The sequence below is a fragment of the Equus caballus genome, chromosome 6 (assembly GCF_041296265.1).
Source record: "Equus caballus isolate H_3958 breed thoroughbred chromosome 6, TB-T2T, whole genome shotgun sequence".
NCBI classification, from domain to species: domain Eukaryota; kingdom Metazoa; phylum Chordata; class Mammalia; order Perissodactyla; family Equidae; genus Equus; species Equus caballus.
This window is the reverse complement of record NC_091689.1, coordinates 64,485,414-65,561,386: the sequence shown is the minus strand read 5'-3', so window position 1 is coordinate 65,561,386 and position 1,075,973 is coordinate 64,485,414. Positions and strand designations below refer to the sequence as shown.

The following is a 1,075,973-nucleotide window of genomic DNA, read 5'->3' as shown; positions in this document are numbered from 1 at the left end:
CCATGGAATCTAGAAGCGACCCAGCTTTCTTGACCCTTTTCCATTTCACTGTGACTCGACTCTAGAGACTTGAAAGGGAAAAGCCACAAACACTTGGAGGCATACATGAAAAACTTGCTTGGATTATCTTGGAAAATTTGAAATAACTGACCATACTGGGCTGCCCTATTTAGGATCAAAGAACTGTGAGGAAAATCACCTCCCTACAGTTTAACTCAGAAGGGATGGCTTTGGGAAGATGATGTCTTTGAGTTTTGAGTGAAAACTTATTGGGAAAGCCAAATAATAGAATCATTTCCAATTGTTGACAAATTTATGTTCAATTTGAATACTGGAGGTTTCATGAAATACCCGTGACTTTTAGACTACTAAGATAATATACGAAGCTGGTACTGTGCTTTTTGCAGAAAATATAATTATTTTTAGTTTCGCCAAGAGCCGGTGACACATGCAAAACACTTAGGGAAGCATCATGACATCACTTCCCTCTCTTTTTTTACACTCTGTGCTTTCTCATGCGTAGCTTGGTAGCAGAAAAAGCACTAGTCCAGTAATTTGTGTATTTGGGGGGAAATCAGTTCCACCTATGTCATACGGTCATTTTGAGGTGCAAATGTCTATTGCCATATACAGCCTAAGTAGGTTTAATTGTGATGAAACATACTCGACAGAAGCCTCTACAGCTCCCTCCCCGACCACACACATATATATACCAGTTCAAGTGGGTAGGATTGAGAACAATTTATGGAGTGTTCTACAGCAAATTTATGTTTCCAAATAACACACCATGCTTTTTTTCATGGCACTAGAGTAATATGGACTAGTCTAGGGTATCGGACTGGGATAATATGGGTTGACTAAAGCTTTGACCTCCAATTTCTAAATTGAAGCCATTCAAAACAAAAATTCCCCCAGGAGGCTGTTGAAAGTGCTTGAACTGAAACAAATTGGAGCCATGTGCCCTTTTGGAAGTTTGATGAAATCTATGAACTCTTTTTTAGAATAGTGTTCTAAAATGCATAAAATAAACTAGCTAGGGCTACAAAGGAAACTGATTATATTAATATACAGTTATCAAAATAGTAAAAAGCAAATTTGTGATATCGTTGTGTGGTAGGCAGCTTCTATAATGACTCCCAATAATCCTCACCTTCTCATATTCCTGTCTTGCACAACTCCTCCCCTTGAGTATTGGCTGGACCTAGTGACTTCTTTCTGAAAAAGAAAATACAGCAAAAGTGATGGGATGTCACTTCCATAATTAAGTTACAAAAGACTTTTGGCTTCCATCTTGCTCCTTTCTTCTTTCTCTCTCCCTTGCTTACTCTGACGGAGGCCAGCTGCCATGCCATGACTTGTCTTATGGAGAGGCTCGTGGGGCAAGCAACTGAGAGAGGTCTCCAGTCAACAGTCGCCAACAAATTGAGGCACTCAGTCCAACAACCCATGAGAAACTGAATCCTGTCAACAGCCACATGAGTGAGCTTGGAATTAGATTGTCTCCCAATTGAGCCTTGAGATGACTAGAGTCCCAGCTCACACCTTGATTTCGGCCTGAGAAAGGACTCTGAGCCAACAGACCCAGTTAAACCTTGCCAGATTCCTGGCTTGTGGAGACTGTGAGATTACAGATATTTGTTGTTTTAAGCCACTGATTTTCAGAGTAATTTATTATACAGCCATGGATAAATAATAGTTGTATATTTGCTTCTTTATTAATACATTAAATAACAAGATCAGGACCTACAGTAATTTTGCACTAGTGATGCACATAAACAATATTTTGAGATATCAGCAACAAATTTAACGTAGTAGAAAATATGAGTGATTTCTATTGGGGGCAAAGTCACAGGTTGCTAATATTATTGTGGTTTGCTGACTACATTCATAATGGAAGAAATGCTAATTTTCAATTAGGGTTTGGTGAAAAAATATAAATATACGTATAATATATGTTAAGATATAGATAGATAGATAGATTATGTACATATTTATTTTATCATCAAAGTTTACAGACAGATTAGGAACCCTGGGCCTAAATAATAGATTGTTTGTAAGACCTTCCAAAACTGTTACTGTCAACTCTCTCAAACATTAGAATTAAAGTTCAGGTCATAAACTCGGGTAACAGATATACATCATGGCTATTGCTAACTGTTAACCTATAGTGGAATAAGAATTTTTATCCCCTATCTTTTACTTATTCCCTCTTCTCCAAATGTGTGCTAAATGTAGATGGACAAACTAAAATTCTCGGCCAGAGAGAGTGAGAAAAATCATGGTGAAAACCTTGTCAGCACTCAGAATTCATCTGATTTTCCTTTCCGTATGTGAAACTGTAAGCTCCTTGACTAAAGGGACTCTTTAGTATTACTTTTACTCTCCTAGGCCTACCAGATAGTAAATAACCATTGAATTCCAAATGATGGTAGTAAAGGATAACAGAAGGAAACATTAAAACCCTTCCACCAAGTGAGTAAAGTTGGTTTTCTATATATGAAACTCTGCAACTGTGGTCTAGGCCAAAGCGGTATTTAGAGATTAATTTATTGCTTTGAACACATTTAACAGAAAACACAAAAATGTAAGAATAAAGGAACGAATCTCTCAACTCAGGAAACCTGGAAAAGAAAACAAATTAAATCCAAAGAAAGTAGAAGGATGTAGCGCAAAATCTCTTCCAGGGGTCCACAACCCTTATGTGCACTATGTATCAGAGATCAAATATATAACCACTCCTATATATAACTCTGTTTTTCAAGTGGATGTAGATTATGTTATGATTAACAAATTCACATACAATTCTAAAATATAAAAGCAGAAATTAATGGAAGAGAGATTTTTAAAAACTGGAATGACCAGTAACAACCAAAAGGTGATTCTTTGAAAAGTCAAAGAAATAGTAAAAACTTTGGCAAGACTAATCCAGGAGAAAAGAAAAGACAAAAATAGTAAGAATGATAATGGAGATGTAACTACAAATATGGAGATTTTTTAAAACATAAAAAATTATGATAAAAAAAGAGAGACTATCAAGAGAAGCTGGTTGAGTACTCCCCTCCGTATAAATACAAGAGTAATGTTAATTCCTGCTTCTATCCGTAGATAGTCCAATAAGAGTAACTAATATTTATTGAGTTCTTTCTGTGTGCCAAGCATTGTGCTCCTTGCTTGTACTATCTTATTCAATCTTTACAATAAGCTTGTGAGTTAGGTATTATCCCCAGTTTATAGATGATGAAGCTGAGTGAGGCTCAGAGAGCTGTAGTGACTTATCTAAAATTGGCCCAATAGAGAGTGACAAAGCAATCCAGATTCCAAGTAGTAGATAAAAGAAGTACTACTGAGCAAAAGCAAAAACATGGAATCTGGAGACAGAGAAACTAGTTTGAAATCACTTGCCTATTGACAACATGCTCAATGAATGTTAGCTGTTACTATTATTATGGTAATCCCCATACTTTAAATGGGCTTAAGAAGACTACTGCCTCAAACACACAGTAATGGGCAGAAATTCACTTTCAAGGACGTTTATCCCAGCACTGTTTATTCATAACTGTGCAAAGTTGGAACTAATCTAGATGTGTAAATATAGGATTGGTGTAATAAATTATGGTGAATCCATACAGTGTAATAGCATGTGTCAAAAATCATATGTAGGTAAATGGTTAATGACATAAGAAGATGTTCAAAATACATTGTTTGGTTTGGGAGTTCTTCTAAAGCGGGTTACCAAAAGTGTGCTGTCTTTTGTACAAAAATTATTTGAAAAATAATATATGTGTGTATATGTAGGTATTTATAATATACACATTCGTACATATATTTGAGGACTGAAAAGAAAGATACTAAAATAAAAATTTTCTCTCAATGACATGATTATTAAAAAAAAAGATTATGACGCACGATATTATGCCAATAGATTTTTTTAAGTGAGAAAGAATAGGTGCCTTTCATTTCTCCTGGGAGACTGTCCTGATGGAAATCCATTAATATTTTTACCATGGAAAAAATGGAAAGTTGATGAGATAGAACAATTGAAAGGAAGCTTACAGTTTGACACTAAAAGTGCTTGACTCCTGCCTCCTCTTCTCATAGCCAGGACTATGAAAGGGGCTCTAGCCCAGACAGGCTAAATGCAATTGATTTTGTTTGTTTGAAAATGAAGGCTCTGTTCTACAAGCTTCAGGGGGCTTTCACTGGACCGTTTAATCAAACACATGACCATCCATTCAGAATTCTGAGCAGACTGCCTTCTGCAGAGCACTTTATAAACTGGGACACAATGACTTATGATTGATCCCTGCCTTAATTTTCAAGCAGCTTGACTAAACTGCAAACTATTTATCACCTAGGCTTTAAAGCATTCCAAGGTTTAGACTATTTCTCCCCAAAAGTGGAAAGCACCTATGTCAATCAGAAGCCTGAAGAAAAGCATTAAAGAAAGGTGAAAAATATATTATTTCTAACTACCTTTTTGCATTATGTTTATTGTTCTGCAAAGTGTAACAAAGAACAACATGGGATTTGTATTTCAAGGACCTGGTTCTGTTACTACAGCATGACCTCATACAACTCACAAAGGTTCTCTGAAGTCCTGTTTCCTCATCTGTAAAATGGGAGAATATCAATACAATAGTTGCTGCAAAGATGAAATATGATTATGTATGATGAAAGTACTTCGTGAACCATAAAACGTCATTACCATAATGGAAAGAATACTAGTTTGAAGATAGAAAAATCTCAGTTTGAATAATAACTACCTCTTAGGGTGAAATGAAATTAAATGAGATAATGTAAATTAAGCACCTAGTATAGGACCTAGAATGTATTCACACTCAGTTCAAGATAGTTATTATTATTACCACTAATACTAATTAGTGATATAACAAAAGCATGTTTCAGAATAGAACACTTTTTTTTTGTCAACTACAAATCAAGTGGATTCTCTGCGTTTAAGGAATGTTTTTGGTGATGCTTATATCCAAGAAGAGAGAAAAAATCTCTGTCAGACATTTCTTGCTTTGATTCTTGTCTACTCTTTATTAATTTTTACAAATTCCTGATACTAGCAGAGATACATAAACAGTGGATTTTCCATCGGTGAAATGGGAAATATAGAGCATAGTGCATTAGTAAGATGAGGTCAAGTCCAAGAACAGTTTAGTGGATACCAGGGGAAAGGTGGGGTGGGGGGTGGGCACAAAGGGTGAAGTGGTGCACCTACAACATAATTGACAAACATTAATGTACAATTGAAATTTCACAAGATTGTAACCTATCAATAACTCAATAAAAAAAAAAAGCTGCAGGAAAAAAAAAAAGATGAGGTCAAGTGATGCTGCAGTAACGGACAATCACAGAATTTTAGTGGCTTAAAATGGTGAGGAATTATTTATTGTTTACGCTTTATGTCCTTTTCAGGTCAGCAATAAGCCTTTGCTCATCAGAGTCACTCAAGGTTCCAGGCCAACAGGACAGCCATCATCTTGAACAATGCCAATCTTCATGGCAGAAGGAAAGGACAAAATTGGAGGGTCTCACGTAGAGACTTCTGCTCACAACCCATTGACCAGAAGGAATTGCATGGCGCCATACAAATAAAAGGGAGCCAAGAGGTACAATCTTTTTCTTAATTAATTATTTACTTATTATTTTGTTTATTTTTTTTTAAAATTTTTTTGGTGAGGAAGACTGGCCCTGAGCTAACATCTGTTGCCAATCATCCTCTTTCTGCTAGAGGAAGATTGTTGCTGAGCTAACATCTATGCCAGTCTTCCACTATTTTGTATGTGGGATGCCACCACAGCATGGCTTGGTGAATGATATGTAGGTCTGCACCCAGGATCCAAACCTGCAAACCCCAGGCCACTGAAGTGGAGCACACAGACTTAACCTCTATGCCACCAGGCCAGCCCCTATTTTTTCATTTTATTGAGGTCATATTGGCTTTTAACATTGTGTAAATTTCAGGTGTACATTATTGTATTTCAGTTTCTGTATAGAGTGCATTGTGTTCACCACCAATAGTCTGGTTTTTATCCGTCACCATACACATGTGCCCTGTTACCCCTTCAGGAGGTACAATCTCTTGACGTTCCAAGAAGGAGAGAAAACTAGAAATATTTGGCAAATAGTACTCATGACAACCACATATTGTATATGTGAAAAACACTGTCCAAATGCTAGATATAACATGATTCCTTTTTTCCACCTTTTAAAGAAAAACTGATAGTTAAGCTCTTTACAAAAAGAAAAATGCAAGACAGTATATAATATTTTGTGATAATATATGCTATATTTGATATGGTTTAAAATTTTTAAATATCAAGTTAAAAGAGAAAAAAGTAAATTTCTTTTGGTGTCCTCAGTGTCCTAAAAATGATATTCACTGATATTAAAAATTCACTAACATTATAATTAAAATTTAAAAAGACTTTTCCTTTTTAAAACTAAAACAAATTTTTTTCTTAAATCTCACCGTCTTTCTTATTCTTAATTTTAAGATTGAGTCCAAAAATTTCATTTTCTCAAGTAAGAGAAAGAAAACCACCCCAAAGACTGTTTTTTTCATCACAATTGTGGAATTTAACTTACTAAAAAACCCATTCATGTTTAATGTAGGCAGCCCAAGAAAAACTGAAATAATTTGAATACATTCTAGGAAATTGTAGTCACTTTGTTGTGGACTATTTACATTCTGTGAATCTAGCACTGAAAATTATTATATATTGAAAAAGTGACCACTTTCCAGTTTTAAAAGGAATTTTAATGATACCACCCCTATTTTTAACTATAAGTCATGTGTGTGTATAGTTTGATTTTGGATCTGCACTAGAGTTTCTATGCTTAATTTGGTTCTTTCTCTACAATTTATTAGCCCATTTAATATAGAATATGTGAGAGGAAAAGTTGATTTATGAGTGATTATTATTCTGCGTCAAAGTCTATTTGAATTGTTAGAATTAGCTCTTTATAGATGGTGTCAGGTCTTAGAAAATCTACAAACTAAGAGGATTTTGAGGGGGTTTCTATTTTATACCTCCCGTCTTTTGGGGTGGGGATTTCTTTCCTTTTCTTATAGCCACCCTATTCAGGTCCTACTCCTTCAACTATCTACTTTCTTTATTTTTTTATTTTTATTTTTTAGATGTTGAAATTCCTGGGACTGGAAGAACAGGCCAGAGGGTGAATGTCTCCAACTCATACCCCGCGTAGTGGCCCGGGTGCTGGTAGATGTTCGTTCTGTGGTCTGAGCCTGGAGAGAAAGCCAGATGTGAGGGCAACTAGCAGATCTTTTCCCCATGGTTTAGGGTAAACTGCCCGTGCTCAGAGAAAGAAGACAGACTGATCACATGGCCAAGCAGGGCAGAGGGGCCCTACTATGTCACACTGTATAATGGAAGGAGGACCACATTTGGGGCCCACATTTGGAATAAGGGCTGAATCCTTAGTCTTGTGGCGTTGGGCACATTTCTTTAACTGTCTAAACCTCAATCTACTCATCTGTAATTGGGAAAATTTAGGAAGACCTATATAGCGGAAAATAACTGTTACCAGAAAAAAATAATTAAATATCAGAAGGAGGGTCAGTATTTTATAGTAAATATGGGGGAAAAAATGTTATATTTTACCACAATAAAAAAAACTTGAAAAAAAATTTAGGTTATAATTGCAGCCGTGAAGTACTTAGACTGAGCCAAAGCTGAATCATATTAGAAAAATTTTAGCATAATTTTCCTGACATAATTGTGTGATATTATGGACTGACATCCCTCAGTTTACATTCGACATTACGTCACAATCATATAAAGGGATTGCTCTTGAAAAAATATCTGTTTTCTGAGCTCTTTTGATGTTCACATTTTTCTATTTTAAACCATCGTTTGCAACAGTTTCCTCTATGTTAAAACAGTTAAAACAATTGAACTTCCCTCTCAGTTATCTCTTCCCACTAGAGGATGTCAACTTTAGGGCAAATTCCTCGAAGTGGGTCAAAGGGAATGCACATTTTACATTTCCAAACCTATTGCCAAACTACCATCCAGAGATTGCACTAATTTCCACTGTTACCAGCAAGCAGTACAAGAAAAGTCCCATTTCCCCACATGCCATTCACACCAGATTTGTCCATATTTTAGTCTTGCCAAAAATTAAAACAGCCTAAAACCTTGGCATGATATTAGAGATAAACCCTTGTGTTAAGCAGAAGAGAAGTTTGTGTAGAGACTCATCTTGTAAAAGGTCGATTGGTTAGTAATTATTTTTATGTTTTGATGACTTTTGCTTCCTCAAACAATCTTATAACAATGGAGACTCAGAGAATGAATGCCTGGATATGGAGGACCCTCTCTGTCCATCCAATAGAGTTGTGAAAATTAAATTAGATAAGGTACGTAAGAATGCTAGCTACTTCCTAGGCACACAGTCTAAGTTTCTCTTCTTCCTTTCAGCTCTGGGGCTAAGGTTGAGGACGAGACTGTGTAGGGAAGTAAGTTACAAAACCTGTGGCTTGTATGAACATAGAGAATTTAAGTAGGGTCTGGGGCAGACAAGATCATGACTACTGTTGATTGCTGCTATGTTGACAATTTTCTTTTTGCTGGATGTCTTTATAGATCTAGAGATAGGGATTGTCGAGAAGTTACTGGATCTGCCTCTCATTCTGCCATGCCCTCCAACCTCCCCTTCAGTCAAGTTGTTTTCAGAGGGTTAGCCTCATGCATTTATGCTGACTTGGTTTCCTAGAGGAAGTAACCCAAAGAGGGCTTTCAAAGAATTGGTTTTTTTCTGATTAGGCCACACAGGGCCTTGTGGACAAGGTTAAGGAGATTTGTCTTCACTTAATAGCAATAGGAAGCTCTTAAAGGGTTTTAGGCAGAAGGGCGACATATCAAATTTTCATTTGAAAAAATATTCTGGCACTAACATCGAGAACTGGTCTGAGGGGAAACAGAGTGGATATTAGTGGATGATTAGGAGGCTGTTTTATATTTATAAGTATTAAATTGTATATTGTAAACTGAGGCAAGAGTACCTTGGTAAGCAGAAATGAATATCTGGTCTACTTCTAGGTATGTCCTACCAGGGCTGAATGGTACAAAGATGACCATATCATGATAAATCAGATAAGTTAAAATTGTATAAATCAGCTTACTCATCAAGTAAATTCCTTATTTGTCTTCCCATGTAGGTTTTCTTAGGGATAAGGGGGTGCCAATTAGCCAACAAGAATTTTTGGTTTGCTTGGCAATTATGTTTCTCATTATAAATTGCTACATGTTCTTTTCTGAGTTAAGTTACCCTTGCTCTGGATTAGTTCTCTGAGTTTAATCACGTATGAGAAAATTGAGTTTCTGGACATACAAAGCTAAGAACCAAGCTCTGACTATCCTAAGCAACATAGGCAAAATCTCTTATCATCATCTTTGTGTTATTGTTCTCTAACTACAACAGTTCCTACGGTAGAATCATGCTGGAGTAAAATTCTTATAAGATGATTAATATGCACACTGCTTTAATAATTTTAATATGTTTAAAATAGACCTATTTTAATGCTTGAAATGCTTATTAAAAGACTCATTCACATATGTAAAATGGCCCAGTTGTAGATCAGATTTCCTGGGAAAAAGACCCTGAAGCTCTCAGATTAACGTGCAGATTTATTGAGGAATGCTGTCTGGAACAGCTCAGGTGAAAGAGAGAAGGCAGGAGGATTAGGCAGAGGGATAAGTTGAACTGAGATGCAGGCGCAACAGAGGCCTCAGCCTATCCCACAGGGAGCCCTGGGGTTGGGATTGTCCTTCAGTCTTGTCACAGTTGAGGCAAGGGGCTAGGCCTTTGCACTCCAAACTCAACCAGCTGTTGAATATGGTAGAGGCAGCTCATTTGGCTGAGGGAATAACTGGAGAGAGACTCAGCCATGGGCTGTCAGAAGCCAATGCTCCCCACAGCTGTAGATGGGGTGGTGCCCCACAGCATCCTCTACTAGCCCACTGAAGGCTTCATCCTCCATCGTAGGCTTGCTATATTGCATGTACCAATAACACACTGCTCTTTAGAAACGTTCCATTTTGCCTCCTGAGATGATATTCTGAGGTCACCTCACTTCTGTATCACCCTGCTTACCCTCAATCTAATCATGAAGAAACATCAGACAAACAAAAAGTGAGGGATATTATACAAAATAACTAGCCTATTCCCATCAAAATGTAAACATCATGAAAAACAAAGACTGAGAAATTGTTCTAGATTTTAAAAGACTAAAGAGATAAGGCAGGTAAATGCAACATTTAATCCCCAATTAGCTCCATGACCAGAATTTTATTATTATTATTTGCCATAAAGGACAATTGTCAAAAATATGATTAAGATCTGTAAATTAGATAATGTTAATGTAAATTTTCTGATTTTGATAATTGTTCTGTGGTTATGTAAGAGACTATCCTTGACCCTAAAAAATACACATGGGAATATTTAAGCTTAAAAGGGTAAAACGTTTCATTTGAACAGTACCATTTATTTTTATCTCAAATACTCCCAATTTCGTCCCGGAAAAATCTACAGTATCCGTCAATGGAGAACATGGCATTTTCAGTAACTAGGACTAACTACGTCTCACAGAAGTATGTTTACCTAGAATGCATACAAGGAGAATAGAGCCTATTTTCTGAATGGGCCCTTTCTTATAGTTTTTTACAAAAGCCAGGTGACTTCATTTATTTCAGACCTGTGCGACTACCTCCTTTCTGCCTGTGTATTTTGTTCTTTAGGTCCAAAGGCCCTGTAGCATTTACCTTCCGTCTTTGATATTTTTTAAAAAGAACAGTTTGTCATGAACTAATTCTGTATTATGTCAATATTGTTAGTGAACCTCCATGGGAACTTCAGTATCTAAATAATGGCAGAGTAATCCCTCTATCACTGAGGTGCTTTGAATCCTGCTGAGTCCCTCTGAAGGAAATAAGAATAATAATGTTACAAACCTTTACAGTTACTTAGTGCTTTCATCAAAGGATCTCAAAGCAATGTACAGGCATTAATTAAGCAAGTGAACATTCCTGTGAGCACACTGCATATTATTCTCTTTGTTTTAAAGATGATTCAACTAAAGAAAAATGAAACGGAGATAGATTGGTGCATATATACGCACAAATACATATAAATGTATATATTTAAGTTATTCCATGGGACATAAAATTAATTAGAAACCAACATCTACCACATAGACCTAGTCCCCTTTAGTTAGTTATTTTTAATGCCTCTTATATATATATAGGGTGAACAACTCATCCCAGTTTGCCCAGGACTTTCTTGGTTTTAGCACTGAAAATCATGTGTCCGGGGACCTCCCTCAGTATTGGGCAAGCCAGAACAACTGGTCACTCTAAGTATAACTTTCCCTTTTCTTTCGAGGTAAATGAATGAAAATTGACTACGAAAGTCAGAGACCCCACCAATTAAGCGGTAAATTATAGACTGGCCTGTGGACCTGTGAGCTTAAATTCTCAGTTTGTTCTATGATACGAGCGAGACTTGTCAACTCACATGGACTTCTGCATTCTCCATCAAATATTTTAACTTGACTTTTTTTTTTTTGAAGAAGCAAATTTGTAAATAGTGGTACAAAACAGAATTACATGTTGTTCCTAGCCTCTTGTGAGCCCAATCTTAAAGGTCATAACACTGAGAAATAGAAATTAAAGTTCTAAGGAGCTCAAAGTTTCAGAATAGGAAGATTCACTAGGGAAAATCATAAAATGTCAAAAAACATATCAGTAGAACTCTCAGAGATATTGTGGGGAATAACAGACTTTGGCAAAATAGAAGCAAGAAATATGTTAATGAATGGCTTCTTATGGTAACACTGGATCTTGGCTCTAGCAGCATAAAAAAATAATAATACTATAAAGTTAGTATTGTGTAGGCTTTCAAACTATTCATATTTTATATATAAAGAAAGATGAGGTTAAGAGGCTGGCCCGGTGGTGTAGTGGTTAAGTTTGCATTCTCAGCTTCAGCAGTCTGGGGTTCACAGGTTCTGATCCACAGCATGGACCTACACACTACTCATCAAGCCACACTGTGGCAATGTCCCACATACAAAAAAATAGAGGAAGATTAGCACAGATGCTAGCTCAGTGACAATCTTTCTCAAGCAAAAAAGAGGAAGATTGGCCACAGATGTTAGCTCAGGTCCAATCTTCCTCACCAAAAGAAAAAAAGAAAGATGAGTTTAAAAGGCAACTAAAATGAATGGTACAGCCATTATGTATAGCCATGATTAAATTACCTTTAATTAATCTATATTTTATAACTCTTCCTTAAAAATGAAAACTAAATGGAATAAAAAGCAAGCATACTAAGAAGAAATCGTTCCTTCCTTTATGCTCTATTTGTATTCTGTACACATTTTATAATAGCATTTGCAACATTCCATTCACCTAGAGTATTTGTTAATATATAGTAAGCATTCAATAAGTATTTTTTGAAGGAAAGATTGGGAGAAAGAAAAGGATTCAGGCAAGCGTAAAATAGTCTACTGAAAACTAGCCCTTCCAGGCATACGGGTGCTAACTCAATGATGTACAAAACATTGTTCTATGTGGGGGGGAGGGGTATAAGGACAAAGAAATGTAAGATGATACCCTCTGCCACTAGGAAGATTAAAATTATGTTAGGGAGCTCTGACTGAAAGTTTAAAAATGCCTTGGGTACAATACACTGGCACAAAGCTCCACATAAGTAAAAGTCAAGTGAATAAGGATAGTGAACTCAGATGAGACTGCAAGATCGCTGTGACCTTGAGTAGAATAGATGAGGTCCTAGCTTAGATTTACCTTCTACAGGAAGCCTTTCCTGATGATCTAAGATTGGGATCGATGTTCATCTGATGGCCTCCCTCACATAGGACACAGATATTGAAATTGCCTGTTTTCTTCTCTGTTTCTGCCACTAAGCAAAAATTTCCTTGAAGGTAGGAACTCTGTTTCATTTATCGCTGCATCTCCAACAGCTGCCGTTATGCCTGGCAAGTGGAAAGCCAAAAAGAAATGGTTTTTGAAAGACTGACTGAGTAAATGAGTTAAAAAAAAAAAACATTTTGAGTGAATCTTAAAGGATTTGGAGAAATTAAAGGGCTCCACATCAGGGACAGGGAAAACGTTATGGGCAAGTGTGCAAAACCAGGAACACTGTGCTCAGAGAACAGTGATTAGACCAGAAGTTCCAGGACGGTGAATTTAGAATATAAATCTAGAAAGAAAGCTTAAGTTTGGATGCTGGAGTTAGGATTCTTTTTTGTTTTTAATTGAGGTTATAATAGTTTATAACATTGTGAAATTTTAGTTGTACATTATTATTTGTCACTCATCATATATATGCACCCCTTGTGCCCATCCCCTAACCCCCTCCCCCTCTGGTAACCATTAAACTTCTCTTTGCTGTGTATTAGTTTGTCTTCTGCATATGAGTGAAATCATATGGTGTTCTTCTTTCTCTGTCTGGCATATTTCGCTTAACATAATACCCTCAAGATCCACCCACGTTGTTGTGAATGGGACAATTTTGTCTTTTTTTATGGCTGAATAGTATTCTATTGTGTATATATATATATACCACTTCTTCTTTATCCATTCATCAGTTGATGGGCACTTGGGTTGCTTCCGCTTCTTAGCTATAGTGAATAATGCTGCAGTGAACACAGGGGTGCATAAGTCTTTTTGAATTGTTGATTTCAAGTTTTTTGGGTAAATACCCAGTAGTGGGATAGCTGGGTCATATGATACTTCTATTTTTAATTTTTTGTGTGTGTGAGGAAGATTTGCCCTGAGCTAACATCCATTGCCAATCCTCTTCTTTATTATTATTAATTTTTTTTTTGCCTGAGGAAGATTAGCCCTGAGCTAAAAACTGTGTCATCTTCTTCTCCTTTGTATGTGGGACACCTCCACAGCATGGCTGATGAGTGGAGTAGGTCCACATCCAGGATCTGAACACACAGACCCAGGCTACCAAAATGGACTGCACAGAACTTTAACCACTTGGCCATTGGGCCAGCCCCCTCTATTTTTAATTTTTTGAGAAATCTCCATACTGTTTTCCATAGTGGCTGCACCAGATTACATTCCCACCAGCAGTGTTTGAGGGTTCCCTTTTCTCCACATCCTCTCCAACATTCGCTATGTCTTGTCTTGGTGATTATAGCCATTCTAGTGTGTGTCAGGTGATATCTTAGTGTAGTTTTGATTTGCCTTTCCCTGATGATCAGTGATGTTGAGCATCTTTTCATGTGCCTATTGGCCATATGTATATCTTCTCTGGAAAAATGTTTGCTCATGCCCTCTGCTCATTTTTTGATTAGGTTGTTTGGGAGTGTTTTTGTTGAATTGTATGAGTTCTTTATATATTTTGGAGATTAATCCCTTATCAGCTATATGATTTGCAAATATTTTCTCCCAGTTGGTGGGTTGTCTTTTTGTTTTGTTCCTGGTTTCCTTTGCCTTGCAGAAGCTCTTCAGTCTGATGAAGTTCCCACTTGTTTATTTTTTCTTTTGTTTCCCTTGTCTGAGGAGACATGGTATTTGAAAACAGCCTTGTAAGACTGATGTCAAAGAGTGTACTGCCTATATTTTCTTCTAGGAGTTTTATGGTTTCAGGTCTTACCTTCAAGTCTTTGATCCAATTTGAGTTAATTTTTGTGTATGGTGAAAGATAATGATCTACTTTCATTCTTTTGCATGTGCCTGTCCAGTTTTCCTAACACCGTTTATTGAAGAGGCTTTTCTTTCTCCATTGTGTGTTCTTGGCTCCTTTGTCAAACATTAGATGTCCATAGATGTGTGGTTTTATTTCTGGGCTTTTGATTCTGTTCCATTGATGTGTGTCTGTTTTTGTACCAGTACCTCACTGTTTTGATTACTGTAGCTTTGTAGTATGTTTTGAAGTCAAGGGTTGTGATGCTTGCAGCTCTGTTCATTTTTCTCAGGATTGCTTTAGCTATTTGGGGTCTTTTGTTGCCTCATATGAATTGTTGGATTCTTTGTTCTATTTCCATGAGGGAAGTCATTGGGATTCTGATTAGGATTACATTGAATCTGTAGATTGCTTTAGGTAGTATGGACATTTTAACTATATTTATTCTTCCAATCCACATGCATGGAATATCTTTCCCTTTCTTTATGTTTTCATCAATTTCTTTCAATAATGTCTCAGAGTTTTCGTTGTGTAGGTCTTTCACCTCCTTGGTTAAATTTATTCCTAGATATTTGATTCTTTTTGTTGCTATTGTACATGGGATTGTATTCTTGAATTCTCTTTCTGTTAGTTTGTTATTAGAGTATAGAAATGCGACTGACTTTTATAAGTTGATTTTGTACCCTGTAATTTTGCTGTAGTTGTTGATTATTTTTAATAGTTTTCCAATGGATTCTGTAGGGTTCCTATGTATAAAATCACATTGTCTGCAAACAGTGAGAGTTTCACTTCTTCGTTGCCTATTTAGATTCCTTTTATTTCTTTTTCTTGCCTAATTGATCTGGCCAAGAGCTCCAGTACTATGTTGTGGAGTTAGGATTTTTTGACTTGATATTCTAGGCAAAAGAAGGCAATAAAGATTTTAATTAGGAGAGGATAAAATCAAAGAAATCCTTTAGGGAGATTAGTCTAGGGGCAAGGAAAGGCATGGATTTGTTGAATGAGGAAAGGAAGACACAGAGAGATCAGTTAAAAAGCCAGGGCAGTGACCTCAGTCAAAAAGACAAGAACCTGGGGAGTGGCCTTCAAAAGAGAAAAGCAAGGACAGAAGAGAGAGATGCTTCATTTGTTTGTGATCCTATCATAAAATAGATGTATTCAGAAGCGATTTTAAAGAAATGATCATTATAATAGTATGATCATTATAGTAGATTGATTAGTTAGGAGATCATTGATTGATTGTTAGTAGATCATTATAGTAAATTGGCTATGGGCAAGGGCAGGGAAACAAAGAATTACATTCTTGGGCCTAGATGAATTAGTGAGTAACAGTTTCAGCTACTTATTTTAAAAAAATTCAGAGTAGGGGGACGAATTTGGTTTTGCAATGTTGATGTGGTAGCTAGTCTTGAAGATGGTTCCAAACAATTTCACCACTCCCTATACATGCAAGCTGCTTCTCCCAACAAGAGGTGGAGCTTATGACCTCTCCCTTTGAATCTGGCTGGGCCTAGACTGCTTTCCCCAATAGAATACAGAGGAAGTACTCTTCTGGGACTTCTTGACTCAGGCATTGGAAAGGCATGGCAGCTTCCTATTCTTCCCTCTTGGAGCTCTGAGCCATCAGGTAAGAAGTCTAGGACACCCTGCTGAAGAGAGAGGCCACAGGGATAAGAAGACACATCGAAAATCATCAAGGCACCAGATGTCCAGCCCTAGCTGCAGCCCTGGCTGCTATCTGACTACAATTGCATGAGAGACACCAATTGAGACTCGTAGAACTACCCAGCGGAGCCATCCAAGTCAACCCATGGATTCATGAGATATAATCAAAATCGTGGGTATATTAAGCCACTGTTTAGGGATGCTGTGTTATGAAGCAGTGGGTAATTAAAATGGTTGCTTCTGATGTAATTATGGTGTATTCAAGTGAAAAAGTGCAGTAGAAGAAAATAAAGCTAAGTTGCAAGTCTGGGACCCCTGTAGAAGGGCTGTGGCCTGAGAGAAGGATAGACCAGCTGGCAGGAATTCTTTATCATTCTCTTGCCATGGGCCTAGGAAGAAAGACAGAAATCTATGATTATTTTGAAGGTCTATAAATTGAACCATCACTCTCTACTTACTCTCTTCTTCCATCCACTAGGCATAATGTCAGGTGCCAGGTATTTACTGCTCATCCACATCACCCGTGTAGCTGGGCTGCCAGGTAAAACACAGGATGCCCAGTTAAATTTGAACAATGAAGTATTGCAAGGGACATACTTATACTAGAAAACAATTTGTTGTCTGAAATTCAAATTTAACTGGGTGTCCTGTTTTTTGTTTTTGCCAAATCTGGCACTATTACCGTAGCCACAAAATGGAGGGTTCTTTCCTGAAAGGAGAACGAGGGCAGCCAGTGTGTGTTAGGCTTCCACGGTGTTTCCCTTTGCAGTCAGGAATTTGAAAGCCCACCAGTGTAATGGCTGGCTCCTGAAGTGGTCAGCCAGTCAGCAAATCCCACCCAGATACACAGTTAAGCTTTCTGTTGTCTCATTGTGAAATATGAATAGATACCAGGCATTTGATGAAGCCTACAAAATCATTAAAGAGAAACATCACAGTAAATAAATAGAAATAGTGACCCTGGAGAAAACAGCTAATGCAGGGAATAGGATAGAACTTTTAAAAAATGCAAATAAAAGCCTCAGAAATTGAGGTGATGCTGTATTTCTAAAACATGAATGAGAGGCTATGGGGAAAAAAAGTCAGAGAGCAAACGTCATTCCTAGAATTTGAAAATACAACTGCTGAAAAATATTTAAAAGCTTGGAAGATAAAAGAAATAAATTTGGCAAAATATAGAATAAAAAGACATGAAGGTAAAAAATAGCAGGGAAAGTTAAGAAATAAGCAATCATTCTAGAAAGTCCAAAATGGCTAAAAAGCATTTCAGAAAGAAAGAACAGCAACATAATAAAAAAGCTAAATGGAGAAAGCAGCTGTCTTTATATTGCAAAAGCCCATTGATTACTGTGGGGGAAAAACCCAGAAAGAAAAAACCTAGATACATGGCTAACATCCTAAAAAAACTTCTAGAAAGAAAGCGCTCACACACTCATGCACGCATACACACACAGGTCATCATCAAAGGAATGAATGAAAGGCAGGCATCCCTCAGATTTCTCATTGGTGGCAAAGCTGTCAAAATTCTAAGAAAAAGTGAGTTTCAACCTAGAATTATATGTCCTACCTAACTATCAATTAGGTTGAAGGCAGAATATAGACGTTTTCAAATACATAAGAATTTGGAAACTTTACTCTCAACGCATCCTTTCTTAGGAAGGTACTTGAATACAGTCTCCAACAAAATGGAAATAGAAACTCATAGGACCAATCAAGGAACAGAAGTACCAGGATGGCATCTATTTAGCAGGTTTAAGGAAGAAACTCCTTCATTTATTCAGCAAATATTTATTGCACACCTACTACATGCTAGACACTCAACTAGCTGCTGGGGATTCAACAGTGACCAAGAAAGTCATCATAATGCTTACATTCTAATGAGCTGCATAGGAAAGAAGTAAACAGATATGTACATAATCTAACTGTAGGAAATGATAAATGCTATGAAGGAAAACAAAGCAGGGAAAGGAGAGGTGTGCTGGTTCAGGCTGAGTGCTCAAGAACAGCCTCTCTGAACGGTGACACCTGAGGTGAGGCTTGAATGAAATGAGGAACTGGGACATTAAAAACTCTGGGAGAGGAGTATTTCAGGAAGAAGAAACAGCTAGTACAGGGCCCAGGGGTAGACATGAGCTTTGTGTTTTTGAAGCATGGGAAGAAGACAACCGTGGCTGGAATGATGGGAGTGAAACAAAGAGTGTAGGAGATGACGTCAAATAAGAAGGTTCCAGATCACAAGGGCCTTCTCTGCTGCAACAGTGACAATAAATCATTTGAGCAAGAGAATGAAGTGAGCAGGACAATGGAGGAATACAGGAAAAGGAGGATTTCATGGGCTAGATGGTGTGATTGAAATAATGGAAAATATTAAGGATCCAGGCAAAGAATGAAAGGGAAAAAAATGGAAGGCAATTTGAAACTATGGGGAAAAAGGTGGTACAAGAAAATAAATATAATCATTTCTCATTATGTGCGTCTCCATCAAGAAATATTTAACTCAACACAAAAATATAAATGATTTTTACTGACTTTCAACTTTTAGGATGGGATTGGAAGAAGTGTTGAAAGAGGAAGCAGAATAGCACAGTAGTTATGAGCATGGTTTCTAGGAGCAGACTGCCTGATTATGAATCCCAGCTATGCCACTTATTGACCTTGAGAAAGTTATTTAACCTCTCTGTCCTTCAATTTCCTTGCTTGCAAATGGGAATAACAAAAGTACCTATCTCATGTGGCTGTAAGGGGTAAATGAGTGGATATTTGTAACATAGAACAATATTTGCACATGGTTGGCATCAAATTAGTGTTTCTTTAATTTATAAAGCATGGTATGATTAGAGGGCAACAGAAAAGTGTTCCATCCAAATTTCTCTCTCCTACAGAGAGAAATTATTAGAGATTTTGTTGAAGGCTTTACAATCTTTTAGAGTCCCCCGCGAAGTAGAAGTTCTCTTGAGAGGAATGACATCTTAAATTCTCATTTGCTCCAAACCTCTTTGAATGAATCAAATCCTTTCCAACCTTGATCCTTGTCTGAGAGTAAAGGCAGCAGGATGGGCATCTGAAATAGGGACAGGGGCTGGTTTGGCAGGAGAGCAAAAAGCTTTGAAAAGGAAGGTTAGAGGATAATTCGAAAGACAACTAACGGGGAGGACTCCAAGACAAACAACCTCCCAGTTTGGCCAAGAACCAGAATTCAACCAACAGAGTCTTACCTCCTGTTTCCCCATGGCCAGTCCTGTCTGTGCCACATTGACATGTTTAAACTAGGATAGACCAAGGAATGAGTTCCAGGTTTGGCATAGTCTCGGGTTATTTATAACCAGACTAAAAAGCCATGTTGTTTCTGGGGCTGCCATGGAGTCAAACCCCAGGGAACACTTTCACATTCTTTTTGTCCAAGGCTCCCTGGCCACTGTAGTAGACTTGATCTCAAAGGGTGGTCCCTGAACCAGTTCAGCCTCAAGGGATTGGGAGGGGCTGTTTGTTCAGGCAGGAAACAGCTCCCAGAAACTCAACCCGCCTTTGGGAGTGGTGCCTTGGGAGACTTTGCAATCCCCTCAGACTGGGGCCTCTGGCTGGCTAAGTTCTACTATTTCCACAAGAACAGTGTCTGCCCTTGAGTGGAAAGAACATGTGTACAAGTTAGGACTTGCCCCTTTGCAAGACGAGAATTTCTGACCCAGAGACAATCTGCTTTGGGAGTTGATGAAATCTGAAATGTGGCCATTTATAGTAAGCTTTTTCAGGCTTTTAGGTTTCAAGTTGAGTGTAACATGATACAGGAGGAAACCGTGCTGGCTTAAACAGTCACCATCTGTATTCACACTTGAAGTATAGAAATCATAAAATTTTAAAGCTGGAAGAGACTTGACTTAGCATCTCGTCTCCCTCCCTTCTTTTCATATATGAAGAAGCTAAGATATGAAGAAGTTAAGTAACTGAAAATGACTGAGATTAAACTCAGGTGTACTGACTGCCAGGCTAGTAATTCAATTCATCAGATGCCATTCGTAACCTGGAGGGGATTGGAAATAGACTATATGATGCTTGGTGAAAACACTATACTTTCTTTGTATGATACAATTATCTATAAAAATGCAAAATAATTTCAAATACTGTAAAAATTTTAATAGTTCTTCAATTGTTTAAAAGTTTTAAAAGACTGAAAATTTAAAAGCATCTATATCTCACAGACACCTGTAACCTGTGACGTGTGCACTGAGAAACTCTGCAAATCAACTCACCTTAGGAGTCGGTAAAGCCCTCGGCAGGGAAATGTAATTAGTGGAAAAACCAAAGTATTAGATATCTCCCTTACAGCTCCAATCCCACCCAAATGGCCAGGCCTAGATGTCTGGGTGTTTGTGAGGGCAAAAGAAACTCAGAAGCGTGGGGCTGGCAATGGCCGGGTCAGGCCATTCTAGCCCAGCATGTCCACTGTACTGCGGGCCCAGGGATTCTTGATCCAAAGCACCTGGGAGGTGGAAACAGGAAGGATGGGAGGCAACAGGAAAGTTTGGGAACAAACAGTTGTGAATCAGACACACAGAACTGTGCTCAGCTAAAGATGAGCCCATCGCTCTAAGACTATCTCAGTGATAGTCTGTCCTCGGTCTGGGCTGTGAAGTGTATCCACCCTGAAATATGGAAATACTAATATGAGATCAGACTGATAAAATAAGCACATGGAAAAAACCAAAGTGACTGAAAGCTCAGAAGGGTGGAGGCAGAGATGGAATGGCCAGTGCTGGATGTCATGGGAGAAAGCAAACTTTCCTTAGTAGGGCAGTATCAGTGAAGATTAGCCTCTGCTGCTCGATATTTTTATCCCTCTCTCACTGACTCATCACTTATGCTCTCTTTTTTTAATGAACTTTACTTTTTAGAGCAGTTTTAGGTTCACAGCAAAATTGAGTGGAAAGTACAGAGAGCTCCCATGTACTCTCTATCCCCACACAAGCACAGCCTCCCCCACCATCAACATCCAGAACCAGAGTGGTACATTTTTTACAAGCGATGAACTTATGTTGACACATCATTATCACCCAAAGTCTATAGTTTACATTAGAGTTCATTCTTGGTGTTGTATATTCTATGGGTTTCGAAAAATGTATGACAGGTGTAACCCACCATTATATTATCATACAGAATAGTTTCACTGCCTTAAACATCCTTTATGCTCTGCCTATTCATCCAACTCTCTCCTTTAGCTCCTGGCAACCAGTGATCTTTTTACATTTCCAGAATGTCATATGGTAGGAATCATGCAGTATGTAGCGTTCTCAGATTGTCTTCTTTACTTAGTAATATGCATTTAAGGCTTCTCCATATCTTTTTTGGCTTGCTATATCATTTCTTTCTAGCAATGAATAATATTCCATTATCTGGATGTACCACAGTTTCTTTATCCATTCACCTACTAAAGGACCTCTTGATTGCTTCCAAATTTGGGTAATTATGAATAAAGCTGCCATAAACGTCCATGTGCAGGTTTTTGTGGAGACGTAACTTTTCAACTCATTTTGGTAAATACCAAGGAATGTGATTGCTAGACTGTATGGTAAGAACATGGTTGGTTAGTTTTGTAACAAACTACCAAACTGTCTTCGAAAGTGGCTGTATCATTTCGTATTCCCTCTAGCAATGAATGAGAGTTCTTATTGATCCACATTCTCACCCACATTTGGTGTTGTCAGTGTTTTGGATTTTAGACATTCTAATAGGTGTGTAGTAGTATCTCATTATTGTTTTAATTTACATTTCCCTGATGATATATGATGTTGAACATCTTTTCATATGCTTATTTGCCATCTGTGTATCTTCTTTGGTGAAGTGTCTGTTCAAGTCTTTCACCCATTTTTTAATCAGATTGTTTTTGTATTGTTGAGTTTCTCTTACTGAGTTCTTTGTATATTTTGGATAACATTTATCAGACATGTCTTTTGCAATATTTTCTTCCATCTTGCATCTTCTCATTCTTCTTGTCTTCTCAGTCTCTTGACAGTCCTTCATAGAGCACAAGTTTTTAATTTTAATCAAGTCTAGTTTAACAATTATTTCCTTTATGGATTGTGCCTTTGGTGTTATATTTTAAAAGTCGTTGCTATACCCAAGGTCATCTAGATTTTCTCCTGTGTTATCTGCTAAGCGTATTATAGTTTTGCATTTTACAATTAGGTCTACGGTCCATTTTGAGTTAATTTTTATGAAGGGTTTGAGATCTGTGTCTAGATTCATTTTTTTATATGTGGATGTCCAGTTATTCCATCACCATTTGTTGAAAAAAACCTATCTTTCTTCCATTGTATTGCTTTTGCTTCTTTATCAAAATAACTTGGTGGGATTTTGATTGAGATAGCATTGAATCTGTAGATCAAATTGGGAAGAACTGACATTTGAGCATATTGAGTTCTATCCGTGAACATGGAAAGTCTCTTCATTTATTTAGTTCTCCTTTGACTTATTTTATCAGAGTTTTATAGTTTTCCTCATATAGATTTTGTATATATTTTATTAAATTTGTACCTAATTATTTCTTTTTGGGGGTGCTAATGGAAATGGTATTGTGTTTTTTATTTCAAATTTTACTTGTTCATTGCTGGTATGTAGGAAAGTGACTGACTTTTGTATATTAACCTTGTATCCTGCAACCTTGCTATAATCACTTATTGCTTCCAGAGGAGTTTTTGTCTATCCTTTCAGATTTTCTACAGAGACAACTTATGCTCTTTTTATGTTTTGTTGCACCTGTTTTTTGTTTCAGTTACTTCCATTGGAGCAGCAGAGTTGGGTATGGGCTTTGTGGACAGAGACAATTTTCTATCCAAATCCTTAGACTGGACTAAGTAGAGCTGGAATTCAGATCGAGTTTGTGTTTAGGTCAAGGTACTTGGAAAGATGGTGAAAGGATGAGACGGTGGGTGAATAAGGTAATTATTTCACCAATTTTTCAGATCTTTTGCCTGATTTTTGGCTATTGTTTCCTGTAAGTGGTTTCTTTGCCCAAACAGCCATGGATGGCTGCAGATGCCATCTTATTCTCAGCACTTGAGACAAAGCTTCCAAAATTTCTAACGTAGAGCTAGCTGGTCCTCAAGTTTTCTCTTTCACAACCCTTACTACCCAGCTGGTCTCAAGAGAGTTTTCTCGTCAGTGGAGCAATCTAGGAACTTAAAAAAAAAAAAAGATACCTTTGCTGCTTTATCTACTTTCTCACTCCCAACCTCCCAGAAGGCCTGGGCTAAGTCAAGCAGCCCCTGCAAGCAAATTTCTACAAATGAGTGTTCCACATTGATTTGGTCAGAATATGGAGAAATTTATTTTTTTAATTGATAAAAAGTATATTTAGAAACAGATTTACTTACTGGTTTACTTCCACTAGCTAAAGAACAGGAAATGTTCTAAAAAAATTTAACAATCGGTTCCCATTTTTTCTGAAGCTCTCTTCAGTTTTGTTTGTTTGTAATTTTATGAACCAGAGAACATTTTGAGAGGTATAGGAAAGGGTGAGTAAAACAAACCACTCACTCTCAAGAAATAGCACTAGGCCACATATTAATTGTTTTAGGAATTTCAGCTGACCACTACTGCACATATGCATCTCAAAAATATCCAAATTAGGTGGGCGGCTGCTAATAAAGAGTGTTGTTTTCATTTCCTTTTGAGGGCAGTGTCTACCTCACTGAGACAGGAAACAATTTTCATGTCTTTAGCTACATAAGGAGTTAATAGAAAAGGCAGAGTTAAAGGACAACTACCTTCCAGTTCATTCCAGTGGAATGTTGGAGTTGATTTGCTTTTGCCTATTAAAATCATTCCTCTCCCATCTACCTCCTCCCACAGCTGCCCACTGGCCTGCCTCTTTAATCTGGCTCCAAAACTTTGGTCCCACCTAGTCCTATCATGTAATTTCTTTCTAAAATACTCTTTCTTGGATCGATGACTTGAAGTTGACCACTTACTCCTAAATGATTTAACTCCTTTGTTGGAACTGCCTCCTCTTAAGACTTCTCAATTTTCACTTCCAAGGGTGGGAAGAAAGTAAAGGTGTCAGAGACTTACTGCATAATTGGCTAAGGAGTACATTGACCATTTTTCCCCTCCCTGACAGGAAGGGTTTTTACTCAGCCTGAAGTATGGGCATAACATAACCCTACCTTGATCTATATTCATCACAATCTCCCCCTTTACTGACACTTGAATGTGATGACTTGACTGGATGCTCTCCTTTAATCAGGAGGGAATGGGGGTATGGAAAGAAGAGATAAGATTGATTCATGATGTAATTCTTCAGCAATTGCAGCAATATCAATTATAATTCAACTTAAAATCCCGCCTTCCACGAACATATTTGGAAATACTGTTCTGCGAGGTAATTTGTAAATTTGCATCAAAACCTTAAGAATATCTATATTAGTCAAGAGTTTTGGTTACCTAAAGACAGAAAGTCAGCTCAAATTATTTTAACCAAAAGGGGAAATTTATTAGGTCAAGTAATTGGAAAAGTCTAGGGGAACATCTTGCTTCCGGCTTCTCTGGATCCAGGAACGCAAATGGTGTCATCAGAAATCCCCCTTCCTCTCCATCTCTTAGCTCTGCTTTCTTCTGTGTTGGCATCATTGTGCCAAGGATGGCCCTTGTCAGTTCCAATCTTAAATAGTCCTTTGTGCCCATAAATTCAGAAGAAAAGAGATGTTTTTATCCAAGCATCATCATCAGACTTAAAAAAATTCCCTCTTCTTGACCCCGCTTGTATCATATGCCCACTCCTGGACCAGTCACTGACTGAGGTGGTAGGAAACACAACACTTTGATTAATCCCAGCCATGTGACAAAATGTTCCTCCAGGTTGGGGAGAAGCAATTTCTGAAAGGCAATGGATAAGTGGAACAGGAGGTCGGTTCTGTCATCCAAAAAAGGGAAGGAGTTCTGGGCAGGTAGAAAAGAGGGATATCTATAGAAAATGTTCATCTTCTTCTATGTATTCACCCTTAGGAAATAATCAGGCATGTGAAAGATTTACAAAGTTATTCGTCACAGAATTATTTATAATAATGCAAAACCAGAAAGAATTAAAACGTTCAATAATAAAGGATTGGTTGAATAAATTATGGTACATGTATTCAGTGGAACACCATGCAGCCTTTGAAAAGTGTGTTGTAGAAGAAATCTTAATGACATGAAAAAGTGTTCATGGTATGTTGTTAAGTATAACAGTGTGCAGAACCTGCTCCCAATTTATATTCATTTTTACACTTACACACATTTTATCTATATAAAACATAATGTGTAAATATGAAAGATTAAAAGAATATGTAATGTTGATTACTTCTAGTTGGTGAAAATAGGAGTAATTTTAATCATTCTGGTACTTTTCTCTATTTTCTACAGTAAACATGTATTTTTTTAAATTAAAAACATTATTGAAAAACTTTTAATTCCTCACTACCAATTTAAACTGATTGTGCTATTTCTCTCTGTGAAAGAAGGAGATGAAATGGAGATCTTAATTACTGGTAAATAGGAATCCTTAGTTAGACTTTAAGAAAAGTAATTAGGAGAATGAATTATTCACCAATTTTCTAAGACTCGGATGTATTCTCCATTATGTCACATTTCCATACTTCGAGGCTTTATTTGTATGCACACCACCAAGTCTTTCAGAACTGATCAACCAGCTAGATCCATGCTCAAAGCACGGCCCCACATATCTGCACGGGAAGAGACTCAGGGTTTGGTCTCTAAATGTCGTAGTTACTCTCGAATGTATCTGGAGAAAGTGAAATGTATTTCCTGCTGCAAGAGACAGGGAATTTTTCTCAATAGCATTAGAAATATTCAGATTAGAAGAAACTACTTCAGCAAAACAGAGAGCAATAAACATTCTAAATGACCAAACCTATGGCTCCTAAATCGCCCACTCTACTTGTTTCAGTTTTCCCTGGAGAACTCCCCTTTTGAGTGAGATTTTGCATCAGCCAAAGAGCGTCTGCATCGTCCAACCTCAGGAGAGAGGACCAAATAATTGGCCTCTCCCTAGCCGACCAACCAAATACCAATGAGCCAAATCTTTATAAGCCCAAAGGGAAAACCTTAATTATGCCAATGACTTTTGGAGAAATACAAAATCAGGAGGAAGGACAAAAAGCAAGACTCATTTTCACTTATTTCTACCATTACCCATGTCCATCATTTCACCAGTACACTAGCCCCATTTCTTTTTAAATTACCCAACAAGAGGCAACTTGATGCCATGGGAAGATGGATGACAGGGTGCTGTCTAATGAAGATGGTATTTCTGTTTCTTGACACCCTTCCATCATGAGACACTACTCGTAGAAGTTTGTTCAACATACAGATGCCCTTCATCTGGTGAGACTAGTTGTCTCTTGACAAGAGAAACTTAACAAAGTATATCAGATTTGACAATGGCCTACAGAATATCCTTTTTTCTTGCTCATTAACAGAACTCCAAATTTCTTTGAGACAACAGTGTGCTCAACTTAAAACCCACATTCCCCAAGGTGGCATACCTAGAGGTGTACTGCTCAAACCCCTTGCTTCAGGAAAGGATTTGCTACTCACTTTGAGGCATGTGGTTAGCTGACAGTCTCCCCTTATTAGCTCCTGGAAACTTTCAAGCTGACATCATGCTTTCCTCCCGGCAGCCCCCAGCCAATGACTAAACAAGATGGTAGTACAAAGGCCTAGCCATTTCAACCCTACACAGCATTCCCCTAACGGGCAGTCTGCTTTGGAGCTGCACTTTGGGCTGGCAGAGACATTGTCAGGGCTTCATCAGGGAACAATGCCTCCCCCTGCTCAATTCAGCTTCCTGCTTCTTTCACAGGTGTTACTCCCCATTCAACCTTTTGCACTCCTAACTCCATCTCAGCATCTGCTTCCTGAAGAACACAACCGGCGACACTCAGCTTCCTTTGTGGCTTTGGGGAGCCATATGACACAGTTCTGGCCAGTGAGATATAAGTGGAAGTTGTTCAGTGGGAGTCTAGAAAAGCACTCTAGTTAGAAGCAGTGTCAGCTGATGTGCACCTTTTGCTCTTTGCGTTTTCCCTTCTTTTTGCCTGGGATATAGATGCATTTTGAAGGGTGGAGCAGCCGTCTTGTGACAATGAGGTAACCAAAACAAGTTCTAAAATCATATGCTAAGGATGGCAAAGCAGAAACCTGGAAAAAGCCTGGGTCCTGGAAGGCATTATGAAGAATCACACCAGCCTTGGACTGTCTACCTCTAGGTTTCTTATTTTGTGCAACAAATAACTCCTGACTTGTTTAAGACTTGATATGTCAGATTTTACAGTAGAATGCAAATCTAGCTGATTCATAGGACACAGGAAAATGTTCTTGGTATTAAGCATGTTGTTAAGCAAAACCAGCAGGTTACAGAGCAATGTGCAGAGCATGGTCCCAATTATTTATTTATGACTGTCTGTGTACATACATGCAAATATCTTTTATATATATATTTTTATACATATTAGACACATTTATGTATATAAAGCTAAAAGATGTGGAAAGAAGAGGAGGAAGGTGGTGATACGTACCTATCCAGCCAAATGGGCCTCCTTCAGTGAGGGGTCTGGAGTGACATCCAGTTCACCCCTTCTCCTTCTCCCACCATGATTTGACTCATGAGGAGTAAAACAATCAGTGTGTAAAGTAATTTTTGTGCAAGACAGAAAGCAAATATTTATCAGTTGCATAATACGCATATTGATTTGCCCAGGAAACTGCAAAGTCAAATACTGCATGTAATTCAAGCCAAGCAACTCTTTTGCTAGCAGAGTAGGAGAATTCCAAATTTCTACTTTATCGTCATCTGGGAATTCCCAATGACAAGGTGAGATCGCCAACCTTTAAATTTCTAAATAAAGAAAACCAGGCTGCCTTTCATGCATGAAGTAGTAGAAAGGGTTTTGCACTAGAAATCAGAAAATCTGAATCGTAGACTTAGCGTGCTGGATAGCTTCATCTGTAAAGGTGCTAATATGACCTGTCTTATTTCCTTCACAGAGTGAATATCACAAATGAGATAGTTACTGTAATATGATACACAGATATAAATTAATAATAGTAATAACAATAGCAACCAAGGCTCTCTGCATGCCAGGCACTGTTCTACCTACTTTATACATTTTAACTCACTCAATCCTCCCAACCACCCAATGATACCATGTGATGTGATGATGGGACCCAGAACATTGGGCCCCCAAATATCCTGAGGTCAATTCTCCCTGCTGTCTGTATTTTATGGGTGGCCATATTTATGCGTAACAATTATGCTTCATTCATATTTTCAGGTGTCAACGAATAACAGGAAATGTGTCTAATTATGATCTAGTTGAACACTGAGGCACTTTAATATCTTTGTGCTTCTAATTATTTTTAAGAAAATAAAGAAGGCACGCGAGTAAGGAAAATTGTTGAAGAGGGAGGAAGCTTCTTTCAACTTTTCCTCACATGTTCACCTCAGCTCAAGGAAGAGGGAAACTCTACTACGCTTCTGTCCTCTCGCTTCACCCCTTCCTTGGTTCTTCCTCATAGGACTGACTGAGATGACTGTCAGAATTGGGGACAACCACTGGACCAGTTTCACTGGGGGGGCTAGACCTGTGTTGAAGGCTAAAGGTCAGTGCTCATGACTGTCTTGCCCTCTCGTTCACTTCCGAGTGCAGGTCCTACAGACTCTGCTTCACTTCCTGTTAGACTGGCAAGCACACATGGGCAGGACCTGGAGCCCACGTTTTAAACAGTTTTAAACAGAGGCTTGTGGTCTTTGCCTTCTGACTGCTGTTTAGGTAAGTAGATTCAGGGTCTGCTCTGAAGGTCCTGCCTTTGTCTTCACAGCACCATGCCTGAATATGCAGGTACCAAGGTCTAGTAACCCATGTGCAAAGTAGGAAACCCCAGTGCAGCCAGACTCACAGTTCAGTCTCTAACACTGCAGTTTACCACAGCCTTGCATTTGGGAGGGTGTGCGGCTACTGCCTGGATTAAGACAGTGGGACGTATTCTTTGCATTTGCCTAGTGATCTTTCCATGCATGTTCCTGGAAGACAAGAGGGCTAGTGGCACTCTAATCCTCCAAAAGAAATCCAAACTGTAACTTAAGAAACTTTTATCTTCTCTACCAGATGGAACCATATATTCATCTGTCTCCAGGTTATGGCATAGGATTTGACCCAGAGAAGTGGCTTAAAAAAATGCTTGTTGGATGAATTAATAAAGTATGTTAACAAAAATAAACAGTAGAGTTCGAAAGAAAATTTGGAAAGGAGAACAGGTTTCCAGAAAGATGAGAAGGTAAACTTAGCTTAGACAGAGAAGGAAAGATATCGACTTTCATAGAACCAAGCCAAGTACCCAGAACTGAAAAAATACTGGACTTTGAAGTGAACAGAAGTATCCACACTGAAGGGCCAGAGTCAGAACACAAGAACCGAAGTTTTCAGGCAGTAGCAGAGATGAAAGTTAGCTGTCGACAGGTGGGCTACTCTACTGCACGTCTTCCCACACGGAGGTCTTGAAGTATCCACTCTCTGACTCTCAGCAGTTAAAATATCTCCAGCAGCTCAGTCTCGATATCTGTCAATATCATGTATTTTACATGTCAAAGGGGAGCAACTGGCATATGGTAGTTTAAACTTCTTAAAACATAGATGAAACGTGTAAAAGGGATGGTATGGGCAGTCCCCTACTTTAAAAAAAAATATTGTTTAATGAATTAATTAAATCTTTATCAAAATAACACATGTGCAATTAAAACAATGAAATAGTGAAGAAAAAAGGCTTATAATGAAAAACAGCAGTTCCTGCTTCACCTTTCACCAATCCCCAATACCTGTCATAACAGGCAACTCTTGACTTTTTATCTATTTCTTTTAGCATGTTTCTAAATAATATGCTTATGTGGCTATTGCTTGACTTACTAATTTTAGAAATTTATCGACTTCTTCTTATGGAAGCTCTAATTCTACTTTCCCTATTCTCATTCACTCAACACAGTTAGGTCACAATTTGGGAGTAAATCAATAGTATTATTATAACTATGAATTGTTTGCTATTGAGATAAGTAATATATATATATATAAAATTATTTGGTTTTATATCTTTTTATTTTTCCTAGAATTAGCCACTGCCTCGTTTTTTCATTTGCTTAATTTCCAATGTTCATAATCCTTAATTTTTTCTATCAATCTGCTGTACGTGTAACAATAGTTATTTTCCAAATGCCAGGTACGTCAGTTATTCAGTCAAATCCATTTTTCCCTGAAGCCCTCTGCTCTGGACCCCCATCCCACTGCTACAAACTTAACTGCTCTCTAGGTACAGGCTGACATCCAAGGAGTCTATTTTGTCATTTTCTTATGCAGTCCTAGATCTCATTTTTCAATTATATTAAGTTGCTGGCTTTATACTTTACAAGTATCACACATTTAGTTTTCTGTTTTCTACTCAATTTTGTCAAATAATGAGGACAAGATACAATTAAAATAGTCCAAAAGTTACATAAAGTACTATTTAACAGAAATCACAGTGCCATCAAACTAATCAGCAGGCAATACTACTATGAAAGTCCTTCATTCCTCTGACATATTTAGTATACGAAAGGTAAAGTGTTACAGAGTAATGTACAAACAATACTGTCAGGGTTGTATTAAGGTATCTGTGAGCTCTAGGTAAGCTACTCATTTGGTGCCTCTTCAAACCAATATCTTAAAGATATCTTCTTAACTTTTTTTTATGATTGAAAGGATAGACAGATTTTCTGCAAAGTGAAATTGTATCCTTTTTTCTTCACGCCTCTAACTCTTATGTCTTATCCCCCAAGACAAAACTCCATTTAACAACAAGGTTAGTGATTCAAATAGATCTTTTTCTGAAAATGCCACTGCGGAATAGTGCACAGCTTTTCACGAAAAGAAAGGAAGAAAAGGAAGGGAGGGAGGGAGAGAAGGAAGAAGAAAGGAGAGGAGTCCATCAACTATATCTCTTCTTTCAAATCTCTGTATTTGGCCCTAAATCCACTCTTTCTCCCTCCAGCATTAAGCGTTCCTGACCACTATCCCTGCCTTCTTGGATCTCTCCCCTCCTCCCTCCCAAACTCTCACGCCAAAACTTTAGATCTGCCCCAATCTCTTGTTCCAAGCTTACACAACAACTATTTGTTACTACTTATTCCTGTCTTCCAGGATGCCAAAGGCTCTTAGGTTGATCCTCTAGTTAACTGAGATCCATTTCCCTTAGATGTCAGTGAAGGATTATCAATAATAAATTTTCCTCTGACATGTTCAAATTCAAACTAATGGATTTATTATAGGCACTAAAATAAGACTTGGGCGAATTTCAATTTCTCCACTTTTATAAAGAGATGCGTGTAAAAATCTAGGTTTACCAGCACCAGATTTACAATTTTGAGGGGAGCATGTTTTGTGCCACATACAGATTCACGCCTAATAGCTGACTAATCCAGCATAGAAAGTGGGTTAGTTGAAAGCAGAACAAGTGAAATCAAGGACCACCATGGATTCTTCCAGAGAAAGCCTAGTTAAAAAGAGTGCTGGGGAGGTAAGGCAGCATCGTATCCAGTGTTTGGTTCTCCGGACTGTGCAGGAGAGCTTTTAGACTTTCAGGCTGGAGAAGCAGGCAGAGACTAGATTATGGAGGGTCTCAAGGTCAAACCAAGCTTTTGGATCAATAAAGCAATGGCAATGGATTCCAATGGGAAGTCTAAGATTTAACTTGGTATGTAGAAAATGGAAGAAAATGTGAAGAAGGACAAAAGAAAAGAAGAAGAGGAGAGAATAAAAGAAAAAAGAATCCTAAGAGTTGAAAGAAGCCTTGGCATTTATTTATTTAGCCCCACCTTCTGCTCAGCGTTGGAATCCTTTCTTCAAATCCAATACTCAAGGTTCTGTATCCCAGAGTTACCTTGTGTCTTATTTTGAAGTAATTGTAGATTCACTTGTAGATGTAAGATACAATACGGAAAGATTCTATACATTTTTCATCCAACTTCCCCCAACGGTAACATCTTGCGTAACTATAGTACAATGTCACAACCAGAAAACTGATGCAATCCATTGTCCTTGTTCAGATTTTACCAGTTGTATCTGTACTCATTTGTGTGTATGTGCAGTTAGTTCTTTGCATAGATTTGTATGACCACCACCACAATCAAGACACAGAACAGTTCCATCACAAGGGTCCCTCATGCCTCCCTATTACAGCCACAGGCACCTCCCTCCCTAAACCTGCCTCAACCTCCAGCAACCACTAATGTGTCCTCTCTATAATTTTTCGTTTTAATAATGTTATATAAATGGCATCGTATAGTATGTACCTTCTGAGATTGGCTTTTTTCATTCCACATAATTCTTTGATGATCCATTCAAGTTGTTGTATGCATCAATATTTCATTCCTTTTTATAGTTTAGTAGTATTCAGTGGTAGGGATGTACCACGATTTATTACAAATAAAGCTACCATGAATGTTTGTGTACAGGTTTTGTGTGAATATAAGTTTTCATTTCTCTGAGGTAAACATTCAGAAGTGCAATTGCTGGGTCATATGGTAGTTGCATGTTTCGTTTTTCAAGGAACTGGCAGTTTTCTGGAATGATTGTACCATTTTATATTCCCACCAGCAATGTATGAGTGACTCAGTTTCAATACATAGAGTTTTAAATTGAAAAAATATAATTTAAAAATAAAAGAAAGAAGCTTAGTGACTGACCTAGGATTGCCTGATGGCAACATTACTGCCTTGCTCCTCTATAATGGAGAGAAGTCAAGATTTACATTTCCCAGAATCCACTTCCCCATATAGTTCCAGGGTAGCATCAGCCAATGAGAAGCATTGGAGTAGGATGTGGATAGTGGAAGAGAAGGTAAAGCGATCACTCTCTGGAGGCTGTTCTAGGCAGATTTGTGAGCTGACATAGACCCGAAGTTCTCAGCACTCTCTGGATTAACCCCTGGGAATCAACTGCTTCAGAATCGTTGGCTGCCAAGATAGCTACTATGGTGCTGCAGGCTGTGATGGTTTGTGGGAGTTTCCCACAAGTCCTTGACTTTAAAAGCAGCTTCTAGGTGAGTCTCTGAGAACTACCCACTTTATGCTGCAGGCTGCAGTCGTTGGCAATAGCTTCCTTTATCTCTGTGCCAGCCCTTCCAAAGTCTCTAATTCCTTGTATTAAAATTCTCCACACTTGGGATACATCAATGGTAGATGGAAGATGCTGTAGTGAAGGAATCTCAGGAGGCACAACTGTGGGAGACCAGCGCTGGTGCCACCGGATTCTGGGCCCCAGGAGCATGACTTTATTCCAGACCACGTTGGTGAGGCTACAGCTGCTGATACAGGTCCTGAGGGTGAAACTAATCGAAGTGTGGGCACCCAGCTGTGAGGCTCTGGGAAAGGCAAAGACAGAAGACCAAGTGTGGGTGCATAACTATGTTCGTATCCGACTTTCCTTCTAACTGTCCCTTGTCCCCTCCTAGTGCTCTCCTGTCCCTGTTCACTTTCTAACACTTCTCCTCCTGCCTACAATCCCTTCTATAGCTTCTGGCTTTTCTAAGCCAGAAATATTTGGCCTTCGCTTAAGACACCCCATTTCACATCACATTCTGCTTACTCACTTATAGATTTCCTCCACTGTGCTGAATTTTGGACTGTGGCTTTTACATCTTTATAGCTCTCCTCGATGTACAAAATAATACTAACAGGTTCTTTTTATTAAATGCTTATAACCTTTCTCCTTTCTTTTAGTTCAAGTCAGCAAACGATAGCCTGTGAGCTAAACCCAGTCCTCTACCTGTTTTTGTAAATAAAGTTTTATTGGAACGCAGCCAGGTTCATCATTTATGTATTGTCTGTGGCTGCTTTTGCTCTGAAACACCAGTGTTGAGTAGTTGCATCACAGATCTTACAGCCTGCAAAGCTGAAAATATTTATTATCTGGCCCTTTACAAAAAAGGCTTGCCAACCCTTGTTCACTTTTGGTAAGAAAAGAGATTTGTCCTTTGGATTTAATCCATTAAACCATTCACTGTGTTCCCTCTCGCCTTATAAAATGTGCAAGTATTATAATTGGGAAGTATTTTGAGAAATATGCATCATAAAATAAAATCTCAGTTTGGGAAGTGTCAGGGTCACTTAAGGGCCCTGTACTAAGCTTGTGTACAGCCAACGAAGTGTTCAGAACCTTGTCATAAACAATTATCGTTGAAAAATAATAAGCTGACATTTTAGATTTGTAGATAATTTCCTCTGAGCCTGGATAATATGAATCTGCCATGTGGAGAAGCATTTGTGTTCCACTCCAGCTGAATTAGTCTCTCCTCCCTCAATGCTTCCAGAATACTTCATTCTCTCTGTTACAGTATCTATTTCAATTGGCCTCACATTAATTTCTTTTCACAAGTATACTTCCAGACTAGGGTTATGAACACCCTGTGGGAAGGAAGTCTTTTGTCCATTCATGTAACCTCCAGAGAATTTTCCCAAAGTAGATGTTGATAAATGATGATTGAATAAATGTCATTAATGCAAAGATGAAAAAGAGCTTTACAATAACACTGATCTCATGAAATCATGGGCAAAACCTCAGTAGAGATTCTTCGCACTGTGCTTCATGCATCTACATTTTCGGTCATGTTTAGTCAGCTCACATCCATGTTTAGTTTGCTCATATGTGTGTATAGAAAGGAAGTCATTTCAAGAATACCTACTATACAATAGCGCTCTGTTGTTTAAACAAAACAAAACAAAACAAAACAATTCCCTTGAAAAAGTACATGCCTTGTCTGAGGTCAAGCAGTTTTCTCAGGAAATTAGCATTATTGTGAACCAGAAAACCCTTCTGGAATTTATTTCCTTAATTATTCATTTCACTGTTAAACTTCAGTGAGTAATGAATCCTGTTTAGCAGTCCAAGTGACATAGGATCCAATAGGCCTCTGGTTTCTCTTCTCTGTGAAGAAATATTTATAGTCCGGGTCCAGTGGAGTCTAAATAGAAAAGCAAGGCATCCCTAGGGTATTTTATTTGCCTTTGTGTAAAGTGGAGCTCTTGGTTGCAAGATGATGGAAACACAGCTTGAAGTAGCCAAAGAAAAGGGGATGGGGGCCGAAGTTGCTGGCTCACAAAATCCAAGAAGGAGTGAATAACCAAATGATGGGGGAAACTGGGGTGCAGCTGAGTCTCTGGAACCAAGGGAACAAGGGACTCCATTTGGAGTCTCTGCTTCTCTCTACATGCTGCCCTCATTGTTGTTCAGTGTAGATCAACCTTCTCTACCAGGAGGAAGTCTAACCATACACAACTCCTTTTTCTTTTTTCCTTTTAAAATCTTATAGCTTTATTCTTATAGAGGGACAGCCCCTCTCAACTTTAATCATAAAAATCCCAGGCAAAACTTTGGGGCCCAAGATGGATCAAACCTAAAAGGAGATGTGTAATATAAGAAAATGACACTTCTGACATAGCCATGGGGGTAAAAAGGGAGGGGGGCAGGAGGATGGAAGAGAGACAGTTCCTAAGTAAAGGGAGCTGGAAGGGTATTGGGTTGCCAATTCCAGAGAGACTCTTTGCTCTTTTTGAGGGCCTTGGGTTGTCCTATTTACAAACAAATTCCTACACTTCTGGAAAGACAAAAAAGAGGGCTAGCGAAGAGCCATACACTGGATACTTCCCCTCGGAGAACAGATTTTCGTCATAGGAGCACAGGTATCCTTAGCTAAAGGCAAGGAGAGGAGAAATGTTCGTATTCATTTGAAGTGTAGTCAGTGACAATAGGCTTTCCATCAGAGGGCGGGGAGAGAAACTAACAAGAAGCACCTAAAATGTGTGGCACCTGAAATGGACCCTCCCAGTAAATACTATGATGAGTCTGGTCTGTTTTCCTATTGCAAAAGGCTATGACTCTGATTACCTTATGGTTTCTCCTAGTTCTTGCCCAAGACTGCTGCCAGCCCACACCATGCCTTAATGCAAATTAGAAAGGCACGCCGCCCTTGAGGCAGACCCAGCACTCACCTACCTCTCTAGCACCGTGCCAGGACTCCTGTGTTGAGCGATGTATTTCAGCCTCCACCTGCCCCTCAGCTAGGTACCTTGCACACAGTCCAAATTGCACAAGCATCTGTGGCAGCCCCAGCCTACTCAGAGGGAGGTAGTGTGGGCAGGCTATGCTTTGTCTAAAAGCAAGGACTTACAACATCAGTAAAAGTGAGGCTGGGGTGGTAGTTTGGGCTTGACGATAGAAGACAGTAGCAAGAATGGCAACAATGGCTGAATTCAAATGACTCTAGGGATGGACAACCCACCTCTGGGTACCAGAGCCATAGGGACATTCCTGGGGGTGGGGAAAAAAGCAGCCAACTCCACTGGCTGTGCAACAGTAGAAGCAGCACTAGCTTCTGAGGCTCCTGGAATGATTCAAGGAGCAGGAGTAATGAGGGTCCAGGCGTGCTTATCTCTCCCGATTAAAAATAGGGAATTTATGTAGCAGAATGCCTTGAGAAAGATGAAAGTTTTTTGTCTCATTTCTTTTTACTTTTGAAACACTAAAAATAACTACCTTTTGAAGGAAATGATTATGTAAGAATTTAAGGAAGTTATCCTTAGAAAAAGTAAGATGAGGATTTAGGAATGCCAGTTTTATAATATTCTGTTCAAATCTGCACGTTAGACATTCTTCGAAGAGAAGCCACACCCACATTGTCCCCAAAGAGGGAGGAATTAGTCCCTTTGGGGCAAGAGCTCAAAAGAGAGGCAATGGCACCCTGAAGTGGGAAGAGCAGGAGAGAAAATGATAGGCGTCAGGGTCTGGAGAGGCATCAGAATCTGGGCGTGCCTTCGAGCTCCGGTGGAGATCAGCATTTGCCCTGGAGATCCTGATCACCCTGAACCCTAGGTGATCAGGGTACAGTTTTGCCACAAGTGAGCATCATGCCAGCACCAGAAGCAACTGCCAGAATAGAGGAGCCATCATCCCAGCGCTGCCGTGCAGGGAATAAATGCCCAGGCAGCCTGCCCTGTGCTGTTAGATCCCATTTATTTTTGTGCTTTGAAGGAACCGCCCATGAATGTTCCAGCCACTGCATGAGTCAGAGTCTTGTTCCCCAAGAGCTGCTGCAAGGCTGTGTCCATTCCACCCTCTGCGCCTGCTTCCTGGACCCTGTCTGAGACACCGTAATTCCCCTGGCTGTGTGCGAATTAGAGCTGGGCTGGGTTTCCTACTCTGACACCAGGATAGAGTCCCAGAGTTGCAGGGGTAGGAAAATGGGAAAGAACTGGGCACTAGCTGTGTGAGTATATGACAAACAGGTAACATTCAAATCATTGAAGGAAAGAACGGATCATTGAAAAATGTTGGGTAAACTAACTAGTAATTAGGGGAAAAACTGTTACATCATTACTTCACTCCATCTAAATAAATTATCTACAGACCAAAGATTTAAGTGTTAACATTTTTCAACATAAAAGTAATAAAAAATTGGAAAAAATGATAACAAATAATGTTGAGTACAAACAACTGAAAACTTCTGTGTGGCAAAAAAAAGAGAAAATCACATATAAAGTTGAAAGACAATTGACAAACCAGGGAAAATAATAACAAAAATGGGAGGCAAGGGTTAACATTCATACTATTAAAAGAGCTTGTACAAATTGAGAAAATTAAAACTCTCATAGAAAAAAATAGGCATAAGTCACAATAGGTAATTATAATCCAAATAGTCAATAAGTCTATGAAAAAATGTTCAACTTCGCTAGTATTCAAAGAGGTGAATTTAAACAATAACAAGATGATTTTCACCTATAAGATTGGCTAAGATTTTTTTAAATTGCTGAAACTTATGAATTGACAAAGTTGGGAGAAACATGTACTTTGTGCTTTTTCTGTATGCGTGTAAAATAGTACAACTTTTCCAGAGGACAATCTCAGAAGTATCAAAACATAAGCTATACATATTCCTTGGTGCAACAATTTTACTTGTAGGACTTTACTCCAGGGAGATTGTTACACGAATTTGAAAATATGTATTCACACTTTGTTTGTGATTTTGAAAAATAGGAAACAACCTTATTGTCCCCTAGGGGCTGGTTAAGTAATTGTGGTAAAAGCATCCGTGGAATACTATATAGCCCTTTAAAAGAATGATGTAAATCTATACCGTCACAGAAATATGACTTCAATGATTGATTCTTTGAGGCCCATGCATTCAATTATACTAACCACTATCCTTCTTCATCAGCAGTTTTGGTAAATTTCCCCTTTATTAATCACAGACTTTGGCACCTGTGTGCCATAGTCTTTAACCATAGACTTTGGTTCATAGTCTTCCAAACCATTATCATCCAAGGTGACTTACATGTCTGTTGGACAAACCATACCATTTCCAGTCTTAGGAATTCTTGAATTCCTCATTTACAGTAAAATACGGTAGACTGATTCTCTACAGTCACCTACCACGGCCATGGTATGCACAGATTGCGTCATCTCTAAAATTACTAAATCAGGTGTCCCTCTCTCTGACCACATTCTCTTATCCTCTCATCTAGGTTGCTTAACTCTTATATTTATTCTTCTGTTTCTTCAGGTCCTCTAATCCACCCCTCTATTCATCTCAGACTTAAGGATTGACCATTTCAAAAATTCTCTTGTCAATATTTTAAACTCCTTTTCCTCATTATTCTTATTGCACCTGCTGTAAAATCTCTTACCCTTTGTGGTTTGGATTGTATGTTGGGGTTTTTTTCATACCCTGGCTACCAAGCAATGCTAGAGTATCACACCCTGGCAGACAGGTAGGGCTATAAATTGATATTCACTAATTTTGATGGGGCCCCTGTCTTGGGTTCAGTTCTCACAAACAGAGCCTGAGACAAAGATTTGAATGCAAATGGTTTATTTGGAGATAATCCCAAGTAGAGGAATGAAGAGGGAGGAGAGAAAAGGAGGGAAAGAGGGAGAGAGGGATAGAAAGAGGGAGAGAGAAATGCCACAGGGGAAGAGGAACCAACACAGGGTGTGTTAATGAGCAGACGACCACTGTGGGCAACTGGAGCTCAGTCCCCCTGGGACCTCTGAGAGACTGCATTGAGCCCATCTATGAGTCATCCCACCCCACTCCTCTCTGTCGTTGGTTGAGGACTGCTCTTGGGGACATTAACTCCCTCTCATTCCAGGCTGCCTCATGCACAGGTCACACGAGCTCCTAGCCAGAGAACATCCTCAGGCAGAATAGGATAGGAATCTCTGCCTGCTCTTGACCTTGTTTCACAAATGACCTCTTTGTGGCAAACGTCAGAGGACATCAGTCCTTATCTCTCTTGCCCGCTCAGCAGCATTTGACTCTGCAGGTTAGTTTCTGCCCTGGGCTTCCATGATATCTAATTCTTTCGGTTTTCCTCCTTTTTCTCTGGCCACATCGCCTCAGTGTCTTTATTCATCTCTTAAATACTGCTGCCCTCAGCTCTCCAACATTCTCCAAGAGTGGTCTCAGCACTTGCACACCTCTAATTACCATGGCAAGGTGGATGACTCCTAGATCTACCGAAACAGTCCAGATTTCTCTGCTGAACTCCAGACTTAAATATGCATTTGCTTAATGCACGCATTCAGTTCTGTCACTTTGGCCAAGTCATTAAACTTCCCTTAATCTATGTTCTTGGGTGTAAAATGGAAATGAGATACCTACTTCTTATATCCTTTTAAAAATTTTGAAATAATTATGAACTCAGATCCAAATAACAGCAAGTTTCAAAGCTAGTACAGAGAGGTCCCCTGTGTCTTTCACCCAGTTTCTCCCAGTGGTTACATTTTTCCTAAGTATAGTACAATATTAAAACCATGAAACTGACATTATAACAATGTGTGTAGTTCTATGCTATTTTATCACCTGTGTAGTTTTGTGGAGCCACCACTGCAATCAAGACACAGAACTATTCCATCACCACACCACAAAGAGCTCCCTCATTTGCATCTGTTTTTACATATTTCTCTTTTTTTTTAACTTTATTCTCATCAAATCCTTGAGAGAAGGGACATACATGTTATTTGCTGTTGTGTTCCCAGAGTCTCACACGGAACTTTGCTCTTAGAAGCCATTGCTAAATGTTTGTGAAAGCAAGGATGGAAGGAAGGAAGATTCCATCCATGGAGGGCAGGGATATCAACCCGGGATCCAGGATCGACCATGACATTGCTTAGCTCCACACCGGTGACCAGGAACCTGAGGACAGAGGCCTCCTCCCTGCTTTTAGCTCCTGTGAATGAGATGTGGCAGATGCAGAAAGAGTCAGAGTGGTGAGGCTTACCTCACAGTAATTCCAGTAATCACAGCCCCAGTCTGTGGCAGAGAGGGAGGACTTTCTCAATCCAGTACCTTTTTTGGGAATCTCTCACATCACACCACATGGCCAGTTACCCACTCCACCTATCTGATGCCTGCCCTGCTCTGCCTCACATCATCGGCACAGCCCTGTGTTTGCTGGAAGCACCCGGGAGACCATCCTGACCTCAGCTTGTGTGCTACTTGGCTAGTGTGTAGGGCAACATTTGTCTCAAGGCCCAGGAAAGGTGGCCAGTCCTAGGGCGTGATTTAAAAATTCTGCTTAATTGTAATTGCTCTTGATATATAAGTAATATTTGTTTGCTCAGTAATTATGATAGTCAATAGGAGAAATCTAAAACTGGGAAAAGAGGCAAAGCATAGAAGAAAACAGCTAAAGAAACTGCATACACAATTATAAGTATGTTCAGGTCTGTACATGCCCCACATAGAATGTGGGGGGGTGTGTGTGTGTGTTTACCATCAAACTACTGTTCCTATCAGAAGGAGAAATAAGGTAGAGCTTATCCAACAGGGTATTACAATCTAATAGGTTTTAATCAGAGCAAAAGTCAAATTTGTGTTCCCTTAAATAGCATGGTTAAAGTCTCTGAAATGACAAAGCTCAGCTCGGAATCTTTGTGTCAGCCGTGAGAAATTTGTGTTGTCTAGTCTGTGAGTCTCAAGGGGCAATTGTTTTATTTCCAAGCCTTAAACTCATTTATCAAAGTTGTAGTTTATAAACTTGGTGCGGCAATTTGTGAGCTGATGTCATGCTGCCAGCAGGGTGGTTTGGAAATGGTCCACATGGGGATTCATTTTCAGTGGAGAATTGAGAGGCGTGGAATTAAAGCAATACCTGGGTCCCTTCATCTGGGGAAATTAGGGGTTTGGAAGTGCGGTATGTACATTGCACTCTGTACATTGTAAATGTACACTTACTTTGTGTGTACGATGTACAGTACATTGTACATAAGTGCAGAAGGACACGTCTTGGACATTGAATGGAGGAGCCAACTGATCTACGTCAGAGTGTGTTTGATTTTAGAGATCTGCGTTCACAGAGAGCACACACAGAATGGACGTAGTTAGAAGGACACAGATCTTTTGTTCACTGGTAGTTCCTCAGTGCTCAGAATAGTGCCTGGTGCATGGTTGGTGCTCAGAAAATTTTCATTGAATGAATAGTCAACATTTACAATGCATGCAAGGGAGAAAGAACAAACCAACAGGTATTCAATTGTCAACAAACCCAGGGCCCTGTGGACAGCAATGTCACAATTCAGACTTAGCCACAAAGCCTGTTGGGTCACATCAAAATGAAATAGAGGAGAGGGAGAAATCAGGTCAGTGGGGATGACAAAACCAGCTCTGGAAACTATCCTTGGTCCAGAGCCAGCTTGGTCCAATCTGGAGGGTGGGGTGTGACAGTGGGAGGCCCAGCGGCAGGCTAGAATTAAAATCAGGTGGATGGGGAACAGTCCAGTCTTAGCAGAACCCAGTCAGTGGCTGAAGATACGAGAAAGGATTTGATCTTATAGGGGAGGGACCTGGAGAGAACTACGTAGGGTGAAAGGGTCTAAATGCCAGCAAAGAACTAGAGTGCAGAACAATGGGACTGAGATCAAAGCCCAGACTTACGGGGCTAACATGGTAGATGACTGGGGAAGGCTGTAATCTGGCGGGTCTACATGGATGCCCAAAGCACCCTGCTTTCTAGGTCATCCTTGGCAAGCTTGATTTTAGGAGTTCACCAACTGATGGGCAAGGGCTTATATCGTAAGCAGGGCTGAGTCTACAGGTAAAGGGAGTCCGATCAGCTCCCTCATTGTGTGCTCTCATGGGATTCTAAATGTGCTTTCAGGTCATGCTCATCACACTTGCAGTTATTTCAACAACTTTTGCTTCTTGCTGGGGCAAGGGACTGGTTTTTTTTTTGTTTTTTTTTTTAAAGATTTTATTTTTTCCTTTTTCTCCCCAACGCCCCCCGGTACATAGTTGTGTATTCTTCGTTGTGGATTCTTCTAGTTGTGGCATGTGGGACGCTGCCTCAGCGTGGTCTGATGAGCAGTGCCATGTCCGCGCCCAGGATTCGAACCAACGAAACACTGGGCCGCCTGCAGCGGAGCGCGCGAACTTAACCACTCGGCCACGGGGCCAGCCCCGCAAGGGACTGTTTTTATATTGATTACCACCAAATCCCCAGCAGCACTACTTGGCACATAGTAAGCACATACCATGAAGAATAAAAGAAGGAACCCCTCGCTATGGAAGAGGCTTGGGAAAGCAGAGACGGACTCTGCAACTGACCAGACTTACAGCTCTGCAGCATTTCTCATCCCCTCTTCCTCTTATTTCCTTGCAATGGTCGGGACTGGCATTGAGGAGAAGGAAGGCAAACCAGAGTCATGACCCACCCTACAGAGCAAAGCTCAACAAGGCAGCTCTGCCACTCTGCCACTTCCTTCCTGAGAAGCACCAGATTTCCTGTTGCAGTTATACATTTTACTCTCTGAATAGTGGATTTCCATGCCAACATTTTCTTCTACATTAAAGAAGAGATCTAGTAAGACATTCTGAGGTCCAAGGGGAGGAAAGGTGAGGAGTAGAGAGAGGAAAGAGACAGGAAAGGAAGAAAAATAAAAGATCCCGTTACTACTTGCACCAGGACTGGATTTGGGCTGTCAATTGCCCCCTCTCCCAGTTACTGCCCGGTCCTGCCCACTCCTGACTTCCAGTCTCCCACAACACTGCAGTTGTAGCAAACCTCAACCTTGGGAGGCCCTGTCCAAGGAGCCCCGCCCACCACATGCCAGCACAGCAGCCACCTTTGTTCTGACCTCCTGACTTCTGTACCACGTACATCAAAATTTGGCTCTGTTATGGCTGGGGACCTCTTAGGGCTTTTTTTCTTGTACCAGGAGCATCCCCACCAATGAGACAGAACTGGAAGTTCTTATACTCTAGAATGCCTCTGAAGTCAAAGCTAATAGCTGAAGGAAGGGCAGGCGGTGGGAGAGAAAGAAAGACTCTCTGTGTATATATGTGTATTTTTAAACTAATAGGAAAAATATTGTAAATAGAATTCCAACAGGACAAAATCCTATCCAACAGGAAATTGTAAATGGTTCTAAGAAATACCAAAGAACATACACCGACTGCAGAAAAACCACGAGATGACATCATCGCCTCTAAAAGGACGTGGTATCTGAAAAAAATAAACTGGCTCATGAAGCAAACAGAGGATGGGAACATATCTGGAATGTGGGATTCTTTGTCCCATATTTTTATAGCAAATAAAAATGAGAGATTTCAAGCACAATTCTAAGAGGGTGGGGGGAATAAAAGAAAATAAACCAAATGGCTTGGAACTAGTAGAAGAAATTTCCAGAGAGACTCTAGTGTACACGGCAAGGGCAAAGAATATCAGTATCGCATTCAGACGTGTCAGTCTCTTAGAAAGGAGGCGATTTGACTTTTCCTCGTAACGCCCTTTTCCCGTTAGGTTAGCATTCACTGGGGCCCAGACGGGAAGCAAAGCAGTTAGAGCTTCCAGCAAAGTCCTCTCCGAGATACAGGTGGTCTTGGAGTCAAGCCCAGCGATCTGTCATAGGCTACTCTTCCAGGAAGTACAACACTAGCTAGAGGCTCAGGCACAGAGCAGGAGAGACGAGGTATCCATGGGTTGAAATCCATTTTAAGAACTTCCATAAATACAGTAATTGTCCTCATGGTATGCTTTGTTGGTTTGGGGTCATGCTTTCTTTTTGAACAACAAAGGTAATCCCATACAGAAATATCTAACTGTTGTGCAAAGGGGGTTATGAACACACACCCCACGGTGGAACGCAGTATAAAATGCAAAACACAGTTTACTGAGGGGAACCTTACAAGCACAGAAGGAGCAGAGCTCACACAAACCCCCAAGTTATCTTCCCCCAGAAAGCATGCTTAGGCTGAGACTAGACAGATCTCTTCACAGAAGGACTGGTCATACAACGCTCTGAGTTCTTACACAGAAAGGTGATTGTATAGTGACAGAAGCTTCCAGATCAAGCTGTTAGGAAGGGGAGCTGTCCCTCATCCCTAAAGGAAAGATAATAATAGCACATATCTCACAAAGCTATTAGGAAGATCAAGATAGTTAATACATATAAAGCATATAGAACACCACATAGCACAGAGGAAGCATTTTCTTGATTAAAAATTGTGTTGATTAAAAAACATGCATCAAGTGCCAACTATAAATCAAATGCTGTTTTAGGTTCTGAAAACACAATGGTGAACATGGAGCTTTCATTCTAATGGGAGTGACAGATAATAAACCAATAAACAACACAGTAAGTAACACAATGGCGTGTAATCATAAGCATGGGAAAGCTGTCTATGAGGAGATATTTGACAAAGATCTAAATGGAGTGAGGGCACAAATCATGTGGCTGTCTGGGGGGAAAGAGTATTCAAGGCAAAAAAAAAACAGCACATACAAAGGCCCTGAAGCATGAATGTAATTATTTCACTAGCTAAATTCTTAGACTTACTGGGTTAGAGATAGTAATTGTAAACGTTCTGATACAGAAATATTACAACAGTTTACCTTCCCACAAAACTTAGACCCGTTCTGAGTATTACCTTATTTAAATTAAGAACTAAGACTCAGGAACAAACAGAAAGACTCAAATTGTTATAAACATGCACACATAAGACCATAAGGAATCACCTTTCCTGAAGAGACAGCTGAAATGTCTGCCATGGAATTTCTCACAGAGTTTCACATTCACAGGCAGATTTTTAATGTTTTCCTTCTTAGTTTTTTCTGGGGTGTGTGTGTGTGTGTGTGTGTGTGCACGTGTGTTTGCAATTAGCATCTATAACCTTTAGAGTAAGGAAAACAATTCCTCAGTTAAAAACCATAACTCAACAGTTCTAAAATAAAGTCTTGCTGAATTACTGTACCTATTTATACACACCACTCAGAATAAAACATAGTAGAACACAATCAGAATATTCATTTCTCTTACTCCAATGAGATCCAAGGAAACAGACTTTTTACTCTTGTGGGTTTGGGGTTTTTTGTTTGTTTAGTTTACCAAAAAGATTTTTAACAGAAAGGAAACAATGCATGCACAAAATTATAAGAGGCACTGTCTTAGTGCTGCTTGAGTTGCTTTGCTCAAAATGCAAGAGTAAATCTTTTTCTGTTAAAAACCCTCAAATGCTCCTTAGACCTTGCACCCTCCTCTGTCTCTTCTACCATCTCCTTCCCCCTCTCCCCATCCAGACATTTTAAAGTAGTCTACACCTGCTGGAAGCCTTCGCTTCTTCGCCTGTCACTCAGTTCACAGTTGCGAATGGCTCTCTCCCAACCATTCCACCAAAAGTTGGTTTGCAAGGGTTATCAGTGACTTTTTACTGAGAAATCCAGTGACTACTTTTTGTCCTTATTTCAGTGGATCTTTCTGCTGAATGTAATGCAGTGGACTATTTCTTCTTTCTTGAAATTCTCAACCCTTGGCTTGGGTGACACCATACTTTCCTGAGGCTCCTTAACCCTTTCTAACCATTTCTTCTTGGCCGCCTTCAGGAGCTCTTCTTTCACTGCCGACTCCGTAAGTCTCGATGTTTTCCCATTTTCTCACTAGCTCTCTTTGCTCTTATGTGTCCTCCCTGGCAGATCTCACACACTTTCACAGTTGTAACAGCTACCTGAATGCTAAGCCTCCCAAACCTATACCTCCATCTAAGGCCCCAGACTCGCCAATCTAGCTGCCTGTTCAGCATAGCCATTGGAATCTCTCACCACACTCCAGGTTAATGTGTCCCAAGTTTCCCTCCTTTACATGCGTCTTCTCCACCATTCTCTCTTGGTGGCATGACTTAAGCACCCATAGAAACCTGAGATACTTCCTTGATCTCTCTTGCACATCCCTCATTGAATTATAGGCTGCAAGATGTCAAGCCACCCATGGCACAATCCAAACATACAATCGTATTCCAAGAAAAACAACTCAAATCCTTTCAGGGTTCTCTCTAAGAAGACCAATTCAGGAGAACCCAAACTTCTTGAAATGTGCTTTCCCGATCTGTCTTTATGGACTCACGTGCCTGATGTCTGACAGCTGCTATCCATCTAACCTCTCTTTTTACTCTCTTCAAAGCCCCCCAAATTTCCCTGACACCATTTCCGCTTGGAGACTCATTTTGCCCTTCTCTCTCTTCCTGTCTCTGTATGGCACAGGTTAACCTCACCGCTCTGGCTGTCTTGGCCTTGTTTCTACTTCGCCCTTTACCTGTATTCTGTACACACAAAAAAGTCCCAGGTCTGATCCAGGAAGCAAGGTTAGAGGGGGAAGATAATTTGATATAATTTATAATTTAATATCTTTCCTTTTATTTCTTCCACAGAATCAAACACTCCACATTTCCTAACAGTACAATGTCCTAAACATCTCTTAAATCTGTCCTTCCCTCTCCAAACAATGTTCATTTGTCCAGGTTCAGTCTCATTCTCTCTCATCTGGACCACCAGCCCCCAGGTTATATGCCTGCCTCCAGTATTGTTCTCTTCAGATCCATCCTCTGCTTGCTTCCCAGTGCTCTAACTTTGTGCCCCACCACCCCAACACACATGCCCCAGTGGTTTCCCATTTTCTCTTTTTTTCTTTGTGAGGAAGATTGGCCCTGAGCTAACAGCTGTTACCAGTCTTTGTCTTTTTGCTTGAGGAAGAGTGTTGCTGAGCTAACACCTGTGCCCATCTTCCTCTATTTCATGTGGGATGCCACTACAGCATGGCTTGACAAGTGGTGCTATGTCCACGCCTGGGATCCGAACCTGCAAACCCTGGGCTGCAGAAGCAGAGCACGCAAACTCAACCACTACGCAACCAGGCCAGCCCTGGTTTCCCGTTTTCTACAGCTGTTATAGCAAAGATCTTTCACCACACAGGCCAACTCCAATCATTTGGTGTAACGTCTAGAGTCTTGTGTTGAGAAGGATTATGAAGCCATGCCAGGTGTTGACAAACGAACAACATCTGTCATTGGTGAGGGAAGAAAGAGTGGCAGCCCTTGCTCTGTATTTGCTTTTTCTGATCCACAGAATAAAAACCAAACGCCTGCCCGCTCCTCCATCTTTACCTTCTGGTGTCCCTCCTCTCTGCTTACAGTGAACAGCTTTGAGTCCCCTCCAGCAGCATGCTGCTTCTGGAATCTGCGCTTTTGCTACGCAGCTATCCCTCCGTGGAATGCCCCCATCTGCCTCTCACACTCCCTTCTCCTGGCCAACCTTATCTCATCACTTGAGACACAGGCCAGAATGCACATCCCCTAGGAAATCTTTACTGACCTCCACCTCCCCAGCCAAAGTTAGGGAAGTGTTCTTTCTTTGTGTTGCCTCTGAACTCCAAGCTTCCCTCTGTCATTGCACATCGTCTTTTTATGCATCTGCCTCCCCCATTAGGTTGTCAACTACCTGAAAATAGAAACTCTGTCTTATTCAACTTTGAATGAACTCCCGTGGCTATCCTAGTGCAATGCCTAGCGCAGAATAGATCCTGGAAAAGGATTCAGTAATAAACAAATGGATGTAAGAATTAAAAATGGCTGTAAATACTTTGCCACCTCTCCTCCAAAGGTGGGGTCTATTTCTCCACCTCCTTGAATCTGGACAGGCCTGCAAGTAATTTGACCAATAGAATAAGGTAGAAATGACTCTGTGCTAATTCTGGGCCGAATCTTTAAAAGGACTGGTAACTTCTAATTCTTCCCTCTTGGAATCCAGCTACCAAGCCGTGAGGAAGCCCAAGCAGCCATGGAAGGACCCTGTGGAATATGACAATCCTTTGGCCGGCGCCCTAGCCAGCTCCAGCCAACATTCAGTAACAATGTGCTAGCCACGTGAATGAACTATCTTGAAAGTGGGTCCTCCATCCTTCAGTAGCAGTCAAGCCACCCAGATGACATCAAATGGAACAGAGATGAGCTATGCCGACCAAGTCCCAACCAAATTGCAAAATCATAAACAAATAAATGATTGTTATTGCTTTAAGCTACAAAGTTTTAGGATGGTTTGTTCTACCACTGTAAATAAAATAAATAGTGTGGTTTGGTTGACTAAAATCAAAGTCTTTTTGTTGTTGTTGTTGTTTTAAAGATTGGCACCTGGGCTAACAACTGCTGCCAATCTTTTCTTTTTTTTTTTCCTGCTTTATCTCCCCTAAACCCCCCGTACACAGTTGTATATCTTAGTTGCACGTCCTTCTAGTTGTGGGATGTGGGACGCCGCCTCAACGTGGCCTGACGAGTGGTGCCATGTCCGCGCCCAGGATCCGAACCCTGGGCCGCAGCAGCGGAGCGCATGACCTTAACCACTCAACCACACAGCCGGCCCCCAAAGTCTTTGATTGTGACTTTTCCTCCTTTGTTAATCATATTGCTTTCTTTCACTTAGTTTCTTCATACTTCAATATTCTCTTTTTCAATTTTTGATAACATGCCTGACCGATTAGTTAGGATAATTTCTTATCATTAGAAAATGCTGTGGAAAAAGACACATATTTAACGTATGCGGTTTCCCAGTGTTCAGCAATACAATAATCATTTTTCATGAGGGAGATATACTTTTCCAAAGACTTGTTCAAAAACATGCTAGGTTGCTTTGGGTGCAATAAGCAGGAGTTTATTAGAGAGAAATATAAAGACATATGAGAGCTCATGTGTCTCTGACCAACATAGCTTATTCAGATCAGGTGGAGATTGGCTATGGTTTCTCAGTCTGTGAATGGACTTCTTTGTGAAAGGTAATCTGCCTAATGTATTCAGCCATGTCAACTAGGAGGGCCAACCATCTTATCTCTGTCTTTTTGAAGCCCTCCAGCATACAGAGCTCTAAGAGCTGATAAAATATTCCATGGTGTAAGACACAAGTAGGATAAAAAACTTCCCTCTATTCAGAATTGCTTTTAAAATTCTGACCTGCAAAAAAAAAAAATGAGAAAAAGTCCTGGACAATAGTTAGCACATTCAACATTACATCAGGTCTGAATGTTAATAATTCATTTTAATTATTTGCATATATTTAGCACACCATTTGACAACTTTCAGATGCCTGATATTTCAGAGAACAATAAGCTTTCAACTAAGCATTCTTTTGCCTTAAATCCAAGATACTTTTGGATCTACGTATGTCTGTAGGTCTACTCTTCACTCTTAGGAGGAAGGAGAGTCTTTAGAATCAGCTCTATTCACGTGTTTGTAGTACGCCATCTTTCTGAGTCTTCCTTTTATAGCCTGTTAATATAAATGAATACTCGCCACCTCATTGCTATTTCCCAATTCCAGGAGAAACATAAACTTTCTCTCTTGAGTGAAGATCTCTACTCTAAATTGGAAATTGACATTACTATGAGTTTGGCAATGTTATTCATTCATTCAATCAATACATTTTTTTTTTTGAACACTTTCCTATGTTTCAGGCATTGTTCTGGGAAATTTAGACTTAGCCATGAACCAAAGAGACAAGGTCTATTCTCATGGACCTTAAATTTTAGGGAGGGGGGTGATTCAGTCAATAAAAAAATTGAGAAACGAGATAATTTCACATCTTGCTGTGAAGAATCTACAACCCAGTCATGTGCTAGAGAGTGCCTGGGGGCTACTTTAGATTTGATGCCAAGGAAAGGCTCTCTGAGCAGGGGGCCTACTAAGGTCAGCCATTCCTCCCCTGGTCTGACAAGAAAGGATTGAGAAAAACAAGCAGGACTTCCCTATGAAATAAGCTAACATCCTTCTTCAATGGCGTAGGGATGGGAAATGACCTTAGGGAGACCCTTTTGACATGAACTTATTTTTTTCTTATTTTCCCATTTCTTCTGGTTGAAGCCAGGAGGGGAGATGTCAGAGTCCTGGATTTCAGAGAGCAGGCACAATATACTTATTTCCTAGGGCTGTCATAACAAATTACCACAAACTGGGTGGCTTGAAACAACCAAAATTTATTCTCTCACAGGCTAAAAGTCCAAAATCAAGTTGTTAGCAGGGCCACGTTCCCTCCAAAGACACTAGGGAAGGACCCTTCTTTGCCTCTTCATAGCTTCCGGTGGTTGCCAGCAATCCTTGGTGTTCTTGCTGTATCTTGGCATAACTGCAGTCTCCGCCTCAGTCTTCACATGGCCTTCTTCCCTGTATTTCCTCTGCGTCTCTGTGTCTAAATTTCCCACTTTTTCTAAGGACACTAGTCATTGCATTTAGGACCTACCCTAATCCAAGATGACCTCATCTTAACTTAATTACATCCGCAAAACCCCTATTCCAAATAATGTCATATTAACAGCTTCCATGTAGACATGAATTTTGGGGGGGACACTATTCAACCCACAACAGACAGAGTCAACTGGAACTCTCATCAGTGGGAGGAAATACCCCCCATCAACTTGATGCCATCCGGAAACCAAAGAGGAAGGCAAAGTATGGGGACCTCCTAAGAGGCATGGCCTGTGGAGTCTAGGAGCAATGTTATTTGCTACACAATTTTAAGTTTGCTTTCAGTGTCATCAATCTCTCATGTTATCCTCGAGGTTGAGTTAAATTCATTAAACCACTAAAGCCTCCTAAGCAGTGCTGCAGGACATGGCTCACAGTAGGTGGGTCCGTGATTAAGCCACGGGTGTGAGGGGATCACAGCAGTCCAGAGAAGCAACTGCTACACAGCAGGGTGGATCAGCAGTCTCCATGTGAGACAACAAGGAAAACCAGGACCACCCAGGTGTCCTCAGAAATGCTCAGAGACAGAATCCTTAATGATGCAGGGTTCTTTCACTCACCCAACAACGTTCATCGAACCCCTGCCAGATGCCAAGTACCATGTTAGTGTTGGGGTCAAATGCTGAGCAAGAGGAGGCTGGGCTCCGCTCTAGAGAATTTCATTGTCATCAACAAGGATGAGAATTTGAAAGGTGGTGTTTGGATATAAAGGAAAATGTGACCCCAGAAAGCTGAGTTAAGGATACCTGACCCACACTGCTTGTAAAGTGATTGATAGTACAACAAATGTTTGTTGATTGCCTCCTAGTACATGCCACTGTGCTAGGTACTGGCATTCAGAAGCAGCATTCTCCTTGCTTCCCCTCCTTCAGTTTCTCCTTCGCTGTTCCCTGGAATCTTTAGACACAATAAATCAACTAGAAATAGATGTCCCTATGACCTCCCCAAAATAATATCTTTGATTGGTGTGCTTCCTATGGAAATAGCCCCATAATAGTATCAAATATCATACACTTGTTATTCAGCATTCCAGGCTAAAAAAAACGCAAATCAATGCCTCAATGTCCCTCTCTTTAACTTCTATTTAAAACCCTATACCGCTACACAAAAACTCACAGGACAGGGTCTTGGACAACATAGATATTCATGCATTCATTCACATTTACTGAATAACTACTATCTACCAGGCACTGGGCTAGACACTGTCTCATTATTACCTTCCCTTTTTTCCTGAATAAGTATTGTCCATTTACTTGCTGGTCATAGCAATGAGTTTAATATAAAAGAAATAAAATTCTGAAAAGTAATCTCATTATAATTTAGCCAAAGAAAGAATCACTAAGTTCAAAATTTCAGAAAAGTTATGCCTCCTCAAGATCTTATAAGAACCCATCTCCAGCTCTTCTTTAATTCTGAATTTCCCTTCACACACAGTTCCTGTTGTGTAATGCTCCTGTCTTCTTTGCTTTCTTGCCTTCTCTCCCATCAAAGACAGAGCCACTCACTGTTAAGTCTGGTCAACCACATGTAATTAGTAATATTTACCTTTAAATAAAAAGTTAGTTGAGTAATTTACAGCTATCTTATAAGAGCTTCTAGAAATGAATGTCTAGGCCATAAATTGTAAAAATACCTAATATGACTTGGTTCACTTTTCCTTTGCAATTATGACACAATGGTCTTTTGGAGAAGACAGCTTACATAGTGTGGTAAAAGACCATGGGTCTTGGGGTCAGGTCTGGCTTTGAGTTCCTACCCTTCCATTTTCTGCCTAAGTAGACACAGGCAAGTTACTTAATTTTTTTCAGCCGGAAACCATAGCTACATTTTGGGGCTGTGGCAAGAACTAGAGACAATCTATGAAAACTGCCTGGCAACACTGAGCACTTAATTCGTGGAAGCTATTACCATTATTCTAGTCATGCCCAGTAATCTACATAATCTCTTGGATCTATTTATGGTTGTTTCTGACATTTCCAACTTGCCTTTTTTATATCGGCTATGAATGTACTTGCAAATATAAGCCTGGTGTCTTCCAAACGCAAAGGGGAAAAATACCCAATTAAGATTACATTGCATAAAAGTGAGTGTGCTGGAATTCAAGCTATGAGATATGAAACAGATTAGCTACCATCGGCTGTTGGTGAGGTCATAAGCCTAAAATAATTTGGCAGAGCTAAACCAGACTAGCACAAACAGACTTCTGAACTGGCACACAGCACAAAAGGTAGTTCTCCTTATGCCCAAATATAGATGTTGACTCACACAGTCTGGGTGAGACATCTGAGGGACAAAGTGAGATCATCCAAGGAGGCAGGATGACATCATTCTGCAAATGTTTCTCGTCTGTCTGGGTTTTGGCATTAGACCTTTTTGGCTCCTATTTCTCATGATTTCCATCAGTTGCTCTTAAATACTACCCTCCTTAAGGGAGGCATCATCGGCTCCTGCCTATCTTTAAATTTCCTGTACGTTATAAATATTTTTCCACGTCTCACACAGTATCTGGTTTCCACTTTTGCTCATTCTATTGAAACTGGTCTCGAGAGAGCCATTAAAAATAGTCTGGTTGCTCAATCCAATGGATTCTCTTTAGTTCCCTTCCCAGTGGAACCGTGTACAGTGGCTGACTCTGCTGGTCAACTCCTCCTCTTTGCCCTGTTCTTTCTTTGCTTCCTTATACTTGTCTCCTGATTCTCTTAATTCGGAAGATCACTTCTGAAGAGGCTCCTTCACTTGTTTCTCTTCCACAATTCACCCTTAGATGTTCTCCAGAGCTATCATTCTGGCCTCTTCTCTGGCCACAAGCCCCCCTTGGCAAGCTTCTCTCCCAGCTTCCCCACTCTCAATCACAGCTTCCGCAGTGACCTTCTCCAAACCAAACCCGCTCATGTCACTGCCCTGACTAAGAACCTTCCATTGACGCTGTTGCTTTCAGGATGAAGTCCACACACTCTGGGAAGACAGTTAAACCCTTCATAACCCGGTCTTAGCAAATCTTCTGAGCTTCATCTCCCACCACTGAACTTCTCTGCCTCTACTCAGGATGTTTGTTTCTCTACTCTCTGTCTCCAAAAATCTTGCAGATCCTCTGAGATCCAGTTCAAATGTCACTTCTGCGAAGTCTTCCCTGGTACATTCCTCTCTGCCAGCCTGGTGGAATGAGTGGCTTCCTCAGAGTTCCTACGTTTTTTGCATATTGCTAGTGTAGCACTTACCACACTATATTACTGTCTGTTCTGTACTTATTCGTCTGTTCCCCTAGATGGTGTCTTCTTGAGGGCGGTGACATTACCTTCCCTCTCTTATTATTATTCACACCACCCAGCACAGCACCTTAAAGATAATTACATTCTGAATAAATAGTTCTAATTTGAACTGAATCTATTTTTCAAAGATCAGCCTTATAATCATGCTTACTTGCTCTGCTACTCAAAACACAAGGGAGAGAGAGAAACACAATCTCTGCCGTGAACTCAATGTATTTTAGGTTATGTTAGGCTTCCATGGCAAAACTCTTTCCCACTCTGTCTATATAATTAACCTGTGGGCAAAAGAAAGGTGTTCCATGCTTTTTCATATACAACCAACTCCCAGGTCAGCTAGATTCCAACGCAGAATCATCAGAAAGAACCACAATGTCTAATCTACTCTATGCAGAAGAAAGGCCTCCTCACTTAAATTGAGTAAGCTCTTCTGGGACACCAGGGTATCATTTAGTGAATTCCTTCTCCTAGGAGATTAAATAGGGTCTGGATATATGTTATAATTGATGCACATAAGCTCTAATTTTGTTCAGCAAAATAAACGGTTACTTAAAACTAAGCCTGGATCACCTTAGATGTATCAGGTGGCCAACCCAGACAGAAATAAAGCTCATTATAGTGGTTGTGAAGAACATCCTTTCTTTTTCTTTCACCTGCTCTGTTCAGTCAAGATCTACTTCACCAATGATCTCTACATAGGAATAGCTAGTGGAGTTGTATAACTCAGGATTTTGTCAAGGCAACAGAAAAAATTATTATGAGTGACTGCTTAAGAAGGGTGCATACGATTTACAGGATATTCTCTAAAAGTAGTGGATAACATAGATTGAGCAATAGCATGTACGTGTCAAGCATTGGCTGTGTATCTTACATGGATTATCTCATTTCCTCGCAACTACCCTATGAGTTTGAAACTATTATTATCTCCACTTTATAGATCAGGAAACTGAAAGTTAAAAGGTCAAATAACTTCCTTATGCCACAGAGCTGCTGAGCAGCGAGCTAGGAATCAAAGACTGAGTCTGATTCCAGTGAATTTAGAGGATAAACAGATATTTTTTATGTCAGTTACTAGCACCTCTTTATGAAGGGAATGATGACGACCCATAAGCAATGTGGATAAGGAAGTGTGGCCATTCAGGTTTGAATCTTTACGCGCTTTCTCCTGGTCTCGGCTTAAGGCCTGAGTCTCTATCAGTTATATGTCAAGAAGACGTTTCTTTTTGAAGTGGAAAAGGAAGTGGGAAACTGAGAGATGCCAAAGAAGTTAAATTATCTGAATGCACAATTTCTTGCTCAAACCTCAGCTTATAACCGTGTGTGGATAAGTGGAGGCTGCGCTCAAAGTCCCTTAGGCCCTTCCCAGTGGGGCCGCACTTCAGCAGAAACAAGTCAGCCTTTGCCTGGATCTCTCTCCTCCGCCTTCCCTGGGGAGCTCGGTAGCATGGAGCCCAGGGGACTGTACAGAATCATCAAGCCCTGCGACACAATTACTTCACTTATACAGACATTTCCTTCATAAACTGGACATTTCTATTTCACTTTTTCCAGCAACTACCAGAAAAATACTCCCATATTACTTTTGAACGGAAAGAGCCAAATTATTACTTATCTAACTTACTCCATTCTCAGCGGAAATCCTGAAAACAGTGCTGTGCCTTTCCACTTCCAAGATAGCCTATCTGTAAATGTTGCCCCTTCTTATGCTCCTGGCATGATCAGTCTGCTCCTGAGAAAGGTGGCTTCCTACACTGTATCTCCAAGAATGAATGTCACCATCTCTCAAACAAATCACTTCGGGGCTATTATTTAAAATAGAATGGTAATAGTTATTAAATGCAGTAATTAATGCATTCCTTTAGCTAAAATTGCATTTAAAAAATCTTAGATGGGTTGTGAACAATTATTAACAATGATGGTCTGACAAAGCACAAAGCATTTGGCAACACATTCTATCACTGTAGGCGTGGGAAAACAGACATTCTCATCTATTGATGATAAGAGTATCAATTGATGAGACTTTTCATAGACAGCAATTTGGCAATATCTATTGAGATTACAAATGCATTTACAGATGATTCATAGGTGATTCATTGTAGCATTATTTTGTAACAGCAAACGATTCCAGTCTATCCATGAATAAGGACACATGCAAACCTAAAAGAGATTGAGAAAGCTCTATTGGTGATATGAAATGATATCTAAACTATCTGTGTGTGTGTTTGTGTACTGTGGTGTGCTGGTAAGAGTTCAAACACCTGCCCTCCAAGTGCAGTTCCATGAATGCTGGTTGACAGGTAAGATGAAAGTGAAACAATGAGGATGTATTCTGGAGCTTCACTGGTTCATCAGTAATGAACTTCTTTGCAGAACTGGATAAGCATTTCAAATCGTGGAGGAATATTTCTTTAATTTTTTGTTAGATTCACAATGACCAACTTTTAGGCTTAATTGTATTATTAACATTTTACCATCATTTTCTTAAGTCTAGAAAATCAAGGAAACAAAAAATTAAGTCCTGATTTGTATCATATGCTGATTTCTGGAGTGGAAATGCTCCCACAATGGACAATTTCAAACTACCTAGGTGATATCATTGAGTACAGAGTTGGCAAGAGATGCACATCCTTATATGAACATCATCCCACAGTGTTTCCAACATCCAGATACAGTAGATGCAAATAATCTCATGAGATACATATAACAGTAAAGTGTAGCAAAATAATTAGGAAGTGATGAATTTTTAGTATTTATTACCTTCTTTGTAACTTGTTTAATTTTAAGTTTATTTAATATATTTTTAATAGTGGTTGGGTTTAGTAACCAGCTCACAAAAGTCCTAAAAATTCAACACTTGGCTCTTATTTATTGGTATGTGCTGGCACCAGACCATTTATATGTATACATGGATACAATTAGGCAGTGTCCCACTGTGAATCAGAAAACACACTTAGATGACAATATGAAGAAAATTCAATGAAAGGACTGTTGAAAAGGTATGAACAAGGTTAAGGAAACACAAGAAGCTGACAAATCTGTGAAAACACTAAAAGCTATTGAATTTTACCCTTTAAGTGGGTGAATTATATGGCATGTGAATTATATCTCAGTAAAGCTGTTTTTAAAAAAGAGAGAGATGCTGAGGCTCCCAGGGACTAGCAGTGACAGGAAGCCATTACCATCCCTATGTCTTATGGGGCAAGAGGAGGGAACAGTTTTGCCAGAGCCCTGTGAGAGATGAGGACCCAGAGGAGAGGCCTTCAGCAAGAGCTGTATTTATAGAGGGACTCAGCATCATTCCAGCTGTAGCTCTAAAACACAGGAAGTTGTAAGGGTAGGAAAATGGCGCCACCTTTCTCCTTGCCTGCCCTCTGTCTCCTGTTGATGACTCACATTGGCCAAACTCAACCCTAAGTCAGAGGATAAGGGAATTTGGGTGATATTTGCATAGGGGTCAACTCCTTAGGGCACAGAGCAGATCCAAAAAAGGTGGATAATGGATCTGAGGTCAAACAGAGAATAGCCACACACACACACACATACGTATCTGCTAATAAAGTATATGTATAAAATGTTTATGGAAGAAACGCAAGAAAATTGCTGACCCTGATTGGCTCCAGGGAAAGAGAAAGAGTAAAGGACAGAGACTTTTCACTCTATAAAATTTTGTAGTTTTTGAATTTTGAAACATGTGAATGTATTACCTGTTTCAAAAAATAAATAATTAAAAAATGAAAACAAGTCGGAAAAAAAAGTAAGTTTGTAAAACATGGACAAAGAGAACAGTTTAGTGGTTACCAGAGAGGAAGGGTGTGCACAAGGGGTGAAAGGACACAGATGTATGGTGACTGACAAAAAACAATGTATAACTGAAATTTCACAATGTTATCGACTATTATGACCTCGATAAAATTTTCTTTAAAAAGTAAGTTTGTGGTGGTCATTAAGGCTGTTCACAAACAGCCTGATTCTTTTCTCCTGAGCACACAGTAGGGTTGTAGCTCCCTATCCCTGTTGACATTAGGTGTGGCTACACGTCTTATTCAAAGAATAAAATATGAGTAGAACTAATGTGTGTCCTATTCAGGCAGAAGCTTTACAGGCTGGTGCATTATTTCCACTTTCTCTTTTTCCTGCCTTGTGGGTCATGGAAGCATCACGGAACCCCTGTGAGCTGGAGTCCATGACTTACAAGGAGTAGACACCCTCCCTTCCACCCCCACTCACTAACACTGGACATGCAGCATGAGTGAGAAATAACCTCTGTTGTTCTAAATTACCAAGACGATGGGATTCTTTGTTACCGCAGCATAAACTAGCCTATCCTCACTGACATAAGATTGAACCAGATGACTCTTGGCACTATTTCCAAATCAAAAATACGTGATTTTTGACTGTTTACATTTAGCCTCTTATATTAAAAACAATGCATATGTTTAAACCCATGGACATATCATTGATTTTAATGACTGTATGAATATTGATTTACGAATATTAATACTAAGCTCAAATTTGGCAATTTACATCAAAACCTCAAAAATGTACACCTTTTTTTTTCTTTTGCTAAAAAAGATTGGGCCTGAGCCAACATCTGTTGCCAATTTTCCTCTTTTTGCTTGAGGAAGATTCTCCCTGAGCTAACATCAATGCCAGTCTTCCTCTACTTTGTATGTGGGTCACCACCACAGCGTGGCTGCCAACAAGCAGTGTAGGTCCATGCCCAGGAACTGAACATAACCACTAGGCCATAGGCCAGCCCCCAAAAATGCATACCTTTTGATGAAAGAATTCCAATCCTGGGACTGGCCCTGTGGCCAAGTGGTTAAGTTCACATGCTCCACTTCGGCGGCCCAGGGTTTTGCTGGTTTGGATCCTGGGCATGGACATGGCACTGCTCGTCAAGCCATGCCGATGTGGCATCCCACATGCCACAACTAGGAGGACCCACAGCTAAAAATATACAACTACGTACTGGGGGAATTTGGGGAGAAAAAGCAGAAAAAAAAATTGGTGACAGTTGTTAGCTCAGGCGGCAATCTTTAAAAAAAAAAAAAGAATTCTACTCCTAAGAATTAATCCTAACGAAATAATCTATAATAATGGCTAAATTTTATTGAACAGTTATGCGCTAGGCACTATTCTAGGTACTTTGCCAAGTTAACTTAAAATTCTTATAGCAATCCTGTGATGTATGACCTCTAATTATAATTAGCTATTATTATTACTCTTTTACACAAGGAAACTGAGGCTTAGAGAAGCTGAGCAACTTGTTGAAAATTATATAACTAATAGGTAAAGTAGCCAGGGTTCCTATCCATCAGCTTGACTCCAGAGCTTGAGTGAAATTTCAACCACTATGATATACTGCTATTTCTTTTTCTTTTTCCTCTTTATTTCTTCTTTGACCTATACACTTCTCTTTGTTTTTTTTAGATTGGCACCTGAGCTAACATCTCTTGCCAATCTTCTTTTCTTCTTTTTCTTCTCCTTCCTCTGCTTCTTCTTCTTCTTCTCCCCAAAGTCCCCCAGTACATAATTGTATATTTTAGTTGTGGGTCCTTCTAGTTGCACCATGTGGGACACCGCCTCAGCGTGGCCTGATGAGTGGTGCCACGTCCCTGCCCAGGATCTGAACCAGCGAAACCCTGGGCCACCGAAGCAAAGCACACGAACTTAACCACCCAGCCCGACCTATGCACTTCTTAATTTCCAAATGTATGGTCTTTGTTTAGTAATCATTTTTTTCCTAACTTTATTGAGAAATAATTGACAGATATAGTTGTATATATTTAAGGTGCACAGCATGATGATTTGATATATATATGCATTATGGAAGGATTACGAAAATCAAGATAATTAACATACCCATCACTTCACATAGTTGACCCTTCTGTGTACATATGGTGAGAACACTTAAGATCTACTCTCAGCAACTTTCAAGTACACAATACTGTATTATTAACTATGGTCACCAAGCCGTACATTAGATACTCAGAACTTGTTTTTCTATAACCGAAAGTTTGCGCCCTTTGACCTACATTTCCCCATTTTCCCCTCCTTTCAGCCTGTGGCAACAACCATTCTATTCTGTTTCTATGAAAGTGGCTTTTTTTTTTTTAGATTCCCCATATGAGTGATACCATACCTGCTGCTACTTCTTAAATAGCTTTAAGGATGTAAATCATAGCACTGCTTTAGAACAACAAAACTGGGGAACAAATTTAATGCCCAAACGTGAGAGAGTGTTGACTCAATTGTGGCAGCATTTTGTGATAAATACCGTGCACGTGCAGTCACTTTTTAAAAACCACCAAGAGGCATATAAAACGATGTTTGCAATATATAGAATAAGTAAGTTTAAAAAAATCTTGTCCCATTTTTTTACAAAGTATACGCACAGATAACAGTCTAGAAAGCTTATGTCCAGGTGGTGAATCTTGCATGAGTCTTTCTTCTAAGTGTCTACTTGTATTTTCTGATTTTCTGTAATAACGTGTTTAAACCCTGTTTTTCATAGTACCACACTGAGCTCTGGTAGCAGATCCTGAAACAAGAGCTGCGTGTGGTTCCTTTATTTTGGTCAGCAATCCCAGGCAATACCAGTGGGGACTGGAAGAGTGAAATTGAGATGGAAGGAAAGCCCAATCGAGGGGGTGTTGTAAAGCTGATCCCCACTGGGGGAAACTGAGGGGTCCTCTCTAGAAATCTCTCTAATGAGCCACGTAGAAGGGACCTCGCAGTTGTCTGCCTGAGGGACACAAAATGGGAGGATTTACCCGCAGCTCCCTTTCCCACTGGTCAAGGGTGTTAAGTGCCTTCTTTTCCGAGGTTTGCATATTTGTCAGCCGGGTTAAGAAGGTTGCTGCAGGCACCTCATGGGCTGCAGCCGAGAAGCCTCAGGGCAGAAAGCCAGAGCTGAGCAGAGCCACTGAAGGGAGGAGCTGGAATGCAACCGAAGTGAAAAAGAGAGACGAGCATCGGGACATAAGAAGGGTGCCTTATATAGTTCTGTATAAAGATTAGAGATTGAAATACCTTTTTGTTCAAGTCGTGACTCTCTCACTAATTAGAACCTGGTGAGACCCAAGTTTCATTTTATTTTTATTTTAGAGTAAGAGCTATTGTAGTAGAGAAGGCCAACTAGAAGGCCCTGAAACGACCCACCTCCCCACCCAGCCAAGAGAGTAAATAAAAACCACGTCACATCTCAGAGGGGCAGGGCAGAGATTAGAGCCACCCTCAGAGACGGAAAGTATGCAGGGCTGGTGGCTCGCACTTAATTATTGTTTCGGCATCTACGAAAAACAGAGGGTGGATGATAGTGTACCACTACTTGATTTCAACAAAGGAGCAGCCTCAGTTGCAGCTGCTGGGCTGGATGTGGCCTCTTGACCAGAGCAGATTAACACAGCCTCAAGAATGTAGTGTGGGGTTATTGATCTGGTGAGTATATTCTTTTCCACATTCGGCAGAAAGAAGGGTCAAAAGCAGTTTTCATTTGCATGAAATGACAACAGGATATCCTCATGCTATTGCCCCAGGACTATGTTAATTCTCCCATTTTCTGTCAGAGGGACCTGTACTATCTGTACATTCTACAAAATTACATTGGTCCACTATTTTGAGGATATATGTTAATAGGCAAGATGTGGCATGTGCTCTAGATGCCTTGACAAGACACACATAATCCAGAGGGGGAGAGATTAACCCTACAAAGACCCAGAGGCCTGCCAGATTAGTGCTGTCCCCTCCAAGGTAAAGGGTAGGTGACAGCTTCCTTCACTTCCTACCTGTGAGAAGGAAGCACACTATTTGTTAGGCCTCTTTAGGTTCTGCAGAATATTCCACATGGAGGTACACTGCTCCAATCCATTTATAAGGTGACTTGGAAGGTTGCTAGTGTAGGGGAGGAAGACATTTCCTCTATCCAAAGTGGGTTCGTCTGGCCAGAGAACGAATTAAATTCACATGAGACAGAATAGCAAGAGAAAATTAAACAAAGATTTATGAGGAACCATGGCCCGGGGCCTTTCTTCCCAAAGGAAGAAAGGGCACTGAAGAAGTGGGGTGCACAGAATGGTTATATACCCCCAAACAGGATATTTCACGTATGATTGAAATGTCCCTCCCACAATAGTCACAAGATTGCCCTGTTGGCACAGCGCTTGATGGACACAGCAGGTAGTGGTCTGCTTTCTCAGAGGGCGTAGCCGGAGGCAAGTCTATTTTCTTGAGCTGGGTGGTCACAGGTGAGTGCAGCAATCAGTTCCTAGCCTAAGGAGAGACGCTTAATTCTGAAGGAAATGCCAACTTTGGGAGGGGGAGGGAAGTCAGTTACAGGAGGTTACCAGGCAAGCAAAATAAACAAATGCAAATTTAAGTCCTTGCCTTTGGCATTGATTAAGAGTTTCTAGAGGGAAGGTCATCTCCTTTCTTCTTCCTGGTACAGAGAGGGAGGCATCTTTTACAGATAGAGATTTACCTTACAAATGTAAATGTGTCCTAACAAAGGGCAAGTTCCATTTCTCAGAGCCTCCTTCCCTGTCCCAGTTTATCGAAAGCAATCAGCCTCAAATAATCCTGATGCCAGAGACATATCTTGGGGTGGCCAATTTCAGGTCCCCACACTAGCTTTAGAGTAGAACCCAGAGCAAGAAAGGGCTCTGCAGCAGGTCCAGTTTTCTGTAAAAGCAGCCTCGCTGCTTGGGTCATATGACCCAGCAGATCCCACGGGAGCAGAGGTCCCTGTGGAAGAAAAGATACCATGTGTGTTCTTTAGCAAGTTCCAACAGGAGGACTGCAATGAAGACCTCTAGGGTTCTTAAAGCGATACTGTGCCATCTGCAGCAGACAACTATACATCACTGAAAATGCAGCTGGGCCCTGATACAGTCTGAGTACCTCACCGTGGGACAGCAAGTGACCATGTGCCTAGAATGGCTCATCGGTGCTAGATGGTCTCAAATCCCCAAGGATTATAATGTTAGGTGGGCCCGGCAGCAATCTATTGTTAGAGAGAAGCCATACACCAGAGACTGTGCTTGAGCAGGTGCAAGAGGTACAAATAAGCTGCATGAAAGATGCCCCAGGACCCCAAGATCCCTCTGCCATTGCACTGCCTGACATCTCTTCCTTGGTGCACACCTATGGCCTCATGGTGGTTTGGCTATGACCAGCTAGCAGAGGAGGAAAAACCCAAGCTTAGTTCACAGATGGGTCAGCTTGGTGACGTTGGTCTGAGTTGATAAGGGACTGCTGCCCAAGACATTCCCATTCAGGTGTGACCTTGAAAGACAGTAGTGAAGGTGATCCTCCCAATGGGCAGACCACTTTTGAAAAAAATCTATCATTATATTGTCTTTGTATACATTCACATATTAACTTCTAGATGTGTATTACCCCTACTCTCAAGATTTATGTAGGGCTTAAAAATATTATTTGTATTAAGTGTTTGTTTAAATTACCTGGATTTAAATTGCATCATCAATACTAAAAATTAACTGTTTAGCTATTACTATTAACATTGTTAGTAAGAGAGAATAGAAGGCGAAGACTTCCAAGACCATCTGGAGAACACGCATAGGAAGTAGCAGGCTCTGTGAGAGGTCTCTATTACTGCCTCAGCAACAGGAGACTTGGTAAGCCTTGGCAACAGAACAAGAAGGCAAATTGCAATGGCAGAAAGACAACGGGGTTTCAGAAGCAGACAAATGTGACTTTGTGAGTCAAGGGTCTGCCACTTCCTAATTGTATGACTTTGGAAAAGTTATTTAATCTCTCTGAACCTCAGTTGCCTTCTTTGTAAAACAAGGTTGATGATACGCTTACTAGGTTCTTCACAGGCCTGCCAAGTACAGTTGTGCAGCCTGTGAACAGCACAAAGGTACCTAGTGGAGGAGGTAAGAAGGGGCTGACAGCCACCTGGGCTCCAATCATTGGGCAGCATCTACCACGCAGAAGCACCTATTTCTAATTTGCAAAGGGACCCCCTTTAGGCTACCTCAGGCCTGGCTGTTGGCAGGATTTTAATGAATTCACAAACGTAAAGCACCTAGTGAGTAGTAATAAATGGTAATTGCTATTGTTTTCTGTTGTTTGCAAGGCCATCAGTTATTGAAAGCCTAAGCTAAAAATAGAAGTCAGAACCCAAGCCCTGCATGATAAAGCTGGTCACAAAAGGAAGGGCAGGTCTCTGACAGAGTCTGCTTCCTCCAACAGACTTTAAAGGCCACAAGGGCTGAGACCTGTCTGACCTCTGGATGCTCCTGGCACTTAGTGTCACTTAATAAATATTTGAATGAATGAATGAATGGAAGGATAATTTTTTTTCTTTTTACAAAGTAGCTGCAATAAATCATCTGTGAAAAGATTTGCTTGGAGCCCTCCTTGAGTATCTTTCGCTATGTTCATTTCAATTTTCTGGTTCTCAGACTGTGTTTTGTCAGTTTTGAGGCCACTTACAGAATAAATCTAGGTTGATGCTCAGAATATGTTGCTTTAATTGTCTTAAATTTAGAAAGAGAATACTCAAATAGTGAAACCAAGCGAATGACGACCCCACAGATTCTCCAAGCTCTTCGTCATGTTTACCATGTGACCAAACTATGTCTTCTGGCCCAGTGGAAGTGACATTAAACTGCCCATTTATGTTACATTGATCAAGCTTAAATCTGATTAGTTAGAGTTTTTCAGCTGACTCGTGTTGTCACTTCACTTTCTTTTTTTTTTTAAATATTTTATTCTTTTTTCCTTTTTCTCCCCAAAGCCCCCCCCCCCGTACATAGTTGTATATTCTTTGTTGTGGGTCCCTCTAGTTGTGGCATGTGGGACGCTGCCTCAGCGTGGCTTGATGAGCAGTGCTATGTCCGCGCCGAGGATTCGAACCAATGAAACACTGGGCCGCCTGCAGCAGAGCACGCGAACTTAACCACTTGGCCACGGGGCCAGCCCCGTCACTTCACTTTCTTTTGGACTGTGCAGAATGAGTCTGGTTCTTTACATCACGCTTGCTGAACAATCCGGTGGGTGAGGGCAGCTGCTAGAACGAAGAGAAATTGCCTATAGAGACAAGTTTCTGTGGTAGAAGAACCCTCTCTTGGTCCTGTCCATACGCCTCCCCCTTCTCAGTTATGCAATGGAGAGTCAAACCTCGCTGTGGCACTATTAGCAGCACTGTGAAGTTCCAGAACATTCCTCTTGGGTGATAAAAAGGGAATGCGGTGAGGTATCGTGGAAACCAAATCTTCCCCTAAATAAAACTTTCAATGGGACCCAGCAAAATAATGTTTCTGTTTCCGCAAATTTAATTTTCCTGTAGTTGTCTCTGATTTAGTAAGAGTTGAATCAGCCCTAAATGGGATAGGATGTGATAAAAATACGACATGCCTTACACCTGTTGCTCATTTCTTGTGTTTGCACTTCCTCCCCTGTTTTCACTGCCCCGCTGAATTCCTCTCTTCCTCTTGGTTAACCACTGACTGGGCTTATTAACTCGTCAGACTTAAACTTTACAAGTTGTGTTGACAGTTTTAAACATCGTTGAGAACGCCAGGCCCTGTGCCAAGAACAGCAGAAAGGAGCTGGGGCAAACTTCCCCATAGAAGGGCAGCCTCAGGGAGGCTCAGAGGGGCCTTTGCTCTTCCCAGAACAGCTGGTCTCTCTTGCTAAATTTGCCTCCCAGGCAATCCCAGAGACCTCTGCGAGTTTTGCTCTTTGAGCATTTCCTTAGTTGCTCCCAACATCTTTCATTGTCACAGCAGGCAGGTCTTTTGCCGGTTTTGGCTGCCGGTTTTGAGGTTGCTTGTAGGCTAGACTGCTTTTAAGTTAATCTTTACATTCACCAACTTTGACAGAAAACAAGCAGTATTAGGTTGTCATTTCTCTATGAGAACAGGATTTCTTAGAATTAATTCTATTAAAGCCCAGATGGCAAACTTTTGGGGCATTTGAGAGAACACATTTCTATAAATGGAGTTTAAAAATCTTTTCTGATTAAATAAGTTATATTAACTGGACTTACTTCACAGCAAAATGATGAAAGGAAGAAGAAAACAATTATGTTCTGCATAATAATTATGTTTTGGAAAGCCGCATTATAAAATCAGGAAAGATTTGGAGAGAGGGTGATACAGATTTCTTCAGATAAGGTTTCCCATTTTTGTGTTTGTTTTTGAGGAAGATTAGCTCTGAGCTAACTGCTGCCAATCCTCCTCTTTTTGCTGAGGAAGACTGGCCCTGAGCTAACATCCATGCCCATCTTCCTCCACTTTATATGTGGTAACAGTAAGTATTTCATACAGTTATTAGGAGGATTAAATGAATTCATCTTTGTCAAGTGCTTAGAATAGTGCCTGGTAGGTAGTAAGTACCATATGAGTCTTGTTAAATAAAATTTTATCTAATCCTGACCTTTTTTCTCTCCAAAATAAAAAACATTCTTATCCCGTAAATCCAGTAAAAGAAATTGTTAATAATTTTTAATGCCTTTTATATAAATAACTTATCTAATAAGTATCTTCATCATATATCATAAACTAGATGTCCAAGAATAAAAAATTGTTAAAATGTAATCATATTTAATTTTTTAAATGAAATATAAATTTATTTTCAATTGTGTTTAAATGAAAAAAGCAAGTTACATAAAAATAATATGTACTATGATTCCATTTTTTATTGAAACAATATGTATTATATAAGAAGGCAGAAAAAAAAAGTCTGAATAGATAGACACCAAAATGTTCATAGTGTTTATTTTTGGGTGATAAAATGATGGATGGTTTTTATTTTCTTCTTTTTCAAAATCTGTATCTTCTAAATTATCCCAAGAATATTCATTACTTAAGAATAAAGGGAAACTAAAGATTAATAATAAAAATATAGTTCTATGGTCGTGTAAAGTTTCTTTTCTCTCCGTGGGAATCCCTAAGGAAAATGGAGAAACATACTGAATTTTTCTGATTAAATATAATCACAACTTCCATAAACCTCAAATTTAGCAAGGTGATTTTTTTATTCTGTTGCCTTAGATATCCTAAGGCACTGAAAGGTGTTTTAAACAATCTTGCTTATTTAGTTTGAATATTTTAATCATTTGTTCTCACTTTTATCTTACGTTAGTTATGGATAACTACTTTAATGTTGGTTTATTTTGTATAACCAAACATTTAAAACAACTCATTACACTAAATTTGAGAACTCAAGTAGATATTCTGTGAATAAAATAATTTTAATTGTTTCTTCAATGTAGCAAATAACAAATAGGAAACATTTTAAGACATTATTTATGAGGCAAGACAGATGACTACTTAATGGCATACATTTTCCAAGAGCCAGAAAGAAAAGTTACATACACTATCTCACGAGTGCTGTCATTAGGGAGACGGTACTAGATCACTTCTGATTTTGTCCTTCTTCAAATGTGACTTTGTTTCTCCTCAAGCTCAGAGGTTTTTTCCAAATTCATCTGTGACCTTTGTGGTTCTTCCCTCAATCTCCTTTTGAAGTGTTCAATAGATTCGTAAGTAACATCCTTGTGAAAATGCCAACTGCTACTGTTTTCCTCTTTTTTTAACCACGGTCGGTATTATCTTTCTCTCTCATACTAAGAACCACACGCCTCAAAGCCGCAGTGAATCAGTAGACGGGAACAGATCAATCGATAGATTTAAATTTGAGGGAACTCAGATTTGAGAGAAGTCAGTTGAATTTTGTTTTCCTACAAAACTGAGAAACCAATTTCTGTCTCTCACTGAATCGACTGGTAACCCGCTAATTCACACACTCGTTTAACAACTCAACATATTTATTTCAAACTTGCTAACTCTGTGCAACCATCCTCTCTCATTATCTTACTGCTTTTGCTCTAAAAGGTACTCTCCACTGGATTGTTGAAAACTTTCTACCTTGCGTCCCTTGAATATGTTCTCAGATTCAGAAAGAAAAAATAAGTTCTGAAAAGAAGATGACCCAGTTTTCCAGAGTGAATAAAAATTTTCTTCACCCACAGTGGAAATCTTACAGTATTTTTTTTTTTCCAAATTATAAGATGGTAGGAAAAGGAATATTTTTTCCTTATTTAGAAGTATTGAATAAGAGGTATAAAAGATGTCAAAAATCTTACTTAGAAAATCTACCAACCAAGAATAAGCAGAGAAAGCCCAGAAAACTACAAAGAGGTGGGAAGAAAAATTAAAGTAAAGCCGCTTTCTCTTATAATCTGACTTCTCCATTTACTGAAAGTCTCAGCGAGGCTTTCTATTCCAAATCTTACAGTATAAAGACAGTTTATTAACCCGTGATACTAGGCAAGGAAAATATTTTACTCAAGAAAACAAATAGCCCTTTTTATGCCATATAAAAAGAGAATGATATTTTAGAAACACTCAAATAGAACTCAGAATAGAAAGTATTAAACTCCTTCAACCTATAGAAGGAATTCATCAGATTTTTCTGGCAAGCTGAGAGTTTTTCATATTCTTTCTGACATGGTGTTTCCCTTAAACTTATTGGCTCTTTGTCTCCTGCTGCTCAATCTACTAGAAATATTTTAAAGCTATTCTCTTACAGTGCCTAAAAACTAAACTCCAAATTTTTCTACTGTCCCCTCCTTCCTGCCACTCCCAGGAATCTATTCTAATTACTTACATTTAAGATTTTTCATTCATCCATTTATTTATTTGTTCATCAAATACCTATTGAGTGCTTACTATGTTTCAGTCACTGGGTTAAGCCCTGGGGATATTGTGGTGAAGACAGACAGATGCAGCCTCTGCTTCTGTGGAGCTGATTGTCAAATCATCACACTAATGGAGGTATAATTATGAACTGAGGTTCATGTTCTGAAAAAAAGAATACAGCCCTAGAGCGCTCAAACAAGGACCTCACCAGACTACAGAGACAGGCAGGGCTTCTCTGAGGAAACAACCAATCAACACACCAAGAACCAAAACTGGCTGAGTCTGTAACCCAAGGTTTAATTTCTTTTCATGGTAACATTGTGGCAAGCCAAACAAACAGCCTATTCATTAATCCTAAAGGTGAGCCCGACAAAATGTCATCTTGACCTTTTCCCTACCAAAAGTGTTCCTTCTCGTCTGATAGGAAATACTTATCATCACTCATCTAAGCATTGTACATTTTAGAGAGGGTTTTTCCTGGTTATTTCCATAAATGATCTAAGTGAGAAAAAAATGGGGAAAAAAAAAATCCTAGCATTTTTTCACCATTTTTGCTTCTCTGTCAAATGAATTACACTTTTGAAATATTTTCTACATAAAAAAAGGTGTTCCATGGATTCTTGTTTGCAAATCTATTCCATAAATATTGCTATTATGGATTTACAGTTTATTCTTTTTTGCCCCCTTTGGAAATCTGTAACTCTAGAACAAACTCAAAACTCTAGGCCAAATACTCCTCACTTATGTGTCATTGAATGGAGCACATTAGATAATTTTTATTTCCAATTGTTTCTTTATTATTCATTTTGAATCATTGTGAAGAGATATTTCTTATATCAAAATTTTCGTAAAACTCCAAATACATTTGGTCACTTTTCATTTGGTTGTTTTTATCTGTTCTTGTTTTTTTTTGTTTACTCTTATTACAAAGTAAATACATGTATAAGATTCTCAATAGTAAAATAAAATGAAAATTTACCAGCCCTTAGCCAGAGATATTCATCATTAACATTTTGTTGTATACCTACATGTATTTATATTTATACCTAATTCACTATATCTCCTTAGAATTTTCATGATGTGCTTGAAGAAGCAAAAATGACAGCACTTTTGCCCTCAACTATAGTTAACGGTCCATTTCCATGATCTTTTGTCAAATACGAAATTGTGGAAACATTTATTGAGTAGCTACCATGTGCCTATTACAAAAATGGCATGATTCCTTTCTAAAGCTGCCCCATAAGTAATATTGCCAACAGGTTTTTAAAAATAGAGATTTGTTTTCATTTCAGTTGTTTTATTCTAATTCTCTCTTATTCTTATTTTAAATTCTATGAGGTTTTTCCTTTCTCTCATAAATTTCATCTTTTTGCTATCAACACAACATATTTGTCTACAGAAATCATTAGGGATCTTGACTGTATAATCTGTCATTTTAGGTAACCCTCCTACTTTTGTTATCAACAAATTTGAAAATAATTTCTTCTAAGCCCTCATTTAAATCATTAACATGATCATTAATCATTAATGATAATTAATCATTGACATTAAAATGTCAAACCACTTGTAGGATATGGTAAGTCTGGCTAAAAGAGAAAGGATAAGAGCAACATGGCTCACTACCACAACTCCAGTGAAAAGACAATAGGAGAAAAAATAAGAGAGACCTATGGATGCAGTAAAGACTTGTCATGCATGCACAGCTGGAAGTCCAGCAGAAAAGGAAGGGGGAAACTGAACCTACACTGCAGTTCAAAAGCAGTACCCATAGTAAGAAAAGTTGGAAGAACGGGGAACCAAATTCCAACAAATCTGCATGAAACTCTGATAATATACAATGGAAGCCTACATATGATGGGAAAAAGTTGCACATTGATGCCATGTAAGTTTGTCTGAACATTACAATAAAAACACATGCTTTTCACAGTCAATTACAAGACGAAAGGAAGATTTGATTGCTGATGTTTGAATCACTGTGTGTACCAGCCTAATGGCACCTGTGTGCAAATTAGAAAAAGACGATTCTTCCCCAGGCTGACACAGCTCCACACAAGAGCTTAGCGCTGGAGGGGGACTGAAGGGCTGGAGGAGGAAGAAGGGACTCGCTCTTTCCTATGAGCTTCCTGTTCGCTGTGGTTCTTGCCAGTGGCATCGCATTAACACTTCCTCACCATAGCGGTGGTTAGATCCAGTGTGCTGTTTTCCCAATGTTTGCAGAACTAGTTGCATGGCGTCCCCTGGCGTCACCAGGTACCAGACCCTTCCTCAGAGGTGCGTCCCATTCAACGAGGCGTCTCCTCCAAACTCAGAGACACCAGCGCCAGCTGAGCAGCAACCCCTCCTCAGAGGTCTGAGTTTCACTCCACAGGGCCCCTCCTCTAAGTCTCTACGTATTAATTCCAACCTCTTGACTTTATTCCCTCCACCCTGGAGGTAAACAGTTTCCTACAGTTGCTACCTCTATGATACATTAGATCCCTCTTTTTACCTTATATCTAGTTGACAGGTCTTAATGTTAAATTCTCTTTGTCAGATAACTGTGTAGTTTCTGTCTCTTGACTGGACCCTGACTGGTATGAAGAGGAAGATGAATTAGGGCAAAAAAGCATCCCAATCTGCACACATGGTATTTTTCAGGCATTACTTGACTACCTTAACAGCCAAACTGCTCAAAAAGGGGGAAAAACTTTCCATCAGCCTCTTGAATTGGGGATTATTGCCAGAATTAAAGCTGTGACATGCCAAAGAACTAGCTGGCTTACTCGGCAGGTTCTCTTTAGGGACTCCTAGTTGGAGAGTGATAAAACCCATCCTGTGCCTTTCCAAAGGGGGTGTATTAATCAGAAATAGGTTATTCTGCAATAACAAACAACTCTCCAATTGACAGTGGCTTACAACAATAAATCTTGACCTATCTGGGAGGTTTTCGGGCAGCAGAGGATCCACTGCAGCTCTATTCCATAGCTTGGCTCCAAATATCTTCTTCATTTGGGAACCTAGGCCAAAGGTTTTGCCCCTATCCATGTCTCTTGGCAGAGGGCAGAGGGTATGAGTAGAACCATGCAACGGCTCCTAAGAATTCTGCTTGGAGGAGACATAAGTCACCTCTACTTACATTCTGTTGGTCAAGGCAAGTCATATGGTCAAGCCCACTATCAGTGGGACAGTTTGGTAAAGGGTTAACAGAATCTTTTCCCTGCTGTGGAAGAATTTGACCGTTATTTAACTCACTAGCTCTGTTCCCCTGGAACCATATTACAGTACTATGTTAGCAATATTCCTCGGCAACATTGCCTATAATAAAAATGATCTATGATTAGAAACCGCATCTGGACTGGGAGGAACTATAAATGCACTGTAGATACCTGATGGAGGCTGTGTAGCTTTTAGCTTCCCTGTGTGGTGGCTATTTTAACTGAGTGTGTCTTTGTGGGGCTTCTAGAAGCTACGTCTCTGGAGTAGTTACAAGAGATATTGGCTCTTCTGGGGAGCGAGACTGTAAGTCAGAGTGATTCCTGCACATGTCCCTGATGGATCTCATCTTCTTGCATTTGAGCTGTCCCTAGGCAGCTGTGTGATTTGATGAACCACAGAAGAGGGACACCCGATGCATGCCTATGGCAAACTGTGGTTTCTGTCCTATGTTCTTCTGCATGACTCTGCTGCCAACGTGGTCGATGGTAGTTTACAGTGTCTGAATGCTGAGTTGAACCTAAGAATACCCCATGGTGGCATTGTACACAGAAATGTATATTCTCCCACAGAGAAGTGCTACAGGGATGTATGTTCACCTTATTGGGAGAGGAACAAATAACTAAAAGCAACGATAAAATCTACATAGGGGCATTCTCCTGCAGGACCCTGGTACCTTTCAGCAGACAATAGATTGATCGAGAACCACTGATCAATAGAGGTAAAATGGAAAGAGAAATAGGTTTGTGGCTTAGAGAGATCTCCGTTAGAAGACTGGATCTGCTGCTTACTGCTTGTAACTTGGGTGAGTGAGCACCAAAATCCTCATCTATGAATTTATTAATTTTCAGGGCTTTTTATTTAAAAAAAAGTGCAACTCAAGCAAAAAAAGTGGACTTATTTATTCGAAAAAGGGTGGGGTGGAGCTGTAATCTAATGGGCTTGAGTTTCCAAGACTCTCTCTTTGTCCCTATTTCCAATTTTTTCAGCTAATCCAGGACGGATTTTTCCACATGACAGAGTTGATGGCAGCTCTGGCTCACATTCTTAAAATTAGCATATATAAGTTTTTTTTTAATTAAAGATTTCGTCAAAAAATGTGACTGAGTGCCCTCATTATCTTACAGGTCTTAATCTGACTGAACTTCCTTATGTAGGCTGATTCTTCCCCCATTTACAGATTGAAGACAATCCTTCTTGCTAGGGAAGCTGAGGGGAAAGTAGAAATTGAGTCAACTGATAATCATAAAGGTCTACATACTGCAGGGACCATGGCCATCATCTGGTCCACGCGTTCTGCCTTCATCTTATATTAACCTTTCCAGGATGCTGGCCTATCCTTCACTCCCTCTTGTTCAGATCATGGCTTAAAAGTCTTTCCATTTTGTTAAGCATATTCACAAACTTATGCTCATTCTGAACTTTAATCTTTGTCTTAGGTTGGGTTCCCTGGAAACAGTCTTTGAGAGGAGGAGTGTCATACAGGAAGTTATTGGAGAGTGATCTCCGGAGATACACCTGGAAGGAAGCCAGGAAGGCGGGATTGGGCAGAGGGAGACGTGGTCGTAACTGAGGCCTCAGCTGATTCTACACGTTTCTCTGGAGCTAAAGTGGTTCTTCGGAGTTATCTCAAATTGGGGCAAGGGCCAGGGGTTTTTTATTCCTGACTCAGCCACACCCGGGGGCGCTGTAAACTCGGATACTATCCTCCTTTCTGTGTCTCAGGGGCTGGAAGCCTGAAAATTACAATTCCCAGACTCTCTCATCAGCTGGTTTCTGATTAGGTTCTGGCACAGGAGGCCCTGGCAAGAGGTTAGAAAGCAAGAGCAGGGAAGAAGCCCTGGTTTTCCTCCTGCTCTGGCTTGGGCAGCAGCAGTGGCAGGCCATTACAGGCAACTGCAGATTGCTGTAATAGTGGCACAGTGGTAGCAACAGCAGCAGACTACAATTACCAGGAACAGCTGCCAGACTATCAGCAAAAATGGGACGGGGGCTCCCAGAATCCTGAACCATCACTGGGACTCCCGGCTTCCTGCGAAGCAGCAGCTGTGGTGGTTCCAACAGCAGCAGTGACAGCAGTGGTGCTCTAGAAGCCTCTGCAGCACACTACTCATGGGATCTGGGCAACACCCCCTTTCCCTTTTGCTCCTCCAGCGTTTGGGTTGGCAGCTTTCTGTAATTATTGATATCTCAGTGGGAGCCTTTTGTCTCTGTCCCTTCAGCCCTTCTAACACTTTTGCAAACAATTCTCTGTGTTAAAGGTTAGAAATAACTAGAGTTGTTTCTGTTGTTCAGACTGGACACGGAAAGATACAAACACGATATTTGCCCCCCAGAAAACGTAACATCTTATTATGACTCTAGTATTCTGCATGACGTAGTTTAGGAGATGCAAACAGCTCAAATTCTTTCTACCTTTCTTCTGTTTTCTAGTTATTGTTTTTTCTGTAAATAAGCACCTTGACTATTTACGATACTATTATTCCTTACATTTTATTGCTTATTTTGGACAAAGGTATTATTTAAATTCCATATTCCTTTCATGTTTCACCTAAGAATTCTTACTGACACCTATAAGATCAAATATCATTTCTTTTGTTCACCATCCTTCTGGGTACTGATACAGAGATATAACTCTCAACCAACATATTTATTTATTTTTGAGATAACTTATATGAAGTGCACAAATCTTAACTGCACAGCTTAATGAATTTTTACATATATATGCAATATACATGTAATATATTTACATATCTATGTATATACCTATTGTATAGGCATCAACTAAAGATATACAACATTTCACTATTTTGTCTGTGAGATTCATCCCTGTTGTGGAATGTAGTAGCAGGTTGTGCGTTTTTATTGCTGTATTATTTTTACGTCACTCTATCATTCATTCACAACTTACATATCCATTCAACTCCTGATGGACATTTGAGTTTTTACCAAGTTATGGTATTATAAATAACGCTGCTGTGAACATTCTTATGCACGTATTTTGATGGATATAAGCATTCATGTCTGTTGGGTACACACTCAAACGTAGAATTGCTGGGTCACAGGGTACACATACATTTGGCTTTAGTAGATACTGCCAAAGAGTCCTTCAAAGTGGCTGTACAAATATGCATTCTCATGAGCAATGTATGAGAGTTCCATTTGCTCCACATCCTCACCAAAACTTGACATTCTGGTGGAGGTGTAGTGGCATTTCATCATGGTTTATATTTGCCTTCTTGATACCTAAGCATGATGAGCACCTTTTACACTTCTTGGTCATGTGAATATCTTCTTTCTCTGAAGTAGAAATTTCTGCTCATTTTAAAATATTGAGTTGTCTTTTTGTCATTAACTCTGGGAGATTTTATATATTCTAGATATGAGTCCCGTTGATGCAAATAATCCATAGTCAATCTATAAATCAAAATTGAGGTGAGTTTATTATGATCCAAGTTTGAAGACTATAGCCCAGGGCCTTCGTTCCCCAAGGAAGCAAAGGCACCAAAGACGTGGGATGTACAGAGTGGTTACATACCATCTTGGAACAAAGAGTATACATCACACATGAGAAGAATATCTCTTTCACTACTGTAATGAGATGTTTAGTTGGCACAGCATGTCTGTGGTCACAAGGAGAGCACAGCAGATTAGTAATTAATCAGTTTCCAGGAAGAGATGCTTATCCTTAAAGAAATGCTGATGGGGGGAAGTCACATCCCTACCTTTAAGGGCATCATTCTGTCTTTGGGACATAGTAAATGTTTAAAGCAGATGTACAATGGATGCTCAACAAGCCTTGTCAGGTCCTTTTGGAAAAACGAGGTCAGGCCAAATTAGTTTTACACCAAATGGCTTCCTCATATAACCCAATATATCCTATTGCTTTTCATTTATTTATCAGTCCTTTGTCAGATATAGGTATAGAAAATACCCTCTCCCAGTCTATTGCTCATATCTCCACTCAATTGATTCTGTCTTTTGATAAACAGAAGTTCTTGATTTTAATGAAGTACAATTTATCAACCTTCTGTGTTGGGGACAGTATCTTTTCTGTTCTGTTTAAGATATTTTTGTCTGTACCAAGGTCATGAGGATATTTTCCTATGTTTTTTTGAGAAGATTTATTCGAGATACATTCAGGTCTTTGATGATATCTAATTAATGTTTTAGGTAGGGATGAGGGTTAATTTTTTCCATATTCAAAGGACCTGACACCATTTATTGAAGCAACCATCCTTTTCCCTGATGAATTGCAGAGGCCTCTTGATCGTAAATCATGTGACTATAGATACATAGATCTGTTCCGGACTCAGCATTCTATTTGTCTATTCTTGCACTAATGTTATACTGTCTTAGTTATTGTAGCTTTAAAGTTAGTCTTGATATACGATAGTTTAAAGCCTCCAGTTTTTTCCCCCTCCATGAATACCTTCTTTATTCTTGGCCTTTGGCATTTACATATCTATTTTTTCAAAGACAGTCTTCAGTCCAATTTAATAAAATTATTGAAAAGCTTGGGTTTATGTGTACCATCTTTCTACTTATTTTTTATTTGCCCATCTATTTTTATACCTTTATTTCTCCTTTCTTGCCTTGTTTTGTATCATACAATTATTATTCTATTTTTCTCGTCTATTAGCTTTTTAAACAGCTCCATCGAGATACAATTCACATACTATGCAATTCACCTAAAGTATACAATTCAATGGCTGTTAATATATTCAAAGAGATGTGCATCTATCAGCACAATCAATTTTACATTTTCATTACCTCAAAGAGAAATCCCAAACCCTTAGCCATCACCCTCCAATCCCCCATAACTCCCAGCCCTAGGCAACTACTAATCTTTCTGTCTCTATAGATTTGCCTGTTTTGGACACTTCACATAAATGTTTGGGAAGATGCACTCAGTGGGTATGAGTGTGGTGTCATCTGAGTGAGTGTATGTGTTTATATGAGTGTATAAGAGAGTAAGAACAAAAAGGGGGAAATTGTGAATAACACATTGAGTGAGGATAAAATGAGGAGAAATTAAAAGTGGAGATAAAGTAAGATTTTATAGTCTCTTGGGCATGGAAAATCACAGGTTTATAAATAAGGATAGTGAATTCCATGTTCTTGGTGAAATTTACTAAGAAAAACTAATATTTCATAGATGAACCAATGCTCCTAAGGATAAAAGTTTTGGTTCTCAAACATTTGCTGATGAAAGACTCTACGTATTTTAGCCCTGTAATAAGAGGCAACAAGCTGAAACCAGTTTTTCACCTCAAGGCACTTCAAAGGAAAGGTGTATCTCAGCCTCTCCTATCCTTTTTTCCAGAAGGGAAATAAAGGTGATGAACACAATTGGTGATCCACTGCCTGTATTTTTCTGAAATGGACAAGAGACCTCACAAGGATTTTGAGTTTCGTTATTCGTAGTGAGTCGTTCTTTTTATTCCTAAAACATGCCAAGCTTCTTCCCACCTCAGAACCTCTGCACTTGTTCTCCCACTCCCTGAGCCCTGACTCTTTGCTCAGCTGGTTCTAATGATCGAAGTCTCAGCTCAAATGCCACCCCACAGATAGATCTTCGCAGACAACTATATCTAAGACTTCCCCCCTCACCTCACCATCTCTCTTCGGCAGCCTGTATCCCATCACTCTGTTTTAATTGTCTTCGTAGCTTTTACTTCCACCATCTGAAATTACCTTTTCATTGTATTTGTTTATTCATCAATTGTTCATCTCCTCCCTCCATACTGTAATCTCTATAAGAGCAAAGACCTTGTCTGGCTTATTCATTGCTGTATCCCAGGGCCTGTATGCAGTGGTGGTGCAATACATCTCTGCTAGAGGAATGACTAAATAAATGAACCCCTCCAGTACACTCAACTGTTCAGGCCGCTGTGCTGGACTCTCCACAATGTTAGGCTGGTCTCTGCCCTCTTGAATTTTGAGAAACTACCATGTCAAATGTGAGTCAATGTTCCTAAGTGTACAAAGTTTGGTCTATAAATAGCTGCTGAGGAAAGATAGATCTTAACATCATGTGAAGGTAATAAACAATACATAGTCAACAGAAAATGAAATAAACTCAGTAATTAAATAATGCATACTTTGTTCACAAAGGTTCAAAGTTCAAGTTTATATACTTTATATTCTATAAATTCTGTGAATGCACTGAGGTCTAAGAATACATAAGAGATCAAGCTGTAGTGATTCTTATTCCTATGCTTATAAGAAATATATGAAATTTGAAGATTTAGGATGGAGTAGTAGGAATTGCCCTGAGTTTGGAATCAGAAGGCCTGCCACACGCAGGCTCTGGGTCAAAGGACAATTAACTTCTGAGCCTCAGCTTACCCCTAAGGATAGTGATATCTACCCCACAATAACCACAGGGATATTGTGAGGCTCAAGACATAAAAGCACACCAATTATAAATAATATTTATTGGTCACTTAGTATCAGACTAAATACTTTACATTTATTATTTATATCAACCACGTCGTCCTATGAGGTAGGTCATTAATATTCTGATTTTCTAGATCTAGTGTCTGAGACACAGAGTGGTCATGTTTCTCAACCAGGGTCACATGTCTTATAAGTGGTACCGCCAGGGTTCAAAATCAGAGCCTATGCTCTAAACCATTATGCCTTCTGTCTTCTAAACAGTAAAGAGTTCTTCAAAGGTGAAGGTTCAATAATCTTCCCACCAAAGTCTTGCAACAATAATCAGAAGGCTGAGTAGTAAGATCCTAGTTTTCCTAAACTCAACTTATGCCTACTGAACCCAAAGCCAATGCTTCTGGTATGCTCAGTTGCTGCATCTAATTTCCAGCCAAATCACGGGAGTAAAATTCAACGCTGAGTCACCATATAAGTCCTGGATTCTGCATAGCGTGCTTTAGTTGGCAACTCTTCCTTTGTTTTGATTTAGCTAAACTGAAAAAAAGGCTGACATTGAACTTGCATCTCAAATCTGAAAAAGCCTTTCTGAATTCCTATGTATCAACCATTGTTAGAAAGAATAAGTACAAATCAAGGGAATTAAGTTTAATCCTTCTAATAAATAAAGAGCGCCTCAGCCAGGGTTAGGGAGAAATCTCTTCCAGCGGTGCTCTGAGGAAGTATAAGGATTTACTGTACTGTTTTGTGTTATTTGCTGAAGCATTTAGAGTAAGCTGCTGTCAAAAGAGCAAACTATGTCAGGACAGAGCTTAACTCTTCTAAAATTAAAATGCATATTCAATCTCTTATTGGATTTTTTCTTTGCAAAGGACTTGCTTCCGATAAGTAATTTCTTCACTGTGGGTTGAGAACAATAATTTCAAGATCATAGATATGACCATGGTGTCTAGAGATTTTCTTAAGCTTTTAGCTCTGACAGAAGAAAATTGTAATTTAAGAAGAATCTTCCAATTTTAGCCAATTCTGGGTCTTAAAAATAGATATGATCAAGGTAGACAGTCTGAAAAACTGACAAGGACCTTCTTCCCTTCACTCTCAGCAGGGTTACGTGACTTATGAGAGTCATCTATATTGTTAGAATTCTTCTTGCCATGATAAAACAAGAAAAATTCTGAGCCATAACAGACAACCACAAGAGGAAAGAGTAAAATGGAAAAGTGTAACCACTAATCGTTATACCTGCTCCATCTCTGTTCGAGGTGAGCATCTTCTCCTTTACCTAAACCCTTAAGCAATCTTAGCAAAGTAGAGGTGTTAGGCTGTCTTATCCTCCTTTTGAGGCAGCAGTTCTCAAACTTTTTGGTCTCAAGACCCCCTCATACTCTTAAAAATTATCGAAGACTCCAAAGAACTTTTGGTCATCTGGATAATATCTATCAAAACTGAGGAATTGTTAAAGTATTAATTTATTTTAAAATAAAAATAATGAACCCATTATATGTAAATATGAGTAATATAGGTTTCATGGAAATTAATGATATTTTCCAAAACAAAAACAATTAGTGAGAACAGAAAGATTTTGCAAATGCTGGATTGTCATATCCGCTTCTGCACTCAATCTATTATGACATGTTGTTTTGTCTGAAGTATGTGAAGAAAATCTGGATATGCAATTTGAACAGGGAGGAGTATTTTAATTGTAGCTTTTCATAGAATTGTGGATATTCTTCTTTGATACTGCACTAAGAACCAACAAGTGGCAGTTTATTAAAAGTCAGTTGCAAACTAGATTTCTGGTGGTGGACATGATGCAGTCTATACAGAAGTAGAAAGATAATGACATACATTTGAAATTTATATAATGTTATAAACTAATGAGACTTCAATAAAATAAATTCAAAAAAAGAGAAGACATATTGTCCAAAAGATGTAACAGTTTAATGAGCTGAACCAATAAACATTTCTGAAAAGTTAAAAAAAAGAAGTCAGTTGCTATGTGGAATCCAAAATCACTATCAATGAACTTTCTTACTGTATTACATTAAAATCCATTGCATTTGAATGGATATTTTGCCTGTAAATTATTTCGTAATCACTGGCAACAAATACCATCAATTGTGTTCCTTGAAGAGACAGGATTAGTTGGTTCACTTTGGGGACAATATCTTCCAAGTTACCTATGTCTAAAAAACCACAGTTTGTCAGTCATCCATAAATGATGTTCCCTGAAAAAAAGCAGCTAGTATAGCTCACAAGTCAAAAAACTGAATAAGTTCTTTTTCCTTCACACAACCATCATACTTGGATATGCAGCAGAAGTGCCGTATGTATGCTTCATACTTTGTCAGACAGAATAATAAAAAGATGTGTACTCAAGGGTCAAGATTTAATAAAATTAATTTTTACTCCTTCATCAATGGCATTCTGAAGTGAGATAGGCTTTTTTTTCTTTCCTGTGAGTGTATGATGGTGAAGAATATGATGACTAGTTGGGTTCCAGTGCCTTGATTCCTGCAAGGTTCCAGTGGTTTTACTCACCATTGCTTTTGCCCCAAAAGTGCAAATGCCAACACAGTGAAAAAGGCAAATAATGTCTTAGCGCTATTATGAAAATAGTTTTGACTTTGTAGACCCAGGGGTCCATGGGCCACACTTTAAGAACTGTTCTTGGGGCCAGCCCCATGGCCGAGTGGTTAAGTCTGTGCACTCCACTTCAGCGGCCCAGGGTTTTGCCAGTTTGGATCCTGGGCGCAGACATGGCACCGTTCATCAGGTCATGCTGAGGTGGTGTCCCACATGGTACAACCAGAAGGACCACAACTAAAAATATACAACTATGTACCGGGGGGCTTTGGGGAGAAAAAGGAAAAATAAAAAAATTAAAAAAAAAAAAGAACTGTTCTCTATAATATATACATTAATACCTGGATTAAAATATACCACTTTTGGGGGCTGGCCCCGGGGCTGAGTGGTTAAGATCACGTGCTCTGCTGCAGGCGGCCCAGTGTTTCGTTGGTTCGAATCCTGAGCACGGACATGGCACTGCTCATCAAACCACACTGAGGCAGCGTCCCACATGCCACAACTAGAAGGACCCACAACGAAGAATATACAACTATGTACTGGGGGGCTTTGGGAAAAAAAGGAAAAAAATAAAATCTTTAAAAAATATATATATATATGCCACTTTTGAGCCATGCCTGATGGCCTAGTGGTTAACGTTTGGCTCTCTCACTGCTTTGGCGGCCCAGGTTTTTTCCTGGCTGTGGCACCACTACACCTGTCTGTCAGTTGCCATGCTGTGGCAGCAGCTCACATAGAAGAACTAGAATGACTTACAACTAGAATATACAACCATGCCCTGGGGCTTTGGGGAGGGGAAGAAAAAAAAAAGAGGAAGATTGGCAACAGATGTTAGCTCAGGGTGAATTGTTCCCTGCAAAAGAAAAAAGTGCCACTTTCTAGGTTTTTTTCATGAGAAGGAGACTGCCCTAGAAAAATATTTTGATTAAATGTTGCCATTAAGATGATATGATATTTAGGTCATCAAAACAAATGTTGAGCTGATAACCCTGATACGTGCATATTGCATATTTATCTCTTTATAAACTATAGATGTAGAGCTGTACTAACATTTTATTCATTATAAGTCATACCTCCAATGATAGAAATTTTGAAAGGATGAGATAGAAATGAAACATTATTCTTAAATATAATGTTTTATTTTATTATAAGTATAATATAAATATAATGTTTTATTATATTATTATTTGTAAAAATAATTTATAATATTTATAAATAACAATACAATAAAATATGTTATAAAATTAATTATATTTATAAATAATAATATAATAAGACATTTCTCTGTCTTCACCAAAGAAATTTTAGTGAGAGAAATGTAACTGAATAGTTCTGTTTTTATAAAGTTTGGTTTGGTATCATGAGATGAAGTGATATGAAGTCCTGGTTACAAGTTTAGTTTATTTCAGAATTTGGTGTTAACGGCTCTCACAGCTAAAAAAGATCTTGCAAAGAATTATGGATGATTCAAATTCAGTGTTAGCTGCCCTTACTAAACCAGTCCATCCACTCATTATAAAAAGACTTTTTTTGACATTTAGGTAGTAAATTTCCACCCTCCCAGATGTCAATAAATTGTTCTTGTAAACACTAAAAGTTTTTGTATTTCCATATTTTAAACAAATGGCTTCAAAAATAACTTTTTGGAAGATTTTAAAATAGATCAGATACTTTTGTTTTAGAGATATTTTAAGTGTTTATGTGGGAGACTTTTATAGATGATATATGATTTTTGGCAAAAAAAAAATCCCATAATAATGAAAATATTTCCAAATATCTGTTATCAAAATGTTTTTTACATTAGAGGAGTTCCTTTCAAAATGCAGATACATATTCTCACTCTTTGTTAAATGCTCCCTTTCCCTTGAAATGACAGATTAACTCTGGTTTTTGTGTGTGGTTGTTTGCTTTATTTTGTTTCTCAATCTTATTTTCATATAACCACTTTGAAAACAGCTTTGCAGACTCTTAAAAAAAGTTAAATATACACCTATCATATGATCCAGCCATTGTATTCCTAGGTATTTACCAGAGAAATATGGAAGGATATATCCACACAAACACTTGTACATAAATGGTCACAGCAGCTTTATTTGTGTCGGACAAAAATTGGAAACAATCTAAATGTCCATCAACAGGTGAATTGATTAACTGCAGTATATCCATACAATGGAATAAAACTCAGCAATAAAAAGAAATGAACTGCTGATATTTGATTTTCAACCCAGGCAAATTGGCTTCACCAAAGTTGGGGCATTGACTGAGAAGGACTGTGAAGCTAAGACTTAGAATGGCGTCCTCTTGGTTAATGCATTAAAAAATCGTAAATCCTCAGATTCCTCTGGGCCTGCACAAGTGGCCCACTCCTCCCCGTTAAAGCCTAGCTCTACTCACTTCCTGGAAAATGACGCAGAGGCCTCTGCTTTGCAAGACAAATGCCATCCTTCACCCACTTCTGCCCAGGATATACCCCCATCTCATCTCCTGGCTACCAGATAATAAACTAGAGTCAATCACAATGTAACAGCTGAGGAAGTGCTAAGCCCACTAAGGAGGAAAATGTACTAAGGTGTGCTGGTAGGAGCTGAGAAAACATGCCTGAGACCAGGAGATAATGTGAGGGTACAGAATCAAGGAGACAAAACATATAAAGTTGGATAAGGGAGAGTGTGCCAATATAGGATCATTCTCCTGCCATATAACACTTAACATCTTGTGTTTGACAACTGGCTCATAAAATTCCTAACAACGTAACAATCGGCTCTTGTAGGAGCTGATAAGAGCCAGCTCTAGCACACCACTGGCTAAGGCAGATGGTAGGAGACGCTGGCACCAACTGGGCTACCGGATGGCAATGGGAGTGATGGGAGCCCCCCAAAACAGGGGCCAGGTGGCAATACTTAACTACCAGAAGCAAGATGGGTTCAATTATCGTAATGACCAGCAAAGTCAGAGTGGCTGACACTGGGGACCCTTGGCCCTCAGAGAGCTGTGGAGATTAAGAGAACACAAGTCGCTCAGAGCAAGAGAGATGGGCAGCATTACTCCATCAATACAATCAAAAGAAACCAAGGATGAATGAATAAAATCTGGAGAGCAGCTGCCCCAACAAAAAGTCATGATCTCTTTCCCATTTCCGAACCTGAGCCCCTTTTCAGATTCAGAACCCACTGATCTCATGCAGATCCCCCATGCGAAAAACTCTACACCACCAAACCAAGTGTTTATGGTAATAATTCTCCCAGACCTACCCCAAAGGGACCCAGAGCCATTTGCTCAGGTAAGTGTATACAAGGGAAAGAGAAATATCGAGGCATTTTGACGAGTGTTGGCTGTAGGGTCTGATTCGACATTAATACCTGAGAATCTGAACCACTATTATGGCCCCTTGTTGGGGAAAGCAATAAATAAAAAATGCGGTCCTTGCCAAGATCCCACTCATAGTCACACCACTGGGTCCATGACTTATCCAGTGATCGTTTCCCCAGTCACTGAACTTGGTAGTTAAGAGAAGTCCCACATTAGTTTCTTAATCTGTGGTGTAAGAGCTATGGAAGTGGAAAAAGCCAAGTGGAAGCTCTGAAACTGTCCCTCCCACTCTGCCTTGACTGCGACAGTAAATAAAAAAACAATATCACATTGGCAATATTATCAATGAAAACAAATATTATAAATATCGTAAAAATTTGAAAAAAACATTATAGTTATTATAAACAAAAAACAATATTGCTTGGAACTATGGTAGAGATTAAAGCCACCCAAAAGACCCAAAAGATACAAGCACTGTGATCCCCATCACATCCCTATTTAATTCACTAGTCTGGCCCCTACAAAAACCAGAGACGTCCTGGAGAATGACGCTGGACTACCCTACATGTATAAACTCACTTACCCTTCATAACAACCCCATGAGGTAATTAGTAATATCGTCCCTATTTTACAGTTGTGCCGAGACAAAGGTAACTTGGCCAAAGTCATACAGATAATAAGTGGCAGTCCTTAGGCAGGGTAGCACGTGAGCCTATACTATTAATCACTTCTCACATTGCCTTTCCATAGAGGGCTGCCCTTCAGCTAGAAAATAGATTTCTGATGGGTAGCCTACGCAACACACACACACACATGCAAGAATGTGCACATAAAAGGTAATTTACCATCCCAGAGAAAGTCCTCACATAACTTCCATCACAGTTGATGCTAGTAGTTAACAACCTCTCTTGAGGAGCCTAAAAGTCTTATACCATGAAGTTGTGTCCCTGTGCTTTTGCTTTCAGATGAAAATAAACAACATTTGGTCATCACATTCAAGTTACTGCCTCCAGGAGGACACTAGTTCAACCAGAATCATGCTACTAGCTTTGAGTGGATTCCAAGGGAATCATAACTTGTGGCTACTGCTACCAAGCTCGTTAATCCCCAGGTACCTCTCTGGGTCACAAAACATCCAATCCAACCATTTCTTGAATAGAGCCAAAGTTCAGGGTCAAACTGCCCTCTTGTGGTGGAAGATTGCTAGCTCGTTAGTCTCAGAAGCTCCACCCTGCAGCACTAGTGCCTTCACGGAGCTTTCCCGCAATCTGAGGCCGTCCTTGGGCAACCAGAAGGAAAAAAATGGCCACCCTAAATAGGCAGGGGCGAGGAAAAGGAGCAGGGTCACGGTAGCAGGCAGTTCATCTTTCTAAATCCTCCGGACTGTGGAACTTTTGAGGAGTACAGGGGACAGAGTGTGGTCAGTCATGTGGAGGAAGATTGAACGGCCTCTTCCAGCAATAGCTAGAAGGGCCAGTTCTGCCAGATTCAAACACAGATGAAACAATATCTTATGCTGCTTAAAAATGTGCTGCCTTATACCTTACCATTGAAAACAGGACTTGAAATATAGTTTGCATTAAATATTGAGTTTTATTAAATACATACCTCCCATTTCAAGGAAAGGAAATTATTACACTACCTTAAAAGGCCCTCTGTGCTCTTCCATGATGGCATCTTTCTTCTCTCCACCAAAGGTAATCACGGCTCTGAATTTTGTCTCTGGAATCTCCCTGCTTTTCTTTCAGTTATATAAACATACATTTATAGGCCTGCCCTGAACATATGCAGCCCTGATCAAGAACACACGGAAGTGGGGGCCAGCCCAGTGGCATAGCAGTTAAGTTCGTGCACTCCGCTTCAGCAGCCCAGGTTCACTGGTTCAGATCCCAGGTGTGGACCTACGTACTGCTTATGAAGCCATGCTGTGGCTGGTATCCCACATATAAAGTAGAGGAAGACGGGCACGGATGTTAGCTCATGGCCGGTCTTCCTCAGCAAAAAGAGGAGGATTGGTGGCAGATGATAGCTCAGGGCTAATCTTCCTCAAAAAAGAAAAAAGAATACACGGAAGCCTATGGACCACATATCCAAATGTATAAAATTTATAAACCAAGCTAGCAAAGTGTTAATTTAAAAAATAAGTATGTTTTGTGCTCCTGCCTTGAAAAGTGAACCTTCCTAAAGACGTAGAGAGCCGGATTTCTCTGATTACCAGTGAGGTACAGCATTTTTGCATCTTTATTGGCCATTCCTCTACTGTGAAATGATTAAGTATTTTGCAATTTTTCTAATGGGTTGTCTTTTTCTTATCAGTTCTTATTGATTCATCTGAGGGTTTTACATATTCTGGAAACTAACCTTTTGTCCAGTTACAAGTGTCGTAAATACTGTTCCCAGGCTTGTGTTTTCAGCCTCTTTATGGAGTCCTTTGACAAACAGGTCTAAATTTTAATGCAGTTGAGTTTATTAACCTTTTCTAAATTGGTTAAAATATGTAAAAGTTTGAAAGTGTCTGACACATATTGTTCATTGTAATTTTTATATCATTTTCCTTTATGATGTAAACTTTTGGCATCTCTTTTAAAAAATCCTTTCCTACCTTGAAGTCATAAAGATATTTTCTTAATAATGCCTTCTAAAATATTTTAGGTATTTGTCCTTCACATATAAGTTTTTAATCCACCTGGAATGGATTTTTTTTACAATGGCTTTAATGAGATATAATTCACATGCCATAAAATTCACCTTTTTAAAGTACACAATTTAGTGTTTTCCAGTATATTCAGAGTTGTTCACACTATCAAATTTCAGAACATTTTCATCACCCCAAAAAGGAACCCCATAGGTACTGACTTTAATATATGGCATATATATATAACCTATGTTCCAGCACCATTTCTATTCTTTCCTCAATGATTTGCACCATCTCTGTCATAAATCCAGTCTTCATATCTGTGTGGGTTTCTGTTAGATCTCTCTAGTCTCTTCCATTGGTCTAATGGTCTTCCAGGTTTGTCTAATCCTGCACTAATCTGTGCTGTCTTAATTACTATTAAAGGAAGCGCTGTCATTCTGGTATCTTTCCTTATGGGTATCTTGATTTCTATTAACACTTTGTACTTCTATATAAATTTCAGAAATGACTTGTTAATTTTCACAAAAACTCCCATTGGAAACTTGGTTAAAATTCTATTAAATCTATGTGCTTGCTGAGAAAAATTGGCATATTCAACAATATTGACACTTCTGTTCTATAAAGATTGTATTACTCTTCATTTATTTAGGTTTTTAAAAATGTTTTAAAGTTTTATAATTTTTTCCTTAATTTTTTGTTCTATTTCTCCCAAATGTCTTACATTTGTTCTATTTCTCCCAAATGTCTTACATTTTTATTGTATTTACTTCTTGAAACCTCGCTTTTTATGTTATTGAAAATATTCTCTTTTTAAATACTTTTTAAAAAGTATTTTCTACCATTTGTTGCTGGTGTGTTGCACAATATTCTTATGTCCAACGATCCTTCCAAAATTTATCTGTGGAATCTTCTTGATTTTCTCTCTAGATAATTATTTTATCTTTAAACAACAGGAATTTTTTCCCATTTTCTCCCCATCTTATAATTTTTCTTTCTTTTTCATGCTTCAATGTACTGGTTAGGACTATCAGCACAAAGATGAGTAGCTGGAGTCACAGCAGGCATCTTTGTCTTGTTCTCAAACTTAAAGAGATTACATTTGACTTTTCAATATGATGTTTGCTATATTTTGTAAGATACACTTCATACTTTAAAAATTCTTTTGTTTCTCCTTTGCTACGAGTTATTTCATAAACAGATGTTGAACTTTATCAAATGCTTTTCCTGCATCAAGTTAGAAGATAATATGATTCTGATTTTAATACAGTAATGTGACAAATTACATTACTGTTTTTAATCAAAGATTCTATCAATTGTAAAATATACCATTATTTTAGGTTCCAATAAGGAGGGAAAAAACAGCTGCCAATTGAATGTTCCAATTTATGATATGGTTAAGAAAAAAATGGGCATCTTAGAATTGATAAAAATACAAAGTAATTTATAAAGATGAGACTGCCATGCATCTCTGGGATTAAATACAGATTTATTGTGATGTATTCAATTTTTTAATACACGCTGGATTTAATTTGCTAATATTTTTGTATGTTCATGAGTGAGATTGGCTGTAATTTTACTTCTGTAATGTCCCTGTCAGATTTGGGTAATTAGCTTTATCTATTTTGCATAAAATTAGAATGTTTTTCTCTGAATGTTTAGTAAAACCTACTAATAAAACTCTCTAGGTTTGGTGCTTTATTTGTGGAGAAGAGTTTGACTAACTGAATTTCTTTAAAGGTTAAAGGAGCATGATTTATATATCTTATTGAGCCTATGTGCTAAGTTTTTTTTCTAAAGTTTTCATGAAAAGGAATTATATCCTTTTCATCAAAATTTCCAAATTTATTGGCATAAAGTTACTCAAATTTTCTCTTAGTATTTTAAAATCAATGCATGACTTTTTCTTCAATTCTTTGCATTATTTATGCCATCTGTCTTTTTACCATGGTCAAACTTAGCTAAGTTGTCAATTGTATTACTCTTTTTGAATTACAACTTTGGGCTTTCCTTATTTTCTCATGGTATAGTTGTTTTCTTAATTTCTTCTGTTACTTTTACTATTTCCTTCCTTCTTTCAGTTGGGAGCTTAGCTCATTTATTTCAGGGTTTTAAAAAATAATATAAGTAGGGAAGGTAATACTTGCATTTTCTCCTAAATGCTGCCTTAGCAGAATGCCACAAGTTTCTATATGTAGTATGTTTTCATTAAGTTCTGAATTATGTCCCAATCTCCATTATGGTTTCCTCTTTGATCCCTGAGTTATTTATGTCTCTTAGTGTTAGGTTTTTTGTTTTTTTTTGAAGATTGGCACCTGAGCTAACATCGGTACATAGTTGTATATTCTAGTTGTAGGTCCTTCTAGTTGTGCTATGTGGGACGCCACCTTACGGTGGCCTGACGGGGGTGCCATGTCTGCGCCCAGGAGCCAAACCAGGAGAAACCCTGGGCCGCCAAAGCCAAGCCTGTGAACTTAACCACCCAGGCACGGGGCGGGCCCCCAGTGTTAGGTTTTTAATATTCATCTTTATTCATTTTATCCTGAATGTGCACAAAGATGTTCTGAATCAAGGATAGATTAATAATTGCTTATTACTTCATGGTAAACAAGTGCCTCCACCCGCTTTGCCCCAGCCTTAGCCCCGGGGCTGCGCTATAAGAGTCATATGACTTTTTCCTACACATGTGAGGTGTCAAGTTAAAACAACTCCTGTCTTAAGTACAGAAAGACATTATTTGAAAAGACTATTGCAATAGGGAGAGAGGAACTATTGCAACAGGGCTAGGGAGACTGCAGCAATAGGGAGAATGCTCTGACCATAAGATCTGCAAGCATCTTAAAGATTAGATGAGAAAAGGTAGGTTTTTTTGTTTTTTTATAGGAAGGAGTAAACAAGGGTAGAAAAATCTGAGTGGGAGGGAGTGAGATGAGCAGGTGACATACTGGGACAGTTCCTCACGGAATGTCTTTCTTTGTAGTTAGCCTATTTCCAGGCAGTGGTGTTGAGGAGGAACTATTCCATGTTCCAGTGCTGGCTCAGGCTGAGGGGGGATTAGAGTTCAGAGGCCTGTTGGGGAGAAGCCTGTAGTTTGACCAAGTTAAGTTAGAGAGCACCTTGTCCAGATTGGTCTGGGGGGACAAACAGTTCAACTAATTATTTATGAGACAAAGAATGGGAATTTGGAGGACCTGGGTCTGGCTTTGTCATAGGTAAACAAAGAGGTCATCCCAAGATCTGACCTTAGCTATATGGGGAAAGGTGGTTCCTTGCAGTAAGCCATTTCCTAGAATACAATAGGATGGAGTGATTTCTTAACTATTACTGTTTTCCAGGAGCACAGGGTTTAAGTAAATTGTCAGTGGTCAGTAGACATTTAAAACCTAACATTTTAAATATCTACTAGCATGGATAACATTTAACATAATTTCAAAAGTTAATAATTCTCTAAATCGTATTATCGGAATTAAAATGTGCCTGTAAGCAGTATTTTTCAAGAACTGTGGAAGGGCTTGATTATGACGGGAATAACAGGCAGAATCTGACTTCCGTATTGTTCTTGCACTTTCTTAAACCCTGGACAGTAACAGACTGCAGGAAGAGTAGCTCAGGATATTCTGAATTATATAGCCTCAGGAGATAGAACCAGTTACAACGTGGATCATATTTCAACTCCAGCTTTCTAGTGGACATAATCAGTGGATTCAAGGAGATCTAAGAGCTGGGTGTGTAATCATGCTTGATAATGCTGACACAAATGTTAGCAAGAACAAACTAAGGTGGAATGGAGAAAATGATACTGAAGTAACTGACGTTCTGGTCAGATTAGAATGCAGCAAAAAAGGCTGAGAGGTTACAGTGAAAAACTGAATGCTATCCCTCTAAGAACAAGAACAAGACAAGGATAGCCACTCTAACCACTCTTATTCAACATAGCATTAGAAGTCCTAGCCAGAGCAATTAAGCAGGAAACGGAAATAAAAGGAATCTAACTTGGAAAGTTAGAAGTAAAACCGTCACTACATGCGGATGATATGATTTTATATATAGAAAACTCTAAAAAATTCACCAAAAAACTATTAGAAATAATTAACAAATACAGTAAAGTTGTGGGGTACAAAATCAACATACAAAAATCAGTTGTGTTTCCAAACACTAACAACGAACTAGCAGAAAGAGAAAGCAAGAATACAATCCCATTTACAATCACAACTGGAAGAATAAAATACCGAGGAATAAACTTAACTGAGCAGGTGAAAGACCTGTACACTGAAAACTATAAAACACTGTTAAAAGAAACTGAAGAAGGCACAAAGAAATGGAAAGATATTCTGTGTTCATGGATGGGAAGAATTAACATAGTTAAAAATGTCCATATTACCTAAAGCAATCCACAGATCCAATGCCATCCCTATCAGAATCTCAACATTTTTCACAGAAAAAGAACAAAGAACCCTAAAGTTTATATGGAACAACAAAGACCCTGAATAGGTAAAGCAATCCTGAGAAAAAGGAACAAAGCTGGAGGTATCACACTCCCTGACTTCAAAATATATTACAAAGCTATGGTAATCAAAACAGCAGGATACTGGCATAAAAACAGACACACAGATCAATGGAACAGAATTAAGAGCCAGGAAATTAACCCACATACTTATGGACAGCTAATTTTTGAAAAAGGAGGCAAGAACACAATGGAGAAAGGACAATCTCTTCAATAAACGGTGTTGGGAAAACTAGACAGCCAAATACAAAAGAACGAAAGCAGACTGTTATTTACACCATACACAAAAATTAACTCAAAATGGATTAAAGACTTGAATGTAAGACCTGAAACCATAAAACTCCTGGAAGATAACATAGGTAGTTGACATCAGTCTTAGCAGTATGTTTTTGAATACATCTCCTGGGTCAAGGGAAACAAAAGAAAAAATAAACAAATGGGACTACATCAAACTAAAAGTTTCTGCATGGCAAAGGAAACCATCAACAAAACGAAAAGACAACCTAACAGTTGGGAGAAGATATTTGCAAACTATATATCTGATAAGGGGTTAATACCCAAAATATATGAAGAATTCATACAACTCAACAACAAAACAACCTGATCAAAAAATGGGCAGAGGATACGAAGAGACATTTTTCCGAAGAACATACACAGATGGCCAACACATGAAAAGATGTTCAACATCACTAATTACTAGGGAAATGCAAATCAAAACTATGAGATATCCCCTCACACCCATCAGAATGTCTATTATTAAAAGGACAAGAAATAACAAGTGTTGGAGATTGTGTGGAGAAAAGGGAACCCTCATACACTGCTGGTGGGAAGGTAAATTGGCGTAGCCACTATGGAAAACAGTAAGGAGATTCCTCAAAAATTAAAGAAAATAACATACGATCCAGCTATTCCACTTCTGGATATTTACACAAACACGAAAACACTAATTTGAAAAAATATATGCACCTCTATGTTCATCACACATTATTCACAATTTCCAAGACTTAGAAACAACTTAAGTGCCCAGTGACGGATGAATGGATAAAGAAGATGTCGTATATGTATACAAAGGAATACTCAGCCATAAAAAAAAAAAAAAGATGAAATTTTGCCCTTTGTGAGAATATGGACGAAACTTGGGGGTATTACACTAAGTGAAATAAGTCAGACAGAGACAGACAAATACTGTATGATTTCGCTCATATGTCGAAGATAAACATGTAGATATGGAAAACAGATTGGTGGTTCCAGGAGGTAAGCTGGGAGGGCAAAAGGGGTAAAGAGGCATGTGTTTGCAGTGACAGACGGCAACTAGACTTTTGGTGGTGAACATGATGCAGTTTATATAGAAGGAGAAATATCATGACATATACCTGAAATTTATAAAATGTTATAAATCAATGTTACTTCAATTAAAAAAGTAAATACTAATTTAAAAAAAAGGTTGAGAGGTTAACAAGATCACAAGACAGAATCTTCAGATAAATAAGAATGAGAAGGACTCAATGACTTAGGAAACATACTTCATCATGAAAAGTAAGAAGACAAATGAAAAAAAGCAGGTGAAAAGATGTGGGTAAAAACAGTTTAGGATGGAGCCAGCCCTGATGGCCTAGCAGTTAAAGGTCGGCACGCTCTGCTTCAGCAGCCTGGGTTTGGTTCCCAGGTGCAGAACCACACCACTCCTCTGTCAGCAGCCATGCTGTGGGGGTAGCTCACATGGAAGAACCAGAAGGACTTACAACTGAAAAACACAACTATGTACTAGGACTTGGGGAGGAAAAAAAGAGAGAGAGGAAGATTGGCAACAGATGTTAGCTCAGAGCAAATCTTTCCCAGGAAAATAAATAAATAAATAAATAATAAAAATAGTTCAGGATGAAGGAAAATTCTCTCACAATAGCATGGGAACTCCAAAGAAGATTTCTTGTAGAAACAAATGTGAAGATGAACTAGAATGTGTATGAGGTTCTGCAAAGAGGAAAGTTTCCATAAAAGTGACTTAGGGGCCAGCCCAGTGGTGTAGTGGTTGACTTCACGCGCTCCACTTCAGCTGCCCAGGGTTCACAGGTTTGGATCCTGGGTGCGGACCTACACACACTCATCAAGCCATGCTGAGATGGTATCCCACATACAAAATGAAAGAAGACTGGCACAGATGTTAGCTCAGTGACAGTCTTCCTCAAGCAAAAAGAGGAAGACTGGCAACAGATGTTAGCTCAGGGCCAATCTTCCTCATACACACACAAAGAAAAGAATGTTTCTTAAAAAAAAAAAAGGTGACCTAATCTCTTGTATGGCCACATTAACCCTCCTTCTGTTTCTTAAAAGCAACACAGTTTCAGAGGCCGGCCCGGTGGGCCAGTAGTAAGTTCACATGTTCTGCTTTGGCGACCCGGGGTTTGCCAGTTCAGATCCCAGGTGGGAACATGGAACTGCTTGGCAAGCCATGCTGTGAGAGGCGTCCCACATATAAAGTAGAGGAAGATGGGCATGGATGTTAGCTCAGGGCGAGTCTTCCTCAGCAAAAAGAGGATGATTCGCCATGGACGTTAGCTCAGGGGTAATCTTCCTCAAAAAATAAAATAAAAAAATAAAAGCAACACAGTTTCAGAAACTTTGCTGCTCAAGCTCCAAATCTATACAATGTCACCTCTAAACGGGCAGAAGGACACCAACCTAAATTGAAATGTCCCATATCTCTGCACTCACCACCTCTCCTCTGGCTTGAGGAATGTTTTGATTTGTAAAAAGACTGCAGAAATATGACAAAAATAAAGATAGAAATTATGTCACAACAGAATTTTATAGTACATCTGTTTAATTATATGACCATTAATGCAACATTTGCCTCAATAATTTCATTCAGATAATAAAAAATGATGGTATAATGACCAGTTTAAAGCTGGTTCAATCACAATTTTACAAGCTTATTTATCAAGAGTGAAAATAGAAGACTATTAAAAATAGTTAAAAAGATAACGTGTGTCATAGTGCTGAATGTTTCTGTAACTGTTGGTAAGGCTTACATCTAACTCTGATGCAGAATTCTTATTGGCATCAAAATAGTTCTTTTCTCAGCCACATGGTAAACACTGGCACTATGAGTCTGGAAGAGACTGGCTATGGGTACCACTTCTCGTCTTCAGCTGGGACTGCGCGATATCAGCAAGTGCACTTTGTATCTTTTCCAGAAGCATGTCCCCTCGATAAACAACATCCTCCAGGCATGTAGCAGCTTCATGGTTTTCTTCTTCTAGCTTATACAAGCTGGCAGCCTTTATTATAAGACAGAAATTTAAAAATCTTTTGAGAAATCAAAAACTTGAAGATTAATTAAGAGTTAAGAAGGAAAGAAACTGCAGTATAAGTTTTTATTTTCAAGTCTGGATGACTATGCAACCATTGTGATAAGACTTTCCAGTGGCAGAAATTCTAAAATCAGATAACTTTTAAGAGTTTTCCCTGTATGAACTATTTAAAAGAATGAATTTTGAATTAGAGATCTCAGGATGTCTATATGTGACTTCCTTCCACACTGCTTTGGGATACGACTAATTTACTCCACATCCAGAATGTCACCCTCCTCTCCTTCTTTGCTAGGAAAAGAGCCAAACTGAGGAAAGCAGGAAGTTCTCTTATAACTCAAAATTGGACAACTATGTATATTCAATTCAGTCTTTAACAGACAACACTAGTTCACAAGAAAACTCCTATTTTAAAATTTAATTTTGGGGGCCAGCCCCGTGGCTGAGTTCGGGCACTCCGCTTCGGTGGCCCAGGGTTTCGCCAGTTCGAATCCTGGGTGCAGACATGACATTGCTCATCAAGCCATGCTGAGGCGGCATCCCACATGCCACAACTAGAAAGATCCACAACTAAAAATACACAACTATGTACTCGGGGGCTTTGGGAGAAAAAGGAAAAATAAAATCTTTAAAAAAAATTTAAAAAAATAAAATAAAATTTAATTTTAAGGTAACTTTAAATATTATAACAAAAGGTATTTAAGCAATCTTTTTTAATTCAAAATTCTCTACCAGCAAAATTCGAAAAGGAAAAGAGATTTTTACCTGTAAAGCAGCTGTAGATTCTTCACTCGGTAAGGAATCTATCAAAACATCAATGTCTTTTGCTGTTCGTGCAATCAGCGCTGCAAAAAGCTGGGCATATTCTAGAGAAAGATATTACTAATTTAGGATTTTAGAGAATCTCAAGTTTTCAGAAGTAGAAATTAAATTCTAAGTTAATGAAACCCGAAAACTTTCTAGAACTTTTTCTGTACTAGGCTTCTAATGACTGAAGTGTAATTTTAGCACACCAATCATTTTAACAGACAAACAATTTTAAAACACACATTTGAGAATTAGCCTTAATATTAATTCAAATTGGGAATTAAGCATAATGTATAACATTTCATTTATTAGGACAATGTGGCAGTTACTTGCATAGTTGAATTTGTAAATGGGATACCTTCTTTATAAAGGTCCCTCAAGTAAAATTCAGCTACATTTCTACAAATTCTCCTCTAAGGGAATAACAATCTGTTACATGACATGAACAGAATTATGAGATGTTATGTAAATTGACTGTAACAAACTCATTTCTTTTATGATAAACAAAACTTGTAGTAATATTCTCAAACAATAACATTTTTAGAAAGCCATAAATAAGCTAAATTTCTCAATAAATCTAATTTTAAAGGATTGTAAGCAATATTGTGGTCAAACTAAGAGAAGCCAAGAAAATCTATTTACCTTCTGTAGGATTAGCTGGTTGATCTTTGTTAATTGCTGTCTGAATATTACTAAAAGAGGCAGGAGGACCACACTGCTGTAATACTCCAATGGCATTACAGAACTGATCTGCAAGCTGGAGGCCAAAGAAAACGAGAGAAAGGATTTATCAATTTTAAGGATTTTATTGGTAATGGCAGCAACAATAAGTTTCTATAATGATCCCTGAGCAAGGGAATAAAACAGAAAGAAGCAATTTTGGAAAAAATAAGCCAGTTACTAATAACAAGGATTAAATGTTTTCATCACACAAAGAAACTAGGTTTGGTATCAATCTAGTTGAAACAGTTAAAATGAAATGCAAAATAATCTTTCTTTTCTTCCTAAGGTAACAGAACGAGAGAAATATAGCCAATACTTGTTGCAAGCACAATAAGGCCTCTTTTGGAGTAGTGGTGGAAAAGGGCAAATTTGACCATCAGATATCTAAGTATGGCCCCAGGGTAAATAAAAAAATGTATGACTCTTTGTACAACGTATATGATCCCTTTTCTGAGACCAGAGTAGTTACACATACAAAGAAACAGTGGGAAAAAGACTGCACCTTAAATATCCCAAAAGGTTTTTCGCCATGACTCAAGTTGTAAACTCCTGCTCTAAAAGTATTCCTTAAGCAGTTCTGAAGATTGAGAACACCAATTCCTTACCATCTCCGAATTTAACACTCTTATCCTCTCCACCAACTTCTCTCAACAGTCCTGACCTTCCAAACCTCAATTTCTTATTTCCAATCAGTAAATAAGCATTTCCACTAAGTTTCTCTGCCATTATTTGAATGAGAGAACTCAAAGTCAACTGTTTCCTTTTTTAAGTATCTAATTTGTATTGAGAATCTCCTAGTCAACCAGTTTAACTTCAGACTCTTCGTTTCCTTCCACCTTCAAATCCTGCTAACACAAATCTTTCCCTTTTCCTTCCATCATCACCGCTGCTGTGTTAGTTCAACAAACTACCTCATACAGGAATTATTACGATAGCCTCCTTATTGTTTACTGGTTCACTGTTATTTCACCCTGCTCAAAAATTTTGAGCTCACCCGAGCATGGTCTTTAAGACAAATCTACAACTCTTCAGGCTGTTTCAAAGCTTTCAATAATCTAAGTCAACTCTACTCATTCATTTTCTACCTCTCCTTCATATACACCTGACTAGTAATAAATTCATTTCTGACTCCACCGCTTTGCTCACATTTTGCCACCCATAATGGAGCCGCAGTAAGTGCTCAGAAGCTGTACAAATATGGATTCTAATTCTGGTTCTAGTAACCCGAGTAGATTTTTTTTCATTTTTAAATTGGGAACATTCTCACTTGACAGCATCGTTGTGAGGAATAGAGAAAACACACACAAAAAAACTCATCATAGTGTCTATCTGCTCTGTCCTTCAAAAGCTCTCAAGATCCATTTATTCAACAATATTTATCGAAAATCAACTCCATGACAAGTATTGTATATCAACATTATAGCAATATTGTGAACAAGAACTCCTCATGGAGTTCTCAGAGGGTAAAACAAATGTTATTTTAATCGTTTTACAAATAATTTCAATTCAGGTAAATGCTAAGAATTCTTCTATTTTAGTTCATATCACTCTATATTCTAATTTACCTCAGCACTTACAGCTGAAAACACTGAATTCATTTTAACACCCTAACCACAGACTACTTTTGTATTATTTAAATGTCTCTTGAGTATAAGACATCTTTCTAATCAGACTGTAAACTCCTTAAGGAGTATCCCTCTGTAAACACGGCAGTGCGTACATACACAGTAGGCAATGATGCTAGTTAACCTAGAAGCTTCTCTCCAAAATCCAATTATCAGCACGCCTACCCTGGAGTTACAGCCATGTTCACTTTGTCCTTACTATCCTTTTGGCTACAAGACATGCATGAATATGCAACATTTCCCCTAAAATAACATTTCTGTCCAGCAGCATCATTACAATTTGATTTTGTATAACTTCAAAGGAGTATCTCCCTGAGGGAGGTCGGCTGGCAGCCCAGGCAAAGTGACCAAAAGGGAGAATGTATCTCGGTGAATTCACCAACATTTAGAAGGGATGGTCCTCTCAGTCTTAAAAGAGCTTACTTTATACACACAGAGTAGATCAGTTTCTCAGAAGCAGATTCACACTCTTCAAGTGTACAAAGACTCATGTAATAAAAGAATGCCAACTTATCAACTTCAAAAAAACTGGCAAGGAATCAAGTACTTAGATTTTCCAGTCAACATATTCTCTCTCTATAGGCATCTTACCTGGGATATCAAATAACAAAATGACCGAGAGAAATATAACGACCAATAGAAAACTATTTAACTCTTAATGGTAATAAGTATATGAATCCTTGGTTTGCATATACATTCCACTTAGGGATAATAGGAAAAATAATCAGAAGGACAAAAGCAAGGGGAGCTACTTACAAGACCTGACCTTTAATACGGAGTAGACTTTTGGGGAGACATTAAAGAAGACTTAAATAACAGAAAGATATACGATGATTAAAAGATTCACTATCATAAAAATGTCGGTTTTCCCCAAAATGACTTATGCTGGGGAGTGGCCAAGAGATGCAACAAGACCGTTGGTCTACACGTACCAACTAAAATGAAACAGAACTTCTCATCTCACCATCACTCCCGCCCCATCCTGAAACTTTGGGCGAAGGAATATTCTCGGCTAACATCTAATAACAAAGAACCAACCATCAAGAGCACAGGTTTTCCTCCATGGGTTAAAACTGATACGGGGGGGGAAAGGCTTCTACTGCTTCTCCCCTTCCCCCAAAGAAAAGAGATGCCATAAGCACCACTGACAAGAAAATAAAACTGTCCCAGAGAACAAGACAGGACCGTGAAGCTTCAGAGTCCTGGTAGAGAGATGTTCCACTTCTCAGGCGAAAGCAGCAGCTCCCTCCCGCGGCTCCGCACGCCGCCGGGCAGCCGGCCTCAAACCTCCCGGATCGCCGCGGCGCCCCCGCCGCCCCGAACTCCTTTTGCTGAAGCCCTGCCTCAGTCCGCTCCCCACTTCTGGCTTCTGTCTCTCGGGCCCCTTTTCCTCCCTAGCTTTCCCTCGCGAAAGAAGAAGACAAAGACTAACCGAGCGAAATCGCTCACCGAGTTCACGGCGTCCTGCAGCTGTGTGAGCCGATCCGCCATCTTCCTCCCGCAAACAGGAGGACGCTAAGACAGCTGTCACACGCGATTGGGCAGCTCGAAGGCGCGTCCTGGCCAATCACAGGGCTACGTTCTGAGGGGGTGGGGTGAAGCAGAACTCCACACCGGGCCGAGAGGGGGCGGGACATTGCCGGGGCTTACCTGAGGGAAAGGAGGTGCTGGGTGCACATCGTTGACTTGGGGACTGTCCCGGGTCCGCTCGCTTTGGCTAACATACTGTTCTCGAGGTTTTTAGGGGTTAAACACTTTACGGAAATTGTTGGATTGTGCGTTTTTAAAAAGTTCATGTTCCCTACCCTCCCGTATGTTCATTTTTAAACATCTCCTTGAATACTTATTTTGTTTTGCTTTTGCTGTCCAAGTGGACCACAAAACATGTACCTTACAAAGCAAGCAACTCAAGAATACTTGGGAGTCACGATACAGACTTTAACTTCAACAAATCCAAATTAAAATTCACCAGGCCAACAGGAAGGGCTGGGTTAGGGGGCCTCCTCTTTTGCTTTTGGGCGCCAAGGGCCTTACCCAAGTGGAGACTGGGTGTGTGCTTTAATTCTGAGAGTGGGTATGTTGGGGAAGCGGACGTCCGGGAGATGGAAAGCGTCCGAAACAATTAAATACTAAACTGAGCTGTATTAAGCGTGTTGGAAGAGTACGGAGAAAGAAGGTCTCCGCGGGCAAAAGTAAGAGGAGCATTTGGAGTTAAGGGGTCAGGTGTGGGCGTAGGTAACTAACAAGCATCTCTTGTTTTTATGACACCGAGAAACTCAGTGCGAGGAACGGAGGAGGTATTAAAGGAAAGTTAGCCTGGGGACAGCCTGGAAAGAAATGAGCCAGGAATCAGCAAATAACTGATGTGGACCTCACATACCCTCTGTTTCTGCCTGTTTATCGCTAATTACCCTCCTGGGTTTGGGGGAGGGTGGAGGAAACTATCCGTGGGGAGCTCAGCTTGCTGGATTTACCCCAACCATTGCTGGGAAGCTCCACTTCTGTTTCACCTCCCCTCCTGCCGCATCCCCAAACAATCTACATGCCAGCTGGGACCTAATGAGGAACCTCTCTGGGTGAGGCACCTCCTCCCATAAAAGGATTAATGAGAGCGAACTCCAATGTGTTTTAACTGTAATATGGGGTAATCTACGACTTTCTCTTTCCACTCTCAGTTAAGTGTACCCTATTGAATACCTGCCATGTCCTGGGGAAGTATGTTGGATGCTAGGTTTGCAGAGGTGAATTAGTCAGGGACTCACAAGATTTTTGCAGTTATCAAAAAATGAGATGAGTTGGGCTTACATTAGGGTATTGATCCTGATAAGTGAGGAAGGAAAGGCTATTTACGAAGGAGAAATTAACATGGATTGGTGACTGGTTTGATAGAGGGGGATGAATGAGAGAGCCCACTAAAGAAGAATACTAAATTTTGTAGCCTGATTGGAGAGAGAACTTGGCTGCCTGGAGTCAAAGAGCCACTTCAAGACAGCTCGTATTATGACATAGCATTTGTCCCGTCAGTATCTTCCTTACAGGTTTTCACTAGCTCCACAGAGACTTCAGGTTGATGTCCAGCCCTCTCTGCCTGGTTTTCAAGGTTCACTATAATCTGGCTCCAGAAAACAGATCGAGCCTCATCTTCCAGTAATTTTCTGAGTGAAATAGTCACTTCAGATTGTTCAGCCATGACCCTGAACCCTTGATTTTCCTGGGTTTCTTAACCATCTTTTGGCCATGGACCCCTTTAAGAATCAGATGAAAGCTGTGGACCTAGGCCAGGCTCTCAAAATTTTGCATACATTCTTAAGGGGTTTGTGAGTCTCTTGAAGCTGTGGACTTCAGGAAATACTGTGCCTGCCAAAGACAGTCTTATGTGTCTAGCTGAGGCTTTCTCAACAGCAGTACTACTGACATTTTAGACCAGATGATTCTTTGTTCTGGGATGCTGCCCAGTGTACCGTAGGCTGTTTCCCAGCATCCCTATCCTCTACCCGTGAGATGCCAGTAGCTACCCACCCTCCAGTTTTGACAACACAAAATATCTCCAGATATTCCCAAATGTCTCCTAGGGGGCAAAATTGCCCCCAATTGATAACCACTGGTCCAGCTCTCTCCATATTCTTTCCCTTTCTCAAAACAATTTCTTTCCTAGTATTTAATTCAGACTCTATCTTTTTGAGTTATACCTTTTTCATGTTAATTTTATGAATTACTAAGGGCAACGTGGCCTTCTTTCTCCCTTTCATGATTTTGACACTTTTTCATATACTTTTTCATTTACTTCTCTTGCATCCCCAACTGGATTATATGGTTTTAAAGAAGGAACCCAGTATTATATATTTCTTATCTTTTAAACATGTCATTTTGGTAAGTACTTTCTGTTAAACTTTATATTATTAAAAGTTTCAAACACATGCAAAAATAGAATATTGTATTGAACCGTCACGTACTCATCACCCAGCTTCCATTATCAACTAATAGCCAGTCTTGTAGTAAGTACTTTGGTTGGAATTTTTAATCTGCAGTGACTCCCTATTTTTCCAGAAAAAACTTTAACTTGACATCCTAGACCTTAACACCTTTATTACCTACTCAGTTATAATTTATTAAACATCTGAAATGTTCCAAGCGCTAGGCTGAAAAACTATAAATAAGCATTTGCTGTGCTAGACTCCTTGCAATTTGCTAAACATGCTCTGCTCTTTCACACTTCTATGCACACCATTTAAGACACATCTAACTTCTCTTCCTCTCATGAAATACCCACACTTCCTTCCATACTTCCAGTTTGTTTCCTTGTTGATCATCGACTCAGCCCTCAAACCTTATTTTAAGCATTTCTTTCTTTATAAAAGCTTCCCTGACCCTGAGAGTAAATTAATTACTCCCAGTCATTACCACAATTGTTTCTTCTACTTCTGTTGCATTTAGCATACTGAGGTGTAATTATTCATACTTGACTCTTAATTCACTCACCACCATGAGCTGCTTGTGGGCAGGAAACATACTTTAATTGTTTCCATATCTCCAAACCTAGTAGCTAGCATTTAGCTTGGCACATAGAAGCCACTGAAAGCATACTTATGGATTGAATGAATGAATTTCCCAGCATAATGATTTCCATATAGTAGTTACTAAATAAACATTCATTGAACTTCATTTAATACACTCAGTCAAAACAATGTGAATGACTCCCCATATGAAGAGCGTAAGAGTTGAAAAATACAGAGCAAAGGTGAGCTGAGAGTGGGATAGGATAACCAGGCAAGTTATCTCTATGTTAGTTTGGGGAATCATTTCAGTTTGAGGGTTTCCTTTCAGTTCATAGGAATAACAAACTCATCTGCAAAGCTGCTGAGTCCGTTTGCTTCTCATGTCTCCAGTGGATCTCTGTCATGAGCAAGGAACCCCAGCCAGTCATCCTCCCTAGCTGTCACAGTATTTCACAGCCGATGAGGCCCTCTTCTGATTGCTGACACATCTGTCATCAGCTATTCCCTGCAGGCACAAGGAACTGCAATGAAAAGATATGGGGCAGGGGGTGGGGGATGGTGGAGGATGCGGTTAGTTCAGGGAAGTGAAATTAACTCCGTGTGGCTGGCATAGAGGAATATGAGTTTAGCTGCAGCAAGAACCTGGAGAGGTAGGCAGGAGCTACATCCTGAAAAGTATTATTTGTCATACTCAGGAAGATGATTATCCTGAATGCTTTTATAAGAGAACCTTTAAAACCAAATGCATCTTTTTAAAAATTATACTTCCTTAGTTAAAGGCAATACACCTTCAATGTAGAATTTTTACAAAGTGCAGAAATGTGCGAAGAAAGTCATTCTTAATTCAATCACCTGGAGATAATTATTTTAAACATCTTGATACGTTTTTTCAGCCTTTCTGTGCATATTAACATGAATGCATATTGAAAAGAAAACATAATAAGGCTCATACTACATATATTTATTGCTTTGTAACTTGCCTTTTCATAAACACTTCATGATCAATCACTTGCCTTATAAAAAATGATTTTCGAAGAGCTACACAGTATTCTATTATATAGAGGTATCACAGGTTATTTAATTAATTCCTTATTGTTGAGCGTTTAAATTGTTTTAGGTCTTTTTGCTATTGTAAATAACACCTTGATGAACAGTTTTGTACACTAATTATACATATACATATCTAATTTTTACATATATACATATATCTAATTTTTATACCTATTTACATACTTAAATGTAAAAATGGAATGATCATATCAAAGCTATGAATACTTTTAAGATTTTTGATGCAGGTTAATCTATGAAAAGTTATATGAAGTTACACTCCCATTAGTCCTATCTTAGAACGTCTACTTCTCAACTCTTTCATCCACACTGGATGTTCTTATCCTTTTAAAAATATTTACATCTTACTTTCTTGATTTGATTTTCTTTAACTACTAATGAGTTTGAACTTTTTTCATGTGTTTATTGGCCATTTGTGTTTCCTTTTCTGTGTGTGTGAAATTCCCTATTCACCTTTGCTCATTTTAATCTTCAGTCATCAGCTTGACTTTTCACACTGTTTATGGTGTTTTTTGACTTTCACAAAATTTAAATTTTTAAGTAGCCAAATCTACCAATCTTTTCTTTTATGGTTTTATCCTTTGCTTTTTTGCTTTAGAATGTTCCTCCCTTGAACGCTACCAGCCACTTCCGATTTGACGCTTCCAGATTCAGATAGATTTTTACTCAAACTATTAAAATTAAAAAAAAAAAAAACGAGGAAAGTCCCTCCCATTCTGAGACCAAGTTTTTTTAAAAAGCATTTCTTCTAGCTCCTTTATAGTTATTACTTTGGGATTTCATTTTGACAGTGCAAGATAGCGTTCTAATCCTCCCTCCCCAATAAAGTGCAGCTAATCATTTATCAGAACACAATTTATTGAATAATCCATCCACTGATTCGGATGCTACCCTTAGCATAATCGCTCCTATCCTCGTCTTGGGATTTCAGCTACTGAGAGTTACACGAAAGAAGGCATGTGGGAGAGAGAATAAGCACCGAAGAAACGGACAGCGTTAGCAAAGGTGTGAACATTTGCAACGGCAGAGAGAGAAAAGGAGAAGAGTTGTGCCTGTCAACATTACAGTGATTGCTATAGCTTTTTAGTTTGGTAGTGGATTAAAGGAATATATAATATTCAAGAGACTTGCTCATTAAAATATCTAAATAAAAAATTTAAAGAGCAGGAAAAAGAAAGCAGGGCGATCTAATGCCACAACCACCTCACGAGCCAACGGTCACACGGACTACTGTCCCTTAAACGGCACTCAGGTATGAGGTTTGAGAGAGGAAGTTCAGATTCAGGTCTTGAGTCTTCGAGGATATTTCGCTTAGAAAAAACGAAACTTTCTTTTAAAATGTGGTGCACGTCACTAGCGCAGTAACCACTAAACAAACAGCATTCCCCTCACATTTTCACACTAACATCAGCCTGAGCAGCTAAGGCAATTGCTCTTGGGAGAAATAACCGATTGTTCCTGAATTCTGAGCCCCCCATTCCTCTTTTTTCCTTTTTGCAATGGACCGTTAAGCATGGGAACAGGAGCCTGCAGACGTTAGGCCGCAACAGAATTATTTTTACCCTAACGGTGGTTTTCGCAAGTGGGAAAGATACAAAAGGGAGAAGTGCAGGTTACATCACACAACTGCCCGGGGTCTCCCCGGGGCCCGGCGCGAGGGTCCCACGGACGCCGCGAACCAGCGGGTTGCCGGGAGGAGGCGCGCGCCGCCTGGAAACGCCCCTCCGCCGCCCTTGCAGGCACCCGCCGCCGTGACGTAAAGGGGCGGGGCGGAGGCGCGGTCAAGGGCGGCGAGGGTTAATTGCCGGAAAAAGAACCTCTGGCCGGGGTACGGGATTGCCCGCCGGCGCTGCGGGGCTGGAGGGAGTGCGGCGTGTGCGCCCGGCGGGCCATGGCTCCGGGCGCGGGCGCTCCGGGGTAGCACGGGCGAGGCTGCGCGGCCCCACGCGCGTCCCTCACCGACCCTGGTGGTGGCCCGGCCCGGCCCCGGCAGCTATGGGGCTTCTTCGGCTGCTGGTCCTGGCTCTGCTGGCGTCGCAGCCGGAGGTGGTTGGGGGAGCCGAGACCGTCGGGAACTCCAGCGAGGGTAAGGTCGGGAGTGCCTCACTTCTGCAACCCACAGTTGCTTTTGCATTTCTTGCAAGGTCTAAATCCATCCTGGAGTCTGTCCACTTAGCAGAGGAGGTGGTGAGTTCAGAACCGGCAGGAATGGATCAGTGTCCTTTCCTGCAGAAGGAAACTCCCATTGCTAAGGAGGCCTTATTGTCAACTCCTAATTTAGGCTGGGCAAATGGGAAGAGATAAGTAACTCTCTTCTTCAGACACATTATTATCTCCCTTAGGGAGCAGCCATGTTTGTAGGTTTAATTTAACACACTAAAGCACGTCTTTGCTCCCGAGTGGCATAGCTGAGTCTCTGGAGAGCGAGGCTTGGTAGGATCTGAGGGCTTTATAATTGATGGCCCTCCAGGCTACACAGGGTTCTTAGATTCCAAAATCTAGATGGCTTTCAAATTATTTATGCTCTGCAGAGTTTGAGAGGAAAAGTGAACCCAGAATGGGACTTTAGATCGTAGATCATGTGCTTGGTGAATGGGTTTTAGCAGTAGTTCCTGGTTTGTTAATATGAACTGTAAAAAGCACTAATTGTGCCAAGCTGATAGTCATGTGCTTTTCTGTGAGGTTAAGTGCATTCTCAGTTTTGTTTTGAACTTAACAGACTAGTTGCAGTTCTGGAGCAATATTTTCTGAATAATATAATTGTGTTCCTAAATGCTTATCTTTGAAAAGCTCTCCTGCAAACTGAATCCTAGAATCTTTGCACAGGACTTAAGGCCAAAGCTGAAAAGGACAGTTATATTTTTGCAGAAAAAATAGCCTTGTTTATCATAGGGCACTAACATTCACTGCGTGCAGTATGTGCCAGGTGCTTTTCATGGCAATGTAATTTAATCCTCAAACCCTGTGAGATAATTATTGTCCTCATTTGGTGGAGGATGAAGCTGAGGCCCTAGACGACGCTCATTACACAAGTGAACAGCTAACAGGGGCACAGGGGGCATTTGAACCCGCATACGTCTGGCTGTAAATTTCGTGATCCTTCCACTCAACCAAGCTACCCTCCAATAAGAGGTGCTGTACACCTCATTCTTCTGTGAATTCTCATTCCTCAAAATAGCCTTATGAGGGAGGTAGAAGAGAGGACTATCTCCATTTTAACACGTGAAGTATTTTTTTTAATTGAGGTCATACTGGCTTATAACATTGTATAAATTTCAGGTGTACATTATCATATTTCAGTTTCTGCATCGTGTTCATCACCAATAGTCTGGTTTTTTATCCGTCACCATACACACGTGTCCCTTTACCCCTTTTGCCCTCCTCCTGCCCTCTTACCCTGTGGTAACCACTAATCTGTTCTCCTTATCCATGTGTTTATCTTCCACATGTAAGTGAAATCATACAGTGTTTGTCTTTCTCTGTCTGGCTTATTTCACTTACCATAATACCCTCAAGGTCCATCCTTGTTGCAGGTTGTGTGATTTTGTCCTTTTTTATGGCTGAGTAGTATTCCATTACTTAAATATATATATATATATATATATATATACACACACACACATATATATTCACACCACATCTTTATCCAGTCATCAGTTGATGGGCACTTGGGTTGCTTCCATGTCTTAGCTATTGTGAATAGTGCTGCAGTGAACATAGGGATGCAAAAATCTCTTTGAATTGTTGATTTCATGTTCTTTGGACAAATACCCAGAAGTAGGATAGCTGGATCATATGATATTTCTATTTTTAATCTTTTGAGAAATCTCCATACTGTTTTCCATAGTGGCTGCGGTATTTGAGAGATTGCATTTGCAGATCCAGACGAGCCCCTGAGTCAGAAGGGATGTGATCCAGATCTTTTCATTTTTAGTTCTGTGCTTTAATATTTAATAATATCTAGAATCTTTTATGCAAAAGTTGAGAAATCTGAGTAATAATTTGAGAAATTAGTATTTTTCAGGCTCTATTTCTTGCCTCTTTTCTGTGATTGCAGCTCTGATATTTCCTCAACCATGTTATCCTTTTTGCCTTGCATTAGTATTGTCGTTCTGCGAAGGAGAGGGACAATATGTGGGGACTTAACTGCTGAGTGATAATAAAAGCCAATAGTTTCCACATCTATCAGTTAAGAAAGACTTAGTTCAAGACTTGCGTGATCCTCCTGGAAAATGGCTGGGTTTCTGTTTGAGGATTCTGATAACTATACAAATTGGAGAAATTGAGCAACTCCTGTAATTTAGGAGGATGTACCCATCTTTAGCAGGACACACTAACTTGCACAACTTGAATAATGGCTTGAAAGCTGAATGAACCTTTGAAGGCATCAGGTTGAGTTCCTAGCAAGTCTGAGGAAGGTGCTCTCTGTGACCAACAGTGATAGGAGATAAATCCTACATTTAAACAGTTTTCCCTTCTCTTGGAGTCCCAGTTCTCTGCTACCCTAACATCTTTCATTATTGTTTCAGATTCATATCCAGTAACTCACATAGAATTACACAGTAATTGGAGTTGGGCAGAATGTCATTTGAGCCTTCTGGTGTCTGTGTTGTGCTTTGTGTAGTTAGTCGCAAGTGATCTCTTTCAAAATTGTGTGAAAGGTAGTATGTACATTTTTGTGTTTCCTTTCAGCTTTTAGGGCTAATGAAAATTCATAAGAAGATATAATGAGAAATTGGGGGGGGGGGCAGTTGAATGCCAACCAGCTCAAGTAGCTGAACTGTGTTTGCTTTTAATATTCTATCTGAAGAGGATTATGAAGACACTAAGCTTTCACAGATCTCGCCTGGAATTTGGTTGTTGCATCAAGGCAAAGCACAAACAGTGGAGGTCCATTTTAGTAAAATAGTAAAAAGGAAGAGTTGGAAAATTTTAGAGTTGCAAGTTTAGGATCTGATTGGGAAAGAATAGGAAAATATTGGGATTGAGCAGTTCTTTTCAGAATGGAATTCTTGGAAAGAAACAGTGACTCTGGGTAGGAATGGAGGAAGGGTATGAAAAATAGAAAAGAATCCCCTGCAAAGGGTTAGATGGCAAAAAATACTTTTGGCAGATGATTGCTTTTTAGAGGAGAGCTCCATCATTAAGTGCTCTGTCTCCATGTTAGCTGTTTGATCTTAATATCATTTGATGTGCTGTTTCCCTCCCACTCCCAGAGTCATAAGATCTAATTATGCCTCATAAAATGTTTCTAATGAATCCTTTCCATAGAGCTTAAAGGTGAACTTGAGCTGTTCTTCAGGATATATTTTGGATACATGTCTTCCTTTGCCATGTCTGTTTTTATGAGCAGAAGTTAAGTGCAGTTTCTGCTAGGCTGTGCTGTTAAAGTTGTCTTGACTTTCAGTGTTTCTCCTTGTCACTCTATGGAAGTCTCTTTCTCAACCTGATGCTTATGGTGGATGTGCTGGGCATTTACACATGTTGGTCCTCTTCGTCCCACTAGTTTATCTGTAGGACCATATTGAATGCCTGACTTTTTTTTTTTTTTAATAAGGAGATGAGCCTCTGAAACACTGGAAAGCTAATGGGTGTTAATAATGATACTTTATTGTGTGGCACTGGACAGCTTAAAATCTTTTTTCCTATTATTTGATACTTTTAGCAAGTGATGTATGTGGCTCAGTTATCTGTGTTTCACCATGAGGAAACTAAGGCACAAAGGAAAGAAAATACTTTCCTGAGGTCATAAAATTCAACCATCACTCACCAAACATTTACTGTGTGCCAACTAGGTGACTTGTGCTATACTTAGCAGCAGAACGTCAAGTATGACAGAGCCGTGCACAGGCAGAAATCAGACCACAACTGGTTTGGTTAATATGCAATCTTCTATAAAGATTGTGAAATGGCTGTTGGACTGCCAAGGTAACACTGTGAGAGGATTTTCACACAGAAGTCAGGTTAAAGATAAGTAGGAAAAAATATATTTATCCTTTCCTAATTCATCAAACATTGTGTTAGCAGTTCTCAGACGTGCCTGAACATTAAAATCACCTGGAGAACTTGAGAAAAGACATATTGGTGACAAGACAGCTAGAAATTGAAATTTAAGAGAAAAAATAAATTTACAGTAGCATCAAGAAACAAAATGTTTAGGGATAATTATAATGGGATATATAAAGACCTCTACAGAGAAAACTATACAATGTTCTTGAGATAAATTGAGAAACTAGAGGTTCATAAATTACAAAAGTCATAATTCATAAATTCATAATTCATAATATTAGAAAATTTTACATTATAAAGATATTTGTCCCTAAATTAATGTATTCTTTGCCATCCCAGTCAAAATCCGAGCAGGGTTTTTTGTGGAAATTGACAAGCTGCTTTCTAAAATTTATATGGAAATGAAAAAGGGCCAAAAATAATCAAGATAGTCTTGAAGAGGAAGAACAAATTTGGGGCAGAAATTAAGACAGTGTAATATTGGTGTTAGGGTAGACCTGTAGACTGGTGGAACACAGTTGAGAGTCCAGAAACAAACCCACACATATGGTCATTTGATTTATGTGAAAGGTGGAATTGCAAAATAGTAGGGAAATGGTAATTTCAGTAAAAGTTGCAATGTCAACTGGATATACATATGGAAAAATGCACCTTAACCCCCTGCCTCATACCATACATAAAAATCAATTTCAGGTTAATTTTAGACTTAAATGTGAAAGCTAAAACAAAACTCTAGAAGTTAACATGGGGAACGTATCTTCATGATCTTAGAATATGTAGGCAAAGATTTCTATAAAATGACACAAAAAAGACTAATCATAAAGGGAAAACTTGATAAGTTGGACTACATTAAAATTAAAACTCAAGGTAATCTAAAGGTAACGAGAAACTGAAAAGGCGAGCTACAGGAATGGGAGATCTTTGCAATAGTTATCTGACAGAACACTCCTATCAAGGATGTATAAAGAACTCCTAAAATTCAGTGGGCAAAAGACTTGAACAGATCCTTTCACAAAGAGGATATCCAAATAGCCAATAAGCAAAAGAAAATGTTCTGAACATCATTAATCATTAGGGAAATACAAATTAAAATCACAGTGAGCTACCACTGTGTACCCAGCAGAGAAACTGAGGGTACCAGGTGTTGGTGAGACTGTTGAGCAACTGGAATACTTTCCAGGAAGTTGATAGGGGGTAAATTGGCAAAACCATGAGGGATAACTGTTTGGCAGTATCTACTAAAGCTGAACATAAGTATACCCTATTACCTGGTAATTCTACTCTTAGGTTCTACCCAATAGAAATATGTACATATGTGTACCAAACGACATGTAGAAAAAAAGTTTGGAGTTGTTCAGAATAACTAGAAATAATCCAAATATTCATTAACAGAAGACTAGATAAATTGTGGTATATTCCTTTCATGAAATGTACAACAATGAAAAATGAATAAATTATGGTTACTATGGCAGCTGGGATGAATCTCACAAATACAGTGTTGATTTTTAAAAAGCTAGACACAAAATAATTCATGGTGTCTGATTCCATTTAATAAAATTTCGAAACCAGGCAGAGCCCATCTATGGGGTTAGAATTTGGGATCATAGTTCCCTCTAGGGAGGTGAAAAGAGATGCTGATTCGAAGGAGCCACAGGAAGACCTCTAAGATGCTAGAATGCTGTTTCTTGACCGGGCGGTGTAAACTTGGTGCACTTCTCTGTATGCATGTTGTTTTTTTTTAAATTAATATATCAATTTATTTAAAGATTTTACTATTGCTGACTTAGATTGGATTTTCCAGTCTTTGTCATTATACATGACACTGCAGTGAACATCTTTTTGTGTGTGTGTGTGTGAGGAAGATTGGCCCTGAGCTAACATCTGTCAGTCTTCCTCCATTTTATATATGGGATGCCGCCTCAGCATGGCTTGATGAGGAGTGTGTAGGTCTGTGCCTGGGATCTGAACCCACAAACCCTGGGCTGCTGAAACAGAGTGCATGAACTTAATCACTGTGCCACTGGGCCAGCCCTGTGCAGTGGACATCTTTTATATAAAAATCTTTTGTATGCATGTTATTTTAATAAATATTTGTTCTTTAACTGATACTTGAACCCTAATCCCAGGGACTTTGATTTAAATGGTCTGGAGAGGGGCCCAGAGAGCAATATTTTTTAAAAAGCACCTCCGGATGATTGTAATGCATAGCCACGTGGATAACCATTGTATTAGAATTTCTTTCTAATAATGACACCTCAGGAGCACTATAGAAAATGTGAAAAGTAAGGAAATGTATAAAGAAAAGAAAAAATCATTTTAAAATATACCCCCAGAAGTACCTGTTTTTGATACCTTTATTTATTTTGTCAAGTGACCAGTTTTTAAAATAATGTCTACAGTGTCTCTCTCTCTTATTGTCTGTCTTCTTCCTGGTTCTTGCTGCAGGCATTTGCTTTGGGAAGGAAGGTTAGCGAGGCATCATCTTCCTGTAGCTTTCGGGAAATCCAGGAGGTAACAGATGAAAGTTGTAACTGTTTTCTGAAACACCAGGTGTTCTTGAGGAAGAAGTTAGAAGCAAAGACTATCATTTAATGTTTTGGTCCTAAAATCATTACATACTCTCACAGGGGCTGTTTGTTTTCATTCCTGATTTTCTTAATGAGAACAGACTGTGTAAGATCAAAGGCGATCTGTTACACTGTTAACACTTTTCAAGTAGGTTTATTGCTTGATATAGATGTGTCTTCTAGAATAATCTTTCACAAAAACAGAACCATTTTATTTCCTATTTCTTATTCGTGCTGGAATGGTAAGGGCCTATATGTTCATCAACAGGGGACTGATTGAATAATTATGGTTACATACACAGAATGGAATATTATATAGTTTTTAAAATGGTAAAGCTAGAATATCTACGTTGATGTGGAAAGATATCTAAGATCTATTAAATAGGCTATACCAAACATACTTGTATCCTTCTTTTTCCATCTACATAGAAATACTCATGCTGATATCTGCCTAAATCCTGAAAGATATATACCAAACTGTTAGTAATGATTATTTCTGCACAGTATACTTGCTGGAGGAATTAACTTTCTCTATTTTTCTAACCTTTCTTTAATAAGGAATATAATCTGAAAAAAATATTGCCATTTTAAGCAAAAAACAAAACAAATGACAGAAGTGTTGGGAGAGTGTCATCTTTTTGTCTGGGAAGCATGTGTCCCTTTTTTATAAGTTTCATGTGAAGAGTTGAAATAGAGCCAGTGTTTTGAGCGCGATCAAAGATGGAGATTTTTTCCAAATTGTGCAATTTCTTTCTGATAAGAGCACCTCGCTATCACTAAAGAAATTTGATAAACAGTGAAATGTGTAAAGAAAAGAAAAATCACTTAAAATATATTCCCAGGAATACCTACTTTTAATACCCCTACTGATTTTAAGTTACCAGTTGTTTAATAATGTATTTTAGTTTCTATGGTCCTGTCTTTCCCTACTGTCTTAAAGCCCTGAAAGTTTTGGTTCTCCAAGTATTTCTGAGTTGTGATTTATCTTCACCCCATGTGATAGGTTAAGGGAAGACTAAGAAAAGATTACCAGCAAGACTTCATTAGTTGATAGCTTCAGTCACTTCCAGGGCTTTTAAAGTTTCTGGGTAGTGTTTTGATTCAAAGTTCGTGTCATGGGAAATAGACATAAAGATTAGTAAAACAGTTTCTAAGATATATTTAAGGGCAAATTTAAGTGATAATTACAGAAGTCTTGGATAACTTTTATGAATCTCCTTGTACCAGTGTTGGTCACAATCCAGTAGGCAGAGCGACTAGTCCTTAAGTACTTAATAAATGTTTGTCAAATAGAGAAAATGGGTGTGAGGGCTGAAGAAAACAGAAAAATTGAAAATGTAACTAGACAAGACAGGATGGTAAATAAGCTGAGTGCTCTGAACAGTTACGGGATGGAAATCCTTAATTTCTAGGAAAAGAAAATGATAGTGTTCTTAGTTTCACAGACTAGAATTTGTGGATATTTTTAAGACTTGGAAGATGGAGGGCAAGTGAGACCAAAATTAAGGCAATAAATGAAATGTTTTTAGTGCCCTTTACTGAGATCCACTTAATTTTATATATAATTTGGTTTTCTAATAAAATAATCATGATGATGGGAAGGTCTGAGAAATAGAAAAACTGTTTTTCTTATTTCTCTTTTAAAAAAACCCCAAAAAACTCCCCACATTTTCTGACTTCCCTACCCAGATTCTATTAGCCACTCCCTCATATTTTAGCTCTCTTCTGGCTTGAGTATTATTTCACATAAAAGGTAAGCTGTTTTTCTGGTTATATAAATAGAAGGAAATATACCATCTTCATTTATCATTGTTACAGTTATTAAAATGTTCTCTGGACTTTTAGAAATTAAGTCATAACCACGAATAACCTTTTTTCTATGAATTAAAATACATTAAGTTATGAACGTAATATAATAGCATTGTGGAGTTTGGGGAAAATTAATAGAGAGTAACCTTTATTCTAGTCCTAACATTATTTGTATGTTCTGTTTGGCTTTCTTTCTTAGTTAGCCATTCTTGATAGTTTTTTGGGTTTTTTTAAATCGTCCAGATGGAATACTTGTGTTAAAAAAAAGAAAGTGTTGAAAATTAGCCTTCTTGGGAAAATTAGCCTTGTGTAGCTTACGTAAGCATGAGTTATGAAGTTATTTAGTGTCTGGAGTGTTTTATTTTACCACCCACTGACTCTAATTTCCTTCTAAAATAAAACATGATAATTCCACAAAAGTTCTCTGGTGAATTATAATCTTTACCTCATCAACTCCTTTTCATTTATATTAAATTTAAATCTCTTTTTTCCTATTTTTAGGTTTGAACCTCCAAGACTGCTTACATAATGCTTGGGAGCTCTTAAGCTATTTATGCAGAGACGTACTGACTATAGGGTAGGGGGTGAGATGGGGAATCCAGGACCACACAGAAGTAAAAGCAGCCTTTTTAGTGGATTATTGGAGAATTAGGTTGGAAGAAGAAAACTGGTATGCAGCTGGGAGAAAGGCACACAGAGAACCATGGGCAGAGTGAGTGAGTCAAACACAGCCAAGCTAATGGAGGCAAGAAGACAGATGGGAAAGGCCTAGATGAAGTGCTGGAAAAATCCTCTTATGACTGATCTTTTTTGTGGACCCTGAACTTGATCCTTAAACATCTCTTTTTTCCAAAATGCCTGTGGTTCACTACTGTGTGTGAAGTACCTGGTGTGGGCACTCAGCAGACATTTTTGCCAATGTTGATGGCAGCTTCCTTTGCAAGCTAGCTAATACAGTCCCATTTAACAGATGAAGAAGTGGAGGTTTAAGAGAATTAAGTAACTTGGCTGAGATCAAACAGCTAGTAAATGGCGCGATAAAATTGAAGCCACCTGTGTCTCTCCAGGCTGGACTGACTACAGAATTCACTAGATCGTACTGTTCTTTAATATCAATGCATTCACCATTGCTGGTAGCTCCCCAGAGTTGTTAATCCTTAAATTCAAGGACTCTGTTCCTTTTGGAATTGTTATTGCTGCTCCCAGATGGGGAAATCTGGCCTCTGGGAGCCGAGCACCTTGAGAGTCGGCAGCACTTCAAGTATTGTTCACATCTTTTGAAATACCTTTTCTCCATTTTAGGTCTGGGTTCCACCACTTGCTAGCTGAGTCACCCTGAGTGGGGCGCTTCACCTCTTTAAGCTTAATTGTCCTCATCAGTGAAACGGGGACAGTAATAATAATATTTATCTCAGCGAGTTTTTCTGAGGATTAAGTTAATAGTATGTGTTCATTTATGTATGCGATTTCTACAAACTGCTATTAGAAGTACAAATGTTACAATGAAATGTGTCTGCCATTGTAGGTCTTCTTGAATTTTCTATGGGGACATTTAGATACTTCGAGCTCAACAGGCCCTTTCCAGAGGAAGCTATTTTACGTCATATTTCCAGCAATGTGACTTTTCTTATTTTCCAAATACACTCCCAGTATCAGAATACAACAATTTCTTTTTCTAAGGTAAGTACAAAGAATTATTTCCATAAAAACTGTTCTCATATTTGGGGGTCTTGTATTTAGTATAAATATTAGAATTTGATGTCTCTTGATGTTTGACTTCATGTCTTAAATTAAAAATCAAGATTGGGGCCTGTCAGGTTAGTGATGGAGAGTGGCTAGGCGGTGAGTATCTCAGGCCTTTCTGGAGTCTGGTGACACCTGACTGAAAGAGGTGACATGTGACTGGTGATAGAGGGCTGAGCATTCAGGGAGGGTGACCCGTACCGAGTGTCTCTGCAGTTAAATTTTCCTCATGATTTCCCACCTTTTTTTCCTACTCTACTGGGTCCTTAATGGGTTTTACCTAAGAATACATTTTAATAGTTTTCCATTGTTGTTCCAGCCATTTAAGTGTTGAAGTTTACTAAAATCCCCACACAGTCAACTTTATTCTTCAGAGTCTCGTGGAAACAAAAGAATCCTAACATTCTGTTCATCCAGCCCAGGGCTATGCCTCCAGCAGCAGTTAGGACCCTACAGAGATCTTCACTAAAACCCTTAACCTCAGCCTCAGCTTTGGGAAGTTTTTCAGATACTCTGGGTTAGTTTAAGCTATTAAGGACCTGCTGTTTATGTTAAACTTTTACAAGTCTGTTTATATTTAGCCAGTATGACCCTTTGGACTAATAAATGAATTTAACTCTATGAAGTTGTACTTTTATTTGTCCTAATCCTAGCTTAGAATATTCTGGAATTTGCTAAACAAAGCTGTCTAAATCCAGTTCTTATATATATATATATGTATAAATATATATATGTAAGTCTATATATATATTTTTTTGGGGGGGTGTTGTTTTTTTTTTTTTTGGTGAGGAAGATTGGCCCTGAACTAACATCCATTGCCAATCTTCTTCTTTTTGCTTGAGGAAGATTGTCCCTGCACAAACATCTGTGTCAGTCTTCCTCTATTTTGTATATGGGATGCTGCCACAGCATGGTTTGATGAATGCTGTGTAGGTCCGCGTCCAGGATCCGAACCTGCAAACCTTGGGCTCCCAAATTGGAGCATGCAAACCTAACCACTACACCACCAGGCTGGCCCCCCAATTCTTATATATTTTATAGGCATTGGTCATAATATCTTTCAAACTAAGTATTTTGTATTTTTTTATTCCTGCCTTCCTGCCCCTAGCATGAAGGTTTTGAAATTATGTGTGGGTGTGAGTGTGGATGTGTGGTAGTTTAATAGACTAGAAATAGAAGAGTTCAACCAAAGAAAAGAGAAAGGAATCAATTCTGTTAGTTGAAGAGACAACAGTGCCTTTGACCCGTATATTGATTTTTGCCCGAGTTCTTTGCAGACAGTGCAGAAATCAAAGCATGTTAAATTTTATAACTTGGTTAGAGGGAAGAAACATGCCAGTTCCTCAAAGGAAGCCAAGTTTTTTCTGGCACTAAATTCAAAAGGAATCTTCCTATTCAGGCCCTTACCTAGGAGACATAGGAAAATGGCACATAGACGATTTCCTTCTTAATAACATCGCAGCAAAGACAACATTTGAAGGAAGAGAAAGGATGGGGAAAAAAGGCATTTATATTTATTGCAGGCGTATGATGTGCTAGACCAGTGGTGCTTAAGCTCCTGGGGACATCTGCTGAAATCTCTGGACTCTCTGTCTGGCAAAATGGATGTATATATTTGTATAATTTCGTAGGAACCTCTGGACACTCAATGGGCCTCTTCGGCCCCTTGTTAGAAACCCCTGTGTTTGGTTTTCCAGGGAGTTAATTTACTTCTTATGACAGCTCAACACAGTACTTCCAATGCCCATTTTACATCTGAGGAAGCGGAGCTTGGATAAAGGGATGTCAGCATAGCTAATGTGACAGAAGTGGTCTGGATGAACAGCATCTTGGGCCTCAGTTTTCACGTGGAAAGGATCTTAGTTATCCTTAATTATAGTAATGTTTCTTTCTTGGACTGCCTTTGGTTCTCACTGTATTTATGGGAAGATGGCAACCAGAACTGCACACAGCTCTAGAAATGAGTGGCCTGTGTGAAGAGAACTGCTTCTGTCCCCTGTGCCCAACCTGAGGCACTGTGGCACTTTGGATTTTTGGGGTCATCATGGCACTTGGTTCTTTGAAGCTGTCGACTCTCTATTTGTTCATTAGTATTTGGGTCGTTCTCCCTTATGCTTGTCAAAGTGAAACCCAACTGGCACTTTTTTCTTCTCATTTCCTTAGTTTGAAGAAAACACTCTGGATCTGTTACTTTTTAACTTTGCATTTTATTATCCAAAAAGCATTCCAAGCAGGTAGGGGTGGGGGATGGTAGAGTGGAGAAAGGTCAGGAAGGGTCAGAGAGAAACGCAGAGTGGGTGATATGTGTGTTCACCATCTGGTTGTGCTGATGGTTTCACAGGGGTCTACATATGTCAAAACTTCTCCAACAGTGCGCTTTACGCGTGGTTTATAATGTGTCAACTCCAGCGGTTAAGTGTGCACGTTGCACTTCGGCGGCCCTGGGTTCGCCGGGTCAAATCCCGGGTGCAGACATGGCACTGCTTGGCAAACCATGCTGTGGCAGGCGTCCCACATATAAAGTAGAGGAAGATGGGCTTGGATGTTAGCTCAGGACCAGTCTTACTCAGCAAAAAGAGGAGGATTGGCAGATGTTAGCTCAGGGCTAGTCTTCCTCAAAAAAAACACAAACTTTGCAAAAACTGAACTGCTTGGGAGCAGGGCTCATGTTTTTCTCTTGGTAGTCTTAGTATTTGAAGTAATAAACCTTAATTTGGGGAGAATTGAAAAGCTTAGGAATTTCCCTGTGCATCTGACGTTCCTGATCAAAGATCATATATTTTAAATAGTTCTGTGTGTGTGTGGGCACCTGCACATGGAGGTGAAAAGAATTCTTTAATTATCTAAGGAATGTCTGGGTTTTTTGCTATTTGTTTTGAGAAGATTTGGAATAGGGTGTGCATACTAGAGCAACTCTGCAGTAAATATTTTGCTCAACTCCCTATTCATGATGACTCTTTTCCTACTGCAGACTCCCTTGCCCAATACTTCGGGAACAGGCACTGACAAAGGGCTGGTTTTCATTCTTAGACCAGAGCAGAGTATGTGCACTTGGTACTTGGAGACCTTAGATGCTGAACCTGTGCAAAATGTGGCCATCCCACTCTCCTACTCAGGAAGAGGTAACCCTTCTGTCTTGGGCACCCTGTTACTCTCCAGAATGTGGGACTTGTTTATGAAAATTTAGGGAAAACTATAATCCTATTGAAAGTGTATTACAAGTACAATTTATTGCATCAGAAAAGTTTTACTAGCAAGGGAGCCAGAGATTTAGCACGATGATTAAATAGCCCAGTTAGGGAGTAGGAAAATAGTTTATTCATTTGAAAAACACTTAAGGAGTCCTTGGAGAAGCAGTAACAGAGAGGCAAGACTTAGTCCTTAACATTTTAGTTGGTTATTCTAGGCAGAGGAGGCAGTAAGTTTCCCATCATGGAGGCATGGGAAAAGAATGGAGTGTTTGGAGTAGTGGATGTGGGTGGAACCAGAGTGTGAAATACCTCGTATACAATTTGAGGTTTGCGTTCTATCCTGAGGTTGGTTCTGAGGAAGCGTAGAGTTTTTGAGCAGAGGAATGATGTGATGCATTTCATCTCTTACAAAGGTAACTCTAGAAGCAGTGTGGAGAGTGGATGGGAGAGGGCATGGCAGAGTCAGGACTCAGCACGCAATGGAGGGCTCAAAGTACGAAGTGAGGATCTGAACAGAGGCCACGAGAGGAGAGATAGAGAAGAGGGGCTGGAGTCGAGATATTTGGAGGGTAGAATTGGTAAGACGTAATGACTACTAGTTCTGGATTATAAGAGAGGGGAGAATAGGCTTCCCATTTGGACAGCTGGAAGATAGTGATACAAAATAGGCATGGAGATGGGGTGTTGTAACGCTGGCTGGTTGGGGGTTTGGGGTGGAGTAGATGGTGACTTCAGTTTGGGTCACAGTGAATCTGAGACCCTGGATGGAAATGCACAGTAGGCAGTTTAAAATAAGGGCCTGGAGTAGAGAGGTAAGGTTAGCTATCCGACTAAATAGCTGTTACTAAAAGCAACGAAGTGAGTGAGATTGTTCAGACGTGTTTATAGATTTAGGGGGGAAAATAACAGCAGATACTGTCCTAGTGCTCCCCACATTCCAGGCACTGTTTCTGGGGGATGCTAACTGCTGAGGGATGAGCATAAGAGTAAGGAGTGGTCAGGGAGGTCAGAGAAGAGCCTGGAGGTTCTGCCTAAGAAGGAGTGGTGAAAGACACTGCAGAGAGGTCAGGAGAAGGGACTGAAAGTGTCCATGTGATGGCGCAATTAGGAGTCAGTGGTGGCCTTTAATGAGAGTCATTTTAGAGACGCAATAGGGATGAAAACTAGATTACGGTGATTGAGGTGTGAAGGTGAAGTGAGAAGGTTTAGACTACTCTTCAAGTTTGGTGGTGAGGGGAAGGAGAGGGAGCGATAGCTAGTAAAGGAGGTAGAATCCAAGAAGGGACTGGAGTTGAGGAAAGAAAACATTATCTGTGGCAAAAGGGTAATTACTTGATTAAAAAAACCATAGACTTCAAGCTTCCATCAAGGACAGCGTACAAAGAAAAATTACGAACAGTGGAGCTTCAGTTACAATACGTATCATTTTCTCAGGTGTGGTAAATATTTGTAAAGGCAGCAAAAGAGTATGGAAGAAGAGCACAGAATTTTGAGGAAGATTCTACATGATTTTGAAATATACATGTGCACCGGGTATCTCCATTCCAAATCTGGCAAGGGGAGACCAAACCGCTAGAATTCCAACAATTTATGGAAACTAAGACCAACTGTGGGAATGATTTGATGAGTGTATGAAATTGAGATCTTATAAATCTTTAAATTGGTTTACCTTGTTCTGTCTTATCTCAGCCTGTCCACTTGAGTCCACCATATGTAGCTCTTCATATGGAGTTGAACTAATGTTAAGTGACTTCTTTAAGTTTTGCCATGCTTAAAAGTCACTAATAGGATTCCTAATAAAAGAGGAGCTGTTTTAGCCACATTATTAATGTAAATTAAATACCCCCAATTTATTTTGTGTTTAGTTAAAACACCCAAATGCTATTCCCGTACATGGTCTTGGGTTTCTTGAGGTCTTTTATTTTTACTCTTTTATATATACACAAAGACTCTTCCAGCAGTGAAGATGACACCATCTTTCTCCCTGTTGAAAGAAGCATGTGAAAAGTGGACACCCCTTCCTCTATCACCCAGAGAGTTCCTTTTCTCTTTGGCAGCGTTTTTTTCCTCTGTCCCTGGGTTCTTAAGCTCTTTTGTGGGGTCATGGACCCCAAATATCTAATAAAAACTTCTCTCCCTAGGGGCATACACAAGTTCAGCATTTGGCATACAATTTTAGGGTGTTCATGGAGGCCCTGAAACCCATTCTTGGACCCCAGCTTAAGAATCTCCCTCTCTCTTGTGATCTTGTCACTCTGTAGCAGAGGCTGGCAAACTACAGCCTATGAGCGGAATCCAGCTTGCTGCCTGTTTTGTGTGTGGTCTCATTGGAACACAGCCATGCCCATCTGCTTACCTATTGTCTAAGGCTGCTTTCCTGCCATGCGGGCGGGGTGGAGTAGTTGCCACAGACACCTTCAGTCCTGCAAGGCCTAAAATATTCACCATCTGGCCCTTTGCAGAAAGGGTTTGCTGACCCCTGTTCAGGAGCCTTTAACCTCAGTGAACTTTAGTCTCTTTAACCTCAGTTCATGAGGTAGAATAATAAACCAGAAGCTCTGTATTTATTTAACTTCTGTATGGGAAGTTCTTGTAAGAATAGAGTTCTGTTTTTCTGGGTATGATTTAAATCTATAAGAATTGTCTGTCGAGTAACTTCTTTATGTTTCATCCAGATCCTATCCCTGGAGGCTGTAATTTGGAGTTTGATTTAGACATTGATCCTAATATTTACTTGGAGTATAATTTCTTTGAAACAACTATCAAATTTGCCCCAGCAAACCTAGGCTACGCGAGGTATGTCGACCTCTTATCTCCTAAAACTGCTTTTTTTTAGGACGCGCATGACTGCTATTGTGTGAACTCTCTCAAAATCCATAGTTCTTCTTAGTAAAATTGAGTGGCTTATTTTTTTTTGGAATGGAAGTAATTTAAACATTGTTACTAATAGTCGAGCTGTCATTTACAGTTAATATTGTTTTCCTGCATTCTTATAAAGAGCCAGATGTTGAGTCTTTGTTATGAACTTAGAAATACCTCTTAGCTTCTGGAGTTTTAAATATAGAAAACATTCTGGAGCCGTGAAGCACCCTTTTATTTTTGTAAAGATTTTATTATTTGAATTAAGACTCTGCCTTAGTTTCTACTTTAATAGTAATGATAACTAACATTTAAGCAACATTTGAATGCCCACATATGCATTATCCACCGTGCGGACTGCTGTATGCTGTTTTGTCATTTAATCCTAATAATTTTATGAAGAAGGGGCAATTGTTCTTATTTACAGAGAGATTCCCTACCGGTTATTGAGATTAAGTGACTTGCCCACAGATGCACAGCTAACAAATGGTGAAGCTGGCATTTGAGTCTAGGCCTGACTGACATCAACATCCGGTTATTTAACCATACTGCCCCTCAGTGTGTGGCTTTTACGATAGTGCCAAAATTGAATTCGTTGTTGCAGAAGTTGCAATTTGAGTTTTTTGTTCCGTTTTGTAGATGGAACTTGTATCACAAGAGATTGATACTCATTTTTGTTGTTGATTCTAGAGGTACAGATCCTCCACCATGTGACGTTGGGACGGGCCGGGACTCTAGGTGGAGGTTGCAGTATGATGTCTATCAGTATTTCCTGCCCGAGAATGACCTCACTGAGGAGGGGTTGCTACAGCATCTGCAGAGGATGGCCGAAGTGCCTCAGGTGATGGCCAATGCTATCAAGGTAAATTGGATTCTCGTGGTTTGTGTGGCCAGCTTCTGACACCTTTATAACAGTTGAGAAGGGGAGAAGCTACCAGGAGCTTCTTCCTTTATTGTTTTCTTGATCTTTCTGGGATTATCTCTTTATTCTCTTTTATTTTGTTGTCATCTTGAGAGTCTTTGCTAGTGATAACCCAAAGTGATGTTGGCCTTTGAAGAGAGGTGTGTAAATTGTTATGTTTTAGTCACAGCCACATCTAACACCTGGTAATCTTGGATGGAAGTGGGTGGTAATTTCCATGTACTCCCATAGCTATTAAACACTTTTGGCAAGTATAAAGGTTATAGTGTTTTGAGAAATAATCAGAAACTGTTTAAGGATTTACTCATTGGCATTAATATTTAAACCCAAACTCAAAGTCTCTAACTTGGAGCAAAAGTTTTCTCTGAGCTTTTGCATCCCTGTAAACTCTTGCTACTCCACGTGTGGGCTATGGGCCAGCAGCTTTGGCATCACCTGGAAGTTTGTTAGAGTTGCAGACTTAGGCTCCACCAAGACCTACTGAATCAGAATTTGCGTTTGATAAATTCCCCAGGTGATTCCTATGCATCTTAAAATTTGAGACTCACTGCTGTAGATTACTTTTGTGGAGGGGAAGATTTTATCTTTGTGTCTTGAAATGTGCCTGATGGCAGTCTAATATACCAGGTCCTCCTTCAGTCTGATGGTTAATGAGTAGAGTTTTTCTGGACTGTTCTGATTCTTCCCAGAAGGTCGAGAGATCACCAGATTATGTAGAAGGAAGGGATTAAAACGGGGCATAGGTGATTAGCCTATATGTATCTCAGAGCAGGATCTCATTTTGTTGCTGTGTCACCCAAGATGTCATTGCCCCATGCTGAGAGGAAGCCCTGTACAAGAAAACTCATTGTGCTTATTCACAAATTAGGAGGCTCTGTTGGAAAAGTTGTCAGTTGCCTTTTCAGATAGGAAATTTTCAAGACCATTTTTATTCTCATGGAGAATATAAGATCTCATATAACAGGGTCTTTTTAGGTTACTTTTTAAACTTTTAGTTAAGAGTTAGAATGTTGGTGTGCCAGAAGGCAAGGAAACCCGCACTGACTGATGATAGGGTGTCGGAAAGACTCTGGAGCCTGTTCGAAGAGGCTCGCACTGGCCCACTTTGGGACAATTCAGTCGTTAAAAAGAATAATGATTGATTGTAAGTGTTGAATAAATAAAAACAAGTCTATACTAATACCAAAAAAAAAGTAAAAGAAAACTCCTCAGCTGCTACCAATGGAAAAGATTCATACCAAATTACTCTGAAAATTGATAAAGGCAAGGAATTTGCCCTGCCTTTTTTAAAGAACTGTAATTCAGCTCCAGTTGATGAGAGAAGGCTTTTTTTAACCAAAGAATGCCAGCTAATAAATGTAGGAGAAATTATAGAATTAGAAAATCACCCTTTTGTGACCCTCAGTGAAATAATTCAGGCAAGGATCATCAGGTGAAAGATTTTCGGGGGACAGGATATTCCCAGGATGCCCAAAGAGCATCGTCAGGTTAATTCTAACTGTAAAGGGAAAACTACTTTTCGAGTGGAGTAATCTGATGGTCTCTACCGTATCCGTGTGGTCAAAGCTATCTTCATTGATAGCGGGTCAGCCTGCACTATGTGCTCATGGGAATGCGGTCTGATATTATCACCGTCACCTATGGGGTATTCTAACAAGACACGTTTAACCTGAATTCAGTCTGAGTTCCTGTTTACGGGAAATACAAGGGATAAAAGTACAATTTAGGCATCTTGAGCACAAAATCCAGATTGTGGAATATTCTGTAAGACAACTGCTTTTAATCTCTAAAGAAGTCATTGGGTCGGTGGGAGAGGGTGTTGAGGACTGTTCTAGGTTAAAGAGATTAGAGATAAACCCTATGCGTGTAACTTGGTAGGATCTCAGTTAAGGGGGAGAAAAGCTATAAAAGCCACTTGGGAAAATCTTAATGTGGGCTGTGTATTGTATGGTAAAAATTATTAATTTTGTCAGGTGAGCTAAGGTATTGTGGGTATATAGGAGAATATGCTTATACTTAGTGCCTTGCTCCTCAAAGTGTGGTAGATGAGCACGTAGCGTTGGCATCACCTGAGAGATTGTTAGAAAAGCAGAATCTTGGGTGCCTCCTCTGACCGACAGAATCAGGGTCTGAATTTTAACAAGCTCACCCAGTGGTTCATGGGCACATTAAGTTTGAGAAACACTGTTTTACGACATATATGCTGAAGTATTTAGAAATGAAATGTCATGATTATCTGTAACTTAAAAATGGTTCAGCAGGAAAAATAGGGCAGTGAGGAGAAGGCGGGAGGGGTAGAAAAGCAAATATGGTAACATATTCACAATCGTCACATCTAAGTGGTGGTATGTAGCTTATTCATTGTATTATTCTTTCAACATCTCTTTAAGGTTGAACATTTTGTAATAGAAACTTGGCAGAGTAGGAGATAATGTTAATGTTTTGTTGAACTTGTGCAATCCTTTGTCCAGAAAACATACTGTGGAAAGCTAAGCAATATTTTTAAACAGCAGAAGTCTTCTAAAAGTCTCATAATTATTTACTCCTGAAACTCTAATAATTAATTTTCTCCCTTCTATTAGTAGGAACGTATCTGTGTATTATGGCTGTATAGGGCTTTTGTTTCTCCTATTAAATGTATCACCTATCTGAAAAACAACCTTTAAAAGGGAATTTTTGGAGTTAAGGATTACTGCATAATGATGTTTTCTTATTTCAGAGCCTGTTAGACAAAATAAGTGGGTCCTCTCTATGAGATGTTAACAGATTTTGTCTACGTCAGCTCTGTAGCTAGCAATAGTAGCTGACATTTTTTGAACACTTCCTTTGTGCTGCGTAAAACTAGTGTGCAAGATAAATAAGATTCCTGCCCTTAGGTTGTTTACAGTATAGCAGATGATAAAATATTTTTTTTTTGCTTTGTTCTAACTAGCATTGACATGTTACTTACATCATATTTTACTTAAATTACTTAAAAAACTTTGGAAGCATTTTGTGTAAGAACTTGTTTATATTAGTCCATACAAACTGTAGAACAATCTTTTGCCAAAGCTAAATGGGTTGGTCTATATTTTAAACAAGAATTATAATGTAGTAGTACAATTTAATATCCCATGTAGGTGGGATTATAATAGGATAGCTTTTTTTTGTAATCTAAACATGAATCATGCTTTGTTTTTGGCTTCAGGTGGTTACCCTAACAGCTAATGATAAGACAAGTGTTTCCTTCTCCTCCCTCCGGGGACAAGGTGTCATTTATAATGTCATTGTCTGGGACCCATTTCTAAATACATCTGCTGCTTATGTTCCGGCTCACACTTACGCTTGCAGCTTTGAGGAAACGGAGGGAAATTGTTCTTCCCTTGGTGAGTATGTGGATTTAGACTTTGCAAGTTTTTTCTTTGGCTTTGTAGATCTCTATCAGCTAATACAGAACTTGAGAATATGAAGAAATGCTTTTGTCTACTCTTCATTCATTCAACAAATGCCTTTTGAGCCCTGACATTATCCCACTGTCTGTTCTAGGCATTAGGATACAGCAGGGAACAAAACAGACAAAGTATCTGCCCTCCTGGAGCTTCTGTTTTAGTGGGAGAGATGCATTAGACAAGATAAATTTATAAAACCTACAATATGTGAGAGAGTGATGGGTGCTAAGAAGCAAAAATTAAGTAGGAAATGAAGATGACAAATGGTAGTGAGAGAAGAACTTGAGATAGCCTGGCCAGGGAAGTCCTTGCTGGGAGGGTCACATTTGAGTAAAGACTCGAGGCAAGGCAGGGAGCCATGCACATGTCTGGGGGACCCGGGCAGCCAGTGCAAAGGCCCTCCGCTGGGAGCCTGCCTGCTGAATTTGAGGAAGTGCAGGGAGGACAGTGGCTGGAGGAGACTGAGGAAGGCGCGAGATGCTGGGGCCAGCAGCTCAGAGGCAGCCTTGTAGGTCATGGTATGGGTGTTAGCTTTTGTTTGGAGTGAAATGAATAGGCATTGGAGGGTTTCAGCAAATGGTGCTGTGATCTGACTTACATTTTAATGGGATCACTCTGGCTGCTTTTTTGAGAAAGGATGAGGGCAAATTGAGATTGTTGATGAGGAGGCCATTGTGGTAATCCAGGTGAGAGATGACTGTGGTTTGGATAGAATGGTGGCAGTGGAGGTGTTGAAAGATCATTCTGTGTGTGTGTGTGTTGAATATTTTATTTTGAAATAGTTTCATAGAAAAGATGGAAAAATAGTACAAAGAATTTCTGCATAATCTTCACCCAGGTTCCTCAAATGTTAGTTAATGTATTGTGCTGTTTCTTTTTTTGATGAGGAAGATTGGCACTGAGCTAACATCTGCTGCTAATCCTCCCCTTTTTGGCTTGAGGAAGATTGTCCCTGAGCTAATATCCGTGCAAATCTTCCTCTGTTTTGTATGTGGGATACTCCTACAGCATGGCTTGGTGAGTGGCAGGTAGGTCCGTGCAGCCTGTGCCACCGAAGTGGAGCATGCAACTTAACCACTATGCCTCTGGGCCAGCCCCTGCTGTTTGCTTTTTGTTCTCTCTCTCTTTCTATAGCTATAGCTATATATTTATATATGTGTGTGTGTATATATATATATATATATATATATATATATACACACATAACTCTTTTATTCTCTGAACCATTTAAGAGTCAGTTGCAGACATAAACACCTTTTTGTCCTCAAATAATTCTATTTCCCTACATAAAGTAGTAAAATTATCAAAATCAACAATGATACAGTCCTATTGTTTAATCTACAGATCAAATTTCACTAATTATTCCATTAATGTCTTTTATAAGCAAAAAAAGATGTTTTTTTCCTTGTTCAGGGTCCACTTGAGGATCACACATTGCATTTAACTGGCATGTCTCTTTAGCCTTCTATAATCTGAAAAAAACGCCTCAATCTGTTTCTGTCTTGTAAGACCTTGACCTTTTTTTTTTTTTAGGAATATGAGCTATTTATTTTTTGAGAATGTCCTCAATTTGAGTTTGTCTGATATTTCTTCATGGTTAAATTCAGATTATCCATTTTCAGCAGAAATATAAAAGAAATGGTGTTGTGTCTCTCTTAGGAGGTACCTGATAGTATCTATTTCTCCCATTACTGGTGGTAGTAACCTTGATTACTTGGTTAGTGGTGTCTGCCACTAACCATTGTAAAGTAACTATTTTTCCTTTTAAGTGTCTTTTGGGGAGATATTTTGAGTCCCCTTCTCAAACTCTCACTTGCTGGTTTTAGCATCCCGTGATCTTTCTTTCCCTGAAACATTTATGATTAGGTGGTTGCCAAATGACATTTTTCTAATTTCGTCATTCCTTTTATGTTTATTAGTCGGTATTCTGTGGTAAGGAAGAGTTTTCCTTTCTCCCCTATTTATTTAGTCGTGTATTTATTTATATACATGAACCCATGGATTCTTATTTAATTCTCTGGATTATAATCCGTCACTATCATTATATTTTCATGTTCAGATTGTCCCAGACTTAGCCAATGAGTGGTTGCTTGTATTTTGAAATAGAGCCAGTAGTATTTGCTGGTGGATTGATATGGGGTTTGAGAGAAGGGGATGTAAATGATAATGCTGTTTTTGCGCAACGACAGAGAGAGAGAGAGAGAGAGAGAACACACGAGAGCGAGAGAGTGAGCTGCCATTCACTGAGGTAGGAGAAACTGTCAGAGGAGCAGATTCGGGAGGACATTTCACGAGTTCAGTTTTGGACACGTTCAATTTAAGAGTCCTGTTTAACGTTCCAGCGGAGATGTTGAACTGACAGCTGGTCATGCGTAGACTGGAATTCAGGGGTGAGGTCTAGGCTGGAGATTACCTTGGAAATCATCAGATTAACTAGATGGCATTTAAGACCATGGACTGGATGCTATCACCTGTGGAGTGAGTATGTAGAAATGGGAGGAGGTCCAAGTACGGAGCCCTGGGTGCTCCAGTGTTTAGAGGTCAAGAAAGTGAAGATTCCACCAAGGAGACTGAGAAGGAGCAGCCAGAGTGGTAAAGGAAAGTGAGTGTTTTTGAAGCTCGAGGAAGAAAGTGATCAACTGTGTCCAATGCTGCTGGTAGGTCAGCTAAGAAAGAGTCTGAAAAATGACCATTGGGTTTAGCAAACACGGAGGTCATTGGTGCCCATGAGAGCTGTTTCAGAGGAGCAGTGGGGTAAGAGCCTGACTGGAGCATGTTCAAGGACAAATAGGAGGAAAGAAATTGAAGAGCTCAAATAGCTCTTTCAAGGAGTTTTGCTCTGCAGAATGAAGTCTATCAGTTGAGTTGGAGCCAGGGATTAGGGTTCCTTCTCCTCTGCTGAGGCTGTATCCCACCCAGTCTTCCACTGCCACACTCCAGATCCTTGAGAGGGACAATGCAAGAGACCCGGGCGGATATATGAGTTCTGTGCTTTTCACTGATAGACTGAATCTTGTCTAGGTTCCTGCATTCTCTTTCCCTTGAAGCCTCTGCACCAGAGCCCCCCTAATCAGAAAGCCCCAGGGCCCTGTCTTTCCATGTTGCCTGAGGAGAAGGAAAGCTCTGATCCTATTGTTCCTCCAACTCGAAGTTGAACCCCGCTTGTGATGGTGGTCCTATTGTTGCTTTCATTTTCAAGCTTGGCGCACACGAGGATGCCTTTCCTGAGCTGGCGGAAGGGAGGGTGTATCCACATTGCCTTTTAAGTAAAACCCTTGACCTATGCACCGTAACCCATAATGATGCTATGATGATTAAAGGCACCCTGAACTTTGGCTCTCTTCTGTCCTCCCATTCCATTTGCCCCTTTGTCTTCATTGCCCCTGAAAGTGACTGCTTATTTCATCTCTTGTTGTCTCTAGATTCTACTTCTTATGAAACCTTCTCTACTCTCTGATTTTATTTGTGTAATTTTTTCTCTCCTTTCCTGGTACTGTGATAAGAGATTCTATTTAGTTCCTCTCTGCTATCTAATATCGTGGCAGAATATCTGTGTGTGTCAGTTTTTATTGGGTGGGAAGACCTTGCTATCTTGGTGATTGTACCTGCTGGAAACTTCCCCTAAATTTTCATTTGAAAAAAATGATCTCAGCGAACTTCATGTTTTTGGTATAAAGATTGAATTATAGAACAGCAATCAACCACAGGTCTGAAATAAGCAGAATGTGACTTTTTATCTTTTGTTTCATCTTCCTTTTGGGCTTTTCGTTCTCAGAAAAGCTGATGTGTAGGTATCTATTATGCCCTGCAAATTCTTATCTTCTGTCTTGTGTTTCTTATTTAAATGTAGGTCTTCATAGTGTCTCCATTTGAGCTCTCTTCATTATTTTATGTGTTTTGATTTGTGGTAGATTTGTAATATTTTTCACATGAGATTGTATAGCTGTTTTGGTTTTGTTTTTAGCTTAGGGATTATGTTCTTGTGCTTATCTCAAAGGAGTCATGATGGTGGTGAATTTCGTGAGCAGGTTTTTCTTTTCAATAAGCTGTATCTTTCAAATCATTTATTCAGTTTATGCCTATTAAGGATGGTGGGTATTGGGACTCTGCCATCATGAAGCATATTGTGCTTTACTGTTCGTTATAATGCTACATTTTTCCCCAAAGCAAGGTGTGTGATGAAGATTGGTAGTAATTTGTTCATGTTTGACTTATGGCATGATAACATGTCCTTTTATTTTAATGTGAGTTTTGGTTAAAGCTTTGTATTTTGGTTAAATTTGTTAATTTATGTTAAATTTGTTAATATGTTAAATATTAATATATATGTTAATATAATAAATATGTTAAATATGTTAAATTTGTATTTGGTTAAAACTATGTATTATTCATTGAACTCATGTACCAGTTATCTGGCCTTAACCATTTTGATTCAAGGCCATTATGTTGTTTCAGCTGTACACCCACCTGCGTTTCTGCCTCCCTTCCCTCTTTTCTCACTGTATTTTTTTAAAGCAAATTCGTGGCCATCATTTTGCTCACAAAATTTCAGTATATATATATGTGTGTATATAAATCTTAAAGATAAGCACTATTTTTTAGAAAATATAGCCACAGTGTCATCAACACAAATTTCAGTTAAAAATATTGAAGGTAATTCCTTAATGGCATCAAATTAACGGCCTGTGTTTAGATTTCTCCAGTCACCCCAATTGTTTTTCAGGTTTTTTTGTTTGAATCAGGTTTGAGATGAGGTCTATACATTGTATTTAGTTGACGTGTCTTTTAAATCTCTTTTAATCCATAGTTCTCACTCCCTCTGCAGTTTATTGCAGTTTTTTCTTTTTTCTTGCAGTTTATTGGTGAATAAACAGAATTATTCATTTTAGGCACACTCTCCCTCTCCCCCATCCATCCCCCGGCCCCTGAATATGTCATAGAGTGCTGTGTACCCCTATCAGGGAGCAGGAATTGCCTGGTTCCTCTTTCTGTTACAGCAGCAGCCATTGATATTCATTGTTCACAGAGAAGAATTCATTAGGGGTGGAAAGGGTACTTTAAAAATAAATTTATAATATGTATGTATGGAATCAATTATCAGTTCAGTTTGCTTTTTTCATGAAATTTTGTTCTATTAATTAAATTCAAAGTATCACATTGGATGCATTGTCCCCTAAATTTTCCTTCTTTCTAGGAAGAGTATCCTCCAAAGTGTTCTTCACTCTTTTTGCACTGCTTGGTCTCTTCATTTGTTTCTTTGGACACAGATTCTGGAAAACAGGTATTATGTCTGGTGTAGTTGTTATTTACATACCTCGTGGTGTTTTTTCTTAAATGCCTCTGGGGAATTTATGACCTGTCAGGAGAGTAAGCAACTGCTTATCTCCACCAGCTCCATAGATTTGTGGCTGGGTTCTTTTAGTAAAGATTCCACTTCGTTGCTCTGCATTTTTGTTTTTTCTCTTTTCTCAACCATGGAGTGCGACCTCCTCTGATTAAGAGGGGAATAAAATTTGGTTTGCACAGCAAACTTCTTCAGTTGCTAGATCAGCTAGTTGCCTAAAGATAACTGAGGTTAGAAAGCAGGATGTCGATGCAAAAATAGATTTTGGTGATGGTGATGGACGTGTTTTCATATAAATCAGGCTGCAGGGCTGTGATGTACAGTGAGATTGAATTGTCTGCTCAGTCCTGGGAGGTTCGGACGGCAAACAGTTTGCTCAGTGAAACCCCGTGGGGGGAGTAGAGCATAAATTATGCTCACTGAATTGATTTGAATTCTTTGGACTGCCTTTGATATAACTAATGTTTGCAATTACTAAAGAAATCCTTACTTAAGTCATTAACAAGGAGTGTAATGCAGCATCAAGGGAAGAGTGAATGTAATCCGGATCTCATAAAACTCTTGATTTAATAAATTGTGTGAAATAGTAACTCCTTTTCCTCCATTAATACTCTTTTTTTCTTGATTGAGAAGACAATATTGTGAGGAATATTTAATTCCTCCAAGTGTAGAATGATTCTATAACAAAGAGTTGAATTGTAGGCAACATCCCAAAGATATTACACGGTATTTTAATGGATGAAGACAATAGTTGATCCTAAAGAGGAAAGGATGAATTAAAAGAAGATATAAAAGTTACAATTTGCTTTGGAGTATTTTGTTATATTTTTTTACCTTTTAAATTTTATTTTTGCTCAAGTAACAAATTAAAATTTAGTGTGTAATTTCAGATCAGACACAATGACAGCAGTACTATTCTTGTTTTAAGAGGGAAGTATAAATATGTTAAAATGCGCTATGAAATTAACAATTAACAACAATTAAAATTGACCTATATACAAGAAAGTGTATCCTACAGTTAAGACTTTAATATTATCTCCATTTAATAATATTTACTCCCAATGACTTCTAAATTTTTCCTTTCTTGTAGGTCACTGTTTCTGAATGCCCTAATTTATAAATTCTGAGAGCTTAAGCATGTATTTATAGATTAGATATTTACATTGCATTGTAGAAAAAATACCTAACCGTAGCCTGTGTTGTTTTTTTTCTTTTCCTGGTGGTTTGCTACTAGAATTATTCTTCATAGGGTTTATCTTCATGGGATTCTTCTTTTATGTACTGATTACAAGACTGACACCTATTAAGTATGATGGTAAGTGAAAATAATATGGTTTGATTGGGTGTTCAAAAAGGAAGATGTTGTGTTTACATTCCACCTTTCCTTCTACAGTTTGACCAATATTGTGTGTGATATCCTATTATGTCTGTAAAATAATGGGCCACCTGAACTCTAAACATCTTTTCTAAACCACTCATTCAGGCCTTCTCTTCTGGATTTTTAATCTGCATGGTGAATTCCTTGGTACTTAGGGAAATGAAGGGCCATGTTGATTGTAAACATGTCCTTCCTTGTCACATTTAACAGAATGCTTGTCATGCCTTCTTCCTCAGCTCCACTTTATAGGTTGTGCCAAGCCACACCTGTCACTAGTCCTGGGAGGTTTAGCTCCCTGGCTAGTTTCCACATCTCAGACCGGGCCCTCCCTAGAGAGGGCCTCCCTGTGCTGGTTTCATGGCACCACTGAAGAGCCCTTGTGCCTAACCAACAGAAAGGCTAAGGCAGGCTCTGGTCATAGTACTCTGTGTCTAAAGCGTGTGGTCAGAAAAGCTGCCTCTGATCAAACAGCTCATCTTCTCCCTTTGTGCAGTTCGTCTGATTCTGACAGCCATCGCTGGAAGCGTTGGTGGGATTTTCTTGGTAGCTGCCTGGTGGCGATTTGGAATCCTGCTGCTCTGCATGCTGTGTGTTGGACTAGTGCTGGGCTTCCTCGTCTCGTCAGTGACTTTTTTCACTCCACTGGGTAGGAGATGCGTAACTAATGTTTTGTGTGTTCAGTTCATTGTTTGAAAGACCTTAATTGGGGTCTCTTGGTACAAACACTGCCTCATCAGGGATTTGGGGCCTTCTTGTAGAGTGCTGGAAATTTGCAATGATGATGTGGCACTTTAGGTAGAGCCATTACAAATAGGAACCCTTCTTTCCTCAAAGGCACCCGGTACCAGATAAATTTTAGAATGTTTTTAGTGGTAGCTTTGTACCTGTTTGTGGTGATAAGGGGTGTATGTATGTTTCTGTTAGTTAGAATTAATGGAGGTAAAGAAGATTCTTGACATATGGCAGAACAGTGGTTTTTTATTTTTTTGAACCCTTGAACTCGTTCTTCAAGTGACTCTTCAGCAGAAGCCCGGTATATCCCACAGGTAGACGTGGGGCTGCTCTGATGGCAGCTGAGTTGGGGAACCTGGTGCTTTGTTCCTGGTCTTCTCTTGTATGCTACCCTCCACCCCTACGCTTTGCCAAAGCCCAGGTGTTCCTGAGGTACCTACTTGTAGTCATCTGGGGCAGTAGCACACGGATGGTTCTGGGGATTTTTTTTTTTTAAGTAATTCAATTTCCATTTATTTTTAAAATCTGGTTAACTTGTAAGTGAACTTTCTTTTGTAGGGGAGGAAAGATTTTCCTGCTACCCTTCCAGGTTCTTTAGCTGATCTGATAATTAAGTTGACATAAAACAGATTAATAGGAGAAAGACAAATTTAATTTGGTACATACAGGAGCCCCATAAAAACATGAAACCCAAAGGCAGTCAGGCAATTGAGGCTTATATGGCATCCTGTGCTACAAGGAATGCGATAGGGGCCTGGGGCTTCAAAGGGGGGGAGGACAGTTCACAGAAAGATGGGAAAAGCAGATGTTTGCCCTGCTGTGCAGGTTAAGTCTTTCAGATAAGAAAATTATCTCTGATAATTGCTCTCTTTCTGGGCCAGGCTTCCTGTTTGAATTCTTTTAGGCAGTTAAAAGAGAGAAAAGTTTTTCCTGAATCTTCTGGGTCTTGATTGCCTTCAGCTCAAAATAATCCACATGTCAAAGTGGCACGTTTTGGGGTGGCATATTTTGCTCCCCTTCACTTTGCAGTTGTATATTAACTTACATTTCCTGATTATTGTCAAAAACGCAAAACAAAGTACCTGCATTCCAAGGTACTCCATTAGGTTATTTCTTTCTTGTGATAATGTTTAGTTCTTATATTACAACATCAGATTATAGTTGATGGAAATGTTCGATATAAGAATGGCTGTCTCTTGAGGCTGTCAACTCTTGAGAACATAGGATATAACAAGAGTACAGTTGGCTCTCTCAAGATTATTTTATAGACTGGAAAGAAAGGACAGCCTGTGTGATTACTGACCATTCTAAGGCCCTTTGTTCTGATTGTAGCAAACCTATAGCCAAGTTCATTCCCACAGGCCCTCCTGCAGGTGGCTTTTTCTCTAGATAGGCTGATGCAAAGTATCTTTGTTTAGACTTGGCTAACTGACAGATTCACAGGGATGTTTGTTGAAAATGCAGATCCAGGGCCCTACTCTAGATGTGCTAAATCAAATACTGCTTAATTGGCTCCCTCCGTTTTTGTTAATGATTGGAGGGTTGGAGGAATGATAGGTTAGAACTTTTAGTAGTTAATCTGCTTACTTAGGAACTATCTGCTTGCTCAAGGACAGTTAGAGTGAATATCTCCTTAATGATAATGGCTGCAGACTCATCTTTTTTTTTTTTTTTTTTAAAGATTTTATTTTTTCCTTTTTCTCCCCAAAGCCCCCGGTACATAGTTGTGTATTCTTCGTTGTGGGGTCTTCTAGTTGTGGCGTGTGGGACGCTGCCTCAGCGTGGTCTGATGAGCAGTGCCATGTCCGCGCCCAGGATTCAAACTAACGAAACACTGGGCCGCCTGCAGCGGAGTGCGCGAACTTAACCACTCGGCCACGGGGCCAGCCCCTGCAGACTCATCTTTTTAAGGATTAAAATTGGAAAAATATTTGGCTGACCTCTCAGATCTACTGTTTTCACCTTGTTATGTAGCTAGCAAAGAGGTTATACTCCAAAAGGGTCAGTCTTCACATACCTGCATCATAACTACTATTTTTAGTCCCTGGATTCCTTGAAACACTTTTTCTTTTAAAGCCACATGTGTATTTTGTGAAGGTTAGTGTAGTTAAACTGGAGAATATGATCCATAAATTCACCTCGCTGCAGCATGTTGCAGTTCACTTTCTGAGAATGTGGGATCCCAAGGTCAGATCCACTTACCACGGAACTCCCACTCTTCCAGGATGTAAGAGTCTCAGGATATAGGCCCCCTCTAGCTGGACTGGATGATGGTGCCAATGTCAGTATTAAATAATTGTCAGGCTTATGTTCTTGCTTTTTAAACTTAACTTATAAATAGGAATTCTACTACATTCGTCCTGGGTCACCCCAAGGTGTGCTGCATTTTGGAGAAGGGTTTGGTAGGAGCAGACAGGCGGTTAGCTCCTGTCTTTCCTGATGCATGAGGAAATGCCATCTTCCAGTTGGCTAGGCAGGAAATGCTGTGATGGTAAAAATCTATTGGGTGGGACTTCATATGGTTAACTCTGAATGCCATTTACTTGTATTTGTTACTTTGCAGTACAAAATCATGAAATCACAGAAATTTAGAACTAGAAAGGATGACTTGGAGCTTGGAGATGAAGTGATTCAGTCTTCTCATTTTATGAGTTAGGAAACGGAGGCCCAGCATCCCGGCTAGGGAACGGAAGTGCTTGGACTAGTCCAGCTTCTTCTAAATTATCCTGGGAATAAATGCAGAGGATTTACCTGCTTGATTCACCGCCCCCCACCCCACCCCCCAGTCTTCTATGACACACCCTTCAAATGGGATTGTATTGCCAATTAAACGAAAAAAATCAGAATTCATTTCTAATTGCCAACACATTCCCTGGTTGTCACACTGAACCTCTGATGTATGTCTGTGTTCAGTTGTTGAGAAATGAACCTTAACGTGGTGAACCTGTTGTTTACTCTTGATTTCTTTTTGCTTTTTCAGGAAACCTGAAGATTTTTCGTGATGATGGCGTGTTTTGGGTGACCTTCTCTTGTATAGCTGTTCTCATTCCAGTAGTTTTCATGGGCTGCCTAAGAATAGTAAGTGTTTCATCAAGTTAGCTTTATTCATTATATTGTCCTAGGCCTCCAGTTGTTCTCTTATGGCATCATTTTGCATGTTTTGTTCACTAGGGAGAGCTGTGTGATAATCTGTATCTGATCACTGAGTCTCAATAGCCTTGTTATGAAAGCAAGAGAAGTTCTAATTACAATGATCACACAGTGTTTTTTCGTCAAGTGGAGCAGGTCATCACTGTCAGTATGCTTTTAACCGCGGGAGCAGAGAAGATAGGGCTTCCTCTAAGGCAACAACCTGATGGATCATTCATTTCAGCTGTCTCTCCAGAAGAACGGTTCTTCATCTGATTAGACTTCATTCTTGAAGCTCCTTCACAGGGAAAATATTTTCTATGATAAGGTAAACTCTGTTTTGAGAACTCACAATGAGTGTTGAAGGTGGTTGTCAGTTTACCTTTTCAGGTAACCTTTGTTACAGCTCTAAGACTTGGTTCCTTTTCATGTGTCCTGAGGAAATGGAAGTGATTCCATGTGACTGAGGCCGGTGATGCGAGTTAGAAACTATTCTTATTCTACCAGAGGTGACTCCTAAACGCTTTCATTCTTCCACAGCTGAACATACTGACTTGTGGGTTCATTGGCTCCTATTCGGTAGTCTTGGCTGTTGACAGTTACTTGTACACAAGCCTTTCTTACATCACTTTGAATGTACTCAAGAGAGCACTCAACACGGATTTCCGCGGAGCTTTCACAAATGTGCCTTTTCAAACTAATGGTAAGACTCTAAATCCAGGAACCAGAGTGATAGTCAAATAGGAATATTGGGCCACCTGTGCTAACAAGAGCACATGGTAACTAGTTTGAAAGGAGGTTAACTGGATTGAAAAAAGGTTAACTAGACAAAAGAAGGAAACTCACACCATGCAAATGCTGTTAGAGCCCTCTCAGTGATAACTTATGGTCATAGGAGCAAAGAGTAGAACACAATGTAGTCTATGCAGAAATTGAAATATAACGATGTACACCTGAAATTTATATAATGTTATAAACCAGTGTTACCTCAATAAAAAAAGAATTTAAATGTATAAGAAGTTGAAGTTCATACTTCTAAAAATCTGCTAAATGAACTTTGTTAAGAAATTTCTAAACCAGGATTACTTAGGTCTACCTAGTCAATTCCCAGTTGTGAGAAAAATGTTGAGAGTAAAGCTGTTTGGCACTTTATGGGTTGGGGTGAGATGAGAGAGGAGAATGACCACCAGATTTTTTAAGTTATTCTCTTGTTTCTCTCCTTTAAAGAAATACATAATTTGCTAATTGAAAGTGAAAGTCATTTTCAATCATGAAGTGTATTGTTTCCTCAATTGTAAGATTCTACCGTTAAAGATTTTGTGTTGACTTTTTGAAGGAAAAAAATGACTATTAAATGTTCACAAAGGTTGTAAGATATGTTGGTTTCAGAAATGTTAAAATACAGAGGATGGAAAAGCATGTCTTAGAATTGAAGATATATAAGCACAGCCATGATTGTTATGAATATTTCAGGACAAATCTTTTCCTCTGCTATCATGAGCCTGCCCTCATTGAGTAAGAGGTTGATGGTTGAGACCTTGAAATCCATGTGTCTTGAAAGTTTTACATACAAGACAATATTTTGCCAAGCCTTTTACTAGAGGCTCAGTCCAGATTGTTGAATCTCTTTATGCATTTCTATATCCCCTCTATATGAGTGGAGTGGGGCCCCATATAGAGTGGAATGGGAAAAAAGAGCATGACGGTGCCTACTGTTCCATGATGTACGTTTGTGAGGTTATCTAGATCCCTGCCCTCCCCCACCCCGAAAAACGCAACAGACAACTATGCCTATGGCACTGGTCATAAAGTACCCGAATGCCAAGGATCCAAACAGCTGATTCCTTTACAACCTTTATGCCTGTAATAGAAAAGTCCTTGGTTTGTTAGTGAGGAAATGTACATATAGCCAAATTCACCAGAAAGTCTAACATTACTGAGAAAGGCTGACACAGATTGAGGCTATGAAAGGTTAAGTGTTGGATCTGTGTTAGGTTTTAAAATATAAGAGTTCAAACTGTGCTTTTCTACTGTTTTTTAGACTTTATTATCCTGGCAGTCTGGGGGATGCTGGCTGTAAGTGGAATTACGTTGCAGATTCGAAGAGAAAGAGGGCAACCGATCTTTCCTCCCCACCCATACAAGTTGTGGAAGCGAGAGAGGGAGCGCAGAGTAACGAACATTCTGGACCCCAGCTACCACATCCCTCCACTGCGAGAGAGGCTCTATGGCCGATTAACCCAGATCAAAGAGTTCTTCCAGAAGGAACAGCCAGCCGGAGAGAGAACACCCCTGCTTCTATAGATGCCAAGGGGCTTGGTCAGTGTGATCTTGAAATACAGCTCAGGCACCGCGTCTGCTTTGGTGTTTATGGCTAGCCTGCTTCAGCAGTCTCCGGTGCAAGTCTAATAAGAAAACAGGTTTCTATGCTTTGCACAACACTGTGCTGTCCTTATTGGTATATGGTAAGGGTATGCCAGGGAGATGACGATAATTCTGAGTGAGAGTGAGAAAGATGACCAAAAAGTCGGTGGTAAGGAGGCTTTTCCTTGTTCCCAAATACTTAAGAAATTACCTTTTGGTTTACAAATATATGATCAACTTATTCCTTGAAATTCCTTGAAATAGACTAAAAAAAGAAAGAAATTAAAAAACAATGATTCTCCTGTAAAGGCCTGCTATTTCTTTTTATCTCCTTCGACAATTCTCTCACCCGAGTCTTGTCTAAATTTGGGGGGCGGGGGCACAGAAGGTGCTTTATTTAAGTGTTAGACTGAATCTTTGTTTGCCACTGTGTTTGGAAGTCTAGGGGTTTGATACTGGGCCTTTGAACTTCAGAGGACAAAAGAAGGAGAACTAACTGATTTTCTTACTAAAAGCAGTCTGATGACTACTTGCATCTTTCTGAGTATCATATATTATCAAAAGGTACCCCATTTTGTTTCTTTTTAATTGTGGTAAAATGCACATTTACCATATCAATCATTTTTAAGTATATAGTTCAGTAGGTGCCCGTTGTCTTTTCCTTTTATTGCTTAAAATGGTAATTTAAATAACTAAATTTTTCAATTATTTGAAACTAGGTCAATTTATATACATAATAGAAGTTTTATATGGATGATTTATTTATATTCCAAACAACAGCCTTTGCTTTTTTTCTTTCAAGGCCTTTTAAAATAATGTTGACAGCTGATCTCTAATTTAACTGCAGTCGATGACATGAGTTGTTTTGTTTTTAGGAAATAAATTGGCTACTACCTTAATCTGTAGTCCCCTTAACAAGGAAACCTTTAAAAAGATTGCATTTTGTAGTTCTTTCTGCTAAATTAGTTGTTATTAACATTGATGTAAAATGCAATTTCAAAAGATTTATTTTCTATATGAAGCCTTTGTACCATCTGTGTTTTAAAGTGATGGGGAGGGAGTCAAAAAGGATTCAAGTGTTTAATGGAGCAGCTTTTAATTAGGGCCTTGGATTCTGTAAGGAGAGTCCCTTCAGCTTTTTTTTGTTTTGTGTGTGTGTGTGTGTGTGTGTGTGAGGAAGATTGGCCCTGAGCTAACATCTGTTGCCAGTCTTCCTCTTTTTGCTTGAGGAAGATTGTTGCTGAATTAACATCGGTGCCAGTCTTCCTCTATTTTTTGTGGGATGCCACCACAGTGTGGCTTGACAAGCGGTGCTAGGTCTGTGCCTGGGGTCTGAACCTGGGAACCCCGGGCCGCCGAAGCAGAGTGTGTGAACTTAATCACTACGCTACTGGGCTGGCCCACGTCAGTTTCTACCCTTTTTTTCCACCACGAGAAAGCACCTGGAGGCCCTGGCTGCCCACCTATCCTCTTGGCCTTTTCTCTCACCCGTCAGAGCCTCTGCCACCAGTTCTGTCTTGGATTTTAAGCTGGTGACTCTGACATGCCTGAGGTCGCTTGTGGTTGTTGCATACACATTTGTGAATTAACCACTATTTAAATGATGCTGCTTTTAAGAGTTTTTCAAGGTACAGTCGATTTTTGAAATTTCAACTAACTGGAAAAATGTTCAGCTTTTGCTTTTAAAAGTATTTCGGAAAGGCTGAAACAAAATGAAAAAATAGAAAATTAATCATTTTTGCTTTGAAAAATTACACACAGGTGTTCATTTACTGTTTATTCTGTAATCCTCACTGTTTATATAACTTCAGTGACACTTAAAGTTGAAGAAAAAATGTTCGTTTTTTAAAACTAATTCACTGCGAGGCTTCTGGCTTCTTCCATATCTTTGTACGTTCTAACGAAGTTATATGGAATGTTTGTGAGTTATTTTCGATACCATCAAAGTGCACTGGCAGTGAAGATTGTAAAGACAGAACAGTTTTCTTGGAGGGTGGACACAAATTGTTTAAAACTTTTCATGATAATTTGTGAGTAATAAACCAATTTGTATAATTTTTTAAATAATAAATACCTATTTTGAAAAAAATGTTAAGAAGACTCATTATTATAAAACAGTTTGACAGGTATAAAAACAAAATTATTTAATCTGGACAAACAATTCTTTATTTTAAAAAATCAGTTTAAGTAGGAATGAAATAATAGGAAATGAAGGAAATCTGGGGCAATGTATTAAAATTTGTATCCTTTGTTAGCAGGAAGGCTGATGTCATCAGTGGATTAATTTGTGTTGGTGTCATTAGCACTTCGGATGTGTCAAACTGAAGAAAAGTAGTAATATTACCAGAAAACGAGTTATACTAGTCTTTAAATGTTTTGGTTCTGATTAGCCTGTTACAGGTTAGCTACGAGGGTGCCAAACCAGAGCAGCTAACCAGTGCTATAGACCAGTTGAGTTCTCTAGAAGGTGGGATAGAAAACTGATTCTAACAAAGAAATTGCTAGAATATTAGACCAGGAACGGACTTCAGAGATCACATTATCTGACCCTTTTTATTTTATACCTGAGGGAATTCCTGACCAAAGAGTCAATTATATGAAATCACAGTTATCAAATAACAGTGGCCAGATGAAAATGTGGGAGGCCTGACTCTCTATCCAAATGTGCTTTATCATCATGAAAATGTAAATCGTTGATTATTTTCCATTTTCTTCTGGTGAATTGGTAGGAAGCTCCTAATGTTAACATTGCCATGATCTCTTCTTTTCGGGAGTTAATTTTACACAGTGAAAACATGTTTTTCCAAGTTAATTTTCTGACGGACCGTTTCTTATTCATTTCAAAGTATATAATACTCAAAATTTCCATTATCCATAAATATTTTGTCTCCACAGCAGCATATGTGTAGATCTTTTTGATACAAATTTCACTCCTTGATGGTATACTTGATGCCTGTTATTAACCTTCATTAAAATCCCAGAATTCTTGGTTCTAATTTCCTGAAAACTGAGCCTCCTCTTGGGGCTTTCCCATTGTGCCACAGCCCTTGCTGGGAAAGAGGCTGTCGGTATTTTCCTTTTTGTTATGGACTGAATTGTGTCCCCCCAGAATTCATATGCTGAAGCCCTAACCCCCAGTACCTCAGAATGTGACTGTATTTGATGAGAGGACTTTCAGAGGTGATAAGTTAAAATGAGGCCATCAGGGTGGGCCCTAATCCAATGTGACTAGTGTCTTTATAAAAAGAGGTTAGAACATAGGAGACACCAGAGTGAAATCCATGTAAGGACACAGTGAGAAGGTGGCCATCTGCAAGCAGAGGAGAGAGGCCTCAGAGGAAACCAGCCTTGATCTTGGACTTCTAGCCTCCAGAACTGTGAGAAAATAGATTTCTGTTGTTTAAGCCCCCAGGCTGTGGTATTTTGTTATGACAGCCCGAGCAGACTAATACGCTTTACAAATCCTTTTACCCTGATGCTTGATGAGACCACTGGGTGGTTTGGCCAGTGTGTTTGCAAGGACCTCTCTTTTTATGAGATTGTGGTAAAGAGGAGCTCAAGTTAATGGAAACTTGGGCTGACCCAGGCACTACCCATACAGTGATTACACTGGGGAGGTTGGCAAGTCTGGATCAAGTTACATGAGCACAAGAGGCAAAATTTTAAAAAGAGTTATAATCCAATGATAGTGGTCTTTGACTTGCATCTCACCTTCACTCATTCAGTAAGTAAGTATTTGTTGAGTTCCTAAATGCCAGGCATTGCCATGGGCACCAGGAAGAATATGGCAAACAATGCAGGCCTGGTCCCTGCTTCAGGGCTTAGAGAGTGATAAGTGAGACAGATACTAACATAGTTACACAAAAAAGGGACAATATACAATGAAAATTTATAATGAAGTGGGGGGTGGAATCTGGGATGCGGAGGAAGTATTCCTTGACGAAGTGACAATTTAAGCCAAGACTTGGAGGATGAGTAGGAGTAACCAAACCGCAAGGAGGCTAAGTGCATTGCATGTACCCCAGAGGAGTCTTAGTTGTGTGTCCAGCCAGTCATGACAACCCTTCGCTCTGGTGCTGGCTGGGGTCAGCTCTCCCATTCTCAGCTTTTGGCATTTTGAGCAGCTGATCCAGACAGGATGTTGTCAGTCTTTTTTTTTTTTTTTTTTAATTGAGATAAATTTGACATATAATGTTGTGTAAGTTTAAGTTGTACATGAGATTGATTTGATACATTTATATATTACCATATGATTACCACCATCACGTGAGCTAACACCTCTATCATGTCACATAAATATCATTTCTTTTTGGTGGTGGGAACCATTAAGATCTTGTTTCTTGGCAACTCTTAGAGTATTGCTGAATAAAATCACTATTTTGTGCATTAGATCTCCAGAACTTATCTACTGCTTGTAAGTTTGTACCCTTAAACATCTCCCCAGTTGCCCCACCCCCTAGTCACTGGTAACCACTATTCTACACTGTTACTAGGAGTTTGGCTTTTTTTAGATTCCATATATAAGTGAGATTATATGCTATTTGTCTTTCTCTTTCTGACTTATCTCACTTAGCATAAGGCCCTCAAGGTCCACCCGTGTTGTCACAAATGGCAGGATTTCCTTCTTTCTCATGGCTGAACAGTATTTGATTGTATATATATGCGCCACCTTTTCTGTATCCATTCATCCATTGACAGACACTTAGGTTGTTTCCATGTCTTGGCTATTGTGAAAAATGCCTCACTGAACATGGGAGTACAGGTATCTTTTTGAGATCCTGTTTTCATTCCTTTGGCTATATACCCAGAAGTGGGATTGCCGAATCACATGGTAGTTCTATTTTTATTGCCAGTCTTCTCTTCCTGGTTAAATTTTAACTGTACTATGGAACTGCACAGAGCACATCTTGCTTTTTTATTTACTTTTCTTTTTCAATTCCTCCCAAGACCCTAGAATTTAGCAACTGTTCCCTGGCAGGCGCGTCAGAACACCTGAGTGACCCACAAGCTGTGGTCCTCAAAATCACTCCTATTCCAGAGTCCTATACGTAATAAGTACATATAATATACATGACTGTTGCCCGCAGGGTGAACTCCTTCCCTTGAAAGGAGGTTAAAGAACAGCCACAATTACCTTTTTACTTTGAAATCTTTAAGGGCTGAAAGGCTTATTCTGTCTCACATGAGGTCCATGGCTCTTCCTGCCAATGGATTCTCTATTGCTCAGACTAGTTTGAATGTGCTCCGACCAGCCTGAACTCACAGTGGGCACACCGGGAAGAGCATGGATGCCTATATCTGGGAGTTCTGAGGAAGGGGGTAGAGGATTAGAAAATGAATGCAACTGGAAGAAGCTAGTGAGACATACTAAGTGTGCCTTTGCTCCCCAGTTCTCCATGGGCTGTTTTCAGCAATTGAACTAGACCTCAACTCCTTTTTTAAATAAACCAACTGTCTCATTTGGAGGAGACCATCCATGTATCAAAATTTCTTAAAACGACTAAAATATATGTTTTATTAGGGCTGAGCCTAGGGTTCTGGAAGACTAACTTCAGGGACAGGATTGAAGCCTGCTTCTCTCTGAAAAAAACCTCTCATCTTGTTCATGCCTGAAAGGTTTTCAGCAGAGAACGATCTTCCATTCCAAAAGTAGAACTATCAACTTTTCTTCCAGACCAGCTCTTCCTTCCTAATTCCTTCAATGATATATACCAGTCATTTTCTTTCTACTGAATAAAGACAGTGATATTTTTAACCTTTTGTATTCTGTGTATGTCTAGAGTCTACACGAACTTAGGTACAAAAACCTTATCGTCATTGAGATAGGTCTTAAAACAAATGTATTCTAGGAGAAGTTAACATTTGAGAAATTCATTCACTTGATCTCACATTAGACTTTTTTGTTTTTTTTTGAGGAATATTAGCCCTGAGGTAACATCTGCTGCCCATCCTCCTCTTTTTGCTGAGGAAGCCTGGCCCTGAGCTAACATCCGTGTCCATCTTCCTCCACTTTATATGTGGGACGCCCGCCACAGCATGGCTTGCCAAGCGGTGCCATGTCCGCACTTGGGATCCGAACCAGTGAACCCCAGGCCGCTGAAGTGGAACATTCACACTTAACCACTGTGCCACCCGGCGGACCCCTCACATTAGGCTTCTATTTAATAGGACTGAGCTCTTGACCACTGAGTGGTGCTGAAATCTGAGACAAAGGTGACAAATCCTCATTTTAAAGTAGCCAAAGGCTAACTCTATTCATCTTCAACTGTATGTGCAAACAAAAGCAGTGTGCTGAGGCTTGGGGTTAAGTACAACCATGATAGGCACAAGCTCATAGGGAACAGATTCTTTTGTATTTATTTATGTATTTATTTTCAGATGTACTTCATAATATACTTCAAATTTTGTGTAGATTACATCATAGGGAACAGATTCTAAACAGCTTTGTTAGTTTTATAGAAAGCCCAATATAGCCTTCCTATCAGTGTGTGATACTCAAGAAGTATATCCTGTGTTTTGAGATCAGTATATTTTTATTCTGGGTCCAATTCTACCTACTGATATTGACTTCAACATAGTGAATTTTCCGCAGGCTTTGGTTACTCCAAAACAGTGGGTTTTCTCTTATATTAAGCTTTTTATTAGGCAAATTTAGGTACATATTTTTCTTCCCATTGCTAGAATCTTCAAGCCATAGTATATAATAAACTATACTGAGTAAACATCCATAATTTAGATTAAATTACCTAAATTTAATTTACGGTTTCCCTATTTTAAGATTTAGTTCGAACTCAATCTGTTCACTCTAGAACTATTATAATGTGGCTTTAACCAGGGGAAGTAGTGGAGATGGTGAGAAATCGTACGATTCTGATTTATTTAGAAGGGAGAGTTGACAGGATTTGCCAATAAACTGGATGCAAGATATATGAGGAAGTGGAGTCAAAGATGCCACCAAGGTTTTTGGCCTGAGCAGCTGGAAGGATAGAGTTGTCACCTGAGATGGGGAAGAATATGGAGAGATCTGAGAGTAAGATGGGGAGTTCAGCTTGGACATCCTAACTTTGACATATCTCTTGGATAGTCTCTGTTGGATGAGTCTGGAGTTAATGAGACGTCGAGTGAAAGCTGTAAATTTGAAAGTCATCTGCGTACAGGTGGTATTTAAACTCACGAGATTGGTGAGATCATCAAGGAAGTGAGTACAGATACAGAACAGGAATAAGGACTGAGTCCTGTGGCTCTCAAGAAGCAGAAAGAAAGGAACAAAGGAGACTGAGAGGCAGCTAATGAGGTAACAAAAAAGTGTCCCCTCAAATTCCAATTCGAAATTATTCTTCATCCATATTTCACTAAAAAATGTACCCTTGTTTTATCCTGACAGTCAAAAAAGGTAGTAGGTACCAAAAATTAAGTTTAGATCTATGATCTTCCATTCATCATTGAGGCAATTTAGCAATATAAAATTTTGTAAGTCACCTTGATATTAAAGAATATCAATTTGAACAGAAAACATTTTATCTGTGATGTATATAATTTTTTTTTTAGAATTGTATTCCCTATATAAAATAAAAAATTGAGTGGGTAGATGATAAGTAATAGATGGCATATTCGTTTGTCAGGGCTGCTATAACACACTACCACAGGCTGGGGGCTTAACAGAAATGTATTCTCTCACAGTTCTGAAAATCAAGGCCAGAGGACTGAAATCAAGCTGGGTTGATTTCTGGAGGCCCTGAAGAAGAATTCATTCCACACCTCTCTCCTGGCTTCTGGCGGCCCCTCACCATCCACAGGATTCCTTGGCTTGTGTAATTCTCTGCCTCTGTCTTCACATGGCTTTCTCCTTGTGCCTCTCTGTGTTTCAAATCTCCTTCTCTCTTATAAGGACAACAGTTACTGGATTTAGGGCCCATCCTAAGTCCAAGATGATCTTATCCTGAGATCCTTAAATCTGCAAAGACTCTATTCGAAAATATGGTCACATTCACAGGTACACCAGATTAGCATGTGGGCATAACTTTGCAGAGACACCATTAAACCCACTACAGGTGATAAAAAGGTTTGCAGAGTCAGCAATGAGTTGCTAGCCAATTCCTAAGAAATATAGATAGAAGTTGTTGCTAAGTACTAGTATTGTGATAAGCAGAGAGAAAAAGCCCTAAAAATAAACTGTATGTAACAATAAATGTAAGTATTGTTTTCAAATTAAATTGGAGACCATATCAATTTTAATCACTCGTCTTTATTGATAAAATAGGCCCCTATGCAGTACATACTCTCAGACATAAATTTAAGGTTCTGCTTGAAAAAAAAAAAGTCTGGGATGGAATACTGTTGCTATATAACAAAGTAAACGTCTTTAAACACCAAGATCTTAAAATTATATCCAAGTAAGAAGACCAAGAATAAATTAACTCAACTTATTTGTTTACAAAAATAATTATTTATCAAGTAATGTCTTATAATAGAGCTGCCTCAATGAACTGCCTCCGACTAAATCTCAACTGTGTAGCTTATTTTCTTTAATTCTAACTTGGGATGGAAACTATATAAATCAATGTGCCATCAAATTAAGGGCTACTTTCCCAAAAATCAATAGAAAAGTTTAAAAATAAAAACTGTCATTTATTTATAAAATATCAATTAAGGCCTCTGAATGAGAAAAGAAATCTAATGTTAGGGCCATTAGCCCTTTTTCTATTCAATTAGCCCCATCAACCCCATTTACCCAAAACTTAAGGTAGAAAAATTCTGAAGTGAAAAGTAGTTTAGAATTTTACCAATATAAGAAATTATACATAAAAATTACCATGTGAATATTTCTTTAACAAATTATATACTCAAAAGTAGAATTTTCTATTGTGCTAATTTTAATATGTATTTAATATAAATGAGTATAACATATTTAATCATATTTGATGCTCTTCTTTTATCCTTTTATTCTATAATCACCACAAAATAAGAAAAATTTAGATTTCAATTGATGTTAAAGCACATTTCTATTTCTGGTGGCTTTTAAAAATTTACATACTGGATATATATTTTGTAAAAAAATCAAACAAATACTTGTAAATCCATAGATTTTTCCCCTCTTTTGACTGAAAGGTTATAAGAAGAATCATAGGTTTGAGGACCAGATGGAGCTTAAGAATAGATTCAGAAAAATTATTTTTTTGAAATTTTAATTTAATTTGAAATTTTAATTTTTCTGTATCTCTTTAGAGTAATTACTTTAAAAAAAGAGTTCTATGAGGCAGAGGAATTCCCAATTTACTTTGAAATTACCATACCTAGCTTGCTATATCAAACATTTCAACTCTGTTAGCTAAATAAATGAGCTATCTAATATCCTTAAAGATCAACCAGAGAAGAAAAAAATCTCATCTTCATTATTGATTTAGAACCAAAACTTATTCTTTCAAGAGTAGTTTAACCTACTAAATATGTCTCTTATAAGATCTTCTTTCTTAGAAAGTAGTATTCCTTCTCTTTCATTCCTGAAATGATATTTCATATACTTAAGTTATGGACAATTGTTAGCTGAGTATTAATTATGGTAAATTAGCCAAATTAAATTACCTCTTTTGTTTATGGTATACATAAAACATTCCTAGAGCCTTCAAACTGAATTTTCTTTGACAACAGTTTAAATTAATAAAGGCAGACAGGCAACCATTAAGGCCGAAGTCTCGCGGTACATAAGCTATTTGTTAGCTCTGACACAGGAGAGGGAGGATAAAATTCAGTATGACAATCTTCCGTTCACAAAACCATGGCAAAATGTGTATCTGAAAATTGGGATAGTTTTATGAATTCCCAGCTTTTACTGGGAATGTGTTTATCAAAGTATCATCCAGATACAAAGAGCACTGCTGAAAGCTCCCGCTATGTTCAGCCGTCACTGTGATCATCTGTCATTTGCTCACCAATTAACAAAGGCTTAATTTCTACTTTTCAATTAGATTTCGGAATAGAGTCTATGACCATTAACTATGCATTTTTTTCGCTGCTGTCTCTTAAAAATGTCATTGCCAGTGCACTGTACATATTATAGAAAAAACATAAAACAAAGGGTAGCTTGAGATTGATTTTTCTGTTAATCCATTCCCTTTAGTAGGCCAGTCCCAGGGCCCGTCTGGAGCCTTGTAAGCAGCTCACAGACTCAGAAGCTCTTCAGCTCTTCCGTAGGCTCAGGTCACTATTGGTCACTAAAGCTGACAAAGATGTGCTTTCTGACACATCATCTTTCCTAAGGTTCAAAAATGACTCTCGAGTTATTTGAAGGATCTCTCTCAAGCCTTTGTTTTCTTGCTGCAAGAAGGCAAACAAAAACAAAGATGCAGTCACCACGGTAGCTATAAGAGTACAAACATAAGTTAAGAAAAGCCAAACATATAAAGGTTTGACTAATAAAAAGCAAGTTCTATCATTGGCAGAAATGTACTAAATGACATGTAGTTGAAGCTGACAACTTGAACCCAGGGAACACTTTTTTAAAGAGCTAGGAATCGTGTTATTCAGCGTCTTCCACCACAGCAAAGCCTTCTCATTCATGCAGCTATAATTGTAGACGGAACCTCAGAAATTGCCTTATTTTAGAATCACAGTATGATGAAGAAAATAACATCCAGCCTTATATTTATATAAACTCAGAAAGCCTGTGAATAATACCCTGGGACTAGAACCTCTTAGTACTTGAGTACTTTTATTACTTTCCACAATGGCATGGAATGCAGGACAAGCCATCTGGTTTGCTTCCCTCACTAGAATTTGACAGCAGCAGGGCTGGCTGAGTAGACTGTGATATTTTTCAAGACAGAAAGTAAATGGTCAAATCTAGCAATGGTAAACAACTTTCCCTTTTCTTTCTAGATCAAGAAATTTGCAGACGTTTAAAAATAACTTTCATAATTTATTCTTTACCACTCTGTCTTGGGTCTTACTTTCTAACTTTCAGTGGTATAAAGCAGGGTCAGCAAACTATGGCCTGGCTTGAGGCCTGTTATTGTAAATTAAATTTTACTGGAACATAGTTAAGCCCAATCTTTCTTGTGTGTATGGCTCCTTTTGTGTTACAATGGCACAGTCGAGTATTTGCAACAGAGACTATCTGGTTTGCCAGCCTAAAAGATTTACTATCTGGCCCTATACTGACAAAGTTTGCTCTTAGAGAGAGAAATCATTTTTGGCCCTCTATATCCAATTTCTTCACCATGATTTCAAAATGAAGCTTTTAAAGTATAAAAGTTTATTCTACTGATTCGAATTATTCAAATGACTTATGCTTTACACTACCACAAAATCAAGGACAGATGACACAAAAGATTTTATATTCCCCAGAAAAATATAAGTGCCCAAAGAATATTATTTGTGGACTAAAAATTTTTCCCTTCATCGTGATCTCTAATAAAATGAAGACATTTTTTAAATTACTAAAATGAAGAAGTATATTCACCTAATAACAGAAGCAACAAAGAATCAAAAAATGGATTTTCTCAAATACTGGTATAAGTTACTACTGATCCTAGGCCCCTGCATTACTGTATAAATGGTCTTGCATTATACACCCATATAACCAGTAACCAGGTGAAAAAAAGAACATTACCAGTATCCCAGAAAAGTACATATATATTTAAAAATGGGATATATTTTCTGGTAGAAATCTTTGTATGGACAGTTTTCACCTACATTTGCAATTTAAAACTTACTTCAAGTTGAAATATTCGTTCCTGCTCCTTGCAACCGTGTTGCTCATCAATTTCAATGGCTTTCCTCATTACTGCTGCCATTTCAGTTATCTGGTCAACATGTGCTTGTAATTCCTGAAAAAAAGAAACGGGAGTTGCAAATCAGTGAAATACTTTATTATTTTTATTTTTGGATCCTCTCCTTTTTATAAAATCTGCATTGCCACTTAACATGAATGTAATATTCTTACATTGCCATTTAACATGAATGTAATACATCAAACAGACAATTACAAGAAAGTTGACTGACCATGAATGTGCTTTTGAAATCAGATTTCTGTTAGGACTAGAATTAAGGATAAGCAGCACCATACAACTAAACCCATTAGCAAAAAGAGTACTCATATTTCACATTGCTCTCACCACAAATGATCAGCAACTTTTTCTTTTTTGCACCTACATACACTATTGATCAAAGTAATGGCAAAGATAAAAATTGTTGACACATTCAATCTGTTTTCCCCTGAAGCCTTCATGATTTACAAATCTTTTCTGCTATTATCCATGCCTAAAAATTGATCTCAATCCAATTTAGAAACTTTTCTAGATTATAATCCTCCTTGAGAGCAGGAACTGTATCTCACTTATATTTGCTTATTATTTAGTGTTCAGCACTATTCAGTAAAATGAACAGAATTCTACTTTTGAGTATTAAAATATTAAATTGCTTTCTTTGCAAACTGTTCACAATATAACTTCAGTATAAAACAGACATCCACATTTGTTTCGTGCAGCAAGTAGCATAAATTTCTTCCAATCTCATTCTCTTATTCTTTTTTGCACACCTATGATATGCCAGGCACTGTGCTAGGCAATAGGACTATGAAGCCTGTTAAGACGTGTTCCCTGATTTCAAGGAGCTTACAGTCAAGTAAAAGAGACAGACAAAAGTTTAAAATCAACAGAAACTTGAGAATAATCATTTTTTCAATGAACAGCTTCTATAAACCATTGTTCACTGGCAATTGAAGGTTATTTTATTATAAGGCCAACACTTAAACATAAAAGTTAATAGCTCCCCAAATAAACATTGTCTCTTAAATAGTTGTATATACTGTATTTGCAAAAAGGATTTGAAAAGGACCCCCCCAAAACCAGTAAACTATAGAAGAAATATGGAGAACAAATAGGAATATCTTTAGCAAACCACACATTTACTATCTTCTTAACCAACAAAAATAATTACATTACTTTAACGGGGAAACCTATACAATGCTAATACGCAGAAAGAAGGCAAAATGAAGCACTAATCTACTCTGTTCAATATGGTGCTATTTAAATTTAAATTAATTAAAATCAAACACATCTAAAAAAATTAACAATTTAGTCCTCTAGTTACACTAGCGAGACTTCAAAGTGCTCAGTAGCCCCATGTGGCTGGTGACTTCCATATTGAACAGCAACAGATAAAGAACATTTCCCCCATTTCAGAAAGTTCTATTGGACAGCTCAGGATTAGATTACAGTATCAAGAATGGTAACAAGACAAACATCTGTCATATTCTGCCATAGTTAAAAAAAAAAAAAAAGCTTAAAATCCCTCCCACTGTAAAGGAAGCATGATGTTTAAAAGCAAGTTAAGTACAGATAACTGCAGCAGCAAACTGAATATGGGTAATGAATCAAGAATCTGAATACTAACAGCTTTCGCAGTTTATGATTTGGTGTCCTATGGCACTGACCTAGGTTAAAAGACTACACAGGAAGCTAACAATTCTTTACTCTTAAAATGGAAGAAAACAAAATACCACTCATCCTTTCAGGGTAGAGTCTGTTCTCATAAAATCATCACGAGAAAAAAACCCCAATACTTCAAACAGAACAGTATCTTTATAAGCCCAGTTCATGGATGGTTCACTTATTACAATAAAATCTTTAGGGAACTAGCACAGATCTTTTAATGGGCATGAGAGGCCAAGACCTGTGCTTTCAAAACTGTCTTAAAGGCAAGAAGAGTCAGCACCGTAATCCTTGAACTGTCTTGAAATGCCTTTCATGTCTAACTTTTGTTTAGGTTTATTTCAACTTTGCTCAATAAAGACCTGTCACAATTAAGTTAAAGAAAAAAAGAAAAAAGAAAGTTAAGACACAATGGAGAGTGTACTACTATACTTAATCACAACACCCAAAGGAAGGCATTTTTATTTTATTGTGGACTCAAACTAAAGGACTACAAACTATTAAAAATCTGAATTACAACAGTTCACTTAAAGTCTGATTCAACAAAATTTTTATGAAATCAGATGAAAATTACTGCCAAGAAAACACTTTTGATGTCCAGAAAGAGAATAACTGTTTAAAGCTTACTAAAATTTTGCAGCAACAGCTAACAAGAGCAACAAAATGAAAAGCTAGCCTGAACAACCTGGAAAGCCTGCATTTGTCTAACAGGCTGTGTATGACACAGTACACAGAAAATTAATGAGAGATTTAAAGTTTCCACGCTGAACATTTTTGCACAGCTATCAAAAGCACAGCATTTCTTAAAGAAATTTCATTTATTTGCTGATTTAATCCGGCAGGAAAATTCAATGTAAAAGAACTTTTTAAATGGAGCCCCCCACCACTTCCATCCACGCCCCAAAAGTTGACTGTATTATTTAGTGTACATTCTGATTTCCTTCCAAGTGCCTCCTCTCCAGTCCATGTTGAGGTGCTTCAAGGATGTGTCGAGATGCATCAAGGAAGAATCCTTCGGAGCTGTTACGATGTACCATGTCAATCTGTAGTACAGAGTCATTATAATGTTAATACGGATATTATCCGTAATTTAAAAACTGAATGAGTGTTAGTTCATGCGTGTTAGCCAACTGTTTGAAATGTTTGTTTTTTTAAGATTTCCAAAAAGGCAGCTGTTCAAAAATAATGTAAAAATGAATATTTGGGTGAAAATGAGTTCTTCTCAAACATTTTATTGATTTTTAAATGTGTGCTCAAAAACTTCAAGGTGAGGGCAAAATTCCATATTAGTCTCAAAAAGGTCTCTTACTCCAAAATGCTGTCACGTGTAACTCCATCTGTTACCCCAAAATGTGTTATAATGAAATTATTTTTGTGTTTAGGCATATCAGAGCACTGGTACCTAAACACGTCCTGGAATCTCATATTTCTGTGCCTTTATTATACAAGTTTCTCTGCTCACTTACTTCTGCTTAGTGCCCCCATCTCAGTAATTAATTCAAGGCTAGATTTAGATGGATTTCTTCCTTTCCTTGACACCTTCTCAAATTCTCCTCATGAGAACTAATCTTGCGTCCTCTAGTGTTCCAGTAATAATTCATATCTCTATTTTAGGATTCATCACATCCTTCCTTATGTTAGATAGTTATGTTTGTATCTGTATCTCCCATTACACTGTAAGCTCCTATGGTAGAACAACGGAACTTACTCATTCATTCATCTTTTTAATAATAACTAAGCTAGTGCAGGTGTTAATAAATGTTCATTTAATTGAGTCGAAGTGTCTCCTTTTTGGGAAAAATCAAAATCACAAACATTAATATGTATTAGTTAGAATTAATAACAAGTAACTGAACAGTCATTTTATGAAAGGCAAGGATCAGCACTTAGATGAATAATTCAATCTACATAATGAAAAAGGATGGTTTACAGCTATCATAAGAAATGCTTAACTTTGCTAATTAATAAAATAGCTCTGGTGAATTGTAAAATTTAATGCGTTTTAGAAAACATTTGCTTCTGTGGTAGATGCTACCAGATGGGACTAGCAACCTGCAGTATCTTATTCTCAACACTTTTTTGTCACACTATTCTTCTCTTTAGATCTTAAAAAATTTATTTCTTAGGTTATTAAACATAGGGCCATTTGGAACTTCTCAAGATTACATTTATTTGACCAATAATTTTAAGTCAATTCATCTTTGTACCTTAAAAAAAAATTTTAAGCTATACATTTAAATTTAAATGTTTTTATAATGATCAATCTCATTAACAATAGATACATTTTATATTCAAAAGATTACCACTTAAATATCCAAGACTTTCCTTTTGGTTAGGAAATGAATAGCATAATTAGATAACATTAAACTCATTTTAATTATTTTACTATTTGACACAGACATATCTATTACTAACTTCCTTAATATGTAAAGTTGTCACACAAAGATCTATTTACTAGGTATTTAATTTTAATAGAATTAATAATAATTTAAAAATACATACAGGTACCAACATGGAAGCAATATTTTAAAGAATCTAAAATGTGTTTCAATAATTGAGAAAGATAAAAATGTCTTACAACAATCAATAGTTCTTAAATAATACTAGTTATAACTAATAATAGTTAGCTCACCATTATCCAATACAGATAATGACCTAGTAATCACAATCTACTCTAATATTTTTATTTCACACCAGCAGTTAAAATTCAGTTTAAAATAAAATGTAAATGGGAAAAGATTATTTTACTTGTCTTTATAGCAAACACAGAGACATAAACAAAGGGGAGAGACACAGGGATGACAACAAGTAAGATGAACAGAAGGAAAAACACTGATTTCTAACCACTCAGCCCTGTCTCTAAAAATGATGTTAACTGATACACGACTTGGGGGGAGGGAGACAAAATTTCAATATATTGGTTCTTTTCCTCTCCTTCAGGCCATGGTTTTTCATTGTAATCAGGATTACTTATAGTCTGGATGAAAATAGTCTTAAGAAAAATAAACAGTCTTCAGAAAAGAAAGTCTTAAGAAAGACAAATCTACCATTAGTTGCTTTCAGATTTTTAAAAAAGTTTTCAGCATTTCAATTTTTGTTTTTGTTACAGATGTCAATACACAAATCTATTAGAGGAAGTATTTCTTAAAAGCAGATAACCTTATAAAAATAATTTTGAATTGAATAGACTTACCTTTATTTTCCAAATAAAGTTTATTTTTGAATATGTATTAAAGCTACTAGGGAACAATGGGAGTTAGAAGAATAAATCAAACAAAACGATATGTAACAAGAAATGAAAAAAATAAGAAAAAGCAGAAAATGTCAAAAAGATGAAGTATTCAGTGTCATGTTAGATACCTGTGATTTTAAAAAATAACCTGAACACAAGTTAACCAACTGTCCTTTTCCATTTCAAATTATATTTATGGAATGGATTACCTTGGAGTGCTGCTCTTTTAACTTCAGGATTATACCCGGATCATCTTTTTTGCTAGCCATTAGCAATCTAAACATTTGCTCGCGATACTTGCTCATTATAAGTTCCAAGGCAGACTGATGTTCTTCCAGGGATGTACGTAATTCTATCAGGAATAACAGTGTATTTTATTCAAATTTGAGTTAAAGATATATAAAATATTCTCTTCTACATTACATTTATCAAAAAAAGCAACTTACAAAGAGGGTATTTTAAAAAGAAAACATGATGTATAAAAACCTAACCATATAGAAGCAAAAGATACCAAATGGAGTCCTTCGTTAGTTTTTTAAATGACCATTTTAAACTCATTTTTTGAGAATAATTTCAACATTTACTGAACAACAATAAGCATCAGATGATGCTTTATATTAGGAAAACCAAAAGACAATGAAACTCAGAGTCTAGTGAAGAAAACAAATACATGAATAACTTAATACAACATGGTAAGTGCAGAGTGGAACTCGACTCAAATATATATGAGAAGTGTGTGGGGAGAAATTAATGAAGGCTTCACAGAAGCACAGTATTGAGATGAACTTGTGTTCCTCGAGTTGAGGCATTCTAAGCAGGGAGGCATGAAAGTGGATGGTGGTTGGATAAGAAAATAAGCATACAGTGAAGGTTCTCAAGCCAAAGAATAACATGATCAGATACACTGTTGAAAACTCAGTCTAATGCCTGTGTTGAAGATGGATTGGAGGGGGAAAAGAGACTGGAACTAGGGAGACCAATTAGGACATTTCAGGCAAGAAACTATGAACACCTAAGCTGGGGGCCAAAACAGTGGGACTGCAGAGAAACTGAGTTATTTAATAGGTAACAACAATGGCGCAAACTACATATTGAAGGTGACAATCTAAGATGACTCCAAGTAAGGTAGACATTCATATATAGGACAGGACAAAGAGCAATAAATATGATATAGGCTTATGGACTAGAAATAAGACTAATGTCAAAATGCAAATTTAGTTGGCCATTTTCCCATTTTTGAAAATATTAATTGGTCCCAAGTTGATAGTACAACTGCAGATTAAGGTTCTCTTCTGATTTGCTATACATAGTGATAATATATCTTGCCTTTATTTTCTTGTTGCAATTCTCTGATTTGTCTGTTTTCTTGCTGGATTCCCATGACTAATGTGGACCGTGGCCGATGTCTTGCAACTTCATTAAGTTCTTGAATTTCTTCCTGATACTAATAGAAAGATTAAAAAAGAACATGTGGGGAGAAAATATTTGAAAATATATATCTGAGATATATATATCTGATAAGGGTCTAGTATCCAGAATATATAAAGAACTCTTGGAACTCAACAATAATAGGAAAAAAAAAATTAAAAAATGGGCAAACAAGATAACTAAGTTCTGGGGCTCCAATGTATAGTGTGGTGACCAGAGTTAATGATACTGTATAATATGCTTGAAAGTTGCCAAGACAGTAAATCTTATATATTTTCCTTACACACACACACACAAAGGTAAATTATGTGAGTTAATGGAGGTGTTAACTGATTTTATTGTGGTAATTATTTCACAATATATGTGTATCAAATTATCACATTGTACACCTTAAACTTATACAATGTTATATGTCAATTATATCTCAGTAAAGCTGTAGAAAAAAATGGGCAAAGGATTTGAAGAGATATTTCTCTAAAGAAGATATACAAATGGCCAATAAGCACATGAAAAGATGCTTAACGTCATGAGTCATCAGGGAAATACAATTCAATACGACAATGAGACACCAGTTCACAACCACTAGGATGACCTTAATCAAAAGGACAATAACAAGTGTTGGAGAGGATGTGGAGAAATTGTAACCATCATGTACTGTTGATGGGTGTAGCTGCCTCAGAAAACAGTCTGGCAGATCATCAAAAAGTTAAACACAGTTATTATATGACCCATCCATTCCACTCTCAGGTACATACCCAAGATAAGTGAAAACACATGTCCACACAGAAATCTGTACACAAGTATTCACAGCCGTATTATCTATAATAGCCAAAAAATAGAAACATTCCAAATGTCCAACACCTGATGATTGGAGAGGCACAATGTGCTGCATCATTACACTGGAATATCATTCAGCAATAAAAAGGAATTAAGTACTGATACATGCTACAACATGAACAAACCTGGAAACATTACATTAAGAAGTCAGTCACAAAAAGCCATGTATTGCATGATTCTATTCATACGAAGTGTCCAAAACAGGAAAATCCATAGAGATAGAAAGATTAGTGGTTGGCAGGAAGTGGGGGAAGGGAGAGCTAGGGAGAGGCTGCTAATGGATACAGGCTTTGGGGTAATGAGTATGTTCTGGAATTAGATAGTGATTATGGTTGCACAACCTGTGAATAAACTAAAATCCAATGAACTGTACCCTTCAAAAGGGTAAACTTTACAGTATGTGAATCATATCTCTAATAATAACAACAATAATAATAAAAGAACATGTGCAAAAGAAATGTAAAATTGATTTTTTTCAGTAAATGAGAACCTACCTTTAAAATTGCTCTCCTTTATTTTCACGGCATTTTGATGAGCCACTTAGTAACGTATTCATTATAACATTCTGGTTAACTCTGGTTGTCAAACCTCTTTTTTTGGTGTGTGAGGAACATTGGCCCTGAGCTAACATCTGTTGCCAATCTTCCTCTTTTTGCTTGAGGAAGACTGTTGCTGAGCTAACATCTGTGCCAATCTTCCTCTAGTTTATGTGGGACGCCCCTACATCACGGCTTGACGAGCAGTGCTGGGTCTGCACCTGGGATCCGAACCTGCGGACCCCAGGCCGCAGAAGCAGAGCACATGAATGTAACCACTACGCCACCAGCCAGCCCCTCAAACTCCTTTTTTCACAACTTCCGAGCAGATATATGTTTACTGGAATGCATGAGTCAAGCTAGACAGGTAGGGAGGTGTGTCATCTATTTAGGGCAACAGAGTTGCAAAACAAAATAAGTAAACTTGCTCCGTTATTTCCAGCAGCTTTGTTAAAAGTAGTATCCCAGGGTTGCTGCCTTTAACAAAATGGATGAGTTTCACAACAGTAGGCTATGAAAATACATTCTTGTCCACTGATTTCCATCATATTAGAGATTTTATAATTCTCTCAGAGTTGAAAATTTTTATCAGAAGAGGGCTTAAAATGGTAGCTAAACTCAATGGCCCAGTGGATTGTTCTTATACAATAATAAGGATAACAAGAAGTGAAGCCCTTTTCATTTCTTCTTTAATTGGCATTGTTAAATGAAAAATAACGTATCAAGTACAAATGCAGTAACTGCACAAGGTATAAACCAGATATTACCTTGCATCATTTCCAAAAACTATTTTGTTGTTAAATGACATCACTTAAGTACTTGTATAGAGAAAAATATAAACATTTCCACATTATAAAAATAAGAGACACAGCACAATATATGTCAATACTAGTAAAAGATATTATCTGGTCGTTGTCAAATGTATCTACACCTAATAAATTAATATACTTTCTAAACTCAAATGTGCTTTGCTGTCAGAAAAACAAGTGATCAAGTCTACAGGTTTTAGAAAATATATACATATAGATGTCACATGAACATGACAAAACTATATTCTAATTTAAAGAAAAACTGAACTTTCTAACTTCAAGTAAAGCTACTTTTAAATTTTAGAGAACCTTAAAAAAACTAATTAAGCAGAAGTTTATGATTCAAGCAATACACAAATGTCAATGACTGCTTTTTTAAAAAATGGAATCAGCAAGAAAGAAAAAAACCAGACCTGCTTCATGGCTTCTACTCGCTTGTTGAGAGCCGTGGTTTGCTCAATCAGAGATTCCGCAGCATCGTCGTGATCTCGCAATCTTTCCACGAGAGCTTTAGCATCAGCAAGCGCCTTCTCAATTGTGCAACTCATTTCTAAAGGAATACCCAGAATTAAAATAAAAGTCAAGACCGGAAACAAAGCCAGCATATCACCCTATTTTAGTTTCATGTTAACACAGATACACTTCTTAGGCTGCATTTGTTACAGGATTGTTCACTGTCTGGGGAGAAAAACCATCTAAGAACACCTGTGATTTTGCTTCTGTTAGGATGGCACAAGCTTGACAGTGAAATTATAATATTCAAGAAAACCGGAACACATATAAACGATTTGTGGACATAATCAGAATGTAAACACCTTGAATGTATGGTGGCAAAAAAAAGTACACATCCAATGAGTAATTTTATATTGTATAGAAATTGCGCCCTTCATGAGGGCATTCTCTATCCGTCATTTGTGAAAAAGGCCACTTTACTAGTCTGTATCCTATGGTCAATGATTGTCGGTCTCTGACTATAAGATCCTTTCTAGCCTCTGCTTGGTCAGGTGACCTCAGACACTGTTCACAAACACATCCTATTGATCCTTAGTAAATGGCACAAGTTCTGACTTAGAACAACACTGACCATTATGGGAAACTTTTGATATGTTAAAATCAATAAATAATATTTTTAAGAGGAGCTCAAAAAATTAGAAGACAATACATGAAACAGTCAATGGTTAACTTCTTCAACTGGTATGCTGAGATCTCAAAACAAAATTTTAATTTTAAAATAATCTCTCTCAAAACCTTTAACCTTCTGAAACTTACCGTCCTTGATTTTTTCTTTCTACTAAGTTTTACCTTACCTTTTATATGAGCCACCCTTTCTTCAGGGTTTTCTCAAAAAAATAAAATCACACTGTAAAATTACAAGGCCAGAAGCCAGGTCTATAGAAGTTAAATTAAAGCTCTGGAATAGATCCAAGTTAAGGGCTGTAATTAAGGGCTATAATTTTCATCAGCTTTAGGAAGGCAGAAATCTGCTACAGAATGCAGGACTTTGTTAGATACTACGACACTGGACTACAGATCTGCTCCAGCCAGTTCAATTAATTATCGGCCTCTCAGATACAGAAAAATGCAGCAAAGTAGAAAAGAGAAGATTTAAATAACCCAACTGTGTAAAAGTAATAATAAAAAAAAGAAAATATAACACATCAGGCAGTTTCAGTAGGCTTTCATTTAAGGTTATATTGAACAAAGATTCAAAATTGTAAACTAATTAAGATGAAAAAATAGACGTCAGAAAACATTCAAACAGTATTCTTAGTTATACCCAACAGACGAAGCAAAGGGTATATTGCCCTGTTATTAAAAATAGATTCAAATGTGAATACAAGGATTTAATTAAAATAAATTAAAATGTAAAACTGTCAATTTAGAAAATATGCAACATGCGACTAGATATTTCCAGAGAGATTTAAGAATTAAACAGTTTGGAAATTAAGACAATTTCTGGCTCTGTAGATAAAACCATCAAAGGATTTGTCTTCTAAGATTTAAGAGGTTTAGATAATGGTACCTGAAAATATGATAAGCAAAAGGGCCATTAAAGGAACCAACGTCCCATATTGGCTAAAACACAAAAGGACAACTATCCAAAACCTGTCCAAGATGCTGCACCAAGGGAGACTATAATTATTAAACTTGTGTAACTATTCTATAATAGTCCTAATTTTTTCTTTTTATTTCTTTTTTTTTGGTGAGGAAGATTGGCCCTGAGCTAACATCTATTCCCCTCAGCCCCCTCAGTACAAAGCTGTATATCCTAGTTATAGGTTCTTCTAGTTCCTTTATGTGGGATGTGGCCTCAGCAGGGCTTGATGAGCGGTGACAGGTCTGCACCCAGGATCCAAACTAATGAATCCCGGGCTGCCAAAGTGGAGTGTGAACTTAACCACTTGGCCATGGGGCCAGCTCCAGTCCTAACTATTGAAGAAATAGTTATAACTATTGAATTTGTAGTTAAAAATCTTTTGCAAAAAATCTCAACTCAACAGTAAATTCTACCAAACATAAGAAATACCATCAATCTTACGCAGCCCCTTTGAGAAAATACTTCCAAACTCATAAAATGATGTCAGCAACACTCTGATACCAACGCCACACAAACACACTCCAAAAAAAAGAGGGGCCGGCCCAGTGGCGCAGTGGTCAAGTTCGCACGTTCTGCTTCTTGGCAGCCAGGGGTTTGCAGGTTCGGATCTCGGGTGTGGACATGGCACCACTTGGCAAAAACCATGCTGTGGTAGGCATCCCACGCATAAAGTAGAGGAAGATGGGCATGGATGTTAGCTCAGGGCCAGTCTTCCTCAGCAAAAAGAGGAGGATTGGCAGTAGTTAGCTCAGGGCTAATCTTCCTCAAAAAAAAAAAAAGGGAAAACCACAGACCAATATCCCTCATGAATATAAATGCAAAAATCTTCAAGAAGATACTAGCAACTCAAATTCAGCAATGTATAAAAAGAATAATATACCATGACCAAGTAGAGTTTATCCCAGAATTCAAGTCTGTCTCAATACTCAGATCAATGTAATCCACCATAAAAAAAAACACACACACTTGATCATTCCAATCAGTGCATCTGAAAAAACACAACATCCTTTAATATTAAAAATTCTCTGCAGGGGCTGGCCCCGTGGCCGAGTGGTTAAGTTCGTGCTCTCCACTGCAGGCAGCCTAGTGTTTCATTGGTTCGAATCCTGGACGTGGACATGGCACTGCTCATCAAACAACACTGAGGCAGCGTCCCACATGCCACAACTAGAAGGACCCACAACAAAGAATACACAACTACGTACCAGGGGACTTTGGGGAGAAAAAGGAAAAAAATAAAATCTTTAAAAAAAATTCTCTGCAAACTAGAAATAGAAGAGGATTTCCTCAAATTGAGAAAGGACAGTTCCAAAAAAATATAGCAAATACCATACTTAAGAGTGAAAGACTAAATGTTTTCCCTCTAAAATCAAGAACAAGACAAGAATGTCCCCAATCGCCCCTCCCATTCAACATCATACTGCTGCAATAAGGCAAGGAAAGGAAATAAAAGACATATAGATTGGAAAAGCAGAAATAAAACTGCCCTTATTCACAGCTAACATGTTGTCTATGTAGAAAATCCCAAAGAATTCAAAAAAAGAACTCCTATTACTAATAACTTTAGCAATGTCACAGGATACAAGATTAATACACAAAAAAATCAATAGTTTTTCTATATATTAACAATGAGCAATTAGAAACCAAAATGTTAAAAAAAAACATTTACAATAGTTCAAAAAAATGAAGTTTTTAGGCATAAACCTAACAAAATATATGTGGGATATGTACACTGATAACTGCAAAATGCTAAGGAAAGAAATCAAAGAGGGCCTAAATAAACAGAGAGACATACTGTGCTCACAGACCGGAAGACTCAACATAGTAGGGATGTCAGTTGTCTACAACTGATCTACAGATTCAGTGCAATTTCCAATCAAAATCACGGCAAGATTTTTTTGGTAGAAACTGATAAGCTAATTCTAAAACTTCTACAAAAATGCAAAGAAACTAGAATAGCCAAAAGAAATTTGAAAACAAAGTTGGAGAAATCACACTACCAAATTTTAAGACTTACTATAGAGTTACAGCAATCAAGAAAGCATGGTTCTGGCGGAGAACATACAGAAGAGAATAGAGTGCAGAAATAAGCCCACAGAAACATGGCCAATTGATTTATGAAAAAGGTGCAAAGGAATGTCAAAGGAGAAAGGATAGTCTTTTCAACTGTTGCAAGACTGGACATCTATATACCAAAAATTTAACCCCGAAATAATTCTTAGACTTTATATAAAAATTAACTCAAAATGGACCATAGATCTAAATGTAAAATGAAAAGCAGGGAAAATCTTTCTGACCTGAGATTAGGCAAAGATTTTTTAGACATGATACCAAAAGCTTGCTTCATAAAAGAAAAATTTAATAAAGTAGATTTCACCAACCTTTGCTCTGGAAACACACCATTAACATAGTCTGAAAAGACAAACTACAGACTGGGAGAAAATATTTGCAAATCACATATCTGACAAAAGACTTGTATCTAGAATACATAAAAAACTCTCAAAACTAACAGTAAATGATCCACTTTTTAAAATGAGCAAAAGACTTTAATACTTAAGCAAAAAGATATATGGATGACAAATAAGCAAATGAAAATATGCTCAACATCATTAGCCATTAAAGAAATGCAATTAAAAACCATAAGATCCACTACACCCCTACTAAAACGGCTAGAATAAAAAGTACTGACATACCAAGTGCTGACAAGGATGCAGAGCAACTGGAACTCTCATACAGTTCTAGTGAGAATGCCAAATGATATGGCTCTTTTGGAAAACGGTTTGGCAGTTTCTTACAAAGGTAAACAAACAGCTACCATATGACCCAGCAATACCACTCCTGGGTATTTACTGTACAGAAATGAGTAGATAAACAAACTGTAGTACATACAGTCCATACCAGGGAACACTACTCAGCAATGATATACTGATACAGGCAACAACATAGATGAATCTCACCAGTATTATGCTGAGTAAAAGAAGATATCTCAAAAGGTTACATACTGTTTCCATTTACCTGGCACTGCCCAAAGGACAAATCTATAGTGATGGGTAAGAGATCAGTAATTGTCAGGAGTCAGGGGTGAGAAGAGGGCGTGGCAGAAGGGAGTATTCTGGATGACAGACAGTTGTGCATCCTGATTGCGATGGTGGTTACATGACTCCGCATACCTACTAAAATGAACAGAACTGTACTCCAAAAAAGGAAAATTTTATGTTAATTTTAAAACTTAAAAAAAAAAAATCACTCCCTGTTCCCAAGGTTTTGCCTTTGTCTTTAACTCCTCTGGTGTTTATTTGCAGGTATGGTATAAGGAAGGTAACTACTTGCATTTTCTTTTTCATATGGGAACAACTAGTTGCCCCCGTCCCATTTATCGGATAGTACACTCTTCCCCCACTGAATTTTTTTTATTGAAATATATTTGACATATAACATTATGTAAGTTGTGTAGGACATGTTGATTTGATACATTTATATATGTAATATGATTACCATTGCAGTGATAATTAGCACCTCTATCATGTCACATAACTATTTCTTTTTTGTGACTGGAATACCTCCACTGAATTTTAATGCCACATCTGTTGTATTTTGTTTCAATAAATCTGTGGATATGTTTCTGAGCTCTCTATTCTCTGGGTCTGTTTATCTATCTCTCTCTACATCAACAACACACTGCCTCAACCGTTAGAGTTGTAAGATATGGCAAGATACCTTTTTCTTCTTCAAAATTGTTTCACCTACTCTTCGCCTTCTCTCCAACCTAATCCAAACCAAATGGACCTCCAGAGCTCTCTAGAGTGAAATCAAACTGCTAGGTAACCATTTTAATTAATTCAAACTGTTGGTATCTTTTTGAACCTGAGGAATACTATCTTATATTGTCTTTTGGTCAACAGGACAAGTGTTATTCCCATTTTATCAATGAGGAAATAGACTTAGGAATTCCAAATATAAGAAGCTGAATGACAGCACCAAACAGCAAGGAAGGAGCCAAGCTAATACCAGAAATGGAATTTCTGATCCCCAGTCTAGCACTCTCTCAGGAGCCACGGTGAATCCCCACGGCCCTGTTTGCTTTCACCTATGTAAAAACCATCTCAGCTTCCCTGGGTGGAAAAACAAAGCAAATTCCCTGACCCTACTTCACCAATGGGACTGCCAGGATACTGTAAAAATTGCCTTTCAAGCCAGCAATAGAAAATAAACGGGAGTGTAAATGAAGAATAGATGAAAAAAATAACAAAACTCCAAGTATTTTTCCTTATAACTAATAAAAGCCTGGCATCCACTTTAATTAGGTATCAGAGTTAATTACAAGACCAATAAATGTTTACTCATACGTTTTTCTGAAATTACAATTAACATCCACTTTAAAAAACATTCTTTAGATTGCATAATGAAATACTACTATCAAAGTGAACTATATTTAAAATTTGTTTTGTAACTATAACAATATACCTAATTCAGAGAAAGGAATTATAAACATCAGGTAATTCAAAGCATAATTTTAGCGGCACTTCAGAAAAAATGACACAAAGTTTCTAAGAATTTGCATGTTCATTTCCTGTATATGAAACCACAGAAAAGTTTAAAGTATTTTATAATATGCATTTACTATGCCACCTTTTTTGAAAACCATTGTGCTTTGCTCCCTTTTTTGGCTGGTAAGTGGAGTGGGAGGAAGATTGTTTTCCAAACTCTCTAACAAGTTTTAAAATTTAAAAACAGACTGGTTAAAAAAAAAGGAGTATTCCCAATTTATTTGCCTATTTTTATAGTGCTTGTCTTAACTAGTCAGAGTGCACTTATGTTATTTTCTCTAGGTAGGCCCAATTTCCAGGTGAAATTTTTCTAAAGCAGTTTCTCCTGCATTAGCCACATTCTCGCCTACTTTCCCACCCAAAGACATTTGCAACCAGACTCCTGGCAGAGGGTTCAGAACATTCTGCTACTGAAAAAGAGAAACTACCACCCACCCAAGACAGCAACTGCCAGCTGTTTAGTTTTAGATTTTGGTTAAGAAAAATTTAAAGAAATTCAAGTCACTCTTCCTTCTCCTTTATCTATAAATCGACTATCCTATAGCTGGACCTACACAGAAATATTGTGACTACTGATTTACCATAGAAGTATCTATAAATAACAATCTAGTTTAGTTAAAAAATTTTATTGGATTGTTCAGGCAGGTGCCTCTCACGTAAATTAGTAGGTAATATTGAGAGACACATATGGAAATAGCAAAATAAGGCACAGCTATGGCTTTCTTAGAAACTTATACTCTAAAGAGATCGAGAAAGAATGCATGTAATTTACATACAAAAATAAGGACCTTATACAGACATATCACTATGTTTGAAAGCACAGAAAATTCTCACTATCCTTGAAAACGATGGAATGAATACATATTTGGAGTTTTATGAAGTAGCTTTAGGAAGAAGATGAATTTTTAAAGTTGGAAGGAACAGAATTTGAAAATAAGGACACAGAAGAATTTTTTTTTAATACACATTACCTTGGAATTGTGGCTAAATATAAGCTGCTTATACATATATGTTCAAATAGGTATGATGATTCAAGAAGAACTTAACCTAATCTAAACCAGTTATTTCTAACCTGTGGGACAAGGAATCATCACAAGAGCTGCATGGATGTACACACAGCAAACATGGTCTGTCATCTAAAATATTTCTCCCACATATATATCCCATTATTTTTTGAATATAAACAGATACGGGTATAATAAAACACAAAATCATTTAAAAGCATAGTTTTTTGCCATTATTCATCATCTCAATCAGCAAATACTAAAAGCACAATTACTTGTGTGGTAGGGGTACAGGGTTCCTCATATTCAAAACAGGTCAGGGGCCTTTTAGCTCATATACAAGGTTCCTTCGGGCTCTAAAATTCTAAAATTTCAAGGTAACTAAGGACTCCTACGGTGGATCTTTAGAATGATTACATTATAAATATGTGTACATATGTATACATAAACAATGCCTGCTATATGCCAAGCATTGGACCAGCTTTTGTTACAAAGATGAGGAAGACATGATTCCAGACTCAAGCTCAAATAGGCACAAGGGACAGACACGTGAACAAATAATATAACCTAATAAATACTGCGGAAAAACTGTTTCAAGTGCTTTGGGAGCACAGTGGTATTATCAATGTCACCTGAGGGAGTCTGAGAAGACGATGATCTATGAATTGGGTCTTGATAGGTAGGAAAAAAAAAAAGAGTACGCATTCTAGGCAGATGGTACAGCACATACAAAGGCACAGAGTTGTGAAAATGCATGACACGTTTGGGCAAACAGCCAATATTCTGGTACGGTTGGATATTAAGGTATTTGGAGGAAAAGCAAGATGAAACTAAAAAGGTAGAATGGACTGGGGCAGACGATAAAAGGCCTGTATGACATGCTTAACAATTAGGACTGGATTCTGTCAGCAATACGGTTATCGAAAAAGTTTACGGCAAGGAGTGATATAAAGGGATTTGTATTTCAAAATGTTAACTCTATGGAAGGATGATGGTGGGAAAACTAGTTGGGGAGAACAAGTGCAGAAATTCCGGTGAAAGAAGAAATAACAGTGCAGCGCGAGTGGAAAAGCAGAATCAAGGGCGGAGGTTTCCAGTTTAGACAGCTGGAGGGATACTGGTACCATCATCAGAGATGGGGTACAGCAGGCAGGAAGAAAACCAGGAAAAGAGTAGTATTCCTTGGAGGGCAGTTGCAAGAAAGAGGGAATGGTTATCCCTGTCATATGCTGCAAAGAAGTAAACTGAAAACCGAAAGGGGTCCCTCTTCCCTCCCCTCAAGGGTGAGCTCCCAGGTGGGTGAGGCAGAAAGAAAACAGACATAGAGGGTGTGTCCACAGGGTGAGGGCCAAGGCTTCTCATTAAACTTTGCGCATCTCGGTCCCGGAAAGAGGAGCTCAGCGCCGGGGCAGGGGAGAGGAAGTACCGCTCCCAGGAGCGGGGAAGCGGCCAGGGCCGGCGGCCGGGAGTTCAAGAGGTGCAGGGCACCCGAGCGGCCCAGAGCAAGGAAGCTGCCCACCCGCCACGCCCGCTCCTGTCCCTGGATGTATTCCACTTACTCTGGTCTCAATCCCTCGCAGCCGTCAGCTGTGGCGATGAGGACTCAAAGCCTCTGCCAACGAGGACCTATGCACCCAAGGGAAGAGCCTCCTCTCGCCTCTTCAGCTTCTTTCAGCGAGCAGGCGCACAAACCGGCAGAGGTAGCGGAGAGGCAGCTCTGGGGTCGGCGGAGCGCAGCCCCATCACTGGCCCGCCGTAAACCTCCGCTGACAGCCTCCGACCAGCCCTCTCAGGGCGCTCCAACCTCGCGAGATTTCCTTCCTGCGTTACCGTGGGGGGCAGAGCCGAGAGATCTACTTGCGCCTTCCCGCAGACATGCGCGAGAGGTGGGGGCGGGGTCCCTTCCTCGCCCCTCCCCGTTAATCTACGCTCCGGCTTTTGCTTGGCCTCTCGCAAAGTCTCGCGAGTTTCTCTAAGGGAAACTGGCCCAGGGTGGAGAAACCGAGAAGGGGAGACCGGGTGGGGGGGTCTGGCGTGTCCCTGGCCGTGGCTGGTTTAGCTGGTGCTATGGTTGGTACTTCGCTGTTGGGAAGGCTCTTAGGTTGCCCGGATCAATCTTCCCAATGAGTGATTGGGAAAATCAACGGGGAGAATAATCTTGATGGTCGGAGGCATTTTTTCCCTTGGTTCCGCCCTCTTCCTGTTTAGCGACCTGGGCGTCTAGCCCACGGAGGGGGAAGGGCAGCTTGGCGGGGCTGTCGAAGAGTCTTTGCGCACGCGCAAGTCTGAGTGTGTGGGTGTTTCTGTTCATGCGCACGCGCGCGCGCTCCTGCATTTAGGAAGCCTGGGAAGGACCGGTGTGCTAGGAGATGAGCGGGGAAAGCATAGCCCCCTGTCTTTGGTACCAGACATTCCTGATTGTGCGCTGACCCTTCCCACCCAGCCAGCAGCCTTTTCCAGAGTGGCTGTGGTCCATAGCCTCTGTTCGTTTTCACTGCAGGACCAGGCACGAAAGTAAGCGAACCTCGATCCTGAGGTCTTCCGTATCCACTCACCTTGTACTTTCCACCCCTCACCCTCCAGCAGTGTGTCTAGTTTTCTCAAGAGTTTTGCATGAAGGGGAAATGCATTTGAAAACAGGAGAAGAACATAGCTGGATCGTAAAAATTCAGTTCGTTTTGATGAACACTTTTGCTCTGCTTACCATGTGCTTTTTGAATGTGGATTGTCTATTCTGGATAAGATTTTATTAGCGAAGCAAGGGAGTTTCTATAAGAAAAAGTTTTAAAAGTTGTTCCTCCCCAACAGTGTGCCGGTAGCAACTAAGTTTTTCTATTGTACGTGATAAATTACTATGGTGTTTCAGAAGCTAAGGAAGGGGGAGAGTGTGAATTTCAAGTCCTTATCCTGATGGGAAGACCTGATATGTAGCTGTCTTAGGAGATATTTCTTTTGTTCTGGGCCTTACTTTTGCTGTCACTCCTCTTTCCTGTTAATTCTCCCTTCCTCCCCACTCCCCTTTTTTTCAGAAGTCTTGAGACTTTTTGGAGGGAAGCCCAAATCTGACTTGGGTTAGTTTGGGGGTTTATATGTGTTTGATGTCAATTAGAAAGGATCATCAAAAGTTTATTTGAAGAGTATTTGTCGTTTATTATATTTGTTATTATGTAAGCCAGTCAAGTACAGTTATTTGGAAAAATATTTTCTTCTGACAATTTTCAGTTCATTCAAAAAACAAAAAAATATGTGTGGACTGTAATTTTGCCTGTGGTTGGTGGAGTGACAGTTTAATATGGTGTAGCTCATCCCTTGAATTGATAGTTACTTTCTGGTAATGACCTCATTAAATCTTGCTCTTTGTTGGATAAATTTCTTTGAATACTCGTTATTCATGTTCCCTACCAAATCTTCTTGTGAAAAAAGATACATTAATTAGAAATAATTTAAGATATTAAATATTATGTATAAGACATTTGGCTAATATATTTTATCCCTTACAGGGTAAAACAAAATGAAGATTTTTTCGGAATCTCATAAAACAGTATTCGTTGTGGATCACTGCCCTTACATGGCAGAATCATGCAGACAGCATGTTGAGTTTGATATGCTGGTGAAGAATAGAACCCAAGGAATCATCCCTTTGGCCCCTATATCTAAATCATTGTGGACTTGCTCAGTAGAATCTTCCATGGAATATTGTAGAATAATGTATGATATATTTCCTTTCAGAAAACTGGTGAGTACGAAGTATAAGCAAAATCATGATTTGGGGGATGTACTTAACTGCCTGTTATATTTTTTATATGTGAATTTACTATAGATTTGACTTGCAACTCTTTGCTATTTTAAAAATATGGTATATAGACTTCTCTTTTGGGATTAATATGTTATATGTATTTAATTAGGGCCAGCAACAATAACAACAACTAACAATTATGGAGCATTTATATGTGCCAGGCCTGTTCCAAAGTGCTTCATATTTATTAACTCTTTTAATTCTCACAAAAATCCTATGAGGTAGCGACTATGATTTACTGGGATAAAATTCAAAGTATATAATAACCAGATGCAACAGGCACTGACCGTTGAAAACTGCTGCCAGCCTAAGCAGAAGGGTTGTCGGCTCTAAGCAGTTTGTCAGAATGTACTGGTTTGTAGCATCTGACTATCAGCCTTATTTATTATTGCCCTGTTGGAGATGCAGAGACTGAGGTAAAGAGAAGAAACTTGTCCTGAGTCACATAGTTAGTTAGGGGCAGAACCAGAATTTGAACCTAAGCAGGCTGAGTGCTTATGGTTTTACTGAATGTGTGCTGTACTGCTGCAGGATTTGGCCATATCAGAAAGAACTGCTCTTAAGAATGCTAAGCAGAAATTGTTTTTATCAATAAGAAGAGAAATTGAAGATTGATAGAAATTTCAAGAATGCAAATTATCTTCAGGTTTCAGAATCTCAACTGGTTTATTTTGAGAAAGTCATTTGGTTAGCCACAAGTGGATAATTTGCTTTGTCTCTCATTTGGAGCAGCCTAGACTGGAACCTAACCAATTCTTAGACTGGCACAGGCAGGGCAGTAACAGTAAGGCTGAACATAGTCTAATGTTATACGTAAAGATGTGTTCCAGATTAAAATGTAGTTCCTTTGTAAATTGTGCATTATGTTGGGTTAAAAGAAAGTATATGAGAGGAAGGATAATGTAGTGATATAGGGCACAGGCTTTGGTTCAAATCTTGGCATCATAAGCTACCAGCAGTGTGACCTTGATCATACTGCTTTATCTCTCAAAGCCTCAGTTTCCTCCCGTGTAAGCGTAACACCTACTTCCTATGGTGATTGTAAGATTTCAGTGAGAGAATGTAAATGAGGTGGCTAGTAAAATATGTCCCTGTCAGATAGGCCTTAGGAAGGAAGGCTACTTAATTAAGCTTGCTGGGGAAGCAAAACTAGTATTTCGTAGATATTATGAAAAAAGATCATGGATTAGATCATGTAGTCCAGGGGAAAGAAATAATCTCACCCTCCTCCCAAAAGGGAACATAGTCATCATTTGATATATTTTCTGACATATCCTTGCTGTGCATGTCATCTTACTTGGTAGTATTTTTTTGTTTGCATTTTACTTTAAAATTTAGAATGAAGTCCAAATCAGTCATTTTGGCTCTCAATGATTATGTGGTATGGCTGCTGCCTGTTTCTCTGAGTTTGTCTCCTGCCCCTCTGCCTGCCCTGCCCTTCACTCTTTTGAGGGTTCACACTTAGAGGCCTTTGCATTTGCTGTTTGCTGTACCTGGAATTCTCTACGTACAGCTCTGTCCATGGCTGGTTTCTTTGAGCCATTTTGGGTTCCCCTTAGGTGCCACTTCTGTAGAGAGCCCTTCTTTGACCTCTCAACCTAAAGTAGCTAACCAACTTCTTGTTCAAAGCATTTATCACTCTCTAAAGTTATCTTGTTCACTTATTTATTTGTATTTTCCCTGCACTGCCCTCTGTTTTCCCCCTATCCCCCACTCCTGGCTTTCCCCACATTGTGAGTAACAGAACTGTTTTATTCATCGCTATGTTCCCATATCCCCAGTGCCAGGAATAGTGGCTGGCATGTAATAGGCATTCTCTAACTATGAAATGAGTGAATGAATGAGTCAATCTTCAAATCAGTGCTGGAGACTGCATATTATTTTAAATATGATGTGATTGAGTGGAATTAGAGTTGAATACTAATTATTTCTTTAAAATCTATTAGGTGAATTTCATTGTGAGTGACTCCGGAGCACATGTTTTAAATTCTTGGACTCAAGAAGACCAAAATTTGCAGGAGGTATGGTTAGGTTTTGAGCTGTGGCCATTTTAAAAAATTATCTGAATGTGGTAATACTTTCTTAAAAAATAGTTAAATTTTTTTTATCAATATAGTATTTGTAGGTAGTTTTAAAACACCAACTGATACTAAAAGAAAAAGAGCTATCTCCATTCCAGTCTTTCCCCACTTCCTAGAAGCAGACTTTCAACTTTTTGGGTCACCTAGTATTTACTTCTGTGTTTCTAAATAACATGTTTTTACTGCTATTTATAGAGTTCTCAATTTAAACTTTACTTATCATCATTGTCAATGAGGATTTACCTTTTATATTCCTTCTTCCCTTCCCTCATTTTCTCAATGTTGTTATATGGGAATTTTTGGTTTATTCAAAATTCCGTGTTTGCATTATAAGGTCTGTATAAAGTGTTACTCACTGCTAAGCCAAGTAGTATATGTGATTATTTCCTTTCTTTTTTTTTAAGGTTTTATTGAAATATAATTGACATACAGCACTGTATAAGTTTTAAGGTGTACAGCGTAACAATTTGACTTATATTTTATTTCCTTCCTCGTACAACTTTTTGTTTATTCCTAGAGTTTATCGTTTCCTTTTTTTCTTAATTTGTATAGTTTTCTGTGTTATCTGTTGCTGCTTTTCCTCATGTGTCTACAAAACTTCTCAATATTTTAATCATGAATGTAGTAGAAATTTAGTAGTTTGATTTTTTTTTTCCTTACAAAACTTCTCGGAGCACAGTCTTCTGTTCCCTTTGAACTGGCTGCTTCTGGGCCCAGCGCACTGCTGTCATCCTCACCTCTCCCTATTTTTCAGATCCCAGTTTTTTTCCTCTTTTTCTCTGTGGAATCTCTTGTTTTGGTAGAGTATTACCTCCAGAATTCTTGTAACTTACGTTACACTTTATTAATGCCTGGGATATAGAAATTTCGAGTTGGAAACGACTTTTTCCTTAAAATTCTGAGGACGCTCTTCCACTGTTTTATAGCTTCTAGTGTTGTTGAGAAGTCTAATATCATTTTTCCTCATAATTTCTCTCTGAAACCTTTTTGAATCTTTTCTTTCCCCCTTTATGGTCTGAAATTTCTCCATGATGTCCCTTGGTGTTGGTTGAGCTAGGCCTTGTATTTTTCAGGAAGATTTCCCTGTATTGTTTCTTTGGTAATGTTCTTATCTCTGTGTTCTGCTTCTTACTGGAATCCCGTTTAGTGGGATGTTGGACCTACTGAATTAAATTCCTTATTCTTTTTCTCATTGGTCCTCTTTTTTTTTTTGAGGAAGATTAGCCCTGAGCTAACATCTGCTGCCAATCCTCCTCTTTTTGCTGAGGAGGACCAGCCCTGAGCTCACATCCGTGCCCATCTTCCTCTACTTTATATGTGGGACGCCTACCACAGCATGGCTTTCCAAGCAGTGCCATGTCCGCACCCGGGATCCGAACCGGCGAACCCTGGGCCAACAAAGCAGAACATGCGAACTTAACCACCGTGCCACCAGGCCGGCCCCTCACTGGTCCTCTTCTTGTTCTACTTTCTAAGCCTTTTACCTATTTTCTTTTAATCCTTATACACAATTTATTATTTGATCATATTTTTAATTTCCAAGAACTCTTACTTATGCTCTAATTATGTCCATTTTGTCATATCATTTTCTTGTTTTATGGGTGTAATTTTTAATCTGAAGGTATTAATAATAGTTTATTTGAAGTTTTTTTTCTTTCTTTTTTTTTTGAGGAGGATTAGTCCTGAGCTAACATCTGCCACCAATCCTCCTCTTTTTGCTGAGGAAGATTGGCCCTGAGCTAACATCTGTGCCCATCTTCCTCTATTTTATATGTGGGACGCCTGCCACAGCATGGCTTGATAAGCGGTACCTAGGTCCGCACCCAAGATTCGAACCATCAAACTCCGGGCCACCAGAAGCAGGGTGTGTGAACTTAACCAGTACACCAGAGGGCGGTGCTCTCAGAATTCTTTTCATGTTGAGGCTTTTCTTAAATGCCATTGATATTTAGCCATGCAACTTTATTAAAAGCAAGGCGCTAAGCAGCAGATTAGAGGATCTCCTTGTTGTGGAATAGCTAGTGCTGACTGGGCTTCACTGTGGTTTAATCTAATTGCTTTCACTGGGGGGCCTTCAGATGTCAGAATGGACAGATCATCTCTCTGGTGCTGTTCATGGTCTCCAGAGAAGATCTTCCGCTCTTCTAAGGATGCTGTAAACTTGGTTGTCAGCCTTCTGGGAGCCAGGGGAGAGGGTAGGTTCCCCCATCCAGTAGGCAGACTTTGACTCAGTCTTTCTGGTTTTAGTCTAGTACTGTGCTGTCCGATGTAGTAGCTACTAGCCATATGTAGCTCCTGTTAGCTATTAAATAGCTACTATTTAAATTTAAATTAATTAAAATTAAATACAATTAAAAAAATTCACTTTCTCTGTAGCATTAGCCATGTTTCAGACGATCAGTAGGCCACATGTGCATAATGGCTACTGTATTGGATAGCGCACATGTAGAACATTTCCATCATCACAGAAAGTTCTGTTGGGCAGCACTGGTCCATTATCGTACCCTTACACTGTACTATGCTCTGTGGTATCCATGCTTGGTACCTTTCTAGCTCACTTCCTCCGATGAATGTGATTCTGTATCTGGGGGCATTGAGGAGGGGTAGTCACTTACATGGGTAGGGTATGAGTAAGGTCTGGGAATCCAGTTGCTCTTTATACTGACTTCAAGTCATTCATAGTTTTCAGGGTCTTGCCTCATCCCTGCTTTGTGTGGTACGTGATCCCTCCAGTTCCTGAACTTCCGGATGCTGAAGCACATATCATCTTGCCTTTTTCCTCCCTGTAGGCACTTAGATTTCAGCTTTCTTCATCCAACCAAGCCCATTACCATTCCACCATCCATTTTAATACATTCTTTTGACATCTTTTTTTTGCTGTTGTCACCTCCTCTATTCTCTTCATCTTTATGCATTTATGGGTTTTTCCCCCTTTGGTTTATGCTTTTTAAAATTAAATTTCTTTACTACAGTTTTAGTGGAATTTTAGGAGGGAGCAGAAATAAACCCATGCTCAATCCAAGTTTATGCTTTTTGAACATTATTTATCTACGGATACTGACTGTGGCAGGTTATGTTCTTTGCCTTGGTTTAGTTAGATAGAAGATCTCAGTCTACTAGGTTCTTCACTGATGAATATGAACATGAAAGACAGGCATTAGTGAAATACTACATTATTTGAATTATTTCATGTTAAAATTTTTCTGTTAATGGATGCCCTTCAGTGGAAATAATCCCATTCAAGCGTATTTTAAATAGAACACTTCTAAAGAAAATGTGTTTATCACAGCGTTTAGTCTTAAAATGTCGTGATTAATATTATAATATGTAAACATATCTAACCTTTCATTCTTTTGGATAACTCAAGGAGTAGGCTTTTATTGGCTTGGCTTTGCATTTATATCACTCCAGAATGTTCTTTCTTCTTTCATTATTTGAAAAAATCATATTAAGCATTCCATATATTCCCTCTGTAATGTCTTTTTGAAATGGCATGTATTCTGCTTTATTTCTTTCAAGAGGTGCTGTGAAAGAAGCCTGAAGTCTCTCTAGTTGTGTATGAAAAAAACTAAGTGCAAATTTGTATAGATTTTCTTTACTGCACCTCTGCAGTGCAGTAAAAAGTATGCATTTGATAATAGAAAGTATACTGATGATAAGAGAATTACCACTTCCCTCTGCTCTCTGAAGGTGAAGGCACATTATGTCGCACTCATTACTTTTAGATCGTGAACAGAAGAGCAAACTCCAGTGGTGAAGGCAACTATCTAGCAAATCACTGGTGTTTGAAATGATGTAAAATGATTGACATTTTGTATAAATTAGGTATAATTTTGTCTATGTTAACCCATTTAATGTTTAACTTTAGTTATCCATGTCACTCCTTTCCCAAATTATTGTGAATAACCATGAGTAACAGTTAAGTAGATTGGTTGAAGAATGTTTGGGCTGGAAGGATAGTAGACATCTTCTGCTTCAACTCCTTCATTGTGCAAGTGAAGAAACTGAGGCCCGTAGGGGTCAGAGGTTGTCCGACTTATGTACCTGGGTCCAGGGTTCTTTCCATTGTAGCACATAACTCTGTCCTATACATCTTAAATTTCCTTACAGAAAAATTGTCGGACTTCAGGAGTTTGGGTCTTGTTTTTGTTGGCTAAGTTAACTGAAGTTTGAAAGTATCAGACTGGTGTGGGCCGGGTTCTATTATTGTTTTCACTTTTAGATTAGAGGAAAAGGGCCAGGAGAGATTGATCAGGTCACACGGTGTTATAGGCAGAGCCCAATTTCAGTCTATATTTGTCTGACTCCAAAAGTTACATGTTCTTTCTTCTGCTTTCTCCAGGACCACAACACTCCTCCCCTAAAAAGCTACTTTTTATTAAGCTTCTCCTGTTTACCAGGGACTTTATCATAGTCATTTATACACAGTAATCTTTCTTTTTTGATTACTTTTTGTGAATAAGTAATACCCATGTAACTTAAAAATAAAACTTACATATATACATCATGTATACATATGTACACACATGCATGTGTGTGTGTGTAAGTAAAAGGTAAACTTTGAAGCTTCCCACGCATCCCCTGTACCAGTTAGTGGGGTGCTGGAGCCTGCTCATAGCAACTTGCAAGAGCTGACTGTGTGCATCTCCTGCCAACTTCACTGTCAGTGCTTGAAATCGGCCATAGTGGGAGTGTTTAAGCATTGATATTGGCAAACTACAAATTAGAGCTTTTTTCCCTCTTTGGAGAGCTGGTTTACCAGCACATCACTGTTTATCCCTACCACTGTTAGTTTTTGACAGGTTCTTCGAGAGTATCCTTATGCAGACACAAAGTAAAGCCCTCTTACCTTGTTCTTTTCAAGATTGTTTTGGCTATTCTGGGTTCCTTGCAATTCCATATGAATCTTAGAATCAGCTTGTCAATTTCTTCAAAGAAGTCAGCTGGGGTTCTGAGGTATCATGCTTAATCTGTAGTTCAACTTGAGGAATATTGCCATTTTAACGATAGTAAGTCTTCCGAACCATGACATGGGATGTTTTCCATTCATTTATATCTTTAATTTCTTTCAACAATATTTTGTAGTTCTCAGAGTGTAAGACTGGTATTTCTTTTGTTAAATTTATTCCTAAGTATATTATTCTTTTTGGTGCTGTTGTAAATGAAATTGTTTTCTTAATTTCATTTTTGGTTTGTTCATTCCAAGTGTATAGCAGTATGATTGGTTTTTGTGTATTGATTGTGTATCCTGCAACCTTGCGAACTTGTTTATTATTTCTAATTTTTTTTTTCCTGAGGAAGATTCACCCTGCATTAACATCTGTTGCCAATATCCTTCTTTTTTTTTTTTTTTGCTTGAGAAAGATTACCCCTGAGTTAACATCTGTGCCAGTCATCTTCTGTTTGTATATGGGTTGGAGCCACAGCGTGGCTGATGAGTGGTGTAGGTCCACACCCAGGATCCCAACCCATGAAGCCAGGCCACCAAAGTGGAGCATGCTGACCTTAACCACTATGCCATGGGGCCAGCCCCTCTCAGTTTTTTAATGAATTTCTTAGGATTTTCTACATGCAAGATCATGTCGTCTGCAATGTAGAGATGGCTTTACTTCTTCCTTTCCAACCTAGATTCCTTTTACTTCTTTTTCTGTCCTAATTGCTCTGGCTAGAACTTCCAGTACAGTGTCGAATAGAAGTGGTGAGCGTGGGCATCCTTCTTCTATTTCTGATCTTAGAGGGAACACATCCAGTCTTCACCATTAAGTATGATGTTATCTGTTGGTTTTTCATAGATGCCTTTTATCTGCTTGGGGAAGTTCCCTTCTATTTCTAGGTTGTTGGGTGTTTTATTATGAAAGGATCTCAGATTTTGTCAAATGCTTTATATGTGTTTATGGTGATGATCATGTGGTTTTTTTTTTTATTCTCTTCATACAATATTTACATTAATTGATTTTTTAATCAACTTTGCATTCCTGGGATAAGTCCCACTTGGTCATGGTGTATAATTCTTTTATACGTTGCTGGATTTGGTTTGCTAGTATTTTGTTGAGGATATTTGTGTCCATAAAAGATACATTAGTCTTTAGTTTTCTTTCTTGTGATGCTTTCGTCTGACTTGTGCACGCTCTTGTCAACGTAATTGTTTTCCCTTTTACTTAGCTAATGGCAGCATTGGCTGCTGTTGGGCCTCCTAATCCACGGGCAGATCCAGAATGCTGCAGTATTCTGCATGGCCTCGTTGCAGCAGTGGAAACCCTGTGTAAAATTACAGAATACCAACATGAGGCTCGTACTCTGCTAATGGAGAATGCAGAACGCGTTGGAAATAGAGGACGAATAATTTGCATTACTAATGCAAAAAGGTGAGACCTTAATCAAAGTAATTCTTTCACTGAGGGAATTTTAATGTCCTATTGTGGTTTTTATTTAAAAAAGCAGAAACAGCATGTTAGCATTTAAGCATATTGCAAGTGGCCCCTCTAATATTGAAGCTGTGTTTATCCAATTCTAAAATAAAGACTCATCTCAGTGAAAACTCTTTAGATTGTCACCATATAGGTGAATTTGACTTTTTTTCTCACTAGTTTTTCATCTGGTTGTTTGGTATTATGAACGAGCACACTAAAGACAGTCCTTGCTGAAGTAACTTTAAGTGCCTGTAACAAGATACTACAGCTGAATGGTGGGTTTATTTTTTTCTCTTACTGTTTATTCTAAGTTTGTTACATCTTCCTTATGCCGTAGTGATAGCCATGTGCGAATGCTTGAGGACTGTGTCCAGGAAACAATTCACGAGCATAACAAGCTTGCTGCTAATTCAGATCAGTGAGTATAATCCGTAAATGAAATAAATATTCCATTTTATAGTCCTATGTATTTCATTATAATTATTCCAGTAATTTGAGTAGTAATCGCTAGCATTTCCTTGAATTCTCTACTGGCCCTACAAATTAGTCAAAAAAATGTATGTTTGATCAGAAACTTTTTCCTTTCACTTTAAAATTTTCCTTTTTTTCACAGGAAAGATGATCAGAAGGGTAAAATAATATATAAATTTATAATGTGTATTTGTTTTGTTGGCTTACTGTCCTACTCTGTTGCAAATTTGTAAAATGAGTAAATTTTTGGTGGCATTATTCAGCATGTACTAAATCAAAACATAGCAACTAATTGCATTGTAGGAATTTTTTAAAAAGAAAAAAAGCTATTAAAGACGTGTATGGGGCAGTTGCAATGTGGAGTCTATAGTAGGTTGAGCTGTTATTAATGTTCTTAGGTGGAGTACTGGTATTGTTAATGAGTAGGATATCGTCACTAGGAGAAGCATGCTGAAGTATTTAGGAATGAGGTATCATTTCCTCTGCAACTTATTCTCAAATGACTTAGTGAAAAAAAGTATACATCTATTTAGGTATGTATGGAGAAATCAGATATAGCTAACAGTGAATCTAGGTTAAGGATTTTTGGGTGTTCATTGAATCGTACTTTTCTTTCAACTTTTCTGTCAGTTTGGAAATTTCAAAATAAAGAGTTAGGGAAACGTTTTAGCATTATAAATCCTGTATTCTTTGAAATAACTAATTATAGGTAATGGTTTGTATTGCCTGATTTTGTCCTTAAAAAACATTAGTAAAAGGGAAGCTGAGACACAATATATTCGTTTTCTCTGTGGCAATTACCTACTGAAAATTATACCTAATTATAAGAATTTTCCCTGGGGCCAGCTCAGTGGCATAGTCGTTGAGTTCGTGCGCTCTGCTTCAGTGGCCCAGGGTTTGCAGGTTCAGATCTCAGGTGCAGACCTAGCACCGCTCAGCAAGCCATGCTGTGGCAGCATCCCACACAAAATAGAGGAAGATTGGTATGAATGTTAGCTCAGGGCCAGTCTTCCTCACACACACACACAAAAGGCTAGGATATACGTGTTCAGCCATCTCATTCAGATTATTAAAGGCCTTGTTTAAAAAAAAAATTTCCTTTGGCCTTCAAACACACAGAAGATTATCATTTTTGCATTTGAATTAAATTCATATAAATTATTTATTAAATGTTCATGCAAGTACAGCAATTATACGGTCTTTCTAAATATCTAGCTTTTGTGTTAACAGTAGTATCTGAGTATAATAGCAATACAGTGCTTTAGTATACTAAATTTCTAGTAGTTCACCTGCCTAGATTCTTTACATAGTATATATTCTTATACTCTAAGTGAAAAGTTTCTCTTTAAGTCTCATGCAGATTCAGAAGTGTGAGCTGGTCTTGATCCACACCTACCCAGTTGGTGAAGACAGCCTTGTATCTGATCGTCCTAAAAAAGAGGTAAGTACAGAAGTAATGGAAGAAAAGATCATTGTTAGTTATTAATAGTAAATGCTTATGAATGGTTAGCATTAAAATGATCGTATTACCAACATTTTCTGCCAAGACAATCTTAGAACTTTCAAAACAACCTGTATGGCGAAACACCAGATTGGTTCTTTATGTTATAATTGTAGATTTATTTAGTGTTTTCTGTTTACTTTCCTGCTGACATTTATTTTAATTAAATGTGTTGCAAAACCATGCATAATTTGTATTGTTCCGAAAATTTCAATTACTGTAATAGATTTCAGCTGCTGTAATGACTTTTTATTCTGTAAAAATCTTTTTTTCTCATTAGAAGAGCAATACACTCTTTAACAAAAATATATTCCAATAACAAAGAAATTAATTTCACCCTTCCAGAGCGGGAAAAAACCTAATTTCCAGCCTTGGTTTTACTTTTTAAATAAATGTGAACAATTTTAAAGGAAAAGACGAGTCTGTTGATTGTTGAAAGGATTTATATCACATAATGTTCTCCATCATTGGTCTGTGATTAGAAATGTAGATATATGTATTTATATAATTATGTTAAACGTATATGTTCTTATGCTCTCATTTTTCATTTAGCTTTATTTAATATAAACGTGAAGTTATTACCTTAGTTTATGAATATTTTATAGTTATGTGGTATTTTTAAGTCATTATCTCATTGTCTTGCGTGGTTTCCAGCATAAGCCCATTTTTTGTTAACTCTTTTCTACCTCTTTTGATAATGTGGCAATATGTTGGCTTTACTTTGTGATAACTAAAAAATTTATTTACAATAAATATTTTTACCCTGGAATGAGTAAAATTGTGTGTTACCCTGTTATAAATTACTTTTGGCTGCCTTATCGCATTTATTGGTGACAAAATATAATGTTTGTGGTGATTTCCACTTTCTTTATAAGAAGTAGTTTTTTGTTTGTTGTGTTTTTTTCGTGAGAGATTGGCCCTGAGCTGACATGTTTTGCCAATCTTTCTCTTTTTGCTTGAGGAAGATTGTTGCTGAGCTAACATCTGTGCCAATCTTCGTCTCTTTTACATGTAGGATGCTGCCACAGCACTGGTTGATGAGCAGTATATAGGTCCACACCCGTGATCTGAACCCACAAACCCTGGGCCATCAAAGTGGAGCATGCGAACTTAACCACTTTGCTACCAGGCTGGCCCCTATAATGAATGAGTAGTTTTATCTGCAAGGGTTTGTCCTCTCCATAAGATGAGTTATTTTTTCTACAGTATTTCTCTGGGCCACTTCAAATCCGTTTTGCATATAGATAAATAAAAGTAAAAGATTATAAAGTAAAATATATATTTAAATCAAAGACTACTCCACTCCAGGTTTCAAGAGGACAGGGCCTTTGTTCACTGCTGTATCCTCCAGTAGTTCACACAGTTTCTGGCATATAATATAGTAAGTTCTGCTTACTACCTGTCTGTTGAATGAATGAATGCATGAAAATTTATTGCTAAAATAGTGATCATGGTTAACTTATGGACCTTTTTATTTTTCCAAATTCTAAAAAGTAAAAACACTTAATTTTTATTTGTTGAAGTAAAATATTTAACCCCAGGTTACAAAGTATTAATGTTTTGTGGGTTATTTTTTTTAATACTTTTCTGTAGTTGTCTCCTGTTTTAACCAGCGAAGTTCATAGTGTTCGTGCAGGACGGCATCTTGCTACCAAATTAAATATTTTAGTACAGCAGCATTTCGACTTGGCTTCAACTACTATTACAAATATTCCAATGAAGGTAGGCGTTTTTCCCTGTTATTTTCAAAGTTCTGCTTTTCTTTTTAAATATTTGACATGTATTGTTTATTTTAATTGAACCTTAACTTTTTTTCCCCATATCATATTTTCTGTTTTGCTAGCCCACATTCAGTGTCTTTGACCAGGTCAGTAAATACTGAAAAGCAACAAGAAAGGATCACAGAACAAAATGCTGTATTTTTCTTTCTAATAAGAACACTCTATATCAGCTTTTTTGGTTTTAACTATGTTCTCGTTATTTTCATCAAAATATAATCTCTATCTTAAATGATTACTTCTTCTGTGATTCTTTTCCTGACAATTGTGTTATTAGATTTTACTTACTTTGTGTATTCTGGTGGATCTTTTATTTTCTATTATTTTTATTCTTTCCCACCCAGTATAAAGGTGCTTGTAGCTAATAGGTCTAACTAGGGAAAAATGGCTCATAGTTATAAATAAATTTAATACTCTAGCTAAAAACCATCCATGTGAGTCTTCTGATTTTACTAATGGATTTTCTTAGGAGTTGATTGTTACCTGTTCATTGTCATTATATTAACATTAAGTTGTTTAGGATTCGCATGATATTTGGCTCATAGTAAGTTTTAAATGAATTTTCATTGAGTGGAATTGAATTTAATTTTATTTATTATGTTTACAAATATAAAGTAGCTACTATATCTAAAAATTCAAATTGACTTTCTTATAGGTCCAATTTCATTTTTTTGCCACCATATGATGAACACTAAGTTGCATGAGAAATAGAATCTTTTCATTATTGATTTCTTCCTTATACCATTAGCTGGCTCTTTCAGAAAAATTGTAGCCTTACCTAATAGAATGGTTTGGATGCTGAAGCAATTAACAAATAAAATAGCATTATAGATGTACTTTAATATGTGTCATTTCATGAGTTATATGAAAAATACTCTGAGGATGACTGATACGTTGCTTTTTAAATTTGACCATATTTGTGTGCTACTGGTGTGACTCTCTTTTTCAATCTTTGTCTTTTTTTGGTAAATACATCATATTGAAGCTCCTGTTTACTATTGGTGAAAACAAGTTACTAAACTTGTTTATGAGTCTGTATTTGTTATTTTATGTAATTGGTGTTTGCTAATGTACTGTGGGTATTTAAAGATGCTATTTCCTCCTTTAAACAACTATTTCACTTTCAGTTTATATAAACTATTTCAATTATATTTGTGTATATAAAATATTGGAAAGATAATGCATTCAGAGTAAAAATAATTTGTAAAATTTCTAGGTTAATCATCTATGTTAATTCTGACATAATATAAGAAAAATCATTAACTACTTTATTACCTGTATATAGCCAGTAGTTTTTTAATAGAGGTCATATTGTTGTGGAAAACTATTGCATCTTTAAATAGATCAATTACTGAGCAAACTGTCCCATTATAGCTACTTATTGTTGAGTGTATGTGATCTATTATTTTGAAAATAAATCCAAGTTATTTTAAATTTTGCTTTAAGGAAGAACAACATGCTAACACATCTGCCAATTATGATGTGGAGTTACTTCATCACAAAGATGCACACGTAGATTTTCTGAAAAGTGGTAAGTAAAAGACATTGGAAAGTATTCTTTTGTAAGATCCAACATATGAAAGCATACTAACAACTTTGAGACGGTTGTCAGTAAATAAATCTGATTGAATTTAGTTCAGCCCTTTCCAAACTTATCTGACAGTATCACCAGTTAATGGCCATGGAACTAGAGTGTTCTGTAGAATTTACTTTGGGAAAGATTAGGCTAATGGAATAAGTATTGAGAGTGATAATCATTGCGGTCATGTCATACACGGTCATGTCATAGTTTCCCTTTTGCAGGCAAACCACCTTGGGGAAAGGGAGAAGAAGAGGAACTGACTTGAAAGGGTGATAGACTTATACCTTGCCTGAATAAAAATCAGTTGTTTTAAAGGTTAGGTTTTTTCCTCTAAAACTTACTTGAATTAGTAGATTTCATCTCCAAAACCATGATTTCTGGAACTGTATCAGCGTGGTTCAGGGGAAGAGACTCTGGAGTCAGGAATTAAAGAGTTTGAGCTAAAGCGTTGCCACCAGCTAGTGCACCGTGTTTCTAGACTTGGCACACTTATAAATTAAGGATGCTGGATTAGATGAACCATAATATTTCCTCCATTCCTAAAATTCAATGAAATTGCCTTTGAGTTTTGACATGTGGTTAAGTTCTTTAGAATGTTTTCTATGTAAATTGATGCTAACAGAGAATTACATGGTTGACTTTGATCATGTTATATGCTCTTTTCTAAAGTGTTAATACCATGAGCCAAGCATAACATTTGTTACATGTGTAAGGAATCTTGGAATTAAGCTAATATGAATTTCTAAGAGAAAAACTATTAAGATAATGGATATATTAATGTTTTACAAAAGAATAGAGTTTATTTTTGAAAATACAATATGTGGAAATTACTAAAAACCTGTGAGGTAATATCAACTTTTAAAATATTTATTTTTTAGACTTTGAGAAAATGTTGAAAAATATCTTTGTAACACAAAATATTTTTCTAGAATAGTTGTTAGTTTGATCTCTGGTTTATGTATGACACATGGACACTGTGAAAATGCTGTGGTAGCAACAGGAACAGTGCGGTGGGAACCCAGTGGGTTGCATAGGGAAGCTTTGCAGAGGAGGTGACATTAGAGCTGGATTTTGTGAGTAGCCTTCCTCTTCAGCCCAGATATCTTCTCTAAGTTCCAGATCTCTATATTCTACTGCCTAATTAAATCTATTAGATGTCTCCCAAGCACCTAAAACTCAGCATACCCAAAACAACTTAGAGACTTTGCCCCTGAACTTGTCTTCTCATGTTCCCTCTCTTGGTGCATGACCCTGTTATCTACCCAGTTATGTAAGACAGGAACTTCAGAGTCATCTTTGAGACCTCTCTCTCATTCCTCATATCTAAACCATTGTCGCATTTTTTTTTCTTTTTTAAAGATTGGCACCTGAACTAATGACTGTTGCCAATCTTCTTTTTTTTTTTTTCTGCTTTTACTCCCCAAATCCCCCCAATATATAGTTGTATATTCTAGTTGTGGATCCTTCTAGCTGTGGCATGTGGGACGCCACCTCAGCATGGCCTGACGAGCGGTGCTGTGTCCGCGCCCAGGATCCAAATCAGCGAAACCCCGGGCTGCCAAAGCAAGGCGCACGAACTTAACCACTTGGCCATGGGGCCGGCCCCTATCGTCACATTTTCTTGATTTTTATCTACTAAGTATCTCTCACTTACATCCACATCTGTACCACCATTACCTTCTCCCTAATTTAGCCTATTATTTTCTTACCTGTTATCCCATGGTAGCCTCCTAAATGATCTGTCTGTATTCACTCCTGACCTGCCAGCTAGAATAGCTTTGAGAATGCTAGTCCTGACCCTGTTCCCCTTATCTTAAAACCCTCTAATGCTTTTCTGCTGCCCTTAGGATAAAGACAAAACTGTTTAAATGTCTTACCAGGCTCTGCCTTGTTTTGCCCCTCCTCCTTTCCATTCTCATCTCACAACGTATTCCTCTCCTCTCTGTGTTTCAGCCACACAGACCTGAAACTCTTCATGCCCTCCTGCCACAGGATCTTGGCATCTGCTCTTTCCTTTGCCTGAATACTCTTCCTTCACTTCTTTGGTTAATTTCTGCTTATCCTCTTCAAACTCAGACTAGTTTTCATTTCTCAAAGAATCCTTCCCTGTTGTCTTGGAATAGGTCATCTCTTCATATAGCTGTTTATAGCACTGTATTCATTTCCTTCAAAGCTTTGTCAACTTTATAGTTTTGCATTTGATTGTTGTTATTTTATTATCATCTGATGACTGTAGACTCCATTAAGGCAAAAAATGTTCACTCTTAGATCTTATATATTTAGTTTGTCCCTTGTTTTATGTTTCTTCTAATAAATTTATTAGGATTCAGTATAATTAGTTGTGCCTTTTAGATTCCTGAAGCTTTCTTTGAGTAATTAACCATTTTTTTTTTTTATTTAATGGTGTCAGAGGGGAGCAGTTGTAGATTCTTGAAATTTAAAAAATTTTTGCTGTTGACTTTCAGTGCAGTGACTGAAAGGATTAACCTAGTTAATGAGAAATTGGGAGGAAAATTAAGTATTTCTTTTAATCATAGCTAATATCCAAACTCTCTTTGAAAGTTTTTTAGGAGACTTGATAAAAAAGATGTTCTCCTGGAGGTGTTTTCTGTTATAGAGCTTAAATTCTTTTGGAAATCTTGAGTAGACAGTTGGAAGTTTGTGATGTATTTAGTAATGTCACTGTTTCTCTGACTTGTTTTTAAAGGTGACACCCACTTAGGCGGCAGCAGTAGGGAAGGCTCATTTAAGGAGACAATAACATTAAAGTGGTGCACACCGAGGACGAATAATATTGGTAGGTATTTAAAAATAATTGAAAGAGAAAAGAACACATCAAAAGTTCTTAAAGTATTATGTAGAGATCTTTCATTTGTTTCTCTTTGAATTTTTGTTTTTCATTATTGTAAAGGCTCAAGGAACAAGTTCTTTTTTTCTCTTTTGATTGTGGGAATATTCCTTTATATTCTTTCAAATCAGTGTTTTCTTCTATTTCAGAGTTACACTATTGCACTGGCGCTTACCGAATTTCACCTGTAGATGTAAACAGCAGGCCTTCCTCCTGCCTTACTAATTTTCTTCTCAATGGTAACTTTCATCATTTAATTGTTTTAACGGAGATTATTACAAGTGAAATCATTAGTGAGAATATGTGAAAATCTGAATGCCAGAATGCTGTTTTCTTCAGTACAATCTAACCATTTATTTCCCAAAACTGTTTTAAAGTTACATAATTGTAAATACCCTTTAACAGTTTTACTAATGCTTAAAAGTAAGATGACTTTATGCCTTTCAGACTAGTGTATCTAATAAGTTTTATTTAATGTATTTTTAAGTCTTTCTGTTTTAAAAATGTGACCTTTATAGTCTAAATTGACTTTTTGGGAAGATGGAATAATATATACCACTTATCTTGACCTATTGAATTTTACATTACAAAGTATATGTGAACTTATTTCTCTTTGAACACTATGCCTTTATCATAATAAATGTTATATTTTCAATATTATATGATTTGTACACATATGGAATTTTTTATTGAGATATAATTGACATTACATTAATTTCAGATTTACAGCATAATGATTTGGTATTTGTATATATTGTGAATTGGTCACCACAATAAGTCTAGTTAACATCTAACACCATACAGTTACAGAATTTTTTTTTTTTGTGATGAGAACTTTTAAGATCTACTCTCTTGCAACTTTCAAACATGCAATACAGTATTATTAACTATAGTTGCTGTGCTGTACATTACATCCGATGACTTATTTATTTTATAACTGGAAGTTTGTACCTTTTAACTTCCTTCACCCATTTTGCCCGCCCCCATCCCATACCTCTGGCAACCACCAGTCTGTTCTCTGTATCTATGAGGTTGGTGTTTTTTGTTTTTTGGGTTTTTTTAGATTTCACATATAAGTAAGATCATATGGTATTATCTTTCTCTGTCTGACTTATTTCACTTAGCATAATGCCCTCACGGTCCATCCATGTTGTCACAAATGGCAAGATTTCATTTCTTTTTTATGGCTGAATAATGTTCCGTTGTCTATATATACCACGTTTTCTTTATCCATTTATTCATCGATGCACACTTAGGTTGTTTCCATATCTTGGGTATGGTAAATAATGCTGAAATGAACATGGGGGTGCATATATCTTTTCAAGTTAGTTACACTTATGACTTTAACTCTGTGGTTTCTTTATGTGAAAATCTTTTTAAAAAAACAAATTATTAGATTCAATGTATGAAATCTAAATTCTAAAAGCTCCTCTGGTAATTCTTATGATCAAGTAGGTTTTGGAACCACTGATGTAAAGAGTCAGCCTGCTTTTATCATGAGGTTAGTTTCATTGTTATGTTAAGCATAATTTCATTATCAGACTATGTAAAGTCCAGGTGAAACAACATTGAGTCATATGACAGTGAAAGTAGTTAACGATAGTGCTGATAAGGAGGTATTGTGGAAGTGAATTGAGACTGTGCTTTCTGCCCCAAATGTTTTGAGCTTTGATAACCTGAGAGTTATCCAACAGTTGTCTCACTTTACTTCTTGATGTTTCGGAGAAAAATTTCATATGAACTTGTAATTGAATGAACAATATATAGCTCAACATTCTACCAGCAATCACTATTCTTGTTTTGGAAAACTGTCTGTGTAACTATGTAAGCTTGGAGTAACCAAGAGAAACTAAGGCTACAATTCAGCCTTTTAGACTTGAAATACAGATATCCTAAATTAGCAATGCTGGTTAAAGTATGATGATCAACTATAAAATGCAAAATCTATCATACGTCTTAAAGGGGAAAAATAAGAGCCCATTTGAATTTCATTACTGATAGCATGATCTTGCCTTTGACAGGTCGTTCTGTTTTATTGGAACAACCACGAAAGTCAGGTTCCAAAGTCATCAGTCATATGCTTAGTAGCCATGGAGGAGAGATTTTTTTGCACGTCCTTAGCAGTTCTCGATCCATTCTAGAAGATCCCCCTTCAATTAGTGAAGGATGTGGCGGAAGAGTTACGGACTACCGGATTACAGTAAGACCCTGATATCTATATGTTTTATGTTTTGAGTCTGATATCATGCAGCAAGTAGTTTTTGAGTGCCTGTTATATGCTAAGATCTGTGACAAAAAGAGACTTGGAGAAGTTAATTATTTATTATTTTAGTTAGGTGAATTTCTTGCAATACTTGCTCAAAAGAGCTGTTTATCATTTAGTAGTCTTCTTTATGTATTCATTGTATACTGAGAAGTATCTGGATAGCATTGACACCCTGGAATTATAAGAAAGAATGGAAATCAATTTGAATTAATATTTTCGGTGGAACTTTATTTCTACTAACTTCATGGCAAACATAAACATTTGAGTGTTTGCATTGACGCTACCTTGAAATAACACTATGAATTGTTGTATTATTGAGAGGTGCATACAAGGAAACTGTGTCTATTTTTGATAGAAATTCTCTTGTTCTGATTTTAACTTTTCATTTCCCCTCCTCTCTTTTATATTTGATATTTCATGACATATTTCATGTCTGTCTACTTTTTTGAGGTGGTTGCAAAAATTTAATGTAATAGATGTACATGAATATACTTTGTAAACCACAGAGTGTTATTATTGTAGGTAATTATTTTTGGTTAGCCTTTTTTTTGTTTTTAGATCTTTTTTTAATAAGGAGAAAGCTAATAAGTATTCATTGTAGAAAATTTAGAGAATATAGATATCTTTAAAAAAAACAGAGACTATAACTTAACTATGATTCCATTATTCAAAGATAACCACTGTTAAAGTTTTGATGTTATATCAAGGTAGTTTTAATAAGCAAATTGGTATTGTAATGTGATTAACTCATTCTTTTATCTGTATATGATAAAAAAGTTGTTATAGAAATGACGAAAAATGAGCTTCCTTGGTTTTTAGAAAAGTGGAAAGAACCATGAATGCCTTTATATTTGAAGCTTTCTTCATCTCCGTTGTATAAAAGCTGATAGGTTTCATGTTAAAAAAAAATTAGGAGGAGTTTTTTAGAGAACATGCTTTGTTACATGTCACAGGACAGAAGACATCAGGGAAATAGACTATTACATGTAATCCGTACTGAAACATTAGAAAATAGTTTCTAATTTTATCTTATTTGGTTATCATTAGGATTTTGGTGAATTTATGAGGGAAAACAGATTAACTCCTTTTCTAGACCCCAGATATAAAATCGATGGAAGTCTTGAGATCCCTCTGGAACGAGCGAAAGATCAGTTAGAAAAACACACCCGCTACTGGCCTATGATTATTTCACAAACCACTATTTTTAACATGCAAGCGGTAAGTGTTAAATAGTTTGTCTTTCTGCTAGATTAGTTATATATTCTTTATAGATACCATTTCTCAAGCAAAGAATGAAATATATGAATTTGCTACAGTTAAAGAATTAGTAATAGAAAATTGAAGTAATGGTTATCTTATTAATATTAATAATGGTTAGATTATCTTGCCAAGGTCATGTTTCAAATCAGTTGAAGTTCTGCCAAGATGCTTTGATATTTTTTTCAAGACAGATTTTATTTTTCTTTTTCAAAAAAAAATCTAATAGGTAGTCCCATTAGCCAGTGTTATTGTGAAAGAATCTTTGACAGAAGAAGATGTGCTAAACTGTCAAAAAACGATATACAACTTAGTTGATATGGAAAGAAAAAATGATCCCCTACCTATTTCCACAGTTGGTACAAGAGGAAAAGGCCCTAAAAGGTAGTTTTTTCCTTACTTTCTCTATATATCATGTTTATTTGATACATATTGTTTTTTATGCTAATTTATTCCATATGTAAATTATGTGTTTGGGGGTATGTATATATACATACATATGATTGAGATGAAATGATGAAGAATATAGAATAGCAGAATTGGATACATTATAACTTACAGTTGTAACATGAACTATGGAGGAAGAAAAAAGTCCATGTTTAATTATTTCCTTTTATTTACTGATAGCAAGTGGCACTTTGATTTAATTTAAAGAGTATTTCTAAGAACATTATTTTAAATCTTTACTTCAGAGATGAACAATATCGTATCATGTGGAATGAATTAGAAACCCTTGTCAGAGCCCATATCAACAATTCGGAGAAACATCAAAGAGTCTTGGAATGCCTGATGGCATGTAGGAGCAAACCTCCAGAAGAAGAAGAACGAAAGAAACGAGGCAGAAAGAGGGAGGACAAAGAGGACAAGTCAGAGAAAACAGTGAAAGATTATGAACAGGAGAAATCCTGGCAAGATTCAGAGAGGTGACTTGTTGATAATATTATAGTACCTTGGTGCCTTTTGGCATGTCACATTCTGCATGTAGTGCTTTCAAACATTCAGACCACATTTAATATTAGTTCATTTAATGTCTGTTTATTTCATTTTCTAACTGTGATTTTATCACTCTTAAAATCTTAAAGAGCTTGGGTTTAATGAGGTTATGACTTTTTTACTGTTAGTGTTTCATTTTTTTCTAACTAACTTTCGAAAATCATGACACATGATGTTTGATGTCAGTGTTTGCTTTATGTGTTATAAATATCAGAAAGATAGTTTTTATATCTGTGTTTAGTAAATATTTGTTGAATGCCTGTGAAGGCATTTGGCATGAGATCCCTGCTCTGGAAGAACATAGTGTTGTGGTGGTGATAGTCCAGGAAGTCTATGATTACAGCAAAGTGTGGAGGATGCTATTGTAAAAGCAGGCACAGGGTGTCCTTGGGAACACAGAGGAAAAGCATAGTCCTAATTCTGAAAAACTTCCTCAATAGTGCCCTCTTTTTCCTTGGTTTGTGGTTTACATAGTGATGTCAAGATTAAATTTGAGAAAACAAAAAGTAGTAAAGGCCTATAAATAAATGTATCATGACATATCAACTGGCTTTGTCTTCTACCTCCTTGCCAGAAATCAGGCAAAGAGCCAGGTAAATATTACAATGGCAATGTAGTAAGTCCCTTAAAAACAAAACAGATTACTATGGAAAATTTCAAACATATACAACAGTAGAACAAATACTTACCAATCATCTGCTTTCAACAGTTATCAATTCATGGCAGTTGAATCTCATTTCATATATCTGCATCTAATCCCTTCACCACCGCCCCCGTCTACCTCCCCTATGGGAAAATTTTGAAGCTAATTCTAGAAATCATATCATTTCATTCGTAAATAAGTAGAACACTTTTATTCTCTTTGACCTTAGAAGTTCACTTCTTTAGGGCTACTGAGCTTCTGAAACAGAATTGGCTTACTTTAAGAAGAGAGAGAAAAAAGTATTCTCATTCAGAGCCCACTAATCTTTAAGTATGTCCCTGTATATTTTGAAAGTGTGTCTGTTCCCTGATGAAACTCAAAATAAGCTCAGAGTTAACTTGTGAAATATAACTACATTTCCGTAGTACATTTATAAACTAGGGAACAAATGGTAGTAGATTGCTTAATCTTATTTGTGATTTGAAATGGTATTTTGTCCATGTCTTTAAAATTATGAAGTTTCTTCCAAAGATCACATTTCTGACCTTTTTAATTTTAGCTTAAATTTTCCTTTATTTTTTCCATGTTTTACAGCTAACTACAGTACTGAATTATTACATTATGATGACGGAAAAGGGAAATGGGTTTGGTTCATTCTGCTCTCTCACCTGGTTTTAGGTTGAGGTTTAGCTTCGGATTAGTTCCGAGGTTTACTTGGTGAGAGCAGCTATCTTTTATTAAGACTGATACGCAAAGTCCAGTTTAATTGGTGAACCATTTATATTTCTAAAAATGTAAACTTCAAATTTTATTTGTCTCTCTAAAAGATTAAAAGGAATCTTAGAACGTGGAAAAGAAGAGTTAGCTGAAGCTGAGATTATAAAAGATTCGCCTGATTCCCCAGAACCCCCGAACAAAAAGCCTCTGGTTGAAATGGATGACCCTCCACCAGTAGAGAAGTCAAAAGGTGAGGTGGAACTGTGGTAGCCCTGTTTGTGAAGTTTTCTGGTTTAGTTCTGTTTCGTTCAGTCATTTGATGCTGTGTGTATGAGGAAGAGGTACTAACATTTCGGGATGTCGTTAAGGAGATTCTCTGTTTACAGCCTTGGAAAATAGAAGGAGTAAATATATTTGTCAGCATTAAAGAAAAAGTAGTGTCATACCTTCATTAATGAAGCCTCTTGGAAAATAAGCACTTTGACTGTAAATTCTGTATTTTAGGAAATTTTAATTATGTAAACTTGCATCTGTTTATGTTCCTGACAGTGTGCTGCATCCTAGGTTATTGAGGATGCACTCTTTTCCCTAAACACTTTCTGAGCTCAGGGAAGGATCAAATGTCACCCATTTACTCATAAATTAAGATGTGGTATGAATGAGTTTCAGGAGAGGGATTATAAACAATACTTTCATTGTAAAGCCTTTTGTCTCTTATTTATAGGCTGAAAAGCTTAATTTCCTCTTGAAGCAATTCTAGGCATTGGAGATATGATTGAGTTAAGTAGCTCCTGAAATCATGTAGGCTTTAGTTATCTTGAAGGTAAACTAGAGTTAGTCCTTTTAGGATAAATGGGAAATGATATAACAAAGAACTGTCTGATTTCTTGCCGCTCTGCCTCTCCTAAGGCAATAAGACCAGAGCTGGCCAGATTATGATTATTGGCAGCTCATCCTAGGGAGAAGGTAGGCTTGTTTGTTTTTTATGTACTTCTGCTGTTGTCTATATATTGTGATGCATGTTAATATTCTTCCGTTCACTGATTCCTTTGAAATCAGAGATCAGGACCATCTTATCATATTTGCTTTTCAGGCATTTGCCAGGGTACCTGGAAAATAAATAAATGTTGATAAATTATCCTGTTTTTCACCTGCCAAAATATGCCACTGTTGATTAGGATGAGAAACTTAGGTGTAATCTAAACAGTGCTTCAGCGTTGCTTGGAAAAAAGAACTCTAAAAATTATTTACGGTGGCAAAAAGTTCAATGCTACCAAACCACTTATTAGTAAGAAAATGACTAAATGATGGTATGTCCCTAGGGTGGAATTTGTACAGCCCAAGAGTAATTATTGTCACAAATGCCCACTCTTCCCTCTTGCTAGTGTGTGTCATTCAGACTTCGGCTTCAGCAACTCTGTTTTCAGGGAAGACTTCCCTTCACAGTTAAGTTAGGTGCTGCTGCTTCTGCTTCCACTGCATCCCAGTATCACCACCGTGGGAGCACTGAGAGTACTGCATTGACATCACTTATTGACATCTTGCCTCTGCTGTTAGTCTGAATCACTTTAAAGGCAGGAGCTTTTTAAAATATACTGTTATATCGCTACCACCCAGCACTGCCCCTGGCCCACAGTAGAAGTTCATTTATTATTTGTTGAATGAATGAATATATAATAGGTGAAAAAAAAAGCAGTCTATAAAACCATATATATAATGATCTCCATTTTGTTTTAAAAAAAGGTTTTATACATACATTGTGGCTTGTCATTGGATGAAATACTGTAATTAAATTAAATAGATCCCTGATGCTTTTCACACTGGAAACACGTCACAGAGTGGCCCGTATGAGAAGCAACTTGATTGCAAATAAGTTTGCCCTTGTAACTTTCCATTCAAGGCTGGTACTTGAAATTTTTTTTTCTTCCATTCTATTTTACAACCTGAGTCGCATGTCTCTTCTGATCAGAAACTTATATGGGCCTTTTATTATTACCTCAGTTTCATCTGCTTTGGAAAATGACTTCCCAGAACTCTCCAAACTGAATTTTGTGCCGGCTGCCTGTAAAGTTGGGCTACTACAAACATGCCATCTAGATTTCGTGAAAATCTATTCAGCTCTCTTTGTGTGATGCAGTAACAGAAAAACCAAACTGTCATTTTATTGATATAGATTGGTATTGATGAAAGACCAAAATATTTATAGTTGTTAGAGCAGTATATTATGACTTTATTTCCTCTATATGTTTTGTTGTTTTCTAAATTTTATCTAATGAACGTGTATTAGTTTTATAGTAATGAAAAGACTTTTATTAATTTATTTAAAAAAATTTATATGCAGTAATTTTGGTGTGTAGTTCTGTGAGTTTAAACAATATACAGTTATGTAACAACCACCACCACAATCAAGGTATAGAACAGTTCCATCATCCCAAAAGATTCTCTTGTACTGCCCCTTTGTCATCATCCTACACTGCTCCCATCCCCAATCCATTATAACCATTGGTGTGTTTTCTTTCTCTATAACTGCGTTTTTCAGAATGCCATGTAAGTGAAATGAGAAAGTGTGCTGCCTTTTGAGGTTGGCTTATTTCACTAGCATAAGGCATTTGAGAGTCATCTGTGTTGTGTGTTTATCAGTAGTTTGTCTATTCCATTGCACATGACTAACTTTATTAGAAGCTACCAGCTCATTTTTCCAAAGAGGCTGTACCATTGTGCATCCCACCAGCAATTAATGAGAGTTCTGGTTGGTCTGAATCCTCAACAGCACTTGCTATCATCAGGATTTTTTTTTTCCCCTCTTCTAATAGGTATGTAGTAGTATTTCACTGTGATTTTAGTTTCTATTTCTCTCATGACTAATGATGGTGAGCCATTTTTCATTTGCTCACTTGCCATCTGTATGTCTTCTTTGATGGAAGGGTTTATTCAGATATTTTGGTCATTTTTCAATTGGGCCGTTTGTTTTTTTATTGTTGAATTTTGAGAATTTTTTGTTCTGGATACAAGTCCTTTGTTGACCATGTGATTTGCAGCTATTTTCTCCCAGTCTGTGGCTTGTCCTCCTAATAGTGACTTTCATAGAGCAGAAGTTTCTGATTTTGGTAAAGTCCAGTGTAGCAATTTTTTTCTTTTATGATTATGCTTTTGGTGTTATATATAAGAAATCTTTGCATTACCTAAAGTCACAAAGATTTATTCCTGTGTATTCTTTTCAGAGTTCTATAATTTTAGATTTTATGTTTAGGCCATGATCCATTTTGGTTTTTTTTTTAAATAAGTTACAAGGTATGGGTCAACGTTTATATTTTTGCACATAATGTCTTAATTGTTGCAGCAGCATTTGTTGAAAAGACTATCTTTTCTTTATTGAATTGCCTTGTACCTTTATCAGAAATCAATTGATTTTATATATGGGAATCTATTTCTGTGTTTTCTTTTATGTTCCATTGGTCTATGTGTCTGTCCTTTTGCCAATACAATACTGTCATGATCACTAAAAGTAGAGTCTTAAAATCAGATAGTGAGGGTTTTCTAACTTTTTCTACTTTTCAAAATGGTTTTGGCTATTCTAGTTCTTTTGCCTTTTCATGTTATGCAGAAAGGAGTTAACGTCACAGGCCCTAGGCTGTTATCATTAGGAGAGCCTGCTTGCAAGTTTGGCCCTTGGCTGGCGTCTGGAAATTTGGCTTTTAAAGCATTCCCTAAGTGATGAAGTTATTTTGCCTTACATCTGAACTGTACACCTGCTTTCCTTCTGGGAGTCTGGAATTTTGGTAGTTGTAGTTTGGCAGAGAATGCCAATGTAAGCTGCCTCCAATAAAAACCCTGGACTCTGAGTTTCAAATGGGCTTTCTTGGCAGAAATGTTGTACACACATAGCTGCATTTTTGCTGCTAGAGGGAGTCTGCAGTCTGTGTGAACCATCACTGCAGGGAGAGAACGTGGAAAGCCTGCACATGGATTCCTCCAGTCTTTGCCTAATGTGTCTTTTCCCGCTTACTGATCTAGCTGTGTATCCTTACAGTGTTGTAGTGATTCTTAGCCGTGAATGTAACTTTATGTTTAGTCATTTGAGTCCTTCCAGAAAATCACCAAACTAGTAGGTGGTCATGGGGATCCCTGAACACATAAATTTTAGAATAAGAGGAAGATGCTACTGCTTTATTTGTATAAAATGAACAAATAGAATTAAAGGTAAATTTCTTAAATTTTTAGACGTTGAAGTAATGAATTATTCTTTCTTTTTTCCCTTCTTTCTAACATAACACCAGGGCCAGTGTCCTTATTATCTTTTTGGAGTAATAGAATCAATACTGCCAATTCCAGAAAACATCAGGAGTTTGCTGGACGTTTGAACTCTGTTAATAACAGAGCTGAGTTATATCAACATCTTAAAGAGGAAAATGGGTTTGTATTATTTATTGTAGACATTGATGGTGTTAATTGCCGCATTATAATAAATCTTTAAAATAATAAACACTGCTTATTAGTTGTGTTCAGCAGTTTTTTATTACTAATGTTGTGAACTGATACGTGTTACCTATAAAGAGAAAAAAAGATAACTTCTTTGTTTCTTGGCAATTTTAAATGACCTGATTATATTGATTGTAACCTTGAAAGTATTTACTCTGTAGAATATTTTTTTCCAATGCTCAGTAAACATCATAGAGGGAAAAACCATAAAGAAAATTTAGTCTGCCACACTGAATCTATATAAAATAACAGGAGGGAAATATTTTCCTATTAAGTAATACGTTATTAGGAATCTTGATTTTAATTGAATAAATCTCAAGTCTGATTATTTTAATCTCCCTTTTAGAAGAAATCTTAAAAATATATTGGTAAAGGAATTTCTTTAGTGGAAAAGGAAATAAATCTTTGACTAAATGGTAGAATTTTTTTCCTGAGTTTTGCTTGGAGAGGTATAGTAAAAAACAGTGGCCTTTGAAATGAAACCTTGGGATATTCACTTAATCTCTCTGGGCCTCAATTTTTACTCATCTGCAAAACAAGGAAGTCTGACTAACCAGAGGAACTCTAACTCTAGTCTCTTTCTAAAATGCTGTCATTCTTCTGTTCTATGACTGTATTAGATTTTAATTTCGTGTGGAAGTTAGATAAGGAGAAAAAATATGGATCGTTAATAATGTTTTATTTTACCAATTAATTTTTTCCTCCTGTTTTTCAGAATGGAGACAACAGAAAATGGAAAAGCCAGCCGGCAGTGAAGAGTGACTTGAGCAACTAAATTTAGTATATTGCATAAATATTTTGGGTGGAATTTGATATAAGTACTTTTACAGCAAGATTGTATAGTTATGTTGCATGGACTGGTTTTTACATTTTTAAAATATTTCAACTAACTTTATCTTTTTTGTATTAATTGTAAAATTGGCACATATGTCAAAAATATGCATTTGAGATTTGCCATCCCAAATCACACAAATTTATTTTATGGTAAAGGGTGTTCCCTCTGGAAATGTTTTTTAAAAAATTCTTAGGCTTCTCTTTGCCAAATAAAACTTAAAATATCTGAAATGTAAAATATTGGTGTATTCCTTTAGGAAAAAGATATTATTCATTTAATGACTGACAACTTTTAGAAAGTTTTTTCAAATTTTATCAGAATTTAAGTGAGATTGACAATATTCAGTATAAAATCTTGTCTGTTAATCTGTAGCATATATGGGCTTTTCCAGAAAAGAATGTTTTTATTTGTTTATTTCGTATTGTATTTTAAATTATTTTGTGTGTGTTGCCCATTGAAAAGCACAGTTTTCCGGTAATTGGTGTAAATTTATATTTATCCATATTGGATAATTGGATAATGTTACTTTTTTTTCCTGCTAAGAGTTTACTGTTTCTGTTGAAAGAGACGCATAAAGGAGATGACTTCACAGACTTGGAAGGAAAGTTACTAGATTATTTGTTTTTATCCCTGAATAGAGTCTTGTCCCCTCATCTGTCAGAAATGTCATGGTTATATGGTGTATGTTTGATGAGTCTTCTTGCGCTTCGTCATCTGGAAGCTTATAACATGTTGCAAGGAACATGTTATTTCAATGTTAAGTGCTAGTTCCAGGCTTGTCATTTTTCCTCAAGTATTTATTAGAGGAGAGAAAAAACTCTGTTTAATGTAGAGATTTGATATTTTCTATTAAAAAAAATAAGAACTGGTATTTAAATAAGGGTTCATCAGCCTCCCTTGACAAGCCAGTGAGATTTACATTGCTCTCTTTTATCAGTTCTTGCCTCATTCTCAGCCCTTGCATCTATCCTTTCCCGTAAGCTAGAGCCACTTTTATTCCTTACCACTGTGTTTAGATATACACATACAAAAATCACACACAAGCATGACTAGGCCTAGTTAGCACTTGAGACTTGAAAGATTTAAGGAGCTGTAACCCAGTACTAAATGATTGGAACATACTTGCTTCTGGCTGGATTCTGACCTTTTGTATCTTGATACCCATTTTTCAACTTGGGCCCACTTGGGGTCCTTGGTTTATTTCTTGATCCAAAAATCTTTCCTTCACAGCCCATCTTCAATGACTGGGATCCTTCTTTATTCTCAGTTTATGCTTCTCCCTTCCCCATGTGCTAAGGCCATGCTGCTTGTTGACAGTCTTGCCTACATTTCAGTCTCCATTTTTAGATACTATTTATGAACTGCTCTACCAACTGGGAGAATATTTCTATGGCTGCCTTTTGAACAACTGTGCCAGTAGCTGTCTCTATCATCCCATGTTGTTGGTTGTTAGGATTCTTCAGCTGAGTCATTCTGTCTGCTTAACTAGCTATCTTTTGAGCCCCTCCTCCCCCACTCCTACAGAGGGTCAGGCTGTGCTTGGCCTTATCTTGAGATACATATTACAGCCTTATAGTGGAAGTGACCATTTTTGGAAAAAATATAAGAATGTTAATTGTTGATTCTTTTAAAACAGGATCCACATTGAGGATTTACTAGTCAAGACAAATTTAAATTAAGAAAAAAATTTTACCACTCATCCAATACTGAAATCTAAGTTTAAGTCCAGACTTAATGATTGTGGGAATCAAAGTTATCCTAGAGAAAACAGGTGTACTTTCAGTTATATTAAAAGATTCTGACATCAGCATGATGGTAGCAAAAGACATCCTTTGTTCGTGCCCCCCCCCGCCCCAAAACACAGAACAATTTGTCATCCATCCACAGACAAAAGTGCCTTTGAGGGAGTGGTGGGATCCAGCACCATATGCCAAAGGACCTGGGAGGCATCTTACCCACCTGTGCATCGAGTAAGAGGCAGACAGATCTCGGTCCCAGCTGTGGATCCTGCAGTGGCCAATGAATCGAATCCAGCCCCTCTTGGCCATGGTCCAGGAATCCTTGGAAAACACTATCTTAGACAATCACCCACAGACAAAGAGCCTTTGTGAAAGTCCAGGTTTCTAGAGGAAAAGTTTCAGCACACGTAGGAGCAAAAAAATATGAGTCTGGATGCATTGGAGTGGGTGAAAGAAATAGCTTGACTACCCATATCACCCTTCCTCAAAGGCAGCACAACTTAGAGCCAAGAGAGATTTTCTCAGCCTGCGATTTCTCCCACAGGGGAAAGGGAGAGCATATGAGTGAGCACTCAGCTCCCCCAGCTGTGCAGGATGCTGCCAAGGGGTCTCATTTCTCTCTCGCCCCATCCAGAATACTGAATTGTGAGCTACATGACTAGTGAGGGGGGAGCGGGAAGAGGCTAGGAGAGTGGCAGATGGGACCCTAAGAGGGTCACAGGGTGTTAAAGGGATGCGGATGCTACTAACTGCATTGTGGACTCTATCAAGTAGCCCACTCACAAGCCACTGGAAACACCTCACCCTTGGATCTTCCCAACTGGCCCATAGGCAAACCCTAGCACTCCACATGCCTCACCCACACACTCCTACTACCTTGTGGCTGGCTCACAGTGTGTGCTCTCTATGGCAGCAGTGAGAGTGAACTTTTGACAGCTAGTGGGCATGTGCAGAAAGCTGGCTCGACTATGCAGGCCAGGGAGAGACCATAAACTTGAGTCTTAGTGCCGCCTTTGGGAAAACAAAAGATAGGCTGTCAGCACTCGGCCTGGTGTGTTGCAGATCCAGAGAAGGCATACAAGCTTAAGAATTCTGCCACAAGAGGGAGCAAGAAGCGTGGAGGTGGTGTACCCATTAGAAGTTCTGAGATAGCCACAGAATCTCTAGCAGGGCTGATGAGGATCTCTCTCTCCCGCAGGCAATTAGTAAAGACTTGGGGAGGTGACTGCCACTTCAAATACAAAGACAGCAATGTAAAACATCAAGGAACATGAAAAATCAAGATAACACGACATCACCAAATGATCAGTAACTTCCAGTAACTGAACCCAGACATGATGATCTACAATTTACCCAATAAAGAATTCAAAATGGTTTTAAGGAAAATCAATGAGCTGCAAGAAAACACAGAAAGACAATTCAACAAAATTAGGACAACAATACATGAACAAAATTAGAAGTTTAAAAGAGAGATAGAAATCATAAAAAAGAACCAAACAAATTCTGGAGATGAGAATACAATGAATGAGGACCAGCCCGGTGGCACAGTGGTTAAGTGCACACGTTCTGCTTTGGCAGCACAGGGTTCACCGGTTGGGATCCTGGGTGCAGACATGGCACCGCTTGGCAAGCCATGCTGTGGTAGGCGTCCCACATATAAAGTAGAGGAAGATGGGCACAGATGTTAGCTCAAGGCAGTCTTCCTCAGCAAAAAAAAAAGAGGAAGATTGGCAGCAGATGTTAGCTCAGGACTAATCTCCCCCCCTCAAAAAAAATACAATGAAATGAAATGGAAAATGCGATAGCATCAATAGCAGAATAGATCAATCAGAAGAAACAATCTGTAAGAGGAACTTTGAAATTATCCAGAGGAGGACAAAGAAAAAAGAATGAAAAAGAGTGAGCAAAGCCTACATGTTTTATGGAATACCATCAAAAGAACAAATTTGTGAATTATTGGAATTCCTGAAGAAGAGAGCGAGAAGGGGACAGAAAGCTTATTTAAAGAAATAAGCTGAGAACTTCCCAAATCTGGGGAGAGATTTGGATATCCAAGTTCATAAGGTTCATAGATCACCAAACAAAATTAACTAAAAAAGATCCTCTCCAAGACACATTATAATAAAACTGTCAAAAATCAAAGACAAACAGAGAAACTAAAAAGTGGCAAGAGAAAAACACCTTGTAACTTACAGGGGAACGACTATAAAGCTGTCAATGGATTTCTCAGCAGAAACCTTACAGGCAAGGAGAGAGTGGGATGATATATCATCCAAAGGAAAAAGCCTGCCAAACAAGAATACTTTACATGGCAAATCTGTCCTTCAGAAATGAAGGAGACATAATGAACTTTCCCAAACAAAACCTGAGGGAATTCATCGCCATGAGACCTCCCTTATGAGAAATGCTGAAAGGAGTTCTTCAAGTTGAAATGAAAGGAGTTAATTAGTAACATGAAAATATACAACACGCTGGTAAAGGTAAGTATATAGTCAAATTCAAATACTCCAATACTGTAATGAGGTGAAGTATTAACTCTTTAACTCTAGTATAAAGGTTAAAGGACAAGAGTATTAAAAATAAATATAGCTACAATATTTTGTTAATGAATACACAAAAAGGTAAATTGTGACATCAAAAACAAAGGCGGGGAGTATAACAAGTTATTGCATGAGATGTTATCAGTGTAGAATAGACTGATATAGCTCTAAGATGTTTTATGTAAGCTTCATGGTAACCACAAAGCAAAAACCTACAGTAGAGTCACAAAAGGTAAAGAGCAGGGCATCAAAGCATACCACTGTGGAAAATTGTCAGTTCACAAACAGAGGCAGCAAGAGATGAAGAAAGTAACAAGGGAACTACAAAATAGCCAGAAAACAATGAATAAGATGACATTAGTAAGTCCTTAACTATCAATAATTACTCTAAATGTAAAGGGATTGAATTCTCCAGTTAAAAGGTGTAGAATGGCTGCATGGTTCTAAAAAAATAAGACCCAACAATATACTGTCTACAAGAGACTCACTTCAGCTTTAAGGACACACACAGACTCAAAGTGAGGGAATGGAAAAAGATATTCCATGAAAGTGGAAACCAAAAGAGAGCAGGGTAGCTACATTTATGTCAGGTAAAATAGACTTTAAGCCAAAATGGTAATAAGAGACAAGGCCATTATATAACAATAGGTAATATAACAATTTAAACTATATATACACCCAAAATCAGAGTATCTAAATATATTAAGCAAATAGTAACCAATCTGAAGGGAGAAGTAGACAACAATACAATAATAGTAGGGGACTTCAATACCCTAATTTTAACAATGGATAAGTCATCCAGACAGAAAATCAACAAGGAAACGTTAGGCTTTAGACTAGATGGACCTAACAGACATATACAGAACATTCCATCCAACAGCAGCAGAATACACATTCTTCTTAAGCACACATGGAACATTCTTCAGGGTAGATCATATGATAGGTCACAAAACAAGTCTTAGCAAATTTAATTGATTGAAGTTATACCAGTTCTCTTTTCTGACCACAATGGTATGAAGCTATAAATCAATAACTAGAGGAAAACTGGAAAATTCACAAATATGTGGAAATTAACACAATCCTGAACAACCAATGGGACAAAGAAGTCAAAAGAGAAATGAAAAAATATATTGAAACAAATGAAAACAGAAACACCACATACTAAAACCTATGTTATGCTTCGAAAGAGTGAAGTTTGTAGTGATCAACACCTACGTTAAGAAAAAAGAAAGATCTCAAATAAATGACTTAACTTTACATCTCAAAGAGCTAGAAAAAGAACAAACTTAGACCAAAGTTAGCAGAAGGAAGGAAATAACAAAGAGCAGAGCAGAAATAAATGAAATAGAGGCCAGAAAAACAATAAAAAAGATCAACAAAACTAAGAGCTAGTTTATTAAAAAGATAAAATTGACATCTAGACTAAGAAAAAAAGAAGAGTCAAATAAATTATAAATGAAAGAGGAGACATTACAACTAATACTTCAGAAATACAGTGGATAACAACACTGGTGAATTCTGCTATTTAAAGAACACCAATCCTCAAACTGTTCCAAGAAATTGAAGAAGAGGGAACATTCCCAAACTCATCCTATAAGGTCAACATTACCCTGATACCAAAGCCAGATAAGAACATTACAAAAAAGGAAAACTACATCTGATGAATATAGATGCAAAAATTCTCAACAAAATATTAGCAAACCAAATTCAACAGCCTACCGAAAAGGATCATACACCCTGATCAAGTGGGATTTATGCCTGGGATGCAAGGATGGTTCAACATACCCAAATCAGCCATTTCCATGGAATAGTGGGAATAGAAACTAAGTTGCAGCACTTAAAATGTTACTTGAAGGAAGTTAGATGTAGAGGATGTGAGTGAGGTTGGCTGTTTCTGAAGTATAGTAATAAAAATGTCCTTGCCTGTTATGCTAGCTTCATAAGAGAGCAGAATTGAGGGAAAATTTGTTCTTTTTTCATAGACTTTTAAAAAACCAGTGTGATGAGCTTGTTTTTAAGCTAAAGGTAAAAATACAATGGAGAGTCAAAGATTTGATAATTCTTTGCTCATACATAGTAGAACTTTAACCTATTTGCCAATTTATTATTTATTGTAAATTATTCATGCCTTTATGCTGAAGATTGTAATGAGTAACTTGGATTGGCAGTTTGCAGCATTTTTCATGTTTTGAGATATTGTTGCCAATTGTGCAATTACTTTCCATAAAGGATGAGTCACTACATAATTTTGTTTATGGTAGTGGTGGCCTGAGTGACATAAACTTATAATTGACCCTCTGGGTTTCCAAGGGGAAATAAGTGATTAGGATTAATTGATAGTGTGTTAATACAATTAACACAGAGGATGAATTATTTATTGTTTATCTTTTGACAATTTGATTCAGCAGTTGTTTATTTTCCTAATTTCTAGATCAATTAGCCTTGTTTCTCAATCAGTTATTTTTGTATTTGGGCTTGTGATAGCGTTTCTTACTTTTCCTCTGGCTAATGAGATCCATTTGACAATAGAATGGGAGTTGATGTCTTGGATGTTGGGAGCATGGCTGCTCTTGTTTCTGTGGCAGGGATCACATTTTCTTTGTAAGGTTGATGTTGAGAAGACAGCGGTACCCTTCTCCATAATTGAGGTGAAGGTAGAACTTCACACTCCAAGATAGATGACCTTTGGGGCCTTAGCATATCCATTCTCGGCTAGTATTACTTACTAAGGTTCTCCTTTGAAACACCAGGGACTAAAGAACAAGAAAAGTCTTATAGTCCTTACAGAAATGATAAGCTACACTTGCTGCTGATGCCACAATCAGTATATACACATCAACAAAGCCAGAAGATTTCTAAGCCAGGGGCTATTTTCTATGCTAGATGAGGCTAGAATGCTGTTTTCAATTTACGACCCATTGTCTGGCTCAAGAGTAATGCAGATTCCACTATATATGATGTCCTCAATTGTGCCAATTTTGTATTCTGGTAACAGCATATACAGAGTTTGGATGGACATTTCCATCAGGCATCCTTAATTTAAACATCACTTGCTATATTACTCTGTTAGGACACCATTTCAGAGAACTGCCATTGACTAAACATAAGGCTCTGTTATACAGGATATAATATTAGACCCTGATCTCAGGGTAGTTAATAAGATTTGTTCAGGGCTGCTGGAGTTTAGATAGTCAGTGAGTTTAGTAATAAACAAACCAATCCTCTATATTTTCCTTTTTTTTTTCTGAGGAAAATCCACTTGAGCTAACATCTGTTGCCAATCTTCCTCTTTTCACTTGAGCAAGATTCGCCGTGAGCTAACATCTGTGCCAATCTTCCTCTATTTTGTATGTGGTCGCCTCCACAGCATGGTCACCAATGAGCGGTATAGGTCCATGCCCAGGAACTGAACCTGGGCTGCCAAAGCAGAGTGTGCCAAACTTAAACCACTAGGCCACAGGGCCGGCCCCCATTTCTCTCCCTTCTTTATCAATGTGATGAAACTGTTTTTGTGCACAGAGTGTAAGTGTGGCAGGGTGTACTTCTGGGCAGCTTCAGTTCAATGGTCAAAAGCATCTGAACAGCTGGGCCTCCAGAATCAGCACAAAGAATAATTTCCTGAGGGGAATATTGAAAATCCAGTTCTATGGGATATCCACACAGTATTTGATGAGTTGCTTTAAATTACAGCCAGCTCTCTGGGCCTGAATGATATTCATTTACTGATTTTATTGCAAGCATCAAATGAGTTGAGTTGTTATCTTCCTGATCATAAAATGTATCAAGGAGGATTGGGAAATTAAGTCTGTGCCCAATAGTTGCTGTTATCAATTGAATTAGATTAACAAATGTTGGAAATGTGTTGGATTGACTTAGAAAGAACAAACAAGAAACAAGTTTCAATAAACACCACTCTTTTTTTAAGTGTTTAAAGTAGTCTTGATGGTCTACTTCTTTCTCCTATGTTCACTTTTTGCCCTGATTTGCATAGGAAAGTGGGAAAGCATCTATTGATACTCAATAGATATATGTATGCCTTAGTAGGCCATCTTGTATTTGGGTACCACATAAGTAGCTCTAGAGAGAAGTGAAAAAGACTGACTTCTTTCATCTGTGTTTTTAGCCTTTGGTTTGGGGACCCTTCTTCCATCTACTCAAGGGTCAGGCTCATCCGTCTTAAGCCCTGTCTGCCCTTCCTCTTCTGTTTCCTTCCTCTCTCTTCCCTTTCTCTCTCCTCCTCCCTTCTTCATCTTCCCTCTTACCATCAGCTGGTAGATTTTGCACTATAGCCCTGATGCTGTATCTACATATTCATGGAAGTTGTTAGTTTCCAAATTTCCTAGTCCTTTCAGCCTTAAATTATAATATGGAAGAAGATCTTGAAATTAGTTCATTGATAGTATCAAGTGACCAAGTCTGGGTTAGGAGGCTTCAGAAAAACAAAATTTTGGCAGTGGGCCCAAATTCCTAAACTAATTGTGTGTGTGTGTGTGTATGTGTGGTTAAAAGCTCAATGGGGAAATTTTAAAGTTCAGGACATAAAAGTTGTATAATTGAAAAGAGATATAGTGATAAACCAGGGCTTTAATTTCAAATAAGACATTTAAATCTCAAAGAAGCTAGAAATCAATGCAAGATGAAGCATTTTTCTAACTGTGGCGGACCATAAGGTTACAACATATGATTAGCGTCTTTCTGAGATAACTGAGGAATAATAATAACTAGACAGAGCATGGTGTAAGTGATGGTTTGAAGTTCCTTCAGGTCTGTGAATCTTTGATAAATCTTAATATTGTATTTAAGGTGTGTAGGGCATGAGATGAATACTGTATTTTGTTGTTGACTTTTCTTACATAATATATTCTTAAAATTTTTTTCTCCTGAAAATCTCTATGTTCCTTGTAGAAATATTGGAAAATACGGAAAATATATAGAGAAGAATATCAAGCACTCATAATTTCACCACAGTTAACATTAGGCACTCTATTTTAATCTTAACACTCTATTTTAATCTTAATATTTTAACCAACATTAGTTGGTTACTGCTTGCTAGTTAAAGACTCACTGAAAAATATAGCAAACAGGAAACTAAGCAACTACCATAATCTTACCTTGTATCTTATTAATGTCAGAAAGAGTCGCATATCTTGTTATCAATAAGGTTTTGGAGGTATGTGGGTGACATCACTATTTCAGTTAGCATCCAGGTTAAACATGTATTGCCTGGCAAAGTTTTGCTAGTGCTTGAGGATTTGCTGAAAGCTAAATGTTCTATGCCTGAGTACCAGTAGCTACGAAAACACATTATAGTCTTTGAGCCCATACTTTCAGGTAACCCAAACACGGCTACAATTTTAGGCAGCTCAGAAAGAGACGAGTCAGATAAATCATGTAGCTGAGTCCTTGATGAAGTCTCCTTAGCATAAGACTGAGTTTTCATAATCACATCACATGACGAGCCTTCCTCTAAGAGGTTACTGGTGAAACAAGGAGTTTCCCAGGCAAAAGAATTGAGTTGGATGTTCTATGCCACACAAGTTTTGTATTTATGTTCCTGCCAAGAGTTGAAATTGTTTCTGTGGGAATGAGGAATGAATGAATCTGTGGAGAAACTGTAAGAGTCTCAGACATGGGATTATGCTCATGAAGATGCTTTTGCTTTAGCTGGCTCGACAAGGGAATTGGCTGAAGTCAAGGAGAAAATGGGAGGCTGCCAATGTCTCCCTTGCTGACGCTGAAGGTATCAAGAGACTGTTGGATCACTGTACAAATCCTTCCAGGTAGATGGGAACAGAGCCACTCCACTTGCTGAGAATTGTTGCCATTGAAGATCATCCTTCTGAAGGTGTGGCTATTTCCTGTATTACTTCTTCAGAGACTGAAGACCCAAGAAAATGAGAGTACCTGGAGAAGACAAGGAGGGCTTGTGAATACCAGGCTTGACTAATTGATTCTGAGACAAGGTCAGACAAAACAGGATGCTTTTGTATTTTTGTTCTGTGGGTTCGGGTGTGCCTCTTTATTTCCCACTCTGTAGAGTCTAGTTTTTCTAATAACGTTAATATTGTTGAAGTTCTGCTCTGAAGGAAGCAAAAATCTGTGAATGAAGTAGCTGTTAATACCATAGAAGGAAGGACTGAAGGGAAAGCAAAAGAATATTCAAGTTGGTTGTCAAGGACAATCAAAAAGCAAGAGAATATTCAAGGTTGGTTGTCAATGAATTCTGTGATACTACTGTGTGCAGTGGCTTGTAATTTTTGTGCACCTTAGAGTATTTGGAATAAAGTCAGGATCAAGGATAGGAGTGATCTGTCTTAAGGCAGCTTATTAGCTGGGAATTGATGATGCTTCATCTTGGGGAATCCAGTGAGTCACTAAGGTGGGTAACGAGACAGAGAAAGCCTTGCTTAGTTTTGTGGTCATTTTAGTTGACTCCATTGTTGTGAATGGGATAGCCCCTAACTGTCTGGGTCTTCTTTGAGATTTTTGAAGTAATCTCTAACCTTCAATTTTATATCCCAAAATTTGGTTAAGATACTTAGAGGAAGCATGCTGTTGAAAAACTTGCATTAGCTCGGGCAGTAACATAGAAATCTCGTAGGCCAACCACAGGCCAGTGGAATTGTACAGGGTGACCTTATAAATGAATCATGTGCCTAGGATCTTCAGCCAACACTGGAAGACTCCAGAGGTGTTTGTTTATCTTGCTTCTGAATGGGCTTATAGTCACTAAAGAAGGATCCAAGTGGAAATAGTCTGCCAGTGTGTATACTACAAAGAGACCCTCTTGAACACCAAGAGCTTCAGCAGCTGCCTTGAGAGTAATTTCAGCTCTAATAGAGGAAAGCTCCTTTGAGCCTCTTTGGGCCTTAACACTGAAGATTTAAAAGAACAGCACAGCGTGGATTATTGCTTTATTAGCCATTCCTTATTTTGATGTACTCCTTCAGAGTGTATATAGTATTCTCACATATATCATCTCACTGCTACCTCCAATAACTAGGAGGGAAGGGAGGACAATTATTATAATCTCTAGTTTATAGTCAAAGAAACTGAGATTCAGAGTGGCTAAGTAAAATGCCCACAGGCACAGAGAGAAGTGCCTGGTCCAAATCTAGGTGTTCTGACGTCAAATTGGAAGGTAGGGGTTTCAGTGGAAAAGTTGTGGGTTTTGGAATTAGAAAAATTTTGAGTTATTTAATTTATCTGAGCCTCAGTTTCTTCAAACAGAAAACTGGAATAGCATTTACCTTGTGAAACTATTTTGAATAATAATTGATATGAGGCATTTTGTGAGTTACCTGGCACCCAACAAGTCCTTCATTCTACTGTGCCTTTCTTGTTCCTTTCTTCCCTTCTCTTCCCTTCCCTGTGACCTATCCTCTCCCTCTCTTACCTGTGTCCTTCCCTGTGTCCTTCTCTTCATCCTACCTTGTGTCTTTTCCTTCCTTCCATCCTCCTTTCCTTTCATCCTTCTGTGTCCTTCTCTTCCTTCCACCCTTCCCTTCGCTTTGCTTTGTTATACTTTATCTCACATCTTTTGCATCTAGACTGACAGTGGATCTCCTCTTGAACGGAAGTACTAGTTAGTGGTCCCTACAGTTACTAAATGTGCTCTTTTAAGTAATAGCCTGTGATTGGGCTTCCAGTTCAGAATTGGATTTGTGAGGCCAGTATCTTGAAGAGCATAGCTTCGCTGAGTGGAAACTCAAGTAATAACTCAACAGATTCAGACAGTATCCAATGGTGGGATAGCTCTAGTTTACTGTTGAAATGAGTAGGCACGCTACACCAAAAATTAAGTATAAAGGAAATTCTAGGTCTTTCAAGAAAAGGAAAATAGGATTATTTTTAGGGTGAAATGATTAGATTCTGTTTTATATGTTTCCATTTCTTCCCTCTATCTCCAAGACTTTCAAATGTGCCATGGAGTCCACACAGCTTTTCAAGTTGCAGGCTCTCCTAACCTCCCCAGCCTCATTTCCTGCCCGCCCCAAGTGACACTGTGTTCCAGCCATACCAAACTTCATGTGGCTTCCCAAACATACCACACTGTTTTAATGTTTTCGCAACCGTTAAACAGGTCCTCCTTTGAGCCTAGAGCGCCTTTCCTCATTTTCTGGCTAGCTAACTTCTTCAGCTTTAAAAATCTATCATGGACATTACCTCATGCAAAAAGCTTTTGTCTACAATCCTCCCCCAATTTGAGTTAGCTACTAATTTAGCCTTTATATCTTATATATGGTTCTGTTAATGCATTTATTACACTATATTATAATTTAATTTTTTTAACATTCCTGCATACCCTACTGTACTATTTATTAAGCTGAGTTCCTTGGCAGCAGTTTATTCATATTATCTCTGACTCCCAGCTCGAGGATCTGGCAAAGAGTAGGCACACACCAAATTCTTATTAAATGAATGAGTGACTAAATGAACAAAAGAATGAAAAAAGATGCAGTGATATATATGAAAGCACTTTATAAATTGTGAATTTCTGTGTAGGAGTTAGTTATTATTGGCCTGAACTATAATTTTCATAATTTTTCACACAAATTCTTTTAGAAGTTAAAAGCAACTTTCTAGAGAAAACTTTAAAATTTTAGATTGCAGAATAGTAAACAAGAAGGTTATCTCCATATTGGAAAATTATTTGAGGAAAATAAAGGCTCAAAATTTGAATTGTTAAACTAGGTAGAACTGCCTTTTAATTTGATTTTTAATAGATAATATATGAACACAATATAAAATTCACAAAGTACAAAAAGGAACACAATATAAAATACACAAGGTACCTTTTTTACCCCCTCACCCTGACTGCCCAACTTCCCAGTTTCTCTCCCTTACTGTTGCCACCATATTCACATGCATTCCATGCTTATAAGGCATACACATATTCAGGATGCTGCCCTTTGAATGAGAAAAAGAGAAAAGAGTGTTTCCAACTATTGAACAGTCCAAGAGTATAAAATAAAATGGTATGAGAGGGGCGGGCCCGGTGGCGCAGCAGTTAAGCGCACACGTTCCGCTTCTCAGCAGCCTGAGGTTCCTGGGTTTGGATCCCAGGTGCGGACATGGCACCTCTTGGCAAAAGCTATGCTGTGGTAGGCGTCCCACGTATAAAGTAGAGGAAGATGGGCATGGATGTTAGCTCAGGGCCAGTCTTTCTCAGCTAAAAGAGGAGGATTGGCAGTAGTTAGTTCAGAGCTAATCTTCCTCAAAAAAAAAAAAAAAAAATGTGTGAGAAATAAAAACTTAGTTCCCAAGATTTCATTTATTTTGTAGAGGTTGTTTTCTAATTCTAGGAATCACTATCACAAGCTTTGTTTTAAGATCCTGTAGGTTAGCAACATTGTAAAATGTCTCTACTTCCCTTTGTGATGGTCTTCTCTTCTTCACTCTTTCTCTATCTAATACAAGGTTTTACTCCTTCAAAGCCTGCCCTTGCTCTTTTGACTAAACTCATAAGCTGAGCGCCACACACAGCTGCCCTAGTACTTATTAATGAGGATACTTCCCCACTTGGAGATGGTATCAAGATCGCTGCCCTCACTTCATTCCTAGCCAGCACATGAAGGGTAAAGATGATGGACGCTGTGATTGCTGGAAACAGAAATCCCCAGACACTAGCACTGTGATTTGCTACTCCCTTCCCTCGTCTTCTAAGGGCGGTCCTTGCAAGGTCTTGCTGGGAGAATTACATCCCTGCCGTCTTGGCAGTTTGATGTTATGAACCAGTGTAACCTGTTCAATTACACATGAAACAAAGTCTGAACTTGCCTTTAGGAAGAGATTTTAAATTTGTGTGCTCTGTTCCTGCGGCAGAGCAGTGATACCAAGAGTTAAAGATCTTTGTTGAGGTATAAATGTCAAGTTTCATCATAAACTAATTTTTTTTTAAGCGCTGAAAACGGACATTCTTTCATCTTTCATCTCAGGCTTATAAAGTCCTTACGAAAAACACAAACTTTGAATAGAAATCACAAAGTAATCATCAAACTCATTAAAATACCTGGCTAAGTATTTCACTAAAAAACAGTTCACCAAATACTAGCAAATACTTAATATGACTGACAGTTAAGGCTTATGTCTAAAAGCGCTGTTTCTATTGAATTCAAATACTGGATTGTTTTTCTTTTCAGACTGGGTCCCTCATAGTAGATTGTTATTGATGAGCCTTATAAAAATACTTTTATTTTCTCAATTAGTGCTCTGAGACACCTATCTATAAATTATTGTAGGGAGCAACTTAGAAAATTTGAGCCCTATTTATTTTTAATATCTATAAGAACACAATGCTGAACAGGTGAGTCAGAGACACTTAGATGCTTAACTGAAATGGACTTATTTTCCCTTGGAAGGCATATAGAGACATCAGAGAATAGAGCAATTTTCCAGTAAGAGCAACTATGTCTGGCACGCTGCAAAGAATGTGAATCTCTTCACATGGATAGTGAGTAGTGACAGCCAGCATATTCACGGAGACAGATGTCAGCCTCAGCACAAGATTGGGTATTGCTGGAACTCTTCTGATCCAATTCATGGACAAATGGTGCCAGCGACGTCTGCTCCAGCGCATTTCCGACTGGTATCCATTGCCTCCGTATACTTAGCTCCACTTAGGTAACTGGACATCAATTTACTGAACCTCATACTGCTTAAAAACAAAAGCAACAACAGTTGAGCTCAACTAAAAGTGCTTGTTGGGAAGAGGGAAATAGATTTATCTATCTTCAGAGCAATATTCAAGGTTTAGAATCCTTTTGTTTTCATATATCATTTGCATCAACTAATGGCAAATTAAAATAAAAATCCTACTCTCTCAAAACATCAATGCTCGGTGACAGTAAAGAGAATAAGAAAGGGAGACCACTGATACATTTTGACATGGTGTCAGCCTTGCTTTGCTTCATTTTGTGATCTCTATCCAGCTTTACCTAGTGATTAATATGGAACTCTTAAAAGGACGAATTGATGCAATAACACAACAACAACAACAACAAAGTACAAAACAAACACAAAAAGCCTTCCTCAGAGAAAGCCTTATTCCCATTTTCCTCTGTGTCCCTGTAAATAGACATCAGAGGTTTCTGACTTCTCAGCATCCCTGTTCCTCTTTTGCTCATAACACCCTCTCTTTGGGAAAACTTCCCTCTCCTTCCTCATGACGATCTGATGTAGCTGCCAATCACAGTCACCCATCTTTCTAGCCAAAGGGGCGAACAAATGACTCAGGCCTGGTCAATCATAATACTCAGTACCTCTTCCTATAGGGAAAAATGAGGTTTGGGTAGAGGACCCAGGCTCAGCCTACCAGAGTCTTTTTCTGTTTTCTGGGATTTTTATATGGAAACGCTGGAACGTAAAATCTCTTGCTGTCCTCTAGGCTTGCTATGTTAACCTACAGCTACCTATCCCTATTCCTTCCTCTCCTACTCCACTTCTGTCCTCTTCCAGCAACCCCAGTGCACCTTCATCTGGTTTCTGTGACTTGTTAGGGAACAGCCCAGTCATATATAGGCACTCTTGAAAGTGTCAAATAACCTCTTGCGCCAATTATCAATTTGTTGCCTCTCAGCTCCTGCATCTTCTCCGATAATGGACTGGTCTCTATAGCGTTTCTTCTTTACAGTGAGCACAGTGTTAAGTTTGCCAGTAGAGGGTGCAGGAGAGGCATTGCAGGAAGAAGGCGGCTTCTCCAGATTTCAGTGCGCCATGTCTTGCTTTTGCTAACTGCTGCTGTAAGGTCATCAATGTTGTGTGTGGAGGGAGACATCCTGTGGCACTCTGCACCAGCCAAACACTGTCCCTTGGTGACCTTGCAACCCATGAGCCCTGTTCATGACTTCACCATGACCTTCCTGACATGGGCACTGGCATGTGTTCCAGACCTTGTGTCAGCAGGGGCACCCAGACTCTGTGCACCTGCCCACCAGCCTTGGCTCATCTGGGCCCTGGAGCATCATTTCGTGCTGCCTGGTGACTGTGGACCCGCTCTGGCCCAAGCAACCCAGCAAACTTCCTTACCATCCTGTGGGTGGCAACCATATTTTCTCTAATGAGGTCTAAATCCCACCCTTGGGGAGTGGGCTCTCCTCCAGGTTTCCCTGCCTTGGGCACTCACCAACAGAACTCAGATACCCTTTAGAGTTCTTTTACACCTTTTTTAGTTCCTCTCTTATTTTTAATAATTCTTTGTATAAAATTTCCCCTATTCAAATTTCTGTGAGTTTTCTGTTTCCTGATTGGACCCAGACTAACTGACCCCTTATTCTGAACATTACTTTTAGTTTCTGTGACTGTCTTGGTTCTTTTCTTACCTATATATTGTTAATGTTTTTATTATTGTTCCACCTCTGAAGTCTATGTAATATAGGAGAAGCAATGTTGTCATGCATAGGAAAGAATTTGTAAACTATAAAGTGACAGTTTATGTTTGTTGTATTTGTCATCTAACGGCACTTCCTTATCTTTGCTGGACTTTCTTTAGCCTCAGCCTCTCTCTGAATATTTCCAGGAGACTGGTTCTTGACTTTCGCCTTCTCTCTCTACCTTTGTTTTTCATATCTATAGACATTCTGGTCTCTTGCTGGAACTCTAGGCTCACGTCTCCGTTACTGTTTTCATTTATTCTCCACTGTCTAGATGCTGGAAGATAATATCCTCAATTTTTAATTTGACAGTGAAGCCCTTCATTAACTCAACGTACTTGAGGACTTATAACGTGCAAGGCACTGTTGTAAGTGCTGGGCATACAAAAGTGAACAAGATAGGCAAAGCCCCTATTTTTATGGAGATTATAGTCTACAATTTAACCTTTCTGTCTATCCAAACCCTACACTTTCTTCAAGACCCAGTTTAAACCCATCCATGAATCCTCAGTAGACAACTCCCAAAGCACTTCTTATAGTAACGATTCCAGCTTTTTCCCAGATCAGCTTACCTGAGAGAGAAAATATGCCCTTTTATAACAGTGGCTCAATATGCATCTATTCTCAATGGGTAAAGGAGCATTGGTATTAGAACCTCAGCATGTAGGTGTTGGGGCATATATAATTTGAAAGAAGATTCTGATATGTCTCCGTAGAAGGGTATGGCTCCTTTCCTGTTGGGGATCACTGGTCTATACCTTATGAAATGGGAATGCATTAGAAAGAAGTCAGTGGATCTACCATTTCTTGAGTCTTCCCTGCCCACAATCCCTGGTTCTATATATTACACACAAATTGTCAATAAATCTGAAATGATTATTCGTTTTATTTGTAAATTACTATGTATATATATTACTATTATTACTCACCTTAACAACTGTTGCCAATGCTTTTTTTTTTTTTTTGCCAAAGGATTCCTAAACTCGTTCCTCGGTCTTGTGCCTCACACTTAATTTCAGATTAAAAAAACCAAGGTTATACTTAAATATAAGAGTTGAAGCTATAAATCTTCTAGAAGAAAACTTGGGGAAAATCTTTATGACCTTGGATTAGGCAAAGAATTCTCAGATAGGTTATAAAAAGCACATAATTACTAGAATGGTTAAAATGGCACAGCCACTTTGGAAAACACATTGACCGTTTCTTACAAAGCTAATCACATACTTATCGTAGCACTTACCAAGTACGTAGTTTATTATTATTTTTATTGGCAGTATAACATTACCACAACTCCAAATTTGAAGTTACCTTAAAGATTAGCATTTTACTTTTCAGTGAGGTAATCTCTCCTTACAATATCTCTTGATGTTTTTAGTTGATTTTTTTTGCCCTGAAATCACCACTTAGCTCCTCTTCGTCAGGTAAACATCTCCACCTCATTAGGGTCCTGTAGAGAAACCACTTCTCATCCTTTAGCCTTTTTAGTTGCTTGTCTCAGACCCTCTTTAATTTCTCCAACATTCTTTCACATGAGGAGAGTAAAAGTAGACACTACGAAAGGGATTCATCTTGTCTAAATATAAAAAGACCATTTCACCAAAGGGATTCCTGAGGATGCAATGGAACAAAGCCCCTGCAACACGCTTGAGGCTGCCTTGGGGAAGTGAGCAGATTCTATCAGAACGCCTGCCACCCCTGCAGGTTTCCCACATCTGCCGAGCTTCCAGCTTTGAACTCCCATGAATAGAGTGATGGGGCCAGGAGGGAATGCATGTGGGAATGTGGATCTGGACCATCTGCCATTTGTTTCACTATAGCATCTTGGAGTTAATGACCCAAGAAAGTTAAAATCCATCATTCTGATGAGTCCTGAAAATAGAAAGCCCCCTCCAGTCAACAGCTTGTCCTCTTATTAGACATTTAAGACTTTAACAACAGAATGATAAATGGAAAGTAGAAGAATGAATGGGAAGCACTCTGAATTGGAGGGAGCTAAGAGACCTGGGTTCTTGTCCCTTTCGCAATTAGCTAGTTGGGACACCTTGGGAAAACCACTTCCCTTCTCTGGGTCTCAGATTTCACAGTTGTTACATTAGAGAGGGTCAGACTAGAAGTTCCCTACGGTCCCTTTGGGTTCTTGCATTTTACGATTTTGTAGTTACAGATGTCAAGAACATCACTAAAGTGAATCATTTTCCTTTGTGGCCGTTGTAAGAGAATTAACAAACTACCCTTCTTACTTGGCTCTAGAGAGAGAAGCACTTCAGTGACTCCAGAGGGTTGAAGAGACTGAACACTTCAAATTCCATTTCATAATACACACCGTGAAAGAAATCCTCAAATAGATTAACTGGATAGCTTGAGAATGTGTGATTGAGTTAGTTAGAAAGCTACCGTCCATTTAAATATGTAGTAACTTTTGCTTTTTCTTCTATTCCCTGCAACAACTGGTAGCAATTAGAATTTTGTTCAGGCAGATGTTGCCAGAGTTTTAGATTCTGTGTTCCCTTTGGTGAAGAGGATGATTGAAGAAGTAAACAACTGAGGATGAGCCCATAGTGTCAAAATCTTGATTTTAAGGTACTTTTCCAAAAGAGAAGGACATTTCGAATGCAAGATCTAAAAAGCATGCCAATAAAAAAATCTATGGCTAGAAAATTTGTGAAGTTTTGAACTTGTAAGGATTAGAGGTTGCTTCTTTTTCTTCCCTGAGAACTCCAGTGGCTCATAGTTAGATAAGTTGCATGGAACCGTTGCCTAATTACTGCTTGTTTACAGTGACTGGGGGCTGCTTCCCTGTAGCCTAATTACAAAACTAGAAAATTCAGGGGAAAGACAAATACTGAATGACTTCTTTCATCGTTTATCAAATTGGTTTTCATTGATTTCTAATCTTTCTGCATTCTTGTGTTTTAGGAGCACCAGCTTCAGACGGCTGGATTTTGAAAAATTCAGTCTTACATTGTCTTCTTTTAATGAGAAATTTAATACATTTTCCTTTATTGTGGTTATCGAAATATTAGGATCGTAGAAATAAATCTTATGTTCTTTCTCTTTGTGCTGCCTTTTTGGCCATCCCTCCTCACGGTTGCTGTCTTTCAAACTCCTTAAGTTTTCCCTTCCTCTTATTTGATTTTTCCACAGGTACTAACTTGGAATTAATATGCTCTGTGTCTTTTATTTTGGTGGTTATTCAGACTATTTTAATATGAATACTTGTCAGAATTTACAATTATTCAATATTTTGACCTTCCGAAAAATGCAAAGACCTTAGAATGTTTTGCCTGATCACTCCTTCACAACTTGCAAGCTACTCTAATGATGTTCTAAGCCAATTATTACCATTGACTTTTATTACATTATAATCAATGTTATCAATTATTGCAAACAATCAATGTTGATTTATTTTGCCCAGATATTACCAATGTCTTTGTGCACCATTTCTTTTGCAACTGAGTCCTTCCTTTAAAATTACTTTAGTGAGCTCTTTTGGTAGTAAAGTCTCTCAGTTTTTATTTGTCTGAAAATTATTTTATTTCCCCATAGTTTTTAAAGGATATAGACTAATTGGCAGTTTTATCTCAATTGTTTATCCTGTTGAAGATATTATTCCACTGTCTCTGGCTTCCATCACTGCTGTTGAAAAGTCAGATGTTGGCCTAATTACTATCCCTTGTGGGTAACATATCTTCTCTCTGTGTGCTTTTGAAGTCTTTTTGTCTTTTGGTGTTTTGCAGTTTTGACTAGGTATGGATTATTTTTTCCATTCTGCTTTTTTTGTTTGGTTTGGTTCAGTTTTCCTGGATTTGTGTCTTTTAACAATTCTGAGATCTTCTCAGCCATTATCCTGACAAATATTACTTCTTACCTATTCTATTAACTTGTTCTGGAATGATAATTAGATCATACTCTACATTCCATATCTTTTAACTTCTATTTCAGATTTTTCATCTCTGTCTGAGATATATTCTGAACTTCTTTGTATCTTTCTTCCAGTTCTCAAATTCTCTCTTCAGATGAAGCTAACCTGCTATTAGTCCTGTCCATTGATATTTTTATTGATTTAAATTTTGACTCCTAGAAATTCTATTTGCTTCTCTTAAAAATCTTTTTGGACCCGGCCCTCAAGGCCTAGTGGTTAAACTTGGGTGTGCTCCACTTCGGTGGCTTGGGTTTGGTTCCTGGGTGCAGAACCACACCACTCTTCTGTCAGTAGCCATGCTGTGGGGGCAGCTCACACAGAAGAACCAGAAGGATTTACAATCAGAATATACCACTAGGTCCTGGGGCTTTGGGGAAGAAGGAAAAAAAGAGAGAGAAACAGGAAGATTGACAACAAATGTTAGCTCCGGGCGAATATTTCCCAGTGGGGCAAAAAAAATCTTTTTTTGTTCATCTTTAGAGTCTCATGTTCTTTACTCATATTTTGAGTTTTCACTTTTATCTATTTAAACATGGTAAATATAGTTATTTTATATTCTGCATCTGATAATTCCAACATCAGAAACTTTCAATCTTTTTTCCTGTCATCTCTTACTCACGGTGCCTTGCTTCCTTGTATTTTGTGATAGACAACTGTGACCTTTTCCTTGGATCTTTATCTATGGGAATTTTTGAGGCCTCGTTTTTATTTTCTTCTGCCAAACATCTAGGGGACAATATCATCACTTTGAATAAAATTTTCAGCTTAAGGGGTTTTTTGGGGGGTTACAGTAGCAGCATAAATTCAGGCTGTAAATCCGTTGAGAGTCAGGCTGTTAATTCCTGTCAGACAGTGCTTTTACTTGGTTTGAACATCTGAATATTTCTTACTTTCCTGCTATCTCAGGAGTTTAAAAAGATATTTTTATCCAATATTTTGTTTGTTTCTACTGGGAGAGCCATTTAGGGCATCTAATCTGTCATATGACTAGAAATGGAATAGTCTTATAAAATTCCAAGTTGCATGCAATTTATTTTTGTCAATAGCATTTCTTTTCTAATACAAAGAGTCCAGTGACTAAAACGCCACAAAATTTGGATGGAGCTTAGCAGAAAGAGTAAATGAGAATTTATTACAAGGTGAAAGAGATTGTAGTTCTAACTATTTCCTTTGTGACATCCATGGCATATAGACCTGACACTTGTTGGTTTCAGGATTTGCTGTACTTAAGATCTGTATCATCGACTTTGAAATGTGAGTTCTAAAAGACACTTGGGTGAAATGCCTCCAAGTAACTTAATAAACAAATTATACTGACTTAAGTGTGAGAGCCACTCTGGGAGTAGTTTGTACTTGATCCTGAGTAGGAGGTCCACTGATGGACATAGTCAGGTGTGCTGTGCTGGCACCCAGAGAAAACATTCCTCCTTGCCTTTCGTTTTTTCTTTTCACTTGCTCAGTTGCCCTGTGGTCAGAAATGAGAATTGTTTTCTGAGAACATTTCTGAAAAATAGCTCACTTTGGAAATTCATGTGAACTATTCTCTTTTTTTTTTTTTGCAGGGGAAGATTTGCCCTGAACTAACATCTGTTGCCAATCTTCCTCCTTTTTCTTCCTTTCCCCCTGCCAAAGCCCCAGTACGTAGTTGTGGATAGTTGTAAATTCATCTAGTTCTTCTATGTGAGCTGCCACCACAGCATGGCTCCTGACAGACAAGTGGTGTGGTTCCATGCCCGAGAACTGAACCCAGGCCACCGAAGCGGAGAGTGTCAAACTTTAACCACTAGGCCATCAGGGCTGGCTCTGAGCAAACCATTCTCAATGCAAAGAGTGAGATGGTAAATGCTGTGTTCCTAGAAAAAGGCAAATGACAGTCTCCCTATTTCTCCCTCTATGGGACACAGTGAAGTCTGTTACAGCAAGAGATCCTCAACCAAACCAACACAAAGAGGGAAACTCCACACTCAGCTGCTGCTTTCTGTAGCCCACCTAGACCCAAAATTTCTTCCAGCTTAAAAATGCTCTCATTTCTTTAATTTACTGCCGACTGCTAAGAGGAACTTTCATTGTCTCTGGGAAAGCAGTAGCTGAATGTGGCTCCTCACTATAGGGAGAGCAACTCATGGCCAGTGATGACTCCACCCTCTTTCCTCCAAGTCCTGTTCAAGTAGGCATTCTAGAACACCGGTCAAAAAGAGACAGTGAAGCAGTTTAGAATGCCTGAATAAAAATCTCACAAATGGCTGCTTATTCAATAACTTAAAAAATATTGATTGAGTGGTCACTGTGGTGTGGCATTGTTCTAAGAGCCAGAGAGACAATAGTGAGCAAAACAAGCCCATCCCCACAGCTCCCAGACCTCCAGTGGAGGACACAGCTGACAAAGAGACATTCCATTATCAGAGTTTAAGGAGGGCCAGGATAGGGGTGGGAGATGCTGCCCCTAAACCATCTCTAGGTCCACCCTATTGGGTCCACACTGAGCTTTTAGTCAAAACTGTAATACACATCACAATGGAGCATATAAAACGGTGTGCTAGAAATTCTCTCCCTAGCATAAAAGAGATACGGAGGGTGGGGGAAGGTGGGTAAGAAAGGCAGCAAGGAACGATGATGAAAATATTAGAATTATTTGACCCTTTTGACCTTTCAGAAAGGTTTCAAGTACATCTCACCAAGAAAGGCTGTTTAATAAATGAAATAAATTGGTACATTTGCCGGGCGTATGTAACTCTTAGACAAGAGTGGGAAAAGGAAGTGAAGAAAATTTTTGGTTTGGAACTAGGAAGTCAGATTTTAGTATTTTTCCATGTTCACAAAAACAGTCTTATTTTAAAAATTAAATCCTTAGGTAAATAATTGTTGTAGGGCAGTGAAAATACTCTGTATGATATAGTGGAGGGTGCATATCATTATATATTTGTCCAAACTCATAGAATGTACACCGCCAAGAGTGAACCCTAATGTAAACTGTGGATTTGGGGAGATAATGATGTGTCAGTGTGGGTTCATCAGTTGCAACAAATGTACCACTCTGGCGGGCGATATTAATAATGGGGGAGGCTGTGCACGTGTGGGGTCAGGGAGTACCTGGGAAATCTCTGTCCTTGCCACTAATTTCGCTGTGAACCTAAAAGTGCTCTACAAAACTAAAGTTTTGTTTAAAAAAAGAGAATATTTTACATCTTGATTGAGAGCTCTGAGTGCATCCCCTTAGAATGCAGCCATGTAAGTGAATCAGATAGTACAGACTAACAAGCCCATCGACACGCAGGCTCTGAAAGGAACAGGAATGGCCCTAGCACTCAAATGTGTTTTCTCAGGACTGATGGTTTATAAAGCGTGACATTCCCACTGCAGCATTGAGACCATTTGATTTCCTCCTTGGGCAGCCAAGCCTGAGTGCTGGCTCCCTGCAGAGCTCTCCCACCATATGCACCTTGTAAGTGGTCGTTGCTACTGAAGGCACCTGGGCTTCTCTGTGTTCTCTTTGCTTGAATTCCAGGAACAAAGGCAGAGTTTGATAGTTAAGTACTTTAGTGACTGTCTCCATACTGATTGTGGCAGCAAATCATCTTCGATGTAGTGGAAGCCTGACTCCAGGCCTGTAAGCTTTCTTCTGCATCTTGCCTGGAGAAGCCCAAGGCTGCCGTGTTTTCCCGTGGGCCCTGGCTGTTTGGCCCACTCACTGTGTGTTGTTTTCTCTAGACCAGGAGATCAGGGCAACCACCATTCTTCTTGGTGGGGAGCAGGTGAAGTGGGGTGTGGGAGTGGGAATACTTTTAAAATGGGAATATCGTGGGCACAGTGCTTACCAGGATAGCATAGTGTGATGAGAAATCTTTATTTTTCTCATGTCTTCAATGATATTCTTCTGCTCAGTATGCCTTTCTCATCACTAGTCCTATCTGAAATTTTTACATTTATTCTTTCTTATTGAAAAAAAAAAAATCTGTATTTAGTTAAAAACATTACATTATTGAGAAAACTAAATTTTAAGTACCTGATCCTTTGCCGCACATTGTCAGGTCACAAAGAGAAGTTGTCTTAGGGGGTGGACGTAAGAGAGTGTTTGCATGAGTCCTGGGAAAATAAAATGCTGTTTCTTGGGAGATAGACTACAGATGGGATGCTGTGTGGGAGCCCTGGGTGTCGGTGATAGTCTTGGTGGAAGTGAGATAAGCATCAAGAGAAAGGAGGGGTATAACATGATGGAAGATAACTTGGCGTGCTTCACACATTTTGCTCGGGGCAAAACTAGCACGCATCATTAGCATATTCACCCAGAGGTAATTCTTCTAGTCACCAGCAGGGGGACCTAGCGGACTGCAGTCAGGTGACTGCATTTTGAACTTACGGAGAAGGAAACCAACTGGCTTTCCCTATGAACTTGGGGACCTCTGTTATGCGTGTAGCTTTTCTTTAAATCGGTTGCAACTTCGTGCTTTATGTGGTTTTTATCGGTAGGTTTAATAGCTCGATTAGATTGAGGCTTTTGTTGTTGCTGATTCCGTGACAGATTCAATTGTCACTAAGTTTAGAAAAATTCATTCAAATCTCCTTAATTTTTCTGTTTGGTTTCTAGTTAGCTGATTTCAGTTTTTAAACCCATTCTCAGGCACGTTTTATCCATTCATATGAAATTCCAGGTAACTCTGGCCTGCGCAGGAATCAAACTTGACCCTTTCCTTTACCTCATACCCTACATCCAAATCGTGTTTGTTCTACTTTCAAAATATAGCATATGCCTAAATGAAGCATGTCTCAACATTACTATCTTAGCCTAGAACACCATTACCCATTTCCTGCACCACTGAAATCGCCTTATAACTGGTTTCTTTACTTCCACTACCCGTTTCTAGCAACCCAGCTGTCAGATTGGGCCATTAAGTGTTCCAAGGTTCAAATGACAAACTTTTTTCAAAGAAATCGGCTTGGTGGCCACCTCCCCTCCCCCAGTTTATTTTTGCCTTATCTGGATGGTCATCCCTGGGTCATCCCCTGACAGATGGTGTATGGGAAACTAGAGATTACATAAGTAAGGACAAGGAGCAGCTGTGGAGTGTGGAACCCACAGAGAAGGGCCATGAAGAGAATATTCTAGTTCATGTTGGATAGGAGGATTTTTGCAAAGGATTCAACCAATAAATGACTCTTACCTTAAAAACTTCTGCTTCAAAATAAACAAGTCCCAGAACAAAAGTTTAATATGATAAGAGACTCTGAAGGGTACACGTAGAAGGTCACATAAACCATGAGGAGTAAGGTCCATGAATTTTCAAGCAAAGGTAAACATGGGGCTATCCAAACAAATAGGATGAGCTCATGAATAGGACAGCAGTATCCTCAGGAGCCAAGTTGAAAGGGATATTTTGTCTTTAACGAATTTCTTTTTTCCTCCAGATTTCTATTTGTAAGCTTCAAGTACTGTTTCCTTCTAGATTCTATCTGAAGTATGACTATCTACTACAGATACAGCTGTAGCAAAATGAATGCCAGTCTGCAAACTTAACTGTGCAAGAAATCTGTTTATTTTTCTGTTACCTAATTTCTGTTTTGAGCCCCCATTCCTCCAATGTGGCAGAAATTAATCTCTGTCCATTTGGGGATTTCTTCCCACCCTTCCCAGTGGTGCAGGAAATGGGTAATGGTGTTGCATCTAATTTCTGGAGGATGTTCCAGTGACAAGAGGTGGGGTCTAGGGGTGTAGGATTTGGGTCTGGTCTCTGGTCATCATTTGTGCATGCTGGCTTCCACTGTGATGGCCAACACTGGGAAGGTAGAAAACCTCCCACCCCTCCATCTCCCACAGGGACCACACCCTCAATATCTGTCTGCTGGACACACCTCACAGTCATTTTACTTCTAGGCTATTCTCACTCTTTCCCTTTGATCTGAGAATCCACAGACCTATCTGGAGCTTCCATGATCCCTCCTTCCCATCTGACACTTGAATGGGTGAGGGGGAAGGAGGGGAGTGAGACCCTTCTCACGGGTCACATTAGCATTTGTGTTCTCCTGACTTCTAACATACTTCTTTCCCCCACCCTGGGAGATCTCTCTGTAATCTTGGGTGGGAGCTCTTCCTCTAAATTACCAAGTAGACTTCTACATCTTACTTACGCCGTGCATGTTTCCCATTCCCCATGGGCCCTAGATTTTGGAGACTCAAAAGCCAAAAGTAGCTTATTTTTTTGTCTGCTTCCTGTTAATCTATTCTGCCTAGGGGTAATAGAACTCAGAATAACTTGTCTGCTGCTTGAACGATGGTAAGAATGAAGAAGTAGAGAAAATATTAGAGGAAAACATTGACTAATACTTCAGAAGTGTATCCTACTTCATAACTTTTTGTTGATTAATTCCCTAACAGAAGTAGCTGGAATAGCGTCTGGAACAGAGACGAAACCTTTTGATGCTTGCTAAACGATGCTTACAAGCTCCAATAAAATATGCAGGAGCTCTTGAGAAAAAATATTATTTGTAACAAATGGAAATGATTTAGGATATAATCAGATTATATAGGGGCCATCTCTGCTGTGATCTGGCTGTAGAAGCCTAGGCTAATCGCTTTACCTTCTAAGCATAGATTTTCTCATTTGTAAAGTGAGGATAACAACCTCTATCCCACAAGTTTTTTGTGAGAATTAAATTACCTTAAATAATCAAGGTGATGTATGATCGTCATTCAGTAAATGCTTGTTTGTTCCTTCCTTCATCCATCCTTTCATGTGTTCATCCTTTCTTTCATCAGATATGCTTGCCTTACTCCTATATAGCAAGACAAAAGCCACTGTTAATAAACCTTTCGTGATACGTACAAGTAAGTCGTTGAGCGGGTGTGATTCTGCCCTAGCCATTGATCTAGTCAGTTATAGATGTACATCCTAGGTAAGGTCAATGAGGATAAGCTCTAGATTCCCTTGGATCTGATGAATGACACTCATGACTAGGGCTCCTCCATTGCCCTTACTGATTTCCAGTGAATGAGTTTTAAGCAGAAACAGGACCTTTAATGACAGAGAGCCTTTGATTGTACACAGTATGGACAACAGCATCCCCTCACCTTTTCTCTAAATGAATGGCATCAGGGATATTTTCCAGGCTTCACATAGAGGGTTGGATGGGATAAAATCCTAGATCCAGAGCAGAATTCTTAACTACTCTTTTCTTTTAATTGAAGTGTAATTTTTGTACAATAAAACACACAGATCTCAAGTGCTCAATTCAACGAATTTTTACAATTCTATACACCTATGTAACTACCACTGAAAACCACAATTTAACATTTTTATCACTCCCCAAATTCCCTCATTCCTCCTTCCAGTCAATCTTCCCTCTAAACCACAGAATTTTTTACTGTGAAATCTCCCAAATGTTCTTAGGAATGTCTTCTATTTTATTTAATATTTGAATTCTCACAACTTCCTTTTGTTGGAAGTAAACTAATGAGAGCCAACGTTTGCTGAGAGGTTTGCATGCATCATCTCAATATTCATAAGTATCCTATGGTGTACAAACTATTATTTCTTCCATTTTACAGATGAGACAACTGAAGTTTAATGAGATAAAGTAAGTTGCCCAAAGGGCAAACAGCTCTTAAATGACAGAGCTGGGATGGAACCCAGACTGGTCTGATTCCGGAACTTGACTTTCAAATCACTATGTTAAAGAGCAGGTACACCCTGAGGTTTCACTAATGACTGCAATTTTCCTGGGTCTGGATTTTGTGCATCTGTTATTTTGAGAAAAGGAGAAAGAGTAAGTGGGTTGATAAAATACCATCTTACAGTATAACTTCCGTTTCCTTTCTTATATCCTCACAAGCCATATTGCCTTTTCATTAACTCACGCCTGCAAGATTTTCACCAGTTAACTGTTAAGAACCATGATGGAGATCTTAATAATGGTGGCGATTATGAGAGCAAACATTTTTGAGGGCTTACTATGCGTCAGGTGCTGCGTAAAGCACTGCTCCTGAATTTCCTTATTTAGTTCTCATAACCACTTTCAGGGGAGGATCTGTTATTAACATTTCTGCAGACTGAAAATCTGAGGCTTAAGAGAATCCGAGTGACCTGCCCAGCGCTGCACAGCCCGAGGGTGCTGGAGCTGATTTTGAATCTCGTCAGGCTGTCCCGAGAACCTGTGTTTCAAGCACTGCTGTGCACGGCCTCCTGATCCTCTATTTATGTCCTCAGTCCTGTTAATGAAAAATGGTCGTGGTTCTGCCTGAACCAGATTTCACCAGTGTAAATATGTGAGTGTGAACTTTGCCAGCTGGCACTCTTTTAGATAAGATCCTGTTAGTTCCAAACACTTAAGTCCACCTGGTCTTCAGAAACTTGGGAATCAGCCAGGCTGGCCCTTGGCCAAGTGGTGAAGTAGAGGAAGTTTGTCTCGGGCATTTTGTCCTCCTCTGCACTCTCCCGTATCCTCTAAGTATCCCATCAACCAAACACTCCTCTAACTTTCAATTCCTGGAGCCCACAACTTGTGGGAATGACAGCCCTTCAGCCGATGGCTGTTTACTTGTTGAGACCCCCCCGATACTCCTTCAGCTGCCTGCCTGCCCCTGTTCCCATCTGTGTCTGAGTCCGTTCCACTCTGGCCTTCCCGTCCGGCCCTGTGTTAGCATCCTCGTGGAGGGAGGCTGGTGGAGGGCCTCCAGACAGCTGAGGCTTTCTGGAGAGAGGCCCCCTATCTATTTGGGCAGCCTCAGTGGTGTGTCTTCCAGGACTGATAGGAAAGGAAGGCAGGGCAGCCTTAGCGACAACAACAGCTAGTCACATAGCATTCAATCTGTGCCCAGTACTTATCTAAGACTTTATATGTATTGATTTATTTAGTCCTTACAACAGTCCTATGGAATGTGTTAGTCAAGGCTCTAGCAAGAAATAGGAGGCACACACAGATGGTATTCCGAAGAGAAGGTAAGGAAGAGACTGTTTGCAGATGTGTAGGTAGATTTAAGGGAACCAGTCAGGGATATTGAGGCATCTAGGAAATTAGCAGCAGTAGGAAGCTGCTCTCACGCCTAGGCCCAAAGGACAAGTGAGGAAATGGGGTATCCAGAGCCTGATGAGCAGCTCTTCCGGAAGAGCTGCTCTACAAAGCCATCTGCCGTCATGGAGGGATGTGGCCAGAGCCCAGTGGTTGGGGGTGGGGGTAGCAGGTGAGGTGAACAGCTGGGAGGTCAGTGAGATGTTGGGGGAGCAAATACTCTAATACTACCTTCCTCCTTCCGATTTCCTGTTGGCTGAAACAATTAGAAGTCTGAAGTCAAGGAAGTCTGGGTAATACAGATCTGAAGTATCGGTTGCCATGGGGCTCAGTATGGGACATAAGGACAAACAGAAATAACCAGTCCATGAAGAAACCGAGGCACAGAGAGGCTAAGCAATGTGCCCAAAGTCACACAATTAGGAAGTGGCTGAACCGAAGCTGTCACATATACTCTAGTCTTGAGGCGTTCTCCTACACTTACATAGTGTCTTACAGTTTACAAAAACACCTTCTCCAGAGAGATTTTGGCAGGCTTCTGAGGGAAGGATTTTGGAAGAGGTGCCCCAGTCATATTATTCTCCTTGAGCTCGGGCTGATTCTAGAATGGGGCATTTAGTACCCAGTAATGGATGGCACTGCTCTTTGGGATGAATCTAGTCCAGGGCGTGGAAACCCATATGTGTCTAAAAATGGTTCCCACTGGTGGCAGAGGGGAGCCCCTATTGCAGATAAAAGGGCTCCATGCATCTCTTTAAAACATCCCTGTACACAGGAGAGCCCTAGCAGAAATTACTTCATTGACAGATAGGAGTAACATTTTAGACCCTGGCCAGTTCAATGGGTTAATCATAACATGGTCAAGTTTATGAAACAGAAAGATCGTGAAATAGTAAGTTTGTCAGAAAACTGCTAATAAGATGGGGAGAATCATTTTGCCTCAACCTAGGAGAAACTGAGACTTGTGGTTTCTGGGTGAGAGAAGTCAGTACTCAATTTGAACAACTTCTGCAAAAAAAGGAAAAAAACTACCCACCTGGGTTGAACCCGCTTGAGGCAGACCAACTGATAGAAAATATATACATTGTGTGGAGACATTTCCTGTGAAATGAGAAGAGGTACAGAAAAGCACTCTTTTGTGAAGATGAGAAAATTCAAGAGAAGAAAAAATTCAAGAGAAATGAAACAATTAGAATAAGTCCTTTTTATATTAAAGAAGTAAAACTCTAATGATAGCCTTATAGTTCATTAATTTATTTCTACTTAAGTTTTTTGTTTTTTCCTTTGTAAAATGAGGCAGCAAGCTTACTAACATACAATTTTAATGTTAGCCAGACAAAGGTTTCTACTAGGAAAAAGTAAGGCTGGGAAAGTGAGAAGAGGCCCCAGATGATGCATTAAGAGGCGTGAGTATAAGAAACATACCAACATTTCTTATGTAATTTAGCAACAGAAGTGTGTAGTATGTAATATGGTACTATGGCTTGGTATTATCCCTGGAATCTGGGAAAGGAAAGCAGCCTTACAGACCCAACAGTCCTACGACAGAACGCTATGAAGAGTAAATGAAATGTACTTGACTTATAATCGAAGCGAATGTTGTGGACCTAGAGAATACTTCTTCCTTCTAGACATTTTTTCTCTCCCACTGTTTGTTCAAAAAGTGTTCTTTTAAAATGGTATCCTATTTGAAATGTGGAGGTTGGCTTTAAGGAAGAAATTTTCATTATTTATCATAAAGATGAAATATAATTGCCTTCATTGTTATTCTTTCCAGAAGTTAGCTATTTCTAGGAGTTGGTTATTAATAATATTCATTATATAGTAGGGTTTCAAATTACAGCTGGTTTGTTTCAAGCCATAAGTACTGGAGGCACACTATATATAAATAGCCATACATACATGAAAAATGCACTATCCATCTTCCTTTCCTCTGGACTCCAGATTTCTTAGGATGCTGTGGGACTGGCCGTGGGAGAGTAAGGACCAGTAAAAGGTTGTCAGAAGGGGCTCCATTTGAATAACAATCTCAGGAAAGGAGAGTCAGAAAGATAAACAGTCTGACGTATGTGCATCCAACACTCCCAACAGCAGGAGCTTATACCCGCAGTGAAAAGTAAAAACTGAGAATGAGATTTAAATGCTATTATCCAACTTATAAAAATAGAAGATAGGGTTGAGTGATGTCTTTAAGAATCTTAGAAGTGGTTTACATTTAAAATGCTATTTAAACCCAAGGATATTTGTTTATAATTGATACTTATAGGAAGTGGCCGTGACTATGGTCTTTAACCAGTTAGAAATAGTGTGTCAACATTGTTTTCCAATCAGACTTATAAGATGATTTGGCCAATGGGATATAGAGGATATAAAAAGAGATTAAAAGCATGCTTTGTCTCTGCTTTCTCATGTTTTGGAGGTAGGGAAAGGAAAATGTGTTTGTTGAGCTTTGAAAATACTTCCTCATTATCTACGTGTGAGCTGTCCTTGAGTTAGGATGGAAAGGAAAGTTATCCTTATTCAGGGGGATAACTACTAACCTACAGGCTGTAATTTTACAGCAGCATCCCCCTATAGGACTTGTGTGCCTGCCAGTAGAGCAGGGCTTCAATTAGGCACATCCACCCTTTCCATTCACTCAGGCATCCTTCACTGGAACCTGGGACCCATGGTTGGGACCCATATGTGTCCCCGCACCAACCCATCCTCAACAGATGGCTGTCTTCCCACTCCTGCAGTCCACACTCCTTCCTGTACTCTCCTTGCTCCTAATTGCTCGGCCCTCTCTGTCCTAGATAACCAGTGTCTCTTAGGAGAAGATGACACCCAGCCTTGGGGATGACTGTTTCCAAATGTAAGAGACACACCTAAGTAGTCAATTTCAAAGTGTGGGTGGTTTTAGATTAGATAAAAGTCGCTAATATTGGGAAATCAACATTTGCATTTCATATTCTCCATTCAATATTAATTTCTCGCATATCTCTGCATATCATGGTTTCAATGAAGGTAACTTCAACTGAGTCCATGTAGTGAGAAACTGACATATTTAACAGAGAATAAAATGTTATAAGCAGTTTCAGGACTGTCTTGGTATTGAATCCTATCCATCTAATAAAAATTTGTAAATATATTGTCAAAGTCATTGTATTTTGCTTTATCTAGTCATTGTCTTATTGTTCCCTACTTCCCTTCTCACCTCCATAAACCTCTAAAAAATAAGTTACTTTTATTGCGCCTTTACTACTTGCCAGAAACGATGTCAGTTCTTCAGGGGTATTTAATCCTCACAACAACCCGATGAGATAATAACTTTTCCTCCCAGTTTACAGATGATAAAAACAACAATCAGAGAGGTTAACTTTCCCAAGGGCACACACTAGTAAGAAGAGAACAGGGTCTTATTCTCAGAGGGTCATGTTCCAGAGCCCAAGCATTCAACCACTAACCTGAGTGTCTCTGCATAATTTTAAGTGGTTGACACTAAAGAAATGGTTTGACTACTTTTCATGTTTGCTCTTATGCATGCTGACATGAATATGATTGATGGCAAAGCGTCCATATGTGTATTCTCTTCACTTTCCTGCTCTGTGCCCTGATTCCTGTCTGTGTCCCTTATGTTCTTCCTGTGGTCACACCATCTGATTCTACAGTATTCTGAGCACTTATATGAGGGGAAGCTCAGTCAGTTGGTGATTCACTGCTGATCACCCCCACTGATCAGATATGTGAATCCATAGGAAATCTCATGTCAGTCAGACACATAGGGAAAAAGAAAGATCGGATCTCCTGTACCCAAGCATTATTTATAGATATTGGAAAAGTGGCCAGCCCTCTAAGATATAGGCCTCTTTGGATTGTCTATGAAGCTGTGGCTTTCAAAATTCTTGAGCACAACTTACCATAAGAAATATATTTCTATTGCAAATTCACAGTAGATATATTTACATACACAGAACTAAAACAAAATGTCATTAAAACAACACTTAACTTTACTATGTTGGATGAGATTTGGAAGTTTCTATTCTATTTTATTAATTTTTTAAAAAGATGCTCATCCAGATTCAGTAAATTGATTTCACAACTCACTAATAGGTCATGACTGGCAGATTGAAACACACTGCTATAAAGAATTATTTTTGACTCAACATATAATGAATTTTCACTAATAATAGATTTAAACCAAAATATGATTAATTCCTTGAATATCCATGAAAAATTTTGCAAATTATTTGTTTTTCCTTTGTTCCATATCTTTGCTGGAGACCAGAATGCCAGTAAGAGGGAGCATCATGTGAGAAAGATGTTAATATTAGACATATGGGGGTTGAGATGGTGTTTGATTGTACACTAAGGAGATTATGGCCTTTCCTGAATCATGTCAGCTAAGATTACCTCTACAAAGTTATAATCCCTTAAAACATTAAGATTTGGTCGGTTGCATATTGGGGACAATTGGAAAAATTTGAACGTGGTCTGAGTCTTTGGGAATTACCGTTAATTGTATTAGATGTGATAACAGTATTGTAGTTATGTAGGAAAATATCCTTTCTAAATGTTTATATGAAACTATTTATGGGTTATATGTCATGATGTCTATAATTTACCTCAAAGGAAACTTTAACAATGAGAAAAGACTGAGGATGGGCAGGCGGAGAAGCAGCACCAAACCTCAGCCAATGGCAGCTGCAGCTGATGCTACCTTGCCCACTGCTGCTTCTCCAGTCCCCTCTGTAATTAAAACTCCAGTTGCTGGTGATGGGTAAGAAAGAAGAGGAGGGGAGAAGCTTCCACCGACCCACTGAGAGTTAGACGTTAAAAAGATTGGTGTCGTGATTCTGGTCATAGGATAGATGTAGGAAGCATGTCCTGCCTGTCTCTCCCACTGTGTGCAGCTATACAACTTGAAAAGCATGCATGGAGCAGCTACCTGAGGACTCTGAAAAGAAAATAGGAACTGGCAGATAGGGGAAGAGACCAGAATTTGAAGTAATATAAAAATAGCAGTGAGGTCTCCTATTTTTTAAACTCTAATATTGCCAACCTGGATTCAAGACTATCTGAACTCTGGGAGTGGACATCAGGGTGGACAGAGAGAACTCCAGAAGCCTCTAGTTTGGGCATGAGGAGTAGGAAAGGGGTTAGATATGAGTTCCTAGATGTAAAACCAAAAGCACAAGCTTTAGAAGAAAAACTGTCAATTAGACTTCATGAAAATGTAAAACTTTTGCTCTGTGAAAGACATTATTAAGATGAAAAGACAAAGTACACAGGGAAAATTTTTGTAAATCATGTATTTGACACAGGACTTGTATCCAGAAAATTATAAAAAACTTTCAAAAGTAATAATGAGAAAGCAAACAGTCCCCTCCCCCGGAAAAATGGGCAAAAGACTTGAACAGACACTACACCTAACAGGATATATGGAAGGCAAATAAGGACATGAGAAATGCTCCACATCTTTAATCATGAGAGAAATGCAAATTAAAAACACAGTGAGATACCACTAAACACCTACCAGAATGGCCAAAATAAAAGATACTGATAATACCAAGTACCAACAAAGATGCGGAGCAACTAGAACTCTCAAACTTTTCTGATGAGAATGCAACATATTATCACCATTCTGGGAGAACATATGGCAGTTTCTTATAAAGTCAAATATTTAGTTACCGTGTGACACAGCAATACTACTAAGGGGCATATACCTTAGAGAAACGAGATCTAACATTCGCAAAAAACCTGTACATGAATGTTTATATCAACTCTATTCATAATTGCCAAAACTGGAAGACACAAATGTCCTTTAATGAGTAAATGGATAAACAAAGTGTAGCATATTCATCTATTGGGAATACTAGTCATGCAACAACTTGGATGAATCTAAAAGGAAATATGCTGTGTAAAAGATGCCAGTCTTTTTTTTCTTTTCTCCTTTTTCTCCCCAAATCCCCCCGGTATAGTTGTATATCTTAGTTGCAGGTCCTTCTAGTTGTGGCATGTGGGACGCCGCCTCAACGTGGCCTGATGAGTGGTGCCATGTCGGCACCCAGGATCTGAACCAGCAAAACCCTGGGCCACTGCAGCGGAGCACATAAACTTAACCACTCGGCCACGGGGCCGGCCCCCAAAAGATGTCAGTCTTAATAGGCTATGTACCATATGATTGCATTTATATGACATTTTTGAAAAGACAATAGGAACAGAGAACAAATTGGTGGTTGCCAGAAGTTACAGGAGGAGGGAAGATGTGACTGCAAAGGGATACCATGAGGGAATTTTTTGGGTGACGAAACTGTTCTATATCCCACTTATGGTGGTAGTTATTTGAATCTACACATGTATTAAAATTCATAGAAACGTATACCAAAAAAGTAAGTTTTACTGTATGTTGGTTTAAGAATAAAAACTTAAATAGATGAATCAAAAGTTGCAAAATTCTAACAACTGTTAAAACTAGGGAATGTCTCTTCTTTTCTGTATGTTTGAAACATTTCAAAATAAGATGTAAAAGAAAATAGATTTGTTCTGTCAAAACACTAGTTTACAATGCAGCATGGCACATTGTGGAGGAATCAGCCTCTGATTTCAGATTTTTAGTGTTAACTCCTAGCTCTCTAATAACTAGTTGTGTGACCTCAAGCAAGTTACTAAACCATCTGTGGCTTCAGTTTTTTAATCTATAAAAAGGAAGAATAATAATATTTATCTTTTACAGTTTTTTTAGAATTGAGTGAGTCAATAGTGTGCCTACATATAATAAACACCAGTAATTGTTATCTATTACTGTTTTTACTTTACTATCCCAAATTATTACAAACCATATATTTTGAATATTGAATTTTTGACCCATCTAATAAAAGTCTATGCCTCTGAATCTTTTATTCTAGAACAAATCAAACAAAACACAAAATGTTAAGATACTTTTCTACTAGTGTAGAAATTCTTTGCTTGGTTTCCTTGTTTCTTTTTTTTTTTTTTTTGAGGAAGATTAGCTCTGAGCTAACTGCTGACAATCCTCTTTTTGCTAAGGAAGACTGGCCCTGAGCTAACATCCATGCCCATCTTCCTCTGCTTTCTATGTGGGATGCCTACCGCAGCATGGCCTGCCAAGCCGTGCCATGTCTGCACCCGGGATCCCAACCGGCGAACCCCAGGCCGCCAAAGGGGAAAGTGTGCACTTAACCGCTGCACCACCGGGCTGGCCCCTGGTTTCCTTTCATTCTCAGGGAAATAAAAATTTCATTAAGAAAGCACCTGGACACCGTATTGATATTGTTATTTTCTAGATCATTATTATTATCCTAATATTTTAGAAAATCTGCAAGAGAATTAAAATTAGTCAATATAGTTTTTTAAAGATAAACAATGTACAGATACTCTATCTCTTCCATATTCTATAGTCATTTTGCCTTTGAAAAGAAAAAGAAACTTATTTATACTCACCAAATGGAAGCCTATGAACTCATCCTTGATCCTGGGAAAAATTCTAGATCATATTAGTAGTGATTTATGAGCACCTAGAGAAAAACCAGCACAGATTCACAAGAAACAAGTTCATTGGATTGTCCTCACCTCCTTTGATAGGATTGCTATCCAGGAAGTGTGGACCACTTCAAGGCCTTTGTGAAAACCTCATGATATTCTTTTGAATACAATTCAAAAATACAGGTTAATGAAATACAGCAAGGCCATTGATAAATGATGGTTCCCCAAATCTGGAGGGAGGTACATCTTTCTTGGATTTTCCCTTTGTTCTTCCTGCGTTAAATATTTTGAGTGGTGATTTGATTAATGAAACTGAAATAAACATTTTTATAAAAATATCAGTAGAGTCCATGAAGATGGAAGGATTATGCACACTTGGATATCGGAATCAGGTTTTAGTAAATTCTTGATAGTTGAAAGGATGAGATGAAACAAAATAAAATTGATGTAGGTAATAGTTGAAGTTTTGTTTGTACATCCGGAAAATCAACCGTATAAATGGCATGCGGAGTTTTGCTACAATATATATGAACAAGACCTATATCAGCTTAAGCTAAATATGAGTGTTTAGTTTTCTATTGCTGCTATGTAAGAATCATCACAAATTTAGTGGCTTAAAGGAACACAGATTTATTCTTTTACAGCTGTGGGTCAGAAGTCTAAAATGGGTCAGAGGGCTGCTCTCCTTCTGGGGCTCTCGCGGAGAATTTGTTTCTTGCCTTTCCCAGCTTTTTAAGGCTGCCACATTATTTGGCCTATGGCCCTGCATCACTCCTACCACTGCTTCTGTTGTCACATAGTCTCTGACTCAGGCCCTCCTGCCTCCTTTTTCTAAGAACCCTTGTGATTACATTAGCCCACCAGGATAATTTTCCCTTTTCAAGATTCTTAGCTTAATTGCATCTGTAAAGTCCTTTCTGCTATATAAGGTAACATATGCACATGCTCAGGGATTAGGTTGTGGACATTTTTGGAGGACTATTATTCAGCCTATCACAACAAGTCAACAGTGTGATGTTATTGCCAAAAGTTATGGGGTCATTGGATGCATTAATGTTTGAAATGAGATTACATTGATAATATGTAACAAATATATTAATCATATAACAGATAATAAAAATAATATTATATAATACTTCAAATAAAAGAGGTTATAGTTTCACTCTACTCTTCCTTATCAGAGAACACTAGGTAATTGTGTTCAGCTCTGAATGCCATACTTTAAAATATAACGAAACAGGGGGACCATCAAAGAAATATTGTGAAAGGACAAAAAAGGAGGAAATAAAATAAGAAATTGGAGCTGTCCGCTGGGGCAAAAAAGTTGGGGGAGTATGTGATAGCTATCTTCCCTCTTTGAAGGGATGACATATGGAATAAACATTAGAGTTGCTGTGAAAAACTTTAATAGAGAAAACTCAGAAAAGAGCTGGAAACATCAGGCAAATGTTTTCAGTTCAATGGAAGGAAGAGCTGTTCCACCTGGAATGGGCTCCCTTGAGAGCTATTGAGTTCTCTTTCAGTGGGGACGCTCGTGCCTAGACTTGCGATCTGTATAGAAGCAGCGCAAAAAAATGGAGAGCACTGAGCCAGACGAATTTCAGTGCCCCTCCCACATTTCAAGTTCTGTGATTCCAATGACTAAACGTCTGCTCCTTCTTGAAGAAAGGAAAGAGAAAGAGCCAGAGCAGGAGACCCAATGGGTAGATAAGGCCTTTGTAATGGCCTGAATGGGCCGTTTTGATGAGTGACAGATTTATGGTGGAATAATTTCCTCTGTTTGTCCTGTAATGAGTGTTTGTACCTTGGGTTTGCAGAAAACTCCTTGCCCTGTGAACATTTCCAGCTGGATTTCAAAGAAAGGAAATGGTTTTGCTTAAGTGACAACAGAATTCCTGTGATTAATTTTTTCCCTTATTGTTTTCATCACAGGGAAACAGGTAGCTACTTGTTTCAGAGTAATAAACCTAAAGTCTTATAATTTCAAGATAAAAGTTTGGTAATTTATTTGCACAGCAAATTATTTCCTTAACGCCTGAACTTTACTTGGATCCTTTTCTTCTGAACACAGAAATATGAACTTTATTTCTACCCAGCAGCATCCTAATGCCCTCTCATAGCAAGTGTTACTTTCTACCAATCTATTCCTTTTCCATTCTACAAATAAAAATTTTTCTAATAAGTTCCTGTCTCTCTCTCACTCTCTTTGATTATTTCACATATTTTCCCCCTCTATTCTAACCTTCCCTCTTTCTCCCACTTCTCCTTCATCCCAGTTCATTGAGAAAAAAAGGAATCAGATGGCGCTCGCTCATCTTCCCATGAGCAATCCTGCGAACATATCCACTTCTGCACCCATCATCTTCCTCTTTCTTGCTGTTTCAGCGAAAGAAGTGTTCTTCCTTTTTTTTTTTTTAATTCCAAAAGCACTTTTGGTTGAAGGTAAAAGGAGAGCTAAGTTCTATGTTTGTGAAGAATTAGTGGAAGTCGTGTTAGAGAAGAACGGGCTACATGTGAGCAACAAAAGTGAGCTAAGGTTATTTTTGCTCCCATAAAAAGAGAAAAATAAAATGACTTTGGAATTCCTACTGTGCCATCTAAAATTTGATTGCATTCAGCGTGTGACAGTGAGGCAATAAGTCCACGAGCATGTATTGTCCTGTTCCCTGGTACACGGTAAACAGTGTTACGTTTGGAGGCAGTTGTATTGAAACTCAGGTAGAGTGATCACATCTTGATTCTGTTTCATCACAGGCATGAACTTATCCATTTCCTGAGTCTCCACAGAATTCTTTTCACTCTTCATCAGATTTTTCACAAATTTGTATATTAAACTTGTCTCTTGAGATGAGGTCTTGCATCAGCTCCTGGCTGGATAAACAATTACTGGGCATTGCATGGAAAACAGAACTCTGTCATATTCTTTAAGAGATTTAAGAAATAATTGGCCTTAGAAAGTTAATACCATTCTACTACCCTTATGACAGCTTCCTGCAGGGCAATTTGGTTCATTTTTCTGCGAGTTTGTGATGACTCTGAACATTAGGAGACAGTGTCTTTTACAAAAATTTTTCTTTTCCTCCACAGCTTTATCCAATTCATCACTAAGTCCTTTGAGTCTTCCTTTAAGATAATTTTATATGAGTCCACTTTTCTTCATCTCTACCACCACCACGAGAGTTCACACCAATATTATTTTTTATCTAGACTACTACACTAGCCTTCTCACTAGTACTACTATATCATTTCTTTTTCTCCTTGAATCCTTTCTTCAGAGCAGCCAAAGCAATCTTGTGTCAAATACTGCTGACCAGTAGGACTGAAAGTTGTCTACTAGACACACAAGCATAGATGTCTAGGCAGTTGGACATAGACTTTGGAATTCAAGCCAGACTGAAAAACTTTTGAGTGAAGATAGACTGATAAAAGAAGAGGTCCAATGTCTAAACCTTGGGGCACTCCATTGTTTAGATGTTGGGGATACAAGGAGGACCCAGCAAAGAAGACTGAGAAGCAGTCAGTGAAGTACAAGGAAAACCAGGAGAATGTGGTGTCATGGAAGCCAAGTGAAGAAGATGTATCAAAGAGGAGGGAGTCATCAACTCTGTAAAATGCTGCTGATAGGGCAAGTAAGATGAAGGCAGAGGACCACCGATACAGCATCGTGGAGGTCACAGGTGACTTCAACAAGAGTAGCTTCAATGGATCAATGTGGCAAAGCCAAAGGGTTTAAAAGAGAATAAGAGGAGAAAAATTGGAGAGAGCAAATATGCACAACTCTGTTCAGCAGATTTTCTGTAAGGGGATTAGCTGGAGTGGGGGTGAGTTCATAACAACAGGACAGAAGGCACAGGAAATGGCATAGATGTGTTGGCAGGTGCTTGTGGAAGTTCTGTTTCAGTTGCTCCTATTTTCTCAATGGAATAGGAAACAAAGCTACCAGCAGGATGAGAGTGAGGATTGGGGAAGAACTGTGGCATTTGAGGAGGGAGGAGAAGGTGTGAAGTAGTCATCCAGAAGAGTGGGAGAGTGGATGGATTAAAAGGAGTATAATGACTGCCACACTCCCTTGAGATCCAGTAGTTATGAATTTAGAATGAGACTGGTTAGTGTGGTTTTACATTTTTCCCTAGTAATATTAGTCAGCAGTGCAGGTATAGAGAAAAGTGAGCTTTGAGTTTAACCAGGGTTTGAGTTTATTACTAGGTAATTAATACAAAGAGAGAGAGGACAAAGAGTTGAAAATAGTGCATGGGAGTGATTATAATGATCGAGTCTAACTGAGTGAAAAAGGAAAATAGGACATGTGAGAGGCAGGTTACCATATAATAGTGGGGGATCAGTGGGACTATGGGGGTTAAAAGCTGTTGGACTTAGAGTAGTTGGAAGGATAGGAAGTAGATAGTAGAAAGGGAATAAGTTGCTTGAGACTGATGTTATGGGTTGTAATTGTTAGTAATGATGGGATCAATGGCATATGCATAGAAGAGAGTAGCTGAAGCAGAAAGGAGGAACTGGGGTTAAGTTAGAGGCCAGGATATGAGAAAGATAATTTACACAGATATTGAAAGGGTTATGAGTTATGACTAGAGAGCTGTTGGCAAGAGTCATAGTGAGCCAGGAGGTAAATGTGCAGAGAATTGAGAAGGATGACTCAGGGGTCTATAGATGACTGCAGAAAGGAGGATTAGTGTGTATTTATAGTCTGTTGACGTATTCAACCTGGATGCCACAGGACAGTAAAACTAAAAAGTTTTACTTCTTACATTCCATGAGGCTGGAATGTAACAGATCTCATAAAACAGGCACAAAGTGCTATGACAATGGTTCTCAAATTTTAACAAGCATCAGAGTAATTGTTAAGTGATTTGTTAAAATACAGCTTGCTGGGCCCCACCCCTCAGAGTTTCTGATACATTAGGTCTGGGATGGGGCCCAATAATTTGCATTTCTAACAAGTTTCCAGGTGACATGACACTGATGGTCCAGGGACCACAACTGAAGAACAGATGTGCTATGAAAACTCAGAATTGAGAGAGATTGCTTCTGGCTGGAGAGACCAAGGAAGGTTCACGGAGAATATTCTTTATTTCTCTGCATATGTTTAGAAACAACAGTTTTACATCATCAAATACCACATATTAACTACTAAGAAGAGAAGTCATACTTTTGGGGTCACATTTAATTACTCTGCAGGTCAGAGGTGCAGAGGAAATAGAGTTCCTTCATTTGTCTAAAACTTTGTTGTATCAGATCAACTTTAAATTTATACAATGTTACACATCAATTATATCTCAATAAAGCTAGAAAGAAAAAGAAAATTTCATTGTTTAAAACTGATCTGATCTTCATCAAGGCCCCACCTGCTGGATAACCAGCAAAAAACTGACCTCAGTCCATTTTGTTTAAAATTCGATCCCGTTAAACAAATTTAAACCATCTCTTTAGGTAAATATCTAATCTCTTTTGGGTAAAATGTTTGGTCTTTTAGATTTCACCTGGCGGGATGTGGTTTTGTGACCTTGTGGCTTTGGGGGGATGGTGTCCTTGTTCTGTGCTCTGGCTTCTCTGTTCTCTGCGGCAGTGTCTCTTGTCTGCCAGGTTGTTGCTCACTTTGCTGGCATTCTTGACTGAGCTCTGCACTGGTGTAACTCATGGTCTGGTTACTTAGCTTAATCCGAGCTCAGTGGTTCACCTTGACTGACTTCACATTATCTTGCTCACTTGGGCCCCCTCTGAGTCTCTGCCCTGTTCTCTATCTGGCCACTGGCCTAGCAAATTATGGATCATCTCATCCTTCACGAGAGTGGGGAGAGATGTGCTATAGTGGCCAGGTGGCAACCCTACTGCATCTCAGTTCACATGCCTTCACATTCTTACCCTGGGGATCAGTGCTTTTGAGTCTCATCTATGTCACATAGAAGTGGAAGCAAACTTTGGGAACTTGGTCTCAAACTTCCCTCTCTGCCCAATTACACTGGGTCACCATTTTTTCTCTGACATGGCATCTTGCCTCCCCGGGCATTAGTATGGAGATTGCCTGGGAGGCAGCCTCTTTTTGGAACCCTGACTGGAAGCAGGGTAAGACTCCTTCTCTGCCCTCAGCAAACTAGTTTATGGGTCTTTCTCCCTCCTCCTGCTTCTTAAGCTCTGGAGTGAGGGGATCAGAGCATCTCACCTCATCTCTCTTGTCTCCTTTCTAGTCCATTTGCTTACTGTATTTCATGCATTCTAAGGTGCATTCTCTACCCTTTCCGTATTTTAACATCTTTGAAATTGGGTCTTAGAATTTGTGCCATCTCCTGATTTAAGTAACAGAATTTTTTCTTTCTTGATGGTAAAAGGATGCATCTTAGAATCAATGCTCTCTTAGATTCCATAAAAAACTGCATTTCTCCATTTCTCCTATCTCACATTCTCCTACCTTCCACTTTATCCTCACAGCTGAGTGAATTAATGACACCAAAGTCATCGTCCCTACTCTGCGGCAGATGTTCTCTGCTGAATGGGAGATAAAGAATTTAGTAAATTCCCTCTCCATCAGCCTAGCTTTCTAGCTTACTGTCTTGATCAAGAAGCCCAAAACAGGCCATTTTAACCCTAGGACAACAAGCCTCCAGGGCTTGTCTCTGAGATGGAGGCTGCATTGAAACCTGAGTTTAGAGGGAGGAAATAAAATGCATCTCTTTAATAGTTGCAAAACGTATGAGATACTTGTTACACAATTAAGATATCAAAGCAAAAAATACTTTTATAGGGGTATTTGCTGATAGTGATGGCAGCAATTTCATGCATATAGTAGTTTTTCAACACATTTCAATTTCTAATAATGACAGCTGATTTTCTAAAATTGATTGGAAAGTATTAGTATAGATTGAGCCATCTTTAAATTCAATTCTTTCTAACTGAAATAAGCATTTGAGAAACAAGTCACATAAAAATTTATTCATAATGGAAGAACGATAATGATCTACCGTTTAGTGAGAAAAGCTGGTTTCTAAAGAGTTTGGATAGGATTATCTCATTTTTGTGAAAACATATTATTTATATAAATATACATAAATAGTAAATACTAAAAAGATACACCAAAGTGATTAAAGCATTTTTATCTGGAAGGATAAGGGGTAGTTCTTTTCTGATTGTTAATGTTATTTTTTATTTTTCTACTATAAGCATGATTTATTTGTATATTATTTTAAAAATTAGGCGTAATTTGGGGCTGGCCCAGTGGCATAGTGGTTAAGTTTGAGTGCTCCACTTCGGCAGCCTGGGGTTCTCAGGTTCAGATCCCAGGCATGGACCTAGCACTGCTGGTCAAGCCATGCTGTGGCAGCATCCCACAGAAAGCAGAGGAAGACTGGCACAGATGTTAACTCAGTGACAACCTTCTTCAAGGAAAAAGAGGAGGAATGGCAACAGATTTTAGCTCAGGGCCAATCTTCCTCACATACACACACAAAAAGGCATAATTAGTGTTATTAGGGTTAAATAAGGAAAAGACACAACTGTATACAATGCAACAATCTAAGAAAAGAATGAGAAAATAATGATTTAATTTCTGATTTATGAGTGAGTCATCTGATTTATTTGGTTCTTAGTTTTTTTCCCCTTATAAAATGGAAAAAGATGATAGTCATCTAGCTGTGGAGATGTTATCAAGTCTGGGAGAGCTCTGTTTGCAAAATCAATAGGAACATTGAGTTCAAAACAAAACAACAAAATAGAGAGCAAAACAGATACCTCAGCTTAAACTCAAGTGTTGGGCTATTTCAATATAGCATGAACCATCGAGAGAATTGCTTCATTTCTCCAACTCATTTTGCATTGTTAGTAAACACCGTCAGAAACACCCACAAAATTAAATATTTTAACTTCTTCACCTATAAAATCTTAAGGAATTTTAAAATATTAACTGAAAACTGTATATAGAAATAGTCACCTTATTGTTGCTATCTTAGGGATATTAAGAGTAATTAATACTGTTGATTCAGTCATTTCTCATAGTAAGATTGAATAATAATAGAAAGCTCATGATCGTTGATTCCTTTCCCTTCTCTCAGATACACCTCTGCTCTCCTAATACATCTTGGAATATGAATTATGTTGAATAAACTGATGAATAAGGAATTTCCTGTCCATCTGGAATATGCAAGTGTAACAGTGAGATAAAAGAATTTTCTTTTTAAGGTTAATCACCATTAAACATACTTGTAAAGTATCTGTCAGGAATGTAGATTTAATCCTTATGTGATTGTCACAAATTTATATGGCAATTTTCTTCAGATTACATGAAATTTAACAATATAATCTTTGGAATTGTACCAAAGAGAGAATAGATGCATTTTCTGTTAATAAATCCAATTTGAGAAATTCCTCTAACTCAGAATAAAGATGAAAAATCTAAAGGTGGACAAACTCAGTGTACAGCTGGAAGCTATGAGGTACTTTTCATTACAAGTTAGGAGATTAATAAAAAATGAGAAAATGCAACTTATTTTTCCCAAAACATTGCCAAAGAAACAAGTACTGGTAATCTATAATATATATTGTAGTTTTGTTTGCATTTACTGATACTCTCCCTGTTTTCAGACATAATTTTTTACATTTTCTCCCTTTTTTTCACTGTATCTATTTGAGCGTAGCTCAACTGGATATAAAAATAATTCTGAAAATTGTAAAAACTGTTAAAATATATGATAAATGATAAAGTTGTTCTAAGCAGCCCTTATAGAAATGGTTAGGCCAAGAGAATTTTGCTATAAGAATTCTTATTAAATGTTAATATGCAGACAGTTAAGTCTCTGACTTATAAGCAGACCATGTTATGGAGAAAGAATTGTGATGGAGGATGCTCCTTTCTGGCCTTTAGTTAGAGGCTAGTCCAGATTTGCTGAAAATTGCCAACATAGAATAGTAGTAATAGTATGTGATGTTTGCTGATTTGATAATTATGACAACTTCCTGATTTGCTTTAGCTTTGCAAAGATGTCTTTATTATCCGCATTAATACATACTAACTATAAAAAGGCATAACACCAATAAACTGTGTCCTTGATGCAATTTTTGCCGGTGAGACATGAATTCAAAATATACTACAGATTTGATAAAAACTAATATGCACATTTTTTTATTAGTTGTTTGGGAACAAACTGTATCCTGGAAGCAATAAAAACCTTGAGAGGACAAAATCAGAAATTCTCAGTATCAGTAAGTGCTCAGTTGTTTAATTATTACATATGGGAAGCAATTATTTTTAATCAAAATGCATCTTTTTATTCTTTGAAAAGCAGTCCATGAAAGCATCTGTGGCACTGACATTCTAAAACCCAAAGAATAAACACATCTTAGTGAGTGAGCCGATCCTGCAAAGGCTGGCTCTTGCTACCCCAGACACGACTACATAGTCCTGCATTGCATGGGGGCTCGGGGGATGTGGGTGTGGGGTGGGAGGTGGGATCCTTTTCTTCATTACTCTCTTCCTTCCCCTCCCCTCGTCTGCCCTTCTACCCTCTCTATTCCTTTTGCTTTCCTTTTCTTTTCTTTCTATAAGTTTTCTGTAACTTAATAAAAATTCCTAGTTTTGTCTTCTTTGCAACTGATAAAACACATTTGTAAGAATTATTATTCTATTAAAGATACACTACCAAATAATATTTGATTATAAAAAAATTCACAAACAGGTAGAAAACATTATGAATTGATTTCATTTTGGGATAAATTATGGAAACAAATAATAAAACATGTTTGGCTTTTATAAGTAGAAAATATTATTCCCACAGATGCTGAACTTTATTGTTTAGCTATTTTATTGAACTAATATTTTAATATATCTTTGAATGTGAAAATATTTTATATCCCTTAATTGTAATACAAACCACTCAGATCTGCCTTTTCTATCCTTGAGAGTCTCTAAACTAATAATTATCTTAAAAATATAGGTGCCATTATGCTTGTTCATAGGTGACAGTATATAGTTTGATTTTTTCCCTCAGCACACCAGTTTTCTAGACTCTCATCCTTGTGCCAAATGATTTTCTTTTTAAGGAAGATTAGTCCTGAGCTAACATCTGCCACCCATCCTCTTCTTTTTTGCTGAGGAAGACTGGCCCTGAGCTAACATCCATGCCCATCTTCCTCTACTTTATATGTGGGATGCCTGCCACAGCATGGCTTGACAAGTGGTGTGTAGGTCTGCACCTGGGATTCCAACTGGGAACCCCTAGAGAGCTCGAACTTATCCCTACACCACCGGCCAACGCCCAAATGATTTTTTAAATAACATACAAGACAATACATCTCTATCAGAGGCAAGTGGCAGCCCAAGAAATTCAGGAGCTTAATTTTTATTGTGAAGTTGAAATATATTCAAATTTTAACTTAAACTTGTCAAATGACAAAACTAAAACAATTTAGTAATAAGTTCGATATCCTTTATTCAAGGGAAAACAGCCCATGGATTGGAGGAGTACAGTGTCTCATGAGTGATGGAGTGTTCTTCCCGAGAGATTTTTGGGCAAGAGAGAGCTTTATAAAGTGTTAGAAGTAGCATCATGGAGACAGGGCATGATTGGCTTGGGTTGCATATCTGACCTTATTTAAAAAGATCAAGGAACAAGGAACTAAGTATAGAGCCCAGTGCTGGCGTGGCATGTGGGGATTGGCTGACTGGACATACTGGGTTTCTAGTCAAGCAGAACATTTACAAAAACGCCAGAGTTGGTTTGCGGATGTGGCACCCCGGCAGAAGTGGCATCATCTTGGGTCTAGAAATTTATGTCAACAGACTTTGACATTTGTGAAGAAAATAAAGAGGAAAATAACAATTTCTGTAGTGGAGGAGGTTTTGCCTGCCTCTTGCTGAGTGTAGCTCCTGGAGAGAGCGTGAGGGGGGAGTGATCCATCTGCTCTTCTCTCTGCTTTGGTGGCATCTTACCTTTGAGAGTGTGAGTATGTGACTGTCTCCACGTGATTCTAATGTTTCAAGCGTAATTTTTTTTAATTTATTCAATTTTCACCTTAGTTCTGATTTTAGAACTCAATCTTTAAGCAAGATGAAACTGGACTGTATAAATTCATAAAATATTTAATATCAACTTTTTCTTTTTCCTTAATATCTATCCAATTTTACATGATTTACAAAAATAGGCTGGCATTTTCTAAAGCATGTTAGGTCAAACTCCTTGAGGGCAGAAACAGTTTCCTCTCACTTTTGAATGATGACCACTTAGCATGGTTCTTGGCACATAGTTAGTGCTCAATAAACATTTGCTGAATGAATAAAATGCCTGTCAATACGTTGTATTAACTTTGAATAAACTGTTACATTTAAAGCATTTAGAATGTTCACGTCTACTTGCATTATCAGAACATTGTCATGTGGATGATAACACAGTTTTGGTTTTTTTTTGAGGAAGATTAGCCCAGAGCGAACTACTGCCAATCCTCCTCTTTTTGCTGAGGAAGACTGGCCCTGAGCTAACATCCATGCCCATCTTCCTCTACTTTGTATGTGGGACGCCTACCACAGCATGGCTTTTGCCAAGCCATGCCATGTCCACACCCAGGATCCGAAACGGCGAACACCCGGGCTGCTGAGAAGTGGAACGTGCGAACTTAACCGCTGCGCCACTGGGCCAGCCCCCAAAGTTAGTTTTATGTTTCCAAATCCTGTGTCTTGTTGGGTACAAGTTAACCTAGTCATGGATGAAAAGAACACAGGGAGACCCAGTTTGGGAAAAAAATGAAGGCTGATACTTACATCAATTTGGTGGAAGAAATGAGCAGATATTCAGAAGTAGAACAACATGAAAGCATCTAATGCAATGTAAACACTAACAGGGCTCTTGGGAAGGGACAAAAGCTATATTAAAAATAAATGTAAATGGGGGGCTGGCCCCGTGGCCGAGTGGTTAAGTTCGCGCGCTCCGCTGCAGGCGGCCCAGTGTTTCATCGGTTCGAATCCTGGGCGCGGACATGGCACTGCTCGTCAGACCACGCTGAGGCAGCGTCCCACATGCCACAACTAGAGGAACCCACAACGAAGAATACACAACTATGTACCGGGGGGCTTTGGCGAGAAAAAGGAAAAAATAAAATCTTTAAAAAAAAAAAAAAATGTAAATGGTGCCTAGTGAATGATGCTGTTTGGATTGGTAGTCTGTGTTGCAGGAGAGTTGAGTATAGAGAGAATGAAATGTCTCTCTCTCTCTCCATATTCCTGTCCTTCATCCAAGAATAAGGCTGACAATAAGAAATTCTGTGAAGGAAAAAAAGGATAAATATTAAGTTGGAAGAAACTACTGATGACTAAAAAACAGATGATTTTAAAACTCTAAGAATGCAAAGCAAAGTTAATGTAGATTGGTAATATAACTGTCAAAAAACCAATATGGTACAACTTTACATGAGTGTACACCCGCATGTTGGGGGAGAGGGCATATATTAAGAAATCTTAGGGGCCAGCCCCGTGGCTGAGTGGTCAAGTTTGCACGCTCAGCTTCGGTGGCCCGAGGTTCGCCGGTTCAGATCCTGGGCATGGACCTACACACTGTTTGTCAAGCAATGCTGTGGTGGCACCCCACATAGAAAACTAAAATGACTTACAACTAGGATATACAACTGTGTGCTGGGACTTTGGGGAGAAAAAAAAGAGGGAGATTGGCAACAGATATTAGTTCAGGGCTGATCTTCCTCATAAAAAAAATTAAAAAATGTTTTTAAAAAGCTCCTATCCTTCAAACTCAGGGAAGAGGGCCCAGGACTAGGGACTGCCCAGGAAGTTGGGAGTGTGTGAGGATTCAGGGAGACAGCTGAGCCAGGAAAAAAAAAAAAAAAGAAATCTTAGTATCAGAGATATGGATAATTATGGAATGACTCTAGGGGAGAATATTTCAGATGACATGAGAATGGAGAAATTGTGACTTGAAAGTCAATTAGCGTGTTCACTAGAAGCAAACAGAACACATACTGCTAGTAAGTTTTCTTAAACTTTCTACCACTCCTCTCTGCTCTCCCTCTAGTTCCACCCACTGCCATTTACATATTCTTGCAGAAATTCTACAAAGCAAAGACAGACTCTTAAACAGTCTACAAGGAAATGAGCATGCATTCAAAACCTGGTGCCATGCTTACACACAAACATAGGTAGGAAGTGACATCTGAGGCAGGTGTCCATCCTTTCAGGGAAATGAAAGTCTGTGTGAAGCAGCTGCGAGGGGTGTAACATTTGAAGGAAAACTGAGTTTCCTCTAGCATAAACTTACTTTGATAGCAAAAATACTGAGTTAGACCTATACAATAGTCTCAAAGCATTCTTAAGAGTAAATGGAATCCGATTTGGGAGAGTTTTGGGGAGGTGGGTTTAGGTCCCTCTATTTGAATTTCTGTAAAAAGCTCCTACTGAAAAGAGTTTAGCATTTTATCTCTCTATCAATATTTCTGTCATTTATTGCAAGGTTTACTCAATATCATGCCTGCTCCAGTTTGATAAGCAGAGATTTTAACAGTGAGTGTGGCCAAATCCTTGCTTAGCCTGAGGCCCATAGCTAAGGCAAAAATGGTAACAAGTTTAGTTGCAACACTTTCCTGGAACATGGTACCCAGAAATAAGCAGACCCCAAACACTGATAAGGTTGCCATGGAGAGCTACATTCCAGTTTTAATTCTGTTTCTGCCAAGAAGAAGGATGGATTCGAATTCTACGTGCTTCTTGAATTTCCTCATAGCAGCTTTTCGTCCTAAGATGTTCTGAATGATGCCGGGAGATTCTGGCCCAGCAACAACTGAATTACTGAAATGCCACGAAGCTTATGTGCTCTGCTTATGATTTCACTGCAAAGAACATGATCAACATTTTCTTAAAAATACACATTAATAGGCAAAGATCAATTAAAACAACAAAATCAAAAAACAGTTTCCTAGCACGTCTTCTGCACCGACGAATCTGATGATCCCGTTTTCTACTGTTCTGCATTCACTCTACTATATCAACTTAGACTTTGTTTGAAAATCTTTCTCATGATGTCTTCTTTTGGAATTTTTCCATATAAAAGCAAGTGTTATATATTGCTGTATGTCTTCCTTTTTCATTTAAAAAATAATACATGCCGTCTAAAACATTAGGAAAGTAGAAGAAGTGACCCATAGTTTTATCACGCAAGTTTTTTTTTCTAGGATTTTTTTCCCTACGTTTTAGTGTCCATGCTCAATATAGAACTTTTATCCTGCTTTTTAAATCATGAAATAAATCATTTTATATATTATTACATAGTCTTAATAAGAATCATTGGCTACATACCATGTCAGCTGCTACAGTGTACATCATTAATTTGTTTTTTCAATATTTAGAAACTTTGATTCCAATGTTTACTATTATTAATACTTTGATAAACGTAATTGTGAATAAAGTAGTTTCATATGTAGGATTATTTCCTTAGGATATATTCCATAGTTCCATATTGCCAGTTAAAATGGTTGTATAAGACATGAGATTAGCTGTTTACTGTCAGCATCGGTTATCATAATTAAAAATGTTTTTTGCTAATCTGATACCTGAAAAATGATATCTCACCATTGTATTACTTTTATTTCTTGCCTATAATTCATCTTTTGCCTATAATATTTGTTGCAGATAGTTTTCCCATTTTGTTTTCTTTTAACTTTTGTTTATTAGAATTTTGACATAAAAATTTAATGTTGTATGAATTAAATTTAAGATATTTGCTTTATGTTTTTATATTAATGCATACGTATTTCTAAGGTAAGAAATCCCTTATTCATAGAGTTAATTACTAAATTCCATTTTCTTTTTTTATGTTGAATAACAATACATTCACCTCAATTTATTTTTATCTTAAAATATAATGTAATATCCTAAAACTGTGCCAAACTAAACTTCTGCACATAGTATTTATTTCAACATCATTTCTTGAATAATCTTATGTTTCCCCATTGATTTTTGATGCTTTCTTTATCATATATTGAGTTCTCGCAAATAATCAGGCATGAAGACTGTGGCCATGTGCCTGATGGTCCAAGTAGCTGGTACGAAACAGGCCCCACTCACCCCCTCCAGGTGTTTGCTCTGACACTGGTTAAGTGAAGGCCATGTTTCCAGGAGCATCCCTCAGGAGGCCCAGGCTTCTGCTTTCTCTGAGGTTTACTTCTTTGGTGCCTAGCATTTAAATAAACATGTACACCTCACTCCTCTCAGTCCTTTAGATTAAATTGACTTGGCTCACATATCTCCAAATGACTTGAAAAGACAGACAAGCCCATTAGATGCAAGCCCATTTCCAGAGCATTTGCCCCAAGCAGAGCATGAAATGGAAGTGTAATGACCAGGATTCAGGAGCATTTCCTGGGCTAATGACTTCAGCACTGTGTGTGGACGTGAGGGGAGATGCAAGAGAAGCAGACGACAGAGTTCTTACCTCATGTTTCGGTTGGGTAATCAGGACTTAAATGCCTGAAATAAATACTACAATTCATACCATATACACAATCAAGAAGAAACCAAGGCAAATTTGTGGAAGGGGGCTGGGGTGAGAAAAAGACTCAGGAAGTTCTCCCTGGGTGTGTCCTCCTGGTCTTTCCCTTTTCTGAGTTATGGTGCAGTTTTCTCATTTCTCTCCATGTATCTTTCTAGTTGGGTGACCTTGGGTAGGTTTCTTAACTTCTTAAGTCTCAGTTTCTTCCGCTGTAAAATGGGGTTAATAACAGCAATTATGTCAATGCTCAGCACAGAGACTCAAACATAAAGTTATTAATATGTGTTAGCTTCCTTCCTAACAGTCTGTCTTTGCCCCGTCCCCCAAGACTTGTTCTTAAATCTTCCATTCCCATTGGCATTGCCCAGGTGGTGAGTTTGCCCTTAGTGGTCTGTTTCCCTTCATGAAGACAAGGTTAAAAGTCCTGAAGGAAGCTTTTAAGAGCAGTCCAGAAATCCAGGGGATCTTAGAAACTGGACTCCACTTTGAGAAATTGCTCTTAATTTGGAATTTAGGGACGTAACGACCCAAACTGCCCTTCTATGGTCAGCAGAAGTCCGTAAGAGGTGAGAGAGAGTCAAAGTTCTGCATGACATCTTCCTCGTTATCATCCGGGGCACTGCAAGCACGAGAGCATTCTCTGGTGTTAGACGGCAGTTTTCTCTGTGGGTTTTATCTGTTCCCTTCTGTGAAGAGATAAAAGCTGTCAGCTTGTGGAAGGCAGAGTTCCCATGTGACATTTTCAGGTGGTTTTGTAGCACTGGGCTGGAAATGTAGCCACTTTTGTTTCTTTTGTCTCAAAACTTGTTTTCCCTATTTTGTCTGAATTTTCCCCAATAAAAATTAGATTTCCTTCTCTGTCAGATATTTTTTAAAAACATTGAAATATCCCTGAAAGAAATTGAAATTTCAATAATTATCAAGCATTTCTTACTGTTTACTGAGGGGACTGATGTGTAAACGAAAGAACTATTGACTCAGAGTCACGGAGGGCAGGTCTGAGGCTGGTTCAGTCACTAGGGTGTCTTCTTGTGCAGGTCACAACATCTCTGATGCTCGGTTTTCTGATGACTTTCAATATCGCTTTTCTCTCAGATAATGGTAATCGCAAAAATAGCTAACATTCAGTGAGTGCTTACTTTGTGCCAGGCACCATGCCAAACTGTGAGTGTATTTTCTAACTGAAACCTCACAAGGACCACAGGAGGTAGGCACTGTTATTACTCTTGTTTTACAGGTAAGGAAAAGGAGGCCTCAGGAGTTAAATGTTTTCACAAAGACTTGCAGAGAGTAAATTAGTGAGTTAGTAACTTAAATCAGTTCTATGCAATGACTGGATTCTTAAACATTCTGGTAGACAGTTACGGGATCCTTTTAAGTGATTGATAAATGCTGTCCTGATATCTAGTTGGAACTGTGAAATTATATTTGGAGAAGAATCATTGCAAATTGAAGTAGGCAAGATTTGAAATATTCATTTTTTTTTTTAAATTCCCATTCTCCTCTGTTATCAAGATTGGGCCTTGAGCAATTCATTGGCAGGTAGTGTAAATATCTCTCAGGGCTGAGATCCCATCAAATAGATGAGAAGAATATTTTAATAGGATGTTAAATTGGGAGATTCAGTGGAGGCATCAAAATAAAATAAATAAGATCGAGATGCAAGTTTTGAAAGGAAACATTTGTAAACCAGGGCTATAATGTTTAAAGATCTTTCTCCTAGACCAAGGATAGAAAACTGTTGGTCTGTCGGGCATGAGAGAGGATTTTGTGAAGATCAGTGCTGTGGAGTGAGCTGCTGCTGTGTTCTGAGTCCCACCCCGCCCCCAGTGCATGGCAGAGGAACTGTGTGTGGTGGGGTGGTGGCAGAAAGTCTGAGGACTCTCACATCTAGTCTAGTAAGAAGAGTTTCAAAGGGACTGCTTGGGGAGCATGGTGTTTGTCCCTTGCTGGCAGGGAAACAAAGTTGACTGATGTCTGACTCCAGCTTTGGAAACAGAGAGGTTAAGGGTCAGGAGATGGGCTGCACGGTATTTTGGGCAGTAAATCAGACTTGCTGCTGCATTGCTGGAGTTTTCCCAGGCTAAGAAATTATTTCTTGTGGCCCACAACTTGAAAAGAGAGCTGGTTTGGGATTGTTCCTAAACTCTTGTCTACCAGATAACACTTTGACAGTGACCAAAACTAATGTCATTGAGCCAGCCCTGGTGGTCTAGTGATTAAGATTTGGGTTCATTTCCCAGACGTGGAACCACACCACCAGTCTGTGAGTTGTCATAGTGTGGGGCAGTTCACATAGAGACTTAAACTAATAACTAGAATACACAACCATGCCCTGAAGAAGTAAAAAAACAACAAAAAGCTAGCGTCATCAACAAGGAGGCAGATGGACATCGTGTATCTGAGGTACCTTGGTACCTGGGGAAGAACACATCACTGCTTGTATAGTTTTCTGGCTGGAAATCCCTAACCTCATCGAATTATGTAGAAATACAAGACAAATCCAAATTAAAGAATATCCTATAAGTAAATGGCCTGTATTCTTCAAAAATGTCAATGTCATTAAAGACAAAGGAAGGTTGAGGAAGGTACAGATCAAAAGAGACTAAAGAGACAGGACAACTAAATGCTATATCTGATCCTGGAGGGTATTCTAGACCAGGGTGAAAACATGCTATAAAGCTCTCTGTTTGGACAATTGATACATTGGAACATAGACAGTAAAGTTTTAGGTGAATATTACATTTTCTGAACTTGATAACTGCAGTGTTTATATATAAGAGAATCTCTTTGTTCTTAGGAATACATGAAGAATTAAGAGGTAAATGGGTATGATGTATGCCACTTACACTCAAATGCCTCTGAAAATAAATTGCGTGTGTGTGCCTATAGAGAAAGGCAATGATAAAAACATGTGGCAAATTTTAAAATTGCTGAATTTGGGTCAAAGTTATGTACTCTTTTTGTAACTTTTCCGTAAGTTGGAGATTACTTCAAATAAAAATGAAAAACAAGTCATTTTCTCAGCAAGTCCTCCTCACTAGCCAAGGTTTGTTTCAACCCCATCTCCCCCTGCTCACACTCAACCACCCCCTTCAGAAACGCTAGTAAGCTCATCTTAGACCTACTAAATCAGAGCGTCAGAGGATGGGGCCCAAGGAGCTGTGCATTGACAAACTCTCCAGATGGTTCTCACACATCCTAAAGTTTGAGAAGTACTAGTTTAGACTAGTCAGGATCTATGCTTGGAGTTGGGGGTGATGTTAACGCCATTCAGGCTGTTAGACATGGATGAAGGTGCATGGGTATCAGGAGGCCACCAAAGGATCTACCTCACAACAATTTTCATAAGAATCTTCTGAGATTCTCCTTCTAAATCCCCCCCCATACCACCCATCTTTCTCCTTCCAGCTTGTACTTGGAGGCCTCAAGGACACAGCATTTTCTAGTCAAAAATTTCAAGCAGGAAGTATAAATGCTAACATATATTTATTAAAGAACAAATCCACAGAACTCTCCATAGTGAATATAGATTGATTATGGTGAATTGGCAGTCATCCGTTGTTGGTCTAGTGAGGTAGTGAGGGGTGGCAGAGCTTTTTCTTTGTCTCCATGGAGGATATTTTAGAGGGAAACTTGTAAAGAGTGGTGGTGCCCATGAGAGGAGGAGCCTGCCTTTATCTCCTAATTGGAGGCAGGTTGGTACTTGGAATGTCAGACTTGTTGATCTGGGTAGGGAAAAAGGAACCAGAGAGAGATGAAAGATTGATAGAATGAGGGGGACCAGTGGAGCAGTTTATATGCCCACTCTGGCATGGTAAGGATACCTGAATGCAGGACTGGCTACATAATTTGCATGGCCCAGTGCAAAATGAAAATGTGGGTGTCTTGTTCAAAAATGACCAAGAATTTCAAGATGGCAGCAGCAAAACATCAAACCAAGCATGGGGCCCTTCTAAGCATGAGGCCCTATGCTACTGCACAGGTTGCAAGACTATGAAGCAGACCCTGCCCGAATCTCTCATGGACAAAAGGAGGCCAGACTTGCTAGAACCCCATGCAAGAGGGTGGTCTGGCTGTAGGGTATATTGTCAGTGGCAGAGCTAAGGGGGTTTGACAGAAGTCAGGCCTGTGTCAGCTCTCCCACTTCAAAGGACTGTGCACTGCAGAGGTCCTTCAGAGCAACTAAAAACCTCTCCCAGGTGCCCAACAGAGAGCCAACATTTACCACCTACCTGACAAGGAGGCCCCTGCAACTAGTCAGTGTTGGCCAGACAAGAGCAAGGGTCAAGAGAGGACTGAAATCACACACCCAGTTCAGAATGATACGTTTGCCCAGTTCATGCAGATCCTGCTTCCCTAGCGCAAAACCAAGGAGCTCAGAGCGAAGATGTATGGGTAGAAGAAAAAGAACAGACCATGCCCCTTCCCTGTGGCTGTCCCATTGATCTAAGGAGGTCTGGAAGGGTTGGGAGCAAGGTTTTAAACTGGACTGGGGGTGTGTGTGCGTTTAATAACTGAAAATAGCTAAATCCAAAGGCTCTCCTTGATATATCATTAAGGAACAGAACATGTAGATTTGACTGTTGCAAGAGAGTGATTTAAAAACCCGTATTTTATTTGTACCTCATGAAGCAGACTGCACAATAACTCAGTTACACATTAAAAATTATATTTATTACAAGGCAGAGGAGTGAGGAAAACTATGCATGAAAGAGTCAGCTGACAGGTAACAGATTACAAACCTTTCACTTCTAGTATTGATCTGAGGATATCCGAGTGAATACTGAATATAAATTACCCTGAAAACATCGCTGATGGAAGAACTCTTTGCTGGAAGCTTATTTTTAATATAGTCAATCCTTTGGGAGTAAACATTTCAAATATTACACTCTGCTCTAGTTATTACTTCTCCCTATAGATTTTTTAGGGCAATGATGACCAGGGCTTTTGCTGAAGTGATTTATAGTCTCAGCACAGGAGACCCTTTGAATGCCATTTGGTTGAATTGATGTTCAGGACATCTACTGTTGTCATAGTCAGAGGTAAGAAAAATACTTAAGCATTCAAAAGTTCCACATCAGTTATTTATTGTTTCATTTATCTATCAACTATTTATTGAAGCCCTAAATGGGTACCACTAGGCCCCATAAGGGCTAAAACATGAATTAGACACTGATCTCATTCTCAGGATGTTTCTAGTTTGGTAAGGCTCAAGATGTACAGAAATAACAAGAAGGCAGGGTGGAAAGTGTTACATGGTACCTTAAAAGGATGTGTCTTTAGATTGGGTATCTGGGCTCCTGCCCTGGGCTCTGAGTTTTAGAGGGCTCCATTCTGAACTAAGGAGACATGCCCACCTAGAGCCTGAGCTTCCTCCCACTTCTAGACTCTGTTCTGGGTATCCCAGACCCCAGAATCCCATGCATAACTGGCCCCTTACCCATCTTCCCAAGTGTAGACTGCACAGCTGGTGTGCACAGGGGCGGCCCAAGGAGCGGCCAGGGGATGGCTGTTTGGAGGGGTTGTGGATAGGGAACTTGAAAATGTGGGCCAACTCTCCCCGCACTACCTTAACAGTTTATTAGCTTAATTTGCAATTTTTAACATTTAGACTATGTCACAAGGGCCTCCAATTACTCTTGCCCTGAAGACCTACAAATGTTAGGGAAAGGGTGGCCTGGCTATAGGAATCCACAAAGAAGGAGAACTTTGCCTTCACAGTATCTGGGAGGCTTCACTGGGGAAGTGGAATTTGAGTACGTAGAGGTGAGAGAAGGGAAGGTGGGAGAGGAATTTCTGGCAGAAGGACCATCACACTCAAAGACACGGAGACTAAAAGTGCCAGCTTATAGGTGGGAAGACTGGCTTTCCCTGAAGACCTCAGGAGTGGAAGAGTAGAAACTGAGATTATAAAAGGAGGAGACCAGATCACAGATAGTGGAATGCTAGGATATGGTGAAATGTCTCATATTCTCAGCACAGGAGAATCTATTTATATGGACTGATACTCATAACATCTACTATTCATACCAGCAGGTTAAAGCTTTTGAACTTCCTTCTGCAGACAATGGGGTATCATTGTAAGTTTGAGCAGTTTTGATCAGATCAGCTTTGTAAGGAGAGTGCCCTGGCTTGCCATGAGGATGGTGAGTGGGGGAGACCAAAAGGGTGGAGACTAATGAGCAACACTATAGAACAGACGAGGATGAGGAAGGGCAAAGAGGAGACATTTTTGAGATAATAGAAAGGAAGAAATAGGTAGAGAAATCAATGAAAAGTGACTCTAAGACTTTGTGCCTGGATTCTTAAGAGGTTGGTGATGCCATTTGATGAAAGAGGTGATTTTTTTTTTGGAAGATGGGGACAGTTTTGAGTTTGCGTAGTCACTCAGATGATTAGTGGGGAATTAAGTAACGCGTCTTACCCCACCTACAGCTTCACAGAATTCTTTTCAGTTGTACCCTAACATCCTTTCCCCAGTCTTGGCGGCTAGAATGAGGCTACCCCTGCCCAAAGTATGTGTCAGGGAACCACAAACTCAGAGGTCAAGTGAAAGTGAAAAAAATGCTGAACACAAGTGTAAGTTTCAAGGATACTTTTTCATCACCCCAAAAAGAAACCCTGTGCCGTTTGCTTACCCACTCTAAGCCCTAGGTAACCACTAATCTACTTTTTGTCTTCATGGATTTGCCTATTCTGGACACTTCATATAATATGTGGTCTTTTGTGACTGGTTTCTTTCACTTAGCCTGTGTCCAAGGTTCATCTACATTGTAGCATGAATCAGTACTTCATCCCTTTTTAATGGCCACATAATGTTCCATTGTTTATCCATTCATCAGTTGACGGACACTGGGCTTTATGAACAAGCTACTATGGACATTTGTGTACAAGTTTTAGTGTGCACATATGTTTTCATTTCCGTTGGATATATACCTAGAGATGGAATTGCTGGGTCAAATGGTAACTCTATGTCTAACTTTTTGAAGAACTACCTACGTGTTGTACCATTTTACATTTCCACCAACAGTGTCTGAGGGTTCCAATTTTTCCATACTGTTGTCAACATTTATTATCTGTCTTTTTGATTACAGCCATCCTAGTGGTTATGAAATGAAATCTCATAGTTGCATTGGTTTGCATTTCCCTGATGATTAATGATGTTGAGCATCTTTTTATGTGCTTATTGACCATTTTAATATCTTTGGAGAAATGTCTATTCAGATCCTTTGCTTATTTAAAAAATGGAGTTGTCTTTTTATTGTTGATATCTGTTTTTAAAAATATATTGTAGATACAAGTCCCTTATCAGATATATGATTTGCCTATATTTTCTCCCATTCTGTGCATTGTATTTTCACTTTTTTGATAGTGTCCTTTGAAGCACAGAAGTTTTTAACTTCAGTGAAGCCAAATTTATCTATTTTTTCTTTCGTTGCTTATGGCTTTGGTGTCATATTTAAGAAGCCATTGCCAAATTCAATGTTACGAAAATTTACCTCTAGGTTTTCTTATGAGTTTTATAGTGTTAGCTCTTATAGTTAGGTCTTTGGTCCATTTTGAGTTAATTTTTGTATATGGTTTGAGGTCAAACTATTTTTTGATAATTTAATCTGCTTCTACTGATGGCAAACTTAATCTAGTCAATTCTGGATAAATTCAGTAAGTTCAGGTTTTCCCAGTCACTGGAGGTTTAACTCAGTAAATTCAGGATTCTCCCTTTTCCTTCATTCCCCTCTCATGTGCGATTTAGCTAAGTCACAGTGGGTGAACAGAATTTGTTGACATGTAGCATAGAATGGGTTTGAATTAGAATTAGGTTTAAGTGGGGGTCTCCATCTCAGAATTAGCTTCAAAGGGAGGACAATAATAGAACCTGAAGAAAATTTTGGGATGTGAGATTAGGGTGAACATGCACCCCAAAGGAAGCATAGTTACTCTTGGAGGCAGCAAGCTACACAGAGGTCCCTGAGACGCCGTAGAGATGGCTGCACTGGGTGATTTTCTTCCCCACTCATTCCACATAAACTTATTGATTGCCTATCCTGCTCCAAGAACTGTTTTACAGCAGTGGAATAAAGCGGGAATGGAAACAGACAAGTTCTCTGCCATCATGGGACCTATAGTCTAGTGGGAGGAGACAGGACGATAAATAAATAAAAGTATAACATGCCGTGATAAAAAAAACTAAGAAAAAATATAGAGCAGGGGAGATAGTGAGCAAATGGGGCTGAGGATGGTATTTTATATAGGATGGTCAGGGAAGGCCTTCTATGACACCATGACATCAGAGCAGAGTCCTGAAGGAAGAGAGGGGGTGAGCCTCGCAGATATGTGCGGGAAGAACATGCCAGGCAGAGGGAATAGCTAGTGCAGTGCCCTCAACAGGAGCAGGATTGGCAAATGTGAGGGTGAGTGAGGAGGCCAAGGTGGTCAGAATGGAGAAGGTTAAGACAGTGGTGGGAGACGAGGTCAGAGAGGTGGTAGTGGTGGTGGGCTAGACCTGACCAATTGTTGCTCAGAATGGTTGTGCAGGTGTGTACTGCTCACTGCTCACTCATACATAAAGTGCCACTCACACATGTGTACCTACACCACTCTACTATGTTGGCCAAGGGGGCAGATCAATATGGGGCCTTACAGGCCATGGAGACGCCTTTAGAATTTACTCTGAGATAGGAAGGCATTGCAGTGTTTTGAACAGAGACTTGATCTAACGTCTATTTTAACAGCAACAGTCCGGCTTCTGTGTTGAGAATAGATCATAAGGGTGCAAAGGTGTAAGCAGAGAGATCAGCAAAGAGTCTGTTGTAATCCAGGAGAGAGATGATGGAGGCATGACCCAGGATTGTAGGAGTGTTGAGAAAGAGTTGGATTTTGTTTATAGTTAGAACGCAGAGCTGACAGGATTTGCTGATGGATTGAGTGTGGCATGTGAGAGAAACAGAGGAGACAAAAAGGATGCCACAGTTTCTGAGTTGAGCAAATGGAACGATAGAGTTGCCATTATGGCGAAGGCTGAGAAGACACTTTTTTGTGTGTATGTGTGAAGAAGATTGGCCGTGAGCTAATATGCGTTGTCAATCCTTCTCATTTTACTTGAGGAAGATTGTTGCTGAGCTAACATCTGTGCCAGTCTTCCTGTCTTTTATGTAGGATGCAGCCATAGTGTGACCAGCGGTGCTAGGTCCATGGCCGGGACTGGAACATACAAACCTTGGGCTGCCAAAGCAGAATGCAGGAACTTAACCACTACGCCACAAGACTAGCCCCTGGGGAGATGCTTTTAGGGAAGCTTGGCTGCCATAGAAAGAGAGCCTGAATCTTTGGTGGTTGGCTGACCATCTTTGTCCTGCTGGTGCAGAAGAGTAACCAGATCCAGTCCTCAGACTACACTGGACACCTCAGTACGTGATGGGTGGTGGGGATGGGGTGAGGGGCAAGAAAGACATTGGACTTGAATACAGGGCTTGAAGCTTGTATCTTTTCATTAGCATAAACAATCACTTACTTGTTTTATCATGTATTATTCACAGATAGTTTGCGCCTAGAGGAAACAAAGACTTTAACCAATAATTGTTGAACATCCATTGGATGTATAGCACTGGACTGTGCAATATGGGGAACCATAGAATATAATGCACAGATCCCTCGGATAAACAGAAACCTCTGTTTCCAAGGCCATCACCTTGTTCCATATCGAGCTTTGAAATAGCTCATATGTCTGATGTCCTAGAGGCTCCTGTCAGTAATGTCATTTGTGCAGAGAGAGGAGGGCTTCTATCATATAATAGGCATTTCTAAGCTGCTAAGTAGCATTTCCCAAAAGAGAACACAGAAGTTAAGAGAGAGCTGTCAGCTGCGTGGTAGCACAATGACTGGGTCTAGTTTATCTCAACACATACAGGCCTTGTGCTGGCATTTCCTGGATTCTGGAGCTAACACTCTTATTTTCCTCTATCCTGCAGCCTTTCTAAACACAAACGTTTGAATATTAAGCTTATTCTTTCATATTTCATTATGTGATTCTAAGTCTCAACCCAAACCATCTTTGGACTGTAAGACATATTTGAACCGTAAATTTAAATTTTGGTCAGTTGCACAATTTGGCACCCACCCTTCTGCACGCCCTGAGCTCCTCGGCCTTTCTGCAAACCTTGCTGTGCGGGGATTACTTAGTTGCAGTTCTTTGATAGTGTGGCTAGTGTCACAACCGTCGCGCAAAGTTTGCCTTCTTCGGGTCTTCTAGAAAGCGAGGGCAAAGGGCTTCAAAATGTTGTTACAAGATGAGGGCTACAAAAGCAACAGAGAAGCCCTGGAAAAGTGTCTCGCCGCCGGTTTCATTTATGACCACCGGAGCTTCAAGAGTCAGCAGCTTTAACCGTAAACAAACGAAGACTGTCAGGGACCAGTGACAGCGGGCTCCCGGAGGTGGAAGGTTAAACCTCGCCTTGCAGTTAAGGAAGCGCCGCAGGCGCGGCCTTGCAGTCTTAAGAGAAGGTTCCACCGCCAACGGTTGGCTACAAAAATTGCTGGCTCGGCCAAGTGACGTTCACCTCCCTGGAGGCTCGCGTCTACCTGGACATCTGCTGACGGGTCAAGTTTCACTAACGCCATATACTTGAGACAAAAACCAAAACTACATGCTCCAAATAGAGGCCTTAGTTCCTCGCTCTCTCCCTTCCTATTATCTTTCTTTACCATGTATTTATTTTTTATTTCTATTTCTTCCTTTACTTCAACACCTTCCTCTCCCTTCGTCAGCCGATTACCCAGCCCCACCCCACCCACTCCACCCCGGCTCCTCCTTTCCATCTCCAGGCGTCTCGCCGGCTCATTCCACCGCTCCGGTCCTTCACGCCCCTCCTCTCCCGTCACCGCTACTTCTCACCCTCCCTGCCCCCTTGAAGCTCCGGGAACGGGTCTCGACTCCGCCATCCTTCGCTTTCCCAGGCAGGGACTGTCACACCCGAGGGCCGGCCCCTCCAGGGCAGCTATACCGCCCTCGTCGCCCCTCCAGCGCCGCCGCGCGCTGCGTCTCCTCCCCGGCCCGCGCGGCCACAGCCGCGGCTGCCCGGGTGGCCCGGCCTCCCCAGCGTCGTCCCGCCCCCGTCCCGCTCCGCCCCCGGCCGCCGCTCCCTGATTGGCCTCCCGCCCCCTCCTCCCCAGGCGCCTCTCCTCCCCGGCGCCCAATGGGCACCACCACCTGGTCCAAAAATTCCCCCGAGGGGACCGAGGGGCTCTGCACCACCAGCTCCCGCGCGGCGGCGGTGACGGCCGCGGCGGGGCGCCGAGCGGGGAGGGGAGACGGAGGGGGAGCGGAGGAGGGAGGAGGAGGAGCAAAGGTGTTGGAGAGAAAACTTCTGAAAGGAACAGGAAACCTGCCGGGGAGGCGGCGGCTGCGGCTCTCGGGGTGCCCGGGCGGCGCACGGCGCGGGGTGTCTGCAGCGGCAGCTTCGCTCGTGGCCGGCTTCCCCGGCGCCGGGCAGGGCTGAGCCCCGACCCTCGGCCACTCGGGCAGTGCCCTCCGCCGCCGCTCTCGGCGCCGCCGTCGTGCGCTCCGCTCCGCCTCTGCCGCGGCGGCTCCCCGGAGAGGGCGGCCAGGGCGCAGAGAAGAGGAGGGACGTCTGCTCTGGAGCATGAAGCAGCATGTCTGATAAAATGTCCAGCTTCCTCTACATAGGGGACATCGTGTCCCTGTACGCGGAGGGCTCGGTCAACGGCTTCATCAGCACCCTGGGGTAAGCCGGGGGCGCGGGCTGGGCGGCGCTGCGCTCTGTCTCCTCGGAACCCATCCCGGTCCCTGCGGGCGCCGCCGCCGCGTCCTCCCGCGCGTGGCCGGGCTGCGGGGGCAGGCTCCGCGCCCGCGGACAGCGCCGTGCGCTCGGCTGGCTCGCAGGAAGCTGCCTGCGGAGGCAAGACTTTCTCAGCAACTTCGTAATCTCCAGCTCAGAGACACATCCGAAAAGGAGGAAGTGATTCAAAAGCCCTGAGACAGGCCCTGCGAAGAAGTCTTCGCTGGCTTCTCCACGGGTTGTTTTGATGAAAATGTTTGTTTTCTCTTAAAGGTGAAACAAAACACCTTTCTTCCCGGTCTTTGCTCGCTCCCGCTCTCGAGCCCTGTCTCTCCGTGCCGGGTTTGTAAGAGCAGTCGATGAAAGTCCTTGGCCTTGGACATGAAACTCGAGCGATGCGGTGAGCCAAAGTGTGGCTTTGCCCTGCGGGAGGAGCGCACTGTCCCCTCTTCGCCGAAGTAATTTCCTTTCGGCTTTGCCAAACGGGAACTCGCCCCGCCGTCAGGGGCAGCCCAGGGGCGTCCGCAGCGCTGTCCCCCTGAGAGCTCCCTGGCGGCCTCCTGGGTTCTAGAACTCAGACCTGCTGCCCTCCTTTCCAGGCCTTGGCCCACTGAAATCTTCAAGCTCTCCTGGAACTCGGCCAAGTGCAGGGCTCTTGAGATTCGACTTGATTTATGAATGGTGGAAATATATATATAAACATCACAGTGTGCTAGATGGTTAAGTAGGACTTCCTTGATTGCTAGTATTTTCTCTCTGTCCTGATTGTGAACACCAGTTCGCCGTTTCAATGCACACTGCAATATATTTTGATGCGCCCGTAGTTTTTTTGTTGCCTCGTGGTCTGTACTTGAGACACCCCAGCCTTAGAGGTTTCAGGCTGTGGAACTGGTGTTTCCACTCTTGGCTAGTCACTGTGTTCTGCTGTTGGGTTTTAGGACACATGACTTAGTATGCAGTTTCCCTGGACCGGGACTGCGAGCCACCGTGTAACGGAGTGGTGCTTGCTTGACACCGGACGTGGAAGTCACGAGTACTTCCACAGTTTCTGTTATTCGTGCATCTCCCTCCCCCATGGATGGAAGAAGATTTAATTTAGTCCCTTTAAGATCTCTGTTATTTTACTTGTGAAACTGAAGCGTGGAAGAAAAACCGTGTGGCAAGTGCTTATGCTGGGTTTGTAAATCAGGAGCTCCCAGTGGTTTCTGAGAGAATACTTAGTCTAAGTTCAGTTTGGGACCCCTAACAACATTTTGCAGATGAAGTCTGCTGCACTTCACCCTTCCGCTCTCTGGAGGAGGTGTGTGGACTGTGGTAGTTAAGCAAGAGGGGCTCCAGGGCCCGGACGCTTGGGGTCAGATCCTGGCTTCTGCACTTGTGCCCCTTGTGACCCTGGTCAGGTTACGTAATCACTCTTATCTCAGTTTCCTCAAGTCTAAAAATGGGAATAATAATGGTTTCTACCTTATAGGGTTGTGGTGGGGAAGAAATGAGTTAAGATATGTACACTGATCTGTGTGAAGCCTTAGCATGGTACCTGGCGCTTAATGAGCACTTGCTCATTATGTTAGCTGTTGTAATTATTGGTACCTTGGTGATTGCGAGCAATAGCTACAGTTGTGGGCAAAATAATAAAAAGGATTAGGAATAGAGTATAAAACCTATCTTAAATAAAAGGCCATGTTTTGCAGTGTCTTATTCAGCAAAGGTATGTGTTTGGGTAACTATGCACGGATAGGGCTGTAGTAGATGGTCAGTCAGGAAGCTACAACTTTAGCAGTTGTGGATTCTTTCCTGCTCATTTGAGAGATGGAGAAACTAGGAGGAAGAGAAAGGAAGTGACTTCCCCAAGAAACAGAGGACATTAACATTAGTGCCAAAAGCTGGAACTGTAACCGTCTCTCCAGATTCCCAGCCATGTGTGTGTTTCTTTGGTTACACATCATAGTCTTTAAGCCTTTAAGGTTGATCTTTAATGTAGCATATACATTTGTATAAATATTTCTTCTTTGTAGTCACTATTTCTAGTTGGTGTTTTGAAAGTTGAGTTTCCTTCGAATGTGTTTGTGCAGTGTTATTTTTCTGTTAACAAACTGAGTCTTGTTGAGGTTAGCGTGACAGGACCTCCGTGCAGCTTGATCCTAAGGTGAGGAAGGATCTTCAGAAATGCTGCCATTGGTGGAGTCTGGTGCTTTCACTGCATATTCCTTTTCTTTACTCTGTGGAACCGCATTACCCTCAGATTTTTTAGGGCTTATAAAGCTTGCAGGAGTATATGTCCCTGCCACATGAAATGTTATCTAGGTGGGGCAGCATCACCTACTTTATTAGCTTAGAATACAATTGGTAGATATTTTATTTTGCAAATTGGCTTTAGGGCTATGAAATCAAAGCAGCATGGCAGTTATAGTTTTTCATTATATTGTTGTAGGGTCATTATTTATTCACTTTCGGTAGCAAAGACGTGAAGTGCATACTTCACGTTGAATTTCCTTGATCTTCTATTAGTTGGAGATCTCTTGTCCTAGGTCTGCTGCTAATGAGCCGTGTGACCTTGATCGTATCATTTATTCTCTTTTTGTGTCAGTTTGCCTTTCTGGAGACTAAAGAGAGTACATGCTGTGCCCACTTCCCTGGGGTATGATAAAATTATGTGAATGAAAGAGACAGAAATGGAAGAGCCCAATTTTTTTTTTTCAGAAAGTTGCTAGGAAAATCCACGTTATACTTATATTTTTTGTGGTCCTTAAATTTCTTCAAAAAGTGTGTGAAATGTTAAAGTGAATCAGAGAGCTGGATTGGAGACATTGGCATTGTTATCTATTTAACCAAAATAGTTCGTTCCATCGTAATATTAAAAACTCAATGGAAGAGCTGAAAATTAAGCTTAAAGTTTCTGATTTCTATTTTAGCTCTTTATCTCTTTGGCGCTTTTGATAGCATGATGATTTTTCAAATTCAGCTTAAGAGGGTAGTTAATGAGAACGGAGTTCACAGAGCACTTCAAGGTAATTAATAGATATTTGCAAATAAGTTTTGTCCGATGTTAATATTTAGTGTGTCACTAAGTTTGGGAAAACATACATTGTTAGTTTTTTTGCTTTTGGGAATTTTTGCAGTAAGGTAACAAATTCTTCAGCTGAAAAAAATCAAGAGTTTCACTATATGAGAGTTTAGCTGGCTCCTCTCAGGGGCCCTTCCAACTGGAAATGTGGAAGGATTTCCTTAGCCTCTGTGACCCTTTTAAGTTAGATTTCTCAGTCTGTGAGGAATTGGAATGCCCCGGTTGCAAAGATTTGCATTTCCCATTTTTCCTCCAGTTATCCTTTAACCAGTATTTACCTGATGTTTCTGAATCCTGAATTGTTGCAAACTGAAGTAGAGTATTGTTCTCTGAGCTTGTGTAGGTCCAAAACGGGCCTGGTTTGTATATTCTAACTTAATTTTTCATCTAAAGATCTATTTAGGAAACCCTTATATTGACTTAAGGAAAAGCTGCGTTAAATCCTATTGAATGAAGATGGTGAATGTATTTTAAATAAACAAATTTTTTGCTACTGGTACATTTTAGGGTTATAGTTTTTATTTTTCTTTTAAAAAGGAAGGAGGAAATTTTGGAATATGCTGTACAATTTCATATGCAGTATTGCTTGTCCCTTCCCTCTCCTTCATTTTCTTTATACTGGGATTTACTTCCCTGGTCATTACCACATCTAAGACTTTATATTTCTGAGTATATTAACTTGACCAATGGTCAGGTACCACACAGTAGACTCGGTGACAGATATATAACTCCTTCATTGTCGTTCTCCACTATCTGTTCTTGCATGGTTGAGAATGAGAAGTGTGCATGTGAGTATTTGTGTGTGTGTGTATGTCCATCTACATCTGTTTCAGGGATTGCTGCCTTTGGCTTGAGGTTTCTTCTCAGGGTCTACCAAGAATTGACACCCACTGGTTAAGGTCTCAGAAAATTGTCAGGTGACCACCCATTGATGCAAAGTATCATAATAGTCTCTTGGCCAGAGTGACAAAAGATTGGGGCCCTTATTTTTACTTCCTGCTTGGATTTTGGCCAGTTCAATGAACTTTTAAATTCTTTTGTTTCCATATTCAGTGATGGGCATCAGGTAGGGTGGTGGTGGTGTGTCACACAGTTTATAATTCTGGCTTTTTTCCTTAGATAAGCAAAACTGTGTAAATGCTTACGTTTTATTGTTTCCAATTATAGTGCCTTGAATTTCCCTTCCTGGTCTTTTTTTTCTGCTTAATGTTTTTGATATTTGAATGTTTTGCAGATTTGATTTGTTATCTTTTCTTTTTTTACTTTTTTAATTATGCTGTTCTTATCATAGTTTTAAGAATCTGCCCCTTAATAGGACTCATCAGTGGAGAGTCATAGATGAAGCAAGGAATGGTTATAGTCATTTCATTTTGTCATAATTTGTAAGTTACCTTTAGTATCTTCCAAATAGCACCTACCCAAGTAACAGCCATTATTTCCTGCTATAAGTAGATGTATAAACTTAGCCTTGTTTTGGCTGAGGCGTATGTTGTGACAAAAGTATCTAAAAATCCATTGGACGTTTGCATGCTCGTTGAGGGCGGGGGAAGAAGACAATATAATTTTGAATACTGAGTTGTTTTGGAAACTCTCAGTGTTGTAGTCACGTTATGGAACTTGAAATCAGCTCGAGTACAAAGACAGTTTCTAAAGTAGTGAACATAAAGTCTATTTTGAGCTGAAAGGTTGACTCTTTCTTAAGCTTAGCAGTCCTTCCATAAATAACATTGCAGCTTTTAGACCCTCTCTTGTGGAGAGCTTAGTCAGGTAAACAACCATCCCTCCTCAAGTGCCACTGACACTTGGCTTGGATAGAATAGAATTCAGAGGCAGCTGCTTGACCTCATTCTAGGTTTGACAGAAGCTGTTTTTTTTTTGCACTGGTAGCACTTTTCCTAATCACGTTTTCCCTTTGGAACTGTTGTTGTACAGATAGCATGTAGATAACTTACAGAATATAGACAGAATACTATAGACTCAAACTTTAAAACTTAAATTCCAGGCACAAGGTGTGTCTTCATGTATAAAGATAAAAGAAGAACAGTGGACTTTTATGACAAATTTGTAGCATAATAACAGAATGAATTTTACTCCTTTTTTTTTACATCAGACCCTGGTAATAGATCACCAGATTATAATCAGGGAAGTGAAACTTGAATGATCGTTCATTCATTCCTTTATTTAATGGAAAAACCTGTGCCTTTCAAATGTATTGATTCCTCTTTTGTCGTTATCTTTCTACTCCTATGCAGATTTAGATGAGAAAGTTTTCAGTATATGCCTTTAGAAAACTATATTTCAAATAAAAAATATATAAAATAAGATAGGTGGAAAATAGTGAAAGAAAATAGAATAGCGTATTAACAGTGGTGACACTGCATGGTGCATGGATGGGTGATTTTCATTTTCATTTTCATTTTTTATCTCCTATATTTCTCAGATTCTACATATGTCTCTTTAACTATGCATCTATTACTTTTATAATCAGGAAAGTTAACTAAAATTAAAATAATGTTTTAAAGGACTTTTCGATTTTTTGCTACTGTTAGTTAACAATATTTATTTTAAAAAGCATGAATAGTTTTCCCGCTCATGGTCAGTGGAGGAGGAAAACCACAAACTAGGAAATGCATGTTGTTGAAATAGATGGTCATATGTTTACTGTAAATAAAGTTTATTCCTGGTTATTATTATGACTGGTTGATTTAACTTATGCAGTAAATATATAACCTTTTTTATTTTAGAAATCTGTTTACACATGTAAGAAGTACGTACTTTAGCATAGCTGACTTGCACATTTTAGTAATCTTGTTAGTCACTATCAAACTTTTATTGCCTGAGTCAGTTTCTATAGGCATTAGTTTGTGAGGCGTTTGTGTGTCTGTGTGTGATTGAAATCAATCACTTAAGTGTTTTTATTGAATATCTTTGAAATGAATGGATCAGCTTTCTCAAAATTCAAATTAATGATTGGTTAATAATAGCTATTTTATAGTTTATACCAACACCCACCCATAGGTCTCCAACCTTAAGTAAGAATAAGTTAAATTATCAGATTATTCAGAAAAACCCTTAATCATAAAATTAGAAATGTGTCCGCATCATGAATCAAGTCCATGTAACTTTCCTGGTAATGTGGTTTATGTGGAGCATGCTGCAGATTGAATCGTTAATTCATTCAACAAATATTTAATGAACCCTGACTATGTGCTGGGGATACAGTATGAAGAGACGTCAGCTATTAAGGTATTTTTAATCGTTATCTCAAAAACTCGAACTTCCTTTGAGAATTGTTAGTATGACACTTGGCTAGGATCTATGGGAGACACGAAGGCATTTGATGCCTTCTTTGCTCTCAGTGTCGTACAGGCCACAGGATCAGGAACTGGCTCTGTCTTTTTAGTCCTTGTGTCCTCAGCACCTCACACAATTCCTGGTACATAGTAGGTGTTGAATGAATATTTGTGAAATCAAGGTGGAAATAATTTAGTAATGGAAATAAGACTGGTATTGAATAACCACAACTTAAAGCAATTCTTTTCAAATCCCATAAAGATGATTAAAAACAGTATCATAGGGAGTCACCAGAAGATTCTTTCTTTCTGGCTGGTATGACCCAGAGAGGGCTTCCAGGAGGAGGTGATATTTGAGCTGAACTTTGAGGGATCATTAGGATGGATATTTGTCTTAAATCTATGCCCATAATTTGCTCATATATTCTTGGTACTTTTTCTTTCATTTAAAAAAAATTCAGTTAAATTTTACTGTCCTTTTTAATAGCTCCAAAAAAGCAAGCAAACAATTTGATATTATCGAGATATGCAAAAACAGAGTAATCTCAGAACATATTTTATGCTTATTTACCAAATATGAGAGCTTTAAATTTGGTTCAGACCCTCTGAGTTTATTTAGATAGCCTTCAATCCTTGTCAGGTATGTTAAGTTTACTGGGACCACAGATAATGAGGGCGGGACTATAAGCAGGGAATTTATACAATTTTTCCAGCTCCTTTGGGTATTCTATTTTTACTCCTTTCCTCCTTACTTCTCCCCATCCCCAGTGTTTCATAGTTTTTCTTCATTGTTCATGGACCTAAATAGAATCTTATAGATCCCTGGAAGCTTTGGCAATAAGGACAACTTTTCATCTAAAATAGTTCTAAATTTTTTTGCCTTATACTGCCTATGGATTGTTCAACACACACACACACACACTCCCACTTGGTATAGAATACCCTTCTGGTATGTATGGAGTCCACCATACCCTCTTTTCTTTCTGGTGTTTCAACAAGTGATAAAGGCCATAGATAGATTCTTATGAATGCAGGAAAAGACGTAGGAAGTGAACAAAGCATAATCTATATTCATTTCTAAATTCTTAGAATTCAAACGTATGTCATTGAGGTTCTATTACTAAGGTTTTTGAGCCACTGTTAAAATATCATCATAGAAATCTCTCTGTGAAAAGTACAAAATGCTGGACTTTTATTATATATTAGTTATCTAAAACAATTTCTCAACAGAGTCTTAGAGAAAACTTAGGTCTTTGATTAAGTAATTCCTGATATCTAGCTGTCCAAGACCTTGTGGTAATGACTAATTTTGAAACAATCACTATGAGCAGACACTACTGTTCTCCACATATTATCTCCTATTGAAAAGAGGATTGTTTAAATTATGTAAGAAATTATATGGTCATCAGAGCTAAATGTAAGAGCCCAAACAAACAAACAATTCCCGAAAAACCCAACAAAAACCAAAATTGGGTTAAAAAGTTGTTGATTAACTTTTCTAGTGGCAAATCAAAGTGTATTATTTGTAAAAATTTCAGAGAATAAAATTCTCTCCAACTTGGGTTTCAACTCACATTTAGTTAAATTATTTGCAAGCCTTATATTAAATTGTCTTGGAACTCTTGAAAAATAATCTATAGGTGTCTCTTGCTATCCTAATTCTCACTATCTGATCTCAAAAGCCCAGAAGATTTGGAAAGCAAAGGATACTTGTATATCACTTTGCCCACATGGATAAAGCTTAAGAATTGAAAGACTATATTATATTAGAAGTAAGTTTCTTTTGTTTGTAAGCTACAGAAACCATCTCTGGCTAGCTTAAGCAAAGAAGGAAATTTATTATAAGGATACTGGAGGAGCTCCAAGAAGTTGAATGATGAGCTGAACAATTCAGCATTAAGAAAGGCAGAAACTCAGGGCTGCTGTGGGAATCGCCATAGCAAAACCTTCTCCCTGGGCCTGCTGTTTACTTTACTTGGATCAGGAATTCCTATACTGTGTGACTCTTTTCTTCAATTTCAAAATACAGAGTGATAAAATTTGGCCCCACTTGGGTCATTCACTTATGTCCGTGAAGGGAAGTCACAGTGCCAGATCCGATTATCAGGGAAATCACTGTGAGCAGGGCTCCGATTTCTGCCTGCTTCTAGGGAAGTGTGATGTGGAGGAAAGAGAGCAAAGAAGACCTGGGCATGAGCTTAGATGTCACTGATTAGTAGATAATTTAACAGTAACTTCTTAGTGCATTTAAAATAAATTGTGGTAAAATATACGTAACATAAAATTTACCATCTTAACCATTTTTAAGTGTAAAATTCAGTGGTATTAGGACATTCACAATGTTAGGCAACCATCACCACTATCTATTTCCAGAACTTTTTCATCATCCCAAAGAGAAACTCTGTTCCTTTTTTACATCAACTCCCCATTCTCTCCAACCCCTCCAACCCCTAATCTACTTTCTGTCTCTATGAATTTACCTATTGTAAGTGCCTTATGTAGGAGGAATCATACAATATTTGTCCTTTTGTGTCTGGCTAATTTCACTTAGCATAATGTTTTCGGGATTCTTCCGTGTTGTAGCATGGATCAGAACTCCCTTTTTGTTGCTGAATAATAATCTGTTGTAAGGATACAGCACATTGTGTTTATCCATTCCTCAGTTGATGGACATTTGGGTTGTTTCCACTTTTTGACTATTATGAATAATGCTATGAATATTTGTGTACAAGTTTCTATGTGGACATATGTTCTTAGTTCTTTTGGCTATATACCTAGCAGTGAAATTGCTGGGTCATATGGTAACATATTCAACATTTTGCCCCAGCCTTTCCTAGTCTCCCTACCTTGCTCTACCTTTTTTTTTATTCTGTCTTACTACATATAGTATAATATACTATTTATTGTATCTATTGTTTATCATCTGTGTACCTCTGGTAGAATGTGAGCTCTTTGAAGACAAGGATCTTTTGTTTTGTCAGTGAGTATCTCAGGCGCTTGGCTCCATAAATATTTATTGAATGAATATTTGTTGAATTAGGATATACATATTCTCAAATCTCTAAGTAGCTGTTAACATCCGTTCTTCTCTGGAAAAAATTCAGTGTAGTTGTTCTTATTTATAAAAGTATTTTGAGAATCCATATAGGTAGTTCTTTTAAAGTGAATGAAAGTTGTCATTGGATTTATGGTGCCATTAAAGTCTTGCCGTAATAGGTACTTGAATCATCTCTTGGGTCGGATCTATGCACCTACCTAGCCTAACGTGTGATAAAACTTACAGCCTGGAAAAAATAATGTATGTAGCCTTATTTAATGGTTTGCATGATATAGCCATGTTAAAAGAAAGATATTTCTGAAAGTTCAGTTTTGTTTTTGTGTGTGCAGAGTAAATTTGTCAGCATTTGTGAGTCCATTTCTTAATTTAGATCAGCCATTTGTATTAGTGGATAATACATAATACATCTATGGAGGCATTTTGTGCTTTAACTGCGCTTGGCGGAAAAGTTTAGTTGGAAATAATTTGTCGATATGAAACCAGAGAGTATTTGGGGTATTTATAGAACTTCAGAAAAATAGAAGAGGGCATATGACAATTTGTAATTTTTATTTTTGAAATTTAGGAATAAGTGTCTGGAAAAGGATAGGCATTTAAATATAAGTTGAGGGGGACAAATAGTCAGTATTTTGTTGTTCATTAATTTTTATTCCGTCTATTGACTAAGTCTACTATGACGTGCTTTGCCTCAGGCTTATACGAGAAGATACGCGTTTGGCCATTCTCTTTAAGAACCTGAAATTCCCCAGTGTTGTGATTCACCCTTATTCTTGGAATCCTCACTGGTAGAAATGTACAAATGAGAACTTCTTTGAGAGTGTATTTGCGTATAGGACAGAGAAATAAAGTGAAAAAATAGAGGTATGTACAAATTACAAAATAATTTAAAAAAGTAAAACAATGTCATTCTGTTCCCTCTAGTTCTAACATGCTATGATTCTCTATGACAGATGTTTAAAAATGTAGTGTCTTTAGAAAAGTAATTTTGAGATGAGAGAAAATATTTTCAGAGTTTTGCTTCATTTCTGTAACATCCAAATTAATCCAATTGAAGTATATCATACCAAGAAAAGACAGTGACTTAAAAAATCTATTTCCAAATTACCAAACACGGTTACATTAGGAATCCAAAGTAAGTTAATGATTTAAGGACTAGTTACTTGTGTTTGGCTAAAGTGTTCAAGGTCATTGCTAATATCAGGGACATAACTACTTAAACATTTGCATTTCAAGTAGATTTTTGGCTTCTACCAGTTGTTTTCAAAGAGGGTAATTTCAGTCCTGATTTGTTAAAATAGGCTGGGAAAGTGAAGAAAGGAATTTAGTTGTACTTGGGGCTTTATAGTTGTGGCTAGAAATGGTAAATATTATGACATTTTAAGTGAAATCAAAACTCATTGTCAATGAAAGTTTAGTTATTTAAAACTTTGCTAAATTAAACCATCTCTAGGATTAATGACAAATGAGAAATGGGCCTTTGTTACCTTTCTTCCCTATTAACCTGGCAGGACATGATTTAATAGTTGAGTTCTAATTCTAAACCCATGAGAAGAATGAGCTTCCTTTCCGTATCAGTACAAATGAAGTCATTGTTATCTGATGGGTGAAACCAAGTGCTTATTTCCAAAGTCTTAGCCACTAAAGAATCTTCTAGAAAGTCTTTGAAATATTATCAAATTGCAAGTATATAAACACTATGTTAATTATTGGAGAATCTGGATAAAGAATTGCTTAGGCAAATTGTCATGTAGAACTTTTGAGAGGCAGTAATTACCCTGGCAATAGATATCCATAAGTTATGCTATAAACATTTTCTAAAGAGTAGATCAACATTCATATTGCACATTTTTTTCAAAATGGAAGTATAATGAATATAATAAACTCTAAAGAATTAATATCAACTGCATCGTTTAGTTTGAACCCTATTTAACTTATAAAAATGCATATTAATTTCCATTTCTATGTCAGGGACTACTCGTTATTCCCTTGCATTCATTTACCCCTTCTTCCATACTAACAGAAGTACTTGTTTGTGGGTGCCCAGAACAAAGACCACATTTTCTGGCTTCCCTTGCAGCCAGGTGTGGCCACAGACTGTGTTTTGTGGTCATGCCTTTAAGAGAGGCTTCTGCCAGCGCCACCCCCCCCCCCCCCCCCCCCCCCCGACCCCTGTTCAGCTATTTGTCATTTGGTCAGGGAAGACGCCGTCTTGAACCATGCTGATGAGGCCAATACATTAGGAATAACAGAAAAATGAATCTGTTCTCTGGATGTCCTCCAATCCTGGCTCTACTCTATTCTGACAGAAGATGAAACTAAATGGACAGACAAGGGCTAGATCGTGTATTCCCCATTAGGCAAGGTGAAGCTGTTGAAGGATTTTTAAGTGGGAGAATGGAATGATCAGGTTTTGATCCAGGAAGATCAGGCAGTGAGTGGTAAAGAGAAAGAAGAGGAGAGGCTGCAAGTGGTAGGCATGGGAGGAATCAGGGTGATGCATGAAGGCAGCCTGAATCAAGAGGCTGTAGTGAGGATGAAAAGTAGCTTGTCATCAGAATCATTGAAGAGACAATATCTTTGTTTAGCGTTTCACTTAAGACTTAAAAGATTTACGGATTAAAATACTCTTTGTTACTATTGAGGCTTTATCACTTTTAAAAAAACAGAACATAGACACTTAAAAGAAGTTTCTCTTCCATTTGCTTACATTTGGATAAAATGTCATTAAGCCCAGCATAACTTCAGGCTTTCCAGGGTTCTCAGCTACAAGCCTCATCTTGTCCCATGCTCCCTTCCTCTGCTGTCTGCTTCAGGCACAATGCCTTTTTTTTTCTTTTTTAGTTGCACAAACATTCCGAGCTCCCTCTTACCGCAGGGCCTTTTCACATGTTTTTTTCCTCTGTCTGGTAGGTTTCCCTTCTTAACGCACATGCCTTTCACTAATTAATACCTATTTATCATTCAGATTTCAGCTCTGGTGACTCTTCTGCAGTGATTTTTTCCTGATCTCCCAGACTGTGTGAGCTCCCTTTGCTATATATATGCTCAGACAGCACTATATCCTTTTCCTTTAGAAAATTCATCACAGTTGTAGTGTTAATTTTACTTCTATTTCTATGATTATTGGTTATGTTTGCTTCTCCCACTAGACTTAATCTCTGTAAGGGCAGAGACTGGGTCTGGTTTTGTTCACAGTTTTGTCCCCTATACCTCGCACAGTATCTGTCACATAGTAGGTACTCAAGAAATATGTTGAATGAACGAATAATATTTTAGCATAATGGTTGAGAGGAGGATGGGTTTTTGATTCAGACAACCCTGGTTTCAAATTAGGACTCTACTCTTTCTCATGGGATGACCTTACTTAATAGTGAGAACCTCTGTTTCTTTCTCTGTGAAGTGGGATTATTGCTTAGTTTATAGTAGTGCCATGAGATTAGTTAACATATGTAAAACACTTAATAAGCATCAGGCACCTAAGTATTAAATAGGTGGAAACCATTATTATTACTTTTACTATTATATCTGACAAATCAACCTGAGTCTCTTTTTGGAAGATTGGCTAAGTTTCACTTGCACTGATGTTAACAGTTCTGCTGTATTATGTTTATAAAATTTTGCAGTAAACCAGTTTTTAAGCTGGTATTTGTTTAGTCGGCTGTTCAAAGGCACACTGCCTTATCTATTATTTATTTTGGTTTGGGATTTTTTTTTCTTCCTCACTTTGATAGTGCGCCTTACTAAACTGCAAGCACTTAAATTTATCTTTTGTTAGTGGTTTGATGCATGCTATCCTTTTGATGTAATGCAAACACCTGAAGTGTATCAACATTAGTAATAACCTTAGAATTGCTTGGTATATGTATGCCATATCTTCCTTGATTTAGAATTTTCAAGTCTTGTTATATTTTAAAGCCAACATGTTATTTTAGTTGCTAACATTTTTTCCCTGCTAGAACATAGTGGTAAAAGGAAACAATTTTGTTTTATTTATTGAGACAAAAACAAATGTTTGCTTTGCAGCCATTAGAATAGAGGTTTTGCACAACTTTCCACTGGACAGCTGGTGCTACTGTCCCTTCTCTGAAGTTTCCTATTGGCCAAGAATTCCAGTTGAACTTCTGTGACTGTTAGAGAGATTAGCAAAAACATTTATCTAATTTGGGTATAATCAGTTTACAAATAAACACATTTGTCTTGGATAATCTTGTCAAATTTTAAAAATGACTCATCAAATTATCATGGTTACTTATCTTGGGAATTCTAATGATTTTTAAACAAAATTATAGGGATCTGAAAGGCACTGAGAGTATAAACTTACTCCTGCCTCTTAGATATACCTAATGAACAAAATTGTGCAGGCTCTAGCCTTTTTTCAGTTAAGCCATAAAAGGAGATTTTCCTATTTACGGGATCTTAGTATACGTGTGCACACAAACTATTGAAATACCTTTAAAAATTAAAGCATTGAAAAATACTTAAAAAACCCCTCCACTTTGCAGACTCTTGTTTGAAAATTTTTCTATGAGAAGATAGTTCCTTTTATCTGACATAAATTCCTATGGTGCAGTTTACACCAGTTTGCTCTTTCTAGTCAATTGGAGCAACTGGTAATGGAGAAGAGCTTGGAAAATGCCACATTCCTTCTTAGGACAGAGAACTAGTGAATTTGAAGACCATTTATTAATCAGGATGGTTTTTGGTTGCAAGAAACAGAAAACCCAATTGGAACAATTGTCAGCAAAGAAGAGAACTTTGTGATCCAGGTAACTGAAAAGTCTAGGCATGGCTTGTTACAGACTTTCTGTTTCTCCTTGATTTTATCGTCAGTGTCGGTCCCGTCCTCAGGCAGACCTCTGCCCACCGTGGCAGCATGGCTGCTAGCAGCTTCAGCCTTAGAGAACCCTATCCTCTTATACACAGAGCTGAAAAGAGAGTGTCTCGTTTCCTCAAACTCCAGAAGTACTGCAGTCATCGCTATTGCAATGACTAGGATAACGGTCCCATCTTCAGCCAAACTCTGCGGCTGGGGGATGAGATGCTCTGATTACGGAGGTGACATCATCTTGCTCTGAGTGGGCGAAGAAGAACCCTTCTCCCTTCTTCCGTCAGGGCTCTGTTGCCAGAAGGAAGGCAGTGCATGTTGAAAAGGCAAGGACAACAGGTGTCCACTACAGCCAGATAGGATCACCCCTCAGCCTCCACAAAGCCACATTTCCTATGTCCTTACAGTGAGCTTTTCAAATGTGAAGCCCTTCATTATTTTTGGTTCTTATGTGAGACTGTTTCCTTTCCAGTTTACTACTTTTGGACTTTATATTAGCACTGTTTCAGGTGGAGTTAACTTCCTGATGAAAAGAATTATCTGAGTATTTTTACATGCCATAGTAAAGCTTCCATAGTGTGGTCTGGTCTCAACTTTTCTTTGGCATCAGCTCATAATGGAAAGGATTCCCAGGAAATCAGGGGTGGGGGGTCAAAAGGGAAGGCAGCAGTTTATTGTTTGTAAATGATACCCCAATAATGTTGATACAAAATGAAAAAAGAGAGGGGAGTTTATGAAACATACTTTTTCAAAATGAGTACATCATTTACAAGCACATGAATAAACATGCTTTGATAAATGAATCTCATCTGTGAAAGTATACACATTCAAATCTCTATTCTCACAGTAAACCTAATTGTGAATGAATTTGCTTTTAGTGTAGATAGCTTCTGTTTCAACACAAGTAGCTTATCTATTTTATGGAATAGTTGTGGTGGCTTATGTGTATACGATGTACATGAATTAATTATGATGGAGATGTGTACAAAGCAGGGTGTAATATAAGCAGGATTTAAAATACAAATTTTAAAATTAGAAAATCATTAACTTATATCTCAAAAATTAGAAAATTTTGTTGTTAAAATGCTTTTAATGAAAAATTCCCCTGGTAAAACAAATACATTTTGTGCTAGAGCTAGATATGAATTATAATTCCTAATTAATATGTAATATTTGAAATGTGACCTCTGTGTAACCTTTCTGGAAATGACACAGTAAATTTTTCCAGGTCTTAAAAGTCAGTATCTTCAACTCTTTTTTTTCTATCTTAAATATTTGAAACTCAAATCTCTTTCGAACTATTGAAGAAATTGGTTGATTATGATACGACTATCTGGAAATTGTATTTAACTTCAAGGTTGAAGTCACACCATTGAATAAATAGATGTTTGATAATGAGTTTTTAAAGGTAATATGGATTTTGGAGAGAGCTGTTCAACTGCTTAGATTTGAATTCTTTTCTACCCTGAGGAGGTTCTAAGAACTTGGACAAATCATTTACTCTGTGAATTCAGCTTCACATCTTCAAATTGGGAGTACTAATAATACTTATCTTCTGTTGCTCAGTGGTCCTTTGCGGGTATGAAAGGATGTTATACCTCTGTGAGTATTTGGAAAGCTATACTGGTACATGTTAGATGTTTTAAAAATTATTATTATTTTTTCTTTTTTAATGATAAAGTCATCAGGAGGTCACCTAAACCTATTAGCAGGAGTTGAATCATATTACATATTTTAATATCAATGGCTTATTTTTCCGGATTTGCTATAATTTGAAAAGCAGGAAAATGTTTCCTCTGTAGCAGTGATGCAAATAAAAAGCAAATGTTGAATTAGTTACATAACTCAACATTTTCTTGCTTTTATTTTGTGTTTATTGATAAAGGATCCTAGTATTTGAAAAAGAAAAATAATTTATTTTAGTTATACACGTAATTAAATATCTTGTTTTAGGCAGTGGTTTTAAAACTGCTCTCCAAATATCAACTTATTCCATTTCAACAGATCAATCATGATATTAAGGTATCCTTTTGTTCTTTATTATTATTATTATTATTTTAATTTGAAACACAAGAGAGGAGATGAGACATGGATTTAAGATTTGTTGATTGTTAAAAAAAAAAGCCTGGTCAAGCTATTTCTTCTAAACTCCAGTGTTCGGGGAAGGTTAAAGGGTGAAATACTAAATAGTAAATCAAGATATCCATAAATTAAAGGAAATGTCACATTAAGTGAGGGAAAATAAAACATTTCCTATCACATCCTTTCTTTTCCTGTTTTTAAATTCCAAGCTCTTTAAAGAAAACGTTTGCTACTCAGCAATTCTTTAGGTCCCGTTTGGAATGATGATGAGTCTGGCTTGGTAACAACAGCCCCAGTACTGCCAAGTTCTTGGAATTTAGATTTTCTACAGTCATGGAAGAGGCTTTTGATTGGTGTGTGAAAGGAAGGGAGGACCGAACATCTTGTGGTGCTGTGCTGAGGAGAAGGGAAGAATTGAAAAGGGTGGCTATGAGGAAAGTGGCAAGTCCCTACTTTATGACTTTTTTACATTGAGAGAGAATTCAGTGGTTTCGAATAGTGAATAAAGCAGGTAACTGAGGAGATGTCATTTCACTAATTTAACATTGAAATATGGGACACTACGGGAAAAAAAAGCTATAAAGAGTTTTGGAGACCATTTACTGTAGAGACGATCCATAAAATTGCTTTGCAAGGAAACTGAGAAAGGAACAGGGTGCTTCTATTAGTAACAGTCGATCTCAGTTCAGAGTGACTCAGGTGTCTTTCCCAGACCTTCTTCAGACAGGACGAAAACAGAGGGCCAGTGGGACTGAGAAGGTTTTTTCTTCTTTATGATTTAGGAAAATTCCTACTTATCTTGGCAGGAGATGCCATCATCCTGCGTGGATGTGGCGTTTCAGTGACAAAGCCCTTAGTGTACCATCCAGAAACAAGATGCAGTTGAAGAACTGTTTGTCTCCTAATGGCTGTATTTTTTCCATGTAATTTGTTATATGAACAGCATTATGACTTAATGTGCAAAGCTAAAACAACTTTAAAAATAAAAAGCTAAAAGCTGTAGTGGTTTGTGGGAGAGAGGGAGTGTATTATTAAATCTAAGCATGTCCAGTAAGATGGGGTAACCATAGGGGTTTGTCTTTTTCGTCTTGATTAGAGGTTTGGTTGGAAATCATCAGTTTGGCAAGATGAGTGGACCCTAAAAACAGTTGCTCAGAAAGACAATTTAAAAAATACTTTTTTAAACCTAAAATTATTTTAAACAGGTTAAACCTGTTTAAACCTTGACATTGTGAAAGAGAAAGAATGAGAGAGACAGATAGATAAGAGAAATGATGAGAACGTGTGCTACACAAAGACAGTAGCTAGTTTTATTTATGGGGCAAAATGGCTGCTGGTGACATTGTTTTTCTCTCACCTTTCCAGGAGGCAAGAGAGACAGACCATCATGGAGGGATTTGGGAAAATCTTACCAAAATGTCAAATGAGATTGCCTATCCCTAGGGAGAAAAGAGTGAAGGTGGTGGGTCCCTGGCGAGGATGAATCAGTGAATTATTTGGGCAGGATAAAAAAGATTATTGTGTGCATTTGACTGCTTGATCTTCGGTTTCACTCGTAAGGATGGCAGGAGGTTGAGAAATAAATTGTTTTGCTTTGAAAAGGAATCTGCTTTGGGTAGCCTAGGATTAGGAGCAGCCAAAATGAAATTCACCAAATCGCATTCTTAGAGAAGGTTTTGGTGAGAAAATCATTATAATGCATCAGCTGCGGTTTAAACATCTCCAGTAGATCTTTTTTGAATAAGGGAAAGCAGTGACCCTGGTTCCTGTTTTTCTTTTTTACCAGATAGGAATCTGATGAGCATCAGTTTAGAAGAAAACCATTTTACAGAGGAAAGAGATACCTTTCCTTTTGGGTCCAGGAAATGCAAGCGTGAAACAGATAGCCTATCTCTATGCTTCAAAAGGACTTAGAAAGTCGAGACTGAGATATTCCTGTCCACTCGATAAGGGCAGAATGCAGAAGGTGATACCTTTCTTGAGATTGTCTTTGTAAATTTATTTTCCTCTCGTTGAAAATTCTAAAGATGAGGCATATAACTTCAAGAGAAGATTCTATAGCATTAATTTTCCCCATGACTTTCCAGAGTTGTTGACATTTTGCTTGTTGCAAGTTAATTGCTCTTTAGTTGTATTAAATTACAACCTGGAGACTTTTAATTTCAAATTAGGGAAAAGAAAAAAATATGTAAAATTGGGTATTGATGATAGCAATGTTTGTAAACTAGACCCTTTAAAACTTAATTCGAGGGGGAAGGAGGAGCATCCTCCTTTTGAAGAGATGTGTGCAATTCCTTCGCTTCCCATCAGTTATTTAGAAATTATCAAGCTGTATTTTGTCCCCAGACAGGATCCTAGGAAGCTGTGATTGTGTGATATAGAGGCGAGGGTCTATTTTATCTTCTCCATACAGGCCTTGATTAGAGCACTAATATTTGAGATGCTCTCCAGTTTACTAGGGGTTAAGGCAACCAGTTATTAACTGTTAGTTTCGTTTCCGTAGAAAAAAGGAATTATTAAAGGAGTCAGCCTCATAATATAAAGGAGAGTGATATTTCTGTGAAATGCCTGTTAAACAGAGTGTGTCTTTTTCGAACAAAACTATGCCAAGGTTAAGAGATGAGAATTTCCATAAGAACTTGGAGATATCTCAATCCTAAGGTATGCTTATGCTCTAAGAGTTTTTCTTAATCTTCTTGGGGGTCATATGTCCCTTTGAGACTAAGAGAAAATTTATGTTGCACTTCCCAGGAATATACACAAACGTAAGATTTTACGTATATTTGAGGGTGTTCAAGACGCCCTGAAGTCCACTCCTTGGACCCAAGCTTGGGAGTACTTGTGCTAACATGCAATAATGGCTCTTACATCAAAATATAAGCTCTTGGTTTGGTCTGTGTTGTCCTCTGCTGTTTCCCCAGTGCCTAGGGCAGTGCCTGGCTCATAAGTGGTACTCAATGAATGTTTATTGAATGAATGAATCAATGACAAAATGAATGTATTTTATTTTTTGGTATGTGGCTAGTTTGGATTTTCTGGTTGCTTATACTTTATCAGTTCTTTACTAGCTATGTGACCTTCATGACTACATTTCCTTTTTTTTTTTTTGCAAGGAACAGAAACCCAATCAATTTAAGTGAAATAGAGGCTTTTTTGGTTTGCATTACTGGGAGTACTAGAGGAGGTCTGGCTTCAAGTACAGCTAGAATCAGGCATTCAGTTGATGAGACAGGATTTTGTCTCTTTCTTCACTTCTTTCCCTGGGCTTTATTCTCTGGCTGACTTTTTTCCACCCATAGCAGAAAAAAATGGTTCCTGGCAGTTTAGGCCTACACTTTCCCTCATAATGCTTGATCTTCGAAAGAAGCAGAACCTATGGTATTCTCCTTCCCCCTACTTTGCTTTTATTGTTCATATCTACTTCTGTAAAGGCACTTTGGCCCTGCTTGGGTTATGTACTCTCTTCTGGACCAAGCACTTTGTCTGGGGTGATGGGAGAGAATGGGGCCAACCTAGGTCTCATACCCTCCCTTGGGTGGTGGAGGGGACCTGTTAGTTCTTAACCATGCCATGTTAAGAGTTATAAGTGGGAAAGGGGGGCCGGCCCCTTGGGCAAGTGGTTAAGTTCGCACCCTCTGCTTCAGCGGCCCAGGGTTTCGCCAGTTTGAATCCTGTGCACGGACGTGGCACCGTTCATCAAGCCATGCTGAGGCGGCATCCCACATGCCACAACTAGAAGGACCCACAACTAAAAATACACAACTATGTACTGGGGGGCTTTGGGAGAAAAAGGAAAAATAAAATCTTAAAAAAAAAAAAAAGAGTTATAAGTGGGAAAGGGAAGTTTCTAAAACGTAGGGGGCAGAATAAGAAGTAACAGATATCCAAGGCACCTTTTCTGTATAATTAGTTTAATTTAAGGTTGATATTATGGTCTGAGGGTGTCAGCCAGTTCCTTACTGAGCACCTGGTTTTCTGGATGATATCGCCAAAGACACATATGTCTTCAAAGGAAAGACTTCTATCTTTCTTGCAGACTTTTTAAGAATTAAGAGAATAAATACCAACATTTGTACAAAAAGAAAAAAACCTGGGAGAGCGTTGTAGGCATCTTGTGAAACCTACTGTAAATCAGAGAGAGTTTCTCCCTTCAGATCACAGAGACGCTGATTTGAACTCACCATATATGACATCATGTTCCAGCTTTGGCTTCTCTTCTGTGCTGTAGGTCCTCCCGCAGGACATTGGCATGGGCTGAACACACTGTGCTTGGCAAGTCTTATAAATGGAACCAGTGCAGGTGATTCTGGGTGGGGAAGGAAGTACTTCGAAATGTATAGGTGTTGTTGAAATACTTTTCTGCGTCCTTTATTACAATAGAAAACAGTCAAGATCAATGATCAAGATTCCAAATGACTGCAGTTTCGGTTACTCTTTCTTTGACATGTATTTCATTTGACATTGGTTTTCTAATAAAGCATATATATTTTTCTTGAAAGAGAAGAGGAAAACTTTCTTCCTGTATTTATCATGCAAGTTTGAGAATAACTCACTTAGGAAGATTCAAATGCATTTCAAAGCTTGAGATATATTTTGTTAAGTTGAGATGATGGAATATTTAAAAGCATAACACTCTCAGTTTTCTGTTTGGTTCATTGTGGCCCCATGCTGAGCAGGAGACTCAGTTCCTTGATGCACTACTAACTTTTGAACCTTAGATTTTTCATATGTTCAGATCTTTACCTTCAACTTCTTTTCATGTTTAGTAACTGAGTGTGAACTTTTTGGAAATATTTCCACACCTTTATTTATTTTTCTTGAGGTCTTAGTTTAGGGGTTCAGTTAGAATTTAGTGTGCCTGACACATAGTAGGTGTTCAATTGTATTTGTTTAATGAAAGGATGAATGAATGTTCATTAATGTGTAACTTCATGAGCAGCAGGTCTGAGTCATATTTTTCTTGTTAAAAGTCATGTTTGAATAACATTTTGTCAAGAAGTTGAATAAATTAATTTACTGAATTAATTAAGCAATTATTAAGTATTTATTCTGTGCCAGACACTGTCCATGTTTTTGACTCTGAAGTACTTAACTGCACCTTGTTTGAGTAAATACTATATTGCTCCAGTACTAATTGCTGTGATATTATATGGTAAATAAAAATAGTATATTTATATTAAATATAAATAATATTTGTAATTCCATCCTAAAACCCATACAGTGTAATAGCCCTTCAAGAGATGATAGCTGTTTATATCTTCCATGAAATTTCCAACTGTTCTCCTTAGTTAGGCAATTGATAACTTGTGTGAACACATTTATAGACCCTCAGTTTTCTCACCTGGATTACTGTGCTAGTGTCCAAAGTGGGCTCCCTACTTCTGTCCCCCTCTCTCCCACCAGTCTGTTCTCAGCTCAGCAACCAGAGGGGTCTTTTTACATATAAACCAGATCACCTTGACTTTTTTCTACTCCAAATCTTCCAGTGGCTCCTATCTCACTCAGAGTAAAAGTTAGGGTCTTTACTGTGATGTAAGAGGCCCTATAGGATCTGGACTCCCATTCCTTGACCTTTCTGACCTCCTTTCCACTCACTCACCTTCTGACTCACTCCCGTCAGCCTTGTTGGCTTTCTTGCAGGTCCTCAACCATGCTGAACGTGCTCCCAGGGTCTCTGCCCCGGTGTTCCCTCTGCCTGGAATGCAGGTCTCCTAGGTGTCTCCCTCACCTGCTTTAAGCTTTTGCCATGTTTTATGTTACCCTTTTTTTTTTTCATTTAAGATTTTAATTTTTCTTTTTTCTCCCCAAAGCCCTCCGGTACATAGTTGTGTATTTTTAGTTGTGGGTCCTTCTAGTTGTGGCATGTGGGATGCCCCCTCAGCCTGGCCTGATGAGCGGTGGCATGTCTGTGCTCAGGATTCAAACAGGTGAAACCCTGGGCTGCCAAAGCAGAGGGCGCGAACTTAACCACTCGGCCATGGGGCAGGCCCTGTATGTTACCCTTTTTTATATAGCAGTTATCCTTTAGCACACTATATAATTTATGGATTTTTTATGTTTATTGCTTATTATTGGTCTCCTCCCCACACCCTCCCATGAGAGTGTTGGTTTTGTTTGCTCTTAGAATAACGCCTGGCACATAGCAGTTGCTCAGTAAATATCTGTGGAGTGAATGAATTTCCTAATGAGGAGATTTAGACTCATTTTTTCTGAAGTGATTATCTTACTGGTGAACTTCTTTCAATAAGTAAGTGTTAATAATAAGTAATGATGGAAAAGATGATAGCTAATAATTATTGAGTATGTACTTTGTGCTTGGCGTTTATAATGAATAATGTTAATGATGATGATGATAATGATAGCTAACCTTTATTGAATGTTAACTTTGTACTGGGCATTTTGCATTAACAAATCAGTTAATTTTCAAACCAACCTTGCTAAGTTAGTACTGTTATTATCTTAATTTTATAGTTAGGCCAGAGAAATAACTTTCCAACATCTCACACTTAGTGTGGAATAGATACAAGTGTGATATTAGAATCGTAAAAGGAAACATATATTGTTAAATTTATATTATCCTATTTTTATCCTATTCTAGCAGAAGCCAGTGTGTCCCTTTCGGAACTTTTGTTTGTGTTTGTGATGACCACTGTCTGAGGGATTAGGAATTAGAACTAGAAGAATCCTTGCCTTTAGAGGTAAATTCATTACCTAGGATTAATTATGAATTCCACTTTAAGAGTACTACTATTTCTGCCTCCAAGGGTTGGAGAAGAATTTTTGTCCAACCTGAAAGCAAGGGAAATAATTTAATTTAATGCATATATAATGTAGCTCTTTTCGGCCATGACTTATCTGCTTGTTTTTGTTTACCTCTGATTTTACCCTCAGTTGGCTCTGCTTTCAGGGGTCATGTGAATTGCTTCATTATTTTCAGATAAGGATTCATTCACTCCGTCCCAGAAAGAGAGGTCTCTGCTCTTTAATTAAAACCCTCCGAAACAGTGTATATGTCACTTCAGCCACAACTAGACCCTTGCCAATAGAACGAGTAAGTGTTCAATTATTTTCTTTATGCACAGAAATGGCTTAAAAGAGGGTCTTATGCCCATTGATTCCATCCATACCATGCTAGGTATGACTTTAGAATGACATCTGTGTTTTTTTTTAAACTCATATTTATTCACATTCAGCCCCTGTTAATTCAATGTTGGAAGTTATGTCTCTGAAGGAATTATATGACAATGGGGTTTTTTTTTTTAAGAAGAGTTTTTAGCTCTTCCCTTTTCTGGTAGTTCTTAGACATATCCCAGTTACTTGTTGACTCCAAAACAAGAGTGATCTGCTTTTAGCTTTAATAAGGTAACTTTTATACTCTGCAACTTTTTGGGGAAAAAAGTCTACTTTCTCATGCTGTAATGATTGTGGGAATTGGTCTAAAGTTGCCAGACGTTTTTCTGGCCAGGGAACTTCTCTTGCCAACTATTTCTTCCTAGGTATGTTTCTCTTTTGTGTAGGCTTAGCTGGGAAGTGGTAGTCGGTCTTCATATTCATCTCTTTTTAAAGAGAGTGGCATACTTAAAGGAACAGGGAAGAGGCACGTCCTAACAGCTATAAAACTAATCACCAATTGCATTGTGCTCTGACGATTACAAAGGAAAGAAATGTTGTTGGCTAATTTATGTTCTGTTCTGCCTAGGAGCTCTTACCGACTGGCTTACTTTTTGAGATCTCCTTTAGCCATCCACTTCTAGAATTTATAATTCACCATTCCTTTATGTTTGCTGAGGGGATGAGCCAAGGATGAACAGTTGTCTCATTATTACATATTTACTTCATCTTTCCTTCCTATCTTCTTCCTGCTACATCGTCACCAACCTCATTTTGTCTTTTGCAACTTGTTTTCTTTATCTTCATGGTTCATTAAAGTATCAGTTCATTCATGCAACAATTATTTTTTGTGCACTGACTACGTAATAGTCACTATGCTAGGTATTGAGGATATAAAGATTAAAAATAGACTGCTGCATTCCCCAAGGAGCTCACTGTTTATTAGAGACATGCAGCTGGAGATGTGATACAATAAATAATGGCCTGAAAGGATGCATGTCAATATGGTGGGATCATAGAAGGGCACCCTAAGGCTCTGGGGGAGATGAGTGTGGGGTTTTTAGCTAAACGTAAGTTCACTATCAGCCAAGAAAATAATACTTTTTAAAAAATCCTGTAAGTTTAGGTTATATTTTGGAAATATAGAGGGATATGAAAACCATATAATCTGAAAACAGTTGAGGGACCTGGTATAGTAATGTTCTACCTATGCTCATGAGAAGTGATATGTTTTATGTATGTCCATTAGATGTCCATTAGATCAGGCTTGTTAATTATGAGTTTCAAAGCATGTATCCTTACTAAATTTTATCTCTTTGCTTATCAGTAATTGAGAAGTATGTTGAAATTGCCCCCTATGATAATGTCTTTGTTAATTTCTTCCTGTAGTTCTATAAATTTTGTTTTTATATTTTGGGTCTATTACATGTAAATTTAGAATTGTTATATGTTCTTAGAGAACTGAAGCACTTCTCATTATATGACAGCTCTATTTATCCCCAACAATGCTTTCTTTTCTTAAAATCTATTTTTCTGATATCACTGCTACATAGCTTTCTTTTCATTAGTATTTCTCTTGTCTTTTCCTATCTTTATGCTCTAGATATGATTCTTATAAATAGCATATAGTTGCCTTTTTTTCCCATCTAATCTGAAAATCTGGTTTTTTATTTGGAAAATCTGTCTTTTAAATGATAAGTTAAAAAATTAAATTTATTATGAGTTTTATTGACTTATTTCTACTCTCTTAGTTGTACCTTATATTAATCATGATTTTCCCCTGATTTTTTCTTTTTTCTTAATTCTTTTTGGATTGATTAAATTTTTGCTATTTTTCTTCTTATTCTATTCCTCCATGTCTACTGGTTTTGTATTTATATATTCTGTTCTGTGTTTCAGTAGTTTCTTTTAAAATTACACTGTACATACCCAATAGAGTATAAAATTAGTTAATATTTTAACTCAGTCCTGTACAATTCAGAACCATAGAGCTGTTTAACTCTAATCACTTTCTTTCTACTTGTATGCAGATATCTGATATTTCAGCCTGTTTTCTTTAAACTCATGTTAGTTAGTCATTATTATTCTTTTATACTGGCACTGTTTGTTTAGATTAATTCATGTCTAACAGTTTTTTCCCTCCCTATTTCTTCTTCTAACTCATATTTTTCTACTAAGATAATTTTCCTCCTACCTGATGTATATCCTAGAAGGTTTTTTAGTGAAAGTCTGTTTGTGGTAAATTCTTAGTTTTTATTTATCTAAAAATACTTTGATGTTACTCTTGTTCTTAAAAGTTAATTTTGCTGGGTATACAATTTTGATTTGACAGCTAAATTTTCTCTCAGCATTTGAAGAATGATTCTACTATCTTCTGGCTTGTATAGTAGATTCTGAGAAGTTAGCAGCCTAATATGTTGTTTTCTGTATCTGTGGATTCATATCTTTCATTAGCTCTGGAAATTCTCAGCCATTATCTCTTCAAATATTGCCTCTTCCATTGTCTCTGTTTTCTCCTTTCTAATTATATATACTTGGTAACCTTCTTATCCTACCCTGTATCTTTCTTAATTCTTCTTTCATATTTTCTCTGTCCTTCTTGTCCTCTGTTTCGTTTTGAGTAATTTCTTAAGATCTATCTTCCAGGTTATTAATTAGCTGTGTCTAACTTACTGTCTTAAACCCATCTACTTATTTCAACAATTATTTTTCATTTCTAGAAATTCTTTATCAAATTTGGCCATTTTTGATGGGCTCTTACGCTTTAAAAAATTATCTTTCATGTCTGTAAGCATTCAAAATAGTTATCTTACATTTTTAGTTGATAATTACTGTATCTGTTTGTTGTTATTTGCTGATGCATGCATAGCAGCTTGTTGTCTTGTCTTATTAGTAATTTTTAAAATATTTGAGCTCGTATTTCTTGAATTTAACGTGCAATATAACAACTATGAACTCTGGACAAAATATAAAAAACAGCTATGTGAAAGTTCGAGAGGGGAACCCAATACAGGCAGAAACTTGGGGTGGTGGAGGTGTCTACACTTGGAATGGGACAGTGTCCCTAGGTGAGTTTCCCATTTTATGGCTTTCTCCTGAGAACACCTCCAAATTTGTGCCAATCAAGGGGTGGAAACTCAGATAGGAATGACAGTCTGGTAGTAGTAGACATCTGGACCTGAGCTTTGCCTAGTGAGTCACTTACCAGTATCAGTGATTTTCTAGCTCTTTGCAGATAATTGAGAACTGATAGTAGTTAAGGTCAACTCAGCCATCATTAAACAATTGATCTCAACTGATAGAGATGTCCATTCATCTGTTCAGAAAGGGACTTTGCAAATGCTTGACTTTCATGACAACAGTAGTGGACGGACTAGGAGAAAATGCTGCACAAACTGACCTGCAATAGTATTGGGTTCAAAGAGGTTGAGAAGGCAAGGTAGAGAGGATCAAGAAAAGGAAGTATTTAGCTGTGGAGGGAAAATTCTAGAAGAAAAAGTTGTAAATTTCTTTCTTTGCCTGGATTAGGGCTTTAAGCTTTCAAAATATGCAGACAAATCCTTTCTGAAATCGTGGTCAGATATACATCTTTCTCTTTGAAAGGCAATGTGTAACTCTTTTAGTTTCTTTTTCTGCCCAGTTTTATCAGTATCTATACTCTGAAGATAATTGTTTTGCAAAATGATGGCTTCTTAGAGTAATTTCTAAAAAGGTTAATATGTGAGCGACAGCATTCCCTTCGTAGTCCATGTGCTACCCTTTTCTTTTGAAGGTCTTTAGGTCTTTCAGTGTAGGCAATAGCACTGATCAAAAAATTTGATCATAAGGATTCATCCAGTATTTCTAGGGGTTTCCATGTAACAATAATTCAAAATTTAGTGTTTAAAATTTTTTTTTTTAATTTTTGGAAGATTGGCCCTGAGCTAACATCTGTTGCAATCTTCCTCTTTTTTTTTTTTTCTTCCTTTTCTCCCCAAAGTCCCAGTACCTAGTCATGTATCTTAGTTGTAAGTCCTTCTAGTTCTTCTATGTGGGACGCTGCCTCAGCAGGGCTTGACAAGCATTACTGGGTCTGCGCCCAGGATCCGAACTGGCGAACCCTGGGCTGCTGAAGTGGAGTGTGCGAACTCAACCACTTGGCCATGGGGTTGGCCCCCAAATTTAGTGTTTATGTTGCAATTTATACATGGTTTAGATTGATTTTTATTGTTAATGGAAAAATAACTGGAAACATTTTAAATACCTAAAAACAAGCACAATTTCAACTTTGGAAGGAACTGGTTTTAGAAATATTAGCAGCAACAAACCTGTGCTTGATTGAAAAACTTATGTATGGAATGAAACATACTTTTAATATTTAAACTTAAAATATTTGTGTTGGTAAAAAATATTGTTGAAGTAAGATGTCTAGAAAGAGAAGATAATGTTAAATTTTATTGGTTTAATTTTTTAAAACCTCATATTTCAAATGGTAAACAGAAGTTAATTTAACTCTTGTCATCATGGACAAGTAAAATGTGAGTACAGCTACCACTGAGTTTGATATGTTGCATCTGTTTTGCATTTACAAGTTAGAACAATTTTTGGCAGAAAGTTTTGCAGTGAAGTTATTTCCCTCTTTTCATGATTTGAATTCTTTATGGCCTTGGGCAGGGGTCTATCCACAGGACCTATCAGATATAAGGTATGAAATTGGACATTTGTAGAACCTAGTATTTCCTGTTAAGATACTCTTAATTATGAGATAAACTAATTGGCATACAAACAAGAATCTACAACCTGAGATTGGCTCCTTATTTGGGCAACTTGAGTATTGGTAAGAAAAAATGTCCCTATTACTAAATGGCAAGATTTTAAGTTTTTAAAATATTGTGTTCTTAGACTATAGTGAATGAATAGAACAAAGTCACATACTAATAGTTTGCTTAGAATGAGAAAATAATGCATATCCTTTTAAAAAATAGATACTAAACAAACTTTCAAACTACAGTGTATAAAATATTATAAATGTCAGAATTTGTCATCGAAAGATGATACTACAAGGCAACTCTAATTACAAAAACAGGATCAGAGAAATGAAAAACCACAGAAATGGAAGGAACTTGTGAGATTACAACTGCTCCATTTAAACAAATGAGGCACAGAGAGGTGAGGTGACTAGCATAGACACAACTGGTTATGTAACGGCAGACCAAGGATCAGAACTGGAGTATTTTTTCTTCTGTTCCAGTCTACTTCTTTTTTTTTTTTTAAGATTTTATTTTTTCTTTTTCTCCCCCAAAGTCCCCCTGTACATAGTTGTGTATTTTTAGTTGTGGGTCCTTCTAGTTGTGGCATGTGGGATGCTGCCTCAGCGTGGCTTGATGAGCGGTGCCATCTCCACGCCCAGGATTCGAACTGGTGAAACCCTGAGCCGCCTGCAGCGGAGCGCATGAACTTAACCACTCGGCCATGGGCCAGCCCCTCTAGTGCTACTTCTAAAGGAAGGTGAAAGGAGTTGAATGCTGTGCCAGGGTTATGGGGGCTGTGGTGATGGTGGGTGGTGGGGTTGTGTGGGGAGGAGGACCAGTTTACATAAGAAGTCAGAAGTTGTAGCTCAGGGAGAAATTCGTATGAGCAGCAGAGTAGAAATCCCAGAGCTGAGGATAAGGTTATTTGGATAGATTTCTGAAAGTACTTTAGAGGCACTCCATCATCCTTAGGAACCTAGCCACAATCTTAACTCACTTTCTTTGTAAAAGTATTTAATAACGTCCATTGTAGATTCTCCACCTTCTCTCTCCCACCGAATTCATTTTATTTAAATGGGCTTCAGAGTCATTTTGTTATTACTTAATGGTACAAGGATCAAATATGTGTGGTAAGCAAATGTCAGGAAAATAATACACTTATTTGCGAAGTATTCAAGGTAGAAATGCCATTTATGGCTTCATGAGGAAAAAGACAAGCTAACATCCACCTATTAAGTGGCTTTTTCTTTGCAGTTGGTGGAATAATAAGGGACTGGAGACCAAAAAATAATTTGCTTTCCTTTGGAAATCTATTTAAAAATCAGATAGCCATGTATTTTTATACAATAATTTATTTATACCTCATTATATTCCTAAAATACATGCTATTTTTGTTGTTAGGGTGCCAAGTCGACTCCGACTCCTAGTGACCCTGTGTACAGCAGAGCGGAACCCTGCCTGGTCTTTTTGCACCACCCTCTCACCTTCTGGTGCTGTATCGGACAATGTTCTGCTGCTATTCATAGAGTTTTCATGGCTGTTTTTTTCACAAGTGGTGGCCAGGTCCTTCTTCCTAGTCCGTCTTAGTCTGGAAGCTCCGCTGAAACCTGTGCACCATGGATGACCCTGCTGGTATTTGAAATCCTGGTGGCGTAACTTTCAGCATCACAGCAACACACAGCCACCACAGTATGACAACGGACAGATGGGTGGTGTGGGTCCCTGAGGAAATGAACCCGGACTGTGGCTGTAGGAGTGCTGAATCTTAACCATTAAACCACAGGGCTGGCTATATGCTATTTAGTTTTGCTTATTTGTGCCTTCCATGTAAATGGAATTCTGTAATGTTTACAAGTTTAGGACTTGGTTTTTTTTAGCTCAGCTTTATGTTGTTGAGTCTTTCAATGCTGTTGCATGCAGTTGCAATTTATTCACTTTTTAATGGTTATCCATTGTGCGAAATTATTCGTTTAGTCATAATTTAGTTATCCATCTGTTGTTGATGGACATTTGGGTTTTTCCAGTTTTTGCTGTCATGAACAGTGCTGCCTCAAACACTCTTGTGCATGTCTCCAGATGTACGTTTGCAAGACTTCTTTAGGGGGTATAATATATCCAGTTAAAGTCTGATTCAAATATGTTTTGATTCATACTCATGTGTAAAATCATTCAGGGCCAGACCTGTGGTGCAGCGATTAAGTTTGCACGTTCTGCTTCAGCGGCCCCGGATTCGCTGGTTTGGATCCCAGGTGTGGACCTACGCACAACTTGTCAAGCCATGCTGTGGCAGGTGTCCCACATATAAAGTAGACAAAGATAAGTGTGGATGTTAGCTCAGGGTGAGTCTTCCTCAGCAAAAAGAGGAGGATTGGCAGCAGACGTTAGCTCAGGGCTAGTCGTCCTCAAAAAAAAAAAAAAAATTATAAAAAAAAAGAAAATCATTCAAAGTAGTTATTGAAATCTCCTTATAGATACCTTGGAAAGTCTAATAGTTGAATGATGTTTTTCTTATAAATTAAAATGAACAAATTATTTAGAGTTGTAACTTTATGAAGAGAAGATAGATATGAAGTAGAATAGGTTTTATGCTAGTTGAGTTTCAGTGACAGATTGAGAATTTTAGGCTAATACTATAATTGCCCGTTTGGCTTACTTGCTGATTCAGATGTGAGAAAAATAAATGCAGCCCATTAAAAAGTGCTCTAATATTTTGAGTTGAAAGGTGCTATATGAGATGTTGTTATTTAGAGCAGGCTACCTCGGCCATTTTCAGGATTTGCTAATTTTGGTAATTTTCTGAGACATATCTGGATGGGGAATATTTCTGACTCTTTCTTTCATCTACTATTAGGCAACCATTTGTTGGTTCCAGTTATCTTTACTCTTTATGTGATCTACCAAAAATAACATTTTGATTTATTCAGTGATTCAGAAAGTCATTCGCTCAATTAATAATTATTTAGCACCTTCCATGTTTGAGGCCTAATACTTAAAGTTGGGCATATTATGGTGAGCAAAAAAGAAATGTGCTGATTCTCTTGAAGTTATAATAATGGAGTTGTAGTGTTATAATTTATAGGTAGAGAAGTACGTATAAATGCGAAATTATGATGGAGTGTGATGTTATATTGATAGATGGTGACCTAAGGTACTGTGGGATTGCAGAACAGGTATTCCCAATCCACTTAAGGATGGTTAGAGAGCTTTTGAAAAACAGACATTCTTAGTCCTGATCCCCAGAAATTTTGATTTTGTAGGTCTGGACCAAAGGAACCTTTTGTTGTTGTTAGCATTATTATGATTATTATTATTTGAACTCCCCATGTGATTCAGCCAGTTAGCTGAATTTGGGAAACACTGTTTATGAGTGATTAAAATGGGGCAGTAATCATGACAGGGTCTCTAAATCAATTAGCTAGGGATGGAATAGATGATTTTCAGATGATTTCTGTTCTTAGGTCAAAGGTTGATCTTTATATTTGTCCCTGTTCAATTGTAAATTCTTGTCCTTAGGTTATAAAAGTTAACTGCCCCAGTGGTGGATGGGAGAGCCTGGCTTATCAGCAGTGCACATGAAAAGGACCTAGAATTGTTGGTTAGCTGGAAACCCAATGAAAACCAGAGGTGGGCTTGACCACCACAGAAACTACTATAATCTTAGGATGCATAATTGTAAGCTTAGTATCAGAAAGAAGGAGGTGAGTCCCTTGTCCCCTGCGCTTGCTGGTGGCACATCTGTATTCATGTGGACAGTCACTAGGATCACATTTAAGGGGGATGTTGGCACTTGGGGTGTATGGAAGAATATTGAGCTCCTTGGTAAATATCCATGTGGGGAAGAACTGGAGAGAAAATAGTCTTGTTCCAACGGGTAAAAGATACCTTAGCCTATATAGTTCGAGAAGGAAGAACTGGGACCAAAAAGGGCAAGTTATTTGGGAAGTAAGTCTCATTTATTCATTGACTCACTTATTCATTTAACAAATATTTATTTAGTATCTACTGTAACTCATTCTAGTAGATGCCAAGGATAAAATGGCAAACAAGATGGATTCAGTCTTGACTTCATGGAGTTACAATTTATTGGAAGACCCAGACAATTAAGCAAGTGATAAGAAAATGTGTTAAGTACTGTGGTGGGAAAGACGGTACTATTTCACCTCCATAAAAACACATTTCTAGTATTAATACTGTCAGAAAGGTGGTAAATGGTAAAATCTGCCCCTGGAGGTATTCATGTAGAGGCTGTTGGGGCTATTGGAGAAGTTGTGCCGATAACTACCATTAAAATCCTGTTTAACTTTTAGCATCCATGACCGTATATGTCTGCATAACAGATCTACTCCTTGCTTCTTTCCACCCTTCCTATCCTGTCCTTCTTTTTCTTCCATTCTCCCCGAACTCAGTTGCAATTCTTTAAGTCTACGTGATGAAATGATTGTCTTAGTGATTTTCAACGAGGTTTGCGTGTAAGGAATAGGACACATTCTTAGGACTGAAGTGACTCTTAATTGTTATGTTTTTATCTGGACTACCAGGTAATTGAGGCTAGGTGTGAGTGTTTAGGTAAATGCAGTGTGATCTAACTTACAGCTTTAGTTTTTCCCATACCTCTTGATGGCTAGCCCACACAGTTGGGGACTCTTGGGGCATTGTAGTGGGAGCCTGTGTTTCTGTGGGAATGGAGGGGCACAAAGAATAAGTAGAATGTCAATGCCGTTTATTATGTAACTTTTATGTGTCTAAATAAGACTATGATTTCTTTTAATCATTTTGTTTTAAATTTGTAACGTATCTTAACTAATAAGAAAGCTGATCTTTTCCTTATAGTGTGTTTTTTAAAAATGTAAATATTACATTGTGACATTCTCCGCACTCTGAGTCTTGCACATTCAATGTTGCAGGGTGAAGTTGGATATTGTGGAGGTTTGGGTTTCCTTTCTCTTGACCCAACGTGACTTCCTGTTTCTAAGAAAACAGTTTTAAAAACTCTTAAAAGGAATTTCTTGCATGCTTGGCAGCTCTCGTAAAACCACATTTTTGTAAACCAGTGTGAATGAGGTATATAAAAAAATCAAACAAAGAACCATATTGCTTGATCCAAGTAACATTTTGTTTTGTGGAAACTGGATCCCATGGAAAAGTCTAGTGATTTAGGAAGTGTCTCCTTCCGGTAACCAGATAAACCAGGAACCAAAAGTTTCATTTTTAATTTGATTAATCATCCCCCTAGTTCAGGGGACATTTGATCACAAATTAGGCTTTATTCTGTGCTGGAGTTGATGCATACTAGTGAATCTGATTAACAAGTTTTTTGAAAAACAGTTGCAACTGGAGTGTCTCCCTTCAAATGAATTGAACAACTTGGAACTAATTCACATGCCTTCTCACCATACCCTAGAAAAACCCCAGTTATTCCCACCACACAGTCAATGGAGAAAAGGCATGTTAGTCAGTCTTTGGTGGTTAGATGTTCCTCTTTGAATGGGGGAGGTTCATGTCTCCTGGCTGTCAGATCAGAGATGTAGCTTCTCTCTCGGAATTGTCCTAGAGATTGGCTTCTCGTAATATTTTAGTAGGGATTAAACATGTTTTTGACTACAAAGGCAGTTTGTCGTTTGATTATATTTGTTGAGTACCTAGTATGTGTCAGGCACTCTTTTAGAAGCAGACAGTATGGTGAGGAATAAGGCAGGCAACGTCCTTGATGCTATTTATCTATTAAATAATCATTTAAGGGCTTACTATATGCCAGAAACTGTACAAGTTATTTTACAGATATTGAGTCTTGTAGTCCAATGCTGTGTATCTAATGCTACCAGTGCTATGAGGTGGGTACACGTAGCCTTATTTACAGGTGAAAAGAGGGAGGCCCAAAGTCACCTAGCTAGAAAGTGGCCAAGCCAGGGTTTCAACACAGGATGAGTGCTCATAACCACCCACTCTATGGTCACTTTGTAAGCCTGACCTCAAACGCTTACACATTCCTTGTAAAACAGAACAAAACAAAACGTACATATAGGAAAAAAAAAAAAAAAAAAAGAAAAGAAAAACTATAGGTAATCTGACCACTGTTAATGTTTTGGTGTTTGTGTTCCATTTCTTATATGTGTATGTGTAGAGATGTGTGTGTGTGTGTGTATGTGTGTTTAAACATATATGATATCTTATTGATGGGTTACCACTTATTTTCACAGTCTAAATGTTTTGTGGGCTAGTGCATTTTTAAATAGAATTTTAAATAGCTCTACGGCGCTTTATGGTTTGCCTACATCAGGATTTATCTAACCTGTTTCCTACCCCTTAACAGTGTTTCTTAATTTTCAATTTCAAAACCGCTGTTTAATATCTTTATAACAAAATCTTTTCACAAATCCATGATTATTAGAAGTTTCTTAGTAGAGAATGGTAATAAAACTCTTTGTAACTGTTTATACAATATTCACATGCAGTCTGTGCTTCATGAAGGGGACGATGTTAACAATGTAAACATGATTTTCCTTCTAGGTTAGTGGATGACAGATGTGTGGTGCACCCGGAGGCTGGAGACCTTGCCAACCCTCCCAAGAAGTTCAGAGGTAAGAAATAAATATATATTTTTTATTATGAGACCTAAGGGGGGGCCAAGATTATTTTTGTGTCTTAAAATAAGTAATATTAAAACTTTATTCAATGTGAAACTTTCGAATATAAATATATCCACTGAAAATTCTTTCAAAAATTTCCCCGTTGTTTTTCTTCTTTTACACATTGAACAATGGATTTACAATGACGAATAGTTTCAATTTTTGTTCTGCTGGATGATAGTCTATCTGTTGAAAGGAAATCTTGGTAATTAACTGGGAAAGGCCATTTTTCAAACCAGTGAATATAAACAAATAATATATATTTATGTATTTCTGTGACAGTTATACCATAAATGTTAGTGTTTCATTATCAGCTTTTTAATTTATCTTTGTAAAATCTCCAGGAGGGTGAGAGTGATGTGTCAGCTTAGCTTATAAAATATCACCTTGGATGATGTGCAATAGCTAACAATTGCCATAGAACTCCTTTCTCAGTATAATTTTAGAGATATAGCTTGATAACATCAATTGAGAAATTGGTTATGGTAGGAGACTGATTATTGTAACTCAACTATTACAAAAGAAGGATTAATGGAATCTGCAGAGAATCATAGACAACTGAAACCAGTAATTAAAAGCTTGCTCAAATCAATTTCCTAGTTTGTATGTACTTATGATAATAAAAATAATTTTCAAACAGCATTCATTTTGAACCCACTGTGTATGCCTTCCTCCTCACAGTGGTGAAAAGCAGCTGTCCTTAATAAAGGATAAGGCTCTGGAGAGAGAATCAAGGGAAGTTCCCCAGAGCCCCAGACCCAAGTCAGGCTGTGCTGGGGAAGGGAGATGCTTACCATTCGGTGAATGTTTCCCAGGTTTCACTCCCTGTGATAGGCACTTTCTACACAATTCTCATGAGACTGTCATATACATTTCATTTTCCCTAAACTCAGAAACTTGCAGAGAGAGTGAGAAGCACCATAAATGTCCTTTGAGTTAATTCGATTGCTTTGAATAAGAGATCCAAATTTCTTCCCAAGTGGAGAAATTGAAACGGGTTGTGGGAGTTACACTGCCCATTAAAAGCACCCATAAAACTACTCAGTAAGGACACTCCCCTGACCCCGGGCCAGTGAGGTCTTCTCACAATAAACAGTCCCTGCTGAGGATTGACTCACAATAAACTGCCGTGCGGGAGAGTCAGCCGTTGTGACAGACGGCCAAGAGGTGCTCCAGAGCAACCTGCCAGAGACTGTGCAATAAGTGTGTGGAAATGATCTCAGAGACAGAAGACGGTAGAGAAACCCTAATGAACGAGGGAACAATATGAAAAAAGAACAAACAGGTTCTAAAAAGTTGGAACTAGCCTATTACATAAAGATGAGGAGAGAACTAGTGCTTTGGAAGAGAGATCTGAGGAAATCACCAGAATGTTGTACAGAGAGATACAAAGAAGGAAAATATAAACAAGTTGTGAAAAGCTTGGAGGAGAGACTGAGAAGGTCCAGCAGTATCTAATCAAATTCTAGGAGAGGCTGGAGCAAATGGGAATGAGGCCATATGTAAAGAGATACGGGCGAGAACTTTCCTAAATCAAAGAAAAACACTATTCCTCGGGTGGAGGAGGCACATTGAGTTCAGAGTAGTGATGATAAACAAAAGCAAATCCACAGACTCTCCTTTGTGAACTGTAGCACGTTAAAGATAAAAAGAAAAGTTTTAAAAGCAAACTGGGACAACAAATCTGTACTCGTAACAGGAAAAAGCATGGGTTCAGGTTTTGACTGTATCGTTTGCTGGCTGTGTCGTCTTAAGTAGGTCGCCTAACCACTTTGAGCCTCAGAGCACATCTGTCATTGGCTGGGGGGAGTAGGGGTAGATAGTAACAAGAACAATGCCTACCACACAAGGCTTTGTGAGGCTTGAAATCTTTTTGGAGAATAAATATAAAAGTGCTTTAAGTCATTATACAAGTGATAGTTAAAATAGAATGGCATAGTGTGTTTCCTTTAAACGTATTTGACTCTACTCTTACATTATAAGCTCTTGAAGGGCACAATTTTCTTTTCTCTTTTTTCATTTCCCAGGCACAAAGCTTTGTCCATAGTAGACATCCAAAAAAAAAAAAAAAAAAGCCATTAGATGCTTTTCCATGAGAAGCCCAAATTTTCCCTGGGATCATGTGATAAAACTTCGTTCCCAGGAGTGCCCCACACTTCACTGCCACAAGCTTGGTAGCCTTGTTCCTCTGTCAGTCAGGGGAGATTAATCTTTCAAAGATAAGCCTTCAGGGTTTGTGGCTGCCTTTTTTCTTTTCCTCTTTCCCAGTGAAGTGAATTGTTTTAAAGTGCAAAGATTATTTTGGTGTATCTGAGGGAACCCTGGAGTAACAGCTGTGTCCCCAGCAGGTAATTATATACAGATACTTGGTGTCATTTTATTCAGCGGGCACTAGTTCAAAATATGAATCACTCAGGTGCTCTATCTGGCCCCCTGGAAGGCTGGCTTTTCCTATAATCTAGTACCTGAGGTCATTGTCCTTGCTGATTGGCTCTCATTTTCTACTTCTAGTTTAAGACTAAACTATTTATCTTATTCCACTCGTTGGAGAAGGAGAGTCCTTTGGAGTCCCTTTTGTCTTAAAGCTCTGACTCTTCTCCTGTGGTTCTTGGAAGCCCATCCTGATGGAGCCCCAGAGAATTCCCTGAGATGGCTTTGCCTCTGCCCTAGTCCTTACCCTGCCCAATAGCCATAAACAGACCTTGTTCTCCCAAGTGTCTCATCCGTTCACGTAGCTTGTCCTTTCACAGCTCTCGCATTTTACCATTCTCTCCCTGAATGCATATTTCCCATATTCCCTTTGGCTTTAAAAGCCATCGCTTTTTCATAGTTTTGCCTCCCAGAATCACCACCCCAGTGTTTCCAGGCTCCTCTGCCAAGTTTCCAGAGCACCCTCCCTTATTGTTATTTTTTAGATACATGAAGAAACAATAGCATATCAACAGTTCAGCTACACAGTTCCTCTTGCCTCAGCCAGATAGATGATATTCTCAAATTAATTTGAAAAGATTTTTGCTTTTTATACTCTATGATTTATTCACGTGAATGATAAACTTTTATAGCTTCTGGGTAATTAAAAGTAACTCTAGGACAACTCCTTCATTTTTTGAGTAAGGAGCCAAAGTTCCAAAAGGTTAAAATGATTCTCCCCGAGACGCACAATTATACGGTGAAATGTTCTCTTGACTGTGTCACATTGTCTAACCTGTGAACAGAGGAAGCTAAGTTTTAACAAATAAACAACTTCCCAAGGGTTATTAAAAGCCTGTCAGACAGCTAGTTTTCAGTAGAAACCACACTATCAGAATAATATTAACAGAAGCACAGTGGCTTTCTCTTAAGTGAGCGTAAAATTCCTTTAATGATTAAATATTCCCTATTTTTTGAAGATAAACTTTAAACTGGAATAAGTTCAGATGTACAGAGGAGTTGTAAAGGCAGTATAGAGAGTTCCCTTTCACCCACTTTCCCCTAATGTTAGCATCTTACGTAACCATGGTAATTTGTCAAAACTAGGACATTGCCATTTGTACATAACTATTGACTAAATTCCAGACTTTCTTTGGATTTCACCAGTTTTTCCATTAATGTCCTTTTCCCATTCCCAATACCTCCAGGATCCCATGTGGCGTTTAGTCGTCATGTCTCCTGAGTTTTCTCTGGTCTATGACACTTTCTCGTTCTTTCATTGTTTTTCATGACCTTGATACTTTTGAAGAGTGCTGGCCAGATATTTTGTAGAATGTCCCTCGGTTTGGGTCTGCCTGATGTTTTTCTCACGGTTAAACTGGGGCTGAGTTTTTGAGAAGAATACCACTGAGGTTAACTGCCCTTCTGCTTGCGTCATACCCACAGGATTTATCTTTTTTTTTTTTTTGAGGAGGATTAGCCCTGAGCTAATATCTGCTGCCAGTCCTCCTCTTTCTGCTGAGGAAGACTGGCCCTGAGCTAACATCCGTGCACATCTTCCTCCACTTTATATGTGGGACACCTGCCACAGCATGGCTTGCCAAGCAGTGCCATGTCTGCACCCGGGATCCGAACCGGCTAATCCCAGGCTGCTGAAGTGGAACATGCGAACTTAACCACTATGCCACCGGGCTGGCCACTGATTTATCTATTTTTTGATATACAATTTAACCCTCCTCCCTAACACAAAATTATAGCAGTTATTTTTGTTGACTTTATATTCTTTTGGTTTTTCTTTTTTTCTTTCCCAGTTCCTTTATGCACCTCTCCCTCCATTCTCTAGAAAACTCTTCTCTACTTTGGATTTTTCCAAAAGTCTATGCCTATTGATACATGTGCATTTTTTTTTTAGGGAGAGAACCTGATATAAATCAAAGCAAGAGAAGTTTGTGTGTCCTTTTATTACCATCAGGGTGATAAAAACATAGAAGTTATGGAGAACCCAGGAAGCCACTCCCCAGGGGGGCTGAGGCAAGAGAAGACAGCCCCTTGTCTTGGTTGATTAGATACTCCCCAGGGTTGGGCCATTTGGTCTTGAAAATTCCAGCTCTCAGATTCTGTGGTCACTTGACTTGTGACTATTTCACAATCCACCATGCCTGCCAGGTGGCCTCTTCTGGCAAGCAAAAAGTCCTTCTGAAGCAATAAGTCTGAATGCTTCAGGAATTGGGATAAAATAGAGAATTTCCCTGCATGCCATGCAACAATAAATAAAGCAAGTAGTGAAAATCAGGGGCTTGGGGGGCAGATCGACAAGATCACTTCTTTAACTCAATTCCTTTTCTTCAGATATTTCAGGGGAGTCCTTTTGAAGGCTGAAACTCTCACCTTCTGCCTCTACTCATGGAGCTTGCATGCTCAAGTGCAAAAGTGAAAAAGTCATCTTGGGGCTGGCCTGGTGGCGTAGTGGTTAAGTTCAGGCCCTCCACTTTGGTGGCCTGGGGTTCATGGGTTTGGATCCTGGGTGCAGACCTGCATATTGCTCATCAAGCCCTGCTGTGGCAGCGTCCCATATACGAAATAGGGGAAGATGGGCAAAGATGTTAGCTCATTGACAATCTTCCTCAAGCAAAAAAGGAAGATTGGCAACCGAGGTTAGCTCAGGGCCAATCTTCCTCACCAAAAAGAAAAAAGTCATCCTGCTAGTTTGTAGCTTTGACTTTTTATGTAGTTGAACATGTCAATCTTGTCTAATAGTGATTCTTCAGTATGAGCCAATTATAAATAGTTCCTCTACCAGCTTAACAATTGCTTTATTGAATTTCTTCAGATTTGGTGTTACTGTAATTTTTTTTTTGGTGGTGCTGACTAAAATGACGAACATTTATTGAGCATTTAATACATGCTACACTGTGCTTGAGCCTTCCTGTGCCTTATTATTTAGTCATCTTAATAACTCTATACAGTCGAAACTGTTACTATCCCAAATTTGCAGTTGATAGAGTTAAGTATAAAGAAGTTATGCAACCATCTTAAGGTCCCTGAGCTCATTAGTGGTAGAATTGGGACTCAGCCCAAGTTTGTCTGACTCCAGTGCTGTTTGTTTTTAACCATTATAGCATACTGCCTCTTGAATTCTGCCCTCCTATAAGCTTTATCTGTTGGTCCTGCAAGGCCGCATAGATTAAATCTAATCCCTCTTACACATAATAGCCGGCAAGTATTTGTTTAGAATGATCCTATTTCTGTAGATCTTTTCTTCTACAGTCTTAATTTTTAAAAATTCCTTCACCTGTTACTAGCTACAAATTCTTTAGTGGTTTCTCTAGTCTTCCTACTGCCTTGTTTGTTTTCTAGTTTGTCTCCTGTTTGTCAGTGTAATTCTTAGTGGCGTAGAAAGAACTGAACATAGTACATTTGGGTGCAGTCTGATGAGAATCTGGCTCTTTTTCAGGTGCCACACTTGTAGCCCAAGATTTCTGGGCGGGGAATCCCTAAGTCACCTCCAACTGCTAGTCAACCCAAACTGCTGATGCTTTTTCATTGGCATCTCTGAGTCTTCATTTCCTTCCTCCTGGGCTGCGTGATTGGCACTTTGGAACCAAGTGGAGAATGTGTTACAGTTCATCTTAGTAGCAATGGCTACTGCCAAAGTCTCTCTCTCTTTTCTGGTTTTTTTTTGAATCATAACTCTCATCTAAATTATTTATTTAAATTCCCAGCCTCATGACATCTTGAAATTTGTTAAGTTGATAAAAGGTATATGCATGATCCTCTCATTTCATGTGTTACTTCAATGTTACTGATTATATCTGAGGAGAAATAGATTAGAATGGTGTCAGTCAGACTACCTACAAATCACACCTTGGAAGACTCGGATGGAGGTAATCAGTTTGGGAGGTGATCCCTGGAAGCACAGATTCCGAAGTGGGGGAGAGTGAGCCTAAAGGAAGAATAGGCAATAAAGTGTTCATTAATGTCCACCACTATGGCAACTGGAACTCAGTCCTGCTGTGGCCCTCTAAGAAACCGTGAGGAACAACGCCTCAGAAATCTCCTACCCAAAGACAGAGAGGCTGGGGCCAACTTCCATCCTCTGTGAGTTGTGGGTTGCCCCTGAGGGTCTTATCACCCCCTTCCACAGCACACTTCTGGGTTGTTGCTGCTTGCAGGTGAGCAAGTTCTCCAGGTGTCAGGAAAGCCCTCATGAAGAGAAGAAGAGAGATTGCAATTGGAGGCTGCCGCTTGCTGAAAACTGTCCACTGCAGTTGTTAGTGAACTTGGGCCTGAGGACACATGTCCACATGACTTGTGCGTGCTTAGAATTTGCACCTCTTTCTTTGAAAGACCTGCAATTAGATTCTAAACCGTATGATGGAAAGACTGTGTTAGCCTGTGCTCTGTTGAATTACCAAGATCATGAACAGTGTTTTGTGTATTGTTGAGGCTGAATTAATTTTTGTTGAATTAATGAATAAAGTTCTAGAAACAAATCGTAACTCTTAAAGGCAATATAATTTCAGTTCGGTCATCAGATGCTTTTTTTGGGGTCCTCATACTACCTTATCATGTAACATAGTTACTAGCTGATTGCTTCTTTTATGCCAAAGCAATGTGTAGACTTGTTATTTTATTATAGTCTTAAATTCTATATGTCTAAATTTAAGTCCATTGGTGTCAAATGTGCATTGTAACATGTAAATCTGTAGTGTAACTAGCAGCAGAAGAAAACTTCTACGTATATTAAGTGAAGTTTTCTTAGGTTGTAGGATTTTGTAGTTTGCTGCTACTCAAAGAAAAAAATTGCAATGGATTTCCAAGCCAACAATTACAAAATTCATACTAAAACATGATTAAAATTCTCCAGTTGACTGTTATTGCTGTGTATCATGATCCTGTGTATTTGTGGTAAGTCATCATATTAAGAACCTTCTTCAGCTAATCCCCGATTACTAAACTCTTAAGGGACAGTGGAAATTGGGTAAGTTTACTCTTCTCAGTGAGGTTTCAGAGAAGGACCAAAGGATGAAATGAAAATAGGTTGCTTTGCCTCGTTGCTTCTCCCGTTGAAGCTGGTCAGGATTGTAAAAATGCTTGCACTTTAAGATACTTTAGTCTCTATTGGAGGCAAGTTGCGGTAGTTCTGGATGGTCAAGTAGGACAATTTTAGTTCTCATGGATTGCTGATTGTGAGTGGCAGCACTCACACAATTAATTGTGTGTCTAAAATGTATATGATGTATAAGGTTTGATTTGTGGCTTTAAATTGTGAATTTTAATTCTCTTCCTTATGAGTAAGGAGTGACGTGCAGAAAATTAACACCTGATGCCCGTGGTTTAGTAGAGTGAGAACAACTCTCTGACTCCCTCACTTACTAATCATGTGTCCTTGGGCCAATTTTCCAGAGCCGCCAGCTGATGTGTAAAAGTCTCCCTTCCAATGGTGTCTAGGAAGTTAATTGTATGTTTAAATTGCTTGTAAGTACTGAATAAATACCTTTTGTCTGTATTTCAACTTAATAGTCAAGACTCCTCTTTCCAAGAATAGAAAGTCCTATATATTGAAATTCTTAACTTTGAGTGCTTATGATGGCCTTTATCCATGTTGCCTTATTTTATTCTTAATAGACCCATTTTACAAATGTGGAAACCACACTTTAGAGAAGTAACATGCTCAAGGTCACACAGCTAGTAGGTTTGCAGGTTTGTTTGAAGCTGGTGTTTTTCTGCAGTATAAGGTCTTGGGTACATCCAGTAGAGATTTATTGAGTATCCACTGAGAGCAATGCAGTGTGTGAAATAGCTACTCAGGTTTAAACGAGTTAGAAATGAATGCTGATCTCAAGGAATTTATAATCTAATGAGGGAGAAAAGATGTGTATATAAATAGTAATAGCACAAGGGAGAAAGTATTAGGCTAAATAAAAAGGTGGTGCAGGTATTGTGGGAGGATGGAGATTCTGATTTCCTGTTTGGAGAGATGAGGAATGCTTCTTAATTAAGAGAGCATTTGACCTGTAGTTTGAAGGATTTGTACCCTTGGGGAAGGGATGTCTAGGTTTTTCAGGCCTACTATGCGCCTTTTCATGAAAGCAGCTCCGAGGGGAATAATTGGTGTGCAAAATTAAGTTGTATTTCCTCTTTAAACAGTAACAGAATGTTTGGTATTCTTTTGAGTATAATACTGAGATGAAAGTGCCAAGGCTTTACCCCAGTAAATTTGGTCCTGTGCAGTAAGTAGGCAAGTACATCAATGACAACCAAATGTGACCAGGACTATGCTAACACCACTGCTGCTAATCATGACCATTTATTTAGTCCTTACTGTATGTCAGGTAATGTTCGAAATGCTTTATATTCTGTTAATCCATTTAATCCTTACACAACCCTAAGAAGTATGTATTATTATTAAGATATTATTATTATTTACATGTATTAGATAAGATGCTATAACAGAAATAAGACAACAGCAACAACAACAGAAACCAATGGCTTATATAAGATAGAAATTTATTTCTCTTTCATTTAATAGTTTCTAGGTGTGTGATCAAATACTATCTTAAAATTTTACCCTCCTCAACCTGGCTTCCAAAGTTGCTCCAATAGTCACCATTTCCCAGTCAGCAGAAAGGGGCTAAGAAGAAAGAAGGGTAAGAAGATTCTTCTTTCAGGGGGACATCTGGAATTGCATATATTGCTCCTACTCATATCTCATAGTAACATAGTCTGTTGGGTTGAGAGATGGTCCTCCAAAAGATAAGTCTACATCCTAATAGCCAGATGCTGACTGTTATCTTATTAGGAAAGAGTCTTTGCAAATGTAATTAAGTTAAAGATCTTGAATTACCCAGGTGGGTCCCAAATCCAATGACAAGAGTCTTTATTAGAGACAGAAGAGAGGAAGACACACACACAGAGGAGAGGCCATGTGAAGACAGAGACAGAGGATGGAGTTGTAGGGGAGGAAGAATATTTCCTCTACCCACTCTAGGTCCTTCTGGCTGGGCTACGAATTAAATTGACATGAGACGGAATAACAGGAGAAAATCAAACAAAGCTTTATAACATGTATACATGGGAGAGACTCAGGAAAACTGAGCAACTCACCAAAATGGCAGAGGCTCTCATCTTAAATACCATCTTCAGCTAAAGACAAAGGAGGATATTGGGAGTAGTGGTTTAGGACTCAAGGGAGTAGAAGGCAATTTACATGGAGATGGAAATGTGTATGGGCTAACTACAGACAATGTGACCTGAGAGACACGTTTTACATTACATTACAGTTATCTTACGGCATTAGCTCCTTCCTCGAACAGGCCCTTCTATTTTAAATTCTTTTAGGCAGTTAGGGAGAAGGTCAAAGTTTCTTTCAGAGTTTTTTGTTCTTAAAAATAATGAAGCCAAAGAGACACATTTTGGGGTGACCAATTCTGATCCCCCACAGAGTCATGTTGCCACAAGCCAAGGAATACCTGGAGCCATCAGAAGCTGGAAGAGGCAAGAGAGGCGTCTCTCCTAGAGCCTTCAGAGGGAACGCGGCCCTGAAGACTCCTTGATTTTGGACCTCTGGCCTCCAGAACTATGAGAAAATAAATTTCTGTTGTTCTAAGCCACCAAATTTGTGGTAATCTGTTATGGCAGCCACAAAAAACTAATGCACATGGCTACATCTTGCTTCAAGGAGGCTGAAGAATGTGTCAGTGGGCTGGCCACAGCCATGTGCATACCTAAAACTCAAGAGTTCTGTTACTCAAAAGAAGAAGAGGATGGACATTGGGAGGAAGGGGTAACAGTCTCTGTCACATCCCATTTTATAGATGAGGAAATTGAGGTACAGAGAAGTTAAGTAACTCGCCTCAAGGTCATATAACTAGAAAGAAGCAAAACTTTGATTGAAATCCAGATTGTTAACCACTAACTATACTGCCTTTAAGCCCAAGGGGCTACAGAAGCACAGAGAAGAGGATTGTAATTGGCTTGGGAATTCAGAGGAAAAATGGAGGTGAGCTGGAGCTATGGAAGAATGGGCACTTGTCAACCAAGTGGAGAGGAGGAAATTGAGGAGAAAGAGCCATTTCTGGCTGAGGCACAGAGGCGTAGAGTAACATGACCCATTTGTGGTTGTGGCTTTTAAGAATGTTTAAAGCTTAGGAGAATTGGAAGAGTGGTGCAGATGAGCTTGGAGGAGGGTCCCGGTGCCTAATGGCCTTGTGTGCCACACTGACACATTTGATTTTTCTGATAAAGATAGTGGAGAACTATCAAAGGATTATAAGCTGGGCTGTGACATAAGCAGAATTGGAATTTTGAAAGACTATTCTCTTACATGAAGAGGTTGACTATGTAGGATGAGATATCAACTAAGAGACTGTTAAAATAGTTCAGCAAATTTGATAATGGACTAAGACAGTAGCTATGGATGGAGAGAAGGGGATGCATTTAACCATATTAGGACTTGAAGATTAATTGTATGTGGGAGTAGGGTGAGAGGCGGGGGTGAGGGAGAGAATGTGTTCTGGAATTCTCCCAGGTTTCAGATTTGGCTGTTGTGATAGACATTAGTAACATTTACTGAGATATAGAATATAACATAAACTACTTGATAGGGGAGAGTAATTGTGTCAGTTCTCTGTTACTGTGTGAGAAACACCTCCAAACTGAGTGGCTTTCTCAGCATCCCTCTATTTAACTCATGAATGTATGGGTTCGCTGGCTGATTCTTTTGTTTTGAGCTAGCTTGGCTGATCTTTGCTGAACTTGCTCATGTATCTGTGGTCACTTGGCAGCTGGATGGTCTAGGATGGCTTCATTCATGTGTCTGCTAGTGGATAGGTTGTTGATGGGGGCGGCTGGGCCGTGTATCTCTCATTATGTGGCAGTCTGGCTCAGAGTCTTCAATAGGGATAGTGTCGTGAGAACAGCAAGAAAGGACAAACCTTAATGCTCAAGCACTATTCAAACCTCTCCTTCTGTCACATTTGCTAATGTTATATGGCTAAGTTCAGATGCAAAGAGTGGAGAAATTGACTCTACCTTTTGATGGGAGGAGCTACAAAGTTACTTGCAAAGGGACATGCATACAGGGATGGGAAGAATTTATGGCTGTTTTGCAGTTTACCACGGTAATGAACTTGGTTCTGGCATCATTTCTGCCAGAGTAGTAGATCTAGAAGATTGCTGGATATGTTTATGTGGAGGCTCAGGAAAGAAATCTAGATGGAAAATACAGATTTGAAATTTACTAGCCTGTGGATAGAATTTAAAGCTGTGTGAGTAAGGAGAAAAGAGTACCCTAAATGGAATCCCTGGGAATACCAACATTTAAGGTGCCCAAAGAAAACATAACAATATCAAGAGCCACAATAAAGTTTGTTGTTGTTAGTGCCGTGGAGTTGATTCTGACTCCTAGTGACCCTGTGCACAACAGAGTGGAACCCTGCCTGGTCCTTTTCCACCATCTTCTCACCTTATGGCACTTTATCAGAAAATGCTCTGCTGCTATTCATAGGGTTTTCATGGTCAGTTTTTTTGGAAGTGGGTGGCCAGGTCCTTCTTCCTAGTCTGTCTTAGTCTGGAAGGTCTGCTGGAACCTGTCCACCATGGCTGACCCTGCTGGCATTTGAAATATTGGTGGCATAGCTATCAGCATCACAGCAACGTGAAGCTGCCACAGTATGACAACTGACAGACCGCAATGAAGTACCACTACAAAAATGGCTAAAATAAAAAAAATACTGACAATGCCAAGTGTTGACAAGGATGTAGATCAACTAGGACTCTTATACATTGCTGATGGTGTACAAAATGCTACAGCTAGTTTGGAAAAGAGTTTGGCAGTTTCTTATAAAGTTAGACATTCACATACCATATGACTCCAAAATCTTACTCTTCAGTATTTGCCAAAATCAATGAAAACTTAAGTACACACAAAGATCTGTGCATGAATGTTTATAGCCAAAACTGGAAACAATCAAAATCTCTTTCAGCTGGTGGATGGATAAACAATACGTGCAATGGTGTATCCGCATAATGGAATACCACTCAACAATAAAAAGGAATGAACTACTGATACACCCAGTAACACAGATGAATCTCAGATGCGTTATGTGTTATGCTAAGTGAAAGAAGCTAGTCTCAAAAGGCTGTATGACTCCATTTATGTGCCGTTCTGGAAAGGGCTGACGCAGGAGAGGTGAATCTAGCCAACTCAAGCTAGAATAGCCCTGAGAGGGAAAAATAGCCCTGAGGCTGTTAGAGCCAGTTGATCCAGAAATACTCTCTTGACTTCATTGGAAAAAAATGAAGTCTCCCTACTCTACACTTCTGTGACTTTTTTTACCTCCAATGGTGGCTATATGGGAAGATGGACAAAGACCTTATTTATTCAGGACTCTTTGTCTCTCTGGGTCTTCATAGGAAGGTCCTTGGTGAGGTCTTCAGATGTTTACATGGTCCAGTGTTAATTTTTGGGAAAAGAATGATCCTTATGATAGTACAACAAAGTACATTTTAATCGTTTTATAGGATACTTGCTATTCTAAATGATATGGAGGGTTAGACTATTTGTGCCTATTCCATATTCATTATTAACTTTGTATTTGCTGGGAAAGTAATCCTAATTATATTATTCCAGTGGAATTTCCTATGGGAAGTGCATTCTTTTTACAATATAGTTTTTCCAGGGGTATGTTGTGGTGAGAAGCACGGACTATTTGTAGAGCTGAAACTATGGCTCATTCAAAAACTCTTAGGGGCCAGCCCTGTGGCCAAGTGGTTAAGTTCGTGTGCTCTGCCTTCGGTGGCCCAGAGTTTCGCCGGTTCTGATCCTGGGCGCGGACATGGCACCACTCATCAGGCCACGTTGAGGTGGTGTCCCACGTGCTACAACTAGAAGGACCCACAACTAAAAAAAATATATATATACGACTATGTACTGGGGGGATTGGGGGAGAAAAAGCAGGGGAAAAAAAAAACTCTTAAAAGAATTAAATAGTAGCTATTTTAAAATAAACTATTTCCCTTATCTTCTCTTATTTTGTCATGCATTAGGCATATTAAAAGGCATATTAAGAAGTCAGATCACTTCGGTTTTCATAAGCTCTATAGCATAACTAAAGTATCCCCAGTGTGGGGGAGTGTGTCATACATATAGTATTTGTTATTTTAAGTGGAAGTGTGTGTGAATTAAGATTGTACTTCTATGGTTTATGGTTGGTGGGACTTACTTGTTTTCCTCTTCTGAGTATTAAATAAATTAATAAAAATTATATTTTGTTTATGAAAGTCTCTGTGTATCTCCATAAAGCTGACGAATCATTAACTTATTCAGGCTTCCACTAAGATAAAAGATTGATTTGTACATTGTGTATTCAAGTCCGAGTCACCTGCCTTTTCTTCCTGGGTGTTGATTTAGCGAGTGAGCAGTTTAAAGATCTTCTCTGATCAGGTGCGCTTGTTTACATTTTGTGGTTTTCAGGGTAAACAGAGTAATTTCAGAATAAAGCCAACATTGCTGGCGGGTGGCAGTGTTTGCTTTACAAATGCTCGGCAGTAGTTTGGAAACTTTGTCTTTTAGAGAATAAGATAGGTAGAAACCTCATCATAGCCCTCACATGTGGAGGTTCAGCCTCAGTTGGTGAGGCACCGCTTGGCTCACCCTTGTTCTTCTTGAGCCTTACTTGCCCTTTTTTAGCTGGACACACCGACAAAGAGAGGTTGATGCCCTGAAATTAAAGTAATGGGTCCCCAGGGACTCACTGAGTCTTGGTACTTCTCTAACATTTTGGTCTATGGCTGTGATTGGTGTGTGCGTGTGTGTGTGTGTGTGTGTGTGAATCTTTCACTGGATGGCTTAGAGGTGGGTAAACTTAAATTTCCAGAGGCTCTCAAGGGCCATGAAGAACTGAAAGATGATAAGCTCCTTTAGAGAGTATCGCATCTTGGAAGCATAGGTATAGGTAGGCTAAAAATGGTTTTTAAGCTAGCGTTATTCTAAACACGAAGCTTCAGCTCTGTTTGGAAATAGAGCTGCAGAATTTGTCCCTCTGGTTCTATTTAGTTGTATGTGTGGAGCACAAATGCAGCTTTAATTGTTGTAAAAAGCTTCACAGTTAGGCAACTTGTATTTGATTATATCTGCATAATTAAAACCTTGATGTGGATAAGTATTGGAAGGAAAGGAGTTAAAGTTAATGGTAAGGTTAGGTTGGGAGCTGGGTTGTGTAATGTTATCATATAAATGAAAAAAAATCCAATACCGGAAATGTTACGTTAGAACAACAGTGTGACTGTCCGGTGGGCATATGTAAAAACAAAGCAAAAAGCAACTGATTGAGGGTAATTCATGTTTTGATTTAATAACAATGGAAGTCCTTTAATTCCTGTTTCTTTTTCACCTTGTTTTCTTTGTGTTTATTTGGCCAGTGTTGTTAGTAAAGTTCAAGGCAGGTATCACCACTAATTGGCTTACATATTCATAAGCCAGGAGAACAAGCTAGTTCTTTCACTCTTACACAAGAGATAGGTAGCACTCTTTTAGAGGCTGCTTTGGATATTTTGCCTATTCCTTCCTTGCCCTCCTAAATACAGTTTATTAAACAGCCTGGAATTCAAGGTTTCATTTCTTAAATCGTCTAGTACATAAACAACCCAGAAACATTGACTTAGTTAAATAAAACCTTTGGGACTTGGAAACTGATTGCTTTTTGCAGAGAAAACAAAAGCAACAAGGAGCATTTATTGCATGTGCCCTGTGAGCCATATTGTCATGGAGCATCACAACCACGCCAGCTGAAGACAGTCCCCCCGTGGTGGCCCTGGGCTGTAAGAGGTGGTCAATGCAAAATGTGAAGTAGGTAACACAAGAAGTCATAGGACAAAGACCTGCATATAGTTCTCTATCTTGGAGTGTCCTCAAGATCCTTTTGGGAGGCTCTGCAAAATCAAATTGTTTTGGTAAGGACACTGAGACATTATTTGCCTTTTCCACTTTGAGTTTTTCTTGAGTGTACAGTGGAGTTTTCTAGAGGCTACATGAAGGGTGATGGTGTCACCTCTCTGTTGGATAATTAAAAATGTGCTTTTGTTTTATTGTGTTGTGAATTTCTCAGTTTTAGTTTGTCATACAGTAAATATAGATAGAAACAGCCAACAAAACAAAATCTCTTTGGGGTCTTCAGTAATTTTTAAGATATTAAGAGGTCCTGAGACCAAAAAGTTTGATAACTGCTTGCTGGAGGAACAATCAAGTAGCAAGAGTTAGGAATGAGCTTGACTGAATGATGGGAAAAGGCATATTGTCTTGTCCATTGTGTTAGGAGCAATGAACAGACAAGGAATAGGCAAGAACTGTGGTCAGGGACAGTAATTAGAAATCAGAAAGAAGATGCACCAAGGAGGCAGGACAAAATGAGGGGGCAGGAGAAATAGCTATTTTCTGTGAGCTTTTTGAGAATCAGTTTTGTATCCCTACCATGGTGCCAACACCAGGATAGACCTTTGGTGAATATTTGTGAATGACTGAATTGATAAGTAGAACCAAATAAAAATCTGAGAAACATATGAGATGCAATGTTTATCACAATATTACTTACAGTGGAGGAAACTTAAATATGCAAAAAGAGGAAAAAGATTTATACATTATGATGTATCCTAAGTGGGAATTTAATATTTATTGTCAAGTAATATTTAATGACATTAAAAAATATGAAGTGGAAAAAAGCTTTATGTGAAACTTTATATATATGGTATATATCCTGTATACAGTTGTGTGCTGTATAACAATGTTTTGGTCAATGATGAATTGCAGATACAACGGTGATCCCATAAGATTAGTACCATATAGTCTATGTGTGGTAGGGTATACTCTCTGTTTGTGTAAGTACACTCTATGCTGTTTGCACAGTGACGAAATCACCTAACAGTGCATTTCTCAGAAGTATTCCTGTCGTTAAGCGATGCATGACTGTGTATAATACATTTCCAGTTATCTAAAGTATATATGCATGTATAAGTGTATATTTTGGTAAATGTGTCTGTCTGCCTGTCTCTCTAAGGATATACACTAAAACAGTAAACATGGTTAACCTAGGGGCGTGAAAAAAGATGGGACTTTTTTTTTCTTTATATTCTTTAGATTTTCTGATTTTTTTTCAGTGATCATATATCAGGCTTATATTCAGAAAAAACCCAGGCTTTTTACACATACAGACATACACACACACACACACTTTTTTTTAAGCCACTAGAAAAAAATTTGAGTCGTTTCGTATTGAGATAGCTTTCTATCCCAGGCTCAGACTTTTTAAATTTCTTTGCCGCCTGTGTGAGGCTGGAGGTAGCAGAGTGGTGTGGGAATTCCAGGTGGGGGCTGGCACTGCAGCCTAGCATTGCCCTTACCAGAGGGAAGACACAAGTCAAGAAGTTGATGTATCATGGAAAACAGAAGAAAGCTTGTAGCAGCGAGAACAAGAAAGTAAAGAAGGAATGGCTGGTGGATCTGCAGGTTGGCCTGCACTTTGCCATTTGGAAGGGTTAAAACTAAGACCTCTAATAGGAGGAAAAATAATAATTAAAAATATAAATGATATGTTATATACACTCATACGTACACATACATATTACTGGCTTAAGGTTTTAGTGGTTTGAATTTTCTAGTACTATACAATATAGATTGTCCTTTACTACTTCACTTTTATCCTTTTTTTCTTCTCTCTCTCTCTCTCTTTTGTTTGTGGGGAAGATTGGCCCTGAGCTAACATTTCTAGACAATCTTCTTCTATTTGCTTGGGGAGGAGTGGCCCTGAGCTAACATGTGTGCCAGTCTTCTTCCACTTTGTATGTGGGATGCTGCCACAACATGGCTTGATGAGCGGTGTATAGGTCTGCTCCCAGGATCCGAACCTGTGAATCCTGGGCTGCTGAAGTGGAACACGTGAACTTAACCACTAGACACTGGGCTGGCCTCTTTCTTCTCTCTTTAGAGTAGTAGGAAATCTTTGGGCATTTAAAAGTGAAAGGACCATACACAAAAATTAACTAAAAAAGGACCACAGATTTAAATGTAAGAGTTAAAACTATAAAACTATTACAGGCAAACATTGGAGTAAATCTTTGTGACCTTGCGTTATGCAATGATTTCTTACATATCACACCTGAAAGCACAAGTGACAAAAGAAAAAATAAGTAAACTGAACTTCATCAAAATTGTTGTCCTTTTGGCACCGGCTTGGTGGTAGAGTGGTTTGGTTTGCATGCTCTGTTTTGGTGGCTTGGGGTTTATAGGTTTTGGATCTCGGGCATGGACCTGCACACTGCTTGTCAAGCCGTGCTGTGGCAGCATCCCACATAAAAAATAGAGGAAGATTGGCACAGATGTTAACTCAAGGACCATCTTCCTCAAGCAAAAAGAAGAAGATTGGCAACAGATGTTAGCTCAGGGCCAGTCTTCCTCTCACACACACAAAAATATTGTACTTTGTGCTTCAAAGGACAACATCAAGGAAGTGAAAAGATAACCTACACTCAGAAAAAATATTTGCAAATTGCATATCTGATAAGGGACTTGTATCTAGAATATATAAAGAGGTCTTACAACTCAATAATAAAAAGACAACTCAATATAAAAATGGGCAAGGGATCCGAATAGATATTTCTCCAAAAAAAGATATAAAAATGGTCAATAAGCACATGATAAGATGCTAAATACCATATGTCATCAGGGAAATGCAAAGAAAGTCACAACGGCTATCACTTCACATTCACTAGCATGGCTATAATCAAAAAGACACATAATAACAAGCATTGGGGAGGATATGGCGATATTGGAAACCTCATACATTGCTGGTGGGAATGTAAATGATGTGTGACTTTGGAAAACAATCCAGAAGTTCCTCAAAAAGCTAAAATAGAGCTACCATTTGACGCAGCAAATCCATCCCTGTGTATATATACCCAAGAGAGATGAAAGTGTATGTTCACACAAAAACTTTACACAAATATTCACAGCAGCATTATTTATAATAACCTGAAGTGGAAACAACCCAAATACTCATCAACTGATGAATAGATAAACACAACATGATATATCCCTAAGTGGGACATTGTGTAGCCATAAAAAGTAATGAAGTGCTGATCCATGCTACAACATGGATAAACCTTGAAAATACTATGCTAAGTGAAAGAAGCCAGTCACGAAAGACTATGTGTTGTATGATTCCATTTATATGAAATGTTCAAAAAGGCAAATACATAGAGACACAAACTAGATTTGTGATTGCCTAGGGATGGGGGAGGAGGACATGGGAGTGTGGTGAGTGCAAGATTTCTTTTTGAGGTGATAAAAATATTCTAGTTTACGGAGATGTTTGCAAAACTCTATGAATATACTAAAAACCAGTGAATTGTAGACTTTCAAGGGATAAACTTGATGGTATATAAATTATATGTTAATAAAGCTGTTAAAAAAAGCAAAAGGTGGGCCGGCCCCAGTAGCCTAGTGGTTAAGTTCAGCGCACTACACTTTGGTGGCCTGGGTTTGGTTCCCAGCCATGGACCTACACTGCTCTGTTAGTAGCCTTGCTGTGCTGGTGGCCCATGTACTGAAAAATAGAGGAAGATTGGTATAGATGTTAGCTCAGTGTGAATCTTCCTCAGCAAAAAAAGAACAAAAAGCAAAAAGTATGTGGCCAATGTGATATAATGTTAACACTCAGGGCCAGCTCCGTGGTGTAGTGGTTAAATTAGGCACACTCTGCTTTGATGGGCTGGGTTTGCAGGTTTGGGTCCTGGGTGCAGACCTACACCACTCGTCAGCCATGCTGTGGTAGCAACCCACATATAAAGTGGAGGAAGATTGGCACAGATGTTAGCTCAGGGCTAGTCCTCCTCAGAAAAAAAAAAAAAGTTAAAGCAACTTGGTGTACCATTATGTCTGTCCAATCAGCCAAAATATGAAAAATTAAAAGCTTTAAGAGAGGCTGTGTACCACTCCCCTCCCCTCCCCCCCAAAAAAACCCCTAAAAACAGAGAGGATGGAAATAGGCATCTTACACTGAAGGAGAAACTATAAATTGGCACAGACTTTCTGGAGAGCTATCAGATGAACCAAACGTATTTTATAAGACTTTGGCTGAGGGAGGAAAATATAAGATAATCAGCAAGCAAAGAATTCTGATCTTGAATGTTAGGTAATAAAGTTCCATCTCTACCTACTCATGAGCATACAAGTTCAATTATGAACCAGCTCATAAAATGTATAAATAACATAGGTTGTTGAGTCAGTATAGGATGGGCAAAATTCAAGGCAAACGAAAGCATCTTTACTTGTTTTGATATATGTCCCGTAGAAAATACTGGCTATTTTGTTGGGTTTTCACACAAAATTCCAGGCTATTGCTTAAGTTGCACTTACATCAAGAAGTGTTCCAGGTGGTGTCAGTTAGCGTTTCCTTACTGTCCTCTGTGACGACAGATCTAGATGGAGGGCTTGATAATCTTATCAGTCAAAGCCTTTGTTCTATTGGGTCTTAGGGTAGCCCCAAAGCAGACAAAGAATTTGCAAAGAGACTTTTTTTAGCTATGTTCTTCGTAAGAGCTAAAAAAGGAAAATAATAAAAATATTCAATTTAGGAATGGGTAAGTAAACGGTGAAATATCAATGCCAGTTAGAAAGAAATGCACTTTTCCATACACGTTCATGGATATACATTCCCCCTATTAAGGTAAAAGCCTTATAAAGGGAGAAAGTATAACTGTCTTGTTCATTTCTTCAATCCCAGAAAAATATCATAGTGCTTGGCACATAGTAGGTACTTACTAAATGTCTAACAAATGAGTCTGGAAAATGTTACTTTTTGTTATGCTTTTCTGTATATTTGAAGTAGTTAATAATTAAGAAAAACTAAAAACAAAACAAAATATGCCTACCTTTATTGTTACCATGTAGCATTTTGCTTATTAATAAGATTCAAAGAGGATATGTTCTTTTATGTTTTGAAATATTTTCCTTTAAAATTGTCAGTATGATGAAAAAAATAAGAGCAACACATGCTGTTCATTGTCCTAGAATATTAGGAGCTCCTCTTTGGTACAGATTCTCCTTCGTTCAGTCAGTGTCACAATCCGCAATCCACAATTCAGGTTCCGATATCAGTCTTTCTGCCTCTGGTAGAAGGGCAGATAAGGTGTTAGGACCATTTTACAGATGAAACAAAAAGCCCGAGGGATAAGAAAGAAGGAGTGAAAAGGTAACTTCTCCTCTTACTTGACAAATATCGCTTGTTGGAGGAGGAGAAAGGGAAAAGGAAAGACAAAAGATGCCATTATTAGATCAGCCTCTGCTTTCTCCTGCTTGTCTCCCACCTGCAGTTGTCCTTGCCACACTTTGGGCTCTGCCACCTACAAAAGGGCTCACCTCAGACCTGGGGGACATTTTCAGAGGCTTCTGGTTTAGGCTAATTCTCTTCTTCTCAAGGCTTAATAGATTTACATTCTGCTCTTTTTACATTTAATTTTATATTATATGTACTTTCCTATGTTGCTACAAATTCGTTATAATTATCATTTAGCTTTTAAAGTTACTATAGCCTTATTTAAATAACTTTTATGGTGAAATAAAGCATACATTCAAAGATATAGTGTATATATATGTGTGTGTGGATATGTGTATTTGTATAGATATGTGTGTGAGTATATGGATATAAATTATATAGGTACAGATATAGAACTAACTGGGCAGAGTCCAAAAGTAGCCCTGCTCTTTTTTTTTTTATAGACACTATTTTTTAGAGCAATTTTCACTTCACAGCAAAACTGAACACAAAGTATATAGATTTCCGTAGAGAGAGATTTCCCATAGAGAGAGATTTCCCATAGACCACCTGGCCCCGTGTATGCACAGCCTCTCCCACCATCAACATCTCCCACCAGAGTGGTACATTTGTTACAACTGATGAACCTACACTGACACATCATTATCACCCCAAGTCCACAGTTTACGCTAAGATTCACTCTTGGTGTTGTACATTCTGTGGGGTTTGACAAATGTGTAATGACGTGTATCCACCATTATAGTATCACATAGAAGTTTCTGCCATAAAAATCCTCTGTGCTCTAACTGTTCCTCCTTCCCTTCCCTCTAACTTCTGTCAGCCCCAGATCCTTTTTTTCCCAGTTTTATGGACATAATTGACACACAGCATTGTATTAGCTTAAGGTGTACAACATAGTGATTTGATAGATGTATACATTGCAAAATGATTACACAGTTTAGTTAATATCCATCTTGCATAGTTACAATTTTTTTTCTTGTGATGAGAACTTTTAAGTTTTACTCCTTAAGCAATTTTCAAATATACAATACAGTATTGTTAGCTATAGTCACCATGCTGTACATTGCTTCCCCTGAACTTATTTATCTTATAACTGGAAGTTTGTACCTTTTGACCATCTTCATGCATTCCCCTCCTCCCCTATCCTCCACCTCTGACAACCACTAATCTGCTCTCTGTTTCTATGAGTTTGGTTTTTTAGATTCCACGTATAAGTGAGATCATATATTTGTCTTTCCCTGTCTCACTTATTTCACTAAGCATAATGCCCTCAAGTCCATTCATTCACAAATGGCGAGATTTCCTTTCTGTTTTTTAATGGCTGAATAATATTGCATTGTATATATTCATTAATATTCCATTGTATGCAGCATATACCACATTTTCTTTACCCATTCATCTGTCAGTGGACACTTAGCTTGTTTCTGTATCTTGACTATTGTAAATAATGATGCAGTGAACATGGGAGTGCAGATAGCTCCTCGAAATAGTGATTTTGTTTCCTTCAGATATATACACGGAAGTGAGATTGCTGGATCGTATATGGTAGTTCTATTTTTAACTTTTTGAGGAACCTCCAAACTGTTTTCCATAATGGCTGCACCGGTTTGCATTCTCACTGACGGTGCACAATGACTCCCTTTTCCCCACATCCTCCTCAACACTTGTTATCTCTTGTCTTTTTGATGATAGCCATTGTGGTTTTGATTTGCGTTTCCCTGATGATTAGTGATGTTGGGCACCTTTTCATGTACCTGTTGGCCATCTGTGTATCTTCTTTGGGAAGATGTCTATTCAGATCCTCTGCCCATTTTTTGAATTAGATTGTTTGTTTTATTCCTATTGATGTCCTTACATATTTTTGATATTAATCCTTTATCAGATATATGACTTGCAAATGTTTTCTCCTATTCTAACTTCTGATTCTTTTACTCTCTCCATAGTTTTGCCTTTTCCAGAATATCTTATGGTTGGAATTATACAGTAGGAAGCCTTTTCAGACTGGCTTCTTTTACTTAGAAATATGCATTTAAGGTTCCTCCATGTCTTTTCATGGCTTGATAGTTCATTTCTTTTTAGTGATGAATAATCCTTCATCATCTGAAGGTCCCACAGTTTATTTATCCATTCACCTACTGAAGGACATCTTGGGTGCTTCCCAATTTTGGCAATTATAAAAGATGCTGGAGACATCTGTGTGCAGGTTTTGTGTGGACATAAGTTTTCAGCTCATTTGAGTAAATACCAAGGAGCATGATTGCTGGATCAGATGTTAAGAGTCTACTTAGTTTTATAAGAAACCACCAAGTAGTCTTTCAAAGTGGATGTACTGTTTTGCATTCTCTCCCGCAAAGAATGTGCGTTCCTGTTGTTCCACATCCTTGCCAACATTTCATGATGTTAGTGTTTTGGATTTTGGGCCTTCTCATAGCTGTGTAGCCGTATTACATTATTGTTTTAATTTGCAATTCCTTTGCATCTTTTCATATGGTTATATGCCATCTGTATATCTTCTTTCATGAGGTGTCTATTTAGATCATTTGCTCAGTTTTTAATCAGGTTGTTTGTTTTCTTATTGTTGAATTTTAAGAGTTCTTTTTATATTTTGGATAACAGTCCTTTATCAGATATGTTTTTTGCAAATTTTTTTTGTCAGTCTGTGGCTTATCTTCTCGTTCTCTTGACAGTGTCTTGCAGAACAGAAGTTTTTAATTTTCGTTAAGTTCAGCTTATCAATTCCTTCTTTCATGGATCCTCCCTTTGTTATTGTATCTAAAAAGTTATCACCGTACCCAAGGTCATCTAGGTTTTCTCCTGTGTTATTGTCTAAACGTTTTATAGTTTTGCATTTTACATCTAGGTCTGTGATCCATTTTGAGTTAATTTTTGTGAAGAGTGTAAGGTCTTTGTTTAGATTTATTTCTTTTCATGTGGATGTCCACTTGTTCCAGCACCATTTCTTGAAAAGACTGTCTTTTCTCCATTGTATTGTCTTTGCTCCTTTGTCAAAGATCAGTTGACTATAATTATGTCAATCTATTTCTGGACTTTCTATTCTGTTCCATTGATATGTTTTTCTATTTCTTCACCGTTGTCACGCTGTCTCAATTACTGTAGCTTCATAGTAAGTCTTGAAGTTGGGTAACCCTTCTCTTTTTCATTAAGGACAAATTGAGGAGGGGTGAGGAAGATGGATGCAAAATTTCACCTTTGATGTGGCAGAGGCTAGGTTTGAAGATTTGGCTTTACGAATTTTGGCCAAGTGGATGTGTTAATTCTGAATCTAGCATTGAGGAGAACTCTACTCAGTCATAGGTAGCATTCAGCTTATCCGGTAAGCCCCTTCATTTACCCAAGGTATGTAAGCAAAGGGGTGGAAAACTGGCACAGTTTCACTATTCAAGTTCCCATCACCAGAAAGCAGTAATGGAAGTGGTGAAGAAATTTCCCACTAAGTGTACTGTTAAAAAAAACAGCCGCGTGATCCCGACTTAAGAACTAGAACCTCCAAGTACCTTAGAAGCCCCCTGGGTGCCCCTAACTCACTGCATCCCCTTTCTTTCCTCACAAAGATAACTACTATCCTGACTTTTGTGTTAATCATCCCTTTCTTCAGTTTTATCACTTACAACTATGTCTGTATCCCTAAATTAAGTGTACATGTCTCATTGTTCTCTGGGTCCATGAACTTGGATGGAAAAAAATTACGTCTTTATTTTCATTAGCCTTTTTTCTTGAGTTTCACTATTTTTACTAGTTTATTGCCTTCAATTATGAATGTAAGTAATAAAACATTATTCTGAGGAAGGGTCCATGGGCTTCACTAGATTGCCAAAGGCCTATGGCACATTCCTACTAGGGTACTTTGCTAGGGGTAGCATTGCTGGATCTCAGAGAACGTGTGTTTTCACGCTACTGCTAGGAAACTAGCAGATGCTCCTTTCCAGCCTTTCTCACTCGGCTTCCTCATCTACCACAGAACACACATGATAATGTGAGTGACTGTTTTCTCAGGTCTCTAAAGGATGGTACCCAACTGGTCCATTCTAGATGGGTAGCAGAGAAGTGAATTCATTACATAGTGAATTCCTTAGGGTTTTAGGGCTTACGTCTCTCTTGGAACCACAGTTTTGGCATTCAATTCTTCTTTTTTTTTTTTTTTTTTTAAAGATTTTATTTTTTCCTTTTTCTCCCCAAAGCCCCCCGGTACATAGTTGTATATTCTTTGTTGTGGGTCCTTCTAGTTGTGGCATGTGGGACGCTGCCTCAGCGTGGCTTGATGAGCAGTGTCATGTCCGCGCCCAGGATTCGAACCAACGAAACACTGGGCCGCCTGCAGCGGAGTGCGCGAACTTAACCGCTCAGCCACGGGGCCAGCCCCTTGGCATTCAATTCTTGATTAGCTTACTGGGAACTTCTTTTTCCTGCACTGGGTGTAATGGAGTCAGACTGATTGAAGGTTAGACCCTGGCTACACCACTTCCTAGGGCTGTGACTTTGATGGGTTAGTTAACCCCACACTGTCTCATTGTACACACTGTAAAGCGACGGTGATATAGACATCCTGGGGTTATTTGAAAATTAAATAAAATAATTTGTGTAAGGTAACTAACATAGTTACTGGCATAAGGTAAGATCACTAAAGGTTGTTTTCTTCCTAACTCCCATTCCCTATATTATACAGAATCAGAGATACAGATGTGAAGATATAGTTATATTTACCTTCTTTCCTTCCTTTCTGCCTTGGAGTGCTGAGAGTTGTTTTTAATTTCACCTTTATTACTCCAATGCATTCTTCTTCTTCTTCTTTTTTTTTTTTGGTGAGGAAGGTTTGCCCTGAGTTAGCATCTGTTGCCAATCCTCCTCTTTTTTCTCTTGAGAAAGATTAGCCCTGAGCTAACATCCATGCCAATCTTCCTCTATTTTGTATGTGGGTCATTGCCACAACGTGGCTGACAAGTGGTGTAGATCTGCACCCAGGATCTGAACCCACGAACCCAGGCCGCCTAAGCAGAGCATGCCAAACTCAACCATTAGGCCATGGGGCCAGCCCCAATGCATTCATATGTGATTCCAGTGACCTGCATATTGCTATGAGTTTCCTGGTTCAAGCTTTGCTTTTGGATTTCGTGGAAGAGCTAACACTAATCACTGGCAGCTCTCGGAAGATGATGTGGGGGGTCACACTCCTTGTTTCTGGGCTTGCCCACAGCTGCTATTTCATTGTCTTAGCACATTGTCCTTTAGTCCTGTTCCACCACCTCTATTACTCTTTAGTCTTTGAAGGCATCTTTCTCGCCTTTCGTTAGGTAGTTTGTGTGTGCCAGCTCATAATGTTAGTAATTTTGTGTTTAATTTATCTAGATTTGCTTGGTGTTTGCAAAGCTTGTGTAATTTCCTTCGGTAAGATATAATTTACAACAGAATGACACCTCACAATTTAAATAGCAGCTGTTGAGAGAAGGCAGATAGTTATAAACTACTCTTTCTGTTCCTTAGCAAAAGAGCTATGCTGTGATGAAATGAATAATGTATTTTAGGACATAGCTGGGTTTGCTGGTGTGGTTTGATTTACATGGACAAAGGAAAAAAACCCTGCTCGTTTGAATTTGTTTTCAAATGAAACACAAGTTGGGTTCCTGTAAGAGAATTTTGAAAGAAGAACTGTACTGTTAATGAGAAGGAAATTCTATCTGGAGTTCATGTAAGGCACGTAGCCCATCACCGACTTCTGGGGAGGGGTGTTTCTTTTGAAAGGTGAGAATTTATATGTGTGCACCACTTATTGAATGCTCTTTATGTGTTAGGTACTTTAAATTAAAAAAAAAAAATTTTACCCCAGCTTTATAATTGACAAAAAAATTGTGTATATTTAACGTATATGACATGATTTGACGTATGTATGTGTTAGGTACTTTGATAGACCCTGAAGATCTTATCGTAAACAATACAGGTACTGTTTCTGCCATCGTGATGGAAACGGCCCACGTTGCCCAGAAGGTTTAAATTTGGCCTTTTGACTGTGGTCATGAAGGAGACTGCGTGCAGGGTTGGATGTGGTCCATAGAGAATCAATAACCTGTTGTTGGAAAAACCATGCATTTTATAAATATTTCCCTTGACATTTGAGAAGAAAGTTTAAGAGAACATGCTGACTGATTTCATCTGAGCTAAGGAGAACATAGAAAATCCCTCTTCCCATCCATGTGTCCAGTTCAAAAGGGGGAGCCGCAGACCTTTGAGAGATGGTCATGTCACTTGCAGCAGGTAAAAACCTTAGTGGAAATTGAAACTCAGTAGGATAGTCTGGCTACTGGATCAGACATCCTCTTATACCTGGAGCTTCTCCTTCAGTGTCTGGTCTGTGAAGATTTGGACATCCTCTTTTCTGACCTGTCTTTTAACAGAAACGTTACAAAGTTGGAATTTTTCAGAGCCATTATGGCCAGAAAGAACTGCCATGGGGAAAGGTGAGTGTTAAGGTGGGGAATTCTTTTATCTTCATTAAGGACCACTGATCCTGACAAAATTAATCAAGTAAGGGGCCAGTTGCAAGGCGTAAAACAAACAACAAATAAGCAAAGCAGAGGGGGAACTAACATGAACAATCATGTTATGTACTGGGTAGTATTTGATGATTTCTAAATTTTTGTGTTCAACTAATCTTTTAAAATTGAGAAAAGGAGATATCAATGTATATTAAATGGATATGTAAAGTGCACTTTTATGTACTCTGTAGAGTGAATGAAAGAAGATTAGAAGTGGGGAGATAGAGAGTGAGAAAGGTGGGAAGAGAGGATGAGTAAGAGACTGGCTCTAGGTGACGTAAGAGATAGAGATGGAAGAGAGAGCCAGATGGGGGAAAAGGAGGCAGGAGGAGAGGTTCTCATTTGGGTCTGTTAATTTGAGCAGATTTTTTCAGAATCAAATATTAGTGACTATTAACATCCTTTGGAATTCTAACGAATGCATAAGCAATTATTCTTAACACTTCTGGACCTGTCTTTGACTTTCTACAAATTCTCAAGTAGGAGAGTCGTAACAGCCACCTCCTATCCTTACTTTCCCATCTTATACGTGCTGAAGAGGATATTTTTCTAAGGACTCTGTCTAAAGCACCATCACAACATAGGGAACTTCCTGAGAGTCCCATAAAATCAAACAGAGATGAATTTGGATCAGATAGAGAAAGAATAATAGTTGAGTTAGACATTTTCGTGTATTCAAAAATTATGCAAATATGAAAACTACTCATTATCTCATCTGACGATAGGAGAAACAGGCTGAAGCATTCAGAGGAATTTAACAGACAAGAAGGACTCTATTACTAACAAAGAGGGCTGTTGAAATGAAGATGAGTTTTTAGATGTCGAAAGTGAAATCTTTCAAAATTTTTGTAAAAAGGAGACTGTTCCCCCATGTAAGTTAATTTTTAATCCTGCATATGCATTTGACCTCTCGACTGTTAAAAGGTAAACTGAGGCACATTAAAATTTGGAAGAGTTTATGTGAGCAAATATTGATTCTTATCAGGCAGTGCCAAACTGAAAGTGGTTAGGAGCGCTCGACGAAAGGAGCTGGGGCCAAGATTTTTATAGAGAAGACAAGGAAACAAAGAAATGATTTGATTGGTTGTGATGTAAGCGGTTCCCCTATTTGGGAAAGCCTCGCTGGCTGTTTGTGATTGGTTGTCCTCAGATTTCGCCTTCCTAGATTTGGGTGCGTTGACTCTGGCTTACGTTCTGGTTTGCCTTGGTAGGCTACCAAGGCATTAGAGCCACCTCAGTCTAACGACCTCTCTGTTTAAATAACAAGACTATAGACACAGCTCTGTAGTTCTGTGGGATTCTGCATGTGGTAAAAGTAATTTCATGCCTGGGTTTAAAATCGTGTTGTTCTGTAGTCTTGGTTTAGGACCTTTAAAACTTCTAATATAAGGTGATTCTTTTTGATGTTTCAAGCTCAGTTGATTTGAGTTGATGGGAGTTTATTGTTGGCATGTATGGAGAGGGGAGTGTAAATCAATCTGAGTCAACACCACCTGGGCCTCATGGTGACAGCCCTGGCTCTAGTAGTTTGAGGTTAGTCCTGATGATGCCACAGTGACTGTAGGAGCTGTCCCCTCAGAAGTGGGCATCCATTGCTCTGGACTTGAGGGCTGTGGTCTTTCAACATCTTTGATCGTATGCCCCATCAGAAAAAAAGTGAGCATAATAGATATATTATAAATTATATATATGTATGTATTACTATAATACTGAGTACTATACAGTATTGAACATACACAAAAATAAATTTAAAATAGGGAATAAATATAAATATAAATTCAGTTTCTAGCATTTTCTTCCACACCCTAGGAGACTGTTTGGGCAGTCTCCTAGAGTGTTCACACCTTTTTTTGGGACCTATTGCCCTGATATTTTGCCATTATGATGACTCAGCTGTTTTCATTGCCTGGGTGATGTTAACTAGTTGCGTGATCTTGGGCAGATGTTTAGATATTTGTAAAGTGGAGGTAATTGTAGCTATCTCATAGAATTGCTTTGGTGACTAAATGCAACAAGATATTTGAAGTTCTTGGCACAGTGTCTGAAATGTTAGCTCCTTTTCCTGATGCTGTTGATACATTTTTCTCCATTCCCACTCTTTCATGTCTTCTGTTCATTCATGGTACCTACTTCCTTTTCTTCTTCTTTAGGATTTTTGCTTACTGCTTTCACTCTGTGTGTTTCTGCTGGCTTTCTTAAGTCTCAAGTATGAGAGGATCCATTTGGACTGATTTGTTATATCCATATGTCCCATTTTACCTGGGACAATCCAGGTTTTTCAACTATCGTTCTAGTGTAATTACATTGGTTCTTTTAACTTTTAAAGGTGTCCTGGTTTAGAATAAAGGACATGGTCACCCTATTAATCAGTTACCATCAAGTATAGAGGACCTCTGTGGTGGCAGACCTCTTGAATGAAGGCCACCTCCTTGGCCGTGCATAACCTAGAGATGGTTATCTTCAGATGAGGTGTTAATCACTAGTTTACCCCAGCTATTAGCCGAAAAGAGGGGTTCCATGACTTACTACCTATAAGAAATGATGAGGGGAGTGGTAAGTGTGGCACGCCCTCAGAGAGATGTCTAGTGTAACTATCTACCCTGATTACAAAATGAAAGTCAAGAATTTATTGGGTATTGAACTCAGAAATCTAAATCTGTGACCTGAAGCTCAATATCATGGTGAATATTTTCCAAATTGAGAAAAAGTTCTTTTGATTTGGGAAGGAAATGTGCTACTATTATGTCAGGTTACATCGAAGTTCATAATAGGAGTTAGATATAGATCTTCTTGTTCTTGAGTCTCTCTAGAGAGAGCAGAATCATTTCTTGTTCTCTTTTTTTTTGAGGTAGATTAGCCCTGAGCTAACACCCGCTGCCAACCGTCCTCTTTTTCTTAAGGAAGACTGGCCCTGAGCTAACACATGTGCCCATCTTCTTCCACTTTATATGTGGGACGCCAACCACAGCATGGCTTGCCAAGCCATGCCATGTCCACACCCGGGATCCAAACTGGCGAACCCTGGGCTGCCGAAGCAGAACGTGCGAACTACCCACTGCACCACAGGCTGGCCGCAATTTCTTGTTCTCTTAATGGTTTACTCGAGACTGTTGCTCCTTGTCCTGTGGATTTTTTCAGTTCTGGCTCCATGCTTTACTCATATTGGACACTCATCAAATATTAATTAGCAATTGTGAAGGTTATTCTAACAGTGCTGGGGGAAAAAGCCAAACAAGATTAATAAATCTTGCATGTCTTCTTCACTTTCAAATGATTGCTGTGACCGTGTATCTGAGGCATAGTATTTAAAATTACTAAATTATGGAGTCATAGATAGAGGACATATGTTTTAATAAAGAAAATGGTTATTTTGGTGTTTATTCTGACTTTCATGACATTTATGGGAATTGATAAAATGAGAAACTAATGGACCAGATTAACTTTTGCGTCATCTGAGATCTGTAGGCTTGGTTTCCTAAAATGAACGTAATATTTGGTTGTGATCCGTACATCTGAAATGTTACAATCCTGGTGTAATACTTGAAAACAAGGGTCTTTATTTCCTCCTATAGAATCAGGAGCAGGTGGTGAATGTAGTGGAACATAATATTTCATCATTTTGCCAAGAGAAGAAAATAAGGATTGAAACTGTATGAGTACTACAGTTAGAAAATCAATTATGACTTACATATGGCTACAGTTCAGATTTTTCCACTAATGCTAGACATTTTACATTAGAGAATAAGCAGTAACTTTTCCCTTAGAAATTTATGTGAGTAATATGTCTGGGTGATTGCTGCTTTGGATCACAGTTCATTTTTAATTTCCTGGTCTGGACATTTATAAGTCAATGCCAACTAATCATGAGTTCATTTTCATCCTCTAGTTTCCATATTGGACTTTCAAACTGAAGAGTAGGGATAATAAGCCATAAAAATTTAAGATGGAATCAAGCTAATATTTTTGGAGAAAGGATGCATGTATTTGAGTAGTGTTTGGTACCATCTTGTCAAATCCTAGTAATGAATCTCACTTCTTTTAGTCATTCAACATCTACTTAAAGGTATAGATTTCCCTGGGTTTTGGACTTTTCCCTTAGCGCTCTTTATACTTCCATTTTAAAATTTCATTTATTCCTGTGGTTTAAATTGTCATCTTTATGCTGATGGATTCTAAAAGTTGTATTTCAAGTTCCTTATAATTTTCTCAGTCTCTCCAGTGACTCATCACCCATGAGTTTCCTGGAAGAAATGGTATTTTAGAATCTCATCTATTGTTTCACGATTTAAAAAATGACTTATCTGAATATCAAGGAATGGCTATTCTAATTCCTATTAAGGCTAAAAGGAAGGTCTTATCTCACATGGAATATGGGACACCCAGTGGATGTGTTCTGCAGACAACTGGGAAATCATGGCACTAAGGCTTTTATGAGATGGTTTAGAGATATATATCTGGAATTCAGGGAGGAGCAATTGTCCAAACAGTGAGAAAGAATGATTTTTTTGGGTAATATTTTAGGATTAATTGAGTGTTATAAAATTAGTTAGGGAAGGTTTCCTGGAGAAAGTGTTTGTTCAGGGTTTTGAAGTTAGAAGGGAGTTGAATTAAATGGAAAATTGATAGATTGAATTATTCAGATGATAGAATAGCACACATAAGTCTCTTAGGAAGGAAAAACAAGCTGTGGGTTTGGGGCAGGGAATTTTCTTGTCTAGACCAGAGAATCTCTTGGAGAATAATGAAAAACTTTAATGAAGTAATGACATGAAATAGGTGACTTGGTGGAAGACACTCAAGATGAGGTAAATAAATTTGCAGTGGATGCAGGAGAATTCTTAAACAGGAAAATATGTTAAAAACAGTGTTGGAAGAAATTGATCCAGTGGTCTTGAGACTGGGTTGGAAGGGGAGATATGAGTCATAGAGAGTCAAGCAAGGACATAGTTACAGTTGTCCTGCTCAGAGGTGATGATGAGCTGTGACCTTCAGTGAAGTTTAGTAAATGGAGAATAGTGGCTATAAAAATAGAACAGGAGACATATCAGAAAAATGTTATGGAATTTGATTAGACAAAACTTTGTAGTATTTGAATGAGTAGCATGAAGAAGAGAGGAATTGAAGATGTTTTTAAGCATATAATAGGTTTGAACTATGTGAAATTACCAATATTTGACTTTTTAAACCTGCCAAAGTGATAGTTTTGTATGGTTCCTTGTAATATACATCTGATTGGAGATGGCTACTGTCAAAAATGGATAATGGCATCAATGAGGAACCCAAAATTGCAAGCATAGCAATTAAATGAGGACAAAGGTTTTAAATGACTGTTGGTATTTTCCAAGCTCTGAGCTGGGAGCAGAGTAAATTTTAGAATTGAGAACAAAATAAATAAATAAAGGCAAATTTCGTGAATTATTTTTCTTTGATGTTTTAAGCATGTACATTTTTCTGTATTACCTGAAAGTCCAGCTAAAACAATATGGGCTTTGAAACTGGGCTGAATTGTGCTTACTAGTGTAGAGAAATTTCGGAAGATTGATTACCTCATCAGAAAATTTGACCCTGATCTGGGCAATTGCTCAGTTTTGAATTATTTGGATATTTAGCATGAAAAAATAATTGTGAGTTTGAAAGGGAGTTTTTCTCACTTTATAGTTATTCTTATGTAGCTACTAAGAGAATTAGATTCAAGTTAATTAAGAAATTAAACAAAATAAGTCTCTGAAACACACACTGTCATTAAGAGAACACTTGAAATTTTTGTAGAAGTCAGGCACATACAACAATGCACTGTTTTGAAATACCCAGTTAGGCTGAGTCACCTTGATAATCCTCTACTTTTCTTCATGCAGGTCTTATTGTTGAGTATAAATTAGTCATACATGGCCCACATGTGCTTCAGTAATAAAGAAGATAGCATTGCCAGATTAAGTTTGTGATCTGATCTTAATTGCCGGATTAAGTTTGCGATGTTCTCAGCAAACCCAGGTGGTATGAGTTTCTAGATGAAATCTCCCTCAGACTTCTTTGAAAAAGATGTGCGTCACCAGACCAGATGTCCAAGGAGGCATGCCACACTAAGTAGGACCAAGCAGCCGGAGAGGAAAGAGTTTACATGTTTCAGAGTGGCAAATTGTCAGGTTGTTCTGCTCATTTCCTATTTAAACTCACATCCAGCGCTTCCTGAATACCGCAGAAAACACTAGCCCTGTCTTCTTGAAGCTCAGTGAATGTGGGACATGGAGCGAAGTAGAATGGGCTCTTTCTCCAGGTTCCCTTCATTTACATGCATATTTTATTGAGTCTTTAAGGAAGTGCCTCATGAAGAAATGTGCAAGAACGTGTGTGTGTGTGTGTGTTTTATTACATTTCGAGCTGTTTGTGCTCACTTGGGGTGAATGGGAGTAGAAGTTTCATATTTAATCCCACTTTGTGTTCCCCCTGCTTAGGTCCTGTTGGGTTATTAAAAGAAATTTAATGCTCAGTCTCTGAATTTGAGGGAGGTGCGAGATAATTTGGGGAGATGGGCGTCTGTGCATAAAATAAAGAACTACAAAAACAGTTGATAATCATTGTTGGATAGTAAGCATTGTAGGGGTCTGCGAAGGGGGTTTCTTGTGAGAAGGTATAGTCAGGGAAGACTTCTTAGAAGAATGAGGTTTAAGCTTCAGAATTAAATTTCAGTTAAATTGGCATTTATTGAATATACACTGTGCCAATCTCTGTTTCAGTAATGGGAATAAATTTGAGTTATGGATAAGAAACCCCTCTGTGTAATTCCCTTGATATGGGTAGGTAAAATCATTTAAATGCTTTTTGGTAATTGTGCTCCACAAAACAACACTATGACCACATTTTTTTTTTTTTTTGTCTTTCTGTTTTAAACCAAATATTTCCTCATTTTTGCTTGGTGAAACTGTGATTCCCCCATAGACTTCTGTACCTTCTGTAAGTGAGAATTTTGTTAAGCAATTTCTTCTTCCTGGGAAGGAGTTCAAGGGCGCTTCTTCAAACCGGGTGAGTCAGCTGTCTTGGTAGCAATTGTTCTAACAAGCAGATGGCTCCGCTTTGCAGTTTAGGCTATCGAAAAACAATCCCGGACCATTTACTGGATTGTTAGAGTATCCAGAATTTATGCCTCAAATAAACTTTTATGTCTGCGGTGTCGAGGGTTCTTTTGTCTCCTGCCCGGATTCAGTCACACAGAGTGAAGATCACAGCGCATCGTTGTTAGAAGTGCAGTCAAAACCGCGCATCGTTGGAACCGGCTCCCCTTGAGTGAAGTCACCTCTGCTTTCTGTCTGTGTTGGTTCGAGGATAAAAGGAAAGAAGCACCAGGGCTCCTTTATGTTCCCGTGTTTTCATCTAGCAGGCGAGGAGCACGGGAGGTCTGTTGTTCGTCATTCCGGGATGACATCAAAGCCCGCCCGTGCTGGCAAAGCCGAGGCTAATCCGTGGGCCGGATGGGCCTCTGAGACCCTTGAGAACACGGATAATGCTGCTACCTGGGAAATTTTTCTCACTTTCACAAAACATTTTATCTGAAAACAGTTGCACCTACCATCATTTGCCTAACTTTTAACAGAGAACTTCTTCTGACCATCTATAAATGAATAACATTTTGCCTGCAAAATTATTTTCCTCCATACTCACATTTTCCTTTTAAAAGATCATAGTAACCACTTTACTTTACAAGGCCACGGAGAGGGTAAGACAATCAAGAGAAGAGAGCATATTTCCTTTTCCTTTATTGTTTTTGTTTTACTTTTTGGACATATCATGGATAGGATCCAATTAAGTTACTAATTAAGTAAGCCTCCTGTGGTTGTGTCTTATATCTTCTGTTTATGGTCAAAATAATCTATACTTACGATAAAAAATTCAGATTGTACTAAAGGTTGTGGGATTGTGTTCAACATCCAGGAATTAGTATAGCTAATATTTATTCATTTCTTTTACTCAGTTGTTCATGGGTATGTTCATTCATTCAGGAAACATTCATTGAGCACCTACTAAGGGCCAGGCATCTGTCAGGTGGTGATAGACTATGTAGCAAAATGAAGCAGGGTAACAAGGAGTGCTGGCTGGAAAGGGGTGGCTGTTTTCACAGGGCTGAGGGGGCCTCACTGATGTTTGAGCAGGGGCCTGAAGTAGAGGGAGAGTCGGTGATGCAGAAATCTTGGGGCAAAGGCACAGGCAGAGGGAGTGTCGAGGGCAAAGGTTCTGAAGTGGAGATGTCCTGGATAAGTACCAGTAAGTAGGGGTGAGGAGTGGCGGGGTGGAGTGGAACTAGTGGGTGGCCTGAGGGTAGCAGGAAGGTGACATCAGGAAGGTCATGGGGCTGGCAGAGAGCCATTGGAGGGTTTTGAGCAGAGGCTGACGGGACCTGGCTCATATTTTCGCAGGCTCCTCCCCCTGCCACGTGGAGAATCAACAGAGGGGCAGGAGTGGACACAGGGAATCTTGTTAGGAGGCTGTTTCTATAGCTGGGGAAGAAATTACGGTGATTTGGACCAGGTTGATGAATTGGTAAGAAACCAGATTCTAAATATATTTTAAAGGTAGAACCTTTAGGAGTTTTGTTATTTTGGACATGAGGTACAAGAGATGGGTCTAGGATCAAAGATGGCCCTAGGGTTTTTAATCTAGGCAACTGGAAAGGCGAAATTGCTTCCTTGGGCACATACTATGTGCTAGACACTCTTCTGTGGGGTCTACACGACCGTGGTCTTATAGAGTTCAGGAATTTCTTTTTCCAAAAAATACTCTGTCGAGGGGCCGGCCTGGTGGCTTGATAGTTAAGTTTGTGTTCTCTGCTTCAGCGGCCCTGAGTTCACGGGTTTGGATCCCAGACGGGGACCCATGCACCACTTGACAAGCCATACTGTGTCCGTGTCCCACATACAAAATAGAGGAAAGATTGGCACAGATGTTAGCTCAGGGACAATCTTCCTCAAGCAAAAAGAGGAAGATTAACAATAGATGTTAGCATAGGGACAATCTTCCTTACTAAAAAAAAATATATATATATATAGATATTTTGCTGAAATACATAATTTACATTCAATAAAACATACGAATATTAAGTGTAAGCTTAAGTGTATCAAGTGTAAGCTTGATAAAGTTTTACATATATATGTATTCATATACCCATTATCTAGATCAAGATATAAAATATTTCCAGTCCTTGGAGGTTCTCCTGTGCCCTTCCCCCTCCCTGTCAGTGCCTCTGTTAAAGGTAACCACTGTTTTTACCCTGATCACCATAGATCAGTTTTGTCTGTTTTTGAACTTTATATAAATGGAACCATATGGTACATATTCTTTTTAAAATTAAGGGTTTTTTTATTGAGATATAATTCGCATACCATAAAATTCACCTTTTAAAACACACGATTCAGTAGTTTTTAGTGTATTTACAAGTTTGCGCAAGCATCACCACTCTCTGATTCCAGAAGTTTTTCATCACACCCAAAAGATACAGCCATTAGCAGTCACTTCCTGTTCCCCCCTCCTACTCCTGGCAACCACTACTCTACTTTCTATCCATGTGGATTTGCCTATTTTAGACATTTCATATAGATGGAAACATGCAAGCTTTTGTGACTGGCTTCTTTTACTTAGCATGTTTTCAAGGTTTATCCATGTTGTATCATGAATCAATAAATCATTCCTCTTTGTGGCTGAAAGATATTCCATTGTATGTATATACCATGTTTGTTATCTACCCTCAGTTGATGGGAATTTGGGTTGTTTCCAGTTTTTGGCTGTTGTGAATAATGTTTTTATAATCATTGATGTACAGGTTTTTGTGTGGACATATGTTTTCAGTTCTCTTGGGGTATACACCTAGAAGTGAAAAGTGCATATTGGTTTGTGGCTGACTTCTGTTCAACATTGTGTTGGTGTAATTCATTGATGTTGCAGCAGTTCATTCTTTTTCAATACTTTTTAGGATTTCATTCTATGAACATACCACAATTATTTATCCCTTCTCTGATTGATGGACGTTTGGGTTGTTTCCAGTTCGGGGCTACTATGCATAGTACTGCTGTGAGCATTCTTTCCATGTCTTTTGGTGGGTGAAAGCACTCGTTTCTCTTGGGTAAATACACAGAAGTGGAATTGCTGGATCATCCTCTTTTTCTTTGTCTTTCTACGTCATTCCATCATGCTTGTTCATGCTGATGCTGGGCACTCTGCTGACCCCCTCTAGGAGTTCTTCCCTGCCTGGACACACACTGAGGATTGACTCTTCTTTCCATTCCTTCTAAAGCGTCTTGTAACAATCCTCTCCTTCCCTATGTACTTTTTCTTCTATTGATTAACAAAGCAGAGTTTAGCTCATGCCTGCCTATGACTCAGTCTGTTTGTACAGTTACCAGCTAGAGAGCCTAAGATGATTTATAGTGGTGCATTCCCTTATAGTAGTGGCTACTATGAATTTTTGAGGGGCCTAGATCCCTTTTCAAATCAGATAAAAGTTAGAGGCCCTCTGATAGAAAATGCACCTGTGAACACACAAACACACACACACACACAGTTTTTCTTACACTTTTAGGAGATTTGTGGACCTCCATGAATCCCACCAAACTGAGTTCATTGTTCCCAGATTAAGAATCTTCTCTAATGCCTTAAAAAAATATCAACACACTTCAGTCATCCCTTTACACTTTAAGATCTTCTATTCCAAGCTGTCACCGTCCCCTGATGTAGACATGTGAAGGACCATATATGCATTGATATCAAACTGGTAAATACAGAGATCCCAACCTAGCTGGCAAAAGAGGTAGGAATTACTCGCACTTAAAAAAATCATTGTAATTGTGGAATCTTCTTTTCAGTTTTGCTAGCATTTGAGAAATTTTCTAACTGTATCCTTCGCTACTCTTGTTAAACTGCTTAACTAGAAAATAAAAGGAATACATTGCAGTTGAGCTGAGGATATTTTGCCTTGGCCATGGGGACAGCTGGCATCGAGTGGGATGTGCACCCCTCATCTCCCTCCCTCAGGGGGCGCCTTCCCCTCCTGAGCCTGGGCGAGTTTCCTGTCTCCCGTTTTCTTAATGGGTGAATAATTGGTGCTACTCAATTATAGAGTTCCCTGGGAAGAATGTGTGTGGACTAAATGAAGTAGATAATAGTCCATAATAAATTAGATCTTCTTCTTGGAAAAAATGAAATGTTTTGTTTAAAAATTTATTGGTTTAAAATTTTTACAAAAGTAGTAAAAAGTACAAAGTGAAAATCATTTTTCCTTCTCTGCAATGCCCATTTCCATTTCTCAGGTATGACCTCTGTTAATAGTTTCTCTTCCCAGAGTTTTTATCAAGAATATAAAAGCAGGGTGTGGATTTGTTTGTTTTTACCACAACTGGAATCACGTTATACGGTGTTGTGTGGCTTGCTTCTTCCACTTTGCAGAGTAGCACAGACGTGCTTCAGTGTGTGTGCTATGTATGTGCCGATCTATCTTCCTTTCTTCTTGTCTTATTTTTTTAAAGCTTATTTTCCTTTACTACTCATTTTTAGAGTAATGAGTTGATACCCTAACCTCCCAAGTTGACCAATGAGTATTTTTTTATAACTATGAACTCATGGATTTTAACGTTTGGTCATTAATCTCAATGCTCAGATAGTCTCGTCTTTGTTCACTGGGAGCCTCTTCAAATCCTTTTGATCTGACCCGGTAGTCTCTGTTGGCTTCCTCGCTTTCAGGTGTGACAAGGTATTCTAGGCTGTTCTTTTCTCCAAATTAAAATTAAATTTTGGATTAAACCTCAATTTTATTTCATGCCATGTTTTGGAAAATTTGTCTCACTAGGTTTAACCAGAACTACCTGCTGCACCCCTGGGTGTGCCTTATCAGTCAATCACCAAATATTTTTGAGACCTGCCGTGCGTGGGGAAGCAAACCAGTCTCCCCAGCCTTCCTCTTCCTCCATGCTAAGCAAACCACAACCCAAACAAAAAAACCCAAATCCCCATTATATCTTCAAAGTTTATCTTTCGTCTTAAGAATACTTATGAGAAACCACTGATCCATAGAAAGGTAAGTGATTGAAAGCTATTTACAAATATAATAGCTTATTTTTTTCAGTTTTATGGTATAGTAATTTACATACAACAAAAGTCACTCAATTTAAGTGCTCAGTTCAATGAATTTTGGTAAATGTATACAGTTGTGCAACCAACACTATGATCACATTTCATAACCCCCAAAAGTATCTTCTTGCCCCTTTGTAGTCGATCCTTGTCGCCACACGAGTTTCAGGAGACCACTGGTCTTCCTTTTGATGCTGTAGTTTTGCCTTTTCTAGAATTTCATACAAATGCATCACATAGTATGTAGTCTTTTGTGTCTGGCTTTTTTCACTTAGTATGATGTTTTTGAGATTCATCTTTGCTGCTGTGTCAGTAGTTCGGTCTTTTTTCTTTTTTTTTTTTTTGGCTAAGTAGTATTGCATTGTATGGATGTACCACCACATTTGGAGCTGGGTTGTTTCCCCCTCCTTTTTTGGCCATTATGAATAATACTGATGTGAACATTTGCATACAAGCAAACGTGTGGACATATGTTTTAATTCTCTTGAATAAATACCTTGGAATAGGATTGTAGGATCATATATTAAGTGTATGTTTAACTTTTCCAGAAATTTCTAAAATGTTTTCCAAAGTAGCTGAACCATTTTGTATTCATACCATGAATGAGGGTATGAATGTGTGCATGTACCATATATGAGGGTTCCAGTTGCTCCACAGCCTCACCAACATGCAGTATTGTCATTCTTTTTAATTTTAGCTTTTCTAGTGGGTTTGCAGTAGTACATAATTGTGGTTTTAATTTCCAGTTCCCTAAAGACCAGTGATGTTGAGCATCTTTTCATGTACTTGTTGGTCTTCCATTTATATATATATTTGAAGTGTCTATTCATATCCTATTGGGTTGTATGTGTTCTTTTATTGAGTTGTAAGTGCACTTTATATATTCTAGATCCAAGTCCTCTTTTAGATACATTTTGCTTTTGCAGTTTAATTTTAAGTTGAATTTTGATAAGAAAGTGTCCAATTTATCTATATTTTTATTTGAAATACTAAAGAGATAGTCTTATTCAAAGAAAATAATAATACATTTTAAGCACAATTTTATAATCATTAAAGGAGAGAGAAAGAAAAAAGAAAGTAAAGAGAAAGTTTGAAGAAGAGCGAAAGGAAATATTGGAGAAAGAATGAAATAAGACAGAGTAAAGGGCAGAAAATGATTAGGAAAAAGTAAAGAATTAGATAAAACAAGAAAGAGAGATGGAATGAGAGAGAACCTAAGAAATGCAGGAAGAGAACAACAAGCAAATTTAAAGTTATGGAGGAAAAAGGAAAAATAAATATGAAAGGAGAAGACAAAAAAAATCCAGGGAGAAGAAAATGCCGTCACTGTACCTTTTATTTCCCGTCTTATCTCCTGCGTTAGCTGCTCTGTCACCTCCTTGCTCAGTTCCCTACTTCTCAGGCCAGCCTGCTTTTTGGAAGTCTTACCTTTCCTCGCACTCCCCGATTTTTCAATATTTTACTGCTCTTCCAGACATGCAAAATAGCTGGGTTGCATGCGTCCTTTCCATCTTTAATGTATAAAAGCACAGACTCTGAGGGTAGTGGTTTGGGTTTGAATCCTAGCTCTGCCACTTGCTAACTCTGTGACCCTGGGCAGAACCTAACCTTCAAGCTCTGGTTTCACCATCTGTAAAATGGGAATGATGCCAGTATGTGTCTCACATTTTTCTAGGAAGGTTAAAGAATCCATGTGAAGCTCTTATCTTATCAGTGCTTGTACATAGTGGTTGTTCATTCAATGTTAGCTGCACATTAGTGTGAGTGTGTTGGGGAGAGGAAGTGTTTCTTGCTTATTATTCTTTTTACCTTTGTCTTTCTGTTCATCTTTTAATTTGGGAGTTTCTTATGAAAGTAAAATACTTAAGTGACAAAATATCACAATAAGCCTCATGCTTCTGAAACTCTGACATATAAACACAACTGTATTTGTTCATCTGGAGTGTAAAGTTGGAAGTGATAATAATGGATATTTACACAGAGCTTTAGCCTTGAGCATTTTAACCTACTCCTCGCAGATATTTAGTAGCAGAAGACTCACAGGATCCAGGGCTGGAATTTCTTAGTCTCTGTAATAGTGACAGGTCAAACCAAACCAGGCTGTGATAAATACAGCTGAGGCAGGTGAGAAGGCTGAGCTTTTCATCAGTAAATACAGGACGTGAATTCTGTCCTTTCATGCCAGTCACCTCTGCTCCAATTCCCATCATAAAACAGAAGGTAATATTTGGAAGGGCTTCCTTCCCAAGGCAAGATCCCTTCTGCAGCCTTTCTCGTCTGCCTCTGCCTGAACACTATTGTCGAAGTGTGCTTCCCTATGACTAACTTGTACTTTCTGGACTTTTCAATTGCTGACAAGATTTTTCTTACATTGAACTAAATTTTGCTTTGACTCTGGGACAATATGGGTAAAAACTTTCTTCCGTCTTTTACATGTAGACCGACAGCTACATAAAGTGAGATTATGCCTGCTCTTTATTTTCTCTTAGGCAACGTTTCCTTGTTCCTACTATTGTTGACTTCTATATTTTGCTGCTTTCCCATTTGCTTAACTTTGGGTACAAGCTAATTTGTGAGGGTGCCACTTACAATGTGGCATCTATAATTGAGCCTAGTATTCTGGATGTGTGTCCTTGAGCCCAATGATCTGGATGTGTTCCTAGTTCCTCTGGTTGCAACTCCGTTCTTCCAATAACCAGCCTAAAACGGCTGCATCAGCTTTTTAGCTGCCACATCACAGCATTCATTTATTATACTTGGGGTGATCGTACACTTTACTGTCCAAACCAGGACACGTTTGAGAGTGAAAGAGGACACAATTAATGGTTAGGGTTAGGTGACAAGCATAAACCATTGTCCTGGGCATGGAGGGTTGTGTGGTCACTTTAATTATATTAAGTTGAGCTTCAACCTAAAGTCTAGGCTGGTTTTTTTTTTTTTTTTAATAGTATTTCTTAATAGCCCTGGTGCTTCCCTCTATCGCATACTTAAGCAGTTGAATTTTTCTGAACATAAGTGCTGAACTTTGTGTTTAGGCTTGTTTAAAGTTTAATTGTGTTGATTTTTATCTTGTAGAGATGAAAATCTAGATTTTTATCTGTCAAATTAGCTATTCCTCCCCAGTCTGCGTCATCTGAAAATTTGATAAATACCTTTCCTATGTATACTTCCCAGACATTGATAATCTACAGGATGCCTTCCCCAGATCTGTAGCACCAATCCACCTCACCTCATGGGGCCATCAGGCTCCAGTGGGAAACTGGGAACCAAGATGTTAGTGTGTTCCCTTCTCAGGTATTTGCATTTTAATAGGAGACAAAAAAGACTGTAAAACCTTTCAGAGTAGAAAGAATAGATATCTACTCATTGTTTTCCAGGGGACTTGGAGGAGTTTCCTTCCACAGATTCTGAGCATCCTTGGTATATCAGATAACAGATGCTGAATGTGAAGTTACCTGTAGACTTGTTAACTAATAAAAGACACCATCTGATGGATGGGTGTTATAGTAAAGGTAGAGGTCAACCAGAGTGGGGGTAAAAAGATAGTTTTAAAAGAGCATCTTCCTGTTTCATTGTAATTGCCTATATAAAAATTTGATGGGGCAATTAATAAAAGGATAGTTTTTGTGGATTTCAAAAGTCATTCGTAGAGCAAAAAAAAATGTTCAGTCTGTTTTCGGTTTCTTCTCTTCCTGACCACAGGATTTCTCTCTCTCTCTCTTTGTTTATACATATATTTAAAAAATTTTCAGTTCCTTTAACCATGACCTGTGCAAATGTGTAGTCCTCTAGGATAGGGACTTTCAAACACTTTTTATTGCAATTCTCAGTGAGAAATTGATTTTATATTATAATCCAGCGTGTACACACACACACCAGAAACACACACACACACACAGCAGAAACAAGTTTCTTGAAAGAGTGCTTGCTACTTGCAATGTTCTTTATTTCCCTTCCCTTCCCTTTCTGTTCCATCCATTCCATTCCATTCCATTTTACTCCATTTAAAAAGGGCTGATTGAGACCAAGTAAATTGATTGCAAACCTGGTTTGCACAATTACAGTTTGTAAAACACTGCTCTAAAGTTATTGTCCATTGACTCCTAAATGATCTGTAGAGGTAGATGCTTTATGGGGTTATAATCAATAGAAAGCTAGTCTCACTTGGGCATAAATCTACAATGATAATGATAATTAGGACTCCATGATCTTTTTTGTTCTTATGCATAAATCTCTGCTCAGACAGGACCTAGCACAACAAAGTGATTTTGTTTTAGGTCTCCCATATGAGAATAGTAATTAATTCAGTAGCTAGACAATGAACAGAAAGCAATTCTTCAAATATATCTATAACTTGGCGTAAAAGAGCCTGTGTTAGAGTTTTAAAAAAAATTTTAGGCTAGGAGTTATTATTGCCACGCTAAAATTGGTTTAAAAAGGCAAGCCTATCTCTGTAAAGTTAATTTACCTGTATTAATAGTTTAATTGTTCAGTTATTTGAAAATTGTTACTTTCTAAGTGGAGGGCTTGAGGCTGTGAAATTCCCTGCCTGCGTGTTTCTAGCTTGTTACTTCACTGCTTCTTTTAGGTCATCATTATAGATATTCAGATAGTCTCTTTTTTAAAATTTTTTTTAATTAATTAGTTAATTTTTTTTTTTTTTGAGGAAGATTAGCCCTGAGCTAACTACTGCCAATCCTCCTCTTTTTGCTGAGGAAGACTGGCCCTGAGCTAACATCCATGCCCATCTTCCCCTACTTTATATGTGGGATGTGGTCCACAGCATGGCTTTTGCCAAGCGGTGCCATGTCCGCACCTGGCATCTGAACCGGCAAACCCCGGGCCACCAAAGCAGAATGTGCGCACTTAACTGCTGTGCCCCTGGGCCGGCCTTCAGATAGTCTCTTTTTAATATGTTTTTGGGTCTTCGTAGGAGAAGTTCAGCATCTCAGAGTATGAACCCAGGGAAAGCTAGACCATCATGTTGTGTGTTTTAGTTTCAGTGACTGGACCTAGATATATCTGTTTAAGTTTTGATTTGAGAAATGTAGAATGTCTTCTATTAAATTATGAAGATGGGCTTTGGAGACAGATGAATATGGATTAAGTCTAAAAACCAGCTTTGAGACTTTAGGATAGATCTCTAAAACGTTCTCAGTTTCTCTTTCCTCATTTATAAAACTAATGCTTACTTCACAGAGTTTTTGGAAGAATGAAATGAGGTGGTCTAGTTGATAACCTATGATATATAGGAGGTACTATGCAAGTGTAATTATAAATAAAAATAAAAATAAACATAAAATATATACATATATAAAACTTACATGTGTGCATTTATGTATGTGTGTATATGTACATATACATACACACATTTATGTATGTATAAATTCACTTCTGTTTCTTTTCTTTCACACCTGATATTTGAGTAATGGGATTTAGAGACTTGTGTTTTGATTTCTGAATCAGTCGGCTTATTACTCTTTTTTGATTATCAGTATTCATTTGACCCCTTGAGATTGGGAAAATTAATTGAAAAATGATACATTAGGATTTTCTGATAGAAATTTGACTTATGTCTAGTATAATGGTTTGCTTAATGCTAAAATTTGGACTTTGACAAGAATGGAAAGTAGCGTTGATGCATGTGATTACATTTTTCCTCCCCACTCCAAAGGAAGCAAAATAGAAGGTTTCATTTATTTTTGAGTATTTACTCATTAATGCGTGAATCAGGTGATAAATGTTTTTGAAACAGATTCTGTAACATTCCTCTTGATGTCTTAACAATTATTTAATTATATATGCACGTGGCATATTTCTCGTGAAAAACCCATTCATTAGTTTCTTTTGAAGTATTACCAACTGTTATATATATCTATCTATCTTCATACTGTTTCTCTAGGTGTTGTATTATGTTGCAAGACTGTGGTAGGATGGAAACTGAGGCACATCTCACTTTCTGGCCAGTGTTTTTTCCATTGTCTATACCTGCTAACTACATTAAGTGCTTTAATAAATACCTTAAAAAGTCATTCTTTAATTGGCTAAAATCACATCTATTGTGAGAAAAAAATATTCTTAGTATTTGGTAGTAAAATGGTACCATTCGAGGAGATCCTGCTGTGATAATTCCATCAGAGCTGAGGTGGAGATGTCCATGGTTGCTGTCTTGGGATATTTAGGGCTATTGTGTAGAAGTCGAATTAAATTTGTTTTAAATGGCCTCAGAGTTTTACATGTAGAATTATGAACAGCATTTAAAATGAGACAGTTTTTGCCTGAATATGACAAGTCTGCTTTCAAATGGCACCATCACTAGCGGCAGAACACTGAATCGGGTTTGGAGGATCTCAGTTCAAGTTCCAGCTCAACTCCTTACCAGTTTTGTGGACTTAAGAAGAGTCTCACTTTTCTTCTCTGGAACATGGAGAAAATAATCCTGGCTAACTCTCAAGGTTGTTGTGAAGACCAAATGATCCTCATTACCAACATGTGGTACTCTCCATAGTTTACACAGTGCTCCATGGTAGGAAGCTGCAGTGAGCAAACCAAGTGCGTGCGTAACGTCCCTACCACCAAGGGGCCAGATAGTCATTTGTCAGGGCATTCAAGCATCCTAGGTGTGGTTGAACTTGCTCATATTTATAATCTGTTTTAATCTGGAGATTTTATCGTGAAGGGCCAAGGCAATTCCCTCTCTGAGTTTTTACTTCTTTATCTCGGAGAAAGGAAAGGTCAGATTTTATCTGAGCCCCCTTCCACTTCTAACATTTTAGTAGCCTACAAGCCTGTAACTACAAAAAAGCCATTTCCTCCCTCTTCAGTAGTAAAATAGCTGACTTTTGCCTGAGGAAGTTATCCTGCGGTCTTCATGGTTGCTCATCCATGTCTTGTGATAAATTTTCATCCTTCTAACACTTGCGATAAATTTTCTTTGGCCTTTGTGACATTCTAGAGGACACTTTCCATCTAAGATACCCTCCCCACACTTCCCTTAGGCTATGATCAAGGGAGGTAGATGTTTGGTTTGAAATTTGCATGCTTAAACAAAACAAAAGACACTTCTTTTTAAAACATACTCTAAACATAAAGAGTTTTATACAAACGTGTATTCACGATGTCTTTCTTAGAGAAACTGAAGAGCAAAAAGAGAGCTACCATTATATTTTCAGCTAATGAATGTGTACCTCTCCTCTGACCAACTGTGAATTCTAATTGCTAGTGTCCAGTGGCCCCTTGTCTGCCTGTCCCTTACCCTGGGGAGGGTTTTCTTACCACTTCCCATTTTTATCATTGGGAAGGTCCCATTGTCTTCATTGAACTTTGCTGCATCCTGTTTATATCATAAAGAGAAAAGGAAAACCTCCCCATGCCCTCCCTCCCTACCTTTCTCCACGTGGAGATAATAAAGCCCTTGGCAACCGTGTTCCCTGTAATCAGTATGAGGTAATTTTACAAGCTATCATGAAAGAGCCATTTGTTGAACGCCCGCTTTGTAACAGGCATTTGCTGATGGTTTAATATGTCGTGCCTCATTTAAATCTTACAACATCTTTAGGAGGGAGGAGAAATGAAACAAAGTTTCTTTCTACCATTCCCAAAGAAAGTTGCTGGCCACTGCATAACTTGAACTTGACATGTAATAGTCCCAAATGGAGACTGCCTTAGATAACAAATATTTTAGAAAGTGCTTTGATAGGTACAAAGCAAAACATTTCAAAAGTATTTAGCTAGGTGTTGTAAGTGGAGGTTTAGACTGGTTTCCTGCCAGATTTACACGGAACCATGTGGGAAAGTTGCGTCTTTGACATACAGTGTTCTGGGCCGTGGATTACGTGCTCCACATGGCTGGAAGGGCTTTCCTATTTCTTCCCTCCACTAGGATTTACAAGCAGGCTAAAAATGCCGCTGATTCTTTCAGTTTAAAGTGAACACTTCTGGGAGGCTTAATTTCCTTCCCCAGTTGTTAACAAAAATGTTCTAATTCTAAGGCATAGTTCTTCTAATATTGCCTGAGCGAACATATCATGTTTTGTCAGAGCACTAACGTTTCCTGAACTTCTGTAATTCTGCAAAATTGTTGGCTTCAGGTCTTCAGGTTAAGCTTTTAAAAGAATGTAACTCAAATTGCTTCCTTTTATTTGTGTTTTTGGTGTTTGCTGTGTGAGGCAAACCTTTCCTTTTGTATTATTCTTTGAGTTTTGAAATGCTGAAGAGATTGTTAGCAAATTAACAAATGACACTGAGTAGTTTCTAATTGGAAAACCCCGTAAGATCTTTTTCTTTGAAGTATATACACCTCTGATTTTAGAGAGCCAGCAGACTCAGGAATACTAGAGAGCTGGTGTTAGAAGTATGGCGAGGAGGGCGGGAGAGAGCGGACAGCTCTGAGATGGCGGGAGAGAGCGGATAGCTCTGAGATAGCTGGATTCCTCCTTGCTCGTCAGTCTCCACCCGTGCTGGTGTTAGTGGCTGTATCTGCATATTTTAAAAGATGTTACAAAGTAAGAAAGATTGCAGCCTCTGCTCACTGCCATGCTGTTTCAGGGAACTCAAGAATTTTATACAAAACCACATTGTGGCATCTTAAACCAAAGGGGCAAACACGTTGTCTTGGGCAACTTGGGGTTTGGGTTTGGGTTTAATTAGAAAATTCTACTTTTGTGGCTCTTTGCTGAGAGCTCTGTAAGGGTTTAGTCATCTCTTAATCTTAGTGAAGCTATTGCTGAACGAATGAAGCAATATTAATAATAATACCTTACATTGATAATAGAGCTTTAAAGTTCACAGAGTACTTTCACACAGATTATCTTTTTGTGCACCTCAGCAACCTTGTAACTTAGGCGTGGCAGATATTATTGACACTTTTATTATGCAATAAATTTAGAAACAGACAAAATACTTGACTAGCCCAAGACGAGTGGGTTTAAAGAAAAAAGTTTTCTAAAAGAGGCAGAGAGAATTAAACACACACACACACACACACACACACACACACACACACACACACACATACACACACATCCATCACCATCACCACCACCACAACCAACAAAAGCATTTTTACATAAGTCAGTGTATGCCCTGCGTTCCCTCCCATCAACCAGAATAGTCCTGTGGTATTAGTTCCCACGCAGAAACAGGTCGGTTATTTACTGTAATATAAAATGAGATGCCACCTGTGGGAGGTTGCTGACGAGGACCATAAAACGAAGGCCATGAAAATGGAAAGGGCTTTTGAAACCTAAGGCTTTGTATCTCAGACAGTGTGGGTGGAAGCTTGTTCATCTGTCCATCTTCACTTTCTCTCGCCGTCATCTTTTCCCACTCTACATCTAACAGATAGAAAGCCTGTTGGTTCTTCTGGTTTCTTTTAAATCTATGGCTATCTTAATATTACCATACAGCCCAAATTCAGATCCTCATTGTCTCTCAGCACACTGGCAGTGGGCTTTTGTGCTGGTCTTCTCACCTTGTTTGCATCCTCTAGCATATGCTGTAAGAGCTTAACACCCTTTAAGAGTTTGATGTTTCCTATGGGATGAAGACCATACTCCTTAGCCTAGCACATAGTACTCTGCAGACCCTGACTTCAGCCAAGCACTCCATTTTCCTGTCACAGCCCAGGCCATAGTTTTCCTGCATGGTCAGCGGGTCCCTTAGCATAATTCTTCTCTGCCTTTGTAGTGGCTGTTGGCTCTGGAACCCCTCCCCTCTGAGCATTTGAACCCTCTTGCCAATGTGCTGAATTAGTATTGTTTCTTTAAAACTCGGCTTGTGTCTCCTCTTTGGGAAGACTTTCTAGCCTCCCCTTGTGAAGCTGCCACATGCATCTTTGTGCCCCACAGCACCTTCTCCAGAGCTCCATTGTGAAACTTCAGCACGTGGTAGATGCCTGTCTCACCCAATCAACTGTGACCTTTCTGAGGACAGGATCTGAGTCTTGTGACCCAGCAGCAGGACCTGACCAGTAAACCTGGGTTGGCGGAATGTTTGGCTTCACTTCACAATACCTTTACCCACAACGATCAGGACCACAGCACACGCAGTTTCTTTGCGAGCTACCCAAAGATACCACTAATTAGAAGGGCTGCTGGGGTGGTCTAGAATCTAGGAAAAATATTTTCTCTGTCAAAGGGCCATTTCTGAATGAACTTAATTAGGAATTTGAAGTGATGGAGAAGAAAACAATTTTTCTCTTTCCTTTTCGTACGTGAAGGAAGTTGGAAGTATAGACTGCAGATTACAGAGTTCAGTTCTGCTTGAATACGGATTTGTGTTTTTGCTGCACTAAAACAATGCAGAATTTGGTTACTTGCCTAATATAGGACACTCAGAATAGTCTGTTGTGTTAAATTGGGAGCACTCTTTTGGAGGTATCTGTAAACAACCTCTGTATTTGTGCTTGAAAAAATTTGTCAATTCTCTTTGTAGTTGTTAACATATAGGAAATAATTTCTAGGGCTTATAAAATATGTTGCCAAGGAAAACACTTTTCAGGTCGACTTGGTGTTCACACACATGTGCCAAATGGTGATTCCTTTATCATATTGTAATTGTGACAGGCTCTCAGCCTGCGTTTAGCACTTAGAAGGTGTGTATTTTCTGCTGCTTATAAAATATTTAGTCATTCACATCAGTAACTTTTAAACCAGAAATTAATAATTAGTTTTCTGTAGCCTCGTGTGTGTATGAGCAGAGGGCAATCAATAGAATTTGTGTTTACAAGCTATAGAAAAAAAAGTTATTTCTTCAGAATTTTTTAAATTCCTTAAAAAATTTAGTTACAGTTCTTGATCATTTATGTCATTAAAAGCATGAGAAACTGGGATTTGAAAAGAGTTCAAGCCTATCATTTAATTTTATAATTAATTTTAAAGAGAATAAGAGAATGAGCATATATATGATATAGTCAAGAATGTGGCTGAAGTGGATATTTGAGTTGACTGAATTTTATTTTTGTGATGTGTATTTGAAAAATGAGAATGATTATTATAAATATTAACACATCCATTAAAATACAGTAAATTTGTTACTCTGAATTCTTACAATTTTTTGTGAGAAAAATGAAAATAATGTTTGGATCTTCTATGTCACTATTCCTTTATCATAGAATATTAGGAATTGACCTTTATTCTAGATTGTCATCCATTCCACAGACATACAAAATCATTAGCGTATGGAAATATTGTTTAGTCAAACTTCCATTTTCCTCATTAAAAAGAAAAAATATATTTTGCTTTGTGCCTTAGAGAGATCACTAACTATATTATTCCGCTAGAATTTCCTATCTTGATATTTAGTGGTAGAGTCAGGACTATAATCTTGGCTTGTTTGTTTTCTTTTGCTTTGTTTTTCCATTATAACATGCTGCATCTCAGATTTCCACACCATATTCATCCCAGGTATGTGGAAACTTTGGGAATGGATGACTGAAATGGTCAGCTGTGATGGTTTCTACTTTTTGCATCACTCTGGCTGTCAAAGATACCATGAAAAAGTAGTTAATTGTGCAAGTTCAGATAAGGCAGTGAAACTCACTAATCTCATTCTATTCACTTTCTCAGACCAGGTACTCCATTATAATTAAGAAGTGCCTTGCCATGTAATGATTACATTTGTTGGATTTCTTTATAAATAACACTAGCTATGGTATCCTTTAAAAAACCTAAACTAATGAAGAAGGGGGTATTTTAACAGTCTAATTATTTGAAAAGAATGTTATAGGGGGAATTTAAGAGTTGATGGGGGAATGGGCTAGATGACCTTTAAATGTTCTTAATACTCAGGGATTCCAAGATTCCAGTGCTAGGCTATACGGGAAATCTCAGAAATACTGGTTGTCTTAGTTACAATGTTTTTGTTTTGTCATAGACTGTCTCTTTAAGGTGTGCCCTATGAACCGATATTCTGCCCAGAAACAATATTGGAAAGCTAAACAGGCCAAACAAGGGAACCACACAGAGGCAGCCTTGCTGAAGAAATTACAGGTAAGGGCCAGGCTTCCATTTGTCTGGCTTAGTCTGGACCAAGAACTGCAATAACAAAAGATCTCTTTTGTAGCTTAGTGATTTCACTCAATACACAGAGATTTAGAATAGATGTAGCAACACATTGAAAGTGGAAAGGACGTTTAAGTTACAGGGTGTGACTCCTTATTTCCTGGCATGTAGGTAATACATTCCTGCTCCTATTTTGTAGGGTGTGTCAGACTAATTCAGAGTCACATCAAACTGGAAACCAGTTCAAATTCTCTGTAGGAATATCAAATCCAGTTATATTTTACTTGGCATGGTACTTAATCTTTTGAAAAACTATGGGAAAAGAATTAAAGTCTCTTGTTTCTGGTTTGGGCTGAGTGTAAATTTGATAGAACTTAATTTTGTGTCATTGAAATTCCTGTTACTTTCAGAATTAAAACTATATTTTGAGGCTTCAGAAATTCGCCTACTCTCTAGCATTATTCTTCTGAAAGTAATTTTATAAGACCAAAGAGCCTAGTACTTTTCTGAAATTTCTTACATTAGAGCATCCAAAGATATTTTGGGCCAAATTTCAGCATTGCATTGAGAGAATCCTCACACTGTATTATAATCATGTTTTAATCTTTGACCCTCCTCCCCAGGCACCAAGAGTAAAGCAACTAGCCTATTTTATTTTTAATTTATTTACTTTTTTGACTTTTAAAAAATTAAAAAATTTAAAAAAAATTTTATTGAGGTCATAATAGTTTATAACATTGTGAAATTTCACTTGTACATTATTACTTGTCTGTCACCATATATAAGTGCCCCTTTACCCCTTATGCCCCCCCTACCCCCTCTGGTAACCACTAATCTGTTCTCTTTGTCCATGTGTTTGTTTATCTTCTACATATGAGTGAAATCATACAGTGTTCATTTTTCTGTCTGGCTTATTTCGTGTAACTTAATACCCTTAAGGTCCATCCATGTTGTTGCAAATGGGACGATTTTGTCTTTTTTTATGTAACCAGCCTATTTTATTCATGGTTGTTTTTTTTGTTCCTAAAAAAACTTATTTCTTTGTCAATTATTGCACTCCACTTGCTATGTTTCCACATTGAATATTTGATAATCATTTTCTAGCATGCTGCAGAACTGGAACAAAAACAAAACGAATCAGAGAATAAGAAACTGTTGGGAGAAATTGTGAAATACAGTAATGTTATACAAGTAAGTGTCTTTTTACTTTCTCTTAAAAGAGGTGGATGTTTTATGGGTAATTTGCATTTGGTAGGAATGCCAAACTCCATTAAAATTTTGGGATACAATAGTTTGTTCTTTGGTGAGAATTATGGATATTGTGATATTTTTACTTGATATTCCGTGTGCTATTCTATGTGTTTGTGAATAAGTCTGGTGTGTACACATAAAGAAGTGAGCTTATCTAGATATGTGCACAAGTTATTACAACAAAAGGAAGAAGATGGGGAAACATAATCTCTAAAGGCCTGTAATAAAATAGTCCTTTCGAGTTAATGGACTAACGTGTAACGTATGAAGCTTTATCTTTTCATATTGTGGGGAGGAACATTTTCAAATTGTACTTTTAGTTGGAGATTGTCCTTGAGTTGTTATTAGAAGGTCTTCTATTTCCGTTGGTTTGCGTACTGATTTATCTCAGCTGCAGTCCTTTCTTGTGCTTCACTTGGATCTTAACTTTGTACTTGGTTATTTGTTAATATATGCCCCACCTTGTTCCAAAAAGAATGTAAGGCATTTTCAAAAATACATACCACAAAACAAGATAAAATGGAAATAAATAAGGCAACTGTGTCAAAGGGAAAATAATGGTTGGATGAATAGGTGAAGTCAGGGGTGAGGCATGTTTATAAAAACCATGCTATGAAGTCTGGTAAACTTTGGCTCAAAGCCTTTTTGTTGCCCACGTAGCTGTAAGGAAAGTGTGATACATTACAGCATTCACATAGGAGGTCCATAATATAGAAGTAAGTCAGCAGTCTAGAAGCACAACCGTTGCCAGGAAGAAAATCAGAGAAGTGTTTCTCCAATGAGCTCTCATAAAGAGGACACTGTTTAATATAGTAAACAATAGCTTTAACAACTTCCTTACAATAAATACTACAATGAGGTGTTTCATTGAGCTGTTTTAAAAAATAATATTCCTTAGTGTTTGTTTATTGGCCAGTGGCAAAATGCCAGAGCACAGGGCAGTGGAAGCAGGTCTTTCATGGGACGAGGTGAGAGCGCCTGTGTCTGCAGCTCCCTGAATGTGTTACTTACTCTAATGATAGATTATGTGATACCTGTGGCATGGGTGCACTGCATGTCCCTTGGACAATCCTCCAGAAATAGAGTTTCTCTTAACCAAGTTTTGATTAATATTAAGTGCCAGCAAGTCGAGCTTATGTTTTCGTCAAGAACCTCAAGAGCAAATGTTTGCTTGGTCAGTTAGGGGCTGAGCCACGTGCGCCAACATGGTGGATCCCAAAGGAGGGGTGTTGGCCCATGATGGTTTTCATTGGTTTATGAGATAATTTCCTTCATATTGTGAGTATTAAAATGACTATTCTGTTTTGAAATGATTGTAATGCTAGACAGGAAGGTTATTTGTTTTACTTTTCCTACTCAGTAGAATAATGTCTTGGAGTGATTTTGTCCATAGAATCCAAAAAACCTGAGAAGTGGTGCTTCTGTACTCCTTTGAGACGCGAGTAGGGTCAGCGTCCTCTGTCAGAAGGTGCAGAGCCTGTTTAGGCTGCCCAGCCCGCATCCTCACAGAGGAAGAATTAGGGCTGTCTGTGGGCAGGGTTAATAATATTACATGGGTTGGTGCATTATTTTAGTTTCTTGGATATTCTTTAGTAAATTCGGTTTTTGTGGCCATGCAGGAATTGAGAAAGAATGTGGTTTGAGGGAAACTCCAGGTCTCCTTTGGGAAGGCTGGTTTTATTCTATTATTTATCAGTAGATAAAAATCGTTTAGAGGTGTCCCCTGGTTTGTTTTCCTCATATGCCCACTTTGTTTTGAAGCAGAATTGGGGGTGGAGGTGAGGAGGAACCCAAAGAAAGTCAACTCGGAAGGATGGTGAGTGAGGAGTCTGAAAAGAGTGCCTTTGTTTAATCTCCACCCAAGTTGTGTTATGTGGGCGCATGATATATCTATAAACATATACATGTAATTAACAGAAGAGATCAGAGAATAAAGGCGGTGATCCATGTCTTTTCCCTACAGCTGCTGCATATAAAAAGCAACAAATACCTGACAGTCAACAAGAGATTACCCGCTTTACTGGAGAAGAATGCCATGCGTGTGTCCTTGGATGCTGCAGGAAATGAAGGGTCTTGGTTCTATATTCATCCCTTCTGGAAGCTGAGAAGCGAGGGTGACAATGTATGTGAATATAAAATTGAGAGAGAAATAGTGCACTCATAAGGACAATAATTCTTAATAAGTGAGAATCCAGAAAGTACAAAGAGAGGAAGTATAGTTTTCAAACTTCAACACATTATTTTTATGTTAGTATGTTTAATAGGTTAAAAGTATTTATTTATGGCACAAATTGTGCTCAGGAATTGTAAAAAGATAACGTTCAGATTAATTTAAAATCATCTTTCAGTTAGAATTTGTGTGAAAGAACTTAAGTAACCTTAATATTGGCTGAGACTTTTAAAAGAGAGGTAGAGTTTGTTTTCTTTCCTAGTCAGGAGGGAGCGTGGTTGTAAGGAAAATGAGCTGTGCTTACGAAATGTTGTCTACTTCTTTGAATTAATAGAGTAACACAGTGAATCATGACAATATTTTGTTTACTGGCTTTTTGGTCAACTGTTTACACTCTGTACATCTTAATAGATGTGTGATATATGAGGAGCTATAGATTGGCACCTGCTTGTTGATGACAATACTTAAAATACGTTGTGGAATATGTGCATGTTGTATCATGTAAATTTTAGTAATTGCTAAAATATTTTCTGCTACTTTATAGAATAGAGAAAATAAAAACTGTGTGAAATGATTCAATAGGCTCAATAGTTATTTTTGTGTGTAATAAATACAGTAGCTAGTGACAGTCTCTAGCACATGGGAGATGCTCAGTAAATGCTGGTTGACACTGAATACTGAATACCTTTTGTAAAAAGAATACCTTACAAATATTAGGTCAGATGATCAAGAAAAATAATTGAGATTTAGAAAAATTAACACTGTAAATTCAAAGCAATATAAAAGTATAATTATTCTGACAGAGTTTTCTCAATACTTTGATTACATTTTAAATATGTTTTGGATATTTCTTGTCTTAGAAATGTCTTTTTTTTAATAGTCAGTCTATTTTTTCCAGTGAATTTTGAAGTACAAATTCAATTCCACAGGATGCAAGCTTCATGGTTTAATTTGGTTAATAAATTATCTGGTGATAACCTCCTTAGGTAAGGTTTGGGAGAAGCATGGCATGCAGAAATGTAATGCACTTTAAGTTTTGTGTTGGATTCCTTAAAAACAGAAGCCCCACTTTTTTTTCTTTTGGCATCAAGTGATGTGTGCTGTGAGCATGGAATGTATTTTAATTTCAGTAGGTAGTTAATTACAATCAACTCTCAATTATTCAGGGACTGATTATGCAGTTTATGAACATCCTGTGTCTTTTGATGCCCTTTCTTGTGATGCTCTTGCCCTCTCCAGCCCTCCACTGAGTAGTGTCCCTGGCTGTAGATGCTCAGTGATGACTAAATGTCAGAACAAAGAAAACCTGGGCTCAAGCTCTAAAGGAATGCAATGAAATAATTGGATAAACTGGGGCCTTTGGAGTTGCTGTGGACTTTATTAATTCGTTCTATCTGTTTGTTTATTCATTCTATCTATTCCTTTCCCTGCTCCCAAATGGCTTTACAGGATCAGCAGAGAGTTGAATGTAATGAACTATTTCAAATACTTAGTTGTATTGGTAGAAGAAAACCCTCCCACTCAAACACTCCATCTTGGTTAAAGTGGACAATGTACTTCTTAAGTGCCTTATAGAAATCCTCCTTATGTAGATGTGTTCCATAAAGCATGGCTAAAACAGTCTTCCACGTTGCTTTTTGCTGAGACAGCTCACTGTTTTTGCTCGCCACTCCGTAGCTTTTGTATGTGATTAAGATTGTTGTGAAAGCATAAGCACACCCACAGCCCTATATTTGCCACATAGATAATTGTATTGTAATGCTCATTTTCTTCCCTAAGAATAGGTAGCATTTTTCTAAAATACAAGCCTACTGTATTTTATTGAAGGCAATTGGAAAGGCTGTCACTTCAAAACAAGTGGTTTAATTATTGCTGATTTTCTTCAAAAGCCTATTAAGATAAGAAGAGGAAATTGCAACGTTCAAAGGACTTTTAAAATTATATTTTACTATTTAGCAATAATTTAACTTATGATTTAGATTGTAAGTATCCAACAGGATGTTTGGTGACCAAAATGAAATGTAGGAAGGAGGCTGCTGATAGTCTGGGGAGAAAAATGTTCATATCCTCAAAAATCAATGGTTTCTATCATTTAAGAGCACCTTTGTCATATGTCTTATAGAATTGTGGGGTGTATAGTTTGGGGAGAAAAATAGATTCATGGATTCCTCAACTTTCGGCTGTCTAGAAGCTTTTGCTTACTGTTGAGCAGTTAGAAAGTCACTGGGGACAGCCTTGAGCAGAGTACATAAATATTTCATTTTCATTTATTTTCCCATAATTGAGTAGTTAATTTTTCATGTTCAACTTTGAACTAAGAAGACGTTAGTTCTTTACCTTGATGATAGATTTTAAAAGGGAGAAAAGGTCAGATATTCTTTCAGTCAAGAGAAAAATTCAGCTCCTAGGGAGAAAGCCCCTTCAAATAGCACATAAATTTTTGCTGTTTTGCAAAACTAGATCCCTTGGAAGTCTAGCAAAGGCGGGACTGGATCCCTGGTGTTTTGATTTCTATGGCAATGTTCTTTTCCCCATAACAGGTGCCACTTCAAAAGAAGGGTCGCTGCCAGTAGTATTTACATTGCTCTTCATTTTCGGTACAGTCCCAGCTTGAATCTTATATGGCTGTTACATAGAATCAACAAAAGTGATTTTGGAATTGGAAATTTTTTTAAAGATGTTTGTGCACTAGGGTGAATGTAATATGGCAGAAAATGATTTCACCCTCAAGTTCTATATTACATATACAGCTTCTCAGAAGGCATCTGACCCTGTCAGTGGGTCAGGCCCCATGATGCACCCTTCTGAGAATATTACCATCTTCCATATTTGCCAAGTTTGTGTAATTCAGTGTGAATTCCCTGAGAATAGGAACTATTTCTTACACACTTTTGTATTCTTCTTGGTACTTCTTACCGTTCTTTTTATTTCTTTTGATTGGCGTCTTGTCTATTTCATTTGCAAGTTTCTTTCAGCTTGCTTAGTCAAAGTAACCATTGTCAAGAACAAGACCGAGGATCTGGAAATTAGTGAATTAATATTAGATTCTCCTTGTGAATAGGGTTCTTATGAACCCTTGGAGTTTGGAACATTTTGGTTCTATGGCTGGTCTCTTAAAAATATAAGATGTTACAAGTGGTGTTTTGAAGTAAATATAGCCTATGGACTGACTCAAAGCTTAAGACAACTATAGTAAAGTAGTAAGACTTAAAACAGTGGATATAGGTACAACCAGAAGTATTCTTTTAATTGGAAGGACATAGCTAAAATATATCACTATATTTAGCAACTTATTGGCTAATGTTTATATGATACAGATATGTTTATCTGTATCATATAAATCCAGTTTTTCCTTAAGAAATTAGAAGACCAGATGTAGCACTGGCAGAATGTGGTAGTAAGTCCCAGTATGCTAGTATGGGCGACTACTCAGACTGCTACATGGCTCTGAGACTTGGAGCTGCCTTGGTTTCATGTGCAATAACAAGTATCTTGTTTATTTTTTTCGGAGGGGGATGTTGGAAATTTGTTTATGTCATGTTGACTTTTATATGTTTTTGTTTATACTTAATCTTTTCAAATACCAATTCATGGTTCAAAATGGAAAACAGTATAAAGATATATTGTGAAAAATCTCCCTTCTATCCTCTTTTCCATCTCCCCAATTCCTGCCCCTTCTTGCACAGTTAACCACTGGAAGGATTTCTTATGCGTATACTCTTACTTCCTCCCTCCCTTTTTTGCACAAATATAGCTCTGCCCCCATCCTCTCACTTAAGACTGTTTCGTGATGATCTTTCCTTATCTGTACATAGAGAGCTTCTATGATGGGTCTTTATGAGTCGCAGCATCTGGCTGATTATGGACTTGAAAGGCAGGTGATGAATAGAGACCAGTCTTGTAAACAATAGAAGTTATTTCTGCAAACCAAAAAACAACCTTCTTTTGCTCAAATAGTGAGCTTGAGCCTTCTCTATCATATTTGAATCTCCAGATATAGTTTGTGACAACAGTACCCCATATGTAAATGTAGACTCCTGTATATAATCCATAAAAGGTTAATTTATATTGAAAATTTGAAATTATGTTCTATAAAGTCTTGGTCTAGGTTAAGATACAGGGAGAAGAAGTTTTATTTATTCTTATTGTCTGAGTCCTAATTTGTTTTTCAGTTATCTGTCAAACTAATCTATTCTAATATTCAGTTGGAAAGAAATATGCAATGAGAGAGTTGGTTTTCATTTCTGAGATAGTGAACAATTCCATAAATGAGAGTATAGCTTCTCCAGTAATGCCTTCTAACAGAATTTAACAACAAAAATAACTTTAATAACTCTAAAATTAAACTGTTCATTATTATCATTAAGAAAGCATAACTTCATTTCCCCACAATTTGAGTTATGAGTAAAAATACTTAAAGATAAATTGGACATTGTTAATGATAGCATAAATGAAAAATCAACTTAGGCTTAATTTCTCTACAGCACTTTTCCCATAACCAATTTAAAAAATTTTTTATTAAAAAAATTTTATTTAAAAATGACCAGTGGCCAGCCCCGTGCGCTAGTGGTTAAGTTTGTGCGCTCTGCTTCAGCAGCCTGGGGTTTCACTGGTTTGGATCCTGGACACTGACCTTGCACTGCTCATCAGGCCATGCTGAGGTGGTGTCCCACATAGAAGAACCAGAAGGACCTGCAACTAGAATATGCAGCTCTGTACTGGGGGGCTTTGGGGAGAAGAAAAAGAAGAAAAAAAAAAAGATTGACAACAGATGTTAGCTCAGGGCTAATCTGAAAAAAAAAAATGCATAGGCTTAAGAAGCAATAATAGTTTTGGATGTTTAAGATAAAAGTGAAGCAGATGCTCAAGGTCCAAACAATAAACATATTTCTACAAGGTCATACCTAATTCTTCATTTCCTGAATTCAGATGACGTTAGAATGTTTAATAAATTTCTGGGCTTATGGGAAAGATCAAATTTAACGGACTTGTTTTTAATTCCAGAGATAATGCAAATGTATAACATTTTCTGCTTGCAGTTGAAGTGGTTCTAACATTTAGGCAGATTGGTTTTTTGTGGTAGATGCATTTACTCTATCTGCTGTGCTCATGGTATAAGACCTCGTGTGGAGGCATAATGACCTGTTCATCGATGTTAAGAAAGCTCTAACTGAAATGGGAGGCTAACAGGAAAAGGATCTACACTAGCTTTATGAATCCAGACTGATAGGCACTATGGGACATGATTATGTGATCATTTATCAGAAGATATTTTACCTCAAAGAGAAAACAACTAAAATTTGTATGGAGGTGTTAGGTCAATAACAAGGACTTCTTTTTTTTTTTTTTTTTTTTTTTTTTTTTAATAACAAGGACTTCTGGGCAGTTATTTTTAGCTTCAAATATAGCACCAAAGATCCATGCAGTGTCTCAACTGTAACTTATTTCTGATTCCTAGATTGTTGTAGGAGATAAAGTTGTTTTGATGCCCGTGAACGCAGGACAGCCACTACATGCCAGCAACATAGAGCTTCTTGATAATCCAGGGTGTAAAGAGGTAAGTTCGGGAGGAAGGGAAATTAATTTGTTGATTTTTCTCATGAGAGAGAGAGAAAAAAAATGTCATATTAGTTTCTTTCCTTGTTTTCATGAGTGTAAAGCCAGTTATGCTAATTAATATTCCTAAGGTACGTGTAGCTAATGAGTAGCTGTTGCTATTTCTGGATGGTCTTTTGAAGATATTTGCATTGAGTTACATACTTCATTGTCCAAAGTTGTCTTTTTTCTCTTTTTACTAGTTGACGTAATAATTTCTGGTATAAAATGGAATCTGCAGTCTTATAACGTAACATTTCTTCATTAATAGGTGAATGCTGTTAATTGCAACACTAGCTGGAAAATCACTTTATTCATGAAATATAGTTCCTACCGAGAAGATGTACTGAAAGGAGTAAGTATGTGCTACACAGAAAGTTTATTGGAAGACCTGAAGTCTTTCTGGACTTCTAGATGCAAAGCAAGTGTATTCATAGTTTAGAATGTGACTATAAACCTTAGTACTATGAGTGTTATATTGTGTTTCCCCCCCTATATGTGGAAATGTATAAATAATCATTAAAAGCCAAGTAGCTAGCAGAAGGGCCCAGAGTGTCAAAACCAGAGACACCTGCTTCTTATGTCTATTTATTCAGACTTCTGTTGGAAATGCATTTTTCTTGACGTGTTTTTCTAGGGTGACGTTGTTAGACTGTTTCATGCTGAGCAAGAGAAGTTTCTGACTTGTGACGAATACGAGAAGAAACAGCACATTTTCCTTCGTACAACCTTGCGTCAATCAGCCACTTCTGCTACTAGTTCTAAGGCACTCTGGGAAATAGAGGTATGTAAATATTTTTTGGCTTTTGATAAATATTCATATCAAAAAGACAAGATTCACTAGGCTGATTGTTTTATTGTTATAGGCATCATTTATGATAGACCCATAAAGCAATAATTTTTGTCAACCAACTTGTACCTCTTCTTTGCTCTGGCCAATTTGAAATATTACTACTTTCTTAACCTATCTTCTCTTGGGCCGCTCTCTCTCTAGCTTAATAAGGGCATATATATGATTTTGTTTTTAAAAAGCCCGTTGTGAAATGTTGTCAAGACTGATCGGACTGAAGGCCGTGTGTCTCAAATGGCACTGGAGTTAAGATGGAGTAGAATGATTCACTTTAAGTAAAGACAGATACCAGAATTACATAGTCACTGAAAGAACATTTATTTCTTCTGGGGATGCCATTTCTATTGGAATGAGGAGACACATAGTTAAGCATTCATTCATCCTTTAAAAAGTATTTCTTAAATGTGCCAAATGGTAGAGTAATTAAGAAAAGTATGTGTTTTTCTTTAAAGGACCTTTCAATACAGTGATACACATGTATCTTCAATACAAGATAAACATGATCACCTATCAACAAGCCACATCTGATTAATTCTATCTTGATTTAATGGACATCCAGGCTTATTGCAGTGGTTCTCAACCATTTTAAACCCATCTCTCTCCTTTTACAGCACATATTTTGAGACACTTCCTTCAATATCTTAAAATGAAATTCATGGATAATATTATTTATATATTCTCATGAGTAAAAATTAATAAAATGCCCAAATTCTAATATAAAGAAGAAATAAGGGGCTGGCCTGGTGGCATAGTGGTGAAGTGTGCATGTTCCGCTTCAGTGGCCCAGGGTTCGCTGGTTCGGATCCTGGATGCAGACATGGCACCGCTTGGCAAGCCATGCTGTGGTAGGCGTCCCACATATAAAGTGGAGGAAGGTGGGCATGGATGTTAGCCCAGGGCCAGTCTTCCTCAGCAAAAAGAGGAGGATTGGTAGCAGATGTTAGCTTAGGGCTAATCTTCCTCAAAAAAATGAATAAAAGGAAAAGTTTATAATAAAATAACATGTATTTCAAAACATAAATAACTACTCTACAAGATAAAATGTTTATACCTCTCTTTGATGAATACATTTGGATTTGAAGAAGTGGTAGAAGAAGAGATCAGAAGACATTCTATGCAAGTACAGGAAAAATGAAAGAGAAGAGGTAAATGTGGGCCCTTGAGTAACTAGTGTTAGAGGAAGTAATAACGGAACAGACTTATTTGTACGTGATTTAAAAAGAAGAGGGAAGTAACCATAATTGAATTTGGGATAACGAGGCAAGTTAGACTATTGAAACAGAGAAAATGAGGAAGTATGATGTTTATGCAAATGAGCTGAGCCTTAATTATAAGTGTAACATCAAAATAATTCTCTGAGTCATGACGTGGTTTAGGATAGAGATGAAATAGTACAAAAAACATGTTTTCTATCTTGAGACCCCACTACATGTTGAGGCATCCTTTCAGTCCCTAGCATTCAGACGAGACCATATTCTTCAGAGTATTTGGAGACCATGTCCTACAGGAGGTGACAGGGAATTGAGAAGCCCTTGGGAAAACAACCACCACCAAAGCTACATGACATTCTTTCCAGAAGTCTGCCTCACAGCTAATCCTAGGGTAGGACTGAAAGATAACAGGCAACCTGAAAATAAATACATAATTAAAATATGTTTTTTACACCATAGATTTCTTTTTTTTCTTTTCTCATTAATTTTTTTTTATTGTGGTCATAATAGCTTATAACATAGTGAGATTTCAGTTGTACATTATTGTTTGTCATATACCATATAAGTATACCCCTTCACCCCTTGTGCCCACCCTCCATTCCCCTTCCCCCAGTAACCACTAATTTATTCTCTTTGTCCATAAGTTTGTTTATATTCCACATATGAGTGAAATCATGTGGTGTTTGTCTTTCTCTGTCTGGCTTATTTTGCTTAACCTGATGCCCTCAAGCTTCGTCCATGTGGTTGTGAATGGGACAATTTTGTCTTTTTTGTGGCTGAGTAGTATTCAATTGTATAAATATACCACATCTTCTTTATCCAATCATCTGCTGATGGGCACTTGGATTGCTTCCATGTCTTGGCCTTTGTGAATAATGCTGCAATGAACATAGGGGTGCATAAGTCTCTGAATTGTTGATTTCCAGCTCTTTGGGTAAATACCCAGTATTGAGATAGCTGGGTCATATGGTATTTCTATTTTTAACTTTTTGAGAAATCTCCATACTGTTTTCCATATTGGCTGTACCAGTTTGCATTCCCACTAGCAGTGGATGAGGGTTCCCTTTTCTCCATATCCTCTCCAACATTTGTTGTTTTTTGTCTTGGTGATTATAGCCATTCTAATGGGTGTAAGATGGTATCTAAGTGTAATTTTGATTTGCATTTCCCTGTGATTAGTGATGTTGAGTCACCGTAGATTTCTTAACATGGTGCTCCAAAAATTTAGAAATATAGGGATAGCAATAATGCAAGATATTATTTAAAAACTTTATTAATGGAATATAGTGATGAAAAAGTCGTACAGTGACTTCTCTATACAGCGAGTTCCCTGCATTTCGTGTGTCTCTGCCTCTTTGATGTTTGGCTCTAAGTCTGTTAAAAGGACTTTTGAATCTTCTCTCTTATCTATTTATTATTAGTTTTATAACTTTTGCTGTAATTGTACCACTGCACTGAAACCCATTCCAACAAAATGCGTAGTTGGAAATGTTATAACCCATTGAGCCGTCAGAATGGAGAGAGTGAATAAATTATTCAATAATTTTGAGATAATGTCTTGAATTCATTTAAGCTTCCCTCTCTGTAGTGAATTGCTCTTAAATTATTGGACTTTTCATATAACTTGATGTAAAAACTTTTTAGTATGATTATATATTAAAGTGTTAGCAATTCATATTTGTGGTAGGTCTATTTCTGTTGGAGAGTTGGAAGAGGTAGGCTGTGGGACATTTCTCTATTGTGTTCTGTATCAGTCAGGAAGCCTGAACATCAATGTTTCAAGCAAAGAGGTATTTAATAGAGGAAATTCGGTTTCATCGTTGTTGGAAAGACTGGATGAGTGAAACTAGAGTGGGGAGCACTGTCTTATTTGAAGATCTAGTTGTGCCGGCAGCCACTACTGTCTCTTCTCTGAGCCCTCAGGGCTCTCCTCCTGTGCTTCGGGAGTCCTCGTCCTCCCTACCCTGTAGGAGCCAGCACTAGGCAGCTTCCACCCCCTTTACTGGAGCCAAAAGAGGAGCCTCTCTTCTACTTTCTCTTCTAATGGAATGTCTCTAGAACCCTCCAGCCCCTGTGGTGCAGGGGAGCACTTAGAATGGTGGGGATGGTCCTGAATGCCGTACACAATCTCTAGCATGTGCTGGATGCTCCTGTGAATTGCAGGATATATAATATCTTGGCCACTACCCATTAATGCCAATTGCATCCCTCTAAAATCATTGTGAAAAATGAAAACAGTCTCCATCTCTCCAAATTGTCCCCTAGGGAGCTATACTACCATTACTAGACCTGTTAGTGTGCAGGATAGGAGTTCTTAGTCTAGGATCTATGGTGACCTTCAAGTTATTTGTTAACCTCTAGCAATTGTATGCAAAACGTGTATGTGTGCATGTGAGACAACCAATAGATTTTATCAGATTCTCAAAGGTGTCTATATCTTCCCAAAGGACTAAGAGTTCAAACAAGATCACGGTAGCTGGTGTGATTAGTAAAGGATTTGTGAAGAAGTTTGATTTGAGAACTGAGCCTTTTAGGATAGGCAGGTTTTCGTCACAGAGGGAGCCTTTCTGTAAGACTTCATCCACGTTGATGTATTTTCGTAGTTATTCTCTTATTTGAACTATTGGAGTAGGGGAAGACGTAGAAGCTGGAGTCTAGCAAGTGCATTAGAAAGTTGTATGTATTAGCACACAGAATTTGAGCTTGGGCGGGAGTCCAAGGGTGGTCAATATTAACAAAAAAGAAGGTAACCTGTTGAGGGAGAATAATGAAAAGTTCTTCTAGCACTCTGATATGCCTTGTGATATTTAATCTTCACAGCAATCTTGTGAATCAAACCCATTTTGTGCATGAAGAAACAGGCTTGGAGATGCTAAATTGTTTGCTGTGATTGTACCATAGTAATCAGTGGAGCTGGGACTCAAACACAGTCCTCTTCAGACTGTAAAACCTGAGCTACTACACCAAGCCACCTGTTGTAACCAGCTGTGTCAGAGCTTCTGCTTTCATTCTCAGTGAGCCCAGTGGCTCAGCATCTGGGGCGAGGCCAGTTCCAAGGAAAGGTATCAAAGAACATAGTGTTAGTAAAAAGCACACGTGGACGGGGCCACGAATTGTTAGTCCAGATCTTCAAGCCTGGGTATTTGTGTTCTCTCTGCCCAGAGTGATCTCTTCCAGTCTCTCTGCATGACTGTCTCCTTATTCTCCACATTTCAGCTCACGTGTCCTCTCCTCAGAGTGACCCATGCTCATCACCATTTCTAAAGTAGCCTTCCCAAGTTACTCAGTCATGTGCTCTGTTTATTTCCTCCTGGCACTTGCCAAATCTTCTTCACTTTTTTTTTTTTTTCGCTGAGGAAGATTCGTCCTGAGCTAACATCCATTTCTCTATTTTGTATGTGGGTCGCCACCACAGCATGGCTGCCAGTGAGTGGTGTAGGTCCATGCCCCAGAACTGAACCCAGGGTGCTGAAGTGGAGCACGCCGAACTTAACCACTAGGCTGTGGGGCCGGGCTGCCAAATCTTATTTATTGAAAGTTCTAGTCTTATTCCTTGCTGTGTCCCTATTGCCTAGAAGAGTACCTGGCACATAGTAGGCTCTTCATGCAATCTGTTGAATGAATGTTTGAATAACAAAGAGGGAGGAATTCCTAGTTTCCAGTAATTCACAGTATTCCTAGTTTTGGCCTGGGAAGCATCTTTTGGAGCAAGGCTGTATTTACAAATATGAGGCATGGGCATCATGAGTGCACAGTGAGATAACTGTTACGTCTCTTGCTCATTTCTGGGGAATTTTGTTGTTCTGCCACATTGTCCTCTCATGAAAACATATATTAGATTTGACAAGTTAGCATTAACAAGTGGGCGCTCTGTGTAAACTGTTGGCATTTGCTTGCCAGGAACATAAATATCTTTTAGCCATTATTGTTGTTGCTCTTTTTGTCTGTAGGTGGTTCATCATGACCCGTGCCGTGGGGGTGCAGGACAATGGAACAGCTTGTTCAGATTTAAACATCTTGCAACTGGGAACTATTTAGCTGCAGAGGTAAGATTAATGCATACAGCGTTATTAAATCTCTGATTCTGAAATAATGAAATAGGCCAGGGTTCTCCAAAAGATGTTGTATTTGTAGGAACAGTTATTGCACAAATTTGATTATTGCCTATCTTGTTCTGGGTTTGCATATAAATTATTCTTAAAATGTAAATATTAATGAAAGCCTTAAAATAGTCTTTGTCTTAAAAATGAAAACAACAGTAAAAACAGAATGCTGGTGGTTGGTTTACTCTAAGGTCAGTTATCGGGTAACTGACTTGCATATATATGTGATTAGTCCTGAAATTTTCTTTTTAGCTTCACCCTTCAGAATGTCTGCACTGGGGACATGATCAGTTCATCCATGTGGTAGAGCCTAGAGAGTCTCGGGTTTATCTTCAGTGTCCACTCGTTCACTGCTGGGGGTGTTTTTATTGTTCAAACCACTGGAAAGGAAAAGGTTTTTGTCCTGAGGTTTAGGTTTAGGTTTAGGACTGAATGGTCCTAAAGCTGTCAATAAAAATGGTAAACACATAAAGGTATTTTATTCCTCCACTAAAAGCATGTTGACAATAATATAGATATAAAGAATGAGTAGAAGTAACAGCATTAAGTTTTAGACATGATTTAATTAAAGTTTGGTTATCTGATTTAAAAATAATTTTGAAAATACTTGTTTTTAGATTTATGAGAATATCCGTTCATTCTACTCTCCTCAACTGTTTCTGTTTTTCAATTTGGAGTTTCTTCTGGGATTCCAAACGAGAATTTGGTCTTAGAATTTTTAGTATTACTTATCTAAGTTTTGGTTTTGGATTTGAGGGAAGGTAAGGAAGTGGGGACGGAGAATTGATGAGAAAGAGCTGTGGGAAACGGGAAGTTTCTGTAAACATAATGACCCTGTCTAAACTAGCACCCAGCCCCATTACCCGCTCCATCCTATTAATCTGCGATGATTTTCTTCATAGTACTCGCCCCTATCTGACTTATTGTACATTTTATTCTGTTGTCTTTCTCTGTCAGAATGTGCGCTCTCTGAAGGCAGGGTTTTTGTTTTTTGTCTTTTCATATCTCCTCTGTGTCCTCAGCATCCAAGACAGTGCCTGCTATTTAGAAAGTGTTTGATGAATATTTTTTGAATGAATGAAGGAATATGAAGGAGCTATTCAGGTTTCTATAAGCTTAGAGGATGGGAAGAAGGAGATTTCGAGATTTTTATCTGAGAGGCATTTGGAGCCATATTTGGGCAAATTAATCTCTGTGAGCTCCAGTTTCCTCCCCTGAATGGGGATAATCACAATATTTATACACAAAGAGAATTAAATGAGGTAAAGTGCTTGGCATAATGTGTGCCTCATGGTAAGCATCCAGTAAGTGATGCTGGCATGATTCATTTTAGTATATGATAAATAGGGGTTGTTCTTACTTTGATCAATATCTGACATTATTTATGATTCTGGTCAACTAGATGAAATACACCTTTGCAATTTATGAGCTGTTCACACCATAAATGCTTTGAAGTAACTTTTTTGAAAAGTAACCCTTTGAACCAAAAATAAGCAGTAAAGTAGAGAATCTTGTCTAAAATAAGAATTAGAAAAACCTACTAGATGTTCTATAAAAAATAAGAAATAAGAATTCAAGTCCTCTTGGATCTTATGTTAGTGGCTCTTTTCCTGAATTCATTTTTCAGTCAGTGGCTGTTTTCGCTACTGATGTTCTGTAGAAAACTGACATGATTTGCACATTATTAGTTTTCCTTGTTAATTTCTGTAATTAAAACTTGTATCATTTGATACCTTGAAATGCCTAGATTATTAAGAATTAAATTGTTTGTTAACTTTAATGATGATCCAAGACCTCAATGCATAAATGAATTCATTAAAAATTGAAAAACAGAAAGCAGTTCATTCCTTGAAAAGAATCCGAAAGACTGTGTTTGCGTTCGATCTCTAGAGAACACGACTTCAAATGCCAGGTGCTATTTTGTCCATTAAAGAGTGTGGTGTCTTTGGAGGATCTTTTCTTTGACCTTTAATAATTTAGATATCTTTTTTATGGCAAAGTGAGAGAAAGAGAATTAAGCATTAAATATATATCTGAAAATTGAAAGTTAGGAGTGTGTTTTCTACTGATTTTAGCTCGTATAACAGAATGGGTGCTTCTGTGTAGTATTCTAAGGTCAGAAAGGAAGTCATAGCCTCAAAATACTGACATCCGGAAGTCAGGGTTTTATATTTCATGTGTCAGCTAAGTTCAGACAAGATCCTGGCACAGTCGCGTCTGAGGATGCTTGTCTTACTGATGTGAAAGTGTCTGGAGGTGTGGCAAAATCACAGTGATTGTAATCACTATCACTTGATAAGAAATTGATTTCCTGGGGCCAGCCCCATGGTGCGGCTGTTAAGTGCGCACGGTTCGGCTTTGGCAGCCTGCGGTTTGCCGGTTCGGGTCCCAGGTGCGGACATGGCACCGCTAATCAAGCCATGCTGTGGTAGGCGTCCCACATATAAAGTAGAGGAAGATGGGCACGGATGTTAGCTCAGGGCCAGTCTTCCTCAGCAAAAAGAGGAGGATTGGCAGGTGTTAGCTCAGGGCTGATTTTCCTCAAAAAAAAAAAAAAAGTAAAAAAATTGATTTCCAATTCCAATTCCTCAACAGGTGGTAACTAGCCTCCCACAGCAGTTAAAAAACAATGATTATCCTTTATCATTTGCTTTTTTAAAGTGCTCAGTTCTTTAATTCAAAGTGTTATTCATGTCATTTCGAGAGGGTAGGGAGTTCCCAATATTTTGAGTTATAACTTCCTAGCATTATTTGTTTTATTGTAACATACCCTTATTCATAGGAGAGGAAAGGCTCCATGGCTTTTATTTTACTTTTTAAGTTTTCTCTTTAATATCTAGATACTACTCAAAAAATAAGAACACATATTGTGTTGTTGAAAACACAAAGAGTTGGGAATCATTATTTTTGGAATTTATAAAAATAGCAAACATCGTCTTTAAGATTTCACACCATCTTTAACATATGTTTCCTAAGGGCCTGATAATGCGCAGCACAGTAGAGAAGGAAGCAGAACAGTCAGTCTTGGTCCTCAAAGAATTGACCTTCTAGTTCAGAAGACAGCATCAGTAAACAACCAGAGGATGACCAACAGGCAAGGTCACGTGGGGCTGATGAACTGTGCAGGTAGAGGTAGGTCAGTGTGAGATTAGGCAAAGAGAACTCTTGCTTGGGGAGAACTTTCCCTTGGTTCTTAAAGAAAGTAATGGACACGGGTTGGCAAAGAAATAAGAGCACAATCCTTGCAGAAGTTGCCAAGGAGGCAGACAGGGACATGGAATGTCCAGATCATCTGTAGATCATGTAAAAAGGGCAGTCAACTCAAGGAAAAGGATTCTCAAAGGAATTACTGAGTGACAGATCTCTTTGCTTGAAGTTTTTTCTTTTTTTTTTTTTGGTGAGGAAGATTGGCCCCGAGGTAACATCTGTTGCCAATCTTTTTCTTTTTGCTTGAGGAAGATTTGCCCTGAGCTAACATCTATGCTAGTCTTCCTCTGCTTTATATGTGGGATGCCACCACAGCATGGCTTGATGAACAGCGAATAAGTCCATATCAGGGATCCGAACCCACAAACCCCGGGCTGCCAAAGTGGAACGTGCAAACTTAGCCACTGTGCCACTGGGCCAGCCCCTTTGCTTGAAGATTTTGAATGAAAGGTTTGGATTTGATCTAATTAGTAATAGGAATGAAGGATAAACTTCTAATAGCCACAGGTCTCACAGCTTCCAGAAGTTTGGGGATTGGCTAGGGCTGAAGAAATAGAGGTGGTCCCTCATCAGCACGGATGATCTTTTAAAGATCATCTTTTAAAGGTGGACCAAAGACGGGGAGCCTGAGAAGTCAGAGAAGGAACTGGAAAATCGAATAGGCTGAGTCACGAACGCCAAGCAAGGGAGAATAGAGTTTCAAAAAGGAGAGAATACTACTGAAAAGGTTAGGAACAAAATGTATTTACAACATTTGGCAAGAACATGGTCCTCTGTGACTTTATTGAGAACGTATTTAGTGGAAACCAGAATGCAGAGGGTGGAGGAATGAGGAAGCCAGGAAGTGGAAGTAAGTGTAGACTGAGTTTTCATGTCATAGCTGTGAAAGGGAGAAACAGTAATAAAGGACAAGGACGAGTCCTATTAGACAGGTTTTTCTCAAGTATATTGAAAAAAGTAAGATGCATGAGAACTGAGCTGTTTTTGCATTAAAGGGAAGTACCTATCAGAGGGGCAGGTTTTGGCAGTGTGTTACTCCTTTCCCTTAGCTTTTCGACTCTCAACACATATATTTATAATTGGAAATGTTACTTTAATGTGCTGAGGCATTCCTGGTAAATTCCTGGTTATGTAATTTTTGAATTGCCTTGGAGTTTATGGTGTTTATATTGGCCAGTGTGGCGAAGAGAGCCTAGTGTAGTGGGAAAAAAATCCATGTATACTGCGCAGAGTCTATCTGACTTTAAGCAAATATTTAACCTCTCTGAACCTCAGTTCCCTTGTGTGTAAAAAAGGTGATAATATATATTATTTGGGATTATAGTGGAATTAAGGAAGATATCAGCACCGTGCACATGAAAGGAATTCAGTAAGTGCCTTCACTCTCACTGAGAGAAAGGGGAGAGAAAATGAAGAGTCGTGATGGTGATGATGATTGTTCCTATGATCCAGAACTTGTATTTCTTTGTCAGTCAGATAACTTAAGAGGGGAAAAGTTTAGGGGCTTATCACTGTATACCTTGTGCCTAGAATAGTGTCTGATATTTAATTTACATCCAGTAAATATTGGATGATTGAATAGATCAATCATAGAGATTATGAGGTTGTAAATCCAGTCATTTCCCTTTACAGAAAAGGAAACTCAGGCTCAGAGAGGTGATTTATTTTGTCTAAAGTTGAAAAACAAGATAATGTCAGTATTAAGGCTGAGTGCTAGATTTGCACCGCTTTGTCTCTATCACTGGTTCTCCACTGAGGGGGACCTTGCCTACCAGGGGACATGTGGCAATGTCTGGAGACATTTTTATTGTCATAGTTGGAGAGAGGTAGCTACTGGCATTATCCTGCCCAAAATGCCAATAGTGCCGATGTTGAGATCTACATTATACTGAAATTGCACTGTCTTTTATTGACCGCCTGCTAGGTGGGAGCACTCTTTTGATACTGTGAAGAAAGCAAAGATGGTTCACATCTGGTCCTTGTCCTGTAAGAATCTGCAATCTGGAGGAGAATCACCCTCACTTGATCCCTGAGACAGGGAGCTCTCTTTTGCAGTTGTTTCTATCATATGTACACATCTGAGATAACCGATTTTGTGTAATGTTTAAATTATCAACATCTATAGGTGACCATGATAAGTCTCACAGTAAGTTTAAAGAGCTGCAGCCTCAAATCTTAGCACAAATGAGAAAAAAACACCTAAAAATTTACTTATGCCTATCCTTCCTAAACATGATATTTTATTTTAACCAGCACTTCCTGGAGGGCTGATTTATTCAGAAAACTGTAATAAGCCTATTGTTTGTGAAGAAATGAAGGAGGTACTCTCCAAGGGAAATTAGACTTTGGAATGATGAAGATTCTGTAGTCTAATTATAGAGACAAAACACAAATTGCAAGCTACTTAAGAATAGCACCGTTGTTTGTGTAAATTGTAGAAAACATCTAGGAATTAGAACACTGATATAAGATAGAACACTGTTCAGATTTTCTTCTGTGAGGTACTATTTTGAGTGCTCTGAGACCCAAATTTCCAATGTGGGGAGGGGATTCCCCCCACACACAGCAAGCAATTCTCGGACACCAGCTGAGTGTCCTACCATTCAACTCAATTATGACACTGTCTACCCAGAGGCAGCGTCAGGTTCCCCAGGTTAAGGGTTCAGTCTTACGAGACTCCCCCGACATCCCTCCCTCCACACACACACTTCATATGCCAGTCACAAGCCCAGGTTGTCCTCTGTGCTTCTGACCAACTGGCTATAAATTGGAGGTTCCCGCCACCTCCTCCTTGGACTTAAGATGGAAGTTACGTGTTCAGGTTGTTACCTGTACTTCTGACTGACTGGTCATAAATCAGAGGTTCCCACGCTCCCTCCTCCAGTTCGATTAATATACTAGAACAGCTCACAGAACTCAGAGGAACATTTTATTTACTAGACCACTGGATTATTACAAAGGCTATAACTCAGGAACAGCCAGATGGAAGAGATGCATAGAGCACGGTATGGGGAAAGAGCTCGTAGCTTCCATGCTGTGTCCTGGAGCATCACTCTCCCCCAGTCTCCAAGTGTTCGTCAACCTGGAAGCTCTCTGAACCCTGCCCTCTTGGGTTTTTATGGAGGCTTCATTCCATAGCCGCGATGATTAAATCATTGGCCACTGGTGATCAGTTCAGCCTCCAGCTTCTCCCCCTCTCCCGAGAGGTGGAGGGGTGGGACTGAAAATTTCAACCCTGCAATCACAGAGTTGGTTTCCCTGGCAACCAGCACCCAGCCCTAGGTGACCTAGGGGCATTCCAAAAGTCACTCTGTTAACATAACAAAAGACACTTTGATCTCTCTCAGTGATTAGGAAATTCCAAGTATTTTAGAAGCTCTGTACTGGAAACAGGGATGAAGACTAAATTTAGATTTCTTTTAGTATTTCACGATATCACAGATGCTAAAGTGAATCAAGGTTTAGAAATGGACCTTGATTCAATTTAGAGATTCTAACAGTATTGTTTTAGGGAATTCAAGATTTATATTTGAGAAATATACGATTCTGGAAACCCATGGACAAAATGTGGAACAAAGTATTTAACTACGAATTAGATAATAAAGACATTTGTGACTTCATCAGATAATGCATTGCAGTACTGTATTATTAGACTCCTTAAAATAACAGTTTCTGAGGGCCATCCATGTGATTTGGTGACATGAGGGGAAGGCAAACAGTCATATATTTTTGCCTTTAAAACACAGCACAGTTGTCAGCATGGTCCTCACCATTTTGCCATAGATCTTTTATTCATCTCACCTTGTTGGTGCAGAGTTCACAACTATATCTGTTGGGGAGAAAGTAGTTTTATCATATTTTGGCTATGATAATATGGAAGCCTCAGTAAATAGTCCTTCCACAGTCGTGGGAAGAATTATAAAGCAAGTATCACAATTTCTGATCTGCTGCTTTCTCCATTTTCTTTCTTTGGATATTGTTAGGGCAATAACTTTTGATGATCCTTTCCAAAGCGAGATAGAATAGTGCGAAATAATTTTATTTGTCAAAGATTTTATATTGCCCTTTTTAAGACAGCTCTCATTTGTTTGTAGATAGGCCAGACTTCCACCAGATGGCAGTAAACACTTATTCCCTAACTACACAGTAGCCTTGCATTTAATTAATTAGTTAAAAACTTAGTACTCAGGAACCTGTACATTAGCGTAGAATCTTAGGACTATTAGGGCTGTAGTTTCGAATATCTCTATTTTTAGTTTTCTGTCAAATGTATCAGCCACAGTATGTGAAAAGGTCAGGGTTTGTATGTATGTATATGTGTGTATATATATATATACATGTATATATATATATAAATAAAATAGAACATACATACCAGACTCTATACACACACACACATATATAAATATTATATAACAAAATAGAAATTGTGGCTGGCACAAATAAACATGCAGTAAAGGTTATTTTTTCCTTCTTTTCTTTTCTAGACTCATCAGTCAGAATTATAGATTGTCTCTGAAATGCCAGTCATTGGAAAGAGGAACATACATATAGAATCACTTAAAAATACACACGTGATGATTTCATGAGTTTAATGTTACACATTTCATTATTAAAAACGCAACATTTTCTTTTAAGAAAATGAACATGTATTGTGGACTTAGAAGCTTTCGGTCTGCTCCTTGCTGTCATGTTAGATGGAAAGTTGCTATTGTCTTTCATTAGGTTGTGGTACAGTCATGACTTTCACTGCCTGGGTGTTTATGATATTACTCTCTTTCTCTGTCTCTCTGCCACTTTTCTATCCTGACTTGTCACATTCTTTCTCTGACCTCTTTCTAGTCCTCTTTGGACATTTAAATAAGAACTCCCTTCAAAGGTTAGTAGTGGGTATTTGCTCTTTATACTCTGTGACTCACTCCAGTGGACCATGAATTTGGTCTCAGATATCCCACTGCCATTCAAGCTCAATAAATATTTCTAACATTGAATTATTTCCCCACAAAATAGTGACTTTTCTTAGTTTAGGGTTAAAACCTTGAGAGTCATGATAAATGTGTTTTTCCCTCTCCGTTTACATATTCAGATTCTACTGTCTCTGTAGAATCTTCTGCATCGTGGTCTCCTTTCCGTTTCAGCGTTCTCATCTTTGTTGGGTCTCTGCCACCTCATACTTGAACCACCGTACTTGGTTACTTGGCCTCTTTCAGGCTCTGTCTCCATCTCCTGCTCACCAGGGCCAAGGGAGGACTTTTAATGTCTTGTTTCTGCAAATGTTTTCCCAAGGATATTCAAGATCTTTCTGAAGATGTAGACCTGTTAGCCTGGAGTTTAAAGGCTCCGTTGGTCTGGGCTGGCCTTCTTTCCTTGGGTCACACCACTCCTCTTTATGGAGGCAGGAGGGAAGTCATATGCTGTGGAAACTGAAAGGTGTGGCTTTGGAACCATCAGAGCTGTGCTTCTGAATAACCCTGCTGCTCACCAGCGATGGGTCTTTGCCCAGAGTACTTCATTTGATGCGCTTCACATGCCCCATATGTAAAGTAGGGTTAAGCATCCCTTCTAACAGAATCATTGTGAGGGGAAATGAATTAACCTTTGAAGGCTTAGAAAAAGTATTCTATAAGTGACATTTATGGTCTTCTCAGAACAAGTCTCATTTTCTCACCTATATGGCATTCACTTCCCCCCTCACTGCCTGTCTTCTTACTCCCTCTTTCCTTCTCTGCCAGTTATAATTCTACCCATCCTTCAAGGCTCATCTCAAATGCTACCTTCTCCATGAATAATTGTTGAATAAATTTGCCCACCACAGATTCCCCCCTTCTCTGACCTATATTGTTTATAAATTATTCATTCCTGTCTTATGTCTCTTGTCACATTCTATTTTGTATTACAACTAACTGTATTTATGTCCTTTTCCCTCCTCCTAGATGGTACAGTCTTGTGGTCAGGGACCATATACTCTTTGTCTTTGCTAAAATACCATATGCCCCAGTGCTTTGCCCGTTATAGATGCTCTATTATTATTTATTGAATAAATGATTGAATAGCATATTAGGTCTCTCTCTCCAATGCTAGATTTATAATCTTTTTTTTCACGTAAGGAAATATTTCCTTTTAAGTCCTGACAGATTCAGGAGTCTCCGTATGACCATGTCTTTTTTTTCCCCCCTTCTTTAGAAATAATATATTTTTTGGGTCATCTTTGGTCAAATTACTTTAATAATTACTGCCATTATTATATTTAGAGAAAGAAAGCAGCGGTATAATTGACCCATATATGAAAGCGTATATTTATTTAGATTTTAGTTAACATTGGCGAATTTTATATAGCCATAGATTTGAGTGTCTTCTCCTCCTTCCTGTCTTTTTTCCTCCCTCCGTTGCTTCCTCCTTCTCATTATTATTATCACTTTAATGAATTTACTGAAGAAATAACTCTATATTAATTATTAAACAAAACCACATTGCGGGAGATGCAAGATGAGGCAACTCTAACTGATCAGCACCATCTTTAGCACTGTTGCCAAACACGTGAATATGTAAACTTTAATGATGTATAATTAGTATGATTAGGCTTTCTTTCTAGACTTTTCTCATTTTACAGAGGAAGGCCTTTAGTTCCATGGGGGTTAGGTGACCTTTCCTAAGACCCATGGTATTTCCTTACAGAGCAGAGTCTAAATCCAGTTCCCCAGACGTCCCTCCGGGACCGAGCTGGGTGATCCTAAGTGGGTGAGATATGTGAAGACTGAATTTCAGAAAGTAACATTGTCTTTGGGGTGGAACCTGATCGACATTTCAGAGGGCATAAATGATTTTGTGTTTGACCTAGGTACGTTAATTTCTGTTTTGGTACACATTTTGGTTATGGATATATTGTAGTTTCCAGCATGAATTTGCTTTACAGTGTCCGTGATCAACTATTCTAACGCTTATTGAATGAAAACTTTGACCATAAGGTATAACCTTGGTTAAACATGTGGCATATCTTTTGGATGTAATTTAGTTATAATTTTAGTGTGGATTTTTTTTGAAGATTAGCCCTGAGCTAAATGCTGCCAGTCCTCCTCTTTTTGCTGAGGAAGACTGGCCCTGAGCTAACATCCATGCCCATCTTCCTCTACTTTATATGTGGGACACCTGCCACAGGATGGCTTGCCAAGCGGTGCCATGTCTGCACCGGGATCGGAACCGGTGAATCCTGGGCTGCCAAAGGGGAACGTGCGAACTTAACCGCTGTGCCACTGGGCTGGTCCCTGGATTTTTTTTTAATTTAAAAGAAAATCTGGATTCTTTAAACAGAAAACAAATTAAAAAATATAAAACAGTGATATTTGACTAAAATAGCTGAAGAAACCCCTAGTAGGCACTGTACTAGAACTTTCATTACTACTAAGTAAATGTGTGTCTTTTGAGTTTGATTAATTAGTAGACAGCAATTTGGTTAATTCACTATCTTTTGGCTTTTTAGTTTTCACTCTTGGATTTCAAAAGCAAGAATATTCCTGTTTTGGAACTAATTATTTTATTCATAATTCAAGGGAATTTCAGGAGCCTGAGGTTTATATCTCCATAGAAAACGAAAGTTCAGCCTGAAATCTCCCCAAGTGTGGGCTTCACACTAATAGGCAATTTGTAATTGTATTCCTATTTTCTCTCTCCCTTGTATGTCATTTCTAAAAACTGACAGACTGCTGTTGAGCCAGTCCTGATAGCCTCGTGGTTAAAGTTTGGCACTCTTACAACTCTGTGGGCCCATGTTTGTTTCCCAGTCGCAGAACCACGCCACCTGTATGTCGGTTGCCATGCTGTGGCGGCTCACATAGATGAACTAGTAGGACTTAGAACTAAGGATATACAACCATGTGCTGGAGCTTTGGGGAGGAACAAAAAATGAAAGAGGAAGATTGGCAATAGGTGTTAGCTTGGAGTGACTCCCTGCAAAAAAAAATAAATGGAAGACCGCTGTCATGTGACACTTGGACTGAGTTCTTCCTTCTGTCTACTCCCCTCCCTGACACCACCACTCACTTTCTTATTTGTTTAACTATAGTTTAGCTTTGTCTGTTCTTAGATTTCATATAAAGGGAATCATGCGGTGTCTGGCTTCTTCTACTTATAGTATGTATATATTTTTAATTGCGGTGTAATTGACATACCATGTTCTGTTAGTTTTAGGTGTACAACGTCATGACTCGATATATGATCTATCTATTGTGAAATGATTATCACAGTAAGTCTAGATAACATCCAACACCATGCATAATTATAAATTTTTTTTCTTGTGATGAGAACTTTTAAGGTCTACTTTCTTAGCAACTTTCAAATATGCAATATGGTATTGTTAACTATAGTCACCAGGCTGTACATTACATCCCCAGGACTTGTTCCCTTATAGCTGGAAGTTTGTACCTTTCAACCACGTTAACCCATTTCGCCCACCTGCCACCCCGTGCCTCTGGCAAACACCGATGTGTTCTCTGTATCTATGACCTTAGATTTTCTTAGATTCCAGATGTAAGTGAGGTCATGCAGTATTTGTCTTTCTCTGTCTGATTTATTTTGCTTAGCATAATGCCCTAAAGGTCTGTTCATGTTGTCACAAATGGGAGAATTTCCTTCTTTTTTATGGCTGAATAATATTCCATTGTATATATTTTTGAGATTCATCCTTGTTGTGTATATCAGTAGCTCACCATGTTTATTACTCCATTGTTTGAATAGACCATGTTTTTGGTTTGTCCATTCTCCTGTTACATGATAACCATTTTTGTCTAAGCCTAATTTCTGGCTCTATTTTATGTTCCTATCATTGTTTCCATCCCCCACTGGTCATCCCCATCATCCTCAAATGAATGTGTCAGTCTGTCTGAGTTGATATTTCTAGAATGCAGTAACCTCTGCATACATAGTTCTTTCTTCAGCTGAGGAAAGCTTTATTTTCTATTATTTTTGATTATTGCTCATGTTCCACGCATATTTTCTCTTCCTTTTGAGTACACTGGTCACCCATTAGTTGATACACCCTTCTCTGCTCCTCCGGAACTATTTCCTTTTTCCTAATTTTCATTTCTTTATACCTTTTCTCTCAAGTGAGGGATAGCTCACCCTTTGCATCACCCATATCCTATAGCATCACTCTGCTTTTTATTGCTGCCAAAAGGGACTTTAATTTTGTATTTATATTTTCATTTTTAGTGAAACCCTCTTTAACTTTTTTTTATAATTCATTATGTTTTTATATTATCATTCATATTATTATTCTTATATTTTATTTTTAGCTCTAGTTCATTTTATTCTGTTTACATAGAGGTAATGTTTACTTGTACTTTCTTGAATATACCAAAGCATTTCCTGGAAATTTATTTTGCGTCATATCATAGAAAATATTCAGGAAGACTCTAAGAAAGAATTTCACCTTCTTCTGACATACTTTTTAATCAGTCCCATGTTGTTTTTTCCTTCCTTCCTTCCTTCCTTATTCTCCTCAGATGGCTGAGCTCTGTGCATTACAAGATGGGTTGAGAGGATGATTCTTTTGTTCCATTTTTTAATTCTCATTCCTCTTTCTTCATCTCCCGCAGCAGGGTGGCCTGAAGGGCACCTTCCCAGTGTAGTTCCCAGTTCTAGCAGAGTTGACTTTACGTACCTGGGCTCTATTGCAGCTGCTTCCTTCTCCTACCCCTTTGCTGTTTCTCTGTTATTATGCAGTGAAATTCCAGCACTCAGCAGCCACAGTTCTTTCTCTTCTCTGCTCTTTCATCACGCAGTGCTTCTCAGAAAGCCCTCCGCCTTTATCTGCCCCTTCTGCTTTCTGCACGTTTGTTTTCTGAGCTTTGTGGTATCTATTTGGTCATGAGAAGAAAGAGGTAAGTCATGGGACGGTGGATGGGAGGACTAGGGAAGCAATTTGCTCCGTCTAACAGCAGCTTCTCAGCAATAGAAAAGCTCTTCTTTTTTTTTTTCTGGAAGATTCACCCTACGCTAACACCTCTTGCCAGTCTTCCTCTATTTTTTTTCCTTTTTCCGCTCCAAAGCCCCAGCACATAGTTGTGTATAGTTGTGAGTTCTTCTGGTTCTTCTGTGTGGGCTGCTGCCACAGCATGGCTCCTGACAGACGAGTGGTGTAGTTCCAAGTCTGGGAACCAAACTTGGGCCGCCGAAGCGGAGTGTGCTGAACATTAACCACTATGTCATCAAGGCTGCTTCGAAAAACACTCTGTATATGTTTTTGGTTGGTCAATACTCTGGGTCTCAGTGGACAAATAGTGGGAACCACAGCAGTATCTTCTTAACTGTGTTCACATGGCCACTAGCTTGAAGTCAGGTTGAGGTGTGCCATGAGATCAAAACTGGGGAGTGATCTGCCACTTCCCCAGCACTGTCTGCTTTAGAATTACTATTGATTCAGTGAAGATTTAGGGTTTAGGTTGTTTTCAGCCTCGGTTTTCATGAGATTGAGAGGTTTTTAAAAATTTTGTATTGCTTTTGATCTTTTTCTGCACCTTCATTGACATTTAGTGATCAGCTGGGAAGGGCATTCCTCAGAGCTACTAGCCCATTTTGTCATTTTGAAAAAGACTCCCAACCTTACATTTTAATTGTTTTGCTGGGGAAGAATTGCCCTGAGCTAACATCCCTGCCAGTCTTCCTCAATTGTTTAGTATGTGGGCCACCAGTACAGCAGGGCCACTAATAGAGCAGTGTAGGTCTGTGCCCAGGAACCGAACCTGGTCCTCCAAAGTGGAGCGTGCTGAGCTTAACCACTAGGCCATTGGGGCTGGCCCCAGACCTTACATTTTAAATGGTGACTTTGACTATGTGGGCTTGCTTGTTGTATACACTAACTGATTCACACTAAAGTGATTAAATTCAATTGGACAGCTTGTTATTTTGAGAAAAACACCGTATGAGTCTGTCATTTTGCAAATTATGAACTAGTTATTTCAATATGACAGAGACATCCTTTTGAGACTGTGTCATCATATGGGAGTCAGGAATTATGGATTCTAACCAACTGGAAATGCATGAGGCCCACACTTGGCTTGTCCAGAACTCATCTTCCTCATCAGAATGACCCCTAAACTCCACAATCTGAGTCCAAAGATATGTGTTCTTGTTTGTTTGTTTCAATGGTCCTATGCATTAGCCAACATATCTGATATATATCTGATATATATCTGATACATAGCTTCTCTTTGGCTCGATTTTCTTTTCTTGTGTGTATAGCATGTGGAGCATGATCTAGAATGACTGTTAAAACTTTCCCTTGGTCTGCTTTTTAAAATTGGTGTCTGAGTTATTGGACAATGGCAGATTTTGTGGCTGGCAAAATGATGAACTGTCTTGAATGCTTCCTCAGAGGAGATGAGATTGTCAGCTCTCACTTATTTGAAGATGTCAACTGTTCTGATATAAACAAAGGCCATAAACATGGCATTTTAGCCACTGTCTCCTGCAACTAGGGTTTGAAGATAATGTTTTAAATTGTAATATTTACTAATAGTATTTTGTTAGCTTCTTTTTATGTTAAACTTAATTAAGTGTACAATAGTGAACTGAATTAAAGATCATTGGTCTTGTTAACGTGCATTTTTAGTAGCAATTTAAAACTAGTTTTGTTTTGTTTTTTTAGCTTAATCCTGATTATCGAGATGCCCAAAATGAAGGAAAAAATGTGGTGAGTAGAATTGTTTGTTCCCCAACAAATATCAAACATATTATTTATATCTTCTATGGACAAATTGAAAAGTTAATAGGAAATTTGAAGACTAGGGACTCTGAGAGAGATGCTGTAAGAGGCTCAAGATCAAAGATGAAAGGTTAAAGATGATATGGCTTAGATCATTTGAAGATGTTAAATAATGGGTGTTTAGGGAAATTTCTAGCAGCTTGGAGGCTGTTTATGATAGAGCACTGAAGGCAACTGGCATCTGAAAGATACGTTGGGTCTAGGTTTAGTTTTTAGAAGTATGTAGAAACTAGGAAGGAGAAATGGAATTATGGCATGATTTAACATAGGATAACAGGACAATCTTTTTCAAGCAAAATAATTTGAATTCTACTTATGGGGAGAAATTGAAGCATCAAGCAACTAGATAGATTTTTCTGATCTTCTAAAGTATGCTACTCAAAAAACATCTCAATCTTATTTTAAAGCCAATTTTCATTAAAGTATTTGTTATCATCACGCTGCTCATTTCGTCATCATTTGTAAAGAAGATGGCTTTATAATGACATGACTTAATTCAATCAAAAATTCAGAAATTTGGGACGATTTGATGTGCTGCTGATAAGACCTGCATGAAGGGTTGGATTTTTTTCTCTTTTTTTAGTAATTTAGCCAGATAATTTGATGTAAAATAGACACAGTCTATAATTCAGTTTTCTTAAGAATTTAGCAATCCCTTTTGGAATTGGTAGGTACTATTACTACATCGTCCAGAAGTCCGCACTTTGGTAGAAAGAGTTGGAAAGTTTAATTAAAATGACTGCTGTCTTCACGTTGGTACACAGCTTTGTGTTTTATGAGGATATTGATGTGGGGTGTGAATCAAATCAGAATTTCTGGACCTGATTCCATCCTGTGTGACTCCTCTCTCCATCTGTCAGGTTTCCAAAAGAAATAAGCTGAAATATCAGGTCATTGACCCAATAAGACCTTTAATTTGTGCCAACATGTCCCTAACATAGAATTAGCCTTGTTAGATCAATGGGATCTTCTATATATAATTCAATTTTATAACTGTGTGTGACTCTTCTCTCCTTAGTTTTCAAATGGCTGCCCCAGGAGTGTTGGGTTCCTACTTGCCTAGGATTTAGGAAAATGCTGTCAGTAGCCATGTTTAAAAAGCTAAGCAGGAATCCTGGTTGCTTTGGTTCTCCTTATAAGCTTGTCAATGCCTCCAGCCAAAGACCACCAGCAACACATCTGGACTTGAACAAGTGGGGTCTGTTACTCATTGAACACACACTATGGGGAACCATGGGGCATCTCCGTAAGAGGGTGTTAGGAAGAACCCATTACAGGATTTGGGCTTGTGTGAGGTGATTTTGGGGAGGATTTAAGGAACTGGGGCTTTGCTGTGGATAGGAATGCTGTCAGGAAGAGGAGATATCTTAGTTAATTTTATCTCTGGTCAGGGCAAACCAGAGCCAGGAGAAAGCTGTAATTGCTAAAGAAGCAATAGCTGCTCGTATTAGCTAGGCGAGAGGGATACTTAGTCATTTTTGTGGCTTGGACAAGGTTCGTATTTTGTTGGTGTTCAGACATGATTATGGAGTCATATTGTTTTGTCTCGATCCATCCTAGTCGTGGAGTGGCTTTGCCTGATGTCGATGTTTTGTGAAATTGTTCACGTTCAGCAGGAGAACACCATGGCCTAGCTGTGAATGCTGGGCCGGCTCTTAGCAACAGCGAGCCCTGGCTGAGAAAACCAGGCCAACTGTTGGATGTGAGGGGCTGCTGTTCTCTTTCTCAAGCTTTATTTTTATAATATTCTGTGTGACTTCTTCAGCATGGTGTAGGACAAGAGAGCTCTACTTCTAGAACCACCATAACTTGCGTGACCCTGGACAAGTCAGAGAGATTTCCTGAGGCTCAGTTTTCTCACCCGTATAATGGGACAAGGATGTTTGCCCTCCATCCCTCACCTGCATGTCATAAGGTTAAAATACAATCAGACAAAAGGAAACTCTTTGAATAAAAGATGTTAGAAGGCTAAAAATGTAAATTATTTCTATTAAAATGGCATCGTATCAGAGCTTCAAATCGTGCAATTGAATTAAATCTCTGTGCTCATCTCCTTCCGGCTACATCTTATTTGGTGAAGCTATTGATGATTCTGGGCAGAGCTGAGTGGGAGATTATAGAGTATGAAGGTTTATGGAGTAGCACGGAGAATATAAATAAGGTATAAATCTGTGGTGGAGTTCACTTTTTGTGTTAATTAAGCTTTTAGTTAGACTTGATAGATTTTTTTCCTTCCTATTCTGAAATACAACTTCTTTATTCACCTCTAAAGGTGAGAAAGAGCACTTTTCTAAGTAATTTTTTAAGTAATTGTTACTAGGAATACTTTAACTGCGTATAACACAGGTGGGTCTGCGTTTGCTATAGAAGTTTATGACTGGATCTCATCTGTCATCTCAGGGACACGTGCAACTAGAGACACTAGATTTCATTTTTTTTCTCTCCAAAATCCCTAGCTTGAAAGTAAATAAAACTGAGAATATGGAACAGTCAAGCTAACAATATGGCTTCTCATTTTATAGGCCGTTTACCACCTAGCAATAATTATGTTTCTGTCTAAAAAAGAAAACAAAGGAGCAGTTTGAGTTCAGCCTGTTAAAAATGAAATCAATTTCCCCAAACAGAATGGTATCTCACCTCCGATCTGGGTTCCGGTAACACTGAATTCACTGTGACCATGCTAATTATTTTCTTTTCTAATTTTCCCTATGTTGTCTATTTAATATCCCGTTAATATTTTTCCTGTAATTTAGAAACCTTTATCAAAATGTTGCCTTCCATTTTTGAAGCTTCAAAGGTTAATGCATGGGGCTGCTGAAATGAGGCGCTATGTGTCAGAACTCCCATTAAGACCCAAATTGCTGTATTTATTCTGCAAAAGGAGCCTATTATTTGCAATCTTACAAATGTACAGCATCCACAGGGACCGTGTAAACATTGGAACTGTGTCAAGCCCAGCTGGGAAGCTGACAGTCATTAGTGTCTTTTCCTTAAAGGCTGCATCTTTTCAAATGGCTCTTTGAAGGGGTTTTTTTGGAATAACACCACTCATTTTAATTACCATGTTTATATGGAATGTGGTGTGATATTTCGAGGGAGTGTCTTTTGTCTTTGCTGTGGTTTCTCAACCTCAGCAAGACTGATAGAGTGGGACAGATGACTCTTTGTTGTGGGGTTCTCCTTTGCATTGTTGAGCAACATCCATGAACTCTACTCACCAGATATCAGCAGTTCCCCCTCCCGCCGCCAGTTGTGGCTGCTAAAAGTGTTTCTGGAAATTGCCACATGCCCCCTGGGGGCCACACTCTCTTCCTGTTGAGAACCATCAGTCGTTGTGCATCCATATACGTTAAACAGAAATAGTCTAGGAATCATGAAACTTTGCTGAAATATACTTGACAATTCTGTGGAATTTTTCTTTTGGGGGGGGTACCAGATTCTCAAAGAAGACCCCCAAATTTCCCTGAGTTTTACTCTACCTCGGTGGTAAGAGGATAAGGAAAAGAAAGAAAAAAGCATCATTTTAGGAATGAGTTTGAGAGTAATTGTTTGTTAAGGAACCATGGCAAGAGAAGTGTCTGCAGCTTTAAATGGCAGCGTTGTGTCTGTTACATAAAGTCAGCCTGAGAGCCCTGGAGGGTCTGAACTGAAACACAGATGCCTGCACGTCGCTATCCTGCCGGGGGCGCACACAGGTCTGAATCAGCCCTGAAAACGCATACATTGTTTCTTCCAAAATGTCTCAGGCTCCCAGCAACAGAAGTGCAACGTGATGTCTCTGCTAAAAATTCGATGACTCACAAATGAGTCAACAGAGAAGGTGTCAGAGAGCCTCGCTGCTGTGCCACCAGCACAGGCCCCAGGACAGGCAGGAGAAGCCTGGAGCCATCAGTTTACTCGGCTGGCTTTTCAGAAGGGAGTTTCAACCTGAGAGGCTGTGGGCTATTCCTTCCGAGTGAAAATGCAAGCTTTGCAAGAGCCCCGCAGACCAGGTTCACATTCGGAGGGCCCTGCAGTTCCTAAATTGAGAGTGTTTTGGACAGCTAGCTGATGTTAAATTTAACACCTGTTGAAGCTCCGTTGTACCTTAACATATCACCGTATCATCGTGATGCTACAGGGAGAGCATGGTGCTTCTGTAATTTTGTGTAGGGAACTAGTATTTTTGTGTCTTTTTTCTTACTTAAAAAGAGATGTGGTTTTATCAACAAAAGCCACAAACACATAATTCTGAACAGCACTGTCTTCACATTATAGAAATATAATGTTGATTTTTCTTGTATATTGAAGCTTGATCCACATGTTAAAAAAGTGTATACTTATAACCCATTTTTCAGATTTCATTATTTAAAAGTTCAGAGGGGCTGGCTTGAAGTTTACTGTCAAACTGTTTATGAAGGAGAGTTTGTTAAGCAAATTAGCAGAGTATGAGAGTAAAGGCAGAATGTTTAAGACTACAGCACCGTTTTAAAAAACTTGTAATTATGTTTGAAGCTCTTTTTCACAAATAAATAATTGTTATGCTATTTATAATTAGAACTTATCTATTCATTAAAGCTTTTTTCCAAAGACCTAAGCAAATTATTTAGGAGTACCTTAGTACATCCCACTTATCCTGTGTAATTAAAATTAAACCACAGGTCTTAAATAACATGAGTAATTCAGAGAGACTTCTTTTAATTAACCCTAATTAGTGAGGTTTTTCTTTTTGGAAAAGATTTTTATTGTTGCAATGTAAGAATGTCAAAATAGAGAGGTCTCTGACTACTCTTGTTGGGCCCCCCCACAGGGAGATATTACCAAGAGGGATGAGGTAGGAGGGCAATCTCTAGGAACTTGAATGTGCTCTTTTTTTTAAATAAGTCTAGAAAATTATTTTTATTAGCATTTCAAAAGGGTGCATACAGGAGGACTGACTCACACTAAATGAACTCACGAATGACTGATGTATCAACCATAGTGTAAACTTTCAATTGCTAGATAGATCTAAATTGTTGGGTCAGTTAGTGCATTTTCCTTGAAGGAAAATCTATATCAAAAGCTAAGTTATAATTAGAAGATTGGTGTGCAGGAGTCTCAGGAAACTAGATGACATATATTCCTTTTAGGGATATGGTATTCCTCCAAGAAGACTGGAATACTCATTCATTGTATCTTCACTAGGCATTGGTGAGAGAAATGGTCAATTCTTGCTCATTGACTCTCCATTTATTTAGGCTACATGCTCATCTTCTCCTATTAAAGCCTTTCTTCAAACATGGTTCAATGTAATTGGTCAGATTTTATTTTCCTTAAAGTCATATTTTAATTGTGCCTTTCTAATGCTCCACATAAGCCACTTGTGCTCAAATCTCTTTGCCTACATATTCACAAAAATCCTGTGGGTTATTTGTACAACTGACTGACCTTGTCCATTATTTCTGTGTTCTTACATTCTGAGGCAATCTTCTCTCACATGTATTAATCAACACTCATTGTGTTGGAGGTTCTTTCTTTTGGCTGCCAATAGCATTTTAAAAATCCAGAAAAGAGCTCTTCTATGATATTTCTTTGTGACTGTAATTCTTGTGGTCTATTTCTCCCCAAGTTTTCATGTTATAGGGAAATAATGAAAACAAACTTCATTTTCTTTCTTTTAGAATTATCACTTTCTCTTCTTAAATCCCCTCCTTCCACCTCTCTCTGCCTTCTTCATCATAGTCATCATCATCTTCAGTATCAGATGTCCCCACCATTTTTGCCATTGAGAAGGAGCTCCTAGTTGCACATGGTGTTCTCCTGGGCCCTGTGTAAGAGGATTGTGTAGCAGTCCTTGACACCTTCTTGCCTCAGCTTTTTGCAGTCAGTCGGAAGTGTGGTTCTCGTGTCACCCTTACATTTCAGAATATCCAGGGAAAACTGCTTCTTTGCAATCCATATCTTAGTATAACACCTGGATTTTCAAGTTGAGCTATGTGGCAGAGATCAATGAAATAGCACACTTTTGCATTTAGTTCCTTCCTTCTTCTTATAGGTATAGATGGTTTTAGTACTTTTGTCTTTGGGCCTTCATCCTAGTTTTATAGGTGGTTGATCTGTCTTTACTGTATATTTGCCTTTATCAGTGATATTTTATCTTTGATGATGTTCTTATTTCTATTTGTGGCCTTTTCTTTTCCACTGAAAGAAGTTCCTTTAATATTTCTTGTGAAGCCACTTTAGTGATGATGAACTCCTTTAGAGTTTGCTTGTCTGGAAAACTCTTTCTCTCTCCTTCCATTCTGAATGATAACCTTGCTGGGGAAAGTATTCTTGGTTGTAGGTTTTTTCCTTTCGACAATTTGAATATATCATGCCACTCCCTTCTAGCCTGTAAGGTTTCTGCTGGAAAGTCAGTGGATAGCCTCATGGGGTTTTCTGTGTATCTAACTTGTTGCTTTTGTCTTGTAGCTTTTAGGATTCTTTCTTTATCTTTAATTCTTGACATTTTAATTATAACATGTCTTGATGTGGGCCTCTTTTGGTTCATCTTTTTTGGGACTCTCTGTGCTTCCTGTTCCTGGATGTCTGTTTCCTTCTCCAGGTTAGGGATGTTTTCAGCTATTATTTCTTCAGATAGGTTCTCTGCCCCTTTGTCTTTCTCTTCTCCTTCTGGGACACCTATAAGGAGAATGTTAGTGCACTTGATGTTGTCTCTCAGGTCCCTTAGACTGTCCTCATTCTTTTTAATTTCTTTTGATTTTTTCTGTTCAGCTTGGGTGATTTCCTCTACTTTGTCATCCAGATTGCTGATCTGTTCTTCTGTGTCATCTACTCTGCTGTTGATTACCACTAGTGAATTTTTCATTATTGTATTCACTCATTATTTCATTATTGTATTGTATTGTAGTTTTCCATTACTGTATTCTTCAGCTCTCATTGGTTCTTTTTTGTATTTTCTAATTCTTTGTTCAAGTTCTCCCTGTGTTCATCTGTTCTTCTCCCAAGTTCAGTGAGCATCCTTGTGACTATTAGTTTTTACTCTTTATCAGGTAGATTGTTTATCTCTGTTTCATTCAGTCCTTTTTCTGAGGATTTGTCCTGTTCTTTTGTTTGGAACATATTCCTTTGTCTCCTCATTTTGCCAGGCCCCTGTCTTCATTTAACTCTGAGTTTTGGTCTCTGCAGAAGACATATAAGTCAAAGATGACAAGAGCTACGAGGTGTTGCTGGGTTGTGTGGGATTTAGGAGGTATCGGTCCTCCTCCTGCTTAGGAAGCCTGGCAATTCTTCTGCCAGTTCAAAGCTCAGTGGTGCTACCAATTTGTGCACCATTTACAGAACACACCAGAAAGAAACTGCAAGGGTTTTCTGATCCAAAGAAAATGATATTCACAATCTTGAGATGGAACTTCAAGTGAATGTTTTGGAATGATTAGGTGTAATATTTCATTGTCATGGCAGCTATTAAATAAATGCTAGTCATTGGATGTTGACTGCTTTCAATTGCCTTTTGAGCATCCCTTCTCTCCCCTACTTTCATTCAACTTCCTGTGATGGTATAATGGCAATCAGTTTCTCTCGCTCTTATCTTAAAATGTTACTTGTTTTGATGAATATGTATAAGTAGTTATATTTATGTACTTAATTACCAAGCTTATATTGTATTTGCTGTATCACATTTAGGTTTCACGTGCATCACATTCTTCCATGGGGCATTGGGAATCAGGGAAGTTCAAGTAAAAATAAATAATCATTCATGTTGTGTTGTTGCTTGCTTAAAATGGTATGGGTGACCTGGAAATAATGACTGAGTTTCACATCATCGTGAAGCCTTCTATTTGTGAAGATCTCACTTTATTTCACTTTATCTGCCCTTGGAGTATGTTCTTGGATCTAATGGAACAAACCGATGGACTGAAGGGGAATGTTGCTGTTGATTCCCCTTCTCTCCAGGTTAATGTCCCAATTATGTTTGGGGCTTTAGGCAGTAACTCTGAAATACTGCCATGCTTACTCATCAACTTATGAAATCTGTATGATTCACCACGCTGTTACTTCTCTGTGTTTGTTTTAAATTTGGAATGGTCAAAATTACTACTGTGTAGACAGGCTTAATACAAGGGAGGGGACCATGACTATTGTGACTGTTGGTGTCTTGAGAATGTGCCCAGGTCAAGCCGCCCCTCCAGGAGTGTGTGACTTTTCACTGTTGATAGTAATTCCCTCAAAGGCTGTCAGGCCTGAGCTGCGCTCTCTGCATTATGTGAAATAGACATCTCTGTAATCCAATGAAGAAATAACATTCAAATTTAAACCTTATCTCCCAATTAATTGGAGAAGATAGTAAGAAACCTGATAAAAGTAAGTAACCTTGTGCCTCCTCAACAGAGAGATGGAGATCTCCCAACGTCAAAGAAGAAACGCCAGGCAGGGGAGAAGATCATGTACACTTTGGTCTCAGTCCCACATGGAAATGACATTGCGTCCCTTTTTGAACTGGATGCTACAACTCTTCAGAGAGCTGACTGTCTGGTTCCAAGGTAAAAAAAAAAAAAAAAGCTTAAATGATAAATTTCTTTGAATAATTTTACTGGTAGGTAAGGAATTAAAATCACAACGTTAATATAATTTTTCCCATATCAAGGGAGCAAGCGTAAGTGAAGAACGAGGGTGAAAATCATGCCTCTTTTGTGAGTAGATTAACATAATTTGTTTTATTCCTATAAATAATTAAAATGTGCAGGACCAAAAAAAATTCTGAAAAATTCATGAGAATCATTTATTCTTATTACTTGTATGGTCTTTGGTTACTAAAATGAAAAACACTCCAGAAGCATTTCTGTTGATACTTATATAATTTATTTTCGCATATGACAATTTCATATCAAATTCCAGATTTCATTCACTCATCCATTTGTTCATTTAGTTAGTCATTCAGTCAACAAATATTTATTGAACATTGATTACGTTCCAGGCATTGCCCTTGGCATTGGGAAGACAACAGTGAACAAACTGGTTATGTATTTAAATTCAAAAGGAGGAGAGAGGCATAGATAAAGAAACCAATAATCAAACTATAAGGTCAGGTAATGAAAATGCTTTGAAGAAAACTTGCAGCGTATCGAGAGTTCCATTAGGTATGAGTTCAGAAATGGCCTCTCTGAAATTTGAGAACATTTGAAGACATTTGAGAAAAGATGTGAATGATTTGGGGGATCAAGTCCACTTCATTTGGGAGGAGTGTTTCAAGCAGCAGGGACACGAAATGGAAAAATCTTGAAATTTACTAAGGTGTGCTGAAGGATCAGCTGGGAGATCAAGAGCAGCTGGACCTGAGCAAGTGAGGGGGATGGCGAGGGGAATTGCTAATCAGGTAGCCAGAACTTAATGCAAGAGGATAACTTACATTCTTTTGCTTGGATTTGACTATTTTAATTAAGCTCTTTGCCTACAACTGTCTACCTTCCAACCATAGCACTATGGCGCCCTCTCTAGATGCATAGAGGAGTCTTGCCCATATGATTAGACTAAGAAGGATGGTTCTGAATTCTCCTTCATAGAGCGTTATTGTAGTTGGCCTTGGGCAGATGATAGTGGTTAGGCTGAAGTTTAGGTTGGAAGTTAGGTTGAACAATGCAGACGTTGTTGTGTAGGTTACTTTCAGGGAGGGTAAAAAGTTGCTGTATCAACGCTGCTGAGAAATACTGCCCTTTGAGCTTCCTGGGGTGTTACCTCACTGTTTTCATTTGGGAGAAATGTTGCCGAATCTTGGCCTTACATGAGCCATCTCTCATTCTTCCCTGTTCCAAACATATAAGCCGGTAAAGAGATCCCCTCTGAAGGTTTTACCTGATCCAGGTCTCTGGCTTTCTCTTCTGAGTATTGGGATCTTGATCAATCTTTACTGACTTTAATCATTTTAGATTTGAACTCATGAAAAGTTGAGTTCTTCTTGAACTCTAACCAAGAAAGTTTGCCTAAGGAAATGATAGGATCTCACTACAAAGTGTATGGGCCCTTGACAAGGCCCCTGAGCCTCACTTTATATGGAAGTGTTAATCTACTACTATTTAGAACTGTTGAAGCTCTTCTCAGTATAGAACAGCATTTTGTATCAACATGGATTCACTTGTCATTTATTGTATCAAACCTAACATTAATTAACACTTAATAATAACTGCTGTCATAACTCCTGAGCATTTTCCGTGTGCTAAGCTCTGTGGCAAGTTCTTTATAAATATTATCTTATTTAATTCTGGCAACAACGCTTACAAATCAGGAACTGGCAAGTTAGAGCAGTGCGTTTCAAGTTGGCTGTAAATTGAAATCACCTGTGCAGCACTGTGACCTCTCTGTGCTCTGGCTGCACTGAGACCAGTGAAGTCAGAGTCTTGGGGAGTGGGATGCAAGTTTGCCCCCCTTTTTTTTTTTAGCATTACCCAGGTAATTCCAATGAGGAGTCCAATGTTTCTCAAAGTTCACACTCTGTGATCACTACTTCACAAACTTTAACGTGACCTGAGTTACCTGGGCATCTGATGACAGTGTAGATTCCGATTCACTCAGTCTGGGGTGGGGCCTGAGATTCTGCATTTCTCACAAGGCCTCAGGTAATGCCGATGATGCTGGTTTGTGGACTAGTCTTCAAATATCAAGGGCTCAGAGTAGTGGTTCCCAACCTTTCCTGCACATTGGAACACCTGGGGATCTTTAAAAAGTACTGATTCTTGGCTCCTACTCCCAGATATTCAGATTTAAATGGTGTGGTGCAACCTGAGCCATAGGACTGTGAAAATTTTCCAGGTGATTCTAATGTGCAGTAAAGTTTGGGAACCACTGGCTTTGAGTTGTTAGGTTAATTGGCCCATGTCACACTCATGAAGTGGAATTTGATCCTGGAGTGTGTGAACTTAAAGTCTGTACCCTTAACCACTATGCTACAGTGCCTTCATATTTTAGACATTCAGATTATATCAGGATCTTAATAACAACAGACTTGTGTAGCATAGGTCCTAAAGAGTTATTCATTTTGAAAATTCTTACAAATTGTAAATTATTATACTCAAGTGTAATCTCTTTAGCTTGGAACTCAGTAATCTAGGTTGACTCGGTAAGCGTATATTGAACAAGTATAGTAAGAATAGGGGATATGGCCACAGAACGGAGTAAGCTATGGCCCCACTTTCCAGATACTTAAAATACAAGGGGGAAGACAACTGAGTTCAATGAACATCTCCTGTGTCATTTCATGCAGAAGGTGGTAAGTGGTATATCAGAAGTATTTGAGAATTTCTGATTGTTTGGACAAGGATTGGATCTCTGCTATTTTAGGTTTTTGAAACTCAGTCTCTATTTTATCTACTTTTATAAATGAGCAGAATTATGATGTTGAATGAATTTTTTTCTTCCCCTGAGGCCCTTGGAGTTTTATTTGGTTTTCTCTTATTGACCTAATGCTTTCTGCGTCATGTTGTACGACTTATTTATACCTTTCCTTTCCTTCTGAACTCTCAGCAAGTTGAAGGCAGAGAACTTACCAATAATGCTTTTCTTTTAAAAGACACTTTACCCATTTTTGTGAAAGAAGTGATGTTGATAAGAGTTTCACTACAAATGATAATATTTGAGTGGGATGGTGTCCTGGCTGCCCTTTCTCAGGCACTCTCTCACAGTTCATGTACAGTTGATTCTTATTTTTCTTGGGATGCTGAATTGGTAAATACTGAGCCATTGCTCTTAGGGGAAATATAGGGTTAGGTTCCTGTGAACCTCTGGTCACAATATTTTCATCAGTCAATCAATACATAACCTTGTTTTGTGTGTATTTTTGTTTAAAGATGCCTTATTTAATATATACTGTTGATTCATTAACATCACACTCACCACCATGAGCTGTACCTCATGCCTGAATGAAGCTTGTCTAACGTGAGTATTTTCTCCGTAATGCACATCACAGCCGTGCTCTTAGGAACACTAGACAGCATTTCTGCACCATGCTCAGGTGCTGTTTTAAACTGCGAACTCAGCAACAAAAAGCACAGAAATGTTAAAAACATAGCATGAAATAGACCATGAAAAGGACACGTTTACTCTGAGAGAGCAGAAACAAGGCAGAGCATCGCCTTGTCCAGCCTCATTGGGAATGTGTGCGGCCAGGGACTCAAATTTTTTGCCATCCTGTGCATGTCTGAGAATGACTGCAAAAGCACGCTGAGTATTGATTTTGGGGTTACAAATAAATTTTAGTCAGCATGCAATCCGTGAATAATGAGGATCAACTGTATATACTTTTACATGCAGAAGATTAAACTACAAAAAGGACTACATCAGGCAGCGGTTTTAGCTGAGATGGTTACTCAATCAGTGGTTCGCACTTTAGTATGCATCTGAATTGCCTGGAGAGGCTGTTAAAATACTCATTGTTGGGGACCACCCTCAGAGTTTCTGATGCAGTGGGCTGGGACGCAGCCTCAGAATTTGCATATCCAACAGGTTCTCAGGTGATGCTGTTGCTGCTGGTCCAGGGGCCACACTTTGAGAACCACTGGTCTGGGTCATAATACTGCATGCTTTGAAATAGTCTGTAGTTCAGAATTTTTCATAAACCAGACTGGTCTGCACTTGAGTCAGTTACTAGTCTAAAACATATTTATTTTCACATCGTGTATGAGACTGTTAAATGTGGTAGTACATAAGTGTGCAAATTTTTTATAATCTGTTTTTCATGTTATTTTGCTTTTAGGAACTCCTATGTTCGGTTAAGGCATTTATGTACCAACACATGGGTAACCAGTACTAGTATCCCCATAGACACAGATGAAGAGAGGCCTGTTATGTTGAAGGTAAATATTGCTGAGATGGTTGATTTTTCAGCCAAATGTCGTGTGAATAGGATCAGGAGGTGTTTGACATGTTCCTTACAATCCATCTTCGTCAATGTTAGAGGTTATTGCAATTAATTTCATCAAGCACTTATGTCCACCAGTTGCTTAGGTGGCAAACTAAGTGGCTTGGCTGCAGTGGGGCTGTGATGCAGGAGGATGATGCCAAATGATGATACCCATCAGGAGGAAGATTCAGGGGGAGATACCAAAAGAGTGGGAGCAGCATGTAGAAACGGGAGGGGATTCCAGGAGTACATGCTCTCTACTCTGCTGACACTGAAGCAAAGGGCAAGTGTGAAAGGGGTACGTTTCCACTTGGGCTTTGGGAACAGGGCAGGAAATGGGCAGGGAAGGTCTGTGTGTCCCTACAGCCTTTCATAGCGGATGATGCATGTGGGGATTATTGGGTTTGGATAATCTGTTCCTGTCTTGTATTTCTTAAACAGTAACAAGATGCGTTAGTACTTGAAAAATACTGCATAGTTATTTAAACAAACAACTAATCTTAATGGGAAAAACACTTTGCAGATTGGAACCTGCCAAACAAAAGAAGATAAAGAAGCATTTGCCATTGTGTCTGTCCCGCTGTCTGAGGTCCGAGACTTAGACTTTGCCAATGATGCAAATAAAGTGCTGGCGACCACAGTTAAAAAACTGGAAAATGGCACAATAACTCAGAATGAAAGGAGGTGAGTAACTTTTTTAAATGGCTCTTAAATCATCAAGAGTCAGTTGCCAACTCTTGCAGTGAACCTCAAGTAAATGAATGACTCTAAGGGAATATTTAGAATGTTCTCCATAGCAGAACACCTGCTTCTGAATGAGCAGATCGTGGTGAGTGATGAAAATGGTGACATTAAAATCTGGTGGAATATTTACGTTTTCCATTTTAGCTTGGCTTGAAAACAGTTGTTTTTAGTTACTCTCTGATCTTTCTCTTTAAATGTGTCATAAAAAATTTTCAATACCTTTTGCTGAACTTGATTTGATATCTGGATTTAGAGTTCTAAAAGTTCTAACAGGAGTTTTATGTTTTTGTGTTCTTATTTATTCAAGACACATTTCTCTGCTCGGGAATCACAAAACAAACAAATATATAATACCAGGAAACAGGGTGTAGTTCTCTATCTCTGTAACTCCCTCAGAGAAAGTGGATCCTTGATTCTTCAACTCTGGTTTTGGGAATAAATGAGAAAGAGAATGATACTGATAGTTATCAATTATTTATTTCATCCCTACTTTGTGTCGGTACTGTGTTAGGCACTGTAAATATATTTTATCTAATCCTTCAAACATCCCCAAGATGGACATTATTCTTATCTTACATGGAAAATTGGAAGGTTAGGCAAACTGGGGAAGCTCACACAGTAAGTGGGAGATTCAATCATGTGTGGTTGTAAAGTCCATATGTTTCCAAGATGCCAGAGCACAAGAATTCTCTACATTTCTCCTTGCCATGATCTGCTACATATCTTTAAATCTGAAGCAGAAAAACTATTGACCAATTTCCTAGGCATTCATCAGAACTCTCATACACAGCTGGGGAGATGATAATTGGTATAAGCACTTTGGAAAATAGCTTGACGGTAACTAGCAAACAAAGATGGAATCCATCTTCACGTAAGTGGAATCATGCAGTGTTTGTCCTCCCGTGACTGGCTTATTTCACTTAGCATAATGTCCTTCAGGTTCACCTGTGACAAGATTTCCATATTTTTTAAAGCTGAATAGTATTCCATTGTATGTATATATTGCATTTCCTTTATCCATTCATCTGTTGATGAACATTTAGGTTGTTTCCGTATCTTGGTTATTGTTAATAATGCTGCAAAATAGTCTAACTCATAGAAACAGAGAGTACAGTGCTGGTTGCCAGAGGCTTGGGGAGAGAGGGAAATGAAGAATTTCTGTTTAATGGGCATAAAGTTTCATTTATACAAGATGAATGAGTTCTAGAGATCCTCCATACAACATTGTGCCTCTAGTTAACAGTACTGTATTATGCACTTAAAAATTTAAGAAGGTAGATCTCATAAGTGTTCTTAACACACACACACGAAGAAGCAGACGCTCCAACACTCACCAGTTCCACTCCCGAGAGTGTTCTTGAACATCTGTCCAAAAGAAGCTTCTACACTTGTGTACAAGCACACATGTTTAAGAATGTTCAGCCTTATTCTAAATAACCCCGAACTGAAAACCATCCAAATGTTCATCACCAGTTGAATAGGTGCGTACAATCTTGGTATTTTCCTACAATGAAATACAGTAGAGCAATGAAAATAAAGGAACTGCCTCTATGAATAACAACCTGGATAAATCTCATAAACTTTAGATTAAGCAAGAACCAGACACAAAGGCATTCCCTGTAGTAATATTTGTGAAGTTCAAGAGTAAACAAAACTAAACTCTTTCTTTGGGATGCTTAAGAAATTGGCAGACAAAAATTAGACTACTGGGGTGAGCACGATGGAGTGTATTCAGAAATGGATGAATAATAATGTACACCCGAAATTACATAGTTATAAACCATTATAATCTCAATAAAATTACTTAAAAAAAGAAGAAACTGGCAGACTATAAAGAAATGCAAGGAAATGATTGCCATAGAAATCCAGATGCTGTTCCCCTTAGAGGGGAGGAATTTGAGGAGGCTCCTGAAATGTTCCATTTCCTGCTGTGGGTGGTGGCCTTATGGGGTTCACATTATGAGTATTCCATAACTAAACGTTTATGATTTATGGTCTTTTAGATATATATCTTACAATAAAAAGGAACAAAAAAATCCAACTTGCTTCCTCCCACCCCTGTCGACAGAAAAACATCCTAAATGTGCGAACAATTGGAATAATTGTTTCTCAGCTTCCTCTGTTCTTACCTCTGTTTTCCCCCTAACAAACCTGCATTTGAAAACAACTGTTGTTTGTTTTCACAACAATTTCTATTCAATCTTACCTCCAACCTTGTTGGGGGAAATAAAAAAAGGCCAGAAGCTGAAACAACTGCTCCACTCTTCTGGACTACAGATAATTAATTATCTGAGCCAAATTATGACAGATAATGGAATCCGATATGCAGATAGCACTTTTTATTTGCCTGTGATTTGTCTGTTAACTCCTCTTTTGATGAATCTGTTTGTTTCTGTCACTCTCACGTATGCACAGAAACTTACTCAGCCTCCCTTAAAAAATCTCCCTTGCTAAGCAGTAAGGTCTTCCTTGAAGAAGAGGACAAATAAAGATTCTGATTATGAGCACTCCACCGTTGCTGGCTGCAACCCTGAGCTAGTCGCTCTTCTTAAGTTGCCGCCAAAGAGAATCTTGACCTTTCAGCATGATTCTAAGGAAGGTGCTGGACCAGGACTGACCAGGATCATGCGTTTTCGTTTCCCTTGCTTCTTTTCCCATTGTTACAGAGTGAAAAACATCATAGCAAAAAGAAAGTCTTGCCTGAGAAATGGGAAGTTGCAATTATTGATTTTAATTTAGTAATTTCCAAAAAGTCACCTTCCATCAAAATTTATTCAAAGCTGCCTGTCAGCACAGTAGAGCTTATTGGTATAGTTGAATGCATTTGTACTATTTTCTTGGTTTTAGAATTCAGTGTAAAGTTCTTTCTGAAAATACCTCACAACTCTGACTTTTTTTTCCCTCTGGAGAATGAAGTTATTATTAGATATTCTTTTCTCAAAACCAGGAAGAATGATACAAGGTCAAAGCCAAGGTGGTAGAATATTGTAGATCTGGCTCAAAAATCCCTGTGTTATTTGAATCCTCTCTCTCTCTCAGCTGCCTCTTCCCTCACCCCAGGAACGGACTCAGGAGGCACAGCTCCTGTGTTATGCTCCAAGGTCTTCAACCTCAGACGTTTTTCAGTGGAATTTTCTGATCTTATTTTGCATAGTTGCATCAACAAAATAGATAATACATATTGGGAACATATTGGGGGTGGGAGAAGAGGGAGAATGGAGGGAGGTTAACTGCCTTTCAGAGCTGGAGAAAGTGACACATACAATCATAAACCAGAATTTCTGCACCATATTTTTCCTCTAAGGGTACAGGAAAAGATGTGGCGTTCCTCTACAGCGTGTATAGTTCAGTATCTATTTATTTCCAGCACTATTGAACTCCTGGTATATGCCAGGCACTGGGGCATGCAGCATCCACATGTGGTGATAATGTGGTAGTGAACAGCCACACTATGGCCATTTCTTCATTCAGTTTACCGACTTGAGGTTGGTTCTAATTCCCTGCGATAGAAGCTCAGGATGTGGAATATTGGTCATTCAACATGTGATCACCAGATCAGATGTCCTTCTGATTCAAAGTCAATGTCTTTCTGTAACAACATCATTTTCACTTAAATTTTATTTGCCTGATAGTACTGTCTCTGTACTAGCTCTCTTTTGTGTAATGTTTGTCTGATACCTCTTTATCAATATCCATTTATTTCAGATTTCCTGGTCATTTTGTTTTAGTAATATCTCTTGTGAGCAGCAGAGAGCTAGATTTTTGTGTGTGTGTGTGAGGAAGCTTGGCCCTGAGCTAACATCTGTTGCCAGTCTTCCTCTTTTTGCTTGAGGAAGATGGTCCCTGAGCTAACGTCTGTGCCAATCTTCCTCTATTTTGTATGTGGGTCACCTCCACAGCATGGCTTGATGAGCAGTGTGTAGGTTGGTGTCCAGGATCCTGTGAACCCTGGGTTGCCAAAGTGGAGCACACGAACTTAGCCATCATGCCACTGGGCTGGCCCCTAGATTTTTAAAATCTAATCTAATAGTCTATTTTAATTTTCAGGTTTAATCACTTTCATTTGATAAGTAATGTGTTTGGATTTATTCTTATTGTTTTCTTTTTCCTTTAGTGTAGCTTTTTTTCTTTTTCCTCTGCTTTTCTCTTGCTTTCTGTTAGATTAATAAAGTTTACATTTTCTCTCCATTTTTCCTTTTCCTCTACTGGTTTAGAAGGTTTAGGTCATATTGCTATTTTTTAGCAATTGCCCTTAAGTTCTTGTCATACATTTTAACTGTATATTCTTTCTTACAAAACTTGAAGTTATTAAATATTTCTGTCTTCTCATAGGAGTAAAGTACCTCTCAAGGCTTTAATTATGCACTGGTGTTCTCTCTCTCGTTTTGCTTGCAATAGTTGTCTAGAACTATAGCTCTGTGTTTATTCTTTTCATTTAAAAATTTTAGTTTCTAAAAATTGCTTTTGTTGTTAGTTATATTTCTTAATATATTTTACCTCTTCTTCTGCTTGCCCTTATTTCTTGCATCTCAAGTCTTCTTCCTTAGCTCACTTTAATTTTTGCTGAAATTCATTCTTTAAGCCATTCAGTCAGGATCTATGGGTTATAAGTTTGGTCAGTTTTTTTTAATATATGAAAATGTCTTCATTTTACCTCCACTGTTATGTGCTACTTTACGTATATAGTTATTGTAGGGGAGGAAGACATTTCCTCTGCCCTCTCTGGGTTTGTCTGGCCAGAGAACGAATTAAATTCACATGAGACAGAATAACAGGAGAAAATTAAACAAAGCTTTATAACATGTATACATGGGAGAGGCTCAGGCAAGCTGAGCAATTCGCCAAAATGGCTGAAGCCACCACCTTAAATATCATATCCAGCTAATGACAAAGGAGGATGTTGGGGGTGGAGGGGGAGTCGATCATGGGAGATTACCACACAAGTACAGTAAACAAATGCGGATTTAAGTCCTTGCCTTTGGCATTGATTAAGAGTTTCTAGAGATAAGGTCATCTCCCTCTTCCTGGTACAGAGAGGGAGACAACTTTACAGATGGAGATTTCCCTTACAAATGTAAATGTTTCCCAACAAAGGGTAAGTAAATTCTACTTTTCAGTTGCTTTCCTGTCTGCAAAGTAACCAGCCCCAAATAATCCTCATGCCAGAGAGCCATATCTTAGGATGGCCAATTCTAGGCCCCCACATTATGAATCTATGGAATGTTAGATTGACAATTATATTCCTTTAGTATTTTAAAGTTACAACTTAATTATTTTCTGGCACATTTTGTTACCAATAAGAAGTCTTTTGTTGATAGAGTTGCTATTCTTTATTGGCATATTTTCTTTGCTTTCTAGTTATTTTGTAGATTTTTTCTTTGTCTTTGATGTCCTGAAGTTTCACTACAATGTGTTTACAAGGAAATTCTTTTCTTACGTATTTTTTTATTGAGGTATAATTGACATACAACATTATATTAGTTTCAGGTTTACAACATAATGATTCAATATTTGCATATATTGTGAAATAATCACCACACTAAGTCTAGTCAACATCCATCACCACACACAGTTACAGAATTTTTTTTCTTGTGATGAGAATTTTAAGTTTATTCTCTTAGCAACTTTCGAATACACGGTACAGTATTATTAACTGTAGTCACCAGGCTGTACACTCCATCTCTGTGACGTATTTATGTTATAACTGGAAGTTTGTACCTTTTGACTCTCTTCACCCATTTCACCTACCCCCTAACCCCCATCTTTGGAAACCACCAATCTGTTCTCTATATCTGTGAGCTTGTTTTTTTTTTAGATAAGGAAGATTTATTTTTGTTTTTCTGGCTTGGTACTTAGGGTATGCTTTTAATCTGATTACTTATGTCTTCCTTCAGTTCTGGAAAATTTTCAGCCATTTTCTGTCAAATATTGCTGCTTTAGCTTTTTTCTGTCTTCTCTCTTTTGGAATTCCTGTTAGATACATGTTGGATCCTCTTAATTTATCCTCCTTATCTCTTAACTTGCCCTTTACAATTTGCCTTTTCGTATCTCTCTGTGCTGCTTTCTGAATTGAATTTTTGATACTGTCATAGAAATCACTAATTTTTCTTAGAATGCATGCAGAATAGTTTACATTCATGAATTAGATTTTTAATTAAATGAGTATAATTTGCTCATATTTCTATTCTTTTGCATCCCCGCCTATTCTTCATTTGTATCTGCCCCTTTTTATGTTGCCTTTTTTGTATATAATTGCTTTCTTTATCACTTTGATGATGGAAAACACACTTATTTAAGAGTTATTTTGAAATTGTTCTGTTACTTGCATTTTGTTGGTGATGAATTGGCCTCTTGATTTTTAAGTATGATGACTGGTTTTCTTAGTGTCACTTTTCCTCATGTGCTTTAGAATTTGAGTATTCAGGCTCTTCTTGGGTGGGAGATTTTTGCTTCTCCTCTCTCTGCCTTCTCTCATCTTCTCTATCACTTGTATGGTTGCCTCCACCTGACTGGTCTCAACTGGTCCACAGCCAGATCTGATATGGAGGGCTCAGAGTTCATGTCTTATGGTAACTTGAGGCGTTAGCCATTGAGATCAAAGGTGGCTGGGTCCGGTCGTGTCTGTGAGCTTCCTCTCTTTCCTCCTGCCTCTGCACAGCCAGAGCCAAAAAGGCGCCACCAAGTTGTTAAGGTTCCTTTAGGAGGTGGAAAAGGCCTGCTTTTGTCTCTGCTTTCCTACCTTTAGCTTAGTTCCCTACCGCGTACCAGTCTCTGTTATTTTACAAAGATTGAACATTCTCCCTGCTCATCACTGTGTTTTGCTTATTTTGTTCCTGATCCACAAAGCTTTTTATTATGTTTTTAGGTATGTCTTTTTAAAAAATATATTTTATCTATCATTGCTGCCCCATGACAAAGTCATGCCAAAAGTTTTTAGTACAAGAAAATTAATAAGATTGAATGAGTTAGTAGGACCTAACCGCCTCCTAGTATAGAATTAGAGTTGCTCTAAACTGAGGAAACCCAATTTGCTTTGCCACAGGTGGAAAGCTTGAGGTGAAAAGGCAAACAACAACAAAAAAAGATTTCAACAGTTTCAGAGGTCAAAAGAGAAGACTAGTTTTCTTGACTTCCATTTCCTCATCATCAGAGGAGATGGGCTCAGCTAGTAGTAGTATACTTCATACAAGTATAGTGATCCTCACTTAAGAGTGTAAATTTTCTTCATCATCGTTCCATTAACTGTCACCAGTTTCCTGCCCGTTTGAAAGACTTTGAAGCAGAGTGATTTGTAGTTGCTCCCAAAGTTGTACTTTCTTAGATGTCTAAACATCTGAATACACTTAACTCAAAACGGCAAGAGAAAAAGAACATTAGTAATTAAAAAAATACAGATACTTATGCTCAGACTGGACTTGTGGATTGAGCGAATAACATCTGAGGTTCAACTTATTTCAGTTTGCTGAAATATCTTGAGTTCAAAATAGTTTTTTTTTTAATAAGAATAACAGAATGGTTTGGAAGACATTGTCACAATTTCAAAAGAAATTCACACCACATTTTCATGCACATGAATCATATTTTACATTTCTGTGGCTGGCCTCAGGGGTTATGTGAGTGAATCTTATCAGACACATTTTCTAAAAGAAACAAATTGGGTTAAAATTTAAAATAGGCACACCAGGAAAACAAAGAATCTCTGGAATTTTGAACTGGAATTTAAGATCCCTGAAAGTATGCTGAAATTTGGATGTGGGTGGCAAAATTCTGGATTATGGGTGTGTCCACTTGGCTTCATGTAAATAGATTCTCTTTCCGGAGGTAAATCTGGAGATAGGATCAAGATGCTTCCTAATTGAATGCAGTCTACTTTTCTGGAATTGTTGAATCTTTTAAATTGTAATCTTCTTATTGATGTGATGATGATTGACCATGCTAACGATAGTGAATGGTTATCTTAACTATATGCCTAAATATATGTGTATATGTATTTGTTGGACAAGATTTTTAAAAAATTAAAAAAAATAAAAATTTGTATAGAAAATGATAAAGAGCAGATAGAGGAAAGAGGAAGGAGAAAGCTAGAGAGGAAGGATTTTCAAGACATTTCAGCTACTAAATGCCACTGAAGTTCAAGTAATAGTTAAAATAATAACCACAATGTAGAGTTAAAGGTGAACATTAGTGTATGGTGTAAAATATATGTTTTTGTAGATCGATTAATACTTTCAGAACAATTTAGAGCATCTGACTGCTTACTCTCTCTATTCACAGATCATTTAAATTTTTCCTAGTCTGTACATTAAAGATGTTGAAATTTGATGAGGATTAGGAAATGTAGTTTGAATCAGTAGTAGAAAAAAGGATTTGTATTTAGGAATTTAAAAGTATAGCTGTTTTCCCTTAGGCAGAAATACTCTTTGCTAGTCAGTCATAGAAAAGCATCTGGTGGTGGTATCCTATCGACTCATCTGTTATTGGGGCTCCCGTGGCTTTATTTCATAATAGTTTTTGCAAATACTTGATTAGAACTGGTGGCAGGAGTTGCGGCTGGAGGAATTGGAGAAGGGATGTTCTTTGTAAAGATGTAGGTAAATGTTAACTACATTAGGTATGTTGTCCTTGAAAGAATTCTTATTATGAAATAATTTTCCAGTGTTTCAGTTCTTAGTGTTTATTAAAAAAATTTTTTTTCTAAAATTAAGCACATCATAGAGTAAAATTTCCTTTCCATTTTATGATAGATTCGTAACCAAGTTATTGGAAGACCTCATCTTCTTTGTTGCTGATGTGCTTAATAATGGACAAGAAGTTCTGGATGTGGTTATCACTAAGCCAAACCGGGAACGTCAAAAATTAATGAGGGAACAGAACATATTGGCACAGGTGAATGTTTTTATGTACTAAATTTGCATATTTTAGTTTTTTGAATTATAGTATCAAGAAAGTCCTTGTATTATCTATTGCTGTGTAACAAATTACCCCAAAACTTAGTGGCTGAAAACCATCGACACCCATCTCACAGTTCCTGTGGATTCAGAATCTGGGAGTGATGTAGGTGGTGGTTCTTGCTCGGGGTCGGAGTCAAGGTGTTGGCTGGGGCTGCAGTCATCTCAAGGCTTGAATGAGAGAGGATTCACTTCCCGGCTCACTCACATGGGCCTCTCCACAGGACTGCCTCAAGAGAGAACAAGAGAGGGCACCCAGATGGAAGCGACAGTCTTTTTATAACCTATTATTAGAAGTAACATCTCATCAGTTCTATGGTGTTCTGTTAGAAGTGAGTCAGTAAATCCAACCCATAGACAAGGAGACAGGATTGCATAAAGGTATGAATTCCCGGAGGTCGGGATGGTTGGAGGCCCTCTTGGAGATAGTTTCACATAGACCTCTTAAAAAACCTACATAGTCAGACTACCTCCAGAAAATGTGCTAGAATAATTTTGTAGGTAGAATTTCTAGAAGAACCTGTAAACTGCAATCTGCATCTACTTCTTACTTCTTTCCCTTCCCTAGGAAAGTAAGGCAGTCTGCTCATCAGGTTACAAGTGCCCTATACAATAGTCTGGGTTTTTTCCCTGAAAGTCTACCTCTACTTCTATACTGTGTTTTCCTGAAATTGTTCATAACACACCAGTAAACTAATTCACTTCCTAATAATGTGCACATATGGGTATGCCTACTTTATGTATTTTTATTCTGTTAATTGTTATATAAAGTAATGAGCTTCTGCATTGAGTGGACTCAAGAAAGATGTTTAAAAAAATAAAGATCATATTATTAATATATGTGTTCTTGTGGAATTGGGAAAGGAAAACAGTAGATGTATTGTCAATGAATATTCTATAGCTGATTGAAAATATAAAATCAACATTTTTCTCAAAGAAAATAAAGATTGCAAATCTAATGAGACAAAGTCTTTTCTGAAATTAGCATTTCTTTTGTATAAAACATTTGATTTCAAGGACTTTTAGGACCTTGAATGATTTATTGATATTATTTCAACCAACACATGTCAAATCTTTTATTTCAGTATTATAAAGTTCAAGGTTTAGTAAATATAGAATTATTGAAGTAACTTTAATTCATGGTATGTTTGTGAACTACAAAGGATAATTCTTTTCCATTTTGCTTTCCTGTTTTAATGTTTATGCCCTTGTCTGGATGCTTTTTCATAAGCAATTTACTCATCCTACAAGTTCATCTCGAAGTGATGCTACCTGCTGTCCTGCTGCCTAAAAGAGTTATATTCCTCAGTGCTTCTTAAATACTTCCCAACCGCTAACCTTCGTACAAGGAGAGTCTGGGTCACTGGATACCACCAGCTGTCCATGTGGCTCCCTATTTCTTCCATTTGAATGCTGATACACTCATTGCTTTGGCCACACCTTTATGTAACAAGAACGATAAGTTAACTCTTTTATAAAGAGGTTTAGAAGCAATATTTGGAGGCAGTTTTCTGATGTCAGTTTCAGATGAAAAGTAAATATTTTCTTTATATTATTTTGATTTTTGGAAAGTTATAGAAAATAATAGAAGTACTTATAAAGCCTATAGAAATTAAACTGTATTTTAGTTCATCTGAATATGTTCATGTAACTTGGTATAACTCAACATCTTTATATTTCTTATTTTAATGAAGTATAATTTCTAAACGAAATTGAGCATTTTATTTAAATAATCTTTTTGCCATTCAATTTAGGGAATCCTTTCAGAGTATTTTTCTGTTCCTTCATATGTTGATCCTATATCCTAAATCCTTGTGCTTATTTGTGAGGAAATTAAAACATTGTAAAACACACACCTCCATTCATCAGAATAGGTCGTTGTTTTTGTCCTAATAGGTATTCGGGATTCTTAAAGCACCCTTTAAGGAGAAAGCAGGAGAAGGCTCAATGCTGAGACTTGAGGATTTGGGAGACCAAAGATACGCTCCCTACAAGTACATGCTGAGGCTGTGCTACCGCGTGCTGAGACATTCACAGCAGGACTACCGGAAAAATCAGGTCAGAGGGTGGCCCTCATTTTTACCTCTGTTTAACATTTAAGGAATGGGCAAGGTTCTTTGGTTATTGTTCTAAAACTTATAAAATAGGAATGGGAAATTCTGCTTTGCAATGAAATGTTTTGTATTGGCGGCACACAAAAATGACCTATAAGTATTTTTGAGTTGACATATGTATTTATTATTCCATATGAAATTGGAATCATTGAAGGAGAATATCTGAGTCTTTCGGTGTGCATGGTATTAGCTCCTGCTGGGCAGGCAGCATGCTGGATATAGTATGTATAGAGGAATGAGACATTTCTTGGCAGTTGTAGGAATATGCGAGGTAGCATTCAACACAGCATTCAAACCCAGCCTCTTCATCATCTCACTATTGCCTCTTAGTAGTTTGAAAGTTTTTTGGCAAGAAAAGATAATTTGCTTTGAGAAAAATGTGTTAAAGATACCATGGCTTTGAAATTCTGTTTAAAGATTAAGAAAAGGTCTAAAAAGAATATGTAAAACAGAGTTGCCAAAAGACAAATAATATGTCAAGGAGCAAGAGTAAGGAAGGAAACAATATAAATAAATCTTTAAATACTTTTTAATATAATCCTAGTTATAAACATCCTTCTTTTTAAATGAAACTGCTGTCATTGGAATTATATTTTCCAACTTCATTGCGTTTCTTTAAGATGGAAAAATAATGTAGGTAGGGTTGTTCTTATTTTATTGGAAGAAAAATTAAGTTCTAGAACATTAAATGACAGATCTTCAAGTGCTCAGAGAGTTAGCATCTTTGAAGCCCCCAATATGAAGGCCTATGTAATTCCGTGAAAGTCTTGGATGGAGCTGGGGCTATTCTTGACTTGGCCTCAGTTCTCTTCTTGGGTCTGGAAAGATGTGTTTTGCTAGACGGGCCACCACTCCACATACGAGCAACGCTGTATTAGAGAGATGAATTAACTGAAAAAATCAACAGGTCTAGAGAGTTTACCTGGTGTTCTCAGACCCACTGGGGCCCACGATGTGCACCATCCTCGATTGTGCTCGGCTTTTGGAAGGGTCCTGAGGAGCCCCCTGTCCACAGCACTGCCCTGTGCGTCAGAGCCAGGTCTCCCTGGGGTTGGTTGTTCTGCTAGCTTGTAGTTGGTTGTCCCGGCAGCACATCTAACCGGTGTCCTTTCTTAGTCCCCCAAAATCTGGCATACAGAGTTCTTTCTCACTCCTTTCCGCCTTAGCTGGGGCTTCGTGTGCCTAGGGTGCTGAGGTTTGTGCAGTGTCTCCTCCGAAAACAGTCATCCTTCTGACAAATAGACATACACACACGCACACGCGTACACACACACACACACACACACACACAGCCCCTGTGATTTCTCCTCTCCCTTGTTAGTTCACCCTGCCCAGTCACATCACTTCTCCAGGCAGTTTTATTCACTTTAAGATAGCTGCCTCCTGGGTTTCTTTAGAGCATATGACTGTGGATGGGGCGCTCGTTCTGTCTTTTGGGATATCTCCCCAAGAGGTACATCATTGAGCTGACAAAAAAATAATCATCAACATTCATTGAGGGTTGGATATTATTTTCCCTTACGTTCTCTGTATGCTCCAATTGAATCTAAGTGATAATTGAAAATATTTTTCTCATTTTGATTGAATTCAGAATGCTTTGTATTAAGCATAAAGCAGCTTTCTGATACTTTTAGAACACGATTTTAAAATGTAAGCAGAAAGACTTTCTACTTTTTACATAATTTCCTTGTTTTCCTTTATTTTCACCTATATTTTATAGAGTCCTAATAGGGAGTTCTTTTGTGATTTAGTGCTAACCCAAGTCTTTAATGTTGAGTCTCTGTTTATTGTGATTTATAGAATTTAGTAACACCTCTAATTTCATTTTATTATTTATCAACATCTTGGTCTATTTATCACACATCTTGGAGGTTTGCCTTAGACTGGAGTATGATTACAATAATCGTAAAGGTGTATAAATCAATACATATCTTTAAAATGATACAGTAACAGAAGACATTTACTTTACTTAACTGGCTACCCAATATAAAGCCATCATTTTCAAAGGCCACAAAATTGCTGCCTAGAATATAATTAGATTTGTGCAACCAATATCATTTTCAGGGAATAGATAGGTTCCAGTAAATTATACCTAAGGCAAAACCACTTTCTAATCAATAAATTCTCCCATCATAGAAACAGAGATGCATTCCCAAGGAGAATTGCCACGAAATTGAAGTGAAAACTTTTGATTGTGGAAGGGGTTAAGCTCACCAGTTCTGTGGTTGTGTGAGATGTCTTGCTTATATACTGCATGTGGGAAATAAGCAAAAGTGGCTTGGAAAATAGGAGAGTTAGTGTGAAGAATAAAGAGCAGATTAAATGCATGATTGAAACTCCCCAATGGCTTTCTCTTGCTCTTAAAAACGTTTTTCTCCTCTACCATGGCTCATGAGGACCTACCTCTCCAGCTTCAGCTCTTGCTTTCCTCTCACTTACCATACTCAACTTACAATGGCTGGCTTTTGTTTATAGAACACAAAAAGCTTAGTTCTGCCACCCCAGGGCCTTTGTACTTGCTGCTCCCACTGCCTAGATGGCTTGTCTCCCTATGGCTGCCTCTTTTTTTTTTATCATTCCTATCATTTCATCATTTTAATCATTTGCATCCTAGCACAAATGTCACTGCTTCAGTGTCCACCCTATCTAAAGTTGCCCCTATTTCCATCCATCTGTTTGTTTCATTTCACTTACCAACATGTAAAATGATCAGATGTTTTGCTCATTTACTGCCTTTTTTCTCACTAGGGTGTGAACTCCATGAGAGCTTATCTATCTTGTTGTCTGCCATATTCCTAATTTCTTGAATAGTGTCTGGAATGGAGTAGACTTTCAAGAAATGTTATTGGATAAATAGATCTGATCAGTAAAGTGATTAACCATGTTATCTTGTTTGATAGCTTTTTAAAGATAAAAAGTGGTATGAAATTTTATCATTATTTTAAGGAGAAGGTTTAGTAGATTATTGTGGTATGTGTATGCAAAAACATCACTGGAAGTCCACCTGGGATCTTCATGTAACACTCTAGATCTCATGTCTCATGAACAAAATATCAGAGTCATTTTCTTCCTATAATTATGCTAAAATCATCGGTTATGCCTTTTAGTGAGAATTAGAAGAAGGGCCTCTGTCTGTTAGGCTGGTGAAATCCTTAGTTACCATGTCATAAAAATTTGTCATTTTAAACAGGTTTATTTTTGTTTTTCCCACATACACTGCAAGAGTGTATGCACCCATATTAAAACATATTTCTAGGTATATAATTTTCTGTTATAATTTAAATTTGGTATATGCTACTGTGTTTTCATTTCCTTTCTCAAAAAGTCCTGTTTATTGAAGAATTACTCGCTCGCTGTTCTGTTGACCATAATTTTTAGTGAGTTTTATGTTATGAATAAATTAGTGTTGCTAACCCTCCCAGAACCTGTTGTTTCTAAGCTCTTTGGCAGTGCATTCTGACAGTCTTTCTTCTTTACAGGAATATATTGCTAAGAATTTCTGTGTCATGCAGTCCCAGATTGGCTATGATATTTTGGCAGAAGATACCATAACAGCTTTGTTGCACAACAACAGAAAACTACTAGAGAAACATATCACAGCCAAAGAAATAGAAACATTTGTCAGTTTACTCAGGAGAAATCGCGAGCCAAGGTTTGGAGTGGTTCATGCAATTTTCTCTACTAGTGGGGATTGTGGCTTTTTGCTTTGTTTTTAGACCTTTTTAAAGTTTGAGTTCTTTCATATCACTAACTTGCATGGACAAATCTATATTGGGCTTCTTGCTATAATAATTATGTAGCTTAAAGAGATATTACTTCAAAGGATAACAAAACCCTTTATAGGCGTATTTAAATGTAATTGATTTTCCCTCTGACAAGTTAGGTTTTTATAGTGCTTTATAGTTTTTTTTTTTGTGTGTGTGTGTGTGAGGAAGATTGGCCCTGAGCTTACATTTGTTGCCAATCTTCCTCTTTTTGCTTAAGGAAGATAGTCCCAGAGCTAACATCCGTCCCAGTCTTCCTGTGCTTTATATATGGGATGGTGCCACAGCGTGGCTTGATGAGCAGTGTGTAGGTCCGTGCCCAGGATCCAAACCTGTGAACCCTGGGCCACTGAAGCGAAGCATGCGAACTTAACCACTATGCCACGGGACTGGCCCTAGTTTTTAAAAATATATTTATATACATTGTCTCATTTAAATCCTCACACATTCTCATGAAGTGTACTTGTCATATATTATTATCCATATTTTAGAGATGAGAAAATAGAAGCCTAGAGAGCAACTCGCTCAAGAATACCCTAATAGTAAGGAATAGTATCCTAGGTAAATGAGGGGTTTCTGACTCTGTGTCAGGTTCTCTTTCTATTGCACCATGCTGCCTTATCTGGGAGAAATGAATGCAGGAAAGTCAAGCAGACTGACAAGTTTTCTTGACTAATTAATTAGCGCAGCAAATAAAAGTTAGAAGGTAGGAATGGGCCTCTGACTCAACCAGACCATACTCACTTTCATTAAGCGTGTTCTTTATTCCTATTTTACTCCATACACCATTAGCTTTGGTCTCCTTCTGTTTTGTTCTTCAGTTCCAGGGTGGTCTCACTTTAGGGCAGATAAATGATTTTCTAAACATACTAAGTCACAGTGCTGTGAGTTGAATATCACCAAATAACTACGTGTAAACTTTCATCCTTTTTTTAATACAAATACAAGATTTGTATTAAATATAAATAATTGGATGTTTAATTTTTTTCTGATGATGCAGTAGATAAGCAACACATTAGAAAAATGTTGCATGGAAGTAATATTAAAAATATATCTAAAAAGTTACCTTCATTATACCCCAAAGGATATTTTTCTTGTGATGATTTTATGAAATGCTTTTTCTTATTGTTCAACTTAATTCTTTTTCTCTTGCCAGATTTTTGGATTATTTATCAGATCTGTGTGTGTCTAATACCACCGCTATACCTGTAACTCAAGAACTCATCTGTAAATTTATGTTGAGCCCAGGCAATGCAGACATTCTCATTCAAACGAAGTAAGCCCAGATAATGGAGGCATCTTTTTTTTCATGTTTTGTAAGCATTGTAGTACCTTATCATATTTGTAAGTGAGCTTCTTAATAGATTTTGTGTGTGTATTTCAAGGCTGGTCTCAATGCAAGTAGACAACCCCATGGAGAGCTCCATCCTTCCAGATGACATTGATGATGAAGAGGTTTGGCTGTACTGGATTGACAGCAACAAGGAACCTCATGGCAAAGCTATCAGGCACCTTGCTCAAGAAGCAAAAGAAGGCACCAAAGCTGATTTAGAAGTTCTTACCTATTACAGGTAAAGTATTGTAGAGAATTGTAATTCTTAATCTCACACATTCATTGAGAGATGTTTCTCTGAAACGTTTAAAAGTCAGATATCTATGAAGAGGAAATTTAAAAAGCCATGTCAGAATTAGGGTAGCTGAAGTATTTAGAATTATTTAAAATATTCAAAATGAAAATTAACATCTAGGGGCTGGCCTGGTGGCACAGCGGTTAAGTTTGCGCACTCTGCTTTGGCGGCCTGGGTTTTGCCAGTTCGGATCCTGGGCGTGGACCTATGCACTGCTTATTAAGCCGTGCTGTGGCAGGCGTCCCATATATAAAGTAGAGGAAGATGGGCACAGATGTTAGCTCAAGGCCAATCTTCTTCAGCAGAAAGAGGAGGATTGGTGGCAGATGTTAGCTCAGGGCTAATCTTCCTCAAAAAAAAAAAAAAATTATCCGTGTTTTCTACATACACCACTTGCAATTTTCTGATTTTCCACTAATTTGGAATTGTTGTGCAGCAAAGGACTTTTTCCTGTTATTGATTGGAGTGGGTACAGATGAGAGACATCTTGGGATGTTAGGTAATGGAGTTGAGAAATGGAACTAGGGCTGGGGAAGCTGATCCAGCTGCAAAAGTGGCCTCAGAGAAAGTTAGCCAGTAGTTATGTGTATAGTGCTTATGAATATGTGGAGACCAAGGGCTTAAGAGAAACTGGTGTCTGTATTTATGAAAGTTCAGTGGTGACATACAGCAGCAGAAGTTCCAGTGGTAGTTTCCAGTGGTCTGTATATTGGGAAAAAGACCCTAGCTGGTGTCTTTGAATTTAAGCCCAAGGCAGAAGCCCTGGGCCAAGTTGGGCACAAATGACTGGAATCTGAACAAGGCAGAGAATGCCTCACGCTCCCTGGTTTCCATAGCTATCGCAGCTGTTCCAAAGCCAAAGGCTGATTCTTGATCTCAGAGGCTGATGAATGCAAGTGTCCTGAAGCCATTTGGATTGATCACATTGGATTGATCCCAAGTTCACAGCTTGGAAACTGAGTGGGTCTAAACTTAGAGTGCAGATATTAGAGTCTGGAGCTGAGTGGGACTGAGGAAGGCAGAGAGAGATGGTTTTGTGGGAGCTGTTATTCATAGCCTTCATACTTAGCGTATTTGTAAAATGACTCTCTCCACCAGACATATGTTGCTAGAACAAGTAACAGAAATTTTAACTGAATGGGCATAGAGACAGTTTCACTTGTGTGTTGTCATTTGATCACTTAACCTGCTACCAAAAGAATTTGACTCTAGTATCACATACACTTGGAAATATTGATATCACAAAAGTAGATACTGATTCATATTGTGATGTTTAAGAACTTTATCATGATAAGACAAATAATGTAACATGTTTAATATTTTCAAGGTACCAGCTAAACCTCTTTGCAAGGATGTGCTTGGATCGCCAGTATCTGGCTATAAACCAGATTTCAACGCAGCTCTCTGTTGATTTGATCCTCCGGTGTGTGTCGGATGAGAGCCTGCCGTTTGACCTCCGAGCATCTTTTTGTCGCCTCATGCTCCACATGCATGTTGACCGGGATCCCCAGGAATCCGTGGTGCCTGTTCGCTATGCCAGGCTCTGGACGGAAATCCCCACAAAGATCACAATTCATGAGTATGTTTGGAAAAATTCCTCCAGGGCTTTAAATTCAACAGATGAACTCAAAATCAAAAGTCTTCAATTTTTGAAATGAAATATATGAAAAGGCATTTCTGTGTTCAAACTCAGTATCTTAATCTTCCAAATGCAAATAAGATACTGCACTCTTTTTTTGGAGAGTAAAATGACAACTCTTGATAATAGAAACATCATTCTGGAAACTGTTAAACAGATCATATTCATAATAGGAGTAACAATTTGTTGAGTGCTTAATATTATGGTGGACTCATTTAAGTGCTTTACCTGTGTCAACTCATTTCGCAATAGCACCATTTCACAATTGAAGACACAACATCTAGAAAGGTTAATTATTTTACCCAAGCTTAAATAGCCAGGAGGCTAGAGTATGTATATTTTCCTATTTTTAAATGATTACCGTCAATTTAACTTGCTTTATGTTCTTTCTGTCTTTCTAGATATGATTCTATAACAGACTCGTCCAGAAATGATATGAAGAGGAAATTTGCGCTGACGATGGAATTTGTCGAAGAATACTTGAAAGAAGTTGTAAATCAGCCCTTTCCTTTTGGAGATAAAGAAAAAAACAAACTGACATTTGAGGTATTTTTAAAAAACAATTCATTCGTGAGGTTATTCAATTTTCCCTGTCTAAAATTTGATGCATTGAACATCAAAGATTTTTCCCCTCTAATATTTAGGATGTTTTGGTAATTAGGTAGTTTTAGTTCATGAAGGTATGATTTCCTCTGCCATTGATTAAAAGATAGATTTGATGCTTTAATTATACCTGATGTCTGATACAAAATAGTTTATTTGTAATTATCTGTTAGATATTCTTTTCTTTCATGTTTTTTGGGTTTCATTCATTTGCGTAAACTTTATTGCATTTAATGAACAAAGACATTTTTGCATATTTATATTATGTTTGGATATATATTTTTTTCATTTCTGTAGAGGTGATATTTTTAACCTCATTAAACTGAATTGAAATACCTCTAGTTATAATATCATTTTGGGGCTATAGTGACTAGAGAAGATACCAGGACTTGATACCTGATATGTTAGGTGCCTACTGGTGTGTAACAAATCACCCCTAAACTTAGCAGCTTAAAACAACAAGCATTTATTATCTCACGGTTTCTGTGGGTCAGGCATCTGAGAGTGCTTAGTTGGGTGGTTCTGGCTCAGGGTTTCTTGGGAAGTTGTAATCCACCTGTTGATGGGGGTTGCAATCACCTGGGGCTAGATGATTTGTTTGTAAGCTCACTCACATGGTTGTTGCTGGCCGTACTTCCTTGCTGGCCGTTGACTAGACAGCTCATTTTCTTGCCATGGGGGCTTTCTGTAGGCTGCCTTAATGTCCTTACAGCATGGCAAAGGCTTCCCTGCAGACATTTGAGAAGGAGAAAGTCCAAGATGGAAGTTGTGGTCTTCTATAACCTAATCTTGGGATAGACATGCCATCGCTTCTGCTGTATTCTGCTGGTCCCACAGGCTAACTGTGGTGCATTGTGGAAGGAGACCATACATTGGGGGCCATTTTGGAAGCTGGCTCTCACACCTAGTATGTCCTATGGCATCCAGAAGACCACAATCAGCATAGGGACATATATTTCTGGAGAAATTTCATGAATAGTATCCATTTATTAAAGTAATTCATTAATGTGACCATTTATTAAGTGGTATCCTGTTGACTTTAATAATATTAGTTAGTATTAATATTTAGTTAAAAAGTAAATCATTCTAATGTAAACTTCTTTAACCACCTTAATGCACTTAAAATCTTGTCTTCTTGGTTTTTTGCTGACTATTGACCAGACACCTCATCTTCTTGTCACATGACCCTCTGATGGGGTGGATGAGCCAATCTTAGTGGGATTTAATTCTAAATTTGAATAAATCAGAGTTCAGTGGTTGCTTTTGCAGGTATTTTAATTTCTAGGTGTTAAGAAATGACAAAGTTCAGAAATAGCTGTACTAATTTAAATAATAAAAGTCAGTATTAATTTCAGTTCCTAATGTTTTTCTTTTCTTTCCCATCCTCCCCTTCCTTTTTTATTAAGGTGGTCCACTTGGCTCGGAATCTTATATACTTTGGATTTTATAGTTTCAGTGAATTATTAAGGCTAACAAGAACACTTCTGGCTATCCTAGATATTGTACAGGCCCCCATGTCATCATATTTTGAAAGATTAAGCAAATTTCAAGATGGAGGTAAGAATCTTTGAGGAAAGTTATAATCTTTTTGGTATTACTTGGAGGTAAGATAAGAAACAAATCGATAGGGAAATGGTTGTTAATGTGTACCTGCTAACATGTATGTCCAAATAAAAAGTAATCCTATGATAGGATTGGGTGATAATAGGCTGGATTTACAAACATGCTTCTTTGTTTTTTTTTTTTTTTAAAGATTTTATTTTTTTCCTTTTTCTCCCCAAAGCCCCCCAGTACATAGTTGTATATTCTTCGTTGTGGGTCCTTCTAGTTGTGGCATGTGGGACGCTGCCTCAGTGTGGCTTGATGAGCAGTGCCGTGTCCGCGCCCAGGATTCGAACCAACGAAACACTGGGCCACCTGCAGCGGAGTGCGCTAACTTAACCACTCGGCCACGGGGCCAGCCCCCATGCTTCTTTGTTTTTAAAGCTAAAGTTTGAAAGACAAATTCGTAAGATCAATGAGTTTCATCTTTAGGAACTAACATTATGGCCAATCCACTAGTGAAGATATGATGTGTCAAAAAAATAAAAACACCTTAATATTTGTGATCATCATCCTATGAGTCATATGCTAGCTATGCTTCATAGCAGGGCATAGAAAAATGCAAAGAATGGGGACTCTAAGGATCGTACCAGAGAAGCAGTGAATGCAAAGCCAATGTGGACAGCAGTAGAGTGAAGTGGATAAGAGAATTGGCTTTTAAGTCAGAGTGCCTGTATTCAAATCCTGCCTTTACTACTTATTACCTTAGGCGAGATGCTTAACTCCCCTAAGAGTTTCTTCTCTCATCTGAGATATGAAGAGGATAATAATAATATCTTCCTCACAGTTTCCTTGTGAGAATTAAGTGAATGTATACAGTATATTCAAAGCACTTACAACAGTGTCTGTCTCATAACTGAATTAAAAAATTTTTTGATGGTGATTGTCTTAGGTTGGATGACCTGAAAATACCCTGAGGTAGAGAATTGTTTGCGTGAGGTATATTAAAGAGTGCATGCAGAACAAACACCTGTAAGGAAGTGAGGAAGGTAGCACTGGGTAGACAGAGGAGCTGATCCACAGTGCAGTTAGAACTGAGATGTCAGCTGATCCTACTGGGAGCTCTGGAGCTGGGATGGCCCTTCAGCGTTGTCACAGATTAAGGCAAAGGGGATGAGCCTTGGATCCTTGCATCAGCCAACCGTTGGCTGTGGACTTCATCATGGAGGGGTGTGTAGCCTGTAGCCTTGGATAAGGCAGTTCCCTTTGGCCAAGGTTCACTCCTGGTGAGAGGCACAGCTCTGAGAAGTCAGCAACCATGATGCCCAGGAACTGGGGCTCTAGGTGCCTCAGCTCTAAAGAGGAGAGATGAGTGGAGCACAACGTATCCATTACAGTATCCACTACAGGATTAAAAAAGTAAAACCAGAAAACTAATTTCAGATATAAGGAAGGAATATCTGGTTAAGAATTATAAATGAGGAATTTCCAGGTAACTGAAGTAATTAATCGCTGCTGCCTAAGTCTCCATTCCTTTTACATCTTCCGAAAATCTGTACAGATCAAAAGAGGCAAATTAAACCAGAGAAATCCCTCACCTTCAGCAGGACTAGAAGACAGAGGACAGTACAAACTTCAGTTATTAAGTAAGAAAGTAACATCAGTTTTCAATAGAGCCGTCTCACAAGTTCTTACTGTAAGCCTTTGTGGATGGTTAGGCGGATCTGGGAAAAATGTATGGAAGAGACAAGAAAGGATTGTATGCAAATGACACTCAGAAAGAGAAAGTCTAGCCTAAGTGTGAAAATACTGAAAGAGAATCCAGGTAGATGGGAGCACTGAGTAAAGAGGAAGAGACTTAAAGGTACACAGGTAGCAGTTGTGGAAAAGCTATGCTTCTACGATGACAAGGTTAAGAGTAAGGGAGAGCACCTTTTGGAGTCTTGTTGGTGAAGGGAAAAAGAAGCAAGATGGGGAAATCCTGAATACCACAAGATCAAAGAAAACCAAAAAATTGGAGGCAATATGATTCCTTTTGCGTTGCCCCCCACCAAAACCCAAACTGTAAAGAAATTGCACTTCATGACTCTGACAGGAGAGGGTGCTCTTGATCTAAAGATCATGTCAACCAGCTCATATTGTCAACCTTGTCCAAGAAATGGATAAATGCACTCATCATCTATATGAAATGACTATAAGATAAAAACAGAATGGAGAATGAAAACATTTCAGTTGGTGGAAATTCCTCTATGAAAAGCAACCATGAAAGAGAAGAAGATTGTAACATTGTAACATGACACTCTAAACTGGATTAAATATCTTCAAATAAACTTTGGGATATAAAAAACACGTTGAATCATAAATTCAAAAACTAAGATTAGAAATGGACCAAAAAGCCAGGGAGAAATGAAATGAAAGTTGATTGGACTCAGGAAAGAAATAGAATAAAATGGTAGACTTTATTTCTTTTTTAGAATTATATATTAATTACGAGGTATCAAAAGGAGAGCGGATTTTGAATGAAAGTGTAAGAAGCAACATTTAAGAAAAGTGAGAACAATGATGAGAATGTCAGTGATATAAAGAAACAGGTAAAAAAAAGTCGGAGAGAAAGTGGTTGAAACAGACAAAAGGCAAAGAAGAGCCATCATGTGAATAATTGGAGTCCCTGAAGAGGAAAAACCAAACAATGGAACAGAAAGATATTTAAAATTACAATCCAAGAAAATGTTCTGTAAATAAAAGATCACCTGAATTCTACATGGTGAAATTGTGCAGAATGGTAATCTCCAAGACATAGCCTAGTAAAACTATTATATATAATATACATTCAGAGAAAGTGGAGAGGAGGAGAGGGAGGCACTATGAGAGCAGGTGGAGAAAAAAGGAAAGGAAAGATGCTTCCTGGTATGATGCTTACACAATGTCCACTTTACTTTCAACTAAACCATTCTCAATAAGTTAGAAGTTGATCTTGACGTTTGATTTTTAGTGCTTATGGTCTGCTTTCAGACTATAAAAACAGTATAAAAAACAGTGTTTTTTACCATAAAAAGCAGAATTTTCTTCCTCTGAAAATTTGCAGATGTCTTGTTTGCACTCTTCACCGTCCTGTCCATGTTTATCCTCTAAGACACACTTTTTTACTCTTTTACATTTTTTATAATTCTCATATTTTCTCATGAACTCCAGTCACCTCTCGATACCTAAATCATTCTTTCAGCTACCTGAGAACGATTAATTAATTTGTTCAGTAAGCAACTGTTGTATGCCAGACACTGTTCTAGTCACTGGGAATAAACAATGGACAAGATAAACAAAGTCCTTAGCTACAAGGAGGATTGATAATAAATAAATAGACAAAACCCCGCCTCTCCCCTTGTTGGAGGAGATGGTCAGATACTAAACAAATGAATATACACTGTAACGTTAGCAAACACGTTGAAGAAAAATAAAGTAGGACAACGTGGGGAATGATGAAGTAAGAGAGGGGCAGTTATTTTTGGCTGGGATGGACTGAACAACCTCTCTGACATTTGAGCAGAGAGCTACCTGCATCAAGGAAGACAGTCCTGAGGCAGAATAAGTTTGGTAGGTGTGAGGAGCAGCAGGAAGGCCGTTTGGCCGAGGTAAAGTGAGATAAGGGGAGAAGAGTAGGAGAGAAGGTCGGAGAATCCCGGATTGTAGAGATGTGCAGACCTTTGAATTTGAATGTTGTTCTGAGTTTGATGGACAACCTTCGGAGAGATTTGAGAAGGGATTGATATGATCTGGTGACTTTGGCTGCTGAGTGGAGAACAGAGGATATCTGTGTGGGTGTAGTGTTGGGAAGACCATAGTTAGAAGGCTGTTGAGGAATTGGATGATGGTATTTAAATAGGATGGTACTGGTAGAAGTGGTGAGAAGGGATGAATTTATAATTTTATAGTCTTAACTGATAGAACTTGGATGTGGAATGGGACAGAAAGAAGAGAGCCAAAGGTTCCTAGGTTTTGAATCAGCAGCTGGATGATTGTGGTAGTATTTATTGAGGTGGGAAAGACTAGCAGATGAGTGGAGTTGAGGGAAAATTAGGATTTCTGTTTGGGCCTGTTAGGTTTCAAATGCCTAGTAGGCATCTAAGTGGAGATGTTATGTCAATAGTTGGATGTGGGAGTGAACTTAGTGTTTTCTCAGGGTAGGAAATATAAATGTGAGAATCAGTGCATGGGAGACCTTCAAAATATCAGACTGGATAAGATCACTTAGGGAATGATTGTTCATTGGGAAGAAATGAAGTCTAAAGATTGAATCCTGGGATGTTCCAACATTGAGCCATGAGATGGAGAAGGACCCAGCAAAAGAGATTAGGACAGAGCAGCCGGTGAGTAAAGAGGAACACCAGGAGAATGTGATGTCTTGGAAGCCAAAGGAAAAGTAACGCTAAGTAATTTAATTGTTTGTTGACTTTTATAAATACACTTCCTAGATAGCTAATATTCATCAAGGACTCTGTGCTAAGTGGTACTCTGTGTGTGAAGGATTACCTTCCATGTAGTGTGACTTGGCCTTAGCCATGACACACGCAATTTTACTCCATTATTAAAATATGGAACACCATAATTTTACTCCAATGTTAACAATGAATCATGATAGTTTTTATTAGCCAATTACATTTCTCTAAGAAACTTCTTGTTGTGTTGATAGGAAATATTTATATATGTACTGTATGAAACAAGACTCAGAGATTTCTTCCTTTTGAGACTGGAATGTCATGTAGAGCAGCATCTCTTTATTTGGGGAAATGCATTTTCCTAATTTGTGGATTTTGGCTAGATTTTTGGAATCTGAAAGGATATGCTTATCCCCCTATATAGTAGTAAATACCCAAGAAATCTCTATTCTAGTTCTTGATGTGTTGAAGCTAATTTGAACTTAAGGACCATAGTTTTCAGATCACTTCTCTTGATATCTGCAAATCAGAGGGTAAATTATTTTTTTATACATTCCTGTGATTGGGTACATGATGTAAACTGTGAGAAAATATAATTTGTTGTTCAGCATGATTTGATAACAATTGTAGTTATACTATAGATAATACCTCTGAAAGAAGTTGTTATAGTGGGCTTTCTTCATTCCTCTCAACTCTAAAAGTCCTTCTCAGGGAATCCTTTTTGCTTTTACTAACATTAAATGTTTATTTAATGTTATTAACTTGCAAACGTTTGGAAGAACAATGCTTTTATAGTGAAATACTCCAATCTAGATTTCTTTGGAGCATATCTATAACCTGCAAGACAAAAAAGGAAGGTGCTATATGTTTTGTCAATGTTACCTTGAGGTGCATTTGAAAAAGTGAATATGTGGCTTTATTTATATCATATAAAATAGAAAAGAATGTGCCTCACAGGGATACATTATTTTCCATAAAGTTGCCAATAATGCGAATGTAATGGAATTATGCATGGATTTCAGATTGTTCTGTCAAAAGTTTTCTTTTAAAGTACCAATATAGAAAAGCATATTCAGGGAGATAATAACTTGCCTAAGATCCATTTGTAAGTTAGTGGCATTGCTAAGAATTAAAGTGCAAGAAATTAGTCTTCCTATCCTTTGTACCACTTAGATTATTTATTAGTCCAATGATCTAATATTTTAGAAAAATTGTTGTTGAAGTTAGAATTTTGTTTCATAATGCTTTTTAAGTTTAGACTTATGGAGGGGATCATTTTAATAGATATTCTTTATGCTGAGTAAACAAAATACAGAGTTTAAAATTTAAAAAAAAGTGGGACAAAGCAATGTTATATGCCTCTAAATGTGATGCACTGAGGACGCAACTTCACCTATTTTGTATTCATGATCTCCCACTAATCATGAGGAATTATCAGACAAGTACGAATTGTGGGATATTTTATAGAACAACTGGCTTGAACTTTTCAAAAATTTCAGTTCCATGAGAGATAAAGAAAGATTGAGAAACTATTCCAGATTAAAGGAGATTAAAGAAACATGACAATTAGATACAGTTTTTGGGATCAGAAAAAATGTTACCTGCAGAAGACATTATTGGCACAGTTGGTGAAATTGCAATATGAATTTTATATTAGGTTGTAGTATTATGTCAGTTAGATTTCCTACATTTTATAATTATATTGTGGTTATGTAAGACAAGGTACTTGTTTTTGGCAAATATATGCTGAAGAATTGAGAGTTAAAAGGTCATGATGTTTAGAACTAATTCTCAAATAGTACAAGAAAGATATAATATATATATGTAAAGAGAGAGTGAGAGAGGGCACAAATGTGGCAGAATTTGTGAATCTAATAAATCTGGGCAGAAGGTATTATGGAATGAGTTCTTGGTACTCTCTTGCAACTCTTCCCATAAATTTGAAAGTATTTCAAAATGAGAAAGTTAATAACTTAAATAATTAGCCAAGTAGGAAAATGATTTATTTTATGTAAGACAACACTTCAGACTTAAAGGATTACCTTACAATTCTACTAGGAGGTGTGTTAGTATAGCTGAGTTCTGTTAAACTATAAATTCCTAACAAAAGTTCTGTGAGACTCTATAAATTCTTAACAAAAGAAGCAAGAGAGAACACATTTCTGGAATCTCCAAATGTGGAGACAGGATTGTCAGGCCTGGGAAAAATTCCTGTGGTACAGGGTGAGACAGAGGTTGATGCCAGAGAGGAAATCCCAGATTACGGAAAGTACCTGGTGAAAAAAAAGAACATTTCTTTTAAAGGACAACTCATAGGAGTCATAGCATGTTGCCACATTACAATACCCAGTGTATCATCATCTTGGCTTTTTTATATTCATGTGATTTTGATTCTCTTTCCTTATTTTAGTGAAACTTTATTTTCAATTGGAAGTCATTTGTAAGGCATATTTTTAAAAAATAGGGAGTAATTCTGTAAGCCTTGTTGCTAGACAAACCAGTCCCTTTAAGTCAGTGATAACAGTTTTCTTTTCTTATACCACGTCTGGAAAATTTTGTGCAATAGAACCAGGTCTTTTTTTATCCTTCTGATCTACTTACCACTTACTAATTCTGCTCCAGCACAGTTGGGGTTGGACATTCAGAGAAATGTGTTTGCTAGTTGTTTGGCAGGTCAGACCCAAGGAGCCGGAAGAAGAGGTGTGTCTGGAAGGAAAAGGCTTCTGTTCCCGGAGTTCCATTTCGTGCGGCCTCCGTGGCGCCTGCCTCAAATGGGGTGTGCACACACAGCATTCATTTATCTTTCTGGGAAATCCTGTGGGTTTAGATGTCAGTGATTAGCATTTGAGGCAATGGGGATGGCTGGCTTGGAAAGTGGCTGTTACCGAAGTTTTCCTTTTCTGGGTCCTTGGTGATGGTGCAGCTCACCTCCGTGTCCCTCTGAGTTGTCCTCATCCTAGAGCTGGTTGAGGGGCTGAGTCTAGCTCCCGGGCTGTGACTGCTCCCCATCACAGTGGCTTTCAGTCGGCATGCTCAGCAGAAATTGCTAGGCTCTGAAGCAGCTTTTCATTTTTGTGCCCTAGAGGCAGTCCATTAAGAAAATGATCCAGGCATTTTCCCAGGGAGACACAGGGAGCTGGCATGGCCCTGTCCTGTGCTGTAGTGAAACAGAAGATCCTAATCTTCAGAACTATCAATCCAGTACCTTTCATTGGCTATGTACTTGCTTAAGAAAAGCAATATTGTTTTTAAACAAATGTATTCCCTCTCAGCAGGCTATGTTGTTGACTCAGTTTGCTTTGCCTAATACCCATCATTTGCTCTCAGTGATTTAAAAATGCACAGGCACCATTCAGTGTAATTGATCTTTCGGGTCGAAGGATTATGTCAAGCAGTGCCCTTCTTTGTTGTGTATAGAAGTTAAAAGTAAATGCATACGCTGGCGGAAAAACTGGATATTTTCAATATACTCTCGAAAGTGCATTCCATTTAAAAAATGATACATTTTTTTCTCTTTATGCTTGCTGAAGGATTTGTAATCCAAGGATTGATACTACTACTAAATAAGATCACTTTTTACAGCAGGTGGGTATATTTTGTTGTCCTGGAGAGTCATTTAAATCGTCGGGGACAAATGTGAATACTACTTACACATTCCTCTAACGAGCAAAATAACATGGGAACTCTGGATGGTGAGAGTATCATCTCCATTTGAACGGAGTATAGAAATGGTTTGGGTCTAATTCATTATTTAGTTATCCCAACAATATTCTTCCACTTATCTGTTTGTCGTTGGAATGGAACTGGGGTTCAAATTTAACCCTCTGACACAGCGCTGTAAAATCATAACCACTGAGTAACATTTAGGCCTAGTTAGGGTGTCTAGGCCACCACGATCATTTCTTTTCACAACTGTCTCCCTGCCCTTGAACTCACCGCAATTTGAAAAGGCAATATATCGGAAAACTAGCAAAAGACCAAACAAGAGCTGACTAGTTTCTTTTTATCTTCTATCATTTTGCTTTTTCACAGCTCCAGATTCTTAGGTGTTTCCATCCAACTCCCAGAAATGTGGGCCTGTTTATAGTCGGTAATCAGATAATCACTTTCGTTGGCCTATATGTTATAATGTTGAAAATGGGAAATCAGTTAAAAAAAGTCAATAGAAACTTCCACTTACTTTTAGGATTTCCTTTCCTTAGAGGTTCCAGGTTAGGAGCCGAAGTGCCTTTGGTCTTAGAGAATAAGGTAGAGGTAACCCTGACAGCCTGAAATTATCTTTCTGCCCTAAAAAGATTCCAGCTGCACGGGATGACTTATAACCCTGTGGGCCCAACCCTTATAGGGAAGAGAGAAGCAGGGAGGGTAGTGAGAGGCACTTTGGATATATGTATATCCAGGAGCACCCCTTACCCCAGAAGGTTTGGGGAAGAGAGTAAGGGCATGCTAACTCTCCATCCAGTGGCAAAGAATCAGCTGCTTCTTTAATTTTTTTTTTTTTTTTTTTTTGCCCTGGCAGAGATTTCACATGATCCACCTTGAAATGCTTTTTCTGGCAGCATAGTTGCTATTAAAAAGGAGAAGGGAAATTGAGATGGGAGGTGGAGCAGAGACATTTTTTAATATTGTTACATGGGTGGGAAAGGAAGAAAATATTTGCAGGCCAAAAGTCTGCCAGAAAATAGTTTCTTCCTCTGTGAAATTAGGAGGTTAGTCTAAATGTGATCTTTACAGTCTCTTTCAGTTCAAAACTGTGATTCTTCAAAGATTCGTATGTAATTTTTATTCGCTCTTGGCATCCTTTTTAATATGTGTGTTGCAAATCACTCCTTTTAACAAATATCCATGAAGCATATCTCCTGGTTAATAGCTAAGATTGCTCATTGGAAAGACATCAGCTAGAATGCCTTGAAACCAGAAGCCTTGGTTCACTTAAAATAAAACATCGAATGTCACAAAAAAAGCAAGCAAGCAAGCAAGCAAGCAAGCAAGCAAGCAAGGACTTACCTGGATGCAAGGTGGGGCTCTGAGGAGGTGTTGTGGAGGTGTGGGATAAGAAAGAACAGAAACAAGCTTTGGTACAGGGACCATAACTGAAGAGCAAGTACGGAAGGTACAAGGCAGCTTCATTTTAAGAACTCTCTGCAGTGTTCCTTCATCTTTGAATTTTTTGTCTGACTGAGCTCTTTTCGGGTCTCTGTGAAGGATTTAAGAATGCAGTGGCGTCCACAGTGTTCAGAAGTGTCGGCAAGGTTTACTTGCAAGGGGAAGACCCACAATTAGCAGTCATCATTTGAAAATCTTGTTCATTGATTTCTGGACTTAATTTTCCCCACCACCATTTTGCCTCTCCACATTCTCCTTTAGATGGCCGTATTCTTCTCTCTGTCCTCTCTCATCTCTGCTTTCAGAGATGTCCCTTTGCTTCAGGCAGAACTGTCTGGTCTTCACTATATGTCTTACTCCTCACACCTACCTACTTCCCATATGCTCTTCCCTTCTGCCTGCACCTTCTCACTATCCAAAACAGATACTTCTAGCAAAGGAAGCTTTAGACTCAAAGAAGAGGCAAGGACATGTGTGCAATCCTATCCACAGTGATAGGTTTTCTCTTGTCCCTTAGTGTATGTGTGCGCTGTGTCAGAGGAGCATGTTCTTTTCATAATGCCTTGAGATTCTTCCACTGATTTTTTCTTTTTTTTTTTTGAGGAAGATTAGCCTGGAGCTAACATTGGCCACCAATCCTCCTCTTTTTGCTGAGGAAGACTGGCCCTGAGCTAACATCCGTTCCCATCTTCCTCCACTTTATATGTGGGACGCCTGGCACAGCATGGTTTGACAAGTGGTGTGTAGGTCTGCACCCGGGATCCGAACTGGTGAATCCTGGGCTGCTGAAGCGGAACATGTGAACTTAACCGCTATGCTACCGGGTGACCTCTTCCATTGATTTTTAAATAACAATGATGACAATCTTCCAGCAGCTCTAGAATTACTTATTCCAGGTTCAGTTCCCTGGGAAACAGACTCTGAGACAGGTTAGCCCAAAGGAAGTTTGTTAGGGAGAGCTCTTAGGACCAACACCAGTGGAATGGTAGGGAAAGGAGCAGGAATGGGCAAAGGGAGAAATTGGGTTGGGATGCAATCTTCGTGGAAGCATCTGAAGTGAAGCTGTCCCTTCAGAGTTGTCTCCCATTGGGTGAGGGGGCTGAACCTTTATGTCCCCCGGGCTGCCCTGGAGTGGGTGAGTGGCCTTGCTTGAGGCAAGACTGCAGACAAGTCTGCACACTCAGCAGACTAGTCAATCCCCACAGGGGACTGACATTTGAGGGCTGTCATCCAAGTAGCACTCCCAGCAACTGAGGCAAAAATCCTTCATTTGTGAAAGAGAATCTGAGCAGGGCCATCGCAGCATCCACCAGAGGGAAGTTTGCAGCATCCACCATAGGGAACTTCCAGAAAAATACCATGATTGAAAAAACTGTAAACAAAGCTTAAGATCTCATAGGAAATAGAGACTAGGGAGAAAAACAGAAATGACTTTAAAACATTTGAATGCATAACAAAGTTCTATATGTGAAAAAAAAAAATTCTAGAAGCTACCTACTTCCAAATGCCCCAGAATCACTGGCATCAGAAACAGGTTTTGGGCAGCAGGTCTTTTCTGGAATCCTCTTCTTCAGATGTTAAGGAACATTTCTGTGATGTTCTGATCATCTTAGTCTGGTTCTCCCACCAGCTTTGTGCTATGTTGTCTGCACCTCTAAGTCCTTTCTGGCTTGATGTTTAATGTCTTTTACACTATTATTTATTTTTTTATGCTTAAGCTTTTATAAGTTTTAGAAGAGATCCCTACGTAACTGTCAAGTTTTCTCTTAGTTGTCAATGGTGCCTAAGAAGACTTTTCCCCCCAACTCTGGGCATGATCTTCTCTTTCTATATCAAGGTCTCAAACACATGATCTACACTAGATCATGTTCCTTTTTAAAGTCAAATACATATATAAAAATAGGCAGAGCATAATTATGTAATATGTCTACTTCAGACTGAGTTTCTAAACATGCACCAGGCCACACATTTGGCAAAAGAATACGATATAAAATGTATCTATTATTCACATTCAATACCTAGCACACCTCTAGATCTTTTGCATATTTTTATTGTTAATCCTTTTAGCACACCTCTAGATCTTTTGCATATTTTCATCGTTAATCCTTATCACAATCCAGCAAGTGAGGTATTATGGTTACTATTTTGCCCAGAAAACAGCCTCTTAGGAAGATTAAATACTTTGCCTAAGACCATGCAGCTTGTAGTTGCTGAGCCAAATTTTGAATTCAGGTTTCTTTTCTTTTTCTCTACTTCTTTACCAAAATACCTACAGCCCTACAGTCGATATTCTTTCTGCCGTTATCATACTGCATTCTATGTATATGACTTCCTCATCTCCAGGGACCTATTTTCTACTTTTTAAATATTTCCCAAGAAGAGTTAGTGCAAAGCAGTAGGTGTTTACTAAAAAGTTTCGATTTAACTTGAAGTGATTTTACAAGTCAGATAAAAAAAAAATTTCTTTTTTTGAGGAAGCTCAGCCCTGAGCCAACATCTGTGTCCATCTTCTACATTATCTGTGGGACGCCTACCACAGCATGGCTTGCCAAGGAGTGCGGAGGTCAGAGCCTGGCATCTGAACCGGTGAACCCAGGTCGCTGAAGGGAACATGTGAACCCAACGCTGGGCAGGCCCCTCCCCCCGCCCCCAATTTTTTTTAACAAAGAATCACCCCTTCATGAATGGTTATTTGGCTTGTCTTAGAAACAAAGTTTCAATCACAAGTCTTAAAAGTTTCACCACTTAAATATCTCTTGAAGCTGAATGTTCTTCTTCACTCCTTGCAATAGATTTCTGCCTGATCTCCCTGACTCTGTTTTTAGCTCTTTCTCCACGTTCCAACATAAGGATCCTTCTAAATCATATACTCTGCTTCTTTTACTAGTTCTCATCAACTCTAGAGAATAACAACGCAGTTCCTTAAGTTGGTGACCAAGAGTCTTCATAGTATGTATTATAAGCCTCTAGCTCTGTTTCTTGCTGTTCTCCCTGTAATACTGAACAATTTTGTCCTCGTAGCCACTGTTTTATGAGCTACTTCTGTATCTCATATATACTTTTATAACTTGCTTTTCATTAGGGTGAATGTAAGTGACATGCCTTATATAAATATGCATGCATTTGAAAGAGAAAAATATTTAGAGCCCTTAATATTCCAAATATATATTTGTGTCTTCTTTTGTTAATTTTGTAGTTATTTTTTATGTTTTTCCTAGTAGACTTACAAAAGGCTCTGTGACTCTTAGAGTTACTACCTAGATAATTCAATAATAAAAATTCAAGTTTATTGACTGAGAGAATCAAAGCGAGGAGAAAAGCTATGAAAATAGATTCTCTTTCTGGTTTTATACCTGACTCATACCTTGCCTAATATACTATTAGATACATACTTGGCTTTCAGAAATATCTATTGAGTAAAATGCATTTGATGAATGTATGTAAATTACATGTTTTATATAAATATGTATGCATTTGAATCATAAAAATATTTTTCTAGACCATGACATTCCAAATATATGATTGTTTTTCTTTTATTACTTAGGAACTTATAGTTTGGCTTTCCAAACTTCCGATGAATGGAGATGCCAGTTTATGTTAAAATGCTTGCTGGTATTTTGTTCCTGCAATTTTATTTTAGCAATTTTAGTGATTAATACTATACCTTTTCAGTGATCTCTGGTGCACCATCTTAATAGAAGTAATATGATTCAAATATGCATTTGTTAACTGTGTAGGTTAATAAATTTCAGGATTTAATGAGATGATGCATGCATAATTTATATTACACTAAGTCACAAAGTAACTCTATTACTTCTTTATAGTTCTCTCAGTCCTGGGTTATTCACATAAAGTTATAATTCATAAAATTATTTTTGTTATACTTTGTAATTGATTTGACTCAGTAGAGGCAGAAAACTCTGAATCTAGGTTTGTCTGTGTTTCTGTGGCATGTGTCAGAAACAAAGGCATCATCTGTAGTTTTTGGGTTTTGGTTTCCCAAAGGCATCAGCCATACAGTGGGTGAAGCACCTTCCACAATTTGGTGTGGAATTTATTCTTGTTTCATGTTATCTTTAAGCTCTAAGGGGACTCTGAAACTTGGAGAGTTACCTAGGAGGAACTAGGTATGAATGATTCCTGGCGTCCAGGAAGAGCTACTAACATTACCACATTGAGTTACTAGGGCAGAATCATTACCTAGGATGACTTCACAAATACTGAGAACGACTAAAGAGGACCATGTTTTCCTCACCTTCTCTCTACTCCAATTATTTCCTTTAATTATAAATACTGTTTGAGCCTCAGAATCTGATGCCTCAAAGTCTGAATACACTGAGATAGGTTCCCCAGTTCTCACAATTGCTGGTCAAGAGAGTCTACCAGTGACCTACAGTAAAGCACATTATTGGATATTGGAACCCAAACATAGATTTATAGAATGTTAGCCTATAAAGGGGCTGTAGAAATCATCTACACAATATATGAAGTTCAGATCTTCGTATAAAACCCATTACAGATGGTCATCTGTGATCTCCTTGAACACCTGAGTGACCAAGATTTTATTGCTGCAAAAGGCAGATCTTTCTATTTCCAACATCTCCAACTTTTAGGTCTTTTTTGTTATGTTATCCTAAATATACTTCCCTCTAACTTCCAACAAGCAGCCTACTTTTGTTTTCTGGAGCCAAGTTGAAATCTGACATCACTTCCACATGTCAGTCTTTCTCTGTTTGAAAATGGCCATTGTGTCACCTAAGTGTCTCCTCTTCTCTGTGTAGTCATCTGCAGTTCCTCTTATGATTCCAATATCATTGATCACTGGTCTGACCAGCACAGAGGCAAGGACAATTATTTTCTCATTCATTCTGAACACTTTACTTTTGTAATGCCATCTAGATGAAAATGAGTGTTTTTGGTAATGATGACATATTGATTCCTACTGAACTTGAACACAACTAAAGTTCTAATTTGTGCTCTGTTCCATCACATTTCCCCCATCATATACTTAAGTTGATTTTATTTGGACCTGAGTGCAGGGCATTTTATATTTTGATTTTACCGCGTTGGATTTAACTCGTTGCTTTTCAGCCTCTTAATGTAGTTTGGGATTTGATGGAGTTATTCACTATGTTAGTTATCCTTCTTTGTTTCATGTTATCATTGCACTTGAGAAACATGCTATCTCTGACTTCACGAATCACTGACAAAAATACTTACCTGCTCAAGGCAACAACAGAGTAGTAAAGAACTAGAGGCCTTTCTGTGCTTTAACAGTGATTGGTTTACTAGTACTCTTTGGCTATAATCCTTAAACTAAAATCATACCTATGAAACTGTACCATCTTCAATGTATATACCTATGGTATGATAAATCATTAGAGTGGTTGCTTTTGGTGGTGCTGGTGAGGGAGAGTGTAGAGAGGATTAACTGGGAAAGGGCACAAAGGAGGTTTTCTGGGGTAACGGAGATGTTCAGTATCTGGATGACCTGTGGTTTATATGGGTGTATACCCTTCCTTGTCAAAACTACTGAAATCTTTCATGTAAGATCTGTGCATTTCACTGTATTTAAATTACATCTCAATTATAGAAATAGTATGGAAATTCATTTATTGCTTGGACTATTAACTGTTAAGAATTAAAGATCAGTTTTGCAAATTAAAATCTTGAGGTTTGGAATATTGAAATGACTGTCAGGATTTGACAGTGATGAAATCCAAAATAAGATGTAGAACTCAACCGCTGTTTTGTATGAATTGCTTTTTCAGTTCGTCCTTTGAACAGCACTTCTTTAGGGTGTGGGATGGGAAATAATTTTCTTCTAAGCAGTCTACTTGATATTCAAAAAAGATGGATAATAACATTACTATATTTTAGTAATATGTTTTTAATAGATTTTGCTTTGTTCTATTTCTAAGCTCTTAGAAACTTGGAATCTGAAAATGGATTATCAACACACTGTATTCAGTGAGTGTTTATTTGTCCATTAAGTATTCTTTATAAACCACTCTTCTAAAGGACTTCTCCTTTTAGAGGCGGTGTTGTGTGTCAATCATGCCACAGTGTAAGAGATTATAAGCTATGATTATGTGATGGAACCACACATTCATTAGTAAGGTGGTAACCACTATAATAGAACATGATGAAATGGAGAAGAGTTGTTTTTCAGAGGTGTAGTGAAAGCAGCCACATGTTCTCCACTTTTCATTTTGAATTAATACCTTATCATTTTATGGTACTTTTTATTCTTCATGACCTTTTTGCACATATTATGTAATTTTATTCTCACAAGAAATTGGGATGTATTTTATTAGGATTAAGATTCTGAACATTGGATGGTGAAGTGACTTGAAAAAGATCACATTACTCTAATATAAATCCTTCATTCCATTCAAAGTCTAGTTCAAAGTTGAATCTCTTTGGTGAAGCTGCCCTTCATTCTCCTCACCCTAAGATAACTTTCCCAATTAAAAAAAATTTCCTAAGCAGTTTTATATACTGCCCATGCTGTACTATTATCATCTCTTCTGCTTTGTATTTGTTCTTAAATTTTGGGGGGACATGTTTTATGTTTTCCCAGCCATATTGTAAATTCTTCTACTTCTTTTGTATCCTGCCACCTTTGAGGTCTCTAATAGAGAGCCAGATGACCATTAGGTACTTAATAAATACTTTCTGAACAAGGGCTGCTCTTAGAATTAAGTTGTATGATGTAAACAAAGTGCCGTAAGTAGTGTGTGGCCTATTATATAATAAGAAATGGTTGGATAAGATCACTTGAGAATAAGGTGAGAAATTCCTTATGTGATTAATAAGTAATTCCATGTTTGCAGTACACATTTTTAGTTAGAATATTTTCTTTCTGCATTTGCTAGGTTGTCTGTGTTCTAGTTTAAAATCTTTGGAAACTGTAAGGTGATGGTCTATTAGTGAAGCAACACGGTGTGGGGAAAAAGATGCACGTTGACATCAGTTGACCTGAATCTGAGATCTGCCGCTTTCTGGCTGTGTCCAGTGTGATGGGTCCCCCAGCTCCCTCCCCTGCCATGAAGGGTATATGTGGCCTTGCAGACTACATGGGATGTGATATGCCCTTGATAAAGGCAGATTCTATGATTTCCCTTTATCTCATTGGTATTTATTTTATTAATTTTTCTTTTCTTGTTTTTAAGTAATGTGAAATTGTATATGCTTTTTGAAAAAAAGTAGAAAATTAGAAAAGTTTAAAGGAAAACAAGCAAAATCTCATCTTGCTAAAAGGTGGAGTATGTACCTGTAATGTAATGATACCCACTTTTTTATATGAGCCTTATAAAAAAGTTATTCTTATATTTAATAATTCATTTGTTCATTCAATCTTTTTTTCTTTTCTTCATGCATTAATCTAACATTTATTGAATGGCTACTGTGTGTCAGGCACTATTCCAGCTGTTGGAGATAGAGCAGTACACCAGGCAGAATCACTGTCTTCATGGAGCTCATGTTCTTTTGCTTGTTTGTTTGTTATGAGGGGGCATACAATAAACACATAAACAAATATAAATATGATGTGAGATGGTGCTAATGCCATGCCCGAAATGTAAAGCAGGAGCATAGATCCAGAGTGATGGCAGTCCTTCTTTAGAGAGGGTGGCCAGAAAAGGTCCGAGGAGGTGACATAGCACCAGTAATTAGAAAGGAGTGAGGCAGCAAGCCAAGTGACCCTCTGGGTAAGAGATCTCCAGGCAGAGGAATAGAAAGTTCCCTCCAGGTCCAGCATATGGATGGAGTAAAAGCCTGATGTGGACTGGATATGTAGCTATCCAAAATACTGTGATCTAACTTGGAAGTGGGAGAGCTGGTCATCTCTTGTCTTCATAGGGTGTTAAATCTTGATCTTCCATTTAATCCAGGTTGGTAACTGTTAGCCGTCACTCTGCTTATATCATTAGCTTCACTGAGGCTTGGATCGTATGTTAATGTTTTTGTTTTCTTTGCATACAGAAAAGTCCTTCTATAACCCAGACCTTCAAACGCTGGGAGGAAGCGCTGCTCCAGAGAATGTCTGAAATAGAAAACTGCTCTAGTTCTGGAGAGTGTAGGCATTTTCCAGCAAGCAGAGGTTTATAAGGAGCAGGGATGGGAAATAGGAAGACTTCCTGAGTCATGTCTTTTCTGTTTTAAATGAATTATTATAACAGCAGATGCATTTATTCAAATCCAACTATAAAAATATGTTTCAGGGAAACAAGGATGGTTTTTGGATTATCCATCTTTTGGCCTGTATTACTATATAACGTTGAGCTGCCTTTAGTAGTCACAGAACACGTGAATTGCTGTGAACAATTATTCACAGTACTTTTCTAATCAAGTACGTCTCTCATGTCTTATAAGTGCTCAGAAGGTTTTAGAAATGTCTATTTATCTGAAATCTAAACAACTGGAAAATTCAAATTATTGTCTTTATTCTTATGTATTCATAGGAGAAAAGTATTTCTCATAGAGATAACAGATAAAGATGACTTTAAAGAAAAGAAAACACTAATGGACGTAAAATAAATTTCAGTCAAGTAAGAGTCTATTAAATCTCTCACACCTTCTATAAATCCATATAACCGTTAATTGTTGAACCCATGTTTGAAATGACTTTTGAATAGGGAAAAATTAAATTATGGTCAGCACAAATTTAGTGTTATGTAAATTTCTTACTGCTTTCCACTTCTCTGGAATAGGTTATGAAGCTTGGCTCATGGAAACCATCAAAGAGAAAAAGCAATGTATTCCCACTCCATTCCCAGTCACCTTTCCGAGAATGCATTTAGTATACCTGTCTTACTTTCTCTTGAGGGAATTAGGATTAGTAAAAATATCTCTACAGTCATGTAATGAAAGAACCTGAACAGTCCATTTGCTTTTGTTTCTAAGCAATTCCTTCCTTCACACTTCTACTTAACAAAAATGACTCCCCTTTTTTTAAAGCGTCTCAGTATACTTTATACATAAATCCAAATTCTGGTTGCTGGGTTAACATAAAAGACATAGAAAAGCTGAATGTCTAGGGGTTAATTTGTCCAGAGGGTTTATATTATAATACAGTAGGCTTTTCACTGAATCCTTTTTAGTAGTATTAACTAATTATGGTTGAGAAGAGGAATAGTAAGATTTCTTCTTTTGTAATGTTGAGGACTGATTCCCTCTGACTTATATAAAGTCTAGAATTAGAAATTTTTCTGTGGAAAAGTGGATACTGAGAGCCTGGCATATCTGTGATTTATGTGGCCTTTGACTTATGTATTTCAAGGTGTAATAATTCACAAGTTAAGCACTTCTCATCACGACCAAGCAATTCCAGAAAATATAGCATCTCTTAATTTGAGACCTCTGAGTTGGCCATACATGGAGATGTAGGGGAGTTTTGTGGCGACCACGTACCACAGGCATCTAAGGATGTGGTACAACTGAAATGAACCCTGTCATGTCATTGACAACATGTGTTACGTATTATTATGGTTCTGGCCTCTCCATTTTAGTTTCTTGGTGACAGGACCTATATTTGGGGAAAAGAATTGTCTGGGCTAACTTTCTGTGTAATAATCATTTGGATTAAATGATTATTTTCCATGCAAATCTAAATAAGACGCAGACACTGTGGGTGCCAAGGATTTCTGTGTGAATCAAGAGTAAGAATAACAAAGGAGCCTGTTCTGTGTTAGTGGTGAGAAAGCATCTCCTGGAGGCTAACACATATACATACTCGAATCAAGACTCCGATAAATATACTGGTTGAACACTGATGACCCAAAACTATTGCCAACAACCAGATGTCCATGTAGCAAACAGTGCAAGGATTTGGAAATACTCAACTGCTATGGTTGTTTGAGAACTACAGACAATGAAGCATTCTGCCTCGAGGTTATTCTGATAGAAAATGAGGTGCTCTCAAATCCTTTGTCTCGACTTTGTCCAGGCTTGGAAATTACTTTTTGTATATATTTTTTTCTTATCCCCTTTTTTTGGGATTATGCAAGCAGCAGTGTAATAAAAGGTCCTAGACTCTCAGGATGAAAACCCAAATTAATTTCTGCCTGGAAGACGCCACTCTAGAAAAAATGTTTTCTCCTCTGCCTACTCAAGAATGTACTATTTGAGTACTACCCTCTTTTATGTATGCTAATTTCACGTAGGGATGAGATAATGAATTTTAAAAGGCATTTTACCTTTCGCAATGTACATATAGTAGTGGTTACCAATGGCTTGGTGGTAGTTGTGGTCTGTGCACAGGACCATGAAGATGCTCTTGAGTCATCTTTTAAATATTTTCCTTTTCTTTGTTTGTCTTTCAATCCTGTAGGTATTCCCACAGTTTATATTCTTCACTTAGAACTGAGAGTTTTGTCTCATCCCATCTTATTTCTATTTCCCTTTCTCTTGGTTTACACCCTGAGACACTTTGGGAAAGGAAAATTCTTTGCCAGATTCCTAGGCCTTTGTTTGAGGCAAAGCTCCATGAACACCCACGAAGCAGAGACCACTGTTCTGAAAGGAAAGTAGACAATTGTTCTTTTGAATCTTTTGCTTGTTGTAGGAATTTAGAAGTGAGAAATAACAGTCAGGCTGGAGAATGTAAATTGTGGCAGTGTCAGGAGGATCCACTGGTACAGCAACTCGTGGTCAGTGTAGGGAATGAGTACATCGGCAATTTTGTTAGAGGACAGATGATGAGAAGCCAAACTCAAGAGAAGACATAGAAGAGGAGGATGCCTCATTGAAAATGATCATGTTTGTCCCTAATTTCTTTGCGTAATTACCTCAAACTTAATTGCTTTCTGTGGATTTTGAATAATGGTTTTCTATTCAAACTGGATGAAGGAATGGGAAGTGTGTTGGTTGTTATGTGGTTTTTCTCCACAAAAGACTTTCTTTTTCTTAAAATCAAGTTGTAGCAATCCTTCTCACAAACTCTTTTCATAAGCGTTATAAAAGCAAAGCTAAAAAATCCTTGGTTTGAGGGTAAGATTAGGACATTAGTCACCATTTAAATGTTTTTATGTAATCTCTGTATCCTCGCAGTTCACTTTATTGTAGAGATTAGTAACCTTTATTTTGCATTATTATAGAAGTTAGAGCCTACTGGTGTGATAATTGCTAGGACTTACTGTGTTCTATAAGGACCTGATTTGGATGTCATTAGAGTTAACAACTCACCCTTGGCATGTCATTTGAAAGCATTTTCTGAGAAAAGTAAACTTTTGTTTTTAAAATCTGCCATTTTGAAATATGTCTGCAGTATCTTAACTTTACCTGCAAGGAAAGAGCCAGAGCCGTGCTGATACTATTTTTTCCTATCTTTAATACTTTTCCTATCATGTTTTCAGTCTGGTTGTGACCAACTGGATAGTATAGCTGTTTCTTCAGGTGTTGTGTGTGTTGACTGAGGGACTTTTCTCATGCCAGGAAACAATGTCATGAGAACCATCCATGGAGTGGGGGAGATGATGACCCAGATGGTGCTCAGTAGAGGTTCTATCTTCCCCATGAGTGTGCCTGATGTTCAGCCCAGCATCCACCCCAGCAAGCAAGGGAGCCCCACAGAGCACGAGGACGTGACTGTGATGGACACCAAACTCAAGATTATTGAGATTTTGCAGGTATGTTGCATAATGGAAGTGAAGTGACAAATATCTAATTGTGCTTATTGGTTTAACTTCTTGCACTTTTTGTTCCTAATCACTGTGTAGCTGTTCTGGAATGCTCTTGATCTAATTTTACTTCTTTTAAGCTAATGACAAGCCTGGTAAGAAATCTCATCACACTGACACTATTTAACATATTTATTACATTTGTTCATTCCCATTAAATGTATTAATTATGATATCTAACAATTGTAGAGTGCTTTGAGGCTGACAAAACCTCCTTCTTACGTATTTTCTTGTTTAGTATTGACCCTGATTAATTTTACCTTCATTTAAGAAGGATTTCAGAGCAGGCAAAGTTAATGATTGAATTCCAATCATTCTTTTCCTATTTTTAATTGAATTGGATGTATGATTCCATGTATCTATGTTTACCATTGTAGCAAGAAAGTCAAATAAAATTTTATTTACTATTAACAGAAATGATAATAATTGGTTTTGGTATTTTATATTAGTGACTATCTCTCTTTGTGTTTTTGTTTCCAAGGGGCTAGCGATACTATATATATGTTTTAAAATTAACCTAGTCTAATACCTAGCTCTATGAATTTAAAGAAGAGTTATTATTTCATGCCCAATGATTTAGTGACTAAATTTCTCATTACTGTAGCTATGAATTCTTAACATTTTTTTTTTAAGTTTGGAAAGTAGTTTTATGATACTTTAATTATAGCATTATTCCAGATTTGGAGAATGGAGCTTGGCATTTTCAAGGATCTATTAAGATTCTAGATACAGTTTACTAAGTCTTTCCTCATAACTTAATGTAGACTGAGCTACCCGAAGTGTGTTAGTAGTCCTGGAAGGGTCTGTACCTTTTTATTTTAAAGTAATTAGATTTATAATCAGAAAAAGGTTTCACAGTTCCTCCAGGAATTCCAAAGGCTGAATCCTGAGAAATATTGGCAGGCCTCCCAATACTGCGTTCATGACCCTGAAAAAATCACTTCGTTTTCCTATTCTTAAACTGAGAAAACTTGTGATCACCTGACCTGTGGATTTAATGAGCCCGCAGCTTAACATCCTCCTCCCCATGGGACACCCTCTAAAATACGTGACCCCATTTAAGCCCACAGTTACAGAAAAGCAGCATTTAAAAAACAACCTCTCACAGCTGAAAACACGAGGAGATGGAGTTACTATGGTGGGGCAGTTTAGGGCTGACTCATTTTCGCTGCCTCTTTTGGCCTCTTTATGTTTCTTGTTGAACCTCTATTTTCGCTCTGATTTTCATGTCTCTGCGTGTGGGTCTGACTCACTGTGTCTGTGTTCCTGGGTGCTGCTGTTGAATGTGTTTCTTTCTTAGAAGATCTCTTCAAGAATTTCTTGGTAGCCACTTTCCTTGTACAAGTCTCCTGCTTCCTGCCAGCAATTCCTCCTCTCAGGGTCTTCCTCCCTTTTCCCATCATTTCGTATCTCTCGCTGTTTTCAGTCTCTTTATTTCTCTCTTTCATTATCCCCTTCTATCCGTCTTTGGATCTCTCTCAGCTCTCTTTCTCTGCCTCTGTTTTTGTCCTTCTCTTTCCCCCTTTCCTTCTACCTTCCATTTATTTTTCACAATTAAATATTTTGGAGGACGAAAGTTTTAATTTTGGTTATGTTTATAAAATACACTTCTGTGAGAGCTAATCTCTAACTAAAAATTAACAAGTGTGTCATTAATTTGTTTTATTAATTTTTTCTTTACGTAGGTTTAAAAAACCATTATATTTAAGCACCTGCCGTCTATCCTCTGCTCCCAGCCTTCTGCTCAAAGCTCCCAAATCCAACGGCCCTTTCTCAGTCCCCTTTTCTCATGATCTGTCTGCTGCTTAAAAATCCCCTTATTAACTAGAATCAGGTCAACCAGTACGTGTTGCGGCACTCACCATATGTTAATAAAAGAGCCTCTTTGGTGTCGTTTTCCCTCTACTTTCTATGCTCTTCAAAGGCAGGTCTTATATCCTTGGCACCTTTTTTGGACCCTTGGCCCTACCTCAGTACCTGGCATAACAAATGTTTCTTTAACTTAAGTGAACATAGCTGACATGGAGCATGTGTGCTGCCCATAAGGAGCATGGGGGTCTAGCAGAGGAGAGAGAGACAGAGAGACAGAGCGAGTGATTCAACTTTTGACCTGTAGGGGTAAATGGTGTGCTGGGTGAGCAAAAAAGAGAAGAGTTAGTTTGGACTGAGGACCCAGGGAAAGCGTCATTAAAAAGGGGATTTAAGCTGGACCTTGGAGGATATCTCAAAAGCTGGTTATTGTGGGGTGGAGGAGGTGAATATTCAAGGTCAAGTGGACACTGGACAAATGTGAAGAGGCAAGAGAAACTGTAGACGTTCCATCCAGTACTGTTGGAACAGAGACGTGAGAGAGAGAATGAGAGAAAGGGAACAGAAGGAGGAAGGGAGGGAGGGAGAGGGAGGGAGAGGGAGGGAGGGGGGGGAGGGGGGGTGTGATACAAGAGTGGCATAGTGAGAGAGAAGGTTAGATTGCACCATGGCATACCAGGTTTTCTAAAACTTGTGCGACTGTTATTGTTTACTGTCCACATGAGACTCTTTTGAGAGTGTAAGGAACGCTGATGATAATTATGCTGGGACAAAAGGTTAAACCAGGCTTATCTTAGGCAAACTGAGACGGAGGGCAGCCTTGTGTAAAACCAATTCTCTGTTGTTTCCCTTCTCAACTCAGAAATCTGTAGCACATACTTTTTCCTTCTTTGATCTCCACTGAATTCTCTACCACGTAATTGAGCCCTCAATAATTTTCTAATTACATTAACAATGCTACATTTTGTTTTCCCAACTGGATCATTGGCTTCTTGAGGGCAGTGGCTTCAAGTGCTTGCATTCTTCATAGTGCCTAGCACAGACAGGAACCTTCTTGGCACTTAGTCTCTGTCAATGCATCAATTACGGAGAACAAGGACAGCACAAACCCAAGGAAAACAAGGATCAATGAGGCAAATCCATGATATAGTTGGATGTTATTACTCCAGCTGCTCTTGTGTAGCCTAGATCCAGGACTAATTGTGGTCTAGCCAGAATCCACACTATTGCAGCTGAAATCTCAGCCTTTCTGTGCATGAATGAGGGTCGCAGCTGCAGCATTCTCCTCCCAGAGCCAATGGAGACTCTGCAAAGTGCTCAATGAAATGATGTCATTATTACCTCTTCATCCAGACCCATAGGATACCTCTATTTGGAATATTCCAGAGAGGAATCATGGGGACTCAAGTTTTCTTCTTTCCGAAAACTATTTTTGGATTTTACTGACATTCACTAATGGAAATGTATCACTTTTCTTAGTCTTTAACCGATGAACACGTATGAAACTAGACTGTTGAGTTGACCAGTAACCGTTCTAACTAGTTCATGTGAAATGTTGATAGTTCTGTTGTTGTTAGTGTCGGGTAATGAATTGTATTTTTAAACACTATGCTATTAAGAGAAAATTATGTTGTTTCTAACGTTTCTTGTAGTTTATCCTGAGTGTCAGACTAGATTATAGGATCTCATATATGTTGTCGATATATAAGAAGGAATTCGGAGAGAACAATGAAAATGCTGAAACGTCTGCCAATGGCTCTCCAGATACGTTACTACCATCAGGTATCTCCTTTGTGACAATATTTACTCTTTGTATTTTATTTTCCTGAGAACTTGAAAGTACCTTTTGTATTTAAAACACAGTGGTGTTTCTATGAGACAAAAATGTAGAAATAATCTCCACAAATGACATGAAGGAACGGAGACAGAGCATTAAATAACTTGCCTAGAATGGCAGGGAAGATATTTGCTGTTACTTGGTTCTACGGCCTTTGAATAGAGTTTCTTCTGTACTCTTCACAACTCCATGAGGTAGAGGTACTGTTTACTGTGCCATTTTTTAGATCAGAAAACCAAGGTCAGGGGGGTTTAAGTTGCTAAAGGTCATGAAAGTAGTGGAGCGGGGATTCCCCCTGAGGTCTCTCCAGCTCCAGAGTCTGAATCTTTTAGGCGTTCTGCCGTTTTGGTGAAAATCCAAGGAAAATTTTTCTGCCTGGGTCAAAGAGCAGTGGGATATGCAGCCGCTGAGAGGGAAGCTATTTTGTAGGAAGGCATTGCCCAACCCAGGAATAAAGACATGGCATTCCCCAAAGTTCTGAATGTGGTTGTTCATTTTCTTTTGTGTGTGTGTGTTTTTGCTTTGCAGGGTTATAAACTGGAACTATATTTCAATTTTCACACTTAAAAAGAATAAGAGTGAAGCTACTCTATCTTTGAGTGAAGGAGCATAACAATGAAAGAGAGGAAAATAATTGTAAAGATTTATAGAAAGTGCCTAATGAAATCTAAGAAATATAAAATTACCATTTTTCTGGATAGATCAGGCCAGTCATGGCAGGCTGGAAACTATGTCGTATTAAAGATTTAGCCAGTTAGAATTCTTCTTCCAGGGATAGGATTTGTACACAGATATAGAACTTTCTTCCAACTGCAACCACTGTGACAACGTCAGGAACTCTCTTCTTTGTCCATCAGTCACTTCGACAGGGACAATGTCTTCGTTTGTAAGTGTGTAGTTAGAATGGATGCTGCACCAGATGTCCCTTTGTCTGACTCGGCACCATCCGAAAGATGGCATGCTTCTACAGAGTTCAGCTTGCCTAAGCGAGAAGTCACTTCTGGTACATTTGCAACAGTGTTGTTTTCATGCTTCCCAGAAGTGTAGAACCCCAAAGGGCTATTTTCGGGAATGATGCAGCAGAACCAGAAAGTCTTGTTGGCAGTTGCACTGACAGTAGCGTAAAAATTATTGGCTCTCAGAAGCCAGACTTCTGGAAACAGGAGCTCTAAGTGTCAGTAAAGGACGAGAGGGAAAGTCTAGGGGCACCCCCAGAAAACCAGTTCTCTCTGATTTTACCTGATCTCTTTCATTTGTTGTATTCCTAAGAGAGAGCTTTCTGGGAGAATTTTTTTTCTGTTTTTATATCTTGCTCTGTTTTCTTTCTATGCTTTGGAGATGAGAAATTTGTGTACTTATTATTTAAACATGTTATTTTAAAGGTATCTTCAAAATGTTAGTGGTGGGGATGGGTGAAGAATAACGACTGGTTCACATAAAAAAACAATTAAGTACCCTGTCCACAGGAAGAAGGGGTGGAATTTTAGAAGTAAGCTTAGGTAGAAAGACCATGTTTGGAAGTGCCATATAGTAACAGGGTGCATTATAGGTATGTTTTGATTCTTTTAAAAACATTATCCTTCCACGGCCTCACCCATTTAAATTGTATGTAGTATGTATGTATATGTGTGTGTGTTTGTAGTTGATGCATTTATATACATGCTTATATAGATGAGGCAATGTTGTAAATGGTGATTTCTGATCTTTTAAGTATATCTTTGACTATAGCAATATATATTTAAAAATGTAAATGTCAATTTAATATATTGATATCTAAGTGGAACCATATTGTGACTCTTTAAACTGTTAATTGACTTTTGGTGCCATAGAGAAATTGGCATGGTGGCATGCTAATATTAATATAAATATCATGACTCCCGATTATGATGAGGTAAAGAATGGATTTTACCATTTATCTTTGCAGCTATTGTTCCTGATATAGATGAAATTGCAGCTCAGGCAGAAACTATGTTTGCTGGAAGGTATAGTAACATTTGTGTATCTTTATCTTGTGAATAAGATTTTACTTAGAATTTTATTGATACTTTGTTATTGTTCACTTCCCTATATCTATTTAATTTTAGATCCTTTATTGTTGCCAACATAAGAGAAGCTGATCATTTACTGTAGAAGAGAAAGCATAGCTTTTCTTTAGGTGAGGTAAAAAAAGGACAAGAGAGATGACATCAGTGTATTGAACTTTTCCCCGAATTCTTTGCTTTTCTTTCCTCAAATAATGACAGCCCACGACTGCCTTTTAACTGCCCTGATGTGAATATCGCTGCATCTTACAAAACATTGCCTCCCTGAATCTGAGAAATTTGAGGCAAGAAAGTAACTTCTTTCAACATTATCTTCAACTTTATATGTGAGAAATAAATCTATTTTCTGCCAATTGGAAATATCTATAGTTAAAGAAAACGAAATGCCTCTGGCATGACTACCCTTTTCTGGTATCAGGAGCTCTGCCAGTTATTGTTTTTAAGTTTCTTTCTTTTTCAGAAATGAAACTAATAGCAGTCAAATGAAAAGTAAAAATAAATAAATAAATAAAATGTCTAAGCTGCAAATTATTGATTTTCTAGGGTTCATTTTTATTACACATTTGTCATGAGAACCTAAACAAACTTCTATACTAAGCCTTTTGTTGCATTTTCTTTGGTTGACGAGACAAACAAGAATGAAGAATCAAGAAAAAATGAAGGGATTTTTGTCTCTAGCGAACATTTGGTTTAGCTTTGTTTTTGTATTGTTTTGCCAGTAGTGTTGTTGTTGCTGTTGTGTTTTCCTATTCAAGTATTTCATTATTCCTGAGAAGAGAGAATAAACCAGTGTGTGATTGTCACCTTAAGATAAATGGACCTTTTGTCCAGTGGAATCTCGCTCAGAGTTTGACTGTACCAAACACACAAGACTGCTCTGGTGATGGTTGTGTGTGTGTGTGTGCGCACACACTCTCCTTCCCCAGCGCCTCACCACCTGTCCTGGAGAGTTCTCTAGGGCTCTGGAGAAAGTCACTCGTTGGTGTACATCCAACCTAGTATATCTCCTCAATAATCACTTTCGGATTTATTTGGATTCTTGTTTTTATCTATGCCTAGGTGAGCAGACCAACTCATTCTGGTTTGCCTGGTACTTTCCCAGAGCAAGCACTAAACGTTCCTCATCCTGGGAACCCCCTTGGTCTTGGACAGACAGGGACAGTTGGGTGACTCTGATTTTATGGACAAACACAAGCTTTTCTTTGTGCTTTGTTTCCTTATCAGTTAGGTGAGGAAAGAAAAGAGTAAAAAATTTCTTCCTTTTTACTTTCCAATTTGGGAAAAAAGTGATACAGCTTTAAGAACATATACACAATTTCACCCATTTATGAGTAGATTTTATGTAAATACAAGTTATTTTAGGATTATTTTTGGTTTTACAGAAGGGAAAAAAATCCAGTTCAACTTGATGATGAAGGAGGCAGGACGTTTTTACGAGTCCTCATTCATCTGATCATGCATGACTACCCTCCTTTGCTGTCAGGAGCCCTGCAGCTACTGTTCAAGCATTTCAGCCAGAGAGCAGAAGTTTTACAGGCATTTAAACAGGTAAGATTGGTAGCCCTCGATGGTTCCATAGCAGAAACTCTGAAAATGTTGTTTATATCATGCAACCTGACTTCATGGTTGCAGAGTTAATGAGACTGTGCGGCTCTTCCTGGGGACACTTTCTATTTTTAAAGACAGATATGGCCTTGTCTTATGCCAAGACATGATCTGCTTTAGAGAGAGTTCCCCACAAGTGATTTTCAGTTAGTATCTTTAATGTAAATGACAGGCAGTAAGATTTAGGAAGGCACTAGGGGATAATACCCATATTAGGAATTTTGTTGCCGCTGCTCTTATTTTGATCCCAAATCTTACTGGTAAATTTGGGTAGGACAAGCAGTAATGCTGAAATCAATGTTTTGTGATTGAAAAATGTATAAATCCGAAAGAAAGGAACTGTTAAGGATCTAATCTTTTTCTTTGTCTTCTTTGAATAAGACGTCGTTCTTGAGGCTGTTAATGAAGAATACCTAAGTGCTTACATGTATTGCACTAAAATTTATTTTATTTAATAGGGCATTGGTCTCCATTAGGAAGTTTTCCAAGAATATGTTAAAAATATGAAATAATTAAGAGGGCTATTATATAAATACATATAATTATGCATATATTTGTATATGTCATATATAGAAATTAAAATAAAAGTTTATATCATGGTTTAGATTGAAACTATCAACAATTTTCTTCCACTTATTTTTATGTTTCTCCCTCTTTTCAAACAGATAGAGTCTCAGAAAAAATTAACTTTAGCAGTGATATTAGAGTTAGGGTATCTTTTATTTTAAATTACTCTTTAGCGCTTTGAAAAGCTTTGCTAAGGCTTACTTTTTTTAAAAAAATAGTTCTTCATGGCATATGAATATATTGTGTGGAGTTCACAGTACTTCCAGGTAAATTTTCATGGTCAATTTACATCTAAAATATTAATAAACATTCTAGAAATATTAAACTGCAACTAAGAGACAGGTATGTTAAAATACTTGGGATTTTAGACATAAATGAAATAGTAATACAGCAAGTTCGGAAAGTAAGTTAAGGATTGAAATTCTTCTGTTTTCAGGTGCAGTTGTTGGTGTCCAATCAAGATGTAGATAACTACAAGCAAATCAAGGCAGATCTAGACCAGCTTCGACTAACTGTAGAGAAATCTGAGTTATGGGTTGAGAAGAGCAGCAACTATGAGAATGGAGAAATGGGTGAAAATCAAGTAAAAGGTGGTGAAGAGCCAATTGAGGTTTGTTTTCAAGATCTATTTTGAAGTAATCCAAACAATAACTTTTAAATCATGTGCACTACAGTCAAAATTGTTTATAAAGAAAAGTTTTGTTCTGAGTCACCGGCATAAAATTTTCAGTCGTCAAGTCAATCAACTCCATAAACCTGTACTTTGGTTATTCTTGTCAATTGCTGCCACTTCTTCCCTCATCTACCTACTTTTTCACTCTTTCTCCTTTCTACTGCAAATCCTATAATCTAGGAATCAGGACAATAAGAGGCAGAGAAATGGAGAAAAAAGGAATGGGTCCTAAGCCTAGACCTGTAAAAAGAAGTGAATTTTTCTTGTCACCCTTCACTGTGCTTTGTATTGCCAACCTGTAAATCATTCCTTTCATTATTGCACATACTTATACAATATTTAAAAATACCTAAATGGAAGGACAATATACTTTATTGCAGTATGAAAATACCAGAAATCTCTGTTTGATCTAAAGAATGGTAAGATGGTCATCATAAGTCTTCCGTTATATTGGTTTTAGTTTTCAGTGGGTTAATTAGTTGCTGTTTTCCATTTCACTAAATAGTAAATAACCATTTAAAAATTTTTAAGCAGTGTTTTAGTGGTAATACTTAGATAAGCAGACCAGTGCCAACGTTGTAATTGATAATATATTAAGTTACTTAAATGTGTATCTAGTGTTTTATTCAGTTGTTTTTTAATCTGCAGGAATGTGGACTATTAGAGGGGTTTACCTACCTGAGCTGTTCTCTTTGTTGGAATGCCCAGAATATTTTGTAGTGGAGGGTGATGATAGAGTAGGAGATAATTAGTCACCAAAATGCTGAAAAGTTCCAAAGGGAAGTTCAACTGGTGGCTTACTGCTTCTACTTATCTCAGGAGTAATTACTACTAATCTATGCAAAATCTTTTACTTACTCTTTCTAACTCAGATCTTTTTGTTGATAAGTTCCAGGCTTTTTAATGTAAGATTGCACTTTCTGATAGAATATTTAAACATATTAAGAGATATATTATGCCTTCACAAGTTTAGAATACCTCTTCTTTTTGCAAATACATATTTGCACATATTTTAGAGAATGAATATAATGTTGCTTCCCCTTTCAGAACATTTCATTTTTTTAAAAATAGAGAATAGCTCTAAACCTGAGGAAAATGCATTATGCTCTTTGTAAAAGTTTGCAAAAAAAAAAAAAAATCACCTAAGAATATAGATGAGATGTTCCATGAAGAATGTTAGTCACCAGTCTACAGTTCAAGTTCTGAGTCACTGAGAGAAAGTGGAGAAAAGAACTTGTATCATAGTGTATACCCAGGGCATCCTCTGGGCAGTTTAATAAACAGTTTGCATTGACGTAAGAAAGAAGATGCATAGGTCGTCTGACTGAGGATGTCTTAAAGACAAAACTGCGTTAATATGGGTTATAAAACTATTTTTCTGGGGACTTCAGATGAATAGAAGCCAATGAAGGTGGAATTTACTTATTTATTTATTTATTTGTTGAGTTCAAGATTTATCAGTTCAGGAAATGGTAATTTTAGGGGCTTCAAGCAGGAAGTGATTTAATATAAGGAATTAAATTTTTGGAAAGTCTAGAGGAGTACAGTTTGGAGGCTGCCCCTGGACTATTGATTTCAAGGTCAAACAATCATAACTGCAATTCAGAGGGCGAGAAGCTGCTTTAGCTGCTGCCAACACTACTGCTGCCACCACCACTGATCACACCTTAAAAGCATGTCACTAGACAATGGAACACTCATATCTATTGGGATTTTCTTTTCACCCCTCACAGCCACAGGAAGATGGCCTTGAATGGATAGGGTGTTAAGAGCATGGGTTTTGGAGTCAGACACTGCAGAATTTGCCATTAAGCATATGTGTGACTTTAGGTCACTTATTTTAATTCTCTAAGTTTTATTTTTATTGTCTGTTCCATGGACATAATAATAGTAACTTAGCTCATAGGATTACTGTGAAAATTAAGTGATCAAACTCTGTCATGTCAGTTACTATGGCTTCAGTGGGAGAATATAAGCAATAAGGTGACATACTATTTACATACAAGTCAAGAAGTAAGGCTCCAGCTTTAATTAATTTATTGTCTCAATGTGGTCATCATGGACCAATGGATTTAATTCTGAGACTGATCTTTCTCGTGGTGGCGTCATGACAGCAGCATTCTGGACATCATACCTCTGCATAACACCACTAAGAAAGAATATCTATGCCTTTCTGGTCCCCTGATGTTTGGGATAAAGAATACCTTTTCCAGGCATCCCTCAGTAGATTCTGTCTTGTATCTCCTTGGCCAAAGCAAGGCCACATATTTACCTCTAAACCAATGACTATATGATTTGTTTAGGCTAAATAAAAGATGGTCCTCAAGCTAGGATACCCTCCGCTAAGTTACATGGGAGAAAGAAAGATGGCAGAACAAAATCAGAATCTGCTAGCAAGGAAGAACGAAGAAAGAATGTTGGTTACAACCAACAGTGTCTGCCAAAGTCAGCAGTCAGTGAATGTTTATTATGGTTATTATTGTTTCTTATGTGAAACATATTGTGCTGTTTACTATGATGGATCTGGAATTATGAAATCTTAGAGTTAAAAGATACTTGTAGGGCTATCAAGTCCAATTCCTATGTGATATTTATCTTCTCTCTAAGTAGCTCACCTAAGTGAGATATTTCTTAAAACAAAATAAACTTCCATGATGGGAAATTCACTACCTCCTGATGTAGCACATCCTATTGAAAATAATGTGCATACAGCATGAGAAATAGAGTATTTCCATTGAGAAGTTCCTGTGGTGCCTCCCTGTGTCCCAGAGAAAACCACTATCATGAGTTTATGTTAGTAATTTTCTTGCTTTTCTTAATGGTGTCTGTATTTCTAAAACATAAGAAATATATGAAAAATATTTCATTTAGTCTGTTTTATATATGTTTTTGTCTTCCATCCTTATTGATGTATAGCTGCAATGCATTCATTTTTCTCTAATATATATTACATTGAATGCACATGTTTATCTAATTAATTGTAGACAGACATTTTCATTCTTTACAGTTCTAGTATTTTAAAAGAAAATTTGCTACCAAAAGCAATGCTACCTTAAAAACTTTTGTAGGTCACCTGATGCACAAGTTTAAGTGATTCTTCAGGGTATACATTTGTGTGAAAAACATCTAGGGTATTCACTTTTACCCAATAATGCCTGTTGTCTTCTAAAAACCAAGTGGCACTCAGTTCAGCAGCATATGAGACTTCTCGTAGCTCCCCAGCCTTATGACTGCTGGTTTTCTCACTTTTCCATTTTTGATAATTGGGTGTGTTTTATATATTATCTCTGTTGGGATTTTAATTTCCTGAATTACTTGTGAGGTTGAGCATATTTTTATATGTTTATTGGTCATTTCACTTCCTATTCCAGTTCAGATTAAGCTAAATTCTGTATGGGTAGGTAGTTAGGTCCAACCAATTCATGTATACCTACTACTAAGGTTAAAAATATGATGATGAAGACAATCTTTTATCTATTCTTTCTTTTTTTCTTGGTTTATAGTGTTGGGAAGATTTTCCAGTACAATGTTGGATAGATGTGGTGATGATGGACATCTTTGTCTTGCTTCTGATTTTAAAGGAAATGATCTTAATATTTCACTAGTGAACATAATGTTTGTTGTACACTTTTTGATACTCTTTATCAATTGAAGAAATTCCTTTCTATTCCTAGTTTCCTTTTTTTTAACCATAAATTGTTATTGACTTCAATTAAATGCAGTTTATGTGTATATCAAGATTGTTACTTTTCCAACAAAATGGCAATAAGTATATATTTATCAATAGCCTCTTTAAATGTCAGTGGACTAAATGCTCCAGTCAAAAGTCATAGGGTGGCAGATTGGATAATAAAACAAGACCCATATATATGCTGCATACAAGAGACACACTTCAGACCTAAAAACACTCACAAACTGAAAGTGAAGGGATGGAAAAAGATACTCTATGAAAATGGCAAGGAAAAGAAAGCTGGGGTAATAATACTTATATCAGACAAAATAGACTTTAAAACAAAAACTGTAACGAGACAGAGAAGGGCACTACATAATCATGAAGGGAACAATCCAACAAGAGGAAATAACACTTAGAAATATCTATGCACCCAACATAGGAGCACCTAAATATATAAAGCAATTATTAACAGACATAAAAGGAGAAATAGACAGTAACACAATAAGAGTAGAGGACTTTAACACTCCACTTACACCAATGGATAGATCATCGAGACAGAAGATCAATAAGGAAACATTGGCCTTAAATGACACATTTGACCAGATGGACTTAGTGGATATATATAGAACATTCCATCCAAAACAGGCAGAATACACATTCTTTTCAAATGCACATGGAACATTCTCCAGGATTGATCACATATTAAGCCACAAAACAAGTATCAATAAATTTAAGAAGATTGAAATAATACCAGGCATCTTTTCTGACCACAGAGGTATGAAACTGGAAATCAACTACAGGAAGAAAATCAGAAAAGCCACAAAGATATAGAGATTAAACACAATGCTACTGAACAACGATTTGGGCCAATGAAGAAATCAAAGGAGAAATAAAAAAATACCTGGAGATAAATGAAAATGAAAATACAATAAGCCAAAATCTATGGGATACAGCAAAAGCAATTATAAGAGGGAATTTTGTAGCAATACAGGTCTACCTCAACAAACAAGAAAAATTCCAAATAAACAATCTAACAGTGCACTTAAAAGAACTGGAAAAAGAAGAACAAATAAAGCCCAAAATCAGTAGAAGGAAGGAATTGATAAAATCAGAGCAGAAATAAATGAAATAAAGACTAAAAAAAAAAAAAAAAAAAATAGAAAAAAGTCACTGAAACCAAGAGCTTGTTCTTTGAAAAGATAAAGAAAATGACAAACCTTTGGCTAGACTCACCAAGAAAAAAAGAGAGAAGGCTCAAATAAATAAAATCAGAAATGAAAGAGGAGAAATTACAATGGATACCTTAGAAATACAAAAGATTATAAGAGAATGCTATGAAAAGCTATATGCCAACAAATTGGATAATCTAGAAGAAATGGATAAATTCTTAGACATACAACCTTCCAAAACTGAATAATAAGAAATAGAGAATTTGAATAGACCAGTCACCACTAAGGAGATCAAAACAGTAATCGAAAACCTCCCCACAAATAAAAGTCCAGGACCAGATGGCTTCCCTGATGAGTTCTACCAAACTTTCAAAGAAGACTTAATACCTATCCTTCTCAAAATCTTCCAAAAAATTGAAGAATGGGGGAGGTTTCCTAACTCATTCTACAAAGCCAATATTACCCTGATACCAAAACCAGACAAGGACAACACAAAAAAAGAAAATTGCAGGCCAATATCACGATAAACATTGATGCAAAATTACCCTCAACAAAATACTAGCAAATCAAATATGACGATACATGAAAAAGATCATACACCATGACCAAGTGAGATTTATTCCAGGGATGCAAGGATGGTTCAACATCTGCAAATCAATCAATGTGATACACCACATTAGCAAAATGAAGAATAAAAATCACATGATCATCTCAATAGATGCAGAGAAAGCATTTGAAAAGATACAGCACTCATTTATGATAGAAACTCTGAATAAAATGGGTAAAAAGGAAAGTAGCTCAACATAATAAAGGCCATATATAACAAACCCACAGCTAATGTCATTCTCAATGGAGAAAAACTGAAAGCTATCCCTCTAAGAAAAGGAATGAGATAAGGATGCCTGCTTTCACCACTCTTATTTAGCATAGTATTGGAAGTCTTAGCCAGAGCAATCAGGCAAGAAAAAGAAATAAAAGGGATCAAAATTGGAAAGGAAGAAGTGAAACTGTCACTATTTGCAGACGACATGATTTTATATATAGAAAACCCTAAAGAATCCATCCATTGAAAATCTTTTAGAAATAATAAATGAATACAGTCAAGTTGCAGGATACAAATTCAACATACACAATTCAGTTGCATTTCTATACACTAACAACGAAGTAGCAGAAAGAGAAATTAAGAATAAAATCCCATTTACAATTGCAACAAAAAGAGTAAAATATCTAGGCATAAACTTAACCAAAGAGGTGAAAGATCTGTACACTGAAAACTATAAAATATTGTTGAAAGAAATCAAAGAAGACACAAAGAAATGGAAAGATATTCTGTGCTCTTGGATTGGAAGAATTGACGTAGTTAAAATGTCCATACTTCTTAAAGTAATCTACAGATTCAGTGCAATCCCTATCAAAGTTCCAACAACATTTTTCATGGAAATAGAACCAAGAATTCTAAAATGTATATGGAACAACAAAAGACCCCAAATAGCCAAAGGAATCCTGAGAAAAAAGATCAAAGCTGGAGGTATCACACTCTCTGATTTCAAAATATACTACAAAGCTGTAGTAACCAAAACAGCATGGTACAGGCACAAAAACAGACACACAGATCAATGGAACAGAATCGAGAGCCCAGAAGTAAACCCACACATCTGTGGACAGGTAATTTTGACAGAGGAGCCAACAGCATACAGTGGAGAAAGGAAAGTGTCTTCAATAAATGATATTGGGAAAACTGTAGAGCCACATGCAAAAGAATGAAACTAGACCACTGTCTTACACCATACACAAAAATTAACTCAAAATGGATTAAGACTTGAATGTAAGACCTGGAGCCATTAAGCTTCTAAAAGAAAACATAGACAGTATACTTTTCAACGTTGGTCTTAGTGGCATATTTTCAGGTACCATGTCTGACCAGGCAAGGGAAACAATAGAAAAAATAAACAAATGGGGGTACATCAAACTAAAAAGCTTCTGCACAGCAAAGGAAACCATCAACAAAATGAAAAGACAACTGAACACCTGGGAGAAGATATTTGCAAACTATATATCTGATAAGGGGTTAATATCCAAAATATATAAAGAACTCATACATCCCAACAACAACAAAACTATTAACCCAATTAAAAAATGGGCAAAAGATCTGAACAGGCATTTCTCCAGAGAAGATATACAGATGACCAAAGGCACATGAAAAGATGTTCAGCATCAGTAAGTATCAGACAAATGCAAATCAAAACTACAATGAGATATCATCTCACTCTAGTCAGAATGGCTATAATTAACAAGACAGGAAACAACAGGTATTGGAGAGGATGTGGAGAGAAGGTAACCCTCATATACTGCTAATGGGAGTGCAAACTGGTGCAGCCATTGTGGAAAACAGTATGGAGATTCCTCAAAAAGTTAAGAATATATCTACCATATGATCCAGTTATTCCACTGTTGGGTATTTATCCAAAGAACATGAAAACATGAATGCATAAAGATATATGCACTCCTATATTCATCGCAGCATTATTCACAATAGCCAAGACTTGGAAACAACCTAAGTGCCCATCAAGGGACGAATGGATAAAGAAGATGTGGTATATATACACAATGGAATACTACTCAGCTATAAGAAAGGATGAAATTTGGCCATTTGTGACAACATGGATGGAGTTTGAGGGCGTTATGCTAAGTGAAATAAGTCAGAGGGAGCAAGTCAAATACCATATGATCTCACTCATAAGTAGAAGATAAAAACAATGACAAACACATAGAAACAGAGATTGGATTGGTGGTTACTAGAGGGGAAGGGAGGAGGGAGTCGGGTGAAAGGGGTCATTAGGCACATATGTATGGTGATGGATTATTGGGTGGTGAACATGTTGTAATTTATACAGAAATCAAAATACATAATGATGTACACCTGACATTTATATAATGTTATAAACCACTGTTACTGCAATAAAAAAAGAACAAAAAATTAAAAAAAAGAAGTAAAAAAACAATTTATTGCTACTATTAGTCCCAGTTTCAGATGAATAAATGAGAGATTAGTGAAGTTCCATAACTTATTCATAAGGGGCAGAGCCGAGACATGAACCCTTGGTTTTAACGACTAAACTGTACTGCAAATTTGTCAACTAATAAAGATCACTTTGGTTAAACATCCAAAACAAACAAACAAAAAGCCAACATTGTTACTTTTCTTTAATTCTAATCTGCTAATTTTGATAACATGAATCATAAATAGAGCTTCTACCATAGTAACTTTGCATTCTAGAATAAATAGATCTTGCTGTATTTTTTACACTGCTAGATCCACTTTGCTAATACTTTTGTTTAGGATTTTACATCTGTGTCGTCAGTGAGATTGGTCTGTAATTTTCCTTTCTTTTACTGCTCCTGGCAAGTGTTGGTATCGAGGTTAGACTAATCCTATAATAAAATGAGTTGCAGAATTTTCCACTTTCTTTTCATAAGATTGGAATTATCTGTTCCATGAATATTTGATAAAACCTACGTGTAAATCTGCCTGGGCCTTGGATTTAGTTTATGGAAAGATTTTAATTGCTGATTACTTTTTTTTGACGGTTATAAATTCATTCAAATTTTTTTTTTGGTTCAGTTTGTTGTATATTTTTCTAGCCATATACTTAAGTTTTCAAATTTAATGGCATAAATTTGTTCATATTTTTCATTATGTTTGTAAATTTCTACTATTTCTGTAGCTTCATTTTCATTCTTGATGTTTACTTATGTCTCTCCTTTGTTCTCTCTTTTTTTTTTCCGAGGAAGATTAGCCCTGAGCTAACATCTGCCAGTCCTCCTCTTTCTTCTGAGGAAGACTGGCCTTGAGCTAACATCCGTGCCCATCTTCCTCTACTTTCTATGTGGGATGCCTACCACAGGCATGCCACGCAGTGCCATGTCCGCACCCGGGATCCGAACCAGTGAACCCAAGGCCACCAAAGTTGAACGTGGGCACTTAACCACTGCGCCACTGGGTCAGCCCCCTCTCTTCTTTTTTCTAGCGCAGTCTTACCAGAGTTGTATGTTATTGTGTTCATCCTTTTTAAAGAACCTACTTTTGGCTTTGTTAAGCTTCTGGATTTTTTTGCTATTTTATTATATTTATTCTACTATTCTCTTTATATGTTGACATACTTTTCAGACAAAACAAATTAATAGTATAATTTCCTTCTAAGGGGCTGCATTCCACAAATTTTGAGAAATGATATTTTTATTATTGTTCAATATTAGATATTAAAAAATTTCCATTATGATTTCTTTTTTGGCCCAGAATTTCTTGGAAGTCAGTTTTTAAATTTCCAAATGTATAGGCAAAATTTACCTTTTTTTGTCATTGAATTTTTAATTAACTTGTGGCCAGAGAATGTGGTTATGATGATATCAGTTCTCCAGAATTGGTTGAGATTTGCTTTATATCATCAGGTTTTGTAAATATTTCATGTGGACATGAGAAGAATGTGAATGAATGTCATATTCCTTAGATGTGGCTAGCAAATCAAGCTTATTAATTATGCTTAAGTCATCTATCTACTTATTAGCATTTTTGTTTTCTTTCTTTATTTAATTTAAAACAATTCTTGTTTGCTTGACCTATCAATAATTGAGAGAGATTTGTTGACATTTCCTACTACAGTGGTAGGTTTATCAGCTTTCCCCTGTAGTTCTATTAATTTTTGCTTTATGTGTTTAATGGTATATTATTAGATGCCTATAAATTTAAAGTTATTTCTTACGAGGAACCAAAAAATTTTATCAGTTGAGAGTTATTTTCTCCCACTTCTGATGATGTTATTCCATGTCGTCTTGCTCTCGCTGCTGTTGAGAAGTTTGCTGTTTGTTGAATAGTGGTGCTTTGATTCTGAAACTGATCAAATGTATGTTAAACCTTATTATTGGCTTCATATCTATTAGTTTCTTTTTCATATTTTCCATACCTGGCACTTTGTACTGAATTTGAATTAATTACTCATCTGAGTCTCTCTTTGGGTACGTCTTTTTTGCAGCTTACTTTGCCCACTGACTTTTTAATTTCAGCCGTTATACTATTTCCATACCTGCAGTTTGGTTAAAAAACATCTTTTTGGTCATTTTTGATCATCTTTTGTATCTTGCCAATTTTTGTGATTCCACGTGGATAGCCTGTATGTAATAATTCCAGGATCTGAAGCACTTGCTAGTTTATTATGATTCTCACTCATGTTGCTTGTTTTGTTGTATATTTCATCATCTTTGATTATGAGCTCATATCTTTTTTTTTTTGAGCAAGATTTGCCATGAGCTAACATCTACTGCCAATCCTCCTCTTTTTGCTGAGGAAGATTGGCCCTGAGCTAACATCCGTGCTCATCTTCCTCTACTTTATATGTGGGATGCCTGCCACAGCATGGCTTGACAAGTGGTGTGTAGGTCTGCCCCCAGGATCTGAACCAGTGAACTCCAGGCCGCCGAAGTGGAACGTGTGCATTTACTACTGCATCACCGGGCCAGCCCCTCCTATCTTTTTTTAATAGACTTTATTTTTAGAGCAGTTTATGTTTAGAGAAAAATTGTGTAAAAAGTAAGGTGAATATCCTCCCTCATTTTCCTATTATTAACATCTTTTTTTTTGCTGAGAAAGTTTACCCTGAGCTAACATCCGTTGCCAATCCTCCTCAATTTTACTTGAGGAAGATTAGCCCTGAGCTAACATCTGAGCCAATCTTCCTCTATTTTTTTGTATGTGGGACACCTCCACAATGTGGCTGGTGAGTGGAGTAGGTCGGCGCTTGGGATCCAAACCTGCGAACCTGGGCTGCCGAAGCAGAGCACATGGAACTCTAACCGCCTAGCCACTGGGCTGGGCCCCTATTATTAACATCTTGCATTAATGTGGTACATTGGTTACAACTGATGAGCCAATGATACATTATTTTTAACTGAAGCCCACAGCTTACTTTAGGTTTCACTCTGTGTTGTACAATTCTATGGGTTTTTTCAAATACATTGTGTCATGTAGAGAATCATACAGAATAGTTTCACTGACCTAAAAATCCTTTCTGCTCCACCTGTTTGTCCTTTCCTTATGAACCTCTGAGCCCCTAGCAACTACTAATCTTTTTACTGTCTGCACAGTTTTGCCGTCTCCAGAATGTCATATAGTTGGAATAATATATAGCTTTTTCAGACTGTCTTATTTCATTCACACTATGGTTTGAGCTTCTTCCATATCCTTTTGTAACTTGCTAGCTCATTTCTTTTTATCACCGAATAAAACTCCGTTGTCTGGATGTACTACAGTTGGTTTATCCATTCCCCTCTTGAAAGACATCTTGATTGCTTCCAATTTTTGGCCATTATGAATAAAGCTACTGTAAACATTTAAGTGTAGGTTTTGAGCTCATATCTTTTTGACTTCGGACATGAGGATTGAAATCAGGGCTTGTTTTCCTCCTTAGAGTATTTGCGATTGCTTCGGCCTGTTGCCAGGGGGCGCTGCTAGCCCGAGACCACGTTGTTCTCTTCCCACACACCTGTCAGAAGGCAGGAGTCTCAGTTTAGCTCCCCAAACTGGACACTTGCTTCGAGCTGACTTTCCTCTCTGGGTTGCAGAGCTAGTGTTGACATTTGCCTTCAGGGACACTTATCAGCTTGCCTTGAAGCTTGGAGCTCTCTGATCTGGTTTCAGGTTACTTTTTCCCCCCTTGTAGATGGAGGCTGGGGTCTTTTGGGGTGCTCCTTTGTTTTCTATGAGCCCAAATAGATACTATATCTAGGATCTAGTTGTTTTGTTAATAGGAGGGCCATTTGCAGTTTGAAGTTCGCTGTTCTTGCAGAAGTCCTTGGGAATGTGTTTACTTAGATATTTAGTAATTAAAAAAAATTCTTATAAACTTAGATTCTTTGGAACTTTATACATATGTGGACTTCCTCTGAGGCTTGTTAATCCAGAGAAGATTTCATCTGGTGGATCTTTGGGATACTACATTTTGTGACCATATTACACAGAGCTCTTGGCTTGGGACTTTTGACGCCCCTTTATTAGTGGAAATTCTAGTCCCAAAACTTGAGTGACAGTGGGCTTGTCTTTGTGTATGGGAGCTCAAGAGAGTTTTTCTCCCTTTTTTTGGCTTCGACTAAGCCGTGGCCAAGACAGGTACCCCTGTGCTCTTCTGTGGGCCCCGTCTTTCTCTGGTTGATCACTGTGGGTGTCTCCTTTAGGGATCTAGTTCTCAAGCAGGGTCTCTGATCAGACCTTCTGTCTTGCTTGGAATCCATGCTGTTTCCTTTCCGTTGTGTGTGTGTGTGACATTAAAACTTGGTATCCAGGATATTAACTATGGATTGATGTCCTCAGGGCCAACAATGAATCCAGGGCTTGATTACTGCTCAGAAATCTTTATGTATTTTTTATATTTTCTGGCCTCCATTTGCTTCTTTCTCTTTACTAAAAAGAGGTATTTTAAGTATTTCGTCTATCACTTTTAGATGTTGTGTACTCACAGGGGTTTCTCCACATTTACTTCCTCGTGTTCTATATTTGACAGTTCTTAACAGTAGAAAACTCTTCTTTATTTTGAGCCCATGTATTTATCCAGGTAATGTCTGTTTATTGGTGCTAGGTTTGAGGCAAGGTGGACCATATCTGAACCTCCTCCCCTTGATTGCTGTCGTGTTTCTCCAGAGCAAAATCCTTCCTTTGAACATTCTGTGTGAAGTGTAATTGCAGTCCCTTCGCCATCATGCTTACTTGCCTTTGTACATGCCTGCATTTCTCATTTCCCTTTTTAAAGTTTGATATCTGGAATCAAATCTAGTATTTGAGATGTGGTTCTTGCTCTCAAAGAATGAACACGCATAAAAGAGTATGACAAAGTGTATGATTAAATTCAGAACTGTGCAGTACAGAAAAGGGAGAGGTCCATGTGGGCCTCACTTTTGGAGAAGGCTTCACTATTTTGAAGGATTGGGAGGATTAAGATTTAGTCAGCTATTGTATTCAGGAGTAATGAGGAGAGAAGCAGAGTTCAGCAGGGATAAGTCATTTGTGTTTGAAGTGGCTGGAAATTGGGAGCATTTGAGGATTCCTGGGTAGGGAAGTAAGTATACTCTCTTGGAAAATTTAGTCTGGCAGAATCCAGGATGGATCAGCAGAACAAGAGACTAAAGATGGGGACCAATTAGGATTCTCGTGCCCAAATTCAAGGTTGAGGAGTTATGTAAGTGTGAACGAGGGAGGCAGCAGTGGAAATGTACACAAGTAGGTGCATCGAGAAGCCAGGAGAATGGTGCATATATAATAGATTAATATAAGGAGAAAAAAGTGAGAAACTATAAAGTTACTAACTTGTACACAGCCTAATACTCTACATTATACCATGAACCAACTGCCAAAGAGAGTGACAATTTATTGTAAACAGGATGAAATATATCACAATATCAATGGAAACAGCCAGTAGCAGGCAGCATGCACTCTAGCAGGCCAATACAGATAATAATCCTTTGTTGTTTAGTAAATCTTTACAAAGGCTCTAAACACAGGATGATTGGCATTGTTTTAAAACAGCTCATAATGGTCTAACTTTGTGCCTGCTTAGATATCAGAAGACCAGATGACATTAATGTGCTTCTTCATTTTAGTAATAAAAAATGTTTCCAATAACATAAAAATGTTTTTTTTTTTTCCTCAGTGGTAAGTTCTGTTTACTCTGGGCAATAAGTGTGAATTGACAATCTGTCTCCTAATACTAGCAAATCTCAGCATATGTTCCAAAATTATCCCACTACTGTAGCTGAACTTTTATAAATAAGGAGGAGGATAGGATGGATTTGGTCGTCTGGTAAGCCCATTGCATCCCTACTACCTATGAGCTTTATTCCCTCTTGTATGTTATAGTGTTTCCCTTTATTAAACTTGTCTTCCAGGGCATTAAAAGCCTATACCCTCATTGCAGAAAGCTTAAGCGCTGGAGAATAACAAGTTGACAATATCAGCAGCATTACTAATTCATCACATTCAAATACGCGTTCACTTCTAAATATAGGAAGGAGGGATTAACTCAGGAAACCATATCCGAGTGGGTTAAGTCAGGATTGCCCTTTAGGTTCATCCACCTCTTTATTAAGAGTTGAGAAGCAAGGCACGTGGGCATCACAGTGCTTCTAAGAGAAGTTCTCACTTGTTATGTGTTTTGGTGGTGATTAATTTTTCTTCGCAATGATTGTGCTTCTATATCTGTATATCTATATTTATCTCTACATCTATCTACCCACCTCTGTGGGGTTGCCTGCTTCTTTTAAAAAAAACTGCTCTCACTGATCTAAATTCTGATGTTTAAACCGTCTCTCTAGTTTTTGCTTCCAGCACCATTTTTTCATTTTCGGGGTTTCTAATTGGTTCTTTTTCATATCCATGCATTCTAGATTCATATCTGCCTGTTTTTAGTTCATAATTTTTTGTTCTTATTAATGGATGTGTGATGTAAGGAACATAATTTACTGAAAAATGTCCCTAAGGGCTCACCTGGGTTGTGTGCATAATAAGCTGCCCGGACTCTTTGCAGGGGTGGGGGTGGGTGGGAGAGGCCAGGGGGAGGGGCCATGTCTTCTTTTCTAAGAGGCTGTGTGCAGTAATTTGGCTTCTCATGGGACCTGGGGCTTCCAGCCCTCAGCAGGAACAGTCTAATTCCTATGGGCCCCATAGCTGGTGTTCCTGACCAGATCCTATAAACAACAGGCACCTAAATTCAGACTGCCTGGTGCCCAAGAAGTTTGGGTGTACCTTCATTGATAGGTTACTCTCAAACTTGCCTGTAAGTAGTTACTACGAGGTGGGGGTGGGGGGTGGTTACTTGGAAATCTAGAGCCATCCTGTGTTCAGCAGAGCACCCCCAGCTCTCTGGGATGACGGAAGGATGGGGGACACATGCCTTCTCTTCTCTTGCTGACACTTGGCTTGTAGTTTCCCCTTTCCCAGTAAAGCTACCCCTTATCCCTGCTGAGTGATGCTGTGGAGTCATTCTGAGCATGTGGTAACCACAGAGGGGTCCACCTGGTGTGAGAGATGCTATTCCTTACTTTATCTCTATGATTATTTTAAACATACTTATATTTAAAAGTCCTTTCAGAAGATTTCTTGGTTATTTGCAGTTCACTGGGGATGATATAATCTCATTATGGAGTTTTTTGCTTGTGTTTCTTAGCATTCACTTTCCTCACAGGCATTTGAATTTTAGTTTGCAGATTTATCTTAGTGCAAGAATGAATTGAATTCTTTCCTTTCTTCTCTCCCTCCCACTCTCTCTTTCCCTCCATTGGTTTTTTTCGGCTTCTCTCTAGGCACAACTTCCTTGTCTGATGGTTTTTTTATTACCTCCACATCCCATTACTCTTTAAAGCAAAAACTGGTTTTCATTCTTTGCCTACCACTTCTGATCTTTTTCCTTTGATGAAACAAGCAGACAAGGAGGCAGATCCCTCTAGAAGGATATCTTGAACGAAAATTGTGCTCTCCCAAGTCTTAGTACTTCAATTCTGCACAGCGGGAAAATAGTTCTACATAAACTTTGTTTCTTCAGCAAAACTTTTGAACTGTCTCTTGACAAAAGTTACTGGTAGAATGTCTGAACTTCGTGGCTGGGTGCAGAAAGAGTCCCAATGTTTTAGACAGAATTTTCCTCCATGATCTGACCACTGAGGGACACTGGCATAACTGCATGAAGAACTTCTATCCGTTAATTTTGGAGAATACTTTCCTGCATTTTCCTTTTATGGAATTTGTTTTCTGGTCTCTATTTTCTATTTTTGCCCCAGACCTCGTATATTTATTTTACTTGTTTATATGACATTATGTATCCCTGTCCTTTATGTCTGACCTAATGCTACCGAAGGTGATTGCTACAGATGAGTGTCACTTCTGAAAACTAATTTTTTGGTTTTGACCCAAATGCTACTTTACACATCCTCATTCTATTTGGTTGTAATGCAAATTTTTAAATGTAATGCTTACATCTCCCGAATTTCTTCCACTATAAGAGTCTTTCTTGTCTTCTGGCCTATATTTAAAATTAAGGTTATTTTAGCATAAACTTAGTATTTCCCTTCATGTTATAAAGGACAGTTACTATGTTACTCATCTTTTTTTTCACTTTGTCATTTGTTCTCAATTTAATATAAGTTGTTAGTGAGGATTCTAAGTTCCTGTATGGTTTCTTTTCTTCAGCAAGTGGCTTACAAGGAAATTAGAGAAGTTGATTCACTCAAATCAGAGCATACATATGTCACTATACAAGGCATCAATATTTCTGTAGTGATTGCTTGCTAGAGAGTGTGTCTTAAAGAAGTGGCTGATTCCTTCCTCTCACATTCTATACATACAACCCCCTTCTCACAGCCACACCAGGGTGTGCTATAATGTGGTCGTGACTAGTGATGCTTCCTTCTCATAATGTGATTATCAGGTGTCAGACAGTCTCTCAGGGCTCTGTTATGTGGCTGTTTTCTTTCTTTCTTTCTCTTTTTTTTGAGGAAGATCAGCCCTGAGCTAACATCTGCTGCCAATTCTCCTCTTTTTGCTGAGGAAGACTGGCCCTGAGCTAACAACCATGCCCATCTTCCTCTACTTTATATGTGGGATGCCTACCACAGCATGGCTTGCCAAGTAGTGCCAGGTCTGTACCCCGGATCCAAACCGGTGAACCCCGGGCCACCGAAGCGGAACGTGTGCAATTAACTGCTGTGCCACTGGGCTGGCCTCTATATGGCTGTTTTCATTTCCTGCTGACTGAAAGGTTGCTTATCCTTTATCATATGTTATATATTATATTATACAATATATTATAATACATATTAATATACATGATATAAATTATATAAAGTACTGTAGGAAGTATTATATAAAAAGTATTGCACATTGCTATACTATAATCAGTTCCTGCATTCTTATGAAACCAACTATTGGTTTACATTAAACATACCTAACATCAGTATATTTCCTGTTTTTCGTAATATCTCTCTAAGCAAAGAGAGAGGACTCCAGTGGCACACCCTTTTTTGTTACCTTATTTATCAGAGCTACAGATAGTCAAGAACATTTGGGGTGTTTTCTAGGACATCTGATTAAATCTCATCAAATATTAATTAAAACAAAATCAAATGAGTCAGAAAATGCCAATATTGTATTTGTCTTGGGACAAAGGGAGAGGAAAACAGGTTTGGAGTAAGGTTAGGCGTATGTATTTACCCTCTAGAAAGGAAGGGATTTGGGCCTGAGTGAGGGGAGTCTGGAGGGAAGTTATCTGCCAGCAGTGCTGGACGCCCTGTAGATCCCTGGCCTAGTGTTCAAGCAGCATTAGGCACCAACCACGGAATCAGAAGCTGTCAACCATGACCCCGTGATGGTCCAAATTTCTTCACATGCAAGGTCAGATAAGTACATCTAAGATGATTTTAGTGATTCTGTAATCCCCTAGATATCTTCCTAAATGACTGGTATACGATGTTAGTCTTAGATGGGAGGGAGAAAAAAATACCTCATCATCCCACAGCGAGATTGTCGTTCAGTTGTTTGAAGGAGGTCACATTTCTTATGAAGAGCTTCAACTAAGTTATAATCTGATTTGTCAATCAAGCATAGAAGACTAATTATTAGATTTCTTTTTTCATGTTTTGGTGGGATGTGGGAAGGGAAAATGAAGACGTTTGACATCTGGAGTTGGGAGGGGAGTTTGGTAAATGATGCCACTAATTCAGTTGAATAGTGGTTACAGGAAGAAAAGGCCAGGGATACAGATGGTGAGCAGAATGCTTTGTAGTCTTGTTGACTTGATGACATTGCTGAGGAAGGACATCCTTTAACTTCAGCTGGGTGGGGGCAAAGAGAAGACAGGCACTGAGCTATTTTAATCATGCAGCTGCAGATGCAGGCGGTTCTACATCATAGGATTTGGAAAATTCTTTTTTAAAAGAGTGATTGCCCTTGTTTTAATTAAGGAGCCAGATCCCCATTAAGTGGGGCCAATATTTAGGTCACCATATAGTTCATACAATATTATTTGCTTGTATCATTTTCGCTATTGATATAAAAGACTTTCCTTGCCTGATGCAAAATAAAATTTGGGGGAAGCTGTATTCAGATCCAGTATTTGTTTAGCTATTCACTTTTTTTTTAATTGAGTGAATGATAGGTTACAATCTTGTGTGATTTCAGTTGTACATTAATGTTTGTCATTCGTGTTGTAGGTGCACCACTTCACCCTTTGTGCCCACCCCCCACCCCACCTTTCCCCTGGTAGCCACCAATCTGTTCTCTTTGTCCACATTTTTAAATTCCTCATATGAGTGGAGTCATACAGAGATTATCCTTCTCTAACTGGCTTATTTCACTTAACATAATTCCCTCAAAGTCCATCCATGTTATTGCAAATGGGATGATTTTGTTCTGTTTTGCAGCTGAGTAGTATTCCATTGTATATATGTACCACAACTTCCTTATCCATTCATCTGTTGATGGGCACTTAGGTTGCTTCCATGTCTTGGCTATTGTAAATAATGCTGCAGTGAACATTGGGGTGCATAGGACTTTTGGAATTGCTGATTTCAAGCTGCTTGGATAGATACCCAGTAGTGGAATGGCTGGATCGCATGGTAGTTCTATTTTTAATTTTTTGAGGAATCTCTATACTGTTTTCCATAGTGGCTGCACTAGTTTGCATTCCCACCAGCAGTGTATGAGGGTTCCATTCTCTCCACAACCTCTCCAACATTTGTTACTATTAGATTTAGATATTTTTGTCATTCTAATGGGTGTAAGGTGATATCTTAGTGTAGTTTTGATTTGCATTTCCCTGATGATCAGCGATGATGAGCATCTTTTCATGTGCCTATTGGCCATCCGTATATCTTCTTTGCAGAAATGTCTGTTCATGTCTCCAGCCCATTTTTTGATCGGGTTGTTTGATTTTTTGTTGTTGAGTTGTGAGAGTTCTTTATATATTATGGATATTAAGCCTTTGTCAGATATATGACAGGCAAATATTTTTTCCCAGTTAGTGGGTTGTTTTTTTGTTTCAATCCTGTTTTCATTTGCCTTGAAGAAGCTCTTTAGTCTGATGAAGTCCCATTTGTTTATTCTTTCTATTGTTTCCCTTCTCTGAGAAGACATGGTGTCCGAAAAGGTCCTTTTAATACTGATGTCAAAGAGTGTACTGCCTACGTTTTCTTCTAGAAGCATTATGGTTTCAGGTCCCACCTTTAGGTCTTTGATCCATTTTGAGTTTATTTTGGTGAATGGTGAAAAAGAATGATCAATTTTCATTCTTTTACATGTGGCTTTCCAGTTTTCCCAGCACCATTTGTTGAAAAGACTTTCTTTTCTCCATTGTATGCCCTCTGCTCCTTTGTCGAAGATAAGCTGTCCACAGATGTGTGGTTTTATTTCTGGGCTTTCAATTCTGTTCCATTGATCTGTGCACGTGTTTTTGTACCAGTACCATGCTGTTTTGATTACTGTAGCTTTGTAGTAAGTTTTGAAGTCAGGGATTGTAATGCCTCCTGTTTTGTTCTTTTTTCTCAGGATTGCTTTAGCAATTCGGGGTCTTTTGTTGCCCCATATAAATTTTAGGATTCTTTGTTCTAATTCTGTAAAGAATGTCATTGGGATTCTGATTGGGATGGCGTTGAATCTGTAGATTGCTTAGGTAGAACGGACATTTTAACTATGTTTATTCTTCCAATCCATGTACCTGGAATGTCTTTCCATCTCCTTATGTCATCATCCAATTCTCTCAGAAAGGCCTTGTAATTTTCATTATATAGGTCCTTCACTTCCTTAGTTAAATTTACCCCTAGGTATTTTATTCTTTTTGTTGCTATTGTGAATGGTATTGTATTCTTGAGTTCTTTTTCTGTTAGTTCGTTGTTAGAATATAGAAATGCTACTGATTTATGCAAATTGATTTTATACCCTGCAACTTTGCTGTAGTTGTTGATTACTTCTAACAGTTTCCCAATGGATTCTTTGGGGTTTTCTATATATAAGATCATGTCGTCTGCAAACAGTGAGAGTTTCACTTCTTCCCTCCCTATTTGGATTCCTTTTATTCCTTTATCTTGCCTGATTGCTCTGGCCAGGACCTCCAGTACTATGTTAAATAAGAGTGGTGATAGAGGGCATCCTTGTCTCATTCCTGTTTTCAGGGGGATGGCACTCAGTTTTTGCCCATTGAGTATGATGTTGGCTGTGGTCTTGTCATATATGGCCTTTATTATGTTGAGGTAGTTCCCTTCTATGCCCATTTTGTTCAGAGTTTTTATCATAAATGGCTGTTGGATCTTGTTAAATGCTTTCTCTGCATCTATTGAGATGATCATGTGGTTTTTATTCCTCAGTTTGTTGATGTGGTGTATCACATTGATTGATTTGCGGATGTTGAACCATCCCTGTGTCCCTGGTATGAATCCCACTTGATCATGATGTATGATCCTTTTGATGAATTGCTGAATTCTGGTGGCCAAAATTTTGTTTAGAATTTTTGCATCTATGTTCATCAGTGATATTGGCCTGTAGTTCCCTTTTTTCTTGGCGTCCTTGTCTGGCTTTGGTATCAGCATGATGTTGGCCTCATAGAATGTGTTAGGAAGTGTTCCATCCTCCCTAATTTTTTGGAATAGCTTGAAAAGGATGGGTATTAAATCCTCTCTGAAAGTTTGGTAGAATTCCCCAGGGAAGCCATCTGGTCCTGGGGTTTTATTCTTTGGGATGTTTTTGATTGCTGTTTCAATCTCTTTCCTTGTGATTGGTCTGTTCAAATTGTCTGCTTCTTCTTGAGTGAGCTTTGGGAGATTGTAAGAGTCCAAGAATTTATCCATTTCCTCTAGGTTATCCATTCTGTTAGCGTAGAGTTTTTCATAGTATTCTCTTATAATCCATTGTATTTCTGCAGAGTCTGTTGTTATTTCTCCTCTTTCATTGCTGATTTTGTTTATTTCTGCTTTCTCCCTTTTTTTCTTTGTAAGTCTGTCTAGGGGTTTGTCAATTTTATTTATCTTGTCAAAGAACCAGTTCTTTGTTTCATTGATCCTTTCTACTGCCTTTTTCGTTTCAATAGTATTTATTTCTGCTCTGATTTTTATTATTTCTCTCCTTCTGCTGACTTTGGGCTTTATTTGTTCTTCTTTCTCTAGTTCAGTTAGGTGTAGTTTAAGATTGCTTATTTGGGATTTTTCTTGTTTGTTAATATGTGCCTGTATTGCGATGAATTTTCCTCTTAATACAGCTTTTGCTGTATCCCATATGAGTTGGTATGGTGTGTTATCATTTTCATTAGTTTCCAGGTACTTTTTATTTCTTCTTTAATTTCTTCAGTGATCCATTGCTTGTTCAGTAGTGTATTGTTTAGTCTCCACATCTTTGTGCCTTTCTCAGCTTTTTTCTTGTAATTAATTTCTAGCCTTATAGCATTATGATCAGAGAAGATGCTTGTTATTATTTCAATTTTTTAAACTTTGTAGAGGGTTGCCTTGTTTCCCAACATATGGTCTGTCCTTGAGAATGTTCCATGTGCACTTGAGAAGAATGTGTATTCTGCTTTTTTAGGGTGAAGTGATCTATATATGTCTATTAAGTCCAATTGTTTTAGTTTTTCGTTTAGCTCCACTATTTGTTTGTTGATTTTCTGTCTGGATGATCTGTCCATTGATGTGAGTGGGGTGTTGAGGTCCCCTACTATTATTGTATTGTTTTTAACCTCTTCCTTTAGGTCTGTTAATAGTTGCTTTATGAACCTTGGTGCTCCTATGTTGGGCGCGTAGATATTTATATGCATTATTTCTTCTTGATGAAGTGTCCCTTTGATCACTGTATATTGTCCCTGTGTGTCTCTCTTTACCTGTCTTATTTTGAAATCCACATGGTCTGATGTAAGAATTGCAACACCTGCTTTTTTTTCCTTGCTATTAGCTTGAAGTATGGTCCTCCAGCCCTTCACCCTGAGCCTGTGTTGGTCCTTGGGGCTGAGGTGTGTTTCCTGGAGGCAACAAATTGTTGGATCTTGTTCTTTAATCCATTTTGCACTCTGTGTCTTTTTATTGGAGAGTTCAATCCGTTTACATTGAGAGTGATTATTGATGCATGTGGACTTAAAGCTGTCAATCTGTTGCTCATTATCTGGCTTTCCTGCTTTTCTCTTCCTGTGTGCGTTATCCTACCCATTTGCTACTGCAATTTCTTATGCTGGGTTTCTTAGATTTTTACTTATTTATGTTTTGTGTCTCTGTTCTGTTGTTTAGTTTAGTGTCTACCCTGAGGTTTGTATTTAGAGTCTCGTGTATAATATAGTCTGTTCTCTGGTGGTCTCTTACTTACTTCGGCTAGACTAATTTAGTCCCTTTTCTCTTCCCCTCCTAAATTATTATTTTCACTTCTTGTTCCAACTTGTGTTATGAGTTTGTAGTTAGAGTGATAAGATCGTCTTTTCTTTGGTAGTTTCCTTACCTTTATCCTAATGCTATAGTTGAATATTTGCTATCCTATTCTGCTTCTATTTATCTGTCTCTCTACTCTGTGGTTTGTGACCCCTTTCTCCCTTTTTTCTTTTTTCAGTATGAGAGCCTTCTTGAGGATTTCTTGTAGTGGAGGACTTTTGGTTACAAATTCCTTTAACTTTTGTTTGTCTGGAAAAGATTTAATTTCTCCCTCATATCTGAAGGATATTCTTGCTGGATAGAGTATTCTTGGCTGAAGATTTTTATCTTTTAAAGCTTTGAATATGTCACTCCATTCTCTCCTAGCTTGTAAGGTTTCTGCAGAGAAATCCGCTGAAAGTCTGATAGGGGCTCCCTTGTAAGTAATTCTCTTATTTCGTGCAGCCCTGAGTATTCTTTCTTTGTCATTCCTTTTTGCCATTTTTACTACTGTGTGCCTTGCAGTAGGTCTTTTTACATTGACAAATCTAGGAGATCTGAAAGCTTCCTCTACACACATTTCTCCCTGAATCCCTAGATTTGGGAAGTTCTCTTCTATAATTTCATTAAGTACACTTTCTGTTCCATTTTCCTTTTCTACGTTCTCGGGAATTCCTATGATCCTTAAATTCTTTCTCCTCATTGAATCTGCTATCTCTCTAATACTTTCCTCATTCCTTTTAATCCTTCGTTCTCTTTCTTCCTCTGTCTGGAGCAATTCAGCCTGTCTATCTTCGATTATGCTAATTTGCTCTTCTATAGAGTCTACCCGGGCATTCAGAGAATCCGTATTCTGTTTTATCTGGGCCATTGTGTTTTTCATCTCTAGTAATTCTGTTTGATTCTTCTTCATAATTTCAATCTCTTTTGTGAAGTAACTCCAGAACTCGGCTTGTTTCTCTGTCTTTCTCTCTACCTCATTGAGTTTTTTGATTATAGCTGCTCTGAACTCATTTTCATTTAGTTTACCTAATTCCAAGTCCTCAGGACTTAATTCTATGTTTTTATTGTTTTCCTTCTGGTCTGGGGCTTTTATAAATTTCTGGATGGTAGAGGAGCAGTTTTTTCGCATGGTGGTAGAATTCGGTTGCAGTTACCACCTGTCGCCACTAGATGGCGGTCGAGAGCCACGTGTTCTGAGCTCGCTGCCTTTGGGTAAGATGTCGTGCCTAGTGTGCTTTGCCGGGGTGGGGGCGGGGGCGGTTTCTCTCGCACACCGATCTGGATTCGATCACTTCTGTTCTCTGGTCTCCCCCCTGTGTTTATGGGGTCCCCACGCACGGAAGCTTTCCCCCGTCAGCGGGTTTCCACTGTACCAGCAGCAGGAGTCCTAGACCATCCCCTGGTCGTGCAGCCCCTCCCCCGCTCCTTCCCGGACCCGCACAGCAATCGCGGTTTCTAGGGGATCCAGCGATGTTCTCTCCTACCCCGTTCCAGCTCCTCCGAGGCGGGCAGTAGGGGCTCCGTCTTCTGTCTTTTGATACTGCAGGTCTCTTAGTCCCGGCATTGGGTTCATTAGCTGAAATTCAGGCATTTTTTTTTTTTTTTCCAGTCCTTTGTTGTACTTTGGAGGGGAGAGAGTCCCGGGTCAGCTCACCCCGCCATTTTGCTCGACCTCCTCTCTAGCTATACACTTTTTGAGTCTCTACCTAGAACCTGGCTGCCCAATTTCTAAACTCTTCTAGAAATTTCTAGACCCTTCTAGACTATTCTTGCTATATTGTTTCTGAATCTACTGCTTTTATGGTAAATACTGTGCAGTATATATATGCAATTAAAAATCTAGCTGCTTCTATGAAATCACTTAACTAAGCAGTTTCCCATATTCCATTAGAGGAAATAAATTCAAGTTCTTCCAGATGATAGGAAGCAATTACAATAAAGTGCGAGTACTTTTGGAAGGCCATATTTATTCATCATCACTGTTGTCAAAAGGATAATTTGGATATCTACTACAAGTGTTGCTCTGTTCTCGGGACCAAAGTTTTATAGGATCTAAAAAATATTATCAGTTTCTGCTTTTCCTGGAGGAAAACTCTTGGAGCACCTTTACTTGGAGCCTTTTGGCATCAAAGTAAGAAAACAAAAACTAACTGTAGTTATGTAGTTTTCATATTTCTTAAATTCCCCTGATTATTGCTTTGGAATCATCCAGATGTTCTATGGGTTAATATTTTTGTTCAGTTTAATTACATTGAATTATTTTCTGAAATTAAAAGGAGCTGTTTATTGAAATCTTCAGTGTTGCCTCCTTGTGTTGACTGCTGGCAATTTTCAATTAAAATAATTATTCTTTATAATTCCTTCACTTACAGAGGTTAGCATTGTCTATATCTTCCCCTGGGCTGAATTAAAGAGCGTAACTTCGTATAATGTAGTACATTTTGCCTGAGATTACTTTTCTTAAAACGAGACAGTTGCTTTTTCTTCAAGTCATGGTTTGAAAAATAAACTTGAATATATCTGCCAAAGTTTTGCCTATATTTTTAACCGATTTTTAAAAAGTTGACATATAGCAGAAAGATCTCCTCTTTACCTCAGGAGCTTTGTCAATCTTTGGATTTGGTAATATATTAATCCTGGTTTGTGATCCAAACTTGGCTTTCTTTAATATTTCTTCTTTTCCAGGAAAAAAACCCTATGAACATGACCTTTTAAAAGTTCAGCCTCTACCTTTGTTCTCAGAGAAAGGAAATTTAATTATATTTGTAGCTTTTGCAATTTCTACTTCTCATCAGAAAATTATTTTTGCTGTCAAATACAAACCCTGTTTGTCTCATTCTCTGACTTCCAGTCCTTTTCCATCTAAATATCTTCCATTCATATTAGCCACCTGTGCTCCTTGTGTCTTCTACACTGGCTTAACTTACATATATAGTTTTACATTTTCTTCTACAACCTTTTTTTCTTTTCTTTTCTTTTTTTTTGTGAGGAAGATTGGCCCTGAGCTGACATCTATGCCAGTCTTCCTCTATGACATATATGGGATGCTGACACAGCATGGCTTGATCAGTGGTATGTAGGTCTGTGCCCAGGATCCGAACCCACCAACCCCGGGCTGCCGAAGCGGAGCACTATGCCACTGGGCTGGCCCCTCTTCTACAACTTTGTAGGATTCATTTAGTGTTTATTGTCTTGCAGACAATATCTCACATTCTTTTTTCTTTTTTATGTATCTGGGGTGAAGGTTGAACTGTTTCATTTCCCTCCTAGTATTTATTAAGATAGATGACACAACCCTGGAATCTAATGGTGACATGTAGAATGCTTTCAGTGTTCATATCCTTTACTTTTTGCATTTCCAATTCTATTGAGTAAGAGACAAATTGGTCAGAGAAGTAGAAGGTAATCTTGAAGAGTATCATGTCATAATAAAACAAAGAGAGTGGGGTTTAAAGAAAATGGTAGTGAACCACAGAATTAAATATTGAAGGAGGTTTTGGTAATTATGCATCATTGGCACGTAAAGCAATGTTAGTGCAGTGTGGAATAGATTATCTTTTTGAGAAATATGGTGAGGGTGATAATCTGAGATGCAAGACTACTTCCCAGGATGGGCAGTATCACTGAAAGTGCTTGGTTAGCCTTAACCTGGCCCTATTATCTAAAGAGATGAGAAAGAATCCGTAGAGAGTAGAAACTGCGCATGCACAAGCAACAGGGATGAAGCAGGGAGAGGAGGCAGGGGAGATGGAGTTTTAAAATCCATGCACCAAAAATTCTTTTTCTCTGAGACACAGCAGGGAAGGTTGACAGGTTTGTGGATGATTCTGGAAGTTTTGATGGAAAAGAGAGCGGTCTTGTAGGGGAATTTCCGTAAACTCAGTAAAATGAGAGAAGAGATTACTTGCTAAGGTGGAGGTCAGCCTGGGGGCCTTCGTGTTGGACAGTATTTGCCTGAAGAGAAGCCAAAGAGGAACACAGAGCTTACTGAGGTGTGGTGGTGGCTCAGCACTGATCGAGTCACTCTCCTGCTTGAAGCCTTTCAGAATTCTTTGACTAGCAAGGAAAGTATTTTTTTCTTTCTTGGTTTACACTGATTTTGTGATTTGTTACAGACAACAGTAGGAACAACAGTTTGGGACAGATGAAGTTGTATTGAATGGCTTCATATATTTTTGTTACTTTTTCCTGAGCTTAGATTGGGGTCCCCTTTACTGTTTGAGCCCGACACCATCAATATGGTCAGAAGTTTAGGGTGTTTTTTGACCCAGGTTGAACTTGGCATTCATCCCAAGCACAATTTTGTAATATTATAAGTTAGGGAGGTAATCAGACCCCGCTCTGCCTACTTGCCCACTCTCTTGCAATGTGCACTGTCAGTTCCTGCCATTTTCTACACACTGTTTTAATTGTTCTTTCTGCCTTCCCTTTGGCTAAGGTGACTTCTTCACCTGACAAGTGTCCCCCTGCCCTCCCACACGTCTCTCATACTTAACTAAATAGTTTTCGTCTTTCAAGACCTTGGCTTAAACTTGACCTCCTTCATAAAGCTGTCCAAAGCTGTCGCTATTCCTCTCTGTCTCTCTGAATAGTGAATTCTGCTCAGTTCAAATCTTATTTTCCTATTTCCCCCTGTTTTCTTAGGTAGACTGTGATTTTCTTGTGGGAAGGCTCATATCTTCTATTTCTTTTAGATCCATTCACCATTGTCTGGTACCAGGTGTGTATTAAATCTTAATAAATGTTCATGTATTAAATTGTTTGTAACTGGGTCTTATTTTCAAATGATGACTCCAGTAGTTGATATTTAAAATATTTGTACTCCCTATATTTGTTTTTTATTGTACTGCTACAGATAATGGTTGTTATAATGGAACATTTTTGATGTTTCAGGTCCTCTTAGCAAGCTTCATTAATTTAAAATATTTTAAGTTTAAATTTTATTTTCCTCTCTTCATTTTCATGATTCTGTGCATGCTTGGTTCACTCCAAGTCGTGACTCTTGAAGATGTCTTGGTAACCTGGCAGAGAATTCCTGGGTTAAGGTGTTCTTTCCTCCCATCCCTGAAGTGTTTTTCAGCTGTTATGATATGCTCCTTCACTCTTTTTTCCCTTGCAGTTCATACCTGATGATAAAATTATACTTTTTATGCCCTGGGTTTTGACTATTCCTTCTCCTTTAGGCAATATAAGGCCATGATATGTTTGATATATTTAGCGTAAGAAAATACACTGGTCACGTTATGTGTAATAACTTTTCCTTTTTAACTTAATTCATTAACTATTGGTAGTGCCATTTATGTTGTATTTTGCTTGTTATTGGGAAGTGGTAATTTGCTTAACTCATTCAAGCCAAGGAACTTTTTATGGGGTAAAAAAGTACAAAGGAAACATGTAAGTTGAATAATAAATTCAAAATAATAAAAAATGTATTTATTACAAAATAAATTTATTTATTACAAAGTTATAAATATATAAAAATACATATTTATGTTTGTTTTAGGAATCACACATTTTAAGTCCAGTGCAAGATGGAACAAAGAAACCTCAGATTGACAGCAATAAGAGCAATAACTACCGGATTGTAAAGGAGGTCAGCAGATGTAAAATACTTTTATATGGGTTTATGTTTGCGTGGCAGGAATTTTTGCTAACATAGTATATTTGTTATACTTATTGCTTTTCTTCTTCTTTTTAAAGATTTTGATTAGGCTAAGTAAGCTCTGTGTACAGAACAAAAAGTGTCGGAATCAGCATCAACGATTACTGAAAAATATGGGAGCTCACTCAGTGGTGTTGGATCTTCTGCAGATCCCTTATGAAAAGGTTAGGTCTTACTTTTCTCTTTAATTTTTCATTTTGATACAGTTTCAAATATATCGCAAAGTTACGAAGAATTTTTTCCCCTGACTTATGTGAAAGTAAGTCGCCAACCTGATGCCCCGTCACACCTGAGCCCTTTAGTGTGTATTTCCTACAAACAAGGACATTCTTCTACATAACCACACGACAACCTTCCAAATCAGGAAAGAGCATGACACTCTACTCCCACCTAATCCTCATGCGCCGTTCACATTTCTCCCATTATCCCAGTCGTGTCTTGTTTGACAAAAAGATCCACTTCGGATACAATTGCTGTTTGGTCCTCATGGCTGGTTAAATCTCATCCTGAATCCCCCATGACATTGACACTTTTGAAGACAGACCAGCTATTTTGAAGACTGTCCCTTAATTTGGGTCATCTGAGGTTTCCTTGTGATTAGATTCAGTTATGCATCTTTGGCAGGAATGTAACAAGTGACACTAAGTTCTTCCCACCACTTCCTGTCAGGCTGCACACGATTTTAATTTGTCCCTTTACTGCTGGTGTTCACTATGATCCCTTGATTAAGGCGGTGTCTGCCAGGATTCTCCACTGTGAAGTACTCGTTTTTGCTTTGTAATGAATAAGTATTGTGTGGAGAGGCTCTTTGAAACTAAGTAAAATATCCCATTCTTCATCAAACTTTCCATTTGTTCAGTTATTTATTTTCATCAGTATGGACTTGTGGATGCTCATTTTTTCAATAGGTTATATTAGGTTTCTTTCATTATTTATTTCAATTCTCAGGTTGTCTCAGATTTGGCGAGTGGAGCCTCTTCAAGCTAGCTTCTCTGTCCTCTAACATGTCCTTATCATTCTTTGAGTAGTTCCTTGCTGTTTTGCACGTTAAAATGTTCCAGGCTCATCTTGCATTCTTCTTGCTCCACCTCTGATATCAGCCATCTCTTTAAGTAGTCCCGGAATTGTATTTAGAAGCAAAGTTCTGAGAACTAAGTTTACTTATTGCTGTTAGAGTTTTGTCCCTCCAGGCCCTCTAAATAGACAAAGCTAGGAAATATGTGTGTGTGTTAATATAGTTACTCATTTATTAATACTCTGTATTAACTAATCTTCCTTCACTACTGCTGCCCACTCCTCCATACGAATGCCCTCTGTACCTCACTCAGGTTCTGACACCCCCAGGTGGATGCCTTCTTTATCTCTTTTGGACACCAATGAACCATGCCAGGCCTCTCTGTATGGATGCCCTCCCCACTTGTACTTTCACTCCTCTGACTTAGTTGCTTTTTAGTATGTAAATTTATAAATGCTACCATTCCTTAGGTGGCATAATTCATAGTGTGGCAGAGAATGTAATAAAAGGCATTGAAAGGTAACAAAAGGAATTAAATCCTTAGCACTTGTTATCCGCATTATTTTATCTTTGATATTGTGACATGGACATTGGACATGTGATCAATTGCTTCTTCTAATAATATAACTGTAGCATTGACTATTTTACTACTCCTTTGTGTTTGTAAGTTTGCTCAGTTTTAATAACTGGATTGTTCAGAAACAAAAAAAAGAATAAGATGAGAATTTCAAAGAAGTATCAAATACAGTAGAACTGGCCTTGGTGTTCTTTTGTACCGGCCAGCTTTTCAGTGGGAATTGGGTATTCCTGTGGCTGAAGTCCCTTTGATCTCTTTTGACTATCCCCGGGTTACACAAGTAAAGGAAAGTGTTAGCAGATTTGGAAATAAAAATTTCCTGTCTTTAAGTTAGGGATGGATTTTTTTTTTGGCTTATTAGTCTAGTTAATTCATTCCTCTTTTAAATAGGAGGAAATAGGTCTATTAATAATCTTAGGCTGTTTGTTTTGTTATAGATGGCATAAACTATAGACTCTTAGATTAGGGAAAAAAGAAAACATTGAAATTATTTAATATGAACTACTACTCAAAACGAGTCCATCTTGTATCTGACACTGATCACATGACAAGTGAGACAATCAACTAACCAGAAAAAATTTAGGTGGTTTCAGTGATATTGTTAAAAGACCATTTTTAAGAAGAGAACTTTGCATTCTTTCTAAGTTTTGAGACTTAATTTTCTTATTGAGATTCTATAAGCAAATGATAGTATTGTGGGACTTTGGAAAATGATAGTGAATAAGGAAAGTGACTAAACAGTACATGTGTTTAGAACGAGGGGGACAAAGAGAGAGAGGAGAAAAGAGGAGAGGAGAAAGCAAAGAGAAAAAGGAAGAGATGGAAGTAAGAGACAAATTAAATAGCAAAAGGTGGGAGGGGAGAAAGAGGCACTCTATACAGAGATGGGGAAATGTAGTGGACATGCAGAAAGGCTGGGGAGAAAGACAGATGGACTGTGAAAGAATAAGCAGGTTGAAAGAGTGAAGCAGAACAGATAATAGGAGAAGTAAAGATAAGGTGAGAAACATCTAGAAAACAGGAGTGAGGGGATATAGTGGGGGTAACCAGGAGAAGTGTAGAAATAAAGGGTACAGAGAAAGGGGAGCATACAACAATGGCAGAGAGGAGAAGTGTGCATGCGAAAGAACGTATTTTTTGATAATATTTTTGCTCTGGTATGTTGTTCTGCTGTCTCATGTGCTACTCTTTAACTTACAGAACGATGAAAAGATGAATGAAGTAATGAATCTGGCCCATACATTCCTGCAGAATTTCTGTCGGGGAAATCCACAGAATCAAGTTCTCCTTCATAAACACCTGAATTTGTTTTTAACTCCTGGTGTAAGTATTTTAAAGACTTCTAGTATTTATAGTAAAGTGTCCCTCACATTGGTTTTAGCAGCATTGATGAATAGAATTTTATTAATCTTCACCACTTCATTTCTTTCCTTGTAGGAGTTCTCTAAAAGTGATTATCTTTTATTTCCATTAGGGAAATATTTAAAGAGACTTGAAAAATTACACAAATTTTACCTGCAAATGACAATTTCGTTTAAATGTATATAGCTTAATCTTAGGAAAAAAGTATAATAGAACAAAGAACTGACTCTACAATGCCATGAGTAAGATAAATATGGAAAACTCAAAGGTGGAGTTACTTCTGCTTTGTAAAATGAGTGTCAGAGAATACTAGGGAAGTGCTAACTTTGAAAAATAGAAAATTAAATTAATCTCAAGAATACTGTTGCCACCATGTTGACCTTTATGATAATAAGCTCCTTTTTCCAACTAGATTCCTTTGTGAGCTCAGTTTTCTTTTAATGGTAAATTATCTCATTGCATTTGTAGAAGACTAGCACAGAAAACTCACCATGGCTTTGCATAAAATATACAACTGATCACAAGCAGGGAAGTTAGTCTGAGTACAGTAGAATAGAAAATTGAAAATTGATCTTGTCAGAATTACAAGGGCACATTCCTCTCTGTTTAGCTCCTTGAAGCAGAAACCATGCGGCACATCTTCATGAACAATTACCATCTGTGCAATGAAATTAGCGAGAGAGTTGTGCAGCACTTCGTGCACTGCATCGAGACGCACGGCCGCCACGTGGAGTACCTGAGGTTTTTGCAAACGATTGTAAAAGCAGATGGCAAATATGTGAAGAAATGCCAGGATATGGTAATGACAGAGGTATGTTCTCCGTTTGCATTTTATCAGCTTCACATAAACAATATGCTCAAATATGTGTTTTCTGTTGATTTAGAATGAAAAAAACCACCAACATCGTAGGTTTGGAAAGCAGTTTAATCATGACTGCTTAACAAGCACAAATATGTTTTGCTTAAATCTAATGAAAGAACATATCATAAGTTGATTTTATAATTTTCTGAGAGTTCATTTTTCTTTTTGATCCTCAATGTATTTGTGTGTTTTTAAGTAATAGGTAATCCACTGAAATGTTATAGATTATTTAGAATGAAAGTGGAAAATTTTTATATTTTTAAGATTTCACAATATAAGAAAAATGGATTAAACTCTGCTTTCCCAGTGCCTTTATTATTCTGTTCCTGAAATATAGAATGGATGTTCTCTGCTACTATTTGCCGAGAGCTTTGAAGGGAATTAAACTAATTGGTAGAAATTATCCATCAGTGATGTATTACATGTGAAAACTTGGCTATTTAGAGTAAGATAAAAATTTAAGAAGAGAAATGGATGGAGTACTTCATTTATTTGCTCTTTTCATTGGGATGTTTGACATTGAGCGAGATTTATGCAATGAATAAGTTACTCACCAGGAACCTAGTGATACGTTGGGGAACTGACAGCTCTTTGAGCCCATTGGGGTAAATCATTGATCTGTGACCTGATGTTTCTCTAAAAGCTTGTATGGATTAAGGCAGATTTCAGCCATGGATACCAAACAATTATGTAGTAGATTATATTGAGTTAGGGCGATTTTCATAATTAGATACCTTAAATTTGGGAATGGGGATGATTTCTACTTTGATACAATATGAGTCCTTTCTGCCCCATAGAAATCTTAAAATTAATTCAGCTTAAAACTTTGAAATTTTAATATAAGTTACTGTTATTAAACATTTTAAGGAACACTTAAAACTTGTAAAATTTCCCTTTTTCTTATTTACATTTACGTTAACATTAGTTCTTCATTGTCTAGAAATGTGGAAGGTAGTTTGAATTTGTACTATCATCATCAAGGGAAGAAAGAAAATGGGAAAGCAGCAAATATTTAAGCCTGTCCTATGATACTTATTAGGTGAAGTGTCTCTATGTGTCAAGAAGTATTTGTAATATTATATTGTATTAATGTATAATGCATATTTTTGACACATATACATTCTCTTTCAACAAAACTTTCAAAGTAAGCCAATGAATTATCTTATCAATTTAAATGTGATCAGTTTAAATAAAATAGAGAAAAAATATATAAGCTGTGTTACCCACCAAAATATCTCACATTGGAGTCAGAAAATTAGTACTGATAATAGATAGACAATGAGACGTTATGGAGTTTGAGCAATAAAAGGTAATTTGCCATCTGCTGAAATTCTCCACTAAAATTATATAAACGAAATAGGAAGGAAAATTTTTGTCCTAAAAGCCCCTACTTATTTATTTCTTTGTCTCTCTTTCTTAAAAGTCTTCTTTTTCTCTTTATTTGTCCCATCTCTGCTTTCACTTCCATTCTCTACTGATGCCCATGCATGACACATGGAATTTTCAGATTCTTGTAGAGTCGCATTTGGCTCAATGTACTTGCTTACTTATTCTGTCAGTACTGAAGGGGCTGAGGATATCTTATTCTGCTTTAGTAAAATTAGACTTATGAGAATTCTCATGCTTTGGCAATAGAGTCTTCCATTTGAAGTAGAGGGAAATATCTTTCTTCGAATACTTTGCAGGTTTAATTTCTGTGGGCAACTCTCTGATGAACAATTTACTATCATCTGTGTCATTTAGTTCTTGCCCCCATCCACCTCTCCCATAGCTCCCCGACTAGTTTTGATAACATTCGTAGCTAATCACTTGGTGCCTGACTGGAATCCTTTTACCATCCTGCCTTGGTATAGTTCTTGTGTAATATGGTCTGTGTTTTCACAAAGAGATACATGTGTTTCCAGATAGACCAAGCCTTTGGAAATAACTGCAAGGATGAACATTTGGACTGCTATGTAGACTCTCTTATTATCATTTCAGTTGATAAATGGGGGTGAAGATGTCCTGATATTTTACAATGACAGAGCATCATTTCCCATCCTTCTCCATATGATGTGTTCAGAGAGAGACCGAGGGGATGAGAGTGGCCCCTTGGCCTACCACATCACCCTTGTAGAGTTGCTGGCAGCATGCACAGAGGGGAAAAATGTCTACACTGAAATCAAGTGCAATTCCCTTCTGCCCCTGGACGACATAGTGAGGGTGGTGACCCATGACGACTGCATCCCTGAGGTAAGCCTGGCAAGAGCTCAGCAGCTATAGAATTGTTATTACTTTTTTAAGTGCATAAGTACCAGAAATCCCCATCCTACTGTTTATAATGAGATAATATATTTAGTCAAGAAATTGTACTTAACTATATAGCTACGAAAATTTAAAAGAGCATGAAAAAGTTTACTTTTTTAGTTCTACGAGAAGCTATGAAAGATAATAAACCTTTTTAAAGTATAGCCACTGTTGGTTTACTGGAAGCTACTACAGGAGTCTCTTAAGTTCTAAGTATGGCAGTATGATCAAACCGTAACCTCAGGTATGTTCTTGAGCATAAAATAGATGCTTCATAAATCATTCACCATCATCGCTAGGAGAGGCTAGGATGGTGCTGCAGGATAACCTGTTAGACTCGGTAGATTTACCTTGCTTTATGGAATAGATGCATTTTTGGAAATATGGACACGTATTTTGTTTTATTCACACATTATCTTTTACCCTCTGTCCTAGTTTGGCTCTGATGATAGGGAAGAAACTCATTAGAAACTGGTTGTCTGCCAACAGGATTAATGAGGCTTCCAGGAATGTACATTGCAACATTTTCTTTCTTTTCTACTGTTGTGGCATATTGTTGCAAAGTTCATAAATGTGTGATACACTGAGTATGATATAAATCCACATATTTTAAATCACAGTAACTTAAAAGGTGTCAAGTTAGGTTAACTTTTCTACTTCCAGATAGTCCTATATAGTGATGGACTTGAAGTTATATTTTTGGGAAATTTTGTGGAATTATTGACACCTCAAACCAAGGGTGCTTCATGCCTTGATTGATCTGAAATAAGATGGCAAAGAAAGGAAGCGTAGTGTAGTGATTAGATCCATGGGTGAGTCTTTATTTGAGATCCTAATTCTGGCCGTGCCTCTTCCCACATGCAGTTCTCTCTGACCACGTATTATGTTCACCTGCTTCACTGCTCTTCAGCCTTCAGATCTTGATTCAAGCATTTCTTCTTCAGGGAAGACTTCCCTGGCCTCCCATAGTGGAGGCTACAAGAGTTTATAATTAGAAATTTCACATGTCAATTTTGTTAGTTAACAAACATCTGTAGCCCTCACATCATTTCCCAAGATTATAAAGTCAATGAGGATGACAACTAGGTCTGTCTCTGTTCACTGTTATATTGTCTGAGCCTGTCTACGCTCGATTAATATGTTTTGAGTGAATGAATGAATGAATTAAAGAATGAATCAGAATCCCGGATCTATTACTTTCAGCTGTGTGACTGACCCAACAGGTTACTTAACCTTTCTAATCTAATTTCCACAATTTTAAAGTGAAATAATTATAGTGTGTTCCTGATAAGATTGTTGGAGGATTAGTAAATTAAGTAAGATATTACTTACTTAATATAAGTAAAAAACCCCACAAAACTTGTTAATTACTTAACATACAAAATGCTGAAGGTGTTTTCCATGTAGCAGACAATGAATAAATATTAGCTGCTGTCAAGATGATTATGATGATGCACTGAATGGCTCGGATGTCTCCCTACCCTGTGATCGGTACTTGGCACAGGTACCCTGTCATTGAAGGTTTGTTTTAGACCTCAGTCAAGAAGAAGTAAACACTAAGGGCATGAAAGCTGGCCCTGTATTCCTCATTGTTCTAACTTGGATGCCATGAATCCCTGAAACTATTTACCTGATTTTTTATGTATATGCATTTTCCTGGGGAGATTTATAACTTTCATCACATTTTCATAAAAGAAGAAAGAAAAAGAAAGGGTGAAAGAGAATGAAAGACAAAAACTACTGCCCTACACACTTTAGAAATGGTATATGTTGGTGAGACTCAGCTCAGTCCTCTATGAGGAATTTTGCTAAATCTGGAAAGGAATTTTACTACCTCTTAAAATAATACAATTTTTTTTGTAAACTGTGAGCCTGTTTCTTCTCAGACATAGTACAGTGGTTACAGGGGAAGAGCGGTGGAGGGTGGGCACAGGGGTTGAAGGGGAGCACCTATGTGGTGACAGACAAGAAATAATGTACAACTGCAATTTCTCAATGATGTAAACTGTTATGAATATCAATTAAAAAAATATTTTCGGGAGCCTGCCCAGTGGCGCAGCGGTTGAGTGCGCACGTTCTGCTTCGGCGGCCCAGGGTTCACTGGTTCAGATCCTGGGTGCGGACCTGGCACTGCTTGGCAAGCCATGCTGTGGTAGGCATCCCACATATAAAGTAGAGGAAGATGGGCATGGATGTTAGCTCAGGGCCAGTCTTCCTCAGCAAGAAGAGGAGGATTAGCAGCAGTTAGCTCAGGGCTAATCTTCCTCAAAAAAAAAAAAATATATATATATTTTCGAATGGCAATAAAGTATTATTTAGTCAACACATTTAAACATTATATTAAAACTCTCTTGGTTGCAAGTGACAGAAACCTAACTGAAACTAGGTTAAATAAAAAAAGGGAATTTTATTGACTCCTATATTTGGGAATTTGAAGGATAGTTGTTCAGATGGATCAAGAGGTTCAAACAATATCAGAATTCTTTCCATCTCTTGTTCCCTTTTCCTTTGTAGTTTTGCCTCATTCTCTTCTTTTGAGCATAATTTTCCTCTACACACCTGGAGAAGATGGCTTGGAGTTCAGGTTTACCTTGTTCCACTTTAGCAGAAGGAGAGAGAGAATGACAGAGACAGAAAGAGAAGGGGAGAGGAGAGGGAGAGGAAAGGAGGAGGGGAGAGGAGGGGGACAGGGAGCACTTTTAACTCCTAGTGTCTCCAATGTGATAGACTGGGTTTAAGAGAAGTGCTCATTGGCACCCCAGTCACTGGGGAATGGAATACGAGGCCATGCGTTTACCCTGGGTCAGGCATAGAGAGTTGTAATAAAAGAAGGGAAATGGGAATGCTTTCTATAATCGACTATAGGAACTAACACAGATTTTATTTAATTTTTCATAACGATATTTACAAATTGAACAATAAGGAAAACTCACTCTCTTTTGCATTTGAAACTCGCACAGGTTAAAATTGCGTATGTGAATTTTGTTAATCACTGTTACGTTGACACTGAAGTGGAAATGAAAGAAATCTACACAAGTAACCACATTTGGAAATTATTTGAGAACTTCCTGGTAGATATGGCAAGGGTAAGTTACACTTTGACTTCTTTAAATACTTTGACTTTTAAATTCTTTACACTTTGAATTCTTTAAATACTACTTCATGTTTAATGAGGTCATTGATATGTATTTTGACTAAACAGTGTCAAGCATCTGGGTGCAAACTTGGAATTAAATCTGCTATCTTTGGATGTAATCCATTGCGTTCAAAAAGTTGTGAATGGGTTTCACAAGATTGTGAGTGAGATTTAATGATTTAATATACACAAAATACCAAGTACAGTGTTGATAGCAACAAAGTGTTCATTTCTACTTTTACATCTAACTGTGTTGGTCTGTTATTAAATGCAATTTTAGTGGCCTTTTTGCATTGGTTAGAGAAGACATTTGGCAGAGGTCAATTTGTATTCACCCTCTTCTCATGAATGCAATTACAAACCATAGACGGAAGAGATCTCAAGAGGTCCTGACTCCCACTTTCAGACAGATAGCTACGTGACCAGACTACTCGGGACTCAGCATTGCTCGCTGTTGGCTGTTCGGAGTCTGCTTTGGAAGTGTGCTCCAGTAATTGAAGCATCTGGTGCTTTTTACTCATGTCCATCAAAATATATTCTGCTTTTTCCTTTGAGTCCGTTTCCTCTTGTTTGGCTTTCTTGGGGGGATTGGGAGGTCATGTGGAGCTGGTTGGCATTTTCTAGATACTGTCCAGCATATGTTTTTGCTCTGTTAATATTGTGTAAATGATGAATGACTGAAGAAAGGAAGGAAGGGATCTCCTTGATAGATAGCACTTAATTTCAGTTAATATATCTTAACCTTTTTTTTTTTTTGCGTTCTGAATTATCATAACATCCAGGGTGTATTATTTTAGGGTTTTTTTGGGATATTCTCTAGTTTTCCATTTACAATTATGAGACTTAATGTTCAAGTAAGAGTTTCACCAGTAGAAGATAGTGTATAGATAACTGCTTAGAACTTTTATGACTTATGGTGGCCTGTCCCAGTCCTCTGGCTTCCGGCATTCCTGAGTACTGGTAGCTTTACCGGTCTTCCTTTAGATGTATTTGGAGAGGAGCTAGTGAGGTCCATATTTCCACTGTCCTATAAGAATGGATGCCAACTGTTATCCATTAGCTCACTGCCTCTCCACAATCCTTTCTGGAAGGAGGGAAATCAAAGGGGGTATAATAAAACATCGACTGCAGACCCGGACATCAGAGAAAAATCTTGGATGATACAATAAGTCACGTATTGTTCCAGTCCAGGAACTCTTATCTAGTCAAGGCTTGCAGGTGAAGTGTGCTTATCTTTACTTCTGATGTGGTGTAGCATGAGTGAGCTCTGCTGTGTGCGAGCATGTGTAAAGTTAGGCAGTTCCTATTTTACGTCATTTCTGTGTAACTACAAGCCACTCATTACCCTTCTCAGGTAAACCTGCCCCTGGGGAGAAATCATCCTGTTTTACACAGGACTTACACACCACTCATAGGTACCGCCATGACCTCGTGAAGCCCTACATCTGATCCGCTACAAGTATCTCCAGAGACCTTGAAGTAAAGGATAGTTTATGTGCCGATGACTGAGCTTTAAAATTGCACGTGTGGGAAGATATTAAAGAGATTATAGACTGATTTGCAGAGCTGCACTGTGCTACAGACTAAAGAGAAGCTTGAAAAAGACCAAGGTCACATTCTAGGCAGCCTGAGCTGCCGAGTTAAAGGACTTTTACTTTTTAAACCAAAGAAAGCTGATGATGATTGCCATTGATTATGCTACCTTGGAAACACTCTTTCCATTGATGTGTTCATAAGGCAAAGATGTAGATATTCTTTTTTTTTTTAAGAAAGTATGCATGTAGGAAGAATTTTTGTTTTAACTATTTTGGTTAAGTAGACAATGTTATTTGTTATATAAAGGCTCTAGGGGAATTTCAAGATCTTGGTTTATTCACTCATTATGTCTAACCACAACAGCTTAGCTCTACTGCAAAAGCATTTTTTTCTTTCCTTCTTGTTTCCATCTTATTCATATTTTAAAGCAGCAATTCTCTTATCCTCTCACGAAGAATGGCAAGGAATCACCCTTCCTATTTCTGGAAGGGACAAGAAACATGACATTTCCATATCTGGAGTTAGTCTTTCTTCCCTTGAAGAATGATTAAGGGTCACCACGTACTTTCAAATTCAAATACAAAAAATGTGGTTAAATAAGTGGAATGTGACCTTCTAGGCAAATTTCCAGTTCAGTAGAGCAGTAGTTCTCAAACTGTGGTGAGTGTCAGAATTATCTGGAGGGTTTGTTAAAACACAGACTGCTGACCCCACCCCCAGAGTTCCTGATTCGGTAGTTGTAAGACTTGGCATTTTTAACAAGTTCCCAGGTGATGCTGAAGCTGTTGGTCCAGGGACCACACTTTGAGAACTGCTTTGAGAACTATGCAGAGCATAGTAGTTAAGAGTAGGCGTTTTACAGGTGTTAGCCAGACCAGAGTTCAAGTCCCGATTCTGCCTCTTACTAGCTCAGTTACCTTGGGCAGGGTACTTACCTCTCTGACTCCGAGTTTCCTTATTTGTAAAATGAATACAATAATAACACATTCCTCATAGGGTTATTAGGAGGATTCAATGATATAATACAGTTAAAGCTCTTAGCTGTCCTTGGCACTAAGAGAGTTGGTAACATCATCCATTTCGTCCATATCATAGTAACATCACCGGTATTATTACAAGGGTATATGTAGCCTTTAAAACAATTTCAAAAAGCTTCCCCAAGACCTATATCAAATAATAATGTTGAAGATAACCAAAAAGGAGACCATTCAGCACAGGCAAGAGCCAGAAATCATGTTTATGAAGCTGGACATGCACAATAGTGACTTGACGTAGAGATGGACGAAATTCAGATATCAGAACAAAGTTATGAAATCCTGGAACAACTGATTTACATCACTGAGAAATGGTGAAGATAATCTGGAGAAAAGAGGTTTGGTAAATTGGACCTAAAGAATCATAGGATCTCCGAGTTGGAAGAAACTGATAGTCATATAGGTCACAGTCGTAAGCACCTGCTATTTCCATTAACAATGTTCTCACTATTTTTTGAGACAACTAGTATCATTGTTGCACAACTTTAATTGTTAAAGGATCTTATATTGAGCCAAATTTTTATGTATTATAATTTTTACCCATTTCTTCCTTCTGCAGCAACATAAAATGATTCAGTTCAGCAAAGATGTGGGTGTTTAAAAGTATACAATTTAAAGGAATTTAAGATCATCTAGGTTGACCTCAGAATTTTGCCCCTGAGTTCCAGAGAGATGACTTTGCTAGTACACGGTGACTGTCTAGCCAGTAGCAGAGCTGGGAAGTCTGCCGCAGCCCAATGCAGTGATTCCCACAACGGCTCCTCCTTGTTATTTTCAGTACACTTTTGGGTTCTCTCTAATTTGTCAGTGTTTTAAAAGTATAGCATTTGGGATGGAACCCAGTGCTTTAGTCAGGGTCCAGCCAGCACAAAGCAGATGATTATTTTAGTAGAATTTGGAGAACAATCATGAAGGCAAATGAAATATTAGTATGTGGTGGCACTCACGCCACCTGCCACCTTTCTTATCTTTCTCTGGAGTCAGCATGACCAGGTTCTTTTTGTTTGGTCGGGGTAAAGCTCTCTAAAGAGTCGCCCTAATTAGTATCTTTCGCTTTCCTGTTTGTACCCCCTTGTCTTTTGTCTTGTTGAGACCCATATAAAAAAAACTTTGTGAAAGACTGTTTTGAATAAACTGGTGCTAGATTATTTCACATACTTGTTCCATTCTGATTTCCTAATAGAGACAGCATCCGTGTCCTGTAAGTACACCAGATTTGGGCAGGTAGCAAAGCTAGTAGACCCATGAAAAGTTGTTCTGCTCTCCTTCAGAGTGTTTAATGAGAGCCCGCTGTGATCTACGTTCCAGTTCAGCTAAATTGGTGTTTGTAGAGGAGAAGTGCTTTTCCTTGCCTTTATAATTGGTTGCTGTTTCAAAAGCTAGGGGATTTGTGTCATTATTAGAAAGCACATGGAGGTGAGTGGGCTGTGGTCAATGTTAGCCTCATACTATATTTTTTCTTTTAAAGATGTTCCCAATTTTGCTATCAATTTCAGGATTCTCTAATGGCCAATAGTACTCTAAGAGATGTATTGGCAGAATGAAATTAGACTAAGAAATAACTTAGAGGCACCCCTAACCCACTGTCATGTCATTGTCCCATCAATCACTGCTTAACAAGACAAATCAGAGTATTTCCTTTTCAGATAGATCACTTAAGCCATTCTCTCCCTTTACTTAGCTTACCAGATGGGTAGAAAGTAGGAGTAAAGGTAAAATTTATATGTACTTTGAAACACACACTTTCCAAGTTCTTTAATTTGGTAGGATTGAATAGGTTTTCTTTGCTTGATGATTTGATTCTATAATTTTCTTGACTTTCTTAAGTTGAACGAGCCATTGAAAAGTCTCATTTTTAAGAACTTCTTTTCATGTGGCCTCATTAGCTAGCATTGCAGGGAAGTGAAGAGTATAAAGTATTCTATAAATCTTATTCTTCATATAGCACCTTTCCTTCAGTTGTAATTCTATTTTTCTCCTCAACTTTCATGCTGAATTGTAATGATGGCGCCCACTTGGAATGAACACTTGTTTGACTCTTCTCGAATGATGTTTGGTTGGAGCCTGTCCTGCATCGTACTTTCTGCTCTTCAGATCATTGGCAGCATTTATCATAGTTGGTCAGTTTCTTCTTGAAACACTTCTTCCCTTAGGCCCCAGGACATCGGTCTCGCTCTTTTTGCTTCCCACCTCATTGCCACTCCTTCTCAGTCTCCTTTGTTGCTCCCTCTGAATCTTCCCAGCTTCTTAATATTGGAATGTGCCAGGTGCAAACCTTAGACTTGCTCCCTTCTCTTGGGGAGAAGTCTGCAATCTCTTGCTTGCTGATCTCATCCACTCGCCTAACTTTAATACCAGGCTGATTGAAGCTTGGACCCTTCCCTGATGTCCAGTCTCACATATCCAACTGCCTACATGATATCTCCACTTGGCGTATCCAGCCTCAAACTCTTCATTCACTCCCATGTCTCAAAACGAATTCCTTTCAAGTCTTTTGCGTCTCAGTAAATGGCTTTTCCGTTATTCAACCTAGGCATTCAGGAAAAAACCTTGGTGTTGTCTGTTAACTTTATTTTCTTACACTCTAAATCCAGTCCTTTGGCAAATTCTGCAAGCTCTAACCTTAAAATGCCAAAAATATGACTACTTCTGAACACTTGCATCACTACGACCCTGCTCCTAGGTACCGTTAACTCTCATCTGGATTATTGCAATAGCCTCAGAACCTGTTGCTCTGCTTCCACTCTTCCCCCTGCCTCCATCTTTTCTCCGTACAGCAGCCAAATGATTTAAAAAGAGAAGAAGGAGAAGAATGTTGGTTCAGGTCACTCCTTTGCTCAGATTCTTCCCAGAGTAAAACCCCTAGATGATTGGGCCTCTCCCCTGCCCACCGACCCTTCCCCACGTCCTCTTATTCTCCTCCTGGCCAGCTCGCTGTTACATCTAGTGGCTTCTTTGCTGATCCTCACATATCCCAGACATACTCCAATCACAGCACCTTTACACCTGTGGCATGCCCTCCTCCCCCAGGGATCTTCCTGGCTTCTTTCAGTTCCCTGCCTAGTCTTCAGAGAGGCCTTCAGTGACCACCCTATGTCAAGTAGCCACACCTTCCCTCTGTCTCCTCTTCACTTGCTTTTTTTTTCTTCGTAGAACCCCACTTGACATTTTTATATGTATTCATGTTTGTTTCTACTGAAACAAATGAAGGGCAAGGACTTTGTCTGTTTGGTTCACCGCTGCATACCTGATCTGGGACAGTGTCTCACACACAGTGGCTTCTCACTAAGTATTTGTGGAATAGGTAAATAAATGTCAACTCAAAGGGCCGGTTCCCATGGCCACGTAGTTAAGTTTGTGCGCTCCGCTTCGGCGGCCCAGGGTTTCGCTGGTTCCGATCCTGGGCGTGGACATGGCGCTGCTTGTCAGGCTATGCTGAGGCGGCTTCCCATGTGCCACAACTAGAAGGATCCACAACTAAAATTATACAGCTGTGTACTGGGGGGATTTGGGGAGAAAAAGCAGAAAGAAAAAAAATGTCAACTCAAGTTAAAAATATTTAAGAGGTGAATTTGAAGACAAAGTAAGTGTGGTCTTAGCATAGAATTAAGTAGGCATATCAATGGAATGAAATAAGTAGCCAGAAACAGATTTTTACATATGTCAGCTATTAACATATAATAAAGAAATTGTCACCCATTAGTAGGGAAGTGATTGGTCATTTCCAGGGATGAAGAAACTTTTTCTATAAAGAGCAAGATAGTTAATATTTCATCTTTTCAGGCCATATCACAACTGTTCTAGCAATTACTAACGGGAAAGGAGCTGTAGATGAATGGATATGGCAAGATGTGACTTATGGGCTATTGTTTTCCCACTTCTGGATTATTAAATTAATCATATAAACTCCATGGGGTAGTGATTTTTGTATTTTTTTTTCACTGATGGATCCCAGGTACATAGAACATTCTTAGCATGGAATAGGCAGTCATCAAAAATTGTTGATTTGAACTAAATCAAAATGACATTTGAGGACACTGGTTATTTGGGGTGAAATGAGCTCAGCTATTAACGTAACATCACATAATAGTATAAATTGCAGTGGATTTTAGAGGTAAATATGAAATGATAAAAATGGATGGAAATGTAGGTGGAGATCTGTCTTTGGATGAGAAAGTTCTTTTTAAGCATAAAAGCAATGATGAAATTGGCTAAGGAAAGCAATAGACATTTAGCTATTTGAAAATTTAAAACTTAAGTACATAAAAACATTGTACATAGAAATAAACGACATCAAAATAGAAAAAGTTACTATACCTCTTAAAAAAGGCTAATAACCTTTACATAAACAACTTATATGTATATTAAGAAAAACACTAACAATATAATAATAAAATGTGCAAAATCCAGGCATTGATGATTTATAGAGGAAGAAATACAAGTAAATGCCTGAAAAAAGTCAACTGTTAAAAATTATTTAAAAATACAAAGGAAAATAAGATCCAATTTCCAGCTATCAATGTTCTAAGAGTAAAAAGATATAAGTAAAAAGATAATATTAAATGTTGGTCCACATACCTTGCTGATGAGAGTATAAATTTATGTCATTTTTCTGAAAAGCGTTTTGGTAATACACTAAAAAATACCTTCAGGGGCTGGCCCGGTGGTGTTGTGGTTAAGTTTGTGCTCTCCGCTCTGGCGGCCTGGGGTTCACAGGTTTGGTTCCTGGGCGCAGACCTAGCACTGCTCATCAATCCACGCTGTGGTGGCATCCCACATAAAATAGGGGAAGATTGGCACAGATGTTAGCAACGATCTTCCTCAAGTAAAAAGAGGAAGATTGGCAACAGATGTTAGTTCAGGGCCAATCTTCTTCACAAACAAACAAACAAAATCCTTCATACTTTTTAACATGTCAAGTAACTTACTTTCCAAGAATCTATCCTCAGGAAATAATTAGAAATGATGTCAAGGATTTATGGTCAAAGAGGTTCAACATGCTTTTATAATAATATAGAGTAGGAAATAATTTAAATATTTAGTAATAGAGAAAGGGTTCAGTAAATTATGATATATCCATAAGATTGATTTTAAAGAGTCCCTGAGATTATTTTTTGAGGATTTTTAATAGTGTGAGAAGTACTGATGATTGAATGATGAGTATAAAAAGGAGAATACAAAACTGACTATCCAGAATATTTCAACTGTGTAAAATATATAAGGCAGAGCAAAAAGATTAGAAGAAAAGATTCCAAGATGTTAACGTGGTTTTATCTGGATTTTAGGATTACGGATAATTTTTGTTTTCCATTTTGTATTTTCCTATATTTTTTTCAGGGTTCCTACAATTAATATATATTGATGTTAAGAAAAATATTATCTTCTTAGAAAATGAATTTAGAATTCTAAGAAAGCCAATTGAGCGTATGGGCAGATGACTCATGTAAAAGGATATAAAAAGCAAATGTTTAGAAAGTTTTGGCCTTATGAATAAAGCAATGCAAATTAAAGTAAATATGTGATATCACTTCAGATATTTAAAGGAACATTTTTACTGTCTATGAGGAATACAAAAATGATCCTTAGGATTTGTATTCCTTGGTCTCTATGATCAAGAGTATGTTACTGGCCCTAGAGTTATTGTATCCTGTAGGGTAACAAATTGCCACGTTTAAATTTAAATTTGGTAAAATTAGGTAAAATGAAAAATCGAGTCCCTCAGAAGCACCAGCCACGTTACAGGTGCTCAGTGAGCGTGCACGTCTAGTGACTACTGTGTTGGACATCACAGATATAGAAGATTTCCATCACTGCAGAACGTCCTCGTAGACAATGCTGCTCTAGCATATGATAACTTATTTCACCAAATCTATCGTCTTTGGAAGAGTAGCAGTCCCTTTTAGGGCAGAAGAGAGAAGGCACATCTTATATGCAAGGAGAGAAATGTCAGACATAATTATGTCTAGAAATTTCACTTAAGGTTTGTTTTTTCAACAAATGCTTTGAAATACCTACTATGTGCTGAGGTGCTGCATGTGCAGTGGTGAGCAAGTCAGACGGGTTCCTGGTGTCCAGGGACTTACATTCTGCTGGTGGAAACAGATTTTTACCAGCTCTTCCCCCAACACCTCCAGGGCTGTTTCCTCACTTCTTTCAGTTCCTGTTAAAATGTTGCCTTATACAGAGATGTACCCCAAGCCATTTAAATAAAACGGTAGTCCTTGACCACACCCACTCCTCCTGCAGCACTCTCTGTACTGCTGGCCCATCTTAATTTTTCTCTAGAGTCTATTATTTGCTCTATTTTTACCAATTATATTATATATTTATTAATTTGGCTATTGTGTGTCTCTCTTGGTTGGAATAAGGGCTGTAATAGAGTAGGGACTCTGTTTAGTTTGGTTCACTGTTCTAACTCCTAATCCAATATTTAATTTTCGTTTAAAAATTTATGTCCCTAAGTGATAGTTCATGAAATTTGACAAATATATAGTAAAACTCATCTGGAAGTGGAAGAGGACAACTATTTCAAAAGGTGGATTTTTTCCCCTCGGAAAACATAATGATGGTGGACTTATTTTTCAAGTTGTAAAACCATTGAAAATCATTTCATTCTTATAGAGTTGGATTAAAATATTTTTAACATAATGGTGTATGGAGTGATTTTGGGGGAAATTTAAATAGTTATTGGTGACATACTGTAAGACAAACCTCAAGTAACCTAAGAGTGAGGCAAGAAATCACTATTCAGTAATGTTTGGAGGACAGTTGGAGATCAATACAGGACAAAATTAATCCAAATCCATAAATCAGGTCATCTACAGCAGCAAATTCCAGAGAGCTTAAGGAGTTAAATAGGAGTCAAGATGTATAAGGGATGGAAGAAGGACTCCAACAAAAAACCAGAACAAAAATGGATAGAATATCCTTTTCTTTTCTGAAATAGGTTTTTTTTCTTCTTTATATTAAATAAATGGAAATAATCTAAATAAAAAATAGTGCCTGAATGCTAATAACAACTGTTTTATACAATGAATTGTGTAACAAAGTGCATATTCTAAATAAAGAGTCAGAATGTGAAAATATATGTGCCACAGCAACCAAAAAGTGCTTATTCTGAAGAATATGTCAAACTGATACATAAGCTATCAGTCATTATCCAGGTTTCATTTAAAGTGGTTTGAATTGTCTATACATGACAAAATATAGGCATGAAATGATTACATGAGAAGTGCCCAGCCTTGTTAGCAATGTCAGAACTGCAAAATAAAATAACTTTTAGGTATTATTAAATTGGCAAAAATGATAATTTGCACATAAGAGCAGTCAGTTTCAGCAGGAAACAGGTGGCACACTTCAAGAGATATGGCAGGGTTGAAGGGATCAAGAAGGGACAGAGGAGTGCTCAGGAATTGGGAACAATGCAAAAGCTGTTTCCACCCCAGGCCTGAAGGGGCAAGCGGAGTGCCAGTGTTACTGGAGCCCAGAGAGAATTTGGACACTGCAGAAGGACTCCAGCAGGAGCTGTACCCAGAGATGCAGATGCTGCTAAAGCCTCAGCAAGGAGAAGGAGATGGGGATGGAGGCAGAGACAGAGTAGGTACCTGCCTGCTTTCTCTTCCACTCTGATCTCCTGCCAGGGCCTCGCATCAGCTGAATCCAAACGAAGCCTGGAAACAAGAGGTAGTTGGTGGTAATGAGAGAACATCCTATGTATCCACAGATAGGTTGTTAATAGCATTGTAAATTTATTATTTCAGAGCATCAGCCCAGCAAGTAGTATAAAACTGTCTGTATCCCCTCATCTCGTGATTCTTCTTTTGATGAAATATACTAAAAACATCCGAAAGTAAAAATAATAATTTTGTACAATTCCTTATAACAGGAAAAGAAAAAAAGGAATCACATAAAATACTAGCAAGAAGGAAATAACTAGGAAAATGATTTGTATTTTTGGTTATGTATACCTCAACTCATTCCAAAAATGGATTATAGTATGGTGCTTTAGTATAGTATGATATGGTGCTGACATATAGTATAGTGCTTTAGAATGATGGAATAAATATAGCCTTTTAACACTTTTAAAGTGTTTAGATAATGACAGTACATGAGAATGTTTTATAGGAAATAATGGTATGTAAATAAAGTGTGCAAACAGATTGAAACTTTGAAAATAAATATATTACACATAAAATGTTAATATGATGTAATTTTTTTGAGCCACTTTCCATCTTTATTGGAAAGAGGCAGTAAAAATAAATAAATAAAAGACAGGTTTAAGAAATATTATTTACTGAGTTCTCTTTTTCCTGAAAAGTTTGAAAGTATTTTAATAAGAAAGATGGCTTCTTACATCTCTTGCCTATCCATTACATTACAGTGTAGGATGCAAGGCTCTAGAGGTAAAAATGGTATCATTCATATGGGGCACAAAAATATCTTAAAAAAATTATTTGAATTTCTTATCCAAATGAATTGAGGAATAGGCTCCACATAGTCTTGAAAACCCAGACTGTTCATTACTCAGGATTTTCAGGAAAGCCTTTATCTAGAAATAGATTACTTTTATTAATCTAATATAATAGATTTTTAAATTTTTAATAGTTAATAAAAATAAACTTTTATTAAAAGTAAATAATTACTGTTATTAAAAAGTAAATAGATTACTTTTATTTGATGGAAGCAAATTTCTGGGTGGTTTTTTAGCAAATGTCCAGGTTCAGGTAATGCAGCCTGATACCATAATAGCTCCAGAGAGCCCCACACAATTGTATGAAATGTCACTGGATGAGGAAGAAAGTTATTTGGGCTGGTTATGGTGGAATTGGTCTGCTGCCTTTTCAACTTGAGTATGTTTTTATCCTACATATCAGAAAATTTCACTATAAAAGCCAGTGCTGGAAGGACACTAAACAAAATAAATCCCACTTCATATCCATCATGAGAAAATCAATTTTATATTATTTCTAGGACCACATTAAATTTTAGTCCTAGGTTAGAGGTCTAAATATAGCTGAGGCCAAAGTTAACCTAAAACAAAATGAGTCCTTTCTTATTCTTTCATTTTTTAAAAATTTATTGTCATCACAAATCTTCTTTTCTTCTTCTTTTTCTCCCCAAAGCTCCCCCAGTACATGGTTGTATATTCTAGTTGTAGGTCGTTCTGGTTGTGCTATGTGGGACGCAGCCTCAGCGTGGCCTGGTGAGTGGTGTCATGTCCGCACCCAGGATCCGAGCCAGTGAAATCTTGGGCCACCAGAGTCAGCGCGAGGACTTAACCACTCGGCCCGGGGCCGGCCCCTATTCTTTCATTTTTAAAATTAATTGATTGATTCATTCATTTCACAAACATCTTTTGAACATCTTGTGTATGCCAGGCACTGTGTTATATGCTGGAACAAGAACTAAAACTAAAAGATTAACTAAGCAATAACTAAAACTGAAAGATTACATAATTTGACATAATATTTTTCCTTTAATTGCACTGTTCCTTGCAATAACTCCATGAGGTTAGTTCTAATACGACCCTGTCAAGCAGGTGTCATTTAATAGATGAGGATAAAGTCAATTCCCCCCCCCCCCCCATGAGAAATGACTTAGAAGCAAAACAAACCCTGTGCTCTTTCTTCTAACTCCATTTGGCAAACACTTGTTATTTTCCAAACTAAAACATTAGGACATATTTGAGAAGGGAGTTTTTTTCCCCTTTTGTGAATTTATTTGTGTGAAAGCTTTTAAAGCAATATCAAATTAAATTACATTTACTTATTCTTTTGATGAATCACCTTATTGAAAAGAAGAAAAATTATGTAAGAATTTGGAGTGTCTTGGAACATCTGGAACATATGGCCACCATATTTACCGGCCGTAATTGTGTGAAGATTTGAACTTTCTTACTCTACCCTGGTTTTTCAGTCTTTTCTCACACCCTGTGCTTTCCCTCTCCCTTTTTATCTTCATGTTTCTTATCTTTTCATCACTCAACTTTTTAAAAATTTGTTTTTAACCATGTATCTTAGCTTTTGCAATTTGTCTACCCTGACATACTTGGGAATTTACAGTTTGTTTAGCAAAAGCACCGATTGCTGCCTCATTTAATCACATGTAAAGATCAGAGCAGGAACCAGGCCTGTGTTCTTTTCTGATTTATCCTCAGCTCTAGCATTATATCACCTTGCTTAACCTGCCCTGAGAAGAAAGCACACAGAGCTACTCTTTTGTGCTTCCCAGATAATCTGTGGACGAAAAAGTCAAAGTTGTTGGAAAGTTTTATTTTCTTTTAGCTTTCTGTTGTACTGTCCAGATGTTTTCTGTGTTTGCATGCTCCAGTTTGGGCCAGGTATGTATTATAAGTGAAAATGTGTAGAGATATAAACTACCATTAGTCACGTTCACTACTTTCTTATAAGAACTGTTTCCTCTTTGATTTCCTCACATTGAATGGAAAAGTGTTTTCCAGCAAAGCCAAACTTGGGGATGGAGGGAGAAGGTGGGTGTGCAAAAGTAGAGAGAAGTGGTGCGGGAAGAAGAAGCCGGAGTCTGACCGAATTCTGGTCCAAGGATGAAATGACAATAAAACTTAAAGGAGAAGCTACTGCAGAATGATACAATTTTAATGGATTTTAGGCAGAAATGTGTCTATTTAAAGTAACTTTAAAAAGCAGAAGAAACATTATAAACAATATCAGGATAATTTTTTAGAACATTACAGTGTTGAGTTATAATTCAAAGATGTGATAAAATGTATTGAGTTGTTTTATTTTTCTTTCTAGGTTTGCAATACAACCACAGACAGGAAACACGCAGACACCTTCTTGGAAAAGTGTGTTACTGAGTCAATAATGAACATTGTGAGCGGTTTCTTTAATTCTCCTTTTTCAGACAACAGTACCAGCCTCCAGGTAACTTAAACACATGAATACCAACCATTCTGCTGCACAGAATTTATTTACCTTATTTGAGTGAGAAAAAACTTTAATCTGGTCAAGGAAGTCACTTCCTATACTTCTGAAGATCACTCTTCTCTCATATTATTTACTATTAACCCCTTCAGAGTTTACCAACTTTATTTTAAATAAAGAGGACTTATCTTCAAGTAGAATTATTCTTCCTCTCCCTCTAAGCATAACAGGAACTTTTATATCTGTATATTGACTATTTGCCAAGTGTTGAAATGAATGATACGATTCTTTAAATGGATAGGCATTTTGACTCAATAATTCTACTTTAGTAATTTATCCTCAAAAAGTTAGCAAGGATTTATATACTAAGATTTTCATTCAAGGGTTTATAATACTTTACAATTGATGTCAACTGTAAATGTCCACAAATAGGGGAATAGCTAAATAAATTATGGTATAACTGTACCATGGTTTATTACATAGCAAGTAAAAACTATGTTTTAAAAGAAATATTGATGACTAAGGAAAATGATCATGAAGTAATATTAAGTGAAATGGCCACAGAATTGCATTATAGTATCATCCAAATTTGTGTGTGTAAAGATATGTGCATATATATGTAGAAAAACTCAGGAAGTAAATATCTTCAAAATGTTGGTATTGATTCTCCCTACATGGTAGGATTATTGGCAATTTTCCTTTCTGCAGTTCCCAAATATTCTACAGTGATTGTGTATTTTCAAAATATAATTTCAATTATACTTTCTTTAGAGAAAACTTTTAAACTATTAGATAAAACCATATGAAATTGTTTTTGTAGGTCAAAATTGTTGTCTCCTCTACTTGAGCATCATATGAAACCAAAATATTCAATCAGTCAAACAAACAAATAAACCCAGAACACCTGCTCTATTTATGCTTGGAAATAAGCCACAGATTATAAAAAATTTACTTACATTTATGTCATTGGCTACAAGAAATGCCATGTTTTTCTGATTAGGAATATAGTTGAAATGTAAATAATCAGTTTTTTATAGTATCTGGCACAGTGCCTGTCATGAAGTGGGTAGGTAATAAGTGTTTGTTGAATGAGGTATTCTTTAAATAGCCCTGAAACTCACAAGACTGGACTGTATTTTCTTTGGATGAGCCTTTTTGACAATGCGTGGATACCACATCAGGAGTGTTAATGGTTTAGCGGCCTATTTTTGTACTCTCTGTTTTCAGACACATCAGCCAGTTTTTATTCAGCTCCTACAGTCTGCCTTCAGAATTTACAATTGCACTTGGCCAAATCCGGCGCAGAAAGCTTCGGTGGAGTCCTGTATCAGAACTTTGGCTGAAGTGGGTAAGTCAGAATGTCGGATTTTACTTATTTTCACATCTTGTTAAAGAAATTGGGCTTTTGCAGGTTTTCAGTTTACAGCTTAATAAGAAAGCAGGTATGGTTTCTGTAAAGCTGAAGAGCAATGATCAGCAAATGACTCTGAACTTTGCATACTTTTTGGGAGGTGAATATAATTATTGTATTTCTTTTTTAAAAATATTTGAAAATTGGGGCCGGCCCCGTGGCCGAGTGGTTAAGTTCACGTGCTCTGCTGCGGTGGCTCAGGGTTTCGCCGGTTTGGATCCTGGGGGTGGACATGGCACCACTCTTCTGGCCACAGTGGGGCAGCGTCCCACATGCCACAACTAGAAGGACCTGCAACTAAGATATACAACTATGTATGGGGGTGATTTGGGAAGAAAAAGCAGGAAAAGAAAAAAAGAGAAAGAATATTGGCCACAGTTGTTAGCTCAGGTGCCAATCTTTAAAAAAATTTTTTTAATGTATTTATTTACTTATAGTTTTTAATCATTATAATTTCTAAACTTAAATTTAGTATTGCATATGGCACTTCAATATAGCTCAGTAAGATTTTACAGGAGTGAGTTTAGTTTATCTCAGATTTCTTTATGGAATTGTCTTGTCTATTAAGTAGCCTTACTTAGTAAAGCCTTACTTATTGAGACCTTCATAGGGCAGTCAGACTTTTTGAGGGATTTTTAGTTTTCCAATTTTGTTTAAATCCATCAGTATTTATTGAAGGTCTATCGTATATAAAAGGCTTCAGAAATTACAAATGAAATAGAAGCAAGGAGATTATAGCTGAGGGGAGGTTAGTAGATTCTATAAAGAGTTTCTCATAGATTCCTCTTTTCTTTTCTTTTCTGTTTTGAAGTTAATTAGGGCCATCCGACAGATGGCAGAGGGGAGGAGGGAAAAGAATAAACTTTGCTGGACTTAAAAAAACAAACAGAGGGGCTGGCCTGGTGGTGCAGTGGTTAAATTCGCATGTTCTGCTTTGGTGGCCTGGGTTCACCAGTTTGGATCCCTGGTGCGGACCTATGCACCACTTGTCAAGCCATGCTGTGGCAGGAGTCCCACATATAAAGTAGAGGAAGATGGGTGAAGATGTCAGCTCAGGGCCAGTCTTCCTCAGCAAAAAGAGGAGGATGGGTGGCAGATGTTAGCTCAGGGCTAATCTTCCTCAAAAAAAAAAAAGGAAAGAAAAAAACAAACAGAGGAGCTTGACCATTCTGTCAGCTAATGGTGGTTCTGCAGGCAGTGGGGAGGGCAGCTTGTAGTGTGTTTCATCACCACTGCTGTTTATTCAGTGCTTACCATGTGCATTTGTAAGCAGTTTACTTGCATTATCTCATTTAATCCTTAGATAGGTTCTTTGATTATTTACATTTTACAGTTGAGGAAACAGAATTATCTAGGCAACTTGGCCAGGGTTATAGTTATGTTCAGTAAATATTCGATAAATGAATATATGATTTAACTAATTAATGACCATTCAAAATTTTTTCAGTCTTTTCCTCCATCTGCAATTTGACCTAAGTGATTTTATATTAACAAAATTTAGTGACTGCTCAATTTTAATTTAAATAAATGAAAACGAGTTATAACCCAAGACGATCAATTGGAAATTATTAGAACTAAGAGACTTCATAGAGTTCATCTAGGTGATTAATTATAAATAAGTATTAAACTAGACAGATTTTCTGTGTACCAAAAGGAAGCAGAGCATATACTGTGAGAAAGACATTATTCACAGTAGCAATAAAAATATTAAATACTTAAGAGAAAACAAGAAACATGAGAGAATATTGTATTACTATTTTGAGGGATATAAAAAATTTTAATAAATGGAAGGATGTACTATTCCTGGATTGAAAAATTCAGTCTATAAGGATGTGGGTTCTCCTCAAATAAACTAATGATTTTAATGCTTCCACACCGGGGACCCCTGCTTTGCATGCATCTTCCTCTTCTCATAGTGCGCTTGGGCTTAGGTACCCCATGTGGGGCCACACCTCACAAGGATGCGTCCTCTGGCAGCTTAGCCTCTCACACCCTCCTATGGAGGCGTCTTCTTCTTCCCCCATAGGCTCCCACCGTCTCCCTCAGGCTGCTGCTCTGAGGGACGTCCTCTCTACCCGGCTTGGCCTCTTACTTTCTATGCTGGGTCACTCGTTCATGTGAATACCCTTGTCACCTTTGACACCCCATGCCAGGCTGTCCCCCAACGTGGACGCCCTCCTTAACCCATTTAAATTCTGATTCTCCACTCCAGGCAGCCTCCTACACAGGCACCTTCCACTCCTTTTTGGGCTTGAGCTCTCTGGACGCCTTGCCTCCTTGTGCATCTCTTTCCCAGCGCTGACACTTAACTTTGCTCTGCTCCTGCTGAAGGTTTTAGGACTGAATGGTTAAAGAAGGGAAGAGAAAAAATAAAGGAAGAGGGCACAATATATACTGTGTAAAAAATAAAGAAGGACACAAAAGAGAACCTAATTCTTGTTTTAGAAAGATACACATAGCAAACTGTCCAGAAGCCTATAAATAAAATATTCACATTGCTTATCTCTGAGTGGTGGAATTTTAGATGAATCTGGTTCTATTGTTCATGCTTTTATCTAACTTCCAGGTTTTTAATAATATACTTCTCAAGTGATAATAAAATAGTACCAAAAGCATTTTTATTTGGACCAAGTCAGCTGGGAAATATAGTAATCCTCACAAGATAAAATCCAAAGGAAAAGCAAAGAAATGTGATGATGTTATTTTTTGCATAGGAATTCATTATCTTAGCTGCCAAGTGTATTTCTATATTTTTCATTTTAAGGCAGTCTCCTCTCTTCCTGCTTTTCTTCCTTCTTTCTCTCTCTCAACCACCTCTTCCTCCTCCTCTTGCATCTTTTCGTCCTCCTCTTCCTCCCTTAGTATTTAGCAAATGCAGTGAGGGAAACAGCAGTTGGCCCTACCCAGAGCATAGAGGGTGTGCTGTTCGTAAGACTTAAAAATCGAGAGATGAAGAACTTGGAGCCACAAGTGAGATTCCATGTTGTACTTTCCATCTGCGTTCCAACATCAGTGGATTCCTCGTGTAGTCAGACCAGTTCTTGCATAGCAGGATGGCAGAGCTTTGGGGGTTTAAATAGCCACTGAAGGCATGTTAGTCTGAAGATCTTTTATTTCTAAGGTATAAGCTTTTATTTTCTCCCGTTTTCTATGCTAGCCAAAACCTTATGATTTAACAGGAAATTTTAGTTCCTTTTTTGCATGCGATAAGGACATGTGTGATAGGAAGTCTAAAAAAATAATTATATGTAAGGGTATAATCAAGGTGGATTTGGAAAAGTGATGTTTTGGTGTAAAATCTCAGTTTTTATCTTTGTGAGAAGGCATGTTTTCTGTCTCTTCCTTGTTTGTCCTTTCCATCCGAGTTATGAAGCTCTGGAAATTTTATCCCCACTGTTGCTCTCCATTCGTACCTCTCCTGCCCTCCCCTCCATTAAGGCCTGGTGTAACTCCTCCTCACTTTCCTCTTGGACCACTGTAGCAATTCACTGTTCTCTCCTTCTTGCTTTCCTCGCTGAAATAAATCTGCCCAGAATAATCTTCTTGAAATTCTCTCTCTTGTTTTAAAAACATCAACAACAAACTCCCCAGCCTTCAGCAGCGTCCCTTTGTCTAACAAATGAAGGATGGATTCCTTATTGTAACATTTGTGGCCTCCACGACACAGCTCTGCCTTCCTTTTTTGACCTTGTTGTTCACAGGTTCCCACACGTCCCCTGTATGACAGCAAACTTAGCTATTATGCCCTGTGCATTGCTCATATTATAACTTTCTCTCTCTTTCTCTGTTTCTTTCTTTCTCTGATTTCCACCATTGCCACCTCTCAGCATCTTTTTTATTACTCACATTGTTTTTGGTTCAAATTCCTCCATAAAAGCTATTCTTGACTCTCATATCCAGATCTGAGGTCATCCCCGTTTGACCACTTACGCTTTTCTTACGGTCTTCATTTTATCTTAGCTTGTATCATTCTAAGTCCTCATCTTTTCCCCTCTGTTAGATTTTGAGGGACAGTGACTATGAAGTGCTGTCACAAAGGCATTAATAGAAAGCTATTGACTAGGATGAAGAAGGTGAAAAGCAAATCCTGCTTTGTGATGGTTAGACCACATCTTTTTTTCTTGGTGGATGCTGTTCATCGAAACATAAATAACCAAAAGGAAACACATTAGGAAATGAGCATCCGTGGTAATGAAAGGGATGTCGGCCCGCCTTACTTGAGTAATGATTGAAAACATTTGAAGTATTTAGATGAAGAAGAGAAATCTGAGGGGGAACATAATAATTACTTTCCAACATTTTGGGGTGAGGACGGACTTCTTTTACAGGCTCCCAGGGATAGGGTTGTAACTAGTACATGGCAGCTGCGAGAGGCACATTTTTGTCCCACTGTAGAGAATAACTATTTCACAATTAGTACTCTTTTAAAGGCTTAGGGATCGCATTCGATTCTTCCCTCTTCTTCACTCCCATTGAACACAATGGCAGGTTCTCTTGGTTCCACTGCCAAACGTATCTTTATTTTTTTTCTCTTGTGTGACACCCTTGTCCAAATTCACCATCATCTGACATGGCTTATGGAAGAGTCTTGGACTGAACTCCCCACCTCCACTCCTGTCCCACTACAGTCCATTTCCTACATGGCAGGTAGAGTGGTCCTAAACTGTAAATCAGATACATCACTCATCTACTTAAAACTCTCCATTGCACTTAAAATTTGTATTCCTTCCCATGGCTTACAAAGCCTTTCATCATCTGAGCTTCGCCTACTTCTCCCAGTTTCCTCTGCCCCGTCCCCCCACAGCTTTGCTCCACCCACACTGGCCTGCTTTCTGTTTCCCATCTACATCATGGTCTCTCTCGTCTTAGGGCATTTGCACCTGCTATTCCCTCTGTTTGGATCCTCTTCCCTCAGATTATCGCATGCTCAACAGTTACTTGCTCAGTGAAGTGTTCCAGAACATCTCTATGTGGTGACCTAGCTTCTTCCCACCCCTTATCCTATCTTACTCTTTCATTTTCCCCTTAGCACTTATCACTATTTGAAAGCGTCTTGTTTGTTTGTTTGTTTATTTTTTGCTTCTCTGTTGTCTGTTTCTCCCATTAGAATGTAAACTATGAAAGCAGGGGCTTTGCTTTATTCACTGATTGCCAGGGCCTGAAAGTGTCTAGTGCTGACTAAGCAGGTTAACGAGTGTTTGTTGACTGACAATAATCCACGGACTAGATATTTTGCAAATAGTGAAATTTAGGCTTAGAAGGGTTAAATAGCTTGCCCAGTTAATAAGTAGTCAAGTTGGGTTTCAAATCCAAGTTTCTCTGAGTATGTAGTTTATACTGTACCTTGTTACCCCAGAAGTCCTATCTTAGGAAGCCCTAACCTATAAACTAGAACTATTGACTTACAGGATAGGGATCTCTCTAAAGTTTTATAATTCAAGTACAAAATCATTTTTGTGTTTCAGCAACTTTTTAAGACTACGAAGAGGTGCTAAAGTTAACACAATTCAAATATGTAAGAATTTATAATATGAAAAAGAACAAAGTATACATATTTAAGAAAATTATAACAAAGTCAAGAGAATACTTTGTTTTTATAAAGCAAATTTTCAGTGCATTTACAAATCGGTAAACACATTTCTGTAAATGTAACTATCTATTATAGTTACATTTGCGTAACATTTTATACTTTGTAAAACACTCTCAGGTACGTTAGCTTAGCTCATTTATCACCAAAAATACTTTGTTCATTTCATTGTTTGTACATTGGCTACAAAAGGTAGTAAAAATCGGCAAAAGCGCTTACTAAATCAGCACTTACCTTGCTGAGAACAGCGAGCATTTATTAATATTGGACAGTGTGGTAAACCCTGTGATGTGGATGCTGTTCTTAGTCCCATTTCACAGATGGGGACGTGAGGTTAGCGAGGTTAGCAAGGTTAGGCAGCATGCCCAAGGTCACAGAGGCAGGATCTGAACACTTCTAGACTGACATGCTAGCAGACATTTGTGATGCTCTACTATATATCACAAATCAGTTTAAACAAATATTCCCTGTTTTATACTTTTAAGATAGAAAATGTGGCTCAAGATGTTAATAATGCCCTTCATTAGTTACTGTTCCTCAGTTTACTCATTTACGTGAAATACAATAGCACGTTAGAAGCACTTTGAGAAAAAGCATCCAAGAGTTATTTCTACATTATTTCACTTAAAAAACAATTTCGTTCCATGTGTTTCATAATCTTAAAATGATTTGGGGGGGAGTTAATGTTGGGTACTTTGTTGGCAACATATCTTTTTTCCAAATTGAAATTCTGTAAAATGTCTTTTACAAATGGTTTGAATAATGAATATCAATCTTCGAGCCAATTGTTCCTCCCAAATTTGAACATGTATCAAATATAAACCCTTTGAGAAGAGAAATTGAGTTTCTTTTAAAACAAACATATCTGGGATGTTGTATTTGACTGTACAAAGAGTTTGATATAATACATCCCTCTAATTATGATTTTTTTTTTAGATATTTTATTTTTCTTTTCCTTTTTCTCCCCAAAGCCCCCCAGTACATAGTTGTATATTCTTCGTTGTGGGTCCTTCTAGTTGTGGCATGTGGGACGCTGCCTCAGCATGGTTTGATGAGCAGTGCCATGTCCGCGCCCAGGATTCGAACCAACGACACATTGGGCCCCCTGCAGCGGAGCGCACGAACTTAACCACTCGGCCATGGGGCCAGGCCCTCTCCAATTATGATTTTTTAAAGCTCTACTATTACTTTTAAAAAATTAAATCTGAATAAGTTACAAGATGGGACGAAACCATAAAGTTTTTCACATATTTATTGATTCACTGATTTATAATGATCACTCATTATCTGAAAGACATTATTCTAGTTTGGAGAAATGCAGTCTGTCAAACCATGTTTTCTGCCCTCTGTGAATTTCTGGTACATTGGAGGTAGATATAATATGTACAGAAATGACAAAGCAGAATAAAACTAAGTATCTTATCTGTTACAAAGTTCTAGAGTCTGACACAGTGCCTAGAGCACAGTAGGTACTCAGTGAATATTTATTGCGTGAATAAAATAAATGGATGAATACAAATAAATGAGTGAATATCCTGCTTTTGTCATTGGCTGCATAATATCCTGTTGTGTGCCTACGTTCTTTTCTTCCTCCAGTTTTATTGAGAAATATTTGACATACATCACTGTGTAAGTTTTTAGGCATACAGCATTATGGTTTGATTTACATAGATTGTGAAATGATTTTCATAATAGGTTCAGCTCTCATCCATCATCTCATACAGATACAATAAAAAGAAAAGAAACAAGAAAAGAAACGAAAAATTTTTCTCCTTGTGATGAGAACTGTTAGGAGTTATTCTCTTAACTTTCCTATATATCATACAGTAGTGTTAGCTAGTGTCATCATGTTGTACATTACATCCCTAGTACTCATTTATCTTATAATTGGAAGTTTGTACCTTTTGACCACCTTCCTCCAGTTCCCCATTACCCTACGCTCTGCCTCTGGTAATCACATGTCTGATCTCTTTTTCTATGAGTTTCCTTTTTTTTTTTTTTTTAAGATTCCACATATAAGTGAGGTCTTACAGTATTTGTCTTTCTTTGATTTATTATGCGTAGCATAGCGCCTTCAAGTTCCATCCATGTTGTCACAATGGTTTTTTTATGGCTGATTGATAATTCTGTTGTATATATTTGTACCACGACTCCTTTATCTATAGATCTGTTGACGGACACGTAGGTTGTTTCCATGCCTTGGCTATTTTAAATAATGCTGCTGTGAACTTGGAGAGGGGGCAGGCAGATATCTTTGTGAGTTAGTGTTTTTCTTTCCTTTGAATATATTCCCAGGAATAGAATTGCTGGATCATATGGTAGCTTTATTTTTAATTTTTTGAGGATCTTCCATACTGTTTTCTATAGTTGCTGTACCAATTTACCTCCCCACCAACAGTGCACAATCCTTCCCTTTTCTCTACATCCATGCCAGCATTTGTTATCTCTTTTCTTTTTGATGATGGCCTTTCTAACAGGCATGAGGTAATATCTCAGTGTGGTTTTAATTTGCATTTCCGTAATGACTAGTGACGTTGAGCATCTTTTCAGGTACCTGTTGTGTGTGTCTATATTCTAATTTAGTTAACCCCATTATTGGATATTTATGTTGTTTCCAATCATTTTGCACATGAGGGAGAATAAGGTAAATACCTAGGAGAAGAATTTCTGGGTATTTTAATTTTGGCAGATACTGTCCTCTGTAGAGATTGTTCAGTTTACATGCCACAGCAATGTAGGAGAATATCTTTCTCCTCGATAATGTGGTGTGTGATCAAATTCTTAGATCTTTGCCAATCTTGTAAGTAAAAATATTATAGTTTTATAAAGATTTTATTTTTTTCCTTTTTCTCCCCAAAGCCCCCCGGTACATAGTTGTATATTCTTTGTTGTGGGTCCTTCTAGTTGTGGCATGTGGGACGCTGCCTCAGCGTGGTTTGATGAGCAGTGCCATGTCCACGCCCAGGATTCGAACCAACAAAACGCTGGGCCGCCTGCAGCAGAGCCCGCGTACTTGACCTCTCGACCACTCGGCCACGGGGCCAGCTGCGATATTGTTACAGTTTTAACGTCTGTTTGTCTTTCTATGAGTGAGGGGAAAAAACCTTTCCATATAATTGAGTCATTGGCATTTCCTTTTCTGTAAACTGTCACTTCTTGTGCTTTACTTTTTCTATTTTCTTTTCCTTAATAATTTGAATAGCCCTTTACTTATTAAGAAAATGAGCTCTTTACCTATAAGTAACCGATTTTTGTCTTAATTTTTCATTTTTCATTTGAATTTTTATTTTGTATTTTTGACATGCTGGAATTTATTTTCTTTTAGGTTTTCCTTCATCTTCACAATGATGTTGATCAGTCTGAGATCTTGTTTTTTTAATTTCCATGAAGAATTTTCATGGTTTTAGTTTGTCTGTCTGTCTGTGTGTTTGTTGTGGCTGTTTACAATCTGAGTTGTCTCGAATATATTTAGTTGTAAGATATAAGGTATGGAGTCAACTTTATTTTTTCCAGATGACTAGTCAGGTGTGCCAATACTAGTTCTTGCACAACGCATAAAATTATTGGCAATTAATTGAGTATAGTTTGAGTGCCAAATAGGAAAGATGCATTTCATACTTTTAATGTTGTTCATATTTAAAAACTAGTGCTTCAGCACGGATTTATTCTGGATAGTTTGACATGGCATGACTCTCTGCCCACCCCAGTACACCCTCCTTGTGCACCCACTGTTCTTGTTCTTGTGGGTGTGTACAGCAGGGCTTGACAACCCACCAGGTGTGCTAATTAATGCTTATACTTTCTGTTGCCTTTTCCCTCTACCTGTCAGTTTATCTACTAAGCATTTTTTTCCCGTGGCACCTATCACTGCAATATGTTTGTTCTCAGACATTTGAGTCTAGCAGGTACCATCAGTAATTTTGTCTAATCAAAAAATTCACATAATATTCAGTATTTAATAACTAATAATTAGAAATAGATTTTGATTACATCTTAAAAATCACTGTAAAGACTTGTCACAGCCAGAGAATTTTCAGGATTTATAAGCCTAATTAGTAGGTTAGCCTAATAATCAAAATACCTGTGAATAAAGATAGCTCATTTTATAGAGCTAGTATCTTTAGGCAGAGCTCTACAAAAGATAAATGCATTCATAACAGCCCATCCTCTCTCCTGTTAGTTTTTTAAGGACTCTGTATAGTTATTCTCTGACAAAATAGCCTTCAGAAGGTAGTATCTCAGTTGCCCTCTAACTTAGCAGCGAAATAAGAACATTTCTTTTTTAAACATTTTAAACTTTAATGTGACCACGAAAGCACACAGTTGGAGTTAATGCTCCATGCCAGAAGAATGACTGGTTGCAGTAATTCATTAGTTCTTTCTTATTGAGAGAGACAGGGAGCAGGGAATAACCGTTAATCCCAGGAATACATCCTAGTTCCCGTTTCAGTATATTTATACCAAAATTTTTCTAGCTTAATAAAAGTAATCTAAGTTTGGGTCATATTTTTGGCTGCTTTTGAAAAATATTCTTCTAGTTATTAATGTTCCTGTAAGTGAGATCATGAATTAAATCTTTTCTTTTTCTAGTCACAATTTTCTTTTCTGCTTTAATTTGTTTTTTTTTTTTTTTTGGATTGGCACCTGAGCTAACAACTGTTGACATTCTTTTTTTTTCTGCTTTTTCTCCCCAAGTCCCCCCAGTACATAGTTATATATTCTAGTTGCAGGACGTTCTGGTTGTGCCATGTGGGACGCCGCCTCAGCATGGCCTGTTGAGTGGTGCCATGTCCGTGCCCAGGATTCGAACCAGTGAAACCCTGGGCCGCTGAAGCAGAGTGCACGAACGTAACCACTCGGCCACGGGGCTGGCCCTCTGCTTTAATTTTTAAACAATATGTAGAAAACTAAATTAACATCGTCAATTTTTCTTTCAGATTAATATTTATAGTAGTGTTACAGAGAATCTATTTCAGGCCATATCTTTAAAGGTATTGATATTTTTACAATTGCTTGAAAAATTTTTATCATTTTCTGCACAAATTGACTTATTTCAACTCAAATTCCCTTTTCCCCAGTTGCATAGTTAATTTTCTTTTATTGCCTAGAAATTATGATTTAGCCCTTGGCTAGAGTTTACCTTGGGGCATGAAGAAGTAGTATATTTTACCCAATTAATTTATATTGTGCCATTTGTGCTAAGACAGAAGACTAGAAAATGCCAGTTAAAATGGTAGAGTTTGGGGAACACAAAACAAAAGAAAACAAAACCCTTTCAACAAAGTTTGGGATAGTGGAGTCTTCTCAGCCTGGTTTGTCCATGGTGCTGGTTATGGTGGAATAGTGGCAGTAGCACACTGGAGCCTCTGGGGCTGGGTGAGATTTCCCTGAGCTCAGTAATGGGGTGCTGCACTGCTGAAAATAACAGAGGTGGTGCCACTGGACCTTTCCACTGGTGTCATTAGAAAAATATTCATTGAACACTTCTTTGTGTAATTCGTATTGACAGCAACAACACTTATTTGATGGGCAGTTTTATCTAATGTACCTGATTCCTAAAGGGGACATAAATCCACGTCCCCCTCCTTCATTTGTTTAAACGTTAGTGGAAACGTAGTTGTAATATGTTTTGGGCAACATTAAGGTTTATAATTTTTGTTGCTTATATATAACATATAAGTAGTATTGTCTTCTGTATGGATTTTTGAATGGTTAGAGCAAACCCAGCCTATGTGTGAAGCAGCCAGAAAAGGAGGAAAGTCTCGCCAGGATTTGATCATGGTGCAGGATTAAGTATTTATAAAAATATGTGCAGCCTGGCAATGTCGAGGCCGCCTGTCCTTCAGATGGGACAGGAGTGCAGTTGCTGTGCTGTGTGTGATGGACGTAAACAGAGAGGTTGTATGCTTTGGACAAGGGAAGTTTATAATGAGCACTGGGGAAACGTTCACTGGGGAAATCTGGGCAGTGGTGCAATTGATTGTTTTGAGTTGCCTTAGAGCTATTATTATTTCCTTAAAACTTCAGCTTGAGCGCTTGTTTAAGTTGGTAACTTTGTCTTGGTAGCTAAAATTATCTATTGTTGAAGATGTATTTAAGTATCTGTCAGCTTCAGAGAATTTTTAGCAGCAGAAATAGTACTGCCTACTGTTGTTGCTTTCCTTTCAGTATATGAAGCAAGCCAGAGTTTCTCTCTCTCTCATTTCTTTTTTTTCCTTCCTATTTTCAGTCATTAAAAAAAAAATTCTGCTTGTGACTATCATTATAACTTTAAATAACATCCTTTATTCTCTGTCTCTTGATTTAACAGTTCTAAATAGTGTCTATATCTCCACATTTGTGAAAAATAAGGAAATTAATGTATTGCCGTCCTTTTTACCTCTTCTCTCTTGATAGACTATTGGTTTTACATTGTTATGATTTGTGGTGTTTGTATTCTGTTCGGAAATATAATGAAATCTCTAATTGGTTGACAAAATTTAAAAATCATTTATCAGAGTTTACAATATAATGATATATATAAATATTTTTCGTGTATAACCATTAGTGACAAAAAGGTAACTCTATAATAATGAAACTTTTCCAACTGGAAGAGAATTTCCCAACCGTTAATATCTAATTGATCTTCTTTCATTTGTGTCTTGCTTTATTCTCTTCTCCAGATTCATACTCAGTTGCCATGATTTCTTGTATTCATGTTGACGTTTTCTTTGATTCCTTTCTTGGTTTTCTTTGGAGTAATCTTCATAAGGGCTTCAGAGAAAAATGTCTGAGCCTGACATGTTCTAAAATGTTTTTACTCAGGTATCACTTTTGATTTTTAGTTTAGAGGGAAAACTCCTGGTTTCAAAACTTGTTTCCATCCAGTCTTTAAAGATCTTGTTCTACTGACTTCTGGCATCCAGTATTGATGATTATAAGTCTGGTGCCAGTCTATTTTCTGTAGGAATCCTGTTTTCTCTCTGGATGTTCTTGCAATTTTCTCTATATTAGTTTCGTAGGGCTGCCGTAACAAATTACCATAACTGCGTGGCTTAAAACAACAGAGATGTGCTATCTCACGGTTTTGGAGGCTGAATGTCTGAAATCAAGGTATCAGTAGTGCCGTGCTCTCTCCAAAGACTCTGGGGCCAGATCTGTTCATGTCTTTCTCAGCTTCTCGTATTTGCTGGAAATCCTTGGCTTGCAGCTGTGTAAATCCAGCCTCTGCTTCCATCTTCACATGGCGTTCTTCCCTCTGTGGGTGTCTCTGTTTCCCTTCGCCTCTTCTTATAAGGACACCGGTAGTAGTGGATTAGCACCCACTCTAATTTAGTATGACCTTATCTTACCTTGATTACATCCATGAAGACTCTATTCCAAGTAAGGTATCTGTAATTAGGACTTCAACATGTATTTTTTGCAGGCACAATTCAACCTGTAAGAGCATTGTAAATTTTCACCAGAATGTGGCTGATATAACTATTTAAAACTGTTTAACACACAGTGACCCTTTTTTTTTAAGATTTCCATCTTTCATCAGCTCAAGGAAATTGTCATTTATTATTTTCTTAATCATTTCTTTCCTTCCATTGTCTCTGATATTTCTTTCTGGAACTTATATTAGATATTTGTCTTCCGGCGTAACCTTCCCTATTTCGTATTCTCTCTGTTTTATTTTCCCTTTTGATCGTTTATGATTTATGTTCTAGAAGATTCCTTGACTTTCCCAGATTATCAACTTGGTCTTTATTACTATCTTTTCTTCTTCAGCCAATTTTGAAATGTTTGCTTGTGCAATCATATTTTAATTTTCAAAATTTCTTTCTGTTTTCTGATTTTTTGGATGCAGTATATACTCAGATTTTCTGAGGACAATAATTAGAATTATTTAAAGATATTTTGCTCTTCCCTGAATCATCTCTGTTTTCACTTGGGCCAGTTATTCTTAACGCTCTTGGTTTTCGCTATGGTTCTTGGTGGTGAGTTCATAATTACAAAGATCTGTAATGACTGTCATGGCTTACCACTGTAGTTTTGAGAGTCTGTTTCTCTACTAGCAGTCTCATATAAATGACGGGGTTGACCCAGAGTTCTGGGTGAAGGGCTGAACAAATGATATTCAGGCCTTCCTTTGGAGTGTGTGTGTGTGTGTGTGCGTGTGAAGCAGGAGACAGGCTGGGAATACTAGCAAGTGTTGAAATAACGAGGGCTTTGTTCAGATGTTGCAGTCTTTTGTATATTTTTCTGTTTTTCTGGAGCTGTCTCTTCCCTCGTCCCTGTTCTATCCCTTGGTTGATGATGATCTCTGGAGTTGCTTCAAGCTCTGTTCTGCTTCTCTGTCAAGTCCTAACACCTTCATTTGGCATTCTCTCCAGGCAGGTATGCCACTTCCTTGAGAGAACATTTCTACATTTCTCTAACTTTATCCTCTGGGTAAAAACCACTGCTGCCGACTGCTCTGTTTATGCTGGTCAGAGGGAGGAGGACCTTAACTTCCCAGCTATTCAGATCCTATTCTTTAATGAGTTGCCCGGATGACTGCCCCATACCCCATTACCACTCTTACTGTTGGTTGACTGTGCACCTAGGAAGACGTGTTCTAACTCTAATCTCTTGTACAGCAGTTTGTTCTCTTTCTTCTCTGAGGAATTAATCCCATCTTCATTCTGCTTTCGAAAATGTTTCAACATTGCTGTTTTCCTTATGGCAAATATTCTCCTTTTTCAGTATTGTGATAGAAATCTAATAAAATATCACTTTCAGTGGATTCGGGGAAGAAGGACATGTATTGTGTGCCATCTTTCAATGCAGATTTTTTGTATTCTTCAATTTTTTATTTCTTCTCTCAGATATTTTACCACATGACATAGTGTGTGTGCGCACACACACATACACATTAATTATATTAACGAATGGACTGGCAGGATTTTATCTTGTGTTTTCTGTCTGCTTTCTTATTTTCCTTGGCATCTGGGTAGGGACAAATTTGCATGGTTGTTATGCAGTGTTTTTCTGTATTGATGCTATGTGAAGTACATTTCAAATATGAATCATCAAGAATTCAAATACTAAGTTCTTGAATGTTTAATAAACCCCTTTAGTAATTGGTCTTAAGAACTGAAATTCTTTCAGGTTAAAAGCTTTTGTAGTTATATAAAACAATTTAGTGGCAGAGTTTAAGTTTGGTGTTTTTTTTTTTTTCTGGTTTTATTGAAATATAATCGACATAAAACGTGTATTGATTTAAGGTGTACAACATAATCATTTGATATATTTATATATTGCAAAATGATTACCACAGTAAATTTAGTTAACATTTGTCACTTCATATTGTTACAAATTTTTTTTTCACTTAATGAGAACTTTTAATATTTACTCTCTTAGCAAGTTTCAAATATGCAATACAGTATAGTTAAGTATAATCATCATGTTGTACATTGTGTCCCATAACTTACTTATCTTATGTTTTTTTCTTTCTTATTTGTTCTGTGTTTATGCGATTATTTTGATAATGTGTAACAAGCTTTAGTCGAATTAAGAGGAAAATATTTCAAATTTTTTCTTTTCAGCAAAGAATCGTGGAATTGCCATTCCAGTGGATTTGGACAGCCAAGTTAATACGCTTTTCATGAAGAGCCATTCAAATATGGTGCAGAGAGCGGCCATGGGTTGGAGACTATCAGCTCGCTCTGGACCACGCTTTAAGGAAGCTCTTGGCGGGCCTTCTTGGGATTATAGAAATATTATTGAAAAGTTACAGGTACAATGAGAGGATGAAATTGCGTTAATATTTTCTAAATTTTACAATTTTTAGTATATGTAGTCATACAAATAAAATATGATTAAAAATATGAAATTCTAGTTGAGGACCAGGCTTTACTTTACAATTCCCTACCAATACTACCCTTTTTTAAAAGCATAGCTTCTGGGGAAAAGTCGTTGTATTTTATTATTAGTGAGTGGGTCTTAATTATGGTAATTATTATTTAATTAATTATTTATGTAATTAATTATGGTAATGGGTCTTAATATCAAAATAAAAATCATAACACCAATAATAAAATTTTGTAAAATAATTTACCATGAAGATTCATGTAATAAATTAGATATTCATAACCTTGCTTCAATTTATCTCTTAGTATTCTCTTATACTCTTTTGGTGAGAATGGTGTAAGCACCTTTACTCCCAAGTTATTTGCATAGTATCCCACTCCTGTTTTTTGGCCTGGGCATTCTGGGACATTGAGTAAAGAGAGACATTGTATTAGTCTGCTCAGGCTGCCATCACAAAATACCGCAGACTGGGTGGTTTAACCAACAGAAATTTATTTTCTCACAGTTCTGGGGCTAGAAGCCCAAGATCAAGGTGATGGCAGGTTTGTTTTCTTCTGAGGCCTCCAGTTGGCTTGCAGGTGGCTGCCTTGTCACTGTGTCCTCATATGGTCTTTCCTCTGTGCACACACATGTCCTAACCTTCTCTTCTTATAAAGACACCAGTCATATTAGATTAAAGCCCACCCGTATGAATTCATTTTACCTTAATTACCTCTTTAAAAGGCCCTCTCTCCAATTATAGGCACATTCTGAAGACCGAGGGTTAGAACTTCAACATAGGAGTTTTGAGGGACACACAATTCAGCTCACAACAGACATCTTCTCACCCACGTAATTATAGAATTTCATGGAGCACATTAGGGTATGGTTTGAGGAAATTTTTGGCTTGGAGAATAGTCAAGATATGAATTGGAATAAATATTATGAGAGGTCACAAGTAGATTAATCGGTAGGGGTTCAGAGTTTTAATAGATGACCATTATATGTGATTATGAAGACAAGTTAGACTCAGTATGAGAAACTTGAAGGCTACAAGTCGTTAAAAATTGGGAGGAAAATGGCATTATAAGTGAGTAAGCAGTTATTGGTTTGCAGGATATACTTATCAGGAAGAGACTAGAGGAAGGCAGATTCATTAAGAATTACTAAAAATCTCAGGCAGGCAGCAGTATGAATGAAATGAAGAAACAGATGTTGCCGATAGTAATGAAAGCAGAGTCAACAGACCTGGTGGCTCTTGGATGGAGATAGAGAGAGGGCCTGAGAGGTGTTTAAGAGGCACTGATGATGGAGACTAGCTGATGTTATTAAGGCTCTGTATTACAAGAGGAAAGGAGAGAATATAGCAGAAGGATGTTGGTTATGGCTGTTGAAAATACACTGAATTAGGTTATCAGGCTCCTGAATATATTGAAAGTTAAGTCTATATTTGGAGATAATAGTTGGAGTGAGGATAGTGGATGGTATTGCTAAAAGAGAAAATATAATGATAGGAAAAACAAAGAACATATTTTGTGAGGCCAGAAGTGGCAGAATGGCCAAATAAGAGAGAAAAAAGGCAGGATCAGAAAGAGGAGGAGCCAGGTTCTTGAGAGCCAAAGAAGTAGAACATTTCAGAGGAGAGAGAGATAGTAGTGTGAACCAGCATGAAGTGGGTATGCCTTACACTTATTTGTTTTTTTTTTTTGCTGAGGAAGATTCGCCCTGAGCTGACATCTGTGCCAGTCTTCCTCTATTTTGTATGTAGGTCGCTGCCACAGCGTGGCTGCTGACTAGTGGTGAAGGTCCATGCCTGGGAACTGACCCTGAGCCACCGAAGTGGAGTGTGCCACTTAACTTAGGCCAGGGGGCCAGCCCCTGCCTTAACTTCTTTTAGCACAGTCACTGGTATTTATTAAATAAATATGTAATTGGTAAAAACTCTATACCAGCCATTATATACAGGAGATAGAGCAGTGAGGTTTATGCCCTCATGGAACACACATCCTAACACATTAAATAAATGACATAATGTTAAAATTGAAACTGCTTTGAATAAAGTAAAGCAGCGTAGCAACATGGTAGAGAACTACTGGGAGAGTGACCCTATAGTTAGGGAGCTCCTCTCCATTGAAGTGCATTTGAGTTGGGACCTAAATAATGAAGAGGAATAATCTTTTCAAATACTTGAGGACAGAGAACTTTATGAGGAGGGAATAGTAAATGGCAAAGGTACTCAGGTGGGAACGAGGTTGGTGGTTTTGAGGAACCAAAAAGAAGCCCATTGGAGCAGGAGGTTGGTGAGCAAAGGAGGAGAGTGTTATGAAATAAGGAGCCAAATTATGTACAGACTTACATGGTAAGGCATTTGGATTTTATTCTAAGTGAGATGGCAAATCACTGGAGATTTTCAGCAGAGGATAAGCATGACTTGGTTTACCTTTTAAAAGATCATGGTGGATTTTGAGTGGTGAATAGATTAAAGGATCCAGACATGGCAGCAGTGAGTTTATTGCATTAAATCAGGCAAAAGGTGATGATGGCTTGGCTTAAGAGGGCAGCAATAGTAGTGAAGAGAAGTGGATGAATTTTGGGTGTATGGATGGGTGATATGATGGAAAGAGGAATCAAGGATGAGATGGGGTATGATATGCTTGGATTATTTGCTAAGATAGGAAAGAATGGGAGAGTTGGAATCAGGAGTTCTGTTTGGGGAATTTTAAGTTTGAGATACCTGTCTAGGTATCTATGTGGGTATGTCAAGTAGGCAGTTGGATATGTGAGTCTGGAGTGGTTTGGAAAGATGTCCCTCTGGGAAGTATAAATGTGGGAAGTTTTAGCATATATCTGAGATTAAAACCATGGACTTGGATGAGATCTCTCAGAAGAAGTGTAGATATAGAAGAGAAAGGACCAGGAGCTACCAGGAGTTGGTGAAGGAATGGTCAGGACATAGGTGGAAATATAAAGAAAGTGTGATGTCACAGAAGCCAAGAGCAGAAAGTGTTTGACAGAATAGGAACAAGTGTGTGAAACGCTTGGCAGTGGTTGGGTAAGGTGGAGACAGAAAAGCAACCACTGGATTTGGCAACAGAGTGATGATTGCAGCTGGCTGGTACTCAAAATTAGTGATCACTAACATTTCTTAAGGAATAATAAGTGGCTAGTATGTGTTAGAGGCTGTTCTGTGGACTTACCTTTAATCCTCACAGCAAGCCCATGTGATTGCTAGTATCATAATCCTGAGTTTTCACATGGGGAAATAACTAGTTAGAGAGATTACGTAGTTGGCCCAAGATCAAAATAAGAGATGAAAACAGAATTCCCCTCATAGGAGCCTGAGCACAACTTGTTTAGTAAATGCAATGGAGAAGAGAGGTAATCTGAAAAACAGGAACATTTCGGTGATGTTTTATTAAATTGGTCATATTTAAGAAGTGTGTTCTCTTCCCACCTTTGTACAATATATAGTTTCCCATTTATTTTATTTCCTTCCTGGTAGTCTCTTTTAACTGTCATCAGAAATTTCTCAGAAAGCTTATTTAGAGTAGTTGACGTAAAAATGATCACTTTTGCTAAAAGGGGAAGAAAGAGTTAAACAAGAGTTAACTTCTGAAATCTAGCCGTAAGAATTGGAGAGGTGGTGCCCAATCAATGCGTGTTGCTGTAGCTGAGAGTAACAATAAGCAATTGGCAGTCAATTTTCTGCTTAACAAAATATGCCATAGCTGTGGGTGAATACAGTATTGCTTTATGTGAGAAGAGTTTTTTTGTCTTCTAACATAGTTATTTTAAAAACAAAAAGGGGGTACTTTAATCATTAAAGAATGTCCAGTAAATTATCAGTGTCCACAGTCCATTTTAGAAACATATCACTTTGGATGCTTTCAGCTATAATTAACACAATATTCAACTTAAAGTAGCTTAAACAATAAAAAAAAAATATTGCTTCACGTAACAAGGAATCTGGAGCTGTGGCTCTTCCCGAGTTGGTTAATTCAGTAGCTTGACAGGTCAGGGCCCTACCACCATAGATCTGTTGGTTTTCAGGTTAAGGCTGGTCTCCAATGGTCATATGAGGGCTGCCTCACATTTTGGATTCACACTCTTAAGCTGTCTTGAGAGCTATAGGAAGAGTCCGCCCCTTCCTCCTCTAGCACATACCCCCACCTGCTCAGCAGACTTCACCTGATGTCTTATTGGCCAGGACTATCTCACATAATCATGCCTAGACCGATCACTGGCAGAGGAAGTGTGAGGACCATGACTGCCTTACATTAAGCACCCTTGACCCTAAGCTGAGGGGGCTCATCTCCCTGAGAATGTTGCTTCCTGACTGAGAAAAAACATGGGGGTTCTGTTAGCAAGGAGGAGGGTGAGGAAAGGCTGTGGGATAGGTGACCAATACCATCTATCAAAAAATGTAATTTCAAATACTATTAAAAGTCATTGAACCCTATGTAGTACAATACTGCTTCAAATAATGTATCAAGGAATTTCTCCAATGGAAGAAATTGTCAGTTCTAGATGACCAATAGCATATGAAATCTTTTTTTAGCTGTTTCTCAAGCATACCTCAGTTTATTCCAATTTGATGAATACCTATCATGTCTCCATTACAGTCCTAGACACTACAGGACCTATAACAGTTAGTTTACTGACTTTTCATCTTGTACACAAATCCTTAGAAATCATACAGCTACCCACCCCTCCCTTATCTTATAAATGAAAAAGGAGACCCAGGCAGTTTTCATACAGAGAACCAGACTGTACTTAAAGCACAGACGTTTGGTGCCATGGGAAAGTAGGGTACATCTTCTCTGAAATTCCCACGTCTCATTCCTGATTAGCGCTCCTAGGCCTGTCATATCTTCAAAGGATAAAATCTGACTTAGGTCTTCACGTGGGTTTTCTTGTGCTTTATTCCTTAGGATGTAGTGGCCTCCTTGGAGCAGCAGTTCAGCCCGATGATGCAGGCTGAATTCTCAGTGTTGGTTGACGTGCTGTACAGTCCAGAACTCCTGTTCCCTGAGGGGAGTGATGCACGAATAAGATGTGGTGCTTTCATGTCCAAGTAAGTGAGTGCAATCTGGGATTCCGCTAGTGTCTCCAAACTGAGATGGCCTCTGACACATTTCTCCTTTTTTCTGTCTTGCTGCATAATGACAGTCCGCAGAGTATGTGAAAGATCTGAAATCCATATTAAAATATACTTCCAAAATAATTAATTTGATTCGATTGAAATTTTGGTGACGGTCCAGTTGTTATATTTTACTAAAATTTACTGAAAATGAAATGTGTTGTTATTGGGCACAAAATATTACATGAAATAATATCTTGTTTCTGATTCTCTATAACTATGTGATGTGACCTTTAGAAAGATACCTGTTTAAAATCATTGATTTTCATTAGCCTAGAGAGGAAGGACAGGGAACTAATGTTTATTGAGGCCTTAGTTTGTGTGTGTTGTCCTCTGTGCTTACCTGTCTTATCTAATCTGCACCAAGGCTCTGAGAGACTGAGAGGTCGGCCTCATTTTAGAGATGAGAGAGCTGATGCTTGGGTGTGCTTCAGGGGAAGAACTATTAAATCTTGACCCAGGACTCTGTCATGCTGCCTTGATGAGCCTCATCCTCAGCTCTTTCCTTTACTTATTTCTGTCTGCATTTTTGTGGTTTGTCAGATCGCTTATAGCTGATATGTTTATCCTAGAATATCTTCACTTTACTGGTAAATGAACAGTTCTCAAGGCAGATCTGCAAGTGTAAGGAGTTGTGAGAAAAAGTGTAATTAGCTCCAGGAAGAAGAGACATGTTAATGTTGAGGGCACTTCATTGAGTGATTTGCAAGTAATCACATGTTGACTCAAGGTGGCCAGTCAGAGGTAGTTGGTCTTCTTGGGGAGAGTATCTAGGCGGAGAGTTGGAAGCGGCTGCCAACCCTCTTGACCATTATCCATCACAGTTAATTCCTATGTGGTTGAGGCTATTGCTGAAAGAGGTCTCGAAGCCTCCTCTATGGACTGTGACATACTGAGGCAGAAATTGAAGGACTAGGGGACATAAGAAGTGTGTTGCTTTCTTTTACCAGTTAAAGCTCGGATTTGGGGAGAGAAAACAAGATAGGGGATGAGAAGAACTGATTCCAGGGATCATGTTGAAGAATAGTTACAGTTTCTGTATTATGGCAGAATCATGGATTCTTGGCTCTAGACCCATTGTATCTTAAGGGAACTGGGAAGAATGTGTTTGTCTGCACACTTGCCAGCCTTCTAATACAATTTTTCAGTGAAGAGGTCCAGAGTGTCTGCCAAACTGATGAGTGTGGAGGCAATTAGAAAAAAAGAAATTAAGTAGAGTTATTGCCTAGTAATTCAGTATAAAAAGAGGGTCTTTGAAAAATACCCTTTACCTCCTATGAATATATATCAATGTATAGAAATAGGTTAAAACTGGGTAGCACACCTGAGAATTTTAACCCCAGGAAATTAATGTAATTCTATAGGTATATCCCAGAGACTTGATGGTCTAGAACAAGGGTTGGCAAACTCTGGCTTGCAGGCTAAACTGGTCCCCTTGATAATTTTTGCAAATAAAGGTTTATTGAAATACAGCTCCACACATTCATTTACCTATTGTCTGTGGCTGCTTTCATTGCTATTATAGCAGGGTTGACCAGTTGCCACAGAGACCGTATGGCCCACAAAGCCTAAAATATTTACTATTTGGCTCTTTAGAATAAATGTTTGCTGACTTAGTGTCAAGAATTACCTGTCAATACAGTAAAATTTAAGTTGATTAAAATAAAAATAAAATACTCAGTTCCTCACTCACATTTGCCACATTTTAAGTGCTCAAAAGCCCTAAGTGGCTAATGGCTAACAAATTTGACAGCACAGATACAAAACATTTCAATTATTGCAGAAAAAATTCTGTTGGATAGCACCGGTTTAGAACTTGAAGATTTAGGTCTATGAGAAGGTGACGTAAAGTGACTCAGAATGTCAAGAAAATATTGACCTGGGCTGAAGATGAGGCAAGGCTGTTGCAACCCTAGGTAAACTAAAAGGAGAGAAGCAGAATGATATGATAATGGGAACATATTCCCGATCCTACGCTCAGATGGAGGAAAAGGATGTCACACATACTTCAGTGGTTAGAGAAGAGATGTTTGTGCTGTTAGGATTGTGTTACGGCCAGAGGCTAAGGAAGATCTCTTTCTTGCTCTAGTGCTTACCCTACTCCTTCCTCAACTCTGAAGAACCAGGGGTTTTATTTGCAAGGATATCAAATAAAATTAGAATCCCACTTTATTAGTAGCTATGCAAGGGACCTTGTATTACTGGGCAGAGCTCTCTGGTAAAGCTTAATTGGGAAATATAGCTTAGGTCCAAGGCCTTAGTGGGGCTTCCGACTTCCCCTAGTGAATTTAATTCTTGGAACTTGTTGACTCAGAAGGGTCTGCTGGAGACTGTGAGGGCTAGATCCCGGGAAAGAACCCAAATTCACGTATCTACTTAGTCACGTAGAGAAAGGAATAAAGAGAAGAGAATAGGTCAGTGTGGGTGTTAACTTTTAAGGTGTCTGATTATAGTCCATTCAAATCAGCACTTTCTCTTCCCTTATGAAGGAGAATCTCAGTGTTTTTCAAACTGTGGGATGTGATCCATTTATGGACTTAAAAATTAACTTAGGGAAGAGAGGCAACCATTAGTTTTAAAAATGAATTAGGAAAGAACATAACATATCAGAGTGCATTTCATACAGTAAAGCCAACATTTTTGTTGTTTTTACAAACACACTCACACACAGGCATTTATATGGTGAATTGCTTTGTGAAACTTATTTTTTACTTAGATCATAGAAAAAAACATTTGAAAGCCACTGATCTAACTCAACCAAACATTATGTGATAGATGAATACCTTATATAAATCCCTAGCAAATGATATTCATCTTTGTGCTTGATATTTTCAAATAGTGACTGAATTAAATATTTTATCTAAAGAAGAGTTAAAGGAAATTAAAATAGCCTGAGAGGGAAAAAAAATCAAAAGCAATTTACAATGCCCATCAAACTATGTTCCTGTATTCCAAAACTATCATGTGAAAGAAAAGACCAAATAGAAATTTTAGAGAGGCAGGTTTTGTCCTTGCAAAGAGAACTTTAGAACAATTACTCTGCCTGCTAGATCTGACCGCATGGATATCAGACCTTGGATGTGTAAAAGGAAATCACGGTTCCTTCGCTGCATGCTACTCCTTCAGCATGACATAGGTGTCATTTAAAAATATCACTGTCCATCTAACCAATCCATAAATTTCGTCATCTGTGATCTACCCTTCTCCTTTTCTTCCACTTCTCATATGTCGTTATTTACCAAGTCTTGGGTCTTTTATTTCTATATTGCTTCTTGTATCCTTACCCCATCACGTGCCCTGTTCATCTCTTGTCTTGTTCTCACTCTTCCACATCAGCTTTCACGCATAAGCAGGGCCACTCAGGTCCTTTAAAACAGTGGTTCCCTATTTTCTATAGAGTAAATTCCAGACTCTGTAGCGTAATATTCCCAGTTCCTGCTTTTCAGATCGCATCTCTTACATTCTCTTTTTCTATGTCTGTAAGTGTCAGCTGGCAATTGGAGGACTTACCAGGTTTTGGACGTGATGGTCGGCTTTCTGCCTCTGCTGTTTGTTCATACTGTTCTCTTTGCAAGGATGCCTTCTCCCACCACTTTGCCCTGCCAGCTGAAATCGTCATAGTTAAATGTTATCTCTTCACTGAAGTCTTCTCTGATCAGCCCTAGGCAACTCCCCCAACAGAATGTAATAGTTTCTTTGTCCAGTTTATGGCATTGCCATTACCTCTGTTATAACACTTGTTATATCATGTAAGAGGGGCTATGTGCAGCCTAGTGTGTGTCAGGACTCTTGTCACAGTAACTCTGAGACTCAAGAGATTGGTGAATTGCATCATGTCACCCCAGAATGGTGCTTCAGAATCTTGACTCTGAAGTCAAGTGGGCCTGGGTCTATTTCTGGATCCTGCCGCTTAATAATTGTTATAACTAGAGGCAAGTTACTTTATCTCTCTGGACCTCTGTTTTCTCATTAGCAAAATTAGCCTGATAATAGAACCTGTAGCATTGGCTTGTTGTCATGATGAATTGAGAGTATCCGTGGGACATCCTTCTACTTCACCCTGACTCCTGAGAAGCACTTACTAGCCATCGTCCAGCGAAAGCTCACTTTTCCTCAGGGTTATGTCCCACAGCACTCCTGTTATGTCACTGAAATCAGACCATTCCATTATATTCTACATCATTTTGTTTTTCTAGGAAGATGTAGGTCTCACAGGGTCATTTTGAGAATCAGCTTTTTAAGAGTTATTAATACTAAGCTATAAATTCTGATTATGAGCACTTTACTTGATTTTGAGTTCTTGGGGATGGTATATAACTGTGATCCTCAAACTTTTCTCCTAACGGCACACCACTGCAAAAGTTACCACTGTAAAATGAGAGATTTTGCCCACATTCTAGCAAAAACAGTAAATGGATAGACTGTCTTAATGTTACTCTTTTTTGTTTTTGCTTCTAATCACAAAAACTACCTGTTTCTACGAAGCGCTTGCAGTGAAAAATAGCGCATGATTATTAATGGAAATTGGAAAGCAGCCTGTTATGCTAAGGTTGCAGTTTTGTGTACTGCTACTGTATAATTAATGTAATATGGTACATAGAAAGTAATGTATATATAACATAATATAATAAAATGTAATATACTGCAAATATTCATATTTCTCTACTAGTAAAGTTGTTTTAGTTCATACAGTGGGATTGAAGATAATCAATGTTTGTTGTTTTTCAAAGAGTATCGTGTCCCACTAAAGGTATGCTACCTGAATAAATTTAGAAGCACTGGGATATACTGCTTGTAAAACAAAGAATGTTTTATAATGCAGAATCTAAAAGATGAAGTGTAATTTTAAAACTTTTGAAAACAACTATCTTGTTTACTTCATATTCTTAAATAATGGTGTGATTTTTTTTCTTATAGTATATGATGTTAGTATATAGCTTAAAGAGAAATCACTCTCCTATTTAAGGTTTAATGTTTTTCTTTAAGGTTGATTAATCACACAAAGAAACTAATGGAGAAAGAAGAAAAACTGTGCATTAAAATTCTTCAGACTTTACGAGAAATGCTGGAGAAGAAAGACAGCTTTGTGGAAGAGGTATTTTTAAAAAATTTTTAGTATTTGAAAATAAAGTGGAATTTCTGGAATACTGTAACCCATGAATTATGATAGGCTATTATTTGATTACTTGTATTAGATATTAATGGCATGTGTACCTAGATAAATTAGATCATTTGAGTCTTTTTGGTATTCATCTTTCATGTCTGCTTTCAAATGAGAAATAACTAAGATTAGAATGGCCCAAGTATTTAGTTTGTTTGTTTTATTATATTTTATCTTGAATATGTATATTTTTCTCATGTAGCTACCATGGACCAAATGATCTTTTTTAACAATGAGCAACTGAGATTCATTATTAAGATTTTGTATGAAGTTCTGCTGCATACTGAAATGGTTTATGCATTTTGGCATATGTTGATTTTTTATTGTAAATATATGTTCATTTCATTTTCTATAATATTATGCCAAGTATTATTAAATAGTACTATTTTTTATGAACAGAATAGTAAGTTTCTATTCTTAACTGTATTAATTTAAGTATTGCACAAATGCTTTTCAGGGACTATCAACTTATAGATAATAATTGTCAGTCTATTATTGAAAGTGACAGCTCAGGTGCTCATTAAGAGATAGCTAGCAGCATGTTTAATACCCAAGGTGATACACTTAAATATAAAATGTAAATCTAGCGAAGTTTTTTTTTCGGTAGCTACCTACACTTTTATGTTAGGTATCAAACAAAATTTGTACCATGTTCCTTAATAACTTTTGGTGTGTTTCTGTAAATACTAACCATCTGATATGTTTAAAATTGGAAAGATTTCACTTTATTTATTAATTTATGTATATGCTACCTAATTCCAAAAAGATTGTGGTGGTAGGTTTTTTTAAAAAAATATAATCTTGTAGAAAAGAAAAGCAATGGAATCTTGGATATTCATAGAAGGGGCATAACTTCAAAACACTCCATTTGAATCAGTCTTTGCTTCTGCTTTGCATTAGTTCTCTTCATTTAAACTACATTGGGGAAGCAAATTATTGAAATAAAGGTGGTCAGTGCAATTTTAGCAAATGTTTCTGTGACATAGAACTCAAGAAAAATGTCTATAAGTTTGAATATAGGGTATGCTTTTAAAAAGTGGTAAATAGAGTTCCTTGAGATTTTTTGTTGTGTTTGTCTGATTCCTTAAAATATTTCTGTGGATGGTTTGATTTTGACTGAAGTGCTAGATCCTAAAGTAGAAGAATGAGGTCAATATAAGTTTTTGACAGAAGCGTGAGGTTTATGATAACAGTAACTTGGGCTTATGTACCAGGCGATACATGATAAGCCTTCCAGTTTTATGTAACAGATTATTACTGAATTACTCTAAAGGAAAATAGGAAAGAAATCAAGTAAGATTTTACTTCGGCTAGTGAAGAGTATTTTCCTATATCGCCCAAATCGCTCTAAAGTAAATCATGCTGGCGTCTCTTTCTTCTTTCCGTTCCCACTGCTGTCACTAGGTCAGGCTTTCATTATCTCTTGTCTAGAAGGCTCCAGGAGTCCAATCCCCTGAGACCTCGTGGAAAGGAGGCAGGGCTGCCATTTTCATAACTCCAAGGGGCACCATTCATGTAAGATATAATGTGAATGGCCCCACCAAGACATAGCCCTCAGAGAAAAGTTAGCATGAGAAAGGCTAGTTGGGATTATTCACTCAGTCATCTAACACACATGTTGTGAGCAACTATTAAATGCTGGTTATTGTGCCTGGGCACTGCGGAGGAAGAGATGAATGACACAGCTTGCTAAGGGCCACCATGGGGTACACTTCACATCCCAGTGGACTCCTGTGATAGTCTGCAGAGATCGTAAGAGCCTTTCCGAAACCATCAGGGGCTTTGCATTACCTTGGTGTTCCAGGTTCTCCATTATGTCCCCTACACTTTTCCCCCAACCCTTCCTCCTCCATTAGCCTTCAGAAATCTGTGTTACTTAGTGTACCTGAAATGTCCCTCAGGGTTATCCTGCCGTGAACCTTGCTCTGTCTGGAATCGTGGATTGCTAAGATCCAAAGAAGCCTCAGTATCCCTGGTGTTATCTTTGTGCAGGAGCTAGAGGGTAGTCCTTATCAATTATTCCAGCCAGTGGTGATACCTTTCTCGAAAGAATTACGAAGATCTTTTGTGCCACTCTTTTATGACATTTCAGGCTGTTTCTGGGTATTTAATCCAAGCTCCTTGTTTTACAAATGGTATCATTGAAACCAAGAGAGGTTAAGTGGTTTGCCTGAGGTAACACAGCAAGTGCCAGAGCAGGGCTTAAATTGGCTGAGTTATCCATGCCAGTGGAGGGGAGTTAAATGACTCACCAGTCTGGGCAGATTCAGAAACTGGTCAAAGCTATTATTTTACAACTCATTGTGTGCTTTCAGGAAAAAACACTTCTTATAAGTGGCTTTGTTTTTATGATTGTATTAGTTTTTTATTTACCAAAAACTTAGTGGTTTAGAACCACACAAAGTTTTTATCTTACAGTTTTAGAGGTCAAAAGCTTAAAATCAAGGTGTGCCTTCTTTCTGGAGACTCAAGGGGGAATTTGTTTCCTTGCCTTTCCCAGCGTCTAGAGGCTGCTTGCATTCCTTGGCTCCTGACTGTGTCCTCTATCGTCAGAGCCAGCAAGGTATCATCTTCCAATCTCTCTCTCTCTCACACACACACACATTCCATTGTCACATCCCTTTCTCTTACTCTGACCCTCCTGCCTCTCTCTTATAAGGACATTTATGATTACATTGAACCCGCCTGGATAATCCAGTATAATCTCCCGTCTCAAGGTCCTTACCTTAATCACATCTGCCAAGTCCCTTTGCCACGTAAGGTAACACGTTCACCGATTCTGGTGGTTAGGGCGTAGACCTCTTTGGGGAGAGCCATTTTCCAATTATCACGCTACTCCTTTTGCTGACAGTGAAAAAGGGCATGTAGAATGTGGATAGAGACCTTACCTGTGGCTGATACACATTGTTGTGTAGGGCAGTTTAAATTTGAATGAATATAACAAAAAATGCTGTGAAGTTATAGTACTTTGCTGTTTTCAAAGTATTTTAAAATATTTTGCTACCTTTCAACAATTCTAGGAAGTATCTAGAGCAGGCGGTATTGTCTCCACGTTTGTACTGTAGAGAGACTCAGAGCAGTGAATTGCATTGTCACATAGGTTACCTAATACTGGTTGTCTATACCCAATCAACTAGATTTCTACTGAGTGTTGAAGCATTCCCAAAAGATCCCTCAGGATGAGATCAAAACAGAAGACTCAGGATTTTTCACACTCGCTATCCTGATATTACATTTGAGATTCCACCTATTTAGATTGAAAACGTCACCTTAAAAGAAAATCTCCATTTTCATTTTTGTTTCTTTGACTCTGATACCAGAAATGTGTGTGTGTGTGTGTGTGTGTGTGTGTGTGTGTGTAGCTGGTAAAAATTTTAAAAAAGCACTGAAGCATAAATTTGTGTCGTGGTTGAACCAGATGCCCTTTAAAGCAATTTTCAACCTTGAGATCCCAATTTTCTGATTTTGTTAGCCTTCTCTGTGTGATATATTAAGGAAAACCATATGTGACTACATTTTATGTGGTATTTAGTCAATTAATTTGAAAACATTTATAATTTATTATACCTTTGATTACAATTCCTGAATTAATTTTATTAATATTCTTCCTTGTTTCGTTCCTTAGTCTGTGCCAAAAGGCTGAGAGATAAGATGTGGATGGGCCATACCTTGAAGATTCCCAATAAAATAACTAAAGGAAAATTTAATTTTCTGTTATGCACATCTATGTATGAAATCATCTAGTGATCATACATGTACTATATGTTATAGTGTAAAGTATAGTACTTATTTTTATTGATGGATAAAACATGAAAATTGTATATAGAAAATCCTCAAGGGGAAAAGTTACCTCAGTTTTATAAAAAGTCCATGTAAGTAATGTTTGTTTAGATAGAAAAGCAAAAAATTCAAAGGATGTAACTCTCACAACCCTGAAAGCTCAGTGTTCCTTTGGGACTGGTCATATTTGAAAGGCTTCTTTTAGGTAATAATAGCAGGCATGTTTATTTGCACTTGTAAAAAATATGCATATTGGAAAATTTGGGAAGGGAAAGAGGAGGAATGTTTTAAAATGGAGTTAGAGCAGTACGATTTCTAGTGTTCTCGATCCTTAAATTCATTTTATTCTACTCTTAATTCCATGACCTTTCTACCACAAAAAAGAAATAGCTGGTAAGATATGTGTGCTATTGAGCAGAGTAGCTTAATTATAGCACCACACCTTTGTTTTGTGTATTTAAAGATATTTTAGGTCCCAATCTGAGTGAGGGTTTACCTGGAGGGGTGATGGAGATAGAAGGAGCTATGTGCATTGGATAGAGGTGTGCTGATGAAGGGGGAGCCAGAAATAGGAAGGACTGTGTTCAGAAGACTGGCTTGGTTTTAAGGAATTTTTTTCTTTTGGTTAGTTTTCTGCTATATTTTTTAGTATATATTTTCATTAAGATTTGTTGAACATTATAAATTATTTCTCATAAAAAAGGAGAATCATATATAAATCATAAATAGTAGACATGTCTATAAACTGACCCTACGTATATAAAATTTGTAGCTTCTTAATAGAAACTCAGATAACGCGTACTGAAAATATTCACTGATAGCCTATGGAACTGGTAATTTAAAGTCACTTTCTTTATATTGTAGTCCAAGAAGTTGACCTATTAGAATGCCAATCAAAATTTCCCCTGTGAATATGTCCTTATCTACCTACAAGCTACACTAACATACATATAGTCTACAGGACAACAAAGATGTTTAGTCAAGTTCAACGTTCTTAAAATGTTCAGGTTTAAAATGCCATATATCCTTGAAATATTATTGGAAAGGGATCTAGAAACTACCTCTACAATAGCTGTGATGCGGTTAAGTACTAGGTTTTTTGGTTTTTTTTTTTATTTAAGGTTATTAAAGTTAACATCCTTGTGAAATTACAGTTGTACATTATTATCAGTCATGTTGTAGGTACACCACTTCACCCCTAGTGCCCTCCCCCCACCCCCCCTTTCCCCTGGCAACCACCGATCAGTTCTCTTTGTCCATATGTTAACTACCACCTATGAGTGGAGTCATACAGAGTTCGTCTTTCTCTGTCTGGCTTATCTCACTCATAAGTACTAGTTTTTATAAAGTAATAATTGCTAGCATTTACTGGGAGCTTAGTATATATCAGATACTGTTTATGATCCTTTAAATGTATTATCTTATTTAGTCTTCTACTCTGTGTTATAGATAGTATTATTATCTCCCTTTTACTGATCAGGAAACTGAGGTATAGAGTTCAAGGTCACACATTCAGTAGGTGGGAGACACCTGGTATTCCACTCCAAACATTTTGGTTCCTGATCTCACACTTGGCACTAGTGCATTAGAGCCAAACAGATTATATGATTTATAATCACAACTCTTCTGTTTCCTCAGGTATTCAACTAAATAAAATGAAAAATTTCTTTAATTTTATTCTTGATAAAATTTGCATGCCGTGTACTGGAAAGCCATTTATTCAGTGAGCTGCCAAGGAAAGGCTTGTAGATTTTAGACTAAGCAGATTGAGAACAATATGATGCAATAGCTATATAGGCATTTTTAAGATTTATTTTTACGGACCTACAGATCAATACAAGAGCTCCTCAAACCCCACCCTGTAATCATGGTCTGAGTTAGTAGCCTGAATATTAGATATAAAAGTTCTAAACCATACTTTATAAGATGACTGTCGTAGACAGCCCCTTGTGGAAATGTGGCATTCAAGAACAGGATAGCATCAAATTGAGAGCTGTGGTATTTACAAATGCCCAGGGAGGGTAGGTGGTATTTACACATTGAACAGTGATGGCAGACAGTGGCTTCTTGATTTGAAGGTTGGTATCTGGAGGGGTATGGAATAAAGATCTTTAAGAAATGATGCCTTGACTTATTTTTAAGATATCTTCCATCTTTTTTTTTAACTCTAAAATTTATTGTCAGCTCAGTTAACAAGAATTTATTCTTTTCCTTAGCAGAAAAAAAAAATCATTGTAACTAATCATGTATTTCTAATTTTGAGGAGTAGCAAAAAGAATATTTCAGAATTATACCAAGGAACTTCACTCCTACATCAAATATGCAGACCTGTCAGCCTCAGTAGTAATTGCATTGTTGCGAATTCGTACGTTGTATCAAGCGCCTCTTATTGTAAGAGTGTGTGCAGAACGATTCTGCTTCTCTGCACATACTAATTTCACTTTCTAGCAGGCAAATAAACAGGTTTAAGTAGAATTGCTGCACAGAGTGCACTGTAGCTTAAGAATTTGATAATAACTGTTTTGGTAAGGGAAAATAAATTTCGGTTTTATCATCAGCTGCATTTTGTAGACTTTCTTATTAAATACATTTTAGAGGTGAGTGCAGTTTTTTTTGCACTGTTCCAATGTTGTTTTAAGCATTAAGTGATGTTGCCATAAGTGAGAGTACGAAAGTATTGGATCGTCTTAATCATTCCCGTATTGTGAATGTGTGAGTGTGTGTGTGTGTGTGTTGTGTTTTAACTAGGTAACTAAATGGTTCGAAACATGAAAATATATTGATGTCTCCACACCATAAGAAACCTGTTTTAGAAACATAAATACTCTTCCACTTTGGAATTTTTGTTTTGTATTTTCACTTAGGCAAAAAGACTTTGATCATTAAGGTGGACACAAAAGCAACAATTGCTTTTAGAAATTTACTCTTGGATTGCTGGGCTGTCTTGGTCACTTATTAGGCCATAAAAGTGATATTTACCAGATTTATTAAAGTCACTGTAACCTCGTTATTACAAAAAATTATAAAGTTCTTAATTACACGTTATGTTTACTTTCCCATTTGAAAATCTGACGTAATAACATCATTGCCTCAATGGCATTTGAGGTTTGTTATGACTCCATAGAGATTGATGACTAAAAGGTCATGGTGAAAATATTACCAGTCCTCAAAAATTAGCCAACCATTCATGGCCTCTAGTAAGTGTAAGACATTTGGTGGTTAATGATTGTGGGTGAAAAATGGTATTGTGAATAAAAAATAAACTCGGCTAACAAAAATTAAAAAAAAAAAGAAGAAAGTCACTAAAATTAATATATTAAATTATCATGTTAATTATTTCCCACCTAAATCTAACCTAAACTCTTTTTCTGGAAGCATTCCATGATTAGTTTCTTTTAACTCCGTATTATTCTAGTTTGTAATAATTTCAGCACTTTGTGTTATTAGTGTAGACCTTTTAATATCGTGCCTTATGAAGGTTTTCTTTGGTGTGTTCTGTGATTTTAAATAAGTTAGAAACTCCTTGAGGATAGGTCTGAGGCATTACCTGAGGAAGTGCCCAGAAGGCCTTTCAGTGCTGACTCTATGAAGGTATAGTTCTTCTGTATTCCTCTCCGGTCCCACTCCACACGCCACAAATGTTGTGCTTTTGAGGGCAGGGGCTGGCAATCTTATCTGCTAAAGTATTCCCCGTGTCTAACATTGTGCCCTGCATCCAGAAGTTGCTCAGTAAATGTTTGTGGACTGACTTCTTTACACACAATAGAAATAAATGTTATCAGCTGTCTGCAAGTACAACACATTGACCTTCACTAGTTGTATCTAAGAAGTAGATTCTAAAAGTATCACTTCAAGTTATACTTTGCATCTCTTTGTAATCCAGGAAGTGGCAGGTTTCTTGATACCTGACACACCTGCAAAGTTGGGCCAGCAGCAGAGAGAGCTACAGTGTAGGGGAGGGGGGGAGGAGATTATCTTGCAGAAAGCGCAGTGTTTGATGGGCTGTGTAGTCTTTGCTTGCTGTCTGGCTTGGAAAGCAAAAGGAGAAGAAATGGGGAACCCCCAGACACAGCAATGGTGGGAACCCAGCTAAGGGAGACTGGAGCAGAGGAAGGATGATGGGATCTGAAGGCAAACAAGTGGGAGGAAGGCTCCAGCCACTGGGCTTCTCTTTCAGGAAGAGCTCCCTTCCCTGAGATGGCACCTGGGAAGAACAAGCAAGAAACTCAGGCCACAGAAGAAGTGGGAAAAGCCCACTATAAGACCAGGGGAATGTGGGAGCAACTGTGGCTCTGGAGAGAGGCTGAGGCCCGGTCATCTGAACTTGGACACTGAGTTTGCCAGATTAACTAGAGAAACTAGCTTCGGAGTCCACCAACTGTTGATCTCAAGCGACGTCAGCGTCTCCTGCCACAGGACAAAATTGGTCTTTGGAACGGCTCTGTGCTGTTTCCATTGGAAAGAGGAAAGGGATATAAAGGCTGTGAGGCAGGTTGGGCCTGACACCTTTCACGTTTTCTGTCAGATACTTTCATCTCTGGATCGCTATTTGAACAGGTCCTCACAGAGAGTATACGACCTAGTGTATGAGGCACTAAAACCACATTATTATTATTATTGTTCTTATTATTGTTGATTGTGCATCTCTCCGAAGTTATTTGCAAAGCATCAATGTGTCTGTGTGCACTTGAACCCTCACAATAACTCTCTGAGGTAGGAAAATGTTTTTTCATCTCCATTTTATAGATAAGAAGACTGAGGCCCAGAGGGTAAAATGATCTAGTAAGAATCATACAATTTGTAACTGGCAGAGCAGGGGTAGGAATCGTTTTCTGATTCTGTGCTGTATATGATGCTTCTCCATATGTAGGGTAGGGAATTAAATCATGCTGGGGGAATACATGATTGTTCAAATTTGATTTCACCTTTTGAAACCACCCCTTTCAGCCATTTTACTTGTTTTACTACTTTTTGAAACCTGAGGGTTCAAGAAATCTTAAAAAAAATAAAAATGAAAAAGAGAAATGTATTCTCATCCACTTTCACTGACATGCTCTAAATATATCTACAATTTTTATGGTGTTTAATATATAATAAAAGCCAGATGATTTACAATATTAATTCGTTTAACCCTCGTACTAACACATTGAGGAAACTGCTGCACAGAAAGGTTATGGAACTTGCCCAAGGTCACACAGAAAAGAAAGGGTGGAACCAGAGTGAAAACTCAGGTTTCTGCTCCAGAGCCCATGTTTATAACCACTACATGAGACTGTCTTTCATTCTATTCTGGTTTCAGCTCACAAAGCTGTGGGAATGTCACCCATGGCTGTCAGAGGAAAACGATTTTCTTGTTTAAAATAGCACCTTAAGGTATTTCTTCCTGTGTTTAATGATTTTGAACGTGTACCATTTGCTGATTTCTTCAGGGTAGGTTTGGTGTCTGCACATTCCATCTGGTGCTTGAAAATCTCAAGCAGTTTTTTGGATAAATCTTAGTTACAACAAAACAACTCACAACATTTTGAATATTTGCAGATTGTTCAACGTGATTGTTAGGTTTATCTGTTCTCAGTTGTTCCTAGCCTTTGGCTGAATTTTTAATTAAAACTCAAATTATAGACTATGCTACTTCTACAGTCATGGAATAGGGAAAACAAATGTGATGTGTTAATGAACACAACATAGCAGCTTGGTTTAATGAGTCAGTAGCACAAAATAATCTAAACGAGAGTACATGGACAATTAAAATCAGATCAAATGCTTATTATTATTAATATCGGATAGATGGAATAATGTTGAAGATACTAACTTAGAGACATGTGCTAATGTAATTTCCATCCCAGGTATTGAGTTGATTTCACGTTCTCTCAAAATGCCAGAGTGTAGTAATTGCCAGCAGGTAAGCGGTAACCAGCAATAATCTGACACTTGGGCGCACCTTTGAGAAGGGTTCTTTCTTTATGCTTCTCACCAGCTACCACCTTGGCGCATGCAATCCTTTATCCATTTATTCATTCAACAAGTAGGCTGTACCATATGTAGAGTCCTCACTCCCTTGGCAGAGGTAGAGAAGCCCTTTGGCTGCCAGGCCGATTGCCTGCTCTCTGGAAAGCTTTTGCCATTCTGTGCACCAAGTGTAAACACTAAACCCGTCCTCCAGCCCTGGCTCCACTGTCATCTCCATGACATTCCATGACTCCTTCTCTGACCCCCCTATTTCTCTCCTCTTCAGTCTCCCAGACTCTTCCTCTCCCTCTCTGTCCCACTCTACAAATGCTCCTTTGTCCTTATCTTCTCTACGTGTTCCCCCCACCCTCTGCTTTAAAGGAAGCCTCACTGTCCCCTCAGGCCACCCCGCTTTCTCAGCAGCTCTGTCAAGTGGAGCCTCTTTTCTCTCTCATCTGCTGTGTGGATTCTTGACTGATTGTTACTTCTAAACTGATTCCTCTGCCCTCTTTTAAGATCCTTAGCTCCTTTGAGGTTAAGGCCCTTGACTGTGTGACTCTGGCATCTACCAACATCCCAGTCACTTCCTCTCATCCATCCAAGACTTTGGAACCTGGCTCGCTGTCTGTGACGCGGCCTTCAGACTTGCCATCATCAGGGATGACTTCAGCCCACATAGGCCGTGCATTCAATACTTTGGCTTCTCAGCCCTTTGACCTCTGCTTCTGCGCTGACCTTCTTCCCTCCATGCCCATCACCCACTTCTTTGGTGACACTTTGGAGGTTTTCATCCCCAGGAACTGCTTCTCCTCCACAATGGAGAATTCAGACATCCTACTGGCTGACCTTTACCCTTTCCCTTCAGCTTGCTTATTTAACTACACCCATTGTGGCTGTCCTTTGACCTCATCAGAACCACTGACCCGTCTAATTTCCCAATTGCTCAGCTTGCTCCTTTCCTCTGCTTATTAACCCTAGATTTCAGAGTCACAAGCCCAACTGCTGAGCAGCTGTTTAAGACAGGACAGTAACAAGCAGTCCTAACAAAACAGTATGGAAGAGGGGAGGGGTGGTTCCTCATGACAGAACTGGAGTATTGTTGTCAAAAGATGGGGAAGGCATGCCAGGCAGGCCAAAACAACCAATGACCACTCCAATTTCTTCTACAATTTCTGTTTCTTGACAGATTGAGTTATTTAGATTATTTGTTATTTGGCTGATTTTTCTATTTATGTCCCACCTAACTGTATATGCCACCTCTTTCCAAATGAAACCAGAATTCTTGGCTCAAAGTTCCCGTACAAAAAAAGCTTCCACTTCGCTATATACACAGGCACCCTGTGTTCTCCAAAATTGAAATGACTGAGGATATCTTTTCTCAAGGCTGAGAAAACATATGGACGAGAGTATGGTACTTCTCATAGTCTGTAGCCTTTTGACAAGACATCTGCTACAACATTTTTTGTTCTTGGATCATGGACTGTTGTTTGCCAATTTTTTTCATAAATATTAATCTTTGAAATCTCAACTGACATATAAGTTGTTCTTTTTGGATTCTTTCCTTCTTTATGTGCACCATCTTTAAATAATTGAGTTATAATATAACAAATAAGGTTTTTCTTATGAAAAATTCCTATTTTAAAATCAGGGGCTAAAATTACTCATTCAAAAACTCGTTTTTTTGTTTTTTTTCCCATTTCAATTCTCCCTCCTTTTTCTTTACTTAACTAAATTTATTGTCATTAGAATAATGCTTCTGCATTTATTTTGCAAAAAAGAAGTCTTTCACTTCAACCCTTGAAACTACCTCAGGAAGACGTTTAAACTCAACTTCCCCAGGCATTTCATTGATTTAGTTCCAAGGTAGATAACTGTTCCTTCTTAGTCTGAAACTGTGAAGTTTAGAACCGGCTCATGATTTTGAACTGGTCCACGAGTAGCCTATTCAGGATGTTCACTAATGGCATTTGACGCATGTTGATTTCTAATCATACCTTTGCTTGAGAAGATAGTTGAAAAAGTCCGTCGTGCAAGATACGATGAGCACACCTTCCACCAAAAGGTGTTATTTAATGGCTATTGATAAAGTCTTACTGGACTCGTGTGGCCTCTACCATGCTCTAAGTAGTACATATAAAGCATTCCTAAGGTTCCATGCAGGTTTTTGGGCTCGTTTTTATTAAGCATGGTAGTTCCTGATTTATTTTACCTTTACCTTTAGGGTTCAGTAATTTAGCACATTTTAAATTGTTTCAATTATTGCTCAACTAATAAAACACTTTTTAACCTCAAGAATGAAAAGCATTTCACACAGGTACTTGATCTTAAGGCCCGTTAGCAAAGAGTTCTCTGTGTGTTAAGCCAATGATGCCAAACACAGCAAGAGACTAATTTTGGAGGAAGATTATTTGATCCTGATGCCATAGGATCTTCTCTTCCTTAGTAAACTACCTGTTCGACATTGAATTTAATCTTTTTTTAAAAAACAGATTTCAAGAACAAGATCTTGAGAGGGCTGCTTTATTCTGAGGTTTTCATCCGAGGTTTTTTTTACTTTTTTTTTTTTAAGCCAAGATACTCTGTTATTAAAGGAGATTTAATAAATTGGAAAATATAGTAATTCATTGATGTGTGATGAAATTGTTATTTCTTCAGCTCTTCTAGAATTGTGTAAAAATTAGAGTAGAAAAGCTTTTTATATTTTTCTCTCTCTAAAGGCTGTGTCAAGGATTGGAATGTATCTCACAGTTGAGATCAAGCACAGTTTCCTCTGAGGTCTCTTGGCAAGTGTCAGCTCTCTCCTACATCTGCCATTTTCTGAAAGTAAAATGAGATTCACATGTTTGCATACCATTTTGCTGATTCCTGCCAGGGATGCTTTCTGGAAAGAGCGTACTGAATATTTCTGCAGTGTCTCTATTTTAGGGAGAAAAGAGAACACCGCAAAAATTGAGGAGTACTCCAGGATTGGGCCAGAAGCTGAGGAGAAGAGGAAGGGCCCCCTCTTGGGAGGTCTCTGCCATGGTGGCTAGTGATTAGGAGGGTGGACGTGTTGAATGGTGTTGCTCTGGGTCAGGGATTAGGCACCAGAGACAGGATTATTTGAAGAGCCTGGCCTCGCTTGTACCGTTTTAGTCAGATGACCAACACCTCCTGAGAACTTCCCATGCATTGCATCCTACCTTGTGGTGAGATACAAAGAGATGAAATGATACCAGCTGTGTTAGTTTTCTAGGGCTGCTGTAGCAAAGTACCACAGACTGATAAACAGCAGAAATTAATTTTTTTCGCTGTTCTGGAGGCTGGTCCAAGATCAAGGTGTCGGCAGAGTTGGCTCCTTCTGAGGGCCATGAGGGAAGAATGCGTTCCAGGCTTCTCTCCTTGTGTGTAGACGGCCGTCTTCTCCCTGAGTCTTTACGTGGTCTTCCCTCTGTTCATGGGTCTCTGTCTAAATTTCCTCTGCTTATAAGAGTCATATTGAATTAGAGCCCACCCTAATGACCTTGTTCTAATTTAATTACCTCTTTGAAGACTCTCTCTCCAAATCAGGTCCTACACTGAGGTAGCGGGAGTTAGGACGTCAACATGAATTCTGGGGTGATGCAATTCTAATACCACCTCAGTTTTTAATCTACTCATAGTTAAGACAATGTAATGTTTGCAACAGTGCAAACGTTTTCTGTGTATGCTTCTCTAGTGCTCATTTTGTGGAGGGCAGCCAAAATGCGCTGAGCAGATTGCTGGCATCTACAAACAGAGATTTAGGAAGTTATTTCTAAACATTATTATTTAAATCAGTCTAAACCAACAAAGAAACATTGAAAAGAGATTTTGCTTTCCTCTTGTTTCATGTCTTAGATTAATGTTGAAAGAAAACAATTGATTGGCATAAAAACTCCAGTGATGCTGAGAAGTACATGGATAGATGTTTGAGCATAAAATTGAAACATTATATAGTTCTGACTGCTTCTGAAAACACAAAATGGGAAAATTTGAAAATTTCATCGAATTTTAGTGTTTGTGATATTCTTTAGCCTTGGACTGACTCTCAAAAGCATGGTCCAGTTTTTTTCTTGAGCACTTTTAACAGTGTTTCAGCATGGTCATGAAGAATTGCAAGTTTCAGATATGATCTGTGGAGTTTCTGTATTTGTTACAAATTAAATTAAAGAATTATTCTGGAATAACATTTTAACAGTTTATCATAGCAAAATATACCCTTGAAATTAAAAATGTACCTTTTCTGGAAGAGTGATTCATACTATTTACAAGTATTTGTAAACTACCTATGCACAATCTTACTTTACCAAAATTTATTTTGGCAAATGACCAGTTTTTAAAATGGTTATTTCTAATGACCACATGAAGATAAAGTGAATTTTAAAAAACATAACACAAGCAAGAACACTGCTTTCAGCCCATGAGGCAGTCTAGCCTCAGCACCTTACTCCTTGCCACCTGTATGCGATAGATAACAATGAGGTGATAAGTTCTCGTTATTTTAAAAAAGAAAATGACTCAAGGCATAGTTATTACTTTGGTAAATATCCTGGTTTATAGAATGTTTTTCTGATTTTTTGTTGAGAAAGATTTGCCCTGAGCTAACGTTTGCTGCCAATCTTCCTCTCTTTTGTATGTGAGCCACCACCACAGCATGGCCACTGATAGATGAGTGGTGTCGGTCTGGGCCCAGGCCGCAGAAGTGGAGCACCCCGAACTTAACCATTAGGCCACCAGGGCTGGCCCTAGAATGTTTTTCTGATATTTTTAAGGCAGTGTTATTTTATTTTCTTAGGTGTAAAGTTTTTCTGCTTGTATATTTTAAACTAGTTCTCTCATAGCAACAAAAGCAGGATGAGCAGTATCAGAAAGAAAACACTTCAAAATACGTTCAGAGTATAAATCCTTCTGTCCTCAAACAGGTGACTATTTGCATAGCTAAATTAATGTTACTGATTGTTTTTGTTCTGATTCTAGTATAGTCTCTCCTATGAGATTCTACATGATTTGTTGCTTCACTAACTGCACAGGTAAAGGGAATTTTCTTGAATCATTCAGATATACATTTATCCATATATGTAAATGCAGTAAACATGAGGCATAGAACATGGTAGCAGTAAATCAAAGGTGTCTGTGAGAAAATACCACCCATTAAAACCAAGACTGAGATGCGTTATTCTGGAAGTGGCTAGTCAGTCTGAGCTATAGGAGAATAGCAATCATCAGAGCATTGTTCTCGATGTATCACAAAGCTAAGAGGAGTGAAAAACCCAGGAACATTTATTTAAAACCAATATTTATACCTGTCCACTGCTGAGTTTCTCTAAATTTAGTTTTTTACTCTAATGTAATACACATGGCTAATGTGTGGTAAATGAATGGTTAGAAGTAGGTTCCAGACTTTAAAGTGAAAATATTTTGTCTGATTTTATTGTTCACTGCTGTTATTTTCTGTACATTTATTGAAACGTCATACGCACATGACCTGTAGTGTGTTGCCCTGGTTTGTACTTCACATTCCAGATATTTCAGTGGGCAGAATACAATGCGGTGCATGAGGAAAGTCCAGTGAAGATTTTTGGTAATCCAGGGAACCAGACACAGAAATGAACTTGCTGGGTTCCCAGACGTTTATCTTTTATCTTACACTTAAGGGTATTTAAGATAAAAACAATTTGCTGTAATTGATTTATTTTACCAAATACACTAAACATTTAGTGGCTAAATCCAAACCTAAAAATGTTGATAGTTCAACACTAAAAGTGGATTTAAATTGAATCACAAAAGGGTTTATTCTAAAAAGATTTATTTTGGCTTTTGTATCATCTGCTCATCTTTGCTGACTGTACTTTTTATGATTTAATATTTATAAATTAGATAACATGCATTAAGAGAACCCCAAATCAGAAAATAAAATAGTTCTGGAAAGAAGTATTTCTTTTTTTCCTGAACTTATCACTACAATTCCATGTAAATATACTATAGTGACTAACAAAGCTACATACATGTGGGCTTTCTACCCAGAACCATGTTCATACCATTTAAGAACCCAGGAGCAGAAAATTTAAGGTTGAAACTGACTTCAGAGAATCCTGCACTAGGTATGTACACTTCCCGAATTTGGAAGTAGAAAGTAGGAGACATTGTATGTGGAGATCATGGCTGTGTTTATACCAGTTGTTCACGGCCCCTATTGCTGGCTCAAAGAGTAACAGAGTCCTTCTCCTACCTTAACTCCTGATCCATCAAAAAAGAGAAAATCTCCAGGATTAATGGGGAGAATAATCCTCAGTGAACAATGTCATCAGAAGATTATTAGTGTTGGCAACACAAAAATGAAGTTTCCATGATGTAAACATGGACATAAGAGAATGGCCCAAATAATATCAAATATTCTGTGACCTCTGGGTCTTTCTTTGCGGTCTTCAGATCTACAAAATTCCAGAATAAATGATGAGGAAGTTGGTTGGTTTTCTGGCCCACATTAGTGAGAAAATAACACATCATCTATAGATTCTTGACTTTATATAACTATTTAAAATGAATTTAATCAATCTGACTCTGTACACAGATCAAATATGGCATTTAAAGTTACCATGGACAGTGTTGAGAGCACTGGGCTGGGACATTGGGGCTCTTGCTGTATCACCTATGAGCCTGGGATCCTAGACCCCTGGGCTCTCACCTGCCTCATCCTTCAAGTAAATTAAAATCCGAAGCTGAACCAGGAGATCTTTTGAGGTCCCTTCTCTCATGCTTCTCTCATTCTCCATCTGTTTCCTGGATTTAGATTCTTAATGTAACTATGATGTAAATAAATTCCTATTCAGAAATATCAGAGGGTAAACTTAAGCTGCCCCACAAGATTATAAGGCAAAAAAAAATTATTTAATGCCTACTATGTGCCAGGAATTCTGCTCACTACCGAAGACATAATAGTGAAAGAAAACAATCAAATGAAATGATAAGGTTCATTCTTGTGTGGAGCTTACTTTCTGGTGGGGGAACAGATGATAAACCAGTACATTAACAAATATGTGTTAGGATGGGGGAAGTACTGTCATGAAAAAATATAATAGCCAATATCTATTGAATGTTCATAGATACTGGGAATCATTTTAAAGATGTTAGATGTACTTTATATAGATATTTAATCCTCACAGTAACTGTATGAGGTAGGTACAATTTTAATCTCCATTTTATAGATATCAAAACTGACATACAGGGCCAGCCCCATGGCCTACTAGTTAAGTTTGGCATGCTTCACTTCGGTGGAATCATTTTAAAGATGTTAGATGTACTTTATATAGATATTTAATCCTCACAGTAACTGTATGAGGTAGGTACAATTTTAATCTCCATTTTATAGATATCAAAACTGACATACAGGGCCAGCCCCATGGCCTACTAGTTAAGTTTGGCATGCTTCACTTCGGTGGCCTGGCTTCAGTTCTCAGGCACGGACCTACACCACTTGCCAGCAGCCATGCTGTGGTGGTGACCTACATACAAAATAGAGGAAGATTGGCACAGATGTTAGCTCGGGTCAATCTTCCTCAGCAAAAAAACAAAACAAAAAAACAAACCTAAGGTGTAGAGAAGTTAAGTCATTTGCCTCAGGTTCCACAGACAGAGTCGGCTGGTGACCCAGCTAGGGTTAGAACCCAGGCAATGTAGTTTTTAGGATCTTTACTCCTTAATACTAAATTACCTCGCTGCCTCTCTCCAGGTGAAAGCAGGACAAGGAGAATGAAAAGTGATAGGGATTTGTGTTGTATGTGGGCTGTTCAGGGGATGCCTCTGTGACAGGGGGACCTGAGGAAGGGGAGGGAACACACCATGCAAGCGTCCAGGGCAGAGAAAACTGCAAATGCTAAAGACCTGAGTTAGCTGCTCACTTCCTGTATTTGAGAAACAGCAAGGAAACGTGCTGGAAGCATGTCTGGAGAACAGCTAGTTATAGGTAGCACCAGGTCATGAGATCTGAGAGGTGGGAGGGGGGCTTTCTCATGTAGAGCCTTTGTAGGCTATTGTAAGGACTTTGGTTTTTCCCGAGTTAGACTGGAAGCCATTGGAAGGTTTTGGGTATAGGAGTAAGTTAAATCTGATTTACGGTTTACAAGGACCACTGTGTCTGCTGTACAGAGAGTATACTTAGGAATGAAAGCAGGGAGAATTTTTAAGTGGTTGTCGCAGTATTCTAGGTGAGAAGTGAAAGTGGCTTGGACCAGGGTGATAGCACTGGAGGTGGCAAGTCATAGGATTGATTCCCTATATTCCCAGGATATATAATGAAGTTTGAGTGGACAGATTTTGCTAATGGATTGCACGTGATGTAAAATAGAAAGAGGAGTCAAAAATGACTCCAAAGAAACGTGACCTCAGTAACTGGAAGAATGGAGGTGCCATTTATTGTGACGGGAAAGACCGTGAGAAGAGTCTTACCCACCTTGTGTCCCCAGTGCTCGGCACAGCAACTAGGTATCGCAAGGAACTGAACTATTTAGGGTGTGGAATTATTCTTACTTCTGCCAGGATTCCTCAAACAAATACAGCGGACTAAGGCAATGAATTTTAGCCAAGAGTATGTCCCCTTTGCATGATATTTTGAACATACAAATGGCCCCAGTATCAAAAAGGGAAATGCAGTTTTAATTTGGAGGGAGATTGAATTTCCTGAGTGATGAATCTGAATTTAAGAAAAGTATGTAACATAAAGTTTCATCCTTCTACAGAGTATACACCAATTTTGAGCAGGATTTTGGTGACCTGTGAAGAAATGTTATTTCAATACAGCTTCTCCCTTCAGGTTTTCATAAGGATGAGCATTGTTCTAAGGGACTAAGGAAGAATATGGAAGGGGATGATAGGAGCGACACTATTGTTCTGGGATGGATGCAGTGTTCCTAGAACACCTAAGTTTGTAGGGTCTTATATTTAGCTCTATAGACCAAAATGAAGATTCAACACCTGGTAAGGTTCTAATTTGATCTATTAGGTAGCGTTAGGGCTTGAGGAGGTCCCTGAAATAACCCCCTTCTGGGATTTGGAACAGGTGAGAGATATAGGAATCATGAGCTTAATGTCAAAATGCCACCTTAACAACTGGAATGTCCAACTGGAAAACATGCTTTAGATCATGGATATGCTTGCTCATATTTTGCCTAGTAACAACCCCACGCTCCCCCAAAGGGGCAAGCCTCTTAGAGTGTGGCAGAGAGCAGGTCAGAATCCATCTGCTCTTGTCAGGAGGAACTCACGAGAGGCTTTGCTAAGCATCTTCTTATGCCTTCTTTCCCACTCACCGATCAGATAAAGTACTTCCTCTTTTCTGGGGAGGAGTGAGTGAGTGGGCAGAGAGAGGTCAAAATGTTGCTAATGGGAATTCCTCCACCCTGGATACTTGTTGTGAGCAAAAAGGAACTTCCCCACTGACCTTTCTCCATTGGGAATTTTATCTCATTACATAATAAATTTTCATTGCCTTTATCCATGTTAAGTTCATGTTGCTGTGAGAAATACTGTCTATGTGTACTCCTTGCTTTATAGTATAGGAGCAGTAGGTCTTAACTTTTTCCCACAGAAACATATTGATTAAGAACAAGCCATCAATATTGGTACTTCACTATTGCTGCTGCTAAACTTTGCATAATTGCCAGTTTCACTGATGCTAAATCCTTTCTTTTCTCTGGGAGTTTGAGAACCGCTAGCATAGGTATGTTTCATTCAAGACTGACTAAAGAAAGTTTCGGTAAAATGAATATTTGGAATTGAGTTTCCCATTAAGTCTACCAGTATACATGATTTGAAAGGTGTTCATTTGATTTCTCCAAAATGCTGAGCGTTCAACTGTATCAAAGCCATATGGGTTGGTGGTGTAATATTTGATAGAATTTTCAGAATTCTGCTAGACATGGTAATCTTCATCATCAATAATAAACATTTATCAAGAGCCTACTTCATATAAAGTACAATGCCAAGTCCTGAGCCACCAAGAAGTGTTAATTAGCTGCCCACAAGAAGTGTGTACGTCAATGTAGAATGCATGCCGTGTGCATACATGTGAAAAGTAAATCATATGAGTTGAGCCTATGCTGCCTGCTAAGTGAATTATATAGGTGTTAGAGGCAGGATGTTAAGTCATGCACCAAAGACATTTTTGACAGGTTGGGGATGGCTACAAGCCATTTCCCAGGAATTATTCATAAAACTTGAGACCCTGGAAGTGCTTGTTCCTGTTAACTTTGCAGGAATAGATCATTATGGGCGTTTTGGTCCTATGAAATTTCAGGAAGGAGGTAGAATTTTACCTGGTCCTTGAATATCCCAAGGATTGAGTCGTTGGTGCCCTCCTCACCTCCTTCTGCATTCTTCTTCTTAGTAAATATCATCAGCATCCCCCAGCTGCTCAGTCAAAACCTTCCGTGTCATTCTTGATTCCTTCTTATCTCTCACCCTATGTGTCAAATACATCAGCAAGTACCATTGATTCTACCTATAAATGTTCCTTGAACACACCTGGCTGCCTGTCTGCCCTGCTACCTCCTGGTCTAAGCCCTTTATCCTGATCCAAGACATCACCATCTCCTGCCTGGACTGCCGCATGACCTCCTAACTCATCTCCCTGCTTCCATTGTTTGTAACCTCCAATCCATTCTTTCCATAGAATAATAGTTGTAAATCATAAATCAGATGATGCCATTCTCCTGTGAAAATGCTTTGGTGTTTTCTTGTTGCTCTTTAAAAGGAATTTCACATTTCTTACCAGAATTAATTGTGCCGTCTTTTTAACCTTTTCCCCTTATTTTACCATAGGGTAGCCACAATGGTGTCCTTTCTCTTTAGAGACTTCCTCTTTCTCTAATCTCTTTCTGTTTAGAGACTTTGCATTTGCCATTCCTTCTGCCTAGGATGCTGTTCCTCTGGCTATTTGTGTGCCTGACTCCTTTTATCTTTCAGTTCTCAGCTCAGATGTCACATTCGCAGCTCAAATGCCTTTCTTGACAACCCTATCTAAAATAACTTCCCCCAGTTGTCCTCTGTTATATCACCCTATTCATTTTTTTCATAGGACATTTCAGAAATCACAAACATCCAGTTTCATTGTTTTGTTACTGTTTGCTTGATTTTGTCTCTCACTATAGGCCTATAACTCCGTGAAGGTAAGAGTCTTGTCTTTTGCAACTGTTACTGAATCTGCAGTGCGTATCACAGTGGCTTGGATTACTCAGTAAACATCTGTAAAATGAATAGAGGATATAGTTTATGTAAGCAGAGGGGAAAGAAAGAGACATTCTAGGCTAGATGGGAGTGTTAGCAAAGAGCTAGAGACAGAATGTGCATAGCATCGCAGTGGGTGTACCAAAGTCTTGCTCAAGGGACTGTGGAAGCCTAGCAGGAGCATTGTCAGTGGTGGCTAGGTTTGGAGGTTCAGGCCTGGGGCTGGGCTATAGTAACTGAAAGTGAAATAGTCTAAATGGTCAGTGCAAATTGTATTCAAAGAAGGAAACAAGAGATTAATAAATAGTGGAAGAACCGTATTAAACAGCAGATCTGATAGGATGAGACCAAGGTTGTAGAGAGAAGACGCCAGAGAGCATCATGAGGAGTGCATGGTAAGAGGATGAGGGGGTAAGGGCGGAATAGTTCAGGATGTGCTTTGTGAACAAATCATCCGGAGCACTGTTCTTGGTGGGGATAAGCCTGTTTATATGGTGCCAAGTTTTATTTCAGTTGTGCTTGGATGTAAATTTGGAGAGTAAAACTAACTTGTAGAAGGTCTTCAAGTCAAAGCTGTGGGAAGAGAATTCACCTTGCAGTCAGTCAACTTGAAGCTACTGAGGGAAGATGTTTGATCAAGGAGAGGCTCTATAAGGTTAATCCTGCAGTGATATCCTTGGTGAGAAATGCTGTGGGCAGGGAAACCAGGTAGGAGAGGATTGTGGTTGTCCAGCTGAGAGCTTAGGAAATGTATTTCAAAGGCTGTTTCATTTGAAAAGGATGGAATTTGTACGTCTGTCATAAATCCCAAACTAAAAACTATTCAGAGGAAGTTATTATGCGATGAAGGGCCTGAGGACCTGGACTTTGGGAAGTTTTAGGAGTAGAAAGGTCGGCAGGAACATAAGAGTATCTCTTCTTGGCCCTTCCTTGTCGTCTACGTCCACACTCCCCTCATGGTGGTGATACTCATGTTTTGCATTGAAATCTTTTGAAGTTTCCTCTTTCTGTCTCTTCTCTGTGACAAATGGGCAAAGAGCCTATAGAGCTGGGCTGCAATATCACAACTTATCAGTAGGTGTCACCATCTTACTAACGGTGAGACTTTCTCTAGTCTATAGCTTTAAATTACGTAAAATAAATGTTTTACTTTATCCCACGTATATTTTGAGTTCTCGCTCCATAATTTTTTTTTCACTCCATAATTATTAATATTTATTCAGGTCACATGAAATGAAAGCAAAACTTTTTCTAAATCTAGTTACTTAGAATAACATAGTCACATTTCATTCAGAATTCTGTTTTTTAGTAATACTTTTATACAATTGATAGCCTGGCTAATTTTAGCTACTTCAATACTACGTTATTTATTTTAATAATATTTTAATATCTGGTGCAGCTATAGACACATCTTGAAACCAGAAAAATGTGGTTTGTGTACTTTGCTTTCATTTTTTTGGTTTCCTTTGTTTTCATTTTTTTCTCTCCATGTAATTTCCACCATCACAGAAAGTTCTATCAGACAGCCCTGACTAAACTGGTCTCTCTCTCTCTTTTTTTAAATCTGCAGACATCACCATGTGCCTGGGTTCAGGATCTTGTACATAGATACGTTTTTAAAAATTTGAAACAAAATATGGGTAGCTTTTTTTTTTTAAGTGTGTATCATATTTCAGCCTCAGTTTTAGAGTTTTTTTTACATTAGGGCACAACATTAGCAATAAAATGGAAAGAAGGCGAGGGTTAAATGTCTAGGTTTATATAATAGATCAGTATTTTCAAATCTAACAACATTACTTGCGAACTAGATATGCTTAATATTTTTAAATTGTGCATATTCTAATTGATCTTTGGAAATAGAATGCTAAGTGTATGAGTCTGGGAATTTATAGGGGCCCCTGTGAGTCATGTTCAGGAATAGCCAGCTTATATTTGACAATTGGTTGTACTCTATCTAGTGTTTTAAGTGTGTATTTCCCACACCTTCCCAATTTGAAAATTCATTTGAAATGGCAGAGATAATATTGTATTTTCTAGTGTCTAGGAAAACTGCATTATTTTCATTTACTGTCACACTTTGCTTCTGACCACCAAATGTGTGGGTTTTTCCCCCATCGACCAATTCTCCACCACCAGCTGGGTGTCCTAGAATTTAACTCAATTCTGACACTATCTACCTAGAGGTAGTGTCAGATCCCACAGGTTAAGGGCTCAGGCCCACAAGACTGTTCCCCTCCTTCAGATGCCAATCTTGTGATTGGTTGTTGTCCAGATTGTTGCTTCTGTGTCTGACCAACTGGCTATAAATCTAAGGTCCCCATGACCCCCTTCTTGGGTTTGATAATTTGCTAGAGCTGCTCACAGAACTCAGGAGAAACAGTTTACTTACTAATTATATGTTTAATATAAAAAGATACAACTCAGGAACAGCCAGATGGAAGAGATGCATAGGGCAAGGTATGTGGGAAGGCGTATGAAGTTTCCATGCCCTCTGCAGACATGCCACCCTCCCAACACCTCCTGTGCTGGGACCTGTACACCAGCCTGGAAGCTCTCTAAACACTGTCCTTTAGGGATTTTTATGGAAACTTCATCCTATAGTCATGATTCACTGTCAACTCCATTTTCAGTCTCTTTCTCTTCTCTGGAGAATGGGGGTTGGGGGCTGAAAGTTGCAAACTTCTAATCATGACTTGGTCTTTTTCGTGATCAGCTCCCATCCAGGAGCCCAGCAAGAGTTGCCTCATTATGCTCCTGCCACCCAGGAAATTCCAAAGAATTTAGGAGTGTGTCAGACACTCATATTGCTCAGGAAATTACAAGGATTTTAGGAGCTTCTTGTCAGGAACCGGGATCAAAGACCACATATTAGCAGGAGCTGGGGGAAGAGACCAATATACATTTCTTATTGTTCATGCTTAGTTATTTGAAAAGTAGAATATTTGACGTTTGGTTTCTCTCTTGCTTGCTTAGAAGCTGTGGTGTTAAATGTGTTTTCTCTCCTGGTATAATCTTGTGTGCTGTGTGACTGGTTTTAATGAACTGTTTCTACCAGTGGGGAAATGGTCCCTTTTTTATTTGCTGCTTTGGAAGTCTCAAAACATGTGACTGTCCGTGTGAACGCTCTGTGCAGATTAAAGCTGCAGGGCATGATTGGAGGAGGCATGGACTGCCAAGCCACCGAGGCGGCTAAGAAGGCATCCTCTGCCAACGACAGCATGGGCTTATGTAACGCCTGCAGTGTCTGGCACTGTGCTCCACTGGAGACACATCACGTGTTGTGCAATGCTCTTGGCCCTGAAATTCAATTAGATTGCTTTGAACGATCCGTGAGTCTGCATGAGATAAGCTTTTACGGCTCCACACTAGAAAGCAAATGGGTTGATTAGCTGCACGTAAATTGATAAATTGCCATTGTAATTCCAGCAAGGATATTTGCATTATATATACATCATCGTGCCACAGAGGAGCAGAATTTAAGCATTATGTAACCTGGATAAATAATGGGGGAAAAAACCCAAACCTCACGACTAGAGAAAAAATATTTTCTTACAGACGCTTAGCAATAAATTTTCTTCTTTAAAAATAGATTTTGCCATTGTTTTGGGAAATCTGCTTAAAGGCTGCCAGTATTTTATTTTTAAATGCCATGATCTATGAATGAGAATAAAGAAATTGATAGAGTGATAATTTGGTGGGGGGGGGAGGAAGGAACTTTCATTAGAAAGAATTTTAAATGGAGAGTTCAACGGCCTTTTAATATTGAGCAAATTAACTTTGTGAAATCGTAGCTGATCGATTTAAGGAATTGGGAACCATCAGAAATTAACACCATATTGTTTGGCTGAGAATTCTTGATTATCTTTTCACAAAAGGAGGTCTGGGACAGAGGAGGGCAGGTAATAGTAAATGTTGAGAAATTGAGAAGTTGGAAAGAAGTTGAGGATTATTATCATATTAAGGGCTTGAAGAGCCACTGGGAAACAACCAAAGTCAATGATGTGAGCTGGACTTGCCCTGCTCCTTAGATACCCGCATTTTCCTCCAAATAGGATTTAAGGTTTCAAGCAAAAGCCCTGGTGAGAAGTTGATCTTATTAGAATTATTTAGGACACTGAGTTGAAACCAAAGACACTGAAATGTTATGCAGAAAACTTCCCTTTTGCTGTATTAACAGGGATTAGGTGTACAGTTCCTTTGTGATTCTAGGTAAGGTGTCTTAAACTGTAGCAAAACCAGTGCCACTGTAGATTTTTACCCATTAAAAAGGCTTTTATTTCTCTCGTATCTTTTGAAAACCTTCTTAGGACACAAATTTGCTCAATGTAACCTTATATCCTGACTTTAATGTAGGTGGACATTCATGAGTGGGTTGTTTTCTAACATGTCATTTTAAAACCCAGATTTAAAAAATTTTTTATTTTCATAGATTATCTAAGTTTTGTGAGATTTAATATGGATATGTATTTCCCATTCATTTACTTTTTCTAACTCTCTGCAGTAGGTATTATTATTGCATTTAACCAAAGGGAAAACAGATGCGTAGAGAGGTACAATGAGCTCCCCAGGGTCACACTGCAAGGAGGTGACTGGATCAGGGTTCCAAAACAGACCATAAGCATTCTCATCCCACTATATTAATGGCCCCTAAACGCTGTCCCATGGACTGATGGCTGGCCCGTATTTTAAGGGAGTTGTATTTGTTACCCCTGGAGTGAAGGTCTGGGAATCTATCATTTAGCTTCCCAGGTGCAAGAATTGCTAGCTACTTCATGTCTAATATTCTGAGCTAGAGAGATAGTGTTAGAACATTTCTATTTATGCTGTACTCTCTCTCTATATATATATTCTGTTCATCCTTCTGATAAACATATATATGTATATAAATACCAAACTGTTTTATATATCTGTTTTACCTTGTATATGCAAACCAAACTGCAAAAAACAGTTCATTTTTTTGTTTGTTTCTTGGTAAAACTTTAATAGAAAATATACCTTTCTAGAATAGACATAAAATATTCTGTGGCTCACGTAGCAGTATTTTATAATAGTCAAAAGAATATAGCGGGAAATGTAATTCAGTAAATGGCATCTGCTATGAAAAGGCTAGCCTCCAGGTCTTAAATTGATGCTGGCTGGTGTAACTTTGTTAATGAGTGAATTCAGAGTTGACTTAAGGAGTTGGTGATGGAGGGATGGCTCATTATCATCAGTGAATGTAACTTGCTGCTGCATCTGTACGAAATAATAAAATGGGACTGGCTCATCCCCTACCCTACCATAGTTGAGTCTGGGTTTTTTGTTTTCTTTTCCTGTTTGCGTCTTTAAAAGATGATGTATGATCCATCACCGTTGGGGCTGGGGCTCCATAAGCATCTTTCCTTTCTTTATCCCCCCTCCTCTATCTTTTTACAAAGATCATCTTGTTTTGTACCACAAATATTTGTTTCAGAGGGGGCTGTTTGCAAAGGCCAGATTAAGTCTGTTTTAAGTCTACCTGCTTCATGACCAGAGCATGTGGCTTGGCGATAGACTCCAGAGGGGCCTCTGAATGCGTACAACGAATCTGAAAAATTTTGACAGTTCTAAGTTAATCACCAAGGTACAGACAACTTTGCAGAACATGTACTTTCTAGAAGCACATTCTTAGTGGTTCAGCTGTCAAAGTTCGTTTACCCAAGTATATGACTGGTAGCTAAGACATTTTTAACTTAAATTTTAGTATTTACATAATACTAGTATTACATAATAAATAGAAATAATTTTTTCATGTGTTGCACTTATAAAAGTAAATAACAAAGTGAGTTATGGTTTACTGAGCCTCAGTCATGAGTGAGTAAACTTTTGTTTGCAAATGAACCAAATATTAATGTTAGCTTTGCATAACTCTGAAAATGCACTGCTTCACAAAAATATCTTCAGGTAATAAAATAAATGAAGTCAGCAATACTCAGGTTGGTTAAGTGGGGTTTCTTTTTGAGGATTTATATCATAGAAAGGAAGGTACTCAATGGCAGAATCTGAGTCTTTAATGTTCTTTCTTTCACAATGAGTTATATTGCTACATTAATATGATGATACAATTTATCCAGGTACTCTAAAAAGAAACAAATTATATCCCTTACATAAATGAATTCTCCCCAATTCCTGACTTCTTCTGCTCTAATTTTTCAAGGTCGTATCATCCTATAGAAGATCCATGCCCAGGAATATCTAATCAAATTCATAAGTAGTATGTGCTTAAGAAAATAAAAAGAAAGATTTACTTGATGTATTAGTCAGGTTTGAGTGAGGAACAGAAAAAACACAGGTCATTTTAACAGATTATTTAGTATAAAGAATTGTTAACTAAGAATTGAAGAAATGAAAGGCTAAAAGAGAACACTAAAATGTCATACATAGCAACTTCGAGAAGCAACCATCACCCCAATGACTGGAGCAAAAGGAAGGGATTGGACTTACTAAAACTTAAAAATTTGGAGGAGGGAATCCCATGGGGCTGGATGCAGACTTCTGAGACCGGCAAAGGCCAGGAGCAGATGTTTCCGAGGGAAAGGCATGATGGGAAAACGACAAACTTGTGTCAGTTGTAGCTATGGGCAGGAACCAGCCCTGCCAGAATAACGTGTAGCTATAATGCCACTCACAGGAACAGGAAGCAAAACCAGGAAGTCAACAAGAAGCAGACAAAGAACCAATCTCTTCTTGCTCTATGTAGCCTTGCAGTCTCCCTTTCACGCCTCCTATCGGCAGAGCCTAGCCTGGATCCAGGCAGCAGAGCAGAAATGTGACTTATTAAATTCTAGCCCCAGCATCAAAAGGGCCAGTTTGGAGCTGAGAGGCAATAGGTTAAATAACTGGCAGTCTCAAGTTTCTTTGAGAATCTTAAGAAAATTCTCTCAATTAAAAATTATTTGAAATTTAATTTTTGAGTAGGTTATATACTACATGGTACAAAAACATAGAGAATAGTTTCTTCATGGCCCTTGTAGCCCGTTTCTGCCATCCCACCCACCTCCGACTAGATAATCATTGTTGCTAGTTACTTGTGTGGCCTTTCCAAGTTTCTTCATGCATACCGAGCAAATGCAAATATATATTCTTCTCTCTATCATATTGCTCATCATACCACTATTTTACACCTTGCTCTTTTTACTTAACAATATATCGTGTTGATCTTGCCATTTCGGTACATAGGGAGCTTATTCAAGTTTTTAAATCTCCTTACCTTAATGAATTCTCTTACTGTTTTCAGTTTTCATTTTATTCTCTTTGATAGTCACAGGATAAAATGACATCATCTGCAAATACTGATAGTTTCCAAATTTTCTATCTCTAAAATCATTTCTCTCTGCTAACTGTTTTGGCTTGTACATTCAGCACAATGTTAAATATTAATGGTAATAGTGAACATCTTTGTCTCTTTCCGGCCTTATGTGGAGTGTCTCTTGTATTTCCTATCAAGCATGATTTGCTTGGATTTGGGGATAAGATAAATATATTTTCTTTTGTTAAGGAAGTATCCATTTATTGAGCTTAATTTTTTAAATCAGAAATGATGTTGAATTTTGTCAAATGGCTTTTCAGCGTCTATAGAGCATGACCATATAACTTTTCTTTTTATACTTAATATTTATAATATATTTTCTTAAACTTCCTAAGTTGTTAATATATTTCTTAGAATTTCTAATATTGAGCCATCTTTGTATTCCTGGAACAAACCCCACTGGGTCATAGAATTTGCTAACACACACACACACACACACACACACAGTGATACTTATAAAAAGATTGTAGGGGGCCGGCCTGGTGGCGCAGCAGTTAAGTGCGAATGTTCGGCTTCCGTGCCCAGGGGTTTGCCAGTTCGGATCCCGGGTGCGGACATGGCACCAGTTGGCAAGCCATGCTGTGCTAGGTATCCCACATATAAAGTAGAGGAAGATGCACACAGATGTTAGCTCAGGGCCAGTCTTCCTCAGCAAAAAGAGGAGGATTGGCAGCAGATATTAGCTCAGGGCTAATCTTCCAAAAAAAATAAAAAACAGATTATGGGTATTTGTTATTGGTGATCACTGTCAAATTTTTATATCAGTTTTGCTTAATTCATAAGAATAATTTGTAAGTTTTCCTCTGCTCTGAAACAATTAAATAGCGTTGGAATGTCTCTTTAAAGTTTGGCAGAATTTCCCTGGGGGAATTATCTGGGCTTGGTGCTTTTGGGGTATTTAACTCTTTGACAATTTCATCTTTGGGAATAGTTCTTTTAGACTTTTTGTGTCATTTTGGTTCAACTTTGATAAATTATAATTTTGTAGAAAATTATTTGTTTTATTTAGGTTTTCAAGAAAATTTTTATATGGAGTTGAAAAATTAATGTGATCATAGAAAATTTTATGATCATTTAGATATTTTTGGTTATTTCCCTTTTGCAAGGTATTACTCAGTGTTTCAGCCTTTTACTTTTCTTTCTTTACTAGTTTGTGTGATGGTTGATCTTTTTCATTTTTTCCAAAAGGGCAAGTTTTTAAACACTTATTTGTGAGTGCTATTTTTCTTTTCTAATGCATTGCATTGGACTTCCATATTTAAAAGTCTATATGGTTTAAACTTTTGCTATGTTTTTCTTTTTGAGTATGACATTTAATTTATTTTTATTGCTATGAACATTTAAAGCTATGGATTTTTCTCTTGGCACTGCTTTAGCTATATCTCATAGCATCTCTTTATATAGAGAATTTTAATTATTATTGTTTTCTAGAAATTGTTCAATTTAGTGTAAATTTTCTCTCTGTCCCAAAAGTTGTTTAAGGAGAGTTTGTTATTTTCCAAATACAAGGAGACCTTTGTTTTCAGATTTAAAAACCTAATTCCGAGTTTTCTTATTTGTTATCAATGTTATACTCTCCAAATCTTCTGTATGTTTAGGAACATTCTATTATGTTATGTCTTTTTAACTATTTATTTTCTTCCATTCCTTTGGTTTTCTTTCTCAGATCTCCAGTTGTGCTTATCTTGACTCTCCATTCCCGATCTTCTTTCGTTTTCCCTTTTAAATTTTGAAGAGATTTCTTAGTATCTATTTTAATTTGTTTTTCTCATGCTTATCCTCTAGGTCCCTCTGTTTTCTCCAGGGTCTAGCTTATTTGTGTTCTTTCCAGTTATTTATTTCTGAAGAAATATTTTCTTATTTTCATCTCCTACTGTGTTTTTACCATCTCGTCCTGAATTCTTATCTTTTTGCTCTGCAGTAGTCTTTTATAGAAGTGATTTCATCATAATTTTTAATAATGCATGTCAAACATTTTTGGTAACAATTTTAATTTATATGTATAATTCATGAGTGCCATTTATTGATGTCTTTCTACTGTATTCCATGTTTTCTCCCCTTTTGTATCCATTTTATATTTTCTTTCTGTTGATACGACCAGTAATTTACAGGAGAATTTTGAAGGTCCGAAAACTCTTTCCTTTTCTACCATCACAAAGACAGAGCACATCCTGTAAATATGGCTACTCTGAGGATTCCTTTCATAGCCATAGTTCCATTGTATTTCTTTTTTTTTTTTTTCAGAAGAGCAATTTAATTTTTTTTTTCCTTTGAGGAAGATTAGCCCTGAGCTAACATCTGCTACCAATCCTCCTCTTTTTGCTGAGGAAGACTGGCCCTAAGCTATCATCCATGCCCATCTTCCTCTACTTTATATGTGGGATGCCTACCACAGCATGGCTTGCCAAGTGGTGCCATGTCTGCGGGCCGCCAAAGTGGAACGTGTGCACTTAACCACTGCACCACCAGGCCGGCCCCTTCTGTATTTCTAACACTGCCTTTCCTCACCCACATTCTTGCATCTAATGTACAATATGGGTTGGAGCTTTTGTATTATCTGGTGTGCTGCTTAACTTGAGGATGTATATATATATTTTTATATTATTTATATTATATTATTATAATTATTTATTTATATATTATTATATTATTTATATTATTTTTTATATTTGTTTTATTTTTAATTATAAATTATTTTAATAATTTTTATTTAAAATATATATCTATGTAAATATATAAATAAATTTTAAATTTATTTTTATATTTATATTATTTATTTATATATTATATTATACATTAATATATTATATATATTATTTATAAAATATATGTTTATATATTTATATATATATATATTTTTTTTGGTGAGGAAGATTGACCCTGAGCTAACATCTGTTGCCAATCTTCCTCTATTTGCTTGAGGAAGATTGTTGCTGAGCTAGCATCTGTGCCCATCTTCCTCTATTTTGTTTGTGGGATGCTGCCACAGCATGGCTTGATGAGCAGTGTGTATGTTGACACCTTGGATCTGAACTGACGAACCCTGAGTGGACCACCGAAGCCGAGTGTGTGAACTTAACCACTATGCCACTGGGCTGGCCCTGAGGATGTATGTTTTTGCCTTTTCTTTTTGGTGCTTCTTCTGGGCCCTCTTACCACTCAATGCTGCTTCTCTTCACTTTCTCCTGCATGCCTTCTGCCTGGTGGCTGCTGATGTGGGCAACCTTTACCTGTCCTTTGCAGTATTCTGATTATATCTACTTCTTCCTTTTGCTAAAAATGGAGTTTTCAGGATTTCGTTTTATTCTCCTTGTTGTTTTTGTTGCTTTCCATGGAAGAAGTATAATGATGTTAGATTAATTAGCCATGAATATACTGGAGATAAGTGTGAGCTTTTAAAGAACAGTATTTTGATATTAGGGCTTTGGCAGTTTACACAGGTAATACAATAATTACAGCAGATGCTGCTCAAATGTGGAAGTAAATTAATGTTCAGATTTCCCTAAACAAGTCACTGTAAAAAATGAGAGAGGAGCTGCTTTTCTCTTTCTTGCCTTTCATTTTCTTAAAAAAATTTAGTATTGGAATTTGGTGCTAATATTTTGACATTCCAGGACAGTTATTTTCATTATTAAATGGCATGAAGTTTCTGGGTTTTTTGGTGTTCTTTTCCCCTAGACTTTCCTTCTTTTTTTTTTTTTTACCTATAGTTTGTTTTTTCTCTTTCTCTTGTTCTCTTGCTGGTACTGGAGCCAACTGGTTCAATCTGAGTAAGATTTTTATGGACCCTGTTTTTCACTGTTATTTTAGGTGTTTTGTTACTTTTGATAGTACAACATATGTTAGTGGGTGCTGAGTTAGAAATTACTTTCTATATTTGTTAAACTGTCCAGAGTTTAGGAGGATAATTTCCTGCCATCTTTCTTTTGGTTGGTGAGAAAACACACAAATTCTGTTCGTTTGAAGGCCAATTTTTTAGTCTGTTGTTATAAGTCCAGAGAGCAGTAGATAATTATCTTTTGCCTGAAGAATTAATCATAGTTTAAGTGAAACTTTTAATTGATAAAATGAAAAATTTAAGGTCAGGGGCCGGCCCGGTGGCGCATCAGTTCAGTGCACGCAGTCGGCTTCAGCGGCCCGGGGTTCGCGGGTTCAGATCCCGGGTGCGGACATGGCACTGCTTGGCAAAGCCATGCTGTGGTAGGTGTCCCACATATAAAGTAGAGGAAGATGGGCACGGGTGTTAGCTCAGGGCCAGTCTTCCTCAGCAGGAAGAGGAGGATTGGCAGCAGTTAACTTAGGGCTAATCTTCCTTAAAAAAAAATTTAAGGTCAGCTGTTCATTAAAACGTATTTCTTTTTGATTATTGTTAGTAACCAAACTTAAAATGACTTGAATTAAGATTAAAGGTGAAGCTTTAAAATGAATTTCCCTTTTGGGGCTGGCCCCGTGGCCAAGTGGTTGAGTTCACGCGCTCCGCTGCAGGCGGCCCAGTGTTTCGTTGGTTCGAATCCTGGGCGCCGACATGGCACTGCTCATCGAGCCACACTGAGGCAGCGTCCCACATACCACAACTAGAAGAACCCACAATGAGAAATATACAACTATGTACTGGGGGGCTTTGGGGAGAAAAAGGAAAAAATAAAATCTTTAAAAAAAAAATGAATTTCCCTTTTAAAATACAGTTCTCAGCAATAGGCAGAAAATAAATGAATAGCGATCAGTGTTCCAACACTGTAGCTACACATACAGTAGCAAGTTACTGGAGCTGACAGTTTTCAAATGATAGTAGCTGGTTATGTAAGTCACCCAAGATGGCTTGCTGTACTATTATTTCCAGACAGAGCTGGAAATAACACGTGCCAAAGCAACAGGCAGTCAGACGAAAACATAGCAATTTACTTTCCAATAATTATCATCATCTCTAGCCAGGCTGGAATTTGATTGATCAAGCAAAGAAGATTTTCTTTTTGTATGGATTTATTTCAAGCCTCGAAATATCACTACTGCAGTAAATATTCCTATAAAATCATTTTCTGGACTTCGTTAGAAGAAATAGCAATAATCACTTCGTTCTTTGTATATCAAACTAAATTGATACAAATTCCAGCCTGTACGGTCCATCAATTCAATTATCCTTTTTTCCTTTCCCCACTTGTTTCTTTTTCTCTCTCTGTTTAAAAACTGCAGTTAACTTGAAGCTTTTAAGTGAGAACTGATTATATTGAGGAATTTAGCTCATACTTCTTCCATAGCTGGTGAAATAATGAAAAGTAAAAACAAAATCTTGCTTCAGATTGTTCATAAGTATCACATTTAATTTAAGTATCATATTTAATTGAGGAATTTCTAAATACTTTTAGAGGCTTATTAATCCTTAAGCCATCACTGTGGAAGAGAAATATTTCCAGAGTTCACAGATGCGACAAATGAAAATGGACAGATGACAAGGCTGATGGAAACACAGCTGAATGCTAGAGAGCATTGTGAAACAGTTGATGACGTACATGTGGCCTGAAGTCAGTTGATTTTTTTCGGGGTAGCTTTTATGAGACTGAATCTATTCAGGGAGGACCACAAGGGAGAGAAAGGGTAGGACTGTGTATGTGTGTGAGTAATAATTGTAATAATGGGGATTTGGAGGCAATGGACAAATTGGATAGGAGAGAGGAGGCAAAAATGCTGGAAAGAGGGAGTTCAGGGACAAGTTGAGGGAAACGTGGAAAGACTCTGATGTTGAAGAAGTTATCCATATTCCCAGATGACTTTCTTGGCAGCCTCATGACTAGCCTCTGCTCAGAGTCAGATTTTCTCCAGATGGAGGTGGGTCTGGACAGAATACCCGCCCAGGACAAGACCAGTGATTGCCCGTCCAGGCTGACCCACACTGGCCTGTGTTGTTTAAGGTAGCACTGACTAATGACACAGATCAACCTGAAAGCCTCTGTGGCCTCATATAGTCAAAGTTAACTTAGATTAGCCGAATAAAAGTTAAAATTCCCATTTGAGTGTTCTGGCAGAGCAGCTCTGTTGCAGGAGAGGGCTATCTGATGGTATCTTTAACAATGGGTTTTTATACAATTTTTTATGTCTTCCAGAAGGAACAACTATACTAATACCTGTTTATCAAGGGGTTAAAAATGTTAGCATTGTGGCAATATTACAATGAGTCTTAATTCTGACTTAAGCAGAGGCTTTTAAAATGCAGGATGGAAATGACTTTCACAAACTTGAAAAGCCCCCTGGGCATAAATGCAGCATCCTCTGCTTCACAATGATGCTGCAGGGTGTCTTCCTGTAAAGCGTCAGCTCAAATGCTTTAGAGTTAAAAATTGGTTCCCTTCCCTGTCCATGGAGAGGTAAAATAAGGGCAGAGGGATGTTTTCCGCTGAGGCTTGAGATGAGGTGAAGAGTAGATGAGGCAGAGAGGTATCAGGAGGTTGTTCCAAGTGACAGAAGCTGCAAAGCGTGAGATTTTAGTGCCTAGAACCGTCAGATTGTGTGAAAAGGCGTTGAGGAGGTTAGGGCTAAAGAAACTGATGGAAGCCGAAGGGTGAAAGTGGAAGACAGAGATGGTTTAGACTTCAAGACTTAATTTGCAGCTCGCGTGGGCATATGGAAATACCCGTCTGCCCTACCATCCTCCGGTCATTTATACGTTGCTCCCACACACGTCCCAAACATGGTCACACATATGTTTATACATTGATCCCACATATGCTTGAGAGTACTTGTTTTTTATTCATGGAGGTCAAAATAGGATGAAGAATATTTATTTCATAGTAAGGCTTTTTAGCTGATTTTGAAAAACAAAAGTCTAATTCTAAGAAATTTTTTTTATTAGAAAATTATGAAAAGGGCAGAATGCACAGGTATTTGGACATAGAACAAAATGGATGAGACAGTATTACTTACAAAAAAGTTATTGAATATCTGGTAAGCCCTGGAGATGCATGATGAACGATTCGTTATACCCTCATAGAGTTTGGAGTTTAGTGAGAAAGTCAGGTACCAACTAAATAGTTGGACAGGCATTGATTAATTTCTTTTCTTTACTTAATTACTCCGAAGGAGAAGTCCCGAGTGCTTCAGAGTGTGTAACAATAGGTTCGAAGGCTGCCTGCACCGCTGATGAGATGAAAGTGGTGTTCTCCCCCACCTTGAAAAAGTGAGACGCCCAGAAGCAAAAGGGACTGCAAGGAAGGGATTGCTCACAGCTCAGGTGAAAAGAGAGAGAAAACAGGAAGAATTTGGGAGGCTCAAGATGATAGTGAATAAGAAATAGGGAGGAGAGCTGGCAACAGTAAAGAAAACTTGATTGGGGCAGAGTTCTATTTACTACAGGTATTTTTCTAGGTAGAGTTTTTTTGTGTGTTGTTTTGCTACCAACGTCCGTCCCCAACACTTTCAGTGAACGTTTGCTAGTTTTTCAAAAAATTGTCTTTATTTTCACGTGAAATTAAAACAAATGCACGCTTTTCAGAAATACTTGGGAAGAGCTTGATGCAGTTGAGTTGCTGCTAAGCAGGGCGTTCTGTTAGTTTGCTGTGAGCATCAAATGAGATATTTGTGAAATTGTCCTGATACATAATCAAATATTGGTTTAATTTGATTAAAATTTACTGATTCATTTGTCTCCTTTATTAAAACAATTTGTGTTCTTTCTCCTCGACTCATGCTGGATCTCATGTAACGCCTGGACTAAGTGGTCCAAAGAAAACAAGTACGTTTCCATGCATGCTGATTATCTCTGGAGTTCTGGGAATAAATCCTGACTTGATTGCCTAATAGTGAAAGTGATCTGGGGACATGGAAAAGCTGATGCTGTGATTTTGTCGTTTTTTTTCTACTCTAACCTGTTAAGGTCATTCTTTCTGCCCTAACAGTGTTTGGTCAGGTCTTCTCAGCAAAGTGGTGTAGAGGAATATCTCCTCTCTTTATTGGAGCTACATGTGTTCTCACGCTTTCTTTTGTTTAATTCTGAAATGGCTGGTGAATAACAACATTGTGACTTTTATGCTACATCTGGAAGATGTGTAGACATATTTCATGGGAAGGAGCAAAGGATGGTGGGTGGAGTAACCTGGTTGTAATTATAGTGTACGTTTGTTTGGGAAGATCAGCATATTAGTATGCAGTGGCTAGATTAATTAAACTCAGCAGGAGTAATTCAATATAGTTGGTTCCTTTAAAAGCTAAATATCTTTAAAACTCTTGAGTTTTGCTGTAAATCTTATGATGATAGATGCATTTTGAATATGTCTCTCCCCCTGCTATGAATTCTAAAGCGATTTAAAAATTATCCTTTTAAAAGCTTTGCCTCTCCTCACAATCCCCCCCCAAAAAATCTCTATCGACTTATCAACAAAATAAATTCTAGCGTCTTCCTTTAGGAAGATTAGTCTTTTTTTTTTTTACAAATATATTTTGTGAAGCATAATTTTCATGAAGTTGTTTATAATTTTTAGTTTCTACACCTCAAGCAGTGTGAGGTATCCATGGAAACTGTCTAGCCTATATTCGGTGCACTGGACTGCCTTCCCACACAGGTCAAGACATACACAGTCCTAGATACTAGCTCAATTTATTGTGCCTTAAACATTAGGCAGTTTTAACAAGAAATTGGCTCCTAATTGACACACAATTTCATATTTAATTAGCAGTTTGAGCCTCTCTACCTTTTTCTAACAGATGTAACATTCAAAACATGTGCCATTATATTACATCTGGTGCACAGATGCATGTAAATGCAGGAACTTTGTGGCAAATAGCAGTAATGCCTCAACTGCTTAGCAAAAATTTGGGCAGAACTGACATTATTTTCTTTAAGATGTGTATTTTAAAATCATTTAAAGAGTGAATTTCTTTAACCAACCTAATGGATTTATTTTATATTTTTATAACAGCTTTATTGAGATAGTTACACACCATAAAATTCACCCTGCCTACAGTTCAGTCGTTTTTAGTGTATTCACAGATTTGCAAACAACACCCACTGTCTAATTTTAGAACATTTCCATTAGCCCAGAAAGAAACCCCGTTAGTAGTCATTCCCCATTCCCCAGTCCTCAACTCCTGGCAACCACTAATCTACTTTCTGTAGATTCGCCTCTTCTAGACATTTCATATAAATGCAGTCATAAAATTTGCCGTCTTTTATAACTGCCTTCTTTCACTTAGCATAATCTAAGTGAAAATCTTAGCAAATTTACTTCTGTAGATTTGCCTCTTCTAGATAATTCATACAAATGCAGTCAAAATATGTGGTCTTTTATAACTGCCTTCTTTGACTTAGCATAATATTTTCGAGGCTCATCCATATTGTAGCACGTATCAGCACTTCATTCCTTTTCTATTGCCAAATAATATTCCATTGTATGGATATACCACATTTTGTCTATTCATTTATCATTTGATGGGCATTCAGGTTGTTTCTACTTTTTAGTTATTACGAATAATGCTGCTATTAACATTCATTTACAAGTTTTTGTGTGGACGTATGTTTTCATTTCTCTTTTGCACATCCCTAGGAATGGAATTGCTGGGTCATATGGTAACTCTGTGTTTAATTTTTGGGAAGCGCAAAACAGTTTCCCAAAGTGGTTGCACCATTTTATATTACAATCAGCAATGTACAAGGGTCTATTTTTCCACATTCACAGACTTGTTATTGCTGTCTTTTTTATTTTAACCCTCCTAGTGGTGCAAAGTAGTATCAAGGGGTGATTTTTTTTTTTTTTTTTAAGGAGGAATGGCCCTGAGCTAACATCTGTTGCCAATCTTCCTCTTTTTGCTTGAGAAGGATTGTCACCAAGCTAACATCTGAGGCAGTCTTCCTCTATTTTGTATGTGGGATGCCACCACAGCATGGCGTGATGAGCTGTGCGTGGGTCCGTGCCCAGGATCCAAACCCACAAACCTCAGGCCACTGAAGCAGAGCATGCGAACTTCACCACTACGCTATGAGGCCAGCCCCAAGGGTTGATTTTTTTTAAAGGAAAGCAATTTAATATTGTCTCTGCTTCATAAATAAGTTAAATGTATCTCTTTTTCTTTTCCATTGCTCTTGATTTGTAATTAAACATACCTCTTGTCTCTATCAATATTGTAATTTTCTTTACTAATTTTAATGCAGGCCTGACTCAGAGCATGTGACATCAAAACTTAAGATGCTGGTAAATTGGTGGTTGAAGTATCGTGTAGAACATGTAGTGATGAAACAGGGAAAACTCTAAAAACAAATAGTTTGATTTTAAGATTAAATTCCCAAACTTCTGGCATAATTTCATCTTGCTTTGTATGAACTGAAAAAAGGGATATGATAGTGATGCCACATGCTGTGCAGCTTAGGAGTGTTACAAGGCCAGTTTAAAAGACATTCTTATTTTTTCATTCAATATAATATATCTCATCAATTCTAATATACCATCAATTGTATCACTAGAAAGAAAAAAAATGCTCCCAATTGAGCTATGACATACCATTGATTTTAGAGTGACCTGTAATTCAAAAATGTTAAAATGTGGGAAAAAATGTGTGTGTTAGAATCATTGAAATAGAATGGAAAAGGAAATGTACTTGTGTACTTCTTTTTTTTTTTCTTTTGGAGGCAACCCAGTCGTCTATACTTACCAATACTCAGGAAAGAAAGCAAGACATTTAATACTTCAATGACTTGATAAATACCTTTTGCAAATATGTGTTAATATCCAGGAGTATAAGAGTGATATATTACAGACACACTTACACACGTGCACACACAAAGAAGAGAAAGATAGTCATTGGCTTATTCTTTCCCAGTTTGGGAGTATTAGATCAGCAACCTATAGTTCCTTGAAATGGTCCTTTTCTCTCTCCTCTTCGATTTACTGATTAAAAATAGCTCGTTTACTTCCAGTCAAATTTATTGAAGTTTGTAGGCTTGCTTTTCAGCCTGAGAATGTTTTGTTTCTTTTAGAAGCTAACTTTGACAGGTGATTCACAAGCCTGTGAAAATCCATGTTTTATCATGCAGTTGCCCAGCCCCCAGTGCTACCAAGCAGCCATGTTTCCGTATCAGCACATGTGCTGTGCATGTTATTAAAAGTAAAGTGTTACTTTCTTAGTGCCCAGGATTCCAGTTACAGTTCTAGGTATATAAAGTAGTGAAATATCTGCTAGGGTGTATGCCTCAGGGAATCAAAATGATTTTCAAAATCGTATTTGAAAGACTGTAATAAGCCTAGTCAAAGACTTTCGGAAAAAGCCTTCCCGTAAGGTAGGCGGTTGGCACTTTGTCCTTGAATCAGCTCAGGCATCTTCAGGTTTGTTTGAATTGACACCTTATTTTCTTTTGGTAATAATTGTATTGGTCCTTTGGCACCTTGATGAATATTTGAAGGATTTCTAGTTTCCACTAGTTGTAAATCATTGTCTCATAGTTATTCACTGTGAAATTCTTTGAAAACTATGGTTCTCATATAGAACACAATTAGGAGCTCACTAGGAGATAATCGTTATATTAAAGTAGGCAAAATATATGGTCTCATGGACAGTTGGATGCAGGAAATGATCAAAATTAGACCTACATATTTTTTTAATGTTATAACAGGAAACACTAAAGAAAGAAAATGGTTTTCATTTCATGAGGGAAAAATGAGATAAAATAGAATTAACTTTAATTTTATCTTGTATTATAAATTATGACACTCAAACATAATATTTTAAAAGAGCATAGTGACTTGGTATCTTTTTAAAATGAGCTATTCGTAATAATATTAGGAGTTATGTTGCTAAGTCAAATCCTTGCATGATGTACAAATTCAAGGTGGTTTCGATATTTCTCAGTAAAATACGAAAATCTCATTTCAATAGACATATTGTAAGGAAAGAACTTGGACTGGACTTTTTTTTTTTTTTGATGAAGATTATCCTTGAGCTAACATCTGCTGCCAGTTCTCCTCTTTTTTGCTGAGGAAGACTGGCCCTGAGCTAACATCCATGCCCATCTTCCTCTACTTTATATCTGGGATGCCTGCCACAGCATGGCTTGACAAGCGGTGCAGAGGTCTGCACCTGGGATCTGAACTGGCGAACCCCAAGGTGCTGAAGTGGAACGTGCGAACTTAACCGCTGCACCACTGGGCCGGCACTTGGACTGGACTTTTGGCATATTAGTGTGTCCTCTTGCATTAGGCCATGTCTGCAATCATTAATTAATATTTTACCTTCCAATCTTTCAGATCGAATGTTGGAAGTGTTCATCTTTAAGTGTTCTAACATTTTGCTTGTTGGATTCCAACACAGCTTCCTTCTTTCAGCCATAGAACTATGCATTTGTGTACTAAAAATATTTAATATGCAAGTAACATTGACTATATCTCAAATATTTGCCAAAGTTATAAGACATGATTTACAACATACATCATAGTCTTTAAATAGGTGACACCTCAGCACACAATTTTGTTGGTAAATATAGCGATCACTCATTTAGAATCATTCATTCATACATTCATTCCAAAATATCTATTGAGTACTTAATGTGCCAGATTTTGCACTAGGTGTTGGCGTTGATAGTCAGCCAAAAAGGAAAAAAAATAAGGCACAGTCCTTATGCTCATGGTGCTTATAAACTAGTAGGGGAGATAGAAATCATTCAAAGATTGATATAAATATATATAAAACTGAAACAACTGGTGAAGTACAGGGTGTTAAGAGAGGACTGAAGGACAACTGGCTTGGTGAGGTTAGAGAGGATGACTCTAATATGGTTGAACTGACATCTAAAGGTGGAGTAGGATTTAGCTAGGCAAATGGGAGTCCTGGGCAGCAGAAAGGGGTCCTGAAAGCTTGGCTGGCAAAAGGCAGCATGTCTTGAGGCAGAGGGAACATGATGAGACGCTGGAAGGCTTGTGTGGCAGGAGGAAGATGCAGATTGGTTCAGAGAACTACGATGACAATGGTTCAAGATTTGTAGGTGTCAGATCATGAATCCTCACCTAAGCCGTGCTATGGATTTTGGTCCATATTCAAAGAGAAGTGGATAGCAACAGAACGTCATATGTAGGAAGCAGCCATCATTATGTTTAATATTTCTTGAGTATTTTCTCTTCATGGAATATTGTATTTAGAATATAAAATATAAAATACATTTTATAATATAAAAATACATAAAAATATACAAAACACGATATAAAGTTTACTTTATATGAAAGAATATGTACATCATTTTTAATTATAAAGCATAACATAATGAAGACCCATGAATCCCGTAGCTAACCAAAGATTGAACACATTACAAATAACTTGTATCTACCTGTGTGTTCTTGCCTCCCCTTCCAGAGGCAACTGGTAGCTCTCAGTTTTCATACCACACTGCATATCTTCTAGGACTTGCTTCCTTTTCTCTCTCAACCTTATGTTTCTAAGATTCATCAAGGTTGGTGTGTGTTGCTGTGAGGCTCTAGTTTGTTCATGTTTATCACTGTATCATATTCCACTCTGGGAATAAACTACAATTTATTGATCCATTTTCCTGTCAGTGGATATTTGGGTTGATTTCAGGGTTTTTTTGCTTGTTGTTTGTTTTCTTATCAATGCTAATACAAGTGTCTACAGTGTGGTAGTATGTGTCTTTTGGGGCACATGTTTCCTTGGGAATGGAATTGGTGGGTGAGAACATGTGTTTTCCAGAGTGGTTGTACCAATTTTCATTCCCACAATGATCAACATACTCTTAGTGTTTGGTGTTGTAAGCCTTAATTTTTGCCAATCTAGTGGGTATAAAATGGTGTCTTATTGTAGTCTTAATTTGCATTTCCCTAATTACTAATGAAGGTGAGTATTTTCTCATGTTTCTTGATCATATGTGTTTCTTATGTGAAATGTTGGTTCAATTCTTTTGTCTGTTTTTCCACCAGATTATTTTTTCTCATTGATTTATAATCATTATTTATATGTTCTTATATTCTAAATTTTAGTTCTCTATTGTTTCACAACCCTCTGAATACTGAGTGGAGAATGAATTAGAGGGGCACCAAGTGAATATGGAGAGACTTGTTAGGAAGCGTAGTCTTTCCTATTAAACAATCGTGTGATAATTTTGTAAATAATCTACAAAATGGATGTTGTTTTTCATTTGCCTTCTCTTAAAAAATTGGAGAAGATTGGAGCTGGATATTTATGTCAGCAGTTAAAGCTATGGCTGTCTTCATGGTCCAGGGCATAGTAATATGCCATATATGCTGCCGAGTTGTTCAAGTCTTATTTTCCTTTAAACATTAAAAAAATTACAATAACTGTCTGTTTATCACTTATTATGGGCTAAGAACATAAAGCTTTTCATATGTAATTTCTAATCCTTAAAGTAACCCTGCAGTATGGATATTATACACAGATGGGGAAACTGAGTCTCAGGGTAGTTAAGTAAAATTCTTGAGCTCACAAAACCAGTGGCAGAACCCAGATCCAAATCAATTACATTGGGATCTGAAATAGTATCATTTCCACTAAGAACACAGCCCTCCAATACTGGGAACATTGGAAGCTTATAAATCATATTTATTTGTTCTAAATTGTTCATAGATATTATTTCATTTGATTCTCAAAACCTTCCTTTGAAGTTATGCTATGCAGAGCTCCTCTTCATTCCATTGACTCCATCAATATTTTTATCCTATCTGAAGAACTTCTACCATATTATTCCCTCGACACCTCTTCAGAGTCACGTGCTCCTCTCACTCCGCTGTGAGCCAACACCGTCTTGGTTGTAGGTTAGTGGATCACAGCTTGGAGCTCACAGACTGCACTGAGAATGTAAGAGACTCCATAGAAACAGGAATGTGAATATAGGGCTGGAGAGCTGGTCTCACCTCTCTTTGTGTATTGTCCCTTATCTCTTGTTCTGCCACCTTGCAAAGTAATACCTGTGTATCAAGCTTTACTAAATGACGTTGGAAATATAATAGGAATCATAGCACTTGAGGATCTAAAACAGCAAGCTCAATATGACTTTTCCCATTGTCCAAGAGGAAATCTGTCCCATTGTACTTCATGTTATTCAGATCACATTCAGTTCTGTCATTTATTCCCATCTCCTCCCACTCCTGCTGTATGCTCTTGTGGTCTCTGAGACCTCCCAAAAGCTGAGTCTATTATTGTACTGTGTATACCATACCATCCCTCAGAGACACAAAGTCTTTGCAGAAGCTTTGAAATTATCACTTGAAATTTTATTTTTCCCAGCCTTTGGTGTGAGTGCACATGCTTGCCTTGGCAGCATATTGGTTCCATTTTTTTCAGTAACAAACAGTACTCTGGTGGGTTTCTATACTATGTATCAGGGGATTATGGGCTTAACTTTAGCGGTTGTGTGCACTGCCATTTGGATATAATTTTATGAGGTAGCAATTTGTGATCTGTGAGTCTAGAAGTCTTGCTTCAATAGGAAATTGGTGTCTAAAGCTTGTCTGTTCATCTCTTGCTTATGTACTCTTTTCTCAACTCTTTATGTTCTGGAGATCAGATGAAGACTGCTTACTCAGAAAACTAAACAATTACAAGCAGAAAACTCCATTCTCAAGTACTATTGGTGAGGGATTGCCTAAGTTCTCAACCTCTGAATTTAAGCAGACCCCGTATTAAAATGGTTGAAGTGTATGAGTCTGTTGGGTTTGATGTGAGTCAGTATATTTCCTGGAAATCAAATACTGAGAGGCTTTTATTGTACCCCAAAGGAAATAAATAGTTTCTTTTACTCCTTGCTAGTTCTGGGGCACAGACTCATCCCCTCACAAAGCCTTCTCAGCAACCCTGTTTGTCTAGAGGCTAGGATATTTGATAAACCCGGAGTGACGACTGAAGTCACTCTTATCTCCAGCATCATCATCAAATGTTTAAATATCATCCTGTACTGTTTAAATGTTTAAATTTCACAAATGGAATCAAATGGTCTGGTAAGGATTATTTATATTCAAAAACAGTGCCATATGTTTCAACTCTACGCATTTGAAAATTCTCTTAGCATATGTTGCAGAATATCTTTTTGCATCGCCTCCCCTGGTTCCTGACACATGGTAGGAATGTAATATGTCTTTACAATGAATAAAAAAAAGGGGAAGGAAGGAAGATGAAAGTAGATTATCATTGCAGGGTATGAATAATTGGTTTTAAAATTTTCCACAGTCTTTTTTTCCCTCATAAGCTCGTTTATTAGAGTTGTTGAGACATCTGTATGTTTCTCTAGATTATAATGATTGTGTCATTGTGTTGATGAAGAGCATCTTGTGAATGTATGTAATAAGAATACTGCTGTTCAAGTTTGTGTTTCTTATCTTATGAGAGCTGGGAAAAAGCATCAGGGGAGGGAATTGGCTTCCACTCCTTGGAGTCAGCGAATGAAATTCAAACCATTAGACAGCTAGATTGTAGGAGATTGGCCACATTTTCCCAAAGGAGTTCCTTGAAGACGTAATTGATTATAGTGATGGACCTAATGTAATTCCATTAGGGTACAGCTGTTGCAATAATTTATTTGAAATTAGAAATGTACCTTTTTACCCCTGGGAATTCAAATGAGGAAGAATATTTAATCAGATATGCCATCATTAAATTAAAAGGTTATGGAAACACCACTTAGGCTAATACCAAGTTTAATGTTGAAATGATACTATGTGGAGACTATGGGTACACACAATCACCTCTTGCAGATCTTGTCTAAGCTGATTAGTAGCTAATCATTAGTCCTTGAGAGAAAACCCTAAATTTAACATCTTTGGTTTGCAATTTTCATTACCTTTTGAATTACCACTTGAGGATTTAGTTTTCCAGGATTCTTATTGTGGTGTCATGTTTTGATGGTGTCTTGATTATATTGTCCACAATGGAAAAAATATTACTTTTGTGTATCATTTTTCCAAGGGAGAGGAAACAGATGTGGAATCAGTACCTCAAATATCTCGCCCTTGAAGTCCTCACTTCTAATACTATTAACTCCTATTAAGGCAACCAGTGTCGTGCTTTCCCGAAAATCAAAGAAAATCTTTAGTCCTTTCTAAGACTAATACATTTTTGTTATCCTTTCTATGCATGAAAGGCAGTCATTTCTAAGCTTCTTAATTTTTGATACATTGGAGTTGGTGCAACAGGAAGTAGCCAGGAAAAAGCCAATCCTCCCACATATTCACAAACTGTCAGCATGACTTCTCTGGCCAAAAAAGATGTCTTTTTATGGAGATGTTTTGTTGTAATTTCAGAAGGTGGTTGTTAGTTATCTTGGCTACCTTACGTTTAGCACATCTGGGATGTGTTCACATGAAGACGTTGGCTGAAAGCTGTGTCTTGTGGCCTGGAATTGACTCTGATTTTGAAGACTGGAAAGGACATTCCCTGCTCCTGGGCCTAATCCCACACAGACACCTTCCATGGGAAGCCCAGTCAGGAATTCACTTTGGAATTGAAGAGCAAGTACAGAAGTCGAACTTCCCGATAGTGGTAGAATTCTTTTCAAAATGGCTTAACATACTTGTAGTTCTTTCCCAAATTTCTGCCATGGTAATTACAGCTCTGAGATAATTATTTACAATCCCGCCAGCGGAATTTCTGACAATGGTCCTATAATTACTTTATTTGAGTTAAAAGAATTTGCAGAAATGACTTGCATCAGAGCCCTCACCACTATAATCCATCACAGATAGTGCAAGCCACCAAGAATGTCCCAAGAGAAGTTGGGACACAGTACTTACCTATCATCCGTCAAGTCAGAACTCTATATTTGGCAGCAGAAATCAGTTCTGCTACACTTGTGCTGTAGCAATATCTGAAGTTTTCCAATCTTAAATGAGGATGACTAAGACAAACAGAACAGAATCGTGATCCATCTGTACCTATTCTACATTTATTTTTAGCACCAAAGTTTGCCTTTGCGGAAAACAATGGAGTTTGAACTAGGGTAAACTTTTTTCCACTTCAGTTGAAATTGTAAGGTCCATTTTATATAGTGAAGTACATGTATATTAGCTCACAAGTAGATAATTCCAAGGACTGATTAATAGTGGGCAAATTAGGATTTCCAGGCAGTTTATCATTTTTGCCATTGTCTTAGTACATGAGAAATTTTTTTCACTTTTTTGGGGAAGGTTTGGTATAAAGTGAGAAAGTATGTACAAAAGCACTTGGTAAATTGTAAACTCTTCCATAATCTGGGTGATATTAATACTACCAACAATAAAATCAATATGCACAACTTATATAGCACTTATTATGTGCTGGGAACTGTTCTAAGTACTTTATGTATTTTTACCTATCTAATCATCACAGAAGCCCAAGGAGAGTAAGCATTATGACTATTCCACTTGACACTTGTGGGTCTGAGGCACAGGGTGGTGAAATAACTTGCTTAAGATCCTCCAGTTAGCCTGGTGGCATAGAGGGGATTGGAACCCAGGCAGTGTGGCTCCAGAGTTAAGAACACAGATAGAGGGAGCCCCCTCCCCTTTCTGTAGTGTTCTGAATATTATGTTAGAAAATACATACATTACATTACATTAGAAAACATGTGCTTCTAACCAGACTGGGCTTAGACAAGAAGAGTGTTGCTCATTTGATCTTGATGTTTATGAATCTGATAAGCACCTGTGATTTATTTTATCTGCACAAAGAGAATTTAGAAATAATGGCAGAGTTCTACTCTGTGGTTAGTTTTAAATAAACTTATTTTCTAGCAATATAAAGGGCATGTTTTTAAACAAATGGTAAAATGCAGTTTTCTATTTCTCTCTTTATAAAAACCAAACTCTTGTTTGTTTATCTCTTGGTGGGGTTCTTGGAGTAATGTGGTTAAAAGGCTCTCTTATGGAGAATAGAAAGGAAGCTAGTTCACAGGGACCCTACTCACAACAGGTTTTCTTCCGGACAATGAGACTGACTTGTGAATTTCAAGAAAAACAGGCCTGGATTTTCACGTTTGTCAGCTTTAGTCATTACATCAGGGCCAACTGTATCTTACAGGATTAGAGTGAGAAACAATACATTGGTCTGTGGAGGTGAGAACCATGATTAGTATGACAAACTAAGCTATCCTTTAAAGAAATGTAGTTCTTCAGTTAATATATTCTCAAATTTTTCTCCTCAACTTACAACTTCAACCCCATAGTTTTTGGGTCTAAAAACGCTCTTATAGCCATCTCCTTCTGCTGTAATGAAACACACAGGAAAACCCCATTTGACTCCAAAGAAATGTTTTATTTTGTTTCCTCCCCTTTTGGAAGGATCCTTCTTTGGCCAGGTGAAATTAATTCAACTCAAAAGGCTTTCTTTTAAAATAAAAAAAGGAAACACTTTTCATTTGTTATGTCTTCTCCAGGTGTCCCACTTAGGTTGTATAAGGGATAAGTAGAGTTATATTCATTAGTAGAATAAAGTCTCACACCTCACTGTTTCTTCCAAGACGAGTCATCACCTTTACTCACTACACCCCTCCATGAAAAGGTCTTAAAGGAAGAAAATGTGAAATACGAAGCAATAATAAATGTCTGTGTTCTAAATACTTAAGTATTGATAAATAAATAAAAGTCACTATAAGGATAAACAACTCCAGACACTGCAAGTATCTATTAAAATTCTTGGCACAGTGACTTTTAGAACATATTTCTTGCACATTAAACAGCTTTGCTCTGATGAATCTATGGGTTAGTAGGGAAGGTATGCATGTAAAGCCTCTTCAGAGTTGACTCTTTCCTCTTATGTGCTTCTTCAGGGCCTAGTATCCATCTCCACTATGGAACTGACCTTATTGTAAACTCTTTGAAGGGAGAGTTATCTTATTCACTTAGGATAGTACCTGAAACACACTAGGCACCTAATGAATATTGGTAGAATGAAGAGGGAAGATAGGACGCGGCCATGAGTAAGAATGGAAGAAGAGCTTTTTCAGGCAGAGAGTATGATGTGAGCAAAGAGAAAGACTTAGAAAACTGTGGTTGAAAAATCATCACATGGTTCAATTTGGTTAAAACATAATGGGTGAAGGCACTCCTGGAAGCTACAGTTGAGAAGATAGAATAGGTAGGATTTCACAAATGATTGTCAATTTCAGTGGAGATGAGGGGGATAGTAGATGATCCCTTGAGTTTGGAGCCTAAATGACTAAAAAGATTCTCATCTCCTTGAAATAAATTGAAAAGGAGAACAGGTTTATGAGAGAAGGGCTATTCCATTCTGAAAAATTGAGTTTGAGGTGCCAGTGAACCTCCAGATGTAGATGAGGACATCTAAGTAGAAACAGGATGATGAGACGCTTAGGAGAGCAAGGTCAAGGATGGAGAAAACCCATTTGCCGTCAGAGCTGCAGAAGAGATTGTGCAACCAAGGACCAGATGAAATTGCTGATGGGGAGAGAGAAGACGAGGAGAGGAGTGCAACAAGAGAACTAACAGAACCGGAAGGTCTTGAGAAAGAAGGATAACCAAAGCATGAGAGAGAAGGAGCAATGAGAACCATGTGTCACAGCATAAAAGGGAGATGTGCTTGGGGAGGGGGGCGTGCAGCCTGGCGTGGGGAAATGGCCTGGACTTTGCAGTCAAGAATTGAGTTCAGCTCTTGCTCCACCGCCTGTTAGCTGAATGATCTGCAGCTAATTACACAAGCTCTTATGCCACAGTTTCCATACCTGCAAGATAGGGATAACATTTCAGTAGTTGTGTTCATTTAAATTTTTAAAAAGTTTTAAGAGGTATTCTTTAAATAATACTTTAAAAATCACTTTTGTCAAGTAAAAGAATAATAACCAATAAAACGGAAGATTTGGAGTTATCTATTTTTCTTATGTACATACAAGTGACTATATCGCAAAATATTTTCTAAATATCTTGCACAAAATTGAAGTACAAAATCGAAGACTTAGGAATTTTTGAATTACACATTTTATAAAGGACTATATTATCTTTTGCCCACTGTCTTCTGAATAAAGCTCTTGGAGTTTAAGTATAATTCACTCTTGGAGTTTAAATGTAATTAAGATAAAAATTAAATGTAAATATAATTAAATATAATTCAGTCTTATCAAGCTTAATTTTTGAGCACCTGCTGTATACCTAGTACTTTTCTAACTCTTTTTACTGAGCTCCTCTAACTAAGGCTTTTGCTTTCCAATTCTTAGAGTGCTTATGAATCTGGTGTTTCTTTAGGCACCACTGATATTCTTAAGAACACTGGGATCCTCAGTTTTTGACCCTGTAAATGTTAAACTTATAGTGTTTGTGATTTTCCTAGTACGTTCTATTGAAAATACTATATTTTATTCTTTATTTCTGGGAGAAGCAAAATTGTTATTTTCTTGGGAAATATTTGCAAATTTTGTCTCAGAAAATATGTAGCATAAAGTTAATTTTTCCATGTCTCAACATCATTCATAAAATGCATTTTAAGTGGCATTTTAATTTACTGTTTTTTTCCCCTTTTGTTAGCAAAGAAACAATAACTAACACTTACCTTATTCTTTTTATTAGGGTAACACATTAAGAAAAATACTCCTGAATCGATACTTTAAGGGTGATTATGGAGTTGGTATGAACGGACCCCTCGCTGGAACCTACAGCAAGTCTGCACAAGGCGGAGGCAAGACTAATGATTTTTTCCTCATTTTAAGATTCTCATAACATATCTTCATGCTGGTGTTACTCTAGTATTTTACTTAAAAGAGTACAGATATAAAAAATTCATTTAAAAAGCACTACTATTAGCCATAAAAGAAAAGAAGGAAATCTAGCCATTTGTGACAACGTGGTTGGACCTTGAGGGTGTTGTGCTAAGTGAAATACGTCAGACAGAGAAAGACAAGTGCTGTATGATCTCATTTATAGATGCAATCCAAGTAAAGCCAAACTTGGAGAAACAGAGATCAGATTTGTGATTGCCCGAGATCAGGGGTAGGCAGTAGGGGAATTTAGTGAAGGTGGTCAAAACGTACAAATTTCCAGTTATAAAATAAATAAATCCTGGGGACATAATATACAACACGATGATTATAGTTGACAATACTGTGTCCTATATTTGAAAGTCACTAAGAGAGTAGATCCTAAAAGTTCTCATCACAGGAAAAAAAATTGTAACTATGTGAGCTGATGAATGTTAGATAATATTTTTGTGGTAATCGTTTTATAGTATATACGTATATATCAAATCATTATGTTGTACACTTTAAACTTATACAATGTTATATGTCAATCATATCTCAGTAAAACTGGAAAAAAATAAAGAGCACTGCTAAAAACATTGGTACAATTTCGGGTTCATAAAACAGATTTGAACAATTGAATTAATTTTGCTTTTTGACTTTGGAAAATAGTTAAACTGTCGTAATTTCTTAATATGTAAGTTAAGGACAAAAATAAAGCTATTTTTCTTTTTCTAAAGTATTTTTTATTAAGAAAAAATATTTAATTACAAATGTCATACATTTAATAAAAAGTTATGTTTTTACAAACTTTTGACTTTTTTTTAAAAAACCTAAGTTTTCTATTATATTTAACTTTGTAGGGAAAAAATCTCATTGATAAATATTCTTAAGGCCTAAGAATTTGAAAAGTTTGTATGCTAATAATGTCTGTAATTAAGGTTTATTTATTTATTTTTCCTAATCACAGGAAGCTTTTCTGGACAAGATTCCGATAAGATGGGGATATCAATGTCAGATATTCAGTGTCTCCTGGATAAAGAAGGTGCATCTGAACTTGTCATTGATGTTATAGTGAACACCAAAAATGACAGGATTTTTTCAGAAGGCATTTTACTTGGCATTGCCTTGCTTGAAGGAGGAAATACGCAAACTCAGGTACCTGCTTATCATGATGGGCATAACATATGTTACTTGTATTTCTTATTTACTTGTCATAGAAACCACGGGAAAGTACTGTTATTTCTTTTAGCTTCTCATGACTATCTCAAATAAAAAAAACAACCTTGTATCACATTTTCCTTATAAATTTGTTTAACTTGCTGTAGAAACTATAGAGCACAAATTATTCAGTGAAGCAGAACATTTCCTAGAAGCATCCTTTCTAACATTGTACCAGAAATTCGGATTTATTTAGAGAAATTTTAGGCCAACTTTTATTAGATAAAAATGACGTTTTGACTCATCTACATTAAATCTTAAAAAAAAAGGAATTAAATGTATTATTAAATGGGGTAATATACATAAACTCCTCACACAGTTTTTGGCATTATAACGGGTTTCAATAACATTCACCATCCATCTCAGCACATTTCCTCCTATATACTTTTTTCAAAGTTTAGAACAGTAGCATTACTTGTTGCCGCGTATCTCCCTGTGCTCATTACTCTAACATCTCTGAGCAAGTGAATTTTTCACTGGCCGGGGGAGAGAAGAACCATTTTATTTGTTCATTCAGCTCAGGCGGGGTGAGTTGAAAGTCATTGTTTGTCTATGCAGTGCTCCACTACAGTGACCAGTGTGCTCAGCTGCATGCAGGGATCAGACCCTATTTCCAGAAGACACATTTCATGTTGAAACTCATGCCGAGTTGCCCCTGGACTCCTCTGCACCAAAAGGCAGAACATGCTGCATGAGACCAAGAGCTGGGAGGTGCTCCCAGAGAACGCCCATCATCCTCCTAGACCTGCTCCTGCCGCTCACTACCTGCTCTTTCTAGGTTTGCCTTGGTCGGGAAAGGAAACTATGCTTACAGCTAAGTGGAAATTCCAGAGTCCATTTTCCCCATTCATGGCAAGTAGAAGCCACATCTCATTAAAAACTAGGATATTTTCCTTTATTTAACCATCAATGAGCAACAGGAACTTCACTATATGACATACCCGACAGCAGCTGGCTTTAGGAAGAAAGGCCTCATGAACGGAGACCAAAAAACAACTCCAAAATGCTGAGACTCCTTAGTTCAAAAACAAGTCTTGAAAATCTCGTGGTCCTGAAGCTGCAGCACAGATTCCCCTGAGGAAGTTGGGGAACCGCGTGGTGGAGGGATTTGAGTGGGTTTTCTTGGAAATTTTCGTGTCTTCTACAACCAGATAATCAGTTGGGACTTTCTCAAGAAATTGTCTAAGCAACTGCATAATGTTAGGTGTAGCTTATTCACAGATGAGTGAAGGATTTTCTTTTGGCATCTCTAGGTAGAAGCAATCCTTGAGATTCCACTGCTTTCTAGATTCCTGTTTCTGGGCCACTGAGGATCATCAGATGAGATTATCTTTCACCTTCCATACGTATTTATGCTTATTTATGTCCTCTTCTTGCTGGAGAAGAAGGCAGCTCCTGTCAGAAACCATGTGTTCCACTTTGAAATTCCTGACAAGTTCTTCCCTACATCCCTTCACCACCAAAACACCTTTCAGTTATTTTTTTATATAATGTTTCTGTGGCAAGTGTCACTGGTGACTTTTTCTTTCTTTTTGAAACCTTTTCAGTTTAGGCTTTGGGACACCAACCTCTTCTCTTCCTACCTCCTACCATTTCTTCTTAGGCTCTTTTTCTTTTCTTTTTTTAATTTTATTTTTTTGCTTTTTCTCTCCAAAGCCCTCCGGTACATAGTTATGTAATTTCAGTTGTGGGTTCTTTTAGCTGTGGCGTGTGGGACACTACCTCAGCGTGGCTTGATGAGCGGTGCCGTGTCAGTGCCCAGGATTTGAACTGGCAAAACCCCGGACCACTGAAGCGGGGCGCGCGAACTTAACCACTTGGCCACAGGGCTGGCCCGTCTAAGCCTCTTTTGAAGGCACTTGTTCCTTAACTCTTCTACTTAACTCTTAACTCCTGACATCTCTCAAGTTTCTTTGGGCTCTCATCTGTTTATTTTGCTTGTTCCCTCAGCCTGATCTCATTCATTTTGACATGTTAGACTTCCAGTCAATGCTGATGATTCTCAACTCACTCACTCAAGTTCTAGACTCTACGTTCAGCTATCTTCCAGAAATATTTAGTGGGATGTCCCATAACTACCTTGAACTCAACATGTCCCAAACTGAATCCACTATTGTTCGCCATCCACCCACTCCTCCTTTTGCTTTACCTTTCTCAGTGACTGGCAACCTACCCAGCTGTCTGGCCAGAAACTTGAAAGCCAGCCTTGACCTCAACTTACTCACCCTCACTCTCTTCCCAAACATCTCATCGAAGGCCAACCTCTGATTCTGCCCTGTTGACGTCTGTCATATCCATACTCTGCTTTCAATCTCTGCACATCCAGCTATCTTTACCCATCCCTCTTATCTTTTCCTGGACCATGATGAGTAGTCTTGCAGGAACTATCCCTCATTCCATTTTCGCCCTTCTCCAAATCATTCTCCGTGTTGCTTCCAAAGATATCTTTCCAAAAAACATGTTATTCTCCTGTTTAAAATCTGTCACTTGCCCTATAAAGGCAAACTGCTTGCCATCGTCCGTAAGATCCTTCATGATTTAATCTCTTCAAATTTTCCAACTTTTCCTTTCTTATTCCACCTCCCCCCTCTTCTCCCTCTCTCTTGTGCGCCAGCTATACTAAGCACTTTGTAGTTCCTCAGAGGTGTTGTCTTATTCCTCATGTTACTTTCTCCTCTTTGAGGACTCAACTTATGAACTTCTCTTGGAAGCCTTTTCTGATCCCATGTCCCACTAGGCAGAATTGTTCTCTAGTTACTATATGCCTCTGCCGTATCCTGCAGACATCTTCAGTAGCATTTCTGCCACGTTATTGTGCCACTTCATGTGTGCCTCAGGCTCTGTCTAGTAAATTATAAATCCTTAAAGGTTGAGACCACGTGTTGTTCATCTTTTTATGCCTTGTGTCTGGCACCATGTCTGGCGCAATCTAGGCGCTCAATAAATGTTCAGGAATGGTCTGAGTCAAGATGTACCTCCTTCACAGTCTTCCATATCTGGCTGGGGCCTTTGGCCACCACTCCTTTATCTGAGTTCCCATAGCACTTGTTTCTTTAATGCTCACTGGGCACTTTGCCTGTGTTACTTTATCGTTATTTGTATGATACCTACCTTTCCAATTAAATTTTATCTTTCTTAAAGTAGGGGATCGTGTCCTGTTCTTTATATCTACAATGCTTTATAGCCATTCAACCAATATTTGTTGATGAAATAACATTAGCTTGTTTTTGTTTGTGAAAACCTTTTAAGATGGGTTATGACAATCTCATTTACCAGCCTACCCCCTTTAGGTTTCTCACATCTACATCATTGTGTAACCCAGATGTCAGCTGTGTGCTCCTGGCTCTAAGAGGTCTATCTGGTTAGGGTCAGCTTGAATCCCATTCCTTGCCCTTTAACAGTCTAAAACCCACTCCTCTCCAAGACTTCTGCCAGTCCCCAGGGGCGTTTACAGTTTCACAGTCTCCTTAGCCACTGAAGTCTTGCTTTCTTAGTTCGTTGATTGTGTTGACACCCCTATTTCTGTGCTCCTGAGATAGGAATCTGATCCCCTTCCTTAATCTCTACCCTCTTGGCTTCATAAGTCACTTTATATGTTTAGTGTGCTTTATTAAAGATTAGTTGATGGGGAGGATAGAGGAGGTACTTATATTACAATTTTAAATTGAACACTAATAACAATAGTGAAAAGAATACCTGCTAAATACCAGGTCCTGTTCTTAGTGCTTTATATGTATTAACTTACTTAATACTCACAACAACCTATGAGGTAACTTAAATATTATCTCATCTTACCAAAGAAGCATCCAAGATAGACAGTGTAATTTCCTTACCCAAGCTCTCATAGCTGTTTAGAGATAGAGCCGGGATTCGAACCCGTGCAGTCTGGCTCCAGAGTCTGTGCTCTTAACCACTATAAGTATCTCCTCTCTAAAACAGCCTTCTACTTCCTCGCTCCTGGGAAGGTTCACTGGCTGACTCACCCTGCATCATGCCCTAGCTCCTCACTTCCTTTCCCTTCTCTGTCCTCCCGTTTCTAGTCTCCCTCCTCTTCTTGGGGGAACTCCTTCCTCTGTGGCCCACGTCTGTTTCTCCATCACCCTTGGCTCCTGAAAAAACCTGAAAGTTTCCCCTGATACTCTGTGCAACTGATAGAGGTAGTTTCCTAATTAAAAATCATACCTTTCATAAGAGAAATCCTTATGCTACCTGTTGAGATTATATACATATATACATATATATAACATACTTTTGATTTTTATTAAAATCATACTATTCGGCTTGTAGAGCCCTAGTTTAAAAAAGGCGTGTCTATGTAAATAATCTGTTTTTTTGAGCTGAAGAGGTTACTTTATAAACTTAGCAATTTAGAGTCAGAGAATCTAGATTTAACTCCTAGCCCTACCACTTACTAGTTATGTAATATTGGGCAAGCCGTTTAGGTAGGTGATCTATAAAATGGAAATAAGAGCACTCTCTATTCATCACACAGTTGTACTGAAAGTATCAGTGAGATAACGTATGTCAAGGGACTACATAAATTATAAAACTTTGTTTTCATAGAGCCACAAAGTTTCTATAACTTCCTCATTAATATATTGGAACCCCCTTCCACCTTCTAACTCCATTATATTGAAAATATTAGGGTTTAACATCAGCTTAATTTGTGAGACCGTTGAGGTCTGTAGATGCTGCATTTATCCTTTGAATTAACAGAACCGGCTCGACTGTTTCACTGTCGTTGCCATGGTTACGGTGGCTTTTTGGCCTGCTTTCTTGAGGGGTTGCTAGCCCTCTGCTTAGAGCTTCCCCTTGTAGGTATGAAGCCAACTTCTAAGGCTTCATAAAACACTCAGTGAATGTATATTGCCCGTATCGAAAATTGCAGGACAGGCATCCATTTCCTGACCTGATGCCCGTGGCGTCTCACTTGCAAGTCCCGGGACCTGTGGGTCATGGTTCTAGGCCTTCTTTCAGGAAAGCGTATCTGCAGGAGCCAAACTCCCCAAAATTGGCCGTCTAGATTTATTGGATTATGGTCAATTCTACTTGATCTGGAAATCATTATTTTTTCGTTTGTTTTCTTCACACTGTCTCTCATCAAGGTTATATAACTCTCTTTTGGTTAGTACATTACTGAAGTCATTATCATTAATTTTTTTTGCTTCCATTTCTCTTGTTTGTGTTGTGTCTATCCCATGGTTTTGTAATAATAACTTACCGTTTCCCACCCAGTGCAAATTCTGTCTTCTCTAGAGTGTGTCGTCTTTCCTATCTCCTACCTCTTTTGGATAATTCCACAAGTCACTAAGCAAACAATGATTAGAGCAGATATTCCCAAGGTTCAGGATTTCCACCTCTCACTAAGATATGTTTTATCATACTGTTTGGTGTTGAATTCTTCCTATATCATTATTCACTCTAAAGCAGAATTCATTTTACACATTTTTTGGTGGCTTCTCCTAGACCCCATGCAAAACAATGTAGCTAATGAAGTACCAAAAGAACTCAGTCCTATTTATCAGTGGATTCCTGTGAGTAAGGCTGCCATGGTAACACAATCTAAATTAAATGTACTTTAATTTAGATAAAGAGGAAAATAACTCTTGTAACTGTCCATAAACTCACATTTGCATAGGATGATCACTGGATTAGTGGCTGTTTTTCACTGTGGATTACAAACTCATGAGGCAGGGATTGTGGTTGTTTTTCCTTTTTGTTCTACTCCTAGTGCTAGCATAGGGCCTGGCACATAGTAGTCACTCAATAAGAATGTATTGAATCAATACATGACTTCATAATAACATCAAAATCAAAGAACTCTTGGCATGCAACTTCTTACAGTGCCTTTGTAAATCTTAAAATAAATGATCAGTAAGGATGAATTAAACAGCATATGAAAACATGTTGGATTTTACTGGAAAGTGCTAAGCAAATACAAGCTATTATTAGTATGCATTAACTAGTACAGGAGACTGGCAAAAGCTGTCAATTTCTGAAATAATAATGGGCAGCACGTTAAATGTGTTCTTTTATCCGTAATGTTTATGTTTATTTCAAGCATAAAAACACTACTTTTCTCCCCTTGGGTATTGATACCTTAAAATATGTTTTCTTGCAGCGTTCTTTCTACCAGCAGTTGCATGAACAAAAAAAGTCAGAAAAATTCTTCAAAGTTCTCTATGACCGAATGAAGGCTGCTCAGAAAGAGATAAGATCAACAGTGACGGTTAATACCATAGACTTAGGTAACAAGAAAAGGGATGATGACAATGAATTGATGACATCTGGTCCACGAATGAGAGGTAAAGAAATAGTTGAGTATTTGGGAGAGTAAAGTGAGAGAAAAGAGGGTAATACAGAGTTTAGATCTCACTTATCTTTGTCATCTCCCTTACCTTAGTCTAATTATCCCAACTGTGGCTCTGAATTATTATGGTCATGGGGGTTGACCTTGAAACAGCTTTGCAAAACCAAACTCAAACAAGCCTTTAGTGCAAAGTGACTAATGACATAAAAATGTTTGATTTCATTGTGGAATGCATAGCAGAGAGCAACTATCCCAAACCTTCTGAGTGTTCATGAAATTTAAACTTTAAGAACAGAAATTACAGCACTATATGCTAATGAAAGATTCTTGGTAGTTGGAGTAACAAAGTCACCAGGGTAGTAAATAAAAATCATATAAATATTAACATTTTGAAGTTGGCCGTGTTTTTCCCGTCTTCTCGTATTCCTGAACGCTCATATTTTATGTTTATCTGAAAGACATCAGCCCTCGTAAAATTCGCTAGGCATTAAGATCTTTAATATCCCAGTGCAAGTTTAATTTTTTAGTAACTACTTCAAATTACTTTTGGGAAATTGTTGCACCTCTTGTCAGATGATTTTTAACTCACTTGTTAGAGAATTTGGGCGCCTGGTTGTCTTTTTTTTAATTTTAATGAGCAAAAGGAAATTAATTCAGAAATATAAGAGTACTGCTTTATTTTCAGTAAGAGATCCATCATTACACTTAAAAGAGGGAATGAAAGGGCAATTAACAGAAGCTTCTTCAGCAACATCCAAAGCATACTGTGTATACAGAAGAGAAATGGATCCAGAAATAGACATTATGTGTGCAGGATCAGAAGCAGGAACTGCGGAGGAAAAGTCTGCAGAGGAAGTCACAATGAGTCCTGCAATTGCCATCATGCAGCCGATCCTGAGATTTCTTCAGTTACTATGTGAAAACCACAACCGCGAACTACAGGTATTTGATCTTTATTTGTGTGAAAGCTGAGGTTGCAGCCTATGATTATAAGGAATTAAATTCAAATAAAACTAACAAGTAGTTTTGGAGAGAGAATCAATAAAACCAGCAGTGCTTTTTTGAAATGGGAAGAAACTTTTGTATCTAAGTAAAGAAAAATAAGAGGAAAATTCCTTTATGTATGAAAAGATCAGGCTCAGACAGTACTATCATTTGCATCCTCAACTCATGTCTTTTTAGCCTTGATGGGCATTGTCTAATCCTAGTATTCCAGTATTTGTTGACTAAGGTCACATTTGCGTCACCTGTACCTTTTGTGATTTCGTAGACTTCAGAAACTTTTATCATTTCCAACTGAATTCATATTTCTTTTCTTTTTTTGGTGAGGAAGAGTGACCCTGAGCTAGCATCTGTTGCCAATCTTCCTTTTTCTTTTGCTTGAAGAAGATTGTTGCTAAGCTAACATCTGTGCCAATCTGCCTCTGATTTTTGTTTGTGGGACACTGCCACAGTATAGCTTGATGAGTGGTGTGTAGGTCTGCACCTGGGATCTGAACCCATGAACCCCGGGCAGCCAAAGGGGAGTGCACAAACTTAACCACTATGCCACCAGGCCAGCCCCAGAATTCATATTTCTTGAGTGAGGATACAGAGTATATTTATATGTCTTCATTGGAAATGGAGTTAACATAAGAGAGGATTTTTTACAACAATGAAGGCTGATACAAGTGTAAATGAATATAGTCCTGGACTTACATCGTTTTTGGTACATTTTGACTTTGTCAAATAGATGAGCTTAAGGATGCCTAGGAATTTTGCCCCCCTCGTCTTTTTTACATTATTTCTACACATTGCTTATTGTCACCATGGCAAAATGACATGAAAGGTGAACTGGTTTCTAAGAGCACATACCAGTATTAGAGAGACAGCAGAGTTTGAAGTTGTGTTCTCTAGTAAGGGTCTAGAGTGCAGGTATTCTGAATTGATAAGAAATGGTAGATTCATGTAAGTTGAATTAAATATCCTCCAAGGGGATGAGAAGCTCAGGCATGAATGAATGGCAGAAGCCATGACTCTTGTGGACCACCCCACCACAACTTCAGAGCTGTTGGCAGGCAAAGGCCAGAAGCATTACTTCCAGAGGGAAGATACTGAATATGTGCCTAGTGCTTAGCCTGACCCATTTTGTCTGTTCGTGTAGGAGGTAGATATGTTATATAGTATCTGATTAAACATTCTACTGATAGGAGTGTGGGATCAGACAATTTGGAAAATGCTTCTTATAAAATAGTTGTTTTAGTAAAAATATATGATAGAATTATTCACAATAGCTAATATGTAGAAGCAAGCTAAGTGTCCATTGACAGATGAATGGATATACAAATTATGGTACATATATACAATGGAATATTATTCAGCCTTAAAAAGGAAGGAAATTCTGACATATGCTACAATATGCATGAAGCTTGGGACATAATACTAAATGAAGCCTCAGTCACAAAAAAGACAAATACAGTGTGATTCTACTTATATGAGATTTCTAGAGTAGACAAAACCATAGAGACAGAAAGTAGAATGGTGGTTGCCAGGGGCTGGGGGCAGGGAGAATGGAGAGTTGTTAATAGGCATAGAGTTTCAGTTTTATAAGATGAAAAGAGTTCTAGAAATGGTTGATGGTGAATGGTAGCTCAACATTATGAATATATTTAATACCACTGAACTGTATACTTAAAAATGGTTATGATGGTAAATTTTATGTGTGTTTTGCCACAGAAAAAAAATTGAGAGGCCAGCCTGATGGTGTAGTGGTTGAGTTTGCACACTCTGCCATGGCAGCCCAGGGTTCATGGGTTCAGATCCCAGGTGTGGACCTGCACACCACTCATCGGACCATGCTATTTTTGCATCCCACATACAAGATAGAGGAGGATTGGCACAGATGTTAGCTCAGGGCCAATCTTCCTCAAGCAAAAAGGGAAGATTGGCAACAGATGTTAGCTCAAGCCAATCTTCCTCACCAAAAAAAAGGCAAAAAAATCACAAAAACAAACTAAAAGAAAAAAAGAATAAATGATAGAAATAAGTTCAAATAAATACATTAAATAATAAATTAATACAAATAAGCAATAAAATAAAAAATAAAAGTTTCCCTCTTTGCTTACCCTTTCACCATATTTACTCCCCCAAAGAAATTACTATTAACAGGTTATGTTTCCTTCTAGAAATTTTTATGCATGTATAAGCGTATTGATCTTTACATGTAAACCTTTTTTAAAAAAAATTATATAGTGTCCCTCAATTTCTTTTTTCATTTAGCAATATGTCTTATTACTAGATTATATTTATATCAGTACATATTAAAGAAATACCTCATTTTTATAGCTTTGCAATGTTCCAGGGTTTGGATATACTCTTATTTACTAAGCCAGTCACATTATGATGGCTATGGTGTAGTTTCCAGTGTTTGCTGTTTTTGCAGTGTGCAATGACCCTCTTGATGGAATTGCGTCCACAAAGAATATATATATATTCTCTCTCTATATAGTCTCTCTCTCTCTATATATATAATAACTTTGTAGAAATGGAGTTGTATGTTAGCTCAAAATTTTGCTAGGGGCTTCAAGTTGCCCTCCGTAATGGTTGTATCATTTATTGTTTGAAGCTGCACTGTTCATAAAGGGTCATTTACTTGAAAATTTGATTGCTTCTTTCCTTAATTAACTTCTCTCTAGTTTCCTTTTTCCTTACCCTATTCCTACTGCCTATTATTTTTGCCCTCTCTATATAGTTTTAAAATAATGATATTGAGAAATGTTTGTTGTGAAGTATACTGATAAATATAGATCCCTAAGGAAAAAAACATGAGTCTTTCTTTTTTCTTAAACCTAGGAGAAATTTAATAAATGTGAACACTTTCTTACAAAGAGCAGTTTCATTCCATATTGCCATGGGGATCTTTTCAAGTTAGAAAAACACAAGTACAGAGAGAACTGAAAACAATTAGCAGTGATTTTTTTTTAACCCTTTGGGTATATTTTCTTTTGCCTTCAGAACTTCTTGAGGAATCAGAACAACAAAACCAATTACAACCTTGTCTGCGAGACCCTTCAGTTTCTGGACTGCATTTGTGGAAGTACCACGGGCGGCCTGGGCCTGTTGGGTCTCTACATCAATGAGAAGAACGTAGTGCTGGTCAACCAGACTCTGGAGAGCTTGACGGAGTACTGCCAGGGTCCATGTCATGAAAATCAGGTAAGCGTGAAAGCAGTTCTTCGTGCAAAACGTTCGTGACTAATTAGTAAAGGGATCAAATTGGTGAGCAAGCCAACCTTTGTGTACATGTAAAAGATCTTTCTGCTTGCTTTGCCACGTATTTTTACTTTCCTAACAAAACATACAGAGACTGAATTATAGACTAGCAAATACTATGCCATATTTTAATTTAATTTCATTGTAAAAGAAAATTCCCATGAAAATGTTCCAGAGAGAAATCACACATCAAAAAGTAGAATATGTTTTTTCATCCTTGATCAGCTTTCATCTCTAGTGACTCTTTCTAGGATTTGTGGAATAAACTCCCTTGGCTTCTTTGGCTCCACTGCAGTGGGTAGTGTATATTATCTCCTTTATAGTCACAGTAAATTTATGAAATATGTATTATTGCTCCCATTTTACTGACCATATATTCTGACTCAGAGGTTGTGACATTCCAGAGTCTCAGAGTTACAGAATCAGTAAGTTGTGGAGCCATTCTTGAAACTCAGGACTTTTGATTAAGTCTAAATAGAGTGCTCTTTTGACTGTATTAGATTTTCTGGGGCAAAGTCTCAACTCTCTCTTGCAGAATGTATGTCTCTGATTCCGTTTTCTTGGATATCAAGGACACATTGTGAGAGTAGAAGAGAGAACACTCAAGCTAGTAAAGGGAAGGGAGCCACCCTGGAGTTTATTAGTAGACTGTTCACACATCTACTCAAGTGTTGTAGGTCTGCTGTCACAAGCTTGGGTGCACTCTGGAAGAAAAAGTTTTCAAATCACAAACATTTCTGGAGATAAATTTTAAAGAAAACTTTGAGACCAAATATCAATGCGTAACATAAAAAAGAAATTTGAAAAAGAAATTTGCTTTCCTATCGTGAATTATATAACATAAACACACATATGTATACACACATATATGCATAAAAATATGCATACACGTACATACACACATACATAAGAACATAGAATAAAAACACAATTACTGACAGAATAATTTGTTATGGGGCTACTTTCTCCCCCTCTGTAATGTGCATATGACATGGTAAAAGAGTTTGTGAATTTTGCCCTTTATTTTCCTGGATTATATTTCAGTCTCCTAGGGCAATGATATACGAAAACCTAACTGTTGATTTAAAGCTAAGGAAAAATACACAAATTTAGAGATTTGGTTTTTTTGTTGGTAAAAATATGTGTATCTATAATAGAAAACATGTGTTCCCTACTTTTGGTCTTAGAAGAGGATGAAATTGAGTTTTGAAAGTAACTTACTAAATTAGGTAAGCACTAAAAGTAAAAACTAATAATAAAATAACATGAACCCCACATTCTCTAAAAATCACTTACCCTGAACCGTATGCTCTGAAAATGTGTGGAAGGAAAGAAGGTTGGTTGCAAGCAGATTCCAGAAACGATCTGCAAATTGATTCCCTCTAAGTTTAGCAAACATTTTAACGATCAGGAGAACCTCGGCAAGTGTAGAAGATGGATGGAAAACACCTTTCCTTTGTGTTAGGGGAGTAAAAATGTCCTTGTATGGAGGGAGAAATGAAGCCCCTTCTGAAAAATAATAGTTATTTTAGAGTAACCTTGATTTGACTCTTTCCCATTTAACTCCCCTGGGTTTCAATTTTTCAACCCCTTGACACTGGGTGCTGCCTTGTAACATGGAGTTCCACAAATTCCTGGTTTTCAAGTTCTATAAAATAAAGTAAGTTCAGAGTCCTAGCACCATAGTCCCTAATCTTCAAAATACTGTTTCTCTCTCAAGATGTTTTATAAACTTTCCCCCAAGTAAATCTCTCTATAAATCACTCAAGTTTAAAGAATCTACTGAACTTTCCTCAACCACTGTCATTGACGGGACATCCGCAAAACACCAGGAGGTGTCTATATTCCCTGTCTGTTGCCACCCAGCAAGTGCAGCATCACTTTCACTCATTTAGCATTAAGTAGCAGCTAAATTAAAATGCTACATCAGTACCAATAAAGTTTGTTTAGCCAAAAAGATCACACTTCTTCTGTAAATGGGAATATTCTCTCAGCCAGGATAAATCATATCATAAAATCCTAAATTTAAAGAATTCCTCTATTGAAGGGCATATGAAAATTTATTGACTGAAAGAGAACTTAACCAGTGTTCTTTGAAATTCTATAAAAATGGTCCATTTTAAGAGACACCCATTACACACAGTGTATCTCTCAGTGTTCTGCATACAAAGCCATTTAATTAATACTAATCAATTAGTAGTCAGACTCTATGCAAAAGAAGTAAGACTTAAACCTTTGATTTAATCTCAAAGTAAAATTTTAATTATATTTTAAAGGTCAAAAAGCTAAGATAATTCTGTTATCTTATGTTAAATGATTTCTAGTGCTCTTATGTTATAAATAGAATATTATTTTATAAACATTTTGTTTTCTAGACGTGTATTGCTACTCATGAATCTAATGGGATTGACATCATCATTGCTTTGATTCTAAATGACATAAATCCTCTTGGTAAATATCGAATGGACCTGGTGCTCCAACTAAAGGTAAAAGAAATCCACTATTCAGGGAGGAAAAGTGACATTCTCTATTTAAAATTCCCCTTTACAGCTGACTCTAAATCTTCAAGTAGCTCTTGTAAAAACCAAGATATTATCGTATTTTCAACTAATGAATTGACAGGGAGAGATAGTGAAAGCACAATGTACACTAAATTTCTCATAAAATGTCAAATAAACTTTGCGGTAATGTCAGTTGGAGAGTACTTTATTGGAAGTTCTTTTAAGTAGCCACTTTGTTTCACTACTTCTGGTTTTATTTTGTATTTTTCATTATATAGAGGAGCAAAAGGTGCTGAACATTCGCTATACCGTATATTTTTAATTCTTCTTAACTACAGAATTCTATCTAGGAAATCACAAATATAATTTATAATTTATATATAAAATTATGTATATAAGTATACATATATAAATACAAAATTTTGTATATAGTTATAAATATAATTTATAAAAGGAGAGCTGCATTTTAGTTTTATGGCTCTCTTTTTTCTAAAAGGTGTTTCTTTTTACATTAGGATCTTATTTTTTCCCCAAATACTATAAGCCATTTTCACATTCTTTTAAGAAGTTGTTTTAACTTAAGCCATGCACACACTTCTGAGCAGTTCCATTTATCAGAGCTCAGGAACACAATGGCATTTAAAAAATTTCTTCAATCTTTTGATCAATTGGCTATTGACAAATGAATATACACAAGAAACTATATAAATCCCCGAAACAAAGGCATGATACTCAATTGAGATGAATTATTAAAGCCCATATAATTGTGTTTAGTGTTAAACAGGTAAAAAAAAATCATTGGTTAAATACAAATTTTCTGTAAAGACACATCTATCCAATATCATAGTGAATATAATTTAATTTCATATGGGTAAATTTATGGCTAAGAATAATAGGAATGATATTTTTGTAATTCTGTTTTTAATTATAGATTTATATATATAATGGAATGTATATATGTCCTGCTTATGAGAAGATTGTGCTAATGGCTCTTAATAAGCAATTGTTTCTTTTAATAGAAGAGATGAATTTGTATTTTTTCGCTGTTTTCATTTGCAATATGTATAAGCTTTGGGTCCTTCCATTCATAGATTAAAATGAAGGTGATCCTTATGTAGATTGACCTTATGTCGTTTTCCTCATTAGCATCATGCTTCAGTTAGTGAAGACAGCCTAGGCCTTTGTGACAGAGAGCCTAATTTGAATTACTAGGAAAATTTTTATTTTATCTTAAATTCATCTTTAACCGTAATTTATAAAGAAACAACATATAGAAGCCTTGGCCTTTGACTTTTTAAATCCTTTATTACTCTAAAGACTTTATCTTTAAATCTCTTCCTTTTTTTTTTTTGGTGAGGAAGATTGGCCCTGAGCTAACATCTGTTGCCAATCTTCCTCTTTTTGCTGAAGAAGATGGTTCCTGAGCTAACATCCATGCCAGTCTTCCTCTACTTTGTATATGGGATGCTGCCACAGCATGGCTTGATGAGCAGTGTATAGGTCCACATTCCAAACCTGTGAACCCTGGGCCACCAAAGTGGAGTGTAGGAACTTAACCACTATACCACCAGGCTGACCCCTAAATCTCATTTTTAATTGCTATAACTTAATGAATGAAAATACGGAATGACTCATCAATTTAAAACAAGTGTAGGCATACAGATTATTTACAAATGCAGACCAATGTAAAAAAACTAAATGATGGGGTCTGACTTAACAGTACAAAGATATTCTTAGCTATTCAAATGAAAATGCTCTTTTGAAAGAGCATCATTTAAAATTTCATTTATGTTACTAAGCACAATTTATGTATATCTTTTCAAAATATGAACGGATTTGACATTGAAATATTTAAATGTTTACTCAAAGAATGAGGTGAGCGTACCTTTCTAAACAATCTTTCAGGCTTTGTACATAATGGCCAAATGAGAACAATGTTTCTAAGACCAAATGATATATATTGGCGAATTTTAGGGGGCTTCCTTGGCTAGGGTGCTTTTAATTATAAATTCTCTGTAACATTATAGAGATACCATATTAAAAATGTTGAGGTTTTATTTTGTATCACTCACCCCTAAATTTAATTGCTTAATCATTTATAATTTTAGGTATGCTTAACTCTGTATCCTGGTTTACTATACAATTGTATGAATTTTTTCATACATTTGTCTTGTCCTTTAACTTTTTAATTTATATTTCATTGCTGATCTTTGACTGTGAAGTGCTAAGTAGGTAGGTTTTTTGTTTTGTTTTGTTTTAAGGACTCTAGCTTCCTTTGGAAGAAAATCCTCTGTTAACACTGAAACACGCGTTTGATTTCTTATATATAGGCTCTTGTAGTTTCAAATTGATTCAGATTTCAGTGGGTCATTTACAAGATTTCTATTCTTAAAAATAGTATGAAAATAAAATTGGTTAGAAAAAATACCATATTGTCAACAGCATTCTGAAATTGGATGTATTTTTAAGCTATTGTGTATTGGGCCTGCTGAGTGAGGTTCATTAGAGAATGCAGTTAGTGTTGCCAAGGTTTTAGCTTTGAATTCTGTGGGGTCAGTTCAGATCACTGTAAGTATTTAAGCTCTGCACTAATTCTGGAGCCTTATTTTTTTAGGTGTGTTGTTTGCACAGATGCTAGTTATCAAAATGGATTTTAGGATTGGTACAAATCTGTAAAAATTGAAAAATGGAATAGAAACAAATAATACCACTTCCCCTGCAAAATACTAAAATCTTTTCAGGATGGATCAGTGACATTGGTATCATCATCATCATCATTGTTTCTAATATTAGTCATTTAAAGATAGTCTTTAAGCTGTACTGCTGAAAGAAAAAATAGCTGAATAGAATTTGGTATTAAAACTGCTCAGTAAAATTAATTTGTACAACTCTAACAAAATTTGTGTGGTGAATGTCTACTCACACCAAACAACTGGTTCAATTTAAGTTTTCATCCTATAAGATGTTAATTTTGAGTCACTAAGAAGCATCTTAAAGCCATTTGAGTTGACTTCTTTTGTGCTCCTATCAAAGATGGTGTGTAGAGGTTGAGATTTTTTCTAAAAGAATATTACAAAAACACTGTAGAAATATCTCCCAAGTAGTTTTTATCATCTTGCAATTTGCCGCAATTCTAGGGCAGCGCTGTTGAAAACACAGGGTACAGAAACATCTTTCCAGATGTTGAGAATGTTGTGCTTCCTGAAACACTGTGGTGCCTGTTTGGGATTATAAATTGACTGTATCAGAAACATTTTACCTATGGGTAAAAATGTTTGAGACAATATAGTTATAAACCAAATTAGGAAGCATAAAAGACAACATAAACTATGGTCATTCTCTACTAACTAAGCAAAAATAGAAAATATTCTTCTGCAACCCAGCTGGTAAGCATGTTGCATATATATTGCCATATAGTGAGATTAATAAGCTATCAATAAATTTATATTTTATTTTTAACTCATGAATTTAGGAGTTTAAATATTAATTTTCACTAATAATTGCAGAAATTTACTTAAAATTTTGATTTGTTAATATGTATTAATGTTTTGTGTTAAAAAAATTGTTAAATTCTTTAAGTTATATCCCATTTCTGTAAAATGTGTCATTGATACTGGTTCACCTTGCTGTCTTGTTAAAATGTCATCATAGAAATGGATGTTTAGGAAATAGTGAAGGAAAATATGATTACATTTTAATGCATTATATATAAAGTCAATTTGTGTTTACAACACCTTTTAACCAATATTTAAAATATCCCTTATAATATATCACTGATTCGTTATTTTTATAGTGTATTGACAAAGAAGTAAAAGATTCTATCTTAAAATGTTAATAAGCCAAATGAAATTAGTTTAAAGTTCTGTTTGATTAAAAAACACTTTCCTGGTAATCTCAATTAAAACAAATGTGGGGATCATTAATCCATGAAATAGACTTCTCACGTGTGTTAATTCCATCTGTATCTCTAGAACAATGCCTCCAAGCTTTTGCTGGCCATTATGGAAAGCAGACACGACAGCGAGAATGCAGAAAGAATTCTTTTTAACATGAGACCCAGGGAACTGGTAAGAAAACTTTTGAAAACTGTGTTAATACTGTGTAACCTAAAAGGGTATACATGTCAGGAAAAAAGTCTAGTGACTTTCGCTACTCTACCAAGGTAGAATAGCACCTACATGACAAATACCTCGGAAGGCCCCTGATGGCAAAGCCTGTGTGATTTGGGTCCTGAGAACTTCATCCACTCTAAGCACTTTTCTTTACCAGATTGTCACCCTCTACTAAAGTGTCTGCAAATTCTTCTTGCCAGAAAAAAAGTTTACTTTAGTTCGTGAATTGGAGTATATGAGGAAGATGTGTAAAAAATGTTTGTATCCCTCAAAAATTTTATTTCTGAAAAATAAAATAAAATCAATATCTTTTGTGCTTGTTCTTATTGGTGAAATGTTGCACAATGCTTGGTCTGGAGGAAACGATGTGGAGACTTGATGAGGACTCCACAGAGATCACTAGTGTGTCTTCCTATTGCAGAGGTTGTTTTCCTCCTCACTTGTGACATGGAAATTATGAAGTAATATTGGCATGCTTTCAAAGCACTGAGTTTCAAAAGCATTGAGAACATACTCAAACTGTATAACTCAGTTCCCCAATGACTAAGTCCCACTCTTATGAGCACCATTGTTGGTGCTATGGGGAAATCCTATGGAAGGCACTCTTTTATTCTCTCTTTAATAGTAAGGAATGGAATCGAGGACAGTAGATAAAGAGATAAGATGCAGTATGATTTAACATAGATTTAATGAGAGCCTAATATCTGCAAGGCAGTGGGCAAAGAGGGGCAAGACATTCCCTATCTTTATGGTTAAATGGAGCAATGAGTTATATATTCATTCAACGATAGCACTATCCAGTAGCCCTCTGAAAATAGTCTTTCCTCTGTCTACAACATCTTTATCCCATCATCTACTTCCTCTTGTGACCCACCTTCAACATCTTGCGTGAGTTAGTGCCTCTGCCCCATGCTTGCTTCAGTTCCTCACATTTAGCCCTGCTGTAGGACTGTTGTGTTCGCCTCTTGACTTACTGACTCTCCCACTGGACAGTAAGTTCCCTGAGGGCAGATATTCTATTGTATCCACTGTTGGGTCCTCAGTGCAAAGGGCAGTGTCCAGTACCATATATTCCTGTTAACTAGTGGATGCTTAATAAATAATGAATGTGTATCATGGTTCTAGAGTCTCCTAATTCATGGGAACTTTGGCACTGTCAACATTCAAAAATCAAAGCAAAAATTTCCAAGGAAAACAGGGAATATTATAGAAAAATACTTCCATGTTCATTTAAATAAAGATGGTTTCCAAGGCCATTTTCATTTAGAGTTCTTTTATACTTTTTAAGTCTTAGAAAGTGTTCTAGTTTTTTATTATACTTCATAAACAATGTAAAATGTATATTGTTTGTGGCATTTCAAGGCTTGTTGTTACTATTTGTGTTTTTGCTAGGTTGATGTGATGAAGAATGCCTATAACCAAGGATTGGAATGTGATCATGGGGACGATGAAGGTGGAGATGATGGTGTTTCCCCAAAAGATGTGGGACACAATATCTATATTCTGGCCCATCAGGTATCATATTTTACATCTTTATATTATTTTGCTAATCTTACCAATCATGTTTTGTGTCATGGTTTGTCATCATATTTTCAACTTCTGGTCCCTTCATTTGTTCAGCACTTGCCCATCTTGCTCTGGGCCAAAGAGAGGGAAAAGCTCCCAGGGTGCCTGATTCTGCCCCCAGGGCTATGCTAGGGGCTGATCCACAAGAAAACAGTACCTGGCACCAAAAACACCTGGACCAGGAGGGAGGAGACAGTCCCATGTCAGAACCTAAGGAATAGGTAAACCGTGGAAACAAATGGAAGTCTTGAAGGAGAGAGGAAAAGAGGCTGCTGAGATGAGTGTAAAGTAAAGGGGGACACTGAGGTCTAATCAGGACAACCTTGCAGATGACTTCCGGCCTCTTTGAATTGTCAGTTGGGATGCTTCCTGCAGAAGCCATAAAGTGGCAGCTTCTAATGGGTTTCCCTTGGAATTCCTCATAAATAAGAGGCTAAATTTTAAATTCTTTTGGAGGAACCATTTCCATTTTATAGTAACTTATGAAAACATGCTTCATAAGTGTTATTTGATAAATTTAATTTGATTAACATGAAGATCAACTTTAAATTTGCATCTTCTAGTGTAGGTTTGTTTAGAAGTTAAAAATTTTAAATGTACAAATGCCAATTTGATTTTGTCTGTAGTAATGCTCTCTTTTTTACAGAAAAACTTTGTAGACTTTCCCAATCTTTCCTTCTAGTAATTTTCTCCCATTAACAGTCTCTCCCTTTTCCTGCTTCCCTGTACATCTTATTAGTTAATTGAACAGACACTGATAGATGATTCTGAGTATATTTATTATATTTATTTTTGATTTTTTCCATTTTATTGAGATATAATTGGCATACAGCACTGAGTTTAAGGTGTTAAAAGGTTGCTCTTTTGACACTTCTTACCCTTCTCTGTCCTTTGTGTAACTGCCTAGTTTATGTAAACTTAAATATAATTTTTACAAAAAATTCAAGGAGTCAAATTCTAAAAGGTGTTTTTTAATTCAATTTATTTAAAGTAAAAAAACCCCTCAAAAACAATTCACATATTTCTCTCACCCCCAACCCCCTGCCTCTAGCAACCACCAATCCGTTCTCTGTATCTATGAGCTTGGTATGCGACATTTCCATTTTCATTTTTCTCCAAGGGTTTTTTGATTTCTTCTTTGGCCCATTGGTTGTTTAGTAGCATGTTGTTTAATCTTCACATATTTGTGAATTTTCCAGTTTTCTTTGTGTAAGTAATTTCTGATTTCATATCATTGTGGTCAGAAAAGATGGTTGATATGCTTTCAGTCCTTTTAAATTTATTAAGACTTGTTCTGTGGCCTAACGTATGATTTATGTGGGAAAATGTTCCATGTGCACTTGAGGAGAATGTGTATTCTGTTGCTTTTGAATTAATGTTCTGTAAATATCTGTTAAGTACACCTGGTCTAGCATGTCATTTAAGGATGATGTTTCTTTATTGATTTTCTATCTTGGTGATTTATCCATTGATGTTAGGGGACGTATTAAAGTCACCTACTATTATTGTATTGCTCTGTTTTTCTCCCTTTAGGTCTACTAATATTTGCTTTATATATGTAGGTGCTCCTATGTTGGGTGCATAAATATTTGCAAATGTTATATCCTCTTGTTGGCTTCTCTTCTTTATCATTATGTAACATCCTTCTTTGTCTCTTATTACATCTTTGTTTTAAAGTCTATTTTGTCTGATATAAGTATAGCTACTCCAGCTTTCTTTTGCTTTTCATTTTCTGGGAATATCTTTTTCCATCCCTTCACTTTCAGTTTGTGTGTGTCCTTGCATCTAAAGTGAGTCTCTTATAGGCAGCATGTCAATGGATCTTGTTTTTTATTCATTCAGCCACTCTGTATCTTTTGATTGGAGAATTTAATCCATTTACATTTAAAGTAATTATTGATAGGTATATGATTATTGCCATTTTTTAAAAATTATTTTCTGGCAGTTTTTGTCATTTCTCTCTTCTTCTCTTGCTCTATTCCTTTGTGATTTGATGACTTTCTTTAGTCGTATGCTTATATTCCTTTATGTCTATTTTTTGTCTGTTTGCTATAGGTTTTTGCTTTGTGGTTACCATGAAGCTTATATATATCAACTTACATCTATAACATCTTAAATATGTTTTAAGTTGTTGACAACTTACGTTGATCCCATTGTAACGCTCAACATTATTACTCTCACCTCTCCCACATTTTGTGTTTTTGATATCACATTTTACATCTTTTTTATCTTGTTTATCCCTTAACTATTACTGTAATCATAGTTGTTTTTACTGCTTTTGTCTTTTCACCTTCATACTAGCTTTAAGTGATTAATTCCCTACTTTACTGTATATTTACCTTTTTCGTGAAATTCTAAAAGATATTAACAAAAGAAGTTGCTGTTCTGTAATATAGTTGGATCATGGAGAAGATTTTTAGGTCTCTCATAGTATTGCAAAATTTACATATAGAACAGAAAAAGATAAGAGCACATGAATTATACTTAGAAAGACAAAAGAATTTTAGGTATAGAGGAACTGAAAGCTAAGGCAAAGGACAAGTTGAAGGAAGTAGAACACAGAGATTTAGGATGTGGAAAAGATGTAGTGTTAGAGTAAAAGAGAAATCAGGTGACAGGAATTAAGTTGAACTAGAAAAAAAATGACTAGAGATTGAATGTGAGTGGAAAGAAAAAAATCACAGGCTGAGAATGAAAATCATATTGGCTACTAGAACTAGAATACAAAAATGTGGTGACACAGCATGTGTACATGGTCAAGGAGTTACTTCAGAAGCTGTACCGCTGTGGAAGGACAATATCAAAGAAGAGTAGGGAAGAGTGAGCAGTCATAAGTTTTAGAAGAAGGAAGTAGAGGAATACAGCCACCCATATTTTCTTGACTGAAAGCTAGTCTTGCTCTGTCTGGAGAGGTTATTCCCTCTGCATGAGGGAGCAGCTATATGAACAAGACCAGCTAAGTCAGCCCTGGAACCAGTAGAGTGGTGGATGTTTGAACCAGACCACCTCATGTCCATGAAGAAGACATTTAAAAGTGCAATCGCATATTACCAGTATAATATAAGTAACAATAAAAATGTCAAGGTCAAGAAAAGACTTGCTATTAGGTCTGTTTAAAAGTAGAGAAGACAAATTTTAAAAACAGGCTAAGGTGGATGTTGTGAAAAATGGAGAATGAGGATAAAGAATGCAAGAGCTATTCATAGATCAAAAGATAATGATATAATTTATGAAAGAAGTTAAAAAGGAAGACAGCATAAAGGTCAGTGATTTTGATGGATTTGAGTTTACGAAAGTGCTTGGAGAGAACAGATTAGATTCGAAGATGATGGTGGAATTGTTCAAGGAGTAGGAATTCAGACGTAGTAAAAAATTAACAAGGGGTTAAAAACAACTTACTGAAATGAGGAGATAAAACAATGGCTGTGAAAATGGCTTGAATGGATATATAGAGGTTTCTTAATTTCCCAAAATCAAAATGTTGGAAAAACAGTAGTTCACAGAGCCAGGATGGTGCAATACAGAGTTACATAAATAAAGCCAGACTTCAGGAAGAGAGAGAACGTCAGACTGAGTAAAGGGAAGAAGGAGATTCTGAATTGCTGTATACTTTAAGCCTTGTGATTAAATTCTAAGAGCATAGCTATGAAATGAGAGTTTGTGTGGGTGTCTTCTAGGCGCACAGAGGGGAAAGGGATGACAAAATATACGGAACAGTGTATGTAATTGGCAGTGTAGAGTTAAGCAACTGTCTGCTTATTTTCTTATAGTGACATGGGGGGGTTGTTACCTTGCCACTTTATAAATGTATTCTCTATCGAGTGACTCCTCCCATCAATGTTTCACGAAAAATTTAGTTTTTACTCACAGAAGAGAACCCACTATGCTCTTTTGATGTTTCCACAGTTGACTTCTATGGCTTTTGTTAGGCCAGGATATTATATTTGGTTTCTTGGGGGGCCAAACATGTTTGCTGAGTTCCTCATGAACCTGTTGTCCAGACAGCTCCCACACCAAGGCACAAATGCCAAAGAGCGCCGGGTGTGAGCTGTGCTTCAGTAGTAGCCATGTAGCTGTGCTTTAGGGGGTTGGTGGAGTCCAGATTTCACCGTTTTCATTGTGAATATGGAATCGCTTGGCTCTTGCATGCTGATGACCGTGCAAATTGGTTTCTGCCTTTGCACAGTTCAGTAATTCCAAAACCGAGGTTCAACTTCCTCCTTGTTTTACTATAATCATCTTTTGTGCAGACGGTTTATTTTGGTTCCCTCAGACTTTCAATTTTTGTTGTTACTCTTTTCATGGCAGTAAAGTAGTTCTGCTTTTAATGTCAAGACATCCCTTTTGCTCCTTCCTGTGGTTGGTGTTACAAGAAACAAATAATGCTTCTTGTAAGTGTCTTGTCTCATCTACATAAACTATAAATACATCAAAAAGGGAATTTCTTAAGTTCTAATACTATAGTGTCGTGCAGAGAATTTCCTTAAAATTCAGCTATGTGTCCTTTTTGACTTTCTGTCTTCCACATGATCTCCTCACACTTCTCTGCCTCCTCTTTCCACTCTAGTCTTGGTCTTTTATAGTCTGCTTTCTTCCTGTTGCTTCTCCTCTTTTTTCTTGTCTTTCTATAGTATAGTCACTGTCCACAATCTAGAACATAGTTCAATACTCTGGATATGTTTAACATGTATTAAGCCATATTGTTTCTCTGGTCCCATGGAGCAATTTCTGTTTTTCTGTCTGAAATCCTTTATTTTATTTTCTCCCTCAGCTTTATTAAGATATAATTGACACGTAACATTGCATAAGTTTAAGGTGTATGATGTGTTGATTTGATACATTTATATATTGCAAAGTGATTACCGCCGTAGCACTGGCCAGCACCCCCATCCAGTTGCATAATTATCACTTCTCTTTTGTGGTGAGAATATTTAAGATCTACTCTCTTGGCAACATTCTAGTATATGATACAGTGTTATTAGCTACAATCACCAGGCTGTACATTAGATCCCCAGAATTTGTTAATCTCGTAACTGGAAGTTTGTACAATTTGACTAATATCTCCCCATTTCCCCCACTTCCCAATCCCTGGTAACCACCACTCCACTCTCTATTTCTCTGAGTTTGACATGTTTAGATTACATATATAAGTGGTATCACACAGTATTTTTCTTTTTCTGTCTGACTTATTTCACATAACATAATGTCCTCCGGGTTCATCCAAGTTGTCACAAACAGCAGGATTTCCTTCTTTCTCACGGCTGAATATGATTCCAATATATATACACATCTATCTATATATAATGGAATATATATAGATAGATGTATATACACATACACACCACAACTTCTTTACCCATTCATCCATTGATGGAAAGTGAGATTGTTTCCATTTCTTGGCTATTGTGAATAATGCTGCAATGAACATGTGAGACTATTTTAATACCTACTAGAATTAAGTATATGGAGAAATGTCATATGCTTTGCAGGCTGGGGAGAAATATTAGATAGCAAGCCTGTGGAAAGCAAAAATAACTCCTGGCTCATCAGGCAAGAAAGAATGGATCACTCTAATTACCTATATGAAATTATTTTTAAGATATAGGCTTTAAAAATTTTCATGAGCATCTCCCCATGTCACTAAATAGTCTTTGAAAATGTAATTTTAATGTCTGCATAATTGTTCATCATTTGCATGTACCATAATTTGTTTAATTCCTCCTTATTGTTAGACGTTTAGGTTTCTAATGTTTTTGATATTATAAATTATGCTATATTAACATTCTCGTACGTTAATCTTTGTCTGCTACACTGATAATTTCCCTAGGATAAATTAGAAGAAATTTAATTACTAGGTTGCAGGGTAGTAAGTATGTTATAATTTTTGATGCATATTATAAAATTGTTTTTCACAGTGTGTGATGGATCTCATCTTACTCAATCCTAAAATTATTACCATCTTAAAAAAATCTTTGCCAAACTGATAGTATTTGGAACCACTCAATAAGTGTTTGTTGAATGAATTAATGAATTATAGATGAAAGGGGATCTCATTTTAATTCACATCTTTTTTTAAAAAAATTTATAATAAATATCACAGTAAAAATAAAACTGACAATGGCTAAAACTAAACGTGCTAAGACTTGTTTCTGAATAAAAAATAATAGAGTTAAATCTTAGCAAATTGAAAATCTGCAAACTTTGGTAAGCCAGATGGACTTGGAAAAAATAAGTCCTGGAAAGGAAGCTTAATGGTTGAAGCTCTCACTGGCAAAAAAAGAAAGAAAGATAGAAAAATTGATCAGTGAATCAAACCATTCTCACATCTTTTGGATTACTAATAAAATATACTATCTCTTAATATGTTATTTGGTGATTTTTATTTCTTCTTTGAATTACTTGAATATGTGTTTAGCCATTCTTATTGGGGTTCATTTTTTTCCTAGTGAATTTTAATTAAGGTTAATAAACCTTAGTCATGGTTAGTTATAACTACTTCTTCCTAATTCATTTGCTTTTTAATGTTTTTTTCTTTTTCTTTTCTTTTTTTTTTTTTGAGGAAGATTTGCCCTGAGCTAGCATCTGCCATCAATCTTCCTCTTTTTGCTGAGGAAGAGTGGCCCTGACCTAACATCCGTGCCCATCTTCCTCTACTTTAAATGTGGGATGCCTACCACAGCATGACTTGCCAAGCGGTGCCATGTCCGCCCTGGGGATCCAAACTGTCAAACCCCAGGCCGCTGAAGCAGAACGTGCGCACTTAACCACTGCGCCACCAGGCCGGCTCTCTTTTTAATGTTTTAATAATAGTTTTCTTCCATCACCTTGAGATCTGTTAAACACTCACTAGATTTTCTTCTAGTGTATAATGAATTCAGTTCTTGTATTTAATTATATATAATCTTTCCTTGTCATAATGCAAGAATAATAAAAAGGTAAGTTCTTGTGCTATTTCGTCCCTAAAGACATAGTCCAAGACTTAGTAGTAACGGCAATCCATGAGGACAGGGTTTGTAGGAGTTACATGAGTGTGATCTAGAGCGTGGGTCACAGAGAGACCTTTAGTAGAAGAAATCAGAGCCAAAATCCAAACCACTTTCAGGGACAAAGAGGGCATGTGAATGAGTGATGTGGGGACAGGCGAGGCTGGGACCACCTGGTGATACTCTTTCAAAGCAGGCAGCCATTACTTACCTCTGCTGACTTTCCAGTTGGGATCACAGGCCCTGGATTTCCACTTCTTCCAGTATTTCAAAAGAATCCTGAATTTTGAAATTTCTTAAAAATGTGAAATTGCCTAATTTTTAAAAGTTGACAACTCATTCAAAATTTTTCAAAACAGTAAGTAGTGAAACAAAACTCATCAGCAAGTAGAATCCAGCCCATGAGCCATAGTTTTCCACTTGTGGAGTAAAGGATCCAAATTTCTCATTCATTTTTTATTCATTTGCATGGATTTTTTGAGTGCTTACTAGATGTCAGGCACTGTGCTAGATACTCGGAAAACAGCAGTGAAGTGACCAACCAGAGATCAATGCTCAGGGCATTTCCATTCTGACAAGGAACAGTGAAGAGCAGGCAAACCAGAGATAGCAGATAGTGAAGCAAGCTATGCAGTGAATGAGAGTAGGGTGTGATGATAGACAGTCATGAGGTACTGTTGTAGAGTGGGTGATCAAGAGGATTTTCTCTGAGGAGATGAAGTTGAAGCTAGATCTAAGTGAAAAAGCAAAGCCAGCAGTATGAAGTTGGGGAGCTGTAAGGGAGCATCCCAAAGAGTAGCTTGAAAGTGGCAATGAGCTTGACATGTTTAAAGGAACAAAAGACTTGTGTAGCTGGACCCTCAAACAGCTATTAGCACTTGAATATTATAAGAATCAAATGCAAATTCACCTGAGGCTGACTTATTATAAGATAGTCATTCAAGAACATTTATTGGGAACCTCTTAGGTCGGGCATTGTTTCAGTTGCTAAGATGGAAAGACGAATAAAGATACCATCAAGAAGCTCACAATTAAGTGTGTGTAGAGGGAGAGAGAGACAGATAAATCATTATAATTTAGTGTGTTTTTGTTAAAATGAGGTATGTAGAAGATCCACTTCCCTTAGGAGTCAGGAGAGGATTCATGGAAGAGATGACACTTGAACTGAATCTTGAAGGATAGAGGGATGGGGGAGAGCACTCCAGGTGGAGGCGACAACTTCCGCAAAAATACACCATAGATATTGTAGAGAAAGGAACTTCTTTTGGGAATATTGGTAGGAATCTTGTGTGGTATCTACTTATGTCTTTATATGAAATGAATATAGTGATTTGAATGAAGTCAACATCTTTGATAACTGTAATGACCCTGATTGTAGGCTCTTAACAAATGTTGCATGAATGAATGAATGAATGAAAAATGAATGAATGACTAGGATGTGATATACTCTAAAGCTTTAGTATTTTATAATTTAAGTATTATAATAAAAACCTGAATAAAGGTATTTTTCTATTCTCATCATCATTGTCATGATCAAAGTTAATGAAAATTTTTCCCTGGAGTGTAAATTCCTTGTGCATAGACACACTTTTTTTCTGGTACTATGCCAAGTACATACCTAGCATACAGTAGCTATTCAAGAAGAGTTTGGGGCAATAATTTCTTGCAAAAATGCATGCATGCTGATATTTTTATGTAATACAGGTACTATGTAAGATTAATAGAATCCTACAAAACTGAAATTAGCATTCTGGCAGTCAAGTATCTTCTTCAACTGCTATGGACTTTCTTTGTAGTTTTGTAGATGACTCTGCGAATCATGTCAGCAGATGTGACATAGGTAGGGCCCTATGATATCTTCCCTCATGCCAGGCACTTTTGTTCATGATCCCACCTCTCCTCTGAACTAATAAAATATCTCCTCTCCTTAAAACTCCCTTTAGTTCCTTTAAGATCCAAATTGAGACCTACTTACCCCATTTCCTAGGTAAGTTTTAACCAGCAATCATCTTTTCTTTCTTTTGAATTCTTAGATCTGTTATGTTCACCCCAAACTGCGTAAATACTTTCATACTAGCTTATGTTGTATATTATTCTAGAATTTTACTTTATTTCATGTATTTAGATCTTAGCTTTTTAATTAGTAGTAGATTCACAAAATCTGGGCACCCATGAGGCCTCATTTTTAAAAAAAGAAACTTTCCATGAAGAAAAACGTCATGGGGAAAGAATGCTTGGGTCAAATAGATTTAAATCCTTTTATAGGCACTTTACATATCTTTCACGAAGCAACAAAGAATCTTAGATTACTGCCATTTATATGACCTCTCAAATTCATGGTTAATGATAGCAATAAAAAATGCCATCCAGGAAATGGATTGAAATTGGACTTCTAATTGTTATTTTGGTGTAAGGATCATGAAGCCAAGTTCAGTGGAACCAATTATTTTTCTGCTTAACATTTGATGTTTGGTAGATGTGTATTTATTTCTGAGTGACGGAATTATTAGAGCATCAATCTGAATTCTAGCAACGTGGAAGCCCTTTGCCGTGTCTTGGCTCCTGCTTAGGTATGCTCTGACTGCAACTATATCCATGGAATTTAGAGTCTATTAAGAGGACTAGAGATATCAGGCAGGACTTCTTCTATATATATTTTTTCCATGCAAGAAAATGCGTAGCATTTCTAGCATATTTTAGACCCTTGGACTATTACCCTGTCACCAACCAAAGCCAATATCTCTTTCTTTCCTTTCAGGAGAGATAGAGAGGATGGTAGAAATGGCTATCATATTTCAAGGACTGGAATTCTTTATGTCATACTGAAAGAATTTGCTAGATGTCCTGATAAGTTCTCATTAATCGTTTTTTTTCCTTAAAAATTCCATCTCGGCTGACATTGCTTGAGCTATGTTCATTTAAAGGGATATGCATATACATTACTCTAAATAGCTAAATTTTAATTTGTACTGAAGTCATATGAAATGTGTATATACTCAGACTACCCAAAGAGTTTTCCTTAGAGACTTACACTGCTTACCTCTTTGCAGCTTCTATTTTCTTATGCTAATATGGAGTCATCAGGATTGCCTCATTTACTTTATTTGTAGGAACAGGAGGATGGGTTTGTAATTGGATACATAACTTCCATCTTTAATATCTTTGAAGGGTTTTAACTAGCTTACAATTGCTTCTTCTCTATTATTACTTGTGGTGCAGAAAGTGGAAAACACAGCTGGGTGTTTCAGCTCACAGAGGCCCTCGTAGCTCAGTAATATGCTGGCAAGAATATTGTACAAACAGCTTACTATTATTCGCCCTTGCACCCTGTGTTATCTCCATTAGCTGATAGTGTCACTCAACTTTTCTGCCTTCAGCTTTCTCACCTATAAACATATGATGGCTATGCATGGCTATGTTCGCAGAGGAAACTTTCAGAGACTTATAAGGACACAAGAGAGTGCTTGGAGCGTGATGGCTCTTTTACTGAATTAGATTATGTTTTAAATAATGTAATGGAGTAACTAATCAGCTATTGGATATTGATTATTTATTTATACCTTATTTATAAAAGGAATTTGAGGTTGAATAAGAAATGCACTTGTATACTTAGACTGTTAGAATTCAAGATCAAAAGCCTTGAGAAGGAAAAGGAAATCTGAGTATGCTGAGGGTCTCAGCTAATATTCTTCCTGTTTATCAGTGGTAGCTCTGAGCTTCTTGGTAACTAAGAATGAAAAATAGTGTGCAGTACAATTAATACCTAAAGTATTCATTAATGACTAACTTTTTTCTGGTATTTAATTCTAAAAGGAATTTATACAACGGCATCGTACAGAACAGTGGACAATGTTTTCTAAACAGTTCTGCAGAACATGCTAGATTAAAAAACGCACATAGCTGTTTTTTTAGTCCTCAAGGGTAAATAATGATAAATTCATCGCTTCTGAGATATAAGCAAGAGTGAATATAAATAAACTTGAAGTGTGTGCGATACAACAGTCATTGTGAAAATAGATATGCAAGGTCACTTCAGAGTCTTTGATAATGTAGAAACTTTCCGATATGTGAACTTAGTTGAAAAAAAGTTTTCAATAACAAGAGGTTATCTTATTAAATCGCAGAAAATTGACTTATCCTAATTGCCCACCTATGTGAAAAACCTGCTCTTAGTCTTGGCAATAGATATGTAGAAATATAAGCAACTAAAGGAACTTTGCTTGAAAACTTAACATAATTGAAAGTTTTTAAAAGAAATAAGAAAATCAGGATCAGCTATTTTTCCCCCTGCCAAAAAGATATTTTTCTATGTTGCTGTCACAAAGCAGTTTGAGGTAATAAAATACATGATTATTAACTATTGTTACTTTGAACATTAATTATTCTATGTTTCTTGGCAACTGAGGCAAAACAAGAAATACTTAAGTTAGGTGATTCATATATAATGCCAAAAAAGCCCCATATTGATTATGAGTGAAGTACAGATTTCTTTGTACTTAATTCTAAGGGGAATTTATTGAGGGAACTCTTGTGTAGTAATATTAATTATTGCTAGGTGACACAGGGTTAGATTAATAGGCTTTCCTTGCTAATATACTTTAGTAATAAAAAAGGCCAGTCAGACACCAGATTAAAAAGACTTAGCTGTATCAGTTGTCATGCATTCTCTGTAGTAAGAAAAGGTAAACAGAGTTTCAATAAAAATCTTATAATATAAAAGGTGACAATTTTCTACACAAACTTTTCTGCATGTGCGTCGGCATCTGCTTAGAGGCCGGTGCATCGAAAGTGCTCCATGAATATTAAGGCTCATCAGAATTACTTTCAGGACCTTTTCTGGCTAAATTCACTCTTAATTCCTTCTTAATTCAATGTGTATTTATGTGTCACTTAGTATAATCCGGGTCTGTTCTCAGTGCCGAGGATAAAGCAGTGAGCAGACAGACGAAAATCCCTCGCCTCAATGAGCTTACGTTCTCCCTCCTTGAGATCACATTGTTTATTCCTCCTGGGGCAGGTATTCTATAGCTGTCAATTGTGCCCTGGACAAGGAATGCATGGGTGTGAAAATGAGATATAGTCTTTACCATCATGGAACTTACCATTTATTACAGGGAGACGTAAAAGCAATCACAGCATGGTAAGTCCCATGGAAGACAGGGGGACCTGGGGTGCTCTGTGATCTCAGCTTAGGAATGTGCATGGGAAAGTGGGCATATGGCAGAGACAGAGAGGGGGAGAGAGAGAGCCAGAGGGAGAGTCAGAGCAACAGAGAGACATCAATTTTCCTCTATACTTGGTCATTCAGTCATTCACTCAGTGTTCAAGCATGCAAATCTGCGTCTCTAAAAACCCCCAAGCCCACTGGCTCATAACTTTGCTCCCTTTTATGGCAAAACTATTCAAAAATTGCTATCTCCAATTCCTCTCTTTCTCTTCTCTCTTATTAAATCCATTCCTGCAGGGCTTTCATCCTCACCATGCCACCAAAACAGCGAGATCACCAGTGGCCACCACCTTGCTAAATCTAATGGTTTGTCCTATTCCTCATCTTATGTGACCTGTTGCTAACATTTCCCACAGTTGGTCACTCTGTTCTTGAAATACTTTCTTTACTTAGCTTTCACACAGCACAATTTCCTGGTCTTGCAGCTTCCTTCCTGGCTCCTCCTCCTTAGTGTCCTTCACTCATTCCTGTTCCTCTCTCCCACTTCTATCAAAAGTCTTCTAGTCAGAGTGTTCTAGGACTCATCCCATGAATCTCTTGTCTTCCCAACTGACCCTCACTCCCCAGAAGATCTCCTTCAGTTCCATGACTTTAAACACCAGCTGTACCATAATAAATCTCAAATTTACATCTCAAGTGTCGGCCTCTCTTCTGAACACTAGACTGGTACATCCAATGCTTGTTTGAGATCCGCAGTTGAATGTCTTTTTAGGCATCGCACACTTTACATATTCATAATGGAACTCTTGATCCTCCTACAGTCTTTCCAGCTTTGATACAAACCCAGACACTGACTCCAGAACCTGAATTTCTTATTACTTGAACACAGGGCCAGGTTGGTGCCTCTCCTGTGTGTTCTCATTGCACACTGTGCTTACTCTGATCACGGAACATCTATCACTGCATTATTGTGGGCTATTTAGTTGTTTGTCTCCTTCGCTAGACTCCAAATTCAGTAAAGACAGGAGTTATGTTTTATTCACGAATGTGTTGCCCAGTGCATAGTACTGTGTTTGATACAATAAATACTTTTTATTGATTGATTAACTGCATAAATGAGTGACTATTTTTTTTTCTGCTTTATCTCCCCAAACCCCCCCTGTACACAGTTGTATATCTTAGTTGCACGTCCTTCTAGTTGTGGGATTAAATGAGTGACTATTACAGTCAACAAGTACTATATAGATGATTGGAGAGGAAATAGGTTAACATTGATTGGAGTTATTGTAGAGGACTTTGTGGAGGGGCTAACATTTTAGACAAATCTTATATGCTGATAAGATTTAGATAAGCAGAGAAAAGAGAGGAAGGCATCTCCATCCTAGGGAAAGAATGAGCAAAGGTAGAGATACTATTCACTATGATATGTATGTGGAGGTTAGATGCTCTGGGACGTTACATCAAGGGATGGAGAAAGCAATGTTGTGCAAATATGAGAGGTAGCAACGGAGGGGCACATCTTATCAAATTGTGGAGTGCTTTAAGTACCGAAAAGTGATTCAGTAGAAATATTTATTGAAATATGACATAGCATAAATTTCTGCTAAACTATTCCTTAAGGTACTTAGTTCTTATGTATGTTGCCATAAAATTAATGAGACATTGACGATTTTGTAGAATGCTAAACACAATAATACAAAAACAAATGGCACAGAAGTCTGCTTTAGAGATATCCACCAACTCAAAAGCATTATTACCAGTCTTAAAAATATCTTTTAATGATTGAACTTTTATTCATGCACTAATTTATACCCTGACATTAGTAAGCAAGTATTTAAAGATAAATCAATTAAAAATGAACCCATGAGCAAAAATAATTAGTAAACGCATAAGCCAATATAAAAACACTTATGTTAATCAGTAAGTAATATTCTGGATATATGTGTTTGTGTGTGTGCTTGTTTGTATCTGCCTATGTTTATTGATTAACTTATTTTTCTAGCTCAAACATAAATGAAGAAATTTCAACTATAAAGTAAGGCTGACGCTTTGTCCTGAAGACACATTGTAGAAGTATAAGATGGGTTGGGATGGCAGGACAGAGGGATCTAACTAAGAATCTTTTATTCAGTAGATCCAACTGTAGAATATTAAGGTTGTGTATGAAAATAGCATTTTTCTGATTTAATAGCTGAGAGACTCAGGTAGATGTGTGTTTTACTAGTAACGTGATGAGCTTGCTCAGCCTTTGTGTTTTGTGGCTGTTGGTGTATTTTGAGTTTCAGAATTATTTACAGAGGCACGGAAAAGTGGCAGACCACTGTGACAAAATAATGCTAGAAGATAACCTCTTGAACTAAAAAAGTCAACTTTCAGAAAGGGAAATAGTTATATCCTCGGCCAGACTAAAAAAGTTCCCCTTCTATGTCATAACCAAGTAGTTATGTGAAATTATACAGTAGGGGAAAGTTCTGGAAAGTCCCTTGTTGGGATTTACGTTATCAGTGAAATAAGATCAATTATAGGGATATGAAATTGTTTGGTTCAAAAGATCTCTTCTAGAAACCTATCTATGTTATCTATCTATCTATCTATCTGTCTATCTATCTATCTATCTTATCTATCTATCTATCTGTCTATCTATCTTTTTATCAGCTGTATGAGGCCTGCAAATTATTTGCAAGTTTGTGTTAATTTTATAAGGGATTTGCAAACTTTTTGAAAAGGGCCACATAGTAAATATTTTAGGCTTTTCAGTTTATACCATCTGTGTTGCAAATACTCCACTCTGCCATTCTAGTGTAAAAACAGCCACAGACAATATGTAAACAAATGAGCATGCCTGTGTTAAAATGAAACTTTATTTTGAAAAACAGGTAGCCTGTCCGATTTGACCCACATGCCATAATTTGCCAAACCTGCTTTGGATGATTTTTATAATCTTCACAGTCAGAAAGTTTCCCGTGTTCCACATTTGAAATAACCCTATGAGGAACAATTGATAAGTCATTTATTTTTAAATATTTTTTATTTAATGTTTAATTGACTTTGTATATGGGTGTAACACGCACATACGTACACACAAACAGAGACATATGCTTAGAGTTTCTGACTGGATAAAAGAGAACACACTGGAGGTTCTTTCTTTCCATTGCTGTGATTCTGTGATTTCAGTATTCTGTGAACAGTGGAAGCCTGATCATAAATGAAAATTGATTAACTGAGTGACAGGGCAGGCATATGTTCATTCATTAGATTAGAGAATGAAAGAATCAAGTATGAAATAGGAGTATGAATGAGTCAAGTAGAATAAAAGCAGAAGGGTGGGATGTGAAGGCAGAAGTAATTGGAATGAGATAGCTCTAGGGGTCGAGGTCAGAGGGCAAACTAAAGACATAGCTAGGGGAAAGGGTAGTTTGCTGCTTACATCTGATACTCAACTTGGGAAACCATTAGGTATTAAAGTTGAGGTCAAAGCAGTGGTTCTCAAATTGTAGTGTGCATCAAATACCTGGACCCCATTCCCAGAGGTTGACTGAATAGGTCTGGGGTAGAGCCCCAAATTGCTTTTTACTGTACATCCTGGATATTTTTATTCAAGTTGTCCACAGGCCACGGTTTCAAAAAAGCTACTCCAGACTTTTGCCCTCCTCAGCTTCCTTCCCTAATTGTCTGAGGGCCTGATCGCCTGACCCAGATACAGCCTCTTCTCATTTGCTTCCCTTCCTTCTCCTTTTGTGCTTTCTACCTTCCTGCCATCAAGCTAATCTGATTATCACGTAATTTTCATTTATGTTAGCCTCCTCTTTTCAGAAATTAAATGAATTAATATCTGCTGTTTATCAACAGGAAAATATCTTTTAAAAAATAGCTCACACCAAAACAAACAAAACGAAAACTGCCACTGTCTCCTCCCTGAGTATGTATTCCTTGGCTCCAAATGGCAGTGTGAAAATCCTGAGCCTCTCACTGCTTATATGTAAAGTCCCTAATGACCAAACAAGAAGAGAAGACCAGAATGGCTGGGGCACAAAGCAGAGAGGGCCAGAGATGAGGCCAAGCAAGTAGGCAGAGTCAGATCAGAAGGGCATGTAGATCTTGCCAAGGGTTTTGGCCTTTATCCCAGGAGCAATGAGAAGCCATCACCATAACCTAAGTCCAAGTACCACTTCATCTCTAGCTGATTTCATGACTGGGAATAGCATGAGGAGAGTAGGAAGGATGTGAGGGTCTTTTATAACTCCCAGGCATAGAGCTAGTGGTGGGGAGGTGATGGTGCATTTCACAAGACTGGAGATAGAGAAGGCTTGGGAGTGGAATAAGGAGAGAAGCTTGGTTCTAGATCTTTGGTATTTGAGGAACTTATGGGACAGTGAGTTGGAGATATCTAACATGCAGTTGATTAGATGTCCTTGCTTCTCAGAAAAGAGAGCCAGCCTTGGAACATGGATATACGGAGACTTTAGTATATAGATGGTATTCAAAATGGTGGATGTAGATAAGACTTCCCAGAAAAAGCAGTTGGAATGAGAGGAACAAAAGATCAAGAAAGGAACCCTGAATAATATCATACTTTAAAGGAAGGAAGGAGGCAAAACCTATAGAAATGGGTTGAGAATGAGAGGTCTGAGGCAATGGGTCATGAAAACGAGATAGAGACTCACCAAAAAGAATGAGACCAGTGGCCCCAAAGAATTCAATAAATAAGGTGCAGTCATAAACCCAACTCCAGGATATGGGACTTAGCAGATCACCAACAGTCTTACCAAGAGCAATCCATATTGAGTGGGGGGGACCCAAAACGGACAGCAGTGAAGAGAGAAGGCTGTGGGATTACTACCTGAAAAATAGATACACTCTAAAAAGCACATTAGAGTCAGAGAAGCAATAATTCAGAGGATCTCAGCCTAAGTATCCTGTTCTGATCCTTATCTTAAGCAGAATGAAAGAGAAATGTCAGTTCTAAAACTTAAACAGGAGGGAGAATGAGATAAACACTGGTGGCATTACAACTCACATTGTCTCGCTGTCGTCTGAGCAACTTTACACCCTCAATACAGTACAATTGCTCTTCAGAAGAAGTTGTGTTGCATTGTATGTGTGTTTTATTTTAAATGCCCATCTCCAAGCTTTTCTAAGGCTCCTCATATTTACATTTGCTTTGCTTTTAGCTCAGTGGCATTACCTAAAAGCCATACCAGTAAAGGGCTACTAGGAAATACTCACAGGTTCCAGTCTGCAAGGCAGATCTTTATCTGCCAGGTGAGGGATTTGTTTTAGCTTGTACCCACTCGGCGTGGAGCTTTACGGTTCTCGTCTAGTAAGGCATGCCATGGGATCACAGCCACGGTGCTAATTAAATGTCAGTGGGTTTGGGAGCTGCAGCGAGGCCTTCACGCTCAGACTGCTGAGACAGAAGCAGGAAGGAGAGGCTCATCAACTTCCCTGAAGCTTGTTAGGGTAGGGTAGGGTAGGGCTCGAATTCAGACAGCTCCAGGGTTCACCTCCTAAATGGATGCTGCAAGAGGGCCCACAAATGAGCTCCAAAAGGAATAAACAAACATATGTCTATCTAGTTTTAACAGAAAACAATTTCTTTGGAGAGTTTTCCTTGAAATTGTTCCCCTCCATCACCCCCTGTTTTATTGACTGTAACACTGATTCTAGAAGTGCCTCATGTTTAACTTGTGTTTAAAGTTGATCACTCCCACATGTTGAACCTTGCCACAAACTAAGGCAGAGGTTTTCCAAAGTAATAAATTAAACACATGTATCAAGAAAAGATCACTGCTTTGGGTGTGGGGGTGGTGACAGGCAGCCCCTCCTAGCTTTTCCTGAGGGCCCTGACATTCTCCTTTCTTATGTGTTGCAATCTGGGTTTACTGTGGCACAGGGAAACTCAATCTTGAGAGCATCAACTGCTTCTCCCTCAAATTTCTCTGAGTTCTGTTTCTCAGTGAGTGGCACGATTCTCTAACCAGTTTTCAAACTAGAGAGCTGGCATTCGTCTGGACATTTCTACCTCCCCGCCAAGACAGCATGTCCCATCCATTCTACCCTCTACAGACCTCTCAGATCCTTTCTCTCTTCTTGCCAGTTTCCTCCCTCTGCCATCATTTCCTGCCCGGACAACTGCAGCAGCCTCCTGTCTCTGCCTCCAGTCAATCCACTTTTCAATCCACTCTCCACAGGGAAGTCAAAGGGATTATTCTAAAATGCCAACTGGTTGTGTCTGTCTGACTAAACTTTCAGTAGCTTCCCATAGAACAGAGTATGTCCTCACTAACATGGCTCAGAAGAACTTTGATGATCATGCGCCTGATTACTCTTCTTTTTTCCTATTATTTTGGCTCAGATTTATTAAGTGCTTACTTTGTCTCAGGTGTTGTGTCTCATCTAGTCATCACAATAACTCTCTGAGACAAATATTAATAAAGTATTGTTACTAACCTCATTTTGCAGAAGAAAGTGAAGCTTAGTGAAGCTAAGTAGCTTGCCCAAGTAGGATAGAAGGGATTTGAACCCAGGTCTGTCCAGAGCCCATGATGCTAACTACTATACAATCCTACTTTCTACCCGTCTCTGTCACCATCCCTCTTATACTAAATGTTCCAGAATCTGCTCTCATCCTTCACTACCACCTGATCCAAAACTGCCACTGTCTCTCACCTGGATTATTGTCATAGGTGTCTACTTATTCTCCCTTCTTCCGTTTACCTGTACCTTCCTTAGTGTCTTCACTGACGTACTAGCTGCATAGAACCCTTAAAAACCTAATGAAGATTATGTCATCTCTCTGCTCAAAGCCTTCTGATACTTCCAGTTTCTGAGCAAAAGTCAAGTTTTGGCATTGGCTTAAAAGCCTCCCAGTATGACCTGGCCCCTCTACCCAGCTCTCTGGCCTTCCTTCTTACCTGGTCAAGCCACACTGGTCTCATGGCCATGCTTTGAAGCCAGTAAACACCATCTTGCTTTGTGCCTTTGATCTTGCTGTTTCTTCTGCTTCTTAAGTTTCTGTTAAAATGGTCTATTTGACTTAAAATGGCAGTCTCCGTCCCCCTAGTGTTCATTACTCCCATCCTCTGCTTTATTTTCTTCTTAGCACCTTCCTATTTTGATAGATGATGTATTTATTTGTTCATGTCTCCCTCTACCACCAGAAAGTCAACTCCGTAAAGGCAAGAGCTTCATCTGTTTTGTTCACTTTTATAACCCTAATGACTAGAAAATTTCTGGGCACATACCAGGGGGTCATTAAGTATTTTAGAATGAACATACAAGGCATACGTTAATCATTGTGTTTAGCTCATGATTGCTTAAGTTATAAGGAGAATTTTTTTATTGTATTGGATTGGGGTAAGTGGGTCTTTTACATTATGTTAAAATTGCATATAATGTGCTTTGTGGATCTATCATTATTCATTTATGGATAATTTATGACCTCATCATATAATACCAAAGAAGCTTCTAATGCAGGAAATAACTTTGCCTAAAGTATCTAGATGTTTGTGTTCAATACCTGTATCCTTAAATGTCTTCTCTACCAGTTAGCTATATATTTTTTTAAGAAAGAAGAACAGTTTTTCTAGATGAGTTGGTCTCCAAATTTTCTTTCCTCCCTTCCTCTCTCTTCTTTGCATACCCTCCCTATGTCTTTTCATTTGCAACCTGGGGAATTTAACTTCTGAATGACTAGGTAACATTTAAAAGGGGGTTGGATGTCACAGAATGAACAAGTAGCAAAATACATCTGTTTGAAATTCTTTGTCTCTTTTCAGTTTGATTCAACTGATCTGAATCCTTCCTTAGAGTTGAAATTCACCTTGTCACCTCATTTCCTCCTTTATTAGGTTTGTCTTTGAAATACAGAAGTTCACTTGAGCAATAATTCTCTCACTTTTGAGAACCACTCTATCTAACAAAAGCTGACCTTTTTTTAAGCAGCTGTTGATTAGACAGTTAAACATAGAGACAGCAGTAGCATGATATTTCTCAGTCTGATGTAACTCAGAAATAGAAAGCTGCAGAAACCTGAGGTTGAAATGCTTTCAAGCAATTGAAGCTTAAAGTTCCTGAAAATTGTCTCGTAGTGCTTCTTCTCAATTCCTCATATTCCACCCCCGATTTTACATCTGGCTAATTTGCACACTTCAGATTGGATTCCTGAGCACCCTGGCAGTGTGAGAACTGTTGTAGAACTCATCATTATAATTCCAAGCCTTTAATTAACCCACTTTAAAGTGGCTTTGTCAAGACTATGAGCAACAGAAAAGCAATTGACTCATTCTTAGAATAGGTATATCATATTGGAGAGGAGAAGAGTCATATTGTGCTCCTTACTAAGCCTGGTTGGTTCAGGAACATAAGGAGCAGTAGGAGCACAGATCCTCTAGTAGTTCTAATTCTTTTTGATATACTCTTGTAGGTATTATTGTTATTTCGTGGCTAGGTAGATTAGATATAAAAAGGTCAAGTGATTAGTGCGTGTTCTCATGAAAGGTTAGTGGCAGAACCAGAGATAGTCCCTCAGTCGGTTAATAAGCCCACTTGCTCCAACAGTTACTCTGAGAGCAAGGGCTGTCTAAGTTTCCCCAGTCAACCACAAGACCTATATTAATATGATCAAAAGCCTCAAAAAAATGGCTTTCTTCACCTCTTGGTAGTTGCCTTAGAAAAAAAAAAGACTCACTAGAGACAGTGAAAGAATCAGAATGCTTTGAAGAGATAAGCGATGCTGTAATTCCTAACTTCCTTATATTGTAAGTATATGACTGATTGCTGTATTCCAGAAATAGGGATTAAATCGTCTTTCACATATACAAATTGTAATTCAACATTTTCTAAAAATCAGTGTCTTTTGGAAAATTAAACACATTTACCATTAAAATTTGAACAAGCAAAAATGCTCTACGCCGTCTATCCATCCATCCATTCCATAAATATTTATTAAGGAGGTTTTCTGTGCTGGCCACTGTTCTAGATGCATGACACACAACAGTGAACAAAACAAAATTCCTGTCTTCCCAGGACTTCAGTTCTAAGTGAGGGAGATACACTAAATCAAATAAATAATAATTCACGCTCACATATCATTATTTTAATTATCGCGGAGAAGAATCCTTCTGTTCTGCTAGTGTTACCCAAATCACATTTGAAAAATCGCTAGGGAGGGGACATGATGGTAAATAGTGAGCAAATTTATTTCTAGATGCTTAAGGAAGCTACTAAAGTAGTATTATCCTCTCATCTCTGGGTGTGCAGAAATACATTACTTCTTTTATGGGAATAGTGAGACCTAGAAATTTCAAAGACTTGTGTTTATTTATATCAAAAAGAAATAGTGTCTGAAGAAATGTCTGTCTTTCGTCAGTTCTACAGAACAAAAGCAGAGACTCCAAGTGTACATCATTTTAGAGTTTCCTAAAGATCAGCTGCTGCCTTCTTTTTCTTATTAATGTTCACCTGCCTTTTGGATAACCCCACTAAACATGTAGAATTAGCGTCTTTCTTGCTTCTCATTCTGAAATATCTTATTTGTTTTGAATAGGACACTGCAACAATGATTAATATAGAGTATTTTTGTGAAATGCTGATTTCAGATAAGATGGCCTACTTACATACAATTTATTTTCATGTAGTTTTAGTCATTCAGAAAATATTGATATATATTCTTACATTGATATCCAAAGCAATTAAGCATTATATTTCATTAAATTTTGCATGAAAAAATGTAAAATGACAGATATTTCCCCTTAAAATGATAAATTCTTAATAATAGTAATATACATAGCTTCTGAAGTATTGAAGTGGTGGAAAGTATGACCTGTTTTAGTTGAGAAAATAGAACTAAAGAGTAAATTTGACTTAAATAATTGTAGGGAAAGAGCTTGTTTTAGAAGGTAATGTTGTTTATCTACCTTTTCATGAAAATAAACTTATAAACTAATTTTATAAACTAATATATTTATTATATATTATAATTATATAAACCTCCTTATAAACTAATTGTTTTACTTGAATGGGATTTTAGTACAGAAATCTAACATCCATTGCCAATCTTCTTTTTTTTGGCTTGAGGAAGATTAGCCCTGAGCTAACATCTGTGCCAGTCTTCCCCTACTTTGTACGTGGGACACCGCCACAGCATGGCTGATGAGTGGAGTGGGTCCTGGCCCAGGATCTGAACCTGCAAACCCGGGCCACCAAAGTGGAGCACACAGATCTGTAACCACTTGGCCACAGGGCCAGCCCCCCAGAAATCTTTTTAAAAGAGCAAAGTGAGCTGAGAAATTGGAAGCTCTGAGTGATAAATGAGCAGTTTTTAAAAATTAAATGGAATACTTTTGTAGGTTTGATCCCAATTTCAGTTTTTTTGAAAAAATTTATTCAGTAACTTATTTGCTGTTATTAAGAGTATCTAAATGTTTACATTCTCCTCGTAGGTTTTTGAAGGGAAAAACTCTTCTAAAAACAGTTGCTTCTTTTATGTTTAATTTTAGATTAAAAAAAAAAGTGGATTTCCTGTCAAGAATCTAAATTGGTCCTGGTGATAAAATCTATTAGGACAACGGTTCTCAAATGTCACCAGAATTGAAATCACCTGGAGGGCTTGTTAAGCCAGCTTCCTGGGCTGTACCCAGCCCCCTCAGAGTTTCTGATTCTGAAAGTCCTTCTGAAGGTCAAGATGGGGCCCAAGAATTTGCATTTCTAATGAGTGATGCTGATGCAGCTGGCCCAGGAGCCACATTTTGAGAACCATTCTATTAGGCTGAATTTAAGCAATCATTGGGAAATCTAGATTCTTTATCACATCACTTTGTCATGCTTTATGTCAAAGTCATAGTACAAGGGTAACTTACTACCTTAATCGTTTAAAAATGCCTTGATTCTTGCGGGCCATTTACTTTGGTTTTTTCCTCTCCTACTGTGCCCTGCTTCAAGGGTTGAGCTACCAAACATTTATTTATTATAACCACTAAAGGTCTTTTATTGATTTTACTGTAATTTCAGACAGGCCCTAATGAATAGGAGTCCAGGTCATCTGAAAATTGAGGTTTTTTGGTTTTTAATTTTAGTGAATTTCTTGTCATTTTGCACATACCTTTGTCTTAGTTTGGCCATTGTTATAAATGGAAATACTAGACTGATGTATAAAACCATAGAGGATTTATTTTAGATATTAGATAAGTAAAACATGTTTTTTAAACTCCTTGGATAAAGACACTATGGTGTAGGGTACTGCTGGCATTCTAGGGTCCCTCCTTCAGACCTGCAGGGAGAGAGAAGGGACAAGTCCCTTACTTCCCTATGGTTGTGTGTATGTGGTAGGGATGAGAGAAAACAGACTTGAGATTTCGTGCTTTCCTTTGGGCCTGTGGGCCTTTGGGCTGGTGGTCCACGGGTCCTCCACAGCTGCCTCGCAAGGTGCACGAGAGTTCTTGCCTTCTCTTTCCCACATTTGCTAAAGCGTTTTCCTCAGAATGAAGGTCCTTCTATTCTCTTTCCTGTCAATTGCCACACTTTCTTCTTGGCCATGCTTTCTTTGGGGGTTTCTCTTTGGATTCTCAAGAGCCTATTTTGGAAGTCCAGAAAAATGGACATTATTTCTTTCTCTTTCCATTTTGGTTACAATCCAAATTCTGCTCGAGACAATATGGACAACTGTGTTTGACAAGGGAACAAGGAAGTCTAGGAAAGAGAAAAAAGAACAAGAATTCACATTTTAGGAAAAACTGAGATTTGTTACTTTTTCCATTGCGCTGTTTGGTGGAGAATCAGTACTTTCATTTGCTTCCCATAGCCTATCTATAATACCCTTCCCCATTTCTTCTCCTCCGTCTCATCCCTCCCCCCAACTCTCTGATGTTCTCATCCCTCTCCTGTGGGAAACAGCACCATTTCCTCCTTGAGAAAAGAGCCCTTCACTATGTAACCTCAGACTTCAGCTGGATATTAATGGAGGTTTCCTGCAGCCTGGATTCTGCTGACTGAACTGGAGATGATGTGCTTCTCTCTACTAGAAACGCCTGGAGCTGATTGCCTTCTAAACTGTCGAAGTGCAAACACTCCTTGCCACAGTGAATATTTTCTTGCTGAGACCACACAGTTCAGTCTCATGTGAGAAAGCCTTTTCTTCTTCTTAACATGACTTTGACCCTACTCCTGACAGAGTAATAATTCTGGCATCAATATTCCAGAGGAACAGTTATTTCTTCTTTTGTTATTTTCTTTATAAAGGACCTCACAGTACTGAGAGTAGCTCTGGACAGATGGCATCATTCCCAAGTGGATTCTCTCTAACCCCAGATTCCTTCCTTAATAGAAGGGGAAGAATGGGTAAGAGGATCTCAGTTTATCTTGCCACAATTAAGAGAAAGATTCCTTTCTGGTTTGTATTTATATTAGCTCCTGCTGTAGATGGAATGTTTGCATCCCTCCTAAGTGTGTATGTTGAATCCTAACACCCAATGTGATGGTGTTTGGAGGTGGGGCCTTTGGGAGCTGATAGGTCATGATGGTGGAGCTCTCATGAATAGGATTAGTGCCCTCGTGAAAGAGGTCTGAGAGAGATCACGTGCCCCTTCCTCCAATGAGGTTATAGTGAGAAGACATCTGTCTATGAGCAAGCGAGCTCTTCCCAGACACCAAATCTGCTGATGCCTTCATCTTGGATTTCCCAGCCTCCAGAAATATGAGAAGTAAATGTTTTGTGATTTATAAGCCACCCAGCCTGTGATATTTTTTGTTATAGCAGCCTGAACAGACTAAGACAGCTTCCTAGGGCTACCATCATAAATTACCGCAAACCTAATAGCCTAAAACAGCAGACGTTTCTTCTCTCACAGTTCTGGGGGCTAGAAGTCATAAATCAAGGTGTTGGAGAGGCCATTCTCTCTCTGAAGGCTCTGGGATAGGATCTTTCCCTGCCTCTCCTTATCATCTGGTGGTTGCCAGCAATCCTTGATGTTCCTCGGCTTGCATCACTCCAATCTCTCTTGTCATCATATGGCGTTCTCCCTGTGTGTATGTGTCTGTGTCCAAACTTCCCGCTTCTTTAAGGACACTAGCCATTGGATTAGGGCCCACCTAATCCAGTATGACCTCATCTTGATTACATCTGCAAAAACCCTATTTCTGAATAAGGTCATGTTCACAGATACTGGAAGTTAGGACTTGAACTTATCTTTTTAGGGAGAACAATTCAACCCTCAACAGTATTCTGTATTCAGACTCTTCATATGGGCATTTAGTATGGCTCCAAATTCTAGTCCTATCTCTCACTACCCATCCTCCATGACTTTGTCAAAGCAGATCCCTCTCTCTTCACAGAATGGCTTCCTCATGCCATCCTCTCCTCTTTCTACCTACAGACTTTTTATCCATCCTTTAAAACCTGTATCAGATGGATTTCTTACATGATTCCTTTTCCAACTGGTTGGCTTTACATGATTTCTTTTTTAGTTAGTTGGTTTCTAGTTTGGTTGGCTACCAACCAAATGTGAGTCTGTGTATCTCTGCCTTTATTTTCGCTCATATTAATTGCATTTCTATAATTGTTTTAATTCCTCCAACTGGAAAGTAGGTTATTTAAAAGAAGAAAATAAGTCTTAGTTATCCCTATATAATCCCACAATAGTTTTATGCTAGTATATTGTAAGCATGTTAGAATAGGTAAAATCTTAGTTAACACCCTTTTCTGCTGATTTCTCTCTGCTTCAAACAGGAAGAATGTTTGGTGTAAAAAGCATTATACAATTATTAACCTAAACAGATAAGGCAGTTATTCTGACTCCAGGCTCCAGTTCACTTTGTGATCTTTGGAAAGCCAGTTGCTGTGTCATTTTTACCAATTAATAAAAGTGGAGCTCACCTGAAAAAATTCACAGCTAAGAAGTATCAAAGAATAATTATTTTTGAGTACCATTCAAGTGCAATTGCTTGACTTTTTACTCTGTCCTTACTTAGACCCAAACGGAAATGAACATTAAAATCCTAATGATAAGAAAATAAATGTGAAATGGTTTAATAAGGGATGCTACTAAAAATGAAAAGCCTACGTCTGTCATCTTTACTCCCAAATCTTGGATTTAAAAAACTGCGCAATGTTAGTCAAAGACCCTGCTACAGATTATATGTGTTTATGTATATGGTTTGTACTTATGAGTGTGTGTATGTATTTTATCTATATATACATAGACACATTTTAATCCTATTTAGTATTGAATATGTATTTAACTAAATTACAAATATGTCTCAATTAGTAGTGAGGTGTGTGATTTTCCTTTTTTCTTTTCAGCACATAATGAAAGAATCGTTAGCCCTTCTTGGCATTCTTTCCCTGTGCAAGATATGTCTTCATTATTTTATAAAGCTAATTATCCACCAAGGCTTTTGATTCCTTCCTCACTAGTATATATGCATATATCTGCTTATGTATTACATTGCATTTTGTTTTAAAACTTTAATACTATGATTGATCATAAATTATCTCAGAGCTAGTGTTTCTATTTGTAATAATGAGCCAATAAGTGTTCTTTATTGGTAAAATTCTTTTGGCACCACTTACTAAGTAGGTATGACAAATGTAGGCACCATGTCCACACCATATATAAAACAATTGCTGCTACTACCTAATAAAGATTGTTGTGGAATATAAGCATTCCTAGGACCCAAAGCTTTCCTGCCTATGACATTATTCCCTTTTAGCATTCAGTTATGTTGCCCATGTTCAGACGCTCATTGTTGCTAATATTGATTGTTGGTTGCTTTTTCAGACCGTGTTGTGTAGCGACATCAGCTAATTTCAAGTACTGTTGGGAGGGTCTCTGTCAAGTAAAGTTGGATATCATAAGACGGCTGTCCTTCAATGTCTTCATTAGTTGTTTTTCAGTTTTTAATTAGGATTTAAATTAGATATCTTACTGTGATGGCTCTCCTCAAATGTGCTATTCTTGTCCAGAACTTACCAAGTGATTTCACCTTTGGTTTCCAAAACATGTAATAGGAATGATACTGTTCTCTTTTGGATTCTTGGGTGGTTTTTCTTTATTTATGTCATATTAAAGGGTACATGCAGAGAATAGTAGACAACATGTGGCTAGAGAGCCCATCACTAAGAAAAAACTGATGTCTTTAGTTGGCAGTGTGGCCATTCTACATATTCTTAATGGAATTACATATATAGGGGACTAAATCTTTTTTTTTTCCTCTTTCCAGTATCTTTATTTATTTATTTTAAGACAGACATGAATATTTTAGCAGTTATTGGTTCGCTTACTCTTAAAAGGAACCGTTCAATCAGAACTCTTTCAAGAGAGTTGGATTAACTACAGAACAAGGAAGAGAAGGATATTCTCCCCTTTGAGCTGTTAACATATTTCGTATAACAAAGGCCACTGAAGTGAATCTATTGCTTCCAGAACCATTGTTCTAGAAGCTTAGCACCTCCTCTTAGTACTCATTCAGCCTAGGGGACTAAATCTTTAAAAACTGTTGGGCCTATGTTAATTGGTCCATGAGAATTTGTACTATGCTTTTAGAAAACTGTAAATTTGGATCAAGAGAGCTCTATATTGATACCAGTCATTTTCACGCATTTCAAGAATCGTTAAGATACTCTTTACTTCTTTTATATTTTGTCTGTATAATAGGGATGCTATCCTCGCTTCACAGGGTTCAATTCAACATTTATTGAGTCACCAGTCTCTCTCCAAATAGTTTATAATATAGCAGAAGGGATATAAGTACATGAATAACTAGGAAACAAGAAACAATATCGAAATATTTTATTTCTGCAAACACTGGGAATTCTACCATCATCTGATATCTAATCTGATTTTTTTAACCTTTCTCTTTTATTGAGGAAACAGAGAGATAACTCACTGAGATTTGAGAGTCCTTGCCCACTTAAGTGCATAGTAAACATCATTAATTAACCCATTTCACCATTGATTCCGCAAATATTTATTGAATCTATTTGATGTACTAGGTTCTGTTTTTGGCTCTGAGAATAACTTACTCAGAGATGAGTAAGACCAGGCCCTTTTCCATGAGGATGTCACAGCCCACTGGAGAGAAACAATAGATACTAAGATACGGTATAAGAAATTTTACTATTTAGATATATACGGGGCACTTTTGAGCACAGAACAAGAGAGAGCAAATGAAGGGACCTTGGTTACAAAGAATATAAAAGATATCCAGGTAGAAAAAATGGTGCAATTATTTCTATTTTGTTTTTATTTTTTTAATTATGTATTTCAAATTTTCCAAGTATGTATAGATTACTTATATAACCATGAATGCAAATATTGTTTTAAATGTTTGAACATGTAAAGGGTGGCCTAGGCATTTAATTTTTTTTAAGTGTCTTTAGAGTGCCACTTGTCTACAATAAAACAAGACAAATCTAAAATCATCTCATTGAGACCATAGGAAAGAGGGAAGTTCTGATATGTTTCTATTAAGCAGGATATACTAAATGAAAATTATTTGTATAGATTTATATATTAATTACGTTAAATAAAATAGCATTATTGGTTTCTTAAAATTTAGTAGTTTTTGACACTATGAAGTGACTATAAAGAATTAAAAGTTTTAAAATAAATTTATAAGGAATTTTTTAATTAATGTCTCACCTTTGAAAGCTATCCTTTATTTAAGATTTAAAGAATTCCAATATTTACGTTCAATAGATTAAAGAAATACGTATTGAGTATCTACTGTGTGCCAGACACCTTTCTAAGCCTTGGCAATCTAGCAGTGAACAAAACAGATGAAAATCTGTATCCTCTAAGAACATTAGCTTACTCTCTTATGGGAAGAAATAGTTAATAAACAGATCAATTATAAAATATGGTGTGTCAGATCATAGTATGTGCTATGGAAACAAACAAGCAGAAAATGAGGTTAGATGTGTTAGGGGAGGTGGGTGAGTTGATCTTTTAAAGGGTGCTTATTGATAAGACAGTATTTGAAAGAAGTCCTGAAGTAGGTGAGGAAGCAAGTCACACAGGTATGTAGAGGCAGAGAACCCAGGCGAAGGGAGTAGGAACTGCGAAAGCCCTGAGGTGGAAACATGCTTCTCAGGTTGAAGGAACAGTCAGGAGCCCAGTGTGGCTGTGACTGCGGGGAGGGTCCTGGGAGAGGAGTTCAGAAAGGTAGCGGGGCCAGATTCTGGAGTCCTTATTGACCATGGTGAAGACTGGCTCTAACTCTAAATGAGATGGCAGCCATCGGAGAGTTTTGAGCAGAAAAGAGGCATGATCTGACCAAAAGGATGACTCTGGCTCCTGTGTTACGTCTATACTCTGGAAAACAAGGGTGGAGCAGGGAGGCCAGTTAAAGTCTATCCCGGTATTTCAGGTCAGAGAAGATGGTGGCTTGGACCAGGGTGATGGTGGAGGTGTGAGGAGCAATTAGCTGATGACATGTGGGCACACCTAAAACCTGGTCATTCCTAATCACTGCTCCTTGCACTCTGTCAATCAGCTCCATTTCAAGTATCTTACTCTGACTAGCCCTTCCTAACTAGCTCTTCCTTGTAACACCTCAACTCCAACACTTACTTTTTACCACATTAGAAGCTACAATTCGTTGATCCTACCACCTTTTCATTGTCCTTTTTGGCTTCATTTCCTTCCTTATTCACTTTAGTTTCCATGGTTCTATTTAAATTCCTTGCACAGACCCTTAATTTCCACCTCTGTCTTTTTTGTGTGTCATTCAACTCATCCAGCAAAACCACAGATCTCATTAATTACATCTCTCTGCCTTTTTCATACCTGGATCCAGACAGCTGAACATTGCTGAAGAAAAATACACAAACATGCTTAGTGGCCTCACTTTGACCATGACAGAAGGAGGACCCATAGGGCTTCCTGACACTCCTGTGACATTTTCCAAGTCCATTCACTTTCCCTAGTTGACTGTTTCATATCTTCTCTTCCTCAAATTTCCAATACCTCCTCTCTCATCCTCCTTGTTAGCTTCCTACTCTGCCGAGAAAATAAAAGTAATTAGAGAAGAACTTCTCCGTATTGCCACCATCACAACTGCCCGCCCTCCTGAACCTGTGCCCGTATTCCCTGCTGTCACAATGGGTGAATTTGTTTCTAAGGCAAACCTGTCCGCTGACACATACTAGATCATTCCATTCTCACCTAATCAGGACTTTGCTCTAGCAAATATTTCATCTCTCTCAACATGATATTAGGATTCCCATCTTTAAAAACCCTCCCCTGGGGCCAGCCCGATGGTGCAAGGGTTAAGTTTGCATGTTCTGCTTCAGCAGCCTGGGGTTCACCGGTTCGGATCCTGGGTGCGGACCTACACAATGCACATCAAGCCATGCTGTGGTAGGCATCCCACATATAAAGTAGAGGAAGATGGGCACGGATGTTAGCTCAGGGCCAGTCTTCCTCAGCAAGAATAGAGGAGGATTGGTGGCAGATGTTAGCTCATGGCTAATCTTCCTCAAAAAGAAAAAAAAAGAAAAATTAAAAACAGAATCCCAAACCCTCCCTTTTACCCTATCCCTATTTCTTGGCTCCCCCTTACAGCAATACTCATCAAGAGTTGCCTATACTCATTACTTAGACTTCTTCTCCTCCCATTCTTATATAAACTCACTACAATTAGGCTTTGTTGTCCACCACTGCCTGAAACTGCTGCTTTTAGGGTTACCAGTGACTTCCACATTGCTGAACCCAGTGACCCAGTCCTCATTTGACTGTCAGCAACATTTGACGCAGATGATCACTCCCTCCATCCTGAAGTTCTTTCTTCGTTTGGTTTCTAGGATACCTGGTCTCACTGGTTTTGTCCTACCTCCCTGGTCCAACTTTCTCAGTCTTCTTTGCTGATGCCTCTCATCTTCCTAAACCCTATTGGAATTCATTGAATCTCTTTTTTCCATCTAAGCTCAAAAGGTGATCTCACTAAAGCTCATGGTTTTAAATATCAGCCATATACTGACAGTCCCTAAATGTTTAGCTCTAGCCCCCACCTCTGCCCAGAACTCCGGACAAACATATTCACCAGCCTGCTCGTCGTCTCCTTTTGGGTGATATCTAAAGCTTCAAGTGTCCAAAACCAAAGTCCTTATTTTCTCCCCCTAAATGTGCTGCTTCTGCATTTTTTCTTGAGTAAATGCCATTTTTAAACTTTCAGGTGCTCAGGTCAATAATTCTGGAGTCAACCCTAACTTCTCTGTTTTTCTCGTGTCTCGGATCCAATCTGTAAACAAATCATGCCAATTTTACCTTCAAGAACCAGCCACTTCTTAAAACATGCTGAAGTGTCTAAAAGATTACAATAATTTTATCCTTTGAAACATGTTTAAAGATTTAGAAACAGCTACAAGATACAACAAGTTTCATGACTACAATTTGTAATAAAAATCTGTAAAATTCACATTTAGTCAAAAATAAAATGTAAATATAAAACGGAAATGGCTTTTTTGAGTGATTTATATTTATTTTTTGAGCAAAAGCCAGTTCTAAAATCATAGTTTCGAAAATGATTCCTTCTAGAGCAGCATCACTGGAATGAATATTTAATTTACCAAATTATCACTGCCAAAGATAATGCTTATTTGGTTTTATAGGTTCTGGATTATTGTTTAAAATTATCTCCATTCTTTATAATCACAATTTGAATTAACATCTCTCGAATAATACAAAGACTTACTTATTGCTTGTAATGTTGATAAGAATCCTGACTCTGGAACCTACTGCTTGAGTTCAGTACTGGCTCTGTCATTTTCTAGCTATGTTATCATGAACAAATCCTTTAAATGTTCTGTGCCTCAGTTTCCCTAACTGTAAAATGAGGATAATAAGAATGCGTAACCCAGGATTTCTGAGTAGGATCAAATGAGATCATGTACGTAAGTGTTTAGGATAGTACCTGGCACAGAGTAAGAGACGGGAGCTGTGCTAGCAGTAAAAGGAGCTGTGCTAGCAGTAAAAGGATTATATGGAGATTCTTTGTTACCAGAAGCCCTGGGGGAACTTAAGGCATAAATAGAATATCTGAAAGGTTAAAGACATTACAGTTTCGGGAATTAAGACAACCATAAAAGAAACATTGAAGGCAATATATATTAGTTATCTACAAAGTGAGAGAACTAGCCAACAAATGCCATCGACATTCAAATGAGAGAGAAAGATTCCTTTTACTAACAGCAGTTTAAGATAATTTTGGTGAAATTTTTGTTTTTTAAATGCCCAGTTTCAGTTACAATAAAACTGAGATCTGTACCCATAAAGCGTCCATTTTGACATATGAATATGGAGAAGTATAAGACTTTAATACAAACTGCTAATGTAGAGCTTTGATTAGATGCCATAAAAGAAACTCTTTTGAAATGCAGATACCTATTTATGTGCATATAGGAAGCTACCGTTTATATTGATACCGCTACCCACTGAACTATCACATTGTTGATCAAGTTGTTTTATATGCACGTGCAGTTTAAATTTACATAGGGAATATCAATTATATGTCACTGGGGGCTTTTCTTCTTCCTGGTGTAATTATACATTTGTTGAATATATAAATTTAATCCACAAATATTAATTTGAGCATCTACTCTGGACTCAGTCTTCAGTCCATGAGAGACTCCATCTTCTCATGCTGAGAACATATAGATTCCCAAATAACAATGTCAGATTGACGTAGTAATAGCTGATCCTTGTGATTGCATTATTTATGCCTTTGAAATAGACATGCTTTTCTGCAATGTAATTAATTGTGTTAACTTGAGAACTGTGAAGCTGTGTGTAAGAGTGGACTAAGTAATTTCAAAGTTTGTCTCCAATAAAGGAGAAAAAAGACTCAAAATCTTTTTTCCCCTCCAGCTGGCCCGCCACAACAAACTATTACAGCAGATGCTCAAACCAGGATCCGATCCAGATGATGGAGATGAAGCCTTAAAGTATTATGCCAACCACACTGCACAGATTGAGGTAACCATCTCTTATTTCTTGAAAGAGACCAACTGTGAAAAGATATGTTTACTGTCTATATCAGACCATTTTCATAATCGTTTCCTAGAACAATGAAGCAGAATAGAGTGATATAAACTATAAAAGTATATACTAAAAGATGAGATATGAGGAGTAATCTATAAGAAATTGAGATGCACATCTTTGAAAGTTGTCTTGATTTTGGACCAGAACTATATGTAAATTTTCTTTTGTAATTAATAAGATTAGTTTTGTTTGGGTCATGAAAACAATCAGTGCAGAGCAGTGGGGTTTTAGAGAAAGGATTATTATAATAGAAGCTATCATTCAAGAAAAGGTTTCTTTTTAAAAATTATGTAGAAGGCTTATTAAAGAGATCTCTGTGTAAGCAAGTATTCAAAAGTGTAGGAAGCATGGAAGGCACTAATAAAGTTTTCATATCGATATCATAAACTTAGAATAGAGTTATTAACAGTTTCCATTTTCAGTTTGCAACAATTGACCCCACCCACCGTCATAAATGAGACGTTATTATTGGCTGGTGGCAGTTCAAGAAGTGTAGGTCAATATGGACTTACGTCTTCTGAGATCCACCTGGCTGTCATTTACTAGCTATGGTATCATTTTGATACTGGTTGGCAGAGCTAATCAGGCAGGAGTGAGCAGAGCAGTTGATGCTTGTCGTCTGTAATTTACATTCATACATTCATTCACTTTGGCAGATATTTTTTAGTTTTAGGAAAGTGCATGATGGGCATCACTGCTGTTAACTCTCAAGATACGTAATTACTGTATCTTATTGTTTACTATTGCCAAACCTTTGGAATAATGAGCATGATTACCTTGTGTCACAAAACGGATTCCTTGCTCACGTTTATAAACGTTAGTAGTACTGCGGCTTTGGTAGGAGACTTGACCTAGTGGAACCCGTCAACTGGACCAACAGGAAAAATATTGCTTACTACAAGTGCCTAGGAACTGGGAGGCTGGCAAAGTCAGGAAGCTGCAGAAATCTGATGCAAATAGATCATCAAACCACGAAGGTTCTGAGGAAGGTCCCAGAAGCCAAAGTACAAAGCTTGGTGATTAGAAGAGATCAGATATAGGAGGTAGAGTGAGTAAGCCAGAGGTAGGGGTTGGGTTAATAACTGTGTGTGAGAGATGGGGGCTGTTGTGGAAGTTGGACTTTTACTGGTTTTCCAGCAGTGAGGAAGGACGTAGCTGTAAATATATAAATTCAATAAATGGTCACTGAGCATTTATTCGCTACTGATTACATACACATATAGAAGATAATTCTATATAGTAAGTGTATAAATCAAGGGCCAAGGAAATGTAGAAAAAACACTAATTAACTGTGCCGGGGGAATTTCAGGATAGATTTCACAGAGAAGGTTGCCATAAAGAATATATTGAAGATTGGGTAGAAGTTTCTCTCTACTGAAGATTGGGTATGGGGGCCGGCCCCATGGCTGAGTGGTTAAGTTTGTGCACTCCACTTCGGCAGCCCAGGGTTTTGCCGGTTTGAATCCTGGGCGCAGACATGGCACCCCCATCAGGCCATGCTGAGGCAGCATCCCACATGCCATAACCAGAAGGACCTACAACTAGAATATACAACTACGTACCAGGGGGCTTTGGGGAAAAAAAGAGGAAGAAAAGAAGATTGGCAACAGATGTTAGCTCACCTGCCAATCTTTAAAAGAAGGAAAAAAAATGTTGGGCATAGGATTTCAGGTAGAAGTAAATGAAAGGAAGGGATGAAGGAACAGAGTAGGGGGATGGCTTCTTTCAAAAATTTACTGTAGTTGCTATCTGGAGAAAGGTTTGGAAAAGGGAGTGAGTTAAGGATTGCAGGTTCATCAGATAGGAAGATATGATATAAAAGAATATAAAAGGTTAGAGATTGTGGTATTGAAGATGACAGTCTAGATTGGAGGAAAATATACATGAATATATCATATATACATATATCTATATATATGTGTGTGTGTGTGTGTGTGTATAGGGCTCAATGCTTGATGTTGGATTGCACATTTAGGCTGAGGGAAATGGTGTGGAGAAAGGTGCTCCCTGGGCTTCTTTTGAATAAATGGATAGAAATTGGAGTTACACAAGGGTATCCTAGCTTTGGAGTTAAAAGGCAGGGAAGGATCATTTGTTGATTCTTAGATAAATTGGATTTGAGGTGACTTTGAGGCATCCACAATGCCAGATATAAAATTCCAGGATTTAAAGGAGTGGTCTGGACTGATGATCTGAATTCTTCACGTTGACCAATCCTCATGCTCAAAGACCAACTCATGAGACCCACTCAGAGAGGCTTCCCCTCCTTCCTTCAGGCATTAATTAATTTCATCCCACTATGTTCCCACAGCAGTTTGATCATTCTGTTAAATATATCACATTGGATTATTGTTAGCTTCTTATATGTCACTTTTCCCCTACCTGAGGCAAGAACTGGTCTCAGTCATCTTTGTATTTCCAAACCTGAACCCTGTGACTGGAACATAACCACAAAAATACCTAGTGGTGAAAATAATAGTGTGTTCATAATTTGTAGACTCAAAGACTCTAGGAAATAGGAAGGACCTAGTGGGTTACCTGGGGTCTATCCACCTGTCTAAGGATTTGCTCTCTAATGATCCTGCTTCTGTTTTAAATTCTTCCTGTGATAGAGGTCTCACTACTTCCGGAGGACATGATCTAATTTGGAGCATCTCTAATAATTAGAAAGTTTTTTTTTTAATAAAGAGGGCACACTAGCCCACTTTAATGTTTACCCACTTTTCAGAGCATTGCTCCCCTGTCAACATGTTCCCCTGTCAACATGATAGCTTGGCTGTAACATTTGGAGAACGATCATGATTAATAAACTGCAAGCTTTCATAGATTGGGGTTCGTGTTGTTTTTTCACTTTGAATTCCCCAGGGTTTCTTGCCTAAGGACTGAATAAGCATTTGGTGAATAAATACATTGAAAAAATTATCCATCTTTGGCTTTTTAGAGTTAACACGTTCCCATTTCCTTCAGTAATCCATCCAGTTTGTCAGTGCCCCTTGTAAAATATGACAGGCAGAATCAAACATGACATTTCATAAAGAGACTGAGTACTTTGGCTTATAATAATCAAGATACTATTTCTGAAATGCACCTTGAGATTTTTTTTAAATGTTTGGTGCTGTAGGATCAAGTAAACCTTATTTTTATCCACATAGTTTCCTACCATATACCAAATAGGTTCAATTCTTCTTTCATACAATTGGGTTTTTTAAGCTATGTTCAGAAATTTTTATGTACCATTACTGAATTTCATCTTGTTTTATGATAGTGTTCTAGCATGTAATTTACATATATAACATATCATTTAAGATAGCTTCAGTTACAAGTATCAAAATGGCAGACTGGGAATTATTTAAGCAATAAAAATATTTGATTATTTCATATAATGGGAAGTGTGGAGGTACGAGTAGTTCTATCATTGATTCAATGACTCAGTGATGTCTTCACACATTCAGACCTTTCCTTAATAAGTTCTTTATTATGCTGGTGATATCCCACCTCATGGTTGCAAAATGGCTACCAAAGTTTCAAGCACCATGCCTTACACAACCTTTTGTTCTAAGTAAGAAGAAAGAAAATACAGGCAAAGAGGAACTTTTGTGTATTTGGTTTGTTGTTATTATTTTGTTTGTCTTATGCAGCTGTCTGCCTTTTTAGGAAGCAGAATCTTTCCTGGAAGGCCCCTCCCCTCAAGGAAATTTCTCCTTATGCCTCGTTTTCCAGAACTAGGTCACATGCTTGCACTATACTAGTCAATGGCAAAGGGAAATAGAATGAATCTCCTGGCTTCATCAATCCTGATTCGTTCTTGAGGGTTGGGCAGAGTATATAAACGTGAACCTTGAGATTGAGTCTACACACATTCTTGTTACATAGTGAAGCTGTATGAAAATATTCAGCTGTCTGTTTCAACTGTTGAACAGCTGCAGGTTTGAAGTCCGTGAATAGGCCCTGACTGGCCTATTTTTGTCTAAAGTTAAACTGTCATAAATACCAAATAAGAGAAGTTCAAAATAATGAATATTTACATCTGAGTATATGCTTAAATGGATATTAGACCTACAAAAACAGGTGAAGGAGAAAACACGTTAATGATACAGGGCACCTTTCTGTGTGGAACTTAGGGCACATGACGTTGAGTGTATCATTTGTTTCTCAGCAGCCCTTTTTAGGAAGAAGAGGCTAAGATCAAGATAGAAATATACCAAGTGCTGTGTTTAAGGTTACTTAGCCCATCACTTACTAATTAAGACATTCTTAGTTCTCTGATGTACTTTATGAAAATAAAAAGGAGTGGCAAAAGTTTAATGCTAACTCAGAAAGAATAAAGAGTTTGGTGTTTGTTATTTTTAACAAGTTATAGTATTGAAGATACATTAGTCAATTTATTTGAAGAGACAAATGTGAAATAGTATGGTAAAGGACTATTTTAGATACTTCAAGTTGGCATATTTTTTCGTAACTGAATTAATCAAATATCATTAATAAATTTGTGCTACAGACAAAAAATAGTCTTAGAGTGAGGTGTCCAAAGGCTAAAACAAGTGCAAATTAATCTTTTCAGATTGTTCGGCACGATAGGACCATGGAACAAATAGTTTTTCCCGTCCCCAATATATGTGAATATCTTACACGAGAATCCAAGTTCCGTGTGTTCAATACAACTGAACGGGATGAACAAGGAAGTAAAGTGAATGACTTTTTCCAGCAAACAGAGGATCTTTACAATGAAATGAAGTGGCAGAAGAAAATCAGGAGTAAGTACAATCAACTAAAATGCTTAGTTTTGAGCATAATGATAGATAAATTGGTACTTTGGGATGTATGGCAGCATTCATTTAAATTGGTTTTTAATTTCTTGCCATCTGATGTTTCTGAAATCACTTATAGGCTTAAGAATGTGAGCTCAGTCTACAACTGGAGCCAAGACACCTGCAGCTGAATGAAAACAGAAAACTCTGAGTAATTAGATCATGTTTTAGTGCTGATCCTATAATGTTATAAATATTATGAAATACAAGGTTGAAGCTGTCTGTTTCAACTGTTGAACAGCTGCAGGTTTGAAGTCCGTGAATAGGCCCTGACTGGCCTTAACAGTCCTTGAATGGGATGGGGAGACGTTGGCACCGGCGTGTTCATCCTCTATTGTCTTATAATCTGATGATTGAGTGGATTGTTTAATGTTTTTCTGAAAGTTGTTCTTTCTTTCAACATATCTTTACCTCACCAACTCAGACTAAAATTTTGTGACGCTTGTATTCAAACAGAGCAATGTTACAGTAAAAGTTACAGTTAAAAATTAGTGTAATGTAATTTCCATTACTTATGTTTCAGGACTCAAGTCCATTTGGAAATATTGAATTTTAAAATCGAAATGTTTTAAAGTTTAAAATAAACTTCACTTTATTTTCCCAGATAAGGAATATCATGAGTTTTTAACAAAAATTCATACGGGGAAATTCTTGGTTAGATCTTTTCTGTCTTTTGGGAAAATTTTCCGGATAAGCAGGCATACATTCTCAATACCTCTATTCAACAGTTTTTATCATTCTAATTTTCGAGGAACTTTAATGAGTGTGGTTCATGAATTTGAATGGAGCTTGAGAAACACCATCTTCAGATATAAGATTATGGCAAGCATTTTCAGGCTTTCTTAGCAGAATGTTGGAGAAAAATAAAGAAATTACTCTCCTTTAGCATTTTACCATGTAGAACCTTATGGAATTCAGAGAAAATTTTGGGTTTCCAAAATACATCTGAAAACTCAACGATTTTATTTGGGACATTTGAAAATCATACATTTTCTCCTTTACAAAAAAAGCAAATTAGATAATGAACTAGTGCTTGTGGGGTCTGTTATTTTGGATAAATATTTTGTCATTTATCAAAAAAACAAATCTTAAAATAGTTTTCAGTGTACATTTTACTTTTAAAATTTGGAAGCAACTTATTATGAGGTTATAAACAGAATCCAGTTCATTTGGTGGATTTATAAGTGAGAATTTGTAATCACAAATCTATGCGTCAACATCTTCTAATTTTAAAAATGAGGATGTCAGGGGGCCAGCCCCGTAGCTGAGTGGTTAAGTTCATGCACTCTGCTTTGGTGGCATAGGGTTTCGCCAGTTCAAATTCTGGGTGTAGACATGGCACCGCTCATCCAGCCATGCTGAGGTGGCATTCAACATGCCACAACTAGAAGGACCCACGACTAAGAATATACAGCTGTGTACTGGGAGGCTTTGGGGAGAGAAAGGAAAAATAAAATCTTTTAAAAAAAATGAGGACTTCTAATTCAGGAATGATGGAGATGCAGATGTTTACAGTTTATGGTGTGTTAGTCAACTAAATGCCATCGCTTATGAGAGCCTATTCCAGTGTTGGAATGCTGCATTCTAAGAGAAGGAAAACAAGATGTACTGAAGGGAAGTGCAATTTATAAGTAAGCAGGAGACCCCAGATCGGAATGCACAGAACATAATTTGAAAAGTGTATTCTTTCTATGTGAAAATCACTGTGGCTTTCCTCCTCAATTAACTCCAATAATTTAAACTTGATTTTATTATATTAAGAGTTAGAGAACGGACAAGACCTGAAGAAGTCATGTGGGTGCCCAGGGCAGGCTAATAAATTTGACTCCCTTTCAAACTTATATGCTTTAACATATCTGTTTCGTTATTTACGAGAGGTGGAAAGAAATTATTTTTGATTGATGTACACTGTATTCAGTAGCTGCATTGTGTCATTCATTTCTGATGACAGACACAGAATCCCTTTTCTGAAAATATTCAGCAAAGCCTTCCCCACTTATTGGTAGTTCTTATTGTATCTTTTATTTTCTTCTGCTGTTGCAGATTCAACAAGTTCTTAGAAAGGATTAAGGTTTAAAACTTCAATAATATAAATCACTAGTTGCTAGTAAGCAGTACTATGCCATGCTGTTAAGTTTCAGAGTTTCAGATAACTGTGACTGTGTCATAGGAATTTTCATCAGAGAGGTATTTGTGCTAGGAGTTTGGGTTTTTTTATTTGACTGTAAGGCATAGGAGAGGGACCAATTTATCAATTATAAATTGATACAGTTTATCAAGTTATCAAGTTTACAAATCAAGTTATCAGTTTACAAATTATCAAGTATAAATTTTACAGTGATGTATACCATTCCATCAAAAGGGGCCCCAGGCAGCTGCTAAGCTATCTTTCCCCTAATCTGCCCTAGGAATATATTAAAGAGAATTATTACAGGATCATCTTTTCTGACCACCTTTAGCAATTGCAGAATTACTCACTCTTCTACAGTGGTTTAGGGGTAAATTGGCTAAAGGATAAAGAAGGAATCAAATAGAAAACTCCCTTATGGTATTGATTATAAACTTTCTAAAATAAAGTCATGTTAAATATTTCTTTAAATGTGCTTTTACACTGGTTCACAAAAATGCATTTAGTAAAATGTTATTTCAGTAGGGCTCTTGTGTTGAAACCACAATTTATTTTTCTGTTATATCCCATTGTACTTCTTTCTCACTAGATAACCCTGCGCTGTTCTGGTTCTCGAGGCACATATCTCTCTGGGGAAGCATTTCCTTCAACTTGGCTGTGTTCATCAATTTAGCTGTTGCTCTCTTTTACCCATTTGGGGATGATGGAGATGAAGGCAAGTGTTTATCTTTCTTTAGATGATAAATATTGTAAAGTTCTAAAAATAATACTCAATGCCTTGCTTAGCTATTTAGAGCTTCAAAATAATAATAATTTAATTCTTGATAAATAGATTTTTCTATATTCATTGGAAGTAGAGAATGATGGTAAGTAGAATAAATGCTGTAGAACACTACAGTAATACAAATGTTATTTTTCAAAAAGCTCATAAACAAAGGAGGTCTTAGAGCTATATTATATATTGGCAAATAAGACAATGAAAAAAGTTATTATTTCTACTTAATTATTATGACCAAAAGCATTTTTATACTATATCATCTCAATTATATAAATATATGGGGAAATGAGAAAGTTATGCTAAAATATTCATTGTGATTACCTTAAATAGTGGAATTTATATTGCACTCTTTGCTTTGCTTTCTGTCTTGTCTAAGGTTTCTATAATGAGCATACATGGAATCTGAAAAAAATTTTTAAATGTATAATGTAAGACAGAATATAATAATAGACAGTATCTCAGATCTCAGAGTAGAAGGTTAACACTTTGGTTTCCAATATAGGACTTTTCTACAGGGATAATTGACTATGAAATTAATATTATTAAGCTAATAATACATGAGCTTTTATTAAAACAAAGAGAAATTATCCCATTTTAAGTGAAATGGGAAATAGAGGAGAAATACGCTAAAGGGTGGGACCGTGGAAGTTGTTTTGTTTAAGTCTGGCAAAGTGTATGGGAAAATGTCTTACAGTCTTGGGATACAATCAGGTAAATAACTTTGGAATGGACATGTGAAGAATGGCTTGGAAGAGAAGATGAGCGATATCAGCAAAGAATAACCACAAGGTGCTTTTGTATCTCATCTCTTCATAGGATTATTGTGAGAATTTAATGAGATGCTATAGTAAAGCATTTAGAATAATGCCTGGTATGTATTTGATAAAGCTTAGTTGTTAATATTGTTGTTGTTGCGCGGTAAATATTAATACTACAGAGGGAAGCCCAGTGAAAGGGATGATCTGATGAGAACAACAGGTATGTAAGACTATTTCAAATGAACTTGAGGTGAGCAGGAAGGGAAATGGGAATCCAGGAGTAGTTTGCCATTGCAAAGGACTATTACAGATAACAACAGATATCAAAGTTTAGGTATGATATGAGTGGACATAAGAAAGTTTGACTTTTTGGAAGTCATGCCAGTGCTAACAGAAGAATATTGAGCAATGGAGTGGATTTGTCAGTTAAATAGCAAATGAAAATGTGGTGAATATTTGGCCATCCATTGTGCGGAAGTTGCAAATATAGCAGGAAGTGGAAATAACTTTCTCTTCACTGTGTTTAGTCTCATTTAGCGATGATAGCCCTCTTGACACAAGAATGTAAGTCTTGTGATGAGAGAAGTCCAGAATGAAATGATAAATTAGTATCTGCACAGAGAATGCTGAGAGTAAATTGTAGAGTCCTGTTTAATAGAAGCCTAAAGTCTTAGATATGGAAGGAATTCTGAAAACCGTCTAATATTAAATCCTCGTTTGATGGATAAAGAGATGGAAGCCCAGAGAGGCTAAAAAATGGCAGATCTCAGAGTAGAAAGTTAACTCTTTTGTTTCTAATCCAGAACTTTTCTACATGGATGACTAGGTTGGAAGCATATAGACAAGAAGAAGATATATTTTCATACAGGATACAATTTCCCCTGAGTTCCATTCCATAATATTGCTTACTTGACTACCAGAGCCAATGTATATAGCCTCTGCTGCCACCTGTTGTACATCCAATATAATAGTAATGGGCAATGCCACCCTTCTAGACATCTACTCTTTACTCATTTGGGAGAAAGTGGAACACCTGAAACATTTTTAATACTCACCAGACTAATAACAGTTACAATAGTAATATTGATAATAATAATGGCAGCTGATGTTGTTTGCCACTTAGATTGGGTCAGACAAAATGCTAAGCACTTCACATACATAATTACATTTAATCCTCCTGACAGTCCTGTAAAGTAAGCACTTCATCCTCATAGATGTAGAATCTGAGGCTTAGGAAGATTTGCCCAGTAATTTGGGAATGGAGTCCAGAAATTCAAGGACAACTGGTCCTTGAACAAGAACTTGAAACCGCATAGTAGAGTTTGGAGTAAGACCCCAGCCTCAGAAGGAAATAGGATCATCAAAAAAAGACTGGAACACCTGATGCTTCATCATCAGGTGCAGACACAGACTTTACTCTTCAAAAAGGACTGAATAGAAATTAAGAGTGGTAACCAAGATGGAGGCTCAGTCCTAAGCATCTGAGTATGGGGATGGTGCTAAGAGAAAGGGGAAGGCATGAGCTGCCATTTTGGCAATATGGAATCCCAAGGTTATGTTTGGGTAATCTGATTATAGTTCTAGATAAATTATTAAAACTTCATGAATTCAAGGTTAAAATTTTGGTCAGGATTAGCTGGATCTCTAACTTCAGTTATTAGGCATAGTTAGGAAGGCCGAGGAAACAAAGGTAAGACTGATAAGCACACTAGACCATCAGAACTGACTGGAGAAGGGAAATTCTGTGCTGGATGTACAAGTTCTCTAATGTCAGATTTGGTCGAACATGGGCTGGATGACTACTTGCCAGGAGTACTTTGAGATGATTTAAAGATGAATTAGTTGATCATTAAGATTCCTTCCAATAACCTAAAAAAAAGCTATGGGGACATGTCAAAGAACACAGGATCCAACTTGAAAGTCCTCCCAGTGGCCATAATTATGGAAATTTTGAGAAAAAAAAAAACATTGATAGTAATACATAATAACCCATAGAATAAAAAAAAAATCTGGAAGTCCATATTGATGGAGAGAAGAGAAAGCTCTTTCTTACAAAGCATTCCAATTAATAATTTTAGCAGTAATAATGAGCATAGAATATCACCATTTGGCTAACATCACAGTAGTAAAAATCATCAATGGGTGCTAAAATTACTAGGTGAATGTTAGATGAAAAAGTGTAATGAGAAACAAGTTATTGACGTAGTCTTAAAGTATTTCCCCACAACATACTTATTAATTACAAAAGAAAAAATAGTAACTTTAAAGTGGAGAAATCTCTTTAACTAAGTGATCAATGTTAATGTCACTATTAATGAGACACAGCAACATTGCACCATTTGCCAAAAATGCATAAACTGAGGAAATTTCAGACAAACCCAAAATGAGGGACATTCTACGAAATAATTGGCCAGTACTCTTCAAGCTTATGAAAGACAAAGAAAGATTGAACTTTCCAAATTATAAGAGACATGACAGTTAAATGCAATGAGTGATCCTGGCCCAGAAAAAGGACATTAATTGGGCAATTGGTGAACTTTGAATAAGGTCTGTAGATTAGATAAAAGTAGTATATCCTGTTAATTTTCAGATACTGATCATTGTAATGTGATTATGTAAGGTTTGACATTTGGGGAATCTAGATGAAGGGTATATGGGGATTTTGTTTTATATTTGCAACTATTACATAAGTCTGAAAGAGTTTTGAAATGTAAAGTTAAAAAAGAGAAAATAAATAAATATGTGGATTCCATCCAACCCTGAGGTCCCTGGATTCTGGGTATAGAAGTTGATTACCAAATCACCTGGTGAAGCCTGGGCCAGAAAAAGACCTGTGGTCAAAATGGGCCACCTTTCCCAACCCCAGACCCTTATTAAGCTGCTCCAGAATCACTGAGGCCACTGTGGCAATGAGGACAGAGGGAATGGGCTGTGTATGCATTCTCCAAGCCTATTTCCAGCCTGATCACAAATGAGCTGCTGGGAATTACTTGTGCCTCGATAATCTGCTTCACACTTGGGTTATAATATTAACTGAAAGAGTAATGTCTCCCTTTGACTGCGGTGGTAGTGTACGATAATTAAAGGGAGCTACTTGAGGGGAAGGTGATTCTAGAGGATCAGCTTATAGGGCACCCCACCCTCCCAACCCCTGCTGCAGATAATCTCCTTTCATTGCCAGGCTTTGCAGAGCTCTGTGTGAATTTATTCAAGAATACAGGGCTTATTTGTATGGCTACAAGTTTTGATTTTGGTTTCCTTGTTTGGCTGATTGGTTTATTTGTTTAACGTATGTTTATCTGGAAAAGAAACTTGTGCCAAAGTTGAGGAATGAAGCGTTGCTGGTTGGGGCTGAAGTGGCAGGTGTTGGAGCTACGGACTCTTCTAGATGGCCATTCAGAAGTTGAGCATTGCCATACCAACCACCCCTGCCCCGTTTGGCAAAGGCAGACTAGTTAGTGGAGAAAATTGGTGCAATGGGAATTTCTTACATTTAGATAGCATGCGATTCTTTTTAAAAAAAATCATGTTCAAATTTCGGGTGTAATTGTTTTTCCCCTCAAGTGCTTTGTGTTAAAGAAAATAAGTTCTTCAAGGTGATTTTAATGCATTCAACTTAATAACAACCATCGATGCAGTGCAGCCATGTGCCAGGCACTATAGTAGGCCCTAGAGATAGAAATGTTGGTAAAGTTGTCCTTGTCCTCAAGGAGCTCATGGTCTAATTAAGGGAGAAGAAAGCAGTAAAGCACAATAGTGAAGATCACCCATGGATTTTGGAATGGATGTCTGCTTTAGCTGGACTGAGGTGAGGGAAAGAGGAAAGTCTTCTGAGGCTACATAGGAAGCAGAGGAATGAAGAGAGACTGGGAAATAAGAAGCGGTATGTTCTATACAGCAAACTATAAACAAGTCAGTGTAGGGTAGATAGGAGAGTTCCACTATGTGAATTGAATTGAGGTCTCCAATTTTGCTGTTTGAATTTTCCTTTATAAAGGACAAATTTCATACTTGCTAAGATTTAAAAACGTATAAAGTGAATTCTAAAAATTTTTTCCATTAGAAAAGTAATACATGCTCATTATAGAAAATTGATACAAATATAAAGTATTAAGAAGAGAAGACAGTCCCTGCTTTCCCACCCTTAATGGGTAAAAATTGATTTTGACAATCTGTACTATCTTCTCTAGAATTTGTCAGAAGGTTTTGGTTTATTTTTTTTAGCATTAAATCTTCAGCTAGAAACCCATATGATCATTCTTACAGAATATGATTGCAAATTATTGTCAATTGTCAGCTGACAATACTGTAAATTAATAGCCATCCTAAATAACTTTTAAATTTATTTATTAATTCACAAATACATATTTAGCATTAAACTCTGTGCAAGGTACTATGTTAGATGCTATTTGAGTTATTTCTACAAAGGGATGAAAAACCTAGTTTTAAGTGCATGGTTATAATTTCTTATTTAATCAAGGGGAAATCTTGGCAAGCCAGATGCTATCTGAGAAAGAGTAGTCAAGATGTACTTATGTGACCAGGCATTAATGACAGTCTACAGTGCACCTATCAGGGCCAAAGTTGAGACTTTTAAAATAAGAATGTCACACCAAGTCATTGCTTATGAATTATCCTGAAGAGTCCAGTGATTGGCTAAAAGTTGTTACATGTGCAAAGATGTTGGCAGTTCTAGTAAAGTTGAGAGTGAAGCGCCACAACTTGGGGAACTTATAACTGGAGACTTACTTACTCAAAATGAGCTCACAGATTATGTTTTTGTTTATTCATGTAATCAACAAATATTGATCTATTACTGCATGCCAGGCACTGTGATTGGCCCAGAGATGGTCCCCACCCTTACAGAGTTTACATTCCAATGGCGTCCCAATAAGCATGAGAGAAAGTTGAAGATTATTCTCTCCATGGCTCTTTTAGATCTGTGAAGTCAGGGCAGTTGGTGCTCAGGCTAGGTTTTAGTAAACACAGAGTGGTTACATGCCAACATCATCTTAAACGTGAGTTGGGCAACCATTTTGGTACCATTGCCAGAGGACAGGAATTGAAGGTAACTTCCAGAGCAATTTACCCCTTGGCTTTCTTCATCTTCAAAGTAATCTTTTCAGATCATAAATTTGGTGAAGGGACAGATCAAATCTCTCCTCCCAACCTTCTTTCATCACTGCTTGCTGTAAGAGATATCATGGGAAGAACAAACATTGTAAAAATAAACATGTCTAAACCAATACTGTTCATTCTCTGACTTTGTTTTGTTTTTTAATGTCTGACAGGCTCTTCCTACCGTCTTTTGATCTATTAACACTCACTATGAACATTCATTGAAAGAGTCCAGATAACCCCATGGTTTCGATAATAGCGCAAAAGCCCTGCATACCAAAGCTTTCAGGGTATTTTGCATGCAGAAGTTAATTTTATAAGTAATAAAAAAGAGGTGTGGCCCAAAGAAATAACTAGTAGAAAGTCTCCATTTTGTTGTTTCCCCTCTGACTTTATCAGCCTATAGACATGTGTCTGAGGTCCCAGAGCTGATCTAATCAGCCAAAGAATGTTGCTCCTTCATTTACTTCTGCAAACGCAGCACCACATGACCTTCAGAGGGTGAGTCCTTGAATCCACATGTCAGCGCAAATGTCAATGAACTCTACTTCTTTTAAAGGGAAGTATATTTTTAAACCCTGTCTTGGGCAATTTCAAAAGAAATTTTGCTTGTAATGGAGTTCATTTTTAAAACATTTGAAACCTTGTTTTCTGATGATTTAAATAGTTCAACATTTTTTTTTAGAACTTGAGTTGGCCTTTGAATACACACACTCATATATATACATATACACTCATACACATATATACACATGTACACTTGAACAGTTAAAGCTTGTGTCTATTAAACACTGGGTATTCTACATTCTGAATTCTTTAGAGGAATCTGTAATATAGAAACTTGATAATAATAGAACAAGACAAGGTATGAGTTCACTGGAAACAAATACCAGCTTCCACATGATTTAGGTGTACATTTAATAGTTAATCATAAATTTATTAATCATAAATTTTGAATTAAGATTCCCAAGTGAGATTCTTCTATTGAAGGTATTTAGCTTATCACTCCTGTAGGAGAGAAAGATGAACAATTCACAGACTTAATGGAAGAAGCCTTAACTAGTGAGTATTTAAGCAGCCTGAAATTAATCACAAACTTTCTGGAAAAGTAATAATGAGTAATGTGTTCAAAGACATTTCCTCTAAATATACAATGTATAGAGTGGGTTGTTTTGAAATTCAGTGTCTTTCCAGCTTGACTTGCTTTATTATTATATAAAATAGAGTGGCAAAGATTTTAACGTTTTCTAGTTTTGTTCTTAGTAAAACTAAACTTCTTCTACATTTTACAGGTACACTTTCTCCATTGTTCTCAGTTCTTCTTTGGATAGCAGTTGCAATCTGCACATCTATGCTGTTTTTCTTCTCCAAGCCTGTGGGTATTCGGCCATTTCTTGTGTCAGTAATGCTGAGATCAATATATACAATAGGTCTTGGACCTACACTAATACTTCTTGGTGCAGCTAATGTAAGTACTTTACTTAGCTTTATGTTGTTATAGATTGATTAAGTGTATTAAAAGTAAAAATGTAACTGTATGGTTTAATTCATGTGTGCACAGTAAATTCTAATTTATTGTGAATCTAAATTAACCAGAGTTTAACCTGTGCATTCTTAATTTGGAGAGAAACAGAAAAATCACAAGTAAAATTTGATATATTTAAGAAGGTAGCATTTGGAGCATGACCCAATTCTGTAATCAATTTAATCCAATCCAATTTTAATGCATTCAGAGCATCCTATACCTGCAGCTATTGACAAAAATGACTCTGAGCCACTGTTAACATCCTAAGGTAACTTCTAAATCATCCAAGAAAGATTAAATTATATTCAGTAGAATTTCAGAAGTGAGTACCTTTTATGAAATGACCAAGGAAAAAGGGCTGCTGTATGAGAAAATAGGAAATTGGGCTCTTTTTATGTGAACAAAACCTATAAACTTGTGAAAGGCATAGATGAGATTAATTTTTTTTTCACTAAATTTTAGAGTAATAGAACAAGGGAGCACATTTCAAAACTTGAGTTAGGTGAGTTTAGAATAAGTGAGCCAGAGTACTCTTCCAAATAGCAGTAATTGTACCCAAAAGACAAAATTTTAAAGGGACTAGACAGCTTTCTTAATGGCAGAGCCTTAAAGGTATATGAAGAAAAGATAAATCAGGTTGATGAAAGAACAATGGCCAGTTAAACAAATAAATATCACTAACATCTGTGCTGAATACCTAAAACACTTTCTATTTCTTTTACTGGGTATCTAACATAATGTCTTATATTCTGGTATCTGTATATAAGCCTTATTTCCTCTACTATATTATATAATTCTTAAGGATAATGATTGATCATTCAATGTCTGGAATATTATTGACACTCATCAAATATTTCTTAAGTAAATTTTCTAATGAGTGAATGAATGAATGAGTGAAAGATTCTTTTCGTATTCTTATACGTTGACAGTGGGTACATGGCAAATATTTCTTGAAAATGAATAAATTAATAGTCAGCCAAACTTTTGAAATCTATAAAGCTGAACAAGTATGGCCAATTCTATGTTTCTGACCCTTATTGTGTTATAATTCTTCAAAAATTGGAAATGATATATATATGACAGCTCCCAGTTAACAAGAACATTCAGGCAAGCAAATTACCAATTATTCCTCAATCATTGTCAATAAAGGGAAGTGTACTATACATACTGTCACATTCATAGGGATAATCCTGCCCTCCTCACTCCCTTCCAGCTCCACTGTTTTCCACCTTAATACCTGGCACTTAATACCTGGCACTTAAACATTAAAAAATTGTTTACATGAGGGGCTGGCCCCGTGGCTGAGTAGTTAAGTTCACGTGCTCTGCTGCAGGTGGCCCAGTGTTTCATTGGTTCGAATCCTGGGCACAGACATGGCACTGCTCATCGAGCCACGCTGAGGTGGCATCCCACGTGCCACAACTAGAAGGACCGACAACGAAGAATATACAACTATGTACCCAGGGGGCTTTGGGGAGAAAAAGGAAAAAAATAAAATCTTTAAAAAAAAATGTTTACATGAACAGAACTTGTACTTCCAATGCTTTGGAAATTAGCTAATTTTGCAATATTGCCAACCTAGCTAATTAAGGAACCTTCATGGATTTATCTAAATTTTTCTAAACTTATTAGTGTGTCCAGCTTATTATTTTTCCTTTAAAAAAATACACTGAATCTTGAACCAAATTGCTTGAAGAAGCAAATAATATTCATACACTGGTGACTGGTCCTCAATAAGACATTAATCCAAATGAGAAAATCCAAGTTTGATAAAATGAAATAATAGCTAGATAGAGTTGGGCCAAAAATAACAAACAGTTTTTGGGTCTGTGTTATCTAATAGACACTGAAAATACCAAGAGGTAGAGGATGTGGTTCTTGCCATCCAGAAGCTTCAAGAGTATATAAAGAGATAAGGAATAACATTTTAATGTCTATGGGGAAAACCAAAAACATTTGGAATGAATATTTTTCTTTTCCCCCTCAGGGGACAAGATAAAAAGACAACCTGTCTGGTTTGGTGAGAATAATTCTACCATAAGAAATGACTATTCATATGAGAGGCTAGATTTAAACTTTACTTTCTTCGTGAGAAGAAATATAAATGGAGATACATGTTTCTTATAAACTATATGAACCTGTGAGTACTCTCAGCCTTCACAGCATAAAACATCCGTTTGCACAACCCCTAAAAGGCATGTTATGATCTGCCAGTCGAGGGCATTTTGACCAAAGAAAATAATCAACTTCCATTTAGGACAAACAAATAGAATGAAATAATTGTAATCTTGATGTTATAGATATTGATAGAAGAGTTTTCATCTATAGTTTTGATATTGTACAGATTAACTAAAGTATTTTAGTGTTTTACCTTAACTTTTAACATAACAAGCTCATTACAAAATTATCTATGGTTTACCATTTCCCAGGAGACAGGAAAAAATAAATAAATGAAAACATAAATCAATCATGTTTTGTACCTTAGGTTTTAATATATTTGTTAATTTACACTTGAAAGTTTGCATTGTGTAACAGGTGAAATTCCAAGTGCTAAAATTATAGCTATCAGAAACAGAGAAGACAAAAGAAAATGTCTACTTGACAGTTAAGCTTTAATGAGAACCAGAACTCTAGAGCTTTGGCAAATAATCAGAACTCTGGATTTCATTCTTCTCATCAGTGAAATGAAGATATGAAAGCCTGGTCTATCCTCACTGGGCTGTTGAGAAGATTAGTGTGAAGAGCTAGGAAAGAACAATAACAGAGATAATGAAATGTTAGCAGTAAAGGTTACCACTTACCAAGTACCTGATCCGTAAACTCTGATTAAATTGTAAAACGTGCTATCGTGATTGTGAAGGTGTTTGTGTTTTGGTTCACAGAGAGTCGTTTCTGGACTCAGTATTTTTCACAGTGTTAAGCAAGTGCAGAAAATCCCTTTTTTGGAAAAGGAATCAAGTGGGAGAAAAAACCTCAATCTGTGCTCTGAGCACTTTAGTATTATCAGTTCCTGTTTATGATGATGCTTCATTTTTATCATCTTTACTTATTTCTAAAAATTGAAATTTCGTTTAAATTGCAACTCCTTCTCTCATCTTGTCACAGGAGTTATCTCAATATTTGAGATGTTTCAAAAAATTGAAATGTTTTTCTCTGTTATAAAGCATATCTTATAACCCAGTACAGTCACACACCACATAACGACGAGTCGGCCACGGATGGACCGCCTGTACCACAGTGGTCCCATAAGATTAGTACCATATGGCCTGGATGTGTAGTAGGCTATATCATCTAGGTTTGTGTAAGTACACTCTCTGATGGTCACACAACGATGAAATCACCTGACACTGCATTTCTCTGAACGTATCCCTGTCATTAAGTGACACATACTGTACAGTTTTCTTCCCATCCTCTACCTTGCATTTTTAGTTATTGGTAATAGAAATTAATGTATTATTTTGGCAAATATAAACACATCTTTTATAAATTTGAGATCACTTAATGTTTTTTCATACCACTAAAATTATTTGTAAACCTCATTTTAACAATAATATTTCTAGTCATATGGATGTTATCTGTTTAACCATTCCATTGATGTTTAGATTTTAGATATTTTTATAATGAATAATAATGTAGTAAATACTTGTGAAAGATCTTTTAGTATCTTCTAATCACTTCTTATCTACAATGTTTTTTTCCTTCCCTGGTAGTGCCTAGAAATGTGTAATTTATTTAATGGTTTTTGTAAGTCATTTGCCTTTCTCACAGTTATTTATAATGTGCAAATGTTTCCTTATACTGGAAATTGGTCTCACCATTTTGCAGAGAGGAGAAGCAAATGGAGTTGAGCAGATAGCTGGCTATTAACAATAAGGCACAGGGCTCCAAGTTTATAGTGTCGCATCTTTAGTTACTTCCTATAGATAGTTTCCTGGGAGGGCTCATGTTACTGTTAATCTATAAGATTGAGTCCTACCATATGTTCGCTTGACATATACAAATTCAATTATATATTCTGAGTCAAAAATTCATAGTCTCTCTCCCTCTCTCTCTCTCTCTCTCTCTCACACACACACACACACACACACACACTATTTTTCACACAATGTGATCACTGAATGCTCCTAACTTCTTCTGATATTCGGTTGCAGAAACAGAAAACTGCCCCGGTGCTGGGGGAAACTAGCATGTGCTGAATTTAGTAAGAGACACTACAGTTCACACTACCATTGTTTACTGTACTGTTTTGTTGGCAATTTAAAAAATTTCCAAGGTGATTTTGACTCCATGAAAATTTTGCCTTAGGCTTTGACCATAGAATCTTATCCTGCCTAAGATGTAACATCACTGAAATGAAAATTTTTTAAATCGAATCATCTCATTTTTAGTAAGAAGGTTGATGAAAATATGGCAGTGTAGTTAAAATGTAGTTCAAGACAATAAATTCAGTTTTACTTTTCAATAAATAGTAGACAATCCTTTTTTTTTGGCTATAACTTATTCTCGGAAAATAGGTCATGTTTTCCCATAAGAGCAGTGTAAGATGTGGATAGAATTCCTGATCACGGACATAGAACCAGAAAAAATGAAAAAAGATAATATAAAAGCAGTTATAAATTTCTGTGACCACATAAAATAGTAAAATTTAAAGGACATCACATAGAATTCTAGAGCTATGAGGCACCTTAAGGATTATTTACTTTCAGGCATTTCATTTTAGAAATGAATATACAGCATCCAACAGACAACAGGAGGATTTACCAAAGTAATTAGTGGCAGAGCCAAGAGTGGAGACCAGATGGCCCAACTTCGAATCCAGGGTCTTTCCACCATACTATACTGTCAAAAGTCTTGCAAGGACATATCAATGAACTATAAAGTATATATGAAAATAACTACTATACTGCATAATTAATTTGCCTAATTAAAATTAATGAACTTGCTTTAGTATACATTAACAAATGAACATTAATTTTGCTTTTGTTTTTAGAATTATTGGTAAATCACTGGGATGGCATATATACTTTTAAAAGACTGCACAAAAGGTTTGCATTGATGGTGTTTCCTTCTCCCACTCCCTGCCTTTCTTCCCCGCAATCATACAATTCACCCCACCCCCAACAAAACGAGTATCAAGAGCATCTTTGAAAAATAGATGGAGAAAGAAACAAAATACGGGACTGCTATGGTCATTTATATTGGTATTTGTGTGCTGACTTGAGGGTCCTTTTAACGCCAGTTCCAAAGTTCCACCAGTTCTTTTAACCACCTTGCCCAGTTCCCACACACTCCATTTGTTATTGCCTACATGGACTCTTACCATAGAAAGAATGATTGCCTACATAATGGTATTGACAGGTGAAGGACTGGTTAGACAATACCAAGTAAGTCATGACATTACAAGGGAGAATGTTTTTGTAACTTCTTGATTATCTGCATAAATATTCCAAGCTTTCACAGAAAATGCTTATATTAAAAACAATTTGTAAATTTTATGGTCATGGTGCGGGAAAAACCAGAGTTCAATTTCTTTTCTATGCAAATCATTTATTCTTGCCCTCATTTCTCATTGGTATGAACACTTCAAAACAAAAGCACAATGTCCTTGTTTCTGATCTCTATAGAAATATGTGTATGCTACGGCCAGTGTCAACTCCACTTCACATAGGCTTAGTCAAGAGAACAGGAACATATCCATCAATATTGAGCTCTAGGTCAACGTTCAAAAGAAAGAAAAAATCAACCTGAAAACAAATAAGGCAAATCTTGATTTTTCATGCCAAAATGGCAGAGGCTCTTTTAGGCAGAAATGTGTCCTTGGTTTTACTTTATTTAAGAACTGAAATGCATTGCTCTTTTGAGAATTTGAATTCAATGTATTACTTTTTCTCAATGTATAGGGCTTATAAATAATTTTCCTGCATAATTTTTTTGTGATTCAGTTTAGAGAAGTAGAGATCAGGAAGCAAAATATTAACAATTTGTCTTAAACGTATCATTCATCCTTCTGAAAAGTCATAATTCCAACTTTGAACTTTATTTTTTATAGAACTTATTTCTTTTTCATGTTGATGAACTGTAGTGAGTGAATCAAGGCAAATAATTCGAATTTAAACAATAGTCATTCTAAACAATTTAAAGAGTGAAACACTGAATATGACAACCTGGATACCCTATTTTTCACTATTTTCATAAATGTTTATTGTCAAATACTACACTTATATCAGCACCTTATATATATTTCCTGAAATTTTAAAATAATGACTTGTTATAATATTAAACTTGCTCTTGGCTAGTAAATATAAAGATGTCCATTATACTGTAGCTATATTTAATAATAATGTAAAGATGTGATGATGAGACACTGTATAGTGAAGTAAGATTTGTTTGACATTATTGGCATTGTTAACAAGATGACGAAAGAATTGATAACGTCAGTTACTGAAAGGATAGTTAATTAGCAGGGGGAAAACTTAGGAAAGGTTTGAACTTGTTAGTTGCGCTGTTGTTGATTTGGTTTGCCTATATTCACAACATGTGATAACCCACTTCTCATTTTATCTGTATTTATTTGGAGTTCAGAAAGTTGAAGGAAAAGATTCTCTAAGCTTTCAAATTTTACTTCTGCCTCAAAGTGTTATACTCCTTCTTATGTTATTTAAAATGATTCCATAAGACAATTTCTTTCATATGTATTGAAAAAATCCACAGTGTTGCAAAGAGCAACCTGTTTTCCCAAAGTTAGGTTTGGACATATGAAGACAAATGTGGTGCTCTTGATAACTTAAAGAACTCAGGGAACAATTTGGAAGAACAAACTGAAGTTTTGAAATTTGTGATTCCTTGATGACGAAGAGGCAAAATTGGCTCTTCCATTTATAAATAATACAGTGATTCTAGAACCAAATAGATAACACTAGGTTTATGGTAACTGTGTTCTTTGGAAAGTATTGCACAGATTCTTGTTATTGTCAAAGACTTTCAGGATAAATTTCTGTATTCTAAAATTATGCCACAAAAGGCAATTTTAGATATAGTTTTAATATGAATATTCTCCATAGGACCAAGCACAATAAACACTTCAAGATGTTTGTTGAATAATTACCACACATAAAGATTCAAAAATATATGCATGCATTATATTTATTTTAACTTATGTATATGTTATATTTTTTATATATTTAAAGTAAATTAAATGCAAAAATAATTTTTTATTGGCTTCCTTATTTAAAATAATACTCAGTAGAGAAAGTCCAGGATAAAAATAATTAAGGACAGACCTCTGGATATTTTCTGAAAAGATATTTTTCTGTTACATTTCCAGTATAAGAAAAATATTACATATATTACTTTTAATATGAAAAATATAATAATGGTAGTATTTAAAGAGCCATTGTACTAAGCCATATGTACATATGCATTATGAATTATTTAATTCTCTGAAGAGTTCTATGAGGTGGGAGTTTATTACCAATTTTCAGAAGAAACAATCAAGGCTTACAGTCACATGACCTAGGTCATGCAGAAGAAGTGGGACAGCCAGGATTTAAATTCACATCTGTCTTGATTGCGTGGCTGGTGCTCTTAGTCATTCTCCTCTCTTTTCCTGGAACTGCAGAGGATACGACTTTTGCATGCATTATGTTTACATGCAGATTTGTAAGCAGTGCTGAAAAATTACAAAATGCGAAATCACAAAAGAAAACCACAGACCTTGTGAATAATAGGTTTTGTCAATGACCTGTTATTTATGTGAATTTCAGGATGAATAAGACAGTAAAATCTAATCTTTTCCTCCCTTTAGCTTTGTAATAAAATAGTATTTCTGGTGAGTTTTGTCGGAAATCGTGGCACGTTCACCCGAGGTTACCGGGCCGTCATCCTGGATATGGCCTTTCTCTACCACGTAGCGTATGTCCTCGTTTGCATGCTGGGCCTCTTTGTCCATGAATTCTTCTATAGCTTCTTGGTGAGTACATCTCTACATGGACAATCACTGCTGAAAAAAATGCACAATGCTTCTTCTTATGCTTCTTTCTTTGACTTTTTTTTTTAAGCAGGGCCTGAAATTCAGGACAAATTATGTTATTTTTAGAATTTCCTTGCAAAGGCATGAATTATTATTTTTAGTCTTTTTCTCTGAGAAACCACATGAGTGGTAGAGCTCTTTATTTCCTCTCTGAGAAGGAACCAACGACCCCACCTTTTGACCCAGGCTTCATAGAGCAGGTTGCTTTTGGTTTCAGCCAAATCATAATTCCCTTTACATTTAGAGATTCTCCAACAGAGGATGGAAGAAAAGGGATATATTTTCTTGGTACTGGAATCATTGTCTTTTGTTTACAATCTCAAGTATTATGTGTATCTTTACAATGGCATATAAGTAAAATGAGGGGAAAAACTGCCAACCTGGCAAAAGTACCATGATTTGTTTTAAGTAAAGTCTTATAGTTTCAGATTTAATATGACATTGTTGTTAAGCTTATGTACATATATCTAATTCATTAAATGGATTTTCAGATTTCTTCTAGAGTTTGTTTTTTCTCCTGGTTATCAGATTTCCTTCCTACGTACATGTTTTATGGGCATAAACCAGGAGAGGAGTCAATACGAATGTATGATAATGCTTTGAAACTTAAAGCACTACCTGGTTAGCATCATGATGCCATAGGAGCAATTTATTTATATCTCCAGCATGTAGTTGACATGCAGTAGAGCGTACTACCCAGTAAAATAATTCCTGAAAACAAGTTGAAAATCTAAAAACATTAAGCTGACCCAATTTGCGTGAGGGACAAATCCATTGCCTCCTGCTTCCCTGTAATGTCACACACCCATGTGGCACACCCTGTCGCAAGACTGAAAAGAGGCTAATTTTCCATTTCCTCCAAACACTTGAAAGAGTCACAGCGAAGAGTGGACTTTTCCCTTACGTTTTGATACAAAATTATCTTCTAGGAAGTTAAGTTAGTTATTCAGCAATCAAAAGGAGGGTTTTTTCCTATTCCAGGGATCCAAATGATTTCCCTCTCTGCTCTGATTCACAAGAAAAATTCCACTTAAAAAAACTCTGCCTGTGACATATAAAATCCTATTATACCTAGCACTTTTACCTGACTGTGGTATGTAATATTCCATAGTGTTTGTGTGCTTCAAACTTTTTGTCTATAACATGGATGGAGTTTGTGTGGGAGACCAGCAATATCAAGATCCATTAAGGAGATAAAATGAAAAAACATGTAAAATGGTGTATGTAAATCTTTATATTTTCCAAGGAAAGATATTTGAAAAATAACAGACATTTGAATTATTATATGAATTATTAATAGTAATGTTACTTTTACTTTATATTACTTAACCTTATTTTCCTCTTGTCTTTTATCTTTCAAATCTTACATAACTGATGCTAATTTGTTTTCATTGGGTTGGTTACAAAAAGGATATAGCCCATTTTGAGGGTACTAGAAGGAAATTGTAATTGACATAATACCAAAATGTTATTTAAACATTCTAAAAATATTTTTTATATTTAAAAAAATATATGAATGTGCATTCTTGGTTGTGTCCACAAATGTCAGTCCTTTATCCAAAATCATAAAAACTACACTCTTGATTTTCCCTTCAGAAATAAACAGAAAAAACCATCAATCTGTTGAAAGTCAACACCTTTGGCATTCTCAAGATCATGATTCCATGATTATGGAATGGGGCCCAGGAATATGCATTTTTAGCAAGCATCCCATGGGCTTCTGAAAGATATAAACTTTCAGAAATTATCTAGAAGTGACCTAGAACCCATTGCCAGACCTTTTCTTTACGTCACTATTGAATTAAAGTAAAGGAAAATCTCCTTTATGTCAACTAAATGCTTAAACAAGTTGAATAAGCCAGAGTGTCGACAATTTGAAAATTAAAAGGTTGAATTTGCATTAGTCAATGTCTATCCTGAAGAATATTGAGTTTACTTCTAAAAGTTGCTGCTCACTCCAGGAGATAAGCAGATAGCCAAATAGTTAAACTCTTTTTTTATTTGACCATCATAAAATATCAGTTTCCTAAGGTGAGCAAACAAGTTAATATCTTTACAGCAATTATTTGCAAGACTATAATTAAATTAGAAAGTAACTGTATAACCTTCAGTACTTAGAAAAACAGAGTATGACCTTGGTGTTTCTGAAAGGATGCATGGCACTGATAATTGATAATTCAGAAATTCTAATCCCTGCCCACAGATAGCCGAAGACAAACCCCAATTATTCCAATTTGAGAAATACTATTCATTTACAAACTGATATTTATGCCTTTTTAAGTGAATGTTAATTTATTGCTTTTAACCAGCTTTTGATAATAAAACATGTACTTGCTAACGTATAATTTTAACTTTATAATATAGCAATAAATAAAATTGTTATTTGTATTGGCTACAAATAGAAACACATACCTAGGTTCTTGACTAGTGCATAGATTTTCTACTCCTAAACACAAAATGGATGATAAGTAATTAGAGGAAGTGAATTAGCAAAATTCTGTATTATATTTTTGTTTATACTTCTGTTTCCAAAGTATTTACTACAGTGATAGGTTTCTCCCTCATTATACCACTTTAGTAAGGAACGATGTTTGCATTTCTCAAATATTTTTAAATTCCATACCTTTTATATTGCAACAGGCTTATAAAATTATTCTCCTAATTTCACTTCTAATCCCTTGATTAAACAATACATTTAATGAATCTGTCAATTATTCATCACTTAGGTGAACCTAATTCAGGATTCTGATTTTAGACATTTTACATATTCCAGAAGAAACTGCAGAATTTTAGTAAGACTGAAAATAAGGAATAAGTAGCTAAGTTGGTTAAGGATTATAATTTTTCTAAATTCAAGTTTGAAGCTATGCTATTTCTGTGTCTTATAAAATTGAAGTTATGTTGGTTACCAAACCAAAAGATGCACATTATGTGTTGTGCTAGGGTTATCTTTATTGAAAAACAGTTTATTAATACATTCCAACTGGAGAAGAAATATATATCTTGGTTCATTTTTAAGGTATCATTTAGGTTGTTATTTTTCCACAGATAAACTACAATGGCTTGCATTTTTATTTTCAGTTACCTTAAATTTATTCACCTTTTGCTCCCTTGCATTTTTTTCTTGTTTTTGTTTTCTTCATTTTTATAGCTTTTTGATTTGGTGTACAGAGAAGAGACCCTGCTCAATGTCATAAAAAGTGTCACACGGAATGGCCGCTCCATTATTCTAACTGCAGTCCTCGCTCTCATCCTTGTCTACTTGTTTTCCATCATTGGGTTCCTTTTTCTGAAGGATGACTTCACTATGGAAGTGGATAGGCTGAAAAACAGAACTCCTGTTACAGGTATTGCTATTACCACTAAATGAGCTTTCTCTGACGGCAGACAGGACTCGTCCGTAGCTTGTTAACAGGATCACAGATAAACACTAACGGAGGAAGGGTTTTCTTTCATGCCTTTGAGCCCATGTTCTTCTTCACTAAGAGCTCATGGATGTGAAATACTTTTACGCTGTATATTAGCTGTCAGTGTGTATAGGAAAATCCTTACACAAGAGACATCGTATAACTCAGTCTCAGTAAGAAAGTCTCAACAATGCTGACTGTATTCCAGGAGCCAGTCAACAACTTCAGCACAGGATAATAGCTTTGGGATTCTTTTCCTCCTCTTTCTCCCTGTCTCCCCCAAGAACAGCATCTAGCATCATTCACAACCATTATCTGGTACATGTTTGCTCACAGGACATCATATTATACTTAAATAACTGAAAGTGACAGACGCTTTGACTTGGCAACCGTCAGATAGTAAGAGATTTGATATAGAAAAAGGACTCAAAATATTGTCATTAAGAGGCTCAATCCGTCAGTGTGTGGCTGTTGGAATTTCGGTGCGATTTTTGTTTTTGTTGTCTGACTGGTTAGACATCATCCATTTTTACACTCACTGTGATTCTTGTGGCGTGAGGGCTGCTTCTTTCCAGCTTTTTTTGAATTTTTATTTATTTATTTTTATTTATTAAGCTTTCTAATGGTTTCTTTTTCCCCGTCTCCTACCTTTTCTTGTTTTGGTTAAATTTCCTTGTTGCTCCTTTTCCTCCTCTCCTGCTTTGCCAGATAGAAATCAGAGTTTTGCGCTTTGCTGTTAGTTTCTCTGGCTGAAACTGCTGCCTGTGGGTTGCAGAGAATGGAAACCACAAAATGACTCTCTCTCTCCTCAAACCATTAAATTGAGAAGTACAATTTAATTAGTGGTGGCTTAGAAATAATATTCTTGTTTGCCTTTAACAAACATTTCTTAGTTATTAAATTGATGATGTATGGTAGTTTCTTTCTTAGAATATGGGATAATTAAATGGCATTTAGATCCATTATGAAACCACATGAAAGCTCCTGATCAAAGCACAGAATAGAATCATACATAGAATGATAGATATTAAACTTGAGACTAAATTTCATACCTACATGTTAGTCTTTATTCACAGAAACATGAAATACTTTGTTACTGCCTTTCTTGTTCTTTCTTAAATATTGCTTTTCCCAGAGTTTTATAGGTATAAATATTTGGAAGAAAAGCTCATATATATAAATATCTCCAAAACCGCACTTTTACTAAACTTTCTGTGAATCATAAACTATGTGTTCTCAAAAATCTTCAAGTTTTTGTTATTTACTAGGCATGATCACATTGAGTTATTCAGTACAGAGTGAGTCTGAAGCTGAAGCATCTTAATTTCTGAATTCAAATGTGCACAATAGTTACTGTTTCATGAATCAAGTAGTAAATATTTCAATTGTGTTATTTAAAAAGAAAGCTCATATCATTATATTATGAATATATTTTCCTTAAAAATATAAAAAATACCTTTTTTCTTTTTGTTTTACAAAATAGGTAGCACTAGAACTAAAATGTCAAGATCTGCACTAAAAATATTTATGTATATTTCTATAGAAAGCTGTTAAGAGAAAGCATTTGTAAATACTGTGAAAATCTAACATATGAGAGCAGCTAACAAAGTTAAACCTTTGATTCTTCATAGATTGACACCATTTTTGTTTCATAGCCTGAGAATGTATGTGATAGCATGCCCTGGAGAAACCACCGATATTTTCATAATATTTTTAATTTAATTTCTAATACCATATATTATGTCTATTGATACATAGCAGAAAGTTGATTCTTTCAAAGATCGAAAGCTATTTTCTCCCAAAGTTGAGTGAGATTGTGGGGGATGGCACACCTAGGTAGCCCGCAAACTTTGGAGTACAGGAGTATGCAATTCTTCAGAGAATGTGAAACAATCAGAAAACCAGGAGGTGGGAGCAAAGAGGGGAGGTTGAGAGTTCTAGAGATGAATAGCAAGAGCATAACAGGCACATATGAGAGTGAGGACGGACAATTTGCCAGGGGACTGGGAATTTAGGAGAATGCGGATCCAACCTCTGGCACCAGTGCAGTCTGCAACATGGTAGATGAAGGAGCGTCCACTGGAGCAGGGTTCAGAGGAGTGGCTGTCGTAGCAAAGCCCAGGGAGTTGGAGGGAAGGTTGTGTTTGAGGAGTGGAGGTTACAGTATCTCTCACACTGTCCCTTCTTCCCCATTCTCATTGCTGCTTTCTTGTTTATTTCCTCTCACCCAGAATACTGCAGGAAGCTCCTATGTGGCTTCCCCACCATCAGCCTCTCCTCTGCCTTCCCAAGTCATTCGTTCCAACCACAGCTCTGATTCTGTCTCTCATTGGTTTAAAAACTTTGTTGGGGTCTGCACTGGCTGTGGGATACTTGGTTCAGAATCATTAGCCTGGAAACTCAGGTCTCTCTGCCTTGTCTGTGCCTTTGCTGGCCTCTGTGCCCTGTGTCATACAAATTGCACCTGGAATTGCCACCTTTTCTCCCTACCTCATCTTTCTATGTGTAAATCCTGTGTCTCCTTTAGATGGATCCTTCTTTGAAAAGCTTTCTAGGTTTTTTTCTGGAATTCATCTCTCCCTCTCCTGATGCACTCCATCACTTTATCCGTACTCCACTTCTTTCATTCAATTATAATTATATCTATACATCTCTGTGTTCCCTGCTTGATTGCTGGTTCTCCAAGGCCCCTACTCCAGGCCCTCAGAGCCTAGCACAGTCAGTAAGCATTTATTAAGTAAGGGAAGGGCCACCAGAGCACACTGGGAAACCCCACCTCTCTGACCACCTGACACCCACTCCACGCCCCAGTGAGGTACCCACTTTTTCCCCCATGCTTGCCTCAGTCAGAGGTAAATGTGGTAAAATGTGTGGCCTCCCTTCCTGGTGGACTCCAGCTCTCTCAGCTCCGGGGCTTGTGTTGGCAGCGAGCCCAGGCTTGGTCCATCTCCTCATCGTGTGTCTTCCTAACTTAACTCCAGCTCTCATTTGCCACTTCTACTCTCATCTCATCAAAGAATCAGGGTAACTTTGGTGTGGTGTTGCTCTGAAATGCACTTGAATATTTCTTCAACCCTTTGTATATAAAAACGAATTTACTCCCAACCCTCCGTCTTATGGACTTTCCTTGATGGCTTTGTGTGAAAAATAGATTTGAGAGGAATGAACCTCTTCACTTTGTATTATTCTTAAGATTGGCACCTGAGCTAACAACTGTTGCCAGTCTTTTTTCTTCTTCTTCTCCCCAAAGCCACACAGTACATAGTTGTATATTCTACCTGTGAGTGCCTCTGGTTGTGCTATGTGGGATGCTGCTTCAGCATGGCCTGATGAGTGATGCCATGTCCACGCCCAGGATCCAAACCAGGGAAACCCTGGGCCGCCGAAGCGGAGCGTGTGAACTTAACCACTCGGCCACGGGCCTGGCCCCTTCTTTTTGTATTATTAACAATATTTTTAAAAATAAAACTTTGTTTCACACAGACAGGAAGGTTGCTATTTTCTATCCCATTCTGAGCCTGGGAAATAGATGGTAAGCCAGCAAGCAGATGGATCCTTTGGAACTAGAAAAGAAAAGAAAGACCCTGAACAGGGATCTGGCAGAAGATTCTCGCTTCCCTGAGGCGTTTGATGCCCTGTTCCCTGGAGCTACAAGCTTTACTGTTAGCACTGCCACCACCTGCAGTCTCTCCCTCAGCCCTAGAGACGAGTGGCCTAGAGCTTAGGGAGAGCCAGCTGGGTTGAGGAAAATGTGTTCCTGGCATTCCAAGTCAGAACCCTGAATGCATTTGGCCATGGAAACGTTCTTACACATGGTGGTTAAGGTCTATGGGATTATTAATACTTTATCTCAGCCACTTTAAAAAGATAGAAAAGGCTTTTAGTGGGTTGGCCCATGAACGTATTCTTTATTTATAAAATTGCTTCAGTAGGCAAAACTGTGTTCAGAGTTCCAAATGAAGTTACTGAAAGACTTTAGGAGCACAGCTAAGTTGGAGTGGTGCCTTCTGCTTATGGGCCTTTGTAACTGTCTGCTCACTTCTTGTCGTTTGCATATTTGTCTCTATACCGTGTTCTGTTTCGTGTGCTCTCAGGTAGTCATGGAGTTCCTACTATGACACTGCCTTCAATGATGGGAACGTGTGTAAAGGACAACTGCTCACCCACAATACCGGCTCCAAATACAGGTCTGTAAAAAGGGCTCCAGAGTAGCATGAACTCGATACTTTGGAAGTTATGTTTATTTGGTAAATGTTACCACCACTTAAAGAGTTGCTCAGGGAATTTCATGGTGGGTTGAAATAGATGAATGGAGGGTAAAAGAACCAAAAAGTTTCAAAGTAGAGAAAAGATTCCCATATCTGCCATTTTATATCCCCACCCTGTTCCTTATATCATTTTGACTTGTGAGAATTTGTCAGATTTATCCTGTAGAATATGCTGCTAAAAATTCTGTTACCATATTGCAAACCCATACCACACTAAGCGAGCCCCTCATTAAATGATTAGCCTTTAACAAAGTATCTGGAAATGCACGGGCTGAGAACTCAAGAGGCTTGGTTATAATCCTGGACTTGCCACTTTCTAGCTCTGTGTCTTGGATATATTAGGCAAATTTCCTGGACTTGGTTCAGATGGCTTGCCCAGAGAGGGAGGAAGAGAGGGAGGGAGGGAGGGAAGGAGGGAGAGAAATTGAGAGAGAGAGAAATAGAATATGATACTTTCCCTGCCTCCAAAGGAGCAAATGGAACCATGCATATAAAAATAATTTTTTAAACTCTGAATTGTTCTCTTAGGATGTGGCAGTAGTTTGGAAACTATGGCATGTGTGAAATTTAATGAACTGTAGAAGGAATTAGTGATCTGTTTCCAGAAGCAGCAAAGATTTAGAGAGTATGTGTCTTTAACTATATCAAGAGTTTTATATATAAAAAAGGAGTGGATTTAGTCTGTGTTATGTCTACAAAGGGAAAAACTGGACTCAGGGAAGAAATGGTTAAGCACCTTACACTTAAGTGTAAGGATGAACTTCCCCACTTCCATCTGGGGGGACATTGTTTGGTCATAATGATAGGGCTTTCTTTCCTAAGTTGCCTTTTTTCCTTGAGATGTTGGACTGTTGCTTGGGGGAAAATGGATTGTCCCTTCTGCTAACTAAGTGTTTCATGCTTTATGACCTAAAGGGAGAATTAAACACATGAATACATTCCATCCCAATGTCACAGCAGCTATAGGCACTGTGAGCAGTTGCCATCAGGACTGCTTTTCTCACCTACCTCCTGGGTACTCAGTCAAGGCTCAAAATGAAGCAGCTCACTCTTCACTTGTTTAGCTTTGCCGTGCTCTATAGTTTCTAAAATCCTGTTACGTGCATCCTCCAGTTTAAACACCTTCACTTTATTCAGGCCCCTTCACACATTAAAGCGGTGATTCCTTGATGTAACTCTCTAGGGCAAGAAGCTGAGTGGTGCTATCTTATTCTGGATGGTGGAATTTGGAATCACACCACACTCTTGACCCATATTTGGCTGACTCGGCTGAAATGCCGTTCTTCTCTGGTTCAGCTGTCAAGCCATAAATGCCTATCCCGTACTCATGTAACTGAGAGTTTGGAACTTCAAGTATAAAAACGATGCATTTATGGCTATATATTTCTGCCAAGCCACAAACCAAGGCCATCCCAGTTTGTCCTGTGAATAGTTAGGAGTTTTTTGACCAGATAATCTCTAGGTGTCAGATCCCTTCCAGTTCTCATGTGCCATGAGGCTCATGCTCTCTTTATGGATCCCGATGCTGTTAAGCAATATATTTATTCTCTCTCATGTCATCCTCAAGTTTGATAAGCTCTGGGACAGGGATTGGCAAACTTTGACCCATTGGGAAACCTGAATTGCTGCCTGTTTTTGTACAGCCCTCAGTCTAACAATGGTTGTAACTTTTTTTGTTTTTTTTTCCTTTAAAGAAAAAGATGCAATGGAAACTGTATGTGACCCACAAAGCCTAAAATATTTGCCATCTGGCTGTTTACAGAAAACAATTTCCCAACCTCTGCTCTAGAAGATTTTCATTACAGGTGCCAGAAATGTTGCAGAGGACACTGCTAAGGACAGAGTCCTTTGGCACGCTACTGGAAACATACTTTCATAGGGATGTGGTCATATTTGTGCAACTCTTCAGCCATATAGAACTGTGTCTTAAATAAACTATCATCCAGACTGTGTTTCTCCATCTTTTTTCAAAAAAATATCATAAGACACCTCAAAGCCTCCCTACCAAAGCCCAGACACATAATGTCTGCCACATCCCCCATCTGAGGCGAGTCTGGACCCCTACTGGCTTCTCTTGATCCTGACTCCTTCCCACACTGTCCCTTTAATGATCCACTTTATTTTGTCTTGGGGATCTGCATCAATCTCATTTGTCAGCAGCTCGCAGCCCGGCACAATCTCAAATTCAAGTCTACAGATGCTCCTCTCCTTTATCATTATGCATGATTTTTTAAAAAGCGCAGAAAGCTATTTTGAAAACTTGGATATAGTTTAGGTAGCTGGGTAAAATTCAATCGTTCTTAGGATCTTTTGGCCGCCTTGAACTTCAGTTTACTGTCACCAGCACCTGTTATCTCCTTTTCAATTCAACATGCTATCTCCTTAACAAAGTATGAAAAATAATATATTAAAAATTTACATTCTTGTTAGCACAAATATTTTAACAACATGCGCAAGTATAGTAACCCTATTTGTGGCTTGCTCTTCTATCTCTGAATATTACTTGACAATTATTTCCTTTATTTTAAAGCAGATATATTTTAAGCGTAGTCTGATTTTATGAACAAAATATTGCTTTGCCAGTGAGCCAACAACAAGGCTAGTGTTCCTCCTGCCAGAGTCCACAAGGATGGCTGACCCAAGAGGTCCAGCCCAGCAGCTGAAATAGTGGTGCTCATCCACAGCATGGTATCCAGAAGCTCCTAAGGCACAGGGCGATAACTGCCAGAGCCCACTCTCCTAGAGGGAGATCTTCCAGGTTTATACATAGTGTGAGCTGTTGGCTGCCCAGCTCTGTGCAGTTCTGTAAGTTTTGGGCTGTCTACCATTCCCCAGGCATTGCTGTTGAAGCTCAGCCAAGTATTCTACTGTAATTGTTTGAGATGGTATTACTAATTGTGACGTTTTGATCTTAACATTGAAAAAAATAAAATGAATATTTTTGTAAAACAGGAAATTAGTTAAGTCAACTCAGTATAATTGCCTGATGATGATATTAATAATTATAAAAATCTTGTGTATTCACTTATTCATTCGTACAGCAATACCTATTGAGCTTCTGCTATGGACCAGCCACCATGCTAGGTGTTCAGGTTTGTTTGAATGTAGAAACATGATCCTGGTCCTTATGGAACTTACAAAACAGTGAAGGAAGCATAAAAAGTAAGAAAATATGGCGAGTACTACAAATAGTGCTATGATGGGTAATCACAAGAGAGCCTGGCTGTGGAGAGATTCAACAGAGAGGCCTTTCTGAGGAGGGGTTATTTAAATTGAGGCTTGGAGGATGAGAAGGAGCCAGGCAGACCAAGAGGAAGGAGAAATGCATTCTGGATACAGGGACCAGCATGAGTGATGACCCTGAGGCATGTTCCAGGATAGATAGATGCTGCTGATTATCCTCATAATATAGGTAAAAATACTGAAGGACAACGACTTTAAGTAAGATCACACCAATCTCGATCTCTGATTCCAAGGCCTGTGCTTTAACCTTCTCAGTAGTATTACCTCCTAATTAAAGGATTAATCTCTATAAATTCTTTCTTCCTTAACCAAAATGAAGAGATTGTTAAAATCCTGCCTATCATATTGCCTTTCCCCAAGAATGCTTGGATAGATTTTCTTTATGCATATTGTCTTCTAAAGGCAATTGCTTAAATATAAATATTTTCTGTTACATATTTATCAACTGGAGTTGGCTCCCTCCTTGCTACTCTCATCCCCAGGGACATCTGGCAATGCCTGGAGGCATTTTTGGTTGTCACAACTCTGGGAGAAGTGCTACTGGCATCTAGTGAGTAGAGTCCAGGAATGCCTCTAAACATCCTACAGTGCACAGGACAGCCCTCCAAACACAGAATTATCTAGGCTAAAATATCAATAGTGTTGAGGTTGAGAAACCCTGTTATATTCTGAAGTCTGTTTGGATAGTGGTTTATAACTCTGAATATAGCAAACCGCCCTCATCTGCGATTTTGCTTTCCACGGTTTCAGTTACCTACGCTCAACTGTGGTCTGAAAATATTAAATGGAAAATTCCAGAAATAAACAACTCATAAGTCTTAAATTGCCATCATTCTGAGTAGCGTGATGACATCTCGTGCCATCCTGGTCCATCCCTCCTGGGATGTGAATCATCCCTTTGCCTGCGTATCCACGCTGTATATGCCACCATTAGCCTGTTAGCCAGGAAAAAACATAGTATGTAGTATAGTGTTCAGTACTATCTGCAGTTCCAGGCATCCACTGGGGGTCTTAGAATGTATGTATCTCCCATGGCTAAGGGGGAACTACTGTACAAACTCATGAAAGACTTCCCATAAAACCCCCTACAACCTGTTACTCACCTAACATTTTACACAAAGGACATAATTTCCCTTTTCTCTATGGACAAATAGGGACAGTTGTTCCAAGTGTATTAGCCCAAGGGCAAACTCTCCATTTTTAGGCTCCATTTGAGCTGGGAGTTGTGGAGAGGCAGGTATGATTTTGCAGAGAAAGCTCCCAGAGTAGGGAGAAAAGGATAGTGTAGGAATTTCAGCACTGGAGTTGTGACAGAGACACTATTGGGAGCCAGAAGTGCTGGCAATAGCTTTTCACAATCAGGGATCATTCCTAAATCAATATTAAAAACTACAGCATGCTTATGTTAATCTACTCTTTCTTCTCTGCCCTTTTTACATTTGACATGGTGAGTGATAAAATTCATCTGATTGAAAATTCTGTGGATTTGATCTTCTAGCCTTGGCCACCTTTAAATTTTGACCACATGTATTTAACTGCAAAAGCAGAGTGAAAGCTAGGACCTGGCGTTTATTGTGCTGCTGCTGCTGTGTCACTTAGATTTAAAAATAACTTTTCTATTTCTAAGACCGGGATTAAATTTTAATTTGCAAACCCTAGTGTGCATTTGTGATGGGCTTGGTTTGTTACCTTGTGGACAGCAGGTCCACAATACAAAAGACCCAGACATACACAGTAGCATAATAACAAGCCTCGTGGTGGTTGGGAGCGGCCTGTTCCCAAGGACGCTCCAGTGGATGCGGGTAGGGTCATTGTCCCAGCCACAGCACATTTGCTCAGTAACTGGCAACCAACTGTGGTTGAAAACAAAAAAAGGCACTATTATTTCATTTGCTGCAGACCTCCCTGACTTTCTAGACAAAAATATTCACTTAAAAAAAACCCAAAAACTCCAAAGTGGATTTTCTGGAAAGATAAGGCCTTTTTGAGGCAATTTACAAAATATAGCGTGGTTATTTTCTAAGTAAAAATCATTTGAATGTCTAGAAAAAGGAGGAAGTTCACAGATGTCTAACATTTATGAGTAATTCGAGTTTAATATGTTTTGGTATTTTGCTTTAACAAAAAAGATTGATGAATACCCAAAACAGATCAGCCCTAATGGCACTCTACATTTTGGCTTCCTACTGAGTGCCCAGGGTTTTAAATTTTTTCCCTAGTTAAAATTTTTTTAATTAGCATTTCCATAATGAATTGATTAAGTTAAAGTTTAAGACTAACAAACGAGAGGTTTTCAACTGCACTCAGAATTTCAAATGTATCTCAATGACAATCTATTGCTTTCTAAGAAACCATTAAAAATGAGTAATTTAATTATTAAAGCAGAAAAAAAAGCATTATTAAATACTCTTATTCAAGCAGGTCCTGTATTAAAAACAAAACATAGACTAAAACCTCAGATCGGGGGAAATATTTCAGAGCCAACAGGATCTGTTTTTATTCCTTTCCTCGTATGAAACATTTTATTTCTATTATGAATTAAGAAAAAAAATACTTTTTTACCAGTATTCAAGTGAAAATGAGGATATTTTAACCTTATGTTTTAAAGTATAGAATTTGTTGATTATGTTAAAACTGTAACTTTACATAACATTTAACAGCCACCTATCAGTATGGTAATTATGAGACCTAGAATTTATTTTGCCCTCTGTGCTAAGCAGTGTTCTAAGTTCCTTACATGTATATATCTAGTTTTTTTAACTGTCTCCACGTTAAAAGTCTGTTTCCACTAATTCTTTCCTTTTGCATGTAAACAGTCATGCTCTCTCACTTTTTTAATAACTATCTCCATTTTCATCATTACCTTCTTGCCACCATTAGCTAGACCATTGTTCTTACATCTGAAATCTTTTCCTTACTCTCATCTATTCCTACAAACACTCTTAGGTCCTAATTAAACCTTCCTCTGCATTCTGTTATCCCCTCCAAACTAATATCCTATCAATTTCCTTCCTTGCAGCACCAATTTTTTCTAGAAAACAATTCGCCTACACTCCCTCCTTCAGCTTCTGCATCAACTGTCTTCTCTTTCACTATTTGCCATCTTCCTGTTGTTTCCTGATGACATAATTGTTAAATCCAGTGACCTTTTCTTGTTTCTCATCACCTTTGACCCTTCTGTAAATTTGACGTTTTTTACACCTTCTTCATCTTAAATTATTTTCTTCCTTAATTTTGGATCACAGAACTCTCCTAGCTCTCTTGTCCTCTCTAGCTTTTAAAAATGTTTTCACATCTTCTTATCCTACAAACATAAAAATCATCTGAGATTCTTTCTTTGTCTTCATCAAAATACCTTACATCCAGTTCCTCCTTCTGAATTGTCTATTTCTGTGGTCTAATGGGACTATCTTTTCCCAAGTGACCTCTGCCTGGAAGCTTCGGTGTGATATTTAACACTGCCTTCCCCCTCTTGCCTAGAGTCCCGTGAGCTCCCATTCATTCACCTTCCCATTCCCACTGGCGTTGCCCTGTTGAGTCTCGTAGCACATCATGCCTGAATTATTGCAGCTGCCTCCTAAGTGGTCTTTCTACCTCCAGTCATTGTCTCCTCTTCAATTCCCCCACTATATCACTGCCAGACTACTTGTCAGAAATCACTGCATTGAATATCTCTTCCCCTACCCCCAACTCAAGATTTCCATGGTCCTCCCTTGCCTTCCAGGTAAAATCCAAACTCCCCAGAGCTTCACAGAGAGTTCCCAGCTTTCTCTCTCATTCCTATACATACTGGTTTATTTGCTGTGCAATATAAAAGTGAATCTTTTTTCTACCTCTGAGGCTCTCTGCTCATGCCATGTAAAATGCCTCTCTACTCCTCTTAGTCCATTGAATATTCAAGGCAAACCTGGAGTGTGCATTAATTAGAAGGACCCCCCTCTAATTGTCCATAGTATTAAGGATTCTCTCCCCATTCTAATCTCTTTGCTCTACTTCTGTGGCTTTTGTCACATGTTAATTTGTCTTGTTATTTAAGTCCATGTTTTATCTCATATGATTTCACCAGCTAGGTGGTAAACCACCTTGCTGCTGTTTAAAGTTCTGCAGTGGCTCTCCATAGCTTTCAGGATAAAGTTTAAACTCTTCATCTTGGTGTATGAGTTGCTCCATAATCTGGTCCCTGCCTGCTTCACTTCTCACAGCTCCCACAGTTGTGTGCATACACCAAAGGCCCGGTCATTCCAATCCACCTGCAGTTCCCCCAAACATCCGTATGCTTTCATGCCTGTTTTCCTTTGCTCATCCCATTTTATCTGCCTGAAATGTCTTACTTCACTGATTTTACCAGCCAAGCATGCCCCCCTTTCAAGATTCAACTCAGATGCCCCCTCCTTCAGGATGCTATCCCTGATGCTTCAGCTCATGAAATGCACATCCATCCTGCCTCCGTGGTACTCTGTGAGACTGCACTGCCTTTGTTCATCTGCCGTTGTTCATCTGTTGTTCATTTCCTAGGGCACTCTAAGTTTCCTAGGTGCTGTGATACTTTCATCTTTCCATCTGTATTCCTCGCGCCTAGCCCAAGAGCTGTTGAGGTAGTGAAACCAGGCAGATTTGGCATGAGGAAAGCCAGCTGGTTAGGCAGGTAGGTCTCCACAAGGTGTCATTTACTTAGGTGAATTTATCATGATCAGGGCCTGGCTTTCAGCCTGAAGGGCCGAGAACTTGGCTTAACATATTGCAAGCATCTCACAGAGGTAGACCCTTATTGACCGAGCTCATAGAGGCTACTCTATAAAACCAGCATGCCCATGCACTAGTATTATGGGCTGGCTTGACTGGGCTCTTGCTGGGCTGACCTGACTTGGGTGTTCTCCCCGTTTTAATGTCATGCAGAAAGCCACTTCTCTCGCTATATATTTGCAGCCAATCTATTTTATTTCACAATGGCTAATCACATGAATTGTATGTGGCTTTTACTAGCTCACCTGTTAAAGAACAAACAACCTCATTTCTAGATTATTGGAGACGCACAGGAGCACTTTCCTATAGCTTCTATGTACAGATGAATCTAGCACTTAATAAGTTTTTAGTAAACATTTGTGTGACATGACCGGGTGGTTGCTGATTGAATAAATGAATGCAGATCCTGCCACTAGATGTAAGATTGCTTTGATTGAAAGTCTAACCGTGGCAAAGTAGCATATAGACATAGTGTACATGACCTCATTACTGGAAAGCCATATTTCTCTTTAAATATTCCTTTAACTCTCTTACGCATTTCTAACTATTTTTCTTCATTTTCCTCCCGGCCGTCACATTAGAACCCAACCACCAGGTGCTGGGGGCCTGACTAGCACGTCACAGACTGGTCTTTCCCGTCCTTTCTCTGCCTACCTTGTCGCTTCTGCTGCTCTAACTGCTGCCACCACAAGCCTTGTGTCTTTTCCTTATATCTCCTTCCTCCAAAAGCAGTTTTATTTCTTCTGCTTTCTGAATCATATGTGCCTGGGGCTCACCCCTCAGGTAAGTGGCCCAGCACAGACTGCCGATAGCTTTGATGCTGCATTTGATGCTGGCACATCTCTGACTTCAGCCCTCCTCTCGGAAATGTGATGTTTTAAAAGAAACTGCTCTGAATAAAGTGAAAATATCAGGCTCCCTTATCCTTGTGATGTTAAAATAAAGTCAACTCACAAGAGGAAAATCAGCCTTTTCATAACAAAATACCAAACAGGCCATTGGTCATGGATCATGTAGACAAAATTAGACTGATTCTTTTTTTTCCCTGGGTGGTGGTGGTTTTTACACTTCTGCCTTGACATGGAGACTGAGGCTACACAATTCCAAAATTCAGTGCCACTATGATCCTTTAACCTTGTAACAACAAGAAAAATACTTTTCTGCTCACTTATCAGTATTGGGAAATCCTGATTCTGATATCCATTTTAGTATAAACTTTTCATTATTTTAATTAACTGTGAAATTATTATAAAATTTGGTAACTTTATGCTTAAAATAACATTAGGAATATTTCTGTCACATTTGATTTTTTTTCTCTCTCCCAATTTCTCCCTAAATATTTTCAGATAAATACGTTCACATAAAATAAATTGTTCACATAAGTACATTGTGTTTCTTACCTGTAGTTCCATACCGGTCATTAAGAAAGCTTGGACAGGTGGTCAGCCTGGTAGTGTAGTGGTTAATTTCACGTACTCTGCATTGGTGGCCCAGGGTTCACGGGTTCGGATCCTGGGTGCAGACCTACACACCACACATCAAACTATGCTGTAGCGGCATCCCACATAAAAAATGGAGGAAAGATTGGCACAGATGTTAGCTCAGCAGCAATCTTCCTCAAGCAAAAAGAAGAAGATTGACAACAGTTGTTACCTCAGGGCCAATCTTCCTCACCAAAAAGAAAAGAAAAGAAAAGAAAAGCACACACACTTAGACATTTACCAAAATAATGAAATAATATCTGCCCTGATTTGTAAGCACCTACTTTGTGTATGCCAATCTCTATGCAAAGTGTCTTACATACCTTAAATATAATCCTTAAATAACCCTCTGAAGAGTTTAATCCTTAAAAAAAACCTCCCCATTTTACAGATGAGGGCACTGTAGTTAAGTAACTTGCCCAAGTCCTAGTACTGGAACAGAGTAGAGTTTGAAGCTGGTCCCAGCTAGCTTCCTTGTGGATGCTCTACCCCCTGCAATATGTTTGCTTCCTGGGTGAGTTGATTGTGTTTTCAGGAGGTCTTACCCCAATCTCCCTGCACCACAACAGCACACAGTGAATATTAGCTTTCTTATATTTTGTCCTTTTCACTCTGTCATTTCCACCAATGCAAGGAAAAGTTATAGCAGGATCTTATATGTGTGGCTATATCAGTCTGTGTCAGTCATGTGCTGCCACATGTAAAATAGATGTTATTTGACTTCAAAAAATTGTCATGGCACAGTTCTGAAGAAATTGATCTTTGGAAGTAGATAAGAGTGTATTTTAAAAACATGTGTTTGCTGCACTGTTTAATTTGTGTGTTTTTATAGCTGATGAAGAGTATGAAGACGGAATTGAAAGGACGTGTGACACTCTCCTTATGTGCATTGTCACGGTCCTGAATCAGGGCCTCAGGAACGGCGGTGGTGTGGGAGACGTGCTGAGAAGGCCATCGAAAGATGTAAGCTGGAGAAAAAGTACTTTTTCAAAGAAGCACATGATCATTTTTTAATGTTTCTTAACAGCATTTACAATGTGTTTTTTGTTTTCAGGTACTATATTGTGTTGTTTGCTTTAAAAGTATGACAGTGGCCGTTAAAACCAATTAATGGTACACTAGGAGTACGTAGAAATGGCTAATGTGCTAAAAATCTATGTATGTTAGTAGGGTTATGAAATTTTCCTAAGTTTGAGCTGTGTATTGTATTATAGCAACAAAATCAGGACTACAGGCTTCATAGAGGAATTGACTGTTATATCAACGACAGAAACTAGGCTGCCTCTTGTCTGTCAGGTTTCTCAGGCATGAAGCTTTACTCTTTGCCTCTGAAGAGGAATAGCCTTTGTTATTTATCCTTGAATATAAAAGTTGAACATATTCTAACAAGATTTCATATATTAAAATAGCAAGGCCAAAAAAATTCTCATTAGCTGCAAAATCTCAGGTGCCAGGCTGGGAGCTTGAAAAATCTTGGTTCTTCATCAGGCCAGCTCCATCATGTCGTCAGTTCATCTAATATTTCCTCATCTATAAAAAAGCTAGACTACGTGATGTCTAATGCGTATTATAACACTGTTCATCAAATAGAAATAGCTTTAACTGTGTGTACTTGACTCTGAGCCTAAGAACAAAACCTGCTCCAGAAATTGACATATCGTTAGGTCCTCTTCAGCTCACTAATCTCTGACTTTAGAATTGGTATTTGTCTATCTTTTGTGCAGCTTCTGGGATAAGGGCCCACTGCACCAAAATACATTTAGCAGAATGACATGGTAAAGTGGTTTTTAATAAAAGGTAAGTCCCTCCATTTTGGGGGGTGGGTTGCATAAGTCACCCACTTAAAGAAAACAAAGAGAGAAAGTGGATCTTAGTTTTCCAACTTCGCGTACTGTTTATGTTCATTCAGCAAACATTTATTGAATATCTTTTCTGTGCTCAATGATATGCTGAATCAACATGGCTTGAAATTGCATGTGCAGGTATATATTATATATTTTTAATTTTCATTTCAGGAACCCTTGTTTGCTGCCCGAGTGGTCTATGACCTTCTTTTTTATTTCATTGTTATCATTATCGTTCTTAACTTGATCTTTGGTGTTATCATTGATACTTTTGCTGATCTCAGAAGTGAAAAACAGAAAAAGGAAGAAATTCTAAAGACAACTTGCTTCATCTGTGGTAAGTGTTCCCAAGATACTAAAATAATAGATGAAAAAACTGCCCAGGAGGAAGGAGGGGCTAGAATGATTTTTATTTGTCATGCTTTGGGAAAAATTATTTCAAAATGAAAGCTGGACAAAATTCAGATTATGTAACTGAGCATTGGACTGAGATTCTCTGTTCCATAAATAGGCAGAAGAATTACATCCCAGAGCTATCTTGTCGTTATTTCTGCAGTTTGTATGATTCTCTGACTATAGAATGTGTTGCAAAATGCCATAAGGTTCCACCAACTGGCAAACAGATTTTTAATCACAGTAACATATTGATTAAACAACAGAATGATTTTTATTTTATTTTGCTAGATTCTGAATTCACACATGATTTTTCCAGCAGCTTGAACTTCTACTTACTGACAACACTATGTTTTGGGTTCTGAGCTGTGCTTTCTCTCCCTTTGTACACTACCCTCACCCCACCACCACCACACTGTCCTCCTCTTGTCCTATCTTAGCTCCCTCAGGTCCACCTAACCTTCTCTTTGCCCTTGACATTCCCTTTTCTCTACCCTCTTCTGCATAAACCTCTGCCCTTTGTGGCTTTAGTTGTCTCTCTAGGTGGCCTAGTCACCCTAGAATCCATCCCCCTCCTTAACTAATCACTGACTCCAGGTTACATTCACCATCTATTTTTCCATGTTGGGCTGAAGAATCTTCTAGTAAAAGTCATAAAACAAGCATAAGGGCTTTACTACAGCATTATTCTATATAACCCAAATTGGGCCCTCAATAAATCCCATTCCTTCCTTGATTCACTTTTTGTCAACTGTCTCATTCCCCTCAATGGCTCTTCCAAATCTTTCTATCATTCCTCCAATAGTCGGAGGTGTACCAAGTAATAACCTGTAATAATGAGCTGTATTCCAAGGAAGAAAACATGAATTAGACATGCCCTTCTTCAGGGTGTATAGAAATCTGTTGCAGAATACAAATACAATAAATATCATTGCTATCTAATGTGTTAAGGAAAATGACAGAGAAGTTCACAGGCTGATATGGGGGCAGGAGAGAGTCAGGAAAGTCTTGCTAGAGGACATGGTGATGGAGCTGATGGTAAAAGAGGGAAGGGAGGTAGCTATATCAAAGTGGCTAGAAGCAGAGTGGCCAGCATAAGGAAAGGCATGGAGGGAAGAACAGCCCAGGAGAGTCTTCTGTTACTGTAACCAGCTCAGTGATGTTGGAGCATAAATTTCAGAGGAGGACATGCCAAGAGAAGAGGTTGGCCAGATGATATGTGGTCTTCTATATTAAAAAGCTTGGACTATGTCCTGTAGACTTATAGAACATGGTGAAGCATTAAAGAATTTTAAGCGGAGGAGGACGGAGTCTAATTTTTCTTTTAGAGCACTATGGTAGCTATGGGAGGTCGTTCTTCAGAGGACAATACTGGAGGCACAGTAATCAGGTAGGAGGTTATTACTATAGTCCACGTGAAAGGTAATGAAACTTTGATCCAGGAAAGGTAGGATGACAGTATTAAGGGTAGAGGGCAGAGTCTTGAATTATTTAGAAAATAATAAGTGTTGATGAGGATGTGGGAAAAAGGGAACTCTTGTGCACTGTTGGTGGGAATGTAAATTGGTGCAGCCACTGTGTAAGACAGTATGGAGGTTCCTTGAAAAATTAAAAATAGAACTCCTATACAATCCAGCAATTCTACTTCTGGGTATTTACCCAAAGAAAACAAAAACACTAATTTGAAAAGATACATGCACCCCTATGTTCATTGCAGCATTATTTACAATAGCCAAGACATGGAAGCAACTTAAGTATCCATTGATAGATGAATGAATAAAGAAGATGTGGTGTATATATATAAATACACACACATATATAGAAATATTACTCATCCATAAAAAAGAATGAAATGTTGCCATTTGCAACAACATGGATGGACCTTGAGGACATTATGCTAAGTGAAATAAGTCAGACAGAGAAAGACACATGATTTCACTTATTTTGGAATCTAAAAACCAAAACAAATGAACGAACAAAAGAAAAAAGAAACAAACTCATAGATTCAAAGAACAAACGGGTGGTTGCCAGAAAGGGGGTTGGGGGGACATTGGGCAACATAGGTGAACGGGATTAAGAGGTGCAAACTTCCAGTTATAAAATAAATAAATCACGGGGATGTAATGTACAGCATGGAGGATGTAGTCAATAATATTTTATAACTTTGTATGGTGACGAATGGTTACTAGACTTATCATGGTGATCATTTCGTAATGCATGTAAATGTCGAATCGCTATGTTGTAACCTGAAACTAACATAATATATGTCAATTATACTTCAATTTAAAAAAAAGAATTTTTAAATCTCAGTGGTTAGGAATGGATATGAGAGATAAGTTGGATGCCTGGGTGGATGGTAGTATCAAGAGTTGAGTTTGAGAATAGAAGAAAAAAACAAATTTTAGATAGGCATATGCTAAGTTTGGCTTTGGAGTATCGAAATTGAGGTGCATACTGAACACCCCAGTGGGATATGCCCAGCACAGTGGTCCACAGAGAATGAGTCTGCACTGGAGACAATAATTGAAGAATCCTCAGCCTGTATGCGGTGGTAAAAGCTGGAATGTGGAGAAAGATTTCTGAGTAAGAAGAGAAGATGGAGTTTAAGTGGAAAATATCAGCATGGAAGAGTTGAGAGAGACAGAGAATCACACACACACAAACCTGTCAGGCAGAATGGTGTGAGGAGCGCCAGGAATGTGTGGCACATGGAAGTGAGGAGAGAGCACAGCCTTGGGAAGAAAGGGATTGATTATCAACTCTGTCCAAGCAGAGAAGGCCAGTAACATATGGACTAAAGTAGAGCCTTTGGATTTCTCATTTAGGAGGCTTTGGTGATTTTAGATAGTCATTCCCACAAGGATGAGGGCAGATACCAGATTGTACAATACTTGGGGGAGACTTGCTGGAAGGAAATGGGGCAAAAAGAAGAGTCTTCTCTTTATATGTCTAGAATACATGGAGGAAAGCAAGACTGACATGGAGCCTAGGAGGATGTCATACGATGATTTGAGGAAGAGAGCCATTGCATGGAAGGGTGTGAGTTCCACGGAAGAAAAAGATGCTGCCCTTGAAAATCTTCCCATGCATCTTAGGATCTTGCTTTTACACTGCTTCCTCTAAGCCCTTTTCTTTGCAATCATAATAACTGTTATGTCAGCACACTACCTCTGAAAAACAGGGTTCTTTGGAAGAATGTATCAGTAGGGTGTGAGCCTCATTCTAAGACATGGTCCTGTCTCCCATATTTTAGTAACAAAAAATGTGAACAGCAAAATAAGCCCATCACTTAACCACCCTTCCTGTTCCTCTAAGCTTTCCCTTCACTGTCCGAATTCTCTTTGGCCTTTCACAGTTCTTTAAAAAGCCTATAACTTATAAATTCCTTTAAACATCGCAATAACCCACATCACCAGATTGAAATGTTTTTCTCAGATCTGATCATTAGTTTCCTGCTGACCTTTCTTCTACCTCAGATTGCTTGTACTCTGGTTCCATCACAAGGTCCTATTTTTTCTCCCAATCCCTAAATAAAAGGTTCTGATTTTATCACTGACTCCTTATCTCTTCTCTCTGCCCTCCTCTTTAACGCCATTTTATGCAGACGATAGCCAAATATGCAACCATAGCCCCAACCTCTCTCCAGACTTGTCCTTTGTTTTCAGTTGTTGACTAACATTTAGAAAGACAAGACTTCCTGGCAGCCACAGTTACTGTGTCTAGAAACCAGTTCATCATGCCTTTCCATCTCTTTCCTGTAACCCAGCAACCTATCCTGACTTCCATATTGCAATTAATGATATTCCACTGTGCCTTCAGGTATCTGGGCTGGGAAAACTCCTCCATTGTTTTTAGCATCTCCCTTTTCCTCTTCCAGGTGCACTAGTTACCTAATGTGTTAATCAATCTGCTTTCACAATCTCACTCGCTTCCTTTCCTTTATTCCCAGAGCCGCACCTGGTTTTTCACACTCACCCTGGCTCGCACCCCCAAATGATCTGCTCAGTGTTGCCAGACTAATTTTTCCACTTTGAATTAATCATTTTCTTACTCAAAAGGCTATCAATAGCATCACACAGTTTATAACTCTAAACCTCTAGTTTTCCTGGCGTGAAAGGTCCCCACAATTGGACCCCTTCTTTCTTTGCCTACCTTTGCACCTATTGTTCTCCTATTTATAGCTCCGGTTCCAGTCCAACTGCATTATTCATCTGTAACTTCTAGACTCTCCCTGTATTCTAGTATGGTATTTCCATTTGGAATGCCAAAACTCCTAAGCTGTTAAACTCTTGCCCTCTCTCTGAGGCCCAGATCTAAGGCCATTGTTCTGTGAAGGTTTCTCCCATCTTACTAACCAGAGCAAACATGTCTGCTCCTAAATTCCTGACACCGCTCGTTGCTATATGCTACTGTGCAGATCTTTTGCTGTCTTATCTCCTCTGCTAGATGCTATGTGCTGTCATATTGTAGAAAGTGCGTGAACGTTATAGTCAAATAGACATAAGTTTACAATGGTTCCACATCTAGGCTATGGGGTCTTGGCCAAGTTTCCTTTCACCTTGAACTGTTGTTCCCTCATCTGGAAAGTGGGGAATATAATGCCATGTTTGGGGGTTATAGTGAGCGTAAATGAGATTGTGTATATCAAAATGCCTAGCTCAGTGCTTAGCTGACAGTAAGCCCTCTATATTTGTTAATTTCTCTTCTTTAACAGATACAGATCTATGTCTTGTCCATTTTTATGCTTCCATTGTATGTATTGTGTATCATTCATAAATATTTGCCTAATGAATGACTATCCAATAAGTTGGTTCCGAATTAACATTGTCTCTGTACTTAAGTGGCTTATAATCTATAAAAGGAAACTAAGGCTAGTAAGTACTAAATTGATACATACTGCAGACAGAAATCCTGGGTGCACTGATTGCAACTTATTCCAAATTTTGTCACATGCAGGGTATTGTTTCTGGGGGATGCACAAGCCCAGAGGGATATAGGGTGATATATCGGGAGTCACAAGGAGATGTTAGGTCTACATGGTCTGTTTTCCAGAAGCTTCACATTTATTCAAAAATTTGAGGGCATTTAGGCAGTTTAACCTAAGAGTAAATTTAAATAGTATTTTTATATTAGAACAAATAGAATGTTGTAAAGTGGAACAAATTTAGTGTGAGCATTTAAAATAAAATAGAAACTTTTTTAAAATTGAAAAGTGGTCCCAGGCAATTTTAGCTGCTAATCCTTGCAACCTCAGCAGCATAAGCGTTCTCTACTCTGTGCTCAAAGGACCACATGTGCATTAGAAATATGTGAGAAGCATTATGATAATATATATCTAGATGTGCATTCGTTCCTGGAATCGCTTACCATATATAAGATCTAATACATACCATCTATATTATAAGAACTCAATTACAACAATGATTTAAACACTTGAAATATTTGGGAGTTGTACTAGTAGACTATAACATAGTTGTGGTCGATCTAGAAATGGTTCTTGGAAGAGTTGGGTGTTAAGCTGTGATCCAAAGAGGGATATAGTATCGAATAACAGAGGGGAGAACTCCACAGTAGGAGAGAACTGGCTCCAGGAGCATTCCAAGTGACATCCATGGTAGCAACAGAGGAGGTAGGGTCTGTGACAGGCAATGAGAACGGATGGGACTTCTCTAGCTTTGAAGGCAATGACCAGACATTTGAGAGTTATGACTCAGAAAACAATTGCTAGTGATCCAGAAGGCAATCATGATAGAGTGATGATTAGCAGATGACAGAGCTGAAGCAATAAGCATAGAAATTGGCTCTGGTATCCATATTCATTATTAATTTTGAATTACCAGAGGCTAAAAGTCCAGTGAAAAGGAGATGTCAACAGACGAGGTGTGACAAAATAACAAAATGGAGAAAGGACTTAATATTAAGTCAGAATTCCTATCATAAGGATAGTTAAGTTCCTAGAATTAAAGATCTTTCTAGATGATGTATATTGTCAGAGACGGGCCTTCTATGTTCTTCTCTCAGCATACTAGTCCCTTATTAGCTGTATTTATGCATTAAAGTCAGTCATTCGTTTATTCGTTCAGCAATTACTTATTAAACATCTGCTAGATACCAGGATATTGCAGTGAACAAAAATAGACAAAAAATACTGCCAAGCTTATTTTCCAACATACATAGAATGTCAAATGGTGACAGAAAAATAAAGCAGAGAAGAAGAATGAGGATGCCTGGGTGATGGGTGGGTGTGTGCCCATCCTTAGTCATACTATGTGGGAAACACTGCATAATATACGGTCTTCTTTTTCCTGAAAAGTTTGTATTGAGCACACAAAGCTCCTCTTATCCTTCCTTTCTTTCTCCCTTGGTCATCTCATCTCATCCAATGCCCTGGCTTACATTATTCATTTTGTGTCATTTATACTTGAACCAGTGTTTTTACATCTTGACCTTTCTGTTTGGAATTTCCAGCTTCCTACCTGATTTTCCCAACACTGGTTGTTCTTTAGGCATCTTAAACTCAACACCTCCCAAATCAAACATATCCTTCCTCCAAAATCTCTGCCTTCTCTTTTTTTCTCCTGCTGTAGTGATATTATCATAAACTCAGTCATTCAAGTCAGAAAATTCTGAGTTATTCTCGATTCCTCCTAAATGTATACCTCTAATTGGACATCAAGCTCTCTTAAATTTTCATTCCATAATTCCTCTTCAGTCTCTCATATTCATGTATTCAGTTATTCTGTCAACTTTAGTTGAATGCCTGCTGTTTTTCAGATGCTATGCCAGGTACTGGTACTACTAAAATAAACCAGACAATAAAGTGGTAGAGGCTAAGGTAGAAATAGACAAATTTTCATAGCAAAGTGCTGTGGGCACAGAGAGCATCAACTAACTGGCTGTGTCTGTGGGAGTCAGAGTAGTGGCAGTGGTTGAGCTGGGTCTTGAAGAAGGGATACCTGTAAGGCGGGAAAGAGACTAGATGGGGGCATAGAGTTCTCAAAGGACCTGGTGTGCTTGGAGAATGGTGAGAAAGTCAGAGTGACTACAAGAAATGTGCACAGAGTGGATTGTCAGTGCATGAGCCTGAGGATGACTTCAAGTTCCCTGGTTGACAGGGACTTCATTAACAGAGGCAAAGAAGGGCTAAAGAAACAAATTTTTGATGAGTTGTGTTTGACATGCCCACAAGCTATCCAGGAGGATTTATCCAGGCGGCAGCTGGAAATAGAAACTGAAGTTGAGAAGAAGGGTCAGTACTGGGGAGAAAGATTGAGAAATCATTAGCATGAGGATGGTTGAAATCATGGGAATGAACAATAAAGTTTAGAGAGTGAGACCCAGTGAAGATGAAACACAACCAGTTCCCCTCTTTTACATTCCCCTCCACTGCCCTAGTCCCCTGATGTCCTCACCCTCAGCCTCTTCTCCTGACAGTCTTCCTCAAAATCCTGCCACAGGAAGTGACTTAAAGCACAGCTCTGTACCTGCTAGGCTTCACTCAAAAGTCTGCAGAATAAAGTGCAGGCTCCTTGGCTTTGCGTTTCAAGCACTTCGTGATTTGTGCCTTGTCATCTCCATTTCTGAATGTTCTCTTCTGGCCACACCAGAGGAATTGACATGCCCACAGACAGGTCATCTGCTTTCATTTCTAGCTTTGTCATGCTATTTCATCTGCCCAGGAGGCAAAAGAACGTGGCTTTGGAGTCAGAAATTGACTCCACTGACATTTTCACTAACTAGAGGCGTTAACCTGGGCAATTAATTGAATCCCTCTGAATCTGTTTCCTCACATGCTAAAAGGTCAGATTGGATTATTGTAATTATAATAGTATATTTAGATATCTTTACAGTTGTCAATATAAATAGGTGTTCAATAAAAATTAAGTACCTTTTATTACCATTGATCCTTTCTCCACTTGCTATAATCATGTTTCATAGGCCAGACATTTAAAGCTTTACACCTCTTTTAAACCTTTAAAAATGTATCTAGTCAGAATTCATTTTGCCCTCCTTTATGCTTCCTTGGCAGTTTATACCTCTTCAGAATATAACACAAGTTGTCTGTTTCCTCTACCATATTCCAGATTAATAGATAGTAGATGCATTATTTTTATAGCCCTATGTACCTTGCAAAAGATAAGTAATTGAATTGAATTCTGGGAAAAATCTACTTCAACATTTTCTCTCTTTTTTTCCTTTTCTGTAATAGCTCTATTGAGATATAATTTACATACCTTACCACTCACCCATTTAGTGTGTACAATTCAGTGGTTTTTACTGTACTCAGAGTTGTGTATCCATCATCACAATCAATTTTAGAACATTTTCATTGCCCCCAAAAGAAACCTCATACCCTGTAGCCATCACCACTCCACACCCCTGTCAAACCTTTCATCCTCCTCAGCCCTAGGCAACCATTGATCTACTTTCTGTCTCTATAGATTTGCCCATCCTGGACATTTCATATAAATGGAATCATATAATACATTTTGTTCTGTGTCTTGTTTCTTTCACTTAGGATGTTTTCAAGGTTCATCTTATAGCATGTATCAGTACTTCTTTCCTTTGTATTGAAGAAAAATATCCATTGTATGACTATACCATATTTTGTTTAGCCTTTCATCAGTTGATGAACTTGTGAGTTATTTCCACTTTTTGGTATTATGAATAATGCTACTGTGAACATTCACGTACATGTTTTTGTGTAGACATATGTTTTTACTTCTCTTGTTTATATACATAGGAGTGGAATTCTGGGTCATAGGGTAACTATATGTTTATGTAACCTTTTGAGAAATTGCCCAACTATTTTCCAAAGTTGCACTATTTTGTATTTCTACCAGTAGTGTATGAAGCTTCCAATTTATCCACACCATCACCCACACTTGTTATTATCTGTTTTTGGTTATAGCCATCCTAATGGAATAATACTTCACTAGTGAAATGTTTTTAATTCATTCAATCAATATTTTATTCAGTGCCAACTATATACCAGGCACTGTTCTAAGCTATTGGGACCATTGGTAAAAAAAAGAGACAAATATATCTGCCCATGGACATGCAATAAATAATAAACATAATAAGTTTCTATGTAAGTTCCTGGATAAAATGGCATTCCTTTCTTCTGTGCTGATTAGCAGGCAGGATTTTTCTTGCACAGTTATTTTTACCTCTTTATCTTAAACTTGTAGTGCAGTTTAACTTAACAACTTTGATAGGGCGGTATTCAATCTGTTAGGAGGTGATAAGCACTAGAGGAAAAAGAGGCAGAAAGGGGAAGAGTGATTGAGAGTGTTGGCAAAAGGGAAGGGACAGATTATAGGATTAAATAGTGTGATCAAGTTAAGCCACATTGAGAAGGTGAGATTGGAGCAAAAACTTGAAGGTGAGTGAGTTAGTCAAAGAGAGATCAGAGAGAAGAGTGTTGTGGGCAGAGGAAACAAACAGTCCAAAGGCCCTGAAGCAGAGATCTCTGTGCAAGGAACAGTGAGGAGGCCAGTGTGGCTGGGTAAGAGTTCGCAAGGGAGAGGATAGTAGGGGACAAGGTTCCAGAGGCTAGGGGCCAAATCACTTAGGATTTAGTAAATAGCTATTGTGTGGGTCATGCTCATGCTCCACCACTTTTCATTGTTTATCTAAAATTCAGACTTACCTGGGTATCCTGTATTTTATCTGGCAACACTGCTTATAGACCATTGTAAGGACTTTGAGCTTTGTTCTGAGGAAGTGAGGAGCCACTACAGGGTTTGGAACAAAGGAGAGACACCGTCCTACTTAGGTTTTTAAAGGATCATTCTGCCTGCTGCGTTGAGAATAGGCCATAGAGAATAAAAGTGAAAACAGGGAGGCCTGAGAGGCTACTGAAGTCATCAGAAGAGAGATGATAATGGCTCAGACCAGGGTGGTAGCCATGGAGGTGGTAAGAAGTGATCAGATCTGGATATGTTTTGAAGGTAGAGCCAAAAGAATTTCAACGTGAATTGGATGTGATATGTGAGAGAGAGAAAGAGGATTCAAGGATGACTCCTAGACTTTTGGCTTGAACAACTGGAAGACTAGAGTTGTCATGGAATGAGAAGAGGACTGTGGGTGGAGCAGGTTTGGGGAAGAGGGTTAGATTTTATTTGAGGCCTGCTGAGATGATGATGATAGGTCAAATAAGATGAGGCAGAGCCATCAGCCAGCCAAATTTCATGGTATTTTCCATAAAAATATCCAATAATATAATTTAAAAGGTCACCCCTTCATAGGGGACAGATTTTTTGCTTATTGTACTATTTAAAACGTCTGAATGGTCAAATGGCCTTTTTTCTTTCTTTCTTTCTTTTCTTTTTGTTTTTTAAAAATATAATTAGGAAAAGAGTAGCCAGGATTGGAACCCAGTTTCCTGGGTTTTTTTCTCCAATATCTGAACTGGAAAACCAGACTGAATCCCAACATGCCATTTTACTTGGCAGGCTAATTCATTTTTCCATAGATGTTTTTCTTCATCTCCATTCATTTCCTTTCATCCACTGTTCAACCTTTGAGAGAAAAGAATCTTACTACCCAGATCCTCTCTTCAGTCTCCTTCCAGAGGTTGAAAATATGCCCTGGAAATTGAGCAGACCGTCCTCTCCCCAAAATGCCGGGAACACAGCTGGACGAGTCTTTGAGTCCTTATTGCATTCAGAGCACAGATTGCTGTGCACATTCACTTGCCTTTCACTGGTTTTGAAGAGATGACTTTCTCAGCTGCCTTCCCTCTTTTTTCTCAGTTTTCTGCATGAAATGACATTTGTTTTCCATCCTGATTAGCAAGCGTGCCTTTTCTTGCACAATCATTTCGACTTTCTTTTTCTTACACTTATCGTCCAGTTTAATTTGACAATTTTGATGTGGCTATATTTAAAATTATGTGCAAATTTTACTTCTGTAATTGGACTGTGTTTTTCCAAGGATCCACGGGAAAAAAAATGTTAGTTGGGAAGAAATCTATAAACTATGGCCTTTTTTTCAGGAGGTCTTGTGTACTGTGTTGTTTTTAATCATAACATTTTAAATTGGCACACTCTCACAGAAAGCATTTTTTGCAATAATTATTATGTTTTGTTTTATGCTAAGAAGTGAATGCTGATTAAATGACAAATTACATACGTTGTGTTTCCTGTGTTTTGCAGGACTCGAGCGAGACAAATTTGATAATAAAACTGTTTCATTTGAGGAGCACATCAAGTCAGAACACAACATGTGGCATTATTTGTACTTCCTGGTCCTGGTGAAGGTTAAAGACCCAACTGAATACACTGGACCTGAAAGTTACGTGGCTCAAATGATTGTGGTGAGTGATCAGAGGGTTTTATTCTGGGACTCTTGCATTTCGTATGCTTTCTGCTTCTCTTCCCTACCCTTCTCTCAAAATATAAAGGTAATAGCAGTCATTGTGTTAACTTTTAAATAGAACTGTCAGTCACTGAGGAGCCCCTTTCTGGCCTCATCATTTGTTCCCAATGGACTTCTTGGTTATACGAACCAAACCTAAGTCTCAAATACGCAGATGATATTTTCTGAAGAATTTTCTGTGCAATGAATAGCACCATCTCGGTTATGTCTGTCATCTTCTGACCTCGTGCCTCCTGTCATTGTTGATGTCTCAATTCCTTAAATCTGGAACTTTCCCATTGGCAAATATGAACTGAAGATTCATACTTTAAGAAATTCCTTGCATTTCAGAAATCAAGCGTTTAAGAAATTAAACTGTGTTTGGGAAAAACATAAGGTTCGATCTCAGTGGGAGAGCACTGGCTTTCTGTCAGTATACACTTTAGATAGATTTACCAGTGTTGGCGATGGATTTGCACTGATCCACATCCAGTTGCTTATAACTCCTCACTAAGATCAGTAGCATTGCGCAGAGGGTGTGGCTGTCGATGATTCAGAGTTTCTTCTGTTTCAAAGAAGATTGAAACTAACTGGCTTAAGGAGAAGTCAAAGTTACAACTTTAGTGTATCCATGATAAATATTTAGTGAGTGAGTATCATGGCATCTGATACATATTCTTGCATTCTTACAATAAACATAGCTGTATATTGGATTTTCTTTTTCTCAAAAATCATCCTACAACATTGTGTTCACTGTTTGAGAATGAAGCCTTAGAAGAGTCATGGGCTTCCCTGCTCCTTGGTCCTAAGGATAACATTTAGTAAGCACCAAAGCCAAAGTGTCAGGAGAGCCAGGTAACAGTGGCTCTGTATCTTTCCCTTTGAGAGCTTATCATCTACTTAGGAAGACATAAACCATAATATAGAGAGCAACCAAAGAATATTTCAGAGGCTAACATATTAATAAGTTAATATTGTAATAGTTTACCTTACCTGACAATATGTGTGTGTTACAGGAGAGCTACATGTAAATTGAATTTTTATAGTTCAGTATTTTTCATGCTTTTTTGTTATTGACTTGCATCATACTATAAGGTGTTTTCTCTACATTCTTCATATGACTGTGGGCAGAACCTAATATTCTTTCTTTTCCCTCATGTTTTCTTTTCTTCCCTCTCTCCTTTCTAAACTAGGAAGAAAGGTAATCATTATGAGAATATGCATTCATAGTCGTTATTTATACATTCTTGATCTCAAGATTCTCAGAGACTATTTGTGTGAAATATTTTGTCTCTGCTTGCTCGGGGGGACAAAGTATGTTAAGCAATACATTTAAAATGTGACCTCACATTGTTATATTTTTATCAAAGTTTGAGTAAATTTAATTAATATATATTTATTGGGCAGCCATTCTTGGACTAAAGGGTTTCAGGGAATACACTGAAGAGTCTTTTACATTCCTTTTCTGCCAAGGAACACAGAGCTTAGTAAGAAGGAGTGGAGAATAAAAGCATAATAGGCTGAGCTCCCCAGGAGCGGAATAAATAAAAATCTGTGAAGGCTTACAGATGTAGAGAGAGATCCAGCTGGGAGGTGGTGCAGGGGAACTGGTGTGTGTGTGTGTGTGTGTGTGTGTGTGTGTTGGGGGACAATCATCAGACAGGGTAGATGGGGGGGGGGGTGTCTGCTGGATTAAGAGTGAGTTCCTGTAAGAGTGAGCAGCCTGAACAAAGGCATAAAAGTGAGACTCTCAGACACTCTGGGGATCATTATTTGCCCAGTTTCACTGGCGCATAGTTCACCTGTAAGGAAGCTCTGAGAGCTATGACAGAAAAAATAGATTGGACTTTTGAGCAGTAAGTGTAGGCATTTGGACATTATTTCATCAGCAATGGGAAGCCATTGAAGGTTTTAACTAGAGAATGGTCTAGGACAGTTGTCAGGCAGTGGTGTGTAGGCTGGTTTGGTGAGGGGAAAGATGAAGTCAGAGGTGGGTTTTTGCATTTGATGAGATTAGAGGTGGGGGACATGGGACGGGGCAGGTAGGAGCAGGGGAGGTGGGAAGCTGTAAGATGAGCCAAAGATGCCTGGCCTTGTGACCCTGGTCTTTAGGAGAAAGGTGGTGTATCAGTTTCAGAAAGTCTCTTTGTTAGAAGAAGCTGGCCAGAGAAGAAGACTTGTTGATTTTGAAGTGAGACTGGAGGCCGAGTCATAGATAAGGAGGGACAATGTGGTGACCACAGCATGAGCCTTAGAGCCAAAAAGATCTAGGCTTAAATTTTGGCTCTATCACTTCTTTGCTGTGTGGTCTTAGATATGTTGATTGAGTCTTTGAACCTGCCTGAGACTCTGCCTCCTCATCTAAAAGGCAGAAAATTGGTGTAAGATGAGTGAGATGATGCGTATAAAGTGTGCAGCACAGTGTGGGTACTCAGTAATTGACAGTTTTCACTGTGACGGTCCACATGGAATGACAATTGAAACCATCAGATTAGAGGGAGGTGGGAGGGGGAGAAAATGTAAAGAGAGAAGAGAAGAGAAAGCCAGAGACAGAACTTGGGGCATCCTCCATTTAGGAAAAAGAAGAAAGACGTAAAAGATGTACAAAAAGATGTAAAATAAGTAGAAAAGAAGCAATAAAAAGGGCAGAAGGAGAACCGGGAAGTGGAGTGTGTCAAAAGCCAAGTGATGAGCATTTCATTGTCAGAGTTCAACAGCATCAATTACTGCAAAGAGGCCATAAAGAAGAGACAAGTCAAAGCCTTTGGATTTTGTAGTAAAGAAATCATCAGGTGAGTTTTACAATAAAGAGAAGACTGCTGTGAAAATGTTGACCCATCTTTAGCCTTAACATTAAGCCAGCATTTTGCCAGGCACTTGTGTTTCAATGTTTAAGTATCCACGTACTTATCCTTATTTCTGCACGTCCTCTTCTGTCAGAGATCTCTCCAGAACCATGACAGGAGGGAGAAAAGCTCACATGCTTATTCCAACGTGAAATGTCTCATTCTCATCCAAGCAGTGCACATCCAAGAGAATGGGCACCGTTCCTGAATTTTAATGGCCAGGAGAAGGAACAGTGATATTAAGCTTAGAACTGATGGAAACAGAAAGTCATTCACATGGAAGATGATTGTTCATTTACTCAGATAGCATTTTTGGAAATGCTTCTAAAAACCTGTAGCTGATGAACCTACTTCAGAAAATCTGCTATTCCAAGCTCTGTGGAGATTATGGCCTTGTAATCCTGAACTTGCGAGAGAGAGAAGATTTTAGAGAGTGGAGCAAGTTGAAGCATGTCTGTAGCCCAATTCAAAGACTGTATTTATTCTCTCTCCAACCCAGGGGTAACTACTCTTAACAGTTTGGTAGGAAACCTTCCAAATATTTTCCTACTATTTTTATTTTTGGACTTAAAGGTAGGTTCATTTACCAGTTGTTTGAAGTGCTGGTTTATCAATAGGGCTTTAGAAGAAGTTTTGAATTCTTCATGATTGATGTAGCTTTTATGCTCATGGATTTAAGCAGAAGAAAATAAGGAAGTTCCTCGTATTTGTGGACAAAACACTTCATCTGAATTCTACTGCACTGTTTAAGTAAATCTCATTTGTACCTTGGGACCCTTAGCAAATGCCTTTTTTCTTCTGGTGAAATGAGAAAAAATAAGAATGTAACAAGTTTGGGGGATATACTTTTTCACTTTCAAGGCTTCAACTTTATTCTTTATTACCATGTCAAAAGGAATATTTATACACTATGCATTAAAACATACATTACAAATAAATTAATATATTGCTTCAAGGAGTTAAAATCTTAGGAAATATATTTGTGCATCTGTATCTTTCCAGTAATAGGATCAAGATTCCAGAATATTAACAGAAACTTAAAACTTTCTTATCCCCGCCTCCAAACCTTAAACCAGGCTGTTTAAACATCCACTGTCTGAGTATCTGAATTAACACAAAGCATCTTCTGGATGTTAGGGGAGATCTGACTAGATCAAGATATTGAGGGAATATATTTTCTTCTGGCAGGCAAACCCTCATTTTTGATAAGGGAATTGGTGTTTTGCAGTCATATTTATTGGGAACAGAAAATGAGAAGGGAAAAGGAAGGACCATGCAGGAAAGTAAAAATAATGAAAGAGAATTCAGTAAACTAGAGGCAAGGGTATAAAGGGCAAATCCCCCAGCCTGTACTAGTAATGGCCTTTGAGCATCGCTAAGCCCTTTGCTTCTCCCATTACCCAAAGGATGATGACTGAGGAGGAACAAACAAAATAGAGATCATTAGAAAAAATACCCAAGGCTTTTAGATGTTTCTCTAACAATTTGGGGACATTTTCAGGTTTCCAGTGTTCATTTGCTGAGATATGTTTGGGGCCATTGGGGATATTTAGTAGTTAATTTGACAAACAGTGGGATCAAAATCAGAGGCGCCTGGAAGAGCAGGTACCATGTGTCTTCAGAGAACTGCTGCCCCCCCCCGTGTGTTCTGGTGTAGTGAGCTGCAACCAAGACCCTGGCTGGCCACCCCCATGACCATGGTTTTTTGGGGACCATTTTCTCAGTTTGGTGCATGGCACTGTTAAGCTTTTCTACTTATTTCACTCTTGACTAAAAAGTGTTCCTCGACATCACGGTAATGTCAGCTAGGACAATTTAACTCATGTTTTGGTTAACGTAATAATTATCTGTCTTGACACAAAAAAATAATTGTAAGTTTCTTGAAGGTCACAACCAGGTATAGCATAGTTCTTTGTTCTGTGCAATACCGGGGCAGGTAATATCTGTAATATGTATTAAAAGCAATTTAATAAACATTGATTACCTCTTGTATGCTGGCAGCTGGGCTATGGGTTTGACATATAAGGATAAATACGAAATAGTTTCTTTCTTGAGGAAGCTCAAAATGTTTATTGAATGAATAAATAAAATAATGAGTGAATTAACAAATGAATGGTTTCTTCCTAGCCCTCTGGTAGTTGGACATAATTTACAGAAAGATACACCGACATAGCTGCAGGAGTTTGGAACATGAATTTCTCATTAGTGAAATGTCATCTTTCCCGTTTTAAAATTGGAAGATAAAGATGCAGCAGGAAGGGTTATGCCACCTGAACCAAGTATAATGAATGCAATATTAAAAATCGGGTGGCTGATTTGAGAGGCAAGGCAATTTAATCCCTCTGTCGTCTCTTTCACAGTATTTCTCGAGCCCAGCTCCTCCCACACATGCACAAATCCTCAGGGGTGTGCCTGAGGCTGCTCTCCTAGCAGACGGACAGACGTATGCATTGGTGGATTTTTCAGCATAACTCTCCCTTAAGAGTGAATTCTTGGGGCTGGCCCAATGGCCTACTGGTTAAGTTTGGTGTGCTCTGCTTCGGTGGCCTGCATTTGGTTCCAGGGCATGGACCTGCACCACTTGTTGCTGGCCATGCTGTGGTAGCAACTGACATACAAAATAGAGGAGGATTGGCATAAGATGTTAGCCCAGGGCGAATCTTCCTCATGCAAAAAGAGGATTGGCAACAGATGTTAGCTCAGGGCAAATCTTCCTCAGCAAAGAAAAGGAAAGAATGAATTCTTTCTTGCAATAATCTGTTAAGAGCTCAAAAAGAGAGTGATCGTCCTTTTAATGAGATAGAAAAGAAACCTAGTCACCCATACGGAAAGAAAAGAACTAACAATTTTCCAGATGTTGTTTTGTGTGTCTGGAACTCAAAATCAGTCTTGTTTAGTTAAACTGTATTTTCAAACAGTAACTGTTGGAGGGGGAGATGTTTGGGCTCATGAAAGACATCGAGTCTTCTGAGATTTATATACACCCCTCCTGCGTTAGCACCATTTGCCAACTTAATTTCTGCCTTATTGTTATGTGTCATAATTATGAAATTATATGTTCGGATTCTATTATTTCTAATTTATGCTAATTGTGTAATTGGATCTAATTAAGCCAATTATGTAACTGCTCAGTCTTTGAAACCTATCTTAAAGACTTTAGAACTTAATAAGATACTTTTTTAAATGTTTACATTTTAAGGCAAGACAAGGGGGTCTTTGCAGCTCACAATCCACAATTAAGGAGTAAATGTATACTGTACATTCAAGGAGGCACCACTTTCACTTTCCACATTTTAAGTCCAGACATGTGTCTTCAATTTAAGAGGGATCTTTTTCAATTCCCAACTCTGGATTTCACTGTCATTGTGGGATCTATCCTCTACATGATTCGAATTTCCTATTTAGGATTCACGTGTAAGATCTATGAGTTACCACATTTTTGTGTACATGTTAACATCTTTCTAATCCTCTTTTTAGCTTGTGAAATGGTGAGTACTTAACAGTGCCTCTGCACAGAGTCTTCATCAGTGCTGGAAGTGAGAGTAAAAGGATTTGCGTCCGATAGTGTTTAAATGAAATTCATGGATGGAGGTGGGATGAGGCTAAAGACGAGGGCAGGTGAGGCGCTGACTCTGAGATGTCATTGACAACTTCCGAAACTGATCAGAAACTGAATCTGGTGGTGTCCAGGTGGGTAGTCCTCAAAGTTAAAGAAGCCAAAAGTGGCATTTGTTAGTGCTTTTAATGAGTGTTTAAGGAGAAGCTGGGCATAAAGGAATAAACCTGGGCATTAGGCTCTGAAGTTTGACTTCTTAGGATTTTCATTTGAAAGATTGGTGACTTTGCTTATCTCCTCTGCACTTCACTTTACCCTTCGATGAAATAAATATAATCAGCCAGTCAGCACTCAGAATAGAAGCAGCTGACCGGCACCTGGATCCTGGAGGCCTCCTGCTGTGCTGGCCCTGTCCCTTTAGTTGCTGGGTCATGGGGAGCAGGAAAGGGCTGGGATCTCAGGGGGAGAACCTGGGCAGAGAAGGCTGCAGCACCATCGGAGGAGGAGGGTATTTAGAGGGCTTGGGACCATGGCTGATTTGGCAACTGGGAAATACTGCAATAGTTTTAGCAACTAGTATAGCCATATCTATGGCCCTGGATATAAGAAGACTTTCCTTGCAGAGTTGCTATGAAGAATAAATAAAATCATGCATATGGACACCACTGCCACTAAGATAACTGACATTTGATGCTTTCTGACTGTGTGCAGGTGCTGTGCTAAGTGTTTGACGTACGTGATCTCTTTTAACGCCTTATAACAACCATGTAGGCAGTTGGCTATCATTGTCCTCATCCTACGCATGAGAAAACTGAGCCTTAGAGAGGACTGGTAACTGGCCTGAAGTTACACAGCTGGTGAAGAGGGATGCTGTGTCCTTTATTGTGCCAGGCACATGCAAGTGGTCAATACAAGTCCTGTGATGATTTGAAGCTGTACGATATATAAAGCTGGCAGCAGTGGTTCCTTCGAGAGCAGGCCAGGCTGGCTGTACCCTGTGCTCTCAGCAGCATATCTCATGCTCCACAGAAGAGGGACTGTAAACATGCAGACCAGGGCAGGGCGGAGACCTGGCTGGGAGACAGGAAGTCAGCTGACAACCCTACAATGGCAGGAAGGCCCGAGAGGAATTCAAATAGGAAAAATGTACTCATTCAGAGCTGGTTGGCGACTGCAAGCTTCCTACAAAGATTAGAAGTATCACAATTACAATTATTACAATTGCAGGCAAGAAAGACGGAGGCTGCAGGATGTTTCCATTTAATTTGACAAGCATTTGCCGGGGAACACTACGCACGAGGCACTGATAGAAATAAGAATAAAACATCGTCACTGCCCTCACAGAACCATAATTTAATAGAAAGGACAGGTCTATTCACCAGAAATGATAGTGCAAATCAGAACTCTCATGAGACATATAATAGACGCGCAAACACACAGCAGCTGGGGAAATGTTAAAACAAATTACACAGTTAGACCCCTGCTTAAAACCCTTCGGTAGCACTTAGCATAAAATCCAGACTCTTTTCCGTAGCCTTCTTATACAGCCTGGCCCCAGCCTACTCCACCAGTCTCGTTTCATCCCTCCTTCTATAGCCAACTACAGTACAACCACATCGGCCCTTTTCTTTTTCTCGAAAATCCATGCTTTTTCCCTGGTCAGAGCCTTGGCGTGTGGGTGCCTGTGTGTGCATTGTTGTGCCCCAGCTCTTTCTATGCCTGGCACCTTCCTTGACATCCGCATTCCAGTTACTTTCTATCCTATCACCCTTTAGAGCATGTCCATTAGTCTGACCTAATATGGTTTTCATACTTACTGACATACTGATTCCTCTCCACTATGACTGAGGCATTTATACGTCTGTTTGTTTACTGCTGTGTTCCCAGCACTAGGTTAATGCCCAACACAGAGTAGGCACTCAGCATAGATTTGCTAAACAACGTGACTAAGACCTGGAGCCAGTGGAGCCCAGATGACAGGACACTTCTTTCTGGCTTCAGGGACTAGGGACAATTACATGGAGAAGATTATGAGGAGCGTGTGACCTTAAAAAATCAGGAGGATTTTGTCAGAAGGGATGGAGGGGAATACATTCCAGGCAAAGTGTGTGTCTTAAAGAGAGAAGGAGAACAGAGAAAAAGAAGGGAGACTAATTAAGTTTATCATATGTGCTAGCAGCTTTGCATGTTGTCTTATTTAATTATACCCACTCTATGTAAATTGAGGCTCAGAGAAATTTATTACTTATCCAAGGAGCTCAGCAAATAAGTGCTTGAATCAGATCCAAACACAGTTTTTTCTGGGGCCAACGTCTATGATTTTATCTCTAGCCATGCCTTCTCCTGGTGAAGAAACAGGTAAAACTTGACCAAGATCAAATATATGTAAGCCAAGTGTTGGAGAAAAGGTAAGGGAAGAAACCCAAAACCCAAAGACATCCTCTGGAGGGAGGAATGCTCTTTCTGCTTCTCCAATATTTTAAGGAATTAGAATTCTTCATTTCTAAACTACAACAATTGAGGTATGATCCAAACTGCCTTGAAAATGCAGACCAATAAATCATTTTCCATCAGTTAAAAATTTCTTCATCCGACAAACACAGGTTGAGTGCTTATCGTGCTTCAGGCACTGGGCTCCTAGGGATTCATGCTGAGGCAGATACTGTAGCTTCCTTCTGGAAGCTTTGGTGAAATACAGGAGACAGAGAAATCAAATTAAGGAGTGGGGATGGCACAGCGCAGCGGCAGAGCTCGCTGCAGAGCCGACAGCCTGGGAAGGGAGGCCTCACGAGGTCATGCCTGGATGCTTGAGTGAGTCAGGTAAATGAGACGGAGCAGGTGGAGGGAGCAGTTTGGCCTGCCTAGAGAAAGAGTGAGGTTATCTAGAAAGGCAGGAGGTAAAGCGCTAACCGGGAGCCAGATCACAAGGGCCTCGCGTGCATGGAAGTTTTGGCTTTACCTTGGAAGCTAAAGGAAGCCTCTCAGAGATGTTGAACCAAAGAGACAAGATCAGATGTGTATTTCAGAAAGCATGTTCCATGGCAGTGTAACAAATGGATTCAGGGGGGCCATCCTGGAGCAAGAAAAAGACAGGGAGAAATATTTCATTACCCAGTATCAATGATGAGAGTTGATATGAAATACCACTGGAGAGCAAGAAGAAATGATGGATATGAAAAGATCAGGTAGAGGACTTACTGAAGGCAAGGGGAAGGTGGTTTAGGTATCTGACCTTGGATAGTTGGGGGTGGTGGGTTGAGCAGTGGGGGTCAACCTAAATCCTAGGAGCTCCACAAGAGTCAGCTGAGGAGAGGTGATGCTCTCAGTTTGCCTCACAGTATCTAAGTGTGTAGGTCCAATCTGGGTGACCAAGTGCATATGTCCAATAGGAAACTGAAGACATGGGTGTGCAATTCCAAGGAGAAGTTAGAAAAGATAAACTACCACAAGGGTAAGATTCAGTCTCTTTTGTTCACTAGGGTATCCCAGGAGCATAGAACAGTGCCTGGTATATAGGGGACATTCAAAAAAGATTTGTCAAGTGAGCATAAAGATTTATGAGTCACTGGAGTCTACTTGATAGTTGAAGTCACAGATGTGGATGAGGCCGTCCAAGGAGGAGTGTATAGAGGGAGTAAATCTGGGAAAGCATACCCTTAGATGGAAGGACACATAGTATTTTAATAGTAATAACAATTAATGATATTAATAATAATGCCAATAATTTACCACTCAGATTTTAAGTAGAAAGTAGAACTTTTTCTCATCAAAAAGTAGAACCAGAAAGGAGAAAAACCATTTTCATAGGAAGGCTCTGAAAGAGGATTTTAGCTTTCCATCAGCCGGTGAACCCAGAAGTGTTTTGATCGGTTTGTGGATATCTTGTGACCCAACTTGATTAATAAGTTTTAGTGTGGAATTATGCTGCAAACCCAAATATCTAGAGCAAAATGGTTTGGATTTTGTTCAATATATAGAAGCCTCTTTGAAATAGTGACCCAACCTAAGTAATTTATTTTAAAATTATAACGGGATGTTCACATCTCTCATTCTCATAACCTTAATAAAAAGATTTCTTCCTGCTGTGCTGAGGAAAATTCTTGTTTCCCAGTTCTAGTCATTACCGTAAGATCTTGTTCAATTCTCAGTTGGCTTTCTGGAATAATAATGTCCACATTGTTAGGACTGATATATTTTACTCAGAAATTCTGGCTTTCTTCCAGAGAGTAACAGATGCCATCAAAATGTAAGTTGTGGGAATGAGAACTATATACCGTAAAGCCACACGACTTCTGTCTTAATGGTTTTTAATAGACTAGCATAACCCATGCCATATCATGAGTAATTAGTTCAGATAGCAATTAGGCTGAAACGCTATTCTCATGTTAGGTAAGGTTATCAGGCAAGCTAATTTCCATTGGCTTTTGGACTAGTTTTATCTAAGGGAATTCCTGAAAAATAATTGCTGAATTTTCCAAAAGTGATTCAGCACTTGTATTTCAAAGATTAGTCATTAATGTCATGTTAGAGGAATCAGTTACCTTTATGGGGATTTAGAGATCAAGGTGTTTTGAAATAATAGCATCGGAGATAAGCTACCCCAGCTCTGAGGCTGTTTCCTCATCTGTAAATGGGGATAACTCCTCCTTTTTACTAGGATTCCTGTATGGATTAAACAAAATCACACCTATCCTAGTGCCTAACATGGAGTCTGACTCCTAGTTATTGCTCAACAAATGTTTGATCGTTCCACTTCTACTTAAAATATTTGGCTACTTAAAATAGTCTCGTTAAATTTAAATACCACTTTGCAGATTCAGAGCATTCTTCAGCCCTTAAGTGTTCAAACACTTTACTGATTCTGCATAGTGTTCCTCTTCATGGTTAGGCAATGGTCAACTTTCATTTGTCCAATAAATTCTTACTACCTCCCATATCCTAGGCACCGTGCTAGCCCCTGGAAAGGGGGGCAGAGGAGATCAAGACAGGCATGGCCTGTCACAGAGTTTTCTGTTTAGAGCTTTTGTTCAACCAAAAGTCAGGAGCTCACTTAAACATTTGAATTCCTTGAACCGTTGAATCCACTTGAATTTCACAAGTGATATTAGGACAGATTTTACCACAAAGAGGTATGACGTGATGCCATCAGGAGTGTCCCAGAGAGGACACGGGGGCAGAGCTATGGTGAAGGGGAGTGGTGGGAGGTGCCATGGAGTCAGAGCAAAGATTCTACAGGAACAGCTTTTATCTGGCTTACTTAAATGTTCACCTTGGGCGATGAGGGGGCGAGCTTTGCCTTTTTCTCGGCTGTATGATGGGAGCAACAAAGGAAGTCAATTTCATTTTCCAAAGAGTCCATTTTAAGCTGCTTCAAGTGAAGAACTTGCAGTACTTTTCAGTCATGTAATCACATTTTCATTTTTTCCAACATTTGAAGAAGTTTCAGTAGAAAGCACACGTTTTGCTTTAGAAAGACTATTCTGGCTTTCTAAGTTTCCTTCTGCATTGGTGTTCTACTGTCATTATTAACTCCTAAGAAAGGTTTCCAAATGTTTGTGTTATTCTGTGAGACTACTGATTAGCATTTCAAACATGACTGACATAAAAAAACACCAGTTCACCCGAGTCTGAAATTTAAAAATAGCTGAATAAAGAGATAATTACCCAGAGTTTTTGTCTGGCTATCTGGGTGCCAAGCGGTGCTATAAAGGCCCTGCTTCCACCTGTGACTTTGAGAAGAGACTTCCGCGCACATCAATTCCTCATTCGCAATGAGAAGCTAAATGGTTTCCAAAGTTTCTTCTATCCTCGTTCTAAAATTCTAACAACTTCTATATTTAAAATATTTCTTTATGTGAAATTTTGAGGATGTTAACGTTTGTTTATATTATAAACTGAAAGTAATTGTGGCAGAAGTTCTGGAGCGGTCAGAATTTGACTGCTTCCATTTTATTTCCTGGGAGGTCATGTATGAATTGAGACCCCCTCCCTCATCCCTGGCTGCAGTCTGGCTGTTAAATCCCAATGGTCTGCTGTCCACATGATTACACCTGCGTGCTGCCGGCCGTCTCCATAGGACAACACTGATTAGGGACCAGACCACGGGTTTTCTTCTAAGACCTGGAGCCTAACCTTCTGAGAGAAAATTAAACCGTGATTCTGGCAGGGCTTGGGAAATTTCCATTGTCTCAGGCTGCACCTGTGCTGCAGGGCCCCCGAGAATTCCTACCTCCTGAGCTGAGGGCCTCGTGTCATTTGGAAGGACTAAATCCAGTTAGAAATATCATTTTAGAAGACAAAGACATGGTGCCAACAGATATATAATAAGATAACTCATTTTATCGGGGGAGGATAAAATTTATTCTTACTTGAGAGCATCATGTTTTCCTCACTTTGTTTTCTAGCACAGAACTCACTTGTGCGCAAGTAACAGAGAATGAAATAAGAGTGTGGAGTGTTGAAAGGGTGTTAGGGGAAGTGTGCTGTGTGAGAGAGAGAGAGACACGGCATGGCAGAGTGCTTTAGACACTGGGGGGACTTTGGCAGGCTTGGCAGGTCATTTAACTTCCCTATAATGTCAGTTCTTCAACTGTAAAATGGGCAAACATCCCCACCTATGTGGTTTTTATGAAGATTAAACAAACTAATTTTTTTTTTTTTTGAGGAAGATTAGCCCTGAGCTAACTGCTGCCAGTCCTCTTCTTTTTGCTGAGGAAGACTGGCCCTGAACTAACATCTGTGTCCATCTTCCTCTACTTTATATAAACAAACTAATATTTATGCAGTAACTGATGCATTGTAAATGTCACATTAAATTTTAAAATACATATGACTGTTTGAGGATCATTATGACATTTTGGGGCTCCAGAAATTATTCTTTATTCAACATCTCTTATTTAGCACCTACCATGTCTGTAGCAATGGATTAGAGACTGTAGGGGGCACAAATAAAGGACAAATAAATTCTCAGCCTTCAGGAATCTTGGGCCTAATTGGGAGGGCATAATATGTGATTTTGAAGGTCAGATGATAACACCAGGCAGAAACATTTGTTGAGCTACAGATGGGAGCTATCCTGCAGGTTGGGGAGAGGATGCTGTGTATAAAGGACAGAAGCAGATTTGAGTAATTGATATCAAAGCATAGGTGTGCCCACCTGCCTGGATTAGGTTGGGGCTAAATGGTGGCAGTAATTATTTGCTCAGGGTAAACAGTTTCTGCTTGATCCCAAGAATAAAGGAGAGACATTGACGATTTTTAGGTAAAATTATATAGGTTTTTTTAATGGGCTTTTTAATGAAATGTCATATAGTCCGTAGTAAGCGATAGTGAAAGGGCAAGGGGCTGGAGAAAGGGAAACCAGTGACTGTTGCACTAATGGAAAATGTGATGGAAGGAACCTAGAATAGAAAGGAAGGGATGGGGGTGGCAGAATGAAGATTTGACTAAGAACGAGGATGGGCTGTTGTCGTCGTTCCACTGCCCATGAACCAGGCTGGCTTGCCCTGGCACCTGCCTCTCACCCTGGGCCCAGCCTCCTTGGTTTTCTTTCTGAGGTTTTCAGTTCTCCCAGCCTTGTCTCCTGCTGTTCCCTTCACCTGGAATACTTATCATCAGAAACTACAATCCTCCATTCCTGGACACCCCACTGTGTGGGGGCCTGGGGTCCCTCTGGAAGAACACCTTGCCATATTTTACCCAAAGCCCTCACCACTATCTGAAATTATTTGCCTGTGAATTCGTTAACTTTTTTTTCATTTGTCTTTGTTTCCCTGGGAACTGGACTCTTGATTGTCTGGTCACTGTTTCCCCAGTACCAAGAACAATTTCTGGAATAAAAAGGCTCTCAACAAATATCTATTGAATAAATAAATGAAATAACTGATCTCTGAAGTCTGTCCAGCCTAATTTTTGACTCCCTGACTCCACATGAAAGATAAAATAAGAATACTGTTTTCTGACAGTGGATTTAGGAGAAAGGAAAGAAGATTAAGGTTTCAAATTTGGGTAACTAGAATAGTACTTTTTTGATAGAAATATCAGTACTTAACCCCTCCCCCAAAACATTGAGGGAAACAGTAATTTTGTGTGCCAACTCATTCCACATATGGTGACACTGGGCCAGCCAGAGAGCAGTGATTCCATGGTTCCTGGAGATCACAAAACTGGGGTTCAGGAGAGAAAACTGACCAAAATTAAAGATAGTTTTGGAAATCATATAGAAGATCTATGTTTGCTAACTGGCGATAACAAAGATCAATTTATTTAAAACTATTACTGGAGCTATTGATGTTCAAATGAAAATTCTACATGGGGGAAAATAACCTAAAGAAAAATGGTAAGAGCTTTTAGCCTGGTAAATCAATTTTAACGTGTAATATTTACATGGATTTGCTCACCATTTAGGGCAGAGTAGTGGTCACTTCCCACTAGGACCTGGCTGTGGATACGTCATTCTCCCCAGGTCCATTCTGTCTTGTGCGGTGATGGTGACCTGGGATGCTATCCTGACACCAACTGGTACACTGTAATAAAATTCTGAGCTAACTACCCAGAGTTAGCTCAGACCCCACAAGTTAGAGGCCATGGTCTCAAACAAGACTGCCCTTACTTCATATGCCAGAAGCACTTTAAGTGTCCCCAGGCCACCTGCACTTCTGACAAACGGGCTACAAATTCAGGGTTTCTCATGACGCCTTCGGGTTTGATAGTTCACTAGGATGATGCACAAAACTCAGAGAAGCATTACACTCACAATTATAGTTTTATTATAAAGGATACAGATCAGGAACATCCAAGTGAGACCTGTGTGGGTTTCAAACACAGTGCTTCTGTACCCTCTTTCTGGAACAAAGTATATCATCCTCCTGGCACAGCGATGTGTTCACCTAGCAGGAAGCTCCACTGAGCTTCAATGTCCAGAAGTTTTATTGGGGTTTCATTACATAGGCATGATTGACTTAATCATTTGCCACGCAATTGAACTCAATATCTAGCCCCCTTCCCCTCCCTTGTGGCTGGGCTGACTCAAAGCCCAAACCCTCTAATGATATGGGTGGTCTTCCTGGTGACCAGCCCCCATCCTGAGTCATCTCATCTCTTAACATAAACTCAGGTGTGATCTAAGAGGTTCACCAATAACAAAGACACTCCTAACCCTCAGGAAATTCCAAGGGTTTTAGAATCTCCCTCTCTAGAATCAGGAAAAAGACAAGTCACATTCTTTATTATACAGCAAATGTACTCCCCATTTTCTCTACTTGCTTTTGTTGCTTTCTTTTTTAGTCACTTAATTGGAAAGGAACTTTAAACCCTAACTAGAAGTTAGGGTTCCTCATTCCTTTATCTCTGTTATACGCAACATACGCTCCATCAAATGTCTTATCTGCACTATCTAGTGAGAAAAAAGTGTATGTACTACCTCCTAGAACTCCCACCACTCTAGTCCAGATAACCTTCAGCTCTCACCTGGTCTGCTGAAGGTGCCACTAAACTGGTCTTTCTGCTTCCATACTTGCCCTTCTACTGATTATTGCTCTGAGAACAAAGGGATAAATTTTAAATGTAGATCAGAATATGTCACTCCCCTGCTCAGAACCTCCACTGGCTTCCTAGTACCCAGTGAAATTCAGACTCCTTGTCCAGGCCTGTCCGCTCTGACACCTGCCGTCCTCTGCCCCTCCCTCATTCATCAGCTCCAGCCACACTGACCTTGCTGTTCCCACTCTATGCCACACCTGTTTCTACCTGAGGGCCTTTGTGTTTGTTCTTCTCTGGGCCTGCCACAGTCTACTTATTCTTTCACATCCTGCATGTCTCTACTTAAATGTCACCACTTCAGGGAGGCTTCCTCTGGTCGCCTTTTCAAAGAGGGTCCCTTCTCCTGACTATATCACTCTTAATCCTCTTACCCTGCCTGTTTATTTCCCCCAAACACTTATTGCCATCTGACATTATGTTGTATATTTATTTATTTTTATTGTGTGTTTCCCTCTTTTGAATTTAATCTGCCTTAGGGCAACACCTTTGTTTTGCTTACTGCTGTATCCTCAGGACTTAGAGGAGTGGCTGGCACATGGTAGGTGCTTAGTAAGTATTTGCTGGATGAATGGATCACTGGATAGACAGACAAATGAACAAGAAATAAGTAATGATATATCTTTAGTGATTTAGCTTAGCCTCCTCATAATGCAGATGATGGCTAGTAAGCAAAAGGTGTAGTATGAAGAGCACAAGTCTTCAACTGTCTGAGTCCACATCTCAGCTTGGCTGCTTCCTAGCTGTGTGACTTTGGGCAATTCACTTAACCTCTCTGCCTCACTGTCCTCATCTGTTAAAAAAGAAAAATAAAATATTATTTACCTTAATAACACTTGTTTGAAGTCCTCTAGTAATGAGGAACTTGATCCTTCCCAATACTTACAACTCTTCAATTTACACACATTCAAGTGGAACCTCTCATCAGAAAATCCAACAGAGCTAAAATTGACCTCTTGGACCTAGAAGACTGAGTTAGAAACTAAGAGACACAAGAGGACTTGGCCAAGTTATTTAACCTCCTCTTACTTCCTTTTGTGAAAAACAAAGATGTTGAATTAAGTCTATCAAAAGACCCTTCAAGCTCTGATATTCTGTGATTGTATAATCAAAACCACAAGTCTGGACCACTCGGAACATAGAGGTTGATAACAGAATCATATACCAACCTTGAAGAAAAGCCATGGAGCTGTCTTCTTTTTTTCTTTTTCTTTTTCTTTTTTTTTTTGAGGAAGATTAGCCCTGAGCTAACATCCATGCCCATCTTCCTCTACATTATATGTGGGATGCCTACCACAGCATGGCTTGATAAGCAGTGCATAGGTCTGCGCCCCAGATTGGAACCCATGAACCCTGGGCCACTGAAGCAGAGTGCAGGAACTTAACTGCTATGCCACCAGGCTGGCCCCCAAGGAGCTCTCTTCTTTATAAGGTTCTGTGCATTCAAATGGTCACCAAGTAATCCTACGGTGTCAACTAAATTTACTTTGCAGGACATAGCTGGTCACTGAAAATCATGGTTCAGTTATTTACGATTAGGTTGCCGGCTCTGGTCTACAGAGGGAAGTGGCAAAGAAAATGGAGTTGCAGCTGGAGTCAGATTTAGGTCAACAACCCATGTCAGCGATCTCTTTTCTCTCTTACTCTTTCTTTAATACGGTACTACCTAAGAAGGAATAGAAATTAGTTTATATCATTAATGAAAGACAGGGCACTATCTAAGGAGAATCAGATAGAAACGTGGGCTAAAAACAAATGAGTGCAATTTCTCCATCTGGCAACATGCAAATTATTTGATCTGTTCATATCTTAGTAACACAGCGAGTCTTCCCAAAATAATTTGTCCCTACTGCTCATTTTTATTTTTTCCAAGTATGTGTAGTTTGGTTCTATTGTCAGATTTCTCCTCTTCCTATAACTTCATTGTTTCATTAATCTTCCATATCTGCATTATGAGTTTTTGTCAGATTTTTATATTCAGTTGCAAACCTGCTTTGTGAAATCTTCTTTCCTATCCTCATGTTTGCGTCTCTCTCTTCTTCTCAGTAGTTTGGTGGATGTGAATGTAATAGAAGTTAAGAGTACATCATCTTTAATAAAGGAGAAAATACAGAGTATGTAGAAATGGGGTGAGCTATAGAGAAAGAAATCAATCAAGTTGACAAATTGCATCCATGGGACAAAGTGCAAAATGCTCGTTTCATGAAGTATTTATTGAACAAGTTTATGGAGAAGATGGTTAAAATGTATACAGAAAAGTAAGGAACCATTTTGTTCAGTTTAAATGACATTCATGTATTTTTTACATTATGAAATCTTTCAGTATTTCCAACAATCCTTGATATAGTATTTTATACAATTGCTTCAAAGGGCCTTCAGAGATAAAAGTATATATCGAGGGTTGTAAATTGGGTACATCCATTCTATATATAATAGAAGCCTCTACATTCACTCCACGGTATTCAGTAGATCCAGAATTGCATTATGGCTTGGGGATTTGGGGGAAGTTGAGGTTTTGAATACTCCTCAAAGCTCACAGTTAACTGTCATTGTTTTTAATCAATCCTAGTTCAAATGGCACGTGGGTGATTTTCTGTAGGACAAAGTAGTCGTCTTATGTTCCTTCTGTTCACTGTGGAAAAGAAGTCATAATGTTGACTTTATAGAGCCAGAAAATTTATTCTTCCAAAATTAGCAAAAATGACAAAATTACTTTTCTTTCCTTCCGGTTGTTAGAACTATCAATATAGGCATCCTTTCTAGAAGAGACTGCTCAACAGATTGTTTTTCTTGTTGTTTCTCAAAAGGAAACATTCAAGCAAAGTACACTCAGATAAGTGGTTGCTTCCCTTCTGTGATGGATGTGAATGGGGGTAGACAACAGGAGGAGGAATAGTCTCATAAAAACTTGCATTCTCTTTAGAGTTCTTATCCTGAAAGAAATCCTAAAACAATAGTGGAAAAGAACATGGTATATTGTATTTGAGTTATTCCAACAGCAACAAAAGAATATATTTTATTTGGAAGATAGAGCAGAAATAGGGCTGTAGTTGGGCAATTCCTGATAAAGACATCCCTGCTAATGAAAAATATAATCTGAATCCACTTTCTGTAAAAGAGATATCTAATAAACATCAAAATATCATACTAAAATTAGCAAAAAGAATTGTCAACAAAGGCTTTATTAAAAAACAGTTACTGGGCCAGCCTGGTGGCATAGTGGTTAAATTTGCGAGCTCCACTTCGCGACCCGGGGTTTGCGGGTTCAGATCCTGATGCAGACCTACACACCGCTCGTCAAGCCATGCTATGGCAGCATCTTAGATACAAAAATAGAGGAACATTGGCAACAGATGTTAGCTCAGGGACACTCTTCCTGACAAAAAGCAGTTGCAACGGGGTGTGAAATTGTGGTTAAAACTCACATAGCCCCTATTACTTGTTTGCAATTTAGTTGGATTTTCTTGTTTCCCCCTCCTGTTGCTGTAATTAGCCATTAAGCTAGGAGAAACTGCATTTTCTGCATCATACAGGCAGTGTCTTTAAAGTTTGCAAAGAGAGCAAGGGAAGCAGGCTAAACCATTTCATGAAGAGACCAACTAATGTAGGAAAATAAGAATATTTGTTGCATAATCACTAAAAACTTGTCACCAAGCAGAAGAGGATATTTAACTGGTAATTAATTTAAAGTAGATTTCTCTTCTGGTGTCTTTTTAAAGAAATCCTATGTATTATTTTTATTTTCTAGTTTAAAATAATTTATAGTTTTCATAGTAAATTGGACAATGTGCAAGAATAATATTATATTACCTAAAAATACTCAAGTCAGAATTGGTTTCATGGAGGCACCAGCTGTGAGACCAGTGTGTGTGGGAGAATTTCCCCTTGCACATTCACTGACTATTGTGTCTGAACACCTTAACTGCCCTCATCATTTGACATTGTCTTAATTAGACAGAATTGTTTTGTTTTGTTTTTTTGGTGAGGAAGATTGGCCCTGAGCTAACATCTGTGCCAATCTTCCTCTATTTTATATGTGGGACACTGCCACAGCATGGCTTGATGAGCAGTGTATAGGTCCATGCCTGGGATCTGAACCTGCGAACCCCAGGTCACTGAAGCAGAGTGTGTGAAATTAACCACTACACTACCGGGCTGGCCCCCAAAATTGTTTTTAGGAAGCATCCTATTTCAACTCTAAGTGATAGATTTGCCTTTTAATTAAAACCTTTTATTCCTTTAAATAGTATGCAAATATTATCCACAATTTATTTTCCATAGAGAACATCTTCTTCTCTGCTTGTTAACTTCTAGAATAAATGCACAGATAAGCAAATTTATTTTAGGATTTAAAATGGTAAACTCATATATATAATGGTAAACAAGCATGAACAATTTAAAGTTTCAAGTATGTCATGTGTACTTAATGAAAATTCTGATCTATTACTTCTGAACTCCTGTCTCTTGAGTCTGAGGATACAATATGTCCAGGAAAAATTAAAAGTTCATAAAAAATGATTAATGTAATTAAAGTTGCAGGAGGTATTTCTTTAATCCTTGCATGTTTTTGCAATGTACAATGCCCTACTCTTATATCATATTAAAAATACTGTTAGGTACTCAGGCTAAAGGAATTACTAAGCTTTAAATTTAATTTTTATTCTGTATAGTGGCATTATTCATTTTCCTTTCCTCAAGTCTTTTGTGTTCAAGCATGACAACTGTCTGACTTGCTTAGAGTTTCCAGTTTAACCTTGCTAGTAAGCCCTGAAATAAAACTGTGGCTTGCTTTTGTACTCTAGCTGAGCCAGCGTGATACCAATGAGCCTCGTTTCACAATTCATGTTCCTCGCTGTCATTCCCAAATTATATCAGGTAACTGTAGTTAGAATACTGCTTTGCTAAAAATGCTTTATCCGGATCGAATGGGAATGCAGTGATACTGGGCTACCACCTGGGGAGGCTGACCGACCACAGGTCACCAGATGGTCTCTCTGGGGCAGTCCTCCAGACAGGCCTTTTCTTGGCTGATAAAATTCTAGAACCTGCGCTAAACTTTGCAGGCCCAGATACTAGATGCTGTCAGGGCACACAGAATGAATTGAGGTGGGAATACACTAATCAGAGTCAAAAGACAGAGATGTGGATAAATGAGAATGCATTGATTTAACAAGATAAATTATTTCCAAGCGGAACAGATGTGCATGATGGCTGGTCAGTGTATTTTTTCCTGAAAAGCCAGATTATAATCAGATGTTGCCTAATGAGCTGAGGTTCAGAGTGAGGGAGTTAGTTGGATGCTTGATTTGAATGTTTAGTGGATCAGACTGAGATAAGCTGATGCCACCTCATCGCTGCACATAGCTATATGTTGGAATTTAAAAGAGCTTGAATCCTGTGTATGAGTCCTGGCTTTCCCTCTTCCTAGCTCTGTGACCTTGGGAAATACTTAATCACTCTATGTGTGAGTTTGCTTCCCTGTAAAATGAGATAAGACTGGTACCTACCTCAGGGTTATTGTGAAAGCTCATCCATTCATTCATTCATTACCAACTATTTATTAAGCACTTGCTATGTGCTGGGCATTATTTTAGGCACTGGAGAACAGCAGTAAACAAAACAGGCAAAAATCCTTGCTCTCATGAAGTTTATATTCTAATAGCAGGCAATTAACAAAATAAATAACATGGTATGCTAGATGGTGATGGATGCTACAGACAAAAATTAAGCTGGGAAGGGAAAATAACTAGGGTGGCAGAGTTTCTTCTAAATACAATGAAACAATAAATGTAAATATGACATCATCTGGAGCATCATATTTTTTATTCTAACTTATTATTACTGTTACTGTCATTTTATTTTCCTTGAGGAGCATGCAGAACCTATCCATATATCCCCAGGAGAGTGCTAGGCACGCAAGCCAGTTCTGCTGCCTTCTGCCTCATTTGTTCCAAGCTAACTGCCTTCCCCCTGGTTAACAGAGTTGCCTTTAGATGTAATTCAATTGATTAATGAACTGCTGGGTCTTTCTTTGTTCTGGAAGACCTTTTATCCTTACAATGTCATTATACACATTTCATTTCATTTATCATGAGTTGAGTTTTTAAGTCTAACTTCAAGCATTTTAGAGGTGTCTACATACTTAGAGTGATTTCTAGGACTCTTTTCTAAAATAAGCCCATGAAAAGGATGCCAATGCATCATGATCTCCAGAGAAAGGGTCTCGGTACCTGGAAATCAAAAACCTAGATTCTAGTTCTTACTTTCTCATTTTCTATGCAACACTGGTTAAGTAATAACAGCTGCATACCTTAGTTTTCTCTCCTGTGTCTTGGGGATAATTGGGCTTGCCTTCACAGGGTTCATGAGAGAATAAAATGAAATAATAAATATGAAAGAACAATGAACTATTTAAAGTATTCCGTGATTGAAATGGTACCAATTTTAATAATGTTGTTAATGGCTGCTCTTCCACTTTTCCTTTCATATCTATTCCAATCTTATTCTCTGAAGCCAAAGTAGAAGTTGAGATGATAAAGCAATAGCTTAGAGAATCTTAGGGCTGCAAAGAACTAGTCCATTCCTCCAAAGAGAGGATCAGAGAGCAAAAGTACTCACCCAGGATCAACCACCAGTGGTTTCCCCCATCTTTTGTCGCCTGAATTATGCACTCTTTCAACTGCATTACAAAGGGGTGCTGAGGGAGAGTGAAGGTGCTGGCCAGGATAGAAGAAAAGATACCTGTAAATGAGGTTGGGTAGCTAGATCATCATTGGGCAATAAAGTTATACCAAGAGACCAACAAGTTTAGATTTGATAAGTTAGAAAATGATGGTGTTTGAGCAGAAGAGCAGCTTATGACAATGGTTTTAAGGAGTTCTTGGCAGCATTGTGGTAGAGAAAAAGGATCTGATATGAGAGACATAATAGAAATATAAGTAATCAGTAGCTAACTAAAAATAGCAGGTGGGGAGGTGATGATAGTAAGTCTATCCACATTCTTGCATCTGTCCCTAAATATCTGAGTGCTTGCTAGGCTTGGGTGCCAGGCACTAAGCAGAGGGAAATCTGAGTGGTCCTTAGGTGCATGTGACATCAGGGAAAGATGGAAAGACGCTTTTTCTAAATGTTATATTGGCATTTCAGCTCCAGAAGCACTATGTAAATTGTTTTACTTTTTATGAAGAACAGATCCTTGTGAGCTCTGAGTTTCCTCTTTAGCTCAGGCTGGAGATAAATTGCCGGTGACCAGCTCTGAGGGAGAGCCTGTCCGGTGTTGTCGATGAACTTGGCCAGGTGGCATGCTGCTCTGTGCACCATCCAGTGACAGGTGGCTGCATATGATCCCAACCTGTTTAACAAAGCTATATCACTTTCACCCCAGCTTGAAGCCTGGGAATACAGTGTGCTTCAGCCGTCATAAATGTATTTATTACAGTGGAATTCTACTCAATAAGGTGGTGATTCTGTGACTCAGGGAAAGCGCAGGAGACTCTGTATTAAAAGTAGTATTTGGCTGGTAGAAAGTTAACACTGTGCATTGCATCAGTTACCTTCTTCCTATAAAGTTTGCTTTGCAATAAAATGCTTGTCAATATAAATAAGACTTTTCAAATTTGCGGCTTAACCTGATAGTACACATCAAAATAATCTCTGCCTCACTGTATACACCAAGCATGTCATTGGAATGTTGCCTATAAATGTATTTTGTGTTGAAAATTGAATCATACTTCCAAAGCACCAGGGGAAATGGTTACTTAAAGAACTCTTGTGATTATTCCTTTAGGAAACAATCCTTTTGAAGTGAATAGTAAATATTCTATTTTGTTTGTTTGTTTTTGTAAATCTGGTTTTTATATATCTTATTAGCCTAAAACCACCTGTATCTTAGGTTATCTTTTTTGCCAGAAATAGTTGGTAATTGTGCACCATCTAAACTGATACAATCTGCATTATATAGTTGTATTGCCAAATCATTCCCCACATTTTTTAGCAAATTAAAAAAGAGCTATGAGGCAAGGGAGTAGGGGGACAAAGATTACTCTGAGGAACAGAAATGTGGGAAAATTATGCTAAATCTTATATGAGACATAAACTATGACCAGGGTGTAAATCATAACCAAATACCTTAAGTAACATTGGATAAATGTTGCTATAATTCCAATAGATAATGTAATTTTCAACCCAACACAGCACAATTAAATGTGAGGCTATTAGTAACATTCTTTTAAGTTCTAAATAAGTACCCCAATTCCAAAAAATTATTAAACCTCGGGGTGAACAACTATAATGTCTTTTAAAAATATTTACAACTGTCATACAAAGATATAATCCAATTACATTAAAGTCTTAATAGAAAGAAAAAATATATTTACATCTGCCTCGTGAAATTTATGGATGTAGCAGAACATCTATTGAAGAGCTAAGGATAAATTCGAGTTCAACAGGACCTTGGAAGTCTTGGCTATTAACACTGGCAAAACCATCAGTTTTCCATTCCTAGTGATAAATTGTAAATCCAAATAAATCCTGTTTGTTAGGGCACTAGAAAGCCTTGTCGGCTCTGAAGTTAAGTAGGCATGTGTTCACTGGCAGTGAGTATTGAAGCCACAAACCAGGCCAAGGTACAGACATCTCCTGTAATCTAATTTTCAAGCACAGAATTATGGAAAAGCCAAAAATGACTCCAAGAGTAAAGGCTTCTTTTAACACAATTCATAACATCACCATGGGCTTTGTGACCGGGCAAAGCTAAGGTCAACCTCACTTCTCCAAAACAGTGGGCCTTAAGAAGAGGTGACAGCGAGGCCAGAGCAGGAGAGGGAAGAGATAAACTTGATGTGTGGAAGTGGCTCTCTGAGCCCGGTTGGGTAAGATAAATAAAGAAGGAGGAAGTCAAAGAGGATTAATAGTATGTTTAATAAAATGTAGAAGGGCTAAAATACCTTGGAAAAAAGCCCCATAGCTTTCTTTGAGAGTAAGAGTGCAGATACACAACTGGGGTCAGCTCTGACTGTGTGGGCACCCGGCTCAGGAAGCCTGACCACAAGCTGCCCTTGTGAAGAAACTGAGACGAAAATAGAATTCTCCCATTCTGGGGTGGCCTCCCTCTTCTCTTTGTGTATCAGTGATTTTCAAACAGTCGATTTTGAGAGCCATGGCAACTTGAGGGATTTACATTTTAAAAAGTGGGCATGCATAGGCAAAAGTTGTGTTTGGGGATATGGAACAAATGACTAGGCTCCTCATTCCCACAATGTTACTAAGCAGTGGGGTGGGGCGGAGTGGAGGGAAAACCCTCTGAAACTCCCAAATAGGAGTTGATGTGGAAAATTTTTTAAACTCACGTCAGGATGACTCCTTGTTCTTGTCCTTGAAAATCTGTTGACTTCAGGGATGTCATAATCCCATGAGGCCAGTTACAGATCACTCTTCCCACTCTCTCTGTCCTCTTTGCCCCTAACCATATGTTCCCGCACGCTACACCTACACTGCCCTGCCCTAACTCCCATTCCATTCTCCTCCCACCAAAAGCATGTTATAAATATTAGCTCTCTTTCCCCACAAGGGAAAGACATTGCACTAGTTTCTCTACATCATTTTATCAAATTCTGATATAAATCCTAAAAGAAAGGCATTATTATCCCCATTTTCAGAGAAACAAACTTAAAAAATAATCTTCTCTGATCACACACCTAATGAGATGCAAAGCTGGGATTCAGACAGAGATCGAGCTGCCTCCAAAACCCCTGCCTTTTGGGTTTTTTTACTTTTTATTTTTTTATTAAGGTAACATTGGTTTATAACATTTTATAAATTTCAGATGTACATCGTTATATTTCAATGTCTGTGTTGTAGACTACGTCATGTTCATCACCCAAAGACTAATTACCATCTGTCACCATACCCATATGCCCTATCACCCATTTCACCCTCCTCCCTCCCTGTTTCCCCTCTGGAAACCACCAATCTAATCTCTGTATTTATGTGTTTGGTAGTTGTTGTTGTTGTTTTATCTTCTACTTATGTGCAAAATCATATGGTATTTGACTTTCTCCATCTGACTTATTTCGTTTAGCATAATACCCTCAAGGTCCTTTCATGTTGTCACAAATGACAAGATTTCATTATCTTTTGTATACCACATCTTCTTTATCCATTCATCCCTTGATGGGCACTTAGGTTATTTCCAAGTCTTGGCTGTTGTGAATACTGCTGCAGTGAACATAGGAGTGAAAATATCTTTATGCATCCATGTTTTTGTGTTCTTTGGATAATCCCCAGAATTGGAATAGCTAGATCATACAGTAGTTCTATTCTTAATTTTTTGAGGAATCTCCATACCGTTTTCCACAGAGGCTGCACCAGTATAAAGTCCCACCAGCAGTGTATGAGAGCTCCCTTTTCTCCACATCCTCTCCAACACTTGTTATTTCTTGTCTTGTTAATTATAGCCATTCTGACGGGTATGAGGGATATCTCATTGTAGTTTTGATTTGCATTTCCCTAATAATTAGTGATATTGAACATATTTTCATGTGCCTGTTGGCCATCTATATATCTTCTTTGGGAAAAATATCTATTCAGATCCTTTGCCCATTTTTTAATTGGGTTGTTTGTTTCTTTGTTGTTGAGTTGTGTGAGTTCTTTATATATTTTGGATACTAACCTCTTATCAGACATATAGTTTGCAAATATCTTCTACCACTTGTTAGGTGGCCTTTTTGTTTTGTTGATGCTTTCCTTTGCCGTGCAGAAGCTTTTTAGTCTAATGTAGTCCCATTTGTTTATTTTTTCCTTTGTTTCCCTTGCCTGGTGAGACATGGTATTTGAAAACATACTGGTAAGACTAATGGTGAAGAGTGTACTGTGTATGTTTTCTTCAGAAGTTTTATGGTTTCGGGTCTTACATTCAAGTCTTTAATCCATTTTGAGTTAATTTTTGTGTATGGTGTAAGATAATGGTCTGCTTTCATTCTTTTGCATGTGGCTGTCCAGTTTTCTCAAAACTATTTATTGTAGAGACTTTCCTAAAGACAAATATATGGTAAAGGTAGCAGATCAACCACCTGTCAAGCTAATATGAAAGTCAAAACACAAAAGTACAAAAAGTATCTCTCTTCATGATAAGATGTTAAGAGATACACACACACACAAAAGAGGTTAAATATGATATCAAAAACATAAAATGTGGATGTCAGCCCTATGGTGTGGTGGTTAAGTTTGGCACACTCCACTTCAGTGGCCCAGGTTCACAGGTTCAGATCCTGGGTGCAGACCTACACCACTCATCAGTCATACTGTGGCAGTGACCCACATACAAAATAGAGGAAGATTGGCACAGATGTTAGCTCAGTGACAATCTTCGTCACCACCGCCAACAACAACAAAACACATAAAATGTAGTGGAGAGGGGAATAAAAGTGTAGGGCTTTTGGTAAGAGGTCAAATGTAAGAGACCATCAACTTAATATAGATTGCTATTTACGTAAGTCATTATATATGAACTTGATGGTAATCACAAACCAGAAACCTATAATAAATACACAAAAAATTAAAAGAAAGAAAAACGAACACAATACTAAAGAAAGCCATCAAATCACAGGGGAAGAGAGCAAGAGAAGAAGAAAGGAACAGAGAAGAGCTACTAAAATACCCAGAAAAAAAGTAACAAAATAGCAATAAGTTCATATTTATTAATAGCTACTTTAAATGTCAATGGACTAAATGCTCCAATCAAAAGACATAGGGTGGCTAAATGGATAAATAAATGAGAATCACATATATGCTGCATACAAGAGATACACTTCAGACCTAAAGACACTCACAAACTGAAAGTGAAGGGATGGAAAAAGATACTCCATGCAATGAAAAGAAAGCTGGAGTAGCAATCCTTATATCATACAAGATAGACTTTAAAACAAAAACTGTAACAAGAGACGAAGAAGGGCATTACATAATGATAAAGGGAACAATCCAACAAGAGGACTTAACACTTGTAAATATCTGTGCACCCAACGTAAGAACACCTAAATACATAAAGCAAATATTAACAGACAAAAAAGGAGAAATAGACGGTAATACAATAATAGTAGAGGACTTTAACACTCCACTTACACCAATGGATAGATCATCGAGACAGAAGATCAATAAGGAAACATTGGCCTTAAATGACACATTAGACTAGATGGACTTAGTAGATATATACAGAACAGTCCATCAAAAAACTGCAGAATAAACATTCTTTTTGAATGCACCTGGAACATTCTCTAGGATAGATCACATATTGGGCCACAAAACAAGTCTCAATAAATTTAAGAAGACTGGTATAATACCAAGCATCTTTTCTGACCAAAACCCATGCCTTTTAAATCACAGCCTGCTTTATTGTTTCCCTGTACATCCAAGCATCCTCTCATTTGGGGACTATTGAGAGTGATTTCACCTTGGTTACTGTCATCATGGAGCATAGACCTCCCAGCATGGCATAAATCACTTTGCACATTTTACCTGAATATTGCTTAACTCCAGACCCTTGTAAAAATGCAGTAGCAGTGGCAGAACACTTTTTGCCCTCTGCATCCTCCATTTTGGGCTCTACATTTATTCATCTGACATTTATTGAAAGCCTGCTATGTGCAGACACTGTTCTAAGCTCTAAAAACAAGCAAGAACTTTCACTCTATTATTGGAAACAGACAATAACCACATAATGTAGATCATGTCAGGGAATGATGAGGAAAAACAAAGCAAGCTAAAGGAGTAGAGAGGGATGGAGGTATATTAGATTGGATTGTCAAGAATGGCCTCTCTGGGGAGGTAACATTTGAGCAGAGACCTTGATGGAGTATATGAGCAAGCCTTGGAAAGAGCTAGGGATCAGCAAGAGCCCTGACAGGAATGGGCTGGACGTGAGGGAGAACCAACAGGACAGCCCACATGGCTTGAGCTAGTGAGGAAGGCAGATGGCAGCCTAGGATGTAGGAGACAAGAGGGACAAAGACTGGATCATGCAGGGCCCCATGGGCTAGGAAAGGAGTTTAGATTTTAAGCTAGGAAAATTTATTCTAAAAAATATATCAGTGCTTTCATTTTTTTTTTTTTTTTTTTGAGGAAGATCAGCCCTGAGCTAACTGCTGCCAAGCCTCTTCTTTTTACTGAGGAACACTAGCCCTAAGCTAACATCCGTGCCCATCTTCCTCTACCTTTTTTATACTTGGGACGCCTACCACAGCATGGCTTGCCAACCGGTGCCATGTCCGCCCCCAGAATCAGAACCAGCGAACCCAGGGCCACTGAAGTGGAACATGAGAACTTAACCACTGTGCCACTGGGCCGGCCCTAGTGCTTTCATTTTTTGATTCAACATCATCAATTATTTGTAATACACAGAATTCACTCCTGAGAAGAAAATGGGTAGAACATACTAAGTAAGTAGTTCAATCCAGAGAACATTCACAGGCTGGTGGATTTTAAATTGCTCCTAACTCCTCAGGCAGAATTGGTAGGGGGTAAAAAGAGAACTTAAGATCACAATCCAACAGCATCCTTCTCACTTTATTCTTTTGCCATAAATATACCCTGGATACATCTTTCTGCCTTCTATGGTCGTATCCTAAGTGTGTTGATACCTGCAGGTCTCTGACTGTGTTCTGTATTCTATGGCTCTCTTTAAAACCATCCAATTGAATATCTGTTATGTATAGGTCTCATACCAGCAACAATTAGCAAAAGCAAATGCCCAGTTAGCCCAGTTACCTAGACTACCAGTCCTGTAGCTTCTTCACCATGCGACTATGACACATTGCCCCTCTTGCCATCTGCAGCAGCTAATAGCCACATGGCCCACAACCAGAGGTAGTGAGCGGGGCTGGTGCCTTTTCTGACCCCAACTATTCCATTTCAATCCCAACTAGGGGTATTGCAATTCAATTCTGGTACTAACCACCCAGAGTTAGTACAGACCCCGTAAGTTAGAGGGCATGATCTCCAACAAGAATGCCCTTACCTCAGACACCAACCACACTTTGGGTGTCCCCAGGCCACCTGCATTTCTGACAGGCTGGCTATAAATTCAGTGGTTCCCATGACCCCCTCAGGCTCAATAATTTGCTAGAACAACTCACAGAATTCAGAAAAACATTATACTTATGATTACAGTTTTATTATAAACAATACAAATCAAGAGGTCCAGCCAAATAAAGAGACACGTGGGACGAGATCTGGGAGGGAACATAGAGCTTCTGTGCCCTCTCCCCCATGGAATCCAGGTGCATCACCTTCGCTGCACATCAGTGTGTTCACCAACCAGGAAGCTCCACCAAGACTCAGTGTCCAGAGTTTTGGGTAAGCTTTCATTACATAGGCCTCATTGATTCAATCATGGGCCACATGATTGAACTCAATCTTCAGCCTCCCTCTTCTCCCTGGAGGTTGGGCTGGCTCAAAGTCCCAACCATCTCATCAGAAGTGCTTCTTCTTTCAGACTAGCCTCCATCCTGGAGCTATCTAGGGGCCCACCAGGAGTCACCTCATTAGCCTAAACTCAAGTGTGATCCAGGAGGCTTGTGAATAACAAAGACATTTCTATCATTTGGAAATTCCAAGGGTTTAGTGTCCCGATAGGAACAAGGAACAAAGACCAATCTGGTTCTTTGTTATACAACAGCATCGTAGCCAGGGAGGGTGACAGACCTGGGAGTGGTCAGTTGGCAGTGAGGAGGAGAGTAATCGAGGGAGAAGCAAGTTGGAGGAGAAACCTGAGATCAGAAGTTGCCCACGCTGCTATGGGGGCCATAAACATGTATATATACATGGTTTCAACTCTCAAGGTATGTATCATCTAATTGAGGAGGCAAGATACATATTTAAATTAGGAAGCAATTTAAAAATCAGCCAGTATTCATTGTAAAATGTCTCAGGGAAGCATCTGATTTCTCATCAGCATGGAGACCTGTGTACAACAGCCAATCATAACCAGGCATTACAGTATTTCATCGACTGGCTCCATCATGTGTCGGCAACAAGTTTTACATGTAGAAATTCCTTCAGTATGTGCTTCAATTTTCTTTGTCTTCTATCAGATTGATATTCCATAAAAACAAATAATCAGGGGAATGTTTAAAAAATGGCTAAAATGCATAAAACCTGAAGAGCCTCCGTTGAAAAATTGGGGAATTTATTTGTATAACTGCACAAAAATTAGAAATGCAGCACCTGCTGCTTGATGAACGATAGTTTCCACATTGCGTTTGTGTCCAACTGCTCTCTGACTCATGGCTGCAATTCTTGTTCGCCAAAACCTTGTGCCTTTTGTGACTTGGCATCTTATCATTATGATCAGCCAGGAGCCCTTATTCAGAAAGAGCCACCATCCTCTGGAGTTACAGTATACTACACTTTTCTTTCCATCGCTTCCATCCTGGGCAGCCCGTAGCTCTGCTTCATCATTTGAAGTTTGCCTTGTTCTTCCTGCTTGAAATTACCTCATTTCTTCTCACATTTCACAGCTGCTTGGCAGCACTGTGTGTCATCACCTACAGCTGCTGGGCTCGCTGTGTTCAGGACTACATTATCCATGGACCCAGCTAGTCAGCTGTTGATGCATTGGCGGCCACGGTAAAATTCTTTTCAAGCTGTGTGCCATCCTGTAGTTCTTCCAAGTGCCAGAGCCAGCTAGACAGTGGTCACTGCTATGCTCTGTGAAACTATAATCTAACTTAGAGTTCCATCCCATTTTGACATTACACCCACCTTGCCCCATTCCAGAAGAACGTATTGGTTGGACACGATTCAGCTTTTTTTATTCAGCATCCTTCAATCCACATGATGTTCTACTTGAAGAATCTAGTGGAGAAATTTTAGGTCCTTGATGTTAATGAAAAAGCTTGGCCTGAGTGTAAGATTTCCTTGGTGCAAGCTGGCACATCCTATTGGTCTAACTTTGAATTTATTGTTAGGTTTCTGTGTTGTGCTAACCCAAAAGAGCCTCTCCAGGTCTTTATTATGACCATGTTCCAACTCTTGGTGATAGACTTTTGAAACAATTGACAGACTGGTACAGAGGCCAGTGATGATAAAAACTAAGGGAAAAATTTTGAATTTTATAGGAGAAAGTCATTGGAATCAAGGAGGAATTTCAGTAGAGTATTAATGTCCATCCACTTTATAGGAGAGAAAGAGAAATGGGAAATAATAAAATGAGAGTGCCAGGTCTGTACTACTCTTGTGAGAAATATGTCAAAACCCATATTTATAGGCAATTTGAAAGTGACCAAAATACTTATGACTTCCTAGCAGATAGTACCTCAGAATCATCCTCTCAGCAATTTACATACATAACTGCAATTTTCTAATCTGCAGAGGCTGCCCAGATCCTGTTACAGAACTTTTTCATTCTCCTAAATAGTTGGTCCAGATACCATAAATGATAGTCCAGGTTTTAATGGAACCCAGAGGGACCATAATTTTGACTGGAATGGTCCTCGTTATACCATTGTCTCTGCAAAATTGTTAATCCCTCTTTCATGCTCAAGTATATTCCCCTTAGCCAACAAATTATATGATTGCTCAGTGAGTGTATAACATGAGTACAGTTAAGGATTTTCTGTAAGGTTCATCCGATGATTAGTGGTGTTAAGATTTACCAGTTAGGTCTTGAATTATCTAGGGTGGTTGTTCTCAAACTTGAGTACACGTCAGAATCACCTAGAGGGCCTGTTAAAATGCAGTTTACTGGGCCCAAGCTTTAGAGTTTCTGATTCTGCGGGTCTACAATTTGGCCTAAGAATTTGCATTTTTAACCATTTTCCAGTTGCTGTTGATGCTGCTAGCCCAGCAGAGACACACTCTGAGGAACATCAACTCTTTTCCTCTGCTTGGGTAGTATTTTGAAGACAAGGGAAAGGACTTAAGGAGAGACCAAACAAATTAAAAGAACAATTTGATAAAATGAGGTACCTTAATACCAAGGACATCAGCTAGTGAGCTGGCTGACTGCAAACTCTGTATCATCAGGCTATGGCAGGTGAAGCTCTGTGATGATAACCACATGCTGGACCCTTATGTGATTTTGACATTTGATGACCATTCATTAAACAGTTTGCTCTCAAGGGAAGAAAAAAAGAGCATTCTTTTTTTTTTATTCCAAAGGAGGAATTTAAGTAGACTTTTAGAAGATTTACCCTTTTCTTTGTGTGAGACAAATATATATATACACACACACATACACATATTTATATGTGAGACAAAACAGGCAGTAAAGTTCAAACAATGACGGAGGCAGTTACTAAAGCAGCTTTTAATTCCATTTGTTATTGCATTTGACTCTGGTGATAAGACTTCTGGGAATGTTTTTCTCTAGAAATAGAGTTTTCTGTGTAGCCATTGTGTGTGTGTGTGTGTGTGCGTGTGTGTGTGTGTGTGTATGTATGTATAAAATTTTCCTTGAGCTCTACATATAAATTTATTACTCTTCTTTTAATAAATTTATTATTCTTAATTCTTCTCCTACTAAGTCACATACAATGGAGATGAATACAAAGATTATATGTGAGAGAAATTTCAGGAGAGTCCTGTCAAAATATCAGACAGGACTTGCAGAAAAGCCGTTTTGATTTACATTTTAGAAAGAAATTTATCAAGTTGTAGTTTAACTGAAACATGCACTGAGCCAAATTATTACTGCTTATGATTAAAGCAAAAAATGGTTGTGTTATTTGAACCTCTGCATGGTTTGAAAATCCAAACCCCTCTCTTAGGGCTACTTTTAGAAGATGAGCGGATGAAGGCACGCAGACAGATGCTTGGGTAAAGTAGGGTAGACTCTTCTGTAAGAGTGAAGCCAAAATCTCAGATCTACTCTTTCTCTGGGCCATTCTGAGTCTGATGTCACCAATAGCTATTCAATATTTTCTCAATAGTATTTGAAACATAAATGGCCCTTCCTTGTTTTCATTGATGACTCTTTTGGATTTTAAAGAGCAGGGCGATCTTAATGTAAACATGCTTTTCCTTGTCGTAATTGAGGAGAGTAAAATCCAACGTACATAAGTAAATACAGAATAACTGAAAGATTCTTAAAAAAATATGATTAAACCATGAACCCAGCAAAATGAAAATTGAGATAGTGACACGTTCTAAGGTCAAGAGACTTTTAAGATCAGGGTTATCTTTGGTGTATCAGGAGACCCCGTTGTCGTCCTGGTTTTGCTCTAATCTTCTGATATGTGACTTTGGGTCAGTGGTTGAATTTAAACTACTTTTAAGGCTTCCTCCATCTCTGTTAGTAAGGGACATTCTCCAGTAGTGTGCTAGTTAAAGTTTAACAATCAGTTCTAGTGGTAGTGGGAAAGCTCTGATGGTAGGCATTTGCCTGTTTCCATAGTGTAAATACTCCCACAATGGCCGATTTCAAACTACCAACATGGTGTCACTGAATGCAGAGTTAGGAAACAATGGCGTGACCCAGTTCTCTTCTCTGGGAGAACAGCTGTGGAGTGCTGGCCCAATAATCCATTTTAGAGGCTGAATTATCCAGTCTGTTCACATTAATCATGCTAACCAAATATTTTGAGCTCTGTTATTGCAATCTTATCCTCCAGGAGAAGGTGTTGTCTGTCAAGTGTGCCTTTCCAAACACTCAGTGCTGACTTCAAAGCCCCCTTGGTTGACATTGTGGCAGCAGCTCCCTCTGCCTTACTCCTGCCACCTTTGCCAAAGCCATCATGAATGCCCATCAGGAGACAGTGGTCTCCAAATGGCAGTCTACCATGTCCGTTCTCCATACAGTAGCCAAAGTGTTCTGTTTTATTTTATGTGTGTTTGTGTGTATGTGTGTATCTGTGTCTGTGTATGTGTGCATGTATTTTTGCTGTAAACTGGGAAATGCCGTTCCTCTGCTGGGAGCCAAAATCTTCCTTGGCTCCCACTGTATACAGTGCTTTCCATAACTGGTCCCAGTCTACTTCTGGTACCTCATCTCCTACCACTCCCTGTCTCTCACTTGGTACCACACTCCAGTTACACCAACTTTCTTTCTGTTCTTCAAATATGCCAGCATCATTTTCAGCCTTGGGGCCTTTTTATTACTGTTCCCTCTGCCTGAAACTCTGTCCCATAGTCTCTGTGCAGAACTATCTCCTTCTTGTCAGTCAGACATCACCTCCTCAGAGCAACCTTCATGGTCTACACAATCTACAGTCGCTCCCTCTCTTCCCAAGATAATCTTTCAAATTACCTTTTTTTCGTAGTACTCAACCTTATCTGAAATTATTTCCTTTATTTTCATTTGTTATGATCTCCAAACCCTTCCTCCCCATCATTCACCTTCCATTAGAATGTAAGCTCCGTGACAGCAAAGACCCTTGCTGAGCTGTTCAGTGCTTTAACCAACACATGGAACAGTATCTACAACATAGTAGGTGCTCATTAAATATATTAGAAGAAAAGGAGGAAGAAAAGGAAGAAGAAAAGCTTTTTGCTTTGGATTGATAAAGAAAGGGGTATTCTTCATACTAATAAGGTTTTACTGAAAAATTCAGGTTACTATATTCATTTGCACCATATACAGCTCCTAATCCTTCATCTGTTTTACCAACAATATATATCAAATGTCCTTAACATACAGATTCTATCAAATGGAAGAAGCAAGAAGAAATCAGAAACAGGTACTGCCCTCAAAAGGGCTTATTAAACCAAACAGTTCACAGATTTCTCCTCTGTGTAGTTGATGACCCCATAATTAATTAATTACATCATAATTAGTACATAATTGTATATTATAAAGTGTAATTATTCTATAGTAATTAGTTAGCTGTATGACTTGGATAAGGACCTTAGCCAGTCTACTTCAAAGTTTTATCATCTTTATTCTGGACAAAACTGGCCAGTGTTAAATTAGCACTTGGCTCTATTAATTCCTTGACACTTATACCAGTTGTGGTTCTTTAAACAATAGCAACTGGCACTGGTTATCTTAGGGAGAAAGAGAATTTGTGGAACGGATGTACCAAATTAAGAAGAAAGTGACAACCAGGCTCACTGTGGGTAGAAGGCAAGCAAAGTGAGCTGACCAGAAGGTCCTACCTTGGCTGGAGGGAAGGTGCTGCTGCCACGGCTCCTGTGCCCTGGAAGTTGGCCCTGGCACTGATGGCATCACCACAGCCAGAAGTAACTGCTGCAACCATTGTGAACAAAGGGTATTCTGTATTGTCCTTGCTTCTTGGCATCACTTTCTCCACATCAAAATCTCAGGCAGGAGCAACCCATGGGTCACTCTTAGGTCATGTGACTGGGCTCTGGCTGTCACAGGGAGGACAAATAGGGTATCAGCCTTTTCATCTTCTATGGCAGGACACTGGACCCAGCCTTCCACCAAGACTCCATGGTGGTGGTTTCCTCAAGCACAGGAAGGACTACAGATGCTGAGTAGCCAAAAGTTGGATAAATGCCCACTTGAGTATTCAATACTCTGTTCAAAATACTTTGCTCCAATCTCACCATGACGAAATCTCCAGTTTATTTCTATCCTGGTGAGATTTGCAAATGTTCATACTTCAAATTATTTGCAGAAGAAAATAAATATTTATGTTCTTTGATAAAGAGGCTGAGAGAGTAATTTAAGATATTAAATATGGAAATTAATAAATAATAAGATTAAGAAAGTGTTAAAGTTCCAAGGATAAACATATAGATTAACTGGAGTTATGAATTGACAGGAAAAGAAAAACACAAACAGGAAGGGAAGTGACTGGCTCTAAGGAAGTCCATAGGTAGGACCTTGGAGACATCTGGCATCCCTGACAGTCTCCTCTGATGCACAAGCTTTACTTCTTTCTATCTTTTTCCTCTGTGGTCAGAATGTTTCCCACTTAATAGTTCTATAGGAAAAACAGCAGTAGGGATCTAGGAGAATACTGGGGGAGGCCCTTGGCTTTCTTGAGCGCGCTGCACAGCTGATTGGCAAACAAGACCCCCAACACTGCATCATCAACCCTTTGACTGATTGGGTTCCAGTCCCTGAGTCTGGTACTGCTGTCTATCTTGGAACCAGCTGGCCAATGGCACAAAGCAGCTCTGGGTGCTGGACTCCACTCTCCTCTCTGAGCGTTCCCTACCTTGCTTGCTGCTCACAGTTGGATCCAGTGCCCCATCCTCCATAGCCCCCCAGCAACCCCACATCATAGGTGCCCCACAGCCAGTGCCCTTCTCCACCTTAGTGTTCCCACTTCTCCACCTAGCAATCCTGCTAGTTGTTGACAAGAGGCCTGTTGCTCCCCAGCTGCCCTAACCTGCCATTGGATCCAGACTCTCTTAGTCCTCCTCAGCCATGGTCCACTCTTTCTTCTCACTGTGGCTCCATTCCTGGGTGCCCATCAGCTGGGAACAGATCAGGAACTCACCATTCGCAGAGCTAGCTGATGTGTTCTGTAGACTCTGAAGGGTAAGGTGAACTGAGTCAGAGATAAGAAAACTAGGACCAAAAGAGAATTCATAAGCAATTTCTCTTCCGTGGATAGCCACTGCCCTCCCAATGTAGACAGTCAAGAAATTGCTAAGAGGGAGCATTGGGAAGGAAGGAAAAAGGAGGAACAGACAAGCAAGGTAGGTTCTCTGGGGCTGAGGTCTCTGCTCCCAGTCCAACCTGTTGTCCCCAATGGGACCAGACACTCACCACCATGGGCACAAAGCTAAGCGAAAGGGTCCTCATCACACTTTGTAGCAACACCTGTTTTTCCAGGTCACTGCTGAGAGCCCTGCTTTTCAAAATTGGTGCATTTTCAGATTACTGTGATGGGTAGGCCTTGAAGAGCACAGTTCTGTCAAGCCCCCAGATAGCCGAGGCCCACCATCTGGCATACAGACCACCCGTCAGGCATGACTTTTTGGTCTGCCTAGTGCATGCTGTGCCTCTCATCCATTGCAGGAGGCCTCAGTCCTCGCTATTGGCTAACTTTACCGGAATCTAGTCCCCTCACCAGTCTGGAAACGCTCTAAGGACAGGAATTTTAACTTATGAGTCTCTGCAATTCCAGAGCCCGACATTCTTCCTGACACTCTTTTGTATAAGTTTGTTGAACTATTTTGATCCTCTTTTCAGCAGAGGGGGTCCACATTCACCTGCTTCACTCTGGCTCCCTAAGGTGAGGAAGCCACAGGGAGAGGGGCCTGCACACTTTCAACTCTGCAGAGGCTGGAGCCTGCAAGACCATGATGCCCTCCCGCACGTCCGCACTGGGAACAGGTCATTCCTGGCTCCCACCACAGCCATGCTGCATATACAACAAGGGGCCTGGAGAAGTGGACTGGCCAACGCCCTCCCAGCTGTAACTTTTTGATTCCAAACTGTGGCCCTGCTGAGATCAGTAACCCTGTTAAGTCATTTTCATCCCAGCACTGCCTGCCTTCATCTGCACTTTCATTGGACCTGTTTTTCTCTCTGCCTTTTGGAGCAATGACTAGATTAAATAGGCCTTGTCCCTGGAAGGCTCCCCGGCCAGCAGTCCCCTTCCCATCAACACCCTGGAGGTGGTGTCATGGGGAAGGAGCCAGGCAGGAGCACAGCAGTGGTTCCAGTGGCTGTTTCTTGTTGAGCATTGTTAGTTGCTATGCACATCTATAAGGTAAGGACTCCAACTACTGTGCATGTTGCCTCAGCTTCCAAGGATACTTTATATTCATATATGGCTTTATAATGTTCAAACCCCATTCACATACATAATGCAAACTGAGCATTTAGATTTTTAAAACATTTGAAGGTATGACAATGGCACTGTAAGAGGATTTGTTGTTTTACAAAATCATTCAATACAGATTTGCTTTGGATAACTAACACATTTAAAGTTGCTCAATCCACACAACTTTGGTACTCTACTACATTTTCAGGAACCCACCAGTTGAAGAAGGAAGATACAAGGAGTTAGAGAAGGAAGACACAGTTAATAAGGGCCAGCAAATGAATCTTCCAGTCCTATAACATGGTATTTTTCTAATGCAGCAAAATTTACTCTTCTTCCCTGCCTCTTTTTAGAATGAGTTATTGAGGTTTTCATTTCTTTGTCAATCCAGGCATATAGTGTTTTAATTTCAAGATACAGCTGGATCCTTTCTCTCACCTTCAATACCTAAAGTTTATCAAACAAGAGTATGTTTTCATCCTTCCTCATGAACCCAGAGCCTCCATCTGAACCTCTACAAGAACCAGTCTTTTTGTTGCCTCCATCGAACAACACTTGTCATATACAGGTGCGATGTTCACTAGGAAACTGGCCAGAAATCCAGATGTCAATGTTGTGGGTGTCTTTTAATTTTTTGAGATAATACCTAACCTGCCAGCAAGGCCACCATGTTGGTATGCGGGTGAGAAGCCCGCCATGCCCCCACTTCATTGAGCAGAGACTGGGATGGACCGCGTGAAGTACTGCCCTTAACCGCACTTCGGGAAGAATCTTTGTTCCAGGTTATCTTCCTAGGTCTGAAGTTCCAGGAAAGCAGGAAGGGTCCTCAGGTACCTTCCAATAAGTAAGTAGCTGCATTGCTAGTGTTCCTCTTGAGAGCCACTGCTACTGACCTCTTCAGACCAATAGTGCAAAAAGAGGAATGCAGTGGGTCATGCTGAGGCTGTGGGGAAAGAGTTCTATTTTAGCCTCAGATGCCTTGCAAATGATTTTAGAATGGGAAATGCAGTAGAAACCTAAGGCTTAAAATAGGATGGTAACCAAGAAAAACCTTAGGTGAAGGTACTTATTAAATGGTTTATTGATATTCCATTACAGTGTAATACAGTACATGGTATGTTCAACACGTTGCCCCTCATTAGCGACATTTCAGAGCCCTCTGCAAAATTGCTGTGCATGTTGAGCACTGATGCTTTTCCATCAGTCACTGCACATGCATCTCTGATACAATGCCTGAAAGGTTTGTATTTCTGATTTTCAATAAATAAAGCTTTAGCATATCCTAGAAGAAGTAATCAAGGGGGCTCAAGTTATAAAATATATTTATATATCTAAAACTCTCACAGAAATCTCTGTTGTCTTTGGGAAGTTCAGAAGCTAAGCATTGACATCTCCATTAGGCATGGAGAAGTAGTCCAGTGCAGAAGATTTCCAGTTACACAGCTTGGAGGCCAAAGCCTGGCTCAGCCACTTACAACACCTGTGTGACCTTGGGCAAGTAACTAATCCTCTTCCTGCGTCAGTGTTGTCATCTGTAAAATGGGGATGGTAACAGTCTCTATCTATGGAATTGTTATGCGTATTGGCCATTGTATGACTAGGTAGCCAACAAATGGGATCTATTACTATAATGTATAATACAGTGCTTGCTTTCTCTGTAGCTTATATGCAGGCAACTTTTAATGCGTACCTAGTAGAACTACAGAGACATAAGACAATTTCTCCAATGTTTGGCTCATGGAAATCAATCTCATTTCTTCTTATCGTTCTGATGTGGAGAGAAATTATTGCAGTCTTTACATTTCCTTGAGCCTGTGGTCCATTAAGCATCAACAGGCATAGATTGTGTAAGAGCTATTCCACTACGTAAGATGGAAGAACTCATCCAGAAGTGGAAATCCGGTTCAGGGATGTCTGCCACCATAGTGTTGTAAGACCTCAAGGAAGCCTAAACTTTCTAGGTTTCAGGCTGGGCATTTGTAATACACTGAGCTTGGGTTATGTGGTTTCGAGATTGCTTTTAGTCTAAATGCTGTGTTTCTGTTTGCTCACTTGGCGAGCTTGAGGCTTATCTCAGCAATTTGATTTTTAAAATTTTCCTTGCATTCATAGCTCACAGAATGATAGCTAGAAGATACATAGAGACCACCTGGGTAGCATTCTGGTTTTACAGATTAGGAAGTGGGGACTCAGAGAGTAAGTCTTTTTTTCCCCTTTATATCACAGAGCTAGTTTTTGGCTGAGCTAAAACCAGGACCCAGGTGTCCTAACTCCTAGGTCAGTGCTCCTTCCATTATACCACATTGCCTCTTTCCCACCAAGGGGGTATCACATTTACATGTGGTGATGCCAAATATGAAAACATAGCATAGCTAAGCTTTGACTGACACTGACGACCTAATCATTTTATTGTGTAACTACAAAATTAAATAAGGCAAATTGATCTAACTGTTGAAAGGACTATTTGAAAGATTATTATACTTCTATCTATCAATCTTCTAGTCATCTAGAAAGATGCATTATTATCAGAATTTAGGAATAGCAAGAGGGTTATGGTTGGCATGCTCTGTGTCCTAAAGGGACTTCTCAGAGACATGACTAGTTCATCTTCAGGCTTTGCAGTTTAGAAACCTTGAGAAACTGTATTTCCACTCACCAAGTTACTAGGATCTTACTTTGTAACCTCAGAATCTAACAGTTAATCTGCAGCTTCTCTGACTTTATACTACCTTGTGGTCAAATATTTTCATTCCTGGTGAAATAGGGAAGTGATTTCATATTGACTAACCAAAGTCAACATGGGAATCTACTAGTCATGTGCATGATCACAAGATGTACATAGTATAGATGAGTAACCGAGAAATAACAAATCAAATCCAACTACTTCGTTAGATGGTGGGCACATTACAAGTCGCCATGGTGAGGAAGTGGTGTCCTGCTAACCAGTCACTGTTCTGCGTGTCTGTCCTGCGGTTCTGGTTTAAACAGAAGTCTGGGGTCTCACATTTTGTGCCCTGCTCTGGCTGAGCCTTCTCTGGAAGCCACTCATTGCGCCATTAGAGCAGAGGGATGAACTTTTGAGAGTTTAATTGGGAGCCATTTTCTACGAAAAAGTATATGCAGTATTTATTCTGAGGACGTTCTTGTATTTGAGTTAATTTTGGTGAAAAGAATGTACTTTTTTCACTAATTTTGAATAAACACCAGTTGTAAAAATTATTTTTAAAAGACAAGCTTTATTCATAAAAAGAGGGCAAAAAACAATCAATTTAGGTGGGTTATTTTTTTCCCATTTTTGTGAGAGGTGTAAAACGGTCAATGCAGGTCCCTGGAGAATTAGGAAAAGGAACCAAATTATATACACAGGAAGGGAGGAATGAAACAAAAAGCAGAAAAATAGGAGAGAAAAGGCCAAGGAAAAACAGACAAAAAAAGAAAGATACACGAAGTGAAAGAAAGATGAGAAAAACCAAAAGAGGGTTAGAAGAATGATTTTTAGGGACTAAGAGAAAGGGCAATAGAGCCGTGTGGCTTCCTGCTGCGCACTTAAGCAAGGTATTTTCATCCTTCTCTGACTGAAGTCTTCTCTCCACCAAGACTGTGAATTCCATGAGCACAAGACTTTGCTGGGTTTTACTCACTATTGTTTTCCCCAGTGCCTAGCACAGACAGAGTAAACACAGTAAGAATTGGTAAGCGAGTGGATGAACAAAGGAACAAGTGAAGAAAATGTGTAGGGGAAGAGAGTCCTGTGGCCCAAAGAGCTGCCTGTTGTTTCCTCAAAAGCAGGAGGCCATGGACTGGGCTGATCCCGGCCCCACTTCTTTGGAGGCAGTTTCACAAAGTCTCACCCTTGTTCTCTTTGACAGAGTCACAGTCTACTAAGCATTAGAACAAGATTTTGCCTCTGCTTCTTTTGGAAACTTTCTGCAAGTTGATGTTTTCACCATCCTCACCTTGGGTATCACTATAACACCTGGTACCTTGTCGCCCTGGGTCCAGCTGTCTGAGGCTTTCAAGCCCTGCTGTTCTAACAGCCCTCTCCTGGAATCCCTGTCCTGTTACAGACCAACTCTGCTTTCCCAGAATGCTGCCTTCTTGGCTCTCCTCTTCTCTTTTTAGACTCCTGGTGGCAGCTGCCTATTTTCTCAACCCCTCTGTACTGAGGGCCCTAGAAGAAGGTTAGCAGACTCGGCTGCCTGTAGCCAAGAAATCGTCACATCTTCACCCTCACATGAAAAGGCATTTTTCAAGCCCTTCCCATCACTGTCCTCTAATACCACCTGGTCACTCCTGTAGTTCATCACAGAATTTGGCCCTTGGCCACCCACAGCCTCCTCATCCACCCCAGTTACTGACCTCCTTCAGGATGACTTCATGGGCTTTGTGCATGATTCATCCAAAAGATGAGCCTTTGCAAATTCAGTGATTTTTTTTTTAATTGTAGTAAAATATACATAACATAAAATTGTCCATTTTAGCCATTTTAAGTGTACAGTTTTGTGTCATTAAGTACATTTACATTATTGTGCAACCATCACCACCATCCGTCTCCAGAAAACTTTCATCTTCTCAACTAAACCTCTGTATCCACTAAACACTAACTCCCTAAATTCACTGGTATTTTATCAGATTTAAGGCTCTCTCACCTAGAATTTTCATTTCCTGAGGTTATTCTATCTTCAGAATTTTGAATTTTATTATTCCACGTTTTGTCCATAGTATCCTATCCTGTCAAGAGACCTCGATGCAGATAGGTCAGTGTTGGGATCCCAGCTAATTCATTTGCTAGCCTCAGTTTCTTCATTTGTAAAATTCAGGTAATAGGTAGTATTGTAGATAATATAGATACGAAATAGATAACAGAACTTAAGTTCATTGGATTGTTGAAAGGATGAAGCACTTTTAGAGCATTTATAGAACAGGTCTGCTCTTCTCCATCCTTCGTACCAGTCCACACACTAAAGTTTCTCACTTCAACCACTGCTTTGCTGATATTCCTAGCTTCTCCACACCTTTGTCTTTCTGATACCTCTTCCAGGGGACACACCATCCTGTATCAGTCCAGCTCTCTGCCTCAACTGCACATCCACCTGGGCTGTTGGTGAACAACGGTCTTTGCTGGAGTCATTACAAGTCAGAGTCTCCCACTCTGCTGGGTCATCCATCCTGCCCTGCAAGCATTCAGTGGGCCTCTATTTGGTTTCTTCCTCCCATTCCCCACAAGTCATTTCAGGACTTTCCCTTCCACTCCATCTCCCTACCCCACTACTACCCCAGTGATGATCATTTATCTTCTCTGTCTCCATGGACCAGAGTTCTTAAACTTAAGTGTACATAAGGGTCATACATGTCTCCTAAGAGGTTCTGATTTGGTAAGAGGTGGTGGGGTTGGAATCTGCAATTTTAGTAAGCAACCCCAGGGGATTTTGATATACACCATGCACAGTTCACTCTTTGTGGAGGGCTGTGCTAAGCCCCAAGCTTCTTGAGAGCAGACATCTTGTCATATCTGATTTTCATCTCCAAATACCTGGCAATAGATGTTGAAGCATTGATTGAATGAATGAATCTGACTGTCTCTACACTTCAGAAAAAGTTACCATTCTCCTTTGAAATGCTAATTAGCTACAGCTATTTAAAAGCAGTTTAAAATTCTTTAATATGTTGTTTTTTGGGTTTGGTTTTTTTTTTTTCTGGCTGAGGAAGATTCACCCTGAACTAACATCCATGCCAGTATTCCTCTGTTTTTTAGTGTATGGGCCACCAGCGCAGCATGGCCGCTAACAGAGCAATGTAGGTCCACACCTGGGGAATGAACCCAGGCCACCAAAGCAGAGCACACTTAACTTAACCACTAGGCCACCAGGGCTGGCCCTAATATGGTTTTCTTAATTGAAGAATAATTGACATGCAATATCCAGTTAGTTTCAGGTGTACATCATAATGATTCAATATTTATATACATTATGAAATAGTGGCTATCGGGGGGAGGTTTGGGGCTGCAGGCAAAGTAGGTGAAGGGGATTAAGGGGTGCAAACTTCCAGTTATAAAATAAATAATTCACAGGGATGTAATGTACAGCATAGGGAATATACTCTTTAACATGTTTTATCCTTATTCCTTTACCAGCCCTTTTCACTGCCGTTGGGGTTAGGGAACTCTAAAGAATTTGTTATTCTCTGACTAGCAACAGCTACCACAAAAAGCTAGCCCAAGGACCAGGTGAGATCAAGACAGAAGGGTAGTGATACATAGATTGGGCCTTTCCATCTACCTTAGGGAAGGAAAGCACTCTGATAATTTTCATTCTAGGGATCCTCCAGGCAGAAGTCATTGTAGCCACTGCCATGGGCTTCTCTGGATTGGAAAGAATCTTAAGCAGGAGGCTCACTGCTAGGGATGTTAGGAGAAGATGACTTAGAGAAATAGACAGGTAAATAGAGATACAGACTGACATACTCAATCACTGCTGGAAAGGCTTACCTGGCTTCAAATCCTAACTCTGCCATTTACTAGCTTGTGACATGGGTAATTAAACTGTTGGGGCCTCTTGTTTCCTCATCTATAAAATGGGGACAATATGATTTATGTTGCAAAATTTTTTGAGGATTGAAAAATGTAGCATAAGTAATGCACAGTGATTCTATGATATTAGGCAATCAGGCAGAGTTTGCAAGAGGGCTAGGTATCTGGTTAAACTGACTGTCTCTACTACAATGAAAGGGAAACACACACACACACACACACATACCCCTATACCCAGTCCACCTAGAAAAACAGAAGTGGTACCAGCATTGCCCTCTGAGGAAGTCTAAGTCTGAAACCTCACCCCCACTGTAATAAAGTGTTTCCAAAGGGACCAGACAGAGTAACCAGGGGCCATGCCCTCCCACTTCTCTCTTCCCTGAGTGGAGCTCAGAGCCTGTCTTGGGGAAGTGGGAGGTGAACTAGCGTGGGTGGCTGGAACTGAAACATTTCTTTCACTACCCTCTTATTTCACCACCCCTTTCTCTTCTGTGCCAGGGGCAAGGAGAAACAGCTCATGCCTACACTGTACCCACATACACTTGGATCTGCTCTCCCCAGCCTCCAGACCATACCTCACATCATTCATCAAGGTTCACTGATCGCCCACAGGGTTCAGGGTGCTCTTCTAAATGCTTTATCCGGGACCTCCCTGGGAGTCCATAAGAAGTTTGTTCCAAAATTTAAGATCTTCCCACAGCTCATGAAGACCAATGTCTAACCCTCACTTCATTCCCACCCTCAGCCCCTCTCCACCCCTGGCCAGAAAGAATACCTTTTGCTTTGAGTGCTAAGAAACGCTGACTTCAATGTTAACGATAATCCGCACCTATAAACATTCTTTAGAGAACTTCAGGCTCCCTTCCATATTCATTCCCTTGTTCCTGAACATTTATTTGCTTTTAGGAGAAGAATTTGGACTGGTTTCCTCGGATGCGAGCCATGTCTCTCGTTAGCAATGAAGGTGACAGTGAGCAAAATGAGATTCGGAACCTACAAGAGAAGTTGGAATCGACCATGAGTCTGGTCAAACAGCTGTCGGGTCAACTGGCAGAACTCAAGGAGCAGGTCAGTGCGCTCAGTGGAGCTGGGTGGGGGGGAATCTTTCACCTCTCTGAGCTAGGGGAGACCCAGAGACTCCTGGGAGCAAGATTGTTATCCACAGAGGATTGCAAATTCCAATCAGGAAACCCGATGCTGTGCTGTAAGAACCACATCTCATCTTCTACTCATCCCACCTCCCCATCTTATGTGACACTTCTTCCTCTATGGAGGGAGGAAGGAAAGAACAAATGTCAAACACAAAGACCTCTTTGGACTTTTTGATAGAAAATCCTATTTTCTGCCATCATAGCAATTACTAAACTCATCGGAAAGGCAGATCGTCCTTAGTTTCTGTCATTTCGATGCTATAATCAACACCTTCACCATGTAAAATTGTTAGCATTAGTAAAAATAATATCAAAAATAAGCGTGGTAGCCGTTAAAATGACTATGGGGACAGCAATGATTGTGTGACAAGCAAAGGCTGCTTTAAAAGAACCATGCTTCCTATTTCTTAGCCACAGAGAGGGGTTTGCTTTTTGCCTCTGTTATGGAAATTCACTTAAAAAAATATTTTCCTTTTTTTGATAAATATATGGTATATGATGCCAGACAGACTGTAGGTACTTGGGAAATACTAACCCCCAACTGTGTGGCCCACCAGCACTGGGAAAGAATGAGAAAATCAGCTGAACACACTCTCTTTTCCCCCCAGATGACAGAACAAAGGAAGAATAAGCAGAGACTGGGCTTTCTCGGATCAAACACACCCCATGTGAATCATCACATGCCACCACACTGATACCATGGGGGGAAGCCGTGACTAGCCTTTCATCAGTGTCCTGCCTGATCACTGGATAAAGAACTGAGATGGAGAGGAGTGAACAGTGCCTATTGTTGAAAAGTTACAAACAACCAAGTGCCAAGATGTTGAGTGGTTTAGCTCCGAGAACAATTTATAACTGTGTTTTCATGGTTGAGAAGATCAAACTTAAAATGCAGCCACTAGCAAGCACACATCACGCATTCTTAATGCAACGTGAAGTAGCTTGCTCAAACGCACGGAGGGACAGGGAGAGGCAGGGTGGAAGGAGATGCAGCTCGGAGAGAACTGCCTTTTGCTAAATCGATAAGAGTCAGTTTTGTCTTAAACACTGACTGCAACCTTGGTCATGGTTGATTGGAATTTTATTTCTTTTAATTACAGCATATAGGTCAGTGATGCAGGAAGTCCTTTGGTGGCTAAGTTTTACTAAGGAAAATAACTAAAAAGATTAAAAATGAGAGTTGCAATGAAAAATGTTAATGCTTCCAAACTGTAGCTGTCACAAGGCAATTTCCTTATTTATAACATGCAACATAATGGATTTACAGCTCTAGGAACTTAGTGCTTCGGAGTCTAGGCCCCTCACACTGACAACACAACTGGAATGTGATTCCTTTCTCCCAGATTCAGAGAGTCTCTGTCGGTATGGAGTGCAAAAGGAGATTTTCTTATAGCTTGTTAAAAACATGTTTTAAGTCCTGTATAGGCTAAGATTTTAAAAGATCTGGGGAAGAAAAAGCTGACAGTAAGCCCCAGGGAAGAATTTTTTGAGAACATATATATGCTATTAAACTATATTGAGATTAATAAATGAAAATGCTTAAAGGTGACAGGAAATATTGAGAAACTTATGATGGTGGCATTGCCTTTTATAAATATGAAGTAAAAGCTATTTGATTCATGTTTGCTGTGCTTAAGGAACTGAGTGGTTTTATTTAACCTGTTCTTGCAGTTAGGAAAAAAAATCCAAGAAATTTATTGAATGCTCGAAAAAAATGCAGCATTTCAACTCCCTATTTTAAACTATATCAGTAAGAGCTTTTGGAAAGGTAGAAAGATAATAATCTCTTCCCCAAATTGTTTTTGTGTTAAATTATGCAGCCAGAATTTGTGGAAGAAGAGAATAACCTGCCATGCTCATCTTAGTCTTAGAGACTATGCTTTTAGAATGTTAAAGCAAAATTCAGATAATGAAAGTGACAGGAGAACTGCTGTGTGGCAAGGAAGCAAGGCATGTGACACCAGATCCTGGGGGACGCTTTGCAAATTGACCTTCTGGCCCCTGCCCCCTCAAGAACAAAACATTGCCTCCAGAGTCTTTAAACTCTCAAATTATTACCACCGAGGTTTAAGGTCCAGACAAGGTTTGCTATGACCATTGTTAAGGCTTTTGGATTGTTTTAATATAGTTTAAGCTATTGGCTCCTGAAATTCTCAAATCATGATCTAGGTAGATTATAAAGGATGCCTGAATCAATCCTTCTTCCACACACTGTTAAAATGTAGACTTGGAGAGAAGCTGTTGAAGCCGAGAGCGACAAATATTTGAACTGAATCTACAGGTACCACCTCCACCCCCAGTACCTCCCCAGGTTAAGAATTCTTCACTCTGACACGACAGTATTTTTCCTGACCAGGCACTGAAGGACTATGATCCAAAAATACTAAGAAATTGGGATATATATCTGCATGCAGGACAGAACTTTGAACCCAGTAGGCATTCAATAAATGTATGAGAAATTCCACTGTCATTCAGTTACCCTTAATTCTTTATTAAAACTTTAAACTATCTTACATATTTGATTTTTTTAAATGGCTTCACCAAAATTGAAGTAGACCAAAGCATCCATTTTTTTAAATCCAAGACCATCATTGTTATTAACAGGATTAGACGAAGTACACTTTAAAATATTTTAATTAGGCAGAGAGTTTTGCAGGTAGGGAAAAGAAGAGAAAGATAGATGGCTACATTTCGGTATAGGAACCTACCTCTGAGCACAAAATAAAATATTTCTGATGTCTGAACATTAAGAGAATAAATTAATTTGTACAGGTGAGAGCAACCTGTCTTTCAGATGAACTATCTCATCTTTTCTTACACTGTGATAGTTCTTTTTTATAGAAAATAAGTCATTGGGTATATAACCGCTATCAAGAAATGGCCTAACCTCTCCAGCCACGTGTAGTGGCAGCTCTCTGTTTCACAGCATATCGTCTCCTACGGGAAGTATCCAAAAGAGACTGCAACCAAGAAGTCTCTTATTTAATCAAAAGTGAAATATTTCTCAGTTGTGTTTCTCTTTCTTTCCTGCCTAGATGCTTAGAGATTACAAAGCAAAATAAACAAAAACAAGGCAACAAAAAAGCCATTTTCCAGGCTATTAAATTCACGATAGAGAAGATAGTTGTGGGAAATTTGACACTGGCTATAAATTTATATTTGTTTTGTATATGTTTGTTAATGCAACTGGAATATTTGACCTAGGTGAGTCTCAATTAACATTCTCATATTTATATAGTGATATTAAAATAAATACAATCATTTTGATTTTGATGTTAAGGGAAATGTTTTATTATTTAGTTATTAAAATTCATATTGGTTTAAAAGTATCAGTTTCTGCTGAACATAATTTTTAATTTCAAAAGGATTTTATTCCTCTACATGCTCCATTCTGAAGCCCAAGAGTTTCATGCAAGTATGTTTCCTTAATTAAAATATCAATATTAAATGAGAACAAATGTTTGTATCATATGACTATAATGTTAATAAATAAATTATACACAGGTAAAATTTAGCATAGCTTTACCCCTTAAAAAAGTTAGTTTAGAATCCGGCTTATTTTCATTTCATATTGAAATTTTTCTGTTGGTGATGAGGATGCAGTTTCTAGTAGATTGTTGATAATATCAGGAAGATACTTCATTCAAGCCAGAACCAATTGTGTACTTATTTCCATATTCTCAGCCCCCAGCTCATTGCTTTGGCTACCCTTCTTAGTTTATAGTTGTTTTATTGCAAACAGCAATGCAGGAGGGCCCACCCCCTCCCACCACACCCCACGGCTGAGAATGAGCGGAGAGGCTGGAGATCTGGAGATTTGGGGGAGGGAAGGTAAAGACTGGGACTTCACTAGGGTTAGGGAAAAGAAAGAATAAATAGTAGATAAGATAAAAAGGGCTTACCCTCTGGCACCCAGCTGAGTGGGACATAAGTGAGTAAATATTTCACAGGCATGATGATGTAACAGATCACAGACTCAAGAGATAACCTTTAAACATGCAGAGAACAGTGCTTTGTGGAGAGCAGCTATAACAGGCGTGATCTCTCCATCTATTAAATCTTTAGGGAATAACAGATCGGCATAGTCTGACCAACAGACCCATTCAACATGTTACAATGCAAAACGGAGTAGAGCAGACATCTTAAACACAGATGCCTACAGGAGCCAGGCAGGTGACAAAACTGGAGTTGTGAGGTGCACACCATATATAGGGAGTGGGGAGGCTGTGGTGAGCTTTCTATTTGCCAAATTTGGCAACCAATTCCAGTTTTTAGAAAAAGCCTAAGGCCAGTTGAGGCCGACTAGTCACTCATTTGCTCTCTCTGAAATAATTGTTAAAAAAGCCATCCCATTTACAGGAAGAAAACATACAAGACTAAAAACCAAGCAGAGGAGCAAAAATGCATGTGAAACTTGAGAAATCTGAAAAGAAATTCAGGTATCATCTCTGGACTGGAGTGTTTCCACAGACTTGAATAATTTATAAAATTATCATACCAGTACTTTTCATATCACCAGCAGCCTTTTTTTTCCTGCAGGAGAGGATTACTATATTTGCCTCAAAAAACATGATTCTAATATAATATGTCAAGACCAGATAAGTATAATTTATAAATTATTATTAATAAAATTGGATTTGTATAACTTTTTTTGTGTTTTACTTTAAGTGCTGTCTTTATTTCTTACCATGTTTCTAAATAATATATCCATTGGTATGAAAGTCATTATTATTGCTATTATATGTAGCGAGACATGGGGGACAAATAGTCTGGTGACCTGAACCACCTTGATGAGCCAATCCAGATGGACAACTGCGCTCACCATTTATTGGGAATTGTCCAAATCCCCGCTTGCCCAACACCTCCTGGTATATCTACATTGTGTCTGAGACTCAATGTGGGCTCAGTGGGCACAGGCCATTGGTCGTCTAGGATCCCCTGGCTCTTAACACTCAATGCTTCAAATGATAGTTCCTCTCAGAAGAGAACGGAGCATGTGACAGTTGAAATCAAGATAAGTTGCACGAATCACATGCAAACCGTAAACAGAATTCTTTGCTCATGTGGGCGTTTTTCAGTGTGCCTCAATTCCTTGAAGCAGTGTGGCAAGGATTGTTTTGTTTTTGTTTTTGTAATCAGAGGAAAGGTTGAAGGACAATGGACGATGGGTTCCTCTTCCAGGGAGAGTAATTGGCGTGAAACGCAAGGGCATGTATGTGAAGGGGAGTGGATGGATGTCCGCAAGTTACCCTGCCTTTGAGTGGTCAACCGCGGTGCTTTGAGGAAGGAAGTCTTAGCAAGGCCTTAGTCTGTGTACTTTAGCCTCTCTTCTGTCCCTCCCAACAGCAGAGGTGCTGGCACATCACATGGAGCCTACCACATGGCAAACAAACAAACAGAGAGACCAGACTGGATGCAGGTAGAATATTTATAGGAAGGGAGATTAGTTATTGAACTCAGTTTGACTCAATTTAACAGAAATTCTGGTTTTTATATTTCCATGTGGATTTTCCCCTAGATTAGCCTGTTCTCTTTTAACTCTGGTCCTTAGGGTAAGATCAGCTCCAGGTAGAGTTGCCGTCCTCACAGCTGTGGAAATGTGGATACAGGTGTGGATTTCCTCTGCAATCCACAGCAGCTTATCCTTCCAAAGTTCTCCTCCCCTCAAATCTCTTGCATAGCAAAAAACTTCTTCTGAAGCTGCTCCCTGTTCTAATAACTATGCTTTTAGTTTTGTCTTTATTATTGTCTTCACTTTGGACAATTGTATTCATCTTTACATATGCCATAACCTGTTCCTTCTTCTCTTCCAACGTGGATCAAATGTTTCTTTGTGATCCTGGTCTTCGCAGCAGTATACTCAAATAGAAATTCTATGAACACAATACCTTAAAAATAGACTCTGCTGTATAAAAATATTAATGTATTTTATATCAGTTAAGGTTTTACTGGAGAAGCAAAATCATGATGCGTAACATGGACTGAGAGATTTATTTTAAGGATTTGGCTTCATGCAGTTGTAGCGAAGAACTGGTGAAGAACTCTGTGGAAAGCTGGTGCTTCTGCATCTGATGGTGGGTCCAAAGTCACTGTAAGTCGGTGGGGCTGGCAGTCAGGAAGAAAAGCTGGGTGTAAAGCAGGGAAGAATAAGGATAAACTGGAACCCATGAGGACAAACTAAAATTTGCATCTAGCTCTCACCACCTCCAGACTCCATAGCCCATGCGACCTAAAAAAGAAGCTGATGCCTTCACCGTGGAGCTGCATGTGCTTCTGATCCAGGACTCAGAGAACTGAAGGAAGAGATCTGATGGAGCTGGAGGACTGTGCGCTGGCTGGTGCCCCACACCAATGAGGAGAGCCAGGAGATCAGGCTGTGAGCTGCAGTGGCACCTATTGCCTACGCCTTCTAAACTTAATGACTGTTGCTTCACTTCCACCTTCCAAATCTCATGAAAATATCTCCTGTGGTCAAAATTAACCTGTAATCCTGTGAGAAAGGGGATTCTGGGAAATGCAGTTCCAACTAAGTTAAATTGACCTAGTACAAAGCCACTCTACTGGAGTAGAGCTTAATGCTCACCAATAGTGATGGTCCTTTCATACTTTGCATACTGGACACACAGAAGACACACTTCCCAGAACCCATTGCAATTGGGTGGAAACACATGACTAGTTCTGAGCAGTGGATTGTGAGTGCAGTTGACAAGCTGAGGTGGTAAAAAGCCCCTGTACAATCTCCAGTTCTTTCTCTGCTGCATCAATCATGGAGGCCAAGATGGAACCAGCATGAATTGCTGAGTCCCCTCTTTAAAGGGAGCTACCCTGGAGAGCCTTGAGATGCACAGTATTCATGTGAGTGAAAAATAAACTTCCTGTGTTAAGCCACTGAAATTTAAGGGTTTTTTTTGGATGTTGGTAAATAAATGATATCGAGTTATGTGTGATTGTTAGTGCAGCATAACCCAGCCTACCTGACTAATTTTTTCTGTTGTTGTTACTGCCTTCAAGTCAATTCCGACTTCTAGAGACCCTGTGCACAGCAGGTCAGAACCCTGCCCGTCTTTTTGCGCCATCCTCACCTTCTGGTGCTGTATCAGCCAATACTCCTCTGCTATTCATAGGGTTTTCATGACCAGTTTTCTCAGAAATATGTGGCCAGGTCCTTCTTCCTAGTCTGTCTTAGTCTGGAAGCTCTGCTGAAATCTGCCCACCATGAGCAACCCTGCTGGCATTTGAAATAGTGGTGGCATAGCCTTCAACATCACAACAACACACAGGTACCACAGTGTGACAACCAACAGACAGGTGGTGTGGTTCCCTGACTGGGAAATGAGCCAGGGCGCAGAGGTGAGAGCACCAAATCACCACCAGACCACTGGGCTGGCTACCTGACTAATATAGACATATGTATTAGGCACCAGAAGACTGACCCAAATTTACAACTTCTGAGATTTATCCAGGAAAAATGTAAAATAAAGATAAATCTATATATGTAAAATGTTCATCATATCATTATTTATAATTCAAAATTGAATGCAGTCCAAAGGTCCAGTAATTGGGTGTGTTTAAAAACTTATGATTCTGTCACAAGAAGGAATGTTGTGAAATCTATGAGAAGTATATAATTTGAGGCAACATTGGAAAACGGGGGATAAACGTAAAAAATGGCTACAAATTATCTGTATACTCTTAGCTATATAAAAGCATGTTTCTCAAAAAGACTTGAACAAAGTACATTATAATGATATTTGTTTTAAAATAGCTACAGGATTATACATTATTTTCCTTTTTATTTTTTTAAACTTTTTGTAGTTTTTAACATTGCTTTTATAGTTTAATAATGACATTTTAAAAAGGGAATGAAAGTTGTAATAAGTCCAGCAAGTGTTTCCTAAAAGCAAATTTTCCCAAATGCATTTACATTTTTATAGGGTCACTGGAATTGTAGATTAAGTGAATACCATAGCCACAATTTGTATTTACTTCACAAGACATTTAATAAAATTTACATGATAATCCTATGGACAAGATAGAAAAATTTGTCCTGGAAGAGAGTAGAGTTCTACAAATATGTATGCAAGTGAACAGTTTTACTTAATGTGAAAGTATCCTTGGCCTACTGTTAGATCTCTGTCCTTGGCCTTTTCCTGACCAACATTTATTTTAATGTCTGGGGTAAAGAAATAGACAGCAAAATTATAAAATGTGGAGATGACATAAAGTTGGGAAGTAGAGTGTACATGATGGATGACAGAGTAACAATAATGTCAGAAAACTGGAACAATGAACAAAGCTATTCTGATGAACTTTAACTCGGAGAAATGTAAAGTTTAGCTCCAGAAAGCTCAGTTGCATAAAGATAGGATAGAATAGACAACCATTCATGTAAAAATCAAACAGACTTCGAGATTGTGAATAACCTCTAGCTCCATATTTATATATTCATTTGCTTCAACATATGTTTATTTAGTGCTTAGTATATTTAAAGAATATTGCCAAAGTCCAGGAAAGATATGATGAGGGTTTTATTTCAAAGAGTAAGTACTAGGGCTAGAAAGAGGAGTTGGTTACAAGAAATATTCAAAAGGAAGAATCTACAGAACTTGATCCTCAATTTGGTGAGGAATAACAAAAAGGGAGGAATCCAGAATGATTCTTGGGCTTTGGGCTTGATGAATGGGAAAAAAGTGATGCTGTCTATTGAGATAGGGAATCCTGGAGGAGTAGGCTGTGGGGAGAGGATAAGATGAATTTGTTCTTGGACATACTGAGTTGTAGTTCTTTAAGAGACATCCAGGAAGAAATATCCATTAGATAGTTGGATATGTAGGTTGAGAGTCCACGAAAGAAGTCAGGACTAGAGATAAAAGATTTAAGAGTCATCAAGACATACATGGCAGGGGGACCAAAGGAATAAAGGAATGCTAAAAGACAGAGAATAGACATTCAGGAGAGAAGGTCAAGGATAGAGCCCCAAAGAAAATCTAGTAAGAGAAGCCAGAAAAAAAAAAAATGAGACAGAAAAATGAGAGAGCTAGTGTGAGAAGAAAAAGGAATGATGTTTCAGAAGGCAAGGGAGGAGAGAGTTTCAAAAAGGTATGGAACATCCTACCAAATATGCTGGTAGACTGTCAGAGCCTCATGTATCCCCTGCTGACTTTCTATTCATAAACACATAAAAACTAGAGAGTAATACCATACCTAGTGCTTTAATATAAAAACAAAATACCATAATCATACATAAACTAGATAACTCAATACCATTACTACAGCTAAGAAAAATCTATTAAGGACTTTTTCTAACTGCTGCTGGGCCATGCGCTAGACATTCCATTCTCAGAATCAGTTTGTGGACAGCCTAAGGTAAGACAGTGGGAGAAAACTTGGACTCAGTCTCACAATTTGTCTCTAATTCCAGGACATGGGCCACCCTCAACTGAAAAACAGGAGGCCATCCCTTTTTACATGAGAACTATGTTCTGAGTCAGTCAGTTCCCATGTCAACCTTCCCTTCTGTGCTTTCCTTCCCATCAAATCTCATTCTGCCTCTAGAGAGAAACTTCCTGTATATGGCACTACAGGAAGTAGAATGGGGTGGGCAAGAAACAAGGTTCATCTTGACATGTCTGCTCAGTGGAGGAAAAGCATTGTGAGCCTGGACAGGAAGGTTGCTGGAAGTAATGTTTACTGGACCTTGTGGTTCTCCACATACATTGAATAAAAAATTATGCACTGCATCTGATTCTACTTTAAGAGAATCTAGACTCAGTGTAGAAGGAAAGTACTTCTACAAGGATTGCTTGCTGGGCACTACCATTGGGGGTGCCAGCATGCATATCAACCTGCTCAAGCAAGAGGAATAAAGTAGGAATGCAGAAAATGGTCTTCCACCAAAAGGAGCTCTGTGTTCTCCTTCCCCTGGCACTGCCGATTGAAGGCAACTGCAAAGGTAGCACCATGCAGTCTCAGTGTGGCACAAGACGCCCTAAGGAGCCAAGTCCCAGCCACACTTTCAAGTCAGCCTTCAGATGGTAGACATACAACTGAATGCTGAACTAAAAAGAAAGTGCCAGAAGAGCTTTCTCCACATCTGAATTGGTTACATGAAGGACTACAGATAAGTATAAGCTCAGGAAATTTTAAATGAGAAGCATATCACTATCACCAGTTCAAACTCGCTTCATAATTGTAGGCTCCAATTTCTGGCTTCAAGAACACATGACGATTTACCTGTGTTTTTCAACAGTTTTAACATTGTTCTATTGGTTCGACATGTACATTGTGGTATGTCCCTTCTATTGGTTTAAAATGACACAGCAGCGCTGTGTGTGGACACACATATAAACACAAAATAATAGATGTACTGTACTACAAACTCTTGAGATTGACATTAAGTGTACCCTGTGCAACCCTATTACTCTAGTGTCACCTTTAAAGACCCTGGGCTGGCTCAGGGAACGAGCTATGCAGGCAGCCAATCCCACACAGTGTGGTGGCCAATTCTGTGAAGGTCATGCCCATTTCTGATCAGCCAGATTCACTGTCTCCTATCTGATATGAACTGTCTATTACTCATTAGTCATTCTTTAAATTAAAACTAACTGTGTGTGTATGGAGGATGAGGGGATAAAGTAGACAACTGACTTCAGAACACACTTTGTAAAAGAGCACTGATGGGAGGAGAAAAATGACCATTTTCCCATTAGGTCACCTTATTGGCTAAAGGTCGTTGATACATCCCTAAGTGAGATAATTTACTGAGTTCTAACTTTGTGCCTAATACTATATTCTTGGTGGAAGTGCAGGTAGGGAACTAAGAAATAAAAAGACATGACTTGTCTTTTAAAAACTTAGCTATGGAGAGATACAGAGCCATAGACAATTGTGAAGCCAGGTGGTAAGTGTGATAAGAGAGGTAGATATGGAGCCCAGAAGGAGGAGGTTGGAGGAGAAGGAGCGGAGTTCACAGCTGGAGCATTCACGTTTGTGCTAATGCTCATAGCAGCTAACCTTCCCTGAGTGTGCAGTGAGGCTCTCTAAGTGCTGCACAGCTTGAACTCGTTTAATCCTCATATAAACCTATGAAGTAAGTATTATAATCACCTCTAGTTTAAAGATGAGGAAAGTGAGGCAGGAGGAAGTTAAGCAATCTGCCAAAAGTTCCACAGCTTAGATCTGAACCAAGGCCGGCTGATTCTAAAATCCATACTTTTAGCCCATGTGCTATCCTGTGTACTGAAAAACAAATAAAAGATAGAGGATAAATAATCTTCCGGAAGAGGTGGGAATGTAGCAGTGATGTTTAATAGTTATGGAAAGGCAGAAGCAGGAGAGGTAGAGGCAGGAAGAAAGTTAAGCAGTTCTCAGGAGATGAAGATCCAGGACAAATGCCTGAGGAACAGGAGAAAATGAGGACAAGCTCTGCCTCTTTGTACATTTATTTATCCATCAAACATCCGGCAGGGTCAGACATTGTTCCAGGCACTGAGCGAGGCACTGGAGATAGAAAGATAAATAAAACATAACCACTGCTGTTGAGGAGCTCACATTTCAGGGGTGAGACAAACCAATATATATTTCAGTACAATGTAGTAAATACTATGGTCAAAGTATAGAAGGTGCCATGGGACCTCAAGAAGAAGGCGCTATGTCCAAAGTGCGGAGCGAGATTGCACAGAGGAAATGACATTGAACAATTGAATGGGAAGTTAGAAGTGACCAAGGAAAGGGCTTAGGGAGAAGGGGCATTTGAAGTCACAAGCAGAGTGAAAGCAGAGAGAGAGGAGAGAAAATGAACCATGTTCATGGAATGGCCAAAGTCATAATGGCTGGTGTGTCATGCAGGGGTAGTAAGAGCCAGGCTATGAAATTTTTCCATGTTATTATCCTAAGGAGCAATGGGGGACCAGCAGAGGTTTTTATATATATATATATATATATATATATATATATATATATATATAGTACGCAGAACATGATCATGTTTAATTTAAGAATGTAACTGGAGGTAGAGTGAGGGATAGATTAGAGAGAAAGAAGCTATCAACAGGAAGGTCAGTTTAGGCAGGAGGTTGTTGCAAAGATCCACCCAAGAGAACAGAAGGCTTGAACCAGGACAGTGATGGTTTGAGAAAGAACCATAGACAGGCCCAAGAGACATGAATGAGGTAGCGGTCCAGGACTCTAGATCAATAGAGGGAGAGCTGTTGAGGATTATCTTAAGGTTCCAATATGGGAGAGAGGGTAGATGTCCATTAGCAGGCAGAGAAAATTCATAACAGTGAGTATGTTTGTGACATATTTAGTTTGAGGAATGTACAAGGCATCCACGTATAATTGCTAAGGCAAAATTAGTATCATTCTTGTCATCTCCTAATACCTTATTTTCAGTGCCAGATTGCTTCATTGTAGAGACATTAGTAATGGATAGTAGATATTGGGTAACTGAATCAGTTTCCTGAACATTACAGATGGAGCTGCAATACTTGTGGCATACCTTGACTTTGGTTAAGAAGAACCAAGGTTTATATCAAGTTTTATAGTGCTTTGACATATGTTGTTACTTTCAATCACCCCAGCAATCCCAAAGATGTGTTTAATATCCTTCCAAGGTAATATTGAATATCCTCCCAATTTTACAGATGAGGAATCTAAGTTAGTTGTCTTAGTTATCACAAAGTTAATAGCAGAGCTAGTACAACACCACCTACTTCAACCTTTGCCTGTAGAGAGAGGTCATCCTCATGAGGCTGCAAACCCACCAAGGTCAGAAGTGGTTGTGTTAATTCTTGTGGTCCCGATGTTTATCACAGTGCCTAGGACACGATAGCACTGAATCACTCAATTTATTCATCTGTGGAATGAATGAATGGATGCCACACATCTAACATTCCAGAATTCTTTACTTTGTTAAATAACATGACTACATTCTTGAGTAAATATTTTCATGGAAATGAAAAATTAAAGATATTAGTCAGGCAGCTGTTACTACACGTGAAATAGCTGGGGAGAGTGGGTAGATTCCATTAGTTAAAAGAACACATATGAGAAAATGAATGTTTTAAAAGAGAATACGTGAAAAGAGATATTTGCATGTAATCTAATTTCCCAAACTGCTGGCAGGAAGTCCCTTTGCTGAATCCCACCTGAACAAGTGTTTTCATTGCTAACTTTCCAAGGGTGTGTCTATACACCAACTCTCCTTGCCGTCTCTGCCTGCCTCTCTCTATTTTATTACATGACATTTTCATTGAGCTATTGAAATTGGATGTGTCAGACACATTAAAAGCAATGGCAGTTGTGGCAAGTTAGTTGATATATTTTAAAATAAACCAAGAGGGCCATGTAGATGTCAGGGGAATAAATTGCTCTGTTTAGCAACAAGTGATTTATTCAACTACTGTAGACAGGGTCCAAGGGATGCCAAGCTGCATACATTTTGGCAAAAGCTAAGCTATTTTCTCAGAAATCTCTCATGTGGGACCAAAATAAGAGCAGGAGAAGTTTATGAGAAGATTAATTAAATTCTTGATTTGCGATTGACCCCAAGGAATAAATTTTATTTTCTGTGTGCTACAAAATTGACCTTGTAGCATTTCTGAAGGTGTGACACGTTCTAGAACCATCAGGTATTAGCATTGACCCAGACTTCCTGGGCTGCACTCAAACTGAAGCAGCAGTATTTCTCCCTAGCTTACCTGTGAGGGCGAAGTGTGATGTTTCTAAGACTGTGGTGAGCAGAAAGGCAGAAGTGTGGGATTTCTCTCTTTCTTCCTCTCACCATTCAACCTGGGTAAGTAACTGCTCGATAGAGGTCATCAATATACGTGAATTGATTGGAATCTGAAGTTGAGCAAGTACAGCACAGCAGCTAAAAGTAGCTGGAATCAGAAGGGCCAGATATGCATCCTTGTTCTGCCACTTCCTTGCTGTGTGACCGTGAACAAGTTTCTGGCCTTTCTGTGCCTCATTTTTGTCATCTGTAGATGAAGGTAGTAATAATACTGACCACATACAATCAATGTGAAGTTAAATGAGTTACTGCAAAAATAGAGGACCACTCGCAATTGTCCCTTCTCTTGTCTTATCATCAATCCTTCTCTCTCTATTTGTTCATTTGCCTCAGCAGACACATATACTGTAATAGCTTCCTTGAAAAAGAATCCTTGATCCTACATCCTCCACCAGTTTTGATCTTATTTCTTTTCTCTCATTTACATCTAAACTGCTGGAAAGAATTGTGCATATGCTTTTTGATCCACTCCAGTTAGATGTTTATCTCTATTATTCCAATGAAACTGTTCACCAAAATTACCAGTGGCCTCCATCTTGCCTAATCTAAAGGTCAATTCTAAAGGTCCTGTTATGGAACACTTTTCAGCAGCATTTGGCCCATTCTCGACTCTCTCCTTCTGAAACAATACTCTTTCTGAGTTCTTTTCTTACTCCGTTGGCCACTCTTTCTCAGTCTCCTTTGCAGTCACTTGCTCACTGGAATGCCCCAGGGCTGTCTCTGGAATTATCCTCTCCTTTTTCTACACTCCCTAGATGATTTCATCTAGTCATATGCTAGCTACAGACACGGATGGCAATGACTCCCAAATCAAAACCTCCAGCTGCAGCTTTTCCCCTGGAATCCCCCAGACTCCAACTCATTTTTCATATCTCCCCTTGGATGAGTAATAGGCCTCTCAAATCCTAATGCAGCCAAACCTCATTATTCACAGATCCCATATTTACAAATTTGCGTATTTGCTAAAATTTATTTGTGACCCCAAAATCAATAGTAGCAGTGCTGTCACAGTCATTTGCAGACACATGCAGAGCTACAAAAAATTTGAGTTGCCCGACATGCACGTTTCAGCTGAGGTGGACCATGGCAACGCTCTGCCTTCTTGTTTCAGTTCTCATAATGTAAATATGCATCCTTTTGTGATCTAATATCACACTTTTTTCATTTTTGTACGTTTTTTGGTGATTTCACTGTTTAACGTGTTTCCAAAGCGTTGTGTTAAAGTGCTGTCTAATGTTCCTCAGGGTAAGCGGGCTGTGATGTGCTTTATGAAGAAAATACGTGTGTTAGACAAGCTGCATTCAGGCATGAGTTATAATGTCATGGGCCATGAGTCCAATGATAATGAATGGACGATGTATATTAAGTAAGGTGTCTTTACACAGAAGCGTACATAAAACAGGATCACATATTGATCAGTTGACGAAAACATTTGTGACCAGGGGCTCGCAGGAATCTAATCCTGAATTTCCCCTAGGAGCAGTGGTTCAGTATTGATTAATTCAGTGTTCATGGTGACTTTGTGGAGCATAACTGTTGTGAATAATGAGAAATGACTGTACATCCAAAACTTAACTGTGAATTCCTCCCACTCCATTCTTAGCTTAGAAAATAACTTCATTCTTCCAGTTGCTTAGGCCAATTACCTTTGTTCTTCTTTTCCTCCCACATCCCATATGCAATATATCAGTCAGTCCCTTTCAGGTCTTACTTTGAAATTGTTCCACTTCTTATACCTTCATCGTTTCAAGCCTGGTCCAAACCATGATCACCTTGATGGTGGCAATAGCATCCCAATTGCTTACGGTGCTCCTATCCATGAGCATGCCCACCCCAACATACATACAAATAGATACAGAGTAAACCATGGGCTTATGAAGACAAGCAGGTTGTACCATGTTACTCCTCTACTGAGATCCCTCCAATGGCTTCTCATCGTATTCAGAGCAGAGGCAAAGTCATCACCACAGTTTTCAGCTACACTGTCATCTCTGCTGAACCTCTAACACATCCTGATTTGCTCTCGCCTCAAGGCCTTGCACTTGCTGTCTGCTCTACTTCAAACATTCATCCTGCAAGGACTCACATGGCTCCTTTCCTTACTGCTTTTGTGTTTCTCCTCAAATGTCAGCTTATCAGAGAAAGCCCCCCTAGGTACTCCATATAAAACTGTACCTCCCTTATTCTCTGTCTCCTTACCCTGCCTTATTTTTCTAGGTATCGATTATCAATCAATATATTATAAATGTGTTTATTGTTTCCTCTCAATAGAATGTAAATTTTTTGAGGGCAAGGACTTTATCTGTTATGTTCACTACTATATCCTCGGTACCTGAAACAGTACTTGACACAAAGTAGATGGTAAATAAAAACGTGTTAGGAATCTGATTGATTCTTAATTCCTTTTACATGAAATGGAGATGATACTACTCCTATTTCACACTGTGACTTCTCTATAACAATGTTAAAATATACTTCAGGGGGCAAGCCCGGTGGCTCAGCACTTATGTTCGCAGGTTCCGCTTCTCGGTGGCCCGGAGTTCGCCGGTTCGGATCCCGGGTACAGACATGGCACCACTTGGCAAAAGCCATGCTGTAGTAGGCGTCCCACGTATAAAGTAGAGGAAGATGGGCATGGATGTTAGCTCAGGGCCAGTCTTCCTCAGCAAAAAGAGGAAGATTGGCAGTAGTTAGCTCAGGGCTAATCTTCCTCAAAAACAAAACAAAACAAGACAAAAAAAAATATATATATATACTTTGGGCTGCCTTCTCCGCTTATATGGCATGCCCCTGGGCCATCTTCAACAACTCGGCTCAGGGAAGGCACATGCTCAGTGTTGTCCTAAGCAAAGCAAATGGCACACTACATCCCAAAGCCAGATATCAGTAATGTTGAGATTTTCTACTGTCCCTGCCTCTTGGCTTTGGTAAGGAGGATTAAGAATGACTGTGTTGCTTCAGAAAATATCTTCTTGAAAGCTCTATAGATGCTGTGCTTTGATTGTCTCATAAATTGCCTGTTTTCTTCCCAGTAAGAATTATGGAGACAGCTTCCTTTGCAAATGAAGATGTGCCATCTGGGAATTTTGGTTCCCATGCAGGATCCACCACAGAGAGATTATCATCCAACCAACTGTGGTATTGTGACTCAAGACATTCACATAGATTTAATGCTTGCAAAGTAAATTGCACGATTCCCAGGTGTTAGGGTCGCTTCCCAAGGGTGTTTACTTAGCTTTGAAAGAAAGGTTTCCCTTGGAACATACTTCCTGGTGAGCAAGATCAAGATCAAGATCAGACGTTGCTTAATAGATGTTAAATAGATGCAGAGTAAACCATAGGCTTATGCGGAGGAATTAGCTTTTCAGGCAAACACTCTTCAGTCTTGATCAGCAAGCCAGGATTTTAGGGCAGACTCAGGACTGGAAGCAACGTGCACTGGGGATCTAAGAAACCACTCACAGAGTCACCATTCTTCCAGGCTCAGGCTCCTCAAACAAAAATCCCACTCTGTTCCCAGGCCGGAGAGCCTCCAGGGTCGGGATTGCTCAAGCCACAGTTCACAGATATGTCACTGTACTGATTTGCTCCACAGATATGCACGCAGGCTGGCCCCATCCACGACAGTCCAAGTTAACAGAGATGTGGGTAACTGATATTTATGGCAGAAGAACCACATGTTCATTGTGAAAAATTTGGAACATACAGGAAGAATTATGAATAAAAAAGGGACTCATAATCCTAAAACCCAGAGACTAAATACTGTCAACAATTTAGTGTATATCCTTCCAGCCATTTGTCTATATGTGTGGGAGTTTTAAATAAGTGGGATTATTCTAACGATGTTGTTTTATGATTTTTTCTTCTTACTATTCTATTGTGGACATTTTCCCAGGTCATTAGTTACTCTGCTATGGCGATCTTTTTGAATGACCAGTATTCAAACATATAGATGTACCATATTTTAATAATGCTTTACATTTTAACGTTTAGATAATTTCCAGTTTTGCATGAGAGATAACACTGTGATGAACATCATTGAAGATAAATATTTGTGAGCATCTTTGATTATTTTCTAAGAATAAATTTACTTAAGGGAAATCATACAATCAAAAGGTTTGGGGCTAGCCCAGTGGCATAGTGGTTAAATTTGTGTGCTCTGCTTTGGCGGCCTAGGGATCACAGGTTGGGATCCTGGGTGTGGACCTATATGCCACTCATCAAGCCATGCTGAGGTGGCGTCCCACATACAAAATAGGGGACGATTGGCATGGATGTTAGCTCAGGGGCAATCTTCCTCAAGCAGAAAAAAAAAAAAAAGAGGATGATTGGCAGCAGATGTTAGCTCAGGGCCAATCTTCCTCACAAAAATGTATGAACATTTTTAAGGCTTCAAAAAGTTTTTGCCAATTTGTACTCTTATTCACAGAGCATGAAAAGGTCCCTTTATCAGAGGTGGTTTTCAGATGAGGCTATTCTGGGAGTCCTTCTTAGGGTTCACTCACCCCTGATAGAGCCAACTTGAGCCCCCAGAAGCTGCCCCAGGGCAGCTGTGTGCAGAAGGTTGTTTCTGTGCCTCAGGGCCTTCCGGCCGCATTTACTCATCTCTACAGCTGGGCCAGCTGAAGCATGTGGAGGTCAGGTGATGTGCGTGGGGTCATGCAGCCAGCGGTGACTCAGCCAAAACTGCTGCAGCTCCTGAACCTTGCTCAGATCACAAGGCTGAGAGCATTCACTTCCCTGAGGCCCATTATTCCCAAATAATTAAAAGAGGCCACTTGCACTTGAGTTGGTGGATATTAAGTTTTGGAATGACTGGTTAAACCCCATGACTTTGCTAATTGGTGACACTAAATGCCATAACATCTTGCCTTCTTTTTCCTATTTGGAACCAATCAGAGAATGATTTGTAGATTTTCTCTTCACAACAATTTGCAATGAAACTGTGTGATGGGTGTATTCAGGTGTCTATCTGAGACTCTCAAACTCAGAGACATAACTGCTGAACCAGATCAAAACAAAAATTCTGATTCATTATGACTCATAAGTAAAACCCAAGCTGCCTGGCAAGGCACTAGAACACCTTCACCAACATAAAAAAATACCCTGGTGACCGATTAGCCCTAAGATGAAGGCCTGTTGTCTAGTTCATACATTATTCAATAAACCAAATTAAATTCCAGTGACCCATAGTCAGCCAACTTAATAAGGCTGAGTTTCCGCAGGTGACTGGACCAGTATGGGAGATGATTGCAGCTGGTCCACAATGGGTCCACACTTCTAGTGGTTTACTGTCCCTGGATTACTCCCTGGAATGGTGCCTGTGAATTCAGGGTCCTGCATGGATATTGTACTTTGTTCTGATACTTAGCCATAGATAGTGGGAGTTGAAGCCCAGATTCCCCCTTAGGTGCCAGTACCACTTGCAGAGGAGTAAAAGAAAGTGGAACAGCATCAATCCATCCCCACAGCAAGAAGATGACTCCTGACTCTTCTCTTATGAGGGTAGATCAGTTACATCCTCTGCATTCATAGAGGAGCCTAATATATAAAAATGAAATGAACTAAACACACTCAAGAGACATACGCTGGAGCTTAACTGTTATTTATCTGCATATATAACAAACACACAACCTAGCCTATATAACCTATATAAATAACATAATACATAAAATTCCAAACTGAGATTGAGGGGTATGTATAGACTGGGGTCTAGGAACTCCTTTCAGTACCTTTTTGTATGAGGTTGAGTTTCAGGAAGGCTTTTGGTTACCTGAAGGATGACGATGGAATTTAACGAGGAGGCTCGGAGACAGAGAGCAAGCTGGGAGGAATGAGGACAGCAGGACGGCATGGAGTTTGGTTCCTATAAGAACCTTAAGAGTGCTTTTGAGCTCAGAGGAAAAGAGGGATTCCGGCCACTGCTACTGGGACCCAGCACTGCTCTGACGTTCTGGAGAGCTGCAGACGTAGGACCTTGGAGGTGCGCTCTTAGCACGGGCCCTGGCAACACTCGTGACAGGTCCTGCCAGCAGTGATAGGAGTGAGGCTCCTTCAAAGAGTGTTGAGAATAGAGGACACTGAGCTGGAAGAGAGGGAGCAAGAGAAAGAAAAGGGCAAAAAATTCACATGTGATTGTATCCAATAGACTGACTCAGGAGTTCCTGGGAGAGAACTTTAGCAACTCCCGGAAATACTTGGGTTGGGGAGACCTTTACAAGGACCTGGAGGGCAGGTGGGGCCAGAGTGGGAAACCTAGTTGTAAACGCCAAAGTACCCATCACACCAAAGTCCTCTATTTTATACACCAATCCTTTAATTCTTGGCATTTAGGTAGTTTCCAGTTTTTCGTTATTAAAAATAACACTGTGATGAACATCTTTGAACAAGATTTTTTGTTTGTTTGGTCAGTATTCTTAAAAATACTTTTATTGCAGGTGTTCTAAACACTTCACTACATGCATTACAGAATGGATATCACTTCCGTTTACCGAAATAACACTGATCTGAATGCAGCTTGCAAGCAGCATTCTTAGAACATCTTTACCACAACAAACATAAATATTTTTAATAGATTTTATTCATTAGAGCAGTTTTAGATTCACAGCAAAATTAAAAGGAGGTACAGAGAGTTCCCATACCCTGCCTGTTGCCACACATGTGTAACCTCCCCTACTAGCAACATCCCCTAGCAGAGTGGTACATTTGTTACAGTGAATGAACATCCAATGACACACCTTTATTGCCCAGAGTCCATAGTTTACCTTTGGGTTCACTCCTGGTGCTGTGTACTCTATGGGTTGGACAAATTTTTTTTTAAAAGATTTTATTCTTCCTTTTTCTCCCCAAAGCCCCCCAGTACATAGTTGCAGATTTTTAGTTGTGGGTCCTTCTAGTTGTGGCATGTGGGATGCTGCCTCAGCATGGCTTGATGAGTGATGCCATGTCTGTGCCCAGGATCCGAACTTGGTGAAACCCTGGGCCACTGAAGTGGAGCACGCAAACTTAACTACTTGGCCACGGGGCCAGCCCCTGGTTGGACAAATTTTTAGTGACATGTATCCACTATTATAGTAACATACAGAGTAGTTTACCCTAAAAAACCTCTGTGCTCTGCCTATTTATCCCCTATCTTTCCTTATCCCTGGCAACCACTAATCTTTTTCCTATCTGCATAATTTGGCCTGTAGTATTCAGGTTTCTTCAGCAAAACAGAACCAATAGGATAGATATAGATAGAAAATTTATTATGAAGAATTGGATCACGTGATTGTGGAGGCTGAGAAGTCCCACAATCTGCCATTAGCAAGCTGGAGACCCAGGAAATTTGATGGTGTGATTCAGTCTGAGTCTGAAGGACTGAGAACCCGAGGGACTGATGGTGTATATCACAGTCCATGGGCCGGAGAAGATGAGATGAGCTCTCCCAGCTCAACAGGCAGAAGCAAAAAGGGGTAAATTCCTTCTCCCACCTTTTGTTCTACTCAGGCTCTCTACAGGTTGGATGATGCCCACTCACCCACAGCGGGGAGGGCCGTCTACTTTACTGAGTTCACCCATTCAATTGTTAATCTCATGCAGAAGCTCCCTCACAGACATTCCCAGAAATAATATTTAATCCCACACCCTGTGGCCAGTCAAGTTGACACATAAAATTAACCGTTACATGCCTTTTCCAAAATGTCATATACTTGGAATCGTACAGTATACAGCCTTTCAGATGGGTTTCCTTCACTTAGTAGTATGCATTTAAGTTTCTATCATGTGTTTTCATGGCTAGACACCCTATTTCTTTTTAGCGCTGAATAATATTCTATTGCCTGGATGTACCACAGTTTATCTATTCACCTACTAAAGGACATGTTGGTTGCTTGCAAGTTGGGCAATTGAGAATAAAGCTGCTATAAACATCTGTGTGCAGGTTTTTGTGTGTACATTAGTTTTCGTAAATACCAAGAAGCACAACTGCTGGATCATATGGTAAGAATATGTTTAGTTTTATAAGAAACAGCCAACTGTCTTCCAAAGAAGCTGTACCATTTGGCAGTCCCACCAGTGATGAATGTTGCTCCACATCCTTGCCAACATTTGATGTTGTCAGTGTTTGGGATTTTGGCCAGTCTAATAGATGTGCAGTAATATCTCATTTTTTTAATTTGCAATTCCCCAATGACATTTGATGTAGAGCATATTTTCATATGCTTACTTGCCATCTGTATATCTTCTTTGATGAGGTGTCTTTTAAAGTCTTTGGCTCATTTTTAAATCAAGTTGGTTTTTTTTTTATTGTAGAGTTTTGAGAGTTCTTCATATACTTTAGATAACAGTCCTTTATCTAATATGTCTTTTGCAAATATTTTCCTCCCAGTCTGTGGCTTATCTTTTCATACTCTTGACAGTGTTCTTAGCAGAGAAGAAATTTTTAATTTTAATGAAGTCTACTTTATCAATTCTTTCTTTCCTGGGTTTGCCTTTGGTGTTGTATCTGAGAAGTCATTGCCAAACCCAAGGTCAATCTAGTTTTTCTCCTATGTTATCATCTGGGAATTTTATAGTTTTGTGTTTTACATTTAGGTCTGCAATCCATTTTGAGTTAATTTTTGTGAAGGGTCTAAGGACTATGTCTAGCTTCATTTTTCTGCATGCGGATGCCCTCTTATTCCAGCACCATTTGAAAAGACTATCTTTCCTCCATTGTATTGCCTTTGCTCCTTTGTCAAAGATTGACTGACTATTTATGTGTGTCTATTTCCACACTCTTCATTCTGTTCCATTGATCCATTTGTCTGTTCTTTCACCAATACCACACTGTCTTGATTGCTGTAGTTTTGTAGTAAATCTTGAAATGGGATAGTGTCAGTCTTCAAACTTTGTTCTTCTTTAATATTATGTTGGCTATCCTGGGTCTTTTGCCTCTCCATATAAACTTTACAATCAGTTTGTCAATATCTACAAGATAACTTGCTGAGATTTTGATTGGGATTGCATTGAATTTATAGATGAAATTGGGATGAACCAACATTTTGACAATATTAAGTCTTCCTATCCAAGAAAATGACATATCTCTCCATTTATTTAGTTCTTCTTTGGTATCTTTCATCAGAGTTTTGAAGTTTTCCTCATATAGACCTGATACATATTTTGTTAGATTTGTATGTAAGTATTTCATTTTTCGGGGTGCTAATACAAATGGTATAGTAATTTTAATTTCAAATTCCATGTGTTCATTGGATATCAGCTAGTATATAGGAAAGCAATTGACTTTTGTATGTTAACCTTGTATCCTGAAACCTTGTTCTAATTGTTTATTAATTTCAATAATTTTTTTGTTGATTCTTTTGAATTTTCTATATAATAATTATGTCATCTGTAAACAAAGAGAGTTTTATTTCTTCTTTCTCAACTTGTATACTTTTCATTTCCTTTTCTTCTCTTATTGCATTAGCTAGGACTTCCAGTACAATGTTGAAAAGGAGTGAGAGGAGACACCCTTGCCTTGTCCCTGATCTTAAGGGGAAAGCTTTGAGTTTCTTATCATAAGTACCATGTTAGCTGTAGGTTTTTTGTAGACATTCTTTGTCAAGTTGAGGAAGTTCCCACTATTCTTTGTTTACTGGGAGTTTTTTTCCTGAACAGGTGTTGGATTTTGTCAAATGCTTTTTCTGTGTCTATTGATATGATCATGTGACTTTTCTTTTTTAGCTTGCTGATGTGGTAGATTATATTAATTCATTTTCAGACATTGAACCAGCCTTGTATACCTGGGATAAATCCTACTTGGTTGTGGTGTATAATTCTTTTTATGCATTGTTGGATTCAACTTGCTAATATTTGTTGAGGATTTTTCCATCTGTGTTTATGAGAGATATTGATCTGTAGTTTTCTTTTCTTGTAATGTCTTTGTCTGGTTTTGGTTATTAGGGCAATGCTGGCTTCATGGAATGAATTAGGAAGTAGTACCTTTGCTTCTATCTCCTGAAAGAGATAGTAGAGAATTGGTATAATTTCTTCCTTAAATTTTTGGTAGAATTTACCAGTGAACCATCTGGGTCTGGTACTTTCTATTTTGGAAGGTTATTAATTATTGATTCAGTTTCTTTAATAGATATAAGCCTATTCAGATTGTCTACTTCTGCTTGTGTGGGTTTTGGCAGATTGTGCCTTTTTAGGAATTGGTCCATTTCATCTAGGTTATCAAATTTGAGGCCATACAGTTGTTCATAGTATTCCTTGATTATTCTTTTAATGTCTGTGTGATCTGTGGTGATGTCCCCTTTTTCACTTCTGATATTAATACTTTGTGTCCTCTCTCTTCTTTTCTTAGTTAGCCTGGCTAGAGGGTTATTGATTTTACTGATCTTGTCAAAGAACCAGTCTTTGGTTTTATGGGTTTTCTCTGTTGATTTCCTCTTTTCAATTTCATTGATTTCTACTCTAATTCTTATTTTTTCTTTTTTTCTGCTTCCTTTGGATTTAATTTTCTCTTTTTTTTTCTAGTTTGCTAAGGTAGAATCTTAGATGGTTGATTTTGGATCTTTCTTCTTTTCTAGTATCTACATTCAATACTATAACTTTCCCTCTAAACACTGCTTTCTCTGCTTCCTAAAATTTTGATAAATTGTGGTTTAATTTTCATTTAGTTAAAATATTTTTAAATTTCTCTTGAAATTTCTTCTTTGACCCATGTGTTATTCAGAAGTGTGTTTTCTTTTGTTTTTTGTTTTTTTTGAGGAAGGTTAGCCCTCAGCTAACATCTGTCACCAATCCTCCTCTTTTTTTGCTGAGAAAGATTGGCCCTGAGCTAACATCCATGCCCATCTTCCTCTATTTAATATGTGGGATTCCTGCCACAGCATGGCTTCATAAGCGGTGCACAGGTCCACATCTGGGATCCAAACCAGCAAACCCCAGGCCGCCAAAGTAGAACAGCGAACTTAACCACTGCGCCATCAGGCTGGCCCCTAGAAGTGTTTTTTTTTTTTATCTTCAAGTATTTTCAGAGTTTCCAACTATCTTTCTGTCATTGATTTCTAGTTTAATTCCATTGTGATCTGAGAGCAGATATCGTATGATTTCTATTCTTTTAAATTTGTTAATGTGTGGTTTATGGCCCAGCATGATGTCTATCTTGGTGAATGTTTTATGTGAGCTTGAGAAGAATGTGTATTCTGCTGTTGTTGGGTGAAGTAGTCTATAGAAGTCTGTTATATACAGTTGATTGATGATGTAGTTGAGTTCAACTATATCCTTACTGATTTACTGCCTACTGGATCTGTCCATTTCTAATAGAGGGTTGTTGAGGTCTCCAGCTATAGTAGTGGGTTCATATATTTCTCCTTGCATTTCTATCAGTTTGCCTCGTGTGTTTTGACAGTCTGTTGTTATGCACATACACGTTAAGAATTGTTATGTCTTCTTACAGAATTGACACCTTTATCATTATGTAATGCTCCTCTTTTTCCCTGATCATTTTCCTAGCTCTAAAGTCTGCCTTGACTGAAATACAGCTATTTCTTCTTTCTTTCTTTTTTTTTTTTTTTGAGGAAGATTAGCTCTGCGCTAACTACTACCAGTGCTCTTTTTGCTGAGGAAGCCTGGCCCTGAGCTAACATCGTGCCCATCTTCCTCTACTTTATATGTGGGACACCTACCACAGCATGGTGTGCCAAGCAGTGCCATGTCCGCACCTGGGATCTGAACTGGCGGAACGTGTGAACTTAACCACTGTGCCACCGGGCCGGCCCCCTCTTCTTTCTTTTGATTAGTGTTGGCATGGTATATCTTTCCCTAACTATTTACTTTTAATCTGTGTCTTTATATAAACATTAAGTGGGTTTCTTTTAGGCAACATATAGTTGGGTCTTATGTTTTGATCCACTCTGACAATCTCTGTCTTTGAACATACATTTTTATGTATATTTCTGATAAAATGCATATACAGATACCAATATATTTAATATTGTGTCTATCCACTTAAAATCAAATTTATTGAGTTACAAGCTGTATATTAGTGTTCACATATGTTAAGTATACAATTTTATGGCTTTTTACAAAATATACATCATGTAACAACCTCACCAATCAATATGTAGAAGATTTCCATTTCCCCAGAAAATTCCCTCATGCCCTTTTATAATCGCCTGTCCCCTCTCACAACTACGTGGCAATCACTGATCTGATTTCTATCACCATAGATTAATTGTGCCAATTCTAGAACCTCATAGAAATGAAATCATACTTTATATAATATTTTCTATCTGAATGATTTTGCTTAGGATAATGTGTGTGAGATTTGTCCTCCATCTTGTTGTATGTGTCAGTAGTTTGTTCCTTTCTAATGCTAAGAATTTCATTTTATGGGTAGATCCTAATATGTTTATTTATTTATCTGTAGGTGGTAATTTGGGTTGTTTTGAAAGCTTTTACAAATAAAGCTGTATGAATATTTCTCTATAAGTCTTTTTGTGAACTCGTGTTTTTCTCTTGAGTAGATACCTAGGAGTGGAATTTCTGGGTGGTTTGATAAGTTTATGCCTAACATTTAAGAATCTGCCAAACTGTTTTCCAAAGTTACTATAGCATTTTGCACTCCCACCAACAAGAGATCCGTTTGTTCTACCTTCTCACAAACACTTGGAATTTTTAGTCCTTTTAGTCTTAGTATTCTCATGGGTATGAGATATCATTGTGGTATTAATTTTCATTCCCCTGATCGCTAATGATATTAAGTATGTTTTCATGTGCTTGCTGGCCATTTATAGATCTTCTTTTGGGAACCTCCTGTTCACATTTAACCCATATTTACTTGTGTTGTTTATCTTCTTACTATTGAGTTGCAAGAGTTTTTAAAAAATATCCTAGATTCAAGTTCTTTCTCAGAAATGTGTATTGAAAATATTTTCTCCCAATGTGTGGCTTGCCTTTTATTTCCTTTCTTGAAGAGCAGAAGTTTTTAATTTTATGAAGTCCAATTTATCAATTTTTTCTTTTACGGCTAATAAAATTAATTTTTGTGTATGGTGTTAGGAAGAAGTATCCACTTGTTTTTAAGACTCTAAATAGTCTAAGGTTTACAATTGACCATGTTATAGACAATAATGAGCAAAGGACAAAACCAAGCAAACAAGCTTTTCTTTCAAAAGCTTAACTACAAGGCAACTTATCTTAAACCAAGAAGTCTGAGATTTAGTAAGAGGATCAGAGGTACTAAGTAAGCGTTTTCCAAAGCAGAAGATGGACGATAATGTCCATGTGCTGTATATATGTTGCCTTGCATTTTCAGTCTTGAAAAGGACTCTCTGGAAGGTTTGTTTAGTTTTTTGGGAGGGCTTTGAAACCCATGCTGCTCCAGGAGTCTGTTGCCACATAACCGAGGCTAGAGAACAACAAAGTAACTACAGATAAATAAAAGAATTTTGTTGATATTCATTTTAAAATACAATTGAATGGCTGTTTTGAAAATAATGTAGAACATATAGAAAAGTGGTATTCTACCTTTTTTATGTTGGATAAAAGGATGGTGCTCATCTAGGCCTTGCTAATGAGTAGCCAGATTAAGGACAGACACTGTAAGGGATACAACATGTTCCACGGGTCAAAAGCATCATCAATTTGCTGCAGAAGCTGGAAGCTCTCCATTAGCAAGTGGACAGGACACTGCCCCTGGGTTTGAATTCAGCTTTTTTTAACTTTCAGCAAATAAGTTACCCTTTCTGAAGCTCTGTTTTTTCCTTTATAATGTAAGGATGCCACCTTTCATGGTGTTCTAATCAACAAATGATATAACACGTGGAAACACCCAACACAGGGCCCTGTATTATCTAAACAGGGAAGATACTCAATATAAGTATGTTTAATCTGAATGAGTTGCATGGTCAAGGTTGCTATTTAAACCAAAGCTTTCTATTCAACTACCGCAGGCCATCAGCATCTTATCTCAAGGTAGCTTTTCAGACTTGCCTGTGACCTAGCAAGGACCCTATGGGAACACACCATGAGATGGTCACTTTTGAGCAGGGAAAAACTCATATCCAAGAATGAAGAAGAAAATACCAAAGACATAAGGTATTTCCCAAATTGGTTTTCATCTCTCAGGCAGGGTTTCACCTCTTGACTGAGGTTTCACACTAGAGCAGCCAGAGTGAATTATGTTGGCTGGGTGCCCTGGGAGAGGGAGAAGAAAGCCATAAGGAGCATAGTGAAGAGTAAGAAGCCGAATGCAAGGTCACTAAGTCAATGTTTTCTTATTTCACATTTAGCCCTTATCTTAAATCGTTTATTGTTACAACAGATTTGTCTAAATCACAACGGGCCTAGCATTCTGCTGGATACTACAGATAATTCAAACACCAGGGTCCACATCCCCCAATAAGTAAGCCATCCGGATATACATAGTAATTCAAGGCCAAATTGTTAGAACACACTATGATGGTTAATTTTATGTGTCAACTTGACTGGTCCATAGGTTGCCCAGATAGTAGTCAAGCACTAATCTGATTGTTTCTATGAAGGTGTTTTGGATGAGATTAACATTTAAATGGTTATCCTGAGTAAATCTGATTGCCCTCCCTGATGTGAATGGACCTTGGCCAATCAGTTGCAGTTTGAAGGCCTGAATAGAACAAAAAGACTGACCCTCCCCTGAGTAAGAAAGAATTCTTCCTGCTTAATGGCCTTCATACTGGGACATTGTCCTGCCTTCTGACTTGAATTGAAACATCGACCCTTCCTGGTTCTGGAATCTGCTGACTTTCAGACTAGAGCAACACCATGGGCTATCCTGGTTCTCAGGCCTTGAAACTCAGACTGGAACTAAACCAATGACTCTCCTGGATCTCCAGCTTGCTAAGTCACCTTGCAGACCTTGGGACTTGCCAGCCTCCATAATCTCATGAGCCAACTCCTTATAATATATATATATGTATACACATCCTATTGGTTCTGTTTCTCTGGAGAACTCTGACTAAACACAGACCATAAGCATTTTAGACATTCTAAAAGAGCAGATATCATAGAGAGTGGAGGTGCCAAGGAAGGTCTTTGAAACAGGTGTTGGGAATGTAATAGTGAGACAGGTCAGCCCACATAGAGCCCCTCTCAGGGCTCAACAGTATGGGCTGGTGAGGGAGAAGGAGTTATATCTGAAGAACACAAAGGACACAGGGTTTCCTTGGGTCTTCAGGCCTTCAATAAGTCTCGGTTCTAGTGTTACCCCCTTGGCTGTTACCCCTTCACAGACAAAAAGGCCCGCTTTGCTCTAATGAGTTAATTTCTCCAAAAGGAAATGGGCAAACTTGGTATTTAATGTTATGCTCCACTCTGATATCTCCAGATATCACGTGGTTTCTTAGACTTAAAAATAATTAGTACAATATTATTCTGTTATAATATAAGTATCATATTATTTACTTATACCAGGGCCTTTCTCCATGGCCCCGGTATAAGTGAATGGACATGGGGGGACTGGAGGTAAGATAGAGGGGAGATAAATAGGTATGACATGATTTCAGCAGTAAAGATTTTGCTGCAGTCAAAATTGCCTCTTTCCTGTGACACTGACCCAGTGCTCATAGATGACATTTATGAGTTTGTCTTCCCCAAACTGATTTATTTTCCAAGAGGCTCTCCCATCTCTCAAACCAACTGACTTTTGATAGTTACTTGGCCATCAGACCCTTGAGCACATTGAAATTTTTAAGTTGAACATGGCTTAGACAAAGAGCCTGGAGCCCCTATCTTGCAGGGATGGCTAGCAAGTAGCAAGATCATCAGCTCCTTAAATAGCCAGCTAGTGGTGTCAAGGTGGGGGTTGTAGTGGAGTTATCATGAGGATCATAGTAGGAGCTGAGGATAAGAACATAGGCTTATATCATGGAAAATGATTAAGCCCCACAGAAGAAGGGAGAAAACAGGGTGAGAGTGAACGGGAGGAGAGGTTCGCTACAGATAAAGACCAAAAGAGTATTTCCCAGATATTGGGAGAATGAAATCTCCTTGTTGATAGTACCCATTCCTCACAGCCTGAATCTTCCAGTTGCCCACTTGCAAATGTCCACATTTGTTTGACTAGCCCCTGGCCTGTGAGATACTTTCTTGTTGCTAGTACAAATCCCTGCTCTGGACATATTGCCCTTTATTAGTGCCCACTCCTGCTTGTGGAACTTGGACAAGATCCTGTGGGATTAGAACAGATAGAGAACAGCAGTATGGGTATTGGTGTAGGTTGAGACTGATCATGGTTCTGGTTGAGGAACCAGCTTTATCAATGGGGAAGACTTATGGAGAGAAACAATGGAAGATTAATTTATTAACCAAATATTTGCTGAGCACCTGTTCAGTAGGTGCTAAGTACTATGTGGAAGGGCATTTAATAGAGAGGAAAAGACTGAAGACGCTGAAAAGGGAGGAGATCACAAGTCAAAAAGGATAAGCTATGTTTATCATAGCACTTCTCACAATAGCCAAGATATGGAAACAACCCAAATGCCCATCAGCTGATGAATGGATAAAAAAGATGTGGTAGGGGCCGGCCCTTTGGCCAAGTGGTTAAGTTCACGCACTCCGCTTCGGCGGCCCAGGGTTTTGCCAGTTCGGATCCTGGGCACGGACATGGCACTGCTCATTAGGCCACATGGAGGTGGCATCCCACATGTCACAACTAGAAGGACCCACAACTAAAATATACAATATGTACTTGGGGGATTTGGGGAAAAAAGCAGAAAAAAAACAAAGAAGATTGGCAACAGTTGTTAGCTCAGGTGCCAATCTTTAAAAAGAAAAAGATGTGGTACTTATACACAATGGAATATTATTCAGCCATGAGATAGGAAGATATCCTCCATTTTGTGACAACATGGATGGATCTTGAGCACATTATGCTAAATAAGATAAGTCAGATAGAAAAAGACAAGTACTGTATAATGTCACTTATATGTGGAATCTAAAAAAGTTAAACCTGTGAAAGACAGAGTAAAATGGTGGCTACCAGAAGATGAGCAGAGGGGATAAGATCGATGGTGTTTAAGGGTACAAACTTGTAATGAGTAGCAAATAACCCATAGAGATCTAGTGAACAATATAATGGATATAGACAATAATTAGCAATCATATTGCAATACATAAATGAATCAAAGTAACACATTGTCCACCTAAAACGTACACAATGTTACACATCAAATTTATTTAATAAAGAAAAATAGGAACTAAAATTTTTTAAAACAAGATAGGCTAGCCTTAAACAGGGAACCCATATCCCTCTGGAACTCAGTAGCAAAGATGAGAGAAGGGATGTTGAGGAATAAATAATCCCAAGTCAATACTGGAGAGTTATCCATGAAAACTTGCATTGAGCATTCACTACGTATCAGGCAGTTTACTATGAGTGGCGTGGGGGCTGTGGGATGAAGGAGAGAGAGACAACAATGAGTAAACCATGCTAACACTCAAGGAGTTCACAGTCTAATGGGAGGAACAGACAAATAAACAAGTAACAGAATTATAATCTTACAAATGCCATAAAAGAAATACAAATCCACCCAGATACATTGGGTCCCAAGTTTCTCCGAGCAGGGTCCTGACCTTGGCATAAGAGGCGAGGCCTGCCTTGCCCGGGAGTTTTACCATCTTTGAAGTTCAGTCACTCAGATTATCAAGTCCTGGGCTCTTTCTCTACTCACAGTCGCAGGAGATGAGGACTTCTGCATGCAAACAAAGAACCCTCTGGATTTCACACTCAGCTTTCAATTGACCATTTCTCAGCTGTTTGTTATATTTCTGCAGAGCAGAAATCTGCTGGATAGCTATTCAGCAGTGGCTACCCAATATCATCATCCTTATAGCGACTCTTTCCTCCATATGTCTCAAATGCCTGATACATCGCACCCTCTAGTGCATTCTCTTGCACCAGTACACCTTCCCAATTCACCCTGGTAAAAGTTTTAACCGTTGGATAAACACCTTGTACCAGGGGCTACCTGTGATTCACCTTCCACCAGCAACTGTCTCCTCACTGCCAGCTGGCGGTCAAAACCTAACTTACTGCCCATTTTCTGGGACCACTCCTAGGCTGGGTTCTCCAGAAAGAGATACTGAGATACTGAGAAGAGTTTGGGGTCAAGACATATATTAGGGATGAACACCTGTAAAGGAAGGATGAAGGAACAGGTTTAGGTAGAGAAACTTGAATGTGGCAGGAAGCCCAAGAGCTAGGATTGCTCATCAGTCATCCTGCAGTCGGCTGAAATTGATAGGACTTTTCTTTTTGCCTTCCTCAGTCATAGATGTGAGCCACTCCTATGAGGATGTGAGATCAGGTGAGGTGACTCTGCCTCTGAGACTGACACTAAAGACTGTCAGCTGATCACATTGCCCACACCTGGGCAGCAAGTCATCCCTTCAAGGGGGATCTGAACAGTGTATCTCCAGGTCTACCACGAGGCCTGAGCCAAGACAGATGTCGTAAGGAGGATAGATTAGATAGATAGATAGATAGATATAGAGAAGTATGTGCACACACACACATATGGACATGCACAGAGAAAGAGAAGAAGGAAGGAGGAATTATGGAAAGGAATTAATATTTTCTATAGATTAAGAAGGCTAACTTGCCTTGATCTTTGCAAATTAATTTATTTGCAAAAGTCAAGGATGATGTGGTTAGAGATTTGAAGAAGACGGAGCATTTGGAAATGCTGACTGGGAGGAATGGTTTAAGACTTCTGACAGAATTTAAGAATCACCCTGCTGTTGCAGATTAGTTGAAGTTTGTAGTGCAAATTTGCAGAAGACAAATCCCATAAGATTTTGAGTGTTTATCCCACAGTCTCAGATTGGCAAGGGCAGGTCCAGAGAACATACTGAGCGCAGACCAGGGTTTGGGGTTGGCATAATAGACACAGAAAAATGCCAAACAGATAGAGGAGTCCAGGACGATGGGGACAGTGTTATAAGAGCTGACCATGGAGCCCAAGCTGAATGAAACAACGAGAGGAGTTAGAAGGACACCCATGTGCTGGAGTGGTAGAAAGGAAGGGTGAGTGACTGAAGCTAGGTAAGGGTAGAGAGGACTTTTAGTTCTTATGAATGAATGGAAGAGAGACTAGATGAGAAGGTTGCAATAGAAAGATGAAAGGACCAATTTGAGATCTTGGTCGGGAGATCTCCTACAAAGAGACCCAGGATACAGCTATGCAGGTGGAAAGCTGGTACGGGCTAGAAATGAAGGCCAGTAAGGTCATATAAGGCAAGTGAATGTGAGGCCAACAAGTTGTCATCATGATTGTCATTAAGAAGCTTTTAGTAGAGGCTGGGACAATCAGATTTGAATTTAAGTGCTGCACAGAACAAGGTAATAGATGCCGTGTCTGTGCACTAGGAATTTATCATCTGAAACTCCTGGGAGGAGATGAACCAAATTTCCTCATTTTTGGATAAAAGACTTCCCTTGCTTTTTCCAAATTGAGAGGTACCAGGGAATGTCATGGTGACAAGCATTAGGTCTAAAACACTAAAATATGTTGAAATCTACTTTGGTGGCTTAAGGGTCAGAATACATTTTTTAAAAACAGACATGAAATGGCTTCTTCTTTCACTTTCTGCCACAGTGTCTGCTAGGCAAGGAAAATGACTCATTAATAAATTTAGAGCCAGAGGCCTGACTCATTCAGAAACCTCTTAACAACCACCTCACCCAATCTTACCATACTATGGTTAATGATATTCTCCAGCTTAGGCTGTCAGAATTATGCCTCACACATGGGTAATGGGTTTTATAGCTTGTGCTAGAAGTAGGCTAGTAGTATTAATTCCCATTTTACTGATGTAGAAGCTGTGTTAAGTGAGTCACCTTAGGCTAGACATTGATTAGAGGGTGAAACTGTGCTTTTTCTTCTTACCACCCAAATCAGCAAAAATGTCCACAGCAAAATACTTAGTTCTAGAGCAGACACCCAGGTGATGGTTTGAGGTCTGAACCCAGTGACTGTACAGAAATAACTGCTACCAAATTTGAAGAAGTCATAGTGTGTCTACTAATAAGCAACTTGAGGGCAGGAATAATTTCTTATCCAACTTTATATTTTCTGTGCCTAGTACAGAACTTGGTAATAAGTATTCAGAAAAGATGTTTGTTAAATGCATGCATGAATGAAATATGTCAAATGTCAATGTTTGTGATCACTGTCTTTCCTGAAAGGAATGTAATAAAAAGCGTGCTTTGTAGCTAACGCAAACTTTGTAGTGCTCAGCCATGAAGTGTACTCAAATGCAAGCGTCAAGGACAAGGAGATCTATTGCATTAGAGAATGTTCAGTCTTCTTGGCCTTACTCTTTTGATCCATGTAATTCCTGGGGAAGAGTGAGAGAAAGAATACAACATTGTTCCAAACAGACCTCCAGCTTTCTGGGTTTGGGGTCCCCAAAGCCTTATATTTTTATGTTTATCACATGAACTTTAGAAGCTTCAATCGTGGGGGCTGGTCCCGTGGCCCGTTAGTTAAGTTCACGTGCTCCACTTTGGCAGCCTGGGGTTCACTGGTTTGGATCCTGGGTGCTGACCTACACACTGCTCAATGGGCCATGCTGGGGCAGCGTCCCACAAAGAAGACCTAGAATGACCTACAACTAGGATATGCAGCTATGTACTGGGGCTTTGGGGAGAAAATAAAAAGAGGAAGATTGGCAACAGATGTTAGCTTAGGGCCAACCTTCCTTACTGAGAGAAAAAAAAGCTTCAATTGCTTCTTCTGTGGTGCTAGTAAGGTGGAGAATGTAGGTGAATCTCAGAGAAGTCACATTCAATCAATAAATATTTACTGACGCATCTACAAGAAAGTCATTTGGGGATTGCATACTGTAAGATATAGGCTTTTTCTCAAGGTGTTTGCAATCTACCTGGGGAGAAAAGATATAAAAATTGTGAAAAGGTGACAAGAAAAGGTATAAATAGCAATTCAAGATAATAAACACTTGTCATAGGGCAACTGATGACTACACAGCATTCTTTCCTCCCCTTCTTGATTCCTACCAGAAGCCCAACTTTATTCAAGTATCCACTCCTCCCAGGTGGGGAAGAGGACACTCTCCCCAGACCAAGTGTCAGTCCTAATTAGTAAAGACAATGAACACGCAACATTCCTACTGTTACTAGTACTGTTAGTGCTACTGTTATTGGTCCAGCAGTAGGCATGTGATCAATGCTGGCTCAAGCAGATTGAAGGAAACCGATAGCCATTGCTCAGGGAGAGGGTTCCCACTCTCTGCTGATGTTAAACAAAGAAGAGTGTGGCCCTACCTACTTTGGGCAGCCATCTTGTGACAATGAAGAAACCAGACATGGAAGGCAGAGTGGCGAAAACTTGGGTCCTTCAATGACGTATTTGAGTCCCTGAATCAACCTTGGAGCCTGTCCTAACTCAGGGCTTCCTGCTATATGAGATAATAAATTTCTTTATTGCTTAAGCTGGCTTGGTGGGGGATGTGTTTCCAAAAGGATCTCAAGGAGACGATGACCAGTTGCCAAATGCGTAGGCAGATAATAATTACTGTGAGAGTTCAGCATGTGGAGAGTTCACATCAGGCTAGAGTGGTCAGAACAGTATTCAGAGAAACAGGCTTTAAAAATGAATAGAGTTTGTACAGCAGGAGAGGTGGGAGAAAGGCATTCCTGGCGAAAGCCAGAAGATGAAAGGAATTTGAGGAGCAATAAAGGAATAGAGAGTGCAAAGTGAGGAAGGAAAGGTCAGATCAGATTTTAGAAGACCTTGAAGATCAAGTTAAATTACCTGGGACTCTGATATTTAGGCACTAAGGCTTCAATAAAGAGTTTTAAACAAGCAAATTATCTATCTCTGCCTGAGCATTTGAAGCCAGGTCCACCCAGCACATTATACTCCTGCTGGTCCATAAAAACAAGTTTCAAACATTAATGGGTATTTTAAGCAAATGGACCACACCACTGCCCGTTCACCCTGACCTGCCTACACTTTGGTCTCATCTCTCTGGCTCCACATTCATGGCTCTGAGATCCAGACTTTGATCCTGTGTCTTTGGCTTCTGCAGATTAATCTCTCATGCTGCTCGCCCTACCATTTGGTTCTTGTTTCTTTCTCTCATGAACTCTAGGGTAATGTCCTTCTCTGCACCTGAGCCCCATCCTGTTCTTGTGGGAGGCTTTACTTCCTCGCAGGCCAGTCTCCATCCCAGGAACTCAGGAGAGGAGAGGGGGAATGATTCAGATAGAAATGACAGTGCAGAAGGGAGCCAAACGTGCCTGTGCCCATGGTTGGAACCTAGGTTATTTTAAGGGAAGTCACAAAGCAGTTAATATTTATGGTACACAAAGAATTCTTAGAAGTTGACAAGAAAAATACGAACGACTCAATAGAAAAATGAGTAAATAGCTAACCAATATGACAGAGTGCTCAAATTTCTTAAAATTATGTGAATGTAAGTTAAAGAAACAATGAAATATCATTTTACTAATATCTATTACTCTGGTAAAAGTTAAAAAGAGCTCTACAACCTATTGTTGGTGGGAAAGTAGAGAAAAGCGTACTCCTATGTTACTGCAGGAAATATTTGGTGAGGGCAAAATGGCACCACCACTTAAAATTGAAAATACATATAACCTTCAATCCAGCAATCCACTCCTGTTTTAATCTCATAGAAATAAAAACAGCAATACAAAAGACATAAGTACACATATATATTGCAGTGCTATTTGTACGAGGGGAAAAAAGAGAATACCCATCAAAGGAAGAGGGACTGAGTAAATTACAGAATATCATGAAGCCATTACAGTCAATTAGTGCTCTGCCAGTTGACGTGGAAGGGTTAACATGGGGAATAATAATGGCTCAGGTTTATGTAGTGCTTATTAAATGCCAGGCACAGTCTAAGGGCTTCACATGTCTTAAGTCATTGATACTCACAATAACCCTATGAACCAGGTGTTATTATAGAGGAGTTATCTAAGGATGCACCGTTAGTAAGTGGCACAGCTAGGATTTGAACGCTGGGGGCTGTGGAACTGCTGAAATGAGTGGAGTGGGGAGAATAAAAGGAGAAATCCAATTTCAAAAAAGGAAAAGAAAGACATCGGACTTTACTTTAAAAAAAAATCAGGTATGACATAATAGCATTTCTGCATTATAAAACTATATAGTTGTATGTAAAAAGAAACTTGACTTTTTAAAGCGAGAAGTCATGGAATCATAGAATCTTAGGGTTGGAAGGGAATATAAGAATTATGTAACACAATCACCCATTTGAGGCTTGAAGTGCCTCCATAATATCTGTGCTCAGTAGTTGGCAAACATACCAGGATATATACCAAATATAATTTTCAGCTAGCTCCTATTTTATTTGGATTTCTCATTTTTATCGATTAGTCCTTGTTTTATCACTTGGTTGTCATACAGAATAAACCTATTCTCTCTTCCACAAGGAAGCCCAAGTATTTTAGGAAAGACATCATATTTCCTATAGGTATTCCCTTCTCCAATTGCCTAGTTGCTTCAATGAGACTTCAACGTGATTTTGAGCTTCCATTAAATCAGTCATTCCTTTACAAATATAATTTGGTTTGTCTATGTCTCTTTTCAAGCATGGTACTTACAATCAGAGACAATACTACAGATATGGCTGAGACTCATGGTGGCCTTTTCAGATTTTGACCCTATGTTGATGCAAACTAAGATCATGTTAGTTTTTGTGATGACCAAACCATGCTGTTGGTTCTTAATGACCTTACTGTCAACTAAAGCTACTGTCTTTATCACTGCAAATCTCTCACACCGAGTTGTTTTTCAGACACAAGTCACACCGTGGAATGACCTTTGGAGAGAGACTGACCTAGTTTGAATCTTGCCTCTATCATATCCTATAAGACTTCAGGAAAGTCCTTTATTTTATCTAACCTCAGTTTCCTCAACCATAAGGTAAGGATAAGAATTCCACTTACAGAGTTGCTTTAAGGATTAGAAAAAAAGGTGTAAAATGCTAATCCATATAAGTACACAATAAAAAAACAGGTGTTTTTTTTTTTTTAACCCATTTATTGCCATTGGTAGATTTAGCTCACTGTCCCAATATTTGGGAGCCATTTGGGATTGGGATTATAGCTTCTTTATGTTAACCCTTTACTCCTGCTTCCTGTTAACTCCCACCAGAGATATCTTCTGATTGACTAATCTTCATCCTTTGGGTAAGATCTGCAACTATTTATTTTTCCATCTGATTATCCTTTTCTCCAGTAGTCCTTTGGCTGTTTTGCAGAGAGAAAGATAGCTTCTTTCTTGAAGTCAGAACCTTTATCTATTGCCAATATTATTTTATTTTTCTTCATAATCCCACAAAAATCACCAAGAGTGGGTTCGGTGATCTCATGAACCAGGAGAGTTGGGCTCATTTAGAGCAGTTAAGGGAATCAGACCATTTTCTTTCTAAATTCCCATCAATTTCACTTTCCCCAAGACATTCTTCTTTGTTAAAGTAGAAGCTCTCCTGTTTCTCCCTCCACTTACTGATTGATGATTCTGTCAGCAGAGTAAGACAAAAATTTGTCAGATGCTCTACTTTTAGCCAAATGAGACTCCCTGCAGATGCCCTCCTGGTTGAAGTAAGCTTCTAAGCTGTGTTGAGATCTGGGTCAGGAAAGCGTTCTCTCTGCCAGCTGGCCCCAAGTGTGTTCTCCTTCTTAAAACCACCCATATGCCTCTCTGGTGTTCTCATCCTCAACTTTATACATTTCTACACGGGTGTACAGCTTCTCGACAAGCAGCTAAACTGCATCCCCTCCTATAGGGTTAGATCTTTTCTTTTTTTGCTGTCTTCCTTTGTGATTTGATGCCTTTTTGTGGTGGTATATTTTGATTCCCTTGTCATAATCTTTTGTGCATCTACTATGGGTTTTTCCTTTGTGGTTACTCTGAGGCTTACGTAAAATATCTTATAGTGCTAACATCCTAGTTTAAGCTGATAACTTAATTTTGGTAACACACAGAAACTCTGCACTTTTACTTCTCTCCCCACTCATACTTAGGGTTACTGATGTTACAGTTCACATTTTTTTAAATATTGTGTATCCACTATCAAATTATTGTAGTTATAGTTATTTTTAATATGTTTTTTAACTTTTAAACTAGAATTATAAGTGGCTTACACATCACCATTACAATACTAGAGAATCTGACTTTGTGTATTTACCTTTGTAAGTTTTACATAGTTGTGTGTTTTTACAACGTTAATTAGCATCCTTTCATTTGAGTTTGAAGAATGCCCTTTGGTATGTCTTGTAAGGCAGGTCTAGTGGTGATGAACTCCCTCAACATTTGTGAGTTTGGAAAAGTCTTTATTGTTCCTTTGTTTCTGAAGGACAGCTTTGCCAGGTATAGTATTCTTGATTGTCAGGATTTTTTCTTCCAATATTTTGAATATGTTGTCCCACCCACTTCTGGCCTGCAAAATGTCTGGCTGAGAAATCCACTGATAATCTTACAGGGGTACAGTGGCTTCCTATTGCATTTAGAAATAAATCCAAATTCCTCACCATTACTCTCAAATATTTACATAATCAGGCCTTATCTACCTCTCCATCCTTATTTTTCCCCATCTTCCTCTCACTTATCCTCCAGGTACTCTGGCTTATTTTCTGTTTCTATTAACTTCCCAGGTAGGGTCCTCCTGCAGGGCCATTAAGGATGTGGCTCCTTCTGCTCGCATCATTCTGTCCTTCACATTGTGGATCTATCTCATAATTCAGGACTTCATTCAAATGTTATACCCTTAGAGATGCTTACCTTGACCACCTACTCATCTAAGGTTGACTCCTCACCTCACTATATCTCCACTGTCAGTCTCTCAATCTTATCACTTTTTTTCATACTACAAATCACCATATGAAATATTCTTACTTATTGAAATGCTATCCTATTTATATTTTGTCTCTTCTCTTCCCATTTTTCAGTAAACTCCATCATGGAAAGGCTCTTGTCTCATTCAGAGCTCTATCCTCAGCACCCAAATACAGTAGGCACTCAATTCATATTTGTTGAATAAATAAATGAGTCAATAAGAAACTCACTTGATTTTTGAGTCCCATTCCACCCAATTTTATTGATATGTATGAAATCAAGTCCAGTGATGTGTTTATGGCCCAGCTACAGGCCTTATAACAAGCCACCTTTCACTCATTACCTCCCACACACATACAGTAGGCAGTCTCAGTAACCCTTGGAAACCTGGAGAAGATCATAGACTACTTCTTGAACTCAGTCACTACAGACTGCTCTGGGATCGAGTTCACAACCTATTCCTGCCTCTCCACCTCCTGGCCTCTTGCTTTATCCCCTACCTAAGTTGTACACTTGATTTGAAGTTTCCTCAGGTCCCAGTGGCAGAGGACCAGATACCTGCATCATCATGGTCAGCTCCCCCTGTGAATTCCCCATGCTCAATGCACTGATATTGAAGGCTACTCCCTATCACACCTGTGACTCACCATGCCCTTTCCCACTCTATTTCTTCTTTCCATGTTTCTACCTGCAATTCTCCATGGTAACTGTTTCCCCAGGTTTAGCTGACTGTTTTTCTCCCTCTCCCATTATACTGAGTTAAAAGCCTTCTCGTTCTGTCAGTCTAGCCTCTAGGCAGACACATTCTTTCTGAGCATGTGAAATGTGAACCACCCACGGCCAAGAACCCAGTATTCCAACATCTTAAGCCAATGGGCCCCAAATCCAAATCCATTTTATCAACACTATCTGGACAAGCAGTCATTGATCTCTTAGCTCTTTCTCTTTCATCTCAAATCCGTGTTCTCAGTAGAATTAGGTGATAAAAACAGCACCTGTGCCTCAAGTAATTTTTTGTTGTTGTTCAAGAGTTTCTATTCTCTGAAGACTCTTTCTGGAGAGCCTCTGATTTTCTCTGTTTTCAGACTCAAATGCTGCCTGTCTGTTTTTTCTTTGCAACAGCCAGGTTTCCTGTGGACAGGTCTGGGCTTTGAGTACTTCTTTCTAATCACTTCTGACTCAGGCCAATAATTTCTTTGTTTGCATACTTCCATATGCCTCAGAATCTTTCTATCAGATGTGTCAGAACTATTCATGACTTAAAATATAGCTCCTTATGGAGTGGGAATCCCAGAGTGAGGAGATTTGCATACCCCACATGAAGGAGAATGAGGAGGTGAAAAAAAAATGAAATGATAGAGGAAAATGAACATAGTTCCTAGGCAAGAATTATGATGTCCACAGATTATCTGAGAACTTTTAAAACCTCCAAATGGAAAAGGAGGAGTCAATGAGGTCACCTCATGTGGTATTTTTTTTTGCCTTTTATTATATACCATACACTTTGCAGAATAATCTGCCTCTGAATCAAAAATTTTGTTGGAATATCTTCCACATTTAAGTTATAGATACAATACTAAACAATAATAACTACTGGGAAATGAGCTCAAATTGATTAGTCAGTTTATTTTATATTAGTCAGTTTATTTATGTAATTATGAATGCAGCTAATGTTTCAAGCTGCAAAGCTATAGCATAAAGTGCTTGAAGAAACAAGTAGTTCAAAAGAGCCACCATCAAGAGAATAGAATCTAGCAGCACCATGGGGTTTAGAATCAGACCTAGGTTCAAATGTCAGCTCTCTCAGTTATGAGTCTATAACCTTCAATCTCTCAATGTTCAATCTTTCAAAGTTCAATATGAACTTTCCTATACTCGTTTATAAAAACAGAAGTTGAAGACTCCTTTCTGGATTGTTCTGAGGATTTAATGATATAATCTATAGGAATGCACCAGCAGAGTAGTTGACACCTGGACTACTCAGTGTTTGTTTACTCTTCTTGAAAGATGACCATCCCAAACTCTGAGGTTTTAGACCCCATACAACTATTGGATATTCATTGCTGTCTCTTAAAAAAATAGGAGGAAATAGCTTTGTTCTATCTCCTTAAAAGGCCATTGGTTAGAACAACCCTTCTATACCTGCTCGATAGTGTTTAGAAAGGAAAGTCTCAAGTTTTTGCTGCTTGGGGGTGTTTATGTTGGAATATAGAGAGTGTCACGATATCTACGTTTCAGCCCAGTGGGAAGTTAAATTCAGACTTCAAACCAGAAAAATCTTAATCGTATCAAAAAGTATGTACATGGAAGAAGAGCAATAGATGAATCAAAACTCTATGAGAACAGAATAGTCAGGTACACTGAGGGCAGGTGTTCCTTTGTTTAGTGATAAAGGCCTGCATTTTCATATCAAAGCTCACCCCGTGTCCTTAATTTACAGTAGACAATTTTGTTTAAATTCATGTAGAGTAAAATGTAAAGCTATGGTTCTCATTTCAAACTATGGATTCAGCCATTTTCAACAAATCATTTTCTTGTCTTCATGAAGCTAAAGAAATCCTCAAATGAAGCAAAACCAAGGCCAAGGCCAGTGTGCCTTCACTTTCTCTTCCTGTTCCCATGGCAGACAGCAAATCATGGCACTCATTCCCATTGACCTTGGATGTGGTCTCAGAATTGCAGCCAAGATTGTGGAGTCCAGAACTAGTAAAGGCAAGTAACCAGCTCTGATTACAAATCTCCTGTCTGTCTAGGTGTTCTGTGTGCCCTGTTGGTGGAGTTCCCTTTACAGAGATGAAGAGAAACACACTCTATCAGATGATGCCAATATGTATTTGCTACTGATTGGCCCAAAATAACTTTCTTCTCTGTTGCTACTCATTTGGCTTAGACATTTGACTGCAACTCCTTGGATATCACTGGCTTTCTTCCTGCTATTCTGAATGCCAGTCCCACCTCCATGTGGCACACAGATCTGCTTCCTCCCTGGCACCCACTTAGCTCCAGACCTCATTTCAGATGCTCACTCAGTGCTGCTGTTGCTCATGGAACACAGGTCTCTAGGACTTTCCCAGCAACCAAGTGCTTTTTGCTACTCTTACTGTGCAGAGCCTGCTGTGGCCTTAGCGGGTAGCCACTCTGAGTTGTCCTCACCTGGTCTGATTAACCTAGTTCTGGGAAGCTGCTTTGTGGGGTCCAGCCTTGCCTGCCCTGGCCTTGTCCAGCCTTGGCACTGGAGGGTTCTTCACAACCCACATCTTTGCTCAAGGGACAGCCTGTACCTGAGTCAGCCCACGCCAAGAGGGCAGCCTCCTCTTCCTTTTCTGGGTTTGTGGTTCACTCGTTATTCCTCAACCCTACCACAGTTGCGTTGGCAGCAACACACCCTGGGGCCTGCTGGGAAAATTCCACACTCTGATTTGGCACCTGTTCCTGGTAGCAGACAGGCCTGCACTGCTGGGAAAGAACACAGGAATGATGAATTAGATATTGAACTGATTGGGGCAACAGTGGAGTCCCTTTACATGAAAGTGGCCTGCAAAGCAGACTTAAGGAAATGGCTTCTTTTCTTCCTTCTCTTGGTAATAAATCTCTCCGCCCCAGGATGGCCTCAGCTTGGCAGGTTGACACCCAGATAATTTCTGATGGCCTACGTGCCGACCACAAGGCAAGCTTGAGCACTGCCAACTCAGCCCCCACAGAGAATCCCTTCTCTGGGGATGAGAGGTGCTGTTCCAAACCCCAGCATGCTGGAATGTATCCACTCCTACCCCTTGCATGCAGCTACAGTGAATAGTGGTCAACTGAATCAAGAGAGCAGAGGGATGGCCTGTCTATGCGGGAAATTTTAGTCCATTCTCTGAAATCTGAGACATGAAGAGAAATTTGGCTATGGGAGAGCTGTGGTTCCAAAACTGATAAAAATGTTCCAAAATCTTGCTCTGTCGTGTGCTTGATTACACCAATCTTCAGGATGGTAAATGAGCTTCCATCTTAATTATAGCTTGGGAAAGGATGCATAGACAGTTCTTTAACTTCTGTTTTATTCTGTCCATTCCAAATAGCTGCTCCCAAAAGGAGGAAAGAAGAAAAGACATAAATAACACTCCATGGACTGTCTCATTTGCTCTGGAAAATCCCCTAAAAGGTTAACGTTGCGCCTCATGCTTCTGGGCATGTGTGGGTCACATGCTGGGAGCCGGGAAGCAACTCCAGACTCCTGCTGTGGTAATGCCCAACCAGGCGGATAGGGAAGGATACCAGGCAGCACAGACATAAGCTTTGGTAAACCAGTGTTGACTTCAGGATTATGTCCGTGACTAGAAATCACATGAGGAGAGAAATCTCAGTTTCCTCCCCTGGGAGAAGGATGGAGCAAGAGAAGGAAGGGCAGAGTGATTACAACACTTTCAAGGTGTCTGAAGGGAGAAAAACCCTTAGACAATGAGGAGATGGAAGCCATTGTCTGCTTCAGATGATGCTTTAAGTATCGAGATCCCCAAGGAAAAGGTGCACCTCAATTCCTGGTTGGCACATGATGGATTTCCAGTGCCAAATATCATCACCAAGGCATTTTGTGGCAAGGAGAGAGGAGAGGAGGAAATAGGTCAAACCCCGCTGGAGACTGCCTCATGGGAAAAAGCCAAATAGCTGAGTTACTCTATATCCCTGTAGTCTCAGAATCCTCACACTACAAGGCAGGGAGCCCAAGTCTCTCATAACTGCACAGGCAATAAGGTGCCAGAGGCCCTGGCCAGAATGTTGCATTGCCTGGGGGTAGAAAGTGGTTATGCCCTGCTAGAAGATTTGGGACAACTTTTGGTGAGGATGTCAGTGGAGAAAATATAGAACTCACCCCAAAAGAGGCAGAGATGTAGGTTGCCTGGGAAAGTGAGGCAGAGAATGCAGCTGGAGCAGTTTAAAGGTAAATATGACTGTAAATACAGCTTCCCTAAGCAGGCTAATGGAGCAATGGACCAAAGTCTCTGAAGGCAAGAAAAGCAAGATGCAGTGCATTTGGCACCAGGATGGTCTGGGCTGTGGGAACTAATACCCAACTCCCCTCTCCCCGCCACTTCCCCCGCCTCCTATGGTTCTCATGCGCCAGCAGAGGCTCTTGGATCCATGTGAAATCTGCTCCCACTGGTGCTGGAGGTGGGCCACGTGCCCGGATGCCCTATGAATCACCTGCAGCAGGAGGAGATCATCACTCTCCCATCTGCTGTCCCTGCTCTCAGCCTCCAAATAGAGCTGGCAGCTGGGAATGGGCCCGGGGCCCTCAGCCTCCTCCCCCTTTCCTGCCCTGCCCACCGGAAGTGAGGTGGCCTCCGATCACTAACCTCAGTCCTCTCTGGCTCTCTAGGGTGGGACCACTGTAGCTGCTAAAGACTCCCAGCAAATGCAATTGCTTGTAAGTGACATTGGACTGGGTCCCTAGGAATCAGCAAATAAACAGTCTGTCTGGGGACTCTGGGACCAGCACCTCAGGGATCAGGTGAGCCTCATCTGCCCTCCTGGGACACGTGGCTGGGGATGTAGCACCGGCATGGCCATCAGAAGGAGCCTGTTTTTGTTTGTTGTTAGTTTGTTTTTAGCCATTTGGGAGGGGGAGGCAAATTCCTGCTGTCCTTTTGTTTATATGGATATTCTTCAACCTGTCTACGTTTATTTATGGAATCCTATAACCCTATAGATGCCAGCGACCTCATGGGGTCTTCTGGCCCAGTCTCTTGCGTCCAGGGAGCTCTGTGCCTTGAAATCATTCAAGACAGAAGAGGAATGATGTTAGCAGCAAAGGTTCGTCCTCCTCCCATCTCCAGCATCTGTCAGATGCCCTGAAAATTTCACAGATGAAAGAGTCACTCTATTAACAATAATATGTACTCAAACTAAATAACATTTATAATGGAGCTTAGGATTGATTTCTTAAAAAAATTTATTGATTGCTTAGTATATTCCAGTCACCAATGAAACTGAAGCTTAGAGAGATTTATTAGCTTCCCTGTAGACATAACTAATATATAGGAGGATCAGGGTTGGAACCCACATCTTCTCAACTCCTCATACAGTGCTCTTACCATAATGCCATAAGGAGGGGAAAGAAATAAGAAATCTGATTTAAAAAGTCTTCATTATGGAATTTCTTTTAAACAATACAGTTTCAAGGAAATGTATTTCTGACTTTGCTAAAAATATCTTAGCCAGTACAATTCATAAGAGACCTAAATTCTATATAATCAGTGCTTCTAAAACTTAAGAAAACATTTTCACAACAAGGTGAGCATGGTCCTGATAATTTGATCTTCTGGCACTGTGCTTAGCAAAACCCTTTCTCCTGGCCACTCTCATTTTAGTGAGTATGAAGCCAAATAAGTGGGATCTAAAGTAAGGAGGCTTCTAGAAGATGAGGCTTGAGGGCTGTCCTCTGATGCTATATGGCCACTTGATTCACTGGCACACTTTCTTCAAGAATCGGAAAGCACTTATAATTTCCCCTGTTGCAACGTTTGGGAGATGAGATTAAAGGCTCTTTCCTAACTAGTCCTTTTGGCATGCCTCCTACCTGGGAGTTGGCAAATTGGGGAAGGTAGGCTGGTATTCTCCCATCCCTCACCCATGGCCGTTATAGCTAATCTGGCATGGCTCTCTTTCCCACTGACCTTTGATGTGACTTAGAATCCTTCTCAACACAGCACTCAAGACAGCAACTACCAACAGAGAGAATTCACATGTGAACTGACACCCATTTCCAGAATGGTTTTACCTGTTCCTTTTGACTCAGAAGGGTAACAGAAGCTCCCACTGTTCTCTTCTTTTTGCTCTTTGCTTTCATTTAACTGTAGTGGGGCCACAAATTTACTGAGGGTACAGTGAGTTGTGTAGATAAAGTGTAGTTTCCTACTGTGCTGTAGCTGCTCTGTACCTACTGGACAACGGAGAAGGGACTGGGAAGCGTTCTGCACTTCAGACTAGCACTCTCAAACTTTTATGTGCACGTGAATGAATCACCTAGGGACCTGATTAAAATGCAGATTCTGATTCATTAGGTCTGGAGTGGGTCCTGAGTTCTACATTCCTAAGGAGATCCTGGCTGAAGCTGTCCATTTGGGGCCCACACATTGGGTAGTAAGGCTTTTCGACACTACAATAAGCTTAGTCTGGTGTTATAATTTAAATAGTCTCCTTATGTAACTCATTAGTTTCTCTTACATAAAATACTTAGTCCTTCAGAGTTCTGTCTCCTCCCCTTGCTTCTGTCAGGCAGAATGTCTGGGTATATGAGAGAGAGGTATGTCTTCAGTGACCTCGTGGTAGAATGGGAAGATGGGATCTATGAAACCTCTGGATCATCCCTAGATCCCTAGCCTCTGTTGTGAAGTGGCTGGTCTGGGCTGCTCTATGGACTGATGACCAATAAGGTTTAAATGGTCTCTTCTCTGGGCCTGATTATGTTCAGACTCTCAGAAATGAATCTGATAAACTGATATTGTGAAGACATTATGAATGACATTGACTTCCCTTGTCAACAGAGAGAACTATAAGCATGCGGAGAATTGTAAGCAAGATGGCAGTCCGAAGTTTGGGGGCAAGGGAGCTTTCAATGCCTCTCAAATCACAGGTGGCTACCTAGGGATAAGACTACACTACAATGCTCAATGTCTCCAAGCCTTAGTTTCTTTTTCTGCAAATCACACCCATACTATCGGATTGTTTTGCCCTACACAAGCAGTATTTGTTGGTGTCCTCACACAGCTGAATGAAGTGTAGTGACTCTGCTTTTGGTTTCATCTCAATCCAAGCAAAAGCTGAGCTCTGTTACAGTAAGAGGATGGAAGTTAACATCAAGGATGCCTGAGGATCCTAAACCCCAAATCTTGAGAATTCCAGGGTGGGGTAAAACTTAACAATAGGTGACTATTTACTAACTATGGTTTAGTCATCCATTCATCCATCTATCTAGCCAGAAACATTTGTTAAGCATTTAGATTTGTCACAGGCGGAGTAGTGCACTAGATATGAGTCAATCTTTTGAGGTAACTGAACATATAAAGTTCAAGGCCACAATTCAGAAACACAAATTTCCTGTTGCCTTAGTTTGCAAAAAATGTATAACATAATTTCGTTCTCACATAAAACTTGCTTCAAAGTGGTCTTGAGTTAAGTCCTGTTGAAAACCCCTTTAAGTAACACTCTAAAGAGTCCCTGACATTTTCTCTGGATGCAGCAAAGCAGAGGCTTTTAGAATGCTCCACAGATGGCTGCTGAGAGCTCCCATTTACTTGCAAATCCACTTGACTATCAAAAGTGAAATGAGGAGAGGAGCCAAAGTCTTGTAAATAGAAAGAGGTCATTATTGCACCGATGGAACCAAGTTGCTCAAACCTTTCTACAAACTGATGAAATCTCCCAGCCCGTTTGCAGTTTGCTTCACATTTTGGAAAGAAGGAGCAGACAGACTGAGTGACTTGCCCAAGGCCACAGAATGTGCCACCACTCTGGTTTGGAATGAGACATCTCATTCCTGGCTCTCAGGACCTTTCCCTCACAGTCCTACCTCTTTTTGGCTACAGGGATACCAGAGTTGCTATGAAGACAAAAAGAAATGAATTAAAAAGTGTTCTGCAGCTGTGCTATTTTTATAGCTAGCCCTATTGTATGTGACATCTGCCCATTGTGAATTTGCTCAGTAGTTGAGGAAAGCTAAGGATTTCATTATTCAGATAGCGAATAAGGCCTGGTCACCAGTTCTGGAATTGACAGGAGGGCTGCCAGTCCTTGAGTCTTTGTAAAGGGAATGTTGATGGGCCTTGCCTGCAGCCCTGTCTTGGCTTGAGCCAACCCTGTCAAAGGCAGGCAACTTAGCCCTCTAGTGTGGAGCAGGGAATTAACTCTTGATGTCCATAGTCCCATGTGTGGTGAATGGGCAAGCATATCTCATCCTCAGTACCTCTGCCTCACCCCAAATGTTGACAGAATGACAGTGAGTTATCTTGCCTAGCATCCTCATAATGCACTAAGATGGGAAGACAGTCCTAAACCTCAGTTCCTTAGCTGGCTCTTGCCAACTCCCAGCCCTCAGGGTCAAAGGGCACTGGATGGATTCTCTTCTTCAGCCAATCAGCCCCTGGCTGGATCTGGGCCCGGAGTGGACAGTCCAACAGAAGCCATGCTGCTCTTCACCTCCCTGCACATCACTCAGGGTCTGGAACTCCCATTGTGAGCACAGCCTGAGGGATGACCTCTCCCAGGCACCTATGTGAACCATACTTGTCATTCCAACGCCCATCGAAAACCCACTGGACCCTGTGCATCAGGTCTATGACAAACCTGGTTGAGGTAATCCTCTGCCTCTGAGTTGCTTCCCTTTCACCCAGGCCTGCATCTTAGCGTTCTCCTTCCCACCAATATATATTCTGGCAACTTAAGTTTTAAAAGGGTGCCCACTCCCATTATGACAAGATCAGAATGGAGAAAGGCGCAGCATTGTGTAGCAGAAACTGTAGGAGTCCAGGGGTGGCAGAGTGAGTTATATGGCTCCCTTCCCCGGGCCTACATATCAGCTGCTTGGAGAAATGGCCTTGATTACCCTATGAATATAACATGTACAGAAGTTTACCCGCAGATCCCGCAGTGAGAGCCGCTGCCCTGTGTCCTGTGCTTCAGAGGTCTCTGCTCTGACCGCTACCCAGATGAGTGAGAGTCCACAGGTCTGAGGGGACACACCTACCCAGCACACATGCTGTCCCTTCTGACCACTCTCCAGAGCCCCAGAATTCCTGTGCAAATGGATCAAGGCCCATTTTCAAGACCTGCCTGTGGCCTTTTGCCCAGGTTCATCCCTGACTAGTGGACAGTGAGTGCTGTGTGTGGAGGCAGGTGGCAGAGATTGGTGGCTGTGCACAAGTGGACTGGGGTCTCCACACAAATGCGCATGAGACCCCTCCCGATGTGACCTAGAGCCTCTGTGTGTATTCCTGCCCAGGGGCCCATGCAGGCCAGGGCATGAGCAATCCCCAAGCAATCTTTTCTAGAACACTTTTCTACTCCCCATCTACTAGATCAGCTCATCAATTCTCATGGGTTCACATATTAGCTTCACGCTAATGACATCTTAATTTATATTTTTTCTCTGCTGAATTCCAGAATATCTACTTGATAGTTCCACTTAGGTATATCAGATATCTCAGACTTAACGTGGTTAAAACAAATTTTTTTGTCCTTTCCCCCAAATATTGTGCTCCCATCTCCAGTCTTCCTCATCTTAGTAAATGGCATCGCTATCCACCCACTTGCTCAAGTTGAAGAACCTGGGCTCATCTTATTTGATCTCTCTCTTTTCCCCCTCTGATATCAAACCCATGAGCAAATTCTGTTGGTTCTACCTCAGAGCTCCATCTCTCCCTTTCTGCTACCATCTCTTTGGCTCAAGCCAACATCGTCTCTTGCCTGGACAACTGAAGTGACTTCTTCACTGGTTTTTCTGCTCCCACTATTGACCTCCTGCAATCCATTCCCCCCAGAGTGACAACAGTGCCCTTTTATTCCTTGCCAGTTAGATCATGCCTGTCCCCTGTGTAAAACGAGGAAATGATTTCTCACAGCCCTGTGGACGCAGCCGTTGCCTGCCTCTCCATCCTTATCTCGTGTGCCCTTCACCTTCTAGTCAGGCTGGCCCTTGAGTTCCTCCAGCTCCCTCGCTTTTCCACACCTTGCATGGCCAGCAGCATCTCATCATGAGGTCTCAGCTTAAGTGTCACTTCCTAGAGAGCCTTCCCTGAGCAATCCAGTGAAAACTGGTCCTGATCCCCTGCTCCCTGCATTGACTCTCCTTCTCAGCCCCTTACTTGTTCCCTGCATAGCACTTATTGTATTTGAAATTACTATTTTAAATGATATGTTTTCCGGTCTGTCCTACTAGAATATAAGCTCTTTAAAGGCAGGGTCACATCTGTCTGGTTCACAATACTGTCCCCTGTGCTCAAGGCAGTGTAAGGCACTGGGGAAACATTTGTTGTGTATATGATGAAAGCCAGCAAAGGATTGATGGGTGTGGCTGAAACATAAGTAATAACATTTTCTATGTCCCTCAGGGACCCAAGCCTAGTCATTTTTCCACACTCCAAAGAGTCAACCTCTGATGTTTAAAGTTCCCTTTTCTCCTGATCACTCATGCTGGTTTCTAGATTCTGTGTCTGTGCCCTCAGAGGGCCCCTTCTAATCTGTTTCTATAGAAAGAATTTAAGACCTTGGCTAAAGCTTAAGCTAAGAAATTCCACTGAGCCTCAGCTATTGAGAGAAACCACTTCCCACACCAAGAGTGACAGGTTACAGCTCTGTTCATGGGAGCAGTCCGTCCTCAGAGAGCCCTGTGGGGTTGCTTGGGCACAGAGATGACAGAGAGCCTCTCTGTTTGGGGTGGGTTTTCTTCGCTTTGTTTTCTTGTGTGCTCAGTGGCTTGTTCCTAACTCACAGCCAATCACCACACTGCCAGATGGTGCGAAAGATTTACCGGAATTTCGTTTTCAAATAAACCACAAGCTTGGATGAGCTAATGTTGTTCCACAGAAAAAAGCCACAAAACTGGACAAATTAGCGTTGTTTCAAGAAAAGAAACTTGTCCAAGCCATCAGCTCTGCCCTTCTCCAAAAGCTCTGATAGCTGCATTAAGACACTAGGGGATGGGGTCATTCCCGTGTGAGGTCACCACACCAAAGGATGGGTGGAGCGGGAGCACCTCCTCCCTTTACCACTGACTCCACAGAATAAGTTGGCAGTGCCATGGAAAATTTCATTCTCCCATGGAACTGATTGTTTCTGTCAAGTTCGTCTCAGTTACATCAAGAACCCAAGGATGGCAACAGCCTCTTTCAGCCTGTCAGCAATGGCCACAGTCTCTCCTCAAACACAGGCTGCCTGTGAGCTTCCCTTGACAGCAGGTCACCTGATGGCTGCTCAGCAGAGGCATGAAGGTAGATAACTTAAACACCACAGCTGCAGGGGGGGTTCCATGTTGGCCCCACCCTCAGCAGTAATGGCAATGGAGCCTAGTGGACAATGCTTCCAAGATCAGAATCCTAGATTCTGGTCCCAGCTGCACCACTTATCAGCTGTGGGATCATGGGCAGGTTGCAAGCCTCTATACATGGTTTTCTCATTCCTAAAATGGAGATAACAATATTAAGCCAACAGGATTGTCTTAAGGATAAAATTGAGATAAAAGTCCTTTGAGCTGTTCTCGACACATATAGTAAGTGCTCCCTCAATGTGAAAACTATGTGTGGTGATGCTGCTGCTGCTGCTGTTGATGATAATGTCGATTGTGTGGCTGCCCCCCTCATCCTACAGCACTCGGAGCCAGTCTCAGAGGAGGTGTGTCATCTGCTTCCTGTGGTCAGCTGAGTTGAACAAAATACCGTGAAGTAAATCCAGAAAAATCAATCAATATTACTCAAGCAAAAAGGGCCCTTCTTAAAGAATCTAAAGAATTGCATCATCTTTCATCTTTTCTTTTCTGGACCAAACACGAGAATAGATCCCTTATGAACTTGGTGTTAACTTAGATTTCTATGAATTTGCCTCATTTTTGGAATTTTATATAATAAATATGTGTAGAGATTCTCTAAAGGGGTGTCTGTGATCTGGGGGTTGGAACTTTGTTTTGCTCCATGGAATAAAGAAACCTGAACTTATTTGAGCAGAAATTCAGTCCATGGACTTGATAATAATAACGAAAATAGCTACCATTTGTTGGGTACTTTTCAAGCTAAGCAACTTTATATACTTTATTTTATTGAATCTTTGCTATAAATTTATAATATTTCCCCATTTTACAGACAAAAACACTAAAGAAAAACTTTTACTAGTTGCAAAAAGACCATATCTGCTTGACCATAAGGGCTGCTTATTCTATTCTATCTCACCAAGATATTTTTGGGTAGAAGTCACTAGAGATGAACATTAGGCTAACATTAAGTAATAATGATAATAGTAGTAATAGTGATAATATCACTATCATTACCATTATTGAATGTTTAAAAAATACTCAAAATGCTTTATAAGTTTACCTCTGACCTCACAACCACCATGTGAGGTAGAGACTTTCATTGGCTCCATTTTGCAGATGAGGGAACCAAGCAGAGAAGCTAATTGTATGTCAAATCACACAGCTGGTAGTAGATAGCAGAGCAGGGATTCAAACCCAGGCAGTTTGACCTTGACCTCTGTGCTATGCTACTTCTCACAGGCAGAGCCAGCCTTCTGAAGCTTGTGCACTGAGGAAAACGTTCCCCTCATCAAGCCAGATGCCCTGAAATTCTTGCAGCATCCACCACAACACAGGGTAGACCCATCAACTCTGTAGGGACCCTTGCCTACACACACAGATTTGGGTTGTGACTTGGTAAAGACAGACAGTGAAGTCTGTGACTTCTTGCTGGGCATCCCAGGAGTTGGGGAAGGGGGTTATGAAAAATTATTTGCTGACATGATAAAAGTCTATAAAGTTTGACTGGATTCCTGAGAAACAAGAGGGACATATAATTTCTGGTCCATCTTCTTACAGGGCTTAATTTTGTTTTCTCTGGGTTTTATTTGTTTTACCTCAGAATGTGATGAATAAGAGAATATCTTTATTTCTTTTTTTCTTTCTGGCTGAAACCAAATCTTTAACTTCTCGGTTGATATAAACATGCCCCTCCTCTCTCTCAGACTTGTTTCATTTCTTAAGGTTAAAATGAGATTTGGAGAAAGCTCTGTCCATTTTGAAGCCTCTGTCTTGACCCCCGACACTCCTGGATCCTGGCTGGGGCTGTGTCTGCTCAAGACAGGAAAACCCCTGTCAGGTCAGTCACAGGCCTAAACAAACAGTGAATCTCCTCATAAAGAACCCAGCTGAGCTTCAAAGGTCCCCAAAGTCCCCTTCAGCAGCTTGACACGTGATCCCTTTGGGGGCCTGCATTTCAGAGGCTTCTGCGGTATTTTCCCTTCCCAGGGCAGGCCCCACCAGGCACTGACTCACTGCTTATCAATCTTTACTAGAAGTTCCGGATGAAGCAATGCAGGAGAGAAATTCACTGTTTCTACTCCCTAAATCTGGCCATGACTCATTATTCAGCAAACACCAAATGGTTCCACATCCTCCTCCCGGGAAGGAGGCGCAGAGCCCATTACATAAGCAGCAGTCTACAGCTGCTCTTGGGTAATTGAAAGTGAAGCCTTTCTGACTGGAAGCCCTGCTGGGAGTGACATGACTCTTTCCTCACTCCATGATACCGATCTTTATGAGGGGAGAAACCCTCTCCAGGAGAAGGCCCCCAAAGCCAGGGTGTGCTGTGGGGGGTTGTTTTTTTGCACAGTAGGCCTGATGTTTGGAATAGCTGTATTTTCTGCCTCGTTAAAACACAGCCCTTCCACAGAGTCTCTGATCTTATCTCCTGATGAGCTGGAGCTGAGCTTCGTGAGGCGGAATCTCGCCTGGCACGCCAAACAGCCGAGGAAACGTGGCCTGGGGTTTCGGTGCCCAGGGACCCACCCAAGAAAGACCACCCAGGAATGATCATCTTAGGGAGAGGATTCACAAGAGCTGTGTTTTGTAATAAGCTCAGCACTGTGATCAGAGAAAATACAGTTGAATTGCAAAGCCCGGAGTAAAGGAGACAGTTGTTTATCTGGTTCAGGGAGAGGAGAAGTGACTTTAAATTGCTCTTCGAAAGAAACAGAGGGGTTAGTCAAGATCATCTCTGGGCTTAGTAATCCTGTCTTTTTTCCCAGTCTGCATTACCAGGGAATTCCCAGTGGTGGGAAGCAGAACAAATTCTGAATATCCATTTCTGGAACCTGTTTCACATAGAGAAGTCCTGCTTATAGATACCACAGGAAGTACAAGCTGATGAAGAGAAGACTATCTTTTTGATGCCACCCCTAGGGGCTTAGGGTGTGTTTATATACCTGGTTACTTGGGCAAGACCATGACCCTCCTTAAGTGGACCTTATTGTCTGCTTGAGCTGAGTTGGGAAGGGCCTGCTTGGGAGGAGTGGTAGCTGAGGGATCACGTTGGCCTCCAGCTTGGCAATGCCTCAGTCCTCAAGGGGAATGTTCCAGGAAACATCCCCCAACATCACAGAGAAATGAGATCTTGAGAAGACTGGCCTAAGTAGCTCGGGAAAGCCTACAAAACTGGAGCATTTTGGTGAGAAATGCAGGTGGAATGGCATTGTTATGTTACCCAAAATTGGTGTGCCGCCATGAATGGGGCATTGCCTTGAAGTTCTCAACCTTCCTGAAAGTCATTGACATGGTGTTATAGGCTGAATGTTGTACCCCTCAAAATTCATATGTTGAAGTCCTAAACCCCAGTATCACAGAATGTGACTGTCCTTGGAGACAGGGCCTTTTAAAAAGATAATTAAGTTAAAATGAGGTCACGAGATGGGACCTAATCCAATATGACTGATCTCTTTATAAGAAGAGAAGATTAGGACACAGAGACATACAGACGGAAGACCATGTGAAGACACAGAGAAAAGATGGCCATCTGCAGCCAAGGAGAGAGGCCTCAGAAGAAACCAACCCTGTTGACACCTTGATCTTGGACTTCCAGCCTCCAGAACTGTGAGACAATAAATTTCCATTGTTTAAGCCACCCAGCCTGTGGTACTTTATTGTAGCAGCCTGAGAAGACTAATGCGCATGGTGACTCTGCAATTCTCCTAAATTTGGAGACCTTGGCTTTTCTTTGTAGCTCTAATCCTGTCCCTTTCATATGTAGTCTTCAGAAGACAAGCTAGGACGTGCAGAGAGACAGGTCTTCCTTCTCCAATTAAAATCCCTGAGTATGAATGGAGCTGTGGAGACTGGATTCCTGAGTTCTTTGATAAAAACACAAAGGCACAAAGGCCCTGGTGAGGAGAAGCACAAGAATGTCCCAAGGTCCTGGCAAGGAAATACAGTTCCGTGGGCTTTCTACTCCAGGACACCTTAACCAGCACTGTCTGAACAGTGTGCTCAACCCAAGAGGCATTTTCCCTGAGCCCCACTTTATAACTCCATTTACCTGGAGCCTGGCCAGGCCTCCAGCAGCTCCTACTCAGTTAAGAAACTGCCAAAGGAGCGCTTTATCCATATGCCTCGATTGTATCAAGGGAAACTGATCTTAGGCTTAGGCCAGGAGGGCGTCAGCGGACCCTTCAGGAAGGAATCCTGCCGGATACATAGTGTTGGATAGTTGGCTGTGAGCTTTGGTAGAGCTTAGTTTCGTGTTCTTTTTCCCACGATGCAGGTATTGGACACCAGCTTCAACAGGATGGTACCCCTGGAGGGTTAGTGACTGGACCCCCTGCTCCCCTTCGTATCAATTGCCCCAGTTGTAGCCTTCTCAAACCTTCCAGAAATCTAATGTTTTAACTGAATATTCTGGTTTTGCTTCCTTTCTTCCTTCTTTTCTTCCTTTTTTAAAACTCTATTTTAATTAAACGCTCTTTGGTTCTCTGCAAAGCTAACCTCAACTGTTAATGTCCCTGGTGTGGGCAGGAAAGGTTGGGTTCCGGCGGCCTTTCAAAGCTGTGCCAATCCCTTCTCCCTTCTATGACGCCTACGTGAAGAAGAGGACAATGGGGCACTGTGGGCCAGCGTCTCAGGACAGTTCCTTAGAGCCGCTTCCCCTAACACTGCTCTTCCTTCAGGGCAGTCAGGTACGGGTGGGGCCTGAGAGAAGCTCCCAGCCTCATCATTTCATTTGAGGCAAAATTTAGAGAGGCCTTAAGAAGAAAATTAAACACAACCAGCATCTTAGCACATGCTGCAATTCAGAGATGAAGTGTATTTTAGGGGAAAAATTAAACCCTAAACCCATAGGTAACAGCTAAATCCTGACATAAACGCCTCATAAACTTGGAACTTCCAACGCAGCCCTGAGAATGCCACTGGCTCCCACGCGCTGACGGCAGGCCTGGCCCTCCGCCAGGGAGTTCAGTTGCAAAGTTGGAAACTCCCTGACTTAAAACAATGTCTGGGTGTTTTCTGCTCCATTGGACCTCTGAAGGAGGGTAAAAAGTTTAATAAATTAGTTGTTTAATTTGACTTCTCCTGCTCTGCGTACCTCCCTGTTTCATCTGCCTTCGTTATCACCCCTATTACAAATGTGCCCGCCATAAAAGGCAGGGCAGTAAACCCACTCAGTGAGCCCAAGGAAGGCATTGCTGGCTTCACGTTTATTGTCCACAGTGCAGCAGTGCACTTGGCTGTTGTGTAAGACAAGCCAGCCCTCCAAAAGATAGGTCACAGTCCCTGCTTTCTAGTTTATAAACCAGTGTTCCCGATAGAAGACCGGTCAGCCCTTCAGATATGGATTTCTAAAACCCATTTCCTTTTTATTTTTCACCCTCTTCTTCCTCTTCTTCTTTCTTCTATCCTTTCACCTCCCCCTCCCCTCCGTCTGCTCCTTGTCCTCTTCCTCCTCCAGGTCCTCCTCTACCGGGCTAGAGGTAAGAGCACACAGTCAATCTTTCACTGCTTTCAGGGTCAAGGGTAAAAGGAGTGATTTGGAGTTGTCTTTGAAGTAATCTTCCCTTCCCAACCCAACTTCTCTTTGCTGAATTTGACTTTTAGGAGGAGTGAAATATGAAGAAGGGAAAACAAGTGGACGTGGGAATACCTTATCAAAAAGTATTTGCTAGCAGGGAAGAACATAAATGAATACACAAATGGGAAATTACAGAATTGCAGAAATGGAAGAGGACTGGGCGCTGGCAAACTTATTCCCTTACTTTACAGAGAAGGAGAGGGAGATGCAGGAAGACTGGGGACCTGTGCAAGGAGAGAGAGTAATCGTTGAAGAGTGTAATACTCACACCTTCTTGTTTCTAAGTCAATGCGCCTTCTCTAGGTAGATTTCCTCCTAGATGCCAAAGAAACGTATATGATTGGGGAGGCCATCCATGGGCCTAATCCTACCCTAGCTTCATCTTCGCCTGCAAGTTCTTTCCTCTCAGCCCATGCCATTAAATGAAACTGCCCAGGGATGTCACTTTAAGCTGCTATCTGTCAATTATATCTCCATGCAAATGAGTAATTTGAGAATGGTGGAATGAAGAGAGCACTGAGTGAGGAGTCATGAGTCCTGAACTGCGTCCAATGATCCAGGCAGCCTTGAACAATGCATTTAGCGGAATAATCTAGACAGCATTGTCTAAGAGAATTATTATGCAAAGTACAAATATGAGCCACGTGTGTAATTTTGAATCTTCTAGTGGTCATATTTTTAAAAGTAAAATGAAACAGGTGGGATTCATTTTAATGATATATTTTATTGAACCTAGTCTATCTAAAATATTATCATTTCAACCTGTCATCGATAAAGAATGTATTACTGAGATAGTTTATGTTCCTTTTTTTTGTGCTACGTCTTTGAAATTTTGTGTGTCTTTTGCACTTACAACACACTTCAGTTCAGACTAGCATTTCAAATGCTCCGTGGCCACATGTGACCAGTGGCTACCACATGGGACAGGGTAGATCTAGAGCTGTTTTCTCATCTGTAAAATGAGAGACTATCAAGCTGTCTCCACTCAGAGTCCTACGAATTCTTTAGAGGTACCTCAAAGAGTGTGTGTGTGTGTGTGTGTGTGTGTGTGCGTGTATTATGGATTTGGGAGGGTTTGAGATGTCCAGCTTTGGATCATCTACTTCCACTTCATGCCAAATACATCTAGACTTAGCTGTTCTAAATATTGGACTTTGATGTGAGATTTTTGTCGGGCGAAGAGTTTCCATGGCTAAATAAATAAGCTAAAAACCCTTGCACAGCATAACTCGCAAGTAGAACCAAAAGTGCCAGGCCAGCTTCTGGAGCAACGAGGAGTAAACAGTCACCTGCCAAGAAAGAAAAGGTCCAGGTGACAAGTATGGGAGTGGCCCTACGCACCAGGTGGCTGTAAAAGACATATGGCCTCATAGCTGTGGCTTGTAACCTAGTGTGTCAGGCATGGACTGACTTCCTCCCGCTTGGTCAGGTTAATGGATAGCAGTTCCAGTTATTGGCTGGGGCTTTGACTGGTGGGGCTGTCGAGGGTCTCTAACCTTTTCCATAGGCCAGAGCGTCTGGAATCCTGGCTGAGTGATACACACAGGTAACAGAAGGAAGGACTTTCTGTGGAATACAGAGTGTTCTTGGCTCTCTTGCTCCCTAAGCATCCTAGCTGACAGAAACTCTGCCCATGGGGGCTCCATATGTGGCTCCAAGAATTTTCTCTGCTCTCTTCATTTTAAACTGTTACATATAAGAAATTACACACAACAGCAAAACAGCTGCAAGATTCAAACAGCTATATCAGCAAGGGATGCAGCACTGGAGGATGTCATTAAATCCAGCTTCAAGTCCAGCAGCCAGCACACCCACTCACTTCCCAGGCCCAAGCCAGTATGAGATGGAGCTGGTGGCTGCAGTCCTCTGAAACCCAACTGCTCAGGAAATTCACACATTTTTGTTAGATTATTACCTTTCATTTAACGAGTTATTAAGTAGCTCCACTGAGTTCAGTTAGACACATGGTCCCCACCCTTACAAAACTTCTTAAATGTCATGGTAAAATGAAGATGTCCTCCTCATTAGTTGGCTAAGGATTCCCAGAGACTTAGACAAGCTAGAGATGAGTAAAAAATATAGCAGCCTCTGACATGTTTATATTACCAAGGAGACAACTACAAACATAGCCTGGAAAGGCTATTTCTTCAAAAAATTAAAAATAGAACTACCATATCATCCAGCAATTCCACTTCTGGGTATTTATTCAAAAGAAACAAAAATACTAACTCAAAAAGATATCCGCACCCCCATGTTCATTGAAGCGTTGTTTACAATAGCCAAGATGTGGAAACAACCTAAGTGTGAGAATGTGTAAGAAAGGTGAATGGAATATTATTCAGCCACAAAAAAGAAGGAAATCCTGGCATTTGCAACAACATGGAGGGACCCTGAGGGCATCGTGCTAAATGAAATAAGTCAGAGAAAGACAAATACTGTATCACCTCACTTCTATGTGAAATACAAAACAAACAAACAAACAAAAAAACCAAATTCATAGATGTAGAGAACAGATTGGTGGTTGCCAGAGCTGGAGGGTGGGTGGTGGGTAAAATGGATGAAGGGGCTCAAAAGGTACAAACTTCCAGTTACAAAATAAAGAATTCCTGGGGACGTAATGTACAGCATGGTAACTATAGTTAATAATACTGTATTGCATATTTGAAAGTTGCTAAGAGAGTAGATCTTAAAAGTTCTCATCACAAGAAAAAAATTTTTTGTAATGATGTGAGGTAATGAATGTTAACTGGACTTATTGTGGTGATCATTTCACAATACATACAATTATCAAATCGTTATGTTGTAGACCAGAAACTAATATAATGTTATACCTCAATTAAGGAAAAAAGTGAAATCTACTCTCAGATCCATCTCTAAAAAACAAAAGAAAAATTGTAATATGGATGTTTCTAAGGGAAAAAACCCAAAACAGCCTGTACATTCCCTACTTTCCAACTCTTCTCCATTTACTTCCCTCTGTTTAGTGGTATTTGGGTCTTTGGATTGAGTGTAAACAGAAATCCTCAGAGAGAACTCTAGCTCTTTCTCCAGGTACAAGGGAAGATATAGTCTAAGTGTCTGGCAACATACAAATTATAACAATAGATCTTTCAATGTGCCAGACATTGTGCGTGCACTTACTGTGGCATGTAGCTTTATTTAAGTTTACCACCACCTTCCTCAGTAGCCCATGACTTCTAAAAGAAGCAGCTGTCTTAGTGAGGATCAGATACTTTCCCAACATCATAACGTTAGGCTGTGCTAGAGCTCGGATTATAACTCAAGCTTAAGGGATATGCCTTAAGAGCCTGTGAACCTTATGTACAGTATTTTCTTGCTACTTTTTGGTGGCCAAATTCATGCATTCTTTTTAAAAGAAAATCCTATAGAAGTTCATTGGCTATAATAGTAGAGGAGAGAACAAGTGTGTTCCTGCTCAGAATTTATCAATTTGAGAGATGGTATTAATTAAACTACATATACTTACGTTTTGATAGACACAGAGAAGGCCTCCATAATTGTAATGTATTATTGGTCTGGAGCAGCTCCCTGTCTCTTGTAGGAAGTTCCTTTCCTCCTATTTAAGAACAAATGTCTTTCCTTACCTCAACTCTTTGATTCCTACCAATCACCTGGACTTATGTCTTACCTTCATAGGGAAAAAAAATTGGGGGCAAGTGGTTTGGTGAATTATTTTTCTACTATGTGAATTTAATTATATTAAATCTTGCAAAGCTTTTCAGATGAATTACACTCAGTTCTATGTTTAACAACTTACTTTTCTTGAAAAAATAAAATGAGGTGAAATTTAGATTTTCTAGGAAAAATAGAGTAAAAGCATCATGACCTGAGCGATCTTACTCTCAACTGTCTGACAGCTGAGATGTCTTCTGATACAAATGTGTTATCCAAGAAAATCAGCTGAAAAGCACTGGGGTTTCTAAGTATTTGCATTTTAATAGGGGCCTCTTGCAAACCAAACTTTTCTAGACCCAAATAATGAGATGTTATGATGGAATGACCTGTGGTTGGGCTAATGTTTTGGATAGTAGTCCCCATTTTCCTAGACGCTCATTTCACACCGTCACTCTCCTCAAAACTCCAATACTTCTTCTGAGCTTCTCTTTCAGCTTATGATCTTTTTCCTATTTCACTGAGAAAACAGAAGCAATCAAAAGAGAACTTCCACAAACGTCAACCACATCTCCCCACCTAATTGCATCTCCCCCCATATATCCTGCCTTCTCTCCATTTACTGAGGATGAATTGTCTCTGCTTCTATCTAAGTCCAAGCCCAGTGCTTTATCATCCTCTCTCATCAACTCATTGACATCACTTAATCTCCTTTCTCCTGTATCAACATTTTCTCTTTTTCTACTGAACCATTTTCATCAGCATACACATATGCTGTTATTTCTCCCATCTTTAAAGCAAAACAAAACAAAACCCTCTCTTGATCCTTTACTCTTCTGTGAATGCTGCCATTTCTCTATTCCTCTTTGTAGAAAATGCCTCAAAAGAGTTCTCTTTATTCACCATCTCCTATTCTCCTCCTTTCGTTTTCTCTTGAACCCATTGCACTCAAACTTGCATCTCTACCACTCAAGGAATCAGCTCTTTTCAAAAACCTATAAATAAATTCTCAGTTCTCTCTTACTCAACCAATCTGTAGCATTTAACACAGTTGCTTGCTCCATTCTCCTTTAAACACTTTCTTCACACAGCTTCCAGGATGCCAAGATCTTTGATCATTCTTCTGTCTTCTTTGACAGTTCGTCCTCATGTCCTCATATTTAAATGCTGGATGGCCTCCAGGATGGTCCTTGGTAGCTATACTCCCTTAGAGATCTCATCTAGTTTCATCGTTTGTAACACCATCTTTCATGAGGAGTACTGAGTGTATATCTCCAGCCCAGACCACTCTCCTTAACTCCAGACCAGCATAACCAATCACCTGCTTGACATCTTCACATAGCTGTTTCAATCCTGTCAACCTGAACTTATCAACTTGAACTGACTCTTCACACAGTCTTCCCTCCCTCAGTAAATGACAGCTCCCCCCTCCCAGCTCCTCAGAGCCAAAACCTTGGAGGCAGAAAAGGAGGACAAAAATAATTCATATTTTATAGGGCTATTGCAAAGATTAAATGAGTCAATATTTGTCAAGAACTTGGAACAGTGCCTGGCATATAATTAGTACTACATAAACTTTTGTTAAATGATTAAAATATATAATCACCTTTGGCTCTTCTTCTTCTCTCCTACCCTATATCTAATCATCAGCTAATCTCATTGGCTCTTCCTTAGAAATATGTACAAAATATGGTCACTTCTCATCTCCATTGCTAAGACCCCAGTCTAAGTCATCATCACCTCTTGCCTGGATTATTGCAATAGCATCTTAACTGGTCTCTCTGCTTCTGTGTCTGTCTTACTATTGTCAATCTCAACACAGAGGCCAGATTAATCTCTTTAAAACAGAAGTCAGATTGTGTCATTTCTTTGCTCGAGATCCTTTGATATCTCCCATTTCACTCAGAGTAACATCAAAAGTCCCCACAATGCCCTGTAAGGCCCTTCATGCTCTAAAAGCCACACCATCTCCACCTCTCTGAACTTACCTCCACCACATACCTCCTTACACTCTGTGCTCCACCCACACACTTGCCCTTCTTGCTCTGACATGAATATATCAAGTATGCTCCTGCCTACAATCCTTTGTATATTCTGTTTTCTCTGTGCCTGGGTTGCTTTTTCCCAAGTTGGCTGCCTGATTCTTTCCCTCATTTTCTTTAGATGTACTAAGTGTCATCTTGTTAGAAAAGTTTTGGCTGTCCACTCCACATTCAGAGGTAACTACCGCTTCCACAATTCCCATTTTCCTCTTTCCTGCTTTTCTGGGCGTTCCAAAGCCCTTACAAGCTTATCATTAGGAATTATTTGTTTATTGATTATCTCTCCCCCAACTACAATGTAAGCCTCACGAAGGCAGGAACGTTTTTTACGTATAGTTATGTGCCGCTTAATGATGTTTCAGTCAACAACAGACCGCATATACGACGGTGGTCCCATAAGACTAGTACCATATAGCTTAGGTGTGTAGTAGGCTGTACCATTTAGGTATATGTAAGTACACTGTATGATGTTCACACAATGACAAAATTGCCTAACTACGCATTTCTCAGAACATATCCCCATCGTTAAGCAACGCATGACCGTACTGCTGTAGCTCCAGTACCTAGAACAGTGCTTGGCACAGAGCAGGTGCTCAATAAATATTGGTTGAAGAATTACAAATGAAGCCCCATTACTTGTGCAGCTGTCCACTTGCTCCCTTATATGACTGGCTTTTGTGTGCACATAGCCCAAGAAACCCAGATTTTGGAAAAATTCTGAAACATGAGATCTTTCATAGTCAACTTTGCTAAGGAAAATAAAAAGATTTATTCTATGAATGTGAGTTAAAGTTATGTAATTATATCTGGTAAAGGCCCTCTTCAGCTTGAGACTATGCGACTAAGAAATGGCCTGTTTACATAATGTTTCTCCCTCTCTTAAACTACCCTGAGGTCTCCTGGATAGCAACGAAGCTACAAGTGCCAAAAGTACCACCTAGTGGATGAAGGGCACAGCATGAACAAAGGCACAGAGATGAAAAAGTGGGTACAAAAAGCTGCACTGAGGGAAATAGAATAGATAAAAGAATAAGTTGTGGCAAGGACGTGTAGCAACTTGAATGCCAGGCTACAGGTCAAATAGTCCACATTAACATGGCTAATTTTTTTTTTTTAAGATTTTATTTTTTCCTTTTTCTCCCCAAAGCCCCCCAGTAGATAGTTGTATATTCTTCATTGTGGGTCCTTCTAGTTGTGGCATGTGGGACGCTGCCTCAGTGTGGTCTGATGAGCAGTGCCATGTCCGCGCCCAGGATTCGAACCAACGAAACACTGGGCTGCCTGCAGCGGAGCCCGCGAACTTAACCACTTGGCCATGGGGCCAGCCCCAACATGGCTAATTTTTTAAAGCTCAATTGAATAAATTACTAAAAATTGATTCAGCAATCTTAATGAGCTGTGCTCTAAGGAGAAGATAGTAAAGATACACTTCCTGCCTATAGTGGCTTCTACAGATAAGAATTAAACACCTTACACATTTTTCATTTCTTATAATAGCTGTACTGAGATATAATTTATGCATAATAAAATTTACCTATTGTAACTATACAATTAGATGATTGTAGTAAATTTATAGAGTTGAGCAAGCATCACTACATCCACAGCTGGAAGAAGGTCCCTTCTGTTCCTAGTTTGTTGAGAGTTTTTAATCATGAATGGATGTTATGTTTTGTCAAATTCTTTCTCTGTATCTACTGAAATGATCATATGGTGTTTGTCCTTTATATTTTAGATTGATTTTCAGATCTTAAACCAACTTAGCATTCCTGGGATAAAGCTTACTTTGTCTTCATTTTATACATCACTGGATTCAATTTGCTGAAATTGTGTTGATTATTGTGTCTGTGTTCATGAAGGTCATGTGATGTCTTTGTTTGACTTTGGTGTCAAGGCAACATTGGCCTTATGAAATGAATTGAGAAGTCTTCCTTCCTCTACTTTCTGAAAGACTTTTTGAAGGACGGTTATCATTTCTGCAAATATCAGATAGAATTCACTAGTGAAGCTCTCTGCGCCTGGGCTTGTCTTTGTGGGATAATTTTTAATTACTAATTCAATTTCTTTGTTTTTTGTAGATCTCTTCCAATTTTCTGTTTCTTCCTGAGTCAATTTTGGTAATTGTGACTTTCTGGAAATTTGCTCATTTCATCTAAGTTGTCTAAGCTATTGGCGTACAGTAATCCTTTTAATTTCTGTAGGGTTGGTGGTGATGTCCTCTATTTCACTCCTGATTTTGGTAATTTGTGTCTTTTTTTTTTTTTATCTTAGACGGTCTAGCTACAGGTTTGTCAGTTTTCCTCATGTTAAAAAAAGACCCCAACTTTTGGCTCCATTGATTCTGTTTTCTGTTTTCTATTTCATTGATTTCTGCTCTAATATTTATTATTTACATTTTTTTGTTTACTTTAGGTTTTGTTTGCTTTTCTTTTTCTAATTTCTTAAAGTGGAAACTTAGGTTATTGATTTGAAGGCTTTCTTTTTTTCTCATACAGTTATTTAAAACTATAACTTTCCCTCCAAGCACCACTTTAGCTGTACCTCTTAAATTTTGAAATGTTATATTTTGGTTCCTTTCAGTTAAGATATCTTCTAATTTTCATTGTGATTTCTTTTTTGAACCACACATTACTTAGAAGTGTGTTGTTTAATTTCCCAATATTTGAATATTTCCCAGATTTCTCTCTGTTGTTGATTTCTAATTCTGTTGTGATTGGAAAACATACTTTGTACGATCTTAATCCTTTTACATTTATTAAGGCTTGTTTTAGGTCTCAGCCTTTGGTCGATCCTGGTCTAACCATATGTGCTTGAAAGAAGGTGCATTCTGCAACTGTTGGGTAGAATGTCTCTATACGTCAGTTAGGTTGAGTTAGTTGACAGTGTTTGCAAGTCTTCTATATTCTTACTGGTTTTTTGTCTGGTATTTCTATCAATTATTGAGAATGAGGTATTGAAATCGCCAACTATAAATGCTGAGTTATCTAATCTCTTTCAATTCTGTTAGACTTTATGTCATATAATTTGGGGCTTTATTGTTAAGTGCATTTACATTTATAAGTTTTATATCTTCCTGATGCAATGGCATGGAAGTCTCATCATTTTCCATTTTAAAGATTATATCGCCCTGACTGTCTAGCTGTTGCCTCCATTTCCTTAAGAGCTGAATATGGTTAATAATATCTATCCTGTTAGATTGTTGTAACAATTAATAAGGAAAATGGAAAATCTTTAGCACCTTGTTAGTCATGTAGCAAGTACTCAATAAATGTTAAGCCCCTTCCCAGTTCCCCTTGTCTTCATGTTATGTGATGTGGGTACAAAGTTGGCTTTGAATACAATTCTAAAAAGAGCAGTTTCTAGTATTACTTTTGTTTCTAGTAAATATTGTTATACTCCATAGGAAAGTGGCATAAAAGTCATCAGACAAACCAGTAGCTGGGAGCATGGCTTTATTTTTCATCACTATGAGCCGCTGGAGAGCAAGCAGTATACTACTTTATTAGTTTCTGTACATTCTGCACATTACGTATCTTAATAAATATGAAATCAACCCAGCAAATTTTCTTGGGAAACTCATAAGTTATCTAAGTCTTGCTAGAGCTATCTCTCTTTAGGTGATAAAACTAAAAAACACAGTCGAGAAGTGTTTACCATATAAGTTCAGAAAATTAAAAATTAAAATTAAATAGCAGTTATCCTTAAAGTGGAAAGAAGTGTTTCTAATGGGGAAGAAGTAAAGGGGGACGGGGAGCATGGCTTCTAGATGCTGGCAACGCATTTTTTAAAAACTGTATGTTTGTTATGTATGTTTGTATGTTGTTTGTAGGTTTTCTATTATTGGTTGAACTGGATGTTTATATTTTATGTGCTTTTTATGTGTTTTCTATTCCAGAAATTAAAAGATAAAAAGAAATAATTGTTGTAAATGAGTTAATTAAGTGCTACGAGGGTGATTAGCTTCAGTCCTTGACTAATGATTATATTTGATTATATGATCATGATTATAGCATTTAGTAAGAATTCACTGTTCAACAAGCATCACACACGGAGCTTTACACTCACCGTCTCATGTGATCTGCTGCCTACAGAATTACCAGCCATGTACCACGATCATCATTCTAAAGATGAGGACACTGGGGGTCTGAAGAGTTAATCATTTGTCTGAGCTCCCACAGATAGGAATTAGATTAAATTAGGATTAGAATTTAGGAGTGTCTGTTTCCAAAGCTGGTCTTCATCCTCATGGGACTGCCAACAATTTGCAATCATCATACGGACAGAATTCTCCAAGGAACTGTACTTTACACAACTAACTTTGGTTTATTTTTACTGATAAATGGAAAAAAACTTGTTCAAATTTCTACCATAAAATCCCAGGTTTGTTGTTATTTCACAGCTTCAAGAACTAGTCCAGATTGGAGCTAAAAGATATCTCTGAAGAGAAAGTAGATTCTTGTAATTTCTTGAAGTGTTAAAGGACTGGATAGTTTTGAGGTACTATGAAAGAAAATTTTTTGTCAAGAAGAGAAAATAAAAAATGAGAAAGTCATCGTCCAACACAAAGTAAACTAAAATATGATAAATTTTCAAGAAATTGACAATGTATTAAAAAATGGTAAACATTTGACCTTGGTGCTAGAAACATTCCTTCAAATAGTCCAGAAGTTACAATATTGGCAGATAAAGATACTTAATGCTAACACACTATTTGACAGTGCTGTGAAAAATACCTAGTCCTCTTTATGAAAATGCAATTTGCTGTTTTTCATCTTTTAGAAGAAACGTATTCAAATCACAAAAGTGTAAACAAAATAACAGTAGCAATAAAAATAGCAATATTTATCGAGTACTGATGATAATGATGATGCTGTGCTAGTCATTCTTCTAGGCTCTTTACAGGCATTGACTTATTCATTTCTCACAACACTATGAGGTAGGGTCTATTTTTCTGTCTCTATAATACCGATGAAGAAACAGCCACAGAGAGATTACTTCACTCACCCACATTTAACTAGCAAATGTCAAGTAGAACCGGGTTCAAGTGTAGCCGGTCTGCTACAGGTCCTGTTCTCACAACAACATTCTCACTGTTACAGAACAGACTGTAAATGTATCAACCTTGAAAAGGTGAAAGTAAATGCATGGTTGATAGAAACTATGATTCAGGAAAGAGAGAGGTGGTGTTAAGCAAATAGTAAGGGTGACTATATCCTCATCTTGCTAGGTTACTACATTAGTTTTCAACTGCTGGATAACAAATTACCACAGTCTTAGCAGCTTAAAACAATACCCATTTATTATCTTATACTTTTTGTAGGTTAGCAGTCTCGACATGGATTGGCTGGATTTTCTGCTCAGAATCTCACCAGGCTGAAATCAAGGAGTCAGCCTGTCTGTGATCTGTGATCTGATTTTAGGCTGCAGTCCTCTTCCAAGCTCACTGGTTATGGTAGATTTCAATTCCTTTCAGTTGTAGGATTGCCGTCCTCCATGAAATACTCAATGGACAGTTCACAACATGGCTTTTTGCTTTCTGCCAGCCCAGCAGGAGAGCATCTGTTTGTTGCCTTTCCTTCTTTAAAATGACTCATCTGATTAGGTCAGGCCCACCCAGGATGTCTCTCTTTTAATTAACTAAACTCAACTGATTAGTAACCTAAATAAGGGAGTGATATGCCTTCATATTTACAGGTCCTGTCCACACTTAATGGAAGGAGATTACATAGGGTGTGCACACCAGGGGTAAATTTTGGAGGCTGTCTTAGAATTTCTACCTATGAAGAGTTAGGAATCAGAAAATAGCATCTAAAGTTGATGGCAACAAATAGATATTTAACCATATTATTTAAAATAAAGACTAAATGGATGAATATTAACACACTGAATAATGCATAGCTGTAAGAATGGCCAAAAAAGAAAGAAAATATGTAATGTAGCTGGAAAATATTGGAAGGAAGGAGGGAAGGAACGTGGAGGCTGAGTTTGAGCTGAATTAGTAGTTCTCAGCCCTGACTACAGCAGAATCACCTGAATGTCTTCAACAATGCCTGATGGTTAGGTCCCACTCAACATCAATGAAATCAGAACATCTAAGGGTGGGGATTAGTTGTAGGCATAGTTTCAAAGCTCCTCAAATGATTTTAATATGCAGCCAAATAAAAATCCACTGAGCTAAATCTTCACCTTTCTCAATGGAGACTTAGCAGTTTTTTGTGTTTTTCCCTAAAGTTGATAAAATAAAATACTAGAGGTATAATCATGTTATTCAGAGTTGTGGACATAATCCAGAAGCAGTGAAGTCAGAAAGGATTAATTTGGCCGCCTCCGAGGAGAACGAGGGGGACTGTGAAGACAGAGGGAGGAAAAGCAGCTCTGAGTCTAAACCTCTCTGTACTATTTGATTTTTTTTTTTTTTACTATGTGCATGTATTATGTTGACATAAAAAATCTGTAAGAGTTTACAGTTCCTTCAACAAGTGAAGAATCAAAGCTCCCTATACGGTTAGTGCTAAAACTTTACCAGTCTAGATATTACCTGCTCTTCTTTAAAGAAGTCATGGTACTACTAAACAATGAAATAAGTACTGTGCTTTACTCTTCTGATATAGAAACAGATCATTTTCAATGCTACTTTATTTTTAAAAATTCTCAGCTATTTTTACTCCCTTCAAGATGCCAGTGAGTATTAATTCACTATAGCTTTCTGTATTAGTTTCTTATAGCTGCTGTAACAAATTACCACAAACTGGGTCGCTTAAAACAACAGAGATTTATTCTCTCACAGTTTGGGAGTTCAGAAGTCTGGAATCAGTTTCAACACGCCCAAACCAAGGTGTTGGCAGGGGCATGCTCCCTCTGAGGAGAACCCATTCCTTGCCTCTTTCAGCTCTAGTGGGTGTCGGCATTCCTTGGCTTGTGGCCACATCACTCCAGTGTCTGCCTGGTGGTCATGTTGCCTCCTTCTTTTCTAGGTCAAACGTCCCTCTGCTTCTCTCTCATAAGAATCATGTGATTACATTTAGGGCCCATCCAGATAATCCAGGATAATCTCCCCAGCTCAAGATCCTTAACTTAATCTCATCTGCAAAGTCCTTTTCCGCTATATAGGGTAACATTCATAGGATCCAGGGATCAGAATTCAGATATCTTTTGGGAGCCAATATTCAATATTCTCCCATCCTTTTATTCTTCAGATTTTTAATTACTGAGCTAACTTCCCTTATCTATTCAAATGAAAGAACTATCTCTGAGGTAAAAATGAAATTTTAAAAACTGATTTATTTAGGGTTCTGCAAGCACTGTGAAAATAAAATATATGATGGCAGAAAGTGTCCACATTTTCCAGAGTTAAGTAGTTTGCTTAATTATAGTTGCTTCTCCTACTACTTTTTGTATACTCCCTATCTTATTTAATATTTGATTTCTGCTTTTTCACTCTTTGAAAATATTGTCTTTCATTACGTCTTTAAGTTGGCAGACGATAAATGTGATGAAGTGAATAAAAATATATCTACAAGTAATTCATGTTTTCATTTGTTCTTTATTAATAACTAGGCTGCTCAAGTCCATCGCAGTTTTCTTCAGACATTAATTTTGTTTTTTAAAAAGGTATTTGTTTGATTTTTGTACATATTTGCTTTAAACAACAAGAAATTCTGTGGATATGCAGTCTCTGTTTATTCGTAGTCTGAAAGAACACCTTTAATCACTAGGTGTTTAAAACTCCATCCTTTTGCAAGAATAATATCACGTAATTTTAGCCATATTAGGCGTAATCATGGAACTCATAATAAAAATCATCTCCCTTTTCTCTCAGGTTTTCCTTTCCTTTTCTTAAAATTCTTGAAAGAAAAGAAGGAAGGAAAGAAAGAAAGTCACATAGAAAAGGAATATTTGAAGGAGTTTCATAGGTCAACACCCCAAAACATTGACTTGTCCAAATCCTTTCACTGACTGGGTCTTCCAGAGTGGTGCCAATGCCTTGGAATAAAGAGGGACCATTGTGGTTAAAACAGTGGGTAAAACTGAAGGTTCTCGTCTGGATCTCAGAGGGAGACCTGGTACTCTGTGCAAATATGGATAAACCATGCCACCTGTAAATTACTGGCTATTGGTTTCTTAAACCAAGTCATGCCTTCTCTTAATGGATATGTAAGTCCTGGGGACTTAGTGAGAAAGCTGTCTACCTTTCTCTTCCCTGTCGTGTCCCTGTTCTGGCCGTGACAAAATATCTTAAAAATTGGCTTTGAAAGTTTAATGTCCAGCATGACCAGTGTAGAGGTGATGCTTTTCTATTTCAAGTATCATTTTTATAAAAGTCTTCAAAGAAACACTTGCCTTATTTTCCAACCTAGCCCTTCCTCTTGTGTTTCTGGGAAATTGTTCAGCCTTCTAAATATCAAATCTGAAGTAACATCCGATTATGAAAACACAAAATATTTTTATAACCCAAACTCAGTTTCTACCCTAACTACATATCTTTCCTGTGTGTGTGTGTGTACGTATGTATGTATCATATGTGGGGACGGAAAACAGAAAGAATGAACTTCATGTCACTCCACTGCTTAAAACACTCCAGTGGCTCCCAAACTCCTTCCCGTGGGCTGCAAGCCCTTCTGTGATCTGACCCCAACTTACTCCTCATCCCCACCTGGTGGCAGCCCGCCCCTCTGACACCTTGATCAAGCTTCCTTAGTCTTCTTTCTGTGCCTCTGATTGCCTAACCACATTCCTGGACCTTAGCACTTGCTGTTCCATCTGCCTGGAATGGTTTTTTCCCCCAGATCATTGCATGTCTTGCTGCTTCTCATTAGTGAGGTCCCAGATCAGATGGCATGCCCTGAAAGAGACCTTCCCTTGTCATGCCAATGTTGCCCTTCCCCCTCATTCTCTCCCATAAGACTCTCCCATTAGATATTTACCACTATCTAAAATGTTCTATTTATTTGCTTATATTTTCACGGTCTGTTTCTCCAATAGGAATGTAAGCTTTATTGATTTCTGTGCATCCAGCTTCTAGAATGATGACTAACACAAAGCAGATATTCAATAAACTTGTACTGGAATATTGAGTCTTTTACATTTCCTTTCCCTCTTGCCCTTGTTTTTTATCTTGTGATCAAGAAGTACAGGCGTTCTGGAGAAGCACAGAGCATTCAAAGATCTCTAGACCCGGCTAAGTAAAAGGGAACAGATCTTGGGGCAGAAGATCAGGGCAGGGCTGGGAGTCCTAGGATCTTGAACACTTGGGGATTTGAAGAGCTAATGGCTGCCCCTCTACCCACCGCATTCCCAGCCATCCACCCCAATCTCTTCTGGCCTAGCACAGACAAAAACATCTTCCTGGTCACCTCTCCCCCAAAGGACGCTTGGAGTATGGAGTACATGAATAATTTAATGATCCAGGGGCTGGTGGCCATTTCTAATAGACGTGCTTCAGGACAGTGTGAATAAGCAAGCTGGAAAGATGGCGCACACTCCTGCAGCCACGTTACAGACGCCCTGCCCTGTTCCCACCCTGGAAGGGGCTGCTTTGCTGAGTCACTCTGGGCTCCGGATGAGACCGGACAGAGGAGACAGCTGCAAGGACGGCCTCCTTCTGGAGCTGTGTTTTCCTTGCCTCCGAGGAGGAGAGCTGAAATGGAAACTTCTGGCTAAACAGAATTGGAAGGTGGCAAGCAGGGATAGTGGTGGTCCTGTCTTTCTGCCCCAGGCTGAATTACTTTCGTTATTGCTCCATTTGAGTTGAGTTAAAGGCAGACAGATTGTCTTTTTAGTCTTTTTTCTCCTTTCAGTAGGTATCCAAAAGTCTAGAAATTGATATAATTTAAAGTTAATGAAAAGAAAGTTCAGCAGCTGCATCGTATTTCATGCCATTCTTTCCTTCTACTGGGTCCGGCCTCTCCCAGCTCCTCCAGCCTTCTGTTGTGTTGCCAAGGGCACCACACAGAGCCGAGGAGTCTGTTCTGAGGCCAAGGCAGGCTTCCCCACGGCTGATTTCACATTAGTCACTTACTCCGCAGGAGATAAGCTGGAGCCTGGTTCTTTTTTCAACCTGAGCAGGTGAAGAATGTTTCTAACTATTCTGGCATTGTGACCAATGATGGTGCTTATATCTGTTTTACCTACCGACTCCAAAGCCCAATGTTTTTAGCTTTAAGTCGCATATTTGATTTCTCCTTCAAATGTGGTAGGGAGGAATAAGACCTGATTGCTTTGGAAGGAGTTTATGCTGCTCACCAGATTCTCCAGCCGTTGTGCATGTCACGTGTCTATGTTGGTGGTTGTACAAAAGACGCAGATAAAAAATCAGAAGCAGTGGAAGGTTCGCCTGCAGCATGATTCCGCTAGCATTGTCAGGGACTCCCAGATCACTGTTCTTCCAAGCATAAAATGGCCTCCAGAATCTGTGGGTGTCAGGCCAATTAATTGCCATTGCCATTTCCAAATTTTCTTTAGAGCCCCTCCCTACCTTTTCTTTGTGTGCTGGTAATCACATGATATCTCCTGAGTGGTCCATGGCAACCCCACTAAAGGTGAAAGGATTGACACAACACTGGAAAGATTGACGGTCTGATGGGAGAAATGTCTCATTACTTGCACATGGAAACTTTTCACGCTGTTACAAGGGCTGACTCTGAAATCCTGGCACTCTTTAGAAGTACTAGCATGCAGCTTCCCAGAGGATGGGTCCAGCTTTGAAAAGGACATCACCAAAGGCACAGGAAGGTGACCGGCAAGGACTATCCAATGCACTTTGGCAATAGGAGCATTTGGAGCAGAGTATAAAAGTAATCCCACATTCAAAGACTTGGTGCTGGTGGTGTCATTTCCTGCTGCAGATCTGGTGCCACAATGAGAAAACTTGTGCTTAGTAGGTACAGAGGCATGTTATGTTAACCGGAAACCAGACTCTAGTCTAAAAGTCTGAAATCTACCACACAGTTCTCTAAGAAAGCACATTCTGGAAACTGCTCTCTATTTTGAATGTTAATTGCAGGCAAGTATGCCTTAACAGTTAAAGCTGGGTTTAGGTATAGGAAAAGGGACTTTTCACTGTCAAGCCATAACAGCATTGTTTTCTTGAGCACCTGGTAAACATGATAAAACAATTCCTGGGGCCGGCCCCATGGCCAAGTGGTTAAGTTCGCGTGCTCCACTTCGGAGACCCCGGGTTTCACGGGTTTGCATCCTGGGCGCAGACATGGCACCGCTCATCAGGCCACGCTGCGGTGGTGTCCCACATGTCACAACTGGGAGGACCCACAGCTAAAATATACAACTGTGTGCTGGAGGGATTTGGGGAGAAAAAGCAGGAAAAAACAAAAAAAAGATTGGCAACAGTTGTCAGCTCAGGTGCCAATCTTTAAAAAAAACCCAAAAAACAATTCCCCTCCTCTTCTGTCTTTGGCTCATATTTTCAGATTCAAAGATGGGCTGGGAAACAGCATTGATAACAGGTAATGATAAGGACAAGCATAGACTGTGCCCTTAGAATGTTCCAGGCACTCTTTCCAGCACATTGCAGATATAAACTCATGTAATTTTCACAATGACTCTGTGAGGTAGGTGCCTTATTACTCTTATTTTATGGATGAAGGAACTAAGTATAGTTGAGGAATTTGTCCAGGTGTCTACAGCTAGTACAGATACCAAAACCTGGACTTGGACCCAGGCAATCTGACTAGGTCTAGAGTGTTTGTAACCGGACCCCCTCCGGGATTCCACTCACCAGTGTTATTGATCACCACCAAGGGCACGTCCTCAAAGAAAGAGGCTGCTTTGGTCGGCCCCTCAGTATTTCCTAGTCACACTTACAGCTACTCCTCTTCAAATGGACTCTTGGGTCCCTGAATCACCTTTTCCATTCCACTATTTCCATTCACTCTGGGTCACTGAGGTTGGGAAGCGGATGAGTAAGTTTTATTTTGTTTTGTTGTGTTTTATTCTAAAAAAGTGCAGGAGAAATGTCCTGGGATATATTAGCAGTATGAATGTGGAGTTTTCGCCCTGTTCCAGAAGAAACAAGACCTTGCCGAGCATCCTCGAGAATACAGAGCAGGGGCTTCTAACTGGTTGATATCAGAGTGCGTGTAACTGCAGATCCCAATCAAAGAGAAAAATACTTTAATTCATATGGCAAAGAGTAAAGAAAAAAAAATGGAAAGAAAAACTTGTGCCAGTTTTAAGCCAAACATTTATGTTAAAAAGGAAAGGAGAGAGAGATGGGGCTGGCCCCGTGGCCGAGCGGTTAAGTTCACGCGCTCCGCTGCAGGCGGCCCAGTGTTTCGTTGGTTCGAATCCTGGGCGCGGACATGACACTGCTCATCAAACCACGCTGAGGCAGCGTCCCACATGCCACAACTAGAAGGACCCACATCGAAGAATGTACAACTATGTACCGGGGGGCTTTGGGGAGAAAAAGGAAAAAATAAAATCTTTAAAAAAAAAAAAAAAAAAGGAAAGGAGAGAGACAGAGAGAAATTGAGTCGAGTGACCTTGAGCGAGTCACTCACCCTTGTGTGGCCTCAGTCTGCTCTTCTGTTAAAGGACTGAGTGGGACTAGAAAGATTCTTTCCAGATCTAACACAATGATTTTAAGATAAGTAAACATTAGAGAAAAAGGCTTGAGAATAAACTAAAAGAGATTGTAAAACATTTTCTTTCCCTTTTTATAATTTTTCCTTATTACAGTAAAACAAATGTAGTAAATAACTTTTGACTGCAAATAATAAAGACTCAAAATTTAACACTTAATGACAGAAAAACATTTCACCCTTTTGCTTTATGTCAAGGGGCATGACTGCTCTTGGAGAGCAATGCACAGACGTAGAGTGTGGATGGGAGTATAATCCGGGGGTAGAGAAGAGAAATATGACCTCTAAAAAAATATTTAAAACTCTGGTAATTTCATTAAAAAATCCACCTGAAGCCTAATTCTTCTTACAAAAAGTACGTGAACCTTCAGTAAATCCTACATTTTCACAGAACATAGTGTGAAAAACCTGGTGCTTATCTTTAAGTCCCTCGCATGTTTATTCACTCTGACCTTCTGACTCTTTTTCATCCAGAACTGCTTTGGTGCTATAGGAGGAAAGAAGACAAAACTCTGCAGGCAGATTTCCAAGGGCTTTCATGCTAATGCCTCCTTGGCCCCTTGCCCTTGGTTGTGGTCCTTCTTCCTCTGCATGAAAGAAAAGCAGAAGAGAGTAAACTTGGGGCAGAAGGAGAGGTGGCTTGGGGTCGAGTGCGAAGTTGGCCATGTCTCTTTTTTGACATCATAGTTCTACTAGTGTCAGCGCAATGGATGTGGCTTGGAGTGTCTGCCTGTGCTCAGATCAGATCCCATTACATTTCTCCTAAAGGGAAGGCAGGTCTCTCTCCCCAACGGGACAGTTTGATCATGTCTGTATTTAATTTCTATTTTTAATTCACAGGCATGCTGCGAGTCTAAATCTTGTCTCTCTTAGCTCTTCAGAGTACCCAAGATGTCAATTTATAGAATCCTGCATTTAGGTCTGGACAGAGGACGCCTGCGTTTTAAGCCCACTTCAGGGACCAGCCCACAGGGACCCTGGGGCAGGCGATGTGGCCTGGAGAGAACAGCTTTGGAAAAGGCCTCTGTGGGTTTTATCTCTTGGATTCTAATGCTGACGTTGGCTATCTGGACATGGGTCCATAAAATTCAGGGATCCCTGTTTGCTATGCACCATCTTATTGTCATTACCAGGGCTTTGCTAAGGTCCTGCCCTTGCATGGATCCTGAGTTAGTGGTGCTGGGCAGAGCCTCAGAGTTGATGGATAGGGTAGGAAGAAAATAACTCTGCCAGCACTTTGAAGAAAGAAATCATACATATCTGTGCAAACACTTAATTCATAGACCCGCCAGTATCTACAAAGCAGAGATGTTGGGTTTACCCTCCCAGTGTATACTGCCCACTGCTCAAAGCTCTTTGTGACTTTTTGACTCCCTTTAGGCAATGGGAGGTATTTATTATAGCCTGTATCTATGGGGGTAGGGAAGTGGCCCACAGGATGGCTCTGAGCTCTAAAAGTCTTACTCTGGCCCTGGCATGTCATTCCCCTAGGCCAGTGAGCCTCAGGGCACTTAGATGCCAGGACTTTGCAGCCCTGATCCAGTCTGCCCACTGAGGCAAGATCACGGCTGGGAAATAAACACAAGAAAACCATCTGCATTGCACTCCCAGTGTTTGCGAGGGGCAGAGGTATTACTGCTTTGTACTTAGGTTCCAGAAGATAGAAACTATTAATTTGTGTGTTTTTCCAGAGTCCTTTGCTACAGGAATTTTACGTGCTAGCACTGTCTTCCTGGTTTCCTGATGTGCCCCTGAGTTTCAGCTTATTGAAAGTTTATACTCACCATCATCATCAAACACTTACATAGCATTGACCATAGGCACTGTTCTAAATCTATTACAGATCATTGTTTATTCATTCATTCATTCATTCTTCACAAAAACTCTATTATTATCCTTCAGATAGAGAAACTGAGGAAGGGAGGCACCGAGAGGGTAGGTGGCTTGCCCAAGGCCACACACTGGAATTCAAGTCCAGGTAGCCTGGTTCCAGAACCATACTCTAATGACCATAATATATGGCCTCTCAAACACATATGGACACTCAATTCAAAGGATCCTTAAAATATCATTCTGGAATTTCCCAAGTCTAGTTAAAGAGGACTTTATTTTTCATATTATTTTCGTGTACATACTTAAAATATGTAGTCTATTCTTAAGGATTTTTTTCCTTGAAATCTCATTTTTATTGCTCCTTTGAAGTGATAATTTATTGATATTTCAATTCTACTCCTTCCTACAGTCCCATAACTTCCCTATTTTTGATCCTGTCTCCAAAACTCCCTAAGCCAGAAGTATTTTTAGGCATAGAAGAGGCCAGGAGGCAGAAGGAGGGACAGCGACGTGACTGGAAGTCTATTGGTTTGGTAAATTCCCATGGTTTCCAGTTGGAAAATTTTTTTCTTATAGTTTTTGGGTAGGATTCGAATGAAGCCATACTAGAAAAAAAGTTGTGCACTACTTTCTCAATAATCTTAAAATAAGATTATTTAATATTCTTCAGAGATTGGGATTCTACAAGTTTCCCTAGTAATTTCTTCCATAATTTACATATTCCTAGTTAAGAATTTCTTCCTATGTCTATACTAGATCCTTCCTACATAGCAAGTTGGCATTAAAAAGGAAAACAGATTTGCCATGACACTTCCATGAGCTATGTTGAGCTTTTAGAGTTGTTCTTGCAGTGCAAGTAGTCCCCACCCATTCTTGTAGGTAGGTTGTATTCAAATAAAATGGAAACTAACCAATTTTCCCACTTGAGGTGGACTTGAACTCCACCTTGTCTTCCGGAAAACAGAAATCAAAAGAAGTGATTTTTTTCCTTATTATTTCAAGGTTAGCAGAGTTTTCAGATTATATACCCTAAAATTTTTCCCTGTAATGTAGGCAACTAGGTCCCGCAAGAAGCTTGGGCTTCAGAGATCCTTCCAGGAAGCACTCTTGTGAAGCCAGAATGGAAGCCTCCCTCTACTTGCAGCTTTTTCTTACTCAGCGAGCTGAATATGATGAGACCTGAGCCACATTTGCACACAAAATATCAGCACAGTGAAATTTCTTACATGCTCAGTTTGGCTGCTGCTGTCCAGAGAGCCATGCGTTGAACTCGGTGGCCTGGTACATGATACGGAGGCGTTAACGGAAGTGGCAGGGGCAGCTGTAGCAAGGGCAGAGAGTCCCTCACCTCCTCTCTCCATGGTGCCCAGGACACTTCACAAGGCAGCTGGAGATGACTGCACTTCACCAAGTTCAGGGACCCTTTTCTGAAGGCTTTGCTGTGCACTCACATGTCACTGAGCACGAAAAGAAATGTGCCTCCACCTGAAACTAATCACGTAGCTGGTCCCAGATGAGCAAACGTCTGCTGCAGAAAGAAAGAAGTAAGAGTCTTGCGGGATCCTTGAAAGACTATAAGGTCTGTGGGGAAGAGAGAACAGGCTGGAGCAGGTTGTCCCCCACTCTCTCTCCAGCTCCTCTCCCCAGGGCTGCTCTGGCAGCAGAACCAGATGGAAATGTCACTTAATGCGGAGTGTTTTATTCATCCTGGTCTACACCCCTGTCTTACACAGTGAAAGCTCCTTGGCAACACCGTGCAGAGGTTCTTTTCGTTTTTAATTGAATCCTAAGAGGTATATTTTTTTTTTTAGAGGTGCCAGCTTAAAGTAATTACTAGAATTCCCAACAGGGCTAATCACAGAAAATAAAGACGGAGGAGAAGACCTTACCCGGTGGGTTTCTCCCATTCTGCTCAGAAGGCTCTTGCAGTCCGGGGCAGCCATCACAGTTCTTGGATTGTGGGCTATTAATAGGAGCCTTGGAATAAATCTCTGCCTAGTGAGATAAACTGAGTTCACTGCCTGGGTATCTTTCCCCTAGTGACCAGACACCTTCCATTTTCATCAGCTGTTTATCAAAATCAGATTAGAAAAAGAATAGTCAGATGAGAATTGTTTGTGCCTGTCTCAATCTTGAATTACGAATGACTTTCATGTGCTGCTTGAGCAAAGTACTGTGACCTATAGATGAACTAGACTTTGTATTTCCTGCTCCTTGTCCTGAACTTATAATTCCCCAAAGACCACTGTCATTAAGTCTCGTTGTTCATTATTGATCTAAGTAAGATAGGTGAGGCTCGCTCCTGGGGGCTGTGGATATGTGGGTAATAGATTCTATCTTTGTGATAAGTCATAAGTCACTAATGGGTTATTTTGAGCTCTTGCAAGTGGAAGACAATGGAGCATTTAGTAGGTTGTGCAGTTACGTAAGACATCTCTCTCCAAACAAAGAGGAGGCAGGACACCCAGCCAAAGGATTGAGCACAGGAGGCTGTGTGGTCTGGTGGTTCCAGGGAGAGACGTGGGGCCAGGGCTTCCTGGGTTCAGCTACCAGCCGAGACTCTGACTCAGGGGGAGCAGAGCCAAGTCGCTTGGCTTGAGACAGATAGACTGTGAAACCGAGGAGAGAGAAAACCGCAGGTCTGTGCTCAAGGACTCTGGGGGAAAAGCACATTTTGGAAATTAGAAAAAAAGATCACCCTGTTAAGTTACAATTTGGGACTTTTTCAACAAGAAATGAGCATTTTTCTTTCTCATTGCCTGACACGTCCTCCTCTGGGCAGCAACGTGAAGCCAAGCCAGTCTCTGAGGGTGTTCTGTGTGGGATGAATAGAGAAGCCTGGGGGTCTGAGCAAAGTTAGTCAACCTTGGTGAGTTGTCAGTAATGCTCAGGGAGCTGGGCACTGGGGGCAAAGAGGTTCTGCATGAATTCTTCCCTTTCTTACTCATTCTGCCTTCCATAATAAAATGCCCTCTCAAATCGTGGGAGGAAAAACCCCTTCCCTCAGACTTCTGGATGCTTCCCTTCAACCAATTTGAGCAGAGATTTGCTCAGCTGTAACCAGCAGCCTGTTCAGCTGCAGACCCACACATGCTCCCCAGCCGCAGCCAGGGCTGGGGTTGAAGGGAACTGTTCTCCAAGTCCCGCCAGCTCTGAAACTACGAATCTTCTGACCAGACAGAGTACGTGGCTCCCTCCAGGGTTGGGTTTGAAGGACCACTGGTTAGGTCTCCCTGGCATCATGCCTCACTTCTCTGGACCTGCAAAGTTTCTGATCTTTAGGAATATCTTATTAAAATGAAAACAATATTTATAGGGATCTCTGTATTTAAGGCTTTAACTCCCAGCACCTGAGTTAATAATACCTTAGTCTGGGACAGGAGATGAAGGAGGGGCAGGTTTTGCTCTGGAATGAGGTATGGTGGGGAGTAGACTCTTCTCTGGAAGAGTAGAAAGAGCCCAGGAGAGAGATACATAAATCATAGAAGTGGACATGGCCTTCTTGGTCATTTTACACACACCTGTCTGGAAAGACTTTAAAATCTGGCGGTGGGAAGATATGAGCATTGTATCGGGATGTCTGCTCTTATTCCAACCCAGGCTAGGCCAAACGGAATTCTGGTTTTCATTTGTGGTCACCTCACCCAGCCCCTAAACAGATTCATGGTGTCGCTCCTCCCTGCATTTACCTGAGCACATGTTCCCAGCCATTGGTTAAATAGCCAACCTCAGTGTCCCACATCCTAAGCCTCTCTAGGTTAAAATAAAGAGCTTTCTCTCTCTCTTTTCAATTGTATAACCACCCTTTGGCCACTTTTGTTGCAATCTAAAAAGAAAATTTAATAAAAAATTGTTTACTCTTGCCCATAAAGGTACCTGAGAGAACATTGCCTATTTTGTAAGAGTACATGAATTATATCCTGAATGAAAGAATTAAAAATAATCCACTGAAGTTAGTGACAACTCTGCTCACATACTCTTCAAACTCTGGTTCCTTTATATTTGACGATTCGCTATGGCCAGCACACCTCTCTCAGGCCTCCCTTGGGTAACCCATGGTCTAATAAACACACACCTAGGAAGATGCGGGACCCCACTGGGGGTGGATTTCATGAGATTACAGTTATCTTCCCTGGTCACAAGTGCCGCTGCCCCCTGTGGTCCTTGAGAGTCATCCTCTTGTTCTTTGCAATCCCACTTGGTCAGGCAAAGACAACACAGTGAGTTTCTGGGCAGAAGGGTGTGGATAGGAAGTCAAACAGAGTAAATGGAACCCGCCCCCACCCCCAACGGCGAGAGAGGCGTAGTCCAAGGTCTCCAGGTTCAGAGACCCCAAACTGCTCACTGACATCTCATTGCTCAGCCCCCTCCCCAGGTATTATCTTAGCCTCCTCCACAATTCCTGGCAGCAGCAGGTGGGCCTGGGTCCCATCTCAGGGACATCTGCCTCCTTCTCCAGCAGGCTTCCATGTGGACCAGGAAGAAGCAGCACAGGTCTCACAAGTGAGTCTTCAGGCCTTCTTATCCCCCAGTCAGAGAGTCTCAGCAAACAGAAGACTTTGTCTCTCAGTTGAAATCTTTATATTTGGATTATTACCCTAGTATCTGTATTTTCCCAAGAATAACAGATGAGTCTATGTCCCACATCCCTTTGATTAAAGGATCTTTCTGATGACCTTCCCAAAGAAAAGAGTCTTCCTCTAAGAACCCATACTTTGGAAGGGATCAGTAAACATATATAAATATTTGTTGGAAAGAAATAAAAGGATGAATTATTGTTCCAACCTGGTATCCTCATATATTAGTTTTATTTTCTTTTGCTTACAATCTGAATTTTTAAAAAATACAATAGCCAATATGAGCCTACACTTCATAAAGGCTAACTTATAAAAGATATGAATGTGTTAAATGAAAAAGTAATTTATAATAATTTATCATGAACTATAAAGATAGATAGACTCTATCAAGGGAAAAAGTAGATTTCCAGCTGTATAATTTCAATAATTAAATTTGCCACAAATTTAAAGATTCATGTAAGTGTTTTCATCCTGGTTACTTCCAGCCTGGAAAATGAAGCTCCATTTGGTATTTTCGGACTATGCTCAAAAATAAACCTTTTTATGATTCTTGAATGAGAATCAGTGCCCCGCAAAGTCAAGCATACTAAAGGTGCTTGATAGTTTTTAAATAAATGGGGGGTTGTACATTACAACCTAATATACAGCGGACTGATAATGTATCAAAGCCCAATAAAGTTTTATTAAAGTTGGTGGTAAACATGCATCTATGACATTATATTAGAAGTGATATGAAAATCAGGAGAAATGTCTCAGTTTCCACTTCTGCCTGGGAGAAGAACTGAGAGAAGATGGCCACATTCAAGAAACATCCAGATGGCTCTAAACAGGGATCCAGCCAGCACACACTTCTGTATGCTATCATCAATGAATTGGTGCTGTCCTATCTAAAAACAGAATTTCTGTTTGAGGCTCATTTGATAATGTTTCCGGTTTATAAAAAGGAAATCATAGAGGGGTCAGCAAAGCAGAGCTACTTTTCTGGTTGGATGTGGGGACAGGAGCCTGCATCAATGCGAAGTGTCCAGGCTGTGTAGAACCCACCTAAGAAAGGAAGAAGCAAAGGTTTATGATGCTTCCTCTATGAGCCAGTCTCTTTGCTAAGCGCTATTTCACTTAACCTTCCGGTGATGCTGTGAGGCAGTTAGGTTTTCCTCCACTTTACAAATGAGGAAACTAAAGACTAAATGGTTTGTCCAAAGTCACTCGGCCAGAAAGTGGCAGTCAGATTTCCAACCATAGGACTCACAGCCTTAACCCAAGGATAAGAAATCCAGCTCAGACCATGGTCCTAAATCCTTATCCCTTTCCTTTCGCATTCTACAAGCTTTTCTAACTAAATTAAAGAAAAAAGAACCACTGCATCTTACAGTATGATCAACTATTTAAATTGCCTCAGAGTTGGTAAGAAGGAGTCCTTGCATTCAGACTTGAAATGAAATAGCCCGTCTGTTTTTCTACACAATTAGATGTAGAATATGATTGAACATGTGACACTCAACATGTGTCCCATTCTCTAGGCCAAGCTTTCCTTGAAATTAATACATATAAATTAAGACTCAGCATTCCAAGTACTTTTTGCAAGATTTTTTTCCAGCTCGAGCTCTCTTTGCCTGGGGAGGATTTACAACCTTGACTCCTCTGACGGGTGCAGTGCACCAACATAGAGACAGTCCCTGGAACAAAGGAGTAAAGATGAAAATGAGCTCTCCTCTATTCCAAAACCAGATTTTTGAAGTAAACACTAATCTGAGAGATTTTATGTATACCAGTCCATGTGCAACATACCATCACTTTAAAGCACATCCAAACACGGTGTTTTCAGAGATTATAAGAATTTTATTAACAAAGAAAATCTGCATTATACGCATCCCCTTTAAAAACAACCACCTCAAACACGGAGGAAACACTTTGTTCTCAATTCACGGTATCATCAATGCCAGAAGAATGAAATTGCAACACCAAAGTACAGACCAATATTTTTGACAATGAAATGATCTCTCAATATTATTTCAGATAGTAAAGTGCTAGAAAATTAGAAGAAATGAATCAAGGTATTTATTTCACAGGTTGAACTACTGAGCCTTCATCCAAATGAATGTTTCCACCGTGGCTCAATAAATTTGGCCATCAGCTCTTTTTAACACCATCCCAAATATACAGTATACGTCTAAAAACACGATAGAGTTCTTCGAGTATGGTGAGAACCAAGAGTCAGCGCGATTTACAGAAATTTATGGCCACATAGCAATAGTTCAAAGACATACGCTAGAAAATATAAACGTTTGCTTCGTGGTAGTATACGATTGGTTTTTCAGGGCATCTTGTAAATTCCTTTCCGATTATCCTTAAATAACCACTCCACTGTTGTCCCTCAGAATCTCCCTTGTAGACCCTCTACCTCCCCCCCTTTACTATAAATCTATAAACATATTCCAGATATACTGCAGCGCAAGAATATCAAAAGACTCTGATGTTCTGGACACAAATAGAAAACACACATACAATGGGCTCTCACTGTCAGAACAACACATTAACGTGTGCAGCTGGAAACCCCTCAAAAGAGATCATACAGACTTTTAATCCAAAGAGGGAAAAAAGTTAGGCCTGTTCCTTGACTACAGTTTCTAGGGCCTGGTGTAGCTATATTTTTAGGCTTGGCTCCAAGGAGCTGCCTACACAAATTTGGATGGAGCAAGGGAGGCACAGATGGTGGTCACGTGAAGGCACAGACCGATCGAGTGGGCTTGGTTACAAAGTCTGTACATTTAGGCTGCTGTATTCCTCCTATTTCAAGCACTGCCAAGTCCCGGCTGTTCCCCCCTTTCCAAAGTCTTGATTCATTTAGTTCTCCTGAAGGAGGTGGAAGAGGAGGAGGATTGCGCAAATCTGACTGCTTTATGGTTTCGAGGAGACAGTCACCATCTTGGCTCCTTGTCAGATTTAAAGTGTAACATTTTGCTAAGTGTAAATCTGTGTGTCTGTTCCTTTTCTGTTGCCGTTATTGTAACTTCAATATTTGCAAAACACAAACTCAAAATACTTCAAATCCAGCCCAAAGCAGTTTGTTATTCATGCAACACAATTCCTATGTGTATCAATACACAGCGAGTCTGCAGAACAGGAATCTTTTGTTTCTTTCCCGTTTTTCTGTTCCTTCTTTCACTTAGGACTTTTTTCTTTCTTCGGAGATTTAAGACTGATTCAGTTACACAGTAGCAAAATCCCCATTTTATATATTGCATGTATATATAGACATAAACTGATTATTATCACCATGTCTGTTCTTATTGGTTGCATTATTTTAAAAAAGGAAGCACGTAAGCTAAAGTTATTCTACCACTTGACATACCCTGTGAATTGCTTGTAAAGCATAAAGCACCTTAGGGATGTGTAGAATTTCAATTTTCTAATATAAAAATCTGTAGTATTTACTATAAAAAGTTGTTAAAGGTATTCAGCGTGTGTTTCTAGTAGTGCCTGATTCATAGTAATTAGCATTAAAGCACTAGTTTCTCATTCTTTAAAGAACAGCCTACAACCTTTCAGATTTTCAGTCATTTTCTTCTTTATGTAGGAAACTGGCAAAATCAAAATGGATTCAGTTATTGGGATTTGTTTTTTTTTTTTTAATGGGGCACAAAGTATTTTTCAGGTCATCATCAGGATGTCTGGTGTTCTGTCAATGTAATTTTTGTTTGTGATCAAAACTCTGCCCCAGAGTCTTATCCACTAAGCATTCCAGTGTGCCTTCTTGGCCTGAGCCAATATGTAGGAAGGACACTTTTAAAGCAAGACAATACATAAAAAGATTTTACCATCTGTTAATCAGGTGTTTTATCTGGAGGACACAAAAGATATTTACAATCCTCCAATTAAATGACTTCCCGTTATCCCTTTTATTTGGGTATGTGTAGAAATTGACACTATTATCATAATCAATGGAATTATTCATCTATCTTCTAAGACAAGGAAGAAAATGATTTTCTTTTAGGGTAGAATTTCATGATTAGTAAAGCATATCAATAGGCAATGTGGAGAGGCAAATCGAGTTCAATTATTATCTTGAATTTCTGCTTTCAACAGAGGATACTAATAGAGAAAGTTCTTGATAGCATTTTCGCTGCATGAATTTGCATTCTAAGCTCCTTCCTTAAAACATTGATATTGTTCAAAATTTAATAATAAAAACAATAAGAGAGAAAAGACTCCTACCATAGGGTATGTGTGCTTTTTAAAGTTAAAGTCACCTAAAAACAAAACAGTACAAAACTACCCCCCGAGTCAACGGGCATATGCTCGAATCAGGACTTCAAAACATTAGTTGAAGTCTGTAGGTTGAATGTGCATACAAATCAATAATAGGATTACATATCAGATACAGTTTCATGAATGGAACACATCAGCATTACCCAATCTTTCTCAAAAGTACTTAGCTGCCAAGAGAGAGACTTCACAACATATCACAAATGTGCTATTTGTATAAACGTTTCCCATTACATATGCTCTTGTTTTCACTTAAATGAGCATTTTTAACCTGAGCTATTATTAAAAAAAATTTTTTTTCTCCCTTGTAAAGCTTGGCTTTCAGAAGAAAGAATCTTTACGCCTCCTCTCTTGTGAGAGTAATTTCTCCTAATACCGACAGTGCTACACAAGCACAGCCAGGGCTCATTAAATAGACTTCTGAGCATAATTATAATTAACAATTAGCTAGAAATTAGTTTTAATGATTTGTTTTAGATGATAGAATAGAAGCATAATGTAATTATTCTTAAACCTTCTACATCATTAAGAATACAGCTACCACCAACTTCCAATTATTGAGAAGCAGACAATCATCCAAAGCATTAAGCAAGTGATCTACTTACAGAGCCAACAACGGGAGCTGAGGAGAAAAGGCCCCCGCCCCACCCAGGTGTTTATAATTATTTAGCCTTTTGCAAAGTCTCTTCCTTTTCCACTTTGCTCCTTTAAGCTGTCTCATGCCTTGAAGACACGTCTACCAGGGAAAATAAAGTCAACCTGGCTGTCCAGCAATTCCCCAAGACATACTGAGGATAATGGTGGGAGGTGGGAAGGCCTGGGAAAGACTATAGAATTTAGCAAGTGGGCCTGGAACACCAATTCACACCATCAAACTGGACTAACAGGAAAGAAGATTACGTCAGTAACGGATAAAATGAATGTTAGGAATAAACTCCAGACTGTGAAGATAGATGTATGCTATTCTTTCCCTCTTCAGGGTCCTTTGAATATCTCAAAGTCAATTTGGACCTTATTTTCCCCATAAGAATTTTTAAAAATACTATAGAAATGCTCTTTCATTTCCTGAAAAATATAAAAATATTCATTTAGAATGGTGAATATTAATTATTGTCAAAAGTTTTATTTTCTTTCTTCCTTTTCTTTCTCTCTCTCTTTTTCTTGAACCTCAGCTAGTTAGTGTGTTTTCTCTCCCACCTTTGAGAAAGAATGTTAGACTGTTTGCTGCTGGCCTTCGGAAGTTGTTAGGGAGCATATCCTGTCACCCACATAAAAGACCTGGTACCTGTGTTTCCACATCACAAAGCAGGCCAACAAGCACACAAGGCTGCAGACCACGTTAAGAATCATCTGGATGAGTAAGAACAGTTTGAAAGTGCCAGTGATGCTGGCACAGTCAGTCACATCCTGGTACACAAAGGTCCTGCTGAATGTCTCCGAGGAGAACAGTTTGCACTGGCAGGAGTTGAGTGCGGTTTCACAGGTAAACCGTGTGAGCTGCGAATAGTGGTGGGCAGCAAACGCCACAGCCAGCACACAGACCGTCAAGCCGAGGGCGCTCAGCAAAAAGTACAACAGCTGCAAGAAAATAGAAGAAAACCTTGCCAGTTACAAACAACATTGGATGGCTATTGACAAAGCTAATTAATAGAAGCTGTTTTTCTTCTCTCCCAGGAAGTTCCCTGATGAAGGGACTGTCTCATCAGAAATGTAATACCAAAGACAGGGAAATGGTTCCATGTTTATGTGTTAGTGAGCAATCCTTAAACCCTGTTCATATTTTCATTTGCCATACAGATGTTGCGTGCTTTTCATGAATTGAACCAACAATACTAGCTTGATGGTGGGATATTTGTGTTTGGATGTAGCAAGCTGCTTAGATGAATCCCAAACACAAGAGAGCCAGCCCTGAAAAGCATGCTGGGCTTATTTTGACCTCGAGAACTGCTGATACAAAGACTGAAACGAGACTAGGAAGTAAAGAACAAGTTTCTGCAATGTTAACACTCTTTTGGCCAAAATTGGCAACGACTGGTCAACCAGCAACATGGGTTAATAAAAAAGACTATGTTCAATGTAGTAGCTGCCAAACTGTGTCCAGGAATGCCAGAATCACCAGTAAGAGGCTGCTGGGAGAAAAACAAATATGGCTGCCAAAGGTAGACAACTTGATGTCAGCTTCATCACCTACAAGTCTCATCCGAAATCCAACTATGCTCATGTAGTTCCATGTAGTTCCTGAGCATGCAAATAAACTCTAAATGGTTCCTCAGCCACCAAGGTTCTGAACGCTGTCGGCCTTTGAATGGCAGTTTGGTTAAAGTTCTAACTCTGCTGCTAAACAACCATGGAATTTCAGAACAATTTAGACATTTAGCCTACACCTGAAATACTTTGATTAAAAATTGTGAGTGCTCGTTGACATGGCCACAATCTAAACCATCCTACAGAGCAAGAAATGTTCTTGTGATTGGGCTCATCTACTGGAAATGTTTCTCTTAATGGTCTTGCCACTGGGGGGGGGGGGGGGGGGTGGGTCTAGATAAGGAAGAGAGTCCCCAGCTGTTGGGACCAGTGTATTGAACCCAGTTCTTAGTGCAAGATTTATATTATCACAGTCAAAAGTTGCTCATAGAGCAGTTCTGGTGAATGTGAACTCCCCAAACTAAGATTAGTTCCAGTCATGGCCAGGTTCAGATTAAAGCAGCTCTGAAAAGATTATGCCCTTTCCCTACCTCCAACTATAGGTAATTCAAAATAAAAACATACACGCAAAATTACGAAATATATGCACAAAGCTCCTCCAAATTTGTGATTTTCTACACAGTGACAATTTCAGTGTTTTCAAGTCTTAAATATAGAATAATTAAAAATTTATTTTTTCTTTCATGAGTGTAGTGTGTGTGTGTGTGTGTGTGTGTGTGTGTGTGTGCTGGTGCCCTAAGCATGTGCTGGTTTGCCTGGAAGCTTGGCTGAGCACAGGAAGAGAGTGGAACTGGTTAAAGCCATTTTGTCTTAATATGGGCGGACAACAAAGGAGTGAATGTATTCTTTAGATCTTCTCATCAAAGATATCTTCAACACACACACTATTTTTCATTTTCAAATAATTTGAAAGATTGTCAAATATAACCCAAGTGGCTTCGTCTGTGAAACAGTTTATTGAAACATCTTATATCTCAGGAATATAACAGGGATAACACATTCAACATGTTTAGTCTCCCTTGGAGGAAGGGAACCAGATAAATACAAAGCGGAACACTTATAAAATTTAAAAAGGAAATATTTAATTTATGATTTGAATGCATCACCTTGGTCCTGTCTCCCAAACTTTCCGTGGCCGTATTTAAACTGTAGTGTTTAGGCTAAAAAGTATGGTCTTATTTTGTGGGGCCATTGGGGCAGAATATTTGAAATATTCTGGGTTGTTCTGAAGTATTCAGGCTTGACAATTGACTTCAAACTCTTGATGCCAAGAGCCAAATTAAATTGTGCTGTCTGTGTTGTGCATGTGTGGCCATTGTGGCTTCATTTCAGTGCAGGCAGCGTAGAACTGGGAGCTATTTGCTCTGGGAACATGAATACATTGGTGACTTTACCAGCAGGGAAGGCCCAAATTAAGGGATAATTTCTCACCTGAGAGTCGTCTGCTTAGTAGAATGGCTCCAATTGGAGTTTTCTCTGCACATTTTATTGCCATCAGCGGATGGATAGCCCTCCTACCTCCAACACGCACCCCCACACATCCTTAGATAGCAGATTTCTATAACATTTGTCAGGGCAATATCTTGAAGCAATCTTTAAATAATCTTTAAATAATTCAAATAGGTGCAAAAAGTATTAATCTCTCTAATCATTACAAAAATCCATTTGCTTAAATGAGAATTTTGTCTATTTTTAAAAGATGACCTTTTGTCACAGAGATCCAAAGATTTGCCCAAGATGGTTTAACAAATAGAAGGGTATTGGTTAGGAACATGGACCCGGAGCCAGCCTCCCTGAGGTGGAACCTTCTTTCTCCCCTCATTGGCTATGGACCTTGGATGAATTAATCAATCCCACGTGTACCTCCATTTTTTCATCTTCAAACTCGGAATGATGATCATAATAGCACCTACTTCATAGGATTATTACAAGGATCAAAAGAGTTGATATCTGTTGGGCTTAGAAGAGTGCCTGGCACATAGTAGCACTATTTAAGTATTTCTGAAATAAATAAACAAATGAGTAGAGATGGAAAGAGCTGCCAGTTCTCAGGACTCTTAGATTATCAATTCTGCTAGCTTTGTCTTATTCTCTGTCATGTGGGAGTAACAATGCATACTTGGCTTGTAGAAAGGATGTAAACATTTACAGAAACACAGTGATTGCTCAGTGTTAATTGAGCATCTTAAATATGCTAGAAGCCAAAGAGAGCACAAACAAAAGCCATACCCCTTTGCTCCTCTGAATATGAGTACCTTTTCATTGGCACATATCTCATGCATTGTGATTCTGCTTCTCCCACTCCGTGAAAGCATAAACAGGAGTGAGCCACAGAATCAAGTTTCTTAGCCATTTTAAGACATAAATATATACTTGATCCCCCAAAGCCTGTGGGCTACATCTGCAGCGTTGTAGGATTTTTCCTTCGCTGCTTTTAACTCATCTGACAGCAACAAGCTTCTGGGTTAGAATCTGTAATTTAAAATCAAGTGGCTTGTTTTACCTACATGGCACGAATAAACTATCAATGAAAGAGTTTACGATGACCTTGGGAAGGCGAGCAAATATATCTTGATAAAAGCACGGCTCGGGAGGCGTTTGTCTCGCCTGTGTCAGCCCGAACGTCTGGCGCTGGGCAGCGGGCGGGCAGAGGCGCGGTGGCCCCAGCGCTTATGCAACTGCAGCGCCCAGACGCTGCTCCGCTCGCTCGCTGCCTCTAATTGGTACCCAGCTGCAGCTTCAACCTTCGGTGACTTCGGGAGGAGGGCGGTTCCGCTTCGTTTTAATTACCTTCCCCGGTGGCAGGAATGGTAAGGCCCCTCTGCAGCGCACCGCGCAGGAGGAGACGGCAGCAGCAGCCCAGGGGCCTCCTGGATGAGGGCACGAGGCAATCGCGCCTTAAATGCCCTCATGGGGAATGTGTCCTGGAGTGTTTCTGCCAGCACATGAACCCGACATGTTTCTGAAAATCATCAAAGTGAGCCCCGATAAAGCAGGGCCACAGGGAAAGGCAGGCGGCCCAATTCGAGGGCGAATGGCCCCCCAGGTTCAGGAGCGAGTCCAGGGAGAAAGAAGGAACGCGCTGGTGCTGTGGAGGGCCTGCCAAAGGGCAGCCGCAGAATACCACGCTAACTTGAGATGAAAAGACAAGTCTCCGTGGCTATTGTCTCTAAGAAAAAGGGAAGGGCGTGTGTGCGCAGACTACACTGAGACGCGGTCATCACCATCTGATTGCTTGCCCCTGGCTCTCTGGGCGATCAACAGGAGGAAATAAATTCTCAAAGAAAGCTTAGGCCAGGGTATCAGGACTGGGGCACTAAAAATGTGGTTATGCTAGTCAGAAACACCACATGAAGATGCATTTTATTCCTTCCCCCCCAAAATGGCGTGAGAAGCACAAGGGAAGTCTGCTGTAACCTGTTGTACCTTTGGAAAACCTGGAGATTGACTGAAGCTCATTTTTGACCTGAAGATAAAGTAGCGGGTATCTTACAGAGCGAGCAGCAAGCATCACTAAAGGTCACGTTCAGGAGAAGAGAAAAGTGCCTCCTATTTGTCAATGTCTATCATAGGTGGGGAAAAAAGATAGTTAATGAGATCTTCCTAGTGGGGAATTCTCAACCTGGCTGACACTGGCAGTGACTTTTTTATTTTTATTTTTTTGCACTTGCTCCTTATTTTAAGTGCAGATGTTGAGATGGCTTGGGGGCCTCTGTGAAGCTGATGCTTTTGCCTCTGCTGTTTCCTGAGACCATCTTGGGGGGAAATGAGGGCATTTCACATGCATTGATGAATCTAGTTTAGAGCATTTTTTACCTGGTGAATGAAGTTCCTGTAATTTAACGGGCCATTTTTTATTAGGCTTTCTGCCCTTTTTTTTTTTAATCATCACCAAGCCTTGTGTTTAATCAGACCTCCAGGAAAAAAGTAAACACAGACTGATGTCTGCTCTATCTGGCCTTCTTTTAAGGAACACCCTCAGAGGGAAAAAGTAAAATTCCCAAATGTAGGTATATCCACCAAAATACTAACTCTACCATTTTTTAAAAAATAGCATCCATTAATTTTTTTAATTAGAAAAGTTATGTCTCATTAAGGAGAATGTTTCAAAATTAGAGAAAAAACTACAAAACACAGCTATAATCCCACCATTCACAGATAACTATCTTTTCTATGCACATAAGAGCTATTTTTTTCTTTTGTAGGATCGTATCATATATTTTGTGTAGGCAGTTTTTTTTTGCTAGTTAAAATAATGAGAATATTTGAATTTCATTAAATATTCCTTTACAACATGATTTAAAATATGTATACATAGCAGCACATTGCTTTTCTATGTCCATAGCTTCAATTATACTAGAATATGTTAACGTCTTACTTTCTGCATCTTTGTGATTTCCAGATACTTACTCTTATGCTTATGCTTCCTTGTTTTAGTGAATAAAGGAGTATCCAGTTTTTATGTGTTTTCTTGTAGAAGAAAAGTAAACAATGTGAGTGTACAAAAAAAAAATTACAGAAAGCTTTTTGTTCTCTGCTACAGTAGTTAAAAGAAAATGTAGGAATTTGATTTCTACTAGCTCTGATTGCTGAGATGGGTGTTTGTCTCCCTAATCTCCGAAAGGGTGTGTCTGTGTTTCCTTTTGGAGTACGTTCTACTGTGCAGTGAAAATGCTGTGCACTTGAGTTGGCTCCAACCAAACCACTGTCTCTAACAGAGAAAAAAATGTGCACATGAAACACACACTCATGATAAACCATGCGTATCCCAACCCCCACCCTTTGCCCTCAGACTCTTGGCACAGATGATTTGGATGCACCCAATGTTCTTTCTCTGTCTAAGCGATCCCGCCTACAAGAGGAAATATACTTAGACTGCTTCATTATTAAAATATTCTAAAAAACCCCCAAGATATGGAAGTGGGCACTGAAAGAAACACCTTTTCCCTGGCCAAATGTTTTGCTGAACTGTTGAATTTTCAATATTCCTTTTAAGGGCATTGAAGGACAGACTTCATATGCTCCATGCCAACCCAGTTCATAGAAATTAAGACAAAAAAAAATCAGTGTTACCTTTGGAGTCTGGATGAATGCCTTCCTAAAACATTTTTTGGCCAGCCTAAAAATGCAATTTCTAGAATAGTCAGATATGCAACCCCTTAAAAAGCACTTCTTTATTTTATACTTGTGTTTCTATGCAATGATAAAAGAGAAAGAAAAATGACAACTTACTTTCATAGCAAACTGGATACATGTCCGTTCGTCAACTTGATATGAGACACAAAGCATAAACAAACCAAGATAGGCCACTAAGCAGACCTGCAATGGAGAACAGGGACGAAAAGATGTTATCAGGGCAAGTCGTGCATTCTAATGACATCAATCTCAGTGTCTTTCTCCAGTAACATCCTTGTTATCAGGGTGTTCATTTCATTTGCTTATCTTTATGTGCTCTTTTTTTCTCAGCTTGTGGAACAGAGTTTTAAAAATAGTAAAATCAATTTATTTCAATTTCATCAGTCCTTTTGATATGCCAGGTGCTATACAAGGCCCTTTAGAGTATACAAGGATGTATAATATTTCCCCCACCTCACTAAGTGTACAGTCCAGTGCAGGCCATGATAAGTACACACACTATTCTAGGGCAGGGCATTATACATCAAATGCTATTCAGAGAAGTACAAAAAGAGGAAGAAATAACCTTGAATACGGCAATTAAAAAAGGCATCACTAAAGAGCTGGATTTTGAATAGTCCTTGAAAGGGATGATGATAATAATAATGATCACTAACATTTACTGAATACTTACTTTGTTCGGGGGCCCTTCTAAGTAAGGGCTTTGCATGGATTTCCTCATGTAATCATCACAAAACCCTATGAAGCAGGTGCTATTATGATCCTCACATGACAAATGAGGAAACAGAAGCACGAAGCTAGTAAATAAATGGAACCAGCACCGAAACCAGGTAGCTTGGGTGAAAGAGCACCAGCAACAGCACAGAGGCAGGACTGTACATATTGTGTGGAAAGAGGAGCGAATATGTTCCTGTAGCTGAAATAACAAAATATAGAGCAGAAATGCTAGGTTGAAAATGTGGAGTTGTAGGGTTGATTTGGTAATTAGTGGGGCTCCCTTGAAACTTTTTTGAGCAGGGGAATGACACGATTCAAGAGCTGTTTCAGGAAAAGGAGCAGTGCTGTTGGGTGGGTCAGCAGTGAGAACATCAGGATATTATTTTACCAAGCAAAGCAAGATTAATGTCTCAGGTGGGCCAGAGCTCAGATGGTGGCAGGCTAAGTAAGAGAAGGAGGCGGAGAGAAAAGGTGGAGCAAAACCAAATCTATACATCCTGGCTATTGCCTGAGTGACCAGAGAACACTGAAGAGGGAGAGAGAGAGCAATTACCAAGGTCTTGAGTGTCAGTGATGGAAGGAGAGGTGTTGTTCCTGATTGAAGGAAGGTGGGTAGGAGGAATGGGGACTTTGAGAGGAAAGATAACTCCATTGGTTAGTGAAACTGGACTTTCTTTTTTAGTGCACTGGAGTTTTTTAAACTGAGATTTAGAGCTTCCTATCTAGGCATATCCATTGACACTCAATTTTAGAAACCTTAAAATGCTGGTAAGGTCTACTTTAGGATAGAAAACACAAGCAATAGAATTGCAGTTTCTGATAAGCACAATTTTCCTAGAGACAGATGTTGGAAGGGTGACTGAGAGTAACCTAGCAAGTCATGAAATGACTGGTTTGGTAATAGTCATATTCCTCCCACTAGGGCCAGCTTCAAACCATCAGCCATCCCTGGGACGGTGGGAGAGCTGTTTGCTTGCAAAGCCGATAGTGCACATTAAGGTACCACCTCTATCCTAGTCTCCCCTTGACCATAAAATCAGTGAGTTTCTTATGCCTTCCTGGGTTCCCAAGCTGAGGGTTGTTCAGATTTCTACTGGGCTGTGAAACCAAAAGCCAAACCTTCTTTTAGTACAGCCTGTTCGCAGGGTTTTCCATCATTAGGACTGGCTGCATGGTCTAATAGCCGTGGATGACATTCCCGGTGGAGAGACACAGCATTAAACGTGTGAGCAAGGCATGGACTGGAGAGGTCTGGGCAGGACACAAAGCAGGGAGGACCCAGGGAGGCAGCTTTCAGCAGAGGGACTGGCAGATGCGGAAGTAATGACCTTGAAGTCATTTATGTAGCTCACAATGTGGCTGACATTTCCAAGTCAGGGATGAATTTCTTTCTCATAGCTCATTTTTTAAAAATATCTAATTGAGGTATAAATTTGATAGGGCCTGCAGGGGCTTACCATGTCTGTAAATTCTTTACCGAACTGAAACAATGGAAGAAGGACCTCCTTTTTTGTTTATTGGCGACAAACCAGATGGAGGCTTCTAAACCTGCTTCTCCGGGGATTGTTAGATCCCTAAGCACGTGCCTGGGCTCCCTTGTTAGTGTCTGTCTGCAGGTGCACAGGGTTGGGCTCTCTCCCGCATAACTGTCTTTGTCTCTGGAGGCCGCTGTGCCGAAGTTGGCAATTGCCAAGATTTTCCTCTTTGTCTTTGTGAGACACATTCCAATAATCAGGCCTAACTGACCAGCATCTTTAAAATCTGACTCTGTGCCTTGCTTGAACAAATTTTCCCACTTCAGGAGTATCTACTTATTTGTAGCCTTAATTTGGCCTGGTTTCCAGCAAGAATTTGCACAGGTACATCTGACCTCAGTCTAGAGCATTTCATTTTGTCAATTGACAGAAATTTTTTGAAGACATACAATAGCCAGACCCTGTGCAAAGCTCTGGAAACTGAGAAGTGAAAAGACAGAGTCTCAGCCTTCAAGGAGCCCTCAGTCCAGTGGGGAAAGAGAGGAGAGTGAAGTTACAAGACCGTGTAAGTACTAGGACCATGTCTGCTGTAATACACAGAAGGGGTGATTAACCCAAAGGTGACTTGGAGAAACTTCCTGGAGGAAGATTGGTTTTGAAGGATAAGCAGAAATTAGCTAGGAGAACGATGTGAGGAAGGGTAGAGAGAGTACCAGTGGGTACAAAAGCATGGAGAAATGCAGAGTAAACATGAAAGATCCCTATAGCTCCAGCACAGAGGATGAAAGAAGAAAAGGAAAAAAAATGTGCTTGTAGAGATGGACAGGAAGTAGGTCACAAAGATCTTTTATTTCAATCTAGTACATTTGAAGCAAGGGAATGATGTGGTCAACTTTGCCTTTTAGAAGGGCCCTTCTGGCTGTCTAGAATGGATTGGGACGACCAGCTAGGAGGCTGTTCTTCATTTACAGAGAAAAGAAGAGTACCCGAGCTTAGGTAGCGGCACGGATAGAGAATTAGTGCGTTTGAGTGAGAGGAAGGAAGCAGAATCCATAGGCTCTACGGACACACTAGAAGGAGAGGGAGGGGTCAGCAAGGTGCTCAGCTACCTGACTTGAGCTGCCAGGTGGATAGTGTTGACGTTTAAGGAGACACAAGATACAAGAGGAAGAGCAGAATGGGAGTGGAAAATGATGATGCCCACATGGACTCAAAGCTCAGCCACGTGGACTCAAAGCTCAGCCATGTGGACCCAAAACTCAGGAAAGAGGTCTGCGCTGGAGATAAGCACTTGTTAGTCATCAGCATATGACGCAACTGAAACCGTTGGAAATACTGGACCATCTGAGAGAGTCTAGCGAAAACAGAAAAGGGCGAAGGAAACTACCCAGCTGTGAAGAACCTTTGAATCTTCTGAAGAGAAAGCATCTTAAATATACTTCTTATAATTTTGGTTGTACACCGTGACGTGTCTAAAGATGAAACTGATCATCCTTTTGGATTTTTGAAAATTTTACTTCTAGGTCCTTGTATATGGTATTTGCTATAAAGCCTGAATCAATTTAACGTATTTTAATTTCTTGGCCTTCTAATAGACGTAGGCTCAGGGGTTGGCAGGGGGGGGCTTCATTTTCTTGCCTACAGCTTTGCATGTTAGAACAATACTTCTTTATCAGAGAGTTTATTGGTGTTGAGCGTAAGGACCTTCTAGAAGAGTAGTATTTATTAAATACTTAAAACTGAAGGCTTTATGGCCATGGGGAGGAAACCAGATTTCTCATGCCAGACTAAGGGTCTTGTTTCCTGAGCTGGCAGGACGTGGCCGCGCCAGGAAGACAGGGTGTTCTGGCTTCCCAGTAAGGGAAGGGAGAGTTCATGTTAATGAGCAGTGAGACCCGCCAGGCCTATCTGGAACAACATTCCTGGATTCTGGGCCAGAGCTTCCATTAGATATGGTGAGGTGAGGCCCATGGCACCGGAAAAAGGCAGTTATGTAAAATTTTCAAGAAGGCACCCTTGGAGCAGACACCCAGGCCTGGGGTGGACAGTGGTGTCACTGTGCACAAAGCCAAGTAAGAACTGAGTGGCATTGGGACAACGAGTGATGGAAGAGCAGCTAGCCTTTAAGAGCTTGTTAAGACTTAGTTCATATTTGGATGGATAATTATGTTGATAAGGAAAGCCTGAAATGACTTTTTTTTTAATAGAAAAAAGAAAAAGACAACTACCATCATTTTTGACCTGTTTTTGGATGTGTGTTTCTACAATTTATTTAGCATAAAGAGAAAACCCAAGTCCTGAATTCTGCATTCTGTCTAAACATATTCTTTGTCTGCTTAGAGTAAAGACTGCATTTTCTCCTGTGAGTTAGAAAGTTAAACAGAGTTGAAATCTTCTCTGAATGTTAAATCCTTTTCTAGATGTACGAGTCCTGAGTCTTGTCACACATCGTCTTTGTTTTTGTTATTCAGCCTATGGTAGCTACAGTGGTACCTTTTGAGGGTTGGTATTATGAATAAAAGGTGAATGCCGGACCAGTGTCTTGGAGATTTACCTACGTATTATTTTTTCCCTTTTCATTTTGGTACAGCTAGAAGGTATCACCCTAAAACATTTTGTGAGAATGTGAATTATTGGTATTTACTTCTCTCTGTGTCATACGTATTTATATTCTGGTCTTGTGACATTCACACAACCTCCAATTTATTTGTTTTCTTCTTTTTGTTGTCAACAGAGCTGCTTGACAGGGCTATCTGGGGAATACAACCTTCTCCTGTCAAATGCCTTTCAAGGTTTCTCTCCTTCCATGCCCCCATTTCATTTGTGTACCTGAAATGTGACTCTATTTCTTTAAGTTAACCAACTTTCACCTTTGTATTTAAAGAGCTTTAATTCAGTCAATATAGTAACAAGATGAACTCTCTTCTCATGTTTGCACAGCCAATCGATCAAGAAGAGATTTTGCAGAACTGTAAATGTTTCTCTGGATATTTCTTAAGAGAATTTCTATGGATTTTCATCTATTTAATAGAATTTAAGGTAGAAGATTAGAAATCATTTTCAACAAATGATAAATATATTGCAGTCTGTCAACTAAATGCAGTCTCACTCAGGAGACTTGCTGATTAACACATACTGTACCAGAGATTTAAACAATATACAAAAGAACATTTCACGAGGATCTGTTAAAGGATGTTTATTGGACCAAGATTGCAGAAGGATGGGAGAGAATATTTTAGCATAACTTAAGCATTTTTACTAGATTCTCATTGCTAGTGCCTTATGGGAAGACAAAGTCGAAGCCAGTGGTTCAGAATCGCTTGGAGGGCTTGGTAAAAACCGGCTCCATCCCCAGAATCTCTGATCCAATAGGTCTGGGCTGGAGACTGAGAATTTGCATTTCTAAGAAATTCCCGGGTAACGCTGATGCTGCTGGTCCTGAGGTCACACTTTGAGGACCACTAGTCTAAGCTGAAAACATAGTCTTCTAAATGCTGATGCCTGGCGTGGGGCTTATCTGAACGGTTAGGGGTGATAAACTAGAGTGATACACTGACAAGCAGAGTTTCCTATAGAAGGGTTGTTTATTGTAAGTAATAATGAGATGTAACAACAATAGTTTCCCCATAAAGAAATTTAGTCTTTACTACGTAGGAGTCCTTAAAATTGGAGAGAAAAACCCTTTGTCTTTATTGCTACTTAAATACAACCTCATTCCAGAGCCTCTAGCCCCAGTGTCTGGCTGGTGGTTTGGGAAGCATCTGTATATCATCAATGAGTGTGATGTAGCACTCTGCTCCTGTTGACAGGCATCACTCACTCCCACTCCAAGCCAAAGCAAAGCAATCACCTCCAGAATGGGACCACCCCTACAGTGATGTGTTGGTAAATGTTTAAAAATCAGCTGCAGGGGCCAGGGCTGCTGTTTGTAGCACTTGCTAATTTCCATGGTGTAAATACTTCTATCATGGCTGATTTCAAGCTACCAAGGTGAGGTCACTGAGTGCAGAGTTGGAAAGAGAGATGCACAACCAGCTTTCACAAGCCCATCAGAGATGCTCTAGCACACCCTTGCACCTCTACCACCTTTTCTGCCTCCTCTGAGTTCCTTCTCTTACAGAATGATCTGGTTACCAAGTGGGATTAGTTTATAACTACACAAGAGTGAAGTTTGGCACATTCCTCTTTACTTATTGGAAAGACTAGTTTGGAATCCCTGAAACTAAGCTATGGAAGCAGTATAAAGATGCAAGGGAGAGAGCCAGGGAAAATCCTAATTTGTGGACATGGAGTGAGAATTGTTACAATGTAATCACTGAGATCCCGTTATTAATGGCCACGCCAATCCAGGTATCACTCCCCAACTGAGTTTGGTTCAACAACCTTTATTGCAGTAGGCACTGGGAATATGAAGAAGAATAAGATATGGTCTTTTCCCTTTAGAAATTTACAGTTTAATTCCACTTTGCAAAGGAACTGATGCACAAGAAAATTAGTTGCTATGGGTAATGTCATTTGACCAGTGTAGGCCAGGTGTGAAAATGAGCAGCCAATAGAAGCTCATACAAATCCTTCCTTACTGATCGCTGAAAAACCTTCATCCTTTCTATAATGGAAGGGACATTGAATCAACTATATTTTTTTCTGCTGTGTATATATATCTAATTTTTTTGCTGTGGAAGAGTTACCCTGAGCTAACACTTGTGCCAATCTTCTTTTATTTTGTATGTGAGTCACCACCACAGCATGGCCACTGATAGACCAGTGATGTAGGTCTGTGTCTGGGAACTGAACCTGGGCTGCCAAAGCAGAGCCCACTGAACTTAACCATTAGGCCATGGGGCCAGCCCCTGCAGGGTTTTTGCTATTGTTTTTGGAAGACTGGCCCTGACCTAACATCTCTTGCCAATCTGCCTCTTTTTGCTTGAGGAAGACTGTCACTGAGCTAACCCTCCGTGCCAATCTTCCTCCATTTTTTATGTGGGATGTCACCACAGCATGGCTTGATGACTGGTGTGTAGGTCTGTGTCCAGGATCTGAACCCGCACATCTGGGCTGCCAAAGCAGAGTGTGGTAAACTTAACCAGTATACCACAGGGCAGGTGCCTGTGTATTACTTTTTTTAAGACAATAAGTTTTTGGTGTTAATCAAATAGTACTTAAATATAATAGAATTACGGAGTTACCCCCTTCCCACATTTACTATTTTTTAATTATATTTTTAGGTAAAAGCAAGAGAAAAGGACTCAGAAATACATTTTCCCTTAATTCAATGAAGTAACAAAGGTGAAAACAACACTCAAAAGTATGAAACATTGAGTAACAGTTCATTCAACAAGCGGTAACTGCTTATTTAGTTCTGTTAAAATGAAGTATAGAGGGGCCAGCCCCAGTGTCTAGTGGTTAAGTTCAGCACACTCCACTTCAGCAGCCCAGGTTTGGTTCCTGGGAACAGACCTACACCACTTGTCAGTGGCCGTGTGGCAGCCGGCCACATACAAAATAGAGGAAAACTGGTGACAGATGTTAGCTGAGGGCAAATCTTCCTCAGCAAAAAAAGAGGAGGATTGGCATCAGGTGTTAGTTAGCTCAGGGCAAATCTTCCTCAGCAAAAAAACTAAAAATGAAATGGAGTATAGAGCCATAATTATAGGTAGAGAAACATTGCTGCCTAGTGAAAAACTGTGGGTTTTAGAGTTTCACTCTTGACTCTATTACTTTACTAGCTAAATGATATTGAAAAAAAATTGTTTATTTCTTCTTAGCCTCAGTTTTCTTAACTACGAAATGGAGACAATACTGCCTTCTTTTGATGGTTAATCCAAGGATTAATGATGATATAAATAGAGTGACCAGGATTATCCTAACATAGCTGGAGAATAACTGTAGTGATTAATCTCATTGTTATTATTGCAGTTACAGAAGTTTATTACAGTAGATCAAATATATTTAAGCACTCATTAATGTATTACCAACTTAACCATATTTGGAACTGGTACACATATATTATCTTGGTTACAAACATCACACAGTCTACTTTGTGTTAGCACCAGTGGATACTTGGCATGATCTTTATATTTACATAAGGAAAACTAATTACCAAGTCTAGAGGGTTTGACATTTTAATGCTAATATTGAGCAGTTTTATATACCAGGCATTAAACTAAGCACTCTATGTAAATTATCCCATTTGGTCTTCACAAAAATCCTGTGAGGTAGTTGCTATTATTAGCTCTATTTTATAGATGAGGAAACTAAAGCCCAGAAAGGTTTTATGCTCAAAGTCACATAGCAAGTACAGAGCAGAGAGCCATACCTTCCAGAGTACGGCTGGCTCTTAACCGTTACCTAGCCTGGCTGCCTCCCTGGTGGAATCTTTCCAGCACTGTAAGTGAAGTGAAAACTGCAGAGATTTGGGGAAGAGTCCACCATTTGCTCCTCTCTTGTGCTGAAGGGCATGAAGCCCCATTCCTGTGGCATAGTGTAAAGAACTGTCTTTGAGATCCACACACCTGTCCAAGCTGGGAGAAGGTGACACAGTCTTTGAGACTCAGCATCATCATGTAGAAAATGGAGAAAATAATACTTTATAATTTGTTTGAAGGATCATAAGAAATGTGCCTGGAATTGTAGGTATTATTTTTTCCATCTCATATGATCTCAAACTGTGCCAGTATAACTTACTCTGCAATTTGAGCTGAAATAAACAATATACGTAAACGTAGCCCTCTATCATATCCTAGAAATAATCTCATTCTGTTCATTTAGTAAATATTCACTGGGTACCTATCATGTGCCAGATACTCTTTGGGGCTCTAGAGGCATCACCGTAAACAGAAGAGACAAAAATCGCTGCCGTGATAGGGTCGATGCTTTAAAGTGGAGAAGCAGACCATAAACACGTAATTAAGTAGATATATAATATGTCAGTTGTTGAGAACACAGCACTTATCATCATAGTTTCTTTTTCCAACAAACATGACATATAGTAATTAGAAAAATACAAACAATAAATCCTTAAAGTGATATATTCCCCAAGAAAATGATTTGGTAATGCCCAACAACCCCTTAAAAAGAGATGGTATACTCACAGTTGTTTCCTATGAGACCCTCCCGGTTCTGTTGTTTCGACAACATGTATCCACTTTAAGTTATCTCAGACCTCACGGGCTCCATAAAAGATAATATATACATGCCCCCAGAGAAGAGGCAACACAGGGTAACTGCACAAAGTTTTACATTAAAATGGGCCACATATGTAAAGACGGACAGCGACGCAGTCTATCTTAGCTCTGGATCTGAGAGATCTGGATTCAAAACCCACCTCGACCACTTTCTAGCTTTTGGTCTTGGACAAGTTAACCTCTTCGAGCCTCAGTTTCATCATCTGTGGGATGATAACAGCAATGCCCACTTCACAAATTTGCTGTAAGGATTATGTAAAACACCATATGTAAAGAGCTTAGTATAGTACCCAGCACATATGTAGCAGTCAAAACATATCGGTCAAATAAATAAATGAGTCCATTCATTTCGTGACTTGGGCTACTCTTGCTTTCATAGCAAGGCCCTACTTTTCAAAAATCTTCCTAACAATGTTGATGTAAATACTTTGCCAATACGTAAGAGATACAAAGCTTCCTTTTCTGCTTCTTTTCCTTTCTGCTACAAGCCTGTTTATTATGTACTACCAGGAAATACAAACCTTAGTAACCATGGCAAGCTGTATATGTTTCTTTGATTATACTTTTGTGGTTTTACAAAGATAAGCATTTAATTTCTGAATAAAACGCTGTTAAGCTAAAAAATATTTTCTGTCTGGATAACAGATCCAAAATTAATATTCCTTTTTCTTAAAAAAAAAGAAAAATTGTTTTAGTCAAACTTAGGGCACAGATATTAATGGGAAATCCCAAAAGTGATAGGCATGTAAATAAATATAAAGATTCAAAATCAACCAAAGAGGTTATGGCAGAATTGAACATCAAAATGAGGCGGGAAACTGTAACTATTTATCTCTAAACACTACAGACATTAATGTACAGGCATTAAAACCCAGAACACTAATTATAATTTTGAAAAAATGTTTTTTCTTGTCTTTTATTAAATGAAGCTCAAAGTAGTAGCTTCTTTTCCACTACAAACAACACTATAGCTGGAAACAATTTTTTTATAGCTAGCAAGTATTGTTAAGGAGGGTTTTATTTGGCCTATCATATATCAGGAAGATGTTCAAGGCCTTTTCATTTGCCTTAGGATTCTACAACCCCAGAGCTTCACTCTTTTACTCTTTTTATATATATATATCTTTTCGTTAGAGTAAAAGCTGCCAATGGAGAGCTCTAGCACAGAAATCCTCTCTTCATCTAAGGGCTAAGTTTCACCTGGCCCAGGCAGTTTGAGTTATGACACACAATCCCCATCTGTGCATTTCACATCTTTTTTGGTGAGGGGGTTGGGGGGAACAATTTGTAATATTTACTTTGCAAAAATGACCAAGGAGATTATTCTTAAAAGAAGGTAGTAGAGATCCAGAACAATATTTCTCAGGAAAAAGGCAATTCTAGATGACCAGTTCTATCAAAGAAATTATTTCTTTTCAGGGTCCAAAGAGAATAGACACTTGTTCAACCACACCTAAGTATAGCCCATCTATAACATCCACTCAATCTTTTTCTCCCCCTTTATTATTACAATTGTCCTTTTGCCTGAGGAGTTGATATCTGACAGATCTATGTCTGAATTACTATTAATGCATAGGCTTTTCATATATGAGTGTGAAAATACATTAAAATTGAACAAAATAAATGATTTATGTGCTAATTAATTAAATTGAAAAAAGCAGGCCTGTCATCACCTAGAACTTTGCTAAATCCAGATCTCTTTGGGAAATGAATTCTAAAAAATAAAATTTCTCAGAATTTATGATGCAATTCTTAAGAAAATTATTGTTCATGCAATTGCCAGCAATGAGAGTGGATTCACCTGCTCCATTGCGATAAGAGCTCTGATTGGTTGGTAAAAAGTATGGAGTATTAAGAAGCACTTACACACTAGGCTGAAGTCCTTTGTATGGTAAGATCATCCTTTCTAATTCAATGTGGCGGGTTTTATTATGATTTGAAACTATCTGATAACCAGATTATTATATACCAGATATAAATATATACCATATATATAATACCAGATATATGTATATCTTTGATTTGTTTAAACCAATGTTGTGTTGTAATTTGCATTGCTGTGTGGTTTAGCCCGATCTGTTGTACAAGCACAGAAAGAGTGAGAAGGAAAATGCACTTGTTAAGTGATTGCACTAATTTCTCAGCACACCTTGTGCTTGGCAGATCTTCACTTGTGTCTCCCATGTTGCTTTATAAGATATTAGATAACTATCCTGATGGAATTAACAAAAAGGAGTTCGAACTTGTGACCAGCAGCTGGATGAATGGAGCACGAATCCCCGAAATCCTATGGATATAGTGTACTTTCATCGATGTTCCTGCCAAAGTAAGGCTGGAAAGAAAGATAGGGAGATCGAGAGATGTGCCAGCACAAAGTTGTTACAATTCATAAGTTCCAAAAACCTTGCTTGAAAATGATTGCAAATAGCTCATCATTTTAAACCAGTGAATCCCACAGCTGAGTGTTTCATCAACTCACAGAACACTGAGAAGAAAAACCTGACAAATAGTCTAGTGTATGACTTATCATGAAGACATTCAAGTAGAATCTCTCGGTTTGAGTCTTATTTTAAGATTATAACAGATTTGTGTTTCTATGTTAAGATTCGTATTATATAGGAACTGCTGGGAATTTTTGCAATTTCTTTCTCAAGACTGAATAAGCACAAACAACAGAATTGTGAAGCAATAAAGTTGGTTGTGGATGAAAACTAGGCTTCATAGTCATGGGACATGAATTGTGCCTTTGACCTAAAACATCCTTTACTTCTTTATTCTCCTGGTATAGTACTCCTCCTTCAACCATTTTGAATCCAATAATAATAATCCAATAATCCATTCTTCAAACTCTGTTCAAGGAGATCCTCCACCGAGAAATGGTACTTTTTAGGCATCACCCACTTTGTATACATTATCTCATTTATTCCCTAAAACAATGCAATAAGTAAAAAATATTACCCCATTTTATAGAAAATTGTGACTCAGAGAATTTAAGAAACTTACAAGTTGATCCAAGAAGATTTTTAAAAGCATCAAGAGGTTTTATTTTTGCATAATATTAAAGACTAAATTATATGAAGCCCTTCTCCCTATAAAACAATTTAAAATGCTCTGAGCTTCTACAGGCAAGAGATGGAGCTAAAACCATGGCACACAGGTAGGCCCCTCAGATAGCTACGCCCTTACATGGCTAGATAACAATTAACCCCCAGCACTGAAAATCATCAAGAAAATTGTTTTGCCTCAGGTGATGGCGGGTGGAGGTTTTGAGGGTTTTCTACTACTTATATGGTCCTGAGATCTCTTCAGATGGAAAGTAACAAAGAACAGATCCTGAAAAAAAACCTCTGGTTTTTTCCAACAAAAAATATTGTAAGTGAGAGAGAGACAGAATGAGGTGGGGGAGGGGAATAGAAAGGAAAGAGAAAGGGTGAATCTTTGAGCAAAGGAGATGTAAGAAAAATACGAACCAATTGCAGTGTATAGATCTTTTTGGGAAACTGTGAAGAAATATTCATGAGTTAATCATGGATATTTGAACACTGATTTGATCCTATTAAGAAATTGCTAACTTGTTAAGCATGATTGGTATTTTGATTATTTTCAGTCTTCATCTTTGACTTACATACTGAAATATTTATGGATGAAATGATATGATATCTGGGGTTTACTTCAAAAGGATTCAGTGTGTGGTGTGTGGGTGTGGAGGGACTATAGGAGCAGACAAATGAAGCAAGACTGATCATGAATTAATAATTACTGAAGCTGAGTGATGGCAACATAGGCGTTTACTATACTATTTTACTGACTTTTGCGTATGCTTGAAATTTTCCATAATAAATAGATTAAGAAAAAAGGGTGGTTCTAGGTTCTTGATACCATTGGGACAACTGCCAAGACAAAACCATCTAAAAGTGTTACACCTTCAAATAGGCCACACCAATTATCACATACAAAGCCTCTTGGAATAGGAACTCACAAATCAGTTATAGCAAACACATGAGGAATCAATTCATTAGTGAAGGCCATCACTTGTGTGCATGTAAGCATGTCTAAGAATTATACTCTGTCTGAGAATTAGAGCCACATTAATTTCAAATAATGGAACTAATGAATAGAGCCTATAAAAAAGTAACATTCAAAATAATTGAAGACACAAAAGAAGGAATGGAAAATATGAATAAAGAACAGGGCACTTTAAAAAACACCAGGGATATATTTAAAAGCCATCAATAACAACAAAATAGAAGCTCTAGGGGCCAGCCCAGTGGAGTAGTGGTTAAGTTCATACACTCCACTTTGTTGGCCTAGGGTTTGCAGGTTTGGATCCCAGGCATGGACCTATACACTGCTTATCAAACCATGCTGTGGCAGGCATCTCACATATAAAGTAGAGGATGATGGGCACGGATGTTAGCTCAGGGCTAATCTTCCTCAAAAAAAAAAAAAAAGAAGAAGTTCTAAAAATGAAAAATAAAATCATTGGAATTAAAAACTCAATGGATAAGTAATAGGCAGATTAAACTCAAATGAAAAGAGGACTAGTGAACTAGAAGATTGATCTGAGGAAACAATCCAAATACAGCACAGAGAGGTAAAGAGAGATGAAACACAATACAGAGGTTAAGAAACAGGGAAGATAAAAGAAGGTCTAAAATACATCTGATAGCAGTTCCAGACAAAAGACTTAAGAGAAGAGAGAGACAATATTTGAAAAAATAAATAATGATCTAAATTTTTCCGGAATTGTTGAAAAGCACAAAAATCTTAGATTCAGGAAACATAACAAGTACCCAGTAGGATAAATTAAAAGGTGAACCCACATTTAGATACATTGCAGCTGTGATACTGTGATTTACAATAAAAAATATACATTTGGTTTTTATCCAGTTTCTGGCACAGAACTCCTAAAACCCTAGAAATTTCCTAAGTGACCAGAGTGATAAAAGTATCTTTTATTATGTTAATGAGGTGACTTTTGGACAAAAGGATGGAGGCTGGTTGCCAGGAGAACGAACCATGTGATTAGAGGGTTGGAACTTTCAGTTCCACCCACTGACCTCTGAGGAGGGGGGAGGGGCTAGAGGTTGAGTTCAATCACCAATGGCCAATGATCTAATCAATCAAGCCTATGTAAGGAAGCCTTCATAAAAACCCAAAAGGACTGGGTTAGGAGAGCTTCTAAGTTGGTGAACATGTGGAGGTGCTGGGAGAGAGAGGTGCACCTGGAGAGAGCATGGAAGCTCCACACCTCTTCTCACATACCTTACCCTATGCATTTCTTCCATCTGGCTGTTCCTGAGTTATAGCCTTCTATAATAAACCAGTAATCTAGTAAATAAAATGTTTCTCTGAGTTCTCTGAGCTCTAAGATATTAATCAAACCCAAGGAGGGGGTCGTGGGAACTTCTGATTTATAGCCAGTGGGTCAGAAGTACAGGTGATAACCTGAGCTTTCAACTGGTGTCTGAAGTGGGAGGGAGAGGCAGTCTGGTAGGATGGAACCCTTAATCTTTGGGATCCGATGCCATCTCCACGTAGAGAGTGTAGAATTGGGCTGAATTGTAGGATACCTTGCTGGTGTCAGAGAATTGCTTGTTGGTGTGAGGAAACCCCGCTCCCAAACCACATTGGAATTGTGATCAGGAGACATAGTAGTAGTTAATCTGTAGAACATCAAAAACAAAGCAAAAATCTGAAAAGCAATCAGAGAAAAGGGACATGTTACCTCTAAAGAAACAACAATCAGACATCAAGCAGACATCTTAGCAATAACAGAAGTCAGAAGATAATGGAATAATATTTTCCAAAAAATGAGAGAAAATAGCTGCCAACCTAAGACTAGGGGAATATTTTATAATCATTAACTTGCACATAGCTACTAAGTAGACTAAAAATGTTAAATGAAAATGGGCAGAATTGTAAGGAGAAATAAACAAATTCACATAATATTGGGAAATCTGAACACACCTCTCTCAGTAATCTTTAGATCAAGCCAAAAAATACTAGTAAGGATGAGGAAGATTAAACAACATGATTAAGAACCTTGATTTTTAAGTTGAATATAGAACCCTAAACTCCAAAATGAAAGAATCCACATTTTTCCCAAGCATAAATGAAATGTTTATAAAAATTAATCACATACTAGGCCACAAAGTAAGTCTCATAAAATATCAAAGAATTGGTAGTATGAAGAACACATGAACTGAGCACAAAGCAATTAAGTTGAAATCAATAATCAAAAAATAACCCAAAAAAGGCATTAGAGAAGACCCAAATAGATGGAGAGAGATTCTATGCCTATGTATAGAAAGTACAAATCCCATGAAAATACCAAAAGTATTTTTCTTGGAACTTGAAAAACCAATTCTAAAATATACAGTTGACCCTCTGTATCCACGGGTTCCCCACCCACAGATTCAACCAACGGTGGATCGAAAGGCCTACAATGATTGCGTCTGTACTGAACACGTACAGACTTTTTCTTACCATTCTTCCCTAAACAATACAGAATAACAACTACTTACATAGCATTTACATTGGATTAGGTATTATAAGCAATCTAGAGATGATTGAAAGTATATGGGGAGATATATGTAGGTTCTATGCAAATACTACACCATTTTATAAAGAGACTTGTGCATCTCTGGATTTTAGTATCCGAAGTCCAGGTATCCGGGGAGACCTGGAACCAATCCCCCTCGGATATCGAGGGACGATTGTAAATGGAAGAGAATATGACTAAGATTCGTCAAGACAATTTTGAAGAATAATAAGACGGGGGTGGGAGGGATGGGGGTGGGCTGCTTATGCCATCATCTCTGTAACAAGAAGTATTATAGTGCTACTTTAATTTAGACAATGTGGTATCTGAACAGTGATAAACAAAGAAAACAGTGGAATTGAAGAGAATCACAGACACAATCCTCAAATCTAATATGGAAACTTGATGATAAATGGACACAGCAGATCAGTGTGGAAAGGACCAATCATTTATGGTATGAAGACAACTAACACTCCATATGAGAAAAAATGAAATACAGACACTACCTCACATCATATGCAAAAAGTTAGACCACTTACAGATATAAATACAAAAGGAAACCTTCGACATTTTCAGAAAATGATATGGCAGATATCTTTTTGGCCCTGGAGTAGGGAGAGTTTTCCTTAAAATACATCAAAGCATATACCATAAAAGTATCTGATAAATACAAACACACTAAAATTATGTCTTTTTTACAACACAGGACGAAAAAAGCAAAAGAGAGAGTACCAACTAGGAGAAGATATGTGCAGGAGTTGAAACCACAAGCTTAAGTAATAAAGATAACAAATCTTATAAATCAATTAGTAAAAGATGAACAACTCCTAGAAAATATTTTTTGAATAAATGATAGAAAATAAGATAAAATGGCCAACAAACATATAATGTATGTTCCTGCAGTAGTGTTTAGAAAAACATAAAACAAGATACTGCACACAAATAAAATAGGCAAAAATTAAAATTGTGTGCCAGTAACTAACATTAGCAAGTATGTAGATCAGTGGGAATGCTGAAGTAGCGTTGGTAGGAGGGCAAATTAGTACAACTTTGGGTTCGTGGTACTGATTTGGCAACATCTGCTAAGCGGAAGACCCTATATCTTATGACCCAATAATTCAGTTTCTGGGAACATGCCCTAAAGAAACTGAAATACATGCAAAGGGAGCCACGGAACAGTGTCCATTGCAACACTGTTTGCAATTGCAAAAAAAAAAAAACCTTTTTTGAAAACAACCAAAATTTTCATCAGCAGAATGAATAATTATTGTATATTTCTATAGTGAAATACAGTAAAGCAAAAATGAATGAATGGTACCCATGTACTATTGTGAATAAATCACAAAATAATGTTGAGCAAAAATATTATACTACCATTTATATAAAATGTAAAACATATAAAACACAATTAGTTATTGGTTATGGATATATACATATAAAAAAGTATGAAAACATAGACAGCCATGACAAATATCAAATTCAGGATAGTATATACCTCTGCAGAAGGAGGGTGGGGGCAGAGAACGTGATTGAGAAAGGAAACAGGCAACTTCAATGTATCGTAATGTTTTCTTTCTTAAAATCTAAAACATTTATGGCAAAATGTTAAAACTTGACAAACCTGGGCATAAGTAGGTGGGGTTTTTTTTATTATTATTATTGTCTATATGCTATTACAGACGAAAATTTTCATGATTAAAAAATAATGATAGAATTGCCCATACTTGTTCAAACCCACACAAAAATGAAAATAAAAATCATAATCAAAAGTTTTGAAAATAGCTACAAAGCGGTAGAGACAGGGTTCCACCCATATTTCTTTTTCCCAAAGCTGGAACCCCTCCTGCAACTTCAAGCCCCCTCTCCTTGCCTTTTCTGATGCCCCCAGGCAAGTTAATCACACTCTTCTCTGTACTACCTTCTCCAGGGCACCTCCTTAGCACTTGGTTTTTTAAGCTGCATTGTAGTTAGCTGTACGTGTGTGTCCTCTCCCAGACACTGAGCTCCCGGGGGCACTGTACCTGGCACAGAGAAAGACAAAGGGAGGGGCTGCCCTGTGGCAGAGTGGTTAAGTTCCCGCACTCTTCTTCAGTGGCCCAGGGTTTCACTGGTTTGGATCCTGGGCGTGGACATGGCACTGCTCACCAGGCCATGCTGAGGCGGTGTCCCACATGCCACAACCAGAGGCATACAACCATGTACTGGGGGGCTTTGGGAGAACAAGAGAAAAAGAAAGATGAAGAAGATTGGCAAGAGTTGCTGGCTCAGGTGCTAATCTTTGAAAACATAAAAGAAAAGAAAGACAAAGGGAGACCGGCTAAGGTGTGAAAAGTTTCTATTTTACTAGTAAGGATTCTTTTATAGGCTTCTGTTCTGTTGCTTTTCCACCACCTAACTCACTCTTGTGGTGATTTATCAGAAACAATTGACAAATTCTATAAATACCTACTTTTGCAAAATAATCCATTTTCAAAGAATGTAAGAGAAACAAAGACTGTGTTCCAGCATTTCTCGTGAATCAACAGGAGAGGGAGAATGATTACATCTTTGTGGGAAAAATAAACAACCTACAGCTCATGGGTTTCACTTTGGGATTTTTTAAGTCTTCAGAAGGAAAGGAATCTTGTAAACATGGATTTAGCCTACTCCAGCCATATAGTTGAGTAGGTTCTCAAATTAGGTCCCACTTCAGAAATGATTGCAGAGATAATTCCACATTGATACCCCTGGGTTCATATATCTGAAGTAGTACACTAAATAAAAATATATGAACTAGTAAAGCATATAGAAATGATGCAGTAAATCAATATAAAACTATATAACATTCTAACAGGAGCATAAATGAGAGAACCATCCTGTTCAACCTTAAAAAATATCAAGTGGCTTTTCTAATTGATAGCACTTTTTACAAAAATGAAAAAGAAACAGGGTATAATGGCATGTTAAGTAATATATAGCAATATTACTTCTCCTTTGAAAAGTGTTCTGTCCTCTTCAACAGGACGAGGTCAGTGTCCCCAAGCAGCCTGTGGCCTCTCCAGAATTTCTGCTCTTCCCTACCATGGCAACATGGGTTAGCTAGACACTGAGCTTTTTGTGATGTGTGTGTGAGGACCGAGAGAAGGGGAGCGAGGCTCCGGGGAGGTCTCGAGGTGGAAAAATTTGTGACGCACAAGATTCGGTGACTGAGTGAGAATTATTTATCGAGGGTTCTATAACACAATAGTTACGGTCACCTTATGTTAATTTTAAAAATTATATTTGGTCTCAGAGCCCTTAACTCAGATCGAAATCCTTTCATAGGCGCCCCACACTACGTATTCATGAAAAGATTAGGAGAGGACACCAACCTGCGTGGGTTTGGTCCTCGTGTTTCGGAATCTGACTAGCTGAGAGCATGAGAGAAATGCGTGAACTTAATGAACATGTAACGTGTTTACTAAAATGATCAATTCTGTCTTTCATCTGTACGCAGTCACGGAGAAATTATTTTTCATTGATTATAATGTGTTCGCCTTCTGGAGTCCTGGTTGTTCCTGTCGCTGCCTTGGACGGTTCACCTTTCAGGAGGTAGGGATGGTCATTCTGCCTTCTGCTCCCTAACTGAGCAGCACCTCCACCTTCCAACAGAAACAGAGAAGACTGAAATGCCGTTTCCCTTATCTTGGAAAAGGCCTCCTTCCGAGCTTTCCTGGCACAGCTAAATGTGAGATAAGGCTCAGCCTGAGCCTAATGGCCTGTTATGTGTGCCACACCTGATACTTTAGAAGGAACCTGGTGTTATTTTTCTCAGCCTAAGTAATAAAGCTAAAATTCTCTCCCTAGTCAGAGTCTGGTTAACACATTAGCAATTCCCCCTCTTTTCTTGTCACCTGTTATTATCTTCCACACAAGAAAGAGAGAGAGAGAGAGGCCTTGATAATAACCTATCTTAAAGGGGTTTTTAATGACTCGTTACAATGAATGCTGAATCCAACACTTTCAAAACAACAGTTGAGTGCGATGCCACTGCAACAGCATCCTCAAGGTTTCTCGCTGCCTCTCCCAGCCCCACGGCACTCCCAGCCAGTGGGGAGTTGCTCATTTCTGCAACAACAGAAGCAGGCCCAACAGAACTTCTTCAGCAGACTCTGAAAATACTTATTTGTGAACAAACCCTTTGCTTTCTAATGTCCTGTCACTTACTGGCCTTTTGCCAGCACCCAGGAAAGCACTGAAACACGCACCTTCACGACTGGGTTAGGCAGGGAATACGGTTCTCACCACATTAGATCAGAGAGCGTCAACTTTATTTTTTCATTTATTTTATTTTTTGAGGAAGATTGGCCCTGAGCTCACATCCGTGCACATCTTCCTCCATTTTATATGTGGGACGCCTGCCATAGCATGGCTTCATAAGTGGTCCGTACGTCCGCACCTGGGATCTGAACCAGCAAAGCCCGGGCTGCTGAAGCCCAGTGTGCAAACTTTATCGCTATACCACCAGGCCAGGCCCAGAGAGCATCAACTTTAAATATACTTGAAAATCAAACCAGAGATATTACAGGATGCCTCTAGAACAACAGCCATGGCTATTGTTTGCTACTCATTTTGGAACTAGGATTGAACCCCTTGTTGAAAGGTGGCATATTGGACAGTCTCAGTCGGTCCTCTTTTGTCTTTCCCTCTGGGATGGTTTGAGTTTGTGCAGTACTTGATAAAGCAAAGCAGAGCCTAGGTCCAGATTTCTACCCTGGATGAACAGGATCATACGGGAAGCCCTTAAATGTATGCCAAACGTGGAGGGATCGATCAAGGAGGTGCAGCTCCTACTAGAGCCTGTTACATCATGAGGCCCAAAGAGGGAACACTCCAGGGTTTTATTCTGACCCATTCCACAGAACAAAGAGCATTAATCTAATTTTCAGAATCACCATCAAAAATGAAAACGGCTGCATATTATAAAAAAAGACCTTAGAAGTTGCTTTCCTTAAGTTCTAGAAACCCCAAACATGAGATCACTGCCCTTCAGAGGACAGCAAGCTCATCTAATTGCTGAAAATCTGAGCATCGCCCAATGGCACTGCTCAGCCAACCTCCCTCATTTCCTTGCCTCGGAAGCCAAGGTGTCATTTAGCTAGATCCTGACAGCGAGACACTCCCGCAGCAGTAAAGGAAGGCTGGGATTTACTAAATGGTGGTTCCTAAGCCTTAAAGAGCTAATGCAGCAAATGAAATGCCTAAGTTATCCTTAGAACTGTGTTCACTAGCTGAATCGCCTTGATTTTATTTTTAAAGAAATTTGACAAAAGAAGCAATCTGTAAACACATTGAAAACAACCTCCTCCTTATGTTTCACTGCTGGCATGAGCACAAAGCCACGCCACCGCGTTGCACCGCCACGTGTCAGTTTACCAGCTCGGAATTCTCATCAGAAACATTCAGACTTCTGGCTGTTCCATGAAAGCCAGAGGGCCTTCATGGATAAGCTGAGAAACAAGCTTAAGAATCACTGAGGTGGTTGTACGAATTTATATCCCTCCCTGAAAGTGCTATGTACTGAATTGTGTCCCCCCCCGCAAATTCACCTTTAAGCCCTAACTCCCAATGTGACTGAATTTGGAGACAGGGCTTTTAGGAGGTAATTAAAGTTAAATGAGGTCATTAGGGTGGAGTCCTAATCCTACAGGACTGGTGGCCTTATAAGAACAGGAAGAGAGAGAGATCTCTCGCTCTTTCCAGGCACAAGCATGGAGGAAATTCCCGTGCGCACACAGGGAGAAAGCAGCCATCTGCAATCCAGGAAGAAAGGCCTCACCAGAACCCTACCAGGCTGGAGCAGACGAAGACAGAAAGAAAAATGTATTTTAGTTATTGCCATATGTGTAGGTGTACACACATGAATTTTAAAATTAACCAGGGTGATTGAGTGAGCTGCCTCGCTCAGGCATCTGACAGTTACTCCTGCCAAGTTTTATCTCAATACACTGAGATCTGAAGCAGCATCCAAACCATCTGAAAGAGGATATGCCTCTGAAACAGGCTTTTATATAGTTTATGCTATAAATACTGTTCCCAACATCCATTTTATAAAAGAAGTTCACCTTCAGCTTATGAACTCACTGTAATAAACCTGGACTTGAATATTCACAGCAAGTAATAGCTACAGGGTTAAAAGATGACATCCTGAGGTTCCATCCAGCTCTGGATTTTGATGGGCTCTTTTGATCAGCATTTCTCTAGTGTGCCAGGATCTAGGCCCTAAAAATGAACTGTATTTTGCAGTGAAATGATATCTAATGAAAGTTTAATAATTAGATTCCATTCCTGTCTACGCAACACAGAAATCTGTATACTGACCTCTTCACATACCCTGTGTGTATCCTCTAATGTTGATGCTAACCCTTCAGGATACAACACAGGAAAGTAGATCCAGTTAAAGAACATCCTAAACAGAAATGTCCTGGGCAAGGCTAATGGCAAGAAAAAGTCTAAAACATCCATTTCCTCAGGCCAGATTGAAAGTGGACACCATATTGGCAATCTACGAAACTGCTGGACCTACTGTTAGGAAAATCTATGCCATTGCTTTCTTTGTAGAAGGTAAGATTGATAATATTGACATCCAGCATTCAGCCACTTCAATTCTAATTTGTTCTAATTAGGAGAATGCATAATAAGTCAAATGACCTCTTCTTCCTCTTTTTTTTTAATCCTGCAGTCATTTTACAAGATGAAATAACACATCTCAGTAATGCCAAGCTGTGTTCTGAATATTTCTGGAACCCAAGAGCCCAAAATGAAGTAATAAAACATTTCTTATTATTGTCTCTTAGTTCTTTCAAACGTTATTAATAAACTTAAATTTGTCTGTATTGGAAAATACAACCATATGTCATTTCTCAAACCATAGTTTAAAAATGGGATACACGAGTTCAACCAGAATCTCTGATAATGCCAAGTATGGAATAGACAGAGTCCAATTCAACACATACTGGGTACCCATTATGTGTCAAGGGATACAGAGAGGCCCCATGGACATATACTTAAAGACAACAAATTGCTTTATTTTTTATTTGATTATCCCCAAATTCTACATATGTTATTACTATTATAAAAAATAAAAACAAATGATAATTGACATCTCAAAAGTTTCTAGAGATTAGCTTTCTGAATTGAATATATCAACATTACAAGATTAAAAAATATCAGGACCACCCCATCTCCTCCTCATTTTAAAAAGAGAAAGAAGATTCAGGGATGACTTCCTCATCATATAAGCACTCCCTTGGCCTTTGCATCTCTGGCTTCGTATAAGGCTAACAGTAGAAGTGAAAATATATTTCTCCTAATGATTCTGAGCATCTAAAGATTTCCTTCAATCTTGACCTTCCTTATTCTTTATTCTATATTCTTAAAATTGTTACAGGAAACATGTCACCAAATTCTTGAATATTCCCTTTTATGTTCATACAGTTATTAAAATTAATTTCTTTTGCCAAATTAATCAAATTACATTCCAATTTTATAGTTATAGGAGAACTTCATGTACCTATAAGATATTTTTCCTACCATTATTTATTATACATAATTAGTGGAGATTAAGTTAGGCCATGTAATTATCACTCCTCAGTTCCTAACAATCCTGTGACAGTTGCTATAATAAAAATTATTCCCCAGTGGTATCAGAGGTGCAACATTAGATTTTGAATCATAGCAAAGTCCTGATACGAAAAATAATGCAATAGTGTGCAATATATTCCTAAAAATATAATTCCAGATTAAATTTCTCAAATGTCAATATACCTATGGAGAAAATTGACACTTTTAGCTTCTTGACTTGTTTTAGGGTCTATCCAAAACCCCAACGCCAAACCTCCCTCACTTCCAGTTTCTCTTCATAAATCCATGATCAAATCATTTAGCCAAATCATCATATCTCAGTTTCGTTACTTACAAATTGTGGATAATAACAATATCTGTTCCTTCCTTTCTATATGTCATATATCTACTTGTGAATTTCAGGGTATATTCTGTTTTAAAATAAATAACCACCAATTTCCCTTCCATTAAGTCATGAATTAAAAATAGATTTTTAAAATCTGAATACACCTGGATTTTGAATTCCTTAGAGTAAGTTAACATATGAAAACTGTTATTGAAATTCTTGACAGGACTCTTAATCATTACAGATTCATATGATGAATTTTATGAATGACATTAAGGAAAGGAAAGATTCTTCCTTCCTTTAAAGCCCTTTCCTTAAACTTTCTAATGTGATTAATGTAGTATATAGCTCAGGATTTTTATTCCAGCTGGGTGGGGTATGAGAGCAATGGAGAGAGAGTGAGGAAAGCCAAAAACCACAATAAGACAAAGAAATTCCCACTTTCTATGGGAATAATCCCTACAAGGGCCAAGAGACTAACACTAAACCCCCATTGGGGATGAGAGGTAAGAGTTTGCTCTTAAATTGACTTCAGAGTAGAGATGCCAAAGCAAATAAATCAGTTTAAGTGAAATACTTTGAAAGGTAAATGGGCTTTAAAAATATTTGTGTAGGTTAAATTTTCTAATCAGAAGTATTCATTACTGTCAGATATGATAATGGCACGTGTCCATCAGGATCTCTGGAGATCTGCTCCTAGTATATGCTTCATTATTTTTAGACTAATGCCTAGTGTGGTGGACAACCCCAACAAATGTTACTGAATGAAGAAAAATAAGCCAAAGTTCAAACATGTTATGCTTCACGTGAACCAAAACTATATTCGAGTACAAAGTAAGTAAAGGCCCCAAAGTTCTTAGATTCCTTCAATCCATACACATTTGTCATCAATAAGAATTCTGGAATGACGAGCAAACTTGAATGCCTATTTGACCCAGCCACTCAAGCCATTAATAGAGCAAAACTCAAAGCAAACTCCTATTTCGTAGGATCCCCTGCCCCTGGCCAAGTTCATCCTCAAAGCCCCTGCTTGACTTTGTATCTTCATTACAGTGTGACCCTCGAGCCCTTTATAAAGAATTTTGAGAGAAGAATGGCACTTTTACAGGTTATGGAGTCTCTATAGTGACTCCATTCATTTTTTTTTATTTTACAGGAATCTTTTGTAACTGAAGAACTAAGACTTCAGTCATCTCTCTGATAGAGGGTGAGGGGAGTCATACTTATGGATAGTAAGAAATAACCTGTTTTCCTAAAATTCCACTGGACATATATCTCTGATCGTAGATCACTAAGGACTTTCAGTCTAGAACCAGAGGTTCGCTGAAGATTCATCAAGTCACCCAGACTCTAGTCAACAAGAACTTACCTAAGTGGATTTATCCATATACTCAGATTCTATTATGGGAATGGCGAGGCCCAAATCCCAAGATAATAGGATAGTAACCCTTGTAAAATGAAGTAAGTAGCATACAGTAAGAGGCAATCAGTATAGAGAGAAACAGAAAAGCGAAGCATGTAGACTGTTGATGGGGTCAGTGCATCAGTCCGGGGCCCCCCTTGAATTCAGCCTCAATTCTGGAAGCAGGTTTGACTCTCCCTCAGCCCCAGGGAGTGACCTGTACTGCCTTGGTTTAAAGGATTGCCCTTAAACAGGGCAAACTTTTCAGTATTCCTAGGGGACGTACCAGACCAGAATGACTCCATATTCCTGGATAAAATGACCCTGAGGAGGCCCCTTTCATCCAAGTTAATTTGTATAAACCTCCAGAGAGATCCAGAAAGTACTGAACTAATCTAATATCACTCAGATTGCTAATAGTGACATGGCTGAGAAGAAAAAAAGGTGAGATGGCTGGCCAAACCGATACCTCTTTCAGGGTTCAAACTGGTCTGAAAAACATTTCAAGTCCAAAATGGCTGTTCTGCAAGACTAGAGATAAAATAGAGCCACTTCTAATTTGAAGAGTGACACCACCAATGATCGTTTCACTAATTGCTAATAAAAAGAGCTAACTCACTGAATGCTTACCATTAGCCAGCACTGTTCTAAGTATTAGAATGTGTATTAACTAAATCCTCAGGACAACCCTAAGCGGTGGGAATGATTATTACCATTCTGAATTCAGAGAGGTTCAGTAACTTGCCCAAAGTTACTCAGGGAATAATGGCCTAGCTGGTGCTCAGCACCAGGTCCAGTGGTGCTAGACCGCAGCACTTCCCCATCCTGCCTCCCTGTCTTCTCCCTTCCCTGAAAGCTTGAAAGAATGCCCCAGGACCCGCCACAGACAGCTTCATGAGGACAACACGCACAGTGTTGGTGGGAGACAGCGACACACTGCCTGCAGCTTTGGCCCAGCTGGGATGAGGGTATTTCCTCACCTGGCTCCTCAGAGACCCTCCTCACTTGGCTCAGGGCATCTCCACTATCTGCTCTGCTCTACACATATTCTCTGTTGAAAGAAAACTTCAGATCCCAGGATCATCAGTACAGATATCACTACAAGCAAACTTCCAAGTGCATCCTACACCATAAACTAGAAAACTGGAAAGAACAGAGACCTGCTATAGATAAGGCTCTTTGTACCACACCCAGGGACCTTCCAGGGCGACTGGGAGCCTGTGACGCTCCTCGCAGGAGCTCAGGAAATTTCAGAGTTGCTCAGTTCACAAAATTTCAGAGTTGCGTGATTTGTATGTTCATGACTTAAACATGAAGACAAATTTTTTCCTATCTAATTTGCTTTTTGGGTACTGTGTTTTTTTAAAGTTGAAATAAAGAAACTAAAGAAAACAAATTCGCAAATGAAATTCCAAACCATTGAATGAAGGAATTTCATTCCTTTTTTTCTTTTAATTTGCCTAGGCTTAAAGGACAGACATTTTTTCCATCTTGACAGTCATTGAGGTGACTAAAATACCCAGTATAACTTAGTGAAAAGCTATTTTTAAAATCACTTGATTTAGAAAACCCCAATCATGATAATTTCATGGGAATTCGTAGTACACAAATTAAAAGTTTTAAATTACTCTGCAAGAATTTGTGAGTTCAAATAATCTTAATTAGAAAATACCTGCCTTGCTGCATATGCATCAGGTCTTTTTTACATCTGCCCTGATTCAAAATTATTTTGAGGGTGGTTTCATGAGTTACAGGTCCTGTGGTCAGTAATAGCTGTAATGGTGCAATATGAGACCCGGAGCCAGAAGTGTCGATTCTAGTCTTGCCCAATGCCACTACTTTTAATCTCTGGGCCTTGAGAATGTCATTTAACTTCGCTTAGCCTATTTCCTCAGGTCCAAAGAGTAATTACAGGTCCCACCTCAAAGTGCTGTTTGGTGGATCAAATGAAATAATGCACATGAAAGAGGTTTTCGTAAGCCACAAGGCACTATAACATAAAACTACAATGCAAACTAAATGTGGTGGCAAGTTGGCTCAGGGAGGAAAATGCAGATGTAGTCTGGTGCAAAAAGGAATCAACCTGGCTGATTTGCCAACCTGGCCAACTCATGACCCTGGGTGAGTCTGCCCTTGGGTCTCTCCTTTGAGAAACGGAATGATAAACTATCTCATAAGAATCATGTGGGGATTAGAAATAATTTATGGAAGGCCTCGAGCAGGACAGGTACACTGTAGGCGCTCATAAATGGCACCCATTTCACATGTAAGAATCCAATTAACTAAGCCAAATAGGCTGTGTGTTTCAACACTTACAACAGCTGAGCAGTGTTCTGCTTAAAACAGTACATCCAATAGCAGACTCCCAAATATACTTCTGCTATGGCCAGTACCCCGGGTTTATCCCACTTCAGGCTCCAGTGGATTATGGCTGTGCTGGCCGTATTCGCATTTCCTGCCTTAGACCATTATTTTATAAAACTTGAACCTTAAATGTAAAAAATAAAATGAATACTATCCAACGTGGCAGCTCCAAGTACAAGCTTTTCCCTAACCTGCTTTTACTAGATGAACTTACTTCACTTTTTGTTCCTTATTTAGGGACAAGGGTGGGGTCCAGGGACTAGGATAAGAAAAAAGCCAAAGAAAATCTGTGCTGTTATGGAGGATGTTCAATTTAACCAAAAATAAGCAGACTTTGACTCGCCTCCCCAGCTCCAGCGCGTTCGAGTCAGGCCCATTTGGAGGCGTTGGGAGCAACAACAAGCAGGAGGGGGGGGCGAGTCCTACCGCGCCCAGCCCTGCCCCGGGCACAGCGAGTGTGGCAGGCCCCAGTCCCCAAGCAGAGCGTGAGTTAGAGGAGTGGAGCTGGGGAAGGGGGCGCATGCAGTTGGGTTAGTCTTAACTCCACCATGCGGATTTGCATTCCTGTTTGGCAAACGCTTAGGCAAAACAGACTTGATGCTTACAATGATCCCAGCCCAAAATGGAGTGTCTCTGACTAGCAGGGAGGAGCTGATGCTCGCCATGAGAAAGCCCACCACGGTCACGGCGATGCCCAGGGCCAGCTGCAGCAGGGCGGGCAGCAGCGGGAACCGGCAGCCGCAGCACGTCCGGGCCTCCTCCTCCCCGCACTCCTTGGGGGCCCCCTTGCCCTTCTTCGGCCCCATGTCGTCGGGCCCGGCGGCGTCCGCGGCCGGCGGCCCCCCCTGCTTCTTCTGGCCGCGGGGCTGCCGGTCCTTGCCCATGGCCGCCGCCCGGGTAGCTGCGCGTGCAGCGCGAGGGCCCGAGCGCGGCGGGGGCGGGCCGAGCCGGCCCCGGGCTTCGGATTACGGAGGCTGAACAAATATGGAAAACATTTGGAGCCGACTCGCCGAGCCTCCAAAGGCCACAGGGAGCCCGGAGCAGAGGGGGAGCCGAGGGGGGTCGCCAACTGCCAACGCGCCGGCCCCAGCGCCTGCTGGACCTGCGGGCAGGGTTTGCCCAGTGCCCGCAGGAGCCGGCGGGGTCCCTTAGCCTCCTGAAGCTTGTGCACTGTAGACAGGCTGCGTGTGTGCGTGTGTCTCTGTGTGTGTGGTGTCTGTTTTCCTCACTCAAAACCCCAGGATGTTTTTGTTTTTGTTTTCCGAGAGGTGCAATGCAAGGTGATGAATGTTGAAATCATTTGAGTTTAATTAATAGACAATTTAAATCCAAAATAGGCATTGCTGGGCTCCAAGCTGTGAAGTCATTTCCAGAAGTTAAATTGTTCTTATTTTCCAGCAAAAGCATAGGCTCTTCTCTTTTTAAGTTTTGCAACCCAGCTGACAAATAAAGGCATTTTTCCCGTTGAGGCATTTGCTTTTGAAATAACTGTTTATAGAGATGCTGGGCTAATTGTGAACTCTCACATGTATTTGTTTTTCAAGGATCTTTTAATCGTTTATATGGAGTCCCCAGCCAGTCTTCACTAATTCCACAATAGTGCCTGGGGGATCATCATTCACCCTTGGACATGGACAATTTAACTCAGTCCACATTGGAGCTATTTTTAAAGCACCTACTGTGTGCTGCAGTATAAGGATGTTCAGGAGCGATTTGGTCCCTGCCCAAAGTCACAGAACAAATCAATAAAACCGACTCTTCTCCTTCCCACATACCCCTACTCAGTAGCACTTAGAGCAAATTTCAGTGAAACCACTAAGAAATGATCCCATCACTTTGGAGTATTTATATCTACTTTGGTGTGGTCATTTTAACATTCAGAAAGCTGTATTAAAAAATAATTGATGTTGCCAAGATGCTAGGATAGATAAAGCCCACTCCTAGATTGTTCACAATCAACTAGTTTAAACAAAGGCTAACTGCCTGCTGTGTTTCCTCAGAATTCTGAACTAATCATCAGCAGCGCTCCTTGTAAATGGCCAAGTCCCCACGAACTTGGGCGTTCAGTGTTTTCCTTATACCTTCCTTTGGGATCAGCGAGAAAAACGTGGTCCATGGAACAAAAGTAGTAGCTTAAAAAGCAGAATCCAAACTGCACATTCCCGCGTTCCACCTGAAAGCCGGTGAAGCAGCGCTGTCTCTCACACGGGGAGCAAAGGCGCTGAGGGGAGGTCATTGTCGGCTTTGGGGCCATTACACCATTAGGGTCTCTAGTGAGAACAGACAAATAAAAGCTGGTGTTACACCAAGCTGCCCACCTGACTTGGGCCTGATTGACAACAATCCAAATGACAAAACAGAACAATAGTTGGTTTTTCAACCTAATACACATTTCTAGGATGCTAATTGACTACATGGAATTAATTATTTGTTGTTGTGAATAATATAGCCACCAACTGCTGAGGATCTACTATTCTGAAGCAAGCACATGCGAGGTGCTTTACATACTAGACTGTTTCTCCTTCCAACTACCTTTTAATTCTAGTTTCTACTTTTAAAGATGAAAAAAATTGAGTATCAGAATTATTAAGTAATCACATTAATAAGCCACTGTCCTAGTCAGGGTTGGAGATGAGGGAAACCAAATGTGAGCTCTTGTGGATTACCTGCTTTATTAATTGCTTCCTATAGGCAGGCAGAACCGGCCCTGGTGGTCTAGTCGTTAAGATTCAGCGCTCTCACCACCACGGCCAGGGTTCCCTTCCCAGTCAGGGAACCACACCACCTGTCTATTGGTTGTCACACTGTGGTGGTGCTTGTTGCTGTGATGCTGAAGGCCATGCCACCAGGATTTCGAACACCCTCAGGGTCACCCATGGTGGACAGGTTTCAGCAGAGCTTCAAGACTAAGACAGACTAGGAAAAAGGACCTGGCCACCCACTTCCAAAAGAACTGTCTATGAAAACCCTATGAATAGCAGCAGAGTATTGGAGCCTTGTCTGATCTAGCACCAAGATGGTGCAAAACAGACCGGGTAGACTGGGCAGGGTTCTACTCTGATGAACACAGCGTCACTAGCAGTGCCATCAATTGGATGGCACTAACAACAAATATGCAAACAAGTGGATGGACTGCTTAAATTTTGATTTCAAAGTATAGCATCTATCACAGAATTAGCTAATAGAACCTAAAGCTACCTGCATACTTTATAAAAATATCTTGATTCACTACCATAATATATACAATAGTCAATGGAGACCGTTACTTCTATTACTAATTTATAACTAGATACAGGCTCTATTTGCTGACCATACTGCTGTGCTGTCATTATAGTTAGGAATAAAATATACCTCGCCCTTTCCTCAAAACCTTAAATTAGATGTAAGTTAGAATAGTTAAGCAAAATAATAGGATATTCCCATAGGTTTGTCTTCTAAGTTTCAGAACTCGTGTGGCTTATAGTTGTAAAAGAGTTGTACATAAATTCTTCTAATAAAGGCTTACCTTTAATTGCCTAGCTGAGACAAGTTACAAATGAAACCAGGAGCAGTGAACAACAGCCCAGATAAATTGTAATCCTTCTAGTCTGATTACAACTGCCCACTTCAATTTTCAGCTTCCAGACAAGGCAGTCGTATAGGGAATCTTACATCTGCTCAAATTCCCGACTGCATGCTTGAATCTGTGTCTGAGGGACCTCATCTTTGGCAATACCACGAGTCTGATGAGGATGGTATTTTTGCATAATTGATACAGAAAAGCAGAAACAGAGAAGATGGTGAAAAAGTTGTCCAAGGTTTAACGATAGAGAGTAACCAGGCTAAGTGGGATCAGAGGGTCCTTAAGGACACAAAGAAAGCTCCTCCCTTAATATGTCCTTTCCACGGAGAAAAATCACCATTTCCAGCTCGTCACATAGTTTAACAGAAAGGAACAGGGTTTTTTTTTCATATTCATAAATTATAATATCTGTTTTATAGGTTAAGCAATAATCTCTTCAGATATTTATATTACCGGGGAAGAAAGGCAAAGTAGAAACAAAGTGTTTTTGGAAACTCTGTTGGCTGCTCCCATAACTCAAAACTGACAGAGACTATAAATTAGAAATTTCGGGGGAGAGGTTAATATATGGTTTTGGATTATTTTGATCCTCTAGGGAAAATAACAAAATTAAGCTTAGTATCTCTATCTTTGCTGTATCTCAAATTCAACATTATTTGGAAGTGTTTATACTTCAGAAGTTCAGAACCAGGAAGATGATAACTAGTTTTTTTCTTTTCCTCTCTCTCTCTCTCTTTTTTTGGTGAGGAAGATTGGCTCTGAGCTAACATCTGTTGCCAATTTTCCTCTTTTTACTTGAGGAAGATTGTCCCTGAGCTAACATCTGTGCCAATCTTCCTCTATTTTGTATGTAGGATGCCGCCACAGCATGGCTTGATGAGCAGTATATAGGTCCACGCCCAGGATCTGAACCCAGGAACCCCAGGCCACTGAAGTGGAGCACGTGAACTTAACCACTACAGCACGGGCTGGCTCTGATAACTCTTTAAAACTAGTGTCATTAACAAAATGTCCTTAGGAAATCCAACTAGAAATAATCTCTAAACCAACATATTTCTGAACACATGATCTTAGATTCACCAGGAACAAAAAAGATTTCATAGATAAATTATTACAGTACCCATGTCTGTGTCAAGTGTCTTTAATATGTAAGGAAATATATCAAAAAACATTCAATTAGATTTGATTTAAAGGAGCATCAAATACTCTACAGAGAACAACTGAGAATTCATTTAGATATGCTGCACAATTGGCCTGTATGTCTAACTGGGTCCCATACAAAAAATGACCCTAGGAATACTGCTGATCCATTTGTGTGTGTGTGTGTGTGTGTATACAATAAATAAAAGAAACTTCCTGTTTGTTCCTATGTTATTTATTTCTATGTCATTAAATTCTAAAGACACATTCTAAATGCGTCTTTTGGTTCAATTTTTTTTCAAAAGAATCGACCCATTTATGATCTTTGCATGGCAGTTTGTATTTTCAAGTTAAATGTCATATGGGCAGTGTACTCATATGGGAAAGTGATGATTTTCTCATTCTACCATGTCTGTAGAGATGATAACTATAAATCATTTCCTAATGCAGTCCACCTCTTTATACGTTTTTACTTATAATGATATCAAATTTTTCTACATGTAATTTTTTTATTGAAGTAACATTGGTTTACAACATTATACAAATTTCAGGCATACAACATTATATGTTTTGATCTCTGTGTAGGTTACATCCTGTTCACCACCCAAAGACTAATTACCATCCATCACCACACGCATGCGCCTAGTCACCCCTTTCGCCCTCCTCCCTCCCCCTTTCCCCTCTGGTAACCACCAATCCAATCTGTTTCTCTGTGTTTGTTTGTCATTGTTTTTATCTTCGACTTATGAGTGAGGTCATACAGTGTTTGACTTTCTCCCTCTGACTTATTTCACTTAGCACAATACCCTCAAGTTCCACCCATGTTGTCAAAATGGCCGAATATCATCATTTTGTATGGCTGAGTAGTATTCCATTGTCTACATGTAATTTTGTTCACGTAGTTTTGTCCATGTAATTTTGATGTTTCCATTCAAATGATGAAATAGAAATAACTAAATTTATTTTAAGAAACGGAGAAAAATGGTTAAACAAATTGTGGTATATTCATACCATGGAATACTACTTGCCAATAAGAAGGAATGAACTATCAATATAGGCAATGACTTGAATGAATTTCATTAACAGTGTGCTGAGAGAAAGACACCACACACAAAATAATACATACTATATAATTCAATTTATATAAAAATTTTTAAAAAGGCAAAACTAACCTTTCATAATTGAATTTAAAAAGTGATTGTGAGGGGCTGGCCCAGTGGCATAGTGGTTAAATTTCCATGTTCGCTTCAGGCACCTGGGGTTCGCAGGTTCGGATCCTGGGCAGAGACCTAGCACCACTTGTCAAGCCACTCTGTCATGGCATCCCACATAAAGGAGAGGAAGCTTGGCACAAATGTTAGCTCAGTGACAGTCTTTCTCAATCAAAAAGAGGAAGACTGGCAACAGGTGCTAACATCTCAGGGCCAATCTTCCTGACCCCCCCCCAAAAAAAGTGATTGTGGAGTTGGGACGAAAAAATCAACTAGAAAGGAATAAGAGGGGACTTTTTGGGATATTGAAAGTCTTCCATATCTTGGTTTGGGTGGTGATTACCTGGGCACAAACAATTGTGAAAACATTGAACAACACTTAAGACCTGTGCATGTTATTGTATGCAATGGTATCTCAATTTTTGAAACGTAATAATAAGAAAAATACAGGGAGTCATTGTATATCCATCAGTAGTAACAATTGAAGGAGTTGGGATTTTTTAATTTAAATTATCTTATCAAACTCTCTTAATTTCTCTCTTGCCTTTCTGACTCCTCTGTATTAATTATCTATTGCTGCATAATAAATCATCCCAAAACTTAGTCGTTTGAAAGAACAATTTATTATTTCATGGTTTCTGTGGGTCAGATATTCAAATAGGGCACAGCAGAGATGGTTCGTTTCTTCACGTTATCTGAGGTCTCAGCTGAAAGACTTTGAGATTGGGGCCAGGAATCATCTGAAGTTTTGACTGAGGCAGGAGAATCTGCTTTCAAGGTGGCTCACTCATCCGGCTGGCAAGTTTGTTCCTTTCCACATGGCCTCTTCATGCATTGGCCTCTCCACAGGGCTGTTTGAGGATCATCACAACATGGTGGCTGCCTTCAACCAGAACGAGAGATTCAGAGACTGAGAGAACAGGGTAAAATCTATCCTTTTCATGACACAGCCTCAGAAGTCACTTAGCAACACATGAGCCACATTCTATTATTTAGGAGGGAGTCACGAAGTCCAGCCCACATTCAAGGGGACAAGAATTAAGATCCGTCTAGTGAGAGGAAGAGTATCAAAGAATCAAAGAGTATTGAAGACATATTTCTTCATGGCCTGTACTTTCTTTGCTGATCTCCTAAATGCTGGTATTCCTCAGGGATCCTTTCTCCGTCCTCTTTCTTCTTACACTACGCATTCCATGGCTTCACTGAAGACGCCGAAATCTATCTGTGGAGGCCTAGACTTCTGTCCCTAGTTCTAGCTTTGCAAATGTCAATACCTACTCACATCCCCCATTGGAATGTCCCAAGTGAAACTTAAACTCACTCTGTCCTTGAACTCCAGAGAGAAATCAAGCAAGATAAACATAAAGTGTCCAGAGACTTTAGTGGCAAGATAGTCATTGGTTGGCTTTGCCAAGAGCAATCCCATATAGCAGTTTCAACACTCCAGTGAGTTTAAGTGTGAGAGGAAGGTGACAAAGGGGGAGAAAACGTGTAAAGTATTTATGGAAAACCTCAGCTGTGAAGGGAAGGAAAGAGAAAAAGCTGTAGCTAAAGGGATAATACAAAGTCGGGGGAAAGTTCGCCTTTCTTTTTGGACAATTGATCAGATAAATTCCTTGAGGTGGGAGAATTAGTCAGAAGCAAAGCCCCTTCACAGGCTGAGATAGGAGGAAAGAATGTAAAACGAGATAAAACGCAGTTAAGTTTGCAGGGGTGGGAGGAAGGCAGTTGAGAGAATTCATATCTTCTGGCCTCTTCTAGGATATGTACACAATGAAGGTTGTATCAATATTTTTCTTCTAAATGATGCAGATTTTAGATATAGAGCCATTCTACTTCTATATCCTATCCCACAGCACATTTTATTGCTCTATCTTGTAAATATAGATAAGTTTTAAGGAAACCACGTCATTTTCTGAAAAATTTCCCTAAAAGAACAAAAACATAATTTTCTGTAAATCACAATAAGAATAATGTCTGGAATGTCCGGAATATTTTTATAGGTTACAAAGTTAAATATTATCTCTTTAAATCTAACCAAAACTCTACCAAGTTGGGATTTCTTGAGCGGTTAAGTGACTTGCTCAAGACTACATTTTTCCTTCTTGTTCTAAGTCCAGTGCTCTTTCTATTTCTGTTTTAGCTAAATGACTTGGTTTTTTTTTTTTTAGCTTTATTGAAGTATAATTGATATACCAAAAATTGCACAAATTTAATGTATACATCCTGCTAAATTGGATGTTTTGTTGTATAGAGAAACTGCATTAGTACATTGCACATATAGGCAATCATACATGTTAAGAGCATACAGTTCTATGTGCACAGATATGACTGCCAAGTCCTGGGGTAGCAAGACAGATGCTTTCTAGAGTCTGGACCATAAGCACCAGGAGGGTAGATACCAGGCTTTCTTAATCACCGTTGGTCCCACAGTACTCAGCACAGTACAAAGGACATTGTACAGTTTTAATAAATATTTATAAATCCTAAATAGTCATACAATTTACATGCAAGATTCATCTGGATTCTTATATTCCTGACATAAACAATATTTCCTTAAAATCCTAGAACTGCATAGTTTGTATGTAAATTTTTATTTTTGTTTTAAGAGTCATCTTTGGGAATAACTCAACCAGGACACTTTGGATGAGTTATAATGAGGTTTTCCCTTTTTTTCCAGCTTTATTGAGAAATAATTGACATACATTGCTGTATAAGTTTAAGGTGTACAGCATGGTGGTTTGATTTACATATATTGTGAAATGATTACCACAGCAGGCTCAGTTAACATCCATCTTCTCATATAGATACAATAAAAAGAAAAGAAAGAAGAAAAGAATAAAGGAAAAAATTTTCTCCTTGTGATCAGAACTCTTAGGATTTATTCTCTTAACAGCTTTCCTATATATCATACAGCAGCATTAGCTGTCGTCATCATGTTGTGCATTACTTCCCTAGTACTTATTTATCTTGTAACTCAAAGTTTGTACCTTTTGACCACTTTCCTCCAATCCCCCCTAAATGATAACATTAAAAACACCACAAAGTCATTTAAAATGTCCTATGTGTTATAAACAAACTATACAATTTCCACTTTGACCACTAATCTTCCTCCTTGTTAGAATGAGTCTCTGACTCTAAGCCAGATTGACATATTTTATCATTTTTATAAGATACAGTTTTCCATAGACTCCATATCCAGTCATCACCACCTTCAAAGACATCTTTGGCCCCCAGACAAATCCATGGAGGCCATGTTCTTTTTCTCTGACCATTCTTCTGCGAATTCTCTCTCATTTTTATGCAGCTGTGAGTGCAAACACTGGACTCAGCTGCCTGTGTTCCCATTGGCTCTAATTCTTACCAGCTGTGTGGCATGGACAAGTTCCTTCACCTCTCCCAGCCTCCATTTCCTCTCTGTAAAATGTGAATATTACAAGTACTTACCTCACAAGCTTGCTATGAAGTGTAAATACAATAGTTCATGAAAATACGGAGAACATTTCCTGGTATGGATAAGTAAGAATTGTTAGCGATTATCCTAGCCCTGCCCTCTTTTCTTATTCACCTTTCCCTTGCTATACATTATCTTTCTGTGCAATTTCTCTGGCAATTCTGTCCTCCTCGTTTCTTGTCTTGTTCTGCACTTTCCACAGAAAGTATGACTCCCCCGGTTCTTCTTGTATACTCTCTGCCTGATATCTTTGAAGTTTCGGCTACTGAATTAGTACTTTGTTTCACATTATAATTTTATTTTTCCTCACCACCACCCTCTGTACTCCCACCCGACTCTGTAATTGGGACTTTTCCAGAATGACCCCTAGAGAAAGGTGATACATCCCTCCTTTCTTCTAGTGTTTTCTATTTCTTTAGAGCACCCCCCCATTTGAACTTTACCTCACCTACTACTTCAGAGAAGTGACTAACTCAAAGGCTGCTTGTCACCCACCCCAGCCAGTCATAAAAGGACTGCCATTTTATTTATAATCTTTTGCTATGTAACTTTGTGAAGGTTACATCAAAATAAGTAGAACATTTACACTTGATTTCCCCAATTGGTTTCAAATTATTTCACAGAAGTTACTGAACTGCTGGCACTTCAAAAACAATGTTTTGATCATCTAACATTAAGCTATATTAGTTAAGACTTCACAGAAAAAAATTCACATTTCTCAAATATACTCCTAAATTATCACATGTGGTATGGTGGATGTCATTGTTTTGGGCCTAAAATCACTCTTTGTGTTGGGGAATGATTCCTTACCCACTCCCAACATGGCCTTGTGGGGCTGCTGCCCACCCCGTGACCACAGAAGTGGGCCTTTGGACCTGGTCTGGCCAACTGTGGCATCCCTGTCCCTACCCTTGGTTTAAGGGTCAGGCACATGAAAGACAAACCAAAGCAGGATGGATCAGAATCCTCCCATCAGGCGTGAGATAAGGGGATGCTGGGGCGGGGTGCAGTCCTCTCTTCCTTTTGGAAGGGGGGCTGCCAATTGTAGGGTTTCTTTCCCACAACTTGCAGGGAGTATTTTCATGACAGGTGAGAATAAGGCCAATAGGCAAAGAGAAATAGAGGCTAGAAGAGCCCAAAAATAGGGAAGGTTTGATGACATCGTTTAAACCTCAGTAAATGATTATGCCTGAAGCAAGCTCATCTTTGAACATCCCAAGGCAGGAGATTGCCTTGTTCACCACTGCATCATCATTCTTGGCATACAGGAGGCGTTCAATCAATATTTGTTGAATGGTTAAATAAATAAACAAGTCAATAGATATTCCTTTTGTTTGAATGAGTTTTTTCTATCCCTTGAAACTGAAGGTACCCTGACTAATGCACCCACCCAGGTGAATCTCAGGATTGCCCATGAGCATCCTCATCTCTACAATAATAGACCCTCAGTAGCATAAGAAAAACATATAGAAGTGACAAGTGAGCCATGAGTTCATTTCCAACAAGATAGGAATAGTAAAACAACAGATTTTTTTTCTGTCAAATTGTGTAGGAAGATATGAAGCCATTGTAGGGCAGGACAGACATTTTATAAGGTGTCTATTTACGATACTTTTGCAATTTGACATGTGGGGAAATGCCAAGTGCTCTTTTATGATCTACACCACCTTTAGCTTAGGAGTATTTGTACTAATAGAGCATCATGCTCAACTAGTTAATGCTACTTGAAACTTTTGTTGCTCTTTTATTAGCCTGAATCATAAAATTAAGTCGTATGTTAACAGGTGCTCATGCGTGCTGGTTTTTAGCAGGGGTGCAGGTAAGAATCACCTATACGGCATTTTAAACGTGTTTTTTTTTTACATTTCTGATTTATTTGTGTTTGGGGTAGATTCTGGGCATTCAGTATATTTGAGATGTACTCTTGTGATTAAGTACGACTCTAAAAACCTGCCCAGAACACGCCCCAAGCTAAGCTCAACACTCTTGCCATCCCTTACAGCAATAGGAAACTCCTTTTCCAAAGACGCACTGTAATTTTTCATTTTGTTTCTTCTTGGTAACTCCATCTCAGTAGTGAGCTGCCTGTGCCACATGTTTTCTTTCTCTCACTTTTTTTTTAAAGATTGGCACCTGCACTAACATCTGTTGCCAATCTTCTTTTTCTTTCTTCTTTTCCCCAAAGCTCCCCCGGTACACAGTTGTATATTCTAGTTGTGAGTGCCTCTGGTTGTGCTATATGGGATGCCACCTCAGCACAGCCTGATGAGTGGGGCCATGTCTGTACCCAGGATCCAAGCCAGCGAAATCCTGGGCCGCCGGAGAAGAGCGCGTGAACTTAACCACTCGGCCACAGGGCTGGCCCCGCAACATTCTTTCTTGACAGAGTAAACATTTTCATCCAATAAACATTTATTGAGTGCTTAGTTTTATCACGTAACTTGGTAGGCACTGATGGTAAAAAGGCAGGGTCCTGGCCTCAAGGAGCTCAAACCCAAGCGGAGGGAGACGGACACATAAACAGAGAAGTGTAATAAAGTGTTACATGTGCAAGGATAGAATCATGTGTAAGGCACAGCAAGGTGTAGAGGTCAAAGTGACTCCATTACAGAGTGTCACAATCTAAGGGGCACAGACCGAGTAGTTGGGAAATGTGTGGCATGGCAGAATGGTCATTCATGCCTTGTGGTTATTTATCTATGAGGTGACTCTGGAATGTGTCGGGTCAGGTGTACCGGTTCAGAATTACCACGGCACCCAACCAATGGCTCCTCCCCTATGCCTAGACCTCGGCATAGTCCTTCCTAGTTTCACTTTATTGCTCCTCTGCCCCAGGGTGGTAAGGTATAATCAGTCCAGGACAAGAGGAGGAGGGACAGATTGACTCTAAATGCCCAACTTTATTGCCGGCCCCTGGTGGCCCGCTCTCTGTCAGCTCCCCTGAACACTGAAGAACCGAGGTCTGGCTGGAGTCCCTGAAGTCTCTCCCTGTCAGTCATTAGCAACTTTCTTCAACATCTATTTTTTACTTAGTAACATTTTTCGTTCATGAACAATCTGGGGTATTTTTTCAATATCATGCTTTTTTTTTTTTTAAAGCTTGCTGTTGTCTTTTTTTTTTAAGATTGGCGCCTGAGCTAGCAACTGTTGCCAATCTTCTTTTTCTTCTTCTTCTTTTTCTCCCCAAAGTCCCCCAGGACATAGTTGTGTGTTCTAGTTGTGAGTGCCTCTGGTTGTGTCATGCGGGATGCCACCTCAGCATGGCCTGGTGAGCAGTGCCATGTCGGCACCCAGGATCCGAACTGTCAAAACCCCGGGCCGACGAAGTGGAGCATGAACTTAACCACTCAGCCACGGGGCCGACCCCTCGTGTATTATTTTGAAGTTCATGTATTATTTCAAGTTCTGTTCCTAAAATCCTATGATTCATATTTTAAATCAAAATGATTTAACCTTCTTGTACACCCTGTTTGGAGAGAGCAGGGGAAGCAACACAAGAGAAGAAATGGAAGGAAATGTGAAATGTTTATTGAAGCAAGTTGCTTGAGGTTTAACAAGAATGAAACTAGCACTTAGAAAAAACTTATCAAAATGTTAAAAGCGGTTGCTTGGGGGCAGTGGGACACAAATGATATTTCCCTCTTCTTCTGATTTTTCTGTTGTCCCCTCATGGGCACATTACATTATAATGTAAAACAAACAAACAAAAAACCCTTAGTTTTTGAAAGAAACTCACTTCAACTGTTCCATAGGTTGCATTTTTGCTCCCTCCCTCTTTATGAGATAAAATGTTTCCATTTTATTTACTAATTTTTATAGTAATCTTTCCTCTGTGGATGCTCATCTAGAAGAGAAATGAATTATGCCATGTAAATGTTCTATATATTGACCAATGATGGTCTTTGGTCAGATTTCCAGCTTATGCTAACTTCCAAAGTGACAACTGACTTGGCACTCTTCTCCAATATCCAAAGAGAGATTCCACAGCCCTGGTCACAGGTCAGACATCCTCTGTTTACATACAAAGTCTACACAAAGGTCTATCTCAAGCTCCCCCTCTCTCTGAAGATTTTCTCAAACGTCCAAGCCATTGAACTATTTCTTTTTGGAACTTCTATTGCATTATATCTATCACATAAGTTTTATTTATATGATTTGTCATTGTTTCATCTGATAGTCTTCACTTAGAAAGCATTATTGCTTACCTACTGTGTGCTAGAAACTGTTAGCACTAAGGAGAACAAGTAGGATGGATTGCAGAAAATAGACATTTAGAATAGAGTGTAATACACAATAGCAGTTCATAAAAATGCACAATGCTTCGCAAATCCAGAAAGGGAGTAACTTACTCTTTGCCCGTCCAGATTGTCATCTGCAGGCTATGGAGCAGCAATCTTCCCATCTTTCCACCCCACACCTTGACTGCCATCCCTAAGAAGTTGCCATGGGCGTGTTAGAGTCCAGTGCACCCACTGGCATAGTGGTTGGAAGTGGGGCAAGCTTGCTTGCTCCTTTTTTTCTTAAGTTTTCACCCATAATCAAAGGTAGCAGGCTGAGTCAGGGGCTACTTCTGTAGAAGGCTTATTTATGGGCTCCTGCTGCTCTTATTTGATGACAGGTTTCTTTTTTCCAGTTTCTTCCTTCTGTGTGGCCATCTAGAGTGCAGTACGATTTGGGATGATGACCAAGAGTTGTGACAAGGCTCAGGATGGGTGCCTAACCTGGGCTTTGTGCTTCAGCTCAGAATCACAATGCAACCTGCAACGGTGTGTGGGTTTAAAGTCCGGCTAGCAACTTACCTCATTCCCTATGTGTTTATCTCCCTTGGGAAACTTATGAGGAAGGGTGACTGTTGTTTCGAGCGGATTTGAGTATTCTGAATACCCCTTTCATAATACTATCAACATCCTCCTCAATTTCTTACATTCGCCATTTTGGGTAGAGATTGGGTTTTATATTTATTTTATAGTCACCTAAACAGCAACCAGAGAATTAGGTACATAGCGGATGCTTAATTAAAAAGATATTACAACTTGGTAGATGGAGAAATTCTCTTTGGAGCAGATCTTTATATATCGATTGAATTCAGTTTCAATTATAAAATGCTGCTAATTTTTTTAAAAGAAAGTTTTGTGAAAAGAAGAGAGAGGTATAATATAGTAAGATAAAGGTAGAAATTGCTGAAAGTGTGAGGGGTCATAATGAGCCAGTGGTTCTTCTCCCTGGCTGTGTATCAGAATCACCCATGACGTTCTTTTTAAAAGCCTATGACCTAGACCTTTCTCTAGAGATTCTAATTCAGGAAGTGGGTTGGCATACAGCAACCGTACTTTTCAAAGGCTGCGTAGATGATCTTGATGCATGGCAAGGACTGTAAGCCATTGTCCCAAATTTTAAAAAGAAGGAAATCCAGGCACTAACGCATCTGAAATGAGCCTGGTCCTTCACCCTTGTCAATTAAAAAAAAAGTGAAATTTTTACTTAGTAAAGCTATAGGTGCTCAAACATTCGGAACTTTGGCAAGTTTTATCAAAGATGATTTAAGAGCTGCCCAAGATAATGCTTATCACTTATTGCTTGTGTAAACCTAGCTGTAATTTTCATTTTTTAAAAAATTGATAACAACTTAGGACAGAAATTTAGAGTCGGAGGTAATCAACTCATGTCTCCACCCTTGTTATCCACTCCCCGTAATGAATGCTCAATAAGCCCCTAGTGAATGAGTGAATGAATGATGCTGCTTCCTCATTTTTACAGAGAAGGCTCAGATTAGTTTTGCCAATTGCCCACAGTCTCACTGCTGTGGCGAGTTGATGGCAGTGTCGGGACTGAAAACCAGGTTAGCCCTGTCATCGACTCCTCCCGTCCTGCTACATGCTTTGCTCACTTCCAAACAACTGTTGATTGTTCCAAAAGTTAAATCCGTCCTTCGAGAAGGCTATTAGCTTCCATATAGAGCATTAAAAATAATGGGCTGCACAGGGTTTAAAAGCAATTCTCAAAAAATAATTAACAAAAATACTTAGAGTGGCAGCAACACTACGTGAGTGAAATGGCTTCCAAAGGGACTGCTTTGAAAGGGACACATTTATTTCTTCATTTACACTCTAGTTTCTTAAAACTCAGTCTTTGATTGTACATTTCTAAGTTGCACAATGTTACCCTCCACTTACAGGTGTGCCAATGAGAGGCATCAATGTGCCAAGTTTAGTTTACTAGTTTCCTTCCGGCCACTATCTCACTGGACAAGTTTGGCTCAGAACATCCTACAAAGCAAAAAAAAAAAAGGAAAGTTAACTAAACTTTGATCTGTAATTGGTGTCTCTGTTTTCACATCATACATTTTTAGATAAGACTGCCAGATTGCCTACCTAACTGCCTTTTGTAAGCCGTCCTGTAGAACCAAGAGGAACTGTCGTTTTAGACGCCTTCTCACCACACCCCCTCGTTAAGCCGCCATTGAGAAAACACTTACAACAATGAGGCAGCTCATTGTTGTTGACCAATCTCCCTTCAACAATCAGAAGATTGGAGTAGGACTTTGGTCCTAAATAATAATTTTGTTTTACAATATAATTTTTGCTGCTATCATGTCTTCCAAGAGAAAATAACACAGAACTTGAGTCAACAAAGAAATGCATAAAATGAAAGTTTTCTCTGCTATATTGAGAACAGCTTCTTTGGATAAAAGAGAAAAATGAGTACTAAATTCTAAGACAGGAAAAAGATTTTTAGAGAAATTTCTGTTTTTTACTGATACGACCAAAGTGAGAAAATAGAGCCTCTTTAAACAAAAGTAAAAGTTGTGTGAGATTCGGTGCCATGTAAGAGAATCATTCTGCTTTCTGTTAAGCTTACTTCTCACCCGAGAACAATATCTTCCCCAGAGCACAGCCAAACCACCAAGGATTATGCCGTGTACATCAGCGCATATATCTAAATGGACTGGCAGACAACAGCTGTTGTTTGCCTTGGGAAATTTTTAATTCTTCCCTTCCAAAGCTATAAATTCTGCTGAACATCGCTCCACTTTTATGCTGACCCTCACTATGCTCTATTCATGCAAACAGCACTTGATAGATGTTGTAGCTTGGAGCTGAACTCAACATTTGTTGAGTCTCTAACTATGTACAAGATTCTGTATGAGTCTGGGGCAGATGAAAAGACAAATATCTGATTTCCACTCCTTTCCACTCAAAAGATTGATCTGAAGTCCTTTTCAAGTTTTTGTGTATCTTAAAATAATGTTTCTTTCACCCCAGAATCTCTGGACTAGAACTGCTTAGCTATTAAATGATGAACTTTAAAGCTAAATTTTATTTTATTTTATTTTTTGAGGAAGATTAGCCCTGAACTAACAACCACCAATCCTCTTCTTTTTGCTGAGGAAGACTGGCCCTGAGCTAACATCCGTGCCCATCTTCCTCTACTGCATATGTGGGACGCCTAGCACAGCACGGCTTGACGAGCAGTGCCATGTCTGCAGCTGGGATCCAAAACAGCCAAGCCTGGGCTGCCGAAGCAGAACGTGCAAACTTAACCTAAAGCTAAATTTTAGATTGGGGGAAAATATGCTGTGTACCCAGAAAGCCCAGGAGACAGTTAAGTGGGAGAAATCGAATTTCTTAAATTTAGTGGTTTAGTTTATATTTTGTAGCATGAGACTTTGTATGTAGTTTTGTATGACAATGGGCCTTTGGGCTGGTGTGGGAGGTGAAGTAAAATGTCGTTCTCTTATTGTCACCCCTGACTAGGTCCTGCAAGCACCCTAGTGTCTAAAAGTGTCAGGACACTCTGTTCATTGTGTCAAGAAAAGAAACCTCGCCACTGTGCGCACGATCGTGTGAATGAATATTCAGCACCTCCAGCTCAGATTTGCTGCTAATGATCCAGATTCTGAATTTTCAAGGGCCAATTGTGTGGCCTCCTTCTTGCATGTTGCCTTTCTTTTTTAGCAGTTTCGTTATTTGTTCACACCTCTAGGAGAAGAAGTGGAGAAAGAAAATGAAACATAAATTCACCAACCTTTTTTAACAACATCCTTAATCTTGCCAAGTTCTCTGGTTCCAGGAGGGCTTGTGGGAGAGCATGGAGCACTCAGTGGAAGCTATCTTTTGCTGTGCCATCAGAAAACAAAACACACATCCTCACATCAGGACAAAGTGAATCCTCTTCATATGAAAAGACAGTAAGCTAACCTAAGTAAATATTTTACAATGGCACTGCAAAAAAAAAAAAAAAAAAAAAAAAAAATCCTGGCTAGAATCAAGATCCAACCATCTGAAAGTTTCAATTACCCAAGTGCTCTGCACCAGCAGAGAGACTGCGACCCTGTACGTGGATGTTTGAGGGTTGTAGAGAACCCACAGAATGGTACACAGCTGAATCAGATCTGCTGCCTTCTTAAACAGGTAGCCTTAAACCAAGAGGCATGAAATTTAGTTTGTTTGTTCTTGATGACTTTCACATAGTTTGCTGACACCATTTTGTAGAGCCTTTTAGGGGGCATTTGAAACTAAGGCTATAGAGTCAAGCCAGTGTTTCCGATGCTGTGTGAGTGCAGTCATGAGAAACTGCAAACACACCCATGCACAGCTTTTGTTTACTGGCGACAGTTTAAGAAACACAGAGCCCCCGTGCAAAACTGTGAAGGAGAGGGGATTTCTCTTGACTTAGGGCCACCTGGCTGTTGAATCCTCCTCTGTCCTGATGGTACAGCGTCCCCCTTGCCCGCCCCCCACATCACAGTGACTGGCTCTTGTCCCCAGCAAAACAGGAGAGGGCAATCCATCAGTGTGAGTGAGATCCAGGCCACATGTGACAAGCTTAATCTCTTCCACCCCTTCCCAACACCGTCAGTATAAAAGTGCAAACCCCTTAGCGTGACTCCCCTGCAGGCACCTCAGCCCTCATCTTCTCTTCTCTGTCCCATCTCCATGCCTGGAACACACCACCCCCTACTATGTCCCATTCAGCTGGTCTGATTTCCTCCAGGAAGCCTGCCTTGACCCCCAGCCTTGGTCAGTTCTGCCTCTCAAGACCCCTTCTAGGGCAGCTGTGCTTCTCCTTTGAAAGTCCCCACATTGTTGTCGGTTCTTCAGTTCTTCAAATGATGTTCTGTTGCCTCCTGGGCTGTAAGCCTGTGTGTCTCTGAGCTCTTACCATACTGTTGCATCTCCAGCACAGAACCTGGCCCACAGCAAGTGCCAAATAAATATGTGATGAGTGAATGATTGAATGAATTAATCTAGTCCAGATATCTACACCAATATCATATCTTTAGAGAATCCTATATCTTTAAACTCCTCAGGAGGCCTTCAGGTTTTTACCCCAGACTAGCTGCTCCCACAGGGAGAACACACCAGGGGCATAACCAGGTCTAAGATGCTGGCTTTAAAATATACTGTTTGAACATCCTTATCTAGAGTTTGTCTTAATTCCAGGATTATATTTAGCAGAACTTTGATACCACTATAAGAATTTAGAGAGCCCTGCAAGATAGGGCCACCACTCATAGTCTCCCTTTCATTCATTACTGAATGTGATTCATATAACCCAATATTCTACGGCCAATCCAATACTTACAAGTCTTCTATCTATGAAAAGATTGAAAGACAGAGAGACTGAATAAATTATTTCATTGGAAAAATTCAGGTTGAATATCTAAATGAAAACAGAGAGAAAGAGACAGTGAGTTAAAAGAATTCCTACATCTGAAATACTTTAACAATTAAAAACTGGCCACCAGGGGCTGGCCTGGTGGCGCAGCAGTTGAGTGCGCACGTTCCGCTTCTCAGCGGCCTGGGGTTCGCCGGTTCGGATCCCAGGTGCAGACATGGCACTGCTTGGCAGAAGCCATGCTGTGGCAGGCATCCCATGTATAAAGTAGAGCAAGATGGGCATGGATATTAGCTCAGGGCCAGTCTTCCTCAGCAAAAAGAGGAGGATTGGTAGTAGTTAGCTCAGGGCTAGTGTTCCTCAGCAAAAAGGGGAGGATTGGTAGTAGTTAGCTCAGAGATAATCTTCCCCCCCCCAAAATAATTCAAAATGCATTTTTTATACTCAGAATATAATTCAATTTAAAAATCATGAAAATTGTAGCTCTTGTAATTTTTTAATTTTAAGAAATAAGCTCTGTGAATTATATAGAATTGTATTTCCCATGACAACTAACAGTTCAAGAAAACTGCCTCTTTGAAATGCAGGTTTGAAAGGCTGAGGTATCAGCTCTCTAAGACAGCTAAACTGAATATGCTGCTTATGATTGCCATCATTGTTTAAAAAAATGAAAATTCTCATAAGGACTACAAAAAATAAAGTTATCCAGATGGTAAGAGAAGGAAAAGACAAGCCATAGACTGGGACAAAATATTTGCACATCACATACTGATAAAAGACTTATACCCAGAATATATAAAGAACTCTCAAATTCAATAATAAAAAAGGGACAAATGATTGGGATAGACACTTCACAAAAGAATATATATGGATGGCAAATAAGCATCTGGAAAGATGTGCAATATTATTAGTCCTTAGGAAAATGAAAATTAAAACCACAATGAGATATCACTACACACTTATTAGAACAACTAAATTAAAAAGACTGAGCATTGCAAGTGTTGACAAGTACATGGAGGAACTAAAACTCTCATACATTGCTGGTAGGCATGCAAAATAGTATAAGCACTTTGGAAAAGAGTTTGGAAGTTTCTTAAGAAGTTAAATATACACCCACCATATGACCCAGCCCAAGAGAAATGAAAGCTTATGTCCACACAAAGACGTGTATGCAAATGTTCACAGCACCTTTATTTGTAACAGCCCTAAAGTGGAAACAATCACATGGCGGAACTACAAAATAATTACTTCAAGAGTAAAAAGCCAGAAAGAAAAAGTACACATGGTGCTATGAAATCCTAGAAAATGCAAACTAATCTATAGAGGCAGAAAGCAGATCAGTGGTTTCCTGAAATACGGTAGGGGAAATGGGGAGGGGTAGGAGAGATGGATTACAAACGGACAGGAGAAAATTTTGGAGGGTGATAGATATGATCATTATCTCGATTGTAGTGATGATTTCATAGATGTATACATATGTCAAAACGTATTAAATCGTACACTTTAAATATGTCCAATTCATTATATGTCAATCATACCTCAATAAAGCTTCTGAAAATGAAAAAAAATAGGTAGATGTGGTCAGTATTTGTAGTTTAAGTGGAGCCTGAAAAACAATCAATTTTTAACCAAGATGATATTTAAAGAGCAAGTGTGTATAATAAGTTAGTGATGACGCCCTGAAAAGTCTGAGTTTGACCTTCAAATAATGGCGGACATTTTTCGCGGCTACCGCAAGGAAGTTTCCTGATTTATTTTTACTTCATCTCTACTAAGTTGTAAACAAGGTGTATTTACTTTCTTGTGACCAATGAAACCCTGGCCATTTCCTCCCTAGGATGCTTTTAACCATGACAGTTCTGCTTTCCATGTCCTAGGATATTTCACTAAAAGAAATTCGTGAACTTAATACAGAAATTACATGTATCACATATTTCATTTGAATTTTCGAGATGGCTGAAAATGAATTTTTCCTTGTCTACCAGTTTTATGGTATTAAATAAATCTTCATTTCTTCATTCATCCTTGAAGACACCATTTAAGTTTAATCATCCACATACATGAGCCACAGTCAACATAATAACAAAAAGAAATAAGAGAAATGATCAGGGCAATATATTTTAATGTAGTGGGATTTAATTTCCAGATTTCTTGAAATATAAAATATGAAGATACAATAACTAGTTCGTCAATCCTTAAAACAGCTTCTTAAGAGAAATACCATGGACTTCTCATATAAGATAATGATTGAGCTTATGCATTTGCCTATCCTCCTTCCCAAGAGCCTATTGAAATGGCCATAAAGAAATAAAAAAGGGAGAAAAAAAAAGAATAAGCCTGTAAGAGTAAAGAGAAAGGGAAGGATCGTCAGCACAGGAAAGAGATCAAGAAATATCTGGATGTTGGGAAGAGGAAGGGGGCATGGTGAGGGGAGAAACAGCCCTGACTACCCCCAGAAGGAAGGGTTCCAGAGGCAGGATCCCAAGCAGAGCCCTAGGGAGGCCCTGGGCTCTGCATCTGCAGGTATTGAGGGCAAAGTTCAGAAGCGGACCTGAAAACTGGGGACTTAACTCAAGATCTCTTTAGAGAACAGTTGTACCCATCATCTCTATCTCCACCTCCACTCTTCAACGCAGAGCAACACCCTCACACGCCACCCTGACATTTATCCCCGTGCTCTTTTCTAAAGAAATGAAACAAACTGAGATTTGCCCCAGAGTAAAGTTTCTCCAATTCTGGAAGTTGGAAGTCACCAGAAGCCTGCCAATCATTATATCCTGTCCCATTGTCTAAGTATGAATGTCAACCAACGATCACAGAATGTAGAAGTAAAACCAATAGCACAAAACAGAAGGACCAAAATGAATAGCCCTAAAAGGAACAGGGAGAATTTGGGAACCAGAAGAGAAGTGGTTAAAATTTTGAATCAGTATCCTCAGGGCTGTCAATGAAGACATCACATCCATAAAATGAGAATTGGAAGCTATCAAAATAGTAGATTGGAGCAAGAAGTCAGATGATTCTGAGAGAGAGCTCTGTAAAGGAAGTAGATTCTTCACGGTATGATGATTGAAAAACAGGATATTTTTGAGGATATGCTGAAAACACATTTGTCTTTTAGGCTGGAAATCTCCTTTAAGTGGCACAAAGATCTCACCTGACTTTGAGCCTGTAGAGAAGAACCTACAGTGAACAGTATTTACAAAGTCACAGCAACGCATATGCTGTCCATTGATAGCTCAATCAACATATAGACACGATATAGGAAAAATAATTTGATACAGGATAAAAATTAACATTTTTATCACATTGACTTCGACAATGTGAAGTGTACACTGTCCAAAAGAGGGAAGCAGAAGAGAAGGAGTAAAGGTGGAGGGAATGCTAATAAAGTTGTATCCTCTTCTTTCATAGGATAGAGCCAAGAGACTGTCTCCAAAAATAGTGGAGGAAAAAAGGAAAAAAGGTACTGAGGCAGCAAGTAGAGACCTAATTATCTTATTTATATTTAAAATAACATATTAGCATCTAATTAGGGATAATGCAATTGAGCTGTATCCTCATCTTTCACAGCAGGGACCTTTTAGACACTGTCTAAAATTGCTAAGACACAGACGAGTAAGCCTATTACTTAGAGCTGTAATGGTAACGACCCAAGGAACTGAAAGCAGCAATGCATAAGGGTAGATATTTACTTCTGGGGAGAAGTGATGGGTTACTGGCTAGGAGACTTTTTTCCCACAAAAAATCCTCCTGGAATATTTGGATTTTTTACCATGTACTTGAATTATTTTTATACACATTTTTAAAATTCTAAGGTGAGTATATATAGATCATACTGAAATAAGCAGGATCTATTACCCATCAAATACTATAAGAGACTCTCATGACTTGAGAATTTCACATACTCTATCTCATTTGATCTACACCTGGGGTGGGGGTGGGGTTAGGTGCTGCTATCCTTTTGCATCAGTGAGAAACCAAGATGTGGTGCATTTAGATGGCTTCCCCCATGCATATAGGTGATAAGAGGCAGAGGGAAAGCGAGCGGTAGTCTTCTGATGCCATCTCCAGTATTCTTTCCTCTGAACCAGTGGTCCTCAAAAGTTTGGTTTCAGCACTCCTCTATACTCTTAATTAAAATTATTGGGGCCGGCCCCAAGGCCAAGTGGTTAAATTGGCGAACTCCGCTTCAGTGGCCCGGGGTTTTGCTGGTTCGGATCCTGGGCGCAGACATGGCACCGCTCGTCAGGCCATGTTGAAGTGGCATCTCACACGACACAACTAGAAGGACCCACAACTAAAACATACAACCATGTACTGGTGGAAGTTTGGGAGAAAGAGCAAAAAAAAATTATTAAGAAGCCCACAGACATTTTTTTATGTAGCTCTTATCTATTGATATGTACTGTAGTAAAAGTTGAAACTGAGACATTTTAAAATATTAATCCACTTAAAAACCAAATTAAAAACTCATATGGTAATATAAATATTTTAGTAAAAATAACTAGTTTCCAAAACAAAAAATAGTAAAAACAGGGGCATTGTTTTAAATATCTGTAAATCTCTGGATTGAGAGAAGACTGCTGGATTCTCATAACTGCCTCTGCATTCACGGTGTTGTGATGGCACCGATCAAGTTGCCCCTGGGAGGACTCCACTGTACACATAAAAAGGGCAAATGATATCAGTATAATTAAGGAAATAGCTTTGACTTTGTAAATCCTCTGAAAGGGTCTCAGGGACCTCTATGGGTCTCCAGACCATACTTTGGATTCCATTCCTTGAGGGAGCTCCCCAAGAAGTATTCAAAGTCTTCAGTGTTGTTCCCACAATTCATTTCTTGAACCTCAAGTTAGTTCTAATTTTATTATTTGTGTAATAGTTGTTGACAAATCCATCTCCTCTACCAAGCTGTAAACTCATCAGTGTTCCAGCCCCCACCTAGTGCCTAATACCTAGGGAATACTCAGTAAATGTGGAATAAATAAATAAATGAAGCCAAGAAATACACTACAGCAACTAAGGAAAAATAGTATGAACTACAGAGCTCTGAGAGAGATATAGGGTAACCAAACTAGAATATAGTGACATCATCAGGAAAAGAAACCAGTAAGTCAAGCTGAGTGGGTCTGAATCTCATCTCTGCCACTAATTAGCTTGATTTTTTATTTTTGAGCAAGATACTTAATCTCTCTATGTCTCAGTCTCCTCATCTGTAAAATAACTCTGCTTGCAGAGTTACTGTGATGAGGAAATGGGATAATTTATACAAAGTAATGGCAAGTACACACAATGCTTGACCAATGATGAGCACTTATATTTATTACTACTTCTGTTGTTGAAAGGGCAAAGCTGTCGCTCTCTCCATCTCTCCCATTTGACTAAGAAGTGGGGCTAAAAAGGGAAACAATACCTAACTTGGAAGAGGAACTTACCCAATAAGCATTTATTCAGTGAATTCTGAAACATAAAATATCAGATGCTGAAGTGAAGCAAATTTCCTCTAGCTTACTTGGAACTAGCAAATCATAGACCACAGGGAAAAATTAGAGTAATGACAATAGATGATTAGAGAACAAGAGGTGAAGCATACAATTCAGGGATGTTTGTATAGATTTTTTATAGTGCTTTGACACTTTGAAAGGATTTCAATAGTGGTAATCAATCCACTTGTTTGGATCTTAGTAAATACATGAAGACCCTTAAAATAGCACTATATGAGCCAGACCCATGGCCTAGTGGTTAAGTGTGGTACGCTCCATTTTGGTGGCCCAGGTTCAGTTCCTGGGTGCACACCTATACCATGCATTGGCAGCCATGCTGTGGAGGCGACCCACATACAAAATAGGGGACAATTGGCACAGATGTTGGCTCAGGGCAAATCTTCCACAGCAAAAAAATAAAATGAAAATAAAATAGCACTATATTCTGAAGTCTGCTCTTAAAGTCATTGGAGGAAGATGGTCTAATAACGGCTTAGGATAGTTCTTGCTTAGAGCAATTGGAAATAATGCCATACATTCTGAAGACAAGTTTCTTAGTTCAGCTTTATCATATATCTATTGAGTTACACTGAGAATAATTTATTGCAGTCAACGCTCATTTAACCCCTAATTTCAATGACGTGTAGTAGTGCTGAATATTCATTCACACTGTGTACACCCAGATGGACAAAGAAATGCAGCTTCTTCATTTCATTATAACTTTTCAGATTTCCTCAAAAGTCCCCACATTGTTGGGGAATTGGAAAGTGTGGGGGTGGCCAGTGGGTACATATTTTTTTTAATCTGCAGATGTTAATCTTGTCCAATCATTTTCACTGTCTCTTCAGATAACTCTGTTTCTGCTTGGATGACTTCGCATTCAGAAGTTGGCTCTCTCCTCTGTTCCTCTCTAGAAACAGAGGAGGAAAGAGGGCTGAAGTTTCTGCATCCTTCCAGAAGCTTAGGGGAGATGCAGGGGGGCTGCTCTTTGGACTGGTGACTGCTGAGGTGTGACAGGTGCTATCAGGCTTTTGAAGGTGAAAACTTAGTTTCCAGCACTGGAGTCTGTGGTCCTGGTCACTTGCCTCTATGTCTTCACACCCTTTAGCCTCTCCTCTCTGTTCGTAAGCCTCTGCTGGTCTACAAGATCTTCTGCACCCCTGAGACCCCTCACTGGGGGTCCCCTTTAAGGTTGCATTTGTGAGCAGGAGGAAGCAGTTGCTCACCTCTCAATCCACATTGTCCTCCACTCCACGCCATCTCCCCCACGCCATCTTGAATGTGCATCCAGCAAGGCTGGAGCTTTTTCTAGGAGCTACACCCTCTTCTATACTATCCTCAGAGAGGTAAGGCCCTAGTCCAAAGGCCCTTCAGCTTCCACATCCTATCTGGATGTTTCTAAAACCTTACTTCCTAAGCTTTCAACCTTACGTGGGATATAGGGGCAAGAGTTTGATATTGATCTCCTCAAACTCCTTGTCTTGCTTCCCTTGGACCAGAAGCAGCAGGCTGCAGCCTTTCTGCTTCCTCTGTGTCGTATCTTCTTTTCTCCTTAGTCAGCCATCCTCATAGCTTAGCTATCTTAAGGGGAAGGGCCATCCTCTCTGCACTGTGGAAGAAAATCTGTGATTCAAATTCTCTGCTTTGTCTTGATACTTAAAGAAATTTAGAAAATTCTTTCTGGACAAAATCTGGCTTAAATGATTGTTGCCTCTTTTGAAAATCCTATTTTGATGTCAGAGGCTAAATACCAACTCTTCCTACCGCTTCGTATTCCTTCTGTAACATTCCTAAATCCTCTCAAGGCAAATGGGTGCTTCTGAAAGAATAAGAAAAATATATGAGAAAATCTCATTAATGTATCTCAAAAGTATCCCCCATTACAACTGATTGTGATTACTCCAAATCCAGGCAATTCTAAAGGACAGCATTAAGTTGCATCTTAAGAAGCCTTCCAACTACTTTTAAAAGGCCGAAACAAAGAGCAAAAAATTGTTAGTAGAAAGCAGAACCAATTCTCTGGGAGTTTCAAAACAAAAGAAATGCTTGCTGAATACAGGAATACTTTTCAAGAGTTCCCCTAGAATTCCATAATTCTAATCAGCCAAGTAGATAATTGATGTTGGGTGACACCATTTCCTTAAATTATTTTTTTTCAAAACTAGGTTCATAATCTCTCTTTAAAAAAATCTAGCTTTCTTTATCTTTTAATCTTGTTAATGATACCACATTTCTCCCAGCATGATAATCATCTTCAACCAATTTCATTCAAACCACATTGTCTACACAAATGGCAGGTACTGTGTTAGCCATTGTGGCATACAATGGGTCTAGGGCACAAACTCTGCCCCCACAAAATATCTATATAACATCCTCTATCTAATCAATCACTAAGTCATATAGATTTTTCCTTTGAAATGTACCTCATGTTTTCCTCTTGTTCCTCTTTTCTACTGTCATCATCTCCTCATATCCGAGTCACAGCTATGGTAGTTCGATGACCCACCCGCTCCCGCCACCCTCCTCCTGCCACCCAGGACACAACACCATCATCAGTTATTTCTTGATCCCAATATTATTTGTGCTCAATAAACACTTGTTAGATTTAATTCAGTTTTCCAGTCCCCACAAAGACGTCTCTGACCAGCATAAGAACTGTATCCAGAGGAGAGAAGACTATCTATAATGTCAATATTATTTCATTCTTGTGGAGCAACCATCAGTTCTTGCCCTTTACTCCACTGTGTCATCCCACTACTGCCATGACAGGCTCACAACATGGTCTTAGGTGGACCACTCTTTGGATCATTCTGGCATTTTTAAAACTTCTTTTCTTCATCTTTCTTTGGATGCCTTACATACAATATAATAATTTCTTAGTGCCCTTTTCTTCAGTGTTTTGTGTCAGTCACAAACTTAATCCTATGAATATATTGCCTTTGCTATTAATTTCATCCTCACGTGTCTTGAAATATTGAAAAAGCAATGTTAAGGAATGGTGACATTATTTTAAAGACTGCAATGTAATGTAATTAATGGTCATTTTCCTGTCTAGGGAGAGGGGGTCAGGAGCAAGGTGGACAGCATCCAGGCTCCAGGACCAAGCCAACTTCAGAGAACTCCTACTTCAACCTTGCTCAGGTGTGAGTTCTTAGGTCACTGTGAGGGACACAGAATACCACTTAAATCTCTTCAGAGAAAGAGTGGTGATTTGCTCAGATGATACAACTGTTGGTAAACAAGCTTGTTTGTATTTATTGAATGGAGGGAAAGTCTTTCATACCTACTGGCTGCCCGGGTTGGTGAGGGTAGAAAGCAGGGAAGATTTTAAAGGGAAGCCTGCTCTTTTCTGTCATAAAGAGAAACATGGTAAAGGAGGAGCTAAAGACTGAGAAATTGCTGGAGGAGAACAAGCTGCAGTCCCCAGTGTCAGGGTTCTTCTGCAAGGTGACGCAGGTTCAGTCCTGTGGAGAGCTGTTGACTATCCTTTGTGCGTTCTGATGCTTTTTCCAATCTTTTTCAATATGATTATTAATATATAAGTAACATACACATCATACAGAAAAAAATAAAAATAGAGATGAGAAAAAAAATAGGCAAAATTTATCACTTTTACCCAAACACTATAAATGCTTTCTAGGTTATTTTTTCTCTCATGCGTATGGTATAAACCTCAATAATATTCTATCCTCTGGTAAATATTTGTTGGCTAACTGAACTAATTGACTCATTAAAGGCTATAATCAAACAGTCATACGAGTTTGTGCTCTGGTATTTTTTTCCACTTTAACAGCCATTTTAGTTTTCAATATTGGTAGATGGTTGTTGACTTCATTTTAAATGGTTTTGAAAAGTTGTGTTGAGTGGATATGCCACAATTTACTTAATAATATCTATATATTTGGGGAACATTTACATCCTGTTTCCAGTTTTTCTATTATAGATAACACTGCGATAACAAGCTTCTTCCACATTTTGTGGACTACTTCTTTTGGATAGATTCTTTAGATTAGGGGTAGGCAAACTTCTTCTCTAAAGGGCCAGATACTAAATATTTTTGGCTGAGCAGGCCGTATGGTCTCTGTCTCAGCTACTTGGTTCTGCTGATATAGTATAAAAGCAGCCATAAACAATACACAAAGGAATGAGCATGTCTATGTTCAAATAAAACTTGATATATGTGCAAGGAAACTTGAGTGTATTTAGTTTTTAATGGGTCATGGTGTGTTATTCTTTTTTGATTTTGTTTCAGTCATATAAAAAATGTAAAAATCATTCTTAGCCCACAAGCTGTACAAAAATAGGCAGCAGATTAGATATGGCCAGTTGGCCTACAGTTTGCTCTAGAGTCTAGGGATCATTGGGTCAAAGGATACACAATCAGCCAGGTCCTTGCTGGGAATTTTGATGGTTACCTTCAACCATATTTCTTGGTTCTTAAATCTCTGAGTTCAGGCACTTAAATAGCCAGTGTTTTCATCCTGGACCACATAATTATTAAAAGACTATGCAAAAGAACTACCCTTGCAGTTTATTACCTCTGGCCAGTAACAATTTTCTTAAAATCAACTTAGGATGACAAGACCATATGACAGGTCATCTGGTCCAACTTTCTGCCATGGCCATCTGAAGCAAGAAAAGCTCCAGATTAAAAGGTATCCAGGGGGCCAGCCCAGTGGCGTAGTGAATAAGTTCACATACTCTGCTTTGGCAGCCGAGGCTTCACAGGTTCAGATCCCAGGCGCGGACACAGCACCATTCGTCAAGTTTCTCTGTGGCAGCATCCGACATAAAATAGAGGAAGACTGGCATAGATCTTAGCTCAGCAATGATCTTCCTTAAGCGAAAAGAGGAAGATTCACAGCAGATGTTAGCTCAGGGCCAATCTTGCTCACACACACACCCAAAAAGGTGTCCAGAACGGGCACTCCAAGATTTCATTATCTAACCTTAATCTTCCCAATTCAAACAATATTTCATTCTAATTTTTCAGTTGAGCCTGGGAACACCTGGCCAGCTGCCACTGTCAAACACACAGACAATTATTAAGCTAATCCCTCTGCATTTCTTTCTCTATTCTGGGTTGATAATGATGAACAAGAACTATTTCCTTTTGTGGACTGTGAAACTGAAGTATAAAAGTGTCTTTTCTCTGATTGGATGGTGACTCAGAAAAAGGGAAAACCATGTTCCCTGCCCCTAGGGCTAACTGTCATGATCGTAAATTAATATTTATTAAGCATCTGCTGGTTGCATTCCACTGTGTGATGCACAATGGCAATTAGTCCCATTCATTACTGCACATTTAAAATTTTTTTCAATTTGTTAAATTGTATCTTGGATGATTAGATTGCTTCAGGCCATAAGTACAAAATTGAAAATATTCAATTAGGACACATATAACAAAGCAGTGGCAGTTAAAACACGGTGCATTAAAATATCAGCTTAACAGTTACTAGTCTCAAAATCTAGAAGGACCAGATGTACAAGATGTTCTGAAGGCCAGAGGACTTGGTCAGACCAAGAAGGGCAGTAAACTCTTTACAAAGAGGACATCCTTTTCCCAGAGATCGATAGATGGAATCTGGGGCCCCAGATTTGTGGTGGTTTACCTTATCTGCCAGAGCTTTTCTAAATTGTTTCTTAATTTAAGATATGAAGAAGGTACACGTCCTGTTCTTATTCCAACTAGAAGTTAAGACTCTTTCAAATAAAAATACTCATTTAAGAACTCTTCTTTATACTCACCCCCAGGCTCTAAATATTTTTTCATGGGATGTTTGTATAAACCAGGCAATAAACTACATATGAAGAAAATAATCATTTCTCTTTACGAGAATGTCATAGAAACTAAGGCCAAAGTTACTCATGGCCGAGGGTCGCTAATGGGTAAAGTGGTATTCCGCAGAAATCAGTCTGGGGAGGAAAGTAAGGAGGGGTTTGCTTGTCTTTATCTTTACAAATGAAAGAAGAAATCAAACGTTGGCTTAGTAAATATGTTACTGGTTCTAAATCACCTGGCTGTTAATAAATACTGCAGAGAAAAGAGGTAAATCAAAATAGCTTTGACCAGATTTTTTTTCCTTTTTTTTGGAAGATTAGCCCTGAGCTAACTGCTGCCAATCCTCCTCTTTTCACTGAGGAAGACTGGCCCTGAGCTAACATCCATGCCCATCTTCCTCTACTTTATATGTGGGATGCCTGCCACAGCATGGCTTGACAAGCGGTGTCATGTCTGCATCTGGGATCCAAACCAGCGAACCCCAGGCTGCCAAAGTGGAACGTGTGCACTTAACTGCTGTGCTACTGGGCTGGCCCCTTGACTAGATTTTTTAATGGTCAAAACTGATGAGATTTAAGAGGAACATTTAATAGGATGAAATTTAATAGGGAAATATATACAAGGATATATCTAGAGGGAAAAGAAAAGTCAACCAAGAATACAGATGCAATATTGGGATGGAGCAGTTAGGCCTCAAGACAATAAGGAAGAACTTGGGCTCATATTTGACAATGAACTGAATTAAATTAATAATAGAGTGTCACTGGAGATAAGCCAATATAAAGTTAGGCTATTTTGATGTTTGCCATCATGTCATAGGTTCACATGTGCAAAAATGCTTCTATGCTAAACTCAAAAAAGCATAATTCCGAAATAGTGCCTAAGAACCACCTGGAGAGTCTTTAAAATGAGACTCCATAACTAACACTGCAAATATAATATAATAGGTCCTGGAGAAGGATCCTAAGAATCTGTATTTTTTTTTTTTTTTTTTGAGGAAGATTAGCCCTGAGCTAACTGCTGCTAATTAATCTTCCTTTTTTCACTGAGGAAGACTGGCCCTGAGCTAACATCCATGCCCATCTTCCTCTACTTTATATGTGGGATGCCTGCCACAGCATGGCTTGACAAGCGGTGCCATGTCCGCACCCGGGATCTGAACCTGCGAACCCTGGGCCGCTGAAGTGGAACATGCCAACTTAACCACTGTGCCACCGGGCCGGCCCCAAGAATCTGTATTTTAAACAAGCTTGCACCATGATTCATATGCAAATTGGTCTCTGGACCATGCTTTGAGAAACATCACTCTAGAAGGTGATCAATTCTCTTCAGTCACTCTGTGTGCAGTTTAGGTGTCTAACATTGGTATGTGGTGCTGCTACGACTTTCAATTGAGTCATCTGTATACTGGGCTTTGTACAGACCTGAGAATTAAGACTAATTACATTCATGTGCAAGTCATCCACTTCTGTTTTTCTATTTCTTTAAAAATATAACTTTTATTAAACCAACTGCTCAAATGATACATACTATGATTTGAATATTTCTCTGTTCTCTAAGCTTCTTGAAAGCAGGGACAGTTTTTGTTCACTCTGGTGGCCCTAGTACTTAGCACACCAGAATTCAATTATATATATACAAACATAAATATATATATATGTATATTTTGTGTGTGTGTGTGAGGAAGATTGGCCCTGAGTTAACATCTGTTGCCAGTCTTCTTCTTCTTGCTTGAGTAAGATTGTTGCTGAGCTAACATTTATGCCAATCTTCCTCTATTTTTATGTGGGACACAACCACAACATAGCTTGATGAGGGGTGATTGGTCCACACCTAGGATCTGAACTCGCAAACCCCATGCAACCAAAGCACAGTGCACAAATTTAACTGCTACGCGACTGGGCTGGCCCCTCAATTATATTTTTTGTTGGATGTTAGGCACAATGTTAATGAATTATTAATGTTGTAAGACATGATATATGATATATAACCTATATCCATATTTAAAGAAATATAAATCTGAGTAACAGAAGTTCCCACTTATATTCAAGCTTTATCACTATGAATAGAAAATTTTTACTCATTCTTGTGTTCAGAATTCACCCATTCCTACCTACTCTGGCTGAGGGGTTGGGAGTCATTTCAGATTACCTTAACAGTTGATTACAATTTATCACAGAGAAGGTATTAAGTGCCTTCTCAGGAACAACACTGTGTCCCTCTCCCCTCCCTGCACTTCACTCTCAGTCCATTCAGGTCTAAACCTGCCCCCTCTCAAGAAAAGACTGCTTTCAGTTTCTCACGCTGTGATGCTATTGCCATATTTATATTCTAAGTTCCCAAAATCCCAGGTCTTGTGCTTTCTTGTTCTCTTGATTAACAGACTTTCTCTCTCTCTCACATAGACACACACACACACACACACACACACGCTGAAGTGTACAGTATTTGATTTGCCTACTTCTCTTCTTCTAACCTCTCCTGTCTTCTCTACTTAAACTTCCTCCTACCCACTTATCAATGTCATTTGGGAGTTACTCTTCGTAATTTTTTTTTTTTAAAGAGTGGCACACGAGCTAACATCTGTTGACAATCTTCTTTTCTTCTTCTTCTTCTTCTTCTTCTCCTCCCCAAAGCCCCCCAGTACATAATTATATATTCTAGTTGTGAGTGTCTCTGGTTGTGCTATGTGGGATGCCACCTCAGCATGGCCTGATGAATGGTGCCATGTCTGCACCTGGGATCCAAACCCGTGAAACCCTGGGCTGCCGAAGCGGAGCGTGCGAACTTAACCACTTGGCCAAGGGGCTGGCCCCTGTCATTTTTTGCCAGATAACATACTAACTCACCTTCCCAAGCTTTAAGATCATTTTGAAGTTGTATCCTAATGGGATTTCTCCTTGTTCCATGAAGATTTTACTGTTTAAACCAAACAAAATTCTTTTAAACCAAGTTATATAGTGGTTTCCTCATAAGGCAATCCTTGCTCACGACTTTAAGCTTGAGCTTTAGTGAACTGTTGCATTGAGTAAATTGTTGCATATACTTGAAATATATATTTGAAATATATTTGTTAAAATAACATTATTTCAGGAAAAAAAAAAGTCCCCTGGAGAAAGATGAATGATATTGGGGCTATTTCATTACAGACCAGAATGTGGAGGGTTAACTGTGTTCATCTGCATGAAGGGCTTTTGGGAAAGAGATATATGATTACTAGTTATCCATGTCTAGAGAGGATAAATAAGAAACTCAGGGCTTAACTTAAAGCAAGAGAGCCACAAGTTAGCAGCAGGAGGAACTCGGCTGCAGCAGTCAACTGAGGATGAGAATAGCAAACACATGGGAAACTTTGGGATTTCACTTGCCTAAAAGCAGGACCTGGCTGAGAGTCTCTCTTGAAGCCCCATGGAACTGGAAGAATTATAAAAAGAAAGCACAACTACATGGAGGAATACGGAAATGATTTTTCCCAAGTTAAAAAAAAAAAAGGAGCTTTTGATATTGCTTGCATATGAGATGATCAAATGAGATAGCAACAGGTGCCCAAAGAACAAAGGAGGTGACGACCCTAAGGACTGGCCTGTGATATGTTACACAGAAGGCTGGCAAAGGTTTGGATAACATAATACGTACCGAAAACATTCATTTGTTCACTCATTCATTCAGCAGTGTGTACTGGGTGCCAACTACATGCCAGATCCTGTTCTAGGCACTCGAACATGTGTAGTTTACATGCTATTAGAGGGTCACTAACAGGAAATAATAAAGGTAGCAAATAAGTAAATCATAAAGTATGTTAAGATGTGATGAGTGATGAGAAAGAAAGAAAAAGGTAGAGTGGATTAAAAGGGATCATGAGTGCAGGGGTGGGGGCTGAGATGCAGAATGAGAGTGGTCCAGCCAGGGCAGGCCTCACTGAGAACAAGTATTTGAGTAAAGACTTGCAGGATGGGGGGAGGGAGGGAGGCCAGCGGCTGTCACTGGGGATGACTGCTCCAGGCTGAGGGAAGAGCTGAAGCAAAGGCCCTAAGGCACAAGGCCCCTGTGGGGGTTGGAGGAACAGCATGGAGGCCACGTGGCTGGAAGGGAGTGCGGGAAGAGAAACGGGGGAGGAGGTTGGAGGTAAGAGGGGTGGAAACAGATCATGAAGGGCTGTGTAGACCTTGGTCAATACTTTCAATTTTACTGTGAGTGAAACAGTAGCCACGGCAAGGTTTCAAGCGGAGGAGTGACAGGATATGACTTTCATCTTAAAATGCTCACTCAGACTGCTGTGTTGAGAACCGGCTGAAGAAGGAAAGAGCAGAAGCAGAGAGCCCTTCAAGAGGCTCTTGCCGTGAGACGAGAGACGATAGTGGCTCCGACTGAGGTGGTGGCAGTAGAGGTAATAAGTTAGGGTGATAGCAGGTTATAAACAAGGAAGAAAAATGGTCCAAGAGCTGCCATAGACAGGTTGTACCCATACAGGAAAGAGTCACACATTCCTTTTTTCATCAAGGAAACAAAATCAACCACTGTGTGTTTGCCTTGTTTACGTTGAATGTTGCTGCATAATTTCTCAAAATGACTGACAGCATTTGAGGTAGAGATGAGTTTCCTCTGGCTATTATTGGAGAACAGCAGAGTAATTTCTCTTACAACGTAACACACTGATGTTATTTGTGGGTTTAGACTGCAGTGATTACTCTGTTTGTCTGCAAACAAAGTAAATTGCCTTAAAAAATAAATTGGAAGCTCATTTGAAAGTAGAAGACCATTTAGGGGACAAGCGTAAGTGAGGAATATAAAAGAAGTGTCCCTTTGTACACAAGGGAATTATTCGGTTTTCTTTATCTTGATCTCGATCAAATATTGAATGGCATGGACTGTCCGAGACATACACGATGCTATTGGGTTCTCGCTTTCAAAATGGAATTCCACCTTCCTCTGCAGTCCACCACAGTGCCCGCTCCATCGGGGGCAGATCTAGTTTCAGCCTCCCACCCCTTCTGTACCCGCAAGCCTCTGTGCTGAGATTTCCTGGTCTTGGTGTCAGTGGCCGATAGTGCTGTAGGGAAGAAGGTCACTCAGATCTGCAGAATCATCTACAAAGGCTCATCAGGGCACAGAGGTCATGGTCAATCCCTTCATCTCCCAGACTCTTTCAGAGGGGAGCCCTTCTGTAGTAAGGGATCCTGAGCAAGGGCCATCCAGTCAATGAATGGGTACAGTATCCCAGGCACTGTGCTGGGCGCTGAGAATATCACTCAGGGAGCACTTGTTGCTGCTGGAAGGTTAGAAAATGAGTTTTTCTCATTCAGCCAACATCTGTCTCTTTGTAAATTCTGCCTCCATCTGGAATTTTGTCCTCTGGACAGGAATACTCAATGACTGTATCTATCCCTGGGTATCAGCCCTTCTTGTGTTTGTAGACATGACTATCTTCATGAATGGGTACAGAATGGACCCTGCTCCTTGAAGCCTGAATCACCCTGGAACAGTTCCTGGAATCATCTAGAAAGACAGAAGCAAATGTGGCTCACCTGGGTATTACGCCTTGCACTGCTCTACCGGCCCCATGGGATCCCTGCCGGAGTGCACACACCCATCTTTCCAGACCCCTGGAACACTACTGTCCCCCTGATGTTCTTCTAGTGGCCAATCTCTAGCCTGATCATGTTGCCTAGGCCTCTGTCCAGCCCATCCCTGTTTCCTTTTTATTACCCATCGTTTCTAAGGTATTAGCAAAACTCCTGTCTGAATGGCTCAATTAGTTCTTTGGATAGATAAGTAGACTTGGGGCCTCTGTGCTGCCCTACAAGACCCTTCCCCAAACCCAGGGCACGTCCCAGCAGGGTTATTGCAGGGTCAGCCCCATTGTCCTCTGTCCATGTGTCTGTTACACCCCACGAACTGGTTCTGCATTCCAGCTAGCACCACCTCCCTTCCCTATCCAGTATGACCAGGGCTGAGTGCAACCAGCCTCCGGCCACGGGGTAGCATTGCCTTTCCTGGCCCTAGAGCTAGTGACATGGCTGCTGGGCCCATAAGGAATCTTAATTAAAGGCAATAGAGCAAAGGAGAGTATGGCCCAACCTAGTTTCTGATAGGCTCTCCTTGGTCTTATGAGTGGAAATGGAAGATATCCTGATCCTAGATATCTTCCCCTGTGCCTGTGAGCTTGACCACACTATGGACGACACTGGCAGGAGTGGGAAGTTAATGTCATGCCCATGATATGAGGTCAATCTTTCAACAGCATTCAACCAGGACTCACAACACCTGGCTGTAAAGGGGCCACTAGAGTGGCACTAGGCAAATCAGAGTCCTAGACGTAAAAACTAAACAGGATCCTAGTGGTCTGCTGTGGAAGCAGCTCTGCCTGCTGGGGTTCCTCAGCTCTGTTTGTGTAGTGACCCTCCAGCCAGCGTCCCTCAGCCAGGACTTTATCTGCCTCTTCTGGTTGTAAAAAGAATTGCCAGGGCCTCTTGGAGTCAATAAGAATGGTCAGAAGGACTTCCTGCAGATCCTGTGATGCAGATGGTAAGAAGCCCCAGGCACTCAGAGCGTGAAGGTGCCATGACTAGCTGTCGAACCTTCTCTATCCTGACCAGTTTGTTGTCTGGGGATGTCCGATGTGGCCAGGAAAGTTATACGTCTGTTTACAGAACCTGGTTGTGGTGCGCTCATACATGGCTATGTTCTGAGGAAGAGAAGGCCCAGAGCAGAAAGTAGGTAAGGACGTACAAATGCAGATGAATTAAAAAGAAAAGAAGGAAGATAGGGAGAGAGGAAGTGGGAGAGAGAGGAAAGAAAGAAAAAAACAAAGGAAGGATGGAAAGAAGGAAGGGAGGGAGGAAGGGAGGGAGGAAGGAAGGCAGGAAGGAAGGAAGGCAGGAAGGAAGGAAGAAAACACAGCAAGGTAGGGAAGAGCTGATTGATGACAAAGGGTTAGCACTTAAGATTCTAGAGATCTTCTCCCACATCAAGCTACACTAATCAATATCCTACTTGTGTCTTTTGTTATATTAAAACAAACACGTTTTCTACCTTCTAAAACAAAACCTTTTCTCCATTTCTGGTTGCCCTGGATTTGAAATTTTAAGCAAAGAAGTAGTAACTGTCCACCCAGATCAGAGGGTAGATAATGAAATTCATGAGACATTTCTTGTAAAATATTTTGAATCCTGAACAAAATGTGTCAAAAGGAGGAATAAGCACATTGTCCATCTGGACTCAGGAAATACCTGCATTCTTCATGAAGAGCCTAGATAGTAGTCAAAGTATTGATTTTTGTCCCATGATTTGGGGGTGCTATGCTGCTACAGAGCTGCTTAATCAAATAAATAATTGGGGTGTATTTATTTTATCCTAATGGAGTGAAGCAGCAGTGTAGAATATAGCCATGAAGTGCCCAGAGACATTCAACAGTGAACTTCAAAGTCACCTTGACCATGATTTCTAGTGTCTTCTATTCACCCTAGTATAGAAATCCAGGGGGTGGGGGTGGAGGGGCATTCTCCCAGATTTCCTTAAAGGAGAAGCAAAATTAGTAATCTGAACAACTCGACAGTGTCAGTATGGCATGGATCATTGTGAGTATGTCCAATGTGAATTTTTGTGGGCCAAAATGAGTTGATCTGTTCTGAATGGGCTAAAGTCAATTCACTACATTTTACTAAGTGTGAAACAAAGACCCCAGGGTCTGGGAGTGAGAATGTATTTCCTAGCAGTCAGCTCATTTCTATGAATGATATTGAGTTGGCCATCAAAGAATTGCTTTCCAGAGGATCATTGCATCCTGGACAGCTGCAAACAAAAGGACTTGCAGTAAAATCCGGAATCACTTTGTGAAGTCAGCATCCACCTTTGTTAATGATTAGCCAATACAAGGCGAAGGTTCTATATGAATCTGCACCTGGAAAACACAACCAAAAACAGCACTAACGAGACTGAGCTAGATGTCGTTTTCATCTGAAAAGTAGGGTTGTTTTTATTAAAAACTAAAGAATGTTTAAAAAGAGCTACCTGTATAGCACAAGGTAAAGAGCCCTGCTCAAAAATATTTCCCCCACTATCCAATACCCCAAATTCACCACTAGATATGTATTTCTTTAAAGGAAAAATGGTACAGTATTAAGTACACTAGATTTAGAGTCAGACACCTACATTCTAACACTCAGGCACCAGAGGCAAGTCCTCCAAACTCTGAGGGCCACAGTTTCCTTATATGCAAAGTGCTGACCATAAAACCTCCCTTACCAGCTTCACAGGGTTGTTTTTCATACTCAGCTATGTCTGTCTCCATCCTATATAGTAACCCTACTTCCTGCCAACCACCTTTACAGAGTGTGTCTTCCTGAGCTCCTCTCTATCTTTATCCCTTTTTAAAATTATTGTTTTCTATGCAACATCTGTTGCAGCCAGCAGTATGTCAATTGTCTGGAATCTCTTTCTTGTCACAGTTTAGGATTTCTTGAAATCACAGGTTTCAACATCACTGAACACTCCATGTGACGACTGAGGGAAGAGTGTCTCTTGGCCTTTCTGAGCCGCTCGGTTGCTTTGTTTTTTCACTCAGAGCCATGAAGAGAGACAGCTTTGGCCAAAAGAAAAACAGGTGGTGTGAGCCTGATTATCACCCTGTGGTCCTCCCTTTCTCATTTCCTTTTTTTGTCTTTCTAGTCATGCTTTATTTGCATATCTACCCCACCATTCGAAGGAGATGCCATTTCTGCTCTCTCACACCCAGTCTTTGCACTTCCTTTCCCAAGGCAGCTGTTCGAATGGAAATACTGTGGGCTTTCTAATGCTACAGACAGCGGTTCTAATCCTGGCTCTGGTATTTACAAACCAAGTGATTAACGGTGACTTCTCTGCACTTCGATCCCCTCATCTGCGTAAATGGAAATCATGTCTATTTCAAGGGGTTCTTGTGTGATGAAAGATTATATATGTGCACCTGAGTCATACAAAGTGATCGATAAACATTAATTCCCTTATTCCATTATAGATGCTTTCTTCTTCTTTTTATTCTTTGCTGTGTCTTACTTCCATCCTAAGATTCCTTACCATCAAAGTTATTTGTACCTTTCCTTCCCAATCCTTTCTCTATCTTCATCATCTTCTCTGAGCCCTTTGGGCACTCCACCTGAAGGGTTAAGCAAAGGAGCTTTGGTCTCAGAGAGCCTGGATGCAAAACTTGGATTCCTACCTCCCAGCTCTCTCACCACAAACAAGCCACCCACCTGCCCTGTTAAATGGGCTAACCATAAGGGCTCATCTTATAGGTTGCTGTGATTCAAAGTGATGGTACACATAAAAAGCTTCACAGAGTAGGCTTCATGTGTAGTACATAGTCACTAATGTTAGCTCTATTCTGTGTCCCCCCGATTCAACTTTCCATGATCAGTCTGGACCAGTAACTTTAGCTCATGATTTACTCTCTATTATCTGATTTACTCAGTATAAGAAGAAACAGATGATCCCCAATGGCCTTGCTCTGGACGAAGAATACACTAGTCAGTTTAAAATCAGCCAACTGCCAGCTTCTTCCAATTCAATGCTCATAGAACATGGTTTTGCTTTTTTTCTCTAAAAAGTAGATATTCAGTAAAGAATAGAGATTCTCCAGTAGTGTGATAGAGATCCAGATATCACTCCCAATAAAATTTCCCATTTATGAAAATTAATCTACTCCTGGGTTCCACAGATCGTTTTCTCTGTTATTATGCTGTCATGCCCAACTTCCTGACAACACACCTACCATCACAGTGCCCCAACCTCTAGGCCCAAACCCTACTTCTTCCTAACACAATTCTGGCCCAGGATCTGCTATGGCTCTGTGTTATTGGACCCAATTCTACTGTGTTCTAGATATACCTCTGCCCCTTAACCTGCTTGCTGATAATACACAAGCAAAAAGCACTCCACAAGATTCAGGTCAACAGCTCCCAGTAATTGAATGCAAAGTAGGTATCTGTTCTGGGCTAAAACGTTCACATACTTTATCTCAGTTAATCCTCATAAGTACCATTTTTATTCTTGTTTTACAGATTAGAAAACTCAGAGAGGTTAAGTAGTTTCCTCAAGGTCATTTAACTAGTTATTTAACTTGTGTCAGGACCTGAGGCCAGGTCTGTCTGATTGCAACGCCTGTCCTCTTTCTGCTCAGTGCTTCCTTAACAGGAATTGGCGGAGGAGGAGAGGAGATTATTCAGAATTTATAACCCCTAGAACTCCCCAGAGCTTCCCCAAGGCCCTGCTTTCCAGGATTTCAGGTGCCACACTCTAATTTGATATTGTCCTGAACATGGGAATTCTATCTTTCATCTGTAGGTTATTGTTCAGTGCTGGGCCTGTGCTAGGTACTCAATATGCAATTGCCAGGAAGACATGCAGTCTGTCCTCAAAAAGCTCACAGCAGAGTGAAGAAGCTTGGTTTTCCAGATCAATGGATGGTGAGTTGCAGAGAATCTTCAAGAACTCTACCATCTTTTGACATGTCAGGGATCTAAATGAAAAATGAAAAATATGGAAATGGGTCTTTTGAAAGCACCTTCTTGAGCAACTGCTCAGGTTCAAGATAGGTGAGCTCAAGATAAGGTTTTACTATAGATGATGTAACTGCTCTAACTACAACCACGGAAAAAGCAAGGTTGGAAGTCTTCCTGAGGCCACTCCAAGTTCTTCCAGTGAAGGTCACCATTGCGGATCCTCTTCTTTAAGGAGAACAAAGGTGTTCTGAGGTAGTGGATTCCCAAGCATGAGGCTGCTTCAGGAATCCCAAGCTCATAGTTCTATGTCTGGGTTCATTCATCACTGTGGATGCAAGCTACTACTTCTCACAACCTAGAATTTACTATTGAAGCTGAGTTTAACCACGGTATCACTGATGATGGAGACCACTGGGGATCAGCTACTTGGAACTGAGGAAGGAGTGGTACCCAGAATTCATAAAAGCCCCTGACGATATATAGCAGGAGTAAAGGAATTCCACTGCCTACGCAAAACGCTGTGCCTTTACATGCTGATTACAAGCCTCTGTGATAATTTTTTTCTTAAAATAAACCAAGTCTCAGAATGGTGTCATCCCCAGTTCTTGTGTTTATTCATTTATACACACATTCATTCAAAAAATATTTAGGTACTTACTGTGTGACAGGCACTATTCTAAGTGATGGAACACAGCAATGCATAAGTCATTCAAGGTTACTGCTCTCCAGTGGAGGAGACAGAAAATAAACCCAGAAAAAAGTAAACGCACAAAACACTTTTAGGCAGTGATAAGTACTTTGAATACGTCAATGATAATAATAACAATAATAATAATACTAGCAGCTAAACTTATATAGTGCTAATTATGATCCAGGCAATGTTCAAAATGCTTGACATGTTAACTCATTTGATCTTCACAACCTTATGAGGGAAGTATTACAGTTATTTCTATTTAACAAATGATAAAAATGAGGCATAAAGAGGCTTAATAATTTTGCCTGAGTTCATGGGAATAAGGTTATGTGACAGAGAGTGGTGATATCAAGAGTGGGTGCTACTTTAGACAAAATAGTCAGGGAAGACTGTCCTAGGACATTGTATTAGTCAGAGTTCTCCAAAGAAACAGAATCAATAGAAGAGAGAGACAGAGAGACAGAGAGAGAGAAAGAGATTTATTATAAGGTATTGGCTCACACGATTATGGAGGCTGAGAAGTCTCAAGATCTGCTCTCGGCAAGCTGGAGACAGGAAAGCCAGTGGTATAGTTCAAAGCCCTGAAGGTCAGAGAGCCAGTTCAAGTCTGAAGATCTGATTCCAGTCCAAGTCTGAAGGCATGAGAACCCGGAGCTGAAGGCAGGAGATGATCCACACCCCAGCTCCAGCACTTGGGCAAAGATTGAATTCCTCCACCTGTTATTCCATTGAGGCCCTGAAAGGATTGGACAATGACCACCCATATTGGGGAGGGCCATCTACTTCATGGGGTCAACCAATTCAAATGCTAAATTCTTTCAGATACACCCTCACAGACATACCCAGAAGTAATCTTTAACCAGATATCTGGGCATCCTATGATCCAGTCAAGTTGATTTATAAAGTTAACTGTCACAAGTCCACCCCTTGTCAACTTGGCAGCATACACATCTCCTTAAACCATACTTAATCTCCAAGTAAAGATGATAACAAGGCCATAATTCCACCTAACATGATACAACTATTCTGCATACAACTGAAAATGCTCTAACCTCTTCCCCAGAAGAGGAGGTAAAGTCTTTGACTAATGTTGACTCTTCTCCTTGATATCCTGTAATTTAAATCTATGATGTAAAATTAACAAAACATAAATACCATGATAGAAAGTCAAGATATATTATTTTACATGATAAGCGAATAAGGGAGGAAGAAAACAAAGATATTTGATACACACACACACGCAAATGTATTCACAACAAACTAAGGAGGAAATACTCATTGTAATAACAGTCCTCGTTTCTATGACTGATCACGTGGTTGCGGCTGGTGTTTATAACTACCTTCTTCCACTACCCATTCCATATTCCCCTTGCCTTCAACAAGCACTAAGCAAAGTGAACAACTAGGTGCTAGTTGAAGTTCTGCCCACTGAGAGGATTTCCCTTCATCACTTTCCTTCAGGAATGTCCCAGAAAGGGACTGTAGTTCCTCAGCTGCCCAGTTTGGGGTAGTTCTGCATATCATTCAGAATCATCTGTAAACTAGGGCTGAGTCTCCTCTTCCTCTGTCAACAGATGATAGAGAATTCTCCATGAGGTCATAGGTACAGTCTGGCAGAGAGAAGGTACTGTTGTAGGAGTGGAGACCATGGACATTTGGGCCACTTCTTCATGTAACTTACTTGTGCCTTCAGGGCCTGCTCAGGCCTGATCAGATATATACCGCTTCCATTTGATGACGGAGTGCTGCTGTGCGTGCATGTCCCGCTTTATGGCTTGGTGGGTCAGACAACACCCAGTTCATGATGGGCAGCTCAGGTTGCATGGTATCTTGGTGGCCTGTGGGTAAGTCCTCAATCTCTTCTAAGGTCCAGCAGCAAGCCAACAGCTGTTTCTCAAAATGAGAGTAATTATCTGCAGAAGATGGCAGGGCTTTTCTCCAAAATCCTAAGAGCCTATACTGTGATTCACCTATTGGGGCCTGCCAAAGGCTTCAAACAGCAACCCTATCCGCCACTGACACTTGAAGCACCTTTGGATGTGCTGGATTATGGCGACAGAGCAGCTTGCATAGCATCCTGGACCTGTTTCAGAGTCTTCTGTTCTGGGCCTACTTAAACCTAGCAGATTTTCAGATCACTCAGTAAATGGGCCAGAGTAACATATCTAAATGATGAATATGTTGCCCCTGAAATCCAAAGAGGCCCACGAGGCACTGTACCTCTTTTTTGGTGGTAAGAGGAGCCAGATGCAACAACTTATCCTTCATCTTAGAAGGAATATCTCAACACGCTCCACACCACTGGACACTGGACTCCAAACATTTCACTGAGATAGAAGGCCCTTGAATTTTTGTTGGATTTCTTTCCCACCCTCTGGCATGCAAATGTCTTACCAACAAGTGTAGAGTAGTTGCTATTTCTTGCTCGATAGGTCCAATGACCATAAAGTCACCAATGTAACGGGCTAGTGTGATATCTTGTGGAAAGGAAAGGTGGTCAAGATCCCTGCAAACTAAATTATGACATAGGGCTGCAGAGTTGATAAACTCCTGAGGTAGGACCGTGAAGATGCGTATTGTTGGCCTTGCCAGTTGAAAGCAAACTGCTTTTGGTTGACCACATGTATGAGGATGGAGAAAAAGGCACTTGCCAGATCAGTAGCTGCATACCAGGTACCAGGGAATATGTTAATTTGCTCAAGCAATGAAAGCAAATCTGGTACAGCAGCTACAACCGGAGTCACCTCATTAAGCTTATGATAATCCACTGTCACTCTCCAAGATCCATCTGCCCCCTGCACAGGTCAAATTGGCAAGTTGAGTGGGGAAGTGGTAGGAATCGCCATCTTTGCATGCTTCAAGTCCTTGATGGTGGCACCAATCTAAGCAATACCCTGACAAATAAAAATGGCAAGCAATAGGATATATTGGAGAATATGAGGAAGCCATTTGGTATAAACCTAATTCGGTCTGACCTTGTCTTTCCAAAAGGGCCTGACCGTGGCTGTTGAGCTTGCATTGTATATCTGCTTTAAATATTCACTATGGCAAGAACAAAGACCCTTGAGATAAAGGTGCAACTTCCCTCCCCCTCCCAACGTTGGCATCTCCTTAAGGATTAAGCATCTTTCCTTAGGCTAGAAACTGATTGCTGCACTCACGTGTGACTGCCCAGTTCGAGACAATAGACTTGCCTCCTGCTACGCCCTCTGAGATAGCAGACCCACTCCCCACTGTGTCCATCAAGCGCTGTGCTGACAGGGCAATCTTGTGACTATTGTGGGAGGGGCATTTCAATCATATGTGAAACGTCCTGTTTGGGGGTATATAACCACTCTGTATACCTCACTTCTTTGGTGCTCTTTCTTCCTTCAGGAAGAAAGGCCCCGGGCCATGGTCCTCAGATTTCAGCTCAGAATAAACTCACCCAAATTTTCATTTATAGATTGGTTATGGATTATTTTCGTCGACAACCCCCAGGAATGCAGTATTGTTTTTGGTTTGCTCTTTTCCTAGATAGAGGCAGTTCTAGTGGCTTCCACTTGGCCTCTCCCACCATGATAACTCTCACTCCACAGGTCAGGGAACCAACGTGGAATTCCGCTAGCTGCTGAGTATATCTATCCCAATTTTGCATTCTGGAACTGGGAAATGACCACAGGATGGATTCAGGGACCCACTGGACTCACTGTGGGAAAAATCTGAGCTAAAACTTCATTGATCACCTGACCTCCATAAGCCTCTATTCGGACTGGGGCCATAGTGGCGTTTCGGGTCTCCTGGAATTAATGTCAGTTCAGAGCCCGCATCCAGTAGTTCCTGAAAGGTCTGATTATTTCCTTTTCCCCAGTGCACAGCTACCCTGGTAAGAGGTCATAGGTCCCTTTGGGGAGGGCTGGGAGAAAGATTGAGTATAAATTTTTAGTAGTATACTGGGGTCCTTCCTTGTCTTAGTCAGTTTGGGCTGCTATAACAAGAATACCGTTGACTTGGGGGCTTACACAGCAAACATTTATTTCCCACAGTTCTAGAGGCTAGGAAGCCCAAGACCAAGGCACTGGCAAATCCAGTGTCTGTTGAAGCATTCCAACAGGTCTGCAGATGGCTGTGTTCTCCTTGTAGCCTCACAAGGTGAAGAGCAGAGACTGAGGAAGCAAATTCTCTTGTGTCTCTTCTTATAAGAGTGCTAATCCCATTCATGAGGGTCCCACACTCACAATCTAGTTACCTTCCAATGGCCCCGTCTCCAAATACCATCACATTGGGGATTAGCCTTCAACAAATGAATTTGAATGGTTCACAAACATTCAGTACACAGCACTCCTTAAGGGAACACAGCCTCCTTTTCAATCAAGGGGTTTTGTGTCTATAAATGGGCTCAGTCTAGGAATTGATTAAGGGGCCATGACTCTGTTTTAATAGATCAGGTTAGACTTTAGTTCACTTGACCTAGAAGTTTTCTGCCTATACAGATCAAGTAAGAATTTAGTAGGCTTCCTATCTGATTTCTAGGAAGACTATGATCAACTAGTCAACTCCACAGGTCTGCATGAGTCAGCGCATTTTGATCACTGCTTTGATTTTGCTATCCATTACAGTAATCACTCTCACCTTGCCATTGGTGTTGAGTGCTGCCACTTGGCCTCAGCCACCCCAGGATCCAATTATTCCCATTGCATTTAGGTTTCTCAATTCAGTGACTAAAGTTCCCACTGTGATGTCTGGCCTACAGAGAAAAAAAAAATCACAGAGCTCTTCAGGGATGTTGGAGCTCCCCTTGCAAATTTACTTCTCACAGTATTGGTGAAAGGTATGTGTTCCGGACTCTCCCAGGATGGGTGAATAGGTCTTACATGACAAATCCACTCTAACATTCCAATCCCCTAAGACTTTCAATGCCTTCCTCTACAATGAACTAAGGCAGGCTGGGTATTTTCAGTTCACTCACTGTGGGCCACCTTTTGATTTATGTTTCAGCCAACCAAGCAAACAAATTGTTAGAGCCCTTTCTAACTCCCTGAGCTACAACGTTAAATGCAGAGTCTCTGCTTAGTGAGCCCATATCAATAAATTCGGCCTGATCCAAACTTACGTTCTTTTCTCCATTATCCCACACTCTCAGTATCCATTCCCACACGTTTCCAGGATTGCTATCTGGATAAATTAGAAAATTCAAGTAGTGCTTTTGGAGTGTAGCATACATCCTCATGGATCACACTTTGTACCTCACCTTTAGGGCCCTGATGGGACTAGTTATAGGCCTAGAAGCAAAGACGGGTGGTAGGGGCAGGTCCTGAGGAGAAGCAGCATTGTCCACGTGCCAACTGCTTCAGGAGAGGCCATTACAGTTTCTCAGGCAATACAGGGCTAATCCCCTCAGAGGGAAGTGGAAAGGGGGGTTGGGGATGCTACTGCCACTGGGGGGAAGGAGGTTACTTCCACTGGGGATGGGGAGAACACTTTCACTCAGGGTGGAGAGATCTCTTCCAGTAGCAAAAAGGACTCATCAGAACTTAGGGGCTTGAGGTCCCCAGCTTCATCACGGCCTTCCCACATGTCCCCATCTCAGCTTACAGGATCCCATTACTTCACAATCAATGCCCTCATTTTTACAGTAGACACTCTGCGAGGGTGGGAATTCAACATACACTATAATTCAGGCAGTCACAGAATAAGATTCTGCATTTGGTTTTCAGCAATCTCTGCCTTGCCTTTACAGGAGATAATGGTCTCTTTCAGGGCACACATAAAAGCCTTTGGGTCATTTATACAGTGCTTGAGCTGGGAAGTCAAATCCCTGAGCTCACCCTCTTTTTTTTTTTTTTGCAGGGGAAGATTCACTCTAAGCTAACATCTGTTGCCAATCTTCCTCCTTTTTTCTTCCTTTCCCCCCTGAAAGTCCCAGTACATAGTTGTGTATAGTTATTAGTTATTCTTCTTCTTTTATGTGAGCCACTGCCTCAGCATGGCTACAGTCAGAGGAGTGGTGTGGTTCCATGCCCGGAACCAAACCCCGGCTGCCAAAGTGGAGTGCGCTGAACTTTAACAGCTAGGCCATCAGGGCTGGCTCTCCTCTCCTTTTATCACTTTGTCCAGAGACATTAGGAGCTTCCAACTAATGTCATCATATTCGTTAGTTTTCCCGAAATGTTCAAAAGTACCATATACACTCATTCAGCTCCTTGCTTCTTATAGGTGATTGATTAAGAGTATCCAGTGCAGATATTTTGCATATCTCTATTACCAGTTCACTCCATGGACTGTCAGTGTTCTCTTTACTACTGGAAAGAAAAACATTAGTGTCTTAAGTCTAGCAGATTAGAAAGCCAATTCCAGAAAGCCTAGCACCAATTCAGGAAACTCATCCTTAAAATTCTGTTTCTCTAGAACCACTCTCAGTACCAAAATGTGTATTGGTCTGGGTTCTCCAGAGAAAGAGAACCAATAAGATATATATGTATGTATATACATATATACATATTACAAGGTATTGGCTCATACAACTATGGAGGCTGAGAAGTTTCACAATCTGCCATCTGCAAGCGGGAGACTCAGGAAAGCCATTGTTATAGTTCAAAGGCCTGAGAACCAGAGAGCCAACAGTATAGATTCAGCGCAAATCTGAAGTCCTGGGAACCAGAGGCACCAAATACAGGAGAAGACTGATGTCACAGCTCCAGCAGTGAGGCAGACAGCAAATTCAACCTTACTTGCCTTTTTATTCTATTCAGGGCCTCAATGGATTGGATGATGACCACTCACATTGGGGAGGGCAATCTACTTTACTCAGTCAACAAATTCAAATGCTAATCTCTTCAGAAACACCCTCACACACACATTCAGAAATAATGTTTAACCAGATATCTGGGCATCCTATGGTACAGTCAAGTTGACACATAAAGTTAACCAACACACAGATATTTCACTGAAATCTAATGAAAAGGAGTCAGCCCTGGAATGTTGGGAGGGAAGAGCATTCCCAGCAGAAGGAACAAGTAGCAAGGCCCTGAGATAGCTACAAAGTAGGTATGTTTTGGGAAGAGAAAGAAGACCAGAGTAGCTGGAAGGTAGTGCCTGAGTAGGTCAGTGGGCAAGATAAAGTTTTAAGGGAGGCTGTAGCCAGATGATGCCAGGCCTTATTGGGCATGATAAGAACTTGGGTCTTCTTCTAAGAACAATGGGAAAACGTTGGAGAGTTTAACATGGGAAGTGATGTGATGTGACACACATTTAAAAAATATGACTCTGGCTTCTGCCCGGAGAATGGACCGTAAACACATTAGGAGTGGAGGGAGAGACAGCAGTTAGGTGGCTGTTGCAAGAACACAGCCGAGAGGTGACGGTGATGAGAACTGTGATGGTGGCAGGGAAGCAAGCAATTCAAGACAGCTTTTAGAGTCACATGACTCGCTGCTGGATTGAAGGAGAATGACAAGGGAATTAAAGAGATCATTTATGATTACTATGGTTTTGGCCTGACATAGTGACTTGTAAGAGTCAATTGTTAAATTTTTAGGAATTTTGCAAGCCAGTTGTTAAACACAGCCATTATTAAAAATCAAATTATATAAATTTATAGTTAAATAAGTTAGATTAAAAACAAAGGTAATAAATACTCAAAACTCCTCATTCCCTAAGTATTTTACTTGTCCTACATGTTTACTATTGTCTTTTATCTTGAAGTTATTTATTGTTACATATCCGTTTGGTGGAAATATTACATAACCGCAAGCTGCTGCACGTCTTTTCTATGGTTAGTGACGGCACGTTGGTAGCTGGAAATCAGCCACGATGGGAATATTTACACCATGGACATTGCAAATGCTACGATCAGGGCTTGACTTATTGTTTTGTTGATTGTCTAGACTTAAGAAAATGAAGGGGGAAATATTAATAATGCAGATTAGACTTAAAAGTATTGTCTGTAGTCATTAAATTATGAATAGCACAAAATATTGAGAAATAGCCTTCTGGCTTTCAAAAGTGTTCTCTGATGCAGCAATTCTTCCCCCTCCCTCCTTCTTTCAATCTAGAGGCTAAGCATTACTCAGAGCAATGGCTAAATTGCTGCACTGGATAAGAAAAAAATCTAGCTTTTTGTTTTGTTTTGTTTTCATTTTCTACCAGGCAGAGACACATGAGGAAGATTAGATCAGGTGTGGACAAAATTTTTTAAAAATATTATTTTCTGCATATCTGAGTGGAGTGTGTTGGTGAATTTACAGCCACGCTACAAGCAATTTGTAATAGATCCCCTTGGACCACAGGGCCCCGTAAAGCATGCTGAAGGCTGGGTCTTATCATGCATAGATAAAGATGCTCTCGGTGAGCTAACTTACAAGCTCTATGAGGACAGGGAGATTTGTCTGTCCACTGACATATCCTGAGAACTTTCAACAGTGCCTGACACACACTTGGTATTTCATTAATACATGTTGAATGAATAAATGATTTTTTTAATTGAGATTGTGAAACTTTATATGAAAAAGTGCTTCTGAACAGAAGCTTAGAGACTCAGTTGAGGATTTTAAGAAGCAGTCATGCTGGGTAACAGCAAGAAAAAAATTAACACAATGTATATAACTATCATCTTATGGTTTAAAAGAGATCTGGGGTCCCGGCCCCCACGGCCGAGTGGTTGAGTTTGCGTGCTCTGCTTCGGCGGCCCAGGGTTTCACTGGTTTGCATCCTGGGCGCAGACATGGCACCGCTCATCAAGCCATGCTGAGGTGGCATCCCACATGCCACAACTAGAAGGACCTACAACTAGAATATACAACTATGTACTGGGGGGCTTTGGGGAGAAGAAGAAGGAAAAAAAAAAGAAGAAGATTGGCAACAGATGTTAGCTCAGGTGCCAACCTTTAAAAAGAATAATAAAATTAAACTAAAAAAGAGAGGTCTAAATATGGAAATAATGTCAATACTAATCTAAATATCCCAGAATGAACTTTATCTCCCTTCACTTTCTCTCCTTGCTCTCTTCTAGCATCTCCAAAATGATTCAGTAATGTTTGACGGTTTTGCTTGGGTATTTTAACAAAGCTGATCTCATGCTGGCATTATAGCATGATTCTTTTTCCAAAAAACCTGTTCAAAAGACTAACAGGACACTTAAGAGTTCTCTGAGAGAAACCTTCCCGGAGATTTTAAAAATATATACTGGTTCCTTTATTTCCAAGGCCCACCTGGAAACCTCACCAAGATTTGCCTTTCCGGTGCCTGAAAAACAATGTAGAAGAATTTTTTATACGTTACAAAATTCTGGAAATGATTGTTGCAGCAAATCATTTCTCAACCACTGCTCATACTGGCCGATGAATAGCATTCTTGAGTTCTCTAGTGAGCACAGCCAAACAAGTGACTTCAGACTTCAAATCCCAGGAGTGATTTTGGCCTGGCTCTGATTTTCCCAGAGGCAAAATTATCCTCATGCAGAATACGTCCCAAATCCCAATGGTGACTGTCTCCTTCCAGGTTTTAAGAAAGGTCTAAAGAAACAAGAGCCTTAGCCCTCCTTCCAAAACCCACTAGCACTCATGGCATTGGGCTCCATGCTCATTTATTACAAAGTGTTCTCGGCTCTGGAGTCTCAAGGGTCTCCCTTGACATAGTTTTTAGTAGGCAAGCAGATTATAATGATGCAGATGACTTCCCAAATTAAAAATTTGCAAGGATTTGCACAAAAAGAAAAAATATGACTTTTCACTTGACTTTTCTTTTTAAAAGGACACTCGTAAACAAGCTCTTTTTGAAGCATATTTAAACTACATGTATAGGAAGGACAAAGAAACAACTTAGTCATTCCTGGGGAAATAAAATCACTAGCTCACGTGAAAAAAATAATTAAACCAGTTTTATCTCATCAGTGTGTAAAACTGTAACTGGTTAATAGACTAAAATGTGAGGGTGCCATTTTTGGGAGGGGGTCACATAGAAATTATCAAAAGCTTTCACTGAGACGTGTTGTGCAGTGTTAAAATGTTTCGCTGTCTGATGTTCCGTAGGGCTTTGTGTGAAGTGTAATCTCCGTGAGTTGGGTAGGCAAAACAAAGCGCCCTGTGCGGCCCCAGAGTCAGATCCACTTTTGCTCTCGCCAAAGTGCTTTCTTTCTCGTGGCTAATGCAAGCTTGGCCTTGAGCCCTTCCTGACACAATCAAGGGGGAGCTGTAAACCATGGGTGCCCTAGGTTAAGACGGCGTTCAGTCGGCCGGAATTGTCTTCCAGTTTGAGACAGTATACCATATAGCATAGTTATGTGCCCATGTTTCTTCCTACATTTGAGAAGATGTGAGAAGGTATTGACCTTGAGAACATAATGTATCCAAATATAGGAGGATTTAAATTCAAGAACCTCTCCTTAAAAACTTCAAGTGCAGTATATATGGACTCGTGTGTGTGTGTGCATGTGCACGTGTGAGCATAGCTACATATATTACCCATATAATAAAAGGTATAGTAATTGAGTAATGGGGCATCACATTACTTGGTTAATAAGATTACAACATATGCCCCACACAGAATAACAATTGCAAAGTATCGTTATTGTTGTCATTGCTGCTGTTGACAATAGCAATAGGTAACATGTACTGAGTAGAAATTATGTGCCAGAGAAGTACATTTATTAGCTTGTTTAACTCTCAGAGAAAACTTATGAGCAATATTTGATTATCAATAAAAGAGAGATGAGGAAAATAAGGCTAAGAGAGGTTAAGTCACTTGCCCAAAGTGAAAGCTAGACAAAGGTGAAGCTTGGCTTCAAGACTGGTGTTTGGCTGCTCTGAAGCCTATTTTTTATGCTAAAATAAAATGGATTAAATATTGAAATCATTTGATCTTTCTTTGACGATTTAAAAAATAATCCTTATTGTCACAGTGCCTCTGAATCACCAGTTTGGTCACTAATTACTGCATGGTAGGTGTATAAAAAATACAAAACATGAAGAGTTCCAATCATGAGAATTACGAACGAGAAAACTTTTATTAAATGTTTATAAATGCGCAATGCAAGCAAATAGACACAGTACTTTTGAGGTGGAATTTATAGATTGCATCATATTGAAGCCAAATTAAAAATACTTTTTACACATCAAGTAACGGGCAGAAGCCGTGTATTCATCAATTCATAGTTAGTGCTTCTCCACATAACATAAATGTTCCAGAAGAAAAATCTACCATTCCTTTAAAATCCAAGATGGCTCGAAGTTTTTCTAATTGAAAACCTTAAACAGAAGTAATGCTTGATGGGAACAAAGAGAACTTCTGATTTAAAAAAAATCCAGGCATTTGCATGGGGCACCCAGCAGGTCTGAGTGTGTAACATTGCAGATGAGAATGGTAATTGCACTAGGGCAGCCAGTAATGATCGGACAGACACAGCACTTTGTCCGCTGTGATTCCTGTAAAGTCTTCATTTATTTTCAAGACATTTCTGAATGGAAATGTCACATAAGAGCACAACTGAGAGAATCTCATAATGATGAAGTAAGCTTTTTCAAAGAGAAAAGTTCACCATGTTGCCATCTTTTGAATTCATGTTTTCACTTGATGTAGACATTGGTTTAGAAAACCATGCTTGAAACAAGGTGGAATTGAGTTAAAATACAGAATACAAGATGCCAAAATTGTTAAAACCTAAGTAGAGAAATTATTGCTTGCTCTCACCCCTGCATTTTTCACTGGGATCCACTCTGTAAGGCAGCACATAGTGTTGGTCCATTCTTGATCATCACACAAGCCCGCAGTGTTCACGTTTATCTCACAAAGTCAGTTCTAAAGCATTCAACAGGATTATCCCCTGCCTCAATTTTATTGTGATCGATTTAAGGTCTCCTCTCCACCAGTGCCCAGAACAAAAGTACAATCTAGGCAGCATCTTACTTTATTTACTCCACAATAGCATAAATTTAGGCCATTCCGCCTAATTGGAATCTGCGGAAGAAGCCAGGTGACTCCAAAATAGCCTCAAGGTAAAGCTGAGATACACAAAGCCACAGAGATAACCTGACGCTCAGCGAGTAACAGTAAGTGTGGGAGGTGAATGGAAAAGTAGCTGAATCGTATAGAAGTGCACTGTGTTAATTTATGGGTTGTTAGCCATGGATAAGATCTTTGAGTCCCTCTCTTGACAGAGATTCACACAACAGAGATCCCCAAAAAATGGACGAATTATTTTATAATCCCTTAGTCATTTCTATTTTATGAAATGAAACATTTACTTCATTGTATAAATACTAAGATGGATTCTAAAGCTCCAAAAAGTTCTCTTAGACACAATCATTCTAAAAAGAAGATGCTATCAGTGCAAAGACAGAAGTATGAACACGCACCCCACCCCCTCAGATAGGTTTTGAGAGCCTTGTACACCAACCTAACCACCTACCCATAGGGCCGAGGGCTCTGCCAAAATTCACCTGACGATGGAAAGGGACAGATCACTGAAATGCAAACACCCGCTCCCCCGAAAGCCTTCCAGTGTCAGGCTTGCTGAGGAAGTGTGGGGAGAGAAAAGAAGTGCCACATCCCTTACAGTTGTCTCTGATCACAAAGAATTCCATGATGCTGCATTAAGTAGTATTTGAATAGCTCCTCCATGCCTTTTTGTCATTTGTAAATATTATCGTGCTGTATTTTTTTCAATCCTAGCTACACTGTATATTTATTATATACCTTATAGAATGTCTCGGCTAAGCTAAGGCTCAGAGATGGATATTTCTAGAAACTGGAATTAAGCAACACCTCTACCCCACCTATCCAGTTGTATTTATGTACTAATTCACTTACATGTTGAAGAGCATCCTGGGAAAAAGAGTTGACCCTTACCAACCTGAGATCTTTGTCCAGGTACATTAATCCTTGCTATCTGTCACTTTTTAAAACCTGGGGGGTAAACTTGCACTGCACACTGAAGTTTTATGCTTATATCTTACTCAGATTTGTATGTTTGTGAGTAAAATTATGTATTTTAAATACTACTTTTTAGGTTGAATCAATTAAGTCTTAAAACTTTAAAGTTTATTGAGATTATTGCCTGTAAATAGAGATCATGACTTCACATGCCTCACTTTGACATTCATCATGTCTTCTGTTAAAATATCCCTTGCCATGTGGAGAAACTGGGACTCTGACACTTCCAGTGGGAATGCAAAATAATGCAGCCACTTTGGAAAGTAGTCTGGCAGTTCAGTCACCATATGACCCAGCAATTCAACTCCTAGGTATATATCCAAGAGAACTGAAAGCATTTATCTATGCAAAACCTTGTATGTGAATGTTCACAGCAGATTATTCATAATAGCCAAAAGTGGAAATAGCCCAAATGCCCATTAACTGATAAACAGATAATCAAAATGTAGTATATCCACACAATGGAATATTATTCAGCATAAAAGGGAATGAAGTATTGACACATGCTACAATATGAAGGAACCTTGAAAACATCCTAAGTGAAAGAAGCCCATGGCAAGGACAACATATTGTATGATTCCATGTATATGAGATGTCCAGAACAGGCAAATCTATAGAGGAGGGAAGTAGATGGGTGGCTGTCTAGGGCTAAGCAGAGAGGAGGGAGGGAATGGGGAGTGACTGATAATGGGTAAGGGGTTTCTTTATTGGATGATGAAAATGGTCTAGAATTGACTGTGGTGATGGTTGCATAACTCTGTAAATATACTAAAAACTAATTGCACACTTTAAATGGGTGGATTTTATGGTACGTGAATTATATCTCAATAAAACTGTTATAAAAAAAACCTTACAAACTGAAAGTTTGCCTTAACTCATTCTCTTCATGGTTTAAAAAGTTAATAGCTGTGTGTGAAGAGGGTGAGGTTCCTATTACTACTACTAAAGTTAAGATTAATCTGAATTTCGAGGAATTATGTAGATAACTAAATCAACTGACACCAAAGGATAACTCCTGCGTGGTACAAATTAACAGCGCAAATGTTCCTTACACCTCTCAACTTGAAATGGTCCCAACAGAGGTCAGAATGAGGTGAGACTGACAGCATGCCAAGAACTCACCCGGAGAGCAAAGGTAACTACTTCAATCATACAAACATCTGCATACGACTTGGAAAGTGATACCAGAATCCACCCCGCCCAGTCAACCCACCACGGAAGTTGTGCAGTCTGCACGAGAAACATTCCCAAGAAGGAACGACCTCATGGCAAGAGCGAGAACTGCAGACTCCTGGCAGTGGGACCGGGGCAGCATTCCGTTCTCGTCTTCATAAAGTGGGTACTCACCTCCACCAGTACCCAATCCAAGGCTGTGGTGGTGGCGCTGTTGCTGCCTCCTATGAGGAGTTTCATGAACATGTCCAGGACTAATGGGATACTCGTAGGCATCCTGAGGATTCCCAGAAGTATTAGCACATGGAGGCTCTGTACAAGACAGAACTTCCTGCTGTCTACCTTGCTCATAGCCATCAAGGTGTGAACGTGAATGTCCTGGGTGAGTGCTGTGGACACCACTGTGTTTTGCCTACCCTGCACTCTTCCCCGACTCCTTTGATACAGATCCCCAACCATAAGAGCAGAACCTTTACTGAGGCTAACGGATCAGAGCTTCTCACTAGTCCTTCTGGGACACAAACATTGATCAGGTGCGCCAAGAGGGGCCAATCAGAGTCCTTTCCCAGCCTTTCTTGCACGGAAACTGGGAGAATTAACCCTTCTCTCTGGTTACAAATCCATGAAGATGTGCCTTAAAGTTGCAGCCCCTTCATCCCCCACCTCAGTTTTAGCCTTGAGGAAGAAACTGGTTTGAGAGATTAAAGCTAATTTGCAGAGAGAACTCTGAGCGAACTGAGAGGCAGAAGGAGGTCTAATCATGTTCACATCTGTAGTGCTGTCACCTTGCCCTCCCCTCAGGTGGTTACACAGACCCATACTCTACTTCACCGTTTCAGCTAATTTCTATTTGGCTTGGAGTGGGATGGGTCCTGAATAATACAATAGCGCTATCTGCCTGGTGAAATCTGAGATATTCTGATTACACAAATGTAGATGTGTCAAGAGCTTGACAGACATGTCAATTCTAGTTTTTCTTAATAAATGGGACAATAGACAGACAATATATAATTCATGGAATATAGATTTGTGATGGTGGTGTCTCACAGTATCAGAATTCTTTTTTTCTCCAATAACACAGTAAGACAGTCAATCATTTGCATTTGCTCTATTATTCAATTAATTGAATAATAGTTGAAAACATACCTATAGGGTGCTCTAGAAGTGATTATAAGCAAATTTATCATTATGTTGAACAATCTGGAAAACTGAACTTAAAAATGAACAGAGTTTGTACTGCGCATTGGCAGAGAAGTGACCAACCCACAATTTTTAATAGGAATTTAGACTATGAGTAACATAATCACAGACCTTAGAAATGGAAAGATTTAGTAGATGATCCATTTCACCTGTCAGACAATCGCTCCATTCTATAAAACTCTTCTTTCCACAAATATTTACTGAGCTCAGGATCCGTCTTGAAGGTCCATGGTAAATAAAAGAGCAAAGCCCCTACCAGCCCAGGGCTTATATCTGCCTCCTGTGGCAATAACTGCTATAGGTTGTAGCCTATTCATTACCTGCTCGCGTTGTGTCTTTGCTACAGAATAATGGAAAATTGAGCTCTGCTCTTGAGGGGCTAAGAGTCTAAGGGAGAAACCCAATTTATACCTTATATGTTATAATATTAACAGGCCAGTGGGAACGAAGACCATTCCCCACCTGTTGTTAAACGGTAGAGATCCAGGGGTAACAGATATTGCTATGAGAGCTGCAGGAACAATAGCTCTTAAGCCCACCTACTTGGGCACTAAGACCTCTTTTTGCATCTTTTATTCCATTAGATTGACTTGTTCCTCCCTAGATCACAGAGGCCAGTATTTGATTTTTGTGCCATAGTATACCATGGCCAAGCGCTGCATTCTAAATCTCTTACTGAATGAATTGGTCTTATTCTAGTATTTGTTTAAATCAGCTCTTTGTTTTAAGGTACATCAAAAAAATGCAACTATTTGTTTCACATGCAAATATGTCAAATATTTATTTCTAACCATTCAAAATGCACACCGAATCATGAGCAATTAAATTAGCAAACTCCTTTTGCAGGTCTCTGAAGTGCCCCCTCCTTCACCCTACTTGCCTTGGCTCAGGATTTCCTACAATGTCACCTGAAACGCACCAGAGCTCTGGAGACAGGCTGCCCAGCTTTCAATCTTAGCCCTTTATCCACTGTGTGATCTTGGGTAAGTTACTCAACCTCTCTGAGATTCCCATCCTCCATTTGTGAAATGTGAATAATAATAATGCCAACCCATAGGTTACTGTGAAGATTAAATGAAATAATATGTATAAAGTACTTGCCAGAATGTCTGTAACACAGTAAGCATTCAATAAATAATTCTCTATTAAGGGGATTAAGAGGTACAAACCTCCAGTTGTAAAACAAATTAGTCACAGGGATGTAATGTAGAGGATAGGGAATATAGTCAATAATATTGTAATTACTTTGTATGGTGACAGGTGGTTACTAGACTTGTCGTGGTGCTCACTTCATAATATATATAAATGTTGAATCACTTTTGATGTACATGTGAAACTAGTATAAGATTGTATGTCTGTCATACTTCAATTGAAAAAAATAGCAAGCTGAAGCTCTCTGGGCAACCAAATGAAAAAACAATGAGTTTGATTAGACAAGATATGTATACTGAGAGAGTTAAAATGAATAAATTACAAAAAAAAACCCAAAATAATAATTCTCTATTATGACTACATAGGAACTCATAATGATCAAGAGTATCAAGACAGTACACTATTGTCATCTCGAAGAAATATTTTGCTTAGCTGTTTGATATCACCTATGGTTATTCAAATGATTACTGTTTTCTTTAAAATATGAAGAAATATTACTTTCCAAAACATTTGCTACATTCAGTGGTCATATTCATTTGTCATAAAGGCAGTATGTATAAAATATTCTTCTGAGAACTACAAAGCATGAAAACTAACTAAAGGCATAGTCTCTGTGTTCAAGAAATTTACAATCTAGGAGGGAGATAATTAGACCAAAGTACAAAAAAATTACAATGTAACAGTGACTATAAAATAGGCACAAATAAGGTATATGGTAGTGATTCAATGAAAAGCAATTGCATGCGTTTGAGAGGACCTGGAAGAGGCAACATTTGAAACGGGTGCCAAATCACAGGTGCAGAAGAAGGAGCCAGGCATTTCTGGCCGTGAGAGCACATTCCTGGTTCTTTTCTTCCCTCTCTGATTATTCCATCTTGGTCCCATTCTTAGACTAATCTCCTTCCATCCAATGCATAAAAACTGGTACTTCACAGGATTCCACCCTCAACCCACTTTTCTTTTAATCTTTACGTCTTTGGAACTATGTCAACCATTCACATCACATATGCCACTGACTCCCAACTCTAAGTCTCTAGCCTTGATCCTTCCCCCAAGCTTCAGATCCAATTATTTAAATGCCTCTGAGGTATCTCCTCCACCTTCATGGCACTGTAAACATGTCACAGTGAAATTTATCTCATCTCCTCCTCCTGTGTTCCTTATTCTCGTTGGTGGAACCACTCTCTGCCCAGTCACCCAAGCCAAAACCCAGAGAGTCATTCCTAGTCCTTTTCCTCCCTCACTCCACACAATAAATTGGTCACCCAATGCCTTAGAATCTACCTCTAAAATATTTCTCAGCTCTCCCTATCATTCTCCATCTTCACTGTTACTGCCCTAGGGTCTTTTATCTTGACAATGGCCGTCTCTTCCCAACAGGTGTCTGCTCCCTCTTCAATCTATTCTCAATAGTACCATCAGAATAAATTTTTCACAATGCAAAACTGATACTGCTTATAGCCCTTCAAGGGCCCCTAATTGCCACCTAGACAAATTAAAAGTCTCTTGGCAGGTCATACAAAGTTCTCTGTGATGAGGCATTTTCTCACCTTTCTCTCTAGCCTCCCAGGTAACCAAACCACCTGCAGTCCCCATAACACCTTTTTATTTCATACTTTTGTGCCCTTGCCCCTCCAACATCCTCTGCCTGAAAATCCACCTGTTCCTCTTTATCTGGCTTTTACTTTCCCACTTTCTCTTCAAAATTCTTCCCAGTCGACATTCCTCTGGAAGGCTCCCGAAGTGCTTTTCTTATGGGTGCCCACAATATTCCATATAAACCCCTTTCACAGCATTCATTACACTGTTCTATAATCATTGCTTTATTCATCTTCTCTCCAACAAAATGTACACATCCTGAGGCAAGTCACCATGTTTTCATTCATTTTTTCAACAAATATTCATTGAGTGCTTAATGGGTGAACATAATACAGTAGGTCCCTGACTTCATGAAGTTTATATTTTAATGGTGCCTTTCTGGTAGAGGGGTAAAAAGACAATAAACAAATTATTAAGACAATTTTAGACCCTGATAAAAGGTATTCAGAGAATAAAACAGATTAAAAAGTGACTAAGGGACAAAGAATTAAAGTAGACCATTATTTGACACCATACACAAAATTAACTCAAAATAGTTTAAAGACTTGAATGTAAGATCTGAAACTATAAAACTCCTAGAAGAAAACACAAGCAATATGCTCTTTGACATCAGTCTCAGCAGTATCTGTTTGAATATCATGTCTCCTTGGGCAAGCAAAACAAAAGAAAAAATAAACAAATGGGACTACACCAAACTAAAAATCTTCTGCACAGCAAAGGAAACCACCAACAAAATGAAAAGACAACCTACTAATTGAGAGAAGATATTTGCAAATCATGTATCCAACTAGGGGTTAATTTCCAAAATATATAAAAGACTCATACAACTCAACAACAAAAAAACAAACTACCCAATTAAAAAATGGGCAGAGGATCTGGACAGACATTTTTCCACAGAAGATATACAAATGGTCAACAAAGGCACATGAAAAGATATTCAACATCACTAATTATTAGGGAAATGCAAATTAAAACTACACTGAGATATCACCTCATGCCCATCAGAATGGCTATTATTGAAATGACAAGAAATAACAAGTGTTGGAGAGGATGTGGAGAAAAGGGAACCCTCATACACTGCTGGGGGGAATGCAAACTGGTGCAGCCACTATGGAAAACAGTATGAATATTCCTCAAAAAATTGAGAATAGAACTAAGATATGATCCAGCTTTTCTACTTCTGGCTATTTACCCAAAGAACATGAAAACACTAATTTGAAAAGATATTTGCACCCCTATGTTCATTACAGAATTATTCACAATAGCCAAAACTTGGAAACAATCTTAGTGCCTATCAGTGGATGAGCGGATAAAGAAGATGCAGTGTATATAAATATACAACAGAATACTACTCATCTATCAAAAAAAAAAGATGAAATCTTTCCATTTGCAACAACATGGATGGACCTTGAGAGTATTATGCTAGGCGAAATAAGTCAGATGGAGAAAGCCAAATACCATATGATTTCACTCACATGTGGAGGATGAAACAACAATAACAACAAACACATAGATAAGGAGAACAGATTAGTGATTACCAGAGGGGAAGGGGGTTGGGAGAGGGTGAAACGGATTAAAGGGCACATTAGTACTGACGCATGTCAATGAGACTAAAAAAAGTGACTAGGGTATGGTGCCTTTTTGAGGAAGTTTTGGAAATCCAGATGATGGATAGCCAGCTATGTGAAGATCTGGGGAAGAAAATTGTAGGCGTAGGAGCAGGTGGTACAAAAACCCTAAGAAAGGATCCATCTTGTTATGCAGTCAAAATGAAAGCACAGATGGCTAGAGCACAGTGAACAAGTGGCGAGAATGACAGGAGATGAGATCACAGAGACTGACAGGAAGCAGATCTTGTAGGGTCCTGTAGGCTATCATATTAGTTTCCTATTGCTGCTGTAACAAATTTAGCAGCTTAAACAACACAAATGTATCTTCCGGTTCTGGAAGTTAGAAGTCTGACATGGGTCTCCCTAGGCTAAAATCAAGGTGTTGGCAGGGCAGCATCCCTTTCTGGAGGCTCTAGAGAAGAATCCATTCCCTTGCCTTCCAGCTTCTGAAAGCTGTTTATATTCCTTGGTTCTTGTCCCACTTCCTCCATCTTCAAAAGCAGCAATGTTGCATCTCCCTGACTATTCCGTAGTTACATCTCCCTCTGACTCTCTTCCACCTCCTTCTTCCACTTTTAAGGACCCTTGTGATTACATTGCCCCACTTGAATAATCTCCCCATCTCACGGTCCTTAATTCCTTAATTATGGTCCTTAATTCAAGCTGCAAAATTCCTTTTGCCATGGAAGGAAATATTCATTCACAGGTTCCAGGGGTTAGGACATGGAGATTTTTGGGGGCCCATTATTCTGCCTACCACAGATATGGGAAGAAATTTGGACTTTATTCTAATTGTAATAAATAACCACTGGAGAGATTTTAAGCAAAAGCGTGACACGGGTTGGGTTATATATTTTTTAGAGTTCACCCTTGATACTGTGTGTAAGGTCTACATGAAGGAAAAGTGGAGGCAAGGAAACCAAAGAAGAGTCTCTTCCTAGTCCCAGTGAGCGACAGTGGATTTGACTAGAATGATAAAGTGAAATGGTGAAGACTGTCCAGATTCAGAAAATATTTTGGTATAGAAGAAACAGAACTTACTGATGGATTGGATGTAGAAAGTAATGAAAAAGAAGGAGCAGGAATGGGTCCCAAATTTGGGACTCAATCAACTGGTATACTCTAGTGTCAATGACAGAATTACAAAGAATAGAGAAAGAGTGGATGGATTTGAGGCAGAAGGCACACATTAAGATGTATCAGACTAGAATAATTACGCCAAGTTTAAGATAACCATAAGATATCCAAGGGGAATCATCAAGTAGGCAGCTGGATTTTTGATTCTGGAGCTTGCAGTAGAAAACAAAAGTGGAAACACAAATTTGGGAGTCACCAGCATAAGGATGATATTCAAGCCACGAGCCACTGACAGGCCTTATTCATATTTATACTCCTGGCACTTAGTCCTGGCACGGAGTGGTCCCTCAACAAATTGTTGATGAGCACAGGACTAATTCTGGAACTAACCATTATTAGAAATTAAGTTATATAAACTTATAACTAAATAAATTATATTAAGAATAGAGGCAATAAATACTCAAAACTCATCACTTTCTAATTATTTTACTATATTTTACTATTATCTGTGGTCTTGAGGTTATGTCTATTGTAGCCTCCCAACTCCACTTTCAGTGATGCTGCATTGGGAGGCTGAAATTGGTCATGGTGGGAGTATTTATGCTGTGGAAATTGGCAAATGCTACAAGTTACCGCTTGATACATTATTTTGTCAATTGTTAGACTCAAGAAAGTGACAGAAAATTTTAATCATGCAGATTGGACTTAAAAGTGTGTCATATCAGTAGTCATTATATTGTGAATAAGACAAAAAATTGAAAAAATATATTTCTGATATGTGAAAATGATTATCTGGTTAGGAAAGAGGTAGCTTATATCATTGAGGAATGAGTGAGGCTCTAACAAATGTCTCCATTGTTTCACTTTCACCTTACTCATTAACATAAACAAAAATATCAACATTCATGTTGGAATTACACTTGTGAATTAATTGCAACACAAGTTGGCAAGGGATAAAAGAGTCTGGCAAAAATCAATAAAAGCATTCAGTGAGAATCAACTGGCAATACGGAATTTACAGGACTAATGTATATTTTATTTTTATGTGTAAATGTGTGCTTTGTTACACATCCTTTATAATAGTAAAATGTATAATAAACTACACACACACACACACACTCATTTTTCCCAGAGAACAGGTTAAACATTTACCAGAACACCACTGCTTACATCCAAACCTAATAGACATATGGTATTATATGCAGTATTAAAAATCATTATATTACAGCCTCTTTATGGGAAATGACTAAAATATTCACAGCAAACTCATGATCAGTATTTTAAAATGTTGATAAGTTATGTCATTTGGGTTCCAGTAAAATTAAAATGGATCTGTCAAATATCATAAAACGTAGAGAGGTTGAGTTTCTCTTTATTTGCCTGAATTTATGCTTGATAATTCATATTTTTTCCTTCCCGCACAGATGCTGAGCATCATAGACACCTTAGAAAAAGAACAGGCTAGGAAACTGACTTGGTTTTCTTAAAGGAATTGTGTGCTGATCAGCCAGTATTTAGACCTGATTAAAGCATCTATACTTTCATTATGCAATACGATACCCACTAACCACATGTGACTCTTTAAATTTAAATTAGTTAAAATTAAACAAAATTTAAAAATCAGCTTAGTTCCACTAACCACATTTCAAGTGCTCAACAACCACATGCAGTTGTGGTACCATATTGGACAGCACAGATCATAGAACATTTCCATCATCACTAAAGGATTTGCCGGCAGCACTGACCTAGAAAACGCCTTCCACATAGAAGATGCTCTACAATTATTAACTGAGTGATCAAATTTTACCCTATTTTTTTTTTAAGCTGAGAAGTTAAAAGAAATCAAGAATTTATTTTTCAGGAGAAAAGAATCCATCAATAATTGCATATATGATTTAGATATTTAGTATGCAATATTCAACATACTCAAATATTCATATAGTCAATGTATAGTATTTAGATATTTAGTATTGGGCATCTCCTATGCGAAAGACATAATATTAGTCACCCTCCCAACAGGTATATAATAGCCTCACTTTATGAGTGGGGATGCTGAGGTTTGCAAATGCAATACCTTGCCTTTCACAGTCAGGCCAACATGTAGTGGCAAAGCTTGACCTTGTGCTCAGAGTTTCAGACTCCAAAGTCCATGTTTCTTCTGGCACCGTGAGCCCTCTCTTCTCTAAACAAAAATCACAGATGGTGAATAGAAATGTTCAATTTACCTCTCGATATTGAGGAGGTCACTGTGCAGAGAGACAGTAAAATGAGAGGCTGTGGCATTGACTCTGCAGTCACAATGCTGCCTGGAATACTGGCCCTGCCATTTACTAGCTGGGCAATGTGGACAAATTACTTCATCTTAGGCCTCAGTTTCCTGCTTTTCTGAATGGTATACTCACAGTTCCTATCTCAAAGGATTGCTGAATGATTAAATGAATTAATATTAGTAAAACACTGAAACAGAGTGCGGCACAGAGTAACTGCTATAAAAGTGCTTGCTATTATTATTAGGATAAACGACATAAAGAAGAAAGAAGTCAGTGGCCAGCTAGCAAAATTGGAAACTTAATTCAGCCATGTCATTTCTTTAAGACCTGAACAAGGCTTTAACTTGTGACAAAGCATGGGCTCACAGCATTTCCCCCCATTCACGTACAAATATGGAACTGTGTGACCTCTCAGAAGAACTGTCTGAAGAGTATGGCTTAAAATCATAAGGTTGTGGCCAGTATATTGCCCATTTCTAACATGCACTAAAATTGTATCTCATTAATGGAAAATCACATTGACAGGTCTGGTTCTCTATTTTGTTATTGTTCACTTATTAGTAAAGAAAAGAATAGTTGAAAGCAATAGGTTTACCTCTTGAACTTCAAATATGTTACTTCATCTATGAATTATTTTCAAACCATATTCTACGATACCATAATTTTAACCAAACAACTCAAATAAGGAAAATAATAGCTACCGTTTACTACTCAGCTACTATGGTGCAGGTTTTCATACATTATCGCCAACCTGCACAACAACCAGCCAACAGTAGGCACTGCTATCTCTGTGTTACATTTGAGAAACCTGCCCAAGGGCACACAGCTAGGCAGGAGAACACTGCAATTTTTTTTTTTGGAACCTAGCCAACATCTGTTACCAATCTTTTCTTCTTCTCCCCAAAGCCCCCCATTACATAGTTGTATATTCTAGTTGTAGGTCCCTCTGGTTGTGCTACATGGGACGCCGCCTCAGCGTGGCCTGATGAGTGGTGCCATGTCCGGGCCCAGGATCCGAACCAGCAAAACTCTGGGCTGTTGAAGCGGAGCGCATGAACTTAACCACTTGGCCACAGAGCTGGCCCCAGAAAACTGCATTTGAACCCAGGTCTTCTTGATCTTAAAGCCAGAGCCCATATTGCTCTGCCACCATAAGCAAGAACAGGAAATACTAAGAAACAGGCCAGAAATACTGATGTGTCTATTTTATTACCTTTAGTACGACTGAAGCAGAATTTCTAAAATATAATAAAAAACACAGGTTCTAGAAAAATCATTAGCATAGCTATCCAAAATCACAGTAGATTCAGAATTTTATCCACTGGATCACCACTGACAATGCAAGACTGTTGAGCAGGTGTGAACTCAGACCCAGGCCTGCTGACGGCTTGCTACCACCGGGGCTGTGTTCATTAAGTGTAGTCTTATTTTGCAACCTCATGGTCAGGAAAATCAACGCTGCCTGTCTGAATACTTAATTAGGGAAACGGGAACTCTGTGTTTTTTCAAGTATAAGAGCCAGGAGTAAATGCAAAGGTGGTTTGGGAATGAGGGTCAAAGTGGTCCTGTCCCTATTTCCAGCCTATCGGGAGCATGACTGGCCACCCCAAGGAGAACTCCCCCGATCAGCAGCATCTCATCCAGACCCGGTTCCTGCCTCCCACGTCTTGCTCCAGCTCTCTTTTGTCTGTACTGACCCCTTACTTCTTGTCTCCTCTGTGCCTACCAGTTTGGCATTCTGATGGACTGGCTTCGTTGGCTCTCAACCCTCTGACTTTGTTCCACAGTCTGAGGCTAGCCTCCTACACCCTGGCACAGTTCTTGTTTCTTTCTGCACTCCTGGTAACCAAGCTCTTTGGCATTGCCCCAGGACCCCCTCCTGGGATCCACTCAGCCCAGCAGACCTGTAAACACAGCTTGCCACGCCAAACTCTGTACCCCATCCCCACTTCTGGCCTCTGAGAGCCAGGTCCTGGATGTCCCCAACCAACCAGGGGTCTCTAGAGCACCTGTGGAACTTAGCTGGACTAGCTCCAGCCCCTAAAGTCTCTCTGTCTTGCTCATGCGCACTGTGAAAGGAAGTACAATTTCTGTGAGCGAGAAACACCAATTTACCAAGACTGTTAGGGAGCACACTGGCAGAGTCTCCTCCCTTCTGGGCACAGAACATGTCCATCCTGGCACAGTGACTAACAGCAATTTCAGAGGCACAGGACCTATTTCCCAATAGAACTACCCACCACTTCACTAAAGACCTTGCCAGGCTCCTGAGTTTCCTGCTATATCAGGAGCACTTTACGATCCTTCATGCTACCTACTTCCTAATCTTCACACGCCCGGTGAGGCCAAGAAACAAATATGCAGGACCCCAAGTGCAGTGAGGGTGCTCTTGCCCATACACACTGCACCAACATACAGAAGTCCTAGCAGGAGGATGGGAAGGTAGGATCCAACATTATATTCCCCATCTCCAGCAGGTATGAGGACCCTTCAAATGCTATGTGGCTGGGTTATGACTTGTCCTTCAAGCCTCTTCCTAGAACACGGTTTCAGTTCATAGATGATTTGGTGGGGCATCTCCAGGAGTCATTTAGAAAAAACAGTTGAGTGTCTGTTCTGTGCTCAACACTGTCCTGGGCACCGGGGATACAGCTATAAACCATTCAGGTGTCTGTCCTCATGGGGCTTACCAACTAGGGGAATTCAGACATTGAAAAGTCTTGTGAATCTTTCAAACAGTCTATGTGTTATGAAAGAGAATTACAAAGTACAAAGGAACTTAGAGAAGGGGACGAACATGGTCTAAGAACTCAGACAAAGCTCCCTGGAGAAAGCGATGTTTCAGATGACACCTGAAGGATGAGCAGGAGGAAGAGAGTTGAAGGGAGCCAGGGAAATGCGGAAAAGCATTCCAATCAGTTGGGACAGCATTAATGAAGGACCTGAAAGAGCAGGTACACTAAAAAAAAAAAAAAAAAATTGAAAGAAAGCTTGTATGCTGGAGTATAGAAAGAGATGAAGAGAAATGAGAGATGAGACTGAAGATGTAGGCAGGGGCTAAATCACAGTGTCTTCCAGGACACGGAAGAGTTTTCATTTTTATTTTAACCTTGATGGAAATGGGAAATAAAGAGTTTTGATCAAAGGAATGACATGGATAGAAAGACTGCTCTGATCAAAATACAGGATTGAATTCGGCGTGGTGGAGGGAGAAGGTAGGGATACCCAGTGGTTATGGGGTGTGAGATATCTGTTGTCAACTCAGCCCCAGCTCCACTGCCTTCTGCACTGGGCTTTCATCACCAGTGAGAAGTTTGGGAACGACGTTTTCCACTCTCCCTTGCCCACAGGGTTCTAGTTGAGATTGTGCCAATGAGAAGCCCTTGTACAAGATGTGGAAAGTGGAAGAGACACACCATATTTCTCCAGTGGCAGCAGCAGCTGTATGCAGAGGTGAGGCTTACAGTGGCCTCCAGGGAAGCTCCTGCAAGTCAGCCTCTTCAGCAAGGCAGGCAGCTGAGCTCAATGGCCTCCAGGTTTCCCTGAAACTTCTGACTGTCAAGATTTCCTGAAAGTCAGCAACGGTTTTTCCCAACCTTGATTACCCCAGCTTATATATCCAAAGGTCATGTATACTTCTAATTCCCTCTGTTTAATCCCTCCTACTTGAAATATCTAGAGTGGTTTCAGTTTTCCTTACTAGAACTCAACTGTTAAAGGCAGGTAAGAAGTTCTTGCAGTAGTTGGGGTGAGAAAATATGAGGGCTTGATCTAGAGTGTAGGCAGTGAGGATGGAAAAAAAAGAGGACGAATTTAATGTATATTTAAGAAGTGAAATCTACAGGACATTGTTGTTAATTGGATGGGGGCAGTGAGAAAGATGAAGGGATCAAGAATGACCACCAAGTGTTCTGTTTTAAGGTCAGGCTATCTTGCTAAATTTGCCATCTGGTCCATGTAGCTGGAAGGGATGTGGACATCAGGCTGCCCCACATTGCCAGCCTTGCCAGGCCCCTTACTGGACTGAAGGGCTGAGGCCAAAGAAGAACTAAGGAAGTCAACAGTATGATGGTGAGGAAGATATGCCCTTTTGCAGGATGTGAAAATCTACACCCTGGAGTTTATGGGCCATTGTAATGAGTTATCATCTTTTTCAAAACTGCTCCAGTCTGCTCTGGAGCAGAGGAAATTGGTTAAGCCAAACTCTGATCAAATCTCCCCATAAAAGAAACCTGCTAGGGCAACGACCAAGCAGCTGGGGTCAGGGTGAGGGCAGAGGGCCTGGGATGGAGCAGGAGCTTCTTACTAGAGACAACAGAGGATGTGGAGCACCAAGGAGGCAAACCAATTTATAATCCACAGGATAAAGTTTAGAGTCAAATACCAAAGAGAGAAAGTTCAAACACTAAGCCACGAGAAGAGATCATGATATGTGTCACAGGAGATGGCAGAATCAGAGACAGAGCAGATCAAGAACATATAAAGTAAAGCTGTATAGGTTTAGAGGGGTGGGTGTTGAAGGGGCATTCCCACCAGCATCAGGCAGTTAGGGCAAAATGGGGGAAGGTAATGATGGTCTAGACAGCTGATGGGAGCAGGGCAGACAGCATTTTCCTTGCCCATCTTTTCATTCAGGGAGGTTTTGATTACAAGAGGACAAGGCTTACCCATAGACCGAGTCACTGACTACACTTTCTGGAATGATTTCCAAAGTGTATTACTAGAGAGGCATAGCTATAAGCGTATCTCAAATGCACTGAGGAGGCGGTGTCTGAGTACTGCCTTTGGAACATGAAATGTCTTTAGGATAACTACTCAGATTTCTTAGTGATCTCTCCTTTTTGAGAACTTATGATCTACTAAATTGTAAGACAAGGTTCAATACTGAATCCCTAATGCCCATCACAGTGCATAGCATCTACAAGCACAGTAAATATTCATTTAATAGAAGAGGATTGAATAGCAGTTTCCAAGACATTGGGTACCTTTATCCAGTGGGCATATCACAAACTTTATCCAGTGTCCACTTGTGGGGAAATATACCCAGAATTCCAACTCATATGTCAGGAACACCACTCCACACCTAGAATGGGACCAAGAATGACCCCCTCTCCCATCTTCCTCCTCATCTCTCAACAATCATCTAAACAGCCTCTGGTGATGGCTCCCATAACCTGGAGTAGGAGCTTTCTCAAGGGAGGTGAAAGGCTTGGAATGGGGATGCCCTCGAGGGCTGAGGAGAGAAGGTGACTGTTACAACCCTAGACTCCTGCCAGTGACAACACCCAGGAGCACACCTCAGGCCTTAGGTTCCCTACTGCCTAGCTTTGCTATTTACTACACGGCAAAGACAAGGTGCCTACAGTCTCTGAACCTGAGTTTGTCCATGTTAAGTGGAGTTTGTGGTGCCTAGTTGAAAGAACGCAGAGAACTAAATAATGTTTGTAAGACACCTGCCTTAATATGTGCCCACAATAAAGTGCTCCAAAGATGCATTCTCTTCCAGAGTTCACCTCCCAAGATTCCAGCCTTAGAGACTGGCCCACTGCTCCCATTCTACTGCACTTACCTACTTCTTCTCTCCTCCCTCCTCTGCTCCAGAACTCAACTCAGTCACAAAGCTCTTCTCCTAATCTTCTGCCCCTAAAGCTATTGTATCCCCCAGCAATACAGCTAGAAGTAGCTGAAGAACATAACCATAGCTACACTCAGGTGGGAACTATCAGAGAGTGCATTTCTGCTGGAAGTTGCTCTCTTCAATTCAAACACCAAGGACAGAAGGCATAGCTACAGAGACAGAACAACCAGAGGACAGATGCCACTACAAAAAAGGGAAGACAATCACTTCCCAGAATACATGCAGCTGCAACTTGCCTTCTACAGGAAGAAGAGCAAAGCCTGTTACACTCCCTAAGCAGATTTCTACAATTATTAGGACTTAAAAATACAGATGTTAAAGACCCTGTGCTTAAGGAGTTAGTTAAGTGTGTGCAACTACAGATGGAAAGACTGAATATTTTCTGAAATTAGTATTAAATAACCTCATACAATAAAATGACACTGCCAACACATATGGCATAGTAGAGAAAAAAAGACTCACTGATGAAAAAAAGAAGAGGGCCTGAACAAGCCATTTCCTTTAGTTGGACCACCACAGAGACAGCTAGTGCCAACCCAATATCCATTCTCCGTTCCCTCTTTCCTAAAGAACGCCCGCGCTGTTGGGGTTCTATACTTCTAGCCTCCTTCTAATAGGATTGGATTATAAAGGGTAAGCAGCAGTCATAATGTGGAGCTTACAAGAAAAGCTCTTGAAAGGAGACTTGCTCAGCTCGTAGGCACGCTTTTATCCTTCCCTACGGGAGCTCCAGCAGCCATCTTATAACGATGAGGCAATCTTGAGGATGGATGGAAGCTGGTGGAGAGTGGAGCAAAAATGGAGAAGTCTAGGACACTGATGGCACTATTACTGCTTCACATTACCTCGGGACTCCCTTCCTCCAGACTGCTTTCATGTGACCAAAAAAGACATCCTAATTTGTTTAAGCTGCTGTTATTTTGGCTCAAATTCTTAACTGAAAACTCACACCTAGCCTAGATTTCCATCAGCTTCCTTGTGACTCAAGATTCTAAATTACTGTCAGAACCATATTACTTTTTTCGGTAATTTTATATGAATTCTTGCTTTAAGTTAACTATTGAATAAAATTTATACCAATAGATTCTAATTCCAGAATTTCTACCACATTCTAATTCTAAGGGTAGCCTTAAATTCTCCTTAGCTATTCTTTTTGTTGCTTTCATAAAGCAACAGACTCTGCTATAAATAGCTCTCTGCACTGGGGGGACACCATCTGAAAACTGATTCAAGGACCATCCATGCCCATAATGGGCAGGTGAGATAAATACCAGGGGGATCCCCTGTGGTGTTCTTAGACTTGGCTCTCTTCTAGTTGTCTCTTCTATGTAAAAACCCCAGGAACACTGAGCATATGTTAAATTTGGGACCACTTGCACGAGTGTTTATGATAATCACATAAGTACAAAAACACAAATGATTTCAACAGTAATAAAATTCATTTCTGATACTTAATATTACCTGCTCCTTGGTGCTATGCAAAGACTAATAAGTGTATAAACTTCTTGAGTGGTGTCTCAGAAATATAAAATGTGATTCACGTGCATGTTTACAACCACAAAGACACACTAATTGGTATTCTACACAAAGACTTAAGTTCTTTCACAAATTAAATAGGGACACCAGCTCTGTTCCTGTTAATTCGCTGAGTATGCAACTGGAAAACCCAACTTTCTATTCTGGCATTTTAAATCTGGTACCTTCAGCAAATAGCATTATCAATCTTTTCGTCTTTTGTGTGTGTCTTTTGAGGAAGATTAGCCCTGAGCTAACATCTACCGCCAATCCTCCTCTTTTTGCTGAGGAAGATTGGCCCTGAGCTAACATCCGTACCCATCGTCCTCTATTTTATATGTGGGATGCCTGCCACAGCATGGCTTGATAAGCCATGCGTAGGTCCACACCCAGGATCCGAACCAGCAAACCCCGGGCCACTTAAGCGGAATGCGTGAACTTAACCACTGCGCCACCAGGCTGGCCCCGCATTATCAATATTTTAAAGTCATATTTGGCTTCTGGAGAGTAGCAGTGGGGTGTCCCTCCCTCCTAAGATCCTTCAATGAGGTGGCTTCTTTCTGTGGTCTGCCTGACAACACTAACCTTTCTCCCTAAGAGCAATGTGTGTGCCCAGAGAAGGGACACCAAGGGGCTTCACACATCCCCCATCTATCATCCCACTTTGGTCCCCCACCGCCCCCACATTAAATTTAGCATCAACCCTAAGCTTTGTCCTTTAGATTTTTATGAACTCTGCTTAATGGGGTACACTCCCCTTTTTGATGTAAAGTGATGTAGAATGACTAGAAATTCTTGTCCACCATCCAAAACAGAGGTGATTAAGAAAGGCATCTGCCCACCTGATGGGGCATTTTCACAGCAGGACAGGCAGGAGGCTCTATCCTGGGCAGATCTGGGGCCTTCAAGATCGTTAGAGACGGACAGTTAGTTTGAAGCAGATCCAGGGTCCCAAAACACCCTCATCTCCTCTCCAGGACAGCGACAGGGCTTGCAGGACCCTAAAGATGCAGAAAGCCTCTCTTCTCTATGGAAAGTTTAATCCTCTCAGGAGAGTTCTGTTTCTGTTGGAAATCCAAGACTTTGCAAGCAAACATGATAAGAACTTCCAAAGTCATAAGGTAAAAATAATGAGTGTAGGGCTTAGAATCCTGAGGCAGGGGTGGGGGGTTGTGGGGGTGAGACCTGGGATAAGCGTTCCCTTTCATTAGAGTCTCTATAGGTAGTGATTTCCCTAGTCAACCAAAGAAAAGCCGTGGAAGCAGCTTCCTCCTCACCTATTAAAAGGAGAAAGATGGGCATCTTTAATTGAAAGCAAGGCATCATAAAATTCTTTAATTATAGGCTCAAAGGGGCTTTGAGCTCATCTTGTATCTCCTTGGCTTTCAGCAGGACAGCATTAAACCTTCCTAAAAAGATAAGACTCAACCTATTTTTAAACATACCCAAAGAGGGCATTCTAGTCTTCTGTTCCTTTGTTAGGGGAATTTTTTTTCCCTTTCTAACCTCACCACAGGTGAACTCCCCATTACTAACCTGAAGCTTTCATATTAGAGTTTGGCTTGGTTTGCTCCATGGAAATGGTGAACAGCTGGTCACCATTAGCCTCCTCTAAACTGTACTTCCATGCGTCCCTCTGTATGAAATTATAACAATTAATTAGGATATTTCCATTTAATAAATTTGGAGGTAGGTGCCAACTGAATCACTCACTGACAAAAGACTGCCATCCTTCTTTTTCTTATACTTTTTTCTTTCTCTATACTTTTTTCTTAGCTCCTGTGCTAACATCGTTCCCTTCCCATCTCTCTTCCAACACTGCCCACACACATTCGTGCGCATGCACACATACACACATGCACACACACACACACCAAATGTGCACACTCACACTGGTAAAAAAAAAAACAAAACCCAAAAAACTCTTAAACAGCTATTTAACATTTAGACCTGGGCCCTCACTGTTCACATCAAGGGGTGATGGTTAAGAGCACAGACTGTGGAGCTCAATGTCTGGGCTTTAATCCTGCCTCTGGGACTAAGAACACATTTTTGTAATATCCCCATCCATCTATTTTCTCATCTGTAGAATGGAGACAATAATAGTATCTACTTACAAGGTTGTGGAAAGGATTAATAAGTTAACACATGAAAAGCTCTTAGAATCGTGTCTGATCCTTTAATTGTAGATGCTATATAGTTGTTAGCTACTGTTATACCCTCCTTGCAGCAAAGGGACATTTGGAAGCATTAAACTATGCCCATATTCCAGAGGCAAGAGTTTAAGAAAGAACGGGAGTAGGACTCAAGTTTAAGAGAAGCAGATAAGTAAGATGGGACATCAAGGTGAAAGACTAAAGAAAAAAAGACAAAAAGTAAGAGAAAGAACAAACTACAGGGAAAAAGCAAAAGCAGACATTTAATGGGGGGAAAGCTAGGAAGAATAAAAACAGATGGGAAAGAACAGAAAAAGGGAAATGAATAAAAGGCAGCCATGAAAAGGAAAGACAGAAGAAAAGGAGGACTGAGAATAACATAGGAAACCAAACATTAGAAAAGACTCCATTTACAGCTTGAGCTGTGTATCAGAAAAAGAGAGCAGTGGAGAGAAAACAAAACGTTGTATACAGAAGTAGGGAAACTTGGTACAGAAGGGATGTGAGCAGAGAAGACAAAACTGCTAACACAAAAGACTTCATTTACAGCAACAGGCTTCTATGTCTTTAAATTATGGGAAGTTTACATCCAAAATTAACACACCCATGATCCACTGGGCTGCTTTCCCTATTCCTCCTAATTTAACTGGCTTTAGAGTCTGCTCCAGGCTTAGTCCCTAAGGTCTGCCCTGATCAGAGGTCTGCCTTGTGTCTTGTCTGCTCTACCGACAAGGCCAAGATGCAGTTATCTAGTCTTCATGTCATTTTCTCTAACTACTCCAGCCATCCTTTTCAAGTGAAAATTTAGCTCTGGAGCAAATATTTACACACTCTTTCTTCTCCAACCATTCAGAAAGCTATAAGGGGAGCTGGTATTTTATTTTTTGATTATTCACCTTAACGGCATTCCCCTCCCCTGCTTTTTAAATTTTTTTTTTCGGGGGGGGGGGTCAATTTAGAACAGGAAGACAAAATGATACATTACTTCAGGGATATGCCGCTGTTAGGGCACCAAATTGCCCTCCCCACCAAAGGGAATTAATCACCCAATCACTTGGAAACAAGACGAAGGTTGGAATTAGGTTTAAAATAAAATCTATGTTTTAAAAATACTTTTTACGTATTTATCATTATTAAATCGCCTGTTTGGTGCAAAACACGTCCCCCTATTCGAGGCAGTCGAGAGACCTTAAAGGGCCCTCGAAACAGACAAAGCGGACGGACTTTGAGCGTCTGCTCACGCCGGGGTGAGCTTGGGCCGCCGCCGGAGTCACGAAGCCAGACGCGGCGCGCGTCTCCGCCCGGGACTCTGGAGACTGCAGCAGCGCGCGGCGCGGCCGCTGTCCGGGCGGCTCCTGGGGGCGGGGAGGAGTCGCGACTCCTGCAGACACGTGACCTCCTCCCAGCCGCCGCTTCCCGCGACCCAGATCCGTCCCCGGAACCCGCGCTTGGCGGGGCGGGCTGGGGGACACGTAGCGACGGCCCCAGTCCCAGCCGCGCCCCGGTGCGTGTGCATTCGGGGTACTTCTTCCCTTGGTCCACGTGCCAGTGGCGATCGTGACTGGTTCGGGGATCACCCAGGAGAATGTAAATCTTACTCTTGGTGCAGGAAGGAAAGATCTTTGGTTTTTATATCTGTCTACCGATATATAAAGAAATTAATATATATTCTCTCCATCCCACCCCCGGCAGACCAGAGTAGCGGCAGCGGGGCCAGAGACCTGGGAGTCCCTCAGGACATGCTTTCCCCTGGCCTCCAAGGCCGCAGCCGCCCGCTGCGCCGGGCGGCATGGGCTGTGCGCATCTCTGGGCACCTCCCGGTAACTCTCACTAGCAGTGAGTCATGCTCCGGGGTGGCTCTGGGGAAAGGTAGCCCGGCTCGTGCTGGTCTGTGCTTCCCCGCGCCCGGCGCCGCGGCTGCAGGGAGAGCGCGCGCACGCGCGCACGGGCTCCCCGCGCAGTGATGTGGCAGCAGCCGCAGGTCGGATCACGTTGCTGGCCCTGTGCTGGTACCCGTTTGAGACAGGATTAAGGAGGGAGGCTTTGGAGGTGCCAGCGGTAGTAAACGTGGGCTCTGCACACTCCTAGTGTCGCTTATCGCACGAGGAGTGGGGGGCGGGGAAAGCACGCAGCGCCACCCGAGGCGTGGAGGGGCGGCGGAGTTTCGCGGGCGAGTGATAGTGCTGCATTGCCTTTCCGCGGTAGCCCCTCTCGTGCCACCCCCCCGTCTCCCCCTCCCTCCCCGCCGCGTTCCTCCGGGAGCACCAGAGGCCCCAAACGTCGTCATCTGCTGCTGTGATTAGTGGCACCGCAATTCCGGCTGCTGCGGGAAGTTTGGGTGGCCCAGGGACACCGTGTCGCCGAAAGAGACTTGGATTGCGACATTCTGACCCACTGACTACATTTTCATTTATCTTAAATCCTTCAGGAAACAGATTTCAAGTTGCCCCTTTTGGAGGCGACCTCCAACCGGGGCCAAGGGGGGTCCCCCCAGGCCATTGAGCGGTGAGCAAACAAGTCTCCAAATTTTCCTTCGGGACCGAAGTTTACCCACCGCGAATTCTCTTTCTTTTTCCTTTTTCTGGTCCAAACCAACAGTACAGTCGGTGGAAAAGCAAAAAGCCACGTTCACGTTCCTGCACCGTAATGACGGACAAACTGAGGGAGTCGCATTTCGGAGCCGAGGAAGCCCTGGCTGCCCCGCACCCCCTGCGCCCCCTCCCCCTCCCTCAGCTGACTGCATCGCCTTTGGGAAGATGAATAGCTTGGCTGAAGTTGTTTTTCCTTTCCGGTGGCCCTGATCAGGTGTCCCCGCCCCCTCCCGCCGTTCGCCTTCCCTCGCAGCCTTCTTCCAACGCCCCCTCCCGGCCCGGCCCCTCCTCCCCCGCCCCCCTCCGGGCTGGACCGCGGATGGTACGTTCCGCACGTGAGCTGGGTGCTGGTCTGGCCGGCGACGCGCGTGCCCTGTGGCCAAACACTGCCCGGAGTGAGAGCAAACTACCAGCGCAGTGGGGCCGGCGCGAGTGTGCGTGCGTGTGTGTGCGTGTGTGTGCGAGAGGGCGAGCGCGGTGGGAGGGGGGGACCAACTGCTTCACACTTTCAACACTGCACTGGAGAGAGAGAGAGAGAGAGACTGGAGACGCACAGATCCCCCCAAGATCTCCAAAAGCTACCGTCCCACAGATTATAGAACAGAACCCCAAAAATCGAAACAGAGGAAACGGACAGCGGTTGAACATGGACGAAGGAATTCCTCATTTGCAAGAGAGACAGTTACTGGAACATAGAGATTTTATAGGGTAAGGTGCAGGCACCCTTGCGAATATCTGTGTAGGCTTCAGTTTGATTTTTTTTTTTCTTCTCCAGAAAGTGGTATGGAGCGGGCGAGGGTAGAGCACCTCCCCGAATGGGTGCCTGATGCTGATTTCTGTTTTGCAGACTGGACTATTCTTCTTTATATATGTGTAAACCCAAAAGGAGCATGAAGCGAGACGACAGCAAGGTAAGTGTAAGTTTCCGATGTTCCTCCTAACCTGCCTGGATAGTTAATTAGGGCCAGTGATTTCACAGCGAAGCTCTGCCCTCAAATATATTCCAGCCCTTGAGCTTCCCCAACTGTGAATTTTAAGTCGTTTGCTGGATACTCTCAGGGGGAGATTAAAAATCATACCTGAATTTAGATTGCATTTCAGAATAGTGCAGAGGAAAGAGGTTTCTTGGGCATAGTTTATCACATAGTATGGTTGCGGGGGGGGGGGGGGGGGTGTGGATATTGTTATATCCAGTAAATGAATGTTTAGCTTATTGTTTTCTCTCTTCCATGACTCCCATACATTAAGGATACCTACAAATTACCGCACAGATTAATAGAAAAGAAAAGAAGAGACCGAATTAATGAATGTATTGCTCAGCTGAAAGATTTACTGCCTGAACATCTGAAGTTGACAGTAAGATGCACATTTTCATTCTTTGCTGCTCTCCATGGGTGTGTTAATAGCCTAGTACTCCTCCCGGAGATATCAGAATAAATGTAAATATCAGATGCGATACAACTTGTGCTATAGTGTACAGTTTCCTACAAACTCAAGAGTAGGTGCTCACAACTGAAGCCAAGAAATCATTTCTAACCTGTCTTGTGGAAAGCTCAAGAAGTATAGGAATAGTACTTCTTTCAAAGTGTTTGCTTAAGTTGCTGTGCTGAATGGAGAGCCAATCAAGCCAAAGGTGTGTTTTTAAGTAACCAAGTGCCCCCTTCTCTTTTGCACCACTGCAGACTCTGGGGCATCTGGAGAAAGCCGTAGTCTTGGAATTAACTTTGAAACACTTAAAAGCTTTAACAGCCTTAACCGAGCAGCAGCATCAGAAGATAATTGCTTTACAGAATGGTAAGTCAGTTCAGGGAGGCCAACCCACCCTGATGAAGCCGGGCAGCCCACAGAGGAGCAGTGTTAGGACTCTTCTCTTCCCCCACCCCCACCTCCTGCCGTGGGCCACGGGCTCCCTCTCATTTGTTAAATTGCTTATACTTTCCCTTCATTGGAAAGTGCCCATTTCCCGCAGCATCCTAGAGGCTTTCAGCAGAACTCAGAGGAATCAGATTTTTATTTAAAGTGGCGGTTGCGCCCTCTCCACTTTGGTTTTTCAGCTGGGAGTAGAGCGCCCCCCACCCCCGCTTCCCACTTCTCCCACCCCCCGCGGCAACCGGTGGATTATATCACTCGAATACAGAGGAAAAACCGAGATCACTTTAGTCAATGCAGGGCCCACGTGATAAGCAGATGTTTTAACGTCGGTATTTTTCTTCTTGCCTCCATTCCTCTGTCCCCACCCCCATCCCCTTCCTCATCCTAGGGGAGCGATCTCTGAAATCGCCCATTCAGTCCGACTTGGATGCGTTCCACTCGGGATTTCAAACATGCGCCAAAGAAGTCTTGCAGTACCTCTCCCGGTTTGAGAGCTGGACGCCCAGGGAGCCGCGGTGTGTCCAGCTGATCAACCACTTGCACGCCGTGGCCACCCAGTTCTTGCCCACTCCCCAGCTGTTGACTCAACAGGTCCCTCTGAGCAAAAGCACCGGCGCGCCCTCGGCCGCCGCCCCCGCGGCCGCCCCCTGCCTGGAGCGCGCGGGCCAGAAGCTGGAGCCCCTCGCCCACTGCGTGCCGGTCATCCAGCGGACTCAGCCCAGCGCCGAGCTCGCCGCCGAGAACGACACGGACACCGACAGCGGCTACGGTGGCGAGGCCGAGGCCCGGCCGGACCGTGAGAAGAGCAAAGGCGCGGGGGCGAGCCGCATCACCATCAAGCAGGAGCCCCCCGGGGAAGACTCGCCGGCGCCCAAAAGGATGAAGCTGGATTCCCGCGGCGGCCCGGGGGGCGGCGCGGCGGCGGCAGCAGCCGCGCTTCTGGGGCCCGACCCGGCAGCCGCGGCCGCGCTGCTGCGACCCGACGCCGCCCTGCTCAGCTCCCTGGTGGCGTTCGGCGGAGGCGGGGGCGCGCCCTTTGCGCAGCCCGCGGCCGCCGCCGCCCCGTTCTGCTTGCCCTTCTACTTCCTCTCGCCGTCGGCGGCCGCCGCCTACGTGCAGCCCTTCCTGGACAAGAGCGGCCTGGAGAAGTACCTGTACCCGGCGGCGGCCGCCGCCCCGTTCCCGCTGCTCTACCCTGGCATCCCCGCCCCGGCCGCCGCCGCCGCGGCCGCCGCTGCCGCCGCCGCGGCCGCCGCCTTCCCCTGCTTGTCCTCGGTATTGTCGCCCCCGCCCGAGAAAGCGAGCGCCGCCGCCGCCGCGACCCTCCTGCCACACGAGGTGGCGCCCCCTGGGGCGCTGCACCCCCCGCACCCGCACGGCCGCACCCACCTGCCTTTTGCCGGCCCTCGTGAGCCCGGGAATCCGGAGAGCTCTGCTCAGGAAGATCCCTCGCAGCCAGGAAAGGAGACCCCCTGAATCCTTGCACCCCTTTCTTCGAAAGGACGAGGGTTCACGCGGAATAATAATATTAATAAGTTAAAACACCCTTAACGTTTTTAAGGGAGGAAGTGTAATAGATGCACGACAGGCTTTTTTTTTTTTTAAAAAAAAGAAAAACACAGGTGTTTTGTGTACATTTGGAGTTCCTGTTTTGCTCATCCCTCACCACCCCACCCTCCACACACCCTTTCTTCTCCCACCAGCTGTAAAAGAACCTCTGCGATAGATACTGATTCTTTTTTCTTTAAAGAACTCCCCCAAATAAGTTTTGCCTTTCTTTAGGCCACGTTCCACTATCTTTTAAAATATAGAAGCTAATTCTCGAGGAAGTAAGAATGGTCTGTTCTGTGGCTGAGGGCATTGAACCAGGGCAGGGGGACAGGTGGCTGAGGAGTTGACATCGAACAGCAGGTAGCTGTTTGTTATCTGTGTTTCAGTGCGGTCCTGCCTGCTTCAGGAGGCTTTCCACAAACAGAATGAGGCTCCTTTAGAATTGAATTTACTCTTCAGTATTTTATAATGTTCAGCTTTTTAAAAGGCATATGTTTTTCAAAGAGGAAGAGGTGAGGATGCAGTCGCTTGCGTTGCCACGTATTCTGAAGTGGTTTGAATGGTATCCCTTAGTAACTTGAACTTGTTTAAAGAGACACGGAGTTGTGCCATCGTCCGAACTAAGTCAGGGAAGGAGATGGGTGAGGAAGGCCAGAATCATTCTTAGTCCATTTGCTAGCACTTTATTGAGAAATTGACCGTGAATCAATTGACCCATTTTAATTTCATATATATGTATATGAATATATATATATCAAGTGCATCTATTCCCACCCTGGCATTATTTAATCCATCATGATCCTAAGTTTTTATAATCTTGCTGTAAAAAAAAAAAAAGAATGTGCACTGAACTTAAAAGCAAAGAAAGAAAACAAGTCCAAACTGATTTATCCTATATTCTGTTAGATCACAAAAGCGGAGGAAAGCATTAAACTGGTCAGTTTTGATTAGAAATGCTGTAAAGATGTGGAATGAAGCCCTGGGAGGCCTTCCGATCTCCAAGTCTATGTATTTTCTGGAGACCAAACCAGATACCAGATAATCACAAAGAAAGCTTTTTTAATAAGGCTTAAACCAAGACCTTGTCTAGATATTTTTAGTTTGTTGCCAAGGTAGCACTGTGAGGAATCTCACTTGAATGTTATGTAAGGGGTGAGACACAACAGTCTGACTATGAGTGAAGAAAATATCTGGGTCTTTTAGTCAGTTTGGTGCATTTGCTGCTGCTGTTGCTACTGTTTGCCTCAAACGCTGTGTTTAAACAACGTTAAATTCTTAGCCTACAAGGTGGCTCTTATGTACATAGTTGTTAATACATCCAATTAATGATGTCTGACATTGCTATTTTTGTAGGGAGAAAATATGTGCTAATGATATTTTGAGTTAAAATATCTTTTGGGGAGGATTTGCTGAAAAGTTGCACTTTTGTTACAATGCTTATGCTTGGTACAAGCTTATGCTGTCTTAAATTATTAAAAAAAATAAATAAATACTGTCTGCAAGAAACCACCTGGTTTAGAAAAGTTTAGTATGTGAAGATAAACTAGAAATTATCTTTATATTCTAGTATTTTCAGCACTCCGTAAGTTCTATTACTTAAATATTGCCACACTTTTGTGATTTTAAAATTCTTACTAAGGAATAAAAACTTTAATATACGATATGAGACTGTCTAATAATTAAAAAGATAATGGATGCTCGATTAGTTTTAGGGTATCTGTGAATATAGGGATGAAAGTCACTTAGGTTCTCAGAATACAACTTTATTTGTCATTGGCTTAATATCACACGTTTCCAGTGTTTTGCAAGTCTCCGGGCTCTGGCTGTCTCTACCTGCTTGTTCCCAACTTATTTTAGTGAAAAGTGTAAAAGAAAAACCTACCAATCACTTGTGTGGTTTATGTTAGACGCAATTCGCTAATATTTTTAAGATTGATGAATTTTTCACTTTTCATCTTTGACACCACATAGCCACTGTAGTGTGGTCTGGTGTTTCTCTTTCTCTGGGTCCCCTATAAAATATAGTACCACTTGGGGGTGCTTAATTGATCAGTTTAGTTTAGCTCCTTAACCTTTATAAAATAATTCTTTTGTGGGACTTTATCATGGAATTCAAGAAACAGAAATAATTTCTAGACTTTTCTCAAATTTATAATCAAATCTGTGATTTGATACAAACTATGTGAAGGATTGTCAATTTGTTAGTTTCAATAATGTTCTTTACAAACCCCTTGATTTTTGAAAGGTGTTGAAATAATAGTCAAAATTTATGAGATGTAGAAAAAGTGCTCCCTCTGCTGACTTTATGGCAATCAAACTACAAGTCTCAGAAAGTGGAGCTGGAAGGAACCTCAGAGATCAGCTTGTCCAGGTCCCTGCACTTGATAATAGGAGGGAAACGAAGCCCAGAGATAGCAAATATATTTCAAAGGTCGCACAGCTACCTGGAGCCAGCACTAGAGGCCAGATCTATCTTATCCCCCAGTCAGTGAACTTCTTCCCACGGCAGCATCTCGAACCAAATAGACTGAATTTGATTGGGTAGCATTCATGAAACATCATGAATAAACCACAGGAACAAAGGAAATAACAATTAATGCTGGAAAACCACATAGGGTTTTTGAGCATTGCAATTTATTGACGTTTAGAAAAATATTCTATCTGTGTAGACCAGAATAATGGGGAAAATAGTGTTTTAAATATTTTGAGCTACATTTTAATGCCATATTGTATTAATATGTTTCATAAACAAAAAAGATTCCAAGTAAATTGGAGGATAATAAAATGTTTTAGCATTTGTATAACTTTGGTATAATAAAATGGGAAACCTTAGGGTTGGACCAGATTTTATAGGTTGGTTATTTAGTCCAAATGCCTATATTCTAACATGGTAATAAGATAAAGTTAGGACAGAATTGCAAAATAATGTTGTCTATATGGCATCTGAAAAATGTTATTTTGGTCATTGATTTATTTTAATGAATTAAAAGACTGGAGTCATAATTCACTAAGGAGGGTTTTATACCTGCAGTGGTGAAATTTTAGCCAAACTGCTTCACAGTGTATGTGATTTTTCAATTGAAGACAAATATGAATCTTGAGTCATAATACCTTTATACATATAGCAGTATACCAATTAATTTTACATTCACATATTTTTCAGCAAACTTTATGTTGAATTGATAAATGGCCTTTTCTTCCCAAAGAGCTAAGCACATTTGTAAGGCACTAGAAACTACATTTTCATAGCTATTGAAAAGTATCACTGGCATTTTAGTTCCTATCATTATGAAAACTATTTTTCATTTGGTTCTCTGTTGCTGGCCGTCTAGGTCATAACTTTGGTTATTGCCCATCACCTGAGATTTGTTCAAAAGTATGTAAAAGAAGCCTTAGGCTCTTCCTAACTATGTCACAGGTCAGGAACCTCGCCATGGAAGGCGATTGCCAAATGAGACCTAGGAAGACATGGCTGGGCAAACAGACTAGGGCCTTTTACTTTAGAAAGAAATCAACAGAGCCCTCATGAATGAATGAAGGCCATCCTAATGCCAAAAGCTAGTTGTACTATTGTGATCACGGTATTTTACTTCAGATAGCAATCTGATGTTTTTCATTAAACAAAAATTCTTAATCTGTTGGACCCTCAGATCAATATATTTAGGGCCCCTCATTGTTCGGTGTTGTTTTAAATAAATTCAAAATGGATATACAGTGCATGCTAAAGTTCAATGTAAGTTCCAGTTTTTCACAGAGTTTAATAGACGATTGACATGGAAAATTATCACATATTTTCTGTGATTAAGATGGGATTTATACTAAAAAACATGTGCAACATGTAGTTTAAAAATATGCTCCTAGAAAGGAGTTGGACATTTGTCTTAAAATTGGGTTTCTTGTACTTGTTCAGTGATTCCATATTGAAAATTCCAGACAAATGTAAAACTATACCTTTCTAAAAGTTGATATTTTAAAATTCCGAATTCAGTGATGCCCAGTTCATCTGGCCTCAGGGAATTAACGTGCTCCATGTAACAATGGTTCAGAACAGTGAAACTTTTATGTTCAAGTGCCAACATTGTTTCTCTTTTTTTTTCTTTCTTAAATTATTTTAGTGGAAAAGCTTACTAAAATATGTTATACAGGTCCTCTAAAGAGTCTTGCACGTCTTAGAAAAAAATACCTGATCTGTAGTTAACCTTTCTCAATAATTCAGGGTCATCATTATAAACATCACTCTTGCACTATGCCTGTCATCTGGGAATATTGGCACCTGCACTAAATTCTTTTTGAGTTCTTATATCTGCTTTTATTAGATTTTTCAGTCTCTTTACTCATGGTCCGGCTGCCAGCTGTCACTTCTTGATGTGTCAGAGTGCTTGCCTCCAACTTTTATCTAATTTGCTACTCTGACTTACTATGGCCTGTGCAACCATTTTAACCAAAACCACACCCATTTGAAATGTGTCTAAAATTAGAATAAATAGGCTTTAACAGTACCTGAAGGGTACTTCTCTAAATTGTATGAGCTTGTAGAATGTTTCTACAGTGACACATTTCTCCTTCCAACCTTTTTTCCTCATTTCTTTTAACTTTGACATGCTCAGCAATGTTCCCTCTCAGAACACTTAATGCAAAAGCCTTCAAATACTTTATATATTTTTGATCATTTTATTACATAAAAAAGCAGCTCACTAATGGTTTTATTCCACAGCTAACCACAAAATAAAGAAATTTTCATGCCAGAAACAAATTATTTGATTCAATGAACACTTCTTTCTCTCAGGTTGATAGGAATGGGAGACCAAGGGTCATTAGTGAAAACTGATTGACATTTTGATTCATGGATGACCCTGGACCCTGCTTCTGGTGTGTAATCTCCTCCACCGCTGGATTTTGGACATCTTGGGTGGCAGGTCCAGAAAACCATTCTGGGGAACTGGCAGGGAGGATGTGCTTTTGAGTTTAGAGGTTGCCTTTGAGTTTAGACACACCCATTGGAAACCTTCTGGTGAGAGGTTTCAGGCTCCCCACGGATTGCAGCACACTCCTTTTCTCTTTGAGCCTACAGATTCAATAAATAGTGGGTAAGGGGATACAGACATTTGTTTTGCTCCTACTTCGTGAGGTACTGTGGTAAGAGCTGGAGAATCAAAGATTAATAATCTCTAAGCATCTCAAAGTCTAGTGGGGATGACAGACGCACACTAAAATAAACATAGTTAAGTGCTATGCAGGGGTGAATACAATACTGGGGGGGTGAGGATTGCTAACTTCATCCGGGTGGGACAGAGAAGGCCTTGAGAAGTAGCTGCATTTTACAGAATGAACAGGAGAGTAAGCCCATGGGGCTATCTCCAAGGAGAAGACTGTGGCACACTGAGCACCAGGACAGTTTAATTGGTTCTATTCGACTTGAGGTCTGAGTAAGGATTTCCCAACTTCTCAGCTTCTTTAGAATTTGACTGCCATACTGGCTTTCCCTATCGTCTCCTCCTGAGGATCTGAACCATGAGCTGGCACTGAGAGTCACGGTACTTTCTACTGCAAAGGATCGCATGCATAGCGTGATAGTATATAATGCAGAAGCGGGGAACAAACATCCCTCACAGGCAGCTCTGGCTCACCTCATTCATCCACCTGTCTTACAAAAGAAACTAAGCGTGACTTCTTTCCCTTCAAATAAGGGCATGATGATCCATGTTCTCCACTCAGTACCCAAAGGGGAAAGAGAGAGAGAGAGACAAGCCTTAGAGGGCAACAAGGAATCCTAAGGCCTGTTTGTCAAACCCTCTGGGAGGAAGCTGAGGCAAGCAACTAGTCCAAGGTCACACAGCTCAGTAAGTAGCAGAACCAGGATTGAAATCAGATTTTTTGGTTCTGAGTCCACTGCTCTTTATACTATCAACCCATAGTAACAGTAAAGAGGAGGCCACAGGCTGAAGTTTCCTCATGGAAGGAGTTGAGCTAGTCCGTGTGAGGTCCTAACAGGCGAGTATACATTGTTGGTGGAGAAGGAAAGATCGTCACGGTAATAGCGTGCCTAAATGATGGCATAGTGCCTGCAATACTTAAGATAGAGAAATTCTGGAGAAACAATTTTCAAGGTCCCCTACAAAGAACCATACAATTTTGCCTTCTACTCAATTTGAAGACATCCAGAAATGTGCCCTCCCAGGTTTGGAAGTCTCCATGTGATCTGGTGAGCTTTCCACCTCTGCCTCCACCCCTCTACCTGGGTGGTTCCGTTTCAACTCTAAGAGATTGTCCACAAAAGAGGGGATCAAAAAGCAAGTTAGGAAGCTGGACAGAGGGAACCTTCAGATGAGGAAGTAGGAAAGAGGGCGATTTGCTACAGTTTTTATATGGAGTATTTTTAGGGTGTTGTAAACTCTAGCTGCCGTTTCAATTTGAAGCCTTTTACATATGGGTATGCACATGTGTACACAGAATATCAAATGCTTCACAACGGAGGTATTGAGTATCCACCACACAGCTCTGAAATAAACTTTGCTTCCATGTGCGGCTTTACAGGTTCCGCACTGTGTTTTGAAAATTAGTTTTAACAGGGGGACTTCACCCTGGCTCCAATTCCTGAAGATCTCAACTACTTAATCAGAAAATTCCCTGTAACATTTTAACGACACCAGCTTCTCCTTCCACGATACCTTAAGCAGAGCTTTGTTTTCGAGTTCATGTTATTTTGATCGAGACTCATCGGCAGAGCTACAAGGTGGCTGTGTGATCCGAGTAGGACCCAACAGGAGGAGAAACCCGACTCCACGCCCGCACCCATGGAGAGCTCTGCAGACCCGAGTGGGAGTGATAAAGGACCTATTTCTGAGCTCCGTGTTTGAAACGGACTCATTTAAAAATTGGTAAACCCACCCTCGCTCCTTAAAGCGCCGATCGAGCGCTGCTTGGTGGCGGGATTAAAGCAGGGGGGAATAATGTCATCAGCCTCGCGATCTGCAAGGAGCTCCAGGATTGGAAAGAGAGAGGCATTCTTAGGTTGCCTAGCGATAAATCTGCCGGTGATATCATTCTCCGGGAGCCCGGCCTCCCCCTCCAGTCCCCTCCCCGCCCCGCTTCCCTTTCTCCCCCCCCTCCCCCTCCCACGCCCGGGTTCAAAGTACAGCCGCGCGGGGTGAGGGAGCCGGAGCCGGACGCAGCGCGGTCACGTGCACCCGCACATGCTGGGGCGCACGCTGCGCGGCACGTGAGAGGGGGCGGGGCGGGGGCGGGGAGGGGCCGGCGCGCGGCCTTCCGCGCACGCGCGCTGGCCGCCGCGCCCGCTACCGCGCCCGCCACCGCCCCCCCGCGCCGGGCCGCGGGCCCCGGCAGTCGGCGGGCTGCTCTGTGGAGGCTGGCCAGGTGCGGGGCGGCCGGGCCGAGGGCGGGGTGGCCAGGCGGGGATGAGGACGTGCCCTCCCCACAGCTGCGCCACACCCTGCTCCGCGGCGTCTCGCGGGCCGGCCCTAGATAGTCATTCCTCCCGAATTAAAGCTGCCCGGGATGCCGGACTCCTCGAACCGTTCTGACACAGCAGTTTCCGAGCAGCCCGTCTGGGCGCGGGTTAGAGGAAGGTCGACAGCTGCCCGGGAGGGCCTGGGGGCGGGGGACCTTCAAGCCTGGGCTGGCCCCGGCCGGGGGAAGTGACAGGCCGGGCGGGGGTGAGGCGCTGTCACACACCCGGTGGCGCCCGGACGCAGGGCAGACCCTGAGCCCGTCCTGGTCCCTAGCCAAGACTCACTGCAGAGCCCCGCGGCGATGGGTGGGGGTGGGGAGGGAATGCAGAGCAGTGATCTGGGCAGAAGAGGTGTCGCAGTACCGGCTCATGGAGGCATTGCCTCTTTCACTGGTCTCACTTTTGCAAATTAAATGCCGACTGATTAAGCACTAAGGAATTTATTTAATTTTGATAAAATATATTGGGACTTTCCGTGCAAGGTGTGAGGTAAAATAAGTGATTGTTTGCCGCTGATGGGTTCTGCGTGGTGCAGTCAAGAGAAGGAAATTAACGTAGCCAGGGGCTGAGGGATGGGTTTTTTTTTTTTACGTTTAAAATAATTATTTACAAACTCCTCGGGAAAAATGATGAAGTTTCACACTTTGACTTACTGAAACGATAACGTTATTTGATTTGTAACACTTCCGGAAGCATGTATGTTTATTAACGATCTAAAATGAATAATTAGTTTGGAGGAGTTTGGAGTTGATGATGACATTTCGGTAACTGAGTATACCCCGGGGGTGTACAAAAGTATGGAAGCACCCCTACTCCCTGCAAATATGATTCTGGTCATGTGATGGAAAGGCCATCTCAGGCGTTGCCAGTGATATTTGGACAGGTCAGGTGCCAGTATTTGCTAAGACATCGTAGAGTGTGCTAAACTCTCCAGTCTAAAGGGTGCAGTGAGTGCCACCCTGGAGACAGGCTGCTATAAGCCAACAGACATTCACAAAGCACTTGCCCAATCCATTGTTTGGGTGCCTTTTAATATGTATGCATAATGTCCTACAGGTTGAGTTTGAGTAACACTCCCCTACCTCCCAAAGGTTAGGCTGTTTACATGAGACAGTTTAGTTATTATTAATATTCTGAAAGTTGAAAAAGCAAAGATAGACTTCAGACATTCACTCAACAAATATAGATGAAGCTCTTATTCTGTGCCAGATGTTGGGCATACAGCAGTGACCCATGCAAATTCATCACCCATCATGGTGCTTAAAACTGGTAATAAAGCCTCACAAATTCCCAGGCATTTGCCCACCGATATGATTTACGATGACTGGTGACTGTATTCGTCTACCCTGGATTTTTTCCTTGGCTCTTGGGAAGAATGCCAGGTGAAGGGACTGAGGCTCCAGCGCCATCAGTCCCCTGCCCTTCCTCCTATCCCTGCTCCCCTTCCCCTACCCTTTTGGAACCATGCTAGTCTCCCTACTGGTCTTCCAACAGGACAGGCTTGATCCTTTCCCGGAATATTTGCATTTGCTCTGTCCATCTGCCAGCAGCGCTCATCCTCCAGCTGTCTGGATGGCTGATTCCAAACCCCACCACCCCTTTTCTTTAGGTTTCTGCTATAATGCCACTGCTTCAGAGAGACCCTCCCTGAGCAGCCCATAGGCAATATATAAAATACCCCCTGCCAACATCATTCTTTATTGTTACTGTTTTATTTTTCTTCATAGTAGGTATCACCCCTAACATAGTGTGTGTATATGTATACACACATATACAAATAATTTGTTTATTGTTCATCTCTCTCATTAAGATGAACAGACCTTGTTTTGTTCATTGCCATTTGTCCAGTGCCAAAATAATACCTTGCAATATAGAAATATATAAATATTTATTTGCCTTTTATAAATAAACATGTATTACTCCTCAGTAAATATTTGCTGGATGAATGAATGAATATCTCTGGCAAGTACTTCAGCTTGAGGGTTTCCAGAGACAACAGCACACAACTTCTCAAAGCATCACCTTCCATACTGTGAATCCATTTCCTCAGTTCTCACTGAGCACCTGCTATGTCCCAGGCACTGGGTGGCATAGAGATGTCAACAAATGGTAAGGAGACAAAGGCAGTTAGCATCTCGTACCTGCGGATGGGAAAAGATGCAGGGTGATTTAGAAGCAGGTTGAATTTTATTGCTGCAATAAAATTATATATATGGTATCTAAGCACTAATAGAGTTCCCCTAACAATAGAGTTAATATCAATTTCACTTTAGTCCAAATGATTATAACTTCTTATGTTAAAAAAAATTGTTCACTTAACTGAAATACTTTCTTTGAAATTTAAAATTAAAGAAGATTCTGATCATTTCTCCACCCCCTGAGTAGGAGAGAAGAAGCTACAATAGCCGCCTAGAAGAAGAAGTTTCAAAAAAGGTTTTATCTCAGCTCTGAGATGGCCCCTGAACCTGTGTGGAACTGAGTGGGACTCTCTGAGTGCAACCCATGATGGAATACACAACGCATGTGACTAAGGCTCGAAGATTCCAGATGCTTCAGCACTTGACTGGCTCTGCCAGGTGTGGTAACCTTTGTCTCTTAAACAATGATCTTCTTCTAGGCAGGAACTAGTATCTATTTATCAGTGTATGCTTAGCATCTAGCACAATGCCTGGCAGACAGCAAACACTCAATAAATGGCTGTTGAAATCCAAACCCTCCTCTCCATTCCCATAATCATTGCCCTAGTTCCAAGCTTTATTATCTCTCACCTGGATTATTGCAAGAACCTGCTCAGTGACCTTTGTCCAATCTTCCTTTCCCTATGCATTGGCCACGCTGCCAGCACAATTAACTTTCTAAACACCAGACTAAAGGATACTATACTACAGAATAGTCAGGGACTCCCCATTACATGAAGAAGGTGTGAAGGCCTAACCCTTCCCTTGCAGTGTCACTGTCCTTCCACTCTATCCCTTCTCTCCTTTCTCCCAACCAGAAGATGGGTATCTAATGCTCTAATTGCACTGAACTACCACAAGTTCCTGAATGTGGTTTGTACTCTCAAATGTTTGTCTTTGGGTGGAATAACCTTCATTTGGAGGCCTCCTATTCACACTTTAAAACTCAGCTCAAATTACATCTCCTCTGTGAAAACTGTCCAAAACTATCTTAGTCAAAACTTAACCTCACCCACTCTTTCGCCTTGTGTTCTCTTAGCTCTTTAACTCTCTACTTGGGTGTTTAAAATCTTATTCCACAAATGGGTGTGTGCATGAAATGATGCATATCTTGATTTTCTCTCATTAAATCTAACTTCAACCACCTCCCCAATGGCTGGTGGAAAATAATCTCAGTCACTGTGGGCTCTCCCACTCCCACCTGCTTTAGGATTTCACGAGGACCTGGGATGCCAGGTCCCAGGGGAAGGACCACTTCATTCTCAGACTGTCCTAGGTAATTGTCAGTGTCCGAGGCTGCTGCTTGCTAGCCCTGCGTCCTCTGCTGCTCTCTGGGTAGGAGTCTTTGCTGAGGCTGGATGATCCAGGCCTTAGGGCATGGGGTCCCCATTCCCCTTTGAGCCTTTTCCACACCCAAGGAACTACAGACCTGTAACCTGACTGCCTTATTGCTTCTGCCTCTAGTCCTTCCTCCTGACATCATCTCCAGCTTTAGAGAGGGTTACAGGGACCAGGCATTTAACCCAAATGAGTGATGTTGGCTAAGTGTAAGACCATAGACAATGGTAGGGACCACTGTAAACTGGAGGTTGTGCCCCCTTAAAAGGGACAGACTTTACTCAGCTCCACCTAATTGTAGCCAGGTCATCTGATTGTTCCAAGAGAGCTCAAATTTAGATTTTAACGTGAAATCTACTTTCAAAATGTTGGCAACTATTTTAAAAAACTTGAAAACAGTCTTCATTACAAATGAAGCATGTGTGTAAAAGGATTAGCCTGGGGAAGGCACTTTGAGACTTCTGCTTTAAAGGAGGGGGAAAAAAAGGCCTGGTGGGAAGTTTCCTTGAAGAATTTAACCCAAAACTTCCCTGATGCCAATAGCCCTGAAGTCAGTCTTGAAAATGGATGGAGGGAAAAATGAAATGACAACAGGCACAGGTTAATGTCTCAATAAATTACCCTGTCATGCTAGAACTTTTGACACTGTATTGTAATTAACTGTGTGTGTGTCCCACACCTGGACACCCAAACGCTGCTGCTATCAGACTGGCATCACTTCCACCCTCCGCTTGGCCCTCGCTGCTGTGTATCAGTCTGTTTACTTGTTCTTACCTCCTTCTCGAATTTCTTTTATGACCCTCCCAGACCTCTCTCTCCCCCTGCTTATCTCCAGATGCCTTACTGTCAGGAAAACCCCTATTTCGTCAAGAAAATTCAGCCCATCGGGCATGATCTTCCTAACTCTTGATGCTTCCTCCAGACCTCCTCCCACACCCTAACTTCCTTTTCCTACAATGCAGAAGGAAAGGTGGCCCTCCTGTTCAGAGCCAACTCTTCTGTTTGTGCTGTGGCTAATGTACCAAAACTATCTATTAAAACTCCACTAACCTTTCCAGGCGGTGCATGTGGATCTCTGTCAAGGGAGCTCTGCTATTCATTCATCCTTGTATTCCTGGAGTCTCGTACGCTGCCAGGAACAGGGAAGATGCCCAGTCAACATTTATGGAATAACTGCCTTTTTTATCTGGGGGCTGTACCTCAGTTCCTAAAACATTTTTCTAGAGCCATGAGACAACTGTTGACACCTGATGCTTCACAGGTTATTGAACTAGAGAGAGTAGTTTCCCTTGACTCTGCGCATGGGCTAAATTTGGAGGAGATAATCCAAGAGGGAATGTAGCTGGCAGGCTGGGGAGTTTCTCCTGGGTCAGGTTGGTGCTATCCAGCTGTGAGTTTGCTGTATTAATACCTTCCATCTGTCTTCTCTTATTACTGCTGGTGAGGCTGGCCGGTGGCACTTGCTGAGGGGAGCAAGGGGGGAGCCTCCACAAGGTGTCACGTCGCTCTCTGTCCCCTCAGGTTCCATCCAAGACACCAGTATTTCGTTAGCATACTGTCTCTTGGGGAAAGGTGGATAAGCACCAAGCCCTCTTCCTCCTTGTATGTTTCAAGAGATTTTTCTCTTCTTTTCCTCTAACTTTTAAACTTTTAATTTTTTTCTACTTTGATCGTATTTTTAATTTCTATAAATTATCTAATTATACTATTATCTAAAATATAATCTAATTATATTTATCTTTAGTTCTACTCTCATGTTTTAAACGAGTATCTCATATCCTAATATGTATCTTCCTCATTCCCCTGTTGATTTTCAACCTTCATATATTTTGAATTTCATCTTTTTGAAATTATTTCATAACCAACTTCATTTTTATTTTAATTTTAATAAACTATTATAACCTTCTGTTTTCCTTTTAAATTTTATTATTTTGCTCTCATTTTTATTCAGCTTAATTTATAGCTCATGTTGTATTTTTGTTTGATGAGTTTTTGTAATTCTCCTGGTTTAAAATTTTGCTTTACTATTCCTTTAAGATTTCCTTATTTCTCAACTTTCAGCTTTTAATTGGTTTTAAGTCTTTCAGAATACTTTAGCATCATATTTTAATCTTTATTCTCTCTTCCTTTCCTTTTTGGCACTATAACTTTTCTACCTTTTCTCTTATTTATTCTCTGTCAATCAATCTAGTTCAAATAATGGCTTGTAAGAAGCACATTGAAATAGGAAAATTTCTCTGCCCCTCCCTCCCTTTTTGCCAACTGTCACCGTAAGTACATTTTGTTTCTACATTAATGTGGCTTTTTGTCATAGCATTCTGTGGCATCTTTATTTTCATATTGTACATTTTAAAATCTGTGGTTTCTAATTGTTTTAATTAATTTCTTTTTGTTGTAAGGAACAAAGTCATTCCCGTTGACTCAAGTGGTGGGCATTTTATTTTAAGAATGAATGTGCAAAAGAGGAAACATGAATCTCATCCACCAGTAGGCCAGGCATCATGTCAGTCCTATGAGAAGTCCTCAAAAAGAGCTGGAACTGTTGTAGATTTGGGCCTCCCAGGCATGAGAATCAAACCAAACCAAACAAACAAAAAGATCAGAAGCAAATGCACTATCAGTGTGGGACTCTTCATTCTATACTTTATTAACGTGTGTAACCTAACTACATCTGAATTTCAAAGATAAGAAGATAATCATATGGACATCCAGGAAGAAGAATCAAGCCACCCAAAAGGGAAAAAAAAGGTCAAGTTCAGGTAGCTCCAGATTCCTCCATCGCAGTATTCACCGAAGACAGAGGAGTGAGGTTTATACCATTGCTACTCAGAAATGTGGTCCATGATCCTGCAGCATTGGCATCACTTGGGAGCTTATTAGAAATGCTGAATCTCAGTTGTCATTCCATATCTACTGAAGCAGAATCTGCATTTGACCAGATTTTCAGGTGATTCCTATGCATTTTAAAGTTCTGAGGGAACTAAAATGTGATGCAATTTTAAAAACTTATCTCAGGAATCCCTAGTATGGAGACAACAAATTAACATTTTCAAATCTGAAAGAACTGAAGCAGTGCTTCTCAACCTAGGCTGCTTCTTTGAAACTTGCTTGCAACTTTCTTTGGTCTTTTAATTTTTTTTTTTTCTGAGAGAGCCTGTTTATGTAATTTCTTTGAGACTGGAGATATTTATCTGTCTGCAAATTAGACCTACATGAGGAGTTTATTAATATTATTTTTTAAATACTGTTGCATGGGTCATACCCTCAGAGAACCTGATTGAATTGGTCTGAGATGATGGCCAGAAGTCAGTAGTTTTCAGAAGCTCCCAAGGTCCTTAGAGTATGCAGCCAGTTTGAGAATCGTTGAATCAAGGGAAACCAAAAATTTTTCCAAGAAAAATTTTTGAAATTTAATTTTTCTTGGAAAAATTACTGAAAGATGGACTCCAGACAACAAAGAAATGAATCGAAATAAAGACCTCAGGAGCAAAGAAGCTGCAGTGAGAGGTAGTTATTGAATTAATTTAAAAATAAATTCCAACTGAAAAACTTAGAATTTTAGTTAAAGAATATAGTGATTGGAGCTCCAGAAGGCAAATGGGCTTGTCTACCCCCTAAATTTCTATTTATGTTTGATGCGCTCTCACACCAAATCCATTATTTCCTGAGCTTTCCATCATTAGTTCTCAGAGTTTCACACAGTGATTGTTGCTCCTCGTCCCCCCTTTTACTCACGTCCCCACTGGCAGGCTTTTCCTCGGCTAGGAGACTGGATGGTGAAAATGGAGACTTACCTTGCCAGTCTGCTCTCAGACTGGGTTTCTGAAAGAGATCCAGAAACGTGGAATAGGAGAAGACTAGGGAAGCCTTGTGATATTGGATCAGAATTAGAAGTATGAGTATGAACTCATGATTATGTTTACATGAACGGCACAGCTCCCGCCTCTGTGGGCCCCTGCCTTGCAGGGTCCAGCACTTCAGCTGCCCCAACCTCCAGTCTCTTGCCCTCAGCTCAGAGGGGCTGCCCTTCTCCGCTTGGATTCCAGATTGCTGCACTGCAGTCAGGAAATTGTCCCAGGCAGAGAGCCAGAGGCGTCATGAGGCTCCCCTCTTAGGTTTCCCTGCCTTCACGGGGTGATTCCAGGCTCTCGTTGCCTGCCCTGTCTGCTGTTGCTCATTCTCCAATGTCTGAAAATACTTGCCTCAGACATTTTGTTTAGTTTTGTAGTAAAGGCAAGAGGGCTCGTACCACATACTCCATCATAGACAAAAGCAGAAATGCTGGGCTACATATTTGATAATAGTATTATGTTATGTTAATGTTCCTGAAATTGATCATTATATTGTGGTTATAAAAGAACTCCTGTTCTTAGGATATACATGCTGAAGTACTTGAGGTAAAGGGTTATGTTATTTACAGCTTACTTTCAAATGATTCAGTCAAAACAAGAATTCTACGAATAGCGATAATATGTAGATTTGTATAGAGAGAGATTGATAAAGTATATATGGAAAATGCTATCAGTGGCCAATCTAGATGAAGTATATATGAGAATTCATCACACTATGTCTGTGAAATTTTCTAGAAGTCTGAAATGTTTTCAAAATAAATAGTAAACAAAACATCCCTTTGAGTGTGGACTGAACATAATGATTCATATCCAAAGTTAGAATATGGAAAGAAAAAAAATAGTAACTACAGCGAAGAAACCTGGAAAACACCACCCTAACTAAATGATCAAGGTTAACATCGCCAGTGGTAAGTCATGTGGATATCATATACCCACATATATGATATTATGTCATGAACAGATTTTCCTAATCAAAAATCTATAACCCAAATCAAGAACTAAGGGGTGTCCTTAAATACATGTTTCCTTAAATACTCTTTCAAGTTGAGTAAATATTAACCATTTCATCTATCTCTACCTCGTTTAGCATCTATCTCTAGAGGATGAGGATGATATGTGTTTATTTGTCAATTTTATTCAAATTTTGTAGTCCAGAGAAATTTGTGACATTTGTATAATACAGTGCTTTTTCTTTTTACGTGTAGTCCTGTTTTAATGCAAATGCCAATATTACTGAATGAATACCATTCATAATATTTGAATGACCTATAGGACATCTTTATTTAAAATTTATTTCATTTATGTATATATATATATTTATATGCATATATACTTCCAGTCATTAAGAAAGGAGGAAAGAAGGAATTTTTCATTAAAAACGTATATTTGGCTTCTCTAGAATCATTCCTTGCTAGTTAGGAGGCAATAGCAAGAGTGGGGACTCTGGAGATTGGCTACCTGGGTTCATCTGTTGGTTAGTAGGAGTGCCTTCATCACAGGGTCTTGTGAGTATTGGCATATGTGTATGTATGTGATTTGGGGCACCTGTGCCCACAGAGTAGCGATCAGGAAGGAGCCATCACAAGCCTGGCATACACCAAGCTCTGAAAAATATCAGTTACTATTCTATCATTGTTTGTCCATTACTCTTAGGTCTTTTTTGCTCTAATCAAAGAATCACAGGATTGGTGGCCTTTCCTAAAGTGCCTTTTCTACTCCAATCAGTTGTGACGAAAAGAAAAGGTCACAGGTACCTAACACAGCTGCCCCACTCACCAGTTGCTGGCATCAGGGGAATTTTCATTAAAGGCCCTGAGCATGGAAAGAATCATCACTGACACAACTAATAACTTGAGGTTCATGTTGCATTGGGTTTTGGGCAAGTTCTGACCATAGGGGAGGGTGGATAATCCTGAATTGGGTTTTTAAACAAAGTTAGTTGTTCTCCTACTGGATAACTCTACTAAATTGTCATGATTTTTAATGTGTTTAAGGCTCCACCACGAAAATGTCCATGCCCTAATTGCCCTAATCCCTGGATCTTGGGAATATGTTACCCTACATGGCAAAAGAAATTTTGCAGATGTGAGATGGGGAGATTACCCCGGATTATCCAGGTACGCCCAATCTAATCATATAAGTCTTTAAAAGTGGAGAAGCTTTCCTGGTTCAGCAAGAGAGAAGAGAAGAAAGAAGAAGGAAAGCCTTGAAGTTGGAGAGGAACTCAACCTGTCATTGCTGGCTTTAAAGATGGAGGTGGTGGTGGGGGCCACCAGCTAAGGAATGCAGGAAGCCTCTAGAAGCCAGGAATGGCCCTCAACTGAAAGCCAGCAAGGAAAGAGGGACCTCAGTCCTACAACAACAATAATTTAAATTCTGCCAGCAATCCAAATGAGTAGGAAATGGATCCTCCCCAGAGCCTTCAGAAAGGAATGCCGACCGCCAACACCTTGATTTTAGTTTAGTGTTACTCACACCGAACTTCTGACCTACAAAACTGTAAGATAATGAGTTTGTGTTGTTTTAAGCCATCACATTTGTGGTAATTTATTAAGGCAGCAAAGGAAACTAATACAGTTGGCCTCATTGAAAAGATGAAATTTCAGCAAAGACTTGAGGGAGGTGAGAGAAGGAACGGTGAGGAAATCTGGAGGAAGAACATTCCAGGCATAGAGAACAACAAGTGCAAAGGCCCTGAGTTAGGAGCATGTGCAACATGTAAGAGCAAGGAGGTCAGTATGCCTAATATAGAGTGAGCAAGGAAGAAACTCATAGGAGATGCCATCAGATCAGGAGAGCCTGCCTTCTCTACTGTGAAATCAGACTGACTGCACTTCCTACCCAAACTTGGAGAAGATTAGCCACCTTCACCTTTTTCTGGTTGAGAAATTAGGTGCTCAGGCCCCTGTCTCCCACACTCCATTTGTCCGAGTAGTGGTTTGGAGCACCCTCACTGTTTGGCCACTTTACCCATTGGTGAAGGCCCACTCTTGTACGGTTGACTTGGCTAGAACTCAAATCACCCAGTTTCAAGGAACTGGTCATCAGGCCTGATGAGTTGGCTTGCCATGGTTTTGGTCTTGTTGAAGGTCAGTGTGACTCTATTCCTTTATAACCAGTAAACTCTCTGACTGTTGCCTGTGGAGACAAGGATTCCTTTCCTGGAAAATTGGTTGGGGTAAGAACTCTGATGTGCTGGTTTTCCTCAGGATTTAGCATCAGCCTGCAAGACATCTGGAATTTTTAATACTCAGCTCCCCTCCCCACATTCATGGCTTTAGTCATTTTATCTTTCTGTCTGTTGGAGAATATATATTTTGGCAGAGGTAAAGATTTGACAATCTTTACACCTGTCAAGCTCCAAAGCACTGTTCTGAAGCATCCGAGGCCATCTCTTTTCTTCAGTTTTGATCTAGGTCTACAATAAACTGTATGTGATTTGTCTTAACATTGACAGTTTCTGCCTAAGGCACAAGTGGTTGGTTTGGAGTACATGCCACCCCTTTCCTCTCACAATGGGAGAACATGTGCTTTCCAGCTCACACAGAGAACAAAGTAATGAACCAGAATAGGACAAAAGTCACATCTCCTGAATTCTATTTTTGAATTTTCCCCAAAAGTCTCCTCTTAGGATACTTCTGAAGTACTTATGTTTCCTGTTCCTGCTCAAGAAATTATGTTTCTTGTCTTGATGTTGAGGGTGGGTTGCTAGGCTTTGGTTAATTATAATCCGGTTATGCCCAGTACCTAGCGCCGTGCCTAGCATTCGGGAAATATTTAAAAAATTAATTAGTTCATCTCTTCACGCATTCACTCATCAAATGAATGACCCTTCTAAATTTTTCATGTCTCTAATCTTGGAAATAGGTAAAATTTGGTGGTACTGACAATTTATTATGTAGTTGAGAGAAGCATTGCATTACTTTCTACTTCATGGGTCAAACATATTTTTAAGGACGTTTCATCTCTTGAGAATAATGTACTCTACATTTATTATAAATTGACAATAAATTAACTAGAGAAAGTTAAATAAATTTTACAGTTGAGCCTAAAGGGATAAAATAATGAAACATTTTATCATGTTTTATAACTGAAAAAAACAGTTTTCTAGATGAATAGACTCAGTACCCTATAGGATGAAAAATGTGGTAAAATGGGTGTGAAGTAACTGATCTTGGTCACTCTCTTCCTTCTTTAGCTGCCGAGGCCTCTGTAGATTGCAGCCATCACCAAGCTCTCAAAACTTCCTTGGGATGCCTGCCAGCATTATGAGACCAGGTAACACAGTGTCTCAAGATGAACTCAGTGGAATGAACTTTGGCAGAGATCTAAGTAAGTTATTTCCTGTCTTACACTGAATAATCTCCTACCAATTCAACTACCCCGCCTTCCGCAGAACTTCTGAAATCCATGATAAGCAACACGTAATTAGATAAAAGTAGTGCAGTAAGTCTGAAAATGGCATTTTCCCCCAAATTCAGAGATGTTTGTCCTCTGGGGGGATGGAAGGTTCTCGTCTTGTTATCTCCTTCTAAGTCTTGGCATCTTGGACAGATAGTATTTGCTTATTACCCTGGGGGGATTTCCATGTGGGGCTGAGTATTCTTGACACCCTATTTTAAGGATAGTGCTTAAATCCAAAAGTGCTGTCTTCAATATTCATCTTTAACACAGAAGACATTTCCAGATTATACAAAGTCTACGTATCATCTAGGGAAAGGTATTATATCTAGAATGTACAAATGCAGTAATTGGGATGCAAGTCATCATCAGATAATTCTATTCATATAAAAGCATTGTCTGGGCAGACAAAGCAAAGACAAAAATAGGTTAAGGTCCTGCCCTCATAACTCTTTCCCCTTAAGCTGGGTGCTAAGCGTAGTTCACCCCATTCTGTTGAGCATTCCTTTGATAAATTCTACTTAGACTCAAAAGACCTGGGGTGCAAATCTTGGCTCTACTACCTAATTGTGTAAACTTGGGAAAATCACTTGTACATCTTTTTGTCTGTGTTCTCATCTATATAATGGAGATGAAGATATAAGGTCCATGAGTGTTTGGAACTTCATGAATATAAAAACACTAAACAAGCATTAGTTGTAATGGTTCCTAGGAAGCAGTCTAGCACAGAGGTCAAGAGCATGAAATCTGAAGTGAGACAGTTTGGTTTGAGTCTCACTTATCAGCTTTGTGACCGTAAGCATTACTTGTCTAAATCTATGTTTCCTTGCCTGTAAAGAGGATAATTTTAACGAGATAAGAGAGTTCCAAGGATTTAGAGACATAATCTAAAACCTCCTGTATTTGCATTTCTTTCTGGGCGAGTTCAGTGGTCGTGCAATGCTGTGGAAAGGCTAGAAGGAGGGAAGACTGACGTAGCTTCCATTTGGTAGAGTTGGCCTGCGTGCCCCAGCTGCATTAGGCCCTCTCTGGGGCTGCCGAGCTGCACAAAGTTCTGGAGTCCATTCCCATACAGCGTATTCTAGGCTGACAGCCCCCTGTGAAATGCTGGTCCTGCTCTTCCTGCTCCCCCAGCCAGTTAGGCTAAAGCATCAACCTTTAGCCACCAGATAGGTTGTAAAACTAGTTTTCTTGGTGTCTTGCCACCTAATCAGTTCTCACGTGAGTTTTTTCTGGGTCAGAGGATCATGAGTTCTCACTGTGGTCAGAGTCAATAGCCACCCATCAGGAAGTCACTTGGCTGTGAGATAATTCAGAATGTCTTCAGGAATTTCAATCTGTTGCTGGGTAATAAACTCCGATATCTAAAATCCGCACAGACCTTTCATTTTTCTAACTAGAACAATTGAACATAGCTTAGTCAGGAACGCCCTAAGATTTCCAGGCTGTCAAACACTCTTAATTACATTCGGACGGGTTGACGTCTCTCACATCTGGAGCTCTGAAGTAATAGGGAAGTCATGTGACTGTCTAGTCAGGTCAAGATGGCCCTTCCTCTGTTGGGCAATTGTTCCCACGAGCAGTCTTCACGTTTCTGGTATGGAAAAGAAATATGATAATGGCTATTCGCCATGTGGCTCTTACTTTATATGCTGGGGACTGTGCTAAGCACATAACATGTGCTAATTCATTTGATTTATGAGGTACGTGCTACCATATAAGGAAACCCAGGCACTGAGAGGTTAAGTGACTTGCTCCTAGTCACACAGCCACCCGTCCCTAGGCTGTTTTGCCTTTTGTTATTCCATATTTGATTTTAGCAACTGGCCAAAGGAAAGAAAAAAAATCTCCATAGTAACATTTAATTTGTTTCTAATAATTGCAGAGAAAGATTTCTTTCTTTTACCAAATTTACTGTAAAGAATTTGATTCCAAACAGTCATACAAAAGAGCTTTAAAAACAGGACTAATTTCACAGTCACATAATTCTGATTCTAAAAAATGTATATTTGGGTAAAAAATAATGAGTCCTACTATTTTATTTATCATATTTTAAGAATTTTTTTCCTTAAAAATTGCTTTATTCCCCTAAATGTGATATATTTTAAGTTTTAGCTTTTTTTTTTTTTTTCTACTCTGATTTGGCTTATTGGAGGACCTAACTTGCCTAATATGGATAGAATACAAATTAAATGCTTCCAAAATATCCAGTTGAAAATTTCACACAGTCAATTATTTTGTCACCTTTTGTAATATCCTTGTTAAATTCATGTTTGTTTGTTTTTTCCAGGAAGAGATTTTCTTTAGGGTAACAATGACTTTGGTGCTATTTGGACACTATCTAACAGCAAAACGCCTTATACCTAGTAGGTACTTAGTTATCCTTAATGAATGGAATAATTAACTAATTAATATGTACTTTTGACAATTCTATATGTATATCCATGTCATGTAAGAATGCTCAACTTACAAGTGCCTATTTAAAAAATTATTAGAATAAAATTTTCTTCATGGCCTAACTACTAACCATTTCTTCTTATTGACCACTCTCTTCTGTGCAAGTGGCAGGGGTGGGTGGGGAGGGAGGGAGGAATGTGGAGTAGCCACAGTTGGAAGGGGAATCCCTGGAACATTGGCTCTCAGACCTGTGAGACCCAAGGCCCCCTATTTATAACAAATATTTTGTTATGCTCCTGTACTACCCTGAAACAGAATCCATAGAAAGTATAGTCAATAATACATATAAGTTAAAGATATATGTCATGCCTTCACTGAAATATAAAAGAGAACATAATGAAGTGGTCAGATGTTTACACTGATAATGAAAATGTTTGAATTTAAGAGATGTAGGAAAATCTTCAAGTTGATTCTTCTTTTTATATTTGACATTTTGAATACGGACGAAAAAGATATATTTAAATGCACCCTTAGAATCACCATGAATCAAGAGCAACAAACGCAGACTGTAGCCAATGTGTTCTGTTGGTGACTCATTTCCACAAGCTGAGATGCTACTGGTGACACCATCTTTAAAGATGGTTAACATTTCTTGGTGAAGTTCTGAATGAAATAAAGCACAATCTTCCCCCAACTTACCTGGGAGTCATATTCCTGGAACACTCAATTTTATTAAAATCATGCTAAAAATAGTTTGTGATTATATGTAAAATAGACTTCGTTTTTAGGCTCAAAAAATTATACAAAAGTTTTTCACCTGTAAATTTAAGGCAGGGCATTAAAAGTTGTGAGAGATATGTGACAATACTTTTTCATCATTTGGGGATGCCCTATGCGTTGTAGGAGGTTTCCCATCCCTGGCTCACTGCTGTATACAATGGTAGTTGTGCCTCTAATCACTGGGACCACCAGAAACACCCCTGCAAATTTCCAAATGGGTAGAGCTGCTTTCATTGAGAAGCACCTCCCTGGATGTTTGTGATAAGCTGAAATAAAAGAAAGTTTTTAATTAAGTTTTGCCAGAGGGTCTGGAATTCACAATAGTGGTCTCTTAGCATATTGTTTCATGGAACTTTCAATCCAATTTTTATAAAGTTTTTATTTGGAAAATCTTGCTGGAACAATGAAATACAATACTGCCAGCTATGTTTGAGCCAGCTCATCTGTAGGGCAATGCTATTCTCACCTTTATGCTAACTGAATAACTTTCCATGTCTTGGCAAATATAGTCATCTTTGCAAATTATTTCCTTTTATATATAGACGTCTAGATTCTTGTTTCTCTTTAGGACATTCTGATTCTTCAATGAATAAGCCTAGTTGGGTGACGGGGTGTGGATTTTGTAATGATTTACTAATCTCTTGTCTTGGCAGATTCCCTGTGAAATCTTCACACCCTTCAGGAGTTAACAAAATTCTTATCACTTGGTAGCTGCTAAGTGACCTCAGTGAAATGAGTTGTTCCTTTTGATCAGATCCATAGTAAATAAAAATGACCGGTTACTACTGGCTGTACAAAGAAACTAAGTTTAAAACGATCTTTCAGACTACGTTACTTTGTCACTTTAGAAATGAGTCATGGAGTGAGGGCAGGTAAAATAGGTGTTCAGTGCTATGTGTTTTTTAGTAAAGAAACACCTTGAGTCCTTGGAATAACAGGCCCATCCTCTTTCAAAAACAATGCAGCAAAGCAAATTAACATAAAAATAAGCAGCAAACTTCTTAGGTGGTGAATATCTCCTCATTGTCTCAGGGTCCCTTCAATAAGGAATCATAGTAATCCTGTGGCTTTCGAGCCCTGGAAGGTTGACGGACGGTAGCTGCTGCCCCCTAGTGTGGGACTCGTTGTTACTGCAGACACTGGGTTGAAATAACCAGCAGCCCACTGCCAAATGCTTGGGAAATAAACAAAGGTGCTTTGTTTAAATGATGCAGACAATTGAGAACGTTTTAGTATCTCATTCTCTCAGAATGTATAGTTATAACACTTTTTTGTAATTGCCTGAAGAAACAGTCCTTTAAATGTTTTCCTGTCACTGCTTATCATCATCATTTTCTGCTTCCTCACTTAGGGTTGGCTATGTAATTTGCAGGGCACACTGCTAAATGAAAATGTGGGATCCGTTGTTTAAAAAGCTGGAAAAGAGTGCCATTAAAGGAACTAAAATACCTTTTCCGTTCTTTGGCAATCTCTCTCTTGATTTGTTATGGTGGTTTTTATTTGCTATTTAGTGTCATTCTTAAGAAAAATTAAACTTTTTAATTACTAGAATGAATTTTATCATTTATTTTTATGTTGTACACTGCAAATTATAAGTGCAAATATAAGCACAAATATAATTGTATAAAGTGAAAATTTAATTCATACTATGAAATTACTGAAATGACACAATTTGTATTTTGTAGCTCACACATGCATATGGATTTTGTTCTTCCCAGAACAGTGGAAATGCTGAGCAAAAGTGCTTCAGCTGTTTTTGTTTCACTTCCTGATTCATGCACATTCAACCAACTATCTTTGGTTTACTGATGGGTAAGTAAGGACTGAAAAGAAAAGGGAGTGTGGGTTGCCCTGACTTTCCCTTTTCTTCTATGTCAAAATATGCAGCAGACATGGTTGGCTAAGTAACATGAGTAAGAAAAAGGATATGATAGGGTTTCTTTGTCATTTGTGCTTCTTAAAACACCATTGCCTTCTATCTGCGTTAGAAGCAAGTTATGATTCAAGGGGAGAGAATGCCCTCTTGGGGCTCTCAGTGCCCCCATTTACTCAACCATAGATGTGACATACGTATCTTGTACTTGCTTTGAATCTCGCTGAACTCCCTTGCATTGTGGCCCCGCTGGACTTCTATGTTCATGGGACATGGAGAATGCTACATGCAGATGGGGAGGTAAGGAATGATGGACGTGCATATTGTGTGTATCTCCTCTGTTCACAGCATGCTCCATTGTCCCACGGTCTTCACTTACAAAACCCAAGTTTAAAAATAAAATTATTAAGAATTTCATGACAGTGACAGCAGAGCATTAAACCAAGCACAGGGCCCTTCTGAGTTCAGGACTGTGTACAGCTGCACAGGTTGCACGCCCACGAATCCCACCGTGAGTAACTTTAATCAGTTCCACGAGAGTACAACCCAAATCTGTTTGGCTTGTTTGGACTTGCATCAATTTCAAATGGGAATGTATAATTCAGGCTCTTCGGAAGAATGTGGAGGGACTTTTCTTAGTGTACAGCCACTGGTCAATGGTTACTCGTAGGCAGGGACAGCTGAAATGGGGTTCTGTGGCTGGAGCCATGTGCATGGGCCCCACCTCCAGAATACAAATCATGGCATTCTGACTCAGAGCCTTCATTCTGAAATGGGGATAAAGATCATTAATACAGGAATCATGAGAGAATATTTACTACATCTAATGGGGCATGCTTTAAAAGACCAGAGGATATTTGCAGTAAAGAAACCAGAAAGAGGTTTTTCCTACTCCTCAGTATGATTAAGTTTACTTTTAAAACTTTGTAGTATTTCAGAACAGATAAGTAGTAGAGTTTCTTCAGCTTAACCTTTTAAAGGGTGTTGAAATATGCGTGGTAGGACTGAATTTTAGTTGAAAATTTATGAAATTAATTTATGAAAGATTCAATCAAAATGCATTTATTCTGTGAGTACCAGGCTCAGAGCAGGTGCGGAGAGTGAGAGTCCGGAAGTAGAAGGCAGAGCTCCTGCCTTCCAGGACCCATCTGTTTGGAAATCAGAATGACAGCCATGGAATGATAAGAAAACAGTGTAAGGTCCAATTTTAAAAATTCCACTAGTCTAGTAATAAAAGTTTATTTCACTCAACGTAGACAAAAATCTCTTGATGACATATCTCAGTTTCCTGCCTTCTCAAAGGGTATCTGGAATCCGATTTGATTTTTTTCTTGATGGCCAACAGTAATTGGCATTAGCCTGTTAGAATTTTCAAGTTATTTCTTCTCCCTTCTTTCTCCTCTTCCTTCAATAAAATTCCCTTTTCCTGTTTTCTTCCCTGGGTGTAGGGTTATCAGTATTTTCCTTCTCTGAATGATCAGTGTATCTGTTTCCATCAGACCAGCTACTCTCCATTTCTTCACTTGCTGCCTCTGATTGGGCAAAGGCTGGAATACCAGCTAATGACTTTGTCTCCAGACAGAGCTTCTTAGTCCTGTGTGTGGATCCGTATCTCCAACTGGTATCATTCTCTTTCTGCCCGAAGGACTTTAACATTTCTTACAGTTCAGGTCTTCTGGTGATGAATTCTTTCAACTTTGTTTATTCCACCTTTATTTTGAAAGACAGTAATGATCTTACAATCAGCCAGATATGAGATTTATTTTTGCATGCACGTACTCCCAATTTTAATGAAGTGAGTTTTTGTTCCACTGATCTTGTGGCCTTGACTAATTAGTCCACCACTGTAGATACAAAATAGACATGGCTAGACATGTATTTGGTTTTCCTACAATGGAAGTTTTCCTATAATGGAAGATTCAGTGGATTTTGCTTCATTTTTTTCTAGTCTTTATAGTAAGAAAAGTCCTGCCTCTTAACAATTGTTGAAAGCATTATATAATTGAACTATAAGTTCAAACTACAGGCTTATAAGAGTTAGAATAAGTCTCAGAATCATATAGTCCAATCTTTGCCTCCACACACAAAGCGTTCTTATTTTACAGATAAAAGAGGCAATCATGTAAGAATTAAGTTCATTTGCCACCGGTACACAACAGAAGCCATATTTTATTTTATGTACGAAGATCATGTTCCTCTGCCTTAGATTATTTCTCCATGTTAGGGTGTGTAGATTCAGTATGATAGCCTTGAGGTGAGTTTTGGGATAGAGCAGGAAGAACGAGGAGTAGGTCGTAGCACATTAACTTCTAAACATATAGGGACATTTTCTCTTACCCTTCGTTTACAAGGTCCAGGGTTTGTCTGTCTTTGTATTCACACCACCCAGGAGAATGCCTGCCACATAGGAGGTGCTCCGCAAGTGTTCTTATTGTTGGCTGATAAAGATCATTGGCTGTCATCCCTGTTAAGAGACTGATTTTGGGCCCTAAGGAACCTACAGAGTGAACTAACATCTAAGTTGTAAATAATTTGGAAAGAGGACTGTGAAAGAAAACGTTTCTTTAATTTTAAAAATATGACCACAGTGACTATGACATTGTTTTCCTTAAAAGATCTATATGTAAAATCATTGATCTCTGTTTAAGAGAATACAGCAAATGTAGCAGAGCCATAAATGTGACCATCAAAAGGCACAAAAGACAAGGTAGGAAATAAAACCAATTTATGTGACTTTAAAAAATGGCTGTAGAGGCCGACCAGTGGCGCAGCAGTTAAGTTCGCACTTTCCGCTATGGTGGCCCGGGGTTCGCCAGTTTGGATCCTGGGTGCAGATCTATGTACTGCTTGTCAAGCCATGCTGTGGCAGGCGTCCCACATAAAAAGAAAATGGGCACAGATGTTAGCTCAGGGCCAGTCTTCCTCAGCAAAAAGAGGAGGATTGGCAGCAGATGTTAGCTCAGGGCTAATCTTCCTCAAAAAATAAAAATAAAAAAACAAAACGAAAACAACAAAAAAAACCCCAGCTGTAAATATTAATAGAGAAGGGTGACCCAGGAGTAAGCATAAGGCAACTACTTTTCAGAGCTGGAAGAAATTTTAGAAATCATCCTGGCCAGCCTTTTAATTTTACAGAAGATAATGCCAAAGCCCAGAGGAGTGAAATGGCTTTTCAAAGCCTCACAGGAAAAGCGGAAAATTAGGCCTAGAACCTGGTTTATTTCTCATTACAGCTCTTTCTGCTCTTCAACTCAACCTGCTCCAAATGCTTTATCTTCAATATGGAAAATCAAATACAAATATAGGCTTGGAGTAAAGATCCAGAACAAAGGGAAAACAAGAAGGTAATTAGTTTTATATGCCAAGGGATTTTTTTAGGTAAAATAAAAGCAGAATATTAATATTCACATCCCTTCAAATTTGAAAGTCTTCCAAGCACCAGTTTCTCAGTGTAGACAGAAATTTTTCAGTGAAATTTAGCAGCATAAAGACAAATCTCCAACTTTAAAAAGATGGGAATTTGTGGGGTAATTGCAGGTAATATTCACAATGTCAGAAGATCAAGCTCTGGTTTTGTAAAGACTGAAGGAGCGTAACTTGAGCCAAAATGGAGTCCTCCTGCAGAGGGCATCGCATGACCAGGCAGGGAGCCACAGCTGTGGTGCAGGGCGCACCCCGCAAGGGAGACCGCTTCAATGGCGCTCTGAGGGAGACCTGGAGGATGACGCCGGTGGCAGTTGGAGACAACAGAACGAGGCAACGTCAGGCTTCACGTGCCCTCCACGCACGCAAACTTTCCCACTCTTTCTGCACACATCCTCTGTGCTGCAGGCTGGTTTGGAGAAAAGTCAGGCTTTTTCTAAATCAAATAAATGGTCAGCAGAGGTTGAGGAAAGTCTACTGAGAACGCATTTTCTCCGAGTTGTGGTAAATAAAACACACAAGTAAAAGAATCATTAAAAACTACTTGTGCCACTCAAACTTTAAGAATTTGCTTTGATGACATTCTGAAGAAAGGTAGTTAAACTAATTTCCATTTGGGCAAGAATGTGTTCATTCTGCTTATCTTAAATTAGAGATATTAAGCCTAATGGATTTTTGAAGAAATAATTCAATGAGAAGGAGCTGTGGGCATGGAAGAGAGAGAGGGAGGTAAGCAGATAGAGCAGATGGAGAGGACATGTTGAGGAATGTACCTCTGGGCAAGAGAAAGGAAATTGAGGCAAAGGACACCTGGGCTTTGGAAATGGACCTAGAGCTTGGCATGGTGGATCAAGGACTGACCTCAGGTTATATAACTCAGATATCTGGGACAGAGATGGAATTGCGCATTAGGAATGAGAGGTGATCCTGAATAGAGTCCATTGGAGAAATAAATTTCCATGTATTTCCAACTTGAATGTTCATGTACTGGAGTCCATGATATAGATGAAGGCAGATGAGAGGTGAGAGGTCATAGTCTTGAATACTTCAGTATGGTCCTCTATATGAAGGTAAGGTCACCGGGCCAAATGCAGACTTCTTTCAAGTAGGTGCCGAGAGTATATGCATAAAGTATATACTAAGCATTGGTGAACAAGCAGAGGAAGGGCAAGTGAGAAGGGACCAGGTCCACAGCAGCATATCCTCATCTCTGTGCCTGCTTCTCCCTTGCCAGCTCCTCCAGCACCAGTGCTGTGGCCAGGAGAGTGAAGTCTAGGAGAAAGATGAAGAGGCCATCTGGAGTGGAGGACAGGTAGGCTGTGGAGCCAGTAAGAACAGATCCATGTTTTTGTTATCTCATTTGTTAGTGATTTGACTTGGTTAATGAGTCTTCATCTACTCATATGCAAGATGGAATTCATTCATTTGTCTTCATTCAATTAATATTTACTGAATGTATATCATGTGCCAAGGCTTGGAACAGGTACTGAGAATACAGGGAAAACAAAACGGACAGGGTCCCTGCCCTTGTGGTGCTTACAGTATAGTGAAGACAGATATTCAGTCATCAGACAGATCACTGTCTAATTAGGATAGCTGTTGTGATAGCAAGTTAAGGATGCTATGAGCATAGAATGGGTGAACCTAATTGGGAGGAGGGAAGGAAGGATGTCAGGTAAAGTTTTATAACTAAAACCAGTAGGGCAGGTGTGAGGATTGGAGCCATAGGGGCCTCTTTGTGCAGAGTCAGTCTTTAACAGCAATAGACAGCCTGATGTAGAAGGACACCCTGCAGTGAGGGTGTGGGAGCAGGTAAGTTTTAGCCAGAGTTTCAGCCACACCGAGTGGGGAGACTGGATCCTCATCCTAGGCATATGTGTCAGGAGTTACTGACCTTTCCTCAGACTGATTACCTCTTAACTGTTCTCTGTGTTCCCTGGCTGCCCAAATTGTGGACAATGTTCAGTGAAAAACTTTAGAGACTGAATTGACTGATGAATTTAAATTTATGCCATATTTGTGATTTATATTCTTAATCGTCCTGATTTTCAAACCTTTCTACATTTATGTCTTTGTTGCACATCATAGAATTGCGGGGGCTAGAGCTGGAAAAGAGTTAGAAATCATCTCATCTTAGATCTTCATTTTACAAAGGTGGAAACTGAGGCCCAGAGAGAGTCAGTGCCTTGTCCAATGTCATGTGGCTCTTATGAAAGAGAGATGACGTCAGAACTTGAGTCTCCAGACTTCTTTGTACTTTCTGCTTTACCATCTCTTTTAACGTGTCCGACAGAGTCAGGAAACGGTGAGTTCAAACAAACATAAAGTTAACCTGTTAGAAACCATTTCTAATAAATTCTAGCAGTGAAGCAACTCTGGCAAAAGACAGTAAATGAAATGAAATAGGCAAAAATTTCTTTACAATTAAATGTTAAATAAATATCACATTTGTTCTTTCTCTTAATTACATATAGTCTCCGTCAGTTTGAGGCACTTTCCCTACCATTGCCCTTTACTCCGCTTTGGAGAGCACAAGAATCCCTGGACCTCAATAATTCAGGGAAGAAGAGTAGGGCCTGGTTCTCAGGCCCTGTTGAAGGAGCAGCATCAAAGGCCCAGGCTGAGCTGGCAGCTATCTACTCCCCACCACCACACGTGTGCATCGGCACTCCAGCTGAGCTCAGCACGGGGGTGGCCCACGCTGGCCTGAGGCCTCAGCAGCCAGCGCAAAGGGGTCTGCAGCCCACAACCCTCATCCCCTCTCAGAGTCTGGAGGGATCTCATCTCCAGGTGTTGACTTGCCTGTTCACCCCTCGCTCCCCAGGTCCAATCCAGTCTATCGGTTCTGTTGGCCTGCTACGTTTCTATCATAAAGATCGTTTGCAAGGCAGTCTCCTCTCATCTCAAAATTCTCTTCATTTACCTTAAATCACCCACATACCAAAAGCAATTTGCCACCCTAAGAGGTAAGAAGAGCCCAGATGTTTGGCTACTTACTGATCTTTTCTCCTTTCTGGGCATTGAGGCCAGAATTGAAGAGAAAGGTGATGCGGTTAATATTCTCGAGAAAACCTAGAGTTGCTAAAAACAAAACCAAAAGAAACTAAAAACCAAAAGACAATGGTTAAATTTGTCCTCATGTCACCCTATTACCTAAGTACAATTCTGCTTAGACAAGTGTTCATGCCACCAGTTTTTCCATGATGACCTCCTCTGACGTTTTCATTTCTAATTCCTCGTGGTCCCCTCTCTGGGCTCTTCTGTCTGTTGACCTCCTAAATGCAGACGTCCCTCCAGCTCTAGGCCTCGCTCCTCTTCTTGGAGTCCTCTAGCACTCCTCCAGCTGGAACCTGCATGTGAATAACGTGAGGATCTTGCTGAAATACAAATTCTAACTCAGTAAGTCCGGAGTGGGGCCTGACTCTCTACACTTCTAACCAGTCCCTACGTGACACCAATGCAGCTGGTCCTCTGACCATACTGAGAACAAATGTTTGTGCTTCCCCCTGAGAAAATTTACCTCTTCTTCATTTAAAAGTATATTTGTGTTTGGGAGCAGGGGTTCTCCTGCAGTTTTAACTATTGTCTCAGTGCAGATAGTTTCTATATGTCCATCTCCAGCTTTGCTTCCTTCTCAAGTTTCAGACCTGCATATTCAGATGCTTTCTGGATACCTCAGTGTGGATCCTACCAGCATCCCAACAGGACAAGTGCAACGCTTTATTCCTCATCCTCTCAATAGCTTCTTTCCTGGTGGATCCCACTTCCGTGAAAGATATCACGAAGTGGTAGAATTTCAGGATGTCCTCCAGGTCCCTAGTGCCCTAAACGGACCTGAAAAAAATGCCAAATGTTTGCTGATTTAGAAGAATCAGGGGCATAACTTTAAGGCAATAGCAAATGAAAAACAGTGAAAATCAGTTTGGAAGATTTCTCTTACTTGTTTGTGTCATAAAGGAAGAACTGTCAAGGCAACAAGGCACTTAATGGGGTATTATAATAGATATGAACTGATTCCTATAAAACAGAGTTTCAAGAACTTGCCCAGGCTTCCATTTGGTGCCTCCATTAGAAGTTCCACTTACCACACTGCAGAGGGAAGCCCTCTGTGAGTATTTGCTAAGAGGACCCTGTAAAGAGTTGAGCCATTATGTTTTCTCTAAATCTTATAAGTTTATTTGGTGTCAGAGCTCTTGGCAAGAGGGATATGGTCAAATAGCAATAGCGGTATAGCCATTCCAGTGGTTTACTTGAGACTCCTACTGGAGAGTCTGTATACAGTGGTATTCAATAAGAAGAAAGGTTTGGATTTGGCTGCTATTGTATGTATTATAATGTAAATAGTCTATATATAACATAGTGCATATATAGGTGTATATATACATATACATGTACATGTATATACTGTGATGGTTAATTTTGTGTGTCAACTGACTGGGCCTTAAGCCAGATGCCAGACTTTGAAATTTTTGCTGTGCCATCCTTTGGGCAATCTCTTCATATCTGTCCTTGCACTGCACAGTCTAGGAATTTTCCATTTAGTCCACCTTGGATTTTTCATGGGCTATGTTAGACATATTTCAGGGCAAAATGGTGACACAAGGTGAAGAGTTTTCAATGCTATTTATTAGAGGGGAGTTTGGAGAGGATGGAAGATCAGGACAGTTTTTCACAGATTCGACATTTAAGCAGGTCTATTACAACTGCCTCCCAGTGAGTTTCCCTAATATCAATCTCATCCCACTGCAGCCCAATCACTGCAACATTGCCACAGTAAGCTTTCTAAAAAGCGAATCTAATCTTGAGGGTCCTTTGACCTTGTTTGGCTCTCCATTATCTACCTGAAATTCAGTCCTTCACAATATGGCCTCATTTTCTATCATTCCCTCTTCTTCTTACCCCTACTCAGTGCACTCTCTACTTTCCCGTGACCTCCCAAATGTCCATATTGGGAATCTGTACACAAGGAGCCTCTGAAAACTTTCCTTGGAGTCCATGGACCTCAAGTTACAGATCCCTTCCATAAACTGAGACTGTAACATTGATCAGTATATGGCAGAATATCTGACAATGGATTGTTTTTAAGATGTTGAATTGCAAAATACGTATTGTTAGGTTATAAAGCTGCATTAAATTGGGAGGGGATGTCTAGAAAATAAGCATTTTAGATCTAAAGGTATTTCTTTAGCCACTATTTTGGAAATAGAGTAGATCAAGTTTGAGTCTGTTCATAGGACATTTTATCTATGAATTTAATTTTAATTTGGGAAGGCTTAAAGGTAATTCCATTCAGATTTTTTAAAAGTGTAAACCTCTTTAAAATATCTTCTCCCTTCGCTTTATTAGATTTGAGAAGATTGATCGAATGAGTAATTGGGAGAAGGCTCCCAGCTAGGAAAAGGCCTATCCTTTCTGAGTCAGTTGCTTGGAAACAAAGCTGGTCTCTGCAGGCTTGCCAGGAATTCCAATCCTTGCTTGCCGAAGCCTAACGCGGGCTCTGCGGCCCGGACACCTCCTCTTCCTTTCTGCAGGTGTGCCGGCGTCTCCTCCAGGCCTTTACTCTAGCGGCACCTTTTAAGAGAGGTCTCCCCAGCCCACACATATAAAGTTGCAATCCTTCCCCCAACATCTGGCACTTCCTATTGCTCTTTGCTGCTTTATTTTTTTTCTCCTTGGCTTTTATCACAATCAAAAATACTATATATTTTAGTTGGTTCCTCTGTCTTTCTCTCTGGAATATGAGCTCCACGTGGGCAGGGACTCTGGTCTTTCTGGTCTGATATACTGCTCTACCTCCCGCATCTGAGTGAAAGCCCTTTGACTCGTCTGGAGCCTAATCCACCTCTGCAGCGGGGCCTGTCTGATTGGCCCACTCACGGCCCACTGGCTCCTGTAGCACTCCACCCTCAACAAAAGTAAACTCATTATTGATCTGACATTAAAACTCACATCTTCCATTTGGGATTGATTACTTTAAAAGTGTTTAGAGGAGGTAAGTATTTTGATAAAGTAAGATTCTGCACATGCGTCCTAAAACTCAGTTACACACATACGAGTTAGGAAGGATTTCACTGACAGCAGAAAGTGTGAAAAAGACAGGATTTTAGGGAACTATCAGCTCAATGATTCAAAGAGAGGAGGTTCGCAAAAAACTAACCACCCACCCATGGAGTTTAGTTTTAGGCTGCATAACGATGAATCAATTTCCTCCAGGTTGACCTGGTCAAATCACAAATGGAGTTTTGTGATCAGTCCTTGGCTCCACATTCAGCCCATAGTCTACAGTATGTTCAGGAGAAAGGAGACTGGAAATTATACTGTATGAAAAACTTGGGAAAATTTAGCCTGGGAAAGAGAACACTAGGGGACATAACAGATGCCTGCAAATATCTGAGGCGCTGTCATATTGGTGAGAAATGGTTTCTTCTGTGTGGTATTAAGGAAAGTTGGAAATTATAGGGAAATCTATTCTGGCTCAATGAAAAGGAAACCTTTCTCGCCTGTGGAGATAGCCCAGGATGGTATAGTCTTTGAGGATCCTGGTGCAGGCTGGATTTGGTGGGGAGGATGTGGAAATGGGTCACGGTGGCACTCAGTGATTGCCACATTTGCCGCCCTCTTGGCTGAGTGGGTGGCTCCTGGTGTACATTCTGCAGGTGTCCCTGCTCTCCCCAGCCTCCTTTTGAGTGCTACCTGTTGCCACACAGCATTTTAACTCATTGTGTTCTTTGCTTAAAGTGTCTATAATTTCCTTTATGCTTAAAAAAATCATTTGTTACTAAGTATTACAATTCATTTATTTGATTTTCATGCTGCTAGCAGTTGCAAAAATTTGGGGATGAGTTTGTATTGTCCACTCTCTTCACTTCTTTTCATTCTGGACCAAAGTCAGACCGTTCTACCATCTTGGACACATACTTACGGCAGATGAATGAAAGTGGCCCATACAGGACACAAAGTATAATGCTGGGAAAACAGGATTCCAACCTACCAGATGAAGAGACTTGGATGGTTAAATCTGGTGCTGCAAGGAGTTTTTCCCCAAATTCACGCCATTCTCCCAGGAAAGACTGCAGGGCTCTCTACAAAGGGGAGGCCCGTTTGCAGGCCCACCTCTCAAATACGTATTCTCCATATGTTTATTTTCTGTCTTCCCTTCTTCCTGTCCCATCTTTTTACCCCCGGCACACAGAGTACCTGTATTACTTATTACGAGACCCACAGTACCATTTCCACTAAGCCACTTAAGGCTGTAGATAGCTGTCAAGCACCTAGGGTGTCTTGGATTCTTTTATTCTGCCCCCACCATTTAACCATCGTATCCTTTTGCTTCTGTCTACTTAGGATGTCTAAAACCTGTCTCTTCTTCTCCTGGCACAAAGTAGGTTCTTAATGAAAATTTGTTATTGAATCCACTTCGACAGCTTACTTTCTTAGTCCAGGTTACCATCACCTCTGGCCTGGATTCCTGCAGGACTCTTACAGTGTCTTTCTTGCCTCTAGTCTTCACCTTTCTCCAGTCAGTTCTCCACAATGCCAGCCAGAAGGATCTTCCCCATATGCTAATCTGATCATCTCATTTCCATGCTTAAAACTCCTCTATGGCACTAAGGATGAAGTCCAAACTCCTCACCATGGCAACCAAGGCCCTTGATGATCTGAAGCCTACCTTCCCTCTTAGCCCTTCCCAATCCTTCACCGTCTGGTCATGGCCCCACAGGCTCTTCATCTTCGCATCTTCTAGTCTGTGCCAGATAGCCCTCCCCAATTTATATCCCCTTTCCCAGAGTATGCCGACACCCTGGGCTGCAGAAAAGCCCTCCTGGTGTGTTCCCATGGCACTCTATCCTTGTTCCTTAGTGGTGATCATTAGACTGTAACCTCCTTGAGGTGCAAAGCAAATCATATTACTTTCACTCCAGTGTCTGGTCAACAATAGAGGCGCACTAAATGTCCGTAGACAGCGTGAATGTGTCCAGCATGTTTATGCCTGTTTTTTACGACTCCGTTGATCTTTGCTAAGGGAGGCAGCACAAATATGTGGAGTGGGCAGCAGGTCAAGAGCCAAGTGAACTGGAGTTTATTTCTTGCTCTGCCATTAACAAAACATATGACTTCAGAGGAGGATAGGATGGATAATTAAGATTCTAAAAGTGTCCCAAAGTAGGACATAGGAAAATTTATATTTTGAATTATTTTGTTTCTTATTTTATCTTTGCTTTTATAATATACCATTATTTACATGTATAATTTCTTGATCAAGAACTCACTTCTACTTATAAAAAATAAGTGACAATTTATATACTTCCACACTAAAAAGTGGTTAAAATGTAGAAACTGGGCATTGTACAGCTGATGCAGCTTTATCATGGAATACAACAAAGTACTTGGTATCTGACAGGTCTAAATTCAAATGCGGTGTGAGCTATTTGTTATGTATGTGATCTGGGAAAAGCTCTGAATGAACTTCCTGTTCATACCTGGCTGGCATGTGGCGGCTCGTGAATTCTTAGCTCTGTTCCTCTCACTTATGGTCTTAAGGAGATCTGGGAATACAGAGCTTCATTTAGACGTAAAGTTTTCTTTTACTTTTGAAATGAAGGGAGGGATATTAGTTTCTCGATTCAGTTTCACTTGGTGAAACAGCTACCTTTTCAGCAATAGATAATTCTTTAGTTTTAATAACTAACATTACTTTTAGAAAAATGTAATTTTGTGTCAATGATATGCAGACCTTTTCTCTTTGGCATCATTTAAAGGAAATAAAATTATATTTTAAAAGATTAAATATGTAAGAAACAAACCAGCATTTGTAATGCCCCAGTGAATCCTGAAAATTTATTATTTGGGAGAATATCAGATACCTTTGTTTTACAGCTCATGATAATAATCAGAAAATATACATTTTGAAGTGAAAGACAAAAGAAAAGAATAATTACATATAATACAGATTACAGATATTTATTTGTACATAAGCAAAGCAGTACTAAAAGCATATTTATGTGTTCACAAGTAGTGAACATGGCAATTTTCTGTTTAAAGCTGCAGCAACTCAAACTCTCCTTGCGTCAATAAAGAAAGACAGATTGAGAAATACATTTAGGGCTATCACCACGTCTGGCTGTAAACCTATTTTTTAATCTTTCCCTTCCCCCCCCATATATATATATGTATATACTTTATTGCCTTTATATTTCTGCTGGTTTAATATAATTAGTATACTAAATAGTTATCTGCATTTATTTGGTTTTTAAAAATATATAAAATGCATTGGAATAGAGCTCCTGCAGCTTTCAAGCAGTCACTGTCCTGGCATCGAAAGCTTATTCTGGAAAAGTAAAACAGCAATACTGAATAAATAGTGATTGTTTTGTCTTCTCCATACAGCTGATGGCCTTCACCCAAAACTTAAAAATACTGTAGCAAATAGTTATAAACATGCAACTTAAAAAAATGGACATAATATAAAAGTAATACTTAGGAGCTAAATTTTAATACAATATAGACTAATAAAGATAACTTTAGGTGGAAGAGGGATGTGAACACAGCATTGTTATTTACATATAAATTAAGGCCCAGTTTTCAAGGCAATGCACACAGGGAATTAACTGCTCATCTCCTCACACCCTTTGCACACCTGAAATCAAGAGTTTCTGCCTTTTCCATATTAATTCCTCAATACATTATTACAGTTGTAACTTGGAAAGATGTTCACGGAAATGGCTTTAAATGAAGTTTCTTTTCTCTAAAGACCGTTTTGCTCTTATTCACAAAGAAAATTTTCTTTTAATGCAAGTATAAAATTTACTTATGCCCTGGAAGCAAATGCTTATTTGTTCTTCTTAAACACTGTTAAAATGCACATTTCATACCATAAGTTCTCTATTTTTAGGGCATTAGTCTTGTTTTAGCTCTAGTTTATGATTAATTTGAACTATGGGAAATGATGCTTGGGTCAGTGATGGCTGAGGGAATTAGATGGCTAACTCCTATTAATACCACCCAACGTCTCAGACATAAATTCCCTGTGCATCAGGACAAAAAAAATGCTAACCACCAAAATATCTTGTAACAGCAAAAGGACTGAGGCAACCCACTATGGATCATTCTCTGAGGATGACAGACACTCAAAAGGGTCAAACAGACCAACACTATTTCAAATTATTCCTTGGTAAGGAAAAAGAATTATCTTCTTTTTAATACTTGTAGAAAATCACAATAAAAGAACTTGCAGTATAGTAATTAAAAAAAACTTGTAATCTAATTTAGTATTTAGAACCTGAATATTCCCCCAGATGCAAAATTTTATATTTGGTATTTTTGTATAACGTTGCCCGCTCCCCCCTCTGAAATGCATCCAAAGATGTGGCACTTCATCTAATTCATCTGTATTCACAATTGATAAAAATGATCAGGAACAGACTAAAATATTCTTAAGATGTTCTAGGGAAATGCATTTTCTTTCCTCTATTTTAAAAAGAGACTTAGAAAATATTTCTTAGAGATGTACTTCCAAAAGTAATCTAAGCAATTAAAAAGTACAGCTGCTCAATGTATTCACTAAATTCACATTTATATACTCTGCTCATCTAGGAAATAGTATTTCTATCTGTAACTGGGTCTGCGAAAATTACCCGGCAGCTTGAAAATTCAAATGAAGTTGTCAGAATGCTACCAATCTTTCTTTAAAGTTATTAGGTTAATGCTGATAATAATTTACAACAATTAAGTTGGATATTGACTTTGTGTTTTTCATGGCACGCAGAGGCATCTTTGCAATTAAAAACTGTGAAGTTTAATATATCTTCAGTTTAACATTTTGATTTAAATAGAATGTAGTCAATTTATAAAAATGTTTTTCTTTGTGAATAAGATCTTAATTTCCCTGAACAATAATAACAAAATGACTCAGTATAGGATGGAACGCTTTAAAAATAAGGCATATCCTGGGCTTACATACATCATTATTGTCACAAAATCTACAAATTATTTTGATTTTTTCTCCTAATTTTTAAACATATGTAGATAGGAAAGAACTATTATAAATTGAGAGCAAATGTGTATAGGTTGTGGTTATTTAGGTAAGACTCATTTATTTCTCAAGTTATTTGCAAAATAGTATAATGGCAAGGTCAACTCGATAACTCCAAAAACCCAAAGAAAATAATATGTTTAGTTGAGGTCTGCCATTTAGCTGGACTAGAAAAGGCAACTCTGCATTATTACTTTCAGTTCTCTAGAAGCTTCTATATATTTTCATAGCCATTCTTACAATTTTTCATTGGAAACCTAAATATAGCAGCATTCTCAGCATTCACTAAACCAAAAATAAGTCATATGTGTTAAAACATCCAAAGTTGCCCTCATGCATAAGACACAACTTACATCTTTTTATTGTTACCATGGCATTAATATACTAATCCACTTTTACTTTGTTGCATGTAAATAATACGGAGAATGTATTTTCCTCAGAATTAAAAACTACAATAAATTTCAGATTAAAGTCTTAATTATATTGTACCAAAGTTTGATCAGAGGGAATGTAAAAATGGCTAAGAGGTATTTGACCACATCTGTCTAGATATTACTTGTGAATGAATCTTAGTTAAGTCACTACTCATGGGAGGGGTACTGACTCATTTTTGGTTTTATAAATAAGAAAATATATGTACAAATGGAGATTAATGTCCTGTAAAAGTTCAAAATGAAAACAAACAGTGAATTAACTTTACTTCCTTGGTAAAAAGTAACAAACTCCAATCTACTTTCTCTCTAAGTCATTGGAGAAATCGCAGTAGTCCATAATGTACAGAGTAAATTATGTGCAAGCAATAACTTACCCATGGATGCTTACACCAATAGACTATACATATGAAGTGGATTATTTTAAAAATATACTACTTAAGGTAACCTTCCTGAAGTAGACCAACCTGGTCCTCAGATTTCTCTAACTTATGTATTATGGCAACTCTGAGGATCCATAAGATTAAAACGAGAAGGAAGGGCAGAAACAAAACACATAATGTATCAGCAAACCCCACGCCTGTGTGAATAGATATTCCAGAATTACATTTTTGTTCAACAGTGTCTGAAGCACTGCAAACCTTTTAAACACACAATTTACCTCATGAAAATATTTCTGTTCTGGTATGTGGTCATTCATATACTGGAAATATTGTAAAGAAAAGATTAAACTCCAAATTAAAAATAAAACCTTAATCATTTCACCTAATTAAGCAATGGCTAGGACAGGTTCACAAAATAAATACAAGTGGGTTCTTTTGGAGTGAGTTTTGATGGCGGAGCACCCTATGACACTTGTGTAGTTGTAAATCAGCAACACACGGATGGAGCCTGGCAACATGCACACAAAGTCATAATCACACAGTATGTAATGTAATTCAGTCACAGGATAAGTATTAATAAAAACTATTAAAACATCAACATTCACACATTAATCGATTACATGGAATAAATTAAACTAAGCCAGTCACATATTTCTCTTCACTCTGAAGTCACGGTTTTATTTATGTATACACACAGTATACTACTTCCCTAATGCTCTCAAAATGCTACAAATAAAAATGAAGGCTTTGCATTACAGCTGCTGGACAAAAAGGTCAACACTGTTGATGTGTGAAAACACAGTTTCTTTGTTCTTTAGCATCAGTGCACAGGGTATGGCTCCAAGTGGTATGCAATTTAGGACAGAAAAAAGATAGGGTGGCTTGTGAAATATATCCTCTGTTCATCATTGGCACAAATCAAAGAAGGAATTTTTATTGTCCTTGGTACCTTTAGTGGGTCTCTCCCCTAAAGACAGATAATGTTATACATATATGCCTTCAGGATTAAAACCAGATGAGATAGGATTCTGTAGAATACGAAGATTACTGGGGAGCTGCCGAGATGAACCAGGCCGCTTCAGGGACCCGGACTGGAATGGTGCCTCTAGACAGGAAACAGAGAAAGTCATTCGATGGACTCATCAACTTGAATTACTTAGCAATATGAAACACTGGAACTTTTCCTGCCCTAAAGAACCAAATCACATACAGTACAATTGCAATCCCCATGGGTCCTGGGGTGAGAGAAGGCTGACTCTGCTTGACCCTCTCAGCTGATAAAACAGTTTTCAGTGATTTGAACAGTTAATGATCTTCTTAAAAAGCTGAGCACTTTGCTTGTCTTTCTTGGTTGTTCAGACCATATGCGTACACAGATTGAGGAGTGTCTTAAATATCGGCACAAATTAATAATAAAGACTTTCAGGAGAGGAAGATGGGGCACCAGGGACAGAGACAAGCCAAAACAGTGAACAGACTATGACTCATACATACTCCAGGAAAAAGTTTTATAAAGAAGCAGTTTAAAACTAATGATAGGAGATTTGGTGATTACATGCCCGTCTAAGGAAATAACCTAAATATTACTCATTTTCTGTAGAAAGAGGAAGTACATCAAAAATTTTCTTAAGTGGCCCAAGAATTAGGTTTGAATGGTAGCATAACACTTTATTTGAATGCAAGCAGTGTATTCAAAGTTAACCAATGAGAATAAAGAGAAAAAACCAGATTTCTCAGCATCTTACCCCTCTCTCTGTCTGCCTGTGAGGCTTCCACTTCAGTGGGCTCTGCTGGCAAAACAGTCACCCTTGTCCCTGTCTGCCGGATGAACTGCTGGAGGTTGACTTGCCGCAGCTCCTTCGTCAGCTGCTCCAGCTCTCGCTCTTTGTCCTAGATGCGAGTTAATTTGTTTTAATTTGAGGGTTCACTGTCGGCCAGCTCAAGACATCCTGGCCACAGCCCATCTGCTACAAGGCATGCACGGGGGATACCTGGTTTCACAAGAACACATTTAACAAGTCTGCTCTATATCAATATGACGGCCTAAACAGGTCACTTTCACTCTGTGGAATGGGCCGGAAAATAAGCAAATAAAGGACAATAGCTTCTTCATCTGTCCTCTGAAATGTGATGCTTTCTTCTGTTGGGAAGAGACTATGCACCTGACAAAATAAAGGTACGCCTATAAACTTTCATCAACAAAATATTGGTTTCCGTCTATCCCAGTGTTTACAGCAATCTTGCTAAGCTGTTCACAATTAAATTTCCTTATTATACATCTCATAGCTGGCTGCAAAAGTCGCAGTCATTTGTTCCATGAGTTCAGAGTTCTTATTTTTTGTAAACTGTTTAGGTTTTCAAGGGATCTGTCACTGAGATTTATATTATAGCACAAGGAAAGCAAGATTCCTGCAAGTCCCACTCTGGGGTTCTTAGATCCCTGACAAAGACAGGTCTGAGAACTGAAGAGCACTAGAGAAAGGAGATCAAGTTTGGGCAGCCAGAAAGCTCCAAATGCAAGCGAGGCATTCTATTATTGAAAAGGATCATCTTCTCTTTCCTTCACTGCACTAAGAAAGAGGGCAAGACCGCACCCAGGCTGGGTGTGTCTGAAGGGCTGGGCAGGGAGAGGGAAGAGAGAACAGAAACCAGTGCTTGTTTTCTCTATGTACCTTAAGTATGTACCTTGAGTGCCGAGGTTACATAGAGATCTGTTAGTAGTCTGATTGTCAGACACTTTTCATTGGGGAGTGAGATCTGCTAGTAATGATCGTCATGAATGAGTGTTTCCTGAAAGTAATATCAAAGACAACACGATTTCCAACTGAATCCCTTTTTAAGTGTCAAAATGAATCCAAATAGTAAAATACTCTCAAATCGGGGCTTAATAACCTTCTACTGCATGAGAAATGCCTGATTTTCAAACTTTTAGTGGTAGTTTTCCCTCTCACTGCAGTTGGTGACAGTCACGTCAGTTCCTCTGCTTTCTGTTTGTGGAACTGTTCGTATTCTAAAGCAGCTCTTCCCAACTTCACAGTGCACAGGCGCTTTGTGGCGAGCCTGTTACAATACAGGGTGCTCTGAAGCTGCAGGGATCACACTTTGAACAGCAAGCTTCTAAACCAGCACTGTCCAATACAGGAGCCACTAGACGCTCGTGCTGTCGAGCATGTGAAATGTAGCCAAAGGTGACTAAAAACAGAATTTTAAGTTTGTTTAATCTTTTAAAACAGCATTATTAAATATTTAATTTTAATTAATTTAAATTAAAGTAGTCATATTATAATCAATTGTGTGTCTTTCTCATTTCATCTGTTAGAGACTGACACCGTTTTGCAACTCCTACAACATGACTCCACTGTCTTTTCAAGAATAGGCATCCAAGAAATATAAGTTGAGTGATGGGGGTCTAAGTGGAGAAATACAGATGTTCTTGTACATGAACGAGAGAGGGAAAGTCAGAGAGGAAACTTTGTTCCCCTCTCAGGAAGGCACAGGAGGGTCACGTGGAGAGGGGAGGAGGGTGGGGGACTACTTACATCTTAGGAAAGAAGAGGAGGTTAGCGACAATGGAGAAGTGATAGATAAGCAGCCAACTAGCCACACGATCCTTGGCAATCTCCTTTGGCTTCAGTTCCCTACCTCTGACAGGAGAAGGTCAGACTCGCTATCTCATCCTTAGTGTCCACTCCAGCTTTGAGATTCTATTCTCCTGTGTCCAACTATGGAATGCTACAACCACCATAGCAAGAAAGCTCCTTCCATGGAGCAAGGGTCAGTGTGGCTTCAGCTCTCATCTTTGATTTGATCCCACAACTTAACTTTGTCATAAGTCACAGAAATTCTAAGAAACTTATAAACAAAGGTAGGCTTCTAACTTTAAATGTAAGAGAAAATAGCTAATCATTAAAGATGATTCATTTATATAGATGAAACATTCTTTTTATAAAAGCGTTCTTACCTGTAATCGTTTGGTGGCTTGTCCAAGAGATCTTTCCACAGCTTTAATACCATTTTCCAGCCTCAGGCTCTGCTGGCCTTGAATGTCAATTTCTCCTTTGACCTTACCAATCTTCCCTTTAACCTCTTCTTCGTTGACTTGCGCCTCCTGAACTTCTCGTTGCAATTTTTCTGCTTCGAGACCACTTTCCATAGTCTGGATCTGAGCCAAATAGTCCTTTAATTTGCTCTCACATTCTGTTATTTTCTGTCTTATCTCTTGAAGTTGATCCTTCAGCTGTTTTTCATTTTCCTGTTCAATCTGTAATTCATTTTCCCAGAATTCTTCCTCTTCAATTTCTACATCATTTCTTTTGATCTTTTGCTCCAGGCGGACAATTTCCTCTTCAAGGTTAGAGCTATATTTTTGCTCCCAAAATCGTATTTCTATTTCATTTGATTCTAGCTCTTTCTCAATGGACTGAAGCTTTTCTGTCTGCAAACGGATCAGCTTCTTTAACTCATCTGCTGTTGTTTTGCAGTTATTCAGCACCTTTTGCTTAAATTCAGTTTCTTTACCTTTCCCAAAAATGTCCATTAATCCTTTGGCACCTCCTGTAAATGTTAATGATTTCCTTTTAGGTTCTCTCCTTTTGATGGATTTGTCAATCTGAGGCCTCAGTTTAGCTAAGGGAGGCAAACTCTGCCTGTATAAAGTTCTTTCAGGAATTCGAGCCACACTATCTGAAGTGGGTCGCTCACTGAGAGATGGCCCCGTTCGACGTAAAATTAGCTGTACATCACTAGCATACTGCCCCCATTTGTTTAAGGATATGATAGGATTTTCATGAGGTGCTAAGTGTCTTTCAGTATCTCTCCATTTTTCTATAAGAGTGTACCTTCCAGTTCGACCTAGATGAAAAAGATAAGAATGAATTGTCAAAATGGGATAACGCAATAGCTCAAATAATGCAACTGAAGATGCTATTTGATAACTTTCTTCTTGATTAGCATCAAAGTTCAGTCCATGCTGCCTTTAAAACTTTCACTTGAGGATACCGAACTCCTTAAGATATGTAACAGCATAAAATTACGGGATGTGAATTGCATACACTCTTCAGACTTGCTTAGAAATTCAACTTTATACTTTAAACCTCAGTGAGAATTTTACACTCTTGTGAAATGCCTGGTTGCCTCGACCTTCTTGTGTGGGGCAAGACCTCCAGCTGGAACAAAAGAGGACTCTAGAATGCTCCACTGGAAGCCAAGAGGGCCTGGTCTCAGGAACTACGTAGAACTTCAAAACTTGAATAAACTTTTGTTTTGTAAATCGCTCTGCTTTCTTTGCACATCAGGACTTGGGAAGGTTGAAGCCTCCACTTATCCTTCTGAAGGGAGACAGGGAGCCAGGGGAGAACCTACTACTCAGCTAACAGGTGGCTAGACAGGTCTTTCCTTTGTTTCCCCATGAGGGCTTGGCAGACCCATAGCTCACATAGCTGGTTTCTTCCTGCACACTTGTGGCAAATAAAAAATTACCTCAATGAAAATAATTCTTAAATAATTTCATATGAAAAGAGGGACCTAAAGAGAAGTCTTGTTCAGTAGTAATAGCTTCTAAGATTCTTCTAAAAATTTTTTAAAAGACAAAAATGGTATTATTAAAAAACAAAAACAGAATAAAGTCGCATTTAAATAAAAAACTACACTGAACCTAACTAGTAATTATGGAAGATAAAGTTTCAGAAGACAATACAATGTCATTAGCTTGAACACAGCTCCTAAATATTTCCATTTAAGGTGGGTGGGTCAGAGGGATTATATTCATTTTGTTAAAAGTGTCCATTAGAGGGGCTGGCCCTGTGGCCGAGTGGTTTCACGCACTCCGCTGTGGCAACCCAGGGTTTCGCCAGTTCAAATCCTGGGCGCGGACATGGTACCACTCATCAAGCCATGCTGAGGCGGCATCCCACATGCCACAACTACAAGGACCCACAACTAAGAATATACAACTCTGTACCGGGGGGTGCTTTGGGGAGAAAAAGGAAAAATAAAATCTTAAAAAAAAAAGTGTCCATTAGACGCTTGAAACTAATATAATGTTATATATCAATTATACTTCAATAAAAAAGTGTCAGACTTGATATTATTACAAAAGAAAAAACCTGACCCTGCCATGTAGCAATTATAATACTGGTATATACACCTATTGATTTATCTTCCCTGCCTTTTGTTTAATCTCATAAGCTTCTGAGCCAACAGTAGCAGGTTCTCAATTACGGGGTCAATAAATGGAGATCTGGATATGTAAATACGAACACTGATGTATGCAATTCAGAAGCAGCACATGAAGAATGATATTGCTCTAACAAGCATATGTGTATGTTCTCCTTTAAGGAAACCTGAATCTTGGGTGCAGCTGAAAAGCTAGAGCTGGAGGCAAACAGACTGGAGTTTTAATCCCAGGTAAATTACTTACTGGAAAGGAGCATGACTTCACTTCTAAAATGGGGATAGTGCAATACCTCACAGCCTCCGAGAGTCCGAGTCAGGTGTAATAAGCACCTGCCACACTGCCTGGCCCACAGCAGGCATTCAGTACGTGGGGGCCATGATTAACTTAAAACACTGTTATTCACGTAATAAAAGGGCTGACAGAGACCTCTTTAAATAGTGATGTGAGATGACAAAAATCTGGCTTTAAAAAAATCCTTAAGTGACTTTCAGCAACTCCCAACTATGTGAAGCTGGACAGAGCGTAAAGAACAAGGGTCCTAAAGACGGAAGGTCTGTTCAGATCTGCCTCTGCCATTGATCTACATGATTGGCACATATTATTAAATTTCCTTTAGCTTCAGTTTCCTCATCTATAGGGTGAGAGTAGTACTGTCTTACATGACAATGTTGTGAGAGTCAAGTGAGATGTAAAATATAAAAATGTTTTGGAAAAATGGAAAGTGCTATACAAATATTAGTTGTTACTGTTATCAAAATACTTAGGCAAACAAGGGGAATGAAAAAGAAAGCCTTAGCACATTGGATTGGCTTCTTGGAATAAAAAATGTTTCTAATAATTTTCAGGTTAAAAATTACTGTAATTACCCCAAGAAAAACCACATGACAAATGTGTAAGGCTACCACTGCTCCGTGTGTACACAGTGCCTCAGAGATCCCGGCACTCTTTGTTCTTGTTCTTGGCTCGGCTGCTTATCAACTACTTTTAGGACCTCACTCCTGCTATCTGGACTCCTGTTCCTCATCAGTAACATGAAGGGTGAGAGCAGGTCAGAAGAGCCTGCTCTACTTCTATCAGGCCAATGAAGCATCTAGGAAAAGAAAACGGAATCATTACATTATATGAGCTAAATTAAAATTTTTAAAGCCCCTAATTTAGTCATAATTAAATATAAAACTGATTTTTCCAATTCTTAATGGAAAGAATTGGGTACTGCTGACCTATGAGAATGTCTTGGTAGAAGATTATTTAGAATTGCTTTTACTGCTAGTTTTCCCTTTTTGTTAAATAATGCCTATTTAGAGTGCAATTAGGCAAAAAGAAAAAAATTTCTATCCAGCAATAAAAAAAGCTTTTTTACAAAGGTAAATGAATTAATAGCTTTAATTTTATTATAGGAATTGGGTTTTAGATAGTTTATATAAGAATCAAATCCCATAATCATTGTTTTTAATACCTACACTTGGCAAGGCCCTACAGATCCTGTCTATTTATATAGATTCAAAATTATATAGATACTGCAAAATTCCTTTTAGTGCATTTTATTAAATGTATTTGGTTTTACCTTGCATACTATGTTGATGTAGCCTTAAAACTAATTAAAAAGAATATCTCTCTCTCTGTGGAATCTATAGTTTAAGCTGTTTTGGCTATGTCGGCCTGTGTGCCACATTAAGTAATGGTAAATAAAATACTGACTATACTTTTGAATAGCTGAAGCAATTGACTGTAATTCCAAGAATCATTAACTTCATGTAATAAGGAAAATGGCACAAAGAGATTTCAATGTATTAGTGGAATCTCATTGGATGACTGACACAAATTAAAAGGAAATAGGATAACAGATTACTCTCACTTAAAGTGTAATATATGACTATGAAGTAATATGAAGTTTTTGAAAACATACACCAAAACTCAAATATGGGTCACCCAGAAACATTATGCCCTTATTTCAACCATTTTCTTTTAAAGATTTTATTTTTCCTTTTTCTCCCCAAAGTCCCCCGGTACATAGTTGTGTATTTTTAGTTGTGGGTCCTTCTAGTTGTGGCATGTGGGATGGCGCCTCAGCATGGCCTGATGAGCAGTGCCATGTCCGCGCCCAGGACGTGAACTGGCGAAACCCTGGGCCGCCAAAGTGGAGTGTGCAAACTTAACTACTTGGCCATGGGGCTGGCCCCTCAACCATTTTTGTATTGCAACCATTTTTTCACAATTTGAGTAAATTGCTCCTTAGAGCCAACAAACAAATCATGATTTAAAAGTCATATCTTATTTATTCAACAAATATATACTGAACACCAAATATTTGTCAGAAATAGTGTCAGGCCCTGGGGATATAGATTCTATTAAACACTTTGATCATCAGCCCTCTTTTTAAGTTTTAGTTTTAACTGACATTGATGGCTACTGTACATTGTTCAAAAGAATGTGAGAGAGAGCAGGTATTAATCACTTAGAAATTCAGTGCTTACATATCCTGTTTCTGGACATATTGGAAGGAATGCCAGTAACACTGAAGTTATTCTTTATCTATGGAGAATAAACTATCCTACCCCACTGAACTTTTCCAATAACAGAAGCTTTGCTCCTTGAGCTATAACCATTTTGAGTCTCATGCAGACTCTAGTGAACATAACTAATCCTTTCCATGATGACTTAGAATTCTTACAACAAACACTGATTTCTGTAACAGAACTTACACTGTATCATTTTATAGTCTGTTAAATGCTTTTGATGCTTTTATAAATATAAATATACATAACATACAAGCATATAATATATATAATATACATAATCTTAATTTGTTCTGTGAGTTAAGCAGTATAGGTATTATGATTCTCAACTTATCAGTGAAGAAATCAAAGCTTAAAGAATTTAAAGCAATTCCCCAATGATATACAGCTATTCTGCAAATTTATCAGTGAATTTTCTACAAGTCCTCTGTGTAGCTATTAAGATAACTCTTACTATATATATATATATATATATATATACACATACATATATAGTTGTATATTCTAGTTGCAGGTCCTTCTGGTTGTGCTATGTGGGACACCGCCTCAGCATGGCCTGATGAGCAGTGCCATGTCCGTGCCCAGGATCCGAACTGGTGAACCCTGGTCTGCCAAAGCAGAGTGCGCGAACTTAACCACTCAGCCATGGAGCCGGCCCCACTACTGAGGATTTTTGTTTCTTGTTTCAATGTAATTCAATCAGTAGTCTTATTTTCTAACAGTTGTCCATTGATATTATAGGGGGTATAAAGAAGACAGTGTAATAGTAGTTAAGAGCAGGGTTCTTGAATCAGGCTACTGGTTTGAATCCCAGTACCCTCCTTACTAGCTATATGAGCTTAGGCAAGTTATTTCACAGCTCTGTGCCTCAGCTTGATCATTTGTAAAGTAGGGATAATAACAGTGCCTTCCTCATAAGATTGTTGTGAGAATTAACTGATGTGGAAAATTTAATCTGTAATCCAGTAAATAAAAAATGAGATTTTACAATTATGAAGGATTATGAAGAGTGAAGTTTTTTTTTTAAGCTCATCTATAGGTACAGAGAAAGCATTGCTTATAGTGTTTACTTCTAGGAGGTAGGATCGTGAGTGATTCTCTGACTTTCTTTGTGATTTTCTCAATTTCAAAACAGTCTACAATGAATAGTATTACTTTGTAAACAGGCAGAAAATCCATCAATCTGTAAACTTTTAAAATTGATAATTTATACAAGAAATTAAGAGTTACATGTGACAATATAAAATAAATTCTTTCCCTTATCTTCTAAAGGATCATATAATTTTAGAGATGGATGGGACACTAGGTGGTCCCCTAGTTCAGTATGTAATTAACAGGAAAAAATTTTTAAAAATTCATCCATTTATTCACAAATGTGTATTACTGTGTACCACATGCTAGACAAGACAGAATAAGCAATAACAAAACAGTGGCAGGCAACAGACAATATACAAATAAATGAATGTAGGTCTACCATCCATTATCCAATAACTTGAAGGTCAGATATGCTGAAAATTCAGAATTTTTTGGATTTTAGAAAGGTAGCAGAGTGCTATCCGGGAGGTCTGTAATCAAACATATTAAAATTTCAAAGTAAAATGTATCAAAGTTCATACCAAATGGAATAAATATAGATTAAGAACAGCCTTGCATCAAATCAGATCAGTTTTTACCACCAAATGAGTTCAAGCCATGTCAGGTATGGCTAACAAAGGAAGTGTGAAAAACTTTAGGCTTTTAAAACTTTTTAGATTTCAAAATGTGGATAAAATTGTGGCCTATATGTAATATTGTCAGGTGGAGTAAGTGCTATAGAGAAAAACAGAGTATGGCAGGTAGGGAGTATGAGTGTGCATGCATGCGTGTGCGCAGTGCGCATGGCCATGTGCTCAGGGAGGGCTCTGTGATAAGATGACGTTTAAGCAGAGATCCAAAGGAGTGAATTTTGAAGCTATGTGGGTGCAGAGTATTCTCAGCAGAGAGAAGAACAGAGTGTTTGGGATGTTTAAGAGGGGACAATCAAAAGCGAGTGCTAGGAAATGAGGTCAGAACGGTGAAGGGGTAAAATAGGGATTCATTTAGGGCCCTGAAGACCACTGCATGGACTTAGGAATTTTCTGAGTCAGGAAACCACTGAGGGGTTTTGAGAAGAGGAGTGATATGATGCAACATATTTTAAAAGTATTACTTTAAAAGAAATCTGTTGGAACCAGGCTAGAGGGGCCCAGAACGACGCAGGGAGATGAGGTGGAAGGCCACTACAAAAATCTAAGTGAGAAATGACGGCTTACATGGAGGTGCTAAGAGTGGTTGTTGAGAGAAGCAACAAGATTCTGGATGTATATTGAAGTAGTACAGGTAGGATTTGTTGATAGATTGGTTGTAAGGAATTAGAGCAAGAAAAGAATCAAAGATCATACAAAGGTTTTAGATCTAATCAATTGAAAAAAAAAAGTTTTCATTTGCTGAGATTAGAAGGAGGAAATTTGAGGCTGGGCAGTAGTTGGGACACAGAGCTTGGGTTTTGCCATTTTAAGTCTGAGATACCAATCAGTCAGCTTCTAGAATTGTGCTGTCTTCTCAATAGCCACTAGCCACATTTAAATTTTAATTAAAAATTCATTTCCTCAGTTATACTAGCCACATTTCAGTTACTCAATTGCTACACGTGGCTAGTGGCTACCATACCGGACAGCACAGATAGAGAATGTTTCTCTCCTTGCAGAAAGTTCTACTGGGCAGCAGTGTCCTGGAAACTATGATTTAATGAATACCTACTTTAGGCACAGCGATGGTGTACGAAAGATAAACAAGCAGGTCCCCTACTTTGGAGGGACTTCAGGAAAAGAGAAAGAAGTGTTAACAAATACTAAAACTAGGGTTTAGCAAAAAATGTGCTTGAAAACTGATTTGGTTGGGCAAACTATATGAAACATGGTTCCTTAGGAAGAGCCTATTCCACTTTGGGCCGCGGCCCCAGTCAATTTGTTTCTGTTAAATGCTAGCTCTGGCCACAGTTGATGGAGAAATGGGAATAAGATCACAAGAATTGGGAACAAAATTCTGAGTCTTTCGTACTTTAAATGACACGAGGCACCAAAGCAGTGTGAATCAGAAAACCTCCTCAGACACCTTCATTTCCTCCCCCTCCTCTCTAATCTTTCGTTAGCTGTATGTTACATTCTAAGCTCCTTGAGGGCAGAAATACATTCTTTTCATATTTCTGGTTTAGGATATTGTAAAAGCAAATGCATTTTCTTGACTATACCTTGGGACAGATTATCTGTCAATGGCTTTCTGTTTCATACACAGATTTGAGAAGCAGTTTGAACTCTGAAATAATGGCATTTCTGGGATAGTTTATGGGAGAAATAAGGTAGAATATTTAAAACTAGGAATGTCTCAGAAAGCCTGGGATGCACAGTGATCAAAGACACAGTGCACTCCTGCTGGGCAGTTTAACCACTTCATGCCAATTACGAGTTTCAATCATGATGTCACTTTTAGTTATTCTTATAATTTGAGAATGTGTTCTATTTCCACCACCTAAATACAACCTGTTCAGGTAGTCAAATATCAGAGTAGAAAGTATTTCTTTCTATACTATTAGATACACTCAACATCTTTTATCAAATTATGTTCTGTCTTTAGCTCTTTTCTAATTTGATTTGACTGATTAGTAGCACTGAGTCAGGAAATGTTAGCTGTCATACATATTCGCAGATTGCCAACTCATGTACATATTTTTACTTTTATTTTTTATTGTTTTTGTGTGTGTGGGAAGAAGATTGGCCCTGAGCTAACATCTGTTGCCAATCTTCCTCTTTTGCTTGAGGAATATTGTTGCTTAGCTAACAGCCGTGCCAATCTTCCTCTATTTTATGTGCGATGCCACCAGAGCATGGCTTGATGAGCGGTGTGTAGGTCCACACCCAGGATCCAAACCCTGGGCCACCGAAGCATAGTGCACAAACTTAACCACTACAGCACCAGGCTAACCCCCATATTTTTATATTTTGATGGTTTTCTGAAAGTAATTTTACCTAATCAGGAAAACTCAATACTCCCTCAGCAAGAATAGATAGATAGATAGATAGATAGATAGATAGATATAGTGCCCCCATGAGGCAAATATGTGAACTTAAACCCAAGAAGCTAGTCTACAAGCTGCTTCACTATATATTTTTTAGAAACCTCTGCAGTTTTGCTCAGTCAGTCCATACTCTGAAAATAATATAGCTAAACTTTTACTGTGTTAAGGCACAGAAATTCTGGGGTTTTTTGTTACAGCAGAAATTTTCTCTAATTAATAAACTCTCCGTTATTTCTTATAGTAGAAATAAGGACAAAATGCTATAAAATTTTCATTTAGCATTTAGACTCTGAATACCAATCACTCTCATTACAAGACAGATAAATATTTAAGTATGTATCAGAAGCAGATTGAATTTGATGCTGAGAAAATCTTAAGGCACAACAAAAGCAAGGATCACCGGCCCTCGGCTGCTTGCCAGCTGCCTCATCTCTCAGATGAATTCTGAGTTCAATGAAGTATTTATGATACAGAGAAAGAGTTGTTTCCAAGTTTGGAGAAATATCATAAAACATTTGTATTCAAGTTGTCAATTTTTCAAAACAGGTCTGGACTGAGTTACTGAGGAAGGAAAAATGGGAAACAGATTCAGTTAAAACTTTTCAGCTTGTTCACAAACAAGCACACTCAGTCCAAATGGATAAACACACACCTGGTACATCTGAGCATTTTCCCCTTGAAACTCTGGGTAGAAAATGTGGTTACCACGTGGAAGACACAGCCTGCTGCACGCCTCAACTACCGTGACTTTTGTAAATACTACTCATTGTTTTCACTCGTCTGTTTGTTTGGCTGCTGCCCATGGCTTGATTCTCAGATAGAACAAAGTGGGGTTTGATGCATGCTAATTCTAGTTTTCATGAAGGAGGAAAAAAAAAAAAGCTGAATATATTAATTCAAATAAATTATGTGAGACTTTTAAAAGGGACAATTACTAAATAAGTTGGCTGCAAAGAATATGAAGTAAAATTAAATGCCTTAATTTTCCCCTCTTTAATAATTAAACTTAAGTCCATAAGTATATTAGTCTCAAATGCAAGAAAATTTCATTGGATGTGAAAGCCTAGGATTTTCAGCATTATTTTACTGTAGGACTGTGTTATACAGTATTTAAGGAAAAAAATCAAAAGATGTCAGAATTAAAAGAGTGCCTCTATCTTTGTATTGGGCTGTCAACTTCTAACAGTGCATCTGTCACAATGCGGGTGCCATGGTGACAGCGTGACTTGTTTCAATCCTGAGCTAACCTGACATGCTTCCAATACAAACTAGCATGACATAAAACAAACTTTTGATAAGGAGCTCAAAGACAAAGAGGCCCTGAGCACCTAGCACGGCGCTGAACACACAGTTTCCTCTTAATACATGTTTGCTAAATGATGGATTTAAGATGCAAATATAAACTTTAACCCACATTACTGACTCTACTGATGCAGGTGTTTATGCCTTCACCATGTTCCAAAAGGATTTAAGGCAACTAAAAAACATAAAATACGATAAAGATAAACTGAGAATAAATAAGAAGAAAGTTGCAATAGGGTAGGTCAATAAGACGTAGCTAGAAAACATATACCTAACAATTTCATCTTCACTCTGTAATAAGATTTAAAAAGTACACGTGAGGGGCCAGCCCCGTGGCTGAGTGGTTAAGCTTGTGTGCTCTACTTCGGTGGCCTAGGGTTTCGCTGGTTTGGATTCTGGGCGCAGACATGGCACCGCTCATCAAGCCATGCTGAGGCAGCATCCCACATGCCACAACTAGAAGGCCCCACAACTAAAATATGCAACTATGTACTGGGGGGATTTGGGGAGAAAAAGCTTAAAAAAAAGAAAAAAAGAAAAAGATTGGCAACAGTTTTTAGCTCAGGTGCCAATCTTTAAAAAAAAAAGTACATGTGACCTTTTTAAAGAAAAATGATGTTATTCAATTCGTTGCATTTTCTTTTCTAAAAGTATTCAGAATAAACAGTAAATAGGATTTTTCCTAATGAGGGGTCTGGGAAGTAGGAATCTATGTTTTGGCTCAAGAACATTTTTGGTTCCAGAAATCATTGTTTAGCATACTACACCACGAGAGAAGACAGTGCAGACTCTAGACTCAGTAAAATTGGGGGAAGCCGGAGAACAAGAGTCCTCACAGATTCACCTCCTCAAAGGGCACAGTAAAAGTGTGCCTGTGGCAGGTATCATGGAACCAATGAGCAAAACCAACTAGAGAGCTATGTTTAAAACAAACAAATAGCAACAGAAAGCATAAACCACTTCATCTCAGCCACCCAGAGGGTTCACTTACCTATCGCTTGAGCTAAGGCTATTACAACCTCCTGGCAAGTGGTGACTTCGGTGACTCCACACACAATCCTCTGGACTCCATCCACCCATACTTTAAGTTCCATGGTGCACCAGCCAGTCACCCAAGGGCCCTGAGACTGGTCACCAAGGTTTCAGGTCATGTCTCTGGCTATGGAAACATGGAGAAGGCAGAGTCTGTGTAGTCGGCGACAAAGAGGAAAAAGCATTTTTAACAAAATGAATCTTAACATTTCTTCTAGGAAGTCAATATTACACAAAACAGATTTTAATATATCATAATCATACTACCATTAATAAGCATGTGCTTACTTATTTTACAGAACTGAGTTCAGCAGCATGAATGCAACGATAGCCACCTATCTTAACGCTGTTTCACACTGCTACAATTTTCATAATTATAGTTTTAATCAGAGTCACTCTCCATTGGGCAAAGAAATCTTATTTACTTGGCCAACCCCTACTGCTCAATATACAAGCTGTTTCTTTCTTTCCTTTTTTTGGTGTGTGTGTGTGAAGAAGACTGGCTCTGAGCTAACATCCCTTGCCAATTCTCCTCTTCCTGCCTGAGGAAGATTGGCCCCGAGCTAACATCCAACGCCTATCCTCCTCTTTTTGCTTGAGGGAGACTGTCGCTGAGCCAACATCTGTGCCAGTCTTCCTCGACTCTGTAAATGGGACACCACCACAGTATGGCCCGATGAGCGGTGTGCAGGTCTGTGCCAGGGATCCAAACCCATGAACCGTGGGCCACTAAGTGGAGTGTGAGAACTTAATCACTATGCCACCAGGCCAGCTCCTGTTTCTTTCTTTTTTAAAAAAATTATTTCGTTAGGATCACTTCTGAGGTTGAAAGAACAAAAAAAGTTTCTGTCATTTTAGGATTCATCAATAATTGCACCAGTTTCCACAGCCTTGCAGCATCTGTAAAGGAATCTTCATAATCCTTGCATTCCTTTGTTGAATATATCACTTGCCTCCCTCTCTCCCCCAAAGGACCCACAGTATTGTCTTCACCCTGAAACTCTAACCCCAAACAGAGCACAAGGCACAGGTGTGCAGAAAATGTTAGTTAAGGAAATGAGTTCTTTTGATGTCTGACAACTTCCCCAAGTATGAACTGCTTGTTCTTTTCTCATTTATTTAACTGGGGTTTGATAATTTTCTCAAATTGTAAGAGTCATTGTAATTCTATAAACCTTAACCTTTTGTTATATTGCTGTGTTTCCCCCATGTTTGTTTTTTTGTTTAGCTGCATTATATGCCAAGAAGAAATTTCTACATTCTCATATAGTCAGACCAAATGCAGTGATTTCTTCTATTGATTAGAATGTTATTATTAGTCTGCTAAAATCAATTACACATAATCCGTTTCCCTGTGGGTTTTTAAAATCTCAACTCTTCCTGTGTTAAATCTTTAATCAGTCTGTGATTTGTCTGTCCATTGTCCTGTGATCTTCCTATTTCTTTGTTGTTTAAAAAAAAGAATGTCAAAGTTTATAAGATGCATTGATTTAATTAAAAAGAACAATTTAACTTTGTTTAAAGGTTTACAATAGAATTGGTGTTTCAGGATTAATGACTTATTAAAAAGCTTATTTAAAACACACTAAAAAATTTTCTTGTAAACTAGTATTTACTACAAACAGTAACTTAGTCCTCGTACATTCTCTTAAAGGTCCTAAGACAGTTCTAGGCCAACTGGTCACCTGGGTGGATGAGTTAGAACACGTGTGAGGTGAAGGAGAATAAATCTAAGTACCTCCTCCAGAGAAGGTACAAAACTACTTCTGTCATCCTGAGAACAAGAGAAAGGACTGGCTGAATGTTAATTTCCCAGGGTGCTGCTTCAGCTCTCTGCCTATGCTGCAGTACCACAATGGTTTCATTAAACCCCCTATATGACCAGAGAAAGGGCCATTTGCCTATGACAAGCTGATTCTCATAACTGTGTTCCTCAGTTATCAAGTCCCATGAGACATAAAAGTTTCTGGGGGAAAAAAGAGATCCAAGAAAGTACCTCAATATAATGAAGGCCATATATGACAAACTCGCAGCCAACATCATACTCAGTGGTGAAAAACTGAAAGCCATTCCTCTGATAACAGGAACAAGACAAGTGTGCCCACTCTTGCCACTCTTATTCAACACAGTACTGGAAGTTATAGCCAGAGCAATTAGGCAAGAAAAATAAATAAAAGGAATCCAAATTGGAGGAGGTAAAACTCTTACTGTTTGCAGATCACGATTCTACATACAGAAAACCCTCAAGAATCTACCAAAAACCTATTAGAAATAATCAACAACTACAGCAAAGTTGCAGGGTACAAAATCAACATGCAAAAATCAGTTGCATTTCTATACACTAATAACGAACTAGCAGAAAGAGAAGTCAAGAATACAATGCCATTTACAATCACAAGAAAAAGAATAAAATATCTAGGAATAAATTTAACCAAGGAGGTGAAAGACCTATACACTGAAAACTATAAGACATTATTGAAAGAAATCAAAGAAGACATAAACAAGTGGAAAGATATTCCATGCTCATGGACTGGAAGAACAAGCATAAAATGTCCATATTACCTAAGGCAATCTTCAGATTCAAGGCAATCCTAATCAGAATCCCAATAACAGTCTTCATGGCAATAGAACAAAGAATCCTAAAATTTATATGGAACAACAAACGACCCCGAATAGCTAAAACAATCCTGAGAGAAAAGATGAAAGTTAGAGGTATCACACCCCTGAACTCAAATTATACCAGAAAGCTATAGTAATCAAAACAGCATGGTACTAGCAGTAAAACACACACACAGATCAATGGAACAGAATTGAGAGCCCAGAAATAAAACCATACATCTATGGACAGCTAATCTTTGACAAAGGAGCCAGGAACATACAACGGAGAAAAGAAAGTCTCTTCAATAAATGCTGTTGGAAAACAGGACAGCCACATGCAAAAGAATGAAAGTAGATCATTACCTTACACTATACACAAAAATTAACTAAAATGGATTAAAGACTTGAAGATAAGACTTGAAACTATAAAACTTCTAGAAGAAAATATAGGCAGAACACTCTTTGACATCAGTCTTAGCAGTATCTTTTCGAATACCATGTCTCCTCAGGCAAGGGAAACAAAGGAAAAAATAAACAAATGGGACTACATCAGACTAAAAAGCTTCTGCATGGCAAAGGAAACCATGAACAAAATGAAAAGACAACCCACCAACTAGGAGAAAATATTTGCAAATCATATATCCAACATGGGTTTAATTTTCAAAACATACAAGAACGCATACAGCTGAACAACAAAAAAAACAAACAACCCAATCAAAAAATGGGCAAAAGATCTGAACAGACATTTTCCCAAAGAAGACATACAGATGGCCAACAGGCACATGAAAAGATGTTCAACATCACTAATTACTAGGGAAATGCAAATCAGAACTACAAAGAGATATCACCTCACACCCATCAGACTGGCTATAATTAATGACAAGAAATAACAAGTGTTGGAGAGGATGTGGAGAAAAGGGAACCCTCATACACTGCTGGTGGGAATGCAAACTGGTGCAGCCACTATGGAAAACATTACAGAGATTTCTAAAAAAATTAAAAATAGAAATACCATAAAATCCAGCACGACTGGGTATTTATCCAAAGAACATGAAATCAACAATTCAAAGAGGTTTATGCATCCTATGTTCATCACCGTGCTATCTACAATAGCCAAGACGTGGAAGCAACCCAAGTGCTCATAAATGGACAAATGGATAAAGAAGATGTGGTATATATATATGACGCAATGTAACTCAGCCATAAAAAAAGACAAAATCATGCCATTTGCAACAACATGGATGGATGTTGAAGGTATTATGCTAAGTGAACTAAACCAGACAGAAAGACAAACACCATAGGATTTCACTCATGTGGAAGATAAACAAACACATGGATAAAGAGAATAGATTAGTGGTTATCAGCGGGGAAGGGAATGGGGGGAGGGTGAAAGGGGTGAAGGGGCACATGTGTATGGTGCCAGATAAAACCTAGACTATTGGTGGTGAACACGATGCAGTCTATACAGAAACTGATATATAATAATGTACACCTGAAACTATACAATGTTATAAGCCAACATGACCTCAATAAAATAATTAAATTAAAAAAAAAAGTTTCTGGGGGAAAAAAGGGTTCCAAAGTCTGAGAAATGTAAGTAAACAAATTCCTTTACAGCTAGACTTCTCTAAGCCTTTAATAGGCTGGTGAGCACTCAAAATTTGAAATAAGGTTTATATGCTACTGTCCCCAATCCATTTAGAGAATATTTAAGGAAAGGAAACAGAAGAGTTCTGCCTTAAAACAAAATTTGTTTCCTCCTCTGCTAGGTGCTCTATTTACTAAAAATAGAATTATGTATTATTCTTCCTTGGGATAAAATTTAAAATTAAAAAATGGTCAAACATTAACATATTGTGTTAAATAATACATTAAAATTAAATTATCTTATTAAAATAAAAAAAACTCAGCAGAATTAAAATCTATTTAGTACCTAGTCCCTTATTTTCCATTAAAAGATATTAAACTTGGGAAACCTAACAAGAAAGACGGCAGATCTCATTAGAAGCCTCCCTCTCCCTAAAGAAATCTGTCATTTAAAGGAAACTGGTGTGGCTCATTTTTAAGTTCTATAAGGTTTTAGTTCACCACCACATATTTTCCTATCTGAATTATCACTGTCTCACCTCAAACTTTTAAACATTAAGAGAATACAAATGAACATAAAACATGTGTACATCTGCTGAATATTACAGAGTTAGTAATGCTGAGGGAAAACCCTGAGCATAATACTGCTTAGTTAATATGAACTTGCAGAGCTTTTATCCTCTTGATCAGAGACTTCCACAATGGCTTATCCCAGCGAAGACGTGTCTTCTATGTTTTCGTTTCAACACCACTGATAATATCTTTCAAACTGAATCCTTAAGGAGGGTAGGAAATGTCTTGCTGCGTCAGATCAATGAACCATGTCGTCCAAAATTTTATTTCTAGGAGGGCCACTGCTTTTAGAATTTGGCTTCTGTCAAGTTTGGGGCAGTCCTGACAATCATCCCTAGTTTCCCTAAAAATCGTGGTGTTAGTCTTGAGAGTCATTGGAAGAAGCTGTCTGTCGTCCTAGAAGCCCCTGGTACTCCCTTCTAGGAGTTGCAAGTCTGTTCTTTCCTTCATACCCTCCACAGTCCATTTCCTATAGCTCTGCTCCCAGTCCCAGAACTAGACTAGAGGGAAAAAGGGAAGTCCTACACTGTAGGTGCGTATGGTGGGTTGGTCTTCGTTGGAACTAAGGATTCAGGAAGCAAAAGGGCTTTGGCATCTCAATTGGAATTTGGAACAAATTTTTCCATGGAAACAGTGATGGAGGTAGAAGTAAGGTTCTACTGCTAATACAGTTTAGTTACTGTTTCATTATGAGGTCTATATTCAAATCACTATTATTTTAATAGTTTTTATAATAAAGAACTAGGTTTATTAGTAACATACTACTGGGGAACAAGTATTCTTTAGCTAAGAATATTTATTATTTTAAAAGCCTACTGGAATTAAGCATCTGCATTTGTGGAGACATATTCTCCCAAGACCAGAGCTTTAAGAAAGCAATTACAGTCAATCTTCATTATTCGTGGATTCCTTATTTGTGAATTTACCCACTCGCTAAAATTTATTTGTAACCCCAAATAAACACTTGTGGCATTTTCATGGTCATTTACAGACATGTATACAGCAGCGAAAAATTTGAGTTGTCTGACCTACACATTCCCAGTTGAGGCCTGACAAAGGTGATGCTCTGCCTTCTTGTTTCAGCTTTCACACTGTCAATGTGTCATTTTCTCAGTCTATTTAGTGCCATGTTTGTGCCTTTTTGTAGGTTTTGCTGGTGATTTCACCACTTAAAATGGCCCCCAAGGATTGTGCTGAAGTGCTGTCTAGAGTTCCTAAGTGCAAGAAGGCTATGACATGACTTATAGACAAAAATACTTGTTGTTAGAGAAGTTTTGTTCAGGCATGAGTTACAGTGCTGTTGCTTGTGAGTTCAATGTTAACGAATCAACAATATATATTAAATACAGTATCTTTAAACAGAAAAACACATAAACAAGGTGCTACTGATCAGCTGATGAAACCGTTGTGACCAAAGGTTGTCATGATACGAGAATTGACTGCACGCTTTTAAATGGTATAACTTCCTTGCAATGGCTACCATCAAGCTGCTGAGCAAATTCCATTACTCCCTGGACACTAGACACAAGCATACAGGTGGCTTACTGGCAAGTTTCACACCTCTTTCATTGCTAGTTTTGCTCAAGATCTGAGCTTACTGCATATTACATTCTTTGTAAAAACAGTATACAGATAAACTGGGTTATACTAAAATCTTCACAGACTACCTACTTTAATTAAATGCAGTACTGCTGCTAGCCACTACTTCTTTTGGCCTCCTAGAGAAAGAGATTCAGCAAATGAACACAGTATATTCTGAACAGTACTTACTAGAACTACTAATAATCAGATAATAAAATTCTCCTTTGTATATAAAACTGTAAAAAATAAAAAATGGAGTTTAGATTATCTCATGCTAAAACTAACTTGATGTGGGAATTAAATGAAGTTATGCAGAACAACTGTTACTGACTAAAGAAATTTAACTTTTTAATATTCAAATGATTACTGAGGTAAGGAAAAAATGTCTGCAAGTACACCTCCTGCCTGTGGAGATGGGAAAGGAACCAAAGATGAAAAACAACCTGGGGAACACGACAGGATGAGCACAATGTAGGAGAGAGAGAATGATACACAGTAGGAAGCAAGGGAGCAGGTAAGGAAACAGAACTTGGAGGAGACAGGTAACAGTTTTAGGAAAATGGCCTCAGATGCCAGTCAGAGATTTCCTGCCCCTGAACTGCTGTCTTCAGGGGAGGCACGTTTTCGACACTCTGGTTCTGTATTTTGGAAACTCAGTTAAACCTAAGTTGCTTTTAGCAAACCCATTATTTTGCAATAATACAGTTCTGCAAATGGTGTCCAGAAAGTGAGTTGTTATAAAAAGGTACACAATATTAAAAGTGGGTGTTAAGGAAGATGACCTTAGCAATATAAATAAGTACCTCCCCAAAATGAATTCTTGAGAACAGCAGTCCTGTGAGATGCACCATAGGGAAATAAGGTTACAGAGTTCAACAATTTTGGGAAACACTTCATAACATGATACTTTTTTATTAAAAAAATAAACTTTTAAAATGAATGTAACTAGTAACTTTAGTTCTTCATTTAGCATCAAATTCAGCGCTAAAAGAGCCAATATCTTCAGTTGATTTTCTTATTCAAAGCCCATCTTCAGATAGCTTATTGACAATTGTATTTTTCTAAGTCATAGATAATGTTAAACCAATATCCACAACTTTGAAATGGAGACTTCTCCCATACCTACCTTGAGGTATTGACCAACAGTTCATAAAACAGTTTCAAAAACTTTTTGGGAATACAATACTTTGTCAAGATGGTACTTATTTTTGGACTAACAGTTTGGGTAAATTTGACCTGTCAATTAAACCTCTGAGCAGAAATACAGGATTTCTATGTAATCATTGTAATTTAAGAAAAAGCAAAATCTTCACAATTACCCATTTTAGAAAACAGAGAGATGTGTTTCCAGAAACCAAGGCTAGTCTCAAAAGTAAGCTCTGCTTCAAAACAATTCCTTTTACCAGTCTAATATACTGATACCACCAAAAAGTCATTTCATCCCTATTCCCCTCAAAATAGTTACCATTTGTAGAGTCATTCTAATTTCCCATGGAAACACAAAGACGTTTACTAGATTGAATTCTTCTTTGACTTCTAGCTGACAGAACACTAATAAAGCAAGTGTTTTGCTTGGGAATTTAGCCCTGGAACATCGTACCTTGAAAAGAGAAAAAGGCCAAGAGAGAGGCCAGAGAGCCATGGGTGCCACTTGATAGGTATGAAGGGATGTCATAAAAGTGATGGAAACAAACAAAACCAAGAAACAGAAATGTACAATTCAATTTAGGTCAAGGCGTCTAATGGACCCTATAGCCCCCATTGTAAGCTAATTCCTGATGGTTGCAATCTCTCTAGTGGTAGTAGCCCTGAGCCAACTTTAACTGGAATGCCATCATTCCACACAAATGCTGCTAATCTCAGCACACGCATCTTTCTTCTTTTCTACCATCCCAGCTTTGCCATATTCTTCTTCTTAAATCACAAGCCTGCCAACAACACCCAAAAATACATTCGGCTCTACTTGATGGAAGTTCTAAGGAAGCTGTGGACTCGTCCTACCTAGAGATGTCAGAAAGGGATGGGCACAGGATGGCACTTTCTCCAGACATGTAAAGGTCACCCATTTCATAGAGTTCACTGAAACTGAATGGATAAGATATCTTGCCTTTCAGAGCTAGCAACCACTGGCCAGCAACTAGTATAATCATTTAACTGAACACAGAAGGCTGAGGCCTGGCAAATTACAGCGTTTGATCAGTCAAGATCACATGGATAGATGTTAGTCACTCTTTGGAATAACATTAATTTAGATTATTCTGAAAATGAAATTAGATGATTAAGCTTTACATTTATTGAAATAAATTAAGTGCTGTATAGGAGATGTTGAGAAAGTTTCTCTTGTAAAGAACTCTAGTTAAAATGGTCATAAAATGTCATAAAACAGACCATAAAGTGGGGATTACCACTGACATAACATCAGCATGAAAAAACTATGTGTAGTCTATTCTTGGTAATTTTCTTAAACATTTGTGGAAGATGGAACAGTAGGGGACCTTACAACTTGATTTTACTGGCACAAAATCTCTTAAGTACAAAAAATTAAGTAATATGCCATTGCGTTTCATTTCTTGCTGCAGTATCATAAAAAAGGAATATAAAAATGATCTGTTTTGCAATTTTATCTTCTGTTAGTGTCCCAGTCTACTTTGTGACCCTTCAGAGACAGTTGGAGGCATGTGTGTGGTGCCAAGTTCTGTGATAGTTTAACTCCTGTTAGAGCTCTCAAGACTGGGATAAGAGACCACACTCTCAAAGACTTAATGTGAAAAACTCTGAATTCTGGCATCAATTAAATCATGGTTTTTACGACATGTGCTATTTCACGGCTCTCTTTCACAATCATTAGAAAACTGGCAGTGAACAATAATGCTATAATGTACTGCTACTGAAAAAAATTATGGAAAATTCGGTGATATTTTAAAAAAAAGATTTAAGTACAAATTGATTTGTGATATTTCTCAAGTAGATACACTTTGGTACCTTCATTGTAACCCAATCTTTGAAATGAAAACATGTTTTTCTTACTGAATCTAGCAACAATAATAAGAAATATCTAACACTTACTGAACTCTTACTATGTGACACATGCAAAGTTAACTATTTTATATATATATACACACACTCACACACACTATTTTATTTAATCCTTTCAATATCCATCTGTAGCTCTATGTGACATGAACTATTATGAAACAAACGAGGAAACTGAAGTACAGAGAAATCAGTAACTCAGCCAGCAAGTGGCAGATCCCAATCTGATGATGCTGTTAACTACTAAAAAGTTACTTATATTTATGAAATAAAGTTATTTATTAGTAAAGTTTGCCAGGAGATCTGCAGTCACCAGTCCTTGCTCAGGGGAGAAAGTAATCAAGTAGATGTGATCGTGGGAGCTATAAATTCCCATACTACAAAGCTGAATGATATAGTTAGCTTAATTACTGCCACAGAACTGAGAAAAAGCAAAGAGCTGATGTTCAATAATCAAAGCAGATTTAGTAAGGAATACACGACTGCTGAGCTTCTTGCTGGAAACTGCTCCTCCCAGTCTCCTTTGTCTCAGGAAAGCAGGAATAGAGCTTGGGGATGAATCCATATGTTGTCAGACACCCAGCGTCCACGTCCTTTCCACTACAACAAGTTGTTTGCAAGGCAGAATCATTTTTCTTCTCCACATCTGAATAGATACGGGTTACCTCCTTCAGGACTTTTACCCATTTGAGTGATGGCAAATTATGTTCAATACTTTACAGTCACCATTCAGGTATAATGGATCGATTTCCTAAATTGAGTATTTATGATATTCTGCAATGAAATCCACCATTTTACTTAATAGGGGATAAAAAATTTATTTTTCATCCATGAAGCCAAGGTTACTATGGACTTATCATTCACAATACTATAAATATTGAGCCCAGGAATTCTGACACATAAGCCCATTTTTATAGTTAGAATGAAGTAAGTATGTAAACGTTCAACAAAACTTTCTTTTGACTTACAGTTAGAATGGTGACTTCAAATATGTCAAAACACGTTCCTTTGCAGATATATATTTCTAGGCTAAATTATTAAGTAAACACTTCAAAACCGAAATAAAATAATTTTGGGAGGAAAGAGTAATAAAAAAACATATAGAATTAAGGAAAATTTGAGTGCCTGACTCCTGGATCAAAGTGGTTGCCAGACCATTAAACTACTTACTTCAATTTTAAGATTTAATTAACACAGTATATAAAGCTGAACAGTTTAAATGTTGCCTGAAATTTTATTACTATACTTATTCAGTTGATAAAGTACTAAATGCTTTAAGAGTATGGAAGCGAGAAATTATATTTGGCAAAACTAAACATGTATAATCCCTAATAATCTTTGTCAAACCAAAACTATTTCAGTTCATAGAAAATAAAAAAAGTATCCATGCAAACAATTTGAAAAGGTAGTTTTCCCTTAATCTTTGAGTCAGGAATAATTTTGCTTATTCTACTTATTTTCTGAAGAAAATCTAAGTCAATTAACCAATTAAATCCTTAGATGATGTGCAAAAATAGGTGCGTCTTTTGATGGTATTTTAAAGTAAAAAGTATTTTCCATTGCAGTAAAATTTTAATAAAGAGGTTAATTCTTCAGTATAATGAAACAAATAATGCTATTGTTCCAACTTGTCACACTTTGCTCTTCACACTATCTTTAGTTGCCATTCTCTTTAAGGAGATACTATGTGCTGCTTTGCAATTAGTTGGGGAAGATTTGGGCTTCAAATAATCTAGGAAGTGTTGCACTGTTTTGTGGGCATTCAGTATCATTGAAGACAGATGCTAAGTTTGAGATGTGCCTTGTGAAACTGTAGGGCAAAAGGCCTGATATTTATTCTAAGTATCATCAGTGATGCCGACTAAAGTGGTACTCTACTTGGCAATATTCTATTTATAGAAGTGGGCTTAGGCCCAGTCCCTGCTCTTTACTGAAGCTACAGTGCCAGGTGAAGATGGCTGTGACTTGCCAATCAGCAGTCAGATTGAATGAGGAAAGCTATACATCTAACCTAGAGCCCGTGAATAAATATAAATGGCTCAACTGTAGGGTACAGCTACGGAAGCAATTAACCGCTTAAAATCCCAATACACTTTCCAAATTAAACTGCTTGCTTATGGGGGTGGGAACCCTAGTTTTTGCTACATATAAATAAATTTATTTGCATCTCATTAGTATATCTGATTTGCACAAAGTGTTTATATCTCATCAAGTCCTACATTCTCAGAGCAGAGAGCACAGCTCAAGCACTGCTAATCCAGCAGTTATCCTGGCAAAGGTCGCTTGCAGGAGAAGTATCACCCCAGGGACTGAACTGGGTCAAAAGAAAATGGCCAAGGATTACTCCAGTCGTCACGAAAATCTCCCCGTCTCAGCGAGCTGCAAAGTGGGAGGAAAGTAGCAGCAAGGTAGTAAGCCACTATTTAGATAGAAGGAGGCGAGAATGGTATTGAAAGAGCGGACGAGCCTAGCAGTGGAGAAAATTGAACTTTGAAAGAAATATTTCAATTGAAGTATAATACACCACAGAAAACTTCAGAAATCTTCAGTGTGATGAATTTTCACAAAGCAAACACACCTGTGTAATTACTTCCAAGATCAAGAAGAACCCCTCTCCTAGTCCTGCCCCCCTTCCTGAAAGGTAACCATTATTCTGACCTCTACCATCACAGACCAGATTCGCCTGTTTCTGAATTTTGTATAAATGACTGCATCATATGAAGAGGTGTCGGCTTCTTTGATGTAACTGTGTTTGCTGCACTTCCTCCATGTGGTTGTGCGCAGCAGCAGTTCATTCTTTCTCACTGCAGTACAGATTTCCATTGTATAAATACACCACAATTTATTCATCTAGCTACTGTTGATGGACATTTGGGTTGTTTCCAGTTTTTTGTTATTACAAATAATGCTGCTTTTGCATTCTGCAACTGCCTGCCACCTTATCCCCTGCCTTCCCATCCTGCGTCTCCCCTTGCACATCCATTTATACATTATTGCTAGAGAAAAATCTTTCTTCAATATAAGTTTGACTCCACCCTCCTGCTCAGAATCCTCCAATGGCTCTCTACTGCCTTCAGGATAAAATCCAAACTCCTCACAGGTCCCGTGTACTACCTCTTAATCATCTTGCAACACTCCCGTTCCCCCGATGCTTACGGCAGGACATTTTGGTTCTTTGAATACACCATTCTCTCAAGCATCTCTGCGCTGCATAAGCTGCTCTCCTTCCTTGGAAAATGCTCCTGATCCTTGCACATCCTTCAAACTCACCTCAGCCTCCTTCCAGACATCTTTCCCCAGTCTTTTGGCTCCTCTTCTGATCTGGAGGTGGCCACTCTCCCCTGTTCTTCCAAAGCACTGTGTTTTTGTTTTATCATGGCAACTCTCAAAGGGTTTCTCTGCGTAAGTCCTCTGATTCCCATTCTACCTCCTGAACCCCTCAGCACAGTGGTTGACACATAGTGGGCGCACCATTTGTGTTTTTTGACTAACACAGGTGTTAACTGCACAGGACAGAAACTGACAGTTTACATTTAACTGGGGGAAAAAGCACAGTACTAATGAGAAAGTGTCAGTGTGAACCCAGAGGTGACAAAACTGGCATGCAAGCATTTTAAGCGCAGACCTGCAGTCCTGATTTAAGCTCCTGAAATAAACGTTAAATCTTACTATTAACGATGCTAGTGTGACTATTACACCACACTGTAAAATCCTTAAATATATCCCAAGGCAGCATCTAAAGAAGGAATACTATTGTTTTAATCTACAATTTGTAGTTTCCACGTAATCTTAAATAAAACATTTCATTGAAATAATTTTATGGACATTAATTTTTAAATACTCAGTGAAAGGAAGGAAATGTGCAAGTAAATCATCTTGTGAAGGAGCAGATAGAAAAATAACTGCAGAAAATAATGTTAATGTTGTTCAGAAATGGAAAAAAATCATGGTGAGATAAAATTCTGACACAGCTCTTTCTCAACACCTTATCACTTAAGCAAAGCCTCTTCCTCCCTAAAAACAAATTAATCAAAATAGGCCAAATGTCACCAGTCAAAAAGAAAGACACTCCACCCTACAAACTCAGAGGGTTTTAAGAAGAAGAATGTAAGGAATCTAATGAAATCAAAACAAAAGAATTGATAAAGTAAACAGCACAGACTTCTCAAGCCATTTTCAGATTCTGGTTTATAAATTACCTATCTGAATAACTTGTCTAAGATTATGAAGACAAACAGACCCATTGACAGACCTGTGGCTAATATTCTCTTTCATTTCATATCTTGGGAATACACATAGTGAACACCAACATATGCTCTCCCCTACTGTTCCTTCAAATATGTTATTTGTTTTCTCAGTCAACAAGTTCTTAAATTGCTATGTTTAGGTCATTTAGGTGGGGAAAAGATAAACTAACATTTTCTGATTTATAACTGTATTATTTCAGAAAAGAATTAAACATATACTTCATTTCATTTTTAAAAGCTAGACTCTAAAAACTCCAAAACATTTATAATAACTACCAATTCATTTTCTCAGTATGATTCTGCCATAAGTAAAAAGTTATTAAGTTTTGGATATTATGAATTTGTAAGAGGAATAAAATTTCTGTAGAGCTATCCAGCAAAATCAGAAATCTGCATCTAGAGCTGAGAAGACAGATCCAACACATCAAATTATCAGAGAAGTGCCATAAAGCTATAAAACTCACTCAAGTGTACTCTATTCCCTTAAATAGTATCTCCTTAGCATTATTATACAAACTTATATCAGGTTGTCTTGTGCTTCCATTTTGAGACTGATCTAAGACTTACAATTTAGTATTTTAATTTATGTAGATGTGTGGTATATATGTGTGTGTCTATGTATATATACCTATGGACACACACACATATACTCTCTGCTTTTTTTTTTTTTTTTTAAGATTTTATTTTTTCCTTTTTCTCCCCAAAGCCCCCCAGTACATAGTTGTATATTCTTCGTTGTGGGTCCTTCTAGTTGTGGCATGTGGGACGCCGCCTCAGCGTGGCTTGATGAGCAGTGCCATGTCCACGCCCAGGATTCGAACCAACGAAACACTGGGCCGCTTGCAGCGGAGCGCGCGAACTTAACCACTCGGCCACGGGGCCAGCCCCTACTCTCTGCTTTCTTAACTAGAGTTTAAACTGGCAATCAGGCTTCTCTTCTTTCTAACTGCTATCTTGTGAGCACAGTGCATGCTCACTAAGTTAATGATAACTGCTCAAATGATTCAACCACCCAACGTCAAAGCCAGGAGATCTGTGCATTTCTGACTGCCTAAATTTCCACAAACCCATAATGGTATTAATCCAAAGAAGTAAGGAGTACAGCGTTCTAAGGAATTAACTAAACAATGAAATATTCTAAAAGCTGTATATATAAAAGCTAACGTAAGAAATCCTCAAAATCTCCTGGCTTGTGTTTCAATGTGAATGGATAACAACATATTCAGGGGAAAAGATAGATTAAATAAATTATTAAATTTTACACTGAAAAAAATCACACAGAATAAAACTGTGCAAATCATGACCTAACAAACTTAAATAAAATATTCATATTAGTTCCAGATAAATTTAGTCAGTGCTCAGAAAACAATAAAAAGTCTCAGTCCAATAAAGAGTCAGCAGTTACCTTACCGCTATAAATGGGACTCAAAGATTCAAGGTGTGAGGAATTTACTGCTGAGGGGTAAAGGGAAAGACGGGCATTAAGGAGGTTTCAGCACTGTAGCAGGGGTAGATGTTTTCACAGTCAAGAGGTGTCTGTCTATAGCCAGTCAACTGAAGCACTAGTAGAAAAATAAACTTGAACTCTTTTTGGAAGTTTTCCCACCACTCAAAATTTACCTAGTAGAGGCAGAATGACTAAGAGAATGAAGCTGCTAATTTTTTTGATTCAAATCCAAGGAACCAATTATTTGTACATAGCTATTGAACCAAAAATCTTATGTTCAGAGATAAACAATGTCTTAATTTTTTAAAATTAAGAATACTAATATATTTAAAGTTACAATTCAACAAAACTAAAGTAGTAAAAACAATGAGAATATTACCAAAACCAAACAAAAAAGCCACTGTTTAAATGAATCTAATACTCAAATTTGCGGAGTGAGCAAAGTCAAGAAAATGAAATTATGATTTAATTTTAAATGCATGATGTGATTCACATGCTCTTTGTGCAGCATAGTACTACCAGGGTCACACATTCAGCAGCATGTGTAATTACACAGAAAAAACCCAAATAACAAATATTCCTTTTCTCTCTATAGTTATTTATTATATCTAGGGAAATCATCTGATTTCTCTAAATCAGGCCAATAGTTATACTTTTATTTAAATAAATCCATTTAAGAACTAAATAATAAGTAAAAGCAAAAGTCATCCCCTCAAATCCCAGGTCACAGGGCGATTCTTTCAAAAGTAACAGGGCAAGAACATTGACATGAAAATCATACTATTAGAAAAATCAGTGGAAGATGACATGGAAATCATCAATTACAGTACTGTTAATGCAACATGAGGTTTTACATGATGGGCAATAGTACAGTATGAGAATCATTACAGCTCTGAGATAACACTTTTTATTTTTTACCCTGAAAAATTCAAATAGTGTTAACAAGTGTTAATTTATAAAGTTAGGCAAAGCAGGTATCATTATCATTCTGTAACACCCCCCTCCCACCACCACCACCACCCACGACCACCATCAAAAACAAAACAAAGTACCAAACAGCTGATGTTAACTGCTCTGTTAAGAGTTAAGGTAAAAGAAGTAGGTAAAGAACTCAGGTCTCTAATCGTTAGTCCTCTAACATGCAGCTCAACAGGAGTCTACCACTGAAATTAGGACTCAACGCACTGAGACCCCCTAGGATGCCCCCAGATCTATCACAAGGGAACCATAAGCATCAGATGAACAAAGGGGGGCCTTCCACCTGTCTGAGCAAAACCAAGGAACTGTCCTGTCTACTTAGCAAAGCTACTTCTTCTGAGGATTCTGTGAAAGTCACTTTAAGAATTCACCTTCTGAACCCAACCCTGAGTAGTATGCTAAATTTCATGAGAGGAGGAGCCTCACGGAAACCCACAGCCTTGGATCATGTCTCCCTCAATCACAAGAAACAGCCATGATGTCTCTTCCAGTTCCGTGATTCTAACGCTTCACATTGTGAGTGCTGTTAAAATGGTTAAAAAAAAAAAAAAAGACAACTCAAAAACAAACTTTAAGAATATAAACATTTTCTAGGAAAATAAGGAAAAAGTCCTACCATTATGTAGGAAGAATAAACATCTGTGAATATTCCACAAAGCTCTAACTAGAAAAGACTGACACAGGCTTGACTGATAGGAAGGATTTGTCTTTGAAAACAAAGGAGTAATTTATCAGGCCAATAAATTCATTGTGAAGACACTAAAGTCAAATTAAATAAAACCAATGAGAGACAAAGCAATGTCCTAGTTTTGTGCACTGGGAGCTAAGGCTTCACTGAGCACTAATTATATCTGGTTGGAAACGAAGCAAATTAAATATGTTCCCTTTTAAATGGTGTTTTTTTTAAAACAAGAACATTTGAAAGAACAAAGCATTTTGAATTATTTTCCCAAATTAATCTTGGGAATTAAAGAGTAGGTTATACAAGTAACTTTTTTTTTTTATGTGCCCTGGGTAATAATGATGAAAGTGCATGTTGAAGTTACATTTAAAAGCCAAATATCTATGGTTCTGGGCTTTCCAACATGCCTCAGAAGGTGGTGTTCTAAATGCAAAGTATAAAAATATATGAGTAAGTATACAGGATCTGGGGTGCTCATCACTGATTGAGAATGTAAAATACTTGGAGGAAACTGTCAAAACTACATATTTTAGCTTATTTATCTTTGTGGTCTTCATTGCTTTTTCTTTTTTTTTTACTTCTAGTCAATTCTATTTCCAAAGAGGCTGAGGATGTTCTCCTTTGAGACTTGGATCTTGAAACAGCTTCACTCTAAGAAAAAAGGTATAAAACAGTAGGGAAAACATTATTCAGAGAGCTAACTATTTTATTACAATGGCAACAGTTCATCCAAAGCACATATACCATGTACAACCTGTGTGCCAAATCCAGAAGTTTACAGGTGATCACAACCTGATGGTGGAAGCATGTACAGGGTAGAAAGACAATACACCAGAGAGAAGGTGAGATGGTAAATATATACATGTCACAGGCACTCAAGCTCAGTCCAAGAATGGAGCTAGGCTTGGTTTAATACACATCTGCTTCTCTCTCCCTTTTAAAAACTTTAAATTGTTTCACCCTCAGGCTGGCTGGGGCATTATTTTCCTTTAGTCTCTGGCTCTTGAGAAATAAGCATTGTTGTGGTGACCTTTGGGGGCAGCTCTTGGTTTCAGGACACAGCCACTCCTCTGGAACTCTTTCTCCTGCATCCCATTTCAGTATCTCTTTAGTGCTTGTGTGAATGCGTGCATGCACGTGCACACTTCCGCCCGCCAAATATAGAGGGGCCCAGTGAAGTAGCCATGGAGGTCCACCAGCCCTACAAAGGCTGTTGATGCTATGCAATATATTTGCTTTTGAAAACAATTGCCTAAATTTACTGCAGTAAGCTTGTTATTTCAATGCTAATCTGATTGTTGGTTCTAAAAGTCTAATAAAAAAACCCAAGGGGGCTGGCCCCGTGGCCGAGTGGTTAAGTTCGCGCGCTCCGCTGCAGGCGGCCCAGTGTTTCATTAGTTCGAATCCTGGGCGCGGACATGGCACTGCTCATCAGACCACGCTGAGGCAGCGTCCCACATGCCACAACTAGAACCCACAAGGAAGAATACACAACTATGTACCGGGGGGCTTTGGGGAGAAAAAGGAAAAAAATGAAATCTTTAAAAAAAAAAACCCAAGAAAATTATTAATAAAATACAATTTGGCAATAAAATGTTTAAAAATGGGATGAAGACTTTGACAAAAGATATAATAAAATGGGGTCTTGGTAGTAAAAAATTATAAACTCTAGCTTATTTCTAAAAATATTCCCCAAAAAAGTATACACAATACAAAAATGATACAAAATAACTTATAAGAAATTTTAGATGTATTTTTAGAGTTCACCTGTTAAAGAGCATATCAAAGAGGATAAGGAGTGATAGTTGGCGGTGGCCGTCATCCACCAGGTTGAGGAAGAGTATTTTATTACTGATATTGTTTAGAATTTCTGGAACATGGTGATGAGAAAAGGAAGACGGGCTTTTAGGATTCTTAGTCAGTTTTACTGCTGTTTCTAAATTCTCTACAGAAAATGCACCTTATTGCCTACACCAGAGCAACCTCTTCCTAGTGTCCCATCCTTGGTACACCACTATTAAAGAGTTATCCAACTTCAGTCTTCATGGCTATAAAGTCCTTTAACATCACTGTGCAAACTTTTCCATACAGTAAAGGGATTTTAAAAAAATTATTAGGCAACTAACCAATGCTGTTAGTAAAAAAAACAAAAAACAAAAAACAGATAAACTCCGAGAAATATAGGGGGAAAAAAATCAATCAACTTCCTATCAATTAGATACTACTCAGTCACACACACTATAATACACACACAAACACACACTTTTTAAAAATTCAAGTTATCAATCTTCTGGGCTATGTTAAATATTAGTTTCACAGTCATGCTGGCTCTTTAAAAATAAAAATAAAATTAAGGATTCGTTGCATTAAAAAAAAAAGGAAGTTGTTCCAAATAGCCTATATATGAAAAGAACTTCCTAAAAAATAACAAATATTAAAATAAGTATCAATTTTTCAATAACAGCTGAACTTAAATTTTTGCAAAATAATTTTCTATTTATTCCTCAGTTAGAACTTTCCATTTTAGGATTCAGAAGCCATTTTGTGAAAGGGTTTAAGATGAATCTATAATGGAATCATAGATTTTCCCTTTATGTGCCCTGCAATTATAGAGATATGATCCACAGAGAATATTCAGAGTGTATCTACCACTACTGATCTCAAAATTCGTTAAGTCAGTTGTTTCTAACTCCTGTCAGAATGCCGGTACAGAAGCAAGAAGAAAGAAACACTAGAGAAACCAGACAAGTCCTTAATGAAGATATCAGACATTACCTAAGTTAAATGCAGATATACAAATCAGGAGCAACTTTGTGCACATTCTACTCATTTTTTCCACATTAAATTAATTTGAGAGGTTGAAATGGTTTCTCGCCTTTGTTTCCTTTCTGTTTCTCCTTGCTGCCTATTACAAGAAGGTAATTTAATAAACTCTGAGGAGAACAGTGCTAGGCTACAGTGAATTCTCTGTCTCCTAACTAGTCTGCTTTAGTCTGCTGTATTTCAGAGCTATACTCATAACCATCAAAACACAGACGCTCTATCACCAGGCGCAACTGCTTCTCCCCTTTCTGTGTTAGGACAGCCTCCCCTCTACCTTACTGCAGTCATTCTTTAGTAGCAGTTACACGCATTTGAAAGGATATGGACCTGTAGCACTTGAATGGATCATCTAGGTCAGGGATTTTCCATTTGTTTTCCAGCTCCAACACCAGAGGGAAGGACACACAGCTTTCATGAACACAGAGGCCAAGTGGGATAGTCACAGCAATGGCTGGGGTAGGGGAATGAGAGGAGATGTGTCAAAAGCCCTGAGTCCACAGGGGCAGGAGGAAATAATCCCATTGCCTTATCTAGGGTTTTTATCACTCTTACTACTTCCAAAATTGAAACGCTTTTTCTTTTTTTTACTGGAAATGATCAAACAAATAATCTTCTTAGAAAAAAATTATTATTCTTTTTGGCAGGCTAAGTAACTCCTAGCCAGCCCTTGTGGTCTGGTGGTTAAGATTCAGCGCTCTCACCACTGCGGCCCAGGTTCATCTCCTGGTCAGGGACCCACACCACCCATCTGCTGGTTGTCAGACTGTGGGAGCTGCATGTTGCCATGATGCTGAAAGCTATGCCACCGGTATTTCAAATATCAGCAGGGTCACCCATGGTGGACAGGTTTCAGAGGAGCTTCCAGACTAGACAGACTAGGAAGAAGGACCTGGCCACCCACTTCTGAAAAAACTGGCCAAGAAAACCCTAAGAATAGCAGCAGAGCCTTGTCTGACGCAGCGCTGGAAGGTGAGAGGATGGCGCAAAAGGACTGGGCAGGGTTCCGCTCTGCTGTCCACAGCGACTAGGAGTTGGAATCAACTCCACGGCACTAGCAAAAAATTTACTCCTAGTCCTTGCACTCCAGCATTTACCGCCCATATTTCAAAATTAGGGAACTTTGCAAAACCTCCTGCTTTCTTCTTCCTTACTAAAATGCAGGGAGATGGGAGGAAATCAAACAAGGTTGAGATAAGGCCCAAATACAGCAAAATTATTTATTCTATCTTTTCACATAATGTACCTATTAAAACTTGTGATACTTGATTAAGAATTGTTTTAAAACCCATCTGAAAATTACCAGATTTTGTGGCCAGCCCTGAAGGCCTAGTTGCTAAGTTCGGCACACTCCACTTCAGTGGCCTGGGTTCAGTTCCCAGGCCTAGACCTACACCACTCGCCTGTTAGTGGCCATGCTGTGGTGGCAGCTCACATAAAAAGAAAAAAAGAGGAAGATTGGCAATAGGTGTTAGCTCAGGCTAATCTTCCCCAGCAAAAGAATAAAAACAAAAAATACCAGATTCAGATTTACTAATAAGCTGTAGAGATCTTCTAATTGATTTGTTGTAGACTGCTTTTTACCTTTCTTAGGTACTTTCTATTTATTGCAACACTTTGGTTTTAATTTCTATGTGCATTAGTCATGATGAACTATATCTAATTTTTGAGATTTATGAAGATTACTCCAGAATTTCCCTATAAACTTTAATGGGTATTTTTTCAGTTGTCCAAAACCACTGATAAAAATGATTACCTTCAGGAGGTAAGGTTAATGAAATTTCCTAGGCTGCACTCAGGCACTGACCCCTCTTCTGTGGGCATGACTGTCTAGGCAGTTTTACTCTTGCATAACTAAGTTGTATGGTCTCATGATAGATAGTCCCTATCTTCAGAGTTGGCTAAGAATAATATCACTTGGCTAGAAAAAAAATTTATTCATACACTTAACATTTCTTTAAAAAAAAAAATGTGTTCAGGGCCAGCCCAGTGGCACGGCAGTTAAGTTTGCCTGTTCTGCTTCAGCAGCCCGAGGTTGCTGGTTTGGATACCGGGTATGGACCTACACACCGCTTGTCAGGCCATGCTGTGGCAGGCGTCCCACATATAAAGTGGAGGAAGATGGGCACGGATGTTAGTTCAGGACCAGTCTTCCTCAGCAAAAAGAGGAGGATTGGCAGCAGATGTTAGCTCAGGGCTAATCTTCCTCCAAAAACAACAACAAAAAAAGTGTTTACTGTCAGGGGGAAAAACACCAGAAAATACTGAAAAGATGAAAATATAAAGCCATCCATAATCTCATTCCTCTAACCATAAGGGCTCAAACTCAGCCTAAACAGCAGATACTATGAGAGTTCTTCATTTTAGCTTCTTCCCTCAGCCCAAATCCATCCAAAGCAATCTAGTTCATTTCCTCACTCATTCATTCACTATTAATATATATCTGGGCCTGTCTTGCTTAAATCCATGAATGTTCCTCACTGACTTTAGGATAAAGTCCTCGGTCCTACCCTCGCCCACGTTATTCCAGCCCCTTCCTCAACTACACTTCCCCTTTGTGAGGTAGCCATACCTCCCTGTTCCCCCATGTAGCCTTCTTTCTGCTTAGAACATCTTCTTCCTTCCTACCCACTTCACCAGGCTAGCCCCCAGGTATCCTGCTGGTCTCTGCTTGATGAGGTGGTGGTGGGGAGGAGGCCCCAGCAGATGCTGAGAGCTTCCTCTATGCCAGGCACATACACCAATTCAAAATAACCCACAGAGGAAATGTTACTATTATCATCCCCATTTTACAAATGAGGATGTGGAGGCTTTAAAAAGTTAATCAACTTGATACAACGCAGCTAGTACAAGATGGAGCTGAGATTTGAACTGAGTCTGACTCTAGCGCTTGCTCGCAACCTTGACCTGGAGGATGGCAAACCCCACAGGGACCAGGCAGGTTTGCATCTTAAATACAAAGAAACAGTTTTCACTTCCACAAAGAAATATGATTTAAAAAAAACAAAAACACATGGCCCTTGCTTTCTTTCTATGAAGATGGGTAATATTCACTTTAATCTTACATCTATAAAAAACCCAACAGCCCTTCATGTTACTCATTTGCCCTCTAAAATAAAAATCTGGATAATTATTTTAATGTCATTTTTCTAGAGAAACTATTTATATTCTAGAAAATTTTAATATGCTGTAGGATGGAACAGTGAGATAATACCTTGCTAAGCTTGAAGAAGGAATATAGTGAAAAAATATAAAATGATACGGAAAAGCTCACTATTCCTGTCATTTTATATTGTAAAAACAAACAATGCTATAAACAATGTGTGATTTTTCTGTTGTGATCTGAAAGATCACAAGTTTTACTTAGTGCTTCAATATTTACATGAGCAGAAACCAACTTCTTTTGATCAAAGGAGCACCAGCATATTCAGTGACGGCTTGAAAGCTGAGCCACACAGTTTTGGTAAAAACCTGATCTCCAACGGATCCCAGTCTGTCCCTTTAAGGAGTTTGCCGGTTGAACTGAAGTCTTTAGCAAGATTTAAACTTAATTTTTACCTTAGAGGAAAAGTCACATTTCAAGGATGGCTGAAGTACCTGATATATTTAGTTCCTGACACACGTCTGCTTTAAGACAAGATCACACACACAAACTGCTCTCTGTAGCACATGTCTGGCTAAGGAGCTCTTTTAACTGATTATGTAATATTTTAGTTTTATACTAAAAGATTCCAGATGTTTACTCTAGCAGCTTTTGTAGACACATGGGATTAATGGTAGACAAGTAATCACTGGTTTTGGAAGAGGGCCAAAGTGTGTACATACACTGTTTAATTATGTTGGCACCCCAGGCATTTCAAACATCAACAGAATTTCTCAGCTGATATTCCCATTACTAATCCTGTTTTAAACAATTATAGAGGGGTAAAGAAATTGGGTACTGCATATGCTAATGAAATCCATCTAGCTCCTTTTACTTGTAATAGATGTGGAGGTTTTATGGATTAAAAATCTCAAACTATAAACAGGAGGTAAATATAATACAAAAACTGCCGAGAAATATTTCTTTGGAATTCTTTGCTGCACACCAGTGTAGCAATTCCCAACTCCTTTTTTGTTATTGTTCTCCTTTCTAAAAATTCATCTGTCCCAAGGGAACCTCTGGCGAGGCCATGAAAGGTTCCCATGAGTCCTCAAACTTGACTTAGAGACATACTTCTCTACACAAACAGTGCTGGAAGTTTGTTTTGAATAAACATTCCAAAGTTCCCTTACCTAGATGATTTTGAACAACCTGCTGTGAATCTGAAAGCATAGAGACAGTAGAATTCTGTTTTATATTAATGACTCAAATTTCTCCCACTTCCTTTTAGGAAAAATGAAGCAGCAACATACACAATATTTCCACAAATTTTCCAAAAGACATTTAAAGGTTTTATATGTGAAAATAAATGCGTAAATCATCACAAAAATAGATGAGCTGGGCTAATAAAGCGCTACAGACTATCTTAGAGGGAGGACCTTTTCAGTGAAGCAAGTTCAATGGAAAAATTCCTAATCCAGAAGTTTTCCAGACTTCTCAAGACCATATGTTAGTCACCAGCTCTCCTGGGATATGGGAAGTTTCCTTCATGTGCCGTAGGCTCCTGATGCCATGCACATAAATTTAAACTAAACACACAGAAACATACATTTCACTAAAATAGCACATGATGATGAGAAACAAGATACTTTGGTAAATTTATTTGAAACACATTTATAAGTAAAACATACAGCTCAAACTATTGAAGCATCTTTTCAGATTTCTTGAATTTCTCTGAATAAGCAATATTTTCTATAATGATGGGAAGAGCTGTAGTTTATGTACAGCTGATATTGAAATCTCCATTAGACTCTCTTCTCTCAAGCCCACTCGCACTCTGATGGCCCAGACCCCACTCAACAAGGACCTTTGGAAGCAGACACTCATTTTCCAGTTCTTTATTTTAAAATCTCTCAATCAACTGTTTGCCATTTTCACTGCCAATAGTTCAAAACCTTTATTATCTCAGACATTTATAATTTTATAACTGCTAATGCATCTCTGCAATCCACGAGGCACACTGCCCCCAAATCCTACCCCTCCCCCAGCCTGGCTCAAATCTGGTTTGTAAGTCTATGACGCAGAAGTCAGAGGTTTAACAAAGGGTGGCTAATCCGGCTCAAGAAGTCTATAGTGACCTCACACCATCATGACGAGGAAGGATGGGTCCCCAGTGTAACACAGGGCCAAAATATACTCTGAGAATCCAGGGAAGCAGTAGAGTTAAAAAACAAACAAACAAACAAACTAAAACTGAAGTAAATCCAGCATCTTGAAGTGTTGACATTTTAAAGGTACAACAGTTGGCAAAATCAAAGCAACCCTTGGGCTAGCCCCGGTGGCCTAGTGGTTAAGTTCAGCACACATCGCTTTAGTGGCCTGGGTTCGGTTCCCAGGTGTGGACCTACATCACTCTGCTGGTGGCCATGCTGTGCTGGTGGCCCACATACTAAAAAATAGAGGAGGACTGGCATGGATGTTTGCCCAGGGCAAATCTTCCTCAGCCAAAAAAAAAAAAAAAAAAAAAATCAAAGTAACCCAGAAATCCAGCACAATCCAACTCTCCAAATCCACATCTGAGGTACAGAAATTGTAATGCTGGCAAAATCAAAATAATATGGAAAAGAGACTGGCACTGTAAAATGCTCCACTAATGGAGTGGAAAAATATCATAAACTCCCAAATACCTCAAACAATGGAAGAAAAAGTCTTCAAGTAAATTAACTGGGCGCCTAGCTACTGGCTGTGAAAGAAAGCTTATTACACTGTTTGGTGAGGCATCATATCACTGTAAAGAATCTTCATTTATACTGAAAGCAGCAGCAGTCAAGCTGGTCAGAAATCACATATTTAAGAGGATCCCCTGTATCTCTTACTGCTTCAACTTGCTATCTCTATAACCAGACTGCAGAGTCCTGCAGGGTCGACAAGCTATGGCCTGTTGTCTGCTTTTGTAATAAAGCTTTATTGGAACACAGCCACGCTCGTTCACTTAGGTCTGTCTATGGCTACTATGCACTACAATGTGAGAGCTGAGTGGTTACAACAGAGACATAAACCCAGCAAAGCCCAAAACATTTACTACCTCTGAGGAAGCAACCCAGTTAGATATTGGTTAGAGGGTTGATTCAAAGTAGCCAGGAGTATAAATCAGACAGCACAGTTTGAGATTGATAGTTTCTTTAACTAGTAGGTAAAACTGTTTTTCTAATTGGAATAATCACTAATAATAATAATAATAACAACTTAAACTAATAGAAAAGTTCTAAGTTTTAATAACATAAAAGAGTACTAAGGAGGTAGTCTTGTTAGGAAATATTCTGTTAAGAAAATACTTTGGATCTCCAATTAAGGCCAATCATGAATGCACAGCACAGCTGACGGGCAACAAAAGATGGAGCATTTATACATGGTGGCAAAAGACGTTGGTTTACTTGCAATGAGTGCATGAGACATTATAAAATGTGACAAAACATGCACATAGGCACACAATTTGAGAGGAGACGAGATAATTAAAGCTTTATGTCTCCTGAATTTGGGGCTTATAGTTTTAGCCACCAGAGGTCACCCTTCCCCAGACAGAGGAAAAGCAGAGTTTGTGGAGCAGTTTTTACTTACTGTGTATTTGTTACAAGGATACAATAAAAAAACGCATGTCTCTGCAATATTCTTCTCTCACCACCCAAACCATAAGTGAGGAGGGAAACCCCCAACCTTCCCCTTAATGCAGACAAGCAGGTAATAGAGACTAGAACTGAAAACAGGCTAACATGATCTGCCTAACAGAGTTGAGTCAAGCAGGGAGGGAAGGGCAGAGGGAATGCAATTCCCTGGGAGAAGAAAGATATGTGGAACAGCTACCATGTTAGTGAGAAATAATGGAGAGAACTGGATGAAAGAGGTTTTAAGAATTTTTACTGTATATTATAAATATAACCATTCCTGAACATTTTTCAGCTAAAGACTGCTATAATAAAGATTTATATTTACTTTTTAAACTAGTTTTACATGTCAAACTTAAGTTTTGTATACCAAGTCTGGCTTTAAGGAAAAAGCAAATTAGCCAAGGCTCCTTCAGGGTTCAACAGACAGATTTACAATCAAACTGGAGAGAAAGAAACCCTTAATTCAAAACAATGTCTTGCACAAAATATGTGGTCAGTAAACATCTTCCCCACTCACTCCACCTCACACAGAATACAAGGAGGAGCTGACAACCAAAAGTTTCAATCTCTTTTGTTTCTGTTCCATTGGGTAAGGCAGAGCCCAATTCTCTCCATTGACTGTCACTATATAGCCATAGGTAGAAGTAAAATTCAACCGTTAGAGTAGGTTTTTATAATTAAAAATCGTAATTATAATATGTGGATTCCAGTAGCCAAAGGAAATTCAGCATAGACCCTTATGACTACTCAGGGGTTTACTCAGGGGTTTAGAACCTTCCAAAACAAATCTTTCTTATTCCATGTAGCACCAAAGGAAATCCCAAAGAAAAGGTATTTAGTAGCTCAGAAGAAGTCTTCAGCAGTTTGTGACATATTTTTTTTAGAAAACATTGTTTTGTATTCCAACATAACGGCAAATAAGGCTAATGAATATCATTATGTCTTTTGGATACATAACAACTTTCTTTCCCAACTAAAAGGTAAAATATGTTTATTACAGAATATTCAGAAAATAGAGAAAGGTTCTAAGAAAATAAAATCACCTCTAAATCCCACAGGATATGGGAAAGGGAATGAAGTTCTGAGTGAAACATATTTTTAAAATGAACAAAAAATTAAATTTATACATGGCTTCAAATTCTTATAATATATCTCGCAAAATCCACTATAACCTGTCTTGTATTTACTTCCAACAAGTTCACCAAGAATCTCATGCTTGGTGGGCTGTGTTTTCATACTCAGTTTATTCTTTCCTTGTACGTTCTTTGATGTCTCTACAGCATTGGCACTACTGACCATTCCTTTCTTTGCAAACACTCTCCTGACCTGATTTCTTACATCTGATTTCCCATGGCTTCTCCCATCCATCTGGTTATTCTCCAGTAGTCATCATCGTGAACTGTTCTCTTTCAGGTTAACATTAACTACTGAATTTCTGGCTCTGTCCTCTATGCCACTCATTTACACCCTCTCCCTGAGTGAACCAAGCCGTTCTCATGGCATCAACTACTAGATACATGTTGATAGGCCTAACACACAATAGATGTTTAATAAATGTTTAATTTTATTAATGACTTAATGACTTCGAAATCTAGTCTCCAGGAAGTCCTTAGTTCCAGTCCAGAGCCACAGAGCAGAAGCCTCTTATCCACTACAGTTGAGAATGGTAATTGGCTGGTTAATCCTAAAAGTGGGGTAAGCAGTGAATCATAAAAAAACGACAAATAAATATTTTAAACATTTAACTTTAATCAAATAAATGTCCAATCGCTTGCCAATATTTTGAGTCAAGAGCATTATATAATGATAATGGGTCAATTCACCAGGAAGACATAAGAATTATAAATATATATGCATCTAAATGTATGCATCTAAATATACAAAGCAAACATTGATAGAACTGAAGGAAGAAATAAACAGCAATATAATAATAGTAGGGGACTTCAACACCCCACTTTCAACAATGGATGGATCATCCAGAGTAGATCAACAAGGAAACAGAGGACTTGAACAACACTATCGACCAAATGGACCTAAAAGACATATACAGCACATTCTACCCAATGACAGTAGAATATATATTCTTCTGAAGTGCAGACGAATCATTCTCCAGGACAGATCACATGGTAAGTCATAAAAAAAAAAAGCCTTAACAAATTTAAGATTGAAATCATAACAAATATTTTTTCGAACCATAATGGAATGAAACTAGAGATCAATAGCAGAAGGAAAACTGGAAAATCTGCAAATACGTGGAAATTAAATAGAATGCTCTTGAACCAGTGGATCAAAAAGTAAAAGAGAACTTACAAAATATCTTGAGACAAATGAAAACACAATATATCAAAATTATGGATGTGGGAAAAGGAGGACTAAGAGAGAGGTTCACAGTGATAAACACCTACATTAAAAAGAAGAGCTATCTCAAATAAACAACCTAACTTCACACCTCAAGGAACTAGAAAAGGTAGAATAACAAACATTTAAACAAGAATTGAAACTCCAATTCTTCTCAAACTCTTCCAAAAAAATCGGAGAGAAGGGAACACATCTAAACTCATTTTATGAGGCCAGCATTATCTGATACCAAAGCCAGACAAAGATACAAGAAAAGAAAATTACGGGCCACTATCAATGAATGTAGATGCAAAAATTCTCAACAATATACTAGCAAACCAAATTCAAAAGCACATTAAAAGGTTCATACACCATGACCAAGTAGGATTTATCCCTGGAATTCAAGGTTGGTTCAAAATATGAAAACGAATTAATAGGACATCCTTTATTAACAGAGTGAAGGATAAAAAATCACATGATCATCTCAAGAGATGTAAAAAAGCATTTGACAAAATTCAACACCCTTTTGTGATAAAAAAAAAACAAAAACAAAAAACAACAAACCTCTCAAGAAACTAGGAGTAGAAGAAAATTACCTCAACTTACAAAGGTCATATATGAACAGCCACATTTAACATCATCCTCAACAGTAAAAAGTTGAAAGCTTTTCCTCCTAGATCAGAAACAGGGCAAGGATTCTAACTCTTGCCAATTCTATTCCACATAATACTGGAATTCCTACCTAGAACAACTAGGCAAGAAAAAGAAATAAAAGACATCCAAATCAGTAAGGAGGAAGTAAAATTATCTGTTTGCAGATGATAGGATGTTACATATAGAAAGCCTTAAAGAATCAACAACAACACAAAACCTGTGAGAACTAATGAATGAATGCAGTAAAGACGCAGGATACAAAACCAACATACAAAAATCAGTTGTGTCTCTATACACTAACAACAAACTCTCAGAAAAAGAAATTAAGAAAACAATCCCATTTATAGTAGCATCAAAAAGAATACTTAGGAATAAACTTAACCAAGGAGGTGAAAGACTTGTATACTGAAAACAACAAAAAATTGATAAAAGAAATTACACAGACAAATGGAATGACATCCCATGTTCATGTACTGGTAGACTTAGTATTGCTAATGTCCAAACTATCAAAAGCATTTACAGATTCAATGCAATCCCTATCAAAATTCCAAGGACATTTTTTACAGAAAGAGAGAAAACAATCCTAAAATTCATATGGAACCACAAATGACCACCAACAGCCAAAAAAATCTTAAGAACAAAGCTAGAGATATTACACTTTGTGATTTCAAAATACATCACAATGTATCTACAAGAAAACAAATAAAACTGGACCCTTATCTCACACCATATACAACAATCATCTCAAATGGATCCAAAAACTTAAACATAAGACCTGAAACTGTAAAACTCCTTGAAGGTAGGGGAAAAGTTTCATGGCGTTAGGCTTGCCAATAATTTCTTGGATATGACATCAAAATCACAGGTAACAAAAGCAAAAATATACAAATGGGAGTACATCAAACTAAAAATCTTCTGTACAATAAAGGAAAAACTCAACAGAGTGAAAAGGCAACCTACAGAATAGGAGAAAAATATCTGCAAACCATATATTTAATAAGAGCTTAATATCTACAATATATAAGGAATTATTACAACTCAGCAAAAAAGCCCACTCACCTAAGAAACCCCCAAAACAACCAAATAACCCAATTTTAAAATGGGCAAAGGACTTGAATAGATAATTTTCCAAAGAAGACATACAAATGGCCAACAGATGTATAAAAAGATGCTCAAGATGACTCATCATCAGGGAAATAAAAATCAAAAACACAATGAGATATCACCCCCACATCTGTTAGGATGACCATTATATACACATATATATTTTTTTAAAAAAGAAAATAAGTGTTGGTGAGGATGTGGAAAAACTGGAACCCTTGTGCACTGTTGGTGGGTGCATTGTTGTAAAATGGTGCAGTTACGAAAACAGTATGGAAGTTCCTCCAAAAATTAAAAATAGAACTACCATATGATCCAGAAATCCCACTGCTAGTTATTTATCCAAAATAACTGAAATCAGGATCCCAAAGAGATATTTGTACTCCCATGTCCATTGCAGGATTATTCACAATAGCCAAAATTGGAAATAACCTAAATGTCCGTGAATGGATGAATGGATTAAAGAAAATGTATTATATACACGCAACTGAATATTATTCTCCATAAAAAAGAAAGAAATGCTATCATATGCTACAACACGGATGAACCTGGAAGACATTATGTTAAGTGAAATATGCCAGTCACAGAAAGACAAATATTGTATGATTCCATTTACATGAGGAAAGTAAAGTAGTCAAACTCATAGAAACAGAAAGTAGAATGGCGGTTGCCAGGAGACTGGGGGAGGGGGAAATAGGGAGTTGCTGTTCAAGAGGTATAAAACTCAGGTAAAATGAAAAAGTTGTACAGCTCTGCTGCACAACATTGTGCTTACAGTTAACAATACTGTGATGTACACTTGGAAGTTTGTTAGGAGTGTAGGTCTCATGTTAGTCATTTTTGAAAAGAAGTTCCTTTAGGATTACTCGCAAGGCAAATCTGTTAGCAACTAATTCTCTCAAATTTTGTTGATCTAGAAATGTCTATTTCAACTTTACTTCTGAAAGATAGTTTTACTGGACATAAGATTCTTGGTTGACAATTTTTTAAATCATGCTTCTGACCTCCATTGTTTCGGATGAGAAGTCAGATGTTAATCTCATTGAGGTCTATTCTGAGGAGATGTTTTTTCTCTTGCTGCTTCTAGATTTTTCTCCTAGTCTTTCAGCATTTTACTACTATGTGTCTGGGTGTGGACCTCTTTTTGCTTCTCCAACTTAGAGTTTGTCAAGCTTTTTGGATGTATAGATTAATGTTTTTCATCAAATTTGGGATATTTGCAGCTATTATTTATTCCATTTTTTTTCCTGCTCTTTTCTCTTCCTTCTCTCCTTCCAGTACTCCCATTACACATGCTGGTGACCTTAATGGTGCCCACATTTCTCTGGGGCTCTGTTCATATTTCCTCATTTTTTTCTATTTTGTTTTGGACTGCATGATCTCTAGCAAGCTATCCTCAAATTCATTAGTTATTTCTTCAGCCTGTTCAAACCTGCTGTTGAGCCCATCTAGTGAATTTTTCATTTTGGTTACTATACTTTTTATTGTACTTTAGAATTTCCATTTGGCTTCTCTTTTCTAATTTCTATCTCTTCATTTATATTCTCAATTTGATGAGACTGTCATCATAGCTTCCTTTACTTCTTTAAGCACAGTTTTCTTCAGTTCTTTGAACATCTTTACAATAGCTGCTTTGAAGTCTTTTTCTGTTAAATTCAGTATCTGAGTTCTCTCACAAGCAGTTTCAGTTACTTGCTTTTTTTTCCTGTGTTTGGGTCACACTGCCATGTTTCTTTTCATGTCTCATATTTTTTTGCTGAAAACTAGATATAATATATAAACTCTGGATACTGATTCCTCTTCCCTACTCTCTGGGGCTTGTTTTTGCTGTTTGCTGTTTGTTTAGTGACTTGGCTAAACTGTTTCAGAAAGTCTGTTTCCCAAACTGCAGTGTGAAGGCTCTGGTGCCGCTCCTCAGAGGGCGCAATCTTGGGCCTGTCACCAGGAAATGACAGTTCACGTTAGCAAGACTCTTTGACTCTTTCCCTTATCTCCATTAAGCTGTCTGCTCAGTTCTTTACCTCAACTAATTGCTGGCTGATTGCTCTACTGTTTTAAACAATGCTCTGTGGCATAAATCGTTCCTCAGTCTGATCAAATTAAATTTGGGCAGTGGTAGCTTTTTTGGCCAGTCTTTGAGGTTTGTTCTGACCTCAGGAGGGCTCTTCTTAGCTGTTTCCCTGGTTCTCTTTTGTGAACTAGCTGGCCTATGATTTAGCTTTTTGCTCTTAATTAAGAAGATCTACCAGCCACCTCTTATTTGCTTACTCTTGAGATCTCCATTGTTTTTGAGAGCATCTTTAGACTTGAATTTCTCCACACTGTTTCAAATAAAGTCAGTTCCTTTCGGGAGAGCTTTGGTGCTCTGTTCTTAGGGACTGCCTGTTCTCCTCGGTAAAATCTCTGAGCCACTGCTCCAGGGGCTGAGAGCGGGCAGTGGCTTCTGGTCTTCTTGGCTTGCCTCTCCTGGGGTGGGACTTCTGCCTTTCAAGGAAGGTAGAGTGAGGGCAGTTGGGGCCCCATTTTCTAGGCCTGCCATAGTTGGAATAGAGTCTCCACTCTATCAGTAGGGGCTAGGTGCAGGAAAGGAGCCCCTGCCTCTGTAACTTGAAGTTAGAGTAGATGAGAAATGTTGCAGCGTGCCCTCCTGGTAAGACATGGCATCTATGCACTGGGAGATGAAAAGAGAGGGAGCGCATCTTCTTAGTCACACCTGTTGAGAATGGCGCTATGGTAACACTGAGCTGGGGAGAGCGGTGGAGGGTAGGAGTAGGTCATGGCTCAACTGCCATACTGGCTATTCTACCGTTAGCAGATTTTCCTGGATAAATGTTTCTTCATTTGGTATACACCTAAACGACAATATCCAGTGCCTTTAATATGTTTTTTATAGTTTCTGCAGTTATGTTTGTTTTGCTGTGGAGCTTCTCAGGCTGCCATTCCAGAAGTGGAGCCTCTCTTTAGTATATTTTAAGTGCAGGAAGAAGGAAATGGTTTTTGAAGTCATCCGGTGAAGAACTCTCCTAGATTTATAAATTTTTATTCCAATATATATTTGTGTAGAAAGGAGGAGATTATATACACACACACATGCTTTCATATGCATGGAACTTTTTTGGGGGGGGTGGGTGGAAGAAGATTGGTCCTGAGCTAATATCTGTGTCAATCCTCCTCTACTTTATGTGGGATGTTGCCACAGTGTGGCTTGACGAGCTGTGCTAGGTCCAATCCCAGAATCTAAACCTGCAAACCTGGGGCCACCAAAGCAGAGCATGTGAACTTCACCACTATGCCACCAGGCCAGCCCCCTCTGATGTATATTATACATAAACAAAAAAATAAGTAATATATTGCACACCTAGAATACACTGGGCATTGTTTGGGGTACTTAGAAAATATTAACACAGTTAGTCCTCTATAAGGTGCAGAGGTTGCTTTATTATCCTCATTTTATAGATAGGAACAGAGGCTCAGGAAGCTTCAGTTGTTTATCCAAGGTCGCACAGCTAAGAAGTGGAGAAGCATGGATTAAACAAAGGCAAATTTGCTCCACAAACTGTATTTTTTATTTCACTTTCTTTTTCTATGAATAGATAAATAGACGGATCCTTAAAAGTTGGTTCACAATGTAAATAAATCTTAAATCCTGTTTTTACTTAGGATTATTGGTAGGCATATTTTTTCCTTATTCTTCGAAAGCAGTTTTGGTGTGTGTGTGAGGCAGATTGGCCCTGAGCTAACATCTGTTGCCAATCTTCCTCTTTTTGCTTGAGGAAAACTGTCACTGAGCTAATATCCATGACCACCTTCCTCTATTTTATGTAGGATGCTGCCACAGCATGGCTTCACAAGTGGTGCTTGGTCCGTGCCTGGGATCCGAAACTGCAAACCCTGGGCCACCAAAACAGAGCATGCACACTTAACCACTACGCCACCAGGCTGGCCCCTGAAAGCAGTGTCTAATGGCTCCATAGTTTTGTTCCATCTTGCCAAATTTCCTTCACTTTCACAGCAGGCATGATAATGCCTGTCTCATTATTTCCTCATTATCACTAAAGACAACGTTCTCATTTAAAAAATAGTTGCCAATCTCTTTGTAAAATATTTTCCCTTATGGTTGATTTATCTTATATTTACATTTTATTTTTACATGTTTCATTGCTGAGTGTCACAGTCAGTTCAGGCTGCTATAATAAAATGCCACAAACAGGATGGCTTAAACAACAAACATTTATTTCTCACAGTTCTGGAGGCTGGGAGGGCCCAGATCAAGTTGCCAGCAGATTTGGTGTCTAACGAGGGCCCACTCCTGTGTGTAGAGGGCCACCTTCTTGTTATTTCCTCACATGGGAGAGAAGAGAGAAAACTACCGCTCTGGTCTCTTCTTTAAGGGCACTAATCCCATTACAGAGGCTCTACCCTCATGGCCTCATCTAAACTAGTTACCTTGCAAAGCTCCCACTTTTAAATACTATCACGCTGAGGTTAGGTTTCAACATATGAATTTTAGGGCGAAACAAACATTCGGTCCACGCACTGGGTGAGTTAGTTTTCTGGGACTGCTGTAACATATTACCACAAACTGTTTGGCATAAAACAACAAAAATTTTTCTCTCACAGTTCTGGGGCCAGAAGTTCAAAGCAGTTTCAATTTTGAGCCCAAATCAAAGTATCAGCAGGGCCATGCTCCCTCCAAAGGTTCTAGGACAGAATCCTTTCCTTGCTTCTTCAAGCTTCTGCTGGCTCCAGGCATTCCTTGGCTTGTGATCACGTCAGTCCAGTCTCTGCCTCTGTGGTCCCACTGCCTCATCATCTTCTGTCTCAAAAACTCCCTCTGCCTCTCTCTTATAAAGATAGACATGACTGCATTAGGGCCCACCCAGATAATCCAGGATAGGGATTTAAGATCCTCAACTTATTTCTTCTGCCATATAAGGTAATACTCACTTTTACCATGTATAGTGACAAGAATATACTTATGATATATACCAAATAGGATCCTTAGGTTCATTTTCTTCCTGTTACATCTTAGACAAATGCCATAAAGCTGCAAATTTTAAGCTGCAGCCCTGAGGCACCTCCAGAGACAAGATTTAAAAACCATTAAAAATCAATGGATATTCAGAAAATTAAATTCCCTCTTATGAGAAAATTATGTAAAACATCACAGTTAAACATGTGGTATGAAAATCCAAATAGCACATTTTTATCTAATCCAAACATTCCTTTAAAGGAACAATAACACAGTGACCTCTTGCAAAATGATAAATCTTTTTCTACAATGAAGACTCTTTTCAAAATTCAAGATATTTTTTAACTCAATTTAGTAACACACACACACACACACACACACACACATACACACACATACTTCTACATAAGCCTACGCATGAAGAACATTTATATCATACAGCCTGCTCTGGGAGGCAAAAGTTTGAATTTTGCTGCACCAAAGCCATTTCTAAGAGTTATGAGTACAAAGTAATGCGAGCACATTTTTCTTTAATATATAATTTCACACTTCACATGTAGATGTGTGCTGTACCCATTAGGGTAGGAAATTTGGGAAATATGTACTTATTCATATTTTGCCACTTCTCAAGCTATATTTGGAATTATTCTTTTAGAAATTTTTTCTATATTAGTTTACTACACACCAAAAAGTCTTATTTTTAATGGCCATACTTTCTTTAAAAGCATGAGTTTAGCATTCCTAAAGTCACTCATAATTATTACTCACTGAAATTGAGATAGTTATCTCTTATTTTTAAGAGCAAGGTTACCCCATGTGACATTTTTTGCTATTACTAAGATTATTTTAAAAGAACATACCACAATAGAGTATATGCTGCCCAATTCCAGTGAAAAGGCTACCCCAATGCTGCTGCACTGTAATCTGTAACCAATTTTGTCAACAGAACTGTTGATCATACTGGAGACACTCTCCAAAGGACAGTTATGACCACCACATAGCCTAAGCCAACCAGCTCTCCACTCACTGTTGTGCAGTCCATCCCCACGCCACCTATGACCCAAAGGACCTCCCTCCTCTAAATGTTTACTTGATTCAAGGACAGCGTACCACTTCACCACCAAGCCAAAACCAGGTAGAAGACAACAGTCTCACTTTGCCATGATGCCAAAGAGATTCAGATTCACTAGAATTTAGTCCAGCTCTTAAGGGGAGAAAGGCTTATTGGGGCAATTTTGGGTATATCTACTCAAGACACTCATAAACTAGTTATTCTAAATAACTTAACTGATTACAAAGGGGTCATCATCAGACATCAGGTCTGGGGCCAGACCAAATTTTCCAAATGCAGTGAAAGGCTCTTCTGGAGGGTAGATGAATATCCTTGGTTTGGCCCAGTATCCCTTCAATAGTCTCTTTCCTCTAGGAGCTGCATGGGGTACAACTAGAGTAACACAGGTTCACCTACAAATACTTTCTGCTGGTTCTCCCATACCTATGTAATTTCTGGTCAGTGATTTCAAGTTTTAAATAATTTTAAGTGTTCAGTTTCCATACATCTTTATAATCCTCTACAAAATTAAAATCATGTTCTTTGTCTATTAATGCTGGAATTTATACTTGGTTTTACAAACTTTTCTTGTTTAGTTTAGTTTTTTTTAGCTCATGAATTTTTGTTTGTCAATAAGAAATACTAAAGCAGAATGTTATAATTTTCAGTCTAGTTATGAAATGTCAAGAACTTTTAAGTTAAAAAAATGGATTTGTTAAGCAAATAAGTAACAAGTTTCTAGAGCTATTTTAAAAAATACTTTAAGCAAGAATAAAATCTTCATGGGGGGCTGTCAATCATATGTGTAACATTTATGTGAATGTTTACATTCTAATGGATACTGGTAAGAAGCATGATGAAATGAGGCAATGCTTTTTAAAAAAACAATAAACAAAAATTGGCTTTTATGGTGACACAGAGATTCTTAAGGATTCGTCTCAAGAGTATAAATATGCATTTCATTAGAAGTTAAATACACCAATATGTCTAACAATTCATGTGCCTCTTATGGACATTTTAGTAGAAATGACATCAAGCTATCTCACAGACTATCTTAGCCCAATGGAAAGAGAAAATGTTTTTTGTCATGAATGATTTTGCAGGTTGTGCTGGTTATAAATTATTGCCTCTCAGTTCCAAATTCATCCTTTTGGCCTGCTTTATGAAAGTGGATCTGGATCCTTAAACACTTTTTCTTTGACAACGACACCATGGGATGTTCTGTCCAGAGAGGGCATTGGAGAGACACACTAGAGAGGGCAAGAGGAGAGGGTTTTGCTCTCTGGTGAGCCTGCTCAGCAGCAGCTCCTGCAACACGGCATGGGTAGCTTCCCCAGTGTGCAGGTCCTGCAACAAATGCAGTCTCTCCAGTGCCCAGCTCCTGCAAAGTGTAGAGAGGCCAGCAGAACCAGCAGTTTCCCCAGCACCAGCTTTGGGTGGTTTTATAGTGGAATGCCTCTGGTAAGATACCTCCTCAGCAAGTTCCAGGGGGTGGATTTCTAGTAAGTTCCATCAACGAAGCACCACAGGGACTTCTCTGCCACCCAGTGAGTGACACCAGGTCCTCTGCGACAAGGTCTGAATCTCAGTCCCAAGGGGCCTCTTCTTTGGGTATTCTCTCTCAGCCTTAGGGTTAGCGCCTTTAAGATCACATTGTGTCTGCTATTCCTATATTATACAGAGTTCTCTTTACTTCATCAATCTCTCACTTCCAATCCCCTGTTATATTCACAGTTTTTTATAGCAAACTTCCCCTGTCCAAATGACCATGTGGTTCCTCTCTCCTGACTGGACTCAGACTTGTCTGGCAATAAATAGAAAGCACTATTTTACAATTCTTCTTTGTGTACCTTAGAACAAATATCCCTACTAACAATTAACAATACTGATGTAAAAAAAGACAAAAAAAATCAGAAAAAATTTTGTTGAAAATATTTTATTTACTTAGTCCTATGCGGATTATATGGATTTTTACTCCTATATGAAAAACCAAAGAAAAACAAGTAAGAATGTTTTCACATTTAATATTATTCATATAAAGGGAAAAAAATTCCAGTTGAAAATTCTAAAAATGTGAAGCCAATATTTTCATGAAAAAAATATTTGCCTAGTATGTACACAGCAGAGAAATAATCAAGTCAATTTTTACAAATCACTAAAAATGAAAAGGTTTCAACTAATGAATGAGCTTCAGATAACATTTTCATTATCTATCCTCTTGTTAATGTGAGTAAAAAATATAAATAAACATCTATATAATAGGACAGATACAAATTAAACAGCATGAAGCAAGAAAAAGAGGAAAAAGAAAATATTTCCACACCTTATTAAATGGGCTGACATGGACAACTGTCAGTAAACAACTTAATAAGCAACTTAAACTTCAAAAAAAGTTTGTTGTTTTTTATATTTTATCTTTATAATTATCTAAAAGCAATTTTCTTATTTAATATAAAACCTGTATAGAACTTTGCAATTTATAAAGCTCTTTCTCATAAATCCTTATATGTAGATAAAACATCAACAAAAAGGATCCTTCCTATAATGAATTATCAGAGAAATTGAGAAAACAATCCTATTTACATCAAAAAGAATACCTAGTAATAAATTTAAGCAAGGAGGTAAAAGACCTACACTGAAAACTATAAGACACTGATAAAAGAAACTGAAGAAGACATAAATAAATGGAAGACATTCCGTGTTCATGGCCTGGAAGAATCAATATTGTTAAAATGTCCATACCACCCAAAGCAATCTACGGATTCAATGCAATCCCTATCAAAATCCCAATGGCATTTTTCACAAAAATAGAACAAACCACCCTAAAATTTGAATGGAACCACAAAATACCCCGAATAGCCAAAACAATCTTGAGAAAGAAGAGCAAAGCTGGAGGTATCACATTCTCTGATTTCAAACTCTATTACAAAGCTATAGCAATCAAAACAGTACGTACTGGAATAAAAATAGACATAAAGATCAACGGAATGAATGGAGAGCCAGGAAACAAACCTACATGTATACTGTCAATTAATTTACATCAAAGGAGCCAAGAACATACAATGGGGAAAGGACAGTCTCTTCAATAAATGGCGTTGAGAAAACTGGATGGCCACACGTGAAGAAAGAAATTAGACTACAATTTTTGACCATACACAAAAATTAACTCAAAATGGATTAAAGACTTGAAATGTAAGACCATAAAACTCCTACATGAAAAAATAGCTGGTAAGCTCCTTGACATTAATCTTGGCAATGATCTTTTTGAATCTTACTCCAAAAGCAAAGGTAACAAAAGCAAAAATAAGTAAGTGAGACTACATCAATCTAAAAAGCCTCTGCACAGCAAAGAAAATCATCAACAAAATGAAAAGGCTACCTATTGAATGGGAGAAAATATTTGCAAATTATATATCTGATAAAGGGTTAATATCCAAAATATATAAAGAATTCATACAACTAAACAGCAAAAAACCCCAAACAATCCAATTAAAAAACAGGGAGAGCATCTGAATAGACATCTTTCTAAAGAAGACATACAGATAGCCAACAGGTACATGAAAACATGTGCAGCATCACTAATCATCAGGGAAATGCAAATCAAAACCACGAGGAGATATCACTTAGACCTGTTAGAATGGCTATCATCAAGAAGACAAGAGATAAAAAGTGTTGGGGAAGATGTGGAGGAAAGGGAACCACTGTGCACTGTTGGTAGGAATGTAAATTGGTACAGCTACAAAAAACAGTATGAAGGTTCCTCAGGAAATTAAAAATAGAACAGACGATTCAGCAATCCTGCTTCTGAAGACTTATCTGAAGAAAACAAGAACACTTAACTCAAAGAGATATATGCATCCCATGTTGACTGCAGCATTATTTATAATAGCCAAGATATGGAAACAACCTAAGTATCCACTGATGGACGAATGGATAAAGAAAATGTGGTGTGTGTGTATATATACATATACAATGAAATACTATTCAGCCATAAAAAAGAATGAAATCTTGCCATAGATGGACCTTACGGGCATTATGCTAAGTGAAATAAGTCAGAGAAAGACAAATATCATACGATCTCACTGATACGTGGAATCTAAAACAACAACAACAAAAAAACAAATTCGTAGATACAGACAACAGATTGGTGGTTGCCAGAGGAGGCAGATGGTGGGTGGGGTGAAATGGGTAGGAGGAGTCATTAAATACAAACTTACAATAATAAAAGAAAGGAGGCCTGGAGATGTAATGTACAGCATGGTGACTATAGTTAATAAACCAGTATTGCGTATTTGAAAGCTGCTAAGAGAGTAGATCTTAAAAGTTCTCAACACAAGAATTTTTTTTATAATTGTATGGTGATGGATGTTAACTAGGCTTATGGTAGTGACCATTTCACAATGCACAGATATATCAAATCATTATGCTGTAAATATGAAATTAATATAATGTTATACATTAATTATACCTCAATAAAATATTAACACATTAAAAAAAAACCCTCCTTCTCTACTGTGATGCCCCACCTCTGTGCCACCCCTCAGATCCCAAATTGTGACTTTCTAGAACAGAGAGCAAGAATACAAAAAATAAGGTAACATTACAAGAAAAATTCTGGTCATGTGAACTATAGTCCAAGATTACCGGGAGATCTTAAAATCTCAGGTCAGAGAGAAGCAAATTCTTAAAAGACCACTATAAATGCAGGAAAGAAAAAGTACTGGTTAGACTTTAGAACCACGGAGATTCATTAGATAATCCAAAAACAAAATAAAACAAAACAAAAGCACCAACAAACCAACCAAACAAAAAACAGCCCTTAATAACTTCCAGGCTTTTAAAAGTTTAAAACAAACTCAAATGAATAAATTTCCCATGTGTTTCAAGGGAAAATAGGCTCTTCCTGCCTCTAGTTAAACAAACTCTTTAGTTGAAGGTTCTGACTCTCCAATTTTGGAGAATATGATTGCTTGACAGGCAAAATACAGGATGAAAATAAAGATCATAGTAATTTGGTAACAAATTATAAACTCCAACTGGCCACCAGCACTTCAAAGTAACCATTAGTCAGAGTTAGTGAGGTCTGTGGTCACAGTGTTACAGAGAAGTATTGTCTTCTGTTTTTAAAGTAGGAATAGCTAGGACCTTATCAATAAAGAAGAAACAGAAAGAGTACTACTGAGAACAAGCAGTGACTGAAGAAACATCACTAATGGGCTATTTCTCTTAATCTCATTTATTTTTCTAAAAAGCACATTCAAATTAGCATTTCTTATAACACAATAATAGATCATCTAACTTTAGGTATTATATATTTCTTTCTCCTGACATCATTAGGAAAATAAGTAAAATTTTCATTTCTTTGCAAACTGAGATAAGTAACTCAAAGTACAATGTTACTTAACTATAAAGATACATACAAAAGATAAGCAATTTTCCATGGGCTCACCCTTAATTTGTATTCAATCTCACCTCAATCTCTTTGCTGGTTGAGTGGCCTATCTCTGAAATATATTTTAATATAAATTATTTTCTATTTCTCAGTTTTAGGTCACAGCTTTCAGAGGAACAAAATGAAGATTGCATCTTCCAGAAGTTTGAACACTAAGCAGTAGATAGGAATGATGATTTATTATTGTAGGTATTACTGATCTTTAATTCAAACACTCCAACCCTAATCCTGTGCCAAGATGCTCTTCAATAATCCTGCTCCTCATATCAAGAGGTCAAGAGAGACAGTGGAATGTCTACTTGATCATATGTGGAATTTTTTAAAAACTCTGTCTTCAATTGAAGTAGTGGAAGGTCTGAAAGGAAAAAAGACCAAATAAACAGACAAAGATGCAATCCTAACAAGCTTTTATTGCCACAATACAGTTTTAAATTTAATTCTTAAAGGATTAGTATTTTGATCTGATTAAAATTTTTTTTTTTCTGCTTTATCTCCCCAAATCCCCCTGGGTACATAGTTGTATATCTTAGTTGCAGGTCCTTCTAGTTGTGGCATGTGGGACACCGCCTCAACTGGCCTGATGAGTAATGCCATGTCTGCGCCCAGGATCTAAACTGGCGAAACCCTGGGCTGCCGTTAACCACTTGATCACAGGGCTAGCTCCTCTGATTAAAATTTAATGAAGACATCACAGCCAGCTGATTGCATAAAAAAAATCTAATTTCATTATAACAAACTCTATGAGCACTGTCAAAATTTTTTTATTTCAAATACCTATTTGAGAAAATTTTCAAATGAATAAATATTATAAATCAGTAATCAACTTGCCTTAAAATTTTTGACATGGAGATGACTTTTATATGCTATTTAAAATGGAATTTAGCCAGTATTAAATTCAATTGTCCATACCAATAATTCTATAATTTCTACAGAAAAATACTGCATGTTTTTCTTCCTATTAAAACAAAGCAATTATTTACCTTATTTATTATTTGTCCAAAAGCAAACTGGCCCAATTTCAACACACCACTGGAATTCAGGAAAGAGTTAATACAGACTCAAATAGAGTCAAGGATAGCACATATGTTTTATCTTGCCTACTAAGTCTAACTGACTACAGATGCCAAAAATGCAATGCTGAAAAGGATTATCAGGCTCAGCATGAACACATACCATGATCAATTAATTATGTCTGCCATGAGCACAGGCAGCATACACACGATATACTTCACCATCCCTAGCATGGAAGCTGTTGATTAAAAACACATTTTAGTGGTCAGGCAGCCCTGGATTCAAATCCTCCCCCCACCACTTATTAGCTATATGACTTCAGACAAATTACTGGTTTCCTTGGCTCTAAAATGGGAATAATAATCCTTAAATTCGCCAGAGCGAAAAACAATGAACATGAAGACTTAAATACAATCTGGCACGCAGTAAGTACTTAATAAAAAATAACTATTATTAGGGCTGGCGCAGTGGTGTAGGGGTTAAGTTTACACTCCAATTTAGAAACCCAGAGTTTGTGGGTTCGGATCCTGGGCCTGGACCTACACATTGCTCATCAGGCCATGCTGTGGTAGCGTCCCACATATAAAATAGAGGAAGACTGCCATAGATGTTAGCTCAGTGACAATCCTCCTCAAGTAAAAAGAGGAAGATTGGCAATAGGTGTTAGCTTAGGGCCAATCTTCCTCAACAGGAAAAAAAAAGTTATTATTCATATTACTATAGAAGTTTGAGTCTTTCAGAGCTCATCAGTGACTGACCACTGAATGTGATCTTGAAATAGGCAGGTCCCTGCCAAAATCTGCTGCTGTAGTGAGTGAGGTCTCACTCAGCAAGTCACTGGACATATGGCACCAGCCAGCTGTGGCTGTACCTGCTGAGCAGAGGCACCGGCAGCTCAAGCAGGGTGTGTGAACACAACTCCATGAAGCTACAAAGGTCCACATGCTCATATTCCTCAAACCAGTGCTACAGGTCTGAGGTTTGTCCATGCAATATAGAAATGTGCCATTTACTCAGAATGAGGTTTAGAAAAATACTGGTTACAAAAATAGAACCATTTTATTCTTCCTGGGACCACTCACCTACCTACCAAGTACAGGATAAGAACAAGTAATTACACTCTTCTAAGAATTTCAGTAAGAGTCTTAATCTAGGTCTACTCAACACCCGCTACATTGAAAGAAAAAAAGACTTCTATTAAACACGAAATCTACTTTAATAAGAAAGTATACAAAAAATGAAAAAAACTTTAAAAATTTAAAGGTAGTTAGAAAATACTTATGATATATAACTAGGAAGAATAAATAATACAGCTTAGGCCCTTTTATTATAAATAGTAAAGTTTTCAAGAGTTAAAAACAATGTCAAATCTTACAATGTTATTTGAAATTCTAACTCCATGATTATGATTTCTAATTAACAGGCTTGGTTACTACTCTCGGTCCTATTACATGATTTTACTGAGCCTGAGTAAATCTGATCGGAAAGCAATAAATCTGGAAGGACACAGGATTTAAAGAGTCAGCAGACCTGGGTTCACTGCTTCTTTTAACCGTGTAACCCTGAATTTCCTCACACTCGTGGAAGCTCCGTTCCTCATCTGTAGAATAATGATAAGAATATTTTTCTCATTAGTTTGCGGTGAGCATCAAACTAGACTCCCCTATTAAAAGTGCTTTATGAACACTAAAATGCTGTCTCACCAGGTGGTCATCAACAGAGAAGCCACATCTTCCAATGCATTTATAAAACAGACTTAGATTACTGGAAACAAGAGAGAAGCTGGGAGGGCAGTCCTGTGGGCACGCCACACAAGAACTCTGCCCTTTTTATTGGGCAGAACTGCCACCCTCCCAGAGGACAAGCCCATGCCAACAAAAAACCCTGTGGATAACAAACTGCTGACTACATGGAAATCTCATCATTTCTAATTCTGGGAGATACTTGGCTCTATTTTGATTCTACACATTTGAGTGGAGGGACAGAGCACAAAGATGGAACAAACTGCACAGATCTTAAAGTTCACATGAAAGGAAATATCATGGATACAGAAAGCCCAAGAAAAAACATGTCTGGATACTAATCACACTCCCACAAATTTTTAAAAATTCAACTCACTCACATAATTAGTAATAATATAAATAATATATGAGCACAGTTATGTTTTATACAGATACAAGGCCAGATGGGAAGATGACTTGTATTCCTCCATTTTCAGAAACACAAGAAGCCATTTACAGCCACTGAAAAAAGGCTAAATAACTACAGTTCAGACAACCAACGCTCAAGTATTCGTTGCCAGTTATAATGCTATTTGGGGAAGAAACAGAGATTTGGTTTTCTCAGTTTTTAAATATTAAACGTCTGACAGCTTTTGTTAAAGTCATTTGTAACACCTGGCATATAAGTACTTACCATATGCCAGGCACTGTTCTAAGTGTTTCGAATGCATCAACAATTTATTTAATTCTCATAATAAGACTCTTAAGAGGTGGGTACTAGTATAATCTCTACTCTTTAGAGAAGAAATTATGGCACAGAGAAGTTACAAAACTTGCCCAAGATCACACACATTAGGGGCAAAGCCAAGATCTGAATCCAAGCCGTCTGCTACCAGAGCTCAAACTCTGAACATACACTCCACCATCTAAGAAAATAAATAATTAAGTAGAATATACATTACACTTAATTGTTTCAAAAAGCATTTACTAAAGCCTACTCTATGCTACACATATGATAAAGGCTTTAAAGACACTTCAGGGGTCAGTCTCCATCTATTAGTTAATTAGTCATGTCATCACATTTACTTGACTTGGGTTTATGGGATTGGCGGTGAAGCCTAGAAGAGTAACTGCCACTCTCAAAAGTGATAACGCTCATCAGGAAAAGGAAAGCTCTTCTGGGAAATACTTGACCAATATTTTTGGAAAGTAAGTTCTGAGGAAATTCTCAAGATTGCGTAATTATTCTGTAATACTGACTAAAGTCAAATGTCCACAATTTTCAATGGGGGATTCTAGACACATGGCTCAATCAACTCTGGGGCTAACACAAACCAAAATAGCACTAGGCCTCATTCCAAAAGAAATTGCAATTAAAACTTCTGTCGTCTGATAGTACTGCTACCAGATCCATTCATATGTGACTGCAATATACAAAGGTATAACTTCTGCAGTGAAACACCTCAAGATCTAAAAAATAGGATCATGAGTTATCTTCTGTTTCATTCATAATTAGTCATAGACTCCTTAACATTCCAGTTTCTGCTGTGAACCACTTCAAAATAAAAAAAAAATTCTAACTTTTAAATTCAGTGGGTTCTTCCTCAGTCTCACGATCATTAGCTTCCCAATTACAAGGGAATCAGTGACGATATCTCTAACCATCTCAAGCCTTTCTCTTCAAAGTGTGCCTGCCGCCTGTTCCTCTGGACACCTCCTCTTGATGGAAGGTCCTCAGAGCCGTCTTTGTACATCTCTCCCCACTGTTCCTTCAGTTGGTGACTTATTTTGTACACAATCACGTTTGCACCATCTCCACACATTTGGTCCTAAAAGTTCTTTATATGAGAATCTGTCAACTCAAATAGTGTGATCAAGATGGTCCACAATTCTCTGTTATATCTTTATCACTAGGGTTCCCTCTGAGGGGGCAGCCACAGGACCATATGACAATATTCTCCAGGACACAAAGCCCCGAGAATTCTCTGGGTTCTATAGATGTTGCTGGAAGGCTTCCTTTTGTTTCTGAGGTACAAAGATGGATAATCCCTCAGATGACCTCAGGAGATCTTTCTCAGATCTGCACAAGACAGAACAGGAAATTCAATTCTTAGGACTCACAAGGTGAGTGATAACCTTCTTTCACCTCTGGATTCCAAAGAGGGAAAGATAAGATGGTACTAGGTCCCTTAAAACACTTAAAAATGACGTATGTACTAAGCTGGAGAGGAGCAGCTTCTACTCTAGGTTTTGGAAACAGGATGGATCCTAACCAGTCTCCTTTTTATCCCCAGTTCCCTCTCTCTTGCCACTTAAGAATCCAGAAGTTCCTCATGTTTCCCCTTTGTTGTCCAAAGCCCCACCAGTCATTCCCTGCTCTCCCATCACCAACAAGAGAATTTTGCAGAAGCATTTCTTTTCTTCTTCACCTAGTCCTCCTCACGTTCCAGATATTAAGGAGGAAGGGGATATCAGACTAACTAAAGCACGGTAAATTCATCTCCGATCGGTAATATGAGATGAGATAATTAGGGCAAAAGAGCTTTCCTATCGGCCCTTAAAAGAAATCACAGTGCCCATTCTCAGGGCTGAGGACATTACGGTGTGGCAAGCAAGGTGCCAAGGATGCAAAATGTAAGGAGGCATCATTACCTCTGTGCTTGTGTGTCTCTGAGAGTGAGTGCCTCCTGACGTTCTGTGCCCTTCTAGGTGATTCACTTTCCTCATTCTAAAGGCCCTGCACTGTTCTGCCTACAAGTCAAAATGGTTACGACAGTTCCAGTGGACAAGAAAGAAAAACTTTAGCTGCTCTGAAGTCACTGCCTACGGAGAAGCAATTGGTTCTACCCTCCCTTCTAATTTCCCACTAATTTCTAGCTTAGTTTCTGGCTAGAACTTAAGCCCTTGGCTGGTGCCTGACCAACCTTCTTAAACAAAAAAGAAACACACACCAAAGAGTGAGAAAGCCTTCTGGCCTTTGGGCCTCAAAATCTTTTAGGAATCAGACAGCTATTCCAGGGCTATGGCAGACCAGATTGCTGGAAAACTAGTGGCGCGGTCATAGGAGCCCATGGCTAACCAGGATGCCAGCCTCCTCTTAACTACTCTAGCATCATCACTCTCTCCATCGATCTTTATATTGGATGAGAGAATAAATAAGTTCCTATCTTACCCATCTTAAAAACAACAACACCAACTTTCTTCTGATCCTACTTTCCCTACCAGCTATCCTCCATTTCTTGTCCGCTTTTCATTTTCTCACCTCCCATTCTCTATTAAGTGCATTCCTCTCCAGCTTTTACCCCATCACTCCAACAAAACCATCTTTATCTAGGTCACCAATCACCTTCATGTTGCTAAATCTAAGAGTCAATTTATCACTCCCTCCTCCTCACACTCTCTTCACTTGGCTTCCAGGACACTGCACTCTCTTGGTTTTCCCCCAACTTCACTGATGTTCCTTCTCAATCTCCTCTCCTCCATACTCTCTTAATGTTTGAGTATCCCAAATCTATATCACTGGTCTTCTACTCTTTTCCATTTATATTCACTCCCTTGGTGATTTCATTCAACTTGATCATCACTTGAAATATGATATACTTGACAATTCCCATATTTATATTTCTAGCTCAGACCTCTGACTTCAGCCTTACATTCAAATGTCTATTCAACATTATCACTTTGATGTCCAGTAGACATCTCAAACTGAATATGTCTTACCTTATCCCCCTTATCTGTTGCACCCACATCCTTTTATCTCAGTTCAAAGCAACTAGAATGCATCCTTCTAGTTGCTTAGGCCAAGATGCTTACAGTTGTCCTTGACTCCTCTCTCATAACCCACATCCAATCTGTCAGGAAATCTTGTTGGCTCCTCTATCCACCTTTCCATACTCTGTAACCTGAATTATTACGACAGTCTCCCAATGAGTTTCCCTGCTTCTACCCCGTTCCTTCACTCCCAAATAGAGTATTCTCAACACAGAAGCCAGAAAGAGAAATAAAAGAACAATAATTTAAAACAGAGACATGAACTTAAATATATAAATGAGAAGATATAATGAAGTAATTGGATGCTTATATCTATACCATGAACGCAACAATTGTAAGTGCAGACTGCTAACAGGTATGTTGATAGGAAACTCAAATACTACAAGGGGCACTGCTGTCTGTGACACTTTCATGAGTTGAGGAACAATTCTTTTGCAAGTTCTGAATTAAATACAATATTCTCTTAATTTACATAATAGTTGCATTCCTGGAAAACTCACTATAAAGACAATGCAAAAACTCTTTGTGTATATGTGTAGAAAGTCATGTTCAGTTGTGGCTTTTCATTATGAAAGCAGAGTGTGCCATTTTAATGTCATTGTGTGGGACTGTCCTGTGCACTACAGGATGCCTGGCATCTCTGTGACCCATTCACTACATGCCAGTAGCATCCTTTCAATCTCTGTGGCAATCAAAAACGCTCTCACAAACTTCCCAAATACCCCTGAGGGGGAACCACTCCTGCTTAGAAATACTATTCTAAAAATAAAGTCTATGATCCTACAGCATCTGTTGACTCTGCAGTTTGATCAAAAGAAGTGTGAACATACTTAAAAGGACAAAGTACCATCCATCTTGAGTGTGAAATTACAATTTATTCAAGAATATTCTAGTACATCCACTGGTTCTCAGCCCAGACAGTCCCCTTGTCCTAACATGCTGGGGAGCTTGGCTTTCTTGTGAGACAGGGGCAGGGTTATGATACCTGGCAGGCATGCATTATACATAACTTGAGACCTTGGGAACGCTGCTGCTATGTAAATCCATTTTGCAGTAGAAAAGCAGATGGGGAAGTACCAGTGCACAGGAAAGAACACAGGACCGATTGGAAATAAAATGATTTGGGCTGTAATTCAGGCTCCGCAAATAAAGAGATGTACTCAACAGATCTTTATGTACTGGCTGGGCACTGGGACCATGAAGATGAATAAAAGAGTTTTTGCCCTAGAGAGGATGTCTAGAGGCAGCAAATCAGTCTCTGAATGGGTCTTGGTTTCTTCAACCTCAAATTCAAATCTTCAAAGTGCTTTCCAAGTAAAAAATAAAATTAAGATTTTTATGCATATGCTTGTAATATGCTGTGGTACAGCACAGGGAAAATACAAAATAAATGGAGGCAAGATGGTACCAGAACTAAGGTAGCCACTCATATGACATTTTTCGCATGAGGATATAAAAATTACTACATGAAATTGCTATTTTGTTAACAGTAAAAATAATAACTTATATTTCTACTTCTTGATATAATAAAAGGATTGAGAGTATACATTCAAATGGGCCTTGGGAGGAAAATGGAATAGAAATGGTAGTTAATATCAGCCAGTTTTTCTGAAAGCATTATTTGCTGTACCAAAAAAGCAATCTTTAATCGTTTCATCTCTCACACAATTCCCATTCTGACAAGACAAAATTTGCAAAGAATTTGCACAGTAAAATTGTCTAGTGGCTAGAGCAGCTCACAGGAGAAAATGTTAACAAAGTGACTGAACATTAGATCAACTGGCTGCAAACAGTATGGCTTTTAATGTTATCTATTTATATCTAATTTTTAAAGTGAGAACATTTTAATGTAGCAATATCCTCTTGAAGAATGAAGATATGTTAAATATTAAATTTCTTGAAATTACACAGAAATTATCAAGAATAAAAAGCATGAGAAATTTTTCTTCTTACAGAGACACCTGAAGTTTAGGTACTCCAAATCACTAATACCTCAACTTATCCTCCAACTAGAACTTTGTCTACTTATGAATAGTTTTGATCCTTTCAATTACCTTAAAGCCCAGAGACGCCAAAAGAAAAGGTTGTTTCTATCAAACTAGAATAAGAATCCTGTTTCTTAAATTAGTCATTTCCTTTCCATCCACATTCATATTCACACCCAGCTGTACTTCTTTATCCCCAAACACATCAGGCTCCGTATGTACCTTTCAAGTCTTTGCAATTGCTATTTCCCAGGCCCTTCTAGAAGGCCTTCTCCTCACTCACCTTTAAATACTTGGCTCAGGTGATATCAGCAAGCAGCCTTTCTTAACCTCTGCACAAAGTATTTCCCCATGTGCTCCCATAGCACCTTCTTCATTCCACAACTGCATAATTTATGGCAAGACCGTAATCATTTACTACCTGTCTGTCCCCCAGTAGACTCTCTGTAAGCCTAGACTGGGCATTACCAGGTCTGAACACAGATTTGCTATTGAAGAGAACCACCATGAAAGATAATGGTGCAAAGTGACAAGGCTTTGATCCTTCTGCAAAAGATCCAAACCTGGAGGTCTATTGCTTCCTCCAGTTTTGTGTTATTAGAAGCTATTCATAAATTATAAGAAAACCACGTTTGGTATGTATATTACCAATTATTCTACAGTTTTCTAGGTTCAGCTAGTAGATGTTTTTCTCAAGGAAGAAATACATTCTCTGCAGCTGAGGTACAAAACAAGTACCTTTGATTCACACAAAGTCTCTATTAAATGCGTATAAAAATTCATATTTGAAATTTTTTTAAAAGTCCCCTATTTAGACTATGATTCATCCAAAAAATAGGAAATCACAAAAGAAAAAAAGCATACCACAGGTGAGTTTACAGGGAAAGTAGGTGTGGTTCCTGAACACTACAATTCATGCCCTTTCAAGTCAAAAAGTGCTCAATTGAAACAACATAGACCAATCCTCCACTGTAAACTGAGGAACTATGTGTGCCTCACCTATAATTACCACCTACAACGTCTAGTCAAACGGACTTAAAAGATACATTAGGGAAGTGCGAGGAGTAAGTACACAGCATAGTAGAAACATCCATACACAAAACTTATCCATCAGCGCAGCTAAGGTAATTTGCAGAGACGGAGAGGAGAATTAACAGGTGTCCAATTTCCAGATATATACTCCATGCTTTCTAAGATCACAATTTCATTTAATCTTTACAGCCACACTGTGAGCTAGTTTTGTTAACCTCCATTTAACCAAGAAGGAACTAAAGCTCAGAAAGATGAATGTGACCTCACTTGTCCCATGTCCCCACTGTCTCACTCAATGGACAATGGTCCCTGTTCTCTGAGCAAGCACCCCAAACAGGCACTAGGGATATACCCAGGGTGACCACCATCCTAGTTTGCCTAGAACAGCAACGGTTTACATTGTTTTCCCAGTGTAATTATCAATAGTGCTTGGTTGGAACAATTTATATAGTCTATTCCATAAGAACAGAAGAGTGAAAAATCTATCTATATAAAAATATGTCCCGCCTAAGCTTGGAACAAGACTGAAGCATTTGGGAAAAACTGCACTATTTTAATAAAAATGATAATTATCATTCATTGAATTTTATACATGCTAAGTCCCTTACATACATAATTTAATCTTACCCAATATTCAATTAAGAAAACTGGAATTTAGAGCAACTAAGTATTCAAGATCACACAATTAATAACAGGGGAAGCTGACTTGTAGCTGGATTAATGAAGCCAGATGATACATGGTAGTTTCTGAACTTACAGACACAGCTCCTTGGGACATCCTGGGAGGAAGGGATGAGTATGAAGTCAGGGGCCAGGAAGACTGTCAAGGTTGCCCTTCCTGCAATGTGAGTCTTTCTCCTAGAAGTCCCAGATCTTTGGTAGGTTCTATTAAGTGGTGTGTGTGTTTGTGCATGTGTGTTGTGTTTTAACAGAAATCAACAAAAAAGAAAAGTTTAACACTGGGCGAATCTGAAGACTGTACATATAGGAAGCAAGTCAAAAACAGATGAGGTGATGCTCACTTGAGACAGGTCTCTAGCTTAGCAAGATCAGGAGGAGACTTTCATAAGCTTTGAAAGTGGAGGTTCAGGACAAGTTTCTCTAAATTTCTAAGGAGGAAATACAGTCCAGCTGAAATGTGAGAGGAAGAGTGAAAAAGAGAGAGAGAGAGAGGGAGAGAAGGAGAGAAGGAGAGGGGGGAGAGAGAGAGAGAGAGAGAGAGGGAGAGAGGGAGAGAGGGAGAGAAGGAGAGAAGGAGAGAAAGAGAACAAGTTCAACCGTTGATATGACATGGAATTACTTGGTAAAAAACTTTTTTTCCCATCTCATGTGAACCTTCTTAACTCAGTGAGTCTATATAGTCTTTAAAGGCAGAAACCATGGATTCTATCCTACTGTACTTTTATACCTTTGCACAAGGTCCACTTTAGATAAAAGAAATTGCCTTTGCAAAATTACAGAGTTACGGTATCATTACTAGCTTAGTAGATCTTAAGAACAAAAAAAGATTTGGTATTTTGGTCCTGTTTTTTGGGTGTTTTTTTTTTTGAGGAAGATTACCCCTGAGCTAACAACTGCCATCAATCCTCCTCTTTTTGCTAAAGGAAGACTGGCCCTGAGCTAACATCGGTGCCCATCTTCCTCTATTTTATATGTGGGATGCCTGCCACCGCATGGCTTGACAAGCAGTGCATACATCCGCACCTGGGATCCAAACCAGTGAACCCTGGGCCACCAAAGCAGAACATGCAAACTTAACTACTGCGTCACTGGGCTGGTCCTGGACCTGTTTTAATTTTTATATTCTCCCTACTGTGTTCAAGTAGATACAGGCACTATCTCATTCACAGGGATAGAAACCAGGCCACAGAGAACGACTCCAAGGAAATGACAGTCACTAGTGCAATCAGAAGTAGACTCGATCGCAGTCTCACATATATCAGGTAATTACATACGAACCTCATTTTTACAAACTCAAACAAATGAAAGAATGCAAACCAACAGTAAATATCTACTGAACTCTCACCAATTCAGTGTGCAATCTGATAATCATATCTGCCGTTAAGATTATTCTGGCAATTAAAGGAGTGAACCTGTAAAGCATTTGTGTAATACATGCACACACACAAAATGCTAATACTATAAGTTTAAAAAGACATAAATACATATTGTAGGTATATATTTTCTGCACAGATACTCAAGAAACTGTTAACAATGGTTACCACTGGGTAGAGGAAACACAATGAGGAAGGAGGCAATTTTTCATTTTATACCTTTCTATACCTTTAAAAGCCAGTCCTGGCGGTCTAGTGGTTAAGGTTTGGCGTTCTCACTGCCATGGCCAGGTTCGTTTCCTTGTCTGGGACACACACTATCCATCTGTCGGTTGTCACACTGTGGTGGGCTGGATGTTACTGTGATGCTGAAAGCTATGCCACCAATATTTCAAATCCCAGCAGGCTCACCCATGGTGGACAGGTTTCAGTGGAGCTTCCAGACTAGACAGACTAGGAAGGAGGACCTGGCCACCCACTTCTGAAAAAACTGGCCATGAAAACCCTATGAACAGCAGCAGAACATTGTCTGATATAGCGCCAGAAGGTGAGAGGATGGCGCAAAAAGATCCACCAGGGTTCTGCTCTGCTGTACACAGAGTGGCTAGGAGTTGGAATCAACTCCAGAGTATTAACAACAAATACACTTTATACTTACTGTATTACTTTTTTTAAATGAGCAATTGTTTTAAATATCCAATGACTAATGCTTTGCTAGAAACTTCTTTTCTAGAATTTCAGAAAAATAGAAGGTATCAGAAATGTCTTGTCAGAAAAGCAATTCTTAGTATCAAGCATTGCCTTCTAAGAAGGAAATCAAACAAAGCTGAAAACTATTTTGATAATGTAAAATATTGTGTGTATACACACACACACAAATTTTATTTAAACTTAAAAGTGGTTCATTTGTCATTAACTACAACTCCTTAAAGAGCAGACCAGTATGCTCCTTGTTGCTGGAACTGGCCCACCACGCTCACTTCAGGGATCAGTGCCCTGTGATGAGACAGCCCAAAGCTGCAACAGGGCAGCACAGTCTGATCTTCCCAGGGCCTTACACACCAGAGAGATGAAAGTTAATCCTTAGTGACAAAGGGACTGTGTTGTCCACAAATCTATAAACATAACTGAAACAAACAAGGCCATTGTTAAGAGCTGTATTCAGGAAAAACAGCACAAATCAACAAAGTAATATGTAAGACTTCAGAGGCACAGTATCTCACTCTGAGTACATTTCCTAAAAATTCCTTAAGTTTCTTGCCCAGGTATAATCCCTGTAAACAAAACAGTGAGGTCAATGGGGAAGGTGGGAGGGGGGTAAAAATCAAAATGGCTAAGGAATTAAAATAAATGTCCTAATTCTCCCATTTAATCCATAAAGACTTCAGTGAGTTTGATTTGAAGTCATTGACAAACAATATTTGAACACATAAACCTCTATGTATCAAAAAGACAACAAAGAGGGGGGCCAGCTCCATGGCCTAGTGGTTAAGTTTGGCGCACTCTGGTTCAGTTCCTGGGCACAGAACTACACCACTTGTCAGCGGCCATGTTGTGGCAGCGACCCACACACAAAACAGAGGAAGACTGGCACAGGTGTTAGCTCAGCGCGCATCCTTCTCAAGCAAAAGGAGGAAGATTAGGAATAGATGTTAGCTCAGGGCTAATCTTCCTTGGCAATAAATAAATAAATTTGTTACTTTATTAAATAATAATTAATTAAGTGACGCAGCCATGATGAAAACTGTACGGAGATTCCTTAAAAAATTAAAAGTAGAACTACCATACGATCCAGCAATTCCGCTTCTGAGTATTTATCTGAAGAAAACAAAAACGCTAATTCAAAAAGATATATGCATCCCTATATTCACTGCAGCATTATTTATAATAACCAAGATATGGAAACAACCTAAGTGTCTATGGATAGATGAATGGATAAAGAAGATGTGGTGTGTATATATATATATACATACACACACACACACACACAATGGAGTATTACTCAGAGATAAAAAAGAATGAAATCTTGCCATTTGCAACAATATGGCTGGACCTAGAGGATAATATGCTAAGTGAAATAAGTCAGACAGAGAAAGACAAATACCACATGATCTGACTTATGTGTGACATCTAAACAAAACTAAGGAACAAACAAAACAAAACAGAAACAAACTAATGAATACAAAGAACAAACTGGTGGTCACCAGAGGGGAGAAGTGTGGGGGGCAGGGCAAAATAGGTGAAGGGGATTAAGAGGTGTATGGGGCTGGCCAGTGACGTAGTGGTTAAGTTCTCCTACTCTGCGTCAGCAGACCAGGTTCGTGGGTTCCAGTCCCAGGTGTCTACACACCATTCATCAAGCCATGCTGTGGCAGCATCCCACATACAAAATAGAGGAAGACTGGCACGGATGTTAGCTCAGCGACAATCTTCCTTAAGCAAATAGAGGAAGATTGGCAACAGATGTTAGCTTAGGGCCAGTCTCCCTCACCAAAAAAACAACAGGTGCAAATTTCCAGTTATAAAATAAATAAGTCATGGGGAGGTAATGTACAGCATAGGGAATATAGTCAATAATATTATAATAACTTTGTATGGTGACAGACCAGAACTAGACTTGTCATGGTGATCATTTTGTAATGTACATAAATGTAAAATCACTCTGTTGTAATCTGAAACTAATATAATATAGTATGTCAATTATACTTCAATTAAAAAATAAATAAAATGGATAATGGAAAATCACACAAAAAAATAAAACTACTGAGGCACTTGATATAATAGGCATGAGGAAAGGGCTGAGATTTAAACATAGGGCCACAGTGCTCTTTATCATTCCCAGGGATGCTGGGCCCCACACATCCAGGAAGCACGATACCAGACACACAGGTATACTACAGTCTAATATGAATGGCGGCCAGGGAGTGTGATCTGTTCAGCTCTTCCCAGAGATTTGATGATCCCCTTGCTATTCAATTCTGTGTATAATCCATCTCAATAAATATATTTTTACAGCAAATATATATGTTTTTCCAGAAGGTAAATAATGAAATCTTAGACCTTTGATCAACCTTAGATTTTTAAAAAACTGAAATCAATTTTCAAGTTTCTGATTATAAATATATGTTCATTTTAGAGAATCTGTAATAATTATTATTTTCCTGTAGTTCTACCACTTGGAGATAATCACCATTAACACTTTTGCATATTGCCTCCTTGTTTATTTTCCATGTAAATACCTTAAAAAAATACAAGGTTGTGGGGCTGGCCCTGTGGCCAAGTGGTTAAGTTTGCGCGCTCCGCTGCAGTCGGTCCAGTGTTTCGTTGGTTCGAATCCTGGGCGTGGACATGGCACTGCTCATCAAACCACGCTGAGGCAGCATCCCACATACCACAACTAGAAGAACGCACAACAAAGAATATACAACTATGTACAGGGGGCTTTGGGGAGAAAAAGGAAAAAATAAAATCTTTAAAAAAAAAAAATACAAGGTTGTAATTTATACTACGTCCTAACATGCTTCCTTCTTAGGTTACTATCGTTTTTCCATTGAATTAAATAATTTTAAAAAACTAGATAAGTAGGTAGTAGGTAAACAGATAAATTCCATTATCGGCTACCTTCTAGTTGCATCATATGAGAATTCTGATCTTACTTCACTGACTGCTAACATCAGGAATTATACAGGTCTGCTTATGTTGCATTTTATGTATAGGTCACTATATATGTGCCATGTACATGTTTTTGAATCTTTAAGAATATGATATATCAACTATGATATTTCTTTATTAAGACTGAACAAATCTTTACGTCTACATCTGTATTTATTTAAACTATCCACTATGAACTACCAACTAATTTTTTAATTGGGTATTGATTATTTTCTTACTGATTTGAAATAACTCCTTATATATATGTATTAACTCTATTTTTTCTATCTATCTATTGAGAGAGGGAGAAAATATACTTTCCTCAAGTAGTTGTTTGCCTTTTTGTGATCTGACATATATAAATTTTAACTACTTTACTTTTAATGTAATTACATGTAAGAATCATTCCCTTTGCTTCTATATTTTAGTTTATTCTTCCCCAAAACCAAGCTCAGATATTCATGGACATTCTTTTCTAGTATATTTATTACTACATTCTTATATTCATTATTTGCAATGGCATTTTTATCAATACAACATTCTTCTTGGCCTTCTCTTCTGTTCCAAGGATTTGTCTACTTTATCAACATACTATTTTTTAATTAATATCTAGCATTATAAGTTTCTCTTCATTATTCTTCTTTACATAAACACTTCTTGGCTCCTACTTATTCTATAAAAATGAAATTCAGAATTACTGACCTGTGAAAAATTCTCACTTAAATTTTCATTAGAATTATATCAAACTTACAAATCAATATAAAGAGACTGAAAATAATTAATGGTCTTCCTGTCTACAAACATGGAGTCTCCACATCCTCAGAGTAGAGTTTAATAGTTTCCTTCCTATAGGCCATTCTCATTTCTTACAAAGTTTACTTCTCAGCATAATTTTTATTGCTACTATGAATGGGCTCCTTTTTTCTCATAGTTTTGGAATCATTATTACTACTCTAAAATCATAATATTTACATTATTTATAATGGAATCTTACTACACTCTATTAGTTTGTCTTGAGGATTTTTATTATCTACAAATAATTTTATCCTCCTTTCCATTAATTCTCCCTCTCATTCCTTTTTCTCTTCTTAATACACTGGCTACATATTTCAGAGCTATTTTAGATAATAGTGATGACAATAGGTATGCTGCTAATTCTAATAGGAGAAAATTCTAGTGTCTCACCATTATTAGGATTTTGGCTATTGACAAACTTGATCCCAATTTTGTTTATAAATTATAGATACTTCCATAAAATATACAGTAGATATCTCTAACCAATGATTATATTTTCCTTTACATTTTCCCAGTAAATGGGTTATCTCGGTTTTCTATATCTACATTATACTTTTTAAAATTCAAATTTCGTTGACTTTGTAAAAAAAAAAAATCATCCATTTGATTAAAATTCTCATACATATGTTGAAAAGTCTGTACAAAAGTATGATCACTTCATCTGCAGATAACTACAGTTATACCCTATAACTGCTAATTTTGTACATTTTTTTATTAATTAGAGTAGCCACAAATTCTTCCAATTTATTTTCCAGATTTCCTAAAATGAATGAACACACACACCTTTATCTCCTTATTTCTCCTCACGTTCCTTGCTTAAGGGGAATGTTTTTAACTCCAAATAATCTTAGTTAGTAATCAGTATCTTGTAGAAGGCAAGAGAGAAGCAAACCCTAAAAAAGCTTTCTCTTTAGAAACAATACTCTACTGTCCTTTGTGAAAGATAGCATATCTAAAAATAACATCCAGATACAAATTTCTCAAAGTAAACTTATTCAGCTCATAAAAATAAAACTTCATCCTTTTTATTAAAATATGTTCGTGCTTTGGGCTATAGTACAAGATGCCATAAAATAAAAATATTAACAATTTGATATTAGGTAAGTCATAACATTCCCAGATCAGGGCTCCATGGAAACCAGATTCCAATACTCTTAATATTAAGACTTGAATGTTAACAAACGTATGTGCCAATTTCTTCGAGTCCTGTATCTTTCATATTTCATTACATAACCATCATATAGAACCTATCTTGCCAGCTGAAATAATTAGTTTGAGATATATTATCAGAAAATGTCAACTTCAAATATAAACAGCTGAACTTTTCATTTTTAGTCCACCAGGGAAGTGTTAAAGTGCTAAAAAATGCAAACTGCTACCATCTTCTAAAAACAGAAATGAAATAATTAGGTCACAATAGATGGCTCCTTTTTTGAAAAAAAAAAATAGATGATGAATGAGACTGGAATGCTTATTGTCACTGAAATTCCTCAGGCCTGGATTCCAAGTCTGTGTCTTGATGCAGGTTACTATGACAACTTAAATGACAGAAAATGTCCCCCCTTCTTCTAACAAGAAGATCATTTCAAGCCTCCTAAAATCTGTGTGCATGAATTACCTGTAACAACAATAAACATCTCTTCACAAGTTTTATTTAGATATGCCCACATCTATACCCTTAAAATCAAGTACAAGCATATAAAAAATAAATTCCATTAAATCTATATGGGACAGAAAATCTAACCTGAAAACACGCGTGTACGCACACACACGTACACACACACTGCTTAAAATATAAAATGTTGAGAGTATTCTGAAACTACTCCCCATTACCAGAGGCACAGAACATTACCGCCATATGCTTCATTACAGAAACTGTGGGAAACTACTTGCAAGGCAGTTTTGAAAGAAGATTATAGAGCTAAGTCCTGTTTATCATTATTTTCCCCTCACTAATGCTTTTTACAGGAAGGTACCAGAAAAGGGGTAGGGGAAGATGGCAGTCCTATTTCAAAGAGAAGAGAAGCAAATAATCTGTAAAATCTTACCTTGTTTTACCTAATATTTTTTACACAAAACATGGGCTTTTAAGTTTGTTCTCACACAGCTTCAAATTTATAAGCCTAACAAAGATGCCTTGTGATAAAGTGTGAACTATTCTCTAGTATCATTCTCTAAAAGAATAATGGCTTGAGAAAAATTCCATCGTTATGGAGAAATTTTAGTAGAGATACTCTGTAAAATTTAAAGTTGCTTCACGAAAAGAAATTTAAGGTAGTTTGACAGTGTAGCAATACTGAGAATTGAAAGCTGGTTTTGTCACTCATTAAAGTTAACATGACCAAAATCAGATGCTTCCTTCAGAAGGGCTTAGGGGAGCGCACATAGCCTCTTCCTGTGAGGAAGCTGGGTGACTCTGGTAGCCGGCACAGGCAAAAAGTTTTACAAGTTTCATGTACAGCTATACTCCAGGTTAGGAGCCCTCCATTTATTTAAAGCAAACAAAATTTCATTTTAAAAGGAAAACAAAGCAGAATACTGAAGGAGTCCCTTTGCACCTGAAGTCAAGAATCAAAGGTTGTTAATTTTTAGCACCCTGAGCATTTGAGAAGAAACAGCAAAAAATTAAACCTCTTCAGCAGCCAATTCCAAGCAACTTTAAATGTTCCACCTGAATTAGTGCATAAATACTAGTGTGCTAAGGGAGACAAAGTAACTGAAATGCTCAAACCCAAGTGGACACAATCCCTAAAGAGGAAACCTGAACCACAGTTACTCTTGGTATAACTTACACATAAATCCTCCTAAATAGAAATAATTAAGGTATAAAATAAAGATGTACAGAACAGCTTCAGTAGTGATGGAAGCTAAAACTAAAATTTAAGTGACTATTCAATTGTGGAGAGAACTTCAGTCAGTTGAGCTACGTAATACGTCTTTTTTTCTTCTGCTTTTCTTCTTTAGAGTATGACAAATATCAGGGCTCAACTAGGATTTTTTGGCTCTCATGTGGATATAACAAAATTGCCTTATTAGAATCAGACTACCTGTTCCTCTCAACAGTTGTGGCCCTCTTGTCATGGACTCTGCTAATGCCACAGCAATACAGCAGAATGAACAGGAGAACAACTGAGCCAGTGAGGAAATGACTTGTGGTTTTAGGAATCCATTTCCTTCCACATAGTCTAGCAATTACTACAAGACTCTAAGGTTATACTTTTTATTTCAGGGGGAAATTAATTTATGTGAGACCTTTGAAATCTATCATCTAGGCAAAAATGCAAGCACACAACTTTTGCAAATGAGGGACTAAGGAATTTATAAGACAGCACGCTGGTTGGTGCCCTTAAGAGTTTATTCACCTGTAAAATGTGAACAGTTTATTCGTAAGTGATTCACTTACTACAAACAAGGTCAAATTATTTTTCCTTCTGGGACCAAGAAGTAACTTTAATGTTCAACAGACAGGAGATGATACACATCAAGCATACAAAAGGCAAGTGGAAAATAATTTAGTCATATATCCTCACCTCAAGTGACTCTGTGCCCCCCTCTACTTAATAAAGCCAATTATTGACACTATTAAAGAGATGGCAGCTCAAAATATAGGATATTTGAGACTTATCAAGATTTTCTAACCCTCACTGTGGGAAATACTTCTCTGCTTTAAAAGAGGCTGCCAATTTAAAGCATGAGGAGAACAGTGCTCGGGAAGCCCAAGAGTGGTATTACACAAAATTTTGCTTCAGACTTCAAATCTGAAACCTAAAGCACGTTTCATGATGCTATTAGTGTCAACTCATAGGACCTAGGATCCTATCGAACCTAGGATTTATATCAAAGTGGCAAAAGATACTATCACTAACCACACTTTGTGCTTATCTAAATAAAGGGCTTACGAATGATGATTCTTAAGAGTTCACCAGTGAACGCAATCTCTGAAAGTCTCCCAAAACTTTGAAAAGTTGTTTAAAAAAAGTCACATTAAGGGGCCAGCCTGGTGGTGTGGTGGTGAAGTTCTTGTGCTCCGCTTCAATGGCCTGGGGTTTGTTGGTTTGGATCCTGGGCACAGACTTATGCACTACTCATCAAGCTATGCTCTGGTGGCATCCCATATACAACACAGAGGAAAACTAGCACAGATGTTTGCTCAGCGACAATCCTCCTCAAGCAAAAAGAGGAAGATTGGCAACAGATGTTAGCTCAGGGCCAGTCTTCCTCACGAAAAAAAGAAAGAAAGAAAGAAAGTCACTTTAAGTGATACTCTTCTAAGATGTATGTACAGAGTACAAATTTTCGGACTCACCTTCCCTCGCTGGAGTCCCCAGGCAGGAGGAGTGTGAGGTAGTCTTGAGGAAGGGGAGAGCACCAGACAGTATTCTAGGAGGAGATACACAGGCACCTGAAAAGGTACACAGTGTTCTTACAGTCCTGGCTAATTTTTATCTTAAAAATGCTAAATCACCCCATGTTAACTTAGAATCATCAAAGAGCAAAACACACAAGCTTTGAGCTTCAAATAGTTTTCCCAAGAATTTTTCCTCCCTACTCTGACCCTCCCCCTTAGTCGTCTGAATTGCAGTATTTGCGGGGTGGGTTTGTTTTCTGTTTGGTTTCAATTAGCATTTTTGTGCCTTTGAAAAAGGAATTTCAGATGGGGCCATGGTGTTCTAGGAAAGACTTAGTGCCTTCTTTTTCTCCTGACCAAAGCTCCCTGCAATACCACAATAATTTCTTGAAAGCAGTTTAGCAGTTAGATATTTGGAAAATTACCTAAAGGCCAGGGCCTAAAATGAAGCTGAAGGAGAGATCCGGGGTTTTCACTCCTAAAAAATCAAAACAAAAACATGCCGCACTCGTCCGTGGCGAGTACAAATTACTACCATTTGCTAACCTAAGAAAGAGCGTAACTTGGCACCAGTCCTTTTGACCATTCTATTGCCTAATGCTGTGAGAATGTGAAACCCTGCCATGACATTAGGTATAAAGAAAGCCTAAGAAAGAAATCTTGGCCAAAGACGGGAATTGACGCAATTCATATGTCTGCCACATTCAGACTATGCCCTTAACAGATGTTTCTGCATTTATTTATAGAAAGGTTTACTTTAGTAACAAGACCATCTTCCATCAACCATTTTTTTTAATATCCCAAGACACTGAACTATTTTTACTATGAATAGAAAATGCCACCAAAAAAGTTACAATCCTTAAAAATTCTTAATTATGAAATAATATGAAATATCAAATCAGAAACAGTGTAAGGAGAAAGAACTGGTGGACCCCAAGCCTGCTGCAAGCTATCAGAAAATATATAAATTTCAAACACAACTGAGGAAGGGGGAAGTTAGTCCAAAGTTTCCCCTTCCATAGCTGGCTTCTTTCTGCACAGCTACTATACCCCTGAATGGAGACACTGTCTCCAAATCTGGTTACTGGACTAACACTTCATGTAACTTAATAGTTGTTATAAAAATGCCATTCATTTCTGGATTATTTTTTGCATAGTGTTATAGTTGCGGTGCAAAGGTGCATTAGTGCATGCTTCCAAGTTTCAAAAGAAAAAGAGAGTAGCAGTCACATTAAAATTTTTTGCTACTGAAAATAAATAGGCTTCAAGTCAACTAGATGTCACAGAATTTCTGTTTCATCCTCTTACTTCAGATGGGTGTTTCCTTCTGGCTTCAACTAGACCTACCTACCTCCTAAACAAGCTGGAAGAAAGACACATTCGAGGCCGATGTGCTTTGATGAAAGAGCCTGCCCATGGAGCGTGGACATTCAGAAAGCAGTGAGGGGCCAACTGTGCTGGGAGAGAGGACTGGGCAGTGAATTCAGAACCAGGGTGAGCAGAGGCTAAATAAATAGACTAAACACTCTAATTCCCACCCATGGGCCTAGAAGCTGTCTGGAATCTAGCCTGGTGGGCAAAGGGATTCTTATCAATCTAAATCAAAATCTTTTTTCCTACCCATCTTTTCTTCTTTAAATCCTCACCTCTCTTTTCAGATCTGATGTCAAGATAATCTTCTGGCAGTGGGAAGTGGGCAGTGAGAAAGAGTTTCTAAAATTGAAGTAATCGTTTTCTTCTTCTGTCCATAAAATGAGGTTATCACTATTAGAGCCAGACATTTAAAGGCCAAGAGGATTATGGTGCTTATTCCCTCACATATAATTCAAAATGATACTAAGTTACATATATGCTAACATTAAAATCTTTCCTTTTTAGACTTCTATAATGGTAAAGTTCTGGATGAGTCTAGGCTCTTTGGCATGGGATGAGAAGTGTCCCAGTCCTCCTGGTGCCCTGGGAATGTGCTTGGGAAGCCTGTGGGAAATGCCAAACCCAAAAAGAAGCCAAGGACTCAGGCTCTTGTACACCTGTCTTCATCTCTGCAGTGCCCTCTGAGGCCTCAACTGTCTCCCCATCCATTACTATAGCCATCCTAACTACTCAATCCTTCGCCCACCCTTCAGCCAGACCACTTTAAAAAAAAACAAAAAAAGGGCAAACCCTATCATTCTACTGTTTTGAAAAGCCTCCAAAAAAAAAAGTTCCAACTTCTTTTGTTTGGCCCGTAACTGCAGTAACAATATTTTCCTAATCACAAATACAGACATAAGATCTGGCAATTGTGAGAGTACTCACAGAGGCAATAAGAAATATGAGATTTAAAATGTGATGAGCTCAGAAAATTTACCAGGTACTGGTGCTCTACCTGAGACTCTTCACATCCTTGCATGTCTCAGCTCATTTCCAGTCACTCTCCTGAAGCCACCACACGCCATGACCCAGCCTCACCCCACTGCTCAGCTTTTTAGCCTCTGGCTCTACTTCATGCTGGCATCCCATATCTGGGCCCCACCAACTTTTTGTGCTGACCAAACTCCAACTCACCCTCCAAGACACAACTCAAACATCTTACATCCCCTGGAAACCTTCCCTCCTGCAAACTGATCATTTCAGATATTCCCAAGAGGCTGGCTAACAGTACTCGCGGCACTGTTTCTTAAATCTGCACAGCCCATGAGGTAGGTAAGCTACAGTAAGGGAATAATCAGAAAAGAAGACTAAAGAATAGAAAGGTTAAATAACTAGTCCAATGTCATATAGTTAACAAATAGGGGAGCCAGGAATTGAACCCATGCAAATTGACTGCAGAGCCAGTGATCTTCAACAGCTGACCTTGCCATCTCCACTATGTACCTCTCGAGTAATATTTAGCATAAATTATGACGAAATATTAGCCTCTGCATGAGGGCAGAGATGTCTTGCACTGACATCTGCATTCACACTGCTTCGCACCTAAGAGGTGCTCAATAAATGTCTGTTGAGGACTTGATGAATTCAGAGGGTTTTACAGAATGGCAACGGGTTGTTCAGAGGTGTTGAGCTTATCATCAGTAAAAGCCCTGCCTAGCTAAATGATTTCTTTTACCTAGATATGCTTCTCCCATGATCACGTCTGAAAAATAGACATCTATTATATAAGTAATTGAAATAGACCGATAATCAATGTACCAACATATGCAATTTGGGGTAAAAGGAAGGGACAAAAATTGGAAAATTCTATACTCCAATGATTCTATTATTTTTGGTAAAATTAAAATTAAGGTTATTTGAACATTCACTGGACACTTGTAAATATGTGCTAAAGATTAGACATTCTTCTATTTTGTTAGCCAGTCTCCAAGACAGCCCAAAAATATCCTTGCTTCCTGGTCTTCATGCCCTTGTGTATTCCTCTCCCACAATGAGTACTGTTAACTTGTATAGCCAGTAGGATATCGTGGAAATGGCATGTGACTTCCAGGCTAGGGCATCAAAAGCAATGCAGCTTCCATCTTGCTCTCTGTGATCATTTGCTCACGTTATATAGATGTTCAAGCAGCTCTATGGAGAGGTCCATGTGGTAAGGAACTGAGGCCTCCTGCCAACAACCCCTGTCAACAACCAGTTAAAATTTGCCAGGCATGTGAGTGAACCACCTTGGAAGTGGATCTGCCAGCCCCGGTCTAGCCTTCATATAGACTGCTTACAACATGGGACAACAGCTAGACTGCAGCCTTATGAAAGGTCCTGGGCCACAGCTACCCACCTAGGACATTCCTGGATTCCTGATCCAAAGAAACTAGGTGAGATAAAAATCGTTTATTGTTTTAAGTCTCTAGGTTTGGGGCAACTTGTTATACAACAATAGATAACTAATATATCTATTGTCACCACATAGCCTTTATTTAAATTAGTTTATAAGAATGCAACTAGAAGTCATTGATGTAAATGAACACACTAACAGGTTCTTGCAATTCTTATACACTAAACACAAGCAAAATAGAATGATTAGAACAACTCAAGGGCAAAATAAACTCCAGTTCTCCAGAGGTGTTGCCTTTTTTCTTTTAAACAAATAAAGAATGGAGGCCCTTCATTTGCCTGTAGATGTCTTTTAATGACTGTTGATTAATTGTTGGGTATATTTCCTTCCTCCAAACTAGGTCCACACACTTTATTGCATCTTCCCCTTCCAGCCTAATAAGCTGATCCATAAACCAAAGGAATAGAAATCATCCTTGTTAGTCTTATGATTTGTTATTAAATGTCACTCAGGAAATCAGAAGAGCAACAAAGAAAAAGGATATGACCAATTATTTTTTAAATAGTCCAGCAATCATTTTTGTTTAGAACAGTTTGAAAATGCATTTCATAAACATTATTAGACAAGCTATCCAATGATTACTTGGATAGGGTCTCCTCCCCTGGCTAACACTTCAATGTCCCACACACCAGAGTGCTGTTTTCAGATCAACTGCAGAGTTTTGCTAAGTATTCATGAAATTATCTGTATGTCTTAAGTGAAGATCTATGACTCCAATTTGAGTCGGCCCCCACTGTTATAAGCATGTAGATTAGAGGACAAACACAACCACGTTAATGGAAGCTGTTTGCCTACAGAACATACATCAGACAAATGTGCTTTGGGGACACATTAAACGGTTAGATTAAGCGAGCACTGAGATCGGAACAGCACAATCCTTGGTGTGTCCCAGTGATTAGGACAGAACACATGGCTGGGCCAAAGTTTTAAGAGAAAACATCAAACTGATGGAAATGTAAGGAGGGAAAAAGACCTGAAGAATAGAGAAGGAAACAGGCTCCTTCTGCACAGGACACATCGTAAAGGTGTCTTTACTGTTGCTCAGAAAGTACTGTCGCTTTGTTGGAGGCACAGTGAGTTCGCAGAAAAATTTAAGTGAGATACATATACCCCCAAAAGAGCTGCTTTCTAAGACCAGGAAAAATTCAAGGAAGTTAACAGGTTTTTAATTAAAATGAAGCAAACTACAAAGGCAAAAAAACCGATGAGGTTGTGAATAGTTCTTTAGCAGATCCAGTTTCTCGAAACACACTAAAAGGATTCTCTGGAGGCTTCCACATAGTTCTCTGCCATTCGTTAGACCCACTCCCCTACTGTACCATGGAATCCTGCCTCATTCCTTCTTTACAGGCCTAGCACCTGGCACAGAATCTGGCACACTCAGTCAATGAGGATCAGGGGAAGGCCAGGAGCAGGGTCTTGATAAAGTAAGAATGTGACATGCCATTTCCTGAGGTGCATGCAGGCAGTTAGCTGATACAAATTTCTCTTTTCCTTCTCCCCCTACAAGGAAGGATTGGTTGGGGGAGTGGGAGAACTATTTTTTAAATGAAAGAAAAAAAATTTTAATTAAAAAACAAACTTGTGGCTTTAAGGTGTATTTTTTGTATTAACACAAATGAAATCTCAAATGCTGATTTCAGCCCCCACTGCCCAATCACCCTGGAAATTCTTCTAAATAGTACAGATTACTCTAGTTAACCTCTTCTAGCTTATCGGATTTGATTATCCAGCTTTATCTCTGTCAATTAACCATCTGTCCCAGACTGCTACCAGACAACAGGAAAAATCCCAAGACTGCTTTTAAGTTCTGATTGGAAGGTGGTCTGCATGGATGTTTTAAACTTTCTCCCATTTTTTTTCTAGTGGTGTCAGAAAACTAATTTTAAAAAGACCCTACTGGGACCAGCCCTGTGGCCGAGTGGTTAAGTTTGTGTGCTCCACTTCAATGGCCCAGGGTTTGCTGGTTTGGATCCTGGGTGCGGACACAGCACTGCTCATCAAGTCATGCTGAGGTGACGTCCCATATAGAAGAACTAGAATGACCTACAACTAGGATATACAACTATGTACTGAGGTTTTGGGGAGAAAAAAAAAAAAGAGTAAGATTGGCAACAGATGTTAGCTCAGGGCCGATCTTAAAAAAAAAAAGACCCTACTATAAAGAAGAGTAAGTTGAAATGTGAAGAAGGGATTAATTTTTTTTTTTATTAATGTTATGATAGATCACAACCTTGTAAGATTTCAGTTGTACATTATTGTTAGTCATGTTGTGGGTACACCTCTTCCCCCTTTTCCCTGGTAACCACCGATCAGATCTCCTTGTCAATATGTTAACTTCCACCTATGAGTGGAGTCATATAGAGTTCGTCTTTCTCTGACTGGCTTATTTTGCTTAACATAATACCCTCAAGGTCCATCCACGTTGCTGCGAATGGGCCAATTTTGTCTTTTTTTATGGCTGAGTAGTATTCCATTGTGTATATATACCATATCTTCTTTATCCAATCATCAGTTTCTGGGCATGTAGGTTGGTTCCACGTCTTGGCTATTGTAAATAATGCTGCGATGAATATAGGGGTGCAAGGGACTCTTGGGATTTCTGATTTCAGGTTCTTAGGATAGATACCCAGTAATGGGATGGCTGGGTCATAGGGTATTCCTATTTTCAACTTTTTGAGAAATCTCCATACTGTTTTCCATAGTGGCTGTACCAGTTTGCATTCCCACCAACAGTGTATGAGGGTTCCTTTTTCTCCACAACCTCTCCAACAAGAAGGGATTAATTTTTAAATAACACTAATTAATTTCAAGTAACAATGATTTTCATTCTCCATTTAAAACAAGAGTTGATAGAAAATTGTTAGCATACATAAAAAAAGGCAAAAAATATAGAGAGCAAAGAATATTTTACTATTGAAAATGGAAACTGCTATAGTATGTTGGCATGTTCAAGTATGCTTTAAACAATTATCTAACTTCCTAAATTTAGCTGTTTAATAATATATGTTAATCTTGAGTAAATGTCCTCATCTCAGTTCAAAGAAAAGCATAAGCAATAAAACTACCTTAAATTGAAGAAAAGAGTATCTTTACACTTAAACACTATTTAAGCCAAGCACTCTGCAGACTATACTTTACCATTTCTTAAACCTTATCATTTCCTGCCTTAGTGCCTTAAGAAAGGGAAGCCCTTAGATCATTTCTGGAATTATAGTCTCCCACAGTTTTTGGTTCAGTTTTCGTGTATTCTTTCCCCTTGCTGAGAGCATATAATATTGACAGTAATACTGTGCTAATAATGTTCAATTTGGCTCCAGGCTAATCAAAAGAAAGCTAAGAGGCAAGGCTGCATAGTTCATATGCTATATCATGGATTTTAGTCAGTTCATACCATGTTCCAGTTCACACCAGTTCACTGCCTAGCAATGGCTCTAAAAGTCAAGAGTCCAGGATACAGGCTATCTCAGTACAATGACAGAAACAAACAAGGGCCAGTGTGTAAGAATAAATGCAGGGAGGATAAAGAAGGGAAATGACTAAAGCAACAGAAGTGGAAGAAGAGGGCCATGGGGGGGGGGGGGCAGTAAGTAACAAGGAACTGTGTCAGGGTTGTGAGAAGCCAATGACCATAGGAAAGGACAAGTCAGACACAAGGGAAACACATGGAAGAAGCCAATGGATGGCTAATCCTTGCACAGTTTAGAGAGAAATTGGGTTAAGAGGGGTGACCAGCAGAGGTGCTCGCAGAAGAGGCAAGCTGCCCTGGCATGACATGGAAGCTGGCAGCAGACTGTGCATCACAGGCTCCAAAGGGCAAATGGAACCCAAGAGTCTTGATGGCAGAGCCAACCCGAGAAATGTGAAGTCATCCACACTGTACGACATGAAGGCTCCACAGAGAAAACTGGCCTTGTCCTCTACACGTTCTAGGGGTAGCAGAGACAAGTAAGCACCCTAATCTCAGGTCTGCTGTGAAGTGAATTTGGGACAGTCATAACCTCCTTGAGCCTCAATTTCTCATCTGCAGAGCAAGGTCCTGGGAAGAAGTACACCTGGTGTGTCTTTTAATAACTGACATTGGCAACATCTCTATGGTCCTGGGAAATCCAGGATCCTGGAAGAGGATGACCTGATGAACACACATTATCAAGGCCACTCCTACCTTCCGGGTAGGGGAGAACACAACTTGGGATGCTGGGGAACCCAGACTGGATGTGACTATCTCACCCCTTTAAGACTGAGGGCAGGCTCTGCTACAGGGTCACAGAGACCAGAAGAACTGCTTGCTACAAGTCACAGCTAGGAAAAAAATTTCTCTGAATACTTCATTTTATAGCACTTGCTAAGTGCCAAGTCACTGTTCTAAGTACTTTATGCATATTTGTTCATTTATTTCTTATAAAAAATGCCATGAAATAGGGATTTTCCTCAGTTTCTGATGAGGCAAGAGGAACAGGGTGGTTAAATAATGGTTAAATAACTTATGACCCAGGTCACCCAGCTAGCAAATGGAGGAATCTGTATATAAACCCAGTCCTGTCTGCTGCAGTCCGTGCTCCTTACCACCTTGCAACACTGCCCCTAGCCAGGACTCCGCAGCTTGCTCTCCTGACAGGAAGGCCTCTGGCTCAAATACTGATTTCAGCCACCCCTCCCTAAATTCCACATCTGTGAGATGGGGATAAGACCACTTCCTTCCCAATGGAACAAAATATTTTTATGTGATAATGCCTAACAAACACATGAAAATAAGCTTACATCATACGTCATCAGAGAAATGCAAATTAAAACAATGAGATACCACTACACACCTATTAGAATGGCCAAAATCCAGAACACTGATGACACCAAATGCTGGTGAGACTGTGGAGCAACAGGAGCTCTCATTCACTGCTGCTGGGAATGCAAAATGATACAGTCACTCTGGAAGACAGTTTGGCAGTTTCTTACAAAACTAAACTTACTGTTTCCATAGGATCCAGCAATCACACTCCTTGGTATTTACCCAAAGGAGGTGAAAACTTATGTCCACACAAAACTCTGCACATGTATGTTTATAAAAGCTTTATTCATAATTGCCCAAACTTGAAAGCAACCAAGATTTCATGTCCTTTAGTAGGTCAATGGATAAACTGTGGTACATAGAGACAATGGAATATTATTCAGTCCTAAAAAGAAATGAGCTATGGAGCCATGAAAAGACAGGGAGGAAACATAAATGTATATTACTAAGTGAAAGAGCCAATCTAAAAAGGCTATACATACTGTATGATTCCAATTATATGACAGTCAGGAAAAGACAAAACTATGGAGAGAGTAAAAAGATTAATGGTTGCCAAGGGTTAGGAGAGAGGGAGGGATGGATAAGCAGAGCACAGAGGATTTTTAGGGCAGTGCAACTACTCTGGATGATGCTATAATGGAGGATACAAGTCATTACATATTTTTCCAAACACACAGAAGTACAACACCAAGAGTGAAGCCTATCGTAAACTATGGACTTTGGGGTGATGTGTGATACAGATTCATCACTTGTAACAAATGTTACCACTCTGGTGGGGGATGTTGACAGTGGGGCAGCTATGCATGTGTGGGCTCAGGGAGTTTATGGGAGATCTCTGTGACTCCCTCGCAATTTTGCTGTGAATCTGAAACTGCTCTAAAAAAATAAAGTCTTTTAAAAAATGCCTAACAACAGCTGGCACATTGCAGATCCTTAATAATTGCTAATTTACTCCTTTACCTCAAGCACTCATTACCTAGACAAAGGCCACTATCCGCCCAGCCCGCCATGTTCACATCCATCTGAGGCCCAGCGTGTCATCAAACTGGCTCCCCGCACAGGCAAAGACAGAGCAACCACAAGACTGAGTCTGCCTTTCCTCCAAAAGGTAGCAAACAAAGTTACCTGGGTGTGCGTCCCTTTGTTTGACACAACCTGAACCTAGAAATGACTTCAAGAGCTACGGACAGCAGAGGGCTTGTCTGAACCCAGCAATGAAAGACCTCCTGTTTCTGAGCTGTTATTTGGTATATTACGACATGCCACGGGTCCTACAGTTACAGCATTTGACAGGAAAAACAAAATCTTTAGTAAACTACAGAACAATTATGGGAATTTTTTACAACTCCTCTCTGCATGGTGCAGCAAAAGTACATTACCCTGAGGGTTTAACAGACCAGAGTTCACTTCCCACTCCCACTAGCCAATAAACCCAGGGAAATCAAAACTCCCCCACACTCAGAATCCACATGATCTGCATCTGAAAAACGAAAGGCTCAAGGCCAGGTTTACATCACCACCCTGGATGTTTTCCTCCAGACACATTCCAGTTTGTTAAAGTCGATAAAATTTGGCACCCAAAACTAAAATGACTTTCTAAAAATGGGCTGATCAGCATAAAAGATTTACTATCTGTGTTGATCCTGCCTTGGCTTTTTTATTAAATTATTTTCATTAAATGTTGACGATATAAAGAATTAAAAGGGAACAAACATTCGTGTACTCACAACCAATTTGAAGAAAAGGTAAATTACCAAAACCTCTGAAGCCCCTTTTGACTCTTCCTAACCCACTCCTTTATCCCCTATTTATAAGTAATAACTCTCCTAAATTCTCAGTGTACCCTTGCCTTTTAAAAAATACTTTAATCATGTTTGTATCCCTAAAAATATATTATTTAGTTTGCCCAAGTTTCTGAACTTCACATAAATGGAATCATACTATACATAACCTTTTGCGACTTGCCTTCTCCATTCAACATTATGTTGATGTGTGGATTGGTGATCCATTCATTTTCAAAGCTGGAGAAAGGGCTGACATGCACAGGTGTGGGTGAGGCTGGCTGTTTCCAGGCAGCATCCATGCTGGAAGGGTGGTGCCCAGGCTGCACTGGCTGTTCATAATTGTCAGTATCACTACAGTCCTACAGTAATCTACTTTATGTATAAACTATAGAGTGGTTCATACAAAAAGTGTATGTTTTCTACAATCGATGTTTTGTTTTCTTCCAGGTTTTTTGGGATGGGCCAAATGAAATGCTGTGAAAACTGGTGGACATATGTTGAGTTGCAGGGTATTCATATTTGCAACTTTATTAAAACTTCCTAGGTTGGCTCCAACTTTTTTTTAATGAAAAAGAGTAAATTAGAAAGGAAAAATAGCAGAGAATATTACACTTAGAAGGATACAATCAGTTTTCTGAAACTTTGGCTTAAATTATAGACATATATCACATATATACACACATGTCAGTGAATGAATTTCTTTCTGTGGGTCACAGTCAAAAAGCTTAAAACTGGGGCTGGCCCCGTGGCCAAGTGGTTAAGTTGGCACGCTCCGCTGCAGGCGGTCCAGTGTTTCATTGGTTCGAATCCTGGGCGTGGACATGGCACTGCTCATCAAACCATGCTGAGGCAGCGTCCCACATGCCACCACTAGAAGGACCCACAACAAAGAATATACAACTATGTACCAGGGGGCTTTGGGGAGAAAAAGGAAAAAAAATAAAATTTTTTTTAAAAAAAGCTTAGAAGTGTCTTCCAGTTGATTAATTCTCTCTTTGGCTATGTCTAATTTAACATTAACCCTGTTTGCTAACTTTTACATTCCAATTACATATTTAATTTCTCAAAGCTCTATTTAGCTTTTATCAGACCTCCTTTGTCATTTTTATATTCGCTTGTTATTTGCCCACATTTTAACCTTCTCATTTCTTTAAAATAAAGTTATTTTACATTCTCTGATAACTATATCTGAGATCATTATATGTCTAATTCTGTTATCTACTATTTTGACTGATTCAATTCATGATGCTTTGTTTACTTGTCTGTTTCAGAATTTTGACTGGGAGTCAAAATTTCTTGGAATATTTTTTGAACTCTTTGAGGCCAGGATTGAAGAAAGATTCCTAGAGAAAGAAGGTGCACCTGCTTCTGCCATGTGCTATGATGCCAGAACCACCTCACAACTATATATACTTGTTTTTTTTGAACCACCCAGGTAGGTTTAAATTAGGACTGCAAACCTGCATGAATGCTGGCTATTGGTCATGAAATATTAGATAGGCAGTTTTCCTTAGAGTTGCTGGGGACTGCGAGGGGATCAAGGGAAAAGCTGTATTTCTAGTTCAACACTACACCATTAAAGTAGCCTTTAGGGAGTCCCAGATTTATGTGGAGACATCATCTATCAAACATTTTTCCCCTAATGCAGGTTCTGGGCTTTGTCTCTTGTCTCCAGAGCAACAGGAGACCAAGAAAATCAAAGCTCACATTTGCTGGATCCAGCAAGTATGCTCAGACTAGGTGTTCCACTCATGTCTCTGAGTTCTCACTTTCACTTTCAGGCCAATGTTTCTTTCTTGTCATTTAAAGGCACATTTTATATAATTTATCTAGCATTTTTATTTTTTAGTTTGTGGTGGAAGAGTAGTTTAGAGTATGTGGTCTCACATACCACCAGAAATGAAAGTTTGTGTTAATTTTTTAAGCAGCTATTATTTCCTGTTAGTTATATTGAGCTTATTATGTTCACCTGAAACCATTAGGTCTTTTTCACATGAGCTATGTTGAGATAAGTTTCCTCATTCCTGTACTTGCATAACTGCCTTTATTCTGAATCTAAATCATACTCCAAACCATTAAATTTAGGCTTTTTATATTTCAGCCGTTGTTTTAAGCCATTAAAATCAATCTGAATTCTCAGTCATTTTTAGATTTTATCTACATCTTTAAACTTTTTCATTCACAAATTTGATTAACATGCCTTCTATTTATTCCAAGTTAAAGAAAATGTGGAACATATCATTCAGCAGATAATTCATTATAAAACAATTTCTGAAAATAAATAGATACACCTGAAAAGTAGCAGCCAGTACACTCAATTTCATACAATAAAAGATGTTTACCTGGAAAAGGGCTTTTTGAAAATCAATGTTTCATTACCTTTACCTAAGAGTCATTTAAGGATGATCATAAAGAATTTTAGTATAGATTATCGAAATGGGGATTGCTATGCCTCCTTCACATACCACAAATTAAACGTAATACGGAAGTAAGCAGGTTAAAGTTAACAAGGAGGACGGCTTTGAAAACTATGATATAGATATAATCAATCATGTTTTAAATGGTGATGACAAGTAAAACTCTGACAGCAACAGCAAAAATCCTTCAGGGAAGGCTGAGGGTCACTCTGAGGTGAAGACTGATCTAGCCTTTGCTTCAGTGATTAATTTTACAAGGAGGAGCAAGGTCATCCAGCAAGGTCTCCATCTCTATGAGAAAGGGACCAGCACCTAAAAAACATATTAACATTATATAGGGTGACCATATAATTTATCATCCAGGATGAAAGGTCCGATTATTATGCCAGAACAACAGGAGTGAACCAGGACTGATCCAGTAAACCAGGTATATGCCACCCTAACAATATACCTCTTTCCTCTTTTATTAAAGCAACCATCTCAGTATCTTCTTATACTGCCCATAAAAAGTACCCACCCATTGCCTATTTTCTACTAGACAAAAATCTAAATTTTTAGGATAATATTGCTAATAATATCCTTCAACACTTCCCTCCCAAATATTATGTTTAAGATACTCTTTGCTAAAGCAGGTAGTTTGAGATCCTTCATTCTTAAAATCAGTGTTTCAAAGGAATTTGTTATCTGAGAAAATCACTCACAGAATGAAATATCTCATTCCATGGATGTTTTAAAAAATTATCCTGAATTTAAATTATTCCTGCAATGAGACTGTCTTGACATCTACATGTCCTCTGATGCAAAAATTAAAATTAGGGCATTTATAACTACTGCCCTTGCTGTAGTTCAGCCTGCTCAGCAGCTGGCTGTGGCTACTCAGGTAACCAAGTAGTGCTCTCTCACCAGCCTAAGAACTTAGTAGTACCCCCACCCCACTCCCACCAGCTAACAGGAAGACACTGATAAAATTTAAAGCACAAATCCAACTTCCATTAAGTGTTTTGTTTGGCCAACCCAGTGTTTTTGACATTTAAAAAGGATGGAAATCATCGAAAATATCCAAATACATGGCTTCTCTGAAAAAACCTGAAGATTCCCAAACACTGGTCCACTCACATTTCCTAAGGGCAGTAATCAGCTGGAGCCGAGTGGGAACCGCCCCCTTTAGGTACTCTCTAATTTGCCACAGTCCTGACCACTCATCCTTTACACCCAACCCACTTCACCCCTTAATGCCATCTGCCTGACTGCTGTACTGAGTTTGCAAACCCTGACATAAAGCATTTGTAAAGAAACACACACACCCCATATACACAGAAGGCTAACACAGCCAAAACAAGGGCATTGTATACCCAGAGCATCAGGGGTTCCAGAACAAGAGCCTCCAACACCACACCAGGTCAGTGTGTTGGCTGACTAACCTGTTTAATCTCTCATTCTTTTGTTCATTTGCACTCTCTCGCTCACCTCTGCTTTTTCTCCATATGCTGGCCTCATTCTCTCAGACCAGCTTTTCCCATTGGGTGCCAAGTTAACTTTCTGTAGTTTTAAAATCTCTCCAAACCTATTTTCTCATTCCTAAAATGAGTAAATTTACCTTGCAGAGTTGTGAAGATTAAAGGAAAATGTGGGTAAAGGACCTAGCACAGCCCTGCACATATGATATCCACTTAGCTCATGGTTCTTACTATTATTTAGGTCAACAAATCCCAAAATAAAACCAATAGTGAACCAGCGTAATAAAACAACTTTGTTTTATGAAATTTATTTTGAATTAAAAAAAGTTATAATTTGCTTGCTTTTAAAGAACAGGTAACAAAACTATTACATAAACAAGAAATAATAAATTCAGCTCCATCATATAACCACTTAAAGGAGGGAGGGCACCTGTGGCATAGAGCGAGAGTCACTCAGAGGGGCCTGCAAGATTTCCAGAACTCCTTTGCTGATTTCCCTGTTCTCGTCACTTAGGCAACAATTTCATTTCTTATAAGGTGCTTTTAATGAAGGCACAAAAATGATTATGGAAGAAGGGTCTTTTCCAACCAATACAGAAAGCATAACATGGACGGTATTTTTTTAATTAAATACTTTTTTGAAACCAAAAATACTGCCCATTTTGTTGTGTATATGAGCATGTGTTTTCTTAAAATAGAATATGTGAGGAAAGTCTTTGGTCTTCCTTCTCTTAATTGAAAGCTACATATAACTATACTATGAATATTACAGCATAATGACCCACCCAGCCAAAACAAACAACAACAACACATTCACATTTACAGGTTAAATACCTTGTTAGGACAAACCCACTGAGGACTTTTAAAGACATTATACATATGCTTACATTGTTTTTTGGGTTTTTTTTTTTTTGAGGAACATCTGCTGCCAATCCCCCTCTTTTTGCTGAGGAAGACTGGCCCTGAGCTAACATCCCTGCCCATCTTCTTTTTATGTGGGACGCCTGCCACAGCATGGCTTGATAAGCGGTGCATAGGTCTGCACCTGAGATGGGAACTGGTAAACCCCGGGCCGCCGAAGCTGAATGTGCGAACTTTACCGTTGCGCCACCGGACAGGCCTTCAAATTTGTTTTTAACCATGGGGGAACGGTACTTAGAAAATTTGATTAAAGCAGAAAGAAGTAGACCTAAGGATGAAACCCAGCTTCTCATACCTAAAGTTTTCAAACCACCACTTTGAAGTTTGCCACTGTGAACCTCAGTTTAAGGGCTACCTTCTCTAACAGACCTTTTCTGATTCCTCCCTCCCACTTCCAGTGATTAAAAACTGGCCACTGCCTTCCCGCATCCTGACACTACCTGCTTCCACACTTCCACCACAGCAACAGAAACCCTGCATGTGTGGTCGACCCATCTCCCCTACCAGCCTTTCCTCAGGGGTAGGGACTGTCTCGGTGTCCCCATCACTCAACACACAACACAGTACAAAGAACACAAAAGTACCCAACCTCTCTCCTCTACAGTGAAGCTTCAGCATGGAATGGTAGTTACAATCAACAGTGGTGGAGTCAACGCTGGGTTAGAAACCTAGCTCTGCCCCACTCTTCCTACCTGTGCTAGTTTGGGCAAATTATTCTGTGCCTGAGTTTTTGCATAGGTGAAATGGAGGATAAAAAAGTACAGACTACGAGGTTGCTATGAGATTTAAATGAGTCAACACAAGCAAAGTGCTTAGGATCTGGCATGTTATAAGCATTCAGATATATTATAAATAAAATTACCATTATTTAAAAATCGGCCTACATTTCCTCACATTCCTCAACTCAATGCTTACCTCACTCTTCTTGAGTAGAGCATCAATGATCCCTCATTGCCAAAAGTCAAGTCCACATCCTACTTGACTTCCAGCCCCCAGCTCCATCCCTGCTGGCCATCTCTTTGTTCTTGAGGCCTCGCCCCTTCGCTTCACGGAGGGCACTGCTCTCATTGTTCCTCTCTGGCTTCTCCTCCTGCCTGGGCCAGCTGCTAGTGCTCCCGCTGTGACTCTGCTTATTCTCTCTGCTGCCAGGATAAGCTTATCTATTACCTGGGCTTCAACTACTACCACGTGTGTCAACTACCACCATACGTGCGAAAGCAGAGTGGAAAATTCAATATACTTATCTTTGGAGTTAGCTATAGACAATAACTACATACAGGTTAAATTTAAATTAAAATTTACAAACATATATATATACACATGCCAGTGCCTCACATTTATTCCATAGGTAATATATTCCAACTTATCTAAAAAGTCATCTATATTAAGTTTAACTATTAAACTGTATCTACTGCATGGCTGAGTCTGTAAGTACCTGCACATAGCATTCACCAGGCTGTAGCTTGTTTAAACGTATGTTTGGGTGAGTGTCAAAACCTTAGCTTTAACTCAGTAATAGAAACCTTTTAATCTCCAGCCCTCATTTCTTCCTAGAAAACTACAACAGAGATTTACTCGGTCTTTGGGCTGCATAAAGTTGATATATGCAAATAGGCACTAAGAAGATACAATATACACATGCCCTATGCATGCTGCATTAATTTAGGTAAAAATAACATCACCACAACCCCACTCTCCACATTCTAAGACTATTCTATAATCAAATTACTGTGCCTCCTAACAAGCACACTTCTCTATTTTATTAAACGTTATACATAAACAATGATGTAACCTGCCTAGAAGTGTTTCAGTATCTGTGATTTACTTTTTGAGCCACTTCAGCATAAACAGCCTGTGATCTTCTGTGACATTATTTAGGTTAGGCAGTCACTCCGATGGTAGCAGGAGCGCACTGTCCGGGGGGATCTGGTGAGTTACCATCAGGAAGCCCATACTTGAGAGGTAGTTACAACAGACAAATGCTTTGGAGACACTTTGCTCATTACCTACTGGATGGGTTTTCTTTGGTGCAATCAACAGCTTGTTAATTGGCACGATGAATGTTAGCAATAGGATCACACTGGTGAAATTAAAGGATTCAAGTATGTGGCCTTGCTAAAACATTTTAGAGACACTTCCATCCTTGAAAGAAGAGAGTATAAAGAACCTCAAGCCTAGGGGCTGGCCCCGTGGCCGAGTGGTTAAGTTCATGCGCTCCGCTGCAGGCGGCCCAGTGTTTCGTTGGTTCGAATCCTGGGCGCGGACATGGCACTGCTCGTCAGACCACGCTGAGGCAGCGTCCCACATGCCACAACTAGAAGAACCCACAACGAAGAATACACAACTATGTACCGGGGGGCTTTGGGGAGAAAAAGGAAAAAATAAAATCTTTAAAAAAAAAAAAAAGAACCTCAAGCCTAAACCCCTGATGGCAACTGACCAAGAGTCTTTCCTCCACCACACTGCTGTCTGTGTCGAGTAAATGTTCCTCGAAAGGTGTATCAGAACACCCAGAAACACAAAAATCGGAGCCTTCGTCAAGCTTATAAACCAAACTGTATCAAGTGTTTTGTGCTACTTGCCAGTGAATGTTTATTTAAAAGCTATCTGTATGTGTAGCAGTTTAGTGGAAACTTGCTTTCATTATAACCTGGCAGTGAGGATGTGGGAGAGCAGGTAACCCCCACCTGCTTCAAGCTTCTTATAGATACCACTATCATTATCTGCCACAAAAGGCACCTAGGAGTCGGGCAAGACCAAATTGACTGTGGAAGAATGGTCTACATACCTGTTACATTACACAATGCACAGTCTTTCTATGATTTAACTTTGCATGGAGAATGTGAGTGATGTTTTTAGTCGTCCATTCTCACAGGTTTGCTGTGACAATCAAATGATTTAAAGGATGTGAAAATGATCTAAAAACTATAAGGAACCACAATCATGTGCAATATCATTACCACCTTTTTGACTATACTTTGAAAACGAAGAATGCTGGCTTGTTGTTGTCCTGCCTCTTTCTTGGATGTTAATCTATGTGCCTGTTTTTCAAGGTCCTCATTCTGTTGCTTCTGAACCCTTTCCCCACCAAACACATGCACACACACAGGTTTCTGTCTAAAACCTAAAACATTCTGGACTGGAAACGAGATAAGCACTACTCATTAATTATTAATATAATTAATATCACTAATAATATAATTATATGTAGTACAATGTAAGAATTAATAAAGATAGGAATGAGGGAGCATGGAGGTTTTGTGACCGCCACTGCAGGTGCTCTTACCAAACAGGTGAGGCTGGCCAGTCTGACTTCCAGATACATTAAGGGTATTACACTGAGGCCTAGTCCCAGTCACTTAGGAGCTTAAAAATAACTTTATTTGACCTTAGAATTGAACAAAGTGTTCCAGATTGGCTCTCTCTATCAGAAGCTCAGAAGCCTCTGCATATTCAACTAGAGCCCATTATATGTTTTTTTAGATAGAATGATAGAAGAGTTCCATCTTCATTTCCTGGAACTTGTCATTAAAATAATGCCATCAAATTGCATTCACTCAGCACCGATAAGCAAATAAACACTTACTTTTGTCTATTTTCTCTTCTGTGCCTTAGTTATCAGACTTGGAGAAACGCCTCCATCTCCCACACTCCCTCAGAGACAGAAGAGCCAGGCCAAGGAGTTCAGGCCTGATTCTACCAGTAACAGGCAGACACTGAGGATTATGAATAGAGGAGTGTCACAAGTCCTAGTTCCACATCCGACCACTAACTATGTGGTCCTCTTCTGTTCTTGTGCAACTGCTCTTCTGAAAGAGAATATGGTTCAATGACCTCCCAAGTCTGCCCCAGCGTCAACACCACCACGTCTCTATAGGAATTCTATAGGTTAGTATTTGATGTCAGTGGTCCTTCACTATAAAAACTAGTATCTTCGCCCATACTACGGCTGCCTCACAATCTAGTTGTTCTCAATCATGACTTTTAAAAGGCCAACTCCAATGCTCTTGGCCAAATCAAAGAGTATATTTGCAAAGCAAGATTCCCAATATATACATACATATTTTAAGAAATTCTTTCTTTTTTTTCTTCTTCTTCTCCCCAAAGCCCTCCAGCACATAGTTGAATATTCCAGTAGTGAGTGCCTCTGGTTGTGCTATATGGGATGCCGCCTCAGCATGGCCTGATGAGCAGTGCCATGTCTGCACCCAGGATTCAAACTGTTGAAACCCTGGGCCATGGAAGCAAAGTGTGTGAACTTAACCACTCGGCCACGGGGCTGGCCCCTCTCAATATATTTTTTTCCTACAAATATTTTAAGTTGTGCTTAACTTGGCAAGTCATATGGCTTAAAAATGATTCACAAAATTAGTACACACTTTGTTAGCTTGCTGAACATCTGAAAGATGGAAAACAATTTTCCTGCTAAATATATGAAAGTCAAGAATAAAAACTCCAATGATTTGGGTGGATTATTTCCAGAAGAAAAATCAAAATGATCAGTTGAATGAAAGAGGCTTCCTAAGAAGTTAGGCTGTTCCTTAAACAGAGGAAAAATAAGTAACAAGATGGTTATGGGCAAACTCCCAGATAACCCAGTTAGTTTCTCTCTACATAAAGATTACAGATATAACCTATAATCTCACTCATTTCAAAAATACTTAAGTCACAGCCAACAAGGATGAATCCATGCAAACATCTCACCAATGCCATAACAACACGGCTGGCATGCATCCGTTGGTAGTCAGAATCACTCAAGTGGAAGGCCATGGCATAATGACTTAATGGAAGGAATCCTGGGCCAAAGAGGGTCATAAAGTCACTGTGTCTAATCTTACCTCTCACTGCTGAATGATCCTGGGCTATTCATGTAGACTTTCTGAGCTGATTTTCCTCACTATAAATTGTCTGATCTCATGATTTCCAATAACCGTTAAGAATCAAATTATATAATGGACACAAAAGTGGTTGGAAAACTGAATAGTGTGCTGCAAAAATCTAAGGTGAGGAGAACCAACACTGAGGGATTAAACTGTTGACTAGGAAGACATGCTAAGATTCTAGACCCAACTCACAAGTTTCTTGGTCATCTGTGCAAAATCAGGAGAGTCCCTGTCACATGGTGTCAGGATTAGATGCATTACACTGGGCTTGTTCTGAACACAGTAGGTGGAAGGAATACTGGAGACAGCAGTGGCCTGGGTCGGAGAGGAAGTCCAGTAGAAGAGGTTTGTTCATAAAAGCTTACTGCCTTGGAATAAAGTCCAAACTCCTCAGTGCAGCATATAAGACCCTCGCCACCTGGCCCCAACCACATTTTCAGCTCCATTTCTCTCTATTCCCAGCAATACACCCCAGACTGAGTGACTCTAGACACTGTGCCACCTCCTAACAGTACTCTACACATCCACGCTCCTGGGCCAGCCTCCACCATCATCCACCACGGCTGCCGTGGCCTCTTTCCAGTTCCCCAATCACCTCGCCCCTCCTTTATACCACTGTCCACCAGTCCTATTTCTTTTGGCCTTCAGTCCTTGATTAGAGTGCACTGTCTTCCAAAGAGATTTCTGCTTCCCACAGTTTTAAGTAACAAGTCCGTCCTCTTTCCTTTAGTTATTATCTTTTTTCCATAACAGGGCTTTTGAAAGTTCAAGTTTTGCTTTGCTAACTAGATTGTAAGCTTCTTGAAAGGCAGGAGCTATTTCCTATCTTTGTAACATGATCACAGCAAGTATAGTTCCTTCGACATAACATGTGCTTCATAAACATTTGCGGAGTGAACATAAACAAGGTGATCTCAATAGACTGCACTAGAAGACACGGAGTGAATTCTAAAGCAACCTCAGCATTTCCTAATGTAAACTCTGAATAAGTGGAAATCTTAAATCCAGGACAGAGACAGAAAAACTATGTTGCTCATAACCAATTTTGCTATCAACAAAAAACTAATCAAACTTTAGGACAATGTGATACCCTTTCTCCCAGGAAGGGAAAAAATTATTCTTAACCTCTGCTCCTGCCACCCACCTTCCCACCCCCTGCCGCACACATCTAACTTCAGTGATATCAGATTATTTGCAGCTCTCCAACAGATCTTATATACTGTGCCTCTGCGCCTGCTGTGCTATCTCTATGGAGTATCCTCCTAGAAAATGCCTTTTCATCCTCAAGTCTTAGCTCAAGAGTGAATTTTCCTTTTAAACCTTCGCTGATTTCCTCAGGCAGACTTAACAACTGCTTTCCAGAAGCAGTCACTTCCAACCCCACCCCAGGAACCCACATCTCCATTTTATCCATTCTCACATTCCAAAACTTATTTCTTTAAATGCCTGGCCTAGATACAAAGTATCTGGAAGATAAGACTGGTCCTTTTTGGTTTTGCATATCCAGCCCACAGGCACTCAACAGATCCTGTCTGAATGGATCAGAGAGGAAGAAAGGCGCCACCAATCTACCAACATCATTCATCGACAAGACAAATAGATAACGTCTCCTCTTGGGTCCAGGATCTGTCAAGTGCCCACCCATCACCATACTATTTGGAAGAGGCAGATAAGCTCAGAGTGCAGCCTCAGTAGTTTTTGCCATGTCTGAGTATTATTCCCACAGAAACAATATCATCCATGGAGAGGGTTCCAGCCTGGCCCATCAAGCCCTATTCTATTTGAAGGATCTAAAATATTTAAAACTGCTAGTGACTTTAGGACTCTCAGAGCAAGAAAACACAATATTAGTAGAAGTTTCCTGCTTGGTTTGTAGACTTTTATGGGCTAGACTAAAAATCTTAGCCTTCTCTTTTAGTTAAATACCCTTGGAAAAAGATATCCTACAGTCCGAAGCACTACGGACTTCTGTGACACTCATATTTTAAATTGGAGCTTCCGGGGCTGGCCCCGTGGCCAAGTAGTTAGGTTCGCAAGCTCCAGCTATGGCGGCCCAGGGTTTCACCAGTTCGGATCCTGGGTACGGACCTGGCACTGCTCATCAGCCACGCTCAGGGGTGTCCCACATGCCACAACTAGAAGGACCCACAACTAAAATATACAACCATGTGCTTGGGGAGAAAAAGCAGGAAAAAGATAATAATAAATAAATCAGAGCTTCCTTTAAGCAGAGAGCTCTCTGCAGATTAGCCACAGCGTTTCTCATGTGTCAGGCGGGCTTTCCTCCTTCTCCCCTTTTCTTTCTGTTTCTACCTCCTCCACCTGTACGATCAGGAAAACTCAGTTTAACATTAGCCCAAACAAAACATAATAAACAAATCTTCTCGAGGAAACACACACTTCTTTCATGTTTATGCTCCAGCCTCCGCTGGGCCCTCAACACCGCTGTGCTCTCCTTGGACCCCCAGCTCACTGAGCACTTAGAAGCTGCCTGCTTTGCTCAAACCGCACCTCAAAGCCACCTGCTTTCACTTTCAAATAACCCTCACCCCTCACTTCATTGAGAAAATTAATGGCAACTGGACATGAGTTCCCTCCCTGAGCATCCATCCTACCTTCAGTTTTTACATGAAGGACCTCACCATTTGGCAGACGGTTCCACAGACTTATTACCTCGAGTTAATCCTCTTGATCAGTTTATAAGGAAGATATCATCACACCCAGTTGTTGACCGATGGATGAGCAAAATGAGGATCAAAGGGATTAAAGGATACGTCCACAGTTCCATGACTACTGAAGACAAAATGGATAGGCTCTGGTTCTCCGGACACTGAGTTCACATTGCACTGCACATCTGTTTCAGGACAGCCCAATTTATTTTCTCAATTCTCCTTCATACGTCCCATGGTCTAGCCAAATTGGACAACTAAATCTATCCAAGCACTTTACAAATAAACTTGCCTTTGCCTCTTTAAAAAAAAAAAATGTGAGGCTGGCGCGGTGGCGCAATGGTTAAGTTCGCACGTTCCACTTCTCAGCAGCCCGGGGTTCGCAGGTTCGGATCCCAGGTGCGGACACGGTACTGCTTGACAAAAGCCATGCTGTGGTAGGTGTCCCACGTATAAAATAGAGGAAGATGGGCATGGATGTTAGCTCAGGGCCCGTCTTCCTCAGCAAAGAGGAAGACTGGCAGTAGTTAGCTCAGGGCTGATCTTCCTCAAAAAAAAATTAAATAAAAATTAAAAAAAAAAAATAAATAAATTATAAAAAATGCTACTGGGGCTGGCTTACTGGTGTAGTGGTTAAGTTTGCACACTCCACTTCAGTGGCCCAGGGTTCGCAGGTTTGGATCTCAGGCATGGACCTACACAGCACTCATCAAGCCATGCTGTGGCAGCGTCCCACATACAAAATAGAGGAAGACTGTTAGAGATGTTAGCTGAGAGACAATCTTCCTCAAGCAAAAAGAGGAAGATTGGCAACAGATATTAGCTCAAGGCCAATCTTCCTCACCAAAAAAAGAAAATAAAAAAATTTTTTTAATGCTTTTTTTCTCATTATAAAATACGTCACTTTATAAAAAATTTTGGAAAAGAGTAAGATTAAAAGTCATCCATAATAAATAATAAAAATGAACAATCTACAACTATAAACAACATGGATGACTCATACAATGTTGAGTGTGAGATATCAGACATGAAAGAGCATATGTTGTATGACTCCATTTATATAAGGAACAAAAAAGAGCCAAAACTATGGAATTCCATTAGAAGTTAGCACGAGGCGGCCTGTGGGAATGCTGATAATGTTCTATTTCTTAATCTGGGCACTTGTTGCACGGGCATGTTCAGTGTATGAAAATTCAATGAAGTGTATATTTATGACACGTATGTGTGTATATATGTACATAAATACACACAAACATACACAATATACTTGAAGTCAGGCACTATGTTTACATTTTGGTGTGTTTTCCTCCTGGTGATTTTTTTCCTTTTGGTAAGCCTGTTTTAAAAAATTTTTTAAAAAATTATTAGCACACTGTATATCTAAGTTTATTCTGACATTTCACCTAAGAAAAAAAGCATACACATTTACCCAAATTACTGTAAATTCCTCATAAATACCTTTAATGACTGTATCACAGTCTTTCTGGTGCCTGTACCATAATTTAATTAACCAGTGCCCTGCTATGAACCATTTAGATGTGTCTAATGTTTATTATTATAAATGCTGCTGTAGTGAATACCTTTACCCTTTAAGTCATTTAGCCGCTCTCTCCTCATATTCTACTTTATATATTTATAATATTATATATTATAGCATAGTCTGCCACATGTAATTATTTATGCACTTATCGCACCCTCATTGCTCAGCAATAAGTTTCGCAAAACCCAGAGACCACATCACCCCTCCTCATATCTGCCACAGAACCCTGCTCCTGAACACGGTTTAGGTACTCACTCTTTGTTGAAGTGTTTTCAGAAGCCAGGGAAGACCTCCATTCCTACCAACCTAGATTTCAGTATCACCTCAGTCGTCCATGTAACATGAATGTTTCAGTCAGCTATTCCAAACTCTTTGTGTAGTCTGCACAGCTAAATGCTTAGAGGCAGGGGTTCCCCTTAAAGGTATAAATACTAGCCAGCATAGTGAATTGATTCAGCAACTAACAGTGACAAGCCCCAAGGATCCAGGGAGAACAAGACAAGTTCCTGCCATCAAAGAACTTACAATTGGTGGATAATTAAATATGGATCCTGCTTTCAAGGAGACCCACAGTCTAGCAGGAAAGGCGACATGAAGCAAATCCTGACTCCACCACTCCTGAGCTTTCGAATCACAACTGCTCGGATGGGAACAAATACCACTCTCAGAGCCCAATTCTGAAAACTCGGCCTGGGTGGCCGCCTTCATGCTTGTTAGTCTGTGGACGAATGTTTGCTGTACTTAAAGTACATTTTAAAATATTTTACAAACATTATTAACCCCATCACATTTGACAATGTAAAAGTATGGTATGTGTTTAAAGTGCTAATAAAAAGGAGACACAACTATGACGGAAAGAAAAGGAAAGCTAATAAAAATGGTCGAGAGTGATGAGAAATATTTTTCTTTTCTCTTTTTTCCTTTTGCATTTGGAATGAAGATTGGCAAGAACCCTGAAGAGTAAAGGATGAATGGGGCTGAGGGTGAAAAAGGCTAACCTATAACTATTACAACCTAGCAGTAACAATCAAACAGAACAGAGAAGAGAGAGCTTCAGAAGTTTTTTCATTTTGAGTAGACAACAGGATGCTCAATGGCAAAGGTGGAAACTTGGCCCAATGTTAGTTGTTCTAGAACAGAAAGGATGAGCACAGCCAGGGCTGAGCCCACCCAGGCTCCTGCAAATCAAGAGGTGAGAAGTGAACTTGGACACCAAGGGCTACTAAAGGGCTTCCCAGGGCTCCAAAGAGAACATGAAGGAGCCACCTGCCTCGAGAGATTTTTAATGTACAGAGCTGCTCCACTTTAGAAAAAGATGCCCCATGGAACATCCAGCAGCAAGGGCATAACTGGTTATAAAGCTTCAAAGAACCAACTTACACTCCTTGAACTGCATCAGGGGACTATAAGCTTAAAGTCCTCTTAGTCACTTTGAACTTGTGAACAAATGAGCTTAAGAAGAGCCTTTCAGAAGCTCACCTATTTGAAGTAGAGAGCTTCTGAAATTACAACACAAAGGAAGAAGAGAAATACACACGCATATGGTATTAAAAGAAGGCAAGAGGGACTCCTGAGGGACTGAGTACCTCCTTCAGGAAGAGAGGATGGCCAGGCCGGGTTTTAGAGCTATCGAGTATTTCGGTAGGTAAGGAAGAGACTGAACCATTTTCTCACGTGATGAAATAGCATGTGTAGATATTTCAGCATTAACATATGAAATAGTTTACTAATTTAGTCCGGCTAGAGCCTGGCATGTGAGGACCAATGATGGGGAAGAGGTGGTGGGCAGCCGCCAATCAGAAGGCAGGACAGCCACCTGCCTAGCCCAGGGCGGGGGACCAGTGCCAGATTTCAGAGGTCCTGTGTGCTATGACAGAGTCTGATCTCAACCCTGTAGGCAGTGACAGAGTTGAGCTTTTAGCAAGTCAGTGACACAGTGAGATTTGTGTATCCAAGAGCTCATCTGGTGACACATGGAAGATGGGTCTCAGGTGGGGAGACCAGTGAAGTGGCAACAGTCTCAACGAGAGATGCTAAATTACAGCAGTGAATGATGTGGAAAATGGAAAAAATGTCCTCAGCTGTCCAGGAGGTAAAATCAGAAGGATTACAAGAGTTAGTCAAGGTGAGGTAGCACAAGAAAGATTAGGAATAAGGTGGATGATGGTGCCACAAACCCAGGCAGGAAATAAAGGAATAAGTTAGGAGATATGCTGACCCTGAGTAACTGCCGCATGGTTCAGTACAGAGGGGTCTGGAAGTCAGAATACAGAGCACCGGAGGAACAGATTTGGAAGTCCATCACCACACACTGGAAGAGAAACAATGAAAGTGGGTAAGACCACTCATAACAGAAATTCTTACATTCTTAGGATATGGACCCTTTGGTGAACCTGATGAAAATTTCCACCCGCCCAAAAAATGTACATAAACAAACAACATTTTGGAAAAAATACCAGCCAGCTTACAGGTCCCCTGCTGCCCACACAGGACCACAGGTTAAGAAATCCTGGGCCCGGGGATGAGGAGGGGAGGTGGGAAGAAGGTCTAAAGCAGCATTTCTCAACCAGGATGCTACTGGCAAACTGCACAGGGCACGTCTTCACCCTGAAGGATGCTGAGCAGCCCCGCCCAGGCCCTGCCCACCAAACACCAGAAACACCCACGATCTAGGCTCTGTGACAACCAAAAAACGCCTCCACATATTTCCAAACTGTATCACCCTATCTGAGAACCTCCGGTCAAAAGGGAGAGAAGGAGGCAGCAAAGAAGACATAGTCAGAAAGATCAGAGATGGGAGAAAACACAGATCTAATCTTCCAGCCAACGGGTCATTCCCATTTCCACAATACACCCACAATGTGACTCTTTGCCCCACCTTCACCATATAAGCCATGCCTTGTGCGAATTATCGCAATCATCACCTAATTGGTCTTCCTGCTTCTATACCTTTTTTTCCTTCTATTTAAGTCACCATGCTGTATATTACATGCCCAGGACTTGTCTTATAACTGGAAGTTTGTACCTTTTGACCACCTTCACCCATTTCCTCCCTGTGCCCCCCACCTCTGGCAACCATCAATCTGTTCTCTGTATCTATGAGTTCGGTTTTTTCCTGTTTTCTTAGTTTGCACATATAAGTGAGATTACACAGTATTTGTCTTTCCCTGTATGACTTATTTCACTTAGCATAAGGCCCTCGAGGTCCATCCAAGTTGTAGCAAAAAGAAGGATTTCCTTCTTTTTTCTAGCTGAATAATATCCCACTGTATATATATACCACATTTTATTTATCCATTCATCCACTGATGGACACTTAGGTTGTTTCCATGTCTTGGCTTCCTGACTCCTTTCTTAAACCCCCTTGACAAGCTCTTTCTATACGGCAGCAAAGTGAGCCTTTTCAACTTTATCTTATTTAACAAGCACTTTTCTAATATTTACTATCTGCCATACAAATAGTAACTCATTCAATCCTCACGACAACATTATGAGGTAGGTATCATTCCTAATCCCATTTTACTGATGAGGCTCAGGGAAGCTACAGAACTACTCTATGGTCACAGAGCCAGTAAGTGCAGGGCTGGGATTTTAACCCAAGCAACTGGCTCCAGAGTTCATGCTCTTGCCTGCTACCCCACGCTACTCTCCAATTTGTTATTCCTCTGTTGAAAACCCTCAACTGTCTCCTCACTCAAGAGTAAAAACTAAGATTCCTGTCACAGCCAATAAGGCCTTAGTAGAGGGGCCCCCACTAGCTCCTCCACCTCATCTCCTGCCCCTCGACCCCAGCCTCACTGGTCCGGCTGCTATGATGTGGCCACAGCCATATGAGCCCGCTCCAGGGCCTCTGCACTCACTGTCTCCTCTATCTGGAGTGTTCTTACTCCACACAGCTATGGAGTTGGCTCCTTCACTTCACTAAGGTCTCTACTCTAATGTTCTCTCATGAGTGAGGACTTCCTGCCTATCCAATATCAAATAACACCTCCACTCCTACTCCCAGCATTTTCAATTGCTCCATATTTCTATTTTTTTCCTCCAAAGCATTTACCATCATAGAAAGAATGTAAAATCACTCATTCATTTATTTTCTAACTCCCACCAGTAGAGTGCACTTTCCATGAGAACAGGAATTCTGAGCATTTTCTTCAGTGCTACGGCCCCATGCATGGAAGGCACACAGTTCATTTTTGAATGAATAAAGAAAGGGTGGTGACAAGGAAGCCAAGAAGGAGAATTTCAAGACACAAGGAGACAGCTCAACAGTGTCAACATGCTACAAAAAGCTCTGGTTACATTATGGGTGAAAAGTTTCCACTGATGTCGGCAATTAAGTTATTGGTGCCTGTGGCAAGAAATGTTTCTAAGGAATGGTACCTGGCCGGGGAGAGAGCTGGCAGGTGATGCAGTAGAAGCATTAAGCACAGACAACTGCTGTAAGAAGTTGGCTGAGACAGAAGACAGCTAGAAGGAGCAGCAATGTCGAGAGAGACTTGAGCATGTTCTTTCCAGGCTGAGGGTAAGGAGCCAAGGGAAGGCGAGACTGAAATACAATAAAGAGAGAGGATCCCATGAAGAAAGGCCTAGGAGACAGCCGACTCCAGACTACGGGGGTGAGGAGGATCTTCCACGTTAACTAGCAAACGCTCTTCTCTCCCCTTGGGTGATCCCCCCAACAGTGTTCTAACTCAGGTGCTCCTCAGACCAGCGGCCTGGACAGACTGTGGAGGGGTTTGGAACCCGTCCTCGCCAGGGAGCACTGAGGCCTGTTCAGACAGAACAAGTATTTAGAGCTCACTGGAGTTGGGCAAGAGGGAAAGGCACTGACCCTTCACTGAGACACATCATATACATTCATTTCCATATATGGACAAATATAAACATCTCCTTTATTCCAAAACATCCCTTAGTGATAAATTAGTAGCTTCATTTAAAGATCAGGGAATTTGAGGCTGGGTGAGCTTCATAACTTCTCCAAAGCTACTAAGATCCAGCCAGGCTTTTAAGTGAAATGGGCACTCTTTCCAATATATACTGTATATCATTACTCAAGAGAATATAATAGAAGAGAGAGATCATCAAGACTAGAAAAATTAAAATGGAGGGCATGCTCTCTAGGTTGGGAGATTTTCAAAGAGAGAAAACACTGAAAAAATTGTCATTAATAGGAAAGAAAACTAAAATTTAAAGGTTAAGTTGTATATGCCCCTTCCCACCAGACTTTGCTTTTCCTTTAGGTTGTGTTATCCAGGTATGAATGTCAACTGATACACTAAAAAGAGATATAATAGACAACTGATTTTCGAATAAGATGCAAAGACAACTCAGTGGAGAAAGAAGAGTCTTTTTAACAAATATTGCTGAAACAATTAGATTTCCATATGTAGAAAATCAACTTCAGTTCATAACTCACTCAATATAAAAAATTAATTCAATGGGCCAAACACCTTAACAGACATTTGCCAAAGATACAGACATGGCCCATAAGCATATGAAAAGAGGCTCCACGTCTTATGTCATTAGGGAATGCAAATTAAAACAAGGGGATACCACTACAAATCCATTAGAATGGCCAAAATCCAAAACACTGAGAACACCAAATGTCGATGAGGATGTGGAACAAAAGAAACTCTCACTTATTGCTGGTGAGAAGGCAAAATGGTACAGCCACTTTGGAAGACAGTTTAGCAGTTTCTTACAAAACTAAACATACTCTTACCATATGATCCAGCAATTGCCCTCCTTGGTATTTACCCAAAGGTGCTGAAAACTTATCTCCATGCAAAAACTTGCACACAGATGTTTATTGCAGCTTTATTCATAATTGCCAAAATCTGAAAGCAGCCAAGATGTCCTTCAGTAGGTGAATGGCTAAATAAACTGTGGTACATCCAGACACTGGAATATTATTCAGGGCTAAAAATGAGCTATCAAGCCATGAAAAGACATGGAGAAAATAAATGCATGTTACTAAGTGAAAGAGCCAATCTGAAAAGGCTACATACTCTGTGATTCCACCTATATGACAACCAGGAAAAGGCAAAACTACGGAGAGAGTAAAAAGATTAGTGGTTGCCAAGGGTTAGGAGAGAGGGAGGGATGGATAAGCAGAACACAGAGGATTTTTAGGGCAGTGCAACTACTCCATATGATACTATAATGATGGATACAAGTCATTATACATTTTTCCAAACACACAGAACATACAACACCAAGAGTGAAGCCTAATGTAAACCACGGACTCCGGGTGATAATGACCTATCAATGTAGGTACAACTGTAACAAATGTACCTCTAGTGAGGGATGTTGATAATGGAGAAGGCTATGCATGTGTGGGGGCCCTGCGTAAATGGGAAATCTTGGTACCTTCTGCTCAGTTTTGCTGTAAACCTAAAACTGTTCTAAAAAATAGTCTATTTTAGAAAATTAACTTAAAATGGATCATAGACTCAAACATAAAACCTAAAACTATGAAACTTCTAGAAGAAAACACAGGAGAAAATTTTTGTGACCTTGGGTTAGGCAAAGATTTCTTAAACAGGACACCAAAAGCACAATGTATAAAAAAAATTTCATAAATTGGACTTCACCAAAATGAGAAAATTCTCTTCAATGAAAATTCAGTGTGAAAAGAATGAAAGGAAAAGCCACAAACTGGTAGAAAATCTTTGCAAAGCATATATTTGATGAAGAACTTGTCTAAAATATATAAAAAACTCTCAAAATTCAACAATAAGAAAACAATAAACTCACTAAAAACATGGGCAAAAGATCTGAACTGACACAACCAAAGAAGACAGCAAAAAATATATAAAAAGATGCTCAACATCATTAGTCATTAGGGAAACACAAATTAAAATCACAATGAAATACCACTAATAACTAAAATTAAAAGACTGACTATACTAAGTGTAGGCAAGGATGTGAAGGAACCAGCCTGCTTATATACTGCTGGTAGGAAAGTAAAATGGTACAATCACTTTGAAAAACAGTTTGTCAGTTTCTGAAAAAGCTAAACATACACCTATCATGATCCAGCCATTCCACTCCTACTACTTACCCAAGATAAATGAAAGTTTATGTCCATACACAGATTGAATACAAATATTCATAGTAGTTTTATTTGTAATATCCAAAAATTAGAAACTACCCAAATGTGCTTCAATAGGCACATAGATAAACAAATTGTATACTCATACAATGGAATACTATTCAGCAATGTGAAGGAATGAACTATTGCTACATACATCAAAATGAATGAATGTCCAAATAATTATTCTGAGTGAAAAGAAGCCAGACCAAAAATGGGTACATACTACATGATGCCATTAATTTAAAATTCTAGGGGCTGGCCCCACAGTATAGAGGTTAAGTTCAGCACACTCCACTTCAGTGGCTGGGGTTCGTGGGTTTGGATCCTGGGCATGGACCTACACCACTCGTCAGGCATGCTGTGGCAGCAACCCACGTATAAAGAGGAGGAAGAGTGGCACAGATGGTGGCTCAGAGATAATTTTCCTCAAGCAAAAAAAAAACCCAGGAAGATTGGCAACAGATGTTAACTCAGATGTTCCTCAGCAAAAAAAGAAAAAAAATTATAGAAAATGCAAACTACTCTATAGAGACAGAAAGCAAAGCTGTGGTTGTGGGGGGAATGATGAAAAGGGAAGGAATTAGAAAGGGAAATGGGGAAATTTTGGGAGGGTGATGGATATGTTCATTATCTTGCTTGTGGGGATGATTTTATATTTATATGCATAGGTCAAAACTTATCAAATCGTACAGTTAAGTGTGTGTAGTTGATAGAATGTCAATTATATTCCAAAAAAGCTATCTAAAAAAAAAAGTAATATAAAGGAAGGAAGTCACTACATACAAAAAGAAAATAAGGAAAACACAGGACAAATAAGTTACGTAAGGTTTCCTGACATCTAATGGCATCAGGTATTAGAACCTGCTTTAGAAATGGCCAAGTTTCACCTTAAACACTGCAAAATACTCCCAAACTATCTTTCAATAGTATTTCCACAGTAGTGTTTCAGAGATTATAAATCTATTCAAATATTTTAAGCAAAAATAAGAGTAAGATCTTACTTTTCTGTCCAATATCTATCCATTAAGAGAACCCTAATTTTTTCAATGTATATGCTTATACCTGGAAGAACAATTTAATTTTAAAGTGATTTTCCAATAATAAAATTACTATAACTACAGATAAACAGGATTTAGCAATCAAAAGCCAATGACCGTTAACAAGAGTTACAAAATATATCACCCACATGATTAAAACCTGGTGGAAAACTATCCAAACTCTTCTCTTGTTACAACTTGTATTTATATCTGATTTCTTATCAAAACAAAGAGTAAACCATATGCTACTGAATAAGAAAATATTTTTCTTAATGCATAAGACCAAGACAGCACTGGAATTAATTGTAATGAGCTTTGTAATATGTCTGAATGTGACAAAAACAAACACTGCCAAAAATAAGTCTTCTAAATCTTATAGAGCAAGGCTGTGAAATAAATAGGTAATATTATTGGTGCTAAAAACACTCCAGGCAGCTTGTTCCAGGTCACTCAAAGTAACCAGCAAGCACATATACATGAGAGAAAAAATAACAAGGGCTCCCAACCATAACTTTCTTCTCTTCCCAGTGGTGGCTACTCATGATGCAAATGTCCTGGGGGCACACCGGCCTACCACAAAGGCAAATCACATGGTATGCCCCTCTCTGGCCCCACTCTCAATATTTTTAGATGAGTAAAATCGGGTCTAAATAAGCACGAAGGTAAGGTAAAGGATAAAGAGGGCATCTCTATCCAGTCATGCCCTCCTGACTAGTAAATAAAGGGTGGGGAAATAAGAGGCCAACAAGATAATGTTTTTGAGTGAAGCAAATGCAGGAAAAGCTTAAGGTTGCTTTTGAAGATTTTGATCAGGTGAACTACTCACTCTTCTTTTGTGAGAGCATTTAGCCCAGGGCACATGACAGGAGCTTAAAAATGCTGCTTTAATGCTCCCTGCTCTCTTGACCCAAGGGCATCCATCTCCCGGCTAGCAAAAACTCGGGGTCCACAACATGCAGAGGCATAACATTTTGGGGAAAACCAGAGGTTGAGTGCAAAGAAATAAATCTGGAAGGGACCACAATAGACTCTCAAGTTCCCTGTATACTTAGTGCCCTACAAGACACAAAACCAGAAGAAGACTGACATTATATTCTAAGGGTGTGAGGGAAAATTCTAAAAGGAAACTAAAGTTCTAAAGAACAAGTCAAAAGGAAATGTGGGTGATTATGTAAGAAGCAGAGGCTAGAAACATGAATAACAAAGACATAAGCGCTTCAGAGTTATAGTGCATCAAACTAATATTTTGTAAAGAGCAACCACATGACCAACACACTCGCACAAATCTTTAAGCCTTCCTTGGCCTTGGGAAGTCATGAGACTTCTTTGGCTAAAACAAGGAATGCTTTAGTGAGAGAGTGAAAAAGAACTTCCAGATCTCTAGGTGGCTTCCATTTTTAAACAACTACTCCTCTACCTTAACTAAATGGTCAAATGACACCTAGTTAAGCAAGTCACATCCCCAGTGGGACAGTCCGAAACATCCTTACAACTCTCATTTTTCTACTACATTTTTCCCTATCTTCCTTTGAAGTCCAGCACGAAGCAATCAACAACTGCTGACTAATGTGTTATCATATGACATGTGTAAGTAATATGACATAGTAAGATTTTTTTCTTTCAGTAATCCTGTGCTGATGAAAAAAGCATAATTACTTTAATGATGTACTTAGAAAAAGGATTATCTACAACAGAAAATCACTAATTAAAATCAGCTAATTAAAAGGTATCCCAATTTATTACTATGAATTTTTCAGAGCCCAAATGCATTAATTTTACCCAATATCTGCAAAGGCTGTTTCATATTATACATAAAACCAGCAAAGAAGGAGCACAGGAGAGTGCTAGTCTGGCTTTTCTGTTATGTAAAGCAGATTTAACAGTGATAAAGAAGGCAATCAAGATACAAATAAAAACTGATATTACTATCTCATTCATTATAACAATAACGACTTATTGAGCACCTACCCAAT

General features: G+C 38.8%; 8 protein-coding genes and 5 long non-coding RNA genes across 24 annotated transcripts; 5 read left to right on the top strand and 8 right to left on the bottom strand.

The window, feature by feature from the left end:
* Positions 1-94,348: 94,348 nt before the first annotated feature.
* Positions 94,349-99,530, bottom strand: MED21 (mediator complex subunit 21). Its single transcript, NM_001242512.2, is given in 4 exon segments — positions 94,349-94,823; positions 95,619-95,719; positions 96,303-96,417; positions 99,458-99,530. Coding segments are annotated over 4 exon segments (435 nt in total). The 5' UTR covers positions 99,500-99,530; the 3' UTR covers positions 94,349-94,646.
* Positions 99,531-101,711: 2,181 nt separating this feature from the next.
* On the bottom strand, positions 101,712-105,262 carry LOC138924781 (uncharacterized). Its single transcript, XR_011440004.1, has 2 exons — positions 105,135-105,262; positions 101,712-103,025 (listed from the first exon to the last, which is right to left on the bottom strand). It is a non-coding gene; the product is annotated as an uncharacterized lncRNA (long non-coding RNA).
* TM7SF3 (transmembrane 7 superfamily member 3) lies at positions 104,963-141,136 on the top strand. Of its 2 annotated transcripts, XM_001502786.6 has the most exons (12): positions 104,963-105,658; positions 115,483-115,637; positions 118,672-118,822; positions 121,567-121,687; positions 122,441-122,612; positions 125,860-126,037; positions 131,295-131,381; positions 132,679-132,759; positions 133,316-133,468; positions 136,535-136,632; positions 137,224-137,386; positions 138,725-141,136. In XM_001502786.6, the coding sequence occupies exons 1-12, from the start codon at positions 105,568-105,570 to the stop codon at positions 138,985-138,987; spliced, it is 1,713 nt and encodes a 570-aa protein (XP_001502836.3). In that variant the 5' UTR covers positions 104,963-105,567; the 3' UTR covers positions 138,988-141,136. The 2 variants fall into 2 exon arrangements, with proteins under 2 accessions (XP_001502836.3, XP_005611050.3); XM_005610993.4 differs by lacking the exons at positions 131,295-131,381; positions 132,679-132,759; positions 133,316-133,468 and having other exon boundaries at positions 105,337-105,658.
* Positions 141,137-147,272: 6,136 nt separating this feature from the next.
* FGFR1OP2 (FGFR1 oncogene partner 2) lies at positions 147,273-169,045 on the bottom strand. 2 transcript variants are annotated; one of them, XM_023643278.2, is made up of 7 exons: positions 168,528-169,045; positions 159,733-159,869; positions 157,036-157,153; positions 155,919-156,061; positions 153,407-153,520; positions 150,759-150,872; positions 147,273-149,361 (listed from the first exon to the last, which is right to left on the bottom strand). In XM_023643278.2, the coding sequence occupies exons 2-7, from the start codon at positions 159,865-159,867 to the stop codon at positions 149,224-149,226; spliced, it is 762 nt and encodes a 253-aa protein (XP_023499046.1). In that variant the 5' UTR covers positions 159,868-159,869; positions 168,528-169,045; the 3' UTR covers positions 147,273-149,223. The 2 variants fall into 2 exon arrangements, with proteins under 2 accessions (XP_023499046.1, XP_001502808.1); XM_001502758.5 differs by lacking the exon at positions 153,407-153,520.
* INTS13 (integrator complex subunit 13) lies at positions 168,931-198,862 on the top strand. Of its 4 annotated transcripts, none has more exons than XM_070271094.1 (17): positions 168,931-169,038; positions 170,469-170,704; positions 172,711-172,785; positions 179,008-179,210; positions 179,593-179,673; positions 181,077-181,167; positions 182,821-182,949; positions 184,452-184,536; positions 187,295-187,384; positions 187,585-187,674; positions 189,457-189,635; positions 190,749-190,919; positions 191,188-191,342; positions 191,651-191,881; positions 193,422-193,561; positions 197,589-197,724; positions 198,506-198,862. In XM_070271094.1, the coding sequence occupies exons 2-17, from the start codon at positions 170,480-170,482 to the stop codon at positions 198,543-198,545; spliced, it is 2,121 nt and encodes a 706-aa protein (XP_070127195.1). In that variant the 5' UTR covers positions 168,931-169,038; positions 170,469-170,479; the 3' UTR covers positions 198,546-198,862. The 4 variants fall into 4 exon arrangements, with proteins under 4 accessions (XP_070127195.1, XP_023499045.2, XP_001502778.4 ...); XM_023643277.2 differs by having other exon boundaries at positions 168,945-169,038; positions 187,567-187,674; XM_001502728.7 differs by lacking the exon at positions 168,931-169,038 and adding an exon at positions 169,217-169,482.
* A 63,478-nt stretch (positions 198,863-262,340) lies between these two features.
* On the top strand, positions 262,341-728,490 carry ITPR2 (inositol 1,4,5-trisphosphate receptor type 2). 2 transcript variants are annotated; one of them, XM_023644091.2, is made up of 57 exons: positions 262,341-262,914; positions 297,638-297,708; positions 349,025-349,140; positions 350,257-350,343; positions 352,367-352,525; positions 358,032-358,130; positions 358,440-358,523; positions 358,806-358,952; positions 364,180-364,275; positions 379,181-379,225; positions 387,647-387,798; positions 392,001-392,100; positions 392,671-392,831; positions 401,636-401,777; positions 403,736-403,897; positions 407,433-407,605; positions 408,874-408,993; positions 409,103-409,288; positions 410,673-410,924; positions 411,386-411,530; positions 412,994-413,144; positions 434,105-434,298; positions 437,811-437,940; positions 439,920-439,977; positions 441,420-441,585; positions 442,646-442,819; positions 470,634-470,723; positions 470,831-470,956; positions 473,585-473,707; positions 474,357-474,557; positions 476,589-476,840; positions 479,855-479,980; positions 493,373-493,501; positions 494,729-494,849; positions 510,051-510,241; positions 515,226-515,368; positions 520,421-520,529; positions 570,354-570,462; positions 571,491-571,678; positions 577,863-578,046; positions 578,737-578,993; positions 582,045-582,245; positions 584,678-584,788; positions 588,775-588,870; positions 590,308-590,430; positions 623,493-623,600; positions 628,228-628,420; positions 631,192-631,317; positions 638,549-638,724; positions 646,586-646,750; positions 649,962-650,157; positions 654,312-654,404; positions 664,785-664,915; positions 665,968-666,133; positions 677,349-677,509; positions 723,601-723,762; positions 724,454-728,490. In XM_023644091.2, the coding sequence occupies exons 1-57, from the start codon at positions 262,823-262,825 to the stop codon at positions 724,538-724,540; spliced, it is 8,106 nt and encodes a 2,701-aa protein (XP_023499859.2). In that variant the 5' UTR covers positions 262,341-262,822; the 3' UTR covers positions 724,541-728,490. The 2 variants fall into 2 exon arrangements, with proteins under 2 accessions (XP_023499859.2, XP_023499860.2); XM_023644092.2 differs by lacking the exon at positions 654,312-654,404.
* On the bottom strand, positions 419,532-420,416 carry LOC138924780 (uncharacterized). Its single transcript, XR_011440003.1, has 2 exons — positions 420,164-420,416; positions 419,532-419,835 (listed from the first exon to the last, which is right to left on the bottom strand). It is a non-coding gene; the product is annotated as an uncharacterized lncRNA (long non-coding RNA).
* A 13,097-nt stretch (positions 728,491-741,587) lies between the features above and the next one.
* SSPN (sarcospan) lies at positions 741,588-845,993 on the bottom strand. Of its 3 annotated transcripts, none has more exons than XM_023644094.2 (3): positions 845,576-845,954; positions 817,454-817,540; positions 741,588-743,725 (listed from the first exon to the last, which is right to left on the bottom strand). In XM_023644094.2, exons 1-3 carry the CDS (start codon positions 845,852-845,854, stop codon positions 743,507-743,509), a joined length of 585 nt encoding a protein of 194 aa, XP_023499862.1. In that variant the 5' UTR covers positions 845,855-845,954; the 3' UTR covers positions 741,588-743,506. The 3 variants fall into 3 exon arrangements, with proteins under 3 accessions (XP_023499862.1, XP_014596030.1, XP_001498873.2); XM_014740544.3 differs by lacking the exon at positions 741,588-743,725 and adding an exon at positions 805,952-806,794 and having other exon boundaries at positions 845,576-845,946; XM_001498823.6 differs by lacking the exon at positions 741,588-743,725 and adding an exon at positions 807,569-811,594 and having other exon boundaries at positions 845,576-845,993.
* A 5,494-nt stretch (positions 845,994-851,487) lies between these two features.
* LOC102149623 (uncharacterized) lies at positions 851,488-924,681 on the bottom strand. The gene is made up of 4 exons (XR_011440002.1): positions 924,544-924,681; positions 862,363-862,454; positions 860,511-860,603; positions 851,488-851,766 (listed from the first exon to the last, which is right to left on the bottom strand). It is a non-coding gene; the product is annotated as an uncharacterized lncRNA (long non-coding RNA).
* Positions 920,754-926,366, top strand: BHLHE41 (basic helix-loop-helix family member e41). 2 transcript variants are annotated; one of them, XM_070271093.1, is made up of 6 exons: positions 920,858-921,196; positions 921,290-921,990; positions 922,130-922,193; positions 922,531-922,638; positions 922,965-923,076; positions 923,543-926,366. In XM_070271093.1, exons 2-6 carry the CDS (start codon positions 921,602-921,604, stop codon positions 924,628-924,630), a joined length of 1,761 nt encoding a protein of 586 aa, XP_070127194.1. In that variant the 5' UTR covers positions 920,858-921,196; positions 921,290-921,601; the 3' UTR covers positions 924,631-926,366. The 2 variants fall into 2 exon arrangements, with proteins under 2 accessions (XP_023499861.1, XP_070127194.1); XM_023644093.2 differs by having other exon boundaries at positions 920,754-921,990.
* A 5,592-nt stretch (positions 926,367-931,958) lies between these two features.
* LOC138924779 (uncharacterized) lies at positions 931,959-978,886 on the top strand. 2 transcript variants are annotated; one of them, XR_011440000.1, is made up of 7 exons: positions 931,959-932,079; positions 934,559-934,749; positions 943,738-943,871; positions 946,231-946,306; positions 948,803-948,929; positions 970,596-970,664; positions 973,459-978,886. It is a non-coding gene; the product is annotated as an uncharacterized lncRNA (long non-coding RNA). The 2 variants fall into 2 exon arrangements; XR_011440001.1 differs by lacking the exons at positions 970,596-970,664; positions 973,459-978,886 and adding an exon at positions 952,224-952,334.
* On the bottom strand, positions 934,045-936,952 carry LOC111773946 (uncharacterized). The gene is made up of 2 exons (XR_002808684.2): positions 936,739-936,952; positions 934,045-934,314 (listed from the first exon to the last, which is right to left on the bottom strand). It is a non-coding gene; the product is annotated as an uncharacterized lncRNA (long non-coding RNA).
* On the bottom strand, positions 961,223-1,041,631 carry RASSF8 (Ras association domain family member 8). Of its 2 annotated transcripts, none has more exons than XM_070271092.1 (5): positions 1,041,564-1,041,631; positions 979,337-979,504; positions 968,221-969,110; positions 966,005-966,149; positions 961,223-965,364 (listed from the first exon to the last, which is right to left on the bottom strand). In XM_070271092.1, the coding sequence occupies exons 2-5, from the start codon at positions 979,437-979,439 to the stop codon at positions 965,243-965,245; spliced, it is 1,260 nt and encodes a 419-aa protein (XP_070127193.1). In that variant the 5' UTR covers positions 979,440-979,504; positions 1,041,564-1,041,631; the 3' UTR covers positions 961,223-965,242. The 2 variants fall into 2 exon arrangements, with proteins under 2 accessions (XP_070127193.1, XP_023499044.1); XM_023643276.2 differs by lacking the exon at positions 1,041,564-1,041,631 and adding an exon at positions 984,661-984,712.
* Between the last annotated feature and the right edge of the window lie 34,342 nt (positions 1,041,632-1,075,973).

Excerpts from the sequence above, each read along its gene's own strand:
- INTS13 (XM_023643277.2), top strand. The coding sequence starts at position 170,480 with ATGAAGATTTTTTCGGAATCTCATAAAACAGTATTCGTTGTGGATCAC. Across the intron at positions 187,385-187,566 it reads ACCGAGGACGAATAATATTG|TGTTTTCTTCTATTTCAGAG; the intron begins GTAGGTATTTAA and ends CTTTCAAATCAG. Across the intron at positions 191,882-193,421 it reads TCCTGGCAAGATTCAGAGAG|ATTAAAAGGAATCTTAGAAC; the intron begins GTGACTTGTTGA and ends TCTCTCTAAAAG.
- BHLHE41 (XM_023644093.2), top strand. The coding sequence starts at position 921,602 with ATGGTACGTTCCGCACGTGAGCTGGGTGCTGGTCTGGCCGGCGACGCG. Across the intron at positions 921,991-922,129 it reads GAACATAGAGATTTTATAGG|ACTGGACTATTCTTCTTTAT; the intron begins GTAAGGTGCAGG and ends TCTGTTTTGCAG. Across the intron at positions 922,639-922,964 it reads CTGAACATCTGAAGTTGACA|ACTCTGGGGCATCTGGAGAA; the intron begins GTAAGATGCACA and ends GCACCACTGCAG.
- RASSF8 (XM_070271092.1), bottom strand. The coding sequence starts at position 979,439 with ATGGAACTTAAAGTATGGGTGGATGGAGTCCAGAGGATTGTGTGTGGA. Across the intron at positions 969,111-979,336 it reads AGCCTTAGCTCAAGCGATAG|GTCGAACTGGAAGGTACACT; the intron begins GTAAGTGAACCC and ends TTTTTCATCTAG. Across the intron at positions 965,365-966,004 it reads ACAGGCAGACAGAGAGAGGG|AGGCACCATTCCAGTCCGGG; the intron begins GTAAGATGCTGA and ends TTTCCTGTCTAG.
- FGFR1OP2 (XM_023643278.2), bottom strand. The coding sequence starts at position 159,867 with ATGAGTTGCACAATTGAGAAGGCGCTTGCTGATGCTAAAGCTCTCGTG. Across the intron at positions 157,154-159,732 it reads GAGTAGAAGCCATGAAGCAG|TATCAGGAAGAAATTCAAGA; the intron begins GTCTGGTTTTTT and ends TCTTTCTATTAG. Across the intron at positions 150,873-153,406 it reads ACTTGGAAGGAAATCAGAAT|GAATTACAAGCACATGTTGA; the intron begins GTACACTAAATA and ends TCTTTTTTTCAG.
- ITPR2 (XM_023644091.2), top strand. The coding sequence starts at position 262,823 with ATGTCTGATAAAATGTCCAGCTTCCTCTACATAGGGGACATCGTGTCC. Across the intron at positions 409,289-410,672 it reads GAAGTTCTTACCTATTACAG|GTACCAGCTAAACCTCTTTG; the intron begins GTAAAGTATTGT and ends AATATTTTCAAG. Across the intron at positions 623,601-628,227 it reads ACCACACTGCACAGATTGAG|ATTGTTCGGCACGATAGGAC; the intron begins GTAACCATCTCT and ends TAATCTTTTCAG.
- SSPN (XM_001498823.6), bottom strand. The coding sequence starts at position 845,854 with ATGGGCAAGGACCGGCAGCCCCGCGGCCAGAAGAAGCAGGGGGGGCCG. Across the intron at positions 817,541-845,575 it reads CATTTTGGGCTGGGATCATT|GTCTGCTTAGTGGCCTATCT; the intron begins GTAAGCATCAAG and ends TCTCCATTGCAG. Across the intron at positions 811,595-817,453 it reads GTATCCAGTTTGCTATGAAA|CTGTTGTACTTTTTGCTGAG; the intron begins GTAAGTTGTCAT and ends ATTTTCTTGCAG.
- TM7SF3 (XM_001502786.6), top strand. The coding sequence starts at position 105,568 with ATGGGGCTTCTTCGGCTGCTGGTCCTGGCTCTGCTGGCGTCGCAGCCG. Across the intron at positions 121,688-122,440 it reads GCAAACCTAGGCTACGCGAG|AGGTACAGATCCTCCACCAT; the intron begins GTATGTCGACCT and ends TGTTGATTCTAG. Across the intron at positions 136,633-137,223 it reads TCATGGGCTGCCTAAGAATA|CTGAACATACTGACTTGTGG; the intron begins GTAAGTGTTTCA and ends ATTCTTCCACAG.